The 1,153,433-nt window shown below is 41.3% G+C and overlaps 5 protein-coding genes, 3 long non-coding RNA genes, 2 other non-coding genes and 1 pseudogene across 33 annotated transcripts; 5 read left to right on the top strand and 6 right to left on the bottom strand.

Moving 5' to 3' along the window:
- Positions 1–122,275: 122,275 nt before the first annotated feature.
- On the top strand, positions 122,276–122,348 carry TRNAG-CCC (transfer RNA glycine (anticodon CCC)). The gene has a single exon. It is a non-coding gene; the product is annotated as a tRNA-Gly (tRNA).
- A 93,180-nt stretch (positions 122,349–215,528) lies between these two features.
- On the top strand, positions 215,529–223,533 carry LOC132657217 (uncharacterized). Of its 2 annotated transcripts, XR_009595066.1 has the most exons (3): positions 215,529–215,718; positions 220,023–220,162; positions 221,075–223,533. It is a non-coding gene; the product is annotated as an uncharacterized LOC132657217 (long non-coding RNA). The 2 variants fall into 2 exon arrangements; XR_009595064.1 differs by having other exon boundaries at positions 220,023–223,533.
- On the bottom strand, positions 223,214–226,920 carry RPL22L1 (ribosomal protein L22 like 1). Its single transcript, XM_004003165.4, has 4 exons — positions 226,884–226,920; positions 225,013–225,105; positions 224,727–224,848; positions 223,214–223,472 (listed from the first exon to the last, which is right to left on the bottom strand). Exons 1-4 carry the CDS (start codon positions 226,890–226,892, stop codon positions 223,328–223,330), a joined length of 369 nt encoding a protein of 122 aa, XP_004003214.3. The 5' UTR covers positions 226,893–226,920; the 3' UTR covers positions 223,214–223,327.
- Positions 226,921–236,196: 9,276 nt separating this feature from the next.
- On the bottom strand, positions 236,197–264,978 carry EIF5A2 (eukaryotic translation initiation factor 5A2). Of its 3 annotated transcripts, none has more exons than XM_027958395.3 (6): positions 264,887–264,978; positions 264,029–264,222; positions 263,389–263,493; positions 241,759–241,890; positions 240,786–240,877; positions 236,197–238,542 (listed from the first exon to the last, which is right to left on the bottom strand). In XM_027958395.3, exons 2-5 carry the CDS (start codon positions 264,191–264,193, stop codon positions 240,818–240,820), a joined length of 462 nt encoding a protein of 153 aa, XP_027814196.1. In that variant the 5' UTR covers positions 264,194–264,222; positions 264,887–264,978; the 3' UTR covers positions 236,197–238,542; positions 240,786–240,817. The 3 variants fall into 3 exon arrangements, with proteins under 3 accessions (XP_027814196.1, XP_004003213.1, XP_042090519.1); XM_042234585.2 differs by lacking the exon at positions 236,197–238,542 and adding an exon at positions 241,465–241,524 and having other exon boundaries at positions 240,789–240,877; XM_004003164.5 differs by having other exon boundaries at positions 236,197–240,877.
- Positions 264,979–265,271: 293 nt separating this feature from the next.
- On the bottom strand, positions 265,272–294,847 carry LOC114112083 (PDZ and LIM domain protein 7-like; annotated as a pseudogene).
- An 18,646-nt stretch (positions 294,848–313,493) lies between these two features.
- On the bottom strand, positions 313,494–351,169 carry SLC2A2 (solute carrier family 2 member 2). The gene is made up of 11 exons (XM_004003162.6): positions 351,087–351,169; positions 342,520–342,612; positions 338,976–339,232; positions 330,766–330,890; positions 327,557–327,672; positions 326,529–326,691; positions 325,865–326,052; positions 322,035–322,139; positions 318,253–318,354; positions 317,202–317,405; positions 313,494–317,116 (listed from the first exon to the last, which is right to left on the bottom strand). The coding sequence occupies exons 1-11, from the start codon at positions 351,099–351,101 to the stop codon at positions 316,916–316,918; spliced, it is 1,569 nt and encodes a 522-aa protein (XP_004003211.1). The 5' UTR covers positions 351,102–351,169; the 3' UTR covers positions 313,494–316,915.
- Positions 351,170–360,434: 9,265 nt separating this feature from the next.
- Positions 360,435–368,298, top strand: LOC121816940 (uncharacterized). Its single transcript, XR_006056664.1, has 3 exons — positions 360,435–360,627; positions 361,130–361,208; positions 368,075–368,298. It is a non-coding gene; the product is annotated as an uncharacterized LOC121816940 (long non-coding RNA).
- Positions 368,299–375,607: 7,309 nt separating this feature from the next.
- TNIK (TRAF2 and NCK interacting kinase) lies at positions 375,608–776,801 on the bottom strand. 8 transcript variants are annotated; one of them, XM_027958346.3, is made up of 34 exons: positions 776,428–776,801; positions 691,909–691,974; positions 542,710–542,766; positions 525,750–525,875; positions 510,223–510,333; positions 507,920–508,010; positions 505,267–505,397; positions 493,057–493,111; positions 490,801–490,879; positions 482,792–482,967; positions 477,524–477,590; positions 473,864–474,068; positions 451,855–451,965; positions 450,788–450,874; positions 449,532–449,720; positions 440,048–440,212; positions 436,013–436,252; positions 433,489–433,595; positions 424,694–424,857; positions 422,518–422,615; positions 421,518–421,541; positions 415,355–415,539; positions 406,107–406,236; positions 397,779–397,943; positions 394,566–394,677; positions 394,263–394,349; positions 393,586–393,756; positions 392,739–392,882; positions 389,141–389,275; positions 385,054–385,154; positions 382,679–382,828; positions 380,760–380,919; positions 380,374–380,513; positions 375,608–378,258 (listed from the first exon to the last, which is right to left on the bottom strand). In XM_027958346.3, the coding sequence occupies exons 1-34, from the start codon at positions 776,482–776,484 to the stop codon at positions 378,175–378,177; spliced, it is 4,170 nt and encodes a 1,389-aa protein (XP_027814147.1). In that variant the 5' UTR covers positions 776,485–776,801; the 3' UTR covers positions 375,608–378,174. The 8 variants fall into 8 exon arrangements, with proteins under 8 accessions (XP_027814147.1, XP_027814153.1, XP_027814150.1 ...); XM_027958352.3 differs by lacking the exon at positions 394,263–394,349; XM_027958349.3 differs by lacking the exon at positions 421,518–421,541.
- Positions 776,802–777,388: 587 nt separating this feature from the next.
- LOC132657215 (uncharacterized) lies at positions 777,389–886,241 on the top strand. The gene is made up of 3 exons (XR_009595058.1): positions 777,389–777,651; positions 784,180–784,298; positions 883,088–886,241. It is a non-coding gene; the product is annotated as an uncharacterized LOC132657215 (long non-coding RNA).
- On the bottom strand, positions 834,545–1,118,775 carry PLD1 (phospholipase D1). Of its 14 annotated transcripts, XM_060393729.1 has the most exons (30): positions 1,118,450–1,118,562; positions 1,101,974–1,102,031; positions 1,067,043–1,067,115; positions 1,060,716–1,060,820; positions 1,019,322–1,019,512; positions 1,018,929–1,019,056; positions 1,011,176–1,011,321; positions 1,010,853–1,010,961; positions 1,009,685–1,009,750; positions 1,005,844–1,005,902; positions 1,004,648–1,004,740; positions 995,663–995,815; positions 991,561–991,710; positions 990,769–990,852; positions 980,624–980,705; positions 972,691–972,801; positions 970,442–970,642; positions 969,216–969,429; positions 968,509–968,622; positions 962,083–962,211; positions 961,224–961,342; positions 959,139–959,252; positions 945,300–945,410; positions 939,501–939,589; positions 923,898–924,011; positions 920,298–920,347; positions 910,275–910,409; positions 901,139–901,292; positions 891,603–891,720; positions 886,969–889,613 (listed from the first exon to the last, which is right to left on the bottom strand). In XM_060393729.1, exons 5-30 carry the CDS (start codon positions 1,019,479–1,019,481, stop codon positions 889,389–889,391), a joined length of 3,228 nt encoding a protein of 1,075 aa, XP_060249712.1. In that variant the 5' UTR covers positions 1,019,482–1,019,512; positions 1,060,716–1,060,820; positions 1,067,043–1,067,115; positions 1,101,974–1,102,031; positions 1,118,450–1,118,562; the 3' UTR covers positions 886,969–889,388. The 14 variants fall into 14 exon arrangements, 12 of the variants coding, with proteins under 12 accessions (XP_060249682.1, XP_042090445.1, XP_060249700.1 ...); XM_042234540.2 differs by lacking the exon at positions 1,060,716–1,060,820; XR_009595050.1 differs by lacking the exons at positions 886,969–889,613; positions 1,060,716–1,060,820; positions 1,067,043–1,067,115; positions 1,101,974–1,102,031 and adding exons at positions 834,545–835,136; positions 853,658–853,803.
- TRNAC-ACA (transfer RNA cysteine (anticodon ACA)) lies at positions 865,566–865,637 on the top strand. Its single transcript has one exon. It is a non-coding gene; the product is annotated as a tRNA-Cys (tRNA).
- Positions 1,118,776–1,153,433: the final 34,658 nt, after the last annotated feature.

The following is a 1,153,433-nucleotide window of genomic DNA, read 5'->3' as shown; positions in this document are numbered from 1 at the left end:
TCCATCGAGTCAGTGATGCCATCCAGCCATCTCATCCTCTGTCATCCCCTTCTCCTCCTGCCCCCAATCCCTCCCAGCATCAGAGCCTTTTCCAATGAGTCAACTCTTCGCATGAGGTGGCCAAAGTACTAGAGTTTCAGCTTTAGCATCATTCCTTCCAAAGAAATCCCAGAGCTGATCTTCAGAATGGACTGGTTGGATCTCCTTGCAGTCCAAGGGACTCTCAAGAGTCTTCTCCAACACCACAGTTCAAAAGCATCAATTTTTCAGCGCTCAGCCTTCTTCACAGTCCAACTCTCACATCCATACATGACTACTGGAAAAACCGTAGCCTTGACTAGATGGACCTTAGTCGTCAAAGTAATGTCTCTGCTTTTGAATATGCTATGTAGTTTGGTCATAACTTTTCTTCCAAAGAGTATACGTCTTTTAATTTCATGGCTGCAGTCACCATCTGCAACCCAAGATGGGCGGGTCATGGTGGAGAGGTCTAACAGAATGTGGTCCACTGGAGAAGGGAATGGCAAACCACTTCAGTATTCTTGTCTTGAGAACCCCATGAACAGTATGAAAAGGCAAAATGATAGGATACTGAAAGAGGAACTCCCCAGGTCAGTAGGTACCCAATATGCTACTGGAAATCAGTGGAGAAATAACTCTAGAAAGAATGAAGGGATGGGGCCAAAGCAAAAACAATACCCAGCTGTGGATGTGACTGGTGATAGAAGCAAGGTCTGATGCTATAAAGAGCAATACTGCATAGGAACCTGGAATGTCAGGTCCATGAATCAAGGCAAATTGGAAGTGGTCAAACAGGAGATGGCAAAAGTGAACGTCGACAGTCTAGGAATCAGCGAACTAAAATGGACTGGAATGGGTGAATTTAACTCAGATGACTATTATATCTACTACTGCGGGCAGGAATCCCTCAGAAGAAATGGAGTAGCCATCATGGTCAACAAAAGAGTCTGAAATGCAGTACTTGGATGTAACCTCAAAAACGACAGAATGATCTCTGTTCGTCTCCAAGGCAAACCATTCAATATCACCGTAATCCAAGTCTATGCCCCAACCAGTAACGCTGAAAAAGCTGAAGTTGAATGGTTCTATGAAGACCTACAAGACCTTTTAGAACTAACACCCAAAAAAGATGTCCTTTTCATTATAGGGGACTGGAATGCAAAAGTAGGAAGTCAAGAAACACCTAGAGTAACAGGCAAATTTGGCCTTGGAATGCAGAATGAAGCAGGGCAAAGACTAACAGAGTTTTGCCAAGAAAATGCACTGGTCATAGCAAACACCCTCTTCCAACAACACAGGAGAAGACTCTACACATGGACATCACCAGATGGTCAACACCGAAATCAGATTGATTATATTCTTTGTAGCCAAAGATGGAGAAGCTCTATACAGCCAACAAAAACAAGACCAGGAGCTGACTGTGGCTCAGATCATGAACTCCTTATTACCAAATTCAGACTTAAATTGAAGAAAGTAGGGAAAACCACTAGACCACGCAGGTATGACCTAAATCAAATCCCTTATGATTATACAGTGGAAGTGAGAAATAGATTTAAGGGCCTAGATCTGATAGAATGCCTGATGAACTATGGGATGAGGTTCGTGACGTTGTACAGGAGACAGGGATCAAGACCATCCCCATGGAAAAGAAAACACCCATTAGTAACCCTTAAATCATTGGTGAATCAGCACTGTCCATAGAAAACAAATCCATACTATCCTATTTACAGTGAAAAGAGAAAAAAGACTCTACTTGCTTCCTCTGCGCACCCACCTTTTGCGGTTAGTTAGCCTTTCCAGAGGGAGAAGGCGATGGCACTCCACTCCAGTACTCTTGCCTGGAAAATCCCATGGACGGAGGAGCCTGGTGAACTGCAGTCCATGGGGTCACGAAGAGTCACACACTACTGAGCAACTTCCCTCTCACTTTTCACTTTCATGCACTGGAGAAAGAAATGGCAACCCACTCCAGTGTTCTTGCTTGGAGAATCCCAGGGATGGAGGAGCCTGGTGGGCTGCTGTCTATGGGGTCACACAGAGTCGAACACGACTGAAGTGACTTAGCAGCAGCAGCAGCAGCCTTTCCGGAGAAGGCAATGGCAATGCACTCCAGTACTCTTGCCTGGAAAATCCCATGGATGGAGGGGCCTGGTAGGCTGCGGTCCATGGGCTCACTAAGAGTCAGACACAACTGAGTGACTTCACTTTCACTTTTCACTTTCATGCATTGGAGAAGGAAATGGCAATCCACTCCAGTGTTCTTGCCTGGAGGATCCCAGGGATAGGGGAGCCTGGTGGGCTGCCGTCTATGGGGTCGCACAGAGTCGGACATGACTTAGCAGCCTTTTCACGTCTTTTTAAAAAACATATCAAAAATTGTATCATCACATTGTCCCTCTGGGTCTGTTAGTGAATTTGCAAACTTTAATATTTTCCTGGTTAATATCTTACCAAGCAGACAGACTTATAAACTGCAAGCTGTCAGAAGTCTTCATGATACCATCAGTCCCTCTAATCAGCATGGAAGCTTAAGTCACATGGTTGGAAATAGAAATGAATTCTGATTCCCCAAAATTGTTGCATCTATTCTTTGGAAGAGATTTATGATTCACAGGCAAAACAAACAAAATCCCCCAACAAATGACAATGAAAACCCATCTCCCCTACTAGAAAAAAATCTTCTTGAGGTTGTGCTTTGTCGCTCAGTCATGTCCAACTCTTTGTGACCCCATGGACTGTAGCCCACCAGGTTCCTCTGTCCATGGGGATTCTTCAGGCTAGAATACTGGAGTGGGTTGCCATGCTCTCCTCCAGGGAATCTTCCCAACCCAAGGATCAAACCGAGGTCTTCCACACTGCAGGTGGAGTCTTTCCCATCTGATCTATCAGGGAAGCCCAAGAATACTGGAGTGGGTAGCCTATCCCTTCTCCAGCGGATCTTCCCAACCCAGGAATTGAACCATGGCCTTCTGCATTGCGGGTGGATTCTTTACCAGCTAAGCTACCAGGGAAGCCCTTGTTAAGATAGGGATTCAATATAGACACATCATTGTGAACCTGGTGCATTGCCTAGGCGATGTCTCTGAATACTCATTTGAAAGATGAATAAATGATTGGGGTGGCCCTGCCTTGGATGGTGGATCCTTCCCGTGTGCACCCCTAGACCGACTCTCATCATCTACCTGCTTCTCTGCCTGGGAGGCTGCCCGCATCCATGGGCTCCCTTCACCTGTGGCTTTCCAGGTGATTTCAGCCAACAAGGGAACCCAGAAAGAGTCTGGAGGGTTGGAGCAGAGTGAGGTTGGGGTATTTACTTCCTGGGTGTCCTCCAAGTGGGATTGTCTCTGGCAGACTACTTTCCAGGGATCGCAGCACCTGCCAGGAAACCTTTCACCTGATCCAGGTCCTAGTGGTCCCCTGACCCTCATCCCTTGAGCCTAGTGTTGCAGGAAGGAGGACCCCTTCCAGGGCCTGAAACTGGGCTCTTGTCTAAGACTCAGAAATGAATTGTCTGAGGAGACACATGTGCTGACAAAGCAAGAGATTTTATTGGGAAAGGGCACCTGGGTGGAGAGCAGTAGGGTAAGGGAACCCAGGAGAACAGCTCTGCCACATGGCAGTCTTGGGTTTTATGGTGATGGGATTAGTTTCTGGGTGGTCTTTAGCCAATCATTCTGACTCAGAGTCCTTCTGGTGGTGCACGCCTTGTTCAGCCAAGATGGATGCAAGAGAGGGTTCTGGGAGGTAGTTGGACATGTTGTGTCTTCTTTTGACATTTCCTGAACTCTTGCGGTTGGTGGAGGCTTATTAGTTCTGTGTTCATTACCAGGACCTTCTGTCGTAAAACAACTCATGCAAACGGTTACTATGGTGCCTGGCCAGGGTGGGCGGCTTCCGTCAGTGTGCTTCCCCTAACACTAGGAGCTCTGTCCTGTCCGTCGTGGTTCCTTTCCTACACCCTGCCCTCGCCTTAAGGGATGTCTCTTTATTAAACTCTCCACAAAGTACCCTAATTTGAATGTGCCAACTCTTTCCTGTTGGAACATGACTGATATAGAAGGTTTCAAGGTATATGATAGCATCACCGACTCAGTGGACATGAATTTGAGCAAACTCTGGAAGATAACGGAGGACAGAAAAGTCCGTGGAGTTGCAGAGTCAGACATGACTTAGCAACTGAACAACAGCAACAACAACAATGGGGTATATGTATGTTGGCTTAGTGATTGCACCCTAAAATTCAGCCTACCATCTGCTCACTGGGCTGTGTGCCCTGGAGGAAGGAGATGTCTTTTCCTAACGTTCATACTGGAAAGCATGGGTCGCGCCCCCTTTGGCTGAGTGTCTGTACCTGAGCCTCAACCTATTAGAGAAGAAAACGTACTGACAGATCTGTCTTCTCTGTTGTCTCCCCTGACTCCCTGCTTATCCTGTGAGTTCAGCTTTGTCTGCAGCCTGAGTGAGTCATCTCTCACCACAGCTGCAGCCACAAAAGCAGTAACACTGTTGGGGGGCGGGGCCTCCCACTGCCATCCAAATGTTGACTGCTTTGGCTGTTTCTACGGAAAGGTCACACAAACCAGTAACACCTCTGGTTAGTTGGTGTTTTGAGGGCAGAGCAGCCTCCAGTGGCTGTTTTCGCTGAATTTTCCTTCCTCAACTCGCCATCCCCCTCCATCCTGCAGGACTGGTAGAACCTGTTCTTACCGTTGGCATCCTCAGTGTGGATGAAGGAAGCAGATTGAAAGGACAAAGGCTACCTCGGTGCCATGATGTAATCTGCCCTTACCTCTCACCCCTCCCCTTGTGAGACGTGAGGCTCATTCCCTTTGGGGGGCTTAGACTTCCAGCCCATTTATTTTGTTCAGGTTTCCTTGCCAGTCATTGCTGAGGGTTTTAATTGACTTCACAATTTCTGCCTTAGAGCCTGAATGCTTCCAAGTGAGGGTGCTGGGAACCGCATGCTAGAAACGGGATGTGTCACTCTGTTCGATTTGTCTGCCTTCAGTGACTGAGGGTGTGCTGGCTGAGGGCCATGAAGAAGACATTCATCTCTCCTTACCGCACAAAGGAATGGACAGTTACCTGGGTTACTAGATGAGGCTCAGACCCCTAGATCCGTTTAGATGTTGCTTCCCATTTTCCTCGCCAGTGTGCATTTTGAAGCTCATCTGACCTTCTGACTATTCAGCTCCTTGTCCAGCACTATCATGCTATAGCGTCTCCTGATTTCAGATCAGAATCCAACAGATCCTTTCAGCAGTGCTCAAGGAGATGACATCTCTAGCTGCAGACTGTTCTTGCCGCTGAAAGAGACTGGCTAGATGTCAACAGCAATAATTAATTTCCAAGAAATCTTCCGTCTCCAGGTCTTTGCATCTCACTAATTATGTTCAAGGTAAATTGAATTTGCTCTGCGGTATCTTCCAGCCCCACCTTGCAATAAGCAATTTAACATGAAATTGCTGACCTGTACTTGCTCAATCCAGCCATGCATCCCTAATCTTTCTACAATTTAGAGTGATATCATCATAGAGCTACAACTGACTTTTCCAGCAGCATAATAACCACTTTCTTTATTTTTACCTGAAACAAGCAGCAGTAGTACTGAAGCACACAGGAAAGCTTCAGTTACTTGCTGAAAATTACAGAATATCAATTGTCGGCTTCTATGCTGTGGGTGGGTGGCAGTGTATTAGAAAATGAAACTGTAGGTCATTTGGGGAAAATATTTCATTGAAATCCGCCAAGCTGGGTGATGTGCTGAATCTTAAACCAGAAAGATAGCCAAATCAAACAAAAAAATGGTTGTTTTTCACTTTGAAAGAACAGATAGCAACAACTTTAAATGAGAAATAATGTCATCCCAAGCCCTCTCGAGTGCCCCTCAGGGACTGTTGTCTGAACTGACAATCAAATCTCTTGGTTTTCTGCCCTCTGTGCTTCTTTCTTTTCCCAGCTTTCATTCAAATGTTCTGCAGTGATTAATAGAGTAGTTGGCCTTTTATTTTGCAAGACCTCCTGTAATATCTGGGGCTTCCTTGGTGTTTCAGACATAAAGAATCTGCCTGCAATGCAGGATGCTTGGGTTCAATCCCCGGGTGGGGAAGATTCCCCTGAAGAAAGGAATGTTACCCCACTCCAGTATTCTTGCCTGGAGAATCCCATGGACAGAGGAACCTGGAGGGCTACAGTCCATGGGGTAGCAAAGGGTCGGACAGTACTGAGTGACTAACACTTTCCCTGTAATGTTAGAACTGTATTAGTGTTATTTGCAAATCATTCTGCATAATGGCTTAATATCATCACACCTATATGGCAGCCAGTGATAGGCAGAATCTCTAGACTTTTGATTTATTTCTGTTTGGCCCCATGTTAAGTTATTTCTCCTTTGAAGGTTGCCAAGTGCCTTAGAAACTGGTTCCCCTGGAGGCACCTGGTCCCTGTGTGAGGAACAGGCTCTGTATAATGAAGGAGTGAGCACAGGGAGTGGGGAAGATGGTGGATGAAGAGCCCACTGCTTAGCAGGAGAGAAGCTGTGTGCATTCAGGAGCGCCCTTGACCTTGAGATGGAACTCAGACCTCTGAGAAGGGTGCAACAGGGTGGGGCTGAAGATCCCAGGAAGGAGAGGGTAGATCCCCAGCAGTTCTCAACCAGGGCATTTTTGTCCCCTTGGGAAATTTGCTAATGTCTGGAGGTGATTTTGGTTGGCAAAGCTGAGGGGTGGGTGCTAGGCTCAAAATGAAGGCATGAACTTAGAGTGGTCACAGGCTGGGAGGTGGTGGACCTGGGCACAGGCTCATTGTCCCCACGTGCAAATAAGCTCTCATTCCATGCCCAGCTCTAAGGCTTCCTCCCCACTCCCAACCTCACCACCCGCCTCCAACTTAGGTCCAGTGTCGCTCACCTCGGCACCACTGACATCATGGCTTTGTTAGGGAAGAGCGTCCTGTATGTTGTAGAATGTTTGGCAGCTTCCTTGACTTCTATAAGTCACTTCCTCCTTCTGGGCATCAGTTTCCTCATCTGTTAAAATCCATTTGCTATTAGACAATCATCTAATGGATGCTCCACTTAGGGCAGCTTAGGAGCTGCCCTAAGCTTGAGGATTCCACAATGAAGAAGAAAATATCTCTGTCCATAGCTGGCTTCCATTTTGCTGGGTAATAAAGTGATAAAAACATAATTAAATAAGAACTTAAACATTATCAGGCAGAGAGAAGTTATTCATTGCCATGAATAACAATAAGTAAGGGAAGGAATAGAAAGACATAGGAGCTGTGCATTTATCCAGGAACTCAGGGCAGGCCAGCTTGAGGAAGTGACATTTCAGCTCCCACTGAATGAAATGTGGGGGCAAGCCAAGGGATTGTGGTAGAAGGGCTTTTCAGGCAGAGGAAACAGCAAGGGCAGAGGCACTGAGGCAGGAGTGTGCTTGGTGTCCTCAGACCCGTAGGGGAGAGGGGCGGTAAAGCCTCAGTGTTTGTTCTAAGTGTAAGAGAGAAAAACCTGTGGGAAGCATCGGGTAGAACATGTGGGTAGAGTGTCTTCTGTGGCTGAGATTCCACTGGCGGAGGAAGGGTTGAAGTCAGTCATTCTGAGACCTGGCTGTACATTGGGGTCTCCTGGGCCACTCCACATACAGGATCCCCCCAAGATCAACAAAAATCAGGCTCCATGGGAGTGAAATCATCAATATTTTATAAAAGTTCACCAGGTGAGGTGAATGTATTACCTCGTTGAGGGCCTTTGGCTTTGGTGGACTTGGTAGCAAAAATGAAAATCTTTGTACCAATGGGATTAGGAGGAATGTAGTAGCTTCTTTCTGGGGTGAGAAAGTTGCTGCATTTGAGCCATTAGGTGGGAAGGACTTGGACATAGAGCACTGGATGTGGTGGAGGGAGGCAGGCCTCTGCTGATGGAGAAGGCTGAACCCCGAGGCCTGATGTGGGGGGCCCAGAGCCATGTTATAGAGCTTGGACTGGGGCAGGGATCCCCCTGGGAAACCAGGCCTCCCAAGTCAGAGGCTGGGAGAGGTTTTTGATTGGGCTTCCTTCAGTTTCAGAATTCCCTCTGTCTGCCGATTGCTCAGCTTGCAGTTGCTTCCTACCTTGTCCCTGGTTCTCTTCCTGACTTCAGCCTCCTGATAAGGGGCTGGCTTTGATTATCTGCTTCCTCTTGGTCTCCTCCTTTCAACATCACAGTCTGGAGCACCTCCCACCTCACAGTAAGCACTCCAGCCTGTACCAAGATCTTCTGGTTCCAGCTTCTAGGTTGGAGTCCTCAGGCTCTGTTTACAATTAAGAGGCCACTGCTATCTTCTTTCGGAGAAGGCAAGGGCACCCCACTCCAGTACTCTTACCTGGAAAATCCCATGGATGGAGGAGCCTGGTGGGCTACAGTCCATGGGGTCACTAAGAGTCGTACACGACTGAGCGACTTCACTTTCACTTTTCATTTTCATGCATTGGAGAAGGAAATGGCAACCCACTCCAGTGTTCTTGCCTGGAGAATCCCAGGGACGGGGGAGCCTGGTGGGCTGCCGTCTCTGGGGTCACACAGAGTCGGACATGACTGAAGCGACTTAGCAGCAGCAACAGCAGCTATCTTCTTTGGGATCCACTGGTTAGTAGACTTTTATGATGTACAGTTAGTGATTATGTGCCTGTGTGCACGTACGCACACACACACACACACACACACACACACACACACACACACACACACACCCCTGTTTTTCTGGATGTCATAACTATGAATGACAATTACTAGGAAGAGCTGTCACAAATCAATTCTTTTTCTCATACCCATGCCAGATCAGATTTCCATGCTTGATTATGTCCTAGTAGCCAATAGTATAGCTCAGTTGGTAAAGAACCCACCTGCAATGCAGGAGACCCCCATCTGATTTCTGGGTCAGGAAGATCTGCTGGAGAAGAAATAGACTACCCACTCCAGGATTCTTGGGCTTCCCTGGTGGCTCAGATGGTAAAGAAGTTGCCTGCAATGTGGGAGACCTGGGTTCAATCCCTGGGTTGGGAAGATCCCCTGGAGTAGAGAATGACTACCCTTGCCTGGAGAATTCCATGGACAGAGGAGCCTGGCAGCCTATAGTCATGGGGTCGCAAAGAGTCAGACATGACTGAGCAACATTAACTTTTCAGCCAATAGTAATTGCCAGGCAAGATGGAACCCTGGCTTAAAGGTGCCATGCCTTGCTTCAAACAGCAGCTTGTAATGGACACATGCTAGAAGAGTGGTCTACCAGGAATGGAGAAACCTCCAGCCACAGTCTGGGGGGCAGACCTCACTTTACAAGAAAATGGGAAATTTCTCTTGCCAACATTGAGTTTCGAGTAAGTTCATCACTAAGGACTTTAGACATAATTGTGTAATTCACATAGGAAGCCATCACGGGGTCTTGGCAGGTAAGTGACGAGATTAGAGCTTTTCTTCAGGGAGGTTGATCTTGCAAATAGACGTAGGGTGAATGGAGGTGAGGTGGGGAGATCACACACCAGATGAAGTAGGAGATGCACATATTTGAAGGGGCTGGCGGGTGAATGGTCCCAGACTGCTTCTCTGTTTTGGGGCAAGGCAAGTGTCAGTGGGACTGAGAAAGGGGATTGGCACTCCCAAAGGTTCTGAACCCTGCCTTTTTGGCACAAGTCCAACACCCACAAATATCAGGAGAAGCCTCTATGGAGACCAAACAGGTCACCATGTTACATGCAATTAGAGTAGCAGTTTAAATGGAAAAAAGAATTAATTACCATCGAATTTGCTTGGCCCATTGTTTATGCACTTGACCAAAAGTCCAGGGCAAAGCTCTGTAGCTGATAGCTGGCTGTGGTTTCCCACTCGCTCTGGGAGTGAGTCCAAGGTGAAGGGTGTTTACTAAACCATAACCACTTAAGCCTATGGCAACAAGGGAAGAGGTCCAGGACATCTCTTACCCTCTATCATCCAACCCCAGGCTCCCACACAGCGAAGATGTCCAGATTTGTCCAGACATCTGTGTGCAAATTATATTCATTTATGAGATTCAATATATTTGACTAAACACCAATGTATCAAGTATCTTAGTGTGAAAAGGAAATATTTTTACAGCAGATACATAAAGATTCTGAAACCCAATAACACTCCATGGAATGTACTAATTATAATCAAAGCCTTTCGTAATGCAGGAAAACAAAATGAATAAACACAAGTCAGTCCAATGTTGGAGCCTCAGGAGTAATTTCTTTGCTACTACTGATAGATACCATTGTGATGTTGAAGCCAAAAGCAGCAGATGTCTACAGAGAGAAATAAGGGACTTGGAGATGCAATGTTGACGAGCTGGCATCTCATTTTCCTGCTAAATTACATCTGGGCCTTCTCTTCCTAAACAGCTTAGGTCTGGTTTGGCTTCAGAAAAGATAACTATCAACAAGCTGGCCACTGATAGATAGTGGGTGCCAGCTGTCACCTGACCTTAGTTTCGTGAATCAGGTTTCTTCATGTCTTTGCAAGAAAGTCTTTAGTTTTATTGAGTGAAATATGGAAATGCTTGGCTCTCAGCTGAATGCCAAAACCTACAGAAAACAATTATCACTTGAAGGAAAGTGGTGGTTGAATCCAGATCCATTGTGGACCATATCCAAACAGTGGGTCTGAACCAGAGAGTTTTGAAGGTTTCCAGTGGGAAGTGGCTGAGCCTAGATCATGTGGGTGCTTGATAGAGGCAGAGGCTCAACTTTACAGTTTTCCTAGAACTAGTCTGGTCCCTGGGGTTGTACATAATGCAAAGAGCCTAACAATGCCAGTCTACTCTCCCAGGACCAGTATCGGACCAGGTACAGGCAATTTAGGGCTCAACTGAAGCTCAAAAATCACGAGCTTTGTTGCATTCTTGTTGTTCAGTTACCAAGTCGTGTCTGACTCTTTGCAACCCCATGGACTATAGCACGCCAGAATCTTCTGTACTCCACTATCTCCTGGAGTTTGCTCAGATTCATGTCCATTGAGTTGGTGATGGTATCTAACCATCTCATCCTCTGCTGCCCGCTTCTCCTTTTGCCTTCAACCTTTCCCAGAATCAGAGTCTTTTCCAGTGAGTTGACGCTTTGCATCAGGTGGCCAAAGTACTGGAGCTTCAGCTTTGCTGTAGGATGGGGTAAAATGTGGAATGTGGGGCTGTTGTGGGGAGATGGAGTTAGTTTTATAGTTAAGACCACCCTGCGCCATGCTTGAAAATTGCCAGGCATCATTCTCTTCACTTAGCTCACAATTACTCTGCATCGTATTGCCAGCTAGTGCTTCCTGCTCCTTTCCACATTTATTCATGAATGAAATACTTATCATGGAAGATTCCAACCATATTTTTTAGAAAAAAATATTATAATCAGAAGAAGGTATGATAGTCACAGAGAAGACCCCTGGATGTGCATTCCCTGCCTATGGTCCTGTGATGGGACCCCCTCCCCTCCTTCCTGCCCTCCTGTGACAGAGGAATTGTACCCTCCAGAGACTCGTGAGACACTGTGAGGAAGTCTGGGTGAGCTTCTCCTCTCACACTACCTGGGTCCCCCTCTAGAGGCCTGTACCTGTGCAGAGCTGGGGCCCCAGCCTGCTGTCAGCAGCTGCAGCACCTGCCTGGAATGGAAGGGCCTGGGAGACCACCACCCACTTTGTATCCAGCTGACTCAGCCCAGCCATCTTGCTCCCGAGGACTCATTCACTGAAGGATCACTAGGTCATGTCTGCACTCAGGGATTTCCTGTGTCGGACTAACAACTTCCTTGATTTCTCTTCCCCTCTTTCTCATGAAACACTGAGACAAGCCATTTGAAGCTCTGGTATCGCTTCCCCTTCAAAGTGAGGGACTTTGTTGTCACCAATAAGGCCAGTGCCTCAGGTCCCTGGGCTCAGTATGGCTGGGGGTGGGGCACCCAGGCTGGTGGGACTTCCACACGGCATCCCCAGGGACTCCCTGTGACCCCTCAGCCTCAGCGCTCAGACATGACTATGAGTGTCAAGCAGGAACTGGGCTGTGGGAGGGCAGAGGTCTTTTCTGATTCTCACCATGTTTGTGTTCGCTTGTCTAAGCAGAAGCAGAAATTTGCTTCTGTGCTTCACAAGTGAGACAAAGAAAACAAAGTGCCAGGGTCCCAAAGGGCAGGTGGAGGGCTGGCCTTTGGGCCTGGGCTTTTGCTTTTGGGGGACTGTCACTTCATTTCCCATCAGTTCAGTTCAGTCACTATGTCATGTCCAACTCTGCAACCCCATGGATTGTGGCACACCAGGCTTCCTTGTCCTTCACCAACTCCCAGACCTTGATCAAACTCATGTCCATTGAGTTGGTGATGCCATCCAACCATCTCATCCTCTGTCGTCCCCTTCTCCTCCCGCCTTCATTCTTTCCCAGTATCAGGGTCTTTTCCAAAGAGTCAGTTATTCGCATCAGGTGGCCAAAGTATTAGAGTTTCAGCTTCAGTATCAGTCCTTTCAATGAATATGTAGGATTGATCTCCTTTAGAATTGACATCACAGTGTGAAGACTGCATAGGGCCTGACTTGCCCATGCCTCTTCTCTTTTGCCATGAGACGATCAGAGCTGGGGAGGGAGGCTGTTTAAATGGCCTCTGCCAGAGCAGCTCTCTTCATATAGGCAGGCTGAGAGGATGGAAGAGCAAACTACTGACTCAGCAGGAACCCTTGCCCAGGGCCAGGTTGGCAGAGCCCACGGCTGGCCCCAGTCATTGCCGTCAGCAGGTTCTGTCAGACCTCTGGTGTGGAAACCAGGGCCTCATGGAGGATGTCACTCCCTGGGAGCCTGGAGAGATTGATGCCTAGCCATCCAGGAGAGGCTGTGGTGTTGCTGGAACTCACACAGCCTGGGACAGGGGCTATGCTGCGGGGTTTGAGCTGAAGCAGGTTGGTGCCCGAGCAACATGGGTGAGGTGGTTTTTTGGCCTGGACGTGGTCTGGTGTGTTTGATGACCCTTCTGCAGAGCTTGTGGCAGTCCTGCAGCAAGCTCCTGCCCCTCCCTGACATTCTTGTTGTTGCCACTTAGCAGACAAGCTTCTGGTTACTGAGGACTGCTCACCTCCAGCCACATGCAGGCTGTCGGGGCGCTGGCTCCCTATCCACCATCACTGCTCACAGGACTTCTGCTCATCCCATCCTTCACCTCCACTCTTCTCCCTGCCTCCCTTTCCCTCTCCCCTTTGTCTTCTCTCTTCTCTGAATTCCACTTGTTCCTCTTTGCCCATCTTCAAATTCTTTTCCTCTTCTTTTAAATTGGCCACTTGTCTCTTTCTAGATTTTAAGTTCTGGAAAACTTTTGTTTATATGTAGGTCAAGAATAAGGAGTCCTGAAGACACACAGATGGCCAAGAGATGTGGAAAAAGATGTTCAACATCACTAACCTTCAGGGAAATGCAAATCAAAACCACAGTGAGATACAGCCTCACACCTGTCAGAATGACTGTTCTCAAGAAGACCAAAAATAGCAAGTGCTGGGTAAGCTATGAAGAAAAAGGAACCTCGTTCACTTTTGGTAAGATTTTAAACTGGGAGCCTGGTAAGCTGCAGTCCATGGGGTCTCTAAGAGTCTGACATGACTGAGCGACTTCACTTTCACTTTCATGCATTGGAGAAGGAAATGGCAACCCACTTGTGTTCTTGCCTGGAGAATCCCAGGGACGGGGGAACCTGGTGGGCTGCCGTCTATGGGGTCTCACAGAGTCGGACACGACTGAAGTGACTTAGCAGCAGCAGCAGCAGCCACTGTGGAGGTGCCTCAAAAAATTACAAATAAAATTATATTCAGCAATATGATCGAACAATTTCACCTCTGAGTATTTACCTGAAGAGAAGAAAAATAGTAATTCAAATAGATATATGCAGCCTTGTGTTCATTACAGCATTAGTTAGAATGGTCATGATATGGAAGCAACGAAGCGCCCATCAATAGACAAATAAACAAAGATGTGAGATATATATATATATATATATATATATATATATATAAAATGTATACATATTATATATATATGAATGAAATATTACTTAGCCATATAAAATGAAATCTTGCCATTTGTAACACGTATGGACCTAGAGAATATTATGCCAAGTGAAGTAAGCTAGAGAAAGAATATATGTTGTCACTATATGTGAAATATAAATAAAACAAACCAAACAAAGTAGAATCATACTCATAGATACAGAGAAAAATTAATGGTTACCAGGTAGTGGGGTGGGGGTGAGTGGGCTGGGAGAAATAGGTGAAGGGAATTGAAAGGTACAAACCTCCAGTTATATAATATATAAGTCACCCAGATGTAATATACAGCATAAGAAATGTGGTCAATAATAACTTTATTGTAATACTTTACATGGGGACAGATGGTTATGAGACTTACCATGGTGATGATCATTTCATAATGTATGCAGATGTCAAATAATTAGGTAGTACACCTGAAGCCAAAAGAATACTGGAAGTCAGCTATATTTCAAACAAAAAAAAGAAGCACTTGGGAAAGGCACAGAAAGATATTACAGAGATCCCTAGCTCCACCTTACCAATTTTTTAAAGCCTTAATACTGAAAAATTTCAGATAGATTCAAAAGTAGAAAGAGTAGTATGATGCTCCCCATGTACCCATCACTCAGCCGCAAAACTGTCAGCTCTTGGCCAGTGCTGTTGGTCTCCACTCCTGCCCCCACCCAGAGATTTCACTGAAACAAATCTTACACATCACATCATTTCAGACGTGTCAGAGTTGACTTTTGTTGGTGACTAAAAATTATCTTTCACTTTTCAGAGGTCCGGAAATCTAGATGAAGAAAGAAAAATGAAAACTTCATTTAAAATGATTACTATGGTTAAAATGAATTATATAAACTTGTTATACCACCCGATCACCACCCCATACCCCCAGCATACATCAAAAATCATTTAAAAAGAATAAGGAAGCCTAGGTCCTAGGAGCAAATCTGCCGTTTAGCTGGCTGTGTCACTTTGGATAAGCTAGCAGCCTCCAGTCAGTCACATGGCCTATATGTTTATTTAAGTTTTAAAATATGTAATGAAAGTGAACTTGCTCAGTCGTGTCTGACACTTTGCAGCCCCGTGGACTGTAGCCTACCAGACTTCTCCATCCGTGGGATTTTCCAGGCAAGAGTACTGGAGAGGGTTGCTATTTCCTTCTGCAGGGGATCTTCCTGACCCAGGGATCGAACCCAGGTCTCCTGCATTGCAGGGAGATGCTTTATCCTCTGAGCCACCAGGAGAGCTGTTTGGCCCTTGTGTTCTGCCCACAGACACTGTGTCCCTGGGTCTAGGCCACCACAGCCATCTGGGAGCCAAAACTGCTTCTGTGCATAGGTAGCAGAACAGAACTAGAAGAAATAAGCCCAAGGGCTGCCGGAAGCCAGTGTGAGGAATCCCGCCCGTGACAAGGTCATGAGGAAGGAAGCTGACATACGCAAGGCGTGCTCAGACTTCAGGGACCCCTCTGGAAATTCCTAAGCATGTACCCCAACAAAAATCTGCCGGGTTTTGTGTTCTGCTTTTCCACTCTTCCGACATTCTCTGGAAAAAGTCAGTTCAGGGCTTTAGTCTTCTGCATTTGAAAGAGTGTTTCAATCCAAAAACCCCTCTGATACCTTTCTAGCCTGCCTGCAGGACTCGCACAGCTGCGCGTGTGATTGTTTGAGGCCTCCTGACCGCAGGAGGCACAGGAAGCTTAAAACATCCTAGGAATGTAGGAGCTTCCGAGGAGTCAAAATCTTTAGAATAGGACTGATTAAAAGTTTCATTTGTTGAGTCAATGCTTGCTGCCAAATTTTCATATCCTTTATTTTTAGATACAGTTGGTATATAGAAAAACAAGTAGTAGACCTGGTATTAGCAACATTAGATCTTTGAGTTAAGTACCTTCTTTGTTATAACCCACTGCACCTTTGTTCTATAGAGATGTAACTTTAGCGCTTTAAGGAGATGTAGATTAAAGAAAAACACTTCAGGGGAAACAAAATTAACATTCATTAAGGAAGAGAGCCAAAAAGTGTTAACAAGCCTCTTGGCCAGAAGATAATGTAAATCACCTGAGACCTTTTGTATACAAAATGATGTATAGAAAGAGTCTGAGCTGCGAACGCTACATAATTTTGTGTTACCCATTGATCTCCGTGTTTTATCAAAAGTATAAAAGGCCTTCTGAACAATAAAGGATTGGACCAGTTTCTCGGACTAGTCTCTCGGCCTGGTTTCTTGGGAATCTGGCTCCCCCCCCCAGTGTCTCTCTCTTTCTCTCTTCTTCTCTCTCTTTCCCTCCCTCCGCTCTTTACTTTAATTTCAGGCTGAATCTCCACCTGGGGCGCGGAGGCCCACCAAGTCTACTTACATGCCCTAGCTGTTAAGACCCGCGCGAAAGGGAGCCTAAGGTGAGGCACCCTTAGATATTCAAGCGAGCGCCGGTGGCCCAATGTAGATGGTGCAAATTCCTTGTCTGGAATTTTATTGGTCTTCCGCGTAAACCAAGCTATTCAGCCCTCTTTCTCCACTTAAGCTCCCTACTACACTATAGTTTCTTAATCTAATCTTATATTAATAAATAAACAAGTCTTTCCATGCCAACGCCGTCCACCCTTCGAATTCCCTGGATCCACCGGGGCTGGACCCCGGCAAAGGGCCAGGCCTGATCTCATGTGTCCTCCAGTGGCATCTCTCTTCTGTTTTGACTTATTTAAAAGGTAGCTGTTTTGGTAGGTCCTCTGGAAATCAGAGCGGGCATGGAAGTATTTTGCCTCAGTTAACAGAATTGAGAGAAATGAAAGGGATAAATATATCTGAGGTGAACAGAGTGAAGTATTAGCCAGAATACTGGGGATAGGAGGATGTTAATCAGATATTTGCATGGCTGTGTGCATGCTAAGTTGCTTCAGTCATGTCCGACTCTTTGCAACCCCATGGGCAGTAGCCTGCCAGGCTCCTCTGTCAGTGGAATTTTCCAGGCAAGAATGCTGGAGTGGGTTGCCGTGCCCTCCTTCTGGGGATCTTCCCTACTCAGGGATCGAACCCAGGTCTCCTGCATTGCAGGCAAATTCTTTACTGTCTGAGCCACCTGGGAAGCCCAGTAAGATATTTAGCAGAAGATTATTCAAGAATGCTATCAACCCACCAAAGCATATTTTATTGGTGGAGCCTGTCTGATGCTTTGCCCTCACTAAATATTGAAACCATGTGCTCGCTAGGCTAAGTCTTAGGATGGCCACAGCCAAGGAATGGATTCTCTGCATATGCTCTGATGCTTGCTGTTAACACCAGTCAGATTTGAGAATCAGACAGTCAGATCTGAGAATCTGAGAATCAGAGGACCTGCGTGATGCCCTAGGATCGTGACTATGCAAGCCTCTTGCTTGTGCACTTACATATGAGGCAATGGCAACTGGAAGAGGGGAAGGTTATGAGGGCGCTGGTAGCTGAAAGGAGAAGGGCCCTGGAAACAGACCCAGGCACTCCATGGGGTGGTGAGTTGGGTTGGGCATTTGAACATCCCTTATGGCAGTTAGAGCAAGCCATCCAGAGGGCACTGCAACAGACAGTCACTTCTCAATAGCACAGCCAGCATACACAACGTGCCTACTGATACATAGAAAGTGGAGTGGTCAGCTGAGAAGCAAGCAGAGCTTACAGATTCAGGCAAAATGCTTTAGGAACCTCTGATAAAAGGAGAAGGATTCACAGGAACTCCAATCTTAGAAGGCCTATGTGTTCCTGGCAGGCTATTGAGATGCAGACTTAGGCTCAAGGGCAGGAACAAGGCAAGGCCCCAGATTCCAAGACTGAGGCATGCCAAGGGGACAGGGCAGAAGGGCAGCTGTCAGAATTGGGACCCTGGCAAGAGTGGTTTGATTTTGAACCACAGATCCTTCCATCAGCCTGTCAAGATTCATGATGAGCTCCAGAGACTCGGAGAGGTACGCTTGAAAATGGGAACACTCCAGTCCAGAGTGGGGAGAAGGGAACAGGAACAAAGTGCTTCTGATTACTCACTAAACAAATTCCCCTCAAAGCCTTCTCTCCTCCTTCTGTGGACCCACCACTGCCCTTGTTCAGATTCCCATGTCTGTCTTAAGACTAAGGCAATAGCTTAAGTGGCATCACCTTTTCCATCATTTCCTCCCTCGTCTCTCTTATGCCTAAAACACTCAATAGCTCCTTGTGCCCCACCCTCAAGTGGCATATGAGGCCTTACTAATGGTCTCTTCCTCCTTTGCAGCCTCACTGTGAGCACGTTTGTGCTCCAGGAATACTAAACACACCATTTCTAGCTTCTGAACTTGTGTTCACATCCTTACCTTTGCTTGAACTCCCCTTTATGTCTTATTTACCTGCATGACTCATTTTCAAGACTCAGTTTGGCTTTGCCTCCTTCGGAAAGCTTCCATCTTGCCCAAGAATGGTCTGGGCCCATAATCCCTCTATCTTAAGGGTTCTCAACCTTGTCTGAGTGTCCAAATGGAGATTTTTTTTTTTTTTAATGACTTTTGTCCCCACTCCAGACCTTTTAAATTTGTAGGTCTCTTCTAGACAGGCTGGTACTTTTAGCCGAGGTCATAATGTCTGCATCTTATTTCCCAGTGGTTCGGAAAGAGGTATGTATGTGTGTCATATTTATATCACGTATCTACCTGCTGCTGCTGCTGCTGCTAAGTCGCTTCAGTCGTGTCCGACTCTGTGCGACCCAATAGACGGCAGCCCAACAGGCTCCCCCTTCCCTGGGATTCTCCAGGCAAGAACACTGGAGTGGGTTGCCATTTCCTTCTCCAATGCATGAAAGTGAAAATTGAAAGTGAAGTCACTCAGTCATGTCTGACCCTTAGCGACCCCATGGACTGCAGCCTACCAGGCTCCTCCACCCATGGGATTTTCCAGGCAAGAGTACTGGAGTAGGGTGCCATTGCCTTCTCAGATGTATCCATCTACTTATCATCCATCTTCATTTCTCACTTATCTAGCTATCTATCTAAATGTTAATATGTATATAATGTTTACTGTACTTTTTGGTTGTTCGAAAATTTTCTAAAGTTATTCTACCTTTTGGGTGTTTGAAAATTTTCAAAATGAAAATTTGAGAAAAATTATTAGTTCTATCCATGTGGTTGGGCCATCTGTCTTCTTACAAGCTCCTGAATGATGCTGCTGCCCAGAGCTGGTGAGGACCGCAGCATACATCACTTACCACACTATTTAACAGTCTCTTTGATGTTTGTTATTTGACCTCTCTAGAAGACAGCCAGATCTTTGAGTTTCTGTCTTTCAGACTTTGGCATCTCCCTGTCCTCCAGCCTTAGCAAATACCTGGTATGTAGTGGGTATTTAGTATGTATTAGTAGAGTATAACTGAAAGGAAGTTATATCCAAGGCAGATAGTGATTATAGTATTTATTATTCATTCATTCAATAATCCTTTCATCATCATTTATTAAGTACCTACCATGTCACGCATGTCTGAGCCACAACAGGTCATAAAATGATCTCAGCACAATTGACATTTTAACGAGATAATCCTTTGTTGCTAGGGGAGCTGTCCTGTGTATTGTAGGATGTTTGGAAGCATCCTTGACCTTTACCCATTATATGCCAGTAGCACCTCACCCCCTGCCAAGCAATGAGGATCAAAAATGTCTCCAGCCATTGCCAAATGCCCCCTGGGTGGGGGTGGAGGGGCAAAACGATCTCCAGTTGAGAAGCACTGATCTTTAAGACAGATTGCCTTTAAGAAACTTGAAGTGTAATGAAGAAAAAGCATGCAATGAGAGACAAAGTGTCTGAAGGATTGTGATATATCATAGAGTGCTATGGAGCTCAGGAGGAGGAAAAAATTAACTCTGTTTGGGGAAACACTGTTGGAAGGAACTGTATCTGGATTTTAATGGTCTTACAGATGGGAGCTCATTCAGTGTAATTTCCTTCCTTAAGCTCTGCCACCTTACCTGTTTACAGTCTGCGGTCACCCAAGTCACTTTCTGGTCCTCATTACAATCCTACAAGGTCAACAGAGTACCTATTAAGTCTATTTTACAGATAAAGAAACTGAATTTTAGCTAGTTTAGATAACTTGAGAGGCAATAAAGTAATCTACAACACAGACCCTATAACCGGCCTGCCTGGGTTTGAATCTTAGTGCCACCGCTTTCCATCAGTGAGCTCTGGGCTAGTCTCTTCATGCTTCAGTGTTCTTGTGTGGAAAATGGAACTCATAAAAGCTCCCATCTCACAGGATTGTTGTGAGACACTGGCAAGTGTCAATACTTAGAATGGTGCTTTGACTATTAGAAATACTGTAAACGTGTTTGCTGCAACTATTGCCATTATCAGGGCCGTGCAGCAAGTCAATGACCAGTATGAAATAACAATTTGGATCTGCAGTCTCTTTGTCCCATGTTTCTCCATCTCAATGTCTTCTTGTGATTTGAAGAAGAGAATCATTGATGGCTCAGCAAGACTGCTGGAAAAAGCAGACCCCTTGAACACCATCCTCCATTTAAACTTTACTGTCCAATAGAAATATCAGGCAAGCCACATATGAAACAGTAGATTTCCTAGTAGCCACATTTAAAAAGAGAAACAGGTGGAATTAATTTTGATAATCTATTGTATTTAGCACAGTATGGCCAAAGTACAGGAGACCCAAGAGACGTGGGTTCAGTCCCACATGGGGTCAGGAAAATCACCTGGAAAAGGCAACCCACTCCAGTATTCCTGGCTGGGAAATCCCATGGACAGAGGAACCTGGCAGGCCACAGCCTATGGGTTGCCAAGAGTCGGACACGACTGAGTGACTAAGCATGGTGCCCGTGCCTATCACCAGCACGTCCAAAGTATTAGCATTTCAATACATAATTAACAAAACTCTTAATGAGACATTTACACTTTTTTAAACTAAGTCTTGAAAGTCCAGGGGATACTGATACAGCACGTCCACCGAGGACTAGCCACATTTCAAGTGCTGCATAGCTGCATATGACTTGTGGCTACCATATGGGACAGTACAGGTGTTCTAAACACAGCAAAGGGCATCGTTTTCAGTGGCTAGACTGTCGTATTATTACAGACTGTGTCCTGGAGAGGACAAGTCAAAACATATAAGTGAGAATCTTCCTGAGTTTTTCTTGTAGTTTTTCTGAATCCTCTCCTTGCTTGCTCTTCTCCTAATATATAATTGGCTCCTGCTCAGCCAATTATACATATTTGAAACTCTGCACTCAGTGATTAACCTTTCATTCTTGATTAAACTTGAGTACAGCTTTCAATAAATCATGCCCGGACAATATCAGACGCTACCCTTCAAGCAGCCTGTGAGTGCATACAACCTTAGAAGCCCCGAGATCCCAGCCAGACGAAGCCCCTCTGTGATCAGGCTGCCTTGCTGTTTCCTTCCATGGTAAACCCAGGATCACTTGCCCTGACTCTCCTGGAGGTGGCCTCATGTCACCTGCTGGTACCTCTTGAGCAAAATGCCATCACCTGCTCTCTGCTGTCCCTGGATGGAATGGAACGGAGGCTGAGAATAGTTAATGACCTGACCTGTCTAATGCCAGGCAGCAATTTGTTACCACTGATGGAACACAAGCTGTCAGATGCTTGGGTGGCCTCTTTCAAAGGTTCGGCAGTGCAAGCATCGCCCAATCTCATCATGTTTAAAAGAGCAGTGTCTGGGATGATAATAACTACATTCTCACCATGCTTGGTGCTTCGCTCATGGATTTAATATTCTCAGCAGCCCTCTGTGGCTGTTACTCTTATTAGCTCCACTTTACAGATGAGGAAACTAACATCTCTGTGTTAAAATGGCTTTCCTGAGGTCACAGAGTTAAGAGGTAGAGTCAAATCCAGACAGAACCCAAGCTTCTCACCATACCATAGTGCCCCTTTTGCTGGGGCTGGCTCACCAGCATCTTCTTAAAAGACGGAGGCTTCCACTCTGTCTTCAGGATCTGGAAGGCAACATGGCACTTACCAGGTGTTCAGTGAATACCCATTGACTGGCTGGCTGTCACCTGTTTGCTGCTGGTGATGTCCATCCTTAGCTTGTAACCACATGGAGGCAGATGGTTGCTTCATTTGGTGCTTTTTGCCCTTGATTTGAACTGACTCTGAGTTCATGTCCTTGGTTGTGCTTGACTTTTGTCTGTGGCCTCTCCCTAACTCAGGCTTGTATGGGTGTGCTAAGTCTCTTTAGTTCGTGTCTGACTTTTTGTGACCCTATGGACTGTAGCCTGCCAGGTTCCTCTGTCCATGGGACTGTCCAGGCAAGAATACTGGAGTGGGTTGCCATGCTTTCCTCCAGGGTATCTTCCCAACCCAGGGATCAAACCCGTGCTTCTTATGTCGCCTGTGTTGGCAGCCAGGTTCTTTACCACTAGTGCCACTCAGGTTAAAACAGACATAATCTTGGCATGAGCACCAGTGAGTCCCATTTTCCCATTTGCTGAATGAGGAGACTGGGCCAGATGATCTCAAAGGAGTATACAGTGGCCCAGCCCATCACAGATTGGAACTGAGGATGGACGAGCTGGGGGTGGGGATATGGTAGAAGTCGATGGGCCAGGATATCTGCAAGGAAGAGAATGTGTCCTGAGACAGGCTTCATGGCTGGCTGCAAGGAGCAGAGCCTCCACCAGCTGCCCATCCACAGGCCTTCAAAACCCAGCCTTCACGTAGCGGGTTCCCATTTTCCCCCCTCTTCTCCGCCTAGGATCTGACTCAGCACCGCCTGCCTCCAGGTTTCAGCTTGTTTCCACACCAGATGATGGCTGCAGTCTGGGCCTGAGAGAAATCGCTCTGGGCCTCCCACTCTGCTCACCTACACACACCTCTGAATAACTGAATCTGAATAACTCCTGGTTTTTCTGCATCTGAATCTGAGACATTGAGACCAGCAAGGGCTTTCTTGAACGGGAGAGTGTCAGAGGGGCAGGCTTGGGAGGGCCCTGGGGACAGCAGGAGGTCAACTTGCCGTCTGGGAACCTGCAGCCTAGCGACTCCATTGCTCTTCCTATGCAGGCTCAGGTCCCCACCCTGGGAGGTGCACAGACCCCTATAGACCCGGTCTGGGACCTTCATGCTCACGTATCCTGCTCCTGGTGGGAATAGGGGGCCTGGGAGAATGGGGGATCTGGGAGCCATGCCTTGAATGTTGTGGGGAGAAGCTGGAGAGCAGGGCTGTGAGTGGGGGCGGGACACAGGGACAGCTAAACTAGGACTCAAGTTTTCCCCTTGACTTTGATTCCACTCAATGCTCAAATGGGGAAATTTCCATGGTACCACAAGGCAATGTTTGACTGATTTCCTCTCTCTCTGTCTCTCAGTCACACACATGCACACACCACCCTACACCTCAAATCTGAGGCCCTCAGAAATATTATTCAGCCTTAAAAAAGAAGGAAATTCTGCTTTCTGTGATGACATGGGTAGACCTTGAGGACATGATGCTAAGTGAGTTAAGTCAGACAAAGACAAATCCTGCATGGTATCACTTATATGTGAAATCTAAGAAAAATGATGAAGAGAGAAAATAAAATCAAACTCACAAAAATAGAGAGTAAAAAAGTGGTTGCCTGGGGCTGGAGGAATTAGGCAGAGGTTAGTAAAAGGGTACACACTTCCAACTATAAGTGAAACTGAGCAGGACCCTCCTGGGTTCAAAAGCCCCTCTCTGTCCCCTGTTTCTTATTTGTAGGGGAAAAGGTGTTAGTCTCCTTGGCCTTTCCTGAGTTCCAAGGAGCAGGCTCAAGCAGTTAATGCAACAATATAGTCACAGGACGGCTAGTGATCCCCGTAGGGGTATAGATAATAATCTGATGCATGGTCCGTGAGTTGTTCTGTAGACAGTAAGACTCCCACCAGGTGGAGGATGGTGATTGCAGACCTCAACAATTCAGACTCCTGACTGGTTGGAGCCAGGTGAGATTCCAGAAACATCATCCTGTTTCCTCATCACAAAATGATTAGTAGAAAGTCACATACCCTGCAGCCCTCACCCCAAATTTTACTCGTAAAAATGCTTCCCCGAAAACCACTGGGAAGTTCAGGTCTTTTGAGCAAGAGCCATGCATTCTTCTAAGTCATGTCCAACTCTTTGTGACCCCATGGACTGCAGCACGCCGGGCTTCCCTGTCCTTCACCATCTCCCGGAGGTTTCTCAAACTTATGTCCATTGGGTCAGTGATGCCATCCAACCCATCTTATCCTTTGTCGTCCCCTTCTCCTCCTGCCCTCAATTTTTTCCAGCATAATTCTCCTTGCCTGACTCAGACTGCTCAGCTTGTTTGGCTTCACTAAAGGTCCAGCACATGAACTTGGATTCATCATCATAAGATGAATAAGATCTGAAGATCTAATGTCAAACATGATGACTGTAGTTGATTTCACTGTGCTGTATAATCAAAATTTGTTAAGAGAGTAGAATTTAGATGTTTTAACCCCCAAAATAAATAAATATGTGATGAATGGTGATGGATATGGTACATAACTGGATGGAGGGAATCCTTTCACAATGTATATGTACATTGAATTACCACAATGTACACTTTAAATATCTTTTTTTTTTCCAATTATACCTCAATAAGCTGAGAAAAAAAGGGCATGAGGGCAAACCTCTCAGAGGATTTAATGTCACACTTCCAAACTTGATTAAACAAAGCCACCTGGAAACTCTCTCAGAGGCTGTTATTCTTTAACTCCCTCAAAAAGCCAGGGTTTATGGTGCTAAATGCAGAATGACATTTAGCCAACTGAGTAGCACCAGCCCTGAGGGTCAAAGGCTTTCTTGGAAAAGCCAGTGTTTACCCCAACCATTAGAAGACTGGATGTGGTTTGTGGAATCTTTGGAGTTCTAAATTGTTGAGTGTTCTTCATCCCTTCCAGGGCCAGTCTGGTCAATCAGGATACAGACTTCAGACGGTCCCTCCCTCACCACCGCCTAACAGCTCAATCTTCCAAAGAGCCACAGTGCTTTCATTCTCTGCCCACAAAGACATCAAAAACTAGGAGACTCAGTTACATCCTGGATGCAGGAGACAGAGCACACATCACTTAGTTTGTGGAAGTGGTGAGATGGAGATGGAGCCTCGATGAGGACCATCCACCATTGATGGGGAAGCCAGGGCTGAGCTTCCGGAGAAAGTAACCTGGAGCCGAGTCTGGAGCTGACAGTCAAGTGTGTGGATGTGGTCAGCATTGCAGGAGGGCCAGGCAGGACACACCTGCAGCCCCTGAAAGAAGACATTCATGGAAAGCCTTATGTGTTGTGCTGGGAGCTTGAACATCCTGCAGGCAGTAAAGCAGCAGGAGAGGGTTTTAACTAAGGCAGTAATTGGACAACTGTTAGTAATAGCTAACATTTCTTGAATGAATGTTTTTTATGTGCCAGTCGTTGTCTTAGGAACTTTGCGTGTGATGGAGTCACTTAATCCTTAAAACAGCCCTATAGGATACCTACTAATATTATCCCCATTTCCCAGCTGAGGAAGTTGAGGCATGGAGAGCCTCCACAGTCACAAAGCTCCTAAATATGGACCTGCAATTGGAACCTAGGAAGTTTGGTTCCTGAGCCCAGCCTCTTTGCCACTCTGCTATCGCTTACAATTTTATGGGCTTCCCTGTTAGCTCAGCTGGTAAAGAATCCACCTGCAATACGGGAGACCTGGGTTCAAGCCCTGGGTTAGGAAGATCCCCTGGAGAAGGGAAAGGCTACCTATTCCAGTATTCTGGCCTGGAGAATTCCATGGACTATATAGTCTATGGGGTCGCAAAGAGTCAGACATGACTGAGTGATTGTACAGCCATCTCTTTTCAAAATCACTTTCAGGTGATTCAAAATAAAACTGTGCATATGGAGAGTAAGCAAATTAAAAATAATATTCAAAATGAAAGAGAGAACAGCAACATGAAAAGCAAGGAGAAGTTGATGGCAAGAATCTAGGAGGGATAGTCATATAGCCTAAGCCTTAGCCTCTTATTTGATCTTTCTGACAAGAAAAGTACAAAATGTGTCAGGAATCAACAACCCTCTTACTCCTTGCTGGGTGAGGGGGGAACGTACATATTTATTTGGAGAGATTCTGCTTTCCTGTATGGAATTCTAGAAGGAAATTTGTGGTCTAATCGCTGATATTGTTTGATATAAGATATCAAGTTTATTAGTTTCTAGGATGACTGTAACAGATTATTGCACATTTATGGCTTAAAACAACAGAAATTTATTTTTTCACAGTTTTGGAGTCTAGAGTCCAAAATCAAAGTAGCAGCCAGATTGGTTCCTCCTAGAGGGCTTGAAGGAGAATCCAAGCCTCTCTCCTAGTTTCTGGTGGCTGCAAGCAGTCCTTGGAGTTCTGTGGCTGGAGACACGATACTCAGATCACTACTTCCATCTTCACGTGGCCTTCACCCCGTGTGCCTCTAATCCCTGGGTCTTTGCATGGTCTTCCCCTCTGTGTCTCAAAACTGCCTCTCCTTCCTTTTCTAAGGACACCAGTCATTGGATTTAGGACCCACCCTTAATCCAGGCTGAACTCATCTTGAGACCGTTAACTTAATTGTATTTGCAAAGAAGTTATTTTCAAGTAAGGTCATATTCATACATATACCAGGGCTTTGACTTGCATGTAGCATTTGGTGGGGGGCCACTATTCAGTTCACTACACAAAGCATTCAACAGCAATTCTGCCAACTAATTAGAAGTCTTTTAATGGCTGTCTCTCACAGTGATAAAAGGATAGTGTTTTGATTGCAATTCAGCCCACTTGAGGTAGGTAGCTTCATTTAATGGGGCCACCAAGGGGCTTTTCTGTCCTCCTGAAAGTGTTCCTGAATAGAATGTCCTGTGAGCTGTGTCTCTGGTGGAGACAACTTCACGGTAGGTGAACTCAGGTGATAAACAGGGCTCTCAGTAGGAAGCAGAGTGTTTGGCCAAGTCCTATTCAGAGGCCAGCTGATCAATAAAGAAGTTCCTAGGTAGGCGCGCACATGAGAATCACTGGGAAATTTTTCAAAATACATGCATCACAGTTGCACCCAAAGCAAATGAAGCAGAATCTCTGACCTCTGTTGTCTTTTCTCTTGTATGGACTTTTTAATGGGAATCGCCATTTGGGATGGAGAGGTTGGGACAAACCATTCCAGGCTCTTGCTGGTTTCTTTCTAGTCTAATAATACAGAGAATGGGAGAAGGGATTTGTGCGCTTTACATCATTTGTTGTGTTAAAACATGCAGAGCGTACAATTCACCATTTTGTAGTGAATGTAGTGAATTCAATAGCATTTAAGACATTCGCAGTCTGTGCAGTCATCACCACCATCTAACTCTAGAACATTTCCATCAGCACAGAAAGGCACCCAGTGCTCATTAGTGTTACTGCCCATCCTTCCTTACTCCCATGCCTTGGCAACCATTGATCTGCTTCCAGTCTCTGGATTACCTATCCTGGTCACCATATATAAATGGGAGTCTGTCAGTATGCCTGACTTCTTCATTGACCATGCTTTCATCCATGTTGTAGCGTGTATCAATACTTCCTTCCTTTCTATGGCTGAATAATATTAGATTGTAATGGATAACTATATTGTTTTCAATCCACTTATCAGTTAATGGACATTTGGATTCTTTGCACCTACTGGCTACTGTAAATAATGTCATTATGAAGATGTGTTTATAAGTTTTTGTTTGAACTCTTTTTTTCCTGATTCTTTTTATATACTTTTAAAAGTAGATTTATTAATGTCTTATTTTAAAGATGAAGAAACTAGGTGATGGAAATCATACTTGTTGAAGAAGTCATCAAGCTAGTAAGTTACAGAGCTGGAATGCAATTGTTGGTTTCTGTCTCCAGATCAGATTCTGGGCTCTTTTTACCATATTGTGAGCTGTTTCTAAGAAGTCAGACCTAACTTGTCCTCTACTGTCACCTTGGAGTTACACTCTCTTACTTTCTGTTCTCAGTTTTGGATATTCCTTTCAGGCAACCAAGACATGTTATGTCTGACATGAGCTTGTTCTTTCTTGACGTCCCTGCCTCAGAAGAGCAGCCAGGACTTGAGTTTATCAAAGGAAGAGATTTGAGTAAAAAGCTCCTTGAATACTTTGTTATACAAGATGACCCCAAGTATAGTTATTTTTTTTTAATGTGTAAATAAACACCTTGAATTGACATTATGATAAATAGTTCCTCCCTCATCATAATAAATGAAACTTATTCTCCTAGAATCAACTCTTTATTATGCTTATTGGAGAGCATGTAGGATTTATTATCACCTTCATAATCAGTCGAAGAGTAATGACAGAAGACACTGGAGTTACTGGCATCTTGAGACTTGAGGAAAATGATGGTGAATGATAAAAGGGGAAGAGAATGTGAAGCCTCTCAAGAGACAGCCAGTGAGATAGGGTTTTCGAGACGCCTAGTATTTACTGAAGCAAAGGGAGAAAACAGGGTCCCTGGTGAGAGTGATGAGGGTCAGCAAGGTTGGGGGCCAAGGCCAGAGTAATCTGTGATGCTTTGGGCTTGAACAGTGAAAGCCAAAGCTTGGGTTTTGGTGTTCTGCTGGGAGGAAAGTTCCCAGGTGGACTGGGAAGAAGTTGTGCTTGGATTCCTGCCAGAAAAACACCAACACTCTCAAGGGTCAGGTAGCTATCTGGGGCTTGAGAGAGGTGGGCCAGAATAAGCCAGACTTGGCTATTATGCTTTGCCAAGCATTTTGTCCAGTTTATCCACTGCTTCAGAAAAAGTCATCCTAAACAATGCTTTAAAACAAAAACTTTGTTATTTCTTGTAGTTTCTGTGAGTCAGGAAATGGAGGACAACTCAGCCAGATGCTTCTGGCTCAGGGTCTCTTGTACAGTTATTGTGAGTCAGTTCTAGCTGGAGCTGGAACCAGGAGCAGCTGGGGGCTGGTCCCTTCCGATGGCCTCAGGGCTTTTCTGCAGGGTCTCTCCGTAGGGAAGAGCTCAGGCTTCCCCACAGCATGGCAGCCTTGGGCTTCTTACCCGGCTGCTCAGTGTCCCAAGCTGAGTGTTTCATGACAGAGAGAACTGGTGGAAGTTGCATTGCTTTTTATGGCCTAGCCTCAGAGGGTCACAAAGCATCATATTCACCATATTCTGTTTTCAGTTGAGGCAATCAGAAGGCCTGCTCATGTTCAAGCAGAGGGCTCCTAGACTCCATCTTTTGGTGGGCAAGTGGCAAGGTTCGAGAAGAGTATGCAGGACTGAAAAGATTATTGCAGCCATGTTTGGAAAATGCAACCTCTTACAGTAACTAACAGATCGTTTTTGGTAATCTGTACTTTTCATTACTCTCTCTTACTTCTTCAAGATTCTGTACATGATAAGAATGATAGTAGGAAACCTCAATGTGACAAGAGGTCAGGAGACCCAAAAGCAGACCCTGATCATGAGGCTATAGAATCAGAATGTTTATTCCTAAAAAAAAGGCTATATTTTTTAGAGCAGTTTTAGATTCACAACAAAATTGGGCAGAAAATACAGATTCTGATAGGCCCCCTTGCCCCCTCACATGTGCCCATATGCACACATGTATCCACATGCATGCAAACTAAGTTGCTTCAGTTGTGTCCAGCTCTTTGTGAGCCTATGGACTGTAGCCCATCAGGCTCCTTTGTCATGGAATTCTCCAGGCAAGAATACTGGAGTGGGTGGCCATTTCCTCCTCCAGGGGATCTTCCTGATCCAGGGATTGAACCCGTGTGTCTTATGTCTCCTGTATTGGCAGGTGGGTTCTTTACCACTAGCACCATCTGGGAAGCTTCCCTTCATCAATATATCCCACCTGAGTGGTACATTTCTTACAGTCAATGAGTCTATATTAACCTATTATTATCACCCAAAGTCCATAATTTACATTAGAGTTAACTCTTGGTGTCATACCTTCTAAGCCTTTGAGAAAATGTATAATGATATATATCCACCATTATAGAATCATACAAAATATTAATAGTTTCACTGCCCTAAAAATGGTTCATTTCCTCCTCCTCATCTGAAGGCTCATTTTTCTTCCTCCTGATCATCCATGGGATAAATGCTGTAAGTAGGTCTCTGGAATCATCATCACCCTTGTTGATTTTTGCCTCTCCTTTCCTCAGCCATCAGTGAGCCCAATATTTTCCATAGCAGTGCCACCACGCATGCCTACCCAGGGGTGGGAAAGAGAAAGAATGCAGGGAGTAGCAGCTGTTCCTTCTCAAGCAGCCATCTCTCTAACAGCTCATGGAGGGAGGCCAGACAAGGACATGCTCTGTGCATCTCCCATTTCCCATCAGAACCATCTTAGTCACCAGTGGCTTCTCAATCACAAAGAACCTGCCAGGCATAAAGTGGGCCACAAATGTCTCATTATGGGGGACCAGAGAGCTACAGAATTCCAGTCTGGAAGTCAGAGTTTGGCAGCCATCCTCAGATTTTCCAGAACAGTTCCAATTTCATGCCACGTAATTATTTTTAATAAAGATGTCTCATTACATAAGTAACCAAATGTGATTTAATTTTATGCTATTTATAGGACTTTTCATTTAAATAAACCCACTAATCAGAAAAACAAAAGCCTTTCCCAGTGCCAAGGGTTTGCATTAGGCTTTGGAAATACATTCCCCTTGTTTGTGGATCATCTTGACTAGAAGAGTATCAAAGAGGAAGTTGGCTGGGCTCTGATCAGAGAGTTAGGGGACTGGAGTCACATGCCTACCCTGGCTAAATGAGGGCCATCATGTGTGAGTGTACGGGTTGTGCACTGTGCAAGGTTGTCGCATATAAGGATTCTCTGCTCGTGAAGAGGAAAAGTTAAAATTTTATATCACCTCCTGCTTGGTCTGCCTCTGTAACTCAGTTTGCTCCTTGCAAAGTCTGGATCACGTAGGTCATGATCCAGTTCCTTACAACTCTAGGAACTGGAGTTTATCTCACCCTTGTCCTGCTCTTTGCAATTGCCCAACCCCTGCAAACCTGCTTAATCATGCCTGTCCATGTAAGAGTCAGGCATCCCCCTCCCCGTCTTGACCACTATCCCTGCATGCTCAAAACCTGTTAGTTTAAACCATCCTATTAACAGCTAGTGTTGCCCACTATAGTCTGTCTATAAAAACCTTGTAACCTCTTTGTTTGGGGCTCAGAACTTGGAGTGTTAACTTCTCTGGGCCTGCCTGTGTAAGAAACCTGAGTTCTCCAACTCTCTGAGTGTGGTACTTGGTTTCTCCATTACTGGTTTCTGCAACATTCACACTGTAGACATCACTGATTTGTATGTATAGTACAGCAGTTTCCCAACCAGTGGGCAGATTTCATTCCAATATAATCAGTGTACAATATCAAGACAATTTCAAAAAGAATGAAGCAACATATTTTGAGGGAGGGATACCTGTTGTAGTTTGACAATGGTGTCCTATAGACTGCCGATGGTCTAGACTGAATGTCCAGTTCCATAAAAGTCATGAGCCCAGGAGAGAGAAGACAGGATTCAGAGCAATAAAAGGAAAGTGCAGTAGTGGTGGGGACCCTGGTAACCCTGACAGTTGTGTAAATTAATACACCATTTTTCAATGTTTCTCAAACTTGGCTGTGCTTTAAAATTTTGAAGGAAGCATAGAAAATACCAATGCCAGGGTTCTACCCCTAGAGATTCTGATTTAGCTAGTCTGGGATGCAGCCTGGGCTTTGGGATAATTACACGTTCTTCATGTAATTCTAATGAGTTGCCACAGTTGAAAGCATTGCATTATTTATTGGATGGGTGACAGATGAATAATAAATAGATGGATGAGTGGATGAATGAGGTGCATAGATGTATGAGTAAATGAATGAACCAGGACGTGGTCATAGAGTTCATGGCTTAATATGGTTGTCATGATGTGGCTTCTGCCTAAGTCTCCAGACACTGTCTGTTTGATCATGTCCCAACCACAGACATCCATGCTCCAGCCATCCTGAATTTCAATCAGTTCTAATGTGGTAACTCTTTTGCAACTCTGGGCCCTTATCTTCTTTGTTCTCCTTAATCAGAATGCATTTCCTGTTTCTGTTTGTCTGCTAAACTCATACTCACATTTCAGGCCTCTACTTAGAGATAATTTTATCCTAGATGCCTCTTAACCCTGGGTCAGATGCCCACCCTCTGTGCTCTCTCAACCTTCTGTGCTTTTGCATTGGAGCATTTATCACCTGAAATTTCCAGCTGGGCTCAGAGGGGGAGAAATGGGAAAACCCAGTGGTTCATTTCTCCCAGCCCCATGTCGTGTGGCCTCACCCTGATTCAAGCATTTGAAGACAACTACTTACTGTGGTAAAATTTGCACATATCCTCTGGGGGCTTAATAAAGAACATGATGCCTTTAGACGATGCCTCTTCCTCTCCTGCTTCCCTACAGTTGTCATTTAAATCTGTCTTGCGTCAACCTATAGAGCTAGAGCTGCTTTTTGTATGTCCATACAACACTAATCAGGATGAGAAAATCTTGACAGTAAGAGCCAGAAGGGATGTTAGGAATACTCACATCAGATTCTGCATTGTAAAGATGAGCAAGTGGTTAACAGATAATCACTTGCCCAGGGTCACATGGTGAAAAGTGAAAGTGGAAGTGAAGTCTCTCAGTCATGTCCAATTCTTTGCGACCCCATGGACTGTAGCCTATCAGGTTCCACTGTCCATGGGATTTTTCCAGGCAAGAATACTGGAGTGGGTTGCCATTTCCTTCTCCAAGAGATCTTCCAGACCCAGGGATTGAACTTGGGTCTCCCACATTGTTCAGTTCAGTCGATCAGTTGTGTCCAACTCTTTGCGACCCCATGAACCACAGCACGCCAGGCCTCACCAACTCCTGGAGTCCACCCAAACCTATGGCCACTGAGTTGGTGATGCCATCCAACCAGGCAGACACTTTACTGTCTGAGCCACCAGGGAAGTCTCATGGTGAGCTCAAACCCAATTTCCTGGCTTCTAGCTGGACTGCCCCAACATTCAAGTAATCATTGGAAAATTTCCCCAAGCTCTAAAGTTTGGCTTCTTCTCCCATATTCTTCTAACACTGAGTCAATCCTATGTGACTGAAGTCCTGCATTAAACTCAATATGAGGATGTGGAGAGAGCAGTTGGCAAGTACTCTTTCTATGGGCATAGTTACTCTCTGCGTTTGTGAATGCTAAGTCGTGTCCAACTCTATGTGACCCTATGGACTGAAATCCTCCAGGTTCCTCTGTCCATGGGATTCTCCAGACAAGAATACTAGAGTGGGTTGCCATGCCCTCCTCCAGGGCATCTTCCTGACCCAGGAACTGAACCCACATCTCATTATGTCTCCTGCATTGGCAGGCGGATTCTTTACCATTAGCATCACCTAGGAAGCCCAGTTACTCTCTGGGCTGCATTTAAAGATAAGATGTGCCTGTTGGGGGTGTGAAAGGGTTTTTCTTGAGAATTCCTTTCTTAGTAATCATTTTCTTTAGGGATTTTAAAAGCTTCTTATTTCTCTTTGTTTTTGGCTGTGCCGTGTCTGTGTTGAAGCACCAGCTTTTCTGTAGTGGCAGCGACAGGGGCTACTCTCTAGTCGTGGTTCACGGCTTCTCGCGGCGGTGGCTTCTCTTGCTGCAGAGCGCAGGCTCTAGGCACGTGTTCTCAGTAGTTGCAGGTCCTGGGCTCTAGAGCACAGGCTCAGTAGTTGTGCCCTAAGGACTTAGTCGGACTTCTCCGGTTGCTCAGCGGTAAAGGATCGGCTTGCGATGCAAAAGACACAGGAGACCGGGGTTCAGTCCCTGGGTTGGGAAGATCCCCTGGAGGAGGGCGTGGCAACCCACTCCAATATTCTTGTCTGGAGAATCCCATGGACAGAAGAGCCTGGAGGGCTGGAGTCCAGAGGGTCGCACAGAGTCGGACACAACTGAAGCGAATAGCACACACGCGCAAGGGCTTATAGTTGCTCTGCGGCATGTGGCATCTTCCTGGATCAGGGATGGAACTCGTGCCTCCTGAACTGGCAGGTGAATTCTTTACCACTGAGCAACTGGGGGAGCCCCTATAATAACTTTAAATGGAGTATGATCTATAAAAATGTTGAATCACCATGTTTTATACCTGAAACTAATATAACAGGGTAAGTGAGCCATGTCTCAAAGAGAATGTTAAGTTTCACATGATATAGGAAAATTTGGGGACACTGGCCTCATTCTTTTGAGGTCGCTGTAGCAGGGAGGAGAGCAGTGTCTGCCCCTCCAGACAGGGCTCCAGCTCCCCCCACCTGCTTGATGTCCCACTTGGTTTATTTTTTATTTTGTTGCTATACTTTAGGTGTTATATCCAAAACCTCACTACCAGGACTCTTGTCAAGGAGCTTTCTTCCAGGAGCTTCAGGGTTTCAGGCATAGATCCCCTTTAAATCATTAGAAACAGTAGTTCCCAGAAGTAATACATGCACAGGGTACAAAGTTCAAAACATCAAAGTGGAAAGTAAGTCTTTCCTACCCATCTCTAAAGCCACCTAGCTTCTCTCACAGTTTCTGTTACCAGGTTCTCGTGTATCCTTCCAGAGATATCTTATAAGTATATAAAATATATGCATATAAATAATATATGTGTACTTTTAATACAACATCCACATTGTTCTGTAGCTTTTTTTTTTTTTTTTTGCTCAATATACCTTGGAGATCTTCCACATCAGAAAGGCTGTCCTCTCTTTTAATGGCTGCATGATATTTTATCAGAGGATGCGCCATAAATTGACTTAACCAGTTTGCTATCAATAAACATTGAGCTTGCTTCCATGCTCTTGCTATTTTAACGCTACTGAGATGCATATGATATGCATGCTCATTTTAAAGACGTGTGTATCTGTAGGATAAATCCTAGGATTGTTGTGTCATGGAGTATGAACAGTTACACTTCAATAGACATTGTCAATCCACCCTCCACAGAAGTAGGCGTGCATGCTACGTCACTTCAGTTGTGTCCGACTGTTTGTGACCCCATGGACTGCAGCCTGCCAGGCTCCTCTGTCCATGGGATTCTCCAGGCAAGAATACTGGAGTGGTTGCTATTCTTTTCTCCAGGGGATCTTCCCAACCCAGAGCTTGAAATAGCCATAGAAGTATAATTCAAACTAAAACAGGTTTATTAAAGTTCTGTTGAAAATCTAATTCATCTACTGAAAACCTGTTCATCTATTCTCCTATGACAGAGATATACTAAGTTTTCGTGGTCTTTTTTTTTCTCTGCTTTTATTCATTAGCCTGCCATCCCAATCTTGAAAGTAAAGTATTAGAGTTGTTTGGAGGGCTTATTTAGACAGCTTGGCATTTATTCCTTTCCTCCTCTGTTCAGAAGGTTTCTGAGAGAATTCTTTGGTCATCCGTAACAGGACAGCACTGAGCTCTGACTGCAGCAGCAAAGTGCCAATGTCACAGAACGACTTCCGTGGTAAAACAACACTTGAGCATGTGACGTTCTAACCTAAATAAGACATGTTCTCCTAACTCCTCTGCTTGAATGCTTTACGTTGTTAAATGCTAATCAATGAAGAATTTCATTTAGGTGAAAGAAAAAAAATGAAAGCTGTCACTCTTTAGAGTAAAAATACTGACTTACCATCACTGGAGCAGCAAGTAAGTGACTTGGTTCTTAGCCTTGAGTTAATCAAGGAGCAAATGCCACCATAAATTGAAACCAACTCTTTGGAAGGTCTTCTACTGTGATTGCGATGACTCTGATCTCTTTCTTATCCTTTATCATCTACCATGCCACCTCCCCTTTTTTATCTTTCAGATTAACTTTCTTTGTTCCCCATGTAGAGGCAGAGATGATGACGAGTGACATTCCAATTGATTTTCTTTTTCAAATTCTCCTCTGGGGTGCTTCTCAGTGTCTCTCACAAATAGAAGAAGAAGGGTCAGTCAAGGGCAATGGACAGACATGGGCCCAGCAGCCAGTCTGTAGCACCAGCTGTCAGTATCTGACACGGGACTTAAGTTCTGTGAGAGGTTTGAGAGCTCCCTTTGGGACTCTGCCTCCTCTGGCCTGAGGGTAGGTGATCAACAGAGAGGATTCCAGAGAGCAGATTCCAGTCTGCCCTAGGGATTCGGGAACTGAGTACCTTCAGATTCCTATGCAAAAGACCTCTGTGCAAAGGGAAAAGTCTTGTAATTCTGAAGAATAAGTATTATAATTTTATAGTTTAAAAGCTTCCTTAAGTATTTTTTAATCTTGATACAAATTACTGCCTGGGATTGTGTTTTTTAAGTATTGAAATAGTTTAGGTATTTAAATCCCAGCCCTCACAGTAAGCTGTTTTTATATTGATTTTTATCTTTGCCAAAGTGGTATTAATAACAAGTGAGGAAAGAGAGAATGTATTGGGGACCCACCAACATGGCATTAAGTCCAGTTCACCATTACTGTGTCTGGAGTTGCAGCACAGATTGGCCCAAAGCTGCTGAAAACATGCCCAAGGATGTCTTTCTCCTGAATGAAGTCTCAATGGCAGGACAGTTTGGGAAAGGTTGGCCTAAAACTAAAAGGGGAATTTTGCTATTAGAGCAACAGTTCTTAACTTTGGCTGCACCATGGGATCATGTTGGAGTTTTCAGATTCCTAGTATCTAGACTATACCCTAGCCTAGGCCAACTGAGTCAGAGTCCCTAGGGGTGGGCTGGTGTGGAGGCAGTTCTGGTCACGGGGAGGGGGGCAGACCTGGGTGAGAACTACTGTGTTAGAGAATAAAAAGACCATTTTTGAATGTGTCCATTTCCCCCTTGCTCTGAGCTCAGAGAGCAGGAGGAGAATGAAAGACGTGAAGAAGAAGATGGACTGCAGTCTAAACGACATTGGAGAATAAACATTCCACCCTTAGAAGCATGGGGGCTCTGACCCCACTAGTGGCAATTGCTGGGACCTGGAAATGGGGGTTCCCATCTGGATTGAGTGCATCTAAGTAGGGGGTGAGTCTTAGCTTCCTTTGTTAACTGCATATATTAAACATATATTAAACAAAGGAAGGATATGTAATAAATATATTATATATATTTATAGATTATACATATATATATTAAACAAAGGAAGCTGAGGTAAGACTTCCTTCTGGAGTAAGATGAGGATATATACATATAGATATATATCTATATGCATATAGATGAGGATATGTTTATATATCTGCATATTTATTTACAAAGTATTTTATTTACTTATTTATTATTTCTGATAATGATATAAATAATATAAATATAAAAAATGTCAGCCACAAAGAGCTCTAGCATATTCTGAGTTTAGAACAGGCAGGGGAAGCCGAGGCCAAGTAGTGACTCCAGTGTGTTTCCCTGGGTCTCAGCATGGAGCCTTCATGCAAACATAGGGCCCGATGCCTTATTCTGAACACATGAGGCCGAGTGGCGTTCTGGATGGATTGGTGGACACACCCATTCCCTACCTCTTCAACACATGCGTACACATATTCCTTCATTTGCAGCAGAACAAAGATACACTTGTTCCTAAAATTTCAGCATTGGGTTTGGTTGTTTTCCCCATACAGCCTCCAGTTCTGACTCTTGCATCTTTCTCCTCAGGTCTGAAGCCAACCACATACCTTCTGACAAGTATACATGTGTACAGAAGCCGCAGTAGTCTTTGGCCCCATTTAGAGACCATTTCCTGCCCCAGGACAGGATGTGGGGATATAGGGGTGATGATTTCTATCCTGAAAGTGCTGTGCTCAGCACTTCTGCTGATTCAGTTGGAATTCCGGCCCCTTGACTGTGATACCCATGCTGCAGAGCAGAGGTGACAAAGCAACAAGACATGAGTGCCCCCTCTAGGGGCTTCCGATGGAGCATCGCAGACTGGCCCATGTGCTTCCCAATCAGGTACACACAGGGCCCAGGGCGAGACACCAATGGACGTCCAGTGCCATATGTCTGAATACTTCAAAGTGTTACATCAGGATACAAGACTGATAAATGAATATACTCCTACTCTCACAAATATGTCTTTATGAAGACCTGGGGGGCCAGGCTCAACATTAGAATTCTTGGATTTTCAGGGCTCCTCTGCAGGCAGCCCTGGCTCCCAGTCCCTGATGATGGCCCACCCGCCTGCTTTTCCTGTCCCCTGGTTCCATCCCATCCTGCAGGAGCACCCTGCATGTAGGCATCTGGCTTCCCTGCCCAAATTCTGTCCATACTACCTTGCCACCAGCCGGACTTACAGTGGCAACATGGTCCACCCTTTGGAGAATGGAGCCACAGGAGACCCCTGCCTAGGTTTGGGGAATACATGGGCAAGGAGTTACAGGATTTCAAGTATTTGGACTGTGATAAGGAAGGAAAGACATGGGCCCTATGTGAGCCCATTCCCTTGGCCCTGTGAGAAGGGACATGACAGGATGAGATAGCTCTTCTTCCCCATTTCTTCAATCACTTATTTTTATCAGTATGGATTCCTATGTGTATATTTTGTACTTTGGTTATAACCTGATATTATCTTATTAACTTCTTGCTCTAACTGTTTCAGTTTTGGCCATTGGAACCTCTTCTAGTTGGCTCCAAGTACTTTTGACTTGCCCCATTCTTTCACTTTTTGAGCACTTCCTTACTTTCTGAGACTATAAGATGCTCCAGACTCATCCAGTATTTTCTCTGCTTCAGACCTAGAATCAGTCATTTCTCTAATGGACTTAGAAACCAAGATCTGGATCTAGGCGCATTCAGAGCTACTGGAACTTAATGATGAAATAAGATGTTTTAAACCTACTGCTTTGATTCTGGTACTATTTGGAGCCTATCTCCCCTTTCCCATTCTTCTATTTAACCACAAAAGAAGGAATAAGGTCATCCTGCATATGCTAGCAAGAACAGAAGATGTCACTGACTGTTCCCAGATGTGTGATGACCCCATTTTTTCCTCTCCCGTGTCACGTGCAAGAAATTCTTCATATTCACCTAGATGAGTTCATCTTGATTCTGGGGTTGGGCATCATTTTGGCCAAGGGGATGCAAGAAACAAGCTGATGGTGGGTATTGGGAGTGACAAAAGACATTCCCAGTGAAGTGGTTAACATTCATACCTGCTTTTCTCTATGTCACACTGAGCACCTGAACATTGGCCCCATGCATTCTTTCTTTCTTAGGCACAGTGCTTAAGAAATGAGGTCGGAACTCAAACCTATTCAGGAACCAGGCAGATAATGTAATTGAAGTGAAGCAGTGAAAGAGTGACCAATTAAAACAGTCTCTAACTGAACTTGGCTCTCAGTTGCTCTGAAGGGAAACTCGGTGCCATGTAGGGTCATACAGGCAAGACTGAGGCTTGTCTTTCTGGACAAGAAAACCTTTTGCTGATGTTAGCCACTTTTTATCTTAATGCAGCTCCTCAGCAAGGATTGCCTTGCAAGATCTAGATGAGGATAGCCTTCATGTGAAAGCCAAGAGCTCTGGGTCCTAGTGTTTACTCACTGGTCAGAGCCAGTTCATCTGACCTCACCTTATCAGTCTTGCAGTTATAGTGAGGACTGCAGGGCCCATCTATTTTCCTTCTGGAAATGGGTTATTGCCTATTGTTTACACAGGCCTTGTATCAATCAGGATAGGCTCAGTTGTTCTGCAGTAAAAAAGAAAACAAACAAACAGCCCCCAAACCTCAGTGACTTAACACAAGTTGAGATCTTGCTGGGATGACCATCCATTTTGAATTGTGCCTGTTGACCCTTTCACTCTCAAAATTGTTCAGTTTGGAATCCTAGTCCTCAATCATGCTGCCTGTCCAAAACAAGTTAGAAGCAGGTTTAGCCCACTGTCAGTGCTTGGAAACTCAAACTGGAAGAGGCATCCTCCTGACATATGCTTCCATCATCACTCCAACAGCGGGAAGGGATTGTGGCAAACTGCGCATCGATGTGTAAGGCCTCTGCTCACAGATCAGTGGCTGAGGATAATCATGGGACCGCATCAGATCTCAAAGGAGGGGTGAAATGCAGTGCTTGAATCTGTGAATAGCGCTAATGACTACCCATTAGGATCAAAGGTTTTATCCAGCATTCAGAAACCATCAATAAAGGTGAAATTTATAAGTGCTTCAGCTGATTTTGCTGTAAATGTTTAATTAAATAGATCTTGTCTAGCCTAATCTAATAAATCATGTTCCCTACTCCCCAAACACTTGCTTGGTAGCTCAGTTAGTAATAAATTAAAAAAATAAAAAAAGAATCTGCCTGCAATGCAGGAGACCTGGGTTCGCTCCTAGGGTCAGGAAGTTCCCCTGGAGAAGGGATAGGCAACCCATTCCACTATTCTTGCCTGGAATATTCCATGGAGAGAGAAACCTGGTGGACTACAGTCCACGGGGTTGCAAGAGTCTAACACAAGTTAGTGACTAAATGACCACTCACTGGACATTGGGGAAAGAAGGTGCTCTGGGATGTTCCTCCTATTTGTGGCCTTGAGTTTGGTTCTGCTCTTCCCTGCCATATCTTACTTGTGATCTTACCTTTCATTCAAACCCCTCCACTATAGTCCTTACTACTTTTTAAGCCATTTTTGCCTTCGCCTAATCCTTAAGAGTAGCAAGTTGTCTCATCTGTGAGCTCTCTCTCTGGCCATGACCCTGCAGGCAGAAATGTTTCTTCAAATTTATCTGCTGCTGCTGCTGCTAAGTTGCTTCAGTTGTGTCCGACTCTGTGTGACCCCATAGACGGCAGCCCACCAGGCTCCCCTGTCCCTGGGATTCTCCAGGCAAGAACACTGGAGTGGGTTGCCATTTCCTTCTCCAATGCATGAAAGTGAAAAGTGAAAGTGAAGTCGCTCAGTCGTGTCCAACCCTCAGCGACCCCATGGACTGCAGCCTTCCAGGCTCCTCCGTCCATGGGATTTTCCAGGCAAGAGGACTGGAGTGGGGTGCCATTGTGGCCCCCCAAATTCCTGTCTTTTAACTTTCAGATTTTTCTCAGTGCAGTATGATGATTTATATAAATCACTGTACAAAATGTGTTAATAAACAAAAAGTAGGTCACTAAGAAAGTAATTGCTATCAGATTTTATGCAGAAAAATATAGTATTCAGATGCCAGAAAGTATAAATCCTGCTGCTGCCCTCTGCTTAAATGTAGTTGAACCCCCACATTAATTTTTTTGTTAATTTCAAATCACAATACTTTATTTTTTCTAAGTTTTGTTTCTATTTTTATTGGAGTGTAATTGCTTTACAATGTTTGTGTTAGTTTCTGCTGTACAACAATGTGAAACTCCCTCCCACCGCCCACCCTCATCCTAGTTCTCTGAGGCTGTCAGAGTACTGAGCTGAGCTCCCTGCAATACACAGCTGCTTCCCGCTTGTTGTTCAGTCACTCAGTTGTGCCCAACTCTTTGCAACCCCATGGACTGCAGTACAACAGGCTTCCCTGTCCTTCACTGTCTCTTGTAGTTTGCTCAAACTCATGTCCATTGAACTGGTGATGCTATCCAACCATCTCATCCTCTGTTGCCCCCTTCTTCTCCTGCCCTCAATCTTTCCCAGCATCAGGGTGTTTTCCAGTGAGTTGGCTCTTCACATTAGGTGGCCAAAGTATTGGAGCTTCAACTACAGCATTGGTCTTTCCAATGAATATTCAAGGGTTGATTTCTTTTATGATTGACTGGTGTGATCTCCTTGCTCTCCAACAAGGAGTCTCAAGAGTCTTCTCCAGCACCACAGTTCAAAAGCATCGATTCTTTGGTACTCAGCTTTCTTTATAGTCCAACTCTCACATCCATACATGACTACTGGAAAAACCATAGCTTTGACTGTATGGACCTTTGTTAGCAAAGTAATGTCTCTCCTTTTTAATGCGCTGTCTAGGTTTGTCATAGCTTCCCAGTTCAGTTCAGTTCAGTCGCTCAGTCATGTCCGACTCTTTGCGACCCCATGAATCACAGCATGCCAGGCCTCCCTGTCCATCACCATCTCCTGGAGTTCACCCAAACTCACATTCATTGAGTCAGTGATGCCATCCAGCCGTCTCATCCTCCATCGTCCCCTCCTCCTCCTGCCCCCAATCCCTCCCAGCATCAGTCTTTTCCAATGAGTCAATTCTTCGCATGAGGTGGCCAAAGTACTGGAGTTTCAGCTTTAGCATCACTCCTTCCAAAGAACACCCAGGGCTGATCTCCTTTAGAATGGACTGGTTGGATCTCCTTGAAGTCCAAGGGACTCTCAAGAGTCTTCTCCAACACCACAGTTCAAAAGCATCAATTCTTTGGTGCTCAGCTTTCTTCACCGTCCAACTCTCACATCCATACATGACCACTGGAAAAACCATAGCCTTGACTAGATGGACCTTTGTTGGCAAAGTAATGTCTCTGCTTTTCAATGTGCTATCTAGGTTGGTCATAACTTTTCTTCCAAGGAGTAAGCGTCTTTTAATTTCATGGCTGCAGTCACCATCTGCAGTGATTTTGGAGCCCCCCAAAATAAAGTCAGCCACTGTTTCCCCATCTATTTCCCATGAAGTGATGCTTCCTACTAGCTGTCTATTTTACACATGGTAGTATATATACGTTAATCCTGCTCTCCCAGTTCATCTCACCCTCCTCTTTCCTGCCTGTGCCCACATGTCTGTTCTGTACATCTACTATTCCTGCCCTGCAAACAGGCGCATCTGTACCATCTTTCTAGATTTGGACCCCTTTCTAGATTTGGATTTATAAGGGGCCCTGGAGAGGACAAGGAGAACAATGTCTAAGATTAGAAAAATATAGGAAATGTGGAATGTGATTATGAAGGAGGCTGGTAAGTTATATGAATACTAGTACAGTGCAAACCCTATAGAAGTTATCATGACCCTGTCACGCAGTATCCAAAATGGCCAATGGAGTGTGGCAATACTGAGGAAGTTACTGATACTGATACTCTGCGTGTGGTGCTGGTATTGATTCTCCAGGGTGGTGCCACTGCTATGATTGCTCCTTCTATATATTAGGATTGTTGTTTTTTCTTCGGAAGGGTTTTTTTTTTTTGTTGTTGTTGTTGTTTTTTTCTGATTTCATTCAATTGCCTCATTGTCCAAAGTAGAAAAAGAAATGAATCTTTAAAGGGCACTGGAAATATTCCTTAATTGCTAACTTTAGCAGCTGATGATGAATGGCTTTTGCAGAAAATCAGCATGAGCTGTTTATTAAAAACGCATCATGAGACATGCAGCCTGTCTGGCAAAGAACCATAACCTGACCCACAGAATTTGATTTTCAAAACCTTAGGGATAAGAGACAAGCTTCTTTTCTAAATCATTTATGATCTCCAGCAACTATGTTAATTTCTGGTTATATACTTTCATGGTTGCTAGGCACGACCATGATGAAGATGATTGGAAATCAGTCAAAGAGTTAGGCAGTGGATGCTGTCATGAACACAGACATATATTTTTCTCAGTAGAGTTGTTCGTTTCCTGCTATGATTTAAATGCCAAGTGTGTAAATAAAAGGACAACAGGATGACATAAAAAGCGGTATCCTATAGTGAAAGGATTTCCTAGAGAATAATAAGCAATCTTACACACCTCGGTCTCCTGACTGTGGAAATCTGTCACTTCGTTGCTTAGAATCCTAGCAACTATGGAATTATGTAAAATTTTAATGTTATTGGGAGTGAATAAAAATCTGCACATAAGAAAATAAGAATCTCTTCTTTGCACCTTTGTTGCCCCCCTAGGCAGTCAATGCTTTTTATCAGGCCTAGTACTTGGAAGCAAAAGGAGATAGCTTCATCTGCTTTCTCAGTTCCCTGAAGGCAATGTTATCAAGAAGTGAAATAGTGAACCAGAAATAGAAAATAGAGAGAAATCACCCAGACCTGAAAAGTCTCTATGATTGGATAGTTATGAGTTGCCTGTGGTGTAACATAGCTGATCATCTAAGTCAACCAAACTCCCGTTTTCTTCATCTGTCTTTGTCTTGAAAATTTCTTATCCTTCAGATTGTTTATCATCATTTTGAAAGAAACGGGCAGAGAAGAGGAATCTTGGAACCAGCCTCTATGAGAGAAACAGGAAAGCCAGATACCCAAGAGAAGACTTGAAGTGAGTGTGGGAGGTAAAGCATTTACTACGGTGAATAGGGAACCTGTGAGGTTTCCACTGGAGTCTCTGCGCTCTTACATAGATCTACTCCCCATCCTGATCGATTGATCAGAGGTGGGAACACAAATCAAGGTGGGTCAGTGAGACTCTTCCCAACTCTTTCAGACTTGGAATCAAGAACATGAATAGTCTCTCTCTAACAGCTGAATGCTATTGAAACCTCTGCTAGAGAAGCAAGGATGGTCATCAGAGAAAGAGGAAATGTGAGATTGCTTGAGATGGAAAAAGAGTTCTTGGCAGCATTCACGTCCCTGGTTCCAGTTGATTCTGAGACTCCACCACCCTTTTCAATACTTAGGTTTCCCATAATGTAACACCAATAAAATCCATTCTCACTTCAAGGCTAGTTCAAGTTCATCCTTGAAACCAAAGGTACTAATCAAGACAGTCACCACATCCTGTTGAAACATTTCAATGCTGGGTCACATGTTCCTGGTTTTCCATTTCATCCACAGGGATGCGTCCCTGGGGGCAGAATGTTGCCTTGCTTATCTTTATGCCCCTTCCAACCAAGCACAATATGTGGCACCAAGGAGGCACGTGGCAAGCATGAGATGATTTCCAGCAGCGCACCCCAGTGGCCCGTCTGTGCTTCTTCAGCACTCTGGTTCAGAGATGGCCTGTGTGTGTCCTGCCACCAGTGATTTGTAGCGGAGGCTGGATTAGGAGGTAGGAGCAAGTGTGTGATCTGAGGGCTGGGCTTGATTTTGGCTCTGCATCAGTCAGCTTGCCATCATCACGTTCGATCCACACGTCTCACCACTCTGTCCACGCTAACAGGATGAGGCTGTTTCTTATCAATCTGCTCCGTGCCTCTCTCCAACAGATTGTTTTCTTTGACAGCACAGTGAAAATAATCTTAAGCACAGAACCACAGCTTAACATGTCCTCTCAGCATGCACCTTGGGAGGAAGACAGGAAATGTGGGGAAAACAGGAAGAGCAGAAAGATACAGGAAGGGTGAGCTCTCAGAAAAACTGTTGGAAAGATACACATCTTATACCCAGGTCTTCTGTCAGCCCCCTGCCTCCTGTTGATGAGAGTTCAGCCTTTTCTCTTCTCTGCCACTCCCTCCTCTTATTTTTCATCCCAGGGCATTCGAGCCCAGTGATTTGTTTTGGAAATGCTATCATTTGTTAGCTTAGCTTTCATCTCAGTTGGATGCCTTTCCTGTTTCATTGCTTTCCTTTCAAGGAGGCAGAGCCAACACTTGACTCTGGGAGTTTTATTCAACACACCCCTGTGGTTAGATGAAGCAAAAGAAACTTTGATTAACAAGCCTATCCAGGTTCCAGGATGGCCTAGGGAGTGTTTCTGCCACCCTCTGAAGCCTGAAAGAGAGATGAAGTGAATCGAGCTTCTGTTTTGAATGCTGGCCTGGTAAATAAGCCAAGCAGGGTGGAGGCAGAGGACAAGAGGATCTGCTTGTGTGTCTGTGCGGAGCAGCCTCCACCATCACCGAAGTTGTTACAAACAGTGACACTGGAGTTGTGACTAGATTTCCAAAATTTCTGTGCTGTCCAGGACTGTTTCTGATGATGCAAAGTTGGTGTTTCCAGGCAATGAAAAATTCCTCACTGGGACTCTGGGGACTTCAGAGATGAGGAGGGAACAAAAGGAAAGTCCGGAATACAGAGATGATCCCATCTTTAAATGGATAAAATACCTACAAATGAACGGGCAAAGAATAAGACTGTTGGAAATCTTGATAAAATCATCATTGTCATCATCCTAAAACTTTTTGAGTAGTGTTTTTTAAAAATATTTTTTACAATTTATTTTTACAGATTACTTTGAGAATTATTAATCCACTTGTTCTTACAAAACCTTGAGGGCTAGAACTATTAAGGGATTGGTAATCTATAAATGCCTTAGAAAGCTGAGGTCATCAACCCAGGCTTATCATAGATGGAAAGGGAAGACTCTAAGAGCTAAAAACATAAGAACTAAAGTGTCATAAGCATTGGAAGAAAATATAAGAAACTAATTCAGCCTCTTGATGGGAAACAAGGACAAGTTTTGCTTATCAATTCACAAAATCCCATCAGCCCTATAGGAAGACTTAACAGACTTAAAAAAAAAGATTAAAAGACTTTAAAAAATTGTTTTGTTCTCTTATCTTTCATTACAAGGGTTTATCAGGTGTCTGGGGATCCTTGTCTATCTGCACTTGACTATGAACCAAGGGAAGAGCTGATTGGGAACTGAGTGTGCATATAGTTTATTGGCACTGAACTTTCCTGTTGAGTGAACTGGATGGGTCATTTATCAAGGAATTCCCAAAGACCATATATTAATTTTTTTTTTTTTTTTTTGCTGTAAATTAGCACACATTTCTTGGCTTCAAACAACACAAAGATGTTATCTTACAGTTCTGGAGGCCAGATTCCTAAATAAGTCTTGCTGGGCTAAAATGAAGATGTCAGCAGTGTTTTGTTCTTTTCTGAAGACTCTGGGGGAGAATTTGTTTTCTTGTCATTTCCAACTTCTAGAGGCTGTTTGCATTCCTTGCTCCTGGCCTCCTTCCATTTTCAAAGCTGGCAATAGCTGGTTGTGACTTTCTCTTATTTCATTACTCTGATCTCTTTGCCTCCCTCTTCCACATTTAAAGACCCTTGTGATTACACTGGCTCCACCCAGATCATCTAGAATAATCTCTGTATTTTAAAGTCAGCTGATGAGCAACCTTAATTTCCTTTTGCTACATAAACTTTCCCATAGCCACAGATTCCAGGGATTAGGATGTAAACATCTTTCAGTTCAGTTCAGTTCAGTTCAGTCACTCAGTCATGTCCAACTCTTTGCGACCCCATGAATTGCAGCACACCAGGCCTCCCTGTTTGTCACCAACTCCTAGAGTTTATCCAAACTCATGTCCATTGAGTTGGTGATGCCATCCAACCATCTCATCCTATGTCGTCCCCTTCTCCTCCTGCCCCCAATCTTTCCCAGCATCAGGCTCTTTTCAAATGAGTCTTTGAAAGGCCTTTATCCTGCCTATTACAAGTGTCTGTGCACTCTTCTGTGTGTAAACACAAAGAAAAAGACTGGAAGGACATATACTTAACTGTTGCATGAATGGGGACTCCTTCCAGGGCCCAAAAGGGGGCTCTTGTCTAACACTCAGAAATAGTCTGAGGAGACACATGTGCTGACAAAGCAAGAGACTTTATTGGGAAGGGGTGCCCAGGCAGAGAACAGGAGGGTAAGGGAACCCAAGAGGATTGCTCTGCCAAGAGGCTTGTAGTCTCTGGTTTTATAGTGATGGGATGAGTTCCCAGCTTTTCTCTGGCCAGTCATTCTGACTCAGGGTTCTTCCTGGTGGTGCACACATTGCTCAGTCAAGATGAATGCCAGCAAGAAGGATTCTGGGAGGTGATGGTGTCTCCTTTTGACCTTTTCTGAACTCTTCCAGTTGGTGGTGGCTTGTTAGTTCTGTGTTCCTTACTAGGATCTCCTGTCATAAAATAACTCACACAAATAGTTACTATGATGCCTGGCCAGGGTGGGCGGTTTCAGTCAGTGTTTGCCCTAACATAACTATACAGCAAATTAAAATACAGCCATTGCCTCTGAAGAGGGAATGGAAGTTGGGTGAGAAATTAGGGAGAACAGTCATGTTTTTCCTGCTGATTGCCACATTTATTTTGGTATAACAAAACCAGCATTCTTGCCTTGAGAAGCCCAAGAACAGTATAAAAAGGCAAAAAAAAAAAAAAAAAAATAGAACACTGAAAGATGAACTCCCCAAGTTGGTAGGTTCCCAATATGCTACTGGAGATCAGTGGAGAACTGACTCCAGAAAGGATGAAGAGACAGAGCCAAAGCAAAAACAACACCTAGTTGTGAATGAGATTGGTGATGGAAGTAAAATCTGATGCTGTAAAGAGCAATATTGCATAGGAACCTGAAATGTTAGGCCCATGAATCAAGGCAAATTGGAAGTGGTCAAACAGGAGATGGCAAGAGTGAGCATCTACATATTAGGAATCAGTGAACTAAAATGGACTAGAATGGGTAAATTTAACTCAGATGACCATTATATCTACTACTGCAGGCAAGAACCCCTCAGAAGAAATGTAGTAGCCATCATAGTCAACAAAAGAGTCTGAAATGCAATACTTGGATACAATCTCAAAAATGACAGAATGATCTCTGTTCGTTTCCAAGGTAAACCATTCAATATCACAGTAATCCAAGTCTATGCCCTGACCAATAATGCTGAAGAAGCTGAAGTTGAATGGTTTTATGAAGACCAACAAGACTTTCTAGAACTAATACCCAAAAGAGATGTCCTTTTCATTATAGGGGACTGGAATGCCAAAGTAGGAAGTCAAGAAACACCTGGAGTAACAGGTAAATTTGGCCTTGTAGTACAGAATGAAGCAGGGCAAAGGCTAACAGTTTTGGCAAGATAATGTACTGGTCATAGCAAACACCCTCTTCCAACAAGACAAGCGAAGACTCTACACATGGACATCACCAGATGGTCAACACCGAAATCAGATTGATTATATTCTTTGCAGTCAAAGATGGAGAAGCTCTATACAGTCAGCAAAAACAAGACCAGAGGCTGACTGTGGCTCAGATCATGAACTCCTTTGACAAAATCAGACTGAAATTGAAGAAAGTAGGGAAAACCACTAGACCATTCAGGTAAGACCTAAATCAAATCCCTTATGATTATACAGTGGAAGTGACAAATAGATTTAAGGGATTAGATCTGATAGAGTGTCTGATGAACTATGGATGGAGACTCATGACATTGTACAGGAGGCAGGGATCAAGACCATCCCTAAGAAAAACAAATGCAAATAGGCAAAATGATTGTCTGCTGCTGCGGCTAAGTCGCTTCGGTCGAGTCTGACTCTGTGTGACCCCATAGACGGCAGCCCATCAGGCTCCCCCGTCCCTGGGATTCTCCAGGCAAGAATACTGGAGTGGGTTGCCATTTCCTTCTCCAATGCATGAAAGTGAAAAGTGAAAGGGAAGTTGCTCAGTCATGTCTGACTCTTAGCGACCCCATGGTCTGCAGCCCACCAGGCTCCTCCGTCCATGGGATTTTCCAGGCAAGAGTACTGGAGTGGGGTACCATTGCCTTCTCCAAAATGGTTGTCTGAGGAGGCCTTATAAATAGCTATGAAAAGAATATAAATGAAAGGCAAAGGAGAAAAGACAAGATATACCTATTTGAACACAGAGTTCCAAAGACTAGCAAGGAGAGATAAGAAAGCCTTCCTCAGTGATCAATGCAAAGAAATAGAGGAAAACAATAGAATGGGAAAGACTAGTGATCTCCTCAAGAAAATTAGAGATATCACGGGAACATTTCATGCAGAGATGGGCACAATAAAGGACAGAAACAGACCTAACAGAAGAAGACGATATTAAGAAGAGGTGGCAAGAATACACAGAAGAACTGTACAAAAAGATCTTCACGACCCAAATAATCATGATGGTGTGATCACTCACCTAGAGCCAGATATCCTGGAATGCAAAGTCAGTGGGCCTTAGGAAGCATCACTATGAACAAAGCTAGTGGAGGTGATGGAATTGAGCTATTTCAAATCCTAAAGATGATGCTGTGAAAGTGCTACATTCAATATGTCAGCAAATTTGGAAAACTCAGCAGTGGCCACAGGACTGGAAAAGGTCAGTTTTCATTCCAATCCCAAAGAATGCTCAAACTACTGCACAATTGCACTCTTCTCACATGCTAGTAGACTAATGCTCCAAACTCTCCAGGCCAGGCTTCAACAGTACGTGAACTGTGAACTTCCAGATGTTCAACCTGGTTTTAGGAAAGGCAGAGGAATCAAAGATCAAATTGCCAGCATCCACTGGATCATCAAAAAAGCCAGAGAGTTCCAGAAAAATATCTATTTCTGCTTTATTGACTATGCCAAAGCCTTTGACTGTGTGGATCATGACAAACTGTGGAAAATTCTGAAAGAGATGGGAATACCAGACCACCTGACCTGCCTCTTGAGAAATCTGTACGCAGGTCAAGAAGTCACAGTTAGAACTGGACATGAGACAACAGACTGGTTCCAAATAGGGAAAGGAACATGTCGAGGCTGTATATTGTCATCCTGCTTATTTAACTTATATGCAGAGCACATCATGAGAAATGCTGGGCTGGAGGAAACACAAGCTGGAATCAAAATTGCCAGGAGAAATATCAATAAATTCAGATATGCAGATGACTCCACCCTTATGGCAGAAAGAAAAGAACTAAAGAGCCTCTTGATGAAAGTGAAAGAGGAGAGTGAAAAAGTTGGCTTAAAGCTCAACATTCAGAAAACTAAGATCATGGCATCTGGTCCCATCACTTCATGGCAAATAGATGGGAAAACAGTGGAAACAGTGACAGACTTTATTTTGCCGCTGCTGCTAAGTCACTTCAGTTGTGTCCGATTCTGTGCGACCCCATAGACGGCAGCCCATCAGGCTCCACCGTCCCTGGGATTCTCCAGGCAAGAATACTGGAGTGGGTTGCCGTTTCCTTCTCCAATGCATGAAAGTGAACAGTGAAAGTGAAGTCACTCAGTCGTGTCTGACTCTTTTGAGGGGCTCCAAAATCACTGCACATGGTGACTGCAGCCATGAAATTAAAAGACACTTGGTCCTTGGAAGAAAAGTTATGACCAACCTAGACAGCATATTAAAAAACAGAGACATTACTTTGCCAACAAAGGTCCATCTAGTCAAAGCTCTGGTTTTTCTGGTAGTCATATATGAATGTGAGAGTTGGACTACAGGAAAGCTGAGCACTGAAGGATTCACGCTTTTGAACTGCAGTGTTGGAGAAGACTCTTGATAGTCCCTTGGACAGATTGAAGGCTGGAGGAGAAGGGGATGACAGAGGATGAGATGGTTGGATGGCATCACCGACTCAATGGACATGAGTTTGAGTAAACTCCAGGAGTTGGTGATGGGCCTGCCGTGCTGCAGTCCATGGGGTTGCAAAGAGCTGGACATGAACTGAACTGAACTGAACAAACCTGAACTTAAAGGTTTTTAAACATAGTAATATTATTGAATTTTAATTTACTTATATTTTTCAGTTGAACATAATGTATAAGACATTATGGTAGAGTAAGAAATAAATATTTTGATCTTCATCCTGGGCTCTTGGGCAGAGTTTCTAAAATCCTTATAATTTCCTGAGGGTTAAGAGTGATGGAAGCATCTTTTGTTAAAATATTTGGTTTTTGTTCCCAGTTCTGAAATAGCTCCAAATCAATAAATGTGAAAGAAACATATTTTGTTATTCATAAGACGCTTTTAACCATACCTGAGTTTATAGTAAGGAAGTGATTGCTGGAAAACATCTAGGATGAGGGGAGTGCTGGTAGCTAGAGGAGCCAATGGTGTGACTGTAGTTGTTATTCAGTCATGTCTGACTCTGATCCCATGGGCTGCAGCACACCGGGCTTTTCTGTCCTTCACCATCTCCCAGAGTTTGCTCAAACTCATGTCCATTGAGTCAGTGATGCCATCCAACCATCTCATCCTCTGTCATCCCCTTCTCCTCCCGCCTTCAATCTTTCCCAGCATCAGGGTCTTTATCTAAAGAGTCAGCTCTTTGCATCAGGTGGCCCAAGTATTGGAGCTTCAGCTTCACCATCAGTCCTTTCAACGAATATTCAGGATTGATTTCCTTTAGGATTGACTGGTTTGATCTCCTTGCAGTCCAAGGAACTCTCAAGAGTCTTCTCCACCACCACAGTTCAAAAGCATCAATTCTTTGGTGCTCAGCCTTCTTTATAGCCCAACTCTCACATCCAAATGTGACTACTGGAAAAACCATAGCTTTGACCATATGGACAGTGTGATTAGAGAGTTAGAACTTTCTGCCCCACTCTGTAACCTCTGGAGCAGGGAGAGAGGCTGGAGGCTGAGTTAATGAGCAATGATTTAGTCAAGGATGCCTACTTAATAAAGCCATAAACACCCTAAATGACAAAGTCTGGAGAGCTTCTGGGTTGGTAAACAAGAACACATCCACGTGCTAGGGAGGTGGTGTGCCTGCCTCCATGGGGACAGAAGGTCCTGTGCTCAGGACTCTTCCAGACATTTTCCTGTGCATCTCTTCACCTGGCTGTTATTTTCATCCTTTAATACGTTGGTAATAGTGAGGAAACTTTCCCCTGGGTTCTGTGAGCTGTTGTAGCAAAGTACTGAACCTGAGAAGTGGGGGTCATGGGAACCCCCAATTTATAGCTGGTCGATCAGAAGTACAGGTGACAACCTGGGGGTTGGAATGGCACCTGAAGTGGAGAAGCTCTTGTGTGGGACTGAGCCTTTACCCTACCGGGTCTGGGCTAACCTCAGGTAGTCGGTGTCAGAAGTGAGTCCAGGGAGGGACTCAGATTCTGCTGAGAACTGGAGAGTTGGTTAGTGTGGAAAGACCCACATGCTAGATGGCAGAAGTGTCATGAGGGTAGAGGAAACAGTTTTGTTCTAATGTACAGTTTCAGTTTTAACATAAAATCTAAGTCTGTAGTAAGCAATACTATACTTATAGGATTCAGTATAAGAGATTAGTGCAAAATTTGGGTAAAAACAGAGGTATAAGCATTCTGTTAACAAAATCTGACCCTTTGGTTTGTTGAGTCACTATACACCTATGCGGTGTATAAAGAACTGTCTTCTCTGCCTCTGGGAAGTACACTTGTGTCAGATGGAATGAAAGGTGTGTGTGGTGTGAGATCAACATTGACGTTTACAGAAAACGGACGTATTTCCTGGCCCACTCTTGTATCTTGACTATAGGTTGTTCGTTACCAGTCTTCGGGAATTTCTGTTTCACTAGTCTTCGGGAATTTCATGCCTTTTCATTTCGGACACACCTCCTTCTTCTGTCCTTTTTGTCTTCATGGTCTTTCCTTTTTTCAGGTATTCTTCTACTCCTTGAATCATTTAGACTTTTGATTAAATAAATACTCTAAAACACATTAAAGTATTTGCATAAATAATTCTCACCGATGCATATAATTATCAGACATACTTTTATGCCTTACTTTTAAAATAAGTGACATCAGCTTAAAGTTACATTTAGAGAAATTCTAAGCTAACTCCAAAAAATTAGCTTCTTGAGCACAATTCTTCTAAGGACTACCCACCTTACATCTATTAAGGTAAACACTTGATAACAGTGGTTTTGTTTGATCACAGGATGTTTGAATGTTCATTGGTTACAGTGAACACATGAAAAATCACAACAGATTCAGCCCTAACTCTTTTAAAAGAAGGATACATGTGAGTTTTTGTTCTCTTTCTTTTTTAAAGAGAGAGAGATTGAGACCCTCTCTCAATCTCAAATGAGCAGAGCTGGCATTTCCAAGGGATCAGTGCATGGTATGAGCATAGCAGAATGACTTTCTGGCACCTATCAGATCAAGAAGTGGGGAGTGAAGGTGCTGGCTAACTCGGTTTGTGGTGGATGGTTTCTCTGTGTGGCCCTTGGCAGCCATCCAGAGGGGACACTGAGGAAGACCTGCAGCAGGGAACAACAGACAGGGGGTGACTTAGGGCTGAGAGGTTAGAGAAAAATGTCCTGCAGGGAGTTTTCACTTCTGCTAAAGCAGAGAGAACAGGAGAGAGACACTTCCATTTCCAGAAGAGTCCAACAGCAGAAACGGAAGCCTCCGAGGCCCTGTCTGCAAGGGCAGGGAGGGGTGTGTTGGCAGTCCTAATAAGTGATAACAGTTAGTTACGATCACAGCAAAAACTTCAAACTCTCTTGACTTCATGGCCCAAAACACCCACTGGTGTACCCAACCTTTGGCCTATTCATTCTGTAAATGCCTCATCCAATCTGCTTGTTTACAGGCATGGTGTGCTCTTTGATAGTCTTTGTGCTTTCTCTATATTGTTTTCTATTTTTAGGTTGTCTTACCCTTCAGGGATGAGCCTGTGTTTTTATAACTTCTTATGAATATGCAACACAGACCAAGCACAAAAGCTCTTTAATGGTGAGGATTAGAACTGGAGAAAGGGGGAGACGTCACATCACATGCATTTGGATAAATCTTGGAGAACTGAAATATTTGAAAAAAGTGAGAGGAAAGTTTTTGTTGTTGTATTACTATTTTCTTGGAGGAGGCAATGGCACCCCACTCCAGTACTCTTGCCTGGAAAATCCCATGGGCGGAGGAGCCTGGTAGGCTGCAGTCCATGGGGTCGCTAAGAGTCAGACACGACTGAGTGAGTTCACTTTCACTTTTCACTTTTATGCATTAGAGAAGGAAATGGCAACCCACTCCAGTATTCTTGCCTGGAGAATCCCAGGGATGGGGGAGCCTGATGGGCTGCCGTCTATGGGGTCACACAGAGTCAGACTCGACCGAAGCGACTTAGCAGCAGCAGCATTAGTATTTTCTAATAAAGTACAAGTCTTTTTGTATCCAGTATTCTTCAGTAATCTATTTATTTTACATACGGCTGTGCTGGGTCTTCGTTGCTGTGTGCGGGTCTTCTCCAGTTGTGGCAAGTTGGGGCTACTCTCTAGTCCCACCTCAGTGCTCAGGCTACTCATTACAATGGTCTCTCTTGTTGCAGAGCATGGGCTGTAGGTACACAGGCTTTAGTATTTGCGGAGCACGGGGTTAGTTGCTCTGCGGCATGTGGGATCTTCCCAGACTAGGTATCACCCTATGTCTCCTTCATTGGCAGGTAGATTCTTTACCACTGAAAGCTCAGTATTTTATTTTTTTAAGTAAATAAAAGGAGATGAGGTCAATATATCCATATAAGATAGTTAAACATCTAGTACCATTCCAGTTAGAGATGCTAAATTGAACCTATGCATGTAATTCCATTTCCTGCACCTACCCTGCCAATTTCCACTAAAACAATAAGGTAATGTTTTAAAGCATAAAAATCACAAAGGAAAGAAATGGAAGCTCCCATTGCTGTGCATACATACTGAAGAAACCAGAATTGAAAGAGGCACATGTACCCCAATGTTCATTGCAGCACTGTTTGCAATAGTTAGGACATGGAAGCTACCTAGATGTCCATCGGCAGATGAATGGATAAGAAAATTGTGGTATATAACACATCGAGGAAACCAGAATTGAAAGAGACACGTGTACCCCAATGTTCATCACAGCACTGTTTATAATAGCCAGGACATGGAAACAACCTGGATGTCCATCAGCAGATGAATGGATAAGAAAGCTGTGGTACATATACACAATGGAGTATTACTCAGCCATTAAAAAGAATATATTTGAATCAGTTCTAATGAGGTGGATGAAACTGGAGCCTATTATACAGAGTGAAGTAAGCCAGAAAGAAAAACACCAATACAGTATACTAACGCATATATATGGAATTTAGAAAGATGGTAAAGATAACCCTCTATTCGAGACAGCAAAAGAGACACAGATGTATAGAACGGACTTTTAGACTCTGTGGGAGAGGGAGAGGGTGGGATGATTTGGGAGAATGGCATTAAAACATGTATACTATCAGGTAAGAAACGAATTGCCAGTCTATGTTCAATACAGGATATAGGATGCTTGGGGCTGGAGCACAGGGATGATCCAGAGAGATGATATGGGGTGGGAGGTAGGAGGGGGTTCAGGATTGGGAACTCATGTACACCATGGCTGATTCATGTCAATGTATGACAAAACCAATACAGTCATGTAAAGCAAAATAAAGTAAAATTAAAAATTAAAAAAAAAGAAAATTGTGGTATATAAACACAATGGAATATTACTCAGCTATTACAAAGAACGCATTTGAGGTGGATGAAACTGGAGCCTATTATACAGAGTGAAGTTAGAAAGAAAAACACCAATGCAGTATATTAACACATATATGTGGAACTTAGAAAGATGGTAATAATGACCCAATATGCAAGACAGCAAAAGAGACACAGATATAAAGAACAGACTTTTGGACTCTGTGGGAGAAGGCGAGGGTGGGATGATTTGAGAGAATAGCATTGAAACATGTATATTAGCATATGTGAAAGAGATCGCCAGTCCAAGTTTGATGAAGCCGGTGCCCTGGGACAACCCAGAGGGATGTGATGGGGAGGGGAGTGGGAGAGGCGTTTGGGACGGGGGGCCACATGTATACCCAAGGCTGATTCACGTCAGTGTATGGCAAAACCCACCACAATAAAATAATTAGCCACCAATTAAAATTAAAAAAAAAAACGCAACTTCTAGGTTGTAAGGGAGTTTGTTATATAACAGTAGATAACCGAGATAAAATAAGTGAGAGAAAGACGGAGATGAACTAAGAACTTGATGCTTATTTCCCCTAGAAAGGAGTTTAATGTTACTTGGTAAAACTATACATTAATATAAATAAAACAAATGCTTTCATTAAAATGTGGGGGGAAAAAAAGAAAAGAAATGGAAGCAACATTTTAGAAGCTAGGCAATTAAGGGAATAAGTGACAGATAATCTTAGCAGATCAGAGAAAGCAGAATCCTGAGCTTGGCAGAAGGAAAAGGTGAACAAGAAAAAAAATGCCTAGCAGACCCCTCAAAGGACTCAGGATTTGATGGTACCAAGACTTTTAGAAGTGGGGGTATGTGCGTCATCAAAGACTAGATTGACCGAAAGTGCATTAAAGAAGCACTTGGATCCTGAGATCCTCGCCTCGAATCCAAATGATTGGCATGTACCTCTCCCCCATCTCAGATGAAGACTGGAGGTCTATTTTCTAGTTACTGTCACAGACAGTCTCTGGCCTGGAGGACTTGATACTGACCATTGCAGTTATTACTGCTGTATAATTACCCTCCCCCTTATCCTCCCACTCTACTCCCCTCCCTCCTGCAAAAAAAGAACATTTAAAAGGATAGAACAACTATTTTATTATGCCCATAGATTCTGTGAGTCAGTTAATTCAGACAGTGCATAACAGGACCACTAGTTTCTGTGCCACCTGTCTAGGAAGGTTAGCTGACTTTCCTGCTATCTAATCTTTTTCAAGATGTGATACACCAAAAAATGAACCAACTTGTGGTTTTGAAGGTTTGCTCATATCTCATTACCACCAAAGAATCACAGCATCATCTTCAGTGCGGGGGATGACGTTCTTATCAGAGGCTGCTTTGGCTTATTTACTTATTTACTGTTGCTACGGGTCTTCTTTGCTGTGTGCGGGCTTTCTCTAGTCATAGTGAGCAGGGCCTACTCCCTAGTTGCTCTGGCTTCTTACTGCTGTGGCTTCTCTTGCTGCAGAGCTCAGGCTCCAGGGTGTACCGGCTTCAGCAGATGCGGCATGCAGGCTCAGTAGTTGTGTCGCAAAGGCACGTGGGATCTTCCTGGACCAGGGACTGAACCCTGGTTTCCTACATTGACAGGTGGATTCTTAACCACTGGGCCACTAGGGAAGCCCCTGGCTTTGATTCTAACTCTGATGATTAATCCCATAGAAGTCCCCATTTGACTGCCAAAATCATTTTTGCAGAGTCCTTTGTTCACATCAATTGTTTTTAGAGCTCTATGGGAATGGTTTTTCTTCAGCGCTTTAAATTCAATATTTAAGATGTTTTGGTCACTGTGAGTTTAACATATTATTATTCAGATAAGAGTGTTTTTTATAGAGTACTTTTTGTCCTTTTTGTATTTAGGTTCCAAATTAATCACTTAAGAGTTTAATAATTCCAACTCACTTACAAAGTGTTCCTGAAACTTGGATATCCTGATTTGAGGTTACTTGAGGTTACTTTTAGTCAGAAGTAAGTCCGCATAGCAGGCAAGTGAATTGAGAAAGATAACTTGCTTTTCTATCCAGCCATAGTCTTATCAAATATTATTAAAATACATATAAGTACATTAAAGAACACTATATTTAAATATGTTTTTCCTATGGAGCAAGATGTTTAAAAATAAACACCTGCATGTATTTTTAGCATATTATTACTAAGCTTCATTGATTATGGTTGCTAAAATTTCCTATATCTCTCTGTAGATAAACCCCTGGCATTTTTCTCTCCTTTACTTAATTTGCCATTGAAGTTTCTCAGCTTATACGAAGCCCAGCTCTGCAGTGGAGTAATGTGATTGTTCCAAGCGGAAGCCATAGTTACTGTCTGTTACTTTTGTCATGTTGCCATTCATTAATCTGAGGAAGAACTGTGAGCAGAGTGAGAAAAACAACATCATGTCTCTTCTCCTCTTTGGAGGGGTGCCTCTCTTTTCCTTCCACAGAGCAAAACCAGAAAAAGTGACACTGTGTTTACACTATACTCATAGAGCAGTGTAAAAACCTTTTTCAATCAGAAAAGAAAATTTGTTTTCTGAGAAAATCTCCCTCCTCCCCTACATTCATAAACAACTCCTCCCTAGAGTGCGAGCTGATGCTTCCAGTGACTCCTATAATTTGTAAGTCAGTTTTCCCCCTTACCAAAAAAAAAAAGATAAATATCTGTCAGTTTCAAAGCATGTGATATTTTAAGCTTGATTTCTATTTATTTTTAAACATTATTTTAAGAATATTATGAGGGTTCTTTTAGACACTTTAAATCTCTCCCTCCTCTATAGTTCCTCTGCTGCTGAGTTCTGCCTGGTTGATGAGACTTTCCTCTGGCTTCCACCTCTGCCCCACTAGGCTGGTCTCAGATGCTGGTCCCCCACTCCTCCCACTTTCGCGTTCTGCCACAGGTTCCGGGCATCTCCTGGATCTTTCCTTCCAAGTCTGTTTCCACCTGCAGTACCACAAAAGGCAGCTTCCTCTCTGGTCAGGGCAATAAAGTGAAAGTGAAAGTTGCTCAGTCATGTGCGACTCTGCAACTCCATTGACTGTAGCCAGCCAGGTTCCTCTGTCTATGGAATTCTCCAGGCAATTCTACTGGAGCGGGTAGCTGTTCCCTTCTCCAGGGGATCTTCCCAACCCAGGGTTCGAACCCAGGTTTCCCGCATTGTGAGCGGATTCCTTGCCATCTGAGCCACCAGGGTGGAAACCAGCAGAGCTGAAGTGCCATATCTCTTAGTTTTCTGAGTTGAAATCAGCTGAGAGCATCTTCTCAGGCTCGCAGCTCACCACCCCATTGTGAGAATAAACAGGCTCAGTGGATACACCTCTGAAAGGAAAAATTAGAGGAATGAAGACTTTCTACTTGATCAAACCCAGTTTGGGGGTGATGATAGGCAAGGAGGTGGTAATGAGCACCATCCGTTAGGGGAATACCAATGGACCAGTCTGGAAACCCAAGGGGATGAGCTTCAATTCAATGTGGACCAATGGTTCTGAACCCAGGCTCCACTAGGAGGAGATCTGATGATACCATTGACAGTCCTGCCATTGCCACTTTCTGAGATGTCCTCAGGGACACAGCGTCCAGGAGACTCTCAGACTGAGATCTGTATCTCAACAGGCTTTACAGCTTCAGCAGGAAGAATGCAAATATCAAGACACACCATTTGCATCTCACTCGGGAGCCAAACTAGAATCAGGAAAAATGAGTTCTTATTCTCTGTGCCAGGACCACTGCTTGTACAGTAATGCTGATTAACTGGCCAGGAGTGGACTGTGAGGGAGCAAATTTTTCCAAATTGGTTGAGGCGCTCCTCCTCTGAATTCTAGAAGCTCCCTGTGCCTGACTCTGCCATAGTCCTCACCATACTCCCCTCTTCTTGTCTGCTGCTTGCTTTTCTTCCCCCACGTGGCCATGACCTCTATGAGGGCAGGCACCAAGTATAATTCATCTTAACCCAGTGCCTATGCAGGGCCAGGTCCAGGGCAGACACTCTGTCCATGTTTATTAAATGAAAACTTTGATGGGTGAAAATGAAAGAGAGTGAGAAAAAAACTTTTAATCTAGATTTCGATTAGGCAGCTAACTTTGCTCCATCTAGAGTCATTGATTTGTATTTGTTTTCAATTCACAGTCATTGCTTTTAAAAACTATCTCCCTCTTCAAGTCAAGAGAAGATTCACCTTCATTTAGAAAGTCTGATCCAGGAATCTAGCAAGCCTAACCATGGGGTTGCTATTAGTCTTCTGCAGGACTTGTTCAAGACAGGCTTCACTTATGGGTTGACCCCACTCATGGAATTGGGCGGCCTGAGGAAGAAGAAAGCCAGATGAGAAGATAACTGCAAATTGTGACAGGAAACTTGGAATTAAATCTAAACAGGTGAGTGTCAGACTGACAGTCTGTCCAAGGTTTGTGTGCCTTTCTCCCTCTCTAGACTGTCAGCCTCTGGGGGCATGTCATCGCATTCCCAGCACCAGGAGCAGTATAAGCTGTAAGCAGAAACATCCAAAGATATCTCATGTTTGGAGTCAGACTAAGAATGGGAATAGGAAGGCCAACAGGCAAGAATGATGAGGAGATAGGGTACTTTCCCAGATGACCCCTGGCAACAAGGGGAGACAGGGGGAAATGACTTTGTTGAGCACTAACTGTATGCCAGACATTGCAAAAGGTGAGTGCTTCCAAAATTTCTGAGACTTGATTTGTCCCAGATTAACTATGTTTCTGATGTTTCAATATTTTAACTCCAAAGAGCAAAATAATAGAAAAATAATTTTCCAAGTGCAATTAAAAAAAACAAAATTTGAAATAGTTATGTTTCAAAAACTCTTTTATATTTCTACATCTTGCAAATCAATTGAAATAATACAGTATGCATTGACCTTCATTTAGAAAGCCTGATCCAGGAATCTAGCAAGCCTAACCATGAGGTTGCTGTTAGTCTTCTGCAGGACTTGTTCATGACAGGCTTCATTTATAAGGGTTGACCCCATTCATTACTATGTCCATCATTACTAAGTATTCCTTTGCATAGACTAAAAACATTTCGATGTGTTTGAAAGGGAAAAAAAAAAATTTCAGGTTATGTAAAATCCTAAATCTCTAGGCACATAAGCATGTATACACAAACAATACATTCTATTTAGTATTTCTCATAATGAAAAATCAGAATTTGTAATACTCATTTGTCTTCTTAAAACTGGTGATATATACACAAAAAATAAATTTCCAGAGGGTAAAACATTTACTTATATATGTGTAGATGTTTTATTCTTTGGAAAAGCTTGCTGATCTGTGGCAAATTCCCTCATCCTTGGGAGCTGATATAATTACATCTGCAGAATCAAAGGAGAGGATGACGCAAGGGCTCCGCTGAGAAGGTTGTCGGTGCCATCTGTTTCCTCCCGCAGAGCCTTCCTTTCCAAACTCCCCTCCCAGCTCGTGCATCTGGACTGTGTCCATGAAGTCTAGGAGGTTTTCCCAATGTCACAAGCTTGGGCAGAGCCATTCTGGCCCATCCGTCAGGGTTTCTTCCCCTCTGTCCATGAGCTGTGGTGACATCACCTTGCAGCGTACAAAGCCAGGGGTGACAGCATTACATGGTTCCTCTCTGGAAGGCTGCTCTGCTTAAATTCCCCAGGAAATGATCCTCTATCTTATCCTACTCAGTAACTAACAGGAGTTGGTGAATGAATACCCTAGGGCCCCTATGCCTGGGGTCGGGGTTGGGGGGATATCCAAGGCATGTTTATACTGCCTCCAAGTGGTTCTCTCAGGGGCCTAAGTCCCAGTCAACCACGGTGACAACTGGCTCAGTCTGTGTGTGTGCTCAGTCATATCTGACTCTTTGTGGCTCCATGGACTGTAGCCCGCCAGGCTCCTCTGCCCATGGAATTTTCCAGGCAAGAATACTGGAGTGGGGTGCCATTTCCCACTCCAGGGGTGTTTTCCCCACCCAGGGATCGAATCCTTGGCTCTTGCATGTCCTGCATTAGCAGGCGGATTCTTTGCCACTAGCGCCACCTTGGAAGCCCAGCTGGCCCAATAGGCAGCCTTTATTGGCTTTCTTCTCTCTCCTTACCACCCCTTCATCTTCAGATAAACTACTTGCACCTGAATCTTTGTTTCATGGTGTTTCTTGGAGAAACCCGGCTGAAGAAATCAATTTACCAAGACTCTGAGGGAAATTTTTGTTCTGGAGTTATTGGATTATTTTAGGAAGTTATATCAAAACTATGGAAGAAGTACTGAGGGACAGCAGGGGGTGGGGGAGGGATCTAGACGATCATTGCAGGTTGCCTGTGAAGAAAACTGCACAGCTTTCCTCAGGTAGGGCTTGAAACAGCTTCAAAGGTGTTTCTTATTAGGCATGCATTTCCTGCTCGCTGTATGTAAAAACACTGTAACAAATATAATCTGTTAAAGATGTAACCTGAATGTAGGTAAGCATTTTTGCACATAGATATTTGAAGAAGTATTTTTTATAATAGTGAAATATTGAAAACAACCTAACTGAGGATCTAGTTAAGGAAATTATCACAAAATATGGTGTATCTACTAAATGGAATATTATGCATGCACTTAAAATGCCTATTTTAAAATGTGAAAAATGCTAATAATACAGGCATATGAAGGCATTTTACCTTTACCCACTGCTAGGAGGAAAGGACCTGACTCCACACACTTCTGTTTACAGTCTCCTTAGCTCCGTAAGCGTGATGACTTCTGAGAGGGGGGCCAGAAGAAGGTGCTGTTGGAAGAAGGATACATATGTGGTCTGCAACATGGATAAAACGGGTGCAAACATTCCAAATTGAGGAAATGGGAAGGCAAACAGAACAAACTGCATTTAGGGAGCTCCGCTTACCACTTCATCTCCTTGGGCTGTGTCTGCACCCCTGCCACAACACAGGAGAGATTACGTATCTATTATTTATTGCTGGGAGAGAATGGGGGCAGGAGGAGAAGGGGACGACAGAGGATGAGATGGCTGGATGGCATCACGGACTTGATGGACGTGAGTCTGAGTGAACTCCGGGAGATGGTGATGGGCAGGGAGGCTTGGCGTGCTGCGATTCATGGGGTCGCAAAGAGTCAGACACGACTGAGCGACTGAACTGAACTGAACTGAACTGACCGCACGCGACACACCATCCTAGCTGCTTTAGAAATATCATTCATAATATCTCTAACAACCTTCTAGGAAAATATCACAATCTCTACTTTTTTCAAATATGGAAAGTAAGAATCAAGATGGTGTAAGCAACCAGCCTACCATCACTCAATAGAATGCAAACTCTTGTATTTCCATTGCTAAGGAAATCAGAGCTAGGGACAGAAAAATGACCTTACCTACGTGATGGGGAAGTGATTAACTAAACTCTAGAATAAGACCAGGGAATGTGTAACTGCAGGAATTTAGGAAGACAGTCCTCCTAATCCATGCTGGGCTGACTCCTGGGGTGGTCACTTGCCAGGTGACCTTGTTCTCATCCTGTTTCTTTTCATTGTAAATTGAACTGACAGTGGACTTGCCACTGAATATGGCACAAAGGTTTGGCCTTTGGGCCAGTTCTCAGGGTAGCAAACAATCCCCAAACAGGAAGTCCAGCTGAGAGGGGTGCATCTAGCCGTGCACCGCAGCCATCTGCCTCTCTGGAGGATGTTTGCCCTGGCTCCAGAGAGGTGCAGCGAGTTGGTTGAGTTGGCACCTTGCTGGTGTGGAGAGCAGATTGTGTCTGTCTCCTCTCAACTCTGTTCAATGATGTCTCGAGTATCATTTGAAAGCAGCAATTGTGTGGGTGTCTGCAGCACGGAAATCAGTCAACACTGAAGATTTTACTGCAGATGGATTTTCCCCTGGACGGACATCCAATTGATTACTGGGTGACAGCCTGAAAGACCAGAGGCTGCCCTGTAGACACTGCCGTCTGTCTGCTGTGGCAAAGACAAGGTGATAACACGCAGATGATAGCAACCTCAGTGCAAACCTACTGAGGTTTTAGGGAGCCTGTAGATACACTCCTTTTCCCTGACCCAGTTTTGAACCGGTTGGAATACACAAAACAGTCAGGCAGATGGAGTCCAATATATCAATATCATCCCTCTTGCTGATAAAGACTAGATGGTGAATGTGGTTAAAGAGCAGCAAGAACAGGCTTCCAGTCCCGAACCCTGGATTCAGGCAGACTTAACCACGTGGCCACAAGCTCATCTGGACAGCCAATAGCCCTCCCGCCTGCCACCCACCATATGGAGCTCTCCTACTAAAAAACTTGGAACACAGAGATTCAGAACGCTTGCTATCTAGGAGCAGCTGACTTCCTAGATGAAGGAGAGAAGAAAGGACTGAGTTCCTATTGCCTGACTCCTCCCCCAAAGCCCCTGATAAGGGCTTTGATTCCACTTTGGTGGGTAATGAGTGAGGGAGCAGATAGGAAAAGCATAATGACTCGTATTGAGTGCCCACCACAAGGAAGTGAATGACCACTATCCTATGAAAACCTAATAACAACCACGTGGGAAAGTGATGAGAAATGTTAACTGGATTCTTTTTCGTGCAAGGTGAGTGTCACATTGAGTTGAATTAGCTTCTCCATTAGCTTCTCACATTGAGTTGACCTTAGCAGGGGGAATTAACAGATGCGGTACAGAGAATTTAGAATCCATATGTTGCTTTCACAGCTGGAGTGTGTTAGATCATAGCTTGAAGCATAAAAGCATCAAAGCAAAACCTCCACACATGGCCAGTACACAATTCATTCTACCTGTGAGAGTATGAGTTGAAATATTTTTTAACATCAGTGAAATGGAATTGGGATCAATTTTTGAATCTGCCATAATTTTAGTCTTGCATAAGGCACAACTGTACTTCAACTGTTTAGCTTGAGCTATATAGCTAGCCCTCAGTATTGATGTTTTTTAAAGCTATCAGATTGTCCTGTATCTCTAGGAATATATGGTAGTGTTTCTTCTGCATGCACACATATGCACACCTTCCAACCACAACACTGCAGATGGTGTCTACAAAAGAAAATGCATTCTACAAAAGCGATTATGGAACTTCAGAGTCCCCTTCAAGCCTGAGACAAGTGAAAAATTCTTGTGGGACCTGTCTCATTGAAAGCTTTACCTGTCCTTCTCTGCGGGGCCTTTCCCCCGTAAGTCTCTGGGGTACCTGGCCTTTATCCTGATACTGCTGACTTTTCCTCTCTTCATGGATTGTGAGCTGATGCTTCACATTGGCTGGTCAGCAGGCTACATGAGAGGTAGCATTCTGCAGTGAGTTTGTACAGGGTTTCTTTTTTTTAATGTGTATTTCCTCAGTTCTTATTTAGAAAATGTGGAAATCTTCTGCCCTTATAAATCTGCTAGTATCCTGCCTGTGAGAGCAGTCTAGACCAGAGAAGCTTTGAACTGTGTGAATGAGCTGATTTCTGGACTTCACTCTATTTCCATCACAGTGAAACTGTCCAAGGGCTGGATATCCCTTTGGAGTGATGAAAGGAATACAACTGTTTCCACAGACCTTGATTTTAGTGCGCGGGATAATTTCTAGTTAGTCGTTCTTGATGTTTTATGTACTCATATTTCAGTGAATTATTATTCAGAACACTTACTAGGTGGCAAAAAATCAGTGATAATTTGCCATTTGGGACATGAATTTGGATCCTGGAACTTTTCTCATGCAGGTTGGGTCATGATCTCAGGCTCCTCCCACTGGCTTTGTGAGTCTCCTTCTGCCATAAAGTGATCTTTAATCTCTTTCGGATCCAATTATGTTTGGAATGTAGTTTCTAAAGCTTCAGATTTCTATTAAAACCAAAATGAGAATGCACTTTATTATATTAGGCTGTTAATCTCTCCAGAAGACATTCTTATTTTATTGAACGTAAGTCTGGACTTTATTCTAAAACTCAGTACTTGCCTGTTCATTACTCAACAACTTTCATTAAATACCCATCATGTGCCAGGTTCTGCACTGGGCACTAAGAATTAATGCGCACTCAGGAAGTAGGATGAAAAGACACATTAAGAAATCGTCACAATTTAGTGAGTTATAATGGTGGATGAATAGAAATGGTAGAAGGATAGGAGAGATTCATAAGAATGTCTGGGTGAGTCATGAAGCACTTGAGTGAAACTTGAAGAATTAAGAGAGATTTTTCCAGAGGACAAACAGAGGAAGAGCCTTCCAGGCAGAGTAAAAGGCTTAGAGAACAAGGTGTTTGGGGGAACTAAGAGAAGTTCAGTATTGCTGAAGTGCCAAGGGGAGCAGGGAGTGAGGCTTAGCATGAGCCAGATGCTGTTAGAACAGCTTCATATTGATTATCTTGACTAATTTTGAGAACACTATGAGGGTGGTATTGTTAACCTCATTTAATAGATGAGGAAACTGAGGCTTGGTGGATTATATAACTTGCGCAGGATTACTGACTTAGTAGATGTTAGAGCTGAGCTCAGACCCATTTGCAGATGTGACATTATTTATCACTATGCACCACTGCTTCCCCCATGTTTATCTTCACAGTCAAGCTCATAGACAAACTCTTTGGGGTTTCAGTCTCAGCAGGTAGCAGCCAGTGTCCCTGTTTATAATCAAGTTATTTTTATCTGCAAGATCAGCAAAGATAGCTGGAGTGTGGAATGCAACTATTATATGATATCATCACTCTCTGACTAAGAGGACTGCAGAGCAAACCCCTTTCCTCCAAACACAATACTCACTGTGTGGCAGGGAAATTTCCAGTTAAAATCTGAGGCTTGATAATTATCAGATAATCAAACTGCAACTCCACCAGAACTATGGCACACACTTAGAGTAGCTCTAGCAGAGTTTGAGCTGTCAAGGGAGTCTTGGAGAGAACTGTTTGAAAGTAGTAGGATGCATGTGTTTATTAGACTGCATGAGAGGGACTTCCCTGGTGGTCCAGGGGTGAAGAATCCGTCTTCCAGTTTAAGGGATGCAGGTTTGATCCTTGGGCTTCCCTGGTCCCCCAGGGGTAAAGACTCAGCCTGCAAAGCAGGAGACTCAGGTTTGATCCCTGAGTCAGAAAGCTCCTCTGGAGAAGGAAATGGCAACCCACTCCAATATTCTTGCCTGGGAAATCCCATGGACAGAAGAGCCTGGCTGGCTTCAGTCCAAGGGGCTGCAATAGAGTTGGACATGACTTAGCAGCTAAAAAAAAAGGCAACTAATATCCCACATACCTCGGGGAAAGTAAGCCTGTGCACCACAACTAGAGAAACTTGCACAATGCAATGAAGACCCAGGGCAGCCAAATAAATAAATAAAAAGCATGAGGAAGAACAGGTGCCTTTGGCACATCTATCACTCTGCTTGTCATGAATCTCTTCATTCTCCTAGTACTCTAGCCTGGGCATGAAGAGCCAGCCTGGCATGAAGGAAATGCCAGTGAACCTGCAGTCTAAGGTCTTAAGTTTGGTCCCTTCAGTCACTGTGGGATTTTGGGCAAGCAATGTTCCCTTTTTCACTTCCTTGCCTACACAGGAAAGTGGTTAAAAGTGCAGGGTTTGGGGCCAGACTTCCAGAACTCAAATTTTCCATCACCATTCCCAACTGTGTACCCCTGGGCAAGACACTGAATGGCTTCTGCATTGGTTTTCACACATGGAATTCAGGGATAGTAGTAGCACCTACCCCATGGGGTTGCTGGGAAAAGAAACTGATCGTTTGTAGGAGGCGCCCGGAGTGGTGTCTGACAGGGAGGAAGACAGGAAATGCTAGTTTTCATTCCTATTGTTTTCTTCTAGTTCTGCACCTCCTTGCTCTGCTCAAGGCTGAATGCTCCTTCCTGGAGAAAATCCTTCCATCTCTTGAAATTCTGTTTGCACTTAAGGAAAGCCAGTGTACACTCAAGGGTATTCAAGAACTCTTGCAGGCACTGTAGCAACTTCCAGCCTTGACTTGACACAGCCAGCACCTGGTGTCCTTTGCTGCAGCTCCCCAAGAACAATGAGCATCCATTTAGTTCCAGAAAAACAGCGGTGACCTTATTGCATGTTGGTTCTGTGATGTGACTTATCATCTCTTTGCCATAAGCAAACATTATAATCTTTGCATAATGGAAAAACAAATATTGATGCCCTTTTTATTTGTTTCTCTTAATGAGGGGAAACCTACTATTTTAGGTTGACAAATTCTACTGGAAATAAATCATATTGCTATAGAAACCATACTCAATTACCACTGAATCATGGTTGCTACCCATGTTCTTTAAATGTACAATACATGCTCCAAGCATTGTGTTTTAGCATGTATTCGACTTTCAATTCTGTTTCCATAGTGTTAGACTGGAGCCCATCTGTTAATTGCTTCCCTGGTGGTCTTTTAGGAATCCTTACTATCTTTGGGATGTTGAGTCATGTGGTGGAAACCACAAAAATCTCCTAATTAGTTCTGGCTATGCTACTTCTGTCCAGGTGTCCTGGACAAGTATCAGAGGAATAAGAAAAGCAAGAAGAGAAGGAAGCAGATACGGAGGTTGTATGCAGAAACCCATCTCACTCCAATCCAGAGCTGGGATTCAATTTCCCATTATTTATAAGATTTTTTACAAGAAAATAAAGATACTTTTTAGCTGGTTCTTTGTAACTCTTTTCTTGTCAATGGATTCAGTGGTCTTTCTTTTTAAAGCATCTTTAAAAAACTTAGATTGAATTTATAGCTAATTATAATGCCTAGGGCAGTTAAAATGATCAAAACATTTCCATATTTGCATTTCACAATAGCCACAAAGACACTGTACAGATCACATTTAATTTTCAGCAAATTGTCTTAGGTAGTGATTCTCTTGCTTATGAATTTTGGAAAATGGTAATTTCTCTTAATGTTTGCCATATTTACTATAGTTAAACGCTTATATATTTTGTTCTCAGTTTAAGTTTCCAAAAGCACAATCTGTATTATGTTAATGCTACATATAATGTATGTAACATATTTATAATTAAACCTATGTGCACTCTGTATATAAAATTCTAACATGTATACTATCATGTAAGAATGGAATCGCCAGTCCATGTCTGACGTAGGGTGCAGCATGCTTGGGGCTGGTGCATGGGGATGACCCAGAGAGATATTGTGGGGAGGGAGGTGGGAGGGGGGGGTCATGTTTGGGAACGCATGTAAGACTTAAAGATTTTAAAATTTAAAAATTAAAAAAAAAAGTAAAAAAAAAAACCTCTACATTTTAAATATAATTATATATATGATATATTTGCATCTGAATATAAGGAGGAGGAGAGCTACCTCATTGAATAATACCATGTTCCAGGTACTGAGCTAGGTATTTTATATTTATTCCTTTAGTCTTCACAAAAGTTATGAGAGGTAAATTTACCTTTTATCATTTCCTTGATTTCTGGAAAATTTTTACCCGGCCCTTTTAGAAGCCATTTCTAAGGGACAGAAAGCTTGTCAGGTGCTTGAAGTTGGTACCATCTTTTGTAGCTGCTGCCACTGGCCAGGAAGTAAGTAAAGTGAAACCAATGGAAATGTCTCTGAGTTAATGTAATGATTTACTTAATCCTGAGCAGGATTAAAGTGGAACCAAATTACTTAGAGAAGATAGGTGCAATATATCATTATCAACTCTCTTCAGTCACTTGTTTCTTTATAATTAGATGCATTCAAGTATATATTTGCTTAGGTTCTAAACAGATCTCCTTTTGGTAACCCATTTAGTCATCTTTACATAGGGACACATAACAAAAAAAAAATATGTGCTAAGTCTGATTGCAATAGCAGTGGTAAGGGGGATAATCAAGCATATGTAGGAGTCTAATACATATTTCTTTCCTTCAGGAAACTTAAGTGAGGTTGGGAATGTATAATCACAGAGGAAAATAGCTATTAATTCAAGACAGCATTTGATATGGTATATGAAGGCTTAAAGCAATAAATAAAGCTGGCTAGTAAATAGCAGAAGGGAAAGATATCAGTCAATGTCCTGGCAGGAAGCGGATGTCAGATTTAAACTAGGAATTTGAGGAGACTTTAACTTTTTAAAAAGACTATTTACAAAGGGGAGTGTTTGTAAAGGGGAAAACCACACAGAGTGCAGTATTGGGGGAGTAAGGGAGCCAGCCCATGCCACTCACCTCCTGGGGCAGTGAGCAGGGTGGAGAGGATGGAACGTGGATCTGGAGGGGCAAACCACAGGCTAGCCCTGAAAGAACTGCCGTGTGCTGCTGTGTCTTGGCTGCAAGGAGGAAAAGACAGACCTTTTCTGGAAGAATGGAAGTAGAATGTACAGGTGCAGGAGGAGGGATGAGGACACTGTATTCAGAGTAAACACAGGACATCAAGGTTCCAATTCGGGAAAAGGCATGGTCTGGGGTGACAAAGAGCAGAGGGGTGGGACAGATTTCGAAACAGCGTGGGGCCAAATTACGAAGGCCTTGAGTACCAAGTCAAGGAATCTGTACCTTGTCCTAACAACAGGAGCCAGTGAACATTTTAAAATCAGTAATGAAGCGGGCATCTTAGGAAAATTAATCAACACTGATGAGAAAACTGATTTGGAAGGAACAGACACAAGTGGCAGAATGTTCAGCTTAGACATAATAACTTGATATGAAGTGATGGAGGGCAGTGGGACTGAAAAGGGGAAGAAATAGGGGCTGTAAAGAAGGAAGTCATGGTCCTCTTAAAGGTAAGGTTGAAAACCTGCTTCCGGGATGTTCTTGCCTCCCAACTGGGAATCCTGATTGGTATATACCGAGAGTGAGCCAGGACAAATGTCCCATGTGAGCTGACAAAATGCCCCTCAGGCTGGATTCTTACCAATCTAGGTCTGGTTAGGGTATGAGAATGGCCTGACCTGGATGGAGAAGATGGGGTTTGTTTGAATCACTGCTCCGCCAGTAGCAGCAGATCACCTGGACTCTCTGAATCTCCAACTCACATCCTCAAAGTGAGACTCTACTCTATTTATTGTCTAGGGTGGTTGTGGGAATTCATTCAGTGAGATTTGTGGATTGCAGAGAACCACAAGGAGGTGAGGACTGTGTAGGGGTGAGGATGGGGTCACTGTTATGCCTCTGAGGACCTTGTTTTCCTGGGCAGGGTGAGTGGAAAGGGAGTAGGCTCTTTCCAAACGTTAAATTACACCCCACTCTCTTTCTGCTGTGTGCTCAGATTTGATTGATTACTATAAGCCTCAGACTTCCAATTATCCATCCACTGCTGAACAGGGCAGTACATTTTATCTGACAAGGTGAATTCTTTAAAAATCTTGTTTATTTTCATTCTCCCAGCCCATGACTGCAAAAGGTTTTTTTTTTTTTTTGTTGTTGTTGTTGTTTTGTCTTTGCTTCCCTAAGTTTGCCACAGATGCTAGTTTTGGCTGACGATAATTTCCCCCAGTGCCTGGTACTTTTTGGCCTCAGTATTTAGCAACATGCTGATATACAGATTAAAGCAGTGAGTCTGTTTAAATAAAATGGATATGAAATTTGCTTGCTTTCTCAGCTTTGAGGTTTGTATGCAGATGCCTCTGTGGATTCCCCAAGGAAAATACAGCTTTTGATTTTAGGCAATTTTTACAAATAATATATTTTCTTCCCTTCAGAGAAAGCCCACAGAACTGATAATAGCTATAAAATAATATGACCACACTAGACATTAAGTAGCTGTCTAGTCTCACTCACCAGCTAAGACTCCAAACCATAAAGTCCAAATTCTTGCCTTCACAAATTACAAATGACCTCTTGCCATGGAATTCTATGATTGGGTTGACTAATTGAAACCATGACTTAAATACCTCTAGGGTCAGGGATTCTCCTTAGTTATCCCAATAGCTTAGCAATAATTGTGTGTGTATGTGTGTGCGTGTGTGCGTGTGTGTGTGTGTGTGTGTGTGTGTGTGTGTGTAGGGGGGTGTAGTTTATAATAGAAAATCTGAGTCTTGCCTCAATTTTTCTGTATTCCTCAATGATTGAACTTTCATGGAACACATTTAGAAACATAAATGAAGTCCCTGCTAAACCCATAGCCCTGTGCTGGGTGCTCAGGGAGAAAGACCTGTAAGACATAGCTAGTCTTCTCTAAGGTTTGTTGGGGACATTAGCCCCCGGTAATACTGATGAGCGGTTGTCCTGTCTCTCTTCAGTTATCTCAGTTCAGTTCAGTCACTCAGTTGTATCTGACTCTTTGTGACACCATGGACTGTAGCACACCAGGCTTCCCTGTCCATCACCAACTCCTGGAGCTTACTCAAACTCAAGTCCATTGAGTCGGTGATGCCATCCAACCAGTGGCACCCCACTCCAGTACTCTTGCCTGGAGAATCCCAGGTGCGGGGGAGCCTGGTGGGCTGCCATCTATGGGGTTGCTGAGAGCTGGACACAACTGAGCAACTTCACTTTCACTTTTCACTTTCCTGCATTGGAGAAGGAAATGGCAACCCACTCCAGTGGTCTTGCCTGGAGAATCCCTGGTACGGGGGAGCCTAGTGGGCTGCCGTCTATGGGGCTGCACAGAGTTGGACACGACTGAACTGACTTAGCAGCAGCAGCAGCAGCCATCCAACCATCTCATCCTCAGTCACTTACTGCATAGCCATGCCCTAGACCTGGCCATTCTGTGCATCCCACTCTTACCTGCTGAATGTCTTTTCAGGCCACTTTCTCTAAAAAACTCTAAGTCCAGCAAACATTCAGTCTCACCAGGTTGAGTCCTCCCCCATCACTATCTCTTGTCTAAGATCTGTCCTTTCCTCCCTCCTACTCTGCTTACATTCCACACCCATCAACTGTTTGCTTGTGGTCCCTGTCCTTATTCCCAGTCCCTTACAGTCACTTTTCCTTCTTGCCCTGCTGCTGCTAAGTCACTTCAGTCATGTCTGACTCTCTGTGACCCCATAGACGGCAGCCTACCAGGCTCCCCCGTCCCTGGGATCCTCCAGGCAAGAACACAGGAGTGGGTTGCCATTTCCTTCTCCAATGCGGGAAAGTGAAAGTGAAGTTGCTCAGTCATGTCTGACTATTAGTGACCCCCATGGACTGCAGCCCACCAGGCTCCTCTGTCCATGGGATTCCCCAGGCAAGAGTACTGGAGTGGGATGCCATTGCCTTCTCTGCCTTCTTGCCTTATGCCTGGTAAAATCATGCTTCAATCAACTCCTGTCCACTGTTCACTTGCACCCAGCTGCTGATTGTGCTGGAGAGAACCTCCACAGCCGCAGTGACAAGTCTCATTTTATATTCATGATTCCCGACCTCATTGGGTGTGTGGAACTGGCAGTCCTTCTATGTTGTCAAGTTCCACTCCATCTTCTACTTCCTTAGATCACTATTTCACATGCTGCCTTCTCTCTTTGCACCTCCAGGATCTCCTCGATTTTTTAACCTCTATTTTATTGGAGGGAAAAAAAAAATAGAGAGTTCCAGAAGAGAACTTCTCTGTTCTCCCAGCTTCTACTTCTCCCACTGTATCTGCTTTCCGCTTGTTTCCCTGGATGACTTAGTTGGGTTCCTATGTGAAGCCAAACCCTCCACTGTGTTCTTGATTGCATCCCTTCTCAGTTCAGTTCAGTTCAGTTCTGTCGCTCAGTCGTGTCTGACACTTTGCAATCCCATGAATTGCAGCACGCCAGGCCTCCCTGTCCATCACCATCTCCCGGAGTTCACTCAGACTCATGTCCATCGAGTCGGTGATGCCATCCAGCCATCTCATCCTCCATCGTCCCCTTCTCCTCCTGCCCCCAACCCCTCCCAGCATCAGTCTTTTCCAATGAGTCAACTCTTCGCATAGTTCCAGCAACCATCGCTTCTCTTTCCTGATCAATAATGTTTCTTTTTCTATGGAGTCATTCCCAGTAGCATATAAACATGCTGAATTATCACTCATCTTACAAAAATTAAGCAAAATCTGCCTTGATCCCACCCTCCCCTCTAACTATTGGTCTCCTTTACAGCAAATCCCCTTGGATGAGCCTTCTAGACCCAACAATTCCCATTCCATTCTTTACTAAATACATTTCAGTCAGGATTTCATTCTCAAAATTGCTTCCCGAAAACTGCTCTTATCAAGATCTTCAGCAAACTCCATCTTACATTAAATGGCTGATTCTCAGTCTTCACCTTATACATCTTTTTTATTTTTTTTTTGGAGGGGAGGGAGGCTTTGTTCTCCTGACATGGATGAGTGGGTGAGAGAGGAAGGTGTGAGAACCCAGCTCAGCAGAGACTTTAAGTATTCAGTGGGATTCCAGAGCTGAGTTCTTCAAAGGAATGGACAGAGATTTGAGATGGAGCACAGAGAAGGAGGCAGAGGGGAAGAGAGGGCTTAATATTTTGGTGGAAGCCTGTGTCTTCAGCTGGCAGAAATAGTCAAAGCATTATTTAAGTGCAGAAATTAGAGGTTTGAGGTGACCCAGCTCTCCTTGTTATCTTAGATTCTTCATCTTGTCTACTTTATATATTCTGTGAGGGATGCTTTTGAGGAAAGAAAATCTATGTTTTACGTGATACAAGGGGTAAAAGGAACAACCCATATGGATAGTGAGATTACTTTCTGCTAACTAGTTCAGCTATGGAAGAAGATCAGAGCAGATAGCAACTAGGCTGCTTTGGGGTCCTCAAAGATGTTAAGGTGGATGTATGTCTTTGATCACCTGCACTCACCTTATTCATCTTATTGGCAGCATTTTACAGCTGACCACTTTCTTTTCATTCCCACCACTTGGCTTCCAGGGCATCACTCTCAGTGTTGTCCCTGGTTGCTCCTTCTCTGTTTCCTTTCCTTGTTCCTTCTTATTTTTCCCAATCCCTGAACACTCTTGCCATAACCTCCAGTTTCACAGCTTTTTAAAGTCTATTCACATGCTTTTCATTCTCAGATTTGTATTTCAAGCCTGGATGTCTTCCTCTAACTCCAGACTTACACATCCATCTGCCTAATAGGTATTGAATAAATAACTACTTGGATATTGAATAAATAACTACTCAACAGATGCCAGAATGAGCATGAGTCTCCTTCCACCCAAAATCTACTCCTCCCAATATTCCTCGTGCTCCCAGTTATGAAGACCAGAGAACTGGGAGTCATTCCTGACTCCTTTCTTTCTCTCCCATCACATTCAATCCATCAGAAAGTCTTTTTATTCCTTCTTCAAAATATAACCAAGCTCCAGGTTTCTCACACTTCCATTATTACATCTTGTCTAAGTCACCATTGCCTCTCACCTCTTACTGCAAAAGCCCCTTAACTTTGTCTTTTCTTCTGTGCTTATTCCTCTGAAATCTATTTCCAACACAGCATATGGAGAGAGCCTTTTAAAAATATAAGTAAAATTATGTAACTTCTCTGCTCAAAAAGCCTCCCATGGATTCCCAACTCATTGAGACTAAAAATCAAAGTCCTTCCCATCACCTACCAGATCCTGCCTTCCTGACCTTATCTCCCACCACTCTCCCTGGCTTACTCTGCTTGCACACTAGTGTCCTTCCCAAAACATGCCAAGATTTCTCCTGCCTCAGGGCCTTTGCACTGGCTAGACCCTTTACCCTGAAATGTCATCCCACAGGTTCCTCATGGCTCCTTCTCTCTACTCCAGTATTGCCTCAGTGAGGCCTTTCTTGACCATCTGATATAAAATAGTATCCATCCCACTCTGGTATCTTCCTATTTTGTTTTTCTTCAAAGGACTTATCATTATTTCACTTACTACATGTTTATCTATTTGTTTATTGTTATCACTCTCCTCCTGCTATAATGTGAGCTCAGTAAGAGCAAGACTTTATTCACAGCTGTATTTCCAGCACCTATAACAGTGCCTGTTGCAGAATAGGGCACCCTGGAAATACTTGCTGAATAAATGACTAATTAATTAAAAATTTTTTAAAAATGAACATCCATGGCCTCTACTGATGTTTCAGAGGAGGTAGAGTACCACACACTGAAGTCAGAGAATGCCTTGATGAGAGGATAGATCCAGACACTGAAGGATGGGTAGAATTTTGATGAGGTTAAGGAAAAGCATTCAGGTGAGAAGCAGACAAATATTAAAAGTTGAAGACAGAAATTATCAGCAAGGTGTATGAGCATCTGCTACATATGCCAAGTACTTTATTCATCATCTCACGTCATTCTCATGATCACTGTAGCAGAGAGCTTTTATTACATCTATTTTATAAATGAGGAAACTTTGTTTCAGGTATTTTTCCCAGATCCTATAAGTTGCAAGCCGTTCTTGCAGCTGAGGTTTAGCTGTATCCAGAGCCCATTCTCTTTCTTATTTTTTAAATCATCATCACTATTACCAGTGCTATTCACACTCCTGACCTTCCTCCTGTCATCCTCCTTCTCACACTACATGATGAATGAGGATCCTTGAAAGTGTTAGTTGCTTAGTCGTGTCTGACTCTTGGGGACCCCATGGACTGTAACCCGTCAGGCTTCTCTGTCCATGGAATTCTCCAGACAAGAATACTGGAGTGAGTAGCCTTCTCCCAGGGGATCTTCCCAACCTAGGAATCAAACTTGGGTCTCCTGCATTAAAGGCAAATTCTTTACCATCTGAGCCACCAGGGAAGCCCTCTATGAGGGTCTTTGTTGGTACTTAATGAAATGATACATGAGAAATAGTGGTGCTAACAGATATATCCTAAAATCCTGCTCAATAATCTAGTGAAAGTTAAACATCTCTTAAGCTTGCTTACATCGGTAGCAGCACAATTTCCGTGTTGTTGACAGGATTTCTCTCGCAGTTATCTCAGCATGAAACATCTGTCCATTTATTTCTTTGTTGACGCTGAATTGAACATTCCATCACTGGAGAGTAAAGCTTCAAGTTTAAATTCGAAATCTTTATTCCTATCTGGCAAGTTGGTGCTATTCTTAACAATTTGGAAAGAAGGGATGCTTTTGCTGCCATCAGCTACAAAGTGTTGGATGCTCACAGTGCAATTTATCAGATTCACTTAGATTCCAGGTGACTCTGATCCAGTGGCTATGAAGAGTGAGTATTAAGCTAATTGCTATTTTATCCTCCTCCACCCCCAATGTCTCTGACATTGAAGTAATTGAATCTGAATAGAGTCAGGAATTAAAACATTTTGTTCACCACTGAAATTCATAGGACCACCAGGAAGAGGAGAAAGGAAAAATTTTGTTGTCTTTTCTAAAACCTATTGCTTTCAGAATAAAGTTTAAAGAAAGTATCGTTGCTCAGTTTTGTTGTGGCAACAAACATCCTCCAACTTTCAGTTACAACAGCAAAGCAACGGCTTATTTCTCTTATGTTTCATGTTAGTCATGGGTCATTGTGGGGTCAGCTGTGGTTCTACTCCATGGATCACCTTCATTCCAGAACTCAGCTGAAGAAGTAGGTCCTCTATGGAATAAGCCAATCTGGTGCAGAGGGGGAAAAGCAACAGAGCTATTGGAAACAAAGACTCTTAAGGTTTCTGCTCAAATATGACATACGTGGTCTATATGTCAGGGTCCAGGCAAGTCACATGACCAAGCCCAATGTCAATGGGACAGATTTGTATACTCCTCCTATTGGAGACACTTAAAATCCCAGGGCAATGAATGGGGATGTGTACTTCTCTTGCAGGAAGAAAGAGTAGAGAGCCAGGAACCACAATAAAATATAACACACATTCCTTATCATAGCATTCAAAATCCTTAGGAGGAATTTCCTGGCAGTCCAATGGTTAGAACACAGTACTTTCAGTACTGTGGGCCTGGGTTTGACCCTGATTGGGGAAACTGCAACCTGAGAAGCATAGCCAAAAAACAAAAACAAACCAAGAAGAGCCACTGAAAATTCAGTTTCATGTCCCTCCACATCCCTCATTTTGTCTGTGCTCTGGCCTTCTGTCCCCTAACCACCACACTCTCACATGTCCATGTCTGTTTCCTTAGTTGAATATTCAGTTCTCTCCATTTCCTGCAACTAGAAGTTGCTCTCAGCCTTTAAGGTCCAGCTCAGATGCCATCTACTTTATAAAGCATCTCAATTGGTGGCATGTCTCTCTGGCTCTAACTTTATAATCTTCCTTGGCACATTTAGGTAGAGAGATCCTGGAGGGGAGAACCCAGGAATTCTATGTTGACATTCCTCTCTTGCTTCTTTGGGGTCAGGGTCTTGACCCTAGTAGTCATTTAATAAATTCCACTGAATGACTAAAAACCTACACATTCACCATCAAGCTTATGCATAATGTGAAATTTTAAGTCTTTTGTACAGGAGGCATATGTAAGCACACCTCAGAGAGGAAACTTTTCGGAACTTTCCTCAGTCAGAAACAGTCACAGAGGTGATTCTGTTGGTTCCACAATCTAGCTTCTACCAGTTGTGTGTGTGTGTGTGTGTGTGTATGATGACCCCTACCTTTCCATTGATAAAACATTGTGGGCACCATGTTTTCACAACAACATTGCTTCCCTTGCCAATGACTGCTGCATTGAGAAGTGGTGTTTATTTTCCTTCTTTTCCACTGCAGTATTAGCTTCTCACCTTTAGCACTCTGCTTGAGGCACTAGTCCATGGCCTCTCAGTAGGAGGGGTGGTGGGGAAAGAATGGGCCACAGGAGAGGGGCTATGAATGCAATGGAAAAAGAAAGAGCTGACAACCAGAGGAGCTGAGTTAGATCTGTCTCCACTCCTAACTACCTTTGTAGACTTGGGTGAGTTACTTGACTTGACTGCCCCTTCAATTTTCTTATTTATTAAAAAAAAAAAGAAAAAAAGAAAAGGATAATTAGATAGGAACGGATATAAAGATATTGTATTAGCACTAATGTGTGAAAAGAACCCAGTATCATTTTGGCATATTTTATGCTTAACAGTCAGTGCTACAAGAATCACTCATTCCATAATGGGTTACTGGCACAGTTGGTGTCATTAGCAAAATGGTCTTGATGTGTCACCAGTATGGAATAAGCCCTTGGTTCCCAACCAGCTTCTTCAGTCTGATCCCATCTGTTTATCCTTGGCTTTAATAAACTCAGGGGTCAAATATGAATGCGACTTGGTGAGTCTAATCATGTGTCATGGGAGCACGGTAGTGAAAAATCAAGGCTAGTAACCCCCACCTCTGGTTCCTGGGGAGGAAGCCAGACTCCACTGGGAAGCTGGGAAGGGACTTACAGGCTCCAGACGCTCTGAGTCATCTACATGAAAGCTGCCCACTCCACTTGATGGTTAGACTATGAAACCACCATGATGAGGGAACTGGGTTCTCACTTTCAAGCATGCTCTTTTCTTCTTTCTACTTAAGAAATGTGCTGGATTTTATGAAAGAAGTCTGGGTGTTCCTTTGAATAGGTAGACATGAGTATGCAAAACTTTGTTCTTCTGTCCTGAGTATGGGCAAAAAAATACCGGTTTCAACGTATTTCAGAGGAGTCTATAACTATCCATTTCCAGCAACTCCATCTTTCTTTCCTCACAGTAATTGTATTAGTCATGATTCTTCAGAGGAAAATATAGAGAGAGAACCAACAGGAATGTGTGTGTGTGTGCTCATTCCATATTCTGTTGGATCTCTCTCTATATATGTTATGATTGATAGATAGATATTTAGGAATTGGCTCACACCATTATGGAGGTTTGGTGAGTCATTCAAATACCGATGAGGTGGGCTGGCAGGCTGGAGACTCAGGGAAGAGTTATAGTTCGAGTCCAAAGGCAGCCTTCTGCAGAATTCTTGCTTTGTTTGGGGGAGGTTAGTTTTTGTTCTGTTAAAATCTCAACTGATTGTATGAGGCCCACCCCCATTGTGGAAAGTAATTTGCTTTACTCAAAGTCCCTCAATTTAAATGTTAATCTCATCCCAAAAAGTCTTCACAGAAGCATCCAGAATAACGTCTGATCAAATATCTGCATGCCTTATTTACAATAGCCAGAACACGGAAGCAACCTAGATGTCTTTTGACAGATGATTGGATAAAGAAGTTGTGGTACATATATACAATGAAATATTATTCAGCCATAAAAAGGAATGAATTTGAGTCCGTTGAACTGAGGTGGATGAACCTAGAGCCTGTTATAGAGTAAAGTAAGCCAGAAAGAGGAAAACATATATCATCTATTAATGCATATATATGGAACCTAGAAAAATGGTGCTGATTAATCTATTTGCAAGGCAGGAATAGAGATGTAGACATAGAGAATGTACTTGTAGACACAGTGGGGGAAGAGAGGGTGAGACATATTGAGAGAGTAGCATTGAAACATATACGTTACCATATGTAAACCAGATAGCTAGAGGGAAGTTGCTGTATAACGCAGGGAGCTCAGCCCAGTGCTCTGTGACAACCTAGAGGGGAAGGGTGGGGTTGGGGTGGGAGAGAGGTTCAAGAGGGAGGTAAAGAGTCAGACACGACTGAGCAACTTCACTTTCTTTCTTAGAGTTCCCTGGTGGCTTAGAGGTTAAAGTGTCTGTCTGCAATGCGGGAGACCTGGGTTCGATCCCTGGGTCAGGAAGATCCCCTGGAGAAGGAAATGGCAACCCACTCCAGTATTCTTGCCTGGAGAATCCCATGGACAGAGGAGCCTGGTGGGCTACAGTCCACGGGGTTGCAAAGAGTCAGACACGACTGAGCGACTTCACTTCACTTTAGCCAGAAAGCTGGGACTTGATCTCAGGTCCCTGACTCTTTCTATGATCGTTAAATTCCATATTGGTTATTTAATCAATATGAGATACAGTTTAATGTCCTTCCATGAAAGTTAGACAGAGTCAAGCTTAGATTTGGGTTATTTGTATGGCACCTGCCAAGCAAATTGCAATTAGACTTACGTTTTCTTCCTAACACAATGTGAAAAAAATGTAATTTGAGACAAAAACAACAAAAGGGGGATGGAGCTTGTTAGGAGCAGAGTTTTTGTATACTATTGAACCTAAATTATTATCAGTTCAACCTAGATTGCTACCGATTTAAGATGTTAATTGTAATCTGCTTTTTCTGAGGTAGCCCAAGTCATCCATGGAGGAAGTCAATGAATGAATTTCCTGAGCTGGAAGGACTAGTCTAAATGTGTAAGAAAAACTGTATGCTTCAGTGAAAAACTCTGCCTTGTCTAAAGCATATGTTTCTGGGCTGTCTGACTCTGATTCCATAGGAGCTATTTTCATCTGAGTACTGTAGATAACTGATAGCAATGCAAATCAACTCTTTTTATAAACATGAGAATGAATTCTCTGCATGGGAGGGATAGCCCTTCCCTTAATTCAAGAAAAAGGCGGTTTCGCCCCCATTTGCACATGTATTTCAACATTCCTTTAGTTGGTATGAATTTGGGGTATAAATCTATGCTTCTTTGATTCTTCTTAATCTAGTTATAACAACTGCCTGGTTCTCTCAATTAATGAGTCAAATAAAATCTTTAACATGTGCTCATTTTATAGCTCTATGAGAATTATGATTCTGCCTTTTTTGGAAAATTATCCTTTAAGGAATGTCATGTCTTTCCCAGCACATAAAAAGAATGCTCTGCTGAATTAAAATCTACCCTCTGTACCACATCCATTCAGCTTCATTCTGCTTTAAATCCTCACATGGGGAAGAAAAAAAAAAAAGTTCAATTAGGTTTTCACAGGATTTGCTGCATCCAAATCTACGGGGGAAAGTCGAAGTGGAAATAGAGACTCTGGCAGCAAAAGAAAATAGATTGGAGAAGAGATGGAAGAACACATGGGTTTCTTAATCACTTAGCTGAGGATCTGAGAAACTAGGCTGAGATAGGCGAAGGCGGAAAATAGGATAAATAACGTCTCAAAGCAATTGCCTCTGAGACCCGCCCAAATCATCAGTTATCCCTCTAATGGGCTGTTTTCCTCTACCCCAACGCTCCACGTAAACTTCTAAAATGGCTTATTAGCAAGTATATTGGGCTCCATTCATCTCAGGAATCTTAGTCTGTGGAGTCTGGGCTCCCCGGCTCCTAGGGAACAGCCAGGAAAGATCTTAAGAAGTTAGTTCTTCAGGCGAGTTCTTAGGAAGACCACAGAACAGAGGGGACCTCCTTGTCTTCCTCTGCTCCCTCTATAACCTGAATCCCTCAAAGCTTTATAAGCATGTCAAGGCAACCCCTTGCCTTGGATACACTCAGCAAGCTAAACTCAGGATATACTCAGCAAGCTAAACCCAGGATCCCCCACCCATCTGCTTTGCCCAGAAGGTTCGGGCTGCTTCAACACAGCCTCTGCTATTAGTTTTCCTATTGTGTTTATCCCTGCCAGGTCACTCTGTGTTCCAGCTTCTCCATGGCATTGCTGGATGTCTGTTGCCACGGCTACTACTTTTCCAAAGGATCCCTCCACAACCAGCTTCATTACATTTGTCTACTTGCTTGAAAGTCCTGCTGCTCATTCCTTCCAGACAGTAGAGCTTTCACTGGATCCCAGAGGATACTCAACTCCTTAACGCCTCACCATCTTCTCTGATGGGGAAAGTTCCTGGGGGTTTTACCTTACCTTACCCTATCTTACTTTAGCTATTCTCTCCCCTATGGCTCCATCAGTAGTCCAGATCCTTGTCTTCTCTTTTCTGGGGTATGCAGCAGTGTCCTAAAGATTGTATTAGGTTGGGGAAACAAACCCCAAAGTTCTATGTATTAACATGATAGACATGCAGTCCTTGTTACAGGTTTACCCCAAGCTCTCTTCGACTAGGTGGCGCAGTGGTAAATAATCCGCCTGCAATGCAGGAGACTCAGGTTTGATCCCTGGGCTGGAAAGATCCCCTCGGGAAGGAAATGTCAACCCACTCCAGTATGCTTGCTTGGAGAATTCCATGGACAGAGGAGCCTGACAGGCTACAGTCCATGGGGGTGCAAAGAGTCGACACAACTGAGCAGCTGAGCACAGCTGAGCAACTGTGACTACACACACACACTCCATTGGCCATAGCAAGTCACAGGGCTGGTCTAGAGTTCATGTGGGAGAGGAAGGAGACACCACCTCTTTATGGGGGGAGTAGCAAAGAAGTTTTGGCCATCTTTAATGAGCCAAGGACAGTAAAAATGAATGATAACAAATATTTGCGCAGTGCTTGAGAACTATGTTTACAAACATCTACTCGAAAAAGTTAGACTTTGTTTTTACTCCCATTTTGCCCCCCCCCCCAGAAAAACCCAACAAAAACCCATGGCATATTTAAGTGACTTGCCCAATATCACTTGTCTAAGAAGTAACAGAGGATGAGATGGCTGGATGGCATCACCGACTCAATGGACATGAGTTTGAGTGAACTCCGGGAGTTGGTGATGGACAGGGAGGCCTGGCGTGCTGTGATTCATGGGGTCGCAAAGAGTCGGACACGACTGGGCAACTGAACTGAACTGAACTGAAGAAGTAACAAAACAGGGGCTTATATTAGGTCTCCTGGCTTTTATATAATGCTTTTCCCTCAACTTCTCACTGTCTAGTTTTAGCTCTAAGGGAACATGGAAAAAATTCCTTTCATTTTCCATTTGCATTAATTTGGTGACCCCACATGCTAGAGAAATAGAAGAGCTATGAAAAATAGACTAAGGAAACAGGTTAACTGAAACATGTATTAATATTTATGATCCTAAACTGTAACTTCTAGGTTTTACTGAATAAGTTAAAGGTGAAGAGGCAAAGCCCCGAGAAAGCTATTAATGTGTGTCATGAACATGGTTCTCATTTATCAAATAAATGGTTACAGACATTTCGAGGGTGAGTCTGGGCGAAGTTTCCCTTGAGCTGATAACTGTCATAGTTACTTACAAGTGTACAGTTCTCAGTATGTTATTCTGGAATAGCATCTTAGTTCCTGGGATGAGGCCATGGCAGCAGCTTTAGCTGACAGCGAGAAAAGAAAGAAGAAGTAAAGTAGAAGGGACAGGAAGGAGGCAGGAAGCAGCAGGAAGGTGGAACAGCTTAGAGAAGCCCAGAGTACCCAAGCACTCTGCCATCCCCCAGCCCCAGAATGGGCAGAGCTCTGCCAGAGGCTGCCTGAGACATCCCAGGGCAGAAGAGAGGCCAACAGAGGGGCAAGTGGGAGCTGAAATCCTCCTGCATTCCACACTCCAACCAGGAGCTGTGAACAGACTGTGCCTACTCAGGGTGGGGCAGGGAGAGTTTCTTGTTTTACTCAAAGGCACATTTCTTTCCCTGCGTCATGAACATGGAGGAGGTGCATTTGTCTAATTTTCACAAAGGCACCCTATGCCCCACAGCCGATGAGCTGCTTATTGCAAAATAGGCTTCAATTTTGTAAATTAAAAAGCCCTACTCTAGCACTGCCCTTTCAAAAACCTGTCATCCCTGACCTCGACTCTCATGTGGATCACACAGTCAGTGGCCTTGCAGCATGGAAACCTGCCCAGGCTTGTGTGGGGTTTTTCCACTGGCTGTTCCTCAGGCCGTTTGTCAGGTCACTCAGCTTCTCTTCCTCCTATTCTTTGAAATGAGGGAAGTGGACCAGATGACCTTGGTGTCCCTTCCTGGTTATACCATGCTGTGGCTTATAATTCAGTGAATGAAAATAAGTCAGGGAGTAGGTCAGACAGGAAAGTCTAGTCTGGGCTTCTCTCTGGGTAGCTTTATTTTCTATTTTCTTCTTTCTGGCCGTTTTGTTGGGTCCTACCTTACACTTGTAATCAGAGGGCTACAGCCTTCCCAGGTGGCACTAGTGGTAAGGAGCCCACCTGCCAATGCAGGAGACGTAAGAGACATAGCTTTGATTCCTGGGTTGGGAAGACCCCGTGGAGGAGGGCACGGCAACCCACTCCAGCATTCTTGACTGGAGAATCCCACAGACAGAGGAGCCTGGTAGGTTACAGCCCATCAACTCGCAGAGAGTCGAACACAACTGTAGCGACTTAGCATGTACGGGTATCCAGAGAAAAAAAGATTACAGCTTGAGATAAGATAAAAACTAGCAAATATAAGCAAACATTTGGTTGGAGAAGGAAATGGCAATCCACTCCAGTACTATTGCCTGGAAAATCCCATGGACAGAGGAGCCTAGCAGGCTACAGTCCATGAGGTTGCAAAGAGTCGGACACGACTGAGCGACTTCACTTCACTTCTCCCTTTGTGCGACTCCCTGGTGGCTCAGAGGTTAAAGCATCTGCCTACACTGCGGGAGACCCAGGTTCAATCCCTGGGTCGGGAAGATCTCCTGGAGAAGGGAATGGCACCCCACTCCAGTACTCTTGCCTGGAAAATCCCATGGACGGAGGAGCCTGGTAGGCTACAGTCCATGGGGTTGCAAAGAGTCGGACTCGACTGAGTGACTTCACTTTCCTTTCTCCCTCTGTGCGCTCTCTTATCCAAGCACTCATGTATACATATACACACACTGAGCTTAGGACAGACCTTTCCTCATTTCAAAATAGGTTTCCCTAATGGCTCGGACGATAAAGCATCTGTCCACAATGTGGGTAGGCCTGGGTTCGATCCCTGGGTTGGGAAGATCCCATGGAGAGGGAAATAGCAACCCACTCCAGTATCCTGGGAAAATCCCATGGACAGGGGAACCTGGTAGGCCTACAGTTCATGGGGTTGCAAAAAGTCAGACACGACTGAGCGACTTCACTTTTCACTCTTCCTCATTTCAAACATAAACAATAAGATACAGTTTCCCAGATATAACCATTTAATGCACTCTAAATTTATTTCTCTACAGCACAGAAACAACTAAAGTGCAGAGAATCCATGCCCCGGGCATCTCTGTTTACATGTCTCCATATACAATTTTTAAAGGAAGTAGTTCATATTAATAAATAGGGTTGCCTGCCTTCCCAGGTCTCTTCTCATGGAAAGTGCTATCAAAAACCTCATAAATCATTCTGTGCCACCAAGTCTCATCTTTGTAACACAAAAGGAGCCTATTCCACTCTGAAACTTTCTACTTATCTCTCATACACTTCATGCATTTCCATTATTTACATTTTTCCATAAAGCAAATGACTCCCCAGTGACCTGAGGCAGGCAGATAGTTGTTTTATGCTGCTGGGTTATAAGGAGTGGGAGAGAGTAGAGTGGAGGTGGAGAGGCTGGGTGGAGAAAGCCAGACTTGGTGGCTTATGAAACGTATGAAAAGGAGGGACAGGAAAAATTGGGGGCAGGGAGAACAAAAGGGTTGATCAGTATCAGCTTAACACTTATCTAGCACCGTATGTACCTTTGCCCACCTGGATGTCCCACTGCCACCCCAGTAATCAGTGAGTCCTGAATTGAACTCATTCTCTGCTGCTGCACAGACATGCCAGTCTGTCCCCCACACTGTGAATGACACCCTCGTCCATCCAGGAGTTGCACATATTATCTCATTCAATTCTCCCTTCCCTCCGTACAATGGAAATTATTACTCCTAATTAACAGATGAGGAAACTCAGACTCAGGGTGGCCAAGTGAGGGGTTCCAGAACAAAGCATCATGGATAGGGTGACTATTAATAGATAGAGTAATAAATAAACAGAAATTAATTTTCTCACAGTTCTGGAGGCTGGAAATCCAAGATCAACGTGCCAGCAATGTTGGTTCCTCTGGGGCCCCTCCCCTTGGCTTGCAGATGGCTGCCTTTGGTCCATGTCCTCACATCATCTTTTCTCTGTGCACCTGAATCCCTAGTGTCTCTCTCTTCTTGCAGGGACGCTAGTCTTACTGGATTAAGATCCATTCATGTGACCACATTTAACCTTAACTATTTCGTTAAAGGCTGTCTCTCCAAATACAGTCTTATTCTAAGGTGCTGGCACTCAGTTCAGTTCAGTCACTCAGTCGTGTCTGACTCATTGCGACCCCATGAACTGCAGCACGCCAGGCCTCCCTGTCCATCATCAACTCCTGGAATCCACCCAAACTCATGCCCATTGAGTCAGTAATGCCATCTTACCATCTCATCCTCTGTCGTCCCCTCCTCCTCCTGCCCTCAATCTTTCCCAGCATCAGGGTCTTTTCAAATGAGTCAACTCTTTGCATTAGGTGGCCAAAGTATTGGAGTTTCAGCTTCAACATCAGTCCTTCCAATGAACACCCAGGACTGATCTCCCTTAGGATGTCCGGTTGGATCTCCTTGCAGTCCAAGAGACTCTCAAGAGTCTTCTCCAATACCACAGTTCAAAAGCATCAATTCTTCAGTGCTCAGCTCTTTATAGTCCAACTCTCACATCCATACATGGAAAAACCATAGCCTTGACTAGATGGGCGTTTGTTGGCAAAGTAATGTCTCTGCTTTTCAATATGATGTCTAGGTTGGTTTTTAACTTTCCTTCCAAGCAGTAAGCGTCTTTTAATTTCATGGCTGCAATCACCATCTGCAGTGATTTTGGAGCCCAGAAAAATAAAGTCAGCCACTGTTTCCACTGTCTCCCCATCTATCTGCCATGAAATGATGGGACCAGATGCCATGATCTTCGTTTTCTGAATGTTGAGCTTTAAGCCAACTTTTTCGCTCCTCTCTTTCACTTTCATCAAGAGGCTCTTTCGTTCTTCTTCACGTTCTGCCATAAGGGTGGTGTCATCTGCATATCTGAGGTTATTGATATTTCTCTTGGCAATCTTGATTCCAGCTTGTGCTTTCTCCAGCCCAGTGTTTCTCATGATTACTCTGCACAGAATTTAAATAAGCAGGGTGACGATATACAGCCTTGACGTACTCCTTTTCCTATTTGGAACCAGTCTGGCATTAGGACTTCAATATATGAAGGTGGGGTGAATAATTCAGTCCATAATACCAAAGGATCCACTCAGCACAAGGATCCACACTCGAGTCCTTTCACTCCAATTTCAAAGCATCTTTATCTGTTTTCATTTACTAATAATGCAGAAGAGATGGTAGGTGGTTAATTGAAGGTGTAGGGAATTCCAGAGCTCAGGGGCATTTGGTGTGATAAGCATGTGATACTCAGGACAAGGATAGCGGTAATTCATTCATTTGGCCACAAAAATGTATTACATGCCTATCATTGAGAAGTCCAGACAATTTTTTCTAGACATAGATAATGTGATGAGGACCTTCCCGACCTAGGGATCAAACCAGGGTCTCCTGCATTGCAGGCAGGCTCTTTACCATCTGAACTACCAAGAAGCCCATAGATAATGTAAAACTGAACAAAAACAAGCCAGGTCTTGGCACAGTTACTGTCCAACTCTTACTCTAAGTATTAAGTTTACAAATGAAAGTTTCAGTTTATAAATGAAAAAGGTACAATACAGTATAAATTTACTACCTCTGTGGTGAGGCTGTGGAGCAGAGGCAGAAGTCAGTGGTGTGATGGGAGTGTAGCAAGGCAAACCTGGTACAGGAGGTGGTAGCCGATGCTGTGATGCTTCTCAGCTCCCCGCTGCAGGACAGATGACTCATTCCTCAGCTGCTGGCTTTGGTGTTGCAGGATCTTTGCTGAGTCCCTCTGCAGGAATTGCATTCAGTCAAAGGAAGTCTCCTAAGCCAAGGTGTCCCCTCCCACATCCAATGACTGATCCCTGTTGGAAGGAGGGAGGTGTTAGTCATAAAGATCTGGCCTCCCCTCCTGACCTCCTTATGCTCAAGACGGACAACACTGAAGGGCTACCAGCTTCAGGATGACCTTGGACTCAGCTGAGCTCTGGATAGCAAATTCATTGTACTTCAGCTCCTCTCTCTGCCTGGTCTCCTTCTGTCTTCCCGCCACAGGTGCTGATCCTGAAGGCACTCCCAGTGAACTTTTTTACTGCAGATCTTCATTTCAGATTCTGTTTTCCTGGAAAAGCAAAATTTGTTTGCAAAGACTGCTATAACAAACTACCTTGAGCTGAGTGGCTTCAACAAGAAGAACACATTGCCTCAGAGTTGTGGAGGCTAGAAGTCTGAGATCAAAAAGTCAGCAGGATTGGTTTCTTCTGAGGGCCAAGGGCCTCTCTCCTTGTCTTGCAGACAGTTCATCTTCTCCTTATGAGTTTCCATATTGTCTTCTCTCTGTATTTCCGTCCAGATTTCTCCTTTTGATGAGGATACCAATCTTATTGGATTAGGGCCCAAATTAAAGTTCTCATGTTAACTTGATTTCCTTTGTAAAGAAGTGAAAATGAAGGTCGCTCAGTCATGTCTGACTCTTTGTGACCCCATGGACTGTATTCCATGGAATTCTCCAGGCCAGAATACTGGAGTGGGTAGCCTTTCCCTTCTCCAGGGGATCTTCCTGACCCAGGGATTGAACCCAGGTCTGTCACATTGCAGGTGGATTCTTTACCAGTTGAGCCACCAAGAACTTATCTCTAAATAAGATCATGTTATAACGTACTGGGGATGAGGGCTTCAACATATCAATTTGGGGGCCACAATTCAACCAAACATTACCTAACCCAAAGGACTGGGAAGTAGCACTTGAAGAATGGCATCGACTAGGTGAAAACTGGAGCAGTAAGGCAGGATGGTGAGAGAAGAGCTTCAGGGAGAAGGAACATTATGCACAAAGACTGGACGTGGGAAGGAGCAGGACACTGCTGAGTACAATTCATTGGGAGGAATTTCAGCAACCAGGCTGGGTCTTGAACATTAATGCACAAGCCATTCACAAACCAGACCAGCAGGGGCTGATTGCCAAGGTAATCCCCAACACAGAGTCCAAACGCTTGCCAAACAGTTATGTCATTCCATGCAGAAGGTAGATTTGATTCCCAGTTTGGCTGGGCCAGAAGAAGTTAGCCTTAGGTTGAAGCCAAAATATTCCAAAGTGAGTTTTTTTTAAATTGTTTATTTATTTATATTTAGTTCTTGGCTGCATCTTGCATCATGTGGGGTCCCAGTTCCCTAACCAGGGATCGAATCTGCACTCCTGCATAGGAAGCACAAAGTCTTAACCACTGGACCACCAGGGAAGTTCTCCAAAGTGAGTTTTGAACTCTGAGAATGTGTAGAGCTAGGCAGGGGTGAGGCTTACTCATGAGGAGACAGAGTGGATAGCGGTGCTTAGAGGAGGAGCTGGGCAAAGCAGGACAATTTACAACTAAGGCTGGTAACACCAAGGTCCTCTACCCACCACAGCCCTGACGGAGGGTATGAAAGGAGGAGAGGGAGAGGAGAGAAATAAAGTTTGTTCCCCCTCCTTCACAGTCTTGCCTTCTCCTGGTAACCACAGAAAGATGCCCTGACTCCAAAATAAGGGCTTTTAACCATTAGGTAATATGGAATAAGGGCTTCCCAGGTGGCTTAGTGGTAAAGAATCTGCCTGCTAAGCAGGAGACATGAGTTCAATCTTCAGGTCAGGAAGGTGCCCTGCAGAAGAAAATGACAACCCACTCCAGTATTCTTGCCTGGGAAATCCCATGGACAGAGGAGCCTGGTGGGCTGCAGTCCATGGGGTTGCAAAAGAGTCAGACGACTTAGCGACTAAACAACAACAATACAGAGTAAACTGTCAGCAGAGGCTGAATCAAAACTACCCAAATAAGTACATCACTAAGTGAGGGACTGAGTCTTAGCTTCATTTTATTCCAAGCCTTTAGCATCCAACACAGTCAGGCAAATGGTAGGAATGTGAGGAATACTTGAATATTTGTCCCTTTGGTTGTCTAAGAGGACATTTCAAAGATACCAAGAGTTTTCAGGTGAATCCATGAGTCTATCCCCAGCCTTTGAGACCTTCATCTGGAAAGGAGGAGTTTATTGCAATTCACTACATTTTCAAATCTTTTCAGTGCTGGTTTTTTGGGTTTTTTTTTTTTGATGTATTATTACTTCCCAAGGTGTTTTAATAAGGAGACTGAGATTAGGCAATGCACACATTGTGGAATTTATTAGCTCTTCTTCAAGAAGGAAATCAAATTCTTTCCAAAATACATGGCTTAATTACACAAGGCAGGTATGCTACATAAGAAGATGTGGTCATTTTTAGAATGTGTGTTTTGAATTTTATGTTTTTGGTCCTATTTTCCTGGATAATTCACATTTTAAGCTTTTCCTGTTTTCTGCCTTTACACTTGAAGCTTCTTGTATCTTTGAGGAGGTTTGCCTAGAAGAGGATCCAGGATGCAAATATTCCCATCATCAAACTGCTACACTATTTATTAAAGCTATGGTTTGCTGGGTTTTGTACTGAGTGACATTATAACATCAAGAAGTTGTCAAAGTGTATCACTCACTCCCAAAGTGGCAGCTCTGAGTAAATGAATTATAGAGAAATAGATGGGGGCCATTAGAGAGATTTTTTTTTTTTTTTTTGCCTTTCTTCTAAAAGGTGGCTTTGGACTACCAGAGAGAAAAGTGAGACCTGGAATTCTCCCAGAGGAGAAAAGGTCTAGTGACAAGTAGGAGCTGCTGAGCTCTCAGAGAAAGTGGCAGACATGAGTGAAGGATACAATTAACACCTGCCCTCTACGGTGGGCATCCCTTGTGGCTCAGGTGGTAAAGGGCCTATTGGCTCAAATGGTTTGCCTGCAATGCAGGAGACCCAGGTTTGATCCCTGGGTCAGGAAGATCCCCTGGAAAAGGGAATGGCTGCCCACGTCAGTATTCGTGCCTTGAAAATTCCATAGACAGAAAAGCCTGCCAGGCTACAGTCAATGGGGTCTCAGAGACAGACACAACTGAGTAATTAACACTATCTCTTTCATCTAATGTACACGTGGCCATAACGTGGAACAGAATGACCAGAACTGAGGACAGGGATTGAGGAAGAGGCATGCTGGCTGATTTCTGACTGGTTGTTAGACATTGGCAATTTCACCTTGAGTGCTGGATATTTAGGGATACCTGTAAGCATTCAGAAGATTTGCACCATTATAAAATTAAGTTATCTAGACACACTTTGACTCTTCTGGGTCTTAATTTTAATGTGTTTCAGATGGAACCAGAGCAGCATTTATTGTAGAGTCCTCTCTCTGATGTGGATTATGAGGTTTTCCACTCTAGCTGATGGGATCAGAAACTGTACGCTGCTCCATATGAGTCCCGGCTATGATCTCCATAATCCTTTTGGTTGGTTCATTTACTAGCCCCACATAGTTTCATGTGCCAATCAGTATGAAGCTGGAGACACAGCGGGGCCCTGTGATATCTGAAGTTCTCTGTGTGCGACTTTCACCTCTCTCCCACTCTTTCCCAGGGAACACCAGCTACCTTGGCTATCCCAGATTCCCCACTTCATCTCCTTCACTCAGAGGGGCCACTGGGCCCACCTGTGTTCCCTCTGTCACAGACCCAGCTTGGACATTCTCTGCAGGCAGAAACTGCCTTTCCATAGCATTCACTCTCTTTCATTGCTGATCTCCAAGTTCTTTGTTCTGGTTGTTTCTTATATTCTATCTAGTTTTTTTGGTGGGTTTTTCTTTTTACTTTATTTTTCCCAGAGGGGAGGGTAAAACCTGTTTTAATTACTGCACTGGCAGTTCACTTGCTTTCATGAGCAAGTACAGAACCCCACATGGGGCCAGTGTAGACCATCCTGCCTTGATAAAACTTCTTTATTCACAGCAGGTTTCACTTTCTTGGTGTAGCCTCATTTTCCTGTTTAGCTAATAATGGACAAAAAGTAGTCCACAGGATCACTGCTGATGGTCTTTTCTGTCTACTGTGATACCCTCCTGAAAAGACCAGAACTAGGCAGTAGTGTTTAAGTAATAAAACAGAGATGAAAGTGCCTTCAGTTAGACAAATCTGGCTTTCATTACTGCCTCTGCCACTGTCTCTATCAGCAAAACAGCAAGGGTGAGAGATGACTTGTGTTAACAAAGAGATTTTTTATTTATACTATGTATATCTTCACATTCTGTTTCAAGGAAGATGCATTTTCTTGTAATTTAAAAAATAATTTGAAATAACAAAACACCCAGTGAAGAATATCTGATCCATGGGGCCCTCATAAATATTAATTGAGATAATATGCATGATCAATAAAGTGGAGCTATAATTTGGACTCTCATTCCACTATTCCATTAGTACAAAGCAGTCATACTCTAAACAGCCAGTTTGATTTCACAGATAATAAAACTATGTCTTCTATAAATGATCCAGTTTGCTTTCTTTCCCTTCTAAAAAGCCCTGGGAGTATTCCTCAGGACCCAGTGGGGTTTTGCCAGAGCAGTTTGGAATTCCTTAAATGTGTATGAACATAGCTGTGCAGATTTCCACTGAATGACCTTTGATTAGCCAAACCTCCAAAATGCTGGTGAAGGGAGACTTTAAGCCAGCTTTAAAATGGAGGAAGGCTTGGATTCATGATAGTAGCTAGTTGAGGAGAGATGAGGGAAGGAGGATCTAAAGCCTATTTAGAAAGAAAAAGAAACCAACTTGGTTATTAATATTTACTGCATGCATTTAATTTTGCACTAGGCACTATCTCCCACTCTTTGAGCTCCTGGGTCATCCCTCAGTTTTCTTCTCAAGCTTAAATCCTGTCATAATATTTGAACAGGTATCACAAAAAAAAATGTATGGCACATTTATCACTCTTCCCTCCTCTTATGGACAAAAACTGCTAATCTATCACGGTATTTTTTTCTATCTGACCCTTAAATTGGCCTAGAAACTGTCATGAGTTGAAATAGCTATCCAGGCAGACAGAATATTCATTTAGTCATGTTTGGCATAAAATCTGAAAACTCGTTAGCATCCTATGAAGATTTCAGCATTCATTTAGGAGATTCATCCAATAACAGCCCTGAAATTTCTAAAGCTCCTAATTTTAATGACCTCTTCTCCAGTTCAGCCCCTACCCTCACCCTAGAAATTGTCATGAGGTGAAATAGATGTCTTTTTTAATGAACTTCCCAAGGGACAACCGTCAGTCTTTCCAAAGCTCTCATGACTCCACTTTTTCTGCCCTTAATCTTGGACCATGGCACTTCCATTCTATCCAGAAGTTCCTTTCCTGGATTTTCTTTCCAACGCGGGACCCCATGGCGAGAGTCTAAACCACTCTTTGCCAGCACCTTCAGATTCCTGGTGACTACTCATTTGCCCTGTCTCTTGCTACGCCTACCCAGCAAAATATGGCACCTGATTTCACACTGCAGTTTTCTTTTTCCTTCTCCAAGAAGTTAAGTGCTGGTGGAAAAAATCCTGCAACCACAGATTCGTGCAACAGAAAACCCATGGCTTAGAACCTCAGTCAGGCTCTCAGTGTTGCCCTCTTATTTTTTAAATTTTATTGGGGTATAGTTGACTTACAATGTTGTGTTAGATGTACAGCAAAGTGAATGTTATACATCTCTTCCCCTTATAGCCATCACAGAATATTGAGTAGAGTTCCCTGGGATATATCATATGTCCTTATTAGTTATCTATTTTATATATAGCCGTGTATACGTGCCAATTCAGTCTCCCAATTTATCCCTCAGACCCATACCCCTCAGGTAACTATAAAATTATCTCAGTGTTGCTCTTGACTTTGATCAGCTCCCTCCTCTATTGACCTCAATGGCTTTTCCAAATTTTTTCCATTTTCTTTAAGATCTTCATCTCTCCATGCCTAGAAAACATTCGTGTCTGTTTTGTTATTGAGAAAAACAAGGAAGCAGTATTTTTCTGACCCCTTCAGTTTTCTGAAATTTCCCTGCAAATATACCTAGAGTGATGCCTGCTCCGCCATCAATATGCAGACCATGATAAATGGCACTGTTCCATTTACATTTACTGTTATTAATCTCAAAGTATTGTGTCTGCCAGAGAACCCCCAAAGCCTTGCTGATTGAACCTGCCCACATTCTTACTACTAACTTCAGCTGGACTTGGATGGCTGTCCACAAACCGTGATATCTGCCTAGGGCAGGTCCAACTGTCTCAGGTCTCCGCAGCTACTTTAGTATCTCCTACTGAGCAGAAGGGCAGGGGTGGGCTTTGATTCTCAGCTGGTTCTCTTTGATCCTCTCCTTTCCATTCCTCTGGGTCTTCACCCTTATGCCCGTCATTGAGGAAGTAACCCCTTCCCTGTTAATCCCAGTTACAGGCAATCTTGCCGCCAATGATTCATAGTGCTAGACCTAATCCATCGATTATCTTCCTTTCTTTGTGTCTTCACAAAGTCTCTGAAGGTCTTACAAATAAAATAGAAATGTAATTTTAGAAATAAAATGTGAAATTGTAAAACTGTAAACTTTTACAATTGTGAAATTGTAAAAATGTAAACTTGCTGCCCAATTAAGCTACTTTATCATACCCTTTCCTTTCATTAGAGCATTTTTCCCAAGTTTTTACTATCAGCTTCCATTTCTTTAAAATCTGTTTTTTCCCTAAACCTTAAAAAGTGTGGCTACTTCTCACACATTTTTATGAAACTTCTTTCTCAAAGGTTAACAGTAAATAACCCACAAAGCCAAGATAGCTCTGCTATTATTCACCTAAACCCCACAAAGAAATATCTGTAAGTTTTAATCTTTCTCTTAAAAAAAAACTTTAAAACTTTAAAAAACTCTTAAATAGCATATGCATACAATATGTACATACCACATAAATACACAGCTTGATGAACTGATGCCATGTAATCACTTGCCAGGGTAAGAAATTAATCAGTGTCAGCCTCAGAGGAGTGGGCTGTGGCTGTTTCAATTTATATCCCACCCTCAAGAGACAAACACTATCTTGACTTTTATGTCAGTTACTTGTTGGCTTTTGCTTATTATTTCACCATTAGTGTGCATCCCTTAGTAGTTTGTTTTGCCTGTTTTTGAAGTTTGTATAAATGGAACCACACAGTATATACATCTTTGGATCTGGCTTCCTTTACTCAGCATGATATTTGTGAGATTCATCTGTTTCCTTGCATTTAGCTGTAGTTCATTCATTTTTATTGCTCTTACAGTATCCCACAACATACGCTACAATGTATTTATCCACTCTACTGTTGATGGCCTCTTGGGTTGTTTTCAGATAGAGGTAATAGATGGCTCAGATTGTAAAGAATCCACCTGCAATGCAGGAGACCTGGGTTCAATCCCTGGGTCGGGAGGATCCCCTGGAGAAGAAAATGGCAACACACTCCAGTATTCTTGCCTGGAGAATCCCATGGACAGAGGAGCCTGGTAGGCTATACTCTATGGGGTCACAAAGAGTGGGACATGACTGAGTGATTAACACTTCACTTTCAGTATGAATAATGCTATGAACATCTTTGTATATGTGTTTGGATGTATGTGCACACAATTCTTTGGGGAATATTCCTAAGAGCGAAATTTCTGAGTAAGAAAGTGCATGTATCTTCCACTTCAGTAAACAATGTCAAACTCTTCTCCAAAGTGTTTGTCTTACTTTATACTCCCATGAGCAATATATCAGTTCCCACAGTTTTAAATCCTCACCAAAACTTGGCATCATCAATTTTATTGATTTTCACCAAAAACTTAGATATATGCTTTTAATTTGCTTTTGCATGATCACTAATTCAGGACCTTGCACACATTTTTGGATATTTGGATAACTTTTAAAAAGAAAGTACCCTTTCAGATCTTTGCCTGTATTTCCCCTGTGTTGTTGATACAACAGTTACACGTGTTACCAGTATTTTCTCTCTTCTATGCCTTGCTTCTTTACTCTTTTAGTGGTTACTTTTGAAGGACAGAGTTTTTATGTGAATGCTAGTAACCTGTAATGGGTTTTTTTTTTCTTTAAAAGGGTTCTATATGAAGTTTCCCTGGCTGCCAAGTGGTTAAAAGTTTGCCTTCCAATGCAAGGGACATGAGTTTGATCCCTGGCTCAGGCGCTAATATCCTATATGCCTTGTGGCCAGAAAATCAAAACATAAAACAGAAGCAATATTGCAACAAATTCAGTGAAGATTTTAAAAATGGTCCACATCAAAGAATAAAAATAAAAAGGTTATATGCATTTTACAAGGTGAGAAAGACTGGTTTCAAGGGTTAAAGTTACTATGTATTGAACCTTGTATAACAAATGTAGTCAAAAACAGTATAACAAAACAGTAGTCACTATCTTAATATTTATGTAAATGCTTACTAAATTCTAAATTTTTTGAGCAGAAATGGAATTATATTTGTCTATGCCTTTTCTACAGTTCCTACCACTAACCTTTGCTTATAACATGCTCTCAGTAAACAGCTCAGTCATGAGACAAATATCTACAAACATCTTGCGTGCGTGCGTGCTCAGTCGCTAAGTTGTGTTTGACTCTTTGTGACTGTATGGACTGTAGCCCACCAGGCTCCTCTGTCCGTGGGATTCTCCAGGCAAGAATACTGGAGTGGGTTGCCATCTCCTTCTCCAAGGGATCTTCCTGACCCAGGGATGGAACCCACATCTCCTGCATCTCCTTCACTGGCAGAATTCTTTACCACTGGGAAGCTCCACAAACATCTTGATAACTGTTAATTTAAAATCTGGTGCTCTGTGATAACCTAGAGGGGTGGGATGGGGTGGAAGGTGAGAGAGAGGTTCAAGAGGGAGGGGACATATGTCTGCTTATGGCTGACTCATGTTGATGTATGGCAGAAACCATAATATTGTAAAGCAATTATCCTCCAACTAATAAAAAATTTTTAAAACCTCATATTTTTAACTTGTCATCAAGCAAAATTATTCTTTATGGTGTTAACTCATTCAAGCCATAAACCACCTTTAACCAGCCAATGGGAGCTGGGCGGAGAAAAAGGGATGGGTCAAGGAGACTACTGACTCTGATGTCTTCCTGAAAAGCTATCTGCCCATGAAGTGCAGGTTGGAAACACTCATTCCTGGGAGCTAGAGCTTCGGGCTGGGGTACTGTAGAGTCTCTACCTTCCAGTTAGAGCTATGGGTGAGAAAGAGAAGTGGCAGACAGTCAAACAGAGAAAACTCTCAAGAACAGGGATTCTAGAATCAATGAGAAGTTGAAAAGGCCAGGATGGAACCCAGGAAAAGAATGCTTCAGCACAATGCTCTTGGAGAAACTGTATTTATACTCTTGCTCTGTGCCAGTCTGTCTGCTAAACACTTGGCACTCATTTCATCTGTTAATCCTCACGATAAACCGACTAGGTCTGCACTATAATTTCCCCAACTTTATAGATCAGGAAATGAGCATTAAGGAAGTTCCATAATTGGTCCAAAGTCACAAAACTGGCAACTGAGAGCCTGACCCCAGAGTCTGAGTTTGAAGCCAGGGAGCCTGATCTCAGACAGGTTTGTGTGAACCTGTAAACAACACATGGGACCACCCCTTGGCTGGCCTCCTGGCTGCACATACTTGTTTTCATCTGCTTCAAACAGCTCCAGGGACTCTTACCAGGAAGGTAAATTTCAGTCACTCAGGATACAGAAGTGAGCACGCCCATGCCCTCCAGGGCAACGTGGGGAAGAGGAGGAAGGAGAACAGTGTTGGGGTGTATTTTAGAGGCAGCCTAGAATAAGTCATATTCACAGGGCCTTAAAAGACCTCCTAAGAGGTCTCTGAACATTGGTGGTTTCAACTCCAAATATTTTATAAACATGTATTGAGTGCCCAGCCTTGTGCTTAGTGGCGGTTTGCTCAGAATTTTCAAATTACCCCAAAGATTATTGTAGCTCTGATGAAGTAAACATGCTATCACAGATGAGCATGATGTGTTGAATGTGTAAAAGAGAGAGACCTGGGGTTGGATGGTCTAGTGTTTATAGGAGCCATTTAGAGAGCAATGAGGATGCTCTCCTCCTAGCAGCTGGTTCTACTGCCAATCTGTACATTCTCACTGAGAGCAAGCTTGGTGATGAATCAGTGACATGCATTTGTATGCCTTTTGAGAGCATGTATTTAGAACCTACCGGGTACCTGATACTATACGCAGATTTTAGAGAAATAAAAGGCATCCTTCTTTCTCCAGTTGATGATGATACAGCTGAGGAGACATGAAGATTTAGGTTTACAGAGCAGCATAAACATCTCAGATTCAAAATGACACTGCTGCTGCTGCTGCTGCTAAGTCGCTTCAGTCGTGTCCGACTCTGTGCGACCCCATAGATGGCAGCCCATTAGGCTCCCCCGTCCCTGGGATTCTCCAGGCAAGAATACTGGAGTGGGTTGCCATTTCCTTCTCCAATGCATGAAAGTGAAAAGTGAAAGTGAAGTGGCTCAGTCGTGTCCGACTCTGTGCGACCCCATGGACTGCAGCCTACCAGGCTTCTCTGTCCATGGGATTTTCCAGGCAAGAGTACTGGAGTGGGTTGCCATAGCCATTCCCAAATGCTGTGACACCTGCAGATAAGGCTTTTGTGGATTATGTAAAGGAACTGGGCAATGGAATATTGGTGTTCCCTCTACTCCCCTTCCAAATCTCCCTTGTGTCTACAAAGCCAGATTAGAAGATATAAATCTGATTAAAGCATTCATTACTTTAGAGTTTTCAGTTCTATGGGACCCAGGATGGGCTAGCTAAAACCTAAGTGTTCTAGGAGCCTTGAGGGATTAAGAAATCAACAAACTTTATCCTTGAGAACAAGGAGAATATGTTAGGGTTCCCATCACCTGGGGAATGTCTGGCACTTAACATCACTTAATACATGTTGGTTAACAAATCAGTGCATAGTGATAGAGGGGCATCAGCAGCTTAGTGAAAGCAGCATGGTGATCAAGTAGAAGATGGGAAAAAGCTAGGTGGTAATTGTCAGGAGCTCCTGATACCCTGCAAGACCCCTGATTAACAGAGATTCAAATTAGGTTGAGTGCGCTCTGCCAGAAACCTCAAGCTGCTGCCTTCTTATTGAAACAGGTGTCATCCCAGTCTCAGACTTCATCTGGAAAGCAGAAGAATGAGATGTTTGCCTGGAGCCATTTTTAGAAGATGAGAGAGTCATTCCTGCCTTGTCACTGCTGTCTATTCAATTTGAACAAGCAAGACTCAGGAGCGAGCAAACCATTAATGTAAAAACATAAAAATCAATGTGAAATGTAAACCCCTGTGTGATGTTTTGAAAATACCATTTGGCTGAGACTCAAAACTGGTTTATATAATCATTATTTTGTCGTCTGTTTTGCTTACTTATCTTACTTTCTACTTGGAGAAAGTACTGAAAAATCTACTACTCCTCAAAGATTTAGAAGGTAAATATGAAAAGGAATTTTGAATATAAAATAAGATATGACAAGGTATCTTTCCTCCTTTAAATGCAGAAGCAAATTTGCTTTGGTATTTATAGATTTCCTAACCTGTGATTCATGTTCAAAGAGAAAGCAGCAGCCCACCAGGGATTTGCTCACATGAAAAGTGCACTTATTATATTAACTCAATTAGATCCACATTAGAATCTGTTCTCCATGTGGAAAAAAAAGAACAATAGAGTATTAAATCACTGCAATTTCAGGTCCCAAGCAGCATCCTGAGTTTCAGAATGACTCACAGGAATATAATGAACAACCCAAATCTCTTGGATTAAGACAAAAATAAGATCTCCATAATTCTTTCAACTTGGTAGGGTAGCAAGATTTTAGCTGTGGCCATAGAAATAACAACATAGTAACTGAGATGTGTGTGACGTAGAGAACAAGTGGGAAAAATGGCCCGTGATTCCTGAGTCAACTGGAAAGAGGTAGTGACATATCACCAAGCAGAAGCGGGGATTTCAAATCATCAACAAATGTTACCGAATTCTTTTTCCTATTACTTGTTTTCTTCAGAATTTGTTGATAGCATTCGAATAACTACACATACACTGTCAAGGGCAAATAATAAATCAATGTGGAGAGCAATGATAACTACTCATCCTTTGCAAAATATACACATATTTGCAAGGTATACACATATATAGGGGCTTCCCTCATAGCTCAGCTGGTAAAGAATCCTCCTACAAGGCAGAAAATGCCGGTTCAATCCCGCCACTGGGAGAATTCCCTGGGGAAGAGCATGGTAACCCACTCCAGTATACTTGCCTACAGAATCCCATGGACAGAGGAGCCTGGTGGGCTATAATTCACAAGGTCACAAAGAGTTGGACATGACTGAAGCGACTGAGTGCATCCACACGTGTTCACATACGTATACCTGCTCTCTGCTCTACTCCTGCGTCTCCTGCATTTTAGGCGAATTCTTTACTGTTGAGCCACTGGAAGACCTGCAATGTATATATTTGTATGTATATTCATACACACATATATGTATATATTACAATAGATCATATTACTATTGTATACATAAAATATAAACACATATATCTGTGCATTTTTCTTATCGTTCCCTCTTCTGAATATACTATAGGGATAAATTGTCCTGGAGAGTCTCAGCACTTTGAAAAGATATACATACAGTGCCACAGTTATCATTTCATTCAACTTTTGTTGTCTTCTTCCCGTAAGAAACTTCTGGAGGAGTTAGATATGCAAACCCCAAATACCAAGAAACTGCTAATCATAAATAAATGGCCACAATGAAAGCACTCTGCTGATGAACTCTGACTTTCTTGCTACCTTAAATGAAAACAAGAGAGTTGTATTAATGTGTTGAGTTTGCATTTTCTTCACAAATTAAAACTCTTCTCTTTTCTTGCCAGCAGATCTGAAACTTCTGCATGCCTAGTATCTAAATCAGTTTTCAGATTGAAATGAGTACAGACAAGCTCTGAGTCAGTTCTGTCCAGGTTAGAGCACACAAAACTAGTATTTTAGAGGGGCAAAACCTATAGGGTAAGGGACATCTTGGGGTATAAACCAGACATAGACAGGTAGACTTCTCAGGCAATCCTTGCAAAAATGAATCCAGCCTAATTTACTTTAGAAAGCAATTTTTAAGACTCCACAGGAGCAAAGTGTCAGACTCAGTTTTCCCACTGTTTTCTTGCCTGCCTATGTAAGAAAATGGAAATTTCCATGTGTTTCTCCTCTAGCTCTCCAGAGAGGCTGCAGACCATACAATCACAGGGACTCTAGAGTCAGGCTGCTGGTCTTAGAATTCCATCTCCACCCCTTAGTAGCTCTGGGACCTTGGAAAGTCACTTAACGTCTCTGTGCCTCGCTTTCTACATCTGTAAAGTGGGACACAAACATCCTGTCTTCTTCATGGATGTTATGAGTTGAATTGGGTCCCTTCAAAATTCATATGATAAATTCCTAGCCGCCCCCACAAGTATGTGACTTTATTTGGAAATGGGGTCACTGCAGAAGCAATTAGCTAAGATAATGTCACACTGGAGGAGAGTAAGCCCCTAATCCAATATGACGAATGTCCTTATGGAAAGAACACCATGTGAAAAGAAAGATAAACAGAGGCGGGATGCTGTGAGGAGACAGAGGGAAAGAAGACAGCCATGCGTGAACCAAGGAGCGAGACGTGGAACAGACCCTCCCTCACAGTCTTAGAAGGGACCAACATTGCTGACACTTTAATTTAGGACTTCGAGCCTCCAGAACTATGAGATAATAAATTTTTGTCATCTAAACCACTTTGGTTGTGGTATTTTGTTATAGCACGTGTGCATGCTAAGTCACAAGCTCTAGCAAAAGGATGCAATGGGGTTATCTGTCAGGACTCAGTGAGTTGCTACTTATAAAACTTTCAGTGATTTCTGGCTCTAAGTAAGAAGCATACATTTGAAAGCTGTTGTTGTTGCTGATGCTGTCGTTGTCAGCACACTAGATTGCTGGCCAGCGGAGTAACAAGGTACTCAATTGGATCTTCCAAGTACAAACCCCACATTTAGGCCCAAAGTAGTTTCAGGATGTTTGCTGATGCTCTTTTAATCAGAGAACCTCCTTGAACTAGCCCTTCTCACAGCTTTGTGGTTATTTAGTTTATTAAAAAAATCAATTCATGATTACTAAAGAAATCCTTAATTTTCAGAAAGAATAAAAACATAAAAATAATCTCCTCTAATTGCTCACTTCTTCAGTTCAGTTCAGTCGCTGAGTCGTGTCTGACTCTTTGCAACCCCATGAATTGCAGCATGCCAGGCCTCCCTGTCCATCACCAACTCCCAGAGTTCACTCAGACTCACGTCCATCGAGTCAGTGATGCCATCCAGCCATCTCATCCTCTGTCGTCCCCTTCTCCTCCTGCCCCCAATCCCTCCCAGCATCAGAGTCTTTTCCAATGAGTCAAGTCTTCTCATGAGGTGGCCAAAGTACTGGAGTTTCAGCTTCAGCATCATTCCCTCCAAAGAAATCCCAGGGCTGATCTCCTTCAGAGGCAACTAAAAAACCTATTAAAAAGCAGAGACATCACTTTGCCGACAAAGGTCCATATAGTCAAAACTCTGGTTTTTCCAGGAGTCATGTACAGATGTGAGAGTAGGACCATAAAGAAGGCTGAACACCAAAGAATTGATGCTTTCAAACTGTGGTGATAGAGAAGACTCTTGAGCCTCCCTTGACAGAAAGAAGACCAAACCAGTCAGTCTTAATGAATGAATATACATTGGAAGGGTTGATGCTGAAGCTGAAGCTCCAATACTTTGGCCACCTGATGCAAATAGCCAACTCATTGGAAAAGACCCTGATGCTTTGAACAATTGAGAGCAGGAGAAGGAAGCAACAGAAAGTGAGATGCTCGGGTGGCATCACCTATTATTATGTACATGAGTTTGAGCAAACTCCTGGAGATAGTGAAGGGCAGGAAGCCTGACATGCTGTAGTCCATAGGGTTGCCAAGAATCAGGCGTGACTTAGTGACTGAACAGCAACAACCGAGGGAACTAATTTTACCATACTTCTTTCCAACTTTTTTGGATTTTATTCTTATACAATCATCTTAATTCTCTACATTCATGCACCACGATGCTCTGTTCTGGGGTCAGCATTATAAGTATTTCTCGAGCCATTCATGAGAATAATTTTTATACCCATATAACAGCTCATCTTATACTTCAGTTCAGTTCAGTTCACTCACTCAGTCGTGTTCGACTCTTTGCGACCCCATGAATCGCAGCACGCCAGGCCTCCCTGTCCATCACCATTTCCCGGAGTTCACTCAGACTCACGTCCATCGAGTCAGTGATGCCATCCAGCCATCTCATCCTCTGTTGTCCCCTTCTCCTCCTGCCCCCAATCCCTCCCAGTGTCAAAGTCTTTTCCAATGAGTCAACTCTTCACATGAGGTGGCCAAAGTACTGGAGTTTCGGCTTTAGCATCATTCCTTCCAAAGAAATCCCAGGGCTGATCTCCTTCAGAATGGACTGGTTGGATCTCCTTGCAGTCCAAGGGACTCTCAAGAGTCTTCTCCAACACCACAGTTCAAAAGCATCAATTCTTCGGTGCTCAGCCTTCTTCACAGTCCAACTCTCACATTCATACATGACCACTGGAAAAACCATAGCCTTGACTAGATGGACCTTAGTTGGCAAGGTAATGTCTCTGCTTTTCAATATGCTGTCTAGGTTGGTCATAACTTTTCTTCCAGGAGTAACTGTCTTTTAATTTCATGGCTGCAGTCACCATCTGCAGTGATTTTGGAGCCCCAAAAAATAAAGTCTGACACTGTTTCCACTGTTTCCCCATCTATTTCCCATGAAGCGATGGGACTGGATGCCATGATCTTCGTTTTCTGAATGTTGAGTTGTAAGCCAACTTTCTTACTCTCCTCTTTCACTTTCATCAAGAGGCTTTTTAGTTCCTCTTCACTTTCTGCCATAAGGGTGGTGTCATCTGCATATCTGAGGTTATTGATATTTCTCCCGGCAATCCTGATTCCAGCTTGTGATTCTTCCAGTCCAGTGTTTCTCATGGGGTACTTTGCATATAAGTTAAATAAGCAGGGTGACAATATACAGCCTTGACGCATTCCTTTTCCTATTTGGAACCAGTCTGTTGTTCCATATCCAGTTCTAACTGTGGCTTCCTGACCTGCATATAGGTTTCTCAAGAGGCAGGTCAGGTGTTTTGGTATTCCCATCTCTTTTAGAATTTTCCACAGTTTCTTGGGATCCACACAGTCAAAGGCTTTGGCATAGTCAATAAAGCAGAAATAGATGTTTTTCTGGAACTCTCTTGCTTTTTTGATGATCCAGTGGATGTCGGCAATTTGATCTCTGGTTCCTCTGCCTTTTCTAAAACCAGCTTGAACATCTGGAAGTTCACGGTTCACATATTGCTGAAGCTTGGCTTGGAGAATTTTGAGCATTACTTTATTAGCATGTGAGATGGGTGCAAATGTGCAGTAGTTTAAGCATTCTTTGGCATTACCTTTCTTTAGGATTGGAATGAAAACTGACCTTTTCCAGTCCTGTGGCTACTGCTGAGTTTTCCAAACTTGCTGGCATATTGAGTGCAGCACTTTCACAGCATCATCTTCCAGGATTTGAAATAGCTCCACTGGAATTTCATCACCTCCACTAGCTTTGTTCATAGTGATGCTTTCTAAGGCCCACTTGACTTCACAGTCCAGGATGTCTGGCTCTGGATGAGTGATCACACCATCGTGATTATCTGGGTCGTGAAGATCTTTTTTGTACAGTTCTTCTATGTATTCTTGCCACCTCTTCTTAATATCTTCTGCTTCTGTTAGGTCCATACCATTTCTGTCCTTTATCGAGCCCATCATTGCATAAAATGTTCCCTTGATATCTCTAATTTTCTTGACGAGATCTCTAGTCTTTCCCATTCTGTTCTTTACCTCTCTTCTTTGCATTGATCACTGAAGAAGGCTTTCTTATCTCTTCTTGCTATTCTTTGGAACTCTGCATTCAGATGCTTATATCTTTCCTTTTCTCCATTGCTTTTCACCTCTCTTCTTTTCACAGCTATTTGTAAGGCCTCCCGAGACAGCCATTTTGCTTTTTTGCATTTCTTTTCCATGGGGATGGTCTTGATCCCTGTCTCCTATACAATGTCACGAACCTCATTCCATAGTTCATCAGGCACTCTATCTATCAGATCTATTCCCTTAAATCTATTTCTCACTACCACTATATAATCATAAGGGATTGATTTAGGTCATACCTGAATGGTCTAGCGGTTTTTCCCTACTTTCTTCAATTTAAGTCTGAATTTGGTAATAAGGATTTCATGATCTGAGCCACAGTCAGCTCCTGGTCTTGTTTTTGTTGACTGTATGGAGCTTCTCCATCTTTGGCTGCAAAGAATAGAATCAATCTGATTTCGGTGTTGGCCATCTGGTGATGTCCATGTGTAGAGTCTTCTCTTGTGTTGTTGGAAGAGGGTGTTTGCTATGACCAGTGCATTTTCTTGGCAAAACTCTATTAGTTTTTGCCCTGCTTCATTCCACATTCCAAGGCCAAATTTGCCTGTTACTCTAGGTGTTTCTTGACTTCCTACTTTTGCATTCCAATCCCCTATAATGAAAAGGACATCTTTTTTTGGGTGTTAGTTTTAAAAGGTCTTGTAGGTCTTCCTAGAACTGTTTAAATTCAGCTCTTCAGGTTTACTGGTTGGGGCATAGACTTGGATAACTTTGATATTGAATGGTTTGCCTTGGAGACAAACAGAGATCATTCTGTCATTTTTGAGATTGCATCCAAGTACTGCATTTCAGACTCTTTTGTTGACCATGATGGCTAGTCCATTTCTTCTGAGGGATTCCTGCCCGCAGTAGTAGATATAATGGTCATCTGAGTTAAATTCACCCATTCCAGTCCATTTTAGTTCACTGATTCCTAGAATGTCGACGTTCACTCTTGCCATCTCTTGTTTGACCACTTCCAATTTGCCTTGATTCATGGACCTGACATTCCAGGTTCCTATGCAGTATTGCTCTTTACAGCATCGGACTTGCTTCTATCACCAGTCACATCCACAGCTGGGTATTGTTTTTGCTTTGGCTCCATCCCTTCATTCTTTCTAGAGTTATTTCTCCTCTGATCTCAGTAGCATATTGGGCACCTACCGACCTGGGGAATTCCTCTTTCAGTATCCTATCATTTTGCCTTTTCCTACTGTTCATGGGGTTCTCAAGGCAAGAATACTGAAGTGGTTTGCCATTCCCTTCTCCAGTGGACCACATTCTGTCAGACCTCTCCACCATGACCCGCCCGTCTTGGGCTACCCCACCTGCATGGCTTAGTTTCATTGAGTTAGACAAGGCTGTGGTCCTAGTGTGATTAGATTGACTAGTTTTCTGTGAGTATGGTTTCAGCGTGTCTGCCCTCTGATGCCCTCTTGCAACACCTACCATCTTACTTGGGTTTCTCTTACCGTGGGCATGGGATATCTCTTCATGGCTGCTCCAGGAAAGCACAGCAGCTGCTTCTTACCTTGGATGAGGGATGTCTCCTCACCACCGCCTTTCCTGACCTGGCTGGCTCACTAAGCGCAGGAGGCTGCGACCGGCCAGCGCACTATCTTATACTTATATGCAACTTATTTTTAACTTCCTTCTCTTGTTTCATTTGTCAAGTGTTTTTAACTTCCAAACTGCTTTGTTTTTGTGCCTGAGGTTAATGTCTTGAAAATTTTTTGCTCACTTCTCACATTCTTTTTCTTCCCATTAATGCCTCTCTCCCCTTCTCATTCTGCTTCTCCTAATCTCAGCTTTATAAATTTACATTTATAAGGTCTTTTCGCTAATACCACTTTTGCACTTAAAAAGAGTTTCCTCACATTCTTCATCTTGTTTGGCATCCACAGAAATCCTCAGGGACAAGCAGGAGAAATAGAAACTAAAATTCAAAGAAGTGATTTGTCCAAGGTCACTTCACCCAGAAGACTCTTCATTCAGTGTTTACTTGACACTGCTCTGTATGATGGTTCTTTTGGACACCTGTTTTAAAATGGTACACAAAACACACCTAGGTTTAGAAAAACAGCTTTTTACCATTCATTCGCATTAAATGGCTCATACATCTCTCAGCAATGCACTCACTCACAGGTTCTTCCAAGAGTTTTAAAAACAGTGAAAAACAAAATAATTGGTGCAGATGAAAGTTAACAGAGGCCTTGCATGTGTGCTAAGCGGTTTCAGTCAAGTCCAGTTCTTTGCGACCCTATGGACTGTAGCCTGCCAGGCTCCTCTGTCCATGGGATTCTCCAAGCAAGAATATTGGAGTGGGTTGCCGTGCCCTCCTCAAGGGGATCTCCCTGACTCAGGAATCAAACCTGAGTCTCTTAAGTCTCCTGCGTTGGTAGGCGGGTTCTTTACTACGAGCCCCAATTGGGAAGCCCAACAAAGGACTCAAAAAGGGCATAAAGGAGTTACATGTGGTCTTTCAAACCTTATCAACAAGTGTTATATTGGTCTCAACATAAAATTTCCCAACCTGCTTTGAACTGATCACCACCCTTTTTAAAACAAGCAAATATTAATTTGTTAGTGAGTACTGAGGGCTGTCTCCTGTGACCTCCAACTATAGTAAGTTCTTTCCCTGAAGGGAAATATTATCCGTCATAATCACCCCTTTAGCTCTCTTTCCAGGTTAAAGAACAGATTTGTTCAATAATGAGGTCAGAGTTCCCCACTTTGTGCAAGTCATCTGGGGACCAGGGCTTCCTGAGGAATGTGAAGATAACAGATTACCTGGAAATTCTTCCTTTCCCAGATGGTCTCTCCAAGACAATGCCATCCCTGAATCTTTTTGTCAAATTGAAAAATGAAACATCTTACTCTTTATATAACTGAAGATTAAACCTTTGCAGCTTCACTTTGATTTTATCAGTTTTTCAGGACAACATTTTCAAAGCCACAAATTATTTCAATAGCTCTAATAATGCTAATATTTTCTGATAATAATAGCAAACACATGCATGGTATTTGTCATGTACACTTTGCTGAGCAGTTTTCATTAGTTTGTTTAATCTTACAACGTCCTATAAGATAGTTTCAATTATTGTCCCATTTTACAGATTGGCAAACCAGGGCACAGGGTAATTTGCCTTGCCCTAAATTACACATACAGTGAGAGCCTGATGGGGAATTTGAAAGGACAGTACAGCCCCAGTTTGTGCTCTTACTCTGCATTATGAAGACCTCTCAAAGACTTCAAACACATATTTAATTTTCACATGGTATAAAATACAGCTTTGCTGGTGGCTCTGACTATAAAGAATCTTCCCTCATTGGGGGAAACTGGGTTGGTAAGATTCCCTGGAGAAGGGAATGGCACCCCAAGCCAGTATTCCTGCCTGGAGAATTCCATGGACAGAGGAGCCTGGGGAGCTACATACAGTCCATGGGGTCACAAAGAGTCAGATACGACTGAGTGACTAACACACACACACATAAAGTTTATTATTACCTCCACTTTCCAGATGAGGAAAACAAAGCTCACTGGGGTTCAGCATCTTGTCCAGATCCCACACTGATAAGCTCAGAGAGAAACAGATTTGCCTTCCTATTTCTCTGGTATGTGCAGAGAATGACTTGAATACTGATCATAGGAGCTTCCTAGAAATAAAGTGTCGCAGTCAATAAATAAAGTTTAAATAAAGCTGCTGTTGCAGTCCACTCTGTGCTGCTACATTTCTCCTTAGGAAAATAGCTTTTAGCACCAGCACACAAAGCTAAATATGTCACCATGGAGCTGAAAAGCAAGGGGAACTGATGACCACCTACAAACAGACACCAGCGAGAAATACTCTAGGGGGATGGGCTATTATTTTCACATTAGGTAGAAAAACAGAGGTGGGGAGGCAACATCCCAAGAGATTCTTTGTCCTTGACCTTAGGCAGGAAGTAAAAATCACTCTAATGACTTAGTAAAAAGTATTCTTCAAACTGGATTATATGAGGATCTTTATTACTTTTATCTAGTTTGTTTCACTTTTTCTATTTCATGTTCAACACTCCCATTTCATTTATATTTTCCAATTTCATCTCTCTTTTTTAAATGTTCTTTCTCACACCTTTATCAAGTGTAGTAGGAAAGCTTTTGTACACATATATGTAAGTAATATGTATAATATATATATTTTAGAAAACATGACTTTTTGCCTAAAACTTTATGATATTTTGATTCTATTTGCTTGGCTTAGTATGAATAGAATGCTAGATTTCTAATTTAAAGAAATAAATATGCGGCAAGCAACAAAGGATTGCTGTATAGCAAAGGAAACTGTAGTCAATATCTTATAATAACCTATCAGTTCAGTTCAGTTGCTCAGTCTTGTCCGACTCTTTGTGACCCCATGGACTGCAGCACACCAGGCCTCCCTATCCATCACCAACTCCCAGAGTTTACTCAAACTTGTGTCCATTGAGTTGGTAATGCCACCCAACCACCTCATCCTCAGTCATCCCCTTCTCCTCCTGCCTTCAATCTTTCCCAGCATCAGGGACTTTTTAAATGAATCAGGTAGCCAAAGTATTGGAGTTTCAGCTTCAACATCAGTCCTTCCAATGAATATTCAGGACTGATTTCCTTTAGGGTGGACTGGTTGGATCTCCTTGCAATCCAGGATATAGAAAATAATTTCAAAAATAGTATATGTATAACAGAATCACACACACAAAAAAGAATTCTGCTTTTTGAAACTGAGTAATGTTTATCTTCTTGCCAGTTTTTCTAAGTGTCCTATGGGCATCTAATAACATATGAGATACAAAATTTTAAATATATTTGTGTAGGATATAAGATTAATGTAAATTAATTAAACATAAATCTATCATATTTTTTTGGAAAAATATTCTTCAAAGAGACCCAGACTTACATGGTTTTTTCAACAAGCATATTGCCCTTGTGGAAAACCATTTTTGGGGGGGTGGGGCTTCCAAATAATTTTAAGCTTGGCTATTAGTGAAATGGGGAGCTTCACTGGGAAGGTAGTGAGACCACCAAAGGAAATGAGAGCCATGAATTGAGGCTCAATGAAAGCATGGAGCCGCTGGTAAAGGAAAATGGTATTTGTGAAGTTGTGGGGCCGGGGAAAGAGGTGCAGATGAAGAGAACAAGAGGGAAGGCAACTCCTGAGCTTGGTAGCAGGAAAATGAGATTCTTAAGCACAGTTCAGTTCAGTTCAGTCGCTCAGTCGTGTCTGACTCTTTGCAACGCCATGAATCACAGCACACCAGGCCTCCCTGTCCATCGCCAACTCCCGGAGTTCACTCAGACTCACGTCCATCGAGTCCGTGATGCCATCCAGCCATCTCATCCTGGGTCGTCCCCTTCTCCTGCCCCCAATCCCTCCCAGCATCAGAGTCTTTTCCAATGAGTCAACTCTTCACATGAGGTGGCCAAAGCACAGCGGAAATTTTTTTTTAAATACAATTTTACCGAGTGGGGTTACAGATTATTTTTTCAATTAAATCAGGGAAGGTTTTATGTGGCAGCAACTTCTCAGTCACAGCTGGAATCACGTTTTTTCAGAAGCACAGTGCCTTGGGTTGTTGCATTGCACCCTAGGGGTGTTGTTGAAGATAACATGCTAGATTTCTTTATGACCTCATTGGCACTGCAGGTACCTGGGCATGCAGTGTGGGACCATCCATTCTAATAAAACAAGCGGGTCATTATGAACCCAATCCTGCAATTTCATTTCTGTAAGTTTTCCTCCCAAGATGTCCCAGTAAATCATACTTCCCATTCCAAGGATGCAGGAACCATCCCTAGCCAGAAATATTGACCCTTCAACATTTCACAACTGAGTCATGTCCCATTCCTCACACTGGTTATGTGCTCCCATCCCAGTATTCTGTCACGGGGTCCATCGGGGGCTACTCATTGGACACAGATAGAATGAGAGAAAATGCCACACAAAACTTTAAGGTGAGCGTACATCCTTGGGCTCCTGTAAAGAAGCAGCAGAACCACAAGGAGGGCATCTTCCGTTGTGCGCAGATTACCCTCCAAATCATCTGGAACCTGATGTGAAGTCTTAACTGGTTGTAGAGATCTTTGTTTCTATTTCAGCTGACCCATTGTTTCTACTCTTACAGGGTCTGGTTGGCTGCTTAACAGATGTAATTGAGTGATAACCACAGAATGAGAAAGCCAGAAATCTGATTTGAGTTCCCTGAATGATGCACCAGCCATGTAAGCTGCAAAGTTTAAGGTTTTGATTTTTAGAAACACAGTGAGTCCAGGGGTGCAAGCCAGAAAGCCGAGTCTCATGGAATTATAGCACTCGAAGCAACTGAGGTCCTTTTATATCCATGCTTAATTTTGACCTTCAAAGCAGTCAAGGAGATAGTTCCATCCGTTTCACAAACTTTATCCTCTTCTCTGGGGAATTTTTTCTTTATGTAAAATCTAAAATCCAACTCTCTCCCTTTCTCTCCTCATCTCATTCTTCTTGTCCCTTCTCCTGTTTGTTTTATTTTCTTTTTAATTTTGTTTTTCTTAACCTGACTATATCCAACATCTTGATACTCTTCAATATTTAGATCAACCCCTCCTTAATAATTGGATATTATTTTCTATATACACTACAGAAGATTAATATGTATTCATTTCTTCATTTTTGGTCCCATCCTGGATTCTGCAAATTGCTATTGACCCTTATTCAAACCGCAACTGTTTTCTATTATTCTCTCATTTCATAGCTTGTAGTCTGGGGAGTTGCATTAGGTATTATTTCCAGTTTCAATTAAACTTTTTTCTGATTTATTTATGGTGGCCTATTCCAAATGGTGAGGAACATAGTTGGTTTATTCTGGCATTAACAAACTTAGGATGTCACTTTCAATTTGTTTATTTAAATATTTATGTTTTTAAAGATGCTAGAACCAATACTTTCTCCAAGGATAAGCATATGCCCCTTGAAGCTTAATATAGGTCCCAATACTATTATTTTTGCAGGAAACAGCATGTGAAGTGTCACAATAAAGGTGAAATAACATTTTTAAAGCAAGCTAAGGAACCATAAAGCAAGGAAGAACTGTGTTGCAGATAAGTTAACACTTGAATTGTGCTTTAAGGAACATGTAGGGAAAGGTATGAATGGTCTATCTTAGAATTTACTGTGAATGTCAGCTGTCATCTCATTATACTCTAATAGTTGACCTTCAAAAAAGAACAATTGCACAGAAAGAAAACAAGAGATAAAAGAGCATTATCCTCTTAACTGCTTGTGTGTTTCATCAGTGATAATAGCTACTAATAATATGTCATGTATTTGACAATTGCTGAGAGACTAGATCTTAAAAGTTCTTATCACAAGAAAAAACGTATAACTATATGAGGTGATGGATGATAACAAAACTTATGGTGGTAATCATTTTGCAATATATATCCATATTAAATCATCACATTGCACACCTAAATCTAATATATGTCAATTATATCTCAATAAAACTGAAAAAAAATAGCTAACATTTATTGAGAACTTCCTGTATGCCACGGACTCAATGATTACAATAAACTTAAGTCCTAGGCATTTTGTCTCCTTTTTACAAGTAAGATAACAACTTCATCACGGTCACGCAGTTAATAAGTGGTCAGGTCTGGATTCAGCCTCAGGTACGCTTGACGCCGAAGCACATGCATTTCACCACCAGGCTTTTAACTCATATGATTTATGGCCAGTGAAATCTTTAAGAAACAAATATCAACCTACTTCAAAGATGCCTTTCCCAAAGAAAACAAACCTAAGCTAAGCAGCTATCCTGTGCATCCTAACAGTTCAGTGGGCATCCTGCCTTTTGCCTACCTAGGTGTCAGCCTAGTGAAGCCTACCATAAGCCCAGCATGTAGACTCACGTCACATGATCATTTCCCACCAGCCCAGCCTGCCCCTTAGTCATCAAAGGCACAGACTTCTTCACCTTCCTCACTGTCACTTGCCTGGAGTCCCACTCACAACCTGCAGTGTTCAGGCCACCTGAGGTTTCTACCTGCTGGGCCCCAGGAAATTCCTCCCAACATTGATGACAGTATCCTCAGGGAAAGGGATTCATGGTTGCTGAGCTCTGTCTATGCACCAAGAAACTTTCTAGACAGATTGTCTAGGTAATATAACATATTAACAGTTTAATAGCTTGGTGGGTTATAGGCCATGGGGTCACAAAGAATCAGACTATGGCTGAGTGCGTGCACACACATACAAAGCACAGAAAGAGGGCTTCCTGGTGGCTCAGTGGTAAAGAATCCGCCTGCCAAGCAGGAGACTCGAGTTATATCCCTGGATCAGGAAGATCTCCCGGAGAAGGAAAAGGCAACCCACTCCAGTAAGCTAGCCTGGAAAATCCCATGGACAGAGGAGCATGGCAGGATATAGTCCAATGGCGTCTCAAAGAGTCAGACACAGACTTAGCAAGAAAGGCCCAGAAAAGCACAGGCTTCAGAGTCAGATGTGGGTTTAGATCTAGGCTTTTCTACTTTCTAACTGTTAGACCTTGAATAAATTAACTAATCTGAATCTCAACTGTAAAACGAGGATAATGGGGTTATTTGAGGAACAAATGAAATGATATTTAAAAAGCCCTTCACAACTGCCCAGCCCAGAATAGGTATTCAGTAACTGCTGAAAATGCAGGATTGAAAAATCAGCTAAAACTGAGATTTAAAAGACTTTTACTACAACACCAAGAGTGAATTGTTATATAAACTATGGACTCTCCTTGATAAGGATGTGTCAGTGCAGGTTCAACAACTGTAACTAATGGAGCACTCTGGTGGGGATGTTGATCTTGGGGGAGGCTAGGGATATGGGGGGGTAGGGGATATATGGGGAATCTCTGTACCTTCTGCTCCATTTTGCTGTCGACTTAAAACTACTGTAAAAAATAAAGTCTTAAAAAAAAAAAAAAGTCTTAACTGCAACCAAAAAGTCTTTCAGACCCCAGATCTCCTACCTGCAAAGAAAATCTCAATTATACCTATTTTTGTTTTTGGTCAGTCTGGTGGCTCAGATGGTAAAGAATCTGCCTGCATTGCAGGAGACGCAAGTTTGATCCCTGGGTTGGGAAGATCCCCTGGAGAAGGAAATGGCAACCCGTTCCAGTATTCTTGCCTGGAAAATCCCATGGACAGAGAAGCCTGGGGGCTAAAGTCCATGGGGTCACAAAAAGTTGGACTCGATGGAGCGACTAACACTAGAGAACATTATAAATTGTATAAATAAAGTTTAGTTTGTAGTTTGTGTCTGTATATAGGAAAACTGTATTGAACCATCACTATTTATTTTTTACAGACGTTAGATACTCCCCCCCACTAAAAAATATGTGTATTTTCATGTAACAAGTCATCACATATTGTTTTCTGCTGGCCGATGGAAGACAAGAATGATATAAGCATTGGTTCCCCAACCTGGGGAAGGTGTGGTGTAGACATCAAGACTTTAAAAAAATCTCCTCCAGTGATTCTAAAAATTAGCAGAAGTTTGAGAACCACTGGTACAGGGAGGGCTTGGTGATAGCTCTGGTATTTGCCTCCTGAACGGCCTGGGTAAGTCACACCATTTTTCTGAGGCTTCATTCTTCTATCTGTAAGTTGGGATAAAAGTAACTACCTGCAGGGTTGCTGCAAGATTCCATATGTGTCAAATATCAGTTAAACAGCAATTTCAACATATAACAGCTATTTACAGCAGTTTCACTGAATGATTCCAAATCATTTTGTTTAATGTCACCTCTTTTAAATGTAAAATCTGATGAGTTTTAACAATTAATTATATATAGCCTTGTAACCACCCCTCAATCATGACTTAGGTAGTCCTTGCTTTCCACAGTAATATGGAACTAAAAAATGACTGTGCAAAGTAATCTTAATAAAAAAAATGGGGAAGATTTTGATTATCCCATGATCTTCAAAAATGTTTGCAAAATATTTTTTAAAAATCTATCTTGCTGTCAGTTATAAATGAATAGAGACATTTAGAAAAACAGTAAAAAAAATGCTTTGTACTCTGTAATTTTAAATATCTGAGAAATTGAGAACTAAGGTTTTTATTTACTCTTAAAAAGCTTATCAAGAGTAGTTTGAACAGCACTTGCCCTTTTCTTGTCGTGTAGTTTAATGCAGAAAGTGAAAGTGAAGTCACTCAGTCATGTCCGACTCTTTGCGATCCCATGGACTGTAGCCTAGCGAGCTCCTCCCTCCATGGGATTTTTCCAGGCAAGAGTAATGGAGTTGGTTGCCATTTCCTTCTCCAGGGGATCTTCCCGACCCAGGGATGGAACCCGGGTCTCCCGCATTTCAGGCAGACGCTTTAACCTCTGAGCCACCAGGGAAGCCAGTTTAATGCAGAGTGAGCATCTTTTCTACTCCTTGGCAGATCGTTGTCCTCCTTTCTAAGTCTGGATCAGCTTCCAGTGTTGAATCTGCCCCACTTTCAGTGTCACACAGCTCATGAACCGTCTCTCTGAGAGTGACGGGGTTAATGTGGGTTTTTTTCTTACCACTGTCACGCCTCTTCATCCTTTTCATCACAGCCATTTTCCTCATTTATGTGCACAATAAGTTCACCTTCACTGAGTTTCTCCACTGTTCATCTAGAATCTCCTGAATGGTGGCCATGTCAGCATTCCCATGTTTGCCTATTTCTTTTATAACTTGATTTTCATTTGATTTCAATTTCACTTCCAACATTATCATTTTTCATCTATCTGCTGCACATCTTTGTTGGCCAGTTCCTTCTCTCCATCATCCACATTTGTAAATGTCACGTGGGTTACCACTGGGAGACAAGGCAGGAACACAAAGGTGTCTGTGAACTGGAGAACAGGTAGTCGGTGACCAACAATCAGCGGACTGAAAGGAGCGATGTGGTCCATCATTAATCACGATGCATTCCTGCTTCTCACATCGTGGTCTGTGGACTGAGGAGCTAGCTGCCAAAGTTTTAACTTAAGCACTTACAGTTAAGATACTGAAATTTGAACTCTGTTGCGGAGTTGTTCAGTCACTCAGTGGTGTCCAACTCTTTTGTGACCCCATGGACTGTAGCCTGCCAGGCTCCTCTGTCCATGCGATATTCTAGTCAAGAATACTGAAGTGGGTTGCCGTATCCTTCTCCAGAGGATCTTTCCAACCCAGGGATCAAAACTGCATCTCCTGCTTTGGCAGGTGGCTTCTTTACCACTGAGCCACCTGGGAAGCTAATGGAGTCTGGTGTTTTTTAACTAAATGGTGATCACTGAAAGCGCACACATTGAGGACTGCCTGTATTGAACATTTCCAACCGCCCCCCTCCCCAGATAGCTCCCTGATACCTATCTGTAGTTCATGCCCACCCCAACCCCCAGGTCCCGGCAAACACTGGTCTGCTCTCTGTCACTATAGTTTGGCCTCTTCTAGAATTTCACATAAATAGAATCAAACCATTTGAAGTCTATCATGTCTGGCTTCTTTCATTTAGCATGATGCTTTTGAAATTCATTTATGTTGCTACATGTATATGATGGCTATTTTTCTTTCTTTTCTCTTCGACTGCTAAACCAATCTTTCACCTTAAGTGACTATACAATGAAACAAAATAAATAGACAAATAAACCTGCTTTGACTTCACAGCCTTCCCCATCTCCCTCCTCTTTGTAACCGAATATTTTGAAATAGTCATTCCCTTATGTGTTCTACTTCACCCCTTCCTCAACCCACACTGGAGTTTCAGCCCTGCCAAACCTATAAAACTGCCTTTAATGAAGGCCACAGCTCTCTTTCTGCTGCTCTTCACCTGCATCCTTCTTACCTTTTTAGCCACACTTGATACTGTTACGCACTCCTCCTTCAAAATCTCCCAATTCTCTTCTTCCCTCTCTGACTCAGCCTTCTCAGTTTACTTCCTCCAGCATGAGCTCCTAAGGTGTAGTCCTGGGACCTCTGTTATTCTTCACTTGCATCCCCTCCCCAGACAATCTCAACTGTCCCCATAGTTTGCTCTAGCTCTAACCTCTTTCCTAAATTTCAGACAAATATATGCTACTGTCTAATAAACATCTGAATCTGAATGTCCCATAGATACCTTCGAATCATTTACTCAAAATTAAATCCATCATTTCAATGCCTCCTCCTTCTCCTGCCCTTCCCTCCAAAAAACTGTTCCTCCATCTGTGTTCCCAATTTAAGTGGATGGTTTCAGTATCAACCATTTATCCAAACCAGAAACCCAGCTTTTCCTCCCTCTCCCATACTCCCAGCCCCCCATGTCCAATAGAACACCAAGACCGGTCAACGCCCGCTCTCAGCCTGTATGCTTCTCTCCATTCTCACTCCCATTACTAAGTTCCAGCCACCATTACATCTCCCCACCATCTCTTTGATGCCTTGTAATGTTTTGATCACTGTGTGATTTTTCTAAAACACAATCTGATCTTTTATCTTCCTGTTTAAAACTATTCAGTGTGTCTCCATTCCAAGAAAAAAAGAAAGCTTTCCATACCCCTGGTCCCAGCTCACCACCCAGACTTAACAAATAATCGATATAATTTGTGTCATCACTTGGGGGAGATCATCTGACCCTTTGTCCCTTGTTTCTAAACAGTAGAAACTAGGAACGTAGTGAAGTGACAGGTTCTTGGCCATCGGCTGGGTCTTGGCAGAGGGCTGAGCTGCAGCTTGTTCTCTGCTTAGGAGGGCAGGGTGGGGCCCCCAGCCAGGAGGCAGAGGAGCCAGGGCGGGCAGTGACACACCTTCTAAGGGAAGAGAAAGACAAGGGGAAGAGGAGAGGAACTCGGAGGCTATATCTGAAAGTGTGGGTCTCCAGTGAACAGACAGCCTTCCTTGCTCTGTTCTGTTCCCCCCAAGAATCCTGCATCCTAATAGATCAGAATGCTCCTAGTAAGGACAGAAGCATCCCTGAAACTCAGAATTCTTCCCATCACAGTTCAGAACACCTTGTTAATCAGCCAGTTTGGGTTTGGGTGCGGACTAAGAGAGCCCATGAGTTAGATGACTGTTCCTTCCCAGTGGCCTGGATCCAAACAAGCACAGGATATCCGAACTCGAGCTGGGACCACAGGGTTCAGTTTACCATTGGGTGTTTGTGGTTACTGTTTTTTTCCCTCAGAATTCCTTTTTACACCACACCTCACATCCCAATTCCTTTCCCCTGAGCAGAGTTATCTCTTTGTGGAAGAGGATCTATTACCAGCAGGATCTTTGCAGAAATAGCAAGCCCATCTTTCTACTGTTGAGTTAACCAGGAAGCAGAATCAACACATTGTTGCCTCCTGCAAGTCAAGGGCATAAAAAAAATGTTTTTAAAGAATTTGGTTACTATTTCCAAAAAAGTGTCAACAGTCATTGTAGGAAAAATGAGAACTTAATTGCACTTCTTAAATTTGCTTTATAGTTTCATAGTGTTTTCATTTTAAATTATCTATGAAGGCACACCAGAGAGGTTAGTCCAGCCAGTCCTGCTGTGTGATGTCTTCTCAGAGGCTAACCCACCTCTGACAGGCCCTTGAAGAAAGAGCAAGAAATGGTGCTTCTGAGCAAAGGTGGATTTCCTCTCATTAACTCAGAGACAGGGCTGGAACCATCAAGAGGCCCTTAGAGGTCATCTGACATCCCTCCCCTCATCTAGCATTAAGGAAAGTGAGGGGCAGTGAGATTGGGTGCTTTGCCCAAGGCAGGTGATTGTCTGAGGTCAGATGGCCTCCCTGAGATCAGGTGACTTGCTTAGCATCACACAGTTAAGCTGATATCAAAGCCAAGACTGAAAACTTGGTCTGACTCCAGGGCAGTATTTTCCGACAGTATCACAGGTGGCTCAACGGCAGCCCATGGCCCCTTCTTTGCCTCCACTCCCAAACAGCAGACACATCCCACTTTGGAACCTGCAAACTGCTTTTGAGTAACCAGAATCTGAGATTCTATCATCCTCAGCTGACAGAGTTGGGTCCTGTGGGTTCCTTCTGTTTATGGGAGTTGGGAGGCGGTGGGGCTGCTGATGATTTCACCGCAGACCATGCAGCGAGTCAGGGACAGGGCCAACTTCCCAGCTCCCCGGTCCTTCCTCTTTCTTTCTATTTCTGAGTCAGCTGAGCTAGTCAGCTTCCCACGCTGTACACACAACACAGAGCAGGGAAACAATGAGGCTGCCTATTTAGACAAGACCTGCTTCCCTGCCGAGTGTCACTCTGTGTCTCTTTCTTTGCTCTTGAACAGTCCGTTCCAGCAGCTGGCTTCTAGGACAACAGGCAAGAGGGATGACTGTGAACTAGTCCCTTAAAGGGGTTTGATCCATGTCTTCATGGACAAAAATAAGCCCGCTAGAGCCTCAGGAGAGCAGAGTTGAGCTGAAGTGGAGGCTATGGCAAAGGTCCCACTCACTGGAAACGTTTAGACAGATGCGTCTTCATTAGACCATGCCACGAAAGATAACACAATCAGGAAACAGATATTACCTGTGCCTTGGAAAGGAAACTGCCATCTTTTTAATCAGATCAAACCCTGAGCAGGCAAGGTAGCCATGAAGAAGGGAAAGCTCTAACTCTGCTTAACCCTTCCCTTTAGGCAGTGTTTCTCAAACTGTAGTGAGCTCATCTTCAAAATGCATAGATTCAGGCCTCACTCCTCATTCCTCTGGGACTGAGGGGGAGTCTGGGGAAGGGCAGGATGTCTGGGCATCTGCCCTTCTAACAAGTACCTGCAGGACCGCACTTCAGATGCCCTTCCTCATTGTTGCTGTTGCCACTGGGTAGCCTCTTAGGGATGCTAGTCCCCATTTATTGCCTTTACTCACATCTCCCCTTCCAAACAAGGCTGGAACATTTCAACAAGGCTGTGCTAAAGGCTTTGGGAAGGAAAAAAGTAAACAAGCAGAGATTAGCTTGCAACATTTAGTTGAATTTGCTGAAATTTGGTAAAGAATTTTCTGAAATGCCGGAGACCCGGCTTTGATCCCTGGGTCAGGAAGATCCCCTGGAGGAGGGCATGGCAACCCACTCCAGTATTCTTGCCTGGAGAATCCCATGGACAGAGGAGCCTGGCAGGCTGCAGTCCAAAGGGTCGCACAGAGTCGGACACGACTGAACTGACTAAGCAGCAGCAGCAGCAGTTTACAACTAAATAATCTGGTTTATAAAAGGTGGTTTCCTCATCTTCAGTGTGGAATCCCCTGCAGGGCTATCTTCCAGCTAGACTCCAACCTGCTCATGTAAGAAGGCTTTGTTTTTTTTTTTTTTTTTACCACCCAGGTGTGCATGCCTTCATGAGTATGGAGATACCTTGACATGGAGACCCAGGAGAGGAAAGCTCAGGAGGAGCCAAGGGATCCCTGTTCTGCCCACAGTTCATCTCTTGAGCTTCAGTCTGCTATGAAATTTCTACCTCTTTCCTTGGCAAGTTGATTCTGGGAAAATCTAAATTGGTCAGAAGTGAAGATACAATTCCTTAGACCCGTACAATTGCATAGTCAGTGCCGTGCAGTGAGTCAGGGATAAATGTCGCTTCCAGAAAATAAAAGCAAGAGGGAACTTGGGAGGGAGTGGTGGTAGAAGGGTCAGTTCCTCTCAACTTCTTCCAGACAGATCCTTGGTGCTGGGATTGCGACTGGAGGGGCAGCAGCTTGCAAAAGAGACCAGATCTGACATTTCAGTTTAGCCATTTGTTCATTCAACCAGCAGTTTTTGAGTGCCTATTATATGCTAGATCCAAGGCTAGGCATTGTAAACACTGTGGAGCAATTAACAAGATAGGCTCATTTGCAGCAAGATAGATGGACCTAGGGGTTTTCATACAAAGCGAAGTCAGAAAGAGAAAGACAAATATGACATCACTAATATGTGGAACCTAAAATATGACACAGAGGAATTTATCTATGAAACAGAAACAAATTCACAGACATAGAGAACATACGTGCGGTTTCAAAGCAGGGGAAGAGATCAATTGAAAGTTTGAGATGAGCAGATGCAGACTATTATATGTAGAATGAATAAATAAGATCCTACTGCACAGCACAGGGAACTGTATTCAATATCCTGTGATAAACCATAATGGAATCACTTTGCTGTACAACAGAAATTAACACAACACTGTAAATCAGTGATACTTCAATAAAATAAAATTTTAAAATCCAAGATACGGTCTTGTCTGTGATAGCCCAGCAGAGAAGATGACTAAGATAACTCAACAGGGGCCTCATCTGATGATCCTCAGGCCACATTTTGACCCACACAGCATGTTAAACATCAGGATATTTCCCATTAAAAACTTGGATTTCTAACTTCTCTTTAAAACTCAGAAAAGACGGCAAAAGTAGGCTTGTGTACCCCAGTGGCAACACTTTCCAGAACTGAGAAGTGGCTATCCTATACATACATACGCACTACATACACGGAGTTCTGGTAGAGAAGCATGCCCTCCCATTTACCACGCTCTCCACCACTCCTAATTGTCTCAGATGTGGCCAGTTTCACCCTGTCCTGTCCTGTCCCCAACGTTCTGTCCCCAGTGGCTCATCTGTCCTGTACCCAATCACATCTGAATTGAAGAGTCTTGAATGGAAGCCCAGGGCAGAGGACCTAACCTGGTCTGAAGAATTAAAAATGAAAGCGTTGCTCAGGTGATGAAGGGCAAGGAAAGGAGTAGGTTAGAAGGGCAAGGCAAAGGAAACAATGTATGCAAAGGCCCAGAGATGAAGCCTGAAGAGTCTGAGAGTAAGGGGTCAGGTGTGTTTGAGAAAGGTGGACTATTGCTTACAGGTAGAGCTCCAAGAGAGAGGAGAGAGATGGAGCTGGAGAGGAAGTCATGGTTAAGTCATATTAAAAATGCTGGACTGGGGACTTCCCTGGTGGTCCAGTGGCTAAGACTCTGTTCTCCCAAGGCAGACAGCCCGGGTTCAATCCCTGGTCAGGGAACTAGATCCCACATGTCACAACTAAAAAGGATCCTGCAGCTGCAAGAAGATCAAAGGTCCTGCATGCTGCAACTAACAGCCGGCACAGACAAACAAATAATTATTCTTTAAAAAATGTCTGACTGCATCCTATGTTACATGGTACAGAACACTGGAGGGTTTCAGGCAGGATGATGGCCCCTATCCAGCTGTTTTTGGGTGGTTGTTTGTACTGCTGTGTGGGGAGCAGATCAGAGGAAGCAAGACTGAGCTGGGAACAGGTATTTTAGGGCATTCATAAGCAGTCCCCCCGTACTAAAGCCACTGGGAAAATGTCAAGAGATTGTGTCCTATCTTCTCTTCCTCTGAAATCCAGCCTCTATCACACAACAGAATCCTAGGCATGGAGCAGGGGCTCAGGGAAAAGTTCCAACTCAAACCTGGGGCAGAAACAGTGATGGAAATGTTTCAGTCCTGTGGTCCTTGGGCTTTGCACAAAGAGGATGCTCTGGATTTGCACAGAAAGATCAGCTTTTCTCCTTGACCTTGGCTTCCCAGGTGGTACTAGTGGTAAAGAATCCTCCTGCCAAGGCAAGACACACAAGAGATGAGGATTTGATCCCTAGATTGGGAAGATCCCCTTTGGTAGGAAATGGCACCCCTCTCCAGTGTTCTTGCCGGAAAATCCCATGGGCTACAGTCCATGGGCCTGCAAAGATTCAGACGCAACAGTAATTTAGCACACACTTGACTCTACGCAAAGGGTAAATTTTTTAAAATAAAATGCGAAGCTATTCTGAAGTCACTGACTTTCTCTGCCAGCTATTGAGCTCATCTTTGATTTGGGTGACCCCTCTGGCTTAGACATGACTTTCTTGAGAGGGAGAGCATCAGAGTCACCCAATCTCCCTCAGGTGTCCATCAAGTTTAAGGAAAAAACATGAAAATCTTGCAGGTTATTGACAGGGGTAAGATGCATATCCAATTGTGCAAATAGAGTAGAAAAAGGATACAACCAGCTAGAAAAAGGCCCAAATTCCTATATCAGGCGGTCGGGGGGTGGGGGAAGACTATTTGAAAGGAAAATTTTTATTTCTCAGCCTAACATAACTGGGTTGGAGGTGTAGATCCATTAACAATCAATTTAGAGAGACAGAATGCTGCTTGTTTCAAAAATACAGTTCCACCTTCTCAACTCTCCTCCTCCATCACAAAATGTCAGATCCCGGCATGGGAGAAACCCATTAAAACTCAGCTCTGTAGTGCTCATGTGGTCTGCTTGGATTTCATCTATTGGAATATTTATTTTGGATAAAATGCAAGTTCTCTGCAGTAGTTGGGGGGTGGGGGGGAGTGGTGGGTGGAGGATTACAGCGGATGGAACAAGCAAGGTGTTTTGCAGTTGAAACCAAACCCCCAAGTGGGATTTTCCACTTGAATTAATTGACTCTCCCACAACTGTACTCTCATTTGTCTGATCTTGGTTTATCTGTTCTCTATTCTGTCTGCTTTGGGGTCATCTGTTCTCTATTTTGGGATCTCAAAGCTCTTTTTGAGCACAGACTTTTCTGTTCATGTTACTGCAGAAACTTAAAAGTGCTTTGCTACCAGTCAAACTGAGACATTCACTTATCTGGAAATGAATATTAAGGGATGGGGCCCAGAGAACAGGGCTCCTGGTTGCTTTGCCTTAAGTGCATCTAACTAGCGTTTTCTAAGAACTCCTACCCATCCAAAGGCTCACAGTGTCTGAAAGAACAGCCTTTGGTCATTCACACTCCAAGCAATAGGTGTTCTCCATTGCTTATGATAATAGGAAGGAAATGGATCTGCCAGGAAGCATCTGGTGGTCTACAAATCATGAGGTGCCTGGCTTACTTAGCTCTGATGTTTTTTATTTTAGCTGAAGACCACACATCAGAGCCCTAATACCTCAGTCCCCAACTTAAGTGCTTTAGCCAATAGAGTGAACCCTAGAGGCTTCAGTAAAGCTCCACAGAAATCTACATCTCTCATTTTCATTCAACAAATATTTATGGAGCTGCTGTGATGTTGCCAGGAACTGCTCTGGGGATACCACTGAACAAAATGGGCAAGTCTGTGCTTATGCTGAGTTTGCATTTTAGTGTCAGCAGCTGCAGGGCTGGGGCATGGAAATAGACAATAAACAGATAACTACAGAATGTGGCAGGCAGTGACAAGTCTGTAGATGAAGAATAAAGCTGCCTAAGAGGGCCAAGGTCATCAGGAAATGTCTCTTTGAGCAAGGTGATCTTTGTTTTTGTCTTTAAAATAATAGGCTTATTTCTTTTAGTGGTTTTGGAGTTATAGAAAAATGAGCAAAAGTACACAGGATTCCCAAATCTTATTCCAACCCAACTCAATATCCAGTTTCCTCTGTTAGCACCATCTTGCATTAGAGTGGTGGATCTGCTGCAATGGATGAGTCACTGTTGATATCTTATTATTAGCTAAAGTGTATATTCTACATCAGCTTTTACTCTTGGACTTGCATTCTATACACAGAGGCTAAAGGGAGCAAGGGAGCAGGTCACATGAATCTGGTGGAAGAGCTTTCCAAGATTAAGGAACAGCAATGGCGAAAGTCCTGAGAGGTCTTTCTATAACACCTGCCCCACTGTTTTACAGCCCATGATGTAGAGTCATTCCACCAGCCCAGCAGAAAAAAGTGCTGTCTTGCCTTCTCCTTTGTTTCCCTTGCTCGTCTTTCCTTCTCTTCCTCCCTGCCCCAAACCTTTGCTTCCTGAATCAGTGGCTCCAACTCCCTTCTCTGATGCACCAAGGAGCAAGCGCACTAAGCATGATAAAGCTCAAAAGCTTTCATGGCAGGACACATTTCCCTTTTCTGGAACCTGGTGGCTCCTGAGGCTGAGCGATAGAATGAAGGCTTTGGTGTATCTCAAGTCTGGGAGAGAAGCTCTCTGTTAGCAAGACGGGGTTATAGCTTATCCCAGAGGATGTCCTAGGAGGCATTGTATTTGTAGGGACATCCCAAGTCAGGATCTGAAGATGCATGTCCCCACCACACAGCCTCACATGGAGCGAAGGATGGCTGGCTTATTACACTGGGAATCAGATAAAAGTCAGGACCTGAGGAATGAGGAGCAGGTAATGAAAAGGCTTAAAGGGAGCAAGTGTATGTGTATGTGTGTATGTGTGGTATGAGGGAGATGGTCAGGAGGGCCGGGCTCTGCTGATTGAGTGCTTAACCAGCAGGCAGCCCCCAAGAGTCCAGGGTGAAGTCCATGTGTCTGAGGATGAACCTAGGGACAGGTGGATGGCATGAAAATCTACTTTTGAATCTCCACCAAGTTCCCCTACTGCATACCAACCCTCACACTCACCCCTTATTGAATCAATGTGTATGGGTAGGCTTATCCCTTGAGCCCAAAAACTAAACTCAGAAATTTATAATTCTGTGCATTTGTTTGACTCACTGATTATCACCTTTTTTTTGGTACTCATAACAGCATCTCTTCTTTCAGCAATAAGGGACACAGTACATGAATTGCACTCTGAAGACAATTGGAAAGCTGGCATCCTGTTTTACTGGAATAGAATGTGCTGGGGAGTCTTTGTTATTTTCTTTCTCTCACAGCTTCTGTCTACATTTTTCCACCTGTAAAAACCCCATATCTTCTTTCAAATGCACTTATAATTCCCTCAGCATTTGTTCTTTTAAAATGCAACACCACTGTCACTCTTTAGTACCAGTCAAAAAAATAATTTTATTCATTTGACTGAGTGGTATATTAATTGCTGTCAAGTGCGCTTCCTTTCACATGTTTACAACCTGACTGTAGTTAGGTTGCTGCTAAATTTGCATCCTTATTTCATCTATCAACGTCGTAGCCATCAGCTTACACACACACACACACACACACGCACACACACACACACACGTCACCATACATCTTCCTTGTATTCATTCAAGGAGTGAGTGTGACCATGGGTATTAGTTTGAGGGACACATGTGTGGCACATTCACGAGGCTCTTCCATGTAGTGTATAAGCTGATAATGCAGAGAACTTGGGCCAACCTTGGGTAATCCTTTGTTAATCTTGGACAAGGTGCATCTCCATATTGCCAGATGGCATGCAATAGCATCGTTACATGTTGGATGTCAGGATATCTCACCTAATTTGGTGTATTTGGATTACACACAATTTTTCCTGTTTGTTTTCTTTCAGTGAAAGAGATGACCCTTACCTGAGAGAATCCTTATCTACATGAGCACTGATTATGACCTTTCAGTCTTGTTTTCACTAGGTTAGATTACCCCTGTGCTGGCTGTTTTATTTCTCTTCCATTTATTCACCGTGGATACCTCTTTCTAGGGCCTCCATGCTGCACTTAATCTGCAGTGATCCATAAGCAAATGGCTACCTCAAAGTCTGTGATCTAAACAATGGGACACAGGTCAGTTGGTCACATAGCCAACTAAACTATATACCTGGACTCTCAGGAATAGGTAGATAAATGGTCAACTTACTGTGCATGTCATCAGAGGCCAAGGTGGTTTTGTAGAATTCTTAATATTTGTGTGAAAGAATGTGACTGCCCCATTGAGGGAATAGTTGCCCTTCCCTGGGAACTGTACGAGAACATCCCAGGGGGTTTCTCTTCCGCATCTGCTGCTGCCCCTCCTTCATGCCGAACCCCCACTACATCCATGCCACTTGGAATCACTTTGTATAATGGCAGGTTTCAAAGAGTCAGACACGTCTAAGAGACTTTCACTTTCACGGATGGGAACTTGTTACATATATAAACCATCTGGGGGTCTAAAAGAATTTGAAATACTAGAATATGGGCCGAGAAAATATTTTAAAAACTGAAATGGAGGAGAAAGAGGTTACTCCCCCTTTACTGCCAAGGAATTTCAATGGATTTTACCAAACTCCCCTCTCTTGGGAGTCCACTAAGCTGATTAACACCCCATCAAGTCCAAACCAGCCAACTTCCCAGGGGAACACCCAGATATGAAGTTCATCTGTGCCCAGAAAACATCTTCCAAGACCATTCTAGCCCCAGGGTCCAGCCTAAATGTGATCCAACCATCTCTAGTGAGATAATAAAATCAGAGAGAGGCTGGCCAACTACCACGGTGTGCCTAGGACTAAAGGAGTCCCTGAGACATAAAACTTTCACCATCAAAATTGGAAACCTCTGGGCAACTCAAGATGAATTGGTCAGAGACCATGAAAGTGTTGTCATTCAGCTGTGTCTGACTTTTTGAGACTCCATGGACTGTAGCCTGCCAGGCTCCTCTGTCCATGGGATTCTCCAGGCAAGAATACTGGACTGGGTTGCCATTCCCTTTTCCAGGGCATCTTCCTGACCCAGGGACTGAATCTGGGTCTCCTGCATTATAGGCAGATTCTTTACAGTCTGAGCCATTATAGTGGTCAGAGACCATAATTATGTCAATAGTTAGCTTAGGGGCCATGCTTCCATTTCCAGTGTTATTCTAACTCCAGGGAGATGCTTTATTTGGCTACAGATATGGAGAGCCATGGCATTCATGTGTATACTATATACACTCTGAGGCTTATTTAAATTAAAGATATGTAAAGCATCTCCTTCAAATACTTGGAACTCAATCAGTGACACTCCAAAATTAGCTTTAAGTGATAAAATTTTATGTAATTATGACAATCATCTCTAAAATAAGTGATTAAGTGCTTCAATTATAAAAGGAATGGTCTGAAAACAAATCTCTCAGTAATTATAAATATTCTCTAAGATATTTGCCCAATTAGAGGTTCTCTGAGTCTTGCTTTTGTATATCTTGCCAACAAAGGTTGCTTAGCAACAGTCAGCCATCTCCTTTCTCTCATTAGTTTCCTCTCCCACCTTTGCATTCAAACTAAAGGGAAGGAGAGCTGCTGCTCTATGATGACCTCCTCTTCTCCGTTCATAAACAGAAAAATGAGGGTTGTTGAAATGTGATGGTCTGTAATGCTGGCACCAAGGTTTGTACGATCAGAAGGATTATTACTAAAAGATGTTAAGTTCTAACGATGTCTTAACTCATCAAAACCCATATAGCAGCAAAAGAGGTCCAAGCACCAGTAATTCTGGAAGGTCCATTGCTCAGTTAGCCTGCTATCTTTGTGCCCCCAGGATCTTGACCCAGTTATTAGCTGATGGAAAAGAATGGAATCTGCACTGCTGAGGACCAACTTTGTGCCATGCCTTAACTGGGTGCTAGTTTAATTGGGCTTTTAGAATTGCACCTGGGCTGACTGCAAGGAGATCCAACCAGTCCATTCTGAAGGAGATCAGCCCTGGGATTTCTTTGGAAGGAATGATGCTAAAGCTGAAACTCCAGTACTTTGGCCACCTCATGCGAAGAGCTGACTCATTGGAAAAGACTCTGATGCTGGGAGGGATTGGGGGCAGGAGAAGAAGCTGGATGGCATCAGTAACTCTATGGACGTGAGTCTGAGTGAACTCCAGGAGTTGGTGATGGACAGGGAGGCCTGGCATGCTGCAATTCATGGGATCACAAAGAGTCAGACACGACTGAGCGACTGAACTGAACTGAACTGAACTGATCTGGGTCAGGTAGTTTTTGTTTTTTTAGCTTTAGGTTTTTGTGGGTTGGGGAGGAAGGCAGGCAGGAAATCAGATGGAGGCAGAGACCAAACAGGACTCCAAGAGCCACAGCAAGATGTGGTCTCATGAAACCTGGACCCAAATCCTAGCTGTCCTTGGGGATCTCAGTAGAAAGGTCTCATTCATTTTTTCTCTAGTCCTCCACCTTCCCAGAGTTCCACTGCTCTCTCTTCCTGCTCTTCTCCTGGTCTGGCTTATTGAGTCCCTGTGTCTGGCATCTCTCTGCCCTATATTCTTATTCTAACCAGAGAACTCAGCTTATTCTAAAGTCAGAGTAGCTGCCCTCATGTAACTGGCTTGCTCGGGGGCCCCTGCTACCTCAGGGACTCTCTGTGTGTTTCTTTTATGTTCAGCTCTTCCTGCAAACTGCCTGATTATCTCTAGATAGATTATCTCACAAGCCAAATACCCAAGAGTGAAATTTCCATATAAGCAACGTTCTAGACAAATTTGACCAACTGTAAATAGTAATCCTGGCCCAATCAGCTGGTACCAGAATGAAATAGGAATTGCCCTCATAATTCATATGTTGAAGTCCTATGACTCTCAGAATGTGACCTTATTTGGAGGTAGGTCATTGCAGTGATTTGTTAAGATAAGATGAGGTCATGCTGGAGTAGGGTGAGAACCTAATCCTGCAGGACTAGTGTCCTTATCAAAAAGGAAATCTGGACACAAATATGCAGACAAGGAGAGAGCTACATGAAGAGACATAGGACATAGCCCTCTACAAGTGAAAGAACAAAACCTGAAATAGATCACTTTTTCATAGTTCCCAGAAGGAACCAACCCTGCCAGCACCTTGATTTCAAATTTCTAGCCTCTAGAACTGTGAAATAATAAACTTTTGTTGTTTAAGCCACCCAGATTGTTGTGGCAGCTTTAAAAAACTAATGTACATTTTGTTACCTGTAACTGAGGTGCCGCTGTACAAACAACTGAAAATATGAAAGTAGCTTTGGAATTGGGTAATGGGTGAAGAATCTTAGGGTACATGATAGAAAGAAACCTAGATTGGCCTGAAAAGAACATTGGTAGAAATATGGGTATTAAAGGAGACTCATAAAGAAAAGAGGAGAGCTATAGAGAAACCTTATTGTCAAATTCAGACTGAAATTGAAGAAAGTGGAGAAAACCACTAGACCATTCAGATATGACCTAAATCAAATCCCTTATGACTATAGAGTGGAAGTGAGAGATAGATTTAAGGGAATAGATCTGATAGACAGAGTGCTTGATGAACTATGGATGGAGGTTCGTGACATTGTACAGGAGACAAGGATCAAGACAGTCCCCCAAAAAAAGAAATTTAAAAAAGCAAAATGGCTATCTGAGGAGGCCTTACAAATAGCTGTGAAAAGAAGAGAAGCGAAAAGGAAAGATATACCCATTTGAATGCAGAGTTCCAAAGAATAGCAAGGAGAGATAAGAAAGCCTTCCTCGGTGGTCAATGCAAAGAAATAGAGGAAAACAATAAAATGGGAAAGACTAGAGATCTTTTCAAGAAAATTAGAGATACCAAGGGAACATTTCATGCAAAGATGGGCTCGATAAAGGAAAGAAATGGTATGGACCTAACAGAAGCAGAAGATATTAAGAAGAGGTGGCAAGAATACACAGAAGAACTATACAAAAATGAGCTTCATGACCCACATAATCATGATGGTGTGATCACTCATCTAGAGCCAGACATCCTGGAATGTGAAGTCAAGTGGGCCTTAGAAAGCATCACTACGAATAAAGCTAGTGGAGGTGATGGAATTCCAGTTGAGCTGTTTCAAATCCTGAAAGATGATGCTGTGAAGGTGCTACACTCAATATGGAATTTGGAAAACTCAGCAGTGGCCACAGGACTGGAAAAGGTCAGTTTTCATTCCAATCCCAAAGAAAGGCAATGCCAAGGAATGCTCAAACTACCACACAATTGCACTCATCTCACACACTAGTAAAGTAATGCTCAAAATTCTCCAAGCCAGGCTTCAGCAATACGTGAACCGTGAACTTCCAGATGTTCAAGCTGGTTTTAGAAAAGGCAGAGGAACCAGAGATCAAATTGCCAACATCTGCTGGATCATGGAAAAAGCAAGAGAGTTCCAAAAACATCTATTTCTGCTTTATTGACTTCGCCAAAGCCTTTGACTGTGTGGATCACAATAAACTGTGGAAAATTCTGAAAGAGATGGGAATACCAGACCACTTAACCTGCCTCTTGAGAAACCTGTATGCAGGTCAGGAAGCCACAGTTAGAACTGGACATGGACCAACAGACTGGTTCCAAATAGGAAAAGGAGTACGTCAAGGCTGTATATTGTCACCCTGCTTATTTAACTTATATGCAGCGTACATCATGAGAAATGCTGAGCTGGAAGAAACACAAGCTGGAATCAAGATTGCCGGGAGAAATATCAATAACCTCCGATATGCAGATGACACCACCCACCCTTATGGCAGAAAGTGAAGAGGAACTAAAAACCCTCTTGATGAAAGTGAAAGAAGAGAGTGAAAAAGTTGGCTTAAGCTCAATATTCAGAAAACGAAGATAATGGCATCCGACCCCATCACTTCATGGCAGATAGACGGGGAAACAGTGGCTGACTTTATTTTTCTGGGCTCCAAAATCACTGCAGATGGTGACTGCAGCCATGAAATTAAAAGACGCTTACTCCTTGGAAGGAAAGTTATGACCAACCTAGATAGCATATTAAAAAGCAGAGACATTACTTTTCCAACAAAGGTCCATCTAGTCAAGGCTATGGTTTTTCCAGTGGCCATGTATGGATGTGAGAGTTGGACTATAAAGAAAGCTGAGTGCAGAAGAATTGATGCTTTTGAACTGTGGTGTTGGAGAAGACTCTTGAGAGTCCCTTGGACTGCAAGGAGATCCAACCAGTCCATCCTAAAGGAGATCAGTCCTGGGTGTTCATTGGAAGGACTGATGTTGAAGCTGAAACTCCAATACTTTGGCCACCTGATGTGATGAGCTGACCCATTGGAAAAGACCCTGATGCTGGGAAAGATTGAGGGCAGGAGGAGAAGGGGACGACAGAGGATCAGATGGTTGGATGGCATCATCGACTCAATGGACATGGGTTTGGGTGGACTCCGGGAGTTGGTGATGGACAGGGAGGCCTGGTGTGCTGCAGTTCGTGGGGTCACAAAGAGTTGGACACGACTGAGTGACTGAACTGAACTGATAGAGAAACTTCCTATTGACTCAGAGAATACATATACCATCATAAACAGAATATTGCAAGAAATATGAGTGTTCAAGGTGCTTTTCATGAAGTCTTAGCTTGGCCTCTGATAACAAAATACTATGAACTAGGTGGCTTAAACAGCAGACATTTATTTCTTATAGTTCTGGAGACTGGGAAGTTCTAGCCCAAGGTATGGACAGATTTGGTTCCTGGTGCGGGGGTGACTTAAAGATGACTGCCTTCTCACTGTACTCTCACACAAGAACTCTAGTCCCTTTTTCTTCTTATAAAGATTCTCCTCCCATCATGGAGGTCCCACCCTCCTGACCTCATCTAAACCTAGTTGATTCCCAAGGCCCCGTCTCTAAGCACCATTACACTGGGGGGCAGAGCTTCAACATAATTTGGGAGAGGGAAGGGAACATGCACATTTAGTCCATAACAAGGTCACAGATGGAAATGAGGAACATGTTCTTGGAAACTGGGGGAAAGATGATCCTTGTTACCAAGTGGCAGAGGACTTTGCTGAGTTATGTTCTATTGGATAGAAGGAGAACTTGTAAGCAATAATCTTGGATATTTAGCTGAGGAAATTTCCAAGCAAAGTGTTGAAGATGCAGTCTGCTTTATCCTTGTTGCTTACAGTAAAACACAAGAGGAGAGAAATAAATAGAAGAAGGAGCTGCTAAGTGAAAAGAAACCAGTGTTTAGTGATCTAGAAAATTCTCAGCCTATCCAGATGGCCTGCTCTGGAAACAGAGCCAAGGGTGTGTCTGGACCGCCATTTTCTAAAGAACTTCGCCCAGATCCAACAACCATCTCAGTCATTTTCTAAAGCGGTGACTCATGGATCCAACCAACCATCTCAGAGAAGTTAGGAATAGAGAGGCAGTTATCCATGAAAGGCCTGTGGAGGTTCTTCTTGTCTGATGTCTTGGACCCCCAAGAATTGCATGAAAGGCCAAGATGTTTTCTGAGAATCCTTTATGAACAAAAACACTGCCTAGTTGGACTGAAAGGCACAGAGGTGAGATGAGATGTAGGAAGAATGGCTTCGGGGGCAGGGCCAAGGATGCTGAGGCTGGCACCATTGCAACAGCCACCCTGGTCCCAGATGGCACAGTCTAGGGTCAGGACCACCCCGTCCTTGACTCCTGAGCGTGGGCAAAACTAACACAGAAGATGGTAGATTAAACATGGCAGACAAATCCCTGTTGGGGGACATTTGAACAGGAAGTTTTGCTTTGGAATATAAGGCAAATACCTGGATACAGATGCTTTATATATTTTATGTAATTTAGTCCTTATAGATGACGTGGGTATCAGTTTTATTCTCCTCATTTTACCAGCTGGAGGCCTAACCCATTTTCTTGTGGTCTCACAACTGGGAAACTGAAGAATCAGGGTTTAAACCCAGGTCTGATCTTGAAGTCTTCAGTTTACTAGAAGTATGACATCTGAGACTTTGCAATGACAGCGAAGAGGTTAAGTAAAATTAACTAAACTCACTCCATGGAATGAAAGCTAAATATATTTTACTATTCTGATTACTAAAGCATTAGTATGTATGTGTGGGCATGTGTATATGTGTAAAAATTAAGACAAAAATATAAGACCAAATATCTAATAGCCCTTCCGGAATGTGTGTGTGCATGTGTGTATCTATATAATTTCTATATCTATATTCCTATCTGTATCCACACCCAAATTCGTATCCCTATCCATCTCTGTGTGTGTACATAAAACAAATAACAAATAGCATGACATAGTAATAACTTCCAACCCTTCAATCCTCTCGAACTAGGAATTTCTAAAACCTTTAGTCCAGGATGACCAAGGGAAATATCTCTTTTTCATTTACTGCCAATCTGTAGATTCTTTCTGAAAGCATTCACCACTCTCCCCATCTGCACTTGAAATGGCTGCTTCCTTACAGCAGAGATTTTAATGCTGTTTTCGGGAATTCACAAATCTCTTGGCAGCAATGACTTTTAAAGTTCATTCTTCAAGTCTTCATGGCCTGCTGGAATCTAAGATTTTTCCTTCCTTCATTCATTTTGCAATATGCTGGTCGAAGTTGCTTATTATCTGGAAAGATGTTTTGTCTCTCTTTTAAACGCTGTGACTTATCTCTGCCCTGTCTTTTTGAGCTGTTTTACTCTGTTATGTTCTGTGTCGCTGTACGTGATGACAGGGAACATTTTATAAGCTTGTGCCTTTTAATCTGAGAGGCAGATTCTAGGCTGATCTCCTTTCAAAATAATATTATACTACCTCTTCACCCTATTGAATAGCCTCCTAAGTAGCATTTTGCAGTTTATATATTTCCTGGCCATTATTATATAGATTCTTTAAGATATAAATAGCCAAAATAAAATTCTAAGAATTCGATATAACATTCATTTTAAGATCCAACCTCAAATAATCACAGAAAATTGGTCTCTGCTATTACTGTAATCTTGCTTTTGTTATTTCATTTCATTCTGTTTTGCTGATAGAGATTAGTATAGCTCTCTTTTGTTTTTGTCTGTCTTCCAGGGTTCCTGGGCTACTTGAAGTGGTTTGTTTTTCTAAAAAATAAAATCTGTCCAAGTATATCATGAAGTGGTAGCTACAGCTTTTGCCCAAAGGTCCACAGAGACATCAGCTGGAGACCTTCTTATTTTCCTGGTGGAGATCTGACAATTAACTGTAGAAAGCTCCATGAGCTTCCTTCCGTGCTTACTTGTATATCCTCCATGACCAGAGAAGCACATAGAAAGTGCTAAATAAAGAGAAGAGAAATGAAACACAAATTACAAATTCTAAAAATGCACAGGCGTAGGCTACAAACTCAGGAGTTCTAATGAATTCAATTTTATGTGATTTATATCAAAAGAAGAAAAAAATGTATGATGCATTTATAAGTGGACATGCTGTTTTATCAAATATATTCTTGATAGGAGAGAACTTCTAGTTTGACCAAGTGTTAATGTGAATGGATTCCTTCACTTATAACTTTACACATCTGATGTTTGGAAGAATTTCTACAAACTAGCTTCTGGCTCTGTATATTTCAAACAATGTGTTTTCTCTGCTTCTCTGCTATCTATTTCCAAGTACTGGGTACCAGTTGGACATATATGATTTCTGACACTGTATCTTCACGTCAAGATGTCAGGTAAGCTGGGCCAAAGTCCTACAGGAGTATTTCTGGAGCTATTTCTATATCAGAAGGGCTAGAACTATCTAAACCATATATGAGAGTCATGGAAAAGCATGTAAATATATCCCAGAGGAGCCAAACCAAGTGTATACTCAACTCAACTGTCCCAAGACAAATGCCTATGGCTACTTGACATCGCTGGGCACAAGGGAAGTGTGATGAAGGGGGACTCGGAGTGGAAAAAGAGATGATTAAAATATTTGCTTTGGCAAATTTTACAATTTAGCTGCATTGGCTTCATGGTAAATACACCTTTGGTTTATTCAGAGGTAAGCATGTCACCCACAACTTGGGGAGAAGTCAGATTTAGTTGCTAGTGGGCATCCTGGTCTTCCCTTGAATAGAGCATGGAGGGTAAGAGAAGGGATCTCTCCTTCTGCTGAGGTTGCTAGGCTGAAACAATATGATGAGGCAGCAGTAAGAAGGCAAACAGGACCACAAAGGGGGAAACAGCGGAGAGGGAAGAGGGGCAGAGAGAAATGACACTGTTTGAGCTCTTAAACTGGGCCATGTGTGAATTTAGCTGCAACTCTGCACTCTGCCGATCTCCTGATCTCCTGCACTCAACAGGCTTCCTTTCTAATTCAAGCCAGTTTGAATTTGAGTTTCTGTCAGTGAAGCCAGGAGTCCTAACTAAAATACAAAATGATCAGCTGCCAGCATTATTTTGCTAGTAGAAGTATGAGATAGTCTCATATTGCTGAAGGGAAAAGGTAATTTCAGGACATATGGGTAGTTTCTTCATTCAAGGTCTGGAATATTATTTTAGGCAGAGTTCAAGTACCCTCCAGTAATCGTGACAGTGATACTTTACATGTACACAGCATTCTGAAGGCTCAAAGTGAGTTTATACACATTATCTTCTCTCATCTTCACAGAAGATATGCATTTTTCATCAGTCTTTCAAATGAAGAAACCAAAGGTTCAGAGGGGTTAAATCACTTGCCTAAACTACTTGTTCAGCTGGAACAGTCGACCTGCAGGCTCCTTGAGTACACCAGAAGACCCAGAGCCTCCTAGGCCCACCAGAAATTATACTTCTGGTCAGAAGATAAACCATCCAACACCTCTGGGCCAGATCCACTCCTGGTCCATGACTGCTAGCTCCTTCATCTTTATCACCTAATCTTCCAGATTGCTGATCCCAGCAACTTTAACTTCTCTGACTACTTTCTCTTAATACTTTGCCTAAACTCCAAACTTTTAAGCTCCTTCCCATATCCTAACTGCCGAGAACCACAAAGTTTCTGGTTTTTGTCTTACTAGCTTGATATCAAGTCTTTATTAAAATTTTTGCCATCAAGATCTTTAAACATGATTTCTACCTTTACCTTTGGACACTTTTCTGGCTACTTTATAACATGGGTTCTTGATTCTTTGACTTACCTAACTCCAATCCTAATCCTTCTCCAGTGGCTCAGCGGTAAAAAATCCGCCTGCATTGCAGGAGCCGCGGGAGATGTGAGTTCGATCCCTGGGTAGGGAAGATCCCCTGGAGAAGGAAATGGCAACCTGCTCCAGTATTCTTGCCTGGAGAAAAGAGGAGCCTGGCGGGCCACAGTCTATAAGGTCGCAATGAGTCAGACAGGACTGAAGCGACTGAGCATGCAATTCTAATTATGATTGCTCTCATCTTCCTCAAGTATTTGACTCCGTACTGCTCATTTGCAGAAGAGGAGGTGGAAAGTGGGGCAAGGGAGCAGGGAGAGAGAGAATGAGGCACACAGCCATCCAGGCCTGTGTTCCATCTTATGAGTATGGTTGGAAAACTAGAGACTATCAAGAGCTTACAGGTTCTATTTCAAGGGCTTTGTGGCGATACTTTTCCTTAGGAATGGAATGCCAAGAAATAGCACAAAATGTCAGAGATGTCATCTTACTGGCAGAGAGAGCGTTGATTCTAGGGAGCAATTCTTTTCTGACCATTTCAACTATTAAACTCCCTAAATGATGATTCAAATAGAGTAGTCTTCCTCTTTGCAGATAGACAGAACCAGGAGAAGCCCAGTGTGAACTGGCAGGAGGTGCCCAAAGAGGCTGTTCTGCAGAGCATGTCACTGCTGCCTGGTCAAAGGGTCCTGCTTAAATTAGTTCCCACCTGAGAGAAGGGTGTGGCCTCTGCAAGTGCTGGCCAGGAAAGGTCTTCATGAATAAAGGATTCAGCATTGCCATGTGTCTAAAAGGCAAGATATTGTGGATTCAGTCAGGGTTTCGTTAGGAGTGGAAGGAAAGCTGAAACCAATAATCCAACAGACATTGAAGTATCATTTCAGAAGGGACTTGGGAACGATAGTTCAAGGACTGTGACAGTAAACACTGTGAAACTTCCAAAGTTTTGTAACTTGCCCATGTTTAATTTTTAACATTGTGTGTTTCCTACAACCTCTTATATAAAGAAAAGGGTTGTATAATGAGAAGAGCTACACATTTGCATGAGGGATAAAAGGAACTGGGAACCCCAAAGCCATGCAACTCAGGGGATAGAGTGGGAGGTGACAGCTTCCCCCTTGGAAGGAAGGAAGCGTAAGTAGATGGTCTGCTCTTGAGACTTGGTGCTAAGACGTAGAAATACCTAAGAGGTTCTCTGGTGGAAGTGGCAATGTTTGTTGTCTCCCCAAATCAACACCTAGACTCCCTTTTCCATACTGGGAGAGCTAGATTTTGTTTCACACCCTCCAGATGATAGATTCTGATTGGACTAAGCTAATTATGGTGGTGACATTTCCCTTGACACTGATCAACTGGTGGTAGGCGGTCCTGGCTAATGAAATGTGTGTAGAATTCCCTTGGAGAGCATGTACCTGACAAAGTTTTTCCTGTTTGGGGATTTTTTAAAGCTCTTAAAAAGATACACACAAAAGAAAAACAGACCTTATTTTATGGGATGTTGTATCTTCACATACTGGGTTTTAAGAGAAGTGTTAATAAATTTTAAATAATTTAAATCATATATAGTATGTTCTCTGATGAAAATGCAATTAAATTAGAAATCGACAATTGTAAGTTATCTGGAAAACTCACAAGTATTGAGAAGTTTAATATTATACTTCAAAATAACCTATGAGTAATAAATAAATTGGTGGTTCAGATGGTAAAAGAATCTGCCTGCAATGCAGGAGACACAGTTTCCATCCCTGGGTTGGGAAGATCTCCTGGAGAAGGAAATGGCAACGCAATCCAGTTTTCTTGCCTGGAAAATCCCATGGTCAGAGGAGGCTGGCAGTCTATAGTCCATGGCATCGCAAAGAGTTGGACAGGACTGAGCAACTAACACTAAAACACACTAACTAATAAACAAATTATAAGGGAAAGTTGGAAATATTTCAAACTAAAAGATAGTAAAAGTACAACATATCAAAGTTTTGGATTCAGCTAAAATTATTAGAATAATTTTTAAATCCACAGTTTTAAATGCCTATGTTAGAAAAAAGGAAAAAAAAAAAAGATATAGCATGAAATAAATGCCCTAAGCTTCCACTTCAAGAAGTTAGGAAACAAAGTGTTAAGTAAGGCTGAAATAAACCAAACAGAGTCAAAAAGGAGATAATTAAGACCAGAAATCAATGAACAAAAACAGAGAAAATTAACAAATCCAAAGGTAGCACTCTGAAAAAAAAATTTTTTTAAGACAGAGAGCAAAGACTTTATATGAGTATAGGAAATGAAATGAAGATAAATCACTAAAAAGCATACAGTCATTAAATGGATAATAATAGAATACTGTGAAATTTTATGCCAATAAATTTAACAGATTACATGAAATTAACAAATTCTTTGAAAAATAAAACATACAAAAAATGGCAGAAAATCTAAATAGCCCTACAATCATTAAAGAGATTGAATTTGTTACCAAAAACCCTCCTCCAAGGAAAAGTCCAGGCCAAGATTTTTTCACTGCTAAATTCTATTAAAAATTTAAAGATGAAATAATGTCACTCTGTCACAGATTCTTTCAGAAAATAGGGTTGGTAAAAATACTTCTGAACTCATTCTATGAGGGCATTCATGCTGATGTTATAAACTGGAAAATACATCAAAGAGAAGAAAGGAAGGGAGAGAGAGAGGAAAAGGAAGGAGGAAGAGGAGAAAAAGAGAAAAGAAAATTACAGTTTCATAAATATAGGTACAAAAATGGCATACAAAATATTAGCAAATAGAATATCTCTCCATATGATAGAAAAGAAATCTCTTAAGAAAAACCAATAGCTAGTACTTAACAGTGAAATAGTATACCTCTCCCTCTTAAGATTGGGAATAAGGCAAAGAAGTAAGTTCATACCCCTGCTGTTCCATACTGTACTGGCCACCTAGTCAGTACAGTAAGATAATAAAAAAAGATAAAAACCAAAAAGATTGGGATAGAAAGAATGAAACTATATCTATTCACAGACAACATGATTGCTTATATAGAAAATCCAGAGTGTCTATAAAACCACAATAGAAATAATGTTAGTTTATTCATATCAAGGATACAAAGTCAGTATACAAAGGATTCAATTGTATTTTTAATACATAGCAGCAAACAATTTTAAAATGAAAAAAACTTCTACTTGCAGTAGTATTTTAAAACACATAAGATATTTGAGAATAAATTTAAGAAAACATGGGCAAGAGCTATATGCAAAAACTTATGTGAGAAAATAAAGACTTAAATGCCATTTTATGTGAATTGGAAAGCTCAATATTTTCAGGATGTCATTAACCCCCAAATTGCTTTATAGGGCCAATAAATCCTGAGTCATTACTCCATCAGGAGTTTTGATAGAAATGAATAAACTGATTCTAAAATTTATATGGAAATACAAAAAAAGTTAGACAATGCAAAGCAAATTGGAATAAGGAGAATAAAGTTGGAAGACTTGTATTGCTTGACTTTGAAACACTATAAAGCCACAATAATCAAAACAACTTAATACTTGTATGAGGAAAGAGAGAAGAGTGCAACAGAAACGGAACAGAAAACCTAAAAATAGGTCCATATTTACACAGTCATCTAATTTTGAAATGGAGAAAGGAAATCTTTTCAACAAATGGTTCTTGAATAACTGGATATATATACACACAGCAAGAGATCTCAACCCCTCTCCCACAACTCCCTTACACCATTCACAAAAGTTAATTCAAATGGGTCATACATCTAAACATCAAAGTTAAAACTATGAAGCTTTTAGAAGGATGCAGAAAGCAAAATCATTAAAAATTTTTTTAGTTTCTGTTTATCAAAAGATACTATTAATAAAATAGACCATAGACTGAGAAAAAAAATGTTAGCAGAACATATACATGAAAGAAGATTGGTATCCATTATATGAAAATAACCATACAACTCAGTAACAAACTGACAAATCCAATAAAAGATTTGGAAAAACACTTCACGGAAGAAAGAGATGAAAGTGACATACAAGCAAATGAAATGAAAAGTGCTGTGTTATGGAAATGCAGATTAAAACCACAATGGCACACAACATCCACAGCTAAAGTAAGAAAGACAGCAACAAACACTGGCAAAAATGTGATGCAATCCTAATACATACATTGTTTGTGTAAGTGACTCTCATACATTGTTAATAGAAATGAAAAAAATTTACAATCACTTTGGGAGATGCTCTGGCAGTTTCTTAAAAAGTTAAACATAATTTTTAAAAAACAATCATGGAATTCCCTGGTGGTCCAGTGGTTAGGATTCTGTGCTCTCACTGCCGAGGGCCTGGGTTCACTCCCTGGTCAGGGAACGAAGATCCCAAAAGCCATGAGGTGCCGCTCCTCCCTGCGCCTGCCCCCAAAAAAGTAAATTTAGTAAAGTAATACACACTAATTTTTTTTTTATAATCAGCAATTCTGTCCCTGACTATGTACTGTGGTAAGTAGTACAATGCTCCCCAAAAGGTCAAGGTCCTAATCCCCAGAACCTGTTTTACATACAAAAGAGAATTACATACATACAAAGATGAAATTAAGGTTGCTAAATACATTGTTCCTCCGCAGCAGTAGCAGCAGCAATGTAATTACAGGATCCTTTAAAGTGGATTGTTGTTCAGTTGCAAAGTTGTGCAGACTCTTTGTGATCCCATGAACTGCAGCACGCCAGGCTTCCCCGTCCTTCACTAATTCCCAGAGTTTGCTCAGACTCATGTCCATTAAGTTGGTGATGCCATCCAACCATCTCATCCTTTGTCACCCCCTCTCCTCCTGCCTTCAATCTTTCCCAGCATCAGTCTTTCCCAATGAGTCGGCTCTTTAGGGAGGCAAATGACTAGAGTCAGATGTAAGGGTGATTGCAGAAGAATGGACACAGAATTGCAACACTGCTGGCTTTCAAGATGGGAAAAGGGGCTGTGAACAAAGAAAGGTGCATGGCCTCTAGAAGCTGGAAAATGTAAGGGAACATTTTCCATTAGAGACTCTAGAAGGGAACACAGCTCTGCCAGCACCTTGCTATCAGCCCAGGGAAATCTGTGTTAGATTTCTGACCTGCAGGACTGTAAGATGATACACTGTATTGTAACTTTTGCAGTTTGAGGTGCAACAGCAAAACTAGCACTAATTTCTTTTAAACCTCCAAGTTTGTGGTTATTTGTTATAGCAGCAATAGAAAGCTAATACGGTACCCAAGGGAAATGAAAGCATATGTCTCAAGAATGTTCTTAACAGTTTTATTCATAATAGCCAGAGATTGGAAATAGCCTGGATCTCTACCAACAGGATGATGGATAAACAAACTGTGGTGTATTCACATAATCAAATATTACTCAACAATAAGAAGGAACAAATTACTCATACACACAACGTGGATGAAAGAAGCTGGGCAGATCTATGTGATTTCTTCCATATAAAGTTCTAGGACAGGCAAAACTAATCTATGGTTTTAAAGAAAAAGACCTCTGATTTGCCTTTGGGATAGAGTGACTGTGAGGATTAATTAGGAAGGGACTTAGGGATCTTTTGAGCATTGAGGCAATGTTGTATAGTAGTCCCCTCTTAGAATGCAGCCCAAGAACCCCAGGGGATACCTGAAACCATGGACAGTACCAAACCCTATATATACTATGCTTTTTTCTGATACATACATACCTTTGATAAAGCTAAGCATAATAAGAGACTAACAAAATAATTAATAATAAAATAGAAAAATTATAACGATATACTGAAATAAAAATTATGTGAATGTGGTCTTTCTCTCTCTCTCTCAAATTATCTTATTGTACAAATTTAATGCTTTTTCCATCCTAACTAAGGATTCATCACATACCATGGCTGTAACTTTGGCAGCTTGGGGTGCAATAGCAAAACTAGCATGAATTTCTTGTTCCTTCTCTATCATTTCACAGGCAGAAGATTCATTCTTATCATAGATCTTAGCAACCTCAGCATGTCACTTTTTTTCTTACCTTATTAAATCAAGAACTTTCACCTTTTCATTTATAGTGAGCATGCTTCAACTTCTCTTTGGCAGATCCAAATTGCCAGCATCACTACTCTTGCACTTGCTTCACTAAGTAAAGGAAGGGTTACTTGAACAGAAGCACTGCATTACCTGACATCTGACAGCTGAGCTGGCTACTAAGTGACTAATGGACGAGATATGCTGGACAAAGGGATGACTCATGCCCAGGGCAAGACGAGAAGGACAGCGTAAAAACCTCATCACACTCTTCAGAACAGACACACTCTAAACATCTATGAATTGTCTGTTTCTGGCATTTTCCATTCAATATGTTTAGCTGATTTAGATTACAGAAAAGGAAACTGCAGAAAAGGAAGGACAAGTATCTGTACTTCTCAAATCTCATGGAATAGACTATGTGGGAAAAAGTTGCCATGAGTTAAATTGTATCCCCCAAAAGATATGCTGAAGTCCTGACTCACATTACATGTGAACATGACTTTATTGGGGGAAAAAAGGTTCGTGCAGATGTATTCAAGTTAAGATGAGGTCATACTGATCTCAGGTGCCTGCAGTGGCTCGAAGCAGGATTTCAGTTCCCAGCCAGAGAGTGAAGTCAGGCGGCAGTGAGAGCACTGACTACTAAGCCACTAGGCCACCAGGGTCACAAGAGCAGTTGCCAGTGACAAGACCCTGGCCCACTGGTTCTGTAAAAATGAATTTCCATAAAGCGACAGAAAGGAGTAAAACTAGTGAAGTGTTTATTAGGAGGAAAAGCAGTACATGTGAACAGACACATGGGCGGGTTCAGACAGTCATGCCCTCATGATTGTTTGAATCCCTCGGAGCATTTCTTCCTGGTCTCCTTTGGCCAATCATCTTGCTTTGCCTGGTTATGAATCAGTATTTGGTTTTTCTCAGGATCCTCCCACTTGTGCATGTACATCTGTTACCCAAGATGGATTCTAGCAAAGAGGCCTATGAGTAGGTTGACACCACTTACTGTGGGGTGATGCCCCCTCCCTTTTGACCTCTGAGGAGCCTTTCTGCTCATGTGTAGTCAATAACGTCTCCTTGACCTTGGGCGTGAAAAATATGTGGTCTCTTGTCTGGGCAGGGTTCAGCTCCTTTCATGCTCCTACTATTATTTTCATCTTAGGTTATCTGTTCACTGGAGACAAACTCCGGCTGCTCAGCCCATCTATCCCCCTGCCTCAACACTGGACTAGACTAGCCTTACATCCAGTGATTGGAGTTTTTACAAGGAGGTCATCTGTAGACACGGATGCAGAAAAAAGGCAGGGAGAACACCGCATGATGATAGAGGCAGATATTGGGGTAATGTAACCACAAGCCAAGGAGTGCTACAGGAAGCTAGGAGAGAGGCTGAACGAGATTCTCTCTCAGAGCCTCCGAAAGAGACCCATCTTGCCAATGCCTTGATGTCAGATTCTGCTACTGCTGCTGCTAAGTTGCTTTAGTCGTGTCCGACTCTGTGCGACCCCATAGACGGCAGCCCACCAGGCTCCCCTGTCCCTGGGATTCTCCAGGCAAGAACACTGGAGTGGGTTGCCATCTCCTTCTCCAATGCATCAAAGTGAAAAGTGAAAGTGAAGTCGCTCAGTCGTCTCCAGCCCTCAGCAACCCCATGGACTGCAGCCTTCCAGGCTCCTCCATCCATGGGATTTTCCAGGCAAGAGTACTGGAGTGGGGTGCCATTACCTTCTCCGGATGTCAGATTAGTAGCTTCCAAAACTAAGAGAGAATACATTTCTGGAGTCTAAATTATAATATATATGTGAAGCATGTAAGTGTCTAAAACTAACTTTGAATTGTTGAAATTAAATAGTGGCTATATGAGTACAACATTATACAATATGTAGTTCTTTAAACTTTTCTATATATTTGAAAAGTTTTATAAAATATTAGAGAAATAATTGTGAAACCTGACTCGTCACTGAGGGGTAAAATCAGTTTAGTGGGTTAGATTAGCATCTTTCTAAAGCAAAATAGATTAGAAGGGAAGAGAATGCATATAATAAGAACAAATATTTCATTTCAGTTATACATATTACATATACCTATATATAAATGCAAAGGACCATGATATAAAACTATTTTCTTATTGGAGGCCAAGCCAAAACTATTTGAGAAATACTACCTTAGTCTCATAAGCTTCCCAACATCCCATACCGTGTGCACCGATGTTTTTACACTCACATCTAATCCACGCACCACTTACACAAATTCAGAGTTCTTGTTATGAAAATGCTTGTATATCATCTCTCTTTGATCCATTATCTCAGTTAATGAGCCACATTCTCCCAGAGTTTCTTCCAAGGGAATTCACAGGGCTCATTGTGAGCCATATTTATACCTTCAAAACCCCAGGGTAGCTTTTAGTAATTTTCTGCATCATGACACTAAATGAAGCTTAAAAGAATTAGTAAAACTCTTACCAGATGCTCTTCATCATTTTTTGGAAGGCAAAGTGATCTAGCCCCTCATTGAAGAGTTTGCCATAAACCCTGCCGCTCAGTCTAGAAATCATGTGAATTCATAGAATTACACCCATCATTTGTATTTAAAGATAACATGAGTCATGCTAGAGAGGATATTTTTTAAAAGATGATTAAGTTGGAAATAGCTGTTTTAATCCACTATTGTGCTATATTTGAGTGTTCAATAATGTAATGAGTGTTCCGTTGAGTTCAACCAATATTTATTAACATTCACCTATGTGTCAAGCATCACTGACTCAATGGACATGAGTCTGAGTGAACTCTGGGAGTTGGTGATGGATAGGGAGGCCTGGCGTGCTGCGATTCATGGGGTCACAAAGAGTCGGACACGACTGAGCGACTGAACTAAACTGATCTGAACTGATGTGTCAGGCCAATGCTCTAGCTTAGAGGATATAATGATGACTAACACTGATCTCAACCCTCGAGGAACTCACAATATGGGAGAACAGGCACATAAATAGCTCATTTCAAGAGGCAGGTGAGTGCCATCCACAGGGCTCTGGAGGTGGACAAGTGTTTGGCTAACCTGGAGTATTTAAGACTTCAGTTGAGCCTTGAATGATGTAAAAAAGTTATCTAAAGAGCAAAGGCTCTGGGCAGAGGTAGGATGTCTTCCTGACTGTTATAAAGAGTGACTCTGGTGGACTACGAACATTTTATTTTTCTGAATGGGGTACATACTATCAACACCACTTTCACTATTATTCACATGATCACCTGGCTTGAAGTATCCTGAGCTCGCCACCATAACATTTCTCTTCCCCACCCATCCCCTTCATCTGCACTGTGTGGAAGGTAGTCTTTATGTACAATCTGCACTTAAGGGTGGACTATCTACGTAAATTATTTGGGGTTCTTCTGCAAAAGGATCTACTTATTCTTCACCATTTATTTATTCAATCATTTATTTATATTAATATGGACTCCTAGACCATTTATGTTTCAGGTTATAATTCAATACTACTTTGTTGATTTTGTTGCTCAGATTTTTCCAACTTTGGCCACTGAGAGCTCTTTCAGTGGACTCTCATGTCTCTTGGACATACCCCAATCACCGTGGGCTTTAATTTTTAGCATTTTCTAATACTTTGGCTCCTGGAATACTGTGTGTACTTTCTGCTTCAGTCATATAAGCAGCCTTTTCTCCAAGGAGACCTGGTTCCTTTTATGGGAGAATGGTGTAGGAAACCGAGATCTGTGTGCAAGATGTGTTCACTACTATTGGGGTGTCATTTCTTCTAGTCTCTCTTAGCCGATAAACCAAGGAGATATATGTGTGAATATATTTCCTTGTGTATATACACATAATTATATGTATTGGATTGGCCAAAAAATTCACTGGGAATATTAATAATGGGGAAGGCTATGCATGTAACAGGGGCAAGGCGTATATGAAAACTCTCTGTATTTTTGCTCAATTTTGCTGTGAATTTAAAACTGCTCTAGAAATAGTATTTGGGGGGTCAACACATAGAAAATATTTGCAAATTATGTATCTGATAAAGATTTGTTCCCAGAGTATTTAAAGAACACTTACAACTCAATAATAAAGACAAATCAATTGCAAATGCACCAAAGCTTTTAACAGACATTTTTTCCAAAGAAAAGTTACAAGTAGTCAATAAGTATTTGGAATTATGCTCATCATGATTAGTCACTAGGTAAATGCAAATCAACACTGCACTAAGATACCACTTCACATCACACTAGGATGGCTATTCTAAACCAAAGACAGCATTTGTGAGACGTGGAGAAACTGGAACCCTCATACGTTGCTCTGGGAATGGTAATATGGTACAGCTGTTTTGGAAATTAGTTTAGCAGCTCTTCAAACGTCAAACGGAATTAGCATATGACCTAGAAATTCCACACCTGGGTATATACCCAATATAATTTAAAACAGGTGTTTGAACAAAAAGTTGTCCACTAAAATTCAGAAACAGTATTCACAATAGCAAAAGGTGGAAACAACCCAAATGTCCATCAACAGATGAATGGAAAAACAAAATGTTGCATATCAATACAATGGAAAATTATCTGGGAATAAAGAGAAATGAAATATTAATACATGCTAGTGTTTTCAATGGATGAACATGGAAAACACTACACTAAGTGAAAGAAGCCAGACACAAAGGCCACATATTGTATGAGTCCATTCATATGAAATGCCCAGAATGTGCAAGTCCTTAGAAATGAAAGATTGGGGTGGTAAGGAGCTGGCTAGAGGAAGCAATAGGGAATGATTGCTAAAGAGTATGGAGTTTCTTGGTATGGAGATGAAAATGTTCTGAAATTAGTGTTGAAGGTTGCGCAACTCTGTGAATCTAAATATTACTGACTTGTATACTTTAAAGGGATGACTCATGATATATGAACTATATCTCAATAAAGCTGTTGTCATTGCTTCTAGTCTCTGGAAAATAACTGACTGGGTTGACAAAAAAACTCAATAGCTGGACTGTGGTAATAGTTTATTAAATTATCCCAGAGATTCCAGAGGTTTATAAGATACTTACCTTTCTTAATCCAGATAGTCAAGTTAAAATAAATCAAATAAATGCTTGAGCTATGTTTTGAAACAAATTGGAAGTCTACAGCCCAGTTCTCTTAACTACACCATGAAAATTATTGTTTGATTTGCTATTTTGGCAAAGCTCACTACATTTTCCTTAATGAAGTTGTTCTTCAGACAGATCCTATCAAGCTAAAAATTGCAGAAGAATTAAATTCTGGTTTATCCTCTAAAATCCTATGGAAAATTTAAATGGCCAAATTTCAGAATAGCTCATTCAAAAGTTGTCTAAAAGGTATAAAGCTATAAGACATAGCCAAATTAGGTGAAAATTTTCTCCCCACTGGATATTTTATTCAAGAACATAATTTAATGACCGGCCAAGTCCATGAGCTGGTCACTTTATCAACTGCCTCTGAAAAACCCCAGTTGTAGTATCGATCCCCAGTCTGCATCTACTCATCCCAGGGTCTCACTTCTTGTTGCTAGGATACCACTTCTTCGTGATGTCAACCTATTGGAATATTACAAATCTATTTCTAATCAACTTTTTGCTCTGCATGGCTTTAGGAAAAGAAGAAAGCAAGGTCCATGCACACATAAAAGAGCTTCCAAAATGAATTTAAATCTCTGGTACTAATTCTAAACTAATTTTTAATTTAAAAATAGAAAAACCTGACTTTATCATTAAAATTGCAAATTTTAGCCTTGTGTATTAGCTTGTCCACAAGTGGGAGGGGATGTCATATCACAGAATCCTTTTCTTCCTTCTAAAATGGCTTATTTCTCTCTCTCTCAAAGATGAGACTTCCAGGGTACAAACAAAGTCCTCCTTTAGAGGAGATTCATTTTCTTCTTATGTCTTAGGACCTCCTGATTCAAAACCAAAAACTGAAACAATCTGTTTTCCTCGCTTCTAAGACTGACAGATGAGGTTTAAAACATTGGTATTATTCAACTTATTTTTCTTCCAATTAATTAAATTCAGTGATGTGTATTGAACAGCCTCTATGCACAGTAACTGTTACTAACAAATGTGGAGAGTGTAGAGATGAATTGGCAACAGTCACTATCTTCAAGACAGTCATAGATTAATCAAGAAATGGACACGTGCTCAATATCCAGTGTTAGTTTCCGAAGAGCAGGGACTGAGTCACTCCAGGCCCAGTGGGTGGAGTCCCAACACCTGCTCTGGGGCCTGCAGAAATAGAACCTGCATTGGTTAGGTATTGAAACAAAGAAGCAAGTAGGTACGCAGCATCATCAGGTATTAGAGAAGCACCAGAGTAACAGCTGGTCAGCAGACGAGAGAGAAGCCAATGCGTGAAAATAGATTCACAGGACAGGGCCCAACTGGGCACTCCTAGGTGCAGCCTGTGGCCTCTGCCCTGGACACTGACTGAGGGGGCTGGTAGAGGAGAGTATGAGCCAACCCTGACTCATACTCTGGGGCGGGGTAACGCTATGTGATGGGAGACTAGCTGGGGTTCAAGAAAGCTTTGCCAGCAGCATGAGAGCTAAACTGCCCCACCACCTGACTTTCACCTTGGCTCATTTTAGAATCTCTGGCCCTGCCACTCTTGACCTGTCACTGTCTAAATGGATCTAGAGTTTTCGAAGCCCCAGTAGATGCATGATTAATTGAAATTTTAGGCCTTTTGACGCCCCACCCCCCGAGTCATGCTACCCATCCACAACTGGGATAGTCCCCTTACAACTCATCCAGTGGTCTCTGGCTTTTTTTACACCCTTCCCTCAGGTCCAAGCCCACCCAGCTTCCGTTCCTGGTTGTGAATATTTTGTCTATCTATTGCTACATTTAAACTTGACCTTAAATTTATTTTTTTAAAGATTTTTTTTAAATGTAGACTAAAGTCTTTATTGAATTTGTTAAAATATTTCTTCTGTTTTACTTTTTGGTTTTTTGGCCACAAAGTATGTGGGATCTTAGCTCCCAGATCAGGAATCAAACTGGCACCCTCTGTATTGGAAAGCAAAATCTTAACCACTGAAAGGCCAAGAAAATCCCTCAAATCTACCTTAAATTTAGTGGCTTAAATCATTGACCATTTTAGATAACTCGTTCTTCTGTAGGTGAGGCATCTGAGCAGCATTTGGCTGGACAAGTCTTCTGCTCCACTGGGGCTATTTGGTGGTATTCAACTGGAAGCTGGGCTAGCTTAGAGAGACCAAGACAACTGCAAGGCTGGCTCAGGGGGTCTTCTCTTCATTGCACGTAGTCTTAGGGCCTCTCCATATGATTCCCCAGCAAGTTAGTCACATTTGCTACATGAGATCCAAAGACTGCAAGAAAGCGCAATAGAAGCTGCTAGTCCTTTTAAAGGTTAAGCCTGGCACTGGCACAGCATCACTCCTGCCATATTCTATTGCTCAAAGCAATTACAGTGCCGGCTGGATTCAAAGATGAAGGGAACAGACTCTAACTCTCACTGGGAGAAGTGTCAGGGAATGTCCGTCAAATTTGTGAAGGTTCCCATATGTCTCACTGCCAACTGTATTCAGATTATGACCACAGACATCTTAAATAAAGCACTTTAAACTGCATCTTGTTATTCCTGATTTGAGAATCATCAGTTAGAAATGGAATGCTGGGGCATAGTGGATAAGACTCTGCACTTCTACTGCAGGGGCACAGGTTCAGTCCTTAGCTGGGGAACTAAGATCTTGCATGCCACACAGTGCAGCCAAAAATTTAAACCAACAAACAGATGCAGAAAAAAAAAAAAAAAAAACAGAAATGGAATGCTGAGAATCCTAGCAGGAAGACCAACACTGGCACACAGCTAGGGTGTCCACAAGCTTTCCTCTTTAGTTGCCCCACTTGTCCCTGGACCACTGTGCACAGTGAGGACTCAGGCTAAAGCATCATTTTCCCTTTCAGGCATTAAAGTCTGAGTCCCTCACACCAGGAGGGTTATAAATCACAAACATGAGATTGGATTTTGCAACAGAATTGGTGTTGAAAATCCTTTGGCAGTGACTCCTTCTCGCCTTGTCTATTTTTTTTTTTTTTTCCAGAGGAGCATCTGTCAGGGGGTTGGGGTGTCCTTCTGTGCTTATGTTTGTTTCCCTCCTGGTTAAGGCCACGCCACTGCACCCCAGGCTGGCTGTGATCCTCCTGGAGCTATTCCAGGAGTCCGTGTCCAGGCCTTGTGCCCAGGGTTGCAAGAAGGTAAAACCACCGTATAGAAATTCCCCTGGAAAAGTCCCATGGACTGTGTCCAGCAGACCCTCCTACTGAATTCCACTTTCTAGAGATGATTCTGTTGGTGAGGTTCCAGCTCCCACGTGATTTGTCACTCCAGAAGGCACTCATGCCATCTGTGTAAAATTGCCCAACTGAAGCACAGAGGGATAGAGTACATTGTGGGGAGAGGATTTTAAAGGACTCTGGACATATTACTGAATAATGTACGTTACTTTTATGCACATCTTTAAAGTAGAAAAATAGTAAGCATCATTTGCAGTGCTCTCACAAACAAAGCACTTCTGCAGTTTAATCTCATGGGAACCTCACTTGGTACTTTGTGAAGTGGGGCCTTTTGTGCAGTTGATGAAGTTCAGACCACACATCAACTGCTTAAGGTCACGTAGGTCTTTTGTAATCAAAGTATACATCATGGGGACTTCCCTGGTAATCCAGTAGTTAAGACTCTGTGTTTCGTGCAGAGGACACAGGTTTGGGGTGACTAACATTCTGCATACTGCACGGTGCAGCCAAAAAAAACAAAAATTATACATAGTGACTTTAAAGTAGAAAAAAGATAATTTTCTCTTTTTACTGTTTAATAGAAACCTGTGCATCATAATGAAGAGCAGCTCCGGCTCATTGCAACTAGAGAAAGCTGGGGCACAGCAACAAAGACCCAGTGCAGCCAAAACAATAAAACCCAAAAGGACACTCTGAGGAAACAGAAGCTAAAGGACATTTACATTCAAGAGGAAGGTGATTGATTGAAGGATAAATAACAGATTCAAAGAGCTGAGGCCCTCCAACTGCAGAACATCTCAGCTGGGACTGACAACTCACAAACCTTTATTCCTCCTCTCCCGCTCTGAGTTCCTCCACGATTGAGCAACTATTCCTGGGGTCCCATGGGGCTTGGCCATGGGGCTGATGGTCCAATCCACGTATGCCCCCAAAGCACCCTCACAATAAACCTATTGTTTAAAATGGATTTAGGGTCTATTTTCTGCTTCCCAAGAGACTAACTCAACAATTGTAGTGAAAACTCACAAGCATATTTCTTACAAATCAAACATAAGATGAGAAAAACACCAATGCTCTTAAAAGCCTGGTTTATTATTATAAGGCTCCATGCCATTGTGACAAGAGAGACTTAAGACAACACACATTAAAGAAGTGATCATTTTTACACCTTTTACTTAGCTACTCTAGTGATGCCACTAACAAGACCACTTCACCAGAATCAAGCCTCTGTTTTCAACCCAGAGCCCAAGAGAGAGTTCTATATATAGGACACATTCGATTAATGTTAACCACTGCAGGTGATAGAAAATATTGACTGTATAATCTACCAGAAATTATAAGTCAAGGGTGGTACCACCCTCTCAAAGGGCACCTGAAATCTAGTTGGGACACTTTTGCTTGTCATTAGCTTCTTCTGTTGGCACTAAATGGGAGAGACTCAAGAATGCTAAAATTCCTGCTCACTACAGTCCCACACAGTGAAGAATTAATCTGATAGAAATGTGTATCCTACTACCTTTAAGAAACACTTAGACCATCACACATAGGCACGTGGTAACCAAACTAAAAACTGCAATCTGTGGCCTAATCCATGGTCAGACAATAGAACAGCGTATTTTTTAAAACCATGATTATTCCAGAAAATTCATTTACTTGCTAATTTGGCTCTAGACCAGTCCCAGTCCTTTTATTTGGCCTCTGTCATGAAAGATAGCAAACTCCCTTCCAGGATTAGAGACAAGAAGACAGGTTTGTCAAGATAAGAAAAGAAAACATATTTCATTTAGCAGTTTGTTAGCTCAGTTTATTACTTGCGAACGCTGAGTCTCATGGTATGCAGGCTTCCATTTGCCCTGTGACCCAGGTCCTACGTAAGTTAGGGGTTGGCCCGCTCACACCCTGATCTGCTAGTTTGGGTGTAACTAAAAATAAATAAATAAATAGAGCCTGTCATATGACTCAGAAAAATAATAACTACCTCTACTTTGTATAATTTGCCTACTATTTAAACTGTGTTCTCCCAAGGGAAACTGTGGAAAGGATCTCTTTTCCAGATCACACAGGCAGATGCCCTCACACTCAGACTTGGGGAACTGTAGTTTTTTTTTTCAGGTTTATACATTTTTTCAGAGGCTCCTTGGAAGTCTATGCCTCTGCTTTTTAAATGTCTGCCTCCAACCCTAATTTGAGAAAACTAGTGTCTTTGTTCACAAGTGAGCAACATGTTCCCTTATGTTTGATGAAATAGCTGCGTGACAAACATGGGTCCTTTTATCACCCATGCATTAAAGTACACAGATTGAAAGTCTAATCACTGCCTTGCTTTTTAATGGCATTAAGAAAAGTTTCTCAAATAAATTGAAGCTTGCTAACATTTCTATCAGATGATAGGAAGGGAAACATTTTTCCCCTTCCCTTAAGATCTTGTCTGGTGACCACAAATGTCAATTTCAATTCTGTTTCAAATTCGGAGCAAATTTTTCTTTATGACAGGTTAAAGCTTTCATTTATATTTTCTTCCCCTGATCACCTTGAAGGTAAATAAATAAAACAATGTGATTAACTTTTCTTTTTTTGCTTTGAGCCTTAATTCATAGAATACTTTTCCTACTTCTTTAAAAAGCACCTAATATAACTTTTTCTTTTTCTCAAAAATCTTAACTGTAGCTTCTACTCAGTAATCACATTAAAAAACAAAAAAAGTCATGTGTTGTTATGGCAATTCCCCACTTGATTTCAAATTGGAATGTGACTATTTCCTATTGCCTTCAAGCTGGAAAAAAAAAAAAAAAAGGTGTCGTGTCTCTGGTCTGTAGCTCAAAGCCAGAGCGCTAGATTCAAATTTAGGAAACAGCTCAGACATCAGCTTGATGTGGGATCCCCTGGATTCTAGCCTCTTCCTCAGAGCAAGAGGCTTATTTGTGTGCGGTCATCTCCAGCTCAGAAGGTCTATAATTCCATGGGTTAACCTCTCCAGCCTGGAGGAAATCTATAAAAAGTTTCAGAGGCTCAGTCCAGTGTATATATCAGGGAAACAGCTGTTTTTCTCCAGTATTACTCTCTAAAAGAGAGGTAAAGTCAGAATGACATAAATACAGAAACAAGATGATTTTACCACAGAATTTCTTGGAAGTAGAGATTTCCTAATAATATGAACTACTTACGCATGCCCTATATGCCAGAAACTGTTCTAAGAGTTTTACCGAGTTGGCCAAAAAGTTCTTTTGAATTTTCCCACAAGATCTTCTGACCTTACGGAAAACTATGAATGAACTTTTGGGCCAATCCAATATATGGTTTAACTCATTTAATCCTTACCACAACCCTATTAGGTGGACAATAGTATTACATTCAGTTCAGTTCAGTCGCTCAGTCGTGTCTGACTCTTTGCAACCCCATGAACTGCAGCACACCAGGCCTCCCTGTCCATCACCAACTCCCAGAGCTCACTCAGATTCACGTCCATCGAGTCAGTGATGCCATTCAGCCATCTCATCCTCTGTCGCCCCCTTCTCCTCCTGCCCCCAATCCCTCCCAGCATCAAAGTCTTTTCCAAAGAGTCAACTCTTTGCATGAGATGGCCAAAGTACTGGAGTTTCAGCTTTAGCATCATTCCTTCCAACCATCTCACAAAAACAGAAATTGATGTAACTGATGCCAAGTGACTTATCTAAAAACATTCAATTCTCAGTGGTGGCATTGGAGTTGAACCCAACTTAGCATGTGGTTCCAGAGCCCAGGTGCCACAGTAATCTCTTTCCACCTATAAACAAGTAGACCAGAGTAGGAGGAAATGTATATTTGGAGTCTAATTGTGTTGAAATCCTGAGTCCACCATGTCCTAGTTCTATTATCTCGGGGACTGATAGCCTCTCACAACTTTAGCTATCTGTCAGCAAGATCTACCTTCAAAGGCTAGTGGTAAGGTTTTAACTAGATAACGCATGGAAAAATATTTTGTAAACCTTAGCGCCTTAAGCAAACAGTAACAGTGATTCTATCTTTGGTAGATAATACCTAAAAGTAGCAGTTTCATTAACCAAGCTTAAAGTCACAAGCTAAAAAGATAGGCTGTAAAAATATAGACTTCAAATTTTTTTTTTGAAGGAGGAGAAGAGATGACAGCCAAGGATAGAGAAAAATCATGCATTTTAGGGGCAGTGAATCTTCCCAAGAGCCTAAAATAACACTACTTTGCCTGAACCAAAATAAGAGATAAAATGGCTTCCAAGTCACTTCTTTCAAATCATCTCAGCGCCATTAAATGAATTTGGACAGGACCCATGGATCAGTGCAGTGGGATGAGATTCAATCCAAAGCCTGAATCAAGAGTTATAAGACTCTAGGTGACAAAACACAGAAATAGCCAACACTTGGCCTGGCCTGCCTTCCTGGTGGTCAGCTCCTCTCTTGACCCTCAAACTCACCCCAGAAATATCCTGTTAGTTGGCTTGTTAAGAGTCAGAAAACCTTCAGCAGGCATTCTTCCATCTTCCCTTCTTTCTTTGTTTTTCTTTCCCAGATTCAATCTGTTTTTTTTTTTCCATTTCAAGACTGTCCATTTTGTCTCTGACTCTGTCTCTGAGCTTCTTCTTGTCTTCAGAGAAGAGAAATGCTGCGAGGACTTCCCTGGTGGTCCAGTAGTTAAGAATTCACTTCACTTGTCAATGTAGGGGACATGGGTTCAATCCCTGGTCTGGGAAGATGCCACATGCTGTGGGGCAACTAAGCCTGTGTGCTGCAACTACTGTAGCCTGTGTGCCCTAGAGCCCGTGCTCTGTAACAAGAGAAGCCACTGCAATGAAAAGTCCACGCGCTGCAACTAGAGAGTAGCCCTCACTTGCTGTAACTAGAGAAAGCCCATGAACAGCAGTGTAGACCCAGTGCAGCCAAAAATAAATTAATTAAAAAAAAAAAAGAAATGCTGTGACAGAGGACTTGGTCTCCCAAGCCTTCCTTTCCTTTCGCATCCTCAAAGTAAACATTTAGGCGTCTTTCATCTTGAGGATTTTAACACTAACTAGTTAGGAGAAACAGTCATGGGTAACAAACAGATCTTAAAATTAGTTCATATTCCATCGTCACTGATTCTTCCTGCTTCCCAAATGTGCAGGAACCTGCCCAGAGAGCTCACCTTTCAAAGACAGCACATGCTAAACTGGACCGTGCACCCCAGGCCAGTTCTGCAAAGATTCTGGGCCCTGCAAGCCACTTCCAAGATTTGGTTTCCAATGCCAACCCCTTATCCACTTTCCAGGTAGATGGCTCTAATTTTTCTACATAAGAAAAGTTCCTTCTCCCTTGACAGAGCCCTCTTCCTCCTTTCCTGAACTCCCTTTGTCTCAGGCTCCCACCTTCTCCCTGGTTGAATCTTTTTCTATGAGTTACAGCTGCAACAGCCACTCAAAGAGGACAGTTACATCTTATTTCGTTTAGAGTGGCTCTTCTTGGTTTCAACTGGAGACTTTTCTCTTTTTTTAACTTTTCTAAATTATGAAAGACATACATGCTCATTTTGATAAGTCAAACAATACAGAGAAGAGGTTCTTTAAAAACTCGTATTCTTCTGGCCAATCCCATTCTAATGACCTAACCAATGATATCAGTTTGCTATGGAATTATCCCTCCCACCTTTCAAAATTGGATATTTTTCGCATTTATAACTATTCTTCATTGTTTTGGAATCACAGATCTCTCTGAGGGTCTGATAAAAGCTATGGACACTCTTCCCAATGTCTGTACGAATGCACACACACAGATAATTTTGCATTTAGTTTCAAGGGGTTTGTGGTGATAATTCCAATGCTTCCAATTTCTGAGCTTTCTTGCACACACATACTCTCAGGCCCTAGCCCTGGGATTCTTGAAGCTTATGCTTATTCCCCCAAGAGTTGTAAAACAAATGCAACTTTTTGACTTGTCCCTCCTGCAAGGAGATCTTCTCATTCTGGAACCTCTCACTGAAGTCCCAATTTCTGTCTGAAGACCTGTAATCTACAGATCATTTTGAGGACCAGAAAAGAAGGAAAACTAAACTGTATACTAAATTAGTCCTAATGGCCTTGGGAAGATTGGAGACAGGTACTGATGGGGCCCAATGAGAAAACAGTCGGGAACTTGAGGTGATAGTTCCCTGAGGAGAAGAAGGTACTAGAAATAAATCTGTGTGTTTAATCTAGGTTGGTGACTACCAGCACTATACGTAGTAGAGCATTTAGGACTTGGAGTCAGATAAACAACACCAGTTGCTTATCTCCTATGTGACTTTAGGCAGGTTGTTTAACTTCCCCAACCTTTATTTCTCAAATAACAAATTAGACATTTTAATAACCTACCTAGACTTTCCTGGTGTCTCAGTGGTAAAGAATCCATCTGCCAATGTAGGAGATTTGGGTTTGATCCCTGAGTCAGGGAGATCCCCTGGAGAAGGAAATGGCAACCCACTCCAGTATTTTTGCCTGGTGGGCTACAATCCATTGGGTCACAAAGAGTCAGACAAAGAGTTGTTTAGTCAGAGCAACTAAACAATAATCATCAGTCAGTTCAGTTCAGCCATTCAGTTGTGTCTGACTCTGTGACCTCATGGACTGGAGCATGCCAGGCTTCCCTGTTTCTCACCAACTCCTGGAGCTTGCTCAAACTCATGTCCATTGAGTCGCTGATGCCATCCAACCATCTCATCCTCTGTCATCCCCTTCTCCTCCTGCCTTTAATCTTTCCCTGCATCAGGGTCTTTTCAAATGAGTCTGTTCTTCGCATCAGGTGGCCAAAGTATTGGAGTTTCAGCTTCAACATCTTTCCTTCCAATGAATATTCAGGATTGATTTCCTTTAGGATGGACTGGTTGGATCTCCTTGCAGTCCAAGGGACTCTCAAGAGTCTTCTCCAACGTCACAGTTAAAAAGCATCAATTCTTCATCACTCAGCTTTCTTTATAGTCCAACTCTCACATCCATACATAACTACTGGAAAAACCATAGTTTTGACTAGACAGAACTTTGTTGGCAAAGTAATGTCTCTGCTTTTTAATATGCTATCTAGGTTGGTCATAGCTTTTCTCCCAAAGAGCAAGCATCTTTTAATTTCATGGCTGCAGTCACCATCTGCAGTGATTTTGGAGCCCCCCCAAAATAAAGTCTGTAACTGTTTCCATTGTTTCCCCATCTATTTGCCATGAAGCGATGGGACCGGATGCCATGATCTTTGTTTTCTGAATATTGAGCTTTAAGCCAACTTTTTCACTCTCCACTTTCACTTTCATCAAGATGCTCTTTAGTTCTTCTTTGCTTTCTGCCACAAGGGTGCTGTCATCTGCGTATGTGAGTTTATTGATATTTCTCCTGGCAATCTTGATTCCAGCTTGTGCTTCATCCAGCCCAGCATTTCACATGATGTACTCTGCATATAAGTTAAATAAGCAGCATCACAATATACAGCCTTGACGTACTCCTTTCCCGATTTAGAACCAGTCTGTTGTTCCATGTCCAGTTCTAACTGTTGCTTCTTGACCTGACTACAGATTTCTCAGGAGGCAGGTAAGGTGGTCTGGTATTCATATCTCTTGAAAATTTTTCCACAGTTTGTTGTGATCCACACAGTCAAAGGCTTTGGCATAGTCAATAAAGCAGAAGTAGATGTCTTTCTGGGAAACAACAATAATAACCTACCTCAGTAGAAGTGTTGTGAAACTCATAGAAACAATGTGTTCAGAGGAGCCCTGTAGTACTAGGAAATACTGAGGAAGCATCAACAGTGTGTCTTACTAAAATAATGCTACAAGAATGTGCATTTCTGAATGGGAACAGCCCCAAAAGTTCAGAATAACAAACGATAAAATAATCAGGTTTCTCTGTCAAGCATTCCAAAGCACCTTGTATAAATCAAGATGTCTTATTTAGGGTGAAAGTTGGGTGATCTCTCTTAGAGGAAAGAAGGGGAGTCAGTTTTCCCCACAGCTCCAGAGGTTCCCCTCAGGAAGGAGAAAAGAAATCAACAGAAACCTTTCAATATCTCCTTCCCAAGCAAAAGGTTCAGAGTAGTGACAAGACATGGGGGAGTCCAGGAAGGATCATAAATGGTGACTTCTACTCAGCTCTATTCCTTTCTGGAAGTACTGGTGCTCCTGTGATTAATATGTCTTTGTATTGTCATCCTCCAAGAAACAGCTCTGGGAGAGGCTCTGTTTAGGAAGCACATACATGAGCCTTCAGTCTTAATACAGTTGAAACCCAAATACTGGAATGCTAGAGAAAAACTTTGAGACTTGCCAAGAATCACTGGACACTGTGCTCCAAACAGTATCATGTAAGTAGCAAACTCTCACAGTCATGAAATTGACCTATGCTTGTTTCTTTCCTGAGGAAGAGATTGATTGGGATTTCAATTCCAGGAATGAAAGCCTTTGGCTGCTCAGCCAGTCCTCCTTTTGGGGCGATTGAAGTCAATGGCCAATTTGACTCTAAGACTGGATTTAAGACACCTCAGAGATGCATAAATACTGGACAAAACATGTTTGAAGACATATTCTACAGTCACCTTGGCTCCAGACAGACACCACAGAAACACTTGTGTCTGCTCATAGGTAAAGGAGACAGGACAAAGAGGAGAGGCAACTCAACCAGATGCTGAGCTAGTTGCCTGGTCCTATGGGGCTGGGGTGAGCTACACACCAACAACCTGACCACTCCAAAACCATCTCAAAAATGGAATCCCTCCAAAGGATAGTGAATCAGAGACACCTACAAAATGGATCAATGCTTCTCAGGTGGCTCAGTGGTAAAGAATCTGCCTGCCAAGCAGGAGATGCAGGTTGAATCCCTGGGTCAGGAAGATGCCCTGGAGAAGGAAATGACAACCCCCTCCAGTATTCTTGCCTGGGAAACCCTATCAACAGAGGAGCCTGGTGGGCTACAGTCCATGGAGTTGCAAAGAGTTATAGCTTAATGACTAAACAGCAGCCACAGCATCTAGTGGACTAATCATCCTGCAGTCAGGATTAAAATGACTAAAAGCCTTAGAAGTGTAGTATGCTCAGCCCCCTAGACATGGAAAATCATGGGGCTCTTCCAGTGTGACCCTGGATTCCAGCTACATTCCTTCAATAGCAACTGGGCTTAATTTTGACACCATAGTTGGCATTCCTGTCACTTCAGACAGTGTCTTCACCATTTCCCATCTCTGCTCCCTGCTGTAAAGGACTCATGCAAGCCCTGGATGTCTTTTCATGAACCCTTATAGCTCCCTCCTTCAGACAGTTGTGCAGCCAAAAAGCATCTGCCTTTTTTCTCCAAATGTCATTTCTTCTTCTTCTAACAACTACATCCTTTCCAGTCTCATACAGACACAGACGCAGGCACACACACACACACACACACACACACACACACACACACTCAGAGGGGCAGAGAAAGACATTTAGTCGCATCTTTCAGGGTGGTGGTAGGATTTGTTATTATGACTGCATTCCCAAATTATAAATCCTAGGAAGAGAACAAAATTAAATCAGAATGTCTCTGTAATAAGTAATCAAGTTGGAAAACACTCTACTTATAATCTAGTGGAAGAAAAATGGAAGCAATCCACACTATCTCCCTAGCCTTGTTTTCGGCATGGTGTCTTGGGGAAACTTAGAGCCAGGCTGCAGGGGTTCTGCTATGGATTAGTTGTGTCACACTAAAGTAGGGAAAACCACTAGACCATTCAGGTATGACCTAAATCAAACCCCTTATGATTATACAGTGGAACTGAGAAATAGATTTAAGGGACTAGGTCTGATAGATAGAGTGCCTGATGAACTATGGAATGAGGTTCGTGACATTGTACAGGAGACAGGGATCAAGACCATCCCCATGGAAAAGAAATGCAAAAAAGCAAAATGGCTGTGTGGGGAGGCCTTACAAATAGCTGTGGAAAGAACAGAAGTGAAAAGCAAAGGAGAAAAGGAAAGATATAAGCATCTGAATGCAGAGTTCCAAAAAATAGCAAGAAAAGATAAGAAAGCCTTCTTCAGCGATCAATGCAAAGAAATCGAGGAAAACAATAGAATGGGAAAGACTAGAGATCTCTTCAAGAAAATTAGAGATACCAAGGGAACATTTCATGCAAAGATGGGCTCGAGAAAGGACAGAAATGGTATGGACCTTACAGAAGCAGAAGATATTAAGAAGAGGTGGCAAGAATACACAGAAGAACTGTACAACTAAGACCTTCAAGACCAAGACAATCACAATGGTGTGATCACTCACGTAGAGCCAGACATCCTGGAATGTGAAGTCAAGTGGGCCTTAGAAAGCATCACTATGAACAAAGCTAGTGGAGGTGATGGAATTCCAGTGGAGCTATTTCAAATCCTGGAAGATGATGCTGTGAAAGTGCTGCACTCAATATGCCAGCAAATTTGGGAAACTCAGCAGTGGCCACAGGACTGGAAAAGGTCAGTTTTCATTCCAATCCCAAAGAAAGGCAATGCCAAAGAATGCTCACACTACTGCACAACTGCACTCATCTCACACGCTAGTAAAGTGATGCTCAAAATTCTCCAAGCCAGGCTTCAGCATTAGGTGAACCCTGAACTTCCTGATGTTCAAGCTGGTTTTAGAAAAGGCAGAGGAACCAGAGATCAAATTGCCAACATCCGCTGGATCATGGAAAAAGCAAGAGAGTTCCAGAAAACATCTATTTCTGCTTTATTGACTATGCCAAAGCCTTTGTGTGGATCACAATAAACTGTGGAAAATTCTGAAAGAGATGGGAATACCAGACCACCTGACCTGCCTCTTGAGAAATCTGTATGCAGGTCAAGAAGCAACAATTAGAACTGGACATGGAATGACAGACTGGTTCCAATTTGGAAAAGGAGTGTGTCAAGGCTGTATATTGTCACCCTGCTTATTTAACTTCTATGCAGAGTACATCATGAGAAACGTGGGGCTGGAAGAAGCACAAGCTGGAATCAAGAGTGCCGGGAGAAATATCAATAACCTCAGATATGCAGATGACACCACCCTTATGGCAGAAAGTGAAGAGGAACTCAAAAGCCTCTTGATGAAAGTGAAAGAGGAGAGTGAAAAAGTTGGCTTAAAGCTCAATATTCAGAAAACGAAGATCATAGCATCTGGTCCCATCACTTCATGGGAAATAGATGGGAAACAGTGGAAACAGTGTCAGACTTTATTTTGGGGGGCTCCAAAATCACTGCAGATGGTGATTGCAGCCATGAAATTAAAAGATGCTTACTCCTTGGAAGAAAAGTTATGACCAACCTAGGTAACATATTCCAAAGCAGAGACATTACTTTTCCAACAAAGGTCCGCTAGTCAAGGCTATGGTTTTTCCAGTGGTCATGTATGGATGTGAGAGTTGGACTGTGAAGAAAGCTGAGCGCCGAAGAATTAATGCTATTGAACTGTGGTGTTGGAGAAGACTCTTGAGAGTCCCTTGGACTGCAAGGAGATCCAACAAGTCCATTCTGAAGGAGATCAGCCCTGGGATTTCTTTGGAAGGAATGATGCTAAAGCTGAAACTCCAGTACTTTGGCCACCTCATGCAAAGAGTTGACTCATTGGAAAAGACTCTGATGCTGGGAGGGATTGGGGGCAGGAGGAGAAGGGGACGACAGAGGATGAGATGGCTGGATGGCATCACTGACTCTATGGACGTGAGTCTGAGTGAACTCCGGGAGTTGATGATGGACAGGGAGGCCTGGTGTGCTGCAGTTCATGGGGTCACAGAGTTGGACATGACTGAGCAACTGAACTGAACTGAACTGAGGCAAGTTGTTAAACCTCTCTGTGCCCCAGGTTTCATTTACAAATAATACTAAGTACTAGTACTAATCCACAGAATTATCCTGAGGGCTAAATCAAATAACATCTGTAAATCACATAGCATAGTGCCTGAGACACAATAAGCTCTGTGCATAATAGCTCTTATTAAGGTGAATTTGGCTTCAGAGGTTGATTTGCTTCAACAAGGATAATTAAAATCCACTTGAGAGGGATGGAGAACAAGATGGCAGAGGAGTAGGTGGACGTGGAGTTCATCTTTCTCCAAGGAAACATCAGGAATACACCTTCAGACACAGAAGTGCATGCAGAACACCAGCTGAGAGTGGACAGGAGTACCTGACCAGCAGCAAAGAATATATAGAACCATTCAAAACTCAGTAGGATGAAGGAACTAGGGGCGGGGGGGAAATGGGAGTGTTAGTAGGACTGGACCTGCCCTCAGCGGGTGAAGGAACTGAAGCAGGGGTCTGGTCCCCACAGCGGGGCAATTGTCTGAGTCAGAGGAGAAACATCCAAGGCAGAGAGTGAAACAGCTGATCTATGGCCGCCTAAATGGAATGAGAATCAGACAGTCCTTGCCACAGCCATACATACCCTGGATAGGAACACTGGTCTCCTGGAAGGGGCAGCGGCCGGGAGCTGGAGTTTAGGGATTGTGGAGGAATCTCAGGGTGAGGGCTGCTGTTGACTGCGGAGAGACAGATTGAAGGGATGTGAGGGAGGAGATCGTGGTGGGAAATGCTGGTGGAGGAAAGCCAGGCAGCCATGGAAGCAAGGCGATACTGCTGAGTCATGCATAGAGGGTGGAGCCATCACCATAGCCTCTCTCTGCCCACACGCCAGCATGAGCAGCTGAACAATAGAGAGGCTGGCCCGTCAAATGCCTGCCATTAACCCCTTTAAGTGCCTGACATGCTGAACAATAGAGAAGGACCCCAGGCAAGGAGTCCTCTAAGTGCCTGAACAGGCAGAGCTACAGAGAAAGACTGACCAAAGAGGCATTCTGATCACCAGTTATAAGAGGCTCGAAAAAAGACTCTGATAGGGCATAACTCCTGTGACCGAGGCAGTCCATGCCCCTGCACACTTGGCACCGCCAGGGTCCCTACAAGCCAGGCAGTTGCACCACCTTCACACTCAACTCTCACTGGAGCAGAGCTTCCACAGGCAAGAAGTCTTGCATCTATGCCTGCAGGGTCACTTCGGTCGTGTCCGACTCTTTGTGACCCTGTAGACTGTGGCCTGTCAGGCTTCTCTGTCAGAAAGGGGGTCCTCCAGGCAAGAATACTGGAGCGTATTGGCCAATACTGGTTGCCATACCCTTCTGTGTGGTGCTTAGTCACTCAGTTGTGTCCAACTCTTTGCAACCCCACGGACTGCAGCCCTCCAGCCTCCTCTGTCCATGGGATTCTCCAGGCAAGAATACTAGAGTAGGTTGCCATGCCCTTCTCCAGAGGATCTTCCCAACCCAGGAATTGAACCCAGGTCTCCTGCACTGCAGGCAGATTCTTTACCATCTGAGCCACTAGGGATCCCCTTCTAGGATATATTATTTCCTGCTGCCCTAGCCACCAACGCCCCTGAGTACCTGGTGCTGCCAGAACCCCTGCGACCCAAGCAGCTGCACCACCTCCACATTTGGCCTTCTCGGGGCAAACCCAAGCCCTCCATGGACAACCCATAAGTAGAGGTGGAAATAAAACCACAATTGAAACCCAAGGGCAGTGTGGCTAAGGAAGAAGACCCAAAACCTTCCCACCAGCTGTACAAGCTGCAGATTAAATCCACACCATCAACTAAGCAGACTCGGTGTCTATGGAATATATAAAAGGCCATCTAGAGCTCCCACAGAAGAAAACGCACTAGCTCTGATAGCTGTGGACATTGGAGGCAAGAACACACAAGAGTAGAATCAGATTAGAATCTGAGCTGCCCCACAGCAGGTCCAGAGTTCAGCAGAGTGCTGGAGGGCATCCTAGGGAGGTGAGGTGGACTGTGACTACCAGTAAAGGAAAGGACTCTGACAGCAGTGACTCAAGAAAAACATTTATTATTCTTATGTTTTGACTTGTTCTCTAGATTCTTTCGGAATTTTTTTCTGTTTTCCTTTTTTCCCCCCTCTGTTGTAGTTGTCAGTTTTATTGGCACTTTGAAAATGCAATTAAGCTTTTAAGTTTTTTTTATTTTTTCTCAGTCACATTTTTTATTGTTGTCACAAACCTCTGCCTCTATGTTGGGCTTTTGCAGTTCTGTGGAGTTTTTCTCTCTTTCTTTTCTCTTTTTTTAATTTTAATTTTTAAATCTATTATTATTTTTTTCTAGACTTATTCCTCTGTTTTTCCTACCATTCTTTTCCCCTTGTAGTTAATCTTTAATGTATATAAATCTTTATCTACCTCTGTTTAACTTTGCATATCTCTTCTTTCTTTCTTTTCTTTCTCTCTTTTCCTCTCAACATATGTTAGCTTTATTTTCATTACCTTATTCCCCATTTGGCACCTTGCTTTAGTTTTATTTTCCAGTTTATGCTTTAATTAGTTTTGTTCTGGTAGGTATAATTTTTGGCTTCCTTTGTTCACAGGGTCAATCTATTGTACTTTATTTTTGTTGGACTATTTTGATTTTGCTTATGGGTTTCTATGTATTTGTGTATAGTCAATCACACTTTCTATTGTTGTTATAAATCTCTGCTTCTACATTGGGCTTTTGCAGTTCTGTGGAGTTTTCCTTTTTTTCCTCTTTTTTCTTTCTTCTTCCATTTTTTAATCTATTTTTTATAATTTTAATTTTTAGAAACCTATTATATTTTTCTACATTTATCCCTTTGTTTGCCTTTCCTACTGTTCTTTTTCCCTTGCAGTTAATCTTTAATGTATATCACTGCAGATGGTGATTGCAGCCATGAAATTAAAAGATGCTTACTCCTTGGAAGGAAAGTTATGACCAACCTAGATAGCATAGTCAAAAGCAGAGACATTACTTTACCGACTAAGGTCCGTCTAGTCAAGGCTATGGTTTTCTTGTGGTCATGTATGGATGTGAGAGTTGGACTGTGAAGAAGGCTGAGCGCCGAAGAATTGATGCTTTTGAACTGTGGTGTTGGAGAAGACTCTTGAGAGTCCCTTGGACTGCAAGGAGATCCAACCAGTCCATTCTGAAGGAGATCAATCCTGGGATTTCTTTGGAAGGAATGATGCTAAAGCTGAAGCTCCAGTACTTTGGCCACCTCATGTAAAGAGTTGACTCATTGGAAAAGACTTTGATGCTGGGAGGGATTGGGGGCAGGAGGAGAAGGGGACGACAGAGGATGAGATGGCTGGATGGCATCACGGACTCTATGGACATGAATCTGAGTGAACTCCGGGAGTTGGTGACGGACAGGGAGGCCTGGCGTGCTGCGATTCATGGTGTCGCAAAGATTCGGACACGACTGAGCGACTGAACTGCACTGAACTGAGTCGTCTTCATCTACCTCTATTTAACTTTACTTTGTTTCTTTTCTTTCTTTCCCTTCCTCTCAACATATTTGTTCATTTTGTTTTCATTCCTCTAGTCCTCACTTGACACTTTACTTTAGTTTTGTTTTCCAGTTTGTTCTTAACTGGTAAATATAATTTTGATTTCCTTTGTTCGCCAGGTCAATCTAGCTGTATTTTATGTTTGCTGGATTGTTTTCACTTTGCTCATGGGTTTATATGTATATGTGTATATTCCATTATTTTAATTATTATTGGCCTGATTTTGTAACTGCCATTTGTCTGGGATTCATCTTTGGTTTCTTGTTTTTGGATATTTGTTTTAATCTCACTTAATGCCATAACAAACCACTTGTGGAATCTTTGTTCCTGACCAGAGATCAAGCCCTGAGCCTTTGGAGTGGGAGCACTGACTCCAAGAACTAACCCTACAAGAGAACTAACCCTAGTTAGTTAGCTCTACCAGAGAACTAACCCTAGGGAGCATCAACTAGTGAGAACTCACACCAAGGAAACCACTTGAATACAAGACCCAGCAGCACCCAACCACCAGTAGCACCCTGTGCAGGATGCCTCATTTAAACAACAAACAAAACAAAAATACAAACCCAGTCCTCAGCAGACAGGATTACCACCTCACTCAGCCTTGCTCATTGGAGGAAAAACAAACAAACGAATACAAACTCAGCACAAACCTCACCCTATATAAAGCTCACACAAACCACTGGACCAACCTTAGGAGGGCAGAAACCAAAAAGGAGAAAGAATTCAACATTCTTCAAGGAAAGAATTCAACTTTCCTTGAAGCCTAGGAAAAGGAGACCTCAAACACGATAACTTAAAAAAAAAATAGTGTAAAGGCAGAGAAATACTGCACAAATGAAGGAACAAACCAGAAACACAGAAGTCCAAATAAATGAAGAGGAAATAGGCAAACTGCCTGAAAGAGAATTCATAATAATAATAGTAAAGATGATCAAAAATCTTGAAAACAAAATGGAGAAAATGCAAGAATCAATTAACAAAGACCTCGGACAATTAAAGAATAAACATACAGAGACAAACAACACAATTACTGAAATTAAAAATACTCCAGAAGGAATCAATAGCAGAATATCTGAAGCAGAAGAATGAATCAGTGAGCTAGAAGGCAAAATGGTGGAAATAACTTCTGAAGAGCAGAATAAAGAAAAAAGAATGAAAAGAACTGAGGATAGTCTCAGAGACCTCTAACAATATCAAACACACCAACACTTGAATTATAGGGGTCCCAGAATAAGAAGAGAAAAAGAAAGGGTATGAGAAAATATTTGAAGAGGTTATAGTTGAAAATTTCCCTAACATGGAAAAGGAAATAGTCAATCAAGTCCAAGAGGCACATAGAGTCCCACATAGGATAAACCCAAGGAGAAACACACCAAGCCACATACTAATCGAACTAATGAAGACTAAACACAAAGAAAGAATACTAAAAGCAGCAAGGGAGAAGCAACAAGTAACACACAAGGGAAACCCCGTATACTTAACAGCTGATCTTTCAGCAGAAACTCTGCAGGCCAGAAGGGAATGGCAGGATATATTTAAAGTACTAAAAGGAAAAAATCTACAACCAAGATTACTGCACCCAATAAGGATCTCATTCAGAATTTATGGAGAAATAAAAAGCTTTTCAGACAAGCAAAAGTTAAAAGAATTCAGTACCAGCAAATCAGCTTTACAACAAATGTTAAATGGACTTATATAGTCAAGAAATATGAGAGAAGAAAAAAGATCTACAAAATCAACCCCAAACAATTAGAAAATGGCAATAGGAACATATATATCAATAATTACTTTAAATGTAATTAAATGTCCCAACCAAAAGACATAGACTGGCTGAATGGATACAAAAACAAGACCCATATATATGCTGTCTACAAGAAACCCACTTCAGACCTCAAGACACATATAGACTGAAAATGAGAGGGTGGATAAATATATTCCACGCAAATGGGAAGCAAAAGAAAGCTGGAGTAGCAATCCTCATATCATACAAAATAGACCTTAAAATAAAGAAGATTACAAGAGATAAGGGAGGATACTATATAGTGATCAAGGGATCAATCCAGGAGGAAGACATAGCAATTGTAAATATCTATGCACCCCACCTAGGAGCACCTCAATACATAAGACAAACACTAACAGACATAAAAGGAGAAATTGAAAGTAACACAATAATAGTAGTAGATTTTAACACCTCCCCTCACACCAATAGACAGATCATCAAGACAGAAAATTAATAGGGAAACACGAGTCTTAAATGATACATTAGATGAGATGGATCTCATTGATACTTCAGGACAGTCCATCCTAATGCAGAAGCATACACCTTCTCAAGTGCCCATGGAACATTCTTCAGGATAGACCACATCTTGGGTCACAAATCAAACCTCAGTAAATTTAAGAAAATTGAAATCATATCAAGCATCTTCTCCAACCACAATGCTATGAAACTAGATATCAATTACAAGAAAAAAAAGTATAAGAAACACAAACACATGGAGACTAAACAAAAGGTTTCTAAGTAACAGGTTGCTGAAGAAATCAAAAGGGGAATAAAAGATTTCTAGAAACAAATGACAATGAAAACATGACCTGTGGGATGCAGCAAAAGTAGTTCTAAAAGGGAAGTTTATAGCAATACAATCCTACCTGAAGAAATAAGAAAGACAGAGCAGACAACCTAACTTTACACCTAAAACAACTGGGAAAAGAAGAACAACAACAAAAAAAATTAGCAGAAGGAAAGAAATAAATGAAAAAGAAATGAAAGAAACAATAGTGAGTGAGGTGAGTGAAGTCACTCAGTCGTGTCTGACTCTTTGCAACCCCATGAACTGTAGCCTACCAGGCTCCTCCTTCCATGGGATTCTCCAGGCAAGAGTACTGGAGTGGGTTGCCATTTCCTTCTCCAGGGGATCTTTCTGACCCAGGGATCGAACCCAGGTCTCCCACATTCCAGGCAGATGCTTTAATCTCTGAGCCACCAGGGAAGCCCAGAAACAATAGTAAAGATTAATAAAACTAAAAGCTGGTTCTTTGAGAAGATAAACAAAACTGACAAACATTTAACTAGACTCCTCAAGAAAAAAAAGAGAGAAGAATCGAATCAACAAAATTAGAAATGAAAAAGTAGAGGTTACAACAGACAATGCAGAAATACAAAGGGTTATAAGAGACTATTATGAACAACTATATGGCAATAAAATGGATAAACTGGAAGAAACGGACAGATTCTTAGAAAAGTTCAATCTTCCGAGACTGAACCAGGAAGAAAGAGAAATCATGAACAACCCAATTACAAGCACTGAAATTGATGCTGTGATCAAAAATCTCCCAAAAAACAAAAAGCCCAGGACCAGATGGCTTCACAGGAGAATTCTATCAAACATTTAGAGAAGAGCTAATGCCTATCTGTCTAACTGTTTCAAAAAATTGCAGAGGAAGGAACACTTCCAAACTCGTTCTATGAGGCCACCATCACCCTGATACCAAAACCAGACAAAGACAACATAAAAAAAAAGAAAACTACAGGCCAATATCACTGATGAACATATATGCAAAAATCCTCAACAAAATTTTAGCCAGCAGAATTCAGCAACACATCAAAAAGCTCATACACTATGACCAAGTTGGGTTTATTCCAGGAATGCAAGGATTTTTCAAAATATGCAAATCAATTAATGTGACAGACCATATTAACAAACTGAAAGGTAAAATCCATATGACAACTCAATAGATGCAGAAAAAACCTTTGACAAAATTCAGCACCCATTTATGATTAAAACTCTTCAAAAAATGGGCATAGAAGGAAACTACCTCAACATAGTAAAGGCCATATATGATAAGCCTACAGCAAACATTATTCTCAGTGGTGAAAAATGGAAAGCATTCCCTCTAAGATCAGGAGCAAGATAAGGGTATCCACTTTCACCACTATTATTCAACATAGTTCTGGAAGTCCTAGCTATAGCAATCAGAGAAGAAAAAGAAATAAAAGGAATCCAGATCGGAAAAGAAGTTTTTTTTCTTCTTGTGAGTTTCTTTTCTTTCTTCAGTGAGAAAGAAAGCTCTCACTGTTTGCAGATGACATGATACTGTACATAGAAAACCCTAAAGATAGTATCAGAAAATTACTAGAGCTAATCAGTGAATTTAGCCAAGTTGCAGGATACAAAATCAATACACAGAAATAATTTGCATTTCTATATACTAACAATGAAAAATCAGAAAGAGAAATTGAGGAATCAATCAATCCCATTCACCATTGCAACAAAAAGAAATATCTAGGAATTAACCTACCTAAGGAGACAAAAGAACTGTACATAAAAAATTATAAGACACTGCTGGGAAAGATTGAGGGCAGGAGGAGATGATGACAGAGGATGAGATGGTTGGATGGCATCACCTACTCAATGGACATGAGTTTGGATAGACTTTGGGAGTTGGTGATGGACAGGGAGGCCTGATGTGCTGCTGTTCATGGGGCTGTAAAGAGTCAGACACGACTGAGCAACTGAACTGAACTGAATGAAAGAAATCAAAGATGACATAAACAGATGGAGAGATATTCTATTTTCCTGGGTAAGAAGAATCAAAACTACCAAACACAATCTACAGATTCAATGTGATCCCTATCAAACTACCAATGACATTTTTCACAGAACTAGAACAAAAAATTTTAAAATTCTTATGGAAACACAGACTCTGAATAGCCAAAGCAGTCTTGAGAAAGAAGAATGGAGCTGGGGGAATCAACCATCCTGACTTCAGATTATACTACAAAGCTACAGTCATCAAGACAGTATGGTACTGGCACAAGAACAGAAACATAGACCAATGGAACAAGATAGAAAGCCCAGAAATAAGCCCATGCACCTATGGGTACCTTATTTTTCACAAAGGAGGCAAGAATACACAATAGGGCAAAGACAGCCTCTTAATAAATGGTGCTGGGAAAACTGGACAGCTACATGTAAAGGAATGAACTTAGAACACTTCCTAACACCATACACAAAGATAAACTCAAAATGGATTAAAGACCTAAATGTAAGACCAGAAAATATAAAACTCTTAGAGGAAAACATAGGCAGAACACTTGATGACATAAATCAAAGCAAGATCCTCTATGACCCACCTCCTAGAGTAACAGAAATAAAAACAAAAGTAATCAAGTGGGACCTGATTAAATTTAAAAGTTTTTTTTCACAGCAAAGGAAACTATAAGCAAGGTGAACAGACAACCCTCAGAATGGGAGAAAATAATAGCAAATGAAACAACTGGTGAAGGATTAATTTCCAAAATATACAAGCAGCTCATATAACTCAATACCAGAAAAATAAACAACCCAATCAAAAAGTGGGAAAAGACCTAAACAGACATTTCTCCAAAGAAGACATACAGATGGCTAACAAACACATGAAAAGATGCTCAATATTGCTCATTATTAGAGAAAAACAAATCAAAACCACAATGAGATATCACCTCACACTGCTCAGAATGGCCATCATCAAAAAGTCTACAAACAATAAATGCTGGAGAGGGTGTGCAGAAAAGGGAACACTCTTTCACTGTTGGTGGGAATGTGAATTGATATAGCCACTATGGAAGATGGTATGGAGATTCCTTAAAAAACTGGGAATAAAACTACGATACGATTCAGCAATCCCACTGCTAGGCAGATACCCTGAGGAAACCAAAATTGAAAAAGACACGTGTATCCCCTTGTTCATTGCAGCACTATTTACAACAGCTAGAACATGGAAGCAACGTATTGCCCTTTGACAAATGAATGGATAAAGAAGTTGTGGTACATATACACAGTGGAATATTGCTCAACCATAAAAAGGAATGTATTTGAGTCAGTTCTAATGAGGTAGATGAACCTAGAAACTATTATACAGAGTGAAGTGAGTCAGAAAGAGAAAGATAAATATCGTATTCTAATGCATATACCTGAAATCTAGAAAAATGGTACTGAATAATTTATTTACAGGGCAGCAATGGAGAAACAGACATAGAAAATAGACTTATGGGCATAGGGAGAGAGGAGGAGAGGGTGAGATGTATGGAAAGAGTAACATGGAGACTTACATTACCGTAAGTAAAATAGATAGCCAACGGGAATTTGCTGTATGGCTCAGGAAACTCAAATAGGGGCTCTGTATCAACCTAGAGGGGTGGAATGGGGAGAGAGATGGGAGGGAGTTTCAAAAGGGAGGGGATATATGTATACCTATGGATGATTCATGTTGAGGTTTGACAGAAAACAGCAAAATTCTTTAAAGAAATTATCCTTCAATAAAAAAATAAATAATTGTTTTAAAAAGCTATTTGAATTAGAATAAAGAGATACAGGTATGTGAAATATATGCAGGGCTTAGCACAGTGCCTGGCACAACGAAAAAAACAGAAATTAAAACAATCATGGCACAGTTCAGTCAGCTGGAAGGCAGTATTATTGTAAAAAGCTCCATCCCTTTGGGCACAGCTTCTGGAAAACTACAAAAAGTTTCAGTTGAGAGGGAGCAATAGATGGATCACATTATGTCACCCAACCACACACACACACACCCACACCCACACACACACACAAAACACCTTCACCAATGGTAGGATAGCAACAGTGTCCTGGTTTGTGAAGGTCAGCATGTACCCTGGACATAGAACACTATTAAAAATACAATGGCATAATGCATCTCTCCAGAACATACACCTTCCCTCCATAACTCCCTCCAATGTAATCAAGTTCTTTTATCATAAAGAATTTAATAAAAAATGCCAGGGCCATCATCAAATTGTGAGTCATATAATATCTAAAGGTACTTAGAGATGACCTCATCCAACCCTACTTATTGGATGGAGGTGAAGATGAGAAAAATGATTGGGTGGGGGAGGTCATGCCCCAGGTCCCATGACCAGCCAGTGACAGAGCTGAATGTAGAGGCAGGCTTCCTGATTCCAGCTCCACTCTGTACTACACTGCCTCCCATTCCCACATCCTTCACCACCCTCCTCAGAATCTTGAACCGAGTATTAAATCCAGCCTCTCTTCAAGTCTCTTTCTTTCCCTGAGATGCCCCACCCTTGGAGACTTCTAAATCCTTGTTGGCTGCTGCCACCTAGGGAATTAAAGCGAGTCCTCTTCCTTGGGCTGTTGCCTTGGGGCAGTGGCCACGCACCTCCATCCTGTTCAATGCCTATCTGCTTATCAAATCATCCTCAGTGTTCACTCACCAAATAGTAGAACTACTGGTATCCCAGATATTCAGGTAATACCCATCTGACCCTCATTGATGAACTCATCCTTTTATTTGCTCTTTGAAATATTGTTAGGGAAATACTCACACCCTGAGTTAAAAAAATACTGCTTCAGGGAGTATTGATGAGTTTTGAGATCCAGTTTGATACCTGACCCTTTACAAGGTGTGGATAAGAAGGGACTCCTCTACTTCGTCCCCAGTATTGCAGGTAGAATAGCAGACCAATGGACTCAGGTTCAGTGTGTCAAGACTATTAACTCAAGTTCATTGTTAACCTTACTTCCACTTGCCTTGGGTCACTCCCTATTATTCATTGTTTTATGTATGTGTGTGTGTTAGTCACTCAGTCGTGTCCTATTCTATGCAATCCATGGACTGTAGCCCACCAGGCTCCTTTGTCCATGGGATTCTCCAGGCAAGGTTACTGGAGTGGGTTGCCATTTCCTTTTCATTGTTTTATAGCCAGATGCTAGTAGTTGACAACATAATAGCCATTCATTCCTTTGTCCTTGATTACTTAAGGCCTTCACTGAACCAGAAACACCAATGAACTTGATGCCCTAGATCCTAGTGAGCCCATCAACTGGTGTTAGAAATGATGATAGAGGCTCCTGGCAAACAATAACAGCTCAGGCTGACTTTCTATGCAATTAAAGCCAGACTCCAAAAATTTTCAATTCAAGAACAGAATAAATGAAAATAATTATAGTTGATTATTTTTCTAAGCAGAGAAAGTTAGAAAGTTTCCTGTTTTAGCATGTAAGCACTTTTTTCCAGCTGCATCATTATAGCATGCCACATAAAGACATGAAAGTTCCCCTTTTCGCTAAGTACTATTTTAGATTTTTAAAAGATCTTCTGAATAATTGTACAGCCTGAGTATGTTTCCATTCACTTAGTATTCTCAGGATACACAGGAAAGCACAGTGGTTTAAATATCTGAGCTTAGAGGCAGACTTGGGTTCAAATCCAGGCTCTCTCTTCTACCTATAGGTAGTGTGACCTTGTGCAAGTATCTTAAAATTCCTAAGCTTCAGGTACCTCGTCTCTGAAACAATGACGATAATACTAATTTCAGTGTAAAGTCATTGTGAGAATTGAAGATTTGATGCTTAGCACATTGTGATGGTTTAGTGGCTAAGTCATATCTGACTCTTGAGATGAGACCCCATGGACTGTAGCCCAACAGGCTCCTCTGCCACGGGATTTTTTAGGCAAGAATAATGGAGTGGGTTGCCATTTCCTTCTGCAGGGGATCTTCTGGACCCAGGAATCAAACTCAGGTCTCCTGCATTGCAGGCGGATTTTACCATCTGAGCTATGAGAAAATCTTAGCACATTGCTTGGTCAATAAAAGTTAGCTAATATCATCATCATCATTATCATCATCACTCACATTGGTATTGCCAATATAGGATCTTCAGTTACATGGAGAACCAGGAAAATAGAGAAGTCCTCAGGTGGTTCTGGTAAAGCAAACAGTGACACTGAAGCCAGGACTGAAATATATATGCTAGTTCAGAGCCCAGATCCGTATGAACATTAGAAAGTACTTAGCTTCTCTGATCCTTAGTTTCCTTATCTGTAAAATGGAGATAATAACAGAAAAGTTAGAGTGGTACGAAGATTAAATGAGATAGTGGAACTGAAAGGATCAAACCCAGTAGCCTGGCCCACAGGGAGCAAATTTACCATCCCTTCGCTACTAGGACTCTTGCCCTTGGTCTTGCTGCTGCTGCTAAGTTGCTTCAGTCGTGTCCGACTCTGTGCGACCCCATAGACGGCAGCCCACCAGGCTCCCCCGTCCCTGGGATTCTCCAGGCAAGAACACTGGAGTGGGTTGCCATTTCCTTCTCCAATGCGTGAAAGTGAAGTCGCTCAGTCACGTCCGACTCTTTGCGACCCCATGGACTGCAGCCTACCAGGCTCCCCCGTCCATGGGATTTTCCAGGCAAGAGTACTAGAGTGGGGTGCCATCGCCTTCTCCGGCCCTTGGTCCTACCTCCTGCTGATTAGTTGAGGGTGGCAAACTCCAGTGAGGATGCTGGCTTCATGATTCAGATCTTTTTGTCTCATAACCCCTAATATAAAGAAGGCTCTTGTTGGTTCTCTATTTAGTATACGAGAAAATATATGAGAAGTGAGCAGATTACAGCGGCTGGGAGACCTGGAGGAGGCAGGCCCTCGGAGACCGAGGAATACCAGCAACTTCTGGCTGGAGCCACAGACCTGTGCAGGGGGCCAGGGCAGGACAAGCGATGATGGGGGACTGGGATCTAGCATTCCTTGTGGTCAGCATCCCCAATTTGGTGACTCATATCCTTCTAGCTTTGGGCAGGCTTGGGTAAAAATCTACTATTCAGTGAAATTTAAAAGCTTTCTGAAATATGGGCAGCATTTTCTCTCCAGGTGTATTTTGAAAAGATGACATGATTTGGACCCCAAAAATTTCTAGCCTGAAGCAATATTTACACACTGTGTTAATGTATTGAAGTTGGTCAGCATGTCCAGTTAGTGCGTGCACATATAGTACTCTCCTGTATGGTGCACAACACACTCACACGTCAGTTACCTTGAAAGGAACTGTTATTTGCTAGGAGTATCACACCCTAGAGCTTTCCACCAGCTAGTCTACCATGTAAGATCAATACATGTTCAGGGCTTCCCTGGTGGCTCAGTGGTAAAGAATCCACCTGCCAAGCAGGAGACCTGGATTCTATCCCTGGGTTGAGACGGTCCCCTGGAGAAAGGAATGGCAACCCACTCCAGTACTCTTGCCTGGAGAATCCCATGGACAGAGGAGCCTGGAAGGCTACAGTCTATGGGGTCGAAAAGAGTCAGACACTACTTAACAACTAAACAGCAATACACATTGTATTACTATGTAAATAACTAAGTCTTTGACAGGTCACCTACCCTTCTCTCCTTCCCCGCAGAGAGCGTCTAACCACGCTGATACCACACGGAATGCCCCCTGGACCGCATCACAATTATGCAGATCCTTCCCTTCCTCCTCTGCTGCTGAGAGAAGCCATGTGTGCCCCCTAGTGGCTCAAGGGCAGACTGCACTCCCAGGCCTTTTGTTCTCCCCGTTAAGAACAATTTTACCTGTCAGGCTGGGGCCAGTCTCAAGTGTCAAATTCGAGGACATTTTTGGGCTTCAGTGTGGAAGTTTAACTGCAGCTAGTGAAGAGCTTAAAGGTCTCTGGGTCTGTGGGGCATACAGCTTCCTGTGTTTGTGTCTTTCCTTTAGAGTTTCCTTTTCCTCACACCTGGAGAAACTTGTGTGCATCCATCCAAGCACCCGGGAGGGAACACTTGCCCCCAGAGTTGCTTTTCTTCCCCCAGAACTGTTTCCCAGCTGCTGGCTGTTTGTGATTTCATGGGTGTGTGAGCTTGGGATCAACTGTTCACTAGGTGAGGTGAGATTAGGCAGCCTGAAGCTCTCCTGTCCCCTAGTTATTGCTCCTAAATGTCCCACGGACATCTGCAAGCTCCCGGGAGTAAACGCTGTGCTTCTAACACTGCTTTGAATTTTACGGCCTTCGTTCCATTTTGATCAACAACACTTAGTGAGAAACTATGCTTCCTCTGAGGAATGAACCAAAACCAGTGTCAGGTTTTCATCACGAACCTTGACTTTCTCTTCAATAAACAGACGTCAGACCACCTGCAAAAACACAGCCACAATTACCAATGACTTTTCAAAAGATAAATATCCACAACAGATTTGTGAGGGAGAAAAGGCTATTGCCTCTAAACTTCAAATAGACCAACAGAACCTTCTGATCTTGATCCTGAAAGCAAGGCATGTAGGTCAGAACAGAGAACAGTTTGGCTTCTCATCCTATGATGTTGGGCTCTTCAGAAGCTGCTGAACTTGAATCCTGAAGGTCCTTCACCAGTCAGTAGGTGCAAGGCCTTGACCAAGTACCTTAACTTCTGCGTGTCTCATCTCAAAATTGGTTGTGCTCATATCGCAGCAAGGATGAAATGAGGTAATACGTACAAAGTGCCCTCAATCATGCAGAGCAAAGAATAAGCCTTCTAGAAGCATTAGCCAGTGGCTGTCTTCTCATCAGGCAGCAAAGTTGGTAAAGAAGCCGCCTTCCAATGCAGGAAATGCAAAAGATGTGGGTTGGATACTTGGGTCAGGAAGATCCCTGGAGGAGGGCATGGCAACCCACTTCAGTGTTATTGCCAGGAAAACTCCACGGACAGAGGAGCCTGGTGGGGGCTACAGTCCACGGGGTCACAGAGAGTAAGACGTGACTGAGCATTCCCTGGCTGTCTTTCTATCAGGAAGAGAATAAGAGAGGAAGTAAAGTGACTGTAAAAAATTAAGTATAATCTTATCTATTAAAGACAAAATTGCTGCAAAATATTTCCCTGCAGCTCTATTTGTTGTAAAAAACATGAACACCTAGCAGGATAGTACTTTAAGATGTTAATCAACAGTTTTTCCCTTGTTTCCTTAAAAGTTCTCTCCCTCCTCCTATTCAGTGGAAGGCTCTCACTGAGCTAGGGAGGGGTGAACCTGAAGAAAAGGAGAAGAAAGGCCTAGGATTTTGGTTTGTAAATCCTAGACTAGGACAAGGAGTACGTGAATAAACAAGGAGTACGTGAATAAACAAAAGATGTGGAAGACTGCAAGGTGATCCAAGAAGCAATTTGCCTGTCCCAAAGGAGCAAGATTCTCTGGATGGAAATTCGAAGAACAAACCTGAGAAAGGCTTCTGTCTTCTACCCATCCCGGCTCCAGCCCCTAGCCAGTCCGAGGGAGGGGTAAATGGCAAAACCCCATGGGAGGGTTTGGGGCATGTGGGCGGAGCTTAAGAGGGTTGCAGGTGTTACTTGGCATCACCAGACGCAATGTAGGGCCTGGTGGCAGGCATATCCAGGCCCCTGGGACTGTGATGGCCTCAGAAGTTTCCTGTTTCCTGTGAGGATTGTGGTATATTTAGTCACTCAGATGTGTCCAACTCTTTGTGACTCTTTGGGCTGTAGCCTACCAGGCTCCTCTGTCCATGGGAGTTTTCAGTCAAGAATACTGGAGTGGGTTACCATTTCCTCCTCCAGCAGATCTTCCCAACCCAGGGATCAAACCTGAGTCTTCTGTGTCTCCTGCATTGCAGACAAATTCTTTACCTGCTGAGCTATCAGGCACATCATCAGGGAAGAGATTCACGGAGCAGCTGAATATTTCCCAGGAGGGCTTGGAAGCCCTGAGAGAGAATCCAACTGGGAGAAGTTTTGGACCAGCAAGGACACTGTGGCATCAGTCTGGTCAAGCAACTCCGTTGGAGGTCAGATGGGAATCAGGGCGGCTTAGCAAGGACGATGTCACTGATGAAGACTATGTGGACTCCATGCCTTCTTTGCCCTGCTCCTAATCCAGTGCCACCATGAGAGTTTCCTGGAATTTACCTAAAATGTTAAAGAAGTGGGGTCCTAAATTAGCAGAGCCTGGGACCACCACCACACACAGGGGCACATTTTGTTTATTGCAGAGAGACACCCTAGGGAGCAGGTGGAGATCAAAACTGGTTTGTGCTTTGCCATCACACCACATGTGCTGACGTGGCACTGCGCTGGCCTGGAGGGGTACTATTTTGTATTCGCACAATGATGTCATGGAGCATTGGCAGCTTGACTGAGCCAACCTGATTTGCAGAGATCTCTCTAAATTGACTAAAAAGTTTTCACCACAAGCAGATGGAGGCTCTCAGTAGGAATTAATTTGTAATACATAAAAATAAAGGTATCCCTCTTGCATATCTGAAACTGTGGTCTGATGTTAGTGATCATTATACAGAGACCTATGTAAGAAACCCGTGGCCCCCCAAATCACTTCTATTTGCATCACGGTTAATATTTTGGTATATTTTCTTTCAATTTTTTTCTCCATGTAGTTTTCACATCATTAATGAACAAGATATATGCTCTTTGGTATCATGCATTTTCTAATTGTATCACAGGGAAATCATAGACAATGGATCTCAATCTTGTAGGGATTTTTGAATGCCTGAGGTGAATACACAAATGCCAGTCCCTGAGGTCATTTTCACAGACAAAGGGAATCAGAAATTTAATATGCTACCAGGTGCTAGAATCTCTGACTCCAGGTACAACCGAGTAAAGATGTCTGAGGACAGAGTCTTGGAGAACTCCTCACTTAGATCAGTGCTTCTCAAATGTGAATGTGGGGAATCACCAGGAGACGTTATCAAAATGCAGATTCTGATTCAGCAGAGCTTGATTGGGGCCTAAGAGTCTGCATTTCTCACAGACTCACATGTGGTTCATAAACACCAGTATTCTTGCCTGGAGAATCTCATGGACACATAGGCAGAGGAATTTGGTGGGCTACAGTCCGTGGGATCACAAAGAGTCAGAAATGACTGAAGCAATTTAGCGCACACATGTGGTTCAGGCTTAGAGGTCAGGAAAATGAAGAAGGAAAATCATTTATATCAATTGCTTAAGCATTTTTGCAAGCTATTAAAAATTATTTTTAACTATTATGTTCAATATTTACATTATTTTATAGGATGAATAGGCCAACCATATTTTTCCTTTAACCATTTCCTTAATGTTCGTCAATTTAATTGTTTTAAATTTTGTTATTATAATCAATTCAGTTGATTGCATATGTCTTTATCCCCAACTTTTACATGTTCAACTAGGGAATTCCTCGGCAGTCCAGTGGTTAAGACTTCACCTTGCTTGCAATGCAGGGGATGTGGGTTTGATCCCTGGTTGGGGAGCTAAGATCCCACAGGCCTCATGGCCAAAAATACCAAGACATAAAACAGAAGTAATATTGTAACAAATTCAATAAAGACTTTAAAAATGGTCCTCATTAAAAAAAAAAAAAATCTTAAAAAAAAAAAAAAACCGAGCAACTAATAGAGGAAAAAATGAAGTTAAAAGTGGGCCCATCCAAGGCACACATTTCCCTTCTGGCCTGGACAGTGTGACCGTGTGTCCTCAGGCAAGTGGAGTTATGGATTTTTGCCTCCCTTTACTCTTGCTATAAAATGGGCTTTTTCTTCTCACAGTCTTAGAATAAAAGGAGTTCATAAAGTGATCTGCAACTCAGTACTTCCTTCTGTGGAGCCACTGTGTCATGAAATATTCATCAGAGCTCAGGGACAATGACCCTGTGTGCCAACTGCAGCCACCAGAATCACCCTACCCTGAATCCTACCAGGTACAGGATTACTGGTGCTATACTAATGAGCAAACACTGGGATTTGGCCCAACCTTGGCTGTTTGGATTTCAGTGCCAGGGTAGGAGGTCTGAAAAACATGAAAAGAAACAGCTGAATTCCAAGACACTCCTTCAGATAAAGTTTCCTTTAAAACATTTGTACCATTCTTTATCAATATTTATAAAGTGCGGACTAGATACAGATACATTCCTCTTGGGCCATGTCTAGAACACACCCATAATACCTGATCAAAATACAATTGTTTGTTAGCAGCAAGCGGACATTTTTAGAGGCAAGCTTCTTTGAAAATGAGGAACCAAGTTAGCCCCACATAGCAAAAAATAAAATCAATATCAGTTACATGAACACAGAAAGATGAATGCAATTTTTTTAATGGCAACATGGTGCTGTAGAGAGACCATACAGTTTAGGGTCTGGGTTTAGGTACCAGGTTGGCCTCTTGCTAACCATATTGGGATCAAGTTAATTAACCATGTGAAGCTCCAGTTCCTCCCTCAGGGGGCACTACACAAGTGATTATAAACGCAGAGAAAAATACTTCTCTAGAAGGAGTTGATCTCTCTGGCCTTTCAGGCAGGCAGGACCTTAGTAAGTACTTGCCAATATGTTGAAGATTGAGGCCCCTAAGCGTTTCATCCCATAGTCTTAGGCTAATCTTTGAGAGACACCAGAAAGCTTTTAAGTAAGTCCCTCAGTTGATGCCACGTGGTGCCTGGAATTTCCAAACGATTCATCTTTTGGGTTAGGATTCTCATTCTTTGCTTATATTAGAATTACCTGGGAAGAATTTTTTAAATGCCAACGTCTAGGCTCTACCCTCAGCCAACTAAGGCCATGCTCTGGTATTGTTTACAGAGCTTCCAGATGATTCTATTGTACAGCCTGAGCTCAGAACCGCTGAGCGACAGTCTTAGACATCTATTGAAAATCCAGGGCAGGTAAAACTAGGCCATTTTCCTTCCAATGACAGTTTCAAGAAATTTGCCACATTAGCTCATCAGTCCCTATATAGCGCACACACACATAGCTAGTCAGTCCCTCCACATTGCATGTGAGAAGGGACATAAACAGGTGATTCCGGATGTCAGATGATGTACAACCCAGAAGAGCTTAGAAGCCCTGCACCTCTGCAAAGAGATAATGTGAGAATAAGCTTGTTCAACCTCAACATCATCAATTACCTTTTACTGAGTCACTACTAGGTGCCAAGTACCATATGCTAAGCATTTCACATTTTATTTTTATAGTGCTTGTGTGGAGGCTGCAGACAGGGGTAGGAGTAGTGGGTATAGAGTTGTAAGACAGTGCAACTTTTCTGGAAAACAACTCAGCAATAAGTGCCAACAGCCCTCAAAATGTTCATGTTCTTTGGCCAAAGAATTCCACTTCAAGGTGACTATCCCATGGAAAGGGTTACAAATGCAGGTGGTGTTTTTGTTCACAAAGATGTTCATTGCAGCAGAGTTTATGTTAGTAAGAAACAGAATAACTTGCTGCTGCTGCCCCAGCAAATGGATAGTGATTGCATACATGTTGCTACATTCTATAGTGGAGTATAACGCAACCATCAAAGATGGATAATTTTATGACAAGAAAAATTTTATATTACAAAATATTCCTTATACGAAAGTAAGATTTATAATAGTATCTATGGGGTGATTCAAATTTCCAAGAATGGCAAATAGTTGTACCATTGTTATATTACAAAGTTGGTTGCAATTGGCAACCAATTCTTTCAAAGAGTAAGCATCAAATGGTTAAAAACTCTGTTATCAAAGCTAGACTCTTTTAACAGCAAACACTTTGGTTTGAGCACATCATGTTGCTGGGGAGTCATCCCTGTTTTGTTTCACATGCTAAGGCTTGAGTGCGTGACCCCCTCTCCAAACAAAGCCCAGCTAATGTAAACAGAGAAAACAGAAAACAAATGACAACTGATTTAGAATACAATCCAAATATTTGTTTCACAAGTTTTCCTCACTACTAGAATTGAGTTCTCTGCAGTGTGAAAAGAAGAGGAACTGATGAAGAAGGAAAAATCTGCAGAGGAGTAAACAAAGGAAATGGAGAATGTGGGGGAAAGCAAACAATTGCATCTAGGTTTGCCTATGGAATTTCAGATCTCCCAGTTCCCACGCAAAATCTGTTGATTCCTCACACAGCCAGGTGTGCTTTGAGGACATGGCCACTTTCTGACATTTTGCATTTCTTCTGGGGGTGGCCTGAGCCAAACTGATCCCTCTACATTTTTCAGGGCCATGTTTTTCTGTTGCAACTTCTTTGTCCACCGGAGTCCCAAAACCTAGGTGTCCTCAGCCTTCCTGCCTGCCCAGTTTAGGACAAGACTCCAATCCCAGGTGTGACAGTGCCAGGTTTTTCCAAGTGGAGAATGTTTTATTTATTAAAGGAAAAAAAGGAGGGGGGAGTGGTAAGGAAGTTTCTGAGTAGTTGTGCTCTCTAGTTGAGAACACTTAGCATGACCAAGGCTACTATAAATTCATAACTGACTTCTAAAGAAGTTGATTTTTTTTTTCACATTTTTATCTGTTTGGTTGCGCTGTGTGCGGGCTTCTCTTGTTGCAGAGCATGGGCTCTAGGCGCATGGGCTTTAGTAAATCTGGTGCACAGGCTCAGGAGTTGTGGCACACAGGCTTAGCTGCTCTGCAACACATGGAATCCTCCCAGACCAGGGATCGAACCCATGTCGCCTGCATTGGCAGGCAGATTCTTATCCACGGCACCACCTGGGAAATACTGAAGTTGCATTTTGAAGAGCATAACAGCATCCATATACTTCTGAGAAATGGAATGTGTGAGGCATTTTGTGCATGTCACCTACAGATCATGCTAGACACTTAAGAGATTTCAAAGACAGGCCTAGACTCAGGAATCTCTACCTGCCTACCACCTTGGCCTCTATCTGTCCCGTCTCTCAAGGCCAGCAGATGAGATTAATCCTTATGTTCCTATCCTGCTCCTCTTAGCAAGCTCCCAGGTAACAACCCTCATCACCAAACGGAGCAGGATATTAACATCTATCGAATCTGTGCTAAGTTCCAGGCACTGCGCTGTGAAATAGTCACTCTTCCCGCCTGCATTTCTGAGAGCTTCCTTGGGGGCTCAGTGGCAATCCACCTGCCAATGCAGGAGACACAGATTCAGTCCCAGTGGCAACCTGCTCCAGTATTCTTGCCTGGAAAATTCTGTGGACAGAGGAACCTGTTGGGTTGCAGATCACAGGGTGGAGGAGAGTCAGACACGGCTAAGCACGCACCCCCATAGCATCTGCATTTTACAGATAAGAACACTGAGAGTGGAGAGATGGAACTAGTCAATGCTGGAACGGGGGTTGTGTGATTCCAGAGTCCTTTCACCTGCAATCTACGTGGATTTTCTAATGTTTCACCCTCCTGGGTAAAATGACCTTTATATTAAAAGCACCTAGCGGAACTGTTTTGAATATAATAGCCCAGATGGGGGCACCTATCTTCTGGTCTGGGTCACTTTCAGCATATCCTGGGCTGCTGCTTTGGGCAATTTTATGATATTATGATACATCATATAACAATGATGTATATGATAATTGTATAATAAAGAATATAATGATAACATATCATAAAATAGGCTACTTCTCTCAGTTCTAAAGATAAACTTTAATGAGAGCAGCAAAACTGACTCCTCAAAAATATGGAAATTTGATCTTGTGTCAGGTTGCACTGGAATGTAAAATTACTCTCTGAGTATTGCAGAGCCAGGCAGATGATATTTTTAGTCTAAAAGCTAACCAGTTAAATTAAATCGGGCTTTGAAGTTCTTTCTGAATACCACCATTCTTTAAAATTTTCTTGTAATCCAGATGCTTAACTCTTTGTCCAAGACTCTTTGATTGGGGCGAATCCACCGGGGAACATATCAAAATGGAGCTTCCTGTGAGATTTTCCTCTTTCTTCATCGCATTCTGGTTCCTATTGAGTCTAAGCCGTCCCAGCGACTTGTCTCTCAGCACACGGGCCCTCCTGCTTCAAGGCAGATCATATGAACATTTAAATTAGTTATAACAGTTGGTAAAAATTGCATTAAGGATCCAGCTCTCTTCTCCAATGTAAAGAGGCACCACTATTCCCCAGTGTTTGGAATCATCTTTGTTTTTAATGGCCAAACAAATTATCACTTTAAGAAATCCATGTTCAGTTCAGCTCAGTTCAATTCAGTCGCTCAGTCGTGTCCGACTCTTTGCGACCCCATGAATCGCAGCACGCCAGGCCTCCCTGTCCATCACCAACTCCCGGAGTTCACTCAGACTCATGTCCATCGAGTCAGTGATGCCATCCAGCCATCTCATCCTCTGTCGTCCCCTTCTCCTCCTGCCCCCAATCCCTCCCAGCATCAGAGTCTTTTCCAATGAGTCAACTCTTCCCATGAGGTAGCCAAAGTACTGGAGCTTCAGCTTTAGCATCATTCCTTCCAAAGAAATCCCAGGGCTGATCTCCTTCAGAATGGACTAGTTGGATCTCCTTGCAGTCCAAGGGACTCTCACCACAGTTCAAAAGCATCAATTCTTCAGCGCTCAGCCTTCTTCACAGTCCAACTATCACATCCATACGTGACCACAGGAAAAACCATAGCCTTGACTAGACGGACCTTTGTTGGCAAAGTAACGTCTCTGCTTTTGAATATACTATCTAGGTTGGTCATAACTTTTCTTCCAAGGAGTAAGTGTCTTTTGCTCTACACATATTCTTGGAGAACACATTATTCTAGTGCTTGCCTGTCACCTCTCACTCCAAACCTCTACTCCTGGTCTCGTTTCCATGTCCTCTGCCTGCTTCATCACTAGTCTTCTCAGCTGCTTTTTTTTTTAATCGTAGAACTTTGTCTTTATTGAATTTGTTATAATATTGTTTCTGCTTTATGTTTTGTTTTGTTTGTGTGTGTGTTTGGGTTTTGCTGTGAAGCATGTAGGATTTTAGCTCTCCAATAAGAGAGCAAACCCATACCCCTTGCATTGGAAAGTGAAGTCTTAACCATTGGACCACCTGGGAAGTCCCTCAGCTGCTGTCTTTTTCATGATCACTTTGACCCCAGTGTAGACACACTTCCTCATTCTCCAAGGCAATGCTGTCTTATGTAATAGATTTCTCTGAGTGTTTGCAGGTAACAAAGAAGAATCACAGTGAAAGTTAAGAAACAGGTCAGAATTAGATATGCAACATCAGTGTTTTTTTAATTTCCTTGGAATTTTGATGTGTTTTCCCAGCTTGCTGTCTTGCCACCAGTTCTAACAAGAATTGGATGATAAGGTGTATCAGAATGATAAGGATGATAAGGCACCATTACTACTGCAAGACCAATTCTGTGTCCCCAGTCAATCCCAGGAGAGTGAAAAAGCTGATTTAAAACTCAACATTCAAAAAACTAAGATCATGGTATCTGGTCTAATCAGTTCATCGCAAATAGACGGGGAAAAAGTGGAAACAGTGACAGATTTTGTTTTCTTGGGCTCCAAAATCACTGCAGACAGTGATTACAGCCAAGAAATTAAAAGATGCTTGCTTCTTGAAAGAAAAGCTATGACAAACCTAGACAGCATATTAAAAAACAGAGACATCACTTTGCTAGAACAGGTCCTTATAGTCAAAGCTATGGTTTTTCCAGTAGTCATGTACAGATATGAGAATTGGGGCCTTAAAGAAGGCTGAGCACTGAAGAATTGTTGGTTTTGAATTGTGGTTCTAGAGAAGACATTTGAGAGTCCCTTGGACAGCAAGGAATTCAAATCGGTCCATCCTAAAGGAAATCAACTCTGCATTTTCATTGGAAGGACCAACGCTGAAGTTGAAGCTCCAATACTTTGGCCACCTGATGCAAAGAGCCTACTCATTGGAAAAGACCCTGATGCTGGGAAAGACTGAAAGCAAAAGGAGAAGAGGGCGGCAAAGGATGAGATGTTTAGATAGCATCACCAACTCAATGGCTGAGCAAACCCCAGGAGATAGCGAAGGACAAGAAAGCTTGGCATGCTGCAGTTCATGCAGTCATCAAAAGTCAGACACAAATTAGTACCTGAACAACAATCCCAGAACCCACAGGGCTGAGACACACATGATATTACACTCAAAGAAGCAGTTTAGGAGCAAAAAGACACTTCAATCTCTAATTGCATCTGTTTATGAATATGAAAGGGGTTTCATTTATAACCCATTGCACATTTCTCCTCTCTTTCTTCTTTCACTCTTGTGGTTATTCCAGAGCCTCTCAGACTCCAAAATTCCTTACTCCCAATTCTCCTCTATGATTCTTCCCAATGGCTAAAATGGACTCTTGTTTTATTTTTAAATTTAGTTAATTTATTTTAATTGGAGGCTAATTATTTTACAATATTGTAGTGGTTTTTGCCATACATTGATATGAATCAGCCATGGGTGTACACGTGTTCCCCAACCTGAACACCCCTCCCACCTCCCTCCCCATCCCATCCCTCAGGGTCATCCCAGTGCACCAGCCCTGAGCACCCTGTCTCATGCATCGACCCTGGACTGGCGATCTATTTCACATATGGTAATACACATGCTTCAGGGCTATTCTCTCAAATCATCCCACCCTCACCTTCTCCCACAGAGTCCAAAAGTCTGTTCTTTACATCTGTGTCTCTTTTGCTGTCTCGTATATAGGGTCATCATTACCATCTTTCTAAATTCCATATATATGTGTTAATATACTGTATTGGTGTTTTTCTTTCTGACTTACTTCACTCTGTATAATAGGCTCCAGTTTCATCCACCTCATTGGAACTGATTCGAATGCATTCTTTTTAATAGCTGAGTAATATCCCATTGTGTATATGTACCACAGCTTTCTTTTCCATTCGTGTGCCAGTGGGCATCTAGGTTGCTTCCATGTCCTGGCTATTATAAACAGTGTTGTGAAGAATATTGGGGGTACATGTGTCTCTTTCAATTCTGGTTTCCTTGGTGCATATGCGCAGCAGTGGGATTACTGGGTCGTATGGCAGTTCTATTTCCAGTTTTTTAAAGGAATCTCCACACTGTTCTCCATAGTGGCTGTACTAGTTTGCATTCCCACCAACAGTGTAAGAGGGTTCCCTTTACTCCCCACCCTCTCCAGCATAAAATGGACTTTTAATGTATCTCCCTTTCTTTTAACATTTTATTGAATATGTCAGTTTAGCCGCTCAGGCTTCCTTTGGCGCATGTGTCTGTAGGCTCTAGTATTCAGTACTATGGAATAGAAATCTGGGAGTTGACCATCAAGCAAGAGCCATCCCCCATTGTCCTGTCCCTATTATGGATTAATATTTTTCTCTGCTGTACTCCAATAGACCGACCCCACAGAGAAGCTAAGAACATGGCAGTGACCTGTAAAGAAAGCAAAGTCAGAACTGTCTAGCCGTGGAGGGACCCAGCAGAGCAAGTTCTCAAAGTGTGGTATTCGCAATGCCTGGGAACTTGTTAGAAGTTCCTCAGATTCCATCCCTCAGATTCCACTCCAAACCTATAGAGCCACACGTTCTGGGTGGAACCCAGTACTCCATGTTTCAACAAGCCTTCCTGATGATTGTGAGGCGACTAAAGTTTGAATAGCAAACTTTTTTTTTCCTAATCGGGACTTTCCCAGGCCAAAGGAATCCATTAAACTCAATTCTAGTTCCAGTTCTGCCTCTTTTCAGTTCCGTGACCTCACCAAGTCGCTAAACTTCCCCAAGCCTGTAAGGAGACCACACTGAACTTGCTGCTGCTGAGTCTCAGGGCTTCTCATGTCAAAGGCTGGTCCTACCACGACTATCTCCATGGCTCCCACGCATGGGGTCTCAATGTGCCTTCTTTCTTCTCTCTTTGGGGACCTGCCATCATCTTTTCCGTACCTTGGGGAGTTTTGCATCCCAAGTTTGAGGACCATTTTAATAATAATAGTGATAGTGCCATATAAATCCTCTGTGGATTTCAACGTGATAGTGATAGTGACATTGAAATGATAGCTGCAGAATCCACACGGTCAGCTTGTTCTTGGCTACTAATGGATTCAAATGAGCTTGCCCAGGGCAGGTACACTTTCTGAAAATTAGTATCTGTGGAACTGAGATAAAGCACTTTGACCAAATGCAGTTCTGCTTGGTAAATGGCTCAGCCGTATCTAGAACAAGACCCTAGGAAGGGGTTAAAACAAGAAGTGGAAACCATGTTTCAACTTTAAATAGGTCTCTCTCAACTCATCACTTCCTAACCCCTCCTTTTCTCCAGTAAGCTCCTAATTACAACGGGTCAGAATTCCTGGTAACTCAGCACAGAGATGGACACAACTGAAGCGACTTAGCAGCTGCAGCAGCAGGAGCAGACAGTAAGAATTTGCTTGCAATGCAGGAGACTAGGTTTCAATCCCTGGGTTGGGAAGTTCATTTCCCTATTGACTGAAACTCCAAGACAAGAGTAGCAGGACAATTAAGGGAGGAGGCGGGGTCCTGCCCAGACCACATATCTCTCATTCCCCAAATCAGGAGACCTCCCCAACCACACATGCGCAAGAAAACCCACTTCTTCTTGCCTGGAGAATTCCATGGACAGAGGAGACTGACAGTGATCTCTGGTGGCCTCAGCCAGCAACACCTTGAAGAAAGGCTTGGATTTCCAGCCAGAGATTGAACTGGGTCGCTGCTGTGAAATCCTAGCCACTAGACCAGTAGTCAGTGACAAGGGCCCTGGTCCCTCGGCTTTGCAGAAAAGAATTTCCACAAAGACAGAAAGTAGCGAAGCAAATTAAGTATTTTTTAAGAGGAAAGAGTACAATACATGTGAAGGGACACACAGGCTGACTCAGAGGAGAATCCCTGAGCTGTGCCCTCGTGGAAGTTAAAATCACTTATATGGTGCATTTCTTCAGGTTTTCCTTTAGCCAATCATTTTAATTTGCCTGGTTCTCCGTCCATATTTGGTATATCTCAGGATCCTTCCATGTGTGCACACACATCTCTTAGCCAAGGTGTGTCCTACCGAAAAAGCATATGGGTAGAGAATCCCTTGACATTGCTCCTATTTTGGCCTGCAAGGAGCTTTTCTGTGGGCGTGTGGTCAGGGAGGTCTCCTGACTTCGGGAATGAGAGATATGTGCTCTGGGTATGGCCCAGCCTCCTCCCTTAATTGTCCTGCTATCCTCTTCTTGGAGTGTCAGTCAATAGGGAATGAATCTCCAATTGCTGTCACTGGGAGCACCGCCTTAACACTTTACCCATTAGTGCCCAAGCAGAAAAATTTTGTTGAAACAAGGTGTTAGGGGAAGTATACTGATTGAAACCTCCTGCCCTGGCCAGGCATCATAGCAACCATTTGCATGAGTTGTTTTAGGACAGGTGGTTCCGGTAAGAAACATGGAACTAATAAGCCTCCACCAACTGGAAGAGTTCAGGAAAAGTCAAAAGGAAATACATATGTCCAACTACCTCCCAGAATCCTTCTCTCTGGCATCTATCTTGGCTGAACAAGGCGTGCACCACCAGGAAGGACTCTAAGTCAGAATGATTGGCTAAAGACAACCCGGAAACGAATCCCATCACCATAAAACCTGAGACTGCAAGCCATGTGACAGAGCTGTTCTTCTGGGTTCCCTTACCCTCCTGCTCTCCATCTGGGTGCCCTTTCCCAATGAACTCTCTTGCTTTGTCAGCGCATGTGTCTCCTCGGATAATTCATTTCCGAGTGTTAGACAAGAGCCCAGTTTCGGGCGCTGGAAGGGGTCCCCCTTCCTGCAACAAAGGGATTGTTTCTGGTTGCTAATTCTCTAGGTTCTGGGCTTTTCAGAAGATGGCAGTTAACCTCGGTCAAAATGAAACACATCCTTTGGACGCAGCAGTGAGCCAAAAACCACAGGGTGTGAGGAGGTGGGCTGAGCCGGGGGGAGAGTGCAGCTTCTCACACTTCCCAGAAGAAACTTTTTGGCTACCTGAACACAGGCTTTTCAAATGTTAACGTGCATATGAATCACCAGAGGATCTTATTAAAATGTACATTTTTATTTAGCAGTGGGGATGGGCCTGAGATTCTGCATTTCTAACAAGCTCCCTGGGGATAGTGATCCAACTGTGACTGTGTGTAGCCCACATTTTTGAGTAGCAAGACACTAATGGCTCCATTGGTGAGGTCCTTGGCTAAGAGAAGGAACTGTGACAACATGAGAGATTCATAGCATTTGTGACAGTCACAGTAAACATTTCAGCTGTGCTATCATCAACCTCCGCAGTGTAGGTTAAAATGTTATGTTACTCAGGAGTCTGTCTGCTTTCACCTTTTCCAGAAAAAAAAAAAAAAAAAAAATTTAAGTAGTATGTGTGTGCTGTTGTTTTGCGAGTGTCAATGTGTATCGTATTTCCATTTTCTTAGCCAAATGTTTGCTTAAATGCGAAACTAATTCCAAGGTACAGGATACAGAAGTGGGAGGAGCTAGCATTACTCCCAGCCAGGGCAGTGGTTGGGTGGGTCAAGCACAGAGTTTAGAATCAAACGATTAAGATTCTCAGCCCTGGTCAAGCTATTTTCCAAAACCCTACCTTGGCCAGTGGTTTTCAGGCTTGAGAGGTTGAGTGCTTGAAAATCACAGTGTTTCCTACAAAGAGAAAACATTAATATTTTTTACATAATGACATGATACAATTTTACTGGCAGAAAACATGGCGCTAATAAAATAACAACTCACCCTAAGTCCTGAAAATGATCCTCAGTTTCATGATTTGTAAAATGAGAGTAATAACCCTACCTCCCTGGGGGAGACCTCTGATCCTTGAGTTGGAATCAAAGACTTGCCATGACTTCCACGGCTACTTGCTGCCATTGGTTTAGCATCAACCACGAACCAGGCACTATGTTAAGGGCCTTGCAAACTTCTCATTAAAGTGGACTACAGCTCAGCTAGGTGACTATCTTTATTATCTACCGGTGACAGATGAGGGAACTAAAGCCGAGAAAGGATAAAGCAGTGGTTCCCTGACAGAGTTCACTGGTAGACTTCACGCCTCACTCATATTTCAGTGGGTCAGTTGCCAGTGCATGCACCCAGCTCCTTTTCCCACTAGGAATTTGCTTTATTCATCAAGAAATTAACATATGGCTTTTGACCAAGGAAGTCTCCATGGCAGTATTAATCTTTTCTAAGTCAAAGTCCACCGAAGGCCATAGTCCCTCTTCCCAGAAAGAGAAGCAAACATGCCATCTTGCATTTAACATCAGGGGATTCATGAATCCCAAGCACAGCACTTCTATCCTGTAGCGTTTAGAGAGACCAAGAGGGCCTTTTCAGGCATCAAGCTGCTACTCCACACACACTACCCTCACATGTTTTCCTTAGTAATTTTCCTGACCATTTTATTTCTCAAATATTTATATTGATACAAGATTAAACAAATCCTAAATATAAAAATATTCCCTGGCACCAGGATGCCTATAGTGCTTCCAGCTTTTCTTAAGCATCAGTCTTCAAAGAGCCTGTCTTTCTATTATTAGTAAAATATATCAGTCCAAATTAGGGGCTGTCCAGAGAATACTTGTCCCTCTTTCTTTTGGTATCCAAATGAAATAAGATACTTCGAGCAAAACAGCATTATTGCTTCCCCCCTGGCTTCTTGACATAAGAAGAGAACTGAGCTGTTGACTCAAAATACAGAAATGAGAAATAGAGTCTGGTGGTTTCTATAACCTCCAAATTGAAAAAAAATAAGTGGGTGTGAGGAGGAAGCAAGAAAGGGAGGGAAGAAAGACAGAGATCAGATATTCATGTTTAGAATAATTTGAAATTAATTATTGTTACGCATCTTGTAGACCCATGGTTCTCAAAGTGTGTTCCCTGGACCAGGGACACTAACATCATTGGGAGCAAGCTAAAAAGGTAAATTCTCAGAGCCCGCCCAGGCCTGTTGAATCAGAAACATTAGGGAAGGGACTTAACAGTTTGTTTTGAACAAGCCCTCAAGGAGCTTCTGGTGGACACTAAACTTCAAGAAGCAGAGTTGTGGACAGATCTTCTCTCAAAGAAGGAACCTCCCAGCTGGTCCTAAATCAAGCCCCGTATTGAAAGGAGAGTGGGAAGAAGAGCACAGTAGTGAGGCAGCTAGAGTTCATGGAGTGACAACTGCAATCAGACACTGTACATTCATGACCTCAGGTTACCCTTCCATAAGCCCTGAGAACTTTTACTCTTGTCCCCATTTAAAGATTTCTTAAGATGTTCCACAAGATAATGTCACCTACTCAAGCCTACAGACCCACTAAGTAGTGGGCTCACAGCAGGAAATGTGAAACGTATAAAAAGTTATAAAGAAGAATATAGGAATTACCCACAAAACACTCAAACCACTTCTAGCATCTAAGGCATCGTTTGTATTTTTTCCCCTGTGTACAACCCCTCTGGATTTAGAGTTCAGGCTCCAGAGAGGGTTTCTTTCTCTGAGACAGACCCAGGAAATAATGCCTTAGCCCCCAGCTTTGTCCTGATTCCACTAAAAGACAGATCCTTCGGTTCTGCCTCTGTCCCTACCTTTGATCATATACAGAAGGAAAAGCTTAGCTAATTAAACAAAGTCATGCTAAAAGCTGGCCTAAAACAAAGTAGGAGCAAAGACTCAACTCTAAGTTTAAGCAGAAATGGACTTTGACCCAGATCTGGAACAAGCTAGGTACGCTCTGCTCCCTGCACAGAGGACGGAGGCTTGTTCTGAGATGTGGGCATCGTGTGCAGGGCCAAGGAGAACTGCTGACTCTGGTACACTCACCTCGAGTGCCTGTTCCTGCCAGGACACCGTGGTCCCTGCACCACCAGCCAAGCCTTGTGCACCAGAGTTGGGGAATGGAAGTCATCAAAATTCTGGAAGGCGTTTTGTGATGTTTGGATGGTTCTCTGTTTAACCCCTGTGGAGACGGGTGTGTGTCTGTTTCATGCCAGACTCAGAGAAAATAGTAAAGATAAAAGACAAGAGACTGAGGCTTATAGATGTTGTTTTCATAAAGTGTTTGTTTTCGTTGCTGTTAAGACCACTTGTCCAAGTGTATCATTCTGAGTTTTATTTGAGTACTGCAAAAAAAAAAAGGACCAAAATGTTTTTGGACTATATAGCTGTGGGAGCTTAAACATAATGAGCTTTCTCTTTTGGAAAAAAAAAAAAAAAACAGAAAGAAAGAAGGGAAAAGAGATAGAAAAGCTTACCCTTTTTTTCCCAACCCTGCCACTGATTTTACGAAACCTGGAAACAATTACTGTCCTCCTACCCTCTAAGCCCTTAGTTTTCACCAAACATAAAAAGAAGATGAAGATAACCTGCAAAGATTTTATATGATAGAAATTTTTCATATCCAGCCTGTGGATAATTGAAATTTACAATTAACAATTTTGTCAGAAGAAAGCGTTTTAGTCTTAGAAGTTTTTTATTATGTACGCTAATAGGACAATTTAGGATAAAGGTAGAAAGTGGATTCTAAGAAGAAAAGCACCATTGTGTCAGTTAAGGGGTAAAACAAGGCATTCCATAGGAGAAGTTTTAATATATTTTGCTTATCTACTTTTGAATAAACAATACATTCATATATAAAATTCAGATGGTACAAAAGGCTAGATAGTGAAAAGAATTTTATCACATCCCTCTTCTCCACTCCCCAGTTTTCCTCTCCAGGGGAAATCAGAGCCCTTGGTGTCCTTTGCATTCTGGCGGAGGTACGTTATGCATAAAAAGTAATAACATATATTCTCAGATCCTATTTTCTAATGCAGAGGAGCACACTGTTCGATCACACTGTTCCACACCTTGTTTTCATGCTTGACAATGTCTCTTGAATGTTTTCATTTCCGTATATAAAAAACTTGCCCATACGTGATCCCTACCTTAAAATTATGCCCCTTAACAAATTCCTAACTGCCCTCGTTTGTACCTGTTTTGTCGCTTATTTTTTTGCTTTTCCTGTCTCTGTTTTCACTGTGACACTTCCTTTCTGTTCTTCTTATGTAATCTCTGGCTTAAAGGAAGACGATCCATCTTTGTGCTGCAGTGACCCTAAGCTTTCGAGAACTCTGGTGATAGCTTGTCTGAAGAAAATTCCTGAGGTTGGGAGCTTGTGCCTTTCTGGAGAGACAGGTATGTAACAGGATGTAAAAGGATCAAGGAATAGGAACAAGGAGAAAGCAAATCAAGATGAAAGACAAAGGCAAGGTGGAAGAACCAAACACTCGGGGTGATACATCCCAAGCACATCAGTCATCGATATGGATGACTGAGCCAGCGAAACCTGTTTTTCCACGTGAGGAGTCTGGTAAATGTGCAGCAGGGGTTCCCAGGTTAAAGGACAACAGGAGGAATTATGTGTGTACCGCAGTGTGCACAGGGAGCTACAGAAATCACTACAGACTCTACAGATGGGAGTGAGTGGAAGTTGATACATTTCTAGTGTCCGACTTATTTATTTATTTGCTTTAATATTGATATTATTCGTTTGGTTGCACCAGGTCTCAGTTTGGCATGAGGCATCTTTGATTTCCATTGAGGAATATGAGATCTTTAGTTGTGGCTGGTGGTATCCAGTTCCCTGATCTGGGCTCGAACCAGGACCCCCTGCACTGGGAGTGCAGAGTCTTAGCCACTGGACCACCAGCAGAGTCCCTCTAGTGTCCCATTTAGAAAAAAACTAAAAATTAAAAGGATTAAAATGCAAACACCCCATGGAATTGTTCAGGAACTCCTACTATTTTAGGAAAACAAAGATGAACAAAGATATCACATCATTTAAAACAGCAAAAACTGGGAACCACTTAAATATCAAACATAAGAATTATTGTAGTAAATTGTGGTGCATCCACAAGCTAAAATGCCATCAGCTGTAAAACATGTTTATAAGTATTAGAAAATGTTCTGCATAAATTTCAAAATTAAAGAAAAATTATAACAGCAAAAAGGCTCACTCTGTACATTTATTTTAATGTAATGATAACAGCAAATGTTTACTGAGACTCACCATATGCCAGATGCTCTTTGCAGCATTTCGAATACATTAACGCTTTTAAACCTCACAATACCATAAATGAGGAGTCCTGATCTTTTTTCAGATTTGCCCATGAGAAGGCTGAGGTACAGAGCAGTTAAGCAATTTGGATGAGAACGCAAGTTTGGCAAGCAGAAGGCCAGTAACTGGTCCAGGTCTTCTGGTTATACCCATTCACTTAACCACATACAACGATGCCTTCCGATGTATCAAGAAACCTAGGAGGCAAAACAGAAAAATAGGCTGCTTTTGAATGGTGACCGTAGAGGAGAGAATGCCTCTCTGCAGAGAAATAACTGGTCCTCTGAGAAAGCAGCTAACAGTTGGTGCAAGGGTCCAGTTCTGACAAGGCTAACACAGGAAACTGACCTCAAGGGGAGACAAATCAACCTAAGGAGACTGGAAGGGAGGAAAGTACATCAACTCAGCATCATAAAGATAATTCCATGACAAAATATGCCATGAAGTTGTTCAGATTTAGAAAAACAAGCATTCAAGCATTCATAAACCTAGATTGACAAAGTGGTCAGCTATTTATTTTATCGTATCTTTAGTCTATAACGATTGCTTAAGAGGAATGCCCTTTACAAGTGAACTCTCATTGTGACTTAATGTTGAATTAAAATATTCACAATGAAAGAGTAAAATGAGACTTTCTAAGATAAACAAAGTCTAGAAAACCCTAATATTCAGCTTACGTTATTGAATAATTGTGTGGGAGACATTGCTCATATTTCATAATCTTTCCTTAGAAATAGGAAAGGTTTTTATTGTTAATGTATTACTCTACATTGTTTTTAACAAATCGTTTCACCTACATCATTTACCATACTTGCTTTCCAGAAGTTCAAATACACTGACAAATGATGATGACTTGCCACCAGAGGAGCTGTTTTTAAAAATGAACTGCAGCGTTTCAAGACTCAAAGAGATATTCCCATAATGTATTTAGTAATGCCAATGGTGTTAAGATAAGCCTATCTTCCTCAGATGGCTTCTGAGAAATCCTGACATTTTGTTTTAAAAGAGAACCAATCACATTACTTTATTATCACATATGTAACTTCGAGTTTCAAAAAAATCTGTTGTATAAACTGAGCTATCTGTATATACACGTATCTAGAGTTTATTTCAAGGCTTATGGGCACAGTTTTCCCTAAAGTACAATAAACACTCTTTTCTTCCTCATTTCATAATAGCCTGGGGCTTCGAGCACACCAAGATAAAAACACTAATTTTCCAGTTGTATGTTAAGGCCTTAAATCCACCACATAAATATTCCAAAACCAACTCAGAGCAGTAAGCTGGTGGTGGATGGGAAGAACAACCAGAGGGATTACTCCAGGCCTTTGAGAGAGTGGGGGAAACGCATTTCTTGACCTTCTGTTCTGAACGGCTCCTTTTCATCTGGTTTCAATTCTCTTGTTTGTGCACCTTGCCATATTTATTATTGAATTCCTGATTTCTTCTTCTTGTTTCATGTTCCGTGTTCCAATGATTTATGAGAAATTGCTGATCTAGATGTTATCTTTGGCATTCTGTGAGTGCACAGAGCTCCTTAAGAATGCTGAGAGGAAAAACGTGTTTTGAGTAGGGCAGTGCCCTGGCTTGAATAGATGTTCATCAGTTCATGAAAAATGCCAGTCACAGATTCCTCAATAAGACACACTTTTCTTTTTCAACACAGCAGTAGCAAGGGTATTTTCAAAATCACCGATATCTTTTCCTCTTTGGTGGATGAGTGTGGTTAGAAATAAGATGTGGTCTTGGAAACTTTCCTGGTGGTCCAGTGGTTAGAACTCCTCCTTTCAAATGGAGAAGCTGTTGGTTCAACCCCTGGTCAGGGAACTAGGATCCCACATGATCGTGGTGGGCAGCCAAAATAACTTTTAAAGCCATAATAATAAGATGATTCTAAAATAGTGATTTGAGGAGAAATCTAGTCAGATTATTTTTTAAGATTTTAGCTCAAAATGAAGTGGCAAGTTTTCCGTATCAGGGTTCTGACTTATTTGGTTTGACTAAGAAATAAAATATGCTAAAGACATTTCAGTTCATTTCTAAACATCTCCATTAAGGATAGGAGAAGGCAATGGCACCCCACTCCAGTACTCTTGCCTGGAAAATCCCATGGATGGGGGAGCCTGGGGTCGCTAAGAGACAGACATAACTGAGCAACTTCACTTTCACTTTTCACTCTCATGGATTGGAGAAGGAAATGGCAACCCACTCCAGTGTTCTTGCCTGGAGAATCCCAGGGACGGGGGAGCCTGGTGGGTTGCCGTCTATGGGGCTGCACAGAGTCGGACACGACTGAAGTGACTTAGCAGCAGCAGCCATTAAGAATGATCTAGTTTATAAACGTGTAGGAAATGATAGCTTTTTTTTCTTAATGGTGACCTTTTTTCTTAAGCTTTCTCTAGCTTAATTAAGTGAAAATTAATTAGCAAGTCTCATATGCTTAGGGAAAATTATCTAATTAGATAAATTTTGTAGGCTAATCAAAATACTGGGGAACCTGTCTACATTTCTTCCTCTCCACTAGTGGGAGTTAAACACACCCTCCAGAAAACATTGCTCTTACCAGGCTCAGTAAGTAAAGTGGCTCAGTGGTACCAGTACCAGTGGTTCAGTAGTAAAGAATCCACCTGCCAAGCAGAAGATGGCAAGACACTTGGGTTTGATCCCCTGGAGGAGGAAACGGCAACTCACTCCAGTATTCTTGCCTGGGAAATCCCATGGGCAGAGGAGCCTGACGGGCTACAGTCTATGGGGTCACAAAGAGTCAGACAGGACTGAGCACAGCACATCAGGCATTTTGGGGGCTTCCCAGGTGGCTCAGTGGTAAAGAATCTACCTGCAATGCAGGCCCTAAGGGTTTGACACTAAAGAATCAGACATGAGTTAGCAACTGAACAACAACTGAACTTCATCTTTCTAGACAAAGCCTCTGTTTTACCAAAGCACATATCAAACACCCTAAAGCAGACTTGTACACAGATTCCTCACTAGGCTTAGTGTTTTGTGACTTTTTCCATAGAATTTAATAATTTCTAAGTGACTGCAGGGTGAGATGGGTCAATATATCAAGTCCTAACTATTTAAAATGACATTCTCATTCACTTCCATCTTATTTCTCACAGTAAAATTGGGAAAGTAACACAACAAATGAAGACAGGTAAAGCAATCAAGGAACATTATAATAAAGTGTGCTTGCAAGATACATAATAGAAAAAGAGAAAAGAAGTCCCCCTTTCTACAATAATAATGGAGAAAGTGGATACTTTTCCCTTGTTTCTGCACTCACAGATATCAGCTGTGATAGAAAACCTAGAGCAATAAATACATTCCTAGTTTGGTAGTTAGGCAAATTCAGCAAGGAAGTAAATAGTTAATGGTTATTTCAATAAATTAAATGTTCATTTCTGCAGTTCCAAATACTTAAATCCTAGAGTGCTTAAGAAACAATTTTGAAAACTGAATATTTCTCCAATAAATTTAAACAAAATATTCATTTTGCTTATACCATTTTTAAAGTCTTTATTGAATTTATTACAATATTGCCTCTGTTTTATGTTTTGATTTTTTGGCTGTGAGGCATTTGGGATCTTCCCTTCCTGACCAGGAATCAAATCTGCACCCCCTGTTTTGGAAGGTGAGGTCTTAACCATTGAACCACCAAGGAAGTCCCCTCCAGTAAATTTTAAGAACTTGTGTATGTACCTCAATCTTGGTCAAAGGCAAATCTTTGATTTCCAGGGTTGTTCTTTATAGAACTCATCAACTTAGTTTCCAAAATTCAAAATTTAACTTTGGTAGGAACCAAGGTTTATTTCAGAGTCCCTTGGACTGCAAGGAGATCCAACCAGTCCATCCTAAAGGAAATCAGCCCTGAATATTCATTGGAAGGACTGATGCTGAAGCTGAAACTCCAATACTCTGGCCACCTGATGTGAAGAACTGACTCATTTGAAAAGACCCTGATGCTGGGAAAGATTGAAGGCAGGAGGAGAAGGGGACAACAGGGGATGAGATGGTTGGATGGCATCACCGACTCAATAGACATGAGTTTGAGTAATCGCTGGGAGTTGGTGATGGACAAGGAGGCCTGGTGTCCTGCAATCCATGGGGTCTCAAAGACTCGGGACATGACTGAGTGACTGAACTGAACTGAACTGAAGGTTTATTTCTGGGTGGTGGGATTAAGTATGGTTTTCATTATCTTCTTTATACTTTCCTATTTTGTATTGTTTTAATAGTATTTATAATTTTCATAATTTGGGGGAAGGGTAGTAGAAAAAAATTCTAGATTGCTTAATACATACTGGTGTACAATTGTGAAGAAAGGAGTTTTGTTGAGATAAGCTTTCATAAGGATGGCTACTGACCTCGTCTACATCTAGGATTCAAAAAATATAGCCATAGATATAATCTTGTATCCATCTAGGTTAGGTACCTAAGTGTCTTTTCTAAGAATTTTATTAAGCGTTTAATTAAGAAGAACTGAGTAAAATGACCTATACTAAAAAGGCTTCCCTAGTGGCTCAGCTGGTAAAGAATCTGCCTGCAATGCAGAAGACCCTAGTATGATTCCTGAGTGGGGAAGATCTCCTGGAGAAGGAACTGGCAACCTACTCCAGTATTCTTGCTTGCAGAATTCCATGGACAGAGGATCAGTCCGTGGGGTCGCAGAGTTGGACACGACTGAGCGGCTTTTGCTTTCAAAGTTAAAAACAGAGCCCAAAACACCTCTAAACAAAGCCCCCAATGTCAGAGTTTCCCAGAGCACACACTAGTTTTAATTTCAAATTTTTAGTGTTTATGCTTTTAAAAGAAGATCTGGTAACATTTATATTGACATATAATGATGTAATTATATAACATACAGTACTTACATAGCTAGATAACAAAAATGCTATAAAATTATTTCTACTCATTCTTCAATGTATCCTTAGAGAAATTCTGAGTGATGCTCAAATATTAACATGTGATTTCTGGGTAGTGGGTTTTGAGGTGTGTCTTTGAACCTTTCATGTTGACTAAATGATTTTTACTGAGAAAAAAAAAGCCCCCAAATGAAACAAAAACAATATCATATAAACAGTGTGCAAACAAAACTGTATTATCCCCAAACTGTTCTCTCTAGGATGCAGAAGGAACTGTGAATCAGAAATGATTAGAGAAATCACTAGGGAAGCCATGATCTCATCTAGTCTTATATTCTCAAAGCCTTTTTCTGTATCATTTCAGGGATACAGCTCTGTGCCCCTTGCTGGATTGAATCATGTGCCAGACTCAGTCCTTACTCCAACATTTTATCTCTTTGTATTGTGCTTGAATTCTTCGTCTTTCTGTCTCCAATTGTTCGAGTCTCATACTTCAAGAAACAATGTCTTCTTTAATTATATTGCTACTTCAGTCTCTAATTGCTGTATCACAGATCTTTGCAGATATGACTCTGTTCAGATGCCATAAATATCCACTGTTGTTCCTGGCACAAAACATCTTTTCTTTCAGACAATGAGTACACGGGTAGAGGGGGTGGGGGTTGACTCCTGGACCTGCCAGGCAGTGCAGTAGTTTTCTTTATAATGAAGAGATAGGCCGTCACTCAACCTCACAGGCTCTCTGTCTTACCCCAAACCAGTGGGCATTTATGCCCTGCCTCATTTTACACAAGAAAGTCATACCTAGCACTTCGAGATTTTTCTTACTACAGATTTCAAATGGGAAATAGAAAAGAGGTCTTACATTACACATTCTTGACAAACTGCAGCAAACATTCAAGCCAATGGTGTCTTTCCTCCCTCACTCTTCAGCTTTGCTGCCAGTAAAGCAAACCCCAGCCCCACCAGCTCCCTTTCCTTCCTCCAGTCTCTCATCTCCAGCCTGTGCTGTGCTTAGTTGCCCAGTCATGTCCAACTCTTTGCAACCCCCTGGACTGCAGCCCACCAGGCTCCTCTGTCTATAGGGATTCTCCAGGCAAGAATACTAGAATGGCTTTCCATCCCCTCCTCCAGGCAACCTTCCCCACCCAGGTATCAAACCCAGGTCTCCCACATTGCAGGCAGATTTTTTAACTGTCTGAAACACCAGGGAAGCCCAAGAATACTGGAGTGGGTAGTCTATCCCTTCTTCAGGGGATCTTCCTGACCTGGGAATCAAATTAGGGTCTCCTGCATTGCAGGCAGATTCTTTACCAGCTGAGCTACCAGGGAAGCCCCATCTCCATCCTGCATATTTATATATTCAGTTGTCAAGAAGTTAAGGGTCTTCTTTACAAAGTGAAGGGGGATTATGAGTAGTGATTTTATTTTCTCCTATTACATCCACACTAAGAGTTCATAGCAAGTCTTCATGATAGGTTTCAGCATCCTTGGTTTGCACTGAGGAAAGTCCAGGGTACAAACCCAGCTCTCTCTCTCCAGAGCATCGTTTTAAACTACTATACAGAACTTTCCTGTTCGATCCTTGTTCAGAGAAGATGCCACATGCCACAGAACAACTAAGCCCATGCCCCATAATTTCTGAGCCTGTGAGCCCTAGAGCCTGTGCTCCAAAGCAAGAGAAGCCATGGCAATGAGAAACTCATGCACCACAACTAGGGAGCAGCCCACACTCTGTGCAACTAGAAAAAGCCCACATGCAGCAACAAAGGCCCAGCACAACAAAAATAAAGTACTTGTTAAAAACTAGTACAGCCACTATGGAGAACAGCCTTAACAAATAGAACTACCTTATCCTAATACAATCATACTGTTCATGTGTTTATCATAGCCAGGACATGGAAACAACCTAGATGTCCATCAGCAGATGAATGGATCTGTTACAGAGTCCAGGCAGTATACAGGCAGTGTATGTGCTTTCAGCAATCATAAGATGTCTCGATAACCCTCACATAAATCAGTGTGAAATACTCAGATATCAAAATCCAGGCAGTTACAGATACAGTATGGCTTTTATGACTTATGTTTTTGTCTCTTTGTCCTACTAATGAAGGAAAACATCTCAAGGTCAAGTCCAACTTTGAGGTTGTCTCTCAAAAGAAATGATGCTTGGACACCTACATAACCTACCATCAGCATAAGATAAAAAGAAGAAATCATTTTTGGGTACCAAGCTTTTATGCAGAGTAACACTAAGCCACACGTTCTTAATCTCCAAAATTTGTGTCTCCTGAATAACTGCATGTAGATATTTTACCGTTGAGCCATCGGGGAAGCCCTTATAAAGATGCATGCAGTAATAAATAAATTGTATGTTGGGGCAGTAGAAGTGGAAATACAGTTGGTGAGGATTCTACACTTTAAAATCTGAACTTGAGGAATGCAGAAAAAGAGACTCAGAAAATCTGCACCTTTATTATCAGTCCTTATTGAGTAAAGAAACTGACTTGCCTGAGGTGTGAGCAACTGTGGGAGATAGAAGGATAACAATGAATGAGCCCTTTGGTGGGGGAGGTGCGATGGGGGTGAAGAGCCACTCTCCCATATGCAGCTGGGTTGAAAGACATGTATCAGTCAGAACGGGCCGGATTTTGATGCAGAAACAAATTTTTAAAATCTCAGTGGCTTAAAACAGTGCTTATTTCTCGCTTATACTTCCATATCCATCACAGATTGAAAAGGATGTTCACTGAGCCATCAGGGACCCAGGCTGATGGAAATGCCATCTCCACGTGTGCTTCCATAACCACAAAAGCACAAAAAGGGGCAATGGCAAAACATACACTGACTCTTCCAGCTGCCACCCAGAAGTGGTATCTGTGATTTTCTCTCATATCTCATTGGCTCTGGCAAGTCATATGGCACAGTTAACCCCAAAAGGAGTTGGGAAGGTGCAGTCTCATCATGAGTGCAGAAGGAGAAGTGGAATGTTTGGGAACTGGCCTGATGAGTACCACTAGGAAACTCGATGCTATTTTAATAAGGGAGAAATAGCAGGTTGTTCTTCCTTAATTTTTTTTGCCTCCAAAGAAGGGCACAGGCTCTGTCTACATGCTGCCATGTTGGATAAGCCTCACCATTCTTTAATGAAGAGGGATCAGATAACATCAGAAACTCTCTGTACTTCTAACTCCGTATTAACTAAAACCCATATATCAACATCAGGTTTAGTAGACTGCATATTGTTATGCCCAAGTTGTGAAATCACCCAATGACCACCAGGGAGCCGATATCCGATACAAAAGCAAGAGAGTTTTTATTACCAAGCTCGAGCTGGGGCTCCCACCATTACCGACGCAGCGGGCTATGGAGAGGAGCCCTGAACTCTGGGTTACATTGCTTATATAGGGTATTCTCGCGTGAAAAATTCAAAAAGCAGGAGTTTCTGGGTTGGGAGGTGTCTAATTGGTTACCTTCTGTGGAAGGGTTAGGTGTTGGGTTCTGATTGGTTTTCATTTCCCGGGCTGGCCATGGGTTCTAATTGATTCCCATTTCCTGGCTTAATTCGAATTTCCTGGGCAGGTCATAAGTCCTGAAGGTAAAGTCAGGAGATCCTGATCTGGGATCTGATTGGCTCACAGGTGGTGGGGGGAGGTCAGGGGATTTCCAAAGGCTCTTTCCCTGGAAGCTTACAAAATGGAGTTTTTCTGTTAACAAAATGGAGTAGCTTAGGTCCTTCAATATCATTCATTCCAAGGGTGGATTTAACCATTTCCAGGGAATGCTTTTAGTTATCTTTGCATAAAAATCTTGAGTAAAGAGTCATACCAAAAAGTGATAAGAAAGGGATCATCCTATTTAGGTACCTGACAATTGCATTTAAGATCCTTAATATTTGCAACCATATACTGCTTGTTAAAATATAATTTGACATAATCCTTTTGGAAAGAAATGTGGCAATATGTATCATTCTTTACCTAGCAATTCAACAATTGCGAATCTATCTTAAAGAATCTCACATGTTTAAAACAAAACATTATGTTCACTGCTATACTGTATTAAGCTAAAATAACCAAAAACGTCCAATAATAGAGAAATGATTTAAGTAAATTATGGTAAATCTATATGAGGTACTCAATAAAAATTATGTTTGTGGGAAGGATGATTACATTCTGTTAACCAAAAGGTAATTATACAAAATCATTCCTGTAGTGTGTCACAAATATGTTGAATGTACTTATATCATACAGTGTATTTTTTTGTATTTATTTTGACAGTCACTGTGAACAGACCACTTCATATAATGGTTCTAAAAAGACCATTTGGATATGATTCATGTTATAAATGCACAACTGAAGGACTAGTAGTATTTATTAATTAGTGTCCCAAACCATCACCAACTTGCTGACAATGTGAGGGTATATAATAAAATATTAAGCTGATTTTAGAAAGTTGAAAGATAAATGCATAGTAGGTTTTTACCAAACTTAGTGCTCTCTCTGTCTCCCTCTGTCTCTGTCTCTCGCTCTCTCTCTATATATGTCTACATAATATATATATGCCTATATAATAAACATAATAGACCAAAACTTATTTTCAAAGTTATCAGAAGAAATTTATCCAGTATAAAAAGAGCTAGCCAGAAAAAAAGAATCTAGTAGATACATTATAAACATTGAGACTGTTTTGGTGCATAATTCTGGGACACGTGTATATAATAAAAAATGCCTATAGAAAGGTAATCCTCCTATATATTATGACTTTAATACATTAATGCATATAAGATTTTTATATGTTTCATAATAATTAAAAAGTTTGTAAATGGTTACAATAGAAAAATCTTTAAGGGAATTGAGATTATTTAAGCTGGAAATAGAAACTGAGAAGAAAATCAATAGATATTCAACGAGGTAAAGGTATATTTGTGAAAATGTTAATGAGCGATTCTTTTAGGGACATTAACAGTTACTCTACCAAATATTTGCTAAAAGCAGACAGATTTAAGAAAAATTAACATTTAAGAAAAATTAAGCATTTCCTGAATAGCAAAGTAACAACGTTCTGGAATATAATGCCAAGGAAATCAGGCAGTGGGCCTCCGTAAGGTTTGTTTCATTTGAAGGAAAGGGAAGATGGCCGCCTCTCTTTCAGAGTCTGAGGTAATTTTGTTTTGGCTGGGGACGACTAAATGATTTCTCCCTTGTTTTTTTCAGGTTGAACCATAGGTCCCCTATTCTCTACGTTACTTTTATAACTTTTTTGAAGCAGCATAAAGCCAAGACATTCTTTTCAAAAGCCATTAAGTTTATTTTCAGTCGTATTACCTATAATGAACTAATTTCAGATTTTTAAAAAAATTTTTACAGTACCTTCAAAAATAATTTTTTGTATTCTTATTTTTCTTGCTTACTAAAAAAAAAGAAAAGTTATCACAGTTTCATGATTTCTTTTCTAAAAGCCTTGGAGACAACTGTATTTTAAAATTCAGTACGTATCTGATTTTGAAACAATAATATGATACAAATAACATATATTATGTAGCACTCCCAGTGAAGTAGAGGTAGTATGCATAATCAAACATATTAATATTTTTGCAGTTATACATACAAATATTTGAACTAAGTGAGGTAAAGTCTGCTATAAGCTAACATCCTATCTATCTAGGTTACATTCTCCAAGCAAGTAAGTTAAAAAAATATCTGGTTTTTGGAATGCATTAAAAGCTGAGATGGGCTTCCCAGGTGCACCAGTGGTAAAGAACCCGCCTGCCAATGCAGGAGACATAAGAGATGTGGATTTGATCCCTGGGTTGGGAAGATCCTGAGGGCATGGCAACCCGATCCAGTATTCTTGCCTGGAGAATCCCATGGACAGAGGAGGCTGGGGGGCTACAGTCCGCAGGGTCGCAAAAGAGTCAGACACAACTGAAGCGACTTAGCACACACTCACAAGATAAGATACAGAATGTCCGATTGAATTTGAATTTCAGATAAACAACAAATGTTATAACTTTTTAGCATATGTCCCAAATATTGCATGAAACACAGTTGGGCTAGAGAAGTTATTCAGTGTTTATCTAGCCAATTCAAATTTAACTGAGCTTCCTGGTTTTTGCAAACTCTGGCTTTTTGGATTTCAGAATTGCAAACAAGTGAGTGTGGACATGTATAGAGAAATGTCCTAACTGAAATACTGTTACAGTCATTCTTCCAGGGATAGGGTTTGGTTTGGGCCCTTTTGAAGAAAGTTACAAGAAACACAGTTGTACTAAATATGTTTTCTATGAACAAAGTATGTAAAGTGTAAGACCTGTGCAAAGGTATCCATCTTAAAACTCTAGATATTTCAAAAATTATAAATAAAACGATTACTCTAAAAATAATTTTAATTTGCCGTTCTTTTCTGTTCCACATTAAAGTTCATCATCTATCAAGCATTCCTTTTACAAAATTCATAAATTCTCTTGTAACAAAGATATTTCCTTCATTCGTGCTCGTGCTCAGTTGAGTCCGACTCTTTGTGACTGCATGGACTGTAGCCCTTCAGGCTCCTCTGTCCATGGGATTTTCCAGGCAAGAATACTGGAGTGGGTTGCCATTTCCTACTCTAGGGGATCTTCCCAGCCCAGGGATCAAACCTGCATCTGCTGCAAAGGCAGGCAGGTTCTTTACCACTGAGCCACCAGCTCCACCTAATGGAGAGAACATCTAATTACAGCCCTTCGTAGAGCTAGGAATACTTCCATGAGTGTTGGTAAAGTATAAAGTATATGTAGGCCACAAACACACAGACACACCACACAGTGATCTGTGCTGCTTTGTGTTTTGAGCCAGATGAGGCACAGAACTACTTAGTCATAGTTTTTGCAGATCCACCCCTTTGCTTAGATTTGAACTAAAATATGAAATTGGGATCTCTTGGGTCCACACCCACTCCTTCCTTTCAAACCAAACCCTCAGTGCCTCCTGCCCGAGTAACTCTTACAGTCTCCTAGCTAATTTTTTTGAGGGGGCTAATTTTCCAGCCTTCATTCTCTCCTAACTAATACATGTTATTTTCAGACTAAATTTCCTACAAACGGCCTTCATCATCTCCTCCCCTTGCCCTAAAACACACATCTTCATTTCACTTTGTTTCTTACTCTATCCCACCCTGACTATCAGAACTTTTCTGTTAGGTAGTTAGAATAAGGAAAGGGAGTCCAAAATGGTGGTGGCTAAAAGACAAGGAAGAGAAAAGCCCGGGAAAATAGAAAAGAGGACAGTCCGAGGACTGGAGTGAGGACTTCAGGTAGAACAGCATTCCTGACTGAGCCCAATTTGCATAGGGCAGGCCCAGGGGGAAGAAAAAAAAAAAAACATATAAAAAGAGGAGCCAAAGGGCGCGCTCTCTCTCTCCCGTGTGCTAGGGCGCTCTTCTCTTCGAGTCTTTGGATTGATGTGCTGTCACACCTCGAAGATGGATTTTCCTGCTATCTTCTAAATAAAACGGAGCTGTAACACTGATTTGTCTAAGAGCTATAACACGATCTGTCCAAGACCCAAGAGCTGTGACACGCTTATTGTCCATCACTCCAAATCTTGACTTCCCTGGTGGCTCAGATGGTACAGCGTCTGCCTACAACGCGGGAGACCTGGGTTCAATCCCTGGGTCAGGAAGGTCTCCTGGACAAGGAAATGGCAACCCACTCCAGTATCTTGCCTGGAAAATCCCAGGGATGGAGGAGTCTGGTGGGCAACAGTCCATGGGGTCACAAAGAGTTGGACACGACTGAGCGACTTCACTTTCATTTTCACTCCAAATCTTTGTTGTGACCAGACAAAAACCAAGGAGCATACACTCGCCTGACATTTTCCCTCCCTGCTCCCCATTCCCATCCATTCAGGCTCTGCTGGTAGCTCCATTTTCTTCTGCTCATTCATACTTCAGTGCCTGGAAGTCGGTGAACAAACAAAGGCTGTGGAATCAGACTATTCAGCTACTTAATCCCTCTGAGCCTCAATTACTTCATCAATAAAAATATAAACAGTATAGCCCTGGACGTATCTTTTTACTTAAGTCAGTTTGGGGGTGGGGTTTTATGTCCTTTGCAATTTCATGAGTCTTACCTCTTGAAAAAAAGAAAAGCAACCAGGAGTCGGCCTGGCCTCACAGGCGGACAAAGACATTCTGTTAAACGTAAAAAAATTCACAAAACATTAACATTAGACAAAGTCACTTTGTGACCATGAGAGAGCAAGGCAATTTAGTAATCATGTCTGAGAAAAGGCAGAACACTCTTAGAACAATGAAAAGGACCAAATATTTCCATTTTCTGGCTAACATAAGGAACTGTTGTTGCTTTATTATTACAATTTTAGCCCCAATGAACTTTTTCTACCTCCTAGGTAAGATTCATAAAGAAACTTAATCACATAATTACTCCTACTTCCTGACAACATCCAAACTTGAGGAAACTGCTTTAAATTCTCCCCAAATTCCCTAACAAAAACTGCAATCCTATAACGAGGGCTTATATGGATAAGGTTTATATGCATTTGTCTTGAAGCAAACAACAGCAAGGGTAAGGTCAGAGAGAAAAGACATCAAAATCCATTTCTTCAAAAATTTTGGGTTTATCTCCTTAGTCTTCTTCTTAAATAAGGATAAATCAAAATTTTCTTACTGATCTTATTTTCCCAAAATTTATATTTAGCATCACACCATTTAGAAGGGAAAACTTTTCACTCTGGAAGTACTCCAGTAGACATTTCTCAGTACTAATTTTATAAACAAACAAGCCATGTCCTCCTTGTTTAAGGTACTTGAATAAGAACTGTTATAATCAAAGGTTCATTTATTTTGAAATATCTCCCTCTTGAGGGCATTACTACTTATGCATCAGTATACTGTTAAACTCCAGCCCTCTGATACTGGTGGGTAGAAACAGAAATAAATTAATATAAACATCTTGGATGACAATTTGGCAACATCTATTAACATTTCAAAACCTATGAGTACTAAGACCTATAGGTAAGGACAGTCGCCAAAACTGTAAGCCACCTAAATTTCCAGCACTAAGTGTCTAGTGTAATGCATAGTGAAATCCATGTAACCATTAAAGTTAGAAAATATATATACACTGACACAGAATTATTTCAAAGACATGCTGGTACACACACACTTGTACGCATATAAAAATACCTCCATATGAAAGCTGGTAATAGTTGTTGCCTCTAAGAGAAGAAATGGGTCAAGGGGAGGAAGACATACTTTTTCATGTGTATCCTTTCTGTATAAACTGATTTTTAAAGCCATCTGTGTGTATTTTCTGTAAATCAAAAATCCCATAAATTGTTTTGTAAAATTTTGTAGAAAGAACTTACATGCAAACAGTGTACAAATTTTAAGTGTGAAAGACAGCAAACATTTATAAAGTCAACAAAACCAAGTAAAAAAAAATTTATGTCAAGTAAAAGAGCACTACTAGTGTGTATTTGGAGAGGCAATGGCACCCGACTCCAGTACTCTTGCCTGGAAAATCCCATGGATGGAGGAGCCTGGTAGGCTGCAGTCCTTGGGGTTGCTGAGAGTTGGACATGACTCAGTGACTTCACTTTCACTTTTCACTTTTATGCACTGGAGAAGGAAATGGCAACCCACTCCAGTGTCCTTGCCTGGAGAATCCCAGGGACGGGGGAGCCTGGTGGGCTGCCATCTCTGGGGTCGCACAGAGTTGGGCACGGCTGAAGCGACCTAGGAGCAGTAGCAGCAGCAGTATGTATTTAAAAGAAAATACCAGTCATTTAAAAAATTTGCCTGTAAATATTTCAGTATGTATCCCTTGATAAAAGATTTCAGCCTAGAGTGGAATGGGAGGATTTGAAATTGAGAATCTCAGGCATGCCCCCTCAGAAAAATAAACCTTAAGAAGAATGGAAAGACTAATTTCCCCAAACCTGTCTCCTGACCAGTGAACATCCACCACGAATACCTCCCCATTTTCAGTGAACCTGCTGCCTGGACTCCGGCTGAACCCCCTTTCTTTGCACCTTTTGCCTGAGAATACCACCAGCCTCAAACCCTCAATGGATTCATGGGTAGCCTGATGTGTCCTAGGCTGCAATTCCCCTGCTATTTCCAAATAAACTCAGTATCTAATCATTTGAGCCTGCTTCAGCTTACCTCTTCATTTAGACTGTCTCTCTCAACACATATCATAACACCATTGATAAAATAACAAGAAACTTAAAAACAATCATAATGTCATTATCACACCCAGTAAAATTAACAATAATTAGAATTAGAAATGTTTAATGCTTAGAAATTTTAATACCTAATTCATGTTCAATTTTTTTTTTTTTTTTTTGCTAATCTCAAAAATGTCTGTTTACATTTGAATTGTTTGAATCGTGATCCAAAAAGGTCCACATATTATATTTGGTTAATTTTTCTCTTAAATCTTTTTATCCTGTAAAAGTCCTATCCCCTTTGGTTAATGCTGCTTCTTTGTTGTTGAAGAAACAGGTCATTTATCTTATAGAATTTCTCACATTCTGTGTATAGCTAGTTAAATCCTCCTGGTGTTGTTTTACATGTCTTTATTCACTGAAATTTTTGTAAGCCAGTAAACAGACCTAGGAATCAATGTGTTTCTTGAGTGGGTAAATAATAGGGCTCTGTGATGCCGGACATTTGGGAAGTGCTGTATACTTTGGAAATCAACATATGGAGATTTACAGATGAAGACCTGAAAAATCCTAAAGTGAGGAAATGTTCAATTTTGCTTAACTGTGCATTTCCTTCGGGTTTTGTTGTTGTTATTGTTGTTGTACTACCTATTATATTCACATGGAACTAGAGTCCTGTGTTACACATTCTGAGAAACATTGGAAGAAAAGATCTAAATGGTCTTCTCAGAATTCCATGATTTTGTATGGAGCAAGACCCACTGCAGATCTTTATACAATTTGCTGATAGGTGGATCCCGTAGACATTTATTATGTTTTCTATTTATAGAGTATTATACTTAAAAACACTTCCCTGGTGGCTCAGTGGTAAAGAATCTGCCTGCAATTCAGATCACCCGCAATGCAGGAGATGTCAGTTCGATCCTTGGGTCAGGAAGACACCCCTGGAGAAGGGAACGGCAACCCACTGCAGTATTTTTGCCTGGGAAATCCCAAGGATGAAGGAGTCTATAGGGTTACAGTAGACTTAGCGACCAAGCCATCACCAAATATTTGAAAACACTATTCCTGTTCTCGGAAGTTAAGGCTGAGTTGATGAATCAGCAGGTGTCCAGAAAGCAAACGCGCATGGCCATTTAAAGGAAAGGCAGTAAAAAAAAAAAAAAAAAGGAAAGGAAAAGGAAAATCAGCTGTGTAGACTGCAGTCACTGAGCGGAATGGCCTGGTGGGGTTCACTGGGAGGAAGCTCCAGTGGTGAGGCTGGCTTTGCAGCTGAGCAACAAGAATTGGCAGCAAGTCAGAGCTGAAAAATATCCCAGAAGTCATCTGGTATTGTCTTTTCATTCAGAGAGGACAGAAAGTCCAGGAATAGGAAAGGATTCTCACAGCCAATGAGGGACACAGCCTAGGACTAAAACCCAGATGTTCCTGCTGCTAAATCTAATAATACACTGAAAAAGTCCCTTTCAAAATTATTTTTGTTGTAGGCAAACTGTTTCGTATTCTCTGTGGAAGCTTTCAGGATTTTCTCTTTATACTTTGGAGTTCTGAAGTTTCTTCAGGATGTGTCTAAGTATGAGCTTTTCCTTTCATTCTGCCTGGCTTTCAGTCAGCCTTTTTATTATGAAGATCCAAGCTTCCTTAGGGTGAGGGAAACCTTCATCGGTTCCTTGCATGTCTGTATCTGGGCCAGTTGTTTTGATTTGTTCCAACCAGTCGCCTTTTCTTTGATGTTTTATTCATTTTGAGTCATCCTTGGTTGATCCTTCCATATTTATGAATGAAAGATCCTGTTAATGATCTTGCTTGGAATTCATTTGAAGTTATATGGATTGGTTTATATAGAAAGGCACACAGAGGTAAATTTGACCTTGAAGTCTAGTGAGGGAGGAAAATGAGCAAATTAAAAATTCTGTCAGTGTCAGAATGCCTATAGTGTAGTTTAAGCAAAAAGAAAAGGTGGTGGTATTAGTTTGTGTCCCAGGAAATTTCAAGTGTGCCCCTCCTCCAACTTCGTAGTTGCCTCTGGCTCTTTCTGGGTTGAACTGGAAATGGAGGGGTTGGCAGAGAAACAGACTGAAAAGTCTGATATAAGAGCAATGGTTTGGTGGTGTGGCTCTCTGGACAAGAAGAAAATTTTAGCCTTATTCTTCATCTCAAATGATACTCTAAGCAGAGTGATCCACCATTCCAGTTCTACAGTGGGCAAGCCATTAGCCACTGCAGTCACTCTTAGGGGAATTCAGGACAGAGATAAACAGGAAATATTCTGTGCTTTTTTTATACTGAAACTAGATAGTGAAGATTCATATCTAAGGAATAATTGCAATAAGCCCATATTCTTGCATCTTCCCATACACAGAAAAGCACTAAAATCATTAACTAGAGACGTCTGTTCTTTTTGAATAGCAGTAAGTAATCTTTTGACATTAGACTACATTTTTTTTTCCCCAGCAAAACCCCTCATACATTTCATGGTTCTTCCCTTACCTCTTCAGAGGATTTCCTCAAAGCTATCTAAGAGGCTGTCTCCTGGACTATAGTCCTCAGTAAGCTCCATGAATGAAACTAAATTCACAAATTTTATCTTGTATGTTTCTATTTCAGTAGACAACACGTATCTGCATTTCTCAAAGATTTATCACTGAGAATCTTTGTATATAATATTTATGACATGGGCAGTGCCTCTTCTTAGAACTTTCACTCCTCTTGTAGCTTCTGAGTACTTGGTAGTTCATTCTGCACAATTTATTTTTGTTTGGGGTCCTATCTCTCTCCCAGGAAATCCTCTTAAGTGGACAAATATTTAACCCAGGCCTGGTCCTTCTTCATGGATCACATTTGGTCCAGAGAAACATTTGTTCATCCTTGCATCTGTGGACATGCATCTCCCATTGCTCTGCTGCTGGCAAACTGCTCTGGCCACCACTGCAGGCCTTGGTTTCTCAAGGTTGAGTCAAACACTCAGGAGTCTAGGTGTGTTTATAGTCCTGATGCGTAGATAGTGAACTAAGATTACAAAACTGGAACCTGAGCACCTCTTTGCAAGGTCTACAGAGACTATAAAAACCTCACTTTGGAAGTGGGAAAATTTGCCACCTTCAATTTTGTTCTCAGTTTTGTGGATCTCAGCTGAAAAGCAAGAGAAAGATCTCATTGTAAAAGTTTATTTCATGTCTATATGAAAAGTATAGGAGTGATGAAATACAGAATCTTCCAAGCTGTTTCTAGAAAGCAGTGGGCCAGCTCCCACGATTGACTTTGTTACAACAGAGATAGGTGCCAGACAACTGCTAAAGCAGCTTGTGGGTCTCAAGCAGTAAACAAAACAAAATATTGGTTCTCCTAAGAAGCTGAATGGAGCCAGTTGAATGTGTATCACTGTGACAAAGAACTGCCTGTCAGAGAGAGAGAAGTTTCTTACTAAGGCCTTTACAGGGAATGACCACTGAAGTCAGATAGACCTGGAGTTTATTAGCTGTGTAACCACAGCTGTGGACAGTTTAGCACTCTAAGCCCTGGTTTTCTGACTTGTAAAAGGGAAATAATAGTGAACGTGAAGGATGGGTGTGGAGATGAAATGTTGGATGTGAAAAAGACTAAAAGAGAAGTCCCTCCATGAGTGGTAACCACCATCACCATCCTTCCTCTGCCTACAATCCCTTTTTCTTCCTTGCCCCATTAATTCCCACTCTCCCTTAAAGATAGCTCAGAGTTAGCCATCTTTTCCAGTAGCTTTCCTGGACTCCTTTCCCCCTTCATTATGGTATATGATGCTTCCAAAGCATCTTGTGATATCTCTACTGTGTCACTAACCATACTTACCTGAAATTGTAAAGTTACTTCCCCCAACTGGAACTGTGGGCTCCTTGAGTATAGAGAACACTGTACTTCTGAGAGTAGTGTTATTAGTATTTCCCACATTAGCAGTGTTATTAGTCTTGTTAGTATTTCCTACATGGGAAAAAGAAAGGTAAAATTATGTTTACCTCTCAAATTGTATAGTACAGCTCAGAAGATAGGACCTGGAAGAACAGAAATCCATGACCTGGCATTTGTGACATATGTGGGATCTGTGTAATTCACACCATCCCACCTCAGAGATAGGGAAAGAGCAGTCTATGTTACTTCTTCCCTCCCTTGGGAGAAAACATATCCAATTGATCAAAACTGAGATGGTAGATCCTTGATTCCTAGTCTGAGTCTTTGGATCATAGAACTCTAAGGTAGGAAAAAGCTTTAGAGAGTGCTTCATCATGGCAGGAGAGGGGACTATCTCAAGCAGCTTGTGTGTCTTAAAAACTATACTCAACATTGTAAGTTTATATTTGGAAAAGTTAAAGAAGGACCTTACTTTGTTGAGTTTTGGGATGGAAAGCACTCAAAAACCTCAGTTGGTGGGGATAGGTGTGGGTCAATCATATCATGAGGAGGGCAACCAGAACCAGGGCAGGGAAGCATGACGTATCTGTATTTGTCAAAAGGAGGCAGGCATTACGGGAAGCCTGACAAACAACCAACCTATTTCCAACCACTTATCTGCATACCAATGAGGAAACAGGTGTGTCCAAGGAGACACACCGTGTGTGCAAGCAGAGGCAGGAGTTGTGTTTCTCCACTGCATCTCAGCCTGACCTTGGCTTTGTGTGGTGGAGAAGCGGCACAGCCCGAGAGCAAGAGGAACACTGAGAGAGGACAGAAAGGCAGAAGCTGGTGTGATCCTGAGAAAGCAAGCAGTCTAAGACCCAATGTGCTTATACGCCAAATGGGGGAGACAACATTCTACCACACGGGGCTGCTAAGGACCAAAAGAGAAGGTAAGTTCTTTTATAAAATGCAACACGTTATTTAAAGGTGACCTTTCTAGCATTTGCAGGAGAAAAGGCGGGAGACCTGGGTCGGGAAGATCCCCTGGAGAAGAAAATGGCAACCCACTCCAGTATTCTTGCCTGGAGAATCCCATGGACAGAGCAGCCTGCTAGGCTACAGTCCACAGGGTCACAGAGCTGGACACGATTGAGCCACTTAACTTTAACTTTTTCTAGCATTTAAATCATCCAACTTGAAAAAGAGACACACACTTAAGCTATACCTGTAGACTCTCCAACCACAAACAAGGATTTCCAGAAAAGTAGAAAAATTAATGCTAATCAAAACTTTTTTTAGCACTTTTTAATGAGGGGAAATTGTATAAGTGGATAGCCACATGGGAAAAAGAAAGGTAAAATTATATTTACTTCTCAAATTTGCAAACCAGGATAAGTTCTAACTAGAATAGAGACCTAAATTTTAAAAATGAAACCATATAAGCATCAGTGAATTCTCCTATAACCTAAAAACAGGGAAAACATTTTTAACCCTGACTCAAAAATTCTGAAACAATGAGGAAAAGATTAAGATTTAATTGCATCAAAATCATACTTCAACAAGACAAAACAAAAAAACCATAAAGGCATATTCAAATTAAAAAGAAAAATTACAACTTAAATTCACAGACAAGAGCTTAATAGCCTTAATTTAGAGGGAGCTTCTAAAAATAAAGAAAAAAAAGACCAAGAATACATCTTAGAGATATAAACAAGTGGCTCACAGAAAAAGAAATGTAAATACTCCTTAACTTATTAAGTGACACTCAGTCTCACTCATGGGAGAAATACAAATTAAACGATCCTGAAAACAATGTCTTACCTATCAGACAAAAACACCCAAGTGGGACAATAAAAGCTGTTGGTGATACTGTGGGCAAATGGACATTTTCATATATTGCCGGTGGTGAAGGAGGAAACAGAACAAGCTCTTATCTTGAAAGCAGGATTCCGTCTTGGGCCGGACTGTGGACTTTGAGCTATATGCCCAGTATCTATGGAAACGAGATATCAACTTGAAAACCAGGCCCCCAGAAGGAAGAGCCCCAGGGCTTGTACCTAGACTCTCCATCACCTAAAAGAATACCCTAATTATCTGTGTAACCGAATAGAATCATAAATTCTACTTATCAGAGTATGACCACAGGCCTATTGATAATTGTCCACTGTTAACTACCTGGGCTTAAGGCATATGAATCACAGGTTAACTTTGATTGTATCTTTCTTTTTCCTTTGTTCAGACTAGTTTCAGGGAATTTGGGGAGGTGGGTTTGTGCACGTACACTTAGGGTATGTAAGGTTTTCACATAAAACTAGTCAGGATCCTTGGCTAAGAGGAGACGTCGGTGTAATAAACTGCACTCCACTATCTGCACTGTCCTTCTGAGTGAGTTTGTTTCCCGGAACCCGTGACTACAACAGTGGGAAGGCTGCTGCTGCTGCTGCTGCTGCTGCTGCTGCTAAGTCACTTCAGTCGTGTCCGACTCTGTGCGACCCCAGAGATGGCAGCCCACCAGGCTCCCCTGTCCCTGGGATTCTCCAGGCAAGAACACTGGAGTGGGTTGCCATTTCCTTCTCCAGTGCATAAAAATGAGAAGTGAAAGTGAATTTCCTCAGTTGTGTCGACTCCTAGCGACCCCATGGACTGCAGCCTACCAGGCTCCTCTGTCCACGGGATTTTCCAGGCAAGAGTACTGGAGTGGGTTGCCATTGCATTCTCCGGGGAAGGCTACTGGGAAGGTAAAAAAGTAGAACCCTCATGGAGGAAAATCTGGCAATATATAGTGAAATTATACATTCATTTATCTTTTGACCTAGGAATCTCACTTCTGGGAATAGGGTCCAAAGATTTAATGGCAAAAATAAGAAAAGACACATGCATGAGGCTTTTAATCACAGTGCTATTTATAGTAGTAAAGGCTTGGCAACAACTCCAATGTCCACCAGTAGGAACTGGTTGACTTAAGTGTGGACACACATGGGAATGATGACTCCATGATACTATTAAGGAAAAATAAGTAACATGGAGAAAAGTGAGTACGTTCATATCTCTTTTAAATGGATGGATAAACCATAATGGGCTTCCCTGATGGCATAGCAGTAAAGAGTCTACCAGCAATGTAGGAGACAGAGGTTCAATCTTGGGTTGGGAAGATCCCCTGGAGAAGGAAATGGCAACCCACACCAGTATTCTTGCCTAGGAAATCCCATGGACAGTGGGGCCTGGCAGGGAGCCTACAGTCCATAGGTCACAAGGAGCTGGACACAACTGAGAGACTAAACAACAACAACTGATCATTTGAAGCCTTGCAAATACTTTACAGAAATATAAAACAGAAAAAGATTTTAAGCAAACTTTTAAAATCAAAAGTAAAACGAAACAAATGAACCCATGGATCAAGTCTGTGTCATAGCCATAGAGCAATGAATCATCTCCACTGATTTTAAAACACAGGACTTTGCTCATTCGTAGTGGATATATCATGAGGACACAAAGAACCACGAAACAACCCTAAACTGCAGAGTCATCGTATTAGAGGCAGTAGTATTGCTATTGCTTTTTTGAGACTATTATGTGTGGACTGTAAGGTAAAGCGAATGAGTACTGGTGTTGGTGACACTGAAATTTTCAGCGTGGGAAAAAGGAAACATGGCTATACAATAGATGAGGTTACAAACATCCTGTTATCCTGAATTTGTGTTGGATTTGTATTATTTAATCAGTGTTAACTCATTAAAGTATTTTCTCTTGAAAAAGAAAAGTGTATTTTCTTGCTCTGTTCACTGAAAAGGTCTAGAAACAGTGACCAAAGCAGTAGCAAAGAGCACCTCTAACACAGTGGCCAGAGGACAATGTTAGATGATAGTACTGAGTCTGGGAGGTGAGGAATCATGAAAATCCAGATTGTGGGAAATTCTACAGGACAAATGATCAACAAATGAATTGGGAGGGGAAGAGGGAGAGAGGCAGAGACAGAGAGAAAACTCTAGATTAAAGGAGATTTTAAAGAAATCAATTAATTGCAACACATGGACCATATTATAACCCTCATTTGCTCAGGTGAAAAGTTATCTGTGGAAACTTAAACACTGATTGGACACTGAATAATATAGGAAAATATTGTTACTTTATTATAGGTATGATAATGGTATAATGAAAGTGTTAGTTGTTCAGTCATGTCTGACTCCGCGACCCCTACATGGAGTGTAGCCTGCCAAGCTCCTAAGTCCGTGGGATTCTCCAGGCAAGAATACTGGAGCAGGTAGCCATTCCGTTTTCCAGGGAATCTTCCTGACCCAGCCCAGGGATTGAAGCTGGGTCTCCTGAATTGCAGGCAAATTCTTTACCATTTGAGCCACCTTGGCATAATGGAATTAACACACTCTCACCTATATTCCTGCCCACCACCCCCATTCTAACACATATACCACTTCGTTTCTAATTTCACCTCATCCTACTCTCCACCAGGGGCTTCCTTGGTGGCTCAGCTGGTAAAGAATCCTCCTGCAATGCGAAAGACCTGGGTTCGATCCCTGGATTGGGAAGATCCCCTGAAGGAGGGCATGGCAACCCACTCCAGTATTCTTGCCTGAAGAAGTCCATGGACAGAGGAGCCAGACGGGCTAAAGTCCATGGGGTTGCAAAGAGCTGGACACAACTAAGTGACTAAGCACTACTCTCCACCACACACAGCTCAGCTCAGAGGCCTCCCTGTTGCTCCCTGCCTGTATTAATACCAGAGGCACTCCTGTTTCAGAGCCTTTGTTCTGTTACTCTCTGTGCCTGGATGTTTCCCCCCCAGGTATCTGGTTGGACCCTAGCTCCTTTAGGTCTTTCCTCACTTAAGCTTTTCTCAATTAACCTTTTCCTGACTTTATTGACAAATTCAACAAGCCATCCTCCCTACATTTCTTATATCTGATTTTTCTTCATAAAATTTACCAGTACGTACCAAACGTTCTGGGGCTTCCCAGGTGGCACTAGTGGTAAAGAATCTGCCTGCAATGCTGGAGACGTGGGCTGGATCCCTGGGTCAGGAAGATTCCCTGGAGAAGAAAAAGGCTATCAACTCCAGTATTCTTGCCTGGGAAGTCCCATGGACAGGGAAGCTTGGCGGGTTATAGTCCATGGGGTCACAGTAGAGTTGGACATGATTTAGGGACTAAACAACAATGAAAACAACAATCATACACGTTACTCTCTTCCTCCACTGGAGTATAAGCTTCAAAAAACAAATGTCTATTTTGTACTTCAGTATTGTTCAGTCCTTGGGTCAGAAGATTCCACAGGAAGGAAATGGCAACCCACTCCAGTATTCTTGCCTGGAGAATCCCATGGACAGAGGAGCCTGATGGGCTACAGTCCATAAGGTCACAAGGAGTCGGACGGAACTGAGTGAGTACTACTATCAGCAGTTCTAGCATGCAGCTTTTCTCAAAAAAATGTTAAATGAATGTGCTTATCTCAACTAACTTGCCAACTCCTTAAAGGCATATGTATCTTACTTGGCAAAATGTGTCTAAGCTCCAGCACACAGGATCAAAAATTAAAGTAATTGTTTTCTGAAAGATTAGGAGAGATATAAGGAGGCAGTTGGTGTTTGCAATAGTTTATCCTCACCCTGCACTCTCCATAGGCAATTTTACCCATGTCCACTGTTTTTTTTACTACCCATGTGCAGAAGACAAGCAGGTTATCTTCACCTAGATCCTTCCTCTGAGCTCAAAACCTGTACTATATTCAAGTTCATACTTGACACTCTCTGGACCTCAAATTCATCATGGCCTAAACCTACTTCTTCCACTGTAACCAAACTCAGCAAATGCCACCATCTAAGCCAACTGTATGTCACCCTTGACATTTCTCCCATTCCACCAATGTCCATCACCCAGCCCCCCACCAAATTTTATCCTCTGAAAAATCCCTAAATCATCTACTTGCCTATCTCCAACACCTCACTCTTCTCTACCATCAAGGATCGACCCATAAGCCTCCTGTATCCTTGCATCCAATATGTGCTTAGTTGCTCAGTCGTATCCGACTCTTTGCACAACCCCATGGACTGTAGCCCACCAGGCTCCTCTGTCCCTGGGGATTCTCTAGGCAAGAATACTGGAGTGGATTGCCATGCCCTCCTCCAAAGGACCTTCCCAACCCAGGGATCAAACCCAGGTCTCCAGCAATGCAGGTGGATTCTTTCCCGTCTGGGCCACCAGGGAAGCCCAAGAATACCAGAGTGAGTAGCCTCTCCCTTCTCCAGAGGATCTTCCCGACCTAGGAATCCAACTGGGGTCTTCTGCATTGCAGGTGGATTCTTTTACCAGCTGAGCTACCAGGGAACCATCCAATATGACCTCCACTGAAAACCATTCTTCATAAAGCAGCCACTGATCTTTATCAAAATGCTTACCTCATTGGATTCTCATTACCCTCTACTTAAAATTCAGCACTTTCCCATGGCTCTGGATTAAAAGGAGGCATCAACTTCTGTCCTACACGGGGTGACTTCTACTTAATTTTTCAGATTCTTCTCATGACCAATCATTCTATTCCAGATGCATGGTATACCAACCAGACCCCCAATGTCCTGAGAATTTTAGCTATGCTGTTCCCTCTGCCTGAAACACCCTTTTCTCTTTACCCAGAGTTGACTTTGCCTGTTCTAGGTCAGCTCAAACACTTCCTCACTTCCTTCCATTGACCACATCAAACTCTTTTAAAACCCCTTTGTTATACTTTAATGCAATTTTCCTCACCATGCGGTCAGTTTCCCTCACAATACCAGAAAGCAGGCTGTTTTTACTTCAATGCATCCACCATGCCCAACAAAGCACACAGTAGGATGTTGGTGGAAAATATGAGCAATTCAAATGGGGCAGAGTTAAAGGAGGAATGGCTGTTAACTTTGGTGAGTACTTAAAGCTCTTAATAGAATGAAAACATTTAACACTCCCAAAACCAATTACACATACATCTATATTTAGTTGGAATAGTCAAAATCTGGCAATATGGCTCTAGTACCTCCCTTCCATTAATTCTCATCTACAATTTGGAGATTGTTAACCATTCTGCTTAAAGAAAGTGAAGAGGAACTAAAGAGCCTCTTGAAAGTGAAAGGAGTGGAAAAGTTGGCTTAAAGCTCAACATTCAGAAAACTAAGATCATGGCATCTGGTCCCATCACTTCATGGGAAATAGATGGGGAAACAGTGTCAGATTTTATTTTGGGGGGCTCCAAAATCACTGCAGATGGTAACTGCAGCCATGAAATTCAAAGACGCTTACTCCTTGGAAGGAAAGTTACGACCAACCTAGATAGCATATTCAAAAGCAGAGACATTACTTTGCAGACAAAGGTCCATCTAGTCAAGTCTATGGTTTTTCCTGTGGTCATGTATGGACGTGAGTTGGACTGTGAAGAAAGATGAGCACCAAAGAATTGATGCTTTTGAACTGTGGTGTTGGAGAAGACTCTTGAGAGTTCCTTGGACTGCAAGGAGATCCAACCAGTCCATTCTAAAGGAGATCAGTCCTGGGTGTTCTTTGGAAGGATTGATGCTAAAGCTGAAACTCCAATACTTTGACTCACTGGAAAAGACTCTGATGCTGGGAGGGATTGGGGGCAGAAGTGTATGAGAGGATGAGATGGCTGGATGGCATCACCAACTCAGGGAGTTGGTGGACAGGGAGGCCTAGCATGCTGCAATTCACGGGGTTGCAAAGAGTCGGACACGACTGAGCAACTGAACTGACTGCTTAGATTTCATTTACACATTGTACAAAGATAGACTGTTGATCAAATCTAAATATTTTATTATATAGTTACACCCAATTGTTTTTGCTATATACTTTTAACTTGAGGACGTCTGTAAAACCAGTACATTAGATAAATCCTGAAATTCCGCTCGCTATAAGCTATTTAAATATTGCTTATACAAAATATTTGGGGGCGGGGAGGAGGTGGACAAAAGCTTATTTACAAAACAGAAATCAGATGCAGAAATCTTATGATTACCAGGGGATACAGGGGAGAAGGATACATTGGGAGACTGACACTGGCACGTATACACTACTATACATAAAACAGGTGACAGTAGGAAATGGCAACCCACTCCAGTATTCTTGCCTGGAGAATTCCATGGACAGAGGAGACTGGCGGGCTACAGTCCATGGGTTTGCAGAGTTGGACACAACTGAAGCAACTTAGCATACATAAAACATATAACTAAAAAACTGCTGTTATAGCACAGGGAACTGTACTCAGTACTCTGTAATGGTCTATATGACAAAAGAATGAGTGGATATATAACTCATTCACTTTGCTATATACCTAAACTAACACGACACTGTAAATCAACTACACTCCAATAAAATTATAAAAAAGTATTAAAGGAAAACCAGCACCGTATGACCAGCACACACTTAAATAAAAGATGAATGTTTAACATACAGAGTAAATGTTTTTTATTCACTGATAGCCTGAAGGTCCATTTCAAGATGTTTCTTTTGTATGCTTAATTAGTTTTATTAGCAAGCAAAGCCCTATGAAGGATGGCAAGATCTAGTCCTCAGACTCAGATTCATCTTCATCTTGACTAATCTGGAAGTAACGAAGCTCGTAAGTCTCCTTGTCAGATGCAACCACACGAAGCCAATCACGAAGATTGTTCTTTTTAAGGTATTTCTTGGTAAGGTACTTCAAATACCTTTAAAATAAAAATAAATTTCATTCAATATAATACTTAATAAAGGCCTATATAAGATGCACTGTCATATTCATCTTCTGTGTTCCTAGTTCCCTCTAATTATTTCATTTGTACTAAACATTGAGCAAGGCTGCTAGGGATATAAGGTAGCATTCTCAACCCCAATTAGTATCAATTTATGCCCTACAACAAAACCCTTATTCTCCCCCACCCTCGCAATAAATTTTATATGCTGGAGACTAATATGAAGGATAGCAGTAACAGTAGCTTCCTCTTCAGTCTTACTGCGACGTTAGATTTTTAAATTAAACAATATGATCTCATTCTTCAAATATTACAAGCCAATATCAACATTCTCTTTACCACCAATCTCCCTAATTTCAATCCCATCTTGGATCAACAAGAGGCAACCTGTCAACAGGGCTGAATCTTATTCACAAGTTCAAGATTATCCAGTCTTAAAACATGCATATGGCACAGTCCTTGTAAACAAAGCTTTCAGCGTGGCCTGATTTCATTATTCCAATCTCTCTCCCTTTATGTTTTACAATTCTGAACTCCTACGCATTCCTCTCAAGCTTCCCTGCCCTCTGTCAACGTTGCTCCCCATTAGGAATCTCATTCCATTGGCAACACTAAGCTTACTCTCAGGTTCTCCGCAAACTCGTGCTATCCCAATCTCTACCTGCAATGCAGCAATTACAATATTGCATTTATAACAGTTATCTGCATGTTCATAAGAACCTTGGGGACAGATACTTCATCTCCAAATCCCTAGTGATTAATTCACAGCCATAGCTAACATGTACTACCACCACAGGCTTCTAAGTCTTTGGCTCACTCCTGTATTTCATTTAGATTAAGCTTTGCCTGACCACTTTAAACAACTTTCTTTATGCACTTACACACAGCTCTTATCAACTACTTACATTACTGCATTTCATTATCTCTCTTCTATGCTTAAATTTAAGTTCCTTGGTAGTGGCTACCTAGTGTGTTTGGTTCATGCTAGGTTATGCAGTAACAGTGCTGTCACTATGAAGTATTAATATTTACTATCTGTTAAGAAAATTTTAATGAATGAAAACTGGCCACAGGACGAACACTAGAGAAATTTACCTCTGACTGGCTGCTCTATTAGAAGCTAGGATACTTACTCCCGTATTACGCAACAGACATGTTTCTTCAAACACATTCTAATATTACAGCACCCAACACTGTTTAAACAAAACACAATGGAAAACACATACCAACCTTTTAGAGAACTGTTTCTCAGAAACGACTATGATTTTATTCTTGAAGCGTTCAATGTGAACGACATTCCCAAGATTTCCAGTTTTTCCATTCACTTTAACCTTTTCCCGCAGAAATTGTTCCTATTTTAAAACAGAAAAAATGCCACACTAGGGAAGAAAACCCTAGATATTCACTAGGGAAGGTACCCTAGGAACAGAGATTAGGTTAAAATCCAAGATTATATAATTCATTATTAGAAATTCTACTAAAATGATAAAACCAAGCTGAGTAGAGTGATACTTACAAAATTTCCAGAATCAAAAATTCCATCTTCTACTGGATGAGTAAGATCCAAATTAAACTTCCAGGTTGACTTCTTAGGCTTCTTGTCTTTCTTCTACAGAAAAGTTAATATAAGTATGGCTCTCTACAACAATTTATTCACATATAAAATCAAAACCCTGTTATCAGTGCAGAGATGTACAATGAGGCTATATATGTTTGAAATGGCGCAAAATTATACACCCTAAGTTTTTCTAACCTGGCTATGAGTAGGGGAGTACACTCATTAACTTGGTTAAAAACCAAGTTTCATGAAATCCGCTGGAAATTTCCCTTGTTCATCATATAAATGTTTCACAACTGCAAAATTCAAGAAAGCTCAAAGTACATGGTGACCTATAGTTTCCTTCACCAGAAGATTCCCAAGAATCCTATTTTTCAAATGGAAAAAATTAAGAGAATCAACCTCCTTTCAACAAGTTACCTAGAGCTTGATCAGAACTTCTGATCAGGTCCATTTTTTCCCCCTCAAATTATCAACACTAAGTTTTGTGGGCTTTTATTATTTTCCAGATGGCACATGTTCAATTTCAAATTACCAGGTATGTCTTTACTACTGCCACCCCCACTGCAGGTGGGGAATCAGGTAGCCTACCACCTGGAATCTTTAATCTGTTCTGCTTTTAAAAAAAACATATTTGTGTCAAAATTTTTTATCCAAACTTTGACACAATCTGTGGTTTTTCCAGTAGTCATGTATAGATGTGAAAGTTGGACCATAAAGAAAGCTGAGCGCTTAAGAATTGATGCTTTTTAACTGTGGTGCTGGAGAAAATCCTTGAGAGTCTCTTGGACTGCATGATCTAACCAATCAATCCTAAAGGAAATCAGTCCTGAATATTCATGCTGAAGCTCCGTTACTCTGGCCATCTGACGAGAAGAACTGACTCACTGGAAAAGACCCTGATGCTGGGAAAAGACTGAAGGCACGAGAAGGGAACAACAGAGGATGAGATGGTTGTATGGCAACACCGACTCGAAGGAAATAAGTCTGAGCAAGCTCCTGGAGTTAGTGATGACAGGGAAGCCTGGCGTGCTGCAGTCCATGGGGTCGCAAAGAGTAGGACACGACTGAGCGACTTAGCTGAAACTGGTATAAGAGAATACTAGGAGCTGGACTTGACTGGGCAATTTCTACCTCTGAGTACCAATTAGGTTTAGAAATGCAGTTTTACCCTAACATTTCAAATGCTCTTTGGATGGCTTTAAAGCTCTTTAACCGGCTTTAGGTACTGGTTCCCTTATTTAGTAAGTAAAAACTTTGAAAAACGCCACTTTTACATTCGCCTAAGAGTTCTGGCTTTCACCATTTAAAAAACTTTTATCGTGAGATAATGAAGAAACCTCTTCCTAACTTTTAACTTCTCTGAAACTTCTGCAACCGCGGCTATCCCAGAAGTTGAGTGCCTCAGCTCTCTCCCTCCGCCTGGCAAAGCCATTAGACTCGCTGCATTACCGACCGTCGCTTCCTTGTGGAAACAAACAGGGTGTCATCGGCGTTATCAGGCGCGAGATTAAAAAAAAAAAAAAGTAATAGCCCAAAGGCTGTCCCACTAGCCCCGCTCACCGTCCTGCCTCCTCTTCGTTCCCTGCGCTGCCACGACCAACCATCGTAAGCCAATTCGGGCCTACCTCGAAATGCACAAGACCGCATGGCAGTCGACAGGAGTTAAGAAAAAACTCACAACCTTTACGTTCTGCTTGTGTTCCTAACCGAAGTCCCCATTTTACCCTTCCTCTGCTTAAAATTAGACGATCTCAACTAGCCAGCTACAAAACTCATCTACAACAGGCGAAAATCAGCTCACTCCCGGCACCAACACGAACACTCACCGGCGCCATCTTGAAAGCTTGCCGCGCGATGAGAGAGAGCGAGGCTGCCGGCCGCACGTATTTATACCACAGCGTGCTGCGTCACGCGCCGAGAACGTAAGATCGCCGTCTCTCTGAGAGAACATGGGAGGAGCGCGGAGGCCAGTAACCCAGGAAACCGGGGGTTGGCTAGGAGGGCTGGAGGCAGTCAGTTTACTAGGGAGCGCCGGCCGGCGGGTAGGAGAAACCGTTCACGGTACTGCGCTGGTGACTGCAAATGCTGGTTGACCGCAGTGGTCTCTGCGGTTACCTTCTGGGAGACCGCTCCAGCTGCACACACCGGAGGGATGCAGGAAATGTTTTTCACTAATCGCCTGGGTCTTTCGTCCAAATCAGGGCAAGGCAGTGTCTCAGGTTCCTTTGGGATCTCCTGTCATATTGCAATTATAATCCTCTAGCAAAAAAGTTATTTCTATATATATGCTTTGACCCTTAAATCTTGTTTTCTAAATGACTGTTGAGGGAAATCAGTGTTTTGTGGAGCCAAAACTAGGTTCTTGAGGGTGAAAAGAAAATCTTTTAAGAGAAAAATACGTAGTGCTCGCGTTTTCACACATTGTGTGTAATTTATTATATTTTATTCTATTTATAGGTTTTAGAGTTAATCCTGGACTTCCCTGGTAGCTCCGCTGGTAAAGAAACCGCCTGTAATGAAGGAGACCCCGGTTCGACTCCTGGGTGGGGAAGATCCCCTGAAGAAGGGATAGGCTACCCACTGCAGTACTTTTGGGCTTCCCTGGTGTTTGATATGGTAAAGAATCCGCCTGCAGTACGGGAGACTTGGGTTCGATCCCAGGGTTGGGAAGAACTCCTGGAGGAGGGCGTGGCAACCCACTCCGGTATTCTTGCCTGGAGAATTCCCGTGGACAGAGGTGCCATCCGCAATGCCTCCCAGTAAACATTCGAGGAATATTTTCAGTTCAGTTCAGTCGCTCAGTCGTGTTCGACTCTGCCGCCCATGGACTGTAGCACGCCAGGCCTCCCTGTCCATTGCCAACTCCCAGAGTTTACTCAGACTCATGTCCATTGAGTCGGTGATGCCATCCAAAGAATATTTTGCTGAGATCTAACTACTAAAATGTGCAAGACACAAGAGGATGGATATGTGGTGGTGACATACTTGATGAGAAAAGAAAAAAAAATAGTTTCTGAGCTTTGAAGCATTCTAAGTTGATGTCATTTCAGAAATGTGGCATGCCTCTCAGTGTTCTGCGGTGTTTTTGTTTGTTGAAGTGAAACTATCATGCAAGGGGGTAAGGTGGGCAAGTGTAGAGGCTGCGGTGGATTTTTGTTAATTTAGAGAGCAACCCTAGAAAGGGATAGCTGTGTATGTTCTTGGTGAAAATGATTAGTAATAGAGCTATGTTTAATGAAGCATAAAACGTGTAGATTCTAAATTGAAGTGTTGAATTCCTAGAAGAAATTTCAACTTTTCTTGCTTGTTTGCTTCAGGAACCACTGTAATTTTATTTATTTTATAAACATTAAGGAAGTGAAGTGAAGTCACTCAGTCGTGTCCGACTATGGACTGTAACCTATCAGGCCCTTCGGTCCATGGGATTTTCCAGGCAAGAGTGCTGGAGTGGATTGCCATTTCCTTCTCCAGGGGATCTTCCCAACCCAGGAATCGAACCCAGGTCTCCCGCATTACAGATAGACACTTTACCGTCTGAGCCACCAGGGAAGCCCTAGAGCAATTGGCATTTTCTCCTCCAGGGCTGCCCAGGTTGAAGAGTAGAAATGATCCTTGTACTATTGATATTTTGAAAATAAGCCATTAATTGAGGCCCTTATTACTTTATTGCTTGTTTTGGCAATCTTGCATGCAATGACCAAAAAAATCCTTAAAACTAGTAAGTCATTTGTACAAAGTGGATATCAAAAACAATCCCAAGATAATTAAATAGAAACTATAACAGAAAAAAATTTTTAATTATGAAAAAACTTAAGAAAAATATTAACCAGAAATGTAAGATAGTAAGATTAAATATTATAAATAACCAAATTTTAAACACAGATTCTCTGTCTCCATTATATACATAGTATATGTACATACATTGCCTATCAACACCCTACGAATATTTTTTATTTTGACAATAGATTCTAAAACATGAAATAACAGGTGTCTAAAAAGAGCCAAGATAATTTAGAACAATGAAGGGAAGTTGCCTTTTCTGCTATTCAAATATAGATACTATAATATGTGATAGATATATTTCTAATATAACCTTCAATCATTGGGTCTATATTATAATAGTGCCTGAATAGAGCAGTAAAATAAAATATTGAACAATATGGCAGGTTAGATTCACAGGGACACCCTCCCATTTTTTGGAGGCAGAAATGAGCAGTCCTCATGCTCATACCAATTTAAGGCTAGAATTAGTTCTGCTCAAATTGTATGAGACAGCTCTAGCCTAAAAAGACAGTTTAAAAGTGTGCTTGGCTTGATAGTGCCAGGCAGAAGCAAATGCAAATAACTATCTTCAATATATTTAAAAGCTAAGACTATTTAAGATATGATAAAAGAAGCAGGGACAACTGAAATTGGCCAGAAATTTTCTAAAAACAAGAACAAAATAGAACTTCTAAAAATTAAAACCAAAATCTTTAATTAGGAAGAGTGGATGAGTTAAACAGAAGAGTAGACAACTGCAAAGAAAATCAGTGAATGGGAAATTACTTAAAATGCAACATAGACAAGCAAAGAGAAAATGTAAAAAGGTAGATTAAGAGACAAAGATGTTAGAGTAAGAATGTTCTAGTTATGTCAAATGGGAGATCTAGAAGAGTACCAGGTCAGTAAGGTCCCCTGGAGAAGGAAATGGCAGCACACACCAGTATTCTTGTTTGAGAAAATCCCATGGACAGAGGAGCCTGGCGGGCTACAGTCCAGGCGGTTGCAAAGTCGGACATGACTTAGCAACTAAGCACACACACACACACAGAAGGGTACAATAGAGAAAATGGGGGTAAGGCAAAATTTAGAGAAATAATGGCTAAATTCTTAGATTCAGGAAGCCTCAAGCAGGATAATTGAAAAGAAATGCATACCTAAACACATTGTAGTGAAACTTCAAAACACAAACACAGTTATTTCCAAAGCATCCGGAAAGAAAAACCAAAATGTTTATTAACAGGAGATATATTAACAGCTGATTTCACATCAGCAACAATGAAAGCCAGGAGCAGAGAATTATTATCTTCAAAGTACTAAGAGGAAAAAAAAAATGGAGAAGGGCATGGCAACTCATTCTTGCCTGGAGAATTCCATGGACAGAGGAGCCTGGTGGGCTACAGGCCATGGGGTTGCAAAGAGTTGGACACGACTGAGCAACTGACACATACACAAGAGAAAATAACTGTCTACCTAGAACTAAAAAGTTTAAAACTATCTTTCAAGAGTAAAGATGCGTTTAAGATATTTTTAACAAAACTGAAAATTTGCTATTAACAACAACAGATCCCTAATAAAGGAACTCTGAGAAATATACTTTGGGATAAAGAAAAATAACCCTGAAAGAAGGGCTATCTTCCAAAAGAAATAGCATAGAAAAGGTCTAAGATGTGAGTAAATCTAAACAAACACCTAGTGCATTAAAAAAATTTTTATTTTGTGGGTCTGTTTTGCTACTAATGTACTGTTTCTTGATCTTGGGGGTGGTTACATAAAGTGTGTGTGGTTTGTGAAAATTCAGGCTCAGTAGTTGTGGCCCAGGGGCTTAATTGCTCCACAGCATTAGGGATCATCCCAGACCAGGGATCAAACCTGCATCTCCTGCATTGGCAGGTGGATTTGTTATCACTGAGCAACCAGGGAAGTCCTCAGTGTATGTTTAGAAAAACCAAAGTTATTTTAAAATTATTTTTAACAATTGCAGTTTCAGAAGTAAGATTTTATTGCTATACAATGCCAAAAGAATTCTGAATAATTGATCAACCATTAAAATAAGAACAAGTATCTGTTTTCATTGCTTAATTTTATTACTTATCATTTTTATCATACTCATTCACCTATTTGTGTCCATTTAGATTATTTTTATTTTTTCACTACTGTAAGCAATGCTTTGAGAAACTTTTAAAAACAAAATTTTTATCCTCTTATGCTGAAATAAATGGCTCATGAAAGGAAATATAAAGAAGTAAAAAAGATAATGCATAAAAATATCTAAAGTCACACCTGCTTAAAATAGCTATTTAATCCTTTGGAACATGCATGTTTATGAATGTGTATTTATATATCTATATAATTTAGATTATACAAGTAATTTTTACATTTGTAAATATTAGTTGGTACAATACATACTTTTTTGAAATGTAAAAAACTTTATAAACTATTTCAAACTTAAAATTGTAAAAATATTTCAAAACACAATATATACATATATAAATACATGAAAATCTGGTAAAGAATATATAAATATATGTTTGTGTCTATGTATCTTTTATCTAGACTTTTACCTACTATTAGCATTTTGCTCCATTTATTGTTTTTTTATCTACAATATATCTATATAGCTATAAATCTTTTTATTGTATCTGGATTTTCAGTCATAGTTGAAAGGAAGCCAAGTTATAGAGAAATTCACCCATATTATCTTCTAGGACTTGTAGAGTTTATTGTTTCCATTTGGACCACTGCTTCAATTGAAGTTTATTCTTATGTATGTTGTATGGAATTCATTTAATTTTTTCCAAGTTTATTTTTTTCCAATTGTCCCAGCACAATTTAGCTAAATAAATATTTGCCCAGTGGTTTGCAATACTACTTTTATCAAATACAGAATTTCTGTATATATATTTGGGTCTATTTTGAGGCTTCATATTTCACTCTTTTGGTCTATTTATTTGCCAGTATCTCACTCTTTTCATTATAGAGTCTTTGTGTGTGTGTGTGTGTTAAGTTGCTTCAGTCCATGTCCGACTCTTTCCAGGCTCCTTTGTCCAGGGCATTCTCCATGACAAGAATACTGGAGTAGGTTGCCATACCCTCCTCCAGGGGATCTTCCTGACCCAGGGATTGAACCCATGTCTCTTATGTCTACTGCATTGGCAGGTGGGTTCTTTACCACTGGCACCACCTGAGAAGCCCCATAGAGACCTCATAGTGAAGTCGCTCAGTCATGTCTGACTCTTTGCAACCCCATGGACTGTAACCTACCAGGTTCCACCATCCATGGGATTTTCCAGGCACGAATACGAGAGTGGGTTGCCATTTCCTTCTCCAGGAGATCTTCCTGACGCAGGGATTGAACCTGGGTCTCTCACATGGTAGGCATTCTAGGCCAACGCTTTACCATCTGAACCACCAGGGAAGATCCTATAGAGACCTCATAGTAAGTTTTAATTTCCATAGTGCTAGTGGACACGACTGAAGCGACTTAACAGAGCAGAGTCCCCACTTACAGCTCTTTTCAGTATTTTTCTAGCTATTTTCTAGCTCTTTTCAGTGTTTTTCTAGCTATTTCTTGTTTATACTTCCACATGAACTTTTTAGCAACTTGCTTAGCTCCATAAAAAAGCTTGTAGTTTGAGGGGGCTGCATTGTTATAAATGAAGTAGAACTAGCATCTCAATCAGAGAAGGCAATGGAACCCCACTCCAGTAAGAGCCTGGTAGGCTACAGTCCATGAGGTCGCAAAGAGTCGGACACGACTGAGCGAATTCATTTTCACTTTCATCAGCCTAGAACAAGGAATATCTTTCCACCTGTTTAAGTCAGATTTGTGTCTTTCAGTAGTGTTTTATAGTTCATATAGGTTTTGAAAATTTTTTTGTATGTTTCTTCACTGTATTTTATCTTTTTGCTGGTCTTCCTTCCATTATATATCTTCTAATTGGTTATTATTTTTGTATATAAAAGCTGTTGTATGTTAATCTTATATCCTTCTACTTTGATGAATAATTCTATTGAGTTAGCTTTATCATTGATTATCTGGGATTTTCCAGGTATTCTATCAGATCATCTAAAAATAGGAAAGCTTCTTCTCTTTTACAATTCTAATGTGTCTTAACTGTTTTCTGTTGTGCAATAGTACTGGCTGATACTTCCAGAACAATGTAATAGCTGTCAAGATAGTAGGCATGCTTGTCTATTTCTTGACCTTACTGAGAATGCCTTCAGTGTTTTTCCATTAGGTGAATGGCTAGCTTTTACAATTTTACACACAAACACACACTCACATGTGATCATGCACACACATACACACATATAATGTTACATATACCATGTTATCATGTTTGTAAATGGAGATATATTTATGGTAAATAGTCATCCACCTTTTTCTTTTGAAGAGGTTTTTTTTTTTTTTTCCACCAAGTTCAGGTAAAATAATTTGGTTTCAGAGGTCCCAGATAATCTCTGCTGAACTTTGGTCCCAACTTTGGTGGCACTGGTCTGATCTTGCAGGAAAACCTATAGTTACTTTTTTTTAAATGGCCCACTTGGGTTGTTACAGAAACCTACCTGTGCTTCATGTAAACAAGTTGTGGGGGGAAATCAAATTTATTGCAAATAGGAACATAGCACTAGTAACACAAATAAGGAATTTTTGTATAATTTCACGAACCTGACACAGCTGCCATTTGAGAGATGTTTTGAGGATGGGTTTTGTTTTATCCAGAGGTTTTTTTCAGCATCTATGGAAAAAATAATATAACCTTTCTCTTTAGACTCAATATAGTGAATACTATTAAGAGAGATTTCCTAAGATATTAATCTATTTCCTTGGGAGTGAATTGATAGATTTCATAATATTGGTTTATTTTGCATCTCTGATGTAAACTCCATGTGGGTGTGGGTATCATTTTCTTCATGTGTGGTTTGCATATATTCACTACTAGTATAGTATATTAAGATATTTGCATGAGTACTTGTATTTATTTTTGTTATCTTTATCAAGTTCAGGTATCAATGTTATATTTGTTTTGTAAAAAGAATTTGGAAGTTCTAATTTTCTATGCTCTAAAACAATCTATGTAACTTTGAGACCATCTGGACTCTAAAAGTTTGGTAAAATTCTCCTGTGAAACTACTTGCCTGGTTTTGTTTTTGGTTGTTGGGTTTGTGTGTGTGTGAACAATTTCTTGATAACTTTCTCTGTTTTGTTCTGTTTAAGCTTTCTCTTTCTATGGAGGTTGATTGTAATAACTGTATTTTCCTAAAAAATCATATCATCTAGGTTTTCAAATTTATCCACATAGGATTTATTTTCATTTTCCCTCTGCATTGTTAGTCATTCTTTCTTGTTCTCATTTTGTACTTTTGTTTTCTTCCTTTATTTACCTTAAATAAATTAGCCAGTGATTTGTTAGTTTTTTAAGAAACCCGAATTTTAATTTCAATTTTTCTATTCACCTGGTGGTTTAGTCATTAAGTCGTGTCCAACTCTTGCAACCCCATGGACTGTAGCCAGCCAGGCTTCTCTATCCATAGGATTTCCCAGGCAAGAAAACTGGAGTGGGTTGTGATTTCTTTCTCCAGGTGATCTTCCCAACCGAGGGGTCAAACCCGCATCTCCTGCATTGCAAGTGGATTCTTTACCAACTGAACCACCAGGGAAGTTCTCTAGTCACCTAATTCTGTTTTTATCATTTCTTTCCTTATGCTCTCTTTTGTTTTTTTTTTTTTCCTGGTTATTTGATTTTGGAATTTATTTACATTCCTTTCATTTTTGATATAGATGTTAAGGCTACAAATTTTCTTGTATACAGCGTTACATAGATTCTGATATAGTTTTCATTATTTTTCAGGAATTCATTGTTGGTAATACTCCTTTCACTATAGAATTATATAATAGGTTTTCAAATTTCCAGGTAGAAGGGTCTTTTTATTTTCACTTAGGATTCGTATCAGCGTTATTTTTACCTTTTCCTCTTTGTAGAAACTGTTTCTTTGTGCCCTAAATGTCCTGTTCTTTTTGGGAAGTTCCATGTATTTGTATTTTTTTTTCTCTAAGATTTACCTCAATGATTGTACGAAATTAAAATGCACTGGAGTGGCAACAATTTTAAGTGGAACTCAGACACATCAATGTGAACAAAAAAGGCAGACACACTATCAATATTATCAATGATCAATATTAGATAAACCTCCATTCTCCCAATTAGAATCTTTGTCAGGGATCTGATAGTGATTGTGGTTGCCATTCTAAACACTAGGACACAAGTCATTGTGATGCTGTGTAGTACCCATGGGTGGGATCAAAAATTGTTTCGACTGGATTCAAATAACTCACAAATTGGACAATGGATTGATAAAACATTGTAGGAGGGTCCTTTTGAGCTGATACACACCCAGTGATTATAACTGATCCTGCTGAATGTATTGTGGGAATCTATGTTTTAAGTTCCCAGTGGAACACACTTTAGACAGGCAGTACAAGTTCTAAAAGTGGCAATTCCACAGGACATATCCTATTTGGATAGAATATTTGTTTAAATATGAGGTTGGGGTTGGGGGCGTGAAGAAACTCAAGCTGATATGTGACATACAGTTAGTCCCTTTTCACTCTTTTTTCCCTCCCATGCCTAATTCTGGGATACAAGTTATTAGTGTTTGCAAGTGGCAAAAAAGAGTGGGGCTGACGTGTACAAGACTTTAATCTGGTGCTTCTCCCACTGCCGAGTAATGCTTGCTCGATCTCGAGGGTTATGGGTAACAGTAATACTCATCACAGATATGAGGTGACAACTATGCTGGTAGTCTTGGTATGGTCCACACGTCAGGAAGTGAGAGAGATGTTCTAGAATGGTACAGTGGGTAAAAGGAAGAAACTGCTGCACCACTTCAGGATGAATCTGTCCAGATAATGTTGATTAGATATGATGAGAACTGGGAAAATACTTTGCTTCTGGGACTCATCACACCATTCACATCAGTATAGAAAGCAAATAGCAAGCCTGGTGGGAAGGAACACCTCAGACCCTCATCAGGGGCTGGAACCACTGAACTCTCTTGCATTATGTATCCCTGGAAGAATGCACAGGAAGAGGAGGAAGAGATGTATTTATTCTTGTATCTACAGAATTTTGAACCATGTATTTTATATATTCTAAAAACTATTAAAAACTTAAATATATTTTTTTAAAGTATATCTAAATCTGGAACTGAAATTTAGAAATTAACATTTCCAGATGTAAAGCTAGGGTGCTGTACAATAAGAACCTAAAAGATAGAAAAACAAAAAAAATACAAGTTAGTTTTTAACAGTAGTTAGTTTTCTAGTGTGAAAATATCTCTAGGAATGTATATATACAAGAATAGTATAAGCTATTAACTTTATTAACTTTACTTTTATTTAATATAACTGATGAAGTTAACAGACAAATATATTGTAACAAAAAGTTATAATTGATAAGTTTACTATCTACATTTTAAAGGATTTCACAATTATTTTAACATAGTCAAAGGCTTAATATATGAATTTTACTCATTTTTGAAATGTAAAATACACAATTATAATAATACCCATACTACATATCTTACAATTTTAAAGTTTTAGCTAAAACATATGAGTCTGCAGGTAAGAGCATGAGTTCTCTTATACCTATGACAAATAAAATGTATTACTAATAAAGTGCCACTGGATTAGACAATGCCATTTCAACTATTTCCTTTTTGAAGGACAAAACAGTACAGAGCTAGGAATTTGCATTATTCTTTATAACAAGCACGAGTGCTTATTTATAATAGAGATTAACCACATAAAGGATTCCTCTCAAGATCACAATCATGACTTATGACAAGCTGTGTAGTCACCACTGAATAAAGTTTATATCCAGAGTTTTTAAAAAGTGCAATCTTGAACTATGATAAACTTAAGTCTACCAATATCAAGACATAGTTTTAGGGACTTTATATAAATAAAGGAACCGCTCATTTAATTGTAAAATAAGTTGCAATCTATAATAAGGAATCAGGAATAGTGGTGGATGGTAAGGCTGGGCAACAAGAATGCTTTTTTAGCAGGTGAAAGCCTGATATGCATTGCTATAAGATGCATCTTTCATGTAAGGAAAACGTGTATAGATATATACAATACTTTTCAGGCACTTGACCTCACTTGGTAGTTATGTTGATGCTCAGATGGTCATTTAATGAAAAAATATTAAATTATATAGAACTTCAAGTCATGTTCCCATAGAACATCTGTGTTCTGTAAGCTAAATCCAAATGTTCCCTGCTAAAATCAAATAATACCATATGCCCAATTCAGAGAAAGAAAATTTAATAAAGTTAATGGATTGAATTTTCTCAATTTTAAGGTTTTTCACAATAAATTTTTCTTAAGCCTTTGTTACCTATTACTTGTCCAAATGCTGGGATGAAAAAAGGCTCGTTTTCATAGTTTTCTAAGAAATATTATCCCTAGATGATATCAGAAAATTTAAAACTGTTGATCAATTAATATTATGCTGTTTATGGAAATATGCTTACAGTTTGTACATACACTGCTTAAGAGTCATATTTTCTTATAATAAATTTGATACTAGTTCATATACAGAATTCAATCTGTAAACACTTTAATGTACCCCCAAAAGTATTATGAATTTTAATTCTTTTGTTCCTAGACATGTTTTGAGAATCACATCAAAGTTTGGCTCTAAAGCTATCTTTGGGACCCACGCCAAAGGAATGCTTTCAGGTGTATCATTAAGGATAAGGTTCTAAGGTAAGACCACCAAATTCTTTTCTAAAATGAAAAAAATATGGGAAGATTCCAGTACAGATGTTAGCAATGTTCCCATTTTTTTTGAATATTTAGCATGTAGTTTAAGTGTGTAGATATTACAGATTTTTATTTGTATGTATCACTGTATTACAATGTGGGAAAATTTTGCAATATTCTTTCAGGCAGTTAGCTTTAAAATAAGGAAACTTCAGCTCTTAGCACAAACAGCCCTGAGAACAATGCATTCAAATTACAACTAGAAATAATCTAATTGAGAAACTTTAAAATACAAAAACAAATTCTGAAAAAGTTGTAAAAAAAAAAGTTACCAACATTTGAGGCACTACCAGACTACAGTACTTTTAAGAGTTGGAAGGACTTTGTAAAAAGAACAAACATACAAAGCTATGTGTGCATATGCACACATGTTGTGCTATAATGAAAAATTGTATCCCCAAATTTTATAGCCTAAACATTTTATTGCAGCATCTCCTATTAAAGATTTCATGCTCCAGCTGCCGGAGAGTTTTGGTAATAGTTATAAAGCATCCATACAGAATTTTGTACCATAAATGGAAATGGATTCAAGAGCTTGCTGCTGCTTCTGCTAAGTCGCGTCAGTCGTGTCTGACTCTGTGCGACCCCGTAGACGGCAGCCCACCAGGCTCCCCCGTCCCTGGGATTCTCCAGGCAAGAACACTGGAGTGGGTTGCCATTTCCTTCTCCAATGCAGGAAAGCGAAAAGTGAAAGTGAAGTCGCTCAGTTAGCAACAATTTCAAGTGACTTGACAGCCCTTGCAGGGGAGCATGAAAGAAACATCCTAGTTATGTTTATGATGCAAATGCTAAGTCAAAGTAGCAATAATTTGATCTGTTTCAGAGGGTGTACAACTTGGTAGCAAATAAGATATAACAAAGTCTTCACAGTAGAAATAAAATGTGTCGTTCTAGAAAGAAACAAATATTCCACTTGTTAGTATAATACTGTATATAAGTTGGTGAAATGCCTGCAGACAAAAAGGTATATCACTGTATAATCTATCAACATGACAGTCTACATTCTACAGGTGGTAACTGTGACATTTAACATTTACTACAAAAAAGTACAACAAATACTAGGAATCAACTTTTGATCTTTCTGATGTCAAAAAGAATGAAGTCATTTCTGTTCTATTAAAAAATGTTTCCTGCTTCCTTTTAAGACAATTTATAAAGCTTTTCTAAATGAAATATATTGTTCAAGAGAAACAAGTATTGATTTACATGAAAATAAGCAGTCCTATATCTTTAAAATCTATACCTATATGTCAGAAGAGTATTTACACTTAATTATAGTACTTGAAGTACTTATGCATAAGTAGCTTTTGCCATTCAATATATGAGTGTAGGTGCATTATTATAATTTATATATACTTTGCAATTGAAATATTTTACCTTGCAATTGAAAATATATTTATGTGAAGTTTGATAAATTAGGAAGAACAAGGGCATGCTAATCCAGAATTAATACTAAACCAGAATACTAGTGTAGTTAACTGGGGTCATATAAATGGCCAGCAAGAAGCACAGATTGGTAACTTTCTGGAATTCCTGCAGGTAACGATGCCAACCAGTCACAAGTAAGATACATACCACAGAGTATTAAAAAAACTAAAGCAGTATCTAGTAGATACCTAAATGGAATTCCGGAAATGAAAAAATTTAGCCTAATTACTAATTGTGCTTTAGATGGGCAAAAGCTAAAATGTTATACTAAAAAATGATTAACTATAACATCAATATTTCTTGTGCTTTAGAATTCCTCTTGCATTTCCTTAAAGCATCTTGCTTCTTCTCCAAGTGGTTTTGCTCAGGCCAATACAAGATTTAAAATGTGGGCAAATTAAGTAACTAAAACTGGGATCTTCTGTTCCTAATGCTATTTCCAATCACTGAGTAGACCGATTATACCATCATGCAAATTTTCCTCTAGGTGATAGGGTACAAATGCCTTTTAGAAGTCAATGTATGATGGGAGAGGTCTTATAATCATTCTTAGAGAATGAAAGTATTACTGAAATGGTGATTTTGTTCCAAGTTTCACTGCAATATAATGGCTGTTATTGAGTCAAAAGTCCTCACAAACCCTGTGATAATGCCTAGAATTCTGGAAATAGATATATGATCCAAAAGACTGAACAGAAATGTAGCAGAATCACCTAAAATACTTTTAAAATTAATTCAGTTTATAGAAATCTTTCCTAGCTATATTTCATACCAGTAAGTGAATTAAGTCACATGACAACCAGATAAATACATATACTTAAGTTAAATAATAATCATATAAAGTAACTTTTCTTCTATGATTCACTTTCATGTTAGAAAAAACATACATAAATTTAACAAGCATTCCAGATAATTTAAAGTAAGAATTTCCAGTTTTTGTTTAACAAATATTCTGATTTCAAAAAAGAAAGGTCCTATTTTTATGCTGATTACAAAGGCCTCAAATAAAAAGCTACAGCTTTTACCAACACCCTCTGCCACTGTCCTTTGGGCCATCTTTACAATATGACTTGCTAACAGTCACACAACAGTTTAATGCCTCTGTTAACCACAACAAAGTATTAAAATGACCATAATACAGATTATATTAAGTCTGCCAGAAATTTGGCAAAAAACAGAATGACTGAGGGAACACAGGTGGGCTGCACACAGTTACTAAGATAACTGGCACTTTTGATAACATGATTTTTGTTTAAGGATCTGTACTTGCCACACTCAGGCTGAAATTCTGACAATTCCAATCCATAATCTACTTATTCTATGATATTAAGTTTGAAATCAATGCAGAGCAATTCAACTTAAATGTGATACATCAATACCACTGGATGCTACATTGTTTAAAACCCTGGTTTATTTCTCATTTAACTAAAATTCAGGAATGATTTGCTCAAATCACATCTGCTGAAGCTATCGCATCTGTTTCTTGGACTCACATACTGAAAACCACAGGAATGTTATAGTAAAGACACCTACAAAATTAAAAAAAAAAGTCATATATCTCGATTATTTTTTTAAATTACTAATTGCCTACAAAACTAACTCAGCACAATTTCAAAACAACTGAAAAAGAAATGAGGTTGCTTATGAAGGCCATAGCTTTGGTGACAACTTAGAACCAAACTTTAGATCTGTAGTTGATCCAGACCTAAACAGTTTGGTCATGCCTGATGTTCCCATTTATTTGCAGGGCTTTATGGCTACAGCATATTCTTCACTCATTGCACACATGACAGATATCTAGAAGGAAAAAAAAAGCAGGTAAAAAGTTATTCAAAAGGCAATATCTATATAAGATATATTTAATTCATCATACACTGGATAATTGTGGATCTATTTTTCACCCTGCTTATTTAACTTTTAAAAATTTATCTATTTTTAATTGGAGGATAATTGCTTTTCAATATTGTGTTGGTTCCTGCTTTACATCAACAGGAATCAGCCATAGGTATACCTATGTCCTCTCCCTGTTGACCCTCCTCCCACCCCTCTAGGTTGTCACAGAACACTGGGTTTGAGCTCCCTGCATCATACAGCAAGTTCCCACTGCTCATCTATTTTGCATGTGGTCATGTATACGTTTCCAAACATAGAGAACAGACTTGTGGATACAGTGAGGGAAGGAGGATGAGGTGAGTATGTGTGGATGTTTTATACATACTTATTTTGGAAAGAGGCATTCCAAGATCAAATCATCTTTCTATATAGTTTTCTAAAAACTGTGGTTTTTAAAACAATTTCCAGGGAACAGGAGAATAAGAACTATAAATGCAGCAATACTTAGATGTTATACTTCTGAAAGTTATAACAAAGATAAAATAAATCACCTTCACTCTTTAGAATTCCCGTAACATCCTTTCTCATCCTTCAGAATAGTTCAGACTGACCTTCAAAACAAATTTGGGGTTGACAGTGTCTATGTAGTGAAAAATGAACTTTGATACTTTCTTTTGAAACAGGCATGGTAAACGGTATCCTGGGGAAACTGCCTAGTTCTAGAGTTCCTTTTCAACATTTCAGCAGTATTTAACAGGCGTATTTCTTATAGTATTTTATGCTAACTAATTTAGGTCAAAGCTTTTATAAAATAGCTTAAAAAAAATCTCCCCATACGTCTTTACCTGTACATCTTCACCTGCATTATATTTTCCTTCTATTTCTTTGCCTAGTTCACCCTCTGGCAGTTTAAGATCCTCACGGACTTCACCAGTTTCTGTTAGCAGGGAAAGGTAACCATCCTGAATGCATATCAGCTGTTGAAAGAAATTATATAATTTGCACTGATTAGATTATATTTACTCCTTTGTAATTTTAACATGAATTGCAATTTACATTTATTTGTATGAATACACAGTAATACATTAAATATGTCTTAGAAATCTTTCAATTTTGGAAAATACGGACTTACCTTAATCTCTTTAATCACTTCAGAGCTGCATGGATACAGTTACTGATTTAACCATTTTTGTATTAATGGGCATAAAAGTTATTTTCAGTTTTTTCATGACTGTAAACAATATGTTTTATAATTTGATTATAAACAAACTTAAGTGGAAAATTTTTAGTCTCCAGCTCACTGCTAACAACACTAGATTTTTTTAAAGAGGAAAACATTAACTTGTTGATGACATTAATGCAACAAACCCAGTCATCAACCTAACCTGCAAAAAGACATAGTTTTGATATCATTGAATTTTTTTCATTACAGGTATGAGGAAACTGGCAGGCCACATTCATTTATTCTAAAAGCAGGTACACCATCAGTGTGCCTAGAATTCAAAGAGGTTTTATGAAAGGCAACCAGCCAGTACACCAGATGCTAACACTGAGATACACAAAAGGAATCAGAGACACGGTCCCTGGTCCCCTTCAGCCACTATGACATACACAGGCATACCCCAGAGATAGAATGTCACAGCGCTCCTTTATGGCGCCACTGACTTGGGCAGTGGCTTTCCACAGACACTGCACTGGCCACAGGAGATTTCAGTTTTTGCACATGTCTGTAATCTCAGAAACAAAAAGCCACCACAAACACTTTAATCTTTTGGTCACTCAAACATTTGTGAGGTAGCTGGCAGAAAACGGAGGGAGCAAGGAGGCTGAGACAGTCAACAGAGGTTGACTTTCCGACAACCACAGGCTCACTGTTTTTATTTTAGCTCCTTTAGCAACTCCCTGAGGTAGAACTTGTCAATTTCAAGAGTTAAAAGGTTCCCACTCCATTAGTGACTGAACCACATAAGCAAATAGTAATATTGGTATTTTGAAATTTATATGGTATTTTATTTTTTATGAGCAATTCATAACATAGCATTCATAAGCCATGGGATGAACTATAAAGCATTTCAAACACAAAAATGTACAGACATATTATAAAACATCTTCTAAAGTATTTGTTTATAAACATTAAAATAAATTGCTGTAATAAAATTAAAATTTTCAAAAATAAAACTAAGCTATAGAAAAATGAAATTAATAAAAATGAATTATTTGATCTTCGTAAAGAAAAGTCATAAAAGTAATACAATGAAATCCTTTGTCTTTTACTTAAATTTACTCTTTGTTAACATTTAACCACGTGCTTTTTTTAAATCTCTAGTATATATGGAATATATAAAATGTTTCCATACACATTCTTATTCTTTTATTTTTACTGAACTATTTGAGAGTAAGTTTCAAACATCATGACTCTTCAGCAATAATACTGTGTTCTTCTCAAGAAAAAGGACATACTCTTATATAATCACAGTTTATTTTTCAAAATCAGGAAATTTAATATTCAGTTCAGTTCAGTTCAGTTCAGTTCAGTCACTCAGTCGCTCTTGCGACCCCATGAATCGCAGCACGCCAGGCCTCCCCGTTCATCACCATCTCCTGGAGTTCACTCAGACTCACGTCCATTGAGTCAGTGATGCCATCCAGCCATCTCATCCTGGGTCATCCCCTTCTCCTCCTGCCCCCAATCCCTCCCAGCATCAGTTTTTTCCAATGAGTCAACTCTTCTCATGAGGTGGCCAAAGTACTGGAGTTTCAGCTTTAGCATCATTCCTTCCAAAGAAATCCCAGGGTTGATCTCCTTCAGAGTGGACTGGTTGGATCTCCTTGCAGTCCAAGGGACTCTCAAGAGTCTTCTCCACCACCACAGTTCAAAAGCATCAATTCTTCGGTGCTCAGCCTTCTTCACAGTCCAACTCTTACATCCATACATGACCACAGGAAAAACCATAGCCTTGACTAGACGGACTTTAGTCGGCAAAGTAATGTCTCTGCTTTTGAATATGCTATCTAGGTTGGTCATAACTTTCCTTCCAAGGAGTAAGCGTCTTTTAATTTCATGGCTGCAGTCACCATCTGCAGTGATTCTGGAGCCCAAAAAAATAAAGTCTGACACTGTTTCCACTGTTTCTCCATCTATTTCCCATGAAGTGATGGGACCGGATGCCATGATCTTCGTTTTCTGAATGTTGAGCTTTAGGCCAACTCTTTTGCTCTCTTCTTTCACTTTCATCAAGAGGCTTTTTAGTTTCTCTTCACTTTCTGCCATAATAGTGGTGTCATCTGCATATCTGAGGTTATTGATATTTCTCCTGGCAATCTTGATTCTAGCTTGTGCTTCTTCCAGTCCAGCGTATCTCATGAGGTACTCTGCATAGAAGTTAAATAAGCAGGGTGACAATATACAGCCTTGATGCACTCCTTTTCCTATGGAACCAGTCTGTTGTTCCATGTCCAGTTCTAACTGTTGCTTCCTGACCTGCATACAGGTTTCTCAAGAGGCAGGTCAGGTGGTCTGGTATTCCCATCTCTTTCAGAATTTTCCACAGTTTATTGTGATCTACACAGTCAAAGGCTTTGGCATAGTCAATAAAGCAGAAATAGATGTTTTTCTGGAACTCTCTTGCTTTTTCCATGATCCAGCGGATGTTGGCAATTTGATCTCTGGTTCCTCTGCCTTTTCTAAAACCTACTTGAACATCAGGGAGTTCACAGTCCACATATTGCTGAAGCCTGGCTTGGAGAATTTTGAGCATTACTTTACTAGCATGTGAGATGAGTGCAATTGTGCAGTAGCGTGAGCATTCTTTGGCATTGCCTTTCTTTGGGATTGGAATGAAAACTGACCTTTTCCAGTCCTGTGGCCACTGCTCAGTTTTCCAAATTTGCTGGCATACTGAGTGCAGCACTTTCACAGCATCATCTTTCAGGATTTGAAACAGCTCAATTGGAATTCCATCACGTCCACTAGCTTTGTTCGTAGTGATGCTTTCTAAGGCCCAGTTGACTTCACATTCCAAGATGTCTGGTTCTAGATTAGTGATCACATCATCATGACTATCTGGGTCATGAAGATCTTTTTGTACAGTTCTTCTGTGTATTCTTGCCACCTCTTCTTAATATCTTCTGCTTCTGTTAGCTCCATGCCATTTCTGTCCTTTATCGAGCCCATCTTTGCATGAAATGTTCCCTTGGTATCTCTAATTTTCTTGAAGAGATCTCTAGTCTTTTCCAATCTGTTGTTTTCCTCTATTTCTTTGCACTGATCGCTGAAGAAGGCTTTCTTATCTCTTCTTGCTATTCTTTGGAACTCTGCATTTAGATGCCTGTATCTTTCCTTTTCTCCTTTACTTTTCGCTTCTCTTCTTTCCACAGCTATTTGTAAGGCCTCCATTTCTTTTCCATGGGGATGGTCTTGATCCCTGTCTCCTGCACAATGTCACGAACCTCATTCCATAACATATTATTCAAAGCTGCAGTATTGTCTTTTTTTCCCTCCCAGCTCCAGGATTGTGTCTGGTATTTTTTTGGCTATCATACCAGTTCAGTCTCTTAATTTGGAACAGCTCCTGATCCTTTGTCTTTCATGACACTAACGTTTTTGACAAGCACAGATTCATTGATTATAGAATGTTTCTTAGTTTGAGTTTGTCAGTTTCTTAATGAATAAGATAGTACATTTTTGGAAGGATTACTGCATAAACGATATGTCCTCAAAGTATCACATTGTCTATTTCCTATTATTGGTGATATTAACTTTGATCACCTGGCTACAGTATTATCTGCCACATTTTTCCACTTTCAAGGTACCATTTCCCCTTTTATAATTTTCAATCTTGTAAAAAAAAAAAAAAGCTAACAGTGTCATTTTTGTGTTTCTTTTTTTTTTATTTTTTATTTTTACTTTATTTTGCTTTACAATACTGTATTGGTTTTGCCATACATTGACATGAATCCACCTCGGGTGTACATGAGTTCCCAATCCTGAAACCCACCCCCCCGCCACCTCCCACCCCATATCATCTCTCTGGATCATCCCCATGCACCAGCCCCAAGCATCCTATATTCTGTATTGAACACAGACTGGCGATTCGTTTCTTACACGATAGTATACATGTTTCAGTGCCATTCTCCCACTTTTTTGTGTTTCAAGCTTTTTTCTGTGCAACTTTTTCAATCTTTCTTCAAAGCCCTCTCTGATTCTATAGAGTCAGAAGGAGATGGTAGTAAGGAGACAGTTGAATATTTCCTTCTGATCCTTCACCTTAAGCAAATCTACTCACTGGCTACACTAAAGCCTTTGACTGTGTGGATCACAACAAACTGTAGAAAATTCTTCCAGAGATGGGAATACCAGACCATCTTACCTGCCTCCTGAGAAATCCGTATGCAGGTCAAGAAGTAACAGTTAGAACCTTACATGAACAATGGACTGTTTCAAAATTGGGAAAGGAGTACATTAAGGCTATATATTGTCACCCTGCTTTTTTTTTTTTTTCACCCTGCTTATTTAACTTATATGCGGAGTACATCATGCAAAATGCCAGGCTGGATGAAGCACAAGCTGGAATCAAGATTGTTGGGAGAAATATCAGTAACCTCAGATATGCAGATGACACCACCCTTATGGTAGAAAGTGAAGAGGAACTAAAGAGCCTCTTGATGAAGGTGAAACAGGAAAGTGAAAAAACTGACTTAAAACTCAACATTCAAAAGACAAAGATCATGGCATCTGGTCCCATCACTTCATGGCCAACAGATGGGGAAACAATGGAAACAGTGATAGACTCTACTTTCTTGGGCTCCAAAATCACTGCGGATAGTGACTGCAGCAATGAAATGAGAAGACGGTTGCTCCTTGGAAGAAAAGCTATGACAAACCTAGACAACGTATTGAAAAGCAGAGATGTTACTTTGCCTACAAAGGTCCATATAGTCAAAGCTATGATTTTTCCAATAGTCATGTATGGATGTGAGAGTTGGACCATAAAGAAGGTTGACTGCCAAAGAATTGATCCTTTTGAACTGTGATGTTGGAGAAAGACTATTGAGAGTCCCCTGGACTGCAAGGAGATCAAACCAATCAATCCTAAAAGAAATCAATCTTGAATATTCACTGGAGGGACTGATGCTAAAGCTGAAGCTCTAATTCTTTGGCCACCTGAAAACATAAATGTGTTTAAATGCTTGAGTTCAAAGTGGCAAAAACACATTTCACTGGTCATCTTCAGTAAAAGCCAGAGAACCAACTAATTTTGAAAAGTGGTAATTAAAGGGCAAGAATCAAGTACTTATACTGCCTTTCCTATTATATACTGTTCCAAGGGTAATCAGAAAAGCTAAAGGAAAGTTTCTGTTTATAGAAGTGTTCTAGCTTTTTTTTCTTTTTTTTTTAAAAGAAGAACTGATTGAGGAACTGTAAAGATGGCGGAGGAATAGGACGGGAAGACCACTTTCTCCCTCACAAATTCCTCAAAATAACATTTCAACGCTGAGCAAACTCCACAAAACAACTTCTGTAGGCTGGCAGAGGACATCAGGCAACCAGAAAAGCAGACCATTGTCTTCAAAAACAGGTAGGAAAAAATATAAAAGACGAAAAAGGAGACAAAGGAGGTGGGGAGGCAGCTCCGTCCCGGGAAGGGAAGCCCGTCCCTGGAAGGGAATTTTAAGAAGAGAGGTTTCCAAACACCAGGAAACACTCTCCCTGCCGAGTCTGTGGCGAGCCTTGGAAACACAGAGGGCAACATAACAGGAAGGGAAAAATAAAGAAATAATTAAAACCAACAGATTACAAGCCCAACAGTAACTCCCCCAGCGGAAAAGCAGCACAGACGCCTGCATCCGCCACAACCTAGTGGGGGCAGGGCAGGGACGCGCGGGAGGCGCGGGCTGCAGTGCTTTGTAAGAATCGGGCAGGAACGCCCCACACGCAACCAGAACGATCTAACTTGGGCTGGCAAACCAGACTGTGGGATAGCTACCACGCGAAAAGCTGGAACATAAGACACCGCCAGGACTGAGCACAGAACAAAGGACGGAACGGAATAAGCCGGCTGCAGACCATCCCCGCCGGGGACAGGCAGCCAGAGCCATAAGGACTGGAAAGGGGCAATTGCAGACCCGGAGAGACTTTACTTACCTAACTGCAAGCAGGCTCCTTTGCTAAGACTTCTGGGTTGTTTTTTTTTTTTTTTAATAATTCTTGTTTTTTTTTTTCTTTTTTTTTTCTCTTTTTTTCTTTCTTCCTTTTTCCTTCTGCTTCTTTTCTTTAATACTGTATTTCTGAAAATCCAACCTCTACTCTAGATTTTTAACCTTTGCTCTTAGGTTTTTGTTGTCAATTTTGTACATTTAAAAACCCAAACTTCACTACCCAAGTTTACCTGAGAGCGAGATTACTGGCTTGACCACTCTCTCCTCCTTTGGACTCTCCTTTTTCTCCACCAGGTGGCCTCTGTCTCTTTTCTCCCCCATCTCTTCTCTATCCAACTCTGTGAATCTCTGTGTGTTCCAGACGGTGGAGAACACCTAAGGAACTGGTTACTGGCAGGATTTGTCTCTCTCCTTCTCATTCCTCTCTCTTATCCTCCTGGCCACCTCTGTCTACTTCCTCCCTCTCCTCTTCCCCGTATAACTCCATAAATACCTCTGAGCGGTCCAGACTATAGAGCGCACATAAGGAAATGACTACTGGCTAGCTTGCTCTCTCCTCTTTTGATCTCACCGCATCTCATTCCAGTTACCTCTAACTACCCCCTCCATCTTCTCTTCTCCTTGTAACTCAGTGAACCTCTCTGAGTGTCCCTCAATGTGGAGAAACTTTTCATCTTTAACCTAGAAGTTTTATCATCGGTGCTGTATTGATGGAGAAGTCTAGAGGCTACTGTAAAAATAAAACTGAAAACCAGAAGCAGGAGGCTTAAATCCAAAGCCTGAAAACATTAGAGAACTCTTGAATTCAGGGAACATTAAGCAATAGGAGCTCATCAAATGCCTTCATACCTACACCGAAACCAAGCTCCACCCAAGGGCCAACAAGTTCCAAAACAAGACATACCACGCAAATTCTCCAGCAACACAGGAACACTCCCCTGAGCTTCAATATACAGGCAGCTCAAAATTATTCCAAAACCTTCGATGTCTCATAACCCATTACTGGTCACTCCATTGCACTCCAGAGAGAAGAAACCCAGCTCCACCAACCAGAACTCCAACACAAGCCTCCCTAACCAGGAAACCTTGACAAGCCACTGATAGAACCCCACCCACAGTGAGGAAGCTCCATAATAAAGAGAACCCCACAAATTACCAGAATATAAAAAGGCCACCCCAAACGCAGCAATATAACCAAGATGAAGAGACAGAGGAATACTCTGCAGGTAAAGGAACAGGAGAGTTGCCCACCAAACCAAACCAAAGAGGAAGAAGTAGGGAATCTACCTGAGAAGGAATTCCAAATATTGATAGTGAAAATGATCCAAAATCTTGAAATCAAAATGGAATCACAGATAAACAGCCTAGAGACAAGGATTGAGAAGATGCAAGAAAGGTTTAACAAGGACCTAGAAGAAATAAAAAAGAGTCAAAATATAATGAATAACACAATAAATGAGATCAGAAACACTCTGGAGGCAACAAATAGTAGAATAACAGAGGCAGAAGATAGGATTAGTGAAATAGAAGATAGAATGGTAGAAATAAATGAATCAGAGAGGAAACAAGAAAAACGAATTAAAAGAAATGAGGACAATCTCAGAGACCTCCAAGGACAATATGAAACGCTCCAACATTCGAATTATAGGAGTCCCAGAAGAAGAAGACAGAAAGAAAGATCATGAGAAAATCCTTGAGGAGATAATAGTTGAAAACTTCCCTAAAATGGGGAAGGAAATAATCACCCAAGTCCAAGAAATACAGAGAGTTCCAAATAGGATAAACCCAAGGCGAAACACCCCAAGACACATATTAATCAAATTAACAAAGATCAAACACAAAGAACAAATATTAAAAGCAGCAAGGGAAAAACAACAAATAACACACAAGGGGATTCCCGTAAGGATAACAGCTGATCTTTCAATAGAAACTCTTCAGGCCAGGAGGGAATGGCAAGACATACTTAAAGTGATGAAAGAAAATAACCTACAGCCCAGATTACTGTACCCAGCAAGGATCTCATTCAAATACGAAGGAGAAATCAAAAGCTTTACAGACAAGCAAAAGCTGAGAGAATTCAGCACCACCAAACCAGCTCTCCAACAAATTCTAAAGGATATCCTCTAGACAGGAAACACAAAAGGGTGTATAAACCCGAACCCAAAACAATAAAGAAAATGGTAACAGGATCATACTTATCAATAATTACCTTAAACATAAATGGGTTGAACGCCCCAACCAAAAGGCAAAGACTGGCTGAATGGATACAAAAACAAGACCCCTCTATATGCTGCTTACAAGAGACCCACCTCAAAACAAGGGACACATACAGACTGAAAGTGAAGGGCTGGAAAAAGATATACCACGCAAATAGAGACCAAAAGAAAGCAGGAGTGGCAATACTCATATCCGATAAACTTTAAAACAAAGGCTGTGAAAAGAGACAAAGAAGGCCACTACATAATGATCAAAGGATCAATCCAAGAAGAAGATATAACAATTATAAATATATATGCACCCAATATAGGAGCACCGCAATATGTAAGACAAATGCTAACAAGGATGAAAGGGGAAATCAACAAGAACACAATAATAGTGGGAGACTTTAATACCCCACTCACACCTATGGACAGATCAACTAAACAGAAAATTAACAAAGAAACACAAACTTTAAATGACACATTAGGTCAGTTAGACCTAATTGATATCTATAGGACATTTCACCCCAAAACAATGAATTTCACCTTTTTTCAAGTGCTCATGGAACCTTCTCCAGGATAGATCACATCCTGGGCCATAAATCTAAACTTGATAAATTCAAAAAATCGAAATCATTCCAAGCATCTTTTCTGACCATAATGCATTAAGGTTAGATCTCAATTACAGGAGAAAAACTATTAAAAATTCCAACATATGGAGGTTGAACAACACACTTCTGATTAACCAACAAATCACAGAAGAAATCAAAAAGAAATCAAAATATGCATAGAAACCAATGAAAATGAAAACACAACAACCCAAAACCTGTGGGACACTATAAAAGCAGTGCTAAGAGGAAAGTTCACAGCAATACAGGCATACCTCAAGAAACAAGAAAAAAGCCAAATAAATAACCTAACTCTACAACTAAAGCAACTAGAAAAGGAAGAATTGGAGAACCCCAGAGTTAGCAGAAGGAAAGAAATCTTAAAAATTAGGGCAGAAATAAATGCAAAAGAAACAAAAGAGACCATAGCAAAAATCAACAAAGCCAAAAGCTGGTTCTTTGAAAGGATAAATAAAATTGACAAACCATTAGCCAGACTCATCAAGAAGCAAAGAGAGAAAAATCAAATCAATAAAATTAGAAATGAAAATGGAGAGATCACAACAGACAACACAGAAATACAAAGGATCATAAGAGACTACTATCAGCAGTTGTATGCCAATAAAATGGACAACGTGGAAGAAATGGACAAATTCTTAGAAAGTATAACTTTCCAAAACTGAACCAGGAAGAAATAGAAAATCTTAACAGACCCATCACAGCACGGAAATTGAAACTGTAATCAGAAATCTTCCAGCAAACAAAAGCCCAGGTCCAGACGGCTTCACAGCTGAATTCTACCAAAAATTTCGAGAAGAGCTAACACCTATCCTACTCAAACTCTTCCAGAAAATTGCAGAGGAAGGTAAACTTCCAAACTCATTCTATGAGGCCACCATCACCCTAATACCAAAACCCGACAAAGATGTCACAAAAAAAGAAAACTACAGGCCAATATCACTGATGAACATAGATGCAAAAATCCTCAACAAAATTCTAGCAATCAGAATCCAACAACACATTAAAAAGATCATACACCATGACCAAGTGGGCTTTATCCCAGGGATGCAAGGATTCTTCAATATCCACAAATCAATCAATGTAATTCACCACATTAACAAATTGAAAAATAAAAACCATATGATTATCTCAATAGATGCAGAGAAGGCCTTTGAAAAAAATTCAACATCCATTTATGATAAAAACTCTCCAGAAAGCAGGAATAGAAGGAACATACCTCAACATAATAAAAGCTATATATGACAAACCCACAGCAAACATTATCCTCAATGGAGAAAAACTGAAAGCATTTCCCCTAAAGTCAGGAACAAGACAAGGGTGCCCACTTTCACCGCTGCTATTCAACATAGTTCTGGAAGTTTTGGCCACAGCAATCAGAGCAGAAAAAGAAATAAAAGGAATCCAAATTGGAAAAGAAGAAGTAAAACTTTCACTGTTTGCAGATGACATGATCCTCTACATGGAAAACCCTAAAGACTCCACCAGAAAATTACGAGAGTAATCAATGAATACAGTAAAGTTGCAGGATATAAAATCAACACACAGAAATCCCTTGCATTCCTATACACTAATAATGAGAAAGTAGAAGAAGGAATTAAGGAAACAATTCCATTCACCATTGCAACAAAAGAATAAAATACTTAGGAATATATCTACCTAAAGAAACTAAAGACCTATATATAGAAAACTATAAAACACTGATGAAAGAAATCAAAGAGGACACTAATAGATGGAGAAATATACCATGTTCATGGATCGGAAGAATCAATATAGCGAAAATGAGTATACTACCCAAAGCAATTTACAAATTCAATGCAATCCCTATCAAGCTACCAGCGATATTTTTCACAGAACTAGAACAAATAATTTCAAGATTTGTATGGAAATACAAAAACCTCGAATTGCCAAAGCAATCTTGAGAAATAAGAATGGAACTGGAGGAATCAACTTGCCTGACTTCAGGCTCTACTACAAAGCCACAGTCATCAAGACAGTATGGTACTGGCACAAAGACAGACATATAGATCAATGGAACAAAATAGAAAGCCCAGAGATAAATCCACACACATATGGACACCTTATCTTTGACAAAGGAGGCAAGAATATAAAATGGAGTAAAGACAATCTCTTTAACAAGTGGTGCTGGGAAAACTGGTCAACCACTTGTAAAAAGAATGAAACTAGATCACTTTCTAACTCCGCACACAAAAATAAACTCAAAATGGATTAAAGATCTAAATGTAAGACCAGAAACTATAAAACTCCTAGAGGAGAACATAGGCAAAACACTCTCCGACATAAATCACAGCAGGATCCTCTATGATCCACCTCCCAGCATTCTGGAAATAAAAGCAAAAATAAACAAATGGGATCTAATTAAAATTAAAAGCTTCTGCACAACAAAGTAAAATATAAGCAAGGTGAAAAGAGCCTTCTGAATGGGGGAAAATAATAGCAAATGAAGCAACTGACAAACAACTAATCTCAAAAATATACAAGCAACTTATGCAGCTCAATTCCAGAAAAATAAACGACCCAATCAAAAAATGGGCCAAAGAACTAAATAGACATTTCTCCAAAGAAGACATACGGATGGCTAACAAACACATGAAAAGATGCTCAACATCGCTCATTATTAGAGAAATGCAAATCAAAACCACAATGAGGTACCACTTCACACCAGTCAGAATGGCTGCGATCCAAAAATCTGCAAGCAATAAATGCTGGAGAGGGTGTGGAGAAAAGGGAACCCTCCTACACTGTTGGATGCAAACTAGTACAGCCACTATGGAGAACAGTGTGGAGATTCCTTAAAAAATTGCAAATAGATCTACCTTATGACCCAGCAATCCCACTGCTGGGCATACACACCGAGAAAACCAGAATTGAAAGAGACACATGTACCCCAATGTTCATCGCAGCACTGTTTATAATAGCCAGGACATGGAAACAACCTAGATGTCCATCAGCAGATGAATGGATAAGAAAGCTGTGGTACATATACACAATAGAGTATTACTCAGCTGTTAAAAAGAATTCATTTGAATCAGTTCTGATGAGATGGATGAAACTGGAGCCGATTATACAGAGTGAAGTAAGCCAGAAAGAAAAACACCAATACGGTATACTAACACATATATATGGAATTTAGAAAGATGGCAATGACGACCCTGTATGCAAGACAGCAAAAAAGACCCAGATGTGTATAACGGACTTTTGGACTCAGAGGGAGAGGGAGAGGGAGGGATGATTTGGGAGAATGGCATTCTAACATGTATACTATCATGTAAGAATCGAATCGCCAGTCTATGTCTGACGCAGGATACAGCATGCTTAGGGCTGGTGCATGGGGATGACCCAGAGAGATGTTATGGGGAGGGAGGTGGGAGGGGGGGTTCATGTTTGGGAACGCATGTAAGAATTAAAGATTTTAAAATTTAAAAAAAAAAGAACTGATTATTATTACTTTGTCTTCCCTAGTAAGTTAATGGATTGAGGCAGTTATTACATATCTAATAACATCACAAAAGAGCAAACTATAAGATTCATTTACTTGATGACTGCACAGAACATCACCTTTGGGGTAGTTCTTGTTAAAGAAAAAAGATGAAAAAAATAAAAATCTAAACTAGATCTGTACATTTAATTATCCATTTTCAGAAATATATGGGACAAAGGAACATGTTAAAGAACGAGGAAAATGCAATTAGCAAAATAAAGCCTGTGGGAAAGTCTACAGAGCAACGTTCTTCATCAAACAATTGAGAGGGGACACAGAGAGAAAGATAAATAAGGAAGGGAGGAAAGAGAGACTCAAATGCATGTATGAGAGAAGAGAACCTATAAAGCAGATTTAAGAGATACCTCAACCAATTTCAACGTGTGGACTTTATTTAGGTCCTGATTTAGAAAAACTACAAAATAAAAACAACTATCACATCTGAAAAAGCAAAACACAAATGCAATTAAGAAAATGTAGATATTGATTGGATATTTGAATACATTAAGGAATTACTAATTTTGGAGGTGCCATAGTTTGCTTTGATCTTGCTCTTTACAGCCCTTACCTTTTAAAAATGTGTATCAAAATATTTGCAGATGAAATGATAAATAACGTAATATCTGGAATTAGCTTCAACATAATCAAGAGATAGAGGATACAGGATATAAAAGTAGATGGTGGGGTATAAATGAAATAAGATTTGCTATGTATTGATAATTTTTTAAGGTGGATGATGGGTATATGAGGTTCATCATATTTTGAAAATGTCTACTATAAAAAGCAAAAAATAAAATGCTATGGTATATCAGAATTCTAGAAAGAGCACTGTAACCACTAAATAGTTGGATGCACAGGGAGCTGAGGAAACAAAGCATGAACTGAAAGCAAGTATGTGGGGAAAGCCAGTGACTGAAGATTCTGTCCATTAGTGGTCAGATAAGAACATGAAAAAGGAAAATTATGGGGCAACTTTTTGCCTGTATTTGTATTGTTGGTACACAACAGCAGAAAGCTGGAGAAGGAATAACATCACTACAGGTGCCTTCTTAGCCCTAACTTCTGAACTTAATTTTATTTCTCGATATATTTCAAAACAGTCAGACTTTTCGGTAAGACCTCCTTTTTTTCTCCTTCTTCCTTTTCCTCTTCCTCCAGCACTCTCAAGCTACTTCTTTAGAGCTGCTAGTCCCTGGCAGCAGGGGGAGGAGTGGGGGCCTAGGGAGGATATTGAGCAAGAAGGAACTGAATGCTTGACCACTGTTATCAAACAACACAAGTAAATAACACTATTATCAACTAGAGTGCTATCTGACCCATCAAGCCATAAAACTGGGTATGCACAGCACCACTTCATCAAGTGGAAGCTGCATATAGGAGACCAACCTGAGCAGGTCCTGAAGGCACAGGCAAGCTGCAACATCCACCACTTCCCCCTCAACTCATACCAGTGGCTTTGTTGGGGGAGTTCCCTATGAGCAGCTGACTGAAAAATAAAAAAATGCAGAGTGGTTTCTAGATGGTTTTGCATGGTCTGATGAAACTACTCAAAGAGACAGTGAGGATGAGAACTTCATACACTGGACTCAGAAGATAAAGAACTGAAGGTTTAGATTTACATGGATGATGGGCAATGGCTCATAGTCTGTATGGAAGTTTAACCACACTGAAAGAACAAGATGGGAAAACTGCTGACAATACGGTTTGACAGAGTGGTACCTGGAGGGGCCTCTCTGAATAGAGAATGTGTCTGTATAAATGCTTACCAAGAGGACATGCTACTGAGGAGGCAGATAGTTATGTGACAAGATTATTCTATCAGCGAATGTCACTTAGTTTCTTACTGTAGTCTTCTCAGTCCTTGCTCAATTGCTTATCAATGACTGGCCATTGTGGCGTAAGCTAATTGACACAGGTTTTTTCTCACCAAGGCTGATGTGACCTACAGCCACTACTGACTACAGCTGCTGCTGGTACCTCAGAGCACAGACCAATGCAGAGTCACTGATATGGCACTATTTCCTACGGCAAAGGTCAGGAGCCCAAGGTCAGGGGCAGCGGCCGAGAGGAGCTGCCCCACGTCCAAGGTAAGGAGCAGCAGCTGCACTTTGCTGGAGTAGCCATGAAGAGATACCCCACGTCCAAGGTAAGAAAAACCCAAGTGAGACGGTAGGCACGGAGAGAGGGTATCAGAGAGAGACACACTGAAACCACCATCACAGACAACTAGCCAATCTGATCACATGGACCACAGCCTTGTCTAACTCAATGAAACTAAGCCATGTCCTATGGGGCCACCCAAGACAGGTCATGGTGGAGAGGTCTGACAGAATGTGGTCCACTGGAGAAGGGATGGCAAACCACTTCAGTATTCTTGCCTTGAGAACCCCATGAACAGTATTTAAAAGGCAAAAAGATAGGATACCGAAAGAGGAACTCCCCAGGTTGGTAGGTGCCCAATATGCTAGTGGAAAAATAACTCGAGAAAGAATGAAGGAATGGAGCCAAAGCAAAAACAAAACCCAGTTGCGGATGTGACTGGTGATAGAAGCAAGGTCCGATGCTGTAAAGAGCAATATTTCATAGGAACCTGGAATGTTAGGTCCATGAATCAAAGCAAATTGGAAGTGGTCAAACAAGAGATGGCAAGAGAGAATGTCAACATTCTAGGGATCAGCGAACTAAAATGGACTGGAATGGGTGAGTTTAACTCAGATGACCATTATATCTACTACTGCGGGCAGGAATCCCTCAGAAGAAATGGAGTAGCCATCATGGTCAACAAAAGAGTCTGAAATGCAGTACTTGGATGCAACCTCAAAAACGACAGAATGATCTCTGTTCGTTTCCAAGGCAAACCATTCAATATCACGGTAATCCAAGTCTATGCCCTGACCAGTAATGCTGAAGAAGCTGTACGGTTCTATGAAGACCTACAAGACCTTCTAGAACTAACACCCAAAAAAGATGTCCTTTTCATTATAGGGGACTGGAATGCAAAAGTAGGAAGTCAAGAAACACCTAGAGTAACAGGCAAATTTGGCCTTGGAATGCGGAATGAAGCAGGGCAAAGACTAACAGAGTTTTGCCAAGAAAATGCACTGGTCATAGAAAATACCCTCTTCCAACAACACAAGAGAAGACTCTACACATGGACATCACCAGATGGTCGATACTGAAATCAGATTGATTATATTCTTTGCAGCCAAAGATGGAGAAGCTCTATACAGTCAGCAAAAATAAGACTGGGTACTGACTGTGGCTCAGATCATGAACTCCTTATTGCCAAATTCAGACTGAAATTGAAGAAAGTGGAGGAAACCACTAGACCATTCAGGTATGACCTGAATCAAATCCTTTACGACTATACAGTGGAAGTGACAAATAGATTTAAGGGACTAGATCTGATAGATAGAGTGGCTGATGAGCTATGGATGGAGGTTCATGACACTGTACAGGAATCAGGAATCAAGACCATCCCCAAGAAAAATAAACGCAAAAAAGCAAAATGGCTGTCTGAGGAGGCCTTACAAATAGCTGTAAAAAGAAGGGAAGCAAAAAGTAAAGGAGAAAAGGAAAGATATACCCATTTGAATGCAGAGTTCGAAAGAATAGCAAGGAGAGATAAGAAAGCCTTCCTCAGCGATCAATGCAAAGAAATAGAGGAAAACAATAGAATGGGAAAGACTAGAGATCTCTTCAAGAAAATTAGATACCAAGGGAACATTTCATGCAAAGATGGGCTCGATAAAGGACAGAAATGGTATGGACCTAACAGAAGCAGAAGATATTAAGAAGAGGTGGCAAGAATACACAGAAGAACTGTACAGAAAAGATCTTCACGACCCAGATAATCACAATGGTGTGATCACCCACCTAGAGCCAGACATCCTGGAATGTGAAGTCAAGTGGGCCTTAGGAAACATCACTATGAACAAAGCTAGTGGACGTGATGGAATTCCAGTGGAGCTATTTCAAATCCTGAAAGATGATGCTGTGAAAGTGCTGCACTCAATATGCCAGCAAATTTGGAAAACTCAGCAGTGGCCACAGGACTGGAAAAGGTCAGTTTTCATTCCAATTCCAAAGAAAGGCAATGCCAAAGAATGCTCACACTACCGCACAATTGCACTCATCTCACACACTAGTAAAGTAATGCTCAAAATTCTCCAAGCCAGGCTTCAGCAATATGTGAACTGTGAACTTCCAGATGTTCAAGCTGGTTTTAGAAAAGGCAGAGGAACCAGAGATCAAATTGCCAACATCCGCTGGATCATGGAAAAAGCAAGATCTATTTCTGCTTTATTGACTATGCCAAAGCCTTTGACTGTGTGGATCACAATAAACTGGAAAATTCTAAAAGAGATGGGAATACCAGACTACCTGACCTGCCTCTTGAGAAACCTGTGTGCAGGTCAGGAAGCCACAGTTAGAACTGGACATGGAACAGACTGGTTCCATAGGAAAAGGAGTCCATCAAGGCTGTATATTGTCACCCTGCTTATTTAACTTATATGCAGAGTACCTCATGAGAAACTCTGGGCTGGATGAAGCACAAGCTGGAATCAAGATTGCCGGGAGAAGTATCAATAACCTCAGATATGCAGATGACACCACCCTTATGGCATACAGTGAACAAGAGCTAAATAGCCTCTTGATGAAAGTGAAAGTGGAGAGTAAAAAAGTTGGCTTAAAGCTAAACATTCAGAAAATGAAGATCATGGCATCTAGTCCCATCAGTTCATGGCAAATAGATGGGGAAACAGTGGCTGACTTTATTTTTGGGGGCTCCAAAATCACTGCAGATGGTGATTGCAGCCGTGAAATTAAAAGACGCTTACTCCTTGGAAGAAAAGTTATGACCAACCTAGACAACATATTAAAAAGCAGAGACTTACTTTGTTAACAAAGGTCCATCTAGTCAAGGCTATGGTTTTTCCAGTGGTCATGTATGGATGTGAGAGTTGGAGTATAAAGCAAGCTGAGTGCCAAGGAATTGATGCTTTTGAACTGTGGTGTTGGAGAAGACTCTTGAGAGTCCCTTGGACTGCAAGGAGATCCAACCAGGCCATCCTAAAAGGAATCAGTCCTGGGTGTTCATTGGAGGGACTGATGTTGAAGCTGAAACTCCAGTACTTTGGCCACCTGATGCAAAGAGCTGACTCATTTGAGAAGACTCTGATGCTGGGAAAGATTGAGGGCAGGAGGAGAAGGGGACGACAGAGGGTAAGATGGTTGGATGGCATCACCGACTCAATGGACATGGGTTTGGGTGGACTCCGGGTGATGGACAGGGAGGCCTGGCGTGCTGCAGTTCATGGGGTCGCAAAGAGTCAAACACGACTGGGTGACTGAACTGAACCTAGGGCAAAGAGCCAGCTGCCTGGTGATAGTATATTCCCTCCATCATGGAAGAGGCAGCAGTTTGTGCTCACTGCAATATATTCTTACTTTACATATAAATTTGCCTTTGCTGCCTGCAGTGCTTCTGCTGAAATCTCATCTGTGGATTTATAAACTGTCACATTCCTTCAGTACCTCACACAGTATCATTTCTGGTTAAAAAATTCATTTGACAGGCAAAATAGACAGCAGGACAACGCTCAGAGGATTCACTGCTCCATGTACTCCCATCATTCTGAGTTTGCATTGGCCTACTCATCTTTGCCACCTGCTGGACAATGCAGGCCTGGGTGCTGTTTTACAAGTTACAATATATTCCAATATATGGTACTATTTCTCCCAAGGTAAAATACACAGGCCTAGGAACCAAAGGTAGAAGGCTCTTCTCACTATTACCGTCACTGATCCTGTAGTAAAATATGTTTCTTCTCCCTGAAATACTGGGATCTGCTGATTTATAGGGTTTTTATTCCAAAGAAACACTGCTTCTACCAGGGAACACAAAGATTCCACAAACAGGTTAAAAAGTATAAAAAGACTTCAAACACAGAGAACTCACTGCATCATTGTTTTCTTTGTTGTTCTATTTTAAGCTGCAACAACAAAATTCGACTCCTTATACAAAAGGCATACACTTATTTGAAGAGTATACTAGGATTTAATATTCATCGTTTTGGAAATTCACCAATAATCCAAAGATACACAATCTATACTTTAACATGTCCTGTAGTGATTAGCTTTCCTTCTGAAAAATGATCTTTAAATGACAGATAAAACTTTAGTGAATGACAAAAATGTATTTAACTTGTGGTGTGGTGCACAGGAACACAGAACTTTCTAAAGCAATATGATTCAAGGGAGTAGCAGAGTTTAAACAAGCGTTTCTATACTTAAGAGTCTGGGGATTCCCAAAAGTGTTTAAGTGTATTTATATTTTACACTATCAGTGAGCCCCACACAACCATAACTAGTTTTGAGAGAAAGGATAGAAATTAGCAATTCCAGCTACATCTTGGAATGGAATTCAGGGGACAATTTTTCTTTCATTTTGAATTTATTTTAAAATACATAAAAATATAAATACTTTTCTTTTCTTAAACAAAGATTTACCTTTTAATTATTATAATGAATACACATACACACTTATGTATATATTTCACTTCAGCTGACTGCCAAACTGGCACTTGAAATACTGAATTCAGCAAACACAAAGGACTACAAGTAGCCAAAGAATAAGTAGAAACTGAATCAAGCCACTTGGATAGTGAAGACCACCATAGCACAATGAATATAACTGGAAAGGTTCATCGAACTAATTTTTTTTAATGAACAGAAATAAGTATTCTATGCTGACTTGATAAAGAAGGGGTGTGATCACTGAGTGCTCACTCTGCAAGGCACTGTTCTAAGAATTAACTAATTAATCCTTACAGTGATTCCATGAGGAGTTTATTATTATCCTTATTTTACAAAAAGGCAGATGAGAGATTAAATAACTCGTCAACAAACGCCATGTAATTAGTAGATGGCAAAGAAAGGATCTAATCCTAACACTGTTAGGCTTGAGCCATTTTCTTACCAGCTCTGCAACACAGACTATATACCAAAGGCTGGGACTACAGTGAACCATGTGAGGCACTTGTTTTGGGTGCAAAATTTAAGGTGGTGTGCATGTGTACACAAACACACAAAACCCTCAGTGATCAGGTTAAGGTAGTATTTTTAAAAATTAAAATGCAAAAATTCTATAATGAACAAATTTTCAGACAAGATCAGAATTTCTGATTTTTCCCTTCTGACTTAGGCCCCTATGTGGCTTGGCATTGTTACTGGTCTTGTCTTTATGTAAAATTTGTGCTTGAGGCAAGTGGTTTACTAATCTCATTTCCCTCATTCTAGTTCTGGTCCTGCCAAAATACAACTCAAACCAAAATTTTCCTTTATGTTAATCCTGAGTTCTAATCAATGATTGGCTAATTTGATCACAGTGGTAGTCATCTGAACTACTGATACTATTTTTCTGAAACACTCAAAGGCAAAAGCATTATATACTGAATGAATGTTAATGGATATTGCATATTCAAAGCATTCACATGTTAACGATGAAAACAGAAATTCATTTTTGGCAAAAGAAAATTCTATGCTTAGCTTTAGTTGGCTGTACCATCCTTACCTCATTGAATAATCATGTATGCATTTAACAAATGTTTACCAAGCACCCACAGAGTCAGATATGACTGAAGCGACTCAGTAGCAGCAGCAGCACTGTATGCAATGTCTAAATTAAGTACTCCAAGAATAAGTGATTAAGTGAAGTTTTTATACAGGAAAAACTACTTTGGAGCATATATCTAAGAGGTAATTAGGGGTACATTTTCTCATTTAATCTTCATATTATCCCTCCTTTGTAGATACGAAGACGGAGGCTTAGAAAGGTTGCATAATTTGTCCAAGATCACCTAGCTTGAAAGTGGCAGGACTAGATCGAAACTCACATCTGTCTGACTTAAAAAAAAAACTTTCTATTATTCTACTAAGACAATTCAAATTTCTACAGACTTTTAAACAACAATAGAAAACATTTATTAAGGGGGAAAATGAAAATATAAAACTGCTTACTAGATTAAAATTGTGTAAAAATATGTTTACATGTGGACAAAAACTAAAAGGAGATCATCGTATATTGCAGTTAATGGTAACATTCTTTAAAAATTATAAACACAATATAAGGTATGGAAAGAAATCAGTTTAAATTGGGTAAAACAAATTGAGCATCACATTTGTATTTTTCACTATGTAAAATGAAAAGAAAAGAGTTCTATATATAGCATGCTTGATAAAGAAATTGAAGACTTTCAAGAAAGACTTTAGTTATGATTAATCTGAGTTCCCACATCCTATGAGGTCAGTGGTTTAGTTACTATCGATACTCCAAACAAGAAAATGCTATCATGTTTATGACTTATCCAAATGTATAACTGGAACTAAAAGTTGCAGTTTATACCTATAATTTCACAGCATGGTCACTGAACATAAATAAAACAACTAGGAAGCTTTTTTTAAATTTCCTTCACCTTATTCAGTGACCATACACTTTATCCTTTGTATTTATGGCTTTCAACTTATTTCCCTATTTAAGGACACTAAATTCTGACACTCATTAACACATACAAACTTGGTTGTTGGAACATGAATTCCAGAAATTTCTTGAGAATCTTAGGCCTGGTAAGGTTGGAAAAAAAAAATACCCAAAAGGGAATTATTTAAACTTAAAATAATTTACAGCAAAGAGAACAGTAACTTTACTAAACATTGGACTCACAATATGGAGTCATGTGATCTGAAAAACAGGAAGTGTTCAAATTTTTAAAATGCAAGAATGTTAAAGGGCAAACTAGCAGTCATCCTAGATAAAGTACAAGTGTTAAATAGCACGATATTTCTCCCATTTCTAAGATAAGCAGTACCTAATAATGGGTTAGAAAAACCTACAAAACTACTTGTGGGTTTTATTAAATTACAACTGACAGTAGAAAGTATTTGCACCTTTAGGAAACAAGCAGTATTTTAAAGGAAATGAATACTTACTTGATAATCATTTCTCTTAATATTTGGAACATCCATGTTGTGAGTAGAAGGGCAAATATCTTCATACTTTTTGCCCGTGAAAATATCAATTCCAACAAGGTGAACCTAACAGAGAAGGGAGAACAGGGAATCTGTTTAATCTTTGCCAAGATATCACTCATTACATACACAGAAGCATAATACCAATGCTGATTATGACAGATTCTTTCTCCTTCCAAGGTCATCTAATTTTACTTTCTTAAAAAAAAAAAAAAAGCAGTGATCATACAACTGAGAAGCAGTGAACAACTAAACAGTATCATGACATATCAAGACCCAATATCATACAGTCTAGCAACTCAATCATAAAAGTGCTTAAGAAAAATTCCTTAGAATGTTAGAACAGGTTTTCTCATTTGTAAAACAGATTGCCTAAGTCACTAGGATTCAGGAAAGTTTCAATTCCCAGTTAATGAAACATTATTAGGGCCCAAGAAGGAAATGCTACCTTTCAGTATTCAAATAGCTGATCACCCAGTAATTGTGGGAAGAAAAAAAATATTTGTTCTTATACACTTATAAGTTCAGAAACCTCATGTTCTGTAATGGAATACAAGTGATCAAAACCCCAACGCCAAGGCAGACCAGAAAGGGCATTTACCTTGGCATGACCGTGCTTTCCAGTTTTGGAAGTTGACATCTCCACTATCTTGCATGGTCGTCCTTTGAGCACCACGAAGCCGTTTTTGCGCAGGGCGGAACACTGCATAGGGTAAGTGCTGGAAGCCCCAGCATCTCCAGTAGTGAAATCAATTTCATCCGCCATGGTGGGCTGGGGAGATTCCTCTGAGGGTACTATGCAAAAAGTTTGTTTAGTTTTTAACAACTAGCATGCAAGCAGGGAAACGCCTCATTTCGGACAAGTTACGAGCCAAGCATCATGGATCTATTATTTCTGCATTTATAGAACACCCACCCGGAATAGTAGGCACTTTTTAACTCCGGCCTTGCAAACTTTTCCATCCTTTGGTGGGGAGGTGGGAGAGAAGTCGCAGCAGAGCTCGCTGGGGTTGGGGAATACCCGCCGAGGGCGCTCACCCGCTCGGGGGGCAGCAAATCCCGGCCCCCACCGTCCCACCGCCGGACGACCTTCCCGTACCACGCCGCCCGGCCCTCCGCCGCCGCCCGGATCCTCAGTGCGGGGGACCCAGCCCAGGCCGCACATCCCTGCGAAGGATGCGGATAACAGGACCTGGCCTCAGCACCTGGCCCTCGGGCAATGGGCGCACACTTCTCCCTCCAGCCTGCAGCGGCGTCACTTCGACCTCTCAGACACCCTCTGTCCTGCCGACATCCCCGGCCCGGCGCCTCACGGGCCTGAGCCCTGGCGGGTCCCGCGCTCGCCTCGGTCCCCCATCCATCCTTCCTCCTCTTCTTGGTCGGGGCTCGGCTCTGGCTGCCTACCCCAGCCCTTCCTCGCTCCGGTCGCAGCCCCACCACCTTTTCCCCGAGTCTTCACCTTTCAGAAGGTAAAGAGAGCCTTTTGCCTGCGCACCCGCGCCGGTCCCGCACAGCTGCGGCGGCGGCAGCTGTGGCGGCCGCGGCAGTTCCAAGAGACGGGGCGGGGCCGCCACACTTTCCACACCCCGGCCTCCCCGCCCTTTCCCGCCCCCACCTCAGCCCCACTTCCGGGATAGGTCCCGGCGCGTCATAGGCACCGCCCTCTCGCGCTACCATTGGCTATAAGCTTCCTGAGGCCCCGCCCAGTCACGTGAAGAGCGCCCTGGCAACCCCACGTGCTGCGGATTAGTGCACTTCCGGCGTGAAGAGCACTTTATGGAGTTTGGTTGCTGAGGGTAAACTCGCCGGCAAGGAAACGTGCTCTCTCAGACTTCCAGGTGCGATTAAGTTAGGGTCCCTGTCGAACTGAATGGAAACCAAGCCACGCACTCGACGGCCCGTGCCCTCAGGTGTGTGGTAGTTGTCATGTGACGGCTGTCAGAACTCAAAAGGCGTGCGAATTCAATGAGTGTAGTGGCTTTGGAGGGAACTTTGGGTTCCAACTTCTGGCCCAACTTGAAGCCGTACTTGGCCTTCCAAACCATGCTTTTTCCTTGAGGAAGAGCCCCAGTGCAGTATGATGTTACTGGGCTCCCACTGTGGGCTTCGCGGGAGACACCAACCACCCACGATGAGATTCCAGCAGCGGCTGCCACTGCTGATCTGCTCTCAAGCGTGAGAACTCCTGAGACATCCACGAACTAAAAAGCAGCGGTGAAATGACCTAACTCTCTCCTCACACTCCTCCCATCAGAGGCTGTTACCGAGTTTTGGAGGCAAGTGGTGTCTGACTCCTACTGCTTTGTCCAGCAGAAAGATGTTCTGCCAAACTCAGCTCTTACATCCTCCTGGCATTGGCATTCCTTCGAGTTTGAGATATGCCTGTACCTCATTAGGCCAGTTGGGTTGTCTTGGAATTAATGTGGAGCCAGTAGTGACTTGAATAGGATTAGGACCGAGTTTCTTAAAAAAAGATGCATTCTCCTTTTCTCAGTGGTTTCACAGCCCACCAAATTCTACTACCTTGCAGAGATGACCTTAACACCCCAGTTTATGTGGCCCTGTGATTTGTACTGCTGTCTCATGAAAAATTCCATTTCTCAATCTTCTGTGTGACTCCATGGTTTACACAGATGTTTCACGTGTGTTGTCCAGTCTAAGATTTACAGTAAGCAAGTGAACACCCTAAACTGAGCTCAGCATCTAGCTAATATGTGAAAGAGCCAGATTAGGACCCTGGTTCAGGAGTCCACTCAGCTTTTCCTTACACCCCCTAACCTTTCCCTATTACTGTTAGAAAGTTACAAGTATTTAGAATATATAAGCAGGTAGTGCAGTAAATGTTTTATGTCCATTATTCCTTTAATCTTGACTGTTACTCCTTTTTCAACCTTCAAATTTACTGTTAGAGTTTATACAAAATGAAATTTACCCTTTTAAGTTCTATGAGTTTTGAAAAACATAGGCAGTTATGTAACTACCACTGTAAACCTATAAACAAGATATAGAATGTTTCTCAAAACTTTCTTTGTGCCTCTTTGTGGTCAGTCCCCTCCCCCAACACCCAGCCCAGGCAACCATTAGCAACTATTTTGTCTGCACTTTAAATTGTGGAAGAAGGCTGAGAAAAGTTAAATTATTTGCCCCAAATTAGACAGCTAGCAAGTCAAAGAGCCAGCATAAACTCTAAGGAAGTTTGTCTCCACAGTCACTGTTACCATATACTACTGCATGCTGCCTATATACCACCATATACTGCAGTCACAGATTTGGGTTTGGAATCGAATGATCCAGCTCCATGCATTCAACAAATATAGTTGATTCTAGTCAAGTTGCTGGAACACTGGATTAGTGAATATTGAACTGTTGCTACTAGAGGAAGTACATATTACAGTCCCATGAGCATCACATTTTGGTCAGCTAACTTATATATAATCTTGCTTTGTGTGTGCTTGTTTGAAGACACTGTATTTAATATAAATTGGTTCATTAACATTTAAGTCGCAGCCAACAGCACTGTAATTCATGTACAAAGGAAGCTTATCTAACACGTGTGTTCTCTGTAAGGCACATCACAGCCTACATGTGCTTAGGAACACTAGAGAGCACTACAAAATACTATATTTGGGACCATTTTAAACAACCAAGTCATCAACGAAAGTCACAAAAAAGCAAAAAGAAACACGGACTGTGAAAAGAACACTTGTTTACAGTTTGATATCTGAAACAAGAAGGCAGAGCACTGCCTTCTTTGACCTTAGCTAGGAAAATGTGTATTGGCTGACTAAAATCTTCTATTTGGTAAATGTCCACAAATGAGCAAGAAAACACAGCAAAATTTGATTTTTGGGGTCACAAGTAAACTTTAGTAATCAGGCATATTCATAAATGTGTAATCTATGAAAAATGAGGGTTACTTTTTATCTTAGTGCACTCAGCACTGAAATGACTGTGTTAATCAGGACAGCCTGTTGTTCATTAGGTACTTGCTGTCCAGTGCAGGATACAATCTAGCAATTTTAACAGATATAATGCTGCTAAAGAAATAACTACAGGATGCTGAAATAAAGGTCTTGGCCCACTTTATCTGGTCTAGGTATTGTTCAGTTGAAATATAACAATCGATAAATTACTAGAAATGTCCAACCTACCAAGACTGAATCATGAAAAATCTAAACAGATCATTTAGTAGGAAGAATTATAGGTCAGTAATCAAAAGCTCCCAACAAAGAAAAGTTCAGAACCAGATAGTTCTACTCGTGCATTATAACAGACATTTAAAGAAGAATTAATACCAATTTTTTGTAAGCTCTTCCAGTGACCGTGAACTTCCAGATGTTCAAGCTGGTTTTAGAAAAGGCAAAGGAACCAGAAATCAAATTGCCAACATCTGTTGGATCATCAAAAAAGCAAGAGAATTCCAGAAAAACATCTATTTCTGCTTTATTGACTATGCCAAAACCTTTGACTGTGTGGATCACAATAAACTGTGGAAAATTCTTCAAGAGATGGGAATACCAGACCACCTGACCTGCCTCTTGAGAAATCTGTATGCAGGTCAGGAAGCAACAGTTAGAACTAGACATGGAACAACAGACTGGCTCCACATTGGGAAAGGAGTACGTCAAGGCTGTATATTGTCACCTTGTCACCCCACTTGTTTAACTTATATGCAGAGTACATCGTGAGAAATTCTGGGCTGCATGAAGCACAAGCAGGAATTGCTGGGAGGTATATCAATACCTCAGATATGCAGATGACACCACCCTTATAGCAGAGAGTGAAGAAGAACTAAAGAGCCTCTTGATGAAAGTGAAAGAGGAGAGTGAAAAAATTGGCTTAAAGCTCAACATTCAGAAAATGAAGATCATGGCATCTGGTCCCATCACTTCATGGCAAATAGATGGGGAAACAAGGGAAATAGTGGCTGACTTTATTTTGGGGAGCTCCAAAATCACTGCAGATGGTGACTGCAGCCATGAAATTAAAAGATGCTTACTCCTTGGAAGAAAAGTTATGACCAACCTAGACAGCATATTAAAAAGCAGACACATTTTGTCAACAAAGATCTAGTCCAGGCTATGGTTTTTCCAGTGGTCATGTATGGATGTGAGAGTTGGACTATAAGGAAAGCTGAGAACCGAAGAATTGATGCTTTTAAAACTGTGGTGTCAGAGAAGACTCTTGAGAGTCCCTTGGACTGCAAGGAGATCCAACCAGTCCATCCTAAAGATCAGTCTTGAGTGTTCATTGGAAGGACTGATGTTGAAGCTGAAACTCCAATACTTTGGCCACCTGATGTGAAGAGCTGACTCATTTGAAAAGACCCTGATGCTGGGAAAGACTGAAGGCAGGAGGAGAAGGGGACAACAGAGGATGAGATGGTTGGATGGCATCACCGACTCAATGGACATGAGTTTGGGTAAACTCAGGGAGTTGGTGATGGAAAGGGAGGCCTGGTGTGCTGTGGTTCATGGGGTCACAAAGAGTCAGACACAATTGAGTGACTGAACTGAACTGAAAGATGAGTGATCACTTCTGGACTCACTTTATGAGTCCGGCATTACTCTATTAACCAAAACCAGACAAAGACACTACAAGAAGGGAGAATAATAAGCATAGTGCAATATGAAAGTATTAACAACCTGAATTCAGGAAGGAACAAATTAGAGGTATGGGATTAATAGATAAAAACTACTGTATATAAAATAGATAATTAACAAAGACATACTGTATAGCACAGGGAGTTATATCTACTACCTGTAATAATCTATAATGGAGTATAATCTGCAAAAATACTGAATTGCTATACTGTACACCTGAAATTAATATTGTAAATCATTAATACTTTAATAAAAAGGAAGTCCAGTTGCAATTTCTTCAAAAAGAATAAAATTCTAGGGAATAAATTTAACCAAGGAGGTAAAAGATCTGGAAATTCTTAAGACTTGGAAATTGAAGAAGACACAAAATATATTCCATGCTTATGGACTGGAAGAAACAGTGTTGTTAAAATTTCCATACTACTCAAAGCAATCTAATATTCAATGCAGTTCCTATCAAAATTCCAATGGCATTTTTTCACATAAATATAAAAATCATAAAATTTGTAGAGAACCACAAAATATCCCAAGTAGTCAAAGTAATCTAGTGCAGGAAGAAGAATAAAGCTGGAGGCATCGTGTTTCCTGATTTCAAACTATACTACACAGCTGTAGTAATCAAACAGTACAGCATTGTGCAAAAACAGGCACATAGATGAACGAATTATAAAAGTAGTCCAGAAATAAACTCATGCCTATATGGCCAATTTGATGACAAAGGAGGCAGGAATATACAATGGGGAGAGTGTAGCTCTTCAATAAATAAGGTTGAGAAAATTGGATAGCCAGATGCACAAGAATGGAACTGGTCTCCTATCTTATACCGCACAAAAAAATTAACTCAAAATACATTAAAGACTTGAACATAAGAACCAAAACCATGAAACTCCTAGAGGAAAACATAGAGGGTAAGCTTCTTGACATTGATCTTGGTAGTGATTTTTTTTGGATAGTTCATTAAAAGAAAAAGTAGCAAAAAATATGAACAAGGATTACATCAAACGGAAAAGCTTCTGCATAGTAAAGCAAACCATCAACAATGTGAAAAGACAACCTATGGGATGGAAGAAAGTATTTGCAAGTCATACATCTGATAAGGTGTAAGTATCCAAAAATACATCAAGAATTCATGCAAAATTCAGGGACTTCCCTGGTGGTCCAGTAAATAAGAATCTGCCTTGCAATGTAGGGGACATTAATTCAGGCCCTGGTTGGGGAACTAAAATTCCTCAAGCTGAGGGGCAACTAAGCCCTTGCACCATAAATAGAATCTGTGTGCGACAGTGAAAGATCCTGCATGATGTAATGAAGATCCCATGTGCTGCAACTAAGACCTGATACAGCCACATAAATAAATATTAAAAATAAGCAATTATTAGAGTTCTTGAATACAAAATTGGCCATTGTTGTTTTTTAAAAAGAATTCATGCAATTCAGTAATCAAAAAAAATCTGATTTTAAAATAGAGGAATGGAATATACATTTTTCCAAAGAAGACATACAAATGGCCCGCAGGTACATAGAAAATTTCTTAATATCACTAATTATCAGGGAAATCAAAATCACGATATTATCACCTCACTCCTGTTAAAATGGCCATCATCAAAAAGACTAGAGATAACAAGTGCTGGCAGGTTGTAGAGAAAAGGAAATCTTTGTGCACAGTTTTGGGGACTGTGAAATGGTGCAACCGCTATGAAAAACAGCAGGGAGGTGCTTCAAAAAATTAAAAATAGAACTACCATATGATCCAACAATCCTACTCCTGTGTATATATCCAAAGGGAATGAAAACAGAATATTGAAGAGACATCTGCACTCCCATGTTCATTGCAGTATTACTCGCATAATCAAGGTATGGAGATAACCTAAGTGTTTGTCAGTGGGTGAATGGATAAGGAAGGTGTGGTATATATTCACAATGAATACAGTATTATTCAGTCATGTGAAAGAAGAAAATCCTGCCACTTTTGACACATAGATGAACACATAGATGCTAAGTGAAATAAGCCAGGTGGAGAAAGAAAACTACTGAATTTAGATTTCATTATATGTGGAATCTTGAAAAACACCCCAGAAACAGAGAGTAGAAAATTGTGGCCAGGATCTAGGGAGAAATAGGAAGAGATTAGTAAACAGGTATAAACTTTCAGCTATAAGATGAATAAGGTATAAGGATGTATTGTATAGCATAATGAATCAACACAGTGTTGTATAAGAGAGTAGCATGTGAATGTTCTCACCAAAAAAAGATAAATGTATGATGTATGACATGATGGATGTGCCAGTTAACTAGATGGGAGGAATCCTTTCACAGCATGTGTTTGTGTGTGTACTCAGTCGTGTCTGACTCTTTGCAACCCCGTGGACTGTAGGCCACCAGGCTCTCCTCTGTCCATGGAATATTCCAGGCAAGAAAACAAGTGGATTGCCATTTCCTACTGAAGGATCTTCCCCACCCAGAGATCAACCCCTGCATCTCTGCATCAACTCTTGCATCTCTGCATTGCAAGCAGATTTTTTTTTTTTTAAGCAGGGCTAAGAAGTTATTTTCATGCCCAAGCCAGCACAGACCTGGCAGACAGCAGTACCATAGGGCAAAGAGTGAGGGCAGTGTCAAATGGAGCCAGGCCCAGTGCCAGTAGGGCAGCCAGGGCTAGGCCAGCAGGAGGCTCAATGCAGGGGCAAGAAAAGGATGGGTGAGGTAGGCAGAAGCTGGAAGCACCAAGGGGAGATGCCCTGGGTGGAAGAACAGAAAGAGAGGCAGAAGGGCAGCCAGCCAGCGAGGGCCAGACTACCATTGCATGTTGAGCACATGGGCAGAGTGCCAGGGGTGCCAGTCCTGGAGGTGGGTGTGGCATGGGCTCTGCAGCTCCAGGACAGTTTTCCCTTGGTTTCTACAGGTGCTTCTCATCAGGTCTTGCATGAACTCGGTGCTCGTGAGGTGGGCGAGGATGCAGAAGGAATGGGACTGGCCTGTCCCAGACTTTGGCTGCCAGTCTTCCATGTCCTCCATCAGCCACTACTTGCTGAGCAGCTGCCCATTCTGCTACAGGGCACTGTCAGCGAGTGGGGTTGCCCCGAAGGCCAGGTGTATTGTTGAGGGAAGCACTGGGTGCAAAGGTGTACTGCCTGGGCGAGGGTGGGAGTGGGGTGAGGGGGGTCCATGGTGAGGGGCCAGGGCCTTCTGCTGTTTCCTCTGAGGGGGCTGAGCCCTGCTGAGACCAAGGCTGAGGCTCTCCTCACAGGCATGAATCTTGTTCTGGGCTTCTATGTGTATGAGGCCCTCTGCATTCTCACCATCAATACTCAGCACCCAGTCACCCACAGCCATGCTGGCCTGTGCAGCTTTACCTCCAGGACTGAGTGAGCCAGGAGATAGAGAAGGGCACATTGAAGTCCTTGCCCACCTGTGGCCAGAAGCCCCAAAGTGCTGGCCCCTCCAGCACCACTTTAAAGGAATCCACGGTGCTGCTCCTGCTGGGATTGTGAAGGGATTCCCAGGTGGCGCCTGCGGGCAGAACTCCAAGTAGTAAATTTTAAAAAAAAGATAAACTGAATGTCATCAGTATTGAAAATGTTTGTACCTTGAAGGAACAACATCAAAAAAGTGAAAATAAAATCATGCAAAGGGAGAAAATACTTGCAAGTCATATATTTGATAAGGGATCTGTATACAGAAATGTAAAGGTCTCTTACAACTCAAAAATAAACAGAAAAATAATTTTTTAAAATTGGCTAAAGATTTGAATAGATGTTTCTCCAAAGAAGATATGGAAATGGCTGTTAAACACAAAAAACTTATCAACATCATCAGTTATTAAGGAAATGCATATCAAAACTACAGTGAGATACCACTTTACACCCACTAAAATGACTGAAATGAAACACAGTAACAATTGTTGCAAGAATGTAGAGAAATTGGAACCTTCATACATTGCTAGTGGGGTTGTGAAATAGCACGGCTGCTTTGGAAAACAGTTTGGCAGTTTCTCAAAATATCAGACTTAGAGACAGCATATGACCTAACCATTCTACACCTAGTTATATACTCAAGAGAATTTTCATCCCTGCAAAAAACTTGTACATTAATGTTCGTAAAACATTATTCATCATAGTAAAAAACTAGAAAAAACTTAATTGCTCATCAGCTGATGAATGGATAAATGAAATATGCTGTTCTATATAATGGAACATTCAACATAAAAAGGAAGAAAGTAAAGTGAGAAGTGAAAGTGAAGTCGCCAGTTGTGTCCGATTCTTTGCGACCCAATGGACCGTAACCTACCAGGCTCTTCTGTCCATGGGATTTTCCAGGCAAGAGTACTGGAGTGGGTTGCCATTTCCTTCTGTAGGGGATCTTACCAACCCAGCGATCGAACCCAGGTTTCCCACATTGCAGGCAGACGCTTTACCATCTGAGCCACCAGGGAAGGAAGCCACCAGGAAGAAGTACTTATAAATAGGAAGTGTGGATTATCCTTAAAAATTATGCTACATGAAAAAAAGCCAGTCACAAAGGCTGCATGTTGAATGATTTCATTTATATGAAAGGTCTAGAACAGGCAAATCCATAGAAACGGACAGTAGATTAGTGATTGCTGGGACTGGGTGGAGGAGAGAATGAGAGATAATTGCTAATGGGTACAGGGCTTCTTTGGGGGTGATGAAAATGTACTGATAATAAATAATATGATTGTACAATTCTGAATATACTAAAAATCACTGAATTGTACATTTTAAAGGGGAAATTACATGATAAATGAATTATACCTCAATAAAGCTATTACTTAAGAAAAGATAAAAAATGAGAATTAATACTCATCCACTCAGCATAAATAATTTCACCATACTACAGTGAGTATCCTTTTGCGACCTACACCTTTATATGCTTTAATAGAAAAATGTTGAAAAACATACAATTATCTAAGTGGATGCAAAAAAAAGGGACAAAATTCAGTACCCATTGCTGAGAGAAACAGCAAACCAAGAATATAAAGGAACTCCTTCAACCTGTGGGGTGGAGGTGGCCAACTAATGCCATACTCAGTGGTGAAAGGCTGAACATATTCTCTCTTTATTTCTTTTCTATTGTCCCCCAAAACAAATTGCAACAAATTTAGTACCCTAAAATAACACTCATTTAAAAATTACACAGTATACATCAGAAGTCCATGCCAGTGTGGCTCAGTTTTTTCTCTGGATTTTAACAGGCCAAATTCAAGGTTTCGGCAGAGCTGTTTTTTTGTTTTTTGGTTTTCTGAAGGCTCTGAGGATGAATCCACTTCTAAGTTCATTCAGGTTGTTGACAGAATTCAGTTCCATGCAGTTTTAGTGTTGGAGTTCTATCTCTTTGATGGTTGTCAGATGGAGATTGTGCTCAGCTTGCAGAGGTCACTTGTGTAACTTGGCTTATGGCCCCCTTCCTCCATTTTGAAAATCAGCAATGGCTAGTCAAGTCCTTCTTGTGCCTTGACTCTCTTTGAATATTCTTCTCATGTGTCATCTACTACTTCTCCCTACTACTTCTCCTTATTCAGCATCTCTCTGACCCACTTTTCTGCCTTCTTCTTCCACTTTTAAGGGTTTATGTAATTACACTGGACCCAGCACAATAATCTTCCTAATTTAATGTTGAGCTGATTACTACCTTAATTCCATCTTTAGAGTCCCTACACAGCCTACCCAGGTTGGTAGGACATACCTTACAGATATTGTGGGTTTGATTCCAGACCACTGTAATAAAGGGAATATCACAATAAAGTTGGTCACACAATTTTTTTTTGGTTTTATATAAAAGTTATATTTATACTAAAATATAGACTAATAAGTATATAGTAGCACTATGTCTTTAAAATGTATGTATCTTAATTTAAAAAGTGTTTTATTGCTAAAAAAATATCCAACCATCATCTGAACCTGCAGCAAGTCATAGTTCAGTTCAGTTCAATTCACTCACTCAGTCATGTCCAACTTTTGGCAACCCCAGGGACTGTGCATCAAGGTCTTTTCCAATGAGTCAGTTCTTTGCATCAGTTGGCCAAAGTATTGGAGCTTCAGCTTCAGCAACGGTCCTTCCAATGAATATTGAGGACTGATTTCCTTTAGGATTGACTAATTTGATCTCCTTGCTGTCCAAGGGACTCTCAAGAGGCTTTCTCTAACACCGCAGTTCAAAAGCATCAATTCTTCAGCACTTTCTTTATAGTCCAACTCTCACATCCATACATGACTACTGGAAAAACCATAGCTTTGACTATATGGACCTTTGTTGGTAAAGTAATGTCTCTGCTTTTTAATATGCAGTCTAGGTTTGTCATAGCTTTTCTTCCAAGGAGCAAGCATCTTTTAATTTCATGGCTGCAGTCACCATCTGCAGTGATTTTGAAGCCCAAGAAATTAAGTCTGTCACTGTTTCCATTGTTCCCCATCTATTGGTCATGAAGTGATGAGACCAGATGCCATGATCTTTGTTTTTTGAATGTTGAGTTTTAAGCCAGCTTTTTCACTCTCCTCTCTAACTTTCATCAAGAGGCTCTTTAGTTCCTCTTCACTTTCTTCCAGAAGGGTGGTGTCATCTGCATATCTGATGTTACTGATATTTCTCCTGGCAATCTTGATTCCAGCTTGTGGTTCATCCAGCCCAGCATTTCACATGATGTACTCTGCATATAAGTTAAATAAGCAAGGTAACAATATACAGCCTTGATGTGCTCCTTTCCCTATTTTGAACCAGTCAGTTGTTCCATGTAATGTTCTAACTATTGGTTCCTGACCTGCATACAGATTTCTTAGGAGGCAGATAAGGTAGTCTGGTATTCCTATCTCTTTAAGAATTTTCCACAGTTTGTTGTGATCCACATAGTCAAAGGCTTTAGCATAGTCAATGAAGCAGAAGTAGATATTTTCCTGGAATTCTCTTGCTTTTTCTATGATCCGGCAGATGTTGGTAATTTGATCACTGGTTCCTTTGCCTTTTTAAAATCCAGTTTGAACACTGGGGAGTTCTCAGTTCACGTACTGTTGAAGCCTAGCTTGGAAGAATTTTGAGCATTCCTTTGCTAGTGTGTGAAATGAGTGCAATTGTGTGGTAGTTTGAGCATTCTTTGGCATTGCCTTTCTTTGGGATTGGAATGAAAATTGACCTTTTCCAGTCCTGTGGCTACTGCTGAATTTTCCAAATTTGCTGGCATATTGAGTACAGCACTTTCACAGCATCATCTTTTAGGATTTGAAATAGTTCAGCTGACATTCCATCACCTCAACTAGCTTTGTTCATAGTGATGCATCCTAAGGCCCACTTGACTTCACACTCCAGGATGCCTGGCTCTAGGTGAGTGATCACACCATTGTGGTTATCTGGGTCATGAAGATCTTTTTTGTATAGTTCTTCTGTGTATTCTTGCCACCTCTTCTTAATATATTCTGCTTCTGTTAGGTCCATACCGTTTCTGTCATTTATTGTGCCCATCTTTGCATGAAATGTTCCCTTAGTATCTCTAATTTTCTTGAAGAGATCTCTAGTCTTTCCTATTCTATTGTTTTCCTCTATTTCTTTGCATTGATCGCTTAGGACGGCTTTCTTATCTCTCCTTGCTATGCTGGAACTCTGCATTCAGATGTATATATCTTTCCCTTTCTCCTTTGCCTTTTGCTTCTCATCTTTTCTCAACCATTATCTGAGCCTGCAGCAAGTCATAATAGTAACACCAAAGACCACTGATTACATATCACTACAACAAATATAATAATAATGAAACAGTTTGAAATATTGAAAGAATTGCCAAACTGTGACACAGGGACATGAAGTGAGCAAAAGCTGTTGGAAAAATGACACCAACAGAGTTGCTCAACACAGTGGTGCCACAAACCTTCAATTTCTAAAAAGTGCAATATCTGCAAAGTGTGATGAAGTGAGGTGGAATAAAATAAGGTATGCTTGTATTTGAATAATCAGGAGATGGGAATCTTAGGGGACACTTTTAGAATTCTACTTACCAAGTCCTCTAAGAACAGGAACAAGACAAGGCTTCCACTATAATCGCTTGTATTCAACATTGTATTGAAGATGCTACCCAGTGCAACAAGAAAAGAAAAGTATACAGATAAGAAATTACTTTATTTATGATGTCATGAACATCTAGTTGCAAATTCCACAGTATATAAAATGGACTAAAATTAACAAATGAGTTCATGAGAATTGATAAATGAGGATACAAAGCCAACAGGAAAATCAGTTATATTTCTATGTTAGTGACAATTATAAATCAAATATTTTAAAAAGGAACCATTTATAATAGCATCACAAAATTGAATACTTATTAAATAAAATAGGTGCAAGACCTGTATATTGAAAACTGTAAAATAATAAAAATATTCTGGAGGTAAGGTAAAGAAGACTTAAATAATTGGAGACATATGCCATGTTCATGGATCAGATGACATAATATTGTTAAGTTGTTTGTACTTCCTAAATTTATCTATAAATTAAATGCAGTCCTAATAAAAATTCCAGTAGGCCTTTGTAGAGAAAGTGACAAGCCTACCCTAAATCTATATTGGAAATTCCAAGGACTTCGACTAACCAAAATAATTTATAAAAAAAAGAACAAGGTTCACTACCTTATTTCAAGACTTATAAAACCACAGTAAAAAAATCTCAAAAAACAAAAGACAGTCCATTTTTTAAAAATGGGCAAAGGACTTGAACAGACATTTCTCAAAAGACTATACAAATGTCTGAAATACATATAAAAAGATGCTCAACTTTATTGGTCCTTAGGTAAATGCAAATCTAAACCACAATGAGATACTCTTCACTTTCACTAGGATGTCTGTAATTTAAAAAAGCAGAACAAAACAACATGTATTGTTGAGGAAATAGAGAAATTGGAATGCTTGTGTATGCTGGCGGGAATGTAAAATGCTGTAGCCACTGTGCAAAATAGTTACGTCATTTTTCAGAAAGTGAATATAGTATGGTCATATGACCTGTTAATTCCACTGATAGGCATACACCACAAAGAACTAAAAACAGATAAACAAATACTTGTACACAAATGTTTATAGCTGCACTGTTCACAATAGCCAAAAGGTGGAAACAACCACGTCTTATTCATGGATGAATGAGTAAGCAAAATGTGCTATATACATACAATGGAATATTACTCAACCATAAAAAAGAGTCAAGTATTGATACATGCTACAACGTGAATCTCGAAAATGTTATGCTATGTGAAAGAAGCAAGATACAAAGTCACGTATCTATTATTCCATTTATACGAAATGTGCAGATTAAGTAAATTTGTAGAGGCAGAAAGAAGACTGATGGTTGTCAGGGATAGAAGGAGGAGAAAAATTGGGAGAGACTGCTTATGGGTACAGAGTTTTCTTTGGGGGAGATAAAAATTATTAAATACATAGAAATATTTATAGCTGTGTGTATTATCAAGGTTGGTATACATGTATATATTTCCTTGCTCTGTCAGCTGAGAAGGCCTGGAAAAATAAGCAAATCTGTTGCCCAGATCTTTGTTTCTAATATCATTCTGCAATAAAAGGAACTAGGACTTCTTGGAGAAATGTCTGATTCTACAATTAGAGCAGGAAATACACAAGATAAGCCTAGAGCATTTTGTAAGTCCAGCTTGTGAAAGTGAAAGTCGCTCAGTCATGTCAGACTCTTTGTGACCCCATGGACTATACAGTCCATAGACTTCTCCATGCCAGAATACTGGAGTGGGTAGCCTTTCCCTTCTCCAGGGGATCTTCCCAACCCAGCGATTGAATCCAATTGATCGCATTGCAGGTGGATTCTTTACCAGCTGAGCCACCAGGGAAGCCCCCAGAATGTAAGGAAGTGCTCAAAAAACAAAACAGAATAGAACCAACACAAAAGAAGGGGGATGAAAAGAAAAAAACCTCACATTGTACAACACCTTGAACAGCAAAATAAAGTCACACTGGATGATAACCCAAAGTATAAAATAAATATTCATGAGTACACACTGATACAGGCAAGTGATTAAATTACTAAACAAATGGGAATAATAGATAAGTTATCAGCACAAAACAATTCAAAATAATTTATGTAGCTTTTCCAACCTTAAGGAAGTGAAACATGACTCCCTGTTCCATAAGTTTGAGCTTCATATAAGGACATTCTTCCTAAGAGTTATGGAAAGGGAGAAAAAGTATCAGTGGGGAAGCCTTTCAAACACTACATTAGCCAAATGATCAGGGTCAATAGCAACAAATGAATAGTGTTAGATTATAGCTCTAAGTATAAAATAAATATCATGAGTCCATGGTGATGTAAATAAATGATTGAATAAACAAGGAGGAAATGAATGGAGGATAAAAGACAAGTATCCCTTGTAGAAAAATTCCAAATAATTTATGTAGATACTCTGCCCTCAGACAGAGGGCACATAAATCCCAGCTGTGCCTGGTGATTACCTTTCAAAGAGTACAGTATAGAGAGAGGAAAAAAACCATGACTTTAGGCTGGAGAAACATATCAACACTACATCAGTGAGGTGATCAAGGCCAATATCAACAGAGGTAAACAATATTGATAACATGTACATTTGATATGATGTGAAAAAATGACACTTTATCTCTGTAGTCTAAAGCCCTAAAGCCCATATTCCCAGTTTAATCATGAGAAACACAGCAGTAAATTCCAACAGAGGGACATTCTACAAAATACTTGACTAGTACTCCTCAAAACTGTAAGATCGTTAAAATAAACGAAGTCTGAGGAACTTTCACAGCCAAGAGGAACCCAAGGAAACAGGATACATAGAATTAATATCTTGATAGGATTCTGGAACAGAAATATATATTAGTTAAAAATAAAAACCTAAGGAAACTTGAGTAAACTATAGACTTTAGTTAATAATATCAGTTCATTAATTTTAAGAAAATACCATAAGATTTTCTTATGTAAGATGTTAATAATAAAGGAAAATGAATGAGGGGGTCTATGGAAACTCTCTTACTATATTCTCAATTTTTCTGTAGATCAAAAACTTTTGTAAAAAATATGTATATGGGAAGTGGCTTATATTCTTATTAATTAAAGAAATCCTAATAATAAATGCAAACAATAAAAAAATGGGCAAATGACTTGAACAGATACTTCTCAAAAGAAAATATGTGCATGCCCACTAAGTGCATGAAGTACTTAATATGACTAATCAGCAACGAAAAGCAAAAGTAAAACCATGATGAAAAGACCAAATGTTAGCCAGGATGTGTAACTCCTGGAATTATAAAATGGCACAACACTTTTGGAAAATTTTGACAGTTTCTTATAAAACAAAACAATTCCAATTTTAGTTAACTTCCAAAATGAAAAAAAAAAGTGTATAAGACAGCTTGAACATGAATGTTTATTGCATTTTCACTCACAGTGGTCATGTATGGATGTGAGAGTTGGACTGTGAAGAAAGCTGAGCACCGAAGAACTGATGCTTTTGAACTGTGGTGCTGGAGAAGACTCTTGAGAGTCCCTTGGACTGCAAGGAGATCCAACCAATCCATCCTAAAGGAAATCAGTCCTGGGTGTTCATTGGTAGGACTGATGTTGAAACTCCAATAATTTGGCCACGTGATGCAAAGAGTTGACTCATTGGAAAAGACCCTGATGCTGGGAAAGATTGAGGGCGGGAGGAGAAGGGGACGATAAAGGATGAGATGGTTGGATGCCATCACCAACTCAATGGACATGGGTTTGGGTGGACTCCAAGAGCTGGTAATGGACAGGGAGGCCTGGCGTGCTGCGGTTCATGGGGTTGCAAAGAGTCGGACACAACTGAGCAAATGAACTGAACTGAACTGACTCGCAATAGCTAAAAACTGGAAATAATCCAAATGTCCATCAATAATTATCTTTATTGAATAAACAAGTTGTGTTGTATTTATAAAATGGAACATTACTAAGCAATAAAATGGAAAAAACTACTGATAAACCCTAGTGATATGTATGAGTTGAAAGAAGCCAGAACATTATGCTAGATGGAAGAAGCCAAATATGAAATAATTCATACTGTAATGTATTTTATGTGATGTTCTGGAATAGGAAAAATTAATCTATGGTGGGAAAAAATCAGAAAAATTAATTCTAAAAGAATAAAAAATTATTCTGAGAGGTATTTGGATGGGGGTCATGAGAGGACTTTCTTAGGTGATTTAAATGTTCTGTATCTAAACATGTGTGGATTATCTGGGTGTATGCATTCATCATAAGTCATTATATTGTAGAGATATGTGCATTTCACTATAAATTTTACCTAAATAAAAAACTCTTAAGGGATAAACTTGAAGAACAAATAGAATTTTGAATTGGTAATTTTAATAAATTGAACAATTATTTTTAAAGAATCGTTGAATATTCTGTGTTTAAAAAACTATCAACAGAGACTTTAGAAAAAAATTCAAAATTAAATCATTTTCTCCAGAGATTTTTGCTGAGAAGAGGCGGAAAGAAATATTATGACAGATAGAGTCATATGTGCAGTCAAAGGAAAGTTATTTTACTTGTTTGTATATAAAGTTTCTGTTTTGAATGAATCTTAGATTTATAGAAGTATTACAAAGATAGTCAAGAGGTCCTATATACCCTTTACTGAGTTCTCCCTAATGTTTATATCTTACATAACCATTTTATATTTATCTAAACTAAGAAATTGACATTAGTACAATATTATTACTAAAGTAGAAATTTTACTGAGATTTCATCAGTTTTTCCATTGATTTTTATTCTGTTCCAAGATCCAATTCTGGATACCACCCCATTCTATTTCATTACTTTCCTCTAGTATCTAACAGCTTCTCAATATTTCTTTGTTTTTCATGACTTAGATAGTTTTGAAGAGTACTGCTGAAGGTATTTTTTAGAAGGTATTTTGTAGTATGAGTTTATGTGATATTTTCTGTTCTATGTTTTCGTAGATTCTGTATTCATCTATTTGACATCCATTACTCACAGAGCCAAATGAATGGCCAAAGTTCTTTGCACTTCCCCTGTGATTCAGCCTTCATAGATAGGCACATGAAAATCATTTTTTTTATAAACCCTCGAGCCAGTCTGGGTCCATACCCCCAACCATCTCCTTTATCTAACTCTCATGTACCAAGCCAGTATTTCCCCTGCCTAAAATCTTTACCCAAGGTACTAGACGTCCTATAGGTCAGAGTGAATTGACATTTTTCAAATTAGTCAATCCTAAGGTTAAGCGCGGCCGAGAGGAGCTACCCCGCATTCAAGGTCAGGGGCAGAAGCCGGGAGGACCCCATGCCTGAAGGGCGGCGACCAAGAGGAGTTACCCCACATCAGAGGTCAGGGGCAGCAGCCGACAGTGCAGGCTGCGACGGCGCAGGAACAGCCGAGAGGAGTTGCCCCGCATCCGAGGTCAGGGGCGGCCGGGAGGAGCCACCCCCGCCCAAGGCAAGGGGCGGCGGCGGGGAGGAGCTACCCCACCGCCGAGGCCAGGGACAGCCGGGAGGAGCCACTCCACGACCAAGGAGTGGTGGCTGCTCGGGCGCAGGAGGGCCTAGAGGAGCTATCCAAGGTTGAAGGTCAGGAAGGGCAGCGGTGAGGAGATACCCCTCATCCAAGGTAAGGAGCAGCGGCGGGGCTTTGCTGGAGCAGCCGAGAAGAGATACCACACGCCCAAGGTAAGAGAAACCCAAGTAAGATGGTAAGTGTTGCAAGAGGGCATCAGAGAGCAGACACACTGAAACCATACTCACAGAAAACTAGTCAATCTAATCACACTAGGACCACAGCCTTGTCTAACTCAATGAAACTAAGCCACACCTGCGGGGCAACCCAAGATGGGCAGCTCATGGTGGAGAGGTCTGACAGAATGTGGTCCACTGGAGAAGGGAATGGCAAACCACTTCAGTATTCTTGCCTTGAGAACCCCATGAACAGTAGGAAAAGGCAAAATGATCGGATACTGAAAGAGGAACTCCCCAGGTCGGTACGTGCCCAATATACTACTAGAGATCAGTGGAGAAATAACTTCAGAAAGAATGAAGGGATGGAACCAAAACAAAAACAATACCCAGCTGTGGATGTGACTGGTGATAGAAGCAAGGTCTGATGCTGTAAAGAGCAATACTGCATAGGAACCTGGAATGTCAGGTCCATGAATCAAGGCAAATTGGAAGTGGTCAAACAAGAGATGGCAAGAGTGGACATCGACATTCTAGGAATCAGCAAACTAAAGTGGACTGAAATGGGTGACTTTAACTCAGATGACAATTATATCTACTACTGCGGGCAGGAATCCCTCAGAAGAAATGGAGTAGCCATCATGGTCAACAAAAGAGTCTGAAATGCAGTACTTGGATGCAGTCTCAAAAATGACAGAATGATCTCTGTTTGTTTCCAAGGCAAACCATTCAATATCACAGTAATCCAAGTCTATGCCCCAACCAGTAATGCTGAAGAAGCTGAAGTTGAACAGTTCTATGAAGACCTACAAGACCTTCTAGAACTAACACCCAAAAAAGATGTCCTTTTCATTATAGGGGACTGGAATGCAAAAGTACGAAGTCAAGAGACACCTGGAGTAACAGGCAAATTTGGCCTTGGAATGTGGAATGAAGCAGGGCAAAGACTAATAGAGTTTTGCCAAGAAAATGCATGGGTCATAGCAAACACCCTCTTCCAACAACACAAGAGAAGACTCTACACATGGACATCACCAGATGGTCAACATTGAAATCAGATTGATTATATTCTTTGCAGCCAAAGATGGAGAAGCTCTATACAGTCAACAAATACAAGACTAGGAGCTGACTGTGGCTCAGATTATGAACTCCTTATTACCAAATTCCGACTTAAATTGAAGAAAGTAGGGAAAACTGCTAGACCATTCAGGTATGACCTAAATCAAATCCCTTATGATTATACAGTGGAAGTGAGAAATAGATTTAAGGGCCTAGATCTGATAGATAGAGTGCCTGATGAATTATGGAGTGAGGCTCGTGACATTGTACAGGAATCAGGAATCAAGACCATCCCCATGGAAAAGAAATGCAAAAAAGCAAAATGGCTGTCTCGGGAGGCCTTACAAATAACTGTGAAAAGAAGAGAAGCGAAAAGCAAATGAGAAAAGGAAAGATATAAGCATCTGAATGCAGAGTTCCAAAGAATAGCAAGAAGAGATAAGAAAGCCTTCTTCAGCGATCAGTGCAAAGAATAGAGGAAAAGAACAGAATGGGAAAGACTAGAGATCTCTTCAAGAAAATTAGAGATACCAAGGGAACATTTCATGCAAAGATGGGCCAGATAAAGGACAGACATGGTATGGCCCTAACAGAAGCAGAAGATATTAAGAAGAGGTGGCAAGAATACACAGAAGAACTGTACAAAAGAGATCTTCACGACCCAGATAATCACGATGGTGTGATCACTCACCTAGAGCCAGACATCCTGGAATGTGAAGTCAAGTGGGCCTTAGGATGCATCACTATGAAAAAAGCTAGTGGAGGTGATGGAATTCCAGTGGAGCTATTTCAAATCCTGAAAGATGATGCTGTGAAAGTGCTGCACTCAATATGCCAGCAAATTTGGAAAACTCAGCAGTGGCCACAGGACTGGAAAAGGTCAGTTTTCATTCCAATTCCAAAGAAAGGCAATGCCAAAGAATGCTCAAACTACCACACAATTGCACCCATCTCACATGCTAGTAAAGTAATGCTCAAAATTCTCCAAGCCAGGCTTCAGCAATATGTGAACTGTGAACTTCCAGATGTTCAAGCTGGTTTTAGAAAAGGCAGAGGAACCAGAGATCAAATTGCCAACATCTGCTGGATCATGGAAAAAGCAAGAGAGCTCCAGAAAAACATCTATTTCTGCTTTATTGACTATTCCAAAGCATTTGACTGTGTGGATCACAATAAACTGTGGAAAATTCTGAGAGAGATGGGAATACCAGACCACCTGACATGCCTCTTGAGAAATCTGTATGCAGGTCAGGAAGCAACAGTTAGAACTGGACATGGACCAACAGACTGGTTCCAAATTGGGAAAGGACTACGTCAAGGCTGTCTATTGTCACCCTGCTTATTTAACTTCTGTGCAGAGTACATCATGAGAAACTCTGGGCTGGAGGAAGCACAAGCTGGAATCAAGATCGCTGGGAGAAATATCAATAACCTCAGATATGCAGATGACACCACCCTTATAGCAGAAAGTGAAGAGGAACTAAAAGCCTCTTGATGAATGTGAAAGTGGAGAGTGAAAAAGCTGGCTTAAAGCTCAACATTCAGAAAATGAAGATCATGGCATCCGGTTGCATCACTTCATGGGAAATAGATGGGGAAACAGTGGAAACAGTGTCAGACTTTATTTTTGGGGGGTCCAAAATCACTGCAGATGGTGACTGCAGCCATGAAATTAAAAGATGCTTACTCCTTGGAAGAAAAGCTATGACCAACCTAGATAGCATATTCAAAAGCAGAGACATTACTTTGCCCACTAAGGTCCATCTAGTCAAGGCTATGGTTTTTCCTGTGGTCAAGTATGGCTGTGAGAGTTGGACTGTGAAGAAGACTGAGCACCGAAGACTTGATACTTTTGAACTGTGGTGTTGGAGAAGACTCTTGAGTCCCTTGAACTGCAAGGAGATCCAACCAGCCCATTCTGAAGGAGATCAGCCCTGGGATTTCTTTTGGAAGGAATGATGCTAAAGCTGAAACTCCAGTACTTTGGCCACCTCATGCGAAGAGTTGACTTATTGGAAAAGGCTCTGATGCTGGGAGGGATTGGGGGCAGGAGGAGAAGGGGCCGACAGAGGATGAGATGGCTGGATGGCATCACTGATTCGATGGACATGAGTCTGAGTGAACTCCGGGGGTTGGTGATGGACAGGGAGGCCTGGCGTACTGCGATTCATGGGGTCCAAAGAGTCGGACATGAATGAGTGACTGAACTGAACTGAAGCTTTTCCCCCTGCCCTGCCTTGCCTTTTCCATGGAAAACACAATGAAGATTTTAGATCATGCTTTCTGTATTCTATTCAGTGGAAGCAAATCACTAAATCCAGCATACCCTCAGGAAGATCTATAAATGTCCACCTTTTAGTTGAAGAAATATCAAAGAATTTATGGACATATATTAAAAATGCACCACAATTATTCATAAATATATTGGGGTAGGTATTTCAAGGCTATACACTTATCTGGTCTCTCCTTAAAGTTTTTCCTACAAATTATAGCATTCATCCATTTATCTTGCTTGAAACAATTGTTACTGTGATATTTTAATGGTGATTTTCTATTTTCCCCATCCCTTCTTATTACTTGAAATTCTTCTATAAGGATTTGTCCCTTCTATTTGTTTATTTATTTTTATCAATACGGACTCATGGATATTTCTTTTTTATTTGGTGTATAATCAATAGTATCACTATTTTGTAGTTTAAATTTTTCAGGCTTTGGCTATTGGGCGCCTCTGTCCTTTTGACATGCCTCATGTATTTTGTTTGTTTGTTTGTTTAAGTATTTCCTCACTTTTTGGGATTATACAATGCTCCAGGTTCATTTTGTATTTTTCCTGCCAACTCTGAAATCAAACGGTATTTGTTTACACATCAAGATCTTATCTCTGTTAGGTATGCTTGCTGCTTTTAGGCTGTCTGTATACAGAGCTAGGAAATTTGTGTGTGGGTTCTGAGTCAATTCAGTTATGTCTGACTCTTTGCAACCCCATGAGCTGTAGCCCACCAGGCTCCTCTGTCCATGGGTTTCTCCAGGCAAGAATACTGCGGTGGGTTGCCATGCCCTCCTCCAGGGGATCTTCCCAACCCAGGGATCAAACCCGCATCTCTTACTTCTTGTGCGTTGGCAAGCGGGTTCTTTACCACTAGCACCACCTGGAAATAAGTGTATATATACTAAGTCACGTGTACACAGTGTGCGTGTGTATCCTTCAAATACATTAATCTTTTTTTCCACAATGCCAAATCTGCCATTAATCCTATTCACTGAAATCTCATCACAGTGATTTGGTTCTTTTCTAAATTTCTAAGTATTTACTCAACTTTGTGAACACATGGAATTAAGTTGTAAAAACTGTTTGAATGTCTTTCTATGCTGATTATAGCATCTTTGTCAGTTCTGCATCTTTTTCTAATGATTGATTATCTTGTTTTATGTGTGTTGTGTTTTCCTGTTCTGTGCATGCCTGGTAATCTCTGATTGGATACCAGACCTTGTAAACTTTTCTTTGCTGGGTGTTAAGATATTTTCAGTATTCCTATAAACTATCTTGAGCTTTTCTCTCAGATGCAGTTAAGCTACTGGGAAACAATTTGATTCTTTTGAGCCTTGGTCTTACGATTTACTAAGTGGGTCAGAGCAGTGCTCCGTCTAGAGCTAATTATTCCCTTCTTCTGAGGCAACACCTTCCTGATTTATGCCCCTGAATTGTGAAAGTTTTGCAGTCTGGCTGGGGGAACAGTCACTGTTGCCAGGTCTGAAAGTTCCAGGCATTTTTTCCCCTGTAATCCTTCCTGATAGTTCTTTCCATGGCCTCAGGCAGTTTCCTTGCACACGTGGACTGAACAATGATGGGAACCCTTGATGCAGTCTCTGCGGCTCTTTCTCGGTGCAGCTTTCTCTTCTCCAGTCTTTCGTCCTTTGAGCTCTAGCTGCCGTGACCTCTTCATACTCTCAGCTACATCTCCTCAATTTAGGAAGACTGCTGGGTTCTGCCTTTTCCCCTTAGTTTCCCTTGTTTGTTTTTTGTTTGTCAGGGACTACTGTTCTTTGTTTTCTAATATCTAGTACCTTGAAAACTGTTGTTTGATGTATTTTGTATAGGTATTTTGTTGTTGTTAAGGCAGAAGAGTAAATCTTATCCTTTTAACAAAATTTTGACTGGAAGCAAAAGTCTAGATCAAAATTTTTTAAAGGAATAAAAGAAAAAACTGTCAGACTAGAATTCTGTATCTGGTGAAAATGTTCTTAAGAAATGAACATAAAATAGAATTTTTTACATGCGGGCCAAAGTAGATCAAGAAAAGTTAAGGGTATATATTGCAATTTCTATAGTAACCACTGAAAACTTAATACAAAAATGTGAGAGGAAGTTCTATAAGCTGAGGAGAATAAAGCCAGAAAGAAACTCAGATTTTCAGAAAGGAATAGTAATATTAGAAAAGTTAATATGTATATAAATATGAAGACTTTTCCTTATTTTAAAATATACATATATACAATATATGTACACATATGCATATATTTAAAGTACATATAACTATTTAAAGCAAACATTATAATACTGTTTTGAAGTTTATAATATATATGTGAATGTAATATATTACATATTAATATTACAACTATAGCCTAAAGGATGAGAGATTTCATCAGGCTTCTGATTACATAGTTAAACTATATTTTATGTAAAGTGATATTAATTACGGGCTTCCCTGTGGTTCAGCTGATAGAGAGTACACATGCAATGAGAGAGACCTGGGTTCGATCCCTGGGTTGGGACGATCCCCTGGAAGAAGGGCTACCTACTTCAGTATTCTGGCCTGGAGAATTCCATGGGCTATATAGTCCATGGGGTCACAGTCAGACACAACTGAATGACTTTCACTTTTTCAGACTGAGAAAATTTAAGGATGTATTTTGTAATCTCAGTTCAGTTCAGTTCAGTTCAGTCACTCAGTCGTGTCTGATTCTTTGCGACCCCATGGACCACAGCATGTCAGGCCTCCCTGTCCATCACCAACTCCTGGAGTTCACCCAAACCCATGTCCATTGAGTCAGTGATGCCATCCAGCCATCTCTGTTGTCCCCTTCTCCTCCTGCCTTCAATCTCTGTAATGACCACTAAATATTTAATGCAAAAAGGTATAACTAAAAAGCAGTGGATAAATAAGTTAAATTTTTAAAATTAAGATATTTCACTAAATAAAGCAAAAGGAAAAATGAAGAAACAAAAACCAGGTAGCACAAGTGGAAAGCAAAATAGTGAAATGATGGACTTAAGCTACATTAATAATTACATTTCATAACAAACATAAGAAGACACTTAAGAACACTCCAAGTAAAATGCAATGATGATGATCAAACTGAGATAAAGAAGCAAGACCCAACTGTATGCTATGTAAGAGGCACTGTAAGTGCAACTTAAACAACTGTCAAAATAGACTATAGTATACACAGGTGGCTATATATGACCCTCATGGTAACCACATACCAAAAGCCTAATACATATACCAAAAAAAGGAAGAGAAAGAATACAAGAACACTAAAGAAAGTAATGAAATTACAATAGAACAGAAGAAGAAAGGAGCAAAGAAAAACTACAGGACAACTAGAAAGCAGTGAACAAAATGCAATAAATACACCTATCAATAATGATGTTAAATGTAAATGGATTAAATGCTCCCATCAAAACACGTAGGATGGCCGAATACATTAAAAAAAGCAAACAAACAAGACTTATATGTCCATATTGCTAAAAAGAGACTCACTTAGGTTAAAAGAAGTATAGTATATACTTGCAATGAAATACCATTCAGTCATGAAAAAGAATGAAATCTTGCCATTTGCAACCGCATGGATGGAACTTCAGGGCATTAGGCTAAATGAAGTAAGTTCAGTTTCACTTATATATGCAACCTAAAAATCAAAATGAACAGAATAAAACAGAAACAGACTCATAGAGAACGAACTGATGATCGAAAGAAGGAAGAGGAGTCAGTGAATGAGGGAGATAGGTGAAGGGGATTAAGAGGTATGAGCTTCCAGTTATAAATTAGTGAGTCCGGAGGTGTAATGTACAGCATAGGGAGTGTATGTACATTACAGTAATACTGTAATGATGTGATAGATGATTACTAGACTTATTGTGGTGATCAATTTGTAATGTAGATAAATGTCAAATTGCCATGTTGTACAACTGAAACTGATATTTTGTATGTCAACTACATTTCAGTTTAAAAAATAGAAAGGAAAAACACTTATGTTTCTAAAAATTTATTTTGACATTTAACATGTGTTTCCTGCTATTCAACAAATGTGAAATATCTAAAACACAGAGTTGGAGATGATTAACCCCTTGATGGTATTTAATAAAATATGTACATCTAAAATTTTATTTTACATAGACCATAGATTTATACATAAAAAGCAAAACTAAAGCTTTTAGAAGAAAATATTAGCATATCTGTGACTTACCATTAGGCAGAGTTTTTGCGGGACAAGACACAGAAGAGCAATAACTATAAAAGAAGAAAAATATATGAATTGAACTTCATCATAATTAAAAACTGCTTGAGAAAATAAATAATACAGCCAGAGAATGGGAGAAAATATGCATGAAACATATATCTGATAATGAACTCATATTCAGAATACATAAAGAAGTCCTTCAACTCCATCATAAAAAAAACAACCCAGTAAAAACTGGGAAAAGATTTGAGCAGGCACTTCACCAAGGAAGATAGGCAAATGGTTAGTAAGCGTATGAAAAACCAAAATCTGGGTGTTCGTTATGCTGTTGCTACTGTAATACCTTTGTTTACATGATTGTGGACAGAACTAAGAAGCATTTTTTTTCCGTAAATCATGAGTTAATATTTGATATTTCTAGTTCAACTGTAAAATTATAGCATTTTTCCATACTTGATTTTATTTTATATGTGGATCTCTTTTACAGTGAAATCTGGTTTCCTAATTTGATGAATATAGTTGTTTATTTGCTTTATTCTAGAATTATATTAAAAAGTTTCAGAATTGCAGTATCTGTGTAATTACTGAGAATATATTAACCAAGTAGTTTAAATTTTCTTTTTTAGTTCCTTTTGTCTTTAGAATATATTTCACTAAGGATGTACAAAGTACTTGGTCGAAATCTACTTGAATCTCAGTTATTTTCTCCTTTGTTATATCAGTTTGATCTATAGCTAGATTAATCTGTTTCTGTTTAGTAATGCATGTCATAAGAATGATAGAATATCATCATTTTGCAATTCCCAGTGCAATAAGCTGATTCAAGTAAGGATTGTCATTGTGTGTTAAAACCTTTGGCTAAAACTTTGTCAAGGTCAAGGTATTCACATGGCCTCAAAATAACACCCCACACATGATATATTTGCAGTTACTACTTAACCAATTGATTAAACATAACACCACCAGTGATAGGACAACCTGGTATTGTGTTTCCTGAAGTGATGCAATAAAAAATACACAAAGTCACTTATGAAGTATTCTTGCCAGAATATTTAATGTGAATCTAATCATGAGGGTAATAATAAGACAAATCCAGAATGTGGGACATTCTACAAAATAACTGGTCTGGATGCTTAAAAAATGGCAATGTCATGGGAAGTTAAAAAAAAAAAAAAGGTAGCGAAAATTGTTCTAGATTAAAAGAGACCTTAGAAACATAATCAAATGCAAAACAAATCTTGTAGATTAAAAAAATACAAACTTCAAAACATTTTTTATGAAATTTGAATAGCAGTAATAATATGATGATGTAAAATTATTGTTAATTTTTCAAGTAAGGTGATGGTATTATGTTTAAGTAGAGGATATTCGTTTTTTAGGAACTTCATGCAGAAAATTTTTAAGTGTTTCAGTGTCTGTAGTTTACTATCAAATGACTTTACATACACACACACACACACAAACACACACACACACACACAGAAAGAACTAAAGCCAGGCAAAGCATTCAGTTCAGTTCAGTCGCTCAGTCGTGTCCAACTCTTTGCGACCCCATGAATCACAGCACTCCAGGCCTCCCTGTCCATCACCAACTCCTGGAGTTCACTCAGACTCACGTTCATCGAATCAGTGATGCCATCCAGCCATCTCATCCTCTGTCGTCCCCTTCTCCTCCTGCCCCCAATCCCTCCCAGCATCAGAGTCTTTTCCAATGAGTCAACTCTTCGCATGAGGTGGCCAAAGTACTGGCGTTTCAGCTTTAGCATCATTCCTTCCAAAGAAATCCCAGGGCTGATCTCCTTCAGAATGGACTGGTTGGATCTCCTTGCAGTCCAACGGACTCTCAAGAGTCTTCTCCAACGCCACAGTTCAAAAGCATCAATTCTTCGGCGCTCAGCCTTCTTCACAGTCCAACTCTCACATCCATACATGACCACAGGAAAAACCATATCCTTGACTAGACGGACCTTAGCGGGCAAAGTAATGTCTCTGCTTTTGAATATGCTATCTAGGTTGGTCATAACTTTTCTCCCAAGGAGTAAGCGTCTTTTAATTTCATGGCTGCAGTCACCATCTGCAGTGATTTTGGAGCCCCCCAAAATAAAGTCTGACACAGTTTCCACTGTTTCCCCATCTATTTCCCATGAAGTGATGGGACCAGATGCCATGATTTAACAACTGGTAAATACAGATGATCATATAGGGTGGTATAGGGGTGTTTATTTTGGTATTCTTTCAACTTTCTATGTGTTTGAAATTTTTTCCAAAAAAGAAAGGTATAATTCAGGACAGTTGGGGTAATCTGAGTTACTGTCACCAGGTGGTGCTGATGCTTTTCAAATAAAGCCAAATAAACAGGTCAATTAATTGAATATTTATTTTGAAAAAATTTGGATGGGAGGAATTACCAACTATAAATCCAGCTTTTAAATTTTGCCAGTATTCACTCTTGCTTGCTTTATTATGTCCTACATATATTGAAGAGTCTTAGCTATAAAATTTTTTTGTCCCACTGTCTGCCTCTCTTCTGCCCTTTTCTGTTACTTCTCACAAGGGCTACTGTAATGATTCCCTATGCCAAAAGCTGCTTTGATCCACACTGCTGACACAATGGCCTTCCTGCAGCATTTCTCTCCCCTTCATCAGCTCCCCATTTCCTTCCAAGTAATTTCCACTCCTTAGCAAAGTGTTCAAGGTTGATACCAGTCTGCTTCCCCAGTGTACCTCCCATTAAATTTGTCTTGTATTAACTCTACTCATGAGACACCTTGATTGCTGTCTTTTTTTCCAAATGAATTTTAGATACTTTGCTGCCCTTTAGTGTTTCGCTTCCTATGTCTCCGTATCCAAGGTGCCCTTCTGCCCAACACGCCCAACACTAAACCAAATCTGACCTTATTTTCATTAGAGCTAGATTAAATGTAATTTTCTTTACGTAATCTTCCCAAGGAACCCACGCAGAAATCTTCCCACAGCACTAATTTTCTTAATGACTTGTCACATTTTGTATTATGTAATAACTATGTGTGAATACTAAATTACAAACACTTTCAAGGAAGCAGTTTGTCTTTATAGCCTCCGCGTTGTGTTTAGTTCTATGTGGCATTCACTCAAAGTCAGTGGAATTGAATTTCAGGATTATTCAAAGCTAGTTTACAGAAGTAGTGAAAGTGCTGACTAATCACCACCAATTGCCAGGCTTACTCTGGTTTTTCATTTCACAGATATGCAATGAAGGGCCACTATAGTGAGAAACCAACCTGGATGAAGGATGTCCATGGCTTGTCAACTACACTAACCACTAACCAAAAAATTAACAAATTTGAAGGAAAATTTCCACCCAATTTGACATCTTATGTGAAAACTCTTAAACCTTCTTATGTCATTTGATGTATATTTCATTCCTAGGTAAGAACATGATAAGAATGTTCAAAGATTTGTTTGAAGAATATTTGGAAGGACATATTTATAAAAGATAAAAATTGGAAATAGCCTAACTAGTCAACAATACAGAGGTAGTTAAACAAGTTCATACAATTAATTTCTGTGGAGACTTCAATATTTAATGAACTGAGACTTCTTAGAGAATAATATTTAGGAACATAGAGGCGTCTGATGTATGAAGTGGAAAAAAATTACAGAATAGTATTGATGTCATAATACCTTTTAACAGAAGGAAAAAATACATATGTTTAGAAAAACTAAACATGATGGCAGAGATATTTGTAGGTTTGGGGATTATTTTTAATTTTGTTACTTTTTGAGTTTTAATGATGAGCAGCTATTATTAAGAAAAAATAACAAAATTTATTTTTAGAAAATAATTATATCAGAATTATTCTATTCTATACATAAAATTCAGTATACATACAGTATTCAGAATACATATTATATACATCAAATTCAGTACGACAGGAAGGAATTTCAGTCTCTAATACTAGGCAATAGGCCTCACACAGAACCAGCGGATTGGAAGGGTCAAATGATGACTGAAGGGAAGACAGTATTAGAGAAAAGGTGAGGAACCCAAAGAGGGTTAAGAAGTATGGTTACCGTGCTTAGGAACAGAGGGACACAGGAGTACAAGTAGAACCAAAGAAATCAAGCAGATACCAAGATTTAATGTAGTAGGAAGATAACTGCGCTTAGAAATCTGGTAACAATATTTAGTACTTTTAAAATGTGTGTATGTATTTATATGTTTTGGTCCCCCCATGGCTTATGGGATCTTAGTTCCCCGACTTGGGATTGAACCCATGCCCCCTGCAATGGAAGCATGAAATCTTAACCACTGGACCTCCAGGGGAGTCCCTAGATTCACCTAAGGAACTTTTAAAAGATGAGACTGTAACCATAACCAGTTTCATCCCAGAACACAGTCCCCAGCAGATGTGGGAATAGGTAGGGAGCCAGGCAAAATTAATTTCTTTTCAAACTTCTCAAGCAAATTCTTTAAAAAAAAAAAAAAGAATTTATCTGTGCTAGGTCTTCTTTGCTGTGCTCAGGCTTTTTCCAGCTGTGGTGAGAAACGGGGACCGCTCTCTAGTTGCGGTGCACGGGCTTCCTATAGCGGCGGCTCCTCCCGTCTCGGAGCATGCGCTCCAGGCACATGGCTTCGGCAGTCGTGACACGCATTCTTCAGTAGCTGTGGCTCATGGGCTCTAGAGCACAGGCTCAGTGGCAATGGCACGCAGGCTTAGCTGCTCTGTGGCACGTGGGATCTTCCTGGACCAGGGACCAAACCCGTGTCCCTCCATTGGCAGGTGGATTTTTACCCACTGAGCCACCAGGGACGTCCTTCTCAGGTAATTCTAATGTGCATATATGGTTCAGAGTCACTGTTTTAGATGAGTGCTGTTATCTCAGCTAAAGCAGTTAGGCCACACTAGGCAAAAGATGCTGGTGGTTACACTGAAGCGGCACTTTGATTGTAGTTGACATTGGCAACTGGGGAATAAGAGTGGTAGAGGGGCCTCACAGCAGGCAGCATCCCCAGTGGCTGAGTGCCATCCAAGCCATGCCGCCACTTGTCTGCAGTACACAGTGATTCGGGCAGTAGTGCTAAGTCTCTTCAGTTGTGTCCAGGTTTTTTGCTACGCCATGGATTGTAGTCCACCAGGCTCCTCTGTCCATGGGATTCTCTAGGCAAGAATACTGGAATGGGTTACTGTGCCCTTCTCCAGGGGATTTTCTGGACCCAGCGATTGAATCAGTCTCTTATGTCCCCTGCATTGGCAGGCAGGTTCTTTACCACTAGCGCCACCTAGGAAGCCATTGGACAGTAGCAGCTGTAGATACTTTGTAAACAGCAGGCTGCCAACCACACAAGAAGGCAGTTACTCTATTCTTATTTTAAATTAAAAAAAAAAAAAATGCTCGACTTTATCACCAGAATGTCGTTTTTGAATATACAAATTCAAATGGCCTTATGAGCTTTGTGAAAGGCTCCCAGATAAGCTAAATGGTGGGAACATGTGGAGGGTACCAATTGTCTTGACTGGTTCCAGTGGGGCAGTTCACAGGTCTGGGAAACTATTTATGTAAAGGATCAGGAATGTGGTATGGGAGAAGCACACTTCACGATCAGGTTGCAAGAAGCATCAATCACCTGAGAAAGTTTGTCCATCAGCTGTTGCCTGTGGAAAGAGGAGTGGGTGGAGGGGAGGCAAGCAGGTTTCCGTTGGGACATCACAAGCTGCCTTTTCCACAGTGGGGTCTAACTGCAACTTTGTACAACCCGGAGATGGGAAGCTTCCAGTTTCTTCAGTGGATGATCAACATTCAAGACAGCTACACACAATAATTGCTATTGCTAAGTCACTTCAGTCGTGTCTGACTCTGTGCGACCCCATAGATGGCAGCCCACCAGGCTCCCCCATCCCTGGGATTCTCCAGGCAAGAACACTGGAGTGCGTTGCCATTTCCTTCTCCAATGCATGAAAGGGAAAGGTGAAAGTGAAGTCGCTAAGTGTCCGACTTAGCGACCCCATGGACTGCAGCCTACCAGGCTCCTCCATCCATGGGATTTTCCAGGCACACAATAATGCTGAAGTATTATTCAGAGGACCAGAATAATTTGTTTTTATTACTCAAAATAGTCTCTCCTTCCTAGGAAGGGAAACTGGAGATAATATGCTCAGTTGCTCAGTCATATCCAACTCTTTGCGACCTCATGGACTGTAGCTCGCCAGGCTCCTCTGTTCATGGGGTTTCCCAAGCAAGAATACTGGAGTGGGTTGCTATGTCCTTCTCCAGGGGTGATAATAAGTGAACATTTATTAAAATGTCAGCGTGTCAAGTGCTATACACTTTAGCATTTCATTTACACTTGAAGAAGGCATGGAAATCATGCCCAAACTCACAAAACTGGTCAGAGTGATGAGAGTAAAATTAAAACCCTCTGGCTGATTCATGTCTATGCATGGCAAAAGCTACCACAATATTGTAAAGTAATGATCCTCCAATTAAAATAAATAAATAAAATTTTAAAAACCCATCTGGCTCCAGATTGTGCTAGCCCTCCTGGGAGACTGAGCAAGAGTTTAGAAGGCTGATCAGGAGACAGAGAAAAGCGAGAGGAATGCATCTGATGGAAATGTCATGAAGGCCATAAGAATATTTGCACTACACACATCTCATAAGGCGGTGGATCTCTCTGGTAACCAGAATGATTTAGGTTGTCAAATACAGTGTCTCTGTGTTTTGTTACAGAGTGCTATATAATCCTTATTTCTTTTCTTCCTTAACTTGCTAAAGTCTCACAGAGAAGTAAACAAATTTTAAGTTTATACTTAAGAACTCAGTGGACTTTTACAAACGTATACACATCATATTGCCATCGCCTAGATGAAGTTATACATTATCAGCAGTGCGATAGCTTCCTTCTTGTTCCCCTAGTCAAAGCCCCACTTCATCCTCAGCCTCCATCCCAACCACTATTCTGAACGTATGGATTTGTTTTGCTTATTCTAGAGCATCATGTAAATGGACTAGACAGTATGGATCCTTTGGTATTTGATGTCTTTCACCCTACGCTAGCCTGTGGAATTCATTCGTGTTACTGTATGTAATTCTTAATACAAACCACATGGTCCAAGAAGATACCTATTCTAGCCACAATCCCAGCCTCCAAGCAGTCAGACTACTCGTATTTGATTAGACTTGCTTATTTTTAGTTATAGTGCTGTTCCAAGGACACTCCCTGTACACCCAGATTGGACCTCATATATATCTCATATCGACATCAACTAGATATATAGGCATGATTTCTTAGGATGGGCGGTATCTACAGAGGTTTTAGATACCCATTATGTGCTTGTCCTTATTGTTATCACTCTCAATAGTAATTTTTTTTCCGTTCAAGTTACTGCCTTTTAGCTACCATAGCTCTCTCTTTAAAAAGAAAAAAAAAAAGAGCTTTGGGTTTTCTGTGTTGTTAATGCATTGTTATCTCTCAGTATAAACAATTTCTTTCAAGAAGGGGGTTTTTACTAAATATTGTGTTTTTCTAATGCAAAGAATTTCTACGGCTTGTAGGGAAGTCTTGTAATGGTGATAAATGGTTCCTAGGCTGTTGTGTGTATGACTCCAAGGTGTAGAGAGGTGGAGCTGTTTACCTTCTTTATTGTCCCTTGCTCACATCTGGATCATCGCTCCCACTGCTCTCCATTCCTTCTCCCAGTATTGGACACTGAAGCCTAACCCTCCCCACAAAAAGATGGAAGGAGGGCCAGTTTTCAGTGACTCACAGGCACATCCTCCTCTGCAATCCTTCCTCATTAAAAAAAATATATTTCCTGACCATTACCCATTTCATTGACAATTGAATTCTTTACAAGAGCCAGCAGTAGTATTATTCACCTACTACCTTGAAACTCCAATACTTTGGCCACCTGATGCAAAGAACTGACTCACTGGAAAAGACCCTGATGCTGGGAAGGATTGGGGTTGGGAGGAGAAGGGGACGACAGAGAGTGAGATGGCTGGATGGCATCACTGACTCAATGGACATGAGTCTGGGTGAACTCTGGGAGCTGGTGATGGACAGGGAGGCCTGGCGTGCTGTGGTTCATGGGGTCGCAAAGAGTCGGACACGACTGAGCAACTGAACTGAACTGAACCCTTTCCCTCCTCTCTTACTTTGTTTTCCTCTCTCTCTCCACTCTTTCTTTTTGTTGTTATGTCAGGGAAAAAATTCAGAAGTTGTAATCTTGACATGACATTTTTCAGAAACTTCCAAGCCTGATGTTATTGGAGGGGAAAAATAGAAAGACCTAAAGAGAACATTAAAAAAACTGTTTTTGTCTAGAATTTTTGTTTATAACCGCCCCCACCCTCTCCCCGAATCCAATTACACAGTTCTAGGTCAGGAGCAATCGCTGTCTTACCCTTGTTTACTTTTTTTCATTTCTACAACCAGCGCTTCTTCTTTTCTTTGGCACTTGTTATTATGAAGAACTTGTTATTACTTGCTTGTTTGGTTGGTTGATTTTAACCAGTTCATGGGACTTGGTGCATTTGTTACAATCAGTGGAGAAAGGTAAAAGCATGAATGCTTTGAATACTTTAGTCAAGTTTGGGTGATGATGGTCTATTGTGCTTTTGTTTCCACTTTGAAAACATATTTCTCAAGAGTCACCCATTCCCCTTACACATGCCTACATACAGTATTTGAACTAAAGGATTGACAAAGAAAACATAATTGAGTACATGGGCAGAAGTGGTATGCATTCCTTTTTAATTATTTTATGCAAGTAATTTATTTGTATTCAGCAAAAAATCAAAAGCAAAAACAAAACTTTTTATTTTTCCCTTTCCTAATGTAATATATATTTATTGTAGAAATTTAGAAAATACAGATCAATGAAATTAAAAATAAAAATTCATTTCTGATTCTATTATAGAGAAAAGCATTATTGCCATATAGGGCTATAACATATCCTTTCATAATTTTTATGTGTACTATATATACCATTTTGTTTCTCCTTTCCTTTCTGACATGCATGCACAAAAAATGGTTTTAATTTTTTAAAATATTTAATGTATTGAGAATATACTTCCATGCTATTACCCATTAGTTTTCAACATCATTCTTTAATAGAAGTCTAATAGTCCACTGGGTGAACAGATCATAATTTATGTAACTAATTTCCTACTGTTAAATACTTATATTCTTTCACTAGAAAGCAGCATATAATAAGCATAAAAGCATAAAAGACCCTTCACTTCTAGCATGTGTGCATCTGTTTGTCTTTTATTCCCTAGGTTTCATTCCAGGATCTAGTTCTGCAGTAAGACAGCCATTTAACTTGTAGAACAATAGAATGTTACCACTGGTTCGTTATACCCTTCATTCATTTATTTTACAAATACTTACTGACTGCCTACTTTGTGCCAGGATCTGTGCAGTATACTCAGGATAATGATGACAAAGGTATAAGTAATCGTTAATCTGAGGAAGTATAGTTTTATGTGAGAGAAACACAATAAATAATCATAAAGACTTTGGACACGTGCCATTAGAAGAAGTACACTCATCCAAGGGGGCTTGTAAGAGACAACTATTCTAGATTTTGAGGAAGGGTAGTTAAGGGGAAATGTTCACATTGCATGAGAATTTCCTGTGCCATGTATTCTCATGGTGAGTAAAGACTTCAGATGTCATTTAGCTCAAACCTCTTTTGCTGCTGCAATTTTCCATGTCAGCTGGTGATGCGATACACAGGGCTCTGCAGTATGATCAGTGGAGTTCGACTGCCTGAATGTGAGTCCTGGCTCTACTTACTTAGGGTCTGCACATATGATTTCAGGCATATAGTATATGATACTCAACCTACAGTGGTTTGACTTAAGATTTTTTCACTTTGACTGAAAACTGATGCAAAAGTAACAGGCATTCAGTGGAAGCTGGACTTTGAATTTTGATCTTTTCCCAGACTAGCAATATGTGCTATGATACTCCTTCATGATGCTGGGCAGTGGCAGTGAGTCTCAGCTCCCAGTCAATGAAGTCAGAAGGGTAAACAACCGATACGCTATGTGTCCTATGTTTGAACACGTTTAAGGTAGGCTAGGCTAAGCTGTGATGTTCAATTGGTTAAGTGTATAAAGTATTTTCAACTTATGATGTTTCCAGCTTATGATGGGTTTATTGGAATGTTACCCCACCATAAGTGGAGGAGCCTATATGCATATAATTCATGTACACTCAATTCATGCAATGGTCATGTTAATAGGAAACTCACTGTCCACCAAAGCTTTTGATTGTTAGAAAGTTATTCTTCATTATAGGCTGAAATTGGGCTCCTTTAGCTTTTACCTGGAAGATATTTCCACCTTAAAAATTGGAGAAATTTCAGGGAGGCAACTGTTGGTTCAGTTTAATGAAGTCATTTGCAACATTTAGAGCTTTCTAACAGAAATGGACAGCTAAGGAGGGGTGATTTTCACAAGTTACAATAACCACACAGCCTCTTGATTGCAGAGAGTTCCCTGGATAAAATCCAGAATAGCAGACTTCATAGCTTATCTGTACTACAAGTGGACTCTGAAATGCATTTTGAAAGCACGTGAACACAGGCCCATTAAACTTTGATTTTGTACTATAGGGACACTTATTGGCAAACCCAACGTGATACAGATTTGCGTAAGAACATGAGCACACTATCTTGCACTGAATTTTGCAAAGGAATTAATATTCCCCCAACACTCAGATTAAACTCGGCTCTACAAGAGAAAATGGGATCATTTTCCTTTGTTACTATTGAATCAGTTAGTACTTGTGATGAAATTTAGATTATGACATTGGCAATCAAAACCAGCCCTCGACCCCAGGACTCCTGCAATGAAGAGATATTAGAAACAAAAGAAACCACGCTGCATTTTGTTAAGCTGGTTTCCAAGGTTTAACTGAACTAAATATGCTTTTGACTGAGAGAGATTCTCACCATAGATTTCCTAGTGTGAAAGGTTTATGGCAAATTTTAGGCTAATGGAAACAAGTATGCTTTGCAACAGAGTTTATCAGTTTTGAATTGATTTACAATTCTTAAGGGCCTCAGAAAAGAATGACCACTCCATGAGGCACCTTGGGGAAGATAACAGGGGTAGTCAGCAGAGGCCTAAGGTAAATCAAGACTGTGAATGGAGACTTGCAGGCCACTGCTGCTGCTGCAGTGGCCATTCAGTAACACAGAGGGGCTTGCCTTCCCCTCCTGTGTAGCATTGTCATCTCCTTCAATACATAATCTGAGTTATGTAACTGAACAGCTTATTCTTTGAAGATATGACTCAAGTTGGATTATTTCTAGGGTCAAACTACTATAATTCCTAGCAATTGCATAAAGATTTACATTTGAACATTGGAAGTAGAACAGTATATAGAAAGGGCTGCCCTTGTGGCTCAATTGGTAAAGAATCTGCCTGCAATGCGGGAGACCTGGGTACGATCCCTGGGTGAGGAAGATCCCCTGGAGGTGGGCATGGCAACCCACTCCAGAATTCTTGCCTGGGGAATCCCTATGGACAGAGGAGCCTGGTGGGCTACAGTCCATGGGATTGCAAAGAGTCGGACATGACTGAGTGACTAAGCACACAGTTAGTGTAGAAAAAACATAATATACTGCTTTTTTCCTTTAAAAAAAAAGTAGGTCCTCAAATTTTAGGTGAATTTACCAACTTAGAAGGGGTAATTTCTTTTGGTCATTTGAATTCAAAACTACTGCCTTATCTTGCTCTTGCTTTTATTTCTCAGTTATTTTCAGCATCATCTATTCAAGCCAACCAGGCTCAAATCTGAATCTCAAAACAGTATTGTCTCATAACTGAATCTTAAAGGATCCTCAGTCTAATCACCTGTATGCTACTTAAAGCTTTTATTTAATTTGTGATTCCCCAAGTATTTGAGTACCTACTCAGTACCAGGCACTGTACTCATTCTACTGAGTAGTACTCATTCTAATCATTTCTGCCCAATATGAAGCACCTCTGGAAAGGAAGGAGATAGGCAGCCATGAAGTTAAAAGGCTCTTGCTCCTTGGGCAAAAAGCTATGATAAACCTGGACAGTATATTAAAAAGCAGAGACATTACTTTGCCAAAAAAGGTCTGTCTAGTCAAAGCTATGGTATTTGCAGTTGTTATGTATGGATGTGAAAGTTGGACCATAAAGAAGGCTGAGCATCAAAGAACTGATGGTTTCAAACTGTGGTGTTGGAGAAAACTCTTGATAGTCCCCTTGAACTACAAGGAGATCAAACCAGTCAATTCTAAAGGAAATCAACCCTGAATATCCATTAGGAAGACTGATGCTGAAGCTGAAGCTCCGATACTTTGGCCACCTGATGTAAAGAGCCGACTCATTGGAAAAGACCCTGATTCTGGGAAAGATAGAAGGCAGGAGGAAAAGGGGAAGACAGAAGATGAGATAGTTGGATGGCATCACCAACTCAACGGACATGAGTTTCAGCAAGCTCCGGGAGATGGTGAAGGACTGAGAAGCCTGGCATGCTGCAGTCCATGGGGTCTCAAAGAGTCGGACACGACTGAGCGGCTAAACAACAACACATTCATAGCAAGGCACAGCCTGCACTAGTGGAAGAGACATCTAAGAACATTTTAATATGATGGAGTGAGTGCTTTGCAGAGGTCATGTTGAGGACTGGGGAAAAGAGAGGAAGGGTGTCTAGCCCAGAGGAGGCTCCAGGAAGGGGAGTTGGGCCTGCTTTCTAGAATAAGGAACACTAGAACTGCATGCTGAAGGGTGAGCAGGAGTGATCCAGGTGACTGGCAAGTGTGTGTCCCAGGCAGGGAAACTGGAAGGGCAAAAATGCAGAAAGTCCATGTGTATCTCTATGAATCTTGGTCTTCTCATCTGTAAGTGTTTACTTTATAGGAGCATTGTAAGGTATAAATGAGAAAATGTTTATAACAAACATACAAAGTGCTCACGAAATTATTATTGTTATTATTCTCATCATCATTATTGTTATTACAACTGCTGTAATATATCAGTATAGAGATATATATATAGTAAGCCATATAGCAACAAGATGACCTCCCCAGGCCCCACATTCTGGCCGGATAAATATCCTAACATATCTATAGTTGGAGTGTTCCAATCTGAAACAATCTCAGAGCCTAAAGTTACTAGATACCTCAAGTTATAACATCTCCCCTTGCTTGCTGACATTCCATGTTTACTAAGAACCATGTTGGGTTGCCTTCCCTTAGATCCCAGTCACATGGCCGGGATCTAATAGATGGGGAATAGATGGGGAAACAATGGGAACAGTGAGAGACTTTATATTCTTGGGCTCCAAAATCATTGCAGATGGTGACTGCAGCCATGAAATTAAAAGACTCTTGCTCCTTGGAAGAAAAGCTATGACAAACCTAGACAGCATATCAAAAAGCAGAGACATAACTTTGCCAACAAAGGTCCATCTAGTCAAAGCTATGGATTTTCCAGTAGTCATGTATGGATGTGAGAATTGGGCCACAAAGAAAGCTGAGTGCTGAAGAATTGATGCTTTGGGACTGTGGTGTTGGAAAAGACTTTTGAGAGTCCCTTGGACTGCTAGGAGATCACACCAATCAATCCTAAAGGAACTGAGTCCTGAATACTCACTGGAAGGACTGATGCTAAAGCTGAAGTTCCAATACTTTGGTCATCTGATGCAAAGAACTGACTCATTGGAAAAGACCCTGATGCTGGGCAAGACTGAAGGCAGGAGAAGGGTATGACAGAAGATGAGATGTTTGGATGGCATCACTGACTCGATGAACATGAGTTTGAGCAAGCTCTGGGATCTGCCAGGAGTTGCCGGCCAGTGGCCCAGAGGCTGGGGACTCCTAGTGTAAGACATCCAAGATTGGTTTCCCTATATACAAAATATACTTTTAGCACCCTATATACAAAATATACTTATTAGATGAATAATGGAAACAGCAGATCCTATACACTGGGAGATAAAAATTAAAGAATGTAAGCATGGGATGGAGAAAGCAAATGGAGAAATACTTAATGGGGTAGATGAAATATTGTTCTGACTTCCCCTGGATTTTGCTTGTCCATGCCCTCCTGCTGAGATAGATATGCTTTTGCAAGGCACAACTGGACATGAGTAAACAGGAAGGGGGTTATCCATATCACAGCACTCCACATCATAGTTCAAGAAAATGCTAATGAAGAAAATTCTGTGAGTGTATGGAATCAGCACCCAAATTACTTTCAGAATTTAGAAGAATCAGAGTAGGAGGACTTCTCGGGTGGTTCATTGATTAAGACTTCACATTCCAGTATGGGAGGTGTGGGTTCCATCCCTGACTGGGGAGCTAAGATATCCCACATGCCTCAGGACCAAAAAGCCAAAACATAAAACAGAAGCAATATTGTAAGAAATTCAGTGAAGACTTTAAAAAGTGGTCCACTCAAAAAAACAAACAAAAAAAAGAATCAGGGTTAGTACAGCACCAAGCACTTAATCCAATGAAACAGAAAAGCACTAATGGGGATGATCTTCAAGCATTAGGAAAACAACCCCCGGGCTCCCGCTGACAGGACACTTTCCCAAAGTACTATTAGTTATAATGCATTATCAGCTAATTGCAGGCAATGGACACCCTTTCTATCTTAACTAGAGTGCAACAGCCTTTTAGTTAGTGGGGCTTGCTCAGTCTTTGAAATTGTTTTAATCATTAGTGAACTAGTTAAACAATAACATTAGGAGATAAAAATAATCAGCAGTGTCACTTGGGAACAAGTCTAAAGTAGAATTGGTGGCCAGAGGCTCTGGGTACAGACATTCCTGATTGTGCAGACTGATGGCTGAAAATTCGTCAGAGAGAGCCTCATCCTGGCCTCAGGGTTACACAATATCGTGAGATCATTGTTGCAGGCTGATTTCTGCTACAGTGTGACAGGTGTGTGAGACAGGAAAAGTGCTACCAAGGCATTTCTAGTCCGCTCTCAATCATTCAGAAATTGATGATGCAGTTAGCAGATTTTTGAAACTCGTGTTCCTTTCAATGCTCTCTTTTTTGGGTCCATTTCACTGATTGTTAATGGCTCCACCTGGGGAGGTCTGGCAATGATGCTGAAACTCAGTCAAGCCTCCTTGACTGTTCTGGAAAAAGGTTTTGAGTGTCAGCTCAGACACTGTGAAGAGAAGTTCAATTTGTGCTTCAGAATTATCTCTGGATTTTATTGATTGGCATATTCCTCTTCTACTGCAAGTCACTCATAGTTAACAGAATAAACAAGGCTTAATTTATTTGGTTTTGATTCATGTTTTGATGACTGGCCAGATGTAGAAAAAGATGGAAAAAAAAATCTCCAAGTAACCTAAGACAATAAGATGACATTGCCTTTTGTTTTATCCAGCTTTTACAAAACACTAAATTTACTTTTTATAAACTTTATACATTAAAATTCACTCTATTTGATATATAATTCTATGTTAAGACAAATATATATTTCAATAAACCACCATTGCAATCATAATAATTTGTATGATTCCTTCAACCTGAAAAAAATGCTTAGAAAATGCCTTTAGAATTTCTTTTACAATAGTAACAAAAATTCCTTGTTTTTTCCTTCATCTGAAAATGTCTTTTCTTTCCCTTCATCCTGAAGGATATTTTCCCTATGTATACCACATTTCTTTTGGTCCTTCTAGTTGTTGTTTTCCAAATTTGGCACTTTTTCTCCATTTGCAGCTAATTGTTTTGGCTAGTGTGAAGTAGGCATCTATTTTTTCTAACTTGTTAGTATATATTCGGGCTTCCCAGGTGGCACTAGTGGTAAAGAACTCTCCTTCCAATGAAGGAGATTAAAGAGACGTGGGTTCAATCTCTGGGTTGGGAAGATCCCCTGGATGGCATGGCAACCCACTCCAGTATTCTTGCCTGGAAAATCCCATGGACAGAAGAGCCTGGAGGGCTACAGTCCATAGGGTCACAAAGAGCTGGACAGGACTAAATCGACTTAGCACTGCACAAGCATATATTCAGTAACATTTGCCATGTTATAGATAATTTCCCTGGTAGATCAGCTGGTAAAGAATCCGTCTGCAATGCTGGAGACCCCAGTTCGAAACCTGGGTTGGGAAGATCCCCTGAAGGAGGGCATGGCAACCCACTCCAGTATTCTTGCCTGGAGAATCATGGGGTCGCAAAAAGTCAGAGATGACTGAGCAACTAAGCATAGCACGTATACTTTCCACTTGTTTGAAATACCCGTTTTATCAAGTGTTAATTACTTTTATATAGTTGTGACTGCTGAGTTTTTAATTCTATTTTACCATAAGTCTGTGTATTTGTTGATGTTGTCATTCAGTTGCTAAGTCGGATCCAACTCTTTTCGACCTCATGGACTGTAGTACACCAGGTTCCTCTATACTCCACTAACTCACAGAGTTTGCTCAGATTCATGTCCATTGAGTCAGTGACCCTCTCTAACCATCTTATCCCTGGCTGCCACTTTCTCCTTTGCCTTCAATTTTTCCCAGCATCAGAGTCTTTTCCAATGAGTCACCTCTTCACATCAGGTGGCCAAAGGATTGGAGCTTCAGCTTCAGCAACAGTCCTTCCAGTGAATATTCAGGGTTGATTTTCTTTAGGATTGACTGGTTTGATATCCTTGCTTTTCAAGAGGGAGGGGACACATGTATACCTATGGCTGATTCACATTGCTGTATGGCAGAAACCAGCACAACATTATAAAGTAATTACCTTCCAATTGAAAATAAATAAGTTTAAGAGAAAAATCACACTGCTTATAAATGCTAAAAAAAGAGAAAAGAATCTTCTCCAGCACCATGATTTGAAAGCGTCAATTCTTTAGCACTGTCTTCTTTATGATCAAACTCTCACATTGGTACATGACTGCTGGAAAAGCCATAACTTTGACTATACAGATCTTTGTTGGCAAATTGATGTCTCTGCTTTTTAATATGCTGTCTAGGTTTGTCATGGCTGTTCCTCCAAGGAGCAAATGTCTTTTAATTTCATGGCTACAGTCACTGTCCCACAGTGATTTTGGAGCCCAAGAAAAGAAAATCTGTCATCACTTCCACTTTTTCCCCTTCTATTTGCCAGGAAGTGATGGGACTGGAAGCCATGATCTTAGTTTTTTGAGTGTTAAGCTTTAAGCCAGTTTTTTCACTCTCCTCTTTCACTGTCATCAAGAGGCTCTTTAGTTCCTCTTCACTTTCTGCCATTAGAGTGGTATCATCTGCATATCTGAGGTTGTTGATATTTCTTCTGGCAATCGTAATTCCAGCTTATGATTCATTCAGCCCAGAATTTCACATGATGTGCTCAGCATGTATGTTAAATAAGCAGGATGACAGTATACAGTCTTGTTGTACTCCTTCCCAATTTTGAACCAGTCCGTTGTTCCATGTAAGGTTCCTCTAGCTTTTCCACTACTTCCTCTAGCTTTGCCCGTAGTAATGCTTCCTAAGGCCCGCCTGACTTTGCACTCCAGGATGTCCAGCTCTAGATGAGTGACCACACCATCGTGGTTATCCAAGTCATTGAGACTTTTTTTGTACAGTTCTTCTGGGTATTCTTCTGTGCCACCTCTTCTTAATCTCTTCTGTTTCTGTTAAGTCCTTGCCCTTTCTGTCCTTTACCATGCCCATCCTTGCATGAAATCTTGATATCTCCAATTTTCTTGAAGAGATCTCTAGTCTTCACCATTCTATCTTCCCCCTCTGTTTCTTGGCATTGTTCATTTGAGAAGGCCTTCTTATTTCATGCCACAATTTTACATTGATACGTTTTGAGTGTTGCTGGAATTAGCAAATGAAAATATGGGCCACTCAGTTAAATTTGAACTTCAAATAAACAATGAATAATTGTTCAACATATGTATGTTTCAAACATTTCATGAGATTCCAAAATTCAGATCTAACTGATTCACCTGTATTTTTCTCAGTTCAGCTCAGTCACTCAGTTGTGTCTGACTCTATGTGACCCCATGAACTGCAGCATACCAGGCTTCTCTGTCCATCACCAACTCCCAGAGCTTGCTCAAACTTATGTCCATCAAGTCAGTGATGTCATCCAGCCATCTCGTCCTCTGTCATCCCCTTCTCCTCTGGCAATAATAAATTCCAGTGTCTGCCACACATATTTCCCATAATCCTTTTTCTTTCGCAGAATGTTCTATTATTTTTTTAAAAAAAGTGAAGAGTAGAATCCTTTAAGAAAATGATGGGTAGGTGCTTTGGGAAGTTCTTAGGTGTGAAAGATTACATCAGAGGGACTTCTCTTGTTGCCCGGTGGTCAAGAATCTGCCTTGCAATGCAGAGTATGAGGGTTTGATCTTTGGTCGGAGAACTAAGATCCCACATGCTGCAGAGCAACCAAGCCCGTGTGCCGCAACTACTGATCCAGTATGCCACAACTAGAGAGTCTGTGTGTTGCAATGAAAGATCCCACCATGACACAATGAAGATCCTGCATGATGCAACTAAGACCCAACTCGGCCAAATAAATAAATGTTCTTTGCTTTTAAAAAAACCAAAAGACTGTACCAGCAAAAGTAAACAAAAATGGGCTACATTTTCATTCTTCAAAATAGAATATTCAGTTCAGTTCAGTTCAGTTCCGTCACTCAGTCATGTCCGACTCTCTGTGATCCCATGAACTGCAGCATGCCAGGCCTCCCTGTCCATCACCAACTCCAGGAGTTCACCCAAACCCACGTCCATTGAGTCGGTGATACCATCCAGCCATCTCATCCTCTGTCATCTCCTTCTCCTCCTGCCCCCAATCCCCTCCCAGCATCAGAGTCTTTTCCAGTGAGTCAACTCTTCTGCATGAGGTGGCCAAAGTACTGGAATTTCAGCTTTAGCATCATTCCTTCCAAAGAACATCCAGGACTGATTTCCTTTAGCATGGACTGGTTGGATCTCCTTGCAGTCCAAGGGACTCTCAACAGTCTTCTCCAACACCACAGTTCAAAAGCATCAATTCTTCAGCGCTCAGCTTTCTTCACAGTCCAACTCTCACATCCATACATGACTACTGGAAAAACCATAGCCTTGACTAGACGGACCTTTGTTGGCAAAGTAATGTCTCTGCTTTTGAATTTGCTATCTAGGTTGGTCATAACTTTCCTTCCAAGGAGTAAGTGTCTTTTAATTTCATGGCTGCAATCACCATCTGCAGTGATTTTTGAGCCCCCCAAAATAAAGTCTGACACTGTTTCCACTGTTTCCCCATCTATTTGCCATGATCTTTGTTTTCTGAATGTTGAGTTTTAAGCCAACTTTTTCACTCTCCTCTTTCACTTTCAAGAGGCTTTTTAGTTCCTCTTCACTTTCTGCCGTAAGGGTGGTGTCACCTGCATATCTGAGGTTGGTTTAATAGAATATTAGAACATGTTAATTCCTCCAAGACAAGTTGGTCCTGTTACTACTTCCAGCCCTCCCTCATTGTGTCTTTTCTTTTTCTCTCCTGAAGGTAAAAGTTCCTTACCATTTTTTATAGACTGAATGTTTTTGTCCCCTTAAATTCATATGTTGACATCCTAACCCCGAAGTGACTCTGCTTAGAGTTGGGGCCTCTGAGGAGGTGATAAAGATTAAATGAGGTCATAAGGGTAAGCCCCTAATTTGATAGAGCTGATGCCCTTATAAGAAGAGGAAAAAGCACTAGAACCCTTTCTGCCTTGTGACGAGAAGTGACCATCTGCCAGCCAAGAAGAGAGCCCTCACTAGGAACCAAATAAGCTGGCACCTTAATCTTGGATTTCTTAGCTTCTAGAACTGTGGGAAATTTCTGTTGTTGAACCTACACAGTCTATGGTATTTTGTTATGGCAGTCTGAGAAGACAAGTACATCATTAGAGGACTAAATTATGTACATATTTCATACTGCATTTCAGTTAAAAATATTTTTTAAAATTATTGTACCCTGCAAAATCCTATAATGTAAGCAAAATCTGTGCTATCTTTACTTTCATTTCATATTAAGAGCAAATGATTGAAAGTTTAGAGGACTGTGTAAACTGCCCAAGATGTGTAAACTCAGCTGATAATTCTATGGGCAGGGTTTAGCGTTAGAGTGCAATTGATTTATAGGAGTTGGTTCAGGAATCAATAATCTTCAGGATTCCTGCTCAGGGTAGGAGCTCATCTAGTCCTTTCTCTGCAGAAAATGGAGAGTTAACCTTCTACAAGCAACCTCAACCTTTTTACTCTTTGTCTCAAAATGTCTTCATATCATTTTTCATTTTAAATTTTTTTCTCTCACCTGTCTCCTCCTTTCTAATATCACTGCCTATAATTTTTTTATGTTAAACTTTCCCAGGCTTCACTTATCCTCTCTCATGTGTCTTAAAATTCTTCTCTATTTCTCTTTTCCATTAGTCTGTAAATACATTCATGCATCCCCGCATTGTAATAAAGTTCTTTATCGTTCTGCAAACTGCAGACCTGTTTCTCCTTTTCTTCTCACCATCTATTTCTGAAAGAAGGTCAATTCCCCCCACATTTTTTGGCCTATTATAAGCATAATATACATGCACAGTGAAGGAAACTTGGACCACATGCTCACACAAACATACACAGCTGAACACCAACCCCAACCGTAACCCTAACCTAGCTGAAATCCTATCATCTATCCATAAACACTAACTACTGTACATTCTTCTTTTTTCCTCTCTCCTTCCTGTCTCTTCTCCTTCCCTTTCTACCCCTCTTTACCCTCTCAGCCTCTCTCATCTATCTAAATATATTTGGTATATATAAGCTCATCCACCTTTGTGCTGAGTAACATTTTATCAGTTGATTCAATAGTTCAAATTAAAATATTTATTGTTATGCAATAATTTTTTATAAAGTAATACATGTCTATAGTTTAAAGGTCAAATAATAACATAGGCTTATATTACATATATTTGAAAAAAACACAATAAGTTCTTGCCCCAGCCTTCTTCAACCATGAATATTCTTATAGGTGAATATTTGAAAAATTTTTGTAGTTGCTGCTGTTTAGTTGCTAAGTTGTGCCTGACTCTTTTGCAACCCTATGGATTGTAGCCCACCAGGCTCCTCTGTCCATGGGATTTTCCTGGCAAGAATACTGGAGTGGGTTGCCATTTCCTCTTCCAGGGAATCTTCCTGACCCAGGGACTGAACCTGCCTCTCCTGTGTCTCCTGCATTGGCAGGTGGATTCTTTATCACTGAGTCACCAGGGAAGCCCCTTGAAAAATTTTTAACTGTTTCTCAAAGCTTTAATTTCTACATTCAAATTCATATGTTGTATTCTTTGGGTCTCAACAGAAGCAGCGGGCCCACTGCAAAGGACTGGTTAAAGAAGCTTAATGAAGAAACAGTTTACAAGGGAGGGGGCCAAGTTAAGGAACCGCAAGGGATGGTCAAGTACCTGGGACTAGTAGTCGTAGAACTCACAGTAGTATGATGCCATTGCCAACTCTGGGATTAAAGGAGGCAAGATTTGGGGCAATGATTACCAGAACCCAGTAATGGATATAACTGGAGCTATACGGAAGCTGTGGCCATAAGTGGAGAAATACAGTCACTGCCCAGGGAGAGGGAGGCTGGAAGCTGAAGGAAACAATAGCCTTCCTTCTCCCTCTTCTTATCCTTCCATTTCCCACCAGGGCAGCGCATTAAGCAAACTCAACTAGAAGCCAAAGGCAAGGAACCTAGATGATAGAGTCTGAAGGGACCAGCTTTCTGAGTCACAGAGCAGAGCACAATGGGTAAACATAGACTGCAGGAGCACAGGGAAAATTTCCAGCACATAGCCTCATATGGATATTTTTTGCTTTCTAGATTTTGGTGGCTATGTGTCAACAACTTACTGTGTTAATTATCATTGAGCTTTTCCTCGTAATTCCTCACCTTTCTTTTCCACATATCTCATAAACAGTACTATTAGAAACTTTATTTGAAAATGAGAATTGTAACAATATCCAGTCTTTTAAATAATTATTCACCATTGAGTTGAGTAGTGCACCAGGACATTTCTTTTCTATGTTGCTCCCTACCGCACTCCCTCCCCAGGAATTCGTATTTGCCTTGTATTTGCATTTGTTTAGTTTTCTATGTGTTTGGCACTATTCGTTTTTCCTAAAGGTTCCAAATTATTCCTCATATGGCCAAACACATCAGAAAATATTTTAGTTCTGTTTTTCCCCAGAACCTTCTTTTTCTTGCTTCAGTCTGAACTGGTTGTCTTCTAGGCCCTGGTGCTTGCTGTCACCTATGACCCAGGCCCTGAGACTTTTCTTCCATCCTCCCCTTTTGCTGAATTCCATGTCTTTCATTCTCAGTTTTTCCTCTCTCTCTTTTTGGCACCGTACACATTCCTCTTGCTTCAGGAGAGAAGGTACAGAATAGGTCAATTTTTGAGTCTTGCATGTCTGGAACTGATAGTACATCTGGGAACAGAATTCTAGGCTGAAAATCATTTTCCCTTAGAATTTTGTTGGTATTGCTCCACAGCCTTTCAGCTTTCACAGCTTCTGTTCAGATATGACATGCTTTTATGAATCCTGTTTCTTTGTATGTGACCTGTCTTTACTTTCTAGATGCTTTTATATGTACATTTTACTTTCTTAAATTTCATGATGAAAATTTAAAAATAAGAAAATGAATACTTTCATCAAAAATGGTTATGGTGAGTAACAAATTACTATGGTAATTAAATGCTATTGGATAAATAGAGCATAGTAATTTTTAAATGTATATATACATTTTTTGAAAATTTATATCCTTTTCAGCTATTTAAACATATGATGAAAATTTTAGATGTCAACTAAAAATTTTTAAAACCACTAACTTATAATTTTTCCTATTCTGCCCCTTGTGCCATAACTATTTGTTTTTAAAGTTTAGCTTCTTTATGAGAATGCAGGTGATTGAGGATAGGGACCATGTTTTCTAAGCTTTTTATCTTTTACAAAACTTTAATAAAGTGTTGTGTCCATAATAGGAGCTCAATTAAATATTTACTGAATTGAAGTATTTCTATTTTCATCAAAGGGAGTCCTTCATTCCTCTTCAACTGTTTTTACCTAGCCTACCAGTTAGTTTTCCCTACTAAACTGATAATCAAAACAACTGCTTGATGGAAATAATATTTGGATTTAAAATGCAACTCACAAAACTTTAGTATGAGAACAGGAAAAGTATTGTGAGAAGGAAATGATTATATATAGTAAGCCAATACCAATTTTCCTAAATGTGGTTTTTCTACATGAAATAAAGTAACACAGTAATTAGAAATATATTTATTGACACAGAACTGCAGTGTATACACACTCTTAGCTAAAACCAGTGTATTTTCATGATTCTTTCTAACGTGCACCCAATTGGAAAGCAGTAAAAACACCAGCAGATGGCTCAAGAGTGGTTGGCAATAAACCCTTTCTCCTCAGATCACTAATATACAACTGTAATGAAAAATTATATTTTTGCACACTTTACTCAGCACTTTTGCTTAGGACACTGTAAGCACCAGATAATGCCTAACATTGCTTTGCTATGTATACAATAATAAGCTAGCAAGAAATATTCACGTACACTAGTTTATACACTTTTGTAATTAGTTTTATACCTTTTTAGGTAATCTAATATTTTAAATGGTTTTAATTTTATTTCCATATTTATTTGACTATGCCAGATCTTCACTGTAGCACACAAGGTCTTCAATCTTCATCGCGGCACACCAAGTCTTTTAGTTTCGGCATGTGGGATCTAGTTCCCCCAACCAGGGTTGGAACCTAGGCCTCTGCACTGGGAGCACAGAGTCAGCCCCTGGACCGCCAGAGAAGTCCTCATTTTTGCATCTTATCAAGAAGGCTTGGCCTTGTCCTGTGATTTAATCCTGTTGTTACATTTATATACAATACACAGCATTTTATTTCGTACTTAGCATTATCCAAAGAAATAATACTACATATAGACCTCTTAAAAATAACTTAGGCAGAAGCAAATTTTAAAAATACAAGAAAAACTCTTATACCCTACTTGGAAATATCAAGTATGGGTTTAAGCATTCGACAGCTTAATATTCCCCCTAATTCTTACAATTCCCTTGTCATTGTGGGATTGTTGCTGGAAGTAAGAAAATATTATATTGCGTTTATAAAACATTTTTTTATTCAAAAGAAAAAAACTAGAACTATCTTCTATATGATAGCTCTGTGTCCTAACAGTATTGTCATGAACACTAACTTTAGGTAACATTTATTGAGTGCCCTCTCTGTACCAGGCCCTCTGCTTAGCACTATGTTTAATCTTCACAGCTCTCTGAGGTAGGTATATTACTGAGTCCATTTTATTTACAAAGTGCTCTACACTGAGGTGACGGAAGGCAAGAAATGCAGGTGATCTTCCTGAACTCCTCAATCGACTGAGCTCCTTGATGTGAGGCATTCTCTTACTGTGTCTCAGAGTGCACGACAGTGCTGATCCTGTAGAAGCGAGCGGGGAAGAGGAAGTGAGAGGAAACCCCTGCACTGGTGTCAGGACAGTGGACAATACTAGATGTAGCTGATGAATGACCGGATCATGCTCCGAGCAAGTTAAGAGAAGATCACATTTGTAAGGATGTTCGACTATGAAAACGACTCCACAGAAATGATAGTGTATTACGAAAATTAACCATTCAAACTCACATCTAATTTCCCTGGGATTAACTCTAACTAATTAGTGTCAATCTTATATATTATGGTGAATATTGCTGAGAACCTAGGAGTTTGTATTATGTTAAGCTAGTTCCTTTCTTTTAGTATGAAGCTTTAACCGCTTATTTCATCTGAATGTTTCTTTTCAACTCACTAGTATCTTTGCAAGGAAAAAATTGTGAAAGGGAAACAATACATGCTATTTACATTTCTCTGAGGCAGAAAACATCAGGGTCTGAATTTTGAGAATTTATGCTCAGTCAGAAAAATTAATCAAAACTTAAAAGGGGTCTTGTGGGTTCTTTATTTAAACTCTTGTTGTTCAGTCACTAAGTCGTGTCTGACTCTTTGCGATCCCACGGACTATAGCCAACCAGTCTCCTCTGTCCATGGGGTTCTCTAGGTAAGAATACTGGAGGCGTAGCTATTTCTTTCTCTTGGGGATCTTCCTGACTCAGGGGTTGAACCAGCATCTCCTGCTTTGGCAGGCAGATTCTTTACCACTGAGTCATCAGGGAAGTCCTAAACACTTACTACTTTATTCTAAATGAGATCAGGAATAGTGATTTGAATAAATCACATTCATCACCTATAAATATGTTAAATTTCTTTACTGGTGCAACTTTGGGCTTCTCAAAGGCCACCAGCATCCTGAAGAAGACAGGAGCCATGGGATGAGCCATTTTCCTGCTTCTGCCCGACTCCAAGTCCCTACTTTTCTTTTTTTTTAAACTGAGTTCACAGTTTAGAAAAAAAGGTCTACCAAACTATTTAAGCTCACTTGGTGTCCTAGAACAGCTAAGGGAGCATAGATAATCCCAAACTGGCCAAAAAGAAACAAAAATCAAAGTGAGAAAAAATAATTTCGTGTTGCTTGGAATGTCAAATTACATAAAGGTAAACAACCTTGGTCAAAGAAAAAAAAAGCAAACCCCCTCAAGTGTTCAGTATTTTTTTCCCACTCTTGAAAAGAACTTTTAAAAAGAGACTCTTCCGTACATTAAAGCAAGTGTAAAAAAGATTGATTCAGTGCTCCACTTTGTGAGGAAAAGAGCCTGGAGATATTTCAGCTCCCTGCTAAGCCTTTGGTATCCTTCAGAACTCTATTTCCATAGTTGCAAAACTGACTGAGTGAAAGTCTGTTTAATCATCTGTGTATTTCCAATTCGTCTACTTAGGTAAAAGCACTTAGTGCTTGGCACGTAAGTAGTATACAATAAATGTTAGCAATCGTAATAGAACAGCTTAGATAGCTCCATATACTGCCAAGGCAAAAACGGAAACACCAAAAAGAATGATTGCTTTGTCTTTGGGAACTCAGTCTTTCCAGGAAAATTAAATAAAGATTTTCATCAAGGCTGAAATTCAATGTTTTTGAATTTTCGGGAAGTCACCCTCAGGATCTTCCAACCCCACCTTTTCAACCTATTTTAAAACATAATAGTTCAGAAAATATTTTTTAACAAACAGAGCAATCTTTTGCTTCTAATTTCTAGCATTAGACTGCTGTATTTTCACTGTTTGAGTGTATTTTATAAGACAACTCAGAAAACCAGGCTGTGGTCAATAAAAAAGCAAAACAAAATATAGCTTAAGGGATTCAGCCCAGCAAGGAATTAGCACAAGTTTATGATAGTTGTTATTATTAACGGATAACCCATGCTAAATGACCAAGCCATTTAGTGTTTAATTTTATAAAAACCATTTGGTCATCAAAGTAACAGAAAAAAAAATTTTTTTGGTACTAAATGTACTTGCCAGTTAGTGTAACAAAATGAGCTAGACTTTTTGGTTTTCTTATAGTCTTACCACCCAACATAGATTCTTTAAGTTAAAAGAAAAAAATACTTTTTAGTAATATTTGATGATACTTCTGATCAGAGCCTATAAAGTCTCTATAAAAAATAAAACAATACTTCAAGATACAGATATAAAATTCTCAAAAAAGTGTCATTAAAAAAAACACTGCTTTCTTCCTGTTATTGTTCATGTCAAAAAGCAGGTTATCTCTACATGGTTTCTGTAGGTCCCAGGAATTCCATTTCTACAGCAGCTTTTGGCGTTTCAGCTGAACCCCTCTTCTTTCGGAACTCTGCTGCAATTTCCTCAAAGGATTTTCCTTTGGTTTCTGGAACTTTAAAAAATGTGAATAGAGTAAAGGCCAAGACCACACCAGCAAAAAGGAAAAACACATAAGGTCCGCAGAAGTCCTGCAGAGAAGAAACAGAGTTCCAATTAGCAGCTGTTAAACCTTATCTTCTGTTCAGTAAGTTTGCACAAAACTAGGCTGCTTACCGCAATGTACTGGAAACACAGAGCTATAATGAAATTGCCCGTCCAGTTGCTGAACGCAGCTATTGCTAAAGCAGCAGGGCGTGGTCCTTGACTGAAAAACTCAGCCACCATGAACCAGGGGATGGGGCCTGGCCCAATTTCAAAAAAACAGACAAAGAGGAAGATGGATGTCATGCTCACGTAACTCATCCAAGGCAATTTATTCTGAGGAGAAAAAATAAATAAATAAAAGTGGAACTGGGATCACTGACTGCTTCTTCCTGTAGCTAAGTCCTTGTTGAGTTCAGAGGGGACATAGCACTCTTCCTGATGTGCTTATGTTCAATTAAGTATAAGTTATTCTAGTTGTTCAGTTCAGTTCAGTCGCTCAGTCGTGTCTGACTCTTTGCGACCCCATGAATCGCAGCACGCCAGGCCTCCCTGTCCATCACCAACTCCCGGAGTTCACCCAGACTCACGTCCATCGAGTCAGTGATGCCATCCAGCCATCTCATCCTCTGTCGTCCCCTTCTCCTCCTGCCCCCAATCCCTCCCAGCATCAGGATCTTTTCCAGTGAGTCGTAGATGAGTTTTTTTTTTCCCTTTTCCTAGTCTGAGTCACCCTTAAATCTTTTGAGCTATAAGAAATCCTCTGGATTCGGATTTTCTCTGCCTCCTAGTCACTCTTTTTCTGTGGAAGAAGCAAAGCAAGGATCCAGTGACCTCTGCTTCTACTCATACCAAGGTCAGTAGACAGGATGCCCAACCACCCTGTACAGTGGTGGAACGGTCTAGGTACTTGTTCAAGGTCACACAAGCAGCCAAGTGGCAGAGCCAGGGTTGAAACCTGGTTATTATACACCCTGCCTCTCCCGGGTGACAAGCACCATTTACTTGCTGATGTTCAGTCTTTAAACCCTGAAGCTAATTCTCTTTTTCTTTACATTTCCCTTTTGTTTTATATGCTGTTTCTCTTGCTTTATTTTGTCAGGTAAGTCTCAGATGTTTAACTTGGGGCTCAGAAGTGCTAACATTGGGTAACCAAAAATCTGAGTGCAGGCACCAGACTCACCAGGAGCACAAGTCCCACCGACATGAAGATGGCACAAACAAACATTCCACTCATTCCAATTAGGAACAGAGAGCGTCGCCCTGCCTTCTCCACGAGGAACACCTAGGGAAGTTTTAAAACACAGTGGCTTTATACTTAAATAGTTTCCACTGCCAAAGAGATCTTTTAAATTTTTACAGCTGAGAAGAAGCCATTTTATTATCCCATTTTGCAGATGTGGAATTAAGGAGGGAAGTGACCCTTGTCCAGAAAGGTAGAACTGGCCTCAGTGACCAGAGATGATTAACAGATGCTGTCTTCCTTTTGTCAGGTTGATTTGAACAGGTCATTCTAGAGAAAGAACCATAGCATTATCACCACCTGACGTTCATCACTTTGGGTGCAATAGTTAGAGACTGGACATCTTGGATGTCCTGTATTTCTTCTACCCTTAAAATATGAAAGTGAAAAATGAAGTCACTCAGTTGTGTCCGACTCGTGGACTGTAGCCCACCAAGCTCCTCGTCCATGGGATTCTCCAGGCAAGAATATTGGAGTGGGTTGCCATTTCCTTCTCCAAAAATAAAATATGAAGGGTCTACATAAACATGACATTAATTTCCCTTATGATAATTATCCTGTCATAATTAAAAGCGTTTGAGCACTGCAGACTTCTGAAACAGTGCAATTATTGATGTGTCAACTATCATCATCCAACTTCCTTACTGCAAACAAAGTCAAATTGTGACCGCTCAGGGGGAAAATACAGAACTTGATCATCTTACCAAAGAGTCAGGTCTGTATTTTTTTTGGTGAGCCTGAAAGTACTTGGTCTTGGTAATGAACTATCCACTTGAAAAGATAAGACTTTAAAGCAAAAGGTTAAAGTGCTTTTTTATCCTATTTTAGGAGAGTTGGCATCAACTCCTTTGGGTCGGGATCTTTGCACTAATGTTTAAGATTTACAATTAGCGAGGACCAGACTTTGCTGAATAGACTCTGTCTTGATCCTTGGAATACTGCCAAGGTTGGTGAGTCAAACACACACAAAAATTACCTGTCATAATTTCTCACTTGGCTGTTCTTATAAATCTATCAGTAAGTCAACAGCAATCCAATACTCTTAGTGCAGTGAGCTTTGGCTCTGAAAATATCTGAGAAACATTTCTTTTCACTTACAGCGAAAACCCCTTTTTCTCAGGCTTTCAGATCACTCCAGAGTGGTAAGCAAGGAACCCATATTTAATTGTTGAGAATGAAGTGGGAAAAACAAACCTTCCTCTAGTTCATACAATTTCTCTCTATATTTTGACTGTTTCTATATTATGACTTTTAAAGTTGATTTGATGACACCGTGTCAAGCCACCAAGGAAACTGGAGCATTTCTTCAGCAAAAGGGGCTTTCACTACATCTGTTTCTTCTATTTCTGAACAAGTGTTACTGGTAGGATTATAAATTCTAAAACTACATGCCTTGAAAATTGAGTCAGTCTCCCTTGGGGCCAGGTGAGCACTGCCACAGGGTGAGACTTGGTCAGGTCGTAGAGACCTGGATGCCTGACCTTAACTTCCATTTTCCCCACAGACAGTGTGTAGCACTCAGATCCTCAATGCCTACTTGGAGGCACTCTTTCTCCTCTAGACCCATGCCGTCTTTCAGTTTGCTTCATATTCCTTTCTGTTTTGTTTTCTCACTCAAGATTACAGGTTTCCATCTATCGGATCATTAGTGTAAAAGAAAATACAAAATATAGAACATCATTCAGCATCAAGTTTAGATGCTCTCTCTCTCCAAATACTCATTCAGAAAAAAAAAAAGCATTATATTCCCTCCAAATTGTTGAAACATTACTATGTTATCAGTACATATTCCTATTTGCACATCTTTATTTGAATGGATACACAGAATTCAGTAACATTGGCTGATTTTGGCAAGAGGTCTGGATGATTGAGAGGTTATCCTTCTGGTATTTCTTTGAACTTTATAACTTTTCAAAAATAAATATAATTAAAAGTGTTAAATATTACTTGTAGTCCTGGAGAGTTCATTAGATGGCTGATTAGAGTTGACTTTTAAAATTATGTCACTCCTGCAAAAATGTTCACCGAATAAAAGGATGAGTTCTAAAAAGGTATATTCAAAATAATCAGGACACTATTTTCAGAACAACTCCTCCCACTCCATGGAGTTGGTGGGGTTGGATGGGTGGACAACAATGGAATTTTACAGTAGTTTTCTTTTTAGGCATTCTTAGAGTTTGAATTGCCCTGATCTTGGTAACTTGATTCTTCACATAGCAAATCCCATTACACATAAAATATTTTAATCACAATCTCTATATGAGAAAAATATGTTGAAGTGAAATTTGCAAAAATATTATCTCAGGAGACAAAAGAATGCAAATAGTTGCTAGGATTCCATCCCAGTACCAATCCTTTATTGATTTTAGAGTGGCCTTTTGTGTTGAACAAGCATTAACTCTAAGGGCATAAGCACTGGTGTTCCCTTATTATCTGTTCTTCCTTCTCTTTCCAAGGTCCAGTTCTGTTTACTGTGGTCTGGACAAACTTGCCTTTTGATCTAGGTAGCAAGGCTGTAATTATTGACCACTCTAGGTAATAGTTAAAAGTCCATGTGCAGAAAATGAAAAACAAGTGATCCCATGAACTGTAGCCTGCCAGGCTCTTCTATCCATGGGATTCTCCACGCAAGAATACTAGAGCAGGTTGCCATTTCCTTCTCCAGGGAAACTTCCTGATCCAGGAATTGAATCCAGATCTCCTGTACTGCAGGCAGATGCTTTTCCAACTGAGCTACATGTGAAGCCTCAGAGCTGCCTGGAAGCTCTGCCCAATGACCTAACATCATAAGAATCTGCTCAATCAGTTTAATTTTGCTAGAGGCTTAGATATCTAATTGAGAGGACAATGTTTATTTTAAAAAAAAATTTTTCCCCCTAAGATATCAGGATAAAAAATTTCAACCATGGATAGGAATCAAGGTGGAAGATTCAGTACTGACAGAAATGACAAGCTGTTTGCTAATATCAGGGGCTTCCCAGGTGGTGCTTCCCAGGGTGCTTCTCTGCTTCCCTAGTGGCTCAAACAGTAAAGAATCTGCCCTGGATCCAGAAGATCCCCCACAGAAGGGAATGGCAATTTGCTCCAGTATTCTTGCCTGGAGAATCCCATGGACAACAGTACATGGGGTCACAAAGAGTCGGATATGACTGAATGACCAACAGTTTCACACTTTCTTTCCCAGGTGGTGCAGTGGTAAAGAATCTGCTGCCAATGCAGGAGACGCAAGAGGGTTCGATCCCTGAGTTGGGAAGATTCCCCTGGAGTAGGAAATGGCAACCCACTCCGGTATTCATGCCTGGAAAATCCCAGAGGAGCCTGGTGGGCTACAGTCTATGGGGTTGCAAAGAGTCAGACACAACTGAGCATGCATACACACATTTGCTAATATTAAGGGACTTAAGTACAAAATAAAGGAGAAAAAGCCTAGGTATTTACACAAAAATACCATGTGTCTTGTCCCCAAGTAAGTTCCTGATTCACAAGTGAGTGACAAATGACATCGTTGGGAGACAGGGATGCCTAATCAGTTATGCCTAATCTCACTACAATGGTTGGTTATTCACATCTGGGACTCTTCTTGTGACTCACATGGTTCTATCTACATATCCAGTACATGCAGACAATAAATCACAGGTTGCTTTTATGTTACAAGGGTTTTTTTCACTCCTATTTCTGGACTGAGGAACAAGCAGAATATTTATTTAGAGTATTTCACTTACAGAGACAGCAGTGAAAACTGTGTTGACAGCACCAACTCCAATGGTTGCATAAACAGGTTGGCTGATTCCAGCTGTCTGGAAAATGCTGGTTGAGTAGTAAAATATCTGAAAGATGAGAATAGTTTAGCTTTAATCAAGAAGCCTAGTGCTAAGGCTTTAATGCAAGAATTATTTTAGGTTGTTTATTTTTTGAGTGTTTCAATGGAACCAGAGTTCCGAGAGATCCCAAAAGGTTTTATCATCCCTCTTCTTCCAGAAAAGGAGAAATCACAATCTTCCTTTAGTGTGCAAAACTTCCAATCATTTAAACTATCCTTATATTCAGCTGAAAACTCTACATCTGCATCTAACATTTTTCAGTTTTAAAACTTTTTCTTAAAGTTAAAATACATGCAAAAAGGTACATATATCCTTTAAGTGTACAGCTCAATTAATTTTCACAAACTAAACACACCTGTGTCAGTTCAGTTCAGTTCAGTTCAGTTGCTCAGTTGTGTCTGACTCTTTGTAACCCCATGAACTGCAGCACACCAGGCCTCCCTGTCCATCACCAACTCCTGGAGTCCACCCAAACCTATGTCCGTTGTGTCGGTGATGCCATCCAACCATCTCATCCTCTGTCGTCCCCTTCTCCTCCTGCCCCCAATCTTTCCCAGCATCAGGGTCTTTTCAAATGAGTCTGCATCAGGTGGCCAAAGTATTGGAATTCCAACATCAGTCCCTCCACACCCGGGATTGATCTCCTTTTGATGGACTGGTTGGATCTCCTTGCAGTCCAAGGGACTCTCAAGAGTCTTCTCCAATACCCCTGTATAATCTAGGTAAAAAATAAATCATTTCCTGCCTTCTGGAAGCCCCCTAAATGTCACCCTTTTTTTCAAAGGAAACTCTTTCAACTTTAGCCATTGTAGATAAATTTTGCCTAGTCTTGTACTTGATATAAGTGGAACTGCTTGATGTATATTTTATATCTGGCATCAACATTACCTTTGTGAGAATCATCCACATTGTTGCACTGGCAGGCTGTTTATTATCACTGCTATTTAGAGTATTATTGTAGTGATATACCACAATTTAGTTACCCATTCTACTGTTTAGTTACCCATTCTACTGTTGATGGTTATTTAGGTAGTTATCATTAGAGTGATTATGAATAGTGCTTCTGTGAACATTCTATTCTAGTACAAGCCTTTTGGTAAAATATGTACACATTTACACCTAGGAATAGAATTGTTGGATCACAGTATGTGTGTGTTCTCAGCTTTGACTGATACTACCAAATAGTTTTCCAAAGAAGTTGTGTTAATTTGCACTCTTACCAGTGAAAAAGCAGAGGAACCAGAGCTCAAATCACCGAACATCCACTGGATCATCAAAAAAGCAAGAGAGCTCCAGAAAAACATTGACTTCCACTTTATTGACTATGCCAAAGCCTTTGGCTGTGTGGATCATAGTAAACTGTGGAAAATTTTTAAGGAGATGGGAATACCAGACCACCTGACCTGCCTCCTGAGAAATGTTTAAGCAGGTCAAGAAGCAACAGTTAGAACTGGACAAGAAACAACAGACTGGTTTCAAATCGGGAAAGGAGTACATCAAGGCTGTATATTGTCACCCTGCTTATTTAATTTATATGCAGAGTACACCATGAGAAATGCTGGGCTGGATAAAGCACAAACTGGAATCAAGATTGCTGGGGGAAATATCAATAACCTCAGATCTGCAGATGACACAACACTTATGGCAGAAAGTGAAGAGGAACTAAAGAGCCTCTTCACTAAAATGAAAGAGGAGAGTGAAAAAGTTGGCTTAAAACTCAACATTCAGAAAACGAAGATCATGGCATCTGGTCCCATCACTTCATGAGAAATAGATGGGGAAACAGTGACAGATAATTTTTTGGGCTCCAGAATCACTGCAGGTGGTGATTGCAACCATGAAATTAAAAGACGGAAAGGACAGAAGGAAAGTTATGACCAACCTAGACAGCATATTAAAAAGCAGAGATATTACTTTGCCAATAAAGGTCAGTCTAGTCAAAGCTATGGTTTTTCCAGTAGTCATGTATGGATGTGAGAGTTGGACTATAAAGAAAGCTGAGCCCAGAAGAATTGATGCTTTTGAACTGTGATGTTGGAGAAAACTCTTGAGAATCTCTTGGACAGCAAGGAGATCCAACCAGTCCATCCTAAAGGAAGTCAGTCCTGAATATTCATTGGAAGGACTGATGCTGAAGATTAAACTCCAATACTTTGGCCATCTGAAGAACCGACTCATTTGAAAAGACCCTGATGCTGGGAAAGATTGAAGGTGGGGAGGAGAAGGGGACAACAGAGGATGAGATGGTTGGATGGCATCACCGACTCAATGGACATGAGTTTGAGTAAGCTCCGGGAGTTGGTGATGGACCGGGAGGCCTGGTGTGCTGCAGCCCGTGAGGTTGCAAAGAATTGGACACGACTGAGCAACTTTGAACTGAACCGAACCAGTGTGTATAAGAATTTTGGTTTCATTGCACTTAATCCAAAATTTTTCACTCATGTCAGTACACATGGAGAAATCTGATTCACAGCCTCCTTAATAGCCTTTAATATTAGTTACGTCTTTATGTGTATAACAGTCATTTTCTTTGGTTGCGTCATCCTCTGTCATTCCTTTCCTACAGCCTCGTCCTGCAGACAGGGCTGATGCAGAAGGACTGTTCAGACTGTGTTCAGTGAGGAATGGATTACTCACTGCACACTATCCTACCCAAAAGCCTCTGGTTCAACATTTCCTGGATGCCTCTAAGCCAGGCACTGGGATGGAAGCTAAAGCAGGGGCACTCAGAGAGATGAAGTGTTGTGTTCTTGGATACACACGCAGAGCTGAGAGAGAGGATACACACGCAGAGCTGAGAGAGCTCAGAGAGATTTGGTCTCTGAGACCCAAAGTTATAAAGAATTAAGACATTTAAAAATCCACATCAAGGACCTTTAAAGGAGGATAGAGGCCAGAGCAGGGCATTCAGCTTGTGGAATGAGGCTCAGGTCTCCTTTTGATTCACCTCAGGGGAAATACTTTCTTTACTTCCTCTAAGTCTCTGCCCATCCATCAGTCACCCCCACAGTGTCTGTGAATCTGGGGTTGACTCACTGTAGAAGCCCAGATCACATTTTTAACAGCACTGAGTGGGGATAAGTGGTTTTTAAAATCTAGTTTCTTAACCAATGCTTAATTTTTTTCTTCTAGCAGCTAACCGTCAGTAAGACAATTTTAGTCTGCATAATACAAAGATTTCAAAACCTAAAAGCTAGCTAGTTTAGTATTCAGTGTGTTCTTCAGTCATGTCTTTTCTATTACCCTCACTCACCAATATCATATCAGTCCCTTCTATTTATTTTGTGTGCTGTCTCCGCAAACAATGAAAATTTCTTGGATGACAGGAAACTTTGCACTAGGCTATCTGCTACACTTCATTTAAATAGATAGTAGGAACCATGAGTCTTACTGCCTAGGCTATCTGAAATCCTAAATTTGATACTCAACTCTAGAAGCCCCTGGTAATTCAGTCTTCTTGGTATATTTATTCTCCTTTGCCCTCTTTTGTATTTATTATGACTTGCCTTTTAATCTTCATCTTAATTGACATGCAGACCACTGATCACTGACATCTTTTAAAAATTGTAAGGTAATTTTAGAAAGCAGACGAGGCAAGGTAAAATTAATGCTCATTCAAGATATCTGTGATGTCAGCATTTTAACATGTCCTTTAGTTACTTAAACTCCTGTCCTCATCTATCTTAATTCACTTTGCTCTTAAGAGTGAGGGAGGGTGTTCTTAAACTTACCCCATTGATTCCAGAAAATTGTTGAGCCGCATGCAGCATCAATGCCACTAGAATAGGCTGTCGGTAGCTGGCATTGGTGAAGAGCTGAATTATGGAGACTTTCTTTTCATTTGATGCTTCTTCCCTCTCTTTTCTCATCTCAGTGATGTCTTTGGTGACATCATCACTTCCTCTGAGTCTTTTCAAGCCTGTCCCCCAAAATGATCAGGTTGACACAACTCAGGTCAAAACAAAAATAAATTTATTTTTGTTATGCTAATGAAAGAACTACAGTTCTGCATAGCCCATTCTATTACCTAAGAGAATGGGTGTTGGAAATCCTTTCTTGTTAAATCCCGTCTTTGTATTTTTTAAGAAAGCAAAACATTTGGCTTCATCTTATTCCTCATTATCACAGACGTATAATGTAGGGAAGATCTATTAGAAGTCTCTGAGTTCAATACACTGCCTGTGGATTTTCTATTTGGGCTTGTGTGAACGTTTATGGTTGCAAAATGACATGTACCAGTCATATTAAGTGATCATGCATATTCTTACATACAATCACTGACTTCATTTGAAAAGCATTGGTACCAAGTTCATGAGTATCCATTCACGTGCAGTGTTTCTCATTAACTGATAATTCCAAAACAATAGGAAGAAAGGAAAACCACCACAGACTTACTTTTCTTTGCCTTGGCTTCCTCATCCAGCTTGATGTAAAGGTATCTGGGGCTTTCTGGACAGAAGAAGAGCAGCAGACATTGGAGAATGGCTGGCACAGCAGACAAACCAAGCAGGATGTGCCATAGCTCGTGATTGCCCAGGATAAAGTCAAGGCCGACGATCTGAAAAGGCAGGGAGGAAGCATATCAACTACACATCACTTTGGATCCGCCTTCTGAAAGAATTTGTTGAAAAAGCACATTGGCTGTTGGATAGTAATTCCTGACAACTTTGATTCAAGTATGCGAAAGTATGCTTAACTAGCATGTCTCTCCTTAACTGAATTAGGGACTCTGTTTTACAAAGAGTTCATCTAGCTTTGTTTTCATTAACTCCTATGGGACATTTAGGATAGAAATCGACCAAACTTTTAAGCACACATTTGAAATCTAAAACAACAGCAAAAATCATGCATAACTTTGGACAATTACCCAGAACTTAAATAGAATGGGTTACATAGATAAAGCAATTACTCCGAGAGAATGAGTTTTGTGATCCCTATTGCAAAGTAGTTTATCCTCTGGATAGTCATAGAGTTTGAGGTTCTGAGGACTCCCTCTGAGAACACAGGAGAGAAGGAAAGAATAAGGTAACTGAACAAGAACTGCTGCTGCAATCCTTTGCATTTTAAATCTGAGCAGGAAAGATGCTCAGAAAAAAGGAAACCCAGGCAGCCAAAATTTTGAAATTTTTTCCCTTGAAATCTAAATGGAATAATTTAATTCTGGAATAGCTCCAGTAGTTAAGACATGGCTTACCAGGTCACCTTCAGTGCCAACTCTACCACAACTTCCAGAGGAAAAGTGAGGCATGGATTAGTAATATTTTAACTTTGAGCTAAAAAGCCTATGTCTCTGTACTGCCACCTCCAAGACCACTTGTGGAACTGTCTTTTCCTCTGTGTTGTTTTACAGTAAGAGTGGCCAGTCGGGGGAGAGAAGCTGGGTAAAGTACAGAATGGGTGAGGGAAGGGATGGGAGTTTTTACCTGACTAATAAGAATGCCCGTGACAACAGCCAGCTGATGAAGAGCACCGATAGCACCCCTGAGTGTGGTTGGAGCAATTTCACCAATGTACATTGGAACCAAGCCTGAAATTAGCCCTGAGTGAGACATGAACATACACATTAAAGTGTAATCAGGATGACATCAACAGCAGTAACCTTGTTTTAAGTACAGTCAGTATTCTTTCTGCGTTTATTGGAAGGAAGAGGCCTTGTCACCAATGGCAGACACGATTTATGGAAAGAATGTTTGTTGATGAGACTCCAAATGAAATTGTAGTTGGAGATATAAATAGGAGGAGATGGTTAGTCATTCATCTGGCAATTATTCATAGCATTGTCTTTATTTAGTTAAAAAATTCATGTTAATATTGAGTTTGTATCATGATGCCTTAGGTTATCTTCAGAAAAGAGATTGAAGAATGCTTTAACAATATTCTTAAAAATACAATAATATTCTTACTCTAAAATCATGGGATTAAAGGAAATTAGAACAAGGCTATGCCAACCTCTTTACTTGATAAAGGTGAGAAATGACTTACCCAAGATCACAGTGCAATAGAGTGTTAGCAGGAGAACAAAGCCCTTCTTGAGTTTCCACAATGTGGAGGTGCCTCAAAGTTACACTTAAGAGTTGAGGGGCGGGGTGTGTAGAGAGGTGTTAGGGGTTAAGGGACTCAGGGGCTCTTCCCCCAATTACTGCAACCAGAGCAACCTAGCTTCTTTATTCTCTCTAAATAATGGGCTTCAGAAAAGATTTTATTCGAATAAAGACTTCTGATTCTTGCGTGTGTGCTAAGTCGCTTCAGTTGCATCTGACTCTTTGCGATCCTATGGACTGTAGCCTGCAAGGCTCCTCTGTCCATGGGATTCTCCAGGCAAGAATACTGGAGCGGGTTGCCATGTCCTCTTTCAGGGTATCTTCCCAACCCAGGGATTGAACCCACATTTCTTATGTCTCCTGCACTGGCAAGTGGGTTCTTTACCACTAGGGCCACCTGGGAAGCCCTCTGCTGCTTAAAAGAAAACAAAAATTTGAAAAGTTCTCAGCTGTTATGCCTTCTGTAGTTTTCCTAGATGCAGATGTAACCAGTCATGATGAAAATGGTGGAGAATCTAGCCATTTGCTAAGAGCATAAAAAGGTCAGAGACTAGTCAATGAGCAAAACTGAATGCAATGTTTGGCATTTTCTGAAAATAAGATTTGTCAGAGGCTTCCTCTTAGATATACTGTGGGCCTATCAAATGGAAATGTATTGTCTTTGTATAAAAGATGCTTTTGAGAATTGTTTCAATATTTTTTAATGCTTCAAATTGTTCTTAATATCCCATGAACATTTGCATGGCTGATACAGCATCTAAATTTCTGCTTTTACATGCAACTCTACTGTGTGGTCTGTTGATCTTAAAGAAGCAGGGGGGAAAAAATAAAAAATAAACTTTGTTTGGTCCTATTCTGGGCTGTAGTATTTTTGTTAAAGCCAAACATACCTCAAGAACAGAAAATGCAGATAAGCTCATAGGTCTGAAGTCTTCAGTCTAACGCTCTCTCCAACTGAGCTGTTTTGGCCACCTGGTCTGAAGTCTTATGAACTTGAAATCAAATTGTATTTTCTATTAATTTTTATTAATTTATTTTCATTAATTTTTAGCTATTTGAATGTTCATAATAGGATCAGACATAATTTTAGAAGGTGCTTGGAGAGTACAAGTTACTTAGTTATGATAGTAACAGGTTGCTATACACTGTATATAACATTTATTTTCAATTTTACTAAAAATCTTTTATAATTTTTTTTCTTATTGTATTTCAAAAAGTAGAGAGAAAATAAAGAAGAATCTTGATTTGCATCTCTTTGATGGTGTTATTAGTTGCATTTTATAGTCAAGTGAAACTGAATTTGAGTTTTCAAAACTGTAAGAAAACAAATTTGTGTTGTCTTAAGTCACTAAGTTTGAAGTAATTCATTAGAGCAGTAAGGGGGAACTAATGCTGAGGAGGAAATCGAGCCTTCTATTCAATTACTAAGGCCAGACCAAGACAGTGCCAGAATTGACGCATTCTGAATCCAAAGCTCTTCCCATATGTGAGTTGCCTCTTTACCTTGATCAAGCTATCATTTCAGTTATTTGTATTAACATTGAAAATAACAAGAAGAGCCACTTAATTAAATAATCTTAGATTTTTATTTCGAGCCTCCCTGGTAGCTCAGCTGGTAAAGAATCTGCCTGCAATACAGAAGACCAGATTTTTGGTTCAACCAATCATTGAGGATGCACAGAATTGTAGTCTTTCCTCTTTTTCAGGTAAAAGTGTTAAAAATATTTCATACAGCATTTTGTGCCATCACCTTCCCTCTCTCACCCGCAACGGTTATTATTAGTGGCTGTGATTTGGGACAATGGGTATTACTGGGATTGAGGAACAAAAGATTTGACTATTTTAGAGAATGGGCTATCCTCCCTTTCTTTAGGCTGCTGCTGGTAAATTGCTTCAGGAAGATTGAAGAGCTGTTTCCAAGAAATAGTGATTCAGATATATTTAGATGGGAAAAGCAGCTTTCCACCATTCTGAACTCCTCTACCAGCTGCTTCTGCCTGAGCCCCTCTCCCTATGGCCACCTTCACTCTAACACTTGGACCAGCCAAGTGCGGAAGCAGATAGGGTAAGGGACTGTGGCCTGAGAGATGGGCCAGAGCATCAAGGTCTTTCCAGATAGGAGAGACAGAGACATCAGTAGCCGGGCAGGCCATAAGGGTAGAGTTAGGGGTTCTGGGCATAGCAGTCTTCCAGTGTCTACTGAACAACATAAGTAATAATAACAGCTAGCTGTAGTCAGATTTTATGCTGAACATTTTACACATGTTCTCACAAGCGCCCCCACGAGGTAGATATTATTATCCTTCTCATTTAATGGATAAGAAAACCAAGAGTTAACTAATATGTCTTGGAGCATATGACTAGAAATGATGTCATTGCTTTGGATAAGAACATCTCATTACAACTCCACTTACTGGTCCCAAACCTCCCTGACTCAGAACTGAAACTTTGTGCTATTGCCTTTCCTTTTTGTGATGTCACCTTATGCTCAAAAAATTCCCTACATGTAACCACATCTACCTTGAGAATAATTTTCAGATGTACATATGTGTTTGTGTGGAAGGGTGTGTGTGTGTGTGTGCACGACTTACCACAGTAGAGTCCTGATATGCCTCTTCCTGAAATTATAAGAATGTGAGATGGTCCCAATTTCGAAAACCCCATCAAGAGAGCTCCAACTAATGAAAGAATGTTTGCTACCAACAGGGCTTTGATTCTGAAAATTTGAAAAGCAAGGATTATAAATTTAGCATCGAAACTTGATAAAAAGGATTTGCTTTCAGAGCATGCTGAGATTTTTACCAAAGAGTGATTATTTTAATTTTGTTGATAGAGCTAGTTGGGGAATCTTAAACCATGATTGCTACTTTGATTTGTCTATGTGTTAAAGCATTAACAACACATAATATTTGTAATGAGAGAATTTGGGTTGCATGTACCTAATCTCCACATCTTGATAGAGATGATTCAATTGTGATGATGACTAGTTTGCTTTAAGATAACACTTCTGAGACCATTTTAAATAGTTAACAATTAGTTTTCGACATGCTGACTGTTTTGAAGAATAAACGCCTGGTGATAGTTAAATTTAACTCTGTAGCTGTAACCTATGACACTTTTTTTTCTTTTAATGGTACAAGGTTTTAGCTGCTATAGATCATGAAAGAACTTTAAAAGTTAAGTTTTCTTTAGTATAAATTATTTGGAAGTAGATTAAAACCTGCTTTTACTTTTAGCCTTATCAGAGAACTATAATTATTCATATTTTATCAATGTATGCCAGCATATTTCCAGAATCTATGAATCAATGTCAACCAATGCAAAATACATAGTAAAGATGATAATAGCAAAAAACACCACCATTTTCAAAATTGATCATACAAATATTGACATTTGCAGGTATCTGATACTCTTCTTCCTGTTAAATGGGAAAGTGATGTACACAAAAACCTTCTTCAAAGTTCAGTCAATGACGATAAGGCCAATAAAAGCGCCTGAGTGAATGATGTGAAGATTTGTCCCACAAAGAAACGTTAAGTATCTTGTTACATTCTGTTTCAGTGTTTCAAACTTTACTAGCTGAGCTTTTCTTAAACAAGTATCTTAAACACCAGGCAGATTGTTTTTTTCCAGAAGAATAAAACTATATAATCTCATACTCATTTTCCCAACAAATCATGTGATGAGCTGGATAATACCCCACAATAGTCAACATTTTAATCTTCAGATCCTGGGAATATATCATTTTATATGGTAAAGGGATTTTTGAAGATATGATTAAGGATTAAATTGGATAATCTCTTCATCTGAAAATTGGGCCCAATGATGTACCTATATTAAGAAGGCAGAAGAGAAGGTGATGAGATGAAAGAAAGAAAGCTTTGTAATGATGTGCTTTGAAAATGGAGGAAGAGGCCACAGAAAAGGACAGAGCTGGCCACCAGAAGCTGGGGAAGGGTAAGGAAATGGACCCTTCCTTATAACCTCCAGAAGGAATAGGTCCTGCTGACACCTTGACTTCTGCCAATGAAACTGAATTTGGTTCTCTAGAACCGTAAGGAAACAAACTTGTGTTGTTTTAAGCCACTAAGTTTGTAATAATTCATTAGGGCAGTAACGGGAAACCAGTATATGGAATGGAGAAGGAAATGGCACCCCACTCCAGTGTTCTTGCCTGGAGAATCCCAGGGACAGGGGAGCCTGGTGGGCTGCCGTCTATGGGGTCGCACAGAGTTGGACGCGACTGAAGTGACTTAGCAGCAGCAGCAGCAGCAGCAGTATATGGAAATTATCAACACCCCAGAGGCAGGTGGATAGAGTGATTTAGAGCTGACCAGCTTCAGAACTGGAGAGTAGACAAACATAGGGGTGTTTCTCTATGAAGTTTTTTCTCTACACAAGGACAGAGGGTAGGCAAATTCAGTAATTTATCTTAGGAAATTGTTACTAGCTAGCTGATAATATATTCTAGTAGGGGAAAAAAAGAGAAAAAGTCATACCAGAGACAGATAGCCTGAAAGTATTTTTGATACCAGATTGCTCTCAAGTCCCTCTTCCTTACCACCAGTGGTTGCTGGAGCATTCTATACAACTTAAAGGATTTTAACTTCTACTCAGATGTGAGAAAGAGCCAAGAATAAATAATCTAAAAATACACGAAATGGTTGAATCAGGGAGAAAGAAATATAGGTCTATTTCTTTAAATCTGCTCTGAATGCTTCTGTTAGCATAAGTTTCTTCTTCATTATCATCATCTACATTTGCTCCCTACTCACTTTGTGGCAGGCAGTGTACTAAACCTTTTATATTCATTTTCATTTAATCCTCACAATAATACCACAAAAGGAGGTGTTTTTTTCCCCCACATAGCAGATGCAAGGAAATGTCTTAGAGAACCGAGGTAACTTGCTCATTAAGTTACAGAGCTGGGACTTGATCTCTGTGAAACCAAAGGTTAATGCTTGATTTTGGTCAGTTCCATTTTTGGTTCAAAAGGAAGAACACATTCAAAGGCAACAAGCTATGTATATCTTCCTTCACTCATGGTAACGTAGATTGTCCAGATCATGGTCTCCCCCACCTTACTCTGGTCCTTAAATTTTAAGTAAAATTTGACCTCGAGAACCCAAATCTATGCCAGATTTGACCTTGAGAACCCAAATAGTGGCCACAGATACCTATTTACACAATTATAAGCAAAGGCTTTTTTTAAAGCAGTAATGGAATAGTACATTTTTATTTGTTTACTTTTCATGAGTGGAGCAATGATTCTGGCAATAGGGATAATCATGTCATTTCTCAGTGACTTTTCCTAGGAAAATAATTTTTTTATAGAGACTCAACAGTTTTGTGTTAATTTTGAAGTTAAATGATTAGTTTCAGGGCTGTTCTCAAGGAAGCGAGCATTTTTCATTTTTCTACAGAAAGCTAGAAGAAACTTTGCTTTTAATCCACCACAAATAATTTAATAAATCATAATTTGACACTGTTTTGGGGTATGACCATTGTCAATGCTAGATCCTAAGACTTGAGAAGATGTGCATTCTGTTTCCATCAGCAGGACAGTAAACGTAGAGTGAGTCACTCAATTGTTAGACTCTTATCTCTAAATGAGGGACAAGGGCTTACATTTTTTTCCTTCAGTGATGAGAAGTATAAACATCAACAACTGCTAAAAGAATTGGTCTGTCCATGTTTAAAAATTTAATTTAGTTTTAATTTTATTTATTGTAGAGATAAGTAATCTAGAAAAATTTCCAATTACTGCTTAAACTTGGTTCCAACTGAAATAATTTTGAAAAAAATTTAAAATAACTAAAGCCAGTTAATGACCTGCATAATTTATGAATACTGATTTATAAAGTTCAGCTAAGGGGCTTTTCCCTGGTGGCTCAGTGGTAAAGAATCTGCTTGCCAGTGCCGGAGACATAGGTTCGATCCCTGGTCTGGGAGAATCCCACATGCCTGGGAACATCTAAGCCCCCGAGCACAACTATTGATCCTGGGTTCTAGACCCCGGGAGCCACAACTGTTGAGTCCGTGCACTGCAGTTACGGAAGCCCTCGCATCCTGGAGCCCAGGCTCCACAAGAGGAGAAGCCACTGCGATAAGCAGCCGGCACACTGCAGCTACAGAGTAGCCCCTGCTCACCACAACTAAGGAATAGCCTTCACCACAGTGAAGACCTAGCATAGCCAAAAATAGAGAAAATCATTTTTAAAAACAGCTCAGCTAAACACCAATAATTTGATAAAATTTGAAAAACTGACCATTTTCTTTTATGGTAGAGGGAAGTCCCTTTCAAATAAGAATAAGAATAAAACTTGTGTTTCTGTGCTACCTATTAGTTTACAAAAATTCTTACAGTCTTATGAAAAGCTCCAGTACAAAAGGAAGAAATTCCAAAGAATAGCAAGAAGAGATAAGAAAGCCTTCCTCAGTGATCAAGGCAAAGAAATAGAGGAAAAGAACAGAATGGGAAAGACTAGAGATCTCTTCAAGAAAATCAGAGATACCAAGGGAACATTTCATGCAAAGATGGGCTCGATAAAGGACAGAAATGGCATGGAGCTAACAGAAGCAGAAGATATTAAGAAGAGGTGGCAAGAATACACAGAAGAACTGTACAAAAAAGATCTTCACGACCCGGATAATCACGATGGTGTGATCACTCATCTAGAGCCAGACATCTTGGAATGTGAAGTCAAGCGGGCCTTAGAAAGCATCACTACGAACAAAGCTAGTGGCTGCTGCTGCTGCTAAGTCGCTTCAGTCGTGTCCGATTCTGTGTGACCCCATAGACGGCAGCCCACCAGGCTCCCCCATCCCTAAGATTCTCCAGGCAAGAACACTGGAGTGGGTTGCCATTTCCTTCTCCATTGCATGAAAGTGGAAAGTGAAAAATGAAAGTGAAGTCGCTCAGTCATGTCCGACTCTTAGCGACCCCATGGACTGCAGCCTATCAGGCTCCTCTGTCCACAGAATTTTCCAGGCAAGAGTACTGGAGTGGGTTGCCATTGGAGGTGATGGAATTCCAGTGGAGCTATTTCAAACCCCGAAAGATGATGCTGTGAAAGTGCTGCACTCAATATGCCAGCAAAGTTGGAAAATTCAGCAGTGGCCACAGGACTGGAAAAGGTGTTTGCATTCCAATCCCAAAGAAAGGCAATGCCAAAGAATGCTCAAACTACCCCACAATTGCACTCATCTCACATGCTAGTAAGGGAAGGGAAGGGAAGGGAAGGGAAGGGAAGGGAAAGTCGCTTAGTCATGTCTGACTCTTTGCGACCCCATTGACTGTAGCCTACCAGGCTTCTCAGTCCATGGGATTTTCCAGGCAAGAGTACTGGAGTGGGTTGTCATTTCCTTCTCCGGGGGATCTTCCCGACCCAGGGATCGAACCCAGGTCTCCCGCATTGTAGGCAGACATGCTAGTAAAGTAATGCTCAAAATTCTCCAAGCCAGGCTTCAGCAATACGTGAACCATGAACTTCCAGATGTTCAAGCTGGTTTTAGAAAAGGCAGAGGAACCAGAGATCAAATTGCCAACATCAGCTGGATCATGGAAAAAGCAAGAGAGTTCCAGGAAAACATCTACTTCTGCTTTATTGACTATGCCAAAGCCTTTGACTGTGTGGATCACAATAAACTGTGGAAAATTCTGAAAGAGATGGGAATACCAGACCACCTGACCTGCCTCTTGAGAAACCTATATGCAGGTCAGGAAGCAACAGTTAGAACTGGACATGGACCAACAGACTGGTTCCAAATAGGAAAAGGAGTACGTCAAGGCTGTATATTGTCGCCCTGCTTATTTAACTTATATGCAGAGTACATCATGAGAAATGCTGGACTGGAAGAAACACAAGCTGGAATCAAGATTGCCGGGAGAAATATCAATAACCTCAGATATGCAGATGACACCACCCTTATGGCAGAAAGTGAAGAGCCACTAAAAAGCCTCTTGATGAAAGTGAAAGAGGAGAGTGAAAAAGTTGGCTTAAAGCTCAACATTCAGAAAACAAAGATCATGGCATCCGGTTGCATCACTTCATGGGAAATAGATGGGGAAACAGTGGAAACAGTATCAGACTTTATTTTTGGGGGCTCCAAAATCACTGCAGACGGTGATTGCAGCCATGAAATCAAAAGACGCTTACTCCTTGGAAGAAAAGTTATGACCAACCTAGATACGATATTCAAAAGCAGAGACATTACTTTGCCCACTAAGGTCCGTCTAGTCAAGGCTATGGTTTTTCCAGTAGTCATGTATGGATGTGAGAGTTGGACTGTGAAGAAGGCTAAGCACCGAAGAATTGATGCTTTTGAACTGTGGTGTTGGAGAAGACTGTTGAGAGTCCCTTGGACTGCAAGGAGATCCAACCAGTCCATTCTAAAGGAGATCAGCCCTGGGATTTCTTTGGAAGGAATGGTGCTAAAGCTGAAACGCCAGTACTTTGGCCACCTCATGAGAAGAGTTGACTCATTGGAAAAGACTCTGATGCTGGGAGGGATTGAGGGCAGGAGGAGAAGGGGACGACAGAGGATGAGATGGCTGGATGGCATCAGTGACACGATGCACTTGAGTCTGAGTGAACTCCGGGAGTTGGTGATGGACAGGGAGGCCTGGTGTGCTGCGATTCATGGGGCTGCAAAGAGTCGGACATGACTGAGCGACTGAACTGAACTGAACTGAATATCCAAAGAGGGAAAACTATAATTTAAAGTAGGAATTTTAATAATTAAATGAATTGTAACCCAGTACACCAACGCAGGAGAATTAAGAGATGCAGGTTCAGACCCTGTGTTGGGAAAATCCCGGGGAGAAGGGCATGGCAGCCCACTTCACTATTCTTGCCTGGAGAATCCCATGGACAGAGGAGCCTTGTGGGCTACAACAGTAGAGTCATGAAGAGCTGGACACGACTGAGCACACACATTACTAAGGTATTTACCTAAATCATTTAGATCTTTACAAGTTTTTGCATTTTCTAATTTTTCCATATTTGCATATTTTTATCATCAGAGAAAAGTGCTAAAGAAAAAAGTGGATGCAAAGACCAGAAAATAAATATAAAGAAATAACTGTTTGATTTTCTATTTTATTTCCTGTCTATCAATAACGTCAGATATGCAGATAACAACCTTATGGCAGAAAGTAAAGGGGAACTAGAGCCTCCTGATGAAAGTGAAAGAGGAGAGTGAAAAAAACTCGCTTAAAACTCAGCATTCAAAAAACTAAGATCATGGCATCGGGTCCCATCACTTCATGGCAAATGGGTGGGGAAACAATGGAAACAGTGACAGACTTTATTTTCTTTGGCTTCCAAATCACTGCAGATGGTGACTACAGCCATGAAATTAAAAGACGCTTGCTCCTTGGAAGAAAAGCTATGACAAACCTAGACAGCATGTTAAAAGGCAGAGACATTACTTTACCGACAAAGGTCCATATAGTCAAAGCTATGGTTTTTCCAGTAGTCATGTATGGATGTGAGAGTTGGACCATAAAGAAGGCTGAGCACCCAAGAATTGATGCTTTTGCACTGTGGTGTTGGCGAAGACTCTTGAAAGTCCCTTGGGCTGCTAGGAGACCAAACCAGTCCATCCTAAAGGAAATCAGTTCTGAATATTCACTGAAAAGACTGATGCTGAAGTTGAGGCGCCAATACTTTGGCCACCTGATGTGAAGAACAGACTCAATGGAAAAGACCCTGATGCTGGGAAAGATTGAAGGCAGGAGAACAAGCGGACAACAGAGGACGAGATGGTTGGATGGTATCACCAACTCGATGGACGTGAATTTGAGCAAGCTCCGGGAACTGGTGATGGACAGGAAAGCCTGGTGTGCTGCAGTCCATGAGGCTGCAAACAGATGGACACGACTGAGCAACTGGACTGAGTTGATGGGGGTGGGGGAACTCTAAGAGCTTTAGTATTTCACATGACTAAATGAAATTTGGATGTAAAGGAGTTCTACTGATGTTTTTAATCCAAAACACGAAGCTTGAATCCAAAACAGAAAGTTGAGGAATTTGCTTCATTTGTGGTTGGGTTTTGAGACAGCAGTAGCAGCAGCTAGAAACCCCCTATCAAGTACACTGGGCAACTGGGAGTTGGTGATATTGACTTAACCTTATGATTTGACTGATCCAGATGTCAAGTTCTAATCTGAAAAGGAAAAACTGGGTGTCTGAGAAATGGAGCAATTTGGTAAAGCCAACAATAGATTTAAAAATTCCATGCCTGACTCTTCCCTTGAGTTCGTGACTAAACCACATGGGCTGTGGTTTCTTAATACATTCTATAAGTTATAAAGTCAGAGACTCAAAGTGATTATCTAGAAATACACACCAAATTCACTTTTTCTGTAAATATCTTCACAATCAAGTAGTTTACTGCAACAGCTTTCTCTATTATTTGGTCCAGGAAGTAAAAGTGTTAATCACTTGGTCGTGTCCAACTCTTTGTGACCCCATGGAGTGTAGCCCACCGGGCTCCTCTGTCCATGGAATTCTCCAGGAAAGAATACTGGAGTGGGTTGCTATTTCTTTTCCCAAGGGAACTTCCTGACCCAGGGATCAAATCTGGGTCTCCTGCATTGCATTCAGAATTTTTACCATCTAAGACACCAGGGAAGCCCTTATTTGGTCCCATACCAACCTAACTCATAAGGTCATGAATTGAAAAAAACAACTCCAAAACTATCCCACAAAATGGAAGATTATTTCTTTCTAAACAAATTCTGAAACCCCAAATAGTGACTTTTCTGTGTGTACGCTTATTTATGAAATTTGCCTACCTTCCAAGCTTGTCCCCAAGCAACCCTCCAAAGAACGATGCAATCATTCCACCAACTGCAAAGCTGGACACAGACAGGGACCAGAACATGGTGATGAGGCTAGCTGACGTCATAGCCTCTTCCTCAGCCCAAGAGACTGGTGTTGGACCTCCTGGGCTTGTGGGCAATTCCTTTGTACTGTTGAGAGCATAGTTGTTGATAGCTATTCCGTCATCCAGTGAAACACCGAGAACATGTCTATAGTGGGTTATAATTACCTAAGGAGATAAAATAAAGAAAAATAGCTGAAATATTTCAAACATTCTATATATTTTTGGCTTGTTTTTCCTTGAAAGTATTTGTTAGGTGTTCAAGCAGGATTATTTCAATTATGTGTGTTATGCACATACTAATGCATATAGATTGCTTACAGTTGACCACATCCTATAAAACAGGTCACAGATTCCAGTGCCAACAGGAACCTGGCAGGAACAAACAAGTCAAGGAAGCAAGAAGAAGCTTGATAACTTGAGGGCTGAAATATAGTCTACACTATTGAGAATATGGGCTCCAGGGGTAAAGAATCTGCTTGCTAATGTAGGAGACATGGGTTCAATCCCTGAGTCAGGAAGATCCCTGGAGAAGGGAATGGCAACCCACACCAGTATTCTTGCCTGGGAAATCCCATGGACAGAGGAGCCTGGTGGGCTACAGTCTATGGAGTCACAAAGAGTCTGATACGACTCAGTGGCTAAACAACAACTATTGGGAATAGAATACTGAGTGGGCAGGATTTCTTTGTCCCATCTGAAGGAGGAAGCTGCAATTGGAGACTAGCATTGCATGGCCTTTAATTTTTAAAGAGAAGCCAGACGTGTATTTTTATGTAAAATTCTTCAAGTTTTAAAGATTGGCAACTGTCCATATTGAAACTATCCTGCAAGCTGAAAAGATACATTTCCATGCCACTGTTAGCCCTGCATAGCAGGATTTAAATTGGCTACTGTAAATATTTTAACAGAAACAAAAAAGTGGATATAAGAAAAAAGTTTGAGAAAGTTGAGGCCAAAAATAAAGTTAGCATACAAAATTCAAACACCAGGTGCTCTATCCTTGCTTTAGGTGAGCTACATATTTATTAATAAGTTTCCCAGCAGCCAGTGAAAAGAGAGGAAAACAATCATGTATATGGGTGAATTCTGAAGATCAAAACCAACTCAGAAGTGGCTGAGAAGGTATTGGGACCTAAAGGAAGTGTCTTGTGTGGATCCTCAGAGTGCAGTAGGTAACAGAGTAAACAGTGTTCAAAACTAGATTTCACAGAGCCATATTTTATAATGTTTCAGTAGAGGCAAACTCAAACAAAAGTATAATTGAGTAAAGGCACATCCTTCCGGCTCTTCCTTCTTCCATGCCATTCCTCCGGATGATTTGGTCACCACTTGGCAGCAGTGGGCTGGGAGGACCTCTAACAATGACCTGGAATGCAGCTGTCCTAGGCTGCCAGACCTGGGCAAAGTCCTATGTGGTAAAGTCAGCTGATGAAGGAGAGAACTTACATCCTCTTATGATAAAAGAACTCCAATCCAGACCTTTGCCTCATGGGAAGGTCACTCTATATGGATAATATACACAGAAGAAAGGCTGAAAGGAAATAGCCCAGATGTTTTCAGCAGTTTGCCCTACATGAATAATCATTAATGGTTTTCTTTCTGAAACTTTCTGCAACAGGTATGCATAATATTCACAGTCATAAAAAAAATGTGATTTAAAAATACCCTAAAATAATCCCAAATGTCATTCTGCTAATAAAAAACAAATTCTTCTTACACAACAGTGTTTAAACAGCTCTTTAAATACAGATGGAAGGGGCTATAGAGGGGCACTAATCCTGATGCTGGAGAGGGATGACCTCTGTTGTCATGTCTGGCTCTAGGACTTGGATTAGAGGAGGGGAACCTTAGGTTAATTTTTACGTCTAACACTGAAGAGGATGGTTTAAATAAGGATTTGAAAAGTTCTCCAAGGAGAGAAAAGGTTCTACCAATGCCAAATTTCAGGAATCCTGCTACATTGGCACATGTTATCCGCCACAGAAAAAAAGATATGACCCCCTAGAGTGATTCCTTAAATCTCTCAGCCTTGGCAAGACCTGCCACATTCATGATGCTATGTGGTGCCTAACCAGAGAGCATCTTTTGGTCCAAGGAGCAACCCTTTTCAACAGACGGACTTGGCAAGTACACATTCACACATTCACACCCTGTAGTCTCTTACATCTTCCTTAGAGTCCACTATGTTAAGAGAAGCAGACGAAATACGATGGGTTCACAGAGAACACCCAGCAGAAGCTGGTATTGTCACCTTATGCCATCCCTTTCCCCAGCTTCTCCTCTCTGTCTCTCTCCCTCTTCTTCATTCACTAAACGCTTTATGTTTATATCAATCACTGTGCTTGGCACTGGTGTTAAGAAGAGGAACACAATATCAGTCCCACCCTAAGTGGCCTGATGGTCTGAATTAGGGAAGGGAGTAAAGTCCTGATTTCCCCCACTTACAGGCTGTGGGATCTGAGACAAATGACATCTCTCTCCTGTGTATTTCCTGGAAACCAGAGTAGGGATGCATACGGTAAAAGTGAAAAATGATAGAAAGTATCCAATATTAAAAATACCCAAAGAGTCAACGTGGAGAAAACCCAAACTTTGTTGGACTTCTTGACTTATTTAAAAGGTTTATATTATTTTACTTTGGATCACACATGGGAGACTGACGTAGAGGGAAGGACTAGAATCTTTCCAGTGTTAGGCTCCTACAGAGTTTCTCCTTTGCTTGTCTATTTTTTTTTTTCTTGTGATGAGAACTCAGGATTTACCCTCTTAACAACTTTCATATATAGCACACAGCTGTATTAGCTATATTTAGTTACATTTGTCATGTTGAACATCACTTCTCTAGTACTTACTTATCTTACAGTTAAAAGTTTGTACCTTTTAACTACCTTTATCTGATTCCACCCCCTCCCCACCCAAGGCTCCAAAATGCTTTGATCTGGACAAAAAATGGGCATAACCAGGTTGTTGGGCGAATCAGCAGGGGAGAGCCTATGTTGGCTCCTGACACACAGTGAGTTGGTGCTCGGTACATGTTCCTGCACTGAAAAAAACCTATACTTCCACTGTTTCTTCTTACACCCTGGCATTTCTATCCATTTTTGGCTAGGAGCTCTGAATATATGCTGCAATAAGCTCTTAAGCCTTTTTTTGTTTTTTTTTTTTAAATCCTTTTGGCACGTGGTATTCTGGCTGAAGTTTTCTGTGAGCTCAGCGAACAGCAGAATCAGAGATCAAGAATTATTCATTACTCTTTCTTTTTCTATGAGGGTTATTAAATGAGGAGTAAAGGTCAAGTTATCAGCGTTGGAATCACGCACGTGGTACCTGACAGAAGACCGGATTACCACATGTTCCCCATGTGGGCACATTCTATCTCTCTGGATGAGGAGCTGATATCTTTCTGCCACTGACAGAAATTGCCAAAAAGAGAACTTGTATGTTTCACTTGCCTGTTGAGGTGCATTGATCACACCAATGTCATATCCAAACTGGAAGGAACTCAGCACAGCAGTGAAGACAGCCAAAACCAAGGTCCCGGTGACCTGCGGGGAATGGAACACAGGGCTGGGAAACACCAGGCAATTCCAGTTACCCACCACCCATCAGTCTGCAGCATGGGCTTCTGACAGTTTCCATGGGCTGGTTCTTGCCACTTGATACTTACTCATCATATACCCCTATGTTCCTGGCAGGGCTCATTCATATGGGACTGTGGGTGTCTTTCATTTCCCCTATACTGCCAAAGCAGCAAAAAGTCTGGGACAGCTTCCTCCAGGGAAGGAACCAAACATCCTTCTCCACATGTGTATGTGCTAAGTCGCTTCAGTTGTGTCTGACTCTGCAACCCCATGGACGATAGCCTGTCAGGCTCCTCTGTCCATGGGATTCTCCAGGCAAGAATACTGGAGTGGGTTGCCATGCCCTTCTCCAGGGGATCTTCCCAACCCAGGTCTCCCGCATTGCACACGAATTCTTTACCGTCTGAGTTACCCGGGAAGTTCAAGAATACTGAAGTGGCTAGCCAATGCCTTCTCCAGGCTTCTCCTGCATTGCAGCTGGATTCTTTACTGAGCTACAAGGGAATCTGAGTTCTTTATATGAATAGGCAGGGTTTTGAGATAGGAGATATGATGGGTTCCTTGTGTCAGACTCAGCGTGTACTGGGAAGCATGAAAAAATTTTCAGATAACAAAAAACCCTAAGTGATGGGATCAGGGCATATATGTTTAAAGAAGCGCCCACAGGACACGATACTAAATTGTCTCCAAGAACTGCTTTACAAATGAAGTCACTTACTTTGCATCTTGACATGGAAGCATGATGCTGTATGTGCAGAGTTGTAAGTAGCACCCGGAAACTTGAACTTGAGAACCAAACCAGAAATGCAACCAAGAGGGCTGGGCATGGAAGTTACAGAGTGCAGAAGAGCAGCAAGGCAGGAGGCCCAGAAGCCGCTGGCTGGAGACCACCTCTTCCCACAGCGCTCAGCTCTGCCCTTGGCAGGCTAATGTTTTCTCCTGAAAGACTGTTGTGCACCTGCTCTCTGTCATACATGGTTCTGCATTCTCATCTTTGTCATTAAATCTCCTCTCCTATAAGACAAGGGGCTTCCTAGGTGGTGCTGGCGGTGGAGAGCCCGCCTGCCAATGCAGGAGACAGATGTGGGTTCAATCCCTGGGTCGGGAAGATCCCCTGGAGGAAGAAATGGCAACCCACTCCAGTATTCTTGCCTGGAGAATCCCTTGGACAGAGGAGCCTGGCGGACTACAGACCATGGGGAAGGACAGAATCAGACATGACTCAAGTGATTTAGTATCTCTTCACACACACACTGTGTGTGTGTGTGTGTGTGTGTAATAGTTTTCTCTTGTCACTATTACAAAAAAATCAACAAACTAGTGGCTTAAGTAACACAAATGTATTACTTTACAGTTCTTGTAGGTCAAAAGTCTGATACTAGTCTCACCAGACTATAATTAAGGTGTTGGCAAGCTGTGTTCTTCTCTGGAGGATGTAGAGGAAAATTTGAGTGGATAGAATTTTGGTCCTTCTTGTTGAAGGACCAGAGTCTGTGCTGGCTGTAAAGCAAGGGCCATTCCCAGCTCTGGAGGCCACAACATCCCTTGATTAGTTGTGCCCTTCCTTCATCTTCATAACAGAATCTCCCTATCTCAAGGTCCATAACAGTAAAGATGTTTGGAAGGCCCTTTTTTCTGTGTAAGGTAACAGATTCACATGGGACAAAGGACACAACCAGGGACAGTTAAGAGTATCTTTTGAGGGCTCTTATTCTGCCAACAGCACTCCTCACAACAGTACCATTAGTATCCCTATTTTATAGGTAACTAGGCTAGGTTATGGCACCCCACTCCAGTACTCTTGCTGGAAAATCCCATGGGCAGAGGAGCCTGGTAGGCTGCAGTCCATGGGGTTGCTAAGAGTCGGACATGACTGAGCAACTTCACTTTCACATTTCACTTTCACACATTGGAGAAGGAAATGGCAACCCACTCCAGTGTTCTTGCCTGGAGAATCCCAGGGACGGAGGGGCCTATTGGGCTGCCGTCTATGGGGTCGCACAGAGTCAGACACGACTGAAGCGACTTAGCAGCAGCAGCAGCAGGCTAGGTTAAGGTCTTACAGCCAGTAAGTTGTAGAATAATGATTTGGATCTAGAACCTATGCTTTTAATTACTTGGTTATTTTGAATTTCTCACGAATCAGAAGACATTCAAAAGCCAAACATATCTGAAAATCTAGGATCCTAATTTTCCTAAATTGGAAAAAATATCCAAGAGTGCACATATTCATCGAATTTGCCAATTTTGATGCTGAAGCCAAATGACCAAACACCCACCAATTCCAAGCGCATTTTCCTACCACTCACCACACAAATGCCCGCCATCCTCACACACCCACAGAAGACTTTTGTGAAGTTTTTGGCAAAAATTGAAAAAACAAACAAAGGCTACTCAACTGCTCCTCTGTAGCTTAGCTGAAGAACCTTAGGTTCTACCCAACACCAAGCCCAGAGCCACAATATGCTCTCCCAGTTTCCTCCCCACATCCCCTGTCCCTCCAGCGGCAGGGTCTCCCAGCACCCGGTGTCTTAGTGACGCCCCTCCCACCCCAGGCTTCTGCTCTCTGCTGGCTCTCCGGTCCCTACCAGACAAGCATATGGTTCCTCTCTTATTTTGAGTGCAACCAGGGACCATGGCAGTGGTGAGCGGGAATGGAAGTTGGGGGGAAGGCAGTGGCGGTAGCAGGTTTGGCCTGCTGTACCCAGGTGGTGCAGCGGTAAAGAATCCACCTGCCAATGCAGGAGACCCAAGAGACGCGGGTTTGATCCCTGGGTCGAGAAGATTCCCTGCAGGAGGAAATGGCAACCTGCGCCAGTATTCTTGCCTCGAAAATTCCACAGACAGAGGAGCCTGGCAGGCTACAATCTGTGCATGCTGCGTGCTAAATCGCTTCAGTCATGTCCAACTCTTTGTGACCCTATGGACTGTAACCTGCCTGGCTCCTCCATCCATGGGGATTCTCCAGGTCAGACTACTGGAGCGGGTTTTCCCTTCTCCAGGGTTTCTTTGTGACCCAGGGATTGAATCCGCACCTCTTACAGCTCTTACATCAGCAGGTGGGTTCTTTACATTAGCACCCTGGGAAGCTCGAGGCTACAGTCCAGAGAGTTTCAAAGAGTGGATACGACCGAGTGCATGTGCTTGCATATGGACACACACACACACACACACACGCACTCCATCAGCCTTCCTCTGACACTCCAAATGAGTCTCAGTCACAACAGTGTTAGCTGTTCCTACATTTCTTTGACAAAAATAAGTTAATTTTTAAAGATAGAACTCCCGTTTCATTACCTCCCAATTAAATTGTTCTAAGCCATTGCTGTAGGAATGCTGGAGTTGCCCCTAAGATCACTTTCTTCCACCTAAAGATAACAAAAAATACCACTGAGAAGGAGACAGGAAAGAGAGGTTTTTTAATTTATTTTTTAATTGTAAGAGAATTGCTTTAAAATGTTGTTTTGGTTTCTGTCATACAACTTGAATCAGCCATATATATATATATATATATATATATATATATATATATATCAACAAAGTTCCATCTAGTCAAAGCTTTGGTTTTTCTAGTTGCTGCTGCTGCTAAGCCACTTCAGTCGTGTCCAACTCCTAGTGACCCCATGGACTGCAGCCTACCAGGCTTCTCCATCCATGGGATTTTCTGGTAGTCATGTATGAATGTGTGAGTTGAACTATAAAGAAAGCTGAGTGCTGAAGAATTGATGCTTTTGAACTGTGGTGTTGGAGAAGACTCTTGAGAGTCCCTTGGACAGCACAGAGATCCAACCAGTCCATCCTAAGGGAGATCAGTCCTGAATATTCATTGGAAGGACCGATGCTAAAGAGGAAACTCCAATACTTTGGCCACTTGATTTGAGGAACTAACTCATTTTCAGACCTGATGCTAGGAATGATTGAAGGTGGGAGGAGAAGGGGACGACAGAGGATGAGATGGTTGGATGGCATCACTGACTCAATGGACATGAGTTTGAGTAAACTCCAGGAGTTGGTGATGGACAGGGAAGTCTGCCATCCTGTAGTCCATGGGGTCACAAAGAGTCAGATATGAATGAACGACTGAACCGGAACTGGAACTGGAGCTCCTCCCTCCTGAGCCTCCATCCCCTCCTCCCAGCCCACCCCTCTAGGTCATCACAGAGCACCAGGCTGGGCTCCCTGTGTTGTATAGCAACTTCCCACCTGCCACCTATTTCACACATGATAGTGTACATATGTCAATGCTACTTTCTTCACTCGTCCCACTCAGGAGAGGTTTTAAATGTTTAGAAATCGTAGACTATTCTTAAAATCTTTGTCCTCTGGTCTTCCTGGCTTCTTTTCTTTAGTGAAGGCTCTGGTCCTGCCACCCTATGGCCTGTAGTTCCCCACTTTAACTCCTCGAGAGAGAAATTTTTGGTCAGATAAGGAGCAATCTCATTTATTTTAAGCGGGTTATTTGAATTCCCAACTGAAGCGATCATTCCAAATATTGAAGTCTCTGGAACTGTTTGATTGCATTTTCTTTTTTTGTTTTGTATCTCTTACTTTCAGGCTTGATTTCCCTCTCTGAACTCCATTCTGAACTGGCTCTTTGCGTCTCATCTTTTCCTTTTCCATTGTCAAATAAAAAGAGGTAACATTTGTAGTCAACCCTCTATGTGGTTAGATTTGGTCAGAGAAAGTTTTGTTTATGAGAGGGAGAATTTCTGAAAACTACTACATTTGAATTAGCCCATTAACCCTAATTCATTCAATCTATCATCCAAGAGACTGACCCACAAATAAGCATAGGAGCTAGTGATAACTTAGCTGGGAGCTCACTCTGTCCAGGCTCTGTGATCTAACTGGTTTGTCTTTTCTCTCAATAACCTTGTAGGTTGGAATTCTACCGTTTTACCTATGGGAAAACTGATACAGAAAGGGTAAGGACCTTGTCTGAAGGCCTGTAACCACCAAGTGGTAGAAGATATTCAAGTCTTTTCTCAACCTTTCATAGGCTGCTGCTGCTGCTAAGTCACTTCAGTCGTGTCCGACTCTGTGCGACCCCATAGACAGCAGCCCACCAGGCTCCCCGTCCCTGGGATTCTCCAGGCAAGAACACTGGAGTGGGTTGCCGTTTCCTTCTCCAATGATGAAAGTGAAAAGTGAAAGCGAAGCCGCTCAGTCGTATCCGACTCGCAGCAACCCCAGGAACTGCAGCACCAGGCTCCTCCGTCCATGGGATTTTCCAGGCAAGAGTACTGGAGTGGGGTGCCATTACCTTCTTCGTTTTCATAGGCAGCAAAGTATCAAGTCTGCACTTTTTGAAAGACATTGGGAGCTTAATAATTTTAAGTTAAAGAAAGCTATGCTCTATATCCAATTAAAAATATGCTGCTGGATAAATGTAGAAGAAAAGAATGTGGGCAAGTAGGGTAAACCTTAACATAGAACAAAATGTGGTGTTTATTTTGTGACTTAGAGGTCAGATGGAGTCCATCAGGAAAAACAAAACTTGGGAGTCAGAAAACCTATAAGAGTCCCATCCAGGCCCTTAACATCCCCAACTGTCAGTTTCTTTGCCCCCAAAATGGGTATAATAGTTATGCATAGCAGAGAAGGCAGTGGCACCCCACTCCAGTACTCTTGCCTGGAAAATCCCATGGATGGAGGAGCCTGGTGGGCTGCAGACCATGGGGTCACTAAGAGTTGGACACGATTGAGCGACTTCACTTTCGCTTTTCACTTTCATGCATTGGAGAGGGAAATGGCAACCCACTCCAGTGTTCTTGCCTGGAGAATCCCAGGGACAGAGGAGCCTGGTGGGAGGCCATCTATGGGGCCGCAAAGAGTCGGACACGACTGAAGCGACTCAGCAGCAGCAGCAGCAGTTATGCATAGACTTATTATAAAGACTGAATAAGACACACACTATGCTCTTCCTATAAACAGTAAAAGGGCTATAAAGCAACTGATTTTTAATCACATCATTATCATCTTGTTCATCACTCTTGCCAAAAAAACCACCTGTCAATTTTTCAAACATACAATTTTCACAACACTACTATAAAATATCCCCATTTTGCAGGTGAGGAAACCAGGGCTCAGAGACTAAGTGGTATTCCCAACACACATAGCTGGTAAATAACAGATACTCTTTTATTAGAACCAAAAGCTCATCTTAAACTCCCACTGCTAAACAAAATGATTTTCAGATTTTCAGCAGCTATTGATTGACTAGGCCGGGAGGAGAAGCTTGTACTGTTTCCTCTACAAAATACCACAAACATCGAGTCAAAGGCGATCTTGCACTCAACTTTGGAAAAGTCCAGGAGTTTCTCAAGCTATAGAATTTTCAAGTTTCAAGGGACCTTTGAGAGCAATGGATTCTAGTCTAATCCTTTTTTCAGTTGGAGAATCCAAGTCCTTTAAGTTATACAACGCATTACTGGCTATATCCAGAGTGAGAATCCAGGGCTCCTACCCCTCAGTCTCCTGCTTAGCTCCTTTCAACCTGGGTGAATTTACAAAGGTGACAGAGTGCTTTACATTAGTTCTCATTCTTTCTGGGTTCCCTTTTTAGCCAATTCTTTAATTCTCAAGAGAAGTGCTATAGCACAATTTCTAGGGCTCCCAAGGGAAGGTAATAATCACTTTAAATGAAACTTGAGTATCTTCTCTGTGCCAGGCACTGTGGACAAGCACCTTCTGTTTTGCAGTATCTACCAAACTTCAGTTGTTTGAACGCTACCTTCATGATTTTTTTTGCCAAATCTACATAATATCTGTATAGTTATTAACTCAATATTTATCTTTATATTGCTTTTAAAGTTTTATCTACTTCAGCTGTATCCTGGGCTGTAATAAGAAATCATGAAATCCTAGTTAGTATTCCTTAAATATACATTGTACAAACACACAGCTATTGGTAGTAAACTGTTTGTCATCTGAGTTTCTCTAATATTATCTCATTTAATTACTCCCATACAGTAAAAAGAAAGAAAGAAAGAAAGTCAAGTCACTCAGTTGTGTCTGACTCTTTGCGACCCCATGGACTGTAGCCTACTAGGCTCCTCCATCCGTGGGATTTTCTAGGCAAGGGTACTGGAGTGGGTTGCCATTTCCTTCTCCAGGGGATCTTCCCAACCCAGGTATCGAACCCAGGTGCCCTGCATTGCAGGCAGACACTTTACCGTCTGAGCTACTGGGGAAGCCCCACACAGTAAAGAACTATTATAATCCCTATCTCCCATACTATATCCTTATGTTCGATTCCAACGTGTTTTTAATTTGTTGCAAGTCAGAAAAACCATTTGAGAAAACATTACACAGACTAGTCAGAAAACAGAGCAAATATTCTTAAAATCTCAATTGGTAGATAGGCCAATCAAAAAACTTAACCCTCATATCACAGCAGGTAGGCAACATTAGCACACTCCCAATCTAGGATCATGACCACAAAGCCTGTGCTCCTAGCCTTGTCACTTACTGACATGAAGAAAGGCTCGGCAGAGTAAGTTACACCAGATCAGAACTCAGAGGGCCCTCCTCGAACACCCATTTACCTACTTGTATGATTGTGATTTGGTTGGGGGACACTTATAAGGGAGCAATAGCACTATACCCTTTCTCTTTTCAAGTTTTTGTTTTGAAAAGTATTTTTCTGCAGAGAAATTGAAAGAGTCGTGCAGTGAACACTCCATAACCTTCACCTGTGTTCACCAATGGTTAGCCTTTACATTTGTTTCATTCTCATTGTGTGTGTCTGTGTGTGTTATTGGGCAAATCATTCGAAAATAAGTATCAGATGTTATGTCACTTTACTCTTAAATCCTTCAGCATGTTCTCACCAAGAAAAAGACATTCTCCTACTCCTATTATAATTGTAATACTATTATCATATCCAAGAATGTAGTAGTTATGAAATATTTCTAATATACCCACAAGTTCTATCCCCATATTGTCCCTTGGAGCTGTTTTCTTCTTCCTTCCACAATCTAAGCTCACTTGTTGCATTTGGCTGTCAGTTCTTCTTTGTCTCTCTTAATCTAGAATAGTCCTTTATAGTCTCCTTTAATCTAGGACAGTCATTCTCATATATTGATATTTTTTAAGATTTCAGATCAGTTTCATGATTAGTTAGATTTGGGTTAAAGTGCCCTTTTTTTGCACATTCCTTCAGTAATATGGTTATGCCATACCACTTGAGAAAACATTACACAGGCTAGTCAGAAAACAGAGCAAATATTCTTAAACTCCCAATTACTGAAAAAAAAAAACGATTTTTTAGCAGCTAAATTAACTATCAATTGGCCAAGAGAAGAAGGGTTCATCTGTAGTAGCTACACCCAACATTCCCCAAATCTTCAATATACTCCTACAGAATCCTCAATATGCTCACTGACTTGAACAGACTTCCCTATTCGTGTCCTCAAATGGACATAAAACAACTGTACCTTGTCTTCTGTCATTTTATGGGCCGGAGTCCTCCTCTTAATTCCAGGTCTAGAGTGGCAGATGCAGTGGCCAGCTTCTGACTGTCCTTCTCCAGCTTTCTGAGACTAGTTATACATTAGAATAGGAGGGGCCAGGCTAGGAGGCATGAGGCCAAGTCTAATCTTGGGCAGAGGTGAATATTGATGAGAATCTAATCAATAAATGCTTTGCCTCTGTTACCTGTGGCTTCAATGTCTTTGTTCCACCAGGAAAGAAAATGGGAGCAGGTTTCTTCTGTGTAAGTTACAAACCAGAGATGGTTGTGTTTTAAGGCACGTGCTAAGTGGGGCAGTAACCAGGGGCAAGTGAAAAAGAAAGCTTATAGAGTCTTTTATAGAAAATGAGATATGCTGGGCTGCCCTGGTCTGTTGTGCGGACAAGAAAGACAGGCGCGCAGGAGGCAGACGCCCTGCAGAGAACCAGTGCTGTGGTGCTTCTGCTTCAGAGCCAGACTGTGTGGTCAGGGGTCACTGTAGGCTTGAGTGGTTACCTGAATGAACTTGGACAGTCATGAACTTGGGTTTGAATCTCACCATTTTTCTAGTGGTGTCACCTTAAGCATGAGACTTTTCTGTGCCTTAGTTTTTTCACACAACAAAAGAACAGAATATACACTTTTATTGATTGGGTTAAATGTGGTAATATATGAAAGAATAAGTGCTCAGCAACTGTTGGTTGCTGTTGTTTTTGCTATTACTGTTATTGGTTCAGTGTATGTCAGGAAGTACCTGTCAGGGGCAGTAGTGGAGAGGTCTCAAATAAACCTGCTCACAGGGCTTGGGCTTGTGCCCTTCTGTGTATCCTCTGTGATGTCTAGTCCTTGTGGGGAGACGGGTGACATCTCATTCGGTTGAGCTTGAACTGTGTCTAGCAGAGAGTGTTACTGACTCCACTGAGGCTCAACTGGAACCAGTGTCCAACAAAGAAAATGTAACAAACAGCTGCTAAATGAGGGATGTTACAGAGAAACAGAGGGTGAGGATGTAAAGGAAACTCAGACTTCATTTGTCTTTTATTTCTCTGCCCTCTTTCCATTTCTGTCACTTCTACCAGATAATGCAAGTGAGTCAATAATTCATTTCAACTCACAGTCCCAGGCTCTGCAATGCACGATATCAAAAGAGACTTCAGAGCTCATAATGCATATGGAGAGATAAATGTAACTATAGACAACAATACAGTAATTTCTTGGTGGAAAGGCATGAACGAGTATTATTAGCAAAGATAGTTAATCTTTATGAGTTCTTGCTTGGTGCCAGGTGCTGGTCTCAGCACTTTGCACGCATTAACCAGTTCAATCACAACAGAAGGCACTCTCCGTTGCACAGCCACGCTTTAGGGGGCAGTTTTGAAATCAGACTTTGAAGACCCCAGGTAGCTTCACTCCTCTTCGTGCACAGCCTGGCTCCTGGCTTTCTGCTCTAGTTTCAGCGGGTGATGCCTACAGCCATTGTCAGAGCGTCTTAAATCAGGAGACGACTCCTTAGCAATCATTTTCCAGTGACATGATATTCTGCCAGAAAGTCTTCGTGCTGCTGTCAAAAATAATAGTCCCCTCTGTTTACCAACCTTTGTTTTTGGAATTTACCTTTTAAGAGATGGTCTTGAGTGCGGCGTGAGGTCAGGAAACCTTTAACTTTTACTAGGTTGGAGCCACGCAGCGCACGCAGGGTAGCTGTTCTCTCCATTGGAAGTGCTCCCTGCTATTCGTTAACCCGGGATGCGGGACCTTAAGCCACCCAGACCAGTTTCCTCTGGTTTAGCCCAGACCTCTCCTGTTCTGCTCTTACTCAGAAATAAGTAATCTCTGCACCTTTTAGGGATGGGCTGGAACTTTATCTCCAGTTGTAGGGTGGAGGAATTGTTAACAGTGACTGCATTGGCATTTAGCTCTCGGAGAACTGATAATGTATTTCAGCCTCTCAGGAGAGTCTACCTTAGCATCCACCCGAGGAGCGGCGGGTCCGGTTGCCTGGAGTTGTCTCCATGTTTCCCTGGTTGTGAGATAAAGTCAGCCTTTTCTTGCTTTGCTGGCGGGATGGGGGCCACCCAATGAGGTACACCAGTGCCTAGAATCACCCAGAGGTGCCCTGTGGGTGGTATAAAACCAGCTCTGTGTGGTGGGTTTTGTTTGTTTTTTTAGGATTCACTTTTTAAACACTTGAAGTCATATTCTGATTACTTCTTGATTAATTTAATCTTCATAGTAGGCACCAGTGGCTCTAACTGGAGAGAGTTTTTCAAGGATGGAAAAGAGCTTCCCCTCCTTTCTTCTGTGTTATCTTTGTCCTCCCAGTTGCTCAGTCATGTCTGACTTTTTGTGACCCCATGGACTGCAGCTTGCCAGGCTCCTCTGTCCATGGGGATTCTCCAGGCAAGAAGACTGGAGTGGGTAGCCATTCCCTTCTCCAAAGGATCTTCCCCACCCAGGGATCGAATCCACTTCTGCTTCTTCTGCATTGGCAGGTGGGTTCTTTACAGGCTGAGCCACCTGGGAAACCCCATAGTATCTTTACTTTGAGTGAAATGAGAGTTTATTTCTATAAATGGAAAAAAGACAACTCACTCTCTTAGCATGCTGCATCCCTCTCTGATAGGCTCAGGTATGGAGAAGTGCAAAGGCATCTCTGCTGCTGCTGCTGCTGCTGCTGCTGCTAAGTCGCTTCAGTCGTGTCTGACTCTGCGACCCCATACAAGGCAGCCCACCAGGCTCCCCCATCCCTGGGCTTCTCCAGGCAAGAACACTGGAGTGGGTTGCCATTTCCTTCTCCAATGCATGAAAGTGAAAAGTGAAAGTGAAGTCGCTCAGTCGTGTCTGAAAGGCATCTCTGGAGAACCAAATAAAATGGGTTCAAACTGGGCCAACACAGGAGTGCGGGAAGAATATTGGGAGGTCCTAGATTCTGAAGAAAGCCAGTGTATTTTAAGATTTCTGAGTCAAGTTTGTCCTTATTGTAGCCTGCCTCTTCTCACCCTCTCCACAGATCCCACTCTGATCCATCCCACCAGTATCTGTCCTGAATGTGACTTCCCAGCCTGGCTTCCCTGCCCCCAGTCTCATCCTATAGTCTCTTTTTGACAGAGAAGCCAATGGTGATTTTAAAAGTAAACCAGACAGTAAGGCATGCATGCTAAGTCGCTTCAGTGGTGTCTGACTCTTGATGGCCCCATGGACTCCTCTGTCCATGGGATTCTCCAGGCAAGAATTCTGGAGTGAGTTGCCATGCCCTCCTCCAGGGATCTCTTCCTGATCCAGGATCAAACCCACAGCTCTTATGGCTCATGCACCAGAAAGTAATACCCCTTGCTTAAAAGTCTCCAAAGACTTCCCTGTCACCCTTAGAAGCAAACCCACACTGGTCAGCACAGCCTGAGAGGCTGATTTGATATAACCTTCCCTGACACTGACCTAGCCTTTTACTGCCCTCCTTCTCTGGGCTTAGCCACACTGTCCTCAGACTTGGTTAACATGTTCCAGTCTCAGCTTTGTACTTGACGTTGCTCTGCCTACAGCACTCCACCCCAGGTTTGTCTGAGGTTGGCTCCTTTACATTCCCTTGAGGATTCAACAAGGCTCTCCAAGCAGGCTTCTTAAGGTGGGCACAACCTACCCCCCAACTCATTCTCAGGCCTGTTACTTTGCTTTATTTTCTTTATAGATCTATGCTTGAAATCTGATTTACCATTATTTATTAAAAATTAAACATTTAATAAATTGAAATGTCTAGTCAAAATATCTAATTATTAAAATATCAAATATTGAAATTATTTTGTTATTTAAATTTATTGTTACTATTTTATTATTTGGACTTCTCTGGTGGCTCAGATGATTAAGCGTCTGCCTACAATGCAGGAGACCCGGGTTCAATCCCTGGGTCAGAAAAATCCTCTGGAGGAGAAAATGGCAACTCACTCCAGTACTCTTGCCTGGAAAATCCTATGGACAGAGGAGCGTGATAGGCTACAGTCTATCATGGTCCACTTTCCTCACCACATTTAAGTTCCATGAATGTGGAGGAGATCTTGCCCTTCTTGTTATCTGCCACGGCTTGAGAGTGCCTGGTACATAGTAGGCACTCAATATTTGTTTAACAAATGAAAGAAGTTCAAAAAGAGTTACTTTCTTGTAATAGTCTGAGGCTGGCATTGGGACATTTATTGATTTAACATTCAATAAATGCAGTATTTACTGAACATCTTTGTAGGCACTAGTCACAACAATGAACAAAACAGAGTATCTGCTCATGTGGGGTTTACTTTCCATGAAAGAAACTACACAGGTGCTTAGGAAGAGAAAGCAGGGGCACTCACTTTCAAAAAGAGTCGGACATGACTTTGGAACTAAAGACCAACAGTAATCTGTCCAGGAAGTCGAGAGAGTCACAGCCCCAGTGACCAGGGATACTTCCTCTTCCCTGCACCTGGGGGCCACAGGTTTGCCTTTGGGAGGCGGTCAAGAGGTCCCCAGGCCTCTGTGTGCATTTGGGTTTATTATCTGAGAGTGTCTAAGTGTTGCTACATGATCACTGAGCTAGTCAGAAGAATCTACTAATCCCTTTTTATGTGTGTTAAGCCCTTAGCTGTGTCTGACTCGGGGACCCTATGGACTGTAGCCTGCCAGATTCTTCTGTCCATGGGCTTCTCCAGGCATGAATACTAGTGTGGGTTGCCATTTCCTTCTCCAGGGAATCTTCCCGACTCAGGGATTGAACCCAGGCCTCCTGCATTGATTCTTTGCCATCTGAGCCACCAGGCAAGCACTAGTTGCTCCTAACCCACCTATGGATTAGTCATTGAATTGACTCAGTAATGGGCAAGTTTAAAAGAAAGAAAAGGAATAAAGGAAATAGGCTAATTTATTGGCTGCCACAGACAGAACTGGTACAAACAACCTGCCCCATGTCCTTCCCTCTTAGCCTCAGCACAGGACAATCTTCTTAAGGTCCTCAAAGGTTACATGCTGTGATGATTAATGTGATGTCTCAACGTGGCAGGCCACAGTGCCCAGACATTTGATTAAACATTAATCTGGATATTTCTGTGACGGGTTTGGATGAGATTTGTATTAAAATCAGTAGACACTAAATAAAGTGGGTTGCCTTCCAGAATGTGGGTGGGTCTCATCCAATCCGTTGAAAGTCTGATAGAACAAAAACTTGACGTCTCCTAAGCAAGAGGGAATTCTCAGGCTTTGGACTCAACACTCTAACTCCTTCCTGACTTCCCAGCTTGCTGGCCTCCCCCATCATATTCTGGACTCACCAAGCATCCACGACCACATGAGACAATTCCTCAAAATCTCTCTCTCTCTCTCCCTGGGGGACCTCTTGATTCCCTCCCAAAGGAAAACCTATGGCCCCCAGGTGCAGGGAAGAGGAAATAGCCCTGGTCACTGGGGCTGTGACTATCTTAACTTCTTGGACAGATTGTTGTTGTTTAGTCACTAAGCCATCTCTGACTCTTTGTGACCCAACAGACTGTAGCCTGCCAGGCTTCTCTGTCCATGAGATTTCCCAGGCAAGAATATTGGAGTGGGTTGCCACTTCTTTCGATCTTCCTGACCCAGTGATTAAACCTTATATCTGCTTATCTCTCTCTTGTATTTCCTGCATTGGCAGGTGGGTTCTTTACTGCTGAGCCACCAGGGAAGCCCCTTTGGGACTGATATAGTGACCTTAATTGCCATTCAGTGACTCACACTGGGAGTCTCAGGTACCACTTGAAAAGCTACCCAATAGCTGTACAAGTCTAGACACTGCCCTCACTTTTCATTTATCTGTTTTTCTCCTTTCAAAAATACTTCATTTTAATGGCAAATTAAATATAAATACATGAGACTATTGTCACTGAGAACATTTTGTAGGCTACAGATAAAGCTGGAATGACCCTCTGCCACCACTTTCAGCCACAACAGTTGGTTAGCAATGTCTCTGTTTTCAGTTTAGTAGGTACCTTTCCAATTCACCAGCCCCTTTGAACCTCCTACTTTTGTTTCTATCCCTTTGCCTCCTCTCCAGATTTGTCCTGTCTGCCATGTTAGGGTGAGGTCTTAGTTTAACTCCTCCTCCTCGAGAAGCTTCCTCTTAGTTTGCTTTCCTAGTGTGGCTCAGAAGCTGTACACAGTGATGCCCAGTTCCTCAGGTGTCCCAATAGCCCTTTCCAGCACCCCAGGCCTCTGCTGGTCTGAGAGAGAACATGAGGAGAAGAAGAGCAGCTGTGTCTCTACTTCTGGCCAGTCCAGATGTCACCTGGCTGACCCCTTTAGCCTACTGGCCATCAATTACTCTGGACATGATGGAAAGTTTCCCCTTCTTGGAATGGTTTTATGTCTTTTCTGAACTCAGTAAACCTTGTAAAATGAATTCTTGCCACCCTCTTACAAGGGTTTGGTGTGCTGGACTGGGGTCAAGAGATGTCCTTTGGGTTTTCCCTCCCCAAAGGGTTAGCTCTTTGACTATGGACAAGTCTTGCTCAACTCCTCTAAGTTTCATCTATAGAACAAACTGGATAATCTCTGTCTCGTCACATGAAAGATGAAGACTGGATCAGTCTCTAGGGATTGTTGTGAGGGTTAAATAAGATAGTATGGGTACAGTGCTTAGAATAAAGCCCAGAATGTCATCAGCTCTCAGTACATGTCAGCTCTTAGTATTTTTCTGCTCTCAGATTCTTTGTTCCTAACATCCTCTCCAAAAGTTATGACCCCCAAGGTTGACTAGCTACGTGAGTTCTGTTCCTTCTTTTAGCCTGGGGCTTGTGTTATTTGTCCTTGAGGTCAATGAAGGCTCATGAAAAGAACAAGTGCCACCTAATGAGTGGATGTGTGTCATTCGTATCACGGGGGTTTGACAATCTGTGACAAATTCCTTTGACAGATGTGCACCTATGGCAATTTATCAGTGAGCCACTGTCTCAAATTAGTTAATCACTGGGCCATTCGGTCTAAATTGAATGGTGCTGCTGCATGCAGAAAGTTTTTGTTTGCAATTCTTGAGTCATCTCAGTTTAAATTAAGTCAATTAAAATTCCCTGTTCCTAACCATTTTTATATCAAGTGTGCCTAAATGCCCACAATACTCTGCAGGGCATCGTTCTATTTATGAGTTTGTGTCTCTTTAATGTCTGTGAGTTAATCATTTCCCGACACTGTGCTATTTTCTTTCACTGCCTTCTGTACCATTTGCTGCCTAATTTTCAGGGTGCTAAGAGAGGTTGATATATAAATTGGGAGTGAAGATCATGAGGTCATCATTGAGGTTTAGCAAACAATGTTGCTCAGTGCTCTTGACCAATAGGTCACCAGTAAAAGAAGCAGTGTCAGGGAGAAATGGTTCTCGTGACAGCTGTTTACCAGACAGAGAAGAGTTCCAGGAATGTACTGTAACAGGCAGATGGTGCAACTCAGTGGTGGGCGAGTTGTTGACCAGGTGCTTTTTTGTCTTGTAGAACTTGAAGAGACACACTCAGCTATATTTGTTAATCCCATTCTCCTCAGAAAGGGCTTCCCTGGTGCCCCAAACAGTAAAGAATTTGCCTGCAATGTGGAAGACCTGGGTTTGATCCCTGGATTGGGAAGATCCCCTGAAGGAGGGCATGGCAACCCACCCCAGTATTCTTGCCAGAATAACTCCATGGACAGAGGTGCCTGGTGGGCTACATTCCATGGGGTTGCAAAGAGTCAGACAGACTGAGCAAGTAACACTAACTCTCCTCAGAAAATCCTCACTGTTCACAAACAGCCAATGTGGGCTCTGGCATCTCTTCAGAGACTTGGAACGTCAGTGGCAAGACAGGTAAAAATAAACCCAAATGGAATATCTCTCTCCCTTACATCTTGAAATCACCTTCCCTCTTTGAACAGGGCAAGTGGGTTTGGGGAAGCACTTTGTGGTGGTTGGTGGGAAGAGGAAGTGGTTTTCAAATGAATACATCAAAAATTGAAGCTCAAGGGTCTTCCTGGGTGGTCCAGCAGTTGAGAATCTGCCTTCTGGTGCAGGGGACACTGGTTCGATCCCTGGTTGGGGAGCTAAGAGCCTACATGCCAAGGAGCAACTAAGCCTGCGTGCTACAACTAGAGAGGTGTGTGCACTCTGGAGCCTTGGTGCCACAACCTGCTGAGCCCGCTTGCTCTAGAACCAATGCTCTGCATCAAGGGAAGCCCCAGCTTGCCATGACCGAAGAAAGTCAGAGCACCATAAGGAAGACCCAGGGCAGCCAAAAAAACAGAAAAAAAAATTTTTTTTAATGAAGCTCAGCGCCTCCGTGCTTCCATGTTGTAGATAGCACAGTGTCCATGGTCCTAGGAGCAACCCGCTGGGCCTCTAGGGATGTCCGAGACTGCTGAAGGATGGAGCCTTCTTTGTGGTGGCCAGTCTCCTCTCATAAGAGGAGTCTACCCTAAGGTTGTGTCCTGCCCCGTCTTCTCGCTTCCAGTCACTCCTCTTTCTTCTCTCTTTCTAAGGTCTCCCCAGGTGGCCTATGCTGAGCTGAAGGCAGAAATTGCTCTGCTTTGCTACAGCAAGAACACAGGCCTCTTACCCTGACAAATGTAAGACTGCAGGTCAAATGTGTATTGGTTTATCCAAAAAGGGAAAGAATAGGGTGTTGTGCAACTCTCGATACTCCAGATCATATCCTCCCCTTCTTTTCTTCTTTTTTTATAAATCAGATTAGCTTTTATTGACTTTCTATTGTTTGGTACACATTTCCATCCAGAGCTCTTGGGTTTATAGTCCTATGCTATAGGCCTGCTTCATTCCTCAAGTTCTGATGGATTTTTAAAAATGAATATAATACTACCTTAAGGAAAAATACATTTGGTCAACGTTGTAAGACCAAACATTGTGGGTGGGCTCTGTTGCCTCTGTTTTGTCATTGATGTACAGGGTGAAGAAGGTCAGAAACATGGGGAGGAAAGAATGTCGTCCTAGGAAGCTTCTTGCTCCACTGCTGATGCAGGCCTCCAGGCCACCTTGAGTCACTCAGGGACCTGAGGGTCTCTGACGGGAAGTTGTGAGTTCTAAGTGAAGAACTTCTAACTGAAGTTCTAAGTTCCTTGCAATTTTGTCCTTCCAAGACATGTAAGATCAGAGTAAGGCCTGTGAGATCACATGTAAGATCACAGCGAGGGATAGGTTTCTTGCCTATGGCTTCATACTAAAGGGCAAGAAGATGGTCAGGTGCTCCCACACGTGTGTCCCAAGTGACAATTCTATTCTAGTTATTTTCTGGTGGTTGTAGCACTGGCTGGGAGGCACCTCCGGGTCTAGAATGTTCCTGATCTGTTGTCCTCATTAGTAACACCTGACTTAACTCATCCATACTCCCACGTTGCTCACCAGTGAGAATTTACTCAGCATTTTAATCCATTAATTTGCTGCTGCTGAGCCCGTTCTGCCTCGGAGATAACCACCCCAGATGCCAAGGCCCTGAAAGATTGCTGTCTGAAAAGTTTATTGGATAATGAAATTAAAAAATCGTCTCGAATACCAGATGTGCAAGGTAATGCTTGTTCTCATTGTCACTGTCAACTTCCACAAAGATTGTAGTGGAATGTTGGTGGGAATGTAGAAGTAAGAAATAGGTCAGGGAAGAAACCACAAGTTTGCTGCAGAAGTCATTGCTTGATTGGTAAGATCAAATTTGAGTCTAAGGACAGAGTTTCTTATAAAGTATTTTTCTTTAAGGTATTGTTATATTCATTTTAAAAAATCCATCAGAACTTGAGGAATGAAGCAGGCATATAACACAGGACTATAAACCCAAGAGCACTGGATGGAAATGTGCATCAAACAATAGAAAGTCAATAAAAGCTATTTTATAAATAGCTGATTTATAAAAAAAATAAGAAAAGAAGGGGAGGATATGATTTGGAGTATTTAGAGTAGCATAACATCTTATTCTTTCCCTTTTTAGATAAACCAATATACATACTAATATTTAAAAAGTAAAAGTGGTGTTCTTTATAATAATATTCCTCTAATATTTCTCTTGAATTTTATAGGCATTATGAGAACAACTAGGCACAAAGTTTACAAAGAACTTTTCTGTTGGTGCTCTGATCTGATCAACATAACAAAAATGTGAGTATGGCAGGAATAGCCAGATGATTCCATTTTAGGAACAAGAAAACAGAGGCTTAGAGTTGTCTGTTCGCTTAGAGTGTTTGCATATTGTGTTCTGACTTCACACCCTGTTTTTCTGTGTATTTTACAAATAAAGTCAATTCTTGGCTTTCCCTTTTTCACATTATTTCCACATGTTTTTTTTAGTGAAAGGTCAAGAAAAACCTTCTCCCAGGGTGATCACTGACACTGAATCACAGTCTTGACTCTAATGTCTTATAAACCTAATGTTCTTGAATGAGATGCTACCCAGGCTTTCTTTATTTTATTGTATTTTATTTTCCTATTTTTTTGGCTGTGCCACAAGGCATGTGGGTTCCCTGACCAGGGATCGAACCCACCTCCTCCACCCTGCCGACCCCGCCCCTCGTAGAAGAAGCGCGATGTCTTAACACTGGACCTCCAAGGAAGTCCCTGGAATTCTTTATTTTAAAGAAAATGGGTACTTTTTGCACATGTGTGCATACTAAGTTGCTTCGGTCATGTCTGACTCTTTGTGACCCGTGGACTCTAGCCCACCAGGCTCTTCTGTCCATGGGATTCTCCAGGCAAGAATACTGGAGTGGGTTGCCATTTTCTCCTTCAGGGAATCTTCCTGACTGAGGGATTGAACAGAGTCTCCTGCAGCTCCTGCTTTGCAAGTGGATTCTTTATGATCTGAGCCACCAGGGGACTGTACTCTTTGCATAGTCATTGTTATTGGAGTGGTTTGCTTGAAAAGCACCAGACTGGTCACCAATAGAGCCAGCTTCTTATTTCGGTTCCATCACTGCCCATCTTAAGATCTTGAGCAAGTTTTTTCTAACTCTGCATCTCAGCAATTCCATTCACAAAATGAGGAGATTAAGCATAAAGCTCTAAATTAGAACTAGGGAAATTTTTAAAAATATGATGGAAAAAATTAAAATGTATAAGGAAAAAATAATTAGAACATATAAAAAATAGGCAAGACTAATGAAACAACCAAGAGACTAAGGAATTAAGAGTAAAGAAAGATTATAAGTGTAGATTAAAGCATAAAATGTAAATAAAAAGAGGGAAAGGGTTGAAAGCAAATAACACAAGGTAAATGGAGCTATTTATGCATAAAAGTATTCAAAGAAGGAGAAAATCAAAGTTAAGAAGAATTTTAGGTTGCAAAGAAGCAGAGATCAAGACAGTTGCCAAATAAAAGGAAGAGGCTAAATAGAACAAAAAAATATATGTATAGCTAAGTAAGAGAAATTAGAAGTTGAGTATAAAAAGACAGGGCTTCCCTGGTGGCTCAATGGTAAAGAATCTGCTTGCCAATGCAGGAAATGCGGGTTCCATCCTTGGGTAGGGAAGATCCCTTGCAGAAGGAAATGGTTGCCTACTCCAATATTCTTGCCTGAAGAATTCCATGGACTGAGGAGGCTGGCAGTCTACAGTCCATGGGGTCTCAAAAAAGACAGGGCTTAGCAACTAAACAACAATGACATAAAATGACAAGTATTAAGCAAGTAGCAATACAAAATTTTAATCTCAACCTAATTCTAAGATAAAAAGGATGTAAAAATAAATGGAGGTTTAAAATTTTGAGACAGAAAGAGGGTCAGCGTGAAAAAAGAAAAGAAGTTCAAAGTCATATAAATAAGAATAGCAAAGTACAGGCAAATAGGCGAAAGTAGCTTCCCTGGTGGCTCAGAAGGTAAAGAATGTACCTGGGTCAGGAAGATCCCCTGGAGGAGGGCATGACAACCCACTCCAATATTCTTGCCTGGAGAATCCCATGGACAGAGGAGCATAGCGGGCTACAGTCCATGGGATCATCAAAGAATCGGACAAGACTAAAGCAACACACACATACACACACACATAAGCAATAGAATGTGCTTTTCAAAGGGTATATTTTAAAAGTAAAAGGTATTATTAAATTAACTTCAAGAAAACAAGAAGAAAATGTCCTGTGTAGGAGAGCAGGTAGGCATCCGGTGTCTTCAGCAAAGCCTCTGAGCTGAGGCCACAGGCTGCAGTGTTGTGTCTCCAAGTAGGTGGCTCAGGCCCTGGGGGCAGCAAAGCTCCTGGCTGTTAGGAGAAGAATGCCCCAGTGATGAAGGGAAGCAGCAGAGGAGATGAGAAGGGTCGGTGGCCTAGGTGGCCTGACCCATTTGGCTGGTCATAGCAGCTTCTGGGTAAGTCTTCTCCAATCCCTACTGGGGTCAAAAAATGGTACCAACATGCCTGCACAACATGAGAAGGGGTGGTTGTTTGGAAACACTTTTGGTGTCTAGACACACTGGAAATATGCTGAATCATTGAAAGGGGAAGAAAGGAAAACTCTAGAAGTGTAGCATTTCTCAAAGTATGAGATGTTGTTGTTCACAGTTGTTCAAGACCATGGGCACCCAAATTACAGACTGCTGTTCACAGCTGGGTGGGGGTATTCCAAAAGCTTGTCTTAGTAACAAGCACTTCGGTGATTCTTAGGAGCAGGGGAGTTAGGGCAAGTAGGGCCCAGGACAGCTTCACGCTTCAAAGCTGGGGTTCAATAAAGAATTTGGCGACTTGCTGCTAGAGACAGCAAATGAAAGAATGCTGGGAATAACATGCCCAAAATGTTCCATTCTCACGGGTTTCCACCACCAACACAGAGAATTAACCACGTTCCTTACTGATGGTATGATTCATTCATCAGACATTGCCCACGGAGGCCAGGCAGACAGCTGAATCAGGATTTTGAACTCCTGGGGCCTGTGTTAGAGCATGGAGTGTAAAGAATACGCTCACCATCTAAGTAGGCATGTGACTGATTTTCCTGCTCCATCAGCGCTTTCTCTAGTCCTGCTGAATTCCTTGCCTGTTTCAGGGCCTACATCTTCATTCCTTTCTACCTTTGTTCCAGCCCCTCCCACTCAATGGAATCTCTCTCTCCCTTTTCTTCCTGTCCCATGATCTGGTGAAGACCACCTCTTCTTGGAAGCCTTCCATAAACATTCCAGGCAGAGGGCCTTTCTCTTCAGTCCCAGAGCAGTCCCTGCCTTCCTCTGGCAAATGCTGGGCTCTCCTTCTTTTGGTGTCCTCTCTGTGCCTGTTGGTGTTCTTCCCTTGCCTTCCCCACCTGCCCTTTAGCAAAAGGAGACTGCAGCTCCTTGGAGGCAGGGATCATTTCTTCATCAGCGTTCTGCCTCAGCATCCAGTGTGAGGACTGCTATGTAATGTGTATGTATGCTAAGTTGCTTCAGTCATGTCCGACTGCAAAACCAAGGACTGTAGCCTGCCCGGCTTTTCAGTCCATGGAATTTTCCAGGCAAGAATAATGGAGTGGGTAGCCATTCTGTTTTCCAGGGAATCTTCCCGACCCACAGATTGAACCTGTGTCTCTTCTGTCTCCTGCATTGGCAGGTGGGTTCTTTACCAGCAATGCCACCTAGGAAGCGCCCCTGCTACGTCATATGTGCCCTGCATGCCAAGTCGCTTCAGTCGTGTCTGACTCTTTGTGACCCTGTGGACTGTAGCCTGAGAGGCTTCTCTGTCCTTGGCAGCTGGTAAATAAATAATTGCTTGGTTTTTCTCTATTTAGGTGGGTTTGTGTGTGGCTTGTCAAAAGTCAGATTGTGGCTACCTCCAACACTTCTAAAAGAAACAAGATGGCATATACTTCCCTGGTGGCTCAGTTGGTAAAGAATCCGCCTGCAATGTGGGACACCTGGCTTTGATCCCTAGGTTGAGAAGATCCCCTGGAGGAGGGCATGGCAACCCATTCCAGTATTCTTTCCTGGAGAATCCCTATGGACAGAGGAGCCTGGTGGGCTACAGTCCAGGGTGTTGCAAACAGTCTGACATGACTGAGCGGCTAAGCACAGCATAGCACAGCACATAAGCAGGCAAAAAATAAAAATACTTTTTTTTGTTTGAGTTCTCTGATACTTGAAGATGATAAAGCAGCTTTGTTAAGATGAACTGAACCAATGACCATTAATATATCCACATTGCTGCTGCTAAGTCGCGTCAGTTGTGTCCGACTCTGTGCGACCCGTAGGCGGCAGCCCACCAGGCTCCCCCGTCCCTGGGATTCTCCAGGCAACAACACTGGAGTGGGTTGCCATTTCCTTCTCCAATGCATGAAAGTGAAAAGTGAAAGTGAAGTCGCTCAGTCGTGTTTGACCCTCAGTGACCCCATGGACTGTAGCCTACCAGGCTCCTCCGTCCATGGGATTTTCCAGGCAAGAGTACTGAAGTGGGGTGCCATTGCCTTCTCCATATCCACATTAAATGCTGCCATAAAACACAACAAAGATACAAAAGAAGGTTCTGGGACTTCTCTGGTAGACCAGTAGTTAAGACTCCATGCTCTCAATGCAGTGGCAGGGTTTGATGCCACATGCTGCAGAACGCAGCCAGAAGCAAGCCAAACAAATGAAGGTCTTTAAGGAAGATGCAAACAGTTACAATTTCCAAATTATGGACCCAGGACTTCAGCAGGGCTGGGGGTATGGATCTAGAACAAAGGGTCCAATACCCAAGTATATACTGAGCATTGTTTGTAGACTAAATGACTCACACGTACAACTAATTTTTTCAAATGATGTGGCTTATAAAATGCAGTTATATTTAGAAGCCTTAGTGAACTTTTTGTGCTTTTTAGCTTCTTAGGTGATTATGGGAAGTCATCATATTTAAAATGATTGGGAAACTCAGGCTGATAAAGTGACTGGGATCCAGTTAGCTGACGCAGTGGCCTCTGTCTTATGGCATGTCCACTCTGTGTGGGTACTTTGGCCTGTGGAAGTGCTTTGAATTCTGCCTAAGATTAACCACCAACTACCTGGGTAAAGCTAGCAACAGAAATCTAAATATGGACACCAAGTGGGCCATCTGCTTTGAGCCTGATGCTGGGTGATGCCCCTCCCTCTTTCTTCCCTTTCTATATTTATCCCATCAATTTTTGAGATGGGCAGTACATTCCTATACTAAAAAAAAAAAATGATCTGGACTTTCATAAGTTCCCTAGAGCAGTTATTGGGCTTCCCTGGTGGCTCAGTGGTAAAGAATTTGCCTGCCAAGCAGAAGACGCAGGTTCGATCCCTGGATTAGGAAGATCCCTTGGAGGAAAGCATGACAACCCACTCCAGTATTCTTGCCTGGGAAATCCCATGGACAGAGGAGCTTGGCAGGTTAGAGTCCACGGGGTCACAAAGAGTCAGACATGACTTAGTGACTAAACAACAACCATGAACAATTATTACCACATTAAAAAAATTTCGACTAAGCAGGGAAATTTCAAAAACAAAACTAAAGTGTTCCCTATGCTACCCCAAATCTTGTGGGGACCAACAAAAAGGCTGCCAATTAAATTTACCAAACTAGAACATTCAGTGAAATGAATGTATACATATTATTATCAGATTCTCACATACATCTTCTTCATTATATGAGAGCATGCCACCTGCAAAAAGACTGTCTTTAAATGAGCTTTATGGAAAAGTCACTCTGTTGTTCTTGGTCTTGGACCGGTGATAACTTTGGCCTGTCAGATTGATGGGCCTCCAATTATTAATGGCTGTCCTAGTGAGGAGGAAGGATGAGATGAGGGGAAAGCATCAGATTATCCTGAAGGCTATACTATTTCTTTCTGCTCCAGTGATGCCTCCTAGCCCTAAATTCCTCAATCTTAACTGGCATCTCTTTTACGAAATGAGTTTAGTAATACAGGATAACCTGAGATCCTGCAGCATGGGCATAGGGCTAGAACATTCTGTCAGACCATAATGCTGCTGGTCTGTGTCGTCCTGACATTATCTGGTAAAGTAACTTTGAACTTTGGAATCTAAGATGACTATTTTTTGGCTGGAGGTGGCCCTTTTAAAATTGTTGTTGTCATGGAACATGAACTTAGTTGCTTACAGAAATATAAAAACACATATTCAAGCTGATGCTATTCAATTTTAAAGAAAACCAACACTCTAAAATATTGTCACATAAATTATTGAGAAATTATTTTACAATCATTTATGGTGTCTTTTACAACTGCAATCTGTGATGCTTAGATCATCTGCCATGACTGATACCTCAGGCATTACTTAGCACCTGTTTCCTGTTCTTCATCTATAATGGAAACCAATACTCTCTATCTTCTGTAAAGGACTCCAAGAATCTATAGCATTTTTGGAATCCAAAAATGGCTTTGGTACTAGAAAAGGTTGATTAAGACCATCACTCTTGCTATTTAACTTGAATTACACATTATCCTGCATCTCAACAGATTTGTGAAAAGATATGAAAAGTAATAAGCAAAATAATTCTTTTACTGTTATATTGCTTTATATCACTTCATTATTTTCTTCTTTTATTTTTAATAATTCTTTTATTAAGTGAGCAGGAAAATACATGGTTGAGCAAATTGAAACTACAAGTTGTGCCCTTTACAAGACTAAGTGACACAAAGATTCATCAGAAGGCATGTGTCAATTTCCTACAACAGAACTTCATGCAACAACATTCAATGGAGCTGAATATATACAGATGTTACAGGCCGCCCAGGGAAGCCTCATAACTATTGTCACTTGGAAGAATGATAAAACCAAAATGTCATTAGGCTTTCATTAGGCTTTCTTGAAGCTGCATTTAGCAGGAGATACCTTTAATGTTGTTTATTTTTTGTTTTAGAAAAAAAAATTGTTGTTATCATGTTTAAACATTTAGACCAAAAAACAAAATTTAGAATCCTCTTCCCACTTCTAGCAACTCTGCACTTACTGCAGTGCCGGCAGCTTAAAATGGATCACTATCTGTATAAATGTAAGAATCTTGAAATATTATTTTTCTCAAGGTTCTATATGGCAGCCTCTCTTCCAACCCTGCAGGGCTTCAACCCTTGACCTGTTAAGATGATCCATGGAGCCAGAAAGTACAGCCAGATGCTTTCCTAAAAGCCTCCCAGGAAAGAAAATCCATTGAGGGTTTCATTTTCTACATGGAAGCAGACCTGTGCTTTTATAATATAGAATTTGGACACAGCTTTTTGTTTTGATATTGAAATGAAAATGGTCTTATAGGCTTATACCTTAATAAAAGAATTCCAAAACTCTGTTATTATTTATTTTCATTCATTTTTTCATCCAATAAATACTTACTGATTACTATTTGCCAGGCATTCTTGTAAGTACAGGAGATAGGCCAGTGAACAAACTAGATGTTGATAAGCTCTATGAAAGGCAATAAAGTGGAGACTAAATGGGGAATTGGGAATTATCTTATATAGGTCTCTGATAGGATAGGAATATTTGTGCAGAGACCCAAAGGTGGGAGAGAGCACATTTTACAGATACATGAATGGAGGGCTTTCTAGACAGAGGAGACAGCCAAGGCAAAGACCTCAAGACAGGCTCATGCTTTGAGTGTTTCCTGGATAAAGCAAGGAAGGCAGTGTGGCTGAGCAAAGTGAACTAGGGAAAAAGTAGATGAAGTCAGAGAAGTGGTAGCGGTGGTTGGGGATGGAGCAAAATGTAGGTCAGATTTACGAGGGCCTTATAGGCCACTGTAAGGACACTGACGTTCTGAGTAAGATGGGAAGACCTTGAGCACTTGAGCAGAAAAGTGGCATAACCTGTATATTAGTCAATGTTTTAAAAGTGTCATCTTGGACTTCCCTGGTGGTCCAGTGGTTAAGAATCTGCCTGCCAATGCAGGGCACACAGGCTCCATCCTGGTCTGGGAAGATCCCATGTGTCATGGAGCAACTAAGCCTGTGTGCCACAGCTACTGAGCCTGAGTGCTGGAACTACCGAAGTTGGCACACCTAGAGCCCATGCTCCACAACGAGAGAAGTCACCTCAGTGAAGGAAGTAGCTCCCACTCGCCTCAACTAGAGAAAGCCCTTGGGCAGCAGCAAAGACTCAGCACAGACAAAAAAAGGAAACTAGAATATTTTCTGGTCTGGAGGAGCAAAATTGCCATTTACTGACAGAGAATACTGTAATGCTGGGGGAAGATTGAAGGCAGGAGGAGAAGGGGACAACAGAGGATGAAATGGCTGGATGGCATCACTGACTGGATAGACGTGAGTTTGCGTGAACTCTGGGAGCTGGTGACGGACAGGGAGGCCTGGTGTGCTGCGGTCCATGGGGTCGCAAAGAGTCAGATACGACTGAACGACTGAACTGAACTGAACTGAATACTGTAATGGGAGTAGATTGGTAGGTGGAGTACAAATCAGTTTGGTTTTAAACGTGTTGAATTTGAGATGTCAATTGCACATCCAATGAAGATGTCAAGTAAATAGTTAGATGTATAAATCTGGTTTACAGAAAAGAGGTTAGGGCTGGCAATAAAAATACGAGTATTGTCTTTACATAGTTGGTTTTTCAAGCCCCAAGACTGGAAGGGATCACTTAAGAGAGAGGATATCCAGTGCTGGGCACTCTAGGAATTCAGCAAAGGAGATCCAGAAGGAATGGCCAGAGGGGTGAAAGAACATGAGGGGTGTCCCCAAGCTGAGACACTTCTTCAAAGAGGAAGGAGTCATTACCTGTGTTAAAGACTGAAGGTAAATCAAGAAGCATGAAGTCAGAGACCTGGATACTGCGTTTGACATCATAAATGTAACTGGTGCCCTCAGCAAGAGCTGCTTGTGGTGGGGATAAAAGCCTGATCTGAGGTTTTCTTGTGTGTGAAGGGGAGAAGATAAGATAGCAATTAAGGAGGATAATGGGGCCGAGAGTGTTTATAACACAAGAGATTGCAGCATGAACGTGGTGAAATTCTCCAATAGAATGGGTAAAGCTGGTGATGCAGAAGAGGGCGGGGGGATTCTTGGGGTGATGACCTTTATTTGGTGATGATGGACAGACAGGTCCACCAAGAGCAAATGAAGATTGACTGCTACCAGCTTAGGAGGTGGTGAGGTAATCTGTAATCCTTCAATTTAACTGGTCAAGATCAGGAAACTGAAAAGCCAGGGTATTTAGAGGATTATCTAAGTGGTTACTGAGATCACAAGAACTAATCAAGGGTGCTGTTGGAGATAGTGAGAAGGAGCTAAGAGCCAAGATACTGAAACAATGAGGGGAGTGGCTGAAGATAACTGGAGACTTCACAGGCTAAGGGCAAGAGCTTCAAAGCATTCCAGTGTTTGGGAGGAAGAAGGGATAATAGTTTGGGTATGGACCTAACAGAAGCAGAAGATATTAAGAAGAGGTGGCAAGAATATACAGAAGAACTGTACAAAAAAGATCTCCACGACCAAGATAATCATGATGGTGGGAGTACTCTTGCCTGGAAAATCCCATGGACGGAGGAGCCTGGAAGGCTGCAGTCCATGGGGTCGCTGAGGGTCAGACACAACTGAGCGACTTCACTTTCGCTTTTCACTTTCATACATTGGAGAAGGAAATGGCAACTCCAGCGTTCTTGCCTTGAGAATCCTAGGGACGGGGGAGCTTGGTGGGCTGCCGTCTATGGGGTCACACAGAGTTGGACACGACTGAAGTGAATTAGTAGTAGTAGTGATCACTCATCTAGAGCCAGACATCCTGGAATGTGAAGTCAAGCAGACCTTAGAAAGCATCACTACGAACAAAGCTAGTGGAGGTGATGGAGTTCCAGTTGAGCTATTTCAAATCCTGAAAGATGATGCTGTGAAAGTGCTGCACTCAATATGCCAGCAAATTTGGAAGACTCAGCAGTGGCCACAGGACTGGAAAAGGTCAGTTTGCATTCCAATCCCAAAGAAAGGCAATGCCAAAGAATGCTCAAACTACCACAAAATTGCACTCATCTCACACGCTAGTAAAGCAATGCTCAAAATTCTCCAAGCCAGGGTTCAGCAATACATGAACTGTGAACTTCCAGATGTTCAAGCTGGTTTTAGAAAAGGCAGAGGAACCAGAGATCAAATTGCCAACATCTGCTGGATCATGGAAAAAGCAAGAGAGTTCCAGAAAAACATCTATTTCTGCTTTATTGACTATGCCAGAGCCTTTGACTGTGAATCACAATAAACTGTGGAAAATTCTGAAAGAGTTGGGAATACCAGACCACCTGACCTGCCTCTTGAGAAACCTATACGCAGGTCAGGAAGCAACAATTAGAACTGGACATGGAACAACAGACTGGTTCCAAATAGGAAAAGGAGTACGTCAAGGTTGTATATTGTCATCCTGCTTATTTAACTTATATGCAGAGTACATCATGAAAAACGCTGAACTGGAAGAAGCACAAGCTGGAACCAAAATTGCCAGGAGAAATATCAATAACCTCAGATATGCAGATGACACCACCCTTATGGCAGAAAGTGAAGAGCCACTAAAAAGCCTCTTGATGAAAGTGAAAGAGGAGAGTGAAAAAGCTGGCTTAAAGCTCAGCATTCAGAAAACGAAGATCATGGTATCCAGTCCCATCACTTCATGGGAAATAGATGGGAAACAGTGGAAACAGTGTCAGACTTTATTTTGGGGGGGCTCCAAAATCACTGCAGATGGTGACTGCAGCCATGAAATTAAAAGACGCTTACTCCTTGGAAGGAAAGTTATGACCAACCTATATAGCATATTCAAAAGCAGAGACATTACTTTGCCAACAAACGTCTGTCTAGTCAAGGCTATGGTTTTTCCTGTGGTCATGTACGGATGTGAGAGTTGGACTGTGAAGAAAACTGAGTGCCGAAGAATTGATGCTTTTGAATTGTGGTCTTGGAGAAGACTCTTGAGAGTCCCTTGAACTGCAAGGAGATCCAACCAGTCCATTCTAAAGGAGATCAGTCCTGGGTGTTCTTTGGAAGGAATGATGCTAAAGCTGAAACTTCAATACTTTGGCCACCTCATGCGAAGAGTTGACTCATTGGAAAAGACTCTGATGCTGGGAGGGATTAGGGGCAAGAGGAGAAGCGGACGACAGAGGATGAGATGGCTGGATGGCATCACTGACTCGATGGACGTGAGTTTGAGTGAACTCTGGGAGTTGGTGATGGACAGGGAGGCCTGGCGTGCTGCGATTTGTGGGGTCACAAAGAGTTGGACACAACTGAGCGACTGAACTGAACTGAATGAAGAACAAGCAGGAGTCCTACTACTATCAATATTTTATTATTCACATTTTGATAGAGATAACATAAAATAGTATATTCCAGGGTATGGCAGTCACAGTCAAGGAAAACCTTGGCTTAGAACCCACCAAATCATTTCTAACTACTGCTTGAACAACCTTAGACAATAGTAACTGGAGACTTTGTGAATGCAAGGAAAAAATACCTGAAAGTAACCAAAAGGTTCAGACTAGAAAATATGCCAAGAAGATTTTCTTTCTTTATACCACTGCACAGGTGAGAATGATCCAGTTTCAGCATATTTTTGACAATTTAAAACACTTTAGAAAACTGGAGATTTAAACAGCATAAACACTCTTAGGCATAGCAAAATGATAGTTTTCCCTTCCAATATTATAAATTTGGCATTTCTACAGTTAGGTTAACATTGTAAAAAAAAAAAAAAAAGACAGCTAAATGCACAAAAACAGTTTCACAACATCCAATTTGAAACTTCATCTGTGCTGTCATCCTTTTCCCCCTGCTACAGATTTATTTCTTGCTGTCACCTAACATTTGAAATTCTGATTCAGGGTGATGTCGGAGGTTTTTAAATAAACCATAATACAAAATTACTATTCCTTAACACTAACCCCAGAGGGAGAAATACGAGGAAGAGACAACTGGGGCATGGATGTTTGCTACAGATGAGCAATGATCCGTAGCTGGAAATGAAAACTTACCTTTCCTCCAGCCCCAACTGTGCAGTGCAACTTGGCGTGATAAAAACCAACCATCAAAACCAAACCCTATCACGCAAGGAATTGAGTTTGCTTGAAGATATGTACACAAACCCCCAAAATCTGGAAACTTCAGGACATTTCTATTTTAAACTGTATTTTCTAGTCTTCCTCCAAATGTTTGGCATCATGGACACAGAGTCCAAGATTTTGACGTGAATTTAGAATATCTCAAAACTTATTCAGAGATTTTTGTTTTAAAAATGCTTTTATGAAGATTTTTATTTTGGTGCATTCTGGCATTTTCTGGGATGACAGCCTTAGAAGAATAATTTTCAAAGCAGAGAGTTATGGTCTCATACTGTTTAATGTTATGCAAATTTTTGAATATCCTAAGTATCTACAGAAAATCCCCCAAATCCCAATGATACAATTTGGAAATCAAGAAATACTAGACAATGTTTGGTGGACATGTGTAAATGGTCAGTTTTTTTTTCAGCTGTGCCATGCAGGGTAAGGGATCTTTGTTCCCTGACCAGAGATGGAACCGGTACCCCCTGCAGTGGAACTGCAGAGTCTCAACCACTAGACCACCAGGAAGTCCCTCAATGGTCAGTTTTAAACTTGCAAATTCTCAAGAGGTTTTCTTTTTAGCTGGGGCTTCTGAAAGAAGATCAGTTTATATCCATTTTGAGACCCATACAAGGACAGAGCATTTTAAGATTCTTGATATTGCAACCCTGATCAAGGCCAAAATGTAATGGTATTTATGAGAAATATTGACAGGCAAATGAAATCAAATTTAGATTTTTGGATTTTAGGTTGTAACTATATAGTCTCAGTTAAGTCAGTTTTGGGTTTGTTTGTTATTTTTTTGATTTGTTTAGATTTAAGGTTAAGAGGAATGAATGAAAAAGTGACTAATAATTCACCAAAACTGTTGAGATGGTTAGAGCATGACAGAGTCATTCAGAATTGCCATCAGCACGTTGCGGATATTCTATTTTCCTCCAGAAGTTTAAAAAATTTTGACCAATAATGGCATGTTCTTTCTTAAAAATATGGCACATCTTGTATCTTAAAGCAATCAGCATGAATGAAAGTGATGCCTGTTCAAGCAGACTTTGAAAGACAACACACACTATTAACACAAACAGCTCTTCAACATTTCAAGAATACAGTGACAGGAACTAGGACACGTACTAGTAGGGAAATTTTTTTTTTTTTAGCTTATGGAATGTGAGGTTAGACTTTAGCTGCTTCCTTGTCTGGGCAACGGACAAAACCCAAATGGCTCCGGCCTGAATTTTTCAAATCTTTCTAATCTACTGCACAGGAGGGACCAGAGACACCACTTACCAATAAGTCACAAGAGCAGACAGAAAACTGTTAGTAGGTCTTGACAACCAGGAATTAACAGGCTTTAAAAAAAATGTGTACTTGATGTGATGTACGTAAGAAGTATGCCTTAGAAAGCAATGTTAAAGTGTGAGAAAAATGGAATACCTGTTTGAGTGGCCTCGTGGGATGTCATCTGTATCTTAATCTACACTGTTGAAATAGCCCTTGGTCTTCTTGAGGCTGTTAGAAAGTCTTCAAGAAAAATGAGCTCTATTTAAATAGTCAGTAGATTTTGGGTGGCACTTAGTGCAAGATATCTTCCCTTAGCTTGTGTGCAAGGACAACGATCTGAATGTAACTGGCATGGGGAGAACTCTCCTCATCTTAAAGGATCTTGAGGTCATCTGCTCCCACCATGCGCTGCATGGAGGAATCCTCACTAATGTTCCGGACTAGCACCCAGCAATGACAATCAGCTGACAGACCCTGGCCCCCCACTGTGGTGTAAGCAGCCACACTGGATTTCATTGCATGTAGCAGGGAATGAAACGATCTAGTGAAACTAGAAAATGGCACCCCACTCCAGTACTCTTGCCTGGAAAATCCCATGGACAGAGGAGCCTGGTAGGCTGCAGTCCATGAGGTCGCTAAGAGTCAGACACGACTGAGCAACTTCACTTTCACTTTTCACTTTCTCGCATTGGAGAAGGAAATGGCAACCCACTCCAGTGTTCTTGCCTGGAGAGTCCCAGGGACGGGGGAGCCTGGTAGGAGGCCGTCTATGGGGTCACACAGAGTCAGACACAACTGAAGCAACTTAGCAGCAGCAGCAGCAGTGAAACTCTGGGGGAGGGAGGGTTCCATTTCTCTTTGTATACAAATCTTGATAAAAACTTTTTTAGCTTTGAAACTAGTTTCAGTTTTAGTTTTTCTCACAGGTTAATTTTTTAATCTCTAAAACTGGCTCATTTTAAAGATGATATTGAGGGATGAAAAGCACAACCACCCCCTTGCTTCTGCCAAAAAAAAAAAAAATTATTAAGGCAAACTGAAATGTTGGTAATTGTTATGAGCCACAAGAACAGTTATTCTGAAATATTCTGCATGACCTAGGCCTTCAGTATTTCAGGGCTAGGGCCTGTCCTTATGGAGGAAAATGTATTTTTGGAGATAAAAGCTTCAAGGAATTCTTTAGAAATCTTTTAAGGAGCACAGATTTGTGGGGGGCTGTTTTAAATTTCATTTTGCTTTGTACTCTGTGTAAAATATTTGTACAAAATTATAAAAAGCATGGCTTGATGGTTAACGTCTGTGTTTTATTTTTCTTGGCACCAGAAAAGCTCATGGTCTATGTCATGTCAGTGTACATACTGTAAACAAGACTGCATTAATATTGTTTTCTTATGATTTTTTGTTTCAATGAATCTAGATTTTAAAAAATACATTCACAAACTACCTTATGTTTAAACACAATGATTCCCTTTTATTTCTTTACTGTACCCCAAATCCCACAATAAAAAAAAATCAGTTAAAGCTGTGTGTTCTGAACTTATCACTTAGAAATCAAAACGGAACAAAACATAAAACAAAGATCAGTTTGCAACATAATTTAAAGAAGCTTCTGGTTCAAAATACCACAGCAGCAATATAAAGAGCTGGTGGCAATCACATGCGGAGATGAGACCCAAATCAATGTCTTGTCCACGGCAGCATCCAATGACAGTAGTTGCTATTCGATCCCAAACGTTTTTGCTGAATTTGTGGCATGGAATTTGCGAAGATCCTATTGTTCAGCAGCAGAACCTTAGCAGTAAAAATGAGAACGGGAGGATTTCATTGCTTTTGAGTGCTAAAGGGACCACAATGAGGACATCTTGGTGATCGCCTGAAGATAATCCTCAATTCCATTTGTGTGTTACCTGCTTTAAATAAATGCAAATGACAACCACCTTTACAGGAGGGGCAGAATCAGCCACTTCAAAAACTAGAGTAGTTCCCCTTCCGTGTCCCCCCCCTTGCCCAAGCCACCAGATTGAAATGGCGCTGTTTTCCTAATGTGTATTTCGTTCTCATTAATAGTACATCAGCTGCTCATGTATTTAGGCAAAATCAGTAGGCTCATATTTTTCGTTCTGGATCTGTTTACAGTAATTGTTTTCTCCAGAAACAAGCCACATTAGTTTTGTTGCTGTTGGATTGTTTTTTTTTCAATTTTTCAAGAACAATTTGGTCAACTACTGTTTTGGTTTTTTTCAAATGTGAAATACACCTGAGATTGCCAGTTGAGCTCTCTATATGTCTCCTGGAGATAACACTGCTGTGATGAACAGTGAAACGAAACAAACGAAACGAGGTAGGTTAAAACAGGAAGCGCAACACAGATACTGTTTTGCAACACCTTGATACCACAGGCGGCCATGCTCAGAGCTTTGGAAAAAATATCCCAGACAGTCACGCAAAAATTCAAATCATCCGTGGAAGAGTTTATAAGGACACAAGTCAACCTGAACGAAATACATACATATCTCTGCACAAACGTTGTTTACCGGATGTTGGGTAATTTAGAGGAAGGTAAAATGATTAGGGTCTCAGAATTTTGGCCAAAGCCTTGCTTTCAAGTTCTATAAAATCTGAACCAATGATGCCTGCTGGGTCCCAGGCAGGCTTAGTAGTCTAGTCCCTTCTCTCACCAACCCAGAGAGAACACAGGCAGCTCAGAAACATTTATTATTATTTTTTCAGTCACAGTTTTCATCTTGAGACAGTGGCACCTCAGGAGGAAGCTGGGAGTAACCAGAGCCTGGATGTCATCGATTCTCCAATTCCCAGAAAGAACAAGGTCTTAACTCCTAACGAAGCCCAAACAGAGTGACTTCCTAGCTGGGAAGTTTTGTGCATTTGAAAAAAAAAATGTGTGTGTGTATATATATACATTTTTAGCTTGTTTCCAGAAGCTCTTTCCATCTGACCCCCTCTGTCATCCCATCTTTTGCCCTGATCTGTTGCAGTAATCATTGAGGCAACGTTGTATATAGAGTCCCTCATTTACTAGAGTCAACTTAACTCAATGGCACTACTATCCCACGAGACACACTCTGTTCTGTATAGGGCCCTATAAAATAGGGCCTGCCAGACTCACAAAAATGGTAGTTGATTTTATTAGTCTAAGGCTAGTAGTTTAGCCATTTAAAATCTATTTCCCAAAAGAGGGGAATACTAGTATTTTTCTTCTCTTTTAAAAATTCATTAGCAGTTGCTATCAAAAAGCAACCTCTTGGGTTGGTGAAGGCAAAAGAGTTCTAAAATTACCCCACTGTGTAGTTATGGCCTTCAGTGTAAAGAGATAAGGTACATTTATTGTGCCGTCTCTCACCATTTGAAGTTGGAGATCTTAACAACATATCATATACTTAAAGCTAGCAGGCAGACAGAATTAAAAACAGACACTTTCTCAGTATGCATTCTCTCCCCATTCTTACAAAGTAAGGGGGTAAAGAAAAAAAAAGGTAAAAAACAAAACAAAACTGAAAAATCCACCGTAACACAGCTTAATCATAAGAGCACACAATATTTGTTTCTATCCCTAACTCCGAAGGGCACATGGTCCATCTCTGTCCATAGACAACGCAGCATTCTTGGGGATCTCCTGGAAATTCCTGCCACCTTTTTCTCTCCTTCTCAACCAGGCTGCAACATTGAAAGATGGACTGTATCGGGATGGGTGGAGGGAGAGGAAAAGGGGAAAGCAGTATGTTCAACCAAGCCTTCTGATTCTGCCTCTAGACTGGCATTAAGTCCACATGAGTTATGTTCTTTTAAATTAGAAATAACGCCATGAAGATAAGTGCCAAGTGCTCTTCTGTTACCAGTTCATCATGGAATTTCTGTTGAGGGTCATGAAAAACACTTGGCTACTTCCTCCAGATCGCACGGATGCAAAAAATACCTGTTTGAAATTAAAAAGAAGTTAGTTCAGCTGCATGGTTTCTCTCCCGCTTTTCTTCAACCGTCCATCCATTTTTCTCTCACATGTCCTATCCTTGCCATGTGTCAGCTCTTAAGACTCAATGGCTGGTGTTTTTAAAGCATCTTTTAATACACCGCATCCTCTGTGGGCATTCCTGCCTTTATTCCTATAAGGTTACTATTACTTATCACATCTTGATTTGCAACAACCCTCTGGGTGCTCACTTTTTACAAGGGAGTTTCATGCTAGGATAATATGCTGGATTTCTGGTCAAGAACACAACAGGTCCGTTGTTAATTTCTGGAAAGTCACAAGGGCTCCCCTCATCTCTCTCCTAATGACAAGAGGGCAGACTTTGGGAATGAAAGTCAAGAGAGAATTTGGGGCCTACTGCCTACTATACAGCTTCATTTTTCAATTAAAAAACAAACAAACAAACAAGTGGCTCTAGTCGGATAGGATAAGGTGTTTAATGCCTATTCACTATGGCATTTCAAGAGTTAACACTTGGCTTCTCTGCTGATGTGATGAAGAAGGCATATCCTAGGCTGAAGGAGATCATGGCATTCATAAGGAGAACCGCAGTCCATTAGGTCTGGGTCTGCTAAATCATTTTATCCAACAACTGAGAGAAGGGAGCAAGATTTGGGGTACTGCTTGCCTGAGCCGAACATCCATGAGCCGCTGCCTAGGAAAATAATATTACGTGCTTTGGCCGAGTCCTTTAAGAATCAGCCGACACCACACTTTGGTCCAAGGCATTTACTTTGTCACTAGTATAAAGTCTCTGCTACTTCATTTCCACAACTTCTTTAGAACATTGCTGTCTCTCCCAACAGCTTCTTAGGAAGCTCTGTGGAAATGTGTGTCATTCAGCTAATGCTACATATGTTAGTAAAGCTACTGTGGGGTCAGTGATCATGGGGGGAAGCACAGAGGACGTGTGGAAACACAACAAGGGGAGGAAAGGGCTGCTGCCCTCCAGGCTGTGTGCGCCCCGGCTCTCAGCCTCAGCGCCCTGACACTGCTGTGCTCTCGGCCTGTTCCTGAGGGTGTGGACAGGCCTTGCAGTAAGGGCTTCTAGAGTTTGGGGGTCCGTGCCTAGATCAGTCCTGGCCTTAGGATCCCCGGAGACTAGGTGGGGGCTGGAATTTTACTTGGGGTCAGGTCTGTTTTCTGGCATATTCTGATGAGGCCTTGGAAACCATTCTTGCCCCTCCCAACTGTTGTCCACCCAGACCACACCACGTCAGATTAATTGGCTGCTCCAGGGTCATACTAAGACCAGCCTGGCTTCTAGGGAATGGGAGAGAGCCAAGAGACGTAGGTCTGTTCAACCCATCACACTCTTTTCTATAAATGTTTACGTTGGCTGAATTGGGGGACAGCATTTCTAAACTGACCATAGTCACAAAGGGTGGATTCACAAATACAGTATAGCTTAGCTACCGAGAACTCTGGGTGAGTCTACAGGGAGGGCAAGGGGGAAGAACACCCTTCTGGGCGACTGTTATGCCAGACGAACACCGCCAATTTCACTGGAAAACAGTCCCCCTAAGATACTTCAGAAGAAACACGGCTGGCATGACACAGGACATGGCACTAGTTGAGTTTGTGACTGTGCATTCCTCAAGGAACAGGTGGCACTTCTCAAAATCTTTATATTTCTACATGTCACAGGTTTTACGTTTAAAGCTGAATATGATGTGATGGGTTATGCCCCAACAGTGATTCTGTGAGAAGTCTAAACATGGAGTATAAGGCTGACCCTCTGTGAAACGATTAATGATGGGCCAACTCTACTAAGTGTTTAGGAGAATTGGGGGTATTTGCTGAGTCATCTTAAGGCCTGCAGGCCACACGAGTTACTAAGAGTTTACAAGAAATTTTTAGATGTTTTCATGTCTTTTTTTATGTGTGAATAGTATATTTTGAGGGTTCACATGAGTCAAACCAAATAATGCCATTTCAAGATAATATTGATTGTTCAACACAGATGTGATTCAAATCGGTATAAAGGAAAATGAAGGTTTCACAGGTACCTGGTGGTCTCTTAAAATGCAAACACTAATGCAAATGTTGAAACGGATTTACCTTATCATTTCTTTCACATAGAAACTTTAACCTTTGAGCTCGCTTATGCATAAATACTCCATCCAAATGTCCTGTTTCCACTGACCGGATCTCAATAGCTTTCTCGCCCCAGCCCATTATCTGATTGGAATGAATGTAGGCTGTCAAAAGGAATTTCCAAAACTGCATTAAAAACATTAGATGGGCAATAACTCACAGCATCTGTTCACATCTTAACCACAAAAATGACAAACGACTTGAGATAAACAGACAAAGCAAGTCTTACAAGTGTTATTCACAGACTTTTTTTTTTTTTTGGTGGAATCAAATGGTTGTTTCACATTTCTTGACTTTCGTTTCATTTGGGGGGTGTAACTGCTGAAGGAGATAAGGAATGGTTAACCTACCCACAGACGTGGGCATTTCTCCCCATTGGAGCACCACATCCTTAGTTATCCGGCCGTAGGTGTTTACATACACCCCCTCATCCTCATAGCAAACAAGCATTTCCATTCCATCTGTCTTAGGCAAGATGACAATGGCATGAGGAGTGATATTGCCCTGAATCTGGAAGACAAAGAAAGGCCAGGCATTATTCTTTTTCAAAATGAGACAGTATCTTAACTATCAACTTCTAAGAACTGAAAAAAACAAGTTCTTTCATTTCTCTTTTTCATTTGCATTCTAGAGACTGATGTTTTGCTTTGCTTAATTTAACCACTGACCTGCCAAATACCCTGGTAAATACAAACTTTGGGATGAAGTCAAGAATCCAATTCACCTGTTCCTAAAAGCAACAACTACAACGTCAGAGCACCTGCCCTGTGCCAAGCATGGGCTCTTTACATACGTAACTTCTGGGTCTTAGAACAGCTCCACACGGTAGGTGTTTCTGTCTACAGGGGAAATGACTGCATCTCAGAGGGGTTATGTAACTTGACCAAAGCTGTACTAGCATGGGGTGGTAAAATTGGGATTTGCGCACATTCTCATGAACATTGAAAAAAAATCTCGTGTTTTCTGTCTACTTTTAAAAAAGACGAGGAAAAGTGCAAACCAGTTGAATATGCTGGAAACAGCCTACATGGGACCAAAAGTTGGGACCAAAATAGGCTATGAAAATTCCATACAGATTGTTTATCTGGGTGACCAAATAAAAGAATAATCCAAATGAATGGCTTGTTGAGAAAAAAAATTTAAATTACCATTCATTAAAAAGAATCATACTATTTAAATAAGCGTAGACTGACGTGTATGAAGACAGACATGGGATTGCTGTGACCCCCTGGTGGAGAGTGTCATGGCCGTCCAGTAGGTTCCAGGGTGGACATGACCGAGGGGCTGGAGAACGATCATGGGGTGGCTTGGTCCCCTCATAAAAGAGCACGGGTTGCGAGTCCGTGTGCATGTACACACACGTGAGGGAAAGCTGCAACATGGTAACAAATGATGTGCGTGTGTCATGCACTAAAGTAACTTTTTTCAATTGTTGTGCTTCTGTGGAGGAAAGTCTTTAAACTCTTTAAAAAGCAACAGACTGAATCTCAGACTTTGTTGATGACTAGTTTCTACTGTATGTTAGCCTTGGGACTATATACATATTGGAGACACAATTTACATTGCACTTCTACTACGTGAAACCATGGGCAGCATTTCCCTTAAAAAGTCATGTTTTAGGCAATGTGTCAGGATAGTAATATTAATACTGCAAATTGCAGGACCCTGTGCCATGTTCTTTAGACGCATCACCTCAGTTAATGCCAATGATAACTCTTCGTGATAGGTCCTCTTAGCTCATTTTACAGATGTGAAAGCTGAAGGCCGAAGAGGCTGCCCATTATGTGCCCATTATTGCAAAGCGAATACATGCTAGAGCCAGAGCATGTGCTTGGGGGTGTCTGACTTTACCACATGATATTGCCTTCCACTTGAAGAGAGGAAGGAGAGCAGAAAAAGGACCACTGGCCTTCTTCCACATAAAATGAACCAATCTCCTTCACAAAGTAAAAATAGAAGCTCATTTTTACTCCTCCCCTTGAATGAAAACATCATATGTATTTTAATATAAAATCCAAGGAAACAACATGTCCAGTAAATGGCAAATAATTGCTATTACATGTTACTCAGTTTCAAGCAGCTGTAAAAATTAGTTAAATTTACATGTTTTATGTATGAAAAGTATAATCTATTTGGTGAAGGCTAAAAGTCTATCTGCTTTACTGATTAGTAAAAGTTAGCATGACTTTCACCACAAATGTACAAAAACAAATCTCTACATGCAGACTGTCGAACAGAGAGTCTTGACAGTCTGCTTTTGGGAACTTACATGAGATGGTATGTAGATATCATAAGAGTTTCCTGAATCAACATCAATTACATGGAAACCAGTGTGTGAACCAAAAATAACCTTTAATCTTTGACCTTCTTCTACTGTGAGATCAACAAGCAGTGGCTTGTGCTGGAGATCTGCAAAAGACTTTAAAAATCACCCTGTGAGAGTCCACATCATGCAAAGACATTATCTTAATGGATTTTTCCTTTAGCTATTTCCTGCGGAAGTTCACGTCTGACTTTTCTTAAATCAAAAAGCTAGGAAATCTTTCTTTCAATTTTAGAGCTAGCCATATTCTGGCTCTAGGAGGAAGAGCCATTCGTGCCCCTTGCTCTACCCCTTGTCCTCCAGGGAAGAGAAGTTGGTTTACAGTTGTCAATTTTGATAGTGTTATCATATACTAAACATATGGTGCCCGGATACTGCTGTTCTTTCCTGTTTATATCTGGCCTTTTCCCCGAGAAGGTCCGGTCACCTCTCTGGCCCCTCTCCTTCCTGAGTGACAGCCGGCCCATGCATGGTCACTACCTGTTTAGGGACAGCCTGAGGAGGGGGGCAGCTGGGGCCAGTTCTGTGCTAAATAAGCCTGTTCTGAGTTATCACGCCTGCTCTGGTTCTGATTGTCCTGGTGAGTGAGTGCCCATCAGATCAGCACCTTCTCTAAACTTAATGCAGAGATCTGAGACTTGGGTTTGACCAACAGAGAGGGAAGGTTGAGGTGGTACATCTCAAGACTTGTGGCTTACATTGGCTAGCTGGGTTTACCTAGAAAGAAAACAAAGAGCTCCAGCCACAGCTATCAAAGTTCTGTGTGTGAGACTCTGGAGTCTAAGCCCCAGGTAACTGTTCAGTCTCCCCTCCTTTTCCTCTGCCAATGTTTCAATGCCACTCTACCTGTACTGGCCTAGGAATCTGGGAGAGAATCTGTGAAACCACAAGTGCCTTGGCCGCTTAACAGACTCCTCCTTCCTTTTTCACTAACATCATTTTCACATATGGGAGGTTTGAGCCAAATCCTCGTGTCCCATAGGAGGGCTCAACCTCCTGCCAGCTCTAGACTTTTCCTATTCAAGTCCTTGCCTTTGCTCGTCCTCCTTCCAGGCTGGGCATGGTTTGCTGAACAAAGCATTCTGCCATCAGTTCTGCACTTTGGCTTGTACACTGATGGTAGTAACTTCAGAACTGGAACAGGTCTCCATGGAAAAGCTTTTGCAAAGAGAGATTTTGGCAGAACAGCAGCACCACTGTAGCTTTCAGGAGTCATGCCAAGTGTTATTACTAACCTAACGCAGCCCAAAAATTCTTCTCCATAAACGTGGGGTTATGGAGGGGTACCCATTTCCACTGATGAGCCCACCTTCCTGAGCACATCACAAACGAACCCCTCGTGCTGCTAAGAGAATAAGACAGAACTGGGGTGATTCGGCCCTGAAGAGGGGCTCATAATGTTCCCAGGGCAGCTTCTGCCCTCACATGGCTTAGGTGGCAAGAAATAATACATAAAGGGTCAAAGAAAGACGAGAGTTGTAAAGGTGGGGAGAAAAGTGAGAGCCAAGGAGATATGAAGAGAGAGATGTAGGCAAAGAGAAAGAATGAACAGAAGATAAATTAACACTGGCTATGGGTAGACTGTGTGTCTCTGAAAACATCAGACGGCCTGTAAGTCCTGGTCCTTCTAGCATTTGGGGGTCAGCTTTCATGAGCTGGAGTCAATGGGACCAGCATCACTCCATACTACTTCTGTTGATTCTCATGAGTGATCAAGCCAACCACAGTGAGTACCGATTTAGACAAGATGAAAAAATGAAAAAGCAATAAAAATTGAAGGATGCAGAGAATCTAGGCCATTTCCACATGTGACTCTATTCAGTATTCACTTCAATGAAGTCCAATAGCAATGGGGATATATGACCATCAAGTGAGTTTTAGGGACTTTAAACCAAAACGGCTTAAGAGGATTGTAAGATTAACAGACTCAGTTCAAACTTGAGATACAGTGCTGCTGTTGGTCTGCCTTTTTCAGATGAAATATCAGAGTTAGGTGGGGGTATAATGAATTTCATTGTCTAACATTACAATGAATGCTTTGCCCGGTAACCATTCCCCATTAAATGCCACTTAGACGTGATGGTGCATAGACCTGAAATGGAGGAGGAAGGTACACCCAAATTTTAATTTGATTAATTTAATAGCACTTGATAATACCCAGTCTTTACTTCTAGAATAACAAACAAGAGTTCATTCACTTTTAGAAGAGAATAATTCTATATAGAAAACTTGGTACAAGTCTCTGTGTAAGATAGAGCAGTGTTACCTGATAGAAACCTACAGAAACAAGCCCTTGTTAGGTAATTCACATGTCTACTTACCTTAAATGCCATGAACTTATGGTACGGTTTAGGAGCCCAAGCATATATCTCCACAGCATTCTTTAAGGCAATCACCAAGAATTTGATCCTTTCATATTTAACTGCAATAGAAACATTACGAGTTAAGTTTATTAATTTAATCCAGTTTCTGTGTTGATGACTGGTTCCCGGTGCCTCAATGGTAAAGAACCCGCCTGCAGGATTCGATACCTCGGTCTGGAGGATCCGCTGAAGGAAATGGCAACCCACTCCAGTATTCTTGCCTGGAGAATCCCAGGGACAGAGGAGCCTGGTGGGCTACAGTCCATGGGTCACAAAGAGTCAGACACAGCTGAGCAGGCACGCACGCAAACACACACTTCACTATATATCACCCTAACTGAGAGTAGTGCTCTGGTGTGGGATGTTCTTGAAACTGAAAGTCACTCGGTCGTGTCTGACTCTTTGCTTCCCCATGGACTATACAGTCCACAGAATTCTCCAGGCTAGAATATTGGAATGGGTAGCCTTTCCCTTCTCCAGGGGATCTTCCCAACCCAGGGACTGAACCCAGGTCTCCTGCATTGCAGCTCTCCAGTGTGGGATATTCTTACAGGTATGGATTTAACTTCTTTTAGTAAACTTGTCTGCAGAATACCTGGGGCCTTTTGTTTCCTCCTGAAAGCTCTATCTCAAGATGTAACTGGTTAGGACTGCCTCTCTCACCACCAAGTCTAGATGTGAATTACTTATTGTAAGAAGAATCTGTATAAAAATCCTTCATGTTTCCTTGCTCGGCTTTTACGTTCACTCACATGTAAGCAGCTGAGAGCTGGTATGTCAAGATGGCAGAAGAATCAACAAGTGGGTAGAGACAGAATGTCTGCCGTTTGCTTATTATTCAAACTTGGATTCCAGTTATTGGAAATTTAAAAGGGACTAGTGCCCTTAACAAGAGACCCCAGAGAGATACCGCTCCCTTCCTACTATGTGAGGCTGTAACAAAAAGACAGCTTCCTATGACCCAGAAAGCAGGCCCTCACCAGACACTGAATCTGACAGCACTTTGATCTTGAGCTTTTCAGCCTCTAGAGCTTTGAGAAAGAAACTCCTGTTGTTCATAAACCACCCAGCCTGTCATATTCTGTTATAGCATCTTGAACAGACTAAGACAATACACATGGAACTGCTTTAATTCTTTACTGGCCGCACAGCATCGTATGTGGGATCTTAGTTTCCCAACCAAGGATGGGACCTGTGCCCCTTGCACTGGAAGGCGGATTCTTTTTCAAAATTTCATTTTTAATCAAAGGATAATTGCTTACAGAATTCCGCTGTTTTCTGCAAATATTAACATGAGTCAGCCATAGGTATATATGTCCCCTCCCTCTGGAACCTCCCTCCTGTCTCTCTCCCCATCCACCCCCTCTAGGTGGATACAGAGCCCCTGTTTGAGTTCCTTGAATCATACAGCAAATTCCCACTGGCTATCTATCTATTTTACACATGGTAATGTAAGTTTCCATGTTACTCTCTCCATACATGTCACCCTCTCCTTCTTCCCCCGCCCACCGAGTCCATCAATCTGTTCTCTATGTCTGTTTCTCCATTGCTGTGGAAGGTGAATTCTTAACTACTGGACCACCAGGGAAGTCCCAGCAGTTGTTTTATTTTATCTTTTATAAAATGTTTGAACACTCAGAGTATTCTGTATCCTAAAGAAATTAGCCCAGGATAACTGACCAGATTCTTGCTCTCTGAATTCTTTCTCTATAGCATACCTCCCCATATTCTGATTTAATAGATTTTCAACTACTTCCTCTGCAATTCACTTCCGTATTTCTCAATGACATGCTAATAATGTCTTATTTAAGTTTCTTCAGTTGTCGATATTATCTGATATTAGCTACTGACTCTGGAGCATGGAAAGGATCTCGTCTCTTATCACTGCCTCCTCTCTCTAGTTCTCTCTCTCTCAGATGTACCCATTTCTTCTTCCCTCACACCTCCAACACAGTTATAGTTACAATTTTTGGTTAAGTCAATATCTTGTGTTAAAATCATTACTCTTCATAGATGAGACATGTGGTATACCCTTATTATAATTCCTTTCTTGTTTTCCCCAATTTTTTCCACTTCCTATTTTTTATGCATCTATCTCTAAGCACATGGAAATTTTCTGTGTTATAAATGCTTTTAATACAGTCAAATATGACAGGCAATCTATTAGTAACATTTTTTTTCTTGGAGGTACCTCTTCCTAAACTCTCCATTGTCCCACTCTGCCTGGACTAATTTCTTTCTCTCTCTCTCTCCACGCACACACACAAACTGGTTTTGTTTCTCTGGAGAACCTTGGCTAATACAGATGGGTTATAAATTACTAAGTGAAAAAAAATGTTTCCTTTAGAACTTTGAAGGCCTTGCTCCATTGTCTTCTAATCTTCCAGCATTGCTATAGGTCCCAGGCCATCTAATTCTGGGTCTAATCATAAACTGTTTATTTACTTATTATTTATTTATGGTTGCATGGTGCAGCTTGGGATCTTAGTTCTCTGACCAGAGGTCAAAACCAGACCTTTGGCAGTGAGAGCGTGGAGCCCCAACCACTGGACCACCAGGGAATTATTTACTTGTAATCTGAAAGCTTTAAGAGCCTTCTCACTTCCTGGGTACTGAAATCTCATGTTGCTGTGTCTTCTCGTAAGTCTTTTTTCATTCATTTTTCAGTATTTCATTTATTTTCATATACTGGGTACTCAGTGAATCTTTTTATTTGGAGATTTTTGAGGTCTTAATCCTAGAAACTTTTCTTGTATTTTTTCTTTGATGCCTTCTTCCCCTTCCATTTCTTAATTTCTCTTTTTCTTAAAACTTATATAACTTAGATTTTGAACCACTAGGATTGAATCTTTTTTTTTCTTACCCATCCTCTCCTTTTTCTTTTCATTCCACTTCCTAGACATTTCTCATCTTTATTTTCCAACTCTTTTATAATACTTTTTATTCCTGCCTATACATTTTAATTTTCAAGGTGTTTTCCTTGTTCTCTGAATGACATTCTCCAACCTTGTTTCATCTTTTTTTTTTTTTTTTCAAAACCCTATTCTTCTTTTATGGAAATGGTATTTCTAATCTACCTGAAGTTATTATAGTTTCTTAAAAAAAATTTTTTTTTGTTCCACTCTTCATTATCCTTGTTTCCTCTAAAGTCCCTTCTTTCTAAGTTTCCTTCCTTTAAGCGGATTTCCCCACTGTATGCTATTGTGGGCTTATCAATTGCTGGGCTTCACTTTTAAGGTGGTTAGATAGCATGCTCTTTCCACAATATGTCAAATATTAGTACCTGAACATCTTTTCTTTCTGGCCATTTAGCTAACCCAAAGACAACCGTTCAATCTCTTGCTTGGGGATACAAGCATGCCTGGCAACATTCGGAGAGGCACACAGGATAAGAAGGTGTGTGTGTATATCCGTGTGTCCTCATAACTCACTGTTCCCCATCAGGAGGCTGGCTGTGCCCGCCTGCCGCCTTCTGCTGCAGTCAGGGAGGGTGCTACCTGACTGAGCTCTGCAGGATTTGCTGTTCATGAGCTTTCCAACAATCCTCCCCTTTTTAGTCCCACCCTCACCTCCACCTCAAATACACCTGGGGCCTGAGGTCCCAGGCCTTTCTGGGTTCTGTTGAGTGACTGGGTTGATTTTGATGACTTTCCTGAGAGCAGACTTAGAATTCAGCATTTCCTGATCAGTTAGATCTATTCCAAGTCATCTAACTACTCTTGTTCAATTTTTTGACATCTCTTATTATCTGGTTTGTCTTCTTCTGGTCCCTTTGTCCTGTGGGTTGATAGCATTTTTATTCCTTTATTGTCATTTTAATGGGTCTTTGGGAGGGAGTCAAATTGGAGCCTAGGACTTTATTCTGAATGCACTCTTGGAACTTCACCGATCTGACTTTCAGGGAAATAATGCAAGTATATTTAAGGTTCCAGCAGTGTCTTAAACTGGTCACAGATGCATCACCAGTAACTGATAGAAAAAAAACTGAATGAAACTTAACTGAATAGTTTGGATTGAGCAAACAATTCCACATCTTGAGACTTACCAACTTTGTAATGTATACAGCCTTCCAAGTCTCCCACAGTGATCCAGCCTTGTTTCTTTTCTACTTCTGGGTCATTGTGTAGTATTCTGTTTCTTAACCATGAAAGATAATAAACTCGTAACTTATTCTTCTTTCCTGTTAAAATAACAGAGATTTAATTTCAAGGTCTGGAGACAGCTTTTTCTCTTAATCCTTCCCCATCTCCATTTTATTTTTATTTACAATTGTGTGCATATGTGAAGGCATAATAACCAGTGTCTCCAGCATCATCAAAGTATTGCATCTGCCAGAACTTATGATTAAAACAGGTTTAAGTGTTTTGGGCAAATAATCATTGTATAATCTGGCCACCTGATGCGAAGTGCCAATTCATTGGAAAAGACCGTGATGCTGGGAAAGACTGAAGGCAAAAGGAGAAGGGGGCAGCAGAGGATGGGATGGTTAGACGGCATCACTGACTCAATGGAGGTGAATTTGAGCAAACTCCAGGAGACAGTGGAGGACAGAGGAGGACTGGTGTGCTGCAGTCCATGGGGTCACAAAGCGTCAGACATGACTTAGTGACTGAAGAACAACAACCACCTTTTACTTTCTGGTAGCTTCTTTTTTTCCTTTCACATGAACTCTATTTTTAAATATTTATTTTAAAAAATGAATAGTTGCCAGGTCTTTGGTGTGGGATCTAGTCACCCTGCCAGGGATTGAACCTGGGCCCCCTGCATTGGGAGCATGAAGTCTTAGGCCCTGGACCACCAGGGAAGTTCCTGGTGGTCTCTTATTTGAGCAAGCTACTCTTATTCCCTTCTCCCAATGCAAAGGGCAATGTCTGCTCAGTAAGACCTAATTCTGTAGCAGAATAACAGATGATCAGCATTCCAAAACATTCTAGATCTAATTACATGAAGGAGTGTTGATGGACATTTTAGCATACTCAGGTGTGACTGCCTTTTCCTCATCTTCTACCCAACACACCATATGTTAATACAGAGCCTCTTACTCGCCTCCTCTCTTACTTTAAAGATGACAGCTGGTCGTAGTTTCATTTTACTAAACAGAAAAAGGCATTGCATAAGGATATGAGAAACAAGTTCAGTGAAGGCAATCTGGGCTCAGAAAATAACCCTGGAAGAATTTATGGTGCTGAGATCCCTGAAAGAAGTACCAAACAGAAATAAGAACCGAACAGAAATAAGAATGGACAAAAAGAGGTGTACTTGTGCAAAAATGTACAAGTTCCCTTTGGGGAATGTTGGTAAAGTGATCCTAGAGTAAAGAATTCTTAGGATGACCAGAAAACACCTTAAAAACATTGAGGTATATACAGGAGCTAAATTTAATCAACCATCTGAGACTATCTAAATACCAGATAAGAAACGGTCCTTTGGGGTGGCTTTTTCTAAATGATCAGAAATTTACCCACTTCTTGGGTACTTACTTTTCCTTTGATTTCTTGTCAAAAAATATGTTTTACAGATGTGACATATAACAGGAAGAGAATTCATTAAAGCATTGCACACTTGATTTGACAGAAGAATATCTTTATTATTGAAATTGAGGGAACCACTGTGCAGTTATTATTCCTCTTGGTAGCCAAAGCCTTGAGTATGCGTTGATCACAATAGCCAGGATGGGCAGGAGGTTGGTGCTTTCTCTTCTCTGTGCCAACACAGATCAGAGGGCACTTCAAGAATCTTTGGCTCCTATTTTCATTTTCTTCTTTCCCTACCCATGTGCTTCATGAGAGCAGGGAATAGTTACACTTTTAAAACTAATACATCATATATTGAAGCTTGAACATGAATTTTCTGATATCACTTCCCCTTTTGATAGGTGTCTGGCAGATGCATGGCTGTAAATTTGATTTGGGGGTATAGCAATCAAGAACTCATTACCCAGACAAAAGGACTGTGTTAGTCCCTCAGTTGTGTCCTACTCTTTGCAATCCCATGGACTGTAGCCTGCCAGGTTCCTCTGTCCATGGGATTTTCCAGGCAAGAATACTGGAGTGGGTTGCCACTGCCTTCTCCAGGGGATCTTCCCAACCCAGGAATTAAACCTGGGTCTCCTGCATTGCAGACAGATTCTTTACCATCTGAGCCACTAGCAAAGCCCAAATAAAGGACTATAGTGAATTAAATGATAATATAGTAAGAATTTACTTGGTTAACTTTTGTTTGGGGAGGATAAAAAGATGAAACTGAGCATCCAGTGGAAAGGTAAAAGACAGAGAGAACCACGGCATCTTGTGAAGGTATCTTCTCAAAACAGAAGCACAGCTTAAGAGCTAAACCCTATTTGAGACTCAACCCATGAGGAACCCAATGTGTCTCTTTGAGAAACAGAGGCTGGTTCTCCAGCTTGGCTGCACAGTGGAGACACGTCAGTAGCCACCAAAGCCTCTGTGACTTGGGCCACATCCTAGACTCTGACCCACTAGTCTGGGGGCATCTTAGATTTTTCACATCTCCTCAGGGGGTTCTAATGTGCAGGGGTACAGTTGGCTTCATACTGGAGGGGATGGGAGGGAGTAAGAGAGGCATTATTTATCAAACTCCTTCAAACACCATCTATAAGGAAAAACTTTCAACAGACAGAGCCTTTCAGGTTACATTTTTAACCTGTGAGTAGTAAGGCCTTCACTATTGTCTCCATATTTTTTATTTCTTTACTTGCTGCGTCGGGTTTTAGTTGCATCATGCGGGATCTTTGGTTGTGGGCCACGGGCTCTCTAGTTGTGGCACGTGGGCTCAGAACTTGCAGGACATGGGCTCAGTACCTGCAGCACGTGGGCTCAGTAGTTGTAGCACGTGGGCTTAGTTGCTGCACAGCATACGGGATCTTAGTTCCCTGACCAGGGATTGAAACCTAAATTTCCTGCATTGCAAGGTGAATTCTTTTTTCTGTTTGTTTTTTCCACATTGATTAATTGTATTATTTTTATTGAAATATAGTTGATTTACAATCTTATATTGGCTTCAGGTGCACAGCATAGAGATTCAGTATTTTTACAGATTGTTCTCCATTAGTGCAAGATGAATTCTTAACCACTGGAGCACTAGGGAAGTCCCTGTCTCCATCTTTTTTAAGGCTCTCTGTGTGAACCAGAAAGCTGTAGAGTGTAGCAATAATGATTCCTACAGTCAAATCTCCTCGCAGACGCAATCACCTATGGGCCAGCAGCACTCAGTAGAGCATCCATGAACTATAAGCTAAAGCAGTTCTTACAAGAAAAGAGACCAGAGAAATTTCTGCTTACAAAATTTCTCACTCCCAGAACCCTACATTTTTATATTCTCCTTCTGGGAACAGACAGTGGTGGCTGGAGTGCAGACACCTTAAAAAGATCCTTGCTGCAGAGGTAAAGCCCCATAAGCACACAGCTATCACGTCTCTGTCTGATTCAGATTTCGGGCAGAGGTGAGAGACTTCCCTTGGAAGGTCAGAGTCTCCAGAGTTAGAAAATACGGGTGATGTCACTCGCTGCACGGTCATAATTCACTATGCCACTTGCTGGTGGGATGAGCAGAGCTTACTATTCCTTCAGAAGCGAGGCGGTCACCTTTCCCACCCATGCAGACCTGGTCATCTCACAACATACCTGATATTGTCACGAGGACATTCAGTCCCTCGAGCACATCCATCTGCTGAAATCGCCTCCGGTTGATCAGATTATAAACTTTGCCTTGCCCACTTCGGTCCAAAAGCATCAGGCCATTTTCAGTTCCCACCAGGAGGTTTACACCTGCAAATTTATGAAGGATCCCAAGACTGACTCTTACAGGCTTTACTCTTCTGTGTCTGGGGTCCCTGTAAAACCTAAGAGCTGTACCTTGTAGATATAAACTAGTGAGCAAGTAGGCACACCACAGTAGAGAGTGCAGAAGTAGAAGCTCTGAGATAGTAATTAAATCACTGTTGCTCTAGTAATGGAATTAGTTTTCTTTTATAAAGTGGCAGCAGCATTCACTACATGAAGCTGCTCTACTGCCTAGAAGTGTTCTTGAGAGGAGCCTGAGGCATGGCTGTCATGCCAGCACAATCTGCCTTCATTCCTTTCCTGTGACACCCACCCTTTTCTTGGCTCTCTCAGTAAATCACACCTTGAGACTTCGCCAAGGTTCACCCCGCTCCTATTCATGCAGTGGTTCCTGGACCTCTCACCTTTCTCATATGCTCACACTGTGGGCACACGGTACGTGAGCATTGAGTGGGAGCTACATCTGCTGTTGGTTTGAGCCCATCCCTGTTGTGCGACAAGATCATTTTGGATCTCCTTCTGTTATCCTGAGTATATTAGTTCTTTCTAAATATAAAATTGCTCTCGATCTTTCTTGAGGCCAAGACAGTCCCAAGTCAGGTCTCTAACACCCACGATTGAATCAACATTCTTCTGATGGTAAGATTCCTCTTCAATCCAGTAATGAATGTTACAAGCACCAACTTACCCCACAGAGCTGCACAAAGTATTTCTGAATTGAATCGCTTCTTATATTTTCTGATCTCCGGTGTGTCGCTATGAGGCCGAATGTTGGTTGGGTTTACATTTACCACTGAAATCTTTCTTGCTTCATTTAGTTTGGCCTGTTCTTGCCTAAGAAGTTCGCTAGTAAACAGAGCTTTGAGAAAAAGAATCAAAGATATCAGTGGCATCTTGAAATATAAACCAATGGAGACATGGAGAAGGGGCTTCAAAACACTAGGATTTTTCCTTGTTTAGTGTGCTTTATAGTAAAGGCAAAGAAATGCTGAAACTATAAATATTTTACACTTTTTTTAGTAGAATCAAGTACAAGTCATTCATAAAAGCAGTATTTTATCTATTAGTAAGACAGGTTTATAGACACTACTTGAGCAGTTGAGGGAATTAATGTTCATCTCATAAAATTAAATATACCATCCCCATCTCCTATAACATATGCAAGAAAGATTACTTTTTGAAATGACACGTTATCCATCGACAAACTGGCCTAAGGTGAGTCTGATGATTAGTGAGTTGCAGAATTCTAGAAAGCAAGACTCTCCTCTAAATCAGCCAGACTTCTGCAGTGGGAAGCACACACCTAGAACTCAACACAACTCAACACGCATTTATTAAGTATCTACTGCGTGCACAGCATTGTACCCAGAAACTGCTTTTGAGAAATAGGTGGTGAGTTTGGAGATCTCGGAGGAACAGCTTTTCCCAGGGCCCCTGGATACCTCTGGGTTCCTACCAGAATCAAAACAGAAAAGATGATAAACAAAACAAAACAAAACAAAAAACAGAACTTTGAGGAATCCTATAAAAAAATTAAAAGTCTTCCTTTTAAGACAGGGCCTAAGCAGTTAATGGCTTAACTACTGAATGAAGAATTAATTTTATTATCAGGCCATAAGAGAATGGAAAAGCAAGCTGTTTCTAAAACATCGGGGACTTCTAGCTTACCCGCAGCTGATGATTCCTCATCTTCTTCATCTTCATCAGTGGGAGACGTCTGGTATACCCTGGGGTCCACAAAGGGGGTGAAGGAGGCTTTGGTGCTGCTCCCCAGGCCATACTAGTCAATAAGCAAGAAGATTAAGAAGAGCAGATAGGTAAATACCACAGCAACCAACAACGCTAACAATACTCTGCTAGGGCTTTAAAATGGCTAAGTGAAAGTGAAAGTCGCTCAGTTGTGTCCAACTCTTTGCAACCCCATCAACTGTATAGTCCAGGCCAGAATACTGGAGTGTTTCACCTTCTCCAGGGGATCTTCCCAACTCAGGGATTGAACCCAGGTCTCCCACATTGCAGGCAGATTCTTTACCAGCTGAGCCACAGGGGAAGCTTACTCAAGACTCTTCAAACTATCCAACTGTATACACCCTAACCACCAAGTCAAAGTGTATGCTTCTCTCCCTAGCTTCTCCTGGTATTGGTTCCTCACTGAGCGCTAGATCTTGGTAGGAGTTCGTGAATCATCAGACTGCAAGAGCTGCAGTGAGCAAATGACATCATGTGCCACATGTAGTACCTGGTAAGATGGCTGTGGAGACAGAGAGATTATCACTCTCTCAAGTAAAAGCAACCTCCCACTGACTAAGTAGTCTTAAGAAAAGTAGACAAATTGGCAACGAGTTAAGTAAGCATGTAAACATAGCAGCACTTCTTCCCGGACATCAAGCCACTCGACTCCCTCCTGGCCCATTTGAGGCCTTTCATGCTCCCTGGTGATGCAGGTGGACTGGTATTGACTCAAGAAGTCTTAAAATCTGCAATTCAGAGACAATTTCTTCCAGGGAATAAAGATTTTTTTCCTTCTCATGATGGTTTCCTTAAAACAACTCATATTTATATGCTCTATCTAGGGTCTTCATGAAGATACTAGGTTTGCAGGCACCTCGACAGCCTACTTAAAAAATAAACTGAAGGGCCTGGACAGCACTGTTCAACTATGAAACCAGAACTAGACTAGGAAACACTAAACTTTCAAGGCTTCACATCACGATATTCTACATTTGACTTTTGCCAAAGGAGTTTCAATAACCATCTCCTTGTTTTGTCTATTATTGTCAAATCCTTTTAATATCACCAACAGATTTCCCTTTCTTGTGTGGTTTGGAGTCTAGGAAGATGAATACTTTGAGAATATATTTATTTTTATTTTTTATAAGCAAATCACTTCAATCTTATTTCATCTGCTGCTGCTGCTAAGTCACTTCAGTCGTGTCCAACTCTGTGCGACCCCATAGATGGCAGCCCACCAGGTTCCCCCATCCCTGGGATTCTCCAGGCAAGAACACTGGAGTGGGTTGTCATTTCCTTCTCCAATGCATGAAAGTGAAAAGTGAAAGTGAAGTCGCTCAGCTGTGTCCGACTCTTCGTGACCCCATGGACTGCAGCCCATCAGCCTCCTCTAATTAATGTAAATATGAATCTCAACCATGAACATAAGAAGCATCTTCTTGAGGGATAAATGCCTTTTAAGTTTTCATTTTTTAAAAACGTTTTATGTAAAAATAAAACCTGTATCCCAAAACCCCTAAACATATAAAGAGAAAACCACAAAAGCCTAATCTGATTCAAGATTTCCCCTTCACGTTATGAATCAAAGCCATTTCATCCTTCACAAGGTAGGATTCCCCTTCCCAAACAGAGCACTTTCACAGACATCCTCTCCTTCAATCTTTAGAAGTCTGTGAAGGAGGTATGGCAAGTACCAACACTGCCACTTAGAGCTGGGGAAGCAGCAGAATTTTAAGCAGAGTCCAACCACAAAGAATCCTCCTTGGTACCCAGAGAGGTATTCAGATAGGAAAAACCTGTCCACAGTGCATGAAGCTGTAATATTAATAGAATGCTCTGTGTTCTTTTCCCTGCAACAAATAAAGTTCATCTGCTCTATAACTTTTGAATCCAAATGGTACATTATAAAACTCAGCATGTAGACAACATCAAAAACAGCAGTGCATAGTCTATATAAATACATGTAGAGTCTATGGTGATTCACAGGACTATTCATTCATGAAACATGACCAAGCACCATGACCTCACCCAACCTGCTTGGTCAAGGACATGCATAAGCACTGCCCAACAGACTGCTTTTACTTTGGCTTTTTTCCCAGACTCCTTTCTGCACAGGAAAGATAATATCCCATTTCTCCCTTCCTTGTGCAATTTGGAGTTTAGGAAGATGAACACTTTGAGAATGCATCTACTTTTCATAAACATCATTTCAGCCTTATTTCATCTAAGTCAAATTTAGTTTGACTAAGTTAATGTAAATATGAACCTCAGTTATTGGCCTTGGAATCTCTACAGGCTGAAGTTTTCATTCTCGCCTGAAAGACGTGCTTAGTCACTCAGTCATGTCTGACTCTTTGCGACCCTATGGACTGCAGCCCACGAGGTTCCTCTGTTCACGGGATTTCTCCAGGCAAGAGTACTGGAGTGGGTTGCCATGTCCTCCTCCAGGGGATCTTCCCAACCCAAGGATTGAACCCAAGTCTCCCGCACTGCAGTAGATTCTTTACCAGCTGAGCCACCAGGGACACGCAAGAATACTGGAGTGAATAGCCTATCCCTTCTCCAGGGGACCTTCCTGACCCAGGAATCAAACCGGGGTCTCCTGCATTGCAGGTGGATTCTTTACCAGCTGAGTGACAGGAGGTCCAAGTTCTGATCCCAGGTCTGTCACAAACCAGCTGTGTGCCTTGGGCAAGGTACTTAACCTCTATGAGGCTCAGTATTCTCATCTGTAAAAACAGGTACTGGTTCAGCTGCTACCTGTGAACTTTTCACTGCTCTGCTCTAACACTGCCTCCATTTGAGTACATGCATGAGTAGTTATGTGTGTTCAGTTGCTTGGTCATGTCCAAATGTTTGTGATCCCATGCTCTGTAGCCTGCCAAGCTCCTCTGTCTATGGAGATTCTCTAGGCAAGAATACTGGAGTGGCTAGCCATTCCCTTCTCCAGGGGATCTTCCCGACCCAGGAATCGAACCTGGGTCTCCTGCATTGGCAGGTGGATTCTTTGTCATTGCACCACCTGGGAAGCTTGCAGAACCCAACCAAACAGGTTTCTGGGAGCTTGTCAAAACCTCCTTCTTGAGGAGACCAGGGTCTCAGAATCTCCAAATGAGAACAGAGCTGTTGTGGCTCCTACCCAGCACCTACTTCAGTCCCGGTGTCCATTTCCTGGGGGTGGGTGGAGACGCGCCCCAGGCCCTCGGTGGGGGTCCCCGCAGGGGAATGGCTCTGCTGTACCAGGTCCGGGAGGTTGATGTGGCCGGCAAAGCCATTGCTGTCACTGTGGCCAGGTCGCTTCTTCTCTCCAGACGGCTGGGGGGCACACAACACACAAAGAGTGACATCAGCCCTCACACAGCACAGGCACAGTGGCCTGCAAGCCATCCCACCGGGCTGCGGGGAGGCACTCAGGTTTCAGTTTCATCCAAGAGAAAGGTTAGGGTTGCTACTACTTAGTACACGGATTGACCCTAGGGCATTACACTCCTGCACGAGGGGCAGTTAGGGGGCACATGTGATGTGGGGGTGCCCTGTGGGAAGACAGTAACGCCACAGAGGAACTGTGGAGCGGGGCTTGGCGGGGACAGCACATGATGCTCCTCTTCTGCAGTGTGTCTGTGTGTGCACACCAGACCACATCACGAGGTTACAATGACATAAATAAAAAAACAATAACATGACCTAAAACATCTCTGAAGAGAAGCAGTAGTCTGAGATAACATTAATAATCCATGCCTAGGATACTTCAAGAAAATGCAGAAATGATTCCCAACTCACAGCGTTCTTGGTCAGCTGTGAGGTCAAACCAATGATTAACTAATCATAGCTGATGGGAGTGACAAAGAAAACATGGAAGTAATCTAAAGGTAATTTGAAAATAAGGCTTTACATCCACTATCACTAATGTTGAATCTCTCAGTAAGCAACTATGGTGCCTTGTGCCAGGAACTGGTTAAAAAAAAAATAAAAAGAAATCAACTCTCAGATGTAGAAAACAAACTTATGGTTACCAGGGGAAAAGATGGGGGAGGGAAAATTGAGAGATTGAGAATGACATTTACACATGACTTTATATAGAATACGTAACTAATAGCGACCTACTGTATAGCACAGGGAACTCTACTCAGTACTCTGTAATGGCCTAAATGGGAAGAATCTGAAGAAAAAAAGGGTGGATATATGTGTATGTGTAACTGATGCACTCTGCTCCACACCTGAAACTAACACAGCGCAGTGAATCAACTACGCTGCAATACAACTTTCCAGAAACATGAAGTCATCATGACCAGCGCTGCATCTGAAGTCCTGTTTATAGCACCCACTCCCCCCACAAGTATTATCTCTTTTATTAACTGCAGTTCAGAGATGTTAAGTAACAGTCCAAGATCACACAGCCCAAGATGATGAAGGCAGCAGGGCCTGGCCATATGTCGGCTTTGGCTGGATGCCCCTGCCAGCTCTGGATCGGGCAAGCTGGGGCCCTTCTGCCCACACCAGTCAGGCCCTTGAGGAATCTGTGCTCCAAGAAAAGTCTTCCTCAAAGGTCTGGGAACGAAGGAGTGACTCTGGGCTACTAAGTTATCAACTGGGTCAGTCCTCCAGCAGGGGCCCAATCTTCCCCACTAAGACCTGGGAGATCCCTCCCATTTCTGGTTAGGTCCTTGTACCACTCGCCCACTGCCCCCCACCCCCCCAGCCTACCTGTTTCCTCTCTCCCCCTTCCCAGGACAGCTGGGAAAGACTGTGCTGACTCAGCATAAATGCAGTCCTGAAGGGAAGGGTAGCCTGTAGTTTCACCTTTTCAATGTCCTTTAAAGGTACTTTATAATATATATACTATGTTAGTGCCAAAGGGCAAATGCATGGTTTATAAATAAATAAATACACTGTATTATGTGGCATTCCCTGGATGTCTTACTGACAGGGCTGCATAACTTAACAGGTTAGAAATCATTGCCCTGGAGGGCAAAGCCTCCTCCCAAAAATTTTAGAAAAGAAACACAGAGTTGCAAGGAAATTCTGCTCCCAGAAAGCCAGGGCTCACACTGTAGTCCTGTCCAGGACTGTACTTCCTAACTTAACATTTATGTGGCTGGCTCACTGAGGTTTCTTACAGGAGACCTAATTTGAGTAATGATTCCTTTCTTTGACTTTTCTGTTTTTCATTCATTTGACCAAAATTTCTGAGCATCCACTTAGTGTGGAGCATTTTGCTGAACATGAAGGACTCGATGAGGAGCATGGAGGACTCAATGAGGAGGGTACTCAGGTACCCTCCCTGCCTTGTTTGGGCCTGGCATGGGCAAGGGTTGGTGTTCCTTCTTTCCGGAGCCTGTTCCGGTCTTGCAATTAAAGCTCTGCACCTGCTTCTGGCTGAAGTGAAAGGAGGCCCTTTTGGGGGAAGACAAAAGGCTCCCAAGTTCCTGAATGGGTGCATGTAATTGATGTCACCAGGCAGCTTGAGAAATAACTGGAAAGCCTTAGTGTCCTCCGTGTCTCTTGGCACAATGCTCCTGGCCCATGACTGATCAGGAGAGGGGCATTTTCTGGATTCATTTTGTCACAGTGCTCATCTGAACATCTCATCTGTTAAATGACATTTAAGAGGTTCAGTCCTAATTTACTTTATCATCTCCTGTGTGTCCTGGGCAGCTCCTCCATCCTGCTAACTTCTGTTGGAATACTGAAAAGCTTTCCACCGTTTTCCCCACAACTTCTGAGTAGCATAAATCATGCACTGTTTCTTTAGAGTTTTGTGGTCTCTCTTGGATCAGCAGCATTCCGTCTCAAGCCAAAACTCAATGTAGACATACTGGTTATAAAAGAAAGACTGGAAGAGTCTCACAGGGGAAATGGTACAGACACTGAGAAGCCTGAAGGGATTCAGCAGTGACCCCTGAGTTTTCCCACTTCTGAGTCATCACCCCTTTGTGCATTCAACCAGCACCCTCTTAGAATTCAACACCTTCTGTGTGCCACACATTCTGCTGGGAACATGAAGATAAATGACCAGCAGCTCTGTCCTTTAGGATTTCATTAAAAGAGTCCCAACTAACTCTTCATGAACTCACTAGTGCCATGGGGTGGGCATTGGAGTGTTCTGAGTATCCCTATATGCCAGGTACTTTTCTAAACACTTTAGGTTCGTATCCTTACAGTACCACCAGGAGCTAGTTTCCATTATCACCATTTTACAGATGGAAAAACTTCAGTGTAAAGAATTCAATTAACTTTCCCTGAGTGACATGGGCTGTAAGTGGTGAAATCCGGGTGTTGCGGCAGAGCCTGGGTGCTCTGGCCACTGCTGTCCTGGGTGGCTCTGCTCTTGGCCACAGCTGATCGATTGGACCAGGACACCTGAGCTAACTACAACCAGACTCCCACTGGAATTTCCAGTTAGTCTGAGAGATACCAGTCAGTCTCTATTGGGCAGCTGAACTGGGATGTAATGAACACCTTGCAATGTTGGTGGGGGGGTGCGGTGGGGAGAGGTCAGAGCTCAATGTTGCAGAAGAGAAACCTGGTATGTGGAGAGAGAGAACAAGGGAGAAAGCAGAGGGGACAGAGATAAGGATAAAAAGAGTCAGGTGGCAGGAAGGCCAGAGACCAGCCCATGAGAAGCTGCTGAGCACCTAATCCCTTTGCAGTTTCTGATTCTAACTCTACTGAGGGTCCCAACACATCCTCTGCTTTTGATTCCTTCTAGGCAATACCTCTGAATCCTTATTCCCCAATCGTTGATACCTGCTCAGCCTTTATTTTCCTTTTTTAAATTTATTTTATATATTTGGCTGTGCCTGGTCTTAGTTGCAGCACTCAGGATTTTTTGCTGTGGTGTGCAACTCGTCCTTGGGGCACATGGGATCTAGTTCTCTGACTGGGGATCAAACCTGGACCCCCTGCGCTGGGAGTGCAGAGTCTTAGCTACCAGACCTGCAGGGAAGTCCCCTGCCTTGTTTTCTTAAGCTGTTGTAAGTGGATTCTTTTTTTTTTTTTTTTCTATTACTTATAACCCAAACAGTTTCATGGGTGAGCCAGTATCCTGGTTCAGGGCATGAACAGACCCTGGAGAGATACCATCTGGGTAATGAGGAAGGTACTGTGGACAGAGGCCCATGGAGAAGCTTCCAGGGGGAAGGGAAGCTGAGCCAGACCCCAGGGGTCTTTGGGGTGAAGAGTGGGCTGTGAATAAAAATAGCTCTTTCAGCAGTTGGTCCCCCGTGGACAAAGTGGCAGATGACAGATGGTGTGGTGGTGTTCTAGAAAGTGAGTAAAAAAAGGTCCTATGGGGTCGTAGGCAAGGGAAAGGTAGACCTGCGAGGCAGGGGTCTGTGCTGCAAGGGGGATTTGTGTCTCTGACAGGGCCATGGAGGGGGGAGCCAGTGCATTCCTAAAGAACCATTTCATCCACTCCTATGAGAAAGATGAGCTGAGTGATTCTCTTTAAAAATATATATATATATTTGACCTTGCTGGGTCTTCTGTGGGGTTTTTTCTAGTTACGGAGAGTGGGCCTCTCTCTAGTTGAGATATGCAGGCTTCTCGTTGCAGTGGCTTCTCTTGCTGCAGAGCATGGGATCTAGGGCATCTGGGCTGAGTAGTTTCAGCTCAAGGGCTCTAGAGCATAGACTTAGTAGTTGTGGCACACGGGCTTAGTTGCCCTGAGGCATGTGGCATCCTCCCAGACCAGGGGTTGAACCTGTGCCCCCTGCATTGACAGGTGGATTCTTAACCACTAGACCACTAGGGAAGTCTGAGTTGAGTTATTCCCCTTGATGTTCATCTTATGGAACTGAACCATTAAGAGTTTCTACTTTCTTATTCTCTTGGTCACACTTTAATTTGTACTTATCTTTTTAATACACACATTTTAAATGTGTTGTTATTTTAAAACAGGTTGTTATTTTAAAAGCCTGTGTTTGGAAAGAGTAGAATTTAGAAACCGAGAGGACAAAACAAATTATAGGGTCCTCAATAGATCAAACTTATATACGACGCTGGTGAACGCAATTTTCAAGGTGACTGGCTGCGGTCGTAGTGTTGGAATGCTTTAAATATTACAGAGCCATTTGATTGTCGACTGAGCTCAAAATGAGGCTCCAAATAACCATGTCACGGTATTGACTTTGTCTTAAAGGTTCCAGCAAATCTGAAACCACATTAGAAATGGGAGTCCTTTAATTTGGAGTCAGAGAGTAACTCATTCCAGAACATTTCCCCTTATGTTTTCCCCGGTGATGGGGTCTAGTGAGAGAAGCCCTCTACACTTCCACTGAAATTATCCATTTACCACGCAGGGAGATTTATATGCCAGCATGACACAATGTCAACTTCAGCAGCCAAGTCCATTTTTCATTCCAGGCTTCCGTGAAAGGGCTCTTTAAAGTCTACTTGAAATATTCGGCAAGGCCATAAAATGAAATTCCAGAAATCTGCTTTGTGAACTAGTCTTCCAGTTATAGCTTTACTGCTCATCATTATTTCAAAGGCCTTAGTCATCCTAAAACTACAGTTCCTTTCTTTCTTACAAAAATGAGATGCCCTTTGCCTTTTTGGAGAGCAAAGCTTGCGGTTAGTGTTTTCTAATCAATCCCGGCAAAGGAAGGGGAATGACAGATGATATATGCTAATGTTTCAGAAAGGAAGAGTGGGAAGTGATAGCAAGTAAAAGGAGAGCCTGAGGCTGTGGGGAGAGAGAAATAAAACAGGTAACATTTATTGGATGCTTCTAGGCAATTAGCTTGACTTCACATTCCAGGATGTCAGGCTCTAGGTGAGTGATCACACCATCGTGATTATCTGGGTCGTGAAGATCTTTTTTGTACAGTTCTTCTGTGTATTCTTGCCACCTCTTCTTAATATCTTCTGCTTCTGTTAGGTCTAGACCATTTCTGTGCTTTATCGAGCCCATCTTTGCATGAAATGTTCCCTTGGTATCTCTTAATTTTCTTGAAGAGATCTCTAGTCTTTCCCATTCTGTTCTTTTCCTCTATTTCTTTGCATTGATCGCTGAGGAAGTCTTTTTTTAATCCCTCCTTGCTATTCTTTGGAACTCTGCATTCAGATGCGTATATCTTTCCCTTTCTCCTTTGCATTTTGCTTCTCTTCTTTTCACAGCTATTTGTAAGGCCTCCCGAGACAGCCATTTTGCTTTCTTGCATTTCTTTTCCATGGGGATGAAAGATGATGTTGTGAAAGTGCTGCACTCAATATGCCAGCAAATTTGGAAAACTCAGCAGTGGCCACAGGACTGGAAAACGTCAGTTTTCATTCCAATGCCAAAGAAAGGCAACGCCAAAGAATGCTCAAACTACCGCACAATTGCACTCATCTCACACGCTAGTAAAGTCATGCTCAAAATTCTCCAAGCCAGGCTTCAGCAATACGTGAACTGTGAACTTCCTGATGTTCAAGCTGGTTTTAGAAAAGGCAGAGGAACCAGAGATCAAATTGTCAACATCCGCTGGATCATGGAAAAGCAAGAGAATTCCAGAAAAACACCTATTTCTGCTTTATTGACTATGCCAAAGCCTTTGACTGTGTGGATCACAAGAAACTGTGGAAAATTCTGAAAGAGATGGGAATACCAGACCACCTGACCTGCCTCTTGAGAAACCTATATGCAGGTCAGGAAGCAACAGTTAGAACTGGACATGGAACAACAGACTGGTTCCAAATAGGACAAGGAGTATGTCAAGGCTGTATGTTGTCACCCTGCTTATTTAACTTATAAGAAGGTACATCATGAGAAACACTGGGCTGGAAGAAGCACAAGCTGGAATCAAGATTGCCAGGAGAAATATCAATAACCTCAGATATGCAGATGACACCACCCTTATGGCAGAAAGTGAAGAGGAACTAAAAAGCCTCTTGATGAAAGTGAAAGTGGAGAGTAAAAAAGTTGGCTTAAAGCTCAACATTCAGAAAACAAAGATCATGGCATCTGGTCCCATCACTTCATTGGAAATAGATGGGGAAACAGCAGAAACAGTGTCAGACTTTATTTTTTTGGGCTCCAGAATCACTGCAGATGGTGACTGCAGCCATGAAATTAAAAGACGCTTACTGCTTGGAAGGAAAGTTATGACCAACCTAGACAGCATATTAAAAAGCAGAGATATTACTTTGCCAACAAAGGTCCGTCTAGTCAAGGCTATGGTTTTTCCTGTGGTCATGTATGGATGTGAGAGTTGGACTGTGAAGAAAGCTGAGTGCCGAAGAATTGATGCTTTTGAACTGTGGTGTTGGAGAAGACTCTTGAGAGTCCCATGGACTGCCAGGAGATCCAATTGCAAGGAGTCCATTCTAAAGGAGATCAGTCCTGGTGTTCTTTGGAAGGAATGATGCTGAAGCTGAAACTCCAATACTTTGGCCACCTCATGCGAACAGTTGACTCATTGGAAAAGACTCTGATGCTGTGGGAGGGATTGGGGGCAGGAGGAGAAGGGGACAACAGAGGATGAGATGGCTGCATGGCATCACTGACTCGATGGACCTGAGTCTGAGTGAACTCCAGGAGTTGGTGATGGACAGGGAGGCCTGGCGTGCTGTGATTAATGGGGTCACCAACAGTCGGACACAACTGAGCGACTGAACTGAACGGAGGCAATTAGCTCATTGAATCCTCCCAATCATCTTGTGAGTCATTTACTATTATTTATGAAATTTTATAGATGACAAAACGGCTGCAGGGAGAGGTCAAGTAACTTTGCCCAGCGTCATCAGCCACTAATTTCCTTCTAAGAAAAGACCTGCTGATAAACTCACACAGTGATGATGGAGTGAAAAATGAGAAAAGATGGATTCTAACATGTCCAGGCCTTTCTGGTCAGGACAGATACAATGGGAAAGCACTGCATGCTGGAGGGGCAGGTGAAAGGAAATGTGTGCCCCTGCCCTCCAAAATGATGTTCCTAGAGTTTAAAAAACAAAATTACTCCAAATACCAAGGTGCATTTTTTTTTTTTTACCTACATCTGGTTATTTCTTTGTTCTTTCACCGGGACAGCTTAACAGTCTTTAATGTTCATTTAACTGGATAAGATGATATCACCATTTTTGGAACCAGAGAACATTTTCTACATAAAATGCACAAGGATAAAACCTGGAGTGGGATGAAGGAAGCACAGCAAGGCCACCGATGCTATCTGAATAGACTATTTGTTTCTGTTTTCCTGTGCTAGGAAACATCTGGGTTTCCAGTTTTATATCCTTAGGCTCAAATGCTATATTCTAATTTGCATAGCTTCCACTGAAGAATCTGGACTAACGTGATTAAGCCACACTGCAGAAGCTCGGAAGGATGTGGGAAAGAAGGTGGACAATTAAAATCACCCAACCATTTAGAAACATGGGCCCTTCTCCCTCCCCCACCCTTCATTCCCTAAAATACATGCTGTAAGCATCCTCTGTGAAAGCTCTAATATAAAAACCAATTAAGAAATACACTTCTATACAGTTTTTATACCAACTTACTTCTCTTATCATCAAGGTTCCTTCTCTTGAAATACTGCTGCCGAAAGTATCTGCGTGAGAGGTCTCCAGCCCGTGTGTGCCGACCATTCCCACATTGTACTGCTCAGCGCTCCCGGGGGCTCCTGTGGGTCTGAAATAGGAGGAAACAGTATTCATGACAGTGTATGCTTGAGAGTCTCTTGGACAGCAAGGAGATCAAACCAGTCAATCTTAAAGGAAATCAACCCTGAATATTCATTGGAAGGACTGATGCTGAAGCTCGAATGCTTTGGCTACCTGATGTGAAGAGCCAACTCACTGGAAAAGACCTTGATGCTGGGAAAGATTGAAGGCAGGAGGAGAAGGGGATGACAGAGGATGAGATGGCTGGATGGCATCACCGACTCAATGGACATGAGTTTGAGCAAACTCCAGGAGATAGTGAAGGACAGGGAAGCCTGGTGTGCTGCAGTTGCTGGGGTCGCAAAGAGTCGGACATGATTTAGCAACTGGACAAACAAATGCTTAGGGAACATCTGTTTCCTGTCCACGGTGATATATTTTATTGTAGTAAAGTAGATATAACATAAAATTTAAGTGTACAGCTCAGTGGCCTCAAGTACATTCCACTTTAATCTTTAATACTGCAAGGATGCTTGAACTGGGGTCCCACTTCTCCAGTGTCCCTTGTCTTCCTCCTAATAGTCCTCCTCTCCGCCTGTTAGCCAGGGTAAGCAACTGGGCCCTGAAAGATCTCCCAGTCCTCCCTACTCCTCTCTGACCAGCAGACGCCCTAAATTCTGTACATGCTGTCTCCTCTGCCTGGAAAGCTCTCTTCTACCCCGCTTGCCTGGTTCCCTATTATCCATCTGATTTCGGCTTAACCGATATTTTCCCAGAGAAGACGTCTCTCACCAGCCACCCACATCTTATCCCACCAGCTCCTCTTCTTGCTCTGCACCCTTTTTCTTTAATAGTCCTCATCATGATTTGCAATTCTAGATCTTTCTGACTCTTCTAATTTTCATCTTTTTTCTCATTAGAAAAGATGCTTGTGAGGGCAGAATTCTTGACTTTTTGCTCATCCCTAAATACCCAGTATCCAGCACAGAACTTGGCACAGAATAGGAGGATAAAAACAATCATTGATAAGTAAGTTTTACACTATTTTATAGAGAATAAATATCTATGAAGAGCATTCTGGTGTACCAGGCATCCATTAACAAGGCTATCTAACTCAAGAGCATCCAGTACTTTAAAAAATCTCTGTAATCACCTCACACTGTGGTATATTTATTTCAGTTTGTTTCTTGCTCTTCTATTTAAGATACAGTAGAAGAAGGGAATCGGATCTTGACATACGCTCTGAGAGCAGACACTGATGTTTGCTGTGGTCCCTGGCACAGACCAAAGCACTATGGGAAACCGAGGACCAGATAGGTGCTGTGGGTACCTGCAGGACTTCAGTTCTCAAGGCTGGACCTATTGTTACCCTACTGTGTAGCTAACTCTCTTTTATACTGAGGCTGAATTTTGAATTAAATACATCTAGGTATGGGTTAGAATTAATGTGTTTGGGAAGAAATTTCAAAGAAGTATTTTTAATATTTCACTCCCAGGAAGGAGCTATTAATAGTGTTACAGAGACATGGAAAAAGAAATTGATGTAATGAATTCCTGGTGTCTTGCTAGATTGGTATATCAGAATAATTCTCATAACTATGATTTCTTTACTCATTTATTTGAAAATCTGTTTTACCTTGTATTTTATTGTTTCTTAGCAGCTTTAAATTCTTTTTTGGGACAAGATGATGTAAGACAAGCAAGTCAGTAAATTAAGCATTTATCAAGAGCCAAAGCTTCCTAGGAAGGGAAGCACTTTTCTTTGTCACTCAGGCATTTTTTGCCACTGTCAGAGGCTAGACTGGCCTGGTGGCCACCACCAGGTTGACACCATACAATCAAGTTCTCTATCACCATTAGAGAGTCCCACCTGAGTTCAAATATTAAGGATATTTTGCCTCCACTTATCTTCTTTATTCTGATAATGTTCTGATTCTGAAAAGTGAAAGTGAACTCGCTCAGTTGTGTCCAACTCTTTGTGACCCCACAGACTGTAGTCTCCCAGGCCTCTCCGTCCATGGGATCTTCCAGGCAAGAATACTGGAGTGGGTTGCCATTTCCTTCTCCAGGAGGTCTTCCCAACCCAGGGATTGAACCCCGGTCTCCCGCATCGTAGGCAGACGCTTTATCGTCTGAGCCACCAGGGAAGTCCAAACATTCTAATCAGAAATATCTCAATGTGGATGAATATTCATGAAAAAAGTATTTCCTAGGGCTCTTTCCAGTAAGACAATTCCTTACTTAATTTTTTACGTATCTCAGTTAAACTCTTCCCCGATTTTTGCATTTTCATCATAATTTTAGTAAAATTGCCGTTACTGGTTCTAACTCTTTTCTATGCAAATGTTATGGCAAAGATATGATACATCAATCAGCTTCTTTGTATAATCTTTCCAAAGCTTCTGTGGTCACTACTTCTACCAGGTCCAATTTTTCCTGGAACAATTTAGAGATGAAAATTTTATTAAGATTTATCTGTCAATTTTCAATCAACAGCAAAATTTACAGTGTAGAGTATTAACCACTGTCAGTTCTACATTTCATGGAATATTTTTCTGCGACTATTTCTTCCTGGGTCAATTTTATGAGCCAGAACTGCTTCATTTAATGGTAAATTTTAATGTTGATCAGTTTGGGCTGTTTTGAATTTTATTCTACATTAGTTCTACTAGTAATATTCCTTATAGACTGACTAAAGGATACCTATATTTCTTCCTTAGTCAGTCTTCTAAAATGGTGATCAATTCCCCTTAGAACGGTTGTTCTGTTGTGCAGGATTTGTCTGCTGTATTGTGAATCTTCTGAATATATCTGCTCATTCAGTGTGTCTTGTATTAATGGTCCACACCATTAATTTTTCTGTTAACATGTAGTCTGATGTAAGATCATGGCTTTTGATGATGAAAAGTCACATAAATTTCTGTGTGCTCCAAAGCACCTCTCTCTACATTTTTTTTTAAAAGGCAAAGTGCAGCCTGTAGTTCATGTTTCAGGGACTGGAAAACATTTTTAAATCATAGAAGACTTCTTGCTGTGTCTGTCACTGTTGGTCACTTCCTTCTGTCCTTCTTACTCCCACCCCTGGCTGTCCTTTAAATTCTGTCCCTGTATGTTTCTATTATGGCTCCAAGCTCCCAGCTCTACCATGTCAATCTTTACCAACCCGTTAGAAATTCATGCATTCATTTAATTATTAAAAGTTTGTTATGTGACATATGTTGTACCAGATGCTAGAAAAAAAATACCTAAAAAATGAGACACAACCCTAAACTTCCATAAGATTATAATCAAATGGAGGTTGGGCAAAAAACAAAATACTTAGTTTAGAAATGCAGTATTTCTAACTCACTGAGAAGGGTAAAAGGAAGAGCAGAGGACCAATGTTAACTGGAAGCTACTCCTATCCTCCTTCCTGTGTTTTCACTATCCCTTCCTTGGACTGGCTCTTTCTTCCAATCAGTAAACCTGATGAGGTCTCTCCTCTGTCCCATTTCATTAAAATCTCTCCCTTGAGCCTAATTCTGTATTTACCACCCACACATACATTTCTCTTTTCTGAAAGTTCTCCTTACAGAGTTCTCCAATTCATCCCTCATCACACTCTGGTTGACTTCTCACGTGACCTCCTCCTCTGTTGCTGTTCAGTACTCAGTCGTGTCTGACTCTTTGCAGCCCCATGGACTGCAGCACACCAGGCTTCCCTGTCCCTCACCATCTCCCAGGGCTTGCTCAGACTCATGTCCACTGAGTTGGCGATGCCATCCAACATCTCATCCTCTGTTGTTCCCTTCTCCTCCTGCCCTCAATCTTTCCCAGCATCAGGGTCTTTTCCAATGAGTTGGCTTTTTTTACATCAGGTAGCAAAGTATTGGAGCTTCAGCTTCAGTACCTTCCTATATGTAACATCAAGAACCTAAAGGAAACTCTTCAAGTCACTTCTAAAGTCTCAATGTCAGTGATTCCTCTTGGACACTGCGTTTAGTCCCTTGCCTGTGTCTGATAATCACTCAGCCCCACTCTCCTCTGGGTTTTGAGACAACTTTCCCCGGATTTTTCTTTTGCCTGTCTGTTCTCTTCATAAGTTCCTCTTAGGATGTTACTGATCCCCAGTACTCTGCTTCACTCTATATAAACCGCTACAATGTTAATGATAAGAAAATGGAAAACTGTGTGGGAGAGGGGTGGGAGGGTAGAGGAATAACATGGACATCTACTATTTTCTTAATTTTTCTATAAATCAAAAATTGTTCTAAAACTACTTTATTAATAATAAAATAATTTTAAAAAGCAATAGCTCAAAAACACCGAGGCTCAAACAACCATAACAGCTTACAGTTAAAAAAAGATCCTCTGTTCTAACAAATATATAGAGTCTGGGTAGGAACAAGCAGTTGTCTGAATTGCTACAAAGACTGTAAAAAACAAAACACATCAACTAATTAGAAGGAAAACTATAGAAAATTTACTGTAATTAGGCCACATGTCTAGAACAATAATTCCTCTAATTGGATTTGTCAAAGTGTTCCTGCAGGTATTGATTTAATTCAATTTCAATATACATAAATCGAACACCTGCTACATGAAAGGCCCTCAGTTTGGCACTGGGTAGTGGATATAAAAGCTGAAGAAGACACAAGCTTGAAACTAAAGAGATTAGCATCTGGAAGAGCATAAAAACATGATGCAAATATTCCAAAGCAAGGCAGGATGTGAGAATGCGGGACATAGGGAGAGGACATTCCAAGAAGGGGCACAACCCTGGGAAGGTGCACGGCATTTGGAAACGAGGAGGTCAGTTTGGCTGCAGCATATGCTGTGTCATGGCCCCAGGAGTGGAAAGAACTCTTTGTTGTAAGGTGTTAGGCAGACAGCACAACCGCAGCCACACTTCTATAACAGTCCAGAGCCTCAGCACTGGACAGGAAGGCAGAGAGGATGGCAGGCGGGGTGGGGACAGGGCACACCAATAGAGGGGGGTGAATGGGGCCAGATCCACAGCTTTCTAGTGAGGATGGGAAAGAGGGGACATGAGACACAGGGCTTTCACTGTCCAGACTGTATTTTACAAGACTGTACAAAACTCAAGGGCTATGACAGAAATAGATGGTCCTAATGATGAAGACTGCACTCCATAGGAACATCTAAAGCACGAAATGGGACCTGAGTGAAAGCGGAAGTGAAAATCGCTCCGTCATGTCCGACTCTTTGTGACCCCATGGATTATACAGTCCATGGAATTCTCCAGGCCAGAATACTGGGGTGGGTAGCATTTCCCTTCTTCAGGGGACCTTCCCAACCCAGGGATCAAACCCAGGTTTCCCGCATTGCAGGTGGATTCTCTACCAGCTGAGCCACAAGGGAAGCCCACAAGGGAAGATGCTGATATAAACGGCTGTCTCTTCGGCTTGCTTGGGCTGATGCCAGTCAGCTAACATGGCTACCATTCCTTCCTTCCTAGTCTATAATGCTTTTATTATTTTCCTGATTATAAAAATAGTGAGTGCTCACCATAAAATTGGCTTCCCTGGTGGCTCAGTGGTAAAGAATTTGCCTGCCAATGAAGGAGACTTGGGTTTGATCCCTGGATAGGGAAGATCTCCTGGAGAAGGAAATGGCAACCTACTCCAGCATTCTTGCCTGGGAAATCCCATGGACAGAGGAGCCTGGTGGGCTACAATCCATGGGGTTGCAAAAGAGCTGGACATGACTAAGTGACTAAACAGCAACAACAACATCATAAAATCAGGCATATATGTAAGAATCCCTTACAGTAGTATAATCCAGTGTGTAAGTTGCTTCAGTCATGTCCAACTCTTTTGTGACCCCCATGGACTGTAGCCCACCAGGTTCCTCTGTCCATGGGGTTATTGTGGCAAGAATACTAGAGTAGGTTGCCTCGCTCTCCTCTAGGGCATCTTCCTGACCCAGGGATCGAACCCATGTCTCTTATGTCTCCTGCATTGGTAGGCAGGTTCTTCACCACTAGTACCACCTGGGAAGTCCTGCTTAGTCTGGAGGTAACTGCTATTACGATTTCCCCTCACTTATTATTTTTCTAGGCTTGAGGCACTGGGAAATAGTGCAGTTGGTTAGTTATGGAATACAGTCTTTGTTATGTGCAGTCTTATAGGTTACATTGCACACTACTAATATGAAGTCAATATTGTATATAGAAGTCACTGTTTTGCACACTGGTATCTACAGCTGCTTGTTGGAACGGTGGGGCTCCATTTCTGAAAAGCTCTTTAGTGTACACTTCATGGTAGTGAACTGTGCTGCAATACATTTTGATATTTTGCTCCAAAAATACACAGTATGAAATGTGAAGGTTTAGCTTAAGAGTAGAAAATAAAAGTGATAAGAATATGAGAAGCAGTCTACCTCAGAAATGTTTTACTCCTAAAGAAACCATGGATTTTTTAATAGTAAGAAGTTTTTTAAACATACAACTATTCATTCTACAGTAGAACATAGTGTATATATTTTATATTCACAAAATATCTGTATTTAGCAAATAAAGTACACACACACACATCTGTATCTTGTTTTCTCTAAAGTGTGTTTCACATATAGTTAACTATTGTAAGTGTTCTTTAATGGACAATTGTGCCAATTTGCCTAAAATTTACCAATTCCTCAAAAGCTCCATCAAGTTTTGCCTCCACTACAAGCATTCAATGATAGCCTATTTATTACTTCTGAGGAATACAATAATAAATTCTCTGAATGCCTTTACCAGTATCTAGTCTGTTCTCTTTCCAAATCATCTTGGTGAAACAATTTCTCTCAAACATGGCACCAACAACATCACTCCCCAGCTCAGGATACCTTCCACGGTTCCCTGCTGGCTACGTGACCAAGTGCACACTTCTTGGTCTGGCTTCACTAGTCCAGACCCTTCCCCTTTATACCAGCTTTATTTCCACCAAACTTAACTTTCTGTGCCTTTACTTCAACTCCCTCGCTCGCCCCCTGCACCTTATGTGCCGTACCCCCCACCCCGCCTCCGCCCGAGCATCCTGCCTGGGATCCTAATATCACTGCGTTTTCCTTTCCTCCTTGATGGCAGTTATTTGTGTATACGTCTTTCCTCTGGATTAGGTTATAAATGCTTTAAAGCCAGGATACACAATTTCAGTTCAGCACAGTCATGTGTATCCTGCGCTCCATGAAGTGGCAGGTATGCGCAGAAGACACCACGCAACACAGATGACAGCATGGGCTCTGCCGCACGGACTAGGCTATGACAGGCAATCCCCAGAGTGACAACAGTGTGCCAGATGGCAGAGGAGGCATAGCGCAGCAGGGACATCTACAATTTTAGAAAGACGGGTGTTTCTACCCACAAAGAGATGGGTTTGCCTCTAGAGATATGAGGATAAGCACCATTAACAGCCTTACAAAATATGACAGGGGGCTTAAAAACCCAATGAGATTTAACATCTCTACCAAGGTGGTCCTGGGTTGTTCTTCCAACTATTTATACTACTCTGAAGTTTTCCATGTATAATTATGTCTCTTGTCTTCTCTTTGTGACCACATGGACTGTAGCCCACCAGGCTCCTTTGTCCATGGGTTTCTCCAGGCAAGAATACTTGAGTGGGTAGCCATTCTCTTCTCCAGGGGATCTTCCCAACCCAGGGACTGAACCTGAGTCTCCTGCATTGCAAGTGGATTCTTAACTGTCTGAGCTACCAGGAAAGCCCAAACTAGAATGTAAACTTTCGGAAAGCAGAATTCATGTACACACTTCTTGAATGTCTCAAAGCCCTCTCAATACTTTGAATATCCCAAAGTATGGGGTCTAACACATAGTGGAAGTATTATCAATCTTAAATCCACTCTCAGAGTTGTGTGCCCAGTGCTTAAAGGTAATTCAAAACATCTGGTAGAAGAATGAATCAATGCTGAGTCAAGACAAAAAGTGAAAGGACCAGCATATTTTGCAGGAACGTTCTGGATTAGTGATTTTGCCTCTAGAACAATTTTATTTGCTGTTAAAAAAGCAATTTAAAGCAATCTGTTTTCAAATGTCATATTTTAGCATACTTATGGCTGTCAATAATGGGGTAATCAGCAGTAAAATAACAAGAATGGATTTTTCAGCTACGATAATTGGATTTGTCTTTCAGAATTGCTTGTACGTGAGGATGGTTAATCAGTGGATGACATTTCCAGCAGACTCGATGGCCCTGTCTCTCCAGTCTCTGCTGAACAGGACAGTCATCTGTGGCCTGAAATGGCATCTTCTCTACAGGGAATAAATGTGGTGTGATGACCAATGTAGTAGCTGAGCCAAGGAAATAGAAACAAAGAGGAACAAAGGAAAAGTTAGCACCGCTCTCTATCAAAGTTATAGCAAACCAGAGCTGGGCATCTTGTGTTTATTTGAGGGAGGAAACAAGAGATATATGTGAGTGTGCTTGCATGAATGATTGAACTGGGCAAGTAAAAGGGAAGAGGAGAGGTTCTTTTGCAAAAGGATCCATTCCAGTGAGAAAAAGGGAGTCCCCCTTCACTAAAAAAAGAAAAGAGAAGAAGGAAAGACTGCAAATACAAAGGGAAAGCTAGGTAGCTATCAATATCTGAAAAAGAAGAGGATACGTGGTGAAGTCAGAGAGCAAAAAGGATCACATAAAAGAGACATGGGGAAGATGACGGAGAAAATCCTAACAGCAGTGGATTTAAGTCAGACTCTCAGAGGCTTCACTGTAGGCTTTTGCTGCGATGCTAACCCATGCTGTCTCCTGCATTCCACCCACCTTTGTGGTGGTGGTGATGGAGAAATATATGACTCACGTTATCAATGTTAACCTCGAAATGCTATTGCCTATAATTTTGCTCTTCAGTTTTAGGGTCTGACTTTCAATATCATTTGCCCTGAGTTGACAAGGACCAACAGAGCATCACCCAAGGGACAGTCAACCTCACAACAGCCTAGATAAAGAACATGCAGTCCTTGAAACACTACATATTCCAAGTTACTGTATCTAGGGAGAAGGGGTGAATGCAGAATGATGCTCTAAAAAGTATGTGAATCCCCAAAGTCAACCGATCCTGCCAGAGACCCATATTTCACATTTCTTGTCTTCTTGTTTTGGAGAACTAACTCCTCCTGGCCTACAGTGAAAGAGCAGGTCACTTACATCAGTCTGGGTATGTCGCTGACAGCCACCGTCCCATCCTGGGTCTCACTCTCCCCATCTTCCTCCTCTTCGTCACTGCTTTCGGACTCCTCACTGGAGGAGGAGTAATCTGTTACCTTCTTCAGCGGGCGGTTTGTTTCTTCAATTCGAAGTTCTCTTAATTCTTTGGCCAACGCCGTCAGATCCTACAAAAGAAAAGTTTGTCCAGCAGATATGACATAGATATGAACATAACACTATCTCTTAGCAAGCTTAAGCAACAAGAAAACAAAAGTAAAAAAAAACAACAAAAAAAAAGCTCTTTACAGAACCATTACAAACATAGTTACTGCATGAAAACCAAGAAAACGATGTTTGTAGCGTGGAGAAACTAGAAAAGAAAGATGAAATAAATTTAAACTTTGTTTACAACCAATTGCTTGACTAGACGGAGACTGCTGGGTTCTGAATCTGCACAGGTATATATGTGTATGTGTGCTGTGTGTGTACACATATATACAGACTCTGGGTTCATCTTTTGGGAGGGTGAAGTGGGTCACCCACTCTCAGAGTTAACGGGAAAATACACAAGATTAGAAATAATTTCCCAGTATTTCAGGATCACTGCCCAAGCCACAGTCATGGCCTCTTCTTCATTATGATTGCTACTGTGCGAAAATCTAGCATCAGTCACAGAACAGAGCAATTCCCAAGGTTCCAGCTACTGAATGACTCATTCGGTATGTCATCATTCCCTGGAGAGCCGAGGCACCGTGTCAAAAAACGGCCCACCCCAAAGCCCAGTGCCACTGAAAGTGATAGCCACAGAGCTGAGTGAATCAAGAGGAACAACAAAATAAAACAAAAAACAAACAAAAACAAACAGAAAAAGAATTCTTTTCTAGAATGGTAGGTGTTTCAGTTTCTTTTGTTTTAAATTGCTGTCAACTGGCAGAAATCCTGGCAAAGAATACAGAAATGAATGTGCAAATACCAAAAGGAAGAGGTAAATTTTCAGTTTTCCATGAGTATGATGAAACCTTTAGCCTTATGGATGTGATGAGGTGGTATTTAGTCACCAGGCACATGGCAGGCAGTGTGCTGAAGATCTGACTACCTTTCAATTTACATGCTTTCGGAGCAATGCAGAGGGAAGCAGTTCTGCAAAAGCGTGGCCGCTCTATGTACATGGGTTAAACTGCCCTTGGCACACAGCATGCACATGAAGAAAAAGCAATTTGACATCAGTCTTACCATTTCTCCCTATATTAGTGACCCATGTGGGAATCAGAGCATTCAGTGAGAGACAGGGGATTAGGGAGAAAGAAACTCATTTGAAAATACTAAATCCCACAGTTTTCTTAAGGCCATATTCTCTCTTTATTTTAACCCAAAAATGTATTTGTCCAATTTGTCTGATGTAAGGTCAGAGTAATACAGATAATGTAAATAACATCTGATAATCTATCCTAGTAGATTAGGAGAAACACTGTGATAAATGTGTAACTAAATTATAAATATAATTTTATTTTGAGAAGACAACAGATCATCCTGTTTCTTTACTGTTGCCTATATGTCAGATTGGTATATTGGTTAAGACTAAGGGCAGAAGATGACTCAGGTTTTTTGTGGTCAAAATTTAGGAAGTTAAGTGAAGAATTTATTTCTAATTTCATAAAAACCAAAGGGGCAGCAATGACAACTTCACAGTTGTTCTGTAGTCATTCGAATGGAAGCCCTTGGAAAAGGGAAGCTTCTGAAAATTCAAATTGTGCATTTTCCACACAAACATGCTCACTGGGCTTTTACACACATGCACACAGCCATGGCCTCACTCTCAGTGGATATATTTATCCCATCCATGAAGATGAAAACACAACTGTATTAAAAAGACTCAAAAGATGTTTGAATATAGTGTATACCATTAATGAGGAGAAAAATTATGGCGCAGAATTTAAGGTAAATTTATTATTGGTTTCTTTGGCAATGAGCCAAAATTCAAAACGCTTATATTCAGATTTCAGCTTTTTACCTCTTATTTCCTCGTAACAATTGCCAACGTGTACCTTTAGCAAATTGAGGAGAAATGAAGGGTATTATACCCTTGAGCACATTGAGAAAATACAGTTTAGATATTTGTTAAGGCAATTAATGAAAAAGGACATTATAATCCTCTAAACCAATAAAATAATAAAAAATTAGATAAATTTATGTTGTATTTTTTGTTCTCTATGTTAGGACCATGATATGTCTCATCAAAGACTATACCTAGTATTTAAAATGTACTTATTAAAAATTTTTATTATAATTTAAAGAGAGAATATGGTTTAAAAGAGTTTATTTCTAATGTCAATAATTCTGAATAAAATATAATGATATTAACTTTTATTTATTTAAATTAATAATTCATTTTCCCCATGGGTTGGTTTTCCTTATTGCTGACATTTCAAAACAAGACAATTAAGATTTAAAAAAATCAAAACTATTTAGAAACATTTAGCTGGTCCAAAGCTCACTGATTTAAAGAAACTCTCAATTGTTAAAATGACCTAAATTTCTCCAAACACTGTATTTAGGAACACTTTAAAGCTCTGACATGCTTTATAATTTCACTTTTAATTGGAGGTTGTTGTTTTTTTTGTTTCTGTGTTATTAAAAGGTTATCTTTCCTGAAGCATTACAAATAATTGCAATTTCCTTTTAAGTTTAATTGGTAATAGCATGGTGGGTGAGACATATATAAAAATCCCAAGGTAACAATAATGGGTAACTTGAAACTAACACTCCAGCCAAAAAAAAATTTAATCTTCCATTGCCCATAGTCTATACATTTAGTTGAAGATTTGTTCCTTGTTCATCTATCCTGGAGAAACTTACAATAGTAAAGTTATAGGAAACAAACATGATCTAAAATTGACACTATTGGGTTCAGATCCATTTTCATATGTTTTATTTTCTGACAATACCCATTTTCTCCATGTAATGAGTTTTTGTGGTAATTTATTGCTTGACTGTCACAAGCCTGGAGCTAAAAAGTATTAAAAAAGAGAAAAAGGGTGCTATTTACCATGAAAATACTTGAGAATATATAACTGAAAAAGATATATGGCAAAATGGTAAGTTTTCTGACTACAGAGTACAGATAGTTAAGCAGCTCTTACCCAAACTTTTTTTTTATGCAACACTTTTTAGAATCAATTTGGTATAATTTTTCTTTCAAAAAAAGTTTACTTAATCTGACAATTATGCATACTCTGCTTTAAAAGGTGCTCTTTTAGGTATCTTTTCAAAAACAATATAGTTTATGAAAATCAGTTCAATTTTTTAAACAATTAAAATAATAGTTAAAAATTTTAAAGTTGGTCTTTTCTTTAAAATTTACTTATTTTTATTTTTGGCTGTGCTGACTTCTCGTTAGAGCATGCAGGCTCTTTGTTGCCCTGAGGCATGTGGGATCTTAGTTCCCAGGGATAAAACCCACATCCCTCGCACTGGAAGGCAGATTCTCAACGACGGGACCACCAGGGAAGTCTCGGTCTTTTCTTTACATTTTAAAATAATTCATTTCATTTTTAGGAAGTGTGAAGATATGACTTGGGGAAGTCACTTATCATCAGTATCTTCAACTGGGGAAAAAAAGGTTTGGACCACCTGTTATCATTCCAGTTCTGTCCAATCTATATATGCGCTCTGCCAATTGTCAGATTTCTACGTACTAACGAAAAAAATGCTGGTAAAGCCAGTGTTTGCTTTTGTATCTGATCTTCATGACATCTGTTTGTGCTAAAGTGAAAATAATATTTATTTTGGAAGGTGTATTCAGTAATCAGACTATTCTGCACAATCTCATAACTGCATTAGGAAGGAATGCCAAGTGAATGGACTCTCCCCCAGACTGACTTTTATAAGAACTCAAACCATTAAATTAGCAATAAGAAGCAATTATGTCTTTGGCATTTTAAGACTGCTCATTTCAATCTTGGGTTATCTAAATGGCACATCAGTCACTGGAGGCTGGAGAAGCCATATCAAGACCTAGGAGTGAAGACAGGAGAGAGTTAAGTTTCTTCCCCTGTGGCACCACTGACATTTGGGGTGGATAATCCTCTATCGCAGGTTATGTTCCTGTGCACTGTAGGGTGTTTAGCAGCATCTTTCTGCTCTACACACAACATGTCAACAGCACTGCTTCCCATGTCCCACTCGTGACAATCAAAACTGACTCTCGTGCGCACTCAGTCGTGTCCGACTCTTTGCAACCCCGTGTACTGCAGCCTGCCAGGCTCCTCTGTCTATGGGATTTTTCAGACAAGAATACTGGAGTGGGTTGCCATTTCCTCCTCCAGGGAATGTTCCTGATTCAGGGATTTAACCTATGTCTCCCGCACTGGCAGGCAGATTCTTTACTGCTGAGACACCAGGGAAGGCCCCCAAACTGACTCTAGACTTTGCAAACGTCTCCTAAGAGGAGGGCAGCTGGGGGATAGTCATTCCTCCTTGAGGACCACCAGGTGATGGAGAACCAAGGAATCCCATATTTTCAGTGGTTGGGATCAGCGATACTCAAGGATAGAGTTATAAGAATCACCTTGAGGGCTTTTCCCAATCATCTATTGCTCCAAGATTTTGGTGCACAGCTTATATCCTCTCAATTACTTATACCTCTGTTTCCTACCCCTCATCTCTGCCCAGTGTGCTAGAGTATCCTGAAATAAATAAAGCAATTTTTAAAAGCCCAAAAATAACCTGGGTTAACCAGACGAAATCCATGAGAGTCCTTTCCCCCATGACAGCCACCTCCAAGCCAATTTCTGGACTCATAAGAGGAAACCTTGAGTTGTGTACACACACAACTATTTTATTGGTAGCCTGAGCACCAGAACTGTGTGGGAGAAGGTTGATAAAAGCTGCGATAATCCCTGTCCTTCTCACTCTCATGAAGAGGAGGGGCAAGGCTGCAGCACAGAGCAATTCAAAACAATTCCCTTTTAACTTTCTATAAATGCAGCCACACACTGTGGACATGTGGAGTCTCATTCTTTTGTGAACAATAATTCTTTAACTATGAAAACTTTCTTTCTAAGTCACTCTGAATGGTAAGGTGGTTGTAATTCTGAAAACATGAGGCTTTTTGGTAAAGATCAGACACATAGAAACATGCTTTTCCCACCAAACTAGTCCCATGCCTTAGGCCTTGCCTTTACATAGCATTTCACACTTCAGAAAATGCTCTCGAACACACACGATCTTGCGGGAACCTAAACAATCTTGTGAGTGAGGCAAGGCAGGTGCTTTTATCCCCACTGAACAGATGAGGAAACTGTGACCCAGAGAGTTTGTGAGATTGGCCCCACCAGTTATTTACTGCGGGAGCCAGAATTTGAATGCAGCTCGTTGACCCCAAAGCCAGTGCTTTTTCCATGTCATTTCACAAAAATGGTGCTCAGCAGAGTTCAGCCTGAAAGCCATAATGCTAGTCTTCAGATTTCATGCAATTAGACTCTGCAGAAGGCCTGTCTCTTCCAAAACAACTCCACTACGTTGTATTCATGCAGGCCTGACAAAGAGCAGTGAGGCAGTCACCCTTCTTAGCGAGCTACCTAAGAGCGGCAAGACCATATATTTTTCTAATGGAAAAATGTCTCCACCGATAAGGAAATAAAATTACTTAATTGGTCAGGATTCATTAACCAAAGTTGATGTTGCTGCTGATGCTGTAGTTAATGTCCCACAAAATTAATCTAACAATACCCAGTGACTCCTTGTTCACAAATCACACTCTATAAATTTGGACGGCCCTAGAAAAAGATGTCTCTTTTTTCTGTTAGTAAAACCACCATCCCCTAGTCAGGCTGGCGAGTACAGGTGAAGAGCTCAGGATTTGCTACCAGAAGACACTAGAATGAGAAACTGCCGATATCAAAGCACTAATGCATATCTTCAGCCAGACTGGAACACTGGAAATGTGACATTTTGGCTTTAGGAGGAAGGTCTCTGGAGGTTTAAACGGTGTCAGAGGCACTCAGGCTGGCTTTTGTGGGAGGGATTGTCCTCCCAGCAGATCACTCTGAAGGAATGAAGTTTAAACTGAGATCCCATTGGCCACCTTTCTGAATATCAACCTCAGGAAGTCAGTTTATATTCACATCTTGTAAAAGCATGACCAAGAAAAGATAATACTAACCTCATCTATAGCTTTCTTATAGCTCTGAGATAAGAGGAACCCAATCCAGAAGAATCCACGGGAGGGGAAAAGACGAGAAGAAAGGCAGCAGGTTAAACACAAAACGGGAATGGTTAGTACACAACTGATAAAGGCAAGGGGAAAGGAGAACCTCTGCCCAGAACGGTGTCAGCTCCCTTCATGGCTACCCTCACTGTGCTTCCTTACTTTTAAAGGTGAAAAAAACATTTCACAGAAAAGACTCTTGAAAAATTCAGATAAAACAAGTGGAGAGTAAGTCATCCCAAATTAATTTCCAACTTTGAAATTTCGGCCTCCAAGCTCTTTTTTATTTCTTTAAGGCTATCTGGGGTCTGATGTGCTACAGCAGTGAAGCTAGATTTCAGGTTGTCAGGTCCTCTATGAGATCATGCTTATCAAGTTTTGGTCCAGACAATGCAGTCCCAGAGCAGCAGAAATGTTGCAATATTAATTCATATGGAAAATAATGTGGAGGAAAGGCCAGAATATTTAAGAGAAATCCACAGAAAGTGCCCAAATATTCTCAACTGCTAGTTTCAACATCTCTTTGCCAAAGCTGCTGAGTAGAAATCATGGGATAATAGGAGTTATTTCTCTTCCTGTTTTGTTTTCTAACATAGTGCTGCTGCTGCTAAGTCACTTCAGTCGTGTCGGACTCTGTGATCCTATAGATGGCAGCCCACCAGGCTCCCCCATCCCTGGGATTCTCCAGGCAAGAACACTGGAGTGGGTTGCCATTTCCTTCTCCAAACATAGTGCTAATGATCAGCAAAATATCCAAAGGTAGGAAAGCAATCCTGAATCAGCTCAGTTCTTTCCTAATCAGGTATGACTTCCTTCCAGATGCTTCTAGCACCTGTTCTTAATAAATTTAACAATTTTTGTTTCAGAGTCATGAGCGCATCCCCAACTACTTTACCCTGTGGGTTCTCTGGTGAATGAAAAGAGCTCAAAACTCTTCTGAGAAAAAAGCACTCACAGCTGGGCGACTTGGTCGGGTAATTTCCCTGGATTCTTCTGGTTTCACCTTGGAGGGCTCATGGGGGAGCACAGGTGATCCTTCCGACTTACTGTTGGCTAGAGGAAAGAACAGAGGGCCAAGAAAGATAATGACCATCAGAAGGTGCTGGAGTTCTCTGGTGAGTCATCCTTGCAATGACTCAGCGCACAGCTCACTCAGCCAGACAAATCCTCAAGCACATCTGTGAAAAAACAGTAAATGTTCCGGCAAACAAAAGCAGCCATACACATTTAGGCTTGTCACCTGGAAGTCACTAGGAACAATAGGAAAATCTAAAAAAAAAAAAGGAAAAACTAGCAAGCCGCCACCATTTACGGAGCACCAATGTCGTGCCATGGTTAGGGCCAAACACCTTTTAATGTCAATTATCTCATTGAATCCTTGCTGTAACCCAATGGCCTGGCACTGGTTTCCTATTTCACAGTTGAACACAGAGAAGTAACACAACTAGCCCACTGAAATTGTTGGCAGAGCTGGTATTCTGTCTGATTTCTCAAAGCCCTATTCTCAATTATCATGGTAAACCAGCGTCTGAGTTATTCTATGTTTGATTTTTTTCTTTTACCACTTACCCATCAGGATAAGTGTTTTTGATGAAATGCTGTGGAAAAAGAGAAACTTGTTTTACTTAGGGGAATGATTTTTAAATGGGCAGAGGGGAGGATGAGCTAGTTGTCTGGCTCCTTTAAGGAAGAAAGAATGAGGTGAGGGAGGGAAGGAGAGTTTGGTGATAAAGGGGATGTGCCCTGGAATAGAGCAAGGGTTGGGGGAGGGCTGCTACAGAGAGAGGAGCATCTCTCTGATTTATGAGCTTACAGGTTAGAGAAGAAGCAATCTCAGGTGGGAAATACTCTTTGGTTTGGTTTCAAAGTGGTTTTTCCTGGGTAGGGACATAGCAGGGTAGGACACACTAGCTTTTAACCAGAAGAACTAGAGGTCAAAGGGAAGAAGTTAAGAATTAAACCTGAACCAGATCAGACAATTAAAATGATATGCTTAAGTTTGGATTTTCTTTAGCATTTGCTAAAGAAACATAATATATATTTCATAATAATTATGAATAAATGATATAATTATGAATAAATAATATATTATTTTACTTTATATGAACAGAAAAAAAGGTAAGAGAATGGCACTTTTCTAAAGTTAGTAAGTCTATATCTGGATCAAAGCAACAGAAGCCTCCACAGTTCTGGGTTGTCATGGATGTCAGAAGATTGTAAGAAGAGGCAGCTGCAGGCCAGTCCCCGCCCCAGTTCAGAGACACAGAACAGTATGTCTGACATTCACCTTTTCAAAATAGACATACAGTGAGTTTACTTAAAAAAAAAAAATTAGGAGGTAAAGAATGATTGTGTCTATTAAAGAGGCTAAGAAAGAGTAAAGAACTGGTGCTTTTCATCAGGCAGAGTATTAAGTGTTTTCAAATTGCACTTAAAAAAATCCCAGCCTTCATTACTTGGAAGCAAAATTATCTTCTGAAGAAGGTTTACGCAGAAAGAGTACATTTTGATTAGCTAGAAACAATAGGGTGTCATGTATAATTACCTGGACACATTAATGTTTTTCACGAGTTTCCTCATTATTGAAAGCTAAACAATGAAGGATGACTTGATTAAATGGTCAGAGAGGCTAATTTTTACCTCACTAATAGGAATAACCAGAAGGGTCAAGTATATTTTTTAAAGTCAGAGATTTTATATCTTCTCTCCAGTGCATATTTATTCTACATTAGCCTTTATTAACGTTTAGTTTGAGAAATACCTTGTATTCTGAATACTGTTGACACAAGGGGAAGAGGGTACTTGTGGGTCATGGAACTCTAACTAAGCAATCAAATAGAAATGGAAATTGAGCTGTCTGATGACTACATTTTCAAATGAGACCAGTATTCTGCGATCTCCCTGAAGAATTCTGGTATCTGCAATTAGAAAGGATTGGGTCCATACTGATGTCACACACGTGACTGGGATGGTGGACCACTGCCCTAAGGAGACTGAACCCAAGTGGAGTTAAGGGGCTTCTTGGCATCACATGGTGGTGGCCACATCAGGACCAGGAGTCACAGAAGTCAGGAAGTAATCTGATTCCTTGTCCAGAGAAGCCCTCCTGGAAAGGTAGGGGAAAGCTTTACCTCGAACCCGGGTCCGCTCGCTGGATCCTGCTTGTGACCCAGGCTGAGAGCCGCCTTGGGAGCTGGGCTGGGAGCTGGGGGTGCTGGAGCTGGAAGAACTGCCACTGCTGGTCCTCTGCAAGGAGCTCTCCAAGACGGGCTCGGTTCTCCGGAGGTCGGGGTTGCTGTAGGGACAGCGATGCACAGGGCTTATGTTCTCAAGAACTGGCCACTGGTAGACACAAGTGTAGTCCAGTCCTGCCCCCAGTACAAAGGGATGAAGACAGTGCCTATGTGACCTTGAATTAAAGGGGTCAATGTTAATGACAGTCATGCTGTCTTCTGTGGAGCTCCTGGCCAGATTCCGCATCTGGACAGGATGAATTCTTGACCCAACTCTTGGGTTTCTCACATCAAACATATTAGCTCTGAAATGGTGACTCTTCAAAGGAGGCTGGCTTTGAAACCCCTTTTCCTATGTTCATTGTAAAAGTGCTACTGCTAAGTCACTTCAGTCGTGTCAGACTCTGTGCGACCCCATAGAAGGTAGCTCACCAGGCTGCCCCGTCCCTGGGATTCTCCAGGCAAGAACACTGGAGTGGGTTGCCATTTCCTTCTCTAATGCATTAAAGTGAAAAGTGAAAGTGAAGTCGCTCAGTCGTGTCCAACCCTCAGCAATCCCATGGATTGCAGCTTTCCAGGCTCCTCCGTCCATGGGATTTTCCAGGCAAGAGTACTGGAGCGGGTTGCCATTGCCTTCTCCGTATTGTAAAATAGTAGAGAATATTAAAAGATAAAAACAAGGGAGCAATGCATGCCATCTCTGAATCAAGAGACATTCAACTGTCTTTTACTGGATGATATATTATCTTCTAGTCTTAGAAAAAAATATATTTATTTATTTTTGCCTGCACTGGGTCTTTGTTGCTGCCTGTGGGCTTTCTCTAGTTGCAGAGCACAGACTCCAGGGAGAGTGGGCTTCAGTGAGTTGTAGATCAAAGGTTTAGGTGCCCCATGGCAAGTGGGATCTTCCCAGACCAGGGCTCAAACTTGTGTTCCCTGTATTGGCAGTCAGATTCTTAACCACTGGACAACCAGGGAAGTCCGTTTCTAGTCTTTTTTCTTTTGTATGTACGGAAGCACACTGTGTATTCAATTTTGCATATTGCTTTTTTCCCCCTTTGCCTTTTGAGCAGCTTCTAACACTTCTAAAGACAATAGTGGCTGCATAGTAGTCCATTATATAGGTGAATTAGTTCAATCATTCTTCTGTTATTAGGTGCTTCCAATATATTGCTGGGACACATAATACTGAAATAAACATCTAGAGGCAAACAAATGTTCAGTCACATCTCTCCTGGAATTGGAATTCTTGGGTGGAGGGGCATGAACTGGGGTATGCATGTGCACATATATATGTATGTGAACATATAAACATACAGCAGGTTTTCACTACAGTGTATGAGACTGTCCATCTCATTGAATTCTTACCAGTCTTTATTATGAACAGCTAACTAACTTGCAAAACATTATATTTTGCTGTTTTAATGCAGTTTTTAAAAATTACTGTTGAGGTAGAATAATTTTTATTCACATTTATTTGTTATTCAGAATTCCTCTTCTGTGAATTACCTAAGTTCTCAGCTCACATAGCTAGTGGTATCTTTGCATTTTTAAATTTCTTGCAGGAAATCTTTATATACCTTGGCTATTACCAAAGGGAAGAATGTTTGAAAATAATTATTAAGTGCTAAACCCAAGAACAGTGTTCATCTATTGGCAGGCTAAAAGCCCCCACTGGTTATAAACGCTACTCTATTATTCACTCTCACATCTTTACTACTCCCAAAATAGTGCATTTATTCATTCACTCAGCTGGTCTATACCGGGCACTGGGTCAGACCTTTGAGATACAGTAATGAACAAGATCCAGCTCATGCCCTCTGCCAGTGTCGCCAGGCACACACAGCAGTCTTTGCTCATGCTGTGCCCGCAGTGAGCGCAGGGCAATATGGGAACATGAAGCAGACTCCAAGGCCACTTTTGGTGACCACAGGGGCTGCAGAGGCGAGGAGGCCACTAAGCAGTGGTGGTGGGAGGAGACTGAGAGGATTTTAGGATTTTCTTATAAAAAGAAGCAGTATTTTCCAGTTTCTTCTAAGCTCTTCCTTTCAAATTTATAAGCCATAGACCTCTCCATTTTTTCCTCTAGACTTCTGTACTGCTGGGCCTAAGTGGTGATTTGGTGAGATCTGAAATTCAAAGATCCTATCCACTGCCATCCACCTGCCAAGGGAGAAACATAGGCTCCTCCATGATTGCATTGTCTTCAGTTCCCCAAACAGAATTTCACTAACAGAGTCATCATAGTGCTATTATTTTCATGCAGTGAGCTATCACATTAAAATGTAATACTATGCTTTCATTTTTCTCTGCCCATTTTAAGAATACCAAGTGGGAACCAGGCACTCTGTGTTGTGTTGGGTGTCAGATGCTTCACATGTAAATGTGAAAATGATATGGTCCCTTCCCTTGAGACACTTGCAGTTTGGCCCGTGAAAATCTGGCCACAAAATAGCAGTTATGGCAGCTGCTGCTGCTGCTGCTGCTAAATCTCTTCAGTCATGTCCGACTCTGTGCGACCCCACAGACAGCAGCCCTGGGCTTCTCCAGGCAAGAACACTGGAGTGGGTTGCCATTTCCTTCTCCAATGCATGAAAGTGAAAAATGAACGTGAAGTCTAAACCAAATAATTTCTTTCTGAAAACAAAAATATTTGGCTGAATTACAAAAATTCTTAAACACTGAGTTGGTGGAAGAGATGGCTGGTGATTCTGGAAAATGTAAACATAACTATATCTTCATGATTTATTAATTTTGATAATATAAATGTAGATTTTATGACAATATTCACCTTTCAATTTTTTTTACAGTAAAGGGGTGGCTAAGTCAACCTAGCAGTAAAAATTGACTGCAGAATAAAGTCTCAGTAAACTTCAGGAAGACTTTAAAAATTCTTGGTATTTTTATGGCACTCCTTTGGGTAGTAATTAGCATTTAATTGATTGAGATAGATTTGGATCCATAAAAGAAAAAACCTCCCTCCTATTTGGAGAATATCTAATTATTATCCAGATAAGAATTAGATATTATTAGATCATCTATAATAATATTTAGATATCTAAATATCTATAGTATATCTAATATAATATTCTAAGTAGAATAGCACGATAAATGAATGCTAATTCTGCAATATCTCACATTTCCAATTTTTCATTTTTTTTCCAAAAAAATAATCCTATTTAAATTCCTAAATAATAACTTCTTCCCTACTGTTCTCTTTCATTAAACAGTAGTGGTTAGGAATTATTTATATATAATTAATAAGTCCTAAAAAATTTTTTTTAAAATTACACGTTAGGTTAAGGTTTCTTGGTGGCTGTTCTCATTTTGTAGAAACGCGGTGTTCTTTGTATGAAAAAAAAGAAAAAAAACTATTGGGAGAATGGAGTTCTGTGAGCTCTGAGGATCCAGCTCTTTGCTCGAACGCAGCACTTCTTTGATCATTTAGCCAAAACCTTTCATTAAACACCTGCCTTTGTGAGACCATGAGGGATGGAGGAGAGCCCAGGTCACAGGATAGACAGTCAAGTTACAACATAATCCTAGCAATGAGACATGCAGTGGAGACCGTAGTCAGCAAGACAAAACTCTACATGCTGTGCGAGCATCTGTAAATGGTAGCAGAGTCTGGGGAATGCAGTGTCATGCAGCCTGGAGTGGTTGGTGGTGGTGTTGGAAAGAGAAACGACTTGATTAAACTTCAGGGCGTTAGCAGCAAGGCTAGGGGAACAATCTGAGCAAAGACACGGACCTGAGTTTTCTTGGGGCTCCTTGGTATAAAGACGACCCCATCCTGGCTGAGTACCAAGTCTGTGTAGGAAACCCTGGGATAGCGGATCATCAAAAGAAATGGGAAGCTTCTATAGCAATTCTCCTAAAGCCAGGCAGAAAACACGGGCCTCCCAGGGCCAGCTTATGAATGACTGGTCAGGACAGAGGCAGGCTGACCCGGGAGGAGGCTGCGGCCACATTAGATGATAAGACCTGGGCCAGGGCTGCCCTGGGATGACAGAGGTGCCAGGGCATCAGCAGAACCAGCTGGAATGAGCCTGCGTCTCTGACTGGGGCTCAGGCCTCTCTTGGTGTGAAGCTAATTGGATCCCATGAGCATTAAACCCCTGATCTGGGCTTCATTAGCACAAGTCTGTCCCCCCCCATCCCCCCACTGGAGCTAACCAGTGTGGGTACTGATCTTAATAGGTTGCTATTTTTGCTGCTGGAGTCTGAAAGAAGTGTTTAGTTTCTATGTAATCACACATAGAAATAGGGAAAATTTCTAAATGTCTTTCCTACCTTATTATTATTATTTTTTTTTTGGTAAAACATGAGTGTTTTGAGAAAATGTCACACTGCCATGTTCCTCTCTTCCTTACTATGGTGTCACCTGATCTGGGCTTGGGGCCAAGGTGCCTGAGATAAATGCTCTTTAGAGGGATCAATTTCAGAACAATTCCATGAAATAATAGATTTCCTGTGTTTTTTATGTATTAACCGATCCTATTCGGATCCAAATATGTAAAAACTTAAAAACATTCATATAGATTTCTTTAAATGCTAACTTTTAGTTCAGACATTTGGCATACTGCAGACAATGCTGTTTGGTTTATAAAACACACAGTAAAAAGAAAATTATTCCATTTATTTGAATCATATAAAAAAGTCAAAACAAAAAATTAAGATTACAAAGTGATTTCTTGGCCCAAATATTTGGGCCAAGTCTATAATTAACTGGCTGCCTGCCTACATTCATTTTCCTTTGTTCTCTGATGACATAGCCAATGAGAACAAACCAGCCATAAGCAGATAGGTTTGGGATAGGCCAGAGAATTATTCTTTTTGAAATTAAACATTCAGTCATTGGGCTTTGACTGGGTATTACTGGATTAATTGAAAATTTTTCATATTCTGAATGTATTCACTTAATCAAATTTTAATTTGTTTTAAAAGAACACATGAATCAAAGTTAAATGTTAAAGTGCATGGGAGGTTTTAAAACAGAAATTTTAAAAATGAACAAATCAAATTATAATTTAAACTCACCAGTTCACCTTGACAGTATAAGGCATTTGGGAGTCCATACGGTAATGCAAAGGACAAAATATTTAAAAGCAATCTTTTTATGGCTTTATGGATAGGCAGTTATCTGACAAATGGTACCAATAAATCTATAAGGACTTTATTACAACCAACAGAAAATAGGACAATCTCTGTCCTATCACGGTAATCCACCGCCCCACTACCCCCCAACCATTGGTGGATCACATCATTAGCAAAGATGATGGAAGCAAAAGCTTCAAAAGTGCTTGTATTTGCAACAGCCGGGACATGGAAGCAACCTAAATGTCCATCAACACATGAACAGGTAAAGAAGATATGGTACATATATACAAGGGAATATGACTCAGCTATAAACAGGAACAAAACTGGATTATCTATCCTGATGTGGACGGACCTAGAGTCTGTTATACAAAGTGAAGTAGGTCAAAAAGAGAAAAACGCAGATTGTATATTAACATGTACGCATGGAATCTAGAGAAATGGTGCAGGTGAACCTATTTTCAGGGTAGGAAGAGATGCAGATGTAGAGGATGGACATGTCTTGTGCACACGGGGTAGGGGAGAAGGAAGGGTGCGCTGAAATAAGGAGCAGCGCTAAAATATATAGACACTACTGGCTTCCCTGGCGGCTCAAATGGTAAAGCGTATGCCTGCAGTGCGGGAGACCTAGGTTCAGTCCCTGGGCTGGGAAGATGCCCTGGAGAAGGAAATGGCATCCCACTCCAGTACTCTTGCCTGGAAAATTCCATGGACTGAGGAGCCTGGTAGGCTACAGTCCATGGGGTTGCAGAGTCAGACACGACTGAGCGACTTCACTTCGATAGACACTACCATGTGCAAAACACACAGCCAGTGGGAAGCTGCCACACAGCACAGGGAGCCCAGCTCCGTGGTCTGTGATGACGGAGAGGGGAAGGAGGGAGGCAACATATGTACACATATGCTGCCGCTAAGTCGCTTCAGTCGTGTCCGACTCTGTGCGACCCCATAGACAGCAGCCCACCAGGCTCCCTCATCCCTGGGATTCTCCAGGCAAGAACACTGGAGTGGGTTGCCATTTCCTTCTCCAATGCATGAAAGTGAAAAGCAAAAGTGAAGTCGCTCAGTCATGTTCGACACTACATGGCAGAGACGGGGATTCTCCATCCCCCCTTCCCTGCAATGCTTTTGATTATCATTGCAGGTAAATAATTATTACTGCTAAGTTCATTTCCTCCCTACATTCTCTGTAAGCAGAAAAATGTTAGCTGTATTCACAAGATCTCCTTTCTTTGGACAAAATACAACGTTTAAGAGGTTCCAAGGGAAAAGCACATGTTTTGCAAGCCACTGACCATTTATTGGGCTTCCCTGGTGGCTCAGCAGGTAAAGAATTCACCTGCAATGCAGGAGGCTTGGATTCGATCTCTGGGTCGGGAAGATCCCCTGTTGGAGGGCATGGCAACCCACTCCAGTATTCTTGCCTGGAGAATCCCATGGACAGAGGAGACTGGCAGGCTCTAGTTCATGGGGTTGCAAAGAGTTGGACACAACTGAAGCAACTGAGCATGCATGCACGACCACTTATCAGTTATTTTGGAGCCTTAATGTTATTAAATTAGTATCTCAGAGGGAACAAAGGACTGCTTTTTATTTGACTAGAGAAACACAGTTCTCTTTCTTTTGGGTTGATAGAGGGAAAAAGACTTAAAGTTGAAATGATGCTTGATGTACAGAAACTGAAATTCTAAACAACTTATCTCATGAACACAGCCTAGAAGGCAGGGTTCAAAGGAACAAGAAGCCCTGATAACTGGAGGTTTACTATTGCTTGGAGAGGAGGACTGGTAAAGTTCAGGCTGGCAATCCAGCCTCACATTCCTTTCACTCCCTGGTCACAGTCCACACAAGGGGTCCTCAGTCCTGCTCACAGCACCGGCTCGGTGGTGACAAGCTGCTGGACAAAAAAAAATTCAGAGCTTCTGCAACTGGCAACTCCACTCAGAATGAGCTAGCTTCTTTGCCCTCCAGAGGTGAATGTTCTTAGTACAGTTCTGTCTTATTTACAGACTGACTCCTTCCTAAGGCTTTTCATATGAAGAGAAAAATGAAAGCCTTATGATCAAAACCATTCCATATTTTAGGATCTGTACAAATAGTCATAACCTTCATTTCCAGTCTCTTTTCTTTGACTAGCAAGAGACTGTCCTCTTATGAACACAATGAAGAATAAAACAGTACCCCTAAGTTCCTTTTTATAGTCTCAACAGAGGCCATTTGCTATTTCAGCTGATCCTAAAAAGGAGTGTACTCATGAAACATGTGAGGGGAGTTTGATGAACGACAGCAACAAACAGCATCTGTTACCCCATAAAATCTGCTGTGATACTGTAAGGATATTGTTTATTTTCCAGCTTCTGTTCAGACCTCTACACCCACCAGTAGGTGGATGCAACTTCCTGATTGTAGGAATATACATGGTTGGTAAAAAATTCCAGAAGAGCAAAGAGCATCACTGTATTTCAGTGACACTCCACAATTCCAGAGATGACTTCCTCATGAGAACTAGTCCTTTTGCAATTTGCCAAACTAGGACAGCTCTGCAGCTGGTCACTATGGCACTTCTTTGCCAATTATTTTCTTTCTTTCTTTTTGGCTGAGTTGGGTCTTCATTGCTTTGCCGGGGCTCTTTCTAGTTGTGGCGAGCACGGGCTTCTCACTGTGGTGGCTTCTCTTGTTGTGGAGCATGGGCTCTAGGCCTGCAGGCTTCAGTAGTTGTGGCTCACAGCCCCTAGAGCATGGGCTCTGTAGTTGTGGTGCATGGGCTTAGTTGCCCCAAGGCATGTGGAATCTTTCCAGACGAGGTATGGCACTGAACCTGTGTCCCCTGCATTGGCAGGCTGATTCTTAACCACTGTACCACCAGGGAAGTCCTCTTTGCTAATTACTTTCTACTGTCTCAATAGTCCTCAGGGCACATTTCTTTCTTTTTTTAATTCATTATTTTTATTTAATATAAATTTCTTTATTTTAATTGGAGGCTAATTACTTTACAATCTTGTGGTGGTTCTGCCATACATTGACATGGATCCGACACGGGTGTACACGTGTAAATTGGAGTATAGTTGCTTTACAATGCTGTGTTAATTTCTACTGTAGAGCAAAGTGAATCGGTCACACATATATGCATATATACTGTCTTCCTTGGATTTCCTTTCTATTTCGGTCACCACAGAGCCACAGGGCACGTTTCTTGACCTGATGCTAAAAATCATCTCAGATCAGGCCACTTTGTTTGGCTGGCTTCATCACACGGTCCCTGAGGTTAATGGTCAGGGGTACCACACCCAGACTTCATTTGTAGTTTTACTCCCACATTTGAAAACCTGCCAAATAAGGTAAGCCAGACTGGCTTCTGCATTGATTCCGTGATTCATTTGCTCATTCATTCATGAGCCCACATTATACACTGGTTTCTGTGAAAGGCTACTGAAGAAATAAAAGACTTGCCTCTGGCCCACCAAAATTTACAGTCCGGGTGGCCAGTCAACATGCCTTAGAAGTGAAAAAAGAACAAAGGTGGTATTTTAGGAAAGCAGTAATGACAACGGTAGGTGGGGCTCTTCCCTTCACCTTACCCATCTTCCTTCCCTTACCTTGCTCTGATGGGTTGAGATCCTAATCTGGGTCCCAGAGCACTACCATTTCCAGGAGAATTCTTTCTTGCTAATGCTGGGGATATAGAAGTTGTTCTTTGAGGCACCTGAAAGGAAACCAGAATTCAGAAATATTTTCCATAAAATAACTTCCATGTGGTACTGCCTGAAATGCAGCCTACTCCTTTCCTAGGATCTGCCAGGAGACATGGAATGATCAGAAACAGGAAAGAAACATCTCAAAGAAATACTTAACTCCCTAAACAAAATCAAAGGAAAGGCAATGAGGCACATTTTAGCAACTATTAATGAGTATTGCCTTCAATGTTAAAAACAAATTTAGAAACACAGCAAGTGAATTACTTTGATGTACAGGGCTAAAATAATTGCCTTCCTTTGTGTGCACAAGAGTGGTGGACACCAGAAATTTCTTTGGGGTATCATGAACTCAGTTGGCCATTGGAAACTGCATCTGATGACAGTCATCCAGATAAACAGAGTTCCATTTTTAACTCACAGCACAACTAATAAACAGATGAGGAAACTATGAAATCTGGTGAGAAACTAGGGTATCAGACTAGAACTTGGGACATAAGCTCAGTGAGCTCAGAGAAATGACTGGAATAGGTCCTAAATATTTCCACTTGCTAACCAAGTTGCAATTGCTAATTCAAAACAAACTCCTACCACTGTGATTCCAGAGGTCAATTTGCAAATGTAATTTAAAACACAGGATTAATAATGAAACTGCTGGAAGGTCTTCAAAAAACTATGTAAGTACCAGTTAGACTGTGAACTACAGTTGGAAATTGTATCATTAGCTTATTGGTCAAGGGACTTAGGTAAATTCAAGTATGCCTCATTTTATAAAACATTTTCTAATGGAATTGAATACTGTTAAGCACACCAAAGGAGTTTCAACATGAGGGGAGAGGAGAAATTTACTTTATGAAAAGTGACCAGGAAACGAAAATGTGACAGCTAGGTGGGCTAAACAATCTTCAGGTGCTTTGATGTTTCTTTTTTGGAGGTCCTTTTAAAGTGGATTTATATTGGGTTGGCCAAAAAGTTCATTTGGTTCTAAAAGTAAAACTAAGAAAATTTTTTTTCGTTTTCACCAAGAACATCATTGAATAATATATCCACTAACAACGAACTTTCTGACCAATCTGATTTTCTGTACTAGATATTTTAAAATTATGCTTTGTTTTGATATTATTGCTTAATACGTTAAAGAATATTTACCATGAACACAAGTTTTCTTGGTTATTATAAAACATTTTAAGATAAAGACCTAGAAAGATGAGTCAGTGAAGTGATGCAGAATGACCAAAATCAGTGCTCCCACCTGCTCAGTTAAATATTACTGCTATTTTTCCTTTTGTATTTGGTCACCTGAAATAGTTGTAGAGAGGGTCTAATGAATCATTAAAACCTAAAACCCTTGTATTGATCTAAAGTTTTCCTTCCAGAGTTGATAAATGTGTGCTTGCATGTTTGAAGAGAATGGACCAATGACCTCAAATGTCTCCCCAGCTCTCCTGTCTGCCCCTCTGCCCATCCTGTTTTTCAGGTTGAACTTTGCTCCATAAATAACCTTGCCTAATGCCATCCCCAAGACAAGAAAAACAAAAAAGCCATCATCAGCCAATTTCATTTGCAAAGCCATGGAAATTTTTTTGAGAGGACGATAGGAAAAATATTTGAAAACATTTGGATAAAAATTACTATTTTTTTTTTTCTAGAATCAGTAATGGTATGGATCTATGGAAACTGTGAGGCATTCCATTTGTCTGGCTCCTCAGCTTAGTTCAGGAGAAAGGGAATCCTGAACCAGGAAGAATCTGATGCAACATTTCTCCAGTGTTTTGAAATACTTGAGGTTGTCTGTAGTGAGATGCACAGCCATGTGTTAGGACATTTTGGAATGTATAACAGCTTGATATGGGCAAACACAAAACAGATGGAACCAAGCCAGTGCAATTTAATCCTCAGTACAACCTGGCCTAGCTTTCCTTAGTGGAACCAACTAACATATTCTAAGAGCATTACTATTTTCTGAACACCTGAAATGTGGTTTCACTCTGTGCTTTAAAAATAGAAATAAACAAATTCTTTTCTTTTTAATCTGGAAATTTTAAGTTTGTCTAGATATAGATTAAAGTCATCAGTGAGAATATCCGTATTATTCTATTTCTCAAGATGGATAGTATTAATGAATAGTTTGGAAGGCTTGGGGTTGGGAGTTCTAATTCTGGATACAGGATATGTGCTTTCACGTAGAACCTCCATTTCTTTGGGGAAAATGGAGATTACAGATGATGAAAGACAATCCAAGTCTTAGCCTGGGAATGAGGAGGGACCAGTATAAATGCTAGAAGGGATGGTGCTGTGTTACCATGTTCTTTGGTATTATGAATGGTCTGCAACAGGGGTAATAATGATAACAGTAACAGTTAGTAGTAGTAATAATAAACATTGATGACAATGATAGAGATGATGATAACAACTCCAGTAATGTTACCTTTGGTGGAATGTCTTCTTCCTGTCGTAACCAAGAGCTTCGGTCAAACTTCTCAATGCGAGTGGGGAGAGGTGGGTTTTCAGAGGTGGGATCTGAGTTCTGGCGTGGCATCTCGACACGGTGAGAGCTCACATTCAGAGCCTCCTGAAACCCAGAGAGGCCCTTCGTGGGCTGCTCATGCACCGACTGGGAGGCGGTCAAGGCAGGTCCCTGGGATTTCACTGCTACCAGATGCGGGATCTAAGCATCAAACCAACATCACAGCAGCATTATTAGAAGTAGTAGTAGTAGTTGCTCACTTGTGTCTGACTCTTTGTGACCCCAGGGACTGTAGCCCACCAGGATCCTCTGTCCACGGGATTCTCTAGGTAGTGATTCCTGGAGTGGCCATCTCCTTCTCCAGGGGATCTTCCTGACCCAGGGATCAAACCTGGGTCTCCTGCATTGCAGGCAGATTCTTTACTGTCTGAGTCACCAAGGAAATGCAGATCAACTAGGATCTCATGAGAAAGGAGGATAAAATTTTAGGGAGAAAGAACCAGAGCACATGGAGCCCATAGCAGCTCTTTGCAGCATGCTTTTCAAAGCTCTCCCAAATTTCCTATTTTAGAGCTGGAGGGCTGGACCAGACTTGCTGGCAAAGAGTTAAATGATGGACTTGGGACTGTTAAGAAGTCAGTGAAATAAGTGTCATGATAATAATGATTTTCAGTGAACATTTATTGACCAGAAATACATTTACAAGCACTTCTGATCATACAAACTTCCTCCTTTCAACCTCCTAACTTGGACTTCAGAGAGTGCTCTGTGAAACAAGAACTGCTCTCAACATCTTTCTTCCTATGAACTCATTAAATACCATGAGCTGGACACAATTATTCTTCTCATTTTACTCATGAGAATGTAAGGTATAGAGAAGGTAAATGACAACCTAGATTTCACAGCTAACATGCGCCAGACACTGGATTGTAACCTACACATATGCCTAATTCCAGTTCCCATGTTGTAACAGCCTAACTGCTATGTGATCCTGCTTCTGGTGAACTGGCTCTTACCACCTAGGATATTATACATCTCACAACACTAGGATGTTTCTTTTAGAGTTGGAAGTCTCACAGTTTGGCATGTATTGATATCATTCATGCAGGGAAGAAATGTAGACTTTAGGTAGAAATATAGCTTTTTACGACAAATCATGACCACCTATAGTTTGGAGAACCCTTTACCGCTCACACTTCCTTGTTTGTGCTCACGTGAGCCTATCTTCTCCTCCAACGTGCAGGGAAGCTCCCAGGAGACAAGAGCCACGTCAGACTTCCTCTCTATGAGTCTAGCACCATGCCTGGCATATTGAAGGTGGTCAATCAATCCTGGCTGGGAAAACATCTAGAGTATTTTCTAAATTAAACTGTTAATTCAATAAACATTAATCTAGTATTTGCTTTGTACCAGGCACCTATCAGACTCTCTTTGGTCTGAAATCTCAGTGCCCAGACTGCGAGAGGACACCTCCACAGCCCTCCTCCACCAGCCTGGCCCTGTTCCTTCTGCGCTTGAGGTCTCATCTCTGGAGTAGCCTTGCCCCAGATTCTTCAGACCCTCTTGATTCGGGAGACTGGAATGTTGCTAACTATAGTTCCAAGGAAATTCTCAAAGTCCCTTTCAGCTGAGTGTATGCTTCAACGAGAATAGAACTGTAACCAATCAAATTTATATTAAGGTTGTGTAGGTGCGTGCTCAGTTGTGTTCGACGCTTTGCAACCTCTAGGACTATAGCCTGTCAGGCTCCTCTGTCCATGGGCATTTCCTGGCAAGAATACTGGAGTGGGTTGCCTTTTCCTTCTCCAGGGGATCTTCCTGACCCAGGGATCAAACCTGCATCCCCTGCATCAAAGGTGGATTCTTTACCTCTGAGCCACCGGGGAAGTCCATATTAAGGTTAAATATCATTAAATATATTAAGCATTAACACAAAAACAAAGCCTGTCTTACAAGTACGTACCTCAGTGTTCATAAAAGCATGATTTACAATAGCCAAGACATGGAAAGAACCAAAGTGTCCACTGATAAATGAATAGATAAAGAAAATGTGGTATGTGTGTATACACATACATACATACACACAAACACACATATACACAATGGAATACAACTCAGCTATAAAAAAGAATGAAATACTGCCATTTGCAGGAGCATGGATGGACTCGGAGGTTATCACACCAGGTGAAGTAAATCAAGAAGAGAAAGATAAATACCATATGGTATCACTTATATGTGGAACTTAAAATATGCCACAAATGAACTTATCTACAAAACAGACTCAAAGACATAAAGAACAGACTTGTCATTGCCAAGAAGGAGGGGGTGGGGAAGGGAAGGATTGGGACTTTGGGATTAGCAGATACAAACTATTATATATAGAATGCAAAAATAACAAGGTCCTACAGTATAACACAGGGAACTACATTCAATACTCTGTGATAAATTATAACAGAAAAGATTGTGGAAAAGAATGTATATATATATATGTGTAACTGAATCATATTGCTGTGTAGCAGAAACTAACACAGCATTGTACACCAACTATACTTGAATAAAATAAATTTTAAAAATATGCAGTACAAAACACAAACTGACTTTGAAAAAGAGTCCCTTAAACAAAAACAAAAACTGAAGCTCCTGAAAAATGCTTAATTCAATTAGCTATCTGTCACAGGATATCAACATTTTCATTTCCTAGTCACTTTCACATAGTTTTTTAAGTTTTCTCTCTACTCCTTTTACAGGGAAAAAGTTTCCTAAACGGTCAAAGTTAGGGGGTTTTAAAGAGGAACTTTGTGCGTTTTGAACCCACGGATGCTTAGGCCTGAATTCATTATATACAAATAAAAAAAGGCAAGATAAGCTAATTTGGCTAGTACTGAAGAATTTTGGACCTCATATACTAAAGGCATATACTAAAATCAAGAATTCTTGATTGTATCTGCTCTGAAACTCCAGTTCAAATAGCATTACATATATCAAAGGTGCCCTCAGAATATCTGTGGGAGTGTAGACAAAGGTGGAGACCTGGAAGAAACTTAAGACGTTTAGGTGAAAACCGCTGCATAACCTTCTTTTTTATGAAATTTCATACTACATCTCAATTCCTATTTCATTTTTGGTTTACACAATTTAAAAAATTCCTTGAAAACTTCCAGAAACTTCCCACTTATCTAAAAGTGAGTAAATCTTTTCTTTTCCAAATAGCTTATAACAGTGGTTCTGAAACTTTAAAGTGTATCAGGATCACCTGGAGGCTGTTAAATCACAGACTTCCAGCCCTGCCCCTAGAGTTGCTGATCAGTAGTCTGAGTTGGGCCCGAGAATCTGCAATTCTACCAAGTTTCTGGGTGATGTTGATGCTGCTGGCCCAGGGACCACACTTTTAAAACCACTGGCTTAGAAAACACAATTTTACTTCACCTAGTCCATTTAACTTTTCCAGTTTCAGGCTCCTGTCAAAATTCCAAGGAACAAAAGACAATGTAACAGTGTATATACACATCAAGCTTCCTTGGTGGCTCAGGTGGTAACGAATCTGCCTGCAATGTCAAAGACCTGGGTTCGATCCCTGGAGAAGGGAATGGCTACCCACTCCTGTATTTTTACTGGAGAATTTCATGGACAGAGGGACATGGTGGGCTACAGTCCATGCGGGCACAAAGAGGTCTACATAAATTTTAGCTTTGGTAATTTCAACTCACAGGATGCCTGTTCTGGACTAGCAGGAACTTCTATGGGTCTCTTGAGAGGCCAATTTACCAAGAAGTGACTGCGGTTAGCTTAAAGTTAAGAATGGTGCTTTTTTTCCTTCTCATTTCTCCCTCTATCTTGCACATTCAGTGGGGTCTCCTATCTTACTAGAGATTTGTTATGAAAAGCCATGATTTGGCTGGTCTCATACCCAAATCCATGTTACTACTCCCTGTTACTTTTATTAGACTTTATTGTACACCTTGTTGAAAAACCCAGTGGAATGAAGGGACACTGTACCTGGGGATCAACTGATCTGAGCATGGGGGGTGTCCGAGCAGGCTGAACCCCACTGATGCTAAAGGACTCCGACCGTGGGGGCAGGTTGGGGTCTGATATCCTGTTGGCAACCTTGTGAGGCATGGCAGGTGAACTCTGCCGGTTGAGCCTTGACCGTTCTTCTACCTAGAAAACCAAAAAAAAAAAAAAAAAAAAGTACTTCAATGGATAGAAGCTGATTTATTTCCTAGTCAGGATTTTGTGTAGTCACCTGCACAGCCATTTTGCATCCCTCCAATCAAATCATTTTAGAAAGCCGAAGCTCTATCTGCTCTGCATCAAAAATTTGCAGAAAGCTCTTTTGTGTCAGAGTAAATAACAGCATGGAAAACACATGGAATACTTGAGGCACCACCCTTCCATTACCCATTATCTCATGCTATTCTATTGGCTGAGAATTTGGGACCCTGCTTTTTAAAACTTTCTCATGTATTAGCTGGAACACTATCCTGTTGATTGGTCACAAATCCAGGGCTCAGTCAGGGAGAGAGGCAACTATGTCAGGTATTACAATTGTTTGGAGAAAATAGAAAATTGCTTTGAGCTGACAAATGAGACAGGACGGGGAAGAACACAGAAGGGCTGATAAGAGGATGTGCCGAGCACACTCACCCTCCATCGCTTTCTGTGCGCTACTCATGGGCAAGTGGGAGTCTTGCTCAATGAGCATGGCTTGTCTTAAACTGACTTCCTGTATCTTTTTTTTTCTCTCCTGAGGGCCTTCTCTTTTCAGGTGTCTCTCTTCCTGTTCCCTAAAATGCACTGCCCCACTGCATTTTTGCCATTCCAGCCTGGACTCCTCTCTCTCTCTTCCCCCTCTCCTGCCTGTATTTCCACACACGGCGCTTGTTCTTGCTTCCCCTCCTCTCCTCTCCAGCCCTCTGGACACTTCATTCCCGTGTCACTCCCTTTTTTGCAGAGTCTGTCTCAGCCGAGAGGAGATAACTGAACAGAAGTGCTTCACAGGGAAGGCTCAAAGGACCCGGAAAGGCTATCTTTATAGGCAAAAGTCACCCTTAGTACTTATTTGTTGCAGACAATCTGTGGCAGAGGACAAATTATAAAGAAAAAGGTAGGTAAACAAAATGTACACTGCAAGACATTTAAAATCTTCGACAGCTTTAAAAGGTCTAGCACTTTTCTCCAGATCCACCTTGTCCTGTCCTTTATTTCTTCAGGGTCAATTTGACAGTTGTAATTTCCAAACCCATTGGGGCAATAATTCCACCCTGATGCCCATTAACTCTCTTCTGCTGACTCACTATCTTTGTGTTGTAATAGCCTGTTATGGAACCCACATGTGGGTCCTCAAGACATATTTGTATGTAACAGCTAAGATCCTTTATTCATTTTACTTCCTGATTTGAAATAAGTCAAAAGGGCTCTTCTTTCCCATCCTATTTTGAATATTCCTAGAGGCAGACTCAGTCTCATACACAAAGTAAGTCTATTTTTAAAACTCTCAAATTAACTACAAACATGTTAACATGTTAAGATGTGCTACAGTAGAGAAAACCACCCTTCTGCCTCTACACAAGAGCCATCTGAACACCTCTCCCCTGGCCATGGCTATGCATGTATGTGCAACTGACATCCAGCTGACTTTGGTTTTGAAATTCCATGTCTCAGAAGCTTACCACATACCAAATAAGATAATCATCAGCAAAAAACCAGGGATATAAACCAGAACATGTATACTTTGTGGAAGTGTGTGTATGTAAAAAGTATTACATCAGCAATAATTGTTTAGCTATTGTGTTGAGCAAAAAGAAAGAACAAAGCCAGCTCTGAGATGCGAACACAAACAGAAAGTCCTGCAAAGATAGCCCTAGATAAACTGAGACCAAGGCATGCAATGTATTATTTTTCCAAATACTAGACTCTTTAAGAAAAAGATGACTATTTTTAGACCACTGGAATTAGTCAAATATCAGTCATTTTCTTATTTCTAGGGAAGATCATTAAATGGAAAAATCACATGTATAGGTACCTCTCAATATTCAAACCATTGCAGTCTGAGGTCAGAAATCCAAGAGGTTCAATTCATCTTCAGATAAATAATTGTTTATCTAAACTGTAGCCACTTATTACCTGATATTTATGAACCAAATATTGTAAGGAAGTTAAGATATCTGCCATTCTTTTTTTTTTTAGCTGTAAAATATCTTTAGACCTTTTTAAATCCACATTCAGAAACAGTACATTAAAAACAACAGCTAAAAAGTCTGTCCCCAAAGATCTCCATTGAACAGAGAAACCATTTTTGAGATGAAGAATTCTTTTGGCAACTGCCAGCAACAAACCTCCAGGAAAGGAAGTAGCTTTGTCTCTAATAGGACCATGGGCCACATATGCCCTAAAACTGTTGTTAGAAATGAGTGGGGCACAAAGAGGGATGCTGATTTTCACAGGCAGTTAATGGGTTTGATTAGTCATGTGTGGATACTGTTGTTGATGTTCAGTTGCTAAGTCATGTCCAACTCTTAGCGACACCATGGACTGCAGCATACCAGGCTTCCCTGTCCTTCACTATCTCCCTAAGTTTGCTCAAACTCATGTCCATTGAGTTGATGATACCATCCAACCATCTCATCCTCTGTCACCCCTTTCTCCTTCTGCCCTCAATCCTTCCCAGCATCAAGGTCTTTTCCAGTGAGTTGGCTCTTGGCATCAAGTGGCCAAAGTATTGGAGCTTCAGCTTCAGCAACAGACCTACCAATGAATATTCAGGGTTGATTTCCTTTAGGATTGACTGGTTTGATCTCTTTGCTGTCCAAAGGACCCTTAAGAGTCTTCTCCAGCACCACAATTTGTGTGTGGATATTACTAATGTATTTCTAGTAACATTGCCTATGCCTTCTCTCAGTTTGTTTACATACTAAATCCTACCATCAGTCTGTTTCAGTCTTTACCATCATAAAATATATGGTATGAATAATCTATTGTTATACTCTGCAGATTATTTCAGGATGAACCCAATGTGATAAGATTTCCTGGGTTGGAGTTTGTCCCAAGAATCTGAAAATCTGAATAAGTGTAACAGTGAGGCATCAGGCTACTCTGTCTCAAGAAAATCTTGTCCTAAAGTCTTCAGGAAGATAACGCTGTCTGTTGCTTTTGCACCAAAGGAACATCATGAATACTGGAGTAAAGACACCAAATCAAACATCCTAGTAACAGTTTCAGATGGACAAAGGTCTGTCTCCTGATTCATCACATCTTATGTTTACTAATTGAACATTGAGTGAGACAAGAGGTGTTTTTCCCCAGATTAAGAATATATGTGATTAAAAACTGGGTTTCAATGGAGATATATTTCAAGCTTCCTTTTATGATATGATTTAAAAAAAATATGAGTCTTCGCTTCAACCTCCTGCTACCAAGATGTAAAATATCTTAAGTACCACCAAAAAAGTGTTCTAGTAGCACTGTATAAAGAATGTCAAGATGTCATTCCATAATAACAGAAGACATCTGTTAGAAAGGAGCTCATACTTGATGGGATTATCAATAAATATAGAGAACTATATTAGGAGAGAAAGATCAATTTTACCATAGAATCAGGCTTTTTTCTTAATAAAGAATCGTTTTACCATCAAAACTAAAATAACTTTGAATAGGTTTGAATCACTTCTGCAGAAATGCTATACTATTTATTATAGCATTACAGGGAAAAATAAAAAAATAACTGCGGTCTCAGAAATAAGATTCTACTCCAGGCAGGACTGTGTTATCCACTGGGTAACACAGGAATGACATCTAAGCCCTCTGAGATATAAAAGTAGCACAAATACAGAAGACCTGAAAACAAATGTGTTGATTATAAGACTGAAAAAAATTTTCAAAATAAGCAACTATGTTGCAACATGTATAAACATTACATCAACATCAATTGTTAAATTATTTTGTACGTTTGAAAACAACTTATAGCTTCTAATGTCTCACAGAGCAGTAAGAAATGTTATCTGCTGAGAGATTTCAAAACAAAATCATAGAAGTAGTTTTTTAAAATGTTGACAACAAAATATATTTATTGTCATATGGGTGTATTTTAATAACACTTTATTAAATATATGACTGTAGGGTCTGTGGGAGTCTATGTAGGTCTTCAAAGCCCTGCTTAAGAGCTAGTATGTGGTGAACTGAACACAACTGTATGGGAAATTTTCCCCTCTAAGTGGACAAAACATTTGATTTTTGTCTTTATTGGTAGTGCCAGAGGAAGAGAAAGAAGCTCAATGACCTTTAAGTTCTCATTAGGTATTCTGACCCTGCGCTCACTGGGCACATGAAGAGGTGAGTCATGATGTCTTTTGGCAAAACCACATGGGCAGATGGTTACTGAGCAAGACTGGGGCTATCCCTTCTCTGGGGGCACCTTGGAGGACAGAGGAAACACTCATTCCTTGTTGAGTTTGCTCAGATCCATGTCCATTGAGTCGGTGATGCCATCCAACTGTTTCATCCTGCCACGTCCTTCTCCTCCTGCCCTCATTCCTAGGGAATGCTTAAAATGTACTCTTGTGAAAGATAAGGCCCTGGAGTACTTTACCAAGATCTACTCCTAACCAGTGATTGCACAAGAAAAGTATAGATCCTCAGGTGAATGGACAACTTAAAAGTAAGGAGGCCAGTCTTTAGCAGGCTGAGATGAGCAATTAAAAAGTGTGCATCCATCTCTGGAGAGAGATAAGTGGAGGAGATGGGAGATGCTTGTGAACTGCTCATGTGAAATCCCAACCAGAAACAACAGAGGCAAAACACTTCTTCCTTGTGGGCAGCAATAGCCTTTGGAGCAAAAGAGAAATATGTTGACTACTTCATTTGCAGCTGTAGAGTGCCTACAGTTTCAATGGCACAGTCACATACATGATTGCCCAGGATCCTCTCAGCTTTGAGAGAGAAAGTACAGATGGGTAGGCTATACCCCAGGGAATGAATACTGGAGTAAAGATACCAAATCAAACATCCTAGTAACAGTTTCAGATGGACAAAGGTCACACAGCCTGGACGTGGAAGAATGAGAACTCAAACGAGCTCTTTCCTATTTCCTGCCAGGCCTGTTTCATGCTACATCTTCAGAGAGATAAACAGAAACTAAGGAAAGATGGGAACATAGCTATAAACTCTCTAGTTATATGAGAGCTCATACAAAATAACTCAAATAAAAAGGAAAAAAAAGTATCAGGTAGAGCAGAGAAAACAAGTGGAGAAGGAGTCCTTATATACAGGGATTTCCAAGCCCAGTGAACTGATGGGATATAAAGAGACATCTTGGCCCAGCATTGGCTAAATAAAACCATGACCAGATGACTGGCATGTATCACAGAGAAAGAACATGATGAAGTGTTAAAAAAACTGAAAATGCCATCTCATGCAATACTCATAGATGGAGCATTCTGTTGCTGCTGTGTGTTGGTGAAAATTAAAAAAAAAAAAATATCGTCAGGCCCCAGTAATCACAAGCCATTATAAGAAACAGGAATCTGTACCATTATAAAGAAAAGGGCATTAAAAGAAAAGGAGTATCCATCTTTCAGAAAGAGCCAGTGCAGGGGGTGGGGGGAGAATCTTTAAATTTTGCTCATGTTTAATAGTATATCATACTGATGTTTTTACAGAACAAATCTGACTTATATTCCATTCCAAAATGGCAGAGAATTTGAAAGGAGTGAGAATGTCCCCTACTTCTCCTTTTAATGGAGACATTAGTGTTCCTTTCTGGCTGAAATCTGAAAATCAAAGTTAATGTGACATTTAGGACAACCAGAACACTCAGGGAAAGGATAGAGAAAAGAGTTCAACAAGATTTGCCAACAATGGAGTGTTTCCATTTGTTCCCGCTACATCCGACAAATTAATAAGAAAGGAAATGAGAAACATGATGATGACTTATGTTTCACAAAATGAAGAAACAAAACCAGGAAGGATGAACCATTATAACAACATTACACTGCTAATGAAAAAATGCAGATTTGCTATAAGCAAGAGAAATCAGTGGATGGAAAAGTAATCAAAGAAGGAAAACTCAAGATGGTGAGAAGCTGTGGTGGTGTTTTAGCTGCTAAGTTCTGTCTGACTTTTGCGACTCCATTGACTGCAGCCTGCCAGGCTCCTCTGTCTGTGGGATTCTCCAGGCAAGAATACTGGAGTGGGTTGCCATTTTCTTCTCCAGGGGATCTTCCAGACCCAGGGATCGAACCTGGGTCTCCTGCATTGCAGGCAGATTCTTTACCAACTGAGCTACCAGGGAAGCCCAGAGGGTATAGAGGTAAGTTAAAAAACAAATATAGGAGCAGATTACAAAAGAGGCAGCTGTAAGTGGAAGATTGCTGGTTGGTGTCTTCAAAGGCATATGGTACAAAAAGGCTCAGAGCCTCTATCACAGGAGACCATGCCATTGCTGCGGCCTTATCCCTGGTGAGGATATTTTCAAATTTATATCCTGGGATTTGGAAAAGAAAATGGCCCTTCTTTTTATACCTCCAAAAGACAGTTAAACCTGGGTTCTTTTTATCGATTGATAATTAAAACACCACTGAGCTAGAAGTTCTGTCTATATCTAAAGTCTTGAAATGTATTTTACTGTTTGGCTACCTTCAACTTCCTTTACCTCCCTACTTAAGAAAAGAAATCTGTAAATAAAGCTCCAGAAGAAAAGTTCATACATTGCTGATAGAAGCACTGAAAGATCAAGACAATAAGGATCCTTACAGTCATTTTTATTCCCATTTTAGGAAGTGGGTGTTAAAAAATGATGAATCAAACTCAGGCAGACAATCATTTGTTTTCACTTGTATACCAGTTGCTATAATCCCCAATTTAGCACTGTCATTCATTCTATCATTTAAATGTTTCATCTTTCTTCTAAAATAGCAACACCCACTCAAAGCCTCGGGAACTGCTTCATGAAGAGATAGGTGGTTAGTTGGAAGCTGCACACCCAGGAAGACAGGATTAAATATAAAATCCAAAAAGACGGTGACCCTAGTGGTAAAGGATCTGCCTGTCAATGCAGGAGACAGAAAAGATGCTGGTTCAATCCCTGGGTTGGGAAGGTCCTCTGGAGTAGAAAATGGCAACCCACTCCAGTATTCTTGCCTGGGAAACCCCATGGACAGAGAAGTCTGGTGGGCTACAGTCCATAGGATTGCAAAGAGTTGGACAAGAGTGAGCACACAGGCACACACACACATGTCCAAAAGTGCATGAAGCCCCAAAGAAGAATTCCAGCTATCAGGAAGCCAGAGACCCTGGAAGATGTCACCCACCAGAGGTGGGCCAGACTTAGGATGGCCTGGGAACCTGACATCAAGAGTAACTAATGACACAGACATGCTGTTTGCATGCCCATTATCTAACTTTTCTTTACCCTAGGAGCCTGGCCAAGAAACACAGGGGAATTAGGAGGTCTAGAAAACTTCCCTGATGATATCTGCAGAGATGCGCCCCCAGGAATACCATGGCTCCTGAAAGCTTGGCACCCTTGAATTAGTTCTGAGTAGAGAGGACAGGCCAGCCAATTTAACGATGAGGACAGATGGTAACTAGAAGTTAAAATGTTTAAGTGAAAATAAGAATGTGCTGAGTAGCGGTGAAAGGAAGGAAGTGGAAACTGCTTCATGTTTCTTCCCCTTTCCTGGTACATTTGTGTATGAGGGAGCTGCCCAGGGGATAGGAGATTCTGGTATACTTTACAAGGCATCCCAGTCCTCTTCAGATGGTGCCTGGAGGGATCTGTAGGTGTCCCTTTCCTAAACTTACGCTTGGGGCTGGGAGCACTGAAGGACAGGTGGTCATGCATCCCAGAGAGGTCATCTAGCGATGCAGCACTTCTTGGAGGAGACGAACTACTTGTATGGACGCATGAGTTCATGCCCCGAGGTCCACATGGGTCTCCAAGGCCCTTCTTACTTGCAGAAATAGACAGCTGGGGGCTCATCACTTTGGAGATGTTTGGAGAGGACACACAAATGACTTGGGGTCCTGACTCTCGAGGTGGGCTACATCCTTGGGAATGAGATTGCTTTCTTGATCTCACTGTGGTCCTTGAAGCTCCCTGAGGCTTCAGGTGATCTTCAAGACCAAGTCTTACAGGATAAGCTGTTTCATCTTTCTTCTGTGAGTGATGCTCAAACAAGAGTCCTGATCTGGAATCATTAATTTCTGTAGGTGTTACTGGTACTAACTTAGTAGAGGCTAGTTTTTCAGCCATCTGCACATCTGCCATGATTAGGAGCTGTGAATCTGCCTTAGCTGAGGGTTTCAGCTTGGCATGGTTTAGCAGTGGAGGAAAGTGGCATATCTCTGCTAGCCAGGAAGCACGTCAGCTGCTGTTTAACAGCGGTGACTCTGCTTAACTGGAAGAACAGATGAGTTGCTAAAGGGTTGGTGCTATATCTGCGGGTAGGATCACAAAACTGAATTACTGACCTGGGGGAAAGAGGCAGTTTTTACAGACATAGGTAAATATAAATCACATTTACAGACTTTAAGGGAAAGTGATCAAAAATGTTCTTTATATCGAACAGAATGATTTTCTCTACAGACTTAGTTTTTAAGTCTTCAAAGAAAAAAGTTACCAGTTTTATAAACAACAGTACACAATCATAAAGGATTTAAACAAAAAGCTTAAATAAAAGACTCTGTAGTTTCAACTCCTCATACACAACCATTTTTTATATTACGACAACATAATTCCAAGCGCTTTCTATACATATGTAAGATAGAACAGAAAATAAAAAAACTTATAAAAATAGGGTCTTATGTAAGAAATCCAGTTCTAGTAATATTGTAGTCTAGATAACTTGAAATAAGCTCTAGCTATAAATATCTGAAGACACTAGGACAAAATGTAAAGTAATATAAATCACTCTGTTGAATGACTAGTTATGCTTACAGGAAAATAAAGGAAATCACTAGGTGTTAACCCTAACCCTTCTTTAGTCTGGTAGTTGAGCAAATGAAGGATCATTCCCATGAAAGTATTTGTAAAAAATATAAATGACCTCTGACCCTGTAAGTGAACCACAACCACAAGTCTGGGCCAACTGTATCTTCACTGGTACCACAGAAGGATACAGGATATTAGTGACAATACCAACGGTCAGTTTCAGGGTCTAGGTATGGATAGGAAATTATCCTACCTAGAATTCCTGAAGTCTTAAATCACATTCTTCCACTAAAAATCCTCCAGCCACAAACTCAATTGGATTCCAATACAGAAAAAGATCTTCTGCTTCCTGCTGTTACTTACAAAAAAGAACCACAAGTGGATTGCGGTATAGAAATAAGGTAATAGTTCTTCCCAAAACAAAGCATGTGTGTCTCACAAAAGTTATTTCCCAGCTTTGTAGTTTGACTCTCTGTTTCCACAGGAGAAACTCATTCCGGCCCCTACACTCAAGGCAGGGCAGGTGCAGGCTGTGCTTGTTCGCTTGCTTACCTCCTTGGCCCACGCTGGTTTCTCACTAGGACTCATCCCTTCTTTGTAATGATATAGTGGCTTCTTCTCCACAGGCCTCTGCTCCTGCCGCTGATGCTGAAGAGAAACCAAATAGTCTCTCTCTTGCTTTAGTTGCCTCTGTAGCCTTTCTGCTTGTCTCTGTTCTTCCAACTGCTTGCGCTTATATTCCTGTCCAGATCAGGAAAGGAGAATTAAGAAGAGGCTAAATTACCATAGGGAAACCACTGGCAAGTACCAGGGAAGCATGCAATGGAAGCAAAAGAGATGATAAATCACAAAGGACCTTAACACCAACTAAACCACAAGAGGACACAGGGATGAGCCATAGAGATAAGGTACAGCCTTGGGTTAGCATCGACACAGAAGGTGGCATTTAATGAAAACACTACTGTTTTAATGGCAACCCCTACAGAACTCCACCCTTCACAAAGTGACTCGTCCTGGATGAATTGCAACCAAGAAAATGACAACAATGAGGATGTTTGGACGGTCAGCGCACAACCCCTGTAAGGAACTATCCAATTCCTGGTTTAGTCATTAAACTATTCAAACATGTACAATTTACAAAACAAAATAAGAACCTAAAATACTGCCTAAATCATCTTTCGTTTGACAAAGCTTAGACCAACAGAAACCATTAGCAAAAACATGTACCGGCTTAAAAAAAAAAAAATCACAGTGCCACTGAATAAAAAGTTAAGTTAAAAAAGCAGCCCATTTGGGGAGCAGTGCAATAAAGCTAAGGAAAAAACAAACAAACAAACAAAAACACTTCAAGTGGAAGCTGCCTGAGCAGGGAACACAAAATGTTCCCATCGTGAGGGTAAAACTAATAGTCTGCAAATGAAATATGACTCCAGAGCTGAGTGGTTTCCTACGGATGAGGGATACTCTGCTGTGATTGTATTCCAGCATGTTGCAAATGACTGCAAACATTACTCTGCAATAAACACAGTGGGTCTCAGAAACAGTCTGAACTTGTGCTAAGACTGGATTCACGTTGAAGTTTTGCAAATGGCTGGTGTTCACAAAGAATGTGCAACAAGTATATTCAAAGTTGTGACTCGGCACCTTGGGTCAGGAAACTCATTAAGTTCTGGAAGATTTTCCAGGTCTATGAGGCTGGGTGGATCCCCATTTCCTGACTGGCACATTCGAGGAGACCACACACGCACACACACACACACACACGAGATGGACACAGAGCAGACCAGTGGGCTTGGCATTCCCATTACCAGAAGTAGCGCTTGTTCATGCAGTAGTTGCTGCTGTAAGATCTCTAGCTGCCTCTGTTCCTCCTCCAGCTGTCGCCTGATGTACTCCTGGAGAGGCAGGCAGCAGAGAATGCAGAGGAACACAACGAGAGGGAGAGGGAGAGAGAGAGAACCGGTAATTTCAAAGGTGAGGAGAAACTGCCAAGTAAAGTGTGGAAGGAAGGAGGAAAAAAAAATACCCAAACACCTCTTCACTAAACAGGAAAGATACCCTGCACCACAGCAAAAGCACTTCAGCGCAGTCAAAGGCACAACAGCAGCGGACGGAGACAGCTCAATGCTTTGCTGTGACTATCTGGTTTTGAGAACCCAGCTTCTGTTGTTGTTAAAGTATTATCCATATATATTTTTTGTTTTTTGGCCATGTGGCATCTTAGTTCCCAGACCAGGGCTTGAACCTGTGCCCACTGCAGCAGAAGCATGGAGTCTTAACCACTGGCAAGTTCTGAGAACCCAGCTTATTTTAAAACTTTTCATTATAGGCTCTCTCTTTATGGGCTACCTGAATTAACAAGGCTATACAGTTCAGAGGCTCCCCGTTGTAAGCAGTGGGGATAAAATAATGGCTGAATGCTGTCATGAACTGTCTTTGTAAAGGAACCATCCTGCAGTTTCACTGCACTGTCAGAACATGATTCTAACAAAGAGAGAAAGGGCCTGCATCAATGGCTCAGAGTCATGGAGACCAGAGCAGCGTGAGTAGAAAAGCTCTTCTGAAGCGATCAAAGAGGAGGACTTGGCTCATTTATCATGCCTCAGTGCTACTTTCAAAGCAGGTGCCCTGGACTGGGAGAAGCACGAAATCAAGGTGTCACGGGACTTCGGTCTGGGGAGGAAGCCAGGTTGAATGAGCAGGTTTTGCCACGGTTGTGCATTTGACTTCTTGAATAGGGGAGACTAGTTGCTGGAGCAAGAGAAAAAACCGGCTTAACCCGAGCAGACCTAAGAGAAGGTGGCCACAGCCCAGAGGCGGCCGGTGCTGCTGTTCACGCGGGGCCATCTGTAGGGCTCCCAGGTCCCCGCTGTACCTGCTCGTGCTCTGCGCGCCTCCTCTCCTCCTCCCGGCGCATCTGCTCCTCATAGTGTCTGCGCTGCTCCCTCTCTTGCTGTTTCCGCAGCTCCTTCTCTCGCCTTTGTTGCTGTGGGGGACAAGCAGACAACCATGAAGGAAATCAGCAGGGAGAGGTGCAGAGCTGTGGATATGACTGACTGTTCACAAGATGCCTGCACGCCTGAGGGTCTCTCACCCTCACCTGTGCTATTTGGGGACACATTGGTCAGGATGGGGTGACAGCAATTCAGTATTTATCACACAGGTGAGCTCCCCAGGTTTATCCACCTCCCAAGAAGTTCCCATTCAGAGCATCCTCCCAGTTGCCTGATGGCGGTTTTCAAATCAGGGGTGGGTAACACGGATGGATAGCTTCCCTGGTGGCTCAGTGGTAAAGAATCTGCCCGTCAATGCAGGAGACGTGGGTTCAACCCCTGGGTTGGGAAGATCTCCTGAAGGAGACGGCAAGCCACTCCAGTATTCTTGCCTGGGAAATCCAATGGACAGAGGAAGCAGGCAGGCTTCTGTCCATGGGGTCACAAAGAGTCAGATATGACTTAGCGGCTAAACACCACCACCACTGATGTATAATAAATTAGTCATTGGTCATGTATGGATGTGAGAGTTGGACTGTGAAGAAGGCTGAGTGCTGAAGAATTGACGCTTTTGAACTGTGGTGTCGGAGAAGACTCTTGAGAGTCCCTTGGACTGCAAAGAGATCCAACCAGTCCATTCTGAAGAAGATCAGCCCTGGGATTTCTTTGGAAGGAATGATGCTAAAGTTGAAACTCCAGTACTTTGGCCACCTCATGCGAAGAGCTGACTCATTGGAAAAGACTCTGATGCTAGGAGGGATTGGGGGCAGGAGGAGAAGGGGACGACAGAGGATGAGACGGCTGGAAGGCATCACTGACTCAATGGACGTGAGTTTGAGTGAACTCCAGGAGTTGGTGATGGACAGGGAGGCCTGGTGTGCCGCGATTCATGGGGTCGCAAAGAGTCGGACAACTGAGCGACTGAACTGAACTGAACTGATACATCATCAAGCTGTGAGATTCTATAGACTTTAAAGCACATTCGCAATGCAAACGCTATTCAATGTTTTTGACACCTTGTAGGGCATAAATGGGGCCTTGCTGGTGGCTCCGATGGTAAAGAAACTGCCTGTAATGTAGGAGACCTGTGTTCAGTTCTTGGGTTGGGAAGATTCCCTGGAGAAGGGAATGGCAATCCACTCCAGCATTCTTGCCTGGAAAATTCCATGGATAGAGGAGCTTGGCGGGTTACAGTCCATGGGGTTGTAAAAGCTGGGCATGACTGAGTTAGTGACTAAACCACCAGGGCATATACAGATGAAGAAAGTAAAAACCAGAGAAGTGAAATGACATGTTCAAGGCTATACAGTAATGATGGCTGAGGGTGCAACAGAATCCACCGACTCCCACCTAGTCCATCCCCCTTTCTAATACACCATGTTGTCTTTCTTTTCTGGAGTGTTCACAAGTCAGTGTCAATTTCAACTTGTCACTCAAGTAAGACTGTGAGCTCAGGAACCATCATCATCTCATACAGTCATCATGCCTCTGAAAGCGACACCGTGACCAGCACCTTTCATGCTTTATCTTATTTAATTTTCACAAAAATTTTCTGAGATATATACTATAGTACTATTATCCCCCATTAAATGAGAAAACACAGGCATGGAGAGATTAAGTAGTTGTTCAAGGTCATACTCATATGCTCAAGGTCATGTTGAGTAAATGGTAACGCTTGATTTGAAAGCCTGACAACATGACTCCAGTCTGAACTCCGTCAGTACAGAAGATGAAGGGAAACAGGAGCAACAGATCATAATTAACCCAGCTCCTCATTATGCTCCCAGTAAAGGAGAACATCTCAGGAGCAGGGAGAGGGTTCAAGGTTTCTCAGCCAGGGATGGTCCCATTCCCCAATCCCTGGAGCATGCGGCATGTGCGGGGGCATGGAGAAGGTTTTCTGGTTGGTCCAGTGACTGGGGGGTCATGACTGGCATTTAGCCAGGGATGCTAACCACCCCACAATGTGTGGGACACACAAACATTACAAAGTATTTTCCCTGACCATGCGCCTTTCGAGAAACACTGAAGCCTCTTTGGGTAGGAGCCCGGTACTGACATTAGGGTTTCTTCTTCCTCAAATATGGGGTTTGGAGGGGCTGACCAGAGGGTCTCTTCCCTTGTAAGAGTCTCAACAGCGCTTGGCTGAAGAAACGTGAGTATTCAAGATAAGATGGACGGCGACTGTATCACATTGATGAGCTGGCGCTAAAAAACCTGGAAAATAGCTCTCTAGTACAAACACTTTGTTCCAGCCCCAGCTAAACCAATGACAGAGGTTCAAAGCTTCCCAAAGAAGCCCCTTCTTGGCACCTGCAGTCCTCTAGACCTGCTCTCTTCCAATAACCTCCAAGGATCATTTGAGACTCAATGTCTATCACTTCCAGAACAAGAAGTGGTTGTACATCTTAGATGGTAGGTGATGGGGAGCTTCTGGAAGACTACAGGTACGTGCCATCAAGTGTCTTGACCAGATCTGCATTTTCAAAAGGGATCCTACCTGCCTTGAAAAATGGGCGGGACCAGAAGCTGAGAATGCAATGTGTGGCCATTTGATGGGTCCAGGGTACCCATGAGCTAAGCAAAGGCAACCAGAGAGTCCATGTTTGTTATCGCTGCTGAGACACAGGCAAAAGGAGGAAAAACCAAAAGACTGTCTGGATTTCCAGTCAGTACAAGGACTGTAGTAGATGTCAACTTAGAAGAAGAAATTAGAATTAGGCAAAAATAAAATGGGCAGAATTTGGTGACTGTGGGGCATGTGAGGCTGAGTGGTGAGTGAATTTCTGGCCCAGGAGCATGGCAGATGGTGTGATACAGAAGTTTAGGGAAGGGATGAGGCGTGTGCTAGGGAATAGAAATGAGTCAAGTTCCAGACAAGTGATTATTTGTTTTACAGAAAAATAATACAGGAGGATGGGAGTAGAAAACATTGTCATACGAACTGACTGAATAATTCGGATTAAAGACCCAAAACAGAGATATTTCCAACACTCAACCAAAGTGAATCAATGCCAGCACAGAGAATAAAATAATTATGTGTACAGATCTGGCTCCTGGCAGGAAACAGCCCTAAATTAGCTAACATTTCAAGCTTTTTTTACTCCTACCATCAGTCTCTTTCTTGAGGAAAAAAATATAATCAAAGCTTTTGACGATTTAGCTGATTTCTGTGAAGGATGCGTACATTTCCAACCCCCTTCTTAGGAATTGATAATGTTTGATATTGACATGCCACTCAGGTTCCTATGAAAGGTATACACAGTATTGATTGCAACTCAGGAGGGTCTGAGCTTCCCGAATACTCTGCAGTTTCTAAGAAAGACACTCGAAAGTGACTAATAATTAATAATGATCTCATCTGGCTCAGTCACCACTAAGGCATGGAGGCCTCTGCCAGGGCTTCGGCTCCCGCGGTGAGAATGGAAAAACAAATCACTTCTCCAACCTTCTGAAGGTACTGTGCCAATTTCAGCTGCCATGCCTCAATGTTACACCTTTCCAGGAAAAATGTTTGTGCTCTCTCCTCCTGGCTATGGGATGGTTTGAGGGGACACATCAACAAAGGTCCAAGAAAGACCAAGTCCCTGGCCTCCAGCAGACAGCTTTACAAGATCTGAGGACTCTTGCTGGATGTAGTAATTGAGGACAAGGCCTGTGTTTGATCCCCACTGGATTGCCCAGCCCCTCACTGGGGGCCTGGCACCTGGCCAGTACAGAGATTTTGTTGAACTGAACCAAGCATGAAACTCAGGGCAAAAGAAGACAGTACACGCCATTTGGTGGCCCCGTGGCAAAGAATCTGCCTGTGTGACTTAGCACACACGCATACCAATGCAGGAGATGCAGGTTCAATCCCTGGGTCGGGAAAATCCTCTGGAAAAGGAAATGGCAATCCACTCCAGTATTCCTGTCTGGGAAATCCCATGGACAGAGGACCCTGGTGGGCTACAGTCCATGGGGTTGCAAAGAGTCGGACAAGGCTGAGCAACTAAACAACAACAATAATAGTACCATCTTAATTTGGGGAGGGATTTCTATTCTTATCAATACTTGTAGTTTAAAGCACACTGCGCCTTACCTTATGGTTATTTGAGATGTCTCAACTACTCCACAATATAGATTGTGGACAGGGTCTATGATGTACTCAGTTTTTTACCTCCTACTATATCCCATAAAGGGTCCAATACCATTGATGTCTGTTGTCTTACAAGCTATAGACGGAGCAGCAAGAGAAAAGCATAAAGGCTCCCAGAACTTCAGGCCACTCCTTCACCCTTTGATGCCCTCCTGAAAGAGGAACTCTCCAGGTCAGTAGGTGTCTAACATGCTACTGGAGATCAGTGGAGAAATAACTCCAGAAAGAATGAAGGGATGGAGCCAAAGCAAAAACAGCACCCAGCTGTGGATGTGACTGGTGATAGAAGCAAGATCCGATGCTGTAAAGAGCAATATTTCATAGGAACCTGGAATGTCAGGTCCATGAATCAAGGCAAATTGGAAGTGGTCAAACAAGAGATGGCAAGAGTGAACGTCAACATTCTAGGAATCAGCGAACTAAAATGGACTGGAATGGGTGAATTTAACTCAGATGACCATTATATCTACTACTGCGGGCAGGAATCCCTCAGAAGAAATGGAGTAGCCATCATGGTCAACAAAAGAGTCCGAAATGCAGTACTTGGATGCAATCTCAAAAATGACTAATGATCTCTGTTCATTTCCAAGGCAAACCATTCAATATCACAGTAATCCAAGTCTATGCCCCAACCAGTAACACTGAAGAAGCTGAAGTTGAATGGCTCTATGAAGACTTACAAGACCTTTTAGAACTAACACCCAAAAAAGATGTCCTTTTCATTATAGGGGACTGGAATGCAAAAGTAGGAAGTCAAGAAACACCTGGAGTAACAGGCAAATTTGGCTTTGGAATGCGGAATGAAGCAGGGCAAAGACTAATAGAGTTTTGCCAAGAAAATGCACTGGTCATAGCAACACCCTCTTCCAACAACACAAGAGAAGACTCTACACATGGACATCACCAGATGGTCAACACCGAAATCAGATTGATTATATTCTTTGCAGCCAAAGATGGAGAAGCTCTATACAGTCAACAAAAACAAGACCAGGAGCTGACTGTGGCTCAGATCATGAACTCCTTATTGCCAAATTCAGACTGAAATTGAAGAAAGTAGGGAAAACTGCTAGACCATTCAGGTATGACCTAAATCAAGTCCCTTATGATTATACAGTGGAAGTGAGAAATAGATTTAAGGGCCTAGATCTGATAGATAGAGTGCCTGATGAACTATGGACTGAGGTTCATGACATTGTACAGGAGACAGAGATCAAGACCATCCCCATGGAAAAGAAATGCAAAAAAGCAAAATGGCTGTCTGGGGAGGCCTTACAAATATCTGTGAAAAGAAGAGAGGTGAAAAGCAAATGAAAAAAGGAAAGATATAAGCATCTGAATGCAGAGTTCCAAAGAATAGCAAGAAGAGATAAGAAAGCCTTTCTCAGCGATCAATGCAAAGAAATAGAGGAAAACAACAGAATGGGAAAGACTAGAGATCTCTTCAAGAAAATCAGAGATACCAAGGGAACATTTCATGCAAAGATGGGCTCAATAAAGGACAGAAATGGTATGGATCTAACAGAAGTAGAAGATATTAAGAAGAGGTGGCAACAATACACAGAAGAACTATGCAAAAAATATCTTCATGACCCAGATAATCACGATGGTGTGATCACTCATATAGATGCAGACATCCTGGAATGTGAAGTCAAGTGGGCCTTAGGAAGCATCACCAGGAACAAAGCTAGTGGAGGTGAGGAATTCCTATTGAGCTATTTCAAATCCTGAAAGATGATGCTGTGAAAGTGCTGCACTCAGTATGCCAGCAAATTTGGAAAACTCAGCAGTGGCCACAGGACTGGAAAAGGTCAGTTTGCATTCCAATCCCAAAGAAAGGCAATGCCAAAGAATGCTCAAACTACCGCACAATTGCACTCATTTCACATGCTAGTAAAGTCATGCTCAAAATTCTCCAAGCCAGGCTTCAGCAATACGTGAACCGTGAACTTCCTGATGTTCAAGCTGATTTTAGAAAAGGCAGAGGAACCAGAGATCAAATTGCCAACATCCGCTGGATCATGGAAAAAGCAAGAGAGTTCCAGAAAAACATCTATTTCCGCTTTATTGACTATGCCAAAGCCTTTGATTGTGTGGATCACAAGAAACTGTGGAAAATTCTTCAAGAGATGGGAATACAGACCACCTGACCTGCCTCTTGAGAAATCTGTATGCAGGTCAGGAAGCAACAGTTAGAACTGGACATGGAACAACAGACTGGTTCCAAATAGGAAAAGGATTAGATCAAGGCTATATATTGTCACCCTGCTTATTTAACTTATATGCAGAGTACATCATGAGAAACGCTGGACTGGAAGAAGCACAAGCTGGAATCAAGATTGCCGGGAGAAATATCAAGAACCTCAGATATGAAGATGACAACACCCTTATGGCAAAAAGTGAAGAGGAACTAAAAGCCTCTTGATGAAAGTGAAAGTGGAGAGTGAAAAAGTTGGCTTAAAGCTCAACATTCAGAAAACGAAGATCATGGCATCTGGTCCCATCACTTCATGGGAAATAGATGGGGAAACAGTGGAAACAGTGTCAGACTTGATTTTGGGGGGCTCCAAAATCACTGCAGATGGGGACTGCAGCCATGAAATTAAAAGACGCTTACTCCTTGGAAGAAAAGTTATGACCAACCTAGATAGCATATTCAAAAGCAGAGACATTACTTTGCCGACTAAGGTCCATCTAGTCAAGGCTATGGTTTTTCCTGTGGTCATGTACGGATGTGAGAGTTGGACTATTAAGAAAGCTGAGTGCAGAAGAATTGATGCTTTTGAACTGTGGTGTTGGAGAAGACTCTTGAGAGTCCCTTGAACTGCAAGGAGATCCAACCAGTCCATTCTGAAGGAGATCAGCCCTGGGATTTCCTTGGAAGGACTGATGCTAAAGCTGAAACTCCAGTACTTTGGCCACCTCATGCGAAGAGTTGACTCATTGGAAAAGACTCTGATGCTGGGAGGGATTAGGGGCTGGAGGAGAAGGGGATGACAGAGGATGAGATGGCTGGATGGCATCACTGACTCGATGGACCTGAGTCTGAGTGAACTCCGGGAGTTGGTGATGGACAGGGAGGTCTGGCGTGCTGCAGTTCATGGGGTCACAGAGTTGGACACGACTGAGTGACTGAACTGAACTGAACTGGACCAGAATATTCATTTATGCTGAGTATAGGCAAGGCTTGGAATGCTTTTCTTAAAAGAGCCACCCATGATGGGCACTGGCATGGGATTTATTTTCCATCCTAGAGAAAGGAAGAAAAATAAAATAAGAGAATAAGACTCAGGGAATCAAATTGAAGCTCAGAGAAATAGACTGTTCCACGTAACACAGCTGGAAAATGGTGGCACCTCCAAGCAAGCCCAAGGCAGTCTTACTCCACATCCTTTCCACTCTACACCCTACTATTTCCTGATCCCTAGTACCTGAAATAAAACTCTATCCATTGGAGATGTATCCAATCCAGATAGGCTATCTCACTGCTTTTTTCTACTTACTGAATGTTCAGGTCGAATTTGAGTTTGATTCTTATGACATTCTGGTAGATTTGGGGAAAACACGATGCCTTTGTGTACAGGTTTTGGGACCTTCTATCTTTTATACAAGTTTCCCATTATACAGACTCAGATGTAACATCCACATTTGAGAATTAATATCCCATAGTTGCAAAGAGACAGATCATTGTGGAGAAGAGTAGTTATGAGAGGCCACAGGACTTGGGGGAAAGAATGCTGGATCAGAAATAGGAAGACTAGATTCCAGTCCTGTTCTGCCACTGATATTAATGCAAACACTGCAGACCACCCAGTCACAGCAAATTTTTGTTTAATGAATGAGTGAATGCTTTATGACCTTGAGTGAATCACCTTAACCCACACCTTCAGTGAGGGGGCAGATTAGGTGATCAGACATGTCTGTTCATTCAAAGAGTCTAAGCAAGAATGTGCTACATTGTAAAGTAAAAATTAACTAATTCAGAATGAGAAGTGAGGCAAAGCGGAATTCTGCCTGCTCTTGGAGACATCCAATCTTTTCATCCTGGGTGACCCCCTGGAAGTGGTGACAGGGGACCCTACTGAGTGTCGAACACCAGAGGCGGCCTCCAGAGGACAGCACAGCAGCTGGTGTAGGATCAAGTCAGGCTCCTTGGGAAGCATCTCAACCCGTCCCCTCCACACAGGGGCTCTCGGTTCAAAGACACTCAGAATGAAAGGCTCCAGCGTGGTCTTTTGAGTTGACCGCAGGGCATACATGCCCCCTCGCTTAAACAGGACTGTTCTGTGTAAACCTGGCAGCAGCAGAATTTGTGATGAGAGGGATCAAACTTCTAGGCCTTCTACTTGCCCACTTTAACATTTGTGAATGTTGCCATTTGGGAAAGACCACTGCATACCGTCCACTGCAGGGGAAAAGGCCTGATTCCTTGCAACTGACTCTGGGATTTCACGCCTTATTTTATAGGATGGTTGTGAGAGTGATGGTGAAGTAGTCTGCCAACTCTGAATTCAATATACAACAAAGTAATCGGAATCACAACAAAGAATAGTAATTATTCACAATAAGAACAAATGGTTTTGTAGAGCCTTCTATGATGCCAGGCACTAAGCCCTTCACTCATAGTCACTCATTTGGTTCTCATCACAACCTTTTAGGCACATACTACCGTCATTATCTGCACTTGACAGATAAGGAAACCGAGGCACACACAGACCAATGTCTTGCCCAAGCTCACTCAGCTGGTAGTGCAAAGCCAGGTCTACATTCTGCATCTGGCTTTTTTGAGATGCTGCCTCTACGGATCTGAAAGACATCTATGGTGAAGATACCGACACATACAAAGTGAAGGATGTTGGTTGTATGAATGGTTTCTCAAGTGGCCATTTTCCATCTTTTCCTCACAGAAACAGCAATCAGAGAACCATTGAGAAAACTAGTCCAACTAAATATACCTGATTCTTTTCTTTTTATATCTACTGAGTGAGTGAGTGAGTGAAGATGCTCAGTCGTGTCCAAGTCTTTGTGACCCATGGACTGTAGCCTACCAGGCTCCTCTGTCTATGGGATTTTCCAGGCAAGAGTACTGGAGTGGATCGTCATTTCCTTCTCCAGAGGATCTTCCTGACCCAGGGATCGAACCCAGGTCTCCCGCATTGTAGGCAGATGCTTTACTGTCTGAGCCACCAGGGAAATCTTATATCTACTATACACTATTAAAGATAAACCATCCAACCTACTAATTTACAACTTTCCTGGAAGATTAACAGCCTACATGAAACTCTTCTTCTTACTCCCCAGCCAGCTTTTGATCAGTAGGCAGCCTCATGGCTAAACACTGTATGAGCATATATGTGCCAAACTGGTCTTTAAGCACGTAGAATGGAGAACCAAAGCTCTAAGTACACTGAGCTTCGAGAAGGCTTCATGAAGGATTCTGGTACTGCCTCTTTGGATGCTGGTCAGTGTGATTATTTCAGGAGCTCCTATTACCTTTGAGCTACAGTTTCTTTGGGGAGACTCTCTACTTGGGTTTTCCTGGGTTTCATATAGAGGAACAAGATGGCCCAGTGGACATCCTGGGTACCTATGACTGTGTAGGTTAGGGTAAAAGTCAAGTGCAGATGTAACTCTCAAATTTCTGCTGCAACCATCATTCTGAAGACTTAACATGAGACTCTCATATTGAAGCCTATGAAAAGAAGCCCATTATACACCAGTTTATTAGTACAATGTGTATAGAGAGGGTCGTTGCTGCTCGTCTGGGATGCTGGTGAATGTGCTAAATTACATCATATGGAGGAAGGGTGCAGGGAAGGGTGACATTTGGGCAAGACGGCAACTACCATTGCCTTCAACATTTCTGGGGCTGATGTGGAAGGCATTGAGTTTTGTTCAGTATAATTGGTTTTAATGTAGGGATAGCACAAGGATTTGAATCAATAACAGGATACATTTTCTAACAGTAGGAGGTGTTCAAACATAGAAGAGGCCACCTCAAGCCTCTGAAAATAAAAGCAGAGATGATACACTAAATAGGTTAAATGACTTTGATGAATACTGTCAAAGGGGCTCATGCTTTGAGAGAAGAAATGGCTTAGACCACTTTTGAGGGAGGTTCTTCATGTTCCCCCACCTCTCTGAGTCTTTGAAACTGCTCACTGACTGAAGAAAACAAGGGTGAAATGAAAACAATTGGATTTAAATGTCATATGATATAATGCTTTCTGTGAAACTATTCTGTCATAGTTGTATGATTGGGAACAACTAAGAATAATGACTGTGAAACACAAGAGATGGAAACTAGATTTAAGAGAGATTCCATGAAGACCCTGGACAATGCAAGGCTGCTGTAGTGTCCATTCCTCACTGTGGCTTAAAAGCTATGCCTACCACCCCTCTAAGCTGCCCTAGCTATACCAAGGGCCAGAAACTGCTTAACGCTGCTTCTCCCACCCCCTACCTCCCGGTATGAAATGCTATGGGCTTCCCTGGTGGCTCAGCAGTAAAGAATCTGCCTCCCCTGCAGAAGACACAGGAGACACAGGTTTGATCCCAGGCTTGGGAAGATCCCCTGGAGAAGGGCATGGCAACCCACTCCAGTATTCTTGCTTGGAGAATCCCATGGACAGAGGAGCTTGACAGGATATAGTCTATAGAGTCGCAAAGAGCTGAACACAACTAAAGCGACTGATCACACATGAAATGCTATGACTATAAAGTATTACATATCCTTCCCATTCCCTGAAAATGTAGAAAGAAGTCTAAGCAAAAGGATTTCAAATATTCAGTTCAGTTCAGTTTAGTCTTTGTGACCCCATGAACCACAGCACGCCAGGCCTCCCTGTCCATCATTAACTGTCAGAGTCCACCTAAACCCATGTCCATCGAGTTGGGGATGCCATCCAACCATCTCACCCTCTGTCGTCCCCTTCTCCTCCTGCCCTCAATCTTTCCCAGCATCAGGGTCTTTTCCAATGAGTCAGCTCTTTGCATCAAGTAGCCAAAGTATTGGAGTTTCAACTTCAACATCAGTCCTTCCAATGAACACTCATCCTTTAGGATGGACTAGTTGGATCTCCTTGCAGTCCAAGGGACTCTCAAGAGTCTTCTCCAACATCACAGTTCAAAAGCATCAATTTTTCAGTGCTCAGCTTTCTTCACATTCCAACTCTCACATTCATACATGACCACTGGAAAAACCATAGCCTTGACTAGACGGACCTTTGTTGGCAAAGTAATGTCTCTGCTTTTTAATGATTTAATATGGTCATAATATTGGCAGCATTTTAAGCTGCAGACCAGAAATGGCAGCCCAACTTTCTCACCTGGTCAGGCAATGCCTGCCATCACAGGACCTAGGTAACAAAGCAGACAAACCCAGCTTGTTGCAAGCATGGCAAGTAAGTCAGAATAGGGAACCATTTTGGGGTCATTGGGAAGTAGGGTTTCCTGCACTCATTCCTACAGCGTCCTGAAGCACGTGCCTGAATGACACACATGTGTAATGCAGAAGCCCATCAGAGGCCACGGGCAGGCCCTGCCCCAGACAGTAAGCACCCACTTTGCCAGCCTGACTCCCAGCTGTTTCATAATTTCTGTTCAGTTTGTGAAATAACAGGGCAAAAGCCCAGCTAGAAAGTGTTCAGTCTTCATGCCGATGCTAACAGCATCCAGGAAGAAAGGGCTGCTTTGCCCCCCAGCCACGGTTGTGGCTCGCAGCCCTCATTAGGGTGCCTACAGCTCATGATTAAGTGAATTAAAGGCCGCTTCTCAGCAGTGCCAGCGAGTTTACACTCCAGGTCCTGAAATGGGAGACTTATTTTTGCTCACAGTGCTCTCTTCTGCTGGAGGGCCTGGGATTGTGGCCCGTGGGTAGGAATGCAGCAATCCCTGTCTCCTGCCTGCTCAGGCCACAGTGAGCTGTGAGCCCTCACCTGGAAGAGAGATGACTCACAGCAGCCACAGTAGGCAGACAGATGATAGGAAAGAAAACCATTCCCCTATATGGGCAACACTTTTCCTGGATTATTCATTCAGGTACTTGGTGCCAGGGACTGTTCTAAGAGCTTTGTACGTAGTACCTCATTTAACCCTCAAAACTGTTACTGTCCCATTTTACAAATGTGCAAGGATTCCCCGGGGACTCAGTGGTAAAGAATATGCCTGCAATGCAGGAGATGCAAGAGATCTGGGTTTGATCCTTGGGTGGGAAAGATCCTCTGGAGGAGGAAATAGCAACTCACTTTAGTATTCTTGCCTAGAGAACCTCATGGACAGAGGGGCCTGGTGGGCTACAGTCCATGGGGTTGCAAAGAGTCAGACATGACTGAGTGAATAGTCATGTATTTTATGAACTACATAAAGGTGGAAACTGACACATAAAGAAGTCATGTCTTGCCAAATATATCACAAAAGTATTAAGTGGCAGAGCCAGGATTCGAACCCAGGAAACCCTTTCTCTCGCTTTTCTTTCTTGCTTTTTTTGATGTGGGCCATTTTTAAAGCCTTTACTGAATTTGTTACAATATTGCTTCTGTTTTATGTTTTGGCTTTTTAGTGCTGAGGCATGTGGGATCTTACCTCCCTGAGCAGGTATCAAACCTGCACCCCCCGCACTGGAAGGTGAAGTCTCAACTACTGGACCGCCAGTGAAGTCCCCCGGGGTAATCTCTTACAATATCCTTTACCGTCCTGTTTCTTTCTTTCTAGCAATAGGGTCCCTCCCAAAGTGCTGTGTCCCTGGGGCCTAGAAGCTTACTATTCAAGCATCACCAGATCTCTGCCTCTTCAGGTGTTTTGTTTAGGTACTGGTAGGAGGTGACACCTGGTGCAGTCACTGCTGGCAACGATGGGATCGTAATTACACAGTGTTGGAAGTGACAGCAAGAAATACTGATAAGAATCCATCACAAAGCAGTTTCCCCAGGAGAAGGTTCTCTGAGGGTTGGCTAGGAAGGAGACCTTCCAACTGAGCCTGCAAGATGAGGTGCATCCAGAAGGATGAAGAGTGGGCTGTGTGCTGGCACTGGACATCCAGCTATGTTAACAGAGGCGGACCCTGGCCAGGCAACAGCAAGAGGGGTGCTCTCAGAGAAGTCCTCAAAGAGGGATGGAAAAGTAAATGGGGAAGGTCCATTAGAGAATGAAGGAGGACAGACAATGGGAAAATGCTATTCCATTTTCCAAATGCTGTTTCCATTTGGAAAATCCTTAAAACCAAACCAAAAAAAAATAACAACTCTGAAATCACCAGTTGCAAAATGACAATAAAATATTCACCCAACAATGTCAACCGGTTCTGTCAGACATCGTGCCAACCCTTCTGTACCTATGATTCCAGCTACCTCTCAATATCCTGCCAAGTAAATAGCATATCAATTGCGTATATAAGGAAGCTGAGGGTCGGAGAGGGCAAGTAATTTGCCCAACGTCACACAGCTAGAACGAAATCTTGGTCTCCACAGCTTCAAAGCCAGCGTACTTTGCCCCTACACTAATCTGCTAGCCAGTCAGTTAAAAACTGGATAATTTTTTTTTCCTCTTAATGAACATAACCAAATCATCCCTAGTATTATAACAAATATTCTTTCCAATGCATGAGTAAAAGTTTATCTGTTGGTACATTTATTTTAATAAACTCAAGAAGGTTTTACTGCTGCACATAAAAGAGTACACTTTTGGAAATTATGTCTCAGACTTCAGCCAAAGGCACACACTCCTGTAATACTAACACTAATATTTATTGAAAAAGTGCTAAGTGTTGCTGCTATTCTAGACTCATTTAGTCTTTACAATAGACCTGAGAGGTAAATGCCATTGTTATTTCTAGTTTTACAGGCAAGGACACGGAAAGGCACAGGAAAGTTCAAGGACTTACATCTAATATGGCAGCTAACGTCAGCCAAAACACTACCCTCAACAGAAGTTCCCCAAATGCTCTCCTCAAAGACGCTCCCCTTGGCAGGATTGTTGCTCACTGACTCTTAAAGAGACATGTAACTTCCCCCTGGTTCCCCTCCCCTCTTTTCGGTCTGAAAGCATCTGGGACAAACTGCTTAGGTCCCAAAGAGTAACCTTTCCTGCCAGCGGCCTTTCTGGGCTAGGGCTCCAGCTGCCACAGCTTTTGTGAGGCTGGCCTAGTCACCTGAGTGAAAGCGGATCCTGAGAGATGAGGTGAGCAAATCTGACCACAGTGGACCAGCAGGTAAATAGGATGGGCTCTCCCAATGGAAGCATGAGATGGTGCCTGCTGGCCACGTTTAACCTGGATTCGACGAGTCCATCGAGTGTGAGATCTGTGGAGCTTCTGCGTGTGCTCCCAGTCACTTCAATCATGTCTTTGTGACCCCATGGACTGTAGTCCACCAGGCTCTTCTGTCCATGAGATTCTCCAGGCAAGAATATTGGGATGGGTAGCCACGCCCTCCTCCAGGGAATCTTCCTGACTCTTGCTGGTTGATAAAGCCAAGTCTTTCACAACCATTTTCCTGGTGAATCCTCACAACAGGTTTGGTGGTGGGAACACACTTTGTTAGAAGCCTCCCTATAGAGCTCAGTAAGCTCTGCAGGGATCAGAGAGTTGCCCGGGCAAGCAGGTGGCACACAGTGGCCCAAATCCAGACCTTCTGCCTTGCTGAGCAGGTTGCTTCCCTTCCCCCAAAGCAGAGAGGAAGCAACTGTGTTTTCAAGAGAGTACGACACCAAAACTATATTTTGGATGTCCTATTTGTCACTGAAATGAAGAGATGCTGTTGGCTCACTCCTTTGATCAGCATTCTGCAAAGCTGGCCCTATAACTCTATTCTCCACTTGAATATTTGGTTTTCTCTGCAACAACATCAAACCTACATCTTCATTAGTCTTCTGTGCTCAATTCTCCTGCTCTACGCTAGTTCTCAGAGAATTTAGTTCCCAGACTCTCATCCTCTCAATGTCTACTTCCATGACCATAAACCAGTAATTCCCATTTTTCTCCCATTCTTGATCCTTCTTCTATGGCTCTATCTCTATAATCCAATTGCATCTTTGCTATCACCACTGGCTGCCCCATACGTATCTGTTTTTAAAATTTTTTATTTACTTATTTATTTATTTTTGCAGGATCTTTGTTGCTGCACGGGCTTTTCTCCAGTTACAGTGGTTATTCCAGGCTATTCTGTAGTTGTGATGTGCAGGCTCCTCATTGTGGTGGCTCTTCTTGTGGAGCACAGGCTCTCGGGCGCACGGGCTTCAGTAGCTGCGGCATGGGAGCTCAGTAGCTGTGGCATGTGAGCTCAGTAGCTGTGGCATGTGAGCTCAGTAGTTGTGGTTCTCAGGCTCTAGAGCGCAGGCTCAACAGTTGTGGTGCACGGGCTTAGCTGTTGTGCAGCAAGTGGGATCCTCCTGGACCAGGGAGCAAAGCTGTGTTTCCCACATGGGGAGGTGGATTCTTTACCACTGAGCCACCAGGAAGGCCCAGATGCATCTTTAACTTACTGGTGTAACTTACTACATTCCAAACCAATCTCATCCTTTGCACCCAAACCTGGGCCTCCATTTGAATGCTCCAGCCTGACACTGGGGAACCTTCTGTGACCACCACCCTCCTTCATGGAAGACATCTTATCAACCACCACGTCCTGCACGATCTATACGCTCCATCTCTCTCAAATATGCCCATCTCTATCTCCACCTTCCATCCTCCTCCACCTCTCCATCTCTTTCTTCTATCTCCACCCAACCACCATCCACCTGAAAGCACTGCCCTCTCCAGCCTGGGCTAACCAGTCTCTCCTATCCACTGTTGCTTCCTCCCAATCACTTTTCTTGTGGCAGCTGAAGTTTCACTTTAAAAATGCAGATCCAATCACATCCCCTTGGTTAAAACACGTCAACGACTTCCCACTATTCTTAGAGCAAAATACGACATTTCCTAACCAGGCTTAACACTGTGCCTTGGCTTCCCTCCCTAGCATCCCTGCACGCCCCTCGCTGCCTTTGGCTGGATACTGACCGACAGGCCTCCACGCCAGTCTAGGTGCCCACTCCTGCGGCCTGCTCCTATACCACACTATTCTTTTCTACCATAGCAATCTGGCAATGGTCATGAACGGTTAGTTGGATGATTATTTGCCCATTGCCAGTCTCCCTCACAGATCTCATCTGTACAAGGGCAGGCCATTCCCAGTGTCCAGCATGGTTGTCTGCACAGTAGAGCTAAGCGTTCACTAAATTTGTCAAGTGACTGCCCGTAGGAATAGGCAGTCACTTGAATTTAAAAAGTTTTAATTCAACTGCATGCTTAAAAAAAGAAACATTTGAGCCTATAGTCCCTAAAAGCTCCATATTGTGCTTAGTCACTCATTCGTGTCCAGCTCTTTGCGACCCCATGGACTGTAGCCTGCCAGGCTCCTTTGTCCATAGGGATTCTCCAGGCAAGAATACTGGAGTGGGTTGTCATACTCTCCTCCAGGGGATCTTCCCAACCCAGGAATAGAACCCAGGTCTCCCGCACTGCAAGTGGTTTCTTTACTGTCTGAGCCACCAGGTAAGACCTAAAAGCCCCAGGCACTCATAATAAAAAATTAGAGGCTTATAGGGAATTTTAGACTCTAGGCTCTCATTTTGTATGTCAGTGCCCAACTATTTCTGGACAACGAGATATTTGTTGTATTTAAATTTTTTTCTTGGTGATGGAACCAAAGTGATATAATATCTTCCAGTTTGTTTTTATAACTGGCTGATGTCACTAAGGCCTTGAGGCACCAAATGAGATCTAGCTGGCTTAAAGATTAAAGCTTACTACCACGGAGCAGGCTGGCGCTCCTGGGGTCAGTGTCATTCATTTCTGTGACTGAAAGATACTCTCCCCCAAATGAGGGTATAGAGGGCTCTCAGCAAGTTGAAAAATATATATAGTAATTACGAATATCATTTCAAAACTCTTGAGAAGAATCAAGCATCACAAATCATCTTCCCAAGGTTAGTCTGAAAAGATGACCAGAGTAGGCACCCCAATACCTCAAGGTCCTGATTCCTGGACTCTGACTCCATGAAAAGTTGTTCACTGTCTAAGCCAAGAGTCAGAAATTTTTATTGAACTGAGAAAAGATAGAGGAAGCTCTCTACGTGCTTTTCCTCATTATTGATGGGCTCATTCAGCTTAGCTAGGTTTAATCAGATTCCTGGAACTTAGTTATAAATTGCACTTTATTATTGGTCAAAGAGGAGTTTTGTGCCTACCATGTAACTGGCCTGAAGCCACGTCCTTTTCATGAAGCTGATAAATGACCACAATTCAGTGTACAGTCAAAGTCCTTCTAAGAATACGCAGATCCTGATTTAGAACCTAGCCAGAACCACATGCTTACCTATAAATAGCAAAGGACAGGCAGGGATTCCTTAGAAACCTCTGGTCAGAGGTGACATTTGAAATCCCTGTGGAAGTCGAAGAGTACAACCTACACAGCCTTATGTCACCAAAGGGTTGTCTCTGTGCGTTGTGTTAGACTCTTTGAGACCCCCTGGACTGTAGCCCACCAGGCTCCTCTGTCCATGGAATTTACCAGGCAAAAATACTGGAGCGGGTGGCCATTTCCTACTCTAGGGAATCTTCCTGACCCAGGGATCGAAACTGTGTTTCCTGCGCTGGCAGGCAGGTTCCTTACCACTGTGCCACCTGGGAAGCCCAAATGAGGCATCTGAAGGGCCTTTATTTGGAAAAGGGAATGTGTATTGCAGGGTGCCAGCACAAGGCCGCCTGACTCACACTTAAGTGAAAGTCACAAGCCTAACTACGGACTTTGGCTGCTTGTCTGTGACCATGTGGTGTGAGTTCCTACTCAGAACCAGAACCAGAAGTGGTCACCAGGGCAGGGCAGCAGGCGTGGATGGGATCCAGCAGGACAGGAGGCAGGAGAGAAGTCCTGGCGGTAGGGACAGTCATTACCCAGGGGTTCAGAACTTACAGCCATCTGAGTATTTAGCATTTCCTTTTTTCTCTATTGAGGAATAGGGGTAAGAGAAAGGATCAAAAGATAAAGGTGGTATAATCCCTTGATGCCTTGTGGTTACAAGCATTTCTGCTTCTGGTGAGAAGCTGGGGCGCATAGACGTGGCTGCCCAGAGCAAAGTATTGCCGTGCACACCTTCTGTGCCTGCAGGGACATAGAGGGTGTGCCCCCCTGGATGCTGTGCTCCACTGAGTCTGAACTTTCTCCTGCATCCATTAGAGGCTCCAGAAAATGCAGCAAAAAACAGACACGAGGAGGCCTTGGCAGGAGCTCTGACTGGCAGACTGAAAGACAGAATCAAGTTCGAAGATGAGCACCTACTGGGCACAGCTTCTTTGACCTTGCTCAGAGATCCTTAAGTTCTCAGCATAAAAGACCACAGAGGCTGGGGCCAGGAGAAGACTATGGAAAAGCACACTGGCCCTGGCTTACCAAGGGACAGGCAGGACAGACACAGTGACAGTGGCTGGGCTCTGGAGTCCAGTCCCCTGGGTTTGAAACCTGGTTTTGTCTCAAGCTGTGTGACTGTTAGCAAGTTGTTAACCTCTCTGAGCCTCAGCTGCTTTATCTTTAGATGGGGAATTATTTTGAAGATTAAATGAAACAACTGACATGAAGTACTGGATAGAGTCTCTGTCCTATGGTTAAATGCTTTATAATTGTTAGGAATTGCCATTCTAGCAGCTTGATGAAAAGAAAAAAAAAAACATATAATGTTAAATAAGTCAAAATAAGTATGAAAGGAAGAAAATCTAAAACAAAATAATATGATGCATTCTCTGAAAAGACTTCGTGCCAACTGAGGATCTAGGTTCAAAGGCCAAGAGTTCTTGTGTAAAAATTTTTTAAAAAGAAGAAAATCTATATGTGTGTGTGTGTGTGCGTGTATGTACACATGTACATGTCTGCCTACTTGACTATGTTAAATGTTTTATGGGATGACAATGGGGACTTTCTAAGTTAAATGGTAAATGCCTTTGTGCTCAGCTGGGTCTGATTCTTTGCAGCCCTATGGACTTAGACTGTCAGGCTCCTCTATCTTTGGAATTTTCCAGGCAAGAATACTGGAGCAGGTTGCCATTTCCTCCAGGGGATCGTCCCAACCCAGGGATTGAACCCATGTCTCTTGCATCTCCTGCATTGGCAAGCGGGTTCTATACCAGTAGCACCACCTGGGAAGCCCAAGTACCTTTAGCTTGAGACAGTCCAGCAAATCACTAGGTAAGGAACTCACCAGCCAGACAGGGTAAATGCAAATGGTCAAGATTTTCAGAGTGTGATGCGCCAATGAGGTGAAGGCCCTAGGAAATGCTCTTGGAAGGAACAAAACACAAGCCAGGAAAGAAGCAGGAAAGGCAGGACTGGGGAGGACTGCCTGGCTTAGGAGAAAGGTTTGATTAGAAGTCAGGGGGAGTAAGTCTTGGATCCAAACAGCAGAGGCCCTTGGCCCTCGGGAGACTCAAGAGACTGAAGGAAATGGTGCACTGCTGGGCTGGACGCCCCTGCAAGAGGCTGCAGCCTGCCTGGGTGGGCGGAAGGAGATGACACTGAGGGAGGGCTGCAAGGACTGGTCTGAGAATTTCAGTGTGTGCCCAAGAGAGTAACCGGAGGTGATGCAGGCACTTCCACGTCTCCACTTTGGACTTCACTTCTGAGAGCTGGCTGATTAACACCCACACCTCCCTTCGCCCTGCCCTAGCTGTCTCCTTTGAAGGCATCTGACCCTGAGCACGATAGCACCTCTGTCTACAACAGTGTAGTTCTGAGAACAGAGAGCAGTAGGTGACCTTCAAACCTCTCATGGGCTGAGTGTGTGTCATGCCAACAACATCCTAGACTTACTTAGATTGGAAAGAGCTTCATTTGCCTGCTGCTGTGAGCAGATGCTTACAAGGTTCAGTTGTGCAGATCACAGTTCAAGGCTCTGATTACATATCTATACCTACTGCCTCAGGGCCTGTGTGGCTATGGAAAACAGGAAGACTTGGGTGTGAATCCTGACTTTGTACTTCCTGGCTCTGCGACATGGGACCAATGACTTCTCCTCCTTGAACCTCAGTTTTTCTGTCACTAAATAGAGATATGTGCTCTTTGCACAAGAGGTAAGATACATATAAAGGGACGATAGCAGGTGATGAGATCCTGGGTTAAGCAAAGCATTTCACCCAGTGTTTGGCATAAAGAAGTCATTCAATCATTGTAACTGTTGGGTGTTGCTGGTCTGCATATTAACACTCCACGGACATAGTGAGGTTGATGGGACTTATTGCAAACTGGAACAGAGGCCCTCACTGATTTATGCCAGGAAGGCTGGACCTGGATGTACCATTTAAAAAGCAATCTGCTCCCAGAGTCTGCAATTCACCACCCTCTGACTGCAGTGGCCACTTGACGGAGCAAGTGAATTGCAGTAATCTGTTAATGAGGAGCAAGACAGTGTTTGGGAGAATCGTAAAATCACTCCCCCATTACCGTGCACTCAGTGAAACCTTTCATCTGCCATCCAACTTTCCCAACAGCTATGGTCACTCAGCTTCCTAATTGTCTAGAGACTTTGATTTACCTGGCACAGGAAGGAGGCCCTGGACCAAAGTTCTTAGAAGGAGGCTTTAATAAACAACTGTAAGACCACACGTGAGAGTCTGACCTAGGATAAGCCATGCAGAAAAGCCTGGCTGGTGGTACAGGTGCCCTCACAGATGAAGCATGCCTGTTGGCGAAGGCAAGTCATGCCCACTAGCTACCGGACAGGCTTCTCTAGAAAGAGAGAGCCATAGGTGGGCAAGGCTTGCCTTGCATTCAACACCTGTATCAAGGTGTGTGTGGAAGGACTTGTGAAACGCCTTCTCCAGCATTCAGAACAGTAACGAAACAGAAGCAGCAGGCAGGCCCTGCTTTTCCACACTTGACATTTCACTTCTCTGCCAGGTCTCTGCCTGGTTCACTGTGTTCTAATTAACGCCTATATTCCACCTCTTGATCACCGACTCATTCACTCATATATTAGCTCCTTCATTCCACAAATATTTAGAAGGCATCTAGTATGTAATGGGTACTGTTTTAGACACTAATATCTAGATACATGGGGTTTCCCTGGTGGCTCAGATGGTAAGGAATCCGCCTGCAATGCGGGAGACCTGGGTTTGATCCTTGGGTTGGGAAGATCCACTGGAGAAGGGAATAGCAACCCACTCCAGTATTCTGGCCTGGAGAATCCCATGGACAGAGGAGCCTGGCAGGCCACAGTCCATGAGGTCACGAAGAATCAGATACAACTGAGTGACTAAGCACATACACATCTAGATACATAAATCTGAGATACACAGTGATAAAAGGGGGAAAAAAGAGAGATACAAAAGGGATCAAACATCCTGTCCACAAAGAGCTTACTTTCTAGTGGGGAAAGACAGACATAAAGTACCCAGGTGTGAAGGTGATTAAGAAATACATAAGAAAAAAATTCAACAGGGAAGGGCGACGGGATATGCTAGAGGGAGGGGCTGAGATTTTAAGTGAGGGGGTCAAGGAAGTCTCACTAAGAAGGTGATGCCTGAGTAAGACTGGAAGGGGCTGAACCCTTCACCTGTCTTTCTGATGTGACCACATCAAGGTCACACCACACCTGCTGGTAAAGTGCCCTTGGCCACCTCCTCCTTCGCAGCTCAGGCGTGAGTGCTCCAAGCAGGCTGCAGCCTCAGGAGGGGACCCAGGGCCACGGTGGGCACCCAGGAAGGGACCCCAGGTGCCAGGGCGCGCCCTCACCTCCTCCAGCCGCCGCCGCTGCTCCTTCTGCTCCTCGATGCGCTTCTGGCGCTCGGCCAGCAGCTGCCGCTTATGCTCCTCGTTCTCCCGCTGCTGCTGTTCCAGCTGCTGCCGCCGCAGGGCCTCAGACCGCTCCTTGTTGGCCAGCTGGAGCCTCAGGAAGTCCCGCCGCAGCGTCGACTCCCCGGGCAGGTTCAGAATGGAGCTGTGCGCAGGAGAGGGAGACAGATCAGGGCCCACTCTGGGTGGGGGCATCGCTACCCTGGGGTCCCCGTGGAGAAGGAGAGCCAAGCACAGGCTCTCTGAGCCTCCATCAATTCCACTGCTCACCTCGGCAAAGAAACAGAGCCCAGGGAACTAACTCAAGTCCAGCCTCCCCTTCAGTGTGATTACTGCAGGCACAGGCTGTCTCCAACGCCACAGAGCTGTCCCATTCCTGAATTCATCACTTCTCTCCAGGAAGGTCCACAGAGCTCCTTCCTCACCCTCTATTTCTAAAAGCTTTTTTGAGTACTGCAAGCCCTGAGTCCCAGACTGGTTTATTTTCACTTTTGAGAAAGAACTAAGCAAGAACTAAGCCAACAAATAAAAATGAGTAATCAAAAGCAGCGAGGAAACCTGCTCTACATAGATGGATATCTCCTCAACCACTTCACCTCCTAGAATGCAAGCTATAGACTCCTTGGTTCTGCACAGCAGCCCAGCCAGGAGGGGAATGTTCCTACTTGTTCAAACAGACCTAGTCTTTTTAATATTTCTGGCAGCTTCCTCTTGAGATAAATCCATTCAATAATCACTGAATGCCTACTATGTGGCAGGCACTCTAATAGGCTCTAGTGGATACAGCAGTAACTAAACATATTTTCTCTAGTTATTTTCTTGTGGGGAAGAGAGACAAACAATTCGACATTCTACAAACATCATCATTTCAGATATTAATAGGCTCTACCAAAGACAAAAAAGTGTAAGTTTTAAGAGGGACAGTGGCTGGGAGCTGGGGAGAGGATGAGGGCTCTCTTTTAGATCAGGGAAGACCTCTCCTAGAAGGTGATGGTTGAGCTAAGCCCTAAATGTTGAACATGAAGAGGTAGGGGAAGACTCTTCCGGGCAGAAGGAAAAGTTTAGAGGCCTGTCATGGCAACAACGGTGGCCTTTGTGGGGGACTGAACCCCAAGCAGGCTTCCCAGAGCAGAGTGAATGAGAGCAAGAGGGGTACGAGAGGAGGGCAGAGATGGGGAGACAGGGTAAAGCAGGAGGCTGTGGACACCACGTGTGGAACTTTTATCAGCAGGAAAGTAACAGGATCAGATTCATTTGGCTGCTCAGGAGATGCTATTCTGCAGGGTGTATGAGGGCAAGCAAGGCCACCCATTGGGCTGCCACTGCAGTGACCCTAAGGTGGAGACTAATCAGGTGGGAGTGGTGGGGTCAGAGGCTGCGAGAAGCCTTTGGGGACAGAGTTAGGAAAACCTGTTGATGGATCCAATGTGTGGAGTGAGGGATGACTTGCAGGTTTTTTCTTGGCATCTGGGCTGTGGTGGTGATGCAAACTGGGATGGGGAATGACAGGGGAAGAGTGGGTTTTGTGGTTGACAAGGGGATCATTCTGTCTTAGAGAGCGGGTAGCATGCTCTGTGAGGTACTGCCATGCATGCATGCATGCTAAGTCGCTTTAGTCGTGTCTGACTCTTTGCAATCCCATGAACTATAGCCCGCCTGGCTCCTCTGTCCATGGGATTCTCCAAGCAAGAATACTAGCGTGGGCTGCTGTGCCCTCCTCCAGGGGATCTTCCTGACCCAGGGATCGAACCTGCGTCTCTTATGTCTCCTGCATTGGCAGGCAGGTTCTTTACCACTAGTGCTCCCTGGGAAGCCCAAGATACTGCTATAAAGTGACATAAAAAGGCTTGGTTCACAGATAGTGCTTGGAGCCTACTAAGGAGTCTCCTTTAAAACCACAGCCTTTGTGTAGGACTCTAAACCAACCCCAAACGATGGTCACATGCTCTGTGCAAAGGCAGAAGGGCTTAGGGAACTTAGCCTCCTGTGCACATGATGACGATCTATTAATATTACCTGATGTTGAATCAATGTCAGATGATCTGAGCTGTATTACTCACCCAATCATTAACTCCATGTGTGATCTGATTGCCAGTGTCGGATCATTACCTCATTTCCATAATGAAATAAACACTGTCCCTTTTTACTTTTCAGGATTTCATGAAAATTAATTAGATGTGCCCATAAAACAGGACTTGAAAGATAATCTTCAGTGTCATATATAGACATGTTACAATTATAGAAGTGTTAAGGGACAGCTAGGTCACCCATTAAGTGACTCCTAACATGTGATATAGCAAGTATTAGTTAAGACAAGGGTCTCAGCTCCATGGAGAGTGATCAGAAGGGCTGATGTGTTTGTCTGAGCAAGCTTTAGAAAAACAGTGTACAACTTCTCGGAAAGCAGGGCATTTGGTCCTTTGCTTTATAAGAATGTTTATTTTCCATATCACTACTTGGCAGTCATCATCTTTATGCAGCTAAACTGGGGGCGGCCAACATGTTAAGTATCCAGATGGAAGGAAAGAATTCTCCTTCAGTCTTTGACCTTGAAGATTCCCATAGCAGGTGAAAAGAGAAAAATGGATGGCCCTGTAAGTTCAGTTCTGTTCTCTTCCAGTAGTTTTAGCAATAATCCAGCTTGGTTAGGTCCGAGTTAGCTCAGAAAAGGGATGCACTAGCTCACTCCAGCAGCAGTGGCTGAGTTGGACCCTTTGCTGGTTTGCTGATCTGCCTCAGTCATACAGAATCTGTTCCTTATTGAGTACTGGGCTCCACCCTTGGATGGCTAGAGTGTGGAGACCTCAATATACTCCAGTGACCCTTCTACTTTGTCCATTTCCCCAACAGATCTTGCTTCACGTGAACACTGCGTCTGCCCTGGTGTGCATGGCCGTGCTCTTTGATTCACCAAACTGCCATCAGTTGAATTCTCTTACAAAAAGAAAAATCCTGGTGGTGTGAGCACACTGGCATCAATTATTTATAAACACAGACTAGGCAAAAGTCAGAATCAAAGTCAAGTGAAATTTAAAACATAGGGATGATGGTAATAAAGTAGCGCTTGATTCTAGGAGCTAACATATGAGAGCAGGAACGGGCGTGGGCGTTCTGTTTAGGGCTCACCTCAAGAGTGTAATTTGACTTCCTGGAAGCTGTTTCCTCTTGGATTAGGCTGTGGTGAAAATACCATGGCATGTGACAAGGGCAGTGGCCACCTAAGTGTCTCAAAGGTATGAAGTAGTAGACTGAATAACTCAAATCTAAAAAATACCACTTAGGTCTCCAGAAAGCTGCAGTGTGCAGTACTGTTAGACTATTACCCAGCTAACTGCCTCCTCCCCATTCTACAGTGTTATGTACACAAGGAAACAAGGAAATACATCTTGGAAGACAAGATAAAGAAGATGCTGATTTCCATGTTTTCCTACAGCCTGCCTAGGGAAGTTTTCCCAAATTAATGAGTACGTGCATGGGCAATAAATTAAATAAGACCACCCTGCTGGATTCTTAAAAATGAACCTATAAATCAGAAGGATGTGAATTTCACACAAGCACAATTCACAATATGAAATGAGAGGATGGGTCTTGTTTGCCTACCTGGGCTCTCCGGAGTCATTCTCCTCTTCTTCTTCCTCACTTCCGCTGTACTCATACTCCGTCTCATCTAAAGAGAGACCCATGGAAGGTGAGAGCACAAAAGGCGCTGCAGCTCAGTAAAGCCCACCCTTCATTTCCTGTACAAGTAAACCAAGCCCCAAAGGGCTGTCCTAAATGTTGACCTGGGGCAGGCTCCAGGGCTCCTGACTTGTGGTCCAACAGTACCCACCAGCTGGATTCAAGCACATGGAATTAACATCTGAGACCGCTGCGGCTGACTCTAGGCTCTCTCTGTAATGCCTGGCATTCACATGCAAGTGAAGACAAGGAGCTGAAACAGAACTTCTCAGTTCCTGTTAACTTCCATTATAGAAGCACCTAACCCCATCTGGGTACTCTTGCCTGGAAAATCCCATGGGCAGAGGAGCCTGGTAGGCTGCAGTCCACAGGGTCGTGAAGTCGGACACGACTGAGTGACTTCACTTTCACTTTTCACTTTCATGCATTGGAGAAGGAAATGGCAACCCACTCCAGTGTTCTTGCCTGGAGAATCCCAGGGACGGGAGAGCCTGGTGGGCAGCCATCTATGGGGTCACACAGAGTCAGACATGACTGAAGTGACTTAGCAGCAGCAGCAGCAGCAACCCAATCTAGGCCACTGTTAACTTACTGACAGTAGTAATCATTTTTTTTTTTAAAGTAGGAATTTTATTATAACTTAACTGGACTCACAAATTGCCTTTCACTATCTCAAGAACAGAAAGAAACTTTTGACAGCATGTGTGACTAAAAATATAGGGTTAAATGTGTTTTTATTGACCCACTGGGAACATTCATTTAATTCACAAACATGTTAAGGGAGTTAACATGCAATAATGAATAAGATTGAGTCTCTGCTTTGGAGGAGATTAGAATCTGACGGTCAAGATGGACAAATATATAATCAGAGTTACCATGATTATGAAGAAAAATAACTAATTTTTATTGGGTATCACTCATGGCTGGTCACTATGCTAGATTACTTATGTTCTCTCATCTACTTCTCATAACAATCCTTTAACATGATACCCATTTTGCAAGCAAAGGTACTGAGATTATAAGCGGCTAAGTAATATGACTAATAAATCTGAGATTTGGATTTAGAATTCAACCCAGAATTTTCCCAACTTTATAATTAGCATTCTTTTCACCACATTATATACTAAATAGAAATACATAAAAAGAGCAATGAGGTATCAGAGGAAAAAAGCAGCTAAGTCCATGGGTCAAAATGGGGAAGCAACAGCAAGGTCTTAGGGGAGAAAATAAGCTGGACCTTGGAAGGTCAGTAGCCCCTTTACAGGCAGATGGAAGCTGAAAGTGGCTGAAAAAGGAGCATTCTAAGCAACATAACTACCTGAGTTAGGCTGCAGTACTATAGTGCATGAATGTTCAGGAAACACTGGTTTCTGAATGTTTGGTGTGAGAAAGCAGATGGAGTGAGAAAGGTCGGCAGGTCTGATGTGACTTGCTGATCTTTAACATGCTGAGGCTTTTCTGTGGGCAGTGGGGAGCCTTTTGGAGGAGCTTTTCATTTTAAGCAAGGGAGGTGGTCATAGGGCTATCATCCGTTGATAGCTGTGGGTTAGTAATTACAACTTTGAAGACATTTGTGTCCCTGAAAAGCAACTGAAACTGCAATTTGCGTACGTTACCACCAGGAGGCAGCAGTCACATGATAAGAACTATGGAATTTGATCACAAACACACTTTGCTTTCCATCCTACTCCATAAGGGAAGATGAAAGGAAGGCATAGCATGATGACCTCAAGCGTATTTTTAAAAATCATAAAAATTCGCTTTACATGTTTTGATATGTATGAAGCTTTCAGGCCACTTTTTAAAAAATATTATTCCACCAAAATGTAAAGACCCTTCATAAAATGTTTCAAAGTTCTACATTGAAAGTTTAATATTCCAAACTTTCCTGAAACAAAGCAACAGAGAATTCAAAGTAAACTGCAGAAATTTCATCTATTAAAATAAATTAAAGCAAGAAACAGAGGCACACAATTCATCTAATTATTTGTCCTCAGTAGGGTAAAACTTTTGTTTGTCAGATTCCTCATCTGTAATACTTCCTCAGAATCCAGCATGATTGCTTTTGCACTGCTGTCTTAAATTAGCATGTCTCAACATATCTTAAGGGAAAAATAGTATTAGGTTGCACATGCATGCTAAGTCACTTCACTCATGTCCCACTCTGCAAGCCTATGAACCATATAGCCTGCCAGGCTGCTCTGTACATGGGATTCTCCAGGCAAGAATACTGGAGCGTGTTGCTGCACCCGCCTCCAGGGGATCTTCCCAACCCAGGAATAGAACCTGCATCTCTTGCAGCTCCTGCCTTGCAGGGGATTCTTTACCCCTGAGCCACCAGGGAAACCTAAGTATCAGGTTAAGAAATCTTAAACAATGCATATTAAAACTTTTGATTCTCCCCAAAACTGGTCTTAAAGCTACTAAGAGAATGAAAAAGTACTAGAAGGAGCAAATTAAGTCACTTATCAAATCAGGCAACTGGAAGGATGTCTCATTTGGGCAATACTCTTTCTTGGAGCAGACAGAAAAAGGCTGTTGGTATCTCTTAATCCTAAATAGAATTAAGTTCCTTAACTCACCATGCAATTCTTGAATATGCCTACTACCAAGAATCTTACTCTTCTACTCCGCAGAGAAGGAACACATTAAAAATAGTCTGCTGTCACAGGATGGTGAGTTCTGAGTCCCAGTCCAGAGTCTGCGCTCCCAAAATGTGCAAACAACCCAAGGAACATGCTTTATCCATTCTTAGAGTTCAGAGGCAAAGAGGTCACAAGATCTCAGAAAGTACCTCTAAATACTACTGTAAAGTTATGTCAATATAGAAGTTTCTAAATAAGTATTCGTTGTTCAGTCACTCAATTGTGTCCAACTCTGCGATCCCATGGACTGCAGCATGCCAGGCTTCCTTGTCCTTTACTATCTCGCAGAGTTTGCTCAAACTCATCTCCACGGAGTCAATGAGGCTATCCAACCATCCTATTCTCTGCCGCCCCCCTTCTCGTCCTGCCCTCAATCTTTCCCAGCATTAGGTCTTTTCCAATGAATCAGCTCTTTGCGTAGCTTATATTTATTGAGTACATCTATGTGCCAGAAGTTGTAGTAAGCATTTTACATGTATTATCTCATTTAATCTTTGAAAAAATGCCAGAGAATAGTCATTATTCTTATACCCCCATTCCTATTTTAAAGATGAGAAAACAGGGGTGGAGTTCACATAACTAAGGGGTGGAAGTAGAATTTGAACTCAGAATTTGAGTGTGAAAACAAGAGTCTCAGTACTTAACCTAATCTACGTATGTATAGGAGAATAAATTTTCTTTTTAGAAAAGCTGGCCTTTAATGGGCTACATGTCTGATACACTGCTCTAAACTATTCCCTTTGAAATTCTGACTTCATGGAGTGGCCCAAGACCACTATTTATGAGTAGCAGTTGAAAAATCAGTCCTGGCACTTTTTAACCTCGACTCATGTATTTCTCTCCATGCCTAGTTTGTGCATCTTGCGCTGCCCTCCCAGCTCCTTGGGTTCTCGTTGACACGTCACGCCTCTCCAGCCACTAAGAGCTGGAGATAGGTTTCCTTTCTGGCCTAGCCTCAAAACCTCCTGCTCCTGAGTCCAACCTGACCACACGTTCCCCTGAGTCCCAGAGGCTGTCTGCAAAGAAGGAACTCTTTCCTTGAAATGTTCACTGAGGATTTCTCCTCCTCCCTTAGCCTTTGCTGATCTTCCCTCTGCCCAGTCCTGACTCTTACACTGCTCACTCCCCACCCCTAGGACCCTGCTCATACTTTGCCATGTGACAGATATTAGCTGTAGAGACAAAGAAGAGAAATTCAAACACAGTTGTGAACTTTCAAAGATGCGAACGTGCATGCCAGCTCCAGTATGCCAGCTGGCGTACTGTATTACTGTACTTGTCAAGGTACTGTACTGTCAGATTAAAAATGTTTTCTTTTTTGTGTTTGCTTTTTTAATGTACATGTTATTTGTGTGAAAAGTTATTATAAACCTATTACAGTACAGTACTACATAGCAGGTTGTGGTAGTTGGGTACCCAGGCTAACTCTGTTGGACTTATGAACAAATCAGACTTAGGAAGAGGCTCTCAGAACAGAACTCGTTTTTAAGTAGGGGACTTACTACAAGAGGAGTGCACCCTCTGTTCTTTGCTGCCCACCAGCCTCCTCTGCTGCCTCTGGATCAGGAAGAGCAGAGGAGAAAGGTGGAGAGGACAGAAGTGGAGACAAGCTCATCACCATGGACCTCCCACCCTCGGCCTCTTCCCTTCCCCTCTGCTCCACCCACCCACGCTCAGCACTCACTTCATCAGACCGGAACTTCCACCTCACTGCCAGCCGCCCCTTCCTGCTACCACCAGGGAGCTCTCACCCCGTCTGCTCTCTGCATTCTCCCCCTTTCCTTCCCATCCTCAACCTTCCCTACTGCCCTACCCAACTAAGTCATAAAACCTGCCCCAGACCAGGTGAGTTCACCTTGGTCAGGATGCTAGTTAAGGAATTCTGAGTCTCTATTCAAACAACCTTGTCCCGGGACCCCAAGTTGGACTCATGCCTTTCCAGTGATGCAGTGAAAAGACAGGGTGGGACAACAGATAGAGCCATAAGAAAAAAGAGGTTTTGAATCTATGAAATGAAGGGGAAAATGCAATGTTCTGTATAGTAGCCTGGCAACCTCCTTAAAATTCCTGTGACTTATAATAAAAGTCCTTCTGACTTCCAAATACCTAAATTAGAAATGAGCCTCAGAGCACAAAAACTTAAATGGTGAAAAGTGCCAGTACTGAAAAAATGTCAATTAGATGTGTGTGTGTGTATGTGTGTGTTTAAGGTTGCCTGTCTTCTGTAGATTTTGCCTTTGAAACATGAATATTCATTTAAATTAAGAAAATCACTTGTTATATTAAACCACTTCCTAGTATCACTCAACACGACTTGTTCACTGTCTGGAAAAGGTACTACTTCTTGCAATTCTATTCTTTCATGAAAGATTCCATTTCAGCAGCCTGCCCCTGGTGATGCCCACAGGCTGTGATCTCTGAGGCAGTCCGCACAGTAAAGAACAATGCAGGCTATCTGAAATCCCCTCGGTCCCTCCAAACACATCAAGAGCCCATGACACTTGGTCTTTTGTTTCCCTCGCTGCAATAAAAATGTGCACCTCACCTTTCTCTCCTCGCTTCTTCTTTGTTCTATCGATATGGTCCTTGAGCTGGATGCGGACCTGTCGCTCATTAGGTTGGTCTCGTATAAATGGATGCTTCATCAGTTGTTCCGTTGCTGGTCGCTGGCTGTGGTTCTTTACCAAACAGCTCTCGATAAATGACTGGAATTTTTTTGACCTGACGAACAGAAGAGATGAACCCATGGATAAAAGGACAATCCAAAGAAAAGGAAACGTACATTTTCTGAAATACGGGAACAACAATAACAAAAATAGGTCCAATCAGCTACAAAGGGATCAGCCAGTCACGGAGTACATCTAGCTCTTTATAAAGCACAATGGGGTTCAAAGGAATCCTTGCCACCAACACACAACTCAGGCAGTGTATGGCAGTTACATCGTGAAGGCTTTTTTGCCTAGTTTATATGGTCACACTGAAGACCAACAGGTACCACTGAAGAGAAAGACCCCAATAAAAATCATTCCTGGAAGGTCTGTTGGAATGAGCGAACCAGAGCTGGGCCTTAAAGAATTAGGTAAAAAATAATTATTGGGAAAGAACGGTTCAAGGAGATAGGAATCAGTGAAAAACTAAAGCTGAGATTGAGCATACTATATGTCAGGGGACACTGAGGTAAGCTAAGTAAGGCAGGAAATGCAAGCTGGAAAAAGTAACATTAAGGTTGGATAGGTAAAGGGGACAATTTGTAGAAATGAACAAGATTCTTACATAGCAAAATGAAATTTAGGCAAAATTTTTTAACTGGCAATTTCAGAATCACTTTTGGACTTTGCTTTTCAGTGAGCAAGAATAGGATGTATGTGAATGTCTGCTATCGATCCGTGGACTTGGAAACTTAACTTCAAGGGACTAAGTTCACACCCAGAAGCAAATTTATCTCCTTCTAGAGAGGCACCATCTCCTCAGAGATAAGCCCTGTGCCAGGGACGCAAGGGGCAGCGGAGAGCCGGTGAGGGATACCAGCGATTAGGGCACAAGTCCACAGCATGGTAGAAATTAATGATGACTTGAGCTATGATTCATGAGTTGGGCATGCCTGTTCTGGCTGAAAGTTCCAAGAAACTGTCCAGCATCATAAACAATTAAGCTCATGGTTCTATTGCATGCCTTTCCGAGGTGCTCCACTGTCAGCAAGGCATATCACTCTCAGAGACCTTCGGGGAGTGCTGCACACCCTCCTCACTGTTCTCACCTTGATCAGGAATGGATCCATTCTGTGCTCTCTGTCGCCCTCCTGTGGATCACTTGGTTGTTACAGAAGCAAATCTCCAAAGTAAAGCTTTCCCAAGCTTCCCAGCAGGTCCTATGTATAACCTTCTAGCCTGAAAGGTGTCCTCACCATACAGAACAGAATGGTGAGCGTGTTCTTCAAAGTTCAGGTGTCAGCGGGCACTGTGCCATTCTCTACTTCTGCCCAAGTCAAAGCAGTGTTTCACCTTACCCCATGTTTAAAATACTGAATTACGGGTATTTTTTCCCTCCTTAACATTCTAGGTGATGTTTAAGCTTTTAAATTATTCAACATAGAAGTAAAAGTCACCTGGGGGTCAGCTCAGAATGAATCAGGGTTGGCAAAACTAAGGACTAGACAGAGTAACCACAGGATGGACATTCTAAGTATCTCTCTCTTAAGTCCTTCAGCCCGTACCCCTGCCTTCTGGACCCTGGAAATTCTCTCCAGAGCTGGGATATGCCTGAGCCATTTTTGTATCATGAACACACTATATATCCAACAAACAAGTGGATGCATAAATGGTTATCAGGTGAGAATCCCACCCAAGAGCTGTAATGTGGCTTCCTTCAAATCTGTGCTTGTGAGAGACAGACAGGAAGGTTCAGAGAGAAGGTATTATTTCATACATTTTATTTCTATCCATCAGATTAATCTGTGGAGGCACTAATGTGGTAGCACCTAAGGAGGGACTTTGCAAACAAACAACCAACCCATAATGAAATAATGGACTGTGTTAAGCAATAAACTGAAGAGAATAAGGTTAACCTTCATAAAGAAATGGACACACTCCAGGCTGTACACTTCTAGGTAAGAAAATCAGTATTAGAAAGATGAAAACAAAATCAAATGAAGACAGAACATTATTAAATATTCACGAGAATGCAAATGGCAATTCTCTTTTTTCTATTAGAAAACGTGGAAGAAAGAGTTTGTTCTTTATAAAGTGCTCGACTGTTCATTAGGGGATGATAAATAAAAGAAATCACATCCAATTTAAAAAGAAAAGTCACACTTAATAGACTGTACATTCTCTTCCCTGATCCTGGCACCTCACAAAAGCCAGGGACATCTCCAAGATGAGAGCGTGTTCAGGGAGTTTAATGGAAATAGCTATAGCAGTCTTTTTTCCAGTATGTCTCCTGGTGGGAAGGAATCTCATGATATACTCAAGAGAATATCTTTGGGCCCAGAGGATGAGCCAAGATGTGTGAAATTACAACGCTGGCAGTTTACCCCCATGTCCTCTGCAAATGGTTCTGCTTCAAGAGAAAATAGTGCTCACTTACAACAAATCTTCAAAGATGTACTGTCTCTATGTAAAGTTAGTGTGACCAAAGAATCAATATGTTTAATCACACATTTAATTAAAAGTAAAAAAACTTCACCTACATGGAGCATCACCTGACTCTTTGCTGAGAGTCCTAGTGGGTTTAAAGTATAGTTCTATACCTTTATTGTTTTAGTCTTGAGTGAGTGAAGTTCCTCAGTCGTGTCCAACTCTTTGCGACCCCACGGACTGTAGCCTACCAGGCTCCTCTGTCCATGGGATTTTCTAGGCAATAGTACTGGAGTGGATTGCCATTTCCTTCTCCAATGAATGAACTGAACAAGTACAGTAATGTAGACTAGAGGAGAACAAAGGTATATTTCAGGTCCCTGAAATGTTTCAGTCTTAGTTGCCTATAATTCAGTTCTGTCACTGTTTAAAAAGCCCAAGATTAGCAATACCAATTTCCCAAGGCTTGGCACGGAGAGATAAATGACAGTCATTGGTACTTTTCATCTGAGACACTAGTTCTCTAATACCAGTGTCACCGAGCACTTTATCGTCTCCGATTTTCCTGTTTATATGTTAAATTGTGTTGTTGTTGTTCTTTAGTTGCTAAGTCATGTCAAACTCTTTGGTGAACCCAGGGACTGTAGCTTACCAGGCTTCTCTGTCCTTGGAGATGTTAAAAATGCCTGAAAGATCATTACATTCATCACTATAACTGCTTGGGCTAAAAGTTTCTGGTAATCTTCAGACTTCCTAAAGGCAATTTGATCTTTAAAATTTGTACTTGCCTGCTGCTGCTGCTGCTGCTGCTGCTGCTAAGTCACTTCAGTCGTGTCTGACTCTGTGCGACCCCACAGACAGCAGTCTACCAGGCTCCCCCATCCCTGAGATTCTCTAGACAAGAACACTGGAGTGGGTTGCCATTTCCTTCTCCAAAGCATGAGAGTGAAAAGTGAAAGTGAAGTTGCTCAGTTGTGTCCAACTCTTAGCGACCCCATGGACTGCAGCCTACCAGGCTCCTCCATCCATGGGATTTTCCAGGCAAGAGTACTGGAGTGGGGTGCCATTGTGCTTGCCTAGAACAATCCTTTTTCTCAGGTGATTTGGGGCATATTACTTAACTTTTCTGTATCTCTGTTTCCCTGGCTGCAAATGGGGATATACTGTTAGCACTTATTTCAAAAGACTGCTGTGATAAATAAATGAGTTACTTCATGTAAAATACTTAAAACTGTGCCTGTGACATCACAAATGCTATGATTATTATTACTATTAATACTTTGACTATTGATGACAATGTCCCACCCTCTCTGACCATCACCAGGCTGAAAGAACAGTAGGATCTGCCTTGAGGGCTAAGAGCAGAATTGTGATGGTGTTTTTCCCAACTTGTGTTGAATTGAATAGTATAGAATTCTTTAACAGAATTACTTTACGTGTATTAGTATTGGATGCATTAGCAGCAAGAGTGAGGACTCACTCATCTCCAAGGAGACTGCAAAATATGCTGATTTTAAAAGACTCTAGTAATTTTTGTTTTGATTTTAATAAAGTCCAAAGTCACACTACTATAAGTACTTTCTGATATTTTCTATTATTATTTCATCTAGAGCTCCCTGCACCCCTAAGAAAGCATTGTTATTTCTAAAACAAAAGTGCCAGAAAACTCAGCAGGAATAGGAAGTGTAGTTTCATAAAATAAGAGAAATGTTTGGAAGCTCTGGAGTAAAAAGCAGCAGGCTGGGGTTCCAAGCTGCTGTGAGCCTGGAACTTAGGATAAGACATAACCTCATCGGGCCTTCAGTCTCCATCTGGAGCCTGAGTGGTTGAAACCAGGAATCTTATCTCTCTTCCCAGAGATAAGCAGTTATGACTTCTCCAATGAGCTCAGTCGAACACTGCTTTGCCTGTGTGGAATCTTCACATTTAAAGGGCATGTGAAAAGGACAAGACCGACCACCTTTTACAGGAACAAAGTCAGCCCCATCCTTCTTCAGCGGCCCCTGCAAGGAAGCTACAGCATGCAGTACAAGCGTGAGGGATGAGGGGCCAGGGTGAGCACAGCGGGAAGAGAAGGGAGGGGAAATCCTTTGCAGGAGATGGTTATCCACGTAGGCTGAATCTCACTACACATGAGCAAGAGGAGAGCGAGGAGGGAAAGATGGGAGCCCCGCTGCACCGGTCACTTGGTGACATGGCGACAGAGGGTGACAGCGTCCTTCTCCTCTGACTCAGCCCAGGTTGTAACCCTCCTGGAGGCCTAATCAAATGTCTGAGCCACCTGAACACTGACTGGAGCCCGGACCACCTGGCTTCTTTGGCGCCAGGCCTCTCCTCACTGTGCTGAGGAAGGCCAGGTTCCTGCTCCCCGGGAAGCTCTCCTTTCCTCCTACAATGAAAGGGGCAAAGAGCAGTGATACTGACTTTCTTCCCTGATATTAAGGCTCAAGGGAAAAATGCTCACTCGGAGGGACTAGTATAGTCCTTCTCTACCACTTTAACCCTGAACTCTGAGAAGTCGAATGGCACAGTAGAAGAAACACGGGTCACGGACTTGGGACAAGGACCATAACCCACCTAAAGCCTCAGACTCTCGCCCATAATATGAGGACGCAGAGCATCTGCCCAGCAGGGTTGTGGCTAAGAAAATAAAGGTTATTACAGGATTATATGAAATCATGTGTGTGAAACTTCTGAAGACTGTAAAGCACTATCGAATTTAACGAATCCTGAATTCAATAAAAACAAATTTTTATATATATATTAAGTATATATATATTTTAAATACACACACACATATAAATATGTTGCTGAGACTACAGCATACATGTGCCTTGTATGCCTTGTATGTCATAGATTCAGTCAAGTCCTTGGAAATGATCCTCAGCTGAATGCTTACAATGAAGAGTTCATGGCTGTCTCCGCCACAGAGGTGTCCCCTTTGGTCATATGTTGGAATATACACCAGGAATAGTGCACTTCACCTGGTAACTCATTAAAGCAGAGAATAGGTAGATATAAAAGAACACTTCAGAGTTTTGTTTCTTTCGGTGGGCGATAAGAGAAAAAAGGAAAAGGAAAATAGAAATATTTTATTTCCTCCCAAACCCTAACCTATTTTAGATCACTCTGAACCTGGTTGTTCAATACGAGTACTCTGAAGTGCCTAAATATTTTCATTTAAAAAGTGAATTCCAGTGTAGAGAAATTTGAGCCCCACCAAGTGTCCTGTGGCTGGGGGCTGCACAGCCATCTTTATAACGGCTGGGTTCTGACTGAGAAGGTGCATTTTTCCAGGGCTTTTGCTTCCTCCACTGGCTCTCAAACAGCCACGTCATCTTCCCGTCCACCACCTGGCATGTGCACTCCTTCTCCTAGCTGGCTCTCATTCTGAGCCACGCAAGGCCATGCAAGGAGGCTGGTGAGACAAAGGCAGCCTGGACTGATCCAGCTCCCTGCAGCATTATAAAATCGGCTCTCATCGCCAACGTTTTGAAGCAGAGAAGTCAGCCTGTATTTCCCCTCAAGTCTGTGCTTCTCAGGCAAGGTCAGTGCAGGGTGGCTCCTGTTGGAACAAGGGTGACGAACTAGGAAATGGTAGAGCAGGGGCTGGTCAGCCACTTTTCTGGGGGCCAGACGGGTCACAAAGAAGGGCACTGCAGACCAGGGGTAAGAAGAAGGCAGGACCAGCAAGGTGACCAAGGGATTCCAGCTTCTGGGCTGGAAGAGGCAGTGATGGGGGCAGAAGCATAAGGGCTCACCCTAAAAGAGAGCAGGAATGCTTGGGCAGGGCAGTGTGGCTGCACCTTTGTGGGAAAAAAGGCCAGAGATCTCCATGGACTGCTCAATTGCCAGTTGTTTTTTTTTTAAAGCTGGCAATGAACACAAATATTTCTGAACTGCAATGTGTGGCCACGCCATGCTGGGCAAACAGCACAGTTAGGGGTGGTCAGTTTGTCCTCTGTGGTGGAGCCAGGAGCACCTGTCCAGTGTCAGTGAAGGCAGAGGAGGCAGGGAGGAGGCAGGGTGGGTGAAGCCCACTGGACACAGCAGCCCCTCCCAGCCTTCCTGGGAGGCATAGCATGAAGCACAAACAGAAAGCTCGTCGAGAGCTTCACAGTGTCCCTGATGTTTCCAAGGATCTTCCAGAACTGAGCCAGTCCCTTTCTGGGAGCTGTTCCGGGGAGAAGGGAGGAAGCAGAGCCTCTGGGCACCTGTGGATCATGTGCCGCGTGGTGCCCAATGGAAAGCTGTTGCTGGGGAGAGAGTGATGTCTCACACCACGGCGACCCTCCGGAGAGAGGAGGAGGGATGCTCTGCCTCCTTGTTACCAATAGCAACTCTCACTCTCTCCCCATGCAGCCCTTGGCAACTAACTCTGAGGCTGTCATCGATTCTGGCTATTTCTTTTTCCTCTCTCTGTGCAGTATGCCTTTCTCTTATTCTGCCAGGGTCACTATGTCATCCCTGGATAATGGTATTAATTAAGATTGCTCTTGTATCGTGGAGGGGGAAACTGTGGGTGAGCGTGTGAGAAACACGAGGACCTGATGATGAAGTGATATGAGAAAAGGCAGAGGGTCTTGTCCCTTCATGCTCAAAACTGCCTGGAAGGCATCTAGAAAAGGATAGGAGGTCTCAAATAGTCCAGGAATTGGCCCCATGGCAAAGGGAATCAGAATTGAGAACGTATCAAGGAAGACACACCGTATCCACAGGGGAAAGGGAAGAAGCAATGAATTTTTGCTCCAGAATAAGATACAAAGACTCTGGTGTGAGTGCACAAAAAAGCCAAAAGTTCAAATCCTGGTCTAATCTGTAGAACTCTGTTTACAAACTCCAGTCAATCAGACACTACCAATACAATTTTTACCATACCTTTCATCATCCATGCAAGTATTCACTTAGTATTTTTCTTTAAGTCACTTTTTATGTGAATCAGTTTATTAAATGGAAAGGTTAGATCACTGCCACAAAGAAGCAGCCAGTATCACCTGCCATAAAGAGCAAGCAATAGCAAACACAAAAATTATAAATGCTCATGCACAGACCGGGAAATCACCTCACACAGTACCAAGTGTGTATATCCATTTAGGGAATTAATGTCTTCAGGAACAGAAGAAAAGTCAGCCAATCTAATGGGCTGACCCTTAACTATCACCCGTTCTGATGAGATGTTCTGCACTGTTAGGAAAGATATTACTCTGAGTGATAAATCAAAGTGTTTCCATATTACTTCTTGGGTTCTGCTACCCACTTTAGCTAATATCTCCTCATAGTGAATAAGGACTTACTGTGCAAACAGTAGGTCCTTAATATGTACTTTAAGATGAATAACAGCATACAGAAAATCATTCAACAAGTCTTAGTACATATTCATCTAAACCTGTTAGCAGGACCTAAAGATCTGAGCTCATTCCAAACAGAAATGCAGAAACTCTTGACATTAAATCTGCAAAACACCGAAGACCAAACTCACCACTTCTTAGACTTCAGCCGAGGCGCTGGGTTCCGGGGGATGAGGAAGAGAGCTCTCATGGGGTGCATGTCACACAGAGCTGCAAGAGACCAAAACAAGGGCCAGCTCAGGTTAGGGGGCCAAACCCGGGCCAAGCCCGTCCTTTCTGTGCCGATAATGCTGCCAAATGGCTTCCTGAGTCCAGGCATGACCAGTGAGCAGAGGCAGGAGATCATAAAGCTTCCCTTTGGTGAGCGTTAAATGAGACTGATTATAGGAGTCTCATAAAATCTAACACCTTTCAACTAGAGATCGTTAACATATCTACTTGCACTTCATTTTTAAGGAAAACAAGTCAAAGGCTCAACACCCTTTGCTTTGCTAAAAATAACCATCTAAGACTCCAAGTAAACAACATCCACATAACAACTATAATGGAGACAGTAAGTTATTTTTAATTACTAAAGTCCCAAATAATCCATGGTACATCTCTTATACAGTGAAGGCTTCCCCATTTGCAGTGTTATCTATTAATATTAATACATGGGTTTTTCGAGTATAAAGCACTAGACCAAAATACCTTTCTCTCTGTACTGATAAATACCTTGAATGGCTTTCAGGCTTTTCATGATGGGTTTTGTTTGTTTGGTTGGTTTTGTTCAATGGCCCCACGAAGACCAGAGGATTAAGGCAAAGGAAGTCTGGTAGAAGACTCATAAAAATATCTCACATTGTAAAGATGACATTATCATTTATAGTAAAAACACTCACACATTCTATTCAATATTTCACTAGTTTACTCTTCAAACATCTGGGAATATCTTTTCCTGTGTGCCTAGAATAAGAACACATTCTCCCCCAAAGCTAAAGGATTCTGCTGGGAGAAAGTTTATTTTTAGCTCCTTCCTACTACTCATCAGGGGCTTCTCAGGTGGCTCAGTGGTAAAGAATCCACCTGCTAAGAAAAGAGATGCAGGAAACACGAGTTCGATCTCTGGGTCGGGAAGATCCCTGGATGAGGAAGTGGCAACCCACTCCACTATACTTGCCTGGGGAATCCCATGAACAGAGGAGCCTGGAAGGCTACAGTCCATGGGCTCCCAAAGAGTCGGACATGACTGAGCACACAGGCAGTAACTGCTCATTAAGCATGGTGATATAGTTTTAAGACTGCCAATATTATCTTTCTGATTCATAAATGCCTACCAGCATTGTGGATAAGGGACATTTGGTCAACAAACACCCTAGTCATGCTACAGGTGAATTCTACTAATTCTCGAGTGAGAAATAAGAACACCACGATCACTCGAGGGTAAAAAGTCATATGAGCACAATGACTCGTTATACTAACGTAGGGCCTGTTTTGGTCCAGGTCTTCTGAAAAGCAAGACATTAAGGTGATATTAAACATGAGAAAATATCACTGGAGGAAATTCCTGCCTGAAAGGAAACAGCAAAGGAGCCAAGGAAGGCTGGGAGAGTTGTCAGATTGCTATGAAGGTGAGAGGGAGAAGCAGTAGGTGGAAGGGTGCTAGGCTGTCCTGCAGTCCAAGGAAATCAAGGAGGGAAACGAAGGAGCAACAGCTGCCTTCCAAGGAGCCCCCGTCTTCCAGGAAAGGGTCTGCCTTGTATCCCTGCCACTCTGGGTCACTGGAGGAGGGGGTGGCCCTTGGGAGGAGCCATCGTGGCAGCTGTCCCTGCTCAGTTGCACTTCCTGAATGGAGTCTCGGAGGTGACCCCGCAGCTGGGGAGGGTCTCAGTGGGGCCAATGCTCCAGATTCCCAGGAACTGGAGAGGTTCTTTGGGTAGCCAGAGCCCTGCCCACTCTGTCTCAAATAAGCAGGGAAATCTAACAACCTAACCGTTAGTATTTTAATACGAATGAGAGCAACCGAGTGCAAGTGTTCCCATAACCCATGCCCTGAAAATCAGCTTTGAATTTCTGATATATTGGCGTTTACACTCTTTGTGGTTTAGTTCCAGTTTGACTACAGGTGAAGAGTAGTTGAAGGATAGACTATACACTGAGTATATAAGACAGACAAGACTGCTCAGAGTCTGCTTTCCTCTCCCTTCTGGTCTCGCCTCATAAATACAAATCCTCACACCACTCTGAAATGAATGGATTCCTGGTTGATTTAGATGACTCTGCTTTCTCGGTACGCCAGCTTGAGTCCACGCAGGGCTCGGTGTAGCAGAAGTAAAGCTGCTGGCAAGGACGCATCCGCACCTGCAGAGCAGACCAGCAACAGATTTCACCCAGAGGAAGGTACTTACGGGGAGCACCTTCTGCCATCTCGATAGCGGTGATTCCCAGAGACCACAAGTCACTCTGCAAAACAAGGAAGGCACAGAAGCATGGGTAAACACAGCCAACAAAGGCTCCCTGGGCTAAACCAGGCAACTGCTTCAGAAATGCCTATGGGAGAGCTGTCCAGCCATCTCTTTTCAAACCTACTTCAGGCAAAAAACAGCCTTGTTTTCTCCTTGCTGATAATACCTTTCATGGTGCCTGACACATGGTGAGTTTTCCATACACGTATGAAAAACAAATAGAAGGTTTCAAACATTAATTCATCACTAAAATTTCCCTACTAATTGGACCACAAGAAACTGCTGCTGTTTGACTGTTTTTAATACCTTCACTGAAACAAAACTGTCAAGTAATTAATTGTACATACTCTAAGGGTACCAATTGAAAGGGTTTGGTGTTCATGTACACCTGTGAAATCATCAGCACGGGCAAGGCAGCAAACACATTCATCTCCCCAAAGGTCTCACTTGCCCCTTTGTAGTCTCCATTTCCTGCCCATCTGTCCCCGACCCCAGTTCCTGTTCCAAGGCACCCACTGATCTGCTTTTTGTTACTATGGACTAGTCTGTATCTTCTGAAGTTTTGTATAAAATGAAACCTCCTGGTCTCTTTCACTTCAGATGATGTACTTAAGGCCCACCGTGTTGCCTTGTGTATTGGTACTTCAGTCCTTCTCACTGCCAAGCAGCGCTCCATTGCACCAACACAGATGCTGCAATTTGTTCATCCATTCACTTGCTGATGGACCTTTGGGTTGTTTCCATTCAAGGCCATTAAAAATAAAGCTGCTACAAATACGCATGCGCAAGCCTTTGCATGGATGTATGCTCTCATTTCTTTTAAATAAAGACCTAAGAGGGGAATGGCTGGACCATATAGTCGACGCTAGATCATACAGTATTTATAGTCATTTGTTTTTAACCTACAAAAAAGCCCAGCAATTCTTATCATTTAACCAAACAAGATGAGGATGGGGGAGCTTTTGTTTAGTTTTGTCTACTGCTGTATCTCAGTGCTTAGAATAGAGCTGGCCACAGTAGTGGGTGCTCGATATATTTGTTAAATGAATGAACAATATTACCATATATTTTTATCTGGTAAGTAGACACATACGCAAAGTAGAAATCCTATACCCTTATTGTCTTTCTTATTCTCAGGTTAACTTTCATGCTCTTATCAGAATTTTCTGGGCTAATGCCTCCACCTTGACCTATGCAACCTTGAACAATATGCTTCTCCCCAGCTCTGTGCACACCGCTCAACTGTTTCTAAATAGTGCATAGAAGGGAAGCAAATTGAGAGAAGGGAAAGCAAGTCAGGAAATGCCAAAAAGACTGCTAAGAAAACACACATAAACACTTGGTTCAGTGGTTCACAATCCTGATGAAGACTCTCACACTCCCTTTCTTTTTAAATATATGTTGCATTCTGTACATCATTCTAAATTCTCACCTGTAACCTCACAAGATTTCAGAGATCAAAGTTAAGTTCCCTTGCTATTCCCACCAAGCAAATGTCAAGGTCACATGTCAAGGAGATATAACTGGAAGAGAACTATGAACTCCTCCCTGAGCCATTCCCTAGAATTAAACTTCTCAATATCCTGTGGGTGACACCTAGGCCTGTTCAGTATTTGAACTGAGGCCCATACAACCTGAACAGGACTTTCAAGGGGCTCTAGACTCTTGCCTAAAATGTGATCTACCTTAGAGCAAGTGGCTGGGGCACATCCTAACCCCACACTAGGACCAAGCAGGGATTCTTTAATTCACGAGCCCATCAACCCGTCCACATAAATGTTACAAGTTCTCAGTCCATTTGAAGATAACAATGCACCTGCACAAAACCACTGTCCATAGATTCCAAGAACATCTCTGCGTAGAACATCACTTTATCATCCTTTCTTTGTTTCATTTCAAGGTATATTCAAATGTGTCACTGAATACACACACACATACACACACACACACACACACACAAAAGAGTGGCACAGCCTGGCACTTTGCTAAATCTTCCCACAGGCTGCTGGTCTTGCTCACTGAGGTTCTTTTTGGAGCTAATGGGGAAAGCCCAGCTCACTCATCACAGGCTGGCTCAAGAGCAGCAACTGTAAAGATGAACACACAGCTCTCTTGTACCAGAACATGATGGTTCACTGACAAAGACAATCATTGGGGAACATGACGAAAACCCTGACTCACTTACTGCATGGGAGGCATTCAACAGAAAACAATCTGGAAATGGTGGCGGGATTGGGCTGTTCTGATAAGACTCTAGGCCTCGGCAGGTCTCCCACCACCTATCCAGCATCTTGGGAAACCGAGTGTTTGTGCAGTGTGAACCAAGATGCAAATACGAAGGCGGTGGCTGGGCTCTCTGTCCCCACCTGCCATAGCAAAGTCAAATTAAATGGCTTTCAAGTGTAGGAAGCTTGAACTGGTTTGAAAGCCAACACAGCTGAAAGGAAGTGATGGAACTGGGATGAGAAAAGCTCCAGGCTAGTCTTCAGACAGGGGAGAAGATACTCAGAAAACTCAGGCAAACTCCTGCCTCAGGGCTTTAGCTCTAGATATTCCCTCTGCCTGCAGCACCGACCCTAATCATGTGCGGACTGACTCTCTCCGCTCCACGAAAGTCTTTGCTCAGGTGCTCTGCTCTTAGTGAGGACCACCCAACCTCTCTCCCAGTGAGGCCAGACCCTTCCCCCTTTCCCACTTTTGTTCTCCAGAGAACTGATCACCTTCTGCCAACTGTGTAATTGACTCATCACTAATTTATTATGTTTCTTGTTCACTGTTTGTGTCCCCTGCCCTCAACGCACACACTTCATCATGAAGTCCACAAGGGCAGGGAATCTTTGCTTTGTTGACTGGTACATAGTATTAGAAGAGTGCCCGGCACATAGTAGGCACTTCGTAAATACTTGTCAAGTGAATAGACACATGAGAGAAAGGAGCAAAACCTAAGTGTCTTAAGGCTAGACTCTCTGTAGAAGGATGGTTTTGTTTGTTTTTGTTTACACAACATGTGGGATCTTAGTTCCTCGACCAGGGATTGAACCTGTGCCCTCTGCAGTGGGAATGCAGAGTCTTAACCACTGGATCACCAGGAAAGTCCCTTAGACCTTTTGTAGGTCATTTAGTCCAACTTTTCATTTCACAGAGGAGAAAAAATGACTTAAGATCACAGAGCAGCTAAGCACCAGGTTTTAATCAGAGCTGGGTCTCCTGCCTCCCAGGCTAGTTCTTTTTTTAAAACTATCATCACAATGTAAGAACCTAATAACTCACTTTAAAAAACTTATTAGGGACCCATAAAACAATTGCTTCAGATTCCTCCTTTGTCTACAGGTACCTTAAACTGCTGGTGACTCAGATGAAGGTGTTGAGATTCAGTGAGGCACATCCGAAACCAGTGCTCAACTTCCTAGAGGCCGTGTGAATAAGTCAGACAGACCCAGATTCAAGTTCAGGTTCCTAATTTAACTGTATCCAGAAGACCGCACAGAGCTCAGCTTTCCACTACACAGCAGACAATTGTGACATGTATGTACACAGGCATGCTGCCTAACACAAAACCCGGCACACAGTAGGCTCAAGAATAATTAATCATTTCCTTGTCTTCTACTGTGAGGTAAGACTGCCTTCGCCTGCCCAGTTTAGCCTTCTATGGCTTCCCTGGAATTGGGTGTGGCCAGTACTGTTTGTTGGCTAACCCAACAGGCATTTCAATCTGCCCGGCCCTTGCTGCCTCCATTTCAGAGCATAGGAAAGCTAAACTTGGTATCCAGATTTCCCTCAGCTAAGGATGGCAGTCAAGGAAGTGACCTAGTTCTGGCTGCTGAGACCCAGGCAAACATCTTCTGGGAAAGCTTTTGCTTTTCCTGAAATAAATGACAAATACAGCTGGTGTCTTGACAACTCTTTCCCACTTCTTAGTGCCTTGAATACAAACATGCCATCTGGAGTTACAGCATCCATCTTGCAACCATGAGGCAATAAGTCAACAAATTAAGGATGACAGGGCAGGAAGGTAGTAGCCCGTGTTTTGAAGACATCAATCAATCCTCACCTGCCTTCCTCCAGACTTCTGGCGACACAAGAAACGTAAGTATGGCTAAAAACATTTCTTAGTGATCGTATGGACAGAGAAATCATTTGAGGAAGCATATTTCAATTGTAAGGAAAAAGAGAGGTCCCAGTTGTTAGGTGATCCTCCCTTTATGCCACCAGAAGCGGGAAGGGTTAGTGAAAAGAGCGACGTTTCCTTCATTCAGTACACAGCATCTCAAATTTTCTCTCTGGCTGCTTTCCCCAACCCCGCCAAACAACCCCTTCAAACGAAAGATCACAACATCCCAACTCCGGTGCCTCCTTTGTCACATGACCAGGCCAGAGATTATTTCTTCTTTAAGCCGTCATTTGATATCATTATTAGGATCTTTTTTTTTCCCCCTTTCTGGGATTCTCTTGTATTCCAAAAGGAACATTTATATTCCTGGCCATATATACCCAGAGCTGCTTGTAAGCTATGCTTAACTGCCCATGCTAGAAAGCAATAAACGTCCTTGATGGGCCTTGTTTAAGCCTTTGGATATATTAGCAAGTCCCAGAGACACTTCAGAACTTAAATACGGGAGAAAATGTTCCAATTACAACTGGCAAGACAGATCACAGGAGATGAGAGAGGGAAGAGGGAGAAACAAGATGAGGAGAGAGTTGGGAGAGATAAGTTTCCTCCGTGGCCGTGGTGTGACTCATTCTGGCAGGAGTTGGGTAATTCATTATTCTAGAGGTGCTGTGCAGCCTGGCCAGCAGCATGATTAATAGCCCAGTGCAGTGTGCATCACCAACGGAACAGAGACAAATTCTAGTGCCTCCGAGAAGGCAGAGGCAAGCACACAACTTCTGGCTGGTGGGGGGCTAGCTGGCACAAAGGAACTTAAAACAAGAGGCCATTCCTCTTGGGGCTGGGTTGCTCAACAAGTGAAGAGGACTTTCAGAAGGCCAAACCAGCCATACAAGGGGTCGGGGGAGGGGCGGAGTGGTGGGAGGCGGGCAGAAGAGCCCCAGTGTGCCCTGACAGGTAGAAAGAACACATGTTGTGTAATGAGCAGACCTGGGGTGACCCCCCTCGACCCTCTGAACCGATGTCCTCACTTGTAGCATGAATAGAACACCTATCTTGCACAGTTAATATGAGAATTCAGTAAGATATGCAGGATACTTCCCTGGTGGTCCACTGGTTAAGTATTTGCAATGCAGGGCATGCGTTGGTCCCTGGTTGAGGAATGAAGATCCCACATGCCTCAGAGCAAAGTCCACGTGCCGCAACAACTGAGCCCACGTGCCACAACTAGAGATCTGCGCAATACAGCGAAAGACCCCATGTGCCATAGCTAAGACCCAACACAGCCAAACAAATTTAAAAAACATTAAAAATAGTAACAATCAAAAAACAAGGTATATATGCAAAGTTCCTAACACAAGGCAGTGTACATAGTGGGTATTAACAAATACTGGCACAGACAAATCCTGAGGTCCAATTCTCACTGACTGGCAGTTCAACGAGCAAACCAGTGAGTGACAAGGAGCCCTGGTACTCAAAGAAGTTTCTGGAATGTTACAAGAGTAAACAGGAAGCTTAGAGGAAGCAAACAGGAAAAGGTGTGTCCTTCCTCCTCCAGCCTTGCGATCTACCCAGATGGCCAAGTAGGAATGGGGTTAGCTGAGTCCTGACCCCATCTCCCCTGAGCAGAGGCTAGCAGGGTGGTCTAGAGCTCACAAACAAGAGCTTCATAGCAGATGCAATTGGTGCAGTAGAGTCTACCAAGTTTTGCCAAGACCAAGAAATCAGTAGTTTTTTTTTTAAACGAAGACCAGAAATCATTCTTTCAACATGTAACTTATTCTCTTTTTGGAAATGCTACACCTGGAAAAAGCAAAATGAATTTATTTTATGTGGTCCCTAAGGGCAGCACCTTAATCTAGAGGTGTAAGTTGTAGAGAAGCAGATTCTGGCTCAATGTAAGCAGAAAATTAGAGTTGTATAGTACAAATAGGTGGCTCAAATTCTATGATATTGCTGGGATTTTTTTTAGGTCAAAATGTCTCCAAATGGCAGTACCTTCATATAAAACATAAACATGAATATTAACTACCATACACTGACTACTTATCAAATGGTAGTGAATTAATTCCTTTATACATGTCAGTTCATTTTATTCTAATATAGCCTTGTCACATACAATTGTTACTCCCAGAGGCTCAGAAAGGTTAAATAATTTCCCTGAAGTTATACAGTGCAAGGAAGTGATGTCTACATTTGAAACCAATCCTATCCAACTTCAAAGGCGTGACATGCCCTACATCATATACACTACATTATATATAAACAGAACCAAGGTGGTGCGATCAGGGTGACTGAGGTCATTCAAGCAGAGGTTGTTCAGTTGCTCAGTCCTGTCTGATTCTTCACGTCCCCATGGACTTTAGCACACCAGGCTTCCCTGGCCTTCACTATCTCCTGGAGTTTGCTCAAACTCATGTCCATTGAGTGGCTGATGCCATCCAACTGTCTCATCCTCTGTTGCTCCCCTCTCCTCCTGCCTTCCATCTTTCCCAGCATCAGGGTCTTTTTCAGTGAGTCAGTTCTTTGCATCAGGTGGCCAAAGTATTGGAGCTTTAGCTTTAGCATCAAGGCTTCCAATGAATATTCAGGATTGATTTCCTTTAAGATTGGCTGGTTTGTTCTCTGTGCTGTTCAAGGGACTCTCAAGAGTCTTCTCCAGCACCACAAATTGAAAGCATCAACTCTTTGGTGCTCAGCCTTCTTTAGAGGTAGTTATTCACAATCTCATTTCCCCCAGAATTCCTTGTTCATGCTGCTGCTAAGTCACTTCAGTCATGTCCGACTCTGTGCGACCCCATAGATGGCAGCCCAGCAGGCTCCCCTGTCCCTGGGATTCTCCAGGCAAGAACACTGGAGTGGGTTGCCATTTCCTTCTCCAATGCATGAAAGTGAAAAGTGAAAGGGAAGTTGCTCACTCGTGTCCGACCCTTAGCATGGACTGCAGCCTACCAGGCTCCTCCATCCATGGGATTTTCAGGGCAAGAGTACTGGAGTGGGGTGCCATTGCCTTCTCTGTCCTTGTTCATATACATTTGAAATGTGACCATAGGGAAATATTGAAAGAACAGGTTATTTTCTTCACCTGGGGATCAACTGAGAGCCTGGATGAGGTGGTAGTATATCCGACTAAAAAGTCCTGTGCAAGTGGGTGTGAACACGGAGCACAAGGAATATGCTGGATAGAAGTTTGTCTCTGCCAGGAACAGTAACGTTGGTGTCTGTATCATCCTTTCTTCCTGCCACACGGGGATGGGAGTTTTGCTGAAATTTCAGTAGACAGGTTAGGCCTCATGTGAGAGGCCAACCTCACTCTGCAATGTGAAGATCATCCTCTCACAAAGCACATCGCATACACCTTGGTGATGCTCCCTGGCTAGGCAAGTGTTCACTTTCTCTCCAGCTGAGCCTCTTACCTTCAGGGGTGTTTTTCATTCTGTCTGAATAAAGCCAATTATCTGTAACACAGGAGGATGAGTACTTGCTCTACAGTCAGAGCACAATACTCACCCAAACCCTGCAGGAGACATCTATGTCTTTAAATGGTCCACAGCACCTGTGTGCAAAGTCTCAGAGTTTAGGTGGATAACAAACGACATTAGCATAGATCAGGCCAGTGGATGGGTGGTGGGGTAGAGGGGATATACTATTTCACCATACTTCTCTTAGTTGACTAAGCTACTGTAAAAGCATGACCAGTATATGGTTTAAAAAACTAGAACAGTTACAGAAAGATATATAAAATAAAAAGTTTAACATGTACATTCTGCTGTGTTTATAATGAATAATCAACAAGGACCTACTGTGTAGCACAGGGAACTCTGCTCAATGTTAAGTGGCATGCTGGATAGGAGGGAAGTCTTGGGAGAGAACGGATACATGTATATGTATGGCTGAGTCCCTTTGCCGTCCACCAGTTATACTTCAATATAAAAAGTTAAAAAAAAGAAGTTTAAGTTCTCCATCCACATGCCATTCGTCCATCAGGTAGGGGAGAACCAGACTCTACTATGTGTACCAGAAGCTGCTTTGTGCACCTCACACTATATCTTGGAATCTGCCCAACTTCAACATATACACTATCTCATTGTTCAGATGGCTGTGTAGTACTCCAGTGGACAGCTGTGCCAGCCTTTATGCAACTACAAATGGGCTCCTGCCCACAGACAACGTCCGTTAGTGAGTAGTTCCATTAAAGCAATAAATACATAGGACTATAAAACACTCGGCAAATCCCCATCTAACTGAAATGAAATTCAAGTTAAAAAAATAAAAATTTAAACAGCCTAGGAATTTTGAACAGTTTTATTAATTCCAAGTCTTTTGAATGCTTATTATTAAATGAGAAAGCTTTCATTATTGCCCCACGTACTTATCAGGAAAATGAAACCTTGCCTTTTGCTTGAAGTGTTTTGACAGATGTTCTGAAAACAAGCAAGGAAGGGCTCTAGGGGAAAGGGAACACACCAGGCAAATGAGATTCTGGCTCCTCCTTAGGGTAGGGGCTACTTTCAGTCAGCGGCATACTGTGCCCGGCAGGTATCAGACAAAACCAGACTGCAAGAAAAAGCATGGGCTCTTCCGCCTATTTTCTTATATAGAAGCTCCTATTTTATTGAATTGCTATAGTTAAAAAACACACACACACAGCAGTTTCTAAAGACATTGCTGCTGCTGCTGCTGCTGCTAAGTCGCTTCAGTTGTGTCCGACTCTGTGCGACCCCATAGATGGCAGCCCACCAGGCTCCCCCGTCCCTGGGATTAGGCAAATAAAATAATACTCAGGGGCTTTCCTGGTGGCTCAATCGTAAAGAATCTGCCTGACAATGCAGGAAACACAGGTTCAATCCCTGCCCCAGGAAGATCCCACATGTTGCAGAACAGATAAGCCTGTGCACCTCAACTATTGAGTCTGTGCTCTGGAGCCCAGGAGCTGCAACTACTGAGTGGAGTGCCCTAGAGCCCATCTTCGCAACAAGAGAAGCCTCCTCAAGGAGAAGCCTGTGTGCCATGACCAGAGACTAGCCCCCGCTTGCTGCAACTAGAGGAAAGCCCGCATAGCAACAGAGACCCAGTGCAGCCAAAAGTAAATTAAAAAAATCTTAAAACAAGAAATAAATAATAAAACCAAACTATATTCCTTTGCATTTTGTCTTTATTTGAAAGAAAGGGCTTTTGTGAAAGAAGAGCCGACAAAGCCCAGTGGCCTTCAACTCCTCTTTTATTCTAAACATGCCCTCTAGGCTCAAAGTATCTACAGCACGTGAGAGAGTGAAGTGCTACGGTCAGTCTCTGAGGCCAGGACACACACTGGGTCAAATGGACAACCAAACACAGCAACAAACCACTGAACTTTGATAAGGTCGCAAATGGACTTTCTAGTAAAAAACTGCATATACAGGTAGAGCTTGGCTAATTCCTTTTGCATAGTGAGTATTCAATAAATGCACACTGAGTGAATGAATAAATGGTTTTGAAAGTCTATGTGTTATTGAGCTGTCTCCTGGTGACAGGGCACATTCCCAAGAATAATGAACAGAAAAAAAAAGATAAGATCTGATGCTGAGAAAGAAATAGCAAGATTATTTGAAGTATAGCTTCTTCTCTGATCCAGAGAAAATCTGCAAAGTGGTTGGAACGAATCTTCAAAGAACGCCCAAATCTTCCTTTCTGCTTGGTCTTCCTAATCCACCCTTCTGTTGTGCTCCTTCTTTCACTCATGACAAGTGGACAATGAAGCTCATATTCTTGCCATGACTTTTTCCTCCTCTTACACAACCTACATTTATGACAATCCAAACAAGTAAGTCGCACTGGAGGTCTAAAATGGCTGATACAGTTGGATTTGTTCTCTCATCATGATCCTTTATCTTTTAATAAAAGACACAGAAATTAATCTTTGATTTCCTAGTGTCTCAGGACCTTCCAGCACCTCTGAAACCTCCCAGTGCAGCACAATGCTCCCTGTGGTTATTCATACATTTGGTTGTGTCCACACCTAGGGTTATGCATCAAGCTTTGTCCACACCTACGGTTATACATCAGGCTTTGTCCACACCTACGGTTATACATCAGGCTTTGTCCACACCTACAGTTATATATCAGGCTTTGTTCACACTAGGATGATGCATTAAGCTCAAACACTTTTCACCAACCCCAAGCTATATTCCTTAATCTGACTATAAACCATAATCTGAAGAAAGAGATTCAAGGTATCAGTTTAATTCTAAGCTTCAGCTTGATCAGAGGAGTTCTCTTCTAGTTACTCTACTGAAAATAGCTAAGTCACAGGGATCTATTTTATGCCATAGAACAAAAGTCCCATATATATTATAGGCAGACAAAATACAGGCTAAAATGAGGTTAAATGTTTGAAACACTCTGACTCTCTATGTGTTTAAAATATCTGTGGCCAAGATATAGATCAGTTAGCACTTGTTAAGTACAACTATAGTTTGAAGGATTGCTTATAGCCAATCATGGTACACATTATCTGGTCTGGGACATATATTTTGTAGTGGCTCCTCTGAAGGGATTTGCAAATTAAATTATTTCAATGTGCTTATCATTAACAGTTTAAATAAATGACATTTATTTTGGCAAAAGATTAATTTTTAACTTGGCAGCTGTGTTCAGACAGATTGTTGTCAGGTTATTACAGTGACTAACTGTGAAAGAAGGAGGAAATTTACAGAAGATTATTTTGTTTTTAGACCTTCAAACTTGCATTTCTCCAAAGAGGCAAATAATTTTGTCAGTGCCCTGAGACACTGGGTCCCAAAGACATTGCAATGTTTGCATCTTTGTGACCTGATTTCAATAACACCATATGTGGAGAACTGAAAATGTTCTTTAATAGAGGAATTCTTCAAATATACTCTTCAGCGGCTGTTTTGTTGGTAAATTGGACATTTATATTTTATATATTGGATTTTTTTAAATAGCTTCAACGATTTTTCATCATCATCATTGTATATATTGGATATTTATACTCCTATATATATTTATGTAGGAGTGCATCATAGAGAAACATGGTAGTATTTAGGAAAATCTCTGAACAGAGAGCTTGGAGATATGGGGCCAAGTCTGTGAGAAGACCACTAACTGGGTATGGATTGTGCAGTTCCCACATCTGTAAGATGAGGGTATTTCAAAGTAATCATTAAAGTCCTTTGGTGAAAAGTCCATGCACCTGTGGAAAAGAGGAGGGCTTCTTGGAGAAGGAGAAAACTTCCACCTCTCCACTTAAACACTGCTTTGAGTTACTAGCAATTTTCCAGTTGATGATACAAAACATCAAGCCACAAATCAAATTTCTATCAAACATGGCAATAGGCTATAGAAACACCATAAAGTAGCTATAAATATCCCATCTGATTCTCTCTTATTTTGAAAAGAAACTCTAATAATTAAACTTTGAACTATGTAGAAATGACTAAATATAATTATTTTTAACCAGAAAAAGATGACCTAAGAAAATGAACTCATGTCTTGATTTCTTTTAACATAAAAAGCTCTCAGAATACATATGCTTTGCCAAAAATCTAAACTACAACCAAAATAGAAATCTATTTTCTAGTAAGAAGCAAGAGAAGATTAAAAGAACATAGAAAATGGTTTAAACATCTATATAAATTTTTTTTACAAATAGGCAATGAGATATGATGAGCGAGTTTGTTAAAAAGATTCTCACTTGAATGTCATAATTTTAAACTCAAGAAATGCTTTTGTAGCTCAGTCGGTAACAAATCTGCCTGCAGTGCAGGAGACCTGGGTTTGATCCCTGGCTTGGGAAGATTCCCCTGGAGAAGGAAATGGCAACCCACTCCAGTATCCTTGCCTGGAAAATCTCATGGACAGAGGAGCCTGGTGGGCTGCAGTCCATGGGGTGGCAAAGAGTCAGGCACGACTGAGCGACTAACACGAACACTAACTAACTTGATTTATACAAATCACAAACCCAAAGCCATGAGCAAATTCTCTACAAGTCTCAGAGTGAGATGTTTAGGCATGCCTGGAAACTTATGAAGAGTAAGAAGACATACCTTGAAATCATAAGTGGCATCTGGGTTTTCATCACAGGCAATAACTTCTGGCGCCATCCAGTAGGGTGTTCCGATGAAGGTGTTCCTCCTGCCCACTGTTCGATCAAGCTGGGCACTGACTCCAAAGTCCACTAGTTAAGGGAAGACAAATGAATAGTTTGTGATCTAAGGTCTTATACGGTGATAAAATGAATGAGTATTTTTTTATTGTGGTAAAATATACAACATAAAATTACCATTTTAACCACTTCATAGCGGAGAGTGTTGTGGTATTAAGCACATTCAGTTTCCGGTGCAACCATAACCACCATCCAACTCCAGAACATTTTCATCTTCCTCAATTGAACCACTAAACACTAACTCCTCTTTCTCCCTTCTGCCCCAGGTGCCTTGAAAGCAACATTCTACTTTATGTTTCTATGAATCTGTCTACTATAGACAGATACCTCATATAAGTGGAATCATACAGTATTAGTCTTTTAGAGACTAGCTTATTTTACTTAATGTGATCCCTCAAAGGTTAATACATGTTGCAGCATGCATTAGAATGTCCTCCCTTTTTAAGACTGAATATTATTCCACTGTCTGTAGGTGCCACATTTTGTGTACGTCCATCTGTTGAGGGCACTCTGGATGCTTCTTCCTTTTCACTCCTGTGACTGCAGTTAAATTAAATACATATATTTAGTTATTTTAGATTGGAGTATAGTTGATTTATAATGTTCTGTTAGTTTCAGGTGTACAGCAAAGTGATTCAGTTATACAGATTCACAGAGCTCCTCTTTTTCAGATTCTTTTCCCTATAGGTTATTACAGAGTACTGAGTAGAGTTCCCTGTGCTATACAGTAGGTCCTTGTTGATTATCTAGTTTATATATAGCAGTGTACACATGCTAATCCCACCCTCCTAATTTCTCCCTCCCCTACCTTTTCCTTTTGATAACCATGTTTATTTTCTATGTCTGTGAGTCTATCTGTTGTACAATTAAGTTGATTTGCATCATTTTTTTTCAGATTCCACACATAAGTGATATCATATGATATCTGTCTGACTTACTTAATTTAGTATGGTAATCTGTGGGTGTGTGTGTTAGTTGCTCTATTGTGTCTGACTTTTTGTGACTCCAAGGACTGGAGCCTGCCAGGCTCCTCTGTCTATGGAATTCTCCAGGCAAGAAGACTGGAATGGGTAGCCATGCTCTTCTCCAGGGGATCTTCCCGATTCAGGTCTCCTGCATTGCAGATTCTTTACCATCTCAACCACCAGGGAAGCCCATGATAATCTCTAGTGAATGTATAAGTTTAAATTGCATATATTAATATAAATGAATAAAGTACACCAATGAGAAAATCACAAGGAGTTATATCTGGTTATATCAGGGCTCCATGGAGGACCAAAAATAGGTGTTAAATAAAAGGCAAGCTTGGACCATAAAGGAGAGTGTTTAGAGGATGCAAAGAAAGTGGTAATCAGCTAAGTTTTTGGAGTCAGACTGCCTATATTTGCATCTCATTTCTGACACTTATTCGTATGTGACCTAGCAGATAAATCTTTTAGAGGTTCATTTTCTTAATCCATAAAATGAGGATGCTGAGAGTCACATGGAGCTGCTGTAATGTTTAAGTGAAATCATCTACCTTCAAGCATTTTGTACATGATCTGGAACATAATAGTCTCTCACAAGTAACTGTTAATAGCGATGAGTGAACATTCTGAGGATAGCTTATGTAGTCAGTACATATATAACTGCTTTCCCTACCTAATGTATGCTTTTGTTTTAAAAGGGAATATTCATGAGATGAAAGCTTGGTCCCAAATGCTAACTAAGAAAAAAAATGGAAATTATCTATTTTAACAAAAAGGCAAGAGCGAATGTTTGGGATATAAGCACAGGAGATATTTAAATCTCTTGAAAAGAAACAATCATATGGACAGTGATTCTTTTCTAGAAGACAAATTGCATATCTTACAGGATATCTGTCAATGTATGCTCTTACTTATATACATCAAGCAGTCAAATGCATGTGGGCATTCTCTACCTTATCTGGAAAATCCCAGATTTATTGTGGGAAGGGCTCTAACAGAAAGGACCAGAGAAAAGGATTCCCTCACTGATAACTCTGGCAGACGGAAGTGGGATGATCAATATGTGTGTAAAGTAGAATTTTAAGCATCCATTTTGTATAGGTGCCCTAGGTAATAATGAAATCGATGGAAACAGCACTTAAAATACAGGGGAATATAGCAGGAAATTCATTATTCTAAATGTGTGTGGATATTTTCAATTAAAAAATAAGTCATCATTGTTCTGGTACAGCAGCAACAACATAGACAAACTATAAGATATGGGAAACCGTTTCAAGGTCAGCCACTTCTAATCTAAAGGCTCTTTGCTTAAAAAACAAGCTCAGTTATTTCTACACATTGATTAAGCACATGGTTCTACTTATAATATTGTATACCAATTCATTCCTGAAAGTGCTTTTAAAAAATGTTTTTTAAATAGGAAAAGAAACATGTTCGTTTCCAGTCTAGGTACAATGACCTCCAAATACACAGTGATACATTTATGTTCATTATTTAAAAAGAAAAACAGCTGAAACAATCCTACCAATTCCTGTAATTCCTAGGCTCACTGGATTCTGTTCTTACCTAGTTTAACTTCTGCATTCTCAGTCAGCAAGACATTTTGCCCTTTAATATCTCGATGAATCACTTTATGCTGATGCAGGTGACTCAGCCCCTGGAGTGACAGAGAGTCGGGAAGGGTTAACAGGAATATAAATCCAGGTGCAAAAAAACGTATTTTGGATGTTAATGATCCAAAAAATTTAAACTTACCCAGAGATACTTTCATTATTGTATTCATATCTTTCATGTGGTCATAATTCAAATGTAGCACAATATTCATTTATCCTAAGCTGCAAGCAACTGATCAGTATAAACTGAAATAAATATACAGGCAGTCCTTATGATGCACGGTACTGCGCTAAATGAAACGCTTGCCTATCAACTCTGATCTCAGGTAACAAGGAACCACACAAGCCATGATATGACTGGTTCCAACATGCACATGTTTCAGCTAACAGCATTCTGAAAAGTCAGGACCACCTGTATGTGCCAGCTGGTACCCGGAACATCTACAGAGTCTGTACAGAAAACTGATTTAACAGAAGTCCCCACTTTTGGGGGCAATTTTTGAATTGAAAAGTTTAAAAGTTACCTTCTATTATATAATTTTAATTAAGCACAGTATTACTCAGACCAACCAAGAAATTTCCCATTAGCTTTAACCAATGGCTCACATTAAAAAAAAAGGAAAACAGCAATTTTTATTTCTTTGTTAATATTCACCACTGTCATTTTTAGTGCTTTATGATATTTGTGACTTTGTGTTCATTATGTGAAATAATTATTCAGTGACATCTCAACCTCATTGTGTTCCATTTTTCCATGAATTATCCTGACTTTGGCTTTTATGTGGTATGAGTTCTAAAAACAGACTTGTTCTAAGGTGGTTTCTCAGATACACTGTAACCTACAAGAATCTAAAAGTGGCATACTGAAGTAAATCATATTATATCTATGCTTGCGAATGCAAGCATTGGATACCCAAGTGTTGTCATTTTTTATTTATTTTCTGTACTTTCCCCATGCACTGTAGCACTGCTCTGGTTGTAAATCAGGTGACCAGAAGAAGTGGGCCTGTTCATGGACTCTCTGTTCTATTTCCTTGGCCATTTGCCTATCCTTATGACAATACCACCCTGTCTTAACTACTTAGCAACTTTATAACAAGTCCTGAAAACCGGCAGCATAAATTTTTCACCTTTGTTCCTCAAAATTGCCTTGATTATTCTTGGCTTTTTGTTATTTTCATATGTTTAAAAAATCAGCTTGTACATCCACAAGTGTATCTAGAAGGATTTGAAGAGGCAGTTTATGATACCAAGGATCAGACTGGGGAGAAATAACATCATTACAATACCAAACATTCTAATTTATGTAATAGTTTCATGTTTTGTTCCCTTATATTAAGAAAGCAGAACAAATAAATAAATGTCAAGCAGATCTAGTATAGGAATGTTCAGTGGACATATAGCAGCCTCCTTATTAATAGCAAGAGATAAGTAAACTGACCCAAACAAACTCAAATATGACTAGTTATCTTCCTGAAGTGAACTCAGCAAATATGACACTGCTGTGCAGACTGTCTGACTCTGGAATTTGTGGGCACAACTGGGCAGATGGGTACATTCTTGCCCAACTGTTTTGACTGATTTTAGAGGCTGTCTCAAAGAAACTTTTTAAGGTAAAATCAGTTAAACTAGGTTTTATGTACTAAAATGGCTAACGTCATACAAGCCTAAATTAGTTATACACTTTCACAAGTTGAAAACTCAAACAAGTGACCAAAATATCCTTAAACAATCCATCTCCTAAGTAGAAAACTATCTCTGTGATCTAAAATCAGAATTCCAACTGGAAACCCCATAGGAAATGAATCCCAGGTTAAGGGAAATCACCCAACTAACCTTTCCAAAGAGAGTGCACATGGCTTTTCAGTTTTTTTTGTTTGTTCAGTTTTTTTGCTCAGTTGTATGTGACTCTTGGCGACCCTATGGACTGTAGCCCGCCAGGCTCCTCTGTCCATGGGATTCTCCCAGCAAGAATACTGGAGTGGGTTGCCATTTTCTCCTCCAGGGGATCTTCCTGACCCAGGGATTGAACCCGTGTCTCCTGCATTGTCAGGCAGATTCTTTACCACTGAGCCACCCGGGAAGCCTATTCAGAATGGCTCTCCCTTCATAACAGCAGACCACAACACATACCACTGCCACCATCACTGTTAGAATAAAGCTCTAAGGAGGTTTCCGACATGGATTATGGAATGAATTAGTGGAAAGTCAGTGTAAAGTTCAATACCTCCCAAGGTTTCCCATGTTGTCACTTACTCGTAAGATCTCCCTGCAGATGTACGCAATCCACTCCTCCTTCAACGTGTTACCTTTTGTGTTCTTGATCAGGTCAGTGACAGAGCCTGCACCACAAAACTCCATCACCAACTGGCAAAGGAAGCAAATAGGCCATTATTATAATTATACTTCAAGACTTCCACTGTGTTAAGAAAGTATAAGGTATCCAGTTGGTTGCTTTGGAATGCCATTTCTGCAAAGAAAAAGTGATCATAAAATGACATATAAAACAAATTTTTATCTTTATTTTTTCCTTCAAATGATAGATTTTTTTTTTGATGTGGACCATTTTTAGAGCTTTTATTGAATTTTGTTACAAATATTGCTTCTTTTTTTAATGCTTTATTTGTTTGGCCTTGAGACATGTGGGATCTTAGCTCCCTGACCAGGGATTGAAGCCTCATCCCCTGCATTGGAAGGTAAGGTCTTAACCACTGGACCACCAGGGAAGTCCTGGAAAGATTATTTTTAATTTTCCAAACTGAAAATTACAACTGGAAATTGAGGAAAATCTCCATATTCTAAGTGTGTGTCTTAAATGAGGGCAGCTAGGTTGGTTCAGATGGAACTGAGACTATCCTTGTGGTTTTACCTAGTGGTCAAGCCCATCTTTCCTACAGAAGCAGGCTCATCCCCCTCTCTGAAAGAGCTGTGGTTGTCTAGGCAATCCCAAGCCAGAACAATAGAAGTGCACATTGTTTATGCTATTGGTTTGTAAGTGGCACTGTAAGCTGTCAGAGTGAGGACTATCTGCTTTTAATTAACTTCAGCAAATGTTCCCAAGAGGCTGGACATATCAGATAAATTCACTAAACAATAAGCCCTAATTTAGCACCTTTCATCCAGAAAGCTCCAAGTTCTCTATAAATATAAACTCATTACAGGACTCGGCAACTTTATAAAATAGGCAGAAAATAAACATCTCCCTTACTTAATGGCGAAGTAGAGACTAGAAGAAAAAAAGCAATCCATCTGCTTTTACATTCATTTTCTACATTTAGAAAAACACATCCATTTCCATACATTCTCCCTCTTCTTCAAAAGTCTTCAGCAAAAGTCAACTTATTAGGTACCTTTAAACATAATTATAAGAAAAGAGTTTAGGATGACTAGCAATCAGTCTCTGATTTGACACTAGAAACAGAACTAAAATAGAGACATAATGAAATCACATTGATGATTTTGGCTTTGTCCAAATGTGCATTCCTAACATCAGCACCACGTCACCAGGTCCTAAAAGATAACCCATCAGGCTGCAAAAAATCTCTGGGCAGAAAGAACATTCTCTTTTTTCCCCTAAATGCCTAGGTGAAACTAAAAAAATTATTTTAAAAACTCATAAAATTAGTTTTCTGAATGAGTTTCCAATGTCATTCTGATTTGTCTTCTTATGATTTTATAAAGCATAACAAAACTCTCCACTCTTCTCCAGAGAGCTGGTGAAAGTACACAGATCGATCAAGGGCTCTTGTAAAGAAATTTGAAAAGCACCACACAAGAGCATGCTTCAGCCCCTGCAAAAACCTGTAAAATTATCATATATGAGAGCCAGGAAGCTATGAAAGACTATAAGATCATGCTAGAAAAGATCAAAGAGTCAACTTTAAGAGGTCTCACTGGCCAAAATGGGATAAGCTGAGAATCAGAAGCAACTGACAAAGAATTAATCTCAAAAATATAAAAGCAGCTCATGCAGCTCAATTCCAGAAAAATAAACGACCCCATCAAAAAATGGGCCAAAGAACTAAACAGACATTTTTCCATAAAGAAGACATACAGATGGCTAACAAACACATGAAAAGATGCTCAATATCACTCATTATCAGAGAAATGCAAATCAAAACCACAATGAGGTACCATCTCACACCAGTCAGAATGGTTGATATAAAAAAGTCTACAAACAATAAATGCTGGAGAGGGTGCTGAGAAAAGGGAACCCTCTTACACTGTTGGTGGGAATGCAAACCAATACAGCCACTATGGAAACAGTGTGGAGATTCCTTAAAAAACTGGAAATGGAACTACCATACGACCCAGCAATCCCACTGCTGGGCATATACACCGAGGAAACCAGAATAGAAAGAGACACGTGTACACCAGTGTTCATCGCAGCACTGTTTACAATAGCCAGGACATGGAAGCAACCTAGATGTCCATCAGCAGATGAATGGATAAGAAAGTTGTGGTATGTATACACAATGGAATATTACTCAGGCATTAAAAAGATGCATTTGAATCAGTTCTAATGAGGTGGATGAACCTCAAGCCTATTATATAGAGTGAAGTAAATCAGAAAGAAAATCACCAATACAGTACACTAATGCATATATATAGAATTTAGAAAGATGGTAAAGATAACCCTGTATGCGAGACAGCAAAAGAGACACAGATGTAAAGAACAGTCTTTCGGACTCTGTGGGAGATGGCGAGGTTGGGATGATTTGAGAGAAGAACATTGAAACGTGTATACTATCCTATGAGAAACAGATCATCAGTCCAGGTTTGATGCATGAGACAGGGTGCTCAGGGCTGGTGCACTGGGATGACCCTGAGGGATGGGATAGGGAGGGAGGCTGGGGGGCGGCGGTTCAGGATAGGAAACACATGTACACCCATGGCTGATTCATGTCAATGTATGGCAAAAACCACTACAATACTGTAAAGTAATTAGCCTCCAATTAAAATAAATAAATAAAACTTTTTAAAAATAATAATAACTGCAATGTCTTGAAACACACGGAATATGCTTAAGTAAATGCATTAATAAAAACATCCCCTCAAAAAGAATATAACTGGCACTGTTTGAAGAAACTGAAGAACTAATTTCTTATACTTAAACTGGTAAACAAAGGGGAAAAAATCAAGAATTTACACTGCCTTTCTTTTACAAGTTTTACTACCATGATTACATAATAAAAGAGCTAAAACTTTTCTTCACAAAAACAATATTTCATCTGATAAATGAAAAGGACATAATGGAATTAGAATATCACTATTTCACAACCTCTGATAAATTAGTGGATTTAAGCACCAATCATCAATGGCTGCTCGAATAAAAAGAAAATAACCAGCTAAGATTTATCTCTTGATTAGGGTAACATAACATCACCTAAGCAGTAATCATGCCTAAAACAAAGCAAAACAAAAACCCCAAACTAAATCTGATCAAGCATCTAGTTCCAGTTACCAGTTTATAGGAAATTAAGAGGACTGAGGAGCAAACACATTACATGATGGGGATACAATCAATAAAACCTAGGATAAAAAACGCCAAAGAGTAAATGGCCCATTCGCTTCAACAAATATATATAATGAAAGAAGAAGAGATGGAAGGGAAATCTGTAAGTTTAATAACATTTAAAACAGTCTACTAACAAACTGCAGTGAATGCAACTTATCTGGACACTAACATTTTTTTAAAAAGCTGTTGAAATTTTGAGAACAATCTATAGTCTAGATATTTGCTGACATCAAGGAAATGTGGTTGACATTTTTTAAGGGTGATAATAGTATTGTGGTTATGTAAAAAATAATCATATTTTAGAGAAGCATCCTGAAGTATCAATACTAAAGATAAAATGATATGATGAGAGTCTCTTCTACAAATGAGGCTTGGTCAACTGGATATCCATATGTAATAGAATAATGTTGAATCCTTACCTCATATCACATATAAAAAATTATCTTAGAATGAATCAACGATGTAAATATAAGAACTAGAACTGTAAGACTCTTAGGAGAGAACAAGGGGTAAATTTCCACCACCATGGACTTGGCAATGGTTTCTTAACTTTGACACTAAAAGCACAAACAACAACAAAAATAAGTAAAAGGAGAGAAACTGGATTTCATCAACATTAAAAATCTTGTGCATCAAAAGACAGTATCAAGAGGGTGAAATGACAGCTCACAGAATAGACGAAACATGTGCAAATCACATATCCAATAAGGGTCTAGTATCCAGAATCTATAAAGAACACTTATAACTCAACAAGAAAAATATAAACAACACAATTGAAAAAGGGGTGAACACCTGAATAGGCATTTCTCCAAAGAAGATAGACAAATGACTAACAATTACATGAAAAGATGCTCAACGTCAACAGTCTTTAGGAAAATGCAAGTCAAAACCACAATGAGATACCACTTTACACCCTTTAGGATGACTATAATTTAAATTTAAAAAAAGTAAAACAGAAAATCATGTGTTGGCAAGAATGTGAAGAAATTAGAACGCTCCTACATGGTTGGAGAGAATGTAAACTGTGGCAAACAGTTAGATGGTTCCTCAGTAAGTTAGAAATACCATTTATATATTATATATATATAAATACCATAATAGTATATATATAAATATATATACCATTTATATATATATATAAATAAAAGAAATAGCATATGACCTAGCAATTTCACTTCTAGATATATACCTACCCCTCAAAATTGAAAACGTGTGTTTAAACAAAAACTTGCATATGAATGATCAAAGCAGCACTGTTCACAATATACGAAATGTGGAAATAACCAAACTGTCCATCATCACAGATGAATAAAATATAGTATATCCATACAATAGAGTATTGTTCAGATATGAAAAGGAATGAAGTACTGATGCATGATACAATGTGGATGAATCTTGAAAACATCATGATATTAATACCTGAAAGAAGCCAGAAGAAGAAAGCTGTATGTTGTATAATCCACTTACATGAAATATCCAGAATCGGCAAATCCGCAGAGAACGGAAGCAGATTAGTGGTTTTTCAGGGGGAGGGAAGAATGGGAGTTGCAGCTTGAGGGGTAGAAAGCTTCTTTCTGGGGTGATAAGAAAGTTCTGGAACTAGACAGGAGTGATGGCTGCACAACATTGGGTGCTTAATCTCACTGTTATACACCTTAAAATTATTAAAATGGCAACTTTCAGGCTATGTGCATTTTACCAGACTTTTTCTTTTTTTAGAAAAGATGAAATTTGTTTCAAAATAACAGAAGGGAGGAAGTAGATGAGTGTATAGATGGGACAGGATTGACAACTGGTTGACGATTGTTGGGGCTAGTTTGGGGCACATTATACTGTTCTCTAGTAAAGGCTATGGTTTTTCCAGTGGTCATGTATGGATGTGAGAGTTGGACTGTGAAGAAAGCTGCGCGCCGAAGAATTGATGCTTTTGAACTGTGGTGTTGGAGAAGACTCTTGAGAGTCCCTTGGACTGCAAGGAGATCCAACCAGTCCATTCTGAAGGAGATCAGCCCTGGGAATTCTTTGGAAGGACTGATGCTAAAGCTGAAACTCCAGTACTTTGGCCACCTCATGCAAAGAGTTGACTCATTGGAAAAGACTCTGATGCTGGGAGGGATTGGGGGCAGGAGGAGAAGGGGACAACAGAGGATGAGATGGCTGCATGGCATCACGGACTTGATGGACATGAGTCTGAGTTAACTCCGGGAGTTGGTGATGAACAGGGAGGCCTGGCGTGCTGTGATTCATGGGGTCGCAAAGAGTTGGACATGACTGAGCAACTGGACTGAACTGAACTGAACTGAACTGATACAGTTCTGTCCATTTTTGCATATTTGGGGGATTCTCTATAAATACAAAGTTAAAGAAAATCCTATTTATGTAAACTGTGTTTCAACAGCAGCAGGATGGACCAAAGAAACATCCTTGGGTAGAGAGAGAACATTTTCTTCTAGAGAGCAAAACATGTTTGTGTTCCTTTTCCAAATCCCATTTTGAAAAGCAAGTGACCATACCCCCTACAAGTGCATCCACTGCTCCTGCATCTGCTGGAGAAAATGCCCCAGCGTTGAGCTCTATTAGGCCACGTAATTACAGTTCCCAAGGAAAGCAGTGGAAGCCCACTGACTCCAGTCTTTCAAAATTAGATTGGACAGAATACTTTCAAATATTCAGTAGGAAACAATCCCGTGCTAGCCAGGCACTAATGTCAGTGATTTCTATAATTTGCTCCTCCATTCAGCTCCAGCTGAAGGCTGCTAAGTTCTTTTCAACTCACTATGGAACAAAATGATTGTTAAATTATGTAATGGGATTTTTTCTTTTTTTAAAAAAGGAGAGAGAAAAAAAAGAAACGAGCATTTGCTAGCAGTCAGTTCCCGCAGCCTCACAGCAACACTGATAATCACTGCCACTGCACAGTGGGGACCCTCCTTCACCACAAGTAACCTCATCACATTAATAAACAGAAACAGGGCTCAACATGCCAAGCCCAGCAGCGATAAGTCAATAACTTTACATCTTGCAAAGCAAGAAATAATGCATCATTAATATTTTCCCTGAAAGGAAGTCCTCAAAGAGTTGACACTGGGGCAACGATACTTGCTAACATTTACTGAGAATCTACCATGTGCCAGGCACTGGGCTGAGTGGTTTGCACTTATTGTTTCATTCATTTTGCTTCCCCTCAATTCCCTTTTCTTTATTTATTTGGAAAAGAAGCTTAGTTTTGGTCCCCAGCCTTATTCATGGTATATATACTCATTAAGCAACTAGAGCGGGTTGAAAGCATCATACTTTCTCAGTTACTAGCTATATGGCCTTGGGCATGTTCCCTAACTTCACTGGGTTCAGCACTCTGCCACCATCACTATTAAAACAAAAGCATCAGCCTTACATAGTTGATGTGAACACTGTCTTACAGAATATAAAGCTTCTGGTAGCCAGAATTCTCAGATTCTATTATTTATCCATTCTTTGGTCTGTTTGCCTTTATTAAAAAAAAAAAAAATCCAGCTTGGAAGACAGCATTGATAGCTTCCCAAGATCCACTTCACTTGGTTAGGAAACGGCTAAAAGGGCACCTATAAAGGGCACTGGGCGCGTGTGCTTCTAAACCTTCTATTAATGAAAGAGGACCAAGGACGCAGCTCTTTTTCTTCAAGCTTGTATCACACAGCAAGAAGACACACAGGTGCATCCCAGGACACTGGAGCTTTTTATTCGGCAGGTTGGAAGACGGTGGGAGACGTTTAACAAGAATCTTATATTTGAAATTCTCACTCACTATCACCTACATAACTGGGTCAGACAATGAAAATACACATGCATGTCACTTGGGAAGACAGGAGGAAGGTCAAGTTGAAGGTGAACACAGAACTGCGCTCAAGCACGATGGGGGCTGGGCCGGGGCCGCACCTGGAACCGTGTCAAGGAGAAGATATTTAAAAAGCAGCACAGTGTGCATAGTGCAACCCAGTTATTAGGGAAAAGGTTGCTTGGGTTGTCGAACGTGGGAAGCTATTTCTATCTGAACTAAAATGAAAAAAATTTTAAAACAAAGAGTTCTAGCATATTTCACAATTTGCATGGTTGTTTATCACTTTTTTTTTTTTTTTTTGGTCTGATGAGCAGGAGGTTTTCTCTTAGAGCTTGTGGGATAAGGAGGTTGTTTTCTTTTAATGCCCTCCTGTTCATTCTTCCTCCTTCAGGACAGTACAGAAGTCAAGGCTCTCTGGCCTCAGCGGATCTCAGATGGAGTGTCCGAAGCACTATCTCAGCCCTCCCTGAGGTCACCCCCTAACTGGGAGGGGCGTGGGTTTGGAATCAGCAGATGTGGTCACTTTTAACTTGCCCTTTCCAACCCTAGTCACCTCTGAAAGAATTTTAAAAAGTCTATTCTCAGAACCAGCCTAAGAGGCTTAGGATGATTTCTGGGGTCCCAAAGGTATTAACTTACTCGCTAACAAGAAACAAAGTTTTAAGCTATTTTAAAACTGTGGGACTAGCCCAGACTGCCTTGACAGCAACATATTAACCCAAATGTCACTAGTCAGTCACCCACAAGAAGAATGACCACTAACAGATTCCTTCCCTTTTATAGTAAAAGAGGAGATGAGAGAGAGGACAGGAAGAGGAAGGAGCAAGGGGATGAAGGTCGGCCTAAAGTGAAGGAAGTCTGCACCAAGGGCCTCCCTGGTGGCTCAGTGGTAAAGAATCCACCTACCAATGCAGGAGATGCAAGAGACCTGACCTGGGTTTGGTCCCTGGATTGGGAAGATCCCCTGGAGAAACAAATGGCGACCCATTTCAGTATTCCTGCCTGGGAAATCCCATGGACAGAGGAGCCTGGCAGGCTACAGTCCATAGGGTCACAACAGAGTCGGACATGACTCAGTAACTAAACAACAACCGCACCAAGCGATTGCACAGACAATCTAAGAAAAGGGAAGGAAGATAAACTTCTAAGAATTCAAAAGTCTGCAAAGGATCAGCCTATTGACCTTGAAGGTCCAGAAACATCAGCAAGGCACAGGATATTTGTATCATGTGTAGCTGGGAACAGCCACAGATCCCATCTGCATGATTTACAAAGGTATAAATAAAACCCAAACTCAGTACTTTGTTACAGAATGCAGCTTCATTTGCCAAAGGGAGTTTAAGTCGCACAATAATAAAAAAAAAAAAAATGTGTGTACAGAGGTACAACAATTGCTGGGTTTACATTTATCATTTCAATCAACTGATGGAAAGGTAAAGCAAACTGTTTTGCCGTAAAGCAACAGCAAAACTGTTGGCAATTTCAAATTGGGAAACCAACTGAGAAACCTAAACAGGTTTTTGCATTTATTTTTAAACCAGCATGTATTCGGGGAAACAAAAACTCCTTTGGCTTCTGAATTATATTTTTAGACTCGAAAAGAGAATGCTTATAACTACATATTCTAAGTGTTCCAAAGATAAAAAGATGAGCCCCAATGATGTGAAATCTCAGATTTTGTCAATAAAGTTTCTGGATATGTATTTTGAGAATAACAATCAGAGTTTGAATGTACTAAGCCAGCTGGTTTTCTTAGCAACAAGAAACCTGCCCAACTGACAGCTAGAAATGCTCTGTGGTCGCCCATGTCTAAGGAGAGAGCCGTCTCAGAGTTAGCATGGTAGCATTCAAGGAAAGAGAAGTTAGCTGCCTCCTGGATTTGGTATCTGGTGCTCAAATTTCTCAGAAAGCACGCAAGATCTTCTGAAGGGTATATCCTATTAGAGATAAATCATAACATGTCCATTTGAGCCTTGGATCAAATCAGAGACTAACCTCAAAGGTTATATGAAATTTACAAGTCTCCCTCTTAGAAAGAATTTACGGGTAGTGACAGGGGAACAAGTTTTCAGAAAAGTTAACAACAGAAAAAGGAAAAAACAACACTGGCTTTAGAAGACTTAGGACTCACGACTAAGAAACTTGGTAGTTGAGAATTCTGAGAAGTGTAATGCAAATAGGAATATTGCCGTTGACTCAAAATTAATCTGGAATAGGAACCAGAGGGTTATGTAGACCATTAACAGAGTAACTTTCTGCAAAGTTGATTCAGTTGTATGTGTCCAACTCTTTGGGGGCCTATAGACCATAACCTGCCAGGCTCCTCTGTCCATGAGATTCTCCAGATTGCTATGCCCTCCTCCAAGGGATCTTCCTGACCCAGGGATGGAACCCTAGTCTCTTATGTCTCCTGCATTGGCAGGTGGGTTCTTTACCTGGGAAGCCCAAAAGGAAGCTTAGCAGAGGATGGTTGCTGAGCAGAGAGAGTAACTTTGGGCATACATCAAGTCTACCTTTTGCTAAGGTAAAAAGCAGTTTAGGCACAGTTCAAATGAAGTTCATTAGAATAAAAAAAGAAATCATTTTCACACTCTCGTCACTTAATCACCCATTAATTCATAAAAATGGCTCCATTAAAGCTGAACTCAAGCTCAGTTGCACAGTATTAAATCAGGTGTAACTTTAGCTCTGTGTTTGTATTTAAGTAACTTACATTCTGTGTCTATAGCTCATGCAGTGGGGCAGCTCCAAGACTGGGAAACAGTGTATAATCACTCTTCCTACTATCTACTCAGTCTTAAAATTTTCCACTCACAAATAATAAGACTCAGTTACTTCTCCAGACAAATAACCTAGGTTGAAAATACGAAGGAAGGGAATTCTTTAGTAATAAAACTAAAATAAAGAATTTAGTTTTATTTACATGTGTCCTCAGTCACTCAGTAGAACCTGACTCTGCGACGCCATAGACTGTATCTGCCAGGCTCTGTCCATGGAATTCTCCAGGCAACAATACTGGAGTGGGTTGCCATTTCCTTCTCCAGAGGATCTTCTCAACCCAGGGACTGAACCTGTGTCTCCTGCATTGGCAGGAGAATTCTTCACCACTTGAGCCACCATCTTACTAGACCAACCTACATTTTGGAATCTAATCAAATTTATTTCCTTTTATAAGATATTCTAGCCCTGTGATTGTTGTGGTGGTATCAAAAGAGATGGCAAAATATGTGTGATTTTGCTTTCTAACTTGAGGAAATTCGCCCATTTAATAGACAGGCCTTGTCACTCCCAGTGTCTGAAGGGCATGCAGCAAAGTGGAGGGCCTCTCTTTGCTGAGACGGAGCAGAATGAGATGGCCGTATTGTGTGTCAGGGCGCCTTGTTTCGGAGAGATTGGAATCTTTATTGAAAGAGCTCCCTTTTTTGATTTCCGGATCAGGCCCTGAGCAGTTGATAAGGGAGAATTACTTGGCCATTATCAGAAGTAGTTGTAATTCCACAAAGAGCTGGGACTAAACAAGAGTTTATCTCTGTGACAAGACTGATAGAATTCACACAGGTTATAATTCAATCAGACACCTAAAACAGCACTTATATTGGCTGGTGGCATATGTGCAAACTTCTGGCCTCCAGCCACAGCACAAGAAGTACCTGGGGAATAGTTCCTGTGGTCTGAAAACTGGGAATAAATGTTAGAGTGCTACTCTTGGTTGCTACAGGCTCTGTCTCTATTTAATCCATAATAATATTTTTAAAGAAATGTAATCCTAAAAGAATGCCATTAACCCAAAGAGTCAACTCTCTGTGACCTTTGCAATTATTTGCTAAAACACTCCCAAAGGGTTTAATGTACTTTTCAAAGTATATTTCTAAGACCTAAGAAATACCATCTTTGTAGCAGCAGCTAACAGGTCTCGCTATCCTCTCGGAAAGCTGGGGAAACTGAAAATTTTCACGGGAAATTTTCATGAATGGAAATGAATAGTGAACTCAAAAATAAATTTGTTTAGGGGCTTCCCTGGCGGTCCCGGTGGTTAAGACCCCATACTCCCACTGCAGGGGGCTAAGATCCTGCACGCTATGGGGTGCAGGCCCCTGCCAAAATACAGGTTTAAACACAAAGCTTCAGTCCTACGTGGAACACCAACCTTTGACCTATTTTTTGCAACTTCTGAAACTATTTTACAAATAAAAGGAGAAGAATGCAGGGTTTGATTCTAGCATCAGGCAGCTTGAGGTTAGCTAACACACTGGCTTCATCACCCAGTAGCTGTGAATCCTCAAGCAAACTTCTTAAGTTCTCTGAGCCTAATTTCCTCATCTGTAATAAACTGGGGATAATGAGAATATTTAATTTGTAGAGTAGTTATGAAGATATAGTGAAATAATATGACAATGCAAACAAATATATGACTGCAAATGTTAAGCAGGTGATAAATATTACTTGCCATTGTTGTTAACACAGAATGCCTGTGGTTTGACGAGTCAGAGGCCTTGGACCCAGTACACACTATTATATTCTATAACCAAGTTTGCATCAATATTGTGATCTGGTACTAATTTCCCAACTATTATGTTCTGTTCTGCCTTTAATTTTCTACAAAGAAAGAAAGTGAAGTTGCTCAGTCGTGTCTGACTCTTTGCAACCCCATGGACTGTAGTCTAGCAGGCTCCTCTGTCCATTGGATTTTCCAGGCAAGGGTACTGGAGTGGGTTGCCATTTCCTTCTCCAGGGGATCTTCCCAAGCCAGGGATTGAACTCGGGTCTCCCACACTGCAGGCAGACGCTTTACCATCTGAGCTACCAGGGAATTTCTTATCAAATCGAACAACTATAAAAAGAAATGATGCTCTTGTACCTATGAGATATTTTCATAGCTTTGTATTTTCATCCTCAGTGACACAGAAGCTGATGGACTAGCTAGTGGGGACGGTCAGAACAGTCCTCTGCATGGGCAAAAAAGGGCATCTGACGAAGGGGAGGTCCCCTGCTTCCAAGCAGGATGTGGGGCCTGAAGCTACTGTGTTTTGCCAGCAGCATCTGATTGCAAGTGGGAAAAATGGAATGTGAAGGCAGGGGTCCTCCCCACGTGGCCCGTGATCACTACTTACAAATGCCCTTTTGTGAACTTCAGGAAGGGGACTGGCTTGCTCCAACAGTTTCCTTCCTGGTCCTTCCTGCTTCTCCTCTGGCCCCTATCTGGCCTACTCTCAACCCAGCACCCAGAGGGACTCCTTCACTCTGTGAGTCAGATTCTTTCCCCCACCCCCTTCAAAACCCTTGAGTGGCTCCCACCTCACTCGGAGGGAAAGCCGACATCCTGCCAATGCCCTGTAAGCCCTTGCCTGATCTGGCCCCATCTCCCACATCTTTTGGTCACATTGGCCTTGTCGATAATCCTGAAAACACCATGCCTGGAGTGCTCAAAGTTATTCACAAGGCGGTTCCCCTGGCCACTGCAGCCCCTATCTGCATCCTCATTAGCCTTTCCCTGCTCTTCTAGGCATATGCACTTTCAGCTTTTCGAATAGTTTTCTGACTTAATACGATTGTGGTCTGTAGCAAGAATGTACACTGCGTGCAACTAGGGGCTTCCATCAGTTTCGTTCACTGATGTTTCTTATCTTAAGTGTCTAGAAGAGTGCCTCACGCCTAACAAGTGCTTGGTATGTATTTGTTGGATGGATGAATGAGTGGGTGAACAGATGAACACATACGCACGCAAGCTCCTGGTTCCCAGCCACCACAGCCATCTCCACGACAAGAGCAATGGGCCAGGGTAAGAACTGGCAAGCAGTGACTCATTTCTAGAGCATCAAACCTCCTGTTGGTACCCTGCAGATGCAAACAGGCTTGCTGCATCCTCCCACTGCCAATCTGAAAACGGACTGCAAATTTTGCTCATTTAAAACAACAACTTCCAATGTCTTTCACAGAACTTCAGGCCAAGCTACATGGTCATATTTCAGGATGTCTGCATTCTTATTCTGTGTCCATCCATTAATGCGCTCGGAGGCTCTGAGAAAGAAATTAGCTTCACTGGGCTCCATAAAATAAATGACAGCTAATTTTTTTTTCCAGCTTAAAAAATCTCAGCTTCTGGATAAAAAGTTTGACCTGTTTGACCACTCCTCGCCTTCCTCAACCAATGCTTTACAATATATATGCCCAAATTTTGATATTAATAGCTCAGCCTAATAAGAAAACTACCTGGTCTGGCCCATCTCACAAAAGGAGTGATGTTAACAGCTAGGTGTGACTCATCTGGAAATAGTGGTGCTACCTCAGGTGATAAAATGGAGGTGATTCTAAAGCTATATTAACACTTTCTTTTAATCTGAAGCCATAGCTCTGACCAAACTAAAAAATGCCTCTGCAGACAGTATCAAAACAGCTATCATTCTCCTCTTGTCATCTGCTGCAGCTTATGGCACGGCAGGAGTCCTTGCTAAAACGATAGATTCTTGGCAGTATAGAAGTCCTATGGGAACACAGAGATATTCACACTCATGCCATCTCATCACATCCTCCTGAACCTATAGGCCATGGGGAAGCTGAACTTTCAAAAGTACCTGTAGCAATTATCAGTTTGAACCAACAAAAATAATAGCAACCAAGTGTGTACCAATAATATTGCTTTCATTCATAAAACAACTCTTTTGTCAGCATCACATGCCCAGCCCCTTCCTGGTGTTTAAGACACTGAGATGCAAAAGACACGTTCCTTGTCCTCAGAACTTGTCTTTGTAAGGTGCAAAGATAACCCAATGAGAAGCAATTAAAAATGACATGGTGGCTCAGTGGTGGGGAATCCGCCTGACAAGGCAGGAGACAAGGCTTCAGTCCCTGACCGAGAAGATCCCACGTGCCTTAGAGTATTTAAGCTCGAGTGCCACAACTATTGAGCCTGTGTTCCAGAGCCTGGGAGCCTCAGCTACCGAGCCCGAGTGCTCTGAAGCCCATGCTCCGCAACAAGAAAAGCCACAACAGGAAGTCCTCACACACAGTGAGAGAGCGGCCCCTGCTCACTGCAACTAGAGAAAAGCCTGCATAGCAATGAAGAACCAGCACAGCTAAAAATAAATAAATATACATATTTTTAAAAGACCTTGGAAAAAAGTTTCAGAAATTAAATTACTGAAATTACTACCCAGAAACAAACATCTTCAATGTTATTGGTGCTCACTATTCTAGACATCCCCATCGTAATATATGTGTACATATTGGTCCTTTTTCTTTCTTTTTTTGGAAAAAAAATGAAAATGTGCTATATCTAATCATAGCCTCTAAAAAGGCTCTAAAATATCCTTACTATAATTGTTCATGTTCATCCATTTGTAAACATAGATCTACATCATTTTAACTGGTTGAGTATTGTCCCCTAATGGATTTATTTAAGTGATTCCCTATTGGTTAGCATCTATAATAGATATATTTTGATATAGTTAAATTTAGGATACATTCCTGTATGTGAAAATATTGAGTCAAAAGTAAGGCATTTCCTTTGGGAGATTAAATATAGATAAAGATATATCTCTGTGTGTGTGTGTGTGTGTTTTCCAACTGTCCTTAAGTAAAGTTGTACCAACATTCATTTCTATAAGCAGAGGATGTGACTGTCCATCCTGAGTATATCAGTTAAAAAAAAAAAAAAACCTTTGCCAGTCTACTGGATAAGAAGTGGTATCTAATTCTTGTTTTCTTTTGTATTTATACTGTTAGTAAGATTATACTTTAAAAACATCTTTATTGGTAGTTGATATTTCTTATTTTTAATTGCTGCCTTATCTTAACTCAGTCTTTCCATTAATCATTTCACGTATTTTCTTACTGATTTATAAAAACTCTTCATCTTTAAAGGCTACTAAATTCCTTGTCATCAAGTGGTTAAGCAAAAGTACAGGTTTTTTCACCCCTCAAAATGAAGATAATAATGTCTACCTCAAAGAGCTGGAATAAATGATAGAATTCATAAAAAGAAAATAATGTGGTGGGCATTCCCTGGCAGTCCAGGGGTTAGGACTCAGTGCTTTCAATGCCAAGGCTCAGGTCAGGCCCTGGCTGGGGAACTGAGATCCTGCAAGCCATGTGGCACAGCAAATAAATAAATGTAAACATATATATATATATATATTTGTGTGTGTGTATACACATATATATTATAATACAGCATGGTACCTAAAGTATAATAAAAATTCAATAAAGGTAGCCATGTTGTGGGGAAAAAGAGAACTTAACAATTAGCTTTAGAGATGGTCCACATTAAGTGATAGAAGACAGACAGGTATTCAAGGAAATGAGAGAAAACGTTGGCAAACACAATGTTATGGAAATTATGGAATAAAGGACAAGTACCTACTCAAACTCAGTAATTAGGATAGAGAAATGAAACATTCAGTCTTGGTGGTTTTTTAAGTAAGAAAAGCAAATGTGGACAGTCCTACATACCCAAAGTTGGTCATCCATGCCAGGTGGGTTCTTTTTGATAAAAGCACCATAGTATGTAGCTATATTCCGGTGATGAGAGTATTTCTTCAACATGTTAATTTCTTGTTTGATTTCTTCCTCTTCATCCTGTGTTAGAACCATAAATATTCTGTCATGAAAATCCACTGTCTTTAGTAGGATTCTATTTTTCATAACCATCTATATCAACTATGCAAAAATTTGAGTTTTTTCTTCTGTGGTAGCAAACAAGCATTATTATCATACTACTTGACTTTGTCTCTTGACTACAAAGGACGAATTTACAAGACAACACATGGGCAGTTGAAAGAGGTCTTCTGTTTGTAGTGCAAACCAATACAGTATGCAACCTGATAATAATAAAAAAAAAATTCCTCATCTTTTCACCTGGGAGAGATCAGGGCAGACTTGCTATTGAGATAAACCTCATTCTAGGCCTCTGGGAAATTTGTCCATCAAGTACCTATCACTGATCATACTTGGTTCAAGGAAGACTAAGAAAAGTGAAAAGAAAAAAAAAAATACAGGCTCTTCAATTTAAATTTTGTTAGGTTCATTTTCTTTGAAGTCTCCTTTTATTGAAGTCCCCAGTGGAAGATTATGAAAGTCAGATGGGAAAGGAAGCCAGGGTAAGGTCTCTCGATCTGAGGATGTTCACAAAGCAGGAGTACCCATCTCACCTTCAGGAAAGCACACATGAAAAGAAAGGGGACATGCGGTAGCGCCACGGATGTGAAAAGAAAGAACCCCCCGGACAGAGTAAGTTTCAGGATTCAGACTTCATTCATTTTGAGTTTCAATTCGGAGTCCACTAACGTGAGCCTTTTTTTAGAAGACGTGGCATCACTAATGAAGGGTGTGCGTGTTCTCCTGTAATTTTATTTTGATGTGTACACATCAATTGGACTTTTAAATAGCATTTTATTTTCGAGGTTGGTAGAAAAATTTCTGAGCCCAGGAAGTTTGTTTTAGATGCAACAGTAAGAATCTCGGAGTATAAGATTTTACATCACCATTACCTGAAAGAACACTCACAGAGTGTCCCTGTCTGTATTCTTGCCTCCTCCAGCTACTCAGTCTCAACAATGCTAGGCCCTTCTGTAGTCTCCCATGAGTGTCTTCTTTCCCCTTTCTCTTCACATAATTTCTACTCATTATTCCTGATTGAGTTTAATGGATACTCCTGAGGGATGTCTTCTCCAATTCTCTTGGGTAATGTCAAGTCTCCCTGCTATATCTTGTCCACCCCCAAAGCCGCACATTTGTTGGTACTGGAATAGAGGTAAGGGTCATCCTGAGTCATAATTGCCCTTGGTCTTGACTCTCTTCTCCATGGGCTGTAAGTTTTCCTGCCTCCAAATGTCAGTTCCAGAGCCCCTTCCCCAGTAAAGCTTTCTGATCTGCCTGACATGCTTCTAGTCCCATAAATCATCACGGATCTCTTCCCTCGCAGCACCTACCAGAACGGCAATCCACATTTATCTATTTAAACATTTGACTGAAGCCTCTCTTCCCTTATCAATCCATAAAAACTATAAACAAAGAGATCCTTCCTGCTTTAGCTCTTTATCATATCCTAGCATCAAGCAAAATGCTGTGAATAAATATGAAAAAAAGTGAATACCTATAAAACATCCAACCACTTACAGCAGCCTTCCTTATAGCTTGAAAGGAATTGGTAAAAATAAGAGGAGTGGTGAAATGCTGGCACTTTCTGACCACACAAAAATCAGTTTTCCTAAAAAGTGATGGAGATTTGCAAACCTAGGAGAATGAAGTATATTACATATCACATGGCCTATCCAAGTCAAGGAGTAGGTACTCTCAAAATAGAACATGTGCTTGGGATGCTGAGCTAAGAAGCAGCACGTGGCCTTAACACTGGAAAGGAGAAGAGGAGTGAAGGGCTGGGAAGGAGGCTGGGGGAGGGGATGGCACACTGCTGACCCAGCAAATCTTCCCTGTGGCCATCAGAAACTGCCTATATCTTCACCACAGGTATAAGGAGAGAATGACCTTCACAGTCCTTCAACTTGCTGCACGCTCCTGCAGCAGACCTCAAAATGTCTGAGGATCATGCATATTAGCTATTTTAAATCCACCACGTAGGGCCAAATAATCATGGATGAATGTAGGATGGGAGCAGATGTACTTTGGGAAAGCCTAGATACAAGGGGGAGAAAACAGGGTTTCTGGGGTGACCTGGCATCTGCTTTCAACTAAAGGGACAAGTAAATGAGATAGTAAAACATCAATCACTTTCCAGCAGCAGTGAGACAGGCTCAGCCTGGGTCATTCTTACTGAGAAGCTGGGCTGTTCTATGAGCATTTGCTCTCCTAGGTTCTCCACAGGACAGCGGCTGACATGGGGGAAGCAGAGAAGGAAAAGTGCCCAAAAAGCTGACCATATCATTAGGAAAACAAGGACTTATGAAACAGTTAAACAGCAGTGTAATTCAGTATAAAATTAAATCCAAAATAAACAGTACTGGGAGACCAGAATGAAATCAGCACATCCTCCATCGCTCTGCAAAGGTAAACTGAGGCAACAAGATAATGAAGAAGGCATATGCATTGAGTCAAGAAAACGAGGGGGAGGGGTCAGGTGGGGTGCATGTCCAGTTTGGGCCCCACTTCTTTCTGGCTGTATGATCCCAGGAAAGTAACCTACCTTTTAGAGTCTATTTTTTCTCATTTATATGGAGATATAGATGGCAACCCACTCCAGTATTCTTGCCTGGAGAATCCCAGGGACGGGGGAGCCTGGTGGGCTGCTGTCTATGGGGTCGCACAGAGTCGGACACAACTGAAGAGACTTAGCAGCAGCAGTAGCAGCAGCATAGATTTTATAATAGTATTATTATATGTCCTAATCTTTTGTGAAAATTAAATGAAGATGTGAAAGTTATAAAATAAAATACAAAATAAATGTTATTATTAATCTTCTCAACCAAAAAATAAATAATAAGAATAAGAGGTCAGGAATATAAGTAACTTGAATTTTAGGTTTAAATTGCACTGTTGCAAACACAGTTACAGAACCACTGTGGGTCATGGTGATGTAGCTCTAATATAGAACCCTGAGCGTGATCTTATACTACCTCCTAAGTAAGTAGGCAATTTATCAGGCCTTCGGGGCTACTGTTTATCCAGATTTCTAGACTAGGGCATTGATAGCCGTAGTGAAACTATGTTATGCAGTGAAACTGAAAGGGAGGCACTTCTTATGACCATAAGAACTCATTTAACCCCTTCACAAGCAGTCTGACCTCTTACAACATGGCCTATTGAAGAAGATGGGTTATGAGGTTTTCAAAAGGACAGACAGAAACCACTGAGGATAGAATTAGATTACAAAGCTATAAGAAGCTTTTCTTCTATTTCGTAAATGGATTATTCTTATGTCTTAAGAATTAAGCAAAGGGATCAAGCTTACTGGGAAACTAATGACCATTGGGTCATAATTTAAAAAACGAAAGAAAGATACCAAAATTGTAAGAAATTTTAAAAGGGAGTAATTTTAATCAGCCAAGTCTGATAGTCTAGGAAGAACCATAATTTCAATCAGAAGATTTCAAAAATCTTGTCCAAGCTGATTCATTATGTAAACTCAGATATGGCTATTTAAACTCTATGAATGTCAGTTATTTTCATCTATAAATGGGAAAAAGAATACCTATCTAAGTCACCTCTCAGGTCTTGGAAATGATTAAGTGCTTATTTAAGCAAAGCACTATTATCAACATAAAGAAAATTATTATTTTGTCTTAAAATGACAGGGAATCTATTGCTTAGTATTTGTGGCAGACTGAGAGGAAAAATGGCCGTGATATTTGGCATTCATTGGAAGGACTTTTGCTGAAGCTGAAGCTCTAATGCCTTGGCCACCTGATGTGAAGAGCTGCCTCACTGGAAAAGACCCTGATGCTGGGAAAGACTGAAGGAGAAGAGGGCGACAGAGGATGAGATGGTTGGATGGCATCACCAACTCAATGGATATGAGTTTGAGCAAACTCTGGGAGACAGTGAAGGAGAGGGGAGTGCCTGGCGTGCTACAGTCTGACTCGCTAGGAGTCAAACAAGACTTAGCAACTGAGTAACAACAATACATAAAAAGGTGGAGTCCATCCCCTCTGCTTATCTCTGGGCTTGGCCCCGTGACTTGCTTTGGCCAATGGGATATTACCTAATGTGATATAGCAGAGACTTGAAAAGTTTCTGTGTATTGGGGTAGACTTCTAATTGCTTGCAGAGAGCACTTGTATATGAAAAACCAGAACCAGCATATCAGGAGGATGATAAAACAGGTGAAGAAACAGTGCTTTTCAAATGCAGGGAAAAGGATGATTCCAGACGATGCTTGCTGACCACCAACCACCTCCGATGGCTATATGATGACCACAACCACAGTCATAAAATACAGCCAAGCCAACCCGATGTAACGCTCTGTACCATAAGGAATCCACTTGCCAATGCAGGAGACACAGGTTCCATCCCTGGGTCAGGAAGATACCCTGCAGGAGGAAATGGCAACCGACTCCAGTATTTTTGCAGGGGAAATCCCATGAACAGAGGAGCCTGGTGGGCTACAGTCCATGGGTCACAAAGAGTCAGACACAGCTGAACACGCACACACAGCACATTCCTATATTAAAAGTAAGAGCTAAGATCTAAAGCCAAGATTTGTCTGACTTCAAAGTCAGTGTTTGTAATTCTAAAATGAAAACTCCTAGATAGAAGGGTGATTACCCACAATGATAAAACAAAATCTGCTGCTAAATCATGAAAGAAGAGTTTAGGAGCACCTTAAGTCAGGGTTGAAGAAGAACTGCCTTTGGTCCTCCAATTAAAAGAGCTTTTTAGCACCCATTAAATATTTGCTTATGAATGATTTCAGGGGATAAAGGAGGGATTTTAAGTTGCATATTTATTACACAGGGGAACATACTTTAAGAATCTACAATACAGCAGGATTTAAAACTAGAATTAATGAGACATTTAATATTAGTGTGCTCGATAACACAGCTTTCAATCCATGGAAGAGGAATAAACCTGTGTAATTCTTACAACAATCCAAGAGACTGGTCAGTTTTAACTTTACAAAAAAGGATGGGGTGAGCATGTGTGCTAAGTTGCTTCAGTCGTGTTTGACTCTTTGTGACCCCATGGACTGTAGACTGCCAGGCTCGTCTGTCCATGGGATTCTCCAGGCAGGAATAGTAGAGTGGGTTGCCATGCCCTCCTCTGGGGGATCTTTCCCACCCAGGGATCAAACCCATGTCTCTTGCATCTCCTGCATTGGCAGGAGGATTCTTTACCAGGTGTACAGACTGATAAATGCTCCTGTGTCCTATATGCTTGGATACTAGCTATGACTACCTCTGCTCCTCCTCACCTGCTGCTCTCCATAGTGGCTGCGGGCATTACGCAGGCATTTGTGTTAACATGTCCATCATTTTCACCTTTGTTGTTGACTGAATGTGACAAAATTTGAAGACAATTCATTGTTAAAGAATTATAGACTAATAGAATTTGTAGGGATTACTGACATCATCTAACGTGATTTTTTGAAAAAAAAATTAATAATTTGTAGCACTGAAATCCCTTTCCCCAGTAGAAAATCTATTCAGGATGCCAATATATAGCCTCAATACTGGAGTGGGTTGCCTTTTCCTTCTCCAGGGGATCTTCCCTACCCAGGGATCGAACCCGGGTCTCCCGCATTGAAGGTAGATGCTTTAACCTCTGAGCCACCAGGGAAGATTTAAAACCAGTAAACATTTATTTTTATAACTTTAACTAAGTAATACCTAGTTATACAGTTAATCAGTGACAACAAAGTGGTTATTTTAGTGAAGGCAAATTAAGAATTTGTGAAACAAACTGCAAGTCTTATATCAGTTTCAATATCTTAATCATTTTCAGTTTTGTTTTGGTTCCAAAGGATAGAGAAAATCTACATTTCCTAAGAAATGTAACTGTATAAATAGCATGACTTGCCATTTCAGCGGAAAATTGATACTGAATGACATTCTGCACATGAATGAAGTAACCTGGAGTACAAATCGAGAGGCTGCCATTTTCTTTTAAAATTTATTTTATTGACATATAGGTGATTTTAACTTCCCTGGTGGCTCAGATGGTAAAGAATCTATCTGTAATTCAGGAGACCCAGGTTTGATCCTTGGGTCGGAAAGATCCTCTGGAAAAGAGAATGGCTACCCACTCCAGTATTCTGCCTGGAGAATTCCATGGACAGAGGAGCCTGGCGGGGTACAGTCCATGGGGTCGCAAAAAGTCGGACATGACTGAGCAACTAACATTTTCACTTTCATAGCTGATTTACAAGGTTGTGTTAATTTCTGATGTAAAGTGATTCAGTTTTACATTTATGCACGTTCTTTTTCACATTCTGTTCCACTATGGCTTATCCCTGGATATTGGTTATAGTTCCTGTGCTATGCAGCAGGGCCCGGCGGTTTATGCATGCTATACATAATGGTTTGCATCTGCTAACCCCAAACTCCCAATCTGTCCTTCCCTCATGCCCCCCTGAGAGGCTGCCATTTTCTCATGTGTTCAAAGTTGGTATATAATATGCAGTTTGAAGGGTTTAAAAATCAGCTTATTTAATATTCATACTAAAGTATATTAAACATTGAGAGTTAAGCATGTATGGATCCTCTAAAATTATCTCAAGGTGGGGTTTGAGGTCTTAGGAAACAGATTCAGGGTGGTTCAATAACTTAGCTAATCCCACATCTCTTCATTGCAGCATTGCTAGAATTTGAAACCTTGCTGTGGCATTCTCCAGGCAGCAACTGGATTTGTCGTATATGTTAACCCTAAACTAAATTAATTCATTCAACACATATTTATCTGTCTGCTCTATCCCAGGCACAATGCTAAATAACATTAGTGGTAATAATAATAGCATAATACAGTCATCCCTCAGTATCCACAAGGAACTGGTTCTAGGACCCCCATGGATACCAAAACCCACGGATGCTCCAGTCTCTTTTGTAAAGTGGCACACTGCAACCAGCCTGCCATATCTGTGGGTTTCAACCTCAGATTCAACTAACACTGTGAATATAGAGAGCTAACTTTAATACAACAATGGACATAACACTTTCAAGCTCTTCCACAATAAAACTTACTACAGTCTCATGGGGAACACGAATGGAAATCAAATAATGATACAGATACGTGCAAAATTATTAACATGAGAGGTTTGAGTAGCTTATCTAATTAGGAGCATCAGGGGAGACAGCCAAGAAATCCAAGTGTGAGCTGAGCTCTAAAGGCCATGTGGGAGCTATCCAGTTAGGGGAAAAGAACAAGTATAATATGATGTGACTGAGGAGGCATTGGTTTCCTGGCAGAAACAGTGACTGCCAAAGCCTGTTACCTGGATGGGGTAGGGCATATGGTTTACTATAGGAATCATTGATGCTATGGAGAAAAAAATGAAAAATGTATGCAAGAGATGTCATAACAGTAACAACTGTGTGCTATGTACTAATCTCAAATGCTTTATAAATACTCACATTTACTTCTCATGCTAACTTTACGAGAGAAGTGATATTATCCATATTTACACATGTAGTTGCTCAGTTGTGTCTGACTCTTTGCGATCCCATGGACTGTAGCCTACCAGGCTTCTCTGTCCATGGGATTTTCCAGGCAATAGTACTGGAGTGGATTGCCATTTCCTTCTCCATTCCAGGTGGCTCAGTGGCAAAGAATTCACCTCCAATAAAGGAGACACAAGAGATGTGGGTTTGATCTCTGGGTTGGGAAGGTCCCCTGGAGTAGGAAATGGCAACCCACTCCAGTGTTCTTGTCTGGAAAATTCCATAGAATTTTAGAGGAGTATGGTAGGCACCAGTCCTTAGGGTCGCAGAGAGTCAAATATGACTGAACACACACACACACAGCACAGTAACATACATGGAATAAATGGAGAGTAAGCAACATGCCCAGGATAAGAGAACCATGAAGTGTCAAAGCTAGGACAAACTGAGATGAGTGACAGTTTGCTTGCTCTTCTTTGTTGCTGTTGTTCAGTTGCTAAGTTGTGTCTGACTCATTGCAACCTCATGGACTGCAGCACTCCAGGCTTCCCTGTTCTTCACTGTCTCCCAGTGTGCTCAAACTCATGTCCATTGAGTTGGTGATGCCATCCAACCACCTCATCCTAGGCTCACCTGCTCTCTCTCTACTAGGAAGTGGTGTCCCCTAGAGAAGCAAATATGGCAATGGTGGCATGCATCCTTCTCATACCCATGCCAGCACTGATATATGACTCCCAAGAGAACTACGAATTTATAAAATAGGTTCTAACCCTAGGAATATTTCATTTATTTGGCTAAACTCTATCATCAATAAGACAGCTTTTCCAACAACATGGATGAACCTAGGGATTATCATACTAAGGGGAGTAAGTCAGAAAAAAGACAGACAAACACCATGTGATATAACTTACATGCGGAATCCAAACTATGGCACAAATGAATCATCTATGGAACAGACCCACAGACAGAGAGCAGAGCTGTGGTTGCCAAAGCAGGGAGGATCTGGCGGGGAAGGTTGGGAGGTTGGTATTAGCAGAGGCAAACTATTATATTTAGGATGGATGAACAATAAGATCCTACTGTATGGCACAGGGGGCTATATTTAGTATTTTGTGATAAATCATAATGTAAAGGAATATGTAAAAAATATATATATAAAGCTATGACAAGCCTAGATAGCATATTAAAAAGCAGAGGCATCATTTTGCCAACAAAGGTCTGTCTAGTCAAAACTGTGGTTTTTCCAGTAGTCATGTACAGATAGGAGAGTTGGACCATAAAGAAGTCTGGAGCCCCTCAGAATTGATGCTTTCAAACTGTGGTGCTGGAGAAAAATCTTGAGGGTCCCTTGGACAGTAAGGAGATCAAACCAGTCAATGCTTAAGGAAATCAACTCTGAATATTCATTGAAGGACTGATGCTGAAGCTGAAGCGCCAATACTTTGGCCACCTGATATGAAAAGCTGACTCACTGGAAAAGACTCTGATGCTGGGAAAGATTGAAGGCAGGAGAAGTGGGTGACAGATGATGAGATGGTTGAATGGCATCACTGACTCAATGGACATGAGTTTGAGCAAGCTCCAGGAGATGGTGAAGGACAGGGAAGCCTGGCGCTGCAGTCCATGAGGTTGCAAAGAGTCGGACACAACTTAGCAAACTGAACAACAACAATAGTCATTTTATTGGGGAACAAATGCACTGGCGACCAAGATAAGTGAGCTTCCTTCTTAAATTCTCCCGTAACACTCTCTGTATACTCCCTCAAAGTTAATCAGAACTCTACATATCTGTTCAACTGTTTGTTAACTATCTTTCACTCACGCTGGAATTTATGATTCCAGAAGATAGCACCCTTGTCTGTCTTATTCACTACCATCACCCCAGAGGAGAGCACATTCATTCATTCTTAGTGAATGAATAAATAAATTATTGTAATTTCAGTCTTTAGCTTCTAGAATCTAGCCTCACTTTCTCTTTTGGATTCTGCTCTACAGTAAGTCATTTTGGCAGCTCCCCATTGTTCAGGGTAAGACGAGTGACTTTGAGGTGGTGGAGACTGGGCTGATTCAAGCTATTTACACATGCTGACAATGAACTAACCCACTTGGGCCACATGTGGCATGGGGTTCATAGCACAGGCTACCATCCCAGTATAGAAGTTCAATGTACAGTATAACATCCTCTTTTCATTCCTATTGAATGTCCCACTCAGGCATTCATTGCGTCTTACCAGGACCTATATAGAGGAAATGTTAGGTACCAGGCACTAGATAGCATATAAATTTAATCTCAAAACAAGTTTGCAATGTTTGTATTTACATCTAACAGATAAGAAAGAATGAGATTCAGAAAAGTTAAAAAGTTTGTTCATGGAGAGTAAGGAGAGGAGGGGGGTGTGAACTCAGCTCCGCCTGAATCTGAAGGCCATGCTCCTGCAATGCCCATCCCCATCTGTCATTCTAATAACAGGGCTGTGGAGAGGTGGGTGCACCCTGACTGGCTGGATTTGAATTCTAACTCTGGCATTTACTGTCTGTGAAGCTTGGGCAAGCTATGTACAATTTTTATGCTTTCAATTAATTCCTCATTTGTAAAATGGATATATTAGCTTGTTCCTCTAATGGGAATTGTTTCAAGGACTAAGTGAGTTAGTATATGTTGTATTAAGTACTAAGAACCATGCTTGGCAGATAATAAGCAATCAATGATAGTAATCTTTATTCTTGACTATGGCTGCTGTTGTTAGTACTGTTACCAACATTATGTTCTATGCTACCAATCACTCCACTGAACTGTCCCCCTTTGGGAGGGAAGAACCAAAAGTGCCTGGAGCAGTATGTTCTCTAATTCTTCCAAATAACCCAAGAAGAAAAGATTTTTTCCTTGGTCCAATTTCAGCAAACATTCAATGAGTCCATTAACTATGGGCAAAGAACTCTACCAGAAGCTACTGGGAGAAGGCCACTTCCTTACTCTTTAAGGAGAGATGGAGACTGGCTGAAAGCTTCACCCACAGGAATTCAGTTAAGTAAGGCAAAAATAGAAACTCAGTCAAGCAGGGCTTATATTGCATCCTTCTAGTAGGAAAATCCCATCATGTTACTTTGCTATTTAACTTCTGATTAAACACACTGGCTCTAGCAGTGGTGTGATGAAGGGGCCAAGACTGACAGCTTCCCTCCCCTTGTATAAAACCCCCCTATATCTCTTCCATATAATGGGTTTTTGCCTAAGCCTACTTGATCTAAGGGTTTTATTGGAAAAATTGAAAAGTGAAAAGCTTGTAATGTCTTTGCCATAGCACCCAATGCCTTCATGACCTGGCCCTAACCTGTACAGATCCACCTTGTATCACTCTCTCCTCAGAACTATTTTTATTCTAAAACTAATCTATGCAATGCTTTCCTGGTGGTTCAGATGGTAAAGAATCCACCTGCAAGCAGGAGACCAAGGTTATATCTCTGGGTCAAGAAGATGCCCTGGAGAAGGAAATGGCAACCAACTCTAGTATTCTTGCCTGGAGAATCCCATGGAAAGAGGATCCTGGTGGGCTATAGTCCATGGAGTCGAAAAGAGTCAGACATGACTGAGTGACTAACACACACACACACACACACACACACACACACACACGAGCGTGTGAACACCTAACAGTTTCCAGAACATGCTGCCTACTCTCTCAGCCGCCATGCCTTGCACAGGCTGTTTTCTTGTGGACAGAAACATTTTTGTCTGATTGTCCTCCTGGACTTAATTATTACCCCTCACTGTCACATTAAATTTTATACATAACTGTATAATTTCATGACTTTATTATAAAATGGGTCAGCTTTACTTACAAATATTTAGGGCAATGTTGTATTAGTGTAAGCTCCCTTCAGGCAAAGAACCACTTTTTCATCTTTGAATTTCTAGTGTCTGTCATAAAATAGGTGTTTAGTAAATGTTTATTGAATAAATTGATTTTAAAAATCACACTAAATGAAATATTAAATATCCTATATTAACTGAAGACCTAAGGTAATGTTATAAACAGGGTGGACTTAACGGGGTTAAAATACTTGGGTTGAAATATTCACTCCATCATTTACATATTACATTGAACAAGATACTTAATATGCCTAGTTTTCTTATCTCTACAATGAAGCTAATAATGAAGTCTGGTGGTTACTGAGGGCATTCAGTGAATCAATATACAGAAAATATTTTAAAGAGTTCTGACTCCATCAATAATAATGACTCCATCAGTGTTAGCTACCATTATTATTATTTCAGGCTGAAATATAAAAAAAAATGTAACTGAGAGGCACCTTATTTAAGGACTAAATCAGTTTAAAATAACGTTGATTATAATGATATAACCTAATAATAATATAATTATCTTGTTTTTCCCTGCTCAACATCCTTCCTATCCTTTGATCTTAACAGTTATCAGGTTTTTCTTTGAGGAAGCCTCCTTTCCACTGTTAGTCGTTAAGTCCAGCTCTGCGACTCCATGGACTGCAGCCCACCAGACTCCTCTGTCCATGGGATTCTCCAGGCAAGAGTACTGGAGTGGGTTGCTGTTTCCTTCTCCAAAGGATCTTTTTGACCCAGGAACAGAACCTGGGTCTCCGGCACTGCAGGCACATCTTTTACCATCAGAGACGCCGGGGACCAGATGTGGCTCAAGAGAAACAGAACTGGCAGTGGGATGGCGAGGTGACACGAGCAGGGCCACTGATGCTGAGACTTGCACTCTTGCTGAGACTAAGGGTGATGAGGTAATTAGAACATGAGCCTGCAGCTGCTGGTGGAAAGAAAGCAGAGTCCAGAGATGGAGGGATACACAATTCCCAACTAATCATCTGATTTCCTAGACCCTGCTGAGCTTTTTTTTTCTTTTTTTTTTTTTAATATACACAAAACAATAAATTCTGTTTTCAGCTTCATCCATTCTGAGTGGGGCTTTGGTACTAAAACCCAACATGTCCTGAGTAATGATCATAACCAGTCATTGTTAAGATGAAAGCCTACAATACTAAGTTATTATGTTATCAAGTCCTACATGGACTTCAAGGTATCATTGTAAAGGGACTGGGTAAACTAGAAATTTTGTGTAAAACCAGAAATTTTGATCCAAATGAAGATGGAGATTATTTGCAGGGTTATCAAAGAATCATAGTCTCTTCATACTTGGCCAGAAACAGTAAGTACAAGTGCTCTTCCGGTGTGCGTGAAGGCCCTGCCCGGGACAAGTGCTCTTCCAGTGTGTGTGAAGGCCCTACCCGAGAAAAGTGCTCTCCTGGTGTGCATGAAGGTCCTACGCGAGAAAAGTGCTCTTCCGGTGTGCGTGAAGGTCCTGAAGAGTTTGTAGCAAAGGCAGAGTCTGCCACACTCCAGACCATCAGGGATGAGCAGACATCACCACAGAAAATTTCCAACGCTTACGTCTTTACTCCTCTGATTATTTGACATTTCTGTCTGACAGGGAATTCCCTGATTTTACCAGTTGAGTCATGAATTGTAAAAGATGATCTTTTCAGATAACATCCAGAATTTTAAAGGAAGTGTGCTGTTCTATAAGCGGTTCCTTGTTTGGCCTAATATTGCTAAACACAGAAGTAAAGGAACCTCAGTAACAATTAATGTACATCGAAGATGTCATCTGGTTATTTTAGTTATGTTTGCACAAGTAATGAAGAGTGGTTTACCCACTGAAATTGCAGAGGTTATACGACAAACGGAATTTACACAAACTAAATTTGTGAATTGACTAAAACAGAATCATCTACCCGGACTGAACTAATTCTGTGCGTCTCAGGATTGTAACATCCAACATGATAAATATAATTAACACTGCTATTATATGACTGTTGTAAATCCTGAGTTCTCATAACAAGAAAATTTTTTTTTCCATTTCTCTAAGTTTGTATCTATACGAGATGATGAATATTTATTAAACTTATTGTAGAATCTTTTTTTGTTATTTGTAAGCCTAATCATTAGGCTGTACACCTTAAACAGTATTGTATGTCAATTATATCTCAACAAACTTAGAAGAAAAAAAAGCAATAAATAAAAAAATTCTGTGCTTTTCAAAAAAAAAAAAAAACAGAGAAAAGGCAAGTTCTGAGGCTCCACCTAGAAATTCTGCAGCAAGCCCAGTATTTTTGCATTTCTGATGAGAACCCCAAGTGTGCTGAAAGTCCATAGATGTTAGCCGTCCACTATGAGGAACACTGCCATAGAGGATACAGTTTTGTTTAGCTAATTAAAGTACACAAATCCAGCTGGGAACAAATCCCCAGAAAACACTGAAATGCAAAAATTCTCATAATTATTTCAGAAACCAAAAGAACTTCAAAGACTGAGTTTAAGCCCTAATTCTGAAGCAAATATGGGGAAATTTGGAAGTGTCTCAGCTTTAAAACTAAAGAACATAAATATTACACTCAGTTTTTTTCTGTTACTTTTTTCTTTAAAAAAGGACATGGCATAGAATAAAAATAATTTAAAAATTGATTTCAAGTTTATAGTTTTATCAGTTCCATTACAATAATCTATAGTAGATTTACTATAGTAGATCTACTTTTTAGTAGATCTTTGCACACAATTAACAAAGGCGACCTTTGAGAATTCATCTCAGGACAGCTATAATGAGCACAATTATAATAATTGGTAAGGAGCTTTTACAACATTCCATAATACACAAAAGACAACATGGCAAAATGAAATAGATTGTTTTCTGAGGATACCACATGAATTTCACAAAGGAAATCTTATGTTGACTATGATGTGTACAGGGGTGATACAACAGTCATTTGATGCTGGATCATACACCATGGGAAATAAGAAAACCATTTCCCGATGTGTATCCATGTTTGCCTTTGTTAAGGGTCAGTGGTTATATAATGGTCAATGATGTAGCTAAAACAGGGAACTATCCAGCCCTTTCAACAGAGGTTTCCCCAAGAGAATCAAGCCCACATACTATAAAGCATCCATTGTACACGATGGATTGACTCTCCTGTGCATTGAAATGGTGCCAGCTCTTCACCATCCTGGGGAGAATTGAGGAAATTGTCTCTAAATCATCTTCTGTAGGGTTCAGTTGCCTTGTGAAACTCAGTTTAGAGAGGCTAACTAACATAGCTTAAACTGAAAATACATACTCTGGGATAAACTGCTGTGTACCCTTTTTTCTTCCAAGCAAGGTGGTCTAAGAATAGTAAATAATTCTTTGAGCAATTTAAAATCTCAGAAACAGAACCAGAAAAGTGATATTCAGCACTCTCAAGTCATACTTTGTGCATCAATATACAGCTCTGTGCACAACTGTGCATCAAGATTAAAGATGTCAGTGGAACTCAATTGCAGTTCTCTGCAGACCCACACAACAGAACTTTACAGCGTGAATGTCTTGGACTCCATCCACATCTATTAGTTGTTCAATGCCAAGTGTGCTGCACTATGTGGAGATCCTGTTCAATCCAAAGAAAATACAGTAGTACAACTTCAGCAGAATTGCAAAATAAATTCTTGCTTGATTTTTGCTGGGAGCTTTGTGAAAGATTTACACATTTCTAATGGGTTTCTGTGTAGAGACTGATAATATCTGCTCTTGATTTTTTCGTCAGACCCTGCTAATGAAAAATACATTCTCCCTTCACTCCTGACTAATAATAGAACCCAAATAAACTGGGCACATTGGCAGGATGAAAGACTACATTTCCCAGCTTCCCTTACAGCGAGGTAGCCAAAGAAAGCAGAAGTAAGTAGAAATGTTGTTATGTAAGTAGAAAGAATTTCACTGAAGGGGCTATATTCTGTATCCTCTTCTCCCACCAACTCTCTCCCCACCCTACCCACCTGTTTTTTGCCTACCAAAGAATGTGATCAATGGAAATCCAACAACCACTTTGTGTCATGGAACTTACCTTAAGTGTGGAAGCTATGTGTCAGAATGGTGGAACAGAAAGATAAAAACACCTCCTACTCTGTCACATTGCTGCTACACATTTCTGGGCTGTCAACTCTAAACTCATTTTACATGTGAGGGTATAACACTTTCATCATGCCTAAGTCTCTGTTAATTTTAATTTTTTTTTTTTTTGCAAGTGGCAGAAACTAAACCTTACTAATATAATCTATATGCATTTTTCTTATTCAGTAAAGGCCAGGTGAATTAATAAACTAATTGGGATGAATATTTGAGAAGGTTTGCAAGCTCTAAAATTTGAATAATGCATATAAGCATATAAAAGAAAGGAGTACTTTAAGTGGTTCTAAACATATGGAAACAAAATTTTTCACCTGTTAAAATGCATATAATTTTAAAACTGCATATAACATAAAGAGGAATACAGATTAAAGAATAACTAAGGAAAGAAAGTCAGTACAATGTACAGTATAAACGAAAATTACTAAAATTAGTATCATTGTTAATAGCATAGCATATAATGTATACTTATCAAAGGTGACTAACAGGACCAAAGAAGATATGGCTTGAAGTCCGACTTATGGACAAACTGTGTGTATTTCTTATTTGTATCCTAGTTCTTGATATCTTTGTGTGACCTATTCATTCCACATCTCGTTACACTAAGTAATCCACTTCTGGGACAAATGGAAGACTGTGGTCTTTTAGCTTTTATGTACTGCTGACAGACATCTTTAGAAAAATTCCCAGGACAATAGAAAATCATTGACATGCTTTTGATGTCCAGTGAGACTTTCAAGTCTGATATTTGCTCTGTACTCTAGAAAAGGCATTAAAATATTTTTAATAGGTCTAGCAAAAGGGATTGAAAGCATAAGATTGTATTTAAAACAAAGTCTATTTCTTAGATTGCTTTTGATTATCTAGGCAGAAATTTTATTTCAGTGTTGCTCAATAATAATAAGTATTTGTGTGTATGGTGAATATTTGGTCCATAATATTTTGGGGAAGAAAATATTCATGTTATACATCCTACTAGGATTTTAGAGCCATCCAAACTCTTGCCTATTCCACTGTTAGGTGGACTTTGGGGAAAACTGTTAAGACCCACCTCTTGTGTAATCTCAGTATTATTCTCTTAATACCTTCAAATCCTTGTTTTGTCTTCATATGCAAATGTCCTCGGTCGTGTTTATGTAAATCATTGGCACACACCGTTCTTCACTCTGACTTACTTAAGGCAGTGCGTAGGTATCTAATTAGAATGATTTACCCATGGTCATCTCAGTTAATTGCTGAATACTCTTAATGTTAAGCAAACGTGGAAAAGATTTTAGATGTCTAAAAAAGATTCTATTTCCAAAAAATGATTTTTCTCTATCACTAACTTCTTATGACAAGTATATAAAACAACTTTGAGATGGCAAGATAAAGATACATTACCCCTGTGACATCCATAACCTTGATGGCTGCCAGCTGGCCCGTTTTGACATGACGACCCTGTAAAAAAATTTTTTAAACAATTCAGTTCTGATAAGCAATATTAGCATTAGGCTTCAACTGTAATGAACAATTATATGGATCAGTGTTACAGAGTGCCAACGGGGAAGACAGAGACAAACAGACATACAGAGAAATCTTAAATGCTTTGTAGATCAACCTCTATTTAATGTTTATTTTGTAACACATGTCCATTGCTTTGTCTTTTGAGTTTGTTTTAGCAGCTTTTGTCAAGTTTAATAAAAGAGAAAATGTCAAATAATGAGGTTCTACCTCCTCTCCAAGGTGTTAGGGGCTTGAGTTGGAGGAGGGGTGTACATGGAATATCTGGGTGGAGCAGACGCAAGCAGCTAGTTTCCCTGATTATTAAAATCTCTTGATTATTAAAATCTCTTGTATTGTGACAGTCTCAAATGGATCTGACTCTGCTGGAGTTCACTTGAGACTGCTAATTTATCTTCATCTTAAAAGGGGACCTAAAGGAAAATAGAGAGCAATCAATCTGAATTTGTGATCAAAGAGACACTATTGAGCCCAAGGAACTGCTTCCCCAGAGTGGGTATCTCTGGGCTTTTTAACTATAGGAAGCATCAAGCACTTGGAGAGAACAGGGTGTGGAGAGCAGGATATCCTCAAAGAGAAGCTTTATCTGTATAAGAAGCATAAAGTCTATATCTGACTCTCAGACAGGAGCAAAGATGGTCAGTCTCATTATTTCTATGCATTCTTTATGTAGCTTTTAAAATACATTTTACCTGCCACAGCTATCAGGCAGTAAAATATACCTTCCAAGGCAAATCCCTTTCACCTGAGGCAAATCCCTTTCACCTTCTAGGTCTCAATTTCCTCACCTGAAAAATGGGAATAATGACAGTACCTAACTCATAGCATTGCAAGGAGGATTAAATGAGACAGTAATTGCTAAGTGCTTGACGGTGCCTGGCACAGAATAGCTGTGAGAAGATGCTGGCTGTAGTTGTTTATGGCCCTGTCTTTAAGTGCTGTCTTCTCTTTTAAGTTACACATTTCACGGAGGAAAGTGCGTGCCTCATCATTGTAGCCCTAGTGCCTGGAGTAGCGGGTGCCCAGCCCATAACGGGGTGGCACGTTTCTGGATGAGCAGCAGCAGTTAGCGAGGGCATGTCCGCCTGAAGCTGGAGGAGACAGGCTTGGTGCTGCCTGTCACTTTTCTTCTCACACATCCCAGCACTGTGTATGTGTCTACCCGATTCTAACAGTGCTTCCTTCACCTTTCAACCACCATTCTGCTTCCTATCTTTCCTCCTCATTCAGGAAAAAGCACAAGTAAGAAGACTTTAAATTAGTAATCTAATATGGCTGCAGACGTACTTCAATTTTCAATAAGCTGAGGGAGGGGGTTGGAGTTACCACTCCAAGAGTCCTGGGCCAGAATTCCAGGGGCCTGCTTCTGCCCATGACCAGCTGGTTCATCAGAAGCATATTATAATTATCCATCTGGGCCCTGGTTTCTCCATCTGCAAACTGCACTCTGTGGTTGGAGATGGTGGGGGGAAAGGTATCATTCTTAACACCCCAAGGAAATTCAGGAAAATTAGTTGGAAATTTAGTTTTCACAGTGACAGTGGAGGACAATAGTACTGTGCTATTTAGAGCCCAGGGGCCAGCAATACTGACTTCCTGCAGAGCTGGAGGGCAATCTCACACAAAGGAGAAGTAGCAACAGTGCCCTCTGTTGATAAACACTGAATGACCTCCAGGGTTTTCCTGGTCCCAGTAAGTCTATGATGCTGTAACGGTGACCTTAACAAAGATCAGCTGCTTCTCTTCGGGAACAGAAAGTCTTTAAAGTAAGGGTCATTAAACAATGACTATTTCTCTAATATAGCACTAAAGAAGGGTAGGAGCACTGCAGACAGAGGGTCTGGCTGATCACACAGCTGAAATTTCACCCTGAAATTCTTTTAACGGTGTCATGCAGCCAGGGAAAGGGAATGTTTGGGTATGTCTTGTGGGGACCTCTAAGAAGTGACCCCTGCCTGGCTCACCACTGGTGGGCTCCCACCTGCTCTTACTTTGTGGTCCTTAACAAAAACTCGCAGCAGTGGCCACAAGACTGGAAAAGGTCAGTTTCATTCCAATCCCAAAGAAAGGCAATGCCAAAGAATGCTCAAACTACCGCACAATCGCACTCTCACACGCTAGCAAAGTAATGCTCAAAATTCTCCAAGCCAGGCTTCAACAGTACATGAACCGTGAACTTCAGATGTTCAAGCTGGATTTTAAAAAGGCAGAGGAACCAGAGATCAAATTGCCAACATCCGCTGGATCATCAAGAAAGCAAGAGAGTTCCAGAAAACATCTATTTCTGCTTTATTGACTATGCCAAAGACTGTGTGGATCACAACAAACTGGAAAATTCTTCAAGAGATGGGACTACCAGACCACCTGACTTGCCTCCTGAGAAATCTGCATGCAGGTCAGGAAGCAACAGTTAGAACTGGACATGGAACAACAGACTGGTTTCAAATTGGAGAAGGAGTATGTCAAGGCTGTATATTGTCACTCTGCTTATTTAACTTATATACAGAGTACATTATGAGAAATGCCGGGCTGAATGAAGCTCAAGCTGGAATCAAGATAGCTGGGAGAAATATCAATAATCTCAGATATGCAGATGACACCACCCTTATGGCAGAAAGCAAAGAAAAACTAGAGTCTCTTGATGAAAGTGAAAGAGGAGAGTGAAAACGTGGGCTTAAAGCTCAACATTCAGAAAACTAAGATCATGACATCTGGTCCCAACACTTTATGGCAAATAGATGGGGAAACAGTGGAAACAGTGAGAGACTTTATTTTGGGGGGCTCCAAAATCACTGAAGATGGTGACTGCAGCCATGAAATTAAAAGACGCCTGCTCTTTGGAAGAAAAGCTATGACCAACCTAGACAGCATATTAAAAAGCAGAGATATTACTTTACCAACAAAGGTCCTTCTAGTGAAAGCTACGGTTTTTCCAGCAGTCATGTATAGATGTGAGAGTTGGACTATAAAAAAAGCTGAGTGCTGAAGAATTGATGCTTTTGAACTGTGGTGTTGGAGAAGACTCTTGAGAGTCCCTTGGACTGCAGGGAGATCCAACTGGTCCATCCTAAAGGAAATCAGTCCTGAATATTCATTGGAAGGACTGATGCTGAAGCTGAAGCTCCAGTACTTTGGCCACCTGATGTGAAGAAACTACTCATTTGAAAAGACCCTGATGCTGGGAAAGATTGAAGGTGGGAGGAGAAGGGAACAACAGAGGATGAGATGGTTGGATGGCATCACTGACACGATGGACATGAGTTTGAGTAGGCTCTGGGAATTGGTGATGGACAGGGAAGCCTGGCGTGCTGCAGTCCACGGGGTCACAAAGACACTGAGCGAACTGACTGACTGATAATCTAACACTAGAAAAGAAAACTTACTTCTCCTCCATTTAAAATCTCTGTTTCAAGTTAAAATAACTGTTCTCGATGAGTCTGAAAGACAACCAAATAATACACCTTGGGGATGGCAGTTTGGGTTTAAATGAGATCCTAGAGGTGGAAAAATTAGCAGTCTCAGTTCAGTGCCAGCAAGGGTCCATGCTCTGGAACAGGAAGGCGGCTGAGCTGTCAACCTTTGATGAGGGGGCCACCAAGAAGGCTGCCCAGCACGAGTTGCCTTTTACATCACTGGGGAATGCCAAACTAAATTAGGATCCAGATGAAGGCAGGCTCTGAGGGGATGGCTAGGAATCAGCTGACCTATAGGATCACTAGACACCTGAGGCACATCAGCGTTAAGACAGTATTCAAAGAGGCGACTTCATAAAGTCACAAATAAATTGAATAGGAAAAGCCCTCAAGGGGCCTAATCTAATCCTTCTTTTAGAGATCAGGCCAAAATCTCACAACTAATGAAGACCTAAACCCAGCATGCTTCTTCATCTGTTCCACTTCTGCTTTCCAGCTCCTGAATGGGAAATTTTATCACTAAAATTTAAACATAATTTTTTAAACCAATCTTTTCATATTTTATTTAATTTGAATTAAACATGAGCCATTTGTCCCTGTTTCATGTAGGATTCAATTTTTCTTTTTTTTTGAGAGCAGGGAAAGAGAGAGGATGTTATTATTACAAAAATATGTGAAGTGAAAATTCAATACTACTAATTTTAACTTATTCCCAATTACAAGAGAAATTAAAAATATAGACTCTATTTAATTTGGATCTAAAGTACATATTCAGCCAAGGAGTAAAAATTAAATTTTGGGGGAAAAGAAACTTTAAAGGAGACAAAGAGTTAAAATTTTTTATCCCTGAAAATTAGGGGGAAATATCCCATTAAATTGCAATTGCTGAGTCATTTCTTAATGAAAGATGAAGTAACAGTGTTTTTTCTTACTGACATAACCAACAATAACAAAAATAACAGACTAAATCTGGAAAAACAAAATTGGTATTCCACTAGGACCCAAAGCCTCAATCATGTCCTGAAACATAAAAAGCCCTTGGAAAGACAGGAGGAAAAAAAAAGAACATCAAATCAAGTCAGGGAGAGCAGAGGCCATGGGGTCACTCAGCTGGCATGAACCTGCGTCCCCCCAGAACAGAGTTTCTCTGCCGAGTTTATGATTAACCTCTCTATCCAAAACTTTATTCCGTTTCTAGTTCCACACCTGTTCCCCTTGAAATTGACAAGTATCATAGAAAAGGGAGGACTGGAACTGAGCAGGACTCTGTAGGGCCCTCCTGGGTACAAAGCCCCTTCGTGTCTCCCTTATCTGGTTTGTGGAAAAAGACTTTAGTCTCCTTAGGCCTTCCCTGAGTTTCAAAGAGCAGAGTCAAGAAGTTAATGATTCAGACAAGAGTCACTTGGCATCCAGTTCCCTCCCAAAGGGGTACAGATAACAATCGGATGTGTATCTTTGAATTATTCTGCAGAAACTAAGATACCCACCCAGGTAGAGGATTGTGACTACATGCTGACCACAAGCATGCAGACCCCAGACTGGGAGGAACCAGAAGGTTGAGTTCCAGAAACACCACCCTGTTACCTCACCATAAACCCATCAGAAGAAGGTCCATGAGCTGATCAAGGATCCTTATGACCCTCTCCCCTAATACTGTCTTTAAGAACACTTGCTTGAATGCCATTAGGGAGTTTGGGTTTTTTGAGCATGAACCACCCATTCAACTTGCTCGGTCCCTGCAAGAAATAAAATTTCTCTGGAGAGAAATCTGCTCCAGACTCTCGGCATTTAGGCTTGTTTGGCCTCATTGTGCATCAGGCATGTGAACTTGGACTGGACAATAGGTGGGAGCACTCCATGCAAGTGCTTAGGCAGACTTACAAACCCACTCCGCTTCCCCTTCTTTTTATCGTTCTACCTCACACTTGAGGAGTACAGTACCTTCAAGGATTACAGTTCCTTCAGCTCTCTAGATCCACAGATTCCACATTCACATATACATTCAACCCAACTCAAACAGAAATACTTGGGAAAAAAATTCTATAACGTTCCAAGAAGCAAAACTTGAGTTTATCTGCATGCCAGTTACTATTTACATTGTATTTATCACTATTTAGATAGCATTCACATTGTATTAGGCATTATAAGTAATCTAGTGATTATTTATACTATACCGGAGAATGCGCATAGGTAATATGCAAATACTGTGCTATCTCATGTAAAGGACTGGGGCATCCACAGACTGTGGGACCCAAGCAGGATCCTGTAATCAATACGCAGCCCAATCCTCATCCCATCATAGATATGGAGGGACTACGTTGCCCCTTACCTACTCCCTAAAATAAATATAAGAGGAAAACAATGGTTGTGTCCAAAACAGCCATTCAAGCCTGGTCTCTTCTATTGTTGTTATTTTCTAAGGAACAGCGTGATGGCTTAAAACTGCTGGCTTGAGCAAGCCTGGAAGAGACGCCTTTCATTTCTAGGTCACTGAAATACATTTGTTTCTAACACAACACAGGAGAAAATCAGGGCTGAGGAAAACACAGAAATTCTGCCCACCATCTCCATTCCTCCTTGCCCAAGGACTCACACAGGTAGAGTGCTTTTAGTTCTTTGTGCTTAGCTTAGATTTGATCTTGCCTTTATTGAGGAAGACTTCTTCAATTTCCTAATTTCAAGCAAGTGCCCTTACCTTTGTGTTTTCACAGCATCCTACACTAACCTACCAATTGTAATCCAATACTGTAATTTTCAAAATGTGCACCATAAGAACCATGAAAATAAATCAAATGAAATAGGAAAAGAACAAAACAAAGCAAAATGCAGTGCAGAGCATGTAGTAATGGTAGCTGTTGTTTCACAGAATAAATGTTACGGTTACACTGATCACCTGTCTATCAATTGTAAAATACATCCCAGATTCTCCTTTCAAGACTGAAGTACCTGACAACTCTCAACCAAGGCCCTCCTGGAAGTGCCAGAAGCCCAATGTCATGCTCCCTCTTGGAGACAGCCAACTCCAGTGGCTGGCTGATACAGAAGTATAAAGGTTCAGGCCTTTAGTTTTAAAGTTGGGCAATTCTGTAGAGGCTGCTCAGCTCCCGACCTCTCCTTGAGATGGCTGAGGTTTGTCTTGAGACATGCATGCATGCTAGGTCGCTTTAGTCGTGTCCAACTCTTTGTAACCTTATGAACCTTAGCCCACCAGGCTCCTCTGTCCATGGGATTCTCCAGGCAAGAATACTGGAGTGGGCTGCCATGTCCTCCTCCAGGGCATGAGATTGCATTGTAGGTAAACTCCTTCCTCTGCACAATACTGTGCGTGCTGCTCAGTCACTCAGTGTCCAACTCTTTGTGACTCCATGGACTATAGCCTTCCAGGCTCCTCTGTCCGTGGGATTTTCCCAGCAAGAATACTAGAGTGGGTAGCCATTTCTTCCTTCAAGGGATCTTTCCGGTCCAGGGATAGAACCTGTGCCTCCTAAATCTCCAACACTGCAGGCAGAGTCTTTCAACATTTTGCACAATGCCAGTTTATTTTTGCTCCTACAGGTGTAGATCCTAAGAACACTCTCCAGTATAATTCCTACATACATGTATCTCCATCTCAGAATCTGTTCCCTGGGAAACTCCATCTAAGACAATTGGTACCAGGAATGGCCTGAGGAGACACGCTCTCAGAGGAGCTGTCAGTAATACTCCCATCACTGGTGGCAGGTGGCTCACTGATAGTCCCTGGCACACGGCAGCAGCGTTGCTGTCAACACATTCACTAGTGGGGAAGTGGAGTAGGTTACAGGTGCCAGGGAACACACCAGTGAGCCCAATATTTCAGACTGCTGAGAGGTCCTTAGGAAACAGTAGTTTAAAAAAGTAGAATCAGATGGCTTTTGCAGACAGTTACTGATGTACTAGAGAAAGACAGTGAAGACAGTGAAAACCAAAGGTGACTGATCATCAACTGAAGGCAACGTGTGAAAATCATAAGGGAGGTCAGATTAAATTCCGAGGTCTGTGCAATACCTTTAACCAAGACGGGAACATCCCTTCTGAAGATGCAGAGGGCTCCAGGGATGAGGGGTTTCAAGCATCCAAGTGCATCAACTTGAATGTCTCTATTCCAAGTCTCAGAGCTCATTTCTTCTTAATCAGGCTTGAACTGATGATTCAACTTTTGTTTTACTCTAATAATTCCTGAATCTGGTCCTCAGCTGTTGATCCTGACAACACCTCCCAAAACACTTCCTACAAGTAAATATCTGTCCTCAGAATTTGTTTCCTAGGGAACTCAACGAAAGTATCTATCTGTCTACCTACCTACCTACCTACCTACTTACCTATCTGTACTCTCAATATTAATGTAACATAGTAATTTTTACTCAATCTGGGGTGAAAGATTTTAGAAAAACTCTGACCTAAAGTGTGAATAGAATAAACTAAGGACTTTATTCAAGCATTGGGAGTTATATTCCAGATAACAAGAACAGCATGTTCAAAGGTCCTGTGGTGTAGTGATTTGAGCATTCAAGTAACTGATGGCAGGCCAGTATGACTGGAGTAGACAGTATATGTCTAATGAGTACATACAGGGTCTCACAGACCGTTTCAAGAAGTTCTACCTTCATCCTAAGACTGACGGGCAATCACTTTAGGGTTTGAAACAAGGTTGTAGGGTCATTAAGTTTGCCTTTTGAAAAAAATTCTCTGGAGGCAGGGCAGGGAACAGGAGAAACTAGAGAAGATGACGGAACAGTAACACAGTATTGCTTAGCAATTCATTTACAAGATAATGGCAACTTGGACTAGGATGGAAGTAATGGAGAAGATGAGAGGTAGAGAGAGTCCAGAGATATTCAGGAGGTCAAATCAACAAGATCTGAGAACGGATGGGATATATATTCACCCCCATGTTTTCCAGAGTGTTTGACATAGCAGGGATTCAGTCAACATTTGCAAAATAACAGACTGAATGAAGTAGTGACATCTGAGGGTTGTATTCAGGTTCTTGGGCAATACCATCCATATGACCATATCAGTTTCTTCCATTTCCCACTCCCGAGCCCTATGTCAACACACACACACACACACACACACACACACACACATTTTTATTCAGTCACAAAGTGTACAGGAGCAGATGAGGCAGGGTTGTAAGCAGGAATTACAACCATTTCACCCATAAATAAATTAGAAGATGATTTTAGTGGATGAAGTTCCTTTAAACTCTGTAGAGAGGCCAATTTACTTCCCCTCTGCAGAGATCACAGAGAAACTAGAAATTGGTTTTAGCTTTCCTTCTGAGAGTGAAGGTGAACACCGATTTTCCACTCACGATTAGGATTAAAGCATAGTTAAGATACCTATCTGAACATCTTCAGGAATGCAATCCTTCTTTGATACGTGACTTGAGGCAAAAAGGTAGATAAGAGAAGTTTATGAAAAGACTTTGTAAATCCTTATGATCAAGGAACAAGAATGTTCACAGAATATGCTTGGCATGGTGTCTGCTCCTACAGTTTCCCCAGGTTATTGGGGCCTCTATTTATCTTTGGCCTGCACATGCCATTCATCTGAGACTTAAAAATTCCTCCTGACCACATAAGCAGAGCCCTCGTTGCTCCCAGACTGTGGCAAAGCTGAAGCAAGGTAGCGATACAGGACAGTTCCCAAGCAACAGTTCTCTATCTCAACAACACGCACTGTGAATTCCTTTGCTTGGCACCTCCAAGAAGCAGAAAATGGATTGTTTTCAAGATTGTTCAGGGCTGGGCCAACTGAGAATTGAGGCTTGCTCACAGAAACAGGGCAGGAAGAAAAGCCCGTGTCTCATTTTTCTTTTTACAAACTAGCATTCCTGTCTTCATGGCTGCCAGTTTGGCTTAGTTTATAAAAATCAAAATGGATGGTTAAAGGGAAAAAAAAACCAAATAGCTACAATTTTTAGCAGACAATAGTTAATATATGCAGATTTCGTGGCAGGAAGCCTGATGCCTGTACCCAGGAAAGGCGTGCACAGCTGAAGTGACAGCAGTGAGAAGCAGGCAGGCTGTGGGGTGATGAGAGCTCAAAAAAGGAGCAGAACCAGTCTCTTGGCCATGGCCTTAAGCCAAGAACACATTGCCCAATAACCTCCTCGCTCAACCCCTCAAATGAGCACAAAACAGAAGATCTTACTGGCTCTCATCTGATTTATGCCACAGAATTACCACAGTCTTTTGCGGCTTCTGTACATTAATTTCTGGGAGGACTAAGCCCCCTAGACGTGAAGGATCAAAGGCAGGGGATAGAACATCTACGTGCAGCCAGCTCCCCAGAGTCCCCAATACTCTACCACTCCCCATTCACCATGACAGCCTTCCTTGTCATCCAGGTCAGGGTGGTACGTGGGGATACGTGTGGTATTTAAAAGCTCTGGTTCCTGGACACCAGTACAGAATGAAGTTTATACCCAACCTCAGTAAAGGCTTGCCAGGTGTCTCAGTGGTAAAGAACCTGCCTGCCAGTGCAGGAGATGCAAGAGACGCCGCTTTGATCCCTAGTTCAGGGAGAGCCCCTGGAGTAGGAAACGGCAACCCATTCCGATATTCTTATCTGGAAAATTCCCTGGACGTAGGAGCCTGGCAGGATACAGTCTATGGAGTCACAGAGTCAGGCACAACTGTGCGCATGCGCTAGCATTCAGTAAAAGGAGAAGACAACCTGCTGACCAAGTCTTCCAGGAGCTAACAGCATTCAACTTAAGCAGCCTTCTGACAATTTCTGTCATAAAAATGTTCATTAATTAAATGTTCTTAATTTTTTAAAAGTCAAAGCAAAAACCCTATCTTGGCTCCCAATGGTTATTTTTGGTTTTTATTGGGGTGGCCAAGTGAGATTTCTGTACTCTATGAAATCTGAGAGTCAGGCACAGGTATTTTAAAATACATGTGCATAGTATGGTAGAAAGGCCAGGAACCCCCTTAAGATACAAAGATGGGCTGTTCTTGATACAGTCTGTAAAAACTTAAATGTAATAAAATATATAGCTCTTAATAACATACACTAAATAATCCATGTGAACTATATGGAGGCCAATTTCTCTTTCCTCTTTAGTCTGTAATGCCATGGGCCCTTTAGTCCTCCAGGCACATGGCTACTACACGCTAGGAAACTCCTCAGGACTCTGCCTTATGTCCATTCAATTCTCTGACATTGTCAAGTACAGAATTTTGCAAAGAGTAGGTACTAAATCATGCTGGGAAACAGGAAGTTTCCAGGCCTCGTGGACCTTATATGCTGCCCCCAATCATGGTGAAAAGCAAGACTCCAGTGAGCTGGTGGGCTGCTGTCTATGGGGTCGCACAGAGTCGGACACGACTGAAGCGATTTAGCAGCAGCAGCAGCAGCAGCAGCAGCAGCAGTGACCCATCATGGCTGAATCTGTGGGGTGCCTGATAGAACTGGGGGAAATGCCTACTCAGGAGGGGCAGAAAGCTTTTTTCTTAAGAAAAAAGAGACTGTAACTATGGCTCATGGTATGGAAACTGTAAAAGACTCACTGGAAAAGACCCTGATTTTGAGAAAGATTCAGGGCAGGAGGAGAAAGGGGGCAACAGAGGGTGAGATGGTTGGATGGCATTAGATTCAATGGACCTGAGTTTGAGCAAACTCAGGGAGATGGTCAAGGACAAGGAAGCCGGGTGGGCTGCAGTCCATGGGGTTACAAAGAGTCAGACAGGACTGAGTGACTGAACAACAATTAACGATAGGACCTGGAGGAAGAAGCCACACAGTCCGATGTGAATGTTTTGCTGTTTGTTCTTTCAACACCCACAGTGGGTCACAGAGTAACCTGGAGACTGGAGAAGACCTTAGCATTCTGCGTTTCAGATTCTCAGTTTACCTGAGGAAGAAAGTCAGGCAGAGGAAGATATGACCAGAGAAAATCAAGGCCCTGATGCTGCCCAGCTACAGTTCCTCCATCTCTGCCTCCCCTTTTCCTGAAAGAATACTAACCCCAGGCAGGCAGGCACGCGGTGAAGGGCAGCCTATTTTTTTAGATTTCGAATCAATAGCTCCTTTTCTAGGGACTATTTTACAGGCAACTCTGTCTTCTGAGGACCTCAGGCAGACCCTGTGCTCACTTCATCCCACCTCCCAGCTGCAGATTAAGAAGATATATTATGCTGGCCCTCCAGGCCTTGCAAAGGTTTGTCAATTACAGCCCGAAACCGGCCCTGTGGTCAGATTTACGACCACGTGGTCAGGAGTGGGTGGGACTGGCTTTGCATCATGAGGCACCACAGGCGCGGGGGCAGAGATTAATCATAAAAACACGGCGCTGCATTTCATTTCACCTAATTTATGGCTTTCATAGGAAGCCAGTCCACCCACAGCACCGTCTGGGTCACTTAATAACAGAATGTCTTCGGCAGCAGCCAGAGCGGGTTTCGAGGCTCAGAAGTGTGCAGAAACAGAAAGGACCGCACCCCAAGTAGAGAGAAAAACAGTGCAAAGGACCTCAGTGTTCAGCCATCATTCATGGGGCGGCAGGAACACACATAGGGACCCATCTGACTTTTTATCAGGGCTGCTGATGAATAAACCCTCTCCCACAGTGTCCTCAAACCTCCAGAAGTTTAATTAAAACAAAAAAAGTGTCAGCAACAGAAGCACTGGAATGTAATTAGGGCCCACCAAATCTAAAGTAATACGGGAGGAAAAAAAAAAAAAAAGACTAGTAATGAAAGGGAAGCTTTCATGTTCTTACTGAATCCCTGCTCTGTTGCTGACACAAAAATCAATTTCAATAGGCTTTAGTTGTATCTGAGCAGGAACACAGGCGACAGATGAAATTTAGTGAGCAATTTCCTGGAGTCAGAAAGATTTCCATGAAAGAGAGGCTACAGTGAGTGCTCTCAACCAAATGCCCCCTCTGTAAGAACCCTGCAAGCGTATATGTGTGTGCCTGTGCATATGGATATAGATGGGGGTGGGGATTTTGAATAGTTATATATCCTTTAGCCTAAAATAAAAAAAGACACCCCTCCTTTACCTTTAAGGGGCAATTTTAGCTCCACCCCAGGTGATACCTGGCTTCCCAGGTGAATCAGTGGTAAAGAATTCACCTGCCAGTGCAGGAGACTCAGGAGAGGTGGGTTCAATCTGGGTGGAGAAGATCCCCTAGAGGAGGAAATGGCAACCCACTCCAGTATTCTTGCCTGGAGGATCCCATGAACAGAGGACCCTGGCAGGCCACAGTCCATAGGGTCTCAAGGAGTTGGACATGACTGAGCAAAGGTGATGTGAGGGGATACCTGGAGACACTTTTCGATTGTCATCACAGCTCACTGCTGCCACTGATAGCTAGTGGGTAGAGGCCAGAGATGGTACCAAACCTTCTACAACTTACAGGACACTGCCCCCACCCCAACAAATAATTACTGGGCTCCAAAAGTTAATCCGGCCAAGACTGACAAGCCCCAATTTAAAATAATTTCATATTTAATAGGTGCTCAATGAATGCTGAATTCTTGTCAATGCCATAATCCCCCAGAGGCAAAGTTTACAAAGATCAAAAGATAAATAAACTCCTAAAAAAAAAAAAAAAAAAAGATAAGGTCTTGCCTTCTGGGCTCTCCAGTGCAGGTGGAGAGCAGATGGAGGTGTCATTGTTCTTTCTTTGCTTAGCAGTATTTACAAATGAGGGGCTTGTTCTCAAATTCCAACACGCATGGCCTTTTATAGGGACTTCCCTGGCGGTCCAGTAGCTAGTACTCTGCAATCTCACTGCCCAGGGCATGGGTTTGATCTTTGTTTCTCACATGCTGCATGGCACAGCCAAAAATAAAATAAAATGATGGAGCATTTATACGAACAAGGTTCTCCTCTTATCAACATCTATGACCTTTTAGAACACAGGTAATATCCAATAGCCTGTGAGATCACTCTCCATCTGGCTTTTGTGTGTGTTAGGAGGCCAATTCCAAAATGTTCACTGTCTTCCAATGAAGCAGCATATTCTAAATTGAAGAAAATTGATAAATATTGGGGCTAAAGAGAATTTGGTTTATATTTGGACACAGAAATATAATTTTTGCTAATTATAATTTTGGGAAGAATATCCTATTTTCATTTCTCAGCCACTCTTCTCAATTCTTCACAGTGTGTGTGTTCTTCTCCCCTTCTCAAATGTTTGTAGTTTTTAACTGCTGGCAGCTCAATTCAGGAATATAGTATTTTGTTTGATGGTGAAACTTCCTGCTAAAATATAAAGGTCAACTATGTAAGAATAAAGGTGTTTGCCTTTACCCAACGTAAGTTCTTCAAATGAACAGATATAAGAATCTTGCCATTGTTGTAAGTGATTTGTTTCTAAGAAAGAAGGAAAGGAGGATCCATCTTTTCTTTAAAAAAAAAAATAATAAGATGAGCAACATAATTCTACATTAATGACACCATTCACCCATTTTAGGCAACAGAGGATTAAAGAGCTCAAGTTTCTTGAAAATGGCCAAAGAAAAACATCCCAAATACAGATCTGGCCCAGTTTATACAATGATTATGTCTCGGTCATGGTTCCACCTGCAACAGCAGAGGACCCAGATCTCTGCAAAGGCTGAAAACCTTTCTCCTGCCAAGGGAGGTCGTCTGTGTCAGCAGACTGCATGAGCGACTGTGCTTTCCAAGCCAAGGCCTGCAAATTGTTCTTTGGGTGGGAGGGCGAGAGGACAAAAAGGACATTTGAAAACTGAAAGCCGTTTTATAAATACAGGAGGGCTCCTACATATGTATAATCTTTCAAAGTGGTGGTGACCACGGGCTGTGGCAATTTCTCAACAAACACATTCATCCCTGGGAAGTGAGCTGCTGGAAGTACGGCTCAAGAGCCTCTCAGAAGCTTCCACCCTCCCTCCAGAGCAATAACGTTGGGCAAAAGATGACACCCTGGTAAAGAAAGAGGGGTCTTTTAAGTAAATCTGACGTGCCCCAGGATCTGGGCAGGTAGCTGACTAGTTTTTAAGTGCATTTATTTGCAGCTAAATTTAGCTGCAATCCAACTGTGACCTGTCAGGTAGCTTCCTCTCAAGGAAGGTGAAGTTTCCCTGACTCCAGTGGAATTGTCTCCCACCACACTTCCATGCCTCCAGCCTAGAGTGATTGGTCAGGGACTGTGAGAAAAGCAAGGAGAGCATGTTGCTGGCTTTTCAGCCAATCTTCTCTTCTCAAGCAGGCATTTCACCTGGTCCGAGAGAGTCACCAAAGTGAGCAGGAGCTTTGGAGGATCTAAGAGATGAGGATGGAAAGCAGGAGAAAAGGCTTTGGAGGAGGCTGAGGAGCCCTTGCATGACTTCCTAGTTCTAGAATTACTTTTGGGCGATAGTTTCCTTATCTGTGAATCACATATAAAGTTATTTGCTCACTGAAGGGACTTAGCACACACACACATAACCATATGGTATAGGCTGTGGATAAATGATGATGATGTCTGTGCTGGTCACTCAGTCGTGTCTGACTCTTTGCGACCCTACAGACTGTAGCTCGCCAGGCTCCTCCGTCCGTGGAATTCTCCAGGCAAGAATTCTGGAGTGGGTTGCCATTTCCTTCTTCAGAGGATCTTCCCAACCCAGGGATTGAACCCAGGTCTCCTGCACTGCAGGTGGATTCTTTACTATCTGAGCCACCAGGGAAGCCGTATGATGATATTTCAGTGTTTTCAGTGTTACTAAAGATTGTGTTCTGACCTCATCTCCTGCTGTGTGTCTCCCCCCAGCCCACGCACACCGCCCTCTCCTCAGCCTTGAAACTTTACATTTCTCTTCCTTCTGTTCTACTTGCTTGCTCATTTCCTTCAGATTTTGACTCAAAAGTCACCTTTCCTCAGGAGTCCTTCCCTAACCGTCCAATCTAATGATTCCATTCCACGGTAGCTCTTATTATCTTCCATCCCAGCTTTACTGTCATCAAACAAATGATAAATTTATCTTGTACACTTCGCAGTTCTGACTCTTGAAAGGAGGTGTCTTGAGGGCAGACGCTTTTCTTTGTTATGTTCATTCTCTCTCTTCAATGACAGATCAGTGCCCGCACTCAATCAATATGGGCTTTAAGAATAAATCTCCAAACTCAGTGGAAACACTTGTCCAGGCAGGTGCCTCTGTTCTCCTTATAAAAAACCACAGCATTTCTTATTCAAGGGCATAACAACTGATAGAACAAGTACTGTCATCAAATGAGGAAACTGAGGCTCGGGGGAGCAAGGTTTTAGCAGGTTGTATTTTCCATTCAGATTGGCCTTGCATATAAGTAAACCAAGCAAGAATGTATTACTCCTTTTTTATTCTGTGTAAAATCCTCCCTAAGGCTAACTAAAGGGCATAGAAGGGAAGTGAAAGTCACTCAGTCGTGTCTGACTCTTTGCGACCCTATGGACTCTACAGTCCATGGAAATTCTCCAGGCCAGAATGCTGGAGTAGGTAGCCTTTCCCTTTTCCAGGGGATTTTCCCAAACCAGGGATCGAACCCAGGTCCCACACTGCAGGCTGATTCCAGCCAAACCACAAGGGAAGCTGAAGAATACTGGAGTGAGTAGCCTAATCCTTCTCCAGCGGATCTTCCCAACCCAGGAATCAAACCAGGGTCTCCTGCATTGCAAGTGGATTCTTTACCGACTGAGCTATCAGGGAAGCCCATAAGGGCATAGAACAGAGCTATAAAATAAAATGTCTGACAATCGGTATATTTTGTCTATGAAGATTTATTTATGTAAATACTTAAGATAGTTTTTTTATTTAAATATTAGCAACATGTATTGAAAAGTTGTATGAGTATGGAAATGTTATAAAGTATAAAAGTAGAGGTGACTGCATCTTCAAATTATGTTCCTGCTAGCAACGGCCAATAAATCAATCATATAGGTAGAAATTAAGGATGAGGTTGTCTGTGCTTTGTGAACCAGTGAGGACACTGGATAACCTTTCCTTGACCACAAATGTGGAAAGGCAGCACTAGGATATTCGCCTGAACCATTCAGACCTCAATCAGCAAAGGTCACCTGCACAAAATAAAAATGACGAACTGCCTTTCCTTCCTTCTTTTTCTCATTTCCAGTTGTGGAACAGGTATAGGGATATGGCCAAAGATTTGAATATCAAGGCTAAGTTAAACCTGGTCACCAGGACCTGATTTCTATCACCTTGGGCCTTACGTACTTGCCTACTATCCAAAAGATCAGTATTTACCTGCATTTCTTTGGCATTAAGCTCAGGAATGTTGCATCTGCAACATTAATGATTTATTTCAACCATGGCTTCTGTCTTCAGAAAGGATGGAAAGAAAATCAAAATGGTGCTCATTTAAACAACTGAACAGATAGTTTTTATTATTAAAGTGTGACTTATGATATCCCACGATCTCCTAACCAGAAAACCTGTTTTAGATTCAGTAAACCACTAAAAGCTAGTATTTAATGCCAATAATAATACAATGTATTAATTTATTAATCACTGATAGACATTCATTAATTCATAGATGCAACTATTGAAAGATACATCAAGAACTGTACATAAATACTATGCTTAAAAGTCTTGATTAAATCACACTTTTTAATAAAAACACATTATACTTCTGTTTTTATATGTTTTAATATTTACTTTTTCTTTTTGAGAAAAATACCTTTTAGATAATAAATTCGAATCGATGAAAAATCTTTGGAAGATGGTAAAGGCAGGGAAACTGAAGGGATAACAATAAAAATAACATTCTATTCAGAATTTGATCAGTTCCTCATTTTTCAATAAGGCTTGAGGCAAATCTCTTTAACTTTTCATGAATTTTATAAAGAAAGAAATAGAAATACTTGCTATGTCTGTTTCCTTTTATAGGACAAAAATGCAAATAATAAGAGCAAGCAGATAGGGTGAGATCTTATGACTCACCTGATTGAGTCAACATTTCATTGTGTTGCTCATAATAACTTCCAATAGAACTGTCTAACCTTGACAATTTCTGTTCAGGGGTTCACAACATATCACAAATACAATCAGCACAAGATTCCATTATTAACTAAAATGACAGTCCATAAAAAACTTTCTAAAAAGGCATCACTTCTATAAATAGAAATGGATTTCAGTACACACTGGAATCTGGTCAAGTTTTTACAAAGAAAGGTCTTATAAAGGAAATCTAATTTTACATAAAATGGGTACAGTAATTATAATAAGTTTAAAAAAACCCTTCTTACCCTAGTCACAAGCCACATTGTTACACAATTCCAAGAAACACTAATACCATTCTTTTCTAGATGAATGGAAATTTCCTGGAATTGAACAACATAGCAGCCCTGTAATTTAAATTTAAATTCACAGACAACTTACTGAGCACCTGTTTTATATATAAAAAGTGGTGTGTCTATCTCTGAGTGGTCTGAGTCATAATAATCATAATTATAAAATTCTTGCATTAATTTAAGTTCATTTTAATAGATTTTACTTCTAAAAGAATATTTATAAAAATATAATTTTGTTTCCTATTTGTTTCATTTTCAGAGGCTTCTTCAAGTCATGACATCTTATTTTGGTGGAAGATATCATTAAAAAGAAAATACATAATATATGTTGTCCTTATAAGACACAGTAATTAAAGAAAAATAGCAAGGGAGAAATCTACTTTATCTCATTGACAGAGAACTATTTTTATTAGATCCAGAATATTCTTTTCTAATTTACTTTGCAAGGTCCTCCCAGGACAACTCTACTGCAGAAAAAAAACTGAAGAGGGCTGAGATTTAAAGAGGCTGTCTTTTAAAGGCCATGATACAATTTTAATTTTATGCTTAGTGCTATACTATTCTCATCCAAAGTTCTTTTTTTTAACTCAGATAATCAACATTATAATAAATTCTCAAATATTTTCACTTATCCAGAAAAAAGCAAAACAATTGACAGCTGGAAACTTCCTGCATTTCAATTTCTATCTGCCAGTACAGAATCACTCTCCAGTCTGGTCACATATTTCTGCCACAATTTTAGGGGAAGATACTATTACGAAAATATCATGCTTTTCAATTTTAAATTTAATCTACCAGCCTATGTGTTACAAAGGTCAGAAGGAAATGAACTTTATGATTGTATTTTATTAAATTGACACACCCATATGTGATATATTTCACTCAAAAAATTAATTCAGTGGCAGTAAGATAACAACAAGTTTACTGGTTCTCTATAGATCAAAGGAAACTGTCTAGACTTCAACAACAGACCTGAAATTACTATGAGATTATGAAAAAGGAGCAAGGAACCTACTTAGAAACAGTTCTCTAAGTTTCCTAACTATTTGCATTTAACTTACACCATTAATTATATACCATTAATTATTTATGAACAATATTGGTACTGGATTACCAATATTCTCAGATACTTCCAAGAAATACAGTATTAAAGCAAGTGATTTGGAAAAGAAATTTAGAATAAAAGGAAACAGGAATTCAGATCTGTTGAAACGTCTACCTCCATTGTGTATAAAGGAACCAGCTGTGTAGGGACTTGGGTCTGATAAAGCAAAGACCTTAGTCCTTTACTCTTTAACAATGCACTTAGGTACAGATGTAATTAATACTAACTCCACAACCTAACTCAAAATAAAGAAGTTAGAGGCACTCGTGAGAGCAATCTGAATGATGTCAGAAAAGGAGTCAACATATTCATGGTATCACAGGATAAGGAAGAAGCTGAGAAAATATATATAGTAACAGACACTAATCATAAAAAGTCAACAGAGCCGTGGATCACTGTTTTCTATGAAAAATAAGTGAAACAATAGATTTCATGAATAATTTGAAGTTTTTAATATTCTTATAGATTTGTGAAGGTAATAAAAGACAGTTATCTATGAAGGTTGGGACATCTTTTTAAGATACTTTTATAAAAATAAATCCTCAGGATTTTGGTATGATGAAGTACTCCATAATGTAAGAGGGGAAGACTAGAGTAGATGTTAAAAATCTGCATGGTGATTTTTTTTTTTTTTTTTACAATTTATGCATTTCTTTCCCATAGACTGCCTCATTTGCTTTTAATAATTTTCCCCTGAGCACCTACTAACACAAATATGAATACTGCCCTCATGGAACGTATAGTCAGTCACAGCTTTCCTACATTATACGTTTTTAATACTATAAATATTTTTAATTTAAGTAAATGAATATCAAGTCCCGTTGGAAATGGTAAGAGAAAAAGAAGTGGAGGTAGGGAGCAGAAAAAGAACAGAAGTAGGTGTCAGTATAGGGCAGCCTTCAAACCATGAAGGAAGGAAAGGCAAGGAAAACTAGAGAGTGGAACCTCAGGTAGAGGGCAAGGCGTGTGAATGAGAGAGAGAAGGGAGGAGGAGGGAGGGAGAGAGTGCAGACAGACAGAATGTTGCAGAAGAGGTTAAGGAACCCAGATCAGCCTCTTCTGCTACATTCAGGATGTCTTGGACAGCGCTAATCCTGAGCCCTGAGGAAGGGAGTTGAGAAATTCATACTAGGTTACTGTGAGCTGGGCTTACCTATTAGATGGACATCACCCAAACTCTTCCCAAGTCAAATAAAAAGGCACCTGTCTGAGACAACAGTAGCAACTAAGATGACCCCACAACTGTGAGTAATAGATTAGATACCATTGAATACTTAGATTGAAGAATGAGTGAAAGACAGTGTGTCTTCATATTCACACTTCAAAACAAAACAGATTCTAATTACATTGATACAATAGGGAGCTGGAAATAATATAAAGTATGTGGTTATCATAGCTGGTAAGTTAAAAGCATTATTAATAACTAATACCTATGTATTGCTTACTATGCCAGGCGCTGTTTAGAGCCTTTCATATCTTATCGTAACCAACTATGAGGTGGGTATTAGTATTATCCTCATTTTATAGACGAGGACACTAAGATACAAAGTGGCTATACAACTTATCCAAAATATCTATCATTTAAGATATGTAGGTTCTCACTGGAGTTCATCTTGTTTTTTGCATTTTCTTTATTGCTTAATTTAATAAACAAAAAAAAATATTTTGCAGGGCTTTCAGGAGTTTACTTGCAACCTTAGTCTTTCTAGCACTAGTTACTCTCTCAAGATTCGGGGGTTTTCAGCTATGATTTTCCAAAATGGAGTTTTCAGAAACTCTCAGCTTGTGAAACTGATATTATGATAGACAGATGACCAAATATTCCACAGAATCAGAGCCAGAGCTGCCAACTCAGATTGAGCTGGACAGGAATGGTAGCAAAGTTAAGACTTTAATTCAGTCCTAAATGATCAAAGGGACTTGATCAGGAGAAACACAAGGAAGGACACTTAAGGCACTGAAACAGTTCAGTATGGGTCAACGTTTTAGGAAGAGTCAGAATCTGCGTAAGGCTATCACTGCAGATGGTGACTGCACCCATGAAATTAAAAGAAGTTTACTCCTTGGAAGGAAAGTTATGACCAACCTAGATAGCATATTCAAAAGCAGAGACATTATTTTGCCAACAAAGGTCCGTCTAGTCAAAGCTATGGTTTTTCCAGTGGTCATGTATGGATGCAAGAGTTGGACTGTGAAGAAAGCTGAGTGCTGAAGAATAGATGCTTTTGAACTGTGGTGTTGGAGAAGACTCTTGAGAGTCCCTTGGACTGCAAGGAGATCCAACCAGTCCATTCTAAAGGAGATCAGCCCTGGGATTTCTTTGGAAGGAATGATGCTAAAGCTGAAACTGCAGTACTTTGGCCACCTCATTCCAACGAGCTGACTCACTGGAAAAGACTCTGAGGCTAGGAGGGATTGGAGGCAGGAGGAGAAGGGGATGACCGAGGATGAGATGGCTGGATGGCATCACGGACTCGATGGACGTGAGTTTGAGTGAACTCTGGGAGATGGTGATGGATAGGGAGGCCTGGCGTGCTGCGATTCATGGGGTTGTAAAGAGTCAGACACGACTGAGTGACTGAACTGAACTGATGCATGGAAAACATCAGGAAATAAGGCTGGAGAAATAGACAGGGTCCCAATCAAGAAGAACTTCCCATGTCATGCTAAAGAGTATAACATTAAAGGGTTTAAGCTTGGAGTCACAGGATCAGATTGGATGCCAAAAAGGACACCCTATTGCTGTCTTCCACACACAACCCCCTATCCTCAACTCCCCACACACCATCATCAGCTCCAGGACTGTAGTTCATTCATCCTCTACAACAATTTGGAGGCTATTAAATCAGTCAGGATCCGAAACAACGTCTGCACCAGGGAGAAAAGAATGGATCTAAGGAATAAATAAGTAGAATCAACAGGACTTTTATATGGGAACATGCTGACATCCCTAGTGTGTGAATCTGGGTAGGTCAGGGAACCACTCTTTGAAAAAGAAGATTCATGGGAAAACACAAAGAGAGGAGGAAGTGACTTCAGTCTGAAACATACAAGGTTTCAGGTGTCTGATAAATACCCAGACTCTCGTGTCCACCAGGAAGCCAGCTGAGTAGCCTAAGCTTCAGGGGGATGCGCTGGTTTTATTGAACAGAAGAACTCACAAAGGACACTAAGAAAAAACAACCAGATGGTGGGAAAAGAGAATATTGCAATGTCAAAGGAAGTTAAGGAAGAAGAAAATTTCAGAAAGGAGGGTATGGAGAGTTTCGGAAAGGAGGGTATAGTCAGAACTAGATGCTACAGGGGACCAAGTAAAATAAGGGCTGAAAAGGGCTCATTCAGTCTGACAATGATGAGGCCCCTGTGGATAGAAGCAGGAATTGTGAGTCAGAGACAGAAGCCAGATTAAACAGAGGGAAGGAAAAAAGTAGGAGGTGACCGAGCAGAGACAAAGAAAGTAGAAAAAAGGTGGTTCAGTCTGGAAAGAGATGGAAACAGATCCTGAGGTCCCACTGATAAAGTCTGTGCTGAGAGGAAAGCAGTAACACAGGGAGGGAGGAGCAAGGCCCAGAAACAGGAGGCGGTAGCCCACACCCACGGAGGAGGACGAGTCTTGAACAGAAGAAGGGGAAGGCCTTGCTCCAAGACAGGATGGAAGAAGGTAAGATGGTGTGATGAGCTGGTGGAGGGAGACAGAAGCACTGGCTTCTCTCCCGCCCGCTGGCTCCCGTTTTCCCTAGAGGCAGGCAAGGAGGGCACCTAGAGAGTACTGCAGCCAGGGCTGGTGGGAGGAAAGAGAGGTGAAGTTTTGGAGGAATTCTTCCAGGAACAGGAGGAACTGAGCCATTACACACTATAGATGATCAAATAGTCTCAAGTGTCACTGGGATTGCGGTTTGTGCTTTTCACTGTAGCCAAAAAGGAGAAAAAGAAAGCAAGTGGCTGGACTGACCTTAGGGAAGGTGTCTGCAAGGTGGATACTGGGCAAGAACAAAGGGCTAAAGAGATGGCACACGTTGGCTTAAAATGATTAAAATTAAGAATCCTGGGGCCCAAGACTGCATAGACAAGTTATTAAAGTTTTAAGGGGATTGAGAGACTGACAGAAGGGACCAGAGGGTTTATTCACAAAGAGCAGGCGTGCAGGGTGTGAGGGAGGAAAAAGAGGAGGGTCAAAGACTGTGTGCTAAAATTGTGTGTGTGTGTGTTAGTTGCTCAGCCTCGTCCAACTCTTTGTGACCCCGTGGACTATAGCCCGCCAGGCTCCTCTGTCCATGGGATTCTCCAGGCAAGGATACTGGAGTGGGCTGCCATGCCCTCCTCCAGGGGATCTTCCTGACCCAGGGACCAAACCTGGGTCTCCCACATTGCAGGTGGGTTCTTTACCATCTGAGCCATACTGAGATTGCTGCTAAGTCACTTCAGTTGTGTCCGACTCTGTGCGACCCCATGGACTGCAGCCACCCAGGTTCCTCCGTCCATGGGATTTTCCAGGCAAGAGTACTGGAGTAGGGGGTGCTACAAATTTAAGACTTTAAAAGCAGAACAGACTTGGGTCATGATAAGTCCAGGCTATGAGTCACAAGAGTCGGGTGTCATTACAGGTAATAGTAATACAATTACAGCGTCAATATTACCCCCATTTCACTAGTGAGCCAAAGACTAAGGGGACTTATTCAAAGTCACAGCTAATTAATGGTAAGGCCACAGTTTTAATCCAGACCTTTCTGTCAAATCCTGTGATCTTTTTATACAAAATCATTTCACTTGGTATTCTTTTCTTCCAGCCTTTGAATAAGAAATAATAAGATGGTGATTTTGCTTTCAATCTAGAACTAGGTTATAAATAAAAGAAAGCTATAAATCTGACTTAAAACGCAAGTGAAAGTGACAGTATTATTTTCAATATTCCAGTTATTATCTCTATTGTAGAAGCTTATGAAATTCTGTTAAAATGTTATCTTTTTATACAGTGTTTTCTTATTGTAAAAGCCTTAAATGTAAACAGCTATCTAACATGGCAACAGAAATAGAACCATTTTAGCTTGTAAAACATAAATCCAGCCTTAAGTGGCAGGTCGGCCATTATTTTACTACACTGTACCTCACTTGCTGTCAAAGACCAGGCTGCTTTAGGATGATTTAGGAAGATAAGGAGATATAACATCACATATTTTTCAACCCAGGTACACTTAGGTATATACCCAAAAGTAAGCATCCGATCTGTTCAAATGTATTGTAAATGAGGCTGTCATCTTCTTTAAGAAGAATCACTCCCAGAAAATACAAAGAGGTTGAGGATGCTGCAGATGGCAAATTAAAGCCCTTTCTGCAGTTACTATTGACCCCATCCTGGGCAATCCTGAAGATATGATACATTAAGAGGCATATTCAAATGGATCGATGGTATAAAACATAATTCAACCTGGGAGTACATGCTATAGCAGGCCTGGACAAACAGCAGAGGCCAGAACACAGATGTAAGGACTTACTAAAGGAGGGATAATGTCTTGCTACCTTTAAGAGACGATGAGTCTAAGAGTGTCAAGAATGCTTTGGTCTGTTCCAGCATGAGGTTCGTTACTCCTGTTATTGGAGGCCTGAGATGAAGCCTAAACATGTTTGGGTCATGATTTTGGTGACATGGGTCGAAAGCTGAGCCCAGAAGTGAAAAGCAGGAAATGCCACAGTAGTTATCAACTTTCCTGCCCCTGTTTTGGGGTGATTTCCTCTGGCCGAGGCAGGTTAACAACCTGGGGTTGTGATGGAAGCAGGGAGCATTGGAAGGTGCTCCTTATTAAAAGATTTTTCATCTAATTCAAACCCACAGAATATACGTACTTAGTTGGGCCCTAAATTATCAAGAACTTGCAATTCCTACTAGACTATTTGATATTTAATATAAATAATGTGTCCAATTTTATATAACAAAATTATAGGGACTAGCACTCAAAATAAATTTTGTCTCTAGGCATTAACACCATTGATATTTAAATCATTTTGAAACTGCTTCACCTCATTCCTCTCAATATTAAAAAATAATTATGACCTATCTATATATTTGTTAGTGGCTTCCCTGATGGCTCAGATGGTAAAGAAACCATCTGCAATTCAGGAGACCTGGGTTTGATCCCTGGGTTGGGAAGATCCCCTGAAGGAGGGCATGGCAACCCACTCCAGTATTCTTGCCTGGAGAATCCCCATGGACAGGGGAGCCTGGTGGGCAACAGTTCATGGGGTCACAGAGAGTCAGATGTGACTGATCAACTAAGCACAGCACACATATTTGTTAGAGAGCATACATGATTTTTTGAAAGAGTTTAATATCTTTCCAAACAGGTAAAGAAGGAGGAGGATCAAGATAAAATGATGTGACCACAAAGCTCAGACTTATAGAATATATATGCTAAATTGGGGCCTAAATTATCAACAACCTGAATTTCCTATTAGACTACTGATTTTTAATATTTGGGCACCTCATCTCCAAAAGAAGGTAGCCCCCAGGCCTGAAACGGGAGATGCCTTTGGAGGAGAATGGACACATGTATATGTACAGCTGAGTTTGCTTTGCTGTCCACCTGAAACAATCACAACACTGTTAGTTGGCAATCCTCCAATATAAAATAAAATGTAAAAAAAAAAAAAAAAAGTAGCCCCCAAATACATAGGTGTGAGTGTGCTAAGTCGTTTCAGCTGTGCCTGAGTCTCTGCGACTTTGTGGACTGTAGCCAGCCATGCTCCTCTGTCCATGGGATTTTCCAGGCAAGAATATTGGACAGGGTTGCCATTCCTTTCTCCAGGGGATCTTCCCAACCAGGGATCAAACCCACGTTTCCTGTGGCTCCTGCACTGTAGGCAGATTCTTTACCGCTGACCCACTGAGGAAGCCCTAACATACCTAGGGCAGTTGCATTACTTTTTAAAGAAAAAGGTACAGTCTTCTACTTTGAAGGAAGGATATTGATTCACACAAATTCTGGGGTGTGCATGTGTTCTCTTTACTTAACTGATCACCTAAAAAACCTTTTGTGTTTCTATCATAAATATGTCTTCTCTGTAGGCAGTTTACGGAGACAGAATGTCTCTTTTATCTTTTCTATGCTCACTAACTGGCTCCAGGCTAGTGCTGGGTATACAGCAGGTACTGAATAAATGACTGACCAAGCCTCGAAATTTAACTCTACATAAATACTCTGAACAAAAGAAGTGGAAAACAAAAGGGATATTTTGCAGAAAATTAATATGTTCATTTATATGAGCAGGTGATATTAAACATAGAGGGTAGGAGAAGAGAAGATGGAAACAAAATCATAGGAAGAACCAGATTCTTGTATACAATATTATACCTGAAAGCGTCATAACTTTCCATTTATCTTCTGATAATTCAAGATAGACTGCATATTATATAAAATATAACGGTGGGAGCATTGCTTTCCCTACTCAAAGCCAGCGTATGGCCTACCAGTGTGCATTCAATCAGAGCAATATTGCCCATCACTGCACAGAATTGGTTCTTTGACATTCACAATGTAACTTTAATGTCAGAAAGCAGTTCGGTTAGTTTATGTCTATAGGAGGGAAACAAAAAAATCCATGTTTTGTAAGAAAGCAAAAAAGGGATAAGGGCAGGGGGCTAGGGGAACATTAGGCCCAAGTGATACCATCCAATTCCCTTAGAACGTGAAAATCAACAGGGAGACTAGCTAAGAGAGAAAATGGGCATTTAAAGACATGGAGTAAGTGGGTGATGAAACGTATCATATTTTAGAAAGCATGGTTTTACTAGGGTAAAAGTAAGCCCCTCTCCTTCGATTTTGTGTATTCAGAAAGCTGGTTTAGCCGCTATGTTGTGTCCGACTCTTGTGACCCCATGGACCATAGCCTGCCAGGCTCCATATATGGACTTTGGGAAGCCCCAAATAACAGAAGTATCACTAAATACTAAGCCAGAACTTCAGAACAGCCCCCCAACCCCCCGGCTCTGGCAGCCTCTGGAAGTCTGGGAAGGCCTGTCACTTCAGGCCCCTCACTCTCGGGCTCCATGCTTCCACCCTTAGATTTGGTTTTTCTGGTAAATCAAGCAAAATCTGCCATGAAGCTTCGGCTTGCTCTTGTTACCCCAACCCCGCACTGGAGCTTGGAACCATATGGGTGTTTAACCCTCCTTCTTATAGATCTGATTTCAAGAATACAAGAAACCAGAGGGCAGTTATTTTTAAAATTCTCTCCAGTGTCACAACTAGGAAGAATTGTCATCTGGCAGGGCCACCAAGACCTTAAGAGAGAGTGGACTGCAAGGAGATCAAACCAGTCAATCCTAAAGGAAATCAATTCTGAATATTCATTGGAGGGACTGATGCTGAAGCTCCAGTACTTTGGCCACCTGATGTGAACAGCCAACTCATTAGAAAAGACCCTGATGCTGGGAGTCGCAAAGAGTTGGACACAACTGAGCGACTGAACAACAATAAAACCTTCTTCACCATCCTCCTCACGAGGAAATCTGATCAATGGATCCAGCCACTTTCTCCCTTACAGAACAAAATCCACAAAATTAAATAAAAAGCTAGTTACTGAAGATTGGAAGAGTCGAAAATGTCTTTATTCTGCTAATAAATACTTCCATAGCAAAAGAGGTGACTAACTGGCCTTCCGTTGTTTAAATAAACTCTTTTTAAAAACACACAACTGGCAAAATTATGAGATGCTTCATAATTTTCAGGATCTTGATGGGGCTTAGATAACCAGCTATCTCAAACTGTCTTTATATTTCATTAAAAAAACATCTGCTCTTAAATCCTCAATTCACACCAAAATACAAATGACTAGTAACTACATTAAGCATCCTCTTTCCTAAGGATACATTCATCTTAGCAAGAAATAATAGGAACTTCTGGCACTTGTAAAACAACACAATAGACATTCTACAGCTCATTTACACTGATCTTCTTAGAGTAGGCTATCCATGATTAAGGCATTTTATAGAATAACATCCCCAAGTAGTCTTTAAAAGATGAAGCGACTTTCTTAAAGTCCATTCTCCAGTTCTTCTGACCCCAAAGACCACCCACACTCTTCCCGTATCAGGCTGCCTCAAGATGCTGTTGCTATCGTTCAGTCCCTGAGTCGAGTCTGACTCTGCAGCCCCATGAACTGCAGTACACCAGGCTTCCCTGTCCTTCAATATCTATTACAGAATTTGTAAATTCTGTAAGTATTTTACTTTCTGTATGTACTACTTTCTGTAAGTAAAGTAGTCAAGCATTACCCAGACTACTGGAGAACTCAGTTCTTAGAATTTTAATATTTTGGCTTCCCTGGTGGCTCAGAGGTTAAAGCATCTGTCTGCAGTGCAGGAGACCCGGGTTAGATCCCTGGGTTGGGAAGATCCCCCGGAGAAGGAAAAGGCAACCCACTCCACTACTCTTGCCTGGAAAATTCCATGGACTGAGGAGCCTGGAAGGCTACAGTGCATGGGGTCTCAAAGAGTCGGACATGACTGAGTGACTTGACTTTCTTTCTTTCACTTTCCTCTTATAAACCCAGACTCCCTGCAACTATAAATTCAGTTTCTAGATATACAGCACCAAAATAAGTTAGATATAAACATTGCCCAGAAGTTTCATGCTGTGTTGTTATTAATAAACCCACAAGCCTCTCTTTTTTGTGGAAAACAATGATATTATTATGAATCAAATTTCTATTACTGGATGAAAACACTCAACTGCTTACCAATAGAGACACATTATCCATCCATCTCTTTTTAACTAAGATTTAAGGGCTAAATGAAAATCTTAGTTTTATAACATTAATCCATCATTTTGTGATTAAGTTTGTGGACAGATAACACAACAACAGAGACCCGTTGTTTTAATTCTATTTCATAATCAGAATGTGATATGCAAAATATAAGCAGAGAAATGCTATTTGCAGAAAATATGATTTTTTTCAATGTTTTCAAATAAGCAAGATAAGTATTTCCTCATTTGGAGTATGGTAATAGCTTTGGCAATTGTGTTCTAAGAAGCAAAATGAAAAGGGATTTAGTATGTAGATGAATCACATGGCTTTTCCAAAGATCCAAAATGAGAAAGCCATTTTAATGTATCTGAAGACTAGTGTGAGTTTGACGTGCCCATCCCACCTCAGCTCCATCCCCTAATTTTCTTCCTTGTCATTGTTGGGCAGTCACTCATTGGTGTCCGACTTTGTAACCCCAGGGACTACAGCACGCCAGACTTCCCTGTAGTTACGAATTTTGGTTGTGAGTACATCTTATTCTGCCAGGCTGGAGCTGATTTTTGAAGTTGCAATGTGTTTCACTTGATGCCAAATCAATTTATAAAATGAAAGAGTGAAGTTCTTGAATGAAACATCTGGCCAGCAACACCTGTGATACTGGTAGAGATGCTATTAATCACTCCTTTGGTTTATGGAAAATGTCAGGTTCAAATAAACCCCAAAGATCCCTCAACTTCTATCCCCTGACTCTCCATGAAGCAACAGTAGATTTTTCTAAAGCAATCTGGGTGACAAATGCTGTCTGGTCATAAGCAATGCTCCCTGGCTTAGGCAAGACCAAGGCAGGTTCAGAATCAAACTACAAATCATTTTGAAAGTTCCTTGATTTGTAAACTCCAGATCCAAGCTTTAGCTATTTCTTTATTCATGACCTAGACATCAACAGCTCATCAACAGATTTTAAAACATCTTGCAGTGGCAAATTTTCAAAGAAAAGGTGTTCACACGTGACCCAAGTACTTATCCACACTGCTATCTCTTCAAAAGCAGCAGAGAGGAAGCATGAAGCTATCTGATAAATCAGCCAATGAGATGAATTCAAGCTGAGGCACCTGAATATAAGCAAATGAATGATTTTTGTCACAGGTCCAACGGAACAAAGCTGATTCTGGTGTGTATCTTTGGGTGTTGTGGCTCACAAGTTTCAGGAATGTCCTTCTGTTGAAAGGACAACTGAAAAGTCAGACAACACAAGAGTTTGCCCTATACGTTAAGCCCGTAGTCTGTCACATCTCCTTGGGTTCACATTTAGAGTAGGAACAAGGTTATCTAGTTTCCCAGGTAGAACAAGAAGGAAGGTTGAGCTATAGGACTACAGAGAGGAGTAGACAGCAGTATTCTAGCAGCCTGTAAGACAGATACTTGCTCCATCATCATGCAGAGAAACAAGAAGGAAAACATACACCCCACAAAAAAAAAAAGGAAAAGAGTCTACAGCCTCACCTTGGACCACCTAGCCTTGCTTATTTGAAGCATGGCTGGGGTTTTAGGATGTTTCTGACTCTTGTTTTCTTCTTCATTTATTGTCTCCTATTTCTCTATGAAGGAGAACTGAAATCAAAGTATTAGAAATTCTTACACGGCCAGAGATTCAGCAAATGGCTCTATAATTCCCAAGGCCCAAGGCCTAGAGAAATACTAGCTGAGAATTAAAATAAGGAGAAAGAAAAAATCTATAAGGAGGTTAATTAGCTAATGTGGTACAGTTGAGAGAGGCAGAGCATTTTGCAGGGAAATAGCTAGGGGCGTCCCCATGGGAAGGCTCTGACTTCTTAACCAAGTGAGATATTTGGGGAGCTCCTTTCTGCAATACTTCACAGACACTCAAAAACAAAAGCCACAGACATGGAGGACAAAGGGCTCATAGGGAGCTAGTTCTTGAAATCTCAGGAAATACTGCACTTCCCCCCAGCCAATTTCCTCTTAGCTTCAAGGTCAGATGAGACACTAAAGACAGTGAACAGGTGAAGCATGATCTGATTTACTTCCTACTGATATGAAAGAGAAGCCATTTGTTCCCATTAGCAGGGAGGGATGGACTGTGAACCATCCCCATTCTGACGCCAGGACCTTGATGTGACACCAGAGGGGCATTTGGAAGAAGCCTAGGTGGGCTGAGGAGATGCAAGAGATGCAGGTTTGATCCTTGGGTCAGGAAGATCCCCTGGAAAAAATGGCAACCCACTCCAGTATTCTTGTATGGAGAATCCCATGGACAGAGGAGCCTGGCAGGCTACAGTCCACAGGGTTAGAGTCGGGCACAATTGAGCGTGCATGCTCATACACACACTAGCTGGGCTGAAGACTGGAACTTGAGGCCAAGAATCAGAGTAAACCAAATGCTCACACAGGACAGCACGGTATTGTGTGGTCCTACTTCACACACACAGTCCTCTGCCCTTCACCAAGGAGTGGGTGTGTGACTATGCATGTTTCCAGTTTGGTGTCAAAAATCAGGAAGAAAATAATTCTACCAATGAGAGACACTTCCATTTCCCCAGATGGAACATCTTTTCCATCCTTCTTTAAACCTGAACAGTACCCACCAGGAACTATTTATTCTAGCTCTAAAGTGGGGCAGACATGATGAGTGGCTGCATTGAAATGCCTGGGAGGAGAATGAAACCAGGACGGAGGCAGCTCTAGACCTGTCTTCAAGGAAGATGCTGCTTGCCACTGTGTGGCACTCCAGGGAGGTCTCAAGGTGTTTGAGGAATCAGGGAACTGTGTGTGGGGAGGATCAGGGTACCTGTTGCCCTAGGATCACCTTCCACATGCTCAATGGAAAAAAAAAAAAAATTAAGTCATTACATATACCTGTCCACCTTATGACAACAAGCTAATTTACTGAGCACTGCAGCTGTGCAAATCCTAGCTCTACCCCTATCAGTTATGTGACCCGTAATCTCCTCTTCTAAGAATAATAACATCTCCCATTTCAGGCATTGGGAGATAGTCCATGTAGAATACAAAGATACTCACGATATGATGACTACTGTTATTACCATAATCCTGATTTAGTTGTCTGTATGTTCATCATAGCACCCTTGTGATCTGGCTTCTCAGAATGGAAAACAACACTTTGATGACAATAAAAGCAAGCTGGGCATGGGCATCTCAGATACTTGAGAACCCATGCAGCTTGTAAAGTGCAGCTTGGGTTCCAACAGGCACCCGAATGAGCCCAGGAGGCCATTTGCCCAGAGTACCTTCTCTGGGGACATTAACACCCCATTCATCTTTGCCATAAACTAAGCTGCACTGCAGATGGTGACAGCAGCCATGAAATTAAAAGTCACTTGCTCCTTGGAAGGAAAGCCGTGACCAACCTAACCTGTGCTTATACTTAGTTTCTCAGTCGTGTCTGACTCTGTGACCCCATGGACTGTAACCCACTAGGCTCCTCTGTCGATGGGGATTCTCCAGGCAAGAATACTGGAGTGGGTTACTGTGCCCTCCTCCAGCGGATCTTCCCAACCCAAGGACCAAAACCAGGCCTCTCACACTGCAGGCGGACTCTACTGTCTGAGCCACCAGGGAAGCCCAAAAGTACTGGAGTGGGTAGCCTATCCCTTCTCCAGGGGATCTTCCCTATTCTTTACCAGCTGAGCTACTAGGGAAGCCCCAAATCTAGACAGGTGTTAAAAAAATAGAGACATCATTTTGCCAACAAAGGTCTGTATAGTCAAAGCTATGGTTTTTCTAGTAGTCATGTACGGATGTGAGAGATGGACCATAAGGAAGGCTAAGCACCAAAGAACTGATGCTTTAGAAGTGTGGTGCTGGAGAAGACTGCTGAGAGTCCCACAGCAAGGAGATCAAACCAGTCAGCCCTAGAGGAAATCAACCCCAAATAGTTATTGAAAGGACTGACACTGAAGCTCTAATACTTTGGCCACCTGATGCGAAGAGCCAACTCACTGGAAAACACTCTGATACTGGGAAAGATGGAAGGCAGGAGAAGAGGGCAACGGAGGATGCGATGGTTAGGTGACATCATCAACTCAATGGTCATGAGTTTGAGCATACTCCAGGAGATGCTGAAGGACCTAACGACTTAACCACAAAGCTGTGCTTGATGGGCTGCTCTGAAGAGCAGGCATCCCCACCCTGTCATCACAGCCCAGATTCTGCAAAGACACTACATTGGCCCAGGGGATGGGATCCCACATATGCTAACAGCAGCACAGCCTCTCCAAACACCTCTGCAATACCAACTGCTGGCCGGGGAGCTGGTTTTATTGCTGATGAATCTCCTTCCTAAGGTACAAGTCAGAGCCTTTTTTCGGTTTTTACAATCAGAGATTGTCCCTTACCAGTGCAGACAAAAGCGTCACCCTTGCCAAGACCGGTGCTTTTCTCCCCCGCCTTGTCTTCGTTTTTCCACCACAGGGATGATTGACGCCCCTAGATCTCATGAAGAATAACAGCAGCAAAATGAAAAGCATATGTGTCATCTCAGGGAAGACACGTGGGCAGTAAAATATAGCTGTACCAAGGCTTCATGGCCATAACTCTTAGTATCTCTGTGCAACTGGAAATGATAAAAAAAACTTTATGATTAATATTTTATCTAGAACTCCCACCACTATGGAGGAACAGAACAAAAGACCTGCACATTCCAAAAGGCCCTGGGCATTGATGAATATGGAACCCTTCAAGAGCTACAGTATTCCACTCATGGATTCCCAGCTGACCCAAATTGACTTTCAGACAGAAAATGCAAGTAATAAAGCCCTAGGAGATGGGAGGATGACTCATTTCTTTCTCCTTCTAGCTGCTCTCTAATTTCTCTCACCTATTTCCAGTGCTCCCTGTCAGTCAAAGAAAGGACAGCCAAGGTGGCATCCAGGCTCAAAACAACTGCTTGCAACCTGGCACAAGCTGCCCGGGGAGCCGGGGAAGAAAAGCACAGCTCGGGCGGCTCTTGCTGAGGGTCAGCCAAGTTCCAACTGACAACAGATGCAAGGGAATTTCTTTCAGAGAAGCCCCAGTTAGGATTCTCTCTATTTCTTCCAGGGACGCCATGCCTTGTCCTGCCCCTTTTCTGCCCTTTCAACCTAGTTCCCAGGATTTTCCTTTCTGTTCACCTGGCACTCTCAGAAACTATGTGAGTGGTGTCTATCTTCCCCATGAAGTAAAAGCACAGACAATTTCTTTGATGGTGTTTCTCATTACAAATGCAGTAACAAGAATTATCCTTGCCTGTTCCTTGTACTGCTCAGGTCACTTTCTCTCTCGCGCTCTCTCTCTCTCTCTCTCTCTCTCTCACACACACACACACACACACACACACACACACTCACTTTAAGTTTGATTTCTCCCTACAAATGTCCATGAGTCTGTCAGCCTTGTAATGACCTGTGTTTGTGATTTTCATGTCCACAGCTTATGCTTGCAAATGACTGCATTTTATGTGTTGGTGTGTATCTGGCACACTGTGTGCTTTATAAATTTTTAGGGAATGAATTTTAGATGAAACCTTACATTCAGGCACAGTGCTGACTCTTTTAAGTAAGACTCAAGCATGTTAGTCTAAGCAGGACTCAGCCATGTTGGTCTTTCGGGGGCCACCATTAGGGACTTATCTCATGGATGATGGAAGAAGCCTTTGCTTTTAAGATAAAGGAACAGTTGGTAGTTGTCGACTGGCAGCTGAAAACTACCTCTGAAAATTATGCCTGATGGCCAAGAAGCTGACTCTCACAGGAATCCAGCCATGACCACCAAAGATGTAATAAGTCTCTAACACTAAGTCCTTGATTAAAGAGGCTGAAAGAATTCTTGTGCCCGACAGCTTGCTTCTCTCACATGCTAGGAAAACCCAAGTACTCAAAAATGGAAAGGAATAACCCAGTGGATTACTGTATAGGAAGAGCAGAAAGGGGACTTCCCTGGTGGTCCAGTGGCTAAGACTCTATGCTCCCAATGCAGGGGACCCCAGGTTCGATCCCTGGTCAGGGAACTAGATCCCACATGCTGCAACTAAAAGTTTGCATGCCAAAACTAAAATCCCACTTGTGCATGCCACAAATGAAGATCGTGTGTCCTGCAACTAAGACCTGGTGCAGCCAAAAGACAAAAAGTAGGAGGGAAAGAAACCACCTGCCTAACCACAAGGCCAGAGATCAAGAATTTGCAGAAACAGAGGCCAACCCTGAAAAGTGGCAGCCACAACTGAAAAGCACTCACTTCTAGTGCTTGTTAGCCAGGCACTGTTTATCATATCGTAGACTCATTGTTCTGAACTCTGTTGTTGCCTATTCATTGCCCTCACCCTTTATCCCACGCTCTTTGAGAGATCTGGTCAAGATCAAGTGCACTCCTGACGAGCCTTGCACGTTTCTTATCCTCCTTAACTACAGCCCCAGAAGTGTTCATCTGCAGGGCAGGGTTGACTGTTTTGAACCATGGAAGAACATGAAAACCTACGGAAATGTCATGCCTTCCCACCCTCTCTTCCTCCCTAAGACACATAAACATTTTACTAGGAACAATAATTTCCAGGAGGGGAAGGATGTGTTGATTTGGCAGGGATGGGGTAAAGAGGGTGACTAGAGTACAGAGGCTCCCAGAATTAATAGCATCTTTGTCCTGTGAGTTCTGTGGAGCTAAATTGACATGCACTTCAGAAAACAAGAGAGTTGCACTCGGCTCACAATGGCGGCTGCACCATCTGGTTCCCAATGAGTTGTTTTTAGCTAAATGTTCCGCTAGGTTCATTAAAATCTAAGACACTTCAATGTTTAGTTTAAACAAATAGGCTCACACAGCATTCAAAAAACTCAATAGAACTTTCCTTTCCTTTAATGGCTAAAATGTTTTACAAAATCCCTTTGGGTCAAATGAGGTGTTTCTCCAAAACCAACTGCTTTAAGGATAACTGGGGTTACTACTGAAATATTGCAGGTTCTTATTTTTAAATCTTTTCCTAGATTAAGGGTTTACTTCCCATTCGGTGTTTAATAAAATCTAGGACCAGTAATACCTGATTATTTTAAAGCTGATGAGTTACATTTTATGGAGATTTTGTCTGCTTTCCTTTCTTCCTCCATCAAGGGCCTACTGTGTGCAAGCAGGAGAGGAGAGGAGAGAAGCGGATGGTTGCATTAGAAACCTCTTACCAGATAGATGATGGCCCATAAATCAGCACAGAGCTGTGTGAGAAGCCATAAATCAAGCCAGCTCGACTCTTATCTAACCAGCATATTTTCATACATGATGTCAAGACACAGCACTGAAAATTACATCGCCTAGTTTAAAATTTCTTGATAGCTCTTTATATTGTATTCATACGTATTTTACAGACTCCAGTCGAAATCCTCAGTGTAATACACGAAGCTTTCCCCATAAGGCCTGTGTTTGGTCTGCAAATCTCAGTCCTGGTACCTCGCTCCCTCCCTCCCAGGCCACCTTTACTCTTCTTCCCAGGTCCCTCTCTGGCCCTTCAGGATGACAGCATTTCAACCATCCTTCCAGGCGCTGCCACCATTTCGCTTGTGCTCATTTCCTTGCCAGGATCGCTCTCCTTTTTGTTGCTTGTAAACAATCATATACATTTCATATTTCATAATCCAGCCCAAGCATTGTTTTCAGTGTACAAGTCTTCCTGACATTTCTTCCCAGGCAGAATCTATTGTTTCCTCCCTGCCCTGTATAGAATTTTGATCAGGTTATCTGCACATTTACATATGAATGTTTGTCTCCGCTGCTAAATGTCAGTCTACTTTCAAACAGGGGCTCCAGCACCAATAATAATTCCTGATTAGTAGTCAAGAAATGTTTGATGAGTAAGTGAATATCATTTTTGTGAAAATCAAGGCAAATGGCCATGTTATAAAACCAAGGATGAAGAAGTCTATTTTAATTTCCTGTCTTCCTTGTAGCTAGTATGACTTCCTTGTATAAAGTATGACTCATCTATTCCACAACGGGGCACCTACCCTATGGGTCACTCACTGTTCTAAGTGTTGGGGCTACAGCAGTAGGTGAGACAGACAATGTCTTCATTCTAATGAAGCTAAAGAAGCAGGTACACAAATGAAGATCATTCCAGATCAACATACGTGGTATTCAGAAAATAAAGTAGGAGTCGTAAAAGAGGGCAAGATGGTTTGCTGAGGCAAGTACACCCACCTTTAGACTGGTTTGGGTATAAAAAGTCCAAGACGTAACATTTGAGCTGGTTCCTGGAAACACAGTATGAAAAACTGAGATAAAACATGGTTACTTCTGCTTATAACCTTTTTGATCCTAACCCAGCAGCGGGGTCAGGGGTGGACCATGCAGCAATCACCAGGAGCATGGCCTCACTCTGCTCACCACAGACCTTCAAAGGGGTTTGTCACCACTCTGCTGATTAACCATCCTTGAGCAAGAGTAGACTGACCCAGAGATTTCCCTTTCCTTAGTTCTGCTTGTAAAAACTGTCTGCTCTGTTTGATTTCACTGACCTTTTAAGAAAACAACCAGATCCAGCTTCTGCTTGTCTTCCTCCTGTCCCCCTCTCATCACACCCCACCCCACCTCCTCTCAGAGATGAGCCTGAATGCCATTCTTCATCACACGCACCTGGACACTGACAGGAAAAACAAAAGCTGGCATTCTACATCTTAATTTAACTGCCTGCTCTCCAGAGCCTGTAAGTAAAACAAAAAATTCTAACATGACTACTAAAAATACTCTGGCAGATGAAAGATCAATGTCTGGAGACTACTTATCTCAAGCTCCAGGCAGAATCAACAAGTGAGAAAGGAAGCCCCCCATTCCTGACCTTGAAGTCATTCCACCTGGCATTCCAAATGGGAGTAGGGTATGCCAAGCCCTGTGGCTGAAGCATCATGGGAAGCAGTTCTACTAATACACCTACGCAGGATTGCAAAGGAACTCAAGTTCTAGGACTGCTGATAAGAAATCCGTTGTCTACCAACATCAAATTATTCTCTCTTACTTTCTGAATTAGGAAACCCCAATTTTGTTTTAGTATCCACTCCTCAAGGAAACATCACTACTCCAAGTAAAAGTATCAATCCTGACCTATTTGATAATCCCAATCCTCTTGCAACTGACTGGCTTAGAGTGGGTGTGACCTCTTCTATCCAACAAGGTAGGAGGCAAAATCTGCTGGAGGTCTTCTGGGTGAAGTTTCTTGGCTGATGAAGCCCCTCTAAGGTTATGGACGTCATCGCACCTGCCTTTGACACAGGGAACTTCAACAGCCATGTTGAGCCATGTTGAGCCTCCAGGGAAGCTAGCCTATAGACAAGCGGAAAGCCTTCCAATTCATTACCTCTGTCACCTTGAAAAGTCACATGCTACTCCCAGACTTAAAAACAAGTGAGTTGTGTCATGTAAATCTTAAGGTCCTTTCTAGCTCAAAAAAGTGAAGGATTCTCAGGGAGGTTCATGCAGCAGTGTTTTAGAAAGTAGAGCCTTTTTGCATGCGATGCACCCTGCAAAAACTCTGTCAGGTGACCAGACGGTCATTGAGGTTTTTGTTCATAGAGGATGCACTGAGATTTGTATTCCTGAAAGCTTTCAAAATTTAATTTTAGGAATGAATCAAAAATTACAGGGGGTTAAGGAACGGCATTAATTAGAACAAATATAAAGTACTGACTATGTCAGACTGCAACTCTGTTAATAGAACAAAACAATTTTGAGAAGAAAATAAAAAGGGAGACTTTCAAATTTCAGTGATCTACTTTTAGAAACAAATAATTTCAGTGCTTTTTTTTTTAAAAAAACTTCGACTTATTCATTTATCTGTTCAATAAATATGTATGCAAGGCATAGTGTTTGGCAAGCGATGCCTATATGCAGTGATGTTTTAAAGCACAATCCTTTCCCTCAGGGAGTAAACGTGCAGTGAAGGCCACAGAGAACTAAAAAGATATGACACCATTTCTGACAAGAACCTGGAGGATTATAAGAGGCCAGATAAGGGCCTGGAGCAAGTGGTACAGGGAGGGCTTCCTGATGCAAGCAACCTTGAATCTGAGATTTGGAGTAGAAGGACCTGATGTGAAGAGTGAGAGGAGGCCTGGTGCATTGTGGGAACACGGTGTCTATGTGAGGCGGATGTCGGGTGTAAAGCTGGAGGCTAAAGCTAGGGCCAGATCACATGAGAGTGCTAAGGAGTGCAGGAGCTCTTATTAGCACCCAGAGGACTGGGAAACAAACGGAAGTTCATCTGCAGTAGTGTTCTTCCCCTCCTATACCTAAGCCTCTCATCCCCACTTCCCTCATATTTTCCAGTCCCTATGCACATCTCACCTCAGGAGGCTCTCACATTGGAAGGAGATCCCACAAATTATCCTACACTGTAGAATAAACAAATGAAGCTCAAAGTATAATTGCATACACAAAGGAATGAAGCTACAGTCCTGCACTTCAGAGATTAAGGCGATCTCGGGAAGATCCCCTGGAGAAGGAAATGGCTGCCCACTCCAGTATTCTTGCCTGGAAAATTCCATGAACGGAGGAGCCTGGCAGGCTAAAGTCCATGGGGTTGCAAAGAGTCTGACATCAAAGAGTGACTAACATTTTCACTTTCACTTTCAGAGGTTAATTCAGGTCAACTCAATTTACAGGTGAGGAAATGGAGGGCTGGAAATGCTGTGAAATGGTCCCCAGGCTCACCCGTAGCATTCAGGCCACTGAGCCATGAGACGGCAGAGATACTTTTGGGTGGTGGTGGTGAGGTTCCTTTCAGAGGCTGTGGACTGAAGCCCTGGGGGCTGCCATCTACTGAGAACAGTTGCTCTTAGCTTCCTAAGCTTCCTTGGCCACAAGCTCCATAAGGACAGGAATCATGTCAGTGCCTAAATTAATGGCAGGGCACACAAAATACGTGCCTATTAAACATTTACTAGAGGAAGGGAGGCCCCTGCTGTTGTTCCTCATATAACATGAGAATGTGCAAGTGAATGCTGCTTCTCCCCAAACGTGGGCACCAAGAAGCAGAATATGGTGCTTGAAGTATATTTTGGAAAGAGAAAGCTGGCAAATGACAGAATTCAAGAAAATTGGACAGCTGCTTGCCATCTGAAGAATCAAATACTGATAATATTTCAAATAATTAAAGAAAATCTGGAGAAATTATAACTCCCCCATCCCTGGGATTCTCCAGGCAAGAACACTGGAGTGGGTTGCCATTTCCTTCTCCAATGCATGAAACTGAAAAGTGAAAGTGAAGTCGTTCAGTCATGTCCAACTCTTTGCGACCCCATGGACTGCAGCCTACCAGGCTCCTCCCTCCATGGGATTTTCCAGGCAAGAGTACAGGAATGGGGTGCCATTGCCTTCTCCAACTTAGGACCAAACTGGAAGATTTCTAAGCAGAGAATATTCAGATGTGTGGATGCTCATTTTCAAAACTGACATTGACTTTTTTTCAGAAAAGCTGGACTAGAAGAGCAGCTTCCTTAGCTGAACTTAATGCTTTTGTTTTTAATGACACAACAGGTATTTCAGGGAACTGTGTGGTCTCAGGCCTGCATTCTTCTCAGTAAAAACACAGACTTCAATCTGTCTGCTAGAAAAAAAAAAGATTGGAAAAGTGCCAGTCTTCAAGTGTTTAATTTCTCTGCATTTCCAATTCGAGCAGATGCTCCCAACCAGTACATATGCAAGAATGGCTAAAGGTTGCAGGAAAATGGTAATTAAAATCATCCTCATAAGGTGATTCATTTGTGAATATGCTACCACTGACTCAACAAGCCCATGTTAATTTAATCAAGGTTAACTGGAACACAGGAGAAAAGAGGGACTTTTAAAAAAGAGATTGGACAGTGATTGAGTTCTAAAAAAGATTGGCCTGAATCACTAGGCATCATGAAGAAGCACTTTTCCTTTGTAAAGTCTGGAAAACGGAAGAACTATCAGACAAGGATCTACAGTTGCCTGTTTAGTAACCCTGCTGCTCTTGGGATTCTCCAGAAACAGCCAGCCTGTCCTGGCAGCTTGAATTTAAGGTACTTCCTGGTTAAGCATACCTCCAAATGTAGTTTAGAATCAAGAGGGGGTAGGTGTAAATGGGACAGGATCTCAGAGAGCTGTTAAGAGCTGAGAAAGAAAAAGAAAAGAAGGCAAGACAGGGGAAGGAGAGCAGGGAGGAGAAAGAAATAATGGAGGGAGGGCAAGAGAATGGGAAAAAGGACGGGGTGGAAGGAAGGAGGCAAAGAAGGGGCTCCTATTCTACAGACCTGATCATTGTTAGATGGATCATTTACAAAGGATCATGGGCATGAATTTTACACAGTGAACATAAAAATAATGTAAAGTGCAGAAGTTTCTAGGAATTGTCATTTCACCACCCTTTCCAAGGCACAACTGCTCAGGAGATAAGGAATTCATAGATATTTTGAAATTCTATAAAATCTTACATTAGGGTCTAATACTTATGAACACTAAAGAATAACAACAACCCAGCATCACCCCCTCTTGCTTCCTTCTACCTTCTCCCAAAGTAAGGGGGAAAGAGTTTTGCTGAGGCCATGCTAGATTTGTGTCACCTAAGCTCAAAAATAGGACTGGGCTCCTCTTTATTTGAAATGCCTGCTTGGGAGTTCTCAGCCCTCATTATTCTGTCCTTCTGCTGATTTAGAATGCAGCCTTGCTCTACACACTTTCAGAGTTGCCAAGAGTCTAATCCAAGTGAGTTGTGAAATCTGGATGCTTACATGGGAAAATCTGGGTCTAAGCTGGAAAAGGGTACATTTTACACAAAGGGAACTAAATAGAAATTTGGAAAAAACCACTTGAAAAACACCAGAGACTGCCTTGAAAACACTTCCTTCCCCTGCCCTTTGAGAAACCAGAAGCCATCGTCTTCCAAGTTGAAAAATTAGTCCTGCTTTAGTGAAACTGCCTTCCTTCTGTTCTCCAGAGCAGATGATTATCATATTTGACTATTCTCACTTAGAGTCTGTTCAGAACAGCCTGGCCAGTGCAAAATCCAAAAACATTTCACTCTCAGATAGCCGTTTAAAATGCCTCTCATAATGACAAGACTAGACATGGCAAATGGCATTTTCAGCTTCACTAGTCTTTTTTCTAGTGATAAGCTGGCACAGATAAATCCATGCTATATTTCCTGGCATGCACTTTATTTATTGATTTGTTTTTTAAGGGTTAGTAGGGAATATTATTCAGGGTGTATGTAAAAGGAGAGTTTGGGATCAAACCATCTTGGTATTACAGTGGTATTCATTCTTGTGGCAGGGATGAGTCACCATGTGAAAGCTGATAAATACAGAATTAACACCCTGCTGAGAGGAGCCAAAAGGTTCTCAGAAAGTCAGGCAAGGTTGCTGGTGCAGGGCATTCTCTTCACCTGGCTTGGTTCAATACAGTACCAGAGGATTCCTGGCTCAGCACAGGCTGAGAGAAAATGAGAGGCCAACCTCTTCCAAACAGAAATAAGATCCAGTAAAGGGAGTACACTTAATTTAGAAAAGAAGGAGGAGCCTGAAATCAGAATCAGATAATCCCAGCTCTAATTTGTCTCTCCTCCACTGGCTACATGTTTACAGCCTGAATGTTCCCGTCATGGGAAATGGTCATCAGTTCAAAAAATGTTCCTTTCAAGGCAAGTCTCTGGACTACAACAATCTACTGTGAAAGTGAAATGCTCTATCTTCCTCTTTCTGATTCCAGAGACTAAATACATAACAATCAAACTATATTGCCATATGGAGGAATTACATATAGTGCCATTATGAAAAAAGTACTGACAATTATCTAGTGACTATAACCCTTGGATAGGGCAAGAAAAATAGGGGCAATTTTTCATAGAACTGAAATATATAAGAGAACAGAGCAAGGTTTTCCAATCTCTCTATGTGCCAGTTTCCTGACCTGTGAAATTCACTCATTTAGCAAATTTACTGAGCTCTACTGAATGGTCCCTGAGGGATTCCACAATATACGAGATAGACACAGGACTTGTTGGCCCAACGCAGGAGGCAGTCCCTGGTCTAGGAACTAAGATCCCACATGCTGTGGGACAACTAAACCTGCACCACAACTGCCGAGCCCTAAAGCCCAGGCTCCACAACCAGAGAAGCCCGAGCGCCACAACGCAGGTCCAGCACAGCCAAGAAAGAAAGGGAAGACACAGACCTCACAGCACTCCCTGCCAATTCCAAACTTTGACAAAGGCCCTGAACGCTCAGCTCCCCCTTCCCTCTTCCTCAGAAGAAGCCTAACACAACTCTCCCCCTGCAAGGCATTTCCGTCAGAACTGCAATCAGAAGAGTCCTCTCAGAGGTCTGTCTCAAACTAGAGCCAGACTGGGAGGTGATGTGCTCCTCATTCCATATGCTGGCTCAGATAGTACAGAATCTGCCTGCGATGCTGGAGACCGAGGTTCAACTCTGGGTCAGGACAATCCCCTGGAGAAGGGAGAGGCTACCCACTCCAGAATTCTTGCCTGGAGAATTCCATGGACAGAGGAGCCTGGCGAGCTGCAGTCCATGGGATCACAAAGAGCTGGACCTGACTGAGCTACTAACATTTTCATTTTCATTCAAAATACAACCCTTATTCTAAGAATAACAGGATTACCAGTGACAATGAGTCTCTCCTTGACTAAACTTTAGTCCAGTTCTTCTGTATTGTCTTTCCAATTAGGTCTCAACTTTTGGACTTTCATGTCCATCTTTACCTTGCCCAGTTTTAGCAAGAATTCTGTCAAGTGGTTTAGCTGGAATTCCCCACCCTTGATATGTGATCACCCTCCTCAACCCCCACCACCCCCCAGGTAATATCTGATGACCCTGCACTGACTTAAGCAAGAATCCTATTAGGTCAGTTAACAAGGATCATCCTGCCCTCTGAGTAGTTTTTTCCATCCGAGACCCCTCCCTACCCTGCTCTCTGCCTATAAATCCACACTTGTTCTTGTGGTATTTGGAGGTGAGCCCAGTTCTATACTGAGGTCTGTTTTCCTCTACTACAGTAGTCCTGAATATAATCTGTTTTGTTTTGTTTTGTTTTTTGCTTTCATTATTATCTAGTTCTGGCTTTCCCTGACACCAATTAGCCAAGTGTTAGTCGCTCATTCATGTCTGACTCTGTGTGACCCCATGGACTGTAGCTCACCAGTCTCCTCTGTCCATGGAATTCTGCAGGCAAGAATACTGGAATGGGCTGCCATTCCCTTCTCCAGGGGGTCTTCCTGACCCAGGAATCGAACACAGGTCTCTTGCCTTGCAGGCAGGTTCTTTACCATTTGAGCCACCAGGGAAGCCAGTTATCCAAACCTCAACATAAATTACTTCAATCAACTCTGAGATCTAACCTTAGGCAGAGACCAGCTGTGGGAAGGAACTAGAGTTTTCTTTTGGGTGAGGGGGAAGGTGGAAGGTAATTGCAGTGAGAAGACCTGGGTGGTGTGCCATAAAAGGAGGCATTGGACAGGCTGAAGATCAAGAGCTCCAGGGAACTGGAGAGAGGATTGGAAGAGGAGAGCAGGAAAGGGGACATACTACTGTCCCCTACTGTCACTGTGCCAGCGATGAGAGCTGGCAGCTCTCAGGAGTGCTTCACTGCAAACCCAAAGGCAGGCCCATGTCACAGTAATTTCCGTTTTCCAGAAGCATATTTACCCCATGCGTAGAAAACCTATGTTGCATTCTACAGAGTAATTCAACTCCTTTGATAGAGCTCACTCAAGTTACCCAAGTTTTCCTACTGACATCTCAATACAAAAATTTTCAGGATTATTAAGTGCTCATTTGAAAAGCTTCAAAAAATTGTAATTAAAAACACAAAATGGCTGCATTTGCCTTCTTGAAAAAACTATAATTTTTCTTACAATGAAAGTAATGCTGTCTATAATTTATCTACAGAGTATCTAGTGTAAAGCAGACATGCATATTAAACACTCTCTATTTCATTTCATCTGACTAAATGAATAAATACATTATACCATCCAGACACATAGTTGAAACATTTCCCCGAGTATTCTTTAAACACAATGTGCAAGATTGCAATGGCATCATGACTGATAAAAATGACAAAGACGCTGTTAATCAAGTGAATAAAAAGCAACAGTATGAATTATTTATGCCAATAATATTTGCAACTATACAAATTATATATTGATGTTATATTGGAGTGTTTAGTATTTCAGCTAACATACATCACACAATGCCCCCTCTCTCGCCTCAATATTTAATTTCCTTGGATAGCTCTAATGTAGTGGTACCACTTAGAACCATGGATACAAAAGCAATTTGGCGGGGGGGAGGGTTGTCTCAAAATGTGCTTTCTCTCTTCTTAGGAAATACTCCACAAACCACAGCCATGGCTGGTGTTCTTTTATAACTTCCTACATGAAGACCACTGAAATGAATTATACTGGGGACTATGAAGTTCCACTTTCCTTCATCTTCACTGAGAAGTTAGTATTCAAGACAATCACTGCTGAAATGGTTTTTCTCTCTCCTGTATTAAAATCAGACTGAAAATTTTAAGGGAGAGGCAGCTAAAACAACTATTCTAAAATAGGGGTCACAGAGATTTCCATTTGCCTTGTATGTTGCAGAGAGCTTCAAAAATAATGAACATCTAGAAGGATTTTCACTTCTCCTTCATCTACGAGATCAGTCATCTACACTGCTTCCTATACTTCAATAGAAAATACACTTACAACCACACACACAAATTCACATATGCCCAGACTCACATTCTCACTCATTTTAAGCAGTTCAGTTCCTACCTGGAAAGTCAGAAGTGTGTGTGTGTGTTCCTTTTTTAGGCTAACCCTCCCTTTCCAAGTTCAGAAGGAGTGACTCAGGTACTTCACAGTTGGGCTGGACACCCACCAAACTGTGAGCTCCTCAAGGGTGGGAGCAAGTAGCTCATGGCATCACTCCCACAGCATCCACTGTTATTGAAGATACTGTCCAGTTATTTAATTGGAGTGAATTCTCAATGAACTCCCTAGGAAAGAGCTTACAGGTATATACATTTTCCTCCTTGAGATCCACTTCCTTGCTCACATAGAGATGAAATATATATGGAATACTCTAGAGAGCGCCTGCCAACACAGACAGGAAAGGGGCCAAAGAGACAAAGCTTGGTAACTTCTCCAAAAACACTTATCTCCGTAGTGAGACATCCTACCTAAATATCACCACAGCAGTCAAAGGATGCCCCAAATGAAACCCATCTCTCCTCTCCCAACTCATCCTTGAATTCTCTCTATGCTTTTTCATGTGTTGCTTTCATTTCCTGAAATACCCTCCCCCAAATCTGCTGGCCCTTCTTACAGCTGCCCACCACCCAAACTCCTGAGTACGTTTCATGGCTACACCAGGGATACCTGAATTCTGCCTCTTGGGTTTGAACCAAAGAGCACAGAGTTGGGTTTGAATCCTATCTCTACCGTCGTCTCGTTGGATGATCCTGGGGATATTTCTTCATGCTCCGTGGCTCAGTTTCTTCATCTATATGAGAGAGATCGTAACAGTTCCTGCTTCACAGGGCTGTCAGGAAGGCTGATTGAGTTAATAGGTATAAAATGATTTCACTAGAGAATGGCACATTCATAGGCGGATTTTGAGTGATTGCCACTGTTTCTGTTCTTTCATCCCACAGCTAGATCATGTAAATGTTCTTAATATAGCATTCATTCTTTCCCCTTTCTGCCTCCTCTACTAAGATGAATTCAGAGACTATTGCTCACTCTTCCTGCAGCCTCGGAGCATGGCTCCTAATACACGATCCAGATATATGACATTGGGTGGGAGAGGGGGTTGTTGTGTTCTGTCTTCCCCTAAGGCCAGCCTTATCCTCCCTGGGTCTGGTTTCAACACCTGTCTTCAAGTCCTGTAATGCCTCTGCTTCTAAATGTGCCCCTTTCCCACTGTGCTGCCAACTCTAATAGCTTGGGCATTTATACATCACCTGCACATTCACACTATTCTTATTTGTCTTCCTTCTCCATCCTCTTACCCTGTCATCTGAGTAATCTTTGTAAAAGATGATTAATTTTAAAAAGAAAATGGTTAAAAAAAGGAAATGGTTATTGGCTGCATTCAGATCATCAACATCAAGTTTAAGCTCCCCCACCAGGCCCTACGACTTCCTTACAATAAGACCCTGACTTAGCTTTTCAATGTCATTTCCCAGGACTTGCCCTACATATACATCCCTAACTCACACTGCATTTCCTGTCTTCAAGCCTGAGCTCAAACTGGGCCTTCAGTCTGGAAATACTCATGACCATCTGTGAAAAATTTATTTTTCAAGATCAAAATAAAATAACATTTCCTCTATAAAGTTTAAAAAAAAAAAAAAAAAGAGGAATTCCCTAGTGGCCCTGTGGTTAGGACTCAGTACTCTCACTGCTGTGGCCTGGGTTCAGTGTCTGATAGGGGAACTAAGAACCCACAAGTTGCAAGGCACAGCTGAAAGAAGCACAATTAATCTCTACTTCCCATATAGTTTCAAAGCACTCCTTACAGAAAGATTATTTTTATTAAAGTATTTGAAACTGTTTTGACTTTAGCTATTTATATATGTTCAGTTCAGTTGCTCAGTCGTGTCCGATTCTTTGCGACCCCATGAATCGCAGCACGCTAGGCCTCCCTATCCATCACCAACTCCTGGAGTTCACTCAGATTCACGTCCATCGAGTCCGTGATGCCATCCAGCCATCTCATCCTCTGTCGTCCCCTTCTCCTCCTGCCCCCAATCCCTCCCAGCATCAGAGTCTTTTCCAATGAGTCAGCTCTTCGCATGATGTGGCCGAAGTACTGGAGTTTCAGCTTTAGCATCAGTCCTTCCAAAGAATTCCCAGGGCTGATCTCCTTCAGAATGGACTGGTTGGATCTCCTTGCAGTCCAAGGGACTCTCAAGAGTCTGCAACACCACAGTTCAAAAGCATCAATCTTCGGCACTCAGCCTTCTTCACAGTCCAACTCTCACATCCATGAAAACAGAGACCATGTCTTAATCATGTCTGTTGATTAAGGACTGTGCCTAGAGCAGTGTTCTATAACCTATTGTATATAATTTTTAAATTGAATTAAAAAGGAAAAATAATTTAATTGATGCCTAGAATGCTAATACTCACATCTGCTTATGAGCAAACTTAAAATTTTAATTAATTAAGTTTCAATTAAGTTTCACTGTCAGAATTACCCTTGAGTGTTAGACACTTGCCTGAATACCACTATTCAATTATAAGACTCAAAAGTCTTCTTTGTGTGCTCTGAAGCATCTTGTACATAATACGCACTCAAAATATGTTGAATTTAATTGTTGAATTGTTTATCTCTGCAAAGTCCAGGAAAATGGGTCAAAAGAAGGAAGCTACAAGATTATAACTGCTACCTGGTGATTGTAAGGGTACAGCATGATGATGTCAAGTGGAAAGAAAAGACAAACTAGCTCCCTTTGCTGGTCCCTGGTGGCCACAGAAACACATACATGGCTTACAGAACTTTTACTTTCCCCATGCCAATCTCCTGGAGCCATGACTTGTGTTGGGATTTCAAAGTCCTGCTGTTGGGAGTCTATAGGCAAGATGTGAGCATCCAAGACTTCACTGACAGAGAACGTAATTGGAGTGTGTCAACCTCTGAGGAAGTCCAGGACCCAGAAGCCAGTCCCTTAGCAAATGAAAAAGGGATTTCATTTCCACATCTCGATCGTGGGCTAGAGTTCTTCAACTGTGAGTTGCTACGCGGCCTCTCCTAAGATGGCCCACTCTACACAAGGAGACGGCTGGGGAGCCAGGAAGAAACAATCCTTGAAGAGGCTGCTTTCAGGTTAAGGAGGGAGAAGCCAGACAATTGAATTGCTTTTAGTTTGACTTTACCTAATTTGTTTAATTTTGTGTTGACTGAGGCATCCTCCCAGTCTTCAGTAAAGTGTCCTGCAGTCATTCTAGCCAACTCAAAGCATGAACCATAGAGTAATAAAAGAAGTATCCAGTGGTATGATGGTAAAAGTTGAACAACTGGCTCTCCAGGGGAAACGCCCCTAGTGCTTCTTAGTATCTGTGATGTAAATGCTACCATCATGGCCAACTTCAGACTACCAATATGCTGTCCATAAACTGAGGATTGAGGAGAGATACACACCATCAGCTACAGGGAGTACCACCTGGCTAGAACACCCTTTACCTCTCCCCCACAACATTATCAGTCAGTGAAGGACCTATACCAGCCGAAGATTCTCCTTTCGCACACACTTTGCTGGTGCGAAGTTCTATTTTCATTATGGAGGGCAATACACCTTTACTACACGTACCTATATCCCAAAGGGAGAGGAAGTTGAGGTGAAAGCCACCTCTGAATTAACAGCAAAGCCTTCAGAGCCTTCCACTTTTGTATCTACAGCCTGGAAACACAAAACTTGGTGAGTCGGAGACTGGTTAGGTGTTCCAAACTCAGAAGCACAGCTGGCTACAAAACCCAGTGTCCCTGCTGTTAAGCCTAGCCAATCAAATATGAACAAAAACAATATACAGTCTTCGCAGGGTCAGCTATAATATTCTACTTATATGGTCTCTTTATCCCTGACCCAAGTATTTCCTCTTCTATAAGCTTGAAGCAGACAAACACTGCAAGACGTACTTTTTTTTTAAGGCAGAATCAAAAAATGGAAGGAGTCTGGGTACCTGAATCACTTCTTGAAAAATAGCTGTTCTTTTTACAAGGAACACCTGTTTTAGACCTTTCATAATCAAGTAGGAAGCTGTTATCATATATGAGCTATCTAAGGGTTTGTTTGTTTAGCAGCTAGTATTAACCAGTACCTGTGGCAATACCTGTCATGATCCTGTGTCCCTACTGGGGACCATGAATATGCTGGAAAAAAATTTCCAGGCAAAGCTAAAGAAGAATTTAAAAGTAGGTATTACATACATAGGAATCTCTATCAAAACCAAGAACAGATGTAGAAAATGGACGTGTGAGCACAGCAAATAAAGGGGATGATGGGACAGACTGGGAGATTAGGACTGACATGTATATACACACTACCATGTGTAAAACAGCGAGCTAATGGGAACATGCTAAATAGCACAGGGAGCCCAGCTCCACGTTCTACGGTGATCTAGAGCTGTGGGATGGCTGGGTGGGAGGTAGGAACAAGATGGAGGGGATGTATTTACACATATAGCTGATCCACTTCATTGTATAAAGAAAACTAACACAAAGCAATTATAACCCAAATAAAAAGTAGATATTAAAAATGAAAGTCCAAGCTCTTGTTTCACAAATTGCACTCTGTTCATTTTGACTTGTTGAAATTTGAGCCCTCGCTGAGAGATTTTTGTTGTTGATATTTTATTTGTTTAAAGCTTAACTTTCAGACTCACTACTCTACATGAGGATAGGAAAAACCTGTCAAAGATTCTGAGAAAGGCAAGTGAATTAAAACAGAGTTTCATGCCTCGCTGATAATACTGTACCTTCCCTACAATTTGTTTGCATTTAAATACATGCACATATGCTAAGATAATAAGTGATAGTTAAAAATTAATAAAACGACAAACATTTTAAACTATGCCTATATCAATTCCACAAGCTGGAAATGTCTATTAAAGACTTTTAAAAGTTGTATTTTGCATACTGCCAAACCTTATTCAAAAATCAGTTTATATTTGTTTACATAATTGTAAGAAAGCAGTGATAACACATAAGAGTATACTCACCAATTTAAATGTGTCTCATTTTGCACTAAAGCTATTATATAATTGCTGCTACTGCTAAGTCACTTCAGTCGTGTCCGACTCTGTGTGAGCCCATAGATGGCAGCCCACCAGGCTCCCCCGTCCCTGGGATTATGCAGGCAAGAACACTGGAGTGGATTGCCATTTTCTTCTCCAATGCATGAAAGTGAAAAGTGATAGGGAAGTCACGCAGTCGTGTCCGACTCTTTTCGACCCCATAGACTGCAGCAGACCAGGCTCCTCTGTCCATGGGATTTTCAAGGCAAGAGTACTGGAGTGGGGTGCCATTGCCTTCTCCCATTATATATTTCATTCAGTTCAGTTCAGTCGCTCAATCGTGTCTGACTCTTTGCGACCCCATGAATCGCAGCACACCAGGCCTCCCTGCTCATCACCAACTCCCGGAGTTCACTCAGACTCACATCCATCCAGTCAGTGATGCCATCCAGCCATCTCATCCTCTGTCGTCCCTTTCTCCTCTTGCCCCCAATCCCTCCCAGCATCAAAGTCTTTTCCAATGAGACAACTCTTCGCATGAGGTGGCCAAAGTACTAGAGTTTCAACTTTAGCATCAGTCCTTCCAAAGAAATCCGAGGGTTGATCTCCTTCAGAATGGACTGGTTGGATCTCCTTGCAGTCCAAGGGACTCTCAAGAGTCTTCTCCAACACCACAGTTCAAAAGCATCAGTTCTTCGGCACTCAGCCTTCTTCACAGTCCAACTCTCACATCCATACATGACTACTGGAAAAACCATAGCTTTGACTAGATGGACCTTTGTTGGCAAAGTAATGTCTCTGCTTTTGAATATGCTATCTAGGTTGGTCATATATATTTAGACTATATTAAATACATTTTATTATATTTACATATGAATTGATCTGATAGGTTAACCTAATATAGAATTATAATAAATACTACAATATACTTAATATATTATACTATATTATATTCAAATATACTATACTTGCTTCGTATGAAATTTATTTCCAAAGACTGCCTTACTGGTGTTACAAGCCCCTCAGTGTCCAGAAGGGCCAGGACTGTGGACCATACTTAAGCTACCCACTGCATCTCACATAGTGCCATTCTATGGTGGGCAAAACAGTGTGGGATGAATTACTAAACACACAGGAAAAGTCATTTCCCAGGGTAGGGACTCATTTGGATTTTCATTAGTAGTTCAGTTCAGTCGCTCAGTCATGCCTGACTCTTTGCGACTCCATGAACTGCATCATGCCAGGCTTCCCTGTCCATCACCAACTCCCAGAGTCCACCCAAACCCATGTCCATTGTGTCGGTGATGCCATCCAGCCATCTGATCCTCTGTCATCCCCTTCTCCTCCTGTCCTCAATCTTTCCCAGTATCAGGGTCTTTTCAAATGAGTCAGCTCTTCCCATCAGGTGGCCAAAGTATTGGAGTTTCAGCTTCAACATTAGTCCCTCCAATGAACACCCAGGACTGATCTCCTTTAGAATGGACTGGTTGGATCTTCTTGAAGTCCAAGGGACTCTCAAGAGTCTTCTCCAACACCACAGCTCAAAAGCATCAATTCTTCGCTGCTCAGATTTCTTTATAGTCCAACTCTCATATCCATACATGACCACTGGAAAAACCATAGCCTTGACAAGACGGACCTTTGTTGGCAAAGTAACGTCTCTGCTTTTGAATATGCTATCTAGGTTACTCATAACTTTTCTCTCAAGGAGCAAGCGCCTTCTAATTTCATGGCTGCAATCACTATCTGCAGTGATTTTCGAGCCCCAAAATAAAGTCTGACACTGTTTCCACTGCTTCCCCATCTACTTGCCGTGAAGTGATGGGACCAGATGCCATGATCTTAGTTTTCTGAATCTTGAGCTTTAAGCCAGCTTTTCCACTCTCTTCTTTCACTTTCATCAGGAGGCATTTTAGTTCCTCTTCACTTTCTGCCATAAGGGTGGTATCATCTGCATATCTGAGGTTATTGATATTTCTCCCGGCAATCTTGATTCCAGCTTGTGCTTCTTCCAGTCCAGCGTTTCTCATGATGTACTCTGCATAGAAGTTAAATAAGCAGGGTGACAATATACAGCCTTGACGTACTCCTTTTCCTATTTGGAACCAGTCTGTTGTTCCATGTCCAGTTCTAACTGTTGCTTCCTGACCTGCATACAGGTTTCTCAGGAGGCAGGTCAGGTGGTCTGGTATTCCCATCTCTTTCAGAATTTTCCATAGTTTATTGTGATCCACAGAGTCAAAGGCTTTGGCATAGTCAAGAAAGCAGAAATAGATGTTTTTCTGGAACTCTCTTGCTTTTCCATGATCCAGCGGATATTGGCAATTTGATCTCTGGTTCCTCTGCCTTTTCTAAAACCAGCTTGAACATCTGGAAGTTCACGATTCACGTATTGCTGAAGCCTGGCTTGGAGAATTTTGAGCATGACTTTACTAGCGTGTGAGATGAGTGCAATTATGCGGTAGTTTGAGCATTCTTTGGCATTACCTTTCTTTGGGATTGGAATGAAAACTGACCTTTTCCAGTCCTGTGGCCACTGCTGAGTTTTCCAAATTTGCTGACATATTGAGTGCAGCACTTTCACAGCATCATCTTTCATTAGTAGTAACCCCTTTTTAAAAGTTTGTTGAGTCCCTCTTCCCTTTTAAGTCCACACAAGTGGTCCCGAATGCACACAACTGGGACCTACTAAGGCCAGGGGTCATAGGAAGCCATTGCCAAGAAAGTCTCCCACATCTATTAATATATATGGAGGCAAAATTTGAATGCTAGATCACAGGACAAGGAGAGCTTGCAGTCAACAGAAGTATGCATATTCCTACTTGATAGCCACTGCCTCTCTTTTAAACTATTCCCCATGGTTAAAACCATGTAGTTTACCCATGTCGTTTCCATTACATTTTGGTTTAATATACATAGTAGCCTACTCAGTGCTCAAAGAGATTCTCCCATTTCAGAGAGAAGTGTTCTGTCCAGAGGGATGGACTGGAAAGACCATCCCAGTCTGGACATGGGTCATCATGGAGATATTTTCTCATAACAGCAAATACGTTCCAGGTTTCTGAAGACCAGTCTGGATAAGCTTCCTGGAAAATCCACCAGCATTCAGAAGGGGATGATATACAGTGCTCTCATGGACACTTTATCCAAATAAGGGATGTGGATGTAGAGAAGTGACCAGCCCTCATTCACACAGGGAGTAATGAGTTCAATAGGAATTAGACGGAGCCTCGAATTCCATTTGACAGGCCACCACCAGGACCATATCTGGGAAGCCTTATGGGAGCCTTGGGTCTCACAATTTCTGAGTTTATAAAAAGGCTTCGAAAATTACCTTCAGCTAAAGAAAAAGAAGTCTATAGCTTTTAAATAACTTTTTACCCTAGGTGTTAAAAACTTACCACTTGGATGTGTGTTACTTTAAAATAAAAACTTGCTATTTAATGTGATTTAATGTAATAAAAAATGTGACTAGAGTCTAAAAAATTGGCATGGGAATGACAGAGACTTTCTGACAACTGACAATGAACCACAGAAACTATCTATGCTGTTTTGTTTTTGCAGGAGGGAAATTAGAGTAAGAAAATCTGTGAATTAACAGCTTAATTTACTTTAAACTTTCATGAAGAAGGCTGGAACATCAATAAGACATAAATCTTACTAAGGAGCTGAGCTCAGATACCCCAGACCCTCGATTTCTCTCTGTCTTCCTACAGAACATAGACATGGACATTCATACTGGCCAGTGAGAAAATGGGAGACAGGAATGAGTTAGCAGTCTCCATAATCAGCAATGCTTCGCTCTGGTTCAAGGTGAAATAAGTAGCCCAGAGCCCTAGATCTCAGAGGGAGACTGGCCAGCAAACATGCAGGGAGAGTCTCAGCAAAGGGAAAAGCACAGAAGACACATGTACATCCTCATTCCAATTTCCTATAATTCTCCAGAGTTAGAGAGAATCTGGGATGTTTGGAAATTTTAGAACCAAAAAAGCAAGACACAACCAACTGTGGGCTATTCTAATGTATCAAAATACAATTTATTGTCAAAGTTATGGATAAATCCATTCTCTCTCTTAGGTTGCTTGTAGGGATAGGAGTCAAGGAAGGAGTAGAATCACCTAAGAAGCGACCGACAGTTTGCCTGACTAGGAATAAGGAGCTACTCCCTCCAGTCTCCTGAGTTTCTGCCAAACATCACACAAGATAAGAGGAGGGATTAAGAAGAGAGAAGTAGAAGAGGTAATGTTACAATGCAGGATAGAAATATGGTCCTAAAATCCTGAGTTTTAATTGATTCTCACACAGATGAAGGCCAAGTTGGTAGGCCATATACAGATATGGATATCCACATACGGATAACAAATAGACAATAGAATAAAATATTGTCTAAAGCAATTCAAACTGCAGGTGTAGAAAACAGTATTGTGACTTCTGGTTGACCACACAAATTGGTTGTCTCTCTCTCAATCAATATGACTACAATGAGAGTTAAAAGATTAAAAATGGCATACATACACATCATTTTTTAAAATGTAAAAGTGAAGTCGCTCAGTCGTGTCTGACTCTTTGCAACCCCATAGACTGTAGCCTACGAGGCTCCTCTGTCCATGGGATTTTCCAGGCAATAGTACTAGAGTGGATTGCCATTTCCTTCTCCAGGGGATCTTCCCAACCCAGGGCTTGAACCAGGGTCTCCTGCATTATAGACAGATGCTTTACCGTCTGAGCCACCAGGGAAGTCTTGCAAAGGACCCTGTGAAAGTAAGAGATTCAAGCAAAGCTATAAGTCAGAAAGAAGACAGAAGAATGATAATGAAATATGGCAGAGGAGTCCACAATGAGGAAACCCATGGAAGTGAACCAACTAATCTTATACTGAATCTCTTTTCCTTTATTTGTGTCTTCTTCAATTTCTCTCATTGGTGTCTTATAGTTTTCAGTGTACAAGTCTTTCACCTCCTTGATTAAATTTATTCCAAGGTATTTTATTCTTTTTGATAAAATTGTAAATGGGACTGTTTTCTTAATTTCTCATTCTGATAGTTCATTATTAGTGTGTAGAAACATAACGGATTTCCATATACTGATTTTGTGTCCTATGACATTCAGTTCAATTCAGTTCACAGCTATGACATTACTGAATTCATTTATTAGTTTTAACAGTATTTAGTGAGGTCTTTAGAGTTTTCTATGTATAAAATCAATGTCATCCACAAATAGTGGCAGTTTCCTTTCCTTCCAACTTCAAAGTCTTTTATTTACTTTTCAGGCTAAGCCTTCCAATACTATGTTGAAAAGTTAGTGACAAGATGGGGTATCCTTGTTTTGTTCCTGATCTTAGAGGACTAGCTTTTAGCTTTTCACCATTGAGTATGATGTTAACTATGGGCTTGTCATATGGTCTTTAGGATGTTAAGACATGCTCCCTCTGCATCCACTTCGTTGAGTTTTTTTAATCATAAATGTTGAATTTTGTTTAAAGTTTTTTCTGTATCTATTGAGATAATCATATGATTTCTATCCTTCATTTTGTTAATGTGATGTAGCGCATTAATTAATTTGCAGATGTTGAACCATCCTTGCATCCCTGGAATAAATCCCTGTTGACAATGGTGTATGATATTGCTAAATTTAGTTGGCTAATATTTTGTTGAGGATTTCTGCATCTCTGTTCATTAGGAATACTGGCTTGTAATTTTCTTTTCTTGTGCTGTCCTTGTCTGGTTTTGGTTTCAGGGTAATGCCTTGTAAAACGAGTTTGAAAGTTTTCCCTCTTCTGTAATTTTTGGGAAGAGTTTGAGAAGGATTGGTATTAATTCATCTTTAAATGTTTCATAGAATTCACGAGTGAAGTCATCTGGTCCTGAACTTTTGTTGTGAGTATACTAGCATTATTATAATTAAAAAATAATTTTAAAATAGTACTGTTGTATACATACAAAGTAAAGACAACTTATAAGACAAATAATTTTCTGTGATCTGGTCTGGGAAATGAACGGTCATTTATAACAAGCATTGACAAACTAAATCTGGTTCTTCGACTGTTTTTATAAATAAAGTTTTATCGGAACACAGTCACACACTCATTATTCACATATTGTCTAGAGCTGCTTTCCGCTACAATAGCAGAGGTAAGTAGTTGCAACAAAGACTACAGAGCTCACAAAACCTAAACTATTTATTATCTGGCCCTTTACCGAAAAATTTCACTGATCCCTGATTTGTAGCACTGACTTTCTGGGGAAATGTTACCTACAGTCAACCTGAATTTTAGAGAAGAGTCATTTCTAAGTTGAGGGCTGCCTCTCTTATGAATATAAGGGCTTCCCTGGTGGCTCAGAGGTTAAAGCGTCTGCCTCCAATGCGGGAGACCTGGGTTTGATCCCTGCGTCAGGAAGATCCTCTGGAGAAGGAAATGGCAATCCACTCCAGTATTCTTGCCTGGAGAATCCCATGGACGGAGGAGCCTGGTGGGCTACAGTCCACAGGGTCGCAAAGAGTCGGACACAACTGAGCGACTTGACCTTCACCTTCACCTTCTCCTATGAACATAGCTCATCTAATAGAAATAGACATGCCCCAAGACTTGATGGCCAATGTTTTTTTCCTTCTTGTTAAAGATCCCTGACTCCATTATACATCAATGGAAGAGTCTGTCATTGCATTATAATTCTCTTGACCTTTCAGCAATAAAAACCTGGCTCTTGCATTTTTATTGCTGCATGCTGGACACTACCTGTCAAAAATAGAGCAACCTTTAAATACTCACATAAAAATGAATTTCTGTCGATAGTAGAATGAAGTCTATCAACACAACTAACAGAAGCAGTTAGCATTCGAGGTCAAATACACAGCAACTGGGCATTGAAACACATGCTATCAATTTTTTTTAAGATACACTAGTCTGAATGCCATGTCCTTGCAACTTTCTCATCACAGTCCTTTAAACCGCCATATTGCCTGGAGCTAAATCCAAATTATCAGAAGAGAAAAATAGGAAAGAAAGTAATGGTCTGCTAATGAAAAACATTTTTTTTTAAACCACAGTATTCCTTCTAAAAGACGAGTGTTGACTTTGCCTAAACTGTGTACTTAGAGTGAACACCAATCACACCTCTTCAGTGCTAACGAGTTTATAGGAGGTCTTACTGCATAGAATTCATTTGACCTTCAAAAGAACTTAATGTTTGAGACAAAAATCTTTATTCCATATCAGAGATTCTCAATATATGCCCAATGATGGAATGTGTAGAGTTCATGTTCCTAAGCATTGTATCAAAATTTCAGGGTAGGAGGAACTTTTCAAAATCACACTTCCCCAAGTTAGTGAGAAATATTATTGGACTAATTAGAATCTGCAGCATTTCTTAGGACTGTCAATGAGAAAGATAGACTTATATAATTCTTCTTCACAGGAGAAAAACAGACTCATTAAAAAAAAAGCACAGTCTCATTCTCAGTATTTGTATGAAAAGTTCATATGTAGACACTTACGGGCAAAACTGTGTATAACTAGCAAGAATAAAGTGCAAGCCAATTTTGAAAGTGGCATGTTAACTTATTACCTCTGGCTTTAAACAAACTAAGAAAAAACTCACTTGAAGGTATCTACTAAGACATATTTTTAATAGGAGATTCCTATATATAGTATCTGTACCTTGCTTTTCTTTGCTTACTTTATCACATCTTTCCATATTCATAAATATAAATCTCTATTTCTTAATATTTTCAGTTAACATCCCTTTGCCCAGTTTCAGCACATGTCAAATTATTTCTAGAGGCAAATCTAGGTCAAAGGGCCTGCACATTTCTAGGATCTTTGATAACAGATCTCCTAACTGACTTCCCGAGAATTATGTCAATTTGCCCTCCCATTACCAGTATACAACTGTGCCAGACAGCCACCCCTTTGCCAACTCTAGCTCCTGGTGTTCATTTCCAGAATTGCTACCTTAATGACTCCCAAAATTGTGCATAATTTGGTCAGGGTTGTCTAAACTGCTTTATCCAAGGCACTTAATGTTTTTCACATCAGCAACAACAGTGGTGGTGGTGGTGATGGTGGTAACAGTCATTAACATTTACAACAATAGCTCTGTTCTAAGTATTTCATATGTATTATCTACTTTAATTGATACAACTCTATAATGGCCTATTATTGTTATTATCTTCTCTATTTTATAGATGAGGAAACTAAGGCACAAAGAGATGATGTAAATTGTCTAAGCTCACAAAGCTCATAAGAGACTGGATTCAAACCCATGCAGTCTGGTGCTAGAGTCCTTGAGAATCAATCTTTTCTTTCCAAGTATTAATATATACCTGCTTATAGTTCTGCTTATACAGGAAAAGATTCATGAAACTAGAGACATTACCATCCATTCCTGCCCTTGGGAAAACGGTCTTTCCCATCTGGAATCTGTTCCCTTTTAAATTGGAATCTGTGCCCTACCTGTTCCCTCCTGGATACAGGGCACTCATGAATAGACAGGTAATAACTTTCCACACCTCTTGTACCTGTGGGTCACATCCCTCAGCCTTGCACCTCCTGGATTGTCTTAGCCCTGCCCAGTATCTAGATAAACACAGGAAGTGTCAGCTGAGCCTCAGCAGCTCTCAGAGGTGCTGTGGTTCTAGCTGATCACTGTGGATGAGATGTTCTGAACACTGTAACACTCTCCTGGGTTTTAAGATGCAGTTGAGCATCACGTGCAAGATCCCAACTTTCAGGGTCTACCGCTTAGAAGCTGCGTGCCTTTGTGCCCTTGGATCAGATGCTTCACCTCTGAAAGTCAGCTTTTTGTAAGTAAGGATAAAAATAATTACATCTCATAGAGCTTATGTGGAAAAAAAAATATATATATATATATAAAATGTTTATCACTAGGCCTGACACACAGTAAAGTCTTTATTTTTTTTGTTTTCTTGTTTGTTTGTTCTTACTCGCTAAGTCATGTCCGACTTTTCTGCAGCCCCATGGACTGTAGCCTCTACTGTCCATGGGATGTTCCAGGGAAGAAAATGGGAGTGCATTGCCAATTCCTTCTCCACAGGTTCTTCCCGACCCAGGGACTGAACCTGGCTCTCCTGCTCTCTCCCAGAGACCCGGGTCTCCAGGTCTCTCTCAGTGGCAAATTCTTAACCACTGAGCCACCTGGGAAGCCCAAATTCTTGATAAATAGCAATTACTGTTATTTCCAGACATTTCAAATGTTAACTCCCTTTTGTATTTCCTTTTAATCCCACCTTGAGAATTATCACGATGTTATATAGTCCAAACTGTTTCTGAATTAAAATTGCCTCCAAATGAATAATGCTTCAGAGATATATCAAAAGGTGAAATAAAAGCATTCTTCACTTTAAAAGAAATCAATAGAAATGTATAATATTATTTAAAATTTTCTTTATGTCAGATCTATGCTGTTACTATAAATTAGGGCTAATGTCTTAATAGCTATTACCCCCCAAATATTAAGTATCAATATTAATATACTACATATTAATATTGATACAGTCAACTAATAACTATAATAATTAATATTAATGTGATCACATACAATAATTACTGTAATAACAGTATGTGATCACATATAATAATTACTGTAATAACAGTAGAGAGATAGATATTTCATCTTACTATAATGCTGACCATAGCTCTACAGAAATACCCTCACGACATCTAGAACAGTCAGTAAAATAGACAGTGCTGGGAACCTACTGAATAAACAGTCTCAGCCACACTTTCAGGAAGTATCCCTATGGAGAAGCAAGAGATTAACAATATCCTTATAGAATGCACAGCATTAAACACAAATAGTTCCTATCTCTCACAGGAAAATATGATATCTGTTTAAGTTGAGAAGGATGATATTTAGTCCCCTAATTTTGCTTGAATGGGATCTATTTTCTATTTCCCTTGTACCTTTAAAAAATAAAAGCACCCTGAGGTGAAACACTAGAACAGAGGGGAAGAAAGGTGGGGGGCAGCCTCTCATGCCCTTTCTCACATGAAAAATCCAAAGCTGGCAAGGAGGAGGAACGGCACTGCATGGGCAACAAGTTGAGACCAAGGAAGATCACAACCAGAAGTCTCCTCAGAGCAGCAAAGCTTGGAAGAATTTTGCTTTCAAGCCAGATAGATATAGGTTCAAATTCTAATACTGACCATTACCCTCTGTGAAATAATGAATGCATTCTTTTAACCTCTCCTAGTCTCAGTTTCTTAATCTATAAATGGGGATTATAACATAATCTACCTCACAGGGCTGTTGTGAGGATTCAATAAATTAATACACATAAAATGCTTTTAACACAGCACCAAGTCCAAACAGTAGAAACACCTCATTTTAAATTTCGTTAATATTTCTAATTATCTCAACAGTTAACATTTTCATTAATATTTCTAATTATCTCAACAGTTCACACTAAAACAGTAAAAGGTATACATTACTTTGCTCTCTTACACACACATATACACATCCATAAACATCTCAGACAGCCCTCTGGATCTTCCACAACTGAACGTCAGTGAGGGTAATGTTTACTGCCGTTGTAAGGTACAATTTAAAAACTGTGATTATATGAACTGCCATTCCATCTTTCACTCAGAGCACGAATTTGAGATGCGATCTAGACAAGGAGTGTTTGGGCTATGAGAAATCATCCAGACCAGTACTTCAATTCCAGTACGTATTACAATCTTTGACCATCATTTATTCACAGCATCGGGCCAAGATCTCCATCCCAGTGAATCACAAAGAGGAGGAAGAAGAGCCAGCAGTAGTATTTATAGGTCACTGACTTGAGGCAGCGACAAAAGTTATTTTTTTAACCACCATCTCTGCCAAAGGAACTATCTGTGGATTCTCCTAATGGTATCTTGAAGCTTTTAAAATAACAAATGAAACTGAAAAGTAGAGACATCAAAACAGTTATACTGAACTAGTCTCTGACACTCATGACCAATGATGTAAACATCTCAGGAAAAAAGACAAAACTTCGTGAAAGATAGGGAAGAGAAGAGACAGCAGAGAGAGGTGAGTAGAACCCTCTATTCTCACAGACCTGGGCAATTGCTGTTCTTAACGATTCCAAATGAATGGTGAAGGTGGGCCCCTTAGATGCTGGGACTCAGTGCATGTCACCCGTACAATGACCCTGGCACACACTGGTTGCCTTCTACACTACCTGCTTATGGAAACTCTTGTGGATAAGAAAATTGAGGCTTTTAGAGAAGAATAATTTTATCTAAATTAGTAAACTGGATGATTTTCTGCCGCGGCCAGCACAAACAAGAGTCGCACCTGCACAGGGAGAGAACGGAGCGTCCCCGCTAAGAAAATAAGAGAGAGACAAAAGATGGGGTTGAGAGGATCAGACCAAAATGGCTGATACCTTGCTTTATTGTGCTGCAGTATATATAGGGTAAAGTACGTGACTTAAGGCACTTACAAGATTGTTTTTAATCTCAGGATACAATCACCAGACCCTTACCATTGTATACAGAACACAATCAGATAATCTATCCTCTATGAAGTATACACAATAAGATAATCTATCTTCTATGAAATGTTGCCGAAACCAAACATCTTGGAGCCTTAAGGGCTATAAAAATTCTTGAGGGTGGCGGGACAGGGAGCTTAGGCACATGTCCTAGGGCCCGGCATACCTGCCAGGGAGCTCCCAAGACTTAACCCTTCACGGGTCGTCCCCCGCAATTTTCAGGGTCTTATGGAGGAGAGTGGGGCTTCCCGGGTGGCTCAGATGGTAAAGCATCTTCCTGCAATGCAGGAGACCTGGGGTTCAATCCCTGGGTTGGGAAGATTACCCTGGAGAAGGAAATGGCAGCCCACTCCAGTACTCTTGCCTGGAAATTTCCACGGATGAAGGAGCCTGGTAGGCTACAGTGCATGGGGTCACAAAGAGTCGGACATGACTGAGCGACTTCACTTCCACTTTCACTTTATGGAGGATGGGGGAGAAGTGAAATTTTACACTAACTTTAAAAAAAAATCTCATGTAATGTTAGCAAATGACCAAATTCTCCTTGAATTTCATATGTATCAGGAAAAGGAGCTAAGAAAACACGCTTTTGAAATGTTTCCTGGATTCTTTCCTCTTTTTCCACAAAAATAGAACTACCCTTTTTTCTTTTCTGATGAGAGATGAGGATTATATATGAGATTTGGCAACCTCAACACACACATGAGAAAGCCAATTGTGTAACTGCAGGAAGTAGATCCCCCAAAATTATTCACTTAGGAGAATTTTAAACTTTGGTGCTAACGATTCAAAATAATAACCACCACCATCACTGAATACTCTCAGGTTGCTGAGGAGTTCAGTCTTGCAGACTACAATTAAGGGCTCTAGAAAAGAGAGCCTTTTGGAAGTGAGACAAAGCTGGCTCATTCAGGAGAAACCATAGCTCCTACCCTCTGGAAATCAAGGAGAAGAGGAAGCAGAATTCTATGAAGCCTGGAAGAAACTTTATAGATAGAAGGCTATGGGGGCGGCAGCTGAAGAACAGGAATTCCCACCACCCAAATAGGGTTCTGGAAGCCTTGGTAAACTGCCAGGCATGGCAACACCAGTAGTTGGTTCCCAGAAGTGCCTTAAGTTACAGGGACTAGAAGAAGCCAGGCAGATATGCAACTGCACGGGGATGCAAGGAGACCCATCTGCCCAGAACTAACGTGGGTACTGCCTCTCCACCATCTTCAGGTCTCCCACAATCCCCAAAGGTTCCTCCATGTATGCGTGCTCAGTTGTGTCCGACTATTTGTGACTCCACGGACTGTAGCCCACCAGGCTCCTCTGTCCATGGGATTCATCAGGCAAGAATACTGGAGTAGGTTGCCATTTCCTTCTCCAGGGGATCTTCCTGACCCAGAGGTCAAACCTGGGTCTTCTGCATTGCAGGCGAATTCTTTACCACTGAGCCATCTCCCAAGTAAACATAATTTGAGTTACTTACAGGATGGACTTGTGATACAACCTCACTCACCTGTCAGACCAACGCTTTCTGGGTTTCACTGATATTTGCTCATTATTGCTTCATAAGTAGCAGCACATGGGAACTTGTTTGTGAATGCAAAGTCTTGGCCCCAGAGCAGACTGATGATTGAGGTTTTCTGGAAGGGACTGGCAATTTCTGTACTAACAAGTTCTCCAAGAGATTCTGACGCCCACTAAGAACCCATGAGCATGCTGCTGCTGCTGCTGCTACTGCTGCTAAATCACTTCAGTTGTGTCCGACTCTGTGTGACCCCACAGACGGCAGCCTACCAGGCTCCGCCGTCCCTGGGATTCTCCAGGCAAGAACACTGGAGTGGGTTGCCATTTCCTTCTCCAATGCATGAAAGTAAAAAGTCAAAGTGAAGTTGCTCAGTCGTGTCTGACTCTTCGCAACCCCATGGACTGCAGCCAACCAGGCTCCTCCATCCATGGGATTTTCCAGGCAAGAGTACTGGAGTGGGGTACCATCACCTTCTCCAATGAGCATGTGCTAGAACAACACAAAAATTGGCTTTCAAAACAAAATCTGGATGGATGTTGGGCAACAGATAGATGCATGAACAGAAGAAACCCTCTCTGTCCACAATTGGTTTCTACTCTCAAATTATTTTACCTAATTGTTCCCCTTTGTCAAAAATGTCCCCTCCCATGCAGCATTTTATAACGAGCAATCTATTACCAATAGCCGGTCTTAAATAAATTCCCCTGCTTTTGTAGTTCTCTCAAAACTGCACATTATTTAACAGGCCTGTCTTTTGCACATGTTTTACAACCTATAGAGTAATACAAATCTTCCACAAGCTCTATCTAATATGAACTAACACAATAATAAGTAACTTGGGAAGCTAACACTCAAATTAGTAAGGTCTGGTTTCCTGTAGATTACCAAAGGGTTAGGAGGTGGAAGGGGGCAAAATTCAGATAAAATACACATTGACTAAAAGGCAGAAAGGAAGTACAGAATTTATTCTGAACAGATGCCAAGACTTTGCCACATGCTTACAGTAAGAAAAATGGAGAGTAGGGAAGATTATTTTTAAAACCTTCTCTCTTTGAGAACTAAGTTAATAATAGCCCTGCTTTAAGATATTAGGTAAATACTTTTTCAATGAAAAAAATTAGGCAAACACAGAATATTAGCATGAAATATGCCTTAAATTATTTAACTGATAGAGACTATTTATCTTCCATGGACAGGAATTACCTGTCTTCAATGATAAAGTTCAAGGAAATAAATTTTTGATAAAACTGTTTTCTTTATAAGCTGTTAATAATGTATCATTTATACCCAAGCCTGGGACAACACATTAGCCATTGAAATTCCTCAGCAACACTCAGGCTGCTGAAATTGTTAGTAGTAGGAATATATATTAGCCTGCCTGATTTGAACTGCATTTACTCAAAGAAAAAAAGGTGATGAAAAAGCGACAGCGTAGAGATGATATGATAGAGTAGAAAGTAAAAAATGATTATTATTAAGAAACACCCATTTCAACTTTCAATCTATTTGTCAAATGTTAACAAAATTAGTCCTTATTTTTCCATTTGGCAGATAAGAAGATGTAGCTCAGCGGTTCTCAGCCTTGGCTGCACATTAGACTATCCTGAGAGCTTTCAAAAAAAAAAAATATCTGCCATTCTCACCACAAAACTGTACCACTGGGTCTGGGGATGAGGCCTGGGCACTGGCAGGTTGACAAACACGGTTCTAGGAGAATTATTTATAAAAATCAATTTGAGACAAATTGGCTATTTCAGGACTTAGTCACTGAGTGGACTGGTCCACTCCATTCCCAAAGAATCAGGGATAAAACAGTCCTGGTCTTTCTTAGCTTTCCTGGGAGATGTCAAATATACACTATGAAGAAGAAAAAAATACCAAATTCAGTATTTCCTGGTTACCTTTTGATGGGAGGAGAGGGAAATATGCTTATGATGAGTCATTGAAATAGCATATCTGGATTAACTAAGATAAAAAAGAGAGTCAGAGAGCCCCATTAGCTGTTATTCTCAAAAGTGCTCTTCCTTCTCCTTAATCATCATCATTATCGCCTGTCACTATAACTGATACCCAATGAGGCCCTACTATAGTACTCAGAACACAGAGAGTAACTGACAAGTGCCTTCACTCATTACCTGGAAATTAAAGGGAGGAGGGAGACCTATTCAGACATTTCTAAAAGAAGCCTAGATCTTCCAGAAAGAATGACATAGTCTACGTCATTCTTTCATAATCTACCCCCGCTGAGCCACTGAGCAAGATCCTCATAGTGAAAGTATGCCTTGTACCTTGAGACAAAATTTTAAAGGCAGATACACCACCTTGGAGAGCAAATAGATGTTTTAATATGTGTTCTGACTCAAGTAACATTACTGGAACCAAATATAAGCTATGGACATGCAAAGTACTTCCATTTGCACAATCTCATTTACAACACAATGTTGTTGTTTTTAGGGCTCTGTGTACCATTTTCTAGTGCAGGGAGATCTCTTGTAATGATCAATTCCTGTAGAAGCTTTATGACACTAGAGTCATACTCTATATCTCATATCTGTTTTTATAGCTTACTGTTGGTAAGATGGCTTCTAGGATGCCAAGTCTTTGTTTAGAAAAGCTGTTCCTCTTCATAATAGTGTTCTCATAGAAAACCATATCTGATTTATGAAAAATCACTCTGTGCTACTGTTTTGCAGTCATATGTTGAGGCAGATGTAGGAGCTTTCTCTATGATCCTCAAGCTTCCTCTATGGTCCATGATAATCCTGGGTATTATATGCTGTTGCAAAGCTTTTTCTTTTCTTAGCAAAAACTAGCCCAAAATTCTCATTTTAATTGTTGAGAAAGTTTCCAATTCTATTACCATAGTATATAATGTCAGATTCTATTTTTATCGTTGATCTTTTTCAAATTCAATATAGCCAAACTTTAAATACATTATATGTAAAAAACTGAATTAGTATATTTAATCAATTCATCTTACGGTTTTTCCTTTGGTTTGAATGCAAACTCTAGGATCAAAACATCTAAGAAGGTCACTCCAGTTATATAGAACCTAAATCTAACAAGATTCTGTGCCTACTGGCTTTAACTATTGGCTTGGTGACAACTATCTCTTCTAAAAATTTCCACAGAAGTTGAAATGATATATTTTGGAACATTTCTAGAAATGTTACTATATTTCACAGTGATAGGACTTTAAAAGATTACAAGTTTTCATTCCAATCAAATCTAGCGTAACTGTAGGTCAAATAAGGTCTTGAATGTTGTTGAGTATTTTATCCAAAGTCGGTATTTACAGTACTGATTTTTTTTAAACTTAAGATTACTAAAATCAGTGAACTTTCTGCTTTACATTTCTTCCTCTCTTTAAGGTTATGAACCACCTTCAAATGATAACTTGTTCCAAGGTGGATTAAAAAATTTAAGTTACAGCATGTACATTTCATTAGAAGTGCCTTTTCAGAGATAGTTCAAGGGGTATTAAAGGAAACCTCTCAAAGAGCTCATTACCTCAAGAACAGATTGAGGGGAAGTGAAAATAAAATGCGCTTTTGTTTAGGACGGCCCTAAATCCAGAGTGAGGATACCTGAATGGTAGCCTGGGTTCTAGGATGACTAATTGTATGTCTCTCTCCCTCTGAAGTGGACATTAAAATATCTCTTGGTCTTGAGAGCGCCTGTATTAAGAGAGTATGAGAATGGCTTTCCCCAAGATTCCTTCACACGTTTGAAAGGCTAGACTTCTAAGTAAAACTGAAATTTGGTTTTAGACAAGTCTTTCAAAGCTCTTCATCTTTCCAATTAAAAATGCACCATCTCCTATAAATGGCACTACCAGCCCGATGTCCTGCCGTGACAGTCCAGACATGAGACAGGAGAAAACGTGACAGGCTTCTGGAGACGCTGTTCCCAGCTCCGCACTACCCTGACTTTGCCAGGAGCCAGCTCAGTCCTGGAACACTTTGAAAAACATGTCCTTACCACTGATGTTCTGGAATAGGGATTCAAAATTAAAATGTGAGAGAAGGCTTTAGTTTAGATTGAGCTCAAACATATGACTTCACACCTAGCTCTTACATGACCATTCATTTGGATCCCAGTTTATTCCTCTGAATAGCAGAAAAGAACAAAGTACTTTTGCACATGCTATGAAATTTAAGTAGACTAATATTTTAAGAGAGAAGTAGGAGTATGGTAAAAAAAGCTTCTAGTATCTTGGGCTTTGGGGAAGGCATGTATCTCTCCCATTACTATTGGATCACATAACTTGTTGTAACTCTCAAAAGCTCAAAAATATCTATGATTGAATGACAATAACAAAGCAGATATCAACAATGAAATCCAAAAACTTCAAATGGAAGGAAATGTGATAGTGTGGGAAGAAGTTTAAATCCAAGCTAATCATCATAAAGTTATGACCAACCTAAACAGCATATTCAAAAGCAGAGACATTACTTTGCCAACAAAGGTCCGTCTAGTCAAGGCTATGGTTTTCCAGTGGTCATGTATGGATGTGAGAGTTGGACTATAAAGAAAACTGAGCGCCGAAGAATTGATGCTTTTGAACTGTGGTATTGGAGAGGACTCTTGAGAGTCCTTTGGACTGCAAGGAGATCCTACCAGTCCATCCTAAAGGAGATCAGTCCTGGGTATTCATTGGAAGGACTGATGTTGAAGCTGAAACTCCAATACTTAGGCCACCTGATGGGAAGAGCTGACTCATTTGAAAAGACCCTGATGCTGGGAAAGAATGAGGGCAGGAGGAGAAGGGGATGACAGAGGATGAGATGGTTGGATGGCATCACTGACTCAATGAACATGGGTTTGGGTGAACTCTGGGAGTTGGTGATGGACAGGGAGGCCTGGCATGCTGCGGTTCATGGGGTCACAAAGAGTCGGACACAACTGAGCGAATGAACTGAACTGACTGATAGAAGGACTGGTACATAATCAATACATGATAAGTGACAGTGGGTATTATGCAGCAAAATTTGATTTACTAAAAAAGTCAAATACCTTGACATAGATTCCATTTATCCACTACTACTAACTAGGGCTTCCCTGGTGGCTCAGACGGTAAAGAGTCTGTCTGCAATGTGGGAGACCTGGGTTCGATCCCTGGGTTGGGAAGATCTCCTGGAGAAGGAAACGTCAATCCACTCCAGCACTCTTGCCTGGAAAATCCCATGGACGGAGGAGCCTGATAGGCTACAGTCCATGCGGTCACAAAGAGTCGGACACAACTGAGTGACTTGACTTAGCTAATATTATAAAAGGTCTCTATAGCGAAACTATGTTTTTTTTCAGTAGTCATGTATGGGTGTGAGAGTTGGACCGTTACTAATGCTTAGTGCTAAAGAGTTGACACTATCAAATCATGGTACTAGAGAAGACTCTTGAGAGTCCCTTGGACAGCAAGATCAAACTAGTCAATCCTAAAGGAAATTAACTCTGAATATTTGTTGGAAGGACTGTTGCTGAAGCTAAAGCTACAATCCTTTGGCCATCTGCTGCAGTCAACTCATTGGAAAAGACCCTGAAACTGGGAAAGATTAAAGGCAGGAGGAGAAGGGGGTGACAGAGGATGAGATGATTGGAATGCATCACCAACTCAGTGGACATAATTTGAGCAAACTCTGGGAGACAGTGGAGAACAGAGAAGCCTGGCATGCTGCAGTCCAAGGAGTCGTAAAGAGCTAGACACAACTTAGCAACTGAACAACAACAACAAATAATATTTATGAGCTACCTTTCAGCCTGCCATGGTAAGTTTTTGCTTATAATTTGTCATAAGCTTATCTTTAAAAGAGTAAAGTCTATATTTCACAGAAGATAATGTGTTATACATTTTTCTTCATCTGATACTTTCTAATCCTCATCATTTTAACTGTGGAAGGAATTGCAGCATAAGTTTGAAACTTACACATGAAATGGGAACGGGAAACATGGTGACGAAATACAGTGGACTCTATGGGAAGAGTTATTTCAATGAAAGCAGTCAGACAAGTAGAAGGCAATGGTAAATGATAGAAGGAGTGGTAAATCAAACATGATGACTCCAGGATAAGCCCACAGAACCAAAAATGTCCTGCTCCCTAACTATGTTCATCTATCCATACAACAAACAATTAATTTATTTTATCCATACAATTAATTTAATTCATTTTAATTTACCCATTGGCTTTTTAATCTATGTTCTTTGCTCTATTTTTTTAAACTGTTGTTTTAGAGAATATAATCCATAACCATTCACCATGTATTTAGAGTTAATACTGGTGGCTCAGATGGTAAAGAATCTGCCTGCAATATAGGAAACCTGGGTTCAGTCCCTGGGTAGGGAAGATCCCATGGAGAATGCCATGGACAGAGGAGCCTGATGGGCTACAGTCCATGGGGCACAAAGAATTGGGCACTGCTGAGCGACTTCATGGGAAATAGATGAGGAAACAGTGGAAACAGTGTCAGACTTTATTTTGGGGGGCTCCAAAATCACTGCAGATGGTGACTGCAGCTATGAAATTAAAGACACTTACTGCTTGGAAGAAAAGTTACGACCAACATAGATAGCATATTCAAAAGCAGAGACATTCCTTTGTCGACTAAGGTCCATCTAGTCAAGGCTATGGTTTTTCCTGTGGTCATGTATGGATGTGAGAGTTGGACTGTGAAGAAAGCTGAGCGCCGAACAATTGATGCTTTTGAACTGTGGTGTTGGAGAAGACTCTTAAGAGTCCCTTGGACTGCAAGGAGATCCAACCAGTCCATTCTGAAGGAGATCAACCCTCGGATTTCTTTGGAGGAATGATGCTGAAGCTGAAACTCCAGTACTTTGGCTACCTCATGCGAACAGCAGACTCACTGGAAAAGACTCTGATGCTGGGAGAGATTGGGGGCAAGAGGAAAAGGGGATGACAGAGGATGAGATGGCTGGATGGCATCACTGACTTAATGGACGCAAGTCTGAGTGAACTCCGGGAGTTGGTGATGGACAGGGAGGCCTGGTGTGCTGCGATTCATGGGGTCACAAAGAGTTGGACACGACTGAGTGACTGAACTGGACTGAGCGACTAACACACACTGTACCACTTCACAGAAAATGTAAAAACTCTGCAACCATATATTCCATTTTAAACAACCCCCTGCCCGACCACTGTACTGTACTTTATGTTATGGTTGTTGAATGTGTTGCATCTACATACATTAAAAGCCCTACAAGATAATGATATAATTTTTGCTGTAAATAGTCACATATTTCACTCACATTGACAAGAAAGGTAGTCTTTTTTTAATTTATACAGACATCTATCATAAGAAAGCCTTCTCCAGCGATCAATGCAAAAAATAGAGGAAAAGAACAGAATGGGAAAGACTAGAGATCTCTTAAAGAAAATTAGAGATACCAAAGGAGCATTTCATGCAAAGATGGGCTCAAGAAAGGACAGAAATGGTATGGACCTAACAGAAGCAGAAGATATTAAGAAGAGGTGGCAAGAATACATAGAAGAACTGTACAAGAAAGATCTTCATGACCTGGATAATCACGATGGTGTGATCACTTATCTAGAGCCAGGCGTCCTGGAATGTGAAGTCAAGTGGGCCTTAGAAAGTATCACTACGAACAAAGCTAGTGGAGGTGATGGAATTCCAGTTGAGCTGTTTCAAATCCTGAAAGATGATGCTGTGAAAGTGCTGCACTCAATATGCCAGCAAACTTGGAAAACTCAGCAGTGGCCACAGGACTGGAAAAGGTCAGTTTTCATTCCAATCCCAAAGAAAGGCAATGCCAAAGAATGCTCAAACTACCGCACAATTGCACTCATCTCACACGCTAGTAAAGTCATGCTCAAAATTCTCCAAGCCAGGCTTCAGCAATACATGAACTGTGAACTTCCAGATGTTCAAACTGGTTTTAGAAAAGGCAGAGGAACCAGAGATCAAATTGCCAATATCCGCTGGATCATGGAAACAGCAAGAGAGTTCCAGAAAAACATCTATTTCTGCTTTATTGACTATGCCAAAGCCTTTGACTGTGTGGATCACAATAAACTGTGGAAAATTCTGAGAGAGATGGGAATACCAGACCACCTGATCTGCCCCTTGAGAAATCTGTATGCAGGTCAGGAAGCAACAGTTAGAACTGGACATGGAACAACAGACTGGTTCCAAATAGGAAAAGGAGTACGTCAAGGCTGTATATTGTCACCCTGCTTATTTAACTTCTATGCAGAGTACATCATGAGAAACACTGGACTGGAAGAAGCACAAGCTGGAATCAAGATTGCCGGGAGAAATATCAATAACCTCAGATATGCAGATGACCACCCTTATGGCAGAAAGTGAAGAGGAACTAAAAAGCCTCTTGATGAAAGTGAAAGAGGAGAGTGAAAAAGTTGGCCTAAAGCTCAACATTCAGAAAACAAAGATCATGGCATCTGGTCCCATCACTTCATGGGAAATAGATGGGGAAACAGTGGAAACAGTGTCAGACTTTATTTTTGGGGCCTCCAAAATCACTGCAGATGGTGACTGCAGCCATGAAATTAAAAGACGCTTACTCCTTGGAAGAAAAGTTATGACCAACATAGATAGCATATTCAAAAGCAGAGACATTACTTTGCCAACTAAGGTCTGTCTAGTCAAGGCTATGGTTTTTCCAGTGGTCATGTATGGATGTGAGAGCTGGACTGTGAAGAAGCCTGAGCGCCGAAGAATTGATGCTTTGGCACTGTGGTGTTGGAGAAGACTCTTAAGAGTCCCTTGGACTGCAAGGAGATCCAACCAGTCCATTCTGAAGGAGATCGGCCCTGGGATTTCTTTGGAAGGACTGATGCTAAAGCTGAAGCTCCAGCACTTTGGCCACCTCATGTGAAGAGTTGACTCACTGGAAAAGACTCTGATGCTGGGAGGGATTGGGGGCAGGAGGAGAAGGGGACGACAGAGGATGAGATGGCTGGATGGCATCACTGACTCGATGGACGTGAGTCTGAGTGAAGTCTGGGAGATGGTGATGGACAGGGAGGCCTGGTGTGCTGCGATTCATGGGGTTGCAAAGAGTTATACACGACTGAGCGACTGAACTGAACTGAATCATTTCTGATGTTTTACATTACTTCCTGTAAAATCCAAGTTTCCTTCTCATGGTTATTTCCCTACAGCTCAAAAAACTTTATTTAGAATTTCTTATAACACAGGTCTGCTGGCAATGAAGTCTCTTACGTTTCTGTTTATTTAAAAATATCTTTGCCTCTGTTCACAAAGGATATTTTCACTGGACAAAGATTTCTGGTTTGACAGGGCTATTTTCTCCTCTCTAGAACTTTAACGATATACTTTCCTACTCTCTTCCAGCCGTTATAGCTTCGGATAGGAAGTCCAATCACTTGCGTCAGTTATCCGGTAGGTTCAGTTCCGTTCAGTTCAGTCCTCAGTCATGTCCGACTCTTTGCGCCCCCATGAATCGCAGTACACCAGGCCTCCCTGTCCATCACCATCTCCCGGAGTTCACTCAGACTCACATCCATCGAGTCCATGATGCCATCCAGCCATCTCATCCTCGGTTGTCTCCTTCTCCTCCTGCCCCCAATCCCTCCCAGCATCAGAGTCTTTTCCAATGAGTCAACCCTTCTCATGAGGTGGCCAAAGTACTGGAGCTTCAGCTTTAGCATCATTCCTTCCAAAGAAATCCCAGGGCTGATCTCCTTCAGTACCTATCCGGTAGGTAGTGTGCTGTTTTCCTCTGACTGCCCTCAAGATTTTCTTTTTATCTTCAGTTTTCAGCAACTGGACTATAATGTGCTTTGGTGTATCGTTTTTTGTATTTATCTTGCTTGGGTTTCACAGATCTTTCTGAATCTATAAATTTATGTTTTCAAAAAATTTGACAACTATTTGGCCATTCTCACGTCAACATTATTTTGGGCCCATCTCTCCTTTCCTTCTGGGACATAAAACATATGTTAGACTTTAATATTGTCCCTTAGGGTTCTGTTCAGTTTTTGCAATCCCTTTTTTCTTTTTCTCATCAGGGATGGGTTCTATTGATTTATCTTTACGTCTATTGACTCTCTCTTCCGCTTACTTCCATCCTGCTATTAACTAAGTCCATATGGAGGACTTTTTCGTGTTTCAGATATTGTACTTTTTAGTTCTAAAATTTCCCCTCTGCGCTTTTTCATGTTTTCTACTCTCTTGCTGACATTCCCCATACTTTCATTCATTTGTTACAGGAATATGTTTCTTTATCTCAATTCAAATAGTTTTAAAATCACTGTCTGACAATTTCAACATCAAGATCGTCTAAGGGTTGGCTTCTGACCATTTTCTCTTGAGAATGGGTCATAGTTTTCTGCTTCTTTGAAGGCCAAATAATTTTGGATTTTACACCGAACACTGTGAATGCTACTTTATGAAGACTCCTTTTGTTATATTTCTATGAATAGTATTGATGTTTCTTTTAATGGTAATTAACTTTATTAATCTGAAAACTCTGTCTTGCCTGCTGTAGGTTAAATGTCTCTGAAGTAGTTTTACTTTCACGGTGCTGCTCTGAGTCTGTCCAATACAGGTCAACCGGAGACTTGGGCAAAGTTTACACATACAACCTGGGGCTTCCCTTACCTGACTCTCTTCTTTCTGGTTCCCAACTCTGCTACTTTCAGGTAGCTATGACCACTCCACCTCTGCCCTTTTGTAACCCAGGAAAGAAAGATAACATTTTTCATAATGGGGCTTCAGCTGTTCTGGGCCAGGCAGCAACTGCAGACTGCTTCAGAGTCAAAGCTACAAAGACAGACAGCTTAGCCCTTTGGAATCCCTGCTTTCAGATTCCCCGCTGCTCTACAAAATCCGCCTGTGCTTTTTTTTCCTCTCAAAAACCATCAAGTGCTTCCCCGGCAGCACAGTGGTAAAGAATCCGCCTGCCAGTACAGGAGACACAGATTCAGTCCCTGATTCCGGAAGACCCCACACGCTGTGGAGCAACTCACCCTGTGCACAACTTTTGGGCCTGTGCTCGAGAGTCCAGGAGCCGCAGTTGCTGAAGCCCGCACATCCTAGAGCCTGCGCTCCGCAACAAGAGAAGCCACTGCAATAAGCAGCCCACGAAGGGCAACAAGAGAAGAGAGCCCTCGCCGCAACAAGAGCCCTTGCAGCAACGAAGACCCACCCCAACCAAAAATAAATTAAATAAATAAATAAAATGCTAAAAGTAAGTTATTTTAAAAACCTTTTCAAGTAGCTACTTTTAAAGATTTTTCCTGAGTCATAGTTGTTATCTGTGGAAGATTATTGTGTTCAAATCTCACTCCATCATCCAAGGAGTGGAAACCACAAATATCTCAATTTTTAAAAAACCTCAATTTAAAAAATATGTATGTGATCAAACCTTAAATGGTGAACCATAGGCTGCCACGCCTTTCTTTACCCACTTTCATCTCATTTTACCCAACCCCTACAAGAGTCTCATCATGCTGGGTCTACTTATGATGGCCAGTGAGCATCTTTTACTGTGCATTTCAACTCACCATCAAGCTTTCATTCTTTCATTCAACTCACCATCAAGCTCTATAAGTCTGCTTCCTAAGAGCAGGCTGTGCTTTGCACATAAACCAGATGACTTCAGGTGGCTGAGACACAACATTAAATAGCACTGAATCGCAACTCTTCTGATTCTGTCAAGGAGTAAATCTCAGTTTGGTGCTAATATGTCTTTAACACCTTTCTAATAGTGGCTAATTTCTCCCTTTTCAAACACAGAGAAAAAAGGTCTCATGTGAAGAACCTTCTCCAGGCAATAGCATCTAGCTAGAAAAGAATAACATTATTTTGTTTACACTTAATGCATTTTTAGAGTTACTTTCTATTTGTAGTGATACTGTTTTCCATTTGTGATAATCATATGAAGTTTAATTTTAAAATCAAATTCACAAAAAGTGAATTAATTATAAAATAATAAATGACAGTATGGACATAAATAAGAACAGGAAAAAGATTTATAGTTGAATAGATAATTTCAGTTGCTATAACAGATATTCACCACCACCGCCACCCTCAGTTCAGTTCAGTCGCTCAGTCCTGTCCAACTCTTTGCGACCCCATGAATCGCAGCACACCAGGCCTCCCTGTCCATCACCAACTCCCGGAGTTCACTCAGACTCACGTCCATCGAGTCAGTGATGCCATCTACCACCCTACCCCTTCCCAAAGCTCTGTAGCTCAACAAAACAGAACTTAGTCCATGCTCATGAAAATTCCCAACTGACTGTTCTGATCTATGGTAGCTGTCCACATGTTCATTCAGAGACTAGAAATGACAGCGTCTCTACCAAGGGCGACACATGGATTCTAAGATCACTTTGAGCATGGCTGGCCAGCAGTCAGGGAAGAGAGAGAAAAAGCATTTTACAGAGTACGGCAGATTTTTAATGGCTAGGCTTACAGAAAATACACACCCTTCTGCCCACATTCCACTGGCTAGAACTCAGTCTGTTTGTTGTTGTTTAGGCACTAAGTCATGTCCAACTTTTTTGTGACCCCAAGGACTGTAACACACCGGGCTTCCCTATCCTTCACTATCTCCCAGAGTTTGCTCAAATGTCTGCTGAGTCAGTGATGCTATCCGCCATCTCATCTTGTTTCCCTTTTCTCCTCCTGCCCTCAATCTTTCCCAGCATCAGGGTCTTTTCCAATGAGTTGGGTCTTTGTATCAAGTGGCCAAAGTATTGGAGCTTCAACTTCAGCATCAGTCCTTCTAATGAATACTCAGAGTTGATTTCCTTTAAGATTGACTGGCTTGATCTCCTTGCAGTTCAAAGGAGTCTTCTCCAGCACCACAATTTAAAAACATCAGCTCTTCGGTGCTCAGGTTTTTTTATGGTCCAACTCTCACATCCGTAGATGACTACTGGAAAAACCATAGTTTTGACCATACAGATGTTCTCCAGGCAAGAATACTAGAGTGGGTTGCCACACCCCGCTCCAGGGAATCTTCCTGACCCAGGGATCGAATCCATTTATCTTACATCTCCTGCACTGGCAAGGTGGGTTCTTTAGCACTAAGGCCACCTGGGAAGCCAGGAAAATGGGTCTAACTCTATGACAAGGAGAAAGAGGGTTTGGGGTTGTGGTGAGCAGAAAGTTTAGGAAACTCCACTGAAGTTTAGGAAACTCTGTAACAGGGTATGTTCCTTCAAAGCAGAGGACAGAAGGGAGTCACCCTGTCTCGGAAATCTCCCTTTTGTAAGGATGACTCCTGATATGAATGCCTCTGCTTCCTACTCACCTTCCAGCCCCCAGTGTTAGGCTTCCTCCCAAGAAATACAGAGACAGACAGGTGGTCCTCTTTACCCCACTTCAGCAGACTTCTTTCCACACAGGAACTTGGGATGCTCGCTTCTGCTTCAAGTTGCTCAAGGTTCCTGTCCTCCCATTTCTCTCCTGCTGCTGCTAAGTCGCTTTAGTCGTGTCCAACACCGTTTCTCCTAGCAGTTGGATACTCACAATTTACTAACCCTGACTCTCACCATCTCCACAAAGTCTTTCCTTTCCAATAGTCCAATTAGCTAACCTGAAAAAGTAACCAGTGTTCATGTCAATTGAAAGAGCTTCCTCCTCGCCCTCCAGGGAAATTAAGAACATTTTTCACAGCTGCTTCCTGGAGCCCAGGACGTTTCCAGTGTGACCGAGGGCAGGCTACAACTGTGGCTCCTGCCTGCACTGCCTTGGACTAGGGAGGGAGGGATCCCCATCGTGCAAGGTGGCACCTTCCTGATGGGGTAGCTGTGATTCCAACAACCCCACTCCTAGGGTATTTGGCCTGTTCTGATTTGGCCACTCCCTCAGGTAAGAAAGGGCTTCCTGGTGGCTCAGATGGTAAAGAATCCCCCTGCAGTGCAGGAGGTTTGATCAATGCAAGGTTCGATCCCTGGATCAGGAAGATTCCCTAGAGAAGTGAATGGCAATTGACTGGAGTACACTTGCCTATACAAGAATACTGAAGTATTCTTGTCTCGGAAGTCCCATAGACAGAGGAGCCTGGTGGACTACAGTCCATGGGGTCACAAAGAGATGGACAAAACTGAGTGACTAACACTTTCACTTTTTTTTTCCATGTAAGAAAGGGTGCCTGCTCTTTAAAAGCAGGACACGCCTCCTTTATGATTTTTCTTTGACCTCTGCAGATCACAGAGGACCTCATTCAGGGTCTGAGTCCTCTGTTTAGGCCCAGTAAATGTAACTGAATCAATTTCAAATTACTGATTCATCACCATTGAGAAATTAGCAGTCATTTAAATTGTGTCCTACATCTTCCTTAAAAACAGTATTTTTAAACAATTAAGAACAATAAGTGTCCAAACTTTGCTCATTCTCAAAATGCTATAATTTAAGAGTCAATGCCTCACACTTGTCAGAGCACAGTGGAAGGCCCCCATGGATGCTGGTCTTCACTTGGACATGACCGATGCTTGACCCTCGCTATTTTAAATTCATGAACTGTTGGCAGAGTGCATCAGCAAATATTAATCTCTATAAATATGCTTCAGAAGAGAAGCAGCCATTGTAATAAATTGCTCTTTCAAAAGTGTATCAATAAAATATCATGTCAATGGAGAAGCCTTCTAATACTGCATCCTAAACCCATCCTCCACACACTCACGCAAACCCTTTTAAGAAAATATGTAGACTACCTAGATTCAGAGATAATTTGAAGATTCCCTGCAAGGTTTTGTTTGCTTGTTACATCGATTTTAAGAACAACTCCATCTAAGCGGTCTTCTCAGCTGCCTCGTCTGTTCCACAGAGCAAGGGGTGCTGGTGCCAGAGATTTGAATCCGGGAGTCACCACTTTTGAGCCATGAGATTTGGAGTAGGTCAATTCACGTAATATTTAGGATTTGTCTTAAAATTCTCTACCCCACAAACAAAAGGGAAGTGGAGGTGGTGACACAGTAGGTGAAACAGGATGGCCAAAATACAGACGATTTATAAGATCGTTGATATAAGTAATTCATTCTATCTTTAATGTTTGTTTGAATTTTTACAACTAATTTTCAAAGGACACTTTTATAATTATCTGGAGCATTTTGATGCTTTTGAACTGTGGTGTTGGAGAAGACTCTTGAGGGTCCTTTGGACTGCAAGGAGATCAAACCAGTCAAAGCTAAAGGAAATCAGTGCTGAATATTCATTCTATTGGAAGGACTGATGCTGAAGCTGAAACTCTAATACTTTGGCCACCTGATTCAAAGAACTGACCTATTGGGAAAGACCCTGATGCTGGGAAAGATTGAAGGCAGGAGAAGGGGATGACAGAGGATTAAATGGTTGGATGGCATCACAACTCAGTGGACATGAGTTTGAGCAAGCTCCAGGAGTTGGTGATGGACAGGGAAGCCTGGCATGCTGCAGTCCATGGAGTCACAAAGAGTCAGACACGACTGAGTAACTGAACTGAACTGACTGAGAACGTAAATAATTTTCCAAGTCCTTTTACAGAACAATTTTCTCATCTATTATAGAGATAAATGGTAGTGAACACACAGGGAATTCTATCCTTCCTCTGCAGAACAATCTCTTTTCGGCTTCCCTCTTCTCAGAGGTTAGTGTTACAACAAGATCTTTACTTTTTTCCCTTCTACCGTTCAGCTGTTCAGACCTAGGAAGGAATCAGATTCCCTGACATGCATTTCACTGAAGTCCTTGCCGCTTACAAGCCAGCATAGATGCTAGGTGTCTGGACACAGCTATAATTAAGAGTCACTCTCAGTGTCTGCTCTGAGATTCCAGCCCCTTTCCAAAAGGGGAGCAACTGGAGGCGGGAGGAGGAGAGGAACAGGGAAGGGATGTACCGCATTCCGTTTCAAGCGCCAACACAACTATGTTTTTCTATCATTGACTCTTCAACATCTGGAGATGCCATCCCCATAGAGAGAGCAGGCAAGCAAGGTGATGTGTTGGCTCGGTAAATACTTTTCTTTTCATCCTCACCTCTACTTTCACATGTAAGCAATGCACTGAGGAAAAAAAAAAAAGATGATTTCCTGCTTGAGCTCCACTGGCACCAACATAAACTGCTGGTTTCCTCCAAGTTATATTAATATAACTGACTCACGTGATCCTTGTCAGGGCTGCCTATGATAAGGTCAAAACTGTGGATCGGGGGAGGGCTATTTGAAGCACTTTCCCCTCCAATCATCAATTTTTACTTGAATACCAAGGAAATCTGGACATCTCTTTTATTACTGACAGATCATATAAAATTCAGAGACTGTTTTCCATCACATCTTTGAGAAAAAAGGAACTCTGAATATAATTTTATTACTTCTTTCATATGTCTTCATCAGCTAATTTAAACTGAATCTGTTCTTTCAAATCATTTTTAAGTGTAAAAAACTGAAATTAGTTTGAATTTTATGTTAAAAATTTAATAACGACCACTAAAGTAAAGGTTAAAAATACATTTAAAACCAGCTAATTTCAGCATCAGAGGAAGAGAAAGTATATAATGACAGTTCTAATTATTGCATTCTCTTGTTTGTGCTTCTGAAGAGTAGCAATTAAGTCTCTACTTAACACTTGTGTGGAAAGACTTAGTTTCTGCACCTGCCAAACAGATACTGTGTTATTTCCTCCAGGTACAGAGAGGTCTAGCTCCTTACACTTTAGACAGGGGGTCAGCCTGGTAAATGCAAACTGTTTCAAGAGTAGCAGTGTCTCTGATGATTTAGGGTGGCCTTCATCCAGCTCTTAGTTTCCATTCTATACAAACAAGTACAAAATTATCCTCCTAGCCTCTACCAAAAATCAATACAGACTAACGTGTCTGTTGATTTCCATCCAAGCAGTACATAGGGACCAAGTGTAGTTTTTGAGGTCTAGAACATGGGCATTCACTGTCTGGGTCTTGGGCAAGCCCCTTCCTCTGAATCTCTCATTCTCTGCCTCTTTCTTAGGACATTTATTGTGAAAACACTTTGTAAAATTTAAAGGATTCACTCATGCAACTTTAATGGGTCAACAGTGTGTCAGTGGTACAGCATTCTCTGTTGGCAGTTACACAGTATAGCCATGCTCTCTGGTATCACAGAGAATGCTATATAGTTTTGCTTCTCTGAAGTATATAGGCATTCTATTAGGAATAGACATCATATTTTGATGGCTGTAAGAGAGAGATTTTTCTCAGGAAGAGATGGGGGGAAATACCTCACATTATTTCTGTAAAAGAGATGTTGTTTCCTTACAGAACTTGGAAATACATTGCTTTAAAGATGATGCTGGGAAAAAAATGGTGAGAAGAACTCTGTACTTTCAGTGAAAATGATGATGGTGAAAGAAATACTGCTGCAGGCTGGTAAAAACCACACTGCACACTGATACAGCCCTCAAATAGCCACACTTTTCTGAAAGAAATGACTGCTGTTCTTTCTAATAACGGCAGAAAATATTATAATTAATTAAAAAGAAATAGCTAAGTGCACATCCTTCTTACTAGTCTCTAAACCACAAATGTTCATCTAAGTCTCTGCGCCATGCATAATGCTAGGCAGAAACAGTAAGAAGATGAATAGGATACTTTTTTTTGTCAATCAGTACCTTGACGTTTTTAATGCCTTAAAGCTATATTTTCTTGGCGCTTCCTTCGTTCTTACAGTAACCAAGAGCACTGAGTTAATAAATTCTAGATGTCAGCAACTATCAAAATAATACTTGATTCAGGCAAGAATTCACAATGGATGTCAAAACCACTGGGTCAAGGTTTGGAAGGAAACACGGGAGTCACATGATTCTCAAAGTCTTATCCCACAGGTTACTTATTAACTATAAAAAGGAAAAAGAGAAATCTTGGCAATGGGGAAATCTAGTGGCTACTAATTTAACCGAGAGATAAAACTCAGCACCACCAACAATGGGACTAGCATTATGTGACTCTTCATATGATGCAATAGGAAGGACAAAAGACTATTTACGTGATAGTCTCGAAAAATTAAATGGAATCTAATTATAAGGAAGTAAGCAGACAAATCCAGATTGTGGAACATTCCACCAAAAAACTGGTGAGAACTTTTTCAACACCACACTGCAGTGTTATAAAAGACAAAAAAAAAAAAAAAGTGGAGAACTATTTCAGATTTACTGTTGTTGTTGTTAAGTCGCTTCAGTCGTGTCCGACTCTGTGCAACCCCATAGACGGCAGCCCACCAGGCTCCGCATCCCTGGGATTCTCCAGGCAAGAACACTGGAGTGGGCTGCCATTTCCTTCTCCACTGCATGAAAGTGAAAAGTGAAAGTGAAGTCGCTCAGTTGCGTCCGACTCTGCACAACCCCATGGACTGCAGAGCACCAGGCTCCTCCGTCCATGGGATTTTCCAGGCAAGAGTACTGGGGTGGGGTGCCATCGCCTTCTCCGTATTTCAGGTTAAAGAAGACTAAAGCAAGAGAACAACTAAAGGCAACACAAAATCCTTGATCAAACCAAAGAGTTGTACAGATAATTATCTGAACCACTTGGGAAACCCAAATAAGGACTGTGTATTAAGTGGCAATATTATGTTACACAGTGTCAAATTCCTTGGTACCTTGGAATTTGGTACCTCAAATTCCTATGGTTTCGTGGTTACACAGAGATCCCTCCTTGTTTTTGATGATAATGCTGAAGCATTGGGGTTGAAGGACCATGGTGCTGCAACTTATTTTCAAATGGTTCAGGAAAAAAAACATGTGTGAATGTACATCCATATACATGAGAAGAGACACAAAGCAAAATTGGTAAATCAAGATGAAAAGTGTGCATTGTACTATGCACAGCTCTTCTGTTTAATCTGAAACTTTCCATTAAAAAAAGTGGGGGAGGGAGATTCAAGAGAGAGGGGACATCTGTACACCTATGACTAATTCATGTTGATGTGTGACAGAAATCAAACCAATATTGTAAACCAATCATTAATCAGTTTAAAATAAAATCTTGTTTAAGTGGGGGGAAATTTTTAAAATAGCATCTTGCTGAGCGTGGGTTACAGTTGTAGGTCACAGAAATCAGAAATGCTGAGGAACCGCCTGGATGAAGTCTATGCTCTTGGCCACACAAGCTCCTCTGTGACAGGTGGGCCTCATCAGAGTGATGGGACAGTGCCCAGGTTCATCCCTCCTTTAAAACATTTCAAGATGCTTCAACTGCCACACCAGAAGACAGTCATCCATCTGATTATACCTACAGACTTAAAAAACAATTATGCTTCCAAAAGAACACCTTCTCACTTATTTAGGCCAATGTAAATCCCATGAACAGAAGAGCCTGGCAGGCTGTGGTCCATGGAGTCGCAAAGAGTGAGATATGACTTAGCAACTAAAATAACAACAAAACTTGTGCAAATTCTACAATTGTATAGTATGCAATGCTCAGTCACCCACTTAGAGGACAGTGTTGGCAGAGCTTTGGTACAAGGTGGGTGAGTGTGCCTGTATCCTCAAATGTAGTCCAAACTGAGCCCTGGCTGCGGTGGGAACCTAAATATTAAACTTTAAAATATTCTTTTGAATTATGAATTCTCTGCTGAATAGTCAGTAACAAATGCCTTAAAATTCTGGCAGAAGTCCCACATAGGAATGAATATGTTTTAAAGGAAAGTCGTGAATTCTTTGTAAATAACCTTTTGGTATCTAAAGAGAACAATCAAAGGATGTGCTGTGTACATACCTTTCACCCTCTCCCTGCCCTCTCATAAAGCCCTTTGCTCTTGCAGAAGACACTGAGATATTTCCATCCCACGGTCTCCATCTCATCCACCATCCGCTTCACATCTGGACCAAATCTCTTTTTGCTCAGGCCATTTGGATTCCTTCTTATTATCAACCAGTCTTTCCAGTTGGTCTGCTGCTGCTGCTAAGTTGCTTCAGTCGTGTCCGACTCTGTGCGACCCCATAGACAGCAGCCCACTAGGCTCCCTCGTCCCTGGGATTCTCCAGGCAAGGATACTGGAGTGGGTTGCCATTTCCTTCTCCTTCCAGTTGGTCTACATGATGGAAAGTCAAATTTGGCTAACAAAGTGATTGTTCTTCTTTACAGACTGTCTTGTACTAACATTATAACAAGCTACCTTAATAATAGGTAGTGGAGCTAACACCAATCAACACCAAATTCATTAAGTCAAGCAAATTTTCTGTTTATCACGCAGCTCAAAAGCAATATTCCTATTTAAATTGAGGAGGATCAAAATGCCCCTTCCCTCATCGTTCATTGTTCAATAATAAAAAGTAAAGAGGTACTACTGGGACAAAAATTGAAACTGGAGACAGTGAGCCCTCCTCCTCCACTCTTTCATTCCCAAATTCCAGACTCTGTATTTGGCCTAATGTATTTAAATTAATAATCTGTGGTGTTTTATAACTTATATTTAACATTATGAAACACATTCCAGGTATCAAAGAATCTGATATCAGTGCAGAACTGGAACATAGACTTTCACTCAATGTAAGTAAAAATATTTTTTGACAGTCCAACACACATCTTTACTTTCTTAAATATATAAATATAGAATACATAACATTTCAAAACATTCTGATTATAGGGCTAAATGCTTGAACTTGGGGCATTATATGGACATGACTTTGAGCAAGCTCCAGGAGATGGTGAAGGACAGGGAAGCCTGGCATGCTGCAGTCCATGGGGTCACAAAGAGCTGGACGCGACTGAGCAGCTGAACAATGGTGCAAACTTCATGCAAAAAGCTTAGAATTAGGTACCCCCAGGTTCAACTCATACATTTTTCCTTTGCTATCTCCTGTCTGTCTAATGTGTGTTGAACTATGCTAAGATTAGCTCTTCCAAAGTTAGCACGTGCAAGTAAATCCTCTAAACACGGATCCTGGCTCCACCTGAGTCTGGCAATGAGAATGTCATTGCTAGCCTTTGGTCTTATCCCAGGAGGGAGCTAACCAAGACCTGCAGGATAATGCAGAGGGTAGACTAGATTGTGCAGAGCCACCTGGAAGAGTCGATCAATATGGACTAATCTCTCAGTTGAGGCAGTCCCAGGAGGAAGCAGGACCTGAGCTGGACCTTGAAGGAGGGGAATCCAGAGCAGAATCAAGGTAAGAGAAATGCAAAAGGATGGGCAGAAAGAATACAGCATGGGATGTCCTCAGGGAAGCGAGACAACCCAGTCTGATGAGCACAAGGAGTGGGAAAAGAATTCTTGCTTCATATGAAAGCTCTACCGGGAAAGAATGGCAATGGGGCTAAGGATGGGGCCACGGGCAAACTTAAGTAAGAAAGGGGCTTGGGAACGTCAGCAAACACTAGGTGACAGCAGTCTTGATCTAAGAGAGCTAAATGTGACCTTGCTCTGATGTGGCCATTATACAGTACAGATGATTTTTTGTTTTTCTTCATTCTGTTCAATCAGACCACTAAGAAAAAGGCCTCACCGAGCAGAAACCTGGAAATTCATCTGGAAATGTTTCAACAGCTTTGCATCACGGGTCTGATAGTATGGGGTAGAAAGCAACATTAAAATAGGAAGGCAGGTTACAGATGCTAGCTGTGCCCCTCAGTTCAGTTCAGTTCATTCGCTCAGTCGTGTCAACTCTTTGCGACCCCATGGACTGCAGCATGCCAGGCTTCCCTGTCCTTCACCAACTCCTGGAGTTTACTCAAACTCACGTCCATTGAGTTGGTGATGCCATCCAACCACCTCATCCTCTATCATCTCCTTCTCCTCCTGCCTTCAATCTTTCCCAGCATCAGGGTCTTTTCAAATGAGTCAGCTCTTCACATCAGGTGGCCAAAGTATTGGAGTTTCAGCTTCAACATCAGTCTTTCCGATGAATATTCAGGACTGATTTACTTTAGGATGGACTGGTTGGATCTCCTTGTAGTCCAAGGGACTGTCAAAGAGTCTTCTCCAACACCACAGTTCAAAAGCATCAATTCTTTGACACTCAGCTTTCTTAATAGTCCAACTCTCACATTCATATATGACTACTGGAAAAACCACACCCTTGACTAGACAGACCTTTGTTGCCCCTCGGGCCATGCTAAATGACTTGTTGTCAGATTTAAAGCAGAAAAAATAATCTAATGAAACTGTTAAAATCTTTCCATTTCAGTGATCAATGGGAGACTGTTGGACGTTGGACTCAATTTAAACCAAAAAAAAGAAAATTATTTTTGGCTGCCAAGTGTCTCACTCAAGTGGATTTTCATGAAACAGTGAAATGACAGGGCCTAAATGTAAATACCACCAAAGCCCAGGAAGCTGGAAAGAAAAACAACCAGTAGGGAAAATCTGCTGCTGGTGGTCAGACCCAGCAGCACTGATGCCCAGCAATTCCATGCTCAGCTTCACTTGAAATAACAAACTCTTTAACGAGGGAAGGTTTGTGTGCTCTGCTGTCATGGTGATGGGGAAATCTCTGCCAGCAGCACGGGGAACTGACTGGGCAGATTTAACAGACACTAGCCCTGGGAATAAAGTCCAAACGTGCTTCATGTTGGAGGGAGGTACATTTGTGTATCTTCAGAAGAAAGACCGACAGTGGGATTCACAGCCACAGTCAGAGGTCAGCTAGAAAAAGAGCAGCTTGTGTCAAAAACATCTGCCCTAATACCAATCTTCCTTTGCATAAGCCTCCAAACCCTGCTTCCTCTTTCATTCTTTTGGCCTCTGAATTATTCAGACACAGAAATCTAAGCGTAATGGTGGGACAAGGGTATGATAGGTACAGACTTTGCTCTCGGGGGCTATCTCTATAGGAAGAAGCTAGAAAACTGGAAGAGCCTGGCAGGCCACAGTGATTAATCCAAACTCTGCTTCCAGGCTCATCTATATCAACCAGGAGGGAAGGTTTCTTCTTAAATACTCCCAGGTCTGGAGACCACACACACATTCCATGCTCACTTACTCTCCAGCGTCAAGAAGTGGCTTATGATATATGACTAACATACTTTCTCTCCGCTCAATTGACTTACAAATCTAATTTAATGTGTTTAAAACAATTAAAAAGTTAGAAACCATGGAATGTTTTTCTTTTGTTGCTGTTATTACTGTTGAGCTTGCTTTCTTTTTACTACCAGCAGCTCCAACTCCAGACCACAAAGCAACCTGTGAAACTCAACCTTCTTTCTTTTTAAGTCTTCATAGAAAGTTATTCTTTCTGGAAAAAGAAGGGAATGATAGTTTACTGAATGAGTACAATCACCTCCAACTGAGTATAAATGGCTATGATGTCAATGGTGTAGAGCCATTGTGGTCTGGGGACCTGTGAGGGTCTCTGAGATCCTCTGGGGCAGAGGAGAGGGGAGGTGCATGAAGTCAAACCATCCAAGGTATAACTTGTCTCTGTATACTCACTTCCTCCATGATCATACAACGGAGTTTTTCAGAGGCTACATCCCTCCAGATGACACCATCACTCTGCTGTTAGTGAAATAGGTGCCTGTAGATTCTCGTACTTTAAAAACTTCTCATTTTATCAATTTCCATTTTTTGATAACACAATAAGCATCGATAGTTATAACTCATATAAACAAAAGATTTGGGGCGACTTCTCAAGTGGTCCAGTGGTTAAAATCCTCCTTGCAATGCAGTGGACACAGATTTGATCCCTGGTTGGGGAACTGAGATCCCACATCGGTGGGGCAACTAAGCCCCCTTACCACAACTACAGAGTTCGGGAGCCCACAGCCCCGACGAACAGCTAGAGCGCCAGGAGTGCCACAACAAAGATCCAGTACAGCCAAAGCAAAATTTTTTTTAAGGTTTTTGGAGTCCTCAATAACTTTTAAGAGTATAAAAGGATCCTGAAATTTTACGAGCAGTACAAGTCTTACTAAGAGAACTCTTCCATTCAGAATCTAAATAATAACTTGGTAACAGTGTCACACAAGCAGCTGGGTGTTTAAAAATAAAAAAAGGTAAACATCCTTTGACTTTTTCCTTTAAGTGGTAGAATTCCAGTGATCTCCAGCTCTTCCCAATAGTTTGGCTTTTTCCTTGCCTGGGACTGTTTGCTTTTTCTCCTCTTGGAGAGAAGGCATTCAGCTAATTCACCAACCACTGTTCCTCCTTTCTGTTTTTACAAATAAATCCTTTTCCTGAAATGCCATCCACATGGTCACGCACTGAGGTTCTAAATCACATATCTCCTTGCCTATTACTTAACTTCTCCCCATTGTAATGATCACCTTTACTTCTTGACTCATTTTTGATGATTATTTCACGATCTATCTGTTCTTTTTAAAATGTAAAGTGATCTATCACAAAAGATACACATTACTGTCTCTCCTAGAATGTCTTTCTTGTAGCTCCCTGCCTGGCAAACTAAAAGGTTCCCTTGCACAGCCCTACCCTCTATCTGGTCAGCTTCTTCCTGCTCCACAGACCGTGGGTCAGGGTTTGATGGAATACAGCCTTGCTGAACTACAGCTTTTGTTTACATACCAGGTTTCAACTACCATGACTGTGAGACTTTTCTTTTTCTTTCCATTATAAATAGCATAGGAAACACGTTTGAGGACTAAATCAATGAATGAATATAGAACTGTAAATTTAGAAATAAAGAATCTGAGAAAGAAAAGGGGAAGCAAGTGAGCAAACTAACAAAGCTACACAATTACTACTTATGGTGCATTAAATCTGGTTCTGACTTTCCTGAAGGCTAAGAGAGAAGGCTAAGAGAGAAAAAGGGTCTGACTTCATCTGTTCCCTTCCCTCATCTAGTAAAATAGGTATTTAATAAATACTCCTCGTAAACTGATGCTTCTTCTCAAGGGATAAAGTCTGAGCTTTCTGTTCAACGATATATTGAGCATCACTCAAGATGTGGCTCAAGGCAGGTGGGATTTCTTCCAAAGGAAACCTCTTCTAAGGACAGAATCGAGCTTCGGACTCTCCATATTACAACTTGCAGGATGAATTTAATGATAAAAATAAAGTTACTTCACCAAGGGAAATGTAATATACCTAAAGGAATTCAGTTTATTAGAGGAAATGCATCGAGCTTAGAAAAGTGAGATAAATTGCCAGGATGGAAAGAAAGAAATTTCATTTAATTACTTTCATTTTTTGTATGACAATTTTTCTCAATTCGTTTTACTGTTCTGTACTATTATTAAGCCATCTCAGGTTATATATTAATATTTATTATTTAAATAAGGCTTGCCTTTTCAAGCATTATAGTACAAAGTCTACTAGTCCCTCATCTTATATGTTGATAAGCTGAGGGGGAGAAAGCTGAGGCCACTCTTCAAAATGGCTGCCACATGCAAAAAGCACAAATATTTACCTTTTTATTTTCTTCCAGGAAGATATCAAGCACATATAAAGCATGGGTTCTACCCAATACCACCCAACCATCATGATGATTCCCCAGAGGTGTATATCTTTTCAACTCAAAAATAGTGACCCTCAAATCTCAATATCCACTCACATGAAAATTTTGGAAGGGGGGTTAGTGGTGAGAATGTAATAGAAAGATATATTGCAAACTTTATTCACAAATAAAAAAGCGTGTTCTGACAGCAAAGAAAACTTTTTTCAGCTCGGGCACTTTCTCACTCAAACCTTTGTAATATGAGAGAAGGAGAACTCAGATCATAGTACATGATGAGATCCTTTTCTGCTAATTAATATTCTGTGCAAGGTGTCTATGTGACATTTTATTATCATCATTCACTGCCTTGAAAATGAGCTGTATTCCTTCTGCAGACTTCCCAGAAAATTCTAGGGAAAACAGAAGAAATCAATTCCCTAAGTAAGCACCTACTATGTACTAGGAAGGGCTTCCCATTGGCTCAGTGGGAAAGAATCTGCCTGCCAATGCAGGACACACAAGTTTGGCCCCTACGACAGGAAGAGCCCCTGGAGAAGGGAATGGCAACCCACTCCAGTATTCTTGCCTGGAGAATCCCACAGACAGAGGAGCCTAGTGGGCTTCAGTCCATGGGGTTGCAAAGAATCAGACACAACTGATCGACTAGGCACACACAGACATGTGCTAGGCACACAGCACATATATTCATCTCAGTTCTCCTAACCATCTGGGAAGTATGTCTCACCTTCCGTGGTCCATAGATGAAGAGAACAATGCTCATCACAGTTAGATAACAAACTCAAAGTCATACAGAGAAGTAAAGGGAAACCAGCATTTGATTCCAGGTCTATCTGAATCCAAGACTCGTGTTGCTTCCTCTATACTAGGCTGCCTTCTGGAAGCAATCTCTTAATATCAAGAATCTTCCCAGTGCCAGCTAAAAGTTGTCACTTGCCATCTGGTTCTACAAGAATGAAGTCATTAGCCACTGCAGCGGCTGACCTTCAACACACCCTGAAAGGAGTTCAGGATGGAGATCATGAATGTGGTACTCCATGCTCTGGGAAAAACTGGTAGGATAGGCCTTCAGATAGATATTTTCAGAAGATGCTATGAGCCCAATTTCTTGCACCTTCTCATACCTAAAAAAGCATGAAAATCATTAATGGAGACATCTGCTCCTCATGACTAGAGCAACCTTCTACCAAAATATGTGCCTGACTGCACATACACCCCTTCACTAAAATCACATATATGCTGACCGCCTGCCTACCTCTTTGGAGCAGTTCTTCATTGTTATCTGAGAGGCTGTCTCCCAGGATATAGTCCTCATTTTGCCCTAAATAAAACTTAACTCAAAACTCTCACATTGTGCTTTTCTTCAGTCAACGCAAACAACCAAATGTGAGACTGCTGACACCAGCTGACCTAGAAATACTGATCGCAAAGGTTCTCCAAGCATTTCCCCCCTGGCTTTCCCTGCGATGTTAATCTGTTCTGTTAAATAGAACAATGCACCAATAATACCTTTTCTTTACAAGGGAATTTAGAGAGCAAAACCTATCATTTATATTTTGCTCCTTCCTCATCATCTTTGCTATAATTTAGATAAGCAAAAGCATAGCCACTTAGATTTATTTTTATAGCTGGGTTGGAAGAGGCAGGAGAAATTTTAGCAATTGAAGATACACGAGAGGCCAGGAAGTGCCAGAGCCCGCAAGAGTCCATGTGACTTCCCCCAGAGCATGGCAAGGGAAGGTGCCCACACACTGTTGACGGGGACTCTACATGAATTCAGCCCTTCCCTCAGGAAGCTGCCTGCCCACCCGCCACCCACTGGGCCGTGGGGAAAGGAAGAGGGAGCAGAGGCGCTTTGTCACAGTGACCTGCATGCCCTCAGCTGTCCCCAAAGGCTGCTCCAGATCAAAAGGCATATCTGATTTTTAAAATGAATGCACCATAGGAAATGTGCTACACTTAAAATATATTTTTATAAAAGACTGGAAGGAAATACATCAAAAGGGTAATAATAGATTATACCTGGATAGTGGGGTTACCAACTGTGCATTCCTTCCATATTTTTCTTCTTTATCCAAAATTATCAGAAAATGTTATTTTTCTAGTAAGAAAGATCTATGTAACTGTATGTAGATAGCATTTTAAATATTTCCATTTTCAAATTAAAAAAAAAAAAAAGACTAGAAGGCAGTGGCTTAACTACACAGAATAGCTGCTCTGTGACAGGCCCCCCCACCCCGCAAACAGAGGTCATTCAGAAGATTTAACTACTACAGGCACAAAACACCTAAGACATATGTGCCCAAATTGCCCTGTTCTTGGCGGGTATCCAATGGGTCAATCTCCTTAACTGAATGCTTTCAATCTTTTGTGCCAGGACTCGTCTTTTAACAGGGGTCTCCTTCCTGTTTTATTGTCAATTTTCAAATTTCTAAATTATATCCAGTAAACTTACTAGTCTTCTTCATCTCTGGAGTTGAAATTTAATAAACTGCCCCAATTTTTTTTCAGCAGGAATGGCACAATTCCCAGCTCATTCATTCTGCAGCATCACCTGTGTGTCTCTGACAACATTAACTACTTCGGCTTTCACAAGATGCATACTCCTGAATTCTGGTTTATGGCCAAAACCCAGCAGCTCCCATGTGAGCACTTCCGTGAGTCTCCATGGCAATTACTAATGCTTAAAGGCGAGGGTACCGACCACAGAGTACCATTAAATGTACTTCTGAGCCTCAAGACCTGTGTGTGCTTCACTTCTCCATGTGGATCCTGAATGCTCCCAGCATGCTACACAGAATAAGAAATTACATTTCATGGAAACTGCTTTGCAATAACAAAGACAGTGTTTTGAAAATGAAGGAAGTAAAAATACAAATGTTTAGAAACTACTCAAGAGATTTTTACCAGCAGGTAATTTATAAATTCAAAACCAAGAATATTGCCTTCAAGGATTCCAGCTTGTCCAATTTTGACAAATTTACCTTTGCCATTATTTGTGGTACTGTTTACCAAATTTTAGTTCAGGGGGAAAAAAAAAAAGCTAGAATTACATTATAGCTAAAAATCAGAGAACAGCAGAGCTGCAAGGGAATTTAAAGATCTTCAACCTGCTCATTCTAAAGATTAGGGAAATTGTGAATTTAAAATGTAGAGAGAGGTGATCCAGTGGATAAGAATCTGCCTTGCAGGGAAAGCGGGTTCAGTTCCTAACTGGGGAACTAAGATCCCACACCCAGTGGAGCAACTCAGCCCACATGCCACAACCAAGACTCGACAGAGTCGAATAAAGATATGTATTTTTTAAATGTGGAGAGATGGTGGTAGTGACTTTAGTCGCTAAGTCATGTCTAACTCTATGTGACCTCATGGACTATAGCCTGCTGGGTTCCTCTGTCCATGGGGTTTCCCAGGCAAGAATACTGAAGCGGCTTGCCATTTTCTCCTCCAGGGGATCATCCTGATGCAGGGATGGAGCCTGGGTCTCCAACCCTCCAGCTTGGCAGGCGAATTTTTTACCATTGAGCCACTTGGGAAGCCCATGTGGAGAGATACTCCACTGTATATATGTAGGAACTCTGCCAGTGTTATGTTGGCAACTGGATGGGAGGGGACTTTGGGGGAGAGTGGACACATATACATGTATGGCTGAGTCATTCTGCTCTGCACCTGAAATTATCACAACATTGTTAATCAGCTATGCTGCTGCTGCTAAGTCACTTCAGTCGTGTCCAACTCCGTACGACTCCATAGACAGCAGCCCACCAGGCTCCTCTGTCCCTGGGATTCTCTAGGCAAGAATACTGGAATGGGTTGCCATTTCCTTCTCCAATGCATGAAAGTGAAAAGTGAAAGTGAAGTCGCTCAGTCGTGTCTGACTCTTCGCAACCCCATGAACTGTATGTTGCATACCAGGCTCCTCCACCCATGGGATTCTCCAGGCAAGAGTACTGGAGTGGGGTGCCATTTAATCAACTATACTCCAATGTAAAACAAAAAGTTAAAAAAAATGTAGCAAAATTTGGTGACGTGACAGAGGACATGTAGGCTGAATGGCAGAGAAGGTTCCAGATTCAGCTTATCGCTGTTTTCTTTACCTATCAATCCTAGAAAGTAAAATAAGAGAGTAAAAATACTTCCAATAGCGTAAAGTTCACTAATAATAATAAAAGATTAATATATTATGAAATAAATAACAAATATGTGGCCATGTTCCTCAAAGCAGGGTTCTGGCTTCAGGGAGAAGTAGGAGAAAAAAGATCCCAACATTTCAACAATAAGTAAAAACACACGTACACAAGGAGCAGATCCCTCACCCTAAGAGCCACACTCTCCAGGGTGAGGGATTGCTGTGTTCCCTGCTGCTGGAGTCAGATGATAACCCCATCCCTCAGTGCAGCCTGTAGGCTCCAGGCATCAGAGATTTCCAGTGGTCTTAACAGCCACTGAGCCTGTGAAAAGAGCTGACTCCATTTCTCATCAATAACAAGACCAAGAGATCCATGCCGAGCTAAAGGCTAACCTGGAGGTTCCTCAAGCTGGCACAGCTATCTGGTTCCTGCCCCTTTGGGACTTGCATGGGGACTCACCGCAGAGTTTCACGGTTATGGTCTTAGACATATAAAAAGGGAAATTGTTGCTAAAATTCAGGGGATTCCTGGCCTAAGTCAACTCTGGGAACTTCATTCATTCATTGACTCCTTTATTTGATCACTCTCAAGAGATGGTTCCTACATGCCCAGTGGCACCTGTCCTTCCAAGACTCATAATCTACTTGGGAAAATGCACAGACAAAACTTCATATAATAAAGTGAAATGGAGATGTGAGAGACTGAAAGAGGTCACAGAAGCTTTACAGACTTTGGCGGTTTGATAGATCAAGAGTGAGAATATTTAGGAGGCGGAAGGAGCTGAAGGGCCTACAGGCCAAGAAGGTGGGGCAGCACCTCAGATGAAAGAACATCTGATTAGTATAGCTTTCAATGGTCACTACACATCTTCATCCTTTCATCATTTTTCCTTCACAAACAAAAATAAAAACCATCATGAATTCCTGAGGACTCTGAAAAATAACAACTAAAAAATAACAAATAAAAATCAAACAACTATAAAGTGCTCTGAACATATAAAATGGAACACAAATTCTAACAACAATTAACAACAACCAAAAAAGAAGTGTAATTGCTGCTTTATCTTAAAGTGAGCCATTCAACCAGAGTGATAAATACACAATGCCTGGGGAACCACGGCTAGAGATATAAGGACTAAGACTCTACTTCAGAGGGAGAAGGGAAAGGGTTATTATTTCAATATTTAGTGATTTTGGCTTTTTGAAACCCCCTCAGTAGCCACAGTGACCAAAAACACAGCTTTATGTCTAAAGACAGAGCCTTGCGGGCAAGTAAGTAATTCAGTTCAGCCTCTGCTTCCCTGGTGGCTCAGATGGTAAAGAATCTGCCTGCAATGCAGGAGACCTGGGTTTGATCCCTGAATTGGGAAGGTCCCCTGGAGAAGGGAATAGCAACTCACTCCAATATTCTTGCCTGGAGAATCCCATGCACAGAGGAGCCTAGCAGGCTATAGTCCATGGGGTCATAGAGTCGGACAGGACTGAGCAACTAACACTTTCACTTTCCCTAACTGATAATGATGTTGTTAACTGTAAATCCACATTTTTTCACTCTTAAAATAGAGGCGGAACAGAAAAAATATCCTGAACTCACCCTGGTCTTTCAACATTGAGGAGAACAAAGACAAGAATCCATTCATTCAATCATTCATGCCAATTCATTCATTTATACAAACATGAAAGCACCGGACCCTAGTTCCTATGAACTTCCCTCTGGGACAGGACAGTCACTTCCTAGGGCTGCTATAACAACTTACCACAAACTAGGTGGTCTAAAACAACAGAAATTTATTCTCTCACAGTTCTGGAGGATGGAGTACAAAACTCATGTGTCATCAGAGTTGGTTCCCTCTGGAGGCTCTGAGGGAGAATCTGATTCCTGTCTCTCCTCCACATTTGGGTGGGTGCTGTATTCTGTGACTTGTAAACTCATCACTCCAGTCTCTCCCTCCCTCCTGTCTTCACATAGCATTCTCTTCTATATCTGTGTCTTTTCTCCTCTTCTTATTGGACAGCAGCTATATTGTATTATGGGCTGCCCTGGTTGCAAAGAATCCACCAGCAGTGCTAGAGACGTGGATTTGATCCCTGGGTTAGGAAAATGCCCTGGAGGAGGGAATGGCTACCCACTCCAGTATTCGTGCCCGGAGAATCCCCATGGACAGAGGAGCCTGGTGGGCTACAATCTGTGGGGTTGCAAAGAGCTGGACATGACTGAGCGACTAAGCACATATTGGATTATAGCCCACCCTTATCAGGTATGACTGCAACTTAATTTGATTACATCTGCAAAGACCCTGTGTTCTTCTAAAGTTGTATTCATAGATACTGGGGGGTTAGAACTTTCACACATCTTTTGGGGAGACACAATTCAACCACAACAGAGAGCATGCACCCCCACTGTAGGGTCACAGTTGGATTATCTTACCACCTTTTCCGCCAAGCAAGAGGCTATCACTAATGTTATGGAGGCTACAGCCTAGAGAGACAGAGATATACAGATCTCTCTATCTCCCTTGCTCTTATTGGCAGTTGTGGTTTTAGCTCTGTGGGTTTCACTGTGCCCTTTCTGCCCATCCCTGGCTGAAGACTGTAAGCTCTCAGAGCACAGGCACCATATCTGTTTTCTGCTTCCCATTACATTCCCATCTCCTTGTAGAGTGCCACTAAGCATTTAAGAAATAATTTTTGAATGAATGGATGGATGGATGAGTGAATGAATTGATTAAATACAAGCAGGAATGACAAAGGCCTATGCAGGTAGTAGTGATACACACAACAGGTCAACAGTGAGAAACAGAGAGGAAGAAATAATTGATTCTGACTAGTAGGATGGTAGAAGATTTCAAGAAAGATTGAACTCAGTCTTGCAGGATTAGTAGGAGCTCATAAATAGGTAAGGAATAAAAGGTATTCTCTGCTGACCAAACAGGATGAGCAAAGAGGTATAAAGCAGTAAATATACCGTTTTGGGGGGGAACAGTTAATAGACCAATTAAGCTGGAGCAAAGGGTACCTAAAAGATGTGAAAATACTTGGGATGAAAAGCAGCTCATAGAGGGAGGCCTTTGAGCAGAGACTGGTCTGAGTGCAATAAGACGCCGCTGATCTTTGTTGAGAAGGAAGATGATACAATCCTACCTGTGCTTCAAAAGGAGAAAAATTTAAAAAAATTTTTTAATTTGAAAAATATAAAATTAAACATAAAAGGAAAAAATATATAGAGATGATTCATGTTCATGTTCCTTCTTTATCCTCCTGCCTAAGTGATAGTTCTTATATTACTACAAGGAGTATTTTATATTTAACTGTGCATCTAGTACGTATTTATTTGCCTAAAGAAACAAGAATTATACACAAGTGATTACACTTTATAGTTACTAATTATCATATCATATATGCCATTTTATTATATAAATTATATAATTAATTATATAGCATAATTAAAAGATGATATCTGAGGAGTACTTAATAGGAGGATGTCACACTTCTTAAGGGCTTTCCAGGTGACACTAGTGGGTAAAGAACCCACCTACTAATGCAGGAGACGTAAGAGATGCAGGTTCAATCGCTCGGTTGGGAAGATGCCCAGGAGCAGGGCATGGCAACTCACTCCAGTATTCTTGCCTGGAGAATCCCATGAACAGGCAGAGCCTGGCAAGCTGCAGTCCACAAGGTCACAAAGAGTCAGACAGGACTGAAGTGACTTAGCATGCACGCACGGACGCACAGTTCCTAAACCTTTTCTCAGGACAATAATCTGGAACTGAAAGCCGGGGGAAGATGGACTATCTATCAAAGAAATAAGTTACTTAACCTGTAGCAAAGCATTCCAACTTCTGAATCAAGGCTAATTTCTTTTTCTTTTTTCTGCATTTGGGCTTGGCAAGCCCACAGGCCAATAACACTCACATCTGAGGATGTAGCAGGGTTACCATCTGTTGTTATCTCCATGAAGCCCCAAGGACCCCACTGATATCTGGAGAGTAGCCAGGCACCATTAGAGTGGGACCTGAAGGAGATACCCCAGTTACCCAGGGAGATCTGTTCAGTGGCAGAAACGCTGCCAAATGAAGAGATATTTACTTATGTTCTTGATACCTCCAGAGGTCTTTGAAAATAATACAAACATTCTTAGAAAGAAGTATTCAACCATTCACTCACCTTATAAAGGAATTCATGACATGGAACTGTTAATTGAGATAAATAGCAGGAAATCAGCCCCAGCCAGCAAGTTCTGGTTAGGTAAAAGGGACACTGGGTGCGTGGGGAGGGCCTAGTGAGCAGAGTGGAAGTGGCACGAAGAAGAAAGAAAAATACATAGAAATATATACTTCAGCCTCACAAACCCTACCAGGTAGGCCCCAGAATTACTCACTGACAGTCATCTCTTGTTATTTAGGCTATAAGACACCAGCACAGTCAGGACTGTGTTATGTCTCATGCTGGTATTTAAGCCCTAGCACTGTGCGAGCACACAGGTGTCCAATTAACATAAGCTGCCAGGCAGGAGGGTCCCAACTCCACGGTACTCTGAGTATATTTCTCTGATCTTAAGCACACCCACTATATATATTAAAGTTAGGCATACAAGTGAGTTTATCTCTCCCACTGAACAGTAACCTTCCAAAGAAAAGAAAGGGTGCTTGTTTACTCCTAGTACAGTGCCTGACACTTGGAAAGTATATAATTCCTGAGCCTAGGAGCACTTAAATACCTTGCACAAAGTTAAATAGCTAATTAACATGAAGCTTAGGTTTGAGCTACATCCGTCTTAATCTATTAATGAAACCTATGCTTTTTCCTACCTCTTGGCTTGGCCTAAACCTAGTCTTATGAAAGGACTAAGATACCTTTGGAAACAGTTAGCCACTGTACTCCAATCTTGTAAGACAATCTGTGTAATTACTTACTATGAGTATCTCAAACATTGAATGTCCAGTCAAAACACAAGCATAAATTAAAGATACGCAAAACACAAACATTCTAAATACTAAGTCCAAGATGTCATTTTCCAAAATATAAATTTTTAGGTACTAATGTTCCTAAATTTCTGTTTAGAAAGGATCAGTTTAGGTGGGCATAGAAAGTTTTAGAGAAATCCAAAGCAAAAATTTTAAAAAGTCAATTCCCATTTTATATATAGTTTAGTTCCTATTAGGAAATGTAAATTTCCTGTAGTGACCCATTCTTTTAAAACTCCTAACCATATTCTTAAACTAAGACAGACTGAGAATAGCCTTTCAAAGATAATTACTTTTAAACTGCATTTTCTCACATGGCCTAGGGACTGTATACTTTTGCCAAAAGATTTAAAAAAAACACACACACACAAAAACTGAAAAACCAACTTCTAAAATGCACTAGGCTTCTTTTATAAATGCTCAAATTAAGACATCTTAGTTCAAGTATTTATGCAATATATTTCATTCCAGTAGACTCAAAAATTAACTCTACCTACAAATATATCAACAATATGAGTATAAAAGAATATTTATACTAGACTCATTGTGTTAAAAAAAATACAGGTAAAAATAAAAGGAAATAAATTCTATCTTGAGGAATACTTTGTCCTTTTTGACTTTGAATTTTATAGAATTATAGAATGGACAACATTCTGTAATTTTTTAGAAAATGCTATCACTGTTAGGCAGAAATTCCCCACAGTTGATCTCTAACCATAGTCTAGAAAAAACTTAGCATAAAGACATGTTAACATGACAGATAACGTTCTTCCCATTACTGACAAATTTACAAGTTTAACTGTTATAGTTTATAAAAGACACTTTTACCATCCTTTCTTGGAATTGTTGTTAAAAAGTTTTAGGAGGATTTTAGGAAAGAGTTCTAAGGCAAGATATTCAGCAAACTTGGTTGGTTGATTGGCTGGCTAGTTGGTTGGTTGACTAAGTAATTAGTTGCTTGGATAAACAAATTTTAAGTGTCCATCTTGGATTCCTAACCCAATAAAATGGATTTCTGAATATCTGATTAAAGAATCAAAGTTTCTTAAAACCTCTTCAAAGCTTCAGTTTCTCAAGAGAGTCAATGAAAAGCATTGGGACCTTTTTAAGGTACCAGAAGTTAACAAGGAAAACGCCCTAAAAAACAATCATCAAGAAATTCTCCATTTTGAGTTTATTTTTGTGTGCGGTGTTAGAAAGTGATCTAGTTTCATTCTTTTACAAGTGGTTGACCAATTTTCCCAGCACCACTTGTTAAAGAGATTGTCTTTACTCCATTGTATATTCTTGCCTCCTTTGTCAAAGATAAGGTGTCCATATGTGTGTGGATTTATCTCTGGGCTTTCTATTTTGTTCCATTGATCTATATGTCTGTCTTTGTGCCAGTACCATACTGTCTTGATGACTGTGGCTTTGTAGTAGAGCCTGAAGTCAGGCAAGTGGATTCCTCCAGTTCCATTCGTCTTTCTCAAGATTGCTTTGGCTATTCGAGGTTTTTTGTATTTCCATACAAATCTTGAAATTATTTGTATGCAAGACAGGGAAAGAGACACAGATGTGTATAACAGACTTTGGGACTCAGAGGGAGAGGGAGAGGGTGGGATGATTTGGGAGAATGACATTCTAACATGTATACTATCATGTGAATTGAATCGCCAGTCTATGTCTGACGCAGGATGCAGCATGCTTGGGGCTGGTGCATGGGGATGACCCAGAAAGATGTTATGGGGAGGGAGGTGGGAGGGGGGTTCATGTTTGGGAATGCATGTAAGAATTAAAGATTTTAAAATTTAAAAAATCAAAATCAAAAAAAAAAATCAAAAAAACAAAAAAAAAAAAAGAAATTCTCCAGAAGGTTATAATCACCTTGTTGTATATTTGATCCCTGGGTAGGTAGGATCCCATGGAGGTAGAAATGGCTGCCCACTCCAGTATTCTTGCCTGGGAATCCCATGGATAGAGGAGCCTGTCAGGCTACAGTCCACAGGGTCGCAAAGAGTCAGACATGACTTAGCACACACACACACACACACACACACACATGATCATGATGTGCTAACTACTCTAATATATATTCCAATGATGTCTTCCAGAAGCATCAACTTAAGAAGGCAGAATGTCTTAAGTGTCTGCTTACCAGGGACGTAGCTTTCTACTAAAATTTCAAACATTTATTCTTACAAGAATTTGGAGAGATCCTGAGAAGCTTAATAAAATGATTCTGAAAGCCTCAGAAAGGACAGTCATGAAGTATACTCAGTATTTGATGGCCTGTGCCTGCAAAAGAACCTCATTCCCAGAAGTTGACCTCCTTGGTATATTTCTTCTCTTATTACTGATCAGGGCTTCCCAGGTGGCACTAGTGGTATAGAACCTGCCTGCCAATGCAGGAGACATAAGAGACATTGGTTCAATCCCTAGATGGGGTAGGTCCCCTGGAGAAGGGCATGTCAATCCACTCCAGAATCTTTGCCTACAGAATCCCATGGACAGAGGAGCCTGGCGGGTTATAGTCCATAGGGTCACAAAGAGTTGGACACAACTGAAACGATTTAGCACATACCCATGCATTACTGATCAAGTCAAAGGAAAGGGGGCCTTCTGTGAGCCCCTTGGCTTCTTCCACATTGGCCTATTATACCTGAGTAGCTTACCTGTACTATAATTAGCAGGCAGCGCTAAAGAGAACAAAGATGTTCTGATTTTAACTCACTAGTTAAATATCCATGATGACATTCTAATGTGTCTTGGCTTTTGTCTATAGAGTTAGTAATAGAATTATATAAACTGCTATTAAGGATTTTGAAAGTGAAAGTCGCTCAGTCGTGTCCGACTCTTTGCAACTCCATGGACTATACAGTCCATGGAATTCTCTAGACCAGAATACTGGAGTGGGCAGCCTTTCCCTTCTCCAGGGGATCCTCCCAACCCAGGGATCGAACTCAAGAGATATTGGTTCAATCCCTGGATGGGGTAGATCCCCTGAAGAAGGGCAGGTCATTACATTGCAGATGGATTCTTTACCAGCTGAGCCACCAGGGAAGCCCAAGAATACTGGAGTTTAGCCTATCCTTTCTCCAGCATATTTTCCCGACCCAAGAATGAAATCAGGGTTTCCTGCATTGCAGACCTTCCTGGTTCTTTACCAACTGAGCTATCAGGGAAGCCCAAGGGACTTTCAGTTCAGTTCAGTCGCGTCTGACTCTTTGCGACCCCATGAATTGCAGCACACCAGGCCTCCCTGTCCATCACCAATTCCCGGAGTTCACTCAGATTCACGTCCATCAAGTCAGTGATGCCATCCAGCCATCTCATCCTCTGTCGTCCCCTTCTCCTCCTGTCCCCAATCCCTCCCAGCATCAGAATCTTTTCCAATGAGTCAACTCTTCACATGAGGTGGCCAAAGTACTGCAGTTTCAGCTTTAGCATCAGTCCTTCCAAAGAAATCCCAGGGCTGATCTCCTTCAGAATGGACTGGTTGGATCTCCTTGTAGTCGAGATCCACAAATAAAGAGTTAAATCCAGAAGATGACAAAAATTCAGTAAAATTATATATTAAGAGAAACAAAGAAATTGATTTACCTATATCACCATCAGCTTCCTCAGGTTGAAAATGTAATGAGAAAAGAGATATGATTGAGTTTCATGACACTTACAGGGAAAAAGTAGTTCTGATTTCAGTACTATCTGAAAGGATATCGACACTATTTCTTTGTGGTTCAAAGGTAAGAGTTTCTCATCATCAAGATTTCCTTCTCAAATATGTGATTCATGAAAAATGAAGCAAAAATACTTAATGCATATCTATTGGTTTGCATCTAAACAAGAAACTTCTTAGTAGTCTTTCTTTTTTTTTTTTCTTTTTTTCCATGTTTAACATTTTTTTTTCTTTTTCTTTTTTTTTTAATCAAGTGTTTTTTTTTTTGTTTTTTTTTTTGTTTTAAATTTTAAAATCTTTAATTCTTACATGCATTCCCAAACATGAACCCCCTCCCACCTCCCTCCCCATAACATCTTTCTGGGTCATCCCCATGCACCAGCCCCAAGCATGCTGCATCCTGCATCAGACATAGACTGGCGATTCAATTCACATGATAGTATACATGTTAGAATGGCATTCTCCCAAATCATCCCACCCTCTCCTCTCCCTCTGAGTCCAAAAAGTCCGTTATACACATCTGTGTCTTTCAATGAAATAATATTAATCCCAAGTGGGTGGACACCACGCAGAGTAATTTTACCTGGTCCTCACATTTTTTAAACGCTTTTGTCACCTTTGTAAATAACTTTCTAAAAGATAGGGCAAGCAAAGGGCATTTTAAAGAGGTTGTGTTAGAGAGAAGAAACATATTTGGTTATTAATTTTCTCATTATTGTTGGTTTGCCTCAACAGGACTGGCTGTATGTCTTTGTCCAACATGGAGGACCAAATCACATGTCAGACTCTACAGGCACCTTCACCAGGAAGCAGGGTATCAGGCGCAAGATCAGAGGCTGTGACACCTGTAACTAGGATCATTCCAATTAAAATTAGGAAAGAAAACAAAATAATAAAAATAATTTTTTAAACTGTACTGTAGTGAACTAGGAGAGAAGAGAACAACCATTTCTTTAACAACAGCTGTGTAGACTAATTTTTTTTTTAATCATTCATATACTTTCAAAACCACTCATTCCCAACTGCTGCCTTCATACTGGCAAATCCAAGAAATTCAAGACATGTAAACAAGAATAGATTTGCCCTTAAATCCCAAGGTCAAAGGCAGCATCTGTTGCTTCAGGGTAAAAAAAAAAAGGCTTTCTTTTTGCTGGCTAGTTCATTGTGTGCTTTTTCACTTTAACAGAAAAAAAAAGTAAATGCATATTTTCTAAATGTTTCCACATTGCCTTTAGGTGGTACAAAATAGAAAAATCTGTATAAAAGAGAATAAACATCTAGTATTTTGATATTTGAGTTACATGGATGAAAGTCTGGCCCTGCTGTGATTTTTGAAGCTGACAGAAAATATTATTTTCATACCAAGTCCCCCTCTTGCCATTTGGCTATTTAATTATTCAAGGAATTTCTCTGCTTATAAAGATTAATAACATCAACTCAAGCCATTTCTGAAAAGTACTTTCACCTCCTGTAGGAGACAGATGGACCACAGGAAAACATCCTATCACATTACATACAGGCAGACAAAAAGATTTCAGATTACCAGATTAACACAACCAGCAGGGAAAGAATGGGAGAATTGCAAGAGAGGAAATAACTGACAATGGAACCAAATATTCTTCAGAGCCATCATTTTGAAAATAAACATAATTTGGAGCCCACTGTAATTCAATTTTACCTGTTTCGAGCTTCCAAACCTAGCTAATTACCATAAATGTCAGTTCCAATTTAACCAAAGACTTTGAAAATCCAGTGGAACCTTATTAAAACACATTGGTATCAGGGGACCAAGACACCACCTGCTTTCAAGGTCTTTTGTGTGTTAGTAAGAAACATGTTATGAAAGTGAGTATATGCACTGGATCCACAGTATAGAAGACTGTGGGATTTTACTGTTCTTTCATGTTATTTTAATTACCAGCATCCCTTGAGAAGATATGCTTGCTCCTACAAAATCTAAACACTTCCTATCTATCAATTCTCTCATAGATGAAGGGACTTCCCAAAAGTATTTCCAGAAGGATGAATATGAAGAGATTGCAATGTCATTAAAATCACAGACGAACTGTATTTGCAGATTCACAGAAGCAGGTGGCATTTACTTTTTCATGAACATATTTCTAAAATCAAGCACTTACTTTTAATTCCACAAATCATATAAGGATCATTCTCATTTTCAAGTAAATAATTCAGAAAAAAGTCAAGTACTGCCCCTTCATCAGTTGCGCTCTCAATTCTCACCAATAACCCCTTATCATTTACTAACTATCTTCCAGAACTGTTTACAAGCATATATAAAACACATTTTTATATAATGTGCTTAAAAAAAAACTGGGATCATACTGTATTTTCTACAATTCCCTTTCACCATCCCAAGTGGCTCAGAAAATATACCAAACGTAATCTGAAAACTCTACCACAGACCTATGTGGACACAGAGGCAAGCATGCATGCATACTTAAAAAGAAGTGCTACCAAAAAAGGCTCCTTTGTCTCTTATTTCAGCAGTTAGCTGCATAAGAAAGCTATAAAGCAAAAATGCCATTTTTTTTCCCAACAAAGTTTTTACTTTGGTACTAGTTATTTTACTTTAGTGCAGGGCTTACACTGGCCAGCAGGCCAGATCAGATCCAGTCTACCACCTGTGTTTTGTACTAGCCAGTGGGTTGAAAATGACTTCACATTGTTAAACATTTGGGAAATTTTTCCTTAAAGGATAATATTTTGTGACATGTGAAAGCTATACGAAATTCACATTTATGTCCGTAGATGCAGTCTGACCGGAATATAGCCATGCTCATTCCTCTGCCTATTATCTAAGGCTGCTCTCATGTTACAAGGGCAGTAACTGAGTAGGTGTGACAAAAACCCAATTCCCAAAAAGGCCTAAAACACTTACTTTTGGGTCTTTACAAAAAGAAGCTTGCCAACCTCTGTTTTAGTACATGAGATTTATTTTCCCAATATCTTACTTATGAAATTTTTTTTTAATGCCATGTGAACACTCTTTCAGTGGGTAAAGATAGTCAGAAGTCAGATGGGAGACAGGAGTACAAAACAGTCTCTTAACCCAACTAATAGGTAATTTGCATACAGACCAAGTTCCAGCTTCAGTCAGCTCTAAAGTCTAATTGATTCATCTTTCTGTTGAGCACCGGTGTTCCAGGTCAGCACTGGCCACCGATGATTCCAAAGTCAATTAGCTGGACATCAACTCTGCCCTCAGGGACTTCCAGTCCAATATATTCATTACACTTGTAAGAAATTACAAAAGCATAGATTGGAGGACTGAACGTGGTCTGAGGGGTGGGATGGGATTTGAAAAGATATGAAATAATTGCAGTATCATCAGGTTGAAAACTGAAAACAGTGTGTAGTTGCTACCCACACCCAAAGTCAAGTAGCAGTGAGGAAACCTGCCACTACCCCACTATCTCTGTGTTCTCACACTCTGTTCTTTATAAGCTGTTATTTAGAGCAAAAGGAGCATTGAATCGCTAATGAGATCTCCATCCAGTTTATGACTCATATCAAAGTCTGAGTGCACCATCAACAGATTGCGAGGGCAAATTTTCTCTTTAGTGTGTGTTAGTCACTCAGTCCTGTCCAAATCTTTGTGACCCCATGGTCTGTAGTCTACCAGGTTCTTCAGTCCATTTGAATTCTCTAGACAAGAATAATGGAGTGGGTTACCAGGCCCTTTTCTAGGGGATCTTTAAAACCTAGGTCTCCTGCACTGCAGGCAGATTCTTTACCATCTGAGCTACCAGCAAAGCCCTTTTTTAAATGTATCTAATCTAAGCTGAAGTTGAACAGTTCTATGAAGACATACAAGACCTTTTAGAACTAACACCCAAAAAGAAGTCCTTTTCATTATAGGGGACTGGAAAGCAAAAGTAAAAAGCCAAGAAACACCTGGAGTAACAGGCAAATTTTGCCTTGGAATACAAAATGAAGCAGGGCAAAGGCTAACAGAGTTTTGTCAAAAGAAAGCACTGGTCATAGCAAACACCCTCTTCCAACAACACAAGAGAAGGCTCTACACATGGACATCACCAGATGGTCAACACCAAAATCAGACTGACTATATTCTTTGCAGCCAAAGATGGAGAATCTCTACACAGTCAGCAAAAACAAGACTGGGAGCTGACTGTGGCTCAGATCATGGACTCCTTAAAGCCAAATTCAGACTTAAATTAAAGAAAGTAGGGAAAACCACTAGACTATTCAGGTATGACCTAAATCAAATCCCTTATGATTATACAGTGGAAGTGAGAAATAGACTTAAGGGCCTAGATCTGATAGATAGAGTGCCTGATGAACTATGGACTGAAGTTCGTGACACTGTACAGGAGACAGGGATCAAGACCACCCCCATGGAAAAGAAATGCAAAAAGCAAAATGGCTGCCTGAGGAAGCCTTACAAATAAATAGCTGTGAAAAGAAGAGAAGCCAAAAGCAAAGTAGAAAAGGAAAGATATAAGCATCTGAATGCAGAGTTCCAAAGAATAGCAAGGAGAGATAAGAAAGCCTTCTTCAGTGATCAATGCAAAAAACAGAGGAAAACAACAGAATGGAAAAGACTAGAGATCTCTTCAAGAAAATTAGAGATACCAAGGGAACAATTTCACACAAAGATGGGCTCAATAAAGGACAGAAATGGTATGGACCTAACAGAAGCAGAATATATTAAGAAGAGGTGGCAAGAATACATAGAAGAACTGTACAAGAAAGATCTTCATGACCCAGATAATCACGATGGTGTGATCACTCATCTAGAGCCAGACATCCTGGACTGTGAAGTCAAGCGGGCCTTAGCATCACTACTAACAAAGCTAGTGGAGGTGATGGAATTCCAGTTGAGCTGTTTCAAATCCTGAAGGATGATGCTGTAAAAGTGCTGCACTCAATATGCCAGCAAATTTGGAAAACTCAGCAGTGGCCACAGGACTGGAAAAGGTCAGTTTGCATTCCAATTCCAAAGAAAGGTAATGCCAAAGAATGCTCAAACTACCACACAGTTGCACTCATCTCACACGCTAGTAAATCAATGCTCAAAATTCTCCAAGCCAGGCTTCAGCAATACGTGAACCGTGAACTGCCAGATGTTCAAGCTGGTTTTAGAAAAGGCAGAGGAACCAGAGATCAAATTACCAATATCCGCTGGATCATGGAAAAAGCAAGAGAGTTCCAGAAAACATCTATTTCTGCTTTCTTGACTATGCCAAAGCCTTTGACTGTGTGGATCACAAGAAACTGTGGAAAATTCTGAAAGAGATGGGAATACCAGACCACCTGACCTGCCTCTTGAGAAATCTGTATGCAGGTCAGGAAGCAACAGTTAGAACTGGACATGGAACAACAGACTGGTTCCAAATAGGAAAAGGAGTACGTCAAGGCTGTATATTGTCACCATGCTGATTTAACTTATATGCAGAATACATCATGAAAAACACTGGGCTGGAAGAAGCATAAGCTGGAATTAAGACTGCCGGGAGAAATATCAATAACCTCAGATATGCAGATGACACCACCCTTATGGCAGAAAGTGAAGAGGAACTAAAAAGCCTCTTGATGAAAGTGAAAGAGGAGAGTGAAAAAGTTGGCTTAAAGCTCAACATTCAGAAAACGAAGATCATGGCATCTAGTCCCATCACTTCATGGGAAATAGTTGGGGAAACAGTGGAAACAGTGACAGACTTTATTTGGGGGGGCTCCAAAATCACTGCAGATGGTGACTGCAGCCATGAAATTAAAAGACGCTTACTCCTTGGAAGGAAAGTTATGACCAACCTAGATAGCATATTGAAAAGCAGAGACATTACTTTGCCAACAAAGGTCCATCTAGTCAAGGCTATGGTTTTTCCTGTGGTCATGTATGGATGTGAGACTTGGACTGTGAAGAAAGCTGAGTGCAGAAGAATTGACGCTTTTGAACTGTAGTATTGGAGAAGACTCTTGAGAGTCCCTTGGACTGCAAGGAGATCCAACCAGTCCATTCTGAAGGAGATTAGCCCTGGGATTTCTTTGGAAGGAATGATGCTAAAGCTGAAACTCCAGTACTTTGGCCACCTCATGCGAAGAGTTGACTCATTGGAAAAGACTCTGATGCTGGGAGGAATTGGGGGAAGGAGGATAAGGGGACGACCAAGGATGAGATGACTGGATGGCATCACCGACTTGATGGGCGTGAGTTTGAGTGAACTCCGGGAGTTGGTGATGGACAGGGAGGCCTGGCGTGCTGTGATTCATGGGGTCACAGAGAGTCGGACACGACTGAGTGACTGAACTGAACTGAATCTAATTTGATTTCAGTGTAACCAAAACCAGGACCCCTCCATGGAAAACAGAAAAGGGACTACCATCCATCTCGTAAAAGCAAAACGCCACCCTTGCCTAATTTCACAACGTGATCCCAGCAGCCACTGGCAGTGACAGCTGGTCACTCCCAGGCAGAACTCCACCCAAATAACAAAGGCTCATGTTCAAATAAAATAGACCAACATTATAGTTTTCATACACTTGAAATTCCCAATCACACAAAGTGAAAGGAAAGGAGAGGAATGGAAAAAAGTTAATTTCAGCAATAGTCTACAGTCCCTATGTTGAGAGGACTTTGGGTGATGCTCTAGTGACTTTAAGGTGGTGCACCTTTAAGGCTTGAATTCTTGGAGTAACTGAGCCGTGGGGACATTCAAACTGGGTCGGAGTCTCTCTCTTCCAGGTTTCCTCAGTGTCCTACGTTCCAGCTGACTTCATAGAGAACTAAGCAAGCATAAAAAGTCTCTAGAGAGAAGCAGCAACTGGAATCTGGGACAGAAAGAACAAAATGATTGTATATGGCTGCTGCCTGGTCTCTGCTTTCAGGCTGAGAGTCCCATTCAGCGATTTGAATCTGACACTGTCTACACTGGTTCTCACATTCGAACCGGAGCTGGTGGGAGTCAGGCGTTCTATTCATCTAATTGATGGTAATGAGATGGTCACCTTCACCCACACAAAGACTCAGTACCTCCACCCACACAAAGACTCAGTTTGAGAGTGTGTTTCTGTGATTCACCAAAGATAATAATCATACAAGAGAACTGGAGTTAGCCAAGCTTTCAGAAACACCAGGCATCTGACCCACAACTATCCAGATAGCACTGAGCTCCAAAATGGGAAGTTTAACTCAATCTTCAAGGCAAGACTAGTTGGTTAAAGGGAAGAACTCAGATTGGCTGATACTGTTCCTAATAAGAGGACAGCCTTTCTCTGCAAACAAGGCAGAGGCCAGGAAGATGAACACCAAGAGAGGAGAAATGAGAGGCTGTCCAAAACTAGAGTGGCAATGACGAGGAAACAAGGGCTTAATAAACAAAGGATCCAAAGGTAAAATGCCTCTGCTGACTTGAGGCTAGGTCTGGAGATTAATAAGAAGCCCTGGACATCTTAGCGGCCTCCAAGTATTTCTTTGCCATAAGTTACAAGAGTTGTGTTCAATAAAAAATATTTAACAAATGATACTTCTGGATGCCCAGGTAGATTACTTACATTTCATATAAATTAATACATTAATATGTTTCATAACTAAGTACGCAATGCAGGATATACTCACACTAGAAAAAATTAGTCATTTACCTAAAATTCAAAAGGTCACACTTATATTCAAGCAGTCAACTTATTCAAATATTTCATACTTACTGGTTATGGGACATACTTAGACCAAAAAACTATTTTTTTCTTTCTGAAATTTAAATTTATCTGAGTATCCTGTATTTTATTTGGCAACTTCAGTTGTAGCAAACAAAAATAGCCAAGGTCAGTGACATTTTAAGGGTTTAGGGGAGCAGATGATAGTTCCCTAACATACCAGGCCAGTTTGGAAGGAGCTTATTTTGAGTTTTGATTCATTCATTAGTTGATGTTAGCAGAAGGGCCAGGAGATCAGGAGTTTTTATTTTAAATCTGCTTCCACTGCTAGCATAAAAAAGAAGAAAATCTTGCTGATATCAGGAACCTGTGCCTGAAAGCAATTCCCAGAGTCCTGCAGGGTAGGGTCCACTGTGTTCCTGAGCTTCATCTTCCCCATCCTGCAGACATCACAATGACTGAGGTCCATAATCATGTCCTAGGGTTCCCCTTGGTTTACCTTGTTAGTACTGTTCATCTAGGATAGCAAGAGAGGAGGAAAATTGGAAATGTTTCCAACAAACAGGAATACCCATTTCAGAGCCCTTAAAAGTCATCAGGACCAGAGTTCCAGGTCGACAAAGAGGAGAGCAGCCAAAAGTAATCAGTAAAATCAAGAAGAAAACTACAGAGGCATTTTGAATCAATCTTGCTTTTAAAATGCTTTTAAAACTTATTAGCCTGTTTCTTCTGCTTGATTATGTCATGTGTGTGAAAAAGTAATGGGTAATCTTAGGCACTTGAATTGTCTCAAGCTAAAGCTATTGATTCTCCCTAAAGAGTGTTATAGGCAGACATACAAAAGAAGTATGTGTTAATTGTTCAGTCGTGTCCGACTCTTTGCAAACCACGGACTGCAGCAGGCCAGGCTACTCTATCCATGAGATTCTCCAAGCAAGAATACTGGAGTGGGCTGCCATTCCCTTCTCCAGGGAATCTTCCTGACCCTGGGATTGAATCCAGGTCTCCCGCATTGCAGGCAGATTCTTTACCATCTGAGCTACCAGCAGGCATCTAATCTAAGACTAACAGTTTCCCTAACAAATGTCCTAAAAGGCTTATGTCCATCTCTTTCTCCCACAGGAAAAAAAAAATTATCATTTAGCCTCCTTAATTACTATTAATACTTAGATCTAGATATTAATAAAACTGTAATCAGGTATTAATAAAATATATGCCAGTGATTCTCAAACACAGTGTGCATATAGAGCACTTGGGGGCTGTCAGAACACAGAATGCTGCCCTCTGTGCCCAGAAGAGTAATCCTATGAGTCTTGGGCAGGCCTGAGAATGTGCATGTCTGAAAAGTTCCCAGTTGATCCTGATGCTTCTGGTTCAAACTGTCCTTTGAGAAATGAAAATCCGTGCCATTACAGGTAGTGGCATCGTTTAATGCCTCAGTTCATACTGAGTACTTGTGAGTTGTCATACCATAGAGGCACACCATCTCTGCCCTTGAATGTGCCCCTCCTAGGATTCCTATCTCGCCTGCCTGTATTTTTAGACTGTCTAGAAAGCCTCAACTCACAAACACATACTTAGAATCATCCACTCCTACAGGATGTCTGCTCTGGCCTATAAACATCCCCACTGCCAAAAAAGCAAGAAGCCTTGTAAAAATGATGGATTTTTACAGAATCTTTGGTAAAGAGAGGAAAGAAGCTGTGCTGTCCCTGGGATGGGATTCCTACTCTAAGACAGAAATGATTTCTGGGGTGTTTGGGATTGGGAGGGGGAGGTCCCTTGTGCAATTATATCTCAGTGGGATTTGGCTGAACCAGGTTGGGTTCTTTTTCGTGCTACATCATACTAGTATGGAGGGTGGAGAGGTCAATAATCTGGATAATGTATTAGAATATACAGAAGACCTGGGTGGAAAAACACTGGAACCTGCAGCAAATTGCACTGAGGAGAGGACTATGGATTATGGCTGCAGACCCAGTGCTATGTGTGTTGGCCTAGGCAACACAAATATTCTATTGACCCCTGAGCACATAAGCTACCTTTCCTGGCCCCTTGCATCTAGGAGTCAAGTTCTACTTAATGGAATGCGGATAGAATGGCTGGACAGTTCCAAGCCTGGTCCCTAAAATGACCCACAAAAATGGATACTCTCTTCAACTGTCTCTGCAGGAATCTCTGAGGAAGCCCGAGGGGACAGTGTGATTGGATCAAAGTCACCAGTGTGCACTGCTTGAAAAAGAACCGCCCATCAAAATACTGATCCTGGACTTTAAGAGCAAGAAATAGACTTTAGATCATTAAGCCATGGAGATTTGGGGGGTATTTGCTACTGCAGCATAGCCGAGCCTTCCCTAACTGATACAACTACATAAAATAAAGTGCAACGATTGTCCCTTTGTCATCTGAGCCACGCCAGACTAGTGGCCACTCTGTTCTTCTGTACTACATAGAACCCATATTGACTTTACTCCAAAGCAGTGGCTCTCAAACTTGGAACACTGAGAGAATCACTTGTTCAGGAACTTTCCTGGCAATCTAGTTGTTAAGATTCTGTGCTTCCACTGCAGGGGATACCGTTGATTCCTGACTGGAGGAATTAAAATCCCACATGCAGAAAATCACTTGTCTGAAAAACAAATACTGAGAATACTGAGCCCTCTACCAACTCACTGAATCAGAATCTCCAAGACTGAGGCCAGACGGCCCTGCAGACTTGCCTTCCTGGGGCCACAGTGAAGTCCTTTCAGAGGGCCATTTGGCTCCTATTTAGAGACTGTATAACGTTTCTCCAGGTGTCTGGTTTAGGCCATTTTGATAGGGTTACTAATCTTTACCAAATTATTTTGAAGTGAAGACTTTAAATTATGTATTGGCAAGAATCAGATATTCAAGTGTAATGGGTTTAATTAATTTAAAAGCTTCTCTTTTAAGATGATGCAATAATTGGCATAAAGCCTGAAATGCCTGAAATACCTACCAGAGAAAAGGATTTAAATACTCAATTAAAATGATTTGCATTTTATGGGTTGTGAAGGGAGTATTTAAATATGTAAATGATATTGGCTTCCCACCCGCTCCAGCTTGGGTGTAGCTTGTTTGCCTTTCCCCACCCCCTTTAAAGGAGTTACTTTGCCCCTTGAGAAGGGAGGCAATCATAGGATGGACTTTGGCCGTCCCAGGAAGTCACTGAGGAAGCCTAGCCTGAGGATCCTGTCTCAGTCAGAGCAGAAGAGTCCCATTTGAGTTGTCAGAGACTGGTGGTTGTTTTTTAGGCGCTGAGTCAGGTCTCTTTCAGGGCCAGGCTCCACTGTCCATGGGATTTTCCCAGGCAAGAATACTGGAGTAGGTTGCCATTTCCTTCTCCAGCGGATCTTCTGACCCAAGGATCAAACTCGGGTCTCCTGTATTGGCAGGCAGACTCTTTACCACTGATCCAGACTGCTACTTCCCTGTTAATTCTCAATATACCACCACTCTACCTCAGGGCCTTTGCATTTGCCATTTCTGCCATAGTCTTCCTCCAGATAGCTGAAAGACTTGCTCTTTCACCTGCCTCATATATGCTCAAATGTTACCCTACTCTTGAGGCCTTCAATGAAGCAAGAACCATTACTACACACACACTCCTTATACTCTAAGTTTTCTTTATAGCAACTTCAGCATCTGGCTTATTAAATATTACTTGTTTATTTGTATAGCATCTATTTATCTCACATGAGATCCATGTATCCCTGGGGTTTAGAACCTGGCACATAGGAGGGTACTAGATAAATATTTTGAATGAGTACATGACCAATCTCATTTTCTCAAATATTAGTGAATTTAAATAACCTAAGTATTCAGGGGGTCTTAAATAAAAGATGGACTGGGCCCTGATATCTTGGTTATACAAATAAGAGCAGGGTTTTCTTAGGATTGGACAGTTTTCATTTCTTACTGCTTGGAGTTTTGCTTCATTCTGGGCAACTCTGTCACCAAATTAAAGATACAGTAAAAGAGCTGCCCTAAAAATATTCAATTTCTCATGTCTATAATAAGTATACTTGAACTAATAGTTTCTGTTTTTTGCTTACAAATTTATAGACTAAAATACCATGTATAATAGGAAGCCTGAAGCTTTGCAGAGAGGCTGTGCTCTAAAAACAGGTAACTCAGGGCTTCCTTCCCCTCAAAGAGATGTTATAAAATGGCCCGGTGGCCAGTTCACCCTGGTGGGCTGGCTACTGAAGCACCCCTCCCCGGCCTCTGCGATGATCATGTGCCATGGGAAAGCACGTCTTAGGCAGGAAGAGAAGGTTCATAGGGTCACCCTTCTATCATCTCAGTGCAGGACTGGCTGTAAGCAAAATGGCAGAGGAAATCTAGTTTTACCAGGATCTTTCTAATCTCTCATGAGGCCACAGTCTCAACCCTGCAGGGAACCTAGTCTCCACTCTGCAGGAGCACCCATCCAGAGACTTCATCCTCAATCAGTCTTTCATACCAAGAAAGAGCACCCCTTCAAGACCACTTTGAGGTTTGTTCAAAATAAAAGGGTTAGAAGAAAAACACACACTGTAATTATTTACCCATGAAAATTATTGATACTTTAGCTCCCAAATATTTTTTGCCTATAATACAAGTATACAACATGAACTCAAAAGACTAATATTTCATTTCATTTCCGCTTATACTGATCATTTTTAATGCTAAACTCAAGTTGCTGAAGTGAGATTAAGTCCTTGGACTATGAAGACAGCAGGGTTTGTGTCTTGGTTGTCATTAACCGGCTTTGTGATCTTAAACAAGCACCTTAACATTTTGGAGGCTCATCAGTAAAACAGCAAGAAAATGGAACTCAACCTCTGGATTCTTGTGAGGCTTAAATAACACCTAGCTCAAACTAAGGCTCAATTCAAATCAGTGTTTTGTGTTACTGTCGTTTTCAAAAATTATTTAATATTATAGCAAGTATTTTTTCTTTGGTTTACAAGGTGTTAAGATTCTTATTTCTTACTAAGAAATATCAAACACAAAACTTTTTAAAATAAAGAGGATGTAGCTGAAAACATCAGGGTTTCTGGACAAAAAAAAAAATGTCCAATTTTCAGATCTTTTACTAATGAGTTGTGTGTCCTTGGGCCATTGACATTGAACTATGTGCTTCAGTTCCCTCATAGATAAAATGAAGATAAAACTTCCAACTTTCAAGGTTGTTATGAGAAACAAACAAAAAGGTATAAAACTTTAGCACACAGTGGGCTCCACTGATATTCTGAAGAAGTAGATGGCAAAATAAAGAAAATAAGAGAATTAATCCAGTTTTACTTTGGCCAGTCATTAGCTAACAATCAGCCACTGTGAATGAAAAAAAGCCTAGCATAGGCAGTGAAATGTGAAGTGAAACCTAATTCATTTCTACAATATGACCTACTTCGGGCTATTTTTGATTCACAGGAACGACCAAAGTTACAAGGAGCTGATTCTGCAAAGACTGTTCATTAAAAGCATTTTCTTTTCTTTTCTTTATGGCTTTCAGCTTTGAAGGATAAGAAAACACATTTTCAGTTACAAGCATCCTTTGAAAGACCCCTGGCACTAATCTCACAGTGTTACTTTCAAAATCTATGCGGTGTCAAAGGTTGCTGCAGAGACTGGGGAGAGATGGAGAGACTGGAAAGAAAGTGGGTTTTAATTCCCCTCAAGTATGCAGCTTCCATTAGGCAGCTCTGAATGCCCTAAACAGATGACTCAGGTCTTAGTATTTGAAGGTTTGCAAAAATTAAACACTGAATGATCTTTTCTAAGAAGTACCAGTAGATACACCTAGGTGTATGCTCTGTGGAGAAGGCCTAGCTGTGACAGGACAGTTTTCCATTTGGGACACAAATATGCTTCTTGGATACTGATCCCTAATCACTTAAGGGCTATTTAATCTTAGACAGCAGAACAGCTGAAGGAAAAATATTTTCAGCTGCTTTGTAGTATCTCTGTAAAGTGCCATTGTCTTTTCTTTCAGCGACCACAGTATTCTTAAACCAATTTAATCTACCCGCTAACAAAGATGGATGAAGAAAAGCTTATTTTCCCACAGGGCTAAACAAGGATTAAAGATAACCAACCAAATTGTTTCTTAATTTTCTTTTCTTTTCCCTCTCCAGCTAGCCTTCTTCAGATACAGTGTATAGATTTTCCCTTAGTTAAGAAATGTTAACAGAGAAGGCAGCAGTATTCTAAAAACAGAGTTGATTTTTGGTGTTTTTGGTTTTGTTTCTGACATCCCAAGGATTCTGCCTTATAAACTGGAGGAGGGATGGGGAGGTTTTATAACAGCAGGGGGGTAGGGGCGCTAGTATTTTTAACCTGCAGATGGAGAATGTGGGGGACAAGAGCTTGCGGGGAGAATCTGATAAATGATATTGCCACTGTATTCTCCAAATCAAACCCAAATGAGAACCACTGCTATGTACTTTAGACCTTCCGTCTCAATTATGATGACAACAAATGAGTTCATTAGGACAGTCTCTTCCCATCCACGCAGACACTTGAGTTAAAACACCCACAGGGCTCCTACCGAAGAATAAATGGCTGGTGTGTAGGTGGGATAGGTCTGCTTGGCCTCATTTCAAAACATAGGGGCAAAAGGCATTAGACGGTCATCCCCTAAAATAAGAGAAAATCTTAAGTTATGGAGGTGCCAGTTGTGACAAAATTTTTGAATTGAATAATATAAGCCTTTGAAACTGACATGAAAACAAGACTCTATGATCTTCTGAAACTGCAGTGCATGTTCTAATGCCTGACTGGGGGCAAAGCTCTAGGGATCGGTGACTAGTTCCCAAACCTTGGGGTGAACCAGCTCCTCTCCTTCTTGAGTGAAGAAAGGGGCTGCCCGGATGTCAGGCCTTTCCCCAGTGCCTACCTCAAGAGCTTCCATTCAGGAACAGCACGGCAAAGAAAACCTGCTCAATACCAACTGCTGTCATTGTCTAATGCCTTCTCTGATGACTTGCTAAAATGACAGGGTTTATTATTTTTAGCTTTCAGCTTTGGGGAGTTGATCAGTCAAAATAAAAGTATGAAAATAGCACCTACTTGGTAAATGCAATTTCAGATGACTGCATCTTAAACTCATATCCATTATAGACTCATATAAAATTGATTTTTATTTGACTAAGGAAGTTTGAGAAGAAATAATAATAAATACTTTTAAGAGGCAGAATGAATAACTTTTGTCTTAAATACAAGTCTATTTCGGAATCAAATCCAAAAGTAAGTTAATGATCAACAACAGATTCTTTTAAAGTACTTCAGGATAGACAGCAAAGTTAAAGAGGGTTTCTGAATGTTCTAACATTCCATCTAGTACCTGTGAAATGCTTGAGAGCTCAGTTAAACGTAGCATTATAAATAGGTGGTGGCCACACATGCCTTTAATGAAGAACATAATTTTTTTTTTTCTTAAAAACCTCCTTTCAAATAAACCTACAGACTTCTCTGGTTGTCCAGTGGTTAAACCTTCCAATGGGGGGATGAGGAGCAGGAGGCGGGGTTGATGTGATGGTGGTGTGTGCACAGGTTTCATCCCTAGTTGGGGAGGTAGTAAGATCTCACAGGCTCACAGCCAAAAATAAAAAAGCCATAGAACAGAAACAATACCGTAACAAAGTCAATAAACTTTGAAAATGGTCCACATCAAAAAAAAAATCTTAAAAAAAAACTTAAAAATTATGCAGCTTGTGATAATATTAAACCACAGAAAACCCTCTTTATCATTTAAAAATAATTTTATTTTCATTTTATAAAGTTTATAGAGGAAAATATGTAAGATATAGTGGAACCCTATCCTTTCTTTGAAAAAGAAAAGCTGTTCTAATATTAAAAGTCTATTTTTTAAAAAGTAATAATTGCTTTTTTATTTTTTATTTTTTTTTAATAATTGCTTTTTTAAAACTGTGGAATATTCAGGAAAACACAGAAAATTATAGAAAAGAAAAACAGCTATAAAAATAGGCATATATATATATATATATATATATATAACTATATATAAACCTGTGTGTATATGTAGTTTCATATCCTGTTTTCTTTGGAATTAATATGGCATTTCCCCATGTCATTTCCTCATTAATACTGTTTTGAAGGGCTACTTATAATATCATATGGTTAAGCTCAAATTAGTTCAATCATTCTCTTACTGTAAATCATTTGTTTACTATTTTTAGTGATCAGAATTAGCTTTACAAACAATATAATTGTGCACATTTCTGACCATTTCTTCAGAGATGGATGCACATTTTTACACATGGTCAAACTGCTTTCCAAAAAATTAACTTACTCATTTCTTTTTTTTTTTTTGAATTTCCATTTTATAGACTTACTTTTAAAGAGCAAGCATCACCCAACCTCAGCTCCAAGCATGGCCACACATGACAACCTTCCTCAGGGGCCGGAACCCTGCCAGTTTCACTTCTATAGCTCTTCCTGGAAAGCGAGTCAGGATGGAATATCTGCTGTGAGTCAGGGCTGCTGGAGCCAAAGAAAGGTGTGAGATGCACAAATGCCTCCGGGTGATGCTTCTGCCAGCCAAACCACCTCCTGATTCAGCTGTAACCAAAAGCCAGGTGCATTTACTCAAACAGGAATCACTGAAATTGGAGGAGGGGGCAGGATGGCTGACATGAAGAAAGATTTTTATCAAGAGTTTCAAGTGTCAGATTTGGCACAAGATTCCCAGTAAAAGAAAAACAGAGATACTCAGACACTGTCCATGATGAAGTGCGGCAATGCTTGGAGCTGAGGTTGGGTGATGCTTGCTCTTCAAAACTGGAAAAACCTCAGCTGGGGATTTTGTTTCCCTAGAAATTATTTGCAAATTTGAGGGCATTTTGTTGGACAGAATGACCGAAAAGCAATAATGGATGGGAGGAGGAAATGAGAAGTAACCTGTGATATGCAGGTGAGTTCCATTTAAAAAAAGAATCATTCAGTACTGACACTCCTTAAGATATTTTGTTTGACAAGAAGAGGGTAGGGAGGAGAATGGAGTCTCTTTTGAATGTAATTTTATTTTGCTTTTCATTTATTTTTAATTTTATATTGGAGTATAGTTGATTTAAAATATTGCGTTAGTTTCAGATGTATGGTGAAGTGATTCAGTTATACATATACATGTATCCGCTCTTTTTCAGATTATTTCCCCATATAGGTTATTCCAGAATACTGAGTAGAGTTCCCTGTGCTTTTTCATTTTAAATTCAAATTTAATCATTTGGAAATTTAACATAAAATCTGGCTTCTCCCAAAAAAAAAAAAAATCATAAGACCTGACAACAATTTCCATGGCAATGACTGGGAAATAAGTAACCAAGCCCCCTTTGACCTGAGAGGACTGATGGATTTTACTCAATAGAATGACCTGCCTGGAAAGCCTCATCCTCCTGTAAGGTCTCTCAGAGGTTTTCTCAACTCTCTAGACCGGGGAAATTCTAGAAAGGCCGCATTTAGTGCCCATGCACCCCATGCTCAGTTACAGGAGAGATACAGCACCCCTCCTGCAATGAAAAGACAGTTTTCATTGCCACCTCCCTTCTTGCCCTGACTGAGCTGGACAATCCAGAAGTACTCCGAATGGAGCCGGAGAGCAAGGCTCCCAGTGCCGTGCAGGGGAAGATTTTGTTTCCTCCCCTACACCATCACCACCATTACAATCACCCCCACTCCCTGGACCACTCAAGCACCAGGGCCTCCTCCACGAAGAATCCTCCCTGCAAGCTAAAGAGGATCTTTCCAAGGTCCATGAGAAACTCCAAACCCAAAAGCCTCAGGCTAGCAAGGGCCAAAAAAAAAAGATATACAAAACACTACAAACTTCGCCAAGGAAGCAGATCCTGTTAGATTCACAATCTCTGGTCCAGATTCAGGTCTCTCTCCTGGGTTTGGCCTTGTCACCTAGGCCCTCTAAGTCCTCATTTCCCTTTCTGTAAAATGGGGATAACAAGACATCCTTCACAAGCTCGCCGGGGGTGTAATGAGATCTTGAGCATGAAAATGTCCTTCGTGGGTCCTGGTGTGCAGTATTGGGCTTGGTGGATGTTAGGCGAAGGTGAAGTAAATTAATAATACGCTTTTACTTCCTCTGCACCCAGGGTAACATGTCTTTGTCTGGACAGCTAGCTAGCTACACCTGAGAAAATAAAATATCAGTCGCCTTATCTGCCCCTGGGTACAGGGTATATTAGCTCCTTCCAGTAACTTCTAGTGTCAAATGGATCCATTTCTTTTATCATTGTTTATTCATTGATGTGCTGAACAGAATGACAACTTCAAGTAAAAGACTGGTGCCAAAAACAAGCATAGAAACTGCATCATTAGCGCTGAGTCTAATAAATCCTGTATCAGAGATCAGAAATGGAGTTCAGGGCAGGAAGGGTGACTGACTACTTCCTTGTGAAAGAGACCTAAGAGGTCAGAGCAGAAAAAGGAGAGGTGTAAGTTCCACCTAAAGGCAGATTAGAAGTTCACCTGGAAGACAATAAGAGATGCATTTCGGACAGAAGGCCCTCTGTGCAAACAAAGACAATGAGACAGCGTCAAGTACTTTTGAAAAAATACAGGTAGTTTAAATAACTAATGCACCAGCGCTAGTGAGAGAGAAAGGCAGGCGCTGAACCAGAAGACCCAGCATCCTCCCACAGCAGGGCTTGGATACTGGAAATGAGAAGGTTTTAAGAACTGGAGAGATGGTGTCAGGGTTGTCTTTTAGAAAGATCACCCACGCAGCCTGCAATCTGTCTGCTGTTTTGGTGTGTCTGTCTGTCTTTCTACACACACTCCTCCACTATGACTGTAGGAACAGAGGGCCCATCCTCGGGCAGATGGAGTGAGCAGATTAGAATCCTAGAAGGGGTGCATGGAGAGATGAAGGGGAATGATGAAAATGGAAGGGTGCACAGAACATAGATCGTTTCCATCAGGACCCCTGGGCAACAGAGATTTTTCAGGCCAAAGGGCTGATGCAACGCCACATTAGGGCATCTGGAAATGCCCTTGCTCTGCAAGGGTCTCAAAAATATGACATTCAGTGTGAAAGAGCCTTCTAAAAATAGTCTAGCATCAGCTACCTTCCGGCATTCCTTCTTCTTTCTTTCACATGTTAACTACCCTGACACTGTGCCAAAAAAGAAAGGGTGGCCAGGGTAGGGTGGGGGACAGACCCATGAAGGCCTGAACAGGTGCCGCTGTTTACTCACCAAGTCTAACAGCACCACAGTGTTATCAGACCTCAAACATGGAAACCATTTCCTTAGGGAGAAGCAAAGTATAAAGGGAACATGACTTGTATTAAGTTCAAAACCTGAGCCCTGAATAGTTGATCTATTCACTTGAATAACTGCTAGCAGTTTTTTACCATAAACCGTCACAACCGCTATGATGACAGAATCCATTATTCGACTAGAGTTAACATCAGATCACTATCATTTGAGGTGACTTTCTTTTTAAACAAAATTATTTATGATTTTTGCTGTGCCAGGTCTTAGTTGCAGCACGTGGAATCTTTGATCTTCGCTGCAGCATGCAGTATCTAACTCCCTGATCAGGGATTGAACCCAGGCCCCCTGCACTGGGAGCACAGAATCTTAGCCTCAGGACCAGCAGGGAAGTCCCTGAGGTGACTTTCCAAATCTAATTTTCAGAGAGAGAGAGAGAAGACTGATCATGTGTCCCTTCAAAAAATGTTCTCCTTCTAAACGCTAGTCACTAGCAAACTGTCTATTAGCTTGGGCTATACTGGGCGATCTCCATAATGCAAAAGGGCCTGGCTGAGCTCACACACTGTCAGCTCAGGGTCATGTTTTACTGGTATTCCTATCCCCAGGGGCAAGCACAGTGCCTGGTCAACACTGGCATGAAATAAAATTTTGTTTAGAAACCTAGACTAACAAGAAAATGCTTAGATCATTTACTACTTTAGTAAGGCAACCATTTTCAGGTTTTTAAAATTGGCACGTGACTTATATAGAATAAAATTCACTCTTTTAAAGTATACAGCTTGATGAGTTTTGACAAATGTATACAGTTAGGTAGCCACCGTGACAATCAGCCCCCAGAGTTCCTCAGGCTCCCTTGTAGGATCCCATAATTCTACTCCAGGGAATCTGTTCTCCATGCTCACAGTTTTGCCTTTTCTAGAATGTCACAGAAATGAAATTGCAGAGTGTACAGCTATGGAAGCTGATTTCTCTTATTTATATTAAAGATTTTGAGATTCGCCTGTTGTTGCAGTTATCAGTTGTTTATTTTCACTGCTGAGTAGTATTCTGTTATTTAGACGTACCTTGTATTGTTTTCCCATTCTCCAAAGGATAGATACTTGGATCATTTCCAGCTTTTGCCTATTATGACTAAAGCAGCTATGAACAGTCGCATATGGATTTTTCTATTAGCTTAGGTTGTATTTCTCCTGGGTAAATACCTACAAGAGGACGTGCCTGGTCAGAGTGTAAGTGTATGAACAAGTTTATAAGAAACTGCCAAAATGTTTTTGAAAGTGGCTGTATGATGTTATATTTTTATCAGCAATTCCACTTGCCTCATATCTTTGCCAACGTTTGATACTGTCAGTCTTAAAAATTTTGGTCACACTCACGGTACAGAGTGTGTCTCACTGAATTTGAACTTGAATTTGCCTGATGACTGAGCATCTTTACATATGCAAACAAGCTGCATATGCTTGCTGTGGTGAACCAAGTATCTTTCAGTGAATTTAAAACTATGTTATTCACTTAGAGTTCTCCAATAATTCTGATTAATATTCAAAACTGATGAGACAGTTTTTCATTTTCCTCTGTCTTTCATGAAATGTTTCTAAGATAAACACTTCTTTGACTTCTCAGATTTCTTAACCATTTTCTTGTGGAAACAACTAAGGCGTGTTGCCCACACCATTCAACTATGTGTTTGTGTTTTTTTTTTAATTAGACCTGTATCTCATTTTCACAGTTTTTCTATCTTCTTCCTCTCTCTCAGGGGAACTGTCTCTATGTTCCCCTCAAGTCACCCATCACACCAGCCATTTTAATCCGCTATTTAATCAGCTACAAGCTTCTGTAATTATTTTTAACATAAGCATATGGCTCTAAGTATAGGCCTGAAAGACTCTCCAAGAATCAAGCCCACAGGCTTCTCCATGGGACCTGATGACATACGTTTGAGGATTTATTTTCATGTCAGGGCTCTGTTAGACATGGACGGAGTCAGTTAATAATTGTCCCCAAGATCAGTGAAAAGAATCTCTATCAGCATTTCCAGATATTCCAAGAATATCTGAAGGGACTTACCAACCAACTCTGATGCATCTCTGAAGGAGTCAATTTTTCCAGTTCTATATCCATAAACTATTCCAACTATTCCAAACATAAGCATACCTCAGTAATGTTGTGGGTCTGGTTCCAGACCACCACAATAAAGCAAATATCAAAATAAAGCAAGTCACATGAATTTTTTGGTTTCTCAGTGCACATGAAAGTTATATTTACACTATACTTTAGTCGGTTAAGTATGCAATAGCTTGATGTCTAAAAAAGTACATACCTAACTAAAAGATACTTCACTGCAAGAACCTGCGATATAGTACAGGGGTCTCTAGTCAGTGCTCTGTGGTGACCTAAATGGGAAGGAAATCCAAACAAGAGGATATATATGTATTCATATGTTGATTCACTTTGCCATACAACAGAAACTGACACAGCAGCGGTATAAAGCGACTATATTACAAAAAAGAAACGAAAACTGATAGAAAAAGTGATCAGATTGGGGTGAAAGGAGAACTGGATGAAGGTGGTCAAAAGGCACACACTTCCAGTCATAATATAAATAAGTAATAGGGATGTGGTGTACAATATAATGAATATAATTAATATTGCTGTATGCTATATATGAAAGCTGTTAAGGAAGTAAATCCTAAGGCTTTTCATCACAAGAAAAAAATTTTTTCTATTTCTTTAATTTTGTATCTATATGAGATGAGGGGTATTCACTAAACTTATTGTGATAATCACTTCATGATATATGTAAACCAAATTACTATGCTGTCCACCTTAAACTTACACAGTGCTATATGTCAATAATATCTCAATGAAACTGGGAATGGTGGGGGGTAAAGAAAAAATTTCATTGCTAAAAAAACACTAACCAGAGTCTGAGCCTTCAGTGAGTCATCCTCTTTTTGCAATAGTAACATCAAAGATCACTGGTCACAGATTACCATAATGTAACAATAATAAAGAAGCTTGACATAGTGAGATAATTTTCAAAATATGACCCAGAAACACGAAGTGAGCAAATGCTATTGGGAAAATGGTGCCAACAGACTTGCTTGACGTAGGGTTGTCACAAACTTTCGATTTGTAAAATATGCCATATCTGCAAGGTGCAATAAAAAAAAGGAGGTGGGCCTCAACATATTATCATGTTTAAGGCCTGCATATTGGGGCAGGAATACAGAGCCTGCTCCAGTGCAGTGTAATAAGTTCCAAGTGATTCCCTTTTGTTCATTTTAATGACCTTATGCTCACTGGAACCCTCATAGGTAACTGAAGTCCAGGTTCTCTCTGCCTGGAAGAGCCTCTGGTTCCAACGCAGCTCCTGTCCTTCCAGCAATCATGGCCTCACTGCTCTAAGACAGTTTCCTCATCTATAAAATGGGAATAATAAAGTATATACTGCCCACCTCAGAGCATTCTGTGCCAGCTAAACAAGAAAGAGAATATGACAGCATTACTTTTATAATATAAAAACTCAGTAAATATCTTGTTGCAAACACATACTAAAGAGATACAACTGCATCTTGGAATGCTTGGCTCATGTTTTTCAGCCATTGGGGTCTGAATTACTAGCCTGTGGTTCACCAGTAAGCCTAATTTAATAAAACAAGATGAATACAATTCAAATTTTAATTTACTCACATCTTTTTCAAGCTAGTGAACAGAGTGCAGCCTGCTCACACAGCAATTCTGCTCAAGTCATCCAGAATGCCTAATGTTCTGGTCCTAATTATGCTTACTTGTGAACTCTACTCCTTTCTCCCAAAAGGCTACCAGCTCCCTAAGAACAGTCCTGGAATGCATATATAGAACCTACATGTAACTGGTGTACCAAAGATACTTGGGCAGCAAATTAATTTTCAGAATGTGCCATACTGTTCCAAAGCAGTCACCTTCCAAAGATATCATGGAAGAAATAATCAGGCAGTAAAATGGAAATAATCCCTTCTTTGGTGCAAAAGTCCCTCTCCTGTCCCTTTCATCACAATGGCATAACGATCCCTGGTCTTTTAAAACACAAACACACACACACACCCTACAAATTCAGAAATAAGCAAGGTTTCCTACTCTTCTAAGGCAGAACAAAAATTGAAGAAGGATAGATGGATGGATAAAGGATGGATGAAGAAAGCTATTTAAGAGGCAGATGGAAGTACTTGAGGCATCTCAATAGTCCAGTGTATCAAAATTGTCACACTATTGAGACAGACCACAGACTCAGACACTTACCTGATAATTCAGGCTATGCCAAGGTGATTTCAGGAGCCCAAATCTGCCACAACCCCACACTCCATGCAAACGTTCCCCATCCACTAACTGGTGCCTGCAGTTTCACAACGTGGTAGACAAGCCTCTCTCTGAAATGTTACTCAAAATAGCTTAGATGAGTGACATTTGGGGTGATATTAGGACCAATATTTCTATTCTAAAAAATAGGCATTGATTTTAACATTGCCTAGACAACAGTCAACATTACAGTGATTACAAAACCACAAGTTCATGGGTATTCATATAGTTGTAAATTGAGTAAAATTGTCAGCATAAAGTAAATTAGTAATACTATATTACTATTAGTAATACTACAGATGAATCTGTCAAACCCCATTAAAGTGTATACTGAAGAACAGTGTTATTTCATCGTATGTAAATTCTCCTTCAATTCTTAAAAAAATTAATAAAACAGTACAAGTGGATGTATGAGGTAGGTATCCTAAGGTATTATGTGGAAACAAAAGCCCAGAAAACAAGGTGATCATTCCACAGACATTCAACGAGTTCATCCATGTATGGACCAGGCACTGGGGATAGCCATAACCCAAAGAAAGTCTTTATACTTAAGGTGCTTCCAGTCTAATAGAGGCAAGACCTAACACCAAAAATATCCCAGTCATTCTGGTTCATCAAGTACTGTTGAATCCACTATCTCATTGACCCTAATGGAGGAATTTCTGAAATCAACAGAGCTGTTTCCAGAGGTTTATAAAATGGACACAGTGCCCAGCAAGCCCTGGTACCCCATCTTGAAGAACGGTTCCTCCACATCAGTATATTTTAAAGATTTCTTCCATCTTCTTTATATTCCTTACAAGTTATGAAACAGCCACAAAAATGTCTCACTTCAAAGTAGGGGTTTTGTGGTGATAATGGTGGTGGTGATGGTAGTGGTGGTGTCTTTGTGTTTTCATTTTCCTTTTTTTGTAAAGCAGCAGTTTTATGGAGGGAACATATTATGGCCATTCAGTACTGAAAACCATGTAAATCACATCCAAGAAAGGAATTACTTACGGCCTCATTTCAGGGACTTCCCTGGTGGCTCAGATGGTAAAGCGTCTGCCCGCAATGCGGGAGACTTGGGTTCGATCCCTGGGTCAGGAAGATCCCCTGGAGAAGGAAGTGGCTTCCAGTACTCTTGTCTGGAAAATTCTATGGACAGAGGAGCCTTGTAGGCTACAGTCCATGGAGTCTCAAAGAGTCGGACACAACTGAGCGACTTCACTCACTCACTCACTCATTTCAGGGAAGTATTAGACGATCAGACCTTCCTTGCATTTGCCCAGGTCAGAATTATAAAAGCCAAAGGTTAAGTTTTGTGAACACTGCCTTAAAATATAATCACACCAAAATTCTATTATTTAACTCACTGTGTTTTTTTAAAATCATCTCTTTTGACATCAACATTAAGAAATTCTCATTTTTCTTAACTGATTCCTACTTGAAACTATCCCCATTTGATTAAACAAATCTGCTAAGACGGTTTAGGATTCTTAGCCTTGCTAAAATTATGGACTCTATTTTAGTAAGAATATTCAATTCTGTATAATTTACAACATAGTTGTCATAAGGATCCAACCAATATAGAAGCTACTGAGATTAATAACTCATTTGTATGCATAGCATGTACTTGGGTCTCAACTCCAACACCATCAACACTCTTCCTAAATTGGTGTTCCCTATCCCTTTATTAGAGATAATGAATCTGTCTCATGGACAGGAGCAGATAATGATTCCCATGGTCTCAACTGATGTGAATCAACCCCCTTGAGGCTGGGAATATGTCTTAATTGCATCCTTGTTCTTGAACTAAACTACTGCTTCCATTTGACTTCTTCCCTTTTTAACTTACCCAAATGATTTTCATTCTTACCTCACTCATCAACTTGTCAATTGGAGAGCAGGAGCTATTTCCTTTCTTTGTTTGGGATTCTGGCTGCATCCCAGGCACCATTTTCCAAGTAATTAATGAGCCCTGCAATGTCCTGGCTTGTGACCACCAGCCTCTTCCTTTGTTACATTTCTTGCTGGGAAAAGGACTGAATGTAAGAGCAGGCAGCAGACTGCCACTTAATGAAGAGCAAGCAGCTATTTTTAGGTGAAAACATCCTAAGTTCTTTTACTTAGCCACAAGGCAAAAGTGTGTGTTTCTAGTTGTATGGGAGGCTCATGAAGAAGTCTGAGAAGCAGAAGTATTTACAAGTTAAGAGATTTCTAACAGGCAGGAGCTGTCACAGGACACACAGTCTGGTTGGCGGGACTCAACCTTTGTTCCCAAATGCCAGCCCAGAGTTGCTTTTTGTGTATCAGCAAAGAGAAAACATGAGAAGTAGTTTTCAGTGAAGGATAAAAAGAGGTCAAAAACAAAAGTGGATTTTGTTTCCTTCCTTATTCCTTAGAGGCAAGGGGATAAAATTTTGAGGTTTACTTCCCCATAATTATTCACGTATTCAGAAAGTATACTTTTAACGTCTTCTAGGTGTCTAGCATTGATCTGGGTGCTAGGACACAGTACTCTAAATAGAGTCCTTATCCTCATGGAAGAGTTTGGTGGAAAGAGACTGAAATGAGTAAGTGAATGAATAAATGACAGATTCATGATGAGTGCTATGTTAGAAAAAAAATTACACAGTAAGGAGAACAAGACATAGGAAGTCCAGAGGGTGAGGTATTACATCCTAAGAGGCAGTCCAGGTAGGCCCCCTAATAGAATGACATTTGAGCAGACACCTGGGGTAAGTGAAGGATCAAGCAACAGGGGTATCCCAGGAAGAAGATTCCAAGCAGATGAAACAGCAGATACCAAGGGACTGCAGTCAGTTCATGCTTAATGCAGCTGGGCAGGCATTTCTCTAACAGCTTAATAATCTATGCAGAATTGAGCCACTGTAGATAAATAGCCACTCTTTTAACACCCAAAATATTGATTTTACCATTTTTGAAGAAAAATCACTGAATACGTGTTATGTAATCTTCTGCTTTGTTAGAGATATGGTCCATAATTAAATCCTGTCTGATGATTTCCATGTGTGAGTATCATACTTCATTCATAGACATATTAAGCACATAATCTAAGTATCACATTCTACTTATTTTATTTATTGAACGTAGTTTTTACTGGTAGTGTGCAGGTTGCTGGAAATAGTATGATGGGCAAAGAAGATAAGTCCCAGCCCTCAACAAAGCTTACAGTCAGATAAAGGAGAAAGGCATTATTCAACTGCTGCTGCTGCTGCTAAGTCGCTTCAGTCGTGTCCAACTCTGTGCGACCCCAGAGATGACAGCCCACCAGGCTCCCCGGTCCCTGGGATTCTCCAGGCAAGAACACTGGAGTGGGTTGCCACTTCCTTCTCCAATGCATGAAAGTGAAAAGTGAAAGTGAAGTCGCTCAGTCGTGTCCGACCCTCAGCGACCCCATGGACTGCAGCCTACGATGCTCCTCTGTCCATGGGATTTCCAGGCAAGAGTACTGGATTGAGTTGCCACTGCCTTCTCCGATTATTCAACTAGATATACCTTAATCTGAGAGTAGCGCCCTGAAGGTATGTGGGTGGAGCATGGGCTAGGAGAGCTCAAAACAGGGACTGGGATCTTCTGGAGGATGAGAAAAGGTTTTTGTAAGTAAGTGATATGAAGGAGTTAATAAAAGGAGAAGCATTCCAGGAAGCTGGAACAGCATGTGCGAAAGCCCTGAGATGGGTGGGAACAAACTCAGTTTGCTGTATTAAAAGAAAGCAATGTGTCTGAATCCCAGAGAGTGAGGGAGAACAGCAAGAAAAGTGAGTTAAGGCTGTAGTCACATCTGAATCGTGTCTTGATCAAATGGGAAACCATCTGAAGGGTTTCAGGAAGAGAAAGACAGTCAAGTAAACATTTTCATATGACTCACTGTCTGCACGGTGGGAAAGCAGGGCTGCAGGGGTAACTTCAGGGGACAATCCACTGCAGATACTCAAACGAGAGATGTTCATTGCTTGGATGAGGACAGGAGTGGTGGAGACAGAAAACAGAGGGAAGAGAGAAGTAAGCAAGTAGAGTGAGCTGAGCTTGGTGATGCAATCAGACTCAGAAGATTAAGATGTTATGGGTGACGCCTACTTGGTTTTTGGAGTTATAATGTTCTTCATTCATTTGTTCGGAGTTATAATGTTCTTCATTCATTTGTTCATTTGATGGAGAAAAAAAAAATTACAAGATATCCTAGCTCAGGCACCAAACATATAGAGCACAGTACATCTTGGCAGTCAGCCTGGTTCTAAGCAGAATCTCAATCTCTGATACTCAAGTTCCTCAGTGGCCCCAAAGCTGGCCTCTGGCTGAGAAGGAACCACCACAAAATAATCTGAAGAGAAGCCTACAGGCCACATTAGGCTCTGGACAAATGAGCTCCTGATCCAGATGACTTCTGTTTCAACTCCATTATGGTGGCACTTAGCCAGTCACACCTACAGAGAAATTAGCAAACTGGGTGATTCATTAGGATTTTCTTTCCAGAGAGCAAAGCACCTAAATAAAGACCCTTGCATTTAGCACACAATACCGAGAAGACATCTGAGCAGCAGCAGCAGCAATTTGGGAGAACTTCAAATGTGGCATTTAGGTTTGAGAGAGGAAGTTCCAAATCAGAGAACCGATTTCACAAACAAAAAGCTTTTATAATGGCCTGTCCTGGAGAAGACAGTAATGAGAGGACAAAGAGAAAAGCCATCCTCCTCTAAATACCTAGGGAAGTGACTTCTTAAAAAAGAGCAGGTGAAAAGAAGAATTTTAATGTCATCAAGAGTGACTGTTCTTCCTCTTTGCCAGAAATAGCTAAGAGAGGCTAAGTCACTCATGAGAGCATAAAAAAGGAGGTGCTTATAAATGAGCTTGAAGCCAAACAGTACTTTATAGTTTTTTTAATGCTCATCCAAGAATTTAATGGACTTTATTCACCTAAGATTACCTGTTTATGGTCACAACAGGTTAGGATAATAGCTGTAAGTTTGTTTTTGACATATATCCATCATAAACCCACTTCTTTTTTTTTTTTTTTTTTTCTTTCAAGCCTTTCAAAGCCTTAAAGGTCTTATGGCTGGGATTCCAAACCAGACAACATGTACCCCTGGGGCACATGTCATCCTATGGAAACTGAGTGTAGTCATCAGTCAGTCATTAATAAATAAACTGTAATCTGCCTTCACTGATCAAGCGTGCTTTAATTGCTTTTACAAAAACGTGTATGTACTTCAAGCGTTACATAGCTTAAATAAAACATTTGCCCAAGTTGTTTTTCAGAAACTTGGAGTCAGCTGTGTCCAGTTTGAACTTGCGCTGGCTGGTTAAGACTGGTTAGGACCATTAATCCTCCAAGTGGGCATGTGCCAGTGTCCACTAGGTGATTTTTTGAAGTCAGAGGGCCAAAAACTCCACCCTCAGATCTTGTTCAGGCTGCCATATTCTGTATACACATCCCAAGAAGAAGTGTGTAGCTGAGTTATGCCTTCGCAGAACAATAGTTATCTCACTTTTTTCTCATCTCCAATCACCTTTCCTCACACTCCCCATACCTCAGCTTTATCCCATAAATAAACAAGGTCCCCAACTTCTGGGAGGTGGACCTGAGACGTATCTCCTCACTTGGCTGCCTTGAGAATAAACCCTTTCTTTGCTGCAAACCTCAGCACATCAGCATTTGGTTTGCTGCATAGATGGCAAACAAACCTGGTTTGGTTAACACTGTTGGTGTGACCAGTGGGAAGCTACAAACCCCTTTTAAAATCTACCTTTCCATTAGAATTATGTTCAAACAATTTTAAGGTGAAGCAACAATGACCATTCTAGTGTTTATAAAGCAAAATGCACTTGAATTTTCTAGATAAAACACAAAATTCCAAATCCGTTTCATGTTTGCGGTTTCCCCACCACCACCTTGGAGGAGCCCCCAGACATCTTGAGATCAGGGGATACACAGTTACAGGCTGAAACCTTCCTCAGGCACTGCGGGTACACCGCTTGGGACCACAATGCTTGTTGAAACTGACAAAAATGTCCTACGAATTTTAAAACCAGAAGAAAACAATGAACTCTTAGAGCAAACTAAATGTTTTAATATATAATGTTAATACATTTGTCTTTATAACAAGGAAGTTGTAAAATCTAACTTAAAATGCTTTTTATGGAGTCAAAGAGACCACAAAGGCAAAAGTAAGTGCCAAAGGCCCATGGAAATCACACTGTGAAAATTGGTGGTTGGTTCTGTCATGCTGGTTAATCCTCAGAACACAAGGGACAATGGTATTTCTTAAAGTGTGGTGGTCACATAACACCATGATATGGTGGGACAATGGCTAACATTTTTAATTTGAAAAGTATGTATCATATATTAGAGTATAATTGAAAATAACGGGTTTTCCATTTCTGGTAGCAATGAAGTTTCCTTTTTGGAAAATTAGAAATTTGGATGCTGGCCTGATTGCATAATTCCATTTTCAATCATACATCATAATTGTTTTTCAGAATTAGTAGGTCACAGTGTTGAGAGCAAGAGATATTTGTTGGCTGGAACAAAGCACCTCCTTTCACTGGCTCATGAAATGATCCTACTTAAGTTTTGCATTGTACACAAAGAGGCAGATAATTGATAAAGATTCCCTGCAAGAATAAGACATTCATGTAAAAATGAGATCAGCCAGTCCAGTCCATCCAGCTGGGATCATTTTACAAGGGTCAGACAGTTTTGGAGCATAAACTAATCACTCCGGGTCTGGAAGACGCCAGCTCCTAATTCCCAAGAGGCAGCATCACACAATCAGATTGTTTACCCTGGCTCAATACAAATTTGACACATTTTCCCAAAAATGCCTGTCTGTGGCTCTGTCAAAGCAGGATGATGGAAAGTCAGAATGATTTTCTGGCCTGGTATATCTCACATTCCAATAATCCATTCCATTTCAGTCTTATTTTGGAGGCAGGGAAGGATATTTTCCCCACCATACTTGAAATCCATTCATTCTTGCATGCTTTAGTTCCCCAGATCTCAGGATCATTGTTGAATCTGAAGCAGCCAGTGGCATGCAAAGACCTTTGAAAAGTAGCATTCTAGGGCTTCTTTTCCTCTTGTACGTCCCTGGTCACTCAGTGGTAAAGAATCCGCCTGCCAATGCAGGAGACACAGGTTAGATCCCTAGGCTGGGAGGATGCCCTGGAGGAGGAAATGGCAATCCACTCCAGTATTCTTGCCTGGGAAATTCCACGGACAGAGGGCCTGAGGTAGAGAGGGAGATCATTATTCCACATGCGAGATTAAGGTCATCTCGTCTGTCACTGAGCCGTCTGAACTCCAGTGCCCAGTGATCCAGAGGAAGCAACTAATAATGTCAAATTCTCCAAAATGGCGAAGGCTTGACCTAAACGTGTTTAGAACTCAGTGGTGGTGGTGGTTTACTCACTAAGTCATGTCTGCCCCGTGGGCTGTAGTCCGCCAGGCACGTCTGTCCATGGGATTTTCCAGGCAAGAATACTGGAGTGGGTTGCCATTTCCTTCTCCAGGGCATCTTCACAATTCAGGGATCAAACCCCGGTCTCCTGTACTGCAGGCAGATTCTTTACCATCTGAGCCACGAGGGAAGCCCTTAGTACTCAGCAAGCTTCACTAACTCAGGGTACTTTGGATGTGAGAGTTGGTGAGTGAAAGTCACTGAGTCATGTCCGACTCTTTGCGACCCCATAGGTATAGTCCATGGAATTCTCTAGGCCAGAATACTGGAGTGGGTAGTCTTTCCCTTCACTAGGGGATCTTCCCAACCCAGGGATTGAACCTAGGTCTCCCGCATTGCAGGCAGATTCTTTACCAGCTGAGCCTCAGGGAAGCCCAAGAATACTGGAATGGGTAGCCTATCCCTTCTCCAGTGGATATTCCTGACCCAGCAATCGAACCGGGGTCTCCTGCACTACAGGTGGATTCTTTACCAACTGAGCTGAGCTATCAGGGAACCCCATGAGAGTTGGTACCACTATGTAAATAGGGAGCTATTTTACTGTATAGTTAAATGAAACAAGTACATGCAATACAAATTCTCTGGAGGAAATGTTTTAATACTGAAGAGCAACTTGTGATTAGCATATCAATAGGAATAAATAAACAGCAGTTTTAAGATACCTAAGGGCATTTAAGGACAGAAGTTTTTCCGACAAACTTGTTAAACTTTTATGCTCTGCGACTAGTTGGAAAATTCTTCTGAGATACTTTAAAAGGTCAAGAACAGCCCACATCACCTCTCTGAAAATTAATAAGGTTTTAATGTACTCAGAAATGCAGAAGTGGTGTCAAGGTTACTTGACTGACCCAGGCCAAAGAACCTTCTAAAACAGCAACATATTTTGGCTGGGTTTTTACCATGAAGTTACCTGTCCTCTTAAATGGGCTATTTAAAGAACATTTATTTCAACATATTAGCAGAATTACTAGGTCACTTATAAGCAGCAAGATAATTAACATTTTTTTAATTGATCACAGAGCAGAAATAAATTATGTAAACAATTCTGAAGGAAAAATGGCTTGCTAGTGTTACCCCTCTACTTTAAAAGGGACCCTAAAAATTAGGGACAGTAGATCTTAGTTAAACCAGAAACTTTTAAGTTAAAGGTTACATCACTGAATGCCTGAGTTCAGCCCACCATGCTTCCATTCTTCTAATTAATTATATTTGCTTAAGTCTTTGGCATCAAAAGGTTGTGGGTGGTTTCAGCTTTTAGCACAAGTCAAGTTTTCTAAGGTCAGACTCTTCATCTGAACAGTAGGGATCATAAGTAGTAAGTATCCACATTTCATGAGCTTGTGGAAGGAGCCTTTCCTATAATGGGTACTCTGTGTATACCCTATACATACATGTTTGTATACAAGTACTGCTTCTATTGTTAGCAGAACAAAGTCAGTGCTTGAACTTTAAAGAGACACATGAACCACAAAAAACTCAAGAACTTTCACTTAAAACCGCAATGAGATACCACCTCACACCTGTCAGAATGGCTATCATCAAAAAGACAACAAATAACAAGTGTTGGTGAGGTCGTGCACTGTTGGTGGGATTATACATTGTTGAAGCCACTATGGAAAACAGAATAGAGGCTCCTCAAGAAATTAAAAATAGAAGTGCCATATGATTTAGTAATTTCACTTCTGGATGTTTACCCTAAGAAAACAAAATCATAATTCAAAAAGATGTATGCATTCGAATGTTCACTGAGGCATTATTTACAATAGCCAAGATATGGAACCAATCTAAGTGTCCATTGATGGAAAAATGGATAAAGATATGCTACACACACACACACACACACACACACACACACACACATATGTCAGTATCACTCAGCAATGAAAAAGAATGAAATATTGCCATTTTCAATAACATGCATGGACATAGAGGATATTATATTACATGAAAAAAGTCAGAGAAAGACAAATGCCACAGGCTCTCACTTATGTGTATAATCTCAAAAACAAAACAAAACAAAGACAGACTCATAGATACAGAGAATAAATGGGTGGTTGTCAAGAAAAGGGAGGGGGGAAGATGGGTAAAGGGGATGAAGAGGTTCAAACCTACAGTTATATATAATAAGTCACAGGGATACAGCATTAGGAATACCATCAGTAATACTATCATAACTCTGAATAAGACCACTGATTATTAGATTTATGATGGTGATCATTCCATAATCTATGCAAATATCAAACCATTATATATATGTATATATATACATATATATGTACCTGAAACTAAAGTGACATTGTACACCAACTATATTTCAGATAAAAAAACTGCCACCTAAAGTGCATATTAAATCTAAGAAACTCTTAACATAAGAGAGGACTCAGAGTAAAAAAATATAAGGAGATTGTTCTTAGAGTTCTGAACGCATCTTAACTTCTAAGGTTTAAATCTAGAAAGGTAGAAACATTCTTCCTCAGTGTGACCTTTGACGGCACACAGGTCACTGGGGTGTGTTTGCCGGTAAGCCAGCTCTTAGGCTTTGCGCATTTCAGCAGGTGTGCCAGTCCCTCGTCTGACCAAAGCTGGTATCTGTTATTTCTTACAACTTTTATTCTGGAGAATTTTGTAAATATCCCCCACCCTCCAAATCCCACCCTCCAAAGTATATGTTAGTATGCGTGTGTGCATGCTAAGTTGCTTCAGTCGTATCCAACTCTTTTCAACCCTACGGACGGTAGCCCGCCAGCTTCCTCTGTGCATGGGACTTCTCAGACAAGAACACTGGAGTGGGTTGCCATGTCTTCCTCCAAGGGATCTTCCCGACCCAGGATCAATCCCGCATCTCTTATGTCTCCTGCATTGGTAGGCAGGTTCTTTACCAATAAAACCATCTATAAAGTGTCATTATTCTTGTGGCTCAGATGGTAAAGAATCTGCCTCTAATGCAGGAGAACCAGGTTCCATCCCTGGGTTGGGAAGATCCCCTGGAGAAGGAAATGGCAATCCACTCCAGTACTCTTGCCTAGAGAATCCCATGGGCAGAGAAGCCTGGCGGGCTACAGTCCAGGGGATTGCAAAGGGTCAGACATAACTGAGCAACTACGCTTTCACTTTCATTCTAATATAATCAGCTTTCCTGACCACATTTATATTGTAAGGTGAGACTGTACCACCAGAAAGAGAACTGACCTCAACTGCTACCTCTTCTCAGGGAGAAATCCAATTCAAAAAAATACAGAACTCTGTCAACATAAACACCAGATAATATACAAACCCTTGTACATCTACTCAGTTTTTTAAACTAACATTCAACACTAGGTACTTAATCGCTTCTATTTTAACCCAAAACACAGACTTGGAAGAGCGAGTTTTCGCCCCCATATTTACTGCGGAATAGACACTAGATACAGAGGAGTCAGTTAAATCTCACCTGCTCACAAACCTTAGCTGGTCAGCTCCCTGAGCTGTGCTCCTTGAGGAAATCTGAAAAGAAAACTCTGAGCTTTACCCAAGACCACAGAGAGGATGGTTCATTAGTAGAGCTCTGTAGGCCTGACAGTTTTGTGCATCACGCCCTTCTTGAGAGGTAATGTCCTGAGTAAGATGTTTGAAACCTCTGGATGTTCATGGTCTCAGTCGGCAAATGGCTTTCATAAGCCCACATAACCTCTGGATTCAAGTGTTAGAATAACAACATGAGGACCACAGACTTGGAAATGCAGAGATGTTCCCTGGAAACAAACGTACAGAATAAGGAAGCCCTTCGACACTGATAATGCAGACGGCAGAAGGCTAGTGGTGATGAAAGCAGGGAGTAGAGTGGGACAGGAAACACAATCAGCACCTGTTTTGTTTTTATGTGGGCTTCCCAGGTGGCGCTAGCGGTAAACAACCCACCTGCCAACGCAGGAGACATAAAAGATGTGGGTTCAATCCCTGGGTCAGGAAGATTCCCTGGAGGAGGGCAAGGCAACCCACTCCAGTATTCTTGCCTGGTGAATCCCATGGACAGGGGAGCCTGGTGGGCTACAGTCCACAGGGTTGCCAAGAGCTGGACATGACTGAAGCGACTTACCATGCACGCTTACTTTTATGTATTCATAAATACGTGGATCTGAAGGATAACTAACACCATGATGTACAGTATTAACACCAGACTTCAAAAACTACAATTGATCATGGTATTACTCGTCAGCTGAATCAGGTACTCATAAACCTCTTTCGCTTCTAGACTGGAAAACAATGTTCAAACAAAGAGTTTTTTGTTTGGACACTGCTGTTTTGTTTTGGGCTTTGTTGGCAGGCTTATTGTGCCCACCCCACCCCATTTTGTGTTTTTCCCTATCCCCTACCAACACTCCAACACTGGTTTCTTGGCCACGCCTTCCATATTTACTCAGATGATTAACTATAGCCATTAGTCTTGTTCAAGCAAGTCTTGTCCTGAGCAATGGATAAGCTGGAGACCAGAGGAAGAGGGCAGCCTTGGCGCCTTGTTAGTCATCCTCGCCTCTCACCCCATGCCCATCCTGCTGTAGACCATCAGGGCTGGGTGTCAAGCACCATCTCCTTTCAGCACTCAGAGGCGGGCATATCCATATGGGGACAGGAGTGCTTTTGGTGCTTAGCTTCCGTGATCAGTTTCTTTAGGAAAGGATTTGAAAGTTCTGAAGGATCTCTCAACATGGATAAATGGATACAAAACAGTAGAACAAAATGTACTAAACATCTGGGGAACAAAACATTCTCTTCTGCTGAAGTCACGAGGTGAATTAGCTGGGGAAAATCAGAGTCTGCTTAATTTGAAAATCCTTTTAAGAGACAATCAACTCTGCCTCCATCCCCCAAAATAAAAAGCACACTGTCCTTTGTTTTCACTAACTTTCACTCTTTTGACACAAAAGGAGAAAGAAGGAGATGAATGCAGGTCAGACTTCTCATTGAAGCACCTGATACTTTAGAGGCAGTGCTGGCATACTTGGGTCATGGGTGCTACATACTTATAATCTGTACAGGAAAAAAGTGAATAGTGTGGTCCTTCATGGAAACAGAAATGGAAAGCCTACACAGGGATTCTCAACCTGAACTCATGATTCAACAAATAGTTTGTACCTTGACACTGTTGCCAGATCATTCTCAACTAAATTACCCAGGAATTCTTTCCTTTTTTCCTCTGTTTGTCTCTCCCAACCTCAACCCCAAATACAGAAACCTAGGCTCCCCTAAGAGGGGAAAACACAAAATCAAAGAGTAAGCAATTTACCACCATGCCACATCGGGTTACAGCTAACCAGGCTTCCCGCTACTCAGAAGAGAAACAAGTACAGATATGCACCTGGCAAATATCTGCATGGTCTCCAGTGCGGTAAGATTTAACCATTTGCTCACAAAAGTACACAACTGCAGCTGAGAGAATAAACCAATTCAATTCAACAAACATTTATCAAGCTCCAGTCTGACTGCAGAGTCTTTTTGGGGAAGAAAAAAAAAAAATCATGCACCTGGCTATTGGAGATGATTTTTGAAGAAGTCTAGAAATATGCTATTCCTGCCTCCTCCCATCAAAAACAAGGGATGAGAAAAGAAGCAACCAACTTCAGATGATCAGTATAGCAACATTTTATGCCGTAAAATGTAACAAACTGAAGCCATGCCAGTTTCTTTTTGTAGATGGAAAAGAATTAACTTCTTATCTTTCTTGGGAAATAACAATTTGGTTCCTTGTATAAAAAATGTATTACTCAACCATCAATCACCCTTCGGTATTTTTGATTTAGAGATTAGATGAAGTATATACTGAAACAAGTTAAGGCATCATTGCTTTATAGTACACATTCAAATTGATCGGGATCTATCCTAAATTAATTTTAAACATGCAATGCAAGAGCAGGGTAAAACCAATCCCTGCCAAAGATTTAGGGGGATTTCCACATCTCATCCTCACCCAGATTTCTTCTTAGGAAACTTGCCTGTGGAGCTAAGAGAAAAATTAGGGTATGAGACCACAAGTCAAGCTTTATTACCTGTCTGCTTGGTGCCCTCAGAAAAGTCATTTATATTGAGACCTCAACTTCTTCAAACTTTAAAACCAGAATAATCATACCCCCTTCTGTCTCACTTGCGGGGAGACTGTGAAAATCCAATGAAATAATCAAGATAAAGGTTTTATGAAAACTGTTCTAATCATGGATATCGATGTTTAAGCCACAGTCCTAGAGATAAAGTGGCAAAAGGAGACCCATCTCTGTCTCCAGAGTGTGCACCAGGGCCCTTGCAAGTTTAACTGGCCTGCAGCCTCTTGGGTTTAGGAACAGGGTCAGTTTTAGACTCATGTCCATGAAACCACCTTCAGAAAGACGGGGAAATGCTTTTTTCATTATCCTATTTTTTTTGCTATTATACTGCATAGTAGGTGGACACTGTTTTTATTTAATGTATCAGTATTTAGTGGGTGTTGGCTATTATGAAATGTTGTACTGAGTGTCAGTCTCCTTGTTTCACAGGCTTCCACAGCTGAGATTAAGCAAAAATGACACACATTCTACTGAGACTGTTGTGGCGTTGTTCAGTCACTACGTCGTGTCTGCCTCTTTGCGACACCATGGACTGCAGCAAGCCCAGCCCCCATGTCCCTTACCGTTTCCCGGAGTTCACACAAGTTCATGTCCATTGAATTGGTGATGCCAGCCAATCATCTCCACTGAGATAGGGCGTTCCAAAATCAGCAAAACATGGAAGTAGTATACTTTTTTTTTAAATCGGTATTTTTAGCCATCTAGTCTGTTTTGGCAGTAGAGAAATAGTTAGGTAATGTTCCAGAACTCAAGGAGCTCAGAGTTTATAGAGTGGAAACAGCCAGACAGAACAGAACAAAACAGCAAGGGCAAGGTGAGAAAAGAGAGGTCAGCAAGGGTCCCAGGGAGCAGAGAAGGGTTAAGCATGCCAGGCAGGTAGCAGAACAAACAGTCTGTGGGGACTGTGACACCACTGAATCCACAGGAGCCAGGATCTACCAAAGATGAGGCTGGAGGGGGAGACAGAGGAATCCAGGCCTGGGGACCTCAGCGTAGGGCTGCTCTATGGATGGATGCAGGAGGGGAGTTCAGAGGAGTAGCTGAGAAGGGATGTTACATTGGGGCCACCCCAACTATCCTCCTTCTAGAACATTCTTTCTATGAACTGCTGGATTTCCTATGGAAAACAAACATTTTCCTACTAAAAAAAGAAAACAGTTGATGCAGTAAGGTAAAGGGAAATCTCCCTGTAAAACTGTACGGAAAAGAATCGCAGCCCAAAACAACTGAATAAAGAAAACACGAACAATACCCTGAAAGGATTCGTATAAAATGCTCCAACGGAACTGACCTCTTCCTCTACTTCTAACTCCACCTGAGAAGGGTCATTTTATTTAGACATAAACAGGGTAGAAAAGTCAAGCGTGTCAGCCAGTTTCAGCTTCTTAGAACAAGATGCTGCTCTGCAGGTACTGGGTGGTCAGTCACCTGGAGGACAAAGCAGGCTGGTGAGTCCTCATGAGAAACACAGGTTTGCAGGACTCTTTGGGGCTTGATAGAGAGTTGGTGTTACAGGAAGCTCACAGGAACCCATCCCTTCTACAATTAAGTTTACTGGGAATATTTTAGAAAAGAAAGGCAAGGCAGGCTGGTGCCGGGGAGAGGGAGGGGGGAGTAGGGAGTTACTGTTTACTGAGTACAGAGTTTCAGCTGGGGATGATGAGAAGAAAGTTCTGGATTTGGATTGTGGGGATGGTTGCACAACACGTGAACGTACTTCATGCTACTGAACAATATTTTATAGCGTTGGTATTTTACCACGATAAGAGGATGGGGGAAGGAAAGAGGCAAAGAGAGACAAAGAGACAAAATTTAAAAGTAGTAAGATTTCTAATAAATTCAGCTGAGAAACTCCTACTACCTTCCTCAATGTGACACACAGAACAAAACTGAATTTCTCAAGAAATACTTTAAAGAAAGATATCATCTGGAACATGCTAGTGGTCTGCCAAAGACGGTAGTCCCAACGGGCTGTATTATGTAATCATGGGCCAGTTTTCTAAAACAACAGAGCATCATCTCCCTAAAGGAGACTGAACTCTTTACATACTTTAGTTCATAACTCTTCAGTCTAGAAAGATGATTTCATTATTATCATCATTATGATAGCTATTTTGTATTTGTTAAGAGTCTAGTAAGCCAGCTGCTGTTTTCTCTTCTTTTGTTGCAGATGGGAACAAAACAGACAGCATGTCTGTGCATTGCCTGGGAAAGCAAGGAACAGGACCAAAATCAGAATCCCTGCCCAAGGCCACAACGTTCAGCAGAGGAGGCTGTGCTCCGCCCAACGTGGAGGTTTGGGCAATGCCTCGTCCCCCTACTCCAGAATCTCACCACCGAGCAGGGCTCCTACTCAGTGGAGAGCACATATTTGCTTGCCAGACAGCAGCTATTTATTTTTGCACGTGCAAAAACATCCAAGTGGACTTAATACAATTATATTTGAGGTTAAACCACAGAGGTAAGAAATTCAAACTAGGGCCCCAATTAATCACTCTTTTTAAGAGTTTCAAATGTGTAGATGGCCCTAAATTCTGTGCCTATAATCCTGATGGAGTTTCATTCCACAGGTCACAAATCATCTCCCAGTAATGGTAATTACTTAGTAACTATTGATTGTTTAATTACTTGAGACTGCCTTATACTCACCAAGTCATTAAGGGTGTTAGGAGATCTAAAAACTATAAGTCGCCAGGGTGCTATGCATCAAGTTATTTGGCAAGTCACTGACATGAGATGGACGGGAAGTATTTTAAACTAAAGCAATCTAAACACTTCAAAGGAAAGGTGGGTATACATGTGCCAAATTGCTAATGATATTTATTATAAAGGATGACACTGAATAAGTAACTAAACAAGGTAAACAGAACCCCAGGATACAGGTAAGAGTAGAAGAGATGTCTCCTCAAAGGCAGAGACACCTAAAAGAGCCTTTAAATCCCCTGACAGGCAATACCTTAATCCAGTGGATCTCAATTCTGGTTTTGCAGTAGAAGCATCAGGGAAGTTCTGGAAGCCAGCTTTACCTGGTCCTACACCAGACCCACTAAAACCAAATCTCCAGAGAAAGGCCCAGATATGTTTAGTGTTTCAAAACTATCCAGATTATTTCCATAGACAATGAGGGCTGAGCAACACTGGTAGCTACAAGAAATCCAACCAACTCCCCTATGGCAGGTTTTGGGAGCAACTCTGGAGGTCTGGCCACCCAGCAAAAAAGCAACCTTCCTTATGCATACGGCACATGGGCTCACAAAGGTCTACCCAAATGCTGCCACAGCAACCATCTAATTCATCACACCCAATGGATCACAGCACGAGGTGGCACAGTTTTGAGCCAAATTAGATGCAACAAACACAGGGATCTATGAAAAGCTCGACAAGCCAACCCACTTCAAGGGTAAGTGGTTCTACTTACGGGGCAGGAATAAAACTCTTCCCTGTAATTCTGCCCAACTACAATGACAGTGCCCTCTGAGGTGAAGCAATAATAACTAAATAATCCCAAAGGCTCAGCCATGGTCAAATGAACCTATGACTAGGAACAATGCTCCGCACGTGCTACAGCATCTTAGAGACATCTTTCAAAAGATCTATTTGATGTTAAAAATCACAATTTATACACTCCTAGAAAAATAGTGCTGGGGTATTTTTGGTAGCTACCTTTTTTTAAGAAAATTGAAAGTACCCTTTTAGTACCCTTGGGCTATATCATTAATTTACTTTAATAGATAATCTGTCACTATGAACAGTACAAAAATTCTTTTTAAAGGCAGTCAACACATTAGATCTGGCCCAAGAGCCCAGTTAATAAGAGAACAGGAAAGACAGATCTGCTCCAAACTCCTTTTCATTACACTTCTTTCCACTAATGAAAATGCTAAATTACACCCCATGATGTGCAGATGACAAGGCCTCCAAGCTTTTTCCAAATCCCCTTCCCATAGTCCATTTAGGTCCCCACTCTGATTCACAATGCTCCACTTTTATACTCCCACTGTCTGTCTGTACATCAGTTTAAAGAGTTTTTGCTACATTGTCTTATCCTTATAGAAGTGGTCCTTGAATGGGGCAGGGAGGGAGACAATTTTACCCCTCAGGAGACTCCTGGCAACGTCTGGAAACACTTCTGATTGTCAGGACTTTGGGAGTGCTCCTGGCATCTCATAGGTAGAGGCCAAGGATGCGGCTAAACACCCTACAATGCACAGGACAACACCCTGACAACAAAGAGCTACTTGGTCCAAATGTCAACAGTGCCAAGGTTGAGAAACCCTGCCTTTAAGGGATAATGTGGTTTACTTAAGTGTGCTTTAGTTTCCTCCCCTATAAAAACATGAAGAGTAACTAAGACACAATATTCGAAAACTTTAGCACACAATAATTAGTTAACCTGATTGCACACTTCTTAGACTAGGAACCACCTCGACTGGCTCTGCATTTTCCCTATACAAAGCACAGGGCCTTTTCACTGGCACTCAACAAATGTGAAATAATGTATTCTTTATGTTGGAATTCTTGTTTAAAAAAGTAAATGCCATTATTATCTAAGAAATTTGACATTCTCCTATAATCACTCCTTACCAAACAAGAAGTGAACAGTGTAATTCATGATTCATTAGAAGAGACTATGATAAACTACGCTGAATCCTAAGTATTTCACAGAATCACCTCCATATTAAGACTGTTAATTAGCTTACTATTAAAATGCTTTGCCTTACTTCAACAGATGGTTTATTAAGAGATCCCAATCTACACATGTAAGGAAATCTCATGCAGTGGGCTCAGATTCTTCTACTATACCAGGTCAGTTTTGACCTTTCAATTCTCAGGTTTTGTTTTGAGTTGAATTATTCAGAAACAACCTTACTTGCAATCATAAGCAGGTCAAATAAAAACAGCAAAAGTAAAATCTCAGAATGAGTATGTCACACCTGGCTAGCATCAAATCTCAAATCAAAATCTTTGTGTTTTTTTAACTTTTCTCAGTTTATGCATGTTAGAGTCAGCAAAAGACTCTGCTGCTACTGCTAAGTTACTTCAGTCGTGTCCGACTCTGTGCGACCCCATAGACGGCAGCCCACCAGGCTACCCATCCCCCAAACTCTAAATGATTACAAAAAAAAAATTGGGATTAACATTCACTCAAGTAGCCCTGCGTGTATGCAAAGTCAGTCATGTTCAAGTCTCCGACCCTATGGACTGTAGCCCGCCAGGCTCTTCTGTCCATGAGATTCTCCAGGCAAGGATGCTGGAGTGGGTTGCCATTTCATTCTCCTGGGGAATTTCTGACCCAGGGATTGAGCCCAAGTCTCTTTTGTCTCCTGCATCGGCAGGTGCGTTCTTTACCATTAGTGCCACCTGGCAGGCCTACCACAGGGTAACTGACAATCATTTTTGCAGAGTTTCTGGAAGTGTGGCCCCAGGGCTCTGAACGTTAGCAAGACTCTATAAACTTATTAGAAGTGCAGATTCCTGGATCCCAACCAGACCTACTGAACAAGATTTAAGAGGTTAGGCCTGGAAATCTATATTTTAAATCATTTCTCAAACATTTGTTTCACACAGTAAAGTTTGGGAACCTCTACCAGGAGACTGAACCTCAGAAAACTGATTGGCCTCATTTGTAAATTTCTAGAATGGGGCTTGCTTCCACAGACTATCGATAATTAATTTAACATAAAATCCACACCCAGCTCCTACCATAAGAAACAAGTAGAGAATTCTGTTGATTATTTTTATCCATATATGCATGTCTGAAGTAAGCAGATATTTTATGGGAAATGCTGAAAAAGTACTGGGAACAAATATAGACAGAACTATTAAGGAAAACAGAGCTCAACTCTGGGCCCCACACAGGTCACCATTTAGTGTACCTATGTACCAGATGCTGGATACAGCAATTGCTAGACAGACTAGGCCCCTATCCTTATTTTTCCTTTATGGTGCATTTCAACTGTTTAATATATACATAAACAAAGACGTAAGATAATTTCAGAGAGTGTCAATGCCACGAAGGCAAAGAAATAAGTTGATGTGATAGAGAAAGTCAGTGAGGGAGGAAGGCAGTAGTAGTGGCTGCCTGAAAAGTAGATTCCTTGAGGAGGTAACATGTGTGCTGGGTTCTGAAAGACAAAGACCCAGTCATGAGGAAACTGAGGAGAGAGTGCTCTAGATAGAGAGAACTGTTCTGATAAAGACCCTGAAGCGAGAGCAAGGTTCTCAAGTGAGGGAGGAAGGCAGTAGCAGTGGCTGCCTGAAAAGTAGATTCCTTGAGGAGGTAACATGTGTGCTGGGTTCTGAAAGACAAAGACCCAGTCATGAGGAAACTGAGGAGAGAGTGCTCTAGAGAGAACTATTCTGATAAAGACCCTGAAGCGAGAGCAAGGTTCTCAAGAAATTATTACAGAAATTAAATCAGAAATCAGATTATATGTACAAGATGTTTTATGACATAGAAAATACTATTGTATAGTATCAAATATTATTTTCATTAATATGTTAGAATTGTTTCAGGACAAAAGTCAAGATAATGAAAGACCTCAAGTCTAAGTCATAGGAAGAATTAAGCAACTGAGGCTCTAATGCCTGGAGACCAGGAGATACAAATATGTGTTTGGGGGAAGAAGAGAGAAGTCTTTTGAAGGACTATGTTCTTGTGGAAGAGAATTTAATTTTTTTTTTTTAAACAGTTACATGGAATGAGCTTGCACTGGTAAACATTTCAGGAAGGCAGAATTTTGGCTCAATACGACAATGAACATTTAAAGAAAATTGCAGATAAATAGGATGACTGGGAGGCAATGAGTTCCACATGAGTGGAGGTGATCAAGGATGGAACAGATTGCTAGCAGAGGAATGACTGGGCTAGATAACCTATAAGGTAGGTCATATATCTGTAAAGTTTGCAACCCTTTGAAAACACACACACACACACACACACACACACACACACACACACAGAGTTTCAGTGTTCTCTCTCCACAAGCACTATAACCAACACTGCCTCTGGATCTCATACTTTACAACCTAGAGGAGGTTTTAAGAGAAACCTCAGAGATACAGAGGAATCTACCGTATTCCTGATTTACACTGTCACTCAGTAATAAGGTCTTCACCCCTGCAATCATCAATATATATTTCCAAAGGGCAAATTAAGAAACAAGATAGATGAATGTTCACTTTTGAAAACTGTGGCTAAGATTTAGTGGTGTTTTAGCGATGAACAGTAAACAATTATTTGGATCTATTAAAATAATTACTCTATTTTAACAAAAATGAGATGAAATTTGATTTCATCAGGTTCCAATAAATGGCATGCCAATGAACAGCCAAAGTCTTCAGCAAGCAGGTATGTGGCCTTTTGTTGGTTTATTTTTTAATGGGAGCCATAGGCCCAAGAAGGAAATGCCAACCCACTCTAGCATTCTTGCCTGGAAAATCCCCATGGACAGAAGACCCTGGTAGTCTACAGTCCATGGGGTCACAAAGAGTCGGACACGACTGAGCAACTTCACTTTTTCACTTTTATAGGCCCAAGAAGATGATTTCCTCATTAAAAAAAAAAAAACCCTGACAGAGACTCTCTACTCTTCATTATTTATGTATTCTGTCTAGTAAATAAAGCAAAAAACAGATACTAAACTATCATCTGACCACATAGGACCAAAATGCAAAAGTTAAACAAATCTACCCTTCCAAGGACAGAGAGATCAAGCTAGACTTGGGAGTAAAACTAGAAGCTACTTTCGAAAAGCTGCTACTGCTGTTAAGTAACTTCAGTCGTGTCCGACTCTGTGCGGACACTAGGCTCCCCCGTCCCCGGGATTCTTCAGGCAAGAACACTGGAGTGGGTTGCCATTTCCTTCTCCAATGCATGACAGTGAAAAGTGAAAGGGAAGTTGCTCAGTTGTGTCCGACTCCTAGTGACCCCATGGACTGCAGCCCACTAGGCTCCTCCACCCATGGGATTTTCCAGGCAAGAGTACTGGAGTGGGGTGCCATTGCCTTCTCCACTTCGAAAAGCTAAAGGTAACTAAATGACCTTTATATAAAATATACTTCCACATCTAGATGTATGTGGCTTAAATGAAGATACAATCCAAGCAACATTTTCTTAATATCTGCATATACTTTTGTTTATTCAGTTAAGTATGCTTCTTAAAAAACTACCTGTAGAGCTTCCCAGGTGGCTCAGTGGTACAGAATAAGCCTGCCAATGCAGCAGACACAGTGCCTGGTCCAGGAAGATCCCACATGCCGTGAAGCAGCTAAGCCTGTGCACCACCACCATTGAGCCTGTGCTCCAGAGCCCGGGAGCCACGACTACTGAGCCCACACGCCATGACTACTGAAGCCCAAGCCCTTGAGAGCCCCTGTTCTGCAGCAAGAGAGGCCACTGCAATGCGAAGCCTGAACACCACAAATAGAGAGTGGCCCCCCTTGCTGCAACTAGAGAAAAGCCCAAGGAGCAGTGAAGATCCAACACAGCCAAAAACTAAATAATCAATTTTTTTAAAAGATGCTACATCTTAAAAAAAACTACTCGTAAATAAAATTATGTTATGAAAATAAAATTATGTTATGACTCTTTTAGCACAACTTATTAAAAGAAAGTTTTAAGAATCTTTCCAGAAAAGAAAGGCTACATCCACATCAATGTTCATAAAATTATACCTCATTTTATGAAATCTAGGAACAATAAAAGCTAGAGTTACAAAAATTAAAAGATTTAATATTTAATATAAAGAAAGTATCATAGAATTTTTGATATAGAAATCTGTTCTTAGGGCTATAAAATTTATATTCATGTGTACAGTATTTTTAAAATATACCTATTCCATAAAGGTTAAATCTAACCTATAATGTGAACAATCACTTCCTAACTTATTTCTCTTTAAGTTCACGTATAGTTGAAATCCAGTTTGGCAGTTTTATTAAGCTTTAATCCTCCAGAGCTCAGAGTAACGGCAGGATTGGATTAGTGACTCAGGAAACCCAGGTGTGTCTGTCCTGGAGGGGGTGCCACCTAATGTCATCTAGGTTGCCTAGAAACCCAATCCTTAACGGGTATGGAGGTTTAATTCTTCAGATCAATCATTCTAAGTCCCCAAAGCATTTATAGAAACACTCTCACTTGACTATTGCACAGAAAAGCTGCGGTGCCACAAAACAACACAAAGAGCTGGTACAAGAAACCAGTCTCCTATCTGCAAATCCAGTGTGATTGCCGTGGCCAGCTGTGCAGGCTCCCCTAAGCTTGAGAGGGGCCAAACTTCTGGATCAACCACTAAGAGAAGGGCACCCTTCAGAACAATAGTGTTCACAACTTGGTTGGTGTATTTTTTTCCTCTCTAAAGAGCTGAGACCTCTTGCCACTTGTTTTTTTTTCCCCTCAGGTACCAAAAAAATTGGAGCTAATTTTGGATTTTCCAAACAGTCTCATCCTTAATTAAGAATCCTTATCTTGTTATTATCCTCTCTTGCAGGAGTGTACAGTCCACCTCTTAGATTAGTGGACAAAGCTGTGAAGCACCTTCCAAACGTACCTTCCACAGGTGGGAAGCAGAGCACAATGGAATGGCACTATAAAAACAACAGCATTATACAGAGTTGTTTCTCCATATTGACAGCAAATCAGAAGTAATTTTCTGCCTAAATCCAGGGCTTAATTCATTAGCTCACATTAATTCACAAGTTCAATCCAATTTCTCGAAATGCAATAACACAATCTTCCAACCTAATTATCTTCACTGAAAGTATTTAAAAGCATTTGCTGAGACACCTTTCTTTCTTGTGTCAGACAGGATCAACATCAAGTGAACAGCTGGGGTAGACTACATTCTTTCTAATTGCAGGGGGTTGACCTTTTAGGAAATAATCTAATTTTGCAAGAGAGAAATTTTCCTGAGTGGACATCAAAGGGTACCACCTGGTAAAAAAAAGTTTAAATGTTTATAATTTACATACACTTAAATATATACACACATATTCTTTTGACTTTCTAGAGTACTTAAAATATTACAATCTGGCGGACTTCAATAATTAAATCAACTAAGAGACGTTTAAGATTCAAAGAAGGAAATTTTTAACAAATAGAACAACAAGACAGAGAATTTACAGTTGAAATGTCATCTCATATCACTACCACTTAGGAAAAGTGATAGACATTTCTCTTAAAATAATCATGAGGAAACAGTTGGTCTGTTTCGAAGGCATTTATTTCAATAGCTCATTCACTAAAACCCCCTGAGCTTTAGTCCAAAAAGGTAATTTCGATTTTCTTTTGATAATCAGGAGAATCAAGCCACTTTTCTAAACAATCACTTTTTTAGGTCATTTACTGGGAAAAAATATCTTTTAAAAGCATGTTTAAGGTGAATCTGAAAGCAAAAATCAGTATAAGAACAAGAACATTTTATTCCTCAATTCAACCTCTAGTTTAGCTTTTAATTATTTCCTATTTTGTAAGAGTCATTGCTGCCATTAGTCCTGCTTTTTGTGAGGCAGCCAGTGTTCTCCTAACACTGTTCACTAAACTCATTTAACTCATGCCCTAGGCCAGTAGCAAATCTCCTTTTCCAGCTGTGATACTTTAATAGTTTAAATTTCTAAAGTAAATAGCATCATTCGTGCCTTTAAAAACCAGTTCTGGCAGCGATTAACGAAACTAAACAGTTCAGAGAGCTTCAAGTATGTAGCATTAGAATTCACACATCAGATATAAGCTCTGTAACATATAATGAATGGAAATGCCCAAACCCCAGAATCCAGTTCAGGCAATGGGACTACAGATTCATTTAAAAAGATGGAGAGTCAATTAACAAGTATATTATTTCATTTTTAATCTGTTATGAGACATGTATGAGTGAGAACAGACAGTACTGCTATTCAGCATTCATGAACCGAAACCACACATGAGCCATGTTCAAGCTCAATGAACTTACCTTATATACTTGTCCATATGTTCCATTGCCAACAAGTTCCACCAATTCAAAGATTCCTGCGGGGTCCTGCAAGAAAAGAAATAAACAATAAAAATTCAAAACAATACTCTAGCCGTTGTCTTAATCAAAAGCAAATGCACATTTAAAATTAGCAAATAAATAACAGCTTTGGAGAGGCTCTCATATGTTAATATTAAAGAGCATTAAAATTTAATTCAGCTGCAGCTATGAAATGAGACAAAATCCATTTGTTTCTATTTTACACTTCTATGAGATGTGTTTAAATCAGAACAAAAGGAGACAAGACTTTCATGGAAACAACAACAACCAAAAAAAACTCATTTCATACTGTCGAATGGAAACACACTTGTAGGTACATCGGCATAAAATGAAAGACACATCCATCTAAGGGGGCTCTAATTTTTAAGACCTTTCTGTTTGACCTTTCTGATCTGCTGGCTGCACAGAGCACTGGCAGTTGGGAAAGGAGCTATACCGTGGGGCAGTCTTCCGGCGACAGTCAACGGTGTTCAAGAGAAAACGGAATCGTATTCCTCTGAATTCATCTCCCTTCCCGACAATGCTGCCTCTGCAAAACACGCTTTTGTAGACAGCCTCCAGTTCTTGCAGGACTGGGAGGGTCCCGGCAGGACCCAGAATGCAAAGGAACCTGGAGAATGTCACACATCCTTACCCACGAACAGGTGTCTGCTAACCCCGAAGTCACCGAAATGTTCCTGTGCTCAGTAAATAGCCAATAATTATGTCTATTATTCCTGAATTACCAACCCCAAAAGTCAAAAAGAAAAAGCAAAGCCTATAAAATTCAACTCACAGGCAGAAAGTGACTTTGATCTCTTCTGATTCCTACTTGGACAGAAATGATTTCTTTAAAGGCCTAGATCAGGAATCACAAATGCACATGTCCACAGAGGGCAAGCAAGTAACAGAGAAGAGTGAGGTGGGCCACGGAGGCCTTTGGCAAACTGAGGAAGTCATGTCTCCTTTGTAGGTGGAGGGGGGTGCCTAGCTGGAACCAACAGCTGTCGCTTCAACCTATGAACACAGTCTTACCAGGTCTAAAATGAAATGAACTTGAACATTTTGCATAATGTGAGATCTCCTCATTTTTAAATGTTAGGCATTAACTCACCTAAAAAAAACACAAGCATGAAACAAAACAACAACAAACACTGAGGGACAAATGAAGAAGACCTCAACCTCTGACCTGAAGAGCATTTCCCATCTCCAGTCAACAGGTTTTCAGAACACTGCCAAATGGCATGACAGTGACTGAGGGGCAGGGGGGCAAGGGTCAGACATACCTCTCAGGTTTTTAGACAGACCTTTTTGGATTTTACATTCAGACAGACCTGGGCTCAACACCAGCTCTGTCTGGTGTGGCTACCTGAATCCAAGACCCCCTGGAAGAGCAATACAGTCTCTGTGCAGATAAAACGGGGATGACATCTACCCAGGAGAGTCCTGGGAAAGAGCAGGTGAGGGCTTAGCACCCACCTGCCCAAAGTCAGCAATCTAATATCTAATAGGAATCGTTTTTAAGCCGAGGAATCCCATACCTCTATAACACTCACAGGGAGAAGTGCTCATATTCATGGAGAAGAAGATAAATGAGGTTAATGTGACAAGTTAGAGCTCATTAAAGTGACAGCTTTTATTAAGTCAGGCCCAAGAAAAGCACTTTACGATGTGCCTTCAAAGATCCCTCATAGCGGGACTTTACTCTCGGTTCAATGGCTAAGACTCTATGCTCCCAATGCAGTGGCCCCGGGTTCGATCCTTGGTCAAGGAGTTAGGTCCCATGTGCTGCAACCAAGAGCTCTCCTGTCACGACTAAAAGATCTCCCATGTCACAACTAAGACCCAGCACAGCCAAATAAATAATTTAAAGAAAATAATAATTAAATAAAAGATCTCTAGACCCTCAACTAAAGACCCTACATGCCACAGCGAAGATCGAAGATCCCATGTGCCACAACTAAGACCGGCCAGATAAATAAATAGAAATATTCTTTTAAATCATGCATTTAAAAAAATCCCACATAGGAAACAAGAGAAATAGTAAGACAAACAACAGTTGAAGCACTTGGTCACTCACAAAACTGGAATTAGCATTATCCATTGTTATAAAGCCAGGAAGCCAAGAAACCCCACTCCAGACTGATAGAGAAGTCTAGAAATTCCATCTCTGCCTCACTTGGTCAGGGAGGTGTGGACAAAGTCCCAGACAGAACCATAAGACAGGACAAAGTGGTGAAAGGGCCTAGAGCTCTGAGCATGGAGACCCCAGAGCTAAAAGTCACTGTCAAAGCCACCCGGGAGCCACCTCAAGATGGGAAAGAAAAATTGTGCTTGTTAAACTACTAGGCCATTAGAGCAGTAGGTTTTATTACAAACAGAGTTAGAAAGAAGTGAGGGAAATAGGTGTGGGGGAGGTGGAGGGGAGAGAAGCCCAGAAACGGTGGCAGCTGCTGTTTGTTTCTAAGCTGCGCTTCCTAGTAGTTTGTTTGCTCAGTGGTGTTTCTGCAACAAATTTCAAGAGAGGTTCTACATTTGCTTGAAATATCTCAACTGTGTTTTCAACGTTTATTTTTCTTGACGTTAAAAAAAGAAAAAAAAACATGAACAAAAGGAAGGAGATGTAGGATGAAAGGGAAAGTGAAAGTCACTCAGTCATGTCTGACTCTTTGCAACCCCATACAGTGCATGGAATTCTCCAGGCCAGAATACTGGAGTGGGTAGCCTTTCCCTTCCCCAGGAGATCTTCCCAACCCAGGGATTGAACCCAGGTCTCCCGCACTGCAGATGGATTCTTTACCAGCTGAGCCACAAGGGAAGCCCAAGAATACTGGAGTGGGCAGCCTATCCTCAGTAAGTGTTGAATGAGTGAATGAATGCATTCATTTATTGAGCCCTTAACAGCCCTGCCGCTGCTGCGATGTTGCTTCAGTCGTGTCTGACTCTATGCGATCCCATAGATGGAAGCCCACCAAGCTCCCCCATCCCTGGGATTCTCCAGGCAAGAGTACTGGAGTGGGTTGCCAGTTCCTTCTCCAATGCATGAAGGTGAAAAGTGAAAGTGAAGTTGCTCAGCCGTGTCTGACTCTTAGCGATCCCATGGACTGCAGCCTACCAGGCTCCGTGCCCATGGGATTTTCCAGGCAAGAGTACTGAGTGGGGTGTCATCGCCTTCTCCGTTGTTGAGCCCTTCAGTTCAGTTCAGTCGCTCAGTTGTGTCCAACTCTTTGCGACCCCATGAATCGCAGCACGCCAGGCCTCCCTGTCCATCACCAACTCCCGGAGTTCACTCAGATTCACGTCCATTGAGTCAGTGATGCCATCCAGCCATCTCATCCTCTGTCGTCCCCTTCTCCTCCTGCCCCCAATCCCTCCCAACATCAAATGTGCTAAACACACTTATATGTAATATCTGTAACCCTGGCAAGAACTCTACAAGTAGACATGATCTTCTTGACCCAGGAATTGAACCAAGGACTCCTGCATTGCAGGTGGATTCTTTACCAACTGAGATATCAAGGGAAGCCCCAAGATGTAGGATGGTAACTAGTAACTGCCTTAAGGAGCCTGGAAAGCAGGGGAGGGTGGTGGAAGGGGAGGCAGAAGCAAAAACAGGGTGCAGAGTAGAGATACCCTTCTACACCAAGGGGTCACCCTACCTCAAAAACCTCTCCTTGGGACTGGGGAGGAGTCTTAGGAGGAGCCAAGCAGCTGACTTCTAGGTTCCTTCCCCTCCTCAAACAGTCCATTCGCAGGTATGTGGCCCTGCCAATGAGATTCAAGAAGACTCAATGCCAGGACTCTCATTCCAGCAGCTTGAAGATAGGCTGGACACACTCAGGGGGCTCAGAAGCAAAGGTCAGAGGGACTACAGAGTTTGATGGCAACTTGGCTTCGGCAAGCAACAAAACTGGCAACAATCATCAAGTTAGGGTGGCTCCCCAGGAAACAGACTCTGAGAATGGCTGAGATTTACACAGAGGGACTTAGTTACAGTGTGCCTCAGAATCAACACCAGTGGGAAGCGCGTGAAGAGGGTCTGGACTAAGCAGATGAAGGAATTAGAGCAATGGGGAGGAATACAGATTCCAACTGCTCCCACAGATGCTCTGAAGCGGGATGACCTTCAGGATCACCCTACCTTGAGTCACAGGGACCTCTGTCTCACCTCCAATAACCAGTCATTACATGCAGGCTGTCCCCCAGCCCAGTCCCAGAGGTGATGATCTTGGGTGAAGGGATATTCTTTCAGCCGAAAAGAATTCCCAATATCGCTAGCCACCTACACTCCCAGCAGGTGGACAGTGAGTGCCTCAGTATGGGAGAGAGCACCGTAAGCATAGCGGCTAGAAATGAGGCTTCCCTGGTGGCTTAGACAGTAAAGAATCTGCCTGCAATGCAGGAGACCTGGCTGGGTTCAACCTCTGGGTCGGGAAAATCTCCTGGAGAAGGAAATGGCAACCCACTTCAGTATTCTTGCCTGGAGAATTCCATGGACAGAGGAGCCTGGTGGGTTACAGTCCACAAGGTCGCAAAGAGTGGGACACTTGAGCGACTAACGCTTTCACTTTCACTTGCAATTGAAAGCAAAGTCTCCAGGCATCTACCTACTCCAAGATGTTCACAGCAATAAGACAAAATAGCACCGAGTCATGGTGTTTGAAAGAAATCAGCTCTCTGAGACCCTAGAGAGCAGACAGAGCTACTGTTCAGGAACACTTGAACTGACAGCTGACACTAAGATTCCCCCACTCTTCTCCCTGAATCCCACAGCCTGGGTAGCTGGATGTCTGTGCATATCCTCTTACACAAATGCATATAAATGTTAGAGATTTTCCCTGGGAACCACCATACGGCTTGAGCACCGTAAGCGTTCGGCTATGTTCTCCACTCTTGCAGGACTCTAAAGCCATTTCTCCTGTGGCTCACCAGCAACCTGGATCCCTTGTTTGCAATGGTCTCTTCTCAGCCTGGCCTGGTTGTTCCCTATGAGGCACTGACACTGCTGAGCATCACCACTCTTGTTGGAATCCACCCTCTCCATCCTCTTCCATCACTCTACTCAGTCTCTCAGAGAGATTTTTATTTCTTCTGCCTATCCCTTAAAGGTTGGCCAACCCCAAGGTTCCATACTCATGTTTGGCACTAAGTGCTCATGATTTCATGTCCCAAAGTCCAACATATCCATCTATTCCAATCCATTCATACAACAGGGCTCACTCTCTCTTGCTGGGATTATTTACTTTCAAGCAATTCTCTCCTCCTCTCAATCTTTCACACCAGTCTTCCTAAAATAGACATTTCTAAACACAACACACCACGGTTTAAAATCCTATACAATGTAATTCAAATCGAAAGCAAAGAATCGGTCATTCTGAGGCCCAGCTTTCAGTCGCAGCCTCGTGTTCCATCCTTCTGCCTGCCAAGATTATCCCTTCTACCATTCTCTCTGAGGCAAGCCCACCCTTGCAGGTCCAGCATCACACCTCCCCTGTGAAGCCTGTCTCTAAGGAGTGCCCCACCTCTCTGCACCCACAGCACGCTGTGCACGGCTCCATGATAACCCCTCTCATACAGCGTGGTCTCCTCTTCCATTTCTCCCCCTTGATGCATTGCAAATGGCCTAAGAGCAGGCTCTGGAGCATATTTATCTCAGTGTTTCCCAGTACTTAGCATGGCGTCCAATACACAGCTGCTAGACAAAACTCTTTACCCAGTAAGACTGATGTCCCACTCCCCATGCTCCACAACATGAGGAAAGGAAGTTGCAAACAATGGGACCGTGTATACGTATGGCTGAGTTGCTCTGCTGTGCACTGGTATCAGCTATACTCCAATACAAAATAAAAAGCTAAAAAAAAAAAAAAAATGGGATCAGAATGCAGAGCCAAAGGTCTAACAAACCAACCTTGTTTCTTTTTCCATCTAGACAAAGCTGTCCTAGGCACTGTCCCTTCCGCAACACCCTGACCCAGTTCCCAATCACACAAAACCGTCACATGTATCGCTTCCCAGGTGGCACAGTGGTAAAAAATCCGCCTGCCAATGCAGAAGACACAAGAGACGCAGGTTCGATCCCTGGGCTGGGAAGATCCCCTGGAGAAGGAAATGGCGACCCACTCCAGTATTCTTGCCCGGAAAATCCCATGGACAGAGAAGTCCATGGGACCACAAAGAGTCAGATACGACTGAAAGATTGAGCATGCATAAGCTCCTATGGTATTCCCAGCTCTAAAGAAAATTCCAAGGCCCAGTGGTATAAGCTGTGCCTCAGATGAGTAGACAAAGCAGCTTGTCAGGACGTGACTACGTACAATGCAACAAGCAGAAGACTGTGCCTAATGATCATGTTACAAAGACAGGAAAGGTAAGAGGCAAGAATCAGCTTAATGCTTCTCTCGTATTTGCTTAGCAGCTCATAAAGCCGGGATGGGCAGCATGAAAGAAGGCTACGTATACCAAGGAGAAAAGAGCACATGTTGACATTTACCAAAGTCAAGAACCTAGGAATCTCTGTTGGCTACACATGCCTTTATTCAGATCGTAACCTTTGCTGCAAGACTGAAAAGAAAATTTAATTCTAAGGTAGAGTAGTTTACATTATTTCATAATGAAATAGAACAACATATCCATATCAAAAGACAAGCTGTTCCATGAGAGAAAATGTGACTTTTCAGCAAGTACTAACGAAGGCAAATTTGGTTAGTCATAATAATAAAAATCACAATAATCAGTAACATTTTATGAGCACTTATGTGCCAGGTACTATTCTAAGCATTTTCCATGAATAGGTTATTTCATTATCACAACTCTATCAAGTGAATGCTGTTGCTGTCTTTGGTTTCAGAGGAGGAAACTGAGGCACAGAAAGAGAAAGCATTAAGTCAAGGTTGCACCATCGATGGGTGACTGGTAAGACCCCCTGGGCTCTTCGCCAGTCAGTACCCCATCTGCTTCATGGAATCAGAGTTCCCAGCCCTTGATTTAAAACTTGCTGGAAGGCAAGTTTCAAAAGTGCCCTCCATCTCAGTTTCTCCATCTTTAAAATGGAAACAATAGTATCTCCCAGACAGGGTTGTACTATGAAGACTGTGAGGGTGTCCAGACTAACTTAGGGCCTAAATAAGATGTCAGTAAATATTAACCTCTTTTCCTTCCTTTCTTATCCTCTTTAAAAAGAGTTCATTTAATATACAAGGAATATGCCATAGGAAAATTCAGTCTGTGTTTCAAGTATTTTCAACTATTAATAATAAAGCCAGTAAAAGAAAACCAATTGTTTGTTAACCAGGACTACCATGTGCATAACAAACAGGGTCAGATATTTACGGACAGAAAAGGGTCTCTTTAGAAATTAGCGAGACACTTGGGAAGACATATTCAATTTTGAGGTTTCCTGGGATGCTGGAATAAAATTCTCTCAGCTATCAGCTGATGAAATTCAGGTGGCATTGACAGGCTCAAGTCTGACTTCTCAGCAGGGTGGAGTGATTTAAGATCTAGGAGTTAATACTCCCACTCACTGAGTTATACATTAATTCTCTCAGGTCCCCTGAATGACAATGGATTTATTGGAACACTAAATAACATATATGGACTAAATCCCAAAGACTGGGAAAGGCAAACCTAAATATATAACTAGGAATGGCTACTTCCTTAGCATCATAAAAGATCATGCATGTTCTTCCCAGTCTTTCCCCCTCCTCTGAAAATGAAATCAACAGAGAAATTGGGAGCATGCAATAGATTCTAGATAACCCTTCCCCCAAACTTCTCTCACAGCCGTTCTGTGACTGGTCTTTCACTTGAGGTCACCAGTTCCGTGGCAGGGTGAAATAAACCCCCACAGAATACAGACGACTGATAGGGCTCCTAGAATGACTGTCTACCCCCAGATTCCCTACTGACATCTGCCAAAAGACTGTGCTTACTCTAAACTAAAAGACCAAAATGTTATTTCTCTTAGAACCATATTTAGCAGCTGTTTTGTTCGGTTCCAGCCCTAACTGACAAGCATATGCTTACAAAAGCAAACCAACAAAGAAAACAGGAACAGTAGGAGAACTCCCCACATTTATCTTGAGCCTTCAGGCTTCTCAACACCATCATTATTCCAAAGGAGGCAGCACACTGGGAATCACTGCGCTGATGCACCCAGCACCCCCAATCCTAGTCTGTGATGCACAGGCAGCCAGACAGGGTCCCTCCCATCATTTCTCATTGACCGTCTCTTCTAATGCGAGGGTCTGAGAGGCCAAAGGTCTTGCCTCCCACAGTGAGGTTCATTCAGTCCCTGGGTACGAGCCTCCAGTGCAATGCGAGCATGCTTCGTTGTGTCCAACTCTTTGTGACCCCCATGGACTATAGCCCACCAGGATCCTTTCTCTGTCCATGGAATTTTCCAAGCAAGAATTCTGGAGTGGGTTGCCATTTCCTACTCCAGAGGATCTTCCCAACCCAGAGATTTAGCCCACATCTCTGGCGTCTCTTGCATTGACAGACGGGTTCTTTACCACTAGGGCCACCTGGGAAGCCGCACCCTCCACACCCACCTAATGTCAGAAGTGGAAGCGAGTGGTACACGGGCCCTGCCTCTTGATGCTTCTGGTCTGATGAAGGAATAGACATGAGCACATTAACTACACATACACAGTCATTAAATTACGATGACAAGTGACATGCAGGAAAATCCCAGAGTATGAAGATCTACAATATAGCTCAGATCTCTTCATTAACATACTGCCCAAGACATGCCTCTCAAATGCAATAGATAATTCAGGTTAAAAAATTATATATATATATATAAAATAACATATATATATAATAACATAAGACACTGATTGCTGAATTTTCTCACTTGATCATCCATATAAACTATGCAGAGCTATCACAGGGTTGGTGTAAAAAAGTTAGGTTTCAAGTCAAGACTGCTCCGCTAGTGTTATGTGACCGCTCATATTCTGGTTTACCCATCTGTAAAATGGAATAATCCCACTTGGCCTGTGGGCTTTGCGAGGCTGTGTCCCATACAAGCTGGGCACCTCCTGAGCCACACGTGTCCCTGGTTTTCCTGTGGGAAGGGTGGTGCTGGGGCAGGCCGAGTCAATGATGCCAGCTGCCCTTACAGCTACGCTTGGCTAGATGGTATTGGTGTTTGGACATGGTCCCAGTCAAACCCCAAGGGACACTGTCCTTGATGGTGGTAGCTGCTAGCCCTTGGGAATTTGGACCAGAGCCTCTCCACTTCCTGTTCCGGTCCCAGGTCCACCTGCTGCTCAGCAGCCAGAGGCAGTTTACCAGCTTCCCTCATGCCTGCCACTGCTGCCCCGCTCCAAGCAGGACTCAGCAGCTCCAGGCTGTCCCCAAGAAGGCAGCCTTTAGAATGAAATCTGAACCCCAGCTCCTCAGATTAACAGGGGTGAGACCTAAGCTATAAGTCATTATCGCTGCCCCTGAGATAGACAATGGCCTAAATGCTTTATATACATTTTCCTATTTAATCTTCATAGCGACTGTAGCAAGTAGATATTACTAACCCCAATTTTCCAATGATGAAACAAAGGCTTTAGGAATTAAGTAAGTTGCTCAAGGTTAAACAGTTTGTGGTAGAGACAGCAGCCAAGATCAGACTGAAAAGGGAAGATAAAAAAATGCCCCCCATGAGGATTGTTCTGAGGATCAGAAAAGCATTTAGCACAATGCACAGTGTGTGTATGAGCAGTAAGTTGCATCAGTCATGTCCGACTCTTCGTGACCCCATGGACTATAGCCTGCCAGGCTCCTCTATCCATGGGATTCTCCAGGCAAGAACACTGGAGTGGGTTGCCATGCCCTCCTCCAGGGGATCTTCCTGACCAAGGGATTGAACCCACGACTCTTATGTTTCCTGCATCAGCAGACGGGTTCTTTACCAACAGTGCCACCTGGGACACATGGCACCAATGCCCACAACACATGGCAGTGCTTAATAAAAAGAAGCTACTACTATCATTGCCGTTGGCACTGGTACCATTAAAAGCTGCCCAAGATGACAGCATTGTCAGTAGTAGAGGCAGGGGATGGTTGAGCTACAAAGAATACTGACTACTTGAAGTGAACAAATTAATTGACAATGAGAGGCAATAAACCATAGCAGTTAAGACCATAAACTATAACCAGAAAGCCTGATTCTGATCCTACCTTCACCTTTTCCTAGCTCTGTGACCTTAAACATATCATTTAATTTCTCTGTGCCTCAGATTCCTCAACTGTACAATAGTGACGACAGCAGCAGGATTATTACAAAATATACAGAAAACATTTCAAGCAGCGACTGGCATATTCCAAGCACTCAGAAGTGTTTGTTAATAGTCATTATCCTAGAATGCAAAAATCTAAGAAGGAAAGAAACATGCTGGTTTTGTTCACTGCAGTGTCCCTACCACCTAGATAGGTGACTGGGGCATTACAGACAATATATTAACAGTTGCGGGATGAATGAGGTCCCCACATCACCAAGTCTACCACCGAAAGCCACAATATGATACGATCTCTGACATTTGGAGCAGGGGTTTCTGAGACTGTACCAATAAAATCCCTCTCCTCACTGTTTACAGAACAAAGTGAGACCGAGGCAGCTCCTGTATACTCTCATACTCTGTTTTGCCAACAGAAATAACTGAAGTGGCATGTCCAAGGTCTCAACTAGTTACTAGCAGATTTAGGCCAAGAGTCCAAGTCCTTTGACTTCTAGTCATTCTCTGTGCAATAAAATCCTTTGAGAAACAGAAGTAATCACTCACTGTCTTTCAAACAGTGGGCCTGGAAGGCAAGTGAGCAGGAACTTTGAGGAAGGTAAAGATGTAGCCACTAGCTTTCAGTTGTACATTTCAGGTACTTGGGTTGAGAAGTGAATTTATTTCATACCCAGAAACAATGTAGCAAGATTTATCACACATCGCCAAGTTGGTATCACTGAGACAATCAATTCAGTAGTTCACAAGTATATATTAACATAGATTGAAAGAGATTTGAAAGGGATTTTTTCAAAATATATTTTTCTCAGTTCACAGTCACATTTAGCTTAGTTCCAAATTACAGCTGACCCTTGAACAACACAGAGGTTGGGGGGCTGAAAATCTGTGTATGACTTTACAGTTGGCCCTCGTTTCCACAGTTCGGCATCAGTGGATTCATGGATGGTGCAGAACTATAGTAGGTATTTATTGAAAAAAATGTGTTTATAAGCGGACCTATGCAGTTAAAACCCGTGTTGTCCAAGGGTCAAGTGTATTTCCTTACAAGAGAAAACAAAGATTTCTGCATAATTGTTAATTGTTGTTTTCTGGCTTACACTGGGAAAATGGGCCTAGATGATCAAAAAATCTAAATTTTAAAAAGAGCAACCCGAGAAGGACTTAAAACATTAACTTGGCTATTTAGTTTGATCTGAGTACACAGGTATTTAAATCCTTTGTCAACTGTTAGAATTCACCAGCCAGCCCGTCTCAACCTCCCTGAGCTGGAGTCCCCGAGCCGTGGCCACAAACCTGCCTGTGCACGTGTGGACTGAACAGAACCCACCACTCTCTTCAGGGACAATTTCCAACACAACTGCAGTCAGGGAAAGGCACACTAACTCCACGAAGCAGACTGAACTGAGAAAATTCTCCAGGATACTAGGTCATGAGGCAGGTTTTGGACAAGAAGCAATCGATGTCCACCTTCCAGAACTTTCCTCAAATCTCCCACAGTCACTCCAGCTCAAACATGTCAAGTCATTCTAAAGATCAATACGCACATAAAGTCCTCCCACCCGTCCCCCTTCCTTCCGAATGTCAGGTTGTTGCAGAGATTATACAGCAGTTTGGGGAAATGTGTCAGTTTAGAGATACATAAACATGGGATGTCTCTAGGCCTGTCAGGACAAGGTAACTTTCCAGTATTTCCAGCAACACGAGGTCGAAATGATAGGAACCAGACTAGCAAAGATTTTGGCATTTTTGCCTTTTCAAAGATGCTCAGATGAAGAAAAAGGATAGCAATTGCAGCTGACGGACTTTAAAGACAAGAACTGATTACCTAAATAATCAAGTAAGAAAGATTAGGAAACCATCTAAGGTTCCATTTTGGAAAAAAAAAAAAAAGAGCCTTAACTCTGTCCCCCAAAGGGTAACCACCTGCTTACAACAGACCAAGGACACACATGTGCTTGCAAGCATTTTCAGCCTTTCTGCCCACACCTACAAGCAATCCTGCAGCGGACAACAGGCTCTCTCTGTGGGATGAGGAGGTTATATTAGCTGGCTCGATCCCCTACTACTCTCACTTGCAGAGGGCAGCAGCACAGCCAAGAGCCATGAAGAAACTGTCAAGAGCCCCTGAGTATCAACCTGGGCAGCAGTCTGTCATCTGGCAGCAGGCAGAGCCCCTCCCCGTCCATCACTTGGTGTCACCACAAATGGCTCCGATGGCTGATTAATGCCAAGCTTACACAGACTGTTTCTGATAAGGGTTCACTGGCATCTGATCTACTTTTTTTCTTCAAGGTTTGTGTCCTATGGCCAGGCTAGCACTCAGGATATGCTACTTCGCTCGTTTGTTTTACATGGCAGATACTTTTTGGAATGGGGACTTTAGACCATCTTTTCAAGGCTCTGAAGAGTTTTTGTTTTTGTTTTTTTAACAAATCTAAGAAGCTCAAACTAAACTTCTATTAACTTCTATTAAGTCCCTCCAGGCTTCCAAAAGTGCTGAATTTCCATTGTCAAAGAAGTTTAGGAATACTGAGTTTAAAAGATTAGCAATTGAGCTCTTCTCTATTGCAGGGCCTCTCAGAGCCTTTAATGTATTACTATATACTGAGAATCTCCAAGAGAGTGTGAAGCTTTCCGCACTGGCAAACCTGTCTGGCTGTAGAACACCTTTTAAGGGACCCTGTTGTCTCTTTAAGTGCTGGTGTTCTGTGGAGCACAGGTTAGAAAATGATAGCATACAGAGCAATCTTTCCCTTCTCATTCATGCTTAACCAAAGTTTGCATCTTAAGTTACTATAGCAGAAACTGTTCAAAGCAGGCAATATCTATTCTCCCATTGGTCTTTAGTAACAATAACAACAACAAAAAATTCCAATTTTATCTGGAAGATAATGTACCCAGATCAAAAACTATATGCCCTAGATTCTTTGAAGCTAGGGGTGAATATGTAACTAAGTTCTGGTCAGTGATGTGCAAGCAGAATTATTGTGTGGGGCTTTCAGAAGGGTTGCTCAAATCGAGTTGACCTATCTGACATTGTCCTCCACCCTCCTCAGTCTGGCTCCCTGGAATGTAGATGTGATTGCTGGAGCCCTGAAACCATTTCTGACCCCAGGTGAATTTCAGAATGAAAGCCTCAGGCTAGGTTGGCAGAATAATAAAATGATTCTAAGCCTCTGATAGCCACCATATACCACTGGTCTGTCTATATCTGGACATCTTTAGATTGAGTGAGAAATAAACTTCTATCTTCCTTAACCCTCTAATACTTAGGGTTTTCTGTTCAATACAGCTAATTCTAATTCATTTACTTTGAAGTTTACTGTTCAGGTATTTTTATTTATTTATGTTTAACTAACAGTGCTTCTTTAAAGTACTCTTTTCCCGTCAGCCTTTGCTTTGGTAGAGGTCACAGGCATTACAGTTGGTCAACAGACAGTCCTGTTCTCCGTCTGCTGCTATGTTATAAGATGGCACTTGCTCACCCCTCTTTATGTTGAGTGTGGCCACATGATTTGCTCTGGCCAATGCAAATTGAATGGAAGTGATGTGCCACTTTCAGATGGAATATTTGATTGTTAGTGTCAAAATATATGGTGACTATGGAATCCTATGTGGACATGAAGTCTCCATTAGTCTGTATCCTTGGATAGCTGATGAACAGAGTCCTGTCCTGATGGGCTCTGGACACGTGGCTGCTGCTGCTGCTGCTGCTGCTAAGTCGCTTCAGTTGTGTCCAACTCTGTGTGACCCCATAGACGGCAGCCCACGTGGCATGGTAAGAAATAAACTTGAGCTGTAAGAAGTCTCTAAGATTATTAATTATCACAGCACATCTTAGCCTGTCCTGACTGATAGAAATGACCCAAAGATGGTGATGATGATAATCTCACTATATAATGCTTTATGATTTCCGAAACAGTATCTGAGAAGAGTCACGTTTTACTAGGTGTCTCCTACGCCTCAGACATTGTGTGGGACATTTTGCAAAAATTCTTTTATTTGGTTTCTGCATTGATCCTGTAAAGTAGATTGTTCACAAGAAAGAAAACTGAGGCTAAAAGAGTAACCACCTATATAAAATCAGCGTCCAGTGCCAAAACCTACATCGTTTAGCACTGTCTCCAACCCCGGAACATCTGCAGCCAGCCCTAGGAACACTGAAAACCTTACAAAGTTGACTGGCAACACAGGAACTCCTGGCACCCTTTGTTACCAAGGAGGAGGTGGGGGAACCAAATTTTTTTAAAAATGGCGTTTGCTCTCTCATGTGGCTGACCACATCCTGTACGGACTAAACCGTGGCATACTGGGGCTTGCAGTCCTGGTACCACGCTGAGGACGGCAGAACCGCAGGTCCTCTGACTGCTCATTCAAAGGCCTTTATACTCGAAACCTGCTTTCTGAGCCACTGTTAAGGTAACCTAGCAGCTGAGAATAACTAATTGGGGAATATTCTCTGACTGCTGGCATGAGCAGTTTATAATCTTGGCATCACCGTGGCAACCTGACTGGAATGCTGGTTATTCACACAAAGAAAAACTGGTCTCCATTCAGACCAGGATTGAATTTTGCCTCTATTCCACTTTTTCCCATTATAAGTTGATATCAAAGGAACAACGCTTCTTTTAAGAATAATGTTTATGGTCTATGGAAAAACAGCATTTTCATAGTCTGGAAAAATTCACAAAGAGGGGGAAAAGTAATATATCTTTTATTGCCAGCAGAAAAGAGATTTTATTAACACAGGCTCTATACAAACAACATTGTGGAGTAAGCGGCCACACAATTCTATGGAAATGTCAGTGCATAGCATGGGCAGTGGGTTACTAACAACGAGACCACATTAAATTGATCAGGTCCCATGTCCTGGGCACCTACAATGTGCTACCATAAACCCCTCCTCCATGTCCCAGTGGCTCTCCTGCCTATTCTACTCCATCATCCAACCCCAAGTTATATCTGTCAACCCCTCTCCATGCATCAGCTACAGTCAACTGCTCACCAGGCCCAGGAGATGCTCTTAAATCCTGTGTCTTTTTTCTTGTTGTCAGGAAAGCCCTTTGTTCCCATCTCTGTCTAAGTCTTATCAATCCTTTGAGGTCCAACTTAAATCATGTATCACACCTAAGGTCCTTTCATTATATGGCACTGGTGTAACCTCCACATTAAAGCCGCCTTGATTGTATCTGTCTTACTACGCTATAAGTCAGCTCTTCCAGGAACAAGGTCTGTGTCTTCATTATCTCTGAATCTCCCAAGGTATTTAACAGTGATGCCTGACACATCAGCAGTGTGACATGGGACGATGAGTATCAATCTGTGTAACAACAGATTAGGGTTTTAGTGGGGCTTTGCCACATCCACTTGCATAATCTTTGAAAAATTACTTAACTTCTTTGAGCCACAGTTTCTTCACCTACCAACCAGATGCTACTCAAAGTGTGGTCCATGACCAGCAGGATCCACAGCACCTGGTAGGGTTAAAAATGCAGAATCTTGGGCTCTGCTTAGAACTATTGAAGCAGACCTAACATTTTAATAAGATCCCAGGTGTAAGTGAAGCTTAATATTGCAAAAGTACTGATAAAATCCACCCTGCAGAATTATGGTGAGAATGAGGGAAAGTTTATGGAAAATACCCAGCAAGGAACAGGATACCTAACAGATCCTCATCAAATGAGGAAACTATTACTAATGATAAGAGTATACCAATGCTTAATAATTTACTAATGTATGAAAATTCCCTAATATAAAATGGAATGAAAATTGAGTTGTGTGGTGCTATGGAGGATCCATATATGATGGCATAAGCTTCCTTCAAGGAGCAAGTCTAATTAGTAAAAACAGAGAAAATGAAGAAAAATGAAAGGACTGTGGTTTAGAAGATCATAGTTCTCAATCTGATTCATCATTTACAGTTTTCTCTGACATTGAGCAAACCCACTGAAATTCTCTTCACACTTGGTTTGTTCTCCTATAAAGTTGAAATAAGAATATCATTTCACTGCTTGCCTCTCAGGGTTGTACTAAAGTTGAAATGAAACAAAAGCATTCAAGAATTTGCCAGAGCAAAGCTGGGTTGTTATCAATTAGCACTAAAATAAAACATGTCCATCACAAATTTTCTACTCCTGAATCCACGCTCAAGGGTGGCCACCCCTGAAAGACAAAATGGCACATTTGGGTCACTGCAAAATAATGTTCAGTCTGTTCCATTTTATAGGATTTGAGGGTGGAGTTTTAATGGAAGGAGTGAGGAAAGAGGTGAATGGTTTGGGGTTTGGGGTTGGTTTTCCCTGCTCAGGCAGTGAGCATGGTAAAGTAAGGGCTGAGGGCACCCACAGCTTAGAAATGCTGAGGAAGGCATGGTTATGGAGTGCCATCATAAGCCCCAGGAGAAGGAATTCACAGCAGACCATCTCAGCTTCAGATGTTAGGAAAGAGCAGTTATAGGAATCCTGGGGATTCTGGTTTGCCAGGCGGGGGACCTAAGACTGCAGGGCCCACGAGGTCTGAGGAATAAGGAGGCAGCATTTGTCGGAATGCATTTCTCAAGAACCTGACTCACAAAACGAGATGAGATGGAGATTAGCAGCCATGTTCTAATCAGTCCAACAGGCAGAACACAAAGGAAATCCTAAGAGCTCAGATGGGTGGGAGATGGACACAAACACAGTCAAGGAAAGCTGTCAACAAGAGGTGAGCATCGGGCTGGACTTGGAAATACACACAGGATTTGCATAAGCAGAAGGAGACTGGCGGAGGCGAGAAATCTCTTTCCCAATGCTATTATTTTAAAAGAATACACGTTAATCGCACGTATCACTTCTGCGAGAAATAACCCAATCCTGGAAACATCACTCATAGGGCTGCACCTTCATTCAGCAAGCTCTAGATTATTTCTAGAAATCTTAGATCCATCAGCAATTTCATGAAGCAAATAGATTTCAGGCACCAAGCCCATGTGGCCAGGGCAAAGTGGCAGACACACATGGGATAACAAATATAAAATCATTACTTTTCTAACAAAATGTCATGTCTGAAGTCTTATTTACTCCAGGCAACAAAGGAACAAATATATAAATTACACTGCTGTAGTAATTTGTTTACATTCATCTTCCCAACTCATCCAGGCTCCCTCTTCCCAAAAGAGCAAGGGCTGGGCTCTCTTCATATTAACATTCTGAATAACTTACACAGTATCCATGTCACAGAGGGCACTTAAATTGGTTAGGTAAGTAAAAAATTTTACCAGTATGACAATACGATAGCACATAAAAGCTGTTATTTACTTTTTCTTAAAAGGGCTTCCCTGATAGCTCAGTTGGTAAAGAATCCGCTTGCAATGCAGGAGACCCCGGTTTGATTCTTGGGTCAGGAAGATCCACTGGAGAAGGGATAGGCTACCCACTTCAGTATTCTTGGGCTTCCCTGATGGCTCAGCTGGTAAAGAATCCACCTACAATGCGGGAGACCTGGGTTTGATCTCTGGGTTGGGAAGATGCAGGAGACTTGGGTTTGATCTCTGGTTGGGAAGATCCCCTGGAAAAGGGAAAGGCTACCCACTGGAGAATTCTATGGACTGTATAGTCCATGGGGTCGCAAAGAGTCAGACATGACTGAGCAACTGTCACTTTCTTTAAAACTCAACATTAAAAAAAACTGAGATCATGGAATCCAGTCCATTCACTTCATGGCAAATGGAACAGGAAAAAATGGAAACTGGGACAGATTTTATTTTCTTAGACTCCAAAATCACTGCGGATGGTGACTGCAGCCATGAAATTAAAAGAAAGCCATGACAAACCTAGAGAGTATATTAAATAGCAGAGACATCACTTTGTTGACAAAGGTCCGCAGAGTCAAAGCTATCGATTTTCCAGTAGTCATGTACGGATGTGAGAGTTGGACCATAAAGAAGGCTTCACGCCAAAGAATTGAGGCTTTTGAATTGTGGTGCTGGAGAAGACTTTTGAGAGTTCCTTGGATAGCAAGGAGATCAAACCAGTCAATCCTAAAGGAAATCAACCCTGAATACTCATTGGAAGGACTGATGCTGAAGCGGAAGCTCCAATACTGTGGTCACCGGATGCAAAGAGGTGGAAAAGACCGTCATGCTAGGGAAGATCAAGGGCAGAAGAAGAAGGGGATGGAAAAGGATGAGATGGTTAGATAGCACCACCAACTCAATAGACATGAATTTGAGCAAACTCTGGAAGATAGTGGAGGACAGAGGAGCCTGGTGTGCTGCAACCTATGGGACTGCAAAGAGTTGGGCACAACTTGGTGACTGAATAGCCAAAAATTTACTTTTTCATTGGTGGAATCAAGAGTAAATCAGGCAAGCTTTATATATCTTAAGATAAGGATATGTATTTCTCAAGAGTACACAGCTGGGTACCAGAGAATTTGTGAATCCACGCTTAAATACCCTGTATCCTTCTGGAAAGCCACTTTTCCTTGAGGACCTAAGAATTTAATATATTAAATTAAGCATTGATAAGTTCATGTCTATGTTAAAAGTAAAGCTTCTAGTAAATTCCAGAAGAGGAAGTCCCATCAGTATCTACCAGTCTCAAATTTACTCTTTTTCAGCTACCAGCTACAGGGATGTTTTGGTAAAAATAGTCAGAGGTATATCGTTCACCTATACCACCCATACCCCTAAATTTCTAATAGAGAAAATGCCCTTTATTTCACCTCTATTCATTCAGAACCTGCAATTACTTAAGTTAGAGCAGAACAGTAGTTTAATTTTCTATTGCTCATACAGAATAGGTTTTAAGAAAGTAATATATCTTTAAAATAATAAAAGGGATACTTAGTTTTAAAAAAGACATTGCAGTCAAGTGCCATTCACATCTGATCACGGACTAATTACAATGTGACATCTCCACCACAGCTGGCAATCCATGACCTGTGTTAAGACTGCCATTCCACTACTTCTCAGGTGTCATCTAAACTTAAAAGGGATCAAGACTCTACAAATTATCGTCTTTTCACCGATATAAAAATGCCCCCTGCTTCTCCCCCTATTCTTTGGATCAGTGAGGTTTTCTGAGAGGCAAATAGAATGATTTTAGTTCTCAAATAAAGAGATGGTCACGCTGGTGCTTATTAAATGGGCTAAACATTTTTGTTCTATACACTTTTCAGTATGTTTCACAATTAAAAGGCTTAAATAATTTAATCAAGAAGACAGATTCAGTTCCAAAGAATGAGGAAATAGATACAAGCAACCATCCAACAATTAAATTATCAGTTCTCTATCTTAACAGTGCTTCAGAGATCCGTAAACTAGGGTTAACTAAAACCCAGTAGGTAAGCATCTTTTGTTACAATGCAGAAATTCTCACCCCGACTGCTGAATTCCACTCAGTAGCTAACCATACCATAGAGCACAATGCTAAGAATTTAATATTTACAGATAAAGTGCCTACTTCATTAGCATACTGTTTGCCAGTATCTAAAATGAGCCTATGGTCACATCCTCATGACCTGATATCAGCTCTCACATCTCCCACACTTGTTCCAAATCTTTCCAGGGATAGTTCTTCCAAGCCTCCCTGACATGCACCCTTCTCAGCCACTGTATTCAAATGCTTTTTGAGACAAGAATCTTGGAAAATATGTGACTGGAGATGTTTCCAGAAAGAAACAGAATTTGGCGCAGTTGATTACTATGTCAAGCAACGAATTTAAAATAACACCTGAAAAATCTATAGATGATTAAACTTTCCTCTTGAGTGGAACCATTTCATTCATCTCATACCAAAGCCACTGTGGGCTTCTCAGGTGGTGCTAGTGGTGAAGAGCTCACCTGCCAGTGCAGGAGACACAGGAGACATGAGTTCAATCCCTGGATTGGGAAGATCCCCTGGAGAAGGAAATGGCAACCCGCTCCAGCATTCCTAACTGGAGAATCCCATGGACAGAGGAGCCTGGCAGGCTACAGACCATAGGGTCGCAAAGAGGTGGACATGACTGAAGCGACGGAGCAAGCATGCACAGCCACCGCAGTACTGAAAGCTCCTAGCCACTAAGACTGAGGCACGTGAAGCTCACTCCAGACCTGGCAAGAAGACACTGGTTCTTAACTAGCTGCATCTTCTAGGGGCAAGTGAAATAATGTTAAGTTCACAGCGGGAGAAATGAACAATTAAAGTGGCTTAGTAGTTCAGAGCTTGAACTCCAGGAGAAGAAAAGCAATGGGTGTAATATCGTTATTCATCAGGAGTCATGGCAGAAGAGTAGGGGATGGGACAGACCTTTCCAAAGTAAAGAAAGGGTTCCTACTCATGAACTACATGGGTATTCTGTAGGTTTAGTTACTAGAACCCTCTCCAGGAATAAAACAACATAAATAAACAGCCTACAAGCATTCTGGTGATTTCTATATGCCCTAAAGTACTCAATGGAAATACACGCCAGGGTGGAGCTGGCAAGACTGCCGTTAGCTTCCATCTCTTAATACCATCTCGTCCCTCCTGACCACAAGGACAGGTTTTCATTTTCTCCTTAGTTACAGCTTGGCTTGCTGGTGAAGGCCAGCAGATCTCACTTTACCAAACAACCCCTGTGGAAAAGCCTGGTTTAGAGCCTCATCTTTATAACTCGGGACTTGCCACTGACACACATTACTAACTAGAGACACTATCCTCTTGAAAAGGTTGGGGTTCTAAGACATAATATGAAGCACACTCAAGAAAGTAATTTACATACATTTAGAATTAGGTATTAGAAGGTGGAAAGAGTACTTCCGTTGTAGAAAGTGTTTCAGTTCCAATTTTAGGCCCAGCTACTTGCTAGCCATGCAAATTTCAGCAAGCTATTGTATTTTGTTGAGCTTCCTAAATTTCTCGGGAAGAAAGTGTGTCTACCACTGAAGATACTTCTTCTCCTACTGCTTCTGCACACACACACACACACACACACACCACTCCCCTTGCTCTAACTACCTTCAATTAGTCTGTTCACAAGTATCTTCCTTACCAGCTGGTTTCCACCCTCAAATCAGCTTAAGCATCATGTCCGCCAAGTCCTCCCTAAAACCCACATCCTTTCCCCAGCAGAGCTTAGTCGCTCCTCCTCTCTGTTCTCACAGTATTTGTTCTAGAAAATGACTGCAGCACCTGCCGTGTACTGTAATTATGTGCTCAAGTGTCTGACTCCCCCTTCTAAACTGTGAGTGAGCAACTTGAAATAGTTCTGAGTCATACTAGTATCTCTAATTTTCAACAGTGTCAAACTCGCAAGCAGCTCCTCAGTAAGTGCTGAACGAGTGAATGAATGAATGAATGTGTCCATTTATTGGGTACTTACCTATGTGCTAAAGGCACTTACATGTTTTACCTGTAACCCTGGCAAGAACTCTCCAAGGTAGACATGAGTATTTCAGTTTTACAGGTGAGAACACTGAGGCCGTAACAGAGAAAACAAGCAATTAAAGTCAGGTCTGGACTGACCTACAACCTGCCCACAAGAAATCTAGCACACACCTAACACTTTTTAGGGCCTCAAAAAGTGGCATTTTCCTTTTTTCTGCTTAAACAACAGTAAGAGTGTGACTGCTGCCCTGAAAGTAAGTGTCAGAATCTAAGTTCACTTATGTTGGTCAATACTTAGCTTGGAAAATGTGAAACAGAAAGCAGCTTTCAACAAATTCTGCATAAGGACTCATGAACATTTTTTTCAATCGCACATTAATCATTCCCCAGTATTTTCCAAGTGCCTGCTCTACACCAGCACTGTATTATACACTGAGGAGCCACAGATGAAAAGTCACAGTCCCAGTCTTCCAGGAGCGGACACCTGGAGGTGCCAGCATTCAAGGAGCACCAGCGATGGGAATGTCTGAGTGCCTCCGAGCACATATTCTTAATCAGCAGATGTAGAACACCCATTACGTCTGCTATTAGGAGATCTATGAACCATTTAATGGAACACTGAGCAGCCTGCTCTGTGCCACGTATGTGACCACAGAAGATTCTTTTCAGAGGAGAATGTTCACGCTACAATTGAAGAGCAGCCCACATGTGGACACCTACCTCCCAGGATCCTAAAATGAGTCCTCAGAGAGATGCTCAGGGTTTCTAGTGAAATGGCAATATGACTGCCACTCAGCAAACCAGTGAGTATCAAGACATCCAAGTAACCATCACTGAGGCTCTATCACACATGTCCTGCCAGTCCCTCCTGGAGGAGCCCTTCATTTGCACCAACTCATTATGTCCATCTTAAGACTGGCAACCTGTGCTCACAACCCCAAAAGGAACCATTCACTTAGCATACTACATGAATGGCACCCCCAAAGCACACCTCAACAGAACAGGAATACATCGAAGCCACTGAAAATGCAAATCCAACTTTCAGGCAACATTTGAGAAGTTCACTGTCCCTTTCTGCCACTGACTCACCAAGCAAAGCCTGATGACCAGATGCCTCTTCCTGCCTCAAAGCGCACACAATCAGCCACATGTAAGAGGCCCTGGAACTTCCCTGGTGGTCCAGTGGCTCAGACTCCTCTTTCCCAGTGCAGGGGGCCCAGTGAAGAACTAGATCCCACATGCCACAACTAAAGATCCCGAATACCCCCAGTGAAGATTGAAGAGCCCAGGTGCTGCTGCAATTAAGACCTGGCACAGCCAAATAAATATTTTTATATAAAAAATGCCCTAAGTAACTAGTCTTGGCACTTTAATTAAAATGCCACCCAACTGAATATACTTTTGTCGGATCCCGACTTGCTGTTAACTCTGTTGATAATTGCCACAGCATCTCTGAGAGCAACACAAGTAAGATTGAAAGTGGATAATAATAATGGCGCAAGAGTGCAGCCTCATCGTATGCTTTTTGTCACAGTAACCACATCTGATCTCCCTGCTAGGCCTTCAGTTCTCATCATCATTTCCTTGTGGACTAAGCAATTATGTTTTACACACCCCTCTGAAGAGCCCTTATTTCACAGGGTCTCTCAAAGAGCCACTCAATTAATAGAATTAAAGGTCTTAGGTTTACAGAAGCTGCCAACACACTGCCACACTGCATGTGGCCTTTGCTTCCAAGGAAACACCTGATACTGGCTGATGCTGGAGACCCCATCTCTTTCAGGTGAACGTCCAAAATTATCAACCTGCTTCCCCGTGCTAGCTGAGTGGTGGTGGTTTAGTAGCTCAGTCGTGTCCGACTCTTGCAACCCCATGGACTGTAGGCTGCCAGGCTCCTCCGTCCATGGGATTCTCTAAGCAAGAATACTGGAGTGGGTTGCCATGCCCTTCTCCAAGCGATCTTACCAACCCAGGGATCGAACTCAGGTCTCCTGCATTGTAGGCAGATTCTTTACCCACTGAACTATAAGGAAGATACATGTTAATCTAATACCCACCCTTCATGAGATGTGGCTTCTGAGGGGGTTCAGAATATGCTACCCCAAAATATACCACTTTGATATAAGGAGTCTTTTGAGCATGAAGACAACTGAAGTGCACATGAACACATAAGTGTATGCACACACACACACACACACGTGCACGCTACCCTCTCTGTCCTCTCAGAAAGGGCAGAGTGATTCTTACTAATCCCCAGAGACAGTTCTAGATTTTTATGACCCAGAGATGGCACCACAAGAATCTACATAACAAATCTAACAAGTCCTTTGTCTTCCACTTGTTGCCCAGTATAATTACCTTCCCACAGTTTACAGCTCTTGGAAGCCTAATCCCTGTTTTGTCTTTTCTCTTCCATACAGATGCATTGCTTTCTTGTTAATAAGCTGTATAAACCCAAGTTCTAACCACTCCTTTGAGTTATTCATCACTGAGTTCTTCCTTGTGTATGGATGAGTACATGTTAAAAATAATAAACTCCATTTTTGTCTTGTTGATCTGTCTTTTGCCAATCTAATTTGTAGGGCCTCCACCAATAGACCTAAGACGGGTAGAGGAAACACTATATTCTTCCCTAGTGGCTCAGATGGTAAAGAATCTGCCTGCAATGTGGGAGAGCCGGGTTCAATCCCTGGGTCAGGAAGATCCCCTGGAGAAGGAAATAGGTACCCACTCCAGTATTCTTGCCTGGGAAATCTAACAGACAGAGGAGCCTGGCAGGCTACAGTCCATAGGTTTACAGAGAGACACAACTGAGCAACTAACACACACACACGGATTACATATTCTATTAAACAATTCTTAACCTGTGCCCATTGAAGCCTGTGAACCTCCCGATACTAGATTCCATGTTTTATGCACACGCATTTTTTAAGGAAGAAAATCCAAATATTTGATCATTTGCAAGGGCTCTAATATCCAGGATCTCAGTTGACCCTTCTACATGGGCTGGGCTGGTGGTACACTCAGCTCTGTGTCATATGAGAACAAACTCTGAGCTGTTACTAGCCTGAGTCACCTAAGAATAGGTCAGGACCCACCCCCCTTCCCACCCACCTCCCACCCTGCTCCTTATCCACAGCTTACTACAGGATGCAGCCACCATCTCTAAGACTTATCTCACTCAGATCACCTTGGCTGAGATGACTCACTCTCATCTAGACTCTAAGTCCTAAGGACAGAAACAAATAATCCTTATCTGTCTCGCATTATCTATGTGAGTATCCGTATGCCTGTGTGTATTAGGGGGTGGGGTGTTTGTATGTAACAGTAGCCATGATTAGCCAATTTAAGGAAAGCATCCTCCATTTCATAAATATCTACTTGTTTTCCGTCATAAGACACTTGTAGGACAATTTTTTACTGTCTGTATATAAAGCCATAAGATGTGGAGGGACGACACTTTGACAAACTTTAGCAGATACCAAGAAAAATCTGCTAGATGACTGAGAGGAAAGAACTTCAAAGGTCTGGAAGTTCTGAACACTTTATACCTGCTAAAGATTACCTGAATAAAATTCTAACAAAGTAAGAGTCCAAAATATTCCTTCAAGTCTTCACAAAATCAACTAATTCACTACAAAAAAATGGTAAACAACTAACCAGGGTAGTTGTGTTTGGTCTTCCAAAAAAAACCACAAGATCAATCAGGTTTGCCTCCTGCCCCCAGTACAGACTATGGTGGGAGAGGGAAGAGAGGCTCAAGAGCCGACGCACCTGCAGACTACCTCCCTCCATAACAGCTTCCAGATGCCTCTTTTTAAAAGTGTTTTTCTCCTTTTAATTTTATGTATATTGCAGTATAGTTGATTTACAATGTGTGTTAGTTTCAGGTGTACAGCAGAGTGATTCAGTTACACAAATAAATACACATACATGTATATTCTTCTTTTTCAGATTCTTTCCCCATGTAGGTTTTTACAGAATATAGAGCTCCCTGCGCTATACAGTAGGTCCTTGTCGGTAGGAGCTTACTATATAGCAGTTTGTATATGTTAATCCCAAACTTCTAAATTACCCCTCCCCCGTACCTTTTCCCCTTCGGTAACCATAATTTCTTTTCTAAGTCTGTGAGTCTGTTTCTGTTTGGTAATGTTTTTACATTCCACAGATAAGTGATATCACATGATATTTGTCTTTCTCTGTCTGACCTACTTCTCTTAGTATAATCTCCAGATCTTTTTTTTTTATGGCTAAGTAATACTCCCGTGTGTGTGTGTGTGTGTGTACTCACATACATACAGAAACTGTATCCACTTCTCAATAAACAGTATCTTGGCCATACAAAAAAATTTTATTGCTAAACTCGAAACAATATTTTAAACAAAATATGATGTGAGACAAATATTAAGTTACACTTCAAACTCAACTGGTGAAATATCAGAATGATGTATAGAAGATTTTGGAAAATACCAAACTCAGTCAATAAAAGGATTGCTGCTGGCTGCATATTTATGCACAAAACAAGTCTTAGTGATTGGGAAGCTGAGTTTTAAGCATTTTATTTATTTATTTTTTTAAATTTATCTTTTAATTGGAGGAAAATTGCTTTACAATGTTGTGCTGGTTTCTGCCATACGACAACACAAATCAGCCATAATTATACATAGCAAAGAAGCTTACTTATAGGTATTTCTATTGTGTTTTAGCTACACTCGAGGAAACTGGTTGGGGCTACGGAGTTAACATGTAGCATATTATTGTTTTTCTTCATTTTTTTTAAAGAAAGGGAAATGTGTCCCAGGTAGTTTTTTAACAGAATGTCTGGTTTTCAGGAAATATTAATGTTTGTATCTATCACATAAGGCAGAAAATAATTAAGGAGCAAGAAAAAGCACCCAGAAACCCATGGAAGTTCAGAGGAAGGAGAAATTCCTCCAGTAGGCAAGAAACAAGCAATATTTTTGTTTAGGGGCCTGACTTTGAGCCCAGATCCTGAATCTGAAAAGCAGCATCTGGGCAAATGCAAATGGCAGGAGTCCCCTAGCAAGACTAAAAATTGGGCAGGAAGGTTTAAGGCAGGAGTGGATGGTGGAGAGCTGGGCATTTAATGCAAGTTTTAGGCACAATATCCAAACTGATGGCTGTGAGCAAAGGGAGGAGAGGGCTGGAATAAGCAAGACTGGAGGAAAGGCAGTGACAGAAATGCCCACAAAAGGTTCACGGGGTTCCACCGAAGGGAAAGGCATATTGACATATTCACGTGCAACATTTTCAGTATATGAAAACAATATATTCTTGATCTGCCCAAAGACAGTCAACAGCGATTCTAACTCCTTGTTGAAACAGTTATCATACACAAGGACCTTTTAGATGCATTCTTTAGTCTCCTAAGAGAAGAAACTTTCGATCATTTTACTGGCACAAGAATAGCCATCCTAGTCTGTCCCAAAGAAAGAGGCTCCACAACCATTCCTGCCTTCTTGTCCAATAAAAACAGCGTCTGCCCACCTTCTACACAGTGTGGCATGCCTATATAAGCCAGAGTTCCGGGAACCATTGTAAAAGGGCCACCTTATCAGTACATCTAACGGCAGACAGCACTTTCCACCACCTCCCTCACCCCTCTCCCAGCTCACTGCCTGTTCTCGGGTTGCACAAGTACAAACACACGGAGAATGTGAAGAATGCATCCAAGTTTGGCAGCCTGGCCGCATCCTGCCTGGAGAAGTACCCCCGAATGGTGAGAACTGAAGCAAAACAGCCACAGAAGCAAAATGCAACCTCGAGGTCAGTGCGGGCCCAGCTGCCCTTGTCTCTTAAGACATTCCTGGCTGGAATCCCACTGAGCAAATGTGGGGGAAGAGCTGACAAGACGGGCTGAGGATCAGGAAAGACCCAGCTGCAGCCAGAGAGAACAATCACCAAAAAACATAAGCTAAGCATCCAAACAGCAATTTCCTTCCAGGAGTGCCCCCACCGAGGGCAGACCTGTAAATTATCCCTGGGGATTTCTTATCAATCATGCCAGGACCTTATCCCTGATATTTAAACCCCACCTGTTTAACCATATGATGTTCCCCTAGGGGGACAACTGTAGGTTCACAAACATAGCTTCCATTATTTGATCTGAAATCTAAATGGAATAATGTCACCCTCACAGAGCATTTCCTCATTCAGCCAATTCTGAAATCTTTTTTCTAAGATACTCTGTCAACAGTGATTGCTACACTCACAAAAGGACAAGTGTTCAAGGAAAAGAATCAGCCATTCGTTTCATAATTTTAATGTGTCAACTAATGTGTCAAATGCAATGTTCATTTCTCAGGTATTTTATTTTATTCCAAGTCTACACAGGACACTGATAGAAGAAAATCATTCATTCATTCTTTGACAAATATATATTAAGTATTTAAGACTGTCTTTCATTAATTCTAAAATATACTTTTTTCACATTTTATCATCTCTGGAATTGAAATACAGCTGGAAATTAAGATACTGGTTTTCTTCTTTTAGTACATAAAACAGCATCTGACAATCAATTATACAAACCACACAGGAACTGTTTAATATTTCTCAACTGAATAAAACCATCTTTCACCTTGAATCTGTTCTTCCCTCTTCAGTGCATCCCTGGACACTGCCATCAGAACCATCACTCTGCTCATGTGATCCTTCCCCCGACTTAAATGAGTCAGTGATTCCCTTTACCTATGGATAAGGAAGGAGTAAGAGGCCCCCAGGACATGCCCAGAGCTACTTTCTCAGCCTCATCTCCTCTTGTGTGTGTGTGCTCAGTTGCTCAGTCGTGTCAGACTCTTTGCGACCCCGTGGACTACAGCCCACCAGGCTCCTCTGTCCATGGGATTTTCCAGGCAAGAATACTGGAGTGGGTTGCCATTTCCTACACCAAGGGATCTTCCCAACTCAGGGATGTAACCCGAGTTTCCTAAATTGGCAGGCAGATTATGGGAAGTCCATCTCCTCTTGCCTCCTGCCAAATTATGAACATTCTCCTCAATGCACCAAATGTGTCTCAATTCCACATAACTTTCAGCAATCAGCTGAAGTATTAACTACCTAAAATCTCTCCTTCTGAAACCTCCCCATCCCTAGAGATAAAATAAATGTCCATCTTCCCATGTCCCACAATCTCCTTGCTTTATTATACCCTCATCACACCATAATTTGGAGTTCTTTTTTTATATCTTCCAAGACCATGATTTCTGTGAAGGCAAAGGCTGCATCGTGCATGCTTCTGAAACAAAGCCCTTGAAACGCTGCCCAGTATGGAGCTGAGATCAAAACAAAACTAGTGAAAGGATAGATGAGCAAACCTCATGACATTCTTTCCCGTCCTCAGTTCGCAAGGTGACTCACAAGTTCACAAAGTTCATGACTTTCCAGGTCATCAGCAATCAGATAGGATTTCACAGCTTCTTGGTTACTCTTAAAGTCCCAGGTCCCTCTCATTCGAAAAGTAAAAATTCTAGACTGATGATCTCTAAGTTCTTTTCCAATATCTATAACTCTGCTATTTACTCTCCAGTGAAAGCTGCCTGCTATTCTAACATCTGGCCCAACTTTCCAGTATGAAATACCCTTTGGAAAATGGATTCTGAGACTGGCAAAAAAAAAGCCTTGTGCTCAAAACTTTCAAGACTGTATGCTGGGGACAGAGGGCATATCTAAAAGTCCAGGAGAAATGTGTCATTTGAGAATAAAATATTCAGCATAATTTTATACCTAGAAAACAAACATTCTCCTTTTTCAATAAAACTAAAGAATATAAGATTTGACAAAGCAATCTTGGCAGATGGAAAAAGAAAAACGACAGTGATTCCCAACTATAGGAAGAGCATGATAATTTCAGAAAGCGGAGCAGGGGTTTTAGAAGCTCAAGGAATACTGGTCTAGTGAAAGTTAACATAGCATAGTCATTAAGAGCACAGCCTCTCGAAATTTCAAATCTACCTCCTACTAACCAGTTCTGTGATTCTTAACACTTTACTTAATGCCCCCCAACCTAGTTTTGACATCAGTAAAATAGGGATTAGTGTACACATCTCATAGGGTCATTTTAGGAATTAAATTAAAGATTGCATATAAAGCTCCTCTAACAGTGCCTGGCATTTAACAGGTCTCTAATAAATGGTCTCAATCATTACAACTAGCGTTACTAATATCTCCTTCTGCAATCACAGAGATCCCATTACATGCTCTATTACATTGCACAGGACACTGGAGATGCACAAAGCCACTCAAGAAATTAGAAAATGGTGGTGGTGATGATGACAATGATGATGATGGCAGTTGGATGAAGAAATAGGTAAACATGGAATGATTTTTTTTTTTTAACTTATACATTGAAAAGAGAGCTTTTCTATGGTCTACCAACTTTTTTGCATCACAGATTTTTTTTGGGGGGGCGGAATATAGACAGGAGTGCGTACAACATCTGAGTATAGTTTAAATAAAGATTATAATAAACTGAACACAATTAACATCCACATAACCACTAGCCAACTAAGGAAACAGAACACCACCACTCTCTGAAATCACCTGGATGCTCTCCTCCTTAACGTACCCTCCTCCCACTTCCCACAGTCACTGCTACCTTGAATTTTATCTTTCTTATCATTTCTTATCTTTTTTTAAAAAAAGTTTTCTTCAAATGTAATTCACAAACCATACAATCACCCATTCAAGTGTATAATTCAGTGTGTTTAATCGCTCCATCGTGTCTGAGTTTGTGCGATGCCATGGACTGTAGCCCACCAGGCTCCTCTGTCCAAGGGGATTCTCCAGGCAAGAATTCTAGAGTGGGTTGCCATGCCTTCCTCCAGGGGATCTTCCCAACCCAGGGAATGCATCCAGGTCTCCCACATTGCAGGCAGATTCTTTACCTACTGAGCCACCAGGGAAGCCCAAGAATACTGGAGTGGGTACTATCCCTTCTCCAGGGAAACTTCCTGACCCAGGAAGCAAACTGGAGTCTCCTGCATTGCAGGTGGATTCTTTACCAGGTGAGCTATCAGGGAAGCGGTTTTTAGCATAACCACAGATGTGTGCAGCCATCACTAGAGAAACCCCATGACCTCTGGCTGTCCCCCTTCTCCCTTCACCTCTCTACCCTCAGCCCCTAAGCAAGCACTCACCTGCTTTCTGTCTCTGTAGACATTCCTGTCCTGGATGTCTTACATGAAAAAAAATCACCTAATATGCAATCTCTTGTGACTGGTTTCTTTCACTTAGCATAATGTTTTCAAGGTCCATCCACGGAGTAGCCAGCATCAATATTTCACTCCTTTTATGGCCAAATAACATTCCATTTTACGAAGATGCCAAATCTTGTTTATCCATTTGTCAGCTCATGAACATGTGAGTTATTTCCACCTATTGGCTATTAAGGATAATGTCACAATGATTTGTGTGGACATGTGTTTTCATTTCTCTTGGTACTATACCCAGGAGTGGAATTGCTCAGTCACAGGGTAACTCTATTTAACCTTTCGGGGAACTGGGTTCACTACCTTTTATACTGATTCCCAGAAGACAGAAAGATAAAAGTATATTGACTTTATACAGTCCGTGACTTTATAAAAGTATAATATATAAAGTATAATGACTTATGGTGCTAAATCAACCTATTCAGCCAAAGGTAGATACTCAATGCCAGTGGCAAGCTTTCATCAACCTTATACATAGTAACATATCAATTATTCATATACATGTAGATGGCATCTTCTAAAAATAAAAGTTTTCTAACTGTTAAAGATAGACAGTATCAAGAAGACAACTGAATTTAATAGAATCAAGACATCACCACTTTCTAGTCATTCTTGGATCACTTTTTGGACTCTCAAAACATCATTTTAAAAGCATTCTTTTAGACCGGTCCACAGTTTTTGTAATTTTAACAATATGACCATTAAATGTGGAATATAAAAACAGACCAATATTAAAGACCTATAGAAATATCAACCCATTAGGTATAGTCTATTTTTACAGACTTACTTTCTAGCAAGTATGTTTATAAAAATTAAGATAAATCTACATCCCTCCAGGAGTCTATTTTCCCAGGAATGTGCTGACATTGTACAATATCGGAAAGTATATCTGATATGTATATGATGATCAGAAAGTGGGCAAGGGGGTGGCAGGAGACAGATTAAAAGTGCAGAAGCTTCATCTCAGGGCCCCGAGATACGGCATCTGGAAAATCTCAACAATCAGTACGGATCTGATGTGCCAGTCTCTAAAGGCCTCAATACAAGAGTGCTAAGGGCATCTGTCTTAGATTTTCATACTGAATGCCTGCCTTGTTTTGCACGGTCCGCCGCACACCGCTTCTATGAGTCATGGACAGACTGATGGAGAGAGAGAGGTGACGGACCAAGGAGTACATTCCTTACCCCTACATTGCCTCTGTTGAGGGGGTTAAAAAGCTGACCAATACAGAAACACCGCTGAATTTTAATGTGTATTTCTGAGTGTCTCAGACTCATGTTGTACCACTGCTCAGAAAGATGTGGGATCGGTCCCACACACTGAGGATTCTAAATACCCTATGACGACTGCCAGGAAAATATGCTGACTGCTCAGCTACTCATGTGAACTCTACACTCCTCTAATCTTGAAGTGCAAGAAATTCCTCCACATGGTAACAACTGAAGTTACAAAATGACAACTTATGAAAAATTATATTTACATTTGTAAACAGGGATATCACTATAATACATTTACATTTATAGAAAATACATATACAAAGACTTGTATAATTTCCTAAAATCCAAATTTATTGATGATCCATACACACTAGACACTAGTATGTGGAGTCTGTCAACTGAAACTATTTGATACAACCTAAGCACAATGTTTTCCTTTTCTGCTTTGTTTGATGGCCTACATTCACAATATCTACAAAACAAAAATACAGTAAAGCAAAGAGCTATCTAATATCCCTTTAGGAATCTTAACATCTTTTTTTTCTTAGCCTCACTGCTGAGGAATTCTTAGACCTCGGATATGAAGTGAGATGTAATAAATAGGAAATGCTGGAAAAAGAAAATGCAGTGGTGAGATGCTGAGGTTTAATTTATATTGGTCAAAACACAGTTTTCCCATGTACTGATTCTTTTCACACCAGTCACAGTAAACAGCACAGAACTTTTAAAATAACTGATGTTTTACTATTAGCGCTTTCAAATCATTCCTCCTTAGACTGTCACCTTTTGCCAGCTCAAAACAGACTTCACAACTGCAAGTTTCCACTGTGTAGTTCCAACACGGCAATATTTCTGCCAAAGAGGTGTGAAACAGGTCAGTGTGCAGAGCTAACAGCATCAAGTTGTTATTGGGAGAAAGAAAGCACACTGCAGAATTGCTAAGATGGCAAAGGATATGCCAACTGAGAGCCAACTGGAGGACCCATGTCTTCTATCTCCACAGTGGCCTCTAACAGAGGAACATCCTGAAATAGCAGACAAAGGAATCCAAACTCCTCCTCGTAGGGCCCACACAGCCCTTCACAATCTGTCCCCAGCCCAACTTCTTTGTCCATCCCCCACCATCCTTCTATGTGTCCAAGTCATGTTGCTTAAGCTTTTTCACACGATGCATTGCGGGAGATGGGTGAAAACTGCTCAGGACCTACGGGCTTGGTCCTGGGACTGACAGGGTCACTGTCTGTGCAGACCTGTTGCCACGTGTGGCACAGAAGTTTGGGAAGTTCTGCTGAGATGCCACCTATGGGGATGCTCATGGTTCCCCTGACTTAGCAAGTCACCATCACAATTCCACGGTTTGGAACATGCCCCTCCCTCCCTTTGGAACAGCTTTCCCTCACTGCAAAAATAAATGTTTCTCATTCTTCAAGATTCAGTTCAGACATCCCTTTTGTACTCCAGGCCCTTCCTGGTTTTCTGGCCCATGCATACCTGCTAAGTTGCTTCAGTCGTGTTCCACTCTTTGTGACTCTATGGACTTTAGCCCACCAGGCTCCAAGAATACTGGAGTGGGTTGCCATGCCTTCCTCCAGGGGATCTTCTCAACCTAGGACTCAAACTCATGTCTCCTGCATTGCAGGTGGGTTCTTTACCACTAGCTCCACCTTTGCCTACAAATTGGAGACCTTTCTGTGTTCTCACAGTGATTCTTACCCACAATAAGCCTTTCTTTGTCTGTCCCTGCAGTGCAAATCAGCCCCTTGAGGGCTTACTTACTTTTGTATCCCTGGAGGTAAGCACATTCCCTGACAAACAGTAGGTGCTCCACTGATCTTTGAAATAAATGAGAACTCACCCAGAGCATGCAAAGAATAGAGAAAATTCAGACCCAGTCTCTAGCAAACAGGGATTTACTCTGAAGAATATGTATTCGGTTTCACCTGTGACAAAGCTTCCCATGCGTGGGCTCCTAAAGAAATCCCCATTTAAGGATTTCTGAAGAAATTCTTTTCTCAGAAATCCAACAAGCAGTTTAGGAGATCTTGAGCAGATGTAAACAAAGTCAAGCAGCAGGTAAATTCCCTAGGCCCCTGAGCCTCCCTCCCTCTTAAGAGGCTGGTTGAGTTAAAGGCCAATCAATCATGACTGTTGGTCTCAAACTGCAAAGCTGAACAACATTCAGCATCCAGAAATATGTCCTAAAGAAATAATCAGCAATGTGCCAGCAATTATATTCAAGGTTATTAAATGCAGCATTATTTATAAGAGCACAAATTGGAAACAGCCTAAATGTTCAACAGCAGGGTATTGATTAAATAAATCATGAACATCTCAATGCTAGAATACTAGGCAGCCATAAAAAAATCATGTTGATAAGAATTTTTCATAACACAATAAAGATCATTACCAAAAAAAAAAAAACCAGAATAAACAACATTATATAGAGTTTGATCTAAATTTAATTGATAAAAACATGTACTTGAGTATTAGCATAAATAAGAATAATGGAAGGAAATATACCAAAATGTTTAGTGGTATCTATATCTAAGTGATGGAATCATGGGTGATAATAAAATTTATCTTACTCTCCATCCTTTTGTTGAATGTTTTCTAAGTTTTCTACACAAAGCAAGCTTTACTTTTGTATGGAGGGGAGAAGGAAGCAACAGCAACAAGAAAATCAAAGCATAAGGAAGTGAAGCGTGAGAACTGGTAGGGTGCCCTGCTCTGGGCTGCAGATAACTACCCAGGAGGTTTCTAGGAAGCAGGTTCACTGTCAGGGTCCCAGAACACATAGGTAGTAAAGCTCTCCCAGGAACATGCACACAGGGTCCCCTAGATCTGACTTAGCTTCCAGGAAGCTTATCAGAATCAGAAATGATCTAGGGGCTGACTGGTTTTCTTGAATTGTGGAAACCACACTCTGGACCCACAATTCTCTTTTCATCCTATGATTAAACCAAAAACCTAAAACTTTAGGTTTTCTGAGTTTGATTTATAGGGGTTTTAAGAAATCATGCCAGATTCATTCCCTGACATATTCATTTTCCTAAGAGATACTAGATTCAGAGCCCTACCAAAAAGACCGTCCCTACCCAACAACACTCTTTCACTATCTTGTTCTATATTGTGTTTGTTGTTATTCAGTCACTAAGTCATGTCCGATTCTTTGCGACTGTTTATTCTGTTCTATACATAAACTGCCATGTTATTCTTAATCTTTCTGAAAAAACTTATTCTTTATAAACACTAAAAATGAAGGAGACTGGGGCAACTTCCCTGGTGGTCCAGCGGCTAGAACCCCAAGATCCCAATGCAGGGGGCCTGGGTTCGATTCCTGGGCAGGGAACTAGATCCCACATGCTGTAACTAAGACCTGCTGCAGCCAAATAAATCAATATTTAAAAATAAATAAATAAATAAATAAATAAAAATGAAGGAGACTGATCAAGAGAATTAGGAGAGCCAGGAGTGGATGGTGTCACAAAAGGAAAAGCAAGAGTCTTCTGGGCATCACATGCTTCCGAGAAGCCACGATGGGACAGATCCCAAAAGTGCCCCCAGATCTGGCTTCTAGTGAGCACTGATGTTCTTTGCCTGAGTGATTCAGGTAGGATCAAAGTCAGAACCACACAGGGTAAAAAAGGTAAAGTATTCTTTAAGGGCTTAACTGGGACTGACAGGAGAATCATTAAAGGGCCAAGTGAAGAATCCAATCTCTGTTTAAAGTTATAGTGAAGAATATAAAATTCAGGACAGAAAGACATGATAGTAGGGCAGGTCTATACCTAGAAGAACAAAAGGAGCAGTTAAGAACCAAAGCCTGGATAAGGATCTCTGTCAGCCAAAAGAGGCATTCCATCGTGAGGAGCTCAGTCCAGTGATTCTTATCCAGGAAGTTTATCAGAATCTCCTGAGAAGATATTACAACCCCGGGACACCTGGACCCTACAAGACCTGTTAAACCACCACCTTTAGAGAGGCTGAGTATTTTAAGTTCTCAGCAGTGCAGAGACCAATAAGAAGCACATGGTCAGATGAATATAAATGCGGGAGCTTCCAGAGAAATAAAAGAGCATAAAAGAGCAAAGAATCAATTTAACATCAACTCCATAGAACAGCTGGAAGAATCAAGTTAAATGTAGTCCAGTGCCTTACACAAAATATCAATAAAAGCTCAATAAATTAGCTAGTATATGGTCCTTGTGGCTACTGTTGTTGCTGTTATTTATTTCTGGAGCCCAAACAAGTGATGTCTGTTTCTTTGGGACTAATAAAATCTAAATCAGCAATTACTGCTCAGTTAAAAGGAAAATTCACAAGCTTTGTCGGATGCCAAAGCCCCCAAACAAGAGATGTTAATGACCATGTATTTCTATAGGTTTCCATTCATACTTTTGAATAGTTGGTGGTTGAGCATTATTGGGGTGATGACTAAAAATAACTGATACCATTTCTACTATAAATATGGCAATAAAAAGACTTTTTAAAGAAAAGAACAGAAAATAATTCTCTCTTTAGAAAGCCCATGTAAGGCCGTCTTAAGGTAAGACATTCTGAGACTACGTGTTCCATTATTACTGACCCCACCTCATTTGAAAAGAACTTATGGAGGTTGGCAAAGACATCACAGACCAAAATTTAGAAAAGAAAGAGGGGCAATCAGTCAAAAGAAAACTAAAGGGAAATTTTATTTGGTGCCCAATGGAAGTGCATGGACATGCAAACAAGTACCCTTTCTTGATCCTAGCACTGAGTTTCAAATTTGGTTGTGAATCATCTGGCAGTGAATGCCAAGAGTGAAACAGGATCAGCAAAATAATTAATGGCTTCCAAAACTAAGAGGAAACACTGGTATTACTGTTACTGAAGCACACACACTTTTTTCCTCCACAAACTGATATTAATACAATGAACAATGTCTACAATACTATCCTTACAGCAATACTTACCACCTGATTAAAAGTATCCTTTCAGGCTCATAAAACAATCGATTCCTAGTAGGAGAGACAAAGTACTAGAATCGAAGGATGTGTTCAGTGAGCTTCCTTTGATGACTCAGCAGGTAAGGAATCCCATTGCAATGGAGGGTTGATCCCTGGGTCTGGAAAATCCCCTGGAGGACAGCATGGCTACACACTCCAGGATCCTTGCCTGGAGAATCCCATGGACTGAGGAGCCTGGCCGGCTACAGTCCATAGGGTCGCAGAGTCAGGCATGACTGAAGCAACTGAGCGCACACAAATAATCACACATCTACAAAGAAAGCACAGCCTCCAACCTACACTTCTTTACCAAGCAAAACTATCCAGAAATCATGACAGCACTAATAGAGAAATACTGAAACTCACAACGTCTGAAATTTTCTATCCTTCCTCTGAAAGCTCCCAAAAGGTGTTCTCCTTGAAAATAAGGAAGTAAACTAAGAAAGAACAGACATGGAATGTAGGAAAGGAGATCAAAGAGAGAGGGGCAAAAGAGGAAGATGAAAGGAAAGTCCAGGATGGCAGGGAAACAGGCCATCCAGGCTGGAGGTGATTCAAGGCTCCAAAAGAAACGACTCCAAGCAGATGAAGGAGCTGAACGCCTGCTGTAGCTAACCACACTGTGAAAGGGCAGTTCTTCCAAGAGTAAGAATGTAGAGAACACAAGGGATGAGCATAGAAGAAACTAAGAAAACAAATAGACAAGAGTTTTGTTTTGTTTTGTTTAATCAATTTATTTAGTTTAATTGAGAGCTAATTACTTTGCAATACTGTAGTGGTTTTCACCATACGTTGACATGAATCAGCCATGGGTAGAGAAGAGTTTTGCATCAGAAAGAGATGTAAATTATCTATTCACATTTGCTCAAATAAAGAAACAATGGAGGGACTTCCTGGCAGTCTAGTGGTTAAGACTCCGCCTTCCAGTACAGGGGCTGAGGAGTCTATCCCTGGTAGGGAGCTAAGATACCGCATGCCTTGAGGCCAGAAAAGCAACACAGAAAGCAGAAGCAATTTTGTAACAAATTCAACCAAGACTTTAAAAATGATTCACAAAAAGAAAGAAAGAAAAAGAAAAAAGGAAGCACAGTAAGAAACTAATAAAAATAGCCACTTACAGGAGGCGCATGAAAGCAATGGATTAGGACTAGAATAGGAATGAGACCTTGTAAAGTATACCTTTAATGTGGTTTTAATTTTTGAACCATGGCAGTGCATTACCTACTGAAAAATACATTAAAAGAAAGTATATTCTAAAAATTAAAAAAAAAAAAGATGTTGTTAGAACAACAGCTTTACTCAGTCTGGTTTTTCACAGCAACAACTGGGGACCTATACCTGACATCCATACCTCACTCATCTACAGACTCAGAGGCAAAAGATGCCAGGACACGGCTACATCTGTGAAAACGAAATCAGCATAGATGAGAGATGTGGGAGAAGCATTTCCAATTAATTAAAACATGAAGTACAGCCACTTGTTTTCTGTAAAGTGGCACTGGCTGGGTACCACCTTAAAAGGTCACTTGGAGGACCTATGTCAAGAAACAGAAATCAGGTAACAAGTTGTTTTTGATGGAGACAGTATTAGAATCTTGAGCAGGGCAATTCTTTGTTAAGCTGGACAGCCCTGCTCATTGCATGGAGGTTAGCAAATGCCCACCAAATGCCATTTTGATGCCCCATTCATATTGACAACCAAAACATCCCTTCTCCCCTCAAGGCCACAGTTCCAAAAGCCTCTAAGAACCACTGTAAGGAGTAAACAAAAAGAATAAAAATCAAAATGTGCCAACTTTGCTTCCTATCACTGCAACTAATTTTCATCAGTTCATTAATTTAATGAATCTTCATAACACATTCGTTAAGAAATCATGAGCAATCTGATCTCACACGTGTTTGGCTGTTACTAAAGATAGTTTGTGTCTTCAGTTTTTTTCTTTCTTTTTTTTTAATGAGCTAAAGAAAATCTGAGGAATCTCGAATTCCTGCCAGTCTTCAGTCAAACCCACTTCACAACTTCAGGGTGCACAGTTTATTTATTTATTTCTTTTTTAAAAGAGAGTTCACATATATTCTTTTATTGATTATACAAATTCTCAATTCCCCTAAGTTTCGCAAGGAAAATACTAGTTTTTCCATTTTCACAGATAGGGAGTCCAAGACTCGGAGCAGTTAAGTGATTTTTCCAAGTACATGACTGACAGAATTTGGGGAGAAACCAGGAGATTTTGGTTGCCAGGCTGGCAGCTTCTCCTCTCAACTACAATCGTTACTGTTACTCCAGACAGTATTTCCTCTATGCCGAGCCTCCAAGCCTATAGAGTATTTCCTCTATAATTGAGCCTATTGTTGGCTCAATTTAAACCTTTAACACAATTAGAAATTTGAAACCCAGCATCTCCTTTTTAAATTGTTGTCATGGTTCTTGGGATCAAACCTGAGTCTCCTGCATCAGTGGGCAGATTCTTTACAGCTGAGCCACCAAGGAAGCTCATAATGGTCCCAGAAGGGTACAATTTAATTAATCAATAAAGCTGACTTTATAAACCCACACAGGTTGGTAGAGGTAGGCAGAGTCATTATTTCATTTTACAGACGAGGACAGACAGAAGGGGGTAAGCAATGTCTTAAAGGTTACATGTTGCTACGTGTGGGGACTGGAATGCAGGCAGTATGCAGGAAAAACTTAAAATCAATCGAATTAAAAAATAAATTATGAAAAAAAGAGATAAATGACATGGAAAATGGGTGGGTGGAATACTTTAGACAAACAGAGATGTTCTCTTTAGCTTTGTAAATAACACGTAAATTAGCATCCTTCATAGAACTTTTCTGCTGATTTCTACAAGTGATCTCGCAGTACAGAATCTCATAACCCAGTCCTTTGTCAAATTAACCAGTTTTTCCAACCACTCAAGTAAGAGGTATTTACTAAGTTACCAATTTTCTACCCCTTGTTTTTGTGGAAACAAAATAACCCTAAAATAATCAAATAAGACCCTTGACCATTTTGTTCAGATGGCATGAAAGTCTTGTAATTTTTCTACTCTTAGTTTACCAGTGTATATCCTGAAAAGACTAAATAAGTAAATCTATAAGGTACTCCTGTTGTAGCCACGCATTCCAGGAAACAAACTCACTCAGAAGGACAATGCAGATAGTGGAGTGCAGTTTATTACACCAGTGGGCCCAAGGCAGAGTCTCCTCTTAGCCAAGGACCCCGACCAGCATTTGTGAAAATCTTTTATACCCCATGTGTACATGTCTGAACCCACCACTCCAAATTCCTTGAGACTTGCATAAACCAAGGAAAATACAATCCCAATAACCCCATCATTCACGTGCTATGTGCTCAACAGTCAATTAGCCAATAATCAATAAATCTGAGGTTACACTCCGATAGATACAGAAAAATTTATGGCCTGCCTGGAGGAAGGGGTGATTAGTGTATGTTTTCTCTTAGGCGATGAGTAACCTAGATACGATCTTCAAGGTTCCCCTCTCTGGAGGGGGTCTTATCCTTCTGCTGTTGTTTTCATAGGCACTAAACACAGCGTTCAGAGTCCATTGGAAAGGTGGCTGAGCATGATCAGCATGAACAGGCCTAAGATGGAGTCCAGGCCCTATGAGTTCCTTCTTCACCAAATACCAATTTGGTAAAAGATGACAACACTAATTTAGAGACATCACTGAGTAAAAAAGCAGTCTAGAGAAAATAGATTCATTTAATTCAAACAACTTCAAAATAGAAATAGAGAAGCAGGCTCTACCCTACTCCATGTAGCAGGTAATATTGGCCATGACTTATAAACAATGCAGAAGGCTGATAGATTTCTCCTCCACAGTTTATACAGAGCATCCCCAAACTATTATTTTTTAAAACCAAATTTAATCTCCAGAAGTAAGAGTATGATATCCTGCTAGGGAACACTACTTAAAACAAAATTCACAGTCAAACAGAACTAGTTTAGTAGAACACCATAAGAGTCATGCTCATGCTTCAAAACACAGGCCAGGTTGAGGGCAAATAAGAATTTAAGGAAACCCCTGAGCTACAGCCAAAGAAATCATGTGTCTAACTCTTCAGATGAACCACAGTTCTACAGAGCTAAGAATGGAAAGGGCTAGAGAAAATATAGCCATTAGTAAACCTATGTGTGGCCTAAACTTTATGATAAGTTATATTTGATGCTACAATGTAGATTGACAAGTATATTGGGGTCTATAATGCCAGGACCTCAAGCACACAACTGAGTTAACAGTTAGGTATTCAATGATGGATGACCAAAGACGAGCTAGAAGAAAAAAACACAGCATCCCTTTGCTTGTAGTTCAGTAGCGGTCCCCATTGCTGGCACACCGCCCTTAAGGGCAGAACCTTAAAGCTATTCCATTACACTGCCTCCCTAGATGTCAGAAGTCAGAAACCAGGGCAAATGCCCGGCAGGGATCTGAAACCAGACCTCAGAGAGTCAGGGGGTGGGAAGAACCCAGAGCTCGGAGACATGCAGCAGACATTCCACAGAGAGCAATCACACTCCAAAGACTCTCTAGAAAACATCCCACCAGGACTTCCCTGGTGGTCCAGTGATTAAGAATCTGCCTTGTAATGCAGGGGACCTGGGTTCGATTCCTGGTCAGAGAACTAAGGTCTCACATGCCATAGAGCCACTAAGCCCACGTGCCTAGACTAGAGTCCATGCACTACAACAAAGACCCCACATGACACAACTAAGACCCATCTCAGCCGAAGAAATGAATACATATGTTTTTAAAAATTCCCACCAATTAACTGCTCAGAGTAAGTGACTACACCCCCATTTTACAGACAGAAAACAGAGGCATCCAGAAGTGCGATATTCCTCAGTTCACTGAGTCTATAATGAACATGTTGGACAGCACAGTGACTGCTGACAAAGATCGTTAACAGATCCCATGAGACTTTATCCAGAGCAAAACTGGGCAGAGGGGCAGAATGGGAGTGAAGGAGGTCTCCCAGTCACTCACAGTAGAGGGGACAGAAGTGGGAGGAAGCAAAAGAGGACAAGGATGGGTCCCTCCAGGAGGGGACAGGGGAAAGGTCAGGAGGCCTGGGACCTGGGAACAGGGGGAAGGGGTCTCCTCTGGTGTTTAGTGGGTGAAAGGGGGTAAGGAAAAGTAGCTGATGAGCTGAAGAAAGTGGGAGAAAGAATTCAAAGAGAACTAGGGTGCTCTCTACAGTGGACAGTGGGGGAAAGGGGGTTAAGGTGGGCATAGGGGGTGATGGTAACCTTGGCAAGAATGTCATAAAAAGAAAGCAAGCATCCATCAGATGACCTTGAGTACCGCCAAGGCTCTATTAACTTTCCACAGTTAGCTGTTCCAAATTTAGAAACTCTTTTAGTTGTAAAATGGAAATTGCCTTGTTGCTTTGGTGCATTTTCTCTAGTTTTTAATGGAGTGCAGTTAGGGGGACAATTGGCCACCAATCATATAAAACAGTAATTTTTACTGGGTTCATAGCATCTTCAACCATCTGGGAGGTAGAGACTCCCCCAGCCCCTGTTCTCAGTTGTCAGGAGGGAGAAGGCAGGCAGGGAGCAGCAGCTGCCCTCTGCGAATCAGCACTCATTAAATGCCGTTTAGCAGAAGAGCAGAGATTTTATTTCCATTTTCCAAGGAAACAGAAACATCGAAAGGTTTCATGTTTATAACTTTAATTTAACAAGCACTGTGTGGTTCCTGCTGTGGCCCCAGCTTCCTTAAGTGTGCACACTGAAACTTCAGCCTCTCCCTCGCAGGATGCACAGGAGCATCTCAGAGCTGTGAGCCGCACCCACCTATCTCATCAGGCCCGTGTGAGCATAAGGAGATCACCTAACCATCCAGAAAGGAGCAGCTCAGGCGCCTCATGGCTGTTTCCTGTCTCCAAGCCCTTCAGTAACCTCCATTCCAAGTCAGCTTTCCCAACCTGCAGTGAGTGACACCCTTACTCTGAAGTCCTCATTCCCATAAAACAATGTTCAGAAAAGGTTAAAGATGAGGAGGAAAATCCTAACAGTATGATCAGAATCACAGTAAGATACAGTTTCCATTAAAGCCATTTTGGTGGCAGCTTCTTCTTAAAAAAGTGAAAAAAGGACAAAGTAAACATAATCTTTCACATTACGTTTATGTTCTGTCCCTGATATAAATTCTATTTCTTCATTAAATAGGAGAGAGAGAGAAAAGTGTATGCAGATAACCAAAAGGCTACATTAGAGGTTTTTTCCCCAACTCAATTTGAGAAATTCTGCAAAATTCTAGTATGTATTTAAGGAAGCCCTAACTTTCTCACCTTATTTAATAAGGAAAGCTTTAGATTCAAGGAAGGAAAAGGACCACAGGGGCTCATATAGCCATGAAGGGAGGCTTTGACAAGGCCAGGGATCCAGGAAAGCCTCTATAGTAGTGGGGACTGGGGAAACGGGTGTCAGACTCATTTTGCCGCGAAGTGTCCCGAGATTTTTTGCTCTTGAGATGGAAGACACTAGAAAGCAGGCAGATCTGGATCAAACCCGGGCTCTGGCCTCAAAAGCTGCCTCAGTTTTCTCTCTCTCCATTTTTCAATACAAGTAGCATTTTTAATGATTTTTACTCTCTCCTTTCTGCCAATTTCTAGGTTCTTCCTAGCTGTTCATATTCCCGATCCCTGGTTCCTTCGATGGTCAGATGAGAACAGCAGTAACAGTACCTACCTCAGCGGGTTGTTGTGACAGCTAAATGAAGCGACATGTTAAGGATTTGAGCATCCACCAGACACAGAACACCTATCAGGCTTCTTCCACCTCTCTTCCCTCCCCTCTGGCTGAGTCCCAGACCATCCAGCAGAACATCTTTAAATTTCACTTTCCTCAACTGCAAACTGACACAGGCTAACATACGTGAAAGCTTTAAATCAATACACAAATATTAGGAAATACTGTTATTAGCACCAGTCAATACATCTCCCACACAACTGAATTTCACAGAACAAGAGTAAGGAGCATCTTCCAGGCCGGTTTTCTCCACCTCACTGTTGACTGCTACATGTTGATATCCTTTTAGATTAGTGTCCCCCAAGGGGGACTCAACTGTACTCTGTAGCTATCTCTATTTGCATTTTGTGCTTTTAATTAATGCTGTTATTTCTGCGCTCATACTCTGGAGTAAAATGGGAGAAAACCTGAATTTGAAATACTAAAGACAAATATTAGCAGTAAGCAACTTGATACTCACTTATCCCTGCACCAACATCAAAAAGAAGTCGGGTATTTGGAAAACAGATAGTGGAATTAAAAACAAACAAACAAAACAAGAGTCAAAAACAAAAGCAATTCCCCTGGAGTGAAACTTGCCTTAGAATCCTCAACACCTAGCGAAGTGCTCTGCACTTTCTCTATCTGCAGAAAAACAAAACTTCAATCTACTGTCATCTATGAGTGAAAAAAAAAAGTGAAACATGAAATCTGAAAGGCACTAACATTAGTTTGAAAGTGAAAGTCACTCAGTTGTGTCCGACTCTTTACAACCCCACGGACTATACAGCCCATGGAATTCTCCAGGCCAGAATACTGGAGTGGGTAGCCTTTCCCTTCTCCAGGGGATTTTCCCAATCCAGGTCTCCCACATTGCAGGTGAATTTTTACTTATACGTATTTTCCCTGACCGACTCATTCATAGGAAGGCCACATGTAAACTTTAGATATATATGGTCTTCAAGCTGTTGAAAATATAAAGAGAGCAAACAAAAGTCTCCACAACTCTCATTACCCATACAGTTGAGAAGATGATGAACTGGATGGACACAGACAAAGCTTAGGACAGGACCTTATCTTCTGGTCCCCTAGATACTATACACACCCCAGGGGGGTTCAGAGGAACCGAGTCACAATGAATTGTCTTTTCATTCATGCCAAATGTTAAAAATAAATCAAAACCAAAACTTCTGGAGTTTTTTTTTCTCTCTCTCTCTCTCCATTTTTCAATACAAGTAGCATTTTTAATGATTTTTACTCTCTCTCTTTTCTGCCAATTTCTAGGTTCTTCCTAGCTGTTCCAATGTTTATTCTGGCCAGTGCAACTCTAGCTTTGCATGACTATTTTGACAGAGGAGTGGAAATTTATATTCGCCGCAACTTTGCACAAACAAGTAAGGTGAAGTTAAGTAAAAAGAAAACAAAATCTAGGTAAGGAGCAGCAATTTATACAGGGTCCTTTGGTCCTCTAGGAAATTCGAAAGAACCCTGATAACATCAGTCTAAAGAGGTTCCCACACCTCAACATAGAAACAAAAATCCTCAATTCTAGACCACCAAAAGCATCTTTTCTTCTCTGACAGTAAAAAATAAAACGTGTCCCTGTTCAGGTTATCTAATGCTGGATAACTAACCCCTCAAAACTTACTGGCTTAAGAGAACATCTTTTTATGGTTCTAGGAGCTTTTACTTCCTAGCCAAAGCTGGAATCATCTGAAGACTCTTCACTCACATGTCTGGCACCTTGCTGAGATGGTTGATTGGCATCTCTTTTCCACACCACCTCTCCAAACAAGTATCCTGAGCTTCCTTCCAGCATGGCGGCCTCGGGTCTAACATGCAGTGAGTGTTCCAACACACAGGAAGTAGTGGCTGCAACCTCTTGAAGCCTTTGCCCAGAAAACTGACACAGAATCACTTCTGCCATATTGTACATGACAAAGCACTCATTAAACCCACTCAGATTCAAAGGGAAGGAGGTACAGACCCCACTTCTCAACAGAACTGAAACTAGCATTAACACACTACCCTCAGATAGCCTTGCGTAGTCTCCATCACAAACAAAGGACTGACGGCAGCGTGAGCTCCAGTGGGTCAGACTTCTGCACACGTAAATGCCTTCACCCTTGGGTCATCTATAATATCAGCATTAGGAAATAAAAAGAGGCATTGGCTAACTATGTGAGTTAGCTATTTACAGTGTTTTCATTTCATTGCCAATCTCCAAGGCTGGGCAAGCTGTTAGAAAGAGAAGTAAAAGAGTTGGCTCTAATCACTGACACTCATCACATTTATATATTTATTGCAAGTGTTTTCATGTCTTCTGGATAAAAAAAATACTATTAGTATTTTTCATGGAGGTGCAATAGGTTTAATTTCAAGTTTTGATTGTTGTAAGACTTCTCTGCTCTTCTGCTGGTCTTTCAAGCAGAAATGAAAGCATAATTAGTACTGGACAAACAGATTTTCAGAACATTAGCAATGCAAACTTGGGTTTGAATTTCTGTTGTGAATAGTCACTGAAGTGAGCGGGAATACTTGGGGTTATTTTAAATTAGACCCAGAAATCGATACTACCGGTACTAGAGAATATATCTGTATATAAAACTGCTCATTAAAGTCAAGCAAGAAAGAAGTAGCTCCTAGAAAGGCCAACTGAGCAATTACACCAAAGCTTATCCCCACCAGTGACTCGTTAATGAATATCTCTGGCATTCTAAGCCCTAGAAGAACACACAAAGGACATGGTGAGGAGTTTTTAGTTTTCTATGACTAGTAAGCCCTGTGGGAACTGCTTCTCTGAATCCTCTGTCTTCTTCCACTCCTGATAACTGCAACCAAGTAGGTAGCTTTTTTTGCTTGGCTTGTCTGGTTATAAATAGTCTATTGCAAATTTGCTGAGTGACTTCTTCCGAAATCCTATACCACCTTGAGGACACTTGAGTTTGCCCTTGCCCTGCAGGTTCAAGTAAGGCAAGACTGCCCAAATAACTGTTTTTACAGTCCTAAAAGGACTGCAGTTCTACCCTGTTGAAGAGACGGCAAGACTGGCAGTGAGACAACATCAAGTTCCTTCTTGCCTCACCAAATTTAACAGCAGCTGATGAGCCCTGAGATGGGTACAGAGGGAAGTGTGTGCAGCATTGATGTGGAAACTGGGTTAAGAAAATCCCAGGGAAAAAAAAAATAGACAGCTAATTAGTTTTCCAATTAATATGCACAAACTGGAATGAATATTCAAAGATGTTCCTTTTTCCTTTGTGCCAGAATTGGAATCTTTTTCTGAGCACCAGAGAGTCACAGCCAACAGAAGGATTTGGTGATAGAAAATAATACTTAAAAATTAATCACAGAAGAGCTATTAATTGAGCTCTTATAACATGCCAGGTAGATTGTATGACTATCCTCATTTTATAGATTAGGAAAATCAGGCACAAATATATTTCATAACCTGCCCAAGAGCACTTAGCAAGCAAGGGAGCGGGGATAGCCAACAATCAATTTCATACTCTTAACCACCACAAGGATGGAAGAAAAACCAGGAGTGTCCTGACTAAATAATCAACCTTAATGCCACTGATTATTGGGCTAGTTATATGACTTTAATTTTTAACCTCTCTGAACTTCAGTTTCTCATCAGCAAGACAGAAAGAACAGAAAGAACATTTAATTCTTTCATTTGCTATGAATGCTCAGAAAACACATTTTTGAAAAGCAAATGATAGCTATTTTTATTATGCAGGCCAGAGGGAAAATGGTCAGACTCAAGCAAATGAATCACAAGAATGAGAAGGAAGCCTAGAAGCATCAGAAACCCGAACACCCCTTGTCAAGCCCAGCAGGGAAACTGTACTTTAGACAGGGCTCCCTCTCTACATGTAGCCTTGACCCTGTTTTAAACATGGACTGACCATAGCTCTGAGAGAGACTGCATGGCCTGTGTTCATAACTCATGGAATCAAACTATGTTTTCCTTTTCCCTTTCCCTAGAGATACATAAATATATAATAACATCATAGAAAAATATGCTTTGTTCATATCTGATCTTTTCAATTCTAGTAGATCCTTATATCTGATTTCAAATGAAGTCCTCTTAGGCACAACTTTCATTAAATCACTAGCTGGCTTCAGGGCCACGTGAGGTCCATAGTGTTAGGGGAGTAAAATCCAAGTCCTGGAGTCTGGCCACCAATATCTCACAGCAGAGATGCAGGCTTCTATTCTAATCTTCTCTGTTCTTATGCTTCATCTGGAACTCTCCCTTTAGGAAGGACAGGACCCCTCAGCCCACTTGTCCCTGGCTATATATACTTTTATCCTTTGGGGAAACAATGGAAACAGTGACAAACTTTATTTTCTTGGGCTCCAAAAGTCACTGCAGATGGTGACTGCAGTCATGAAATTAAAAGATGCTTGCTCCTTGGAAGAAAAGCTATGACAAACTTAGACAGCATATTAAAAAGCAGAGACATCACTGACAAAGGTCTGTACAGTCAAAGCTATGTTTTTCCCAGTAGTCATGAATGGATTTGAGAGTTGGACCATAAAGAAGGCTGAGCGCCAAATAATTGATGCTTTTGAACTGTGGTGTTGGAGAAGACTCTTGAGAGTCCCTTGGACTGCAAGGAGATCAAGACAGTCCATCCTAAAGGACATCAATCCTGAATACTCATTGGAAGGACTGATGCTGAAGCTGAAGCTTCAATACTTTGGCCACCTGATGCGAAGAGCTGACTCATTAGTAAAGACTCTGATGCTGGGAATGATTGACGGCAGGAGGAGAAGGGGACGACAGAGGACAAGATGGTTGGATGGCATCACCAACTCAATGGATATGAGTTTACATGAGTCTGAGCAAGCTCTGGGCGTTGATTAAGGACAGGGAGGCCTGGAGTGCTGCAGTCCATGGGGTCACAGAGTGGGACCCAACTGAGCAACTGAACAACAACATCAACAATCTTTATATCTGCGCTTGCTCGTTCTCCTGAACACTTTGGCTCCTGTTCATTTTTTCCCACTCTAGCCCCCTCAACCTTTAAAATCTCTGTTAAAGGGCATCCTCTTCCAACAATCCTCCTGATATGGTCTGAATGTGTGTGCCTTCCTAAAATTCATATGTTGACATTCTCACCCTCAAGGTGATGGTATTAGGAAGTGGGCCTTTGTGCGGTAACTAAGTCAAGAGAATCATCCTAATGAATGGGGTTAGTGGCTCTCATAAAAAGAAAGCCCAGAAAGCCTCCTCGTCCCTTTCGCCACGTAAAAATGCTAGAAGTCTGTGACTCTGAAGAGGACAACCACTCAGTTATGCTGGTACCTTAATCTCAGAGCAATGAACTTCTGTTTTTTATAAGCTCCCCACTGTATGGTATTTTATTATAGTGGCCTAAACAAACTAAGATACCTCCTACAATCAGTTCAGCTCCCAGTAACCCATTCTCTTCCTACTCTATATTCCTCCACGACAGCCTTCCTCTCCCCACTGCACATACATGTGGTTCAGTATTTGTTATGTAACTTCCCTTAGAGAAAACTCTTCTCTCCTCAGTGATACCATATGCAACTGGCACGTCCAAAGTCAAATCCCAGCTCTGCAATTTTCTAGCTCTATGACCGTGAGAAAGCTGCTTAACCCCTCTAAATAGTATCTGCCTCCCCTGTAAAGTGGGATAATACTACTGGTTACCTTCTATGGTTTGGGGGAGGATTCATGCAGGTACACATAAGTGCTTAATAATGTCAGCTATAATTGTTATCAATATCCATTTCTCACACATTTTTCTATCCCACAACCATCTAGTCTAGTCTAGTCTACTAGACTAGTCTAGTCTAGTAGTCTAGTCTACTTCTCTACCTGCCTGCCTATCCATCCATCCATCCATCCATCTTTGCGTCTATCCATCTGCATCCATATAGACCCTCAATGAATGTTGGCCAATAGCCTCATTTAGATGCACCAATCCTTAAGTTACCATTTCTCTAAGAAACACGAAGCTGTTTCTCGTGTATTAATCCAGGCTTGAAACTCAACAAGATTCTCCAGGTAGTATCTCGGACAGAGCATGCTCATTTCCAGAAGACAGAAATGGGAGTGAAAAGTGATCATTTCCTTACTTCAGATATGCTGGTTTGAAGAACGGTTGAATAATTCATTAGGTCCTTTAAGGTGCACTGATCAGACTCAGCTCTTTTAGAAGCATTTTACCTTGAAGTAACTATTTGTCACTCCCCTTTCAAAGGAGAGGTAGATAATAGACTGCCTCTGTTTATCGAAACTATAATAAAGGTCTAAATGATAATAATACCTTAGACTTGCAGACTGCACCACAGTTTATAAAGTGCATCCAATCCATCACCCCCTTCCCTCTTTCCAGCAGCCCCATCAGACACTCAGTGGACTTATCTCAGTGTGATAAATAGGAATGCTAGGATACTAGGGAAAGTTTAAGACATTTCCCTCATGCCAGTTTGTTGGTTCAAATCTTCCAACTCCTAGCTCAATGCTCCTTTCATGGCAACACAGGATTTAAAACTATTTGCACATCTTTACAAAGAGATGTCCAGCTGGAAAGAGCAGAACCCGCTGCTAATTTGTATCTTGACTAAAGTACTTGTACCATCACCTTGGAGATAGGAATGAAAAGCAAAATGGTCAAACCGTTTTTAATGCAGTTCTACACCACATGGGACAAAGTGGGAGAACTCGGTTAACACTGGCCATTTTCAGGGTCTTCCATACTTGTTTTTCTTGCTGTAAAGTAGGTACAGACAGCTCCAGCCTGCAGTGATTTCCTGTTACCACACCTAGCAGGGACTGTATTTAAATACTCTTTCTAGACCCGGTTTTCTACCAGGCTCCCCTCACTCACTGCCCACCACCTGCCCAGCCAGTTTCCTGGCTCTTCTCAGACAAACAGAGGATGCTTCACGTGAATCCTGTTCAGGGACCACCCCCACTGTATGGCCTGCTGCCTAACCTCAATCACACCTCTGCATTAACATCACCTGAGTGAGGCCTTCGGCCCGTGTCATCTCATCAATGTCCCCAAACACACTCTGTTAACACTTTCCATAATGTTTTATCATGATGTGTGTGCGTTAGTCGCTCAGTTGTGTCCAACTCTTTGCAACCTCATCGACTGTAATTCACCAGGCTCACAAGACAACTGGTCAGGACACCCAAAATTAATGTCAAGAAGATCAAAAGAAACAGAAAGACTCTCCCACATTTAAAAACAAAAAACTAGGTTGGGGATCCTGGATTGGGAAAATTCAGCTATAAAACTGAGAAACTAGAAAGCTGAATATGGACTGCATAGATTACAAAAGCTTTATCAGCTACAACTATTTATTTAAAGCCAAGATCCAATTTATCATTAGTCACCCCTACAAGTAATTACTATGCAGATATTTTCCACATATATCATGTCCTTCTCCAGTTACACACAGTTGGTAACAATAAGATCTATATCCTGAGCTCAACAGAGCTTAGACTCCATAGGCCATCTTTAATGCTAATCAGAGGAGACAGAGCTTACAAATCCTTATTTACAAGATGATTATAGAACATGTATTTTCAAAGCCTGCCTGCCTTTCATGCTTCTCTTATTCTTTTTGTGTATTTCTCTCTCTGTGTCTCTCTCATCATTGACATTTAGCATACTTTTTGTTAAATAGTACTTCAATCATTAAATTGTAAATTCCTGGAGTAGAAATGATCCCTGGTTAATCCTGGCATTCCTTGAGGCTAACAGAAGGCCTCACATAGAGTATATAGCTAACGAGCAGTTGTTGAATTTTTTTTAACTAATATACTTTAGTTTAGACTGTAATGACTGTTTATTTGCTTGAATTTTTAAATGAACCCCGAATCTCTCTGTGCTACAACAGGTACTGAGGAACTAATATATCTTTCATATTTTGCAACTTTCAGTCAATTGCCAAGCCTCTTATACATTTCGTGAAATGTTTAACAATAAACTGCCCTTCACATCTCAAAAAATGTTTTACGAAGAAATTGGAAAATCAAGACATTCTTTCCATGTATAAAAAATTCAATAAGTGGCTCAGTAAGTCAGTATCACACCTTATTTCAAATTGAGATGCCATTAGGAATATTTAGTGCCATCTTCTGAATACTCGCTAACAAGGCTTGTTTCACCAAATCATCCTCGCATCATGGTTCATACACCTTCTCCATTCACATCGACTGCATCTTCACTCACCCTCTTCAATGAGAAATTTTCCAGCTGCTTATTTCTTTAGTGCTTACTGAATTGATTTCAGTATTATGAAAAGTGTTATAACATCTAAAAATCATTTAACTTTCTGCTTTTCATCTCACACCTTACTTTTTTAATTTCCATTTCCATTTGTGATTCTTGACATTTGTAAATGTCCTGGATCATCAGGCTCTGAAACATTCACATTCTACTTTACCGAAATCAGACTGCTCACTGAACTTCAACAATTATTTGAATTTCTTTTATACTTACTAACATTCTTTTGTGTCAGCCTCCAAGGCCAACCTCCAAAGATTCCCCCACCACCTTTGCTGGGGCCTCTTACACCCCTTTCCTATAATCAAAATGTTCTGCAAGACAAGCTTTCTTCAAGGCCACACCACATACCCCAAAGAATTACAATGACCTAGTTCTAGGATGTCATTCCAGATACATTTCAGCCAGTGGCAAACAATATATGAAGCAACTTTCCTTCAGCAACTGAACTTCATTTCTAAGAACCTCCCCTCTTTGAGAAGCTAACCCAGTGGAAATCAAGCCCTGGGAGAAAAAAGAGACCATGTATTTAGTCTGGGTCCAGTCAGCTACACAATCTTGAGAAGTGAGTCTCTGAGCTTTAGCCTCCTCATCTTTATAATAAAGCAGTTAGGAGACTAGGTCACCTGTCACTTGCTTTCCAATTCTAAGATTCCATGATTCCACTGAGTGATCCTATGTGGGACAGAAAAGGGGAAATGATTGACAAACCTCAAAAATACTGCATAAATCTTTGGGAAGCTCTTCTGTATTCTGCTACCTCTATGTGTTTGGGTACTCTGGCAATTTCCAAAATGACCTATACGAAACCTTAGAGGTTAAAACGTGGCCCAAACCACATGACCCAGCAATTCCAACCTTAAGTGTATAACCAAGACAAAGGAAAACATATGTCCACCCAAAACTTGCACACAAATGATCACAGCAGTATTATTTACACTAGCCAAAAAGTGATAACAATACAATGTCTGTCAATCATGAATGGACAAACAAAATGTGGTATATGTCATTAACAATGGTCCACTATTAAAAAGGAATGGAATACTGACACAATACAACAACAGGTAGATATGGGAACAAGTGTGCTACAGAAGCCAGTCACAAAGGACCACAGGTTATATAAATCTATTTTTATGAAATGTCCATAATAGGCAAACCTATAGATATAGAAAGCAAAATGAATGGTTGCCTAAGGTTGGAGTGGGCCTTCCCAGGTGGCTCAGTGGTAAAGAATCTGCCTGGGCTGAAGTGAGGAGGGAGTTGAAGGGAAATGAGAAATGACTGTAATGAGTAAGAGGTTTCTTTTTAGGATGATGAAAATGTTCTGAAACTGGTTGTGATGATGGCTACACAACTTTGTGAATACACTAAAATCCACTGAGTTACATACTTCAAATGGATAGATTCTATGGCATGTGAATCAAATCCCAATAAAACTAGTTTTTAAAAAATAAACAATCATGGTCCCAAATTATTGCCTAAGGATGAAAGACCTTTGGCAGAAGCCCTGGATTCAAATCCCAACACTCCTACTCAATAGCTAGCTGTATGATCTTGGGCTAGCCTCAAACCCTCCGTCCCCCAACTTATGAAATAGGGAGAGCACTGCAATCTTTCTCAGTTGGCATGAGAATTAAATGAGGTGATATAAAACATACACCAACCACTTAATAAATGATGGCTATTGTGGATTCCATTATGATTCCATCAGTAGAAGACCAAGCTATTTTTTGAAATGCATTGGTTTCAAAGCTCAGGCAGTGAGTGTTACTGCAAGTTTTTAGTAACTCATGCATAAGTAGAAATATTTCATTTTTCATCTTCTGACAAGAAAAGTCAGTACCACTTACCCATAAGACTCAAGAAGGGGCCATGTCATCAAAACTACAATGAGGTACCACCTCACACCAGTCAGAATGGCCATCACTTTGGAGGGAAACTTCAAGATCTATTCTCTTAACAACTTTCAAATACATTATTGTATTTTAAATACAATAATACTGTACATTAGATCCCCAGAACTTCATTATCTTCTAACTGGCACCTTTGATCAGTATCTCTTCATTTCTCCCACCCCCTGACAAAAAAAAAAAATTTTTTTTAATCAACCAAGCTAATTATCTTCACTGATATAATAATGAATTCTCATTAGTGTTCTAACACTTCCCAGATGGGCTGGTTTTGAGCAACTGATGTCTTCAGAACTTTGGAATCTTCTTTGCACAAATGCGAAGGCAGACTAAGAAGCTTATCACATCTCTTCTCCAATGAGAATTCGTGATTAACTGCCACTTTAAACCAGGGTGAACTTCCTCTCCATTTTCACAAGGTTCCACGGCTAAAACTAGACATTTGACCAAAGTGTACATCAGCCAACACGTGGTATCCTGTCACTATGTAAACAGACGTTTATTGCGCAGCTGTATAAACCTGTGCATGTTACTAAATAGAGGAAATGCCTACAATTACCTAGATCATTTAAAACCAAACTCTTAGCATTAAAACATAATCCAAATTCATATAAACTGGCATATTGCATGTATGTGTCCTCTCTTTCGATTACGTTTGGTTAATTTGTGCTTTACAAGGCAATGAAATTAATGTTTGTTTTTAATATGCATGTACTAATGTCCATGAAAGCCACAATTTAAGCAACCTGCCAAATATCAAAACATGGTTATACAAACAAACAATTTTTCTCAGATAGATGTTCGTAATGTTATAAATAGTAACACTAATTCACAGAAATATAAATATCAACTTTTTAGCACCTCTTTGGCTAAATATAGATAAGTATGCTTAACTTGACTATCTACAAATTCTGATTATAAGGGATTATATTTAACACTCATGATATTTATTACCCATATCGATACAGTATTTACCCTTAATTTTATGCAGAAAAACATCTCACTGGTAACTTTTTCCATATTTTTTTTAAAAAGTTTTAATGCGAACAATATAGGTTCTGCTTATCAAAACAGGAAGAAATGACAGCACATGAATGTAAAAATGCATATTTTTTTAAACATCAAAATTATCTTGGAATAGATACAAACTTATTTTAAACAGGAATGAGTTTTATTCAGTTCTACGTGGCCTCAAATCTCTCCCAACTTTGACTGGTGCTCCATCCCCTCTAGACCCTCCAGATCGTCCTCCCCTTCTTCGTATCTATCTGTTAGCCTCCTCTCACCGCCCCCAACTACTACCAACCCTTCACTGATTTTCTTATAAGTCCATAGACTCTCCAAGTTCAGCACAGATACCAGTGACTGTAGAGGGGAAAGGTTATGGTAAATGGAGTTGGGTAGGACAAAGAAGAGCAAGATCCATGTGTTGAACAGTAGTTGACCCGGACAAATAATTACTCAAGAATGATCAGGACAGAGGTGGCCACTAGGGAAAACAGTATGGAGGTTCCTCAAAAAATTAAAGATAGAACTCCCATGTGATCCAGCAATTCCATTCTGAGTATAATATTCAAAGAAAACAAGGACATGAATTTGAAAAGATATCTGTACCCCCTTGTTCATCACGGCATCATTTGCAGTAACCAAGACATGGAAACAGTCCAAGTGTCCATCAGTGGATGAACAGATAAAGAAGTGATGGTATACATATACAATGGGATATTACTCAACCATGAAACAAGAAATCTTGCCATTTGGGATGAAATGGATGGACCTTGAGGGCATTACGCTAAGTGAAATAAGTCAGAGAAAGATAAATGCTATATGATCTCCCTTGTATGTATTATCTTAGAAAAAAAAGAAACAAGTCCACAGATACACAGAATAGGTTGGAGATTACCAGAAGCAAGGGGTGAAGGGATGGATAAAGGTGATCAAAAGATACAAACTTCAATTTATAAAACAAGTAAGTCATAAGGATGTAATATACAGCATGGTAGCTATTGGTAATGATATTGTATTGCATAATTGAAAGTTATGAGAGTAAATCTTAAAAGTTCCCATCACAAGAAAAAAAAAACTGTAATAATACATGGTGACATATGTTAACCAGACTTATGGTGGTGATCATTTTGCAATATACACAAATACTGAATCATCATGTTGTACATCTGAAACTAACATAATGCTATGTCAACTATAACTCAAAAATAAAGAATGATGAAGATAATACACAAACCAAAAAACAAATGGAAAACTGATTAATTCAAGATCTTTAAAGATGAGTGGAAGTGACCAATAGTCTCGGTAGATAGCAGACAAAGGGATACAGAGTGATTAAAGTGTTGATTTAAAATTCAGGAGTTATAGTAAATGATCTCAAAGATGCATTCATTGCTAACATCCTTTTGTTGACTGATTGGTTACTCTTAACTGGGCCATTAAGACATCTCAAGCATCTTACTGTTTGATCTTCAGTAGATCCTTCAGCAGACTGCCCAGATAGATCTATTTTCATACTTTCCCTGCCCTCCTAAAATCCCCAGACGTCTCCTCTGGATCTGAATAGATAAGCTGGCTTCCTTCTTTACTACAGAAAATCAAGGTCACAGAAAATAGATTGCTTATGCACCTTCCTTTCGATCTCAGCTCTTACATTTCTTCACCTATCTTCTCTTCCTTTCTTCCTAATTTGAGAAAAGGTCTTCCTGACTTCTCAGACTAAATCCTCTGCCTTTGATCCCCTTTTCTTAGTCGGGTATATTAGAGTGCCTCCACAATCTAAGAACTTGTACGAGTTTATTAACCCTGTGAAAGCTTGTTAATCTCTCCAATACTCAGCTTTCACAGCTATAAAACAGAAATATATTGCCCACTGTGTAAGCACTTGTACGATCTAAATGTACTAACACATTAACTGAGTGTTTTTGTAGCTGTTATCATTACCCTAAGGCCTGTCTCCCTCAATTACCATGCACACACTTTCTTTCATATTAATTAAAAATTCACCTAGAGCCAACTTTCAAAGAGGTGTTCTAGGCACTGGAAATATAGTAATGTACCAAGCCAAGGGACAAATCATTGCCTTCATGGAGTTTTCAGTCAAGTAGGCAGAGACAGACTGACAGACAATTAAAAAAAGACAAAGTAAATTATATAGAGTTAGAAGAGGCTAAAGGCTTCCCAGATGGTGCAGTGGTAAAGAATCCGCCTGCCAATGCAGGAAACACAGGGGGTGCAGGTTCGATCCCTGGGTCGGGAAGATCCCCTGGAGTAGGAAATGCATCCTTCTCCGGTCTTCTTGACTGGAAAACTCTACAGTCAGAGGAGCCTGGCAAGTTACAGTCCATGGGGTCACAAACAGTCGGATATGACTGAGCAACTGAACACACACATACGGAAGATGCTAAGCCCATGGAGTCGCAATTTATGAAAGCAGGTCCTGGGAGCCCTCACTTAAAAGATGGCATGTGCGCAAGCAAAGACCTCACAGAGGCAAGATGCCAACAGACACCTGGCGAAAAGCATTCCTGGAAGGGTTGAGGTATAGCTAAGAAGCCAGCGTATCTGATACCAGTGAATGAGGGGGAGGCAGCAGATGAAGGCAGAAGAATGACGGAGATGGGGAGAGGGATACTGCCAGGGCCCTGTAAGCCATTGTAAGAAAGTCAGCATTTACTCCTATCGAGTAAAAGAGAAGAAACCCCTGGTAAAATGTGTATAGCTTCATGATCCAACATAACTGCTATTAGGATCACTACAGCATGCATGCAGACACAGTTGAAGATAGACTCAAAGTCAAGAAAGGAGCTGGGAGATTGGTTAGGAGACTATCTCAATAATTCAGGAGAAAGGCAATAATGGCTAGGGGTCGACAGGTATGACAGGTTGAGATTCTGGATACATTTTTGAAGGGAATATAGTATCAAAAGGATTTTCTGATAGATCCAATGTGTGGTGCAGAAAAAGGGAAGAGCCAGTGATGACTCCCAAGGGAAAGGACAGAGTAGCCATTTACTGAAATGGGCAGGACAGCAGGGTCATGCTTATATCTCTCCCGCACGGGTGCTTCCTGGCCCCCATCATCAACCACCCAGAGGTCTTTCTCATTTTAAGAGGAGGAAAGCAAGCACGGTTAGCTGTCTGCTGTCCTATCTGCTGGAATGCTTGACCCTACACTTCCTACACAATTGCACTGTAACCACTGCCTTCCCTTACGGACTCTCCCCCACTACAAAAAGCGCCTCCTCTGCCCTCCCTCACAACACCCCCACAGGGTCACCCAGACACTCCAGTCATCTGATCCAGCGGCTGGAATTCTGCAGCTGCAGCATCTGGCAGTGTCTAACCCCCTCCTCCCTCAGATGCTCCCTCGGTGCGAAGACCTAACTTACTGTGGTGGCTGCGATCTTCTTTCCATATTCTCCTTTCTCTTTGTCTCCTCCTTATATTGGGTTGACCAAAAAGTTCATTCAGGTTTTTCCATAAGATGTTATGGGAAAACCCGAATGAACTTTTCAGCCGACGCAATACTTCTTTCAGATATCACAGCCTCTGGCTTTTCTCCGTCCCTCTGAAGCCCACTACCAGGATCTTATACCTACAGCCATTCGGACAGTTCCCTCCATTCCCAATTCTGAGCCTGGGACACTGGTGATTAAACAAGCCAATCAGACAATCCATCCAGCAATTGTCCTATCTCGACCTGTTACCCAAGCTCCAGCTCTGATCCATAGCCAGGAAATGGCACACTCCTGTAAGAAATCACACTGCTTTGTCAGATTCCCCAGGCCCAAACCAAACACTCCAGCTTATCCTAACTCCCTTGTTCATTCTGAGGACCTAACAATCCTAAGCCTAGGATTTCTACAGGAGCCTCCCTTCTCCCCCTCTTCATTCATTTTACAATGTCAGCAGCTTACTTTTCTTAAACCCTGCTTCCATCATGTGGCTCATCAGATGAATACTATATATTGGCTCCATATTGCTTCAGAAGTTGAGAGGGAGAGAGAAAGAAAAGAAAAAGAGAGGGAGTGAGGAGGGAGAGGACAAGAGTGTATGATCTAGGCCTGATTACGGGTTATTTGGTTATTCTTCCTTTTCTTTAAAAAATACTTCCTACTAGATACATTCCTCCTGCCCCTTAGAAATTCCGATGTATTCCACCAAGCCCCTTGACTAACCAAAGTATAATACGACCCTTTAACTCATTATTAAAGACTTTAAAAAATCCAGTCTCTACCGACCTATCCGATTTTATTCCAATTATTATTACTGTTACTGCTGCTGCTAGTCGTTTCAGTCGTGTCCGACTCTGTGCGACCCCACAGACAGCAGCCCACCAGGTTCCCCCGGTCCCTGGGATTCTCCAGGCAAGAACACTGGGGAGTGGGTTGCCATTTCCTTCTCCAATGCATGAAAATGAAAAGTGAAAGTGAAGTCGCTCAGTCGTGTCTGACTCTTAGCGACCCCATGGACTACGGCCCACCAGGCTCCTCCGTCCATGGCATTTTCCAGGCAAGAGTGCTGGAGTGGGGTGCCGTTGCCTTCTCCGACTGTTACTAGTAGTGGTATTACAAATGTCCAGCACAAAAAACAGTCTTTCCTTTCAGATGGTCTCTCCACCCTTCAAGTGAGCCTTACGCAGGCTGGCAACTTCCACCATGCCTTTTGGCAAATCCCAGGGCAGGTTCATCACCTCTTTTAGGGAAAGTATGAACAGAAATACAATAGCAATAATAGATCTGTGACACCAAGACACTAGTCTAATGGGTCTGTAACTCTGGGTCATTAGCCCCTTGTCTTAGTCTGCATTATGTCCTAATGACTCAAAAGAAAATACAGAAAACATTTAACACATAAAAATTTTAGAATGTACCTTCATGGTGTCCTCAAAATGTAGAAATGCAAGAGGAGATGGCCTCCGTAAGACTAGAGCAAACAGTCAAAGGGAAGAAAAAACAAAGATGAGGACAGAAATGAAATAAGAACACAAAGAAGTCTAAAATGCAAATGGAGAAGTGGGGTCAGTACAGACAGAACTGACATTGTAGAAGGTAACAGCCTCCCTGTGAGAGACAAACATGAAATACCACACATGCAGTTTTATAAGGCAGATGCAAAGATGCAGATAGGAAAGGAGACATAAAGGGACCATAGGAGACAAAGATCTAAACAAAGCAAACAGATATTTATTCCACAGGGAGAAATTCAATAGTGAATAATAAAAATGATAAAGGTAAATATTTATACATGGGCCAAAACCAGCTGCCAGAAACAAAAGTGCACTGATTCCCAAGCAAAATAACTAAAAACAGGCCCCACCTGTGCCCAAAAAAGTGATTTTACTAAAATTTTTCAAAACTCATACAACTAATCAGGCAGAATGTCAGGTACAAAGCAGTAGCACCAGCCTCAAACCTCTATTTCACAGTATTAACCACCACAAGCCAAAGAACTATTTCCAAAGTTTAGTGAAGAAAGGGTTGTAATAAAATAATTGTATTCCCAAATTATTGTTTTGTGAAAAAAAAGGAAAAAGAAAAAACTGTAAGCTATGCATGAACTCATAAAATATCATACATACACAATGTTCCTCAGGGCTTCCTTTGTAGCTCACTCGGTAAAGAATCTGCCTGCAGTGCAGGAGACAGTGATTCAAGCCCTGGGTTGGAAAGATCCCCTGGAGGAGGAAATGGCAACCCATTCCAGTATCCTTGCCTGGAAAATCTCATGGACAGAGGAGCCTGGTGGGCTGCAATCCATGGGGTCACAAAGAGTTGGGCACAACTGAGCGACTAACACTTACTTATACTGTTCCTTAAAAAAGTGTACATTCCAGCTAATTAAAGATAAACCATAAAAGGGAACACAAGAATATAACTGAAAAACAACCAATTTAGTATAACCAATCTAATGCAAATCACAAAAAGCATCCTTGAAAAACAATGCATTGTTTTAATATATGGTACTCAAATTTAAATATTATATCCTTACTTTAAAATAGAAGGATATAATATTAAACTGGGTTCAAAGAAGATCTCAACCTATAATATCAGACTGAATTAAACATTAGGAAGTATAGAAACACGGGATCAGGGTAGGGAAAATACAACGTCACTCTTTATTATACAACAAGGACATTAAAGAACTGTATTTTATTATTAATTTGCATTACTAGAGAGCTGTAGATTTAAGTATATATAATTTAAATTGTACATTCAAAAACAGTCTACATAGAAAAACAAAGCCGACACAAACGAAGGTGGAATTAAAAACATAACAGCAGATCAAACGTATCAATAAAACCAAATGGTTTAACTCTTTTGAAAACAAAACAAAATAACAGCAAAAAATTAAAAGAAACAAACTCTTAGATTAGGTTCAAAAACAAATTTTTACTATATGTTGCTTTTAGAACACACAGTGAAATGAATCAAGAAAATGTCTAGAAATAAAAAGGAAGATCAAATACATCAAGCAAAAACATAAAGAAGGCAAGAAACTAGAAATAATTCCTTAATAAAGTTATTACCTGAGAGTGTTTTGATATTAATAATAGTCATAATCTAACATGAAGTTATAACTGCTAAAACTTTTATACAACAAATAACACCATATGGACGTTTCTAACACACACAAATGACAGAAACAAGTTTACCAGGAGACTCAGAAGCTATTCTTGTCTGATAATTCTTTCAGATGACATTTAGAATTATTTTGTTAAGTCCTAAAACAAATTTAGTATCTTTTCATCCTAATTAAGTCTGCTATCCGGGAAAATGGGGTACTCCACAATTACTTAAATCTTCAGTATGCTTCTTGCTACGATTTACATTTTCCTTCATACAGATCCTACAGAGTTCTTGGTAAATTTATTCCCATTTTTCCATTTTTTGGTCATTATTTAAAGGTATGATTTTTTAAATGTGTTTTATAATTGGTTATTTTGTCTGGTTTGGGTATACCTATTTTGTAACCAACCACATTGAATTACTATTGCTCTAATAATGTTTTTCAGTTGATTCTCCTAAGTTTTAAAGTTCCATTCCCTGGTGGCTCAGATGGTAAAGAATCCACCTGCCACTCAGGAGACCCGTGTTTGATCCTTAGGGAAGGGAGATCCCCTGGAGAAAGAAATGGCAACTCACTCCAGTATTCCTGCCTGGAGAATTTCATGGACAAAGGAGTCTGGCGGGCTACAGTCCATGGGGTCACAAAGAGTCAGACACGACTGAGCAACTAACAGTTTGTATGAAAAGACAATATCGTCCCTATCAACTAATATTTATAACTCATGTTTCTTCTCTGTCTTGCTGGCTAAAATTTCCAAAACATTATATATCATTATTGGTCCTTATCTTAACCCTAACATCCTTCTATCACCCCTAACTTTAAAAGAAATATATATCAATTATATATATATATATATATATATAGTGTTTGCATACATATAGTATGTAAAAGAACATACAACTACAACCGACTTAAACAATAAGGAAACTGTTGGCTAGTATTATCTGAAGTCTGGAGTCAGGCCAGTTCCAGGGTTGATTAATTCAGCTGCCCAACAATGCACGGACCCAAGTCCATTTTTCTATGACTCTCCAAACTCTCCCCTCATGGTTGCCAAATGGCTGCAGCAAATCTAAGCATCACAGTCTTACAAATGATTTCCAAGTCCAGGATAAGCAAAGTCTTATTTTTTAAAAGCCATTTTTCATTGCAATACTCTTTACAACAGCCAAGACACGGAAGCAACCTAAATGTCCATTGACAGAGGATTGGATAAAGAAGATGTGCTACACATATACAATAGAATATCACTAGGCCATCAACAAGCATGAAATAATGCCATCTGTAGCAACACGGATGGACCAGAGATGGTCATACTGACTGAAGAAAGTCAGACTGAGAAGGAGAAATATTGTATGATACTCTTTATGGTGGAATCTAAAAAGAAATGATGAAAATGAACTCACAAAGCAGAAACAGACTCACAATTGTATATATGGTGATTTGGGTATGCCTATTTTGTAACCAACCACATTGAATTATTATTGTTCTCTTACTTAAAGAACAAACTTATAGTTGCCAGGGGAAAGGATGAGGGGAAGGGATAGTTAGGGGGTTTGGGGTTGACATGTATATACACGGTACACATCTTGGTCCACTTCCCCACCTTTCTCACCCCTATGTCACTAGTCATCTGCCCCAGGGCCCCTACCAAATATATCCACTTATAGCTGCCAGGGAAAGGATGGGGGGAAAGGATAGTTAGGAAGTTTGGGATTGACATGTACACAATGCTATATTTAAAATGGATAACCAACAGGGATCTACTGTACAGCATATAGAACTCTGCTCAATGTTACGTGACAACCTGAATGGGAGGGGAGTTTAGCGGAGAATCGCCCATGGATACATGCATATGTATGTCTGAGTCCCTTCACTGTTCACTTGAAACTATCACAGTATTGTTTGTTAGTCGGCTGCTTTCCTGCTTCTAGTGCTTACTTTGGGCTTCCTGAGGGCAGAACCTACACCTTGTAAACCTACATACACCCAGCTGCCCCAGATCCATAATGGGCTTTCCAACTGTTTGCAAAAATGATGCTGGTATTGAATGTGTTAAACATTTTATGCATGCATTTGTAACATGGCAAGCACTGTGCAAAGTACTTTATATGAAATGCATTTTTATTTTGTTAATTTATTCAAGTATAGTTGATTTACAATGTTAACTTCTGCTGTACTATAATACGTTTTTGAAATTCTTACAATATCCCTAGATGTACTATTATTATCTGCATTTAACAGGTGTGAGAAAAGCCTAGAGAATTTACATAACTGCTCCAAGTTGCAAAGCTTTTAAGCTGTAGGGCCAGGACTCAAATCCGGAGTCTGATTCCTGATGCAACCTCTAAGCCATTCTGCTTCCTGTGACTCAAACCAAATGAAATAAGCCCAAATTATGTCATGGTCACCTCACACGTAGCTTACTCTCCGTGGAATTGCCAAAAGTGTTCTGGCCGCATCCACCAAGGTGTCATCTGGAGAATCCTAACCAGATGCCAGAGGCCATCATTAGTCACTGACATTCCCTGATGTTAGAAGGACTGAGAACAAGTTGGATATTTACGTATTCTAGCACAAATCTGCATCGAAATAGGCAGTACACACTGCCTACCCCACTTGGCCATCCTTTCCAGATCTCAGTCCTCTCACAGAGCCCTCCTCGCATCTACCTGCTGGGGGTCACTTGGCCAGGTTCTCAAGAATCTCAACACACCTCAAAGAGAATGAAACTGAGCGCGGCTGTGTCCATGCCAGTTCCCCTTTCCTTTTATTACAGCCCCAAAGCCTTTAAAAGCCTAGAATCTATTAATGCTAGTTTATAGCAGGAATTCCTACTCATTATTACCTGAGAAAGGAAGAGTCAATTTCATACACTTGATTTCAAAGATTTTATACAATGAAGCCAGAGTCTATTACAGTCAGATTGGCTAATTACTGTGAAGTGCAACAGTCTGAAGAAAAAACTATCCAAGCTTAACAGGCTGTACCCAATAGAGAACCTGGAGACATGGGAATCGTTTTTGTCACTTAACTGTAATTTGCAGACCTGATGAATAAAGCTTCTCTTCTAGTTTGCTCTGTTCCCTGAATGGCATTCAACTGCCACAGGCCTTATCTCACAACATCTGTAAGAAAGGGACCACAAGAGCCAGAAAACACTCACTAAAGCTAATCAATATTTAGAAACTGAAAATTAAAAAAAAAATAGACAGATGTCAGCATAGACAAAGGAGAAGAGCTTTTTTCCTGTGCCCCCAAGACCTAGCTCTAGGCTAATACCTCTCAGTTTCTGGGCTGCTCTGGGATTTAACAGCCACATGAGATACTCAGGCTACTTGGCTAATAAAGAAGAGCTCAGTCCTTCCTGGTGTCCCAGAGCAGATCAGCCATGGGCAGAACTCTCTCCCACAGCAGTCAGAGAGGCCAAAGTGAGTCTACTGCCAAGACTGATGCAAGTCCCATCATTCCCAGCTCCTCTTAGGTCACAGAAACCCCGTATCATCTGCTGACTACACCAAGAGGCAACTCTGGCACTTCACCTGATGCCCCTGGATTAGAGGGAGAATCTTTCTCTTTCATACACTTCTACAAAGTAAACTTAGAAAGTTTTCAGATGACTTCATTCTGCAGATACCCAAGTGCCCACAATGTGCCCAGAAGACAGGTGCTGAGGAAATCCAGGCGATGGCTAACGCTGATCAGGAGCGAGCTTTCTGGTACCACGATGTAACACAACATCCTCCACCCTGCCTTCCTGCTAGTCACTGGTGAAGCTGCCCCACAGGCAGTGCCTTTTAAATCCATGGAACAAAACCGTGAATATAACTGCTGTACTTTCACTGTGACTTGTCACCAATAAAAATTCACTCGTGTGTCATTTATCTGGCCTGTGCTTATAAAGAGGTTTATAGTCTGTTGTGTTAATGAACCACTTTAAAGTCTGAGGGGAGAGAGAAAAGCAATAATTGAAGGCCATTTCACCATCTCAGAACTTCTTTCTGCTTCTTTCCACTAAACTTTCTAAGACCCCATGCTAAGTCGCTTCAGTGTCCAACTCTTTGCAATGCTATGGACTGTAGCCTGCCAGGCTCCTGTCTGTGGGATCCTCCAGGCAAGAATACTGGAGTGAGTTGCTGTGCCCTCCTCCAGGGGATCTTCCTGGCCCAGGAATCAAACTCGCGTCTCTTATGTCTCTTTCATTGGCAGGCAAGTTTTTCACCACTAGCACCACCTGGGAAGCCCTTCCAAGATGCTGAATGTGTTAGTCGCTTCAGTCGCGACGGACTCTTTGTGAGCCCCTGGACTGTACCCTGCCAGGTTCCTCTGTCCATGGGATTCTTCAGGCTCCATTCTTCAGGGTATCTTTCCAACCCAGGAATCGAACCCAGGTCTCCTTCATTGTAGGCAGATTCTTTACTGTCTGAGTTACTAGGGAAGCCCTTCTAAGATCTTGCTGCTGCTAAGTCACTTCAGTCGTGCCCGACTCTGTGTGACCCCACAGACGGCAGCCCACCAGGCTCCCTCATCCCTGGGATTCTCCAGGCAAGAACACTGCAGTGGGTTGCTATTTCCTTCTCCAATGCATGAAAATGAAAAGTGAAAGTGAAGTCGTTCAGTCGTGTCCGACTCTTAGTGACCCCATGGACTGCAGCCTACCAGGCTCCTCTGTCCATGGGATTTTCCAGGCAAGAGTACTGGAGTGGGGTGCCATTGCCTTCTCTGTCTAAGATCTTATGTGGGTTCAAATAAGGCCAACATTAGTCCCACAGGTTCCTGAGACACGGGTTTTTCAATTTCTTTGGAATCACTTGCATTTTCTTAAGGTTTCATCTGCCAGTATCACAATCTTTCCTCTAACAGACTAAAAAACACTAAATATAAAACAAGACCCCTGTCCATTCAGTGCACAGTGAAGCTGCGGGACCCATACAGGTTAACTCTAAGAACATATCCATCACTGAATTATATGATAGGCATTATAATGCATCCAAAATGTAAGCCAACTAATCAACTGTCTTCAAAATCAGACCAACCTGAGTTTGAAATAAGACTTCATCATTTTCAACAAGTTTCATAATCTATGCCTCAGTTTCCACATCTGTAAAATTAGAATAATTATATAATATATAACACATAAAGCAACCGCATTAATACGACTAGACTTTCATAATAATCAGCCCAGTGTCTTCCACGTGGCAAGTGGCCTCAAAGGGTAGTAGATATTAAAACTGATATTATTATTATACGAATTATGTTGCAGATGGCTGTCAGGTGCATCCATGTGTTTGTGTGACTTGGAACTTGGTATCCTGACTACATCACCTCCGGGTGCTGCAAAGCTGAGGACCAAATCTCTGCCCTGACCAAAGCATGAGTCACCAGCCTGCACCACTTGCCTGCTAGCCCCTCACTCGGCACCAGGCACAGCAGCTGCCAAAAGCTAAACCTCCACTCAGTTTCCACTGGTGTCATGAATGTCCATCATGTATTCCAGCTGCTCAGAAGTCATACTCTCCCCAACCTCACTGGCGCACATCAGACAGTAGAGGCCTGCAGGCTGCCCCTTACAGCTTTCCTGTGCACAATATGACGTGTCCAAGGCTCCTCCTCTGTCTCTGTTTGATATCAAGGCTATGCCAGCTTGAGGCGTGACCACGGTGAGAATCGGCTCTGAGCGCCCACCCAGTGCTGCTCTTTCTGGGAAGCTCTCGAGCCTCGTCCTTTCCCCACATTTCCCAGAGGCTGCTCTCATAGCTGTGGGGGCTCCTGTCATGTTCAGCAACTCATTCCTCAGTGACAATTGGCCCTTTCAGTCCCCCACTGTTACCCCTGGAACTCAGCTCCTCTGCTCTCAGGATCCCTTTCCTCAACTGATCAGAGCTCCTTTCAGCATCTCATCTTCCTCAAATCTCTACAGACACTAATGTCACTGAACTCTACAAAGAGTAGCAGAGCACATGTTTAACTCATCTGAGTTAAAATGTGAAAGATGAATAGCTGTCAATCACAGAGTTGGTGGAGCAAAGATGGGGATTGGGCTTCCCAAGCAGAAGAAACCACAGCCTGCACCATTCAGTCTTTTGGCCTCACAGCAGCTCTTGTGTTCACCACTGCGTCCAGGGCCATAGCATTGCTCCTATCACCTAGTAGGTGTTTCATAGATGAACAAGAGGCCTAAATTGGCTAGCAACTAGCAACTGCGGTTTGTTAGTTTCTCAGCATGCAGAACACATGCATCTGAATTATGGGAGGCATAGGAGCACAGATTAGTGGGACCCTGGTTCAACTAATGAACTAGAACCCGCAAATGAAAATCCCTCTAAACAGTCTTATGCAGTCCTATGGCCTGAGCTGGAGCAGCAAAGTTCACACTTCTAATGCTAGAACCTTTAAAGAAATGCATTCTACACACACACTCATACACAATACAGTACATACACAGTAATATTTGTCTACAACATTCTAATACATTTTTTTCCCAAAGCTGACTGCAACCCATTTACCTCACTCCACCATGCATTACAATGTGAAAAACACTGGGTGAGTGTCTAGAGAGAGAGTGGGGTGGTGACTGCTGATATTGTAAAGAAGTGGAAAATGTTTAAATAAATCATAGAAGCCCTTGCTCAATTAAAGAGTTTGGTTTCGTGTTGTAAATCATGAGAATTCATCCATCTCATTAACAATTAGATACGAGGAAAAACAAAACCTAGGTCCTATTGTTGTAGAGATTAAAGTCTCCTTTGGGGGAGGAGTAGGGAAACAAATTATCTGTCAGCAGCAGGGACTGGAGAAGTCAGGCAGAAGAGACAGCACAGGGTGAGCCCCAGCCTAAAATATTTTGAAAGAAGTTCAGTAACGAATGGTTTCAGACAAGGAATATAGTCGTCCCCCTTCTCCACAGTTTCCATTTCTGTGATTTCAGTTACCCATAGTCTGAAAATATTACGTGGAACATTCCAGAAATAAACAATTCATAAGTTTTAAATTCAGCGCCCTTCTGAGTAGCCTGATGAAATCTCCCCATCCTGCTTCATCTTGCCAAGGCCTGAATCATTCCCTGCCTACTGTTATCCTGCCCCTTAGTCACTTAGTCGCCACCTCTTTGTCAAATCAACTGTCACATTATCGCTGTGTTCTGTGTTCAAGTAACCCTTCTATTTAAGAAGGCCCCACAAGGCAAGACTAGTCATGCTGGTCATTCACATGTGCTAAAGAGAAGCCATAAGGTGCTTCCTTTAAGTGAGAAAATGAAAGTCCTCAACTTAATAAGGAAAAAAAAAAAAAACTGTATGCAGAGGTTACTACAATCTATACTAAGAACAAATCTTCTATCTCTGAAATTGTGAAGAAGGAAAAAGAAATTCAGGCTGGTTTTGCTAGTTATGGCCACAGTGCATGATGAATCCTTCATTATGATGGAAAAGGCAGTAAATTTGTATAGTAAGATGTTTTGAGAGAGAGAGAGACCACATTCACATAACCTTTATTATAGTATATTGTTATAATTTTTCTATCTTTTATGATTTTTTGTAGTTAATCCTTATTCGCCTAATTTATAAATTAAACTTTGTCATAGGTAGGTATGTATAATAAAAAGGGTAGCACTACTACTATTTCAAGCATTAACAGGGGATCTTGGAATGCATCCCCCAGTGGATAAGGGGAATTACAGTAGTTACCTTAGTCCTGGCTCCAAAGTCTTCTTTTCTTTGGAAGGAGAGATAAGTTATATCGACCTTACCTTGAAGGAAATTACTATAACAATTATAAAGTTCTAGAAGCCCTTCAGAATAAGGAATGACATGAAGGTAAGTAGAAAATAGAAGATAAGACCAGAGTCCCCATCCCTCAAGGTGTTGAAGAGAAGGCATTCCTAGAAATGCCAGAGTAACCTTACTGGGGAATTTGCCCTCATGGTGTATGGAGCTGGTCCAACTATGAAGTAATGTCTTGGGCATATTATATTTTAACAGCTTTATTGAGGTATAATTCACTCATGTTACCACCATCCAATTTTAGAATGTATCTCTTCAAAAAGATCCCCCACACCCATTTGCAGTTACTCTCTGCTTTCTTCTCCAGCACTAACCAACCAGTAATCTACTTCCTGTCTCTCTAGATTCACCTTTTCTGGGCATTTCATATAAATGGAATTATACAGTATGTGGTCCTTTGTTTTTGGCTTCTTTCACATCCACGTCGTGGCATGAAGCAGTATTTCATTCCTTCTTACTACCCCAAAGTATTCCATCATCTTCCACCATGTTTTGTCTAACCCATTCATCAGTTGCTAGACATTTGGCTTATTTCTACTTAGGGCTATTATGAATAATGCTGCCATGTACAAGTTTTTGCCTGGACAGATGTTTTCCTTTCTCTTGGGTGGCTATTCAGAAGTGCAATTGCTAGGTCATATAATAAATTTATGTTTAACTTTTTCACAAACAGCCAAACTGTTTTCCACATGGCTTAACACTTTACATTCCCACCAGCAACGTACAAGCGTTCCAGTTTTTCTACATTCTTAAGTATTAGTCTAAAATCCAGACTCACATTTATTACGGCATGAAACATTGCCTGAATAAGGCTGGAACTAGCATTTCTGTGAACTGGGGAGTGGCTGCAGCCTTATAATTCATTTGCATTCCAAAATTCATGAGAATTTAGAAAAGAAATGATCAAAGATGTTCATTTGAAACACACCTGAAATCATTTAGTATCGAAACCAAAAAACTCATATAGACCCAATCACAGAACATTTGACCAAAATATTTGTCAAAGAGAGTTATCAAAGAACCATGACAAATAAGAATGTGTTCTGGGAGGACAAAATCTCAGCTGTGAACCCAAGCCAGCAGAAACTTGCAGAAGGGAGCAACCACAGCCAGGAACACAAAAGAAGGTCAGGGAACTATTTCTTTAAATCCAATGCAATGTCCTATATCAGGTGATGAGCTGCAAAGAGGAGACCCTGCTTCCAGAAGAGAAAAGAAACAAACCTGGCCTCAAGGGGACACAGAATAGTCACAGGAAAGGGCCTGCTGCTTTGAAAACACCAGGTACCTTTTACAAACAGACTCACAAATTCAACGAGTGGGTGGGCACACAGAGGACTGGCAAGAGCTCTAGTTCAGAGACCACAGAGGGACACAAGCTCCCAGACCCTTTCCACAAACACATTTCCAATCCAGAAGATAACTCCCCTGTCTGGAGCGTGGATCTGTGTCCCTCTAGTATTTTACTAAGTGTCATATAAATTTCACTGAACGTCTACAATCACCTCTCTGCACCTATAGTTTTCCTCCTTTGGCGTGCGTGCTAATTCACTTCAGTCATGACCCTTTGCGACCCTATGGACTATAGCCCGCCAGGCTCCTCTGTCCATGGGATTCTCCAGGCAAGAATACGGGAGGGGATTGCCATGCCCTCCTCCAGGGGATCTTTCCGACCCAAGGATCGAACCCACGCCTCTTATGTTTCCTGCATTGGGAGGCGGGTTCTTTACCCTTTTTGTTCCTAGAGATGAAAACCTAGTAGAACCCATGCTAATTACCGACTAGCACTCTTTCTGGTGCAATCAGCTAAGTGGAGGTTTAGGTACCCAGCTGGGCAGGTTCCAGGAGATTTCCCCTGCTACATTTCAGTCACTTAAGGAAAACAAAGGAGTAACTAAGACTGGGTTACCATGATTTTAAAGCAACCCTATCCCTCCTCCCTTTACCCCTGCCAAAATGTGTAGACTTCTGTATTTCACACTTTTACATCTGTTCTTCTCCAAAAATAAAAGCTGTTTATACTCAAGAAATGATGACTACAATACCAGCACGAGTTACATCTTTAAAAGACTCACAGAGAGAACATACATACATATTGTTCAAACCAAAGAGTACATGCAGTGTCTCTTCCCAGAACAGCATCTGGATATAAAACTGCAGAAGAGCTGAGCAGTGCTTTTATTTATTTGTTCGCATGGAAAGAAAATTGTATTCTCTCTCACTGGTGCTAGAGCTACCAGCTGAAAGAAGAAAGAAGAGGGAGTGGCCTTTTCCAAACAGCAAACACTTGACTTTGACCTTAGGAAACTTAAGACTACCCAGTCTCTGGCCTCAAAGAGAGTCTTAGGAGTTCCAATAGAAAACCACCATACTCCCAAACTCAAAGGGCCCTTTCAATCAAGCCATTTCAAATGCATAGTTACTTCAGAGCCTGAGATACCACCAGTACCAAAATCAGCGCTGTCCCTAACTTGATCCCAAACAGAACCTCTTGAATAATACAATTAATTCACTCCCCCATCCAAAGAGCAATTAACATTTCAGATTTAAATGCTACACAATTCCCAGGTATTTTAATAATATTAAAACCCCTTCTGGGACAGTCGAGTATACCCCCTTAAACTGTCAATATTGCAAAAAAATTCAGTCACCTTCATCCAGATATTTTTAATATCCAGTCTACCGATTATTATCTAATCATCTCTTTTTCCTTCAAAAGAAATCTTCCAAGAGGGATCTCTGAAGTCAATTTTTCAAAAGCATCTTCCCCAGCAGTGAGTATGAAATAAAATTTTGATATGTGCTCACTATTGAGTCGTGTACAAAGCTGCCTTAACTACCATAATCGTCATCAACCTTCCCCCAAATAAAAAGACATGTAACATAAACTGTGTTATCTAAGAACTGTAGATTAAATAACACCATAGGGCATCTTTGTGGCTAGGTAAAAGTGTTACAAGGAATGTCTATGGGATTTCTCAGTAAGGAAACTCTCTAACCTGTCTAGATTCCAAACATCCATTCCACTTTCCAAGTCTCAAAATATAAACAACCCAAAGATTTCAGTGCAAACAAAAGAAGGGCTGAAAGAGACTGTGAATACAATTCTTTTTTTTTCAGCTTCTAGGCAAATGTCAGAACCTTCTGGGGCTATAAACTGAATCCCTACAGATCTATAGGGAAAAACAGGGCATGAACATCAGATGGATGCATCTTGTTGAACGTGGGTGGTAGAAGGGACTTTTTCTGCCCCATGAACTTACTTGCTAACAACAACAACAAATGACAATTCAAAAACACTCCAAGATTATCAGTTGAAATGGCATCAGTTGATACTTTATACCATTTTAAATATCCCCTTTCTAACAAACAGTTCATACAAATATAATATGGTATTAGTGTGAAGGGTTTTTTTATTCAATTAGTGTTAAGTTTTAAAGTTCATATTCCTAGAAGTATGCGCTTTCCACAATTCGAAGTTATAAGCCTTAAAAGAAAGTTGCAGTTACCTTATGTAAGTCACCATTTCCTACTCTGCAACATTTTCTGGCAAGCTCAAATTTCTGTGGATATATTCTGTGTTCTTCCAAAGTGACTTGCTTTTAGTAAGTCATTTTTATGATTTAATGTATACTCTCATTCATTAGGGGATTAGATTAATGAGGACAGCATTCTCGTGTGTCTTCATCACCATATCCTCCACACAGTAAACAGTGGATGCTCAATAAATATCAATATTAAATGAATGAATGAGCCAACATGAAAAAAGAAGGAAACTGTCTTCAAAACATTTAGGCCAGTGGTAACTCTGCATCAGAATTACCTGAAGGGCTTCTTACCCACCCGCCACCCCCACCCCTGCCCCAGAGTTTCCAATTCCCACCTCCAGAGTAGGTCAGAGAGACGAGATCTGAGATGATCCTGAAGCTGTTGAAACGAGGATCTCACTTTGAGAACCACTGTTTAGGCAATTAACCTATCAACCAGCTCGTAGAAAATCACAACGCACAGGGCAGCATTTACTGAGAATCTACCAGCTGCAGAATCCTCTAGCATCTACTGGATAAGCCACACTGGTCCTTGCTCCAAACACTCAAAATTGCCAACATAGGACATACATGCAAGGGGACAATACACAGACATGTGCCCAAAACAGCAAGAAGTCATTACTGCGGTGAGATTCAAGATGTTTCATTTCTCCAGTGCGTTTCTTTATGATGTATCCTACCATGCAGTTTAATGTATTTTTTTCTCAGATGGAAATTACTAAACCACAATGCATAGCCACTCTCCCTCACACTACCCCACTTCATTGCACTTACTAATGAGAATTTCATCTGAGACCAGGGCATGAAATGTAGTGAAGGAGCCCATTTTAAAGTTTATTTATATCATGAATAATTTAGGGTCTGTGAGGACCAGAGCGATGATCAACACAGTCCTTAATGGTCAGATATCAAGCAGAAGCATTGATAAAGTACAGATATAATCTGACTTTGCTATGAGGTTGAACAAACAGATGCACAAAAACAATCCAACGGAACCCCAATCTAACTCACCAATTATTGTATAGGTTTTTAAAGCCTAGCAAGCATTAACTTTAAATGCATACTTTTCTCATGACCCTATTCTGGATTTAAGTACATTTATATCCAGATTATAATCAGAGAGGGTATTTAATTAGATAATGTTTGCAAGTACTTTGAAGATACAAAGTGCTCTATAAATGCTAAATATTATTATTTAAATACAGTTAGCAATTACTGCTTACAACCTATTCCACCCACCACACTGCTATAATTTGATTACAGGCAGCTTAAAAAAAAAATACCTAGAAGTAGAAATGATGAAACCATGTGCACGTGAAGTTCAGATTTTTACCCTAGGTATAAATAATTTACAGGCATTTTAAATGGAGGATTAGGTTATAAAATCTAGTAAAGAGAGACAGTTGGCCTCCATAGACTGAGAACCACAAGGTTATGTTGGTTTTAATAGTTTCTTATAGACCAGGCAGAGAGTACACAGTGGGTGAAACACAGGACTCTACACTTTTGGATGCCAGTTCCATCTTCCATTTTCTCCACTGTAATCTTAAAATATCTTTATCCATGTAAAAAAATGTTTAAGTCCAGATTTTGACTTTAATAATTTCTGGCAGATAAAAGCTTGAGAATGGCTCCTGTTCTAACATGTCTTCCCATCTTGCCATCTTGTGTAATAATTGTAAACTCTGTGGTCTTCACTGCTTTCAAAAATGGAAACCTTTGGGTCTGATTCCGTATGCCTTCCAGACAAGTGGCAGATACTTCTCCAAAGCAAATGGCAAATTAAATGTAAACATACCTTACACACAATGTAAAAGAAAATCACTGCTAACCCCCAAGTGGCTTGCACTTTTTGCTTTTTAGACAAGAAAAGGAACATTTATTCTAAGCTAACCTTGGTTACTTTAAAAAAAGAAAATCACAAGGAAGAAATGTTTTGGAAATAGCACTACAAACACAACTATGCTCATCAAAGAGATCGTGCGCCTAAAACCAAAGGCTTCTGGATAATCTGTGAACCCAGGGAGATAATACATCAGATAAATCTGATGTCATGACAAGGTCCACGAGTCAAATGCTGGCCACATGAGTTAATATGGGCTCTGGCTTTGGCACAGATCAGTCATAAGCTTGGCCATTTAGAGGCTTTATGATCTTTGAAAAATTAATTGATTTTTTCCAAGCCTCATCTGTTCATTTGTACACTTGCCTCACAGGAAATTGGGGGATAATTTGACAACATCAGGAGCCTTAAAGATCGTATATAACTTTCACTGTAAATTGCACTTCTAAGAAGTTATTCTAAGGAAACAGAGATGTCTAGAAATATTTACATATTAATATAAGGATAAATAACTCTAATGCATAATGTATTAAAATAATGTGTACAAGGATATATATTTGGATGTTTGATTATCAAAGTACTACTTACAAAAGCTGAAAAGTTTAAAATAACCAAAAGTTTCATCAGTAGGAATTGATTAAATATTTTATGATGTATCCTCACAGTAAAATGCTAAATAGTCCTTAAAACATATGATTAGAAGTTTGAACACTCACTGAATATTTGAAGAAATTAAAAATTACATTCAATTTTTTTAGGCATGATAACTGTATTGCAGTTATGCATTTTAAGAGTATTTATCTTTTGGAATGCATACTGAAATATTTACAAATGCAAGAGTATGATGTTTCAAAATAAGATGGGGGAGGAAATGGATAGGATGAAGGTTAAACAAGATTGGATATATGTGGATGACCATAAGTGGGGGCTCACTGTACTAAATAACAATCTTACTTAGACTTAATTCACACTCCATAAATTCACCCTTTTGAAGTATACACGTGGTTTTTACTATATGTGCAGAGTTGAGCAACCATCACCACTATCTAATATTTAATATTAGGACATAGGCAGTCACTTCCACTCTCCCTCTCCTCCAGCTTCAGCAACCACTAATCTACTTTCTGTATCTATGGATTTGTCTGTACTGGACATCTCATATAAATGGAATCATATAACATGTAGCCTTTTGTGTCTGGTTTCTTTTGCTTAGCGTAATGTTCATCCAGGTTACAGCCTGAATCAACACTTCCTTTCATTACCAAATAATGCCATCTTATGGATATAGTGCATTTCATTTATATATTCATCAATTAATGGATGTTTAGGTTGTTTCAATTCTTTGACTATTATGAATAATGCTACTAAAAACAAGTTTTTGTGTGGATATATGTTTACATTTCTCCTTGGTATATACCTAGGAGTAGAATTGCAGGGCCACATGCTAACATTCTATTTAACATTTTGAGGACCTGCCAATCTGTTTTCCAAAGGAGATGCACCATTTTACATTCCCACAAGCAATGTATGAGCATCCTATACATAAATTTTTACATAAACTTTTATATAAGTTTTAAATTCAACATAATTTTTTAAGTTATGGTATAGAAAAAAATTAATAGTGTGCAAAAAGGCTGATTATTTTTTGAAAGTTGCAGATAATATATACAATATGATCTTAATTTTTTAAAACTACCTATTTAGCTATGCATAGGGGAAAACTGGCGCTTTCTGGGTGGGGCTAAGTGGTAAAGAATTCACCTGCCAATGCAGGAAACACAAGCTTGATCCCTGGGTTGGGAAGATTCCCTGGAGGAGGAAATGGCAACCCACTCTAGTATTCTTGCCTAGAAAATCCCATGGACATACGGTCCATGGAGTTGTAAAGAGTCAAACATACCTGAGCACGCACAGGGAAAAACTAAGCTATGTACTAAAACATACATGTGGTTATCATTGGGAATCATGAATGATTTTTGCTTCTTTCCCATTTTCCAAGTTTTCTGCAATGATCACATGCTTTTAAAATGAGAACAATGAAAACCTTTTCTTTAAATATTTATGTAAATCTTTTGGCCAAGCCGCTGGGCATGCAGGATCTTAGTTCCCAGACCAGGGATCAAACCCCGCCCCCTTGAGTGGCAGCATGGAGTCTTAACCACTGGATCTCCAAGGAAGCCCCTTTTTTTAAGAAACACTTTTTTAATTAAACAAACTTTTAACAATTTAGCAGTCTTTGCTCCATTAACAGCCTACATCATCCAGACTTTGGAGGCCCAGAGGTCATCCAAGTGGGGTTCCTAAGAAAATCAAAAGTACACACTGCCTTCATGAAGCTTACTGTCTACTAGTAAATAAAATCCAAGATAGAAAGCAGTAATCTAAACAAACAAACAAACCAGGTATAAGCTCAGTTCAAAGAGGATTTACAAGTCAGAGGGATAATTTCTATCTGAAAGAATCTGGGAAAATTTTGTGGAAAAGGTGGCATTGGAATGTTGGATGTTGGGGTAGCAGGTACAGAAAAAGAGAATAAAGTAGGCAACTGCTTAGAGAAATAGCAATAACCTCAGATATGCAGATGACACCACCCTAATGGCAGAAAGTAAAGAGGAACTAGAGAGCCTCTTGATGAGGGTGAAAGAGGAGAATGAAAAAGCTGATTTAAAATACAGCATTCAGAAAACTAAGATCATGGCATCTGGTCCCATCACTTCATGGCAACTAGATGGGGGAAAAGCAGGGACAGTGAGAGACTTTATTTTCTTGGGCTCCAAAATCACTGCAGATGGTGACTGCAGCCATGAAATTAAAAGATGCTTGCTCTCTGGATGAAAAGCTATGACCAACCTAGACAGCATATTCAAAAGCAGAGACATTACTTCGCCAACAAAGGTCCATCTAGTCAAAGATATGATTTTTCCAGTAGTCATGTATGGTTGTGAGAGTTGGACTATAAAGAATGCTGAGCGCTAAGAATTGATGCTTTGGAACTGTGGTGTTGGAGAAGACTCTTGAGAGTCCCTGGGACAGCAAGATCAGACCAGTCCCTGGGTTGCAAAGAGTCAGACACAACAGAGCAACTGAACTGAAAAGCACTGCAGACAGTGACTGCAGCCATGAAATTAAAAGATGCTTGCTTCTTGGAAGGAAAGCTATGACCTAGAGAGTATTAATAAGCAGAGACATCACTTTGCTGACAAAAGGTCTGTAGAGTCAGAGCTATGGTTTTTCCAGTAGTCATGTACACATGTGAGAGTTGGACCATAAAGATGGCTGAGTGCCAAAGAACTGATGCTTTTGAATTGTAGTGCTGGAGAAGACTCTTGAGAGTTCCCTGGGCAGCAAGATCAGACCAGTCAATCCCAAAGGAAATCAACACTAAATATTCACTAAAAGAACTGATGCTGAAGCTGAAGTTTCATACTTTGGTCGCCTGATGCAAAGAGCCAACTCACTGGAAAAGACGCCAATGCTGGGAACGATTGAGGGCAGGAAGAAAAGGGGGCAACAGAGGGCAACAGAGGATGAGATGGTTGTATAGCATCGTTGACTCAAGGATATGAGTTTGAGCATGCTCCTAGAGATAGTGAAGGGACAAGGAAGCCTAGTGTGATGCACTCCATAGGGCTGCAAAGAGTTGGACACGACTTAGTGACAAAACAACAAGGAACAAGCCCCTAAAGAGCATCCATGCGGAGAAGGAAGCTATGCCCTGTAGCAGGTGAAAAGGAATGGTTGTTAAACTGAAGAGCATGGTGAAGTGCCCAGTTGAATTTTAACTGGTCTTGATGTCAAGACTTCAGTCTTTGGTCTGTAGACTGTGAGGAGTCAAGGAAGGCCATGAATAAAAAATACTCAAGACTGAAACTGTGCTTTTAGGCAGACTAGCATGGCTACAGTGTACAAAGGAGACTAGCCAGGAGAGGGCTGGTGGTAAAAGAGTGTCGCCTAGCAGACAGTAACTGCAGCAGGAGTACTGGAGACAAGGGGACCCATGCAATAGATATTACGGAAAGATTTGTAAGGTTGGGGTAAAATATAACATGTTTTGAGAATTTCCAGGCACCCCCTTGAGACAAGTGGAGACAGCCGGGGTATGCAAAAAAATAAATAAATAAAGTGGTTAGAGAATCATCTTTCTCTATAGGGAAATAAGCTTCCAACCAGAAGGGAAGAAATTATAAGTGGAATTCATCCAACATTTTCTATTTAAGTCTTCCCTCTCTCTCCACGAGGAACCTTATATTTATATGTGCAGAATAACATCTCATTCAAAAATATCACCCAGATTTTCTTGGAATTCTCAGCACACTGTTAGTTCAGGCCCTGTTTGCACAGAGCTACTTTCCCCACAGAAATGGAAAAACCAACTTGACGTGAAAGCATCTTTCAGACATAGGACATCCCATATTCTATGAGACACAGAGACTCAGCATGATTCTGTCCAGCTGGACATAGACACCATGATTCGATCACAGTAGCTCAAAATTGAGTGAGTCTTAGAAACTTTTCACTGAAAGAAGGAATGTGTAGGACAAGAAGGGCAAAGAAAATTAACTGCAGGCCGGAAAGAAGAAAGGGCCAACCGGCAAGACTCAAAATTACAAGGTCACAAAGAACCTACAGATAAGGGGGGAAATATGATCTACTCATGAAGGAAGAGTGTTGGGTATTCTTTCACCAACAAAATGTTTCATCACCTCCTAACTCGCTAATTAGGCAAACAGCAAGCCATAACTTACATTAGGTTTTGCACAAAGATTACTCTAGCTAATAATGGACACTGAAAACGGTTATACATATTTCTCTGATGTTATGATAACTACCAATACACCCTACTTTATTATGAGGCAATGTCATGGCAAAGAAAACACCTGTTTAATACCACAATGCATGTATCTAATTAAAAAACTGTTACGCTACTATCATTTTAAGATACTGTTACCTTACCAATTCATGCAACTTTACTAAATTCTCATTTAAGACCAAATGTAAATAAATACTCTGGGATAATGAATTACCAATGGTCAAGATTTCTCTGACCAAAAGGTTTTAGATACTGGACTAGGGCTGTATCATTTCAGGCACAGCCTCCGTCCCCCACCCCACCCCCACACAAACTATGAAAAGGCACAAGCACAATTAAATATGTTTTTATTTGACCAATGTTTAATCCATAAAGAGGAGGAAAAAAAATTTTTAAGGGAAGTTTTTAATGAAAGATGCTGATACTTGCTACTGGTTTAGAAATATATCAATCTCCAAAAGCTTCTGGGCTGAAGTCACCTGGAGCAAAGGTCAACCCAGGCCATCAGGGGATCGGATATAGGCCATGAGAGGTCAATATAAGGCCATGCTAGTACATTAAAAGGAAAAAGAACTCTCAAAATTCCCATATCTTTTTCTCAGGATCCCTTTCTATTACATACAATCATTGGGATCAAATGCTGGTGGAATCAAATTTCCCATAAAATTCTATGTAATCATAGAATAGCATATTTGCGTAATGCTTTACAGTTTTCAAAGCACTGCCATAAATACTTTATTGATGAAACCGGTGTATGAGGAAGGCAAGCAGTTGTGATCATTCTCATTTTTAGTTAATTATGGATAAAGGACTCATCTAATGTCACAGAATTCAAATAAGACATGGGCATAGAACCCAGCGCTCAGTCCACTTCACTCACTCACTCATTCCTACACTTATTCAACTAATTGGGACTATGGACTCTGAAACGAACAAAACCTAGCCTCTGGCCCCACAGAATGTACAGTTTAGTGATCAGGTAGAAAGAAAACCCTATATGGTTTATAACACAAGTGCAAAAAGTATAGCAGGAAGAATGCATGCAAGTCTTCCAGATGAGGTTAATTCTTAAATCTAGGTTTCGATGGAGAAAAAAATAGCTAGGCCTAGAAGGGAATGAGGGGTAAAGGGAGAAAGACAAGCAGAGGTCATCCAAATTCTGTTCAAAGAGAAAAGTGAGTGCGAGTCCTGGCAGAAACTTAAGGGTATGAAGTCAGCAGAGACCAATCTTGGCCTTGACTGCCTTACTCCATGGGCCAAGCTAAGGACGGCCAACGTGGTCAGATTCAGATATATGCTAATCTCCAAAAAGCTTTCTGGGCTGACCTCACCTCCTATGTAATAAAGCATACTGGTTCACATTTCTTTTTTTACTGTCATATCTTGAAGGAAGAAAGACTCAAGCCTTGTATTTGAATGACTGTTTTCTGTTGTCTATGTATGTATACACACATTTCATATACCCACATGGATCATTTATATCCGTAATACTATATTGAATATAAGTCTCCACATACATTATACAAAACATACATAGAACCCTATAAATCTTGCAGGCAGAGACATCTGAATAATGTGTATATCTAGACTGACCCCAAGAGATATGTTTAGATGGAAAAGGGTTACAGAGACAACCATCTGTCCTAGATGATTCAGTCACTTGCCTGCCGAAGAGAAACTAAAGGGAGGTTGGGCAAGATGAATTCCAAAGATACCTTAAGGCTCCATGGTTTAATGTTTTATGAACTTATCTGCATGAAGCAGTTTCTCTATTTTTGATAAATAAAATCCCATGACCCTGGTGAAATAATTTCTCTCTGCCTCTCAGCAGAAAATGTAGCCAGACAGTGTGACTTACAGAAAAGAGCACTGAATCAGAAGTCAGGGAACCTAGATCCTCCCCAAATCACCCTTCTCTCCACCCCCACTCACTACACCTCCAAACAGGAAGGGGGCTGTATGACCTTGGGCAATGGACTTCACCTCTCAAGGCTTCAGCTTCCAGAGCATTAAATGAAAGGCGTGGTTAGGTGTTCTACGGTTCTCTTCCAGCTCTAAATCTGTGAAGCCATTCCCTTCCCTCAAGACTTAGCTTATCTTTGGAGCTCTAAACATCAGGACTAATAAAACTGGATTCAGATCACCTCTTTTCTAACCATCCTCTCTTTTCTGACTTTTTAAACCATCCAAATCTTGCATAATTTAAGTCATCAGGGCTGTCGCTCTAAATTATGCGTTGTTGCTATTTGGGGAAAATTTAGACTGGGTCCAATCTGGGATCACTGACTGAGAACAATAAAGGCTTCTCCAGACAGGATCTGCTTTTAATGCATTGAGCGCAGAGTTTACAAAAAGGGCATTGATTGTGTACATTAAAGAGCCACCAAAACAGCAAGAGACTGGTGAGGCTTGCAGCAAATTCTCCTAGATGCCACTGACCTTGGCTGCATTTCAGGGGTCAGGCATTCCCCAGGAAGTTCTCAGCAGGCAGGCTTTCCTGAGGATTTAGGAAGAAAGAGACCTCTCATCTACACATGAGCCCATCTCTCCTTATCTACAAAGACAGAAAAAGATGGTCTGGCCTCTGATTTGAGGAGATTACCTCTGTAGCCTCTGGACTCAATTCTGGATCTGCCCAGCTCACCTACCACCAGACCGGTCACAAACCCCAGCCCTCCAGAATGCAATTGTCCCCACAGCTACATTTAAATCCTCCAGCCAACAGTTCCCCATCTTCTGAATGAGCTGGAAGCAGGAGCCCTCTCTCTTTCCATACCTCCTACAGGCAGAAATACAGTGTCAAAGCACTGAAGCCCAAGCCAGGAAGAGAAATTTCAGTGAATTGTGCAAAAATGTCTTTTCTTAATACTGATCTAAGGAGCACAGGTCTCCCGTGTGTGAATCGCACTCCATGTCCGCCGTTAGCAAGGTGAGCCCTTGTAGTTGCTCCTAAGCCTGGGAGCTCTGTGCCTGGCATTTGAGAAAACCTTCCCCAGGAAAAAACCCACAAGAAACACCTCGCCCGAGTTAAAATCACATCACAGCGCTATCCATTAGAGAAGCCAATGCTGAGATTCCAGCTCAGGGAAATCTCAAGTCTTGCCCATTGTTCATACTCCCCCTCCCCATCCCCTCCCCTGCTTTGCCACTCTCCTCTACCCAGAAGTCTGGGCCATCCATCCACCTGATTAACCCGCTGGCAGCAACTCCCAGCGCAGAAAGTAGGGCAAATGAACACACACAGTCTATAAAGCAGGAAGCCACACACTTGGCCAAAGCACCCACCCTGTTACCCAACCCCCACCCCCACCCCAGCTGCCCAGGGGCCGCGGGTTCTCACTGTGGCATTTCAGTGCCAGGGAAATAGACAGCTTACTGTAATAACGCATGAATGAGCTTTTGCTACCCAACTATCAAAAAAAAAAAAAAAAGCCATTTCCAATGGCATCTCTGTTTCTTCTCAGCCCCTTGACTGCTTCGAAGAAACCTCACCTCTGAGATGGAAGGATTAAGGAGAAGAGGAAAAGGAGTTAAAAAGAGGAGGGTAAGCAGAGACGGAGAATTAACGAGACTAAAGAAAAAAGTACCACTTTGGCCATAAAGGTAGTTCTTTAACCGTGGAGAAGGAGGCAATGTCAAGGAAAGTACTGAAGATTCAAGTACATAATCCCAAGATTTAGCATCCATCTAACAATGTACTCCTCAGGAGGGCGTGTGAACTTCCAAGCTTCACCCCTTCTGTGTCTGTGTTCAGAGCCACCATCAGTTCCGTCTCACCGACCGTCCTTGCCTCAAGTATATACAATCGCTTTTTTTGGTGGGGGGCGGGGGAGGGGGTCAAGCGAGGAAAAAGCCCTTTTTAGATCGGTAGACAGTCCTTCTCAGACCCCCGGTGCTCCTGCCACCCCCACCCCTCACCCCCTTCCCGGCAGGCAGCATCTAATTAATAGGCAAGAAGCTCAACCCCCTTCCCCGAAGGAGTGTGCTGGGATTGGGGGGTGGGGGTGGGGAGGCGTCGAGGCGGCACTAGGATTCCTGGTATTCCGATCTCAAAACAACAGCAAAATGGATTCTATATCAGTGATGTCTTAGTCAATACAATGAAACGGCGTCTGAGGCAATTCACGTGAGGGTAAATTAAACCAGGGGGGCTCGGGGCGGAGGGGGGAGGGGAGGGGAGGTGCTTTACAAAGGACTGACCACAGACACACACACACAGACACACACACAGACACACACACACTCCCAGGAGTTCCGGTCTGATTGGGGAAAAGCAGAGAACAAACACATCCCTTTCACCTGCTTAAATTCATCCATAACACTGAAATGTCACAGCCACAAAGTCAGAAAGCACAGGCAGGGCTGACTTAAAACCATAATTAAAGGTGAGTGGCAAACCGGCATTTCAGAGAGCGCTGAGAAGGAGTCCGGGCGCGAATAGCTGAAAAGGGGGAAGGGGAGGCAGTTGCCATCTACAAGACTGGCACAGCAAGAGCTGCCCCCGAAGAGTGGCAGGTTCGGCTTCGTGGAGCCAGCCAGGCTCACAATGTCCTCTTGCAGGCTGATGGAAAACGTGAGGAGCCAGTGCCTTTATTCACGCTGTCGTTATTCTTTTTACAGAAAAGGACAGTGGGGTCTAGAGCCTTGGCACCGGGGCTTATGCCCACACACACTCTCACACACTCGAGCCTTTCAATTTAATGCTCTTACACCGGTCTAAGATGAAACTGGCATAAGCTCTAAGGGTTTTCGGGGGGAGGTCTGGCTCCCACCAAAGGAGGACGCGTACCGCACAACCTCTGCGGTGGGGGCTAAGCCTAGAACACCTCGGCAGCCCCTGAATCAACGCGAGAATCCAGGTTCCCTCGCGTGGCATTCGCCCGCCTCTGCCCACCAGCCCCAGCCCCAGTCCACGCACCGAGCCCACTCACTCTGACCCAAAACACTGGAAAGAAATCAGAAAGCATGTTCCGCTCACCCTCAAAGCCGAGAGATCTATTTCATCCAGGCTGCGAGCCGGGGAGTCGCTCGCCATGTCGACTTCTTGCGGGAGAGATGGGACCAAAACCACCCCGAAGCTATTCCCTTGGAAATTCCACCTTGGTCTATTTCACTCGCGTCCTCATGCGGCTGTCGCGCCAGAGGCCCGGGGCCCAGCCTCCTCCGCCCACCCCGGCTCCCACAGCGCCAGATCGCGATCCTCCGTGCGTCGGTCCTCCGGGTCCGGGAGCCCAACCTGAGCGGATCTCCAAGCCCTGGAGCCGCGGTGCGTGTGGGCTGCGCGCCCTGAACGGCTAAGGGCGCTGGGGCTGCGTGGGTGTATTTAAATGGGACATGCTTCTTTGCTTGTGCGTGGATGGCGGCTGCATTGGCTGTTATAATGAGACACATCAACTCCTCCACTCAGCTGGGGGGTGGGGGTGGAGAACCACACAGAACTGTCTATCACCGCTTCCTGGGAGGAGTAAAGCGAGGTGGGAGGGGGGAAGAAAGGCGGAGGAGGCGTGGTCTCCGACTGGGGAGAGGCCGTGCTTCCTGACCGGGTCCCTCTGCACCAATGTGGATGGGGGAGGGGCGCACACCTTTTCAGCCTAGGCTTTTGCGGGCTAACCGCGCTGCATCTGAAGACCTTTCCTGAACCCTGCCGTGCTTCTCGTAGCGACAAGGGGGCTTTATTGTGTGTCCAATTCGTGCGCTGCAGCAAAATGGCCCTTCAGTCGCATATTGAGGGATTCTCGGCAGGGTTCAAATGCTCCAGAAGGGAGGAAGAAAAGAGCGACGCCCTCCCTCCCCCATTAATTATTTGTGGGGCTGGAGTAGCTCGGGCTGGTGCAACCGGTGCATATAAGGACTTGTGTGCAAAGAAGGGGATCCGCCTCCAGCCGCGGAACAAATGAGAAAGAAGCGCACTCGTGTGGGCGCCCAGCGCCCCCCTCCCCGCCCTACCCCGGGCCTCGGCAATCTGCAACTGCCTCGGGGTCGGGTCCTCCAGCGGCCCCGGGAATCCCGGATGGCAGTTCTTCTGGACGGGTCACTTCCCGCCTCGGGGCTGGGAAGGTTTGCCAGAAGCGGGAAAGTCAGGCGATCTGAGCTCCCTCTTGGCCTCGCCACACCCAGGACCTGTCCATGCCGCATTCCCCCACGGAAACGACCGAATTGAAACGAGAATTGTTCTCCGGGTGCAGTGGTTTGAATGCTTCAGGTAACTCGGAAGGCAACGTGGGTTAAGGCAGCTCACGCCGCCGCCGGTCCCGGCATTTTCCTTTCCGGCTGCGTTTCTGCTGCTCTACCCAGATTAATAGAGAAAGTTTGGCTGGAGGATAAGATGTAACCCAGAAGATGTACGGCGTGAGAACGATTTCACTGCACCGGCTTTCTAATTTAAAGGCTGAACGTTTACAGTGGTAAACCTGATATTTTGTAATCCGGTGTATCGAGTCACTTCCCCCAGCCGCGTCTCCGGCCTTGGCCACGCGAAATACCTAGGAAGAAAGGCTAAAATTGAGCTTTTCCCCCAAATACAGTTGTAGCTTTGAAGGCATTATCTCCATCTCTGTTAAGATGAGAATTTTCTCCTGGCCAAGTGTCCTGAGGAATTTTTAATTGTGCAGTGTGGATATCAGCTTCAGAATGATGCTTTTGAATGAATGAATAAAAGCCAATGCAGTTAGTTCCTCAGGACTTTCGAGCAGCATTCCATATGCACTCTGCTGTTTTTATTAAGCATATTGTCTTTATTTATATGCATTGTGCATCAAGAAACTTGAAAAATGTTCCAACATCTCAGTGACCATAACAGTTTAGGAGCTTTTGCCGTTAAAACGTCAGATGTTTAAATGCGTCATAATTCCAAACATATGATTTGATCTCTCATATTCTATAAAATCGTCCAGCTCAAGGTAGTAACCTACAGTAAGCCACTAAGTAATGTCGAAATGACATTTTTAAAAAACCTATCATTTCTCATCGTCCTTGTTTTTTCCCTTCTCTGTGCCTTTTTTACCCTAAATCTAGATGACAAGTTAATGTATTTTCTCAGTGTTGAAAGAAAATCATTAAGATCAGGTATTGAGATCTACGAACTGAGCTATTTTTAAAACTCCAAACACATGAAAAATGAGAAAAACATTTTTTTCAAGAAGAACCTTCATTTTATGCCCCCAATTTTATTTGAAACATCACAGATCATTCATTTCTTTTAGTGTCAATCAGCTGTTCAGGCCATAAGGGTGTCATGATACAGGCATTAAATTCTACCCTTGGTTTTAGAATCAGTTTAGCAAACCATATATACAGTACAGTGATGTGTACCAAGAGGAGGAGGGCTCCCTAGGAGCCTGAGACTCAGCTGGTGAAAGTCAGGTGGAGGCAGGGATGCTGGCCGCAGGAAGTACCATAAAAGGAGAGGTTACAACAGCCGGGGCCCTTTCAGCTGCTAAGGGAAGGAGGAAACTCCAGGCATTTTGTGCTGAAGGTGAAGTAATTCTGATAACTGGGCTGAGAAGGAAAGTAGAGGTCTGATCAGGTAGAGCCTTGCATACCCCAAGAAGGAACTTGGCTTAATTTTTTTTTATGTCAAGTGTGTATCATATTTCAGCTATTTCAGTACAAACATCTAAATTTTTTGTCATATATGTATGTGGAAAATTAGCAGCACCTGCTTAACAAAAAGAAGGAAATCATTAAAAGGAATACAATGGAAAATAAAACAGTATTATTAAATTCTACTTAACTATCTATCCTGAGGCTTTAATTTATTAAAAGAGAATTTAGCAAATGCCAGAAAAGACATTCAAAATTTGACCAAAGTGAGATTTTCTTCTTGGTGTAATCTGAAGGGTTGAAAGAATTGTTACTATTAATATACAGTTTGAAAGCCTGTACAACATTATGATATGCTATTTATGTCTGTCTAAATATGTAAATGGAGATCCCCAGTAAGGCTAAGGGCCAGCGCCGCCAAATAAGTAAATATTAAAAAAGAAAAAAAAAAGGAAGAAGAAGAAGAGGGGGAAGAAAAAAGGGAGTGGATTCAAATCCATTTACCTCGTACTTTGGGACTTCCCAGGTGGCAATAGTGGTAAAGAACCCGCCTGCCAATACAGAAGACTTAAGAGACCCTGGTGAGATGCCTGGGTCGGGAAAATCCCCTGGAGGAGGAAATGGCAACCCTCTCCAGTGTTTTTGCCTGGAGAATCCCAGGGACAGAGGAGCCTGGCGGACCACAGTCCATGACATCGCCAGGAGGCGAACACGACTGAAACGACTTAGCACAGCATAGCAAATGTGTAGATACCCATAAAAAACATGAACACGGGAAGGAAGGATACAGAGGTATGAACTTTGGAGCAGTGAGAAGGGAAGAAGAGAAATGGAATGGGAAAGCACAGTGGAGGCTCCAACAGTGGTACCTCATTTAAATTTTTAAAAGATCTTAAGCACGGATTGTTTGGAATTAAGTCTGTGTTGTCACTAATGGACACTTGGGCCAAGGAAACACTATCACCCCAAGGGGCTGCCCACAAATTTCCAGGAGAAATAAGACCACACCCACACATAATCTGAAAGTAAACTACCTACATCCCCTACCCTGCACCATGTCCTGCCCTGTCCCCCTTCCCACCACAATAAGCAAAGCAAACACTCAGAATTGGCAATGCAGATAGACAAGTGAGATTTCCAAACACTTAAGATGAGCAGCCTGCCTGCATGCTCAGTCACTCAGTCGTGTATGACTCTTTGTGACCCCATGGACTGTACCGTGCCAGGCTCCTCTGTCTATGTTCCAATGAAAATACTGGAGTGGGTTGCCATTTCCTCCTCCAGGGGATCTTCCTGACCCAGGGATTGAAACCACACCTCCTGCGGCTCCTGCCTTGGCAGGCGGATTCTTTACCACTGAGCCACCTGGGAAGCCCCAAGAAGAGCAGACCAGTCACCAATTATTTGTGGAAATCTACTAGTATGAAAGAGAAGCACTAATTTCAATCAATAAACAAATTGAAAACTCCAAGATATTTTTATAGGAGCAAAAAGAAGTTTTGTAACATACAGATTTTTTTCACTCTCAGAAGGATAATGCAGGACCTCACATCCATTGAAAACAGCCAGGTTACTGTAAAAACAAATCAGTTAGAGGACTTGTTAAGAACATATTTATTGAAATTGTTTAAGTAAGTTGAACAATAAACAGTAATACTATGCTGCAGATACTCTTATAATAGTCATATATTAACATATTTAATCTTTATAACCTTACAAAATAGGCAACATTATTAGCATATTTATTTTACAGATGAGTAAGCTGAAAAATAGAAAGATTAATTAATTTTCTCCAGGGAGCACAGTCATAAATGGCTAAAACAGAACTTGAACTCAAGCTCTTAATCACCATGCTATACTGACTCAGGCTGATTTAGTGAAGGACGATTTAGTAAGCTAGAAGACTGGGTCGTTTTCTCCCAGATTACAGAGAAAATAAAAGCAATGAGCAAAAATTTAAGTAATATCGAGAATAAATCCAGAAATTTCAATATTTATTTAACAGGAGAGCTAGAGAATGGATATAAGGAAATCAAATCATAGAAAATGTTCCAATATATTCAGATATTCAAATATTCCAATATGTTCAGGTTAAAAGCTCTCATTTAGCGTTTAAATAAAAAATACCACACTAAACACATCATGAAGGAATTTTAGAACATCAAGGATACCAAGGAAATTCTCACCAAGTCACCTACTTCTCATGAGCAACAATCGATGCTAATAATAGAAAATGGAATAAAATATTAGAATTGATTTTAACTTAGAATTCTCTACCCAACTAAACTATCATTTAAGAAAGAACACAAAATAATGACATTTTCAGATATATAAGGATTCAAATGATTGGTCATCTCTTAAATTATTATTGAAAAGTGCGTTCCACTGAAAAACTGAATCAAAAAAGAAAACATGCAATACAAAAGACAATGATAAGCAAAGGTAGCAAACTGTTTGTTACCTACTCAAAGTCATTCTCTTTCTTCCATACTGGAAAAATTCTGGTTTTTCAATAAATTTGAGAATTTATTCTCCATGTGTTTCAAGAATATTAGTTCTTCCCAACCCCAGAGAAAGAATAAATGTTAACTTGTCTGAAGTCATCACAGTAATTCTCTTCTCTCTCCTAGAGATTGGTTTAGACATAGGTGTCTCATGCAGCACTGACTAGAATAAAGAGAAGTCTGATGGGGGTATAAGAATAGTTTTCCTATTCAAAAACTTTTAAAGGAAAAAAAAAGAAGGAAGCAGGAGAATAGAAAAGGACCAGGAAAAGCTTCCCACCTGCGGTAGCCTTCATCCAAGAGGGCTCCCAGTGAGCCTCACCTGGTATATACACCCTTGTGTTAGTTCCCTCCAACATAGAATACAGAGGACTTCCAAAACTGGGTAACAAAAGGCATTTTAGCTTTTACCTTGTTTTCTTGGTTCACTTGCTCTAAAGCAGGGTTTCTCAGCCTCAGCACTATTGGCATTGTGGTTCTGAGAACTCGTGGAGGGCTGTCCTATGCAGTGTTGGATGCTTAGAAGCATCCCCACTCCCTACCCACCAGATGCCAGAAACACTTTCCCATTTTGGAAAACTAAAATGCCTCCAGACATTGCCAAATGTTCCATAGAAAGCAAAAATCACCCCCAGTTGAGAACTACTGCTCTAGGGGAAGTCAGCCACCAAGGCCTGTGGACATTCATGCAACCTGCCAGCCATGTCAGCTGCCTTGAAGTGGCACCTCCACACTAGTCAAGCTTTTAGATGATTACAATCCCTGCTTGCCCTAACTGCAGCTTCATGAGAGATCCTAAGTTAGATCCATCAAACCAAGTTCCCGAATACCTGACCCACAGAAACCCTGTTAAATAAGAAATGTTATTGTTGTTGTAAGCCACTTGATTCGTTATGCAGCAGTAGATAACCAATACACTGTCTTCAGACAGAGTTCTGTGTGGCTATATTAGCTGGAGCTATAGCAGCCATCTTCCTGCCTGAACTTGAGAAAAAAAAGCAGAAGATGAAAAACACTTCAATCCTTAATCACATTGTTGAGTCACTAAATTAATCCAGGAACAAACTATCTCTGAACTTCTTCCCATAAGACATGAAGTCTTTCTGTTTGTTTAATCTGCCTTTAGTTACTTTTTCTGTTATTTGCAGTCAAATACTTCCTATTAACAGAAAATAAGAATTAAAACTTTTAATTCTTTATTATTGCTGATTCATAAAGTAAAAGGAAATAATGATAATCTAAAATTGGAATAGTTTATCATGAGGATAAAGGGAAAGGAGAGAGAAAAAAGCATGTTAAGATTTTGGTCTTATTTGGAAATGTATATAGATACTTCGGAGAAGGCAATGGCAACCCACTCCAGTACTCTTGCCTGGAAAATCCCATGGACGGAGGAGCCTGGTAGGCTGCGGTCCATGGAGTCACGAAGAGTCGGACACAACTGAGCAACTTCACTTTCACTTTTCACTTTCATGCATTGAAGAAGGAAATGGCAACCCACTCCAGTGTTCTTGCCTGGAGAATCTCAGGGACAATGGAGCCTGGTTGGCTTCCGTCTATGGGGCTGCACAGAGTCGGATACTTCTGAAGCGACTTAGCAGCAGCAGCAGCATATAGATACTTCCTCTAAACACAGGAAAAATGCAAGTCAATTATACAAAATAAATATAGAGGTCATCATGTAGGCAATTATAAATTAGATGTGTAAGTTATAAACTACCTGAATCAAAAGAATGGAACAGGGATAATTTGATGAGTTCAATAAAAGAAAAAATATAAATCAGACTATGTCTTGTAAAGGACATGTGTGAGGGGTGATGAGGCCCTCTCAGCCTCTATTCCGCTTCTGTATACTGCAGTAGGTACACTAATGCCTCAGCCCCTGCCAAAGATGTTCATGTTCCAATCCCCAGAACTTGTGAGTATGTTACCTTACATGGCAAGTGGGTCTTTGCATATGTGATTAAAATAAGGAATTTGAGATAGGGAGATACCCGGATTAAGCAAAGTGGGCCCCAATGCAGTTCCAAAGGTTTGCTTTTTTTTTTTTTTTTAATGTATTGGCTGCACTAGGTCTTCATTGCTTTGCATGGGCTTTCTCTAGTTACAGAGAGCAGAGGCTACTCTGTAATTGCAGTGCACAGGCTCTAGGGAGCACAAGCTCAGCAGTTGTGCTTGGGCTTATTTGCTCCATAGCATGTGGGATCTTCCCAGACCAGGGATCAAACCCATGCTCCTGCACTGGCAGGTAGATTCTTAACCACTGGGCTGCCAGGGAAGTCCCCAAAGGTCTTTAAAGGTGAGAGAGGGAAGCAGAAGAGGAATCAAAGCTAGAGGAAGAGATGAAATGGAAGAAAGGCACAGATATGTGTAACATTGCTGGCTTTGAAAATGAAGGAAGGGTGCCATAAGCCAAGGAACATGGGCAACCTCTCTAGAAGCTGGAAGGGCAGAGACATGAATTCTACTCTAGAGCCTCCAGAAAGGAAAGCCACCCTGCAAACACCTTAATTCTAGGCAAGTAAAACAGACTTCCAGACTGTAAGATAATTTGTGTTGTTTAAAGTCACTAAGCTTGTGAGAATTTGTCACAGCAGTGATTTAAACAAACACACACACACAAAACTAAACTTCCTGTATATAATTTTCCTTTGGAATGATTATCTCTTTCCCTCTGGTTACAGATTGTTGGAGCCGTAACTCGGGTTTCTGCCCGTCAGTACGTCAGTATCCAAAGGGTGATAGGTGTCTGAAATTTGAGCAGAGAAACCTGGAAGTTAAGAACAGCAACAGACTGAAAATGGTTAGTGACCCTCACTTCCAATTGTGGTGCCCTGTTTACTACAGTCCTTTCCTCTGTGTTGTGTCTCAGAAGTTGCCTTTTTCCTATCTGTTTCCAAGCATGATCCCCTATGGTAGATATCTACTGCTATGTAACCAACCACTTCAAAGCTCAGTGAATAAAACAACAGTTATTTCTTTTGCTCACAAATCCGTCATTTGAGCAAGGTTTGCTGGGAAAGGTTGATTTGCTCCACAGAATATCAGCAAAAGCTGAGGGACCCATTTCCAAAATGGCTCACTCATGTACTTAGCGGATTTGGTCCTGGAGTATGCACTGAGGGCTCCTCTCCAGGCTTGTCTCTGTATGGGCTCTTAGGGCTTCTTTATGGCATGGTGGATGAGTTCCAAGAGCAGGCATCCCATGAGTAGCAGACAGAAGCTGTATCACCATTTATGACTTAATATCAGCAGTCCTGTGATGTCAGTTCCACCACTGTTACAAATCTGCCCAACTTCAAGAGGAAGACACATATACCCCACCTTTTGATGGGAGGAGTGTCAAAGTCAGATTGTAGAAGAGCCCGGAGGCCAGAAGAAATTGTTGCGGCAGTTTTGGAAGCTAAAACCTAGCACATCTTTCCAACCATATTAGCAATTCTCTGACCTCAATACCTTTGCCTTTTGCTCATGTTAACCATGGCTGGCTTCTGCTGTTGCTTTCAACCAGAGAATAATGTCTCAGACATAAGCACAAACACATCACAATAAGAATAAGTCATTTAAATGCCCATATTAGAATCAAAGGGTATAAAAAGCAAAGCAAAACCACCCAAATAAACTAAGAATACACAGTTCTGCCGCAGGAAACTGATAAAATCTGTCCAGAGTACAAGGCGCAAGGTTTGATCATTTCCAAAAACCAGCAGTTATGGATACCAGTCTTAGACCACATTACTAAGAGATTCTAATATTCATGTTACTAATTTTCCTAAACAGATTCACAGTTCTTAGATTTGTCTTCACTAGAATCACTTTTGTCTTTCTCTGCAATTAAACTTATTCCTAGGGACCCAATCAGAAATGTATCATCATCTTAAGCAGCTCTGCCTTTAAAATTCCAGTTTTCCACTGTCCGATTACACACCCTATCCTTCTAGCTTCCTGGTGTGTGTGTGTATGTGTGTGCTAAGTCCCTTCAGTCACGTCCAACTCTTTGCCACTCTATGGACTGAGCCTGAAATTCAATATTTTGTATTCCATACAGTATGATCTGAGGTGAAGAACATGGTCCCTGGAGTTGAACTGCCTGAGATCAGATCTCAAAATAGAAAAAGAAAAACAATACAGTTGTTTTAAAAATCTCATTTCTTATTTCAGATAGATATATTGGTACAGACAGACTTTTTTTAACACTGCCAAGTGACTACATTTAATTTGTATTAAATGGGTTCAGAGCAATTTTCCTAATTAACTAGCACTTTTTAATCCAAAAGACAAGCACAACACTTTATCTAAAATACCAGTATTACACTTTCCCCAAATATGGAAAACTATTTTTACTAAAAATTTGGCAAGCCCTTTCAAAACAACATTTTCTGTTTTCATTCTCTGAGAAATTTCTAACAACAAACATGTATAGAAAATTTTAATATGCAGCTGTAAGCTTTCAATATTTACTACAAAATTTGTTTACAAGTTTTTGAAAGTTCCTTGATCTTCTTAAATCCTAAAGCAGTTTTAAATTTAATTATGTTCTAGTCAAATAATGGAGTTTCCAGCCTGTTTTTTCTTCAGTGTTTTTAAGACCTACCCTACTGTCTTTCAACAGCATTCTATACATGTCTGGTCAGTGACCAAACATACTTTAATAGAAATGATAAAGGGACATCTCTTTCTTCTGACCACCAGGGCTTGTCTGGGCCATGTCAAAAGCTGATGGTGTGTTATTTCCTGCTGGTTTTCTCAATTAGTTTTCACTTTTTCTATAGAGCTTTTCTCCTGTTTAACTTCAGATTCTAAGCCTGCCTTACCCTAGCATACACAAAATAATTTTCAACTTTTTAGTTTGTGTCCATATATTTGAATGACAGCCTTACAGGTTAGCCTAGAGCTGGGAGAGGGGAGGAGTTGCCCAACTGATCTTTACATGGAGTCATAAGGTGCATAAATGTTTTTATCAGACTTTAAAGCTGGAAGGAACCTTTGAGATAACGAGTCCAGCCCTCTCACTTTACAGATAAGGAAACCAAGGTCCAGAGACACTATGTGACTTGCTCAATGTCACAGAGTTACTGCAGGAAAAGGCTTCTTGTTTTGTTTTTTAAAAAAGAAAAAAAAAAAAAAAAAACAAGGCTGTTTTTACTGTTACTGTTTCCCTGAGATTCCCAATCCTCTGTTTCCCTTCTACCGTTCTATAGCAGTACTACTCCTGCGAGAAGCACTACTACTTCTATTGCATCCATTGTGTAGTGGATGGTATCTAGAGTGCAATATACATATCTAAAAGAGACTGTAAGGTACACAGTTGATCCCATTTCCCTTAATGTGTGAGCCGCCTGAAATCTCCAAGCTAACTCTAATGGGGGAAGAAGTACCCAAAACAGAGCCCAGCAGTTTGTCTCAGAGAGTTTCTTTAGTCCAGAGAACTGAGACAAAACAAGGAATAGGAAGTTGTTTTGGTCAATTGGCCAAAGAAGGCAGAGGTCAAACCTCTCAAAGAGATTTAACATACTTTCTTTGTGCAATTACATAGATGACTTGTAAGGTCTACACTGAAAAATATGTGTTATCTCTCTTATAACACTTAAGATGCTATATTGTGTTTTGTTGCTTCTCTTATCCACAATTCAGCTGTTGAGCACAAGCAACTTTTCTTGTTCAGCTCTATTTCTTTCGTACCTAGCATAATGCCTGCAATGAAGTGGTGCTTGTAAGATTAATCAATAAATCAGCGTAAAGAAGTAGCTAATAAAAGTAGACAGAACTGGCCACTTTGAAGACAGAAAAATTTGGACAAGTCTTTTCAACCCTTTAGATGTCAACATTTTTATATTTAATAGATTTTGCATGACTGATTGATTCTGAGAGCAAACCAAGAGTCCCATGGCTATGACTGTGTCAAAAGCTAATAATAAGAAACAGTTGTGGATATTCCTTTCTCATGCATTCACAAAGAGTGTAAATTCATTTACTTATTAGGAGCTTCCCAGGAGGTGCTAGTGGTAAAGAACCTGCTTGCCAATGCAGGAAATGTAAGAGATGCAGGTTTGATCCCTAAGTCAGGAAGATCCCTTGAAGTTGGGCATGGCAACCCACTCCAGTATTCTTGTTTGGAGAATCCCCATGGACGGAGGAGCCTGGTGGGCTACAGTCCGTAGGGTCGCAAAGAGACACAACTGAAGCAACGTAGCATGCATACACACACATATTAATATATGTGTTCACTAAAAACATGTATTGGATACAGGGATCATCAAAATGGTCTCTGCTTTTATAATTTAGGCCTTGTTTCTGAATGTGCTGTCTATGGGTGGACTTCCCTGGTGATCCAGTGATTGAGACCTCATCCTGCCAGTACACGGGGTGCAGGTTCGCTCCCTGGTCAGGGAACTAGAATCGCACGTGTCACGGGGCTGAAAAAATAAGTAAAAGCATTGTTTATGGGCATTTGTGTCAAAAAAAGAAATAGGGCTTAGTTAGTATATAGATTCCCAGAATATGAGGGAGCAGGAAGCAAGAATCTCTACTTTTAAACAAACACCCTCCAAGATCATTTTTTCCCATTCCCAAATATTTATCGAACATCTTTGGTGGGCAAGGCTTTTAGTTAGTCGGACCAAAGGAATAATGAACATTGATTATAGCTTTTAGTAAGTATCTTAGTCTGTTTGCGCTGCTATTTAAAAAAAAATCAGAGATTAGATGGCTTATAAGCAACAGAAATTTATTTCTTACAGTTTCAGGGGCTGGGAAGTCCAAAATCCGTGTGCTGGCAGATTCAGGATCTGCTTCCTCATAGACAGCCATCTTCTCATTTGTGTCCTCAAATGGCACAAATGGCAAGCCAGCTCTCTGGGGTGTCTTCTGAAAAGGGCACTAAATTCAATCATGAGAGGGCTGCCCTTGTGACCTGTCACCTTCCAAAGACCCCATTACCCTGGAGATTAGGATTTCAACATGGAAATTTGGGAAGGTTGGACAGGGGACACAATATTCAGTCTATGTAAAATATTCAGTGTATGTAAACATGAGACAAAATCTAGTGTCATAAATGAGCATAATGAAACTTGGGTTAACTGTACTGCTGTCAGGAAAGCTGAAAAGAGTGGAAGGAATTCAGGACAGAGTTTAATTTATGAAGAAAAAAATTAGTATCCTGTAACTGGTCGGACAGAAAGTCTAGACATTTATTGATATTGTTGGTGATCTCTCAGTGAAAAAGGCCCAGAAAAGCTGCTTAAAATTCTTTGTCTTCTGGTATATACGTCACCCAGCTTCTACAATCAACAGCCTATCACCATAGTTATTTTTATATTTCTCCCCCATCCACCATGCTTTTTGGGCTTCTCTTGTGGCTCATCTGATAAAGAATCTCCCTGCAATGCGAGAGACCTGGATTTGATCCCTGGGTTGGGAAGATCCCCTAGAGAAGGGAAAGGCTACCCACTCCAGTATTCTGGCCTGGAGAATTCCATGGAACAGTTCATGGGGTTGCAAAGAATCGGAAACGACTGAGTGACTTTCACTTTCACCATGCTTTTTCTTCTATTTTGTTTTGTTTTGTTTGCTGATTGTTTTGGTTTGTTTTTGTTTTTGGTGTTTTTTTTTTGCCACATCAAGGGACATGTAGGATCTTTGGTTCCCTGATTCTCTGACCAGGGGTGGAAGCCATGCTCCCAGCATTGGAAATGCAGAGTCTTAACCAATGGACCACTAGGGACTTCCCCTATTTTTATTTGCTGAAATATTTAAAAACAAATCTTTGACATCATTTCATTTTACCTCTAAATATTTCAATTATGCATCTCACAAAGAAATGGAAGGATTTGAATGTGGCGTGTGCTTAGTAACGTGCTTCTGAAGCATAAAGTATGAAAGAGGCAAAAGTACCTTTACAGTAGAGAAATTTAGCAAACAGCAAACACTGTTTTGGTCAAGTAATCAAAGTTAACATGATCAGTGATAAGTGATATTGATAGAATGCACCCCTGACACAATGTAATGAGAAAGGCATTAGTATATTTTAATAAAGTGTGTTGTTTAATTAATAGTAATGTGCTGATATTAGTTCTTTAGTTTCGACAAAGTTATCAGAATAATATAAGATATTCACAATAGGGGAAACTTGGTATGGGATATATAAGAACCATGTACTATCTTTACAACTTTGGGAAACCTAAAACTATTCTAAGTTTTTAAGTTTATTATTAAAAAGGGAGGAGTATAACAAATTGAATAACCTAGAAGAAATGGATAAATTTCTAGAAACATACAAGTTTAAATCATGAAGAAGAAAATCTGAACAGACCAATATGAGTAAGAAGATTGAGTCCATAATCAAAAACCTCCCAACAAAGAAAAGTCCAGGACCCAGTGGTTTCACTAGTGAATTCTACCAAACCTTTAAGGGCTGTCATAAAAACAGGCACAGAGACTTATGAAACAGAATCAAGAATGGGAAAAGGATAGTTTTTTCCTATAAATTGGTGCTGGAAAAACTGGGTATAATATACAAAATACTAAATTGGACTTTATACTATATTACTTACAAAAAGTAACTCAAACAGGATTAAAGACTTAAACATAGGCCTGAAATCACAAAACTCCTAGAAAAAAATATAGAGAAAACACTCCTTGACATTAATCTTGGTAATGACGTTTTAGATATAACATCGTAAGCACAAGTAACAAGAGCAAAATAAACAAATAGAGCTACATCAGACTAAAAAGCTTCTGCATTAGAAAAGAAATGATCAGCAAAATAAAAGGCAACCCATAGAGTAGGAGAAAATATTTGCAAACTATCTGTCTGAAAAGATTAACATCTTAAATATATAAGAAACTCATGCAACTCAATAGCCAAAAAGAAAAAAAAATGTGATTAAAGGAAATGAAATTTCTGCACATTTGTGTTCATTACAGCATTATTTACAATAACCAAGATATGGGAACAACCTAAGTGTCCATCTTCAGATGAATGGATTAAAAAAAATAAGAAAAAAAAAACATGGAGTATCATTCAGCCATGAGAAAGAAAGAAACCCTGTCATTTGTGACAACATGAGTGGGCCTTGGGGGCATTATGCTACGTGAATATGTCAGATAGAGGAAAGACAAACAAACACTGTATGATCTCATGTATTAGTAGAAACTAAAAAAGCCAAACTTGGGGCTTTGCTGGCAGTCCAGTGGTTAAGACTGCACTTTCACTGCAAAGGATACAGATTCAATTCCTAGTTAAGGAACTAAGATCCCACATGGTGCAGCCAAAAATATATTTTTTAATTCAAAAATCCGAATTTGCAGAAACAGAGTAGAATGATGGTTGCCAAGGGTTGCAGGATGAGGACATGGAGAGATGCTGGCCAAATGGTATAAACTTCCAGTCATAAAATGAATAAGTTCTGGGGATCTAATGTACAAAATGGTGAGCATAATAATATTGTGTTATATACTTGAAAGTTGTTAATAGAGTAAATCTTAAATATTCTTGCCACAGATATACAAAAAGGCAATTATAAGAAGTGATGGAGGGTTTTTTCAAATATATATTCATTTTAATTAAAAAATTAAACTATAGAAAAATTGCAAGAACAAACAATGAACGCTATAATACCCTTTGCCTGGATTATTCAATTTAACATTTTGCCACATTTGCTTTATCTATTTTTGCCAAACCATCTGAGAGCAAGTTGCATGTATCAAAACTTTTATCCCTAAATACTTAAGTGTATATCTCTTCTAAATTTTGTTTATTGTATTGGAGTGTAGTTGCCTTACACTGCTATGTCAGTTTCTGCTGTACAGCAAAGTGAATCAGTCACCTGTATACATATATCCCCTCTTTTTTGGATTTCCTTCCCATTTAGGCCACCACAGAGCAATGAGTAGAGTTCCCTGTGCTATACAGTCAGTTCTCATTAGTTTTCTATTTTATATATAATAATGTCTCTATACATTTTTTAATGGTTCATTATTGATCCATTCAAATGCACAGTTAGGTTTTAATCTACCACAAATACATCTTCTCAAATGTCTTTGAATTGATCTGCCTCTACCTCCATAAAATCTTTTTTTAAAGCTTATTTAGAATTTCTGAACACTTTCAGATATGATTTTAGGCTTTTCATACTTTTAAAATATTATTCTAATTTTCACTGGAGACTGAACCTTAATATCTGGGATTTCATGAGCAGCCGTATCTCTGGTCATTCACTTGGTGACTTGGTGAAACCATGTCAGACTCCACTGTGATGGCTGTAACAGCAGAATGACCTCCAGAGGTCTGTTGAAACATTTAAAGCCTAAGAATTCAAAGTCAAAGGAGAAATCCACCATGTGCTGAGCTAAATTGTGGGTAGAAATAACATCTTCCATAATTGAACTATATATGTTCCATTTCTAATTTAAAAAAAAAAAACAAATGGTGAAAAAATTAAAAAAAAAAACTACTACAAAAAGAAAATTCCCCTTCTTTGCTTTACACTTCAAAAACAATATCACTTTCATTACTGAGTCATGGAAACTTCCTGAGTCTTGCTTTTTTAAGTAAAAAGACCAGTTGCTGATCTGTTTTCTTTTGCACCCTGCCATCTACATCTACAGCAAAATCGACAACTCAGAAATAGTCTTTGGTGAAACTGCAAAGTGGGTGAGGTTCTCCTGTGGCTTTCTTCTCCCTCCTCTCCTGATCTCCCAACTCCTGGAGCTCCCAGCTTCTCCCAGCCCTTCTGAGCCCATGGACCTGTAGGGTATTTTACTCCCCAAGGCTGCTTTTCCTCAAAGTATCCAGTTTTCCTTCCTTTTCTGACAATCCCGACCCCCATCTTTTACTGCTCCCAACCTCAGCCAGCTGCTGCAGTCAGCCCTTTCATTTATTTCTAGTTTGCTTCTTATCACATTCCCCAGCTTCTGGTCCCAATGTTTTCCTGCCTTCCAGCCTCCACCACACACTCACCTTGCTATCTATGGAGGCAGGTCACTGACTTCTGCCATTCACAATGTGTTCTATGTAAATGGGGTCCCCTGGAGTCATGCCCTGTGAACACATTGAGTATAAAGCCCGGAGGTATGGAAAGTCACTGTCTAGATGCAGCCTTACAAAGGGAAAGTCCATAACTGAACTCCAATCCTCATGTTTCATCTTTGCCTTCATTTCTGGTTCCTCCTTGGCAGCACCCTCTTCTCCTTGTAAAGCACCAAAATGAATTTAGGAAGACCTGGGTTTGGGGGGTGACACTGCCACTTCCTAACTGTACAACCCTTGGAAAGTTACTTAAGTCTTCTAAGTATTCATTGTTGTTGTTTTTTCTAATTTATTTTATTGAAATAATGTGTTAATTTCTGCTGTACAGCAAAGTAATCAGCTTTACATATCTTTTTCATACTCTTTCATTATGGTTTATCACAGGATATTGAATACAGTTCTCTGTGCTATTCAGTAGGACCTTGCTGTTTGTCTGCTCTCTATCTAATAATTTGTATCTGCTAATCCCAAACTCCCAACCCATCCCTCCCCCATGCTCCTCCCTCTTAGCAATCACAAGTCTGTTCTCTATGTCTGTGAATTAGTTTCTATTTCATAGATAGGTTTATTTGTTTCATAATTTCCGTTCATTACAGTCGTTCAGTCATGTCTGACTCTTTGCGACTTCATGGACTGCAGCATGCCAGGCTTCCCTGTCCATCACCAACTCTCTGAGCTTGCTCAAACTCATGTCCATCGAGTCAGTGATGCCATCCAACCATCTCATCCTCTGTTATCCCCTTCTCCTCCTGCCTTCAGTCTTTCCCACCATCATTCTTTTTCAGTGAGTCAGGTGGCCAAAGTATTGGAGCTTCAGCTTCAGCATCAGTCCTTCCAGTGAATATTCAGGACTGATTTCCTTCAGGATAGACTGGTTTAATCTCCTGACAATCCAAGAGTCTTCTCCAACACCACAGTTCAAAAATATCAATTCTTTAACACTCAGCTTTCTTTATAGTCCAACTCTCACATCCATACATGGCTACTGGAAAAACCATAGCTTTGACTAGATGGACCTTTGTCAGCAAAGTAATGTTTCTGCTTTTTAATATGCTGTCTAGGTTAGTCATAGCTCTTCTTCCAAGGAGCAAGCGTCTTTTCATTTCATGGATGCAGTCACCATCTGCAATGATTTTGGAGCCCCCCAAAATAAAGTCTGTCACTGTTTCCATTGTTTCCCCATCTATTTGCCATGAAGTGATGGGACCAGATGTCATGATCTTAGATTTTTGAATGTTGAGTTTTAAGCCAGCTTTTTCACTCTCCTCTTTCGCTTTCATCAAGAGATTCTTTAGTTCCTCTTTGCTTTCTGCCATAAGGGTGATTCCACATATAAGTGATATCATATGGTATTTGTCTTTCTTTTTCTGATTTACCTAAGTATTCATTTTTGATTAGAGAAATGAGATAAAAATAACACTTTCCTCTTTTATCATGTGAACTAAATGAGATAATGTCTGTCTGAGCACTGAACCTGGAGCATGCTCTTTGGAAATTCCTTGTTGATATAAGTCTTAAGGGTAATGCCGAAGTTCCACCTGTAAAGTCCACAGAATCCCTCTGCAAACTGTTTAGAAAGTATCTTTATGCTCTCCTTAGTTCTCCAGACTAATTCTACTTTCTCTCCATACTTCTGTGAACACATTTTATGGTACTGATGATTGAAATTCAAGTTAAAGCAATCCTTGATGCTTTAAATGATCAACTTATTAACACAGACAGTCTAGCTCAAAGATTCTGTCTCCGCTCTCAACTGAGCTTTTGTATCTCTTATCCTGTGCTCTATTAATCCTGTATTCTTTATCCATAATAATAATAATAATTACCATTTACTAAATGTGTTTCATGTCAGATACCTTATTACATTGCCCAACTGAATCTCCACAATAGGTTGACGTTATTATTCCCTCAGCTGAGGAAACTGAGTTTTTAAATACACCACCCAAGATTTCAAAATTTGTAAAATTGAAGCCAGGAATGCCTTTTCTAAAACCTATTCCTACCCTTTGCCCCCAGCAACCACTGACCTACTTGTTGTCTCCATATATAGAATCTTTGTGCATGATACTGTGGATTTGCCTATTCTGGACATTTCATATTAAGAAAATCATACAATCTGTTACCTTTTATTACTGGCCTCTTTCACTTAGTATCTTATTTTTAATTCTAGCCTTGTTGTAGCTTATACCAGTACTTCATATTTCTTGCATGGTTGAATTTTCCAGGCTAGAATTCTGGAGTGGGTAGCCATTCCCTTCTGCAGGGCATCTTCTCAATCCAAGGATCAAACCTGGGTCTCCCACATTGCAGGAAGATTCTTTACTGTCTGAGCCACCAGCGAAGCCCATAGATATACTATCATTTGTTTATCCGATTATCAGATGATGGACATTTAAGTTGTTTCCATTTTGCCTATTATGAGTAATTCTACTGTGAACATGTAAAAAGCTTTCATGTGAAGTTATGTTTTCAGTCCTCTTAGAAGTGGCATTGCTGGGTGACCATCTACAAGTGTAAGTTTATGAAACCACCAACCTCTTTTCTAAAGTGCTATATCATTTTGCATAATATATGAGGGTTCCTACTTCCTCACATTCTTGTCAACACTTGTTATTGTCCATCTTTTTCATTATAGCCATGTTATACATTCCAAATTTAATATAACATTTAAAATATTAATTTGCTTTTCTGCACTAGCTGGGGCTTTCCAGATGGCTCAGAGGTAAAGAATTCATCTGCAATGCAGGAGATGTGGGCTCAATCCCTGGATCGGGAAGATCCCCTGTGAATGGCAACCCACTATAGTATTCTTGCCTGGAGAATCTCATGGACAGAGGAGTCTGGCGGGCTACAGTCCATGGGGTCATGAAGAGTCAGACATGACTGAAGCAACTTAGCACTTCCGTGTGTGTGTGTGTGTGTGTGTGTGTGTGTGTGTTTGGCTGGGTTTGTTTTTAAATGAAGAGATTTGGTTACAAAAGTTAATAGGTATAGACACTAGTGTTTTCTAAACCACATGCTATCAGCCCACTTGACTTTAGGGAGACGGCATTGGCCAGTTCCATGTACGTATTTCCTGTACGTGCCTTGAGTACACAAACCTTGCAGGGTCTGTTTTGAGCCTTGGGGCTTTTTCCACAGCCACGGAAGGTTGCTGAGTCGGATCCTAGAGCCCAGAGTTGCCAGGGAAAGAGAGAGTAAGAAGGTGGAACTTTCAGTCATAGAGCAGGAAATTGATGACAGTCTCCAGCCTCCTGTGCCCTGTGCAATTCCAGGGCATTCTACTCCATCCTTAGAAACACCCGGCAGTAGTGAGCCACAGTTGCTCACAGCAGAAACCCACTTCTAATAAGCACTTAATTGGCGTTTCTTCTTTCCCAACTCCCACACTTCTGCTTCTTGGGTTCACTTTGCAAATAAGCTTCCTGCTCACAAGTCCTCATCCCAGTCTCTGGTTTCATAGAAACCCAAATTAAGCAAAATTATGTAAATGAAATGTCAAAAAGTCAGCATTAACTGGCTGGAAAGTTAGAAAGTTAGAAACTTTGTGCTTGGAAAAATCCCTTGTGTTTTTCCACTCTGGACTTACTGTTTTATTTTTTTTTTTCACACACAGAAATTATAATTATGCAGTAATAATAAGTTATTGTTTGAAGTTCTGCTTTATTTTTTTTTAATTTTATTGGATTGTAGTTGCTTTACAATAGTGTGTTAGTTTCTACAGCAAAGTGAATAAGCTATGCATACACACGTATCCTCTTTTTTGGACATCCTTCCCATTTAGGTCAGTACTAGGTAGAGTTCCCTGTGCTATACAGTGGGTTCTCATTAGTTATCTATTGGATACACACTATCAATACTATATATATGTCAATCCCAGTCTTCCAGTTCATTACAGCCCCCCCATACCCCATTGGTATCATATGTTCACTCTCTACATCTGTGTCTTTATTTCTGCTTTGTAAATAAGATCATCCATGCCAGTTTTTTTTCAGATTCCACATATATTGTGTCAATATACAGGATTTGTTTTTCTCTTTCTGACCTACTTCACTTGGTATGATTGTCTCTAGGTCCATCCACGAAAGACAATCTGCTGTAACTATCAGGGTTTTCCCACCAAGATAACATCAGTGTGACCAAAAAGCAAAGATGACTGGAATTTTAACTAACCTGCGTAATCTTACTGTGTCTAAATGTCTGTGGTATCAGATTTGTTCAGAACAGTCCCCAAAATAGGATTATTACTTCCATATTCATGATCAAGTTGCCCAAGTACATGGGTGAGCTGGCAAGTTGTTCACATGGAGGACTTTTGGGGACTGGGAAGTGGGGCAGTGCCAGTCCTTACATCATAGCTTCCTTCAGAGCTTGTTACAGCCTTGTCACTGCCTACCCTTGCTTTGACCTGTGGTATTCCAGTTTGACTTGCTGGCCATGAGCATTTCACAACTCCCTTGCCTATGTTATCTTATGTCTGTACTCTTCCCCCTTAATCCAGACTTGGCAGCTCTGTTGCACCATATCTTCTCATGTGCTTGTTGTCCCCTGATACTCCATTCTATCCAAACTGCCATCTCTGCTAAGTTGAGAAATGGCGAGACTGTCAGAGACAGGATAGAACAGTGGCATGGACTTAGAGGCCCTGGACACCAGGTCCAGCTCTCCCCTTTCTAACCCTGAGACACTGGACAACACAGAATCTCTATGTGATCATTATTTCCTTGTTTTTATTAAGATAATTTTAGAGTGATTTTAGGCTTATATGAAAATTGAGGAGAAAGTATAGAGATTTCCTGTATACCATCTACCCCTACACATAACTTCTCCCATTGGCAATATCCCCCATCAGAGTGGGCTTCCCTGGTGGCTCAGATGGTAAAGAACGTACCTGCAATGTAAGAGACCAGGTTTGTTCTCTGGGTTGGAAAGATCCCCTGGAGAAGGGAATTTATTACAATTGTTGAATGTCCATTGACACATCACACATCATAATCACTCAAAGTCCATAGTTAACATTACAGTTCATTCCTGGTGTTGTCCATTCTATGTATTTGGACAAAAATATAATAACATACGGAGAAGGCAATGGCACCCCATTCCAGTACTCTTGCCTGGAAAATATCCATCATTATGATATCATGCAGAGTAGTTTCACTGCCTAGTATTTCCTCATCCTAAACGTGGCAGTAACATGATTGATTCTGAACCGTCTCAGGGTTAGAGAAGATAAAAACTGCTTAACAAACAATAAGGAAAGAAAGTTCAGTGTATTGTGTTGAGAGTGAAAAATTAGAATTGGACATAATCTAAAAATCTTAACACAGGAGCCCAGTTAAATAAATTATGATGCAATCAACCAGGTATTTGCAATAATTAAAAATTAAGTTGTACAATAGTTAAAGGTGTGGGAAAATTAAGTGAAAACAATTACAATGTGTTCAAGTTACCAGGGGCTGGGAAGGGAGGAATGGGGAGTCACTGTTTAATGGGTACAGGGTTCTGTACCATGACTTTTCATTCATCTCAAACAGAAACCCTGTACCCATTAAACAGTGACTCCCCATTCCTCCCTTCCCAGCCCCTGGTACAGCTACGCAGAATTGTCGGAGAAGGCAATGGCACCCCACTGCAGTATTCTTGCCTGGAAAATCCCATGGATGGAGGAGCTTGGTAGGCTACAGTCCATGGGGTCACTAAGAGTTGGACACGACTGAGTGACTTCACTTTCACTTTTCACTTTCATGCATTGGAGAAGGAAATGGCAACCCACTCCAGAGTTCTTGCCTGGAGAATGCCAGGGACGAGGGAGCCTGGGGGGCTGAGGTCTCTGGGATCGCACAGAGTCGGACACGACTGAAGCAACTTAGCAGCAGCAGCACAGCATTGTGAATGTACTTAATGCCACTGCACTGTGTACTTTGAAGGGATTAAAATGGTAAATTCTGTGTCATGAATATTTTACCACAATAAAAAAAATAATAAGGTAGCTAGAATGTTGCAGGAAGTTCTTCAAAATGCAAAAACAATTCTTATGTGAAGCCATGTTGGTTTCTTACAGTTTGCTACTGTTATGATTATGAGGAGCATATAACTGGATATTTATTAAATTATTAACTAAAACTGTAAACACATATAAAAGTGTTTGGTTTAAAAATATATATGTACAGGATGGCCCTCTTCTTTAAATCTATCTTTATCTATGTCTATGTATATATACCTATATATCTATGCCTATCTACATATATACACACAACATTCATATATACTTTTCTCAGTTTTCTGGGATGAATATATATTGCTCCTATACCAAACTACCAGGCTTCCCTGGTAGTTCAGCTGGTAAAGAATCAGCCTGCAATGAAGGAGACCTGGGTTCAATCCCTGGTTTAGGAATATTCCCTGGAGAAGGGAATGGCTACCCACTCGAGTATTCTGGCCTGGAGAATTCCATGGCCAGTCCATGGGGTTGCAAAGAGTTGGACCCTACTGACCAACTTTCACTTTCATACCAAACTTTATTTATATAAAAAAGGTATGAAGTAGTACATCAATATAAACCATAAGGAACTTCTATGATTAATAAAAGAGGCTTTGGCCTATCATAGTGTAGAATATACAATAATTTCCAACAGTTTTAAGACAGTGGTTGATGTTAATCTGCAGGCATAGAAAACTGTATATCCAAAGTTTGAAAAGTGACCAGGTAGCTCATTTGAAGTATTTAAGTAAGGACATTGTGTTTGGAGCATTAAGTCTGTGGGTGGTTGGTGCTGAGAGCAAAGGGCTGTGATGAGTCTGGAGAGGTTGGCAGGTAACAAAGGGACAGCTGACCAAGTTAGAGTTTGGACTTTATTCTAAGGATAACAACAAACCATTGATGGGTTAGATTTGCATATTGGAAAGATTAGGGTGATTGCCTCCGGTCAAATGGACTAGAGAGATATAAGACTGGAGGCAGAGAGGTTGGTTATGAGGCTGTTGCAGTCACACGGGCTTGTGGGCAGTGAGTATTAAGTGTGTGGGACTGAGACACATCTAGAAAGTAGAGCTCTTGTAGCACTTGGTATCAGTTGGAGACCCAGAGTGAGACTGAGGACTATCTAGGATATCTCTTGATTTTAGCCTTGGGCAATCAAAACGGACTAGTGTCACTCATGGAGATGGAAAGCAAATAGGAGCTTGTGTGAGGCCCAGGTAAATACAGGGACCAGGATTTAGAGAAACATCAACCTGGATGATTTTTCTGCAGCAAATCACAGGATCTTTGGTGCAAGTGAGAGGAAGGTAACAGTTTAAATCTTCCAAAGCTATAGATTTGCAAAGAATTGTGAATAAAGGACAGAGGGTGTGGCAAAGAGAATGAAGAGTCAAATAAAAATTAACCATAGAGGGACTTCCCTTGGTTGTCCAGTGACTTGGGACTCCAAGCTCCAACTGGGGGCCCAGGTTCGATCCCTAATCAGGGAGCTAGGTCCCACAGGCCACAACTGAGAGTTTGCATGCTGCAACTAAGATCCAGTGCAGCCTAATACATAAAAGAAAAGAATTAAACATATAATGATGTACCAGTTGTCAAAGCTATATATTTAAAAAAAGTGAGGGAGGAAATGATGGAGAGAAAAAATGAAAGTATCTAGAGATTGAAAGTACTAAGGTATACAGCCAGCCAATCCATGTGCTCCATGGTTCATTTTTTAAAGGAACTTTGTTTTCGTTTTTGTTATTTTTTTAAAATCACCATGTGTCTTGATTCAACCATGCCGTAATTTGATCATGAAACCTTGACCAGAACACTGAAGGCAAGAGAAGCCGTTTGAAATAAAATATTTTGTCCCAGCCTAAACAAAGACAACTGTATAATCATTGATTTCTCAGATATAGGACCAAAATTAATCAGTAAGTATATCTTCCTTCCCAGACTCAAAGACCAGTACTGCTTTGTACAAGTAGCCTGTGGACTGGGTATTAGATAGTATTGGAGATTTCTAAATATTCTTGAATGTGTAATGGTAAATTATGCAGGTCAAGATTCTTAAATTTAGGAGATGCCTGCTAAAGTATATGGAGGTAAACTGCCAGCATGCAACTTATTTTCAAATGTTTTTTTGAAAAATTGTATAATAAAGCAAATACAGCAAAATGGTAACTGTTTGATCTAAGTGATTCTAAATGGGGAGGGAGGCGGGGGAAAATGATTTTGCTTCCTAGGAAATATCTGGCAGTGTTTGGAGACATTTCTGGCTGACAAAGTTAGGGGTGGTGTTGCTACTGGCATGTAGTAAGTAGAAGCCAAGAATTCTGCTGAACATCTACAGTGCACAGGACAGTCCCTGACAGCAGACAGTTATATGTATGCAAATGTCCTAGTCCTGAGGCTTTGAAACCCTTTTCTGGGCAGTAGATATATGGATGGTCTTGGTGCTAGTACGAGTCTTTCAAATGCCCAAAATATTTTAAAGTTTTATTTAAAGCAGTTTGAAATGAAAAATTAAATATAAGATAAAAGGAAAATCAATCTTTTCCAAGTAAATCACTTTTGATGATTGGCAGAGCCTTGTTTTGAGTGTGGTGATGCTCTTGGAAACCATGACTTTTAGGTAGATGGCTGGAAATCATTCTTTACCTTTCTTCAGTGAATCAAAATAGATTGATATTGCTGATATTAAAAAAAAAAAAAAAACCCACACTCACCAGTTCCAAGGTAGTGCTGGCATTAAACACCAACAGCCAGGTAAGAGATGTATTTTTTTCTTTTTTCTCTTTTTGGCTGATCTGGGTCTTCGTTGCCGTACAGGCTTTCCTCTAGTTGCAGGGAGCGGCAGCCTCTCTCTAGTTGCAGTGCCCAGGCTTACTGCAGTGACTTCTCTTGTTGCAAAGCATGGGCTCTAGGTCGCTCAGACTTCAGTAGCTGTGGCACAGGAGCTTAGTTGCTCTGCGATGTGTGGAGTTTCCTGGACCAGATCCCTGCATCTCCTGCATTGACAGGCAGACTCTTTTTCACTGAGCCACCTGGGAAGCCCCCCCTTTTTTTTCTTCCTTATGTATATATGAGTGCACACATCAATAGGCTTCCAAGAAGTGGGTTCAAACCAACACCTCCCTCCTCACTGCCACCACCCCCCTCAACTTCTGGGAGAGGGCTCCTGGCTTTGGTCTTTATTTGGTATTTGACTTTTTGTGCAAAATGTTTTAAGAGAGAAAGGAAGCAAAGAAGAGAAGAACAGACGTTTCTGTATCACTTAATATGACCCAGGCACCATGCTGGACACTTTTGGTATATACATAATCCTATTTGGCTTGGAGTCAGCTGATACTCATGTAAGTTTTAATTGTGCCACACAATGGCTAATTAGATTCATTCATTTAATCATCTATTTCTCCATTCCACAAACCTTGATTAGATACCAGCTGTGTTCCAGATATGGGCTAGGTCCTAGGAATATAAAACTAAAATATATCCCTTGATCTCAGAAAGCAGTGTGGAAAGGAGGCCAGAGTTGGAGATTGAGACAGGACTGGAGGGTGGTCCAGGCAGGTGGGACAGCATGAGGCATGGCCTAGAGGTTAAGAGAGATGCGGTGGGATGCCTTAGTTGTTATTGTTGTTCAGTTGCTAAATCGTGTCCGATTCTTTGAGACCCCATGAACCGCAGCATGCCAGGCTTCCCTGTCCTTCACCATCTCCCAGTTTGTTCAAATTCATGTCCATTAAGTTGGATGTTACTATCTATCATATTATATTCTCTGCTGTCCTCTTCTTCTTTTGCCCTCAATCTTTTCCAGCATCAAATTTTTTTCCAATAAGTCAGCTCTTCACATCAGGTGGCCAAAGTATTGGAGCTTCAGCTTCAGCATCAGTTCTTCCAATGAATATTCAGGGTTGATTTCCTTTAGATTTGACTGGTTTGATCTACTTGCAGTCCAAGGGAGTCTCAAGAGTCTTCTCCAGCATCACATTTCGAAAGCATCACTTCTTTGGCGCTCAGCCTTCATTATGGTCCAAATCTCACATCTGTACATGACTACTGGAAAATCATAGCTTTGACTAGACAGACTTTTGTCAGCAAAGTGGTATCTCTGGTTTTAAATACACTGTCTAGGTTTGTCATAGCTATTCTTCCAAGGAGCAAGCGTCTTTTAATTTTGCGGCTGTATTCACTGTCTGCAGTGATTTTGGAGCAACGTTATGTATATAAATTTAAATCACTATATAATAGGCCTAATTATTATATTCAACTCATTTATATTTGTCAATTGTGCCTCAGTTAAAGCTGAAAAGAGCAACTCATTTAGAGACAAAAATTTTGTCATTTTCCAGATAACAAAACCAAAGTCCACCGGGCAGAGATGGTACCAGCCAAAGTGTCCCAGGCCTGACTCCTGCACACTCACCACTGCACCACCCTGCCCCTCCCTGCCATATCAGTTCAGAGGAAGTGTTTCCCAGGGTTGTAAAATCCCTCCTCTCCATCATCATCAAAACTTCCTCTTGGCCATCAAGTGAAGTAGGTGACGAAGCTGGCTGTCCCAGTTTGGAGTCTTAGAGAATGACTCACCAAGAAGTTAAATATGTACCCTCATTGAGCAAAGGCAGCTGGTAAAGCTGGGGTCAGATGGTCAGGCTCATGAACTGACTGTTCTGCCCACTGGCCCATACCTGAGGCCCAGGAACAGCCTCAGGAATGGCTCTGCCTGGGGGAAGCTAGGCCCTGGGGCTGACTCAGTCAGCAGTGTAAACCCAGAGAAGAATGCAGACGCTTCATTTTGGGAACTTCTGCTATGGAAAGTAAAATCATTTGGAGAACTGGCATCTTTTACATCTTCCTGTTATGGCTACAGGGTACTTTGTTTTTTTCACATTTGCATATCACTTTAAAGTTTAGATTTGCTTTTGCTTTCATCTTCTCGTGTAATGCTCATGGGTGGCATTTCTGTCCTATTTTACAAATGAGACATTTAATAACTTACACAAGATGACACACCCAGCAGGCCTTTAGTTTCCAAATATTCTGCTGAACTCCAACAAATATTTATGTGAAGTAAGTGTGATATCTGTCAATTGTTTTCTCCAAACAATGGTGATTATATGTATACTATATGTGTGTATGTCTGTGGGCTTGGTGACTAAACAACAGTAAAGAGAGCATATACCATAATATGCATCGTGTGATTCATTTGGGGGGAGAAAAAGAGAATGCCTGTGTACTGGATACGAAACAACTGGGGAGATGCTAGCAGGCCTGACATTTCTAGGTGGGGCAGTTAGCAGAATTTGCTCCTTTCCTTTCTGAGGGTTTTTTTTTGGGGGGGAGGTTTGTATTTTTCAGATAATAATATATATTAATAAAATGGAAACCCTTCTACTTCTACAGATATGGTCACATCTGTTTCTATAGATACATTTCTCTTATTCCCTCCCCTTTAGAAAAATGAGTTTTAATATTAATTGTCTCTTATACTCTTTTTATTTTTATTTTATTAAAATAAAATAAAAATAGAATATTATAATAATAAAATATTACTTTGGTAATCAGAAAGAAATTAATGTTATAAACAAAGGTTTAAAATCATCCAAGAAAGGTCAGACAGGTACATTTCAAGAGTATGCTGCTGCTGCTGCTAAGTCGCTTCAGTCGTGTCAGACTCTGTGCGACCCCATAGACGGCAGCCCACCAGGCTCCGCCGTCCCTGGGATTCTCCAGGCAAGAACACTGGAGTGGGTTTTCAAGTGTATAGACAGGAAATTCCCTGGTGGCCCAGTGGTTAAGACTCCTAATGCAGGGGGCACTGGTTTGATTCCTGGCCGGGGAACTAAGATCCCCAAAGGCTGCACAGTGTGGCCAAATAAGTAAAGAGATGTTATTTTAATAAAATAAAAATAAAAAGAGTATAGAGACAATTAATATTAAAACTCATTTTTCTAAAGGGAAGGGAATAAGAGAAATGTATCTATAGAAGCAGATGTGACCATATCTGTAGAAGTAGAAGGGTTTCCATGGTGGCTCAGACAGTAAAGAATCCACCTACAATGCAGGAGACCTGGGTTCTGTCCCTGGGATGGGAAGATCCCCTGGAGAAGGAAATGCCAACCCACTCCAATATTCTTGCCTGGGAAATCCCTATGAACAGAGGAGCCTGGAGGACTACCGTTCATGGGGTTGAAAAGTGTCAGACATGACTGAGTGATTAAACACAGCATAGAAGTAGATATTTGACCAGATCCGTGCTACAGGACGGCGAGAGCAGATGGCTAAATGGATACCTCAGAGCCAGCGCACGGTCCACAAAGCAAACATTTAGGGTGAACAAAGGAGTGGGAGCCTCCCTTTACTGGAGAAAGTCAGCTCCCTTTACACTTCCCATTGCTACTAACAGCTAAAGGGTTCAGTTCAGTTCAGTTGCTCAGTTGTGTCCGACTCTTTGCAACCCCATGAATCGCAGCACACCAGGCCTCCCTGTCCATCACCAACTCCCGGAGTTCACTCGCACTCACATTCATCAAGTCGGTGATGCCATCCAGCCATCTCATCCTCTATCGTCCCCTTTTCCTCCTGCCCCCAATCCTTCCCAGCATCAGAGTCTTTTCCAATGAGTCAACTCTTTGCGTGGTGGCCAAAGTACTAGAGTTTCAGCTTTAGCATCATTCCTTCCAAAGAACACCCAGGGCTGATCTCCTTCTTAATGGACTGGTTGGATCTCCTTGCAGTCCAAGGGACTCTCAAGAGTCTTCTCCAACACCACAGTTCAAAAGCATCAATTCTTCGGCGCTCAGCCTTCTTCACAGTCCAACTCTCACATCCATACATGACTACTGGAAAAACCATACCCTTGGCTAGATGGACCTTTGTTGGCAAAGTAATGTCTCTGCTGTTCAATATGCTATCTATGTTGGTCATAACTTTCCTTCCAAGGAGTAAGCGTCTTTTAATTTCATGGCTGCAGTCACCATCTGCAGTGATTTTGGAGCCCCGAAAAATAAAGTCTGACACTGTTTCCACTGTTTCCCCATCTATTTGCCATGAAGTGATGGGACTGGATGCCATGATCTTCGTTTTCTCAATGTTGAGCTTTAAGCCAACTGTTTCACTCTCCTCTTTCACTTTCATCAAGAGGCTTTTTAGTGGCTCTTCACTTTCTGCCATAAGGGTGGTGTCATCTGCATATCTGAGGTTATTGATATTTCTCCTGGCAATCTTGATTCCAGCTCGTGTTTCTTCCAGTCCAGCGTTTCTCATGATGTACTCTGCATATAAGTTAAATAAGCAGGGTGACAATATATAGCCTTGATGTACTCCTTTCCTATTTGGAACCAGTCTGTTGTTCCATGTCCAGTTCTAATTGTTGCTTCCTGACCTGCATATAGGCTTCTCAAGAGGCAGGTTAGGTGGTCTGGTATTCCCATCTCTTGAAGAATTTTCCACAGTTTCTTGTGATCCACACAGTCAAAGGCTTTGGCATAGTCAATAAAGCAGAAATAGATGTTTTTCTGGAACTCTCTTGCTTTTTTGATGATCAAATATTAAATTATGCACCTGTGTGTTCACTTCTCTGGAGGCATGGAATATTCCTCTGGAACTGATGTATTCTGAAGGAGGCTGATTCTTTACAATGAAATCTCTCATGGCTACTCCGTTTCTTGTTTGTAGCTTGATGCTGTAGCTGTTACTCAAACCTGGCAAAGAGCAGGAAAAGGGGATAAAAATAAGTAAATGGATAGTTGGATGGACCACCTTCATTTATAGAGCATCTCCTATTTTCCTGCCAGATCCTGATTTATGTGCTCTATAATTTCTGAATTTTGACATTGTAACATTATCTCTAATCTCAACAGGGAAGAATTACTATTCCATTTTGTCTGTCTGTCTGTATGCTCAGTCATGTCCGACTCTGTGACCCTCTGGACTGTAGCCCGCCAGGCCCCTCTGTCCAACTCTCCAGGCAAGAATACAGGGGCAGGTTTCCATTTCCTTCCCCAGGGGATCTTCCCTACCCAGGAATCAAACCCACCTCTCTCTCATCTTCTGCATTGCCAAGTGGATTCTTTACCACTATGCCACCTGGGATTCCCATTGTTCCATTTCAGAGGTGGTAAAACATGCTGAGACAGGTTGAGTTACTGCAGAGAGCAGGACTAGAATCTAGGCCTACCTGACTTTAAGGCCCCTGCCCCTTTCCAAGGCCATTCCCTCCTTCTCTGCACCCCAGCAGGGATGGCCCAGGCTTTCTCAGTGTACCTATCAGACATCTGTAAAAAAAAAAAAAAGAAAAAAAAAGAACATAGATTAGGAGTCTGCTTCTGGGTGCATGCAGGCATGAACGGCTATCTAAATAACCTCTCAATGGCCCATGGGTGACTTTCTCCAAACTCATGGAGAATGCCTGTTCCCACACAACAGGCATTCTTTGCCATAGTCATTTCATTTTGTTTTCCTTTTTAATATGTTGACCCTACTCAACTTATGGAGATAGAAATTCTCCTGCTTGAATAAGAAAAGATGGAACTCAGAATGAAGTCTGTTTCAGAGGCAGGTTTATGTAGAAGGTAAATGATAAGACAGATTTTCTGAAAAAATGAACCCAAAATGGCAGTGCCCTGCCTGTTGAACTTTATTTCCTTTTCTCGTTTCCTTTTTGTTTCATGTCTCATTTCACAAATGCTCATCTGTCCTCTGTAACTAATGTTGGTGACATAGAGAACCTCATAGGACTTCCTCAGTACTCTTTTAAAGGGGACCAACCGAATGTGGTTTTTGTCTTGCTCTCTGCTAGGCTCTTGTTGAGTAAACAACCCAACTTTGATAACAGAGAGTTTGTGGTTCAGGGCGGAGGTTGAGGCTGAAGGGAGCAGAGCAGGCCTGAGAGAAATTTGAAGTAGGTTTCTCTTCAAAATGAAAATGAAGCCCTGCTTCAAAACATGTTGTTCTCTGATCCACCAGTTGAGACCCATCCTCAAGCGCTCTGCACAGACCACTCTGCTCTTTGTACTTGCCCTGCCCTCTACCCTTGACCTTGGGCTGTAGACCTACAGAGAATGATGTCATAATAATTCATTTTCTTATTTCCTACAGGAAGGTCATTGAGAATAGGGCTCACTAAACCACACAAGAGAAATTCTTAGTTCTCTGTTCAGGAAGAGCTGCCCTATTACTAGTGACTGGTATGTTTTATCTTATGAATCATGTAGCTGGTTTACTTTCTTTGTATTTGCTGCAAGGAAACTTACAGCCAAATTTGGGATTCATTTCTAAGAGTGAGCTGGGCTTCATGTCATAGCTTGGAGCACCAATTCTACCTCTTTTTCATCTGCTCCTCTTATGATTTCTTTTCGAATCCACTAGATCTCTTCATGCAAATGATGTTTTTAAAAAGTGTTTGCATTGCGTTGGTCTTTGGAAGCTACTTTAATTTATTCTGAAACAAGTAGAAACAACTCTGAATATTTGTTGCACCACAATTTTAGGTATCTGCCCAACTTACAATAACACCCTTCATTTTCTTGAAGAATTTCGTGGACTAATCACAGGAATGGTGATATCATAGGAACTGGTATCCAGAAAACCAATTTGAGCGATGTGTTCCTGTCTGCCTGGTCACCTTGATTGGAAGTGAGGTAGCTACCGGATCCCAGCTGAGTTACACAGGTTCTTTCCTCCAGAAATTTGAAATTGGGGTTTGACAAATGCCATGAACCACTGGGCTAGGTACTCAAACACGTAATGTATCTACACATTGAGTCTCAATGCTGATTGTTCCATAGAGTCACTTGGAGCATCTCTAAGAAATACTGATTTCATCTCTGCTTATCAAGGAAGGTGAAGGTACACTTACTGTAATATCAGTGATGTCTGCTCACAGACTTTTGGGATATATAGCCAAATAGATCTATTGATTGGATTTATTTACTGTCATTTCTCTAAAGAGTTTGTGATTGGAGAATATGATACCATACCCTTAAATATCCCACCTCTCATTGAAAATTGTTCTATAGGGAGCATGAGAAACTGAAATACATTCTATTCACTTGCGTTCCAACCACCTTTGTGTGGACAGAATTTTGAATGAATTGAAGGAACTTAAACTACATTAGACTTTATTTTCTTATTGCTTGACTAGGTTTCACTCCCCCAGATAAATTTATTTATTTCATATTTATTTGTTGAACACATTCTGTGTTTGAGGCCCTCTGCTGGGTGCTATGGGAGAAGGTGAGGGAGAGGAAGAAGGTGGGTACCTAGATGGACCTGATCCTAAGGAGCCAGGTAACAAGGAATGTGGCAGAGTGTCAAGGATCATGTTCTCAGAACATAGCAATAGGAGGCCCTGGAAGCTTTCCTCAAGCAGCATTAGTGAGTTCTGCTTGCCTTGTTTTATGTACAGTGTCTATTATTCTTTTCATTTGTGGAAATAATCAAGAGTTGTCTAAAGTGGCAGTCGAATTATGCCCATGAAGAGGCTCAATGCAACCAGCCTTCAAGAACAGTCTCATTTGAATCTAGATAAAACTTATCAGATATTCTGCATATTATAACTCCTATTTGGATTCCGCACTCAGCACCGGTTTTCTCAGCTGGCCTTTCTTGCCCTTTCTTTTTTATTGTTTATCTACCTTTGAAAATAACAAAGAAATGGAGTGGGAAATGGAAAATTACTCTGTTGGGAAAATTCACCTTCCTCAATGTGAGTTTTCAATGCATTTAGAAATATTCTCTAGAATTTCTGAGAACTCCCAGATACCTCCACCAGCTAACATAACTGACAAGGTCTCAGGTTGGACAGAAAAAAATAACAGTATTATTTAACATTTATTGAGTGCTTATATGCTAGACAATTCTGCTAAGAGCTTAGATTTGGTATCTTATTTCATACTCAGAACAACTTTTCAGTAATTCTTTCTTTCTGGTTATAAAAGAGCAAACTAAAAGAATGTGCCCCAGGTCATGTAGGTCATTAGTGGCAGAAAATGTTTCAGAACCCAGGCCAGCCTGCTAGAATTGAAGGACTTTGTTTTTGATCATTGCTGTATCTGTAGCCCTTCAAGTAGTGCTGGGCACTTGAGGGATTCAATAAATTTGTGCTAAAGGAATGAATGAATGAGTATCTTACCCAGAGAAGCAAATCTCTGGCTAGTAGTTAGAAAGAAACACATAGCTACTGGATGAGGCCCCTACACCATGGATTCTGGCACAACAGTGTCCTCTTTCAGAATTTGAAAGTGGTGGAACAGAAATAGTATCCTGTGACCCAGAAGAACTATCTGTGTGCTAATCTTGGCTCTCCTGTTGTGTGACCTCAGGTCCATCAGCCTCATGCCCTTCTGAGCTTCAGGTGTCTTTTTCGAAAAACAAGCCCCCTAAGAATGTGTGCATGCTGAGTCGCTCAGTTGTGTCCAGCTCTTTGCAACCCCATGGACTGTAGCCCGCCAGGCTCCTCTGTCCATGGGGATTCTCCAGGCAAGAATATTAGAGTGGATTGCCATGCCCTCCTCCAAGGGATCTTCCCAACCCAGGAACTGAACCCAGGTCTCCTGCATTGCAGGCAGATTCTTTACTGTCTGAGCCACCAGGGAAACCCTCTAAGTTATCTTCCAAATCCAAACAGACTGTCACTCACAAAAATTCTACACAGGAGAAATTTATCTTCTGGATGAACCACTCCAAGGACAAACCTCAAATGATATCAAGAGGTGTGGGAAGAGAAACAGTCTCATTTTCCATTCCTTATTTGGTACCAGCTGCTATGTCTCCTGAGATTCCCTGATGGAGTGCTATACTGTTTTAAAAAAAACATTTTTTTTCTTTTTTACATTTTTCAACTTTTAATTTTGAAATAACTTTTGACTTGCAAAAAAAGAATGAGAAAAATAGCATCAAGAATTTCTGAGTACCCATCACCTAGTTTACCCAAATATTGTCATTTTTTTGCCACAGAGAAAGGATAAAAATCAAAAAGTTAATATTAGCAAAATACTGATCCACAGTCCTTAAGTTCATCAATTGTCCTTAAGTTCATCAGTTGTCCACTAATGTTCCTTTTCTGGTTCAGAATCCAGTCTATATCCACATGCTGCTTGTAGTTGTCTCATTTTGTTTCCCTTAATATGGAACAGCTTTGCAATGTCTTTGTCTTCATATCTTGATGCATTTGAAGACTACCACCCAGTATTTTTAAGAATGTCCCTCAGTTTGGGTTTGACTTTGACTGACTTCCAGCTATGCACTTTGAGCAAGAATACCATAGAAGCGATTTTAGTTCCTTCTGAGTGTGTCTCACCGGGAGCTACATGATATCAATTTGTTGTGTCATTGTCTGTGAGCTAACTTTGATTACTCTGTGTTTTTTCATTTTCTAGACATTTTCTATGAAAAAAGAAATGGAATAAAAATAGGATCTGCTTCACAGTGTTGTGATGAGAAATAACTCAGTGGGGGGGTGGGGTGGGGGGGGGGGTGGGAATGGCCGGTAAAGCACTTAACACAATTCCTAGGACATAGTAGGACTTTTAGTAGTAGTAACAGCAATATGGTAGTCATAGTACATCTTCATCCTCTTTCTTTTAAAAGCATATCAAACCATTAGGAAATTGTTGAGGTGGAAGTGGCAGTTGCTGATGGAGCTGGGTTTGGGGTATTTGCAGACACGCATTCTGCCTTGCATTTGCTGCTGCAGCTGTGCACCCTGAAGTCAGGAGGATTCCAGTGGGCCAGAAGGATCACAGCCCTCAGTGTTTCTCTGGATGGGCAGCAAGTGTTGTTTGAATGTTTGGCTATTGTACACTCAGTAGCAGGGGACATGTCTATTCAGCCTTGGATCTGGCCTACAAGATGTCAGGTAACCTTTTCAAGGCCATGGGAGATTTTAATAGAATCTGAAGTGAAGTTAGAAAATATTATGCTTTTGCCTGGGTAAAACATACAATTAATGTATAAATCTGGGTTTTACAAGTGACATCTGCATAGTGCTTATTTAACTAACTGCACACTGATCGACATGTAGGCCATTCTGCAATATTTTTCTATTAGTCTGTGAATAGGCAGTCCAATGAATTATTTATTGGGCTAGCACATCCTGGTGCTTTTTTCTCTCTCTCTCTCTTTTAAAAATAACATTTTATTTGGGAAGTCCTGGCCTTGCTTAGTCAATTAACCATACTCACACCCACCCCACCTGGTCCAGATCTCCTCTCTTGAGAAATAAACCTTCAAAATCCAAAGCAACATATGAGTGTGCAGAGGAAGGGATAAAACCTGCTCGAGGCCATAATCTCCTACCCTTGTAATCTCCCTGAAGTCAGATGTAGAATCTCATTCTCAAATCAATGGTGGGGTGTGGAGGGGTGTCGTGCAAACATTCAGTTACTGTGCTTTTCCAGAAATGGGCTAAAACCCATTTTTATAGGTTTTAGAGAAGGGGAAATGGGTTTCTAGAAAAGGAGAAAGAGAAAAGGGGAAAGAGAGAAGGCAGACCTCTCTTGCTGCCTTATGAGATTCCAGCCTCATTTCCCTGAGGATAACCAAGAGTGCTAGAGATGGGGATGGCGGGGGATGGCGGGGGTTGACAGCAAGAGCTGTTGCCTCAGAAGGTGTTGCTCTGTTGTCTCTTTTCCCTTTTCCCTTGGCTCTCTCTGTTGCTGGTTCCTCACTAACCCCCTCCTGCCCAGATGCTATGGTAGTAGTTCAAGATGTGTTGGTAGCCAGCACTGGAATGGTTGAGGAAGATGTGATGAGCAGTAAGGTCAGTTTGAGAGGACACTTTGAAGTTAAGAGTAGACAGGACTACCAGATTGGTTGAAGGATATGAATCAAAGAAACAGGTCAATGATAACTCCACTTTTTTTTTTTTTTTCACTGTACCAAGCAGCTTGTGGGATATTAGTTCCCTGACCAGGGATTGAATCCAGGCCCTGGCAGTGAGACCGCCAGGGAATTCCCAATAACTCCAGTATTTTGGCCTGAGCAACTGGATGAGTACTGGTGCCATGTACGGAGGTAGGGAACCCAGAGAGAGGAGGTGGAGGACCTCAAGAGTTACTTTGGAACATTTTAGATTTGAGATGTTTATTATTCAGCTAAGGAGACATGGTGGCTCAGACGGTAAAGCATCTGCCTACAACGCAGGAGACCCGGGTTCAGTCCCTGGGCTGGGAAGATCCTCTGGAGAAGGAAATGTCACCCCACTCCAGTACTCTTGCCTGGAAAATCCCATGGACAGAGAAGCCTGGTAGGCTACAGTCCATGGGGTCGCAAAGAGTCGAACATGACTGAGCGACTTCACTCTCACTTTCTTTTCAAGTAGACATTTAGATATCCAATTATGAATTTAGAGGAGAGAATAGTGAAAAGGACTTGAGATTTTATGTGGTGTATTTGGAATTGACAATGGTATTCTAAGACTTTGACAATTATATTTAAACTCTCTGAGCCTCAGTTTCCATATTTGTCATTTATAGATTACATTACCCACATTTCCGTTACTTATTGCTTTGTAACAAATCACCCCAAAATATAGTGGCTTAATACAACAATTATTATTACTTTTCTATCATTCTACAGGGTGGGGCTCAGCTGAGTTGTTCTTCCTCTGGTTTTGCTTGAATAACATATACAGCTGCATTCAGCAGGGAGCTTGGCTGGGGCTGGAAGAATCTAAGATGACCTCTCATCCTCCAGAGCCTCATTTCAGATGGCCTGTCATCACTGAGTAATCTAGCCTGAGCTTTGTACATGGAAACTAGATCTCAAGAGGGCAACCCAGTGTTTCAGCTCTTATCCAACCTCTGCTTATACCATGCTTGCCAATGTCTCATTAGCCAAACCAAGCTCAGAATCAGTACAGAAAGGAATACATAAGACTGTGAATACGGAGAGATGTGGCTAACTGGTGACTACGGTGTAAGAGTCTACCACAGCTGACTTGACTGTGCTTTTTGAAGATTAAACTGTCTGCAGTGTGGTAGATACTCTATAAATATTAGTTATATTATTATGACATCATAACCTTCAAAACAAATCCCTGTGACCATAAGGATTATTCTCATTTACTTATAAATGTACAAGGGAAGAAAATCAACCTGTTTTCTTACTTCTTTATAATCTTCTCCAAGAGAAGTAGATCTGTAGGGATTTTTTTTTTTCCCTTTGTGCTCAGTTGTGCTGCTCAATTGATGTTTTGTGATTACTGAAATCCAAAAAAGATATAGTCTAATAGTCTGATTTTGGAAAAGTAAAAATTCTTCTATATTCTCACTAAAAATGTCTTTGAAGTCAAAATTAAAAATCTGAACATTAATGATTCTTCCCAATATAAGAATCGTTTGTTGATTTTGTGGTTGTAAACTACGTTCACTAGAAATCTTTATTTCTAGCTATAATTTTCTTATTATTTCTTTCTATTTGATATTTTTTTCCTCTGTATCAGTTACATCAAGGTTACTATAAATATTCCAATAGTAAATGAAGAAAATCACTCATACTTTACCAATATTTTTTCTCAACAAGCAAGCAAACAATCAAACTAACAAAAAAACAAAAACCCTCAAAGCAATGCATTGTTTAACAGAGACATGGGGATGAATAGGTGCTGTTTATTTATTGTTTTTCCCATTCTGGGCACTAGAATCTTGACTCTAATAACTGCGTAAAGAATCCACCAGCCCGGATATCTCTCTATAGCAATGCCCAGAAGCGTTCTGAAACTTCAGGCATTTTAAAGATAGTAAAATGATTTTTGAGAATAATTATACTCAGACTATAATACATATGTATGTATATATGTACACATACACATATGACATGCTGTGTGCAACAGCAAAAAATACTATGTATGTAGGAGAGTTTTGTTACCATTTTGTAGGGTGAAAATACTTAGCCAGTGGCATTTTTTATGATTTCTTTTCCTTTCTTCTTGCTTTTATGATCTCTGGGGATTCTGTATAGATTCTGGCCCTAAATATCAGGCTTACTTGTACTGACAGGCTACTTCTTAGGAGCCCTTAATACCTATGCAAAACATTTCTAATCTGTCTGCCTATACAATTTCCAAAATATCATCTCCTTGCTGTTCATGTGAGTCTCTGTTTCCCCACCACTGGAGCTCTACCTGACCTTCCACATCCTGTGTGTGTTTCTGCTTGTGTGGCCTTGGGAAAGATCATTTATTGTCTTTCCTTTGACAAGAAAAATGACTTCCTGTTAGAGATCCAAACACTAAATGCTCCATCCCTGGGCAGCAGCTTGATTGTTATAACACGTCCTGTGTACCCCTCTAAACACTTCTCAGCATGCGGTGCATCTGTGAAATCACAATGTTGTCTGGGTTACAACAGTAGAAGGCCACAAAGCAAATTAGACGTGGATCAATTGAAAGTCCCAGAATTGATTTTTCCCCTTCCTTACTGAATTTTTGGAGCCATTTTCATAAAAGCCCATGGTTTACTTTATTCCTGTGAACCAAATAACTTCCTTTCTTCACTCTATTTATAGAAGTGCATTAGGAAATTATTTTCAGATTGAAACATCATTGGCTGTGTGAAGACATATGGTTTCCTTTGTTTCATAATTACACAATCCTAGTACCAATTTATGCATTTTCCTAAAGTGGAAGGACTTTGGTCAGCTTTTCACCTTGTTATCATACAAAAATACATGAGACAAGGCAATCTCAATTATGCCATAGTAACAACTAACTCTGAACTTCAGTGATTTAGTAAGGTTTACTTCTCACTCATGCTACCTCCCAGTGTGAGTCGGCTGGGGACCCCTGGTCATGGGGTCGCTCAAGGACCCAGACCGACAGAGGCTCCACTGTGACTGACGCTTTCATGATCATACAGGCAGGGAATAGGGAATATGTGGCCAGTTTTGCACTGGCTCTTGAAACTCCTTGCCAGAAGTGACATGTTGCTTCACTCACATTTCACTGACCAAAGCAAGTCATATGGGCAAAGCAAGCCTATTCTCAAAGGGGGAAAAAATGAAAATGTATCCTGTTCCCAGTGGGAGAAGGACTGGGATGTGTTTAAGCAGCCACAGGGACGGCCACAGCACTTAACAAATCAGCCTCACCAGAAATCAAAGCAATCTGAAATCTTTGAAGAAACAGAAAAAGAAGGAAACAGTGCTGACAGAGAGGCAGTAATATGGTCCCTCTCTCATGCTGATTGCACGCTATTTCTGAAAGAATCTCAGATACTTTAAAACATCTATCAAGGGCCTTGGAAACTATTTATAACTTTTGGCACTTTGTGGGTCAGCTGGTAAAGAATCCACCTGCAATGCTGGAGGCCTAGGTTCGATCCCTGGGTTGGAAAGATCCCCTGGAGAAGGAAAAGGCTACCCATTCCAATATTCTGGCCTGGAGAATTCTATGGACTGTATAGTCCATGGACTCGCAAAGAGTCGGACACAACTGAGCGACTTTCACATTCACTTTGGAGCTAAATTATACTTTCAGAGTCTAACTTTACAAGAGTAAAATATGGAAACATTTCAGAGTCTAACAACAGGGAACGGTCAGTAAGTCTACTATTGTAGCACACAAAAGAGACTTTTCAAACTGCCAAAAATTATGTTTTTGAAGAATTTTGTAAAGTGCTCAAGATTTAACATTAATGAGCGCTGAAGAATTGATGCTTTTGAACTGTGGTGTTGGAGAAGACTCTTGAGAGTCCCTTGGACCCCAAGGAAATGCAACCAGTCCATTCTGAAGGAGATCAGCCCTGGGATTTCTTTGGAAGGAATGATGCTAAAGCTGAAACTCCAGTACTTTGGCCACCTCATGCGAAGAGTTGACTCATTGGAAAAGACTCTGATGCTGGGAGGGATTGGGGGCAGGAGGAGAAGGGGACGACAGAGGATGAGATGGCTGGATGGCATCACGGACTCGATGGACGTGAGTCTGAGTGAACTCCGGGAGATGGTGATGGACAGGGAGGTCTGGCGTGCTGCGATTCATGGGGTCGCAAAGAGTCAGACACGACTGAGTGACTGAACAGAACTGAACTGAAGACTCAGGGTATATTATTTTTTTCAATCTTAACTCTTCAAAAATGTTAATAGTAGTTATCTCTGGTGGGTAGGCTTAAGGTTTTGTTTTCCATTTTTATACCATGAACATTTTCTAAAACAAATATGCAATTTGAGAAAGAATAATCTAGCTGAACTTAAAAAATATACATAGCACTTATGTTTCATGACTTTATTGAAGTGTAGTTTATACGCTTGAACCATATGTTTGTATAAGTTTTAGCAAATTTATGCAGTCACATAACCATCACCACAATCAAAATTTAGAATACTCTCAAATCCCTCAAAAGTTTCCTCATGTTCCCTTATGGGCCATCCCTTCTCCCCCTGACCCCAGTTCCTCAATCTATTTTCTGCCTCTATATAGTTTTGCTAGAGATTTCATATGAATGGAAGTTGTTGTTTAGTTACTAAGTCATGTCCAACTCTTTTGCGACCCCAAGGACTGTAGCCTGCCAGACTTCTCATCCAAGGGATTTCCCAGGCAAGAGTACTGGAGAGTTGCTATTTCCTTCTCTAGAAGATTTTCCAGACCCAGGGGTCGAACCCATGTCCCCTGCATCGGCAGGTGGATCCTTTACCACTGAGTCACCGGGGAGCCCTCTTTTTTTTTAAAAATTAATTAGCTTTTTCATTGAAGGATAATTGGTTTACAAAATTTTGTTATTTTCTGTCAAACCAACATGAATCAGCCATGGGTGTACATATGTGCCCTCCCTCTTAACCTCCTCTCATCCATCATCAACTTAGCAACTAAGCAACTCCCTCCCATTCCATTCATCAACTTAGCAACTAAACAACAGCAACAAAGCTATAACTTAGGGAGTTTTCAAGTCACACAGTGAATTTGTTGTGAAAGAAAGACTTTGAGTTCCCAGTCAATAGGTTACTATTTTGGGGTTATAATTCTTATATGTTTTATGTTATGCTATAATTCTTAATGTTTTACTCGAAATGTGGATAGATGAATGCGTGTGTGCTCGGGCATGTCTGACTCTTTGCAACCCCATGGACTGTAGCCTGCCAGGTCTCTCTGTCCATGGAATTTTCCAGGCAAGAATACTTGAGTGGGTTGCCATTTCCTACTCCCAACCCAGGAATCAAACTCGTATCTCCTGTATCTTCTGCAATGGCAGGAACATTCTTTACCACCGTGCCACCTGGGAAGAAGCCACATTCAATTCCTTTGTGTATTGTCTGTGACTGCTTTTGTGCTGAAAGTGCAGAGTTGAATCATTGCAAAGAGACCGTATGACCTGCAAAGCCAATATAGTTAACTGTATGGCTCTCTAAGAAAATGTCTGCTAATCCTTGCTTGAAGTGTTTCTTGTATGTATGAACTCACTTAATCCTCCTAACAATCCTGTGAGGCAGATTATGTTAGTGTTCCCATTTTACAGTTGAGGAAACTGAGGCATACAAAGGTTAAGTAAAGAGATCAGGGTCCAAGAGTGAGTAGGCAGAAGAGCTCAGGTTCAAACCTAGGGAATCCAGACTCAAAGCCAATAATCTTAATGCCTTTTCTTTATTGGTGTCTTTTACTCCTGCTGGGCTGTATTCCATTTAGTCAACAAATATTCGTTGAGCAACTATGAAGTGCTAGATACCACACTAGACTTCGGGGAGAGCATAGAAGAAGTTCTCACTGGGCACACATTCCAGGGAGGAAGAAAGACAATGATCGAGTAACAAAGAAAATGGCAAATTTGTTTCAGAAAGTGAGAATACTGTGAAAAAAGTGGGCCAGAATGACAAGGACAGGGAAGTGGGGGGAGCGGGGTGGGAAGAGAGAAGTGGCCAGAAATTGGCTGCTTATGTTGAAGTTATTTTGCCTTTAATCTTCCCCAAGGCAAGACCCTCACTTATTCCCAGGGTCTCCAGCCCCTGGCACAGAGTAGGTGCTCAAGACCAGGTGTGTGATCCCTACTCTAGCTGCCTTCTCACTGGCCTTTACGTGGCCCTTCATCCGGCTTCATCTCCAAAGGCTTGCGTGGCTCCATCTTCCACACAGAATTATGAGCCTTCAACAGTCATGATCTCTGAAGCCTGAGACCCATAGACTTAAAGTCTTGCACAGAGTGGACCCTCAAGAATAATTTTTAAATAACATTTACAATCAACCATTGGCTTGGGGGGTCTTTCCAAAATAGATGTGTGCTTTGAAATTTTAACCAAAATTTCATTACACACAGGCCACAGTCTTCTCCCCCTTATCAGAGGTCATGGGGAGGGAACCACGGTCATTTGTTTCAACAGCCCACACACCAGTCCTCTGTGTGTCTCTGTGAGTAGCCAGTGGCGTTCCCACAATGCTGCTCCCTTTATCTGGCCCTGATCCCTGGTGAGCTCAGCCTACTCGTGGGGGTTTGGGTTCCAATATCAGAATACAGAAGGTGGGGAGGAGGGGATGACCCAAGTCCCCGTAGGTGATACACACATAAGGGGATACCCCAGCAGCTGATGAAAGGTCCATTACAGACTGAGACCATTAACTCATAGGAAACACAGCTTTCCAGGAATGATTTAAGTCAGCCTGAGTGCCAGAGCAGCCCTTTGCAAGTATAAGCAAACCCAGAGCCCCCATGATGTAGGATGGAAGGAATGCTCAAATGCCCGACATGGGCATTTCCAAGCCTGGCTTCTGGCCTGACCTTGCATGACTTTTGCAATTGTCCTGGGCAGGCTGACTTCATGGCACCTGTCTTCTGCAACAACTGGCAAAGCCGGCCCCACCTGGCCCTTCTCGGCTGAAAGCCGGCTCTGGCTAACACTGCCCACTGTGGCCCTGCGGATGCCCACATTTGCCTTGATCTCCGTTGCCACCTCCTCTTGATGACCCCTTGGTTACCCTTCTTTACTCCTCTGACTGTTGATTTCACATGTCTGAAAATGTCCTGTGACCGGAAAGTGTTTTGTTCTGGGTATGAAACTTTTTCCAGAAAAGGCTGGGAACAAATCCTAAGGACTTAAAAAAAAAGAATGCTGTTTGTATGTGTATTAGTTTGCCAGGGCTGCCATAACAAATTGCCACAAATTGGGTGACTTAAAGCAACAGAAACGTAGTCTCTCACAGTTCTGGAGGCTAGAAGTCTGAAATTAAGGTTTTGGTAGGGCCTTACTCCCTTTGAAGGCTCTAGGGGAGAAACTTCCCTTACCTTTTCCGGCTTCTGCGGTTGCCAGCAATCCTTGGCCTTCTTTGGCTTCCAGGTGTTGTTGTTACTGCTGCTGTTTGGTTGCTAAGTGGTGTCCAACTCTTTTGAGACCCTGTAGACTGTCCATGGGACTTTCCCCTCTGTCCTTGGAATTTTCCAGGTGAGAATACTGGAGTGGGTTACCATGTCCTTCTCCAGGGGATCTTCCCGACCAGGGATCAAACCCATGTCTATGGTATCTCGGCACTGGCAGGCAGATTCTTTACTACTGAGCCCCCGGGGAAACCTAGCTTCCAGGGACATCAGTCCAATTTTTCTCTCTGCTGTCACATGGCCTTCTCCCTGTGTGTCTCAGTGTCTAAATATCCCTCTCCTCTCCCTTATAAAGACATCAGTCCCTGGATTTAGGGCTCATTCTAATCCACTATGACCTTGTCTTAACTTGATTATGTCTGCAAAAGACCTCATTTCCAGATAAGGTCATGTTCTCAGGTACTGGGAGTTAAGACTTGGACACATCTTTTGAGAGGCACATAAGAATACCCCCTGCAGTAGCTATTTGCTGTATTTAGTAATGGAAGTTCATGTTTAGTCCATGTCATGCTGCCATCTGACATATGGACTGCACTTCAAAAGCCTACCTCCAGATGAGGAAGGGAATGGCTTTGGTGAGATGGCAGGAGCCCAAAAAGCAAGAATAGTCTCATGACACTTTCCTGCCAGCTGCAGATAAATCGAATTGGTTTGCTCCATATGTCTCTTCTGCACATTTTGGAGAGAACTCCACCTTGCCAGAATTTGGGGCTTTTTCTTTTGTTCTTCTCAACTTTTGTTTACTGAGCATCCACCATGGAGCTGAACCTGTATGGGTGATTTCTTCCTTGAAAACTTTGAGCTAGAGCCTCTTATCACTGCCTGACATGTGATAAATCTGAGGCTTAGGAAAGCTAAGCAAGTAACCTGCCCACAAAAACACAGCTGTCACAGGTGAGTACCGTGTTTGGCTCCAGTATTCATTCATATATTCATTTGACTAATAATCAGTAAGCACTACTTAAGTGTTAGACCCTAGTAATAAAGCAGAGAGGCAGATGGCCACAGTCCTGGGTTCATGTTGTCAAGGTGCCTCTGGAGGAGGCACAGGAATTAATGACAGAAAAGTGGGGAGAAGAACATCCCACATTTCCTCTTAAGAGAGCTAAGCACTCGGAAATGCTGCCATTTTTAGCCTGAGAGATGGGACCTGTTTCGTCATGTTGAAAAAAAGTGAAAGTGAAAGTTGCTCAGTTGTGTCCAACTCTTTGTGACCCCGTGAACTGTAGCCCACCAGGGTCCTCTGTCCATGGAATTCTCTAGGCAAGAATACTGGAGTGGGTTGTCATTCCCTCTTGCAGGGGATCTTCCCTACCCAGGGATCAAACCCAGATCTCCCTCACTGCAGGCAGATTCTTTACCATCTGAGCCACCAAGGAATGGGCATTTTGTCATGTTGGTACACCTTAAAGATCAAAGCAAGGAGTTTATCCCTAGAGGGTAACGACTTGTCATTTAAGATGGCTTAGAATTTCAGCTTATTCACGTGCCGGGGACCCGGCTTCTCCCTCTCCATGGCTAGCCTTTCTTTGGTTGAATTCCCAGCACGGCAGAGCAGAGAGAGCAAACCCCCGAGTTAGTTCAAGAGTTGTGCAAGAGGGTGTGTTGAGTTTACTTAAAGTTTAAAAGAGAGAGTGGTTGGGCTTTGAAAATAACCCAACTGCTCCACCACCAGGTTTAGTATTTATTCCCCACAAATATAAGAGATGGTTAATTGCATTCACTTTATGACCAAAATACTTCCAAAGAAGAGGAAGTAGGAGCTAAAAATTAGCCTGGGCTGGCAAACATGTTGTAAGTTGTTGAGAATGTTGTAATCTTTACTCATGTGGTGGTCTCAGTAAACTTGGACTGGCTCCTTATTTGCCGTTTGGATTGAGTCCAGTTGCCACCTGGGGAGCACTCAGCAGGGAGAAATAATGGAGAGACCCGAAGAGAGCCCTTACAGCTCAGTGCCTTTCTCATAGCTGTAATATACAGCCCACTCCCGAATGACAAGCACCAAGGGCTAAAATGAGCTCCCCCAGCCTCTCACATTGGTTGAGGTTTCTTCTGATGGTGTCATTTCCTATCACAAAAACTTTTGAGAGCTGCCCAGGGAGTGGAAAACACAGTCCAAACATCCTCAGCCTGACCTTCAAAGCCCTTTGTGGTCTGGCTTCTACATTCTTATCCAGCTCAGTCTTTTTCTATGCGTTCCTAGCTCCCCGCCCCACTGTTCCCCCTAGCCTGCCTGTGAGTGATTGCTGTCATTCCACGCTGTCCTGATGATGCCGTTTCCTTCTCCAGGGGATCTTCCCAATCCAGGGATGAAACCTGCATCTCCTGCGTTTCCGGCATTGCAGGCAGATTCTTTACCACTAAGCCACTGAGAAAGCCCAAAGATCCTTAGTACAGTCCACCTTCCAGCCCTGCTCTGCCTCTTCCTTCTGCCTGTGTGATAGATTATAAACACAACCGCAATTCTTTTCCCTACAGTATCCACCTCCCTTTGGAATGTGACGTTCTATTTTCTTTTATCAAGAAGTGGCGTTTTTCTCTTCCTCTGGAATCTGGGCTGGCCTTGTGACTTACTTGGGCTGCAAGAGGCAACAGAAGTGATGCAATTTTTGTAGGTCCTGAGCCTAAGCCTTGAGAGGCCATGCATGCCTTTGTTCACTCTCTTGGAACCCCAGCACCACCATGGGAATAAGCCCAGGCTAGTCTACTTAGATACTAAGACACACGTGGCTCTCAGTCACCCTGTCTCTCAACCCGACAGCCGTCCAACCACTAACGAACCTACTAGAGGACTGCAGATGCTGGAGTGAGTGATGGCTGCTGACACTGAAGTCAACCAAGTTGGGCCCAGACCAGCAGAGCTCTCTGTCTACTCTGTAGACAGGCAAACAAAAATAAATGGTGGTTCTTTTCAGCCACTGAATTTGGAGGTGTGTTAAGAGATAACTAACACATCCTGGAACTCATTTTTCATTCATCCAACAAACAGACACTAAAAGGTTGCTATGTGACTTGATCTGTGCTGGGTACTGTGAGTTTAGAGTCAACACAGACTATCCCCAAGTAGTTCATTTTTTTTTTTTTTTGGCCATGCAAGGTCTTAGCTGCAATGTGTGGGTTCTTTGCTGTGGCGTACAGGATCTAGTTCCCTACTCAGTGATCAATTGGACCTGGGCCCCCTGCATTGGGAGCAGGGAGTCTTCACCCCAGGACCACCAGGGAAGTCCCCCATTTTCTTCTGTTTGTGCCTTTGAAGTTCAGTTCATTCAGGACAGTCAAATCCCATCTCCCAGATATCTTCCCAGATCTTCCCAGGCAGAAGGACTCTCTCCCCTTTCCAACCTTGATGGACTGCATCTCTATCATAGCCTGGCTTTATTTCTCTCTCACCTGGGCTGCTGCAAGAGCTACCTAGTTGGTCTCTCTTTGTCTAGCTTACTCTGTCTTACACTATGAGGTTTCTGAATGCAAATCATATTATGCCTCTTTGAGTACATCTCTTTGCTGGCCCATGCCAAAGTCCCAAATCCATCTCCTTCCTCTGACTGCTGCCCTCCAGCCTAATCGTTCGCCATTCCCACACTTTTTACAGTGGAACTGCGACTGGTTCACATTTTTCTGTTCTCTCTTCCAGGAATGTTCTATCCACCCTAGTCTGCCTGATATGTTGCTACTTACCTTCTTAGGCGGGCCTCCCCTGGTGGCTCAGTCAGTAAAGAATTTGCTTGCAATGCAGGAAAATGGGTTCGATCCCTGAGTTGGGAAGATGCCCTGGAGAAGGAAATGGCAACCCACTCCAGTATTCTTGCTTGGGAAATCCCATGGATAGAGGAGCCTGGCAGGCCACAGTCCATGGGGTCACAAGAGTCAGACCCCATGGATTCCCAAGAGTCAGAGACAACTTAGTGACTACACTACCGCCACCACCACCTTCTTAGACTCAGTTGTCATCTCTTCCAGAAAGTCTTTCACTTTCCCCCTGCCCCACCCCTCCAAAGACTGAATCGGTCACTCCACAGCTCTGTGCCTTGTAATATTATTATTGTGCACCATTGTAATTTCCCTTGTTTACATATCTTGAGTCAAATATTTGTTCACTCAAGAACTAGGTATTAATTTTGTTAATTTATCTAGCTAGCCCTCAGGCAAAATTTTTTCCCCTTAGGAGATACTCAATAAATGTTTTTTGAATGAATAAACAAATAAATGAACCAAAGAATGATAAAGACAGTCATTAAAGTTACTTATTCCAACTGCGAAAGATAATTATTTATATATTATATGCATAGTATCCTGTACAAATACAGTTTCTTTAATTCCTAAGCAAAAGTTTTGTGTAGGAGACAGAGGAAGAGAGTAAAAGTATCTTGGAGAAGAGAAGAAATACCAGTTGTAATGGGAGACTGATGGTCTGAAAGCTGGACATCAACTTCTGTTCCATTTTGTATGATCTTTGTGAATCTCAAATCATGAAATCCAGTTTCTGTATTTTTTAAAAAAAGAAATTCCAGGGACCCCCTTGGTGGTCCAGTGGTTAAGAATCCACCTTCCAATGCGAGAGGAATGGGTTCAATCTTTGGTCAGGGAACTAAGATACCACATGCCTTGCGATTAAACAGAAGCAATATTGTAATAAATTCAATAAAGACTTTAAAAATAGTCCACATCAAAAAAAATTGTTTTTAAGGAATTCCAGTCTCGTAAAATATTTCTGAAAAACAGTAAAGAGGACCTACTTTATCTCAGCAACATTTCCTGTTTATTCTTGTCACCCTTACCTAAGTCCCTTACATTTTAGGCCCTTTCTGGAATCTGCCATTCCCAGGACCACACCCACCCAAGGAAACTACCCTCAGCCTAAGAAGATGCTGTTCCCTCTTTCTCAATTTTCTTCACCGCTCAGCCCAATCCCCAGGTCTCTAGACGAACTTAACCTCTCTTAGTCTTCCGTTATTGGCCTTTCTCCCCCCGTTTTAAAATCAAACTCTAGGAACATGTGTGGCATAGAAACCTTTCTTAATAAGGAGGCGGTAGAGACAAATACATCACACTTGGAAGTGATCAGTTCAGTTCAGTTCAGTCGCTCAGTCGCGTCCAACTCTTTGTGACACTATGAACCGCAGCACACCAGGCCTCCCTGTCCATCACCAACTCCCAGAGTCCACTCAAACTCATGTGCATTGAGTCGGTGATGCCATCCAACCATTTCGTCCCCTTCTTCTCCTGCCCTCAACCTTTCCCAGCATCAGGGTATTTTCAAATCAGTCAGCCCTTCCCATCAGGTGACCAAAATATTGGAGTTTCAGCTTCAACATCAGTCCGACCAATGAACACCCAGGACTGATCTCCTTTAGGATGGACTGGTTGGATCTCCTTGCAGTCCAAGGGACTCACAAGAGTCTTCTCCAACACCACAGTTCAAAAGCATCAATTCTTCAGTGCTCAGCTTTCTTTATAGTCCAACTCTCACATCCATACATGACTACAGGAAAAACCATAACCTTGACTAGACGGACCTTTGTTGACAAAGTAATGTCTCTGCTTTTTAATATGCAGATTAGGTCGGTCATAACTTTGCTGCAAGGAGTAAGGGTCTTTTAATTTAATGGCTGCAGTTACCATCTGCAGTGATTTTGGAGCCCCAAAAAATAAAGTCTGACACTGTTTCCCCATCTATTTGCCATGATGTGATGGGACCAGATGCCGTGATCTTAGTTTTCTGAATGTTGAGCTTTAGGCCAACTTTTTCACTCTCCTTTTCACTTTGATCAAGAGGCTCTTTAGTTCTTCTTCACTTTCTGCCATAAGGGTGGTGTCATCTGCATATCTGAGGTTATTGATATTTCACCCGGCAATCTTAATTCCAGCTTGTGCTTCATCCAGTCCAGCATTTCTCACGATGTACTCTGAATATAAGTTAAATAAGCAGGGTGACAATATACAGCCTTGACATACTCCTTTCCCTACTTGGAACCAGTCTGTTGTTCCATGTCCAGTTCTAACTGTTGCTTCCTGACCTGCATACAGATTTTTCAAGAGGCAGGTCAGGTGGTCTGTATTCCCATCTCTTGAAAAATTTTCCACAGTTTGTTGTGATCCACACAGTCAAAGGCTTTGGCATAGTCGATAAAGCAGAAATAGATGTTTTTCTGGAACTCTCTTGCTTTTTCCATGATCCAGTGGATGTTGGCAATTTGATCTCTGGTTCCTCTGTCTTTTGTAAATCCAGCTTGAACATCTGGAAGTTCACGGTTCACATATTGCTGAAGCCTCAGTTCAGTTCAGTTCAGTTCAGTTGCTCAGTCGTGTCCGACTCTTTGTGACCCCATGAATCACAGCACACCACTCCCTGTCCATCAGCAACTCTCGGAGTTCACTCAGACTCACGTCCATCGAATCAGTGATGCCATCCAGCCATTGCATCCTTGGTTGTCCCCTTCTTCTCCTGCCCCCAATCCCTCCCAGCATCAGAGTCTTTTCCAATGAGTCAACTCTTCACATGAGGTCGCCAAAGTACTGGAGTTTCAGCTTTAGCATCATTCCTTCCAAAGAAATCCCAGGGTTGATCTCCTTCAGAATGGACTGGTTGGATCTCCTTGCAATCCAAGGGACTCTCAAGAGTCTTCTCCAACACCACAGTTCAAAAGCATCAATTCTTCAGCGCTCAGCCTTCTTCACAGTCCAACTCTCACATCCATACATGACTACTGGAAAAACCATAGCCTTGACTAGATGGACTTTAGTCGGCAAAGTAATGTCTCTGCTGTTCAATATGCTATCTATGTTGGTCATAACTTTTCTTCCAAGGAGTAAGCGTCTTTTAATTTCATGGCTGCAGTCACCATCTGCAGTGATTTTGGAGCCCCCCAAAATAAAGTCTGACACTGTTTCCACTGTTTCCCTATCTATTTGCCATGAAGTGATGGGACCGGATGCCATGATCTTCATTTTCTGAATGTTGAGCTTTAAGCCAGCCTTTTCACTCTCCTCTTTCACTTTCATCAAGAGGCTTTTTAGTGGCTCTTCACTTTCTGCCATAAGGGTGGTGTCATCTGCATATCTGAGGTTATTGATATTTCTCCCGGCAATCTTGATTCCAGCTTGTGTTTCTTCCAGTCCAGCGTTTCTCATGATGTACTCTGCATATAAGTTAAATAAGCAGGGTGACAATATACAGCCTTGACGTACTCCTTTTCCTATTTGGAACCAGTCTGTTGTTCCATATCCAGTTCTAACTGTTGCTTCCTGGCCTTCATACAGATTTCTCAAGTGGCAGGTTAGGTGGTCTGGTATTCCCATCTCTTGAAAAATTTTCCACAGTTTATTGTGATCCACACAGTCAAAGGCTTTGGCATAGTCAATAAAGCAGAAATAGATGTTTTTCTGGAACTCTCTTGCTGTTTCCATGATCCAGCGGATGTTGGCAATTTGACCTCTGGTTCCTCTGCCTTTTCTAAAACCAGCTTGAACATCAGGAAGTTCACGGTTCACGTATTGCTGAAGCCTGGCTTGGAGAATTTTGAGTATTACTTTTCTAGCGTGTGAGATGAATGCAACTGTGTGGTAGTTTGAGCACTCTTTGGCATTGCCTTTCTTCGGGATTGGAATGCAAACTGAACTTTTCCAGTCCTGTGACCACTGCTGAGTTTTCCAAATTTGCTGGCATGTTGAGTGCAGCACTTTCACAGCATCATCTTTCAGGATTTGAAACAGCTCAACTGGAATTCCATCACCTCCACTAGCTTTGTTTGTAGTGATGCTTCCTAAGGCCCACTTGACTTCACATTCCAGGATGTCTGGCTCTAGGTGAGTGATCGCACCATCATGATTATCTGGGTCATGAAGATCATTTTTGTACAGTTCTTCTGTGTATTCTTGCCACCTCTTCTTAATATCTTCTGCTTCTGTTAGGTCCATACCATTTCTGTCCTTTATTGAGCCCATCTTTGCATGAAATATTCCCTTGGTATCTCTAATTTTCTTGAATAGATCTCTAGTCTTTCCCATTCTATTATTTTCCTCTATTTCTTTGCATTGATCGCTGAGGAAGGCTTTCTTATCTCTCCTTGCTATTCTTTGGAACTCTGCATTCAAATGGGTATATTTTTCCTTTTCACCTTTCCTTTTGGCTTCTCTTCTTTTCACAGCTATTTGTAAGGCCTCTTCAGACAGCCATTTTGCTTTTTGCATTTCTTTTCCATGGGCATGGTCTTGATCCCTGTCTCCTGTACAATGTCACGAAACTCTGTCCATAGTTCTTCAGGCACTCTATCAGATCTAGTCCCCTAAATCTATTTCTCACTTCCACTGTATAATCGTAAGTCATTTGATTTAGGTCATACCTGAATGGTCTAGTGGTTTTCCCCACTGTCTTCAATTTCAGTCTGGATTTGGCAATAAGGAGCTTATGATCTGAGCCACAGTCAGCTCCCAGTCTTGTTTTTGCTGACTGTATAGAGCTTCTCCATCTTTGGCTGCAAAGAATATAATCAATCTAATTTCGGTGTTGACCATCTGGTGATGTACATGTGTAGAGTCTTCTCTTGTGTTGTTGGAAGAGTGTGTTTGCTATGACCAGTGTGTTCTCTTGGCAAAACTCTATTAGCCTTTGCCCTACTTCATTTCGCATTCCAAGGCCAAATTTGCCTGTTACTGCAGGTGTTTCTTGACTTCCTACTTTTGATTTCCAGTCCCCTATAAAGAAAATGACATCTTTTTTGGGTGTTAGTTCTAAAAGGTCTTGTATGTCTTCATAGAACCGTTCATCTTCAGCTTCTTCAGCATTACTGGTCGGGGCATAGACATGGATTACCGTGATATTGAATGGTTTGCCTTGGAAATGAACAGAGACCATTCTGTCGTTTTTGAGATTGCATCCAAATACTGCATTTCAGACTCTTTTGTTGACTGTGATGGCTATTCCATTTCTTCTAAGGGATTCCTGCCCACAGTAGTAGATATAATGGTCATCTGAGTTAAATTCACCCATTCCAGCCCATTTTAGTTCACTGATTCCTGAAATGTCGAAGTTCAATCTTGCCATCTCCTGTTTGACCACTTCCAGTTTGCCTTGATTCATGGACCTAACATTACAGGTAATTTGTCCTTAATGCGAGCAAGGTAGGTGAGAATAGGATCACTTACACTTTAACACAGCTCTGTAGACTTAATTCAGAGAAGGCGATGGCACCCCACTCCAGTACTCTTGCCTGGAAAATCCCATGGACAGAGGAGCCTGGTAGGCTGTGGTCCATGGGGTCGCGAAGAGTCGGACACGACTGAGCAACTTCCCTTTCACTTTTCGCTTTCATGCATTGGAGAAGGAAATGGCAACCCACCCCAGTGTTCTTGCCTGGAGAATCCCAGGAATGGGGGAGCCTGGTGGGCTGCCATCTATGGGGTCACACAGAGTTGGAAACGACTGAAGTGACTTAGCAGCAGCAGGAGACTTAATTATTCTGTCCCCACTTGGTATAACCGGATTTGTCTTTCTGGTCTAAGAGGTTGTTTTCAGTGGGCCATAACAAAATAAGAAAAATAAATTAATAAGCATATAAAAACAATTTTTAAAATGAATTTTTAAAACCGTCTTTTAGTCTACTATCTGGCATTGGTTTTTCTTTAACTATACCATTGTTATAGAAGTTTTTTTTTTTTTAACTGTTCTTGTTTGAGAACATAGAAAGTTGGAAATCCTATGTAACTTCACTATTTGAAAAATTGTTTTACTAGTTCCTAAAATCCTAAACCATTGATCTATGTTAGTTATGAGTGAAAAAATAAAGGTCTCTGATTGAGGGAAGAGGAGAAAGAGGAGAGCACAGATGTCCTAAAGTCTCATAAAACATTTCCAAAAGCTGTTCTTACTCTTTGCCTCATTCCCAATCTGGAGTTCAGGACCCTGTGGACTTTCAAAGGTACTCTAGGGATGATACCTTGAGCTATTGGCAAAAGTTTCAAAAAGTCTAGACAAAACTACCATTTGCCCACAGTGAGTCTGTATAGGCTAGACTGCAAATTTCTCTGCTTGTGCCTAAAAGGTAAGATGTCAATACAGTAATAAGCATAATCTCATGCTGATCAGAAACAATGATTAATGTCTATGGTTTCATTGAGAAAAAAAATTACTGATCAAAATATTTTATTTGACACAGTTTGGCAGTTTCATAAAAAGTTAAATAGAAAGCTACCATGTGACCAAGAAATTGTACTCCTAGGTATGTGTATGACCAAGAGAATTGTAAAACATACAGTCATAGAAACACTTGCATATGAATGCTTATAATAACTCCAAGGCGGAGACAACCCAAATGTCCATCAACTGATGAATGGATAAACAGAATCTGGTATACCCATGTGATGGCATATTACTTGGCAATAAAAACAAAGTTCTGATAAACGTTACGTTAAGTGAAAGAAGCCGGACAGAAAGTCCATAGAGTGTGTGAATATGCAATGTCCAGAATAGGCAAATCTATAGCAACAGAAAGTAAGTGACTGATTGCCAGAGACTTTGGGGAGAGAAGAATGCGGAATGACTGCTAATGGGTTTCACTTTGCTGTGATAAACATGTTATGGCATTAGATGGTGATGACTGTAAGTTTGTGGATACACTAAAAAAACCACTGAATTGGACATTTAAAAAACATAGAAAAAAAACTTGAAAATTTATTTTGAGGGGACTTCTCTGGTAGTCCAGTGGTTAAAACTCTGTTCTTGCAATGCAGAAGGTTCCATCCCTGGTTAGGGAACTAAGATCCTATGTGCTGCACAGTGCAGCAAAAAAAAAAAAGTTACTTTTGTTTCATGGGTAGTAGTATTTAGAACAAGCCTCCCAGGTGGTGCTAGTGGTAAAGAACTTGCCTGCCAGTGCAGGAGACATAAGAGATGTGGGTTCAGCCCCTGGGTTGGGAAGATTCCCTGGAGGAAGAAATGGCAATCCACTCCAGTATTCTTGCCATGGACAGAGGAGCCTGGCAGACTCAGTCCATAGGGTTGCACAGTCAGATACCATTATGAAAAACTTTGTTTTGTAAGCAACAAATCAACTTCTATACATACGGGCATTCAAGCTAAGTTGTTTTCAGTTGTGTCCTACTGGAGCGGGTTGCTGTGCCCTCCTTCAGGGGGTCTTTCTGACCCAGGGATCGAACCTGCGTCTCTTACGTCTCCTGCATTGGTGGGTGGGTCCTTTACCACTAGCGCCATCTGGGAAGCCTGACTTAGCATGCACGCATGCACTATTCAGAACATACGAAAGGAAAGGAATAAACATAAATCCTCGGAGAGATATTTGGGAAACACTGCTATAGGATAGGTGAATCTCTTTTAGGAGTCAACTGTCCTGTATCCTGAATTCATTTATATCCAGACAAACAAGGTGGCACTCACATTACTCCTTACAGTTCAGAGTTTCACTCCCCGTTCCCATGTAACAGCCTTTGTACCCTTTCTGTGCCAAATCATATGGAACTTCAGGAAGGAAGGAAAAATTGGTCCAATCCCCTGTCTCTCTCTTTGTCTCCCCTTTGCCTGAAAGACACACTGCTTGTCCCCAGAGCATCACAGAAAATCTTGGGAGTGTGAGTGCCTGTGGCTGCCTGCGGCTGCTGTGCACTCTCCCCAGGGCTCCGACTGGAGGAGGGACCGAGCTCAGGGCCTGCTTGGTGCTCTTCTCCTCCATCCATACCCATGTACTCCTCCTGGGCTGTCTGAGCCCAGCTCATCAGACACAGTCACACTCAAGTTCAAACTAGGGTTTAGCTGCAGCTCTCTCTGAACTTCTACAGTGTTTCCTTCTCAAGTGATCTGCCCACATCAAGCAATTTGAAGGTAAGGTGAAATAAGGCGAAATACAAGTAAAGAGTGAATTTTCTCTCAATCTCTGCTCTTTGGGACCCTAGTGTCTTCTTTATTCCTTAACAAAATGGTATTTGCCATCTTGTGAAGGAGTAAGTGCCTCCTGCAGTCCAGATTGTTGGAGTTTTCCAGGCAAACATGTGGTGTCACAGAGTGTAGAGGTGGAAGGAGCTTCACAGAGCACCTGGTTCAGTGTCTCAGCAGTTGCATGGGTCACTTCCTAGAAGTGACATCTATCAAACTTCAACTTGCATGCATCTTGGAAAGAGGCATTCTCTTCTTTTACATTGTTACATAACCTTTTGTGGGTCCATGTCTTTCTTCTCAGTTAAAGCCTACCATTTATATAATACTCTATCGCTGACAAAATTATGCCCATGTCTCTTGCTTTGTTTGATTTTTACACCAGTTGTGTAGGAAGGCCATTGTTTTCTCTAATTTACCTTGAAAAAGTGAGTTTCAAAGATTTTAAATGAGATGTCTGTAGTTACAACAGAGTCAGGATTCAAACTCTGAATTTCCTATTTCAAGTCCAGTATTGTTTTCACATTAGACCACAGCCTTCCAGGTACAGTTTTTAGACGATGGAGATCTTGGTTTTGTGCAGTGCCTTAATACATACTGTTTTAGTAAATTAAGTCATATTCAGAGATAGTTTTACTTAATAGATACAATGTAGCTTTCTCTCGTGTGTGTGTTCAATCATGTCTGACTCTTTGTGGTCCCATGGGACTATACCTCTCCGGCTCCTCTGTCCATGGTTATTCTCCAGGCAAGGATACTGGAGTGAGTTGCCATTTCCTCCTCCAGGGGATCTTCCTGACCCAGGGATCGAACCCAGGTCTCTTGTGTCTCCTGCATCGGCAGCAGATTCTTTCCCACTAGCACCACCTGAGAAGCCAGAGTGTGGTAAAGTGGAATCATACAGAGCTAGATTTAAACTCCACCTTGACTACCTACAAGGTATTAGATCTTGAACAAGTAACTTAACCTTGCAAACCTTAATTTTCTCATTTATAACATGGTTTGTTATAGATATTTATATTTGTATTTGTTTTCTATTTGCTAGTCTCCTAAGATGGTCCCTCATTGAGTCACACGGCTTTCTATTGACACCTTTGTATAAACACCCCTCTCTTTGAATCTGGATTGATCCTGTAACTCACTTCTGACCAATAGAATTCATGGAAGAGACACAGCATGACTTCTGAGGCTAGACCATGAGAAACTTTGCAGCTTCCACTTCGTTCCCTTGGAACTTCCCCTGGATGGGAAGAATGTTGCCATACAGGGTATCCAACTACTCGGAGGTTGCCATGCTTGGAGGAAGCCCAAACTAGCCTGGGGAGAAGACCCAGAGAGAGAAGAAAAGCCTAGCCAGACCCCAGATGTTCCAGCTATCCCAGCTAAGGAGGCAGACACGAGTGCAGAAGCCATCAGGATGCCCACCACCATGGAGTCATCAGGTGTCTCCGGCTCCAGTCACTTCCTATAGTGACTGAAGAAAATCTTGAAAGTCAGCTGCTCGGCTGAGCTCTGTTATCCCACAGAACTATAAAGAATAATAAGGAATTATTATTTTAAGCCACTGACTTGTGGGGTGGTTCGTTAAACAGCAATAAATAGGATGCATGAGAGTGATAACCATACTTATTGCATAGAAATGGTATGAGGATTATGAATAGGCAGTCAGTAAATTGAAAATTGTTATTTTCATCCTTTTGCTTAATTCTAGGCCTCTCTGAGGTCCTTATTCAAGGTACCTAACTCATACATATGTTCCACAGGTGTATATTTTGAAGCTCTGAAAACGGAGAGTAATTTGCCACATGAAAAGCAAATGTACATCAGCCAAAAGCCCTAAGGGGTTCTAGACTCCCTGCTCTTTGCTCTGTATCTTCTCTATTTTTTATATCTGGTTTTGTTGGGCTGGTTTCTGCTTCCTCCAGTTCCAGCCTGCGACTAGGATCTTATCTGCCTACTTGTGGGTATTCCTTTGATCCACCAATACAAATCACTTAAGATTAATCGCCATACACAGCTGTGTTGCATAAACTCTTTCACTCAGTCTTGCTCTGTTTTCAAAGTGGAAAAAAACATTTTTTAAAAAACACATTGGTGTTACCAAAGATATTTATTTATTTTTTTAATTTAAAATTTATTTTAATTTCTTCGCTGCTGAGCACAGGCTTTCTCTAGGCAAGTGGAGGTTACTCTTTGTTGCAATGCTCCGGCTTCTCATTACAGTGGCTTTCTCTTGTCGTGGAGCATGGACTCTAGGGCGCTCAGGCTCAGTACTTGTGGTACACAGGCTTAGTTGCCCTGCAGCATGTGGAACCTTCTCAGACCAAGGATGGAACCTCTGCCCCCTACCTTGGCAGGCAGATTCTTACCCACTGTACCGCCAGGGAAGTCCCAAAGGTTTTTATTAATCAAAGTACCAGAAGGTCTTGTTTGGCAATATTTTAACCTTAATGCAATCTAAGCAGGTGTGTACACATGCCTTTGAACTCACACACATATATAATTATAAATTTGCCTAGGTTTGGTCTTCCATACTTATCCAATGTGATTGAAGAGTGAGAGGGCATCAAGACTCAAAAATTGATGGTGGTAAGGTTGGACCTAGATGAACAATGGAGCATGTATATATATTTTTTTAATTTGAGTCTCAAACCTTCCCTCAAAGAAATTAGAACTGGAATTTTCATCCTCATTTCACTGATGAGGAAACTGAGGTTCAGAGAGGGTAAATAATTTCTTTTAGGCCTCCCAGCTCACAGTCTAAGACTGTTTCTGTGACAGTAAAGTACCTTTTGTTAGGCCAACAAGGAAGTTCCAACTCACTAATAGAGACACATAGAAATTCATGAAAGTCAAGATGGAGTCAAAGTTTTCCTTCATTATTAAACAGGGATTTTTATTGTGTTTTTATATTATGGGCATACAATTCCTTGTCTCCAATCTCTGGGGTTGTACATGCCTTGACATTTAGAGTTATTTCAGATACACACACACACAGACATACATGCAGGGAATATCTTATAATTAAATACATTAATTTTTTGCAGCACAATGTATCAATATTCATATTAAATGAAACAAAGATTATAAATAACTTTATTCCCATTCATGTCAGTCAGATTTTACCGACTGAGATTGCTAAAGATTTGTAAGCACAGCAAAAACTTGTTTTTCAGAGCCTTTTGGATTTTAGGTGTGTGGAAACTGGACTGTGGAATTGCGTATGGACTACAAGGATGGGCACTCGCTAGTGTTTTCTGCTGTCGTGAGTCTCTTGCTGGCCTGGTGGGATGTTCTTGAGCAGGAAGGCTGGCTGGAACAAACAGTTTGCACCTGCTTGTCTGGCTTCCGTAGCTGGCACACTCTCAAAGGAAGGGCCTTGGCTGAGTTTGAAGTATAGTTTCAGGCTTTGCGGAGACAAGCCAGTGAACTCAGCTAATAAACTCTTTTATCCAAAATCCCTGAGGGCGAGAGGAGAAAGGAAAAAGAAATTAAAATGGAATAGCAGCCGGCTTTCAACTCTATGAAAACTGATCACGTGATGAAGCCAGAGGCGTCTCATCAAGAAAGTCCAAATTTGATGAAGCAGTTTTATTCTGGAAGCCTGAGACAAGTCAGACCTGCAAGGAACCCATTATAAAGTCATCAAGATAAGTTGATAGAAGTGGGATCCATACATTAATATTAATGGCAGTAATAATTATGATACCACTCCGCATGTTGGTCCCTGCCTATGAAACCAGGCTGGGCCCTTTCCTGCACCAAGAGGAGACCGAGAACATTTTCCAAGAACACTTAAGCTCGCTGTGTTTTCACAATCAGCCTTCTTTTCAGTGTACTTCCAGTAGAGTGGTGTCAGTTTTGTTGTCTGGTCATCCCTGGTGAATTCATCTGTTGACCTTCACCTTGTGTCAAGGTGATACCTTTCACTGGGGGTGGGTCAGTGGCATGGAGGGTGAGTGAGTGGCCTGGGGAGTGAACTCAGTGTCCTCCGCAGTCCCCTATGGCCTGCACTCTGCTGACATCTCTTGAAACAGCAAGCATTGCTATCTTGGCGTTTTATGTATCAGGATGTCCAAGCAACTACTCAGCCAGCAGCAAAAAGGAACATGTTCATCTCTGATAAAGGAGAGAGGAAATATATTTTGAAAAAAGTGTTTTCGTGGTCCTTTTGTTTTGAATTTTTTATTCTGCTCGTATTTATGTCCTTCATACTTCATCCACAATGATCTTTGAAATCTAATCAATTATTTGGTATCTCCCTTGTTATGAAGAAAAAATATTGAGGGTCGCTAATCTCTACAGTGTTAGCTTCTTTTAAAGAGTGGTTTCCTTATCTCTTGCTGTACCTGAGTCAATTCAGTTTTTGAAAAGACTGTGTTTTGAACACTTCCTGTGTGTGCTGAGCTCCGATGCCACAGATAACTCGGTTTGAAACCCAGACCCACGGCTTATGAACTGTGAGAATCTGGATGCATTGCTTAACCACTATGAGATGCAATTTCCTCAGTGGAAAAATGGTAATAATGTATGAGAAGTTTGTTGTGAGATCCAGATGAGGTAATGAGAGAGCTGGTTACATAACCAGAAGCTCAAGGAAGTTTTTTTTTAGCCAGATGTTAAAGGGAAACATAAATGTGAATAAAACACACACATTCTTCTTTAATAAAGAGAAAATATGGGAAGGATTTTTAAATGACTAGATGGCACAGAGGTGAAGGTGATGGCACCCACTCCAGTGTTCTTGCCTGGAGAATCCCAGGGACGGGGGAGCCTGGTGGGCTGTAGTCCACAGGGTCACAAAGAGTCAGACACGACTGAAGCGACTTAGCAGCAGCAGCAGCAGACGGCACAGAAAGGAGAGAAATTAATTTAAACTGTGAAATGGAGGGGGTGAATTTAACCTAGGACTGAACAGACGCATAGACTATCAACAAGCTGGGAAATCAGAGTTGGGAAACTGAGGAAGTCAAAAGTGCTTCTAGGCAGAAAGAACAGTGACACAGAGGCAGGCAAGAGATGGAAAGGAGAAATTATACCATAAGACCTAGACTGTTCTAGTATTATACAGATTGAAAATATTCTCTGCCAATAGACTCACAATTTTTCTTTTACTTGGGTAAGAAAATGTTCTGACTTGGGCTTCTAATGTCTATTGCAGCCTTGCCAAATGTATAAGAGGGGTGAGATTAGGTGGGAGAGGAGAGTGGGAACTTAATTGGTTGTGTTTGGAAAAGGCCTTGAGTGCCATGTAAGAAAATGAGACATCCTTAAGAATCTGGCAAGCAGTCCTAATAGGCTTGAGGGGCATGGGTATGGGAAATACATCATTGTGCGGGGAGAGTTGGAGGGCAGAGAGGCAAGGGCAGGGCAGGGAGAGGGGGTTAATCAGGGACTAATAGAAGCTAAGGCAGAATAAATGAAAAGCATGCAAATGGCCAAATACAAAAATAAAAATCATAGTTTCACAGCTAGGAGAGCCACCTCAAGAAGCAGGTTTGTGGCTGGAAGACCTGTCTGAAGCCAGGGCGGCTCGACCCGTCTACCAACCCTGCCACAGGGGCTGGTTCTGTCTGTTCTGAGGGCTCAGCCGCTCGCCTCCAGTGACAGGGCTTGACTGTTCAACATGCAGCAATCCAGAACCTGAGTCACCTTGCTTAGCTACTCCTGCTCGTGTTCTTCTCATCACAGAACGCCTCCCTGTGGGAGAGGATCTCCCAAGGCCAGAGCATCTGAAACAGGTGATGCAATCCAACAAAAGTGTGCGCAAGTGTAGCTGGCTCCAGAGCCACCTGGCAAACCAGTTTGTGTGATTAGACAGGATTTGTAGTTCTTGTAGTTGCTGGTTGTCTTTCTTGATGTCTATATGTCTGTCTTCATGCTAGTTTTTTCTCCTTCTTTTCCTAGAAGAGATGAGACCAGCCCAACTGTTTACTGATGATTTGAAAGAAAATATAGGAGACTTAAGTAACTGGAGTATGGTTTGGAAGTGCTGCAATAAAATGGGAGCTCTGAAATACACTAAATGACCTTCTGAACATCTTTATGTACTAGAATCTCCTTATTGCACTAACCCCCTCCAACCATAAGCAAAAGGAATTTCTGCTGAACTGACCAATACTAGCAAGATGTTTCCAGACCCATACATATGGAAATTCCCATGACTTTTTCTCCAGTACATTTGAATTTTCCTCTAGGGAAATAATTTTGCTTCTCCCCTCTCTGAAGTTCAACCCTGAGTGTGCAACAGAAATTGCCTGCAGCTACTCTACTATGTCTAGAAGCACGCTCCTAGAAAGAAATGAACTGCATTCAGAAGATCACCTATCCTCTCAAATGACGCCGTTAGGGACATGAGGTCAACTGAGAGGAGTTGCTCCAAGTGCTTGTTCCTCCCTGACCACAGGGCAAACCCTTGGCTGCTGGACTGAGGGAGGTAATAGAGCTGGGTTCTCAGGGGAAAACTGTAGACTTCTTGGACTTGGTATAGTCATGGTCATTTGTCCACTACAGCCTTGGCCAGGCCCATCTCAGGATTTGTGTTATAGGCCAATTCTTGAAAGCAACTGAATGTGGGAAGGATTTTGTATAAGATGCTGAGGCATGTGCTGATTCGGTTCACAAACAGAGTGGTTCTAACTTTGACATAGACTTGCCTGCCTGAGGATTCAGCTTCCCTAAATTCTACCTCTCTTACAATTAATTATTATGCCTGGCATTCAGCTCCTGCCATACCTCTGGAGAAATAAATAAGGGTCTCTTTATGTGCTGTCCAGGTCTCATGCTTTGCTTTAAATTGACCACCCCGTTTCACAGTCTTTAGAGTTCTTTCCCCTCCGACCCTGGAAATTGTCAGAGACATTTTCCAAGCTAGTGTGTACCCTTCCCCATTTATGTCATCCCTACTTTCTAAAGGTGAAAGCTTTAGCCATTGCTTTGTTATGGCATTTCAGGAACTATCAATACCTACCACTAGTGAGGAGGTCATTGTCCTCTGGCTAGTGAGTGAACCAATTTCAGAAGTCTATCATTAGAGTCTGATTCTGAAAACCAACTCAATTATATCAAGGGAATTGTGCTGCTCAACTCTTCTCTGTACTTACTGATTTTTGCCAACTTGTTCAATCAGTTCCCAAAGGAGGCATATTGAAGTTTCCAAATATAATTGAGCTTTTGTTTCTTTTTTCAGTCCTTTCAGTTTTTGTCTCAGGTATTTTGGAGTTCTGTTATTAGGTGTGTACAAGTTAAGGGTTGTCATGATACCTTGATGAATTAATCTCTTTCTAACTATATAATGTTCCTTTTCATCTTCAGTAATATATCCTGTTCTGAAGTCTACTTTGTTTGATATTAATATTATCGCTCTAGTTTTCCTTTTATTATTATTTGCAAAGCTGTGTTTTGTTACCTCTTCCTTCAGTCTAGCTGAGTTGTTTTAGTTAAAGGATGCTTCTTCTAGATAATATAGAGTCGTTCTTATTTTCCTTCCCAAGCTGTTAATCTCTGTCTTTTAATTGGAATGCTTGGACTATATCTGATATAATGATATTGTTGTTGTCATTGTTGTTGCATCTCTAAGTGTTATCCAACTCTTTGTGACCCCATGGATTGCAGCACGCTAGACTCCTCTGTCCTCCATTATCTCCTGGAGTTTGCTCAAATTCAGGTCCATTGAGTTGGTGATGCTATCTAACCATCTCAAGTAATTGATATCAGTTCAGTTCAGTTCAGTCGCTCAGTCATGTCCAACTCTTTGCAACCCCATGGACTGCAGCACGCCAGGCCTCCCTATCCATCACCAACTCCCAGAGTTTACCCAAACTCATGTCCATTGAGTCAGTGATGCCATCCTACCATCTCATCCTCCATCGTCCCCTTCTCCTCCTGCCTTCAGTCTTTCCCAGCATCAGGGTCTTTTCCAATGAGACAGCTCTTCACATCAGGTGGCCGAAGTATTGGAGTTTCAGCTTCAACATCAGTCCTTCCAATGAACACCCAGGACTGGTCTCCTTTAGGATGGATTGCTTGGATCTCCTTGCAGTCCAAGGGACTCTAAAAACCCTTCTCCAACACCACAGTTCAAAAGCATCAATTCTTTAGCACTCAGCTTTCTTTATAGTCCAACTCTTACATCCATACATGACTACTGGAAATACCATAGCCTTGACTAGACGGACATTTGTTGACAAAGTAATGTCTCTGCTTTTTAATATGCTGTCTAGGTTGGTCATAACTTTTGTTCCAAGGAGCAAGCGCCTTTTAATTTCATGGCTGCAGTCACCATCTGCAGTGACTTTGGAGCCCCCCAAAATAAAGTCAGCCACTGTTTCCACTGTTTCCCCGTCTATTTGCCATGAAGTGATGGGACCAGATGTCACGATCTTTGTTTTCTGAATGTTGAGCTTTAGGCCAACTTTTTCACTCTCCTTTTCACTTTGATCAAGAGGCTCTTTAGTTCTTCTTCACTTTCTGCCATAAGGGTGGTGTCATCTGCATATCTGAGGTTCTTGATATTTCTCCCAGCAATCTTAATTCCAGCTTGTGCTTCCTCCAGCCCAGCATTTCTCTGGATGTACTCTGAATATAAGTTAAATATTTAATAAAAGTTAAATACAAGTTAAATACAAGTTAAATAAGGGTGACAATATACAGCCTTGATGTACTCCTTTCTTGATTTGGAACCAGTCTGTTGTTCCATGTCCAGTTCTAACTGTTGCTTCCTGACCTGCATACAGATTTCTAAAGAGGCAGGTCAGGTGGTCTGGTATTCCCATCTCTTGAAGAATTTTCCACAGTTTATTGTGATCCACACAGTCAAAGGCTTTGGCATAGTCAATAAAGCAGAAATAGATGTTTTTCTGGAACTCTCTTGCTTTTTCCATGATCCAGTGGATGTTGGCAATTTGATCTCTGGTTCCTCTGTCTTTTCTAAATCCAACTTGAACATCTGGAAGTTCATGGTTCACATACTGCTGAAGCCTGGCTTGGAGAATTTTGAGCATTACTTTACTAGCATGTGAGATGAGTGCAATTGTGCAGTAGTTTGAGCATTCTTTGGCATTACCTTTCTTTGGGATTGGAATGAAAACTGACCATTTCCAGTCCTGTGGCCACTGCTGAGTTTTCCAAATTTGCTGACATATTGAGTGCAGCACTTTCACAGCATCATCTTTCAGGATTTGAAATAGCTCAATTGGAATTCCATCACCTCCACTAGCTTTGTTTGTAGTGATGCTTCCTAAGGCCCACTTGACTCCACATTCCAGGATGTCTGGCTCTAGGTGAGTGATCATACCATCACTATCATCTAGGTTGTGAAGATCTTTTTGTACAGTTCTTCTATGTGTTCTTGCCACCTGTAATTTATATAGTTAAATTTAAAATCACCATATTGCTCTTTATTTTCTATTTTTCCCATATGTTCTTTGTTTCCTTTCTTCTTCTACTTGTTTATTTTACTTGTTTTATGTTCCCATTTTAGCTTTACAATCGGTTTATTATCAGTACTTCTTTAGTTTTTTATTGTAATTTTTATTCTTTATTTTTATCCATTGCTCTAGGATTTATTTGGGAAAGACTCTGATGCTGGGAAAGATTTAGGGCAGGAGGAGAAGGGGACAACAGAGGACAAGATGGGTGGATGGCATCACCGACTCAATGGACATGGGTTTGGGTGGACTCTGGGAGTTGGTGATGGACAGGGAGGCCTGACGTGCTGCAGTCCATGGGGTCACAAAGAGTAGGACATGACTGAGTGACTGAACTGAACTAGGATTTATATTATACATCTTTAGTTTACTATAATCTACCTTCAACTTTATGTATAATATAAAATTTTTCATCTGCTTCTTGATGTCATTCATTTTTACTTTACATATTGTATAAACTTTACAATTAAAAAATGAAAAATTGAAATGTTTTTTATATGACCCAGTTAGCTCCCATTTCCAATGTGCTCTATTCCTTTGTGATGCCAAATTTCCACCTTCCTACCACTCTCCTTGAAGAACATCCTTTAAGATTTCTTATAGTGGAGGTCTGCTGGCTTTTGTTTCTCTGAAAGATCTCGCATTTGCCTTGTTTTTGAAAGACATTTTCAGTGAATATAAAATTCTAGGTTGACTGTTGTGTTTTCTTTCAGTGCTTTAAAGGTGTCCCTCCATTGTCTTTTGGCTCATCGTTTCTGACAAGAAATGTGTTCTTATATCCTGCTGTTTTTATTTGGCTGCTCTTTTTCATTATGTTATTTTCTTTCTGTTTATTTTATTTGAAGTTTGTTGAGATTCTCACATCCATAAAATCACCACTTTTATTAAATTGTAGGGGTTTTCAATCATGATTTCCTTAAATATGTTTTCATGCTCTCCTTTCCTCTTAGAACTCCAGTTACCATATGCTAGGCTGCTTGACATTTTTTCAAAATCTCTGTTCTTTTTCAAAAAATCTTTTTCTCTGTGGTTTATTTTGGATAATTTGTCCTTAGTTCTTCATGGTCACCAATATTTTATTTTATAATACCTAATCTGCATCTAATTCTACCCAGTGTATTTTTATTTAAAATATTGCATTTTTCATCTCTAGATGCTCCAACTTGGTCTTTTAAATTTTCTTTTATTCCTGTTATCATTGTATTCATATTTTTCTTTACATTCTTGAGCACATGGAGCATATTTCCAACAACTCTTTTATTGTTTTTTTCTTCTAATTCCATCCTTTCTGTCATTTTTGCTTTTGAGAATTTTGCTTATGTTTAATTTTCTCTCTGATACTTGGTGCTAGCTCTTTAGCAAAATATAACTACTGGTAAAAGCCAAGATTCCAAAGGCTTGTAATTAGCAATAAGTTTGCACTGGAAGGAGATGGGCCAGGTTTCAAGTTTTGGGTGATGTAATGATCATATCTATGGCTGCTAAGTCGCTTTAGTTGTGTCCGACTCTGTGCGACCCCATAGACAGCAGCCCACCAGGCTCCCCCGTCCGTGGGATCCTACAGGCAAGAACACTGGAGTGGGTTGCCATTTCCTTCTCCAATGCATGAAAGTGAAAAGTGAAAGTGAAGTCACTCTGTCGTGTCCAACTCCTAGCGACCCCATGGACTGCAGCCTACCAGGTTCCTCTGTCCATGGGATTTGCCAGGCAAGAGTACTGGAGTGGATTTTCATTGCCTTCTCCAATATCTGTGGCACTTGATTGCAAATGTTAGGTACTGTGATTTCCAGGAGACACCATTCCCAGTACTGATACAACTTACCCAAGCTTCCTTGTAAGCCCACTAATGGTATGTCTGAAATCTGGACTCTTCATAAATGGGTTTCCCTACATGTGCTCATTTAGGCTTATATATATCCAATGCAATGGTGTACTTGACAGGGTTCTCTTTATTTTAGTGTCAGTAACTGAAAACATAACTCAAATTAGCTTAGGTATAAGTGAGGATTTGTTGGTTCTGTAGCTATGCTGGAGAAGTGGCAGGGGAGCTGCTAGGACTTGGGTGTGTTTAAACCTGGGCTTTTTTCTCCACCTAATCCCTTCTGCTTCAGTCTTTACACTGGCTTCATTCTGTCTGATACTCTTTCTGCACTGGCTTCATTCTGTCTGATACTCTTTCTGCTATTGCAGCATTGCAGATGGGAACCTGAAGCACAGTCAGGCTCCCATCTCTCTGTTTTATCACTATCAAGGGGCTGAAGCTCACCTTCTCTGGTGCCAGGTTAAAAAATACCTGACTAGAGTCCAGTGTCCACCCCCTGACAAAACAACTATGGCCAAAGAGATAGACCACCCAGACTTAGCCTTTTGGGATCATGGGCTCACCTTTTTGCCTATCAGTGGGGTCACAAGTAAGCACTGTGAGAAAAGAACAGCCTTCTTTGAACCTTATTATTAGATTGAGAGAGAGGAATAAAGAAGAGGCTGATGCTCAGGTACACACTTTGAAAAGTGGCTGTGACAATATTCATTTAAAAAATGAGATAGCCAAGTCTTAGAGAAGTCAAAGGACTCCTTTAAGTTACAGAGGTAATAAGTGGCAAAGCTGTGATTGATGAGAGGCAATTATAGGAATTAAGAGGTCAGACCCTAGAATCAGATAGATCAGAGCCCAGATCCTAGCTCTGCTACCTACCAGTGTTGTTTAGGATAAATTACTTTACTTCTCTGCCTCTTATTTCTCAACTTAATATGGGCATAATTATAGTACTGTCTTCATTAGGGTAATCATGAGAAATAAATGAGATAATCCATGCAAAGTGCTTAGCATAGTACTAAGCATAATGTAATCACTGCTTAAATATTTGCCATTATTATTGTCTAGAATTTGAACCTAAGTATGTCTGTTTCAAAGCAGCACCTGTGTGGTTTGTGAGACTCAGGGGAATCACCGCAATTGCTTTGTTCTGTTCCAAGCCCCGTAACTTTGGAATTTTTATAAATGATCCACAAACAAATGAAGTAATGAAGCCAGTCTTTATCATCAAGCCAGTCTTTATCATCACTGAGCAGGGATACCACTACCAGTCACTAAATGGGCTTGATCGATGGACTGGAAATCCAAACCAAGCTTCAGAAATGAAGGATTCCAGCCAGGAGACAATCTGTCCATTTACGCAAAGAACTAAGATAGCCTCACAACTCCGAGTGCTAACATCATCCGAACTCCCAAAAAGGACTCAGGCAACCGTGGCCTGCCTGTCACTCACTCACTCACTCACTCACTCATCAAATATTTATTGAGCATTTGCGATGTGTAGACCCTGAGCTCTGGTGTTTGCTATTTATACCCTATAGCTGATTCATGTTGATGTATGGTAGAAAGCAATACAATATTGTAATACAATTATCCTTCAATTAAAAATGAATAAATTAAACCCAAAAAGAATCTCTCCAATTTGAAAAGCCAAAAAGACATTGAGTTCTTAGATGGAGGAGGAGTCGGGGGAGGAAACCTAAACATATATAATATCTGACAAGATTCTCCTTGAAACAAAGCTTGAGAATATTTGAAAAGTTTTCCCAACAGTAATTATAAATGGAAATTAAGGGTAGTATCCATCGTTGCTAACTCATGGTGTATAAAAATATCAGTAATATTCTCTTCAAAGCACAAAATGTACCTTTTCACACTGAACCAACACTCTCATGAGCAAATTACAAAGAGAATATTTCTGGCGAAACAGATGGTACTACAAGTACCCGTGTGAAAGATCCCTCAGCTTGATAACCTGTGAAGAACACCCATTATTCTTAATCATAGTTTATTGATAGGCATTCATTAATTATAATAATATTTTGTAGATCCATGGATCCTTTCATCCCTAATTTTCAGAGTGCTTTACAACTAGTAATTAATTTCCCCAACATTTTAAGGACAAATTTAAAGTCAACTTCCAACAAAACTTGCACCAATGCTCAGAATATCTTACTCAGAAGTTTTAGACCTAAACTGTAGGTTTGTTGCCTGAAGCCTTGGAATGAGGAGCAACCAGTTCTCAAATTGTACCCAGAGGGAAACCCAACAAAAGAAAACACTTCGCATGCTGTGCAAGGAAGAAATTCAGGGTGTGGGAAAGCTATAACTGATGGTGGCATTTGCAACTGGTTTGACCTCTTAGGTAAAATGGGAATGTGGAGTTATAGGAAAAAGGTCCCTGAGTCTCACTAAAATGCCTGATATCAGCTTTCACTGGAGGAGAGAGGTATACCGTTGGGTGATCCAGCTTCAGCCAAGGGGCAGGTTAAGGGGTTGTATGGTGGGGTGGGGAGAGTCCCGGCACAAAGTTCAGACTGGGCTGTCAGGACCGGCTCCACCGCTGCGAGGCTGTGTGACCTGGAGTGAGTCACTTCACCTCTCTGAACCTTTATTTCTTCATACACAAAATTAGTTTGGAGCCATATGTCACACATGAGCAGCCTGCGTGACGATGTTGGCTAGCAGCCCTGTTTTGTGCCCACACAGTGTTTTTGTAAATGCCTATATTTCCGGTTTGCCTCAGCCCCCACCATTCCTTGTGACCTTTTACCAAGTGTTCCTCACTCATTTTTGTCACTTTCCAGACCTCTGTAGGCATCTGAGGTGGCAATCCTTAGGTAACATGATCTCTGATACTGCTTCCAGCCCTGATCACCAGAGAATCTGAGTCGTTGGAGGTTGATAAGACTCAACAGTCAGGCAGGAGAAGAATTCAGAACTCTGAACTTTGGAGTGTTTTCCAGAGTCTTCCATTGGTGAGCTGGTGATATAACCTCCTAGCCCTCTTCCTGTAGATTCCTGACAGTCACACTGTCCATGGCAGTCACAGAATTAGCCTCTTCTATCTCCTTGTACACAGCAAATGATAGCACATAGCTTAGTTCTGTGATTTACTTTCTGGTTCTCTCTCCTAGACTCCTCTTTTTTTTTTGACCATGCATATATGGGATCTTAATTCCCCAACTAGGGATCGAACCCAAGCTCCTGCATTGGAAGCGTGGAGTCTTACCCACTGGGCCACCCTTTCCTCGACTCTTAGAGGTCAGCAAGAGAAAAATCAGGCTTTCCAAGTGGCTCAGTGGTAAAGAATCTGCCTGCAATGCAGGAGATGTGGGTTTGACCCCTGGGTCAGGAAGATCCCCTGGAGAAGAAAATGGCAACCCCCTCCAGTATTCTTGCCTGGAGAATCCCAATGGACTTAGGAAGCTGACACCTATAATCCATAGGATTGCAAAAGAATTGGACAGGACTTAGCAATTAAAATAAGAACAAAGGAAAAATCACCCACAGGGCAAAGGAGCTCTTGTCAACAGGAAGTTGTGAATCAGTGATGGAGGAAAGAGAGATAGATGGGAAAGAAAAGGTAGGTAAATGCAATGGGAGAATTTCTCCCCCTCAACCCTCCAACCAGATTTAAGTTAGAGAGGGGTTCTTAAAGTAGGCTTTGAATACTCTAAACGGTTTCTAGAGCTACCTTCTGTAGATCTCTAAACTTCCAGCTCTTACTGCATGCTTTCCTAGTTGAGTAGCTTTCGTTGAGCTCTCTGGGGGGCTCTCTTTCTGCAGGGGAATCTGTTCATGCTGACCCGAGGGCACACAGCTGCTGTGGGCCTCCGGAACACAGGCTCTTTGTACAATGCAACCCTGTATTGTAGAAACTTACCCACACACGTTTGCACACAGGAGTTCTGTCATTAACGCAGTACTGGTCATGGGGTGGAATGCATGAAGGGTGGAGAAAATGGCTTCTTTCTCAAAAGCTTTCTTTTTATAAGCTTGGCCCCCCCTGACAACTTGGAATTTTCTTTTGTAGCTGAAAAAACATATTTCTCTTAAACACGACCCAGGCAGTTGTGTGTCCTCAAAGATCTGTTGGCCAAACAGATAACTGAGGCAATTGTTAAAAAGGACCCAACTGCAGATTAAAACCGAGCTGATTCCATGAGTCCCATAGGAATGTGGCTTAGCCTTCAACGTTCCTTTCTGAAATGGTTAATCTTCTTCCTGATCATGAAGGTAAAGTCTACTCACTGTGGAGAACAAAGGGAGCAAATAATCACCCACAACCTCACTACCTAAAGGTTTCATTTTAGCACATTTTTCTGGAGAATTTTCCTGTGCATACTAATATCTTTTTTAAAAATTGAGGCATAATTGACATTTAACATTGTATTTCACGTGTATAGAATGATGATTCAATATTTGTACCTATTGTAAAATGATCACCATAATAAGTCTAGTTAATATGGGTCACCCTATTTGGTTACAAAAATTTTTTTCTTAGGATGAAGACTTTTAAGATCCACTCTCTTAGCAACTTTTAAATATGCAATATAGTATTATTACTAGAGCTACCTTAGCGACTCAGATAATAAGGAATCTGCCTGTAATACAGAAGACTCAGGTTCAATCCCTGGGTCAGGAAGATCCCCTGGAGTAGGAAATGGCAACCCACTCCACTATTCTTGCTTCGAGAATCCCATGGACAGAGGAGCCTAGCGGGTAATATTATCCGTGGGATAATAAAGAGTCAGACACGACTGAGTGACTAACACACATAGTATTATTAGCTATAGTTATGATGCTATGTTACATCCCTGTGACTTAATTATTTTATAATTGGAAGTTTGTACCTTTTGACTTTCTTTGCCCATTTTGCCTGCTCCCCATCTCTGGCAACCACCAATCTGTTTTCTCTATCTATGAGCTTGGTTTTTCATTGGTAGTAGGTGTTTTTGTTGTTGTTGTTGTTTTTTTGTTTTTTTTTTTTTTGCTTTTAGATTCTATATGTAAGTGAGATCATAACATATTTGTCTTTCTCTGACTGACTTTTTTCACTTAGCATGGTGCCTTCAAGGATCATCCATGCCATTGCAAATGGCAAGGTTTAATTCTTTCTTGCTTAATAGTATTCCTTGTATTCATGTACCACCTCTTTTTATCCATTCATCATCAAGAAGTATCCATATCTTGACTATTGAAAATATGCTGCAATGCACATAGAGTGCATACATCTTCAAATTAGTGTTTACATTTTCTTTGGATAAATACTGAGAAGTGGAATTGCTGGGTCATATAGTAGTTCTATTTTTAACTTTTTAGTAGCTCCACATGGTTCTCCATAGTGGCTGCACCAATCTACATTCCCAGCAAGAGTGCACGGGGTTTCCTGTTTCTCCTCATCCTCACCAAAACTTGGTATCTCTTGTCTTTTGATAATAGCCAGTATGACAGGTTGAGGTGGTATCTCATTGTGGTTTGATTTGCATTTTTCTAGTGATTAGTGATGTTGAGCATCTTTTCATGTACCTGTTGACCATCTATATGTCTTCTTAGGATAAATGTCTGTTCAGAACCTTTGCCCATTTAAAAACCAGGTGTTTTTTTTTTTGTTTGTTTTTGCCATTTATGAGTTCTGTGTATATTTTGAATATTAACTCCTTATCAGATATGTGATTTGCAGATATTTCTTCCTATTTTCCTTTTCATTTTGTTGATGGTTTTCTTTGATGTGCCAAAGCTTTTAGGAATATCTTTTTAAATGTAGTTGAGATGATGCTAGTCTCATCTCTTAAAATTACATTTCCATTTCAAGATATTATGAAATCTCTCATAGGGAGGATAGGAGGCTTATGTCATTTAATTTATTTGTAATATGATTTTCAGTAGTTTGGCAGAGATGGGAACATTTGGTCGGGACCACAGAGTTTAGCCATTAAGAGAAGAGATTCAATACTTCCTAAAAAATGCCTTGGGTTATAGTTTTATTGGACTTAAGCTGTGGAACCAGAGTCTCAAATTCTTAGCCACATACATGTTAGATATGACTTCTAGCTGTCTGTTCAGATTCACCATTAATAAAAATACTCTACTTTTTATTCCTATTATTATTTCCTAACAAACCTCTGAGATTTGACTTAGAACACTAGATTTTATTTCTTTAATTAATTTAGTTTTAATTAATTAATTAATTTTAGCTGTGCCAAATCTCAGTCGTGGCATGCAGGATCTTTAATTGAGGCATGTGAACTCTTAGTTGGGGCATGTGGGATCTAGTTCCCTGACTAGGGACTGAAAATTGTCCCCCTGCTTTGGGAGCCAGGAGTTTTAGCCACTGGACCACCAGGGAATTCCTGGAACCACTAGATTTTTAAAGCAGCTTTGGGAGCAGTGCCAGTGTATCCCCACAACCCAAGAATTTTGCCCTGGGACTATAAACAGGTGGTCTTTATTGCGGGGAGCACACATTAGGAAACGAGGAGTTATTAAGTGCTTTGGTGTTAAAAATAAAATGAAAAGTTTATGCTAAATGACCATGTGTTCAGGCTCAAGCTTTAAACAGATTGTGCAGCCCCATCTAGAAAACATGAGCCTCAGCAAGAGAACGAGCACCCCATACACACATTTCCCTTGTTATATCCATCTGCTCGATGAAGAGACAGCAAGATGAAGAGAAACTGAGGAATTCTACAAGACCGAGGAGAAGTGGGAGCAGTACCGGGAGTAGTGGGTCTTGCTCCGCTCCAGCCTCTCCCATCCCAGATTCAGGGCATGGAGCGCCCCAGGGCTGCCACACAAGGCAGTTCTCAAGGGTGCAGTGTGTTCAGGGCTCTTTGCCTCTGCTTAGAATGTGCATTGGAGCCACACTGATGGTTGCCTTTCCATAGAGTAGTCACAAAAATGAGCATGGTTGACCCTTTTAACAGGTTAGGGTGGAAACAAGAGGCAGGAATGGAAAAGAAAGGAGCCAGGAGCACAATTACGTGAACTTTCCCAAAGAGCCCAGGTAAATGGCATCTTTCAAAATTCTAGCACTGAATCTAGTCAGGCCTTGGAAAACAAGCAATTTGTCTGAAACTGGGTGTTTACAAAATGGGCCTAGCACTCAGAGAACATTAATACTTAAAAGCTTTGCTGAAATTGGTGCAGAACTCACTCTGAACAGTAAAGAGGGGGCTGAGAGAAGGTAGGGGACCACTAGTCAGCCCTCTGATGGCACCTCATTCCTCAGAGTGGGGGCCACTGCTCCTCCTACCCTGCGGCTTCAGTTGCGAAATCTGAGGCAGAAAGCCTGCCTGCCAGAGCCTTGAGGATTTCCTGCCACCTGGCTCACTCCTTTGGTGTCAACCATGGCTGGAGAGAGATGAAGCCAAGGTCCCACCTGCCTCACATGTTGGGCTTTTGCAAAGCCCCAGCGGCTCCTGCTCACTCACACCATATTGCTAAGACCAGAGGATCCTGCTGTGTATCTAAACCCCTGTAGGTACCAATCTAGGGATCCTCCTGCAAACTATTTTCCCCAAGGACCTATTTATTTAGAAAATTGAAAATATGCACTACTCTTTGCTTATCACCAAAACAAAATCTCTTCATGGTAAGAGTTTTGGAAAATAAAAATATGTACCAGGAGAGAAAAATCAAAACACAAAACTTACTAGAGATAGCTACTGTTAATACTTAATATCTATCCTTTTAACACATATTTGTGTGTGAGTACACGTTATAGTATATTGAAAAGCAGAGATATTACTTTGCCAACAAAGGTCCGTCTAGTCAAGGCTATGGTTTTTACAGTGGTCATGTATGGATGTGAGAGTTGGACTGTGAAGAAAGCTGAGCACCAAAGAATTGATGTTTTTAACTGTGGTGTTGGAGAAGACTCTTGAGAGTCCCTTGGACTGCAAGGAGATCCAACCAGTCCATCCTAAAGGAGACCAGTCCTGGGTGTTCTTTGGAAGGAATGATGCTAAAGCTGAAACTCCAATACTTTGGCCACCTCATGCGAAGAGTTGACTCATTGGAAAAGACCCTGATGATGGGAGGGATTGGGGGCAGGAGGAGAAGGGGACAACAGAGGATGAGATGGCTGGATGGCATCACTGACTCAATGGACGTGAGTTTGAGTGAACTCAGGGAGTTGGTGATGGACAGGGAGGCCTGGCGTGCTGCGATTCATGGGGTCGCAAAGAGTCGGACCTGACTGAGCGACTGAACAACAGCAACCCACCATGCGGCATGCAGGGTCTTAGTTCCATCCAGTGATTGAACCTGTATCCTCTGCACTGGAAGTGCAGAGTCTTGACCACTGGACCACCAGAAAGATCCTTACAAGAACACTTTTTGACACTGCTGAAAATTGCCTCACAGTTAGAGACACCAACTCCAATGTGGTCAGCCCACCTAGGAAATCATCTTGAGATACAGGAGGGACTGTTAAGCATCCTGCTAAAAACAAGTGTCTAGGAACTCAAAACATTCACAGGAAAGACTCTCAGCAATATACACAAAATGAATCTAGGGCCTTATTATAAGAAACTTCATGCAGCAGAAGACAAAGGAGGAACAGTGGAGAGTCACATAGAGACTTAGCGCTTGAAGCCACCAGGCATGACAGTAAAGTGCCAGGGCTGAGATGTCAGCCAGAAAGAGGTGCTCAAGGCTGGGGAGACATCCTGCTCAGTGAGGTGGAAGCAGAGCATCCACTCTCCTTCAAGTGGAGCCACGCCAGCCAGGCTTGACTCTGTGACCTGGTGTCCTTTCCAAATTCTTCCTTCTGCCCAAGTGGAGGCTGGGGAGAACAGGCCCTCTGCCTAATGCTCTCTTGAAGTGAGATTTAGAAAGATGATGAAGTCTTTTCCAAGAACAAACAATTGTTGAGTCAGCGTGAGGAAGCAAGTCAAGCAACCACACAGAACTAGAAGCCCAGAGCCGGCAAAAGGAGAGATTGCTTCTCTAACAATTGGGTTTTCAGGGAAACTTAAAACCCATCAGAGTCATGACAGTCCTAGAAGAACACCAGACACTTCTGCTTCTCACAGTCACAGCCCCTCCCACTGAACAGTAAGGCCAGGGACCCAGAGTTATCGTTTCTGCCCTGGTTTTTGTTCAGAGCTTAGAACACTGTTGCTGGTGCTCCATGGCTGAGGGCCCCCAAAATTGTGCTTAGTCACATTTTCCAGCCCCTATGGAGGAAAGTCTTCAATGAGTCAAGGCCTTGTCGAGATGGAGCGGAGTATTACATGATCTACATAACTAATTTTGTCTGAGCAGAAATCTCTTTCCTAACTTTGGATTGAAGCCAGGCCAGCAACTTCGACTGGGGACTTCCAAGGTTCCAGCAATTGTTTCCTTGAGAGTCATTGCTGCTTTACTCTCCCTTTGCTTACTCAGAGATCCTACTGGGGCTTGGGTATCCATTATGCTGTTCAAGGCAAAGGTCTGTAACAAAATTGTCATTTCATTCTCCTGTATTGTTACTCAAGCCACAGATATTATGGGAACAATCCGTTTCTACCCACACCATCACCCTGAAAACTTTGGGCTATAATGTAATCTTACTAACTGGCCCAGTTTTAGAGGAGATAAAATGGACACTATTTTGTTAGAAACACAGCAATATCAATTATTTTTGATAGGCTTATTTAGAATAGGGGATGAAAAATCTTTCAATTTTATTTTTGTGGATCCAGCATTCATTCACTCACTCATTCATTCATTCAACAACCATGTATTAAGCTCTGTCACTGCGGGTGCTGTAGGAAATGCAAGATGGAAAAAAGCACAACTCTGTCCTCTTACCACCTGGAAGGGAAATATAAAGTATAAGGTATGGTCGATATAAAACATATAAAATATGCCTCCTTCACAAGGAGGCATAAAGTATAATTTAATCAGCACCATAAGAGAAGTAAATATAAATTCTATGAATTCAAAAGGAAGGAAGGGAGATCATATAATGTATAGAAATATCGAATTACTATACTGTGCATCTGGAGCTAACATAATGCTGTAGGTCAAATGTATTTCAATTAAATAAAAAACTTAAAAGTGCAAAAGGACAAAATTTTAACTTAATTCTATAGGGAATTAAATAAATTCCTTCAATTTTTTTTTTTTTTAAAGAATGGGAAGTATTTAGAAGGATGAAGAAAGACTTTATGGAGGAGATGACATGTGGGCTGAAACTTAACAGCTACACGGGGATAAATGGAGGCAATTCCAGGCAGAGGGACCAACAGCATAAGCAAAGTCACAGCAGTGAGAAAGTATAAATCTGTAGCAAACAGGGAGTCATTCTTGCACCATTTGGGTATAGGATACATAAAGGGGAGGATAAGTAGGACATAAGACTAAAAATAAAGGTCTGGTGCATATTTTGGAGGATCTTGAGTACCAAGCTAAGGAATTTGGATTTTATTCCAGTAGCCACACGACATCATCAGAGTGGAGAGATAGAGCAATATCAGAGGGCAACAGGGATTAGAAGTCAGTGAGGGATGAGAGGTGAATTACTGGGAGGCACTGTCACAGGGCAGACAAGAGCTCACTGGGCCTGAGTCAGGACAAAGCACACAAGCTAGGAGGCAGAGGCAGCGTCCATAGAGCTCGGCAGCTGATTGGAGGAGGGGTTAGAGCCAAGGGTCTATGCCAATCATTCTCTAGGTCAGTAAGTCTTCAGCTTTAGCACATCAGAACCACCCAGAGGGCTTGTTAGAATACAGATTGTGGGCCCCACCTTTGGAGCTTCTGATTCAAATGTGGAGCAGAGTCCCAGAAACTGCATTCCTAGCAAATTCCCAGGAGATGCTGCTGTTGTTGGTCCGAGGAACACACTTTGAGAACTAATGCTCCAGGCTCACTTTTGTGACTCCAGGGAAGCAACTGCAAAAGGACAAGGGAAGCAGGAGAGGCAGTAGTTAGAGTCATTACTAGTGAATTGGAGGAGACTTTGCTTGTCCTTTTAACCTTCAGCCTTCCTGATGTCTGGAGCAGAAATTCAGAAATGTTTACTGTGTGCAAAGACATTTGTATTAACCTATGAGCTGGAGCGCAGAAGCACACTGATTTAGGGCTCCGACATTCTGTTTTTCTTTGAAAAAGCATGTGTGCTTAGTCATTCAGTCCTGTCTGACTCTTCACAACCCCATGGACTGTAGCCCACCAGGCTCCTCTGGCCATGGGATTTTCCAGGCAAGAGTACTGGAGTGGGTTGCCATTTCCTACTCGAGGGGATCTTCCCAACTCAGAGATCGAACTCAGGTCTCCTGCAACTGCAAGCAGACTCTTTTCTGTCTGAGCCACCAGGGAATCCCTAAGAATACCGGACTGGGTAACCAAATGCACAGGCACTGATCTTATGGGAAGGCAACATTGTGATGTAATATTAGAATCAGCAGCCTTGAGTTCAAATCCTGCCTCTGCTCCTCTGTCAATGACTTAATCTCTTAAAGTCCCAGTTCTTCTGTATTAAAATTGGATTAACAATGTGCAGTGCATGGTGCTGTGAGGAATAAATGCAGAAACCTACAGAAAGCACTGGGCACCATGCTTGGCTCACTTGAGGCTTCCTGAATTCTGGCTTCCGCTCTACCTCAACCCTTCAGGGGTGAGTGAAGGGGGTAAAGCCTGTGGTGAAAGCCCTATAAGTGCCTCAGTCAAACAGCCCCAGGAGACACCTGGGGTCCCATAGTTACCCTGACAACATCTTGGATTGGTACTAGTGGTGAAGAGCCCTCCTGCTAATGCAGGAGACGTGAGAGACCTGGGTTCAATCCCTGTGTTGGGAAGAACTCCTGGAGAAGGAAATGGCAACCCACTCCAGCATTCTTGCCTGGAGAATCCCATGGACAGAGGAGCTTGGCAGGCTAGAGTCCATGGGGTTGCAAAGAGAGAGACATGACTGAATCGACTTAGCACGCATGCACGCACAGATATCTTTACGACTGCCAGCAGATGGGAAAATTCCTCTGCCAGGAGAGCACTGGGAAATGGAGTCTGAAATGGGAGATGGACACGGAGGGAGGCGTTTCTGAAACAAAGCAGTTTTGTCTTCTTTGGAATTTCACTCAGGCTGGTAGCCTTGATCAGAGGAGTGTCCTAGAGGGCTTTTTGAGGCTTTGATGCCGGTGGTGACGCTGTGAGAACTTTAGAAGATTTTTCAGAGTGCCCGCAGTAGAAAAATGAGCTGGTAAGCATTTTTCTCCCTCTTTAACCAGATAAATCTGATGTCATAACGTCCCCAGACAGGGAAGCAGGACTTGGCAGTGAATCACGGAGGGAAGAGCGTCTGAGACTGAGCCTGTGTCACGTGAACCTGGTGACAAGAAGGCCCTGAGGCCCCCCACCTCTATCGGGGAGAAAGGGTTTGGGAAACAGGCAGGCCCATCATGTCAGCCAGATGCATTGGGGATGGAGGGGAGAGGGAGCTGGAGGGGAGTGGAGGGCCACATGGTTCTCCTGCTCGGGGTGGATCGGCCCAAGTACACCAGGTCATAGGTTAGTTGGAAGGTTAGTTGGAAGGGGATGTCTGGAGAGAGAGAGAGAAATGGGTTGCATTACCTGACTTCCAAGATCCCCACTCAACTTGCCATTTGATGATTCTGTGATAGGAGCTGCCAAGCCCAACATAACTGAAGCTACCCCCTGAGGGAGATTCAAGAGAAGAACATTCAGGTCCACCAAGCTCCTAACTGTGAATTGGCACTCTTCATTGTTTAAAAGTTTATTTACTTTCCCCTAATTTGATCCAGTGCAGATACAAAGGAATGTTATGCAATTGAATGCCTTTACAGAGGACTATAATGACAAGGAAAGCAAAAAATGAAAAAAAAAAAAAAAAAGTGAAAGTGAAAGCCTTTCAGTCATGTCTGACTCTGTGAAACCCCATGGACTATAGCCCGCCAGGTTTCTCTGTCCATGGACTTCTCCAGGCAAGAATACTAGAAGGGGTTGCCATTTCCTTCTTCAGGGATCTTCCCAACTCAGGGATCGAACCCAGGTCTCCTGCATTGTAGGCAGATTCTTTACCATCTGACCTACCAGGGAAGCCCAAGCAAAGGAAAGGCAAGTGACAAAAACATATGATACTATTATTATTTTAAAAATAGAATGCAAAAAGACTGCAAAGATAGCTCAGGGTTAACTCTGGTGGTCAAATTATAGATAATTTTTCTTTTGTTTTATCTGAATTTTTGAAATCATTTACAAATAAGCATGTATTACCTTTGAAGTAAGAAAGGACAAAATAATTTCATTTAAAAATGTTCATTCTATGACAAAATACTATCATGCTCTATGTCTGAAGCTAAAATATGATGTATAAAACATACATATGATTTTAAAATTTACCTTGTTCATTCTAGAATGCTTTCACAAATATGTTATAAACTATCCTTCATCTATTTTCCACATTGTTAACTTCCTGCATGGTATTTCATCATATAATTATACCATACTTTTTTTTGTCTCAATCCACAATTGTTGGCTATTTATACCATTTACAACTTTTTATTATTACAAATAATGCTGCAACCTATCTTTTTAGCTCATTTAATTTTCCCGTAGATTTTATCTTATCCCTAATTGCCTTTGCAAGATTGAATTTCCATATACTCCCACACTCGGGTAAACATTTTTTTTTTTCTCATAATTTAGAGATAAACCCAGTGTACTTTAATAGGGGTCCTCTCTTACACTAAGACTTTCTTGTAAGAATGTTAGGCATTTGAATTGTCAGGACAATTGTCAGTCACAGATTTGAGCCTTAAAGGTCATTCAGTCCTGTGCCCTTTTACAGGGAGGAAGCTGGAGCCCAGAGAGTTAGAATGGCCAGCCCAAAGGCCCATGGTAGTGACTGAGTTGGAAAAGCAAATTCACGAGTATTTTTCAAGAACTAGGAACTTTGGAGGATCATCAAACAGTGCGAGGGCAGAAGATAGAGAGAATGAAAAAAGACTTAGTGGTAGGAAGGGGAAGGAGTAGTAAGATCTATAGGAGAGAGGGAAGGAGGTTGGATTAGGTGGGATAAAGAAAACTGAGACCAAGGACAAAAATGTAAAAAGAAAAAGTACATGAGAGAAGTTAACATATCTCTATGGCAGGGTTTCTCAGCTTCAGTACTACTGGTGTGTGGGCCAGATGATTCTTTGTTGTGGGGACCTGTCCTATGCATTGTGGGAGGTTTAGAGCACTCCTGGCCTCTACTCATGAAATCCAGGAGCAACCAGAGCCCCCAGTTGTGACAAACAAAAATGTCTCCAGACAATGACAAATGTCTTCTGGGGCAAAGTCACCCTGAGGTGAGAATCACTGCTCTCTGCTATTGTTCTCCGTGACACATCCATGGAGAAACACATCCCCCATTTCTTACTGCTGGAAAGGAGTCTAAAACATCTGAAAGAGGAAATTGGAAGCAAAACATCCCACTGCAGTTTATAGAATGCCCCCAAACAGAAGGTTGTGCTGAAAGGCAGGGAGAGAAAAAGGATTCAATAAAGCCCATTTTTCTGACTGAGAAAATGAGACAGGAAATACGCAATTTGCTTCCGGCATGAGGATGAGTCAGAGAGAAACCAACAAGAGAAGCATGGACTTAGCTTCTGACCTTTAGAAAGAAGAAAAACAATTTTATCACTAACTCTTCCCCCATTCAATCCTGGATCTTTGTGAGAATAAGGACGGAAATTTCCACTAGGAAATCTTCTCACAAGGCTAATGAAACACCAGGAATTGGAAGTAACAGGTAGAAATGTGTTTGTTTTTCCATGAAGGACAAAGCAGAGGGTAGTATGAGTTAGATTCACTGATTTAAAAAAAAGAAAAAAAATAGCCATTGCTCACTAAGCACTGCAGTGCCTGTTGTTGTTTTTAAGTCGCTAAGTTGTATCTGACTCTTTTTCGACCCTATGGACTAGCCCACCAGGCTCCTCTCTCCATGGAATTCTCCAGGAAAAAATACTGGAGTTGGCTGCCATTTCTTCCTGTCCCAGTCTCCTGCGTTGCAGGCAAATTCTTTACCACGGAGCCACCAGGGAAGCCTTCATAAATGACCTTATATACACACTATCTCCCCAGAACCTCCCTTTAACCCTTGAGTTAGATCTTATCATTACCCTCACTCAACATAGGAGGAGCTGAGTGTCAGAAGTTAGGTAACTTGCCTAAGGTCAGTCAGCCATGTGATGAGGCCAGAATTTCAAAATAGGCCTGTACAATTAGCAAGGCAAGGCAGTCACCTCTTAGCATCCCTTCCCTGGCCCCTGCCATTGACAGCCTACTTCTGTAAGATTGCTATGCTGTCCCGTTTTAGGGTGTTTTCTAAGAAACGCCACAGTGCACCACATCATGGTCATGAGCAAGAGTATGGGGCACTCCATGTAACCTGAGTCCAACTGGAGGCTTCTCCCAGGAGTTCCCTTCCATCCTAACTATACAGGAAGATCAACAGAATATAGCGACTAGGTGCTGTCAGACTCCAGTCTCAGGCTTGCACCCATCCTAGTCCATTCCTCTGGCTGCCTTTCACAGAACCCAGAGGCTGTCTCCCCAACTCCAGGACCCAGAGCCACAGCTGCCCTGGCACAGCTGGTCCACCATCTTCCTGGCATGATGCAGGGGCTCCTGTTTTCTACAAATGTAATTAGATAGAGCATTGCCGTCAGACTTTTTTAAAGATTATTTTTTCAGACATAAAAAAGAATGAAATAATGTCATTTGCAGATGCGTGGATGGCCTACACATTATCATACTTAGACAGAGAGAGACAAATATGATATGATATCATTTACATGTGGAATCTTAAAGAAAGGATAGAAACGAACTTACCTACAAAACAGAGATAGGCTCAGAAACAGAAAATAAACCATGTTTACCAAAGAGGAAAAGTGGGAGTGAGGGATAAATTAGGAGTTTGGGATTAATAGATACACACTCAGTTAAGTTCAGTTCAGTCGCTCAGTCATGTCCCACTCTTTCGACCCTATAGACTGCAGCATGTCAGGCCTCCCTGTCCATCACCAACTCCGAAGATTACTCAAACTCATGTCCATCGAGTCGGTGATGCCATCCAACCATCTCATCCTCTGTTGTCCCTTTCTTATCTCACCTTCAATCTTTCTCAGCATTGGAGTCTTTTCAAATGAAATCTCCGCATAAGGTGACCAAAGTACTTGAATTTCAGCTTCAGCATCAGTCCTTCCAAAGAACATTCAGGACTGATCTCCTTTAGGATGGACTAGTTGGCTCTCCTTGCAGTCCAAGGGACTCTCAAGAGTCTTCTCCTACACTACACTTCAAAAGCATCAATTCTTTGGTGCTCAGCTTTCTTTATAGTCAATTCTCACATCCATATGTGACTACTGGAAAAACCATAACCTTGACCAGATGGACCTTTGTTGACAAAGCAATATCTCTGCTTTTTAATATGCTGTCTAGGTTAGTCATAACTTTCCTTCCAAGGAGTAAGCGTCTTTTAATTTCATGGCTGCAGTCACCATCTGCAGTGATTTTGGAGCCCCCCAAAATAAAGTCTGACACTGTTTCCACTGTTTCTCCATCTATTTCCATGAAGTGATGGGATCAGATGCCATGATCTTAGTTTTCTGAATGTTGAGCTTTAAGCTAACTTTTTCACTCTCCACTTCCACTTTCATCAAGAGGCTCTTTAGTTCTTCCTTGCTTTCTGCCATAAGGGTGGTGTCATCTGCATATCTGAGGTTATTGATATTTCTCCCGGCAATCTTGATTCTAGCTTGTGCTTCTTGAAGCCCAGCGTTTCTCATGATGTACTCTTCATAGAAGTTAAATAAGCAGGGTGACAATATACAGCCTTGACATACTCCTTTTCCTATTTGGAACCAGTCTGTTGTTCCATGTCCAGTTCTAACTCTTGCTTCCTGACCTGCATATAGATTCTTCAAGAGGCAGGTCAGGTGGTCTGGTATTCCCATCTCTTGAAAAATTTTCCACAGTTTATTGTGATCCACACAGTCAAAGGCTTTGGCATAGTCAATAAAGCAGAAATAGATGTTTTTCTGGAACTCTCTTGCTTTTTTGATGATCCAGCACATGTTGGGCAATTTGATCTCTGGTTCCTCTGCCTTTTCTAAATCCAGCTTGAACATCTGGAAGTTCACGGTTCACGTACTGTTGAAGCCTGGCTTGGAGAATTTTGAGCATTACTTTACTAGCATGTGAGATGAGTGCAATTGTGCGGTAGTTTGAGCATTCTTTGGCATTGCCTTTCTTTGGAAATGGAATGAAAACTGACCATTTCCAGTCCTGTGGCCACTGCTGAGCTTTCCAAATTTGCTGGCATATTGAGTGCAGCACTTTCACAGCATCATCTTTCAGGATTTGAAACAGCTCAACTGGAATTCCATCACCTCCACTAGCTTTGTTCGTAGTGATGCATTCCAAGGCCCACTTGACTTCATATTCCAGGATGTCTGGCTCTAGATTAGTGATCACACCATCATGATTATCTGGGTCATGAAGATCTTTCTTGTACAGTTCTTCTGTGTATTCTTGCCACCTCTTAATATCTTCTGCTTCTGTTAGGTCCATACCATTTCTGTCCTTTATTGAGCCCATCTTTGCATGAAATATTCCCTTGGTATCTCTAATTTTCTTGAAGTGATCGCTAGTCTTTCCCATGCTACTGTTTTCTTCTCTTTCTTTGCACTGATCGCTGAGGAAGGCTTTCTTATCTCTCCTTGCTATTCTTTGGAACTCTGCATTCAAATGAGTATATCTTTCCTTTTCTCCTTTGCTTTTGGCTTCCCTTCTTTTCACAACTATTTATAAGGCCTCCTCAGACAGCCATTTTGCCTTTTTTCATTTCTTTTCCATGGGCATGGTCTTGATCCCTGTCTCTTGTACAATGTCATGAACCTCCGTTCATAGTTCATTAGGCACTCTATCAGATTTCGCCCATTAAATCTATTTCTCATTTCCACTATATAATCGTAAGTGATTTGATTTAGGTCATACCTGAATGGTCTAGTGGTTTTCCCTACTTTCTTCAATTTAAGTCTGAATTTGGCAATAAGGAGTTCATGATCTGAGCCACAGTCAGCTCCCGGTCTTGTTTCTGCTGACTGTATAGAGCTTCTCCATCTTTGGCTGCAAAGAATATAATCCATCTGATTCTGGTGTTGGCCATCTGGTGATACACACTACTATATATAAAATAGATAAACAAGGATCTACTGTATAGTGCAGGAACCTACGTTCAATATCTTATAATAACCTATGATGGAAAATAATCTGAAAAAGTACATAATTTAAACTAATACAACATTGTATGTCAACTATACTTCAGTTTTTTAAAAAGACTATATATTTTTAGAGAAGTTTTAGGTTCACAGCAAACCTGAGCAGAGAGTACAAAGATTTTCCACAGATTCCCTGCCCCCACACATGACTAACATCCCACCAGAGTGGTATACTTATTATCATTGACGAACCTACATCTTAGGATGTATTCTTGGCATTGACTTTTTTTAAAGAACTTTTTTGGAATTGTGTTAGTATTTTTAAAAGAGATTGTATTTTAAAAGCAATTTTGTTTCCACCAAGGGAGGGCTTCAGGAGGCAAGAGCTGTTTTTCAAACCTTTCCCCTCATGCAGAAATATTCTGGGAGTGCTTTGGATGAGCAGTACAGGTGTCAGAGGTCTCCTGTTGCTCCCAGGATGACAAATAGCTATGAAGAGAATAAGAATAACAACAACAAGAAAGTATAATATGCTTACTCTGAGCTATGCACTCTTATACAACGAGCCATTCACTTTCATATTTTTATACACAAGGAAATTGAGGTCCAGAGATGTTACTTGTCCGAGGTCACACAATTAAGAAGGGCAAAACCTTAAAAAACAGAGTAGAACTATTTCAATATGATTTTTTAAAAAATTCTGCTTTCAACAGCCTGCATATAGGCAGTTCTAAGAGTGCAGCCTTGCTTACTTCCGCAGATATTTATTGAAACCCTACCATGAGCTGTTCAGAGAAGGATGGCCAGATCAGAGATCCTGGGCTGTGATTTCAGCACTGGATAGAGGCATGTCCTGTCTCAAGAAAGTCTTTACAGTGGGAAAATATCTCTTTTCTATTTAGTGCCTCCACCTCAAACTCCTCCCTTTTCCCTTCACAGGAGGAGACAGGGCCAACACATGCTGTCTGTTCAGCTTCATTCACTCAATCTTTGGCTTCTGCTCCCGTGCCCATGAATTATTTCCCCAGGTGAAAGCGTGTGCGTGCTAAGTCGCTTCAGTTGTGTCCGACTCTTTGCAACCCTGTGGACTGTAGCCTGCCAGGCTCCTCTGTCCATTGGATTCTCCAGGGAAGAATACTGGAGTGGGTTACCATGCGCCCCTTCAGGGGATCTTCCTGACCCAGGGATCGAACCCATGTCTCATGTCTCTTGCACTGGCAGGCGGGTTCTTTATCACTAGTGCCACCTGGGAAGTTCCAGGTACACAGTGCCGTCCTAAAGGTCAGGCCCCATGGGCACAGAGGGTCCTTACCTTGCCCATCTTCTCTGTGGCATCTGACACTCTTACCAACTTTCTCTTCCTTGGAACTCCCTTTTCTTGCAATTCTAGTGACTCCCCCAAAACCACGTTTTCCTGTTCTATTCCTCTGATGTTCCTTCTTGATCTCATTATAGGTAATTTCAAAACTTGGAACTTTAAAGATGCTTTGTGCATAAGTAACTCACACTGGGTTGTTTGTTTTTTTTTTTCAGTTAAAAAAAATTGGGAGGTTGCCACACCATGCCATGTATCATTAATAGCTTAGTTCCCTGATCAGATCCCCTGCACTGGAAACGTAGAATCTTAACCACTTGAGCACCAGAGAAGTCCTTCACAATGGTTTGGGTGAACTAAACACTCAGCATCATGCCAAGGGGTGGGGGTGGGCAAACTTCACAAGGAAGGTCCACAGCAGACCCTGTGTTTGCTCACCGAATGCGTGAGAAGCCAGGTTCCAGCTCCAGCCCAGCGGTGAGCTTGGGCACTCCAGCCCAAGCTCCAGCCCAGGCACTCACTGTTAACATTCAAAGCAGGAGCAGCTCATTTTTTGCTAGGAACTATATTTAGGGAAAACAAAGCCTGCTGGGTGTGGAAAGACTACAGGTTTGGACAGAGGGCCTAGAGGCCTAGAACTGTGAACAGCACTTACTCTGTTGGGTGACTTTAAATGTGTGTTTTCTAACGATAGGGCCCCAGCTTCTGCTGGCCCTTAAGGGTTTACAGATTTTCCCTCCTGGTGACAGATTGTGCAGCTACATCCCAGAAGACATAAAACTCCTTCCAGTCATCGCAGATTTAGGTCCATAGATTTCCAGTTATGGAAGAGAGCCATTCTGTGTAATGCAGCAGATGTAAATTGTGTGCCTGAATTGATTTTGCATTAACTTCTCATAGGCTATTTCCCTGGTCCTTAAATACCACTTTTTAAAGCTTTTATGGTATTGTGTTTTAAAAGCTGATTTGTTTCCACCTAAGAGTAGGCTCCAGTAGACAAGAGCTGTTTTTCAAACCCTTCCCCCTGTAGGAAAGCATTCTCAGCAGTGAAGAATTCTCAATAACGAGCTGTCTGTTTGCACAACTCCTGCGCACGTGTTCTCGTGCTGCTTCTGTACTCTTTCCTTTGCAAGACACATCATGGGGCCCAAGCCTCGGCTTTCAGGCTCCCTTGAAAGACCAGCCCTGGCGCCCTTGGAACTGAGTTAAGCAAGAGCTGCAGGAGTTCAGGGCTCATATAATGGCCCTGAGTGTTCTTGTTGCACAGCAGTGCCCACGTGCCTTGCACCCCGGGCTCTTGGCTCTTCTACTCGAACCAAATTCTTCCAGACACCATCAGTTCAGTTCAGTCACTCAGTTGTGTCCGACTCTTTGCAACCCCATGGACTGCAGCATGCCAGGCTTCCCTGTCCATCACCAACTCCCAGACACCATCAGATGAAGAGCAAAAAAGGTAATTTAAAAACCCTTCTTTTTCTTTTAGAAGAGAGAAGAGAAGACAAGGAGCTGGACTCAGACTGAAGTCTTGAACATGAGATAGATTCTCACCTTACAGCTTTCAAGGCATTTATTTTCTTATGTATAAAGCTACGTTTAGAGACCCCATGGACTGGGATTTCCCAGGCAAGAATACCAGAGTGGGTGGCCATTCCCTCCACCAGGGGATCTTCCTGACCCAGGGATTGAACTTGTACCTCCTGCATTGCAGGCAGAATCCGTATCACAGAGCCTCCCAGCAATCCCATAAAGCCACATGGCCCACAGCAAAGTAAGAGCACATTAGCTGTTCCTTCTACCAACACATGCCGCAGATAGGGCCCTTCTGTGGCATTTCTTCCTTGATGTGCCTATGTTTGCTAGGCCTGTGATTATTTTTGAGACATTTTACAAATGGTTTGGTGAACTGACCCTCATTCCCAATTAAATGAAAATCTAAAAGCACTTGAGAGTATTGAAAACACAACAGAAATATACAGTTATGTTGGAAAGTAAAGTTTCCACCAAGATGGAGAGAAATGGAAGATGAATGTGGTTTATTCAGAGGGCTAATTTCCCAGGACAAAGAGGGGACCATGCAACATGGAAAGTGCAATTGAAAATTTGTGAGATATTAGGAGGCTTACACTGAACTTGGATGTCTACTATCCTAAGATTAGTTCAGGAGAAGGCTCTGGACTGAAGGACAGTGGACTAAAAACTCCCTTTAGGGATGTAACCTCCTAGGGAAAGGTAATTTTGTAGAAAACAGCTGCGTTCAGCAGCGGCATGCTCATTTTTAGATTCTAGCGCCACCTAGAGGGGAGAATGAAATAATTTCTATCCACTGCTAAGTCGAAGGAATCTTTATCAGCCATTTTTCAGTTTTCAAAACGTTTTCATTTTAATATCTCATTTGATGTTCAGGTAACTATATTTGAGTTAGAAATTTCTATCTTCACTGTGTGGATAAAGAAATTCGTCTCTCAGGAGCTTACAGTGCAAAGAGTTTGACCAATTTTTATGTAACTGAAAATGTTCTCCATGAATTGATTATTTTGGAAACAGCTTTACTCGGGTATAATTTACGTACTGTAAAATTAACTGATTTAAATATATGATTCATTAAAATTTAGTGACTTTACAAGTTGTGCAGCCATCACCATAACTCAGTTTCAGAATATTTTTATCACTGTGTGATCCTGTCTGCCTCTTTTACACTTAATCCTCCTCTCTCCAAGCCCTCAGCCTCAAACAGTCATTAGTTTGCTTCCTGTCTACATAGATTCGCCTTTTCTGGGCATTCTACGTGAATGGAATCATACAACATGTGCTCTTTCGTGGCTGACTTCTTCCAGTCAGTATAATGTTTTTGAGGTTTATCCATGCTGCTGCTGCTGCCAAGTCGCTTCAGTCGTGTCCGACTCTGTGTGACCCCATAGACAGCAGCCTACCAGGCTCGCCCGTCCCTGGGATTCTCCAGGCAAGAACACTGGAGTGGGTTGCCATTTCCCTCTCCAAAGAGGTTTATCCATAGTGTAGCATTTATCAGTATTTCATTTCTTCTTACAATGGGACACTGCCCAGCAATAAGAAGAAATGAAATACTGATAAATGCTACACTATGAGGTTTATCGACTTCCCTGGTGGCTCAGATGGTAAAGCGTCTGCCTACAATGCAGGAGACCCGGGTTCAATCCCTGGGTTGGGAAGGTCTCCTGGAGAAGGAAATGGCAACCCACTCCAGTATCTTGCCTGAAAAATCCCAGGGATGGAGGAGTCTGGTGGGCAACAGTCCATGGGGTCACAAAGAGTCGGACACGACTGAGCGACTTCACTTTCACTATGAGGTTTATCAGTATTTCATTTCTTCTTATTGCTGGGAAGTGTCCCATTGTTTTGATATACCACATTTTATTTGTCTGTTCACCAGCTGATGAACACTAGGGTTCTTTCCAATATTTTGCTGTTGAGATCAGTCCTGGGTGTTCATTGGAAGGACTGATGTTGAAGCTGAAACTCCAATACTTTGGCCACCTGATGTGAAGAGCTGACTCACTGGAAAAGACCCTGATGCTGGGAAAGATTGAGGGCAGGAGGAGAAGGGCACGACAGAGGATGAGATGGTTGGATGGCATCACCAACTCAATGGACATGTGTTTGGGTGGACTCCGGGAGTTGGTGATGGACAGGGAGGCCTGGCATGCTGTGGTTCATGGGGTCACAAAGAGTCGGACACGACTGAGCAACTGAACTAAACTGACTATGAATACTCAAGTGAAAGTAATTTTTTTTAAGCAAGAAACTTTCATTACTAAACAGGGAAGTAAATAAAATGTGTAGAAGAGGAAGAATTATATACATATCGTGTAGTGGGGAAAAATTAAGTTAAACACTCTGGAGATGCCTAAGGGGAAGGTATCTGGGTTGTGGGTTCAGTATGTCTGCCCAAGAACCAAGTGGGTTCTTGGAAGCACATTCTTGCCGAAACATAGAAGAAATACGGGGGAATAATTCAAGATTTGCTTCGATGGATTAAAAGGATTCCAAGATAGTTCTTAAAGAATTTCTTCTTGGGACTTCCCTGGTAGTCCAGTGGTTGAGAATCCACCTTGAGAAACTGGGGCTGCAGGTTTGATCCCTGATCCAGGAACTAAGATCCCACATGCCAAGGAGCAACTAAGCCCACAGAGCAACTGCCAAACCAGCATCCACAACTAGAGAGTCCATATGCCACAATGATACAATGAAGACCCCATATGCTGCAACCAAGACCCAGTGCAGCCAAATAAATAAATATTTTTTAAAAAAGAATTTCTTCTTGTTGGGTCAATACAATATGTAGCAGACGCAGACTTGGTAACACATCTGAGGTTGGGATTCCCATTATAATCCCTCTTCATGTGAAGATAGTAGTCAATGAGACCTTTTAGGTGGCTCAGATGGTAAAGTGTCTGCCTGCAATGTGGGAGACCCAGGTTCGATCCCTGTGTCGGGAAGATCCCGTGGAGAAGGAAACGGCAACCCACTCCAGTACTCTTGCCTGGAAAATTCCATGGATGGAGGAACCTGGTGGGCTACAGTACATGGGGTCACAAAGTCGGGCATGACTGAGTGACTTCACTTTCTTTCTTTCACATGGGGTCAGATGAATCTGAGTTCAAATCCAGGCTCTGTCAACATACGTAAGGATTTGGCTGGTCAGTCTTCTCATCGGTACCCTGAGAGGCAATGGCACCCACCTTACTGGGTTATTGGAAAGACAGACTAATATGGTGGGTGCACAGCACTTAGCATAGGGCCTGGTACACAGGGAGTTCTGATGTTATTTTTATAGGATTGGATTGTGCCCTAGACACTCAGAAACAGTGACATTGACCTCTGTTTATTTTTGAGACCCTCTTTCATTTTTTCATTGGATGTTTCTGGCCAGAGATCCTGGCCAGAGGTGTAAATTTCCTTTCGAAGTGATATAGTTTGTGGCAATGGAACCTTATAAAAAAATATACTGCTTATCCCCCAGAATGCCATGGGCTGGTGGGAAGATTTACTGCAAATCTAAAGGGAGCAGTTAGGACTTCAGGGTATAAACACCGGAACAATTAGCATGATAAGTTAGCAACTCATTGTGCATATAAAAACGCTGCCTAGGACTCTACAGAGTTTTCCCTATTTATGGAAAACAGTCAGAGGTCCTTGGGTTTAATCAAAATTTAATACCCTGTGAGGGGAAATATGAAGAATACAAATTCTCAGTAATAGGCAATATGTCAAAAGCAGTAATTTCCAGCTTTAAATAGACCTTCTTGTTGTTCCTCTCCTTGTCAGTCTGTGCACCTGATTTGTAGTCAGGAAAACATGGCCAGAACCATATTAAGTCTCTGGAAAAACAAAGGAAAGAAATATGTATCCTGTCGCAGGAAAAATATATCCAATACTCAACAGAACCATATTCTTAAAAACGACAGAACAACATATTCAAAAGTATTTAAATCAGGGAAATTTCCCCCAAGAAAAGTTGAAGGCTTTTATTTTATTCAGGGCCAGCCAGATGAGTCTTCCAAGAGTAGTACCCACCTTCACATTCACCCAGCTGATACATTTAAGAGGTGAAAGTGACTGTGAGTTCCAGAAAGCTTACTGTGGAGGAAAGCCATCATCTGAGGAGGAAAGTCAATGGATGGTTCATCACCATCACTGGAAAAATGAGCTTTGTCAGTCAAAGAAAGAAATTCAGATATGTTCAGAGCACTACTGGGGCACTGAGGGGAAAACCAGATCAAGTTGACTAGGTTAGAGATACTGTAAAGATAGGACCCAGCATCCTGTTAGCTGTTCTGGTACGTTGACTGCTCAGATTTGTGAAGCCTTGCCTTGTGACTCTGCAGGTCCTCCCACTAGAAGCATGGGTGTTGTGTTTGAACATGCAGCTTGCTGTGGCCAATGGAATGTGGGCAGAGTGACCTTGTGCCAGTTCCAGCTTAAGCCTTAGTAGTCATTTGTGTTTCAGTTGTGCCTTCCTCTTGCGCTTCTGCCTTCTCATTGTCATGAGAGGAAAATGGCTCGCTCAGTGGAGAAGGAGGAGGACAGATCCATGAACCAGATGTGGAAATATGCTCAACCTAGATCAGCCCACGCCCAGCCAACTCACAGATGCACAAGCCAGAGTAAATTATGGCTGTTTAAAGCTCCTGGATTTTGAAGCCATCAAGCAGCATTATTGTGATGATGGGCTACTGAAGCAGATGACTATTTTACAGGGTTAGTTTAAAGGGAAGCTGAGAGAACATTCATCTACAGACCATCAGATTTTCATCTTTGAAACAACTCTTGCAAGGATAACAAAAAGTTAAAATTTCTGCAGAAACCTGAGCATGTCTTATATCTAAAATTGATGGTGCATTTGAGAGCGAACAAAACAATTTCTGGGTAGATTTATATGGGGTGGGGATTGGGGAAGAAGTGCACACAGATTTTTATTTAGATCATTAATTTTACTTAGTGTAGTCTACTCTGAAGAAGCTTCTCATCTTTTTATACCCTCCCTCCTCAGATCCTTGTCAGTTTTCTGTTTTTCCACTTAAAGTCACCTCTTTACAAATCTAATTGGGTTTTGTGCAGCATAAATTTTTATTTATCAGCCTTATAGAATAACCCTGGGTACTCCTAAGAGCTGTCAGAGCCTTTGGTTTAATGTGAGATTGGAGAGGGTGTCGGAGCCATATGGGCAGCCCAGGGAACCCCCAATTTAGCTGAATGGACACTGGAATTGAGAGAAAGCATGGGGCCAGGTCTAAGTTGGAACTTTAAGCATTCCTAATTGCCTGTGAGGTCAGCATTATGCTGTCTGATGTATCTTAATTCCATCTTAGATAAATGCTAGGTTTAGGGCTCAGAGTCCAGGCTGGAGTTCTAGCAGCTAGGGTTGGGTATGAGATTGGGATTGGCTGTTGGACAGCACAGGAATTAGCAAGGACCAATCCTAAGTACCAATGGGAAAGGACTGGAAAGTAAGACACTAAAACCATTAACAAGCAATACAGTCAGGGGACTTCCTTGGTGGTCCAGTGGCTAAGACTCCTCACTCCCAGGGCAGGGGGCCCAGGTTCAATTCTTGGTCAGGGAACTAGATCCCACATGCTGCAAGTAAGAGTTTGCATGCTTCAACCAAGACTGGGCACAGCCAAATAAAGATATTCTTAAAAAGAGGCAATATAGTCAGGACCAGGCAGGAATGGAAAGCAGGGAAGACCGGGGCCTGGAGAGATACTCTGGGTCCCTCTGCATGGCTGGAGTGGTTCTGCTAAGTCCTACTGGCTTTGCTCAACTAGGGCTTCAAGCTAGTTTGAAGCCAAGCTCAGTAAGAATCAGAACAGGGAAAATGCTTGGTCTCAGCCTGCCAATCATGAGTAGCAGCCAGAGCCTTGTGCCGTTCACACTGGCCCGCTTACCCGAATTCTTATTCTACCTGAACAAGATGAGTTAAGAAGAACGAAAAGACGAAAAGGATTACCCAGTATGTTGCAGCTTGTTTGGCTGCTTTCAACTTGCTAGAAAAAGGTCTTTCTTCCACTCCCAACTAGGAATTTTTATATTTCAAAATGCCTGAACTCTTTGCATATAGCTCTGTCTACTTCCCATCTCTGCATACCCCCACCACTTTATGTTCCTGGGGGGTTGGAGGGAATGATAGCTTTCTGGCTCAATAAAAGGAATTAAGCTCATGGAGTTGAAGATAGACGTTAAAAGGGAGGTGGGCCATGATCCTCAGTGAAAGAGCTATATCTTCCCTTGAGCAGAAAGACATGGGCAGCACATCTCCGTGTGATAGTGACCTACCACGTGTTAGGTGTCTAACCACCCTGGCTTGCTTTGGACCGAGGGATTGCCTGGGACCCAGGACTTCCAGTACTAATATTGGATTTATCCAGTCATTGGATTTATGCACTAGAAGGTAGTAGAACTTTCAAAGGGTCAGCCTGTGGATACAAGGGGGCTGAATACCTAGTAATAAGGCTGTATAGTTGCTATATTGCTGGGTAACAAAGTATTAGTTTTCTATTGCTACATAACAAATTATCTCAAATTTAGTGGCTTAAAACAACACACATTTATTATCTCACAATTTCTGTGCATTAGTAGTCTCACTATAGCTCAGCTGGTCCTCTGCTCAGGTCATACAAGACTGTAATCAAGGTGTCACTGGGGCTGTATTTTTATTTATTTTTAAAAAGTCTTTATTGAATTGCTACACTATTTCTTTTGCTTCTTTTTTTAATGTTTTGTTTTCCTGGGCTCAAGACATGTAGGACCTTAGCTCCTCAACCAGGAATCAAAACCAAATCCCCGCAGGATTGAAGGCAAAGTCTTAGCTACTGGACTGTCAAGGAAGTCCCAGTGCTGTGTTTTCATATGGAGGTTTGAAGTGGGAAAAGTCTGCTTCAGAATTCATTCAGGTTGTTGGCAGAATTCATTGCCTTGCATCTATAGGACTCATGATGACTTGCTTCTTTAAAGTGAACAGAGAAGAATCTCTGGCCTCAACGAGGACCCAGTCCCTCCCTAAGGACTTTCACTTGTTTAAGTCAGTGTTACCCAGGATCAGCTCAGTTCAGTTCAGTTGCTTAGTCGTGTCTGACTCTTTGCGACCCCATGGATGGCAGCATGCCAGGCTTCCCTGTCCATCACCAATTCCCGGAGTTTACTCAAACTCATGTCCATTGAGTTGGTGATGCCATCCAACCATCTCATCCTCTGCTGTCCCCTTCTCCTCCCACCTTCAATCTTTCCCAGCATCAGGGTCTTTTCAAATGAGTCAGTTCTTTGCATCAGGTGGCCAAAGTATTGGAGTTTTAGCTCCAGCATCAGTCCTTCCAATGAACACTCAGGACTAATTTCCTTTAGGATGGACTTTCCTTTAGGTTGATCTCCTTGCTATCCAAGGGACTCTCAAAAGTCTTCTCCAACATCACAGTTCAAAAGCATCAATTTTAGCTCTTAGCTTTCTTTACAGTCTAACTCTCACATCCATACATGACTGCCGGAAAAAACATAGCTTTGACTAGATGGATTTTATTGGCAAAGTAATGTCTCTGCTTTTTAATATGCTATCTAGGTTGGTCATAACTTTTCTTTCAAGGAACAATCGTTTTTTTAAATTTCATGGCTGCAGTCACCATCTGCAGTGATTTTGGAGCCCCCAAAAATAAAGTCTGACATTGTTTCCACTGTTTCCCCATCTATTTCCCATGAAGTGATGGGACCAGATGTCACCATCTTAGTTTTCTGAATGCTGAGTTTTAAGCCAACTTTTTCACTCTCCTTTTCACTTTCATCAAGAGGCTCTTTAGTTCTTTTTTGCTTTCTGCCATAAAGGTGGTGTCATCTGCATATCTGAGGTTATTGATATTTCTCCTGGCAATCTAGATTCTAGCTTGTGCTTCATCCAGTTCGGCATTTCTCATGATGTACTCTGCATATAAGTTGAATAAGCAGGGTGACAATATACAGCCTTGACGTACTCCCTTCCCTACTTGGAACCAGTCTGTTGTTCCATGTCCAGTTCTAACTCTTGCTTCCTGACCTGCATACAGATTTCTCAAGAGGCAGGTCAGGTGGTCTGGTATTCCAATCTCCTTCAGAATTTTCCACAGTTTATTGTGATCCACACAGTCAAAGGCTTTGGCATAGTCAATAAAGCAGAAATAGAGGTTTCTCTGGAACTCTCTTGCTTTTTTGATGATCCAGCAGATGTTTGCAATTTGATCTCTGGTTGCCTTTTCTAAATCCAGCTTGAACATCTGGAAGTTACAGTTCACGTATTGCTGAAGCCTGGCTTGGAGAATTTTGTGCATTACTTTACTAGCATGTGAGATGAGTGCAACTGTGTGGTAGTTTGAGCATTCTTTGGCATTGCCTTTCTTTGGGACTGGAATGAAAACTGACCATTTCCAGTCCTGTGGCCACTGCTGAGCTTTCCAAATTTGCTGGCATATTGAGTGCAGCACTCTCACAGCATCATCTTTTAAGATCTGAAATAGCTCAACTGGAATTCCATCACTTCCACTAGCTTTGTTCATAGAGATGCTTCCTAAGGCCCACTTGACTTCACATTCCAGGATGTCTGGCTCTAGGTGAGTGATCACACCATCATGATTATTTGGGTCATGAAGATCTTTTTTGTACAGTTCTTCTATGTATTCTTGCCACCTCTTCTTAATATCTTCTGCTTCTGTTAGGTCCATACCATTTCTCTGCTTTATTGAGCCCATCTTTGCATGAAATGTTCCCTTGGTATCTCTAATTTTCTTGAGGAGATCTCTGGTCTTTCCCATTCTATTGTTTCCCTCTATTTCTTTGCACTGATCACTGAGCAAAGCTTTCTAATCTCTCCTTGCTATTCTTTGGAACTCTGCATTCAAATGGGTATATCTTTCCTTTTCTCCTTTGCCTTTCACTTCTCTTCTTTTTACAACTATTTGCAAGGCGTCCTCAGACAACCATTTGCCTTTTTGCATTTCTTTTTTTGGGGGATGGTCTTGATCCCTGCCTCCTGTACAATGTCATGAACTTCCGCCTATAGTTCTTCAGGCACTCTGTCTATCAGATCTAGGCCCTTTTCTCTATTTGTCACTTCCACTGTATAATCATAAGGGATTTGATTCAGGTTGTAACTGGATGGTCTAGTGGTTTTCCCTACTTTCTTCAATTTAAGTCTGAATTTGGCAATAAGGAGTTCATGATCTGAGCCACAGTCAGCTCCTGGTCTTGTTTTTGCTGACGGTATAGAGCTTCTCCATCTTTGGCTACAAAGAATATAATCAGTCTGATTTCACTATTGACAATCTGGTGATGTCCTTGTGCAGAGACTTCTCTTGTGTTGTTGGAAGAGGATGTTTGCTACAACTAGTATGTTTTCTTGGCAAAACTCTATTAGACTTTGCCCTGCTTCATTCTGTACTTCAAGGCCAAATTTGCCTGTAACTCCAAGTATTTCTTGACTTCCTACTTTTACATCCCAGTCCCTTATAATGAAAAGGACATCTTTTTGGGGTGTTAGTTCTAGAAGATCTTTTAAGTCTTCATAGAACCCTTCAACTTCAGCTTCTTCAGCATTACTGGTCAGGGCATAGATTTAGATTACCGTGATATTGAATGGTTTGCCTTGGAAATGAACAGAGATCATTCTGTCATTTTTGAGATTGCATCCAATACTGCATTTTGGACTCTTTTGTTGACTATGATGGCTACTCCATTTCTTTTAAGGGATTCCTGCCCACAGTAGTAGATATAATGGTCATCTGAGTTAAATTCACCCATTCCAGTCCATTTTAGTTTGCTGATTCCTAGAATGTTGATGTTCACTCTTGCCATCTCCTGTTTGACCACTTCCAGTTTGCCTTGGACTGCAAGGAGATCCAACCAGTCCATTCTGAAGGAGATCAGCCCTGGGATTTCTCTGGAGGGAATGATGTTGAAGCTGAAACTCCAGGACTTGGCCACCTCATGCGAAGAGTTGACTCATTGGAAAAGACTCTGATGCTGGGAGGGATTGGGGGCAGGAGAAGGGGACGACAGAGGATGAGATGGCTGGATGGCATCACTGACTCGATGGACGTGAGTCTGAGTGAATTCTAGGAGTTGTTGATGGTCGGGGAGGCCTGGCGTGCTGTGATTCATGGGGTTGCAAAGAGTCGGACATGACTGAGCAACTGAACTGAACTGAACTGAAATGAATTTGCCTTGATTCATGGACCTAACATTACAGGTTCCTATGCAATATTGCTCTTTACAGCATCAGACTTTGCTTCTATCACCAGTCACTTCTGCAACTGGGTGTTGTCATTGCTTTTGCTCCATCTCTTCATTCTTTCTGGAGTTATTTCTCCACTGATCTCAAGTAGCATATTGGGCACCTACTGACCTGGGGAGTTCATCTTTCAGTGTCCTAACTTTTTGCCTTTTCATACTGTTCATGAGGTTCTCAAGGCAAGAATACTGAAGTGGTTTGCGATTCCCTTCTCCAGTGGACCATGTTTTGTCAGAACTCTCCACCATGACCTGTCTGTCTTGGGTGGCCCTACCCGGCATGGCTTATAGTTTCATTAAGTTAGACAAGGCTGTGGTCCATGTGGTCACCTTTGCCATATTCCATTTGCTAGAAGCAAGTCCCAGGTCCACCCACACACAAGGGGAGGGGATTAAAGTTTAGGTCAGAACTTTGACATAAAGAGTTATTTCTTAATAAATATCAGGATGAAAAAATAATTTCTCCAACATGAAACAATTCTAGTAAGAGCTCAAGGGTGTAACTGTATCACCATATCACATCTGTATCACATAGTCTTCATGGGTATGAAAAGTTTCTGTCTATACAGAATACAGGTGACTTTGCTGAGAGTAACAGACATGGTTCAGGGTTTACTGCCTTGAAGCCTGATACTGAAATATTTTTTTAAGTTCAGATTAATGGCAATTATTTTCAAAATGTTTACTTTCTTCTTCAAAGCAACATATTTCAGAGTGAAGTTTAAAGTAGAACAATATCTCAGGATAAAATAGATTATGCTAATTAACTGTTATAACCTCCTATGAGGTAAATATTTGCTTTTATATAGACCTAATTAACTTTCTCTTCCAGTCTCTGAATACTCAGATGCCCTTCACAGCTGTAGGCTCATATGCTTCATTCTGTGTTTGGTCACTTTTAAAGTAGGATTGCCAAGTAAAACACAGAATGATCAATTAAATTTGAATTTCAGATAAACAAAGGTATAATTTTTTAGTGTAATTATATCCATACTTGAGAACAAGTATGCATGAGAAATATTTATTTTAAAAAAGTATTCATTATAAAATTTAACAAAGTGAAAGTGATGTCGCTCAGTCGTGTCCGACTCTTTGCAACCCCATGGACTGTAGCCTACAACGCTTGTCCATCCATGAGATTTTCCAGGCAAGAGTATTGGAGTGGGTTGCCATTTCCTTCTCCAGAGGATATTCGCAACCCAGGGATCGAACCTGGGTCTCCCACATTGTAGGCAGACGCTTTACCATCTGAGCCACCAGGGAAAAGAGGTACCTAATAGAGGCACTGAAAACTATAAAACACTGCTGAAAGAAATTAAAGGTCATCTAAATAAATGGGATTTAGAAATCCCTTGTTCATGGATCAGAAGACATAATATTGTTAACATGGCAATACTCTCAAATTGATCAATTCAATCATAATACCAGCTGGTTCTTCAAAAGAAATTGACAAGCTGATACTAAAATCTGTATGGAAGCACAAGGTACCCCGAATAGCCAATACAATCTTGGAAAAGCACAACAAATCGGAGGACATACACCTTGTAATTTCAAAACCTACTACAAAGCAAGAGTAATCAAGACTGTGATATTGGCATTAAGTATAGACACGTATGTTTACAAAATAAAACTGAAAGTCTATAAATAAACACGAGTCTATGGCAATTAATTTTCAGCATGGATGTGAAAACCGTTCAAATGGGAAAGAATAGTGTTTTCAGTAAATGCTGCTGAAACAACAGGATCAGTTCAGTTCAGTTCAGTCGCTCAGTCGTGTCCGACTCTTTGCGACCCCATGAATCGCAGCACGCCAGGCCTCCCTGTCCATCACCATCTCCCAGAGTTCACTCAAACTCACGTCCATCAAGTCAGTGATGCCATCCAGCCATCTCATCCTCTGTCGTCCCCTTCTCCTCCTGCCCCCAATCCCTCCCAGCATCAGAGTCTTTTCCAATGAGTCAACTCTTCACATGAGGTGGCCAAAGTTTCAGCTTTAACATCATTCCTTCCACAACAGGATAGTCACATATAAAATAATGAAGTTGAACTCTTACTTCACACTATATAAAAAAATTAACCCTAAATTGATCAAAGACCTAAATAGAAAAGTCAGAATCACAAAACTCTTGGAAAAATACATCAGGGTTAATTTTTGTGACCTTGGATTTAGCAACAGATTCTCAGATACATCACCAAAAGCACAAGCAACAAAAACAAAAAGATAAATTGGGCTTCATCAAAATTAAAAGTTCTGTGGTATAAAGGATACTAGGAACAAAGAGAAAAGACAGACCACATAATAGGAAAAAATATTTGAAAATCGTATATCTAACAAGGAACTTCTGTATAGATTATGTAAAGAGTTCTTAAACTCAATATCAAAAAGACAAACCAATAAAAAAGGGGCAAAGGATCTGAGTAGATATTTCTCCAAAGAAGATAGGCAAATGGCCAAAGAGCACATTAGCCTTCAGGACAGGGCAAATGAAATCCCCAAGGAGATGCTACTCCACACCAACTAGGATGACTATAATAAAAATACCAGATAGAACAAGTCTTGGTGAGGATATTGAACCATCATACATGGTGACAGAAATGAAAAACAGTCTGGCAGTTCCCCCCAAAGTAAAAGAGTTACCTTCCGATCCAGCAATTTCACTTCCAGATATGGACTTAAGAGAAATGAAAACATATGTCCACACTGAAACTTGTGGGCAAGTGTTTATATCAGCCTTATTCATAAAAATAACAGACGTCAACAACCCAAATGTATGTTAATTGATGAATGGCTGAACAAAATTTGTTATTTCCACCTAAGGGAATACTGGTGGTAATGGTTTAGTCATTAAGTTATGTCCAACTCATCTGACACCATGGACTGTATCCCACCAGGCTCCTCTTTCCATGGGATTTTCCAGGCAAGAATACTGGTGTGGTTGCCATTTCCTTCTCCAGGAGATCTTCCCTGACCCAGGGATCAAACCCGTGTCTCCTGAATTGCAGGTGGAGCGTTTACCATCTGACTCACCGGAGAAGCCCTGTTTAGACCCTACCCATGTCATTTAATCTCTCAGTTCTCTGCTCCAGAAAATGCAAACAAATGACAACTGCTCTGATCTTGCTGCTGCTGCTGCTGTTAAGTCGCTTGAGTCATGTCCGACTCTGTGCGACCCCATAGATGGCAACCCACTAAGCTCCTCTGTCCCTGGGATTCTCCAGGCAAAAATACTGGAGTGGGTTGCCATGATGAGCATCTATTCTGAGATCATACCTGGAAATACTTTAAGTTCTTTGGAGAAGGGAGGACATTTTTTGGTCTTATTGGTCTTCTGTAGGTTTACCTGGTCAATATCTGTTATGTGTCCCTCGTGTGATCTGATGAAGGAAGGCCCTGAAGTGGTGAATGAAATAGCAGCATAGTCAATGGAGAAGATACCCACATATTCACCCCATATCATCTCAGGACCAAACTTTTTCCTTGCCCAGACTCCTTGCTATAGAGTAGAAGAGATACATTTACCATAGAAAATTCAGGGTACTCGGGTTTAGTGCATGCTGTCCGGAACTGCCAGGTCCAAAGCAGTAACCCTGAATCTATTTCTGGCCCTAGGTACATGCTTTATATTATATATGGCCTTTTACCATTTTTAGGCACTTTCATTGATTGACTTATGTATTCTTTACTACAAGTCTTACCTTCAACAGTGAAATCAGAAGCTTTGCTTATGATGGATGTTCAATTAGTAATTATCTATCTTTGACTCCTCCAAATTTCCATTCCTAACTATAAATCTCCAGAGAGATCAAGCAAGGCACACACCCAAGTCTATTAGTCTTGCTTGAAGTATACCGGTTTTGGTGACATCGGGGAAGGGGATAAATTGGTGGTCCCTTGACTGGCGTTTCTTAGGTCAGACACAGGGATCCCGAGCACCCAATGAGGATTTTTGCAAGTGCAGGAAGGTAATGTACATGTTCTAGGTAGCAGAGTTATTACAAATAATCTCCACCAGAGGCAGGTTTCCCATAGGAGGCTGTTAATGGTCCATCATATGCTTATCTTAGCATAGGAATGAAGGGTGAAGAATTAAATTGAAGTAGTTTGCTTTGGGGCTCATGTATGGTTCAGTAATTTATTTCGCTGGTCTATGTGATGGGAGAAACTCTCAAGGCCTTTGCTTTCCCCTCAGACTCTCAATACTCATCTGTATTTCACTTTGGATGATAATCACTACATTTGTGCTGAACAGCATTTTTGCGTCAATAAATAAAAAATGGCAGTGATAAGTTTCTCTCTTTCTTTTTATTTTTCCTAGTGAAACGTGAACACTTGGTTCCCCACTGTATTGCTATTATCCATGATCCTTAATCTTTTATTTGATATGCACCCATGTCTTCATGTGTGAAGAATTCAAGGGTCGCAGACCAGCAGAAGCAGAAAGAATACTTAACATGTAAATGTTTCATGCAGTATAATGTCAGAGTTGTTACTAATGACCATTTTCTATTTGCAATAAAACATTCCTTTCAGAGACCACCACATTTGTTGTAGCTTTTTCTGACCTATGAAAGCTTCAAAGAGAATGCTTCTGCCATCTATACCTCTTTGACTTCTAAAAACGGCCAGGTATCTTACTAATATACATGTTATTTCACACATACATCTTAAAAAATGAAATCAGGTAAAACAGGGCTCACTGCTTACAACAATAGAAAGAAGAGTCGAGGTCGGCTTAAGTTAACAACAACAAAAATACCATGGCTTATTTGAAATTTGGGATCCTGAATACAAGGGGCTCCTTTTTCAGGGGTAAACCTAGTGTCATTTTCCCTTTTATGAGTGGCATTTGACAACCATTTGACAATTCTTATAATAGAACTCAGTGTGGATATGCATACAAGAAGCTTTCGGATTCTTGCATGTGTGGGAAGGTAATGTACATCTTCTAGGGAGCAGAATTATCACACAGGTAATCAACTCAGGAAAAGAACAGAGAAAAACCAAATATCTATCTGGGAAACAAGAAGTCTGGGAAAAAATAGAAATACATGGCATTAGGAAGTGTTCTAATCTCATTCTTTTGCATGTATCTGTCCAGTTTTCCTAGCACCTCTTATTGAAGAGGCTGTCTTTGCCCCATTGTATATTCTTACCTTGTTTGTCAAAAATAAGGTACTCATAGGTGCATGGGGGGTTATCTCTGGGCTCTCTATCTTGTTCCATAAACTCAAAATGGATTAAAGACCTAAATGTAAGACCAGAAACTATAAGACTCTTAGAGGAAAACCTAGGCAGAATACTCGATGACATAAATCAAAGCAAGATCCTCTTTGACCCATCTCCTAGAGTAATAGAAATAAAAACAAAAATAAACAAGTGGGACCTAATTAAACTTAAAAGCTTTTGTACAGCAAAGGAAACTACAAACAACTCTCAGAATGGGAGAAAATAATAGCAAAGGAAACAGCTGACAAAGAATTAATTTCCAAAATAAACAAGCAGCTCATACAACTCAATACCAGAAAAATAAACTACTCAATCAAAAAGTGGGGAAAAGACCTAAACAGTCATTTCTCCAAAGAAGACATACAGATGGCTAACGGACACGTGAAAAGATGCTCAACATTGCTCATCATTAGAGAAATGCAAATCAAAACTATGAGAGACCACCTCATATCAGTCAGAATGGCCATCATCAAAAAGTCTACAGTCTACAAACAAATGCTGGAAAGGGTGTGGAGGAAAGGGACCCCTCTTGTGTTGCTGACGGGAATGTAAATGGATATAGCCACTATGGAAGATGGTATGGAGATTACTTAAGAAACTAGGAATAAAACCACTATAAGACCCAGCAATCCCACTTCTAGGCATATACCCCGAGGAAATAAAAATTGAAAAAGACACATGTACCCCAATGTTCACTGCAGCACTGTTTACAATAGCTAGAATATGGAAGCAACCTAGATGCCCTCCGACAGATGAATGGATAAAGAAGTTGTGGTACATATATACAATGGAAACTACCCAGCCAGAAGAAGGAACACATTTGAGTCAGGTCTACTGAGGTGGACAATCCTAGAGCTTATTATACAGAGTGAAGTAAGTCAGAAAGAAAAATATAAATATTATACACTGATGCATATATATGGAATCTAGAAAGATGGTACTGAGGAATTTATTTCCAGGGCAGCAATGGAGAGACAGACAGAGAACAGACCTATGGTCATGGGAGGAGGGGAGGAGGGAGAGGGTGAGATGTATGGAGAGAGTAACATGGAAAGTTACATTACCATATGTAAAATAGATAGCCAGTGGGAATTTGCTGTATGACTCAGGGAACTCAATCAGGGCCTCTGTGACAATCTGGAAGGGTGGGATGAGGAGGAAGGTTCGGGAGGGAGGGGACATGGGTGTACCTATGCCTGATTCATGTTGATGTTTGACAGAAAACAACAAAATTCTGTAATGCGATTATCCTTCAATTAAAAACAAATAAATAAAAAAGTATAATAGTTGATGTTTATGGTGTCGAGCCCCCAATATGACCCCAGTGACCCCACCTCCCAGTACTCATGCTGTATATATATATGGTCCCTGACTTAATGATGGTTTGACTTAAAACTTTTGAAGGGATAAGTATGCAATAGAAACTATACTTCAGATGTAAAACTTTATCTTTTCCCAGGCTCAGAACATGCAGTGCAATACTCTGTGGTACTGGGTAGTGGTGGCAAGCCCATAGCTTCCAGCATCACAATCACAAAGGTAAACAACTGCCGCTATTACAACCATTGTGCACCCATACAACCATACAGAAGTTCTTCACTTGTGGTATAATATTCAATAAATTACATGAGGTATTCAACAGTTTATTTTGAAATAGGCTTTATGTTGATGTTGCCTAACTATAGACTAATGTAAGTGTTCTGAGCGCATTTAAGGTAGGCTAGGCTAATGCGTTTGGTAGGTTAGGCATACTAAATACATTTTCGATTTAACAATATTTTCAATTTAGAAGCGGGTTTGTTGGGGCATAACCACATCATAAGTCAAGGAAGATCTCTAGTCTTCTCCCACTCTGAACAGCGCTGACTGGTATAATCAATAGGATAGTGTTGTAATGATGGTTTGTGACTTCCAAGACTAGGTCATAAAAGACGTATGTTTTCTGCTTAGTTTTCTCTCGGATCACTCGTTCTGAAGGAAGCTAACTGCCATATTGTGAGGCTACTCAAGCAGCCCTATGGTATGAGTATTTTCACGGCAGCATGTACGTGGTGCTGGGTAGCTGGAGGTAACCTGGGGTCAGTTTGTGGGAAAGTGATGGATGAAATGTGATGATTGCGTAACAGTTAAGCTCTATGATTAAATGCAAGAGGTCGGACCTGCATACATCAACATACCTAAGTATTAAAATTAGTGCTTTCCCAGAAATAATATTATTTATGTAAATAAAAATTCCTCAAACAAGAGTACACATTTTACAAGAATACATTCAAGTAAAAAGATACACAAAAATACATTAAAATGATTAATACTGATCACTGCAAGGAGGAGAAAATGAATGGAATGTATAGATTAAAATAAGTAACAAATGAGTTAAACAAGAGAGGGAGTCTTAATGGACCTTGGACTGAGGAATGTGATTTACTCAGTATTCTGTACTAGAAGTTGAGATTTAAAATTAAAGAAAAAAAAAAACTGGAAAAAAAATCCAGAGTTTCAAAAGAAAGAGCATATGAAAGTGTGATAGAAAGGAGTATCGCACAGTGACATCTCACACCGATTTCAAACAAAAAGGCATCTATGATCCGGGGCTGGGCTGTTCTGGGCCTAAGAGCAGGTAATTAGCAGGGTGAGGGAAAGATAATTTAAGCAGCCAATCAGGAACTTCCTGACTTTAAATTTTGCCATTTGCAGCCACATGAATGGAAGGTATTATGGTAAGTGAAATAAATCAGACAACAAAGACAAATGGAATCTAAAATATACAACAAACTCGTGAATGAAACAAAAAAGAAGTAGACTCGCAGATACAGAGAACAAACGGAAAGTTACCAATGGGGAGGGAACGGAGGGGCAATAGGGACGGGGGATTTAAAAACGGGGGGCTTATTATGAGGTTATATGAAATCATGTATATGGAAATTTTGAAAATTGTAAGCACTATAGAATTTAATTTACTGAATTTCATTCAATAAAAACATACATAAGTTTAAAAAATCTTAGTATGACGGGAAGGAAATCCAAAACAGAGGGGATATATGTGTACATTTAGCTGATTCACTTTGTTGTAGAACTGAAACTAACACAGTGTTGTAAAGCAACTGTACTTCAAAAAAAACTTAAAAAAAAAAGTCTTAGTGGGATAAGCAAAATGTGGGGAAAAAAATTTTCTGATTTTGTCTTTTACCTTAGTGTCCCCTTCTCTTTATCTAGGGAATGCATGGTAGTGCAAAATTTCTTATGAATGAAGACTTGTTATGAAAAAGAGGCTCAGAAAATGTCTTTATGTTAAAAGACTTTTTAAAAGTACCGCTCCTGTTTTTGTCTCTCATGAATCAGCAAATGTTCGCCCACTGAGTTATCTGGTGCAATTCTAAACCCACCTTTTGACCTACTTACTGTCTAGAAAGTGAATAGCCAAATATCATTGGAAAAACTATTTAATTTTCTTTAATCTTTCAAATGTGATTTTGACGATGTTTAAAAATTCCATTATCACAGCTCAGACTGTATTTTAAAAAGTTATTGAGACTTTGTAAATATAAAGAGGATTTAGAAATCTACTTCTTACCCCCTCCACTCTAACATAAAACAACTCAATTCTTTATGTTCTCACCCTCTTTACAGATTGGCCTGATGAATCTCACATACCATGAGCAAAGAAAGCTTTCAAATCACTTTCCACATGACCTGAACAATATACTACCCATTGTGACAAGCCCTACGTGAAGTATGAAGAAAGAAGACCCTTGTCTTCAAAGAAATTACAAGCTTCTAGAATAAGAATTACTATATTATGAAAGCAAATCCACAGGCCCATTCTAGGGGGCACTGTTGATGCCTCACCACACAGGCTGTCCCCCTACCTCTGAGGTCACCAGTGCTGCAGAGGGCACGTCTCCATGCTACAGTTTTGCCTCTGATGGGTTTCTCTCTGCCTCTCTACTCGCTCTCTCAGACCCATGTGGAGAAGTAGAGATAGTTATTGCTCAGACATCTAATGTGTCTGGAGCTTAGAAGGCAGAGCAGGGCTGCAGGCAAGCAGAGAGATGGCAGGGAAACCATCGAATCTGAGTGGAATGGGAAGAACAAGCCAGACCCTGAAGAAGTGAAACGGAGAGAGAGGAGCCCAGGATGAATCTACAAATGTGAGCAGTCCCCTGGAAGCCAAAGAGAGCTTGCAAGACGCCTAGTAGAGATAAAGGCTGAGGGTGTCCTTGTTGGAAAAGTCAGTGGGGTACAAAAATAGACAAAACTAATCTCTGTTTCAAAACCTAGGGAAAGTGGTCAGCTTTCAGGGAATAGGTAGTAACTGAAAGAGGAGGGGGCAAAAGGGCAGCTTCTGTTTCTTTCTCTTTCTGGGTGCTGCTGAGACTTGTGCATGAAGCTTGTGAGAAGGACTGGGAACGGCAGGGGATGCTGGGGCTCTGACACCTGCTCCAGGGTGACACTTCTGTCTCCAGCTCAGACCTACATTGTGCTGGCTCTAAAAACCTGATGTGCAGAAGAAGGAATCTTCTTTTCAAAGAGAGGGACACTGCTGATTTCACACTTTTAATTGCTTAATTAATGAATATTTACATTTTAAAAGTCAGTTAAGGGAGTCGGCATCGAAAGCACTGACTGTGAGGCAGAGAATGGATACATGTATCATTTCCATGGCTTTACAGAAGGAAAATCCAGGGAGACTGAGTTTCTTGAGTTCACAATTGTCATTCTGAATACAAACCGTTAGGTCTATCCATCCTCATTGAACACTTTAGTTAAAAACATTATCAACAGTGCTTCATATTGAGTGCTCAGCTGGGAGGAGATTGCATGAGTTGACAATAACTCTTTCAGAACCAAAACTCATATGACTTTTCATTCCTGAAAGAACTTGACCTTGTTACCATTATTCTATTATAGAATGCTGGCTCTGGGATAGGGAAGAGTTGAAAACCTTGCTCATGGAAGAGAATAAAACTCACCCAAATCTGTTTGGTTGAGGTATTCTAACTGGACATTCTCTGCTCTCTCTGGAGGAAGGATCAGTAAACATTTCTTAAGGACAGCTAGTAGTTTGGATTTGCAGATCATTTGGTCATGAGGCATGTAAACAAATGGACATGGCTGCAATCAAGTAAAACTTTATTTACAGACACAGGAGGCTCAGTCTTAGTTTGCCAAAGCCTGTCGTAAGGGTGAGGCTAGGGGCCTGAGCTCTGTCCAGAATACCTGAATGTTCTGAATGGGTGAATGTTCATCAGTATGTATTTGGTTTTCGTGTCAGAGACATGTGCTCCAACTACAACACTCTAGTATGAATTTTTAGAATGATTGAGGAAGAGTATCAGTATTTTTGACCCAGACCATTTTATGTGATGAATCCAAGTGGAATATACCTTAGGAGAACAGGATGATATATTTCCCAGTGTTGAGCAGAAGTAGGACAACATTCACTTAAGTGCCTGTATCTAGAATAAAGTTAACAATTGAGTTGCTGGAGATAGAAAAGAGTATTTAAGCCTACATGTTGGTTGGACGGCCATCCCAGTCTCTGACTTTAAAACGTAAAAGTTTAAAATGATTAGTGTGACAAATTTTCATTTATTTTAGATTAACTTTTTGTTTTTAAGTTAAAATTTAAAACTGATATAAAGGAAAAAATAAGATAACCTATAATAAATTCAGTCACAGCATTTTTGTTTCCTTTAATGAATCCTTCTAATCTGAAGTCAAACCTAGTAATATATCACATGTGAATTAAATGCCATTAGGCATTTGTGATGGTATCTGCCTCCCCTAAACATAAGGCAAATCCATTGATTCTTCACCTGCAACTTTTTGATAGATGGTGAATCCTTTTCCAGTGAATTTCTAGATTCAAGAATTTCTCAAGGCCTATGCCTGGTAATTTGGCCACCTGATGCGAAGAACTGACTCATTTGAAAAGACCCTGATGCTGGGAAAGATTGAGGGTGGGAGGAGAAGGGGATGACAGAGGATGAGATGGTTGGATGGCATCACCGACTCAATGGACATGAATTTGGGTAAACTCCAGGAGTTGGTGATGGATAGGGAGGCCTGACGTGCTGCAGTCCATGGGGTCGCAAAGAGTCAGACACAACTCAGGGACTGAAATGAACTGATGCCTGGTAAAACGCATTTTAAACCTCCAAATTGCCAGTATTAATTGACCTCAGAGGATTCCTAAGCACACTACAAATCCTATAACATTTGCTCATTTCATAATGAGAGAATAGAGAGAGGTGAGACGACATGAAGAGTCCTCTTTAGCCCCTCTCCAGAGGGTGACAGGCATCTGAGAATGCTCACGTGCTGCATCAGATCAGAAATGTCAAAAAGAACCACTACCTCTGTTAAAAAATAGTAGTATTTTGTCAACCACTTGAAAGTGTGAGTTAAACTGAAAATTTATTATAGAGGCCTCATGGTTTTTTTCTTTTTTCCCCAGAAAGCTCTTTCTTGCCCTCTAAAATGGCTTCCATAATAAGGAAGGGCTCTGGATGGGGCCAGTGGTCGAAAGAATAAGGAATGAGGAGAGGCAGAAAGAAGTGCAGGGTCTTCATAATGTCTATAAAGCCTGTGCTGCCTGTTATCTTACATCTGCTACAAAAGGTTTCCTGGCTTGCTGTTTTCATCTGGAAGACTGTTAATTCACAATATATTACATTTTCCCATTATTACATAAGAGGTTAACTACTTACGTTTTTGATTACCTAGAGATAAAATTTTTTTTCCAAAGATGCTATTAAAATAAAATAAATGTTTTGTTTTACAATATGTCACTCAATTATCTAATGACCAGCTCTCCAAGCCCTTCTGTGATGCTTTACAGCTGAAAAAGAAGACAGTCCCATTGGAGGGTGAGTCACCAAGTGGATACCTGTTCCAGAGCAAACGCCTGCGCCTGACCTGCTGTGCTGAGTGTCCTCCAATGACTAAGCTTGGCCAGCATGAATAGCTTTAATAGGCCATGACCACTTTCTACCCTTCACCTCTTATAATCACAGATTTTTTTTTTCCCTTCTTGAAAGCAAATATTATTACATGGATTATCAGAATCTCAGGTACAGCACTTAAAGGCTATAATTACCTTTTGTAATTTCAAAACATTATAGTCAATTTAAAATGTTGTACAGATTCGTAATAGTTTTTCAAGATGCAAAATCCCTTGCATTCTAAAGTTTATATCAGACACTGCAATGTTAAAGTATTTGAACTTCTAGTAGGTAGTAATGGTGTCAGAGAACAATGGGTAATTAGGTCTAACCTCTTGTGTGCACAGCCCATGCAATTTTTACAGAATGGGGCACTATGTAAACTGCCACTGCACAGCAAGGAATTGTGGCACTGAACTTCCCATAAAATATACCCAAATAAATCTTGTAGCCCCTCTATTTGCAGATAAACATCTTGCCTTTGAGAAGATTCAGTAGAAAAGAACCTTGCTAACAGTTTCTTTAGCAATAGCAGGAAGATTTCTTGTCTGAGACTCCGTAAGGTTTTCATTTCATTAAATCTCTCCTCCATCTCCTTTATTCATCCAGCAAACATGTACTGAGCACCTCCTATGAACCAGGTTCTGTTTCAAGCTCTGGAGATAACGTTATGAACAAAACACAGGAAAGTCCCTGCCCCGTGGAGCTTCCATTCTAGTTGAGGGAGACGGACAAGCACATAAATCCATAAGATCACAGGGTTCAAAATAGTTTAGAGACATCCTCTCTGAAATCTATTGCATCTCCTCATTGTGGGGCAGTGATGAGTGAAATGAGAGGCCAGTAGTGGACTGCAGCAATGTCATTAGTCCTAATGGGTGAACTTCGGTGAGCCCATCAACTAACAAGGGTCTCAGTTTCCTCAGCTATAAAATGGGGAGAGGTTGTATTACGTGCTTTTTTTTTTTTTCCAAAGAGAAAGGGCCCGTTCAAGAGCCAGTTGTTTGACTCTTCTACATTTAAAAAGAAAATATGAGAAATCCTTAGGTATTCCACATACACTCAACACTTTAAATGCCAATCTAAACTTCATAAATAGCAAATGTCTTATTTATGACAGCTATAGAATGAAGCCATTTTTTCATCTTCAGCCACCATAAAAGCATATTAATTTCCATTGTTGTTTACACAGTCTCACCTCATTTGTAAAACTCTCTTGTGGGTATGTAACACTGTCTCTTTCCTGCGAACTGACTTTATGCTGTTTCACTGGCTTTATGTTCCTATTTAATCTTTTCCACTGGACTATCAGCTCTATGAAACAGGTATGGGTCCTTACTTCTTTGGACAGGATTCTGTCCGGTAACCCATAAAGGTGTAATTATTGCACCCAGTGTAAGTGTGAATGTGAAAGTGTTAGTCACTCAGTCGTGTCCTACTCTTTGTGACCCCATGGACTATAGTCTGCCAGGCTCCTCTGTCCGTGGGATTCTCCAGGCAAGAATATTGAAGTGGGCTGCCATTCCCTTCTCTCATGGATCTTCCTGACCCAGGCATCGAACCCAGATCACATGCATTGCAGGCAGATTCTTTACTGTCTGAGTCACCAGGGAAGCCCCATCTATACCATAATTTATGGCCTGTTGGGAACCCATGTTAGTTCTTCAAGTTGTAAGAGTAGTTCTGCTTAATAAAACTGGAGCTATGGGGTATCAAAGGGTATGTTAACATCCAAAAAGGAGAAATGTATTTCCTGAACAATTCACAGATGAGGATAGTGTGAATTAATAAATAATCCTAACCTCTTTGGAACTCTAGTGGAATGTTAATGCTTATTTAATAATGCAAGAGATGGTACATGTATTTTACAATCAATTTTTCTTCTAGAAAGTAGCATAGCTGGAGAGCTGAATATCAAATAAGGCTGGGCTCATACTCATTCACTTGGCATGAGTTATGAAGCCCCTGATTCTCTTGAAAGACAAGTTGTATTTTCTGGTTTTATTTTGAAATGTGGAAACTCCAATTTCAATCAATCTGGCAGCTAAGGATGGCAGGAAATTTTACAGGACTGTAAGAAATGTTCTTTCCTTATCTGAATCTGATTCCCACCAACATGTTGGTGATTTCTGAAGGCTATATGCTCTGTCTTTGAGTTTTATGGGTTGCTGTGTAATCAAATATCCTACACATGTTTTCAAATCTGATCCGGTGGGCCCTATCATAAGGACACATCTTGTCGGTGCCTTTGGAGGTAAAGTGAAATCTCTGCTGTAATAACCAAATTTAATTCTTTCCTGTTGCTCTGTCGTGTCAAGATACACACCAACAATATTATCAAAAGTACCTAACATGGGCTGCTATATAGACTAAGGTCTGTCCAGCCCTTTCAGTCACTGGAAAGGAAGAAGGACCACATCCTTGGTTGGGCACACACCACGACTCTAGGACCAGATGGGCAGAGCATCCCATGGAACCTTCAAGAATCTCAGAGCAGCATCACAACATCTTCTAGCAATAAACACTGTCAAACAGAACCTGTATGGATACAAGGTCCAGCAAACAACAGCTGCATGTGTGAGGATCAGAGGAAATTAAGGAGGTTCAGACAACTTTTGGCAACATAGATCAGTTACAGATAAATTCTTGTTAGCAAAGAAAATGCACTTTGGTATACATCACGGAATTGAAACACGTGTTGACATCACGGAATTGAAATATGTGTTGACGCTGTTGGGTATATGCTACCTAAGAATGCAGTCCCTTTTTCACAAGGAGAGGCATGAGGAATTATAAAGCCATGCCGATGTTCACTGTCCTTACATCAGTATGACGGCAGCCCTTCCAAGTTAACCCAAAAAGTTGCAATCCAAGGGGTGGATGTGTGCTCTGGGTCTGGGTCTGTCTGTTGGGTCTCCAGAAAGTCCGAATGTGACGTGTACTCTTCCAAGTGGAAGTCTCGGAGCTGCGAACAAGCACAACGCTTAAGTCCAGACCTCCATGGGCACCATGGCTTCCTTGGTTCCAACAGAAGGCAGTAGGTTCTCTTCAGATAAGAAATAAAAGGGGAATTGCACCAAGAACCCACGGATCTTTTTCAGTTCTTCCTCAGCTCTAATGGGATCCTCCTTTGCTAATACGGGCTTGCTTATAAAGTCTCTCAGCTGAATTAAATTGTGTACTTCATCATTGGGAAGGCACCGGAACACCTGATTAAAATGCAAATAGGAAACTGAGTGATAAGTTTAAAAGAAAGCATATCCCCTTTCTGGAAAATACTCATTCTGACAGACAAAGCCTATGTTTTATGAAACATATATTAGTTTTATGTTATATCACAGACCTGATTGAAGGGTTGTTTCTTTTATTTGCTACAGAGAATCCTACGTTTGCTTCCATCAAAAAAAAAAAAAAAATCATAGAGGACTTTCTTGGTGGTTCAGGGGTTGAGACTCTGAGTTTCCATGCAGGGGGCATGGGCTCAATTCCTAGCTGGAGAAGTTCTACATACCATGCAGTATGGGGAAAAAAAAAAAAAAAAGATAGATCCTATATCTGATCTATGGGGGAGGGGTGCTTCCCAGGTGGCTTAGTGGTAAAGAACTGGTCTGCCAATGGTGGAGATCTGGGCTCAACCCCTGGGTAGAGAAGATCCCTTGGAGGAGGGCATGACAACCCACTCCAGTATTCTTGCCTGGAGAATCCTATGAACAGAGACTCCTGGTGGGCTACAGGCCATGGGGTCACAAGAGTCAGACGTGACTGAGTGACAGCGCACACATGCATGTTGAATCTGCATTATCCCGTGACCGACCACAGGATAAGGTCAACCCAGTGGTGAGGAGATTCATGAGTGATAGCCCGCTTTAAGGTTAATTGTTTTGGATAATAATCATCCCTGCATTTCACTGGAGGTTCACGTCTAAAAGAAAAATTGTATATTTTCTCTAACTTTTTATTTTGAAAAATGTTCATGTCAGTACCTATACTTACAGTTATCAGTTATACATGTATTTTGCTAATTAAAAATAAGTTTCACATAACACTTCACACCTGAATACCTCAGCATGCATTTCTTAAGAATAAGGACATGTGCCTATGTATCCACAATACCATTCTCACACCTCAGAAAATCAATTTCATGTCATTTAAGATATGGCCCATATTGAGATTGATCTGATTATTCCCCAAATGTCTTCTAGAGCTGTTACTCCTCCCAATCCAGGATCCAAACTAGGCTGTGCCCTGCATTTTAAAAATACTCCACACACATGACCTATTTAATCATGGCCTTGAGTCCTCAGTATGAAATATGTCTATGTAGGTAATTGTTGTTTCATTAGAAACATGAATTTTTGTGTTCACAGATGAATTTTCTGTGCTGAAGGGAGTCTGGAAGTCAGAAGAATGCCCTCTTATCCTGTTTATGATAGACAGTCACATGATAGAGTCAATGGATCTCAGCTTGAATATTTTCTGTGATGGAAAGCTAGCTACTTCACGACATAACCTGTTCCAGGGTTGGGGGACTCTTAACTCTTGCACACCCTTTGTCATCACTAATGGATGGAATGTACTAGAAGAAGCATTTGGCTTCCCTAACAGATGAAGCTGGTTTTAAAACACCTTTCCAAAATTACAACTGTCCAAATGAGGGAGTTTCTCATTATTAATAAGCTTCGTCACTAGAATGGATATAATCTACCATGTGCTATGTACTAAATACATTTAACAGATTATTTTTTATCCTCATGACCACCTCATGAATATTCCCTCCAGTTTATAAGAGAGGAAAGAAAGGAAGGCTCAGAACATGAAATTACTATACACATACTTATGCCACCAGCAACTGTGTGAGCTGGGCTGAACCCAGGTCTGACTCATTTTTTGATCCCATCTGCTTTTTCTTTTTATTGCTAGACATGTGCAAAGTCTGGGTAACCACCTGCTAAGGATGCTCATGATGGGATTCTGGAATCTGAGACCAGAATGCCACTGAAGTCTCTTCTAAACCATAATCCATGGCTCTTTTTGACTCTGTTTTCTTAATGTCTACAAAGAATTATTTGATTATAATTTGGAGGTATGTTGTGTTTTTACACTCGTTAAGAATACTCTGTACCAATAACATGCAGAAATAATGATATACTTTTGTGATGTGATTCAATTTAAAAAGGAGGAGGATATGAAAATCTCACCTTATCATAAATTGTAGCATTTCGAGCTGCTGTTGAAACCCACACCTCCTTGAAGAATTTGTCACTCACTGGATCCTGAATGTCTTCACTGGGGCCAGAAAGATAGCCGAGAACAACCCTGAAATATAAGTGTCCTCCTGAATGAGTAACTGAGACAAAAGCAGTTTGTTTGCAGGCACTGTTTCAAATGGTACAGTAATTCAGGCACTCAACCATACAAGCCTATTTTTTTTTTTTTCAAAAGGAAATTAAAGGAAGCCATGTGTCCACAAGAGAAAAAGACAGCATGTACCCCAATGTTCATTGCAGCACTATTTTCAATAGCTAGGACCTGGAAGTAACCTAGATATCCATCAACAGATGGATAAAGAAGCAATGTTACATATATACAATGGAATATTATTCAGCCATAAAAAGGAGTGCATTTGAGTCAGTTCTAATGTGGTAGATGAACCTAGAGCTTATTATATAGATTGGAGTAAGTCAGAGAGAAACAAATATTATATATTGACACACATATATGGAATCTAAAAGATGGTACTAATGAGTCTATTTGCAGGGCAGTAATGGAGATGAAGACAGAGAACAGATTGTGGACATGTAGGGGAGGGAGCACGTGAGATGAGTTGAGAGAGTAGGGTGGGACGAATTGAGGAAATATACACATTACCGTACGTAAAATAGATGGCCAGTGGGAATTTGCTGTATGACTCGAGGAACTCAAACCAGTGTTCTGTGAAAATTTGAAGGTGTGGGAAGGGGTGGGAGGTGGGAGGGAGGGTCAAGAGGGAGACACATGTATACCTATGGCTGATTCATGTTGACATATGGCAGAAACCAACACAATATTGTAAAGCAATTATATTCCAATTAAAAATAAATAAATATACAAAAAAAGACTAAGTGTGTGTCTTTATGAAAAAAAGAATCCTAAGTTGCAAAACAAAACAAAAAACCCTAAGTTGTTATAATGCTTGAAAGTTTTAACTACTAGTCAAGAAAGACCTTCACTTCATTCTAAGAGAGTCCTTGTAATTTGGCCTAGAAGGGTGAGGACCTTGGAAGATAGGACTGGCAGTCAAAGAATGTGCCAGCCAATATGCTGAGCCCTTTCCAAAAATGATCTCAGTAAATCCTCAACAGCCTATGAGGAAGTAACTATTAAAAATTTTTTTTAAAATAATAAAAAGGGAACAACTATTATTATTTTCCTTTTACAGAAAAGGGAACTAGGCACAGAAAGTTTAAGTAACTCTTTCAAGGTCATACAGCTTAATAAGCTGTCAATCTGGGACTCCAACCTGGATCACCTAACTCCTAAACCTGTGCTCTTAACCAAGACCCAACCTTCTTACCCCCATTTTTCCCTTCTAACCTTCCCTCTTCCCTCCCTTGGGCCAAGAACTACGCTGAACTCTAGGGTATAGAAATGAACATGAAAGACATGGAGCCTCTCTGGGTGGAGTTATTTTGGTGGGTAAGATCAACATCGAATAAAGAATCACCTTCAGAAGGAATTGGTTAAAATGTGGTAAATACCAGGTGTGTTTTAAGAGTATGAGATGGGAGTAGCCAGGGAGTCTTTTCCTTCCCCACCTACCATCTTTCAGGATTCAATGCAAGATTGCCTCTAAACAACTTCTTATGGCTCCTCCTTCTCCCATTTCCTATTTCTCCCAGTCAATCTTTCTTCCCTTGTGCCCCACACTGTGCTTCACATATGCTTTGCTTTTGTCAGAACACCTGCAATATTCATGCACTTTTTGCTTTTAACAGGCCCATCTCCCAGTTCTAGTACATAAATTCTTTGAGAGAACATGATTTAGTTGGTCTCATATCCCCAGAGTACCTGGCATAAAAGAAGACATGCAGTAGATTGTCTGAGTTGATCAAATATAAACAGAGGACTAGAAATAATAAGAAATTCTCAAGCAAAGCAAGACAAATTTCAGAGGTCATATTTGAAAATGATAAGAGCTCTTGTACTTACATAAAGCCTGAGAGTTAAAAAGCACGTCTATTTTAATGCTGTGAGGTTGATGGTGCATGATTCCCATTTTGCAAATGGGAAACAAAAGGTTGGAGACATCCTATTAGCAGAGCTAGAATCTAAGCTGAGTCCAAAGCCCTTTTCTCACATGCCTGGCAGTTTCAAGGAATAAATACAAAGGCTTGTGCTGCTCTGGAAACAAGCGGAGAAACAGGTCTCAGAAGGGTTTTCGCTTTTATACTCCATGAAACTGGGACGCATTGTAGGCACTGGAGCAAGGAGTGACAGAATCTGACTTGCATATTACGAAAACGGCTGCTGTGTTGAGAACAGACTGTGCAGGGCGAGGGCTGAAACAGAGACCAGCTGGGAGTCACTGCAGTGATCTCGGTGGGAGATGATGGTGGCTTGAGCAGTGGAGAGGAAGGTGGGGAGATCAGGTTTCACTGATGCAGTGGACATAGAGTGTGCCAAAAATAGGCATCAGGATGACGAGGGCCTTGGCTTGAACAACTAGATGAAGGTAGTTGCCATTAGCTGAGATGAGGAATTCTGTGGGTAGAGTCAGTGAGGGAAGACCAGGAATTCAACTTGGAACCTGTTGGGACATCTATTAAATATTCAAGTGGTGAAACTAAGTAGGCAGTTGGATAAATGAATTGGAGTTTGGGAGAGAAGGTTTGGCTGGAGATGTAATTTTGAGAATTGTCCGCAAATGTATACTCATAAAGCCATGTGACTGAGTATAGACAGAGAAGAGGACCTCAACAGTAGGGGAGAGAAGCAGCAGTCAGTGAGGCTGCAGAAAAGCCAGAAGGTGAGTATCCTGGACCAACACAGCGTTAAATTCTGATGAGAACCAACCGTTGGATTTAACAGGGTGGAGATCACAATACTGTTACCCTCTTAGTATTTAAATATGTAGATTTACATCATCATTTTTAATGACTGCAGAATTTCCAGTTATGTGAAAATTTATTTAACTAGCTCTTTTATTATGACCTTTTGGGTTATTTCCAGTTTTCCATTATTATAAACAAAGCTATAATGAACATAATTTATTCATCACATATAATTACTTTGTGAATTTCTATGATTATTTCACTCAGAGAAATTTAAAAGTTAAAATTCCTGGGTCAAACATTATGCAAAATTTACCTCAGGAAAGACTGTTCCAACACACATAATATTTACCATGCGTGTTCTCCCCAGTCAACTCCAATATTACCAATACCTAAAAAAGCTCAGTCAGATTATGAGGATACAAAGGCATCTCACTTTAGTTTTAGGCTGCACTTTTTCTATCGTATAAAAATTCTCTGAAAGGGAATTCCGTGGTGGTCCAGTGGTGAAGACTTGGTGCTTTCACTACGAGGGTCTGGGTTCAGTCCCAGGTCAGGGAACTCAGATCCCACACGCCAAGTGGTGCAGCCAAAAAATAATAATAAATTTTAAAAATTATCTAAAACAAATGAATCTGGCACCTGGGCTCACTATGATTCTTAGTGTTTTACAACCTCGAAATTCTACTTCTACTTCAAATTACGTCTTCTAGGTGGTGCAGTGGTGTAGAGTCCACCTGCCAGTGCGAGAGAGGCAGGAGACACGGGTTCCATCTCTGGGTCGGGAAGATCATCTGGAAGAGGAAGCGGCAACCCCCTCCAGGATTCTTGCCTGGAAATTTTCATGGACAGAGGAGCCTTGTGGGCTGCAGTCCATGGGGGTCGCAGAGAGCTGGACATAACTGGGCACGAACACACATGTGCAGACTATACAGGGATAGCTTTCAGCAAAGATCCTAAAGGATGATGTTTGCACACAGAGGCTGCTGCGCCTTAAGACCCAAAGCAAAATGTAACTGTGTCAAATCTGAAGGACAGTGCAAGTTACAACAATAAGCCAATTATAATAATGCCTTTGATTTGGGTCGGGTCTAAGCAGCTGAAAACAGCAAAAAAGAATACTTCTATGACTTTGCTTTTAAATGAGGACAAGAGGTGAGGCAACGTGTCTGTCAAGTTATCAGTTAAGAACTTGTGAGTAGGAAAAGTATTTATATAAGCCTATAACAGATAATATTCAGTAATAAGTTCTTTTGCCTGTCAGTTTAATTATTAAAAATTTATATTAAAAAGTACAGTAAATATAATATGAAGTACCCTGGGTATTTGGGGATTAAGGTTTCAGAGAAGATGAATTTGGTTTTGTGCCGATGTGAATAATGGCAATTATTGAATGTTTGTTTACATTATCAGTGGGACAGTAGGAAGGGCACAGAAAATTGTCTGTTCTTTCCACTGCTCATGTCTACCACTGTCACTGATTCTGAGCTCTACCTGTGTGGCTAATGGTTTCTGTTGAGTGATGGCTACATCTGTAAAGTCTGGATAATTTTCTAGGACTTAATGAACTGTTTGGCATGTAGTTGTGACATACAGGGCAGTACTGTGATGGTTGATTCTATTTAGAACTGATGTCACAGCGAAATGTGTCTCTCTATTTTTATTCAAAAATAAGCCAGATGGGAAATGGATTGAAGTTGCATTTTTTTAAGGAGGAAAATGGCTCAACTCTAGGTCACAATGTTTATCTTTGAGGTTATTTCCCAGTAAAAAGAGCTAAAATCAACATAAGGTTTTCAGGGTGGTTTTTAATGTATTATTTGTGTCTGCTATTGTGGAAGAGTGAAAATGCTTGTTCAAGAACAACTGCTGCTTTAAGACAGTTTAAAAGTTGCCAGGAAAAATCAAGCAGCTAGGGACAAACTTATCACGAAATGTACAGAGTCAGCAAAAAGCTAAAAGGACAAGAGCAACAATGTTTCAGTTCAGTTCAGTAGCTCAGTCGTGTCCGAGTCTTTGTGAGCCCATGGACTGCAGCATGCCAGGCCTCCCTGTCCATCACCAACCCCCAGAGCTTACTCAAACTCATGTCCATTGAGTCGGTGATGCCATCCAACCATCTCATCCTCTGTCGTCCCCTTCTCCTCCTGCCAGCATCAGGGTCTTTTCAAATGAGTCAGCTCTTTGCATCAGGTGGCCAAAGCACTGGAGTTTCAGCTTCAACATCAGTCCTTCCAATAAACACTCAGGACTGACCTCCTTTAGGATGGACTGCTTGGATGTCCTTGCAGTCCAAGGGACTCTCAAAAGTCTTCTCCAACAACACAGTTCAAAAGCATCAATGCTTCAGTGCTCAGCTTTCTTTATAGTTCAACTCTCACATCCATACGTGACTACTGGAAAAACCATAGCCTTGACTAGACGGACCTTTGTTGGTAAAGTAATGTCTCCGCTTTTTAATATGCTGTCTAGGTTGGTCATAACTTTCCTTCCAAGGAGCAAGCATCTTAATTTCACGGCTGCAATCACCATCTGCAGTGATTTTGGAGCCCCCCAAAATACAGTCTATCATTGTTTCCACTGTTTCCCCATCTATTTGCCATGAAGTAATGGGACCAGATGCTGTGATCTTAGTTTTCTGAATGTTGAGTTTTAAGCCAGCTTCTTCACTCTCCTCTTTCACTTTCATCAAGAGGCTCTTTAGTTCTTCTTCACTTTCTGCCATAAGGGTGGTGTCATCTGCATATCTGAGGTTATTGATATTTCTCCCGGCAATCTTGATTCCAGCTTGTGTTTCTTCCAGTCCAGCGTTTCTCATGAGGTACTCTGCATGTAAGGTAACTCAGCAGGGTGACAATATACAGCCTTGACGTACTCCTTTTCCTATCTGGAACCAGTCTGTTGTTCCATGTCCAGTTCTAACTGTTGCTTCTTGATCTGCATACAGATTTCTCAAGAGGCAGGTCAGGTGGTCTGGTATTCCCATCTTTTGAAAAATTTTCCAATTTGTTGTGATCCATACATTCAAAGGTTTTGGCATAGTCAATAAAGCAGAAGTACTCCTGCTTCCAATAATGAAAATCCTAAAGCATTACTGAAGAATAAAAATTTTGAAGAAACTGAAGTACATACCTTGTTCTTCAATAGGATGGCTCAATATTATAAAGACATCAGCTCTTTTTATGTTAATCTATACTCCAGTATTCTTGCCTAGAAAATCCCATGGACAGAGGAGCTTGGTGAGCTACAGTCCATGGGGTCGCAAAAGAGTCAGACACAACTTAGACACTAAGCAACAGCAACAATAAATATACTGTAGTCATGATCAAAAAACTAAGGCGGGAACTTGAATAAACAATGTTAAAGTTCATGTGGAAGAATGAATAGGAGTAGCCAAGGTTATTTTGGAAAAAATATACTAATGTGGGGAAGTGGTATGGTAGGAAGGAAGCAGTATTAAAGTGCACAGTGATGATAAATAAAATGATACCACACTGGCATGCAAGTCAACAGAACTTCAATAGGAAGCAGTAGAGAGTACAACTAGGTTAGGATGTACGGCAATTTGGTACAGCATAAAGAGGCACTGCAGGCTAGAGAGGCAAACAGTACTGTAGTCATGCACTTCCGGATCAGCTGGTTTCTCCAGCAAAACGAGTTAGAGTCTCTACTTCCTTTCTAACATTAAAATAATCTGCAGATGCTGAATGTAAAATATAGTATCAGGGACTTCTATGGTGGTCCAGTGGCTAAGACTCCACACTCCCAAGGCAGGGGACCTAGGTTCAATCCCTGGGGAGGGAACTAAATCCCACACGCCATAACTAAGAGTTCACACGCCACGACTGAAGATCCCGTGTGCAACTGAGACCCAGTGCAGCCAAATAAATAATAAATAAGTAAGTAAATATTAAAAAATAAGTAAATATAAAAGAATAAAAAGTAATATTAAACAAGCACTAGAAGATAAAATGTAAGGAAATAGGAAATATTTTGTCTTGGGTTGGGGAAGCTAGTCTAAGCATATTTATTAAAATGGGGAGAAAAAAGAAAAAACTGATAGATTTGATTAATAAGAGTTGAAGTTTCCCCCAAATACTATAAACATGATTAAAAAGCAATTGGCAAGTCAGATTTGCAACAAATGGGAGAAAGAAATTAGCCTCTTGTATACTTAAATTCCTTATAAGTCATTTTAAAAAAAGCGAAACATTCCAACAAAATGGACAAAGGACATGAATAGTCTAGACAGTTTACAAAAGAACAAGTACAAATGGGTAATGGATACATTTTTAAACTCTCAAATTGCACATTTTTTAAAAAAGGGAAAATTCATTTTGAAACCCAACAAATCGGCAAAGCTTAAATAAAATAACAGAATTCAGAAAAGATGGGAGGAAAAAGTCCTCTAAAACATTGTTAGATATACAATATGAAGTCAGAGGGCAAAGGAAACTACACACTTCCTTTGGCTAGAAATTCCAGGGCTAGGATTTAGTTAAGGCACAATTAAGGAGGTGAGCAAGATGCTTCTACAACCACACCCACTTTTGTAAGTCAGTGATAAATCTGGGTGTTACTGAGGTTCTCCTTAAAGAAATTATGGCATTCTCATATGATGTGGAGAAGGAAATGGCAACCCACTCCAGTGTTCTTGCTTGGAGAATCCCAGGGATGGCAGAGCCTGGTGGGCTGCCGTCTATGGGGTTGCACAGAGTCGGACATGACTGAAGCAACTTAGCATATGATGTGATATAATGCAGCCATTAAATGCATTACAATGTAGCTATTAAATGCTATAGAACACAATGACATGGAAAAGTGTGTGCAACATTGTTTAAATAATAAAGAACTTTGTGGAACTACAAGAACCCATTATGTTTAAAATAAGAAATACAACACAGTGATACTTATGTATAGAAAAAAGTGGAATGAGATACACACCATGTTAAAATTATTAGCCCTAGGTGGTGGGATTACAGATAAATTTAATTTTCTTATTGCTTTTCTGTGTTTGCCAAATTTTCTACAATGAAAATATGTTGAAATCAGAACTCTCTGCCTCTATAATTATTATACATTTAGCAATTCATAAAGAAGCCCACACCTTTAAAGAGAATACTTAAGTTCTCATGGAACTGAAAAGGTATGACATTTATCTCTAATTTACAGGAGGAAATATTTCTTTCCCTATATAACCTACAGTAGGCAATCAATGGGTTGATTAACAGGATACTAATTTTAAACTCTCCCCTCTAAACAAAACAAATTTACATTAGAAGCTAATTGAAATATCAATAATTAGACAAAAAATCTTACTGGCAAAATAATTAGTAACAAATGTGAATAAAAACAGAGGTCTGACATATTCCGAGGGATACATTTGCTGAGTTCCTGGGGCAGGGGGAGCAGAAGGAACTGAAGCTTGGTTCTCAAAAGCCAGAGTCTGGAGTGGGTAGGAGGGAAGGGCCTCTAGCATCTGCAGGAGGTAAGTGCTGGTGGTGTGTCTGTCTACCAGTGAGCCAGTTTCCAGAAGCGACTGTTAACTGGGAAAGGTGCCAATAAGAGGACTGCCACCGTGTGTGTGCTGCCTTTCACCAGAAAGCTTAAAACACCACCTTTAACTGGGGGCACTTGTCTCGATCTCACTGTAGAGACCACACTGAAATCCCGTCCTGGCCAATATAGCTTTCTGTGTGGGCTTCAGTCACTCAGTCGTGCCCAACTCTGTGTGACCCCATGGACTGCAGCCCACCAGACTCTTCCGTCCATGGGATTCTCCAGGCCAGAATACTGGAGTGGGTTGCCATTTCCTTCTCCAAGGGATCTTCCTGACCCAGGGATCAAGCCGGGGTCTCCTGCATTGCAGGCAGATTCTAGAATCATACAATTGTGGACTTCCTGAAAAAGCTTACATGTGGGAGGGTGGTTGGGGTGTTTCACAGACAGTGGGAGCTCAGTGTGTCTGCAGTGACTACGGAGGAGGGAGAAGAGATAAGAAGCCATTCAGAAAAAAAAAAAAAATGCCATTGTGGAGGGAACAGAGAAGCCACAGGATCTGAGTGAGGTTCTCGAAGGATCACTGTTCACTGACACTGGGATACAGGGGCTGGGATGGGGCCAGTTAGCGCCATGCCCAGCGAAGTTCTGAGGAACTTAACTGAATGAAGGACTCATTTAGGACCACACAATCCTTGGTTCTCAGCCCAGCGCTCTCTCCGCTGGACCACAGATTTGTTTAAAACTCACATCTTCCTGTAGAAGATCAGGAATCTTCTATGCCTGGAGTCATCTCAAATCTGAGAACTGAAGTTTCCACATTTAAATTTAACACCAGTAATCTCTAGCATTCTCCTTTAGTGATTTTAAAAATCATACCCTTGTATCACTGGAACTATTTCAATTTCTAAAAGTGGACTCACTATAAAAAACTTAAATAGACACTAGGTGGTTTGACTTGGTCCTAAATCTATTAATAGATTTAAAATGCTAGGTTTTTTTTTTTTTACACATAAAAATAATAAAAGCTATTAAAATAGGAAATGTTTGTGCCCCACACAAAGCCATTTTGCACCACATCCTGTGTTCTGGGGACACTGTTTTGAAAAAAGAAGAACCTGGAGAGGGCAGGTGTGCTGAGAGTTAAGAGGCTGGGCTGGGTCGCAGTGCCTACTGCAGAGGGACACCCAGCTTCAGAGACCCACCGAAAGCACTGAAGCCGAAGTCCTTGGGCAAATCGACCAGCTTGGTACTCTCTTCCATCCATTACTGAAGGGACTGTCTCCGTGTCCTGCACAATGACAGCCATTTCACTGTCTCGCTTGCCCAGCATGCTTCGGTCATTTATGTTGGCAGAGCCTATAAGGAGAAACAGTGTAACTGAACAATTTTCTTGTCGAGGTAGACACTCTCTTGTCCTCCACACTTGATTCTTCCTTGCTAAATAAACCCTCACTTTGTTTGGTTTTCAAGAGGTGCGGTGCTCTAGGGAAGCAGTGACCTCCCTAACCCAGGGGTGAATCTCGATCTGTCTAAGTCAACCATGGTCCTGACATTATTTCTGCCAGTGACTGCTTGGAAATAGGCACTTGTCACGATTCCAGCCACTGTAACATGAAGGCAAATCTGCCAGGGGCTTCTGAGAAAGTTTTCTACTTCTTATTAACAGAGACAAGAACAGGATGTCTCTTCCAGTCTTTGGATACTCCGGCTTGAAAGGTTGTATGAAAGCATGATTCTAGGAGCTGTAGCAGCTCTTTTGTAACCAAGAGGACAAACAGGTAAAGACAGCAGAACAGAAAGAAGAAAGATTCTGGGTCTTCAAGTCACTGAACTAGCCAACTCTGGAACTTCTTAACCTTCTTCCCTTATCTTTTCTATTGTTTCACATACCTCTAGCTGAATTTTCTATCTTGTGGCTCAAGGGATTCTAACTGATATAATCATTAAGCACACAAAGAAACAAGAATGCTTACCAGTTCAGTTCAGTTAGCTTTTATACTTAATAATTAAATTCTGCAGACTTTAACCCATGGTCATATAATTATAAATGTCAAAATCCAAGAAGACCTTCACAGCAATATAATCCACTCTCAAACACAGACTATCATTAGTGGCTATGAGTTTCCATTCTCTTGCCTCACTTGAGAGGCACAGCAATGGCTTCTGCATCAACTTCTCTCCATTCTATTTTCAAATCCAAATGAGCTGAGAATGTCAACTTTCACATGTATTTGAATATTAATTCAATGTGTATCTTCTGCGTTCCTCTGTCATATATTGTTACTTTTTCTGCATTAACCATCATGGATCCACACTTTTGAATCCTTGAGGTATTCTACAAACTACAGAAGGGCCTGGCTGATTCTCTTTTTCTTTCTTGCTCCTCTTGCTCTAGCCCCACGCTCCACTGCTTCTGCAGGCTCAGAGCAGAAGGGTCAGGTTGAAAGGAGCTCAGGGCTACCCTCTGTGATGGGGCCATCAGGGTGGAAAGTATTAGCCCAAATGGCAGGATGCTAGACATGAGAGGAAGCCAGCTCCTCCTAAAGAGACTTCACTGCCATTTGCCACAATATTGCATGCGTGGATGCTTGCTAAAGCCACTTCAGTTGTGACTTTGTGACCCCATGGACTGTAGCTCGCCAGGCTCCTCGCAACCCACTCCAGTTCTCTTGCCTGGAAACTCCCATGAACGGAGGAGCCTGGTAGGCTGCAGTCCAAAGGGTTGCAAACAGTCGGACATGACTGAGCAACTTCACTTTCACGCATTGGAGAAGGAACTGGCAACGCACTCCAGTGTTCTTGCCTGGAGAATCCCAGGGACAGCGGAGCCTGGTGGGCTGCTGTCTGTGGGGTCGCACAGAGTCCGACACGACTGAAGCGACTTAGCAGCAGCAGCGTATGTAGCAAAGAAGCCTCCTCTCTGCGTGAACTGCCCCTTACCCAGGTGTGTGAACTGTCAGGGGTGAGGAGTAAGGTCCCCCAAGTGCTGCTTAGGGGCTTACCAGGTGGCTCAGTGGTAAAGTATCCGCCTGCCAAGCAGGAGACACTGGTTCGATCCCTGGGTTGGGAAGAGCCCCTGGAGTAGGAAATGGCAACCCACTCCACTATTTTTGTCTGGAAAATTTCATGGAAGAAGAGCCTGGCGGGCTTTACAGTCCTGCTGCTGCTGCTGCTGCTGCTAAGTCGCTTCAGTCGTGTCCGACTCTGTGCAACCCCATAGACGGCAGCCCACCAGGCTCCTCCGTCTCTAGGATTCTCCAGGCAAGAACACTGGAGTGGTTGCCATTTCCTTCTCCAATGCCTGAAAGTGAAAGTGAAGTCACTCAGTCGTGTCCGACTCTTAGCAACCCTGTGGACTGCAGCCTACCAGGCTCCTCCATCCATGGGATTTTCCAGGCAAGAGTACTGGAGCAGGGTGCCAGCTCCTTCTCCACCTATACAGTCCATGGGGTCTCAAAGAGGCAGACATCTGATCGAGCAGTGCTGGGGCGTCACTACCACATGTCCCCAGCAGAGGCCGCTGTCGGGCCGGGGCTGCTGAATTGGGAAGACATTGCTCTTCACTGTCTGGCAGCCTGAGCAAATGAGCCCTCTGGAAAGCCTTCTACACAGAGAAGCAGGCGCGCGCGCACGCGCACACACGCGCGCGCACACACACACACACACACACACACACACACACACACACACATTTTCACACCGGTCCCCCTAGACTCCCTCTCAGCACTGTGGGCCCCACACTCGCCAGCAGAGGAATGCATTGCTGGCATTCTGAACTAGAATTCTTAGAGGGTGTGTTTTCTTGTACTTCCAGGGTCTGTCAGCAGTTTCCCAGGGCACTCTCGACCGCACTGGATAAGTGAGCTGTGCTTCTCTTGCGCTCATGCTCAGTCATGTTCGACTCTTTGCGACCCTTTGGGCTGTAGCCCACCAGGCTCCTCTGACCATGAAATTTCCTAGGCAGGAATACTGGAATCCTCCAGGGGATCTTCCACACTGAGAGACGGAAACTGCGTCTCCTGTTTCCTGCCCTGTAGGCAGATTCTTTACCCACTGAGCCATCAGGGAAGCCAGGATAACGGAGTTGGCCTCTACTTATTAGGAATGTGGAGAAGGGGAAGAGAAAACTTCAGATGAATTTAATAAATGAGATACTAAAAATGAGATATTGATGGAGGCAAATATTATTTCCCTTTTTGTTGTTAAACATTCCCATATTCTGAAAATCAAATTCAGAACAGCAGGCTATAGTATTAACCCATTTCTACAGAAAATATGAGGGAGAAGAATGGGCAAGGACTCTAGGAAGATACACACTCAAGAGTTAAGGGTGGTGAGTGCTTTCTGGCAAAGGGAAGGAGACACTAAGGGGAATTTTGACCTTTTACTCTATGTGAGTCCTTAGAATTTGAATTGTTTTCAACAAATGTACTCTGTATTTTTATGGTGACTGCAGTCCCTTGGTTTATTAGGACATTGTCTTGATAATTTAAAACCACTTAATTTTTGGAAAATGACCTTTTCTAAGCCTGTTATTAGGAACTTTTTAAATACTGTGAAATATAGCAAAATAGAAAAGAGTATATGAAAACTTATAAGTACAACTTAGGTAATGACTTTAGAAAATCATCGAATTTATTACCCAAGCTGAAAAACAGAACATTACCACATTCTAGAAGAACTCAGCTATCTTCCTGTGGAAGTCCTTCCCCTCCCAGGAGAGAAACTTTATATAGAATTTTGTGTTCATCATGCTAGGATGATGTTTTCCTGAACAAACCAGTTTACTTTGGGCTTATTTTTAATTTGTGTAAATAGAACCATATAGTAGATAATCTTTGGAGACTGGCTTCTTTCATTCAACATCATATCTTTGGGATTTATCTTATACATATCGTAATGCATTATTTTCCTTAAATGAGCACCCACAAACCTATTTACTCATTCTACTGTTGATGGACGTTTGGGTTGTTTCCAGAGTTTTGCTATGAGACACAGTTATGTTCTGCATAGTGGTGTGTATGTTTCCTGATGTACACATGTGGGAGTTTCACGGGGCTCTGTACACAAGAGTGGCGTCCCTGGTGTTGCTTAGTATTGCCAGCACTTGGACTGTCCAGTTTTTGATTTTTGCCAATTGGTATTTTGAAAACCTGTTCTTTTCCTCATTACCATATTAATGAGGATGAGCATCTTTCGAATATTATGGGACTCAGATATGTCCTTTTTGGGGGTGCTCTTATACAATTCCTCTGCCCATCTTTCTTTGGATATTGTCTTTCCTTGTTGATTTAGTTCTTTATATGTTTTGAATGGGCTTCCCTGGTGGCTCAGAAGGTAAAGAATCCACCTGCAATGCAGGAGACCTGGGTTCGATCCCTGGGTTGGGAAGATCCCCTGGAGGAGGGCAAGGCAACCCACTCCAGTATTCTTGGCTGGAGAATCCCCATGGACAGAGGAGCCTGGTAGGCTACAGTCCACGAGGTTGCAAAGAGTATTAATTGCGTCACAAATACTCTTCTTTCAGTTTGTGGTTTATCTTTTTATTTTACTTATATAGCATATTTTGATGAATAAAGTTCTGAATTTTAATGCAGTTAAATTTATCTGTCATTTCCTTTGTGATTTTGCTTTTTTTAAATGTCTTGTTTAAGAATTGTTAATTCTCCTGTGATAGACAGAATAATGACCCCTAGAGATGACTATGTCATAATACCCAAAGTTGGTATGTTATATTACATGATAAAGGGGAATTAAGGCTGCAGATGGAATTAATAGATGGTGCTAATCAGCTGACCATAAAAATAAAGACATTATCCTAGATTATCTAGGTGTTCGGTATAATCACAGAAGTCTTTAAAAGTAAAGGGAATTCAGAGAGAGATGTGGTTACAGAAGAATGGGTTGACACTTGGAGGACTTTCAGAGACGTAACATTGCTGCCTTCAAAGACAGAAGAAAGGGACCATGAAACAAGGACTGAGGGTGGCCACTCAAAGCTGGAAAAGACAAGGAAATGGATTCTCCTTTGTGCTAAATTGCTTCAGTTTTGTCCTACTCTTTGTGACCCCAAGGACTGTGGCCCACCAGGCTCCTCTGTCCATGAGATTCTCCAGGCAAGAATACTAGGGTGGGTTGCGGCCCAGGGGTCGAACCTGCATCTCTTACATCTCTTGCATTGGCAGGCAGGTTCTTTAGCTCCATCTGAGAGGCTTCTAGAAGAAACACAGCCCTGCTGACATCTTGATTTTAACCCAGTGAGATCTATGTTGGACTTCTAACCTACATAACTTTTAGATAATAATTTTGTGCTGTTTCAAGTCACTGAGTTTGTGGTCATTTGCTACAGCAGTAATAGACAACTAATACACCAACTCTACCCTATTTAGGCCTATGTGTTTTAATTAATTCACTTATTTATTTTTGGTTGTACCATGCGGCATATGGGATCCTAGCTCTCCCACTAGGGATCAAACCCATACTCCCTGCATTGGAAGTGCAGGGTCTTAACCACTGGACCTCCAGGGAAGTCCTTAGTGGGCTACTCAGTACCTTCTAACCGCCTGTGTTCCCTGTGCCTCCAGTTCAGGAGTTCTCAGCTTGGCTGCACAGGAGCATCACCTAGGAAGCTTTCAAAAGATAATGGTGCCAAAACAAAAACAGAAAGCAAAAAAACCTTGACATCTGGGCCCTAAGCCAGACCAATTAATCACAATTTCTAGAAGTAGGAACCAGGCATTATTAGTATTTTCTCCTAACATCACTCTATTCTTTTATCAATTAACCCAACTTTCTTTTGCAGGGGGAGAGGATCTATCTGAAAGTAAATTGCAGACATGAATAAACTTTCCCCCAAATGACAGTTCCATTTATCTGAACTCAAACCCATCTGTGTTCAAAATTGTTCTGTGGTGACAGTGAAAACATCTGATTAACTGAGTGGAGATAGGAAGACTCCTATCAGAGTGATGGAAATATTCTGTATATTGTTCTGGGTGGTGGTTACATAAACGTAAACATATGTGAATATTCATTAAGCTGTACACTGAAGTTTTGTGCCATTTACTATAAATAATACATTAATTAAAAAAGAATAGTCCACAAAACACACACAAAAAAGAGCCACTAGGCAATTCTAAGGCAGTCAGGGTTGAGACCCATGGGACTCACTCCTTACTGGGTAGCCTTTCAACTACAGACACTTATCTCGAGCCTGCCTTTAAGCACCGAGATCTATTCCCTCCATGGGGTTTCCCACATATCACCCTTGCTGACTGCCTCTCAGCACCAGTTCATCAGTATCCATCCCAATGGTTCTGGTGTTTGGTGAAACACTACTGCCTCCCCTGTAGTCCCTGAGGTGGGTGGGGTAGTGGCACTGTGTGATCATGTTTTGTGTCTATGGTGATGTGCAGTGGATTGCATGTGTGCATGCTAAGTCACCTCGGTTATGTCCAACTCTTTGTGACCCAGTGCACAGTAGCCTGCCAGGCTCCTCTGTCCATGGGATTCTCCAGGTAATAACACTGGAGTGTGTTGCCATGCCCTCCTCCAGGGGATCTTCCGACCCAGGGATCGAACCTGCATCTCTTACGTCTCCTGCATTGGCAGGCAGGTTCTTTACCACTAGTGCTCCCTGGGAAACCCATGCAGTGAATTAGTGAAACCAAAAGAAAGAAAAAAAAAATCATTTCATTTAGTTAACAGGATAGACTTAAATTTTACTTAAGGATACCCTTGTTTTATTTAGGAAATACAATAACTGTTAGTTTGGCTACATGTCGATAAGATGAATTAGAAAACTGGACTTGGTCACAGATTTTGGAACCAACAGGGCCACTGGGGGTAAGACATAATTAAAGCTATACATGAAAGAGATCTCAGTGTGCGAAACCAAGTATTTCCTTGTGAAGAAAAATTAAGGATAAACTATTTAGTCATTTTTCTTATGATAGATTATTCAGTAATTCTGGTGTAAGTCTGCCATGTTAGAAAATTTAATTACAGGTTACTCTAGCTTCTTTTAAGTTCTTAATGACTTAACACCTGTAAAATATCCTCAACCTAATTTCTCAAGTTCCTCTTTGAGAACTTTAAACATTGTTCTCTGTGTTATGAACTTAAACAGGCCAAATGTCTGAGAGCAGCAACAACAAGTCTCTTTCTTCCAGAGTTCCCACAGAGGTGAAAAGAACAAAAGTATACATGGATTTTTCCATGGATTTTCCAGAGGAAAATCTGTCCTGCCCTTGGGGAAGAAGAAAAAGAAATCCAGCCCCTAAAGACTAGCAAGTGAGACTTCTTCATACTCCCAAGGTCACATCTTCAGTTTCAAGAAAGTAGGTAACAACTGTATGCAAAAAGGATCAATTATTGCTAGTCTAAATAAATTGTAGCCTTTGAGAGTTTAAAGACCTTTCTATAAAGTAAGTCAAAAGCCCTACAGATTTATTTAACTCAAATACTAAAAACTACTTTGCATTTATACTTGATGTAAAAGTAAAGCAGGTTGAAAGTCAAAAAGACTTTTAAAAGGAAAATATTTATAGCTGTCAATTTTTACTTCAAGAATTCTGAAATCTCCCTGAAGAGATCAACCGACCTCTATCTGGCTTTGTTTGTTTGTTTTTCCATTTCAACAAGCATCAGTATTTTCGCTTTCCTTATTGTCACTGTCAATTTGAATATAAAAATATTCTGAGATTAGCTTCTAAAGAGGCAAAGACAAGAATAGCTTGGGGAAATAAGAGAAAACTTGTTTATTAGGGGAGATGGGGAAGAAATGAATCCTTAAACAGCTCCGATCCCTACTGGGCAAGAGATTGAAGACACAAGATTTTTCTCTTAAAGGCCCAGTAAGTATTGAAAGAATGTGTGTGTGTGTGTGTGTGTGTGTGTGTGTGTGTGTATCACCACACTGTCTACATATTTTCTGGCTTCAGAACTGCTTTTCTTTTCAAATCATGTTCCAGAGAAGACAGTCTCATTACTCCTAGGTATGAGATTTTTCTTTCTTTTCTCAGTGGAGGATAGAAATGGAAAAGGCATATATATTGTCATTTTTTTTCCAGAACACTCCATGACATTTAGTTTCTTAAAGAATAGATGTCTTATAGCTGAGAAACTACATTTCATTTAAAACAGATGAGTGGAATGCCCAACAGTGGGACACAGCATATCTCTTAAGTAACATCCCCTCACCCTTGTCAGTTCATTTATCTGACTGGTTATTAATACTCATTTTCTCATTTTGACCTTTCAGTGTTCATGTAACATGATATTAGAAGGCAAACCAACCCCATGATGGGAAAATGAAGCTTTCCGGGTGTACAAAAGAATGGAGCTGCAAACCCACCGTTCTCAGCAAGCTGTTCTAATCTGGGTAGAAGTACAACCAGTAACACCTCTGAATCTGTCATGGGGTGAGGGCTGCAGGAAAAGACTGCAGACCTTAGTCTAGGGCTATATTGTATTATTACTACACAAGCTGGTCTACTCTGTACCCTGATTCAGTTCAGTTCAGTTCAGTCACGCAGTTGTGTCCGACTCTTTGCGACCCCATGAATCGCAGCATGCCGGATTAGTAACACTCAAAATACTGACTCCAGGGGAAAAATGGTAAGCATAGACATTGTTGTTGATGTTGGATAGTTGCTCAGTTGCATCTAACTCTTTTGTGACCCGTGGACTGTAGCCTGGCAGGCTCCTCTGTCCATGGGATTTCCCAGGCAAGAATACTGGAGTGGGTTGCCATTTCCTTCCCCAAGGGATCTTCTCAATCCAGGGATCAAACCCACAATCTCCTGCATTGGCAGGCCAGTTCTTTACCACTGGGCCACCAGGGAAGCTCCAAGCATAGGTGCAGTGATATTTTAACATCCTTCCGATCCTGACTCTTGCAAAAACCTTGGGTCTGAGGTAATGGTTAGCTGGATGTGGTGGGAGCACATACGAAGTACGGCCAGGCAACCAGGTACTCACTTATGACACACTTCCCTTCCCAAACCTCTCCCTTCCAGCCCTGAAATCTAGGTACTTGTTTTTAAAAGGGGAATAATAAAGAATTAATGAGCACAGACTGATTGCTGCACTGCTGGGTTAGACTGCTGTCTCTGGACACTGTAATTTGCACAATGGCCATTTAATTGTTCTGGGCCTCTGTTGCTTCACAGATAAAAACAGGGATTAGGAAGGACATAAGCGAAAAAGATTGCTTCAGGAATGTTTTAGATACTGATACTCTCAACTGCAAAGGAAGCTTCAAAGGAATAAAAAGAATGATTTTTTGCATGAGGTAAGTCAACTGACAAGGAACACAATTAGAGACCAAGTACTTACCAATAATAACAGTGTTGTCATCAGCAATTAGCAACTTGCTGTGGACATAGATAAGTTCAGTGACTAAGTTTCCTTCAAGCTCTGCATGTGTTCTAAGACCACAGAAGGAGATATAATTTATCCACTGATTGCCAACTGTAAATTAAACAAGAAATCACTAAAATTAATATGACCAAGCTCAATAAAGGCATCTTAGATTTTACTGTCTTTCGAAACAAATATACCACTTCAACAGGTTAAGAATAGATTGCATAACATATACATGTATGTGTCTGTACATAATTTTAGAATGCATCTAGGATCTATTTTTACTTTCTGAAGACTTTTATATTGTTAATATAAATGGAGATATAATTTCAAAATATCTTACTGAAGTGATTTCTATGAATCCCCAATGCTAGGTGATCCCCAAATAAATTCAAATATGAACATTTTATTTTAAAGATTTCTTGATTAACTACTGAAGAGTGATAATTGAAGTATAGCCACAGTGGGACAACCTAAGATTTGCATCTGTCTGGGTTGACACCTGCTGCTGTTTATTCTGTTATTTTTTAAAATTTACTTATTTGCCTGCATCAGGTCTTAGTTGCAATACTCGGGATCTTCACTGTATCTTGTGGGATTTCTTTCATTGCAGTGTGTGGGCTTCTCTCTGTTTGTGGCTCGTGAGCTTATTAGTTGCAGTACATGGGCTTAGTCGCTCTGCAGCATGTGGGATCTTAGTTTCCCAACCAGGGATCAAACCCGCATCTCCTGCATTGGATGACAGATTCTTTTTTTTTTTTTAATCCAATTTTATTTTATTTATTATTTTTGCCATTTAAAAATATTTAATTGGAGGCTAATTACTTTACAATTATTGTGGTGGGTTTTGCCATACATTCACATGAATCAGCCATGGGTGTACATGTGTTCCCCATCCTGACTGTCCCTCCCACCTCCCTCCCCAGCCCATCCCTCAGGATCATCCCAGTGCACCAGCCCTGAGCACCCTGTCTCATGCATCGAACCTGGACTGGCGATCTACTTCACATATGATAATATACATGTTTCAGTGCTATTCTCTCAAATCACCCCACCCTCACCTTCTCTCACAGAGTCCAAAAGTCTGTTCTATACATCTGTGTCTCTTTTGCTGTCTCGCATATAGGTCATCATTACCATCTTTCTAAGTTCCATATATATCCGTTAATATACTGTATTGGTGTTTTTCTTTCTGACTTACTTCGTTCTGTATAATAGGCTCCAGTTTCATCCACCTCATTAAAACTGATTCAAATGCATTCTTTTTAATGGCTGAGTAGTATTCCATTGTGTATATATACCACAGCTTTCTTATCTGTCTGCTGATGGACATCTAGGTTGTTTCCATGTCCTGGCTATTATAAACAGTGTTGCAATGAACATTGGGGTACACGTGTCTCTTTCAATTCTGGTTTCCTCAGTGTGTATGCCCAGCAGTGGGATTGCTGGGTCATAAGGCAGTTCTATTTCCAGTTTTTTAAGGAATCTCCACACTGTTCTCTATAGTGGCTGTACTAGTTTGCATTCCCACCAACAGTGTAAGAGGATTGAGATGGCAGATTCTTAACCACCAGACCACCAGGGGAAGTCCCAACACCTGCTGCTGTTTAAATCAGATGCAAGATGTGAGCCCAAACTATTTGATGTATATACATACTTAGTAGCAAACTCAGGGCAAAGCAGCAGTGAAAATTTTACAGACTTTGGGTAAGTAAAAATGTTGGCAGTTAAATAACATCCCTCTTTCTAAAGCATTGAAATCAGGGAAACAAAAAAATCCTAAGTACGTTTGACCTTGGAGAATTTATTTCAGAGCAAGAAGTACCAGGTTTGTACTTTAAAATGTAGCCCTCTCATTGTGTGAAGGTCATTTATGTGATAAGAACTGTATTCCATATCAAATCAACCCATAATCATTACTCTGGCGTGAGTGTTAGTCACGAGATTTTATGGTCCCCCTCTCACACAGCAGTTGTCCTGGATAAGCTAAGTGTGATACTAAGAATAAATGGAGTGGAACCAAAGCATCACAGATTCTTATAGAAGGAGAATATAAATTTTTATAAGAGAATGTGAAGCATGCTGATAGAATCAATGGTAGTTCATGTTTCATTTACTGAAGTTTCCAGGTATTACTTATGTTTTCTATTTTGCTGTTGATGTTACTCAGTGAACCTATTACATTTAGGTATCTTGGAAGGAAATTTTTTCACAGGTAATATATAGAGGTTCTTCCATTTATAGATAACCTTTCCCATATCTGATATTAACACATACTATAAAGTCTGTATAATTAAAACAGTGCAGAACTGGTACATAGACAGCCAAACCAGTGTCTGAAATTGAAAGTCCAGAAACAGATCCACGTAAATATGAAAATTTTGCGTATGATAAAGGTTGTAGCTCTAGGAAAAGGGCTTTTTAAGAAAAGGTGCTAGTATAATTGCATAGCTATTTGAAAGAGATAAAAATTATATACATTCCTCCCATTCCTCCCATAAAAACTCTAAATAAATCAGAGATGAAAATGTAAGCATATAAACCCATACAGGTGTTAAGAAGAAAATCGAGTGAATTCCTGGTAACCTGAGTGTAGGGGACGCTCATAACTATCTAGAGGCAATAAAAGAAAAGATCAATAATGTTGGCTAGACAAAACAAAACAAACTCATTTGCATGACACAAAACACAATAAGCAAAAACAAAAGGTAAAGGACTTCCCTGGTGATCCCGTGGTTAAGCATCTACCTTCCAATGCAGGGGACACGGGTTCAGTCCCTGTACCAGGAAGATTCCACCTGCTGCAGAACAAGGAAACCAGGGTGCCACGACCGCTGAGCCTACGCCCTAGAGCCCCAGAGCCGCCACTTCTGAGACTGCACGCTGCAACACGGAAGCCCTAGAGCCCATGCTCTGCAGCAAGAGAAGACCCCACTCGCTGCAACTAAAGAAAGGACGTGCAAGGCACTGAAGTCCTAGCACAGCCACAACAAATAAATACTTTTAAAAAGAACTGAAGGGAGAAAAAGATCAAAGTCTTCATAGAAAAATAGGTAAAAGACATGGACAAGTCAAACAGACTAAAAGATACATTTGAAAAGACAGTCATCTTCACTCATAATTAATAGAAATGCAAATTAAAACTATACTGAGAAACCATTTTTTTAACCTATGAGACTGACCAAAAAAAAAGAAAGAAAGATAATATATTCTGTTGTTGAGACTCGGTTGAAGTAAGCTCCCTCTTGCATTGATGCTGAGAGTGCAAACTGGTATAAACTTGGAGGGGAATTTGTCAATATCCAACAAAATTATCTACAGCCCAGCATTTCCACTCTAGAAACTTACCCTAAATATGCATTTCCAACCAATAAGAATGTATGTACACAAAGCTACTAATTATATTATTGTAATTGAAAAATACTGAAGATAACCTAAATGCTCACACAGAGAATAACTGGATTAACTATGGCCAATCTGTACACAGGGGACTGTGCAGAGGCAGAAAGGATTGAAACTCTCTATGAACTGATTCAGAGTGATTTCCAGGATGGGGCGTAAATTTAAAAAGAGCAAATACACAAAAGAATATGTGGTATGTTATTCTTATGAAAGAGATTTGGAGAAATAAGAAAATATACATGTTTCTGCTCATTTGTACAAAAAGAAACACAGCCCAAATAACTTAGAAATTGAAAAAATTTGTTACCAGTAGAGGGTGAGTAGATTAGGGTGAGAAAGACAGTGGGAAGAAGCCGAAAGGAGGTATAGTGGAGTGGCGCCTGTCTAAGCATGTCTGTCTTTTGTATAGTTCTTACTATGGGAAGTCTATTGCATACACTCAAAAAAGAAAAATAAAAATCAGGAAAGATATAGGAAAAAAGAACCCCAAATGAAATACAAACTAAAGCAAGTGAACCTAACTGCTTTTCAAATTAAAACCAAATTAAAAACACTAGCTCTTGATGATATATACTCTTAGGCTAAAGACAAAAAGAACTATAAACAAATACTGGATTCTAGTGAGATATATTTTTCATAGTAGTTGGGCTAGCAATTTCTGTGTATTCTAAGATTGAGGAAATATATATATATTATAGAAAATAGAAGTAAGTTTCTTATTGTGAGATAAAGAAGTTAAAAAAATAGAGAGATGGCAAGAAGGAATCCTGTGGCATGGGACTGAAATTGTATCAGTATGGAGATTAGATGATAGATAGATGGACAGATAGATAATGTGCAGGCAAAGAGCCTACAGCAGTAATATCCCAGCAGCAATGATCATACCTCCCACCCAGAATTTGGTTTCTGGGTAGTCAGTTGTGTCCTACTCTTTGCAGCCTCATGGACTGTAGCCTGCAAGGCTCCTCTGTCCATGGAAATTTCCATGCAACAATACTCCAGCAGATTGTCATTTCCTTCTCCAGGAGATCTTTCTGACCCAGGGACTGAACCCTTGTCTGTTGCATCTCCTGCTTTGGCAGGTGGGTTCTTTACCAGCTGAGCAACCGGGGAGCAAAATATAAGTTCCTTGAGGAAATGGTTGATTGCCTGGCTAGTTATGGGAATGTATAAGATGGGTCTGAAACCCTTGTGCCAATGAAAAAAGGCTGATGGGCATGCATCAAAAGCCTCACAGGCCACACTCCATACCTACTCCCCATTCACCCTTGCTATGAAATAATTCCTATGGAGTGGCAGAAATCTTTATTTCTTTATGAAAAATGCCTTTGAAAAGAAAGCTCAGGGTGAATACCAGTCACAGGGACCAAAATGAAGATAAGGGTTCCAAGTTAGAAAGTAGATATGTTGTGTCCTGTCAAAAGAGGTGAACAGATCGACTACCCACTCTTGTGAGAAGAAAACTGAGAAATTACTTCGGCCAGTACAGTCATCCCTCAGTATCCACAGGGTACTGGTTCCAGGATCCCCAAGGATGAAAAAATCTGCCCTACTCTAGTCCTTTATGTTAATATAAAGTCGTACACCATTTCCATGTGATGTACACACATCCTCTTGTACACCTTAAATCATCTCTAGACTATTTACAATACTTCATACAATGTAGGTGTTAACGTGAATAGTTGCCTGCTTGTGGCAAATTCAAGTTTTGCCTTTTGGAACTTTCTAGTTTTTTTTTCCCTCAAATATTTTCAGTCTGCGGTTGGTTGAATGTGGGCCGGGGAACCTGCAAAGTACAGTTGAGTGTATGTTATTTTGTGAAGGAAACTGACTCAACAGAGTAACAATGTTGGTGATGTTAACTTGTGGTGTGAGAATATGCTGAAACAGTGTCTTCTGAATAAAACGTGAGAAAGCCAGGAGCATGACAGGTATTAATAAAGAGCAATAGGCAGAAAATAATCATGGGGGCTTCCAAAGTACATGTCATGGAGGTATTTGAGAATCTGGAGTTTTATATAGGCCCCCAAGACATATCTATTGTGAATGCTGGTGCAGATATAGCTTGAAAGATGAGAAATCTGATACAATAGACTCTAAGTTTATCAGGACATTTTGTGAAAGGACTTGGAGTTGTTACAGGCGTTTGCTGCTTAAACAAGCACTTCTTATATGTACATTTCTAATCCTGATTGAATACCTCTAGACCTTGTGTTAAATTATACTAAATTGGCTGCTAAAATGCCATAATTCACAACAATTACAAAAAATGATAAAGAAATGCTTTAAGTTAAACACTAAATCCCTGAAGATTAGCATATCACAAAATTATACACTAATCACAGCTGGTTTTCTTTTCAGGAATTCTAACATATTCGTAGCAGCAGTTTTGTTATTTCTAAAGAACTGAAACAGGAGAAAATGACAGTTCTCTATCCAATTAGAGATTAGTTAGTTCATGTATTTAAAACCCACTATACTTTTACAAAAACAAAGCCAACAATACAACACTGCACCTCAAAAAGGGGCATTATGTAATTAATCTATTCTTCCATGTTTAGAGTATGAGCGTTTCCCCCACAGAGATGCCTGATTTTGACTTGTTCCCAGGGTACTTGGAACTCGTTTTGTAAGAGGGCTTAACATTGAAATTATTTCTTATGCTAAAATCCAATTTTTCCCCTGAATAGGCAAAGGAAGAAAAAAAGTCCAGAGTCAAAGGAAATGCTTTATAATAAGCTCAGGATATTTTTGTGATTGAGAAACTAAATAATAGTCTTGTTCTGACTTTTTATTCTCCTATAACCTCACCTTTGCATTTTTCCTAGCCACTGTCATTACTGAATGACTGTCCTGATTTTATTTCTTTTTTAAAGATGCATCCATTTTATCTACTTTTAATTTCATGCTTTTTTTTGCCACACCATATGGTATGTGGGATCTTCATTCCCTGCTCGGGGATCAACCCTCACCCCTGCAGTGGAAGCACAGAGTCTTAACCACTGGAGAAGTCCCCTGATTTTGTTCTTATCAATAGATCTTTTAGAACCTTACTCATTCACTATCAACTTCATTTTAAGCCACTACCCTAGAGATAGGGTAATGCTCTGATAAATCTGTGTGCATGAGCGCTCAGTTGCTTGTCGTGTATGACTTTGTGACGCTATGAACTGTAGCCCACCAGGCTCCTCTCTCTGTCCACTGGGTTTTCACAGCAAGAATGCTGCAGGGGGTTACCATGCCCTCCTCCAAGGTGCCTCTCTGACCCAGGGATCAAATCCGCATCTCCTCCGTCTTCTGCACTGCAGGTGGATTCTTTACCACTGAGCCACCAGGGAAGCCCCTGGTAAATTTATGTCCTGGATAAAATTAGATTCAACTTTTGAAAGTATTTAGTATTGGTGATGTACATGTCTTATGTCCAAAGTTCTTTCTCAAGATTTTTAGATTGAGGAGACCATTTGTGAAAAATCACTGAATACTAAACAGAAATAGATAAGTTTAAAATTATATAGTCTTAAAGGCTTAATTCATTATTCTTATGGCTTCCAAATCATTTGAAAAATCCACTGGCCATAAAATTTGCCTCTTTAAAGTATGCAATTCAGTGTCTTTTTAAAAAAAGGTATATTCACAAAGTTGTACCATCATCACCACTATCCAATTTTAAGGTATTTTAATTACTCTGAAAATAAAAGCCATACCCATTATATTTGCCTATATTTGGCCACAAGAGTCAGGATTTTCTGGCATTTCTGGCACTGGGAATCTGCTCCAACAAAGGAGTAGTAGTTTTCTTTTGGTTGTTTTATTTTCCTTCCTTTGTTTTTGTGTGAGCATGTTTTCAATTCTCTTGGGTATATTCAATGGAGCAGAATTGCTAAGTTATATGGTAACTCTTGCAGAAGGAAATGGCAATCCATTCCAGTATTCTTGCCTGGAAAATTCCAGGAGCCTGGCAAGCCTACAGTCTATGGGGTTGCAAAGAGTGGGCCACAACTGAGTAACTGAGTGTATGTTAGCTCTATGTTTAACTTTTGGGGAACTACCAAACTGCTTTCCAAAGAGTCCACATCATTTTGAATTCCCAGCAGCAATGTATGAGGATTCTAAAATCTTCATATTCTCATCATTATCTTTTTTATGTCTTAAATCATAGCCATCTTAGGGGATATGAAGTTGTATCTTACAATTTTTACTTGAATTTCTCTAATGACTAATGATGTTGAGTATCTTTTCATATGTTTATTGGCCATTTGTATATCTTCTTTAGAGAAATGTCTATTTAGATTCTTGGCCCATTTTTAATTGGATTATCTCTTTATTGTTGACTTGTAAATGTTCTTTGTGTATTTAGGATATGAATCCCTTATCAGATATATGATTTGTAAACATCTTTTTCAGTCTTTTTTTTCCCAGTTCCTTGATAGTGTCCATTGGAATATAAAAGCTTTTATGTCTGATAAATCCAACTTAATCTATTTTTATACTTTTGTTGTAAAGCCAAGAAACCTATGTTAATACAATGTCAGAATGATTTTTGTCTATGTTTTTTTCTAAGAATTTTTACATTTTAGGTCCTGATTCATTTTGACTTATTTTTTTTGTATGTGGTATAAGGCCCAACTTCATCCCTTTGTATGTGAATATCCAGTTGTTCAAACACCATTTCAGGACATGCAATTGTCCTGAAACCCTTGTTGAAATTCAAGTGTTCACAGTCATAGGAGTTTATTTCCATATTCTCAGTTCTACTCCTATGACCTACATGTCTATCCTTATATCAGTATCACACTGGTTTATTACTGTAGGTTTATAGTAAGTTCTAAAATTGAGAGTGTGAATCCTCCCATTTGTTCTTTTTCAAGAAAAGCTGATTCATTGGATAAGACTCTGATGCTGGGAAGGATTGGGGGCAGGAGAAGGGGGTGACAGAGGATGACATGGTTGGATGGCATTACTGACTCTATGGACATGAGTTTGAGCAAGCTCCAGGAGATGGTGAAAGAGAGGGAAGCCTGGTGTGCTACAATCCGTGGGGTCACAAACAGTCAGCACGACTCTGACTGAACAACAACAGGGGCTATTCTAAATGCCACATTCATTTTTCTGCATTCTTTTTTTTTTCTTGCTCCTCAGACTGGGTAATCTCAATTGATTTATCTTTAAGTTTGTTGATTTATCTGCGTACTCCAGTATGCTACTGGAATCTCTAATGTACATTTTATTTCAACTTATATTTGATTATTATTAAAAATTTTTAGTTTTTATGGTCTCTATTTGGAGAGTGACTGTTTTTATACCTCTCTTTAGTTCCTTAGATTTATTTCCTTCAGTTTTTTTAAACATAGTTAAACTAGCTATTTTAAAGTCTTTCGAACTGTCTGTCAGGTCAAATTATGACTATTCTCTGAGGATTGTGGGAAGTAGGAAGTTTCAACCTATTAGGCTCCTCCCAGTAGCTGGCAGGCTATGGGTTTCCTTTCTCAGTGATGGTGAGTTGGTTCTCAAGGCTTCTATGGAACTGAGGAGAAGGGGATGGACACATGGCAAATTAAAAAGCTGTCTGCTTTTACCAAGATTCTGCTGTCCTTCTTGAATAAACAAATTGTTACATGCCCTTGGTTAATTTCCCAAGTTCTGCAGAAGTTGATTTTTGACAATTTTTGCAAGCATTTTTGTTGCTTTTATTTAGGAGTGGATTTGGGGGTGTCCCTACTATGCCATGGGGCTTCCCTCGTGGCTCAGATGTAAAGAATCTGCCTGCAATACAGGAGACCTGGGTTCAATCCCTGGGTCAGGAAGACTCCCTCGAGAAGGAAATAGGTACCCATTCCAGAATTCTTGTCTGGAGAATCCCATGAACAGAGGAGCCTGGTGGGCTACAGTCCATAGGGTTGCAAAGAAGCGACTTAGCAATCACGCACACAGGAGGCCATGTACATACTTGTTGACCAACTCATCCTTAAAGCCAAGATGACCCCTTTCTGTTTACTTTCCAGGACTGTGGTGAGGGATCACAGGAGAAGATACATACGAAGTCATTTTTTTAAATTTATATTTAATTTTTAATTGTAGTATAATTACAATATTGTCTTGGTTTTTGCTATGCATCAGTGTGAATCAGCCATAGGTATACACGTGGGGTCTTTTGAGGTGCCTTACAAATCCCACTTCTTATAAAAACAATTACTATAAGTAAATAAAAATAAATTATAAAAACTGTAAAAATAGGGACTTCCTCAGCCATCCAGTGGTTAAAACTCAGCTTTCCACCACAGACGGTTTGCATTCTACCCCTGGTTAGGGAGCTAAGAACCCAAAGGCTGCAAGGTATGGCCAAAAAAAATAAAAAGTGTAAAAAGTTTTAAAAAATTTATAAAAATACTCTCATTTCTATCACCTATGCATCTCATGCTGTGATGGCTTTATTTGAACAACTGTTTAGACAGTTTAGTGAAAATAAGTAATTTATTTCTGCTAAGCATTTTGTGGGCTATCTTTTGTGAAGAGTTCTATAACCACACTGTAAAAACACTAATCCCAATGTGTCCCAAGAAACAACCATGCAGGAAAAGAAAAGCAGTTACTCACTCTCTGCTTTTAATTGTCCAAGGATGGAATTTTCTCCTCTGCACATGGTTCTGAAAACATATAAAGGAAAGAAACAATTAAACAGATTTCAAAGGAATCAATCCCAATTGCAGTAATCCTGCTTATTTAACTTATATGCAGAGTACATCATGAGAAACACTGGGCTGGAAGAAGCACAAGCTGGAATCAAGATTGCCGGGAGAAATATCAATAACCTCAGACATGCAGATGACACCACCGTTATGGCAGAAAGTGAAGAGGAACTAAAAAGCCTCTTGATGAAAGTGAAAGAGGAGAGTGAAAAAGTTGGCTTAAAGCTCAACATTCAGAAAATGAAGATCATGGCATCTGGTCCCATTACTTCATGGCAAATAGATGGGGAAACAATGGAAACAGTGTCAGACTTTATTTTGGGGGGCTCCAAAATCACTGCAGATGGTGATTGGAGCCAGGAAATTAAAAGATGCTTACTCCTTGGAAGGAAAGTTATGACCAACCTAGACAGTATATTGAAAAGCAGAGATATTACTTTACCAACAAAGGTCCGTCTAGTCGAGGCTATGGTTTTTCCAGTAGTCATGTATGGATGTGAGAGTTGGACTGTGAAGAAAGCTGAGTGCCAAAGAATTGACGCTTTTAAACTGTGGTGTTGGAGAAGACTCTTGATAGTCCCTTGGACTGCAAAGAGATCCAACCAGTCCATTCTGAAGGAGATCAGTCCTGGGTGTTCATTGGAAGCACTGATGTTAAAGCTAAAACTCCAATACTCTGGCTATCTCATGTGAAGAGTTGACTCATTGGAAAAGACTCTGATGCTGGGAGCGATTGGGGGCAGGAGGAGAAGGGGACGACAGAGGATGAGGTGGCTGGATGGCATCACCGATTCGATGGACATGAGTCTGAGTAAACTCCGGGAGTTGGTGATGGACAGGGAGGCCTGGTGTGCTTCGATTCATGGGGTCACAAAGAATCGGACATGACTGAGTGACTGAACTGAACTGAACTGAATCCAAGTAAAAACAGAGGAAGTGCTTTTATGAGAAGATGCTACATAGCCTTTTTAAAAGAAAAAAATATGAGTGTCACTTCTGTTACTGATGGGACAAGTTGTTTTGAGGTGGATAAATGGAAAAGTTACAAAATTGATATTAGATTTCAGAAAGTGAAAGTGTTAGTCACACAGTGGTGTTTGACTCTTTGTGACACCATGGACTATAGCCCACCAGGCTCTTCTGGAATTTTCCAGGCAAGAATACTGGAGTTGGTAGATAGTCTCTTCTCCAGGGGGTCTTCCCAACCCAGGAATCGAACCTGAGTCTCTTGCATTGGCAGGCAGATTCTTTACATCTGAGCCAGCAGGGAAGCCCAGAAAGAGATGTTATTTTAAAAAGATGGATTATGAATGAGTTTTCCCTCTTAGAAAAGGTGGCGTTAGTTCCTTTGGAATTAAAGAAACTACTGTACCTGAGCTCTCTCCGTAAAGAAAACCCTTTAAAAGTGAAAAGTATAGTCTCGAATAGCTGACTCTACTAATGGTTTTGTTTCTCAAGACTCTGATAATAGACGATGAATTAGACTGACAAAGCAAAAAATTCTATGCTCCATCTGCTTGCTCTATGAAAGTAATTAAAACTACACTTATGCCTAGGAAATGCTGATATTATTAAAGATGATGCCAGCAAATAGAGATGTTTTTGCATAATAAAAGGTTATAGTTTCGGTTGCTGAACAAAAGCCAAACATGTTATTTCATTCAGCTGGTTCAAACCCAAGAAAACAGTCATAGAAAGTAATTACAATTCCAAAAATAATATTAGCATGGCAAATGAAGTGGATAAAACCAAATCAAACATTATGTCAGTGCCTTAAATACTTCAAAAGCTTTGTTTGTCATGTTATAAATCAGATAATATGAGAAGTGGGCAAATCTTCAACTGTATGGACCAAAGCACAGGGAATGCTTTCTCATACTGTCACCGGGCAAAATTACCCCAGAAGAAACAAAACATCTTTACTTGAAACCCTGGCAGACAGAAAGATACATGCTTAAAAAGTCAGAAAGAAACAAGAGGGTTAAAAAAAAGGTTTCCACCACAGTGGTACACTCAAACCACTGGAAGGCCTTAGATCCTGAAAGGGGTGCCTCTAGGGAGGAGGACACAAGCCAGAGCACATCGAAGCCCCCACCTCCAATCTGACCAAGGCCCTGAATCCTTATCTGCTTCACACACTGAGGGTTTGGGACAAGACCTTATCTGTCCCTTCCCCACAAAAGAATTTGATTAGAAAGGTGGGAAACTACAAATGGTTCTAAAAAACGGGATATTAAAAGAAAATATCCAAGTGCTAGTCCCTGCTTGGACATATGACCCTGAGTAGGCACTTTTGTGTCTCACGCCACAGGGTTTGTAACTGGGAGCTGGATTTACGCCAGGGCTGCTGCATTTACTCATTACTAGGTCACTCTTCTCAGCTAAGTGACCCAGAAAGAAGGCCAGGCAGGAAGGCGGTGGGGGGTTGGTTTCCATCACTTTCTGCACCACCTCTCTGTACTGCCTACCGGCTAGGACCTCTCAGTCCTTTCTTCATCATCTCCTGGCCAAAGCTGAAGCCTCGTGGGCCTTTTTGAGTGAATATGGACACTCTGCTTTTCAGAATATTGAGAACAGGACTTAGCATTCTCCCTAAAATTCTAACAATGAGATAGCAGGGAAAACAGAATTAAAATTCCAGGAGACAGGAAAGAACCTTCATGCTTCATTTACAGGCAGAGACTATTATTACCAACCTTGTTGAAGGATTGCAGCCTAAAATACTCATAAACCATCATGTGCAAATCATGTCACTGTAAGCATTTAATTTTTCTCTTTTATCTACTTACTGCAAGGAATATGGAAAGCTCAATAACTATTTATGGCTTGAAGATAACAATTATATATAAAGAATGTTATATGTATATAAAGTCCTTATCTCCATTTATAATATATATTAATATGTACTAAATCCCTGGTAGCTCAATGGTAAAGAATCCACCTGCCAGTGCAGGACATACAGGTTTGATCCCTGGGTCGGGAAGATCACTACGAGCAGGAAATGTATTTCCTCCAGTATTCTTGCCTGGGAAATCCCATGGACAGAGGAGCCTGGAGGGCTATCGTTCATGGGGTTACAAAAGAGTCAAACACAACTTAGCGACTAAAACAACAAATAACTAAAATATTAGTATTTGTATATTTGTATATATATTGTGTATATATATCTCATAAATGGAGATAAGCACTCTCTACTTTCTCTGTCTCTCTCTCTCTATATATATATGTATATATACACATATGTGATAGGCAATTAGTATAAGAGAGAGACTAATATTTTAGTTCTTTTATACTTACCAAGTGTCCTAGGCCTACCATGTAAGATTTTAGGCTTATTTGAGTTTTATCAACTAGTGAACAGACCAAGATTCAAATGCAAAACAAAGAAATGTGTCCATCTGTTCAACGCTCCACTGAGTAGATGTAGAAAAACATTTCCATGCCTCTGGCCAGTTTACATGCATGACTGACTGAAAGCTGAAAACAGAGGATTTCAGAACTTTGGCACCTGTAGTTGAAGTGCATTATTGCCTGTAGAGCATTTCCTCCACCGGTTGAAATGTCTCCTTCAAAACCTGGCAGAAGTGGTATCACAACATACACCCGGTATCTCTGGCTTTCCCTGCAAAAGTCAGACGTAGAGAGTTTCATCACAGAAAAACAAACAAAAAAAAAAAGACACAGTAACAGTTAAAAATGACAGCCAAGCAGTGCACATGGTTTTGGAGACTGAGTGAATGGCTTCCCACAACACCCTCTATCACGCTCCAGGCTTTGGCAGAGAAGGGCATGTTGCTAGACTGGAAGCCAGAAGCAGCGATCAGGCTAACCATTCGTAACAACCTGAAAAATAAGCTGCCCTTGGCAGTCAAGTGGGAACTCTATCCACTATCTCTCTACAGCACAATCCTTCCTAGGACAAAATTCCTTGTAAGAAGGCCTTGCATGGATCCCATGGAAGCTGAAGAGGTTACAATAAAGTTTTGAAAAGATATCATCCTAACCATTTCCTGCGGACAGTAGCCATTCAGTTAGCAATCACTGAGTAAATGAGTTCCCACAGCCTAAATCTCAGGGGAAAAGCAAGATATTGGACCCAGGATATTTTCTAGTGCAGAAATCATCGTTCAGAAGCTCTGATTCATCCCTGAAAACTCTGCTTCAAATGCAAAATATTACCCTGGGCCCATCAAGAATTTTAAGTAACTGATGTTGAGTTTTAAATCTCCTGCATATACAAAATATTTCTTGGTTCACTCTCCCAACTGATTAACAACAGCCTTTGAAAGAAAAGCCTTTGAGCTGCTTTTGCTAACTCAAGGATGTAACAAATGTTTAGAAGAAGAAAGCGTGGGTCCTTACTTTGATCTGTGTTCAGAAAGTCGGAAATTTGGAGAACTATGTTCAAATAGATACTGCCTCTTTGGAGGCGAGACTGTTACTGTCCTTATCTCTGGAAGACACACAGGAAGAAGGGCAAGTCTGGAGGTGGCCATGGAATCCACTACGGTCAGAATCTCACCCATTTATCTGAGAAGTCTACATTCACACAAAGACGCTGCTGCAGGTTAATTTTCAAATCGGAATCTACCTAAACTTTTCATAATACATAATCCTTCAAGTGCATTTTCTTTTAAACTACTACATTAAAAAAAAAAAAACCTGCTACATATTTCTTTTGGGTGAATATTATTACTACTCTCAGAGGGGTCAGACTTCATTACTGAGGTCTGTGATGTCAGCTTACCATATGAAGACTTAGGGAAAGCGTGGCTCGAGGCAGAAGCCACAGCCAACAGGACAGAGTCTGGACGCCTTTGAGCTTAACTGCAGAGCCTAGAAATGAGGAAATCTGAGCTAGGGTACTGTAATGGCATGAATTAATCACTAGATGGCAAACACAGTTTGAGTTGGCAATTTTTTTTTTTAAATATAAAGTGTTAAAAGGTCTCTGTCAGATAAGGGTAAGAAGCTCACATTCCTAGATATTAAGCTAGAAAATGGGAAGAACAGAAAGAATACCGAAGCTACTGTCCCACCAAGTGAAGTTGCTTAGTCCTGTCTGACTCTGCGACCCCATGGGCTGTAGCCTACCACGCTCCTCCATCCATGGGATTTTCCAGGCAAGAGTACTGGAGTGGGTGCCATTTCCTTCTCCAGAGGATCTTCCCAACCCAGGGATAGAATCCAGGTCTCCTGCATTGTAGGCAGACACTTTACTATCTGAGCCACAGTATTTAAAAGTCCAAATGAATTTTACACTTGAAAATTGACACTATCTCGCCTCAACAAGCTGGTCTGAGGGCAATGGTGTTTATCATTAATCACAGCCAGTTACATACGTCTTTGGAGGAGGAAACGGCAACCCACTCTAGTATTCTTGCCTGGGAAATTTCATGGACAGAGAAACCTGGTGGGTTATGGGAACTGAGCACGCAGGCACATGGTCTCCACTGTCTTTACAGAATCACCTTTAGTCTGATCCTCCGAGACCCACACTCCAGGGACGGGACACCACTGCCCTCTGTTCAGAGTTTCACCCGCGCTAAAGCAGGTCAGCGAACCTAACTGCCCCCGAGCCTGGATGTCCTTCTCCTCGCAGGACCCCTCTTCCTCTTGCAGGACCGATGACCGGCTCTTCGCGCCAGGCCATCCTGGATATGCCAGTCAGAACTGACTTGCTTCTGCCTCCACATTCCTGCTGCACGTGGCTGGCATGCCTACTCAGCACCTTCTTTGCTTTACACAACAGTGACAGGTACGTCTGCTGGCTAGGATATGTGATAAGCCCTTTTGAAACAGAGGACGTATGTCCACTTAGCTTTCTATTTTGGGCAGTGCCCAACAGAGAACTTTGCACAAAGCATGCACCTGGTACTATTTGCTTTGAGAGGATGGGGTCTGGTTGGAAGAAAGCTTGCTTCTGGAATACCTCTGATAGACAAGAGGTTCAACAGGATATTTTTCTTTAAATTAGATTACGTCTTAGTTGAATTTTTTTATTGTGGTAAAACATAAGTATTAGTCAGTCAGTCGTGTCTGACTCTTTGGGACCCCATGGACTCTAGCCCACCAGACTCCTCTGTCCATGGAATTTTCCAGGCAAGAATACTGGAGTGGGTTGTCATTTCCTTCTCCACAGGATCTTCCCAACCCAGGGATCGAACCCATGTCTCCTGCACTGCAGGCAGATTCTTCACTGTCTGAGCCACTAGGGAAGCCAGTGGTAAAATATATGTAACATAAATTTACCATGTTAACCAATTTGAAGTGTACCATTCAGCATTATCAGTTACTTTCACATCTTGTGCAACCATCATGATCTCTACTTGCGAAAGTTTTTCATGAGCCCAGATAGAAACTCTGATAATTTTGCAATAACTTCCCATTTCCCCTCCCTGCAACCTCTGGCAACGTCTAATCTACTTTCTGTCTCTAGAATTGTGCCTGGTCTAGATATTTCAGCTAAGTGGAATCAAACAGTATTTGACCTTTTGTGGCTGATTTTATTTCACTTAGCATAATATCTTTCAAGATTCATCCATGATGTAGCATGAGTCAGAATTTCCTTCCTTCTTATGGCTGAATAATATTCTGTTACATGTGGAGACCACATTTGGTTGATCTTGTCACCTGTAGGTGGGCACTTGTGCTATTTCCAGCTTTTGGCTATCCTGAATAATGCTGCAGTGGATTTCTTATTGTTGGTGTTCAGTCGCTAAGTTGTGTCGGACTCTTTGCAACTTTGTGAACTGCAGCATGTCAGGCTTTCCTGTCCTTCACTATCTCCCAGAGTTTGCTCAAACTCCTGTCCATTGTGTCGATGTTGCCATACAACCACCTCATCCTCTGTCACCCGCTTCTCCTGCCCTCAGTCTTTCCCAGCATCTGGATCTTTATCAATGAGTCAGCTTTTCACATCAAGTGGCCAAAGTACTGAAGCTTCAGCTTAAGCATCAGTCCTTCCAGGGAACATTCAGGATTGTTTTTCCTTAGGAGATTAACTAGTTTGATCTCCTTGCTGTCCAAGGGACTCTTGAGAGTCTTCTCCAGCATTGCAATTTGAAAGCATCAATTCTTCAGTGCTCAGCAGGGAATGTGGGCTTATAATATTTGAGTCCCTGTTTTCATTTATTTCATATACCCAGGAATGGTGTTACTGAGTCACATAGTTATTCTCTGTTTAGCTTTTTGAGGAATCACCAAATAAATTACATTTTTGAATGGATAACATATGCTCACAGAACAAGTCTTCAGAAGTGGAAGATTACACAGTGAAAAAACTTCTTTTTCACTCCTTTGTCTTTAGCCTTCATTTCCCTTCCCTAAGGGCAATTCGTATTACTTTTTACATTCTTTCAGAAATAGTCTATGAACTTATAAACATATATATGTATTCTTTCCTTCTACACAAATGTTAGAATACTATAAACATGTTTCTGAATTTTTAAAAAACGAATTTATCAATGTATCCTGGAAATTCTTTGATATTTGTACTTAGAGGGATGCCCATTTTAAAAAACAAAATGACAGTATTCCAAATCCATGCCATAATAGTTAAACCAGTTCTCTTTTGGTGGGCACTGAATCATTTCAAATTTTTTGCTCTGCCAAAATTCCAAAATACCTATTTTGCTATGTGTGCTGACGCACATAAGCTGTCTTTCACATTGATTAGAGAATCTCAGAAGTAGTATTTTTGGTCTTGAATACCAAGTATTTGTTATTCTGTTTGTAAAAGATGGTTCCCTTGTATCCTTGTGTTTTTTTAACAGCAAAGATGACTTCCAAATGTAGACATTTGGAAATGTCCTATAAAAATCTCCTATCTTTAGACAAAACATTCTTGAAGCGTCAGTTTGTAGAAATCGGACTACTCACATTTGCTTGTTCTTGGGACTCTGTTAGTTCTATATCAATGTCTTTGCTCTTTTTCTTTTTTCAATGTAGCAGTTTTAAAATCTCCTTAATGCTGAAATTTTTAAATTGTGTTCAGGAAATTAGCAGAAATGACTTAGATTTTCACTGCCATAAAAAACAAAGGGCTCTGGAATTTTAAACTATAAAACTGTTTCTAAGTTTAAGTCAATGAAGAGAAAATTTTATGTGCAAGCATGTCCAGGCTCCCTTCTTGATCCAGTCCTTAGAAAACAATGGTTCCTGACTGCTAAGAATTCTGACCTCTTCTGAAACATCCTCACAACGTTGAGGTGGTGAAATGACAGCCGTTGGTGTAGGGCAAGAACCTGAGCCCCTACTGTGCAGAATTATTTATGATTTTAAAAGCAAAAGAAGAGCTAGTGGGGACCAGGTCATCATGCAGGTAATCGCTTTATCCACTTAAGTTCAGAACAATTTGATAAAATTGCATTCTCAGGCTTTTTGTTAAAATAAATTTTTCTTTCAAAACTCACTCTCACAGCAGTGTTACGTATGATAGCTAGAAATTGGAAATAAATGTCCAATAATGGGGAGATGATTAACTAAATTATGTTATAGCCACTCATGGATATAACTTCTTACAGCCACAAAACGACCCCTGTGATCGCTTCCTAGCAAAGTACTTCTGGTAGGCTACAGTGATGGCCCTAATGCAAAGCTGCAATCACAAGACAATCACAGATGTGGCAGACTGATTCTATTAACCATTATGATTTTCTCCTTAGATGTGTTTACTTCCCCCCTCAGCAGCTGGAGATTTGAAGGAGGCCTTGCTCTAGGATGACGCTCTCACAAAGGAGTAAGGGCACAAAGATATCAGCTTCTTAGATTTAAGGAACTGGGTAGAGATCCTTTGAGCTGAGGTAGGAGTTTAAAGAAATAAGAGTGTGAAAGAAAATGCGGTACATATATACAAGAGAATATTACTCAGCCACTAAAAGGAATGAAATTGGGTCCTTTGTAGAGACATGGATGGTGGATGGACCTAGAGACTGTTATATAGAGTGAAGTAAGTCAGAAAGAGAAAAACAAATACTGTATATTAATGCATATATGTGGAACCTGAAAAAAATGGTGTAATCATGTTTACAAAGCAGAAAACAGAGGCACAGACCTAGAGAACAAATGTATGGACACCAAGGGATAAAGGACAGCAACAGGATGAACTGAGAGACTGACACTGACATATATACAGTATTGATACTATGCAGGCAGGCTAAGTCACTTCAGCCGTGTCTGACTCTCTGTGACCCCAGGGACTGTAGCCCTCCAGGCTCCTCTGTCCATGGGATTCTCCAGGCCAGAATATTGGAGTGGGTTGCCACGCCCTCCTCCAGGGGGTCTCCCTGATCCAGGGATCGAACCCACATCTCTTATATCTCCTGCATTGACAGGCGGGTTCTTTACCATTAGTGCTGGTACGATGTAGAAAATAGATAATTAGAACTTAATGTATAGCACGGGGAACTCTACTCAATGCTATGTGGTGACCTAAAAGGGAAGGAAATCCATAAAAGGGGGGATATATGTATATGTATAGCTGATTCACGGTGTTGTATAGTAGAAACTAACACAGCATTGTAAAGCAACTATACTCCAAAAAAAAGTAAAATAGAGAAATGAGTGAGACTCAGGGCAGGGACCCTGTCCTTTCTCCTCAAGTAGAATTCCAGGGAGAACATGACAGGCCCTATTCGCTCTCAAACAGGATGTGGAGCCACGAGGATCTGAGCCTTGCTTCCAGGGAATGCTCAGAAATGATTATCAGCCTACAGGATGTGGAAGCAGTAGAAGAGAAAGGACAGAAAGGCAGGTTTGCAAGGAGAAGGCTGAGGCCCCCAGGCTACAGTAAACAGATGCCAGAAGGGGCTTGAGCCAGATCAACGCTGAGTGCTAGGAGCCCTTCCCCAGAGACCCAGGTCCCCGAGAGTCTATACCAAGGATGTGGGAGAGGAGGAGAGACCAGGGAGCATCCTGATGGACTGAATATGAACCTTCTATTGTATGGAAGTGAAACTTGAGACAGAACTCCAAGTGAGTTTTGGGAAAAGGAAATAAATTACAATTCAGAAAGTATGTCTATATATGAATATGGACCAAAAAGAAAATAGGAAAATAAAAAGCAAATTGTCAAGGTGGTGAGAATGTGGGATCTCTAATATTTTTAATTTTTGTGATTGCTGAAATGCTGCCTGTCCCTTTAAAAACAGACTCCTAATTCAAACAGTGGCTTTCCTCAGGCTGCCCTCCCTGCTCTTCTCTCAGGTAGAATCCCCTCCTCCTTGCCCTCCCCCTCAGCAGGGCGCAGTCAGAAGAGGGGTCTTCTGCTCAGAATAGGGTCTCAGGACCTATAAGACGGCCTCAGAGGAGCTCATTGTGCTTCTCCTGTGACGAGACTCTTTACTTTTTGAGAATTTGAGATTTATAGATCATATTTCATTGCCATAAACATCAAGAGCTGGTATAAATCCTCTCATTGTTGTAGGTTTTGCAGCAGTAATGTTGCCAGAAATAATCATTGTGGTTGGGGCTTCGTGTTTCTTTATGGGGAGAATTATACTCTACAGTGGTATCAGTTATGGGAGAGTTGGTCTGTAGCTTCTCTGTGGTTTGGGACATGGCCCATTTTATTTTGTGTTTGGCAAATCTTTTCAAATGCAGTAAACCTTTCTGGACTTCAAGTTCTTTCTTCTGTAAATGAAGGAGTTGGTGAAAATTATCGCTAGTCCACTAGAAATGCTGGTTCTATTGAGCACGACTTTGCACATTATATGCGAGACTTTTATAGATAGGACATTGCATACTGTGTGTGCACACACACACAATTTTTTTCATTGGTTGTTTTTTGAAAATGGCAAACTTTTAAAAAAGAATTTATTCATTTATTTATAATTTATGGCTGGGTGGGTCTTCATTGCTGCTTGTGGGTGGGCTTTCTCTACCTGCAGAGATCAGGGGTTACTCTGTAGTTCCTACGCGTGGGCTTCTCATTGCGGTGGCTTCTGTTGTGGCGCACAGGCTCTAGGCATGTGGGCTTCAGTAGCTGTGGCACGTGGGCTCAGTGGTTGTGGTGCATGGACTTAGCTGCTCCATGATATGTGGGGTTTTCCCAGACCAGGGATCGAACCTGTGTCCCCTGCATTGGCAGACAGGTTTTTTTTTGTTTGTTTGTTTGTTTTACCATCGAGCCACCAAGGAAGCCCCCCAAATGGCAAACTTTTAAATGTAAGAATGTTCAGGGTTAGTCCAGCATGTGTAACTTAGACTTCAGTCTAGGCTTGATAACCTTCGGCAGGCATGTCCCTCAGTACAAATAAGATGTCTCAAATGAGACTCGGAAAAATCTCTTATGAAACTACACTACAGCCCAGTCATTTTCATTCTCATTTTAAAAAAAGAATCTTTCCTTTCTTTCCTCTCTCTGCCAAGGCACGTGCTCAGACTCAAAATGATTGCTGGCCTCTGCCTGGTATTAATCTTTCTGCGGAGAAACCATTTATCTAATTTTTGGAATCAAATAAGAACAACTAAATGATCTAAATCCAAACTTCTCCTGCCACATTCTGTCATCTTTGCCTTAATGTAACCTCTTCTCCAGGAATTTTACACAATTTGGAGGTTATCCCACAAGATAAAATGTGAAACCAGCCATGGGTATACTTAAATTTCATATTTTTCTTTTTTTATTGTAACTGCAGCTTAAATTTCTTTAAGACAGTGATTCTGAAACATACCCAACGTGTTCTTTCAGCTTGCTACGCAAATTATAGGATATGGTAATTATAGGATGTAGATTTTTCTTTAAACCTAAGAAATTTTTATCTATCAAGCAATTACTTCAAAAAAAAAAAAGAAAGAAAATGTTCATCTGATTTTAAAAAAAATTAAGGTAAAGTATCTCTCCTAGATTTCTAGGAGAGAAATGAGAACATTTCCTCTTCCCCTGGAATGAGCAAAGTTTTGTAGTCAGGCTACAATGGTACAAGGTAAAGAGCACAAGCTGAAGTCCTAAAGACATGATCTGAGCCCCAGTTACACTCAGCAACAGTTGTATGATGTAGGCAAGTTACCATAATCACGCTTGGCCTCAGCTGCCTCATCTACAGAATGGAAATCATTTGCATCCATTTCATGTGAGAACTGATGAAAGAATTAAATAAAGGAATGCATAAAAAGCATGTTGGATGTGGAATGACTCAAAAGTGATTTGATAACATTATTAATCAGTCAACAACCAGTGACTTCAATTAGAAAGCTTGTACACCTTCAAATGCCTAAAGTTAAAGCAAAACTGAACTAACATTATGTTTCGGAATACATTTTATTTTATATTTGGGAGGAAGGTGTAATCCAGTCAATAATGAGGAATCCAAAAATTGATTCCTATGAGGAGTCAGCTATAGATTTCTGGAAGGACATCTCTAGACAGTTTCAATCATGTGCCTCTACTTGTCACAAAATGAGGAAGCACCAGTCATAGGGAACCAAAGTAGGTTGTCCTTATCCAGCAATAGTCATCTAATAATTTAAAATGGGTCACATTCAACATCTTTTTAGGAAAACACTTGTTTCTAACATAAATATTAATTTCTGAATAATTGATAGAAATTAATAGTATTAATTCTAAATAGTTTCTAAATAGTTGAACTAGTCACCCTAAAGGAAATCAACCCTGAGTATTCAGTGGAACGATGCTGAAGCTGAAGCTCCAGTACTTTGGCCCCCTAAAGTAGAGAGCTGACTCATTGGAAAAGACCCCGAGGATGGGAAAGGTTGAAGAAAGGAGGATAAGGGGACAACAGAGGATGAGATGACTGGATGGCATCACCGACTCAATGGACTTGAGTTTGAGCAAACTCCAGGAGATAGTGAAGGACAGGGAAGCCTGGTGTGCTGCAGTCCATGGGACTACAAAGAGCTGGACATGACTTTAGTGACTGAACAACAACAACAATAAATAGTTGATTCGAGAATTGTGATTCTTTATCCCTGCTCAACTTTAGTGTGAGCTAGCACATTTCCAGATGATGAATATCCTGGAAATAATATAGTAATTTCTTACATGAGCTGGTCCTTGACAATTTTCAAATTGCTTTCACATCTATTCATACGGGTTAGGTACAGCAGATATTATTATTCTCCTTGTTGGTGAAAAAAATGGAGTGCCCAGAAAGGCAGAAATTATAGATTCGAAGGGTCATATGCCTGTAGACAACAGAGCTGGGAAGAACCCAGATCTCCAGACATCCGGTTCCCAATTACTTTCAGATTCTCCAGAGGAGGTTCCTCATACCATCACTCATGGCCAAATTGTAAGCATCATCTGGCACTATTCTACAGTTGTAGGAAGCAGGAAGAGTTTGAGAAATTTTCAAAACTGTATTTTCCAATGCAGTTTAATATCAAAATACAGATGCATTTAAATCAACTTCCTATTTCACTGCCTGTGTCAACCTCGTAGTGATAATGGTACAAAATGCACTGTTTCACTTAAAAATTTTCACCAGGGCAGCGAAATCATGCATGTGAAGGTTCCATAAGCAAAAATGGTTTCCTGCTCAGAAACCATCCATGTATGCACACACCGTTTTACGTTTTCTAGTTGGATCAATCGGTTATACTCTGTCTTTTGGCTTATTCAGACATGGTACAAAGCGTGTTAGGCTGTGGATTATGATTTCTTCTCCCTGATCTCTAGTCCTATTTGAGTTGTCAAAGACAGACTTCTAGCTGGGTTGAGAGCTGGTTGCACCTCCAGGACAGTTTTGGTTTTTAGAGGAGACCTTTTGTTTTCTGCAGAGATTTCCACAGCTATTTCTGGTTCAGCACGGATGAGGCTCTAGGTTATGAATCAGAACATGGAGGCTTGGCCTGGTTCTGTAGAGAATTATGGATGCTGAGAAGGAACCAGGAAAAAGTAAGGGGATCAGAGAACTCATTGTAGGAACTGGTGTGGGGCTGACAGGTCTGGTAGAAAAGTGAGCAATTTAGACTCCAACCTCTCTAAGGTGGGAGGGCTCTGGAAGAGAGCCTGCATTCCTTGGTTAGGCTGGCCGAATGCTGATTGCTGTTTCCCTCCATCTGCTTTGTGCTGGATTCTATTCTTTTTCCAACAGCCAAAATTATGCTTGTTGCTAGGCATGTGACCCTGGCAGGGCAGTTCTGAGACTGAGAAGAGAGGAAGGAAGAGAGAGGGGTGAGCTTGGGGATGGCCCATGACGGCTCTCAGCGAGAAGGAGGCTGCCTGCAGCCTCCTTTTACCTTTCTCCTAAGAATACAAGCTCACAGGTTTGAAATTATTCCATAAATATATATTTTATAATTTGGAATTAACACAGGAGATGAACAATAATGTGGAGACACAGAGAAGGGGGAAAATGTGAAATATGATTCTGGGATACGTATGTGTGCCCACTGGAAGTCTGAATGAGTGATACACATACCGCTTTGAAATGACTGTCAAAGCAAGTGGGACTATTGTGAGATCAAAGTGAAATGACACACAGTGAATTTGAAATTTGATGACTTTGTTTCCCAGTTTCTACAGAATGAGCTTGAAATGGCCCATCTTTAATGTGCTCTGTGAACTCCCAGGCATGAGATAAAATCTGCAACAGATGCTACCTTGCCAGGCTCTCTAACCATGGATCCCAGGGTCACTGGGAAATACTCCATCAGAATATATCTTAAAGTTCTTTCCAGCTCTAAAAAGTGCTGTAATTTTAGAACAAGTGCAGATTTCAGAAGACAAATTAATATGCTAAGGAAAAATATCCTTTCAGGTTCCAAACAGTTAAAAACAAATCTTATAGATACTTATTAAACCATATACTATAGGGAACTATTAACTGGGATGAGTGAAGCTGAGATTCATCCTACTCTCCTGATTAGCTGATCACAGCTCCCCAAAATTCATGATTCACTGCTCAGCTCAATGAGCTCATTTGTCAACTAAATGTATTTTTGTGACTTATTTCAATTTCATGAAAAAATTATTTTTTTGTTCAGTGTGTTTTAGAGACCAAAAGGACACTCCTGCATCAATAAAATGCAAGAGCTGACAGAAATATAATGCAGTTTTGTAAACATAGATTGTTCCCTAAAACTGGGAGACTAAAAAGGATGCAAGGAATCTCTCGTGTGTGTATGTTTAACTGTAAACAGACTGTTTTTAAGTTATCTCAGAAACAGTCTTATGGTGACTTTCTTAATAAAAGCATTTGAGAAGGCAAAGAATAAAGGTCATCTGTAAAAACACAGACCGTTATTAATATTTATGGCCATATATCCTGTTCTAGGGGCTTCCCAGGTGGCGCTGGTGGTAAAGAGCCTGCTTGACAATGCAGGAGACTTTAGAGACACAGGTCCGATCCCTGAGACATGAAGATCCCCTGGAGGAGGGCACGGCAACTCACCCCAGTATTCTTGCCTGGAGAATCCCATGGACAGAGGAGCCTGGAAGGCTACATAGGGTTGCAAAGAGTTGAACACGACTGAACCATCTTAGCATGCATGCATGCATGCTGTTCTAGATGAGTACTACATCATTTTGGCTGTGCCCTGGAATTACTTGTAAACATTTATAAAATAAAAGTGCCTGGGTTCCCCTTCAGGAAATTCTGATCCAGTAAGGCTGGAGTGGAGCTAAGCCCTCTGCGTTTTTGTGAAATGGTGATTATGATGTGTGGGAATGGGTCCTGCAGGATGGGTGAGTCTTACGCTGCACTGCCCAGAGGCCCTCGCTGTGGGCTCAAGACAGCCATTCCCTCAGCTGCTGAGAGTGCTGGCTGCTGCCCCTCACCACTCATGCAGGGTGGTCCTTCTCAGGAACTGACCTCCAGAGGCCAAAGGAGCCTGCCTCACTCAAGGTCATACCCATTTCCCGGAGTCGGCCTACATCCAATGACCGGTCAATGGGAGGACAAGATTATAAAGGCCCAAACTGCTTGCCTCAATGCGGAGCAACCCCGAAGTGGTCTGGAATCCTGTCAATGAATGGGAGATACAGGTGGCGCAGTGGTAAAGAATCTGCCTGCCAGTGCTGGAGAAGCAAGAGATGCCTTTTGGATCCCCGGATTGGGAAGATCCCCTGGAGTAGAAACGGCAACCCACTCCAGTATTCTTGCCTGGTAAATCCCATAGACAGAGGAGCCTAGTGGGCTACAGTCCATAGAATTGTAGAGCTAGACAAGGGTGGGCCCGGAGCCAAGCTGCCAAGCTGCTATGGGATGCAGCTGGTCCGAAGTCCAAACACTTAGCCTCAAAGCTGCTTTTGCCTTCTGCTGTTAGTGTCCCAGACAAGGCACATCACCTCTTTCATGTCAGTTTTAACTTAAATGGGGCAAAGAAAAAGATACATATTGCAATCCCCAGACCAATCACTAAAAAAATGAAAAGGTATTAAATGCTAATTAAGGCATCAAACAGAAAAAAACAAAAATGTACAGCAACAATAGTAACAACAACAAAACTATATGATCTACTTTCAAGAGTAGTTGTGAAAATTCAGTAAGAGTCTGTAGATAGAAACTGTGAATCATATAAAATGCTGTGAGCTTCCCTGGTGGCTCAGTGGTAAAGAATCTGCTGGCCAATATAGGAGACACAGACTCAATCCCTGATCCAAAAAGATCCCATATACCCTGGAGCAACTAAGCCCAGGCACTGGAACTATGAAGCCTGTGCTCTAGAGTGTGGGACCCGCAGCTAATGAGACTTTGTGCTACAACAAGACAGGCCACCACAATGAGAAGCCCAGGCACTGCAACTAGAGAGCAGCCCCCACTTGCCGCAACTAGAGAAAAGTCCACACAGCAATGAAGACCCAGCACAGCCATAAATAAACAAATGAATAGTTAGAAAACGCTGGTAGTTGCCATTGTAAATTGTTCTTAAAAAGCCCCACATATTTATATGTGAAAAAAGATATGAAAGTACTACATGGCACTGGAAGCCAAAAAATGGTTTAAGCTCCAAATGGATATGTACTTAACCTTCTCCACTGTATAAGTTCAATGAATTGAAACAATAAAATGTAATGATTTTCTTGGGCTTCTCTGGTGGCTTACTCAGTAAAGAATCTGCCTGCAATGCAGGAGACCTGGGTTCCTTCCCTGGGTCAGGAAGATCCCCTGGAAAAGGGAATAGCAATCCACTCCAGGTTTCCTGCCTGGGAGATCCCATGGACAGAGGAGCCTGGTGGGCTACTGTGCATGGGGTTGCAAGCAGTTGGGCATGACTGAGTGAGGAAACCACAACCAGTGATTTTCTTTATTTTGCTCTTCCTATACAGAGCTAAAATCAGTCATAAAAAGAACTAGTTCCACGTGTCAAGACGATTCAGCAGGGAAAGAATAGACTTGTCAACAAATGCTGTTTGAACAACTGAATATTCCACATACAAAAGAACAAAGTTAGACCTCCATCTCACAGCATACACAAAAAGTAACTCAAAATTAATCAAGTCCTAAATATAAGAGCTGAAACTATAACATTCTTAGAGGGGGGGAACAGGATAAATCTTCATGATTTTGCACCAGACAATGGTTTTCCAGCTATGAAGCCGAAGTACAAGCAATAAAGGGAAAGGAAGATAATGAACTTCATCAGAATTTTAAACTTTTGTGTTTCAAAGGACAGTATCAAGAAAGTAAAAAAGGAAACACATTGAATGGAAGAAAATATTTGCAAATCATAAATCTGATTTGTATGCAGAATATATAAAGAACTCTTAAAAAGACAACCTAATTTAAAAATGGACAATGATAATACACGACTGGCCAATAAATAAAAAAATACTCAGTATTATCAGTCACCAGGAAAATTCAAATCAAAACTACATGAGATGCCATTTTACATCTAGAAGGACGACTACAGTCAAAAAGAGAGATAATTGTAATTATTAGTAATGATACAGAAAAATTGGAAGCCTCATATACTATGGGAATGTAAAATGGTGTTGCCACTTTTGAAAACATTCTGACAGTTCCTTAAAATGTTAAACATAGAGTTACCATATGATCCAGTAATTTTACACCTAAAGTAAAGAAAACATGTCTGCACATAAAAACCAGTACAGAATATTTATGGTAGTGGCTCAGATGGTAAAGCATCTGTCTACAATGTGGGAGACCCGGGTTCGAGCCCTGGGTTGGGAAGATCTCCTGGAGAAGGAAATGGCAATCCACTCCAGTACTATTGCCTGGAAAATCCCATGGACAGAGGAGCTTGGTAGGCTACAGTCCATGGGGTCGCAAAGAGTCAGACATGACTGAGCGACTTCACTTTCACTCCTATTTATAATAGCCAAGAAGTAAAGACAAACCAAGTATCTACCAACAGATGAATGGATAAGTCCTTTTATATGACACATACACAGATAATGGGATATTATCTGACAATAAAAATAAATGAAATACTGATGCATTTTATAACATAGATGAGCCTTGAGAACATTTAGCTAAGTGAAAGAAGCAAGTCACAAAAGGCCACATATTGTATAATTCCATTTACATGTGGCATTTCTAGATGCCACAAAGACCAGGCAAATCTACAGAGAAAGAAAGTAGATCAGTGGTTGCCTGGGGCTAAGAAAAGGAAGAATAGGCAGTAACTGCTAATAGGTATGGAGTTTCATCCTGGAGTGATGAAAATGTTGTAAAATTGATTCAGAGATAGTTGCACACAACCCTGTGAGTATACTAAAAATGACTGAATTGTCCATTTTGGGTGCATTGTATGGTATGTGAATTATATCTTAATAAAAGTGTTATTAAAGAAAACAATTACATGAGCTGAAAAAGACAGAGGGTAACAAGAATTTTAATATAACCTATGGGGAAATGTTTTGACTATTTTGCTTTGATTTTTAAGTGAACACAACTCACTGTCTGCCTTTAAATAAATCAAATCACAAGTCTAATGCGTGGGAAAGAGACTGGCCAGGAAAAAATGACTGCTCTGGGAGCATTCAGAGTCCCTCAAAAACAGACTCAAAAATTCTCAGCGACTGACGCAGATTTAAGGACTCAATAACCTACTGCTAGCTGAACAAAAGTCATGTCTGCTAGGAAAAGACGGTATTTTAAAAATGGGCTTTCAAAAGTCATTTTAGTAGTAAATGCAAGAACATCTGCAGTAACAGCTTCTACCAAAATGCTAAAAAGCTTACCTGTGAGCTTTAAGTATCCTCTGAGCAATGGCATCGCCAATCTTGTTGAACACAACTCTGTCATCAGAGCAGCTTATGAAAAACTGGTTCTATGCAAAATAAATGAGATAATTATATAATAAATTTCTGTCTTAGAAGTATGCAGTAAGGAAAATGTGGTATACAATTTAAAAATTACACTGATATTAAAAATATATATATTTCCCTGAGCAGATATGTTCTGATCCCGAAAACGACACTGGGAATAACTGAGATGAGAATGACTATATAAAGTTATATGAGAATAACTATATAAGGAAGTCTCATCTCACTCCGGGTCTCATGCGGTTCTAAACAATATCACTTATATCATCTTCCACACAACTTTTTGTTACCACTTCCAGTTCTTCTAAGTATTGGGCTTCTCTGGGTCCCAGATAGTTTGAATCCACTCATAAGGCAAACCATTGCACATCACAGTAATCCAAGTCTATGCCCCAAGCAGTGATGCTCAAGAAGCTGAAGTCTAATGGTTCTATGAAGACCTACAAGACTTTCTAGAACTAACACCAAAAAGAGATGTCCTTTTCATCATAGGGGGTTGTAATGCAAAAGTAGGAAGTCAAGAGATATCTGGAGTAACAGTTAAGTTTGGCCTTGGATACAAAATAAAGGAGGGCAAAGGCTAACAGAGTTTTGCCAAGAGAATGCACTGGTCATAGCAAACACCCTCTTCCAACAACACAAGAGACAACTCTACACATGGACATCACCAGATGGTCAATACTAAAATCAGACTGATTATATTCTTTGTAGCCAAAGATGAAGGAGCTCTATACAGTCAGCAAAAACAAGACCTGGAGCTGACTGTGGCTCAGATCATGAGCTTCTTATTGCAAAATTCAGGCTTACATTGAAGAAAGTAGGGAAAATCACTAGACCATTCAGGTATGATTGAAATCAAATCCCAAATCCCTTATGATCAGACAGACAGTGGAGGTGGTGAACAGATTCAAGGGATTAGATCTGGTAGACAGAATACCTGAAGAACTATAGGTGAAGGTTTGTAACACTATATAGGAGGTGGTGACCAAAGCCATCCTCAAAAGAAAGAAATGCAAACAGGCAAAATGGTTGTCTGAGGAGGCCTTACAAATAGCTGAGAAAAAAAGAGAAGTGAAAGGCAAAGGAAAAAGGGAAAGATATATCCAACTGAATGCAGAGTTCCAGAGAACGGCAAGGAGAGATAAGAAAGCCTTCTTAAGTGAACAATGCAAAGAAATAAAGGAAAATAACAGAATGGAAAGACTAGAGATCTCTTCAAGAAAATTGGAGAGACCAAGGGAACATTTCAGGCAAAGATGGGCACAATAAATGGCAGAAACAGCAAGGACCTAACAGAAGCAGAAGAAATTATAAAGAGGTGGGAAGAATACACAGAAGAACTAATAAAAAAGGTCTTAATGACCCAGATAACCATGATGGTGTGGTCACACCTACAGCCAGACATCCTGGAATATGAAGTCAAGTGGGCATTAGGAAATATTACTATGAACAAAACTGGTAGAGGTGATGGAATTCTAGCTGAGCTATTTCAAATCCTAAAAGATGATGCTGTGAAAGTGCTCAAGAAGCCAGAAAATTTGGAAAACTCAGCAGTGGCCACAGGACTTTGAAAGGTCAGTTTTCATTCCAATCCCAAAGAAAGGCAACGCCAAAGAATGTTCAAACTACCATAAAATTGGGCTCATTTCACATGCTAGCAAGGTAATGCTCAACTCCTTCAAGCTAGGCTTCAACAGTACATGAGCCAAGAACTCCCAGATGTACACACTGGATTTTAAAAAGGCAGAGGAACCACAGACCAAATTGCCAATATCCACTGGATTACAGATAAAGCAAGGGAATTCCAGAAAATACCTTCTTTGGCTTCACTGATTATGCTAAAGCCTTTGACTGTGTGGATCACAACAAACTGAAAAATTCTGAAAGAGATGGGTATACCAGACCACCTTATCTCCTGAGGAACCTGTATGCAGGTCAAAAAGCAACAGTTAGAACTCAACATGGAACAATGGACTGGTTCAAAATTGGGAAAGGAGTAGGTCAAGGTTGTATATTGTCACCCTGCTTATTTAACTTGTCTACAGAGTGCATCATTCAAAGTGCCAAGCTGGAAGACTCACAAGCTGGAATCAAGATCGATGGGAGAAACATCAACAACCTCAGATATGCAAATTTGTTGTTGTTTTTGTCTTTCAGTCACTAAGTCTTGTCCAACTCTTTGCAACCACATGGGGACTGCAGCACGTCAAGTTTCCCTGTCCTTCACCATCTCCTAGTGTTTGCTCAAACTCATTTCCATTGAATCATTGATGCCATCCAACCATCTCATCCTCTGTTGCACCATTCTCTAGATGATACCACTCTAATGTCAGAAAGCAAAGAAGAACTAAGAGCCTCTTGATGAGGGTGAAAGAGAAGAGTGAAAAAGCTGGCTTGAAACTCAACATTCAGAAAACTGAGATCATGACACTCAGTCCCATCACTTCATGGCAAATAGATGGGGAAAAAGTGGAAACATTGACAGATTTTATTTTCTTGGGCTCCAAAATCACCGCAGATGGTGACTGAAGCCATGAAATTAAAAGATATTTGTTCCTTGGAAGAAAAGCTGTGAGAAACCTAGAGAGAGTATTAAAAAGCAGAGATATCACCTTGCCAAAAAAGGTCTGTCTAGTCAAAGCTATGGTTTTCCCAGTAGTCACATACAAACGTGAGAGTTGAACCATAAAGAAGGCTGAGCACCAAAGAATAGATGATTTCAAACTGGGTGCTGGACAAGACTCTTGAGAGTCCCTTGAACAGCAAGGTGATCAAACTCGTCAATCCTAAAGGAAATCAACCCTGCATATTCATTGGAAGGTCTGATGCTGAAGGTGAAGCTCCAATACTTTGGCTACCTGATGCAAAGAGCCAACTTATTGGAAAAGACCCTAATGCTGGGAAAGATTGATGGCAGGAGGAGAAGGGGGAAACAGAGGATGAAACGGTTTGATGGCATCACTGACTGAATGGACATGAGTTTGAGCGAACTCCAGGTGATAGTGAGGGATAGGGAAGCCTGGTGCGCTGCAGTCCATGGGGTCACAAAGAGTAGAACACAACTTAGTGACCGAACAACAGCAACATATCATCTTAGTCAAGTAGAAAGCTAAACAGTTGTGTAATTATGCAAATTCCTTGTAGATTACGTTCTTAGAATGGTAGGAACATTCTGAACTTAATAGGGAAATCAGGTTTTCCAGACACACTGTGTAGATGCTTATGATCAAAAATCCTGTACTGGTAAACATTCTATCTCATGCTAAGTTTACTTTCTGAACAGGGTAGATGGCAGAATCCTGGTTTAATTTTCTCCACTATTTCCTATTATCTGCTTTGGCCTTATCACATTTGTTTAGATCTCTTACTATTTCTGAACTTCTATTTTTAAGTAGTTATAAATCTCTCTTGCTAGTATGTTGTACTATATAAATCAATCAATAAGCTGGAAAGAGAATTTTTTTTTTTGCTTTAAGTACTTCTGCTTATAAATTCATGCATCAGTATCTAAAACTGTTACTAAAAAAAAACCAGGTACAAGATTATTATTATAATGGCATGAAAGATTTAGCTGCTGCACAAAGGACTGTTGAAAATTAGGTACAAGTATTACGAATATTACATATTCTATTTACTATACAAATTGTTTTAACACACCTGTAATTTATAAGTTTAGTTATCACAGAGTAACCTCTGCTAATCATCTTAAGATAAAGTGTTAAACAGGCAATAACTCAAAATAGGGTTATCATCCTTTGGCCACATTATCATTTTCACTATTGCACAAGCTTTTAAACTTCAGTGCATAAATCTGTTAACAGCTTCCAAAAGACAAACTTAGAAGTCTTTGCTCAAAAACTCATTTGAGAATATGTTTCCCCTTTAGGGCAGCAAACAATCAAAATCTCAAGGGCTACCAAACCATGTTTGTTCTTCTGAATTCCTATCACAGAGAAGCTTAGCATTCCTCAGCAGCTGTAACACACACTCACGTCCTTCAGCTTCTCCTTTTTTGGATACAGGAGGGTGCATGCCAACCACCTACTTTGGCTACAGGCATTTCAACCAAGTTTATGTCCAGAGCCACGTGCACCCACATGGCATTACTGACCTTGTTTACTGCCATGGTAACGTTACAAAGAAAAGCGGATTTAATCTACGAAAAAGAGACAAAGCAAAAGGATGCAGGGCAATGGATGAACCAGCTATTAGCATCTTGCATTATTACTGAACAGTTGTTAAAACTGTAATACTAACAGTATTAGTTTTATTAAACTCTAGACTTTATTCAGATTTTACTAATTTTTCCACTAATGCCCATTTTCTGTTGTATGATCCCATCCAGGATACCACACTAAATGTAGCCTGCTAATATTTTTAATCAGCCTTCTCCTTCTCTAGGCCTATGAAATAAATTAAGCTCCAATTCTTTCTCACTTGCCTTTAATGAACTGTTACTTCATGGAAGGGAAGGGCTAGGACTCAAGGAGAAGGAAAATGGGGCTAGAATTTTTTCCCCAGCAACCCCATCTCTGTATTGAATTTGTTACAATATTGCTTCTGTTTTATGTTGTGGTTCTCTGGCCATGAGGGCATGTGAGATCTTAGCTCCCCAGCCACGGATGGAATCCACAACTCCTGCATTGCAAAGCAGAGTCTTAACCACTAGACTACCAGGGAAGTCCCTCACCACATATGTTTTAAAATTCAGTGGGGGGAAAAAAAAAAATTCAGTGGGAAAGAAAAGACTGAAATAAAGAGGACATATGTGCCCTGAGCTATTTTTCCATGGTCATGACTTTTTATTTTTAAAGGCTATTCCAAGTGTTTGGAGCTGGCTTCAGTTCTACTTTGAAGACGATTAAGGCTCCCGAACTAGTACCTGCAGATTTTCTCCTAGTCTCTAAACACAAACTCTGGGATCTGAAAAAGCTTTATAGCGAATAGTAGTTGACATGGAATTGAAGAAGGTGGTACCTGCCCTCAATATTCTTCCTTCTCCCTTTTCCATGTTCCTTTTCCGGCCTCTCCCTGCCCCAGCATCCCTGAACCATGGCATCCAGTGGTCTCTACATTAACCAGTTAAGAGCTTACCCCTCCATGTTCTCTCCTGAAGCAGCACGCACCTCATCTTTACACCCTCCAACTCAAGCCAGATCAAAACTTACATCTCCATGGTGGGATATTTCTGGCTAATAACATTATAAATTGATACATTCTGATAATAAGGACTTGAGGAATTTCTATTAGAGTCCCAAGTTAATGAAAATGCAGAGTGAATGTCAGGTATGCCAGGGAAGTCAAATTTCAGGTGACCTCTTCACATCTTAACACGCACTCATTAATGGAGCAAGTCCTGAGTAGGGGCCCTGCACTCTTTGTGTGATGTTACAGGAAGGCAGATTGTCATACCAATTTAAGGAGCAAGACTTACTTCTAGGGATTTCCCTGGTGGTCCAGAAGCTAAGAGTCCACCTTGCAATGCAGGGGATGCAAGTCCCATCCCCGGTCAGGCAACTACGGTCCCACTACCGTGGAGCAAATGAGCCTCTGGGCTGCAATTTACGAGCCCAGACATTCTGGAGCCTGTGTGCCACAACTGCAGAGCTTGCGTGTCACAACAAGAAGATACCACATCATGCAACCAAGGTCCCACACGCCACAACTAAGACCCAATCCAGCCAATAAATAAATAAGTGTTTCAAAAAGACTTACTTCTATATAGATATAGTGCTTGCTGTTCTCTATCACATAGACGTAAGCAGCATGGATGGATTCTTCATGGTACTTGATACCAGCAGACCAATCAGCAGCAGAGCGGAGTAACTATAAGGCAGCAATCAGAAATGAGCAAATGTAAGACAATAGAAATGATGCCAGAGGAATTAAAATAATGAAGTCCACCTTTTTTCTTCCAAACAGCTAATTGATTACAGTGGCTTGTGTGACAAGTGTTCACGAGGGAGAGAAGGTGGATAGGGAATTGGTCCTTAGATATAATCCACAATAAAGAAGCCCAGCTGGAAATCCAGTCCTCAATATATGCTCTTCCACCCAGGATTATTTTCATTTATGACTGGAAATCAGGAGGTTGTGGTTTCTAAAAAGAGCATTTCAGAAACACCTCTTTCAGTGGCTGTGAGTAGGGTGACCGTTTGTACTCTTCATTCCATGATGGCCCCACAATTATAACAGAATCCTGGTGTATTAATAACACTTTTACTCCCAAAAGTGTCCTGGTTTGAATCATGATATGGACACCCTAGTTCTGACTTGATAGTGTAATTACTCTTTTCCGTCAAATATATACTGTTCAGAACTGCTGTTGTTCATTTGCTAAGTCATGTCCAACTCTTGTGAGCCCATGGACTGCAGCACACCAGGCTTCCCTGTCCTTCGCTATCTCCTGGACTTTGCTCAAACTCATGTTCATTGAGTTGGTGAGGCCATCCAACTATCTCATCCTCTGTCACCCCTTTCTCCTCCTATCCTCAGTCTTCCCCAGCATCAGCTTGTTTTCCAATCTTTTCCAATGAGTCAGCTTTTCACATCAGTGGGCCAAAGTATTTTAGCTTCAGCTGCAGCATCAGTCTGGAGAAGGCAATGGCACCCAAGTACTCTTGCCTGGAAAATCCCATGGATGGAGGAGCCTGGTAGGCTGCAGTCCATGGGATTGTGAAGACTCGGACACGACTGAGCGACTTCACTTTCACTTTTCACTTTCATGCATTGGAGAAGGAAATGGCAATCCACTCCAGTGTTCTTGCCTGGAGAATCCCAGGGACAGGGAGCCTGGTGGGCTGCTGTCTATGGGGTCGCACAGAGTCAGACATGACTGAAGTGACTTAGCAGCAGCAGCAGCAGCCAGACCTTCCAATGAATATTCCTAAAGGGTTGATTTCTTTTAGCATTGACTGGTTTGATCTCCTTGCTGTTCAAGGGAGTCTCAAGAAGTCTTCTCCAGCACCACAATTCAAAAGCATCGATTCTTTGGCACTCAGCCTTCTTTATGGTTCAACTCTCACATTTGTACATGACTACTGGAAAAACCATAGCTTTGACTATACAGATCTTTGTTGGCAACTTTCAGAATAATACATTCTAAAATACAAATAGATTCATTTAGACACGTAACCTTGATTCTGATTTTAATTAACTGTCTGATCCTTGATGTACCACTCCAACTGTCAAGTTTCTCACTCATACCGCCTCCCTCTCTTTAGACACTTCCCTGCTCCCACTTGGATCACAATAAGAGCTTCCAGCTCAGACACCTAGTTTATGGTGAACACATGAACGCACAGTGAGCCTGCCTGGGTTCAAAGCTTAGCTCAACCACCTAGTGGCTTTCATCTCGGTCAAGTTCCTTAACCTCTCTGTGCCTCAGATTTGTTCTATAAAACTGAGTATCCACTTTGCAGGTTTATAAGAGGATTCAAAGAATTAGTGTGCAGTTTACAGAAGGAGGCTGAGCACCTAGTAAGTAGTACACAAGTGTTTGTTGTTATTAATGAGAACCTTAGGGGATGCATTTGAGCTGTAGCAGATCATTCCATAGATACTTCTGACTATAGCTATGCTACAGTCTGGCCACATGGAAGGCTTTCTCAACACTAAGAATCCATTGGTTGTAATTTTTTCCAGCATTCTAACCAGTGTTTCAGTATACTGTTGGGCATATAGTAGGTGCTCAATAAATACTTATTATTTGACTTTCATTACACAATAGAATGTTATAATAGAAGAATCACTATTAAATCCTGATTAAATCACTATTAAATCTCTAATTCTGATTTGAAATGAGTACTGAAACTGTTCCTCTTGAGGTCAACTGAAATTAAAAATAAAAGAATAGCCCATACTTATTAGAGAAGGCAATGGCACCCGACTCCAGTACTCTTGCCTGGAAAATCCCATGGATGGAGGAGCCTGGTAGGCTGCAGTCCACGGGGTCACTAAGAGTCGGACACGACTGAGTGACTTCACTTTCACTTTTCACTTTCAGGCATTGGAGAAGGAAATGGCAACCCACTCCAGTGCTCTTGCCTGGAGAATCCCAACGACGGGGGAGGCTGGTGAGCTGCCATCTATGGGGTCGCACAGAGTCAGACACGACTGAAGCAACTTAGCAGCAGCAGCAGCAGCATTAGAAATTTGTAAAATGATCCAATACAAAGTCAGTTTTATGTCTGTTACAAATAAAAGGTCTGGTAAAAATTTTTGCTTTAATCAATAACTTTAAAAATTACACATACTGATGTAAGACTCAGTTCAGATCAGTTCAGTCGCTCAGTCGTGTCCAACTCTTTGCAACCCCATGAATCGCAGCACACCAGGCCTCCCTGTCCATCACCAACTCCCGGAGTTCACTCAGACTCACGTCCATCGAGTCCGTGATGCCATCCAGCCATCTCATCCTCTGTCGTCCCCTTCTCCTCCTGTCCCCAATCCCTCCCAGCATCAGAGTCTTTTCCCATGAGTCAGCTCTTCGCATGAGGTGGCCAAATTACTGGAGTTTCAGCTTTAGCATCATTCCTTCCAAAGAACACCCAGGGCTGATCTCCTTCAGAATGGACTGGTTGGATCTCCTTGCAGTCCAAGGGACCCTCAAGAGTCTTCTCCAACAACACACTTCAAAAGCATCAGTTCTTCGGCGCTCAGCTTTCTTCACAGTCCAACTCTCACATCCATACATGACCACTGGAAAAACCATAGCCTTGACTAGACAGACCTTTGTTGGCAAAATAATGTCTCTGCATTTGAATATGCTCTCTAGGTTGATTATAACTTTTCTTCCAAGGAGTAAGCATCTTTTAATTTCATGGCTGCAGTCACCATCTGCAGTGATTTTGGAGTGCAAAAAAATAAAGTCTGACACTGTTTCCACTGTTTACCCATCTATTTCCCATGAAGTGATGAAACCAGACGCCATGATCTTCGTTTTCTGAATGTTGAGCTTTAATACTACTGAAATCCAAACCTAATACTAAAACTGATTGTGCCATGCTCAGGATGTTATTTGTTTATTCATTATGAAGTACTTATTATAATATAGCTCCCCAAAAAGCATTTTATTTAATGCTATCTGATAAGTATGTTTAATGAAATTAGAAAATTTAACTATTAGCAAGAATAGTCAAATATCTCAGAAGGAAACTTACAAGGAAAACAGATAAATATAATGCACACTGGGAAAGTATCTTGATTCACATAATCTTCAGGGAACTGCATTACTGTTCATCAGCATAAATAACAAAGGTTAAAAAAATAGAGGTTTCAATTCTTTTTTCACTCAAATTTATGTTGAATTTTGTTGCTAAGGTGGATGGCTCTGAAAATGCAGGTCATCTTGAGCAGATCCTCTGGCCACACGTCCTGATACAATTCTATATTACTTTGTCAACAATTTGTAAATCTGCAGAGTATACTGGAAAAGTAGGAACACTTGAGACCTGCCCTATCACTCTGCACTTACTAGCTCTTTCACCTTGAACAAGTCATTTTAATATCATGGAGGCTTGATTTCCTCCTTTAAACACTTGAGATTGCTCTGTCTGTCCCTGTTTTTCTCTCTCTCATACACACATACCTGCCCACCCACACACTCCCATACAGAGCTGCTGTAAAGAAAAAAAATGGCATGACAAACACAAAGCATTGTTATACAGCACACAGTAGATATTTGATACATGGTAGATCTACTTTTCTAAAGGCTTCCCTAGTGGCTTAGATGGTAAAGAATCTGCCTGCAATGCGGGAGACGGGGTTCAGTCCCTGGGTTGGGAAGATCCCCTGGAGAAAGGAATGGCAATCCATTGCAGTATTCTTGCCTGGGAAATCCCATGGATGGAAGAACCTGGCAGGCTACAGTCCATGGGCTCACAAAGACTTAGACACGACTGAGTGACTAACACACACACACACACACACACACACACACACACACCATCCTAAAATGTTATGAGCAAAGTTTATATACTACCCTTGGTGGTAATGTCCTAGTCTTGCCCTCATATCCATACACCTTATACTTTCTTTACTTTCTCAGTTTAAAATTTTGTTCCTTCAACGATTTAATAAACTTATTCACATTAGATATATATCAGGAGTGTTGAGCAAGGGTCAACTCAAAGGTCACGTCTAATTGATTCCAAGTGGCTTCCTGGACAGCTATGTTGAAAAGTGGATTCTTGGAACTAGACACATGGGGGAAGAAATCTGGGTAAATGGTGAATGGCGGCCAGGAGGGAAAGCATGAAGGTCACATATCTGCCATCTTTCCTGTGAAGGATAATGGTAAATGTTTTCCTTTCTAGAAGCAGTTAAATGTTTATAATAAGTACATTTGTAAGCCAAAAGAAGACCATTTTGTCATTAGCCTGTGGGAGAGCATAAACAAAATAGAGGGAAGCCCACCCCTGATGCCTATAAAACCATACAAGGTAGATGGTTACCTACACCCTAAGGAGGTTTAGCATTATATATCTTATTGTCTGACACTGTTTCTACTGTTTCCCCATCTATTTCCCATGAAGTGATGGGACCAGATGCCAAGATCTTCGTTTTCTGAATGTTGAGCTTTAAGCCAACTTTTTCACTCTCCTCTTTCACTTTCATCAAGAGGCTTTTTAGCTCCTCTTCACTTTCTGCCATAAGGGTGGTGTCATCTGCATATCTGAGGTTATTGATATTTCTCCCAGCAATCTTAATTCCAGCTTGTGTTTCTTCCAGTCCAGCGTTTCTCATGATGTTAAATATAAGTTAAATATAAATATAAGTTAAATAAGCAGGGTGACAATATACAGCCTTGACGTACTCCTTTTCCTATTTGGAACCAGTCTGTTGTTCCATGTCCAATTCTAACTGTTGCTTCCTGACCTGCATACAGATTCCTCAAGAGGCAGGTTAGGTGGTCTGGTATTCCCATCTCTTTCAGAATTTTCCACAGTTTCTTGTGATCCACATAGTCAAAGGCTTTGGCATAGTCAATGAAGCAGAAATAGGTGTTTTTCTGGAACTCTCTTGCTTTTTCCATGATCCAGTGGATGTTGGCAGTTTGATCTCTGGTTCCTATGCCTTTTCTAAAACCAGATTGAACATCAGGGAGTTCACGGTTCACATATTGCTGAAGTCTGGCCTGGAGAATTTTGAGCATTGCTTTACTAGCATGTGAGATGAGTGCCATTGTGTGGTAGTTTGAGCATTCTTTGGCATTGCCTTTCTTTGGAATTGGAACAAAAACTGACCTATTCCAGTCCTGTGGCCACTGCTGAGTTTTCCAAACTTGCTGGCATATTGAGTGCAGCACTTTCACGGCATCATTTTTCAGGATTTGAAACAGCTCAACTGGAATTCCATCACCTCCACTAGCTTTGTTCGTAGTGATGCTTTCTAAGGCCCACTTGACTTCACATTCCAACATGTATGGATGTGAGAGTTGGACTGTGAAGAAGGCTGAGTGCTGAAGAATTGATGTGCTTGAACTGTGGTGTTGGAGAAGACTCTTGAGGGTCCCTTGGACTGCAAGGAGATCCAACCAGTCCATTCTGAAGGAGATCAACCCTGGAATTTCTTTGGAAGGAATGATGCTAAAGCTGAAGCTCCAGTACTTTGGACACCTCATGCAAAGAATTGACTCATTGGAAAAGACTCTGATGCTGGGAGAGATTAGGGGCAGGAGGAGAAAGGGGACGACCCAGGATGAGATGGCTGGATGGCATCACGGACTTGATGGACGTGAGTCTGGGTGAACTTTGGGATATGGTGATGGACAGGGAGGCCTGGCATGCTGTGATTCATGGGGTCACAAAGAGTTGGACACGACTGAGCGACTGAACTGAACTGAACTGAACTGATCTTATTGTCTGAATCCAAATCTGTATCATTTTCTCAAAATGAAAACTCATTTAACTTAAAAAAGTCATCATTTTTGGTTAAACTTGAACATATCCTTCAAATAATACAGAAAAAAATTACTTGAGACTATTACTCATTTATTATGATTTTGATTAGCTAAAATCTATTTATCATCACAAGATAATTAAAAATATGAATTTCTCTTTTACCACTAAACCAGAGGCCCTAAGGTGATATACAAATCAACTCAACTGCTTTAAATGATTGATAATCTAGAAAATTTGTAAACAAATCTAGCAAGAAAGCCAAAGGCATTTGATTGACTTACTTTTGTTTTAAATTTAAGATTTACTCACTTCTTTTCTTAACTGACCTGACCAACTTGTCTTAACATTTTTGTTTGAAACCAATGTAACTGAGACAAACCTCAAACTCCCCCTCACATGCACAGAAATGTGGCTTATCTTACTGCCCCAAGTATACTGAGATCCATATCTAACCCATGCTTTTCAAATCTCAAGTTTGAATACACAATTTTAAAGTACACGTATGCCCTTTTTAAAGGACATATTTCTAATTCTGTGCTTTAGCCTCAAGACTGTAACTAGAACCAGTCATTTTCCTTTGTACTGTGCCCTATTTTTTGACTTAAAGGATAACCTCTTTATCCATAAGCTCTAATCCCCTTACATGTAGTGGGCCCAAGCTGAATATGTGGGCTAAAATGCAGAAATCTATTCTTGAAGGAAAACTTTCTTTGTATTTGTTACTAGTTCCTGTTCTCTTACTGTAATGCTTTTATTCCCTATAAATCCAGTACATATCTTAATTCCTTTTTATTTCTCTGAGCTCCCAAGTCAATCACAGATCAAAAGTAAATTTTTTGTCTTTCATACAGAAGTTGGCCTCCATGTTGCAGCTCACAAGTGGCATGGGTCAGGGAGAGAAAAGAAGTGGTCAGATTATTGAGCTTCATTCTTCCAGTCTGTGTTGAGAAGCACTGCAGGCAAGAAACTGCAAAAATGGACTTTGTTCAAGAATCTGCCTCACACCACCAAATTCTTCCTTTTTTTTTTTTGGCCATGCTGTGCAGCTTGTGGGATCTTAGTTCTCTGATCAGGAATCAAAACTGGGCCCTCTGCAGTGAAAGTATGGAGTCCTAGCCACTGGATCACAGGGAATTTCAAGCTCCTCCTTCTAAGAACCATTCGCCTAAAGTCAAGTGTCATCAACACACACATCACAGTATGTCATTATTCCAATAGTATGATCTTTTGGCCTAAGCAATAGTGAAAAGTTAAACTTGAGGGTGAAGGGAGGGAAGAGAATATACTTTTTGAAGAACAAGACTTAAGGGGAGAGAAGTCCTAGGGAAAAACATATAGTTGAGAGCTCTTGGAAGCCGGAATGATGCAAAAGGAGAACTGGGGCTGGATTTGGGTCTGCAGCCACAAAGGATGATCTCAAAAGGCAAGCATGCCATGCAGCTTTGCCTTGCTGGGGCCCTTGGTGGTTGCAACCATCCTGGGGCTTACTGGAGACAGTCTTTCTGCTGAGCAGCTATGGTCTCAGGCTCTGGAGTCAGACTGCTAAAAATCCAGTCTCATCCCTTCCATTACTCACTGTGTTATTTTAACCTCTCAAAGCCTTAAGTTTCCTCATATGTAAAAATAAGGGGTCAAAGAGAACACAACTTAAAGACTGGTAAGTATAAAATGAGATAAGCCACAAATCAGTGCAATGCTGAGCACGGGGTAAACACTCCCCACTCATGTGGCTTCAGCCAGCCAAGATCCACAGCGACATGCACAGAAGTCTTACCATATGAGGACCTGGTCTGTAAATGGAAAACAGCTTCCAGGTTAAGAAACCTCCTTAGAAATGCCAAGTGGCTATTTTTCCCTTTCCTAGTCTCTACTTTGTTCTATCAGTGTATAAAACATTTTGCTGTTCTTTGAAACATTGATTCCTACACTGACATCCTTTGGAGTGTCATTTGGACATTTTCCCTAAGTGGAAGAGCAAATTCTTCCAATCATATAATTGGAATGCTATTTACATTATATATATATATTTTCTTTTCTTTTAATAGACAGAGAGATCGAAGACATGTCTCCAGTGGATTATTTCCCTCACGTTCGACGGACTTCTTGGCAATGACTGTCTAAGAAATGACTCTTCTACTGTAAGCTGCCCAATTTAATAAAAGGTACTATTTCATGTATCGATTCCACATTGATGCTAATTTGGCATCAAGCGCTTTCTTTTATCTTAGTAGACAGGTCAGATGTCTTCTGTCTTGGTCATTTATCGTAAATGGAAATGACAGCATTCAGGAACCTACTTTGTTCTTTTTAGGGAGGAAACAAGTTCTTTTATAAACTCTGTGCATAGGCAGTTTCAGAATCATCTTTCCTACCACCCGCCTCCCCATACCTTTTTCCTGCTATGTCTTGTCCAAGCGCTCTTGGCAAGCTTTGGGAACACACAGCACTGAGGGGAAACAACTGAGATTATTTAAGTGTCAGTGGAAGTGGCTGAAGTCAGATCTCAGGACTGGGTGACTTTTTTTAGAAGCAGAAATTCATGCTGGTGGGGGCAGGTCTCCATTCTGCCTGCTGGAGCTCTAGTCTCCTTGGCTGGCTGTGTCAGTCATCTGCAACAGCTGTGCATATAGCTGGAGTTAACAGTAGTATGTGCCTCAGGGTGATTGGGCTCAACATTTTTGTGTTAAAAATCAAATAACTAGGTTCTCTGCTGCAGATGAAAGAGCAGCATGAATTTCTTTACCTTATTGTATCCAATGTTCTTTTTCTCCATTTCAACATATATGGTGCAAACAGTATAAAGATTTTTGTATCCAGAACTAACCTGTCACCCATCCAGATTAATGTCAACTTCTTCACTGCAAACTTTTGAAAACACTAGAAAATGCCTGAAGGTTGTAGCTAATACTGACATAATTCAAACAAGGGTATTCTTCTAGGTGATTTGCATGGATTAATTTCTTTAACTATCACCACAACCCTATGAGACAGGTACTATTCTGATGTCTGTTTTAAAGATGAAGGAAATGCATTCAGAGAGGTGAAATAATTGTCCCAAGGTTTACAGCTCATATGTAGCGAAACAGAAACTTGAATACAGTCTGACTATAGAATCTGCCCCTTCCCCTTGCTATATTACATCACTCCTTTTCAGTTAAGTAAGCTTGTGGTCTCTAAATTACATTATGAACTACAAACTATGTTAAAAAAAAAAACCAAAAACTCAATCAATGTTTTAAAATCAATGTTTTAAAAATGTTTTAAAATCAGTGTTAAAAAGAATAAACCTAAGGAAGAATTTTATTAAATTTCTCAAATAGTCATTTGTCTATTGCCACATGATAGCTGAGAGAAAGGTTTGAAAATATGACAACAAATTCTTTAAAAATAGAGTAGCCTCCTACACAGCCAAGTCCTAACTCCCTGCTATCTTCTGGATTCTCTGGAAAACCAAGGATTGGACTCGGCTATTGTTTTCAACCTCTAAGCACTAGACTCTCATAACTTGACAAAAATGTCTAGAACAAGATGAATCATGTTTACAGCCTGTGAGTAATGTGAAGCGAAATAGTGCTGTGGTCAGAGAAAAGGAGAAGTGGAGCAGTATAATTTCTTTTCCTCAGCGTCTGGTCCTCTCAGATTTTCCTGTCTTCAAAAAGACACACTTGTCTGGCCATACCCACTGTTTTCACAACTGGAGTTATTTTGGCAGTTCTGAAAACATTTACTGGCAACCAGTAGGTGTTTCTTGAAGGAAAACTTTCTTTGTATTTGTCCCTAGTTCCTGTCCTCTTACTGTAATGCTTTTATTCCCTATAAATCCAGTACATATCTTAATTCCTTTTTATTTCTCTGAGCTCCCAAGTCAATCACAGATCAAAAGTAATTTTTTTTTGTCTTTCATACAGAAGTTGGCCTCCATGTTGCAGCTCACAAGTGGCATGGGTCAGGGAAGAGAAAAGAAGTGGTCAGATTATTGAGCTTCATTCTTCCAGTCTGTGTTGAGAAGCACTGCAGGCAAGAAACTGCAGAAATGGACTTTGTTCAAGAATCTGCCTCACACTGCCAAATTCTTCCTTTTTTTTTTTTTTTTTTTTGGCCATGCTGCGCAGCTTGTGGAATCTTAGTTCTCTGATCAGGAACTAAGGCAGGTACTATTCTGATGTCTGTTTTAAAGATGAAGGCAATGCATTCAGAGAGGTGAAATAATTGTCACAAGGTTATACAGCTCATATGTAGCCAAACAGAAACTTGAATACAGTCTGACTATAGAATCTGCCCCTTCCCCTTGCTATATTACATCACTCCAGTGATGGCAACCAGTAGATGTTTTGTGAGGTCTAAAGCTTTTAAACGATGGAGGAATCTTCTTTAAGAAAGAGAATATCAATTTATAAATACAAAATTAGTGTATTCTTGGATTTATTATAGCAATCTCTTTACCTGTCTCTTCGTTTTCATTCTCTTTCTAATATTGTATGTTTTCACATGTATAAATTTTAGGTCTCAAAGTGTGTTTGTTTGGAAAAATTGAAATAGACATGTCACAGAATGAGAGATCCTACATCAGTTAAGCTTGGGAAATGCACATAGTATGTTTAGTCTTAGTGATTCCATGATGTATATACCAGTATCACAAAGGCACTGAGAAGTCCTATATTTTAAAAATCTGCAAAAACTTATCTGTCCATGGAAACCTTTTTTGTGGAATAGCTACTAGCATTTCACAGGCAAAACCCAATTTGGGAAACTCTGATCTAGGTTCAGTTCAGTTCAGTCACTCAGTTGTGTCTGATTCTTTGCAACCCCATGGACTGCAGCATGCCAGACTTCCCTGTCCATCCCCAACTCCTGGAGCTTACTCAAATTCATGCCCATAGAGTCGGTGATGCCATCCAACCATCCATCCTCTGCCTTCATGAAACATTCGTATATCATGTTTCCTTTCAGATGACCAAAAATAGCCCATAGTTCACTAATACCTCCAGGATCAGGTTGAAATGAGCAAGACCAGCACTTCAGGGCACCCCCAATCTGGCCATATGCTGTCTGAACCTTATCTACTACCTCTTCAAGAGCAAACGGTTTGCTGTAGTGGTTCTACCTTCTTATTCCTTAGAGGGGGTACCCAGCTCTGTCCCTCTCATTCACCAACCTCTCATGGCACACTGATCTGCATTCTCAAGACTTGCATTTGTCCTAAACCACAACTTGCCTTGTTAACTCAGTTCTTTAACATTAGAGCTTTCGCTTTCCCAGCTAACTCTTTGCCAAAAGGAGATGGAGAACTCTTTTTGTCTGCTTCCTCGGTATCCAGGTGTGCACTGATCTGGCTGTGTAAAAAGATGGCACTTGAAAGGCATAGACTGACTGAGTAAATGAATTAATGAGTCAGTGAGTCTTGGTAAACTCCAGGCAGCCTGGGTATTCAGGGATGAACATATGAGTTTATAAGAAGAGGTCACTGATCTTGCTTCATTTCTACCACAACATCCCATGATACAGAGAAGGTGAACCAGGGCAGGTGCTTCGTAGGACGGACATGCAGAGCATCTATCTGTCTCATTAGGGCAGCAGGATGAGAATATGTAAAACAGGGCTGTACCAAAGGCATCAGAAGACATATGTATATGCAAACACTAGGATAAAACATCTGTTAATCATAAAAATACACAATGCCCAGCAATATCGTTTCAACAGCTGCTTAATTAGTATCTGCTAACTTTGGTAAGTTGATCACTGAGTCAATTTTAATGCCATCTCAAATATTAAATTAAACTCTCTTGTTTTCTTAATATCAAGGCTCCTATTTTATCTTATAGGTAACTTTTTTCCCCTCTAAGTAGAATAAAATTAAACACGTTCATAAAATATTCATTAATTTACAAATGCGTGCATATCTATCTGTGCTTCTAAGTTTAAATTAGTTATCTCCTTTAGCCTGGGATGACTATTTGCTGTAGATAATTCTCTTAAGTGATTTATCTTTTTGATCTATTATTTGATCTATAGTTTGAAATGTCTTTTTATTTCTTATATACACACACCTCTACTTGCACACAGTACAAAGTAACTAATTCAGGCATTTCATTTATTTCATTTGGGTGTTAGAATCCATGTCCAAATTATAAAAATCCATAATAGTAATGTTAGCAGCAGACTACTGGATCTTTACTTAAACAATAGTTTTTAAAATTTTGGTATGTGTATTTATTGTGAAATGATTAGCACAAGTTAGTTAACATCCATAACTTCACATATTTACAAAATTTTTTCTTGCGATAAGAACTTTTAAGCTGTATTTCCTGGGAAGTGAAAGTGTTATTCCCTCAGTTGTGTCTGACTCATTGTAACTCCATGGACTGTAGCCCACCAGGCTCCTCTGTCCATGGAATTCTCCAGACAAGAATATTGGAGTGGGCTGCCATTCCTTTCTCCAGGGGATCTTCTCAACCCAGGAATCGAACCTGGTCCTGCATTGTGGTCTTCCCTGGTGGCTCAGCAGTAAAGAATCTGCCTGCAATGCAGGAGACCCAGGTTTGATCCCTGGGTTGTGAAGATCCCTTGCAGGAGGGCATGGCAACCCACTCCAGTGTTCTTGCTTAGAGGATCCCATGGACAGAGGGGCCTGGCAGGCTGCAGTCCATGGGGTTGCAAAGAGTCAGACACAACTGAAGCAATTAAGCAGCAGCAACAGCTCCTGCATTGCAGGTGGATTCTTTATCATCTGAGCCACCAGGGAAGCCCTGTACTCCCTTAGCAACTTTCAAACAATACAGTGCTGTTAACTATAGTCACCACGTTGTACAGAACATCCCAAGGACTTTTAATTAAGAGTAAAACTGGAAGTCTGTACTTTTGACCACTGTCACCCACTTCTTAAACCCTCCTACCCCACCCTTTGCCTGTGGCAAACACCAATCTGTTCTGTACTTAAACAATACTTTTGATGCAGATAGTGATGACTTCGAACAAAAGGCAATGCCAGGTGGCCAACTCTAGATCTGTTCCTGCATGATATCAAGATACTTGAGTTGGAGTTGGTCCAGGGAGCAGACTAGGTAACAATGGATTTCAGATTAGGTAACAACTAGCATTTCAAGCTCCAGCTCTACTGATAACCCTTAATGACCCTGAGCAAGTCTCAAAATTTCACTGGGTCTTAATTTTCTTATTTGTAATTTGAGAACATTGGAGTGCATGTAGTCAAATTTTGTGCCTCTAATAAGCAAACTTCTCATTCTTTTAAAAATGTCTCTAAAAGGAATTTGGTTAATTAAGGAACTAAAATTAGATTGAACTATCGCTTCCAAGATGCTAAGTTTCAACCAAATTCCTGGTACCTCACTAGTATCAGTCCCAGGGTTACTAGGTATCATGTTGCTAGAATCAATCAGAAGGACTTACAAGACAAGCCTCTCCTTGACTGGCTTTTTCTAAAGACATGTATTTATTACATTTATATAAGAGTTTTAAACAGAGGATAAATTGAATACATTTAAAATTGAAAATATAATACTAAAATTTAAAAGATCTATTCAGATTTGTTTTGGAGTTGTCTGCCTTAAAAAACTTGAAGCCAATAGGCATTTAATCCACATGAATGATTGTACCCAGTAGTTATTTCATGAAAAACAAAAACCAAACTTACCTGTACATTAGCATGGACAGACCCAGGCACTTGGTATTTCAACTCGTGGGCTGTTGTTTGAGATTTGGGAAGCAGAAAAGGATAAGAAAGGGACCGATATTTTGGTTTCATAATCTAAAATAAAGAGAATCAGGTAAAAGAGATTCAAATGAAAAAATAATTCCAGTCTTCCCTACTTTGTGATTCTAAAAGATATACAGGTTCATCTGAAAAAGAAAAATATATACTAACAGTGGGTGTTTCTAGCTGAAGAGACAACAGATTATTTATTTATGTTTTCTATTTCCCAGAAGCAGAAAACTCCTTTGTTCCTTCTTTTACCTTTTGGAGTGAGCATTGAAAGTGAAAGTGAAAGTTGCTTAGTCATGTCTGACTCATTGAGACCCCATGGAGTCCATGGAATTCTCCAGGCCAGAGTACTGGAGTGAGTAGCCGTTCCCTTCTCCAGGGGATCTTCCCAACCCAGGGATAGAACTCAGGTCTCCCACATTGCAGATGGATTCTTTACCAGCTGAGCCAATAGGCAAGCCCAAGAATACTGGACTGGGTAGCCTATCCCTTCTCCAGGGGATCTTCCTGATCCAGGAATCAAACCGGGGTCTCCGGCATTGCAGGCAGATTCTTCACCAATTGAGCTATTGCTTCATATTTTTAAAGAAAAGTTAAATATAACCTAGAGTTGTAGACTCACTTGAAAAGACCCTGATGCTGGGAAAGATTGAGGGCAGGAAGAGAAGGGGACGACAGAGGATAAGATGGTTGGATTGTATCACTGACTCAATGGACATGTGTTTGGGTGGACTCTGGGAGTTAGTGATGGACAGGGAGGCTTGGCATGCTGCGGTTCATGGGGTCACAAAGAGTCAGACACAACTGAGCCACTGAACTGAACTGAGAGCTGTAGAAGTATACAATTGCAAAAATGGGATTATTTTATAAACTGATTTTTTACTATGTTGTCGATATCTCGTAACAGCAATAAATCACTACAGGTCCTTTTAAAAATAATTTCATAGTAAAATGTCATGGAACAATCATAATTTGTTTAATAAATTTCTATTAATGAAGATTTCAGTTATTCCTCATTTTATATAAATTATTAGATACAATGTCAAAATAAATTACTTATTGAATAACTTCTTTAGCTTAAATACCTGAAATTGATTTTCTGAGTCAAAGGTTACATCATTTAAAAATTTTTTTGCGATTATACCAATTTATCCTCCCAGGAGCAGGGTATAAGAGCATCAAAGATCCTGAACCCAATTGTGGGTTTCTGCAGTGTATTTAGCTTTGCCAGTCCAATAGATTAAAAATAATATCCTTTTATTTATTCCTTCATTCACCTCTAAATTCTTGTTAAAAATATTTCCACTATTTCTAAGAGCTCCCACTGTTTATAATGTAAATTAAGTGAAAAATAAGGTGACACTCTGAGTTAAAAAAACTAAATTTTTTCCCCAAATTATATCCAAACTAGAGGGAAGAAATGCCTCATCACCATTTAAAATAAATAAAAGGGAATCTTAATAACACCAAGACAATAGGCACTTAACTTATGAGTATTAGGTCAAATTCTCGTAAGTAATGAAGGCATCTTATGAAAGAAGACAAAATCTGGAGGAAAGAGAAGTAGCTCCATCTTCTCATATTGCTCACGTTGCTCAGAACTGCCTCTCAGAAGCCTGTGCCAACATGGATCCAGGGCATTGCCAGGATTGCAAGGACTTGAAAGCTGCAGCTCTCGCCTGAACAAGGGTCCCATCCCCGCTATAGTAGCTCAGCAGCCCTCCACATGACTATCAACCCAGGTGAGATGCTTAAACTGGGGGTCCCAGGTTAATGGTTAAACCATAGTCTGTGATGGTAGTACCATTCCTCTGCCCTCTGGATTATTTGTGGAGGAAAAGTTCAGGAACTATTTTTTTTTTCTCTTTTGCCCAGAGTCCCAGGTGCTCTGACAACCGGACACTCAACAGTGGATGAAGTGGCACAGCTGTGGCCACATCAGCCCCTTCTCGTCTCCTCTTCCTGGCCTGTCCCTCTACATGTGGACTGAATCATGCTAAAACCACCCATATGTACCTTCGTGAAGTTCCAGCGCTGGATGAAGTGACGGGCCACATCGCGAGCTGCCTTGCCATGGACTGCAGAGGCTATGTCATGCCACGGCATCCGGGGGGTGGAGTACCTGTCAATGAAATCTGCCCAGGTGCACCAGGCAAGGATCCACACTAACTGCTGTGCCCACAAGGCACATAAACCATCTGACCCCAGCTCTGACCCCAACTATGATACATTAAAAAAAAAAAGTGGTGATGTCCACCATATGTACATTTCTTGACTCGGATAGAATAATACCTTTATGGCCAAGGGAAGCATAGATCTCACATTGAGGAACATGGTCCCTATGCACCTCTCCCAATATGAAGTTTCCATTCCACTATTAGAGAATCACTGAGAAAGGCAGATGTGAGTTGGTACAAATTATCCAAAGATATCAACGTGATACTACATTTTCTCTTCTATTCTGTTGAAATAATGTCAAGCTATGTATGGACTACCATTTCTAGTTCCTGTTCAGTGTGCAAGCACTTAGATGATCCGAAATGTGTTATTTTAATGTGGGAAGATGAAGATGATAAGCAGAAAAAAGGAGGTCATCAAAGGAAGGGAAACATCTCCTGGAGAATTACAGATTATGATGCCTAAAATATGCCTATATGCAATCTGGAGATTTCAAACAAGTAAGCTATATTTCATTTTCTGTTCTTACTATACTCACAAGGAAAAACCCTTAAGTATATGACTAAATCATGGTCTCCAATGTTCCACCAAATGTTCAAAACAAAACAAGATATTAGATCATGCACACGCATACTTGTTGAGATACTAACAAGGAAAAGACAAAAAATGTGCAGCCACCCACCACCACGGTACTCACCAGCAAAAGGTTTATCGAGTTGAACCCAGTCTTTGAAGACGAAATTGCAGTAGTCCTTTCCATGCCAGAATCTGGTTTCCCCATGTAGCTCTCCCACACGTGTCTGCACACTTCGGAGGGAGGCTGTGTCTGTAAATGCAGCAAGACTCACTCAAAGGCTGTGGTTCAGGTGGGCCCCAGGGAGGGAGGCTCACCTCTCCTTTATTAACACCTAAACACTTCCTAACTTTTCTTCTTAAGCCTCATCACAAGGGTGGCATGGGTTCATTCCATCTGAGGCTGTGGGCTGGCTGTGGGCTGGGTAGTTGGGGCTATAACCAGGTTCATCATTTGACAATGAAATTTTAATATTTTTATACATGTTTCAATGCCATTCTCCCAAATCATCCCACCCTCGCCCTCTCCCACAGACCCCAAAAGACTGTTCTATACATCTGTGTCTCTTTCGCTGCCTCTCATACAGGGTAATCGCCAGTGTAGGTTCGATGTATGATACAGGATGCTCAGGGCTGGTGCACTGGGATGACTCAGAGGGATGGTATGGGGAGGGAGGTGGGAAGGAGGTTCAGGATGGGGAACACATGTACACCCGTGGCGGATTCATGTTGATGTATGGCAAAACCAATACAATATTGTAAAGTAATTAGCCTCCAATTAAAATAAATAAATTTATATTAAAAAAAGAAATTTAATATTTTTATTCTCGTCATCTAGCAGATCACTGGCAGAATGGATCACAGGGTTAACTTGCTGGGTGAGAGCGGTAAAGCCAGGTCTGCTGAAGGAACATGAAATGCTGAGGCCATCAAGAAGTCATGTTCTTCTTTTTGCTCAACCTATATGGTGCACATCTAATGTGTAATTCTTGTCTTTTGCATTTCAAAATGCAAGAACCTCAAATTTGCAGACAGTGGTGTTCTAGCCCTGGAACTGACTAGCTAAGTGACACTGAGCTTCACCCTTTTGGGTCAGAAATCCTTTATGTACAAAAGGAAGAATTTGGCCCAGCTATCATGTAAGATCTTTTGGGCTCTAACATCCTATATTTCTACAATTATTAATGACTTCCATAAAATATCATAACAATAGAAGCAGCTTAGGATCACATAGGCGCAAAAGCAGCATCTACTGCAGTATTTCACAAAGAGCTTTGGCAGGAACATTTTCAGTTCAGTAAATATGTTGACTTAAATAGTTTGTACATTTATGGGATATGCCAATCACAGAGACAGATAAGCAGGGAACTAGCAGAACTACAAATAACAAAATGCAGCGCTTGGCACAAAAGAGACACTTAACCATCAGACACTGGATGCAAAACGTTTGTTGAATGAATAAACGGTACCACACACAGAAGCCAGAGTAAATACTGGACTGGTCCCCCTACCACCATACTGCCCCGGATATGTCCTTCCAAAAATGCAGATTCCTTATTTAAAAGCCTTCTAGGATGACCTGCCTACAAGGGGGTCAAATCCTCAGGGTTTAGTGTGTAGAGGCAGTTCTTAAACTGCTGCCAATCTCTCTTTCTCATCCTCTTTTTCCCCATACAACCCAGGCCCCAGGCACACCACTGTTCTCACTGATTGTGACAGGCCTTATCTGTCATGCAGCCGGTACATGATTCCTTCAGACTGGAATGTTCTTCCCACCCTCTTGGTTTGACCTCCTCCTCATCCTTCAAGAGTCACGTTAGCTGTCACCTGTCCTAGAGACACTCCCCATAACCCAGCAGGGAGAGGCTGTGGAATCATTCATAGTTGCACACCCCAGGGCCCTTGGCTCTGTGACTCATCTGTCCCTCCCTGTCCGCCACTCACTCATCTATAAACTCAGGGGTGGGGAGTGCATACCTTCAGTGCCTGGTGTAGCTCCTGGCATTCAGTAGGCAATCAATAATAATTGCAGAGTGAAGAATTTTAAACAATCACTATGCACTCTGCTAGTGAAAGTGAAGTTGCTCAGTCATGTCTGATCCTTTGCGATCCCATGGACTGTAGCCACCAGGCTCCTCAGTCCATGGGATTTCCCAGGCAAGAATAGTAGAGTGGGTTGCCATTTCCTTCTCCAGGGGATCTTCCCGACCCAGGGATCAAACCCGGGTCTCCTGCATTGCAGGCAGACGCTTTAACCTTTGAGCCACCAGGGAAGGAATAATCTGCTAGTATTCTATCTCAAACTGAATAATTAATCTCCAAAGAAAAATGTCTTGAAGTGCTAACAATGAACAAAACTATATAATATTAAAAATTAGAATTCTATTCATTTCTCCCAGTGATTTATTTTCCTTTTCTCTGAAACTGAAAGGCCAAAGTACTGATAGGTCTATTTGCTCACCTGTAGGCTCTTTATAGGAAGCATGACACTTTATTTTAAAAAAAAATTAAAAATGGGAATAAAGAGAAGATAAATAGCAGGTCAATTCCAAAGTAAAATTTAAAAATATATATAAAATTTGTTTTCATCAGTTGAGAAACTTTGGGCTAAATGTTTACATATATACACATATACTTGTTTAAAAATTAACTTTCATCTAATAATCTGTTTTGACAAGAAAAACAAAGTAAATTCTTAGTCTCAGAAAATGATCTTGGTGCTAATTGAATTCAGCCTGCTCATAATTCAAATTTGGTTTTGGTCATGGCCCACACCAGTGCAAATTAATCAGGGTCCTCTTCAGAACCAGTGAAATATTAAGGTTAAACAGAACCAAATCTTGTCAGTAGGATATTTCCCCCTGCTGAATCACTAAGGCACTAAGTTAGCAAAATATTTAATCCCAACACTTCTCTACTATTTAATAAATAATAAGCTCTTTGAGAGCAAAAATAAGTGTTATACAATTTACCATTGCATCCCTGAGAATGGAATTGAGAAATGACTTAACTTGCTATTCATTCTCCCTTATGATTAAATATCTGAGTGTGAAACATTTGCCTCAGCTAAATGACAAGCATTATCTACCCCATTAGCCATCTATTAAATCATGCTTAACCAGAAATCATCAGCAAACAATTACTGAATATAAAAAGAATAAAATTCAACCCTTTTAAAAATGACTGTATCAAGGAAACAATGTGTTTGACATTCTCCCTCGTGCAACATAATTTTGAGAGGGGAAAAAAAAAAGTCTTGAGGATGGCTGACTGATTTTGGATTAAAGTATATACTATAGAAATCTATCATAGTTACTAATCATATTTAAGATGAGCTGATTTTACTCCACTTTTTTCTACTTAGAAACATGCAATGATCTTGTATGCACACTCTACTGATTTCTACACATCACCAGTAAGGTTCACTCGGAACCCCATTCAGTGCGGCCTTTTGCACTCAAGTGAAACATTGCAGAGAAGCTAACCCAGTTCATACTTTTAGGAAGGGAAGCTATTAACTCAAGCAAACATTCAGTTTCAAACTTATGATGAAGAGTCACTCTATGCTTAATTTGGGTTTCTAGTCCCAGAATTAAGACCATACAGTTTAAGTCATTACATGATTTAAATGTAGGGCTATGCTCTTTAAATTTCCTTCTCCATTAATAGTAGAACCTTACTTTTTTTTCCCCCCAAACAAATTCACATGGCAGTCCAATATATAAAACAATGTAAGTGGGATTTTTCTGGTTGAAGCAGGTAGCAATTAAGGTAGGAGGGGCCCAGGTCTTCAGTAGTATCCTCAAAACTCCCCGAGAAACACCAGGATTTAAGGAACAGACTCGGTAAAGCACTGTTCCAGAAGAACTCAACTATTCTTTGGCTTTGGTTTTTAAGTAAGTGAACTCTTTTTCATATTAAAAAGCTAACATGGTAAATTAACACAGTTAATGGAAAGAGTCCTCTTGGTCCCCCACATCCCGTGTCCAGCGCATCAGCCGTGCCGTCACCTCTACTTCAGGATGGTTTCAGTACCTGCCTGGTCACGATCTGCCACCTCTGTCTGCTCTGAAGAATAAGCTTGTAAAAAATGTTTGTTAGGTCTTGTCTGGCCTTTGCTCAAGACCAGCTGATGACTTCCTTTTTCTACTCAAAGTATAAGGCAAAATTCTATAACCTACTCAATCCTGTCCAACTTTGCTCCTATCATTATCCCCCGCCCTCCCAACTTCAGCCATGCCTGGAAGTCACCTATCCCGTCCTTTCTCACAGTCTACACTGGCTGGTCTCCCTCCCTTATCCTACTTCTCTCCTTTCGGATCTTTGTCGAAGACTCATCTCAGTGGAAAAGCATTCTCTGACTCCCTCCTCATATAAAATAATCACTCCTTCCCTCTGCCCTTTCTCTCTTCCCCTGCTCTATTATTCTGCGAGATAATTCATACCACCTGACACACTGTTTGATGGTCTATTTCTATTTACAATCCCCATCCTCACTTTCCAACTAGATAACTGAATTTCATTTATGTTGTTCATCCCATCCCTAGTACCCAGAACAATCAATGATCGACATATTACAGGAGTTCAGTAAGTACTTATTTAATAAACAAATGAGTCATACATATTTAGTTTTGTACTCCCACTTACAATTTTTAATGATTGTGCAATTCCATCAAGGGAATGGATTGCTCATTATGGTCTAGAACCATCCTCCATCCTCTCTTGGATATTTAGGGTGTTTACTTCCCCCCCTCCCCTCTCTCCCTTAAAAAACAAAAACAAACAAACAAAAAAAAAAAACGACAACACTGCACTGGATCTGTATCCAGTTTATTAAAGAGAGGATTTCCATCAACACCTAAAAACAACCATATTGCTGTCCCCAGCTCATGACTGTGGGACTCACCCCCTCAGTCTATTACCAGCCTGAATTACTTAAAATATTCTGCACTCAGCTTGCATCTTCCTTTCCACTTGCCTCCAATCCTGTTGTCAGCAATACTAACATTTAGTCCCCTCATTGCTCCATCTTAACTTCAGTCCTAACATAGCAAAGCCACATGCTGGAATTACAAAGCAAAATCTGGACCTATTTGTAACCCTTATCTTCAAAGTCTGCCCCTGACCTGGCTCTCTGGACTTCCCAGTGCCCTGTCTCAGGGCTATGCCGCTCTACAGAACACAGGAGTTACTGTGAGCTCTCCCCGAATCCACATAAGCATCAAGGGCTAGCTATATGCTAAACAGACAAAATGTCTCCCCATGTATGCCCTTCTCCATATTTTAATGGTATCAGTGTTGTTGAGATTTATGAATGCATATGGATTTAACAGTTACATAGGTGCTTTAGTTCACTATAAATAGTCAATCACTTTAAAAATTGCTGGGTCCCCAGGCTAAAGAATGCTGGAACCACTGCCCAAGGTCCAGCCTAGTGTTCAGGGTCATTAGCCCCTACTCGGAGAAGGCAATGGCACCCCACTCCAGTACTCTTGCCTGGAAAATCCCATGGATGGAGGAGCCTGGTGGGCTGTAGTCCACGGGGTCGCTAAGAGTCGGACACAACTGAGCAACTTCACTTTCACTTTTCACTTTCAGGCATTGGAGAAGGAAATGGCAACCCACCCCAGTGTTCTTGCCTGGAGAATCCCAGGGACGGGGGAGCCTGATGGGCTGCCGTCTATGGCGTCACACAGAGTCAGACACGACTGAAGCGATTTAGCAGCAGCAGCAGCAGCCCCTAACAGCCACAAATGACTCACATACAGCCCTGCTTGCTGGGCTCCATCTCAGTCATCTCCTAAACAGTACACAGAACTGTGGCCTTGAGAATTTAGCCAAAAGGTCCTGCTTCGGTCATCTGCATTTCTGGTAAATCACAAATCTGATTCCTGACTTCTAGGAGGCTGAGAAAATGCAACTTCACTGGGCACATCACTTATCATCTCTAAACCTTCATTTGTAAAAAGAAGATAACACTATTATAACCAAGCACCACCAGTGTTCCCGGCAGTGAGGGGCAGAGTCTGCACATGATAAAAGCTAGCTTACATTTTACTGTGGTTGCTATTTACTATGATGACTGTGTGTATGCATGCTAAGTCGCTTCAGTGGTGTCCAATTCTTTGTGACCCCATGGACTGTAGCCTGCCAGACCTCTCTATCCATGGGATTCTCCAGGCAAGAATACTGGAGTGGGTTGCCATACTCTCCTCCAGGGGATCTTCCCAACCCAGGGATCAAACCCGCATCTCTTATGTCTTCTGCATGGGCAGGCGGGTTCTTTACCACTAGAGTCACCTGGGACGCCCATTATTTGTCCCTATATCTGATCTGTTGCCAAATCCCTCTTCATTCCCACCACATTTTAGGCCCTGATTAATTTATTTGAGTACCTCGTTCTTACAAAAGCTTATCAGATCATCACTTCTAATAATACGTGCAGGGTAAAAGCTGTGAGAACAGAGAGGCAATCCAGAAATACAGTCACTCTGCTCATGCAGCAAAAGCCGAAGCCTATGGAGATTCTGGCACTTCACACACCACTTACCAATGTTAGGTCTAGTAAGCCCCTGCTCAGACTCACTGGAAGAGCGAAAGAGTTTCCAGTGGGGTTTTAAACCATGGATTAAATTCTGACGACTCCTACAGTGATTACAATAACCTGGAGAAAGTTAAGAGTTCTTTTTTTACAAAGATATATATATATATGTAAATATATACACACATATATGAAGTTTTCTAAACTGGAAAGCAGGTTCAATCACTTTTAAAAGTAGGCAAGGCTATAAAATCAGTCACAAATTCTGTGTCACAGAAACTGTAGTTTTAAAGACAAATCTGAAAAGAATAGTAAATGTACAAAATGTAGAAAATCTGATGTTTGAGGACAAAAGCTTGATGTATTTCTGGACAGGAAGAGATATGCAATCTCTGCTATGATGTTTATAAAGTACACCTAATACTTTTCCTTCATAATTTGGTATTAGTTTAGAAATGCTTAGCCATTCTGTGACCATTAGAAGCATCAATTGTCAGTGTTATGAGTACTGATGTGAATAAAACAATAAATCTCCTCTACAATGAGCCAAACAGAGCCCCAAAATGGTATGAGATTGAATAGGATGATATAATGACGTTTAAACATTGCTTGCTTTACTCCATGTTAGGTATAATGGTTCTGCAAACAGGTGTCCCGTGTCTGGCTATGAAGGAATAGAGTCGTCGAGATAAACTCCAGGGCAGACTGTGACTTACTGGAGGCACTGTCAATGCTGCTGATGCTGTCTGTGTCGTGCAGGTGGTGTCTGTGCAGCTGCCTGTAGAGACTGAATTTGGAGAACTTTCTGGGCTTTCCTATTCCTTTCAGTTTTGAATTTGCATCATCAGGAGGGTTCAGGATGGGCAGATCTTTATCAGATTCGTTTTTATCTTTGAGGCGTAAGGATTCCATAGACTCTGTTGTTTCAGCCTGAGAAAATTATTTAAAAAAAAAGAGAGAAATGAAAAGAAACTGCATAATATATGCTGCAATGTGGTCTTTTAATTCCAGTTTAAAGTTTACACGTGTTGCTGGCTCCCTACAAGACACACAATAATGTGCGTGAGGTCACATGCAGGGCAGTGGGGGGATTTTTGTGAGCTGTTTAAACACTTTCAAAGGGACACCAGGAAGTCCATTACAGTTCCTCTTTCACTGCATCAAATTCTTGCAATTTTATGCCAATTAACCTTTCAGTTTCAGATATAATTACATGAGTTACACTCACTGTTGAGGTACTGAACTTCCTCTGATAAACATTAAGTAAGTGATGATTTTTCTGTCAATTATTTTCCCCATTACCTTTCCACTAAATCTCTATTTTCCTAGGAAAGTCACCAACATATACAGCAGAAAAATAAGATGGAGGCCATCAAATTTTTAATAGGTGTATTGATATTTTGGCAACCATCTATCTGAGTTGAAATAATAACTACACGAATATAGGCGTACAGAGATTTTGGCAGTTCTTGATTTGAAAGGTACGTTGAGGAGTTATTAACCTCCTGCTTTCAAACAGAATTCTCTAAATGTCTCCAGACTGACTTATCTTATTTTCATATGTCTGTAAGAAAGAACATTTCAAAAACCTTGGCAGCAACTTGTAATAAGGCTGCTTACTTGAAGTCCAATTGTGCTGCACATTTTTATGAACTTTTTTTCCCCCAAATAGGAATTAAATCTTTAATTTAAATGGAAACCCAAGGAACTGACTATGAGATAGCAAATGTTTTATGGAATCTATTTAGTTTTCTTACAAGAGAAGAAACTGAGACTAACAGACTCCTTAGGTGGTATTTGAAACCAGGTCTATGTTGGACTCAACTATCCAGGAATGTTTCTCCTTTCATTCAACCCATCAGCCAACCAATCATGTTTCTGATACACACTTATACAAACTGTGTCCCTTTTATGCAGTTCCATAAAGATGAAATCTACTAACTGTGAGGGAACCCAGAGATGGTCCCCCGATGACGCGCTTCACGCTGCCCACATCCGTGAGTCTGTGTTCGTTGTCATCCCACCTCCCGTAAGCCAGGTCAATCCCACCCACAAAGGCCACTGACTGGTCGATGATGACGAGTTTCTCATGATGAGCCCACAGGTATACGCTGGACGACACGTGATCCGGGTGCCTCATCACCTTGAGAGGAAAAGACCCACACATGTAGTATGCTTTCTAAAATGCCTTTCATACTATAACAAAATAGGTCTGTTCATACCCTTGAAGAGCATTTCCTACAATTCAAATACTAAAATGTGCTATCTATACATTGAAGGGAATCCCCATACTTCTAATTTTATCCTCAGTATTTACCAAAGGAAGATCCTTGGTTACTTTTCAAGACTCCCCTACCCATTCTGGACCCCCCACACTTGTGGGGAGCTACCATTCAGCTTGAAATTTGGCCACATATTTCAATAAAGGTCAGCTCAGTGGGATAGCAGATTCCCTTCCCTCCACCAAAGGATTACATTGTCTGTGGTATTACTTAAAAAACACTGAAACTTTTGAACCAGCATCTATCTGTGACAAAAATTACTAAGTGTATTGATATTTTAGCAGTCATTGAGTTGAAGTAGTAAGTATATGATATAGGGATATAGATGTTTTGGCAGCTCTTGATTTTAAAGGTACTTTGAGAAGTTATTAATCTCCTGCTTTCAAGTAGAATTCTCTCTAAATGATCCCAGACTGACCTACTTTTGTATGTCTTTAAGTGGAAACATATCAAAAACTTTGAAGATAATTTTACTGTTTAACAACATTTTTTCATTGTGGTGAAATACACATAACATAATATTTATGGTTTTAACTTTTTTTATGTGTACAGTGTAGTGGTATTAAATATATTCATATTGTACAACCATCTCCAGAACTTTTCATTCTGCAAACTGAAACTCTACACTCATTACCAATAAAGCCCCATTCCCTCTTCCCCCCAAACTCTAGCAACTACCATCTACTTTTTATCTCTGTGAATTTGACTACTGTAGGTACCTCATGTAAAAGGAATCTATCTTTTTATGACTGGCTTATTTCACCTAGAATAATGTCTTCAAGGTTCATCCACATGATTTAAGATATGTCAGAATTTCCTTACTTTTAAAGACTGAATAATATTCCATTACATGTATATGCCAATTCATTAGTGAGAGTGTGATATTAAAGTGTCCAACTGTTATAGAACTGCTTTATTTCATCCTTTGATTTTGTCCATATTTGCATAATATATTTTGACAGTCATTATTAGGCCTGTAAATGCTTATATTTTCCTGCTGCACTGAAACTTTTATTAATATATAATATCCTTCTTTGTCTACTGTAAACTTTTTTGATTTAAAGTCTATTTTGACCCATATTAGTATAGTCATTTCTGCCTTTTTTTGGTTATTATTTACATGGACTACCTTCTTTTAATCAAGAAAAATATATAATCATTATATACTTTAAGCCTACTGAAGATTTATTATTGTCTTGAAATATCTCAATAACTGGGCAATATTTACTGATAGGCTTGTCCTTGGTAAAATATCAAATGGCTTTTTTCAAATTGTTTATCATGTTTATTCACGTTAGTAGTACTTTCTACTAAGAGCTTTTTAAGGAAAGCGCTTTAAATCCTAAAGGAGCTCTTTTTGTGTCTATCAGTATTCAAGGGATGTCCCAGGGAGCTCACATCTAAGAGGTTTCAGGATAACCTTAATGAAGAGTATGGAAACTTGATGGGACTCTTGAATATTAAAACAACTCTAGGAATAATGTTCTTGGCTAAATGATCAGGGTAAAAGAAGCAGAAATGAGAACTTTGACGATCCCATCAAAATCAGAAATATAAGAAAGTATGTGTGCTCAGCCGTGTCTGACTCTTTGCAGCCCCATGGATTATAGCCCACCCGGCTCCTCTGTCCATGGAATTTTCCAGGCAAGGATACTGGAGTGGGTTGACATTTCCTACTCCAGGAGATCTTCCTGACGCAGGGATTGAACCCGCATCTCTTGCATCTCCTGCACTGGCAGGTGGATTCTTTACCACTAGCGCCACCTGGGAAGCCCATAAAGTTCATAGTACTATTTACTCAAAATATACATGAGGGAATTCCAAAGACTGCCACTGCTCAAAGCAAAACATATCTGAAAACCGTAGAATAATAAAGAAGAAACATTTTTCAGCAAGATGACCCAAATACCTTTATGTTGGGGTGTAGACGCATCAGAGTCCTCTTGCTGTATTCACTATTGATTCCAAGGGCAAGTTCCACCTCTTTGTAGAGCATAACAAAGATTCTTACCCCTTGTTGCTGTCACAAGAGAAAAACACAGGGAAAAATAAGAACTTCTGGAAGTATGCTACGATTTTCTTTTTCTTCCTCCTTTCTGGGCATTGTATTTTCTAAAAACTTCTTCTATAAACAAGTATAAAAAAATATTTAATGAAAACTGCCACAGAAGGAGCTGAAATGTGTAGATTAAGACACAGATATAAAAAATAAAAAGCTACCACCTTTCCATTCTATGCATACTGAGTCAACAATTGACTAATTACAACCAGAATGTTGAAACTGCAACTTTAAATACTAAAAATGTCTGATAGTCTTACACCTTTGAACACCTCCGAATACTTGACATTAGAGGAAAGTTTTGATCTGATTCATTGTTACAGAATTAGGGTCTTCTTTTTGTTTTTATCGTACCACAATGAGTTGAAATAACAGTGTTTTTTAACACTCTGATGATAAAATATGCTAAACATGCCTTAAATGTTTTTGGCGATATTTTCATAGATTTTTTCTTTATTAAAAATTATTTCAGTGGAAAAACATTTCTCACTCTTCAGAAATGAATGTGTTGGTTCACACTCTTCACCCATAACTAAATCATTAAGGCCTATTTCACCACTGAAATGACTTCTTCAGAAGTCAGCTTCTCTAACAATCAAAAACCCCTGAGTTTTAGCAGCAGCCCACAAATTAACATTGATCTGTCCCTAGACCTTGGACCTAAAGGAAAATAGACAAAGCCATTGTGAAGGTCATACTGAATCAAAAGTGACTCATAAACTTTAATATGCTATATAAATAATATCTGTCATTAATATTAACCATCAAAAAGAATGTCCAACAGCTGGTAGTACAGGAAAGTACCATTATTTTTCTCTCTTAGTTCTGGGTAGTGACAAGGTCTTGGCTTATGGTTAATTTTGCTTGACACTTGAATGTTCTCCCCTCTCCTCGTCCTCTTATATGGTTCCCCCATTAACACACAGCTCCTCCAAGAAACTCTATATTGTTTATCCTCATTTCTTATGTCATTTTTTTACTTTTTAGGTTTGCATCCTCAGTATTGCTGTGTAGTTTGCAGCACTGAATTTGCACTTTATATACCCAGCAGCTCTGAAACCGTTCTGGATGATTTCTGAAACCATATACAGGATACTGTAGCTACACATAGACATTTAATATCCTACAGATTTAAAGGCAAGAAGTTTTCCATAATCTTTTCTAGAGTATTAGAGATACAAGTGTATCTAATAAACTATAGTGATGAATAATAATTTTGTTATAGTTTGAATATCAGTTCAGTTCAGTCGCTCAGTCGTGTCTGACTCTTTGTGACCCCGTGAATCACAGCACGCCAGGCCTCCTTGTCCATCACCAACATGAGTTCACCCAAACCCATGTGCACTGAGTCATTGTTGCCATCCAGCCATCTCATCCTCTGTCGTCCCCTTCTCCTCCTGCCCCCAATCCCTCCCAGCATCAGGTTCTTTTCCAATGAGTCAGCTCTTCACATGAGGTGGCCACAGTATTGGAGTTTCAGCCTCAGCATCAGTCCTTCCAATGAACACCCAGGACTGGTCTCCTTTAGGATGGACTGGTTGTATTTCCTTGCAGTCCAAGGGACTCTCAAGAGTCTTCTCCAGCACCACAGTTCAAAAGCATCAATTCTTAATCCATGGTAATTAGGCATTGTTCATAAGGACATTCGAGTCACAAATTTAAGAAGACTTACTGGATTGAACACATCAAATTTATAACAACTGGACATTTTTTCAATGTTACAAAAATGTGAAAAAAACATAGGAGTTAACATTTTTAGTCTGCAAGATATAAAACCTTGGAGTAAACAAAACATGTTTACAATTCCCTAGTGTTGCTCTGCCAATACCAAGGAGCATATTTTAGCCCCTAAATCATTTAGAATAACACATCACTTCAAGAAACTAACTTTGTCTTACTTGGTGTTAGTAATATCTGAAAAGTGTCATATTTCTGAAGGGATACACCTGATTTACATTCTGGACTGCATTAAGGAAACCTGAGTACTAGCAGAAGACCCATTCTTGCTCTGAAAAAAACAGGATTAAAATACATATGTCATTTTATTTCTCTGGTTAACAACTGACTTTTGGAACTTGCTTATCATTTATACATTATGCAACTATTATTGTAATCAAGTACGAAAGTACAGCAGAGAAGGCAATGGCACCCCACTCCAGTACTCTTGCCTGAAAAATCCCATGGGCAGAGGAGCCTGGTAGGCTGCAGTCCATGGGGTCGCTAAGAGTCGGACACGACTGAGCGACTTCACTTTCACTTTTCACTTTCATGCATTGGAGAAGGAAATGGCAACCCACTCCAGTGTTCTTGCCTGGAGAATCCCAGGGACGGCGGAGCCTGGTGGGCTGCTGTCTATGGGGTCGCACAGAGTCGGACACGACTGAATCGACTCAGCAGCAGCATGAAAGTACAGACTTGAGTAAAGAAATAAGGAAGTGAAAGGATTAATTCACTAAAGGCAGGAAGTGAACAGATTAATTTCCAATGATCTGGTCAGTGAGTGCTCTAAATGAAAACTAGAACATTATTTTATTTTTGTCTTCTACTCTTTAGATTTACTTTTCTATTTAAATATTTTAGGATTCAGCAATGAGTAACAGTTTACAAAATCGCCTCCCATGAATGATGCAATATAAAGTTTGAAACCCCCAATTTCAACCTAAAGTAAAGAACATTACACCTGACATCTCTCATCACAGTTCATTTGTTTTAAAATGGATGATATTTTACCTCTTAGGCTTGTGAGATTATTACTCAAGAAGGACAGTAGTTGCAAATTAGGAACTGGAGTGAATCTTATAATTTTCCATTTATCTGCATAACGAATGGATTTTTTAAATAATAGAGATGCTGGCACTAATGGATTATAGTATTGATATTATCCTCCATCTACTAATACCTGACATTTTCTTCTTTACTGTGTCTTTCCTCATTGAAATAAATTAACCTATAGGAAATAGGATACAGACTTTTAAATCATTCTAGCTTAACAACTAAAAAGGAAATGACTAATAAGGAAGTAATTAAATATAAATAGTTCATTTTTATGTAGTCTGATTTACAGTTGTTTACTTACACCACGCCCACAATAAGCAGTTGATTAGTGACAATATTCTTGTGATAATAAGGAAATAAATTCCTCTTCTTTTGGTCAAGGCATTACAAACTATCATAAACTCTCAGCTATAAAGGGCAAAGCCAAATATATCCCCTTGGAATGAAGGCATTTGGTGGGTCCTAATAGTGCAGACTAATACAAAATATGGGAATATTTGCACATAGTGAAAGCCAAATCAGAAATAAAAGGACTGATGTTAATTCTGTAATTAAAAAAAAACACTTTTGAAGAATCTGATGTTTTATCAAAGCCTTTCAGTGACTCTAGGGGAAATTACCCTTTGCTCAGAAGAAAAGTATTAATAGGACAAGTGGGAAAACAGATGGCCCTGGACTTGACTGTGTTTCTTACATTTCTATGTTATATTATTTATCTTTGCTGAAGTCAGCTAACCCAAGGATTCCACACAATAAACTTTATGACACATGACTTTAGAAAGATAAAAGTTCTATCCTCTTTTCTAATTCATTTTTAATCAAGTAGAACAGATACAATACTATAAACAGTATGAACTTTTAGGTGTTTTACACATACAAATGCATATGAAGAAAATGAAAAATAAAAAATGTTTATAGTTGAAATCAAGAGACTTTGTTTCTGAGCCAGCTTTTTCTCTGATTGTCCAAAGCACAGTGGTCAAAATATTTTCTAAATGTAGTAAAGTTGGTTCACTGACTAAAGACAGCTTAGCTAACATACCCCCAGAATAATCACTAATTTTATCACCTGTCAAGGACGTTCCTGGGGAGTAGCAAGGCAGGGATGGATAGTTTGTAATATTTTAAGAAAATGAAAAGTAAAGGATAAAAAGGAATCATATCCTCACCACTGAAATGCAAGCAGCACTGGTAGGTAACAGCGCTAGTGCTCATAAGCCTTTCTCTTTCTTTCCAAGGCAATTTTGTTTAAAGCACAGTCCTTAAGGTTGAAGATCCCTTCCCTCCTTCCCTATTTCACCCTTCTGGCCCACTATTTTGATAAGATTCTCTTTGATTTTTCTGTTGAGTGATGTGATTATTCACCTCATTTGATGAACGTGGACATCCTTCCCCGCTTTTGGTCCCTGATTGCAACTTTAGAATGTGCTCTGCAGTCCAGGACAGAAAGAAACTAACTTGATGACAAAATCCCCCTGAGAACTAAGGTTCTATAGTTCTCCAGATTGCTGCACTTGAAGAATCTTCTGGTGCAGTTCTCATCAGAAATGTCACGTATTTCTATGGTTAAAATATACAAACTGGATACAGGGATGCAGTTACCCATAAGCATCATGCAATTTATCTTACCTCCAGTACAATAAATTCAAACCTGTACAAACCCTGGGATGCTGCTTTGAGTTGTAAACAGTCTGTCTCTCAACATCAGTTTAAATTTTTTAAATGATGACAGGGGATAACAGAAGACCAAAGAAACAGGAAATATCAACTTGGTTACTACCAGAGAAACAAAATATTGTATTTTTCCCCTCAGAAACAGCCATTAAAAAAGATGTTTGCCTATTGTTGGCTATAAGGTAGAGACACTAAATTTCTCCCCAAAGAACTACAGAATCAGATAGGAGAAAAAAAGGAATTCATTTCATTCAACCTTATGGACCTCTGGGATCCATTAATGCAAGAATAAATGCTATTTCAACCCAGTACTTTGTGAAGCTAGTGGCTTTCAGAAACTAAATTATGTATGTAAAGCAGTGTTTATGAGCATATGAAATATCAATTTGGAACGATCTGAGTGTTAAAAATTTAATAATATGGTATAGCTGGATTAGAGAAGAGAAATTCTATTAAATATACCACTGAGAAATTAATATTTAATAGTATTACTCTTTCCTTAGGAGATTTAAAAAATCATTACATGTAATTTAAAAATTACATGTTTCAAAAAAGCAGATGAAATTGAAACAAAGCACCATTATCAGTCAATAATATTTATTTGGCCATGGTATTTACCTGATACCTCACAGGGTTCATGGGCCATAAAAGCAAAGAGAAATCACACAGTGGTAGAAGAGGGACCTGGACAGGTACGCTGAGGGGAATAAACACACACACACCAGCCAACATGGAGTGGAGGACCAGGCTTGCAGGATCTTTCTCCTGAACCCCGCTCTGGAAAAAAATTACTAGCTTTCTGGAGCATACTTATGTGTCCTGCAGGTACCTCATAGTCGCATGATCTAAAATGTAGCTCTCTGACCCTGGGTTCTTCCCACTTCCTTCCTCTGCCAGATTCACCCTACCAACACACCGTTTTGATCAGATCACCCTTCGTCCATCACATCTCCCACTGTTTTTCCATGAAGTTCAAACCGCTGGCTTGGTTCCAAAGCCTCCCCATCCCAACTGCTTTTTCAGCTTGATGCTCCATCCTACATATGCTAACACTCATATGCCATCAACCTTGTCACCTCACTGTGATGGACAAGGACTTAGAATTCTTGCCTCCAGAATGTTTGCTCATCACAGTTCCTACACCTAGAAATCTCTTCTGTTAAAATTTTTGGCCCATCTTGAATGCTCTAAACCCTTCATGCTGTGAGGGGCTTCCACACCAGACCTACCCAGTGCTCTCCCTCCTGCTTTGAATCTTGGCACTGACTCTGTACCCAGCTGACTTCTATATAGATCTTTAAGCTCCTTCAGGTCGAGAATCGTGTCTTTCATTTTTGTACATGCTCATATGATTAGCCAGTGCCCTAACGTAGCAGGCATTCAACAGAAACACGTCAGCTGAAACCTAAAAGAGTAAAGCATTTGATAAGCACGTGAAGAGAAGATTTACTGGTATGACTGATGACTGGAAGGGCAAAGCTGGAAAAATGGATTAGAGTGGAATTTCTGGAGTTTATTTCTGGAGGAGAAATAGGAGAGGTGCTATTTCACAGAGAGAAACATGGAGAAAGTTATAGCCCATTCAATATGTAGAAAGACGTCTGGTAAGGCTAGGGCTGAGCCCAGGATGCGAGTCCTTCAGCAAGCCCTCCCAGGGGCAGGGATGGGGTCCTAGTCACACACATGACATCCTTAGTTATTAGCATAGGACCAGATGCAGAGGACACACTCAGTATCTGTATGCTGGATTATGTAATGAATATGCAAAGAATACATGTAAGACTAGAATTTCCAATTTTGTGAATGGAAGTCTATTGAGATAACAGACAGACTAGCCTAGAAAATGATGCTTTGGTAGAACATGTGTCGGGAATAAAGAATATCAACTTCTTTTGCCTTTAACATCAGCAGTGAGGAGTGCCTATACCCACCCCTGGATATCCTAAACTAAATGCATGGGGAAAAGACATGGAAAAAAGGGGGAAAGGTGAGTGAGGAGAGGGGTATGGGAATGTAGAGGATGGGAAAAAAAGAAATGAGTGATGGCTGTGAGAAATAGAAAATGCTGACCTCAATTACTCAGGATCTGCAAATTCTGCTTGAATGTTTAATTACAGAATTTAAAAAATTAAGACAGTTTCAAATAATAGTAAAAAGGCTTTGCTGCTGTTGTTTAATCACTAAGTCAAGTCTGACTCTTTGTGACCCCCTGGACTGTAGCCCACCAGGCTCCTCTATCCATGAGATTATCCAGGCAAGAATACTGGAGTAGGTTGCCATTTCCTTCTCCAGGGGATCTTCCTGACCCAGGGATTGAACCCATGTCTCCTGTATCGGCAGGCGAATTCTTTAACCACTTAGCCACCAGGGAAGCCCAATAAAAAGGCTGCTGCTGCAGCTAAGTCACTTCAGTCGTGCCCAACTAGCACTCCCTAATTTGGACATGATTAATAACAAAGTCAGATCCATCCTAATTCAACTTAATTTACTTGAGGGTCAACCACATAAAAAGATTAATTGTTATTGTTTTCTGTTGTTTTAGTCACTAACTCGTGTCCAAGTCTTTCATGTCCCCACGGACTGTAGCCTACAAGGTTCCTCTGTCCATGGAATTTCCCAGGCAAAAATACTGGAGAAGGGTGCCATTTTCTTCTCCAGGGGATCTTTCCAACCCAGAGATTGAACCCACGTCTCATGCACTGTAGGCAGATCCTTTATTGCTGAGCCACTGGGGAAGCCCAAAAATTCATTAGAAATATGAATGCAAAGTAGTCATTGGTGAGCCCATACTGCTTCAGTTATTTACTTTTTATAACAGAAAGAGCACAATCAATGCTCTCCCAGAATTTATAGCGTCAATTTACCATAAACTGTTTCCAAACTGGAACCAGTGGTTTTTTTATGACCTTCCTTTGATATTCTTCAACATCCGCTTGACCCCATCTGACTGAAATTATTCTCAGATGACTTTGTCTTTTGCTTGAATGACAAATAATGAAAAAAATAAAATGCTATGTTTCATTTTATCATTCATTATTCAATGATGAAATTTCATTACAATTTTTGCTTATAAAATTAACTGCCCATAACTGATTATAAAACAAAAAGAATAGAGCTGCTAGTATAATTCATGCTGTGAATTAGGTGAAAATAGTTATGTTTCAACAGTAATGGGGAAAAAATAACAAAATAAACTTGAAAATAGTAAGTATTCTATCTTTTGTCAAATTCTAAAGAAAAATGTTATAAGTGTATATGAAGGGCTTTAAAAAAAGGCATTTCAGAGGCAATAAACATTTAAAAAATTATATCAGCATGTTAGTAAAGTACATACTGCTTTTCGCTTAAGAATGCAGTCCAACCTCCAACGATTTCCTTCAACCACTGGACGTTTCAGGAAGATTTCTGGACTCAACCTGAAATCACAAAACCAAGATTTCAAAAAACTAAAACAAAGTATTCAGTTCTGATTGTGTCATAGGAAGCAATGGCAATTTTAGCCGAAATGCCATTATCATCCTCCACTGTGGCAAGTCACCCAAAGTTCTCTATGAGTCCATGTACGACTTCATACTGGAACAACAACCTTTATCCAAAAAAAAAAAGGCAGTCTCGATTTCTCTGTTACTCACATATCATACATACACACACTTGCAGATACTATTGATACTATTGATACTATTGCCCAACAACCATTGTCACCTTTTCCTTCCTTGGTATCAGGGCCTACCTCCTATGACTAAATGTGAATATTCTGAATAATTGCTTCCTCACTCTTGTGTTTAGCTCCAGTTTATAAAGTAACACAATCCTGCACAATGAGATATATGAGGAAGTACACAGACAATATCTGCTGGATCATCGAAAAAGCAAGAGAGTTTCAGAAAAACATCTATTTCTGCATTATTGACTATGCCAAAGCCTTTGACTGTGTGGATCAGAAGAAACTGTGGAAAATTCTGAGAGAGATGGGAATACCAAACCACCTGACCTGCCTCTTGAGAAATCTGTATGCAGGTCAGGAAGCAACAGTTAGAACTGGACATGGAACAACAGACTGGTTCCAAATAGGAAAAGGAGTACGTCAAGGTTGTATATTGTCACCCTGCTTATTTAACTTATATGCAGAGTACATCATGAGAAACGCTGGGCTGGAAGAAGCACAAGCTGGAATCAAGATTGCCGGAAGAAATATCAATAAACTCAGATGTGCAGATGATACCACCCTTATGGCAGAAAGTGAAGAGGAACTAAAAAGCCTCTTGATGAAAGTGAAAGAAGAGAGTGAAGAAGTTGGCTTAAAGCTCAACATTCAGAAAATGAAGATCATGGCATCTGGTCCCATCACTTCATGGGAAATAGATGGGGAAACAGTGGAAACAGTGGCAGACTTTATTTTTTGGGCTCCAAAATCACTGCAGATGGTGCTTGCAGCCATGGAATTAAAAGACGCTTACTCCTTGGAAGAAAAGTTATGACCAACTGAGATGGCATATTCAAAAGCAGAGACATTACTTTGCTGACTAAGGTCTGTCTAGTCAAGGCTATGGTTTTTCCTGTGGTCATGCATGGATGTGAGAGTTGGACTGTGAAGAAGGCTGAGTGCCAAAGAATTGATGCTTTTGAAGTGTGGTGTTGGAGAAGACTCTTGAGAGTCCCTTGGATTGCAAGGAGATCCAACCAGTCCATTCTGAAGGAGATCAGCCCTGGGTGTTCTTTTGGAAGGAATGATGCTAAAGCTGAAACTCCAGTATTTTGGCCACCTCATGGGAAGAGTTGACTCATTGGAAAAGACTCTGATGCTGGGAAGGCTTGGGGGCAGGAGGAGAAGGGGCCGACAGAGGATGAGATGGCTGGATGGCATCACGGACTCGATGGACATGAGTCTGAGTGAATTCCAGGAGTTGGTGATAGACAGGGAGGCCTGGCATGCTGCGATTCATGGGGTCGCAAAGAGTCAGACACGACTGAGCAACTGAACTGAACTGAACCGAACACAGACAATGAGATGTATGAGGCAGTAAATAGAAAAAGTTCTTCCTCCAATGAAAGGAAGAGACACACGGGCACACACACAAAACCCCAGGGAAAGTGGCTCTGGGATGGATGCTGTATGGGGGCATGATGCTCAGATAGCTGCAGCCACACTGAAATTCTAAGGGCAAAGCCACAACCCTAATATCACTGGAGAACTTCACCAACTCTAGTACTGCCTAACTTAAATGACTTTTTTTTAAATGTGGACCATTATTAAAGTCTTTATTGAATGTGTTACCATATTGCTTCTGTTTTATGTTTTGGATTTTGGCCATGAGGCATGTGGAATCTGAGCTTCCTGACCAGACATTGAACCCACACCCCCTGCATTTTGGAAGGCAAAGTCCTAACCACTGGACCACCAGGGAAGTCCCTAGTACTGTCTAACTTTAGAATTCTCATTCAATGAGAGAAATAAATCCTAACTGTTTAAGTTACTTTCAGTTGAGTATTCTAACAACCCAGGCCAAAAGTGTTCTAATTGATAAACATGAACACTGACTTCCTATACCAAGGAGCAGCGTCCTTGGGAACCTGGGCTTTCCCAGCAGGGAAGAAGGCAGGCTTGCTGATAGGTAAGCTTTTCCCACTGTGAGAATGGACCCCTGGGTTCTTTGTAGTAGTGCCATGGGCAGAACAGTACAAGAGAGTCACTTTTTCCCTCAGGGTTAGGTTCAAAGTCATTGCCTGACTTAAACTGGTAAGTAGTGTGCTAAGCTGCTAAGTCACTTCAGTCGTGTCTGACTCTGTGTGACCCCATAGATGGCAGCCCACCAGGCTCCCCCGTCCCTGGGATTCTCCAGGCAAGAAGACTGGAGTGGGTTGCCATTTCCTTCCCCCATTTCTCTTCTGTAATGGGAAAAACAAACAAAAAAGCAATAAAGTTTCATCTGCTGAAATGCTAGACCTGGAGGAGCAGGGTAAACTGTTTAAGGAACAAAGTCTTACAGAACACTAGGGTGAAATAGTGCCTTGCCAGGGGGTCTTCGAAGCATGGGAAAACCACAGGGCTTTAAGGAGCTAAGGAGATTAAAACAAATAATTTTACACTCTACTAAATTCAGTTAAAGAAAATAAAAATCCAGAGAAAAAGAATCTAAAAGAAACTTGCATTGGATAAGATAAATAAGAAAACAGATAATAGAGGGGTGTGCTACTGCTGCTAAGTCACTTCAGTCGTGTCCGACTCTGTGCGACCCCATAGACGGCAGCCCACCAGGCTCCCCCATCCCTGGGATTCTCCAGGCAAGAATACTGGAGTGGGTTGCCATTTCCTTCTCCAATGCACGAAAGTGAAAAGTCAAAGTGAAGTCCCTCAGTCATGTCCGACCCTCAGCGACCCCATGGACTGCAGCCTACCAGGCTTCTCCATCCATGGGATTTTCCAGGCAAGAGTACTAGAGTGGGGTGCCATTGTGTATACAGTATAAATATTTACATATTTAGCTTAAAATAGGAAACAACTTGAACAAAAAATACAGCAACTGACAGGAAAAGATCTAAGATGAATTAAAAACAAATCTGTTTTAAATAGAAAAGTGTGCCACTGGGCACTGCTAGTTCACGGAAAGTAGGACATACCCAACAACATATATGTGGTTGCAATTTTCAATGCACACATTAATTATGGGCTCAGAGGGCTGCAGTATGGGGGCCATTTTCAGGTCTATACTCTGCAATTAAGTCTTTATCATATTTTTTTTTAAATCTAAAAACACTGTGTACCCTGTATGCAGAAGATTCTACTAGATACTTTGGAGGATCTTAGGCAGGCTCTCAAGGAAATCTCCATTTTGAGCATAATGTATGAAAAGATAAAAATAGTCATGCTATGAAAAATGACAGTCATGCTATAAACAAATGGCAAGTACAGCACAGCTATGACTCACAAGCATCATTATGTCAGGATCTTAACTAAGTAATTATTAGCTAAGCAAAATTCAAAAGAATTGTGTAATACTACATTTCATTAGGTTTTGGACAACAGTGAATGTAAGATGCATATTACTATGTGTACCAGTAAGAAAGAAAAAATGATGACATCTATAAGATGTTAATGAGTGTGAGATGCATTCCAAATTCAGAGATGTTAAAAAGTACTTCTTAGTAAAGGCTCTTCTCAGAAGATTTTATAGCTTTAAATGCTCATATGAGAAAGAAAATGTTTAAAATAAATCATCAGAACGTTCATCCTAAGAAAATAGAAAAGAGAATAAATTAAGAAAAAGTAAGAAGAATGGGAATAATAGGTAAGAATAGACCTTAATGCAACATAAAACAGAAAAACAATAAACTCAATAAAACCAAAATCTAATTCTTTGAAAGATTAATAAAACTGACAAACTGGCTAGATTAAAAAAGAAAAAGGGAGTTGATTATTTTGTGGGAAGAAATAGTACCAAGTCTACCAAGATTCACTTGGGAAACAAAGGCAGGGAAAACATGTACTTACTCATATAATAAGGCTAGCATTATCCTAATATGAAAACCAAAAAGAAAATCTAAGAAAAGAAAATATTAAGTACAATATCCCTAATGATCACAGAGATAAAAATCTCTACCAAAGCTTCATAACTTATAAAAAGGATCATGACAAAATGGGGTTATTCCTAAGAATGCAAGGTTGGTTAAGCTTTTCATTTAACACTGAGAACAAGAAAGATGTCCATTCTCACTACTTTGATTCAACATTTTACTGACGATGCTAGCCAAGACAATAAGGAAAAAGAAAGGAAGGAAGAGAAAAAATAAATACAAAACATACAGATTATAAAGGAAAAAGGAAAACTGTCATTATTCACACATCATATGTTCATCTATGGGGAAAAATCCTAAGGCATCTACAAAACAGTTACTCGCACTAGTAAGTGAACTAAGCAAGACTGTAGTAGGTAAGATCAGTATTAAAAAATCAACCGTATTTCCATATGCTGGCAGCAAATAAATGGAATACGAACTTTTAAAAATACTATTTACAAAACATAAAAAACGTGAATTACTTGGTGATAAGTGCAAGTATGTGGAAAGGACAAAACACTGATGAGAAAATTTAAGATCTTAAAAAAAAATGGAGAGACATACAGTATTCATGAATTGGAAGACTCAATATTGAGAACGAACACATTTGTTCTTGACATACCTTCTAGTGAGTAGTGGTTTTACTGTTCTTTTCCCTCTGATTTCTCAGTCGGGAAGAGAACTGGAAATGGGCGTTGGCACAGGCAGAGAGAGCCTCAGAAGTCCTCTGGTTAAGGCTTGAGGAAAGGAAGAGTGGGACCTTCTGGCAGTGCTAGCGGTGGCAGGGACCGGCCCACAGGCATCAAAAACCCTGAGGAAGTGGAATTTTCCCTCCCAGTGGAAGAAATGTGGTTGGAGAGGATGATACAAATATTCATTGCCTGGCTCTGGATACAAAGTACCATTGCAGAAACTGTGTAACAGAGCAGGGTACATTTCTCTCAATAGCCAGAAGACTGAAAAGGGAAGCAACAGGCAACCCACAAGTAGTGGGCAGATTATGGAGGGAGAGGAGCTCAGAAAAGCAATGCTATATAAAGTTGTTTATGAACTTCTAGCTCACTCCCAAGCTGCCCACACATAAATTTGATCCTAAATATTATATAGAAGAATTTGAGAACTGAAATAAGAAACAAATCACTGCCCAAACTGGCCATTAGGTGGAGAACATAGGGGACAGATCTGGACAGCACTGCAAAGACTTTAAAAAGAAAGATGTCACCAAAGACAGACAGATAGAAGACTAGTTGGAACATTCTGCATGGACCTAATGGACCACTTTCTTGCTAAAACAGAAATACCAGTATTTTCTGTAAGATTTAAACAAGACCCAGAGTCATAATATTCAAAGCTTCCAGAATACATTAAAAAGTACTTGGCATACCAAAAAAAAAAAAAAAAAAATCAGAAAAATCTCAACTTGCAGGAAAGCCATTCAACAAATGCCAATTCCAAAATGATATGCTGGAATTATTTAATATAATTCTTTGCTAGATATTATAAAAATATTTCAACAAGTAAGGGTGAACACTCTTAAAATGAATAGATGGTCAAAAAGTCTCAGCAAAGAAATAAAGATATAAATAAAAGCCAAAGAGAAATTTTCAAGCTGCAAAATACTACAATAATCAAACTCTCAGTGAACAGGGTTACTAGAACAGAGGTGACAAAGGAAAGAATCCATGAACTTAGAGAGAGATAAAGAGAAATTATCCAATTTGAGTAACAAAAGATTTTTCAAAAAATTAACAAAGCCTGAAAGACCCATAGGACAATACAAAAAGATACTGATTTGTGTCATCAGAGACTCAGAAAAAGAGGAGAAAGAGGGAAATGCATGAAAAAAGCTTGAAGAAACGATGGCTAAAAATTTGATGAGTGACATAAACCTACAGATTCAAGAAACTCAGTGAACTCCAAACAGGATAAATTCAAACACCACAATCAAATTGCTGAAACCTAATGACAGGAAGAAAATATAAAAGCACTCAGAAGAAAAACAATGCATTATTTAAGAGGGGAACAATAAATCAAAATGACCATGAATTTTTCATCAGAAAACACTGAGGCCAGAATGAACTGGAGTAAATTGTAACTAGAATGTATAAAGATCTTCTGCAATTCAGTAATAGGAAGACAATCCAATAAAAAAAAAAAGAAGAAAAATAAGATTTGAACGTTCCTCCAAAAAAACCTCAACAGATGTCCAAAAGTCACAGGAAAATATGCTTACCATAAAAGGACATGCTAATACAACTTAAAATCATGAGAGACTATTGAATACCCTTTGGAATGGCTAACATTAAAAAAGAATGATGCTGGGAAAAATTGAGGGCAGGAGGAGAAGGGGGCAACGGAAGATGAGATGGTTGGGTGGTGTCATCAACTCAGCGGACATGAGTTTGAGCAAACTCTGAGAGACAGTGAAGGACAGGGAAGCCTGGTGTGCTGCAGTCCATGGTGTTGCAAAAAGTCAGACATGACTTAGTGACTGAACAACAGCAATGAAAAAGACTAACAGCAGCAAGTGCTCGCAATGATGAGGAGGGATGCGATTCCCAAACACTGTTAGCATATGCACTTCAGAAAACAGATTGACAGTTTCTTAGTGAAAGTCGCTCTTAGTATTGATATAATCTAATAACCTGAATTTACTTTTTAAGATAAGGGTTATCAAATTATGCACCATGAATCAAATTTGGTCCTCTGCCTCTTTTGGTATGGCCCATGAGCTGTTACATTTTTAAAGGTTTATTAAACACACACACACTTGCACAAACAAGAATATGCATCAGAGACTATATGTGACCTGAAACAACTGAAATATTTACTTTCTGGCTCTTTACAGAAAATGTTCTCCAACCCTGTTGAAAGTCAGAAGCTTTTGAACTTTTGGGGTCATAAGCCACAGGAATACATTATGTATTCATCCCAGTATTTTCATCCATCCGTTTACCTACCTACCTACCTACCTACCTACCTATCAGTCTTCTATTGACTACTGAAATAAAAGTTGCACAAAATAATACCCCTAACTTCCACTTAGGGCTTCCCTTGTGGCTCAGAAGGTAAAGAATCCACCTGCAATGTGGGAGACCTGGGTTCGATCCCTGTGTTGGGAGGATCCCTTGGAGAAGGGAAAGGCTACCCACTCCAGTATTCTAGCCTGAAGAATGCCATGGACTGTACAATCCATGGGTTCACAAAGAGCAGGACACGACTGAGCGACTTTCACTTTCATTTTTCCACTTAAGCTGCAACTCTCGTTTGTCTTCTTTCCTACCTTTTCTTATTGCATTATTTCAATAAATTTCTAAACATAACTTACTACCTCTCTGCCTAAAATACTCACCTATCTTTATCTGGACAGCTCCATCACCCAGGACTCAGGCCAGCCTCCTCTCCTGTGAAGCTTCCACAGCTCCTGCAGGCTCAGTCACTGCCCCTTCCTCCGAGCTTCCCCCAACCCCACCCTCACCCTGTGCCCTCTGCCATGCTGATCTTCACCACTGAAGTGAAGAAGTAAAGTTGCTCAGTCGACTTCTTCTCCGGAGAAGGCAATGGCAACCCACTCCAGTACTCTTGTCTGGAAAATCCCACAGATGGAGGAACGTGATAGGCCCCAGTCCATGGGGTTGCAAAGAGTCAGACACGACTGAGCGACTTCACCACTGAGCAGGCCCCAATCTGTTGTCCTGCACATAATTTCCTGACTGTGTATTTTCCAGAGTAGGGGCTGCTTTTCATTCATCATTCTGGACATGTGCCTGTCACATAGTGGCTGCTCATTAAGTATCTCAGAAATGAATGAGTGAATAAATTAGCAAATGAAAGAATGGGTAGTTAAATGAATTAACGAACAAAAGAACTAAGCACTTCTAGGTCCCAGGTTGTTTCTCATTTCATTAAATCTGCCTTTTAGTTCAGTTCAGACACTCAGTCGTGTCTAACTCTTTGTGACCCCATGGACCACAGCACACCAGGCTTCCCTGTCCATCACCAACTGCCGGGGATTGCTCAAATCTGCCTTTGCTTGCATATTAATTGTTTCAAAAAGAAAGTAACACAGTTTTCACTCATGTATATGATGTCTCTTGATTTAGATTAGAAGCTTCTAAAGGGCATGTGCATCTTCTCACTATGCTTTTCATTCTCTCAGATCCAGATATATCAGGGTGTGATAAAGTTTCTGAATGCTCACTTTTGCAATATAATTGTACAACAACAATTTTCTTCACTTGTTTTGAGGGAAGTTTCTGCAAAGGTTTTATTTCAAAGAGAGTGTTGTAATAAGATGTTATCCTAGCATAGTCATGAAAAAGAAATAACCTGCTGATTTTTTTTTTTTTTTGGCTGACAGAAGAAACATTTAACATTCCATCTCTTTAGATGTTTAAATGACAGCCTATATTTCAGTGTTCAGAACCTTCAAAACATATATTATTTGCTTGTGTAAAACATGATAACATGGGCTCAGTGGAAATGCTATTTACAGTCTCTTTCATGTCCTAGTCAAACTTTCAGAAATACTTTTTAAAGGAAGATACCTACTACATTAAGCTTGAACCTATTCTCATAAGTGTGTAGAAAGTATTCAATCAAGAAATAGCTCATAAGCACGAAACTTTCTTTTATTTCTGGTAGCTGACTTGAAGAGATAAAATTTGGCAAGAATAAAAAGACAAAGATTAAGCTCCTCCATAAATGTGAGAATAAACAGAAGCACAGACACACTGATTATCACAAGCCTTATCTGCTGACTTTAGATCAATTGTTCTCAACCAAGAGGGACTGTGCGCCCCAGGGGACATTTGATGACGTCTGAAGATATTTTGGTTATCTCAATTGGGACCTTGCTACTGGTATCAAGTGGACAAAAGCCAGAGATGCTGATGGTTCTAAACACCCCACAATACAAAGAACAAGCCCCCGCAATAAAGAATTATCTGGCTCCACACGTCAGTAGTGCCAAGGTTGGGAAAGCATGCCCTAGACTTAAACATTTCCTCATCACTGAGGCAAAACAGTAGAAAAAGATGAGTTCACATTCCTAATCACTCTCCTTTCCCCCCAAAACCTAGAGTTAGGAAGAAATGAATTATGATGCTATTTTCATAGTTCAATAAAGATAGCATTTGTAAAGAAATAGGATAGGGAAAAATGCGGGTGGGAGGAGCATTTTAAGCAACTAAGTTCTTAGAAGGAAAACACATTTTAGACATTTTCATTTCCACTGTAGGAAATGTTAGCATCAGCAATGGGTTTTAACCATCCAGGCAGATGGGTTATTGGAACTAAAGTCATACTACAAGGCCTACACCTACTCCAGGAGTAAAATTTCCCAAGAGCTAAGTGAATTTTAGATACAAGAGACTTACAATGGCTTTAATTAGCATTTTAACTCTCATGGATGATTTTAAAGGGGATTAGAAAGTTGAAATCTAATGCATCTCTAGAAAAGCTAACCAGGCTTAGTCATTACAAAGGATATTTTAATACTAATAGGTAAATGGAAATATTCCAGTTTCAAAGGGACAATTCAGAGGAAGTGTATTCATTGGACCTTGTGACAGACATATCAGCATCATGGAAGATATCCAAGGAAGACTATTTTCCATTATCTCTACACCTATATTTGCATTGCAAAATAATCCCTACTACAATAAATATTGGTTATTTGCTTCTAAAGGAAAAAACAAAAACAAAATTGCTTAAACTAAATATTTTAACAATATATATGGATGTGAGGTTTTTTTTTTTAAAAAGACCTTTCAGTGGAGGCTACTACAATTAATTAGTTGGGACTTTGACCAAAATATCTGTGAATACTGCTGTCTTTCTTAATGTCTGATTCTAGAACAGTACAACACTGTTGTATATTCCTAAACACAGAGATCTCCAAACTCCCCAGGGACATATACTAACCACCAATCTGTGATAAATATTTCTTCTTTTGCCTCTTCCATTGCATTTGCAACATCTTCAAAATATCCTTTGGCATTAACATACCTGAAAGACAAATTTTCTGTTTCATTTTTTTTAACAAAAAAGATAAAAAAAGAAATCTATCATATGACAAAACAGAAGACGGAAGCCACTGCCTAGAATCTCTACAAAACCACCAGCTAACTTTGTATAACTGGAAACAAAAACTGAGAATACTATGTTCTGTTTGCTATGCAGGAAATACAGTAAGTAGACAGAAGCAGGCAATCTGATTCTTTTCTGCTGAGAGAATAACAAACTGAATGCTCTCATCATTGTATGAGGTCAGATGCACTCTCCCACCCTGCTGAACTCACACACCATTGTTCTTCTGAGACTGAAAGCAGACCAGTTTCTAACCCATGGGTAGAATAACATGCTAAGCAAAATTTTATTTAAAAGGAATATCTACCAAGTAAATTTCTCTTGCTTAAATTATAGCTAATGACTTAAATAAAATTTTCATTTGCATCATTAAGAAAATGTATGAAGTTAACTTTTAAAATCAGACTTCACAATCTAAAGCTAGCTATCTAAAGTTCATTTTTTAAAAAATCATAAAAACAAAAAATGGAAAAATAATTTATGCTCAGGTAGTCCTATAAAGGCTCTTGTGAAGTATAATACATAATATTTTTTCACAGCTTCAAAAATTGATTCCAGGTGAACTTAGACCACTGTAATATTAAATGCTATGACTATCTTCACAGTCTTAGAGCAAAAAGATCTTACCATTTGGCTAAAGTGTTCTCTTGGATGGCAGCATATGATCCAAATCGATGATCTTTGAGAAAGTCAGGGCCATACTTCTGGATGAATTCTTCTATAGCCCCTCCCCACCACCGAGCATGTCTATAGCTGTTGCATTTTAAAATCAGAGTCCTTCAAAGAAAAGCAAAATGTGGAAAAGAATGGTCACTTTATGCTCTATCTCTTTAAATAATTTAAGAATTAAACATGTCCCATTTGTTTTGGTACTGCAGCAAAGAAAATTTTAGACAAAAGAGCATCCTACTGATATGAAAAAAACAGACTTTTAAATGGTTTTGGCAGTATTTAAAAATATATTCAATGTAGCACCAACAAACTTTCAGGTTATTTATTCCCTCATTCACTTATGCAAACATGTGTAAATGTCTAGAGCTATCTGGGCCAAGCTGTGAGGAAGACATGGAAGAGGCATAAAGTGAGGTCCTACATCTAAATCTTAGAAAATTGTTGGTTCCTGTAAAGGACATTTCCCTTTGGCCCACCTGGTGTCCATTCCCTCAGCCTCTGGGAATAGCCTGATCATCCCATGCCTTCTCTGGGTCTACCAAAGCCAACAAAATGGCATACTCCAGCTCCTGATTCCAAAGACTGGTTCAAGGATGATATTCATAAGCCAACTCCACCCAAAAAGTGAGAATAAAATCAAGGACTTGCTCAGAAATGCCAGCAGGAGACTCTTCCCCTTCCACCAAACTTGGTTTGAGTGTAAGAGGCAGCCATCTTGCTACTACCAGGAGACCAGCCTTAGGATGGAGCAGATCCCAGGGGACAGAATTGAGAAACTCCAGGAAAATGCACCTCAGTGACATCGCTGGAGCCCTGGAATCAGTCATGGTTAACATACTTGATTAATTACTTCTGATGTAACCCAGACTGTACTAGATTTTTCTATTGCAAATGACTAAATGATCCTAAATGGTTATAGATTTGTCAGTGCTGAAAAAAAAAATTCAGAGTGGGAGATTACAAAAAGTTATTACACAACAAATGCCAGAAGAGGTGACTACCACTAAGAGGTGGAAATGAGTTATCCAAATTTGAAGTTCAGAGAAAACAAGGTGTGGGAACTCCCTGGCAATCCAGTGGGTAGGACTCCATGCTCTCACTGTCAGAACTCCAGGTTCTATCCCAGGTCAGTGAAATAGGAATCTGTATGTCTCCGTTGCTGCTGCTGCTGCTGCTAAGTTGCTTCAGTTGTGTCCAACTCTGTGCAACCCCATAGATGGCAGCCCAGCAGGCTCCCCTGTCTCCGGGATTCTCCAGGCAAGAACACTGGAGTGGGTTGCCATTTCCTTCTCCAATGCATGAAAGTGAAAAGTGAAAGTGAAGTTGCTCAGTCGTGTCCGACTCTTAGTGACCCCATGGACTGCAGCCTACCAGGCTCCTCCATCCATGGGGTTTTCTCTAGGCACTGTCAAAATGAAAAAAAAAAAAAAAACAACAAGAACAATAATAACAACAAAAACCCAGAGAAAACAAGGTATTGAAGCCTGCAGTCTCCCCGCCATTTAGGCAGAAACTTGCCCCAATAGAGGACCAGTGCTGTGAGTGAGCAGGGAGAGTTTGCTTTGGGGAGAAATGCAATGATCCTGATAAGAAGGAGGTAAGGAGGTATATGTATAGACCCTAAAATAATTATTTCTAAAGATTAGGGATGTCCAAACTGGTCCCCTAGATATGTCAGAGATATCTAGAGTTATGATATGTCAGCGTTAATATTGATATTAACTAGAAAAGAGATTGAGAAAAAAAGAAAAATTATTTGGTAAATAATAAAAAATTAGGCTTAGGCTTAGGCTTAGGCTTAGGCTTGGCTTTTGTCTGGGGTGTAGGGAGGGGCGAGGTGAGATGTGGTGGTGCTGGGAGGAGGGAGGCATTCTCCATCGGCCGCAGCAGGCAGATACAGGATTCTGCAGAGAGGTCACCAGGGCACAGGAAATGCCTGGGCTTGACCCAGCATGCAAGCACTGCTCCAACTGAGCTGAAATGCCTCTGAAAACCAGTTATGAGAAAAAGATATTGTAGAAGAGATAAAGGACAAACAGAAGTCTTATCACAGGATGTGAATCAGAGGTTAGGGGGAAAAAAAAGAACCATTCCAAACATGGAGGCAGAAAGAAGAAAGGTGAAATTAAACAATGTGTGAGGCGGGGTGTGAAGAGACCTGTCCCTAAAGAACAGAAAGACTGCTTTAGGGAGGGATTGCCAATGAAGGTAGAGAGACAAAAGGCCTCAGATTGTAAATGGAGGAATTCGGGCTTCTTTGATACAAGGAGGGGGACCACTTACACCAGAGGGGGAGCGGATGAAACCTGGATCTGTATGGATTCATTTGGCAAGGGTGCACAAGTGAGTGATGGCAGGAAATGGAGATAAGATGGCCAGTAAAGCAACTGTTACCGCGACCATTGAAAATTGTGGTCTGATTATGGTTCTCCAGAAAACAGGGAAGTAGTACCAGGAGGGACGTGGCTTTTTTTTTTTTTTTTGGCTGCACTGCGTAGCTTGTGGGATTCTAGTTCCCTGATCAGGGATTGGACTCAGGCCTTTGGCAGTGAAAGCACAGAGTCCTAACCACTGAACTGCCAGGGAATTTCCAGGAGGAAGATTTAATGGCAGCATCATTATATTTCCAATAACATCCTGAATCTCCCATTGTCTGAGATTGGTAAGTTCAGCATTTTTCACACACACATGCAAACATATTAGTACAAATAGCATATTTATAGTAAATATATATATATTTGATGTCAGTCAGTATGTATAGAGAGAAATGTATTGTTGTCATTGTTCAGCTCACTCAGTCAAGTCTGATTCTCTGAGATCCCATGGACTGCAGCAGGCCAGGCTTCCCTGTCCTTCACCATATCCCAGAGTTTGCCCAAACTCATGTCCATTGAATTGGTGACCATCCAACCATCTCGTCCTCTGTTGTCCCCTTCTCCTCCTGCCTTCAATCTTTCCCAGCATCAGAGTCTTTTCCAAAGAGTTAGCTCTTCATATCAGGTAGCCAAAGTATTAGAGCTTCAGTTTCAGCTCAGTCCTTTCAATGAATGTTCAGGGTTGATTTCCTTTAGGACTGACTGGTTTAATCTCCTTGCAGTCCACGGGACTCTCAAGAGTCTTCTCCAATACCACAGTTCAAAAAACATCAATTCTTCGGTGCTCAGCCTTCTTGATGGTCAATTCTCACATCCATACATGACTACTGGAAAAACCATAGCTTTGACTATACGGACCCTTGTATATCTGTATGTATTCATATAGGCTTCCCAGGTGGCTCAGTGGTAAAGAATATGCCTGCCAAGGAGATGTGGGTTCAATCCCTGGGTCAGGAAGACCGCCTGGAGTAGAAAATGGCAACCTACTCCAGTATTCTTGCCTGGAGAATTCCATAGACAGAGGAGCCTGATGGGCTATAGTCCATGGTGTCACGAAAGAGTGGGATACAACTTAGCAACTAAACAACAAAAATGTATTCATATACATGACCCTGAACTTTATAGAGACAAATATATATATCAGAAAGAAAAAGACACACATATATTGTATAACTACAGCCTTTCAGAAAGAAATGTTTATCAACACACACACAAACTCACTAATAAAATCTATAATAAATGTACAGCTGAGTATCCTTCAAGGTATCTTTTTAAAACTCTGTATGTAAATGGAATTTTTATAATCAGATCACTTTGTACATGTTTTATTAGTTAAAGGGTATCCATTTATAAAGCAAAATTCTACTTTTTAAAAACAAGAACTATTACTCCTTATCTGTTTGGTAAATTGGTATTAATGGGTAGTCAATTTTGTTAAAGCAGGCATATATTTTGTTAAAACAGGCACACAGCAATACATGGTACCATTTATTCCGACTCTTGCATATAGGATACTCTGCATCTTAAAGATATAAAAAAAAAGTAGTTTAATTACTTTTAATTGAGGATGAGTTCTAAATAATAATTTTCTAACACCTAAATTATTTTACCTTCTTCTTCACTTAAGGTTGGGAGAAAAACTGTTTTTAGAGAAATCTTTTAAAAATCTTTCCAAATTCTACCTTGAAAGATTATCAATTCGGAGTCCATATTTCGTCTCTGTCTCCTTCCTCCCCACCTTAACTCTGAATTCTTTATCCACCAGCAGGACGAAGGCAATAGCACCACTGTCTGGTTTCATATACAGTAAAAAGGAATCTTTTACTATCAACCACCTGTAAGAAGAAAACACATATTTTTGAAGTCGTACTGAATTACTGAAACAAAGGGAACACGTTATTACAAGTTTAAAGCAAGCATTCTAGCAGACAGTAAGCATAATTTTATCTTTTACACAGGGATCTATTTTTTAAAACATGAAAACACTATGAAACAGAAAAACAAACAAACAAAAATCTTCCTATTATGTTTCCGAGAAGTACTGGCACCAAGCAGTTCAAGACAATTCACTGGCCCTTTAGACGCTAATGGCAAAGCCTGGAAGAATGTCCCTGATGTGGGTGGGCAGTGCTCACAGGATGCACAGCAGGAACCAAAGCTGTTGGAAAATGGGGTGGGTTAGTGTTGGCTAAAATAAACCATCACAGAAGAGGCAACTGAGTCTCTGCGTAAGTAAAAATTCCCCTTTAAAAAAATTCAATAAGCATCCAGTACTCTGCATATTGTTCATTTCAAATTACTGGTGGCTTAAGGACCATTAATTGGAGAAGGCGATGGCACCCTACTCCAGTACTCTTGCCTGGAAAATCCCATGGATGGAGGAGCCTGGTAGGCTGCAGTCCATGGGGTCGCAAAGAGTCGGACACGACTGAGTGACTTCACTTTCACTTTCATGCATTGGAGAAGGAAATGGCAACCCACTCCAGTGTTCTTGCCTGGAGGATCCCAGGGACGGGGGAGCCTGGTGGGCTGCCGTCTGTGGGGTTGCACAGAGTCAGACACGACTGAAGCTACTTAGCAGCAGCAGCAGCAAGGACTATTAATAAGTGATGCTCAGTGGAACATGATCTCTCAAAAGTATATCTGCAATCAATTCAATATATATTTAAGAGCTTCATGATGGAAAAGTACAGTGATAAACTGGGAGTTAGAGCAGAGGTAGGAACGGCACAAAGATAAATCAGACATGTTTTCGAAGGAACTTATTAGGCAGGTGGGGCACAATAACAAAGCTAGGCTGAATGGGATAGGTATTAAAGGCGGAAAGCAAAAAGAGATGTGTGTAAGGAAGGGGTCCTCAGTTCTAAGAGAAAGAGCTTAGTGGCATTTCTCAAAAAAGTGTTGTCTGAGCAAAACCAGGAAGGAGCCCAACAAGCAGAGCCCAGAGAGGTAGTCCAGGTCTACATCCCACATGGAGGGAAGAGTTAGCAAAGGCACTAGGGCTGGGAATGCTGCCTGTATTGGGGGACAGTCTGGGAAGGCCAGGGTTTCAGGAAGTGTAGCAGATGAGGTGTGGGGAGTGGGGTAGGAGCCTGGCAAAGGCCACATTGAGGAGAGTCTGAAGGCCATGTACGTAATGTCATAGTCACCTGCAATTGTGTAGTGGTGAAATGAATTGGTCAATAATTAAAGAAACGAACAATGGGAATATCATATCACATATTAGGCAACATAAAGCACGTTATGAAATAGGTAAGGCCAGAATACCTGAACATAAATGAACAAATATTGTAAACGTAACACATGAAGTCAGAAGTTAAAGGAAACCTATAACAAATCATTACTGAAATTGCTAACCACATTACATTTTAGTGGCTCTCTAATTTAGGGTTTAATGTAGACAATCTACATTGATTTCCACATGGTTTCATTTCATTGGTTTTTTAATATACAGGCTGTCTCCTTTCCAATTAAAGGGGGTGGGATGGATTTAGGATAACATAGTAAAGGTGATACATGTGTTATGATTAACAAAAGGGAAAACATCAAGGTCAGAGAAAGCAAATATCTAACCACAACACTAATATAATTATGGTGATGACACACCAATGTGGGTTTGAGCTTCCTGGTTTTTCTTATCAAATGAACAAATTAAGGAAATAAAGAAGTCGCCCAACAAAAAGATAAATTCCAAAGAAAGTTTCTCACTTGGAACCTAACATAAAGCAACTGAACAATATTAATGGATAACACTCTCAATAGTTTTCAGAAAATGCAGAAATTCATGTTTTACAAGAATTCTCTTAACACTGCTCAATATAACTGCCAAGGCCATGATATCAAATAGAAACTCAGTCATTCTGATGGGGCTGAGTTATGAGTTACATAAAACTGCTTGATGAAAAGTCGGTCAAGGTTTAAAGAGAGTAGACAGATCACATATCTGTTAAAGGTCCTTCTTTAGCTGTGGCCCCTTGTCCCAGCTTGACTTTCTATGTAAGCTAGAGAGCAGATGGCAGGGCAGGCCCAGAGCAGCAGTGTTGCTGACCAGGAAGGAGCCACAGGCTTTGAAAACCACAGCTGGTGGGTGTGTCAAACTGACAAAGAAAAGTCAAATATACCGGACTTGGGGACTTGCCTAGAAGTCAAGGTCCCCTGAATGGCAGCTCTAGCCAGAGCTCCACACCAGACACAACAGTGAGGGATGAAGTACAGAAGTGTTTAATAGTGACTGCTGGATTTTGAAATCTGAAGGCAAAAGATAGTGGTTTCTGTTTTGACAATGATGAGTTGTTCTCTGTAACAGTTATTAGATATAAGGTGAATTGATGCCAGGCCTTTGTTTAAAGCTTTTCTTAACTATGCCATTCATTAACCTTTTCTTGTTTCTCCTCTTTGTCTCTTTTGTCAATAGATTTTTTTTTTTTCTTTAACAGGAGGATATGCATCAAGAAAGGAATTCGTCAAGCAGCCTTCTGGGAGTCAGCACCTGCTGCTCAGGGATTAAGTGTCTGCTTGAAGTCAGCCTCCCTGGGCTCCAGTCTTGGTTCGGTCACTTGCCCTTTTCTGTGACCTGGGGTAATTGAGCCTGAGATCTAAATCCATAAAATAAGGATAAGAGTAATATCCAGCTCATAAGTATTTTTGAGGATTCACTGAGATGACTTAAGGATGTTGCTTAGCACAATGCCTGGAACCAATAAATGTGAGCTTTTATGAATTCTCTTGTTCTATACCAGGTGAGATTATGGTCTGTTCTAACAAGATGTGACCTGTTCTACTATAAACTGTGTTATGAAAATGCAGATAAAGCCACCTAAGTCACACGTCACCTTCTCAGCCTCATCTCCTACTCTTCCTTCCCACCACGTTGGTCTCACTGGTCCTGAGACTTGCTAACCTTGTTCTCTGGGCTCCTACACTTGCTCTTCCTCACTTAGAAATTATTTCTTCCAGATCCTCCCATGAGCAGTCCCTTCCTGTCAATCAATCTTTTGCTTAAATATTTCTCCACTGGAAGGTTTTCCTGGGCTCCCATCCCACCCGCCTCGGCATCCTGTTTAGCTTCTTCATAGCACTTATCACTGTCTGGAACTATTTATTTGTCTGCTTGTTTCTTGTATTTCCTTTACTAGAAAGTGAGATCCCTGAGAACAGGGAATGTGTGTCCTGTCCACTGGTATCTCCCCAGGGCCCAGACAAGTTCTTCAGGCAAAGCAACACTCTTGCCTGAATAGCAGCTGCACAAATAGATCCTGGAGCATAAATAAAATCATTCAGAAATGGTCACGGTCTAAAAATTGTAATTCTTGGTATAGTTCACAGTTTAGTAAATGCTAAGTTTATTTCTTATAAATTATCTCTTAAGATATTATTTGAGATAAGAAACATCATTGAGCCCATCAATAGGATGTGCTGTTTAAGCAGATGTTTTAAATTGAGGGGAGAAATGCTTGCTGTGTTTGCCAGCAGAACAGAAGAAATTTTTTTTTTTCTCTTCTTCATACTTGTGCCTGCGACTTGGTTGAAAGTTTGATGGCCTTGTTTGCCTATGTCAGTTTGTCAATACAGAATATACAAAATGATCAGAATCTTTTTTTTTTTAATGGATACAAAAATTTTAAAAAGAGATATGACCAAGTGTTGCCCTTAAAAGTAACTCTCATTTAGACACCAATAGTCTTCTAGTGTGGAGAAGGCAATGGCAACCCACTCCAATACTCTTGCCTGGAAAATCCTATGGGCAGAGTGGCCTGGTAGGCTGCAGTCCATGGGGTCATTAAGAGTTGGACACGACTGAGCGACTTCACTTTCACTTTTCACTTTCATGCATTGGAGAAGGAAATGGCAACCCACTCCAGTGTTCTTGCCTGGAGAATCCCAGGGACGAGGGAGCCTGCTGGGCTGCCGTCTGTGGGGTTGCACAGAGTCGGACATGACTGAAGTGACTTAGCAGCAGCAGCAGTCTTCTAGTGTGGGAAATTTTCCAAACAAAATTTGTCAGCTACATCTTATCATTTTTGTTTGGTACTGACATTTTAGGAGAAGGCAATGGCACCCCTCTCCAGTACTCTTGCCTGGAAAGTCCCATGGATGGAGGAGCCTGGTAGGCTACAGTCCATGGGGTCGCTAAGAGTCGGACACGACTGAGCAACTTCACTTTCACTTTTCACTTTCATGCATTGGAGAAGGAAATGGCAACCCACTCCAGTATTCTTGCCTGGAGAATCCCAGGGACGGGGGAGCCTGACGGGCTGCCATCTATGGGGTCGCACAGAGTCGGACATGAAGCAACTTAGCAGTAGCAACTGACATTTTATACCCTATGAATGTAACTCAGGGAATACTTATTAATATGGAACCAAGGCTTCAAGTTTCAGGGAAAAATTTATACAAATTAAAATGAAAAGACATTTTATTCTAGGGAAGATCATATCTTTTTAGATTGTTCTGGATGAAGTCTGATATGCGTGTTCAGTCACTTCAGTTGTGTCCCACTCTTTGCAACACCATGGACTGTAGCCCACCAGGGCTACATGGGATTCTCCAGGCAATAATACCGGAGTGGGTTGTCATGCCCTCCTCCAGGGGGCCTTCCTGACCCAGGGATTGAACTCACATCTCCTGTGTCTCCTGTATTGTAGACAGATTCTTTACCCACTGAGCCACCAGGGAAGACTGAAATCTGATATATCAGACTTTAAAAAGTGGGGGAGGTATATTTCCTTTATATAATGAAGCCTCCCCCTTCTATCTTTTCGGGCTGCCCCTTCTCACAGAAGTTACAACTCAAAGGTCAGTTCCTTGACTTCTGTAGCTAAAGCCTCCGTCTGAAGTCCTCGTGTCCCTGACTGTCCCATCACCTTCTTTTTCTTTCAAAGCTCTGATCAACACTTGCACTAACGCCATTCACCCTGCTTGTCGGCTTCTGCACTGTCTGTGATCTCCTCCAATAGTGCTCTGTGAGGGCAGGGACATGGCCTTGTTCACCGCTGTTCTTACTGTGGCTAGAACACAGCCTGGCAAACATTAGGCACTCAATAAATGACAGAATGGACCAGATCCAGGCTTCCATTTCTTGAGTAGATGTCTTAGGTTGGGTTGCTCTAGAAGTCAACTCTGAGGCAAGGATGGCAATGAAAAAAGTTTGTAAAGGTACTTATTACGGAGCTTAGTAGGAAGCAGAGGAAGGGAAGGACAGGAAGTAAGAGCAGGAAGGGAGCCATCAAGGATGTGTTTTCATGCACTGGACTGCGGGCAGCTGTGCTGCAAATCTTCCAGGGAACCTCGCAAGACAGTGCAGAGTTTGCTGGAGAATCACCCTACCTGAGGGGTGAGGGGGCTGGACTCCCGCCAGCTCTTGGCTTAAGGTTGTTCCTAGGGCCTGCAAATGCCTCCAGCCTACTCTGCTCAGGCAGCCCAGAGCAAGTCTTCAGTCAAAGACTCACCAGTGCTTGCAGCCCAAAAGCCATACTCAACACTTAGTAGCAACCTTAGGCAAAGCTGATGACCGGGGAGTAGGCAAGAGGAATCTGTGCCAGGGCCTCAGTGGTTTGGAGGTCCTGCCTCCCCGAGAGGCATGGTGTGGATCAGGAAGCAAGGGCAGGAAGTCAAAGTGTTGGTTGCTTAGTCGTATCAAACTCTCTGCGACCCCATGGGCTGGAGCCCGCCAGGCTCCTCTGTCTGTGGAATTCTCCAGGCAAGAATACTGGAGTAGGCTGCCATTTCCTTTTCCAGGGGGTCTTCCTGACCCAGGGATAGAACTCAGGTCTCGTGCACTGCAGGCAGATTCTTTACCAGGGAAGTTCATAACGGCAGGAGCAGGCTGGCTCATGCTCTGCTCCCCTCCTGGCTTGGCACGCACCGTTCCCCAGGGTTCTGTACCACTGCAGGTAGGAGAGGGTGGGAAGCTACTTCAAGTGGGAGTCTCTGAACTTCCTGTGATGTTACTTATACCCCAAGTTTCTGGGGATATTTAAATACATTACAGAAGTTTATTTGAAAACAAATATTGTCTAGTCTACTAGCCCCCTGTTTACTGTAGTTAAAAAATCTTTTGTTTTTTGTTATATAGAAATCCTCAGCTTCCTCTAGCTTAATCTCTTGATCTTTCCCTTGTAATTTCTTCTATTCTTTAAAAACTCAGAAAATAAGAAACCAATCTAATGGTATTTTTGCTAGGCAATGTATCTGAAATACATGTTTTAAGATCCTAGTTTTAAGCTTATTTATCTTCAACTCACACATAATTTCCTCTTTACACATGAGTTCATATTTTTATTCAAGGTTAGAAAAATAACAAACATCTCTTAATAGTTTTTAAAATTCCAGTAAATTATTATTGGAACAAATAGCTGTTGTCTATTATGTTAAAAACGTTGTCATAGATTCTTTGAGGAACAAATAAGAATGAGATAAGAATACTCCTCTCTAAGGAGTCTTTAATTAGACAGGACATAGGACATGAATTAAAGTTTTCTGTCTATATCACACTTATCACAATATACATCCTCACAAATATAACTCTAAAATTACCCCTGAACACTACCTTTTTTTTTGGTTTATTTTTTTATGTATAGTTTAGTGGGTCTTAGTGTATTTTAGTTTACTATATTTGTAAATTTGCATGCTGTCACCATTAATATATAATTCCAGAATATTTTCATCACCCCAAAAGAATTCTACATCCAAATGCAAACTAGCACAGCCACTATGGAGAACAGTGTGGAGATTCCTTAAAAAACTGGAAATAAAACTGACATACAACCCAGCAATCCCACTGCTGGGCATACACACCAAGGAAACCATAACTGAAAGAGACACATGAACACCAGTGTTCATTGCAGCACTGTTTACAATAGCCAGGACACGGAAGCAACCTAGATGTCCATCAGCAAATGAATGGATAAGAAAGCTGTGGTACATATACACAATGGGATATTACTCAGCCATTAAAAAGAATGCATTTGAATCAGTTCTAATGAGATGGATGAAACTGGAGCCGATTATACAGAGTGAAGTAAGTCAGAAAGAAAAACACCAATACAGTATAATAATGCATACATATGGAATTTAGAAAGATGGTAATGATGACCCTATATGTGAGACAGCAAAAGAGACACAGAGGTAAAGAACAGACCTTTGGACTCTGTGAGAGAAGATGAGGGTGGGATGATTTGAGAGAATAGCGTTGAAACATGTATATTATCATATGTGAAACAGATCGCCAGTCCAGGTTCGATGCATGAGACAGGGTGCTCAGGGCCAGTGCACTGGGATGACCCTGAGGGATGGGATGGGGAGGGAGATGGGAGGGGGTTTCGGGATGGGGGACACATGTACACCCATGGCTGATTCACATTTAGTTCAGTTCAGTTCAGTTCAGTCGCTCAGTCGTGTCCGACTCTTTGCGACCCCATGAATTGCAGCACGCCAGGCCTCCCTGTCCATCACCAACTCCTGGAGTTCACTCAGACTCATGTCCATCGAGTCAGTGATGCCATCCAGCCACATTAATGTATGGCAAAAACCACTACAATATTGTAACGTAATTAGCCTCCAATTAAAACAAATAAATTAATTAAAAAAAAAGAATTCCACACCCAGTAATAGTAACTCCCCATTCCCCTTGTGCCACAGCCCTTGGAAACCATGAATATACTCTGTCTCTACAGATTTACTGATTCTAAACCTTTCATGTGAATGGAATCATATAATACGTGACCTTCTGTAGCTGTTTCTTTTTCACTTAGTGTAATGTTTCCAAGTTAATTCATATTACAACATTTATCAGTCTTTCATTTCTTTTTTTCATTAAAATTAAAAAATATTCAAATATAATAAAAAAAAACCATATAATTCACCCCTTGAAAATGTACAATTTAGTGGTTTTAATATATTCACAAATTTGTGCAACACCATGGTCATCTAATTCCAGATATTTTCCAGAAAAGAAATCCCACGTCCTTTAGTATTCTTCATTCCTTTTTATGACCAAATAATATTCCATCACAGGGCTATACCATATTTTGGTTAACCACTCATCAGGGGATGGACATTTGGGCTTTTTACACTTTTTGGCTACTCTGAATAATGCTGCTATGAACATTCATGAATAAGTTTTAATGGAGATATATTTGTTCAGTTCTGTTTGGAAATGTCTGGGGTATATGGTAACTGTATGTTTAACATTTTGAGGAACTGCCACCCTGTTTTCCAAACTGGCTGTATCATTTTACATGATGCACCAGCAACGTATGAGGGTTCTGATTTCTCTACAGCCTTGACAACACTTGCTATTGTCCAATTTGCTTATCACAGCCATCCTGGTGGCTGTAAAGTTGTAGATCACTGCAGTTTTATCTTCCCCTAATGACTAGTGATGTTAAGCATGATGGATTGTGCTAATTTGCCACTGTCTATGTTCCCTGGCTGACCAATTTTTGAATCCTATGGCCCATTGGGTTTTTATGTATGTAATTGGCATACTCTGCCTACAAGTGCAATTTTGAATAGAGTGTTTAAATAGAGCTGAAACCTGGAACTTAAAAATAATTTAAAATTTGCTCTGCCATGACTTTCAAAGATTTATAATTGAAAGCTAGAATATGAAAACTCCCCCAATACTCAATTTATTAAGACAAACACACAAAACTCTCAAGTCTCACCTTTTTGCCCACCGATAGCAGGCTCTTCCCTGGCCACAGCAATTCAGGCCTGGTATTCTGTGCCCTCCAGATCTTTTCATTATCATACCTTCTCTGAAAGAGACATTAAGTTAACCCATCATCTTTAAACTTCCAGCTCACACTTAGCTGATATAGCCTTATAATTGCGAACTAAATAAACTGTTCTGTTCTCCCATGCCCTACCTCTCTACTTTTTCTGCTTTTACTGTCAAATAGGTCAATGCTATGTTTACTAGGCTCAGAACTCCAAAGTCAATCTTTAAAAGCACCCTGGAGGATGTAAGCCTGTTGGCACTGGGGACAGCATACCGCGCACACACAGCAGGACCTTAAGCATCCCAGCTTCCGGCTCTAAATGCTGAGCATTCTCCCAGCCACCATGACAGCCTGAAAAAGACCCCACATGTTGCCAAATGCTGGCACAGGGAAGGTTCATCTGCTATGGAGATCATTGAGAATGCTCACCCTCAGATTCCAGGGTATTTCTGCATCCCTTCACCTACAATTCTAGGACCAATCCATGTCAAAGAAGTAAAGCAAAGCCATTACTTTGGCAGGAGAAATATCCTAACTCTGAAAGATGTGAAAAGAAAACACAATAATGGCCAACCAACCAACCAAACAAACAAAAAATTAAAAGAACTACCAACAATGTTCTTGACTAGAAAAGTTAAACTCTTTGTAATATCAAGCTGTCATATCATGAAGGATGTGCTCCGTCGCTCAGTTGTGGCCAATTCTTTGTTACCCCATGGACTGTAGCCCATCAGAAGATAAGCATTAAGTAAATTTCAATCTTGTTACATAACATACATTTTATACAGTATTACTTTTAGTCAATAAAATAAATAGTAAATAGGTAACTTTTATATGTGATAAAAAGGGATCTTATATATTTGATTTTCAATGCACTCTTGCACACATCATATTTGTTATCTCTGTTAAACACCCACTACTGTGGGGTAAGAGGAGAAGGAGTGCGGAGCAGTTGGCACCTTTGTTTAATGTAGCAAGATATTCTGTTTTGTATAAATAGGTCCCGCAGTTACTCTGACTCTGTTGGGAAGGAAACAGTGAAGCCAAGGGAGCTCCATCACCTTGGTACACCAATAAATCAAAGGCTACAATGCTCATCAACTTTTCATACTTCTTAGAGATCCAATACTGAAACTTACATGCCCTTTGGTCCCAAATCATGGATGAAAGACAGCTGGCTTATATCAAGAAATTCTGTCTGAAAAGAGGCCCAAAATCCATATGTTAGAAAGCAAAAAATGAAGAGGAAAAAATTCAGGCATTCAAAAACTATTATGTACCTCCATGTATAAGCACATCTGGGGTACTCTACAGATTACACAGATCACAATGGCACTGCCCTGAAAAAGTATTTTTTAGAAGGATATACACAATTAAAACACAATCAAGATAGTGATGTGTGCTCTAAGATGTAGAGACAAAATGCTCAAGAAGGTCATGGTGAGACCTGCCAACAATAGTAGACCATGTCAATAACAGCCTTAATAGAAAACCAAAGACCAAAAGATACACTCCTGGCATTAGGAGGCAGAGGAGAGACCAGACACAGAAAACAGTCCACATCAATCAAGTTCTGTGGGAAGAACCGTGACAGTTACACGTGAAAGTAGTTATTAATAGAGGTACAGGAAGAGGATGACCGCTTCCTAGCTAATGGGACCTCGCAGAGGAAATGGCGTTTGATCTGGGCTTATAAATGGGATTAATAAAATGAACTATAACAATTTTCCTTTGAAGTTTTGTTTATGTGATTGTGACTGCCTAATATTAACCTTGTAAGAAAAAATTACACATCTCTCAAAGCTGTCAGTACTGTGAGGTCCAATTGATTTTCTTTCTTAGGGTGATTGGAAGACGTCTTTAAAATTCAAAGGATTTAAATATCTTTAAAAACCTCAGATCAAACATATTCTCACATAGCACTTTTTATGAGGATTTTGAAAGTCAAGGTCTTTATATTTTATTTCTTACATCAAACATGGTGATTCGGTATCATACATTTTAAAATTCTGATCTGTGGGAATGTATTCTAATTGGAAAATATAGAAATACATAGGTTATTAGAAATGATATTACAGACTTTAAGCCATAGAATCTGAAATGTCTTGAAATCCTAAGCCAGAATTTCTCATTTTATCACTAGGGAGCAGAGAGAAAAATACTAATCCTAGTTTATACTGGAAGAAACTTCTCCAGAGGTGTAACTAATTTATGCAAAGTCAGAGACTAGCTGAACAGAAGAATAGGAAATGAAAAGCAAAAATCAGGGAAACTATTCATCTAATACTTGGATATTTTCTTATGCACATATAGCTATTATCAAATCATTGACAACAGGAAAATTATTTGAAATAATTCAGAAACCATAACTTCAGAATATCATACAAAATTTGCTAAATGTAGAGAATTTCATCTAAATAAAAAAAACACACATTAGCAATGTGGAAAATTTAAAGCTGTGTATTAAGAAAAAATTCAAATTTATCCTAATGTTTTACTAAAGAGAAATTTGAATAAAGAACTAGTACTATTATAGAAAAAAAATCCTTGGCAATAAATATTCTAATATAGATTTAAGGGATTGAAAACAAATGTGACCAAGTCAATTTAGAAACAAACCTAAATAATACAATTTGAAATTTAACAAACATTGTATTGCCCAAATATCTCAATGCATCTTCAGTGGTAAAAATCCTATTCTCGACTTGAGCAGGTAAATCTCAGGAATAAGAATTTAATGATTAATTTAGTCTGACAATATTCCATTGGGCTATTGATCTCTAAATAATGTACTAATCAATATCCTTTGTCTTTCCGAAAGAACTTTTTAAATTTAAATGCTAGGAAAATAGGGGACCAAAGGGTTCCCATGCCAAAGGACGAGTAACAAACCCAGGAGAAAATAATTTCTCAAAATTTCTGGGGCTAGTCTTATGCTTGTAAAAACATAAATTAATTATATATGATTATATTAAAATGATTTTAATATTTCTATCTGCTTTTTGCAGACAGAAATTTGAATATGTCTCACAGTTATCGAAAGAGACACACGGATGCCAATCTATTTTCACAAGTATCAGGCAGAGCCCTGCAAGCTAGTCTCCAAGTCAGATTATCATTAGTGTGAGAGGAAAATAATGTTCAGACAGATAAAATTGTATCCTACGCTTGAAGCCTTTTGGAGAATACCGCTACTGGGGAGAATAATCTAAGTAGCCATTAAAAATGAGGGAGTTCCTTGGCAGGCCAGTGTTTAGGACTTGGTGCTTTCACTGCTGGGGCCCTGGATTCAGTTCCAGGGGGAATTCTAGGGGAACTAAGGTCCTGCAAGCCATGAGGCATGGCCAAAAAACAAAATTGAATAAATATATGCTACTTCTCATTTTTTTTTAATCAGTTGTAACTAGTTTTCCCTTTCCAACGGAAATGTTTAGAAGACACTGGAGTATCTAAATACAACATGGCTCAACTTTTAAAAGATTTTTATGATTGGAAAGGAAGTTAATATGAACATTTGAATAAAAGTAAACATTTTAAAATCAACATTAGACTCCCATTTTTAGTAATAATAGAAGCAACATCCTTATTCATTATGTTCTTTCAAAGAAGCATATTCCTGAGTTCTAGAAGGGAAGAAATATTTCCCATTAGCCTTCTCCTGAGAGTCTGGTTGAACCCAAATTGCTGGCTTCCCTGGGAAAACTCTTCTTCAGGACTCTGAAACCACAGAAGCTCCTTTAAGACCATCAAATGTCACAGTGCAAGCTGCTGCAGAAGGTTTTCCAGTCCCAGGTCATTTGTGTGTAAAGGGGACCAGCTGGGTGCATGCCCTGCCCGTCTCCAAATAACAGAGGCAGGCATCTATAGGGCAGCAAGAAAACTCCAGAGAATCAAGGCACTCTTGCTTCCTTTCCTAAATACAGAGGGCTTCGCTCTTTCTGTTCACCTGTTCATGCTATTCTCTAGAAGGCCGGATCATAACTGCACCTACTCTGAAATTCTGCATATACCCCATATACACATGGTCACGCTCCACAGCAGTACAGTTTATACATACACAGGTGCAAACTCTAACAATCCGGTGCCCTCTCAATGATCTGCACCTTTGGATAACTGAAGCTAACCCTTTAAATATCTAACCCCACCTTCAAGGGCCTCTGAAGGCAGAGCTCTTGTTTTCTGATACCTTCTGTAAAGCCCACTTCAGTCCTGCTTGCCAGTTAAGTGCCTCCCAAACATAACCTCTGCAGTTGCTTCTAAGCCCCACCACTTCTCTTTTCTCAGAATTCTCAAGAGATTTTCCTCTCCTTAGCGTTTCCCATGCTTCTCACTTTCACATGAAAAGACAGGCCTGCTATGGGCATCACAGGCCAGTCAGATGGTAATTACAGCACAATCTTTGGGTATTCAACTCTGTTCAGCTGTCTTCATCACTTACTACTCGATGGTTTTTTTCTTCAGTGTTAGAAATGCATTTTGGCATTTTCTCCTCTGAAAGCCTGAGGAATGAAGGAGGTTGATTTCTAGATAATCTTTAGTAGTATTTCAAGTTCATTTAAATTTATTGTTATATTAATTATCATAGTTGATATTTTAAAAATAGCATCACCCTAAACTGGATCCTTGCTGTCAAATCAATTTTGTTTTCCTATTTTTTAATTTTACGTTTTTATTGAAGTATAGTTGATTTACAATGTCATGCCAATCTCTCTGTACAAGCAAAGTGATTTAGTGGTACACATATAGACATTCTTTTTTAAAATATTCTTTTCCATTATGGTTTATCATAGAAGACTGACTATAGGTCTCTGTGCTATACAATAAAATCAATTTTGTATTCATTTTATTTAGTTTAGTTTAACTCAAAGAATAATGCAGAAGTGGACAAGCACTTGTGTTAATAAAATGATCTAAAATGTAGCTGACACTTTACAATTTTACAAAATTACTTCAGAATTTAAATCACTGAAAAGTACTTACTGTTGCATGATAGTTTCTATACATGGGCATTTTTAGTAACTTTGTCAAGTAATCTTCCAGCTGTTTCTGTAATACATATATTTCAGATTAAAGATACCATCAGACTTAAAGGAAAATGTAAGCAGTTAATGACAATGGCATGATCCTTCCATCTTCAGTAAGTCATTCAATTATTCATTAATGTTATCACTGGACAGGGAACATTGAACACGTCTCTTACAAAACATAAAAGTTCCAGATTACAAAAAACACCTGACATTAAAAAAAATAACTTATTTATTTTTGGCTGCGCCGGGCCTTTGTTGCTGCCTGGGGTTTCCTCTAGCTGTGGCAAGCAGGGGCTGTTTTCTAGTTCGGTGCACAGGCTTCGCATCACAGTGGCTTTGTCTTGTTGCAGAGCACAGACTCCAGGGCACGTGGGCTTCGGCAGTTGTGGCCCCCAAGCTCCAGAGCACAGGCTCAGTAGTTGTGGCACATGGGCTTAGCTGCTTGAGGCACGTGAGATCTTCCCAGCTCAGGGACTGAACCCATGTTTCCTGCATTAGCAGGAATATTCTTTATGACTGAGCCACCAGGGAAGCCCCCAACACTGACATTTAATTGTTAATTAAATTTAAAAACGAATTAATCTTCTGCCCTAGGCAGCACCATATCACTGAAGCCGAGTGGGCAGAAGTGTCCCCTGTCCTGAGGTGTCTGTCCTGCTGTATGTGTCTGTACTCTGTCCTACTCTTCTCAGACCCTCCCTGCTCCATCTATGGTCTGGGAATGAGAGTTTACATATATTTAGGATAAGCCACCATAGATTCTGAAGCAAATATATGGAAATAGATGATTTTAAAAGAGTAGAGCTCAAAGCCCTCAACTATGAGCTCAGTCTTGACTCACAATGAACCCCCAAAGTTTCCTGCAGGGAGTGCAGCTTCCTCATAAAATCACTCCTGATGGAGAACCCTCTTCCTCCTTGGGGAAATGCAACCTCCCCAGGGCCAGAGTGGCTTGGGGAAGAAGCCTTCCCTAATTAGTTCCCGAGAGGTAAACCAGCCTAGGTGATGGATCAGTGGATAAGGGAAATTGCATCGAGGCCCACCTCAACCTTCAGTCAATGCCACCTTTCTACAGTGCACCAGAAGTTTGTTCAGAACAACAGAAGGGTGAAAGCACTTACCCTTCTACTAAAGAACTGTTCTTCTTGTCGGATCATGTTTTCAGATGTGCGGGGCAAAGCTGGCATCTCTCGAGGCTCTTCTTTGACATTCTGTCTTCTAAACGTGTGTCTAAAATGCACACACACACACAATGTAAATATTTATTATTATTTGAACCATGACTCTCATAGTATTTTTCATGAGATGGTTTATTTTTAGAAGAGTCTATTTAATAAAAAGAAATATCTAGCAACAATGGACTAGTTAACCAATAATATGAACCAAAATATTCTTTCTATCCAACCCATATACTGGGATAATTTTATAATCAATTCTGGGTTACCTTCTGGTGGGAATGGGGATTCGGATAAAGGCTTTGTACTTGAGTAGTTCTCTGTGAAATTCTTGAAAGTGCTTGAACTTCCTCTTCACTTGCCATTTAAATTCCCCATGTGTTAATTCAATAGTGTAAAGATTGATGCTTGGTACCTATAGTGATAAATAAAAATGGTTGATATTTTAGATAACAACATCTCTCTGTGTATAATAGCTAATTAAAAAGTAACATGGAAGTATCTTTAAATCCAGCTTACTTATTTTGTGTAAGTAAGGAAGCAAAATGTTTTTTAAAAATGACTGATTACAGAAGTAATATTCTCTTAAATATTCATCTTATGATATATGCAAGACAAACTGACTTATATCAAATCAAACCTCCACAAGTCTTATTTTTCTAAATACAAAGACACACAGACATACCTCTGAAACAAGAAGCCAGGTAAAAGAGACAATGAGTGAAAGCCCTAATTAGCCATCAAGAGATTGTCCAAGCAGTGAACAGACAACGCAGGGGGTGAGAGGGAAGCTGAAGGAAATGAGTTCCATTGTGGAGCACAATCTTAGTGCAGTTTTGCTCCTCACAAATGACACTAATGCCCTCTCCTTCTGAAATGCCTTGAGAGGTCCATCCTGGTCTACAATAGCTCTCTGTCCCTTAGTTACACCAGTGACTAGGAAGGTATAGGATGATTAGAAGGAAAAGGACAAATGATCTTCCTACACACAAAATATTTCCCCAACTACTTAACTAGGATGAGTTTCCACTTAACATTTAAAAAATATTTCTTCTTAAAATGCAGATATATATATCTTGGCGACTAGTGATTCAATCAGAAGCACTAACAGACCTGAGGGATAAAAGTTTTGATAAAGCAAAAAGTGTCAGAAGATGGAGAGAGATTTATAAAGCACAGGAGATCTTGAAAGTTCCCATGGTGTGTGGGGAGTAAGGGAGGGTAATTGACACTGGACCACCTAGAGGACACTGGCCCCTACTGGGAGATCCAGGCCCCATATGTGTTGACAGGTGTTGGGGCAAGAAACAGTAAAGGTCTCCTCCTTTGCTAGTTTATCCAGGCTTTGGTATCAGTAACCCAATGGGTGACCACGCCTGGTGCCATTCATTACCGATGTTTGGTACATTCTGCAAACTTCTAAAGCGTGACCACTCTGTATAACTGAAGTATAAAGAAATGAGCCTCAGGGGACGTCCCTGGTGGTCCAGTGGTTAAGACTCTGTGCTTCTAATGCATGGGGAGCAAATGTGATCCCTGGCTAGGGAACTAGGATCCCACTGCCCTACTGTGTGGCCAAAAAGTAAACTAATTAAAAAAAAAAAAAGAGCCCAGAATCAACGTAACTTGTGCTCTTAGCTCTAGAATCCAAATATATCACTGGCAAACACTCAAATCTATTTCCTGCTTTGCCTCCAGTTGGGATCCATGACAATGACTACAGCCAGAAGTCAAAAGGACCCAGTTCTGGGGTCTAATATTATATGCTGCCTTTCACCTTGACCAACATTACAGGCATCACACTGCATCGTGTCTCACAAAGAAGGATGCAGGAGAACTCAGAGTGACCAGAAACTCTGCATTTGAGTGAAAAATGCTCAGTTTAAGACAAGTCAAATAAATGAGAACAACTATACAATTTATGCAAGCCACCACATATTCTAGTATTATATTTCCCAATCTAACAAAACTGAATACTTAAAAACATTGCAAATGTCAAGTTCTATCCCTCACACATAAACCAAGAATTTTACACAATTCTTAGCAATTCTAAGACAGTGTGGGGCAATGGCAACTGCCTGTCCCATCCTTTTTGAAGCATCTAAAGGTTTGAAATTGCCTGGTACAGCTTACTAGCTATGAAGCTTTAACCAAGCGTCACTTCAGTCAGATAATATCTCAGCAGAATTATCGGAATGCTTTGGAATTGGAATAGTGTGAGAAGTTGTAATAAAGGGACTGCCCATGAAGGCGTGATAAGAGGAAGGAAATCACAAGGACAGTAACCTGGGACTCAGGAAGGCACACCTCATTCTGAAGGGACAAAGGGTAGGACCAGGTGCTGGAGCAGGAAGGAGACGGCCACTTAAAGAGGCTACCTTGGGTGTGTGTGTGGGGGGGTGCCTAGGTCAAGGGATGCATCCAGCCCAGAGTGAGCCGGGTCTGGGCTCTCCATGGCTGGAGCTTGCTAAAGGACAAGGGCAGGGGAGTCTCGAGAGGCAGAGCAAAGGGAGGGAGGAGGAACAGGAGGGACACGTGGGAGACCTCCTGCTGGGGAGGGTGGGCAGTAGCATCTGTCCTTAGGGGGCTGTCATGAGAGTGAACAGAGAAGTGCCCATGAGCCGGCACACAGAACAGATTCAGTCATAGAAAGGTGTTATTTTTATTCACCTGAATGACATTCAAACTACATGGAGTCAGTTCATATTTCCTAGTAAACTAAACACTAAGTAGGACAAGGAGGATCCTTAGCTTTTCCTACACAGACTAAGATTTAAAACAAAATGTGAAATCAATTAACTCTTGAGAGTCTCTTGGACTTCAAGGAGATCGAACCAGTTAATCCCAAAGGAAGTCAATTCTGCATATTCATTGAAAGGACTGGTGAAGCTGAAACTCCAATACTTTGGCCAACTAATATGAAGAACTGACTCACTGGAAAAGACCCTGATGAGGGAAAGATTGAAGGCAGGAGGAGAGGGGATGACAGCAGATAAGAGGGGTAGATGGCATCACCAATGCAATGGTGATGAATTTGAGCAAGTTCTGGGAGTTGGTGAAGGACAGGGAAGCCTGGTATGCTGCAGTCCATGGGGTCACAAAGAGCTGGACACGACTGAGTGACTGAACTGAACTGAAGTGTGAAATTAATATAATATTGGAAATCAACTATACTTTATAAATTAGGATCTAAAATTAAAATTTTAATATATATATATAAAAAGAATAGAACTAAACTTATTTTACTAATAGAAAAGTATGAGCAAAGAGAAGTCCTGGTTTGGTGGCTTGAATATTTATTTTCATGAATAATGTAGGAGACACGTAGTAATAATAATACACAGTATTATATAGTATATACTTGTATAATACAATATATTATATTCTGGTATTATACAATACCATGTATTATTATTATTATTAAATAGCCATTCCCTTCTCCAAGGGATCTTCCCAACACAGGGATTGAACACAAGTCTCTTGCATATCAGGCTGATGCTTTATCATCTGAGTCACCAGGGAAGTCCATATTATACAATACCATTTATAATTATTACTAAATCCTCATAACAAACCTATAAGATATGTACTATTATACCCATTATTCAGATGAGGACACTCAAACACAGAGATGTTAAATAACTGGCTAGGGGTCACAATACAAAGGCAGGAATTAAACCACATGGTTTGGCTCTGTAATCTGTGCATTTAACCTCCACATGTTCAGTTCAGTTCAGTTCAGTCACTCAGTCATGTCCGACTCTTTGTGACCCCATGAATTGCAGCACGCCAGGCCTCCCTGTCCATCACCAACTCCTGGAGTTCACTCACACTCATGTCCATCGAGTCAGTGATGCCATCCAGCCATCTCATCCTCTGTTGTCCCCTTCTCCTCCTGCCCCCAAGCCCTCCCAGCATCAGAGTCTTTTCCAATGAGTCAACTCTTCCCATGAGGTGGCCAAAGTACTGGAGTTTCAGCTTTAGCATCATTCCTTCCAAAAGAAATCCCAGGGCTGATCTCCTTCAGAATGGACTGGTTGGATCTCCTTGCAGTCGAAGGGACTCTCAAGGGTCTTCTCCAACACCACAGTTCAAAAGCATCAATTCTTCAGCACTCAGCCTTCTTCACAGTCCAACTCTCACATCCATACATGACCACTGGAAAAACCATAGCTTTGACCAGACGGACCTTAGTTGGCAATGTCTCTGCTTTTGAATATGCTATCTAGGTTGGTCATAACTTTCCTTCCAAGGAGTAAGCGTCTTTTAATTTCATGGCTGCAGTCACCATCTGCAGTGATTTTGGAGCCCAAAAAATAAAGTCTGACACTCTTTCCACTGTTTCCCCATCTATTTCCCATGAAGTGATGGAACCAGATGCCATGATCTTTCTTTTCTGAATGTTGAGCTTTAAGTCAACTTTTTCACTCTCCTCTTTCACTTTCATCAAGAGGCTTTTAGTTCCTCTTCACTTTCTGCCATAAGGGTGGTGTCATCTGCACATCTGAGGTTATTGATATTTCTTCCGGCAATCTTGATTCCAGCTTGTGTTTCTTCCAGTCCAGCGTTTCTCATGATGTACTCTGAATATAAGTTAAATAAGCAGGGTGACAATATACAGCCTTGACGTACTCCTTTTCCTATTTGGAACCAGTCTGTTGTTCCATGTCCAGTTCTAACTGTTGCTTCCTGACCTGCATACAGATTTCTCAAGAGGCAGGTTAGGTGGTCTGGTATTCCCATCTCTCTCAGAATTTTCCACAGTTTGTTGTGATCCACATAGTCAAAGGATTTGGCATAGTCAATAAAGCAGAAATAGATGTTTTTCTGGAACTCTCTTGCTTTTTCCATGATCCAGCGGATGTTGGCAATTTGATCCCTGGTTCCTCTGCCTTTTCTAAAACCAGCTTGAACATCAGGAAGTTCACGGTTCACATATTGTTGAAACCTGGCTTGGAGAATTTTAAGCATTACTTTACTAGCGTGTGAGATGAGTGCAATTGTGCGGTAGTCTGAGCATTCTTTGGCATTGCCTCGCTTTGGGATTGGAATGAAAACTGACCTTTTCCAGTCCTGTGGCCACTGCTGAGTTTTCCAAATTTGCTGGCATGTTGAGTGCAGCACTTTCACAGCATCATCTTTCAGGATTTGAAACAGCTCAACTGGAATTCCATCACCTCCACTAACTTTCTTCGTAGTGATGCTTTCTAAGGCCCACTTGACTTCACATTCCAGGATGTCTGGCTCTAGATGAGTGATCACACCATTGTGATTATCTGGCTCATGAAGACCTTTTTTGTACAGTTCTTCTGTGTATTCTTGCCACCTCTTCTTAATATCTTCTGCTTCTGTTAGGCCCATACCATTTCTGTCCTTTATCGAGCCCATCTTTGCATGAAATGTTCCCTTGGTATCTCTAATTTTCTTGAAGAGATCTCTAGTCTTTCCCATTCTGTTCTTTTCCTCTATTTCTTTGCATTGATCACTGAAGAAGGCTTTCTTGTTTCTCCTTGCTATTCTTTGGAACTCTGCATTCAGATGCTTATATCTTTCCTTTTCTCCTTTGCTTTTCACTTCTCTTCTTTTCACAGCTATCTGTAAGGCCTCCCCAGACAGCCATTTTGCTTTTTTTGCATTTCTTTTCCATGGGGATGGTCTTGATCCCTGTTTCCTGTACAATGTCGCAAACCTTGGTCCATAGTTCATCAGGCACTTTATCTATCAGATCTAGGCCCTTAAACCTATTTCTCACTTCCACTGTATAATCATAAAGGATTTGATTTAGGTCATACCTAAATGGTCTAGCGGTTTTCCCTACTTTCTTCAATTTAAGTCTGCATTTGGCAATAAGGAGTTCATGATCTGAGCCACAGTCAGCTCCTAGTCTTGTTTTTACTGACTGTATTGAGCTTCTCCATCTTTGGCTGCAAAGAATATAATCAATCTGATTTTGGTGTTGACCATCTGGTGATGTCCATGTGTAGAGTCTTGTTTGTGTTGTTGGAAGGGGGTGTTTGCTATGACCAGTGCATTTTCTTGGCAAAACTCTATTAGTCTTGGCCTTGCTTCATTCTGCATTCCAAGGCCAAATTTGCCTGTTACTCCAGGTGTTTCTTGACTTCCTACTTTTGCATTCCAGCCCCCTATAATGAAGAGGACATCTTTTTTGGGTGTTAGTTCTACAAGGTCTTGTAGGTCTTCATAGAACTGTTCAACTTCAGCTTCTTCAGCATTACTGGTTAGGGCATAGACTTGGATTACGGTGATAATGAATGGTTTGCCTTGGAAATGAACAGAGATCATTCTGTCATTTTTGAGACTGCATCCAAGTACTGCATTTTGGACTCTTTTGCTGACCATGATGGCTACTCCATTTCTTCTGAGGGATTCCTGCCCACAGTAGTAGATATAATGGCATCTGAGTTAAAATCACCTATTCCACATGTTATCACCTCTCAATCTAAATGCTGGTAGGTGATATAAGGCAAATCATCTTAGAGACATTTCTTGGTAGGTTGTTTTCAGTGGTGTATCGGAGATAAGGACCCAACTCATTAGGAAGATGCTGAAGGAAAGCTGGACACGGAGGTGGCTGTAAACTAGAGGTTAGGATATGCACAGGTAGGTCAGGACAGAAAGTGAAAGTGAAGTCACTCAGCTGTGTCTGACTCTTTGCGACCCCATGGACTGTTCCCTGCCAGGTGCTTCCATCCATGGGATTGTCCAGGCAAGAATACTGGAGTGAGTTGCCGTTTCCTTCTCCAGAGGATCTTCCCGACCCAGGGCTTGAACCAGGGTCTCCCGCATTGCAAGGAGACTCTTTACCATCTGTGCTACCGGGAAAAGCTCAGGTCAGAGCAACAGGCAAAACCACCAAAATGCAGGCAGCACAGGCGACCCTCCAGAGTCTGCCCCAGGCAGAAAGGTTTTTCCCCACTTCCCCAGAGGCAGAAGTCAACAACAGCCTTATTCTGCCAGTCAGAGCTTAACTGGAAGGGACAAAGGCCACCAGCCTGCAGCAACGTTCTCTAAGCTCAGACCTAACAAGTGTGCAACTCAGTCAGGAATACAGCAAACACAACTACCCTAACAGCGTCTCCTAGTCCAGTCCTCTTCAAGAGGTTCAGGTTTCCTTGTTGAAAAGATCCTACTCCCAATGCCTTTCCAGAGCTTACAGAGAAAGCATATGAATGAAGCTTAAGGGGTGGTGTCATCCAGCCATCTCATCCTCTGTCGTCCCCTTCTCCTCCTGCCCCCAATCCCTCCCAGCATCAAAGTCTTTTCCAATGAGTCAACTCTTCCCATGAGGTGACCAAAGAACTGGAGTTTCAGCTTTAGCATCATTCCTTCCAAAGAAATCCCAGGGTTGATCTCCTTCAGAATGGACTGGTTGGATCTCCTTGCAGTCCAAGGGACTCTCAAGAGTCTTCTCCAACACCACAGTTCAAAAGCATCAATTCTTCGGCGCTCAGCCTTCTTCACAGTCCAACTCTCACATAAGGGGTGGTGTAAGGAACAAGCCAGAGTGGCAGAGAACGTGCAAAGAAATCTCTCAGCAGCACTTCCAGGCAAAGGCACTGACCGTGCAGCCTCCCAGATGTTTTCCTTTTGAGAGTCAGGTGGCATTATTATTTTCTTACTGAACAAGTATTAAGAAAGCTAAACATTTCCTTGGTTTATAACCGGCATTCTAGGTAGAATAGCAATGCCCCCTGAGTCCACACTGAACAGAAAATTGGGGAGCGAGGAAGAGTAGGAGAGGCACTTTGCAATGTATCATACTTGTAAACTGTCTTAATTACCTTAAAAAACAAATTTTTCCAGAATGGGGGTAGAGGCATGTAAGAATAAAGGCTAAATGAGAAGGATGCAAAAATCTGAGGTGAGGAGGACTCAGAAGTGATAAACATAAACACAAACTGAAAGTTAAAGACAGTCATAGCCAGGAGGAAGGAAAACGAAAGTCAATGTCTTAAGCCATAAATATTGACGAATACAAGTTGAGTCCATATACGCTCTGACCCTTTTTGTAGATGTAAAGCGCTCCACTTCCAGAACTTGAACTTTTATTGGGCAGCCGGAGAGATACGTCTGTATATTAGGCTCCTTAAATCCTTGAGTCTTATAAACAGCAGAGAAAGGGATATACACTAAAAAATAAAAAAGTAAATAAAATTGTCATAAGAATACAATGATACTAGCATCACTTGCCTGTTACAGGCGTCTTTTTTAAGAATTATAGGCGTCTTTTTTAAGAATTATAATGTGCTACAACAAGAAAACAGCTAGTGAAACTCAGCCCAGTGTTGTGACATCGGCAAGGATGATCAATCACTTGCTGGTTATTTCAAATCTGTGTTCTGCCAAGCAACCATGATAAACTTTCTACTCCTCACTCAGATCATCACTCTTTACCTTCCTGTATCCTGGGATCGCTGGGAGACACATCGTAGTCCACCTCCTCTCCCTCAAAGTGGAGCTCTCGCGTATCCAGGTTTTCTATCAAATTACTCATGTCAGCAGCGATTTTCTGCAGTGCAGAGGTATTTACTCTTGGCTCATTTTTCAGTGACATGTTGGCTTGAGACAGGGTAAAAGCAAAGGGGCTGGGAAAGAAGAAAAGAGTTACCAGGCTTACTATTTCGGTCAAATTTTAAAAGAGAATGAAATAATGCTGTTTGCAGCGACATGGATGGACCTAGAGACTGTCATACTGAGTGAAGTAAGTCAGACAGAAAAAGGCAGATATCATAAGAGATTCCTTATATGTGGAATCTAAAAAAAAATGGCACAAATGAACTTATTTACAAAACAGAAATACAGCCACAGACACAGAAAAACATATTGTTACCAAGGGAGAAAGGGGACAGGGAGGGGTAAATTGGGAGATTGGGATTGACATATACACATTATGATACACAAAATAGACAGTTAATAACGACCTACTGTATAGCACAGGGAACTCTACTCAGTACTCTGTAATGACCTATATGGGGACTGAATCTGAAAATGAGAGTGGATATATGTATATGTATAACTGATTCACTTTGCTATACAGCAAAAACTAACACATCATTGTAAGTCAACTATACTCCAGTAGAAATTTACTTAAAACAAACAAACAAAAAAACCCTAAGCCCTATTCTATTATTTGAATCCAGGCTTACATATAGCATATGGAAACAAGTCCACTAGCTCTAAGTAAGCCCCAATTACCTCAAACAACTTTTAAATTTATTTTCCAGTTTAACATTTAAAGTATTCCTAGCTTGTAATTTAAACTGGAGTGAGATACTTAATTGTATATCAAGTAAGTAAACAAGCAAGAAAAAGAAACACCACATTGAATAAGTGCCAGTATTATCTTTCATCCAATTTTATTAAATGTGGTTAAGTAAGGAGAGACTCAAGATAGATGGATTTGGAAATCATTTTTTTCAGTGAAAAGGAATTGATTCTTCACTCTAACAAAAACATGAAAAGAAAGAATATCATCAAAATAACTAACTTTAAATATTTTCTACAGAAAATTTAGGGTATTTTACAATAATTTCAATATACAGATTTTAAAAGTATTTTTATGTAGTATAACCTTTCTATCAATACATTTCCCCTACAGGTGATAGAGGGCTTCTAGGGTGGCTCAGACAGTAAAGAATTTGCCTGCAACGCAGGAGACCCAGGTTTGCTCCCTGGGTCAGGAAGATCCCCTGGAGAAAAGAACGGCAATCCACTCCACTATTCTTGCCTGGAGAATTTCATGGACAGAGGAGTCTCGAGGTCTACACTCCATGGGGTCACAAAGAGTCATCCCAAGCAGAGTGTATTCTATTTTTTTGAGATATGAGGTTTGGCCCTGACTTTACGTGAGTTACAGTGTACGTGTCCTGGAAGGTAACCGATTAGTGTACCTTTTCTAAAAGATACCAGAAATGCAAGAATTATACTTCTCTCTTTTTAAGAAAACTGGTTCTATTTCATTCTGACATTTAATAACACAGGTCGTTGCACATCAGTAGCTAGGGAAGAAGAGTTCATAGAGATTTTATTTTTCATTTAAAATACTGAGATTTCAGCTGTGAGTGCTGTCATTGGAGTTGGGTGAAAAATCCATATTGGTTGTAATAATCTCTCCAGACCAGACTCAAAAATAGGAGGGCTTCCATACCAGTAACTCCTCCAGATAGGTGCATTTATTACTGCAAATCACAAACATTTACTGAGTATCCACCACTTACTCATTGTGACATGGAGTGAATATGTAAACATGAACAAGACTGGCCACCACCTACTCACTGTGAGATGGAGTGAGTGAATATGTAAAGATGAAGAAGGCTGGTTCCTGGGAGGAAGGAGTTTCTAATGCAGATGAGAGAAATAAGTTGCTGCTGCTACTGCTGCTAAGTCGCTTCAGTCGTGTCCGACTCTGTGCGACCCCATAGATGGCAGCCTACCAGGCTCCCCCGTCCCTGGGATTCTCCAGGCAAGAACACTGGAGTGGGTTGCCATTTACATGGCCTCAAATCCATCCCTGGCCTCCCCCACAGTCTTGGCCTTGGAGAATGCCATGTGCTAAGTGGAAGACACTTGGGCGGATTCTCTCCTTCAGGAGCTATCAAGAACTGTGGGGTGGGGAGCAGAGGAAGGCTTTGTGAGAAATGCTAAGAGAGAGTCTTGGGCAGACTAGGGGAGCCCTTATTGTTACTCAGCAAGTCTCTAAAGCCTATACTGATATGTTTGGTAGAAAGAGAAATTGTATAAAAATACAAAGAAAGGAGTAGAGGAGGGAGGTTCTGATTTGGTCAGATAAATAGACTCAATATGTCTAAGTTTGCTCCTCCATGTTGTCTGTAAGAAGCCTGGAACCAACTAGTGGCCCACTACTAACAAAATACAGGACTATCTTTGCCTCTATCACTTCCCTTCAACTTTCCCACTTCTAATTCATGTTATAGTAATAGTTGATGTACACTGATTACTTACCATCACCTGGCTTGGTGACAATCTTTTATATACCTTATCATATTTATCATCAATAATAAATCTGTGAAGGTTTGTTATTTCCACTTTGAAGAGGACAGGGTTTGTCATTCTTTCTTTATTGATAAGGAAATATGGAGAAGCATGGAGAGATTGCATAATTTACTCTGGACAATCTGTCCAAGGTCATATAACCAGTAAGAGATGGAGAAGGAATTTGAAACCAGGTCTCTCTGACCCAGAAGCTGATGTTCTTAACCATAGTCTTTATCGTCTGTATATTTTTTGTAGATCTGTAAGTGCCCCTAAAATAGATGGAAGTTTTAGTAAAATCAGTGCCCTTGAGCAAGTCCCTTTAGAAGTTGACTCAAATGTTAAGAAAAATAATGAATTCCTCTTGCATCCTTCAGCCATTTAAATTCAGGACCTTGGTTTCCTTCTCTATAAATTAAAGAGGTTGAGCCATTTTATCTCCAGGATTCCTTTAACAATAAAACCTTAAGTGTAAATAAAAGATGCTATAAATTGTTCAGTCTCCCTTACAATGTAATCCATTTAACCCTTTTCCCATCCCAAGAAATTAACTGAAGTAGTTTTTCATATGAATATGAGAAGTCAGTGCCTCTGGCCATAATTAAAACATTTAATTCCTTCTCTCTCAATTCAACAGACACCTATTAAATGCCAACAATGAGCCAGGGTTTGCTTTATTTAAAATACAAGGTAATGAAAAACTTAAGAGGAAATGAAACAAGGAAAAACCAGTAAGAAATTACATCATATCATTGCTACTTGTGAATCTGTCAAGACTTTAGGTATTTTCCATTGATTAAACAGTCTAATTGGTAACTTAGTTAACTTTCTCAGCACAGCAAAGGAAAATAAGGGTTGCTTCAAATAACTTTCCTTTTGGACAGTGTTACTGTTAAAAGAATAAATGTTAATGTTAAAATGTTAATGTGTTAATGTTGCTAAAAATGCATGTTGAATTTAAGATACACAGAGAATAATTTACACATTGCAAGCTAATTATAATAAATAGTACAGAGTTACTGGATCAGTCTAACAAAAGATATCATGTTTCAGGTAAGGAAGATAAATGGATATAAATCTGAGAAAAGCTTAAGAGTGAGAAAGGAATCCTCTTATAATTTATCCTCAAGTATTTACTATGCACGCAGCACCGTTTTAGCACAGTTATGTTATTTAGTACCCACAAAGATCCTACCTGGTACTTATGATTAATCTGAATAATTTGCATTCAAAACCTTGATTATTTAGTTAAATAATCTATCTAAGCTTATTTCAGTCATGTCAGTGTTGAATTTATAAAACAGATTTGTCTGGCTCCGAAATCTCATGGATTTAGTTATATGTTTGTAATTATTAATTTTATTTTATGGGCTTGAATGTCTATAAATTAGTCATTTATATAAGCTAAACTTCTGTAACAATAGATACTTTCTGCTTTAATCACCACCCCTCTAAGTGATCCTCTTGGCTCCACTGTCCTTACAGTTTTGGAAACAACATAACCTGACACTCTCCTCAACTTCGTCTTAGCCTTTATTTTTATGGTTTGTAATATTTTACAAGGTTCCATGGAAATTCAGCTGACCCAAAGGCTTTCTAGGTTTGTTCAGGCTTTTTTGAAGATCTTACCATTTAATAATGGAAAAAGAACCAAATTATTTGTCCATCACTGCCTTCACTTGAATGCATGGTTGCTTTGTGTTGAGTTTTTTGTCCAACAATTGTACTGCTGGTTTTATTCTTGAATATCAAACTGCAAGGCCACTGACATTCCTATGTTGTCAAATCATAATTTATTGTCCCGTATTTTCTTTCATCTGAAATAATCTACAATGGTGGGTGAGCAGTTGTCACAGTTATAGCCTATTTTAACCAGCAACAGGATAAAGCCTTCAGTGTGTACACTTGAGATAATGTGATTTATTTTGTTACCTCCTTATAAATATACTGCAAGATCATTATCTCTTTTGGTACCAGGTAGAGATGGAGCCCATAGAATGATAACAGCAGCTGTGTTTTATTTCTATTTGTATCTGTATCCGGGAAGTAAATGTTTTTGCTTTTTCTTTTTCTTTCTGGTTTTAAATACTAGAATTAAACATCTTTTCAGGGAACATTTAATTATAATTACCTACACTTATCTAACAGTGAAATCAGAGAAATTTAGAGTTTTCTGATCTTTAATTTTCAACATGATCAGGAAGCAGAACATCAAAGAGAACAGATATTTTCCTTACCAGATTCGTGCATAAATATTGCCTTAGCTAAACTACAAGAATAATAATATTAACTACACCTATTAATGTTAAAATAAATATTAACATTAGCTAATATTGGCTGAATATGTACTATATGCCAGGCACTATACAAAAAGATTAATTGTATGCCCTCAGGGCAGTGACTCCTCACAACAACCTTAGGAACCAAGTCCCATCATCACTCCCACTTTTAAGATGAGAGGTGGGCAGCTTGTCCAGGGGCACCTGGCTAGAAGTGACAGAGCTGGACTTGAACTTGCTTGGTCTGACTCCAAAGTCCAGCTCCTTAACCAGCCAGAAGTGGAACTGGGAAATGGCAGGATGGATGGACACTTGTACTCCTTATTTTGCACACTCTTAGAATAAAACAATGAAAAAAGGTATAGTAATAATAAAAAAAATCTCAACTTCTGTTTCGTGAAGATGATGGTGATTTAGTTCCTGCTTCTCTTTCTAATTTAGAAAGTTGTCTCCATTTTTTTTTCAATATGTGATGTTTTCTTACCAAGGGAAATAAATGCAATGGATTTCTAAATAAAAAATCACAACAGATGACTATGAAGTGAATTATAATTAGATCATTTAAAACCAAATGGAGTCATGGGAATTTCTTGTCTTCCCATTTTTCATTTTGATGAAATTAATTGGTAGGTCCCCATTAATTGGGAAGGCCCATAACCTGGAGAAGGAAATGGCAACCCACTCCAGTGTTCTTGCCTGGAGAATCCCAGGGATGAGGGAGCCTGGTGGGCTGCCGTCTATGGAGTCGCACAGAGTCGGACACGACTGACGTGACTTAGCAGCAGCATAACCTCCCCAAACATATTATACAGCAAAGATTTGTACAAAATGACTTGATGCTCTTTGGAAGGAATGATGCTAAAGCTGAAACTCCAGTCCTTTGGCCACCTTATGTGAAGAGCTGACTCATTGGAAAAGACTCTGATGCTGGGAGGGCTTGGGGGCAGGAGGAGAAGGGGACAACAGAGGATGAGATGGCTGGATGGCATCATTAACTCGATGGATTTGAGTGTGAGTGAACTCCGGGAGTTGGTGATGGACAGGGAGTCCTGGCGTGCTGGGATTCATGGGGTCGCAAAGAGTCGGACACAACTGAGCGACTGAACAGACTGAACTGAAATGCAAAAATCATAAATGTGTTTTCAAGTACTAAACTCAATCTCTGGTGACATAGTAAGGCTTGGATAAAAATTTTTTGAGTTTAGCTGACTTTGAATAAAGTAAATGGTATTATCATATTTTATATTCCAATTTATATATTTTGAGAAAATAACATAGAAAAAAAACCCAACTCAGTGTTTACTTCAGTTCAGTTCAGTTCAGTCAGTCATGTCCAACTCTTTGCGACCCCATGAATCGCAGCATGCCAGGCCTCCCTGTCCATCACCAACTCCCGGAGTTCACTCACACTCACATCCATCGAGTCCGTGATGCCATCCAGCCATCTCATCCTCGGTCGTCCCCTTCTCCTCCTGCCCCCAATCCCTCCCAGCATCAGAGTCTTTTCCAATGAGGCAACTCTTCACATGAGGTGTCCAAAGTACTGGAGCTTCAGCTTTAGCATCATTCCTTCCAAGGAAATCCCAGGGTTGATCTCTTTCAGAATTTAGATCTTTTAATTTTTTTGAGAACATCGGTTACACAAATATCACTGGAGGGTTTTCTGAGCCTTGAACAGATAATTAAACGTCAGTGGTGTAGGGAATAGGTCAGATGACCTAAGTTCATTCTTCCCTTATTATCAGTGTAATTTGGGCAACTAACAGCCTCCATGGGTTCTCCTCTGTAAAATGCAAACAGGACAGACTTGCTAGTACTTACATGGTTCCCAGAGATGGAAGTTTATTTCCCAAACACTATCCTCCTTTTGAGCTTCATATCTAATCTGGTCTTGAAGCCTCCAGAGCCCAGAAATCTCTCACTTACTCATCCTTCTTTCTTGGTTTTATACCAAGAGTTTTCATTTTGATAAAATTAAATGGCAGATTCATACTATATAATCCCCCCCCAAACATTTTACACAACAAGGATTTGTACAAAATTATCTGATGCTCCCTGAAATGCAAAAATCATACATGTGTTTTCAAGTACTAAACTCAAATTCCAGTGACACCATAGTAAGCCTTGGATAAATATCTGGCCTAACACTGACTGCTTTTCTCCCTTGAGGTATCAAGATTGGAGACGACGGTGCCAAAACATCTCATTCCCTGTGTCCACAGAACAGGAATTGGAAACCATGTTCTCTTTTCTTTTTCCTTAGCTAAAAACAAAAATGAATCTACAATTACAAAAGCAAGTTTTAGCAGGAAAATAATTTCTCAGTTCCCATGATTTTTCCCTAAATCCTTTGACCTCTTTGATGGCCTCTGTTCTCTGCCTCAGGCTTTCTCAGTCATTTCTTTTGACACGTTCTAGGATTAAATATTACCCTCTTTGCAGTGATATCAGCTTTTTCTACTTCATCTCTGTCATATCTTTGAGTTCAAATAGATATTTCATTTCCAGAGGCAAATACAAGTGTTAAGAGAAACCAATGTCTATTTCAAATATGAGTAGATAGGAAAATATTATCTGTTATATATTGAGCACCTATTCTGAGCTGAGGGCTTCCCTGGTGGCTCAGTGGTAAAGAACACATCTGTGAATGCCAAAGACACAGGTTTCATCCCTAGGTTGGGAAATCCCTTGGGGAAGGAAAAGACAACCCACACTAGTATTCTTGTCTGGGAAATCCCATGACAGGAGAGTCTGGTGGGCTACAGTCCATGGGGTCACGAAAGAGTGGGATACGACTTAGTGTCTAAATAACAACTCCAAGCCATGCACTAAAGGCACATTACATGAATCACTTATCCACAAAAAAATCTCACTTAGAATCAAAGACATGGAGCTACAGCAGCTTACTGAGGGTGCACAGACGTGAATGGTGGGGGTGGCCCCCTGGCCTCTGCCACTAGCTCACTAGAGATGCCCATCACCACCACTCTTACCTCTTCTCCTAATGCTGCCAGTCATCCTGACTTCCTCCTGGCTAAGGGCAGGGCTTCCACACAGCCTCCACGGTGCAACTCAGCAGGAGTTATCATAGCTCCAGCATTCTGGCTCCACCCACCACTGGCTAGACTGGCAGAAGGCCTGCTTCATTCTGAGGCTCCTGAGGAGCTATAGTACCAGGGGCTGGAACCTGGCTTCCTCGGGATCTGTGCATGTGTGCTGGGCAGGCAGGGAGACGGGGCAAAGCAGGGATGGGGGGCCAAGCCACAGAATCGGTCCTCTCCCCTCTCCTTGCCTGACTGTGCTGAGCACACTGCTCCCAAAGAGCTGATGTGGAAACTCTCCTATGTGACCAAACCACTGGCTGACTTTTGTGAAGCTATGGCCAGCCAAGGAATGTACCACCTTCGACACTTTGCTGCCTCTCTTCTCTTTCCCTCTCCTTCTTGCTGCTCTTGGGTTCTATTATCCAGGAAATTGGGTTCAGATAGTGTTAAAATCAGTGTGAACCACTGAACTATCTCTTCTCTTGCAGAAATTCCTTTTACGCTGAAGTTAAAGGTAATAATAAAAAGTAAACTTAAATGGTGCTTACCAGGTGCCAGGCAGTGATACAGGCGTTTTGCATGCGCTAATTCAATCTACCCTCACAACAGCCCTATGGAGACGGTTCTATTCTAACATCCTTTTAGATAGACAAGGAAACTGAAGACACAGACAGCTTAAGTGACTTGCTCAGGGTCACACAGCAATCTGATGGGAGTCAGCTGCCTGGTTTGCTCTATCTTTGCCTTACTAACCTGGACTTTAGTACTCAGTTTCCTCATGTAAAAACTGAAATTAACAAGCAACTCTCTGTATTTAGGACTTTACAGCAAGGACATTATTATAAGGAAAACTCCTCTTTCAGCACCACTAAATGTCAGAGAAAAGAACACATTCTAAGGAACCCCAACCAGGAAATTAAAACCTAGCCCAAATGCAAAGGGTATTCAGGTGATGATTCTGAGCCAATATCTAAATAAGATTTGTTCCTGCCTCTATAAGTCACAATGCACATATCAACACTTGTACTGAAGAGAAAACGTAAGAGGGACCCTCCTGACTCCAGAGTTTGTTAATAAGCTTATTAGATATGATAAGTGAGAGACTTGGTACAGCCAATAAACTGACTTAAATCTAGTAAGGATCCCAAAGGAAACATTCTTTTTTATAAAAAGAAAGGTAACTAACATTGCTATAAACTGTGATCAGACTTCTAAAAATAATATCCTTCAATGTTAAATGAATACTCAAGTTTTTACGGTCAAGAAAAGAATATGCATGCATTGTGATGGGTCTTCAGGAGAGGAAGCTAACTGCACATAAATTTATAGAAACATAATCCATTCTGGCTGATAAGTTATGTTAAATGATATTAACATAAACATTTTTCTTACAAAGGGAGATTAAGAACACCAATGATTCAGTGGGTGAGCAACAGATGAACAAGGTAAACATTTTTCCACGGTAGAGTTAATCTCTATTAAAATCACTTTAAGAAAAAATTTCTTCCACTGGCTCAGAAAGGTAAACTTTTTTTTTTAATGAGCACAATGTTGGTGTTGATGATACATGTTGACCGAAAAACTATAGATATTAACTCAAGAGTTTTCATATCATTCATTCTATTTTTGTTGCTTCTTTTTCTTAAAACTCTTCTGTGCATCTTATGATGGCAGTGCTGTTTAACTGATGAAACTATATTCTTACATATAGACTTGATCATTAAAATTCTGCCCAGCTGTCTAAAACTCTACGATTCCTTTTTTTCACTTCCCTCCAAAGAATTGGCAACCAACCTCCATTAGTGTGAGTCAGCACAGAAAGCATTTTCACTGATAACCCATGAATTTCACCCATGAAAAGAATGAAGTTGGCGAACACACATGTGTAAACTCCTCTAGACATTCTACAGCGCTAATGAGCTCTCAAACTTTTGCCTTGGCTAGTGGTAAACACAGCAAAATCTCAGTTTTTTAATCATCTATATACTTACAAAAATATTTTTTGAGACAGCAGAGTGCCACGGAAAGTATGTGACTTTTGAGTCAAATAGCTTGAATTCTAATTCTCCTTAGGCTGAAAAACTAGGTATTCATGGCTCTTTGAAGTTTCCATTGCCTAAAGTGGAGGTAATACTACTAAAGTAAGGAATTACAAGAATTAAATGATGGGAGTAGCTCAGAGCTCAGGCCATAGTAAATGCTGAAACAATGTTAGTTCCTTCTATGCCCTTAGCTGTTCTAAGAGCTACAAGTCTTCTGTCCAAACTCCATATATCAGTACTAGAACTCAGTTCCCTCATTAGTAAAGGAATTAGCAGCCAGAGTTGTGTTCTGGGGGTGGTCTATTTGTTTCCCACTAAGAATAACAAAGAAAATACTACAGTTGTCTGAAAACAAAATGGCTTAAACTAATGCAGGTGCCCATTTCCCACTACAAACATGGAACTGCTGAATAAATTGCAGATCAATTTTTAAAAATACTTAGTTAAGGATAAAAACAGAGACAGCAGCACCAAAAACAATAATGAGAAAAAGCTTCCAGTTTCCAACAGTGAAGAAATAAAGTCAGATGGGTATACTGGAACTGAGGCTGAAGAGGCCCAAAGGGTTTTGATCATAGATAAAGGGTCTGAGATTACTTTTCTGTCCCCATGTGACTGTAAGGAGGCATGATCTTAGGACTATGGGAGGCAGGGACCTAGAAGTGAGAATCCTACAAAAATGCAGCGCCTCAAAGAGCTGCACAATCTGTTTAAATGAGACCAGAAGAAGCATACCCAGCAGTTCTGAAAAGGAACCGCATGAAACTGCGGAAACTACAAAATAAGACATTTCATATAAAAATTATTCACGATCACAAGTTCTAGCTTTTAGTAATACAGGTGTAGCTCTATTAGGTCAGCCATCCCACAGATGATGACTCTAAATTCTGGACAAAACGTAAAACATAAGTGACTGAAAAACAACTGAAAGCAAACAGAAACTGGAAAGGGACCAACATAGGGAAGAAACTGAAGGCGCTATTCTTGTCCAAGGACACACCTAATTCATGCCAAATGGGATGACTAAAACTCAGAAAGAAAATCCGTAACTGTACTGGCTCTAAGAACCAGGAAACAGTTTTAATGGCAGTCACAACAGTTTAAAAGTAAACTGGGAAACTGTGGAAAGGAGACAGCCACACCAAGGGAGCATCCAGTTCTGCTTAGGCCAACGCTTGAACCATGTATGCAAGCGTACACGCCAAAGAACTCAGACAGTACCACAACGACTTAGTAGGGGTTTCCGCTACTCCTCACCACAGCAAATACGGAGTGTGAAGCATGCCTCCAACCCAGTTAACCGCCTCCGAAAACAAACAGACTCTTTGCAAAGAACATAACTAAATCCAGAGTCTATAATATAATCAATTACAATATCATCTAAACTTATTTGACAAAGAAGAAACAGGAAAACGTGATCCATTCTGAGGAGAAAAGTACATCAATGGAGGCCCATCCTGAGATGTAGAAATTAACTGACAATGATTTTAAGGCAAATATCATAACACGCACTAGGATGTCAAGGAAAATGTGTTTTCGATGAATGAACAAGTAGAAAATCTCAGCAAAAAAGAAAGCCCAGTGGATGGGCTTAACATCAAAATGGCAATGACAGAAAAAAATCAGTGAACTTGAAGACTGAGTTATCAAAATTACTCAGAGTGAAGAACAGACAAAGTGGTAGAAAGATTTCTAAAAAATGAACAGAGCCTCAGTGACCTATACGATGATACCAAAATATCTAACAATTATGTGATTTGAGTCCCAGGAGGTCAGGCTAGAGAGAAAATGAGACACACACACAAAAGTTTGAAATAATGACTAAAAAAACTTATCAAATTTTGGAAAAGACAGAGAATGGATAGTTGGGTTATATTTTAAATAAGATATCAATACTATATAGCAGAGAAAATAAATGTATCAGCACAAAGTTTGGTGAAAAACAAGTTAGCTTACAGTTGTATTTAGAATTAAAAAACAAAACAATCCTGTATGTTGTCTATGTAAAAAGCAATCAAGTAAATAACTATATGGCAACTTTAGAAGCATAGTTACCTTTATGGGTATCCTCTAACTATGCGAATAATCAGAAGTATAAAGAGGACTTAATATATATTTTCTTTCAATCTGGATGTTATAGGTATATAGGGTTTTTCCCCTAAATATTCCTATTTTTAAATACTTCATTTAAAGCAAACAATTGGAAAAAATAACTGCCAAATGCAACACTTTACCAATATCCTTAATTCAATTATAGTTAATGACTTTTGCATTCCTTACAAACAAATAAAATTCATTCTTCTTTCTAAATTCAGCCAGTAGGTGTGACCCACTAACAGGGCAATGTGCAAGATATGTTAAACTGCTTCACCCTCTGGAAAGCATATTTGTAGACTTCAACCTGATTCCCCTTAGAGTAAATAGTAATCATCTACAGTTCTTGGTCATGCTTGAGGATTAATTAAAAAAACAGTAAAAATATGAAGTTAAATAGGCCCATATGGAACTGAAAGTAAACTTGACCTCTTTTGAGACAACTAAACTAACTTAAAACAGGGCCTTGATGCTCCATGGCTCTTGTCTATAAAGTTGGGGTGTCCACTATTAACGGTAGTGATGTTCCGGTAAGGGAAAAAGTCATCAAACTGAAGTTCTATTTGAGTTTTTCTTTCTGGGGGAGCTATTAAAATTGCTTCGATTAAACTTTTAAAACAAGAAAGCTTTGATAAATTCGTTTGAAAATTTCCCCTCCTTAGCACTGGGTATCTAAATTAGGAAGTTCCTTCCTTTATTGCAGGAATCCAAGCTTTAAAACACAGTGAAACTCGTTTCACAAATTCTTCAAAAATATACAAGCACAGGTAATAATAATTATTAAAATTACGACCAACAGCCTTCTCCTTCTTTTAACACATTCTTCTAGACTTGATCTCATTTGAACTCCAGAGCCTAGACAGGAGGCATTACTGTCATCTCCACAGCCGAGGTGAGTGAGCTGAGACTCTGTGCCTGGTCTCTCAGTTATAGTGTCCATGGGCCAGGGCTTAAAATATGAGTCTCAGTGAAATAACAGAGAACAGATATTTCAGACTGAAAAAAGATACAGAGGAGCCTTCCTACCAGGGAAACACCTGAGTCCCTGGCCCAGTTACCACCTGGATTCCAGCTGAGATGCAGCATAGTAGAGTCAAATGAACACCTGAATTTGAATGTCCATGCCACCACGTATAAGCTGTGTGAACCTATGTGAGTAACTTATCTTCTTTGTGCTTTAATTTCCCAATCTATAAAGTGGGGAGAGTAGTAATGCCTACCACATTGGATTGTTGTGAGGATTACGTCAGTCAACATGTAGCTCAGCTGAAGAGTCTGCTTGCAATGCGGGAGACCTGGGTTTGATCTTCCCTGGGTTGGGAAGATCCCCCGATAAAGGGAACAGCTACCCACTCCAGTATGTTGACCTGGAGAATTCCATGGACTGTATAGTCCATGGGGTTGCAAACAGTCGGACATAACTGAGTGACTTTCACTTTCGCTTTTTTCATAAAATACTAAAAATAATATCTGGACCAAATTTGTGCTAGATACTTGCGAGCTGCTGTTATTAAAAATTGGCCTTCTTACGTTTTTTAACATAAAACAAGGTGAATAATGAAGATATAATTATACCTTATATCTATAAGGATAATAATATCCTCAGTCAAGAACTGAGGACACAATCTTTGGACTGATGAAACCAGTGGATACAAACCCTGGTCAGTGACTTCTAGTACACATGAGAATCTAGTAGTTCTAGTAATTACCATTCTAGTAATGGTAATCATTTGGGTTCACATCCTTTGATGCACTGAGAAGAAGACAGAAGCTCAAGATCCCACAGAGAAAGCAGAAGCAAGACTGGAACTGAGGCCTCTTTCATGCTCCACATGCTAACACAAGTCTGTTTCTGGGCCAGATTCATTCCATATATTGCATCTGTGAACCATGTCCAAATGTGTAAGGAGTACGATCAGACAGGCAGAATAAGTTGCTATTGTCTCAGCTGCAGGCAGACTCTGTTCAGTACATGTGGACTGACTGCCAGCTTCACAGGGAAAGAACTAGTTTGGTCTTTGCTCAAGAAATAGCTGCTCTTATGAATGTCACTAAGGGACAGAGCTACTCTAATGACACCTAATTCTGCGACATCCCTGAGAAGCACATGGATTGCATTAATGCTAACAAGAAATGGCAGACAAAGATAGGCTGCCAAACCTCAGTGAATTGGAGAGAGTCAGTGTGTGCCAGCCAGACTGGCAAGCCATCTTGCTTTCCAGGCGTGCCTCTTTGTGGGTTTCTCAAGCGACTCAGGATGATATAATTCACTCAACGTGTATTTACGGAGCAACCACAATATGCTGAGCACCATGATGGGTGCTGGGGAAACAAAATGACTTCCCATAAGTTACTTCACTGTGAAAAGCACACTCTCATTACCCTCCCCTCACCTGTGTATTTACCTCCTTCCCTGTTAAAACCCCAGAATAATGCCCTTCCTTCCATATCTGCTATCTCCCACCTGTGCTTCTTTCCAACCCTCCTCTCATCACTCAATTAATCAATTCCCTTATCAACCTCTCTTGCTTCCTGTTTTTTCCTATTGCTGTTTAAAATATTTGCAAGCACCTCAATTACATATATGTTCCACCCAACTTCTCTCACTGTGACTTGAGTCAAGTCTTTGAAGGATTTCTGTTTCCCTGCTCAGCTAGACTGAACCACACATGTTTCATGCTCTCTGACGTCTCAGCCTCCCTCTGGAGTCTGCCTTACTCCAATCTCCTTCTTTGTCTAATTAACTCTTGTCACTCATTCTTTGTCCCGGGTGCCGCCTCCTTCAGGACACCTCCCTGTCCTTGCAGCCTGGTTCAGATGACTCTCCTCGGTGCTCCTACCACATCTAGATGAGTCCATTGAGAACATTCTCTTCCACTTTGCCTTTGTCTCCATTCTTCTCTCACTTAACTTTCTGTTGCTTGACGCCCTCCTGAAGAGTCTCCTCTTGGCTTTCACGTTCCCGCACTCTTCTAGTCTTCTTTCTCTGTCTTCAGCCACTGAGAGGTAATCTTCTTGGAGGCTGTTCTTCTTCTGCTCAACTTTTACATGTTAGTAGTATTCAGGGTCCCACGATCTTCCTTTCAGATTCTCCTCACCTCCCAGGGGTGGTTTCCTTCATGGCAATAGTTGGTGACAATACATACTCCTGGTTCCTTTCTTTGGTGTTTTTATGGCTCCCAGGTGATACCACCATTGAATACATTCCTTCGCATTGGCCCTCTGGCTCCCCTGAAAGACTGGGAGCTCCCTGAACAAGGAGCCACCTCTGTATTCCCAGACACCGGTGTCTGCTGGGCTTCTGGTAACTCTTTCCAGCCTTATTATTTTTCCTAAGCTTCAGACATATATACCCAACTACCTGTGAATATCCCACTTGGGTGAACTTGATAGTCTCCTAATAGAATCATCATCTTCCAAATCCCAAAACATTTCCTTGTTCTGGGTTTCCTTCCTGAATGAACTAGGAACATCATCTACCCAGCTGCATAAACCAAATCCTGGAATTCATCTGCAGCCATACTTTTCCCCTAACTCTCTATATCCAAATAATAAGTCCTGTCAAATTCTAAATATATCTTCAATCTAACCACTATATTTTATCTCCATAATCATGACAGGTTTCAGGAAATGAAAAAAAGTACAGTGTAGTTGGGCATAGGGTTAAGTGCAGGTGATGCTAAGGTATTTAGATTTTATCTCAAAGTCCTCATCCGCCACCTCTCACTTCCCACTCTTGATGCTGGAGTTCTGGAGCTAAAAAGTATTCAATGACAATAATTTTGAGCTGTTCAAAATGGGATTTTGTAGGATAAGTAACATTTTTTTCAATTGGTTATCTTTTTTACTCCCCAACTAACCAATATGGTTTCCCAAAAAGATACTGGGCTAAATAGAATACTGGGGCTGCTCTCTTTATAAAGTTACTGTAGACAATAACGATTTCCAGATAAGTCTCAGGGACATAAAGTTGTGCCTTCATGGAACCATCAGAGCTCAGTTCTGCCACCTTTGGGAAACAATGCAATATTTAAGGTAAACAAGTTAAACTGGATGCATACGAGGGTGAGAGTTAGGGGAAAGAAGGATAGGAGAGATGAGAAACAGGCACAACGAACAGATGATCAATTCATCATTAAAATGGCACTAATATAAAGTTAATAAAAAGCCATAGAGTAATCAGGAAGTACCTTAAGTTAGTAGTTTCCAAGAGTACCTTGTTATGCCACCTATATCTGCCCCAAACTATAAACATTAACCAAATTTGTTTAAGGTATGGTAATACGGAGGTGGGGTGGACACACATAGTAGAAAGAGCAAAGAAAAATACACTAGTAAAAATTTACAAAAACAACACTGTGAATATACTGAAAAATTCTGAATTGTACACTTTAAATAAGTGAAAATTGTGGCTTATAAATTATATCCCTAAGAAGCTGTTTTTAATAAAATCTGCCAAGACAGAAATAATTAGAGTTGTAAAAATCAATCAACACATAGCAATCCTCAAAGAAAGAACAAGTAATTTTCCTTGATCCTACAGAACAACCAACAACAAAAGTCATTTTTATATTTCTTGTAACAAAAATAGGCAAACTACTACTTATAACCAAAAAAAAAAAAAAAAGTGAAAAGACATTGTCAAAACACTTAAAGAAAGCAATCTGTCCATTTCTACTTTGAATATTGCTTTAATTTCACTGTTTTCACTACCAGAAGACTCTGCTCATGAGATTATTATGTTTTCACAAACACAATAATCATATCCGGAAGTTTCTGCCAAACTAGTATCTATGAAATTATAATATGTATCACAAAGAGAACTATTACAAGCTCAGAAAAGGCATGCAAGTTTCAATGACTAGAGAAACAATTCGATAAAGAAAAGACAAATTCTCAGTGATCATTTCCTTTTCAAGACAGATTTTGAAAGAAATGTATGAAAGATAGATGAAAAGTGGCAACTCTCAGCTCCTTGTAATCACACTTGCTGGGTACTTTTTGGGAAAGAGGCAGGGTGTAATGTTTTTAGTCTTTCTCAGAAAAACAAGTTCATTCATACAAAGGCAGAGACCTTTTGAAATCATTTCAGAAGGTAGATACCACGCATGGCTGAGTCTCTTTGCTGTGCACCTGAAATTGTCACAACATTGTTAATCAGTGATACTCCAATACAAAACAAAAAGTTTAAAAATTAATAAAATACAATAAAAGGTAGATACCAAAGTGGAAGGTAGGTATATGCTCAGAATATGATCCACTGGAATAGAAATTAACTATGCCTATCCTCTGATCTCACTCAGTTTCAGCTGATCAAGCAAAACAGTCCAGATGATATAAAACAAAACAAAAACCTACCCTTCAATTTTTATCCTCAGAGATAACTTGCTCAAACCCAAGGAACCAAACATAACTCACTTTGGGTTTTAAGTTAAAACATGTTGAATCCACTGTGACTCAGCACACAGGTGTCACTTAAAGGTGCCTGAAGCCAGACTAGCTTTAATATGGTACACAAGAGACAGCCAATGAATCAGGCACAGAATTAGGCAGGAAGAGCACTGGCCTCAGAGTCAAAGTTTTAGATCTAATCTCAACTCTGGGAACTCTCCAAAAACTGAATTCAATATCTGTTGAAAGGAAAGAGTTGCTTTTGAATTTTTACACACCTACATACCAGGCATATTATATAGTAGATGCTCAACAAATGTCTTCTGAATTATCACTATAGATGGCTAACACTGAGCAAGCACTAAGTACTTCATATGCACTATATCATTTAATCATTACAGTAATCCTATAAAGTAGATTTTCATATTGCTTGCATATCACAAATTCAGAAATTGAAGTTTAGAGAGATTAGTAATGTGCCCATGTGACTCAAGCTGCTGAGTGTCAGAAAGAGGACTGCAGGGCCCAGAGCTGTTAATCAACGTGCATTTATGCACTACTGCCTCTCTGAACTCAGCTGGGCATTGGCCAAAGTAATCATAGTCATCAATGAACATATGAGGCTCCTCCGATTTAATGTTTGTTTTATTGCTTGCTTTTTGCCACCACCTGTCTTCCTAGGAGCATTAACCTTGGGATCCTAGTTACTCAAAACCCGGTCCGCTGAATGTAAACATCACCCTGAAACTTGCTGGAAATATAGAATCTTAGCCATAGCCCAGAAACAGAATCTGTGTTTTAACAAGACACCCAGTGATTCAGAGAGACCTCAGTTTGACAGGCACTGATTTAGACTAGCTCCAAAATGATGTTAATACATGTAATGACAGGAGGAAAGTAGGCCTGAGAAGGAAAATACAATAGAAATGTTATAGTCAGTGAGAACAAAACCAGCTTGCTACAGCTGTGTCAGGACCTTTATTCACCTAGATAATGGCACACAGATATTTATAAAGGACCTAGCAAAATTGACTTAGCAGCAGCCACAGCAGCAAAATGCCTAGGGAATTGATGAGACAACAGCTGAATCTATAGGGAGTATACCTATAGTCTCCCACCCTCTTAAAATCACCAAACCCGTGTTTTTAGAACATATCACGTGGCAAATAAAAATATACAAAGTCTTTGGCAAATACTGAATCTCTCATCAGGCTAAGGGCAGAGCTGTGCTATGGACTGATAAAACTCAAGACCTGGATGATAGATATTACCACTCGATCACAATCCAAGAGTCAGTTCTTAACAAGGTAACTTTATCCTTTTGAATATTAACACATTTTTTTTAGCACAACACTAAAGTCAACTTAAATTTGAGTTTAAAAATCTTGATTTAAATTTGAGCTATTTCATAACCAAAGCAATCTATAGATTTAATGCAATCCTTATCAAGCTACCAACGGTATTTTTCGCAGAGCTAGAACAAATAATTTCACAATTTGTATGGAAATGCAAAAAACCTTGAATAGCCAAAGCAATCTTGAGAAAGAAGAATGGAACAGGAGGAATCAACCTGCCTGACTTCAGGCTCTACTACAAAGCCACAGTCATCAAGACAGTATGGTACTGGCACAAAGACAGAAATATAGATCAATGGAACAAAATAGAAAGCCCAGAGATAAATCCACACACCTAAGGACACCTTATCTTTGACAAAGGAGGCAAGAATATACAATGGATTAAAGACAATCTCTTTAACAAGGGGTGCTGGGAAAACTGGTCAACCACTTGTAAAAGAATGAAACTAGAACACTTTCTAACACCACACACAAAAATAAACTCAAAATGGATTAAAGATCTAAATGTAAGACCAGAAACTATAAAACTCTTAGAGGAGAACATAGGCAAAACACTCTCCAACATAAATCACAGCAGGAACCTCTATGACCCACCTCCCAGAATACTGGAAATAAAAGCAAAAATAAACAAATGGGACCTAATTAAAAGCTTCTGCACAACAAAAGAAACTATAAGCAAGGTGAAAAGACAGGTTTCAGAATGGGAGAAAATAATAGCAAATGAAGCAACTGACAAAGAACTAATCTCAAAAATATACAAGCAACTCCTGCAGCTCAATTCCAGAAAAATAAACGACCCAATCAAAAAATGGGCCAAAGAACTAAATAGACATTTCTCCAAAGAAGACATACAGATGGCTAACAAACACATGAAAAGATGCTCAACACCACTCATTATCAGAGAAAAGCAAATCAAAACCACAACGAGGTACCATTTCACACCAGTCAGAATAGGTGCGCTCCAAAAGTCTACAAGCAATAAATGCTGGAGAGGGTGTGGAGAAAAGGGAACCCTCTTACACTGTTGGTGGGAATGCAAACTAGTACAGCCACTATGGAGAACAGTGTGGAGATTCCTTAAAAAACTGGAAATAGAACTGCCTTATGACCCAGCAATCCCACTGCTGGGCATACACACTGAGGAAACCAGAATTGAAAGAGACACATGTACCCCAATGTTCATCGCAGCACTGTTTATAATAGCCAGGACATGGAAACAACCTAGATGTCCATCAGCAGACGAATGGATAAGAAAGCTGTGGTACATATACACAATGGAGTATTACTCAGCCATTAAAAAGAATACATTTGAATCAGTTCTAATGAGGTGGATGAAACTGGAGCCGATTATACAGAGTGAAGTAAGCCAGAAAGAAAAACACCAATACAGTATATTAATGCATAAATATGGAATTTAGAAAGATGGTAACAATAACCCTGTATGCGAGACAGCAAAAGAGACACCGATGTATAGAACAGTCTTTTGGACTCGGTGGGAGAGGGAGAGGGTGGGATGATTTGGGAGAATGGCATTGGAAGATGTATAATATCACATATGAAATGAATCACCAGTCCAGGTTCGATGCATGATACTGGATGCTTGGGGCTGGTGCACTGAGATGACCCAGAGGGATGGTACAGGGAGGGAGGAGGGAGGGGGGTTCAGGATGGGGAACACGTGTATACCTGTGGCAGATTCATGTTGATGTATGGCAAAACCAATACAATATTGTAAAGTAATTAGCCTCCAATTAAAATAAATAAATTTAAATTAAAAAATTTTTTAAATAAATAAACTTGAGCTATTTCAATATGGCTTATGGCTTTCTTTTCAAAACACACACCTACATTTCTAGACAGAAAGTGGCCTATAGTTTTGGCCAAGAAGTATAAGACAGCAACTCTTCTCTCACAAGAGGTATGAGTTGTGTTGCGCTGAGTCAGAATCTAAACAAGCATCTGAAGGAGCTAATTTTTACTCACTATTTCTTACTCACTTAAACAGAGTTATAAAACCCCAGTAGCTCCACATAACTAAAAGTCACACACATGACTAAAAGTTATCTTAGTAGGAAGTGAGATATACAAGTCACTTTTGTCTTTATTTCCACTTTTAAAAGAAAAAAAACTACAGTCCTTTCCTAGTCGCAATTCTATGCTTCCCAGCACTAAATGTGCCCCACACAGGTGGAAATCCATTCTCTTCTTCAGTTCTATGCTCTCAGTCATTTGAAATCTACTAGACAGTTTCTTCTCTTTCAAACTTCCAACTATATATTCTTGACAATTTCTACTTCCTCCTGTCTTCATCTAGGGAGAACTAGAACAATCAGAATGGATTTCTTGCTAAGTAACCATCCAGATATCTCCTGGAAGGCTTGCTTTCATCACAGTGCATCTGAAAAAAGAAATGCTTTTAGTACTCAACCCACTTAAATTCTGTTACCATCAAGAATTGTCCTCTGAATTCAGAGATTCTATACAAACTCCATCAAATAAGTCCGAGTTTTACAATAAAGACAGAGAGGATTTGGGCATGCTCAAAGTCAGAGGGCAAGCAGGAAGTAGAGCAAAGTTTAGAGCAGTGCAGCCCTAAGGATTCTGATTCAGAGTTGAGTCCAGAAACTACAGAAACAGGAAGACATGTATTAACACCAAGAAGCATTGAAGGCGTAACCCACAGGCTTGAGTCAGTCAACGATGGGGTGTGTAGAGGCCTGAGGGGTCCCATGAGAGAATCAAATATACGAGAGTTTCCTACAAGAGACCCAAATTCCCAATCTCAATGAGGCCAGCAATGGACCATAGTGAAAACCAGCTACAACTGTGCTAATCCAACCTCACTGCCCGTGGCACTGTTCATAAACCCACTGCTTCGGAGCATAATTCAGTGCCTTGTTTGTAGAGTCACAAAATATTTATGGTCTTTGCTCTGGTAACCACATGTTAATAATACAGAGAAAGGGACATACAGAAAGTGGTTCACTGCCAAGGACAAACGCAGACATCTGCGTTTAGGTTTAAACACTCACAGGTACAGACTGTGGTTGCCCAGATTAGCAGCCGTTTCATGAAAAAGCCCTTGGGGATCTGGGATGAACCAGTTTCACTTCAGGGCTCCTGAGGAGGAAGTAACAAGAATGGTGGGAACACATACCACAGTCAGCAGAGTTGGTCTGAGTCGGTTCTCCCTTCTACAGTCGGTAGTGAAAGGGAAAGTGTTAGTGGCTCAGTCGTGTCTGACTCTTTGTGACCCCATAGACTGTAGCCTCGGAGAAGGCAATGGCACCCCACTCCAGTACTCTTGCCTTGAAAATCCCACGGACGGAGGAGCCTGGTAGGCTGCAGCCCATGGTGTCACTCAGAGTCGGACACGACAGCAATTTCACTTTTCACTTTCATGCATTGGAGAAGGAAATGGCAACCCACTCCAGTGTTCTTGCCTGGAGAATCCCAGGGACGGGGGAGCCTGGTGGGCTGCCATCTATGGGGCTGCACAGAGTCGGACACGACTGAAGTGACTTAGCAGCAGCAGCAGACTATAGCCTGCCAGGCTCCTCTGTCCATGGGATTCCCCTGGCAAGAATACTGGAGTGGGTTGCCATGCCCTCCTCCAGGGGATCTTCCCCTTGACTTGAACCTGGGTCTCCTGCATTGCAGGCTGATTTTTTTTTTTTTTTTTTAACCATCTGAGCCACCAGGGAAGCCCACAGACTGCAATAAGTCACTCAAATCTCTTAAGTGAAATGAAATGTTTCTGCTCTGTGATCTACTGGGAAACAAGCCTCTTCCAAATGCAAATATCTAAGCCCAGGTGAAACAAAGCCATCAGCTATTTTCTCCCCAGTAGCGCTGGGGAGCTAGGGGGATGTGAGAGGTGGCCATTAGGAAATGAACAATAAAGAAAGCAGGATTGGCCCCAGTACAGATGTATACAAAAGAAACGATCCTGGCAAGCTCAGATGTTTGCATCTTCCCATACACAGAAGATTACTAAATCTTTTCATGTGAGAAATTTAACTCCTCTTAATTTAACAGTAATCTTTTAATATTCAGATTACCTGCCCCTTGCTGCAAAACTTGTATATAGCCGGGATCCTCCCCTTGCTCTTCGGAGTCAGCTCTCTGTCTCCCCTCAGGAGAGAGGGAGTCAGGACTCTGGCTCGAGTCCAAACATTCCTACCAATAAAACCTAACTTTCAACTTTTAGGTTGCATGTATTTTTTCCAGTCGACAGGCTCCTCTTCTCCAGAGGGAAGATAACATATTCCTTTGATTCTCAGATGAGCTTTCTGTCTCCGTTCCCCCAGTACACATTTAACTTTTCTGAAACTGGCATGACTATTGCATTTTATGTCTCCATTTAACAAGATGGCATTTTTCTTTCTCTATTTTTCCCCGAAAAGCTGAAATTTAATTGACAGGATTATCTTGTCATGAACAGTGTTTTAGAATCAAGGAAATACAATAGTAAGACTGACCTTAGTATCATTATGAAGACTAAACAACATCAGGTATATAAGGGACTTCAGCACGCTGCCTTGAATTTAGTGACTGTCCCCCGCAAATGGCACATGTTGACATTGATTATTAAGAACTGATACACTCTTAGGATACATTGCTTCAGTCGTGTCTGGCTCTTTGCAACCTTATTGGCTCTGGCCCACTGGCTCCTCTGGCCATGGGATTCTCCAGGTAAGAATACTGGAGTGGGTTGCCATGCCCTCCTCCAGGGGATCTTCCCAACCCAGGGACTGAAACCACGTCTCTTACGTCTCCTGCATTGGCAGGTGGGTTCATTACCACTGGTGCCGCCTGGGAAGCCCAGTACCCAGAGAAGCAGCCAACAATTCCAGCTTGCTGGTCGGTCTACACTTGGACCTGACTGAGGCCACAGAACGACAAAGGCAAACCATGGATACTCAGAGAATAGGGACCAGGTTGAAGAAGTCTGAAAACATGACATTATAAGGAAGGGTTGGAACAAGTTGGAGGGTTTTGGGGTTTTTTTTGCCTTTTCAGTGTCTAATGAGATGATTATGTATTTTCTTCCCTTGGTTATATCAGTGTGATGTATTGATACTATATTGATTTATTTTATTTTATTTTTTTCATTTCATTTAAAAAAAATTTATTTTTACTTTATTTTACTTTACAATACTGTATTGGTTTTGCCATACATTGACATGAATCCACCACGGGTGTACATGCTTTCCCAAACATGAACCCCCCTCCCACCTCCCTCCCCATAACATCTCTCTGGGTCATCCCCATGCACCAGCCCCAAGCATGCTGTATCCTGCATTGGACATAGACTGGCAATTCAATTCTTACATGATAGTATACATGTTTCAATGCCATTCTCCCAAATCATCCCACCCTCTCCCTCTCCCTCTGAGTCCAAAAGTCTGCTCTACACATCTGTGTCTCTTTTGCTGTCTTGCATACAGGGTCATCATTGTCATCTTTCTAAATTCCATATATATGTGTCAGTATACTGTATTGGTGTTTTTCTTTCTGCCTTACTTCACTCTGTATAATCGGCTCCAGTTTCATCCGTCTCATTAGATCTGATTCAAATGTATTCTTTTAACGGCTGAGTAATACTCCATTGTGTATATGCACCACAGCTTTCTTATCCATTTACCTGCTGATGGACATCTAGGTTGCTTCCATGTCCTGGCTATTATAAACAGTGCTGCGATGAACATTGGGGTACATGTGTCTCTTTCAATTCTGGTTTCCTTAGTGTGTATGCCCAGCAGTGGGATTGCTGGGTCATAAGGCAGTTCGATTTGCAATTTTTAAAGGAATCTCCACATTGTTCTCCATAGTGGCTGTACTAGTTTGCATTCCCACCAACAGTGTAGGAGGGTTCCCTTCAAGCTGGAGTTTTTAAGCTGAGCAGAAATGAGAATGCTTTCTCATTTGACCTCTCTAGGAGTGAGAGTCCTGGTGAACGGAGAGCTTCCTAAAACAGGAAGTGCTCCATCAGTGCCTGGATGGCGCCGTGTCAGCTTGCTCCAGAAAAGCCTCCTTCTTGGTCTCAGAGGCTGCACCCTGTGTCCACTTCAGCTTTAGAATACCAAGTCTGACTCTTCCTCCTCCAAACCCAGGCCAGACTTCTGGGGACTACCCTGAGCAGAAGTGGCCCCCTCAGCCTCCACCAGCTGGGGCTCCACTGTCTAGGGAAAAGCTAGCACAAAACCATGAACCTGGCAGAAAGCAAAGGGAGGAGAAGACGGATTCACTGGGGTGTCCAGTATTGTAGCAACTCACATGGGAGGTAAAGATGCAGTTTAGATGAAAACTGATGGATTTGAATTCGGGCGGCAAGAGGCAGTGCCAGCGCCTGACCTACTAAATGTTCTGGTTCAACCCTAATGAGTCCATTTAAGGTGTAGGCCAGTTTTACAAATGACAGCAAAGCCTTGGTGAGATCCACATTCTTTCCTTCAGATGTAGGCCTTCTTGCCCCAGTTACATACCTTTAGTTAAGCCTCTATCCATGCTTTAGGGAATAATTTTTACCCATACTCTATGAAAACCTGCTAAGATCCCAGAGTAAAACAGATGCGTAACTTTGGACTGTAACTTGACAACATTTATGAACCCCGGTTTAAGCTTACTGTGAACTTTGTGACTCAACTACATCATCAGTGTTGCAATCATTTTATCTAAATTTATCTGATGAAAGGTGGTGGGTGCTAACCTTTTGCAACAAACGAGTGCCTTGTTTACATCAGGTGATCAGTGGATACTTCTACCAGGTGAAGATGAATAGCTCAGTGACCAACCTACTGAAGGGCTTCAGTCTTACTCCCCGATGATGCTACTTTGGGTCCAAGAGAAGCCATAGGCTATGGCTCAGTCCTCTGTTAGTCAAGGTTTACCTAAACTTCTTTTGTCAAAAACATTTCTTATAGTTGAAAACTCTGTAAAACCAGGTATAGTTAGGAATTCACATAACATAAGATCAAAATTCTCTCTTCCACAGTGTTGAGCAACTACCATGAGTCAGGTGGTAGAATGGAGTTTAGGAGCCCAAAGGTTAACAGCTCTCATCAGAAGCTCACAGTCCAGGGGAGGAGACAGGCTTTTAAGAGCTAACTCTTAGCGTGTAAGAAGTGCAGTAGGAGCTCAGAGGAGGAGTTGCTCAACCTGAGATATGGGGAAGGTTACTGCTGGAAAGGCACACTGGCAAGGAATCTCGGAGGCTGGGTAGGAGTTCACTGAGCATGCATGTCTGCATGCTTAGTCGTCTCAGTCGTGTCCAGCTCTTTGTGACCTTATGGACTGTAGTCTGCCATGCTCTTCTGTCCATGGGATTCTTCAGGCAAGAATACTGGAGTGGGTTGCCATGCGCTCCCTCCAGGAGATCTTCCTGACCCACGGACTGAACCCAGATCTTCAGCACCAAGGTGGATTCTTTACCACTGAGCCACCAGGGAAGCCCTTACTGAGCATAAAAGAGAAAGCACATTCCAAGACAAATGAACAGTGATAGTATGCTGGACTACCTAACCTAAAGAACAATAACAATATCCTTGCGTGTGTGAGCAGCAGAGTGAGGCAGGGTGAGGGCCATGACAATTGTTTTCAGATATCTGGGGGACAACCTGATTAGGTCTTTGCTTCTCCATGTAGAAGGTATTATAAGAATTGGAAAGCAGGGTGCCTATGAGATTGTACATTTCACTTTAATATATACCAGAACATTCTTTAAAGAAGGACTATTAACAAAGAAACTGGTTGTCTGGAGTAGACAAGTTTACTTCATAATTATCTAGTTTTGGAGTCACTTTCCGTTCTAATTGTAGCTTAGCTCATGGTAAGCGCTTAATAACCGGCGGCTATCCATACTGAGAGATGGAGAACTCATCTTCACACTGTGAGTATCCACATCAAACCAAGCTGTCATCTCTGGCTATGTCTAATGCTTGGGGTATAAGTTGAGGTAGACTAGAGACCATCAAGCTCCCTCCTATGTCCTAGCCTGGGACTCTTATTTGAATGTCTCTGCCCATTTCTGATCTGGCAATATTCCCTCAGCTCACCAGGAAAAACACTAAAGAAATGTCCATTCATAACCTGCTATCTATAAATGTTAGCTCTTGTTGCTATGGTTATTATTTCCTTGATATTGTCCTTCTAGTAACCTTATCATCCCTGGCTTTTATTCCTGTGAGAGTGGGTGTATGTGTTTAATAGTATGCAAATATTCTTGCAAACCAACTCAAATCCTTAGTAGATGATGATCCTTAATAGATGATGTCAGAAAGAATGAAATAAAATAACTTCTATAGTTTATTATAAATGACACTCATAACAACAATAGGTAACATTCACTTAACACTCATTGTGCATCAGGTATTTTGGGAGGCCTTATATATATATTATTTCATTTAGTACTCAGAAGAACTCTGAAAGGTAAGTACTAGTATTATAATCCTCATTTTATAGATAAGGAAATTGAGTCTTACAGAAGTCCAGTTTTCACTCAAGATTCCAACTAACAAGCAGTGGTTGAACCTAACAATTTTGTAACATGGCCTACAACAATCACATATTAATAGATATGTACTCCCACATATTTTAAAAATTTGAATACTAAATATTTTTATTTAAATCTTAAATGTAGGGAGTCCAGAAAACAAGAATAAGCCATTTAATCTAGTAAATAGGTGACAACAGTGAGTTCGTTTGGCTTCGATCTTACATTTCAGGACACTGTTGAGAAGAAAGGGGCCATGGAGTAACCAGGTCATGTTCACCGAAGTGGTCTTTGACCATCACATTAAAATTTTCAGCTTTCTCACCTGTATCATTCTATTCAAATGAAATGTTCAGAATGGAAAAATCTAGAAAGGCAGAAAGCAGAATAGTGGTTGCCTAGTGCTGGGTGAGGAAGAGAGCCAGGGAGAGAGAATGGGTTCAAGGTTCCTTTTGGGGGTGCCGAAAATGTCCTAAAATTAGGTTATGGTGATGGTTATACAGGGCTTCCCTGGTAGTTCAGCTGGTAAAGAATCTGCTTGCAAAGTAAGAGACCCAGGTTCAATTCTTGGATCAAGAAGATCCCCTGGAGGAGGGCATGGCAACCAACTCCAGTATTCTTGCTTGAAGAATCCCCATGGACAGAGGAGCCTGGTGGGCTACAGTCCATGGTGTCACAAACAGTCGGACATGACTGAGCAACTAAGCACAGCACACATGGTTATACAACTCTGTAAATACACTAAAGGAAACAGAATTGTATGATTTGAAGGGGTTAACCTTGTGATGTGTAAATTACACAATACACAATTTCAATAAAGTTGCTAAAACATAATTCCCAGGGTTTGGTGTCCAGTGATCTTCAGTGACTCCCTGTGGCTGCTGTCTTCCAGAAAAAACATGGGAACCAGATGTGCATTAAGTAAGCCTTTATCCAAGAACAAAATGTTCGAACAACAATGATGAGAATAAAGACCACACCTGTGAAGCTGGTCAGTTTTCCTTGGAAGCCACACTGAGCCTTCAGCTTCTTTCTCCAGTGTTATGAGGTTAGTGCTGAATGGTATTAGCTTTTGATTTTTACCAACCAAGGGAAAATGGAAACATAGTTTCATTCCTTATTACTAAAATGTTTGTAAGACAGAAATATTAAAAATTGCAGCAACAGGGGAATCAAATGACCTCTAAAGGCTCCCAAAGATTCCAATCAAGTCAACTAGAACCTCGGGATCTCAATCATTCTGGGCTTCCGGGACCTCATCTGGAATAGGACGAAGGGGAAGAATGAAGTCAACTACTCCAAGATTCTTTTCCACCTTCAACATTCCAGTCAAATCGTATCTTCTAAGGACTGTCTCAGTGTGCTGATTTGTCCCATTGGGCATGCGTGTGTGTGCTCAGGCATTTCCAACTCTTGCAACACCATGGACTGTAGCCCACCAGGCTCCTCTGTCCATGGGATTTTCCAAGCAAGAGTACTGGAGTGGGTTACCATTTCCTTCTCCAGGGGATCTTCCCGACCCAGGGACTGAACCTGTGTCTCCTGTGTCTATTGTATTGCTGCTGCTGCTGCTAAGTCACTTCAGTCATGTCCGACTCTGTGCGACCCCATAGACGGCAGCCCACCAGGCTCCGCCGTCCCTGGGATTCTCCAGGCAAGAACACTGGAGTGGGTTGCCATTTCCTGCTCTAATGCATGAAAGTGAAAAGTGAAAGTGAAGTCACTGATTCGTGTCCAACTCTCAGCGACCCCATGGACTGCAGCCTACCAGGCTCCTCCGTCCATGGGATTTTCCAGGCAAGAATACTGGAGTGGGGTGCCATTGCCTTCTCCGGGGGATCTTCCCGACCCAGAGACTGAACCTGTGTCTCCTGTGTCTATTGTATTGCAGGTGGATTCTTTACCACTGAGCCACTGGGGAAGCCCCATGTCCCATTCTAAACACCAGCAACAGGCTTGGACAAAGGAATTGTTATCAAGACATCTGGACACGCTGGAAATCATGAGCGTCTTTCTTGGACTGATGTCTCAGAAGTATTTAAGTGTACTTCTTCCCACAGCCCTTATTTAATAAACTATCTATCTTATAATTTTATTAGCTATAACATCTGACTAAGATTTTAAACCTGGTACATAAAAATCAAAAGGCAGTTTCCTAAAATAATGAATGCATGCATGCTAAATCGTGTCTGACTCTGTGACTCTATGGATTGTAGCCTTTCGGGGTCCTCTGTCCTTGGGATTCTCCAGGCAAGAATACTGGAGTGGGTTGCCATGCCCTCCTCAAAATAAAGGCAGCTGTATAAAAACAGCAAAATAATTGCTCCTCGGAATAAAAATATCCTCTCCCTTACAGAAATTTATCTGACCTCAACTCTAACCCAACTCCTCATCTATTTTAATTTTTATTATAAAACATAAATTCCTCTTAAAGGAAACCTTAAATTTACAAACTATTTGAGGAAATTAAAATCATGCTTAGAGCTACCATCTTAAATAGATTATGGGTGATTGCTAAGTTACTATTAAATTTTTGTATATCTTGTCTTCACTTTTCTCTTTCCATGAATAATTTATATATTTTTCAAATACAAAAGGACTGAACTGAACTGAAAGGAGACATAAATATTAACATGCAGAAGAATATAAGAAGAAAATTAAAACTGCCAGAAATTCCTACCTTTAAAATAACCCCTAAATCCCTGTTAACTTGAGGTGACCATCCCTTCTGCTATCTCCCTAAGAATAACACAAACAGAGAGATATATTTTAAACATGGCCAAGTATGAGAGACACAAATAGTTTGAGATCCAGCGCTTTAACTTAAATATCTGTCACCACCATTTCCTCCCCTGATAATTTCTCCTAAGTAGTAATAGCAGCCTAATGATCCACTGCACAGTTTTCTTCTAGTGTGTATTTCAACCGTTACCAACTGTTCATGATAATAAATAATACTTCAACGAATATTTTTCTAGTTAAAGCTTTTGCACTCCTATCTGGAAAATTCCAATCTATTGCCCTAATCCTTTTGTGATTTCCTGTATTGTTTTTGGCTTCCCAAGTGGCTCAGTTGTAAAAAAAAAAACCCATCTGCCATTGCAGGAGATGCAGGTTTGATCCCTGGGTTGGGAAGATCCCCTGGAGAAGGAAATAGCAAACCACTCCAGTATTCTTGCCTGGGAAATCCCATGGACAGAGGAGCCTGGCTGACTACTGGCCATGGGGTTGCAAAAAAGAGTCAGACACAACTTATTGACTAAACAACAACTATTGGTTTTAGGAAGAGAAAGTACGTCCCAATCCAATGGTTAGAATTATTGTTTGATTTCTTTTTTTAAATTTAACTCCTTAACCTATGGACTGTATTTTTAAAGATTCCAAACTTATTTGCCACATGTTTAAGCTTTGGCCAAATCTAGAGTAAGCTATTTGCACAACATTTTCAAAAGCACATTTATGTTTTTAAAGGAAATACATGTTTCATAGTCTTGGCTTTCCACTAAACTTCAGAAAGCCTTCAGGAATGACAAAACAACCAGAACTTTGATTGTCAGCAGGAAATCATACTGGTCAGGAATGAAGAGGACACCACTCATTCAGGCCAAATAAAAGCTAAACAAGCAAAAGGCCCAGGTTTGAGTCTTAGTGGTTTTATTATTTTAGCCTTAAAAAGTCTCAAAAGTCCCAAGATTAGCTTATGCAGTTAAAAGACAGTTTTTAAAACTGTGGGCTTATTCTCCACAGGGACTAGTCACCATTGGTCTCTTTTACTGACCACTAACCAAGCTCTGCATTCTGCTTTGCCACTGGTTCTCTCCACTCATCACCAGCAGAGCATGTGAGAAAGCAGAGCACAAGCTCAACCCTCACCCAGGGGAAAAAGAACACAAAGGACATGCCTTACTGGTTGATGGTGGGTCAACAGGAGCATCTTTGAGTAGGAAGGGCAGCACAGATAATAGTATTTCATGGTTGCTTCTCAGTAATAATAAGGATTGGATTATATTTCCCAAAGACATTAACTTCTCACTCCATTTCTTCCCCACCACATCGTCTCTCTGAAGCACAACAATATTACTGCCAACTAGTTGTTATGACTTGGGACAAATTATGTAACTGGGACAGTTTCATCAACTGTAAAGTGGGGATAATAAAGACAATTGACATCGTAGGGTTGTTGTGAAGATTAAATAAGAAGCTGACACAAGGGATGGCCCTTAGGAAATGCTTTTTGAGTGTTAGCTGTTACTATTACTATTACCTTGCCTCTACTACTCCTGCCATGATTACTAATATCATCACCTCCAGAAATGCCAGAAGGTCAAACTTAATTTGGGTTCTTTAGAAGGAAAGAGGGAATGGGGGATGTCTATGGTCAGATCAGCCCTGGGAATAGAATCTGTCCTCAGCCTTTGCAATCCCTCTGGGAAGTTAGTACATACTATCATTACTAAAATAGTGAATTTCACAGCACCTCTTGCCTTCTGTCTGAGTTGCGGATAACATAAGCACAAGATCCATTCATGCGGGCACCTTCAATGAGCAGGGTTGGGAACAAGAATTCAGGGAGTCAGGCGTGAAAAAGGCAAAGGTGGCCATACACGAATTTGACAAGACCAGAAACTATAAATCAACAGCTGACAGCTCCCTAAACATGCACACTGAAGATCAAGCTTATGGGCAGGAATGAGACTGATCTGGGACATGAACAGACCCGGCTGATAGGTGAACATTTATCAAGGTTCAGAAGTCAGAAAACCAACTCCTAATATCATCATTCCTCCTGATCATTCATTTCTTTCCTCTGAGTCCTTATTTTCTAGTGACATCCATCATTCCCAATGTTTGGGGTATGGGCCAATTTGTGTTGAAATAATCTGCCCTAGGATTTGTCTCCAACTTTGAATCTAAGCTTTGTTTTAAAAGGAAATAAGGATCACATGCTTCTGGAACATAAACTGTGTTCATAACCATCTGAGATTTATGAGGCATCTGGAGTACTTCTGACTGTTAACAAGAAAGCATGTTGGATAAAATTTAATCGGCTCAGAGTTTAACCTGATATGGAATGGGAAAAATGCCCGTCTCTACTTGATTTTAGCCAAAAGGCAGAGATGTAACAAAAGTAAACCAGGCTGGCAAGATGAGAACGAGAACTCCAATGTGTGTGCTAAGCCTGGAATCAGGAGTAAGATTTGCTTCGATCCCAAGTTACAGGTTTTGAGCACTCCCCTGTACAGTCTTTCTTTCCTGTCGTGTTTGGAGGAAGCCTACTGTAATGCATACTCTTTAGGGAAACCCTAAAATCTGGTTTTTATGGAGTTTCCTCTCTTATTCTATCCATTGTCACGTTGTTTTCTTTCTGTTTCTAATCAGTAGTATTTTGTTTCGTTAACATCTGTAGAAGAAAAAGCTGTGAAGCACTTGGGAATATAGAAATTGAGACCTACCAGACATAAATGTGTCTGATGTGAGCTTTTAAGACTTATCCATGCCGATTAAGCACAAACGAATAATCAACAAGCAGAATGTCTTAACACTGTCCTTTAAAATCAGGGAGCAGGTATATTCAGATTGACAAAAGTCTTCTTTAAAATTTTAAGTTAATAGTATTTAATCATAATAGCATTATGCAGTACTAACACATATTAATATTAAGCAAATCACAGCAATCTGCTTTTTTTCTTTTTTTGGATTTACTGTTGAAGAAAATATCTGCAGACACAGGGGCAATAATACAGCTGTACAGCTGTGTCTCGGAGGGGATAAAGTCCAGTCCGTTTTGCAATTCTGACATGGCATGCAGACATAACTTTATAACTTCAGCTTCAGCAGAGATAGGACTGGGAACTTTAAAGTTTAGCAAATCACCTCAGAGATTTTTCTAAGTATAATATCTATTTCTGTCTTCCTTCTCCCTCAGGTTTATATTTTTAGACAGAAGAGAACAAGAGAGAACAGACCCTTTCTGAAACACTGTATTTCCCAACAGGGCAAAGAGAGAGGAGATTAAAATGGTAATAATATAAGTATATTCACGTATTTTAAAACACTAGTGCTTACCTTGAACTAAACCATACCTAAAGTTACATAAAAGCCAGTATACTTCATAAGAACACTTATACTTCATAAGTACTTCATATACAAAATTGAAAATATCATCAAATCGAACTACTCTTGTGAAACTATTTAATACCAGATTGCTTTGGTGACAAGTGAACAAAGGTAAAATTGCTCTCGAGATGTCTAAGTTAATGAAATTAAGGAAGATATTCTCTTGATACTTCACTTTATTGACTTAATTTCATTTTAATACTATGAGCGATAATTTCATGCCTTACAAGGCACACTCCGTTTTGACTGTCATATTTACTCCTAGAGTAATCTTCAATCCTGAGGACTTACTTAAGAAGAAAAACAGTGATGACTAAGGAAGGGATTCTGTTCAGCTTGATCCACCTGTGCAGTCTGTCCACGTCAACTGTTACACAGGTATTTTCCGAGGCATTCTAGAAAAATGCCAGGCTTTTCAAAAAGAAAATTAAAATGACATTCTGGTTCCTTTAACTGTAAGTAGTAGGCCCTAGAGAAAACCATACATCAGACAAGCTTGCATGCTGGCTGGGACACAGCACACTGTTGCCTTGTGCTCCAAAAAGTAAAATAAACCATGTATAAAATCATAGCTACTCCTAGAAGACATCATGAGAAGATATAATGAAAGGAATTCTGAAAAAGGAACTGAAAATGCATACAAACAAGCACAGATTTCTAGACTGCACATCTAACACAAACCAGTCATTATTTCATGGCTTCCTCCTGCATTTAATATTGTCCAACAATGCAGATATGATAAGGAAGACTATAAACCTCAGACCTCCATAGGATCAATGAACATTATTTTCTTAAAAAACACAGCAACAGCACAAAATGCCATGCCGACTGTCATGTCATTGCCCCCTGAGAACAGAAAGAAAGTCTGACACATGAAGCATAAAGTCCAAAATGTTATTTACTAACCTGGTGCCCCCGTGAAAGTAGTCGCTTCATATTGCTTTAAAGAAAGAATCCTTACTATGAAACTAATCTCCAGAGCAGCTGACAGCTGAGAAGGGAAAAGAAACTGACCACCCGGAGAATCCACAGACACAGGAAAGCAAGCCCCGTTTTTGGCTGACTCCCCAAAGGCAACTTAAGTCGTAGCCAAGCCCACAAAGCACTTTAGCCTATAAGCTTTAGTAATGAACTTGAAACCACTCCCATATGTTAAATAGACACTGGGCTACTATGAGAAATAAAATCCATGTACAGAATGAGTTAAGACTTTGGGCTTCGTTTTTGTACTTGCTGCCCAAGAAAGCTGTAACACACCAACTTAAACAAAGAGCATTCTCACTCCTTTCTCTCCCTTCAGAGAGAGACTTAAAGTGACTCATTCATTTTAAACAAGAGGAATACAGTCTGCCCTCAACTAGGGCCATGAAATGAGTTTTATATTATTGCCCAAGTTGGTGGTGGTGGTGTTGGAACATATAGCCCTATAATTTCACGGTGCCTAAGAGGGACCATATTAAATTATTGTTTCTGAGAATCAAAGTTACGTACTATCACTATTCCTACATTTTTGAAATATACTGTTGTTATTGTTTAGTCACCAAGTCAAGTCTGACTCTTTTTTGCAACCCCATGGATTGTAGCCCACCAGGCTCCTCTGTCCATGGGATTCTCCAGGCAAGAATACTGAAGTGGATTGTGATTTCATACTCCAAAGGATCTTCCTGACCTAGGGACTGAAACTGCACCTCCTTCATTGGCAGGCAGATTCTTTACTACTGCCACCAGGGAAGTCTCTTAAAATACATTAAATAAGGAAAAAACCTCATTAATCACTGAAGTCTAAAAGTTAAAGTTCAGGGGAAAAACTTATCAAAGAACTACCTAACTTCTGAGTCTGACATGGTGTCTATAAATCTGAAAATTACTTGTAATTCAATTCTACCATCTACAGTTAGGTTATTTTATAAAATAAAAAAGTTTTTTTGGTAGTTTTATAATTGTTTACAGTTTAAACTAGAGCTTAATATAACTTACTATGGTTTTAAAATAATAAATTTATTTTTCATTCTAAAAAACAATTGATAGTTTCCTTAAGACATTTATTTTAAAAAATAATGTTCCAACATATTGCTTCTTAAGAAAGAATTAAAACTCCATGCTCTGCTTTTTAACATAAAGTGCTCATGGTATACAAAATTTTTCCCAAGATTTCAACACCAAGAGCAGTTTTAATTCTTGTTTCCATGATTTCTACCTTATTTTTAGAAGACCTGTTTAACACAATGGTCAAGATTACCAAATTCAGTGTTTCTTCTGAGCCATAAAGATGGGACCAAATATTCCCAAGGAAAATTTGCAATACTAACCACGTACTTTAATAACACTTGATTCTTTTGTTGCCAAGTAGATTTACATGTATTTATGGTAAAATCCATGTTACTCAAAACCTGTGAAACATAAGTCATTAGCATATTAGCTCAACAAAATCAGGCATGAAAAGCCCTGTAACTCCCTCAGATCTAATATTCGCCCTCCACCCTCCCCCATCCACTCCCAGGGTCAGAGCTCAACAGTTTCTGCAGGTGTCAGTTCAGAATGAGGGGGAGCAAGGTGGCCACCTCAATGAGAAAACCAGCCTCAAGACTTTGGCCTATGCGTTATAAAGGAGCCAGTGCCCCACCTGGTGGCAAAACCAAGAATAGGCTGAAATAATTAAACCTCAGGGGAAATACTAGCCGTTGGGGAAAAAAATGGGGGAAGAAAAGGATGAGTTATAAGAGTACAACAGACCAGAATATTTATAGAGGGTATGAAAATATTCATGCAAAAGAAGAAGTATTATAATTACATTCAAAACCTGTGGATCTGGTTTGCAAGCATATATAATGATTTGCATTCCCAGAGACATATTCTGATAAATAATGTTGATCTCTCCTTAACCCAAAGGGCTGAAAGAAAAATTCCTGTGAGACCAGCATAATCTCTGAAATGTAAGAACCCTGGATACATCCCAACTCAGCTAGCTAACTGCTGGTGGGACTGTGTCTCCATCATTCTGTTAAGATGCTATATCCCCAGGATTCTTCCTATCTTTCTTTCAAACAGTGTTTCCTTTTGTCTAATATAAATTATTTCTGTTAAAATCGATGTTCTGATATCCTCAGCGGAGATGAAGAACAGTTAAACACTGGGTTTTGAATTACATGACAGTTTTTAATAAAACTCCAGCAAAAATAAAAGTATAATGGGATGTGACTTTTAAATAAGCCCAAGCCATACTACTGAAACTAAGACTAATATTACAAAACTTACTGAAACTAAAACTGATAGCTAATATTTAAGCTCTCACAATAAGCTAGGCATGGTTCTAAAGTGCTTCAAGAGATTCATTCATTTAAATCACACCAATCTATTATTTTGCCAGTTTCACAGATGAGAAAGCTGAGGCCTCTAAAGAGTAAGTACCTTGCCAAGATCAAAGAGCTAGTGGTGGAACTGGGATTAGAACGCAGGTCATCTGGCTCTAAAGTCAGTGCTGCTAATCACGCACGATAATAAAGCTGTCCTCCTCTGTGCACACCACTTGTGAAACTCTGCCAGACTCTGGTCAAATAAAAGGGAGCAGGAGACGGCTGGACATGAACTTTCTGTGGACAGTCCTTGTGATAGTGCTGGCTGGGAAAGGCCACAGAACTGAGACCTGGAGGCCATAAGGAGGGTGAGGGATCCCCAAGCAGAGGGCACACACTCAGCCTGCCAAGGCAAAGGGGGAGGTGGGAGGCAGACCACCAGAGGGACCACAGGCAGCCTGATGAGGCTGGGAGACCAACAGAAGAAACTCTGTGAGGGAGACAGGAGTCCTCTGATGTCACATCATGGAGATAAAGAGGCATCACCAAGAGATTCTAAACCATAATGTGACCAGATGTGTGTGTTGGAAAGAGACCCTGAAAGGTAAACAGAAGTTTAGAAGACATTCTAGGTAAAGGACATATCAGTGCTTTAAAATATACAAGTCTACACTTCCACAGATATTATCAAGGAGACTGGGGCGGTAATCCTGGCAGCAGCAATGCTCACTTACTTGCTCAGGCTGGGTTCGGGGCCTGAGCCATGTGGAAGTTGTTAATGCCACCAACAGAATTGGGCACACAGAGGAAGAGTCGGCTGGCAGAAGGAGGGTTGGGATGGACAAGACAAGGAGGTGGTTTTTGGAGTCTATCAATAAGGGGTGGATATTATGTTATTACTTTTTTGGTATACTGATAACTGTATCAGTCTAATTGGTTTCTTTCGTAACCCTATGCAGTCTGGTATTTTCTCTTAAGAATCTTTGCTGCAAGAACTTTTGCCTTGCAACTAATTGGCTGTAGGACAGCTTTACCATAAAAGACAAAATCATGAAAATAAATTAAAATAGGGACATTAAAAAGGACATAATGAAGCTTGAAAAACTAATAACAAAACCTTAAAACTACTTGAAACATTCTGAAAGCAATGATACTTCCTTTCTCAAAGTCAATCATTAATGATGCAGGGTCTAATGTTGGACATACATCTCCATGGTATAAAAAAAAAAACCTGCTGTAAGACTCTTCAGATTTCCCTGTAAGTAGAATAAACAGACAAGGGATGCTTATATATATATATATATATATATATATATATATATATCATATACAAACATATATATAAAGCAGTGCATATCTGGACTACATTAAATGTTACATGACAGTCCTCATTTCACCAAATCACCTAAGCCAGATTCTGTGCCAAATACCAAAATTCTGTCTACATCATGTTCTGCACTATCAAATAACAAAAAATGTCACCATTTTCATAAAACTTACCAAGAATCATGTAACCATTTATCTGGGGGATATTGGAGGAGTCTGAGTCTCCTTTTGCATTCAACTTCTAATATTGAGTGATAAATCTGGTAAAGGCGACATTACAAGATGAGATGTTATATCTAAATGAGCTAAAGAACCGATACGTAATACTCTCAAACAGTGTCGTGTATCACTAGCCTCTGCTTTTATATTTGCCATAGGTTGGTAAACTTCTGGTTCTGACAAGAGAGAGCTGGCTGTGCCCATGAAATGATTAGCAAACTGTTGTTATCATTTTCTAGTACAGTATTCAGTCTGGCTTTACACTCTCTTATTTCACACTTCAGTAAGTTTTCTTATCACTGTATTTTCTATCAAGTTGCTATAACACAGCTGAAACCAACTGTCAACCAGTCACTTTCTGTTTTACGGCAAAACTGCCTTACGGCCAATTAGTTGTGCAGTAAAACTGCTTTATGGCAAAGATGTTTACTGCAGAAATGCCTAGAACCTCTAATTTTATTCACTTAAATGTATGCATTTAATTTAATGCATTAAACATTATTCTGTAAAGGGATTCATTAGCTTCACTAGAATGCCAAAGGGGTCCTTGCAAACTCTCAAAAGAGCAAAGAACGTCTGATACAAAGGGTGGGGGGCAGGTAACACAGGAAGACACTTAAAGAATTCAGAAAAGGGGAGACGGAGTATGAGATGACCAGGATTCAAATCCAGGATACTGATTTGTGTTCTTTCCTCCACCAACTCTACACTCTAAAACAATAAAAACAGAATCCCTTCATTTGTGTCAACAAAGTACTTTCACAGGTTACAGCTCACTAGCTCATCACAAAGACTTAAGTAGGAAAAGGCAGGTGATACCAATCTGCCTGAAACCTCAGAGAAGCCGCTGCCCAAGAAGACACCACTCCTTGGGCCAGTCCCAGGCATGGAACCTGGGATCTGCCGCCCCACCCTACGGAGCCGAAGCTGTAGTCCTGAGCGCGGAAGAGGCGATGACAAGCCCTCATATCACATTAGCTAGAACCTGATCAGGAGAGGACGAAAGACCCTGCTTCTCTTCAGGCTTCCATTTGCAGGCAGGCCTAACGATTTACTTGGATGCTTTGCTCTTAACTCTTATTTAATTTTGATTTGTGATGGGGGTGAATTACAGGACTTACAGTATTTCAACTGTTTGATTTTCCTCTGGCTGTAACCAGAACAGAAGCCTATACTTAAGCAATTAGTCTGAAAATAGATAGACAGGCTAAAACAATGTGCTCTCTGTTCTCTCCTGGCTATGCCCACCAACCGCATTCATTATTTAATCTGGGACACGTGTTTTCAGGGCTGTGTTAACAACAATGTGTCTTATTGTCTTCATGTCCATTCCCTATTCGGCCACATGTCATGGCTCATATCTGTTCTGCATCTTTTTTTGTTTTATTTTGACTCTCTTATTTTTACAGGATCATTTTCTTAATTACTACAAATTGCTCTGAAATCTGTTCTAATGCTCCAAAAGGTTACATTTATTAACTCGCTGATAACAAAAAAACTTAATGGACACACACACATTCTTTTAGACTGATGCAAATCTACATAAAATTATATCATTAAAGCAAATTTTATCTCATAGTTGGTTAGGTAACCTATCTTTTTAAAAAACAATCTGATCAGTTCACAGGTTACTCTGGCCTCTTCTCATATAAGGTGTTTCCTTTTACATGATAATGAGAAGGTGGCTATACATGACTGACAAAATATGCTTGTAGGAGTGGAAAATTTTTCCCTTCTAAGTTCTTTGGCTGGTCTAATAATTAAATTGATACAGATTAACAAGAGAAAAACTAATTTTGTATATATGAGAGGTGATAAAAATGTGGGATGCAAAGAAGTAGCCAAAGAAGGTAGCTTTTATAATTTTTAGACAAAAGAAACAATAAATTTGTGAAGAAATGACAAAATACTAGGGTTTGGGCTTGGTCCAGCAAATCAGTGAAGTAACAAAGTTTGTTTATACAACCCTCTTGGCCCTGAATTCCCTGACTCTGGCAATGAGGATGCCTTCAACCCTCCTGGTACAGGGAAGATCCCTTCCACCTGGGAGATTTATCTCCTGCTCTCAAGGAGACAAAGGAGGATCAGAGTATTCTTGTATCAGCTGTTTCTTAAATAACTTTAATTCAAAATAATCAATACGCCTAAGTAGCATATTTTAGGGTGACATACACTTCTCTTTCATATTGTTCAGAAAAAAACCTGATTATTTCTTTTTTTTTTGAACAAATATATGAATATTTTTATTTGTTCCTTAGTCTACTTCTTTATATTCTTCTAAAAAAGAAGGAAATGCTTAACATGCTCTTTTCCCACTTTCATCCACTACTGAGGAGTGAAAAAATTGAGTATTTCTTAATATGCATATTAAAATGTAAATTATTATGTTTGTTGGTTGGCCTTTAATTTCTAAGTTTCTCTAGTCTTTAAAAAAATTTTATTTTAAATTGCATGATAATTACAATATTGTGTGGGTTTCTGCCATACATAAACATGAATCAGCCATAGATACATAAATGTTCCCTCCCTCTGGAACCTCCCTCCCACCTCCCACCCCTTCCCAATGATGCAGGAAACCCAAATCCAATGCTAAGTTTTTGTATGTAGTTTTTCTACTCTTTTAAATAAGAAATCATAGTGGAAACTCTCCCTTGCCTTTGAGTCATAGCCACTTGGAGTGAGAATTCTTGTGGATTAAAAAAAAAAAAAAAAAAAGAGTTCAAAGTTATCTTACAGGCTCTGGGAACAGAAGAGCAGTGTCCTCCTGTGGCTGCCTCTCCTTGGATACATGGACACGTGGACTTCGCAAGCCAGCCCACTGTCTGGGCATCAGAGAGTAACACCCTAGGGCACTTGTGCTGTGGGGGAGAAGGGAGTGAAGCTGGCAATGGCAAGCCTGTGATGCGTTACCTTCTTCCTAACCACCCAGAAGCACTTCCTTCCTTGCTTGTCCAACCCAAGTAAGGACGGGCTTCCTGTCACCCTGGCAGTTCCTGTAGCCTGAATCATTTGCTTTCATTCCTACCTTGTTTTCTTTGTGCTGCTCTCAAACTGCTTCCTCACAAGACCTCTCCCTCCTGCCAAACCGATTTATTGCATTCTTTACCTCCCCTAGTTCTTAGGGTTTATGTCACTGCCCCACCTTTGATGCCCATCCACCTCATGGCCAATAAAGGATTAAAATCCTCCCCGGCATTTCAAGAGGCAGTCCAAATCCACATGCTCCATGAAGCCTCCTCAGACGACTCTAGTTAAAAAAAAAAAAAAGCTTTTTATTTTTATAAAAAGCTTTTATTTCATTTCTTAGACCTAGAACAATCATCAGCACATGTATTAGACAACTATTACTATGATAACATTTGTTCTGTTGTCTTGATTGGTTATTTAAATATTCGATGGCATTTAGGGCTTCCCTCATAGCTCAGTTGGTAAAGAACCTGCCTGGGTCAGGAAGATCCACTGAGAAGCGATAGGCTACCCACTTCAGTATTCTTGGGCTTCCTTTGTGGCTCAGCTGGTAAAGAATCTGCCTGTAATACGGGAGACCTGGGTTCTATCCTTGGGTTGGGAAGATCCCCTGGAGAAGGGAAAAGCTACCCACTCCAATATTCTGGCCTGGAGAATTCCATGGACTGTGAAGTCCATGGGGTCGCAAAGAATTGGACACAACTGAGCGACTTTCACTTGGCATTTGACTCTTCATGTACTTATGTCTATTCCCTCCAGCTAAATTACCAATAACTGGATTGTAAGTTATACTTCTGACATCAACCACTGTAAAAAGTATACAGCAGGCAAAGTCCACCCTATGTAGCGTAAGTATCTGTTGGTTAATCATAAGAGATTTCAACCGTGTACACAGTTGATTTATCTTTGGCGGCGCTGGGTCTCTGCTGCTTTGTGAGGGCTGTCTCCAGCCGCGGGGTGCAGGCTTCCCATTTCAGCGGCCTCTCTGGTTGCAGGGCACAGGTGCCAGGTGCTCAGCTTTCGGTAGTTGTGGCTTGCAGGCTCAGTGGTTGCGGCACACGTCACCACAGCATGTGGAATCTTCCCGGACCAGGGGTCAACCCATGTCCCCTGCACTGCAAGTGGATTAGTATCCACTGCACCACCAGCAACGTCCTAGATCATTTACATTACTGAATAGCAGTCATAATCACATCAGCCAACACTATTGCCACAATGTCTTACTACACCCAATCTTATTTGGCATTCACATTTGCTGCATAAGGTAAATACCATTATTTTCCCCATTTCTCAGATGAAGAAAATGAGTCCAGCAAGTTTAACTTGCCCACAGTCATTCATCAACATAAACTTATAGAGCACTTACTATGTGACAAGCATTGGTAACAGTATTAACCCTTCAAAGTAGAAAGTCCCTGACCTCAGGGAGTTTGCATGTATTCTAATAGGAAACAGACGATTACCAAATAAACGCATATCAAACCAGATAATGCTAAGTGCTAAGAAGAAAACCAAAGCAGAGTAAAGAAGTGGAGAGCAATGGGGTGAGGGGACACTCTCCTTACATAGGGTGGCCAAAAAAGGCCCCTCTGGGGAGATGACACTTAAGCAGAGAGCAGAATGAACTAAAGTAACAAGATTTATAATTATTTGGGGAAAAGGTGGAGAAATAACTCCAGAAAGAATGAAGGGATGGAGCCAAAGCAAAAACAACACCCAGCTGTGGATGTGACTGGTGATAGAAGCAAGGTCCGATGCTGTAAAGAGCAATATTGCATAGGAACCTGGAATATCAGGTCCATGAATCAAGGCAAATTGGAAGTGGTCAAACAAGAGATGGCAAGAGTGAACGTCGACATTCTAGGAATCAGCGAACTAAAATGGACTGGAATGGGTGAATTTAACTCAGATGACCATTATATCTACTACTGCGGGCAGGAATCCCTCAGAAGAAATGGAGCAGTCATCATGGTCAACAAAAGAGTCGAAATGCAGTACTCGGATGCAATCTCAAAAACAACAGAATGATCTCTGTTCATTTCCAAGGCAAACCATTCATTATCACCGTAATCCAAGTCTATGCCCCAACCAGTAACACTGAAGAAGCTGAAGTTGAACAGTTCTATGAAGACCTACAAGACCTTTTAGAACTAACACCCAAAAAAGATGTCCTTTTCATTATAGGGGACTGGAATGCAAAAGTAGGAAGTCAAGAAACACCTGGAGTAACAGGCAAATTTGGCTTTGGAATGTGGAATGAAGCAGGGCAAAGACTAATAGAGTTTTGCCAAGAAAATGCACTGGTCATAGCAAACACCCTCTTCCAACAACACAAGAGAAGACTCCACACATGGACATCACCAGATGGTCAACACCGAAATCAGATTGATTGTATCCTTTGCAGCCAAAGATGGAGAAGCTCTATACAGTCAACAAAAACAAGACCAGGAGCTGACTGTGGCTCAGATCATGAACTCCTTATTACCAAATTCAGACTTAAATTGAAGAAAGTAGGGGAAACTGCTCGACCATTCAGGTATGACCTAAATAAAATCCCTTATGATTATACAGTGGAAGTGAGAAATAGATTTAAGGGCCTAGATCTGATAAAGAGAGTGCCTGATGAACTATGGAATGAGGTTTATGACATTGTACAGGAGACAGGGATCAAGACCATCCCCATGGAAAAGAAATGCAAAAAAGCAAAATGGCTGTCTGAGGAGGCCTTACAAATAGCTGTGAAAAGAAGAGAGGTGAAAAGGAAAGATATAAGCATCTGAATGCAGAGTTCCAAAGAATAGCAAGAAGAGATAAGAAAGCCTTCTTCAGTGATCAATGCAAAGAAATAGAGGAAAACAACAGAATGGGAAAGACTAGAGATCTCTTCAAGAAAATCAGAGATACCAAGGGAACATTTCATGCAAAGATGGGCTCGATAAAGGACAGAAATGGTATGGACCTAACAGAAGCAGAAGATATTAAGAAGAGGTGGCAAGAATACATGGAAGAATTGTACAAAAAAGATCACGACCCAGATAATCACGATGGTGTGATCACTCATCTCGAGCCAGACATCCTGGAATGTGAAGTCAAGTGGGCCTTAGAAAGCATCACTATGAACAAAGCTAGTGGAGGTGATGGAATTCCAGTTGAGCTGTTTCAAATCCTCAAAGATGATGCTGTGAAAGTGCTGCACTCAATATGCCAGCAAATTTGGAAAACTCAGCAGTGTCCACAGGGCTGGAAAAGGTCAGTTTTCATTCTAATTCCAAAGAAAGGTAATGCCAAAGAATGCTAAAACTACCACACTGTTGCACTCATCTCACATGCTAGTAAAGTCATGCTCAAAATTCTCCAAGCCAGGCTTCAGCAATACGTGAACCATGAACTTCCTGATGTTCAAGCTGGTTTTAGAAAAGGCAGAGGAACCAGAGATCAAATCGCCAACATCCGCTGGATCATGGAAAAAGCAAGAGAGTTCCAGAAAAACATCTATTTCTGCTTTATTGGCTATGCCAAAGCCTTTGACTGTGTGGATCACAAGAAACTGTGGGAAAATCTGAAAGAGATGGGAATACAGACCACCTGACCTGCCTCTTGAGAAATCTGTATGCAGGTCAGGAAGCAACAGTTAGAACTGGACATGGAACAACAGACTGGTTCCAAACAGGAAAAGGAGTATGTCAAGGCTGTATATTGTCACCCTGCTTATTTAACTTCTATGCAGAGTACATCATGAGAAACGCTGGACTGGAAGAAGCACAAGCTGGAATCAAGATTGCCGAGAGAAATATCAATAACCTCAGATATGCAGATGATACCACCCTTACGGCAGAAAGTGAAGAGGAGCTAAAGAGCCTCTTGATGAAAGTGAAACAGGAGAGTGAAAAAGTTGGCTTAAAGCTCAACATTCAGAAAACAAAGATCATGGCATCCGGTCCCATCACTTCATGGGAAATAGATGGGGAAACTTGGAAACAGCGTCAGACTTTATTTTGGGGGGCTCTGAAATCACTGCAGATGGTGATTGCAGCCATTAAATTAAAAGACGCTTAACTCCTTGGAAGAAAAGTTATGACCTAGACAGCATTACTTTGCTGACTAAGGTCCATCTAGTCAAGGCTATGGTTTTTCCAGTGGTCATGTATGGATGTGAGAGTTGGACTGTGAAGAAGGCTGAGCACTGAAGAATTGATGCTTTGAATTGTGGTGTTGGAGAAGACTCTTGAGAGTCCCTTGGATTGCAAGGAGATCCAACCAGTCCATTCTGAAGGAGATCAGCCCTGGGTGTTCTTTGGAAGGAATGATGCTGAAGCTGAAACTCCAGTACTTTGGCCACCTCATGCGAAGAGTTGACTCATTGGAAAAGACTGATGCTGGGAGGGATTGGGGGCAGGAGGAGAAGGAGACGACAGAGGATGAGACGGCTGGATGGTATAACTGACTCGATGGACGTGAGTCTGAGTGAACTCCAGGAGTTGGTGACAGACAGGGAGGCCTGGCGTGCTGCAATTCATGGGATCACAGAGTCGGACACGACTGAGCGACTGAACTGAACTGGGGAAAAGGTTACAGGCAGAAGAAACAGAAATCACAAAGGCCCTGAGGCAAAAGAAGCTTAGAATGTGCAAGAACATCAAAAAAGCCGATGAAATCAAGAGTATTGTGAAAGAAAGAGCAACAGAATGGAGTGAAGTCGGAGAGTGAATAGAGAAGTCTGATCGTCTAAGGCTTTTTAAACCATTGCAGAAGTTTTCTTCCCCCTAAATATAATGGAAAGGTTCTAGAAGGTTTTAATCATGGGAGTGAAATGCTCCTCTGATTAAACATTTTTAAAGGTGACTCAAGTTATATAAAGAATAGAGTGAGACAAAGCAGATTACTTAGAAGAACACTGGAGTAAACCAGGTGGAGATATTGGTGGCTTGGAGTAGAGTGATGGCTAAGAAGTAGAAAGAGCTCTATGATAGAGCCAAGAGGGTTTTCTAATGTAGGGTTGTTACCGAGTCCAAGCTCACTCTGCTCCCCACACTACAGGCCAATAAATCTGAGAGCAGGTGTTGGGACAAGGAAGGGACTTTATTCAGGAGGTGGCTGACTGAGAACGTGACAGGCTAATGCCTCAAAATAGCCATCTCACTGGGGCCTGGATGCCAGATTCTTTAATGGATCAGAGATGGGGGAGGTGAGGAAACAAAGTAAAAAGACAATTCAGTCCTTGCAAATGTCTCCTAGAATGGCAAGCTTCAGGCAGGGAGATGTGTTAGTTTCATTTCCTTACAGTCATTTCTTGGGTGGTGTAAAATGGAACATCTCCTGTCATATCAACAAAGATGCCACGTCTATCTGCGATTCTGGCCTACCCAAATGTGAATTTCTAGGCCACCCTGGTAAGCAGGAGTCAAGGGGTGCCAGATGCTGAGCCATTTGCCAGACAAAGAATCTAAGAATGTCACAGTCCTTCACAGGTGGGCAGGGGCAGGGTATCTTCCTGAGGCAGGCCATTACGTATGCCTATAATAACAAATGTGAAATGTGCTGTGCTCAGTCATGTCTGACTCTGCAACCCCATGGACTGTAGCCCCATGAATACTAGCGCCACCTGGGAAGCCCAGGTGGGAAGCCTTGAGATATCCAAGTGGTCCAGTGGTAAAGAATCCACCTGCTAATGCAGGAGACATAAGAGACGTGGGTTTGATCCCTGGGTCGGGAAGATCCCCTGGATGGTATGGCGACCCACTCCAGTATTCTTGCCTGCAGAATCCCATGAACAGAGGAGCCTGGTGGGCTACAGTACACAGGGTTGCAAAGAGTCAGACATGACTGAAGCCACTTAGCACATGAGCATGCATAATAACAAAAGCAGCAAGATAAGGGTTAAAGTCACAGAGCAGATCAGTGTGAATTCAAAATTAACCTTTCCTGGTTACAGGGTGATGCACAGTGTAAAAGAAAGAGAGGTGCCAAGGAAGACTGTAAGACTGATATATGAGCAACAAGGATAAAAGTCCAGTTACTGAGTTGGGGAACATGGTGGATGGTAGGGAGTCAGAAGGTGCAAGACATTTCAAAGGCAAATCATGAGTTCCATTTGGAATGGTTAAGTCTGAGATACCTTTTAGATCTCCAAATGATGATGGATAGGAAGTTGAATATATAAGTCTGGGGTTTGTATATTTAAGTCCTGGATAAAGGACTGAGATATGAAATTAGGAGTCTTATGGCTTTAGACACTGTGATGGCTTTATATAACATAGTCACACCATGAGAAATGACTGATAATGGATAAAGGACAGAACTCTGAAGACTGAGGCTTAGGGACCTCTAACACCTGGAAGAAAAAGATCCAGCAAAGGAGGCCAAAAGGAGCTGCCAATGAGATGGGAGGAAGACCAGGAGAACATGGGGAGACAAAGCCAGGTGAACAAAATGCTTCAAGAATAGAGTGATCAATTATGTCAAAGGCAGTTGAAAGATGAAGGAAGGGGAAAACTGAACTGACCTTCGGACACAGCAGCACGGAGGTCACTGGTGACCTAGACAAGAGTGGCTTCAGGGGAATTTGGGCACAAAACCTAAAAGGAATAGGTTCAAATGAAACTGTGACTATAAGACATTGCTGAGAAAAATTAAAGATCTAATAAATGGACATACCATGTTCATGGATTAAAAGACTAAATATTAAGATGTAGGTTCTCCACAAACTGATCTATAAGTTCAATAAACCCAATCATGATCATTTCACTGGGCTTTCTGTAGAAATTGACAAGCTAATTCTAAAATGTGTACAGAAATGCAAATGACCTTGAATAGCCAAATCAATTATAAAAAATGAGACCAAAGTTGGAGGACTTACACTACCTGACTTTAAAACTTTGACTAGAAAGTCTATAGAAATCAGTCTGACACTGGCATGGGATCAATAAGAAAAATTAATGACACAGAACAGAGAACTTAGAAACAGACTCACACTTATATGATCATTTGAATTTTCACAAGTTGACAGAGAAATCCAACCGCAAAAGACAAGGCTTTATAACAAATGACGTTAAGGCAACATACATATCTGTAAGGCAAAATATTTAAATCTTGACCCCAACCTCACACCACATATAAAAATTAATTTGAAATGTATCCTAGACCTAAATATAAAAGCTAAAACTATAAAACTTTTAGATATTAAAGCAATTAACTTAAAAAAATAGACAATCAAAATTAAAATTTTCTGCTCATCAAAAGACACCTTTAAGAAAATGAATGGGTGCAAGGCTGGGGCAGGGAATTTCCCTGGTAGTCTAGTGGTTAAGATTCTGTGCCTTCATTGTTTGTGGCGCAAGACTGATCCCAGGCTGGGGGACTAAGATCCCATATGCCACACAGTGCAGCCAAAGAACAAAAAAAAAGAGAGAAAATGAACAGGTAGATCAAAGTCTAGGCGAAAACATATGCAAATCATATATCTGACAAAGAACTCATATCTAGGATATGTCATGAACGCTTATAATTCAATAAAAAGAGAACAAAAGAGTTGATAACTTTGCAGAGGAAGATAAACGAATGATCAACACGGACATGAAAAATACTGAATGTTAATATTCATCAGATACATTTATATAAAAAGTACAAGGAGATGTCACTACCTACTCAGCAGAATGGATAAACATGAAAAAAAAACTGACAAAACCAACTACTGACCAGGAAACAGAACAATCAAAACTCTTATATACTGTTGGTCAGAGTGTAAAACAATACTACCATTTTTTTTAAAAGTTCTAACAGTTTCTTATAAAACTAAATACACCTACCCTATGACCCAATAATTTCACTTCTAAGTATTTAGCCAAAAAGAAACCCTACATCCACAAGAAAGAACTTTGTGTTTGTTTGTGGCAAGTTTATTCATAACAGCCCCAAGCTAAAAACAGCCTGTGTGTGCTGTGTGCTAGGTCGCTTCAGTCGTGTTTGACTCTTTGCAGCCCTATGGACTGTAGCCCGTCAGGTTCCTCTGTCCATGGGATTCTCCAGGCAAGAACACTGGAGTGGGCTGCCATGTCACCACTGGGGTCTTCCTGACTCAGGGATCGAATCCACGTCTCAAGTCTCCTTCACTGGCAGGTGAGCTCTTTACCATTAGCACCAGCTGGGAAGCCCCAAAACAGCCTAGGGATCCATTAACAGGAAAATGAATAAACAAACGGTTGTAGAAACAATAGAATAATACTGAGCAATAGAAAGGTATGAATAACACATATTTTATGGCTAAATCTCAACTACATTATGCTGAGTGAAAGAACAGACACAAAAGAGTACATGTACAATTCAAACAATTGTATGCGATGTTGCTGTTCTTCAGTGGCTCAGTCGAGTCTGACTCTTTGCGACCCACTTGGATTGCAGCACACCAAGCTTCCCTGTCCTTCACCGTTTCCTGGAACTTGCTCAAACTCATGTCCATTGAGTCAGTGATGCCATCCAACCATCTCATCTTCTGTCATCCCCTTCTCCTCCTGTCTTCTATCTTTCCCAGCATCAGGGTCTTTTCCAATGAGTTGGCACTTTGCACCAAGTGACCCAAGTATTGAAGCTTCAGCTTGAGCATCAGTCCTTCCAATGAATATTCAGCACTGATTTCCTTTAGGATGGACTGGCTTGATCTCCTTGCAGTCCAAGAGACTCTCAAGGGTCTTCTGCCAGCACCACAGTTCGAAAGCATCAATTCTTTGGCGCTCAGTGTTCTTTACAGCCCAACACTCACATCCAGACATATATATGATGGGGGAAAATCAGAACAGAGGTTGCCTCTGGCAGGAGATGGGAGGATGGGCTGGGGATTGATTGAGAAGGAGCGTGAGGGAACTCTCTGTGGTGATAGTCGTGCTCCATATCTTAAAGGTTTGGATTGCAAAGGTGGTGTACTCATATGTCAGAACCCTGGGTGATTCACTTAATCTCCAAAGAGAGAAGAGCTATGAATAAATACTGAGCTCTAACTAATAATAGGCACACTAAAGTGTTTAATAGAGCATGTACTGATGCCTGGAACTTGTTTAAAATGCATCCAAAACCTAAGTTCGATTGATGAAATAGTCACGGAATGAAAAGATGACAAGATATGTATTAAAGCAAATAAAGCAAAACATTAATTATAGAGTCTAGGTGGTGGTTATATGGAGTTCACTTAAAATTCTTTCAACTTTTTTATATGTTTGAAAATATTCATAATAACAGATGGAGTGGGGGTGGAAAGTCTGAGGTAAGTTATTGGAGGCAGAGAGCACAGACAACTTATTCAAAGAGTTTTGCTTTAAAGAGGAACAGAGAGGTGGGGCAAAGCTTCCTGGAGACAAAGGATTAAGGAGGGTATTTTTAAAGAAGGGAGATATTAAAAATGTTTGAATAAGAATGATCCAGTAAAAAGAGGAACTTTGATGAAGCTAGCGGGAGGATACTGTAGAAGAAAGTTCCAAACAGGCACGAGCAAAGGATCTGGCGGGTGGGGAATGAGATAGACTTCAGCCAGGAGCACACACAGTTCCTCTGTAGCAAAGAGTGGGGGTTTGGAGAATAGAATTATAAGACAATGCAGTCGGATTTGGCGGGAAATGAGAGGCTTTTCTTCTGACTACTTCTAGTTTCCTACTGAAATCAGCAGGAACATCATTGGCTGAGAGGCAGGAGGGGATGCAGGAGGTTTGAGCAAAGAGACAAAGGTGTGGAATAACCACCTAGAAAAGTGAGAGAATGAATTTACTAGGGAACATGGTAGAATTGCCAGAGAGTGCTGAGTGTCAGGACAGTGGGTAGGTTAATTAATTCAGTATCATTAGAGCTGTGTGTGTGTGTCTAGGTAGGGTACCAGGTCATGCCTGGACAACCCTGATTTTAACCAGGGTTGGGTTCTTCAGGAGAGTGAGAAAGAGGAAGGAGAAAGGTGACACAACAGTAAACCATGGGATGTAACGCGAGTAGAGGGGGAATCTCCAGGTCATCGATGGAGAGCAGAAGTGGCAGAGGCAGAGGATCATAGGTGAAACTGTTCATCTGGGATATCATAAATGAGCAGAGAAGTTGGTGGATGGTGGAGCTTGGGTTTGAACTCAGATGTCTGATTCCTAAGTCCATGCTCCTAACTGTCACTCCCCCACCCCTCCTTGCCTAGCATTTTCAGCACTCTTGCCCTCTCTAGATCTCTGCGTTTGGACAATCTGTGTACCAATTGGATCTTTCCAAGACTCAGTGGCACGATGTGCCCTCATGTCCTCAAAAATAAGTTTTAAAGAAAATGTTTTTATTTTCATGAAATTGGGAAATACAAGACAAAGAGTTGGTGTGATTTTTCATCCCTGGTGGCTCAGACAGTAAAGAATCTGCCTGCAGTGCAGAAGAGAAGGGTTTGATCCCTGGGTCAGGAAGATCCCCTGAAGAAGGGAATAGCTACCCACTCCAGTATTCTTGCCTGGACAGAGGAAAGTATTTCATGGACAGAGGAGCTTGGTGGGCTACAGTCCACGGGATAGCAAAGAGTCAGACATGACTGAGGGACTAACGCACTTCATTTCAACAAACTGGCTACAAGAGAAAAAAGTTATTCTCTTGTCTCTCAGCACATCCCTTTATGCCTTACTATTTCCCACTACTAAAACAACCATTGCTACTTGGAACAAAACATGTACCACTGTTAGGCGAAGCACACTGGCTGAAACCACCCACCCTGGCCAGGTACCACAATAACCACACGTACGAGTTATTATATGACAGGAGGTCCTGGTAAGGAAAACGAAACTAATGAGCCACCAAGAACCAGAAGAGTTTAGGAGAGGTCAAAAGGAAATGCCATCTGCCCTTCCACCTCCCAGAATCCTTCTCCTTGGCATCCCTCTTGGCTGAGCAATGCATGTGCCACCAGGAAGGACCCTGAAACTAATCCCATCACATAAAACCTGAGACTGGAAGCCATGGGGCGGTGCAGTTCTCCTGGGTTCCCCGAGCCTACTGCTCTCCCCACGGGCACCCCTTCCCAATACAGTCACTTGCTTGTCAGCTTGTGTGTCTCCTTGGCCAATTCATTTCCGAGTGTTAGACAAGAGCCCACTCTTGGAACCTGGAACAGTTCCCCCTTCCTTCAACAAACAGCAACTCTGGTGGGGACTTTCTTTGCTGCAGCTGACATCCTGACCACCTGGGGTACTCAGAGTCTGCTCACCCGCCGATGCACAAGACCCAGTGGCCGCAACTGAGGCTCTTCTGTCCCTGGTCTCTTCCTGACATGGACAAATGGCCAGAGTGCCCCGACAGGGTAAGGACCAAGAGACTTTATTGACCTCTCTCCCCTTCCCTCTCTTTTCTCCTCTTAACCTTCCTACCCTACCCTTTTTTCTAGTCCCCCAGTCCTGGATGCAGGAGTCTGGTCAAAGGGCCTCAGCCTAGGCTGAGGGTCAAAGCCTGATGGACTCTGGTTGGCAGAGAACTCGAATTTTAGTTCTGTTCTGGTCTGGTTTCTGGTTTGGATTCTGGTTCTTTCTGGTCTGCTCTGGTTTCTGGTAGGGCTGAGTACCAGGAGAAAGTTCTATAACTCCTGAGTGTCTGCAGGTGGTAGGAGACGTCTGTAAGCCCACCTCTTTGGCCTCCTTCCTCTGCCTCCTTTCCCCTCTTCTTTACCATTTTTTTCTTGTCCCTTGGTTCTGGATGCAGGAGCCTGGTAGAAGGGACTCAGCCTGAGCTGAGGGTCGGATTCTGATTGCCTCCAATTGGCAGAGAACTCAAATTCTGGTTTTGGTCTGATTTCCAGTAGGGTCGAGTTCCAGTCCTCCCTTCCCTGGAACCCGAGGGTAAAGTCCTGTAACAGCTGGGTGTCTGCAGGTGGCAGGAGACATCTGTAAGGCCACCCCTTTTGCCCCCGCTCCCCTGCCTCCTTCCCTCTCTTCTTTCAACTTAGCCTCCTTTCGTCCCTTTGAAATCTCTGAAGAGATATTTCCATTTACTCTGTTAGTACTTGGATCTGAAGTTCTGTCTCCGGAGGAGGTTTTCTGAGAGATTGCAATCTTGTATTTAAGGGAGTGTTTGATTAGGGTGGCTGGGCTTGTGTACAGCGTCCTGTGTTGTGATTTGTGACGGCCATTTTGCTTTGTGTGGCCACCATTTTGTCTAGATCTGCTGCCATGTTATTTCGACCTCAGAGAAAGCTGGTTTAGGTAAGAGTGTTAAAAATTAGTTCCAAAGCGAGTTCTTTTTGCACAATCAGTTAGTAAAAGCAAGCTTGATTAAATGAATTTTCAGAATTTTGACCCTGAGATGGAACAAGTTCTAGTAGAGTTCGATTTTCTCTCCCTGTGCCTTGAGACCAGGATCTCAGGAGACCAGGCTCTCAGGAGACCAGGCTCTTATCTAGATCATCTCTAATTTCTGAGACTGAGGGAAAAAAGAAAGAAGGCCTTAAAATTTTTATTTATTCAAAATGCTATTTATAAATTAGTGAATTTTCTATTGTGCTATCTGATTCATGACCAAGTTTAGAAAATGAAACTAGATCTCTCATGTCTGTCTGTATATATGTATGTCTCAGAATATATCTATGGATAATATTGCTGTGGCTAATTTCTAAACTAGCTCTATTTAATTGGCTTAAAGAAAAGTAAGCACTTACAAATCAAAAAATTCTAAATACAAGAAAATTTAACCCAAATGAATTTCAGGTTCATATGAACTGGGAAAAATTCTGTATTAAAGTAATACCTGGTATTCTGTTACAAATTTATCAATAAGAAAAGTAAGTCAATGTGCAAAAAAAACCCAAAACTTTTAAGGGAAAAGTTTTCAGTAAAAGGTGTGAGAAATGAAAAAGTACTGAAAAGAATGAGTTATGGATGACCAGGATTTTCTAAGATTGGGTTGCATTTAGTTGGGTAAATGGATTTTGTTAGGAATGCCACAGCCATAGAACCAGCTAGGTCCAAGATGGCAGAGTCGACTTCACTAGACCTTGAGCCTCCATATACACTCACTGTGATGTATGAGCAAGCTAAGTGATACACTTGCCAGTGCTGGCTGTATTGGATGGTAAATACTACTAATATAGATATTCTAGAGATTATATGGAGTTGCTAAAAATCTGATATATCCTAGTAAAATGTTATCAGTCATGATTCTTTGAAGCGCTGTCTCCAATCTGTACACAGGGACCCTTGTAGGGCCCTTGCACTGGACTGGCCTATAGAGAGGGTGACTGACCTCAAAATTAGCTTAAAATGACTCTGAGAGGAGGACCTACACTCACACCAAGACAAGAAAAAGAAGACATCAGAGATAGACAGCTTGCCCAAGATTCTTGATGTGACTTGTATGATCATTTATAGTGTTTTCTTAACTTCTTAACCTTTGTATGTGAATCAAATGCTTTTCTGTCATAGAAACGATCCTATGCTAGTTTTAGAAATCAATCCAGTCATTGGGTTTATGGCTGTGTCTAGTACTGTGTCTAGTACTTCTGGGTCACCTTGGTGAATTTCTGCACTCTAAGGCTCTAATTGGTTTCTCTGAAGAAATTTACTTTAAAGGAAAAATTATAGTCATGTTCAGGTCACGATTGTTATTACTAGGTGGAATCTGGTCAGTTAATAATGCCTGCTTTGACCCTGGCCATAAATACGAGTTTTCTCCTATTACTCAATAGTAATAGAGTAACAGAAGCTCAAAATAAGCTCAATCAGAGCAACAAGCAAAGTTTCAGCCAAGGAATAATATCTCCCACAGTTATGGGATGGATTTATATAGACACCACCAGTTCAGTTCAGTCACTCAGTCGTGTCCAACTCTTTGCGACCCCATGAATCGCGGCACGCCAGGCCTCCCTGTCCATCACCAACTCCCAGAGTTCACTCAGACTCATGTCCATTGAGTCTGTGATGCCATCCAGCCATCTCATCCTCGGTCGTCCTCTTCTTCTCCTGCCCTCAATCCCTCCCAGCATCAGAGTCTTTTCCAATGAATCAACTCTTTGCATGAGGTGGCCAAAGTTGACAGCACCAGGCTATGGTCATTTAAGTTTCAAATCTCCTCTATGTTGGCAACAATTAAATCATACTTAAAATAATCAGTCTAGTAACACCACAAAACTGGGCTGTGTGCCTTATGGACAATGCCAGTATATAATTTCTCTGAAAGATAAGGATTGATATAAAATAGACTAAGTCAGATGACCTGGGATATACTGGGCTGCATCTAATGAAAGTGAAAGTGAAGTCGCTCAGTCGTGTTCGACTCTTTGAGACCCCATGGACTGTAGCCTGCACTAGGCTTCTCCATCCATGGGATTTTCCAGGCAAGAGTACTGGAGTGGGTTGCCATTTCCTTCTCCAGGGGATCTTCCTGACCCAGGGATCGAACCCAGGTCTCAGGGATCAAACCCAGGTCTTCCACTGTGCAGGCAGATGCTTTACCCTCCAAGCCATTAAAGCTTCTAGCTTAAGTCTTACTTATGACTTTACTAAATACTGCTAGCTGTGTAATCTGTATTTCACCTGTTTTATAAAACTGCTGTTTCTTACATTTCCAAATGTGTAACTGAGCCTCTGATAAAATAATATATAGATAAATATGAGATCAATGATTGTAATAATGTAACTCTAGATGTGGGAAGGGAGGCCTGGCATGCTGTAGTCCACGGGGTCACAAAGAGTCGGACACAACTGGGTGACTGAACAACAACAATAAGATATGGGAAGAAGCAACAGGAGGGAATATTTTCCTGGACCAAGAGGCTAGAGACAGGTGGTCCAGAGAATTTTGGATTCTGGTTTATGGCCTAGTCCATTAACAGTACATTGAGTGGCCTATGGTGAAATCTGCCAGAAGAGGGAATGAGCATTCTCAGTACAGTGGGACAACATGGTCATGAAATGCACCCCCCAACACACACAAATCATGGTTAAATTTATAACCATGAAGGGGCTCTGCCAACTGGAAACTGATGTTTGCCATCTACCTCTACAAAGATTAAATCATGGTCACTGCAGCTGCTGACCTTCAACATCCCTGAAAGGAGTTCAGGATGGAGATCAGGAATGAGGTACTCTGTGTTCTAGGAAAACTTGGCAGAACAGGTCTTCAGAGAGTTAGATTCTTTTCAGGAGAAGATTTTATGAGTACCAATTCTTGCATCTTCTCATACCTAGATAAACAGTAACATCATTAATAGCGATATCTGCTTTGGCTATTAAGGAGACTATTACAATTGAAAGTCAAAACAGAGTAGCTACGGTTCAGACAGCCAAGGAAATAACAAGGCGTAATTTCAGACTAGTCCTTCTATTACTAAGAACTTGAGCTTCCTGAGTCAAGTCAGACTTGGATGTCACTGAACATTATCAAAACAATGTCTGTTGGCAACTAGTCACTGCAACCTTACTTTTTATAAAACTAGGCAACTGGCTACCTGGCTAAAAGTCACTAAAACTGAGCAGGACTCTGTGAGGTTTTGGGGTCTTTCTGTGTCCCACATTTCTTGTTTGTAGGATATAGACTTCATTCAGCCTCATTGATCTTAATGAGTTCCAAAGGGCACATTCAAACAGCTGCTGATCAGAGAAGGGAGGGGATACAGAAACAGGGCAGGAGCAATCAAGCGGTTGGGCTTCCCTGGTGACTCAGAGGGTAAAGCGTCTGCCTGCAATGACGAGACCCAGATTCAATCCCTGGGTCGGGAAGATCCCCTGGAGAAGGAAATGGCAACCCACTCCAGCATTCCTGCCTGGAGAATCCCATGGACAGAGGAGCCTGGTGGGCTACAGTCCACAGGGTCACAAAGAGTCAGACACTACTGAGCAACTTCACAATCAAGAGGTGGTACAGCCTTGGGGCAGGATCTGGGTTCCTACTCAAGGATTATGCATAAAAATATCTTTAAGGTCTTCTGCAGAACTGGGGCCCCACCCAGGTAGAGGATGATTACTTTGGGCTGATTGCAAGATTCCTGGAGCACCACCCTGGTTGCCTCACCACCAATCAATCAGAAGAAAGTCATATATCCTGCAGCCCTCACCCCAAATTTTGTCTTCCTTTTCTGGGCCCAGTGATGACCATCGTGTTTGGCCTCCTGTTTGACCCCTGTCTGCTTCATCTCTGACAGGGTCCAGCAGTTTCAGGCTAAATCGCTGTTACTACAAGGGTGGAAGCCAGTTAAAGGTATGGAATACTGTGACTTAGATCAAAGACTTCTGCTCTGCTAGGCAGGACTACGCACACACCCAGCAGGAAGTAGTTACAGAAGGAAGAGACCTCTGCCCCAATTTACAGGAAGTATCTTGAGTATGAAGTCTTTCGGGGGGAGTTGTTAGGGGAAGCACACTGACTGAAACTGCCCACCCTGGCCAGGCACCGTAGTGACCATCTGCATGAGTTGTTTTATAACAGGAGGTCCTGGTAAGGAATACAGAACTAATAAACTGCCACCCACTCAAAGAGTTCAGGAAAGGTCAAAAGGAGATGCCACGTGTCCTTCCATCTCCCAGAATCCTTCTCCTTGGCCTCCATCTTGGCGGAGCAATGCCATGTGCCACCAGGAAGGACCCTGAGTCAGAATAATGAAACAAAGAAAACCCAGAAACTAATCCATAAAACTCGAGACTCTGAGCCATGCAGCAGAACGGTTCTCCTGGGTTCCCTTACCCTATTGCTGTCTGCCCAGGTACCCCTTCCCAATAAAGCCTGTTGCTTTGTCAGCTCGTGTGTCTCCTTGGACAATCCATTTCTGAGTGTTAGACAAGAGCCCACTCTCGGGCCCTGGAAGGGTTCCCTCTTCCTGCAACACCACAGGACTTCCCTGGTGGCTCACTGGTAAAGAATCTGCCTGCTAATGCAGGAGACATGGGTTAGATCCCTAATCCAGGAAGACCCCACTCTTGCCTGTGTTCAAGAGTCCAGGAGCCGCAACTACTGAAGGCCCCGCAACTACTGAAGGCCCCGCACCCTAGAACCTGTGCTCCACAACAAGAGAAGCCACCACAATGACAGGCCTGTAAACCTCAACTACAGAGTAGCCCCCACTCACCACAACTAGGGAAAAGCCCATGCAGCAATGAAGACCCAGCACTGCCAAAAAAAAAGGTAAATGAATGAATAAGATTTTTTTTAAAAAGCACATACCATATTTGCAGGATCTGAAGAAAATTAGACTCATAGTATTAATAATTATTTCAAGAGAATTTCTTTTTAAAACATTTAAGCATTGTTACCTATCAAAAATAGAAAGAAAGAAAACCATTTTAAGGTACCACACTCTCACTGGCATTTAAGTACTACAGGAAAAAGTCAAGCTTCCCCAGCCTGGGCTTCCAATCCCTTCCTTCTCCCCTGTACACACATCATGTCCCAGGCAAGTTAACTCCCATTCCTTATGCAAAACCGCTCCTGCCTCACCCATGCACCTTTGCCCTTGCTGCTCCCTAAACCAGGCCGTCCCTTCCACCTGCCTTGTCTCTGGGCACACACACCTGTTATCCTTCAGGCTCCAGCCGGAGCACAGACCCTAAGTCAAACACAGACCACATTCCTCTGGAACTACCACAGGTCTGCATCCACAGCTCTTAAGATGTTGTGTCTGGTATCTTAGCTATTTGAGAACTATAGAATCTGCCCCCTTAGAAAGGATCATTCTCATCTGGAAATGCCCATGATTTGCCTTTGCCTTGGACTCAGAATGCCTCGCATAGTGCCTGGCATAAAAGCTAATCGGTAAACAGCTGATGGCACTAGTGGTAAAGAATCTACCCGCCAATGCAAAAGATGCAAGAGATGCCAGCTCAATCCGTGTCAGGAAGCTCCCCTGGAGTACGAAATGGCAACCCACTCCAGTATTCTTGTCTGGAAAATTCTAGCTTCCCTGGAGGCTCAGTGGTAAAAGAACCCACCAGCCAATGCTGGGGACATAACAGACGTGGTTCGATCCCTGGGTCAGGAGGATCCCCTGGAGGAGGGCATGGCAACCCACCCCAGTATTCTTGTCTGGAGAAGCCCATGGACAGAGAAGCCTGGCAGGCTACACAGTCCATGGGGCCACAGAGTCAGACACGACTGAGCACACACATAAACAGCTATTGCCAGTTCAAAGATATATTTCAGAGATATTCCTAAGGGAAAGTTAAACACAATGGTTCAGTTCAGTTGCTCAGTCGTGTCCGACTCTTTGCAACCCCATGAATCGCAGCACGCCAGGCCTCCCTGTCCATCACCAACTCCCAGAGTTCACTCAGACTCACGTCCATCGAGTCAGTGATGCCATCCAGCCATCTCATCCTCTGTCATCCCCTTCTCCTCCTGCCCCCAATCCCTCCCAGCATCAGAGTCTTTTCCAATGAGTCAACTCTTCGCATGAGGTGGCCAAAGTCCTGGAGTTTCAGCTTTAGCATCATTCCTTCCAAAAAACACCCAGGATTGATCTCCTTTAGAATGGACTGGTTGGATCTCCTTGCAGTCCAAGGGACTCTCAACAGTCTTCTCCAACACCACAGTCCAAAAGCATCAATTCTTTGGTGCTCAGCTTTCTTCACAGTCCACCTCTCACATCCATACATGACCACTGGAAAAACCATAGCCTTGACTAGACAGACCTTTGTTGGCAAAGTAATGTCTCTGCTTTTGAATATGCTATCTAGGTTGGTCATAACTTTCCTTCCAAGGAGTAAGCATCTTTTAATTCCATGTCTGCAATCACCATCTGCAGTGATTTTGGAGCCAGTTTAAGCTTAGCATTCTGTGTCTAATACTAAGGTAACTAGCATAGACATCTAGACTTTATCCTTAGGAGATATTGCCAAACTGTCTTTCAAAAAACTTTCCCCAATTTAAATGCCCAGCGTGATACTGGAAGAGAACCTTTATTCCATTCTGTTCTTTCCGAGAAGCCTCATGAACTTATTGTGATTTCATGGCAGAAATTCCTGGTAGAATATTTTACCCACTAATAATTAATATATCCTAACTAGATTGGAAATAATAATTTTTCAGGATAAATATAACAGTATACTGTCTTCATCAGTCCCCAGTGAGTTTGATTTCTAGCACATGTTGCAGGGTTTATTCACTCCTAGCTGACTTTATGAAAGTGAATTTTCAAAGCTATAAAACTGAAGAAAATACTCAGGAAGCTAAAACCAAGGAGCAGTCACTCCTAAATCCATCTAAAAAATAGCTGGTCAGATGGATCCTCCATCCCAAACTCCTGTCTACTGAATCAGGGTTGATGACCATATCAGGTTACCTAAGCAGTTGCTTGGGTCTCCAATTCTCAAGGAACTAGAACAGGATAAAAAAATTAGGAACACTAAAAATACATTTTAACATAAATTGAATATTATTTGAGAATTCAAAAGGCATTTCAGAATCTCTTATACCTCAAACAGCAACATTATAATCATAAATTTGCACTGGATGTTACCATAAAAATTATAATTTGAGCATCCATGTTGTTTGAGCTTCTGTGTTGTTTGATTACATACTCAAAATGCAAACGAAAAATTCAATTATATGTATTATATAAAATGTATATAACACAATAGCTCAACCTGACAAAATTTCAACTGGAATAGGTGATGTGGGATTTTCCATACCAGTTCTCATCTTTCATGCAAATGTTTGAGCCAAGCAAATATTTATAATAGTACCCGCTATGCCTTGTAGTTATATCTCATGCTAATTAATTAGCTCCCTTCATTAACACGTTATCATTGCTTCAAATCTTCCAGCCTCTATCTAGCCATTTTTTTGTTACACCCTTCATATATTTACTCAGTTCACCCATGAAGTTATGCAGAAAACAAGCATTTATTGGATACACATCTCCATAGATTGCTGGGCACCCGGCACACAACAGAGAATAAGAAAACACTGTTTTGGCCCTGGGTAACCTTACAGTTGAATTCTCTTTCCAATCACTGTCCATTCTATTTGTCTACTACCGGAGATCTGAGATCCCCAAGGCTGCGTGCCTGTGCAGAAGTCCCATTAATAAACAGGAAACTCTCTGGGGTTTTACTGCCTCTGTACAATAAATTAGGCTGTCTAGTGAATTTCCTTCCTTAGGATATGGTCATCAGTGTTCAACACAAACCTACTTTCTGGATTAATCTCTACTGTGTATTTTTTCCCTTCTTTCTTATGATCCAATTACTTTCCCTTGGCAATTCCTTCCGTTTTTTCACTAAGTAAATACCTGGGTGCCCCCAAGTGGCTGAAGTTTCTCTCATACTACAAGAGCTGGCTATACAAAATACAGCACCCAAGAAAAACTTTATAATCATAATACTAATCCAAGAAAAAATCTTATGGATTTACTCACCAGGAAAAGAATCTAACGTATATTGGCATATGTAACAACTTAGATATCAACGGGCGGAGAAAATAAAATTAAGGACATTTTTCTCCTTTTTTAACATTCCTGGTGAATTGTTTGTGTTTATGGTATTTAATGCTCATGGTGTGCTGTGTATTGGGGGTGGAGGAACAGGTAAACAAGGAAGGTTGATACAAGTTAAGGGCTGATGCCTCCTTTGAAGCAGCAACTCCATAGTACCTGCATTCTCATTTGGGAAAAGGAAATCTCTCTCTTTTTTTTTAAATAATCTAATGAAATTCAGATAGGAGAGCTAACTTGGTTTTTTGAAAAAGAAGAAAGGTATTCTTTTTTTTATTTAAAAGAAAGTATTATTATCATCTGCCTACAGGACAAAATGAACCTTTGTGTCTGTGAGTGCACCTGCATTTTCTCTTTGTAAGACCTGAACAGAGGATATGTTGACCTGTAAACTGATGAGACAGGTGATGGACGGAGAGAAACGGCATGATCAATTTACCACCTGCTGAGGAAACCGGGCCAAGTTCACAGGCTACCAACACCAGCGAGGTGGTGATGGTCAGTTTTTCCTTAATGTATAGATTCCTTGATCACCCATATAACGGAATCCATTCAGCTAGTATATCAATAAGCCAAACAGCTTGCCTCAGGGTTTTCTAACAGCCTGCCTCTCCTTAGCTTCGCAAATAAAAACCAAAGCCACAGACAAAAATAATACAGCAACAAGTGAGACTGGAGAGCACATGGCATGCTCTAAGACGAGAAATCTTGCAGAGAGACGGGAGACTGGCAGAGACAGAGACAGACAGGGTGGGAGGAGGAAGGGGAGAAGGCAGGGAGGCAGAGAGGCTGTATGTACATATACTGGGGAAGCTGTAACCAAAACTGAGAAGCCGCGTGACTGCTGCACTGAGTCTTGCTGTGAGTCTGAACGCTTGTGTCCCCCTCAAATTCACATGTTAAAATCCAAACTCCCAAAAGGTGATGGTATTAGGATGTGAGATCCTGGGGTGGTGCTCCAAATATGCAGGTGGAATCCTAATGAATGGAATGAATAATTTATAAAGGAGAGTCAGAGACCCCTAGCCCCCTTCACCCATGGAAGGACATAGTGAGAAGGCTGGGTTAGGAACCAGGAAGAGGGTTCTCACCAGAAAGCAACCACGCTGGTATTAGGGGAAGCACCCTGGCCAGGCTCTCTAGTAACCACTTGCATGAGTTATTTTAGGACAGGAGGTCCTGGTAGGGAATACGGAACTAATAAGCCACCACCAACCAGAAGAATTCAGGAAAGGTGCAAAGGAGACGCTGTGTGTCCGTCCACCTCCCAGAACCGCTCTCACTAGCATCCATCTTGGCTGAGTGATGCATGCGCCACCAGGCAGGACTCTGAGTCAGAATGACTGGCCAAAGACAACCCGGAAACTAATCCCATCACCATAAAACCCGAGACTGCGAGCCACGCGGCACGTGGCAGAGCAGTTCTCTAGGGTTCCCTTACCCTGCTGCTCTCCGCCCAGGTGCCTTCCTCCAATAAAGTCTCTTGCTTTGTCAGCACGTGTCTCCTCGGACAATTCTTTTCCGAGTGTTAGACAAGAGCCCGTTCTTGGGGCCCTGGAGGGCCCTCCCCCACCACTTCCTACAACACTGGCACCTTGATCTTGGACTTCCAGCTTCCAGATGGTAAGCAATAAATGTCTGTTGTTTATAGGCTACGCAGTCAGTGGTCTCTTGTTACAACAGCATGAAGGACTGAGACAGATCTTGAATGCTATACTAAGGAATTTTAGAGCCAGTCTTTGGAGATGGGGAGCATAGAAGGCCTTAGGACAACCAGTGTCTTAGGAAGAGCATTCTGTGAAGCTGGAGGCAGAGAATTATCATATTTCAGTATTTTATGCGCTCAGGGCCCACCTGGGCAGTGCCCACAGTGAGAATGGAAAGGAGGCATCAAGGAAGAAGTTAGTAATGAGCTGAGCTGGGAGGCAGGGATGCAGGAGGTTAAAGACGACCACATTTCTTACTTAAACAAGGTGTGGGCAACATCATTTCCAGAGGTCTGCAAAGGCAAACTAGAGGGTGGAGGGAAAGTGGAGTGTCATGGCACCAGCTTCAAGAGGACAGGGGTGTAAGTCAGCAGGCTGAAACAGAAACCCATAATGGACCAGCTGAACACTGCAGCGAGGCCACTGGGTTAGGCAGTTCAGCGTCATGGTGATCAGGAGAGAAAACAGAGCAAAGTGGCGGTGCAGGAGAGGGCCCTATTTGAGAGTGACAGTCAGGGAAGGCCTCTCCGATAGGTGCTATGATAGAACCCTAGAGGACGTGAGGATGCAAACCCCACTGTAGAGGGAAACCTTCGGTTCTCACTAACTGCAGCAACATTCACTGCGCTTCTCAGAACACGCACCCACTTCTTAGAAGAGATTAGCAACTTCACCCCTGGCTACTGTGAAACCAACCCCTAACAAAACCTGGTCTCCCGTGGACTGTTCAAGATACGTTCTCAAAGCCTTCTTTACACATATGGTCACTTCCCTCCCTCCCATAATGTGGATGCCTGCACACATGTTAGCACAGATGGCTTCATGCCTTCTGAGCTCACAGTCAAGATGGCACCACAAAGGCCAGAGAATGACCTCATCAACCTCTCCACCCCCCGCCCCCCCTGCCCCCGGCTTCAAGGTGTCCAAGAAAGCCTCCTTTTACTTGGGATTTCCAGTGCCCAGCACTGAGCTTGGCACAAAGTAAAGGTTCCATAAATACTGGCTAAGTAAATGAATGAAAGCCCCAATTCTGTGCTAGCTCTGAGGGAATTACATACATAAATTGGTAGAAAATCCCGTAATGAAGACCTCATGTGTGTTCTCCTCACAAAATTAAGACCAAATGTTTGCCATCTCTGCCTTGATCAAATGTCACCAATTTCTGCTTTCACGTGAATTTAAATCAGACAACAGAACTGAGTTTTTCAAATTCTTCATTTGTCTTAAAATATTCACATCTATATTTACTATTTAATACAAAAGAATACAGAGGTTCTTAATTAGTGATGATCAATGCCCAACTTGGTGAACATACTAAAATTCACTGAATTGTACTATCTACAATGGTGAACTTCATGGTATGTGAATTGTATCTCAATAAAGCTATTACTTAAAAAAGAGAATAGAGGATTATTTCAACAAAAGACTAAAAAACTGGACATCTTAGGGTAACATACAACCATGATACGTACAATTAACACTGCTGTATGTAATACATAAAAGTGGTTAATAGATTAATTCTAAGAGTTTCCATCACAAATTTTTTCCCTATTTCTGTAATTGTTTATCTGTATGAGATGACGAATGTTCACTAAACTTACTGTGGCAATCATTCCATGATATACGTGAGTCAAATCATTATGCTGTATGAACTTATTCAGTGCTGTTGTGTTAGTTATATGTCAATAAAATTGAAAGGGAAAACCTGAACAGCTCACCATTAGTTTCAAAAGCAAATCTTAAGTTCTCTTAACTTTGATGAGTTCATAATGATTTCGATGAGCCTAAAGGCTCTTTACTTGCCTAATAAGACATCAAAAATAAAGTTTTAACTATCTATGAGAACCAGAGAAGGAAAACAAAGCAGAAAAATAATTAAAATGCCAAGTTCTCACTTTAGTTGCCAGAGCATCAGAGCATCAGTCTACCTTCTGCCAGAATACAAGAAATAAACTCTGATTTGTTCTGACCCTCTCTCCCTCTCCCTCTCTCTCTGTCTCTCTAGGTGACAACTAAAGAATAGCATATGATGTGTCAGCTTGGCTTAGTGGCACTACATTCCCCGGAATTCCCTTTCATACGTGTCTCCAGGTGGATTAACTACGAGGGATAATGACTCCTGAGAGCTGGGGAAAAGATAGGCAGCAGCTATGCTGCAGTGTACATACCCCTTTCCCAGGTAATCAATCAAAGATGAATCTAGCTGTGGAGGGATGGTGCAGATGTAATTAACATATCTAATCAGTTGATTTTAATCAGTCAAAAGTATACTAGGTGGAACTGATGTAATCAGTTCAAAGCCCTTCAAAAGAGGAGTTCAGTCCTCCCTGAATTCAGAGTTTCTGAGCTTTAGCTCCTGCTCCAGCCCACCAATAGTAACTCTCCTCTTGACTGCTTGCCCTATGAATTTCAAGCATTCCTCGTCAGCCCCACAACTGAGTAAACCAATTCAAAATAGATTAACCTCTAATCCATATAACCTACCAGTTCTGCCTTTAGGGTGAATGCTGGCTGATTCCTGATGATGTAGTTATTACTGGTGAGAAGACACAGAGAAGACCTCTCGCTGGGAGTCATCTAGAAAGAACTAAAGACTCCTGCACAAGCTCCCTCTCAATCTCTTGCAATAATGACCAGGAGAACATAAGACTATGGGTTAATTAATTCTTCAAAAAGTGAGATTTATAACTATTTAGAGGTATGGAGTGAATTAAACACAATGCTGGCAGCTATTTTTAGGGCTATGCTCCTAAACTCTGACCAATGAGAGGTGAGCAGGAATATTGGAAATCTGAGACAACTCTTTTGAAAGGGAGATGGCTCTTTTGAAAGGGAAGAAGGGAGTCCTTCTTCCCTCTTCATTCTCTGCCTATAATGTAAATACAGTCATCCGGAGTATCTCTGAGGATTGATTCCAGAACCACTCCCTACCTGTATCTGCCAAAGCTAAATTCCCTTATATAAAATGGCACAGTGGACTTCCCTGGTGGTATAGCGATAAGAATCTACCTGCCAATTGTGGGGACATAGTTTTGATCCCTGGTCCAGGAAGGTCCCACATGCCACGGACCAACTAAGCTCATACTCCGCAACTACTGCAACCCCACGCTGCAACTACTGAAGCCCCTGAGCCTACAGCCTGTGCTCCACAACAAGAGTACCCACCACAATGAGAAGCCCATGCACCGCAACAAATAGTGAGCCCCACTCACCACAACTAGAGGAAGCCCACGTGCAGTAATGAAGACCCAGAGCAACCAAAAATTAAAATAAAATGGCATAGTATTGGGATATAAGCTATGCACATCCTCTAGTTTATTTAAATCATCCCTAGATTACTTATAATACCTAATATGATGTAAATGCTATGCAAATAGTTGCCAGTGTGTGATAAATTCACGTTTTGCTTTTAGAAATCCACCTTTTGGAAAATGCTTTTCTTTTCCCGATATATCTTCAGTCCAGCTTGGATGCAAAACCAGACGATAATGGAGGGCTGCCTGCAATGGTTGGAGCTCCAGCAGCCCTCCTGGACATGGGCCACATCCTGGAGATGGCAGATTGGAGAGCTAAAGAGAGCCTAATGATTCCTGCTATCATGCCAGCTTTCAACTGCCTACTCGCAGGCTGCTTTTACATGGGAAATAAAGCCACTGTCTGGGAGTCTCCAATACTTGTAGCTAAAGACAATAACCAGCAGATATAAGGGTTGTTTGTTCTATTCTTCTGACTCCTTTAGCAGTCAACCAATACATCTAAGTTACCACGTTATAAGGAATAGGTGTATTTACTTTCACTACTGTGTGCATGGGGACACATTAAGTATTTAAGAAGATTAAAGTAGATAAGCCACACAGCAAAAGCCCACCTTCTTCTATGCTTTATTAAAAGAAAACAAGAAAAGTTTACAGTCTGCGATAAATGCCTTCACAAAGCCACTAACTTGAATTCCCATGGAATAGAATTTCATATGGCAGACCTGTGGTCATATCCAAATCCACTTATTCGACAGATTTGGGCAGTATCTCTTTAGATAGGCTCTGCCTTTTCATGTCAGAGTCATCTAATTTCTTCCAAACCAATAACCCTTGAATACATCTGGGGTATATTTTTTTGCTGAATACAAACCACACAGTCATTTCAAAGCCTATAATTCACTTCAATAGCACTGAGCTTTCTGGATGTTCATGAGCATAACCACCCAGAGTGGCAGACACTCTGGGCGGTAGCTTTGCCAGCCTGGGCTCTTAATGTGTCCCTACATCATGATGAAGAACTGTCTGACACACCAGGCAGCTGACAACTGTAAGAAAAAAAAAAAATCAAGCCCGTGACCAAGGGGAAAATGAAATGATTAATATGGAAAACACAGCAAGAAACATCAAACAGGAAAAAGTTGACATTTCCTTTAGCTTCAAAACCTTTAGCTTAAAGTAAATTTGTTTTCTTCTCACCCTGACTATCAAAGGCTGGATCAAAGTATTAACATGGTAGAAAAGTGTCAGATGTCTTCCCATCCCTGGATCATTTATGATACTGCAGTGTTGACTCCGTTTTTTATTAGAGGGCGGAGAGGAGGCGAGGTTAATATCATCATAACTCCAAAGAGATAAACCGACGGGAAACTGTAAGCCGAAAACACAATAGGCCAAATTATTCCCAGCAGAAGCCACAGTCCTGCGTCAGCTCCTCTGTTCATGCCATTTCCTTCCCTTCAGAATTCCCTGGATATTCCTCTCTGGGTGGTTCTTGGGATCCTAATCCCCACACCATCCCTTCACCACCGTTGTTCTTGAGGTTCTGAGCCCTCACTAGGCCACCTGTCAACTTTTCATTCTGCATCCTCTTGGGGATAGCAGGGTGTCTCACAGTCATCCATGGTTTCACTAGTTTTATTCCTCTCAATGCCACCATTGCTTCCACTCTTTCTTCTGAATGCTGAGTACCCACTGAGCTGTCCCTCAGGCATCTATTTTTATGAAATTCAGAACTGAGCAAGATTAAAGTTCTCTACCTCAAACCTCATTCCATGCTCCTCCCCTTCCCACAGCCCAGCCACATGGAGTATGGATCATCGAAAAAACAAGAGAGTTCCAGAAAAACATCTATTTCTGCTTTATTGACTATGTCAAAGCCTTTGACTGTGTGGATCACAATCAACTGTGGAAAATTCTGAAAGAGATGGGAATACCAGGCCACCTGACCTGCCTGCTGAGAAACCTGTATGCAGGTCAGGAAGCAACAGTTAGAACTGGACATGGAACAACAGACTGGTCCCAAGTAGGAAAAGGAGTATGTCAAGGCTGTATATTGTCACCCTGCTTATTTAACTTATATGCAGAGTACATCGTGAGAAACGCTGGGCTGGATGAAACACAAGCTGGAATCAAGATTGCTGGGAGAAATATCAATAAACTCAGATATGCAGATGACACCACCCTTATGGCAGAAAGTGAAGAAGAACTAAAGAGCCTCTTGATGAAAGTGAAAGAGGAGAGTGAAAAAGTTGGCTTACAGGTTAGCATTCAGAAAACTAAGATAGTGGCATCCAGTCCCATCACTCCATGGCAAATAGATGGGGAAACAGTGGAAACAGTGGCTGAGTTTATTTTTGGGGGCTCCAAAATCACTGCAGATGGTGACTGCAGCCATGAATTAAAAGACGCTTACTCCTTGGAAGGAAAGTTATGACCAACCTAGACAGTATATTAAAAAGAAGAGATATTACTTTGCAAACAAAGGTCCGTCTAGTCAAGGCTATGGTTTTTCCAGTGAGACTTGGAATATGAAGAAAGCTGAGCACTGAAGAATTGATGCTTTTGAACTGTGGTGTTGGAGAAGACTCTTGAGAGTCCCTTGGACTACAAGGAGATCCAAGTAGTCCATCCTAAAGGAGATCAGTCCTGGGTGTTCATTGGAAGGACTGATGTTGAAGCTGAAACTCCAATACTTTTGGCTACCTGATGCGAAGAGCTGACTCATTTGAAAAGACCCTGATGCTGGGAAAGTTTGAGGGCAAGAAGAGAAGAGGATGACAGAGGATGAGATGGTTGGATGGCATCACCGACTTGATGGACATAGGTTTGGGTGGACTCTGGGAGTTGGTGATGGATAGGGAGGCCTAGTGAGCCGCAGTTTATGGGGTCACAAACATTCAGACATGACTAAGCGACTGGGTAAGGAACAGGAGACTTTATTGACCTCTTTCCTCTTCCCTCTCTATTTCCTCTCCTTAACCCTTCCTATCCTTCCCCGTTTTTCTAGCCCCCCAGTCCTGGACGCAGGAATCTGGTCGAAGGGCCCTCAGCCTGAGCTGAGGATTGGAGACTGATCACCTCCTCTTGGTAGAGAACTTGAATTCTGGTTCTGGTCTGGTCTGGTTTCTGGTAGGGCCGAGTTCCAGTCCTCCCTTCTCTGGAGGCCCAGGGAAAAGTCCCATAATGCCTGGGTATCTGTAGGTGGCAGGAGACGTCTGTAAGGCACCCTTTTCGCCCCCCTCTCCCGCCTCCTCCCCCTTCTTCTTTCAACATGGCTTCCTTTCCTCCCTTGAAATCTTTGATGTTAGTCTCTATAGGAGGTTTTCTGAGAGACTGTATTCTTGTATTTAAGGCAGAGGTTAAAGCATCTGCCTGCAATGTGGGAGACCTGGGTTCAATCCCTGGGTCGAGAAGATCCCCTGGAGAAGGAAATGGCAACCCACTCCAGTATTCTTGCCTGGAGAATCCCATGGACAGAGGAGCTTGGTGGGCTACAGTCCACGGGTCACAAAGAGTCAGACACGACTGAGCGACTTCACTTCACTTTCACTAAGCAACTGAACTGAACTGAACCATACTCCACGGCTCAGTTACTGGCCCCACCACATTTCCAGGGCCCACTTCCACCTTTCATCTACTCCGTACATGTGTGCTAAGTTGCTTCAGTCATGTCTGACTCTTTGTGACCCTGTGGACTGTAGCCTGCCAGGCTCCTCTGTCCATGGGACTCTCCAGGCAAGAATACTGGAGTGGGTAGCCATGCCCTCCTCCAGGGGATCTTCCTGACCCAGGGACTGAACTTGAATCTTTTCTGTCTCTTGCACTGGCAGGCGAGTTCTTCACCACTGGTGCCACCAGGGAAGCCCTTATCTGCTCCACCTCACTTTTGTGCTAAGAGCAGTGGAGGCTATACAACCCCTATATGAAATCCATATGCTCTGGGAGATCAGATGGGTCAGAAGGGCTCCTGGTGGTCAGGAACTCAACTGCACCAGCTGCTCTGCAAGGGGAGAGGGACGTCTTAGAGACACTTCCATGACTTCCGGGGGCCACACTAGGAGAGGGGAGGGGACGTTTTCTTGCCAGCTCCAGCCTGGCTGGGGCTGCGACAGTGAGCGGTTACAGGAAGAAATAGAGCAGGCTGTCTTCCCCCTGCCTCTGTGAGTCACAGAGAAACCCAGTGACTTCATGTTCCTGGAGATAAATTTCTGTGGGGCAAATGCCGGGTTCCAACATCCTTTGAAAGCTCCCTCTCCCAGATCTCCAAACTTAGGAAAGCAGTCTAGCAGGTGGCTTCTTTGGCCCGGATCCCATTCTCAGCTCTGGCAGGGGTGGGACCTCACCTTCAAATCCCCTTGACCCATAGTCATCAACAGGAAGGCCAAAAAGGAAAGACAAGTAAGATATCTCAGAGGCTCCAAGAATATCTGGAGGAGACTTACTAAAAGTCCTACATATCCATATTTGGACAAAAACCAGTGAAATTTGCATTGTCTGTAGTAACTGAACTTCCTTTGAAGCCTCATGCTTGTGGGACCCGAAGACATTTCCTAAGTCTGTGTCCCACTTTTCATGTCTAAAATGGTTCAGTTCTGTTCAGTTGCTCAGTCGTGTCTGATTCTTTGCAAGCCCATGAATTGCAGCACGCCAAGCCTCCCTGTCCATCAGCACTTCCCGGAGTTTACTCAAACTCATGTCCATTGAGTCAGTGATGCCATCCAACCATCTCATCTTCTGTTATCCCCTTCTCCTCCTACCTTCAATCTTCCCAGCATCAGGGTCTTTACAAATAGTCAGTTCTTCACATCAGGTGGTCAAAGTATCAGAGTTTTAGCTTCAGCATCAGTCCTTCCAATGAATATTCAGGACTGATCTCCTTTAGGATGGACTGGTTGGACTTCCTTGCAGTCCAAGGGACTCTCAAGAATCTTCTCCAACACCGCAGTTTGAAAGCATCAATTCTTTGCCTCTCAGCTTTCTTTTGAGTCCAACTCTCACATACATACATGACTACTGGAAAACCATAGCCTTGACTAGATGGACCTTTGTTGGCAAAGTAATGTCTCTGCTTTTTAATACCCTGTCTTGGTTGGTTATAACTTTTCTTCCAAGGAGTAAGCATCTTTTAATTTCATGGCTACAGTAACCATCTGCAGTGATTTTGGAGCCCCCAAAATAAAAGTCAGCCACTGTTTCCACCATTGCCCCATCTATTTGCCATGAAGTGATGGGACCAGATGCCATGATCTTAATTTTCTGAATGCTGACCTTTTTGCCAACTTTTTCACTCTCCTCTTTCACTTTCATCAAGAGGCTCTTTAGTTCTTCCTCACTTTCTGCCATCAGGGTGGTGGCATCTGCATACCTAAGGTTATTAATATTTCTCCCGGCAGTCTTGATTCCAGCTTGTGTTTCATCTAGCCCAGCGTTTCTCATGATGTACTCTGCATATAAGTTAAATAAGCAGGGTGACAATATACAGCCTTGACGTACTCCTTTTCCTACTTGGGACCAGTCTGTTGTTCCATGTCCAGTTCTAACTGTTGCTTCCTGACCTGCATACAGGTTTCTCAGCAGGCAGGTCAGGTGGTCAGGTACTTCCATCTCTTTAAGAATTTTCCATAGTTTATTGTGATCCACACAGTCAAAGGCTTTGGCATAGTCAATAAAGCAGAAATAGATGTTTTTCTGGAACTCTCTTGCTTTTTTGATGAACCAGTGGATGTTGGCAATTTGATCTCTGGTTTCTCTGCCTTTTCTAAAACCAGCTTGAAAATCTGGAAGTTCACGGTTCACGTACTGTTGAAGCCTGGCTTGGAGACTTTTGAGCGTTACTTTGCTAGTGTGAGATGAGTGTAATTGTGCAGTAGTTTGAGGATTCTTTGGCATTGCCTTTCTTTGGGATTGAAATGAAAACTGACCTTTTCCCCCCTAGTCCTGTGGCCACTGCTGAGTTTTCCAAATTTGCTGGCATATTGAGTGCAGCACTTTCACAGTATCATCTTTAGGATTTGGAACAGCTCAACTGGAATTCCATCACCTCCACTAGTTTTGTTCATAGTGATGCTTCCTAAGGCCCACTTGACTTCACATTCCAGGATGTCTGGCTCTAGGTCGGTGATCACACCATCGTGATTATCTGGGCCAAGAAGATCGTTTTTGCATAGTTCTTCTGTGTATTCTTTCCACCTCTTCTTAATATCTTCTGCTTCTATTAGGTCCATACCATTTCTGTCCTTTGTTGAGCCCATCTTTTCATGAAATGTTCCCTTGGTATCTCTAATTTTCTTGAAGAGATCTCTAGTCTTTCCCATTCTGTTGTTTTCCTCTATTTCTTTGCACTGATCACTGAGGAAGGCTTTCTTATCTCTCCTTGCTATTCTTTGGAACTCTTCATTCAAATGGGTATATCTTTCCTTTTCTCCTTTGCTTTTTACTTCTCTTCTTTTCACAGCTTTGTAAGGCCTCCCCAGACAGCCATTTTACTTTTTTGCATTTCTTTTTCTTGGGGATGGTCTTGATCCCTGCCTCCCGTACAATGTCATGAACCTCCATCCATAGTTCTTCAGGCACTCTGTCTATCATATCTAATCACTTGAATCTATTTGTCACTTCCACTGTATAATAGTAAGGGATTTGATTTAGGTCATACCTCAATGGTCTAGTGGTTTCCCTACTTTCTTCAATTTAAGTCTGAATTTGGCAATAAGGAGTTCGTGATCTGAGCCACAGTCAGCTCCCGGTCTTGTTTTTGGTGACTGTATAGAGCTTCTCCATCTTTGGCTGCAAAGAATATCATCACTCTGATTTCGGTGTTGACTATCTGGTGATGTCCCTTGTCCACATCTGGTGTAGAGTCTTCTCTTGTGTTGTTGGAAGAGGGTGTTTGCTATGACCAGTGTGTTCCCTTGGCAAAACTCTGTTAGCCTTTGCCCTGCTTCATTCTGTACTCCAAGGGTGAATTTGCCTGTTACTCCAGGTGTTTCTTGACTTCCTACTTTTGCATTCCAGTCACCTATAATAAAAAGGACATCTTTTTTGGATGTTAGTTCTAGAAGGTCTTGTAGGTCTTCATAGAACTGTTCAACTTCAGCTTCTTCAGCGTTACTGGTTGGGGCATAGACTTGGATTACTGTAATACTGAATGGTTTGCCTTGGAAATGAACAGGGATCATTCTGTCGTTTTTGAGATTGCATCCAGGTACTGCATTTCAGACTCTTTTGTTGACTAAGATGGTTACTCCATTTCTTCAAAGGGATTCTTGCCCATAGTAGTAGATATAATGGTCATCTGAGTTAAATTCACCCATTCCAGTTCATTTTAGTTAGCTGATTCCTAAAATGTTGACATTCACTCTTGCCATCCCCCATTTGACCACTTCCAATTTGCCTTGACTCATGGACCTAACATTCCAGGTTCCTGTGCAATTTGCTCTTTACAGCATCAGACTTTGCTTCTATCACCAGTCACATCCACAACTGGATGTTGTTTTTGCTTTGCCTCCGTCTCTTCATTCTTTCTGGAGTTATTTCTCTGCTGATCTCCAGTAGCATACTGGGCACCTACTGACCTGGGGAGTTCATCTTTCAGTGTCCTATCTTTTTGCCTTTTCATACTGTTCATGGGGTTCTCAAGGCAAGAATACTGAAGTGGTTTGCCATTCCCTTCTCCACTGGACCACATTTTGTCAGAACTCTCCACCATGACCCTTGGGTCATCTTGGGTGGCCCTACACAGCATGGCTCATAGCTTCATTGGGTTAGACAAGGCTGCGGTCCATGTAATCAGATTGGTTAGTTTTCTGTGATTGTGGTTTTCAGTCTGCCCTCTAATGGAGAAGGATAAGAGGCTTACGGAAGCTTCCTGATGGGAGAGACTGACTGAGGGGGAAACTGGGTCTTGTTCTGATGGGCAGGCCCATGCTCAGTAAATCTTTAATACAATTTTTTGTTGATGGGTGGAGCTGTGTTCCCTCCCTGTCATTTACCTGGGACCAAACTATGGTGGAGATAATGAAGATAATGGTGACCTCCTTCAAAAGATCCCATGCATGCACTGCTACACTCAGTGCCCCCAGCCCTGCAGCAGGCCACCACCAACCCACACCTCCACTGGAGACTCTTGGACGCTCCTGGGCAAGTCTGGGTTAAGTCTCTTGTGGGGCCTGCTCCTTTCTCCTGGGTCTGGTGCACACAAGGTTCTGTCTGTGCCCTCCAAGAGTCTATTTCCCAGTCCTGCGTAAGTTCTGGCAGCACTATGGTGGGGTTAATGGCAACCCCTTCCAAGAGGGCTTATGCCACACCCAAGTCTGCTGCACCCAGAGCCCCCGCCTCTGCGGCAGTCCACTGCTGACCTGTACCTCCACAGGAGATACTCAAACACAGTTCTGTCTCAGACTCTGTGGAGTCTCTGGGTCCTGGTGCACACAAGGTTTGTTTGAGCCTTCTGAGCATCTCTGGCGGGAATGGGGTTTGACTCTAAATGCGAATTTGCCCCTCCTATCATCTCGCTGGGGCTTCTCCTTTGCCATCAGACGTAGGGTATCTCCTCACGGCCGCTCTAGCAAAGTGCAGCCCCCACTCCTGACCTTAGATGTGGACTTCTAACATAGCTCAGGTACATTCCCCCCCGAACCCTGGACTACTTTCCTTCAAAATGTTCCTACAGATTGCTACCAGATCTCCTAAAACTATAACTCCAGGAGTGTTCTGAGCTGGTTGATCCTAGATTCTGAGAACTGACTGGTAAATTTTCAGAAATTTTATGCATCAGTTGTTAAACATTAATAAGGATTAACACTTAAATTATATAAATTTAAACAATGAAATAAATTATATTATCCCAAAGGTAATAAACACTTGAAATTCATCCCTTCTTTATTGTTTTAGTACATGTGAGCAATATCTATGCTCTTGGGTTACTTAGTTCTGTTTTATTATCTGTGGAAATGCTATTATAATGTTATCTACTGTATATCCTTTCCTAATTCCCTGTAACTTGAAATTGGTCACGATGGGTATATTTTCATATGGAAATTGACAAATCAAAGCTTTTTTTTTTTGTTTTTGTTTTTGTTCAGTTGATTGTCTAAGCTTAAGAAAGTGAGAGAGAAAATGTTAATGTGTGGTGCCCGTTGTAGTTATATTGTGAATGTAACAAAAAGCTGAGAAACTATTCTTCTATACTATTCAATTCATAAAGAAGATGTTTAATGAGCAACAGAAGTTCTGGAATATGCCTTCATTGTTTCACTTTAATCTTACTGCATACTGTAACAGGAAAGCATCAGCTATCCTCTCTCCTCAGCTGTAACCATAGATTGGCTATGCATACAAGAGTTCAGTGAAAACTGCCAACCTGTCAGAATCAATTAGCTATGTGGACTTTACAATAAAGAATATTGTCTATTTTATCATTATTTGTAAACTGTGTACTATACATCCTTTTATATCAGTAAAAGTTATTACTGATGCACTTATTTTTCTGGACAGCTGATTAAACATTTGCTAAACATTTACAAGCACTCCACTGTAGGACTTCCCTGGTAATCCAGTGGTTAAGACACCAACAGTCCCAGAGCAGGGGGCAAGGGTTTGATCCCTGGTTGAGGAACTAAGATCCTCTGCCGCACGGCGTGACCAAAAAAAAAGAAAACAAAAAACAAGGACACCATTGTATAAACCTGATCAGCTGGTTCCTTTGTTAAAATTCCCTCAGTAGCTCCCTGTGTCAGCCACCTTTTATGCACGACTTCAGATCCTCTCAAACTCACCTCGTATTCCTGCCATGGCATGAAGAATCCAGCCAGCTCTCCACATGTGAAACCTGCCAGGGCCTCTCCAGCCCAAGCTCCTCTGATGCTGTTTCATGAGGTGCCCAGGGGAACCTGCATGGCAGTCAGACATGCCCAGTCTGAAAAAGTCAGGCTGCCTTTAATCAATGGGAGATGAGAAAAATGAGTAAAATTCTCTCCCGTCTTTTTCTCCAGCTGAACTATGCTGAGACACATTTCATACGCCTTTCCCTAAGAAGACCCCTTGTGAACAAACAACTAGTTGTTGAGAACAACAGCCAACTCAATAAACTCCTCTTTGTACTGGTTTTGCTTCCCTCCTTGTGTAACTCTGGTCCTGCACTCCTGCTCCCCAGATGGCATTCCCAAGTAAACTACCTAGCCCAAGACTCTCCCGTTGGATAGGGTCCAAGCTTCCTATCTCAACAGCAATGGCCCTCTGCACCTGGACTTCTACCTCCCTCTCCTGCTTCATTCCCAAGCGTATCACACTGGTCACAAAGAATGCACACACTTTCTTCCATCTCTGATGCTCTGTTCCTGCTGTTCCCTCTGCCTAGACTTCTCCCCAAAGGATGTGCAGGGAGGTACTACAACTATAAACTTACAAATGAAAAAAATGGAGGTCTGGCGCAAGGTTTTCAAGAGCTAATTTAAGACAGAGCTGAAAACGCTCCTTGTTTTTATGGGCTTCTGCTTCGGGTTCCTAAAGTGCCCATGAATATCTCTACTCTAGTCCTGAAGGTCTCCTGAATTAAATGTTTCCTTTTTCAGCCTCCCAAGATACATGGATTTCCATTTCTCTGTAAACAATTATGTTTTATTGCCTGAACCATTTTGTCTCTCCCTAAAGAAGCGGGGAGTAATAGACTTTTACTCAGTGATTCAACCCAATCCCTCAAACATTTCTAGCCACTTTATACAAGCACTTATGAGGACTGTAGGAAGGAAAACAAAACTGAGTAAGACATGCTCTTTACTCAAAACAAGTTTATACCCAGAGGGAAAGTTAGGGATGTGCACAAATATACCAATACAGAGTGTGATGATTATAATGGAAGAATGAGGCCAGAGGGTTTAAAATATTTGCTATACTCATTCAAAAAAAACATATATATAAATATACACATAGAACATATACCAAAAACATGTTCACATGCATAGTACATAAAATGGAGGAAGAGCAAGTCAACACACTAAGAAAACTGTAAGCAAAATGAAGAAAAGTTCAGAAAAGAAGCCTATTTACAAATGCAAATATCTGACAGCTAATAATTAACCCTGATCAACCGATCCACAAATATATGAGTGTGTGCACTCGTGCGTGCTCAGTAACTTCAGTTCAACTCTTTGCGACCCCATGGACTATAGCCCACCAGGCTCCTCTGTCCACGGGATTCTCCTGGCAAGAATACTGGAGTGGGTTGCCATGTCCTCCTCCAGAAAATCTTCCTGATCCAGGGATCGAACCCAAGCCTCCTGCATTGCAGATGGATTCTTTACTCCTAAACCACTGGGGAAGCCCAAATATATCAGTACCTGTTACATATAAGCCGTTTACTTTCTGTACAAATATATTCTGTAATATTTAAGACAATCAACAACCCTCAAAACATTGATTAGAATTGTACAAAAAGAGACCTCTAAGGTACCTGATTCAGTCCCCTCCTCAAGAAACCAAGGTCCCACTAGGTTCATCTTTTTTTTTATCCAAACTACTTCCCCTGAGAGATCCAGCCACCCTCGTTCCTCCCCAACAACTCAGACTTGAATCCTCTATCTCTCTTGACCTGTCCATCTCTTTGATCCGTAGGAACCAATCAATGACCAAATCTGTGGTTTCTGCACAAATCCTCCCCACTTCATGCTTTTCTTGCTTAGAATTCCTAACCAGCCTAATCCCCAGTCATTCCTAACCAGCTCCCCTGAAATCATTCTTTCTCTTTCCAAGCCATCCATCACATTGCTGGAGTTGCCCTTATTAAATGTGACTCTGATCGTGCTGTTTCCTGGTTGCCAAAATACAAAATACAAAAACATATTTAGTTTAAATTTCCAGCTCTCTCATTCTCAATTCCATGTTTCTGGTTGTTCCTTCCCCCATATCAACCCTCCAGTCCATCTAGGCTAGCCGACATCCCTGCTCCCCCACACAGTCTGCACTCTCCCTCCCATCAGGAGACTTGGGTAGCATCAGCCTCCCAAATGTCCTACCTGTCTAGGCTTTATCCACTTCTTAAGATCCTGCTTAACCTCTCTCTCTTCCATGAGGGCTTCTCAGATCTCCAGCTGGTTGTTAATCTTTTGACCCACTTCTCCACACTCTGTTTCCTATTGCACATTACTTGTACTTATTTCACAGCATTTAATCTTTGAATTGTGGTTACTGATGTGTCAGCTAAGCCATTAGACCAGTGGTTCTCAAATCAGAGTCCCCAAACCAGCAGCATCAGCAGCATCTGGGAACTTGTTAGAAACGCAAAAATTCTCAGCTCAGCCAACCTACTGGCTCAGAAACTCTAGGGTGAAGCCCGGCGCTCTGGGCCCTCAGAGCCCTCCAGGGGAATCCTAGGCACAGTGGAGTGTGAGAACGGCTGCACTAGACCATAAATCCCCCGAGGGCAGTGGTGAGGATCAAGACGAACTCATCCTAGCTCCAGAGGCCCGGTCTGAAACAGATAAGAGGACTGGCGGAATTTCCGAAAATAAATTGCCCAGGCTCACATTGAGCTAGTTGCTGAGACAAAACCAGAACTCAGGTTATCCTGCATAACAGACCAGAGTTCTTTGCAGCACATCCACAGTTTCTGATAGGAAATTTAGACCATTTGAATCCATGCATAGAAGTCTACAGTGAGGAGGAAATGCATTACCTAATTACGACAGATTGTAAAATAAACACATCAGGCCATTTTCAATCTGTCATCTTCAAAATGATGAATTAGTTGAGCTGGCCAAGAAGGTTTACTTAGAGACGCCCTGTTTACATGAAAGGTGAAACTCTATAGGAACAGAAGGATAAGCAGTCACTGAAGAAATATTGTTCAAACTTCACACTGGGGTCTCTATTAACAAGTAAATTATGCTCACAGAATGGTTTTTTGAGGCAAACTCAGCCTTTTTAAAACCACATTATACTGTATTGTGGTTATCTTCTACTTTTTGAATTATTAAGAGATTATTGAATTATTCAAGATTACTTTTTAAGTAAACAGATTTTGACCAAAACATGCAAATATGAAAAAAAAAAAAAACCTCGCATGGACCAACATGAATATATTTTTAAATTTCTCATGTATTTGGGGCCTTCTATTTAAAGTTGGCTAAATTCTTGATATTTCATTCCTTTTCTCTCAATCTTTGGAATTTTTAGAGACTTGTTACTTGTTAAGTCCTGTTCTTCCTTATGAGTTTTGTGATGGCTGTCATGTGAGAATAGTAAAACCTGTTTTCTATTTTTTCATGACTTATTTGTAAAATGATAGACCCTTAAAATGTGAAACCAAAAGAAACTTTAAAGGGAAGGGAAAAGCACTCAAGCCACTGAATCCAGGTAACACCCACACTTGTGGAGTAAGATTGTCCTACTCTTGTATAGGGCTTCCTCGTGGCTCAGAGGGTAAAGAATCCATCTGCAGTGCAAAGGACCCTGGTATAATCATGTGAATGAGAAATACTGCCTGCCATATCAGTAAGCAAAAGATGTCGTGACCATCAAGCCAACAACCACTGCAGCCACCTCCAACTGTGCATCCTAAGGGGATTCAGGATGGAGAAAAGCTGGATACTGGCCCTAGATAGCTAAGTTCAATTCAGTTCACTTGCTCAGTTGTGTCTGACTCTTTGTGACCCCATGAATCGCAGCATGCCAGGCCTTCCTGTCCATCACCAGCTCCTGGAGTTCACTCAAACTCATGTGCATCGACTCAGTGATCCCATCCAGCCATCTCATCCTCTCGTCCCCTTCTCCTCCTGCCTCCAATCCCTCCCAGCATCAGAGTCTTTTCCAATGAGTCAACTCTTCACATGAGGTGGCCAAAGTATTGGACTTTCAGCTTCAACATCAGTCCTTTCAATGAACACCCAGGACTGATCTCCTTTAGAATGGACTGGTTGGATTTCCTTGCAGTCCAAGGGACTCTCAAGAGTCTTCTCCAACACCACAGTTCAAAAGCATCAATTCTTTGGCACTCAGCTTTCTTCACAGTCCAGCTCTCACATTCATACATGACCAATGGAAAAAACCATAGCCTTGACTAGACAGACCTTTGTTGGCAACGTAATATCTCTGCTTTTCAATATGCTATCTAGGTTGGTCATACCTTTCCTTCCAAAGAGTAAGCATCTTTTAATTTCATGGCTGCAATCACCATCTTCAATGATTTTGGAGCCCCAAAAAATAAAGTCTGACACTGTTTCCACTGTTTCCCCATCTATTTCCCATGAAGTGATGGGACTGGATGCCATGATCTTCATTTTCTGAATGTTGAGCTTTAAGCCAACTGTTTCACTCTCCTCTTTCACTTTCATCAAGAGGCTTTTTAGTTCCTTTTCACTTTCTGCCATAAGGGTGGTGTCATCTGCATATCTGAGGTTATTGATATTTTTCCCGGCAATCTTGACTCCAGCTTGTGCTTCTTCCAGCCCAGAGTTTCTCATGATGTACTCTGCATATAAGTTAAATAATCAGGGTGACAATATACAGCCTTGACGTACTCCTTTTCCTATTTGGAACCAGTCTATTGTTCCATGTCCAGTTCTAACTGTTACTTCCTGACCTGCATATAGGGTTCTCAAGAGGCAGGTCAGGTGTCAAAGGAATAATTTTAATGAACCCAGACTTTTGCATCTTCCCATACACAGAAAAGCACTAAATTCATTAACTTGAGATGTCTGGTTTTCTTTAACAGCAACCTCTGGATGTTCCGACTACCTGGTTTTTGTTGCAAGAAATCCTACATATCCTGGCTCCTCCCTTACTTCTTCACAGCAGCCCCTCAGAGCTATCTTTTTCCTGCATTTTTTTTTCAGTCAACAATCAGCAACAGTAGGAAAGTAAGTTGGATAAGATCAAAGTGGACTGATTACAATGCTGAGGGATACAACGCAGAACTAAATGATGAGGGTATTTTCAATTAATCATGGTCGCTTAAACATCCTTTATGAATATAATTCTAGGCCCATTTTTGCAGCATTAATCAATGGATCTACACATCGAAGAAAATCAAGCCTCTACTTAGGCCCAAAGAGTTCTCCAGGCCTGTCCTCTGAGAAGAGGTTCGAGGGTGGCTGGTGAGCCCAGAGACCCATTCAGGACCTATTACACTGCCAGCTGAGGTAGTCACTCTCCTCTGCCCCAGAGCTGTGCACTCTCTCTTGCTGTGCACCAGCTCTGGGGGTACTGGTGAGGAGAACCCCAAGGCCAAAGAAACACAAGTCTTATCTGAAGTCAGGCATCACCTCCCTGCCCCAGACCCAACTTGGTTTGTGAGTCATGACAAAGAACAAAAATTACATTCATCATTTCTAGTAATTCCTTCTCAACGAACATATGGTCCTTTTAAGTTATGGGAGATTTCATAGCCTTCCTGAGCCACTGGTACTAGGAAATCAGGGTGTAAAAAAATTTACTGTATAGAAATCATCAGATCAAGGGTCTATGCCTCAGTAAGTAAACAAATAAATTGAGAAAAAAAAAAATCCTGGATGGAATTAGGAGACAGTGTCAACACAAGCACTGGTTTCATGAGAAAGAATGAGAATGAAATGCTTGCCTGGGTTGTGTTAAAATAATTCTAATTACAGTCCATTAAGTGAGGTGCTTATCCTTTATGCCTAACTTGTGCTTAATTACCATGTAATATAATAATGACTTCTCAGCATGTTCTAAATTGATAGTGCAGCCTTTACTTGATTGTAGTAGGAAATTCTTCATACCTGTCTAGCCAGATCTAAAGACCCAACTCTAGGTATATTACCTAATCTTCCTGGAAACTGACCCACAGGCCAGCATTTATTTTGCCATTTACAGAGTCAGTTAAGCTGGTGATAAAGACAGAGTAAAGGGACAAAACAGGTGATTAAATAGCTAATCCCACTAGGAGATTGCAAGTAGAGAATAAAGTAGGAGAGACCCCAGTAAGTTAATGATCACGCAAGAAAGCTGGTTTGCTTAACCACAAAATCAGTCAGGCTTACTCAGCAATAAAACAATGCAACTTAAGCATGAGACATGCCCCAGAACAATAAAACAATAATGGAAAAAGACTTACATCCTGCCCAGTGAGGTAAGCAAGCCAACAATTCCTAGGACGTGTTCCTCTGCACACACTAAAAACAAAAATATAAGGAAAAGGTGATATGATACCTGAAAGGTGATATAAAGCCTGAAATGATTTCCCATACTCTAGTATATGTTATTGCCTTTTTGCTCATTTTCACTGCACCATGACAGTCTTGGCTTGATCATGTAGGGGCAAGAAAAATCCCCTGCCTATGTGGAGGAGAAGTTAATGATGGAAGCTTGATATCTGCTCAAGAATGAGGAAGAAGGTGGTCTTCTCCCCCTCTCCACTTTTCCTTTGATTATAAAATCATAGCCCACTAAGATCTGGGCAGGGCACTTTCTTGTCCACCTGCTTATAAGTCTCACAAGTACCCTATTCTAATAAATCACTTCTTATCTCTCACTTGGAGAAGGAAATGGCAACCCACTCCAGTGTTCTTGCCTGGAGAATCCCAGGGACGGCGGAGCCAGGTGGGCTGCCGTCTGTGGGGTCGCACAGAGTCAGACACGACTGAAGTAACTTAGCAGCAGCAGCAGTATCTCTCACTTTGCCTCTTGCTGAATTCTTTCTGTGCTGAGACATGAAGACTCAGAGTACCTTGGAGCCCCCATTAACTGAGACACATTTCTGCAGTTTCACTGGAATGGGTCTCACACTTCTTAAAGGAGTATTGAGTCCTCAGTGGGGTATCAGAACACCAGGGCTGCACGTGGAACTGACTGCCCACTGAGCCACCAACACTTGACTTAGAAGTATCTTTCTGGACCAAATGGTCAGGTCATCTGGTCTCTGAGTGTAATTGTCTACCCACAACTTCATTTAAAAGTTCTCTGCCCACAACTTCTTTGTCTCCTGAGAAACCTGTATGCAGGTCAAGAAACAACAGTTAGAAATGGACATGAACAACAAACTGGTTCAAAATTGGGAAAGGAGTACATCAAAGCTAAATATATTGTCACCATGCTTATTTAACTTATATGCTGAGTACATCATGCAAAATGCCAGGCTGGATGAAGTACAAGCTGGAATAGAGATTGCTGGGAGAAATATCAATAACCTCAGATATGCAGATGACACCACCCTTATGGCAGAAAGTGAAGAGGAACCAATGAGCCTCTTGATGAATGTGAAAGGAGAGTGAAAAAGCTGGCTTAAAACGCAAAACATTCAAAAAACGAAGATCATGGCACCAGATCCCATCACTTTATGGCAAATAGTTGGGAAAACAATGGAAACAGTGACATACTTTATTTTCTTGGGCTCTAAAATCAGTGCAGATGGTGACTGCAGCCATGAAATTAAAAGATGCTTGCTCCTTGGAAGAAAAGCTATGACCAACCTAGACAGCATATTAAAAAGCAGAGACATTACCTGCCGACAAAGGTCCATATAGTCAAAGCTATGGTTTTCCCAGTAGTCTTGTATGGACGTGAGTGTTGAACCATAAAGAAGGCTTAGCACCAAAGAATTGATGCTTTTGAACTGAGGTGTAGAGGAGACTCCTGAGAATCCCTTGGACTGCAAGGAGATCAAACCAGTCCATCTTTAAGGAAATCAATCCTGAATTGGAAGGATTGATGCTGAAGTTGAGGCTCCAATACTTTAGCCACCTGATGCAAAGAGCCAGCTCACTGGAAAAGACCCTGATGCTGGGAAACATTGAAGACAGGAGGAGAAGGGGACAACAGAGGTTGAGATGGCTGGATGGCATCACTGAGTCAAAGGACCTAAGTTTGAGCAAACTCAGAGAGATGGTGAATGACAGGGAAGCCTAGCGTGCTGCAGTACATGTGATCGCAAAGAGAGTCGGACAGGGCTGAACAACTAAACAGCCCACAACTTCAATCAAAAAGAAAAAAAAAAAGAACTGGCCCGTAACTAAAAGCACTCCCTAAAGCATATCTGTGTGTGTGAACTGGCACAGAAACAAGAACACCAAAAAATACTGGATTGTAGAACAAAAGTTCCTAATGAAATACAAGAGAAAATCAAAAATATTGAGAAGTAAAGGGAATGAAATAGTTTTAGGATCATTCCCTCTATTTCAAGCCAGTCCAATAAGCATGTTGGGATCTGCTATATGTTAGACTTTTAGGTGCTTTAAAATGAGAGGAAATTTATATATAAATGATATTTATATTTACATACTAAGATCATGGCATCCGGTCCCATCACTTCATGGCCAACAGATGGCAAAACAATGGAAACAGTGACACACTTTATTTTCTTGGGCTACAAAATCACTACAGATGGTGACTGCAGCCATGAAATTAAAAGATGCTTGTTCCTTGGAAGAAAAGCTAGGACAAGCTTAGACAGCATATTAAAAAGTAGAGACATTACTTTGCCAACAAAAGTCTGTATAGTCAAAGCTATGGTTTTTCCAGTAGTCACGTTTGGATGTGAGAGTTGGACTATAAAGAAGGTTAAGTGCTGAAGAATTGATGCTTTTGAACTATGGTGTTGGAGAAAACTCTTTGAGAGTCCAGTGGACTGCAAGGAGATCAAATCAGGCAATCCTAAATTAGGAAATCAACCCTGAATATTCACTGAAAGGGTTGATGCTGAAGCTGAAGCTCCAATACTTTGGCCACCTTATGCAAAGAGCCAACACACTGGAAAAGACCCTGTTGCTGAAAAAGATTGAAGGCAGGAGGAGAAGGGCACAACAGAGGATGAGATGGCATCACTGATTCAAAGGATGTGACTTTTAGCAAACTCTGGGAGATAGTAAAGGGCAGGGAAGCTGGCATGCTTCAGTCCACATGGTTGCAAAAAGTCAGACTTGACTGAGCTACTGAAAAACAAAAACAAGAGTTTAATTATGTGGTTTAGTAGAGAAAAAACCTGCACATAGGAGATTGGTTGTGGGAAACAGAAAGCAGGGAGGACTGCCATGGGGATTTCTGTAACAAATTCACCGTTGAATGAGAACAATGCATTGAGTAGCATCTAATTAAGAAAAATCTGAAGAAAATAAAAAAAGACAAAATTGTTCCTAAATTCCTATACTTCCTAAGGAGTTTTAGGAAGAGCTGACTATAAATGTCCATATACATGATGGACATTTATTTCAGCAATAATTGAAAGTAGTGAGTGTAAACTCAGTACACAATTGGGGAAAGAAATGCCTTTGACCTCTACCATCCTCCCAAACACATAAATATTTATATCTTAATTTCACTCCTGCAAAAAATAATGAAAAAAAAAACATGATCAAATCCTAACTGGTAATTTGCCTTTTATTGCTCCAAATAATAAATGCATAAATAGGGTATTTAAAGGAAAAAGAGGAAAGATAAATATATATATAATGTTATATATAATAACATTACGTATATATAACTATATATATGAACAATAGTTTTCTAACATTTTAAAACAATAGAATGTTTTTGTTTGAATAAAATCTTTAAAAAGCCAAATATAAGTAAATAACATGGTACTGGGTTATAATCCACATTTTAAACAAATACCATGAGTCCACACTGAGATAAATAAATAATTGAATAAATAAATAAGTGGGGATGAAAAGATACATCTTCCATACAGAAGAATTTCAAATCATTTATGCAGCTAATTGTCCCTTCCCTAAGAGGTGGAACATAACTCCCTATCTCAATAGCATGGGCTGTGCAGAGCGACTTCCTTCCAAAGAGTACAGTATTGGGTAGGGAATGGGGGAGCAACTCCATAGTGAAGAAACCTTCCAAACACTCCCTTGCAAGGTGATTAAAGTGAACACCAGAAGCAGTAAGTCATGATGACGGTGTGTACCCTTGACGCGATGTGATGAGACCACCTTTGTGGTCTTCCTCTCCAATGTAATCATGAGAAAAACATCATAAACATTCTAATTGAGGTACAGTCTACAAGAAACCTTTGGACTTCCCTGGAGGCTCAGCAGTAAAGAATCTGCCTGCAAGGCAGAAGACCCAGATTCAATCCCTAGATTGGGAAGAGCCCCTGGAGAACGAAATGGTGACCCACTCCAGTATTCTTGCTGGGGAGATCCCATGGACAGAGGAGACTGGCAGGCTACAGAGGAGGCTACCATCCATGGGGTCACAAAAGCGTTACACACGAGTTAGCGACTAAACAACCACCACTGCAAGATACCTATGGGATACCTAACCAGTAACCCTTTAAACATCAAAGTCATAAAAAACATGGAAAGTCTGAGTAAATATCATGGCCCAAAGGAACCTAAGGAGACATGACAACTAAATGTAACATGGTATCCTGGACGGGGTCCTGGAACAGAAAAAGGACATTAGAGAAAACTGAGGAAATCTGAATAAAGTATGGACTTTAATAACAATACATTAGTATTGATTCATTAATTATAACAGAAGTGCCACCCCAATATAAGATGTTAATAAGAGATGAAACCATAGTTTGCCCATGTATACCATCCTCAAAATGGCTAGCCACTCCAGTATTCTTGGGCTTCCCTAGTTAACCATCTGGCTCAGATGGTTAAGAATCTTCCTGCAAAACAGGAGACCTGGGTTCAAACCCTGGGTCAGAAAGATCCCCTGAAGAAGGGAATGGAAACCCACTCCAGTATTCTTGCCTGGAGAATTCCATGGACAGAAGAGCCTGGTGAGATACAGTCATAGGCTCACAAAGAGTCAAACACTGGGCAACCAACACTTTCACTTTTTCACTTCACCATCCTCAAAACTTTTCTGTGAATCTGAAACACAAAGTTTACTTTTTAAAAAATAAATATATAAAATCATGCTTTTTTCAAATGAGATACTTTTATGGAAAGCAAAGTTTAGAGAAGTTCAGAGCTTTGCTCTCTACATCTCTTACCCTAGCTGCTGCTCCAAACCTAGAGCAGACTGAAATCACTATCATGAAAAACTGGGATGTGTTGTAACAAAACACCAGCCCACTGTAGGCAGCCTAGCAGCACCGTGCTGCACAACTCAGTCCAGCCTTTAACTGACTGTATTAGACCACAAACTCTGTGCCAGTGGAACCACATCTTGCTGCTCAAGCACATGCTGAGCACTCGGTTGGCATCAAAAGACCACTGACGAACTTACCAGCACCAGTAGGAGCAGCAAACACAAGGTGATGGCTTTCACCACCAGCCCTACTGGCCTTCCTTGGCCACAGATCTGTAAAATTTACTTCCTCATTAGTCAACTCTGTTCCCTGTGACATCAGATAGGACAAACCTCTCCAGCATGTCCTTCTGGACTCCTGAGTTTTACAGAGTGATGTATAGCCCTCTTACCCCATCACCCCACCCAACACCACCCCAATTGAACTCAAAGAGGGAGGAAAACAGGAATTTCCCCAAATCTATCAGGTTTATTTTACACTACTTTCATGTTTAATTGATCCATTTTATCACAGATTAATCACCCACAGGACAAACAGCTACAGCTGAATCAACCCTTACACGCTCTCTGCAAATAAAAGGAAACATTCATATACAGGGCTACAGATTTTGTTTCCCATCGATTTAGAGTGGCCCTTGTTCCAAATGGCAGTAATATCTCAGCAATGCATCACTGTCCTAAAGGTAACATCTGTGGAATCGGGAAAGAGTGATAACAAGAACTGATGAATCACCTGGGAACCCAGGGTTCACACTAACATCACATACTCACACAGTAGTTCAGAGAGGCATTTTACAATTAGTGAGCACCTACTACATGCCAGGCAAATGCCAGCTCTCATGGAGCTTATGTTCATGTGTAGAAAACTCAGTATTCAAGACGTGAAGAAAAACTCATAGTGATCAGTGCTGGGGTGAAAATCACCCACAGGAATAGCTAGGACAGTGAGGCTATGAGCAAGGTAATGCAGACTAGGCAGGGAGGCAGATTTGATGGTCAGGGAAAGACTTTTCAGAGAGGTGATATTTGAACCTTTCGTCATTGACCCAAATGTCAAAAAGACGCACGCCACGCAGACTCAGAAGAAGGGTGTTTCTGGCAGAGGGAACAGCACAATGCAAAGCCCTGAAGTGGAACCAGGTTGGTACGTTCCAGAAACAGAACTCCCCCCGACCAGCCCCAGAGATGGGCAACTGCAGTTCAGAAAGATGAAAACTGAGGCTAACGTGGGAATAAACCTAGCACAGCTGACTCCCTGCTAGTCTCCACGTACCATGCAGAGCTGTATCCTTAGGTGAGAATCTAGGCCCCAACAGATCTGGGCTCAGGGAGTCAGGCCCTTATCTGAGAAACAGGTTCATGGGGCCAAGAGGCAGACTCTGAAAGTTGTCTCACAGGAAGAGAATTTGAGGCCAAACATAAAAGTCAAGACTCTCCGGCAATGTGGCCAGGGTCCAGTAGCCCAAATGACTTGACACTACACTGGGCACATGGAGCCCCCAGGGCTGGGCAGCAAGTGCCCACAGGGGCCAAGCAGGTACATGGGAGGATCATCAGAATCCCAAAGGAACTCACACTATACTGCACTGAGTCACCCCCACTCCAAGAAACCCAATTTAGTAGGTACATGACAGAACCTGGGACTCTGAATTTAATCAAGCTCCCAGGTGATTTTGTTTAGCCAGACCTTAGAATGGCTAACTGGGAGTGAGGAGAGGGCAAGCTTGCCCTGAACGGGAAAGCTGAATCTGAAGAATCTTATCTCTACAGACAAATAGAATCAAGGATTAAAGTGAATGCAGTTAAGGGAAAATGCACTTGGTATAACTATATGTCCACTCATAATTTATAAAAGTAATAGAAAAGAAAAAGCAAAGTAAAATTTTATAGTCTAATAAAGATTAACTTAAAAATGTATAGCTAATATCATTTAAGGAGAAGTTGAAGGTTTTCTCCTAGGAATAGGAAGAAAGATTGTCTGCTATTACCAATCACACATGCGTGAGTGCTAAGTCACTTCAGTTGAGTTGAACTCTTTGCGACCCCATGGACTGTAGCCCGCCAGGCTCCTCTGTCCATGGGATTCTCAAGACAAGAATACTGGAGTGGGTTACCATGCCCTCCTCCAGGGACTTTCCTGACTGTATTCAACACCATGATAGATGTCATACTTAATGCAATTAAACAAAAAAAAAAGAAAGAAAGAAAGAAATCTTATACAAGTTGGGAAGAAAAAATATAAAGTGGATGCAGCTGAGATAAAGAAAAAAGTATGAAACCAAAATTATACTAGCTAATAGGAAAAGATAGTTAAGAACACTGCACAACTTGGGGTACTCCTTTACCTCCAACTACATCTCCAACTCAAGACACTACTTTTGTTTTCAATATAATGCATTTAACATAAGTTTAAAACCTAAACTTAGGCAATCTGTTGTTTCATAATGGCATGTTTAACAACTGGCTCATGAAATTCCTGAAAATTTAAAACCAGCTCTCAGCATGTCAGTTCCAGTGCACCACTGGCAAAAGCTTCTGGAAAAAAAAAAAAAAAAACAAAACAGTCCACTGCCTTTCCTCTCCTTTCCCTCTTCAGGCCTTCGTCTTCTCTTCCCTCCAACAGCCGTACAGCAGTGCTTTCACGTCTGCTCCAAGGAGCCCCACAGTTCCAGCTGCTAAGGGGCAGCTGCCTGTGCCAGGATGTGGGCAGGGAGGGAGGACACAGCTGGTTCACTGGCCCCATCTAGGAATCCTCAAGGACGGCTGTGCTTAGGGTGTTCTACATACTGGGATTTCAGAGAAGTGTTCATTTAGAAAAGCAGTTCTTAGGGGCAGGGCAGGGGACAGTAACAACAATTTTTTCCTTCAAGTGTGAAAACGGCTGGTGTAGGTTACTGACACACAGTCTGCACTTCCATCCATGAATCATGCAGATATGTGTCACCCACACCCCTAGAAAGTTGGCGAAGCCTGTGGCGCCCTCTTGCCATTTAACATGAAGGCAAGGAACGTGATGGGAGGCATGTTATTCCAACACAGCGCGAACTAGTTCACTCTTCCCTTCAGAGTACACCCTATTGTTAATTCTAAATATACTTTAAAAATATACCTCCATACATACACTCGTCGGAAAAGAAAGACAAATCATGCTTCTCCTACTATAAATAAATGCCACCCTGCGTGTGCACATGCAGACAGTGTGTCTGATTCTTTCTGACCCCATGGACTGCAGCCCAGCAGGCTCCTCTGTCCACGGGATTTTCCAGCAAGAATACTGGAGTGGGTTGCTATTTCCTTCTCCAAGGGATCTTCCCCACCCAGGGATCGAGAGATGTCTCTTGCATCTCCTGCTTTTGGCAGGTGGATTCTTTACCACTGTGCCACTGGTCTCCTGCATCGCGGGCGGATTCTTTACCAGCTGAGCCACCAGGGAAGCCACTGCACCACCTGCGAAGCCCAAATGCCATCCTATGTTTGTAAATTAAGAAAAAATCAAATTTTCTACCTAATGTCAAAACATATACCGAAAAGCATGATTATCAAAGGCATATAGCCCATTATCCCTAGTTGTAACTAGCTCTGTTGCCTGAAGCTTTCCTATTGCTTCTCATCACTGGGGTCTCACGGAATGCCATACTTACTCAAGAATTCATCTCAGGAAAAATTCATTTCCCCCTGGTCCATATTCCCATAAGGTCCCACCTCCATGTCTCCTCCAACAGTGATTTGCTTGGCTATTTAGGGATGTCACTCCTGCTAGACCTGGGATGGAGTGGGGAGAGCTTTTCGAAAGACGGCAACTAACATTTATTGTGTCATTTCTATGTTCCAGTTGTTATTTAGTTGCTAAGCTGGGTCCAACCCTTTTACAATCCCACGGACTATAGCCCGCCAGGCTCTTCTGTCCGTGGGATGCTCCAGGTAAGAATACTGGAGTGAGTTGCCATTTCCTTCTCCAGGGGATCTTCCCGACCCAGGGATTGAATCTGCATCTCTGCACTGGCAGGCAGATTCTTTACCACCGAGGCACCAGGAAATCCCAGGCTCTAAGCTAAATGCTTTACAGGCGTCATTTCCTGCAGTCCCCACAATAATCCTATGAGATAGGTATGATTTTTATCCCCATTCTACAGATAGGGAAACCAAGGTATAGGGGACTTTTAAGTTATTTGTCTCAGGCCACATGGTGCTCGAGTCCTCAGGCTCCTAGGACAAGGACTGTGGTCATTACTCCTGGTGAGGAACTTGTGGGGCTCAACTGTGCCTTACTGTTATTTACCTTACTCACTTTACAAGACCTGGTTTGATTCATCACTGCCCCATCATCCTACATTTCCAGACAAGACAGTGGCAGATTGGGGTTGGGACCGGGGTTAGGGTAAAAAAAATCTTTGCTCCATGTTCCTAGCTTTGAAATATTTAGCATCTACAAAATTCTATCAGGTGATTCTTTTTTTCCTTAAGATAATATGATTTTGGAACCCACACCTCAATCCTCTGCTACCTCCCCAATCTCCTTATTTCAAAGGACTCTTTCATCAGAATTCAGGTAGAAAATAATGCAGGAAAAGACCAATGAAATGAGTAAACTGGCTGCAAATTCAAAATGCCACAGACTGTCCACTGCACTTCTACAAGTTTATTTCTGAAAGTTAAGTGGCACAGCAGAACAAATCAATAAGTAAAACATTCATTATAATAATCTTTTCTGGAAATATTTACATATTTTGAATAAAATGAATCACACCGATTCAGCTCACATCTAATTGTACACGACAATGAGCAGCGGAGACGCAAAAGTGAAAAAAAACAGTCAGTGACCTCTCATGGGGAAGACAAGCGATAAAATAATTGAAAACCCAGTGATTCTAATATCATGCTATATGTAAAACCATTCATAAAAAAGAGTGTAAACAAAAATAGACTAGGTTAGTATGAAGATTCCAAGCAGGGGCTAAGAGTTACCTGGTATCTCTTTGTCCACATGCTTTATTGATTAGCAGTGATTTTAAGCAACAATAAGATCACTTCAAGATAAAGACTTGAATGTAAGACCTGAAACCATAAAGCTCCTAGAAGAAAACATAGGCAGTATGCACTTTGACAGTGGTCTTAGCGATATCTTTCTGGATTTGTCTCCTCAGGCAAGGGAAACAAAAGTAAAAATGAACAAGTGGGACTAAATCAGACTAAAAAGTTTCTGAACAGCAAAGGAAACTATCAACAAAATGAAAAGACAACCTACCAAATGGGAAAAGATGTTTACAAACCATATATTCAATAAAGGGTTGACATCTAAAATATAAAAAGAACTCATATAACAACAAAAAAACAAACAACCCAATTTAAAAATGGGCAGAGGAGATGAATAAACATTTTTCCAAGAAGACATACAGATGGCTAATGGGCACATGAAGAAATGTTCAACATCACTAATTATTATGGAAATCCAAATCAAAACCACAATGAGGTATCACCACATGCCTGTTACAAAGGCTATGATCAAAAAGGCAAGAAATAACAAGCTGGCAAGGAAGTAGAGAAAGGGGAAGCTTCATACACTGTTGATGGGACTGTAAATGGCTGCAGCCATTTTGGGAAATAGTGTGGAGATCCCTCAAAAAATTAAGTCTAGAACTACTGTATGATCCAGCTGTCCTGTTTCTGCATAGTTAGCCAAATAATAAAAAACACTAATTAAAAAAGATATATGCACCTCTATGTTCATTACAGCATTATTTATAATGGATATGGAGACAACTTAAGTGCCCATGAATGAATGAATGGATAAAGAAGATGTGGAATCCTCAGATTAAAAATTAATTATTAGATGTGTGAACGTGGCTAATTGCTTCTCTGAGGCCTAGCATTCTAAACTGTAAATGGGAGCATCAGTAATGTTGTTTGGCTTGCAAATGAGGTCATGTGTGGGAAGACAATGTAAAGGCGCATGGCATTCCTAGACATGAACATTAACTGGTGGACGGTTTAACCTCTCATGCTACGTTACTGATCCAAATGGAGAAGGCCTGTGGAGGCCCAGGAATACTGAAGCTCCATGAGGATGTCTGGTGACTTTAACTTTAGTGAACACTAACAAGTTGGAAAATACATTTTTAAATATGCCTTTTAAACGTTGCTAAAGAGTGGATTTAAACAACTTTGTAAAATAAATGACTGTTTAAAAAAAAGACGTGATAATTACAATGGAATATTACTCAGCCAAGAAAAAGATGAAATCCAGCCTTTTGAACAGTATAACTGGACCTTGAGGATATTATGTTAAGTGAAAACAAATACTATATGATTTCACTCATTTGTTAAAATACAAACTAAAAAGCAAAAAAAAAAAATTTAAACAAACCAAACACATAGATACAGAGAACAAAGTAGTGAGTTGCTAGAGTGAAAGGGTTGGGGGGGTGGGAGGGATGGTGGGGAGGATGAAATGGATAAGGGGGATCAAATATATGGAGATAGATGTAACTAAAAATTTTGGTGGCTGTAGTGTATACAGGGGCTTCCCAGGTGGCACTAGTGGTAAAGAACCTGCCTGGCAAAGCAGGAGACGTAAGAAATGTGGGTTGGATCCCTGGGTTGGGAAGATCCCCTGAAGGAGGGCATGACAACCCACTCCAGTACTATTGCCTGGAGAATCCCATGGACAGAGGAACCTGGCAGGCTACAGGCCATAGGGTCACAAAGAGTCAGACACGACTGAAGGGACTTAGCACAGCAGAGCGCAGCACAGTGTATCCAGAAGTAGAAATGGAATGCTGTACACATGAAACTTACATAATGTTATAAATCAATGTTAACTCAATAGAAAAACCATAAATAAATAATCACTTTAAGATAAACCAAAGAAAAGATAATTTTCATCTACACTTGACATTTCAAAGGGATTGTTACGCAGAATCACACAGAAGCTCAAGCTTGTGTAAAGAACTGACCAAACTTTCAGCACCCTGTCTTCCCCTGTGCTGGTTCCCCTCCGCACTGGCTTCTCCCTCCCACTCCACCACCTGCTTTTTCCCATGTTTATTCCTTATTCTCCTTCATCCAAATTCACTTACTGTCTGCAAGAGCCTACTTTGGAAAAAAAAAAAATCACTGTTGAATACTGAACTTTGATTTTCCTGTCCTTAATATAAAGTTTGTCAATTTATGCCCTTAGAAGTCTCTCCCTCTCTCAACAAAAGAGCCGACCAGACAGAGTTATTTTTATTTCCCTGTTGCTCTTGGCTGATTTTCTTTTGTGCGTCAGAGGCTTTCAAAAGGTTCCCAACTCCAGATCCAAAAAGTGCAAAAAATGATTGAGTACAGAATAAAATATTCCTCTCATCCAGAGGGGAACTTGAGGTCACAGGCTGGGGAAGGAATTGGGGTTCTGGAGCCCTACAGCAAGACTTTCCATGGCCTACGGTCAGCCACAAGCTTCTGTTCTGTCCACCTGGGATAAAACCCAGGCCTTCATTTGGCAGATTAGCTCTGGGATGGTCATGCTTCTGCTGCTGCTGCTGCTAAGTCGCTTTAGTCATGTCCAACTCTGTGCGACCCCATAGACGGCAGCCCACCAGGCTCCCCCTTCCCCGGGATTCTCCAGGCAAGAGCACTGGAGTGGGTTGCCATTTCTTTCTCCAATGCATGAAAGTGAAAAGTGAAACTGAAGTCGCTCAGTCATGTCTGACTCTTCGCGACCCCATGGACTGCAGCCTATCAGGCTCCTCCATCCATGGGATTTTCCAGGCAAGAGTACTGGTCATATGATTATTAAAATACAGAAGTATTTCCTCCCTGATTGGCAAATACTGCCTCCCTATACACACATCCTGGCCTCCAAGACTCTTTCAGGATCCCTGTCCAAAACTCCTCACAATCAAGAGGCAAGAAGACCAGCAGCAGAGACTCTCTAGGACCCTGTCTCAGTGCTCACAGAGCCTGACAAAACCACACTCCACTTTAATTTCTGCTAGTGAAAAATGTGTGCATGTGTATGTGTGTGTGAAAGCTGCTCAGTCATGTCCCACTCTTTGCGACCCCATGGACTATAGCCCACAAGGCTCCTCTGTCCATGGGATTTCCCAGGCAAGAATACTGGAGAGGGTTGCCATTTCATTCTCCAGATGAAAAATAAAGGAATTGAATGGGTTGTCTGAGCTGCACTTCGATTGCAATTATGCCAAGTTATTATTCCCTAAGGATAAGGACAAGACAGCAATATAACAATATGAAAAAAATTGTTAGGAGGGTGGAATCTCTGGCTATTTTTTTCTGATGAGACAGCAGTGCCAAAACCCTGCGTTCAAGATGCCTGCAATGGAATCCCAGCTCTGCCATAGGCTAGCTTGCTGTACCTCCAATGACTCATCTATAAAAGGGGCTGGTAGGACTATTACATACCTACTTCACAGGGTTATCTTGAGAATAAAATGTGCTCATGTGTGTAAAATGCTTAGAATAGTGTCTGGTGCACAGACAGTACCTTTAAGTGTTGACTGAATACACAAATCATTTTGTATTCTGTCACAGAATGTTTGTTCAATAAATTAAAAAATTAAGCAAGTTTCACAACACAAAAGAAACAAAAAAGCAGCTGTGACACTATGAAACGCCTACTATATACTTTCATTTAAAAACCCGGCATTAAAACATCTGGGATACAGATTTTACACTGGCCTGTGAATTTAGGGAAATACATTGGAAGGCATTTCCACTACAGCATGAGACAGGATTTGTACCATCCCTTTTCTAATCAGAAATGTCACAGGCTTATGAGACATTTAGGGTATGAGTTTCTCATTTTAACCCTGCAAAAACATTTATCCACACCCTGGTGGGAGAATACATTTTATTTTGTGGTGCTAAGACTTAAAGAATTAAAAACATCAAACCAGGTCCTGCACAGCTACAGCTTCTCTTATGTACACAGTGACTCAAACTAAGAGTTTAAAGGGTCACATCTTATGTACTGGGTCCTCTGGGTCCATCAATGTTTAGTAAACATCTAGAGTGGAAAGGAAACTGCTACACCTAGGAGCTAGCTCAATCAAAACTCCTTTTAGTTAAAAGGGTGCACAACCTGAGCTCGAGCATAATTTGGAAACATGCTACAGAGCTGCTAAGGAGACAAAGGAATTTCATCTGTTAGAGATTAAGGAGAGAAAACTACCAACAACAACTCTAGGGAATTCCCTGGCCATCCAATGGTTAGGACTCCGCACTCTCACTGCTCAGGACACGGGTTTAGTCCCTTGTCTGGGAACTAAGACTCTGAAAGCCACTGGCACATCCAGAAAACAAACAAACAGAAAAACTCTCTGGTGGGCTGCAGTCCATGGGGTCGCGAAGAGTCTTACACGACTGAGCGACTTCAGTTTCACTTTTCACTTTTATGCATTGGAGAAGGAAATGGCAACCCACTCCAGTGCCCTTGCCTGGAGAATCCCAGGGATGGGGGAGCCTGGTGGGCTGCCGTCTATGGGGTCGCACAGAGTTGAACATGACTGAAGTGACTTAGCAGCAGCAGCAGCAACAGCAGCAGCAAGCTTATCCTCTGGGTTTCCCAGGTGGTAAAAAAAACCCGCCTGCCAATGCAAGAGACTTAAGAGATGAGGTTCAATCCCTGGGTCAGGAAGATCCCCTGGAGGAGAGCCAGGCAACCCACTCAAGTATTCTTGCCTGGAGAATCCCATGGACAGAGGAGCCTGACGGGCTATAGCCAATAGGGTTGCAAAGAGTTGGACACGACTGAAGCAACCTAGCGCAGGAGTTTATCCTCACAGAGTAAAGTATTAGGGCTTTCCTGATGGGGATAAAATTTACTAAACACAGTCTGGTTATACCTTTTCAACTTTCTTCTTTAAAAGTGAATTTCTCTAAAAATATGAGAAGGAACTCAGACTTCGCTTAGTGAGAAAACTAAAGCTTGTATTGTAGTCATTCGCATTGAAATGTTATTAAAACTAAAAAAATAAAGAGTTGTGGAGGGATAGTTGTGATGGGAGCACAATAATATGAAAGTACTTAATGCCACTGAATTACATACTAAAAAATGGTTAAAATGAAAAATTTTATGTTATGTATATCAACACAACAAAAATAAAATAACATGGAAAACCCTATAAGAGTTAAAGGTAAATGAATTTTGTAACAAATCATTTTTAATTAAGAAATGCACATTTAGTAATCGGACAACTTCCAAGGAGCAGGATCTCCCACTGCCTAGTTGTAAGCGAATCAACAAGCCTAAATACAGCATTTCTAGGCGTGGTTCCCAAATACTCTAACATCAGGTACAAACATGTTACAGACACACCTTTCTCAAAGCCTTAACTACTCACACTTTTCATATGGATTGTGAGTTATACTAGATCCTGAGAAGACAAGCAGGGAGCTCAGACAATTAGTGAAAAGATCCTAAAACAACATTTAAAGGCTGTGTACAAATTCAAGCTAAAAGACTGTGCCCTATTCACTTGTATGTTATCATAAAACAATGCTGAAAGAAAATCTTATTCAAAGAGGCAGTGTGTAATTGTGGAGTCTGTTAATAGTTCAAACTATAGATTAATTTTCATTCTTTAGACTTTCATTGCGCCACCTTTAGTTAGCCATTTAACATAGCACCGAGGTCTGGGGATACCTGGCCTCCCTGAAGCCCTGAGAAAGCACTCAAAGGGCGGTCTAAACTGAAACCGGTAGGCCTGGCAAGTAAAGTAAGGGAACTCCTCATTTCGGGGAAAAACTTAGGGATAATCAAACGCATAAACGGTTGTGGTCCTTAAGAACCTACTTGCCTTTAGTACTTTACAAAGACAGTAAAGATGGCAATAATCCGAAACTAGAAGGAGCAAATACAGGCGTGGAGATAGTTCTGAAGGGCCTCACACAATCCTATCCTAGGCTTGAAGCTCCACTTTCTTGGATCTGAGACCTAAGTCCCACATACCTGAAGCTGGAGCCCCTTTATACACACCCAGGTCCTTGCGCCCTTATCCCTGCCCCGCCCCGGCGTCATCACTTCGTGGGCGCCACAGCTGGCAGCTGTGTAGTCACACGCCCAGGACGGTGCATCTGGAGGGCTGGGCGCTCAGCCTCGGGACACAGCACTTCCTGGTTGCTTTGGGATACTGTTCCTACCGCCACCGCCATCTCGGTCATCCCACAGCACAAGCGGACCCCAGGGCCGCGAGATGACCTAGAGTCACCGGACACACTTGTACTGGGGGCCCCGCGGCGAGCTAGACGGATACACCTGCAGAAGACGCCCTCAACTTCGGCCTGGAGCCAGCGCGGCTCTGCAGTCCAGAGCCACCTGCCCCGGCAAAAGTGCGCGCCCAAGTTGACGGCGTCGACTCTGCAGGAATCCGGGCCGAAGGCATGCACTGGAGGCCCCCGAATGCTGCCAAGGAGGCCGGTCCCGCGAGGCCGCAGGGAGCTGGTGCCCGTCGCCGACGCCGCTGCCAAGGCTGCGTCCAAGTTGGGCGGGGAAGGGCCCACTGCCGGCGGCCGTCGGGAGGAGGGACGGAAAGCGAGCGCGGCGGAAACCCGCTCCCGCTGGAGCTGTGCGCGCCCCCGGCGGCGGCCGCGCGGCTCCTACCTGTGGCGTGAGGGCGGCCTCAGGAACCTGCGCGGTGGCGGCGGATTCTCGGGGCTCCCGCGCAGCTGGCACCGCTGGAGGCAGGGGAGCAGGGAAAGAGGCCGGGCCAGAGTGGGGACCGCGCCGTCGCCCGGAACTCCGCGCCGGGATTCGCGCTGGCCCAGCAGGGGTGGGGCGAGGCGGTGCCGGGCGAGGCAAGTCTCCGCGCAGGCTGGACGCCCCCGCCGGGTAGGAGGTCTCCGGCCTCTAAACCTCTTTGCTGGTCCGTGTTTCTGACTCTTTTCTCCCAAAGTTTCATAATTCAACCGCATCAATCTAGGGTATGTTCACTAGCATTACTACTACTATTATTATTATTATATCGGGCACTCTTGAGCCGCCAAGTGTGCAGGCACGGTTGTAGGAGCTTCGCCTACATAATCTTAGTCTCGTCTACTGCAGTTGGTAGCCACAAACGGTGAATTTTACAACTAGGGAACAGGAACCAAAAAGTGATACAACTTGTCAGAGGTGACACAAGAACTGGGATCTTTGTTGACGTCATCTATAAGCCGTCTTCCAACTCCTTGGCTTCATGTGTTATCAAGCAAGGAAAGTGAGACTCTGAAGTAACCAGAGTCTTAAGGTCACCCAATCGAGAACGCAGAAGACGGGAATTTGTGTCTTGATGTCTTTGAAGTTCAAACTTCAGAAATCTTCGTATAAAATAATAAATCAGGAGTAAAGCATGGAAAATTCCATTCCACCCATTGTTGTTCAGTTGCTCAGTCATGTCTGACCCTTTGCGGCCCCATGGGCTGGAGCACGCCAGACTTCCCTGTCCTTCACCATCTCCCATGAAACTGTCCAAATACAGCAGTTTTGATGTCCACTTGGAATAAAGTCTTAAGAAAAAAAAAAAAAGTTGTCATGTGACTTGACTAGCAGTCATTTGGGAATATAAGCTTTGAGTATAGGCCACCCTATCCTCATTACACAATGCTGCCTTCTCCCAAAGCCAAAGGAAGCTATCGCCTTCATGGACCCCAGACTCTTAACAACGATGGCCTCTTTAAAGTTCGAGGTGGATATTGCAAGGCTGAGACTGAGTTACATAATGTCTTACTGCACACATGGAACCACATGAAATGAAAAATATAATATTCCAGTCCAAAGTGAAATTATTGTCTGGATCTCTGTTTTTCCTGTAACCTATAGTTGCTTAGCTCCCGCTGGACTACGTTCTTGCCTCTTGAGCACATCTTTTCCTAATGATAGAAGAGTCACTCAGCCTTCATTCTTTCCTTGTTGACGGAAATGATTGATGTCTTTTGAATCCAATGATACTGACAGATTTTTACAGTTACACACATGGTCCTCTGAGCATACAGAGGAGTTTGGCAAGTGTAAGACAAGCATGTTATTGAACAAATGAATACCCTTTCCTCCCCTTTTCTCAAGTTTTATTAGTCGAAGATGATTTGATAAGTATTATACACACAAGTAATGCACTCTTACAAGCTTGTCCTTAGAAGTTATAACAAACACTTTTAATTGAGAAGTGGCAGGCTATAAAATTTACAAGTGTTATCATTAAAACATTTGGCAATAGGTTTTTCTATTAACTATAATTAGAAATAAAATTAAGTGCCCTCACTGTAATTGAATTTCTACTTCCCTGAGCTAGAGGAATAAAATAGAAAAAGGCCATATGTTGTTTAGAGATAAGCTATGGACTGTCAAAGATAAGTTTTATATATAGTATGATTCTGCATGTGATTATTCTGTTGCCCTGAGAGATTTAGTGATTGTTGGTTGCTGTTTTTCCAAATTTTGCATATCTTCAGAGATTTCAAGAAAAAAATGACTAAGGAATCCTCATATATATCCATCTGGATACATATTTGACATTTTAATCAGACACATGGTATTCTAAATACTCTTCGAAGTTTATCTTTTCTTCTCAGTATAAAAGCAATATATGCCCATTTTGTAATTTTTACATTTATATTTTACAAAAATATAAAGTTTTGGAGACTGCAGAATTTCTTAAAGTTACTGCCTTTTGCACACACACCCATTATCAACATTTTGTTATATTTTCTTTTTGTTTATTTTCCATAAAGATTTGTTACAAAATTAACACCTTATTGTACAATTTAGAATCTTATTTTTCTCACAGAATATTTATAAATTGAGTAATTTTTTACCACTCCTAAGTTTTTTAAAAAAATATTTAGTGGTGAAGAATATTCTAATTATTTACTTATCTATGCATCTATTGATGGCTTTTGTTTTTTCCTGTGTGATACTATTGCTGTTCTTGCTATTTGCATTAATACTCTTAATAGAAACATTATATATATATAATTTATAGAATAAGTAAAATTTACATACTAATGTGCTTCCCTAGATTTTCTCTTATGGTGTATTTTATATGTACACTGCAATCCAGGTCATCTAGGTCATTTGGGGATGCCCAGTGTCCATCATCTTTTCTGATGATTCCATTTCATTATGATTATAGTGTATAGTTTCAGCAAGAGGGCAATATGAGGCAGTGATCTCCAAGGCAAAAGGCAGATCCTTCCTCTCTCTTCCCACCACACTTTATTTACCCTGCAGGCCAGAGGGACTGAATCCCAAGGAATGACGGAGTAGAGAGTGTCTGGGGCTGGGCTTGCTGAGCACAAGCAGGAGCAGCCTCAGCAGCAGCTTTGCCCTAATCGGGGTGACCCAGTCAGAGACAATTTCCCACTTCCTGATTTGTTTTTTTAACCCTCTGGCACTTCCTCTGTATCTGTTGGTTCCAGTCTTGTCTCCCAGACTTACCTAGAGTCTTTGAGTCCCTGGTGCCCTTTTCTTTGAGAAAACAAGTTTGTATCCATTGCTTACCTTTCTATAGATAATCCTTACTAACATAACTTGTGTGACTTCTACATCATTCCCTCCACCTAATGGTCCCCTAACTAGTGCTTCACTTATTTGCTGTGAATGCTAATTAACTAACCATAGTACACATGGTACTCCAGAAACAGTATGAAACAGGATATTTTATCCTCGGTCACCTGCTTACATAAATCACTTTAGCCATCATACAGTGACAGAATGAAAGATGAGAACAGTGTGGCTATCAAGGCTTAAAATTTTTTAAAAAAGCACTTGACAGTGGTTGGTACCAGGAAATCTCAAGAGAGAATGAGGAACAGAGTGGACATTGTCACGGTATACAGAAGCTGTGTCTCCAGAGCTTCATTTTAGCTTCCTGTGGGCCATTCATATATTTCATAATTTCTCCCAACAACGGTCAGTTTGTGGGCTACCACGTGACTCTAAAAAAGGGCCACACTGATGCCTACAACCCCAGCTGAAACAGAGCTAATCTTCTCAGTTACTCTTTGCCAGTCCCTTTGAAGTTTTTCATATCCAAAGGCCCAAAAAATCCAACTCCCCCAGCAGTCATTAATAAGTTTAAAAACTTGTTTAAAATATTGTTACATCTTCAGTGTTTACATGTTTTTTAAAATTGTATTCGTTTTCATGGATTTGTACATTTATACATAGTATCATGATTATTAAATGAGAAAATATGCATGATGATTTAAAAGAGTGAATATTTGGTTAGCACAATTGTATGTCAATGGTTGCTACAATTGTATTAAAGTAACTATAAAAAACAACAATAATCAGTTCCCCCCAAAATCTGTAAATTGCACAGTAAAAAAAGTTGTGTCAAGGAGGTATTTCTCTAGGAATACATAATAAAGGAAAACTAACATTTTCAAAGCTAATGTGTTTTATACAAACATCTATGTATTTTTAACTTTTAAACTTAATATCAAGTATAAGCTTTCATTTAATCATACGTTATAAAACCCATTATGTTGCAGGTACTGTTTTAGTAAAGGGTTTTTATAATGTTAAGTTAAAAAGAGGATACTATATGAATAAAACAAGTGAAACCTCTGTTTTCCTATAGGAGAACAAACTGAAATATGTAGGAGATGAAAGGTACTATGAAGAAATATAAACCCAGATAAAGGAAAAGATAAAGACTTCCAGGATGAGGTTGAGGGAGGCTGACAAGAGAAGGCTTCTCTAATCGGGTAACACCAGAGCAGAAAAAAAGGAGCAAAGCTTCCAGACAGATGTATGGAAGAAGAGCATCCAGGAGGAGGGTCTAGGTTGTATGAAGGCCACGAGGTAGAAACATATTTGGGATTTTCAGTGAAGAGTGAGGAAACAAAGGTGAATTGAATGGTGTGAGCAGGGGAAAAAAGTAACAGAAAATGTAGTCAGAAGGGTGACCAAGAGCAAGTTCTTAAGAGGAAGCAGTTTGAATTAATGTTTTGTTTTGCCTTTTATATACTGAAGTACAGTTAATTGACAATGTGGTGTTAGTCTCAGGTATACAACAAAGTGATTCTTTTTCAGATTCTTTTCCCTTATAGGTTATTACAAGACATTGAGTATAGTTCCTGTGCTACACAGAAGGTCTTTGTTGGTTATCTATTTTATACACAGTAATGTGTATGTGTTGAATTTAAACTTAATTGATTATTAAGAGCTTAAGGCTGGGGAGTGACGTAATCGAACTTCTGTTTTAGAAGGACTGCACTGACTGCTGTCTGGAGACTAGCCTGCATGGGGATGAGGGTAGAAGCATGAAGATCAAGCAACAGTCCAAGGAAAGAGAGAATGGAGTGAGAGTCATGGAGGTGTTGGGAGGGGTCAGATTCTGCACCTTATTATAGATAGGAAAGGACCCAGTATTCAGGAAAGCCAAATGCTCAGGAGGTGCCTTCCTCATCAAGGACATTCGTTACTTCTTGACCATATAGACTTCCTTGGGAAATGAATTAGTGACAGCATCAGTTCAGTTCAGCTCAGTCGCTCAGTCGTGTCTGACTCTTTGTGACCCCATGAATTGCAGCACGCCAGGCCTCCCTGTCCATCACCAACTCCCGGAGTTCACTCAGACTCAAGTCCATCAAGTCAGTGATGCCATCCAGCCATCTCATCCTCTGTCGTCCCCTTCTCCTCCTGCCCCCAATCCCTCCCAGCATCAGAGTCTTTTCCAGTGAGTCAACTCTTCGCATGAGGTGGCCAAAGTACTGGTGTTTCAGCTTCAGCATCATTCCTTCCAAAGAAATCCCAGGGCTGATCTCCTTCAGAATGGACTGGTTGGATCTCCTTGCAGTCCAAGGGACTCTCAAGAGTCTTCTCCAACACCACACTTCAAACGCATCAATTCTTTGGCACTCAGCCTTCTTCACTGTCCAACTTTCACATCCATACATAACCACAGGAAAAACCATAGCCTGACTAGACGGACCTTTGTTGGCAAAGTAATGTCTCTGCTTTTGAATATGCTATCTAGGTTGGTCATAACTTTTCTTCCAAGGAGTAAGCGTCTTCTTTTAATTTCATGGCTGCAGTCACCATCTGCAGTGATTTTGGAGCCCCCAAAAATAAAGTCTGACACTGTTTCCATTGTTTCCCTATCTATTTCCCATGAAGTGATGGGACCGGATGCCATGATCTTTGTTTTCTGAATGTTGAGCTTTAAGCCAACTTTTTCACTCTTCACTTTCACTTTCATCAAGAGGCTTTTGAGTTCCTCTTCACTTTCTGCCATAAGGGTGGTGTCATTTGCATATCTGAGATTATTGATATTTCTCCCGGCAATCTTGATTCCAGCTTGTGTTTTCTTCCAGTTGATTCCAGCTTGTGTTTTCTTCCAGTCCAGCGTTTCTCGTGATGTACTCTGCATATAAGTTAAATAACCAGGGTGACAATATACAGCCTTGACGTACTCCTTTTCCTATTTGGAACCAGTCTGTTGTTCCACGTCCAGTTCTTTTTTTTTTTTTTTTCCATGTCCAGTTCTAACTGTTGCTTCCTGCATCAGTGGAGCCCAATTAGTAGCATTACTGCTACATTTTTTCATGTTCATTTTTTAAAAAATTTTATTAGAATATAGTTGATTTACAATATTATGTTAATATCAGGTGTACCACAGTGATGCAGATATATACATTCATATATTCATTCTTTTTCAGATTCTTTATCCATATAAGTTATTACAGAATATTGAGTAGAGTTCCCTGAAGATTTTTTAATCTTCGCCTTGGCAAATTCTCTATTTGTTTATGAAATATAAATTTGAGTTATTGTATTTTTGCCCTGTAGAACTCAGTTCTATCACCCTTAGACCAATCCCTACACCATACATATTCTCATTTCAAAATTAAAAACAAGTTTTCCCCCATCACGTTGACTCAGCCTTTACTTAAATAAAAATACAACCAATTCAGCTTTTTACATCATAACTTCTGTACCAGTTAAAATCAGATATTATACCTATAGTTTCAAAAGCATGTAGCTTCAGACTCTATTACACATTAGTATTCTTTGCATTTTCCAAGTAAAATGTTTCTACAAATTTTTGTTAGATTTTCCACTTTCTTAGTTCAGTTTACGTTTGTTATACCAGCAAATGTTTTTATTTAGAATAAAAGAATAGAAATAGAAGGACATGTTATGAAAATTTTCTTTAATGATAATAGAATGGCATAACTCCCTGAGGAGAGCCATTTGGGTCCCTGCTTGTGTGCCTTCTAATCTTTTGAACATTCAAAAAATTATGAAAGTGTTTTCTTGGCAAGCAGTTGCTAACAGCTAAGAGGTTTGGAAAGCATTATTGTTTGCCTGCATCACTTTTCATTTTCCAGTAGAAGTGTAATCATATAGACACTCACACTAAATTCTTGCTGATGTAGGTTTTCACACTTGTATAACTCATCACACTGAAAGTGCATTTTCAAATTCATGCCTTAGTCTAGTCTGTAAGCCAGTCAAGACTCCCCACCCTCACACCCAGATATAGCAGAAGCATCTCTCAGAACCTCTCAGCTTCAGTTGAGCTCTGTTTCAAGGAGGCAGAACCCTCTGCAAGAACAAAGTGAAACAAAAAGAAAAAAAAAGATTTCACAGACACACACACACACACACACACACACACAAACGCATATATTATTTCTTTAGTGGGGCAATCTATTTGACTTACATACTCACTTTGAATTATAAACCCCCTGCCCAAAGATGTGGCTCCACTATCCTTTCAACAGCAAAAATTCAGGAAACAAATTTCAGAATTATCCATCCTTAACATTAAAATACAATGAAAAAAACCCCCCTGCATATCATCAAAAATACTTTCATATTCTTTACTGATCTTATAGTCACACTGCACATATCCACAAGCTCCGAAATCCTTAGGACCAGGTGAATTTAGGATATTCAGAATTTTATGAATTTTCAAAAATTCATATAGCACATACTATATAATACACCCAGAGAGGCTTGGGGCAGGACCCCATAATTAAATATCCTCATATTTCCACAGCAAAAGGCATGAATAGGCACATTGCATTGAAAAGTAAAAACTGTAAACAGCGTTGAATCAATTCAGGTCAGATTTTCCCACCACATGAGTTAGGAACAAAACTTAGTTTTGAGAACTTGTTGGATTTTAGAATTTTGTGTAAGGCATCATAGACTTGGATTAAAACAGCACGGGGCAGACCCTGGAGACAAGGAAGAATACTTTAGAACTCTTTCCCTGCCCCTTCCCATATCATTCAATATCTTAGAGAACAATATATATATTATCCAACTAATCAGATATGTTGCATTTTTATATTTTTAACAATTGTATTTATCAAATAGATTCAAAACCCATTTGAAAGTTATTTGAGGGAAGATATTTTTAATTGAATTATAAATGTCTATTTCCAAGCTTTTTAAGGTGACCAGAGGTGAGAATTTTTATAGTTGATCCATTTTCTAAAGTCAATCAGTTAAGAAGGAAGTACTTCCAAAGGTCGGCTGTCATGCCCTTCACCATGGCCCAAGTTGCCTTGAAAGTAGAAACTTTTCAAGATTAAAGTGACACTTTTATCTTGAAGAAGCAGTATTAAGTTAAAATTCTGATCTACTATCACAGAATTGATAAACACTTGTTATCATAGAAAAGACAGAGGGTGGAACACTAATGCTTTTAGAAAATAAAATGTCATTCCTTTAAACTTTACAGTTCTGATATGATAAAACCAATAAAACACCAACCTTCTTTGTGATACAAAATGTTTACATCATTACTCATCATCCCTACAAAGAACAATGAATAGTTTCTATAGTTTAAAGGTCTGATTTTTATACCATTATCTATATCAGTAACATCTTGTAGCAATTTGTACACTTTTAGCTTCACCTTCTTTGCTGCATGAACTTCTCGCCTCTGAAAGATGCAATGAATAAATTTAAAGCTACCTCTGCATTTTTAGCCCAGAATCCAAATTTTATTCAAGTCAAAGCAACTCTTCCATCAGTGGTTACATTGTCACAATTTTTCCGTAAGACATTGTTTTTCTTCTGGAATTCATGGATGCTTAGAATATATTTTGTCCTTCGGTACCTCTTTCCTTTGTTCAGTAGCTTTCAGCTTCCTCAAAGCAACACATCCTTTTTATGGTTGTAACAATATTGTATATTATTACAATGTATCTAACAATCGGATCTATTGTAACATCCCTTTTATTATCTTGCAATGGAATTGATTCATAATTTCACAAAATGCAAATATGTACTGACAATAAAGGAGAAATAAGAGAAAATACATGAAAAAAGAAGAATATCTTGCAATCTCTAAAATTCTCAAACAAACCACACTGGAAGGCATAAGAAGGATAGATGCTTTTATTCCCTATACAGGTTTTTTAAAGACAAATTTTGACCTAAGTATTCTCAAATTTCAACATGCATGTAAGTCACCTGTGGCTTGTGTTAAACTGTAGATTCTGATTTTACGTGTCTGGAGTGGGCAGTTCTAGCAAGACTGATTCTATTGCTGCTGGCCTACTTAATGCTGGACACCTAGTACACCACTGTTTTTATTGGTATTTGAATACAACAGTTAAATTGTCAGCTGATAAAGGCGTTGCCCTTTATGCCCGGAGAAGGCTATGGCACCCCACTCCAGTACTCTTGCTTGGAAAATCCCATGGACGGAGGAGCCTGGTAGGCTGCAGTCCATGGGGTCGCTAAGAGTCAGACACGAATGAGCGACTTCACTTTCACTTTTCACTTTCATGCATTGGAGAAGGAAATGGCAACCCACTCCAGTGTTCTTGCCTGGGGAATCCCAGGGAATCGGACACAACTCAAGCGACTTAGCAGCAAAGGTGCTGCCATGAGAAACTTGATTTTTTTCAAACAGCTTCAAATCAATTCAGGACAGATTTTGTTATCAAGTGAGATATGAACTATCTATTTGTGATTGTTGAATGAACAAGAGTTGTTTATGAACAACTTTTAGCTAAGTTCCAAAGAACAATTTCCTCTCAATTTGCATACTAGTCACATTCACCAAAAATAGAGTCTATGTGAAAAGTATTCAAGCAGTATTTTGAATTTATGTGTAAAACAGAGTTAGGTCCTAGACTCAGATTTTTCACTTATGTGAATGTCCAGTTAGACCTTCAGAGGTGTGGGATCAAGGACAATCATTCATTGTACGAGACAGTTCCACAAATAGCAGACCTCTAGCATCCCTGGCCTCCACTCACTAAATGTCATTCAGCAGCCCCCAGTCACTGTGTTGATCAAAAATGCACCCCATTTCCAAAATGTTCCACTAGGACAATATGACCTCTACTGATTGCCAGTGCTTAAGTGAAACACAAGAACTATTTCTAATATTTAATTAAAACAGAATCCAGCATAGATCCAGACATTGTAGAAACATTCATTCTTTCCTCCAGCTGCATAGCAAAGCTCCCATGCCCAGAAACTTCTTCTAACAGTTGTTTTTAAGTTTTTGCACACTGTGGTTTATGCATTTTTCATGATTATTTGCTGGTGTGTGGATGCCATACTGTTTCCTTCACATTATTTCAAGTATTTTAACTGGAAGAAAAGCTTGAGGAAGGATACCTGTGTCAACCAAAATATTTTATTAATCTTAATTTCCTTCTTATTAAAAAAAATAGTAAAAAAATTTTTAATATTTCTCCTCCACTCTTCAGAGAATTGTAGGAGCAGTTATTTCCTCTGAGGTATTCAATTTAATGTTTGAGCTTAGAAATTCCGATTTGCAGGAACTAAGCAGAAAGAAATCCTAATCAGAGTGTATCTTACATTATTCTGTTGGTTGGTTACTACGAAATAATTTCTACAGACCTGAACACTATGAAAATAGATTGATTAACATATTACATATACAAACCAAGGAATCTTTTCTCATAACTTTGTTTATTAATTCAGAACTTAAAAAAATTCTATTAGGCTAGCACTTCAGAAAGTTGACTCTTTTTTTTTTTTCACAGCAATAAGCTGGACTTTATTAAAAAACTAGACTGTGAAAGACATATGAGAATGAAAAAGATAAAGTACAGACTGGAAGAAAACTTCTTCAAAGCACATATTTAGTAAAGGAGCTATGTTCAAAATATACAGTTCAGTTCAGTTCAGTCATTCAGTTGTGTCTGGCTCTTTGCGACCCCATAAATCACAGCATGCCAGGCCTCCCTGTCCATCACCAAATCCCAGAGTTCACTCAGACTCACGTCTATCAAGTCGGTGATGCTATCCAGCCATCTTACCATCTGTCATCCCCGTGTCCTCCTGCCCCCAGTCTCTCCCAGATTTAGAGTCTTTTGCAATGAGTCAACTCTTCTCATGAGGTGGCCAAAGTACTGGAGTTTCAGTTTTAGCTTCATTCCTTCCAAAGAACACCCAGGGCTGATCTCCTTCAGAATGGACTGGTTGGATCTCCTTGCAGTCCAAGGGACTCTCAAGAGTCTTCTCCAACACCACACTTCAAAAGCATCAATTCTTCGGCACTCAGCCTTCTTCACAGTCCAACTCTCACATCCATACATGACCACAGGAAAAACCATAGCCTTGACTAGACAGACCTTTGTTGGCAAAGTAATGTCTCTGCCTTTCAATATGCTATCTATGTTGGTCATAACTTTTTTTCCAAGGAGTAAGCATCTTTTAATTTCATGGCTGCAGTCACCATCTGCAGTGATTTTGGAGCCCCCCAAAATAAAGTCTGACACTGTTTCCACTGTTTCCCCATCTATTTCCCATGAAAATATACAAAGAACTCTTAAAACCCAAGATAAGAAAATACATAATCCAGTTTTTAAATGAACAAAATATCTGAACTGACCTCTCTAGTAAAGATATACAGATGGCTGCTGCTGCTGCTAAGTCGCTTCAGTCGTGTCCGACTCTGTGCGACCCCATAGACAGCAGCCCACCAGGCTCCCCCGTCTCTGGGATTCTCCAGGCAAGAACAAGGTTGACTTTTATAATGAATATGGAAACACAGTTAAAGTTTGATAGTTGTAAATGAGGAATGTATTACTTTTTTTTTTCTTTTTTCCCTCTTTGGGTTTTGCTTTCCTATAATTTATTTAACTGTATACCAGTTACAAGCATACGAATAGTAAGCAATGTAATTTTATAGTTTTGCACAAATTACACATATGTCACTAAAATTTTGTGTACAAATATTGAAGACAGAATGAATGAGTTAAAATCTGTTCAAGGAAACAGGGGGAAAGAAAGGCCGAATCTTGGATTGTCTAAATTGAGAAATTGTACACTTGTGGGAAATCTATGAGCAAAAAAGAAGGGGATGTAACTAAAGAGAAAGTAGACTTTTAAAGTGACAGTTGTTTTAGGAATAAAGTGTAAATTACCTGGCTAGACAGAGGCTGTATAACGTCTTCCTGTCACAGATGGTGAAACTGTGGCCCATGAGCAAGACAGAATGGCGACATCACTGCAGTTCTCCTTTTGATGAAAGGACATCAGCATTCTGAGTCGCTTGTAGACCACAGTTCTGTCATCTATGACAAGAAAACAAATGCTTGATTTGCCTTCCTCACACTTTCTTTGCAATTAAAAAAAAAATCTGCTACTCAGGATTTAATTTTGACCCACAAGAAAGAACTGGTTGGCAATATAAGAATGAGGAAAATCTTGGCAGAAGATGTCTAGTGTCTATTAATTTCAGTTTTTCAAATTATGATAAAATGCATATAACATCAAATGTATCATCTTAACTCTTTTAGTGTAGCGTGTACTTCAGTGATATTGGACTTCCCTGGTGGCTCAGACGGTAAAGCGTCTGTCTACATTGCAGGAGACCTGGGTTCGATTCCTGGGTCAGGAAGATCCCCTGAAGAAGGAAATGGCAACCCACTCCAGTAGTCTTGATGGGAAATCCTATGGATAGAGGAGCAGGATGGGCTTAAGTCCATGGGATTGCAAAGAGTCAGACATGGCTTGACTAAACAGCAGTGATATTCCACTCTATGTATATACCACATTTTGCTTATCCATTCACCAGTCAATGTACAGTTGGATTGCTCCACCTTTTAGCTATTGCGAATAAAGCAGCTATGAACATGGGTATACAAATATCTCTTTGAGACCCTTTTTCCAATTCTTTTGTGTACATACCCAGAAATGGAATTTCTGGATCATATGCTTTGCTGTGTTGTTCTTAGTTGCTCAGTCATGTCTGACTGTGTGATCCCATGGACTATAGCCCTCCAGGCACCTCTGTTCACAGGGATTCTCAAGGCAGGAATACAGGAGTGGGTTGCCATGCCCTCCTCCAGGAGCTCTTCCCAACCCAGGGATCAAACCCAGGTCTCCTGCATTGCAGGCAGATTCTTTACCATCTGAGCCACAAGGGAAGCCCTCTTTATCATATGATAATTCTATTTTTAATTTTTTGAGGCAATTATAATGTTTTCCACAGTGGTTATACTACTTTACATTCCCATCAACAGTACACAGGGTTCCAATTTCTCCACATCCTCGCTAACACTTGTTATTTTCTGTTTTTTTTTTTTTTTTTGAAAGAATCCATCTTAATGGCTGTGGGTTGGTATCTCATTGTAGTTTTGATTTGCATTTCCCTAATGGTTAGTGATGCTGAGCATCTTTTCATGCGCTTATTGGCTGCTTGAATATCTTCTTTGGAGAAATGTTTACTGAAGTTCTTTATTCATATTTGAATGGGTTGGTTGTTTTTTTGTTGTTGAGTTTTAAAAGTCCTTTATATAGCCTTGAGAAGACTCTTGAGAGTCCCTTGGACTGCAAGGAGATTCAGCCAGTCCATTCTGAAGGAGATCAGTCCTGGGTGTTCTTTGGAAGTAATGATGCTAAAGCTGAAACTCCAATACTTTGGCCACCTCATGCGAAGAGTTGACTCATTGGAAAAGACTCTGATGCTGGGAGGGTTTGGGGGCAGGAGGAGAAGGGGACGACAGAGGATGAGATGGCTGGATGGCATCACTGACTCATTGGACAAGAGTTTGGATGAACTCCGGGAGTTGGTGATGGACAGGGAGGCCTGGCGTGCTGCAATTCATGGGGTTGCAAAGAGTCGGACACGACTGAGCGACTGAACTGAACTGAACTGAACTGATATAGCCTGGATGTTAATCCCTCATAAAATACATGATTTGCAAATAATTTCTCCCAATCCACGGGTTACCTTTTTACTCTGTGGATAGTGTCTTCTGAAGCACAACCCTTTTTTAATTTTTAGAAAGTCCAATTTGCCCATGTTTGCTTTTGTTATCTGCACCTTCAGTGTCATATCCAAGAAATCATCACCAAATCCAATGTTATGAAGCTTTTATCCTACTTATTCTCCCAAGAGTTTCATTGTTTTAAGTCTTTATGATGCTGAAATCATTTTTGCATTTTTTATTAGGTAAGGGTCCAATTTCGTTTGTTAGCATGTGAATATCCAGTTATCCCAGCTAGATTTGTTGAAGAGATCATCCTTTCCCCAGTAAATGGTCTTGCCATCCTTTTCAAAAATCATTTGACCATTTATGTGAGGGTTCATTTCTGGGCTCTCTGTTCTATTCTGTTGGTCTCTGTGTCTGTGTGTGTGCCAGTACTACACGAGTTATTTATCGTAGCTTTTTACAGTCAGTTCTGAACCCAGGAAGTGTAAGTCCTCCAGTTTTGTTTTTTTCAAGATTGTTTTGGCTATTTAGGGCCCCTTGAGATTCCACATGAATTTTAGGATTCCTTGTTCTATTTCCAGAAAAAATCATTATTGGGATTTTGATAGGGATTGCATTACATCACTTTGGGTAGTTATGACATTTTAGTAATATTAAGTCTTCCAATCCATGAATATGGCATGTCTTTCCATTTAGTTATATCTTCTTTAATTTTTCCCAGCAAAGTTGTGGTTTTCACTCTATGCTTTTACCTCTCTGAATTACCAAGTATTTTATTATTTTGATGTCATTATATATGAAATTATTTTCTTAATTTTCTTTTTACATTGTTCATGTATAGAAACAGCTTAAGTTTGCTAAATACGTTCATTGGTTCTAACAGCTTTTTTTGTGGCGTCTTCAGGGTTTTCTGCATATGAGATCATATCACATGCAAACAGAGATAATTTTACTTCTTCTTTCCCAACTTGTATGCCTTTTACATCTTTTGCTTACTTAACTGTTTCGGCTAAAATTTCTGGTACTATGTTAAATAGAAATGGTGAAAGTGGGCTTCCTTGCCTCATCCCTGATCGTAGAGGAAAAGCTTTCAGGCTTTCACCATTGTGTGTGATGCTTGTTGTTTCATGTGTGAAACAAGGCTTTTCATACATGGTTGACAGGAACAACTTGGGTTTGAACTGTATGTGTTTACTTATGCACACTTTTTTACAATAAATACACTCTATGGTCCTACATGATCCACAGCTGGTTGAGTCCATGGGTGCAGAACTGCAGATGCAGAGGGTCATCTCTAAAGTTATACACAGCTTTTCAGCTTTTCAGGGAGTTGGTGTCCCTAACTGCCTTATTCAAGAGTAAAGTGTATGGTTTTTGTTATCTTGAGGTTGCTTCCTTCTATTCCTATGTTGCTGTGTTTTTATGATGAGAGGATATTGAATTCTGTCAGATGTTTTCTGCATCAGATGGTTAAGTTGGCTTTTCCCCTTTACTGATGTATTACATTAAATCAATTGTCATGTGTTGGACAGTCCTAGTATTCCAGAAATAAATTCCACTTGGTCATGGTGTGTAATCCTTTTAACATGCTGCTGAACTCCATTTTCTAGTATTTTGTTGAATATTATGTCATAAATGTTCGTATGAGATATTGATCTATAGCCTTTTTTTGTGGTCCCTTTGCCTGGCTTTGGTATCAAGGTTTTGCTGGTCTCGTAGAATGAGTTAGAAAGTGTTCCCTCTTCAATTTTTTGAAAAGTTTGAGAAAGATTGGCATTAGCTTTTCTTTGCATGTTTGGTAAAACTCACCAGTGAAGCCAGACTTTTCTATTTTGAGAAATTCTTGATTACTGATTCAATCACCTTCCTAGTCATAGGTCTACTCAGGCTTTCTATTTCTTCATGACTTCATCCTTGTGAGTTTTATGTTTCTAGGAATTTGTCCATTTCATCTAGCTCATCCAATTTTTTGACATACAGTTGTTGTTTGAACTCTTATTTCTGTAGAGTCAATAGTAATGCCCCCACTTTCATCTCTGATTTAGTAATTTGGGTCTTCCTCTTTTTATCCTTAATTCTGCTAGTTTTGTCAATTTTGTTGATCTTTTTAAAGAACCAGCAATTAGTTTAATTGATTTTATCTATTGTTCTTTTATTTACTATTTCACTTACCTTTGTTCTAATCTTTATTATTTTTTTCCTACTGCTGGCTTTGGGTTTGTTATTTTCTAGTTCCTTAGATTGTTAAGTTAGGTTGTTGATTTGAGATCAGAAAATATCTGTGTTTTTTCTTAGCATTTACAGTAGCCAAAAATGAGAGCCCTGTGCCTACTCGACAAAAGCCCTAAGCATTAAAAAGCAGCTCTCAAAAAACATTTAGAGAAATTTTCACGTGATTGAATAGCAAGAGATGCTTCAAGAAATGTTCCTGGACTTTTCTAACCTTCTAAAGCATAGATAGAAAAGTTCAAAAGAGGGAACTAAAATCAAAAGAAGAATTTTGTTTAAAAGGCTTAAGCTCTGATTAAGGGGAGACTCATGACAAATACTAAGTTCCACTTCAAAAGACTATTTTATAAAGCAATGGTTGGACCAGGAAATAGGAGGAAAAAGAGATGGAATCATTAGAGATGCAGAAAGAAAGCAGAAGTATTGAATTTCTACTTTAGCCTTGTCTTTATCAGAGGGTGTAACATTAAACTAAAAAACTGAAAGCAATCACAAGGGTTAAGGCTAAGATAAGTGAAGAATCAGACGGGAAGAGAAGTCTTAGTTCCTCTGTTTCGGTTTCTAAACACAGATGTTTGACATTCCATGACCCTAAAAATACTGTAGGTGGAATTGTGGAATCTGTGCTTTGCAACAACTGCAGAGTCATGGAGAAGATAAAGATCACCAGAAGACTGATCGTGGGGAGAAAGACTGGGGCGGGTGGCGGGAACTGATATCCAAGTTTCCAGCAAGGAAGAGACTATAACTCAAGAAAGAAAGTGTGCCTTGGCACATTGATTCTACTTGATATTATAGATCTGGATTCCATCTCTTAACCATTTTAGAATATCTGCAACTGGCTCATACAAATATTTCTATTAATTTAACAAATATTTATTATGGGCTGTCTTTTTTTCCCCACCTTGTAACTTTTGCATGTAATCCATACTCATAAACAGGAGGGCCACAAATATTTTTAAACTAAGGATGAAATCACATCAAAGAGTTGTTGGCAAGAAGAAAGATAAGCTTTGATGATCTGAAGATGCTTCCCCAAACACCACAGTGGCTTCCTTCCAGCAGGCCACTCTGTATGGGCTTTGCTGGCGGCTCAGATGGTAAAGAATCTGCCCTCAGTGCAGGAGATCTGAGTTCAATTCCTGGATCAGGAAGATCCCTTGGAGAAGGGAATGACTACCCACTCCTGTATTCTTGCATGGAGAATTTGATGGACAGAGGAGGCTGGCAGGCTACAGTCTATGGGGTCCCAGAGTTGGACACAACTGAGTGACTAACACAAACACACACAAACACAGGAGTGTAAGACACATGCTGTTGTTCTGTGAGTGTTTTAGGATGAGAAGTTTGTTTAGAGGACCGCAGAGCAAAGTAAGAAGGCTCTAGAGATAGCTAATGAGGCAAAAGGGACAAAACATAGCACGTGAGAGTATGAATGGCTGGAGCATCTGTAGCTGGGGAACTGGCCAGGGGTACAGGAAGGATAGACGCTGTGGAATTAACTGGTTTGAAGTGTTAATAGCTCTCTGGTGTAGAGTTATTTCCATGCAGGTGCAAACTGTTGTTCCTGGTGGTGTCTGAGGCCTGTGGGTGCTAGCACATTGTAGCAGACTTTATTAAATGTTTCAATTGTGTTTCAAGAACAAAATTGGTAAAGGTGTGAACTGTCTAGTTAACTTCCTTACAGTTGTTTTTCTTGTGACTTGTAATTAGGAGAATTAGTAGGTGGGAATTGGACAGAGGGGGTAGATATGAAAGAGGAAAGGAAGAGGCTAAGCTGTATAAATGATAAAGACCTGGGAGAGGGGACTTCCCTGGAGGCCCAGTGATTAAGACACTGCCCTTCCACTGTAGGGGGCACTGGTTTGATCCCTCGTTGGGGAACTAAGATCCCACAGGCTGTACAGCACAGCCAATAAAAAAATAAATAAAGCTAAGAGCTAGGAGATAATAGGGAAGAGAGAAGAAGAAAATTTGTGTGAGGAAAATAAGTAGAAGAAAGTGTTAGAGCATGAAGCCAAGAGAATCTGGCTTCTCCTTTTCATGGAGTCATGAAAGGGCTTGAACTGTACGTTGCTGGAGGGTATGGACTGGAGCCCCCTTTATAGTCTTTGTGATATGTTGTTGTTTAGTTGATCAGTTATGTCTGACTCTTTGCCACCCCGTGGACTGCAGCATGCCAGGCTTCCCTGTCCTTCATCATCTCCTGGAGCTTGCTCAGACTCATGTCTATTGAGTTAGAGATGCCATCCAAACATCTTGTACTCTGTCGTCCCCTTCTCTCCCTGCCCTCAATCTTTCCCAGCATCAGGATCTTTTCCAATGAGTCAGCTTTCACATCAGGTGGCCAAAGTATTGGAGCTTCAGCTTCAGCATCAGTCCTTCCAATGAATATTCAGGATTGATTTCCTTTAGGATGGACTGGTTGGATCTCCTTGCAGTTCAAGGTACTCTCAAGAGTCTTCTCCAACACCACAATTCAAAAGCACCAATTCTTCAGTGCTCAGCCTTCTTTACAGTCCAACTCTCGTATCCATACATGACTTCCGGAAAAACCATAGATTTGACTATACAGATCTTTGTCAGCAGAGTAACGTCTCTGCTTTTTAATAGGGTGTTTAGGTATGTCATGAGCAAGCGTCTTTTAATTTCATGGCGGCAGCCACCATCCAAAGTGATTTTGGAGCCCAATAAAATGAAAATCTTTCACTATATCCTTTGTTTCCCCATCTACATGCTATGAAGTGATGGGACCAGATGCCACGATCTTAGTTTTTTGAATGTTGAGTTTTAAGCCAGCTTTTTCACTCTTCCTCTTTCACCTTCATTAAGAGGCTCTTTAGTTCCTCTTCACTTTCTGCCATAAGGGTGGTGTCATCTGCATATCTAAGGTTATTGATATTTCTCTGGGAAATCTTGATTCTAGCTTGTGCTTCATCCAACTTGGCATTTCACATGACGTACTCGGCATATAAGTTAAATAAGCAGGGTGACAATATACAAGCTTGACGTACTCCTTTCCCAATTTGGAACCGGTCCATTGTTCCATGTCCGGTTCTAACTGTTGCATCTTGATCTGCATACAAGTTTCTCAGGAGGCAGGTGAGGTGGTCTTGTATTCCCTTCTCTTTAAGAATTTTCCACAGTTTGTTGTGAACAATACAGTCAAAGGCTTTAGTGTCATCAATGAAGCAGAAGTAGATGTTTTTCTGTATTTCCCTTGCTTTTTCTATGATCTAATGGATGTTGGCAATTTGATCTTTGGTTCTTCTCCCTTTTCTAAATCCAGCTTGAACATCTGGAAGTTCTCAGTTCACATACTGTTGAAGCCTTGGAGGATTCTGAGCATGGGAAATGAGTGCAATTGTGTTGTAGCTTGAACATTCTTTGGCATTGTCCTCCTTTGGGACTGGAATGAAAACGGACCTTTTCCAGTCCTATGACCACTACTGGGTTTTCCAATTTTGTTGGCATATTGAGTGCAGCACTTTAATAGCATCTTTTGGGATTTGAAATAGCTCATCTAGAATTCCATCACCTCCACTAGCTTTGTTCATAATGATGTTTCCAAAGGGCCATTTGACTTCACACTCCAGGATATCTGGGTCTAGGTGAGTAATCATATAAATATCAGAAACTGTGATATATAAATATCAGATGTTTCTAAAATTACTGTTTGTAGTTCTTGGACTGATTCCTTAATCAGGACTGTGTGAACTGAGCCACACAGCACACTAAGATTTATTAGGTTTTTTCAAAATTTTGATGAATTTACTAAAGTGGGAATTTCATAGATAGTGAAGGGGAAGACATAAGTTAGACTTGTATATACATATATTGTTTTACTCCATGCAGGAATTAATAAGACTCTTCAATGATTTCAGGTCAACTGACCTCTAAAGAGATGATTTCCCAGTAGTTAAGGAGAGGGTTTGCTTATAATTTGTGGGGCGCATAAAGGAAGACAAACTGGGAAATGAGCTACACAATCAGTTTGCAAAAGAAAATTAAAGACAACAAATAAACAAATGAAAAGGCATTTAACCTCATTGGGAGTTGTAAAATATAAAAGTAAAGCACAGTAAGTTGTCAAAACTTGTATGTATACCTGAGGAGAAAAGGTTGAATGGAATAGAACAGCTTTGGGTGGATTAGCACTCTAACGTAACACTGTGTTAGGAGATGTTTAGCTGCCAAGTAGCGGAAAGGCAGAGGGCATCAGGCCTCAGAGCAGTGGGGGAGGTTGGTCTTTGAGGCAGAGCCATGGAAGGGTGGATGAGAAGAGTTTCAGTAGGTTTCTAGCTGTGAGAGTCATGGCAGGACCTCAGCTTGGCAAAGACCAAGCAGCTGCACTGGCAGAGCCATAGGCTGACAAATACCCAGAGGTATGTAGTTATTAGTGTATAGTACAGCCATATATGTGTGTGTGCATGTGTGTGTGTGTGTGTGTGTTTGCATGCTCAGTCGAGTCTAACTCTTTGCAACACTATAGACGGTAGCCCACCAAGATCCTCTGTCCATGGGATTTTCCAGGCAAGAATACTGGAGTGGGTTGCCATTTCCTACTCCAGGGGATCTTTCTGACCCAGGATTTGAATCCATGTCTCCTATGTCTTCTGCCTTGGTAGGGAGAGTCTTTACTACTGCACCACCCTAGTGAGATAGATACATATATGTATGTATGTATATACACATGTTGAGGAGGGTTTGTTGGAGAGCAGATGGCAATGGTTTTACTTGGGGGCTCAAATTCATTCAACACAGGTAGGACTTTGAACGGATAAAGTTGAGTTAGCTGTTCCTCCGCTACTATTTGAACTATTGAAGAGAGGGCTATGGCGAGTGTAAAAAAGTCTTGGCTGGGACCTTCCTGATGATCCAACGGCTAATATTCCACATTCCCACTGAAGTGGATGCAGATTTGTTTCCCGGTCAGGGACCTAAGAACCTGCATGCCATGTAGTGTGTGTGTGTGTGTGGAGGGGGGGGGAATTAAAAAACAGAAAAAATCTTGGCCACAGAATGGCATAACTTGCAAGACAATTGACTGGCCGACATTGATTGATGGCTTCCACTGGGCATCAGCAAAAACACCCGGGCACTGACGTGGCATCCAGGTGGCTGGACCAGGTGGGCTGTGTCCTCTTACACTCAGCTTGCTCTAGACTATGATAAGTCCAAGTCTACATCTCAGTCTTCCTTGACTTCCTCTGGCTTGTTTCAAGAATATTCACTCTACAAGTGTGCTTACAGACATTTCTGTTTTAGAGTTAGTCTTGCAACTTTTGACCTTCAAGATCAAAATTCTCTCACTCCTTTGTTTCAGATTTAGTTGTACCCATATACTCTCAAAGTGCCAGATGTCTATCATCCAGTTACTTGATCTGGAGGATGGGAAGGCAGAAAGCGAATGTCGGAGGCAACAAAATGAGGTGTGTGCACAGGAGAGGAGAGGGAAAGAGGAGTGGAGAGGGAGGGAGGAAGCTGAAAGGAAATTAACCAAACTGATCACAGTGGTAGGTTGCGAGATTTTGTATGGCTTTGTTTTCTTCTCTATTCATTTAATTAAAAAACCTGTTTATGAAGAGCCTCATTACTTTCATTGGTATAAACAGAAAACTATTCATTAATATTATTTTTCTCAGATGAGGAGGCTCAGATGAGCCAGCAAGTGTTTTCCCAGGAATTAGTTATCAAAAACAAGTCTGGTATAATATTTGGATAGAGCTACTGGTAAATTATGAGAATATCTATACATGTTATTTTATTATGTGGAAACGAAATCAATTGAATAATCATTTGCCAAAAAGTGTTTATAATAATATGTGATTATCACCTTGGAACAAGGCCTTCAGTAGATTGCCATGAGATTCCAGGTTCCTTCATCAAAAAGTAGATGGCAATAAACAAATTTGTTGTCAGTAAGTTGGCAGATGGAAACTGAGGGAAAATATCAGAATCAAGATTGATGTCGATTTCAGTAGAATAGGTAAGTGGGTTAACACTACCAAGGAGTTAAAGAAAGGTAAGTGTCTGTTCGACAAATCAAGGCTGTATCTACGGCATGGGAGATGACTGAAGAGCTAGTGCAGTAGCGCGCCTGAGAACTTCAGCTGGCTGCAAGCTCAGTAAGATCTAAGAACCCTCCCTGAGTGCATCAAAGCTACCGTGATACTGTGTGTACATGCTAAGTCTCTTCAGTCATGTCTAAGTCTTTGCAATCCCATGGACTATAGCCCACCAGGCTCCTCTCTCCATGGGATTCTACAGGCAAGAATGCCTGAGTGGGTAGCCATGTCCTCCTCCAGGAGATCTTCCTGACCCAGGGATCCAACCCATGTCTCCTGCGTTGACAGCCAGGTTCATTACCTTTAGCGCCACCTGGGAAGCCCACCATGATGTTAGGCAGCATTAATAAAAATGTCACACATGGAACAGGTGGACTATATTTCTTCATTCTCTTGTTAGATGACAACCTTTATTACTTGTGCATTTGTGCCCTAATTGGCCCAATTCCACTGAGTTGGGGAGGGGTTGGAAGAAGAAGAGATGTTCCTCCAAGAGAATTTGGGAGACATTCTTCAGTGCCTGTGGAACAAAGCTAGGGCTGCTGGTGTTCTTTGAAGTTCACACACTGCTTTGGACCCAATATTTAGATCGACCAACGAGTAGATTGTCTGACGCAACTTCCCTAAGGTGAAATTTCCTCCTCTGTGAGAGTATTTCTGAAAAAGTATTGCATGAGGACTTTCAAAAATTTCTAGCACTTAGCTTATTTTTGAAGTCCAGGACACAGTTGAATTTAAGATTGATGGATAGATGAAGTGTTCTCCTTTCATTACTAAAACCATAAACTTGGATTTGGTCCTAGACAGAGAAGGTGGTTTTTGCAACGACATCTCCTGTAAGAGGAGCCTGCTGGCTGGTTTGATTGATGTTGGTTGTCTGTTGGCCAATTGTCTTTAAGCTGGTATTTAGATATGCTCTCATTTAGTCACCTTGTTATGAAATTTTCAGTGTATTTAGAGATAATTGGAGAAGGCAATGGCACCCCACTCCAGTACTCATGCCTGGAAAATCCTAAGGATGGAGGAGCCTGGTGGGCTGCAGTCCATGGGGTCGCTAAGAATCTGACACAACTGAGCGACTTCACTTCCACTTTTTACTTTCATGCATTGGAGAAGGAAATGGCAACCCACTCCAGTGTTCTTGCCTGGGGAATCCCAGGGACAGGGGAGCCTGGTGGGCTGCCTTCTATGGGGTCGCACAGAGTCGGACATGACTGATGTGACTTAGCAGCAGTAGCAGAGATAATTAATTATAATCAACAATAGATCATAAACTTCTTATAGACAGGAAACATGTATCTTTTAGAATTTTCATTTCCAGCCCTTTTCTTTCAGCCTTTAAAAATGTCTTTCTTTCTTCTTTTCCTTCCCCCCTCCCTCCATCTCTTTCCTCCTTTCTGTAGTGTCAAACAGTTCTAAGCACCAGTCATGACTGACAGCGATACCCCTATACAATGGAGGGCCCCCAGGCCAGCCTAAACTGTTGCAAATTCAGACAAGTCTAAGGACATTCCAGGGCCAGCTGTATTTGTATGAGACTGAGGACTCCCCTGGGGAAGCAGACTCATAAGGAAGGAGAGTCAAGGTCCAAAGATAATGGGCTAGATCATACTGCAACCATCTGCCAAGGATGTGGGGCAGCTGGAGCATCCCCTCCGCTGCTGAATGAAGGCACAGGGCACAGGGCTGCCTAGAGGCATCTGGAGGAAATGAATGTAGGAACACATGCTGCAGGAGTAACACGCTCCCAGAGGGAGACAGGAGACATTATCCTGCAGAACTGGGGCACAGTCCTACAATTCCACAGGCAGGAGTAAAGTCACAGGAAATTACTGTGGCCCAGGGATTCGATGTTTTGAAGTATTTTGGAAATAAATCTGAAGACTGAACTCGTGCATTTTAAAGGGTATGTTTCCTTGTCATTCATTGTGAGGAAATGCCCATCAAAGTAACTCACCTGTGCTATAGGAGTGTCCTCTGTTTACAAATACCACATTTACTGCATCAGAGAGAACATGCCAATGGCTTATTCCAAAGTTACTCTGATGTGGGTCTTCAAAAGGAAGCCTTCTGTTCACTAAAACACTCCCCCAAGATGCTGCAAACCCCTCTCTAAGGAAATAGAGCACAAGGTTTGTGTAACTGAAATAATTACATTTTTAAGAACATAATTAAATCTATGTTGTAAATACTTCTTTTATTTGACAAAAGTGTACATGCTCTTTGAAATGTCTTTCTTACAACAACTGTCTTCTCTAACCCAGAATTAACAGGAAAAAAGTAAGCAGATTGGGGGGAAATTCTTATTTCTATTATCATTGTTATAAACATAAAATGAATTCTTCATGGTGTGTGTGAGCTTAGCTGGTTTTAAGCAAACATCTCTAGACTTTAATGATGCTAGAATTTAATAAGCTTTTTAATAGCACCTTGTAATAAGGCAGTCTGCCCACAGTTTCTGATTTGTGAATATCACAGCTGTACATCAACTTACACACCCCCAAGCTACAGTAAGGCCCAGCTCTGGCCCTGCTGTGGGCATTGAAAGACTATGGTTTATCATTAGCCTAAAAATGCATATAGTTGGATTCTATACTGTTTTCTAGATTTTTTTTTTCCTGCGTCAAGAAAGGAGGAAAAAATGTAAATTGCATGTGGCCTGAAATGGACATCTTCTGGGAATCAGGACTTGTGTTAACTGTACATAGCCTTCCCTCTGGAACACAGAACTTATGCCCATTTCAATATTTTCAAAATGTATTATTAGGAAGCATAGAATAATAAAACATGAAATGAGGCAAAAGGGTAGGAATTTAGCTTTTGTTTGCTTTAGATAGAGAGGTTTTGTCTCAATCTTGGAATGAACTTCAACATTAGAGGTGGTTAAACTAGGCTGGAAACAACTTTTAAGGGAGAGCAAGACCTGTATTCACCTCTTTGGAATTATGTAGATTAAAGCTACTTGGAGGATTAAAAGGGATGGAAGAGATTAGTGACATTGCTGCTGCTAAGTAGCTTCAGTCGTGTTCGACTCTGTGCGACCCCAGAGACGGGAGCCCACCAGGCTCCGCCGTCCCTGGGATTCTCCAGGCAAGAACACTGGAGTGGGTTGCCATTTCCTGCTCTAATGCATCAAAGTGAAAGTGAAGTCGCTCAGTTGTGTCCGACTCCTAGCGACCCCATGGACTGCAGCCTTCCAGGCTCCTCCATCCATGGGATATTCCAGGCAAGAGTACTGGAGTGAGTTGCCATTGCCTTCTCCAGTAAGTGACATTCGAAGAGTTCATGTAGCAGAATTTTTAAAAAGGCTTTGGTCAATTTAGCATTAAGAAAAATGAAGGTAAAGCGTCTTATAATTTGTGTGTGTGTGAACAATAAGCCTATTTTCATAGCTCTTGCTGTTCTTACCCCCAAGAAACTTACCCACAGATTTATCTATACATGGTCCATATAGACATGGGTCTGACTAGAGATGCCAGAAGCTTCCCTGGCATCTACTAGCATTGGGCTTCCTGGTGGTAGTCGTGTCTGACTTTTGTAACCTCGTGGACTATAGCCCACCAGGCTCCTCTGTCCATGGGATTTTCTCCAGAATACTGGAGTAGTTGTCATTTCCTTCTCCACGGGCTATTTCTAACCCAGGGATTGGCTTGTCTCTTGTGTCTCCTGCATTGGCAGGTGGATTCTTTTACCACTGAGCCCCCTGGGAGCCCAATATATAGTATACTGCATCTGTAATTATGTAGTGTGAAAGTGTGTCAGTTGCTCCATCGTGTCTGACTCTTTGTCCAGACAGGCCCATGGACTGTAGCCCACTGGCTCCTCTGTCCATGAGATTTTCCAGGTAAGAATACTGGAGTGAGTTGCCATTTCCTTCTCCAGGGGATCTTCCTGACCAAAGGGATCAGACCAGGGTCTCCTGCACTCCAGGAGGATTCTTTATCAAATGAGCCTCTGGTCTTCCTAATTTTCACTAAACATTGATTTCCAAAATAGATTCTTTCAGAAATTCTTCCCTCTCTCCTCTTCAGAGGAAATAGACAATTATCTTAACACATAAACATCTCTTACCCCAAGTTTACAAGAACATGGATCAGGAGTTTGACCTATCACTTGAAAAATTGCCCCTCTTTAACATGGAGGCTGATGAAAGAAGTGTAAAAATAGTAGTGGAAACTGTTTTACATGATGACTGAAGCTGTAAGGGTGGGGGAAAGGAGAGCCTCTGAAAAGAGAATTGGGAGAAAAAGTAGAGTTTCAATACCCTAATTGAAACATATAAAAAGCAAAGCATAGTTTTATCACAAAGCATAATTTTATCCTCAAAGAATGTAAAGGAAATAGAATTGTCAGAAAAGAAGGGCTATGTTTGTGCTAGGAAGAGAGCTGTAAAGTATATTTTTTTAAGGAAGTCAAACTTAAACCAAGGCCTTGTTTTTTTTAGCTTGAGGCTCAAACTGTAAAAATTAGAAGAAACCCTGTCTCTAGGACTAGATCAAAGGGTTTGTATTATGGATCCCAGCACTAATTCTGCATGTTATTCAGTTTAGTTCAGTTCAGTCTCTCAGTCATGTCCGACTCTTTGCGGCCCCCTGAATCGCAGCACGCCAGGCCTCTCTGTCCATCACCAGCTCCCGGAGTTTACCCAAATTCACATCCATCGAGTCAGTGATGCCATCCAGCCATCTCATCCTCTGTCGTCCCCTTCTCCTCCTGCCCTCAATCCCTCCCAGCATCAGAGTCTTTTCCAATGAGTCAACTCTTCACATGAGGTGGCCAAAATACTGGAATTTCAGCTTCAACATCAGTCCTTCCAATGAACACCCAGGACCGATCTCCTTTAGGATGGACTGGTTGGATCTCCTTGCAGTCCAAGGGACTCTCAAGAGTCTTCTCCAACACCACACTTCAAAAGCATCAATTCTTTGGTGCTCAGCTTTCTTCACAGTCCAACTCTCACATCCATACATGACCACAGGAAAAACCATAGCCGTGACTAGACAGACCTTTGTTGGCAAAGTAATGCCTCTGCTTTTGAATATGCTATCTAGGTTGGTCATAACTTTCCTTCCAAGGAGTAAGCGTCTTTTGATTTCATGGCTGCGGTCACCATCTGCAGTGATTCTGGAGCCCAACTGACACTGTTTCCACTGTTTCCCCATCTATTTCCCATGAAGTAATGGGACCAGATGCCATGATCTTTGTTTTCTGAATGTTGAGCTTTAAGCCAACTTTTTCACTCTCTTCTTTCACTTTCATCAAGAGGCTTTTGAGTTCCTCTTCACTTTCTGCCATAAGGGTGGTATCATCTGCATATCTGAGGTTATTGATATTTCTCCCAGCAATCTTGATTCCATCTTGTGCTGTTTCCAGTCCAGCGTTTCTCATGATGTACTCTGCATATAAGTTAAGTAAGCAGGGTGAGAATAGACAGCCTTGACGTACTCCTTTTCCTATTTGGAACCAGTCTGTTGTTCCATGTCCAGTTCTAACTGTTGCTTCCTGACCTGCATATGGGTTTCTCAAGAGGCAGATCAGGTGGTCTGTATTCCCATCTCTTTCAGAATTTTCCACAGTTTCTTGTGATCCACACAGTCAAAGGCTTTGGCATAGTCAATAAGGCAGAAATAGATGTTTTTCTGGAACTCTCTTGCTTTTTCGATGATCCAGTGGATGTTGGCAATTTGCTGTTTCCTCTGATTATTAGTTACTGGTAAATACCAAACGTCTCTGGGCTCAGACGTCCTACTGTGATCCCATGGACTGTAGCCTGCCAGGCTCCTCTGTCCATGGCATTTTCCAGGCAAGAATCCTGGCGTGGGGTGCCATTTCCTCCTCCAGGGAATCTTCCCAACCCAGGGCTCGAACCCAAGATCTCCTGCATCTTCTGCATTGGCAGGAGGCTTCTTTACCACTAGCACCACCTGAGAAGCAGGTGTAGACCGAATCGATCTGAGCTGAAAGAGCCGAGTAATGACGTTGAAGAGTCACATTTAACAGCTGAGTTTTATACCCTTTAAAACTTACAGGTGAGTTGAAAATTTGCCCTCTTCCTAAATGATAAATTTCTTGAAGCATGATCTGTCTCTCCCTATGGTATATTCATTCAACTTTGAACAGCTCAGCTAATCTGAGTAGTGATTCATCTGTCACTAGAGGGGGTTAAAGCATTTCTGACCTCTGTTGTCACAGAGAAAGCTTCTAGAAAGTTGTCCTTTCTCCCACTTGGTATGTGTGGGAGTATTAAACCCCAAATAGAACAGTGCTAAACTTTTTTTTTTTTTATATATTTTGTTTTTCTATAAACAAACTTTATCTGTGGCCTTGTAGCAGACCGTCAGTTCCAGGAAACACACAGCTAACAATGTCATTCCCCTTGTACTGCACATAATATAAAAACAGAGTTTAAGTAAATATTTGAATTAGGACAATTTGAAAAATTTAACTTTGGAGTAGCCTTTCCCTGGCATGTATCGATCACTTTTTTCCAGAGTGGCTGTTTCAGTAGATTCAGTATGCAATAGCTACACCTTTTAAATGAAGTTTGTTCAACTTAACATATCATACAGTAACAGTGTATACTCTTAGACTCAGCATTTGCAGAATGGAACTCAAATTTGGAGGTTCAACTCCTGCTGTGCATCAAAGAAAAGCTGATCTATAAATAGCAGTAGAGCAGCACCTAGTGCTAAAGGCAGATATAGCAGAAACGTCACTGGTCACAACTGGCTCATTAAATTTAAGGTTAGTGTTGCAACTGGATGGCTCTTTTCGTTGGTACTTTAACCATGGAATTATTCATGGACCTGCTAATCTCTAAGGTTCTTTTAGACTCTTTCTCTCTGTGATCCTTCAGTTGGGTTATTGCTATGTACTTTTCATTCTCTGCCCCCCATTTTTCTTAGTGAATTTATCCATTAGATAAAGGAGGCTTGCTTAGGCCTGGCTTTTTTACCTTTTAGGTCAATTAGCTTTGTGTGGATTGTGAGGAAGAAATAGAAGTGTTTTTGTACTGGGACAATGCTGTGGGGAAGTTCCAAGAAATGTACTCTCTCCTCTTTAAAAAAATAAATACCAGGGCAAGATATCTGTATTGTTGAAAAAGGAAAGTGTGGGTCTTTGTACACAAAAATGAGAGCATCATCTGCTAATAGTAGGTAATATTTATACTATGCTACCCAACACCTTATGTCATAAAGATACACTTAGTTTATTATTATAATAGTTATCCTAGCTCAGAAAAGATCACAGTATCATTTGTATGGAAATACAATAGGATCATAAGTTTACATAGCCAAATTCTCTCAAGTGAAAGTTTTATATGTCTTTGTTATTTCATTTTTCTGCAGATTGGGGGGGAATACTTGTTATTTATGGAAAGCGGTCAGATAAAAAAGTAAAGTCTTTGAATATGCATAGATCTATAAAAACATTAAATTAGGTAGATCACCATGAACATGAACTGCTTTAAAAGTTGGCATCAGCAGTGGATTGAAAAGGTGTGTGCAAAACACTGCTATATTTAAAATGGATAACCAACAAGGACCTGCTGCAAAGCCCATGGACCTCTGCTCAGTGTTATGTGGCAGCCTGAATGGGAGGGGTGTTTGGGAGAGAATGGATATTTGTATATGTACGGCCTAGTTCTTTCTCTGTTCACCTGGAACTACCACCACATTGTTTGTTAATTGGCTGTACCCCAATGCAAAATAAAAAGTTCTTTTTCTTTTTTAAAAAAAGTATGTATGAGAGCTTCCTCTCAGAGGCAGAGGTCCTTGCTGGACTCAGGCAGTTAGTCCGTGACCTTGTGTCTTCCTCTATTTAACAGAGTCATGTGGCAGTATGTCACGTGCTGGTCCAGCCAGGCCAAAAGAACCCCAGGATGGGTGACTTCAGGGTGCCTCTCGCATATATCTACATACAATGCGGAAGTGTCACAGCTGGGTGAGCTAACCCAGAGGTTGTCCTTGTGTTTCTGTGTAGATTTTCATGGAGAGGTTTAAGGTACCAAGAAATTAAACCTTTTGAAGTGTAGGTCTCAGGAGCTAACCCTCACAGAAAAATGGTCTGGATCATCTAGACTGTGATAAGCAGTGGCTTGATGAACTCATTCATTCATTCACCACTACTTTCCTAAACATTGATTATTGCTCTTGGCTCTGGGATGTAGCAGTGAACAAAACAACGTTCTGGCCTTTCTGAAGCTTTCATTCTAGTTGAGACACATAGTAAACAAGTAAGCCCAAGGGCTAGGAAAAATAAAATCAGGCTGCTGCTGCTGCTGCTGCTAAGTTGCTTCAGTCGTGTCCAACTCTGTGCAACCCCATAGATGGCAGCCCACCAGGCTCCCCCATCCCTGGGATTCTCCAAACAAGAACACTGGAGTGGGTTGCCATTTCCTTCTCCAATGCATGAAAGTGAAAAGTGAAAGTGAAGTTGTGTCCAACTCTTAGTGATCCCATGGATTGCAGCCCACCAGGCTCCTCCATCCATGGGATTTTCCAGGCAAGAGTACTGGAGTGGGGTGCCATTGCCTTCTCCTTAAAATCAGGCAGTAGTAAGCAAACTTACAAAAGGGATGGAGAAACAGATTGATGAAGGATAGTCTGTGATGAGAGGCCCTTTGAGCGGAGACCTCCATGAAGCAAAAGAGTGAATCAGTTGTTTTTACCATGCTTAGCTCACATCACTTTCCTATATTTTAAAATATGTAGAAAATTGAGGCTCTTGATATTTTACCTGCTGCTTGGAAAACAGGGTAGGGACTCTGTTTCCTGACCAATCAGAAATTGGCTTAGAGGACTTTCCTGGTGGTACAGTGGATAAGAATCTGCGTGCCAGTGCAGGTGATACAAATTCTGTCCCTTGTTCGGGAAGATTTCACACACTGCGTGTGGAGCAAAGAAGCCCGCCTGCCACAACTACTGAGCCTGCACTCTAGAAGCCCGGAGCCGCAACAATTGAGTCTGCACTGCAACTACTGAAGCCCGTGCGCCTAGAGCCCATGCTCTGCCACAAGAGAAGTCGCTGCAATGAGGAGCCTGCACACCACAGCTAGAGAGGAGTCCCCACTCTCTGGGACAGCAATGAACACCCAGCACAACCCCAAATTTTAAAAAGGAATAATCTTTCCAAAAAGAAAAGAAACTAACCTAAAGAGCTTCATTCTATCTAGTCACTCTTAGATGGGGCTTTGCTTTCAAGTTCTCTCCCACGTCCAGATCCTCAATAGGTTCTCATCTCTGCCTTTATCTACACCTGGAACTCTGTACCTGGAATGTCTGTTACCAGTTCCCTCCCAGCTTTTCATCCCCTTTCAAGAATTTGGGAAAGAAGAGTGATTAGGTTATATGATCCTTCAATCCGTGCCCTCCTTTGTCTCTGCTGTGTTTGTTGACAAGTTTTCATGATTTTATGACACAGTCACCAGAGCCAGGCTGAGATCACCAGTTTGTTACTTGGAGTTTTTAAATGTCCAGCTGGTGGATGTTTTCTCCCAGTTACTGGCTATTTGTGTGCCACAAGGGTCAAAGTGGGGCCTCTTTGGAGGAACTCTAGGTCAAATCTGTCCGACAAGAAACCAATTGGGCAATACACAGCATGCAGTGTTTATTACGTGCCTGCTGCTTGTAAGATGGATAGAGGGGGACCTAGCTGGAAGTTCCCAGTCCTCAAGGAGATAACATTCTTAGTGATACAGACTTCTCAGGGACAGGGATTTTGGTCACATACGTACTTTTGCTCCTTTGGGATTTATTTTAAGCTATGGAATCTTAGCTATGGAAGGAGTCTTAGAAATTATCTAGTTTAACCTCCACCACATGTTACCAAGAAGGACAACAAGATTATGAGGTTTTGAATGACTCAAGGTCACACAGCCCTGGTCTCTGTCTGTTCTGCCAGACTGCTTCTCATCATATTCATTTGTTTAAGCCCACACCTCCTCGAGCAGATGTTCAGGAACATTCCATACGGCAATCATCCCAGGCCATCTCCACATCAAGGGCCAGAATTCGCACATGAAGCACTGCAAGATGGAAAACTAGCCACAGCAATGCTCTAGACAGGAATTCTGGGATTTTAACATCAATACACAGAAATGGACCTTTGATTTTAGTTCCTTCTTTGTTCTAATTGTTAAAAAAAAAAAAAAAGAAATAGCAAGGGCTCTCTTTGTTCAGTTCTTTTTTTTTTTTTTTTTTTGTAACTGGGAGTAGAATCAGAAGTTCTAATAATGTCTCCTCTGTACACATGCAGCATCATCTCCAGTCTTATTATGTCCTTGGCTTCAGTCCAGCCCTATATACTTTGGTACCTCATAGTTCAATTTTCAGATGTACATATGTGCTTTAAAAGTTGGAGTGCACCTGTATACTGATCTACTAGAGAAAAATGAAAATTACACACTTCAGAGTCAAGTATTTCTAAGTTGAAAACCAGGATTCAACACTAATTAGTTGGGTAAGCTTCATTATCTAACACTAGAACCTCAGTTTTGCCATCTGCAAAGTGGGAATAATGAAAATACCCGTAGAGGGCTTTAGTGAACACATCCTCTCTCTTCTTCCCTCCCTTTCCCCTTTCACATACATGAGTATAGTTGGATCAAAAAGTATGTTGAGTTTCTCACTGAACAATTTGGTCCTTTCCTCTTTCAAAAATCCCAAGAAAAGGACCTAAATGAATATAAATCTCTCATTTAAGAGGACTTAAAGGTTTGTCCCTAAAAGCAACTTTAAAAACAAACATCATCTGAGAACATTTCAGGATACTTAGAGCAGTTCCTTTCTCACTCTTTTTTTTTTTTTTCCCTTTCCCTCAATTTATTTCCCTTTTGTCCCTACAAACAACTCTTGTCAAATGTACACGGACAGCCCACGGCTCCCATCGCTCCTCTGTCCCGGAATCAACTCTGTGCAGACCCAGGCTCTGAATCTGTGAGTGACGCAAGAAGCTGTTTTTGGCCTCAGGAATGTTTTCCTCTGTGTTCTGACTCCTCTCTTGTTGTCCTTCTCTCCTCTCCATCTTTTCTCCACCTCTCTTCCCCAGACACCTCCACTGCTTTCTCTCTTCCTGTTTTCTTAGTTTCTTCCCCTCTCCTTGGTGGCCAAAGCACCCATCAATCACCGCCACTGTCATACTCAGTTCTGTCTGTGACTCCTCTATGTCCAGGATAAAACAAGATAGGAGCAGCGGCTCTGAAAGACAGACATCTCCACAGTAGCCTGTGGGAGGCCGCCTGGCGCGTCAAGTCTGCCAATAAGAGCATTTCCTTCCAGCTGCAGGGCTGGGGAAAGCCAACCAACAGCGAGCTGCACAAGTTTGCCGGTGACACACTTAAGTTGTTTTTCTTTGTGAAAACAGGGGAAAATTCTGATAAATTCCAGATGATTTCAAAACACATTCGAGGGTCAGATATACAAGAGGCAGATAAAATCGGAATTAGGTAAGTACAAGTTGAGGCACAAATCTCTTTTTAGGTCCAAACATCTTGCAGATTGAAAGTCTTTAAATTTGACAACTCCCAGTTAGGGATGATAAAAATTGAACTTTGCTCTCCTTAAACCCCAAGCCATTACGAGAAGGGAGGGTTCACTCAAAGTTGAAGCTGAATAGCTAGTAAAAAGCTGAGGGAAGTGCGCATTTTGAATGAGCACTGGAACATTTTTTAATCCAGTTAAGGACTTGTAATATTTGGAAAGACCAAAAAACATATTAAAGATGCCCATTAAAGTGTCTACATGAATGCTGTGTCTTCATGGTATAATCAAATACATGTGCCCATCATTCCTATGCTAGGAAGACAGGTTCATCTTGGTATTGAAGGGGCCAAAGCAGTTTCTGTCTTACACTCCTTACCCTGTGATCTACATTCGTCAATATTCTCAGAGATTATTGAGCAGCATGGCTGTATGTCTGGGTAAAAGTTAGGCCTTTCAGGTTTTGCAAGTTACTCAAGCTATCATCTTTGTTTTCCCCTTTTTGTTCTCTCACTTTTTAATTTGAAATTTTCGAACCTACAGAAAAACTAGAAGAAAGCATGAAGAAGACTAACATACCCAATTCACCAAAAGAACCTTCTCTTACATAACCGTAATGCCAGTCATACTCCTAAGACACTTAATACTGAGGCATTCATGTTATCTAATAGAAATTCCATGTTTAAATTTCCCCAACTGTACCAGTAATCTTTCATGATATGGACAATTTTGAAGAGCCAAGGGTACTGCCTTGTAAAATGTCCCAGTAATCTGAATTTGATTGTTTCCTTGTGATTAGATTCAAGCTACACATTTTTCCTAAAAATGATACACAGGTGATCATGTATACTTCCATTAAATCTTATCAGGAAGCCGTGAGGTCAGTTTGTCCCGGTGTTGGTGATGTAAAGTTTGATCACTTGGTTAAGATGGTGATTTAACCTTTATCTTGGTTAAGGTATTTTCATTGTAAAGGTATCTGCTGTGCTTTAATCAGTTGCTGCACTGAGGTTAGAAGAGTATTAATTTTCTAACTTTTTCATTCCTTCTGTATATATCAGATGGAACCCTCAGTATGGAACCCAGGCCTTTTTTAAAAAATTTTATTGAAATATAGTTGATTTACAATGTTATGTTAATTTCTGCTATATAGCAAAGTGATTCAGTTATATATATATATTTTTTTCCCATTATAGTTTATCAGAGGATATTGAATATAGTTCCCTGTGCTATACAGTAGGGCCTTGTTATTTACACATACTGTATATAATAGTTTACATCTGCTAATTCCAAGCTCCCAAACCTTTCCCTCCTCCATCCCCTTCTTAACAACTGCAAGTGTGTTCTTCATGTCTTTGTGTCTGTTTCATAGATATATTTACTTGTATTGTACTTGAGATCCCACATATAAGTGACATCATATGGTATTTGTCTTTCTCTTTCCCATTTACTTCACTTAGTGTGATAATCTCTAGGTCCATGCATGTTGCTGCAAATGGCATTACTTCATTCTTCTCTATAGCTGAGTGATAGTCCATTGTATATATGTATCACATCTTTATCCATTCATCTGTCATTATTTGTTTCCCTGCCTCGGCTGTTGTAAAAAGTGCTGCTATGCACATACTGGTGCATGTGTCTTTTCAAATTATAGTTTATT

Source organism: Ovis aries, chromosome 1 (genome assembly GCF_016772045.2).
Source record: "Ovis aries strain OAR_USU_Benz2616 breed Rambouillet chromosome 1, ARS-UI_Ramb_v3.0, whole genome shotgun sequence".
Taxonomy (NCBI): Eukaryota; Metazoa; Chordata; class Mammalia; order Artiodactyla; family Bovidae; genus Ovis; species Ovis aries.
Note: the sequence above shows the minus strand (reverse complement) of the source record. Positions and strands in the feature narration are given on the sequence as shown.

Coding starts and splice junctions, on each gene's coding strand:
- RPL22L1 (XM_004003165.4), bottom strand. Junction 224,849..225,012: donor TTTTTGATTCTGGAAATTTT/GTAAGTATCACT, acceptor GTTTTAAAATAG/GAACAATTTCTGCGGGAAAA. Junction 223,473..224,726: donor GAGAAACAGTTCTCTAAAAG/GTTGGTATGTGT, acceptor TTTATTTTAAAG/GTATTTGAAGTACCTTACCA.
- EIF5A2 (XM_004003164.5), bottom strand. CDS start 264,193: ATGGCGGATGAAATTGATTTCACTACTGGAGATGCTGGGGCTTCCAGC. Junction 241,891..263,388: donor TTAAGAGAAATGATTATCAA/GTAAGTATTCAT, acceptor TTCTTTCAACAG/CTGATATGCATTCAGGATGG. Junction 240,878..241,758: donor ATGCAGGTGAAGATGTACAG/GTAAAGACGTAT, acceptor TTTTCCTTCTAG/ATATCTGTCATGTGTGCAAT.
- SLC2A2 (XM_004003162.6), bottom strand. Junction 326,053..326,528: donor GGAAGCCAAGGCAAAGAAAA/GTAAGTCTGTGG, acceptor TTTGGGGGACAG/GCTTGAAAAGACTCAGAGGA. Junction 322,140..325,864: donor AATTTTCTGGAATCAATGGG/GTAAGTTTAAGA, acceptor CTCATCTTTCAG/ATATTTTACTACTCAACCAG.
- TNIK (XM_027958346.3), bottom strand. CDS start 776,484: ATGGCGAGCGACTCCCCGGCTCGCAGCCTGGATGAAATAGATCTCTCG. Junction 477,591..482,791: donor GAAGAAGCGAGGAGAGAAAG/GTGAGGTGCACA, acceptor GTCTCTCTTTAG/ATGAGACGGAGTATGAGTAC. Junction 389,276..392,738: donor TGTCCTCGTGACAATATCAG/GTATGTTGTGAG, acceptor TTATTTTAACAG/GAAAGAAGAATAAGTTACGA.
- PLD1 (XM_042234517.2), bottom strand. CDS start 1,118,760: ATGCGGTTGAATTATGAAACTTTGGGAGAAAAGAGTCAGAAACACGGA. Junction 959,253..961,223: donor AGCGCTGGAACTTCACGAAG/GTACATATGGGT, acceptor TCTTTATTTTAG/ATTATGAAACCAAAATATCG. Junction 901,293..910,274: donor TGACAACACTGTTATTATTG/GTAAGTACTTGG, acceptor TTCTCCTTATAG/GCTCTGCCAACATAAATGAC.